Source organism: Microcaecilia unicolor, chromosome 2 (genome assembly GCF_901765095.1).
Source record: "Microcaecilia unicolor chromosome 2, aMicUni1.1, whole genome shotgun sequence".
Taxonomy (NCBI): Eukaryota; Metazoa; Chordata; class Amphibia; order Gymnophiona; family Siphonopidae; genus Microcaecilia; species Microcaecilia unicolor.
This window is the reverse complement of record NC_044032.1, coordinates 517141044-518056671: the sequence shown is the minus strand read 5'-3', so window position 1 is coordinate 518056671 and position 915628 is coordinate 517141044. Positions and strand designations below refer to the sequence as shown.

General features: G+C 42.0%; 1 protein-coding gene and 1 pseudogene across 3 annotated transcripts; one reads left to right on the top strand and one right to left on the bottom strand.

Moving 5' to 3' along the window:
- Window positions 1-92257: 92257 nt before the first annotated feature.
- On the bottom strand, window positions 92258-92632 carry LOC115462167 (annotated as a pseudogene).
- Window positions 92633-318957: 226325 nt separating this feature from the next.
- On the top strand, window positions 318958-913704 carry KCNIP4 (potassium voltage-gated channel interacting protein 4). Of its 3 annotated transcripts, XM_030192609.1 has the most exons (11): window positions 318958-319016; window positions 804961-805085; window positions 854104-854173; window positions 861956-861985; window positions 866441-866471; window positions 869800-869810; window positions 880482-880552; window positions 888660-888767; window positions 906569-906673; window positions 906787-906849; window positions 913096-913704. In XM_030192609.1, exons 2-11 carry the CDS (start codon window positions 804978-804980, stop codon window positions 913141-913143), a joined length of 645 nt encoding a protein of 214 aa, XP_030048469.1. In that variant the 5' UTR covers window positions 318958-319016; window positions 804961-804977; the 3' UTR covers window positions 913144-913704. The 3 variants fall into 3 exon arrangements, with proteins under 3 accessions (XP_030048469.1, XP_030048468.1, XP_030048470.1); XM_030192608.1 differs by lacking the exons at window positions 318958-319016; window positions 861956-861985; window positions 866441-866471; window positions 869800-869810 and adding an exon at window positions 575363-575474; XM_030192610.1 differs by lacking the exons at window positions 318958-319016; window positions 861956-861985; window positions 866441-866471; window positions 869800-869810 and adding an exon at window positions 797156-797165.
- The last annotated feature ends 1924 nt before the right edge of the window (window positions 913705-915628 follow it).

Genomic DNA, 915628 nt, shown 5'->3' with positions numbered 1-915628 from the left:
ATGTCACCTTTTCTACTTGTTTGGCTGCCTTAAGATCATCAGATATGATCACCCCCACTCCCCACTCTTCTTGCACACACAGAAGTATTTCACCTCCTATACTATACCGTTCCCTTAGATTTTTGTGACTCAAGTGCATGACCCTGCATTTTTTATCATTAAATCTTAGCTGCCAATTTCTAGACCATTCCTCAAGCTTTGCTAGATCTCTCCTCATCCTATCCACACCCTCTGGGGTGTCCACCTTATTAAAGAGTTTGGAATCAGTTGCAAAGATGTTAAAAAGAGTCAGCACAAGGACCGAGCCCTGTGGTACACCACTGATAACATCCTTTTCCTCGGATCAAACTTCATATACCACTACCCTCTGTCTTCTTCCATTTAACCAGTTTTTAACCCAATCAGTCACTTTAGGGCCTATACCGAGGGCACTCTGTTTATTTATGTGTGGAACCGTGTCAAAAGCTTTGCTAAAATCTAAGTACACCACATCTAGTGCTCCTTCCACGCCCAATTGTTTGGTCACACAAAGAAACCAATCAGATTTGTTTGGCAAGACTTGTTTCCAGTGAAACCATGCTGCCTCAGTTCCTGCAGTCCATTCAATTCTAGAAACCTCATAATCCTCTTCTTTAGAAGCATTTCCATTAGTTTACTCGCCACTGAGGTCAGACTAACAGGTCTGTAATCCCCAACCCCCTCTTTACTTTGGCTTTGTGCAAAGGGACCACATCTGCCCTTCTCCAGTTCTCCGGGATCACTCCAGACTCTAAAGAATCATTGAAGAGGTTAGACAACGGAGCCACCAGAACATTTCTGAGTTCCTTCAGTACCTTGGTGTATCCCATCTGGTTCCATCACTTTGTCTATTTTTACTTTTCTTAGCTTCCTCACGAACACAGTCTCTGAGAATCGGTGCCAATCTTCCATACATCCATCTCCATTAGCTTTGTTTTCTGCAGCCCTACCCCTGGCCTTCATCCGTGAACACAGAACAGAAATAATTGTTAAGCATTTAAGTAAGACTAAAAGATAAATTGCACAGCCAAGTCTTTAAAGCTGATTTAAATTTATCAAGTTAACCATCACCGTTTAGTCCTCCCTGGTCCCAACAGGCCAGTTTGGAATCAACACACCACTGTGCATTCTTTTTTGCTGCCCCCTCTTCATGGAACACACTCCCAAAAGAAATCTGGGACTAAACTATCCCTCAACATTCCTTAATCTTCATTTCCCTAACTGTAAAGGTCTAAATACAAACTAATCCATGCGTCAACCTTCTCTTACTTGAGCACACCATTCTGGAACGCGCGTTCCGCACAACTTAAAACAATCTATGAACTAATTAACTTCCGCAAACTACTGAAGACCATCTCGTTAACAAGGCATACCACAAAGATCATAAATGTAAACTCCTTTACATATATCCAGAACTGTCTTACATATTTGCTTGTTAAAATACTATCATGTTTTTATCATCATGTTACCCAAAATCCTTCTGTAATACTAAATGTATGTTTTCTCATGTTGTCACCATTCATGATGTATTGTAAGCCACATTGAGCCTGCAAAGAGGTGGGAAAATGTAGGATACAAATGCAATAAATAAATAAAATAAATAACGGTGATCGGTTAACTGAGTAGAGAGAGCAGGCGAGAGAGTAAGGAATAGTAAACCTCACAGCATGACTGTGAACTGCTGGTGGTGTCAGGTGCTGAGACTGATGCTCTTGCCTTTTTTTCTTTTTAACTAGTCGCCCTAATTCTCCTGCGTTGCTGCCTTCTGCCCTCTCTGGCTGCTTGCATTTTACCAAATGCTGCATCATTCCGCAACCCTGGCTTCTGTTTCATACCATGGACGGCTATGCGTATATAATCAACTCCCAAAAGAGAGAAGCGGTGTTGTTTGTAGGAGGAGACCCCCTCCCCTAACAAAAGAACAATCTCCTTTTTGTCTGGTTTTGGAGAATGAATCTGACTGCAGTTTTTCCCTTGCAAGTCTAAACAGTAGAACAAATCTAATCAAACGCCTGCGTGCTATTTGCTCATAGCCATGCAATAAATCGAGGCACTCGACAACAATAAAGTTCAATAGACAGAGAGCATTTTACAGATTAGTGTTTATTGAGAGAATGAGACAAGAAATAATGTCTTCACAGTTGTTTAAATGTAAATAGATCCCACTGCAATTTTCACACAATATAACACTGGGCAAAGATTGGATTTGTTTCACGTTCAACCATATGATACGATCAACTCAGTTCTTTCATTCTTAGAAGCGAATACTTCTTTTTTTGTTCATGTGAGTAACTTTCAAATCAGATACTGATGGACTAAGCTGTGAGCAGCTTTGCAAAGGACATAAAGGACACTTTTTAAGGTGGTGCATAAGGGTAGGCGCCAAATACGCATGTCAGTTATAGAATACTAGCACTTAGACGTGTCATTGGCACCAATAATTGGTATTATGGATCACGGATGAGCCATGAGCGTGTTGCCACGCGAAGGATGCAATTTAGAGAATTCTATCGGTTGTGTGCATTGCATGGTACTCTTAGGCACTTGGGGGCCCTTCTACTAAGGCACATCCACATTCTTCAATTTGGAACTACCCGCCCGGCTACCGTGTGCCCCGGGAAGTAATTCCATTTTTACGCGCGTCCGATATGTGTGGCAGAAAATATTTTTTATTTTCTACCGCGTGGTGCTAATGGGCGGTAATCGGCAGTGTATGCGCGCTGATGATTACCGTCCAGTTAAAGCGTGAGATCTTATTGCTAAGTCAATGGGTGGCGGGAAGGTCTCGGGCCCAAAATGGACGCGCGCTGATTTTATTTTGCTATACACCCATTTCAGCAAAAGAGGGCCTGTTTTGCAGGTACGCTGAAAAATGGACCGGAACGTGTCCAAAACAATGTCTACATCAGTGCAGGCCACTTTTCTCAGCGCACCTTAGTAAAAGGACCCCTTGATCTTACATCAGTCATTGATCTGTCCTTAGTGCATGCCGAAGTTTCAATATACCAATGAGTCTTTATGCTAGTAGTATATAAACATCTTAGGTGTGTCTAAGTGCTGTTATAGAAATTGCTCTAGTGCATCCATTCTGGTGCATATACAGGCATCAAGTTATAGACCTGCCCCAAAAGTACATGCAACCCCCCCGCCCAATGCAAATAGCATATACAATCACACAACCTCTGGAATTCAACAAGTAGGATCCTAAATCCATGACTTCCTTCCCTTTCTCCTTTTCTTAATAACCCCCCCCCCCCCCCCCCCCCCCACATCACACACATCTCAACTGTCCAAAAGTGCATGGCAACTTCACAATTCCAAATCAAACATCACCAGCACAATTAGTTCAACAGAAAGCCGATTTATATAGGTAAGCGGGGCCGCAGCCATGTAGGAAAATATCATAACATCAAATTTACAAGAAAAATCTTATAACAGTACAATTGAACATTAGCATGGTGATTGATAAATTTATTGTCTAGAGAGATCTTAAAACATCATCTTGAATAGCTGTACTCCCATCATGCTCACAGTTCCTTAGAGTGCCTTATCAAACCATTGATTTGTTCCTAGGTGAAAGTCATTAAAGCTATACCACTACTCAGACATCCATGCTTGGGGATGACAGTCAAATCCCTTTTTTTGCCTAAATGTTGCAGCTGTGCTGCTACCTCTAGACATACACAACAGGTTACTGCAGAGCCTTTACATACTGCCATGGGCTACCCCGCGACATTTTCTAACAAGTGAGGTCAAACACAATAGTTCAGCCATCTCCATCATTCCTTTGGCTGCAACACCAGGAAGCAACTAAAAACTTGAACTGATCTATGTCTCCTCAATATACCTAACCTTCAAGAGGGTGGTAGGGAGAGCCAGAACACTGCTTGATAAAAATATCACTTGTGCTTGGACTTCTTTCTTTATGTTTCACTCCTCACCCTTACCTACCCTGGAATTTCCCCAATTCTCTCTCAGTCCTCCTTTTACTTAGCTCCGCCCCCACCCTGACATCCTTCCACCCCTCTCTCTTATTTGTAATTTCCCCCCCCCTCCCCATCCTTGCACTTGTCTCAGACAGGTTGTGCCTTCCTGACCCCTAAATCAGTGCCATCAGGATTCTTTTGCGAAATTTAGTGCAAGCTATTTTTTTCATATGAAGCAATTTACAGAAGACATGCAAAATCACTGAGTGGAATCATCATGAAAAATAGCTCATTAGTGATTTTAAATGAGCTAATTTATGTATGGGAAAAATGTGATTGTCCATTTTCTTTGGAATGTAACTTAAGTTTTTGTTGATAATGTCTGCAATTTTGCTGAATCATGAGAAGCATGAAGTGCTTTTGTGGTTCTGGCTCATGTCTGCAGTGCCCTCACAGTTTATACATAAGCTCTAAATTCTGTGGTGTACTATGATGCTTTCTTCCTACAGGCTAGACTTCTAGCAAAGGGGTTGGACAGGTATTGAATTTTGTAGCTCCTCTTCCTGATCAAGAAAATGATAATGTAGGGTCCCTTCTCAGACATATTTCAGATCATGCCTAGTTTTTTTTTTTTTTACATTTGTACCCTGTGCTTTCCCACTCATGGCAGGCTAAATGCGGCTTACATGGGGCAATGGAGGGTTAAGTGACTTGCCCAGAGTCACAAGGAGCTGCCTGTACCTGAAGTGGGAATTGAACTCAGTTCCCCAGGACCACAGTCCACCACTCTAACCACTAGGCCACTCCTCCACTCCCACTTTAATCCTGTAGTGTAACTGACTCGAATATACAGATTACAATAGTCTATATTACAGCATATCATATTAATGAAGTCTTTTCCAAAGTGTTATCTTAGCAGTAGCTTTGTGTATTATGCATTTCAAACCTTCTTTATACATGAAGCAACACAAGATAATACTGACACAGAGCCGAAAAGTTTGAAAACCATTGTGGATATAAAAGACAAGCCTGTCAGCAAAAAAAAAAAAAAAAAAAAAAACCTCAGCAAAAGAGGCTTTGTTCAAGAAATACAAAAGAGTGCAATGAGAGAGTCACGGAAAAGATTATTGGATTAAACTCAAAGAAGTGAAGAGGGAAATATGGCTAGCAAAAGCACAAGTGAAAGAAAAAAAATGGCTAAAGATGTAAAGAGAGGTGACAAGACCTTTTTCAGATATATTGGAGAAAGGAGAAAAGATAGGAATGGAATTGCAAGACTGAAAGATAATGAGAATGGAATGGCTATGTGGAGAGTGATGAGGATAAAACAAATGTGCTAAACAATTACTTCTTTTCAGTGTTCATGGAGGAAAACCCTGGAGAAGGACTGTGGTTGGCTGCCGAGGGAATATCTGGGAATGGATTGGATACTGCATCATTTATGGAAGAAAGAGTTTATAAACAGCTTGAGAATCTGAAAGAGGACAAAGCTATGGGGCCAGATGGGATACATCCCAGGATACTGAATCGGCACTGAAAAAGCGCTATTCTATAAGCTGCGCTTACGTCCAGGAATTGTGCCTAACTTATTTGCGCCAGCTGAAATGTGGTGCAAATGCACATGCCTACATTAGGCATGTATCCCTGTTATTCTATAGCAATGTGTGTTAATTTTAGGAATGCTCCCGTTCCACCCTTGACCCTCCCATTTCACACACCCCTTTTTCAAATCGCGTGTAAAATTTAGGCGCAGATCACAAGCTTAAATTTACACATGTAAAGTTCAATTAAATTTAATTAGTGCTAATAATTGTTTTAAAAAAGTCAATTAATGGTGCTAATTACCTTGTTATTAATTAAATTGCACACACAGATTGGGCATGTGCCCAAATTTATACACACAATTTTTGGTCACTTTTACAGAATTAGAGGGCAAATAACACAAGTCTCATAATTCTCAATGAAGTCTATTTACTAACAATAAGGGTGATTTTATAACAGATTGCCTAGGTGAAGAAGGCCAGTAGGTGCCTCTTGAGGCTACTTTATAAAGACAAATAGACACATGTGTCTTTTTGAAATAAGTGCACAAAATATGCCAAAATTGTGATTGTGATGCTACCACATACACATTTACATCAGCTCTGGAACAGTATAAAAATGTTTATGACTGAAATACATATGTAGATGCATATTGTATATTGTCTAACTTACTGCAACCCAAAATGTGGTATATTTTAAAGCTTCTGTGAGAGGTAATAATATCCACCGAAAAACAGCTTCACTTAGTTATGATTTTTTTTTTTGGACCATCAGACAGTGGATACTTGAACCAAAAGGTATCCAAACCAACACCTCAATTCTTCATAGGTGCTTAGCCATCAGTTGACCCTGCATATTTGATTCAGACAGACACCACTGCCATTTTGAAGAGTAGATAGGAGCATTGCATGAAAATGATGTGCCTCAAGATTATATTTAATTGTAAGTCATGTGGACTATAAATGTTAGAATGATTGAAGAAAGTAAATTATATATGAGTAATTTTTTATGGTTATGGTTTATTTAAAACTTTCTATACCACCCAAACTGAGGTACAGCTCTGGGTGGTTTACAAAACAGAATAAAATTATATTCATTTTGAAAGGAACACCATTTTTGATAGGAATTAGACTCATACAAGAACAAACATCCAGAGGAAAAGAAGATTTGAGCACAGTAAAAGCTGGTGACCAGTTACAAGAAGAGAACCACTGAGGTGACTTCAGAATATGCCCCCATATCAATGGCATAACTAGGTGGGGAGCAAGGGGAGCAGTCATTCTCCCAAATGGATTTTGAATGAAATGGTGCCTGTGTGGATTGGCTGTTCAGCCTTGCTCTAGCGCTTATTTTACAAAAAGTCTGCTCCCCCTGATGACAAAACCTGAGTATGCATCTGTTCCATGTGCCATGCAAAAAAGAAGAATTTTAAGTAATATTTTGAGGGCCTTGTTTACTCGCTAGAGGCACATTAGCATTTTTAGCATATGCTAATCATTATTGTGTGCTAAGTGTGTAGGCACCCACACACTTAGCACTTGCAGCAGCAAGACTCAAAGAAGGTTGCAAGCGATGTGACCACATCACACAATTTTTGCAAAAACTTCATTGGCTACCAGTACAATACAGGGCTAAATTTAAAACTCTATGTCTGATCTTCAAGGCCCTGAAAGGAAATGGCCCCGAGTATCTGAAGAATAGGATGATCCTCCACAAACCGCCAAGGTTACTGAGGTCCTCCCAAGGACTTTCATTAACTACACCCTCTCCAAAAGACATTACACAATGTGATACCCGCAAACGAGCCTTCTCTGGAGTAGCCCCCACACTCTGGAATGCATTGCCTGAAAGGCTCCGCTTAACACAAGACTACCTGTACTTCAGGAAGCAGGTGAAAGCTTGGCTGTTCAACTAAGCCTTTAATGGAAGCAGTAACTAACTTGTTAGTCTCACTCACACACACAAGGATTGACTCGGACTGCGGACATGTTTATCCACTCCTACCCTAGCTGAGATAATATTTAACCATCTCTCTGACCTCACGTGCAACTTTCTTCAAATCAATCACCTTACTTTCTAATTCTTCCTACTTTCTTACTCATCTATATGTTACAACTTTGCCTTACCCTTCCTACCAATTATAATGTTCTAGTACATATTGTGTTGTCATTGCAAGTAGTATACCATGCCATACTTTGTATTGTTGTTCGAATATTTTTACTGCTCTAATTGCCTCCTGCTCATGTTTGATCTATTCTTAACTGTACACCGCCTTGAGTGAATTCCTTCAAAAGCGGTAAATAAATCCTATAAATAAAATAATAAATATTCCTATGCATTGCTGCGATTTGGTAGAGAGCAGCCTGTCTGATACATCTGTGATTAGGTGTCTTGTCTGCAAACGTTATAGAGTGCTTAGGAGTTGAATACTTCCACATTATAGGGACTCCTGAGGCAGGCCTTTGTCGATTCGTGTCGAGTCCATTGCATACTTTCAATAAAACTGCTGGTGTGAACTACTTGCATTCTTTGGATGTTTTGCTTTGACATCATCTTTGGTGTCACCTTCGTTGTGTGTTGCCAGCGCACCTTAGTAACACCTTAGTAACAGGGCCCTGCATTTTTTATATGACAACTCATCACTTTTTGTGTTCTAACAGGACTGACTTCCCTGATGCAGTAAAAGCAAAACATTGCACTATATTGGAAGCTGTTCCTTATATTGCTGAGAAGCTGCTTTACTTGATTAAGATAAGTTCAAAATCACTTGGAGTGAAAACGTTTTTAAAACTATTTTTGTAAATTAACTAAGGGGTCTACTTGCAAAGGCATGCTAATGATTAGTGCGTGCTAAATAGCAGAGACGCCCATAGGAATATATGGGTGTCTGTAGCGTTTAGAATGTTCTAATTTTTAGCATGCGCTAAAAACGCTAGTGCGCCTTTATAAAATGACCCTTAAATTAACTAAAAATGAACGTGTGAAGAACTGAGGTGTTGGTTTGGACACCTTTTGGTTCAAGTACCCACCGTCTGATGGCCCTCAAAAAAATATCATAATTAAGAGAGGGTGTTTGGTGTGTATCTTATAACTTATACACATACTTTTGACTCCACAAGTGCTCTGCTCACACTCTACGTGACTTTCACTCCCTAACCAAACATTTTCCTTTTATTTTCTTGCAGGTAAAAGTACTTATATGTGGGGGTGGGGTAAGGAGCAGGATGGAAATTTTCAACACATGATTTGATGCAGGTGAAAACTTATTTACTTGTGTAAATTCCTTTCATTATTGTTCCCTAAATGGGAAAAGGAAGCATCCTTTTACAGTAAAGGGCCCTCAACACATATATAGACTACTTGTTCTATTTTTATTGCCTGTAATCCAGTACAGAAAATGAAATTCAGAGATTCAATCCAGTTGCCTGTCTATGCATCCAAGGCATGATAACTTCTATGAAAATTCTCTGCTCAAATCCAGGAGCGAGGAAGGAATTGTAGAGAATGGAGATCCACCCTGTTAAAAATGACTTAGACTTGTAAAGGTGAGGTTATTTTCAGGAAAATGGAAGAGAATTGAACTACTGTGAATAAGCATGGTGGGTTTTTTTTCCATTTCTTCTCTTGTTTTAATATTTATTGATCACTTAGAAAAAACAATATAGTGAGTGACGTTTTACATTCAGATGTAGAGGGGTAGTCTGTGTGTTACCTGTTGTGAACACCATTATCACAGTGGAAATGATTTATGTTTATGTTAGAACAGGTTACTATGGATTCAAGAATCAGCTTCTTAGGTGGGAAGACCTCTGCAATAGTGAAATACCTACTGCACCTCACCTTGAGCTCGGACTTGGAAAGCAAGTAATTAAATCCAAATCCAAGGAATGCAAATCATTGACCAAACCATCCTTTTCAATAAAGAGTCACACCAGACAAAAGCCCAAAGATGGCCCTAGGAAATAAAAATTTTAAAACCATTTCCAGTATTAGCTGTTCATTGAGGAGGTATAGTTGGGGCACAGAGAAGGACCTCTAGAATTGGGATAAAAGATAGATCTTTAGGAGCAACGTTTTATTTAAAATATCCATGTAAATGTTTGGTTAATTATTTGAATGTTAAATATGTGTATTTTGACCCTTCCAATTATGTTCCTTTTTAACATCTAAGAGAGCTCTTTAAGTGTAATGGCAGGCCCTTAGTGCTGTTCTTTGTTGTTTCACATTTTTTATGCTTTGGCTCCCTCTTTCTTTCGTTAGGGTGGGGAACTTAAGTGACTTGGATGGACTGAGGTTGTTTTTTTTTTTTTTATAGAAAGGATAAGTGTTGGAGAGGTACACTTTTTTCAAGTAGTTTAGGAACAAACGGGAGGTCAGAGATGGGGCAAAAATTCATTGCTGTAAGTGAACCTAAGGAAGGTTGTTTCAGAGGTTGTCTCCTCCCCTCCATAACTTGCCTTCCATTTTTCTTCTCCCTCCCTCCCTTCCATTTTTTCCCTTTTGACTTCTTTCTGTCCTGTTATATTTTGTATTGTTCCTTCTTTCTTCTCATTATTGCACATCCTCACCCTCTCTCCTATTATTTCATTCTCTCCCCCCTCCTCATTATACATCATGTTCTCTATGTGAGGGGTGGATATGCTGAAGTCTGGGATGTTGTAGAGAAGAGACTGCATTTTTAGGGAGGGAGGACAGAGAGAAAGGGTTCCAGTGATGCAAAGGGCAGAAAAGAAAATGACATCTCTGGGGTTGTTTCTTTTGTTAGGGTGCAGAGAAGACATATTCATCTACTTTTGTGTTTTCAAGTTCATGTGGGAAAAGTACTCACAATGATTGCAGGGGCAAATCTGAATGCATGGTTCCTGGTTCAAGATTCCAAGGGAATTTTTTTTCTTTGAAAACTGATGTAAAGTACTCAAATACTGTAGCGATATGCACATTTTTTGAAGGTTGACCCCTCCCCCTGTTTTGAATATGAACGGTAATGGGAGGCAAATGATTCTGAAAGAAGAGAATGAAATATCTCATGCTGAGAAAGAATAGAAAATAGGAGCAATTGGAAGATAGAATGAAAAACTGATTTTAAAGGGAGACGTTAAATAGGAGAGGGCAAGAAAATGGTACAATAAAAATAATGGCAAGTAGTTATAATTTTGACACTGAGATTAATTAGAAACCAATGAAGTAGTTACAACAATGAGGAAGTATGAATGAAGGGTAGGGTGCAGAAAATTAGAAGGCAAGAAGCATTTGAAATTGATTTAAGGGAATGAATGACAGACCTGTGCTAAACCAGAATATAGACAACTGTAATAACTGCAGTATGAAAGGAAAATGAGTCAATTAGAATTCAGTTAATAAATAAAGGGCTCCTTTTACTAAGCCGTGACGGTGATTCCCATGTGACAAATACGATGAAGCCCAAAGAAATTGAATAAGCTTTGTTGCATTTGCTGCGTTGACAATTACTACTGCGGCTTAGTAAAAGTAGCCACAAATGAATTAATTTTGAAAATATTAGAAAAATACAAAGGTCCGGCTGTAGAAAGACCACATGTAGAAATAAAAAAGCAGGTTGTAAGGGATTAAGAACCAAGGTTTCAAGTAAACAAGGAGAAAGGGCCACAGTTTAGCTTTAGGTATCTATTGTCACAAAAATTGTATTCAAACATTGGAAAATATGGAACTAATGTCACTAAGCTAAGCAAAAGAATGCTAGGTACATATGGGTCCTTTTATTAAGCTGTGGTATACAAAGGCCTTAGTACGCCCTTATGCAGGTTTCCCCCACATGCTAAGGTCATTTTTACCACAGCAGTAAAATGGCTTATTTTCCTTTTTTTTTTTTGCAGTGATGGCCATGTGCTAATGTCACCAATTAAAAAAATTACCATGTTAACACTTACCAACACCTATATTGTAGGTGGTAAGGGCTCACACAGGACCCGATGCTCAAAACTCCGGCGCTGTACAAAACAGCACCAAAAAAGAACTTTCCAGTGCTCAACGCTATTGGTATATAAATTTGATGTGTACTGTTAGCACTGAGCATTGGGAAGTAGGTTTTTATTTATTTTATTTATTTATACATACTTTATCTATACATACTTGTATCACACAATTATTTAATAACAAGTTCGCTGCAATGTGGGTTATATTTAACAGTTGCTAGAGATTACATTGATTCAATTACATTTACAAGGTTATATGTTAACTATGTTTTCCAGTGGTTGCAATTCCACATGCAAAGCTTGGCTAAAAAAAAAATATTGTGGACCTCTGATTCACCTATAGAAATACTCAAATTGCAACATTCAATTCTTTTCTCTTCAATGTTGTAGTACACAATTTTTTAATTAGTGGATGTTGTTTCTAACGGGAGGAAAAAGCCTCAGCAGTCATAAGCTCATGCTGTGGTAATTAGGCATTGTCCATTACACTCCGTCATTCCAACAAGAGTACCACAGCTGCCTATTGACTAAGATAAATCATTGGCAAAAACTTCCCGAAAAATTTTTCTTTCAATTTATTCTCATTACTTGTTTCACAATACTTGCAGCAAACAATTAAATCTCCTGTGCTTAATAACCTGATCCCCGGGTCAGAGACCGAGCATGTTGATGGCTAAGTGCTGTTTTTACTGTGCTATTGGACATTACTTATTATTAACACGGGAGATTAGCATGTAAGCCCTTACTGATACCTATTTAGTAGGCAGAAGAGGTTCACTTGTTAACCATGCGCTAATTGGTTGGCGTACGGCTATGTAGTTGTGCTAAATGATTAGTAATGAGTAGAGAATGACATGGGGACGGGGAACCGCAGTAACCGCGGGAATGGGGACAGAGCTCACAGGTATGGGGCGGGGACAGATCCGACGGGGACAGATCCCACAGGGATGGGGCGGGGATAGAGACAGAGCCCATAGGGATGGGGACAGGGGACAAACTTTGTCCCCATGTCATTTTCTACTTTGAAGCCTGATAATGAACTGGACTGTTACTTATGTTTAAGTGATGCCTACAAAGATATTTTGATTTTTTGGAAAAACAAGCAAACATACTGGCCACAACTAGCAAAATTTGCATGGGACATCCTGTACATCCTGCTACCAGCGTATCTTCTAAGAAGACAACTTCTATTCCAGGAAGGACTGTGGAAAACAGGAGAGCTAGATTGAATCCTGAGGTTGTTGATGATTTCTTATTTATCCACAGATTAAAAAACCATAACAGTGCTTTATAGGGCATATTTTTCCCCTCTAGGACATATAGAACGGGTTGTATTTTACACCCCTGGACATTTTAACAGTGTGAATTAGGATTCCTTGGTGTAGTAGAAATCACCTATTGGGGTTGGAAGGGTAGAGGGTAGTGGTGGTGGGAGGGTTTATTATAGCTGCTCATTGTTATTATTGTTTTCTATTTGTAATTTATACACAACAGTTGCACAGCATATTGTTCCTTTTTATATTTTAATAAAAAGATTTAAATATAAAATCATAAGTGTTTGAGGCTTCTGCAGATGAGGACAGAGCCCACGGGGATGGGGACAGAACCTGCGGGGACAGGGCGGGAATGAAGAGAGGGCCTGCGGGGACGGAGACAGAACCTGCGGGGATGGGGTTGGGGATGGAGACAGAACCTGCGGGGATGGGGTGGGGACGGAGACAGAACCCACTGGGATTGGGCGGGGGCGGAGACAAACTTTGTCCCCGTGTCATTCTCTAGTACTGAGCATGCCTACTCTCCACCCCAAAACACACCCCAGATGCTAAAAATTACAAAGTATTTTTTAGCACCAGGGACGCGTATGCAGACGTCTGAACTACCGCGGGGCGCTTGAGCGTTCCCCACAGTCGTGCATTTCGGCATGCAGGAAGCATAAGGCAGTGTTTACTACCACTTAAAAAAAGAACTGCAGTGTTATTTTGGACTGTAGATATGTTTCCTATTAATTTTATATTGATCTGTCATCACTGGAAGACCATGGTTAAGATTTTAACCCCCATATTTACTAAGCTGCACTAGTGGCTGCTGTGCGGCAATACCAACACAGCCCATTCAGTGTGAATGGGCTGTGTTAGCATTAGCGCACCAGCAGCCGCTAGTGTGGCTTAGTAAATAGGGGGGTAAATAATCTTGAGGAATTTATTTGTGACTACATTTTGACATAATCCATATTTACTAAGACTTGGGGATTTAAATGTATGTGCAAATGATAGTATGTGTAGGTTAGCCCAAGAATTATTATTATTTTTTTGGACTTTGTCTCTATCTGCTCTGGTACAGATGATTGACTTTCACTGATTTGTCAACAGAATGGTAGATCTTGTTCCAGTTCTGTGGTTGCTTGTCCAGCTCACTTTCGAAAGTGATCGCTGGCCATTTTCCGACATAAATCGGGAGATGGCAGGCGATCTCAGAACAGCGGCCAAATCGGTATAATCGAAAGCCGCTTTTTTGGCAACATTGCTGCTTTCCCGACGCGTCGCCGGCCAAAGTTCAAAGGGGCGTGTCAGCAGTGAAGTGAAGGCGGGACATGGGCGGGCATGGGCGTGGCTATCAGATGGCCGGCTTTCCGCGATAATGGAAAAAAAACGGCGATAAGCAGTATATCACCGGGTTTACTTGGTCCTTTTATTTTCACGACCAAGCCTCAAAAAGGTGCCCCAGATGACCACTGGAGAGAATGGGGGATGACCTCCCCATACTCCCCCAGTGGTCACCAAACCCCTCTCATAATAAAAAAAATAAAACTAAAAACCTTTTTTGCCAGCCTGTATGCCAGCCTCAAATGCCGTACCCACCCCCATGACAGCAGTATGTGTTGTATCCTCTGACAGCCTTTCCCTGGTTGCGATGTGGCTCTCGGGTGAGTGTGACACCTTTTCTGTTAGGTGCCCTGCAGAGTCACATCAGCAATGCATTGTGGTGGGTGTAAGGTACTGGGCTCTACTCCCATGGTGCTTTTCCCTCCTGCTAACTGGGTCAGAGTGTGCCCTGTTTTGTTTCCGGTAGTCCATGAGGTAGTGGCCATTTTTGTAAGCCAGTTTTAGATCCCTTTCATGTGTCACCCACATTAGAGAACTTAGTTATTACCTTGAATGTTGCTGAAAGAGGGCATTGTACGCCATTCTGCCAGCTCTGACCTACTGCTAATCTCAGTACCAGGGAGACTCTTTGCCAGTGGGGCACAACATCTGATCTGCTGTTAACTGTGAGTAAACGTGCTTATTCAAATAAAGGACTTTTTTTTAAGAGATTAGTCTTCAGGTGTCAACTGGTGTGCCAAGGTTATACAGCAGCAACAAGTCCTAGAGGTCTGCCTGTATGCAGATCCCTGGAGCACTTTTAGTGGGTACCGCAGTGCACTTAAGGCAGGCGGACCCAGGTCCAATCCCCTCCTACCTGTAACACTTGTGCTGGTAATGGAAGCCCTCCAAAACCCACTGTACCCACATGTAGTTACCCCCTTCATCCCTAAGAGCTTTGGTAGCGTTGTACATTTGTGGGTAGTGGGTTTTGGGGGGGGGGGGTTGGGGGGCTCAGTACCCAAAGTAAGGGAGCTATGCATGTGGGAGGTTTTTCTGAAGTCCACCGCACTGACCCCTAGGGTGCCCAGCTGGTGTCCTGTCATGTCAGGGGGACCAGTACGCTACAAATGCTGGCTCCTCCCATGACCAAATTCCTTGGATTTCACCGGGTTGGAGATGGCCGGCATTTTTTTCCATTATCGCTAAAATACAAACCCGGCGAACTCCAAGGCATTTGGCCGGGCTAAACTGTATTATTGAAAAAAAAGATGGCTGGCCATCTTTCTCGATAATACGGTTCCGGCCAGCTGTAGCGCTGCCGCCAACATAGATCGCCGGCGATCTATTTGGTCGGCGACGTTCGATTATGCCCTTCCACATGATCACTTTTGAAAACCTTTGTTCAGCATTTCCATTGTAAGTAATAGATCAGCCACCCAAGTTATTTAATATGTTAGACAAAGAAGGCCATTTTCGATATGACGTCTAAGTCCAACTTTGGATGTTTTGCAAAAATGTCCAAAATCTGAATAGCAAAGAAGGTCATTTTCAAAAAAGAAAAATGTCTATATTTTGTTTTCGAAAATAGAAGGTTTTGGGATTTGGACGTTTTATTTTTTTGGTCCATCCAAGTGCAAAAGACACAAAATCAAGCCATTGGGATGTAACAGGAGCCAGCATTTTTAGTACACTGGTCCCCCTGACATCCCAGGACAGCAATAGGGCACACTAGGGGGCATTGCAGTGGACTTCATAAAGTTCTTCTAGGTACACATCTGACCATTGCTTCCTTACCTTGTCTGCTGAGCCCCCCAAAACCCACCGAAAACCCACTAACCCCAACTGTACACCACTACCATAGCCGTTACGGGTGAAGGGGGCAGCTATATGTGGGTACAGTAGGTTTCTGGTGAGTTTTGGAGGGCTCACAGTTTCCTCCACAAGTGTAACAGGTAGGGGGAGGTAGAAGCCTGGGTCCACCTGTCTGAGGTGCATTGTACCCAACACTAGAGTACTCCAGGGACCTGCGTATAACATCTGAGGCTGGCACAGAGGCAGGCGAGTAATGTTTTTCATGATATTTTGGGGGGATGGGAGGGAGAAGGTTAGTAACCACTGGGGGAATAAGGGGAGGTTATCCTCGATTCCCTTCAGTGGTCATCTAGTTATTTAGGGCACCTTTTTGTGCCTTATTCGTTATAAAAACAGGTCTAGCTCAAAATGTCTTAGTTTTAGTCCTGAACATTTTTGTTTTCTTCCATTATTGCTGAAAAACATCTAAGTCTCAGGAACACCCAAGCCCCGCCCTGAAGACGCCCCTGATATGCCCCCTTGAGTTTTGGACACACTTCTGACAGACTTCAAAGAAAAACGTCTAAAACTATGTTTTCAAAATACTGATTTGGATGTTTTTGTGAGAAAAACGTCCAAATGCTGCTTTATGCCACTTTTTAGACGTTTTTCTGTTTTGAAAATGAGCCCAATAGCTTATCTAGATCATATAGTACAATGCGCTAATTAACAAATGGGATGCATACCTATAGAAAAAGAACTTAGGGGTGTTTTTACAAAGCTGCAGTAGAAAGTGGCCTGCGTTAGTGTGAGCGTGTCTTTTGGGTGCGTGCTGGGCTACTGTTTACCGGGGGAAAAGATAATTTTTTAATGGGTCGGGAAATGGACATGTGCAAAAATTAAAACTAGCACACGCCTATTTATGGCCTGAGCCCTTACCGCCAGCCATTGACTTAGCAGGAAGGGTTCATGCTCTACCTGTGCGGTAACCAAGCAGAGCATGCCAACTTGGCCACGCCGCCAATTACTGCTGGGAATGACCCCGCAGTAGAAAATATTTTCTACCATGGGATTCAGCGCACACCAAAATCAGAATTACTGCTGGGTGCACACACTACTCTAGCAGTAGTGTCGATTTGGCACACGCTACTACTACTACTTATCATTTCTATAGCGCTACTAGACGTATGCAGCGCTGTACACTAGAACATGAAGAGACAGTCCTTGCTCGACACAGCTTTCAATCTAATTAGGACTGACAAATGGGACAAACAAGAGATACAGGATTATTAAAGTGAGGATGATAAAATAAGGGTTCTGAACAAGTGAACATGGGTTAGGAGTTAAAAGCTGCATCAAAAAAGGTGGGCTTTTAGCTTAGATTTGAAGACAGCCAGAGATGAAGCTTGACGTACCGGCTCAGGAAGTCTATTCCAGGCATATGGAACGGAGTCTGGAATTAGCAATGGAAGAGAAGAGTGCAGATAAGAGAGATTTCCCCAGTGAACGGAGTTTCCGGGGAGGAATGTAGGGAGAGATTAGAGTGGAGAGGTACTGATGAGCTGCAGAGTGAATGCACTTATAAGTCAATAAGAGGAGTTTGAACTGTATGCGGAAATGGATAGGGAGCCAGTGAAGTGACTTAAGGAGAGGGCTAATATGAGCATAACGACACTGGCGGAATATTAGTCGTGCAGCAGAATTTTGAACAGATTGAAGAGGAGAGAGATGGCTAAGAGGAAGACCTGTGAGGAGCAAGTTGCAATAGTCTAAGCGAGGGGTGATAAGAATGTGGATGAGGATTCTGGTAGTGTGCTCAGAAAGAAAAGGGCAAATTTTGGTGATATTATAGAGAAAGAAATGACAGGTTTTAGCATTCTGCTGAATATGTGCAGAGAAGGAGAGGGAGGAGTCGAAGATGACCCCAAGGTTATGAGCTGATGAGACAGGAAGAATAAGAGTGTTATCCACAGAAATAGAGAATGGGGGAAGAGGAGAGGTTGGTTTAGGGGAAAAAATAAGACGCTCAGTCTTGGTCATGTTTAGTTTCAGATGGCGCTGAGACATCCAGGCAGCAATGTCAGACAGGCAGGCTGATACTTTTGCCTGGATTTCGGCTGAGATTTCTGGTGTGGAGAGGTAGATCTGGGAGTCATCAACGTAAAGATGATACTGAAAACCATGAGATCCATGGGATGAGATCAGAGTACCAAGGGAAGAAGTATAGATGGAGAAAAAAAGAGGTCCCAGGACAGATCCCTGAGGTACACCAACTGACAGTGGGATAGAAGTAGAGGAGGATCCACTAGAGTATACACTAAAGGTATGCTGGGAGAGATAAGAAGAAAACCAGGAAAGAACAGAGCCCTGAAATCCAAGTGAGGACAGCATGTCAAGGAGTAGGCTATGATCAACAGTGCCATAAGCAGCAGATAGATCGAGAAGGATGAGGATAGAATAGAGACCTTTGGATCTGGCCAGGAACAGGTCATTGGAGACTTTAGCAAGCGCTGTTTCAGTTGAATGAAGGTGGCGAAAGCCAGATTGAAGTGGATCAAGAATAGCTTGAGATGAAAGAAAGTCCTCTCACACCTTTGTAAAGGGGCTCCTTACTGTGGTAACATTAGTAACTACATGGAATGCAGAGGTGGCTGAGGTCCTAGATTCTTTAACTCTATTTATTTATGTATTTATTAGGATTTATTTACCACCTTTTTGAAGGAATTCACTCAAGGCGGTGTACAGTAAGAATGAATCAAACATGAGGAATAGACAATTACAGCAGTAAAAATATTCAAAAACAATGCAAAGTATGGCATGGTATACTACTTACAATGTCAACACAATACGTAATAGAACATTTTAATTGATAGTGAAGGGTAAAGCAAAGATGGAACATATAGATAGGTAAGAGAGTAAGAGGAGAAAATAAGGTGACTAATTTAAAGAGAATTCAAGCTCACAGTACAAACAGGTCACAGAATTAAAAACAAGTAAAGGCCTAACCTGGCAGGCAGAACGCTGTTGAAAGTAATTGATATTACAGCTAGACAGAAGTGGAAGCCTTTGGAGAAGAAATATTTGAATGCAGTTCAGGAGGCAAAAAGGAAATTTTGCTCAAAGCAGATTTATACAGCTGGGAAGATTGCTAGAGAAGTGTAGAAAGAAAGACAGATCTTAAACTATTTTCACTTCTTTGACACTTTCTTTTGTCCTGTACTTTGTGAGATTTTAAATCTCAGGCTGGCTTTAGAAAATAGGCTTTTAATGAAACTAGCTGTAAGTACTACAGGAGGTGGGAGTGAGTATCAACAATCTTAGCCAAAGGGAGATCATTTTCTTTCCCCCCTGAAGTGTGCCAGTTTGGCTCAATTTCTTTAAAATAGCTATTTTAAGGTTAAAGATGCACAATACAATGTTGATCTTTTTTTTGTTGTTCAAAAGATTGATTTAGTTTTATCATGTATACAACCAACTTCAAAGCACCAAATAAATACAAAAGAACGAGTTGATAACACATCAGTAATAACATATGAATTCCCATTTACCTGGAAATTGTTGTTTCTGCTAGTTTAACACTGGCAATATATATATGAGAATACTGAAGAAAATATTATATTTACAGAGCAAGAGAAAAATCATGTAACATACTAGCATAGTAGATGGCAGCAGACAAAGACCTGTACGGTCCATCCAGTCTACCCAATACGATAAACTAATTGTATGAGCTACTTTACCTGACCTTGATTTGTCCTTGCCATTTTCTTGGCACAGACTGTAGAAGTCTGCTGAGCTCTAGCTTTGCTTCCCAATTACTGGTGTTGCCACCTAATCTCCGCTAAGCTTCTGTGGATCCATTCCTCCTGAACAGGATTCCTTTGTGTTTATCCCACAAATATTTGAATTCCGTTACCGTTTTCATCTCCACCACCTCCATCGGGAGGGCGTTCCATGTATCCACCTCCCTCTCCATGAAAAAATACTTCCTGACATTTTTCCTGAGTCTGCCCCCCTTCAACCTCAATTCATATCCTCTAGTTCTACCGCCTTTCCGTCTCCGGAAAAGGTTTGTTTGTGGATTAATACCTTTCAAATATTTGAATGCCTTTATCATATCACCCCTGTTTCTCCTTTCCTCCAGGGTATACATGTTCAGGTCAGTAAGTCTCTCCTTGTACATCTTGTAATGCAAATCCCATTCCATTTTTGTAACTTTTGTCTGCAACGCTTCAAGTCTTTTTACATCTTTAGCAAGATACGGCCTCTAAAACTGAATACAATACTCCAGGTGGGGACTCACCAACAACTTGTAGAGGGGTATCAACACCTCCTTTCTTCTGCTGGTTACACCTCTCTCTATATAGCCTAGCATCCTTCTGGCTATGGCCACCTCTTTCTCACACTGTTTTGTCGCCTTCAGATCCTCAGATACTATCACCCCGAGATTCCTCTCCCTGTCTGTGCATATCAGACTCTTATCACCTAACATATACATCTTCTGTGGATTTCTACTCCCTATGTGCATCATTTTGCTCTTCTTTGCATTGAATTTTAATTGTCAAACATTAGACCATTCTTCTAACTTCTGTAGATCCTTTTTTCATGTTTTCCAATCCCTCTGGGGTGTCCACTCTGTTACAAATCTTGGTATCATCTGCAAAAAGTCAAACCTTTTCTTCTAACCCTTCGGCAATGTCACTCACAAATATATTGAACAGGATAGTCCCCTGCACCGATCCTTGAGGCACTCCACTTTATCAAAGGACGATAGCGATCTAGTCTTTTGTGCTGCCACCTGCTCATATTTATCCATTAAGCAAACAGTGTTCCACCACATGTTGTACTCGAGCTTTGACAGGTCTTTCCAGCAGGAGATATCATTTTTATAGCAATATGTAGAAGAATACGTAGCAGTTTAGCTTTGCAGTCATCAGTAGTAGTTGTTAGGCCAATATCACTCAAGATCAAAATTCTATATGTAAACTGTTCTGATATAGATAGCAGTTGACTGATTGTTTTCACACTGAGGACCAGTAGATCTCCAAAAATGAGCAATTATAAAGGAGATTCTCTAGAGTACCTATAACAGAGTTGCAAGATCAATGCTTGTTTTCAGCAGTTTTTGAAATCTTTGAAAGTTTGTTAGGTGTACAGAGAGCTCTGTGTAAGATTAAAAAAATGGATTGAGAGTATGTTGCTGACCAAGTGGATTTAACTGAAGATGACCAGAAGGACTGCCATTGTTCTGTAGTTAAAGATATATCCAAGTCTTTTTCTCAGATGGATTCCAGACTAGAGGAGGAATTAAATGTCCATTGTTGCAACAATTTATTTATTTATTTGGATTTTACTCACACCTTTTTCAGTAGTAGCTCAAGGTGAGTTACATTCAGGTGCACTGGATATTTCTCTGCCCCAGGTGTGCTCACAATCTCAGCTTGTACCTGAGGCAATGGAGAGAAGTGATTTGCCCAAGATCACAAGGAGCAGCAGTAGGATTTGAACTGGACACCTCTGGATTTCAAGACCAGTGCTCTAACCACTAGGCCACTCCTCCATTCCATTTGGACCATTTGGAGGCAATACTAGCTCCCTTAGATAACTGGGCACATATATCCCAACAGCTGGGTTTGTCAAGGGAAAGATATACAATATGTAAGTTGTGTTCACTGGAAATACTGTTGAGGAGACAAGTTGTATTTAAGATTTCAATGATTCAGATGTTAACCCCTTATTTTTGTCCAACAATTGATGAAGATACCAGATGCCGGCACAGATCCATAACGGCCACTGAATGCATTCGTTATTTATTGGAAACATGGGATTATTTCAAATGTGATCATATGTGGTGGATGCACATGGATATTTAAGAAATGATTCAATAGATCTAAAGGCTGCTTGAAGGGAGGAAAGCGGCACATTATGTTGTTGAGGGGCTGGAATGACTACGGTAGAGATTGTAATGGTATGTTGTTTCACCTGTTTCACTGCCCTGGCCGGTGGCTAGCCCAGCATTGGGAGAGGAGCCTAGTTGCCCATGAATGTTCAAATAAAAAGCCAGCATTAAGCACACTGTGACCTCTTTGTTCCAGTGCTCCAAAACACTTTACGAGTTCTCTGTGGCTTAGCTGCAAGTTTTGTCTTGCAGAGCCCTGTAAATCCCAGATGCAGTGACTCAAAATGCTGGTCATCATCAGATGCTTGCAGTTTAATGGAGAATGGAGCTGCTGGATTTGGGCAGAAGCATGGAATTCTGCATATAAGCTAAGTGCCTTTAAACTTGAAAGTATGATTTGCAAAGCATGATTTGCTGAAATGAAAAAGAAATCATCTTTTTTGAAAATGAAAATTTCTTTCAAAACTTTTAAAATTATTTCTAAATATTCATGGAAGGTTAAGAACATAAGAATAGCCATACTGGGTCAGACCAATGGTCCATCTAGCCCAGTATCCTGCTTCCAATATTGGCCAATCCAGGTCACAGGTACCTGGCAGAAACCCAATTAGTAGCAACATTCCATGCCTATGATTATATTGAAGCCATATGTAGACTGAATCAAGTACATCTTGACTCACTGAGGCTTTTTCCTCCACATGGTTTATTGGTTCTATCTCTTTAATTAATTATTTCAGTGGAGTAGTTTGTGGTTGATATATTGGGAATGTTGCTCTACCTCTCAGTTTCAAATTGTAACCACTAGGGAGCTTTAGACAAAACATTTGTTGTTAACCAAGAAGCAAGTTGCCTTAACAAAAATGTAATATGTTAATCGTAAAAACTCAGGAAATTAACTCCCCCATGCATTATAGCACACTTATGTCACTTAATAGCTATGCGAGGACGTTTATTGACTAATAGAAATTTTGAAATAATTTTTTCTATATTTTTATATGTACCAGGGCTGAGTAATACTGGAATCATACTAAATGTAGAATTAGTCTTGGGGACTATCATCATTTTAATGGTATTGAGTCTGCCCCACCTGATCAGACCAAGGGGAGACCATTTAGAAACCAAGTCAGAGGTAGATTTTATAATGTGTTCAGTATTTAACCAAATAGTATCTTTGATTGTTCGGCTGAAGAACATACTGAGGTATTTCATGATATTAGGGGACCATTTGAACTTAGACTGATCTGATAGGTACAGACGAGGAGAGGGATCTTGGGGTGATAGTATCTGTGGATTTGAAGGTGACGAAACAGTGTGACAAGGCGTGGCTGTATCTAGAAGGTTGTTGGGCTGTATAGAGAGAGGTGTGACCAGCAGAAGAAAGGGAGTGTTGATGCCCCTGTATAAGTCGTTGGTGAGGCCCCATCTGGAGTATTGTGTTCAGTTTTGGAGGCCGTATCTTGCAAAGGATGTAAAAAGAATCGAAGCGGTGCAAAGAAAAGCTACGAGAATAGTATGGGATTTGCATAACAAGACGTATGAGGAGAGACTTGCTGACCTGAACATGTGTACCCTGGAGGAAAGGAGAAACAGGGGTGATATGATACAGACGTTCAAATATTTGAAAGGTATTAATCCGCAAACAAACCTTTTCCGGAGATACGAAGGCGGTAGAACAAGAGGACATGAAATGAGATTGAAGGGGGGCAGACTCAAGAAAAATGTTAGGAAGTATTTCTTCACGGAGAGAGTGGTGAATGCTTGGAATGCCCTCCCGTGGGAGGTGGTGGAGATGAAAACGGTAATGGAATTCAAACATGCGTGGGATAAATATAAAGGAATCCTGTTCAGAAGGAATGGATCCTCAAGAGCTTAACCGAGATTGGATAGCAGAGCCGGTAGCGGGAGGCGGGGCTGGAGGTTGGGAGGCGGGGATAGTGCGGGGCAGACTTATACGGTCTGTGCCAGAGCCAGTGGTGGGAGGCGGGACTGGAGGTTGGGAGGCAGGGATAGTGCTGGGCAGACTTATACGGTCTGTGCCAGAGCCGGTGGTGGGAGGCGGGGATAGTGCGGGGCAGACTTATACGGTCTGTGCCAGAGCCGGTGGTGGAAGACAGGAATAGTGCTGGGCAGACTTATACGGTCAGTGCCAGAGCCGGTGGTGGGAGGCGGGGATAGTGCTGGGCAGACTTATACGGTCTGTGCCAGAGCCGGTGGTGGAAGACAGGAATAGTGCTGGGCAGACTTATACGGTCAGTGCCAGAGCCGGTGGTGGGAGGCGGGGATAGTGCTGGGCAGACTTATATGGTCTGTGCCCTGAAAAGCATAGGTACAAATCAAAGTAGGGTATACACAAAAAGTAGCACACATGAGTTGTCTTGTTGGGCAGACTGGATGGACCATGCAGGTCTTTTTCTGCCGTCATCTACTATGTTACTATGTTACTATGTTCGATTGTTGGGTTGAAGAATATACTGAGATATTTCATGATATTAGGGGACCATTTGAACTTAGATTGATCTGCATCACATTTTAAACTAGAGCAATTGAGAGGCATCAACTTCATTTTGGTGGTGGTCAATTTATATCCAGAGAGAGAAAGTATTTAGCAATGACGTTAAGGATGGCAGGAATGGATGAAGGGGTATTGTATAAAAGGTCGTCATCTGCATAAACAGAGATTTTAGCTGAGACAGATCCTATATCTATGCCTTGTATAACAGGATAGAAATAAATGACAATCAATAGAGACTCGAGGGCAAGGTTAAACAGCAACAGGGATAGAGGGCAACCCTGTCTGGTGCCCCTTATAGGATATGAGGCCAAACCATTAATTTGAAGTTTAGTGGAGCGGGCAGAATATAGGATTTTGATCTTGTTGATGATATCTGATAAAAATCCAAACTAGAGTAATACATGAAAAAGAAAAGACCATTCAATATGATCAAATGCTTTCTCTGCATGTAATCCTATAGCAACATATGGAATGGTGGTGGTTCATGTTTGTAGTAAGTGGTACAGCAGAGAGAGGGAGCAAAGTACAAAAAAGGCCAAACAACAAAAAGAACAGCACCAGGGGCCTCAAAAAGAGGACACAATTCTTTAATCATACACTTTTGGAGAACAGTCTTCAAAAAGACCCGACACGGGCTGTGTTTCGGCGCACAATGCCTGCGTCAGGGGTCTACATTAAACACAAACGGTAAATTAATAACAAAACAGTATATAACAAAATACAACAGAAATATCATAAAATTAAAAGTAGATTAAAAATATTGTAAAAGGAACCCATAAAAGTAGACAAATATATATTTGATTTTTAAAAGAATATATATATATATATATATATATATAATGAAAAACCTAATAATAATAATAAAACAAATACATATATATAATGTAGAAAACATAAAACTAAAGAACCCTGTAATAGAATGGAATTGGGACTTGATATACCGCCTTTCTGAGGTTTTTGCAACTACATTCAAAGCGGTTTACATATATTCAGGTACTTATTTTGTACCAGGGGCAATGGAGGGTTAAGTGACTTGCCCAGAGTCACAAGGAGCTGCAGTGGGAATCAGTGGCGTTCCTGGCCTGGATGGCACCCGGGGTGGAGCGCCGCTAAATGACACTTTTGCCCCCCCTCCGGCGAAATGACACCCCCCCGGGTGCACGCCACTGGGGGGGGGGGCTGCCGCGGGGTGCGCCTGCTCCGATTTCGTTAAACTTCGCTTTGCTGCAGCTCCCTCTGCCTCGGAACAGGAAGTAACCTGTTCCGGGGCAGAGGGAGCTGCAGCGAACGAGCGATGAAGTTTAGCGAACTCAGAGCAGGTGCGCGCTGCAGCACCCCCCAGCGGCGTGCACCGCACCCAGGGTGGACCGCCCCCCCCCCACACTTGGTACGCCACTGGTAGGAATTGAACTCAGTTCCCCAGGATCGAAGTCCGCTGCACTAACCACTAAGCTACTCCTGATGGAGTATATTGAAATATCTCAGTGAAGTCATATGAAAATCCTAACAGTACACACATTGATATATCTTTTTTTTTTTTTAAACGAATGTCATAAAGCTAATGAACAACCAACATCTAATAATATGTCACTCAATAGGTATTACATGTGTTTAAAAATAGAAAATAACTCACCAAGAAGGTAGCAAGGAAATGCGCAAATAAACTCAGTAGAGATCCTGGATGTTACGTGTGGCTGCAATATGTATTCCTTTAAATTCAAGACAAATGAGTTATTCATAGTAATATTTTGAAACAGGCAAAAAAAAAAACAGCTTAAAGCATTTATAGCACAAATGTGGTAGTGATTGCTTTGAATGAACAAATTTAAAGTGAGCTTACAGTAACAGTCCACTCAGAGCAAAGTGGAAACCGATACAGTCATGTAAATATTAATGCATATGTTGTCTGAACCAACCGAAAAAAGGACATATATAAAAAAGGAACCGTAACAATGTTAATTCCAGAATCTATAAGATGACAAATGTTAATACAGGCATTTAGAGCAATGTATAGCAAATGGCAGGAAAAAAACGTTCTGTTGCTTTTAAGTGGCGTATGATGGAGCAAACATAAGTGAGTTAAAAGTAATGCCATTAATGTAAACTATAAATAAGCGCTTCCGTATACCAATAATAAGTGCTTCTGTTTATTTAACTTTAACGTCACGTTATAAGGCTAATGATATCCGAAATGTGTGAATATCAGAAGCCAATTAGATGAAGAGACAGCGCTTGTAAGTGCGAACGACAGACTGATATTTATGAGCCGACAAACAAAAGTGTGTTTGGATGAGTTTAAAGGGGTTACTTTCCAAAAGGACACTTACCGCCACACGCGTAATAAAAATGCTCTCCTTGATATTGGAGTTCAAATGAGTAAACGGTGTAGGCGTTGCAGGACTTAGTATAAATCCATTCAACACAGTGATGTCAAAAAATGACGTGAATGATTGTTAGTATTTAATACAGTGAGGGCAGTACTAAAATGAACCTCATGTATGTATTTGTTTTTTATAAAAACCTGAAAGAGAAAAACTGAAAAAAGTGTGTGAAGCTTAACTAGTAAAAATTGAATAGTGATGTAAGTTATTGCATATTTATAAGTAAACATGGCTGTAGCACTGACAGTGTATACAATAACGCCTCCTGTTACATATATATTAGTAGGCTCTCGTACTGAAAGAGTAACGTATTGCATATGTACAGGTGGGCTCTGTTTATAAAAATGTAATAAATGACATGACCTATCACATGTATAGTTTTGAAGAAGATGTCTTCAGCATGTGTGAGATAAGAAATAAAAATAAAAAATAATAAAAAAAAACATATTTTCCTGCATATAAAAAAATAAGAAATTAAAATATATATATTTCTAAAAAATTAAAAAGATATATCAATATAAAGACCTTACAAAAGATTTTTTTTAAACAAATTGGCTTGGATGTGGTGCATTATATCTAGACATTGATAACCAAATTTAACAGAAGTGACATGCATAATAGATACATTATATCTGTGTGCACATATAAGGATGCAGGGTCCACATAAAACGTTAAATGCCAATATTTATCGTACGGTACTCTAATCCACGTGGATATGTCAGTGTAACAATATGAAGTTGAAAATGACAAACATATAGAAATTAAAAAAAACCCAGAAAAAGGAACATATTTAAGAAAAGAGAGAGTGCGCATAAAATTATTGTATAAAAACATGAACTACCCATATAATGAATGAACAAATTGCCAAAAAACCTTTGAAATCCTGAAAAATAAGAATGATAGAATCATATAATAATAATAATATTCAAACTTAAGAAAAGAAAGAGTGTGCAGAACACTATTGTATAAGACATGAACTACCCATATAATAAATTAACAAATTGCCAAAAAACCTTTGAAATACTGAAAAATAAGAATGATAAAAATAATACAAAATATAATAATAATAATAATAATAATGATATTCAAACAGATTTTCAACAAATTTTTGTATAACATTGAAAATATAATAAAAAAACAGACAGATCAATTTCATTATTTAGACCAGCTGGGGTGACCGTGTCCATTTCAAAGAGGCATCTCTGTTTCCTTTGTAACAATAACAGGTCAAGATCACCACCATGCCATGGTGCTTTAACTACTTGGTAAATAAAAAAACATAGATCAGAAGAGGAGTGTGATGAGTCAAAATGTTGAACAAGTGGGGCTGTGATATTGCTCCGTTTGATGTTACTCCTATGTTCAATAATGCATGTCTTAATTTTCCTTTTGGTCTTGCCTATGTACATTAATGAGCACGGACAAGTGATAACATAAACCACCTGTGCTGTGTTACAATCCGTGTTATTATATAGTGTATAGGTTTTGCCTGTTCGTGGATGTTGAAAGGTAGTAATGTCCAATGATAGTGGGCAGACAGAGCAAGTACCACGTGGGTGGTGTCCTGCAGCAGAACTTTTGATCTCGGCATGTTGCTGAGTGTTACTATCTGGTAATATAGAGGGAGCGATGATCTCTTTAATATTTCTTCCGCTGGGGTATGCTACAGTGACCTTCTTGTTTTGAAAACAGCGATGTTCCTCGAGAATATGCCAGTTATTATGTATGATCTTCTGAATGTCACCAGAGAGGTAAGAAAACCTCAAGCTACATACAATATCTGGTGATTCTTTCTTGGCTCGTGGTTTTAGAAGTTCTTCTCTATCTGCTGCCCTTGCTTTCTGAAGGCCTGTATTGATGCATTGTAGAGGATAACCTCTGTCTTGAAATTTTCCTTTCAGAGGTATAGATTGTTTTTCAAATTCTTCAAATTGACTGCATAATCTTCTAAGACGTAAAAATTGGGATTGAGGGAGATTCTCTTTGAGGCTCCTACTATGGAAACTGTTGAAGTGCAAGAATTGACTGTCATGTATGGTTTTCCTGAAAATGGATGTGTCAAACTCATATGTATGTATGTTTGGTGATAATGACATCCAGACAAGAGATAGATTGATGATGTTGGTGCATAGTGAACTTGAGGTTGGGGTCCAAGGAGTTAAGCCAGGTTTGGAATGCTTGTAGTTTTTCAAGGTCACCTTTCCAGAACATCAAAATGTCATCAATGTATCATTTCCACATTTTGACTTCATCTTTAAAGGGATGTGTTTCTAGAAATTCCTTTTCAAAATGTGCCACATATAAAATCGCAATGTCTGGAGCCATGGTTGCCCCCATGGCTGTTCCCTTTATCTGCTTATAGAACTTGCCTTGGAAACACAAGAAGTTCTCCTTTAATGCTAGAGTCACAAGCTCAATAATAAAGAATGTCGGTACCCCGTACATAAAACCAGTTTGGTCAGTAGTAATTAAACTAGGCAGTACCAATTGTGCTTGGTCTGCTAAACGTTTTGCAAATATTTTAACATCTAGATTAATCAATGATAAGGGTCTATAATTCTGAACTAAAAAAGGACCTTTGCCTTAGTTAGGGGCCCTTTTACTAAGCCACATGTCTACATGCGCCCAACGCACACCAAAATGAAGTTATCACATAGTTACCACGTGGCTCTTGTGGTAATTTCATTTTTGGTGCGCGTCCGATACAACCATTTGAAAAATAATTTTTATTTTCTGCCGTGCGTATCGGACGCGCGCCAAGTGGCATTTGATGTACGTAGGTCATTACCGCCCGGTTACCACATGAGACTTTACCGCTAGGTCAATGGCTGGTAGTAAGGTCTCAGACCCAAAATGGACGCACAGCAATTTTCATTTTTCTGCAGTCCATTTTTGCCAAAAATAAAAAAAGACCTTTTTACAGGTGCGCTGAAAAATGATTCTGTGCGTGCCGAAAACCCATGCCTACACTACCACAGGCCATTTTTCAGCGCACCTTAGTAAAAGGACCCCTAAATGTGCCATGTACATCTCAAGATAGGTTAAAAAAAAAAAGGAGCTAGTAGAGATTGAAAGGCTAGGTAAAATTCTAATGTCAGACCATCTGATTCTGGAGCCTTTTTTTTTTTTTTAGCCACGCTTTTCAGTGCAGAGATAACATCAGATTCAGTGATGGGATTGGCTAAATGTGCATTATCATCCTCATTGAGAGTGGGGTGGTCAAGGTTATCCAGGAAAGAAAAGTCAGAAGGATCAAAATCTATTTCTGACTTGTATAAAGTGGAGTAAAACATTCTAAACCTCTGTATTATATCATCTTTCGAAGATAGTAGTATGCTATTATTATCACTCTTTATGGCTGCAATATCATACTTTTCTGATCTGGATTTTAAATAGCCTGCTAATAAATGGTCACATTTGCTTTCAGCATACTATTGAGCAGATTTCATAAGTATTTCTTTACTAGCCTGCTTACTTAGTGTAGTGTTATAAGCAAAATGTGCTTTTTCCAGCTTAAGATAAGTGTCCATATCAGAGGGATTAGACTGATGTGAGTCTTCCAGATGTCTTATATTTATTTCCAGACTATAAAGTTCTGTATTAAGTACTTTCTTATGAGAAGCGGCAAATCCAATAATTACCAGGATTAGTTTAAATACATCCCATATAGTTTATCCCAATTACCTTATATAGGTTTGAATACATCGCATCTAGTTACCCAGTTGGTATCTTTCACAGTGTTAAAATGAAAGTATTCCTTTATAGCCCTCGACACTGATATTTTCTAATCAGGTTTCAGGATGTGGTACAATAATAAAACTTCTTTAGTTGTTCCAATAGACAATGTGCTGCATTGAATAGATGGTGGGTAACCCTCACTTCTTGTGTTTCTTGACCCCTCTTCAGCTTTTGACACACTGAATCATGCAATTTGCTGTAGAGGGATTTGAGGGTATGGCCCTTAACCTCTACACAAAGAGTATCTGAGAACCTAGAAAGCCAGGGTTCAAATCCCGGTGAGACTCTTGTGATCTTGGGCAAATCACTTAGGATCCTATAGTAAAAAGTACCTGTACTAGTTTGGACGTGTGAAATTAGCGCACACTGGGCCATTTTTTAACCATGGTGGTTAAAAAGGCCTTTTTTAAAGGGGTGGGAAATGGCTAATATTAAAAGTAGTGCATGGCAATTTATTGCCTGAGCCCTTAATGCCACCTATTTACTTGACGATAAGGGCTCACGCGTTACTCTTGCAATAATCAGTCAGTGCGCATTAATGCGGCTGCTCTGCTGATTACCGCCGGGACTTGGACGGGCTTAAAATCTAGAGATGGTATTCTGCGATAATGGAACAGAAGAAAGGGTCCAGGACAGAAAAAAAGTACATTTTTATCTAAACCTGTTTTAGTCATGACCCAGTCTGAAAAAAGTGCCCTAACTGACCAGCTGACCACTGGAGGGATGAAGGCATGACTCCACCCCTTAATCATCTAGATGGTCATTGACCCCCCTCCCACCCTTCAAAGATGTGATGGCGACAGCTCTAGGACAGATCCAGATATTATGGCTATTTCTAAGGAAGCAGGAAGCAAGTAGATAGAGAAGCCTAGTGGTCAGTGCAGTGGATAGTGCACAACGGGACCCAGATTCAATTCCCACTATAACTCTTTCATTTTAGTACAAATATGTGAGCCCTCCTGGAACATAGAAATTCCTCCTGTACCTAAATATATAAGTGACCTACAAGCCTGAGGACTATTGTAGTGGTGGACCTTTAGGTACAGTAGTTTTTCTCTGATCCTGGAGGGTTCACCATACAATATGAAGTGGTTTAGGTGGGATTTGTAGCTGGGTCCACTTCACTGACCGCTAGGCTACCCCTTTGCACTGCTGGGATGTCTGTGCGGTCAGTTCACTTGAAATGTTGCTAGACAAACATTCCTATGGCTTGTTTTTCTAAGTTTTTCTCTGACACTTTTTTTTTTCCAAAATAGTACTTATATATGGAAAATATGTAGCTCAAAGTCATAATCAAACCAGAAATGTAGCCATTGATTATGGCTTTGTGCTAACTGTGTTTTGAGATGCTTTTCGGCAACACGTCCAAATTCAGATTTAGAAGTCATATCAAAAATGCCCCTCCACGTGATAGTGCTCCATTTCTTTGAGGGTTATGATTGTGTGATTGTGGATCTTAATTTTATTTTTGGTTCATCTCTAATTTCATTTCCTTCTCATCACTGACATGATTAATGTGTTTATTTCTGATCCATGTTGTTTTAAATTTATTTTCCAATTAGTTGGTAAGAAATTATTCATATTAATTTTAAAATTTGGAAGTAGGCTCTCATTAAACTTGAACAGAATTGGTTTCAGAAAGCGATTTACTGAAGCATTTTATGCTCAAATTCAACTGGCAACTTACTGGACTAGAGCAATAAATGTACCCAAATAACGATTCATTAGTATCCAGAGATGCAGAATTAAACCTGTTCATATTTAAAGTAATCTCTTTTGGACTGACTTGTTTTTTTCATACATCCATTAAAGCATTTTAATATGAAAACAAGATAGAAAAAGTCTGGAATTAATTGATTGATAATCCAGTTTGCCAGTCTGACGTGTCCATGTCAACCTTTCATTTTGATAACAACATGCATTATCTTTATATTCTTCCTCTGTCAGTCTGCATCCAACATCCCTATGATCTGATGCCAGAACCTGACATTCTAAAACAGTTTATGTCAATAATCATTGTAATGAGTGACCATGAGTCCAAGTTTTATCTTTTTAGTATGCAGGTCTCCTGCCAGTTATATTTTGAATCCAATCAGACATCGATTGTCTTTAAATTCTGCTCTTTAAGAGCAATTATATAACTGGGCACTGGCTATCATGGACTCAAGGAGGTGAACCCTTGAACCACAGCTGGAAATCAGCTGCAGCAGGTGAGTCACTTGGATTAGGCACACCACTAGCCAGAGTGCTAGGCTAGGCAGTAGCCAAGAACAAGGCTTGACTCTAGTGATACCAAGGATCAAAGCTCAGGCAGGAACCGGGAACATGGCTCTTGCAGGAACCAGGATCAGAACTTGACTTGAGCAGAAACTCAGAACAGAACTAGATGAGCAGGAACCAGTAGCAAAGCTTGGTAGGAACCAGGAGCATAGCTTGGCAGGAACCCAGAGCAAAGCTTGGCAGGAACCAGGAGCAAAACTTGGCAGAAACAGGCTCACAGGGACAAGGCCCTCAGGAACAGGGTTTGTAGAAGCAGGGCTCTCAGGAGCAAGGCCTTCAGGAGTAGGGTTCGCAGGAGCTGGGCTCTCAGAAGCAAAGCCCTCAGGAACAGGGTTCGCAGGAGCAGGGTTCTCAGGAACAAGGTTCAGAAATAAAGCTTACAGGAACAAGGTTCAGGAGCAAGGCTTGCAGGAACAAGGCTCTCCAGGTCCAAGGCTTTCAGGAATAGACTGGCTTGTTGCGAAGCCAATGCACGAAAGTCCCAAGGTTCATTATAAAGGCCCTCACTAATGATGTTACAACTTCTGGTGCCCTGTAATGAGGCTTGGTATGCACTGAGGAACACAGCAGGGCACCAGAGCGAGGCTAAGCTACTGGGACATCAGACTGAGGCTTGGATAGTTTCTGGAATGAAGTTTGGAAAACAGAGAAACAGGCAGCAGAACCATCAGTGCAGGAGGAACGCAGTGCGGAGAACCTGTGGGGCCTGACCATCAGAAGGAAAGTTGAGTCTGGATGCGGAGACATGGTCATGGCCATGACACTGGCATCTACCTATCACTAGCACGTGTAAATGTACAGAAAACTGTCACTTTTGTGAGAAAGTATCCACTTATGCATGAAAGTGGCAGAAAAGATGCAAAGCACTGTTCTGTAAGGGCACAGTAAGTGGCATAGGACTAGATTCAGTAAATGGTGCTCAGAAAATGATGCTGTAAAAAAATTCACACAGAGCACTATTCTGTAAACAGCACTCCAAATTGTACGCTGTTTAAAGAACAGCACTTGCAACTGATTTCTGCACCAAATATTGAGCATGAGGATTTACACCAACTGAATCCTTGTGTAAATCCTGACATGTAATTTAGGCATGGATCCTTGGTATTCAGTAATACTGCGTGCATCTTTAGTGAACATCCCTGACCCTCCCATGGCCACACCCTCTTTTGAGGTGCGTGCTATAAGATTTGCGCGTGGATCTTTATAGAATAATGCTTAGCAAGATGTGCACACAAATCCAAAATGTTGCCAATTGATGCCAATAATTGATTCAATAAAAGTACCAAAACACAAGGTGTCAAATGAAATAGTAGGTTTCAGACAATTTAAATTAATACAATACAAAAAAGAAGGCTCTTATAAAATACACATACATGAAAATAAAATTATTTATTAAATTAAGAAACAATCACATCTAAAACACACCCCAGAAATCTGAATGACCTGGACATAAGGATAAAGCTAATCTCAAAATTGAGTGAAATGAAAACACAATCCCCTTTCAATTTATGCAAAAATCTTAAAGTGAGATCACAATCCCCTTGTAAAGGTTATATTAATAATACAATTAGCTACAGTGCTTAACTCAACATAGCTGTTAAATCCTAATGATACAGTTACTAAATCTGAGCCAGTACAGAAACCTTTAACAGCAGTCTTAAATTATCGGAAGCGGCCCCCATTTGTTCTATACAGTTAAAAAAATTTATAATTTATTTTATTTTATTTATTTATTTTATTTGTTACATTTGTATCCCACATTTTCTCACCTATTTGTAGGCCCAATATGGCTTACATAGTACCGGAGAGGCATTTGCAGACTCCGGTGTGAACAAATACACAGTGATGTTGTGGTAAGATAAAGTTCATGTGGCATAGCCACATTAGGGAATCGTACAGCGGAAGAGTTGTGTCATGTCCATTATGTTCTTTAGTTTGTTGTGTTGCGGAGATCAGGCATTTAAGTTGGATCAGTAGGGTATGCTTTTTTAAACAGGTTGGTTTTTAGTTTAGATGGTCGTATGTCGTTTTCAAGGCTTTTAGTAGTGCGTTCCAGAGTTGTGTGCTTAAGTAGGAGAAACTGGATGCGTAAGTTGATTTGTATTTAAGACCTTTGCAGCTTGGGTAGTGCAGATTTAGATAGGTTCGTGCTGATTTGGATGTGTTCCTAGTTGGTAAGTCAATCAAGTCTGTCATATATCCCGGGGCTTCGCTGTAGATAATTTTGTGGACCAGGGTGCAGATTTTGAAAGCAATGCGTTCTTTGATTGGGAGCCAGTGTAGTTATTTGCGGAGGGGTTTTGCGCTTTCAAATCGCGTTTTACCAAATATAAGCCTAGATGCCATGTTTTGAGTGGTCTGAAGTTTCTTTGAGGTTTATTCTTTGCATCCCGCATAAATTCCATTGCAGTAGTCTATGTGGCTTAGTACCATTGATTGTATCATGTTGCGAAAAGTTTCTCTTGGGAAGAATTGTTTCACGTGTTTGAGTTTCCACATTGAGTGGAACATTTTCTTTGTTGTGGATGTCACTTGACTCTCTAGTGTTAAGTTGCGGTCCAATATAACGCTGAGGATTTTCAGGCTGTCTGAGATTGATAGGGTGTAATCTGGGGTGTCGATACTTGTGGGGTTGTCCGCGCTGTGTTGGGATGAGAGGATGAGACAGTGTGTTTTTTCTGAAATGCATTTGCCCATGAGTCTATGATGTTCAAGCTGAGCTTGATTTCGTTGGTGATTTTTGTCAGTTTAGTTTTGTATATTGTGACATCGTCTGCGTAGATGAAAGGGTTGAGGCCTTGGTTGAATAGGGACTTGGCTAGTGGGGTCATCATTAGGTTGAAGAAGATCAGTGATAGTGGTGATACTTGTGGTACTCCACAATCTGCTTTCCACGGTGATGATATGTTTGAGTTTGATTTTACTTGATATGTTCTTGTGGTTAGGAAACCCTTGATCCAGCTAATTATGTTTCCACCAATCCCGAACTTGTCTAGTAATCTTATTAATATATTGTGGTTTACCATGTCGAATTGGAGGAGAAGGATGTTTTTGCCCATTGCTATTTCCTGCTTGAATTTGGCTAGGAGAGTGTGTAGTACTGTTTCAGTGCTGTGGAGGGGGCGAAAACCTGACTGCAATTCATGTAATTTTGAGAATTTGTTTATATAATCTGTAAGTTGTTTAGTTACCATGGTTTGCATCAATTTGACTACCAACGGGATAGATGCTACTGGACGGTAGTTAATGATTTCATTTGTATTTTTCTTGGTATCTTTTGGTATCGTGTATGAAATGAAAACACAGTCCCCATTCAATTTATGGAAAAATCTTAAAGTGAGATCACAATCCCCTTGTAAAGGTTATATTAGTAATACAATTAGCTATAGTGCTTAACTCAACATAGCTGTTAAATCCTAATGATGCAGTTACTAAATCAGAGCCAGTACAGAAACCTTTAACAGCAGTCTTAAATTATTGGTAGCGGCCGCCATTTGTTCTATGCAGTCAAAAAAATCCATAATTGATTGTTGGTGGACCAATTATTGGTGTTAATTGGCTTGTAAGCCAGTTTAGTTGAGCATGCAGCTCAGGATTGCATGTAATTTTGTGCACTATTTATAGAATTCGGGGGATAGTGCATAAATGAAAGGGGTGGAGTATGGGAGAGGATTAGGCGGTACTGCCACTTATACTTGCCACTTACAGAATGCCTCACCACATTTAGTTGCCTGCAGTAACATCAGATCAGTGGCTGGTGTAATTGAGGACACCTAGTGTAACAAAACTGTGGGATTTTAAGCCTTTTAAACTGTCTTAGGGGCCCTTTTGTTAAGGTGCATAGGCACCTACGTGCATACAACGCATGTCAAATTAGAACTACTGCCCAGCTACCACATGCCGCGGGTGGTAATTCTGTTTTTGGTGCACATACCAAACATGTAGCAGAAAATATTTTCTATTTTCTACTGTGTGGCGCTAACCGGGCAATAGTCGACAGTGTATGTGCACTGACGATTACCACCTGGTTAATGAATGAGACTTTACCACTAAGTTTATGGGTGACGGTAAGGTCTCAGGCCCAAAATGGATGTGTGCTCATTTTAGTTTTCCTGCACATCCGTTTTTGGCCACACACAAAAAAAGAGGCCTTTTTTGCAGGCGCGCTGAAAAATTGACCTGCTTGCGTTCAATAAACACACCTACACCAGTGCAGGCCATTTTTCAGTGCGCCTTAGTAAAAGGGTTCCTTAATTATTTCTTGAAGTTTATTTCTCCTATTGGCCAGCAGGTGGTGTTTTCTTGTTGTAAAGCTGTGGAAGAAAGTCACCGACTGTTCTTTCTTTAGTTTAGCACAAAGAGTGAAGTGGCCAGCTACTTTTAAAAAATGTTGTTCTGGGCTCTGATTGACCCAGGAGCTCAAATTCAGTCTGGAAATACTGGATTTTTCTCTAGACTCAGTTTGGAAGTAGAGAGAGAATACTGAGACCCTGTATATTCTGTAACCTGTGAGCAGCTATATTTCCCGTACTTCCCAGGCACTATCCAGGTACTGATAAAATGTTTAGATAGTTTTATAATTGATCCTTATTCAGTTATCTCTTATTTGCCTGTTACTTTCCATCTGTTTTTATTGTTCACTGTTCAATATTTTTATGACAATAAATCTTTTTTAGTTTATTGACTCTGCTTGTCTGGACTGACTAAGAATCCTGGTGGTTTGTATGTTGGGTCTGTAGTACTTTCTAGGAACTGTGAGGGCACTGAGAATGTGGCCCTAGTAACCTAGAAATCACTGGGGATAATTTGAGAGCGGGAGACTCACCCAGACGCGGTTGGGATACAGTCGGTGGGAGGTGGGTGCTAGTCTAGAGCACAAGGGGCAGGTGCAGGTGGATTTGAGCTGTACTGGGCATAGACCCTCTAAGTGGCTGCAGGGTTAGCCCCAGGCAGGTGGCTAGGCGTTTCGTGACACCTTGATTTTAGGTACTGGGACGCCTAAAATCTAGATGCGTATGTAGAAGTGTTATTTTTTGGAGGATTTGAAAGGTCTTTCCCTAGCAGTGCCATCTGTCACTCAGATCTGTTGCCTTCCCTCCCTATAAAATATTTGAGCCCGCTAAAGCCGGTGAACTGTTTGCTGAAGCATTGGTTGAACTGGAGAATAGTTAAAACTTTTTGGAAACCAGATTTAAAGCTTGATGAACCTGCTATATTGTTGCTATCTTTGACACTGAAACTCGAGACTGGTTATTAAATCTGCTTTTTAGCAGGCTGAGAAGAACTTTTTTTGGATTAGCTGTCTGGATCTTCCCAGATGTTTCTAAGGCAATGCAGAAGAGGAAACTATATTTATTGATAAGATGAATTGGGAGGTCTTTTATTTATAAGTACCCATCACTGCAAAGGTGTAGTGCTCAGTCATCAAAGCATCTAATTGCTGTAGCCATAGACAATGTCCCCGTTCAATAATTCACACGTGTAGCAATCTTTTTTTCTGGCTCCCCTATAAATCAAGAGTACATTACCAAATAGGTTATATCACATATCGTAGGTAAAAGACCATCCAATTTAGGATATGTAAAATCAATAACTGAAAATAATAAACAGGCTAAACAGAAACTACAGTATGAAAGAACCCAGGTGGCATCCTCTGAAGAAAAGCAAACTTGATAGGTCAGAGAAAGTTCTTGGTTCCTGATGTTTCTCCTGCAAGAAATGGCTCTGATTTCAATCATTAACAATAATTCTGATCTATTGGTTGGTTGGTCTACTATTAGTTCTCAAACGTAACATGTTGGGACTTATATTATAAGATATAAAAAGGAGGAAGGGCTATTATGTGCATGAAGCAAAAAATAGTATAACACTTCAGTGCTAAAGGATTACAGTTAACTTATACATTGATTAAGTTATACACTGAGGAACAGAAGGTGTATATGCAGAAGACTGTATAAAAAAAATTAGAACAGACAAAAATGATCAAAGGGCATTATAGAACAAATGTTAGAAAAACAAAAGGGAAAATATAAACAATCCCTTTCCATAGAAAAATGTCAGTGTGATTCAAAAAATTGAACAGCCATCTGATTTCAATAAATCTTATTTCAGTTTGTAATATAGAATAAGTTGCACATCTTGCACCCGGACCATGGTAAACATTAGGAACACCAGCTCCATAAATCATATGTAGCCAAATATTAGGGAGTCCTCAGCTGTTCAGTTGAGGGCAGATAACTTCAACCTGAGCTAGGAATCTATATGTGTTGGTGTATGTGTACATGGAAAGTTGGTTTGCTAAGGAATGGGCATAGGGGACAGTTGTGGGTGGCTTGGTATGGAATGGAGGGTAGATGTGGTCTGGAGTTTTGATGGAAGCAATTATTTCTTGGACAGTTCCAGGAAGATGTGGGAAGGTATGAAGTGTGTGTTTGAGGTGGTTTTACTACCTGCCCTCCTTTGGGATTGTATAGGTATTTTGGTAGTGGTGGTGGTGGTGTGTGTGTGTGTGTGTGTGTGAAATTAAGAGTGAAGTTACAATTTGGATTTATTCAGGTAGGTACTATCAGGTGGAGGGGGTGGTCACAGCTACTGGAAAAAGGGCTATTTGACCTAGATTTGGCTTTATGAAGTGGAGGGGAAAAGGAATGAGAAATGGGAAAGAGATGCTTGTAGCTTGTGTGTGTCACCACCATGAGTTGAAGTGCAGTCTGATCACGCAGTTGAACTGGGTTGTGATATATTCCATGGCTGTGTCACTGAAAATCTAGTTTGATACCAACTAGCTGATAAGGATGGGGATTACACTGCTTTGGAGGGGGTGGGGGGAGTCAGTTTTGGGGGGGGGGGGGGGGGGGTTTATGCAGTTTGTAATGCTAAGATGTTTGCTGTTAACAATAAAGCTGCAGCCAATATTTTGCCATTATTCTGTTCTCTTTCTTTGGGGAAGATGGTGAGCCTGCCAATGTTAGGGCTGTTATAAATAATTTTGTAGGGCTCTAATGGCCTAAATTGGCGCTTATGTCAAGCATGAACCACTTGACACCCATGACACCCTTCCCACACACAGGACTTATGTTCTTTCCTTTCAGTGGTAGAAGTATTGGTTATCATTCGAAACAAAACCCCTCCTAACATGAATGCTTTCAGAGAAGCCTGACTTGAGTAATAAGTGTCAGACAGGATCAGAGCTAGAAAGTGTGACAAGCTCCAGGAAAGAGCTTGGCTTAGAGCTTTCATTAGTCTTTATGTGTCATCACACAAATGTTGTTAAGGAAATGTGATTACCAGCTGAAGGCTCATTTATCCAAATTATTTAAAGCTATAAAAGAAACATGGCATGTAAATAATTTAGAAAAGCATTTTAACAATGCAGCAGCACAGTGTCTTAATTTGTTACTCCTGAAGAGCAACATCCAATAACCGTACTCTGCTTGAAATAGGTCAGCAAAAGAACTGGCATGCTACGTGTTGACAGAAATAGTTCTGGCATGGCATTAAAAAATTAAGTTGCTGAATGTTTGTCAGTTTAGGCAGTAATAAAGATCTGAAAAGAAATGGGCTTAGAGAAAGTGTGATTAGCTTTTACCAGTTCAATTATTTTCTGAATTTTTTTCTGGTCACGACTATTCCCTGGACGGCAAGGCTTATGGCAATTGACAAAACAAAGGCCTCCAATGTATGGTAGCTGTTAGCGGTAAAACCTGCACTAAAAGATTTTATAGGTGAATGTCAGTCTTACCTTGACTAAGAAGGCTTTTCAATTCTGACATCACTGCAGCTTCCTCCTTTAAGAGACATTATTAGGAAAGACTTTGTTCTATGGTGGAGCACATTGAATAATTGCAGTTTTGCGGAAGGAAGGTTAATCGGTTATTGCAGCCGGTACAGTGGTAACTGAAGGAAGTTGCTGCAGAGGATTCTTCATCTGTTTCCACAAACTCTTATAATTTCTTAGGTTCAAACAAATAAGTAATAAGGAATTAAAACACTTACAAGGGAATCGCGCTAGGAAGGTCCCACCTAGGGCAATGATTCCTGGCTTAAAAGCCAAGACCTCACAACCTCCCAGTCTGTGATTCCCTTGATGTGTCAGGAAATATATGCATCTTTGAACCCAAAAAACTATCAACCATGTATCAGAAATACAATTTCAAAACACTGTTCCTATCTAAATCAAAGACGAAAGTCACTAATAATACCTTCCTTCCTCAGAAAATGTGAAGTGTAAGATTAACCATTTTGAGTTTTTCTTATTTTCTTTAAGATTGTTTTCCTGATCTTGGATCTTCCAATTGTGGACAATTATGTAAATATACATTGTTGAGAGAAAATGTTTTCCTTTTTATATTAATTTCTGTATTTCCTTACATTTATGTGCTAAATGTGAATGTAATTAAGTAAAATGATAAATAAATAAAATTAAAAAAAAAATTGCAGTTTTGCAGCTATGAATTATTTTTCATACCTTTTCCTTCCTGCGAGTAGGAAATCCTTCAGGCCCAAGTCCTGAAGCAATACTGATAAACTTGCCATTGGGAGGGAAAGTTATCAACATACAGTAAAAGTCAGACTTTTACCTTACCTTAATTTACCGAAGGAGTCACCAGCCTGTGGTAGCTCAGTACCACAGGTTTATTGCTCCTTCGGTACAACAATAACTCATGATCAAGCTCCCAAGCAGCGTTATTGTTCTGTCCCAGGAGCCCCGGGTCACAGAGTACTGGCCTGAGGCTCCTGGGCATTTCTTAAAAGGGCTGGCCAAAGACAGAATCCACTCCAATAATCCCCCAATATGATCCCCACCTGGAAGTCCCCCAAGTTCAAGAGCCTCTGGAAGCCCTTCCAGTGGAAGGCCCTATGATCCCTACTCCTTCAGTTCAAGCCCCCACCTTCCCATAGCCCACCCCCTCAGTCCTATCTTGAAAATCCCTGGGGTGTAGTAGTAACAGTCCAGTCTAGTAGTAGAATCCAGGCTGGGGCAATCCCTAGTCACTCCTGCCCTTGTTGGCACCAAAGTGGTGCCATTGATCCCTAGAGGCAGTCTTGAAGTATTACCGCTGGAGGTCATGCTGCTATATAAAGCCCTTATATGGTAGCTTGAACGCTAGCAGTAGTACCATTATACTACCCACAAGGGGTTGCCACTTCATCTTGAATCTGGCACCAGCAGGGCAGGAGCAATTGGGGATCACTTCTGCCCAGACTCAAGTAGACTTCTGGGATTGTCAAGGTAGGCCCTGGTGGAGGGGGAAGGGGCTATAAGTGGGGAGCCATTGCCCTTGTTGGAGGATCTCCTAACAAGGGAGGCCTTGAATTGGAGGGAAAGAGAGGCTTCATGGTCAGGGAACCTTTCTTTGGGGAGCTTGAAGTTAGGGAGGGACAGGGCTTCCAGGTGGAGAGATAACGTTGGGGGTTGTTTTAAGGAGAGGGTTCTTATTGGGGGGGGGGGGATATTGGGGAGAGCTCAAATCATCTTTGACTGGCTCCTTTAAGAAGTGCTTGGGAGCATCAGGCTTCTGCTTTGCAGCTCAATGCTTCCAGTATAGAAAAATATCCCCTGCTTTATGCTGGTGATAATTCTCCTGTAATAATTATTGAATTTGCATAGTAACATTTAGTATATATCCTTTATTATCTAAACATACCATGAATTGTGGTACTATAACTTGTGTTTACTGCCCTTTAACATGCATTAAAGGGTAAATAACACATGTTATACTCATAAACACGGTTGAAAACTACTCTTCTGAGTTGGGTTCATTGAGCGAGTATTCACCACCCGAAGAGCAAGATGAGTACAACACGGACTTTTTCCCAAGGACAAAGGACAAAGGCAATATATTACTTACACCCATACCCAAAGACAAAGAAAAAATTAAATGACACAACCAACTATCGACCAGGAGCATACATCCCCCTGATAGTAAAACTAATGGAAAGTATGGTAACCAAACAAGTCACCAATTACCTAAACAAATTCACAATACTACATGAATCACAGTCAGGATTTCGATCCAACCATAGTACTGAAACAGTGCTAACCACTCTCATAACCAAATTTAAACAACTAATTGCAACTGGAAACAATGTGCTACTCCTACAATTTGATATGTCTAGCGCGTTCGACATGGTCAGTCACCAAAAATACTCCCGAACATCCTAGACTACTTCGGGATTGGAGGAAACGTACTAAAATGGTTTAAAGGCTTCTTAACAGCAAGATCCTATCAAGTGATCTCAAACTCAAAAACATCATCACCATGGAAACCTGAATGTGGAGTACCACAAGGATCACCGCTCTCACCAACCCTTTTTAACTATGCGGGAACAGGAACTTGAAGAGAAGGCTTCGGGGCAGAGCCGAAGGCAGCGTGTACGTCGCTACCGCTGCCAGGAACACAAAAAAACTGAAGAAGCATGCTTGCTGCCTGCGCCGGAGGGAGGGAGGAAGAGAGGGGGTAGACGGACACGCTCGTCTCCGTCCGCTTTGCTTCCCTGCCCTCTCTGTCTGCGTCCCGCCCGAAAAGAAATGACGTCAGAGGAAGGCGGGATGCAGACAGAGAGGGCAGGGAAGCGAAGCAGATGGAGACGAGCGCGTGCCTGCTTGTTTTTTTTTTAACTACTGGCACGGCGGCGCCAGTCTCACGTCGTCGTCTTTTGGGGGGCATTGCCCCCCCCTCGCCCCCTCACTCTACGCCCATGGCTAGATGGACCACTTATGTTCTTATGAATTAGAATATGAATATGAATTAGAAAAGGTAGAAAGAAGGACAAACAAAATGATTAAGAGGAAGGAACTTTTCTCATATGAGGAAAGGCTTAAGAGGATAGGGCTTTTCAGCCTGGAGAAGAAACAGCTGAGGGGAGATGGAACAGGTAAACTTGAATCAATTGTTTGCTCTTTCAAACAGTACAAAAACTAGAGTTCATGCCATGAAGTTGCATAACAAATAGGAGAAAATATTTTTTTCACTCAATGAATAATTACGCTCTGGAACTAATTGCCAGAGAATGTGATAAAAGCAGTTAGCATATCTCAGTTTCAAAAAGGTTTGAACCGGTTCTTGGAGGAAAAGTCCATAAACTGCTTTTAAGCTAGACATGAGGAAAGCCACTATTTAATACTCGAGTTAGTAGCATGGGATCGTGATACTTTTTGGGATTCTGCCGGGTACTTGTGACCTGGATTGGCCACTGGTGGAAGCAGGATACTGGGACAGATGGATCTTTGGTCTGACTTATGCTCTCGTGTTCTTATGAATAGGAAAGATTTGGAGAGGAGAGAGGCTAACATTTTTTTTCATCTCACTGAAAGATTTTATCTTGTCTATTATGATTTCTCAATGTTTTATTATTTAAATTTATACTTTATATTTTATGGTCTGATCCCTCTTAATTGTAAATTTATGCCAAACATTTTTATTACATTGCTTATGATTTTTTACTATGTAATTTTTAATGTGTCATTATTTTTATTGTGAATTTATTATGTTCAGATCCCTCATATTTGTGAATTTTATGCTACTTACTGTTTTTATATGTTGTTTTGTAAATAGACTCCTGATGCAAGCCTTGTGGGCCGAAATACAGCTGTGTCGAGTCTCGCACATTGATCCATAAATATTGGATTTTTATCTGGAGCGTCGTCCTTTCATTATTTATTTTTTAGTCTTCTTCGCTGTTTTGGTTTTTAAAGAGAGTAAGTTGCCATTGTCCTTTGAAAGATCTGGCAGTGAGATAGGACTTAAACCAGTTAAGACCAGTCCAGGGATGTTGATTTTTAATAATCTGTGAAAAAGGATGGAGTGGTCTACAATCTGCTAGTGTTGATAGGAAAATCCCAGCTGTAGAGTCATGTAAAAGTAGGAAGATTCTGGATTCTCTGCAGGAAGAACTTTTCTGGAAACTGCTAGCTGAACCTATACAGAAGGGTGTAATACTGGAACTGATGCTTATAAATGAGAAGTTGTTTTTTTTTTAATGTCATAGAGATGATCATCTGAAATCTAGTGATCATTGGATGTTGGGGGTCAGTATTAGAGCACAGATAGTGATGGATCATTCAAACCCCAGGGTCCTAGACTTTGGGTAAACTAAGGGACCTTTTTGCTAAAATGTGTTAAATAATGGGTTTAGCACATTTTGATGTGGGACTTTCTGTGCTAAGCCCATTTTTAATGTTAGCGTAAAGTAGGTTAAAACATTTTTTTTAATGTGGTACACTCATTTTTCCATTAGTATATGAGACCTGCAATCTATCACTCAATGAATAGTTAAGCTCTGGAACACTTTGCCGGAGGATGTGGTAACAGTGGTTAGCGTATCTTGGTTTCAGAAAAGTTTGGACAAATTCCTGGAGGAAAAGTCTATCTATCTATCTATCTATCTATCAGTGCTAGGACTGCTGCTCTTTAATATATTTATAAATGATTTAGAGATGGGAGTAACTAGCGAGGTAATTAAATTTTGCTGATGACACAAAGTTATTCAAAGTCGTTAATTCGCGAGACGATTGTGACAGTGGCATAGCAGGGGGGGCTGCCACCCGGGGCGGGGTGGTTTGCTGTTGCACCCCCCCCGGGTGCAGCACGATGACACCCCCCCCCCCCCACGACCAGCTCCCGCACCCTACCTTTAAAAAGAATATTGGGAGGCGCTGCGCCCTGCACATAAAGGAAATGTGGACTGTCGGGTCTTCCCTCGCTGTCTGTCCTGCCCTTGCGGAAATAGGAAGTTGTGTCAGCGGAGGGCGGGACAGACAGCAAGGGAAGACCCGACGGTCCACATTTCCTTTATGTGCAGGGCGCAGCGCCTCCCGATATTCTTTTTAAAGGTAGGGTGCGGGAGCAGGTCGGGGGGAGGGGGGAGGTGTCGATTCGCCAAGGGGGGGGAGCTGGCAGGGAGCACCCCCCATGAGCTGACACCCGGGGCGGACCGCCCCTCCCCCCCCCCCCCCCCCTTGCTACGCCACTGGATTGTGAAAAATTACAGAAGGACCTTACGAGACTGGGAGACTGGGTGGCTGAATAGCAGATTACATTTAATATGAGCAAGTGTAAGGTGAATGCATGTGGGAAAAAAGAACCTGAATTATAGCTACGTCATGCAAGGTTCCACGTTAGGAGTTACGGACCAAGAAAGGGATCTGGGTGTCGTCGTCGTCGATAATACACTGAAACCTTCTGCTCAGTGTGCTGCTGCAGCTAGGAAAGCAAAATCAATGTTGGGTAGTATTAGGAAAGGAATAGAAAACAGGTGTGAGGATGTTATAATGCCATTGTATCGTTCCATGGTGCGACCGCACCTTGAGTATTGTGTTCAATTCTGGTCGCCGCATCTCAAGAAAGATATAGTGGAATTGGAAAAGGTGCAGCGAAGGGTGACAAAAATGATAGCGGGGATGGGACGACTTCCCTATGAAGAAAGACTAAGGAGGCTAGGGCTTTTCAACTTGGAGAAGAGACGGCTGAGGGGAGACATGATAGAGGTATATAAAATAATGAGTGGAGTGGAACAGGTGGATGTGAAGCATCTGTTCACGCTTTCCAAAAATAGTAGGACTAGGGGGCATGTGTGAAACTACAGTGTAGTACATTTAAAACAAATAGAAGAAAATTTTTCTTCACCCAACGCGTAATTAAACTCTGGAATTCATTGCCAGAGAATGTGGTGAAGGCGGTTAGCTTGGCAGAGTTTAAAAAGGGTTTGGACAGTTTCCTAAAGGACAAGCCCATAGACCGCTACTAAATGGACTTGGGAAAAATCCACAATTTTGGGAATAACATGTATAGAATGTTTGTACATTTGGGAAGCTGCCAGGTGCCCTTGACCTGGATTGGCCACTGTCGAGGACAGGATGCTGGGCTTGATGGGCCTTTGGTCTTTTCCCAGTATGGCATTACTTATCTATCTATCTATCTATCTATCTATCTATCTATCTATCTATCTATCTATCTATCTATCTATCTATCTATCTATCTATCTATCTATCTATCTATCTATCTATCTATCTAATCCAAGAGCCTGCTCTCATGTTAGTTTTGTGTTAACCAACTAGCACACACTAATCAGAACGTTTTAGCTGATTAATACAGATATGCCCAATTCCTGTCCATGGCATACTCCATTCTAAAAAATCCATTAAAAAATTTATTAATGCACACTTAGCCCATGAAAAATACAAAATTACTGCCAAAGCATTAAAGAGTTTTCCCATACACAAAGCATGAGTTAGGGCTTAATGCCCTTTAATAAAATGGATCCTTAATTTGATAAAATGGAAAAGTTCCTCAAGGAATTATTAGCTGGATAGAGAAATTTAGGGGAAATAGAAAAGTGGTTGGCAAAAATGTAAAACATGATTGTGTAAGGGCAACAAAATTATTTGTGAGGAAAGTAAACAAAGAAAAGAGGAAAGAGAGAACATTCTGGTTGTCTTACACAGTAGCTGTACAACAAAAAAGTACTTTTTTTGTTGTACTATTTCTCTGGTGTACTTTTTACCCTCTCTTCTTTGACTGCATATTGGAGTGAGGGATGGCCTTCCAGAACTGGGACATTGTGCTAAGTTACACGGAAAGGGTCTTGTCAATAAAGTTCTTTTTACTGTCCCATTTCCAGATCTCTGTTAAGACTCAAAAAGAAGAGAATGACACACATCCTTGCAATATATCCAGCTGTAAACTATGCCAAAACATCTCACAGGACCCCACAGTCATTCACAAAGGAAAAACATTCAACATAAAGGAATCCTTCAGATGCTCATCTTCCAATGTGGTATACATCATCCGGTGTAAAAAATGTGACCAAGGATGCTATATTGGAGAAACAAGCCAGATGCTAAAAACAAGATTTAACTTACATAGACATCACATGAAAAACGCCATTGCCAGCCAGGATGCCACGCCTGTGGAGCAACACTTTACAAAAACAGAACACTGTACTAGTGATTTCATAATAAGAATCCTGAAAGGTAACTTTAAAACAATATAGGAACATAAGACCTTTGAAGTCAGAATGATTAAATATTTTGACACCCACCACACAGGACTTAACAGAGATCTGGGCTTTCTAGCCCATTATAAGCCATACAATTGTAAATTGTACTGCTTTGTTTGTCACTCTCCTGTCTCCATGCATATCCCCCTGTCTCACCCATCCCCACCCTGTTAGATTGTCATTGAAATGCTTTGATATCTCACTTATATATACTGTTATCTACCAAGATTTGCTTATTTCCGATCTGACGAAGAAGGGCAACCTTCGAAAGCTAATCAAGAAATGTACTAAGTTATGTCCAATAAAAACGGTATCATCTTATTTTCTTTTTCATGTTTTATTTTGTTTTATTTCTATTGATTACATTATAGTTATCCCTAAACCTAGTAAAGATTCTCAGCAAATACAAAATTATTGTCCCATCTCATTTTAAAATTTAGATTACAAAATATATACTAAAGTGTGAGCGAACAGATTTAAAAAGATAATTAGTAAAATTATATGGCCCAATCAGGTCAGATTTATGCCAGGACGAATTAGATAATTTTAGATTTTTTTTTCATTTTTCTGTTTTAGCAAAGTACTACTCTGACCCTGTCATAGCATTCTCTCTATACACAGAGAAAGCTTTTGACAGGGTGGGATGGACTTTTCTTTTTCATATAGTGCATTGGTTTGGTTTCCACCCTTCTTTTATTGATAAAGTTAAACTTCTGTACATGAACCCTTCAGCTCAAATCCTTGCAAATAACCATTTATCAAACTCATTTTCTTTAAAAAGGTACTCGTCAAGGCTGCCTTCTATCCCTTTACCTTATTAATATAGCCCTGGAGCCCTTTCACAATAAAATTTCATGCACAAATTACTAGAATAAAACAATCATTCTGAATATAGAATATCTGCATAGGCAGATGACATATTACCATAAGTGTCAAACCCAGACACCACTCTCCTAGCATTGTTTTCTTTAATTCAGTCTTTTTCACAATTTTCCAGATACAAGATTAATCAAACTAAAACTGAGGTCCAACTCCTCAATGTATATGCACACCCAGACTCGATTCAACCATTTGGATTGCTTTGGACCCCCACCAAAATGAGATACTTGGGTATTGACTTTCATTTGGATATTTCAGATATGATTAGAAATAATGGAGAACATATTTTCACTTTTCTAAAAGTCTTACTCTCAACTTGGCATCTCCTACATGTATCGTATTGGGGTAGATTAGAGACCATCAAAATGATCTCTCCTAAAATTAACTACATATTAAGCATGATCCCTGTACTATTTCATAACTCATTCTATAAACAAATTGATAAGATGTTAACAGTATTTTTATGGATAGATAAACCTGCCAGAATTTCATTAGCCAAACTTAAAACACCTAAGTGCAGATTTGGTGTAATGTTTTCGGATTTCCTTCTCTATCATAAGGCATTTATTATGCAGCAAGGTTGTCTTTGGTTTTCTTCTTCTGCTGAATATCTCCCTTTATGGCTTCAACTGGAGCAAAATCTTGCTAACCCTTTTCCGCTAAGTATGTTACCTTGCTTGTCTTTACCAGCTTCAAAACAAATTAATTCACTAATCATTAGTACTCAAAAATGTATGCTTGAACTGGATAGCAACATGAACAATCCCCTACATGATTCAACTTCCACCTCATTATGGAATAATCCATGCATCAAGATAGACAACGCACCAATATGGTGGAAGCAATGGCACCATAAAGTGATAATAACAGTAGCGGACATCTGTGATGCCTCAACCAAAACAATCCTTCCATTTAATTATTTACAGAAGACCTTCTCCTCACAATTTTACAGATGGTTGCAGTTGAAAACCTGTATTCAGAAGTCCAAACTACTATCAAGACTACCATCTTCAATTCCAAGTATTAGAACTCAAATATATCAGAGAACGGCCATATAGCATCATCTCTATACAAACTTTTGCTTGATAATAAATATAAGCACAGTATTTTAATACAAAACCTTTGGGAATTTGATACAAACTTCAGTTAGACAAATCTTTGTATGATACTCAATGGTCTGCTGTTTTGAAACCTGTTTCTGCTGCTTGTTTCCTGCAGTCAATGCTCCTTATTTATCATAGGGCCGTATGGACTCCAAGAAAACTTCACTTGGCTAAATTAACCACACAAAGCACTTTTTGGAACTGTACTTCTCAAGTTGGAACTTTCACACACAAGTTGAAATTTTACTAACACCATTTTCTTTAATCTTGTTTCCCATCTAGTCCTACTTAAGGATACTCCCACTTATCCACCCTTAATTATTTGTTTGTCCTTGAGATAATCTAAATCCCAATTATTGCACATGTATTAATTTGCTTCTTGAAGTTATTTGTTATATTCTGTACATTATTATGTTTTATTCACTTTATTGTTTGTTTGTAAGCCACATTGAGCTTGAGTCTATGTCAGGCTAATGTGGGGTATAAATGTCATGAATAAATAAATAAAAATATTTTGGACAGACATATGGTCGGTTATGACAAAGGTTTTGAACCTTAATATCTCCATCTCCCCATAGTCATTTTTAATCTCATTCTATACCCCACCTATTATTGGATACACACAAAAGACTTTTGATATACTAATTACTGTTACTCAAAAATTCATACTCACCAACTGAAACGTTTCCTCTTATCTAAATGCCCATTTTTGGTGGCAAACTGTGCTATTTGATCATAAACCTGAATTAGCCTCTGCTGAATTAATGGGTACGACTGTGAAAAAACATCAAGTCTGGTCACCCCTAGAAGTGTAATTACAGTCACAACATGTGTGAAATTTACATTTGAAATGAATGTACTATTTTATCTGTTCAGACAGATTAACACCTCGTTCTCTCCTTTAATCTCTTTGCTATCATATCATCCATATTTATTTATATAGTTGTCTCTGAAGTGACTTTTTTCACTTATTTATTTTATCATTGTTACTCCTGTTCATATTGTAAGTCTTTTTGTTCATAACTTACACATGTATTTTTTCTTGTATTTCCTTTTGTATTTCTAAAAAATTATAATAAAATATCATGGAAAAAAAGACTGCATTCTTGATCAGGAAATACTTGTTTGCACAAATAACCAGGTTGCAATGTATTACCTGAACAAACAAGAGGGAACAGGTTCATAACATCTCTGTCAGCAAGCAGTACAGATATGGACTTGGACAGCTTCAAGAAACATCTCTTTAAGAGCCATTTACATAGCCAGCAAACAGAATTCTGTGGAAGACAAATTGAAAAGAGTCCTGTGACCTTATGAGTGGTCACTCAGTATCTCTGTAGTTTGTTGAATATTCCAGCAGTGGGGATTCCCTGCGATAGACTTGTTTACTTCTCCTTAGAACAAGGTTTCTTGCTATTGTTCTAGGATTTATGCATCCAACAAGAAGACAGTCCTGGAAGCCTTCTTACTCCACTGGGGAGCAGAACTTCTGTATGCCTTTACCTCACCACCTCTATTAGGGAAAAAATTCTCAAACTCCGTCGAGACCAAGGGACCATGATTCTAATTGCTCCCTACTTTCCTCATCAAATCTGTTTCCTTCTAGGCTTATCAACCAGAGAACCTTTGAGGTTAGATCCTTTTCCAACCCTAATAACGCAGAATGAGGGATCCCTCCTGCACCCAGACCCTTGCTCTCTGGCCCTGAAGACTTGGTTCCTCACAACATAGAATTATGTTCCTTAAACCTTCTTGAAAGAGTCTCTGGGATACTTCCAGCCTATAGAAAACCTTCTAGACAAAAATGTTACCATTGAAACAGAGCACTTGATCCTCATACATGCTTTCTTCTTATCCTTAAGGAGTACCTCCTCCATCTTTTGAATTTTGGCATCAAAACTTAACTCAGTCACTTCAGTGCAATTAGTGCTTTTCACTTCAGAGTTGATAATAAACCAGTTTCTGTTCATCCCCTTTCCCAAAACAGGAAAGACAGGGTATCCCGATAGCGAGGTTTCAATAGAGACCATAGTAGACCAGGGGCGTAGCTACGGGTGAGCTTGGGTGGGCCCAGGCCCACCCAATCACAACTCAGGCCCACCCAGTCAGCGCTCGGAAAATCGGGCATTTAAAAAAAAAAATCTGTGAAGCAGTTTCGCAGGCAGCGCTTCGTGTCTGTCCTGCGTGCATTGCAAAAGAAGGAAATTGAGGGTGGGACATAGTAGGGAAGGCCCGAAGATGACGAGGCGATTTCCTTCTTTTGCAATGCACGCAGGACAGATGCGAAGTGCTGCCTGCGAAACGGCTTCACAGATTTTTTTTAAGGCAGGGTGGTGGCAGGAGAACTAAGAGGGACGTCGATGGAGCTGGTAGTCGGGTCAGGTCAGGGGAATCTCAGATGGAGAAGGGGACTGGGGTGGGGGTCTCAGATGGAAGGAGGGGTGGAGAGGAGGGTCTCATATGGGAGAAGGAGTGGGGAGGGGGTCTCAGATGAGGGGAGGGGAGTCTCAGATGGGGGAGGGGAGGGGTCGGGTCTCAGATGGGAGAAGGGGAGGGGAGGGGGGTTGGGTCTCAGATGGGAGAAGAGGAGGGGAGGGGAGGGGGGTCTCAGATGGGAGAAGGGGGCTGGAACTGGGATCTGAGAAGGGGACAGTAGGGAAAATAGGGGCCATACCTGGGGCTGGTGGGAAAATGGGGCATGCCTGGGGCAGATGGGAGAATGGGTCTGGGGCTGAAAAGGGGGGGCCCTAATGCAAGGCATGTGGATGAAGGGGGCTGGAACTGGGGGCTGAAAAGGAGGGTAGGTGGGGATAAGGGGGCTAGCACTGGAACTGGGGCTGAAAAGGGGCAGGGGCTGAAACTGTGAGACTGGGGGCTTAAAAGGGGACAGGGATAAGTGGCTGGGGCTGAAGCTTGGGACTGGTGAGAGAAAAGGGCTGGGGTTGAAACGGAGGTTGAAAAGGGGACAGAGAGCAGTGGCTGGGGGCTGAATCTCGGACTGGTGGGAGAAAAGGGCTGGGGCTGAAACTGGGGGCTGGTGGGATAGTGGAGCTGAAACTGGTGGCTGAAAAGGGGGGCAGGTGGGAGATGTAGGCTGGGGCTAGAACTAGGGGCAGGTGGGATAAGGGGGTTGAAACTGGGGACTGAAAAAAAGGGGCAGAGAGAGGGGACAGATCCTGGATGGAAGGGGGAGTGAGAGGGAGGACAGACCCTGGATGGATGGATGGGAGGGAGGGCAAATGGTGGATTGAAGGGGCAGAGAGAAAGGGCAGACAGTGGATGAAAGGGATAGAAAGGGCAGACAGTGAATGGAAGGGGGAGAGAGAGGACAGATAGGGGCAGATGGTGGATGGAAAGGTCAGAGATAGAGGGCAGATGAGCATGGAAGGGGCAGGGAGAGTGGGCAGGCATTGGATGGAGGGGACAGCAGAGAGGGCAGACACTGGATGGCAGAGAAAGAATGAAGACAGAGGCTGGATGGAAGGAAGACAGTGAAAAGAAGATGAGGAAAGCAGAAACCAGAGACAACAAACTGTAAATAAAATATATATTTTTTATTTTTTTTGCTTTAGGATAAAGTAGTATTGTACCTGTGTTAATAAATGTTTATAATAGAACATGTAAATAAGTAATCTTTTTATTGGACTAATTTTAATACATTTTGACCAAACTTTCGAAGAACAAAGCCCCCTTCCTCAGGTCAGGCTAGGATACTATAACAGCACTATACTGTATTGACCTGAGGAAGAAGGTTTTGGCCTCTGACAGCTAAATGTATTAATCTAATAAAATGGTATTATTTTATTTTCTATATTCGTTTTTTTCTATTTGTTAATTTGTAAAGTGGTGATTGGTATTTGTTAGTTTTTTCAAATTTACATCTGCTGTCTCTATATTTTGCACAGTACTAGGGGACATTTTCTGTTTCTTTTGGTGTTGCATTGTATGCAGAGTCTGGCATCTTGGGGGTTCACTTTAATTTTTGTCTAAATAGAAAGTTTATGATTACTTATTTTATAGTGGATTAGGGTGTATCTGTATTTGTGAAAAAGACATGGCTTTCAGTTGGCATTGGCTGTGCAGGATCGACGATCTGTACTATTCTGTCTGGTTTTGTTTTACAATAGGTGAATTGATGTTCTAGTGCTCACTGTAGTGTTTAAGATGCTTTCCATTTCCTTGTGTGACTCGTAGAAATGACTGTTTATGGTATGGTAGAATTGCTCTATAGGTCCTGAGTGTTTTGTATTCTCGGTATGGTGGTTTTAAGGTTTGCAACATAGGTTCCGAATATGTATGTGGTTTATGTTGCTGTAGGACAGCAGTTGGGCAGACTGTTTATTAAAATGATTTAGGATCCCAAAAAACTACTCACACCTATATATACTTAGTGCCCACCCATATTAGCTCTGCCCCACCCAAAATGTCAGGTCTGGCTACGCCACTGTATAGACCAGGTGTCTTTAAATAAAAAGCATACAAAAGATTGCAAATTAACACTAACTGCTGAGCAAGATGTAAAAGTAACAACAAACATAGGTTGAAAAGTCTATTTTGTGAATGCCAGAAGCCTAGAAATAAGATGGGAGAGTTAGAATATATTGCACTAAATGAAAAAAAAATAGATATAATAGGCATCTCTGAGACCTGGTGGAAGGAGGATAACTAGTGGGACATATATGACCAGTGTACAAATTAGTCTTAGTGATGGGTAGATTGAATCGGTGGAGGGTTAGCATTTTATGTTAAGGAGGGCCTTGAATCAATAGATTGAAAATTCTGCAGTAAACAAGCACCTCTTGGAATCTCTATGGATTTGAAATTACATGTGTAAAGGGGAAAAGGATAGTGATAGGAGTGTACTACCATCTACCTGGCCAGGATGAAGAGACGGATGTAGAAATGTTATCAGAAATTTAGAGAGGCTAACAAACTGGGGAACACAATAATAATGGGTGATTTCAATTACCCCGATATTGACTGGGTAATTATAATATCAGGGCTTGTGAGGGAGGTAAAATTCCTGAGGAAATCAAGGATTGCTTTATGGACCAGCTGGTACAGGAGCAACAAGAGGAGGAATAATTCTGGACCTTGGCCTTATTGGTGTGCTGATCTGGTGCAGGAGGTAATGGTGATGGTGCCGCTTGATAAACAGTAATCATAATATGATCAGATTGATATCGGCTTGGAGTAAATACACACAGGAAATCCAATTCGTTAGCATTTAACTTTCAAAAAGGAGCTATAATAAAATGAGAATGATGAAAAAAAAACTTAGAAGAGCAGCTGCGAAGGTAAAAAATTTTACATCAAGCGTGGATGCTGTTCAAAAATACCATCCTGGAAACCCAGGCCAAATATATTCCAAGTATTAAGTATAAAAAAAGAGGAAGGAAGACCAAATGACAGCCAGCATGGTTAAAAAGTGAGGTGAAAGAAGCTATTAGAGCTAAAAGAAAATCCTTCAGAAAATGTAAGAAGGATCTGACTGAAAATAATAAGAAACAAGCATAAGGACTGGCACGCCAAATGCAAAGCACTGATAAGGAAGGTAAACAAGGACTTTGAAAAAAAACATTGTGTGGGAGGCAAAAACATATAGTAAATGTTTTTTTTAGGTATATTAAAAGCAAGAAGCTGGCAATAGAATCAGTTGGACCGCTAGAGGCCGAGGGATAAAAGGGGCAGTCAGGGAAGGAAACTATGGCAGAGAGATTAAATTAATTCTTTACTTTGGTCTTCACCGAGGAAGATTTGGGAGAGATTACCAGTGCTAGAAAAGATAGTCAAAGCAGACGAGTCAGACGAACTGAATTAATCTCTATAAAACCTGGAAGATGTAATGCACAATTTGACAAACTGAAGAGTAGCAAATTGCCTTGACCGGATGATATTCATCCCAGAGTACTAATAGAATTGAAAAATGAACTTGCACTACTATTGTTAGTAATATGTAATTTATCTTAAAATCAATAATGGTTACCGGGAAGATTGGAGGGTAGCCAATGTAATGCAGATTTTTTAAATTATAGATGCTGACGTCAGTGACAGATAAAATGCTAAAGACTATTATAAAGAACAAAATTTTCAAAGCATGTTCAAAAGCATGGATTAATGAGACAGCCAACATGGATTTAGTAAAGGGAAATCTTAGCTCACCAATCTACTACATTTCTTTGAAGGGTTGAACAAACATGTGGATAAAGGTGAGCTGGTCGATACTGTGTATCTGGATTTTCATTTGACAAGTGGAGAATCATGGGATAGGATGTAGGCAATATTGTGGATTAAATCTGGTTAAAAGATAGAAAACAGAGAGTAGGGTTAAATGGTCAGTATTCTCAATGGAGAAGGTAGATAGTGGGGTTCCACAGGGGTCTGTGCTGGGACTGCTGCTTTTAACATATTTACAAATGATCTAGAGATGGGAGTAACTAGTGAGGTAATTAAATTTGCTGATGACATAAAGTTGTTAAATCGCAAGAGGATTGTGAAAAATTACAAGAGGACCCTAAGGACCTGGGAGAATGGGGCAACCAAATGGCAGATGATGTTTAATGTGAGCAAGTGCAAAGTGATGGATATGGGAAAGAGAACCCAAACTATAGCTTCACCAATGTAAGACTCCACATTTGGAGTTACCAACCAGGAAAGGGATCTAGGTGTCATCGTTGATGATACATTGAATCCCTCTGCTCATGTGCGGCGGTGGCTAAGAAACAAGTAGAATGTTAGGTATTATTAGGAATGAATGGAAAACAAAAATTGAGGACGTTATAATACATTTTTTTGCTCCATGGTGCGACTTCACCTCAAATATTGTGTGCAATTCTGGTCACTGCATCTCAAAAAAGATATAGTGAAATTAGAAAAGGTTCAGAGAAAGGCGACAAAAATTATAAAGGGGATGGGACACCTTTCCTATGAGGAAAGGCTAAAGCAGCTAGGGCTTTTCAGCTCCAGAAGAGATGGCTGAGGGGAGATATGATAGAGGTCTATAAATAATGAGTGGAATAGAAACGGGTAGTGTGAATCGCTTGTTTACTCTTTCCAAAATACTAGGACTAGGGGGCATGCAATGAAGCTACAAAGTAGTAAATTTAAAATGAATCAGAGAAAATATTTCTTCATTCAACATGTAATTAAACTTCTGGAATTGGTTGCCAGAGAATGTAGTAAAAGCAGTTAGCTTAGCAGGTTTTTAAAAAGGTTTGGCTAGCTTCCTAAAAGAAAAGTCTATAAGCCATTATTAAAATGACCTGGGGAAAATCCATTGCTTATTTCTAGGAAAGCAGCATGAAATGTAAGGTTACTAATTTGGGATCTTGCCAGGTACTTATGACCGGATTGGCACTGTTTGGAACAGGATGCTGGACTTGATGGAACTTTGGTCGTCCCAGTATGGCAATAATTATATAAGATTCATGAAAGGTTTATTTCATACCAGACCTTCTATCAAACCACTGTGTGAGGTAATGGAGGGAGCTGCAAGTTTATAAAACTACCCCCATCATAATTGCACAATTTTTAATGGCATTCGGCACATGAAAATAGTGATGAGCAGATATGGGGTTTTTGAATATTTCCCCATATGCATACAATTATCTATGAGTGGTCTATGAATCAAAAGATGTCCTTGGAGGTAGGGTTGGAGCAGAGAGTGCAGTAACATGCATGCTTTATTCCAGGGGCTCTCAACAGGAACACTGCAACCAGGGACACTTGCGGGGCATAATCGAAAGGGGCGCCCAACGTTTTCCTGAGGGACGTCCTCGCAGGATGTCCCGGCGATAGGGGGCAGGGAAACCCGTATTATCAAAACAAGATGGGCGTCCATCTTTTGTTTGATAATACGGTCGGAGACACCCAAATCACAACATTTAGGTAACCTTAGAGATGGTCATCACCGGTGTTTTCGGCGATATGGAACTGAGGACGCCCATCTCAGAAATTACCAAATCCAAGCCCTATGGTTATGGGAGGAGCCAGCATTCATAGTGCACTGGTCCCCCTGACATGCCAGGACACCAACCGGCACCCTAGGGGGCACTGCAGTGGACTTCAGAAATTGCTCCCAGATGCATAGCTCCATTACCTTGGGTGCTGAGCCCCCCCAACCCCCCAAAAAAAACCCCCACTACCCATTAACTGTACAACACTACCATAGTCCTAAGGGGTGAAGGGGGGCACCCAGATGGGGTACCAGTGGGTTTGTGGTGTGTTTTGGAGGGCTTGCATTTACCACCACAAGTGTAACCGGTAGGGGTGGGGGGAATGGCCTGGAGCCACCTGCCTGAAGTGCACTGCACCCACTAAACTTGCTCCAGGGACCTGCTACTGCTGTGATGGAGCGGGTATGACATTTGAGGCTGGCATAGAGACTGGCAAAAAATATGTAAAATATTTTTTTTAGGGTGGGAGGGGGGTTATTGACCACTTGGGGAGTAAGGGGAGGTCATCCCTGAGTTTCTTTGCTCCAGTGGTCATCTGTCAGTTGAGGCTTGGGTCATAAGAAAAAATGGACCAAGTAAGTCACACCCAAGTGCTTGGCAGGGACGCGCCTTCTTTTTCCATTATCGGTTGAGGACACCCATGTGTGAGGCACGCTCCAGTCCAGCCTTCACTATGTTTCCGACATGCCCCCATGAACTTTGTTCGTCCCCGTGACGGGAAAGCAGTTGAGGACGCCCAAAATCAGCTTTCGATTATGCCGATTTGGGCGACCCTGGGAGAAGGACGCCATCTCCCGTTTGTGTCGCAAGATGGGCGCCCTTCTCTTTTGAAAATAAAACCTGATTGTGTAAGGCATGTTCCCCAAGTTCTCCGCCCCTGCTCACTTGCATTGTGCTGCAAAGTAAGCCAATAGATAGGCGTACTTTTGTACCCCAACTTCTCTTGAGCTTTTGTGGCCACACCAGCCCTGACATTGCTAGCTATGGCCCTGGTTTTCAATCCAGTCCTGGGACACTTGACAGTCAGGTTTTAAGGATATCCACAATAAACTTGTTATACCACATATTCCAAAATACAAGAGTCCATGCGGTGTACAATTTAACTAATATATAATAAAAGGAAAAGGATCACCATTAAATTATAGGACAGAAACTGACTCATTAGCTGCTAAGAACCTTAACTAAAAGCTTGTTGATAAATAATGATTTTGAGAAGAGACAAATTTGAGAAAGGATTCTTCACTACAAATATGATCAAGAAGGTGAGTAGCTTAGTGGTTATTGCATCAGACTTTGATCCTGGGTGAACTGGGTTTGATTCCCATAGCTCCTTGTGACTCTGGCAAGTTACTTACCCTCCATTGCCCCAGGTAAAAAAAAAAAAGTACCTGTAATACTAAGTAAAACCACTTGAGTGTAGTTGCAAAAACCATAGAAAGGGTGGTATACCAAGATTCCCCTTCCCTTTCTTTTTTCCCGTCCAAAGCTTGGGAGCAAGGCAGAAAAAGGCAGATTGATGTGTGGAATCATAGTGAATTTGCCTAGGGTTAGGAAACACTAACCAGTTAGCATCAAATGAACAGAAGTTACATGATGTTGTGTAGGAAATGGTAAGATTCGAAAGTTAAGAAAGGTTCCCGGTATAGTAAGCTTTGTGAACAAGTGTAAGAAATTTGAAGGAATGCAGTATTATAGGAAGCCAGTGTAAATGGGAATTAAAGGGGTCTCATGGTCAAAACCCAGTGGTGTGCTGGGAGCCGGCTCGCACCAGCTCGCAAGAGCCGCTTGTTTAAATTTACTGGCATCTTGCGAGCCGGTGCGAGCCGGCTCGCCTCTGCTCCCACCGCTGCTCCGGTCGTCCATCATCCGTCTTCCCTGTGCTCCCCGACAGACCTGGTTTCCTTCCTGTCCGCTGCTTGCCTTTAAAAATTTTATTTTCCTTGGAGGCGCGCCGGCGTTGAGGGAAAGCACAGCTTAGCTCGGTTTTCAGCCTTGCGTCTTCCCTTCCCTCGCATCATGGCTCCGCCCTCTTCTGACAGTATTTCCTGTTTGCGCGAGGGCGGAGCCATGATGCGAGGGAAGGGAATGCAAGGCTGAAGACCGAGCTAAGCCTGCTGCTTTCCTTCAACCCTTGCGCGCCTCCAAGGAAAATAAAATTTTAAGGCAAGCAGCGGCGCAAGGAAGGAAACCAGGTCTGTCGGGCAGCACAGGGAAGACAGATGATGGATGACCGGGGCAGCTGGGTGGGCTGGAAGAAGGCAGATGGAGGGGAGGAGGGCAGGGGGAGACGAGGGGTTGCTGACATGGTGGATCATGGAGGGGATGGCAGGGGGAGACGAGGGTGCTGGACATGGGGTGGATCATGAGGGGATGGCAGTGGGAGACGAGGGGTTGCTGGACTTGGGTGGATCATAGAGGGGATGGCAGGGAGAGACGAGGGTTGCTGGACATGGGTGGATGGAGGGGAGAGGAGGGTTGCTGGACATGGGTGGATGCAGGGGAGGGGGGAGAGGAGGGTCGCTGGACATGAGTGGATGGAGCATGGAGGGCAGGGAGGAGAGGAGGGTTGCTGGACATGGTGGATGGAGGGCAGGGGAGAGGAGGGTTGCTGGCATGGGTGGATGGAGGGCAGGGGAGAGGAGAGGAGGGTTGCTGACATGGGTGTATGCAGGGCAGGGGGGAGAGGAGGGTCGCTGGACATGGTGGATGGAGGGCAGGGGAGAGGAGGGTTGCTGGACATTGGGTGTATGGATGGCAGGGGGAGAGGGAGGGTGTGCTGGACATGGTGTGATGGAGGGGAGAGGAGGGTTGCTGGACATGGGAGGGATGGAGGAAGAGGAGGGTTGCTGGACATGGTGGCATGAAGAGCAGGGGAGAGGAGGGTTGCTGCTGGACAGGGGTGCGTGGAGTGCAGGGCAGGGGTGGAGAGGAGGGTTGCTGGACATGGATGGAGTAGAGGGAAGGGAGGGAGAAGAAATGCGGACATGGATGAAGGGAGGAATAGTGAGGATGATATGAGAAGAGGGAAAAGGAAGAGAGGAGAATAACTGCACCTGGATGGAGAAAATAGCTGAAGCTGGATCCACTTGGCAGTCAAGTCTGCGAGGACCAGAATGAAGAAGAAAGGAGGAAAGAAAAGAAATAATGGAAAGGAAGCCCTGGAAATGGAGTTAAGAGGACAGATAGCAGCAGAATCGGATACTGGGCCGTCATGATCAGAAAAACAAAGGTAGAAAAGATCATTTTATTTTCATTATAGTGTTTGGAAAATGTCCACTTTGAGAATCAGGTGCTCAACATTAAAAGTTTTTTTTTATTTACTTATTTATGGCATTTTATCCCACATTAAACATGAATTAGATTGCCCCCCCCCCCCAGGCTCTCTCCCCGGCTATAACCTGCTCTGCAATTTTTTTTTTGGGGGGGGCGCAGAGGTGGACGAGGGCGCAGAGGTGGATGGGGAGAGAGCCTGTTGTTAAACATATTACCAGCACACCACTGGTCAAACCTCTTAGCTTTACAAAGAAAATGAAGTGCTCAATTCTGAAGTGTTTGGAGTACTTGATTTGTATGGAAGGAAGACCAATGTAAATAGTGTTACAATAAACCTGCCAAGAGGTAAGAAGGGCATGTGAAGCTGTTTGTAAAGAGTTATAGTCCAAACAGGATGGACAGTACAAAAGACAAAGTGCTGAGAATCCAAGTCTGGTTACTTCAGAAACTTGTTTAACGAAAGATCATTGTGAATCAAACAGACTCCTAAATAACAAAAAGAAGATATGGGATGGATTGGGAGATCAAAGAGGATTAGGGAAAGGGTAGGCTGAGGTAAGGAACCAGAGATCCAAAAGGCTGTTGTCTTTTCTGGCTTCAATTTAAGCTTGTTCTTAACAAATCAGTCCCCTGGAGTGGAGAGAGACAATGTTGAAGAGGTTGTAGATTATTATTGAGAGGAGATACAAGAAACACCATTATAATCTTACCACATAAATGAAAAATTTTATGTTAATTGAATGAGAGTTGCTAGTAAACTAATGGAGATGTTAAAAGTAGTGGAGACAAAACTGAACCCTGGGGAACTCCACAATGAGGGAATAGGTGTAGAGGTTGTGGAATTAGAACAGACTACAAAGAAGAAATTAGTCAGGAAAAATGCATGCGATAATACATTATATGCAAATCTATCTCATACATATTCCTTGCGTGGACGTCCTTCTCTGACATCTTCACGAGCAACTGGTGTTCGAGTGCCCAACAACCTGAGGTAGCCGATGAACCCCTGAAGACGCTCTATGGAGTGAAACACGCGCGTGCAGGGTTCTTGATGTTGAGATGAATATATTACTGCAACAGAAAAAAACGCACCATGTTATGTTCACTAACTGAAGTGGTGAGATTAACATGTGATCCTCGAGTCAGTATCGATCTGATGTATGGGAGTGAAAATAACAGATGAAAGAGAATTATTGATTGGAGGTGGATTAACTCCTAGAGCTATAGCCTGGAGGCTCAAGAGGAGTAAATTGTGAAAATGACTTTGGAAGAAGTCTGTAGCTGCTATAGAGCATGACATTATGTTAAAGTTATCACATATTGAGGATGAATCGGAGTACATGAGCAGATATATTTCTGATTTATAAGAAGAATTGTGGACAATAACTTGAAAATTGAATTATTAACTCTTTTGGGAAAACGGACTGTGGCTTTAAGAAGAGTGACTACTGAATTGTAGTTTTTTCTGATGATGACTTTTGAGGAATATGAAAATGAGAATGGTATTTGATGTTTAGAATTGTCAATATAGGTTGTAGTTATTCTGTTTAGGGTGATTGGGAGTAAGAGTGAGGTGTGGATGGTAGTTGTGTGAAAAGGTTTTAAAATATGGATAACATGATTAATTTTGAATCAAACATTTAATAAGATTGATAATTAAATACAACGGTTGTTGAAGATAATGTATGATGTACATATTCCTTGTGGGTATACTGAAAACTGGACTTTAAGGTGTGTCCTGAGGAATGGGTTGAGAAAATTTGCTTTTTACTATTGTTGAAGATCATGTAAGTGTGCATATTACTTTCATCAGCATAGGCAAGCTGATTTCAAGCACAAAGCATGTGAATACTTTGGAGGTTCTTTTACTAAGCTGCAGTAAGAAAGTGCACATTCTTACCACAGGTTAAAAAGGCAGTACCGCAGGATACGCTCAGGTGTCCTGCGGTAGGTTTGAAATTGGTGTGTGCTTCTCACATGCTAAAAAAAAGAGCTTATTTTCTAGTGTGGGGGCATGTTTGAAGGTGGAGAGTAGGCATACCCTTTGCTAATTGGTTAGTACATGGGCATCGCATGTGCTGATTGATTACAGCATGCTGACTGATTAGCGCAGGATAGCATGGGTACCACATACAAAATAGGTGGTGGTAAGGGTTCTTGTGCTAATGGTCATGCGCTAATTGAGAAATTAGCCGTGGCCATTAATGTAAAAAAAAAAAAAAAAATGCAGCCATTTCACAGCTGCACTAAAGTGGCCTCAGCACGTGGGAAACCCATGAGCTAAAAATAGCACAGGCCACTTTTTAGTGCGGCTTAGTAAAAGGGCCCCTTTGTGTTGAAAATCAGCTCTGCATGTATAGTCTAAAAGGTATACCTTGCTAGCTAGGCACCCTAATGTAAATTTTCCCCTATAGTTTTACAAAGGCCCAGCTATGCAAAATATCCTTATGGTGGCCACATATAATGAAACAGTGCACATCATGAAAATATATCTCAAGAGACTGTAGATAATGCTTTAAAATCATCAAGCTTTAATGCACACAATGCTAGTAAGAAACACTGATTATTACAATTACTTTGATATGCCAGTGAATTTAAGATGACATACATCAATTGGATTTTAACAGCATTTTCCATTTTTCATTAGCAGAATATGATGTACAGTCTTTTCCATGAAGTGCAATCTAGAAAACAATTACAAATGATTTTTTTTGCTGATCCAAACATGTTCTCAAAGATGTTATTTTTTCAATGTGTGTTATGTTACAATCAGGCTCATTTTTGAAAGAGAAGGACGTCCATCTTTCGATTAAATCAGAACATGGATGTCCATCTCCCAGAGACGTTCAAAATCGGTATAATCGAAACCCCATTTTGGACGTCTCCAACTGCAGTCCGTTGCAAGGACGTCCGAATTTCAAGGGGGCATGTCGGAGGTGAAGTGAAGGCGGGACTTGGGCGTCTTTGACCCATAATAAAAAAAAAAACCAAGGACATCCATGACGAACACTTGGACTTTTTCACCCGACATGTTTTTATTACAAATAAGGCACAAAAAGGTGCCCAAAATGACACAGATGACCACTGGAGCGAATCAGGGATGACCTCCTGTTACTCCCCCAGTGGTCACTAACCCTCTCCTATCCTCAAAAACACCTTTAAAAATATTTTTTGCCATCCTCAAATATCATACCCAACTCCATGACAGCAGTATGCAGGTCCCTGGAGCAGTTTTAGTGGGTACTGCATTGTACTTCAGACAGGCAGACCCAGGCCCATACCCCCCTACCTGTTACATTTGTGGAGGAAACAGCGAGCTCTCCAAAACCCACCACAAACCTACTGTACCCATATATAGGTGCCCCCTTCACCCGTAAGGGCTATAGTAGTGGTGTACAGTTGAGGGTAGTGGGTTTTGGGGGGCTCAGCACACAAGATAGGGAGCTACTTCCTGGGAGCATTTTATGAAGTCCACTGCAGTGCCCCCTAGGGTGCAGAGTTGGTATCCTGTGTGTCAGGGGACCAGTGCACTAGAAATGTTGGCTCCTCCCACGATGTTTTTGACATGGACGTCTTTGGTTTCGATTGAAAGTCAAAGATGTCCATCTCTAAGGACGTTCAAATCCAAGATGCCCATCTTTTTTCGAAAATACGTTTTTCCCCGCCCCCGGATTTGGACATTGTACAAAGACGTCCAAATCCCAACTCGGATGTTTCTTTTGAAAATGCCCCTCAATATGACCTAGGAGAAACAAGACTGCAAGCCGGAATAGTATATAGGAGAATGGTACGAATGTAAAGTTACTGTACTCAGCAACAAGGAAACATGTTTATTCAAAAATTACAGGATTACAAATTCTTAGGGGCCCTTTTACGCACAGTTAGTGCACACTACCAGGATACCGCAGAAGCACGTTAAGCATTTTGTGGTATTTTGCCTGTTTCTTCTCGACCCCTTTACCAAGCTGTGGCAAAAGGGGGCCTGCACTGGTACTGGCACGTGTATTTCACGCGCGCCAAGGCCCCCTTTTACCGCAGTGGATACAAGGGTGGGTCTTTCTTTCTGCAGAAAATGGCTGTGCAGCAATTAAGCACTTGCTACATGGCCATTTTTTTGGGGGGGGGGTAAGTGGGGGGGGCCCTTACTTCCACCCATTGAGGTGGCAGTAAGGGCTCCTGAGCTAACCCAGTGGTAACCAGGCAGCCCTGTCACTGCTGATTACCGCTGGATACACACTGGTGCTACAAAAATAAATATATTTGTAGTGCCGGATATGATGGCTTACCACCACTTTGTATAAGAGGCCCTCTGTGCACTAACATGTGTGTTACTGATTTTGTAGAAATTTTATCGGAGGGGGCGGAGAGTGGGCATTCTTATGTTATCCAGCTAGCATGTAATGATTAGTGTATACTAAATGGATAATGCAGAGTTAACACAGGAGCACTTAGCGGTAAGTGCTTCAGTGTTTAATTATTTGCAGATACCACAAGCTAATGGGAACATTAGTTCACGACCTGCAATTAAAACAAAAACAAAAGCCCTAAAAAATGTCATGTTCTATCTTGGCTTAGCTTGTGGGAAAGTCCCGCATTAAGTCTAGATTTTACCACTGCTTAGTAAAACGATCCTTTAGATTGGTAAGGACCAGTTTCCTTCTTCCCATTAGCTTTATTAATTCTGGAATGGGGCCATGTGGTAACCCCATTGTGGACCTTATTTATGAAGTGATTTCCTTAGGCACAGAAAGGGAGAAAAGAACAATACATCTGGCCCTATATACGATAGTTTAGTAAATATTTGCCACCAAAAAGCTGGATCTTTGGACATGTCCACTATCTGTGACCACAAAGCACATATCCTTCACAATGTAGAAAATTTAGAGACTCTCAGCCTTATTTTCGAAGTGTTGGGGGCGCCCATATTTCGACCCAAATCAGGAGATGGGTGCCCATCTCGCAAAGGCGCCCAAATCGGTATAATCGAAAGCCGATTTGGGGCGTCTTCAACTGCAATCTTCGCGGAAACGGACAAAGTTGACGGGGGCTTGTCGGAGGTGTGGGTGAAGGCGGGACTGGGGTGTGGGTTATCGGCCCGATGAGGAGAGATGGGCGAGCTCGGCTGATAATCGAAAAAAGAAAGGCATTTTTAGCGCGAATTTGGGTCTTTTTTTGGACCTTTTTTTTTCACGAGCAAGTCCCAAAAAAGTGCCCAGATGACCACCTGAGGGAATCGGGGATGACCACCCCTGACTCCCCAGTGGTCACTAACCCCCTCCAACCAAAAAAAAAGAACTTTAACAACTTTTTTTGCCAGCCTGTATGCCAGCCTCAAATGTCATACCCAGCTCCATCACAGCAGTATGCGGGTCCCTGGAGCAGTTGTTAGTGTGGTGCAGTGGACTTCAGGCAGGTGGACCCAGGTCCATCCCCCCCTACCTGTTACACTTGTGGTGGTAAGTGGGAGCCCTCCAAACCGCCCCCAAACCTACTGTACCCACATGTAGGTTCCCCTCTTCAGCCATAAGGGCTATGGTAATGGTGTAGAGTTGTGGGCAGTGGGTTTTGGGGGGGATTTGAGGGGCTCAGCACCCAAGGGATGGGAGCTATGGACTTGGGAGGTATTTTACTTTTTTTTTAATTGTTGCAAGTGCCCCCTAGGGTGCCTGGTTGGTGTCCTGGCATGTGAGGGGGACCAGTGCACTATGAAGCCTGCCCCTCCCACGCCTTCGGTTTCCATTATCACTGAAAAACGATAGCGCCCAGCTCAAAAATGCCCAAATCCTAGGCATTTGCCCCACACAACCCGTATTATCGAAAAAAAGATGGGTGCCCATCTTTTTTCGAAAATACGGTTTGTCCCGCCCCTTCGCATGGCCGCCCACGGAGGATGGGCACCCACTTTCAATTATGCCCCTCCACGTATGCACAAGAAAGGTGATCTAATCCCGAATTCCAAACTGCACTAAAGCAGATCAAAATCTTTTGGACATTGACCCAAATACAGTTTCCACTTGGTAATATTCAGCTAGATGGAAATTTAAATTCTGTTCAGAATGAGAGTCCCAGGTGAGCCTCATTTACTAAGGGCCCTGTTTACTAAGGTGTGCTAGCATTTTTAGCACATGCTAAAAATTAGCATGCACTAACTGTGTAGATGCCCATAGGAATATTATGGGCATCTACACAGTTAGTCATTCTTTATAGGAACACAGCTTAGGAATCTAACCTCTCTAGATCCTATGATAAATAGATTCAGCATGTACAAGGTTTTATAATAGCTGATATTGGAAGTAATTGTTTTCCCTCGTTGGTTGAAGACAAAATGAATTAAATAAAGATGAATTAATGCTACAAGTGAATATATTTGGCTAAACAAAGGACAGTTTTGATTTATGATCATTTTAATCTTAAAGTAAGAGATTTTGTGGCATAGGTGTGTATGTTTAAGTTAACAACAATAATATAGAATAGATTAATACTACTAATTAAATCTTTATTATTTTTTTTTTTTTATAATTTATTATTTATTCATTTAAACAATTTTTACAAGAAACCAGCTTGTTTAGGAAGAGTCTTAAACAAATAATTTTAAACAGGAAAAAAGGAGAAAATAAGAAAGAGCAAATAAAACTTTACACTTTCAACTTTCAAACATAAGACACTCAAGTCCATAATTAGAGATCCATGAATTTAAATTTAGAGAGACTGTAACTCAGGAACTAATATAAGGAAATCCTTCTCTATTAGGAACTATACATTATCTTTAATGCTTATCCTTCTTAGCTGAGATGATTAGGCGAAGACAAATGTCCAGGTTCAGTAAAGACATACTTTTGTCCCCCGAGCCTGATTATGCACTTGCAGGGGTACCTTAAAAAGAAGGTACCCCCAAGTGCAAAACCCCAGGCTTGAGGAGCAAAATTGTTTCCTCCGTCGTCTCGTCTCCTTGGAGACATCTGGAAATAACATTACTTTAAAACCCAAAAAGGGTTTATCCTTATTACGGAAAAACAAACGGAAAATCCAATTCTTGTCGGGAATCAATGCGACGGTTGCCACCAAGGTGGCAGCCGTCGCCAATTCTGAATCAGAGGTCTCAAGCAAAAGGGAAACATCAATAGGTTTTTCAGATTCTGGATTCGTGTTTTTTCTCCGGGATATAATAAACTTGTGAAAAGGGTGGAAAATCTTTTTCCAAAATATTCAAAGTTTCAAGGAAATAACGTTTTCAACATTTCAAGTGGAAGAACATTTTGTAACCTAGGAAAATTAACAAATCTCAGATTATGATTCTTAGTATAATTATCAAAACCTCCATTTTTTGCCTAAGATTTGTTAAATCCTTTATCATCGTAGTTTGCTGCGTTTCCAAGTTCATAACTTTTTGATCACTTTTCTCCATTTTTTCATTTAAAGCTTTAATTCTCTTCCTCTTGTTTTTGCAAGCCACTTTCAATGTTATTCACCTTGGGTAGAACTTCATTAAATTGTTTAAGAAAAAATTGTCCCAGGTTAGACATCAAATCCCACAGGGAATCTAAAGTCACATCTTTGGTTTAGTCACTAATTCAGTAGGAAAATCAACCTTGCTGAAGTCTTTACACTCGTCTCGCTTAGTCCCTCAGCTTCTCGTCAACCCGTTGCTCGGCGTCGATATGGGCAAACTGCCCCTATTCCATCCTCCGATGAAAGCAAAACTTCACCCTGAAGCTCTTCCCGGTCTCCTGCTCCTTCCGAGGGAGACCCCGTCGGGTCAAGGAGGAACGAACTCGCGCCGAGCGGGTTGAGGTGGAGGAGTGCGTGCAGCGGGGCTCAATGTTGTCTCGAGTCCGGGGGAAGCCAAAATCTCTCGTTCGCTGGCGTTCCCTACCGGAGGCGTTCCGCCATCAAGTATAGCTGCTCCTAATCTCAGGTAACGGTCAATCGGACCCGATATAGGGGATGGAAGCGGGGAAGTTCTGCCCGCTACTCTCCCTCTACGTTTAGGCATCTCTGCAGGAATGAGGTTCGGAGCGTCCTAGTAGAGCTGCGCCATCTTGGATCTCTGTTTGGCCCTAATTAAATCTTTTATTACAAAATAAACTAAATACATACTCTCTCTCTCTCTCTCTCTCTCTCTCTCTCTCTTTATATATATATATATATATATATATATATATATATATATATATATAGATTGTATTATCAAAACGTAAGATGGACGCCAATCTTGGTCCGATAATGCGGGTTTCCCCGCCCATATCGCAGCGCCGTCCTTAGAGATGGGCGCCCCGTTCAATTATGCCCCTCCACGTTACTATATATATATATTATATATATTATATATATATATATATATATATAATATAATCTTTTCCAGCACTTTCATCTTGAATCTTAACACAGCAGAACCGAGTCTAACCTCAGTCTCATTTGTTAATTTTCTGTCCACTTAAATTCTTCCTTTTACCATGTAACAGTCTCTAAAAGTCTATTACCCCACTTGTAGAATCAGTAAATATTCAAAAAGTGATGGACTAATACCAAATGTTCTGTATTGTACAACCAACAAACCTCACCCACAGAAAACCATGGGTATGTAAAAGTCCTTTACTTATTACTCCTTGCAGTTGTAGTCCAAACGTTTCTTATAATATCCATCCATAGCCTTGGAACAAAAAAATCCAAATATATCCCAAAGTTGCTCTCGTTATTCAAATCTTTTGCTTCCACAGATCTTTGTTTACCTTAACAGAGCTACATAAGACTGTGTTTCATCCCAAAGATGTCTTCAGGAGCTGTTCATAAGCCACCTCAAATGTATGGCATCATTGAAATTTACAATACATGAACAAAACAAATTAACAACATTACAATTCTCATGCCTTCAGTTAAAACTTCCTCATAATACATATTGCTTACCTACATTTGTATTCCACAACATACTTCTAGTACTACTATCAGGATGGGAACCAGTTCGGATTTGACTGCCTTAGAATCAGTCTTATATACAACCCCTCTGTCCATAAGTCATAATATCTTAATTGTCTGCAAATTGGATTCACTCTATACTACAATTAAATAATTTCAGTCCACTCTACTTCTTTATTTAATCCAAAAGGATGGTATATTTGCCATGAGAAAATAATGCGCTGTTCCGCTCTTAATAATCTTTGGGATGAATTTCCCCTCGACTACCTGTGACCTGCAATAGTATTGAAAAATTTAATTATAGTAATGAATGATTCTTCTCTACCCAATGACTAATTAAAGGTGCAGCTAAATTAGGTGCAGTTTCCCTGAATTCTAAAACTCTAAAATTCTAAATTTGAGGAATGCCTCCAACACAGCCACACACCTCCCATGGCCCACACCCCCATTTCAGCTATGTTTGTTAGAATTTACGCAGGCCTCTTTTTAGAATACGCCTACCAAGATGTGTGCATAAAATTAAAATTATTACCAATTAGTGCTGATAATTGGTTGCTATAGGCCAATTATCGGTCCTGATTGGCTCGTTACAATATTAAGTTGCACATGTAAATTGGGCATGTTCCCAATTTAACAAGCGCAACTTCACCGTGCCTTATATAGAATCCAGGGGAAACTGGCAGCAGTGAAAAAAATCACTGACTGCCGCCAGCTCAATATATACCCCAGAGCATCCAGTGGTCTCTGTTGTCAGAGGCTCCCTCCCTGCTTGGTCTTTCTTCGTATGGGTAGGGTTGTTTACAAACAGAACCTAAGTGTATGGATGGATGGATGGACACTCAATCCAATAAAGTGAATGGAACAAGGACAAATACTAATTCATATGAAAAAAGAGCAAATAGAGGAAAAAGGGCCTCAGAACTGTCTGTGGACTACAATTCTCATGCTTCTTGTCCTCAGCAGACTTCTGTGGACCAGAGAAGCTTCAGTGCTCAGAGTCTCAGCAAGACTATACCTAATCATCAGTCAAAAAAACCTCTAAACATGTGCAACTTGTGTTAACCAAAATCAAAACAGTAACAAACAATTAATTTCTTCTGTAACAAATTCACTTATGTTCAAAACAAGCACACTTAGCTAATCACGATGGAGTAATGCGATCAGTACTATGCTATGCTATGTGCCAATTATATTCAAGCACAACCAACATGATAGTTCCCCTGTCGGGATTTAAAAAAGCAACAAAGCTCTCTGGTCCACAGACTGTCTCAAGAAGCATTGAGAAGTTCTAAGGTCTTATTTGCACTTTTTTTTTCATATGAATTTCTAATTGTCCTTGTTCCATTCACTTTATTGAATGTGACCTCGGTTTTTGGTTTGACTTTTGTAATTTTTGGCTGGATAGATAAACAAACAGACTGACTCTCAGCACCAGGTGCTATCGCTTGTTGCAAAACACACCTAAAAAATAAATAAATGCAGTGAAGTGCAGGTTTATTAGATATGAAAGTGAGAATGCCATCTTATCCCTATTCCCTTATTCCCCGGCTCTCTTTATGGTAGTTTGCTAGGTATAGATGCGGGTCCAGGGCATTCTAAAAGGGGCTGTAATACAGAATGAAATTTCAGAGTAGCAAACAGCGGGCATATTTATTGAAGAATTGTTCTTCCTTAATGTCTTGGATTTCTTCATTCGTGCAAGCATTCCCTGGCTCATGCACTCCATTGTCTCTAAATTATGAATGTTTTTTCCTAGCAGTAGCATTAGTTTTCTTTTTCTCTCACTGTCTCTCTCCTCTCTCCATTAATTCCTGTGGAGCAAGGCCAGGTAAGTGCCTTCGAGAGTCTTTGAACAAGGCAGCATATAGTGGGTGAAGTGAGATGTACAGAGCTTCTGAGTCACTTTTGTACAACTCAGAATTTCAATGTTTTTATTTACTGAAGCTGACAGATTTCTTTCTGCTGGATATTATTGGCTAGTCTCTAGGATGGATGTATTGAGCCCTTTGTGGTTTTCTGTCTCCTTTGCTGTTGATTTTGCAGCCTCACTAAATTCTGTGGATGGGCAAGCATGGAGGGTACACTTATTTTGGCATCACATTGCTCCTGGGTTTTCAATATTTAATTAACCTAAGGTGAGGACTGGGACAGAAGGTACTAATTGACTGCAATTTAATCTCCCTTAGGCTGTCTGGGGAAAATGAATCCTCTGAGAAGACTCATAGGCATACAATGGACAGTGGGCTTCAAAGGGCTGCACTTATTCTCCCAGCTGCATGAGAATTAAGATCTGGGCAGAGTTAGAAGAAAAAAGTGGCCTCAAAATTAAAGACTTTTGTTTTATATAGTTGAAACAAAAGATACTGTTGTTTTTGAATAATAGTGAAGTGCTCTTGTATACTAATTTTAAATGTCAAAAGTATAATTTAAGGAAATATCCTGCTGTTGAAAGTTAATTCTTAAGTGAGTAAGTTCATTCTCAATTGGAATGGGATATAGTGTCATGAAGGAGCAAAAGAGGCACTCAGGGAGGACAAGGCCATAGTGGAGAGACTGAATGAATTCTTTGCTTCGGTCGTTACAGAAGAGAATGTAAGAGATCTACCTATACCATAAATGGCATTCAAGGGTGATGATTCGGAGGAACAAAAAGAAATTTCAGTGAACCTGGAAGATGTACTGAGCCAAATCGACAAATTAAAGAGTAGTAAATCACCTGGACTGGATGGCATGCACTCTAGGGTACTGAAATTGCTGATCTGCTGTTATTGGTCTGTAAGTTGTCATTAAATTGTCTGAAGTACCTGAAGATTTGAGGGTGGCCAATTTAATGCCATTTTTTAAAAAGGGTTTCTGGGTGATCTAGGAAATTACAGACCAGTAAGCCTGACTTCAGTGCTGTGCAAAATAGTGGAAATTATTATAAAGAAGGCTTTAGACAAATTTCCTCATATGAGACTCCTGAGAAAATTAGAGTCATGGGATAGGAAGCAGTGTTCTGTTGTGGATTAGGAATAGGTTATTGGACAGAAAACAGAGGATAGGGTTAAATGGTCTTTTTCTTAGAGGAGGAGGGTGAATAGTAGAGTGCTGCAGGGATCTGAACTGGGGGCCGGTGCTATTTAACATATTTATAAATGATTTAGAATCGGAACAACAAGTGAGGTGATTAAATTTGCAGATGACACAAAACTATTCAAAGTTTTTCACATGCAGACTGTGAAAAATTGTAGGAAGACCTTAGGAAATTGGAAGACTGGGCATCCAAATGGCAAATGAAATTTAATGTGGATAAATTCAAAGTGACGTACATTGGGAATATTAATCCAGATATAGTTATCTGATGCTAGGGTCCACCTTGGGAGTCAGCACCCAAGAAAAAGATCTAGGTGTCGTAGACAATACACTGAAATTGTCTGTCCAGTGTGCGGCGGCAGCCAAAAAAGCAAACAGGATGCTAGGAATTATTAGGAAACAGATGGTAAATAAGAGCAAGAATACTATAATGTCTCTCTATTGCTCCATGGTGTGACCTCACCATGAGTATTGTGTTCAGTTCTGATCACTATGGCTCAAAAAAGATATAGTAGAATTAGAAAAGGTTCAAAGAAGAGCAACCAAAATTATAAAGGGGATAGAACTCCTCTCATATGAGGAAAGTCAAAGAGATTAGGATTCTTCAGCTTGGGCAATGTCAGGTTGGTCATGAGCCCTTGAGTCTAGGCCGAGGCCTAGTATAGCTTTTGGGCCAAGGCCTAGGATGGACCGAACAGGTACTATACACTACCCCAGCTACCAAGCCCTGCACACACACAAGCCACCAACTTGCACTTCCAGAAAGGGGAAGATAGGGCATTCAGGCGGGCCTCATGGCCTATCGGGAACCCACTTGCTCAGAATACAGTCATACGGGCCTCATGGCCTAACCGGAACTGACTCAAACCCAGGGAAGGGAGAAATAAAAAAATGAGGGGGTCCCCACGGGGACTAGAGCACTAACACACTAAGTGCTCGCAAGGACACAAGGGAAAAATGAACTAAGAGAGGTAACTATAGGAAACACATCAGACTGAACCCCACAGCACACAAAGGAAATGAGGGACTGTGGAAATATGGATACAGAGAGTAGAAACCCTCAGCAGACAGGGAAGGGAACAGTCAGCAAAAAATAGAGTGCAGGGCCTGACACGCACCCTGCTCAGAAAAAACAGTGCACAGCAATAGAGAGGGTAGTGACAACGAAAAGAACTAAAACAGTCACAAGAGAAAGATAGCTCCAAAGACACCACTGCCAGAGGCAGGGAAATACTGCAGTCAAAGGGTTAACCATGCTCTGAGCACACAGCTACTGGAACACTTCAGTCAAGGGATAACATAAGCACAGGGAAAGAACAAACAAACAACCCCCATGGAGAGAAACAAAAGTCCCGAGTCAGCCACACAGACAAGAAGCTCAGACAAGATACAAACACAGCACAAAGTGAACTCCAAGGGAACCAAAACAAACAAACTGGAACAGAATGATATATGAGCTCACCACAAAGGACCACTGTCAAACAGAGGAAATCCCAAGTGTAGAGTAGAGGGGTAATTAGACACACCCTGGAAACAGCAAGCACACAGAGACAGAGCAACAGAGAACTACAAGCAGGAAGGAGTAAACAAACTACACGAAAGCACAGAGCAGCAGCTCAAACAGCACAAGGTAAGGTTTCAGCAAAAAAAGGGACAATGCCAAAGCAGGGGTTGTAGGGAAAGGTAAGCTTAAGTAGATCAGACTGACATCAGCTCAGCCCCTGACGGTCAATCAGGAGCGGTTCCAAGCATTCCCCTGCCTGACTAGCAGAACCGATATACTCAGCCAGCCGGTGGTGGAGGCGAGGATAGTGCTGGGCAGACTTATACAGTCTGTGCCAGAGCCAGTGGTGGGGAGGCGGGGCTGGTGTTGGGAGGCGGGGATAGTGATGGACAGACTTATACGGTCTGTGCCCTGAAGAGGACAGGTACAAATCAAAGTAGGGTATACACAAAAAGTAGCACATATGAGTTTGTCTTGTTGGGCAGACTGGATGGACCATGCAGGTCTTTTTCTGCCGTCATTTATGTTAGTATGTTATATATCACCCCTCTTCTCAGGTCACTTCACTGGCTTCCAATCCGATACCGCATTCAGTTCAAGCTCCTCCTTCTTACCTACAAGTGTACTCAATCTGTTGCCCCTCACTACCTCTCTACCCTCATCTCCCCTTATGTTCCCACCCGAAACCTCCATTCACAGGACAAATCCCTCCTCTCAGTACCCTTCTCCACCACTGCCAACTCCAGGCTCCGCCCATTCTGCCTCGCCTCACCCTATGCCTGGAACAACCTTCCTGAGCCCCTACGTCAAGCCCCCTCCCTGCCCATCTTCAAGTCTCTGCTTAAAGCCCACCTCTTCAATGCTGCCTTCGGCACCTAACTCTTACCTTCAGGATATCCGGACTGCCCCAAATTGACTGCCCCCATCGTATCATCTACTCACTTGTCCTTTAGATTGTAAGCTCTTGAGCAGGGCCTGTCCTTTTATGTTAAATTGTACAGCGCTGCGTAACCCTAGTAGCGCTTTAGAAATGTTAAGTAGTAGTAGTAGAGACACCGAGGGTAGATATGATTGAGGTCAACAAAATCTGAAGTTGTGTAAAGTGAATCAATTTGTTTACTCTTTCAAAAAGTATAAAGACTAGGGGACACTCAGTGAAGTTACATGGAAATACTTTTAAAACCAATTTGAGAAAATATTTTATCACTCAACGAATAGTTAAGCTCTGGAACTCATTGCCAGAGGATGTGGTAACAATGGTGAGAATATCTGGGTTTAAAAAAAAGTTTGAACAAGTTCATGGAGGAAAAGTACATAGTTTGCTATTAAAATGGATAGGGGGAAGCCACTGCTTGCCATGGAACTGATAGCATTTAATGTTGCTACTGTTTGGTTTTTGCAAGGTACTTGTGACCTGGATTGGCCCCCAATTTCCATGAGGTGGAATGATGCAGAATGGAGCACACAGGATGCTGGGCTAGATGGACCATTGGTCTGATCCAATGTGGCTGTTCTTATGCTCTTATGTCTGTCAGTTAGGGCTAGATTTACTAAAGTGTGCTATCATGTTAGTGCTCATTAACACCATTAATGCAAGTTATTAATAAAGTGTCCATTGCATAAAATGGAATCTGCAGTAAGAAAAAAAGGAGTCCTTTTACTACATTTTGTTAACACGCTCTTAACTTGGGAAAAAATTCTTACCCCAAAACATGTTAAAGCATTTTGTGATAATTTGCCTGTCAGCACATGCTGATTGTGTGCAATTAAAAAAAAAACATTTCAGGAAGGGGCGTGTCATGGGTGGGGAATGGGTGTGGAAGCATTAAACAGCTAGAACATTTGCTTTTGTGCAGACTAGCTGGTCACCACAGACTTAACACAGGGGCATGTAGTGCCTCCTAAATAGAAGGCGGTAAGTGCTCCCTCATTAATATGTTTGCAGGTTTCATGCGCTAATGGAAAAATTGGTGCAGACCCTATAAATGTATAAGAGAAAGGAAAGGGATGGAAACCAAACACGAGGATGTTATAATGCCATTGTATCGCTCCATGGTGCGACCGCACCTCAAGTATTGTGTCCAATTCTGGATGCCGCATCTCAAAAAATATATAAAGGAATTAGAAAAGGTGCAGAGAAGGGTGACGAAAATGATAAAGGGAATGGAACGACTTCCCTATGAGGAAAGGTTGAGAAGGTTAGGGCTCTTCAGCTTGGAGAAAAGGCGGCTGAGGGGTGATATGATAGAAGTCTACAAGATAATGAGCGGAGTAGAGCGTACAGATGTGAAGCGATTGTTTACACTTTCAAACAACAATAAAACCAGGGACACAAGATGAAGCTCTAATATGGTAGATTTAAAACAAACAGGAGAAAATTTTTCTTAACTCAGCGTGTAGTTAGACTCTGGAACTCGTTGCCGGAGAATGTAATGACAGCAGCTGGCCTTACGGAATTTAAAGGGGGGGTTTGGACAGATTCCTGAGGGAAAAGTCCATTGAACATTATTCAATTTTTTTTGGGGGGGGAAGGGGGGTTGCCAGGTTTTTGAAGCCTGGATTGGCCGCTGTCGGAGACAGGATGCTGGGCTTGATGGACACTTGGTCTTTCCCAGTATGGTGGTGCTTATGTACTTATGTAAAAAGCCTTATTTTTGGGCCATATTAGAAATGGGTTAGCGCACAGGGAAGTCCTACTTTAAAGCACATTAAATCCATTTCTTAACACTTTTTACTATGTCAATGAGTAGCCATATGTTTTTGTTTTGGGGTTTTTTTTTTTTTGAGGTTGTCCATGGTTTTGACAAAGATCTTATTACTGTGGCAGTATTGTAGAGAATTCTTAAAACAATTTTAGAAAGCCATAAGTAAGAAATACCTTTCTGTGCATAAAAGTTCTGCTGCTCTGGGTACCAGTTCTATGCCTAGCATGCAGCATTGTAGCAGTGAGCATCTAAGTTTAGATACCCCCCTCATTCAGGATCAGTCAGACCAACATGCACTGATGAGGTGGTGCATTGAGACCAAGATATGAAGCATGGGCAGACTGACAGGGACCTGGGACCCCAGGTAATGAGAGGATCCTGGGCCCCCATCCCTGGGTCCCATATCCCTCCCCTTCTGCCCGGGTCCCAAATCTCTCAACCCCCCCCCCCCCCCCCATTTATCTCAAAAGTCCCTTTCTTTGTACAGGGCCCTGGCTGTCTGCCGCTGTCTAGAACCTCTTTGCAGAGGCCCACTCTTGAGGAAGCAGGAAGTTACACCAGAAAAGGGCAGGCCATGGCAGAGAGAAGTTTCCGGTCAGTAGCAAACAGGCCCGGGCCCTGTATGGAGAAGTGGACTTTTGAGGTAAATGGGGGGGGGGGGGGGGGAGAGAGGGGGAGTGCTGGACCGGGGGTTGGAAGGGGAGTGTCAGACCCGGGGATTGAGGGAAGAGACAAGTTGGGCATGTGGGGAGGAGGTACTAGGCCCCCCCAACTGCACTGGGCCTTCAGGCACTGCCTGTTTGCCTGAATGGTCAGTCTGCCCCTGATAGGAAGGAACCATAGCTGTTCTGGTGAAATAGAGTGTAAGCCTCATAGGAGATGCCTCTTTAGCAAGATGCCCTTGACTTGTATAAACATGCCACCTTGGGAGGGAAAGGGATGAAGCAAACACAACTGAAGTAAAATATTCATTTATTGGAATTTTCAAATATGGAGAAATAGAAGCAAGAAAGGAAAAAAAAATACTGCTCTGGTAAAATGAAGTAGTTGTTTTATTTTAATGGCAAAGGCATTGTTTGTCCCTGGAAATAAGTTACAGAAATACAGAAGATCTACTTTATGGGATCTGGAGGGTACTTGTTCTCTTGGCTGCCCACTGTTGGAGACAAGATGCTGGCCTTGATGGACCTTGGACTTATGTTACATTTTTATGTTCATACCTTTCCCATAGGTTAAATAGGTAAGTTCTAGCTTTGGTAGGAAAGGGCAAAGTGCCCTATGAGAACATGTTGGGTCTTGTTTCCAGAATGAGCTTTGCTGTAGACACAAAAAGGAGAATTTCCTTTAGAAAATTAAGATGAAGCCTATGCTTAGGGAGTCTGGAAAATTCTTGCATGAGGATAGTACTTAGCAGTGTATGGTTTCTGAAATATGATGGACTCTCTCTGTTTACAATTAGGTTAATAATAACTGAGCCTGCGGTCCACATTTATTACTGATAGGACTCTGGCTTTTGTGGTATAATATTTGCTGTTCAAGGAATCATAGGTTATAATATTTCTGTTTTATGGCTCTGAGTTTCATAATGCTTATTGGAAAGATCTTATTTTTAACTTTAAGTGAAGAAAACACACAGAGGAAGCAAACCTGTTTTTCAGTACATCAGTGCATTCAGCTGTTCTGTTGGGGGTAATTCTATAAGGGGGCATTTAGATTTAGATGCTGGGAAAGCGCCTATCTGAAGCCTTCTCTATTAAAAAAAAAAAGTAGGTACCTGCTTTTCTTTATAGAATAATTGTCTATGACACTTTCCACATGCGTACTTTGCAGGCATGGACATTTACACCAACTATAGAGCTGATAGAAATGCTCACGCCTAGGTTGCAAAAGAATACCTATAGATTATAAAATTTCATAATCTGCAAACATAAATGTGAGATCTGCTCACACTCCCCAAATTCTGCCCATGTGAATACCATCCTGCAAATTATGTGGCAGTGCATCTTGGCATTCATTTACTGAATACCACATAGCTGGAAAATGGTTATTTATGTGTGGTTTTGTCCGCATACCTCCGGATTCTATAAATGGTGCTTTAAATTGCATTCACAAATTTGGGCATGTGCACAAATTGCACACACAATTTAATTGAATCATGAGCCAACTGGAATTTTAACAAGCAATTATGGGTGTTAATTGGCTGTACTTAAAAGTTAAATGCTTAAATTTAGGTTCAGGCCCAAAAAGTGGGTGTGGCCATGAAAGGGTCATGGGCGGGTCAGGGGCATTCCTTTAATTCAAGAGCATTGTTGTAGAATTCAGGGGATCCATGACTAATTTAGGTGCAGGGATTTACACCAGGGTGTCATTGGTGTAAACGACCACACCTACATGTAAAACTAGTCTATAAGCATCATTTATAGAATAGTGCTATTTTTTTTACACTGATTTTTTTAGGTGCCATTTATAGAATTTATCCCATAATGTACATCTCACCATTTATATATGTTCTTGCAGCCTAAAACAAGGCAGTTCCATATAGAATTACCCCCTTAGCTAAAAATTTTTATTGTTTCATGAACATAGACTACAGATGGGCAGTTTTTAAAAATAACAGGACATCAGTCATATTTCTTTTGTTGTTTACTGTTGTTGACAAATGAAAATGGGCAGGGTTTCATTTACTAGAGACACATTTACAAATGACTGCTCCCCCTTCTAACTCCCTCTCCATGGGACACCCCTCCATTCCCTTTAGGCCCCCTCAATCCCTGATAGTCCAATGGAGGATCATTGGAGTATGAACAATGCCCATTCACTCCTGCCCATGGCTGCAGCCACATCCAATATGGCTGCTGTGATCTTTCACTCTAGTGTCATGTATCATGGACTAGGGCAAAAGATTGCAGACACCATATTGGATGCACTAACAGAAGAGACTGCTCATGGCCCCAATACACACTCCTCCTTCACAACCTCCTCAAACAGCAGCCTCTAATATCCCTCATTATAGTGTACGGCTGATCACCCCCCCCCCCCCCCCCACTATCCAGGGGAATTGCTCCCTGAACCCTAGTGGTAGTGCTGTAAGTCTACCACTAGGAGTCAAAGCTGCCATTTTGGACCCAAGTGACAATGAGACAGGAGAGAAAGGGATCACTCTTGCCCCAAGGCCACCCTGGTAGATACTGTGGGTGGAGGAGGAAGTAGCATGTTCTTGGGGGGTTGTGTCTTTGGGGAAGATTATGTGGATTTGGGGAAAGCTGAGGTTTTAATTTTAAGGTATTGTGGCTGTGCTATATGGTACTTATCACAGGTACATTGAATACCACATGCTGGCAGCATGAAATAACATACCGCTGTCAGTACTGGCCATATCCTCTCTTCATTCATAACCCACCCTGGTCCCATCCTGATTTGCTCTAAGTAGTTAGTGCAGGAGTTTGTAGCCATTAACTCAGGTCCATGCTACTACTACTACTATTTAGCATTTCTATAGCGCTACAAGGCATACGCAGCGCTGCACAAACATAGAAGAAAGACAGTCTCTGCTCAAAGAGCTTACAATCTAACGGTTAGCGGGCATTAAATCCTGTTCTAACTACTTAACACATTTTAGTAAACAACCCCTCAGTGAAACAATTAGAACAGTGCCATACTGTTTGGTTCTCACTTGGTTCCTACCCTGTGAAGGACCTTGTCATCTAAAGTATTTATTTATTTATTTGTTGCATTTGTATCCCACATTTTCCCACCTATTTGCAGGCTCAATGTGGCTTACATTATGCCGTAATGGCGATCGCCGTTACCGGAATGAGAAATACAGAGTGGTATTGCATTAAAGTTCATAAGTGACAGAGTAATTTAAGCAGTCAGGTATAGAGAGTTCATTTCCGGAATGAGAAATAAAGTGGTATTGCGTTAACGTTCGTTAGTGACAGAGTAAATTAAGCAATCAAGTATAGAGGTTTCGGTTTTGTCCAGTTTTCAAGTTTCGTTATCTGGTATTTAGGATAGATCATTGTGGTATGCCTTTTTGAACAGGTTGGTTTTTAGTGATTTTCGGAAGTTTGTTAGATCGTGCATTGTTTTTATGACGTTTGGTAGTGCATTCCATAGTTGCGTGCTTTTGTAGGAGAAGCTGGATGCATAGGTTGATTTATATTTTAGTCCTTTGCAGCTAGGGTAGTGGAGATTCAGGAATGTGCGTGCTGATCTTTTTGTGTTCCTGGTTAGTAAGTCTATGAGGTCTGTCATGTAGTGGGCCCCCATAGATTTGCCTGGGCCCCCATAGATTTGGCCCTGGACCCCCCTGCTGATGACCCGCCTGACCCCCCCCCCCCCTCCAGCTTCCAATCTGCCGTCACCTGCTTTTGCTGGCGGGGGACCCCAACCCCCGTCAGCCGAGGTCCTCTTCTTCTCGCAAAAGGCTTCCTTCTGTTTCTGACATCCTGCACGTACAACATGCAGGACGTCAGAAACAGAAGGAAGCCTTTTGCGAGAAGAAGAGGACCTCGGCTGGTGCCTGCCAGCAAAGGTAGGCGGCGGGAGGGGGGGGGGGGTTGGCGGGAGGGGGCAAAGTTGGCAATGGCGGGGGGGGGGGGGGGGTCGGTGGCACCGGGGGGGGGGGGGGTTAAAATGTGCCCCCTCACCTCGGGCTCTGGACCCCCCTCCTGCCGAAGTCTGGCTACGCCCCTGCTGTCATGTAGACTGGGGCCTCACTGTGAATAATTTTATGAACCAGGGTGCAAATTTTGAACGCAATACGTTCTTTAAGTGGGAGCCAGTGTAGTTTTTCTCTTAGGGGTTTGGCGCTTTCGTATTTCATTTTTCCAAATATGAGTCTGGCTGCGGTGTTTTGGGCAGTTTGAAGTTTCTTAATGATTTGTTCTTTGCATCTGGCATAGATTGCATTGCAGTAATCTAGGTGGCTTAGCACCATTGATTGTACCAGGCTGCAGAATATTTCCCTTGGGAAGAAAGGTTTTACTCTTTTGAGTTTCCACATTGAATGGAACATTTTTTTTGTTGTATTTTTCGCCTAGCTTTCTAGTGTGAGATTTCAGTCAATTTTCAGGCTATCTAAAACAGGAAGGGTGTAGCCTGGGGTGTTTATAGTGGTGGGTTTGTTCGTGTTGTATTGTGATGAGAGGATGAGACATTGTGTTTTTTCTGCGTTCAGTTTTAATTGAAATGCATCCGCCCATGAATTCATGATTTGGAGGCTGTGTTTGATTTCATTTGTGATTTCTGTTGGATCATGTTTGAACGGGATGTAGATCGTGACATCGTCTGCGTAGATGTAAGGATTAAGGCCTTGGTTGGATAGCGATTTGGCTAGAGGTGTCATCATTAGGTTGAAGAGGGTCGGTGAAAGCGGTGATCCTTGGGGTACTCCACATTCTGGTTTCCATGGTGATGATGTGTTCGAATTTGATATCACTTGGTATGTTCTTGCGGTTAGGAAGCCCTTGATCCAATTAAGTACGCTTCCATAGATCCTGAAGTATTCTAGGATGTTTAGTAGTATTTTATGGTTTTACCATGTCGAATGCACTGGAATGTCAAATTGTAGAAGTACACTATTGCCAGTTGCAATTGCTTGTTTGAATTTGGTTAGGAGAGTGATTAGTACTGTTTCGGTGCTGTGGTTGGATCAAAATCCTGATTGTGATTCATGTAGTATTGAGAATTAGTTTAAGTAGTCGGTAATTTGCTTGTTTACCATGCTTTCCATTAGTTTGACTGCCAGAGGGATGGTTGCTACTGGGCGGTAGTTGGTTATGTCATTCGCTTTTTTTCTTTGAATCTTTAGGTATTGGGGTGAGTAGTATGTTTCCTTTATCCTTAGGGAAGAGTCCATGTTGTAGCATGTAGTTTAGGTGTGATGTGAGGTTGAAGCATTGAGGGGCGGATTTTATTAGGTTGTTGGGATATGTGTCCAGTTTGCAGTGGGATTTGGCGAACCTGTTGATCGCTTGGGTGACGATTTCAACGGAAAGTAGAGCGAAGTTTGTCCAGATTGTCTGCTGGGTATTCATCGGAGATTGGGTCCAGACAGTCAATGAATTTTTCGTGGTCAGTGGTGTTAAACGGTAACATGTTTCGTAGCTTTATAATTTTATCGTTGAAGTATTTAGCAAGATTGTCTACTGATGGGGGTGTCTATGTTGGTTGTGGTAACCAGTGTGGTATCTAGTAGTTTGTTCACGAGTTGGAAAAGTTTATGCGTGTCTTTGTAGTCTGGCCCTATTTTGGTTTTGTAGTATGACCTTTTGGTTTGTCTTATTGCATATTTGTATTTTCTTTGCATTTGTTTCCATGCGTTAAGTGTGTGTTCATCGTTTATTTTATTCCATGCTCGTTCAAGCCTCCTAACTTGTGTTTTTAGTTTTTTCAGTTCTTCATTAAACCATGGTATCAAGTTGTGTCTTCATAAGGTTCTTGTTTGTAGTGGTTCTATTTTGTCTAATATGCTTCTGCATCTGTTGTGTTTCGAGTCTGTTTGTGTTACTCATTCGTTCTTGTAAATCTGTTGCCAAAGCGTTGCCGGGTCAATTTGGCCTCTTGTGGTGTAGGTTGTGCGTTCTTGTTTGTGGTATGAGCATTTTTTTTTTGCCATTGTAGGGATAGGTTTAGTTTGTGGTGATCTGACCATGGTGTGTCTGTCCAACTTGTATCTTTTTAAAAATTTATTTTTATTGAATTTTTTACAGTTACATCAAGCATATATCTTGAATACAGATAAAGATTATTATAGTTAATACATATTCAATTAGAAAAAGAGAAAAAATATACATATGATACTAATGAAAGGAAAAGTAAAACTATTTACTCATCTTTAGTCCACAATTGCGGGGGTACACACAATATTTAAGGCAATAAAGTATATTAAATCAGAATCAAATTTCAAATTCTAGAATAAGGTGGCTGATAGGAGCAACCAGGCGGCTTTATACTAATTATGGAAGTTGTTATAGTCCTTGATGTTGGTGGCAGTGAATCTCTCAGCTTGGCTTCTAAAAAATTGTTAAGCTGTTTTGCCTCAAAAAATACATATTTAATAGAGTTTAGTTTTATTACACACTTGCAGGGGAAATTCAGCCAAAATAGTGCGCCAAGCTGCAATACCTTCGGCCTCAATTTAAGAAATTCTTGACTCTTCTTTTGTGTGGTTCTTGAGACATTCGGATACATCCTAATTTTACAACTCAGGAAATCTTGTCCTCTATGTAAAAAAAATTGTTTAAGTATCCAGTCTCTATCAGGCTGTAGTATAAAATTCACCTTAAGTGTAGCAGTTGTCAATCCCACATTATCTTCTTCAATTATTTGGTGGATTCTAATTGAGGCTATTTCAAGTTGGGGTGTTATGGACTCGGCTATTGTTGTTACAGTGAAGTGGAATCTATGGATTAGTGCTATGCCTCCGCCTCTTTTTTCTTTTCTTGTCCAGTGAGTGATTTTGTAACCTGGGGGGCATAGATCTAAACTTATGGGGTCCTTATGATTGTGGATCCAGGTTTCACTGATGAATAGTAGGTTGAGATTGTCTGCTGTGATCCAGTCTGTTGTTATTGTTGTTTTGTTGACTATTGATCTGGCATTTATGTATCCCACTTGGAATATTTGGTAGGGGTCAACTAGGTTCGAAGTTGTGTTGATTTTTGTTAGTTGTCTATTCTCTTGTAGTATGGGTTTGTTGATTCCTTTCTTTCCTTTGTGTTGATTTTGTCCGCGTGTAGTAGTTCTTCCATTGTTTTGGTTGTTGTTATTTTGGTGAGATGTATTGTATCTGGATAGTCTGTTGAACTTATGTATTGTGGGTATGTTGTTGGTATCTGTGAGAGGGGTGGTTAGTGTATGGTGGATTAGGGATAAGGAGTAAATTATTAAGAGCAGTTTGGCAGTGTTCATTTTGGTGTTGGTACGCTTAGGGCTATTAGATGATCAGGTTTGATGGTTGTGTTGTTGGGTTTTGTTCTTCAACCTACACTTAACTTTCTTGGTTTTCTGCTCATTACAGCCTATGCTGTAATATATGTACAACTTGCCCCATCACTGTAAAATTATAGACAAATAAGCTAGATCTCAGTACCGTAGATTTTTAGGGATACATATTTGACGTCCTTAATATGGCATCTAATGCAAATTTCATTATCTAAATCTGCACTACTGTCTTAGCACCTTAGTTACATTAAAGACTTTGCACAAGAGTCATGGGCTCTGCTATAGAATACATCTTCAGTCATCATGAATACTTCCATATTATATGTCAATTAGCTCATGCCTTTTCAGTTGTTTTTCAATGCACCATACATTGAGGAACAATAGGTATTTCCCTAGATGAGCCCAATTCTAACAGCTAGTTATTAACGGGAGCATGCTAATGCCATTAAAACACAGGCCTCATTTTAAGCAATGGAGCCAAGTTACTTGTAACACATTTCTAGTTAATAGTGTTAACAAGTCTAACAGTTAAGTTTGTACCTGAGGCAATGGAGGGTTAAGGGGCCCTTTTACTACTTGGCAGCAGGGCTAGCGCCAGATTTGCGCACAGGTACATAGGTGGTAGTTCCAGCTTCCAGCATGTGCTCTTTCCAGTGCTCAGAAATTTTTTTAATTTCCTACCGCTGGGGGTGTGCCCAGTGGTTATCAGGTAGCGCCATGCGCTGCCTTGTTACCACCGGGATAGTGCTGGAGCCCTCACTGCCTCCTAAATAGGGGGTGGTAAGGGCTCCAGTAATAAACGGCCAGTGGCAATTTTATGATTACCACACGGCCATTTACTGACCCTTTAAAGGTAATAAATAGGAAAAAAAAGAAAACGTTTATTTATTTATTTATTAGGATTTATTTACTGCCTTTTTGAAGGAATTCAGGTTTAGAGTGATGTGGTAGCCGTGTTAGTCCACTTTTAAAGGTAATAAGTAGAAATAAAACAAAACATAGAAAGGAAAATAAGATGATACTTTTTTTATTGGACTAACTTAATGAATATTTTGATTAGCTTTCAAAGGTAAGCTTTCTTCTTCAGATCAGAGTTACCTTTGAAATCTAATCGAAAATGTGTTGTTAGTCCAATAAAAAAGGTATCATCTTGTTTTATTTTCTATTTTGTTTTATTTCTATTTATTACCTTTAAAAGTGGACTAACATGGCTACCACATCACTCTGACCCTTTAAAAATTATACGGACAGAGGGGGGTTTCGTCAATGATTATAACAGTCACTAATGGGCTATATTGAATAATCCAACCCTAAGTGATTGGAGGGTTTTGATCCGGTGACAGATGAGCCTTTTTTCTCCTATCCGTCTGTGTATATATATTTACTAGTGAACCATAGGTCCATTACGTGTAGAAGTGACTGCATTCAGGGAATGGACTTTTTTGTGAGCCTTTTGACAGATTATTGGGCTCATTTTCGAAAGAGAAGGGTGTCCATCTTTTGACATAAATCAGGAGATGGGCATCCTTCTCCCAGGGTCGCCCAAATTGGCATAATCGAAAGCCGATTTTGGGCACCCTCAACTACTTTCCTTCACGGGGATGACCAAAGTTCCCTGGGGCGTGTCAGAAGCATAGTGAAGGAGGGACTGGGGGGTACTTTAGAGATGGACATCCTCGGCTGAAAATGGAAAAAAGAAGGGCGTCCCTGACGAGCACTTGACCAACTTTACTTGGTCCATTTTTTCTTGCGACCAAGCCTCAAAAAGGTGCCCAAACTGACCAGATGACCACTGGAGGGAATTGGGGATGACCTCCCCTTACTCACCCAGTGGTCACTAACCCCCTCCCACCCTAAAAGAAAACTTTAAAAATATTTTTTGCCAGCCTCAAATATCATACCCAACTCCATGACAGCAGTATGCAGGTCCCTGGAGCAGTTTTATTGGGTACTGCAGTGCACTTCAGGCAGGTGGACCCATGCCCCCCCCCCCCCCACCTGTTAAACTTGTGGTGGTAAATGTGAGCCCTCCAAAACCCACCATTATACCCACATCTAGGTGCCCCCCTTCATCCCTAAGGGCTATGGTAGTGGTGTACAGTTGTGGGGAGTGGGTTTTGGGGGGGGGGGTTGGAGGGCTCAGCGCACAAGGTAAGGGAGCTATGTACCTGGGAGCTTTTTCTGAAGTCCACTGCAGTGCCCCTTGGGTGCCCGGTTGGTGTCCTGGCATGTCAGGGGGACCAGTGCACTACGAATGCTGGCTCCTCCCATGACCAAAGGGCTTGGATTTGGTTGTTTCTGAGATGGGCGTCCTCGGTTTCCATTATCTCCAAAAATTGGGGACGACCATCTCTAGGGACGACCATCTCTAAGGTCGACCTAAATGTGGAGATTTGGGCGTCCCCGACCGTATTATCGAAACGAAAGATGGCCGCCCATCTTGTTTCGATAATACTGGTTTCCCCGCCTCTTTGTGGGGATGTCCTGTGAGGATGCCCTCAGGAAAACTTGGGCGTCCCGTTCAATTTTGCCCCTCCACGTATTTCTTTTTTAAAAAGGCTTTTTTACCAGCAGTGGTAAAAGATGGCCTTGGCACACGATGGTAAAAGGTGGCCTTGGCGATATTCAAAACAATTTAAGCAGACAGTAGGCTATAATGAGAAGTAGTAGCAGTAGTATAAGCTTCAGCTGCCAGAACAGCACCATTTAGCCCTGGATATTTAGTGTCAGGGACTGCATGTGGTCCAGCTCTGAATATCGGGGGCTAATCTAGCTTGCGACAGTCAGTGTTCTAAAAATTCAGACTGAATATTGGCTAAATATTGACCATTAGGCTATTCCACCTCAGTGCTGGAACTCTCTCCCTTCTAAGATAAGATAAGATCTGTATGAAGCTTCTCACTATTTCAATGGCTCTTAAAAAATATTTCTTTAAGAAATTTCCCAAGTAATTTTATTGTAACTTAATTGCATTTTGTTTGTTTTTCTTGGACTTTACAAATTACTGGGGATTTAATCCACAGAACTGTTAAAGGTACCTGCGTAATATAAGCTTAATGTAGTGTAAAATCATCTTTACTGTATAAGGCCCATAGATTCGTTTGCACTCTCCTTAATGAATTAACAGACACATTAAACAGGATTAATGTAAGTTGGTTTTATTTCAGGGGCTCAGCTGGAGAGAAGTAGGAGGGTTCTTGTTTGTCACACAGCAGCCTGCTTGGCAGGTCTATTTTCATCTTTCTGTTCTTTGTATCAGGAGTATCACTCTATAGGTGAAAAAGAGGCAATATCAATTTTACAGAAATGTAAGTCCTCATAAAGGAGTCACCTACAGTGCTTACAATATGGATATGTTACCTTACTGTCATTGAGATACACTAAAAAATATAATTGTGCTTTCCATCAACATTTACAAGTCATAGTACATGTGGAACTAATTATTCAACAGCATGTATTTATTTCTATCTCTTGATGTACTGGCCTTCTAATACCGACCAGTCAGAGTGGTTCCAAAACAGTCCAGCTGCAAAATTACATAAACTGCCTTAAAACATAAAACAACTAATACAGATTCCACAATTAGTTAGCATTATTGTATCCAGGGTTTAAAAAAAACAGTCCTACAAGGTTTCTCTCTTTGTCCCTTCTCCATGCAGGCCGGCAGTGCTGGGGCTTCAGGAGAAACAGGGGGCAGTTTGTACAGAGCTGTGTAGCAGGGAAAGTGTTGGTTAGCAGGGATGTTTTTTGTTTGTTTGTTTGTTTGTTTGTTGTTTTTATTTTGCTGTAATGTGAATGTAAATGTACTATAGAGGCTGTGAATGTCGGTGAAGGAATTCATGTGCTTGCTGAGCCTACTGGCTGCACTTGTAACCAGGGAAAACATTCTTGCTGCTGCTGCTGTTACCTGTTGTCTGTTGGGAGGGAGAACTGACAAAGGATGGACGTGTGTGAAGTTGTGCTTATCTGTTAAGAGAAAAAAAGTTATATTTCTGTGAAACACAGAGTGTTTGAGAAAGCTGTGTGTGGTTAGTTAATATTTTGAGAGCCACGGTAATTTCAAGGCTTAAGGCTGTTTGAGTGAATGAGAACAAGTAAAGTAAGGAAGTTAAATAAGACCTGTGAGAATTGAATATGTTTATTTGAGGAAGTGAGTGAGTGCAGTGATGGTGTAGGACTTTGACTGTGAGAAACTTTAAAAGGGTCTAGAAAGGTAACATTTGAGGTGTAGAGTGAGTGACTGTAAGTGGAAATCATAAAGGGCTAATTTGGGCTGAGAAGATTAGGGATTTATAATTATTCATTTATTTGAGGACAAATAGTTAGCAAACATAAACTGTAATGTGCTAAGGTAGAACACATTAAAAAATGGGCACACAATAGGGAGACAGATTTTATTTGTTGAGCTGTTAAACAAAGAATAGTAGGGGGAAGACGTCCCGACATTAATGCCGGCCAACACAAGAGACAGAAGACTTCATGGAAACCAAACTTAGGACCAAAGTTAAGTGATTCCTACACTAAAGACTGTGGCATTAGAGACATGTAGAAAAGAAAAAGTTAAACTTAGCTGGTTCTGGGGTTATTGTTCTTGGGGTGGATCCGAAGTTTCTGGAAAACAAAATTTATTCACAAAGAACCAATTTAAGAAAAGAAAGGGGTAATTTAGAAACTTACTTATTGCATTATAACATTAGAAATAATAATAAAAAAGAACTACTTATCTGATTTTGATTCTGAAATGTTGAGTGTCTTTGTGATGCACCTGAATGTTATGCTGTTGACATCTGAGAACACTGTAGAAAGAAAGGTGGGTAAATATTGTTGTTAGCATGCATAGATGTTATAAAATAAAACTTATTTTTATGTTAAATTTTCTGGTTCAGCATAGAGATTATTTTGGGAAAACATAAATTATTAACATCCTTGCAATACCTGTGTCTGTCACCGGGGGGGGGGGGGGGGGGTCACATTATTTATCCAGCATCCTTTGCATTGCTATACACCCCTGTACCAATTATTCTTGCCCCTGAAAAGGTCAGCATAAAAAAACTGTTTTAAGCCCTTTTAAAAAAATGATCAAATCGCTCCTCAGGTACTCTGGGAGAGAATGTCACAATGCGGGTCTTAGAAAAAGCTAAACCTCTAGTAGAATCTAGCCTAGATATGAGTTTGATGGAAATACTAATCAATTGTGTTATTGTGATCACTCAGCTTGGCCTGGACAATAAGGAACCAATAAATTTGTCAGGTAATTAATCAGCCCCGTGTATAACACCTTGTGTGCTAGTCAGTGCATTTTTTCTAGCAAAAAAGGTGCCGGTACTCAAATGCTAGGCCACCCTTTATGGGTGGGGTGATCACCCACCCCACAATAGCCAGGACCCCTGCAACCAGTCAAAGAATCTATGACAAGGCAGAATTGTGTATAGAGTCTGAGCTCTTTCATTAAAACTTGGGGCCCATGGGTCAATTTTAGCAGACAATGGAAAAGGTGCCGATACTCAGTACCCCCAAGTACCCCCTCAAAAAAAGCCCTGGTGCTAGTATTAACACCTTATACTTCATATGATACAAACATGGCAAACCAATGTGCTTTTCTTAGCAATGGTGAAACATGGTGAAATCATTGAACTCCTACAATAAGTTTAATAGCTACATTTTTAATGGTTTATAACTGAGTAATGGTGTATTGTGGTAGCAGGTTAAACAATGAATTTCCATAATATAATCTACTAAGAACTAATGCATATACCAATTTATGTAACAATAGCTAATCTACAAATGGGTACACTGATCTAATCGGTAGAGAACAAACACTATTTCAAATAACTGTCACACTGGTTCAAATGACACATTTGAATCTAAAAGTGATCCATAAGGGCTCTAGTGGCAAGTTGTGATGTAATAACTATGGAGCTAAAGATGAATATAGATATGAAATCCAGCACAGTCCAATAAACAAGGCAGCACCTTAGTGTTTTCATTTACATCCAATGGTGATAAGTTATCAGACCTGCCAGCCTCAGTGTTCATTCAATACCATGATGATGAGTGGATAGAAAGAGTGTAACAAAACGCCTAGCAGCCGCCTGGGGCTAACCCTGTGACCACCTGGAGTGTCTATTTCCAGCACAGCTCAGGTCTGCCTGCACCTGCTGCTTGTGCTCTACATTAGCACCCTCCTCCCACCGACTGGGTCCCAACTGCCTCTGGGCGAGTCTCCCACTCTTAAATTATCCCACTGATTTCTAGGTTACAGAGGTCATATTCTCATTGCTCCCACAGTTCCTAGAAAGCACTCACAGACCCAACACACAAACCACCAGGATTCTTAATCAGTCCAGACAAGCAGAGGCAATAAACTAATAATGCTTATTGTCATGCAAAAAATTAGAACAATGAACAGAAAAGGTGCAATCAGCAAACAGTAACAGATAACTGGCTAGACTGGAGCAAAAGCCAGTACATTCTAGATGAAATTGAGCTCCTGGGCCAATCAGAGCCCAGAACAACAAGTTTAAAAAAATAGCTGGCCATATCACTGCAGGTTACCTCTTATCTGTGTTAAATAAAGAAGGAATGGCCAATCCTACAACAGCTTTAAACAGAGAAATACACTTCAAGAAATAATACAAGTTACAGGCTTAAAACCCACTGTTTTGTCATACAAAGGGTTGGCTTGTCAACCTCCACATCTTAGCTGGAAACATCAGATCATTTATTATAAGACAAGTCCAGTTCCAGATGTTCAAAATGTTATTTTGATTTCTTCTTTTCCCATTCATGCTACTACTTCCTTAACTTCTTTACAAGGACCACTTCATGTCTGTTTCTAATTCCATAGGAGTCAATATTCAAAGTGATTTAACTGGCCAGAAATGACTCCTGACTGGTTAAATTACATTTTTAGCGGCACTTAACTGGTTAGTGCTGTTGAAAATGACCAGTTAGTGCTTAAAGCAACACTGGCTATTTTGAGGGTGCTCCGGGGTGGAGTCAATGGGGATGCCGATATTTAGCACTTAAACAGCCAAGGTCACCACATAAATAGGACCGCATAAAAGTCCTATCTTTATGTGGTGCCCCATAGCTGGTTAAGTGTTGAATATTGCACTTAAGTGGCTATGGGGCACCGGAAACCCAATGTTGAAGCCCGGATGTGGCCTCACAGTGAATTTCCAGGAAAAAAGCAGGCGGCGGTCATCAAAAAGCTAAGCAACGCCGGCTGAATATTGACCCCATACTCTGAGTTTCTTTTGTCTTCTGTCACCTTCTGTTCAAACAAAACAAAACAAAAAAATAACCCCTCCTTCTCGTTCTTGCTTCAGCTGCATGTACCTCTGATGACTTTAAATCGAAAACAGTGGCATTCTGTATAACAGGCATTATTTCTCCATCTGCCTTGCACACTTTCACAGTCATTGCTTGACCATATTCAAGTGCAATCTGTGAATTCATTTGCGCAAACATAATCTGGAGAGGTAAATCACAAAGCAAAGCACTATTATTGCCAGGTTTTCCTGAAATATGTCCACAGCTTCTGCATGTAGCAGCTCATCCTCCTCCTCCTCTGCTTCCTGCTCTTCCTTAGTGAGTGTTGCCTCTTCTTTCACTCCTGGATTCTCAGGCAGTTCAGCAGTTGTTTTATCCATTCTCTGAGTACCTAGGGCCTGTACAGTCGTGGTAGCATGCGATTGTGACCCGATGAATGAAAAGGTACCAAAAGTAAGGTTACAAATAACAGAGATAAAGGCTATAAAAGTTTGAGGGGCAACTTTCAGGTCAGTAGATTGGGACTGTGCAATTTGTTTTTTTCACAACTTTGATGATTTTCATGTTCTATAACCTAAAAAACTGCAGCTACCTAAAGTGAGGTATGTGATTTCTGGGGTTAGCTACTTTTTTTTATTGATAAATATTTCCATTTCTTAAAGATGTAATTAGTCCATATCTCAGGCTGTAATTTTGCAGAATCATGCAGTTGATACTCCTTTATCTTGTGTTATTTATCTTGTGTTATTTCTGTGAAGAAACAGTGTGTTTTAAGCCTGTAAAATGTATTGGATATTTTCCGGCCTTAATTATGTCCTGAAGCGTATTTCTCCTATTTGGCCAGCAGGTGGTGTTTCTTTGCTCTTTTCTCTAGTTTAACATTTCTCTGTTTATTTCTCTGTTTATTACCCTCCTCTCACCTACCAACACCCATCCTGTTAGAATATCAATGAAATGCTTTGATGTCCCCATGCATACCCCCACCCTCCCACTCTGTCAGACTGTCAAAGTAATGCTTTGATGTTTCTCTTATATATACTATTTGCTAACACATTTGCTTATTTCCAATCTGACAAAGAAGGGCAACCTTCGAAAGCTAATCAAGAAATGTATTAAGTTATGTCCAATAAAAAAGGTATCATCTTATTTTCTTTTCCATGTTTTATTTTGTTTGATTTCTATTGATAACCTCTAGTTTAACACAAATAGGAAGCAAGATGCAGTATATTTTTAAAGTGTTGTGTTCTGGGCTATGATTGGCCTGGAGTTTGAAGGTAACTAGCAGTTACTAGTTGTGAGTTCAGTCTTATTCAGGGAGAAATGAGTGACAGATCTCTTTGCTGAGGCTCAGTGAACAGTTATATGTCTTGCTCTTCCCAGGTACTTTTTAGAAAGTGAATAAATGTTTAGTTAGTGTTATATAGTTGATCCATATTTCAGTTACCTGTTATTATTTGCTGATTGCACATTTTTTGTTCATTATTAAATTTGTAAAACAATGAACAATTTTCAGTTTATTGCCTCTTTGTCTGGACTGATAAAAACTCCTGGTGGTTTGTGTGTTGGGTCTGTGAGCGCTTTCTGGGAACTGTGGGACCACTTGGGGTATGGCCCCAGCAACCGAGAAATCACTGGGGATAATTGGAGAGCGGAAGACTCGCCCAAAGGCGGTTAGGACCCAGTCAGTAGGGAGGAAGGTGCTAATGTAGAGCACAAGCGACAGATGCAGGCAGACCTCAGCTGTACTGGGGATAGTCCCTCTTCGTGGCCGCGGGGTAACTCTAGACGGGTGGCTAGGCATTTATTGACAGTCACATACTGTACTTTTTTGCTCAGCAGGTCACAGTTTACCCTGCCTCTTGATGCTGGTGCATTTCCTATGAAAGGACCTCTAATGGAAAAGATTAGAGATGAATAAAAGATATCAGATGATCAAGCTCTCTCTTTTGCGGATTCATCAATTTCATTGTGTTACCGCTGCATGAGAAGTTATAATTACAGTAAAAAAAGAAGGGCAGGCCAACAACAGAATATCCCATATTAAAACCTTCTATACATAATTTAGTGTAATGTATGTTACTGCAATTTGCAATCACTGTTCTCCTTGAATTTACTATATTACTGAGATAAAGGACATCTGCTTTCTTGGTGTTACAAACCTAAGTTGTGCAGAAATCCCAGTTATAATACTTATAACTTTGCTGGGTGATTAGTGCTGACTTGAACAATAGTGTTTCCATACTAAGCATTACAGCATTTTAGATTATTATTGTAGGATACAGAGCTCTATGCAGCAAAACTTGCACAAAGCCAAATCTTGCATGGGCTTTCAAAAAAATGTTTTATCAGGTCCATTAAAAAGCCACCTGAATAACAGAAAAAGATATAGCATGTTTGTGGCATGTTCACATGGGTTTCATGCACAGAAACCTGAGTATGTAGCTTACCGAGGAGTCCTTTTACTAAGCTGTGGTAAAAAGTGGCCTGCAGTAGTGTGGTCACATGTTTTTGGCGCACGCTGGGCCACTTTTTACTGTGGCTGGTAAAAAAAGGCTTTTTTAAATGGGGACAGTAAATGGCTGTGTGTTAAAATTAAAAGTAGTGGGCAGCTTATTTACTGCCTGAGCCCTTATCAGCACCTATTGACCTAGCGGTAAGGGCTCACGTGGTACTCATGCAGCGTGCGCCAATGTGGCCGCACTGCCGATTACCACCAGGAATGCCCCCCATGGTTGAAAATAGAAAAATGTTTTTTACCGTAGGAAACAGTGCACGCCAACTTCAAAATTACCGCCGGGTGGGCGCACTAAATGGCCATTAGTGTCGATTTGGCATGTGCTGCATGCATGGTAGCCCTACTGCTTCTTTGTAAAAGAGTCCCTGAGAGTGTGCTAAATTGCATGAGCACACTAGACAGATCATGTTTAGTTCTGTTTTTTTTCTTTTTGATCCATCTTTCTGATTCCAAGGTATATACATTTAAGTCTGGAATATGGGGTACAGACATTTGAAAGAAAATGCTTATCTTTGAGTCATATACTTTCTGTCTCCTCCTCCCTCCCATTAGACCTATGCAATTTTTTTATAACAGACCTCATGGATTGTCTCCCAGTTGCTGCCCCTGTCAAGATCCTAGAGTCCAAATGAGGCAGGAGTAATTCTTCAGTCGCTTCTGCCCTATTGATTCCAAAATGGTGTGGGTCAGCATTTGCCATAGACCAGTACCATTTAGGGGTGAATTTTATATAAGATGCCAAAAATAGTGCTATTCTATAAGCCATGCTTAAAGTTAGGCTTGGTTTATATAATAGCACTTACACCTAGGAATCGTACCTAACTTTAGGCATGATCATTTCCACCAACTGAAACGTGGTGCAAATATACGCACTTAAATTTGGCATGTATTTCCCCCTCTTATTCTATAACAATGCATATAAATGCTAGGAATGCCCCTGTTCCACCCATGACCATTCCTTTTCTGCACTCTCTTTTTTTTTTACACATGCATAAAATTTAGGCATGGATCCCACATCTATATTTCTATGCGTAAATTCCAATAAAATCAATTAGTTCTAATAATTGCTTGTTAAAAAGCTATTTGGCTCATTATTCAATTAAAGTGTGGAGTGGAGTGGAGTGGAGGAGTGGCCTAGTGGTTAGAGTGGTGGACTTTGGTCCTGGGGAACTGAGGAACTGAATTCAATTCCCACTTCAAGCACAGGCAGCTCCTTGTGACTCTGGGCAAGTCATTTAACCCTCCATTGCCCCATGAAAGCCACATTGAGCCTGTCATGAGTGGGAAAGCACGTGGGAAAAATGTAACAAAAAAATAAAAGATGCAATTGGACATGTGCCCAAATTTGTGCATGCAATTTTTGGCAACTTTTATAGAATTAAGGGGGTTAAAGCACTGCATCAGTAGGATATGACTACATGGGAAATACTTCTGCCTCATTTGGACCCCAGGAACCTTGGAAAGGTGAAGAGGGGAATGCAAGAAAAGGAAAATGGAGGGAAAGGCCTGAGATATATGCATAGGGAAGATGTGGAAGAGCTAGTACACTGCAAATGAGAATAGGCTCTCTTTAGATCTGCAGTCAAAAATTTAAGGGGTATAATTGTATAATCTAACAATGCAAAAATATGTATCTCTGATTTTGAAAAAAAATCCATTTCGTTCTCAGAAAACTTAGAGACATCAAAAATATTTTTCTGTAAAATAATTTAGAGTGTTTGTTCAGTAATTTGTACTATCTAGATCTGATTATTGCAATCTTGTTTTAACTGGATGCATTTTAAAAGTGTTTTGTTTTTCGCTTGAACCATTGCTCTTTTTTTTTCTCCTGATTGACCTGTGAAGGGACCTTTTTTTTGCTTTGTTTTGTAAAGCTCATATTAAAATAGTATTTCCATTAGCCAGACTGGTTTTCAGGATATCCACAATGAATATGTATGAGATGGATTTGCATGCAATGGAGGCAGTACCTGAACATCCATCTAATGCATATTCAACATTGTTATTCTACAAACCAGACTAGCCAGACCAGGGGTGTATCTGGACTCTGGCAGTAGGGGGGGCCATTGCCAGACCCCCCCGCCACCAATGACTCTCTCTCTACCCCTCCTGCCGCCAACCCTCCCCCGCGGCCGTTGCTTACCTTTGCTGGCGGGGGACCCCAACCCCCGCCAGCCGAGGTCTGCTTCCACCTGCTGCTGCCTTTAAAAATATTTCTTCGGCTGGCGGGGGACCCCAACCCCCGCCAGCCGACCCAAGGTCTTTAAAGTTCTTCTTTGTCCTCCGTCACTGGCCGTGCTGCTGTTGAAAGCTGTTGAATCCAGTTCTGAGTCTGACGTCGCAGCACGTTGTACGTGCAGGAGCGTCTTGCAAGTACAACGTGCTGCGATGTCAGACTCCGAACTGAATTCAACAGCTTTCAACAGCAGCATGGCCATGGAGGACGAAGAAGAACTTTAAAGACCTCGGGTCGGCTGGCGGGGGTTGGGGTCCCCCGCCAGCTGAAGAAATATTTTTAAAGGCAGTGGCAGGTGGAAGCGGACCTCCACCAGCAAAGGTAAGCAACGGCAGCGGGGGAGGGTTGATGGCGGGAGGGGGGTCCAGGGCGAAATCTGCAGGGGCCCAGGCCCCTGTGGTCCCACACAGATACGCCCCTGAGCCGGACAGTACTGTAAGATCAGCTTGAGAAACACTGTTTTAAATGAATTCTAGTGCAGTGGTTCTCAATCTAGTCCTCAAGACATACCCAACCAGTCAGGTTTTCAGGGAATCTACAATAAATATGCATGAGGAAGACAGTGCATGCAAATTTGTCTGATACATTTTCATTATGGCTATCCTGAAAGCCCAACCGACTGGGTGTGTTCCAAGGCCTGGCATAACAACCACAGGTCTATGGAGATAGCCAGGAATTTGCATGTTTTCTTGGCCTATAAAGTGCCTGGTACACACAGTCTGATAATTCACCTTGTCCTGTGCTTCCAAAAGCCACGCGGGCAACATTGCAAAATAGAGAAATCTCTTTTTCATGTTTAAGGGTGTCTTTTACTAAAGATTAGCTCCGGTTATCTGCAGCAGGGCCCATTTTGTTCCTATGAGCCTTGCTGCAGATAACTTGAGCTAATCTTTAGTAAAAGACCCCCCTAAGTCTTGTTGTGGCAGAAGTAATTTCTAGAAGTAGAATAGCACTGTACCTGCGTCTTGCCACTAAGCAGGCACCTGACCTTGAAGAATATGCTTCAATACTTTTCTTAGGCTAATTCACAGTTCTCAGCAAGCACACTGATGTTGAGCAGGGCACACTTATCCCAGAGCTGGTAAGTCAGGCACTGTAACCTGTCTTCTGGCTGCCTCAGCACGTATTCAGTGCATGCTGATTCCTAGCTGAAGGCACAGTCCCGAGCACAGAGTGGACAGCCAGGCCCCGCCTCTGACAGAGTGGTCTGTGAGGTTGCAGTACCATGTAAGCCAGCTTCTGCTGCACAGTAACCAGTTCACTACAAGCATGCCTTGCTAAACAGCCTATTTGTTTCTTCACAGAAGAATTAAGTGGCCTCACTGAACAACAGCCCATTTTCTATAAACTGTTAGGATGTTAGCTGTTCAAGGAAGCCCTTTTCATCTCTGATTGCGGCAGTGGGGTTTTTTTTTTCATCCCACTTTGGGGAAAAGCAAGTTCCAAGGCATCCTGTGAATTTATACACACTGTGGTAGCAGTTTTCTGTGTGAGGCTTGTCTTCTTTCAGTGGCAAGTGTGGGAATTATCTTGCTGCTTAAAATGAGCAGCTGTCGGAGACGGTGTAAACAGGAATTAATGAAGTTTGCTCACTACCTATTCAGGTTCATCACAGGTTCCCTTCAAGCAGGTAAGAACAGCTTTGGTCTGTGCTGTCATAATGTGAGATGGTCAAGTTCCAGTTGTCATGCTGAAAACCTTGGTTTCATAACTCGGTGTCGGTAGGTTATTTGTTTAACTAATTATTGGTAATGCAGTATCTTAAGCTTCCATGTGTACAATGAACTACAGACTCAGGTTTGCTCGTTCTGATTTACATATATGTGTAATTGTAGTGCTTGAAAGCTTGTCTTGGTATTCAATGTAATCTGCTATGTACATATTCATGGAACATGTGTTTTGCCAAGTTTTAAGCAACATCAGGGGAAAAGTGTGTAACATATGCTCCCTCTTTAATTGGTTTATTCTGAACAGTGGGCAGAATATGTAACTGTTGGTATTTTGGCTACAGGGCTGTGATACGATCAGTCTGGTGTTTATTTGGTCAGTTTTTAATTAGGTCCTGTTAGGTGAATGGGCTCTCTGAAAATATATGCAATGCTTAGATGGATAGGAGGCAAGTTGAAAACATATACAATTTGCCCTCAGGTTCATTTTCACTGTGCTCCAAACTGCAAAAGGTGACTACACTAAGTGCTGTTGAAAAGAGCAGGAAATATTATTGCAATAATCCACTATTATTATTTGGCGGACTAATGGCAGCTGCTGACGCTTCTCCTCACAGTTCCAGGAACAACTAAATATTTTAACCCATGAAACATTTGCCCAGCACCAAGCATATAATAGAGCTATTCGTGCCTTACAGTGCATGTGATCCATTCTGTATCCGGTTATTATTCAATCATTTCTGTGCGCTTTAGTTTATTTATCCAAACTTGGCATGCTTTCAGTTAAAACATCATTTCAAGAAAATAATATCTTGATACTTTGACACAGTAATTAAGAACGCAGTCTTTTTGTCAGATTTTTTATTCAGTGCTTCCAGAAATAGAAGAGTTGAAACCCCTTCCCCAACCTTAGCTGTGCCCACTGTTATAAACCTAGGTATATATTCTGAACCTGATCTGAATACCATGCAGATAGTGCAATGAAACATGTAGACCATGAAACGAGGACAATTATAAACTAGAGTCAGAGAAGAATTTAATCATAAGTATCTGTACCGCACTGGCCCCAGTAAATTGTTCTCTGTAGATAAAGCATATATCAGTAGGCTTCAAGTAAGAACAAAACTACAGAACACAAATATAAATGATATAAATATTAACAAACAAGCTATTAAAGCCAGCAGCTTATGTTGCTAGACTGAAATATTGTTAAATGCCTGCTCAAAGAAATGTTTAAATTTTTTATGAAACCTACGATCATCTTTTTCCCACCTGAATACTCTGGCTGCAGTCTCATTGCTGAAATGTCCCATCTGTATGTCTCTTTAAATAAAGAACCTTTACAGATGAAACAGCTAGGAATGTCTTTCCAGATGAATGGGGACAGAACATATAGGGGGTCTTTTACTAAGACGCGCTGGCGTTTTTAGCGCGCATTAAAAATAGGCACACGCTAAACACTAAAGACACCAATGTATTCCTATGTTTTTAACGTGCGCTAAAAACGCCAGTGTGCCTTAGTAAAAGACTCCCATAATCATCATAAAATATGTATTTCATTTTAAATTCAGAAGCATATAAATGTACAAATGTGTTTTAAAATAAAAAAAAAAGGAAAAGTGAATTAAAAGTAAGACCAAAATAGAAGCAGTGGATTGATAATCTGAAGGAATTGAGTTAACAATAAATAAATTAATTAAATAAATACTGCTGCTGTTCTTTGTTCCTTAATCAGTACAGGTAAGGTTCTATAACTGAGGATGAAGACGTGATAATGCAACCTTACAGTCACTGTGGGCTTTTAGAATCAGTGTTTCAGGTGGATAGCACTATGTAATATCTTTGCTGAGAGACCAGTCACAGAAAGAGTAGAATCAATAGTAAGATTTGCTTTCACTGATAATATTAAATACAGTTAATCCATATTGGAAAAGAAAAAAGATCTATACCTCGCTACAAGTAGAGCAGTGGAAATGTGATAAAACCTGCTTGGGGAGAAAACAATTGATCATTCATTCATTCATTTAAATCTCCTAGCTTGGACTTATAGGAAAAGTTAACAGCCATATGCAGAGTGAGACATGGGATAGAATTTTGAATTTCAAAGGGGGAAAAGTTCAGATACTGAGGGGTCCTTTTACTAAGGTGCACTGAAAAATGGCCTGCGCTGGTGTAGATGCGTGTATTGGACGTGCGCAGGTCCATTTTTCAGCGCACCTGCAAAAAAGTCCCTTTTTGGTCAAAAATGGATGTGCAGCAAAATAAAAATTGGTGCACGTCCATTTTGGGCCTGAGACCTTATTTCACCTATTGACTTAGCGGTAAGGTCTCACTCGTTAACCAGACAGCAATGGTCTACACGCATAGAATGATTACTGCCCAGTTTTTTCCATGCTCCAGAAAATAAAAATTATTTTCCAGCACACATAGTGGATGTGCGTAAAAATCAAAATTACCGCCAGGCCATGTGATAGCCGGGCTGTAACTCTGAATTGATGTGCGATGGGCACTTGTAGGTGCCTATGCAGCTTAGTAAAAGGCAAGGGCATAGCTACTATAGGGCCATGGGGGCCTGGGCCCCCACAGATTTGGCCCTGGACCCCTCTGCCGACGACTCTCTTAACCCCCCCTCCCGCCACTAACCCGCCGTCAACCTGCCGTCGCCGTCTGTTACCTTTGCTGGCGGGGGACCCCAACCCCCGCCAGCTGAAGTCTTCTTCCTTCGTTTGGTTTCTGAGTCTGATGTCCTGCACATACACAATGTGTACTCAAACTCATAGAAACAGAATGCGACTCAGAAACCACATGAAGGAAGAAGACCGGCTGGCAGGGGTTGGGGTCCCCCACCAGCAAAGGTAGATGCCGGTGCCGGCGGGCGGGGGGTCGAGAGGGTCATCGGCGGTGGGGGGGGGGTCAAAGTTGTTGGAGGTGATGCTGGCGGTGGGGGGGGGGGGTGTCAGCAATGGTGGGGGAATGTCGGCAATGGCGGGCAGGCGGTGTCAGCAATGGTGGCGGCGGGGGTGTGTGTCGGCAATGGCGCCGGGAGGGGGATGTCAGCGACGCCAGGGGATGTTAAAATGTGCCCCCTCACCTCGTCTTTGGACCCCCCCCCCCCCCCCCGCCGAAGTCTGGCTGTGCCCCTGGTAAAAGGGCCCCTGAATTCCTTGAATTGACACTTATCTCTAGCTGAGCTGTATTCGTACCCAGGAGGAATGACATGAACGTCATGCTAAAGAAAATACTGGCAAGGAAAGTTGAAATTATGTAAGCATCTGATAGGGCAGACTGTCAGAGTACAGTATACTGGATTCATTGAAAGACTAGATCTTGCTTGACACATTCAGTTTATACTTGAATTACATTCACTTCATGAACACTGATCCTCTTGCAAAGCTCCAGGTTGTTCATTTATTTAAGAGTTTTTGTCATCTTTCTTACCAGAATAGTTTGGTCAGTTTTGATAAGGGGAGCATCTTTTCCCGGATTAAAACCAGCAATAATCATTTCGCAGCAGCTGCCTGTGCAGTGGCAATTACTTGTAGTTTCATGAAAATGATTCTGTTTTCTTTACATTCTTTTTTTTTTTAATAAAGAACTGCAATATAGCATGAAATGTATCAAAAACTCATTGAAAACTACATATGGTTGATGAAGATTCAATAATCATATTTATTTTCATTAGGTCTTGAAATGTGAGTCAAAAAGATTTTACTGGAAAGATTTGCTTTCACAGATGAACCTAGGTCAGACTTGATATGTTTGCTTTTATTGTAATGGTTGAAAATTGTGCTGCACAGTTGATTCCAGTAATTTGAAATTGTTTGTCAAAGTAAGATAGAAACAGAGAAATGTATAGGCAGATAAAGACCATATTGCCTACCCAGTCTGCCCGTCCATGCCATCTACCCTCCCTTTCACTCCCTTAGAGATCCTAGGTAATTGTCCCAAACTCTCTTGAATTCAGATACTGTTTTCATCTCCACCATTACCACCGGGAAGTGTTCCACGAATCACCACCCTTTCCGTGAAGAAGTATTTCCTCAGGTTAATTCTGAGTCTATCCCCCTTTTCCTTCATCCTATGCCCCCTCATTCCAGAGCTTGCTTTCAATTGAAAGACACTCACCTCCTTTATGCTGCATAGGTATTTAAATGTCTCTATCATATCTCCCCTCTCCTGCCTTTCTTCCAAAGTATATATATTGAGATCTGTCCCCATACACTTTATTATGATGACCACCGACCATTTTAGTAGCTGCCCTCTGGACTGACTCCACCCTGTTTATATCTTTGTGAAGATATGGTTTCCAGAATTGTGCACAATATTCTAAATGAGGTCTCACCAGAGTCTTACACAGGGGCATCATCACCTCCTTTTTCCTATTGGCCATTCCTCTGTCTATGCACCCAAGCACCCTTCTAGCTTTCGCCGTCAACTTTTCTATCTGTTTGGCCACCTTAAGGTCATCATATACGATCACACCCAACTCCCACTCCTCTTTCACCCCCCCCCCCTAAACTGTACCATTCCCTTGGATTTTTGCAGTCCAAATGCATGACCCTGCATTTTTTTGCATTAAATCTTAGCTGTCAAATTCCAGACCATTCCTCTAGTTTTGCTAAGTCCTTCCTCATGTTATTCACACATAAGGGGTGTCTACCCTATTGCAGATTTTGGTATCATCTGCAAAGAGGCAAAATATAGCTGAAAGCCAGACAGTCCTTCAGCTATATTGCTTACAAAAATGTTTTAAAAAACTGGCCCAAGAACAAAACTTTGTAGAACACCACTGGCAACATCCTTTTCCTCAGAATGAGCTCCATTTACTACTAACTTCTGTTGCCTTCCCCTCAACCAGTTCCTAACCCAGTCAGTGACTTTAGGGCCCATACCGAGGGCACTCAGTTTATTTATTAGTTGCGGAACCATGTCAACGGCTTTGCTAAAATCTAAATGTGCCACACATAGCACTATCCCTTGATCAGTCACTCTATGGTCACCTAGTCAAACAAATTAATCAGATTTGTCTGACAAGACCTGCCTCTAGTGAAACCATGTTGTCTTGGGTCAAAAACTATACAGTTATCTGTCTTAAAAAGCATTTCCGTTATTTTACTTACCACAGAAGTGAGACTTACCAGCCTGTAGTTTCCAACCTCTTCCTTAGTTCTACTTTTGTGGAGAGGGACCACACCTGCTCTTCTTCAGTCCTCCAGGACCACTCCTGACTGTAGAGAAGCATTGGAAAGATCAGCCAACGGAACCACTAGAACTTCCCTAAGTTCATTCAGTACCCTTGATGTATGCCATCTGTCCTCTTTGCTTTGCCACCTTTAGTTTAGCCAGCTCCTCACGAACATAGTCCTCTGAAAATTGACTACCATCCTTCCATTCCTATTTGTGTTTGTCTTCTGTGGTCTTGCTTCTGGCCCTTCAGATGAACACAGAACAGAAATATGTTAAGCAATTCTGCCTTATCTTTATCAGCTTCTATGTATTCCTTCCCTTCACCTGTGAATCTCACAATCCCACTTTTGCACTTCCTTCTATCACTAACATCTAAAAAAAAGGTCTTGTTCCCCCCCATTTTACCATATTGGCTATTTTTTCCTCTATTTGCATCTTTGCTTTCCTGACTACTCTACCTGCTTCTCTTAGCTTTTCCAGGTATTGTTGCCTGTCTTCCTCTTTCTGTGATCTCTTGTAGTTTATAAAAGCTAACCTCTATTTCCTTACCTTTTCAGCTACTGCTTTTGAGAACCAAAGTGGCCTCCTTTTCCTTTTATTTACTTTCCTTACAAAAGGTTTTTTGCCTTTACAATAGCTCCTTTCTCTTGTGTCCACTGCTTTTCAACTTCTTCCAGATGTTCCCATCCAGACAACAATTCCTTGAGGTAACCCCTCCCCATCTGAACAAGCTAGGTTTTATGAAGTCTAGAACCTTCACTTTTGAATGAACCCCTCCATACCTATCTTAATATTAAACCACACCATCTGATGATCAGTGGATGCCATATGATCAACTACTATAACGTCAGAAACACTCTCCCCATTAGTAAGCAGTAAGTCCAGTTTGGCCCCCATCCCATGTGGGTTCCATTACCAACTACTGGAATAGTTTTCCCTGTAGAGAATCCAGGATCTCACTGCTTCTAAAAGACCCTGCAGTAGGTATATCCCAATCAACATCTGGCATATTAAATTCACCTGTTAGTAGATGGTGTGAATAACATGAATGGAGGAGTAGCCTAATGGTTAGTGCTGTGGCCTGAGAACCTGGGGAACTGGGTTGAATTCCCACTGCAGCTCCTTGTGACTTTGGGCAAGTCACTTAACCCTCCATTGCCCCAGGTACAAAATAAGTACCTATAGATAAATATGTAAACCACTTTGGTTGTAACCACAGAAAGTCCCGTCACTCACCTTCCTACTTCCCCTTTCACAGCTATATTTTGAACGTCTTTAATTAAATCTCTGTCCATTTCTTCTGTCTGTGAAGGAGGCCTGTGTATCACACCAATGTATATACATTATCTTTAACATATAATGCCACTCTCCCTCTCTACATAGCAGTTCTTAATCGTGAGTACATATGTACTGTATCTAAGCATTGCAAATAGCATGATAGGCTGGTGTTCAATAGTTTGCAAATTTCATGCCCTAATTTCAGTTTTCCACATGTCTTTTTTCTATGTGAATCTAGATGGAAATAAGTCTGGTAGAAAAACAGTGCAGAGTTTAGCTGCTGAGTTTTTCAAACTGAGGTTTAGTGTGTGTGTGGGGGGGGAGGGGGTTCTGAAAAAAAATAAGATTTTGCTAAGCTAATTTTGCATATATTTTTGCTATATGCTAAAAGTTAGAGGTGCTTTGCATGACTTGCATAGCAGGTGCTCATTAATTATTAATTTGAATAAAACTTTACACATAGAACTGTATATATACAATTGTATTAATTGAAAATACACATTGATTTATAAAGTCTGCAGTGTGCTAAAATGCCAAATAGCAATGCTATTGCAAATGATACATGGTATTTATCATTTTAGCATGCAAAGCAGCATTTGCACATTTTCATGCTAGTTCGTGTATCTATTTCATTAACATGTCACCTCCAGAAAATTATTTTTCAGATGCCTCTGGTCGTCTATCTCAAAATGTGTTCATTTTTCAGCTTCTGTAATAATTTACTTTCAGTGACCTATGAAGATTTTGGCTTGGTTGGTTGCTCAAGTCTTTGTGCTAGCAGTGGAAGACAAGTGAAGTTTTATGTAGAAAGATACCTTGTTTAGGAAAATAAGAGGCTGATGCACTAAACTGTGAATGGCTTGGCAAATGCCACAGCATGAAAAAATGGAAATGGCATGCCCAACTATGTTTGTTTGTTGTAATGCATGTAATTTGCCAATTTTCAGCTCAGAATTTTGCAATTGGGAATCTGTTTGCAAAATTTATATAAAATCGCTAATGAGTTGAACAGTCAGTCCAAAGGACTCATTGGCAATTTTGGCAGAATGAAGTGTGGGCAGCACTATTAAGCAGAAGTAAAATATCACATTTTAACACAGCACAATTTACCATATGAATCACCAAGCTGCAGTCAATGATCTCCCTCACCCTGTGAAGCCCCCCCCCCCCCAAAAAAAAAATAAATTGGTACTTTTACTGTAAACGGTCATACCACAAGGCATCACTAGGGTTCAAGTGGCATCATTTTTAATTGGTGCTACCGGAGCAGAAGCATCCAGGATTCACTTACGTCTCCTACTAACTCTCAGGGAGACCCTTGGTAAGTGACATATTCCATTTATATGTTATGGAGATGTGGCTTTTTACCTTTTTAGATGCATCTCAATGTTAATAACTGAGTTAATTTCACTTACAGTACAAAATATTTCAAATAGGCCACTATTTACATTTGAAAGCTCTGTGATTTGAAAATCACATGATATTCAAAGTCTTTAGGGGGGAAGTTATCAATGTGGGCTATCATTGAGATGAGTTATTTTGCCACAAGTCATGCTATTTTAACACATGGTCTCCTTACACAAAATGAGATCCTGTGCTAAAATAGTCATGTTGATAGTTCCCCTCCCCCTTTAAGCTCCTACAGTGGCCTATTTGAAAATTTACTAGGGCCGAGTACCTAAAGTAATACTCAAAATGTAACTAATCTCCTAAATTTAGGGGCATAAAGTATGGGTGGCAACAGGGGTGAATTTAGGGCAGTGATTTTCAGTCATAGGCTCAGAAGTCTAGGCTTAAAGTTATAAGCTTAACCTTTAAGGTCTATATTAAGATGCACTGTGAACTGAACACGTGGACTCCTAAGTTGACCGAAAATAGGTCACAAATTTAGAAGTCTTACATAGGAGTGAAGCTCGGGCTTTTTTTTTTTTAAATAAAATGTATTTTGTGCTATAAAGCAATATACATTGTGCTATAATAGTTATCAAATTGGGCTACTGTTAATATGTGTTATTTTACCACCATCTAATGCTACTTTAGTACAGGTCCCATTCTATGCAATGAGACTTACTTACTAATAAGTGGGTTAACAGCAAAATAGCACATTTTAATGGTAGCCCACATTGATAACTACACTGCCAAATTGGTAACTAAGCAGCCAAATTTGTATGGCTACTGTTATTACTAAGCTGCCAAATTTGAAAGTGCTTTCAAATGTAAAGCCTACTTTGTTATTTTTGAGATAATTAAATAGATTATTGTATAGCACTTCTACTCATCAAAGAAGTGAAAGACTGTGTTGAATACAGTAAAATTTTAAAGAACAGTTCTTTAAATGGTCATGACAAATTTACCACTATTTCAATACTGACTACTAGTCACATTGCAGCCTCTTTGGCATAATGTATTAGGACTTGTTGAAGTCTCTCAGCTGTAAATTAATCACAGTTTAAAAGAAGGGTAAGTTGTCCTTAATGTGGATGCTTTGGAAGCTTCATGAATTATTGCAGATCAACTTGTTGTAAATGAATATGCATGAAAAAAAGATAAAAAAACTTATTCTCGAGCATGTCCTTAGTGGGAATTTTAATAAAAAAGGGAGAGGCAGATATGGACAATGATAGATCTATGTGTAACGATGTGTAACATCATTAAAAAAAGGGCTGGAATTCTACCGTTTAGAAAACAAGTGCATAAAGAACTATTGTACTTGAATGTAATTCACAAGATTATAAGCACTGACATACTGGGACAGACCAAAGGTCCATCAAGTTCAGTATCCTGTTTCCAACAGTTGACAATCTAGGTCACAAGTACCTGATGAGATCCTAGAAGAGTAAAACAAATTTATGCTGCTTATCCAAGAAATAAGAAGTGGATTTTTCCAAGTCCATCTTAATAATGGATTATGGACTTTTATTTTAGAAATTATCCAAACCTTTTTAAACCCTGCTAAGCTAACTGTTTTACTACATTCTCTGGCAACAAATTCCACAGATTATTTACACATTGAGTGAAGAAATATTTTCTACATTTTTTAAAACATTTACTCTTAGTAGCTTCATTTCGTGCCCCCTAGTCCTAGTATTTTTGGAAAGAGTAAACAAGTTATTCATGTCTACCCGTTCCACTCCACTCAGTATTTTATAGACCTCTATCATATCTCCCCTAAGCTGTATATTTTCAAAGCTGAAGAAACCTAGCTGCTTTCCCCTTTAGTTATAGGTAATTCATCCTATCCCCTTTTGTCATCCTTCTCTGTACCTTTTCTAATTCCGCAATATCTCTTTTGAGATGCATGACCAGAATTGCACACAGTATTCAAGGTGCAGTCGCAAAGGCATTATAACATTCTCATTTTTATTTTCCATTCCTTTCCAACTTTCCAAATAATTCCTAACATTCTATTTGCTTTCTTTGTCACAGCTGCACACTGAGCAGAGGGTTTCAGCATATCATCAACAATGACACCTAGATTCTTTTCCTGGGCATTGACTCCTTCCTACCTTGCATCACATAGCTATAGTCCGTGTTCTTCTTTTCCAAAGGCATCACTTTGCACTTGTTCACATTAAACGTTATCTGCCATTTGGATGCCCAGTTTCCCAGTCTCATAAGGTCCTCTTACAATTTTTCACAGTTTCCTTTCCATTTAACAACTTTGAATAACTTTGTGCCATCAACAAATTTGATTACCTCACTAGTTACTCCCAAAATAGACTCCTGGGGAACCCCAGTATCTACCCCTCTCTATTTAGAATACATTTAACCCTACTCTCTAATTCTATTTTTTAATCAGCTTTTCATCAACAATAGGGTATTACCTTCTATACCATGACCTTCAGATTTCTTCAGGAGTCTTTCATGAAGTGCTTTGTCAAAAATGCCTTTTGATAATCCAGATATACAGTATTGACTGGCTTACCTTTATCCATATGTTTATTTAGCCCCTCAAAGAAATGTAATAGATTGGTGAGGTAAGATTTCCAATGACTAAATCCATGGTGGCTTTCAGGCTCATTTTCGAAAGAGATGGACACCCAAAAAGTGACATTTTGGCATTTGGACGTCCATTTCACAGAAACGTCCAAATCTGTATAATCAAAACCACATTTTGGACATCTTTCTCAAAAGTCCATCGGAAGGACCTCCAAATTTTAAGGGGGGTGTATCGGGGGCGTGTTCAAAGTAGGACTTGGGCATTCCTAAGACTTGGACATCTTTGAGCCATAATGGAACATAGCAAAAACGTCCAGCACTAAAACTTGGATGTTTTGAGCTAGTCCTGTTTTTTCTTATGAATAAGGCACAAAAAGATGCCCCAAATGACCAGATGACCACTGGAGGGAATCAGGGATGACCTCTCCTTACTCCTCCAGTGGTCACTAACCCCCCTACCACCACCAAAAAGTGTATTGAAGAACATTACTTGCCAGCCTCTATGCCAGCCTCAAATGTCATACTCAGGTCCATGATAGCAGCATGCAGGTCCCTGGAGTAGTTTAGTGCACTTCAGACAGGTGGATCCAGGCCCATCCCCAACTACCTGTTACACTTGTGCAGGAAACTGTGAGCCCTCCAAAACCCACCAGAAATCCACTGTACCCACATATAGCTGCCCCCTTCACCCTTAAGGGCTATGGTAGTGGTGTACAGTTGGGGGTAGTGGGGGGGCTCAGTACACAAGTTAAGGGAGCTGTGTACCTGGGAGCATTTTATGAAGTCCACTGCAGTGCCCCCTAGGGTGCCCAATTGCTGTCCTGGCATGTCAGGGGCACCAGTCTACTAGAGAAATTGAAAGCATTTGCTGTGTACCATTCCATGTGCTGGATCTGAAGCAAATTACTGCTAAGTGAATTCTGATTTTTTTAAATCTTATTTTATTGTGGTTATAAAGTTGCTTTCTACTTTGATGAAACTGTTATAATTTATTGGGAATATTTAGATTTATTTACATAAAGAAAGCTATATTCCAAAGGAATTTGAAAAGTTTAATCTTGAAAATTCCTTGAGCAGACTCTACCATTCATTCTGCTCAAACCCTAGAGAGCTTGCATTGTAACAGCAGTTAGCTGACTCACAGGGACTTACATAACCCCACCCACCCCAGGGTTTTCCACTCATTTATAGACAAGACAAAACTCATTAAATTTGCTCCTCAATCATACACAGGCAAACTTACAGAGTATTCACCCCAACATAGTACACCTGTTCATACCCATTTCAGCCAAACAGGATGACTTTTATTCTCTGTAACAATTGTGGTGCTTTAATTTTAAGGCCAATCATCTGGAGATTTAAGTCTTGTCCTATCTGCCTTCAGATATCTAGTTTAAAACAGGAGCTCAGTAAAGTAAAGCAGGGATTGGATGCTCTTAAAGCAGCTTCTAGGACTGCACAGAATCATAACTTCTCACCACTGCCTCAAAGAATAAAACCACTTAAGAATAGATGGTTCACAGTAGGCTCAGGCAGACTTCGTTATGTGACATACAAGCATCCGCCCTCACAAGTGTTGCCCCTACAGAATTTTTTTGCTCCATTACAGCACAGTGATGATCCTGAAAATAGAACTGAGGCAGAAGAGAAAGAAATTAAGTTGAAACACAAGGATATGAAGGGACCCAAAGAGAATGATGATCACAGTGATTATCCTGATAATAGAACTGAGGCAGAAGAGAAACATATGAAGTTGAAAAAAAAAGGATATGAAGGGACCCAAAGAGAAAAGACACACCCAAATCACAAATGTTGAAGCACATAACAGGAAATGTAGATGGAAAGCGATGACCACAAATGCTCGCAGTCTAAGCAATAAAGTTCATGATCTTCAAGCCCTGATGTTGGAGGCAGACTTAGACGTTGTTGCAATCACAGAGACGTGGCTCAATGGTTCCCACGAATGGGATGCAAACATACCAGGCTATAATCCATTTAGGAAGAATAGAGAGGGGCGTAAAGGTGGAGGAGTAGCTCTATATGTGAGAAATGATATCACGGCAACTGAAATGACAGGCACCTGGGGAAAGGAAGAAGCGATATGGATAACCTTAAAAAGAGATGATAGAACCTCTGTCCACGTGGGTGTTGTCTATAGACCTCCGACACAATTGGAAGAATTAGATAAAGACCTGATCGCAGATATTCAAAAGTTGGGAAAGAAGAGAGAGGTGCTGTTGCTGGGAGATTTCAATCTGCCGGATGTAGATTGGAAGGTTCCGTCTGCGGAATTGGAAAAAAGTAGAGAGATTGTGGGTGCTTTCCAAAGTGCTCTGCTCAGACAAATGGTCATGGAACCCACGAGGGAGGGAGCGACGCTGGATCTGGTGCTCACAAATGGGGATAGCGTGTCAAATGTCCGAGTGGGAGCCCACCTGGGCGGCAGTGACCATCAAATGGTTTGGTTTGATATGACGGCTGAAGAGGAGGGCGGCCACTCAAAACTCAAAGTCCTGGATTTCAAGCATGCTGACTTTAGCAAAATGGAGGAATACCTAAGGAAGGAGTTGACGGGCTGGGAGGACGTACGAGAGGTGGAAGGACAGTGGTCCAGGCTGAAGGAAGCTATAAATAGGGCCACAAACCTTTATGTAAGGAAAGTAAATAAAAGCAAGAGAAAAAGGAAACCGATATGGTTCTCCAAGCAAGTGGCTGAGAAAATAAAGGCTAAAGAGTTGGCGTTCCAGAGATACAGAAAAACTCAAGATGAGGAACACGGGGAGGAATATCGGAGGAAACTGAAAGAAGCCAAGAAAGAGATACGTCTGGCGAAAGCGCAAGCGGAAGAACAAATGGCTAGAAATGTAAGGAGGGGTGACAAAAATTTCTTCAGGTATATTAGTGAAAGGAGAGTGACTAAAAAGGGAATTGTGAGACTAAAAGATACTGCAAACCGCTATGTAGATAATGATGAAGAAAAGGCAAATTTGCTAAATAGATACTTTTGTTCTGTTTTTACTGAAGAAAATCCGGGAGAAGGACCGCGATGGTCTGGCAAAAGTTAATTTGAGAATGGAGTGGATATAGCACCGTTCACAGAAGAGAGTGTCTATGAACAACTTGAAAAGCTAAAGGTGGACAAAGCCATGGGACCTGATGGGATCCACCCCAGGATATTGAGGGAGCTCAGAGAGGTTCTGGCGGGTCCTCTTAAAGATTTGTTTAATAAATCCTTAGAAACGTGAGAGGTTCCGAGGGATTGGAGAACGGCGGAAGTGGTCCCTCTTCACAAAAGTGGTGATAGGGAAGAAACTGGAAACTACAGGCCAGAAAGCCTCACTTCTATTATTGGAAAAGTAATGGAAGCGATGCTGAAGGAAAGGATAGTGAATTTCCTGGAAGAAAATGAGCTGCAAGATCCGAGACAACATGGTTTTACCAAACGGAAATTGTGCCAAACGAATCTCATTGAATTCTTTGATTGGGTGACCGGAGAATTGAACCGTGGACGTGCTATAGATGTAATCTACTTAGGCTTCAGTAAGGCTTTTGACACGGTTCCCCACAGGAGGCTCTTAAATAAACTGGATGGGCTGAAGTGGTAAACTGGATTAGGAACTGGTTGATGGACTGGCGCCAGAGGGTGGTGGTGAATGGAGTTCGCTCGGAGGAGGGAAAGGTGAGTAGTGGAGTGCCTCAGGGATCGGTGCTGGGGCCAATTCTGTTCAATATATTTGTGAGTGACATTGCCGAAGGGTTAGAAGGTAAAGTTTGCCTATTTGCGGATGATACTAAGATTTGTAACACAGTGGACACCCCGGACGGAGTGGAAAACATGAAAAAGGATCTGAAAAAGCTAGAAGAATGGTCTAAGGTTTGGCAATTAAAATTCAATGCGAAAAATGCAAAGTGATGCACTTAGGGAGTAGAAATCCACGGGAGGCATATGTGTTAGGCAGGGAGAGTCTGCTAGGTACAGACGGGGAGAGGGATCTTGGGGTGATAGTATCTGAGGATCTGAAGGCGACGAAACAGTGTGACAAGGCGGTGGCCATAGCTAGAAGGTTGCTAGGCTGTATAGGGAGAGGCGTGACCAGCAGAAGAAAAGAGGTGTTGATGCCCCTGTACAAGTCGTTGGTGAGGCCCCACCTGGACTATTGTGTTCAGTTTTGGAGACCGTATCTTGCTAAGGATGTAAAAAGAATTGAAGCGGTGCAAAGAAAAGCTACGAGGATGGTATGGGATTTACGTTACAAGACGTATGAGGAGAGACTTGCTGACCTGGACATGTATACCCTGGAGGAAAGGAGAAACAGAGGTGATATGATACAGACGTTCAAATATTTGAAAGGTATTAATCCGCAAACGAACCTTTTCCGGAGATGGGAAGGCGGTAGAACGAGAGGGCATGAAATGAGATTGAAGGGGGGCAGACTTAAGAAAAATGTCAGAAAGTATTTTTTCACGGAGAGGGTGGTGGATGCTTGGAATGCCCTCCCGCGGGAGGTGGTGGAGAGGAAAACGGTAACGGAATTCAAACATGCGTGGGATAAACATAAAGGAATCCTGTTCAGAAGGAAGGGATCCTCAGGAGCTTAGCCTTGAATGGGTGGCAGAGACGGTTGTGAGGCGGGGCTAGTGCTGGGCAGACTTATACGGTCTGTGCCAGGGCTGGTGGTTGGGAGGCGGGGATAGTGCTGGGTAGACTTATACGGTCTGTGCCAGAGCCGGTGGTGGGAGGCGGGGCTGGTGGTTGGGAGGCGGGGATAGTACTGGGCGGACTTATACGGTCTGTGCCCTGAAAAAGACAGGTACAAATCAAGGTAAGGTATACACAAAAAACTAGCACATATGAGTTTATCTTGTTGGGCAGACTGGATGGACCGTGCAGGTCTTTTTCTGCCATCATCTACTATGTTACTATGTAAAAATGCTGTCTCCTCCCACGACCCAATGGCTTGCCTTTGGACGTTTTAGACTTGGTTGTCTTTTTTTCGAAAATGGCTGAAAATCAAAGACGTCCAAATCAAAGACGTCCAAAATATCCATGGTATTTTCAAACATAAAAGATAGACATCCATCTTTTTCGAAAATGACCTACTTCCTGCTTCGGCACCACATTGAGTCACCGAATCACGTGGTGCCAGTAGGCAGGAGTGAGAACGTCCGGGCCCCAGGGGCAGATGCCAGCACCATTGGGAGCATCAGAGAGCCCATGCAAATCTCACTGAGGAGAAAGAAACAGCACGAACTTCGCTGCAGAGAAAATCCCGATTCCCGGAGTCCTCTGAACTTCAGTCTGACAAGCCTGAGAGCATTGAATTTAAATACAGAGAACTGACAGATCCACCTTCACCACAGGTAACACCATTTATTCCTGCCTAGGGAATTTAACCAGCCTGGCTCCTGCCATAAACAAAGTGTTAATGACCTTCATGCAGATCCACAGTGATTTCCCCTTCATGGTACTTAATAATTCCACGGTGCCTCAATTTCATTATACATGTAAGATAAAAATATGTTGACTACCCTGGTTAAGGCACCACATTGAGTCACCGATAACTCTTAGGAGAGGAGTATTTAGATGCTCGTTTTTAAAAAAATATATATATCTCATATATATTATTTTTGAAGAGAGGAGACCAGAGAGATTTGTTTCCTGTTATTTCCCTTGGAACAAACATTCTAAACTACATCATTCAAGGTTATAAAGACCCCTGAAGCAGGCCATTGTGCCGAAACACGGCCGTGTCGGGTCGCTGTTTATGCACATGTAATTTTTTAAGTGAATTTTTTAAGTGAATAAATATAAAACAGTTGGTATCCTCATCCATTCTCCTCACTTTTTTGTTTCATCGACTACCCTGGTTCTCATAAAGTAAATCTGACTTCTCAATCTTTAATTCACAGTAGCACAGGAGGGCAGAGTTTGGACTTGCTAATATTTAGGAAATGTTACAGTTCTGTATCACACTAGGTATGAATCATCTGCTTCTTGAATTCTAACATGTTTTTCTAATTCATGTGACATAATTTAACAATTGCTTCCATATTACTTCTTAAAGCATAAAGGCATCTGTCTATGTCAGTGGGGTGGGGAAAGAGATCTGTTTTTGCTTAAACAATTTGCTTAGGACACTTAAAAAGAAGTTGATGAAATCTGAAATTGTTATAAATATATATTATTTAGAAATTAACACAATAACCACAAGACTGACCCTTTAGGGCTCATTTTCAAAGCACTTAGACACACAAAGGTTACTGTGGTACTTTGTATGTCTAAGTGCTTTGGAAATGAGCCCCATAATATATATCTTATCTAATCGAAAACACTATGCCACTATTTTCTCACATTAACATATAATGATGTACAAATGCCAGAGCTTTGCTTAAAGAAGACCATCAGAGTCAAACTTAGCAGATGATTGAGGGCTTTGGGGATGGGGCAGGGACAGGGACAGAGTCCATGGGGACGGGGTGGGGGACAGACACAGGGTCTGTGAGAGCTCACGGAGATGGGGCAGTGTTGGGGACAAACTTTGTCCCCGTGTCATTCTCTATCTACTAACTACTACTAACTAGCATTTCTAAAGCGCTACTAGGGTTACGCAGCGCTGTACAATTTAAACATAGGACAGTCCCTGCTCAAAGAGCTTACAATCTAAAAGACAAGAAAACAATCTAAAGACAAGTGAACAATCTAGAGGACGAGTGAACAGTTAGTCTGATAGGGTGGATAGATTGGGGTATTTTATATATCTCGAGTGGTTAGGCGCCGAAGGCAGCATTGAAGAGGTGAGCTTTAAGCAGAGATTTGAAGATGGGTAGGGAAGGGGCATGGCGTATGGGTGAAGGAAGATTGTTCCAGGCATGGGGTGAGGCAAGGCAGAATGGGCGGAGTCTGGAGTTGGCAGTGGTGGAGAAGGGTACTGAGAGAAGGGCTTTGTCCTGTGAGCGGAGGTTACGGGCGGGAACATAGGGGGAGATGAGGGTGGAGAGGTAGTGAGGAGCCGCGGACTGAGTGCATTTGTAGGTAAGGAGGAGGAGCTTGAATTGTATGCGATAACTGATCGGAAGCCAGTGAAGTGATTTGAGGAGAGGGGTGATATGAGTATATCGGTTTTGGCGGAATATAAGACGTGCAGCAGCGTTCTGAACTGAATGAAGGGGGGATAGATGGCTGAGTGGGAGGCCGGTGAGGAGTAAGTTGCAGTAATCAAGGCGAGAGGTAATGAGAGCGTGGACGAGAGTTCTGGTGGTGTGCTCAGAGAGGAAAGGGCGAATTTTGCTGATGTTGAAGAGGAAGAAGCGACAGGTCTTGGCAGTCTGTTGGATATGCGCAGAGAAGGAGAGGGAGGAGTCGAAAATGACTCCGAGGTTGCGGGCAGATGGGACAGGGAGGATAGGGGTGTTATCAACAGAGATAGAGAGTGCCTGATGTAAATTTTTGACCCTTGCAGCTGCTCCTCTCATTGTTTTTGATCATTCTTCTAATTTTAAGTGCTAATGTATTGGATTTCCTGTGTGTACTTACTCCAGACATCATATCAAATTTACCTGGAACTACTGCTGAAAAGACATGAGCTAAACCAAATTCCATCTGCTTTCTTCTATTTACAGAAAGTCTTATCATTTTTCTAAATATACCAAAGTATATTTAATTGCAATGTAGCTATAGGCACATTCTTTTGATTTATAGGTTGTTACTAGTTTGAGGTGATAAGATCAGAAAAGTGAATTAGGAATTTGTATTAACAAATGAGGACCTTAATGCATCCTTTGAGATCATTGATAAATGAACATAAAATACAACAAATAAACTTAAGATACTTTACATTGGTTTGAATATCTCTACTCCCTTAGCAACTTTCAATAATTAACAGCTCAAGAATACTAAGATTCAGACAAAAGTTCAGCAACAAGATGGAGGCTATCTAATTTTTTGCATCAAGTATCACATGTGTAATTATTTCCCAGTTCCCGAGAAGTTGCATGTATGTACTCAATGCAAAGAGCTCCTAGCTCTCAGAAAATGAATCCAGTCTCTGGAGGTGAGAGTAGCAGACTTGAAGAAACTAAAACAATCTGGAAGCCTCTGAACGATTTCAGAGTAGAAGAGGAATCTGGAAGGACAACTATTATTTTATTTATTATTTCTTTTTTATTAGGATTTATTTACCGCCTTTTTGAAGGAATTCACTCAAGGTGATGTACAGTAAGAATAGATCAAACAGCAATAGGCAATTACAGCAGTAAAAATATTGAAAAACAATACAAAGTATGGCATGATATATTACTTACAATGTCAACACAATACGTAATAGAACATTATATTTGATAGTGAAGGGTAAAGCAAAGAAGTAACATATAAATATACATCTGAATATACATCTGCACGCAGCTATGGAACGCACTACCGAAGGCCATAAAAATCACGTAAGACCTAACTATCTTCCGAAGGCTACTGAAAACAGATCTGTTCAAGAAGGCATACCACAAACATCCATCTTAAATACTAATAATAAGACCTTACACGACCTAGACATACTTGAAATCTTATCACTTGACTGATATTAATGAACTACCACTACCACTTTAATCCTCATGTCGAATATGGTCTTTCCATAGCCGATGACCTAATGTATGTTACAACCCAATTTATTACCCAGTACCTTCATGCATTACCATAATGTATACTCCCTTACCCATGTATATATATGCACATGATATATATTTATACCATGATCTGTTCCATGCATGTTATGTTCCATGTATATTACCATGTAGGTATGCACCTGAACGCAATACCATTTGTAATTCTGTTACCCGGAAATGGCATCCGCCATTACGGCAAATGTAAGCCACATTGAGCCTGCAAATTGATGGGAAAATGTGGGATATAAATAAATAAATAGGTTAGAAAGTAAGGTGATTGATTTAAAGAAAGTTGCACATGAGGTCAGAGAGATGGTTAAATATTATCTCAGCTAGGGTAGGAGTGGACAAACAGGTCCTGCTGCAGTATGTGCAGCCCAAGTCACTCATTGTGTGTGTGAGTGAGACTAACAAGTTAGTTACTTGTTCCATTAAAGGCCTGGTTGAAGAGTCAAGCTTTCACCTGCCTCCTGAAGTAGAGATAGTCTTGTGTTAAGCGGAGCCTTTCAGGTAGTGCATTCCAGAATGTGGGGGCTACTCCGGAGAAGGCTATCTTGCGGGTATCACATCGTGTAATGTCTTTTGGCTTTGTGGGAAGTGATCCTATAGCTAGGACTTGCCCTCCACAGGATCTTCTCACAATGATAATATATCTCCAAGGGCATGTACCCAGGAGGGAAGGGTTAGGACAGCCATTGTAGTTGACAATTCGGTCACTAGTAATGTAGATAGCTTGGTGTCTGATAGGCATGAGGATCACTTACAGGCTTATTTTTGAAAGAGAAGGGCGCCCATCTTTCGACACAAATCGTGAAATGGGTGTCCTTCTCCCAGGGTCGCCCAAATCGGCATAATCAAAAGCCAATTTTTGGCATCCTCAACTGCTTTCCTTCATGGGGATGACCAAAGTTCCGGGGGCATGTCAGAATCATAGCGAAGGCAGGACTGGGGCATGCTTAACACATGGGCGTCGTCGGCTGATAATGGAAAAAAGAAGGGCGTCCCTGATGAGCACTTGGCCGACTTTACTTGGTACATTTTTTCTTGCGACCAAACCTCAAAAAGGTGCCCGAACTGACCAGATGACCACCAGAGGGAATCGGGGATGACCTTCCCTTACTCCCCCAGTGGTCACTAACCCCCTCTCACCTGAAATAAACTTTAGAAATATTTTTTGCCAGCCTCTATGCCAGCCTGAAATGTCATACCCACCTCCCTGACAGCAGTATGCAGGTCTCTGGAGCAGTTTTAGTAGGTGCAGTGCACTTCAGGCAGGCGGACCCAGACCGGTGGTGGTATAATACCATCCACTTGGATAGGACAAAGAGACGGTGAGATCCTAATAGAAACTAGGAAGGCTAACAAATCTGGTTGAAGCATTAGAACTGTAGAATTCAATTATCAAAAAACAAAAGGGTATGAGGGAATGGCCTAGTGGTTAGAGCACCAGTCTTGCAATCCAGAGGTGGCCGGTTCAAATCCTGCTGCTGCTCCTTGTGATCTTGGGCAAGTCAGTTAACCCTCCTTTGCCTCAGGTACAAACTTAGATTGTGAGCCCTCCTGGGACAGAGAAATATCCACTGTACCTGAATGTAACTCACATTGAGCTGCTACCAAAAAAGGTGTGAGCAAAATCTAAATAAATAAAAACTTATGTTGGTCCTGGGACCCACAGGCTCTGGTGGCCAGCATATGCTGAATTGGTCCTGGATATTCAATGCCAGTGCCCAGACAAGGTCTGGCATTTGAATGTCTGGGACCAATTCTGCTTGTGGTGGTCAGCATTTAAAAAAATGACTTCTGAGAGCTGAGTATTGACCAGTCAGTTCTTAATATACTTGTGTATACATAAATTATGTCCACTCAGACATTTAAAAACATCAGTACTTATTGGGAAAAAGTTTCTTCAGGACATCCCAGGAAAGTAAGGATGACCCTCAGCCCTAAACTGAGAGCATATAACAGCAGCTGAACTTTCCAGAATTTTAAGAACGCGACCGTTAAGGACAAATTGTTAATCCATAGAACATTTAAGCAAATGGAGAACTATAATAGAAGGGTTAACCTCCGGATTATTGGTGAAAGTAATCTGCAGCCAATCAATCAAAATGAGTACCTGAGGATTAGAGATTGGCCAGTGTAATGCCAGTTTTTAAACAGTGCTCGAAGAACATATGAACATAAAAGCATAAGAATAGCCATACTAGATCAGACTGAAGGTCCATCTAGCCCAGTATCCTGCAATCCAGGTCAAATGTACTTGGTAGAATCCCAAATAGTAGCAAGATTCCATGCTACCAATCCCAGGTATAAGAAGTGGCTTTCCCTATGTCTATCTTAATAGCAGACTATGCACTTTTCCTCCAGGAAGTTGTCCAAAGCTTTTTTAAACTTGAACTAAATGGTAGTAGCTGTTCTAATAATCAATATTACTGACCATATAGGTAAACATAGCTTAATGGGAATGAGTCAGCATGGATTTAGCAAGGAGAAGGCTTGCTTTAAAGTCCCTCATGACAGAGACTCAGGAAATTTAAAAAAGTCATTGGATAAGAGGCAATGCCGTATTCTAAACTGGAAGCTTGCTAAAAGACAGGAAGCAGAGAGTAGGACTAAATGGTTCATTTTCCAAATGACTAAAGATCACTAGAGGAGTGCCCCATCAATCTCTTCTGTTGTTGAATATATTCATAAATAATTTGGTTAAAGGGGTAACAAGTGAGATTATCAAATCTGCAAATGACACAAAATTGTTCAAAGCTTTTAAAACAGCAGGTGTAAGTGATCTACCTATACCAGAAATGGTTTTCAAGGACGATGATGTGGAGGAGTTTAAAGAAAGCTCAGTGAACCTGGAAGACTTACTGAGTCAAATCAATAAAGTAAATCACCTGGACTGGATGGTGTGCACCCTAGAGTACTGACATGGTATAAGTGCTCGCTTTTAAGATTAGGTGTAAAGCTGTGAATTTGTTCCATATGAAACTGCCATTATAGAATTTGCACCCAGTGTGTATCCCGGTGCCTAAAGTTTGTGCCATTTATTGAATTTACCCTAGTATGTCCTTTGAAAGTGAACATACAGCATGCACACCAGAAGCATCTGCTTACACTGTACCTGCTCCTTTGCATGGACAGCTGAGAAAATAAAATATAGCCTGCATACTTGTGAAAAGCATCATATATTCACACAGTTTTTCTCCCCTGACCTAGATATACTTCTTACCTCCTTGCAGCTTGGCTAAAAGTATGTATGCCATGTTTGTAATTTTAGCCTTCTAGAGCAAATCAGTTGGCTTGGAAATTGTTTTCTATGGGGGTGTCATTTACTAACAGTAATCAAGCTATCTGCCACATGGCCCAAATCATTTGATAATGTCATTAGCACATGACCAAAAATAAAAGTTTGGTTAGAATTCAATTTAAAACAGTTTTTTAAACTTGAATGTATTTTTTTTTCATGTGCTTTCCCTTCCTTGATCGTTACACATTACTAACTGTATCAGATATACTGAAATGACAATGCTTACAAATCTATGTAAGCCACATTGAGCCAGCAAATAGGTGGGGGAATGTGGGATACAAATGCAATAAATAATAATAATAACAATGGTGTACATGCAAAAGCTTTTTTTGCAGTCACTTATTGATTGTACACATGCTATTTCACAGGTGTACACTAGAGAGTTGCATGGGGACAGAACTTTCACCTGTCCCTGCCCATCCTCACTGGAATCCAACTCATCCCCTCCCGTCCTGCAGGAATCTCCAACCCACCTATCCCCACGAATAATCTTCTCTGTCCACCTCAAGTAATTTTTTCCAATCTCGCCCGTCCCCAGTCTACTTCTGAAGGATAATTAGTTTTTATTGAGTTTTAGTGAGAATGCAAACACAAACAAACCCACCATGGAAGAGGACAATAAGTAAGTCAGTCAGTAATATCGGGCTGTTATTTCTTAAGTCCGTGCAGAAACAGAAGTCCATCTACAGTTTGTGATCCTAGCTGTGATCGCCTATCTTCAAGAAGCTGATGAAACAGACCGTTTGGATGATATGTTGGCAGCAGGCACTCCAAGGACTCATCTGGCAACTTCAGAAAGACTTTTTCACTTGGTTGATTTTGACTTCCAGTAAGACAAGATGTCATCAGTGATTTTGGCAGTAGTAGTTAAGTATGTATCCATCTGAGAAAAAGCAGATGGTATTGTTTGAATATAAAGTTGTATTTTGCAAATAATTTTGTCTTTACAAATAAATATAAAATATTGAAATAGCTAAAGAAAGAAAATACTTACATACCTCAGATATATTTGAAGAAAATGAAGAAGAATAGAGGCCTCCCAAGAAAGTTTCCTCTAGTTTCATCTTCTTATTGAGTTGTTGCGAGACAGATAAGTCATCTGAGGGTGTCTGTTGCTGGGAAGCAACTGCTCATGTGACACCATCTTTTTCAAGTTGGGCAGTGCTTGTGCATATTCAGTTGGATCTAATTTTTTAAAGTTGTTTTTAAACCATGGATCCAGCAAAGCAATGGTACAATGCAAACTGTGAAGTATTTGTTCAGCATGTTAAGCAGATGGTTTTTCAGTTGTAAGATGATGCTACTGTCAGAAGCCTTTTCAGTGAAGTGCTTTTGCAGCTTTTTTTTTTTAAGGTGACACCAGATGCAATGAAGGGCTTTTGTCAGTAGAGAGGCAGTTTGTAGCCACATCAACTGGTTCCAAAACTTGACTGACAGCCAACAAGTCTTCATTGATATCAGCCAGCAGATGAAAAAAAATCAATTAAAACCTGGTTCAGTGAGCGTATGGTGATCTGAAAAATATGTTGCCACTGATTTCAGTGTTAACAGCACACTGTTCCATTTTGTTACTACACATTGTTTAAGTTTTGTTACCAGCTCATTTTTTATTTTTGTTCGTATTGCCAATGTCACTAGTTCTTTCATGGTGTCAATGAGTTTGGCTACCTCAGATGGCAAACCAGTGGGGTTCCTCAGGGGTCTGTGCTAGGACTGCTGCTTTTTAATATATTTATAAATGATTTAGAGATGGGAGTAACTAGCGAGGTAATTTTTGCTGATGACACAAAGTTATTTAAAGTTGTTAACTCGTGAGAGGATTGTGAAAAATTACAGAAGGACCTTGGGAGACTGGGCGGCTAAATGGCAGATGATGTTTAATGTGAGCAAGTGCAAGGTGATGCATTTGGGAAAAAAGAACCCGAATTATAGCTACGTCATGCAAGGTTCCACGTTAGGAGTTACGGACTAAGAAAGGGATTTGGGTGTCATCGTCGATAATACACTGAAACCTTCTGCTCAGTGTGCTGCTGCGGCTAGGAAAGCAAATAGAATGTTGGGTATTATTAGGAAAGGTATGGAAAACAGGTGTGAGGATGTTATAATGCCGTTGTATTGCTCCATGCCAGCCTCTATGCCAGCCTCAAATGTCATACCCAGCTCCCTGACAGCAGTATGCAGGTCCCTGGAGCAGTTTTTAGTGGGTGCAGTGCACTTCAGGCAGGTGGACCCAGGCCCATCCCCCCCACCTGTTACACTTGTGGTGGTAAATGGGAGCCCTCCAACACCCCCCCCCCCACCAAATCCACTGTACCTACATGTAGGTGCCCCCTTCACCCCTTAGGGCTATGGTAGTGGTCTAGAGTTGTGGGGAGTGGGTTTTGGGAGGATTTAAGGGGCTCAGCACCCAAAGGAAGGGAGCTATGCACCTGGGAGCAATTTTTAATTTTTAGAATTGCCCCCTATGGTGCCCAGTTGGTGTCCTGGCATGTCAGGGGGACCAGTGCACTACAAATGCTGGCTCCTCCCACGACCAAATACCTTGCATTTCGCTGGGTTTCAGATGGCCGGGCCCAGTTTCCATTATGCCCGAAAACCGAAGCCGGCCATCTCTAAACCCGACGATCTCAACATTTGACCTAAATGTTGAGATTTAGCCGGCCCCAACCGTATTATCGAAAGAAAAGATGGCTGGCCATCTTTTTCGATAATACGGTTTGCTCCACCCCTTTGTGGAGCCGACCCCGAAGATGGCCGGCCATCTATTTGGCTGGCGCCGTTCGATTATGCCCCTCCAGGTCATCTATGTCAGCTGATACATGTTGTCTCACCTTTATCCAAACACCTACAGAAGGTAAACTCTCCACTGAAGATACAATGACAAGCAAAGAAGAGTGGAGCAAAAAAACCTCTCTCAGATGGTGATCAGAAAAGGATGTTTATTCAAATCAATAAAATAAGCAACCCGACACGAGTCGTGTTTCGGCCAAACCGGCCTGCCTCAGGGGTTTAGGAATCTGTAATAACAGTGTGTTTTCCTAGAACAATAAGATTGCAGCCAATCTAATATTGTATGTAAGATCTTTGACACTTGTTTTCCATAGACACCAAGATTTTTCAGATACACAAGCAGGTGATGTCATCCAATGGCACAGAGAGAATTGCTCTCCACAGCATAGGACTTAAGTTCAGAGTTCTGACCATATGCAGCCTTTATCATATGCAGCAGTCTCCTCAGCTCCTCAGTCAGTTCACTAAAGTTGAAGCTAGTAGGCAACTCTCGGGGAATTGGAAGTAACTATGTGCCTGATCAGTCCTGCTGTCTGAAGCCTTTCCTTCATGTCCTCCTCACTGCCACTGCTTTTGTGAACACCATCTGAGAGAGGGGTTTCTTGCTCCACTCGTCTTTGCTTGTCTCACATTTATCACCATATCCTAATATGGAATAACATAATTGCTCTCTGTTGGCAAAAACAACCCTATCTGCACTTTTCTCTCTCAGCCTGGTTCTTCAGGTAATTTTTCTCAAGGCCTCCCTTGTTTCAGACCTACCTCTGACAATACAGAACCCGCCAGTCCCACGGTGGCTTGCAGCAGTACTTCTGTCACATGCAGAGCCCCTGCCACTGGGATGCCACCCATCCATTCAGAATGGGGCATCCCGGGAAGTGTGTTGAGTTGCTATGCTGGATCTGCAGGGCTGCTCCTTTCCTCTGGAATCAAGGTGACATCTGCCATAAGCAGAGATGCTGACTCACCTCTCTTGGTGTCTTTTGCAGCATGGCTTCCAGGCTGGGAGCTGTACTGCCCGCAGTGACAAAGCAGTCCATCAGTCCAGTTGCAGAATGGCAGGTCAGCTGTAGGGTGGGTCTGTGTATTCCATTTGCATTTACCATTAGGAACTTTGAAAGAAAACAAATTAAGAGGAAATATCCACAGCAGTTGGAGAGAGGATTTCTCACCACCACCTTCCAGGCACCATCTTGCACCGCACCCCTTCGTTACTTTGAATAGCGAGCCTGAGTGTTCCTTCAGTTACTGCAGTGAAGACATAGGAGCCAGCTCCGTGGATGCTTGATCATTCCACAAAATTGAGCAAACTCTTTGACTATGCCCAGGGAAGGGTCATTTCCATTGCATTTAGCACCCCCAATCACTTTGAAAAATTGACTCCTACGAATGAAGGCACATTGTTGTGTCCTGCTACAATTTAATATCTCACATCCCAAAGCAGTTTACAATAATACAATTCAACCCATCAAGACATAGTCCTTAAGATCACTATGACGAGTATTTTCAAAGCACGTAGACTTACTAATATTCCGCCAGGGTCATTATGCTCATATTAGCCCTCTCCTCAAGTCACTTCACTGGCTTCCTATCCGTTTCCACATATAGTTCAAACTCCTCTTATTGACCTATAAGTGCATTCGCTCTGTAGCTCCTCAGTACCTCTCCACTCTCATCTCTCCCTACATTCCTCCCTGGGAACTCCGTTCCCTGGGTAAATCTCTCTTATCTGCACCCTTCTCCTCCACTGCTAACTCCAGACTCCGTTCCTTTTATCTTGCTGCACCATATGCCTGGAATAAACTTCCTGAGCCGGTACGTCAAGCTCCATCTCTGGCCGTCTTCAAATCTAAGCTAAAAGCCCACCTTTTTGATGCTGCTTTTAACTCCTAACCCTTATTCACTTGTTCAGAACCCTTATGTTATCATCCTCACCCATCATCCTCACCTTAATATTCCCTTATCTCTTGTTTGTCCTGTTTGTCTGTCCTAATTAGATTGTAAGCTCTGTCGAGCACGGACTGTCTCTTCATGTTCAAGTATACAGCGCTGCGTATGTCTAGTAGTGCTATAGAAATGATAAGTAGTAGTAGTAGTACTTACAAATTTATGTGGAGGGACATTTTAGTTTGACTTTGGACATTTTGTGATAAATGTCCCAAATAGCAAATGTAACCATTTTTGAAACTGCAAAACGTCTATATTTTCTTTTTTTTAGAGAATTTATCATTTGTAAAGGTTTTGTGCTCTGTGAGTTTATCCTTTCAGGCCACTAAAAAAAAAGTACAATTGAAAAACAGAGAAAATCAAGCCATTGGAATGTAGGCAGGGCCAGCATTGTTAGCAGACTGATTCCCCAGATATCCCAGAAGAGCAATGAGGCACCCTAAGAGGCACTGCAGTGGACTTCATAGAAATGTTTCCAGGTGCATATCTCACTGCTGCTCCATTATCTTGTCTGCTGAGCCCTCTAAAACCCACTCCAAACCCACTACCCCCAACTGTACACAACTACAATAGCCCTTACGGATGAAGGGAGCACCTATATGTGGGTACAGTGGGTTTCTGGTGAGTTTTGGAGGGCTTATAGTTTCCACCACAAGTGTAACAAGTAGGGGGAGGTATGGGCCTGGGTCCACCTGTTCACAGTGAACTGCACTGACCATCCCTGATTCCTTCTAGTGGTATCTGGTCATTTAGGGCACCTTTTTGTGCCTTATTCATTCTGAACACAGATCTAGATCAAAACATTGAAGTTTTCGCCCTAGATGTTTTCTTTTTGTTCCATTACATACAAGTGTTCAATCCACCCTAAGCCCACCTTCAAAACACCCCAACGTACCCTCTTGTGATTTGGATGCACTGTAGATAGAATGCATAGATAGATATTTGTAGAACAGGTTTCAAAAATACTGATTTGGGTGTTTAGAGAAGAAATCCATTCAAGTGGTGCTGTATGACACTTTTTGGCTGTTTTTCTCTTGAAAATGAGCCTCAAAATCTTCTCATATACTATATTCATGTCTGCTTCACCTTGCAGATCAATATTCCACACCATTCAAGCTTATTTGATAGCTTCGTCATACTTGCAAAAGTATGCAAAGTATGCATACTTGCATACTTTTTTCAGCTGCTTTTTCAGTATCTTCCTGGGTTTACCCATGCCCAGATCAAAAAGGAGCAGATAACTGAGCAAGTGAGTAACAGTGCAGTTGGTTGTTCATTTTATATCCAACTGCATTGTCACTCCGAGTTTAAATAAACCCTTTTCGTTCAGAATATACCATTCTGGCCTGGACCTACTTATTGTATGGCAGAGGAATGTGGAGCTAGTAGATTTTATCTGCCAGTAATGAAAGCAGGTCCCAGCCTTGACCTCCACTGTTGTCTTTTGCTTACTTGTTCTGTATGGAGTGTGGACTCTTGTTTATTTATTTATTTATTTATTTATTTATTTATTTGCTTTTGAAACTTTGCTTGTGTAGGAGAATGAATTAAGAAGCAGACTTCAAAGTTCTTTTTTTGTTGTTGCTGTTTTAGGTGGTTTTAAACATTAGAGAGGTAAGCACACTTTCTCCTGCTATCAGTCTTCCTAATCCCAACTCCAGATGAGCAGTTAGCATACCTTAGAGCTGGAGTAAATGTTGACAGGGAAATTTTCTGAAGTAAGATGTATTTATTGTAAGCAAAAGACAACAGCAGAGTAGATGAGACAGACTGGAGATCTTTTATTAACAGTTCTTCAATCTGACTCGACACAGACCGTGTTTCGGCAATGGGGCTTGCTTCAGGAGTCTGTGACTGTCACACAGAAAATACAGGTCTAGAAACAGACTAGATCTATACGTAATCAATCAACAACCTTTCTTGGTGGCATAGTCAATTCAATCTATAAACAGCTGTGAGTCCAGCTTGTCATCTAGCAATTCTCCCGCCAAACAGAACTATGTTGTCTTTTGCATGTTTCAAAAGCTAGCATGAGCACTTATGCTAGCTCAATGACTGGTGTAAATGCTCAGGTTTTACTGATGTCAGTTAAGCACATAACTGATACCATTCTGTAACATAGAAACAAGACAGCCGATATGGGCCAAATGATCATGGGGAGCTGGGTTCTTATTCTAACTGCAGCTCCTTGTGACTCTGGGCAAATCACTTAACCCTCCATTGCCCCAGGTACAAATTAGTATCTGTATATACTACATAAACTCCTATGAATGTAGTTGCAAAAACCACAGAAATGCAAGTCCCTTTCCCAGGCTCTGCAATTCTTAAGGAAACAGAAGCCTAAAGCCACATTGAGCCTGCAAATAGCTGGGAAAATGTGGGATACAAATGCAACAAATAAAGGTCTCTACCTATGTATTATAGAAAAGGGTTTACATTCAGCAAGCCTTTTGGGATATACCCTGCAAACTGTGAGTGTTTTTCCCCCCAACCTAGAAGCCCTATAGAAAATTGAGCTTCACATTTCTTATTGAAAGATGACTATGCATTGTGCTGTACAGCATGAAGAGGATCCATGTGATGTCAAGGATGAGATACAGGTAGATTCCATTTGCGTGATGCTATTTTAAAGGTTCCTCACTCCTTTGAGGTATGAAAGCAATTATCTGATGGCACCAGTGCAGTAAAGATATCTGACTTAGGTGACTGAGGAAAACCTTGTGAGGAAAACTGCAGCAGTCATGAGAATCAGAATGTTCCATTTTAATCTGTAGTACAAATGAGAACCAGTAAGTGGTACATCTAAAATGGCAGAAGACAAAACACTGAGAGGAGATGAAAGCCTACTAAAAGAAAAATACAAAGCATATCAAGTACATCAAATACATTATGCCTTTTTGATAGATGGTATGCCCATGAAAAACTGTAAAAATAAATGGAAAGATGATATCAGAGAACAACTACACTTAGATCTATTTATAGAAATCCTGGACAACAGCCAGAAAGTTTTCATAAGTACCAAACACAAACTGCTTTCGCCAGTAACTGATGCAAGTTAGTCAAGTGATGGGGCAATTGTATAAAGTCATTTTCACATATATGTGGCAATATACACATGCAAAAACATTTTTAGAGAATAGACCCAAATTCTATAAATAGTGCCAAAAAAAGTGCTAATTCTATTCTGTAAACGGTGCTGAAAGTTAAGCGCTGTTTATAGAATACCCTTAGTGCTGTGATCGGCACCTTAGATGTAAGGATTTACACCAAGTAAACCCTGGTATAAATCCTTGTGTCTAAATTAGGTGCAGATTCCCCTTATTCTATAATTGCATGCATAAATTATAGGAACACCTCTGATGGACCCATAACGTTCCCAAAGCTACGCCTCCTTTTTGGAGTCGCATGTAAAATTTACAGGCGGATCCCCGCGACTAAACATATACACATAAATTTCAATTAATACCAATTAGTGCCAATAATTGTTTATTAGCACCTAGTTTTCAGCATTAATTGGCTCATTATTCAATTAAATGGCACACCCAAATTTATGCTTGCAATTTTAAGCATCATTCATAGAATTTTGGGGAATATGTGCAATGATATGAATGCAAGTGTGTGTGTTAATTATAAAATATACTAATCTATATGCATATTTGTGGACTTTACACAATTCTACATTCAAGCTCAATTTTTGCTTTTATAAAGAAACATTGGCACCTATGTGTCTCATTTTCAAAAGAGAAAAATAGCTAACAAGTGGCATAAAACAGCATATGTCAGAGCAGGGTCATATGACAGAGCAGTTTTTTTTTTTCAAAACACATTTTCAGACATTTTTCTATACTTTTCATCTGCAGTGCATCCAAATCTCAAGGGTCATATTGTGTGTGTGTGGGGGGGTGGGGGTGGGGAGGTGTTAAGGGTGGCATTTGGGTGTTTCTAATACCTAGATGTTTTTCAGCCATAATGGAACAAAACTAAAATGTCCACAACTAAAGCAAAGATGTTTGGAGCTAGACCTGTTTTAAGAATGACTAGGCCACAAAAAAGTGCCGTAAATAACCAAATGACCACTGGAGGAGTAAGGAATGACCTCCCTTACTCTCCCAATGGTCACTGATCCCCTCCTTCCCCCCCCCCCCCCCACCCCAAGATGTAAAAGAAACAGCACATACTAGCCTCTATGACAGCCTCAGATGTTATAGCTCAGTAAAAGGACCCCTGGATTTGTTATAAATTATCAAAGCTTGTGAATGTCACATATAATGGATGCTGGCCCTATAAAGCAGATGTTGGAAAGTTGTTCATATAATTATACTTGTTCGCTCTGCACATATTCTGGGTGGACATATGGAGAACAATATCCTGGAAACTAGACTTATAGGAGCCTCTATCATATGATGCTAATTTGGAAATCATTCGGTTTGGAGATTTCTTTAACTAAAATGAGTTGCTAGCTTATTTGATCTCCTGCACAGTAACAGCTTCAATAGTAGCGCATCGCTGGTGGAATACAATATGTGTATATTGATATGAAAAGATGGTAGAAAAAAAAAGAAGAAATTCTGACAACTATGCAGAAAAATACAGCAAACTAGATAAATATATGTCAGAATTTTGATTTTATTAGGCATAGGAATTACAACACCACTGCTGGTATTGTTACTATGGTTCATTCTTTGTATCTTAAAATCAATCACAGACATTTGAACTGGAAAGAAAGAAAGAAAGAAAGAAAGAAAGAAAGAAAGAAAGAAAGAAAGAAAGAAAGAAAGAAAGAAAGAAAGAAAGAAAGAAAGAAAGAAAGAACATATCCCAGCCCCTTTAAGAATAGTTTGAATAACTTCAACAGGGACTTTAATTTTGCTATATCGAGCTACCTCAAGGGAACTTGAATTATGTGAACTAGCAGACACCCATAAGACATTTGTGGTTATCCGGCATTCCCCTCCCTTTGCCAAGTTCCCCATGACACTTTATCAATGCCACCCAATTTGGATAGACAGCTTACCCTTAATCTTCTATTACACATATACATAAGGGATTATAATACCCTTCCTTATGCCACCTCCATGCTAATCAATCTAATCCATCTCCTACTACTTCAGTTAGATTACCAGCCATTCGGTGAACTCTGAAAACTGAAAACCAGCACATTCCATCTTAATATCTTAAAAACAAACCCACCACATGAATGTTTTTCACCATTTGAAGTTCACTTTATGTCTGTTGAGGTACTTCAAGAACCATTAATATTATATAATTAAATTCCCAGTGAAACAACTCAAGTGTGAAACATACGGACCCTTGTAGCAAAGGGCCCTGTTTTCTAAGCCACACTGTAGGCATGCTAGTATCTTTATCATGTGCTAAAAATTAACATGTGCTAATGCTAGAGACACTCATATATTCCTATGGGTGTCTCTAGCGTTAGTGCATGCTAATTTTTAATGTGCTAAAAGCCCTAGCACACCTTAGTAAACAGGGCCAAAAGTGTGGTAAATTTTTGCTCTTACTGCATGTTTAAAGTGAAAACCAATGTGCAGTACATGCAAGGCCTTTGTGGCAAATGCAAGGGTCATTTACTACACAAAGCAAAGGGTTACCACACAGTCACCATAATACATGCAGCGCCATATAGTGAAAGAGTACCCAAGCTATCAGAGTCTGCATGTAAGTAAATAAATAAAGCTGAACTAATGCGGATGCACACTCCCTTCTCATCCCTTTATCTGATACCCTCACTGACAGCAAAGTCCTCTCCTGATCCTCTCTACAGCAAGCCCAGCTATCAAAGCTCCATCCCTCCCTACCCTTCCCCCGCCTCCTGAACCCCCAGGACCTATCTTGGGGTTTCATTGGTAGTTTAGTGGTCCTAGCTGGCAGCGATCTCACTCTCCACTGCTGCTCGGATTGATGTCACCATCCAAAATGTCACCAATGACCCCTAGTGGTAGTCTCTCAGTACTACCATTAAGGGACATCCTTCCATACACGGTCTCAGGGGTTGAGGGTGGGAAGAGATTAGGATATGGAGGGGTTGAGCTTTAATATCAGGGGTGGGTCTTGTTGTTGGGATGGGGAAGGTATAAGATGGGATTTGTGATGTTGGGGAGGGGGATTGGGAAGGGATGGAGAGGAAGCTATCAAGGAGGGGATTGAAGTTTGTGTGATATTGGGGAAAGGATTGGGGGTTGATTGAAGTCAGGAAATGAATCAGGAGGGACTTCGCTGTTGAGAAGGGGATCAGAAGAGTCAGAGGCAGCATCACCATGGCACTTCCCCTATTTACAGGTGCACTAATAGAATATCGATAGCACAGCTAGACTTACCATCTCCTCTTCAAGTGGTGGTAAACTCAGCTGCACCATCAGAATTTCTGACATCCTCTATAAACATCTCTGTCTAAGGAGGGAACAAATCTACATGCAAAGTAAACAAGATAGTGATTAGGACACAAATGGATGGTTGATACAAAGTTCCCAACCTACCAACATAACGTAAAACAGAAAATAACCCCAAGATGAACTGATTTTGGTTTGCACACATCCCTAATATTATTAAAGAACTATAACACAGACTGTAGAACCCTTTTACTAAGCTATGTTACTGTATGTCTAGTCAGTGGCAGGGCCCTATGGTACTGTCAACCATGTCTAACATCAGTTCTAGAATGGGCTAAACACAATAAACTTTGCCTGAACCCAAGTAAAACTGAGCTTCTCTGGGTCCCTAACACAAGTGGATACATACCTGACATCAAAATCTCTTTTGGGAAATATGAACTCCCCCTCAAATCACAAGTCAGGGACCGTGAAATAAAGCTAGACTTAAACTAACTCTGATTCCCCAAATCCAAACCAACTTCAAGAGCTGCTTCTACTATTTGCAACAGCTATGCTGCCTCTCTCCTTACATCGAGAAGGTAAATCTGATCCCAGTTGTGCATGCCATGATAACATCAAGACTGGATTAATGTAATGCACTCCACAACGTTCTGATTACAAAGGGCCTGCAGCAGTTCCAATTGATTCAGAATACTGCAACAAGACTCATAGAAGGTTGCAAGTGACATGACCACATCAAACCGTTTTTGCACAAACTTCACTGGCTAGCAGTACAATACAAGGCTAAATTTAACACTCTAGGCCCTTAAAAGAAATGGCCCAGAGTACCTGAAAAACAACATCACCCTCTACACACCTCCAAGGACACTAAGGTCTTCTCAAGGACTATCACTAACCACAGCCTCTCCAAAATACATTACACAATGTGATACCCCCAAAAGAGCCTTCTCTGGAGTAGCCCCCGCACTCTGGAATGTACTTCCTGAAAGGCTCCACTTAACACAAGACTATCTCTATTTCAGGAAGCAGGTTAAAGCTTAGCTCTTCAACCAGGCTTTTAATAGAAGAAGTAACTAATTTGTTACTCTCACTAACACACACAAGGAGCGACACAGGCTGCACATACTGCAGCAGGACATGTTCATCCACTCCTACCCTAGCTGAGATAATATTTAATCGTCTCTATGACCTAATGTGCACCTTTCTTTAAAGTAGTCACCTTTCTTTCTAGCTCCTCTTACTCTCTTACCTATCTATATGTTCAATCTTTGCTTATACCCTACGCTGTCTATTAAAATGTTCTATTACGTATTGTGCTGATATTGTAATAGTATACAATGCTATACTTTGTATTGTTATTTGAATATTTTAGTGCTGTAATTGTCAATTGCTCATGTTTGATTTATTCTTACTGTACATCACCTTGAGTGAATCCTTCAAAAAGGTGGTAAATAAATCTTAATAAATAAATAAATGTCAAAAACAGCAACATGGTAAAAATGCCACATTAGTTGCCTAAAGTGGGAGTGGGATGGGAGTTGAACTTGATTTGTCAATTTTCTGATACTGTTCTGGTTCACATCAAGTAATTTTTTAATGTGCATTTGCACTTTTTAACACATGCAAATTGTCCTTATGAATGTTATTTCACAGGTCAGCGTATGCTAAATTGCTATTGAGTACACTCATTTTTTTATTGTCAAAAGTTTTATTAGTTTTTAACAGCATATCCATAAGTCCAATAATCACAAAACTCAGAGCATTATACTCGGCATAATATGTTCTGACAGCACAATCTTATCCAGCTGCCTAGAAAGTTGAGGAAATACCAATTAAAACAAAACACAAAAAAACCTTTCCCACCCCTACAAGTTAAAAGCACTAAACTGGGCAGTGAATATTAGCTGTGACCAGCCCCAGAAAAAGTTGACAGATCACGGGCAGTATAGGGGGCAATGTTGGGGAGGAGTCGGGAGTTATGGAGGTGCTGGCAATATTCTGTGCTGGAATCCACATAGCTAAGCGGACAGTTCATAAGCTATTCACCAGTTTTCAGCCCCACTTTAGCAGCTATATTTGACCACATGCATACATGGGATATCTTTGGCTGGTTTGAACATAACCAGCTAAGTCTGAATATTGACTTAGCTGGTTATGGTCAAACTTAGATATTCAATGCCGGTCACCGGAAACGGCCCGTCATCGAATATCCGAGTTAGCATTGACAGTGGGAGTTAGCCGTGCTAACTCCCATGGTCTGATTATCGGTCGTCATATATGTAGAATCCAGAGGTATGCCACTTACATGTGTTAATACGGAATAATGCTTAGGTGCCCTGCTGACACTTTTGCGGCTGAGTATTCACTTACTTACATGCATGCTAGTAGTCTATCTATTTATGCCTGCAATGGACATGTAAATGAGAGTGCCAAGATTATAGAATTGCCCTTCATGTATATTCATTTTAGCACAATGAAAGGTTGGTCACTTTCCTGCCAAAATTCAAATTTGTGGCCAACAAACTTTCATGACAAAATTCAAATTTGTGAGCAATGGACTTTCCCACCTCAACTGCCTGCTGAAATCACCTCAAACCCCAGCAATCAGATTTGAGGACCTACTACATATAAAGACAAACTGCAGACTTCACAGCATACCCTGAAGAAGGCCACAGCACAATGACTGAAACGTTGTTTCCACGTATTCAGACCCAGACAACTGCCAGCTGCGGGAGCCTAAGAGAATAAGAAGAATGATGACTCCTTGGGGTCATTTTACTAAGCTGCATTAATGTACATTTAATCCAGTAGAAAAATAGCCTAATGTGGGGAGCGCTAAAGCGTTTCATGTTAGTTTTAGTATCTGCATGCTTGAAGTACACAATAATTATTTTTAAATATTTTTTTTGGGGGGGAGGGGGCAGAGAATGGGTGTGGACGTGCTAATCAGCTAGTGCCGTGCTAACTGGTTAGTGCAACCATAACATGGGAGTCCTGAATGCCGCCTAAGTGGTCCTAAGGTAATTTTTTAAATGGTCATCCACTAATGCTAACATTAGTGCACAACCATTAATGAAACAAACAGAAAAAAAGCCCTTTGGATGGGCCTACTAGAAATGGGCTTAGCGCGTGGGAAAGGCCCACGTAACAGCCTGCTAAGCCCATTTCTTACTGCAGCTTAGTAAAAGGGACCCTTGGTTACGTTAGGAAATAGAATAACCATATTAAAACTCTATTTCTAGTGTAATTTAAAAGAAATCATCATCTTTTAGTACAAACATTAAAAAAAATCATTAACTTCTTTTTCAAACATTCTCATTGATCTGAAAAGAGAGTTTGCCAAATTAAAAACAAGTTAGCAATAGGAATGATGGCCTATTTTTATGCTACTGTGCTCTATGTGATAAAAAAAGACAGATTCAAGGACATGATTATAGTGCAGAAAGGTTGCAGAATAGATGGATTTATCTCTTAACAACAGTACCTGCTAAGAAATCAAGCTGAGACCTGAAACTTCTAGGACAAAGTAGTTATCAAAATATCAGTACCGGTAAAGTGTTTTTGTGGTTTTTGTGAACAGCCATTTGTCTTAAGCCAGACACACAATTTTCTGTATCAGAAGATTTAGTATACTCCTATTTTGCTCTTGTTTTTAAAACCTCTTCTCCTATGGTTTGTCATCAGTTATCCAACACCATTTAAAATAAAGATAAACTGCAATGACATTACATTTCAAGGGGAGTTTCTTCACAAGGGAAGTAACCCACCCCACAAGGAAAGGTTCATACTGGACCCAATGTTTAAAATTGAGAAATATCTCTATGTAGGTCTCTTCTGAGCACCAGAGATCATCAGATGGCATAGGGGGTCTTTTACTACAGATTAGCTCGAGTTATCTGCAGTAGGGCCCATAGGAATAAAATAGGCCCTGATGCAAATAACTCAAGTTAATCTTTAGTGAAAGACCCCCATAGGTTATATATTGGAAGGCAAAGAACAGCTAGACAAAGTTTAAAGTTCTGAATTTGAAAAATACCAACTTTGGTAAAATGGGGAAGTAAGTCAATATAATTCAGTTCAGTTCTTGTATACTGCTAATATCCTCTTTCCAGGGTTCAGTGCGGTTTACATTCTAGGTGAGACAAAAGCAGATAGTGTTAGTGTGAGGTATGAGAAACATTAGAGACCACTGATGTAATACATGAGAACAAATCAAGGAGAATATGGCATGGTGGGAATATACCACAACCAAAGATCGTGAGGAGTGAAGCAAATATACACTATGACTAATAAAAGAAAAACTTCACTGCATATTGTGATAAGATACCAGGAGCTCCACATTACATAGAACTAACAGTTATGGACCCTTTTACTAAGGCACGTAGGTAACACGCATCACATTAGAAGCAGAGAATAATTTCTATTTTCTACTGCATGGTGCTAACCAGGTGGTAATCGGCAGTGCACACACACTGACAATTACCACCCGGTTAACATGTGAGACTTTACTGCTAAATCAATGGGTGGCGGTAAGATCTCAGGCCCCAAATGGATATACACTGATTTTTATTTTGCTGCGTGTTCATTTTCAGCAAAAAAAAAGGCCTTTTTTGCAGGCACACTGAAAATTTTACCTGCACACATCCAATACATGCACCTACACCAGTGCAGGCCATTTTTCGGTGTGCCTTTGTAAAAGGGCTCCTTAGAGAATTACCCTCAAAGAAGGTCATTCTATAAGGAGGATACCAAATAATGGAAACACTTTAGAACACTTCTAAAGCAAAGGATGTTTTCTTGAACTGAATGGACTGCAGGACACAAGGCAGTATGGCATTACTAGAGGCAGGTCGTGCCAGACGAATCTCATTGATTTCTTTGACTAGGTGACCAAACAGTTGTTCATGGGAGGGGGCGCTAGATGTGGTGTACTTGGATTTTAGCAAAGCCTTTGACACGGTTCTGCATAGGCGATTGATAAACTGGTTAAATTGGAAAAGACGGAGGGTAGTGGTAAATGGAGCTTGCTCTGAGAGAAGGGATGTTATCAGTGCTGTGCCGCAGGGATTGGTCCTCATACCCAGTGGCAAAGCTATGAGGGGGCAGGGGGTATGGGCCCCCCAAATTGGCTCTGGGGCCACTGGTGTGGCTGGTGGGGGTCCCCAACCCCTGCCAGCTAAAGTGTTTGTCCCACGCTGGTGTCACATTGCCTGGCTCCCAGTCCTATTTTCATTCGCTGTGCACGCTTGTTTTAATGAAACTGAGCATGCTCACATGCTCTGCCCCCTCCCCTCCTTCGAGCTAGCTACACCCCTTGTTGGGTCTGGCCTTTTAACATCTTTGTGAGTGATATTGCAGAAGGGTTGTCTGGTAAGGTTTGTCTCTTTTAGATGATAGCAAACTTTGTAGTAGGGTGGACACCCCAGCAGGTGTGGATGGCATGAGGAAGGATCTAGCGAAGCTTGAAGACTGGTCTGAAAATTGGCAATTAAGATTTAATTCTAAGAAATATAGGGTCATGCACTTGGGTTACAATAATCCACGGGAGCGGTACAGTATAGGGGGTGAAGTGCTTCTGTGTCCGGAAGAGGAATGGGACTTGGGGATGATTGTGCCCAACAGTGGCATAGCAAGGAGGGCTGCCACCCGGGGCAGTTCGCCGTTGCACCCGCCCCCCCCGGGTGCAGCACGATGACACCCCCCCCTCGGCGCATCAACACCCACCTGACCCAGTGCCTACCCTCCTCAGCTCCCGCATCCTACCTTTAAAGAAATTTCGGAAGCCGTGGAGAGGCGAGGCGCAGCGCCTCGCGCCTGCATGTAAAAGAAGCGTGGATCCTCATCGGGCCTTCCCTCACGCTGTCTGTCCCGCCCTTGCGGAAATAGGAAGTTGCGTCAGTGGAGGGCAGGACAGACAGCATGAGGGAAGGCCCAATGAGGATCCACGCTTCTTTTACATGCAGGCGCGAGGCGCTGCGCCTCGCCTCTCCACGGCTTCCGAAATTTCTTTAAAGGTAGGGTGCGGGAGCTGGTTGGAGCTGGAGGGAGCTGAGGAGGGTAGGCACTGGTCGGGGGGGGGGGAGGTGTCATCATGATGTACCCGGGGGGGGGGAGCTGGCAGGGAGCACCCTCCCCCCGAGCTGACACCCGGGGCGGACCGCCCCTCCTGCCCACCTTGCTACGCCACTGGTGCCCGAAGACCTTAAGGTGGCCATGCAGGTAGAAAAGGTGATGGTCAAAGCCAGAAAGATGCTTGGGTACATAAGGAGAGGGATGACCAGTAGGAAAACGAGGTGGTAGTACCCCTGTACAAGTCTCTGGAGGTCCCATTTGGAGTACTACATGCAATTCTGGAAGCTGCACCTATAGAAAGATATAAACAGGATGGCGTCGGTCCAGAGGGCGGCTACCAAAATAGTATGGTCTCTATCATAAAACATATGGGGACAGGCTCATGGACCTCAACATGTATACGCTGGAAGAAAGGTGGGAGAGAGGGGATATGATAGAGACATTTAAATACCTCAGTGGCGTTAATACACAGGAAGTGAGCCTTTTTCAAGTGAAGGAAAACTCGGGAATGAAAGGGCATATGATGAAGTTAAGAGGAAATAGGCTTAGGAAGAATCTAAGAAAATACTATTTCACGGAAAGGGTGATGATGTGTAGAATGGCCTCCCGGTGGAGGTTGTGGAAACGAAGACTGTCTCAGATTTTAAGAAAGGATGGGACAGGCACGTGGTATCCCTTAGGAAGAGGTAGTTATTGAGAAAGGGCAGACTGTATGGGTAATTTGGCCCTTATCTGCCGTCAGGATTCTATGTTTCTATTTTTCTAAGGACAGTGGACTCACATACTGAGTTGGGGGTACTCTCAGGGAATACATTATGCGGTAAAGTGCAGATGAATGAGAAACTTGTGCAATATGTGCTGACTAATACTTATGTTTAGCTTCGGCTATGGCTGTTTTACAGTGGTGAGCATTTTGTTGATAGTGGGCCAGAGAAAGATCTGTACGAGCTTTCCTCCACATTCATTCAGAGTGATGCAATTGGAGTTTCAGCAAATATAGAGAAGCATTAAACCATGGCTCAGAATTCCTAACTGTGGTTATCTGAGTATTCAAGTGAGCCAAAGTATTATACACCTGGGCAATCAAGGAATCCCATAAAATGGCCTGTTCATCTAAAGTAAGAGTGGAAAACTGTGCTACTAAAGGGCTCAAGGCATTCTGGAATGATTGTATAGACAGATGATGTAGGTCCCTATGTTGTTTTGGTGGTCTCCTTGGAGGGGCCAGGGCTAGACAACAAAAATCAACAAGAGAATGATCTGTCCAAGGAAGTAAAGACATAGATTAAAAAAATTGACTGTAAAACAGCATCTAAAATATGATCAGTTAGATGGGTGGGAGCTAGTAAGGTGCAATTCAGCAGCCATAAATCCCCCAGAATAACAGGGATCTGTAAGTGAACACAGTGGTCCAGAATCAAGGTATGAAGACCATGGAAACTAGTGGCAATTACTGTGTGTGTGTGTGTGTGTGTGGGGGGGGGGGGGGGGTATAGCAAAAGAAAATTCATATGTGATGCGGAAGCCATAGTAAATGAGAGACCTTTGATAAGGGGGGGGGGGGGGCTCTAGACCAAAGCAACAAATGTTCAGGTGGGAAACATACAATACAGCTAATCCAGTACCCCATTTCCCCCCTTATACCTATGAGAATAATTTGTGGGGGCAGCCTGAGTCACATAGGCCTTATCACCATCAGTTAACCATGCTTCATGCAAGCAAAGAATATATAGAGGAGTGGAGGAGTAGCCTAGTGGTTAGTGCAGCGGACTTTGATCCTGGGGAACTGGGTTCGATTCCCAATGCAGCTCCTTGTGACTGTGGGCAAGTCACTTAACCCTCCATTGCCCTAGATACAAAATAAGTACCTGTATATTCGTAAACTGCTTTGAATGTAGTTGCAAAATACCACAGAAAGGCAGTATATCAAGTCCCATTTCCCTTTCCCTAAATAACTTATGGGTTAAAATAAGGTATTTCATTAAAAAAATGCTTACCATATAATGAATGAACAAACATTAAGAAGAGCAATGTGAAGGACAGGCTGCGATGGAGAAACCTTAAATGAGTGAGGAGTAAGTGCTATCAGTGTAAGATATCTTACCTGGGGATGTTCTCTATAAGCCTGGAGTAATCAATAACTCCATAGCATTGGGATCTGTAATGGTGGCATGGAATAGGAACCCATCAAATCAGAGAAAATGAATAAGAGCAACAGCAATATTATACGAGCGGACATAGTGGGAGCACCCTCAGGGTACACATGAAGGAGCCGGTGATTGATATGTAACCTGCTACATATCAATCATCAGCAAAAAACTTTCATAGTCTTTATGAAAATATCAAAACTTTAAAAACAATGTTTTCTAAATTTTTACTCAAAAGCATTTCATTCAAATACAAGGAGGAGCATTATCGATATGATGTCTAAGTCCGATTTGAGAAAAACATCTAAAAATCGAGTGGAGAACAAAGCAATTTTCAAACCAGAAGAATGTCACTTTTTGGTTCAAAAATCTGTTTTCTAGATGTCTTTCTTTAGGTAGCATTTTCAAAAAAATAATGTCCCAGAGAAAATGCACAAAATCAAGTAATCAAGATGTTTAGAGGCCAGCGGTCACAGACATCCAAGCAGAGCAGTGAGGCAGTCTAGGGGGCACTGCAGTGGACTTCACATAAAAGGTCCAGGTACAAATACCACCTTAACACTCTTATTTTGTATTGTAAGCCCTCCAGGAACACAAAGAACAAACAAACAAACAAACAAAAAACAACAACAACAACAACAAAACTACTTTACCTAACTGGACATCACAACAATAGCCCTCAAGCCTTCAGGTGTCTAGGTAGTTTGTGGTTTTGGAGGGCTCTCAATTTCCACCACAAGTGTACTAGTTAAGAGTGGGATATGGACTTGGGCCCCTTTCTCTTCAGTCCACTGCACTGACCACTAGCCTATTCCTGAGACCAGTTTGCTGCTCTAATAGGAATAGCTATAACATCTGAAACTGTCAATGAGCCTGGTATGTACTATCACTGCCAAATCTTAGGGTCATGCCTTAATCTCTTTAGTGGACAGCTGGTCAGGGCACCTTTTAGTGACTTAATCGTGAATAAAATAGGTCTACATAAAAAGTCACAATTTTTGCCTTAGAGAAATTCTGATTTAGATGAACTGCAGAGAAAAATGTCTCAAATATGAGTTTTGAAAATCACAACTTGGATGTTTTTGTGAAAAAAAAATGTCCTTCTGCATCTTTGTGCCATTTTTGAGTTGTTTTTCTGTTTTGAAAATGAACACATTCAGTTTTGGGGGCTCACATGTCTGTAGATTGCTTACCTACAGTATATCTGAGGCTTTTTCCTTCAGTTCTGTATACTGTGTTCTATGTAATGTGGAGCTTCTGATAACTGATGATAATATGCAGTGAAGTTTTTCTTTTATTGGTTATAGGGTGGGAGAATATACATAAGTGAAATGGAAGAAGAGTGGGCTAAACTAAAAAGGGTCTACAGCAAGGGAAGCAGATCTTGAAATCAGAAAATTACATGACAGTAAAATGTTAAAGTCAACCACTGGAGTAGAGAAACAGGATCCGCTATGAACGAGACAAGTTGGAGAGAAGAAGTAGCTTGATCAACAGGACTCTTCCAAAAGACCAAGGAGACGAGAGAGAAAATATACACTTTATTCCATATTAAAAAGGTCGACTCGACATGGCATTGTGTTTTGGCAATAGTATCTGCTCAGAAGTCTGTATATTGATTATAAACCCAAGTATGACAGTAGGGTTGCAAGAAATAATTAGCCTGGTTCAAGTCTTTAGAAAGACTATTCGTAGCATATACCAGAGCAGTATTCAGCTAGTGCCCTAAACAGAATAATGGTCCAAAGACACCAACAGTCAGTGATCAATATGGTTTTCTGAATTAGAAATGATTTTAAAAAGAACCCAAGGAATAGCATCTGGTAAATGTAAGCAGTAGAGAAAGGTATTAGCTTATGTGAAGAAATAGTGTGTTGAAAGCCTGTAAAATTTATTGGATATTTTCCTGCGTGAATTATGTCTCGAAGTGTATTTCTCCTATTTGGCCATCAGGGGGTGCTGCTTTGCTGTAAAAGCTGTTACAGAGAAATGAATGCTCTTTTCTTTAGTTAGCATATAAACAGGAAGCAAGAAGCAGTAAATTTTTGAAGTGTTGTTGTTCTGGGCTCTGATTGGTCCAGGAGCTCATTTTTATTTGGAGAGTACTGGTTTTGCCTCCAGTCTTAGCCAGGAAGAAGAGAGAGACAGATCTCTTTGCTAAGGTCCTGTAAACAGTTACATTTGATAACTTGTGAGCAGCTATATGTCCTGATCTTCCCAGGTATTTTTCAGAAAGTATACAAATGTTTAGTTAGTGTAGTAATTGATCCATATTTCAGTTACCTGTTATTATTTGCTGATTGCACTTTGTTTGTTCTACTCTTCAATTTTTAAGACAATAAACAATATTTAGTTTATTGCCTTTCTGTGTGGACTGATAATCCTGGTTGTTTGTGTGTTGGGTCTGTGAGTACTTTCTGGGACCTGTGGGACCACTGGGAGTGTGGTTCCAGTAACCTAGAATCACTGGGGATAATTTGAGAGTGGGAGACTCACCCAGAGGCGGTTGTGACCCAGACGGTGGGAGTAGGGTACTAGTGTAGAGCATGAGTGGCAGGTGCAGGTGGACCTGAGCTGTGATGGGGATAGACCCTCTAAGTGGCTGTGGGGTAACCCCAGGTGGGTGGCTAGGCATTTTGTCATAGCTTGGCATAAACATGAATGGAAGGAACGATGTATGTATGATGACAAGACTTTTTCTGCATTTCAGTGAAAGGTCAGGGATGGGATTTCAATAAGGCAATAAGCAATGTGGTTATAAGACAAAAGCAGAAATGTTAAATATATACTAATGAAGGGATGGTAGAAGGGCAGATGATGTTTTACATATGGGAGTATAATAGCACAATATTTATGAAAGAGAATTTATGTGGAAATAGCAAATGTTGTGAGATATATTACTGTTTCCCAGCACGGCAGTATGTTTTACTTATCTCTGGCCTAGTTCCCCAGATTTATCAATGTGATCTCTAGCAGTTACTTGGGTGAAAAAATCCAAAGTTGGAAGGGTCCAAGTTGGACTTGGCCAAACTGACTGTAGTAGCTGCAGTTCACACATAAGTGGAGGTGTCACTGCTTCCCTCTGAGCCTTGACACCTTGCTGTGCCTGAGCTTTTATACTTCCTAGACCATTTCCTCTGACTCTGCCCCTCCTGTGCCACACCCCTCCTGGGCGGGACTGTAAGTTTTAAGATGGCTTTAACACTATGAGGGAGTGCTATCAAGGGAGAGGAGTATCATCCTAAAGACACCCTCACTGGAGCTACATGTAATTATCCTGAGTAGAAATAAGAAGATGTGATGGAGTGATATTTTAGAACCACCTGTTTAACTGACAATTAAAGAAGCTATAAATATGTTCTGAAGTGTCTTTCATGAAGGTACGTAAGTATTGCCATACTGGGAAAGACCAAAAGTCCATCAAGCCCAGCATCCTGTTTCCAACAGTGGCCAATCCAGGTCACAAATACCTGGCAAGATCCCAAGGTACTATACCAAGCTTGGTTAAAAGAAAAGTGAAAGAGGCTATTAGAGCGAAAAGAACATCCTTCAAAGAATGGAAAAAGGACCCAAATGAATAAAATAAGAAGTAATATAAACACTAGCAAGTTAGATGCAAAGCATTGATAAAGAAGACTAAAAGAAAATATGAAAAGAAACTTGCCTCAGAGGCAAAAACTCACAGAAACAACTTTTTCAGGTACATCAGAACCAGAAAGCCTGCGAGGGAATTCATGGGACTGTTAGATCAAGGAACAAAAGGGGCACTCAGGGAGGACAGGGCCATAGTAGAGAGACTGAATTAATTATTTGCTTTGGTTGTTACTGAACAAGATGTATTCTGTATTTTGATTTTCAAGGGTGATGATGCGGAGGAACTGAAAGAAATCTTGGTGAATCTGGAAGAGGTACTGCGCCAAATCAACAAATTAAAGAGTAGTAAATCACTTTGACTGGATAGCATACATCCAGGGGTACTGAAAGAACTGAAACATGAAATTGTTGATATGCTGTTAGTAATCTGTAACCTGCCATTAAAATTATCCTAGTACCTAATTATTGGAGGGTAGCCAATGTAGCACTGATTTTTTTAAAATGTTGTGGGATGATCCAGGAAATTACAGACCGGTAATCCTGACTTCAGTGCCAGGCAAAACAGTGGATGCTATTATAAAGAATAAAATTATGGAACGCATAGACAAACATGGTTTAATGGGACACAGACAGCATGGATTCAGCCAAGGGAACCTTGGCTGAATCCATGCTGTCTCTGTCCCATATGTCTGTCTTGTCTACCAATTTGCTTCATTTCTTTCAAGGTATGAATAAACATGTTGATAAAGGTGAGCCGGTTAATGTAGCGTATCTAGATTTTCAGAAATCTTTTGACAAAGTTCCTCATGAGAGACTCCAGAGAAAATTAAAGAATCATGGGATAAGAGGCAATGCTCTACTGTGATTTTGGAATTAGTTATTGGACGGAAAACTGAGGGTAGGGTTAAATGGTCATTTATCTCAATGGAGGAGGGTGAATTGTGGTGTGCCACAGGGATCTGTACTGGGACCAGTGCTATTTAACATATGTATAAATGATCTGGAAATCGGAATGACAAGTGAGGTGATTAAATTTGCAGAAGACATAAAACTATTCAAGGTTGTTAAAACACATGCAGACTATGAAAAATTGCAGGAAGACCTTAGGAAATTGAAAGACTGGGCAACCAAATGGCAGATGAAATTTAATGTGGACAAATGCAAAGTGATTCACATTGGAAAGAATAATCTGAATCATAGTTAGCTGATGCTAGGGTCCACCTTGGGGGTCAGCAATCAAGAAAACGATCTAGATGTTGATGTAGATAATACGCTGAAATCTTCTGCTCAGTGTGCAGTGGTGGCCAAAAAGCAAACAGGATGCAAGTAATTATTAGGAAAGGGATGGTGAATAAGACCGAAAATGCTATAATACCTCTGCATCACTCCATGGTGCAACCACAACTTGAGTATTGCATTCAGTTCTCATCGTCGTATCTCAAAAAAGATATAGCAGAATTAGAAATGATTCAAAAAAGAGCAACCAAAATGATAAAGGGGATGGAACACCTCTCATGAGGAAAAGCTAAAGAGGTTAGGGCTCTTCAGCTTGGAGGTCTACAAAATCCTGACTGGTGTAGAATGAGTAGAAGTAAATCGATTTTTCACTTGTTCCAAAAGTACAAAGACTAGGGAACACTCAAAGAAGTTACACGGAAATACTTTTAAAACAAATAGGAGGAAATATTTTTTCACTCAACGAATAGTTAAGCTCTGGAACTCTTTGCCAGAGGATGTGGTAACAGCGGTTAGCGTATCTGGGTTTAAAAAAGGTTTAGACAAGTTCCTGGAGGAAAAGTCCATAGTTTGCTATTGAGACAGACATGGGGATGCAGCTGCTTGCCCCAGAATTGGTAATATGGAATGTTGCTAATAATTTATTTATAGTATTTATACCCCGCTCTTTCCTGCTCGATAGCAGGCTCAGTGCGGCTTACAATGTCTAGGTATATAGTATCAGAGGGATAACACAATTTAAGAGTACAAAGTATCACAGAAGTACTACAATGTATGGGTAAAAAGTGTCATTAGGATAATACAGTTGTATAGAGAAGGATAAAAGGAAGAGATGTGGGGGAAGGATTGAGGCATGTTTAATTTTAGTGGTGTGGGTTAGAGTCATAAGTTGGGTTGTTTGGGTAGGCTTGTTTGAAGAGGTATGTTTTCAGCATCTTTCTGCCAAGTAGTTGTGACCTGGCTTGGCCACTGTTTGAAAATGGGATACTGGGCTAAATGGACCATTGGACTGACCCAGTATGGCTACTCTTATGTTCTAAGATTTTGGACTGGGAAAGGCTGATTTGTGTGATCAGAAACAAAGTGGATGACCCAGATTTAGTTTTCCTAAAGTGAAACAACCTTTGTAAAGTATCCAACAGGCAATCCTAATTACTAAATCACTTCAACACAACAGGCTTAATTAAGTAGATAAGCATGCCTTCAAATTTGTACCAATAAGTTAATGGGCAATTGATCATGATTTGCAATGTAGTCAACTACTCAGAATTTCAAATGGACTTGCAGCAAATGAATAAAGCATTTACACAAAGTTAAAATTACAAGAAGAAGAATCAACATCAACAGTTTTACACAAATGTGGGCTGCAAAATGTTTTCTAATAACTGCTTTCTACTAATACTTATCATTTCTATAGTGCTACTAGACATACACGGCACTGTACACTAAACATTTATCACACAGTCCCTTCTCAACAGAGCTTACGATCAATTCAAGATGGAGAAAAAGGTTAAATAAGGGATTAGAGAATTACTTTTTATGGGAATGATTAACACAAGTGTGAGTACTGAACAGGTGAATAGGAGTTAGGAGTTAAAAACAGCTTCAAAAAGGTGGGCTTTTATCCTAGATTTGTATATGACCAGAGGTGGAACTAGATGTACTGACTCAGGCAGTCTATTCCAGGCATAAGGTGCAGCAAGATAAAAAGAATGGCGTCTAGAATTGACAGTGGAGGAGAAGGGTGCAGATAAGAGAGACTTACCCAATGAATGGAATTCCCGGGGAGGAGTGTAGGGATAAATAAGAGTGGAGAGATACTGAGGAGCTGCAGAATGAATGCATTTATAAGTCAATAAGAGGAGTTTGAACGGTATGTGGAAATGTATAGGGAGCTAATGAAGTAATTTGAGGTGAGGCTAACATGAATGTAATGATACTACTGGAATATAAGTCATGAAGCAGAATTGTAAAGAGATTGAAAGGGAGACAGACGGTTTAGTAGGAGACCTGTGAGGCGCAAGATGCATTAATATAAACATGAGGTGATAAGAGTGTGGATAAGGGTTTTGGTGATGTGTTCAGAAAGTAAGGGACAAATTTTGGTGATGTTATAGAGAAATAAATAACATGTTTTAACAGTCTGTTGGATATGTGCAGAAAAAGAGAGAAAGTAGTCAAAGATGACCCCAAGCTTATGAGCTGATGAGACAAGGAGGATGAGAGTGTTATCCATAGAATTAGAGAACATGGGGAAGAGAAGAGGTGGCTTTAGGAGGAAAGATAAGAAGCTCAGTCTTGGCCATGTTCAGTTTCAGATGGCATTGAGTTATTCAGGCAACAGTGTCAGACAGGCAGGCTGAAACATGGGCCCGGAATACTGCTGAAAATTTCAGACGTAGAGAAATAGAACTTGGAGTTATCAGCATAATGATGATACTGAGAACCATGGGAGGAGATCAGAGTATCAGTGGAATAAGTATAGATTGAGAAAATAAGAGGTTCCAAGACAGAGCTCTGAAGTACACTGACTGATAGTGGGATAGCAGTGGAAGAAGAACCACCAGAGCACACTAAAAATGTGAAGTGAGAGATAGGAAGAAAACCGAGGCAGATCAGAGGTCCAAAAGCCAGGTGGGGGCAGCATATCAAGGAGTAGCTGGTGATCAACAAGGTCAAAAGCAGCAGATAGATCAAGAACGATGAGGATAGAATAGAGGCCCTTGGATCTGGCCGGGAACAGGTCACTGGAGACTTTAGAAAGGTCCATTTCTGTTGAATGTAGAGGGTGAAAGCTGGATTGTAGTGGATCAAGAGTAGCTTGAGATGAAAGAAAGTCAAGATAATGTTGATAAACAGAGCATTTGAGTAGTTTGGGTAAGAAAGGGAGGAGGGAGATGGGACAATAGTATGAAGGGTATGTAGGATCCAACAAAAGTTTTCTTGAGGAGTGGTGCATCAGGTACAGTTGTAATGGAGAATGAAAGACTGAAGATATGACAGATAGAAGGGATGGACAGAGAGATAATTCTGAGTAAATAGGCGGGAATGGGATCAGAGGAACAGGTAGTTAGTTTGGAGGAGGAAAAAAGATGTGTAGTTTCCTGTTCAGTGATTTTAGAAAAGAAAGAAAAAGTGGCAGGGATTGAAGGAAGGTTGAGAGAATGGAGTGGGGGAAGGAGAGATGGAGATGACTTGGTTGAGATCCTTCTGTAAGAACAAACAAAACATCTGTAATCCAATTACTGCTACAAAAGTCTGTCTCTTACCAAGTGTTTTGGAGTATTAAAGGAGTCATCTTCATCTTGCAAGATATTTGTATCATTAAAGCAGCAGTTTATCTTTACACACCAAGTTAAACTTACAATTCTGTTTCACATATTCCTTGCACATTTGGCACTCTTGATTCAATCTTTGGACTTTACCTTTTTCATCAGCTCCTCTCTGTACTTGATCCTCTCCCACCTGAAATGATTTCTGATATTTCACATAAGCTGGATAGATGAATCATCTAAGGAGGGCCAAGAAATGTTCAGTAGATAAAGGCCAGTGTAAAAAACTGGTAGAGTCATGACCAGAAAGGCTGGTTCTATTGTAGGGTTTGCAGTAGACTGTTTACTATTTTGAATAGCTACTTGGTTGAATTTGTAGCCTGTTCAGTATGTTGAGAGAAATATAATTTTTTGGCTATTGTTAAGGCCTGGCAGTACATTTGCCTGTTCTTCTTACAGTTCAGCCTGTCTTCATCTAGATGAGATTTCTGCCATTTTCTTTCAAGTTTAGGCCTTGATACTTAAGGACCAGTAGTTCTGAAGAGAAACACAGGTAACATTTGTGTATAGAGAATAAACCTTTTTTGGTGAGACTTTTTTTTGTAAGGCCATTGCTAAGTGTGCATTCCAGTTATAAACCTGTTCTGACTCTGTAGTCAGCTTTTCATTCACATGGGGGTATGACAAAGCCTCTAGGAAACTTTCAATAGTTAGATTTCTCATGTCTTACAATGTCCTTCTAAACTTTAGTCAGGCTCATGTGTTTTAAGTAGTCCATTAGAGAAAATTTTATTAGAAAATGATTTGTCCATGATGGGAGTGCCACCTCAATGCCACCAGCCTTGTGTTCAAAGATGTCAACCCCTTTACAGAACACCAAGGGCTGATATTCAGCCAGTGGCAGGTAGCGCGTTTGCTGTCCCCCACTGGCGTTAGACCCAGATATTCAATGCCAGGCCACATCTGGTGACCGGCATTGAATATCTGGGTTTATTTGGGGTTCTAAAAAGTTAACTAGCTATGCCAATATTCAGCGCTAACCGGTTAACCTTTTAGCGGTCAAAGATAGGCTTGATATTTAAGCGGCCTATTTTGATTGCTTAGCATAGCCGGTTTGGTGCTGAATATCCATGCTTAACCAGCTATGTTGCATGATATAGCCAGTTAACAACTAGCTGCTAACTCGGATGCTCAGTGGGAGATAACCAGTTATATAGTGGTTTATATAGTGCTTCCATGTTTATCTCTTTTATTAGCATCAAATAGAATTTGATTCTCAAAGGCCCATTTATTAAAGTCCACTAAAGGTTGTGTACATAATTTACTAATAGCAAAAATTAAGATATTTGAGTTGCAAAAGCTCTGCAACAACTGTTATGGGCATTTTTGAGAGGGATGTCATGCCGTTAATGCACAGAATAGTTTGTTGCTATACATTAATTGCCCTCCAAATAATGCAGAATGCAGTTAGATATGCCTTTTAAGGTGTATTTAACTGTACCACATTATCTATTTTATATTTATTTATTTATTTATTTATGGCATTTATATCCCATGATATTCCCGCCCACAGGCAGGCTCAATGTGGCGTACAATAGTCAATTAAGCAAACAATAGTACAAAATACAATAATCAAAGTCATAAGAGGGAAAGAGAAACAACTGAGGGGGGAAAAGGAGAGAGGAGAGGTAATAATATTAGGATTTTATGTGCTGTAATGACCTTGAAAGATTTTGTGGTCCCAATTCAATTCAGTTTCACATTCAGCGTTTTGTGGAGCGCCTCAGGGTCCAATCCTGTTTAACATGTTCTATGCACCTTTGTTACTCTTGATTCAATTGTTGGACTTTAACTTTTTCATCTATGCTGTACTTGCTCCTCTCCCATCTGAAATGATTTTTGATATTTCACATAAGCTGGATAGAATCGCATTCTGGTTTAGTGGAAATTGAAGCTAAGAATGATACAGTTCTCTTCTCCTGGAATGACACCAACAGAACCTCTCTTCCCCATTTTTTGAGGGTCCAAGTTCCTCTAGAGAGCTCCATGAAGCTTCTAGAAATTACCATGGACAAATGCTTGATGTTGGATGCACTGTGATATCATGGATAGCAAACAGCAGTGGCATAGCCACAGGTGGGCCTGGGTGAGCCGGGGCCCACCTACTTAAGGCTCAGGCCCACCCAACAGTAATACACGTTTAGCAGTAGCTGGTGAGGATTCCAAGCTCCACCAGCTGAAGACTTCCCCCTGATGGTAACAAAAATGCTGCTCTCCACAATACTGGCACCTGAACATGTCAGTTTTCAGCACATGTCTGCTGCAGACTCCCAAGTTGGAGAGAAGCATTTTCCCACCAGCTGAGATTTTTTTTGGTGGGGGGGGGGGGGGGGGGGAGGAGAACACTTGGTGCCCATCCACTTCTTACCCAGTCCCACCCAAAATCTGCTGTCTGGCTACGCCCCTGGCAAACAGGCCTGGAACCCTCACAGACATAGGCAGAGTGTAGTGTAAAGTAAAAAAAAAGCTTATTGGTGAACAGGTAATCCTAGCAATTCAGTATGTGCCCGTCACGGACTCAGTTCAAACCTGGGCAACAACCACATTAACATTCACTTTCTTCTCTCTTGTTAGGCTTCTTCAGAACAGTTCCAGTTTCTCATATATTTATTTATTAGGATTTATTTAGTGCCTTTTTGAAGGAATTCACTCAAGGTGGTGTATAGCAAGAATAAGTCAAACATAACCAATAGACAATTACAGCAGTAAAAATATTCAAACAACAATACAAATCCAGGCCTCGCTTCAGCTGGGACACTCAGGACCTGGGTCTTCACAGACAAATAAAGACACTCTTTTACCTTTGTAGTCTTCTGTTTGTTATTCAATATCTGGGCATCTACTTCTTAACACTGGGTGCAAACCTCTGAACTAGGGCCACTCTTCACTTCCCTCACAGGTACTGCAGATCAGCCAACACTTTGGGAGGATTCCTTCACTTGGAGCCTCCCTACAGGAGATCTCTCTCCTGGAGACGTATTGCCTTGCTGACTCCCTGATCCACTCTGCTCCAGAACATTTAACTACCTCCCGGCCTAAGCCCTACCCCTCTGATTCAGTCTCTGACATGGCAGGCTAGCGCCACTATACTACCTCAGTGTAGTGTAAACTACAACCTCAGTGAGGGAGTACTCTTAGGGACAACTGCCACTCAGGGGCGTAGCCAGACCTCGGTGGGAGGGGAGGTCCAGAGCCTGAAGTGGGGGGGGGGGCACATTTTAGCCCATCTCCCCCAGCCGCTGCCCCCCGCCACTTTGGACCCCCTCCCGCTGCCCCCCCCCCACGCCGCCGCCCCTCCCCTGCTGCCGCCACCACCGCCAGTTACCTTTGCTGGTGGAGGTCCCCAACCCCCACCAGCTGAAGTCTTATTCAGTGCCAGTCGACTCCGGCGCATTCGCTGATGATCTGTTTCTGACTCCTGACGTCCTCTGTGCATGTCCTATATGTAGCCCCGTGTAGGACGTGCATGCAGGACATCAGGAGTCAGAAACAGATCATCAGCCAAGGCGCCGGAGTCGCCCCGCCAGCAAAGGTACCTGGCGGCAACGGGAAGGTCGGCAGTGGGGGGGGGGGTCCAAAGTAGAGGGGGCCAGGGCTTAATCTGTGGGGGCCCATGCCCCCGTGGCCCCATCTAGCTACGCCCCTGCTGCCACTAAACCACTCAGTCCCTCACGTTCACATATCTCTCAGATAATGAGATCATTTTTTTACCATTAGACAATTTCAGATCGTTTATTCTTTGCTTTATAAAAGGGCCCTGCATCTCCTTTTCCACTTCTTTATTATCTCTTAGCTTGACTACTGTAATTCCCTTTATCAGGAATTGAATCTTTCTGGATTGTAGCATTACAGAGCACTTCTGCTAAACTGCTCCCCAGAACCAAACATTCAACCAGGTCACACCATTTCTGTTTGAGGAACTTTGACTTTCAGTCTCTTACCTCCTACCATTCAAGATTCTTTGTATTGCTTACAGGGGTTTTTTTTTTTCATTTTAAATTTGTACTACACCTATTTCTCTATAGCTTCTTTATTTCCTACACACTTCACTTTTCTTAATATAGTCTCCTTTTTGTTCCTTCGCACCTATACAACTGTCTGAACTGCATGAGGCATTTGTGCTTTAGCATTGTGGCTCCATCACTCTGGAAGAATCCACATTTTAACTTACAGATGGAAACATCATTAAAAAAATGTAAGTTGGCTTTGAAAACCTATTTCTTTGGTTTGGAATTTCTTGTTGGTTTGATTTGAAGCAAAGGATTGTGTTGTTCTGGCCAGTGGTGTAGCAAGGGCGGGGCGGTGGGGGCGGTCCGCCCCAGGTGTCAACGGGTGGGGGGGGGTGCTCCGTCCACCCCCCCGGCATGGCACGGCACCCCCCCCTGGCGCAGTGCCTCTCACTCCTCCCCCCATCTGACAGTCCCTACCTGCCTATCAGCTGAGCTCCGTGCACCCTGCACCTCGAATCTGCATTGCTGCTGACTGTAAAAGAAGAAAACCGTCTCGTCATTGGCCCTTCACTCACTGTGTCCCGCCCTCGAGGAAATAGGAAGTTACATCAGAGGGCGGGACTCAGTGAGTGTAGGGCCAATGACGAGACGGTTTTCTTCTTTTACAGTCAGCAGCGCTGCAGATTCAAGGTGCCGGGTGCACAGAGCTCAGCTGGTAGGCAGGTGGGGACTGTCGGGGGGGGGGGGGGACTGAGAGGCACTGCGCCAGTGTGTGCGCAGTGGCGATCCGCCCCGGCTGTCAGCCAAGTACGGAACGCCACTGGTTCTGGCATACATTTTGTTCTGTTATTCATTCCTTTGCTTCCTACTATTCCTTATGATTTATTGACATTTGATAAAATTGCCTTTAGTTACAAAGCAAATCAAGGTGATTTAAAATAAAATTTAAACAGGAAGAAAGGCACTCCATAAAGTACAGGACAGAGAGCATTCAGCTAGAGAAAAAGCAAATTGCAAGGTAGCAGATCAGCTGCAGTATTGTCAAGTGCAGGCCCACCCCCACCCCGTCACCAGGACTTGTGTCCCTGCAAATCACCAAAGGCAAGGGTTAAAAAATACATCTTTAAACGAGCTTTGAATTTGCAAAAGGACTGCTCAGATTGAAGAGCCAAGGGGAGAGTCCAGCATACACTGAGTTGCAGTAATTGAGGCAAGACACCAAAAGTGCATAGACTACAGTGAGTTGAAATGCATTATACAAATAGCACCATACTGACCAGAATTACCATGGAACAAAAAAAAAAATAAAGAATGTACTGGAGCTGAGACTTGAGGCTATGGTAAAATGAGCAGAAAGGTGAAAAAAAACTTAGAAGAGCAGCTGCAAAGGTCAAACATTTACACTAGGCGTGGATGATGTTCAATAATACCATTCTGGAAGCCTAGGCCAGTTATATTCCATGTATTAAAAAAGGAGGAAAGAAGACTAAACAACAGCTGTCATGGTTAAAAAGTGAGGTGAAAGAAGCTATTAGAAATAAAAAAAAATCCTTCATAAAATGGAAGAAGAATCTGACTGAAAATAATAGGAAACAGCATAAGGAATGGCAAATCAAATGTAAACCATTGATAAGGAATGCAAAGAGAGACTTTGAAAAAAAGATTGCATTGGAAGCAAAAACATATAGTAAAAACGTTTTTTTAGCTATATTAGAAGCAAGACGCTGGCAAAATAATCAGTTGGACCACTAGATAACTGAGGGGTATAATGGGCACTCAGGGAAGACAACGCCATAGTGGAGAGATTAAATGAATTTTTTGCTTCGATCTTCACCGAGGAAGATTTGGGAGAAAAACTGGTGCCATAAATAGTATACTATGAGGCATATTTTCAAAGCACTTAGCCTTCCAAAGTTCAAGTGCTTTGAAAATATGCCTCAAAGCTAACAAGTCAGAGAATTGAATCAAATCTCTGTAACCCTGGAAGATGTAATGGGAAAATTTGACAAATTGAAGAGTAGCAAATCACCTGGACTGGATGGTATTCATCCCAGAGTATTGATAGAATTGAAACATGAACTTGCAGAACTATTGTTAATAATATGTAATTTATCTTTAAAAATCAAGCATGGTACTGGAAGATTGGAGGGTGGCCAGTGTAACACCAATTTTTAAAAAAGGTTCCAGAGGTGATCCGAGATATTATAGACCAGTGAGCCTGATGTGGTGCCGGGCAAATTGCTAGACTATTATAAAGAACAAAATTGCAAAGCATATTCATAAGCATGGATTAAAGAGACAAAGCCAACAATTGATGGGAAATCTTGCCCAATCTACTATATTTGTTTGAAGGAGTGAACAAGCATGTGGATAAAGGTGAGCTGATCGATATTGTGTATCTGGATTTTCAAAAGGCATTTGACAAAGTATCTCATGAAAGAATCCAGAGGAAATTGGAGAGTCATGGGATAGGAGGTATGTCTGTTATGGCCTATGGTCCCTAGAACTGATGCTGACATGGTAGTGTTCTACTGTGGATTAAAAACTGGTTAAAAGATAGTAAACAGAGAGTAGGGTTAAATGGTCAGCATTCTCAATGGAGAAGAGTAGATAGTGGGGTTCCCCAGGGGTCTGTGCTGGGACTGCTGCTTTTTAACAAATTTATAAATGATCTAGAGATGGTAACTAGTGAGGTAATTAAATTTGCTGACGATACAAAGTTATTTAAAGTTTTTAAATCGCAAGATGATTGTGAAAAATTACAAGAGGACCTTATGAGACTGGGAGACTGGGGATCCAAATGGCAGATGATGTTTAATGTGAGCAAGTGCAAAGTAATACATATGGGAAAGATGAACCCGAATTATAGTTACATGATGCAGGGTTCCACATTAGTAGTCACTGACCAGGTAAGTGATCTAGGTGTCATCGCTGATGATACGTTGAAATCCTCTGATCAGTGTGCAGCGGTGGCTAAGAAACTAATAAATCAAATAGAATGTTGGTTATTATTAGGAAAGGAATGGAAAACAAAAATGAGGACATTATAATTCTTTTTTTATCATTCTATGGTGCGACTGTACCTTGAATACTGTGTGCAATTCTGGTCGCCGCATTCCAAAAAGATATAGTAGAATTATAAAATGTACAGAGATGGGCGACGAAAATGATAAAGTGGATGGGACGACTTCCCTGTCAGGAAAGGCTAAAGTGGCTAGGGCTCTTCAGCTTGGAGAAAAGACAGCTGAAGGGAGATATGATAGAGGTCTTTAAAATAATGAGTGGAGTGAAATGGATAGACGTGAATTGCTTGTTTATTTTTTGCAAAAAATACTAGGACTAGGGGGCACGCAATGATGCTACAAATTAGTAAATGTAAAACAAATTGGAGAAAATATTTCTTCACTCAATGTTTTAATTAAACTCTGGAATTCTTTGCCAGAGAATGTGGTAAAAGCAGTTAGGTTAGCGGATTATAAAAGGTTTGGATAACTTCCTAAAAGAAAAGTCCATAAGCCATTATTAAGATGGATTTGGGAAAAATCCACTCCTTATTTCTACTATAAGCAGCATAAAACATATTGTACTGTTTTAGGATCTTGCCAAGTACTTGTATTCTGGATTGGCCACTGTTGGAAATAGGATGCTGGACTTGATGGACCTTTGGTCTATCCCAGTATGGCAACACTTATGTTCTTAACTAAAGTTGAAAAAGTCAAGAATAACCCCTAAGTATAGGGGCAAAGGAAGAGCAAATAGAGCAGCCAGTGATCCACATTGCAAAGGCCTGAGCTGGGTTCAGAATTAGATAGTGATCTCGAATCCAAGTTATTGTACTATCAAGACAGTGATGGAGTCGGCTCAAGCCAAGACATTTATTAGAGTTGACGTAAGCAACTGGGAGAATATCTTCAATGGGCACTAATGCTGGAACCTTGAATATACTCCCTGTAAGCCGGTTAGATTTGTATATTAGATTTTCTGTATATCAAATAAAGGTTAATTGTGACCCGCAAGATGCAATCCTCAAAATGGCATTTTCAATATTAGTCAATTTGGCAAATAGCATGCACTAACAGTTATTTGGCACCATGCTGTTAGTATATGGTAATTCTCGCATTAAACCATTTAGTGCCGCTTAGTAAATAGGGCCCAAAAGATATTTCTGCTACAACTGGAGTTGTTCTTAAAGAGTCAAATGTATGTCTGTGTTCTAGCTGACTGGTTTTATAGAGGCATTGTAATTAAGGTGTGCTTTTGCATGCTTTTCTCCCCCCTCCAGCTGAGGACATTTAAGGAATATGATTAGATGATGATTGCTTGTATTCTTTCTGTGCCTGAGGGATGCTCTTTTTCCTAAAATGGTGATTGTGTTTCATTAATTATCTTGGAATATCAATAAATAATTTAATTATAAATCACACTAATGTATTTTGTAAAAATAAACAGATATACAATCTTTTCAAATTATTGAGTACTTTTTTTGGAGTTCCAGTATTCTTGATATTGCAAAGGGTCTTAATAAAATGCATCTTAAATGATGTAGCCAAATAAATATTCACCTCCATGGTGAACAATCATAAAACTTCCAAGTTCAGTTTATGACAATATTTTCAGTACATTAAGTGCCATATGATAACATGATAAGAACTGCCTCACAGCATGTAGGTCTTAGTGGTTGAGAACTAGAAAAATCACGTTTAAAATCCCGCTGCTGCTGCTCTTAGGGGTCCTTTTACTAAGCTGCGGTGAAAGGTGGCCTTCGGTAGTATAGGCATGTGTATTGGGTGCGCACCAGGCCAGTTTTTACTGCATCTACAAAAATGTCTTTTTTATGGGAGGGCCTGAGTTAAAAATGAAACCAGCGTGTGCCCAAAACTGGCCTGAGTCCTTAACACCACCCATTAATCTAGCAGTAAAGGCTCACACAATACACATGTGGTGACCAGTCGTCGTGTGCCAAGTGCAGATTACATCAGAACCGGTGCACGTAGGAGGAAATAAATAAATAATTCATCCACGCATTAATTCATCCGTGCACCAAACCTGAAATTATCACCAGGAGGGCATGCTGGCCTGACAGTAGTCTTATGTGGGCAAGCGCTGCATGAGCATAGAGTCTACCGTGGCTTAGTGAAAGGGCCCCTTTGTGTCCTTAAGCAAGTCACTTTACCCTGTGTTTTCTAACCTACAAATCAGTTTCTTCCTGCTCCCACTTCTGTGTGAGATTTGTACAGTTTACCTTTTGTTAACAGGGTAAATTTTGGGGGCAATTTCTTCATTTGGGTTAGTTTTGCACATACCATGACAGGAATGAACCTCACTCCTAAGACAGAGCTATGCTCGCTGTAGTACTTGCATTGTGTCAAAGAGAGCTTTTTTTCTGGATTTCATAATATGAAACATGTATAGGCAACTTATTCAGATGCGTTTGGAAGTTGTTTTTGATCAAGCCTGTGACACACGGTATAAGTCCTTCTGTGTCTGCTCTGGCTTCAGGCCAGGAGAGCAGCTCAACTCAGAGGAGCCTTTTTGCTGAAAACAGACAAATGTCTTTCTCTTTGGTTGGAACTCTGTAGTACTTTAACTCTGAATTGCTGTAGCACGGTAACTTACAACTCCAGGGGGTCTTTTACTACCAGGGGGTCTTTTACTAAAGTTTAGCTTGAGTTATCTGCAGCAGCGCCCATTGGGCTAAAATGGCCCTGCTGCAGATACCTGGAGGAGCTAAGCTTTAGTAAAAGAACCCCCAGACTCTTCCTTAGTCTCTGTCGACTTCCACCTCTCGACTGACTATTTGTGTCTAGTTGCATCAGAAACCCCCAGAGTTCAGAAACAGTCCATGGAAGTTAACTCTGTTTCTTCTGGGGCTAGGAAAGGCTGAGTGAGTCCAGGAACTTCATGTGAGTCTCACTGACCTGGTTCAAAGGACTCCATTCCAGAATTTGTATTTTGCTGTCTATAGGTTGTGCATGAGCTCAAAGCATAGCAGCAATGTTTCTGTTTCTGGATTTACTCCAACCAGAGAAGGAAAACTCCAGAAATCTGGTAAGTTTAATACTCAGTTCTTATTAATTCAAGGGTACTGGAACTGCTTTATAGTGAAGTTCTCCTCACAATAGATAATTATTTTCTTTTTTGAGGGACAGCTTTATCTACCGATTTCTGATATGGCTATTGGGATCATCATGGTCCCCTCTCTGACCAGTTTGTATATGGTAACTTTTGAACATATTTTGATTGAACATTTCACACATGTATATTATGCAATTTCATATGTGTGTCAGATATATTGATGATTTATTCATGTTGAGGAGAATTAAAGAGGTAGAATTATGGATGTTCTGTAGTTGGTAACATTTCCTATAAAAAATATATGCAGTTTACTAGATGTTAGAGTAACCAAATTATTTGTTTTTTGGATGTGGAATTTATTATACAGAATAATACATCTCATTTTGAAATTACTCAAGTTTCCATCCTCTTGCTTGGAAGAATAACTTGTCTTATTTACAGTTGTAGTTGTATTTGTTCAGAGTTTATTTATTGAATGTATTTATGCCTGAAAGCTATTGAAGTAGTATACAGTTAGGTACAGTGCATATTTTTCTATCCCTGGAGGGTTCACAATCTATTCTATTGTATGGACAATATTCCGCCCTATTCCAAACAGATTCCGATCGGATTACAAGTGAGAATTCAACTTCATATAGTTGAAATTCACATAAATATAAATACAAACTTAAATACCTAATTGATCAAATCCTCAAAAAATTCATAAATGTATTTTCAAAGCTTTACAAAAAAGAGAATAAGATGTCATTATTATAATCTGCAATGGGAAATCATTCCGAAATTTAGGGATCCTTTAACCAAGCTGTGGTAAAAGGACCCCTGTGGTGGCATCGGCGTACGGGATTGCTAAAGAAAATGGCTGTGTGGTAAGTTAACCACTTGCTGTGTGGCCATTTCCCAGAGGAACACTTACCCCAACCTATTTAGGAGGTGTTAAGGGCTCCTATGCTAACTCGGCGCAAATAACACATGGTGGAAGCAGGCACTACTACCGGGATCCTGCAGTGGTAGTTATGCCGGATCACTGCATGGCAAGCCCACGGTGGACTTGCTGTACTTTCGTTAAAAGGCCCCTTTAGTGCCTTAGTATAAAATAAATTCCAATATATCTTTCAAAAGTGTCATCTTTACAATCAGTTAACTCACCAGATAAGAAATCAACTGGATAAGGTAGGTTGAACACATACCATTCAGTATCTTAAAGCATTAAGGGCTCCATTTTACAAAGCAGCACTACTAATTAGCATGAGAATTGAATGGGCTTCTTCACATTCAGCGCATTACTGATCGGTAGCGCTGCTTTGTAAAAGGAGCCCTAAACATGCTGTTTTAAATTCAGCACGTGATTTATCTGGCAACTATTGCAATTTTATCAGCAAGTGAGATATTCTATCATATTTCTTCATGGCAAAAATTAATATGGCAACCATGTTTTGCAATGCTGAACCAGCTTTGTTTAGCTTTAAAAAAAAATATCTCTGAGTCCACTGCTGTACCAGATCAAACCATCCCTTAGTCTATCTAATGTTTGCAGCAAATTGTCTGATATAGGTACCAAAATAAAAATATCATAAGCATAAGAAAGAACATAAATCCCTAAACCCAACAAAAACACTCAAGGAACTAAAGTAAATATTAGATAATTGATGAGAAAGGGGAGATCCCTGAACGACTGTACATAGAGAATACCAAGTAAAAGAACCTGACTATTGTACACAGTAATTTCTTTTACCTGGGAATCCAGAAAACCAATTCAATATTTGTCCCAAAATACATAATTAATTTAGGGGTCCTTTTACCAAGCTGTGATAAAAAGGGTCATGGGGTAGCAGTGGGGGCCGTTCCTGTGTGCCAGGGCCCTTTTCCCCGTAGCAGGTAGAAAGCCCCTAAAAAAGTGACCGTGTGGTAAGATTACTCTTACCTTGTGGCCGTGTGGCGGGGAGCTCTTACCGCCACCCTCTGAGGTGGTGGTAAGGGCTCCCGCAATTACTCAGCAGTAATCAAGCAGAGCGCACCACTGCCTGATTACCACCAGGTTAGCACCATGGTAAAATTTACAAAAATATTTTTAATTGCACCAGAAATGGTGCATGCTTGAGGCCATTAGAGCCGCATTGCTGCACACCAACCCTTTAGTAAAAGGGCTCCTTTGTCTCTGTAATAACAAGTGGTGATCAACATTATCGAACACTGCCAAAATATTAAATTGTAAACGAAACAGTGCTTATATACCGCAACCACCTTGCTGGTTCTTTGTGGCTTACATCAAAAAGAACCAGGCATACTCAGGAAGTAACAATTATAAAAGGGAATCTAATATTAAACTTATTTCAAAAATTTCTCAAATAGCCATGTTTTAATAGTTTTTCTAACTAGCAAAAGACTATTGAAAGATCTAAAAATGCCCGGGAGCTCATTCCATAAATTTATTCCCATAAAAACAAATGAGAACTGGAAAACTGACTTAAATCTGACAAAAGTTGAGGTTGGGAGGTGTAAAAGTAAAGTATTCTGTAGTTTTATGATGTTACCCCGACAAGGAAGATTAAATAATGACGGCATATATTCAGGAGCGAGACCATATAAAGTTTTAAAGAAGATTGTACAAGCTTTAAAATATATCCTAGCTTTAATGGGAAGCCAGTGGGCCCTCATCAACAGGGAAGACACCCTATCATACTTATTAGTAGAATAGATCAAATGAATTGCTACATTTTGCTAAGTTTGCAGCCTTTTTAAAATTAGTTGTAATAAAACAACTTGTAAACCTTGGCTTTAATAATTTTTAATCTCTGAAGTAAGACTGAGAAGTAATTCAGTACTATGCATTGGTCCAAACCCAAACTTGGAAAGGTGTAAACATTCATAAGCATTGAGATGTGCAGAATGTTGACACATTACCAGTGTCTCAAGGAATTTAGCAAGCAAAGTTGTACTTGCCAAAGGTCTGTAGTTATTTGCTCTGTTTAAGTTGATGCCTTCTGACTTTGGTACAGGAGTTAATGTAATACCCTCTAAAGAAACCGGGTAAACATGCCTCGGAAGAGCATTCCAAGCTGAAAGTGCTAGATAAGTGAATAGAGCTTCAATGTGTCTTTTTACTTTACATTACATTTGGGTTTATATCCCGCTAACACCTTTTCAATTCTAAGCCATTTACAAACATTTTGTAGGGATATAGAGATCAGAACATTCCTCTGAGAATTACAATGGTTGCTTTGGAGATTGTGAGGAACTCCTGAGGGTCAGGGAAGAAGGGATCCGGGAGAGGAGCAAGATGGGTAGGTTTCATACCCAGGATTCCAACTACAAGTCCCAGGATCCTAGGGGCTGGGAAGCCACACCCCCACTGAGGCATACGTTTCCCAAGAGCCAGAGAAGGGAGGAGGACTACAGTTCTCAAGAACCCTTGCAAAGCCCTGGGGGCGAGCAAAGGGAGCAGCAAGGGAAATACAAGTCCCAGGATCCCGAGGGAGAGGAGGGGGATTGGCTGAGGAGGAATAATCAGGAGGGAGAGGACCAGCTGGGGACCATAAAGGGAGCCCATGGAATGGGAGGTGGAGAAAGAGGTCAGAGAGGAGATCCAAGCCCAAGATGACTGGGAAGTGAGCCCATGGAGATTGCTGCTCTAGCTCAGGTACAAGGGAAGAAGTTGAAAGGCTTCATAACAAACCTTCTTCAAGGCTGGGGAAAGCTTGGAGCAAAAGTTAAGCAGCTGTTCCACTCAAGGGGGAGAGAGGTGCCGTGCTGTAAAGCAGTGATTGATTTTAGCTGTGGCCAGAAGTCAGACCCGGCTGGAGAAACAGGTAGTGACTTGAACTGTGTCCAGGAACCTGGCCATACTGGAGAAGCAGTGAGTGATTTGAACTATGTCCAGAAGTCATACCATGCTGGGGAGGCAGTGAGTGATTTAAACTGTGTTCAGAAGTCATGCCATGCTGGCGAAGCAGTGAGTGATTTGAACTGTGTCCAGAAGTCATGCCATGCTGGGGAAACAGTGAGTGATTTAAAACTGTGTCCAGGAATCAGGCCATGCTGGGGAAGCAGTGAATGATTTAAGCTTCACCAAGCCCCTCCCCCCCACATCGACCGCCTCGCCACCCACGACCGCTAATACAAACTCTGTCCGGCGGCTGCTGCTGCTTCTATTCAGCAGCAGCAGCCCGTACATAAAGAAAACAAACAAGCAAAAAAACCAACCTCCTAAAATGCACCTCCGTGGAGAACCATCTCACATTGGCTGACGTCTCTGCAGCCGCTCCTCCTCTCCCCTCAACGTCAGTGCCCCTGCCGGAAGACCCCGGAGAAACGCCGAGACGTCAGAGGGGAGAGGAGGAGTGCATGCTGAGACTTCAGCCAATGTGAGATGCTTCTCAACGGAGGTGCATTTTAGGAGGATTTTTTTTTTTTTGTTTTCTTTATGTACGGGCTGCTGCTGCTGAATAGCAGAAGCAGCAGCCGCCGGACACAGTTTGTATTAGCGGTTGCAGGTGGTGAGGGGGTTGATGAGGGGGGAGGGGCTTGGTGATGTGCCATGGGGGGGGTTCGGGTGATGCACAAAGAGGGGGACAAGGGGCTTTCTTTGGGTGCTGCGCCGGCTGGGGGGGAAGGGGGGGTCTCGCTGGACATGGGTGGCTGGAAGGAAGCAGGGGGAGGGGAGGGTCGCTGCACATGGGTGGCTGCAGGAGGGGCAGGGAACAGGGAGATAGGGATGGGGATCCACACACCACATGGGTGCCTGCAAGGGGGACAGGGGATACAGGACGGACACTGCAGGGCGGGCAGGGGGACAGAAGGGTTGGTGGTCATCAGGGGGGACAGGTGGGTCGATGGACATGGCTGGCCACAGGGGAGGAACAGGGAAAAAGGAGAGGAGTGTCCTCAGACATGGGTGGCTGCACAGGAGAGGAGGGTCACTGGACATGGGTAGCTGCAGGGGGGGCAGGGGGACAGAAGGGTCGCTGGACATGGCTGGCTGCAGGGGGGACAGGGGAGAGAGAGGAGGGATGCTGCACATGTGTGCCTGCAGGGGGACAGGAGGGATGCTGAGGGGGGGGGGCTGAGACCACATGGGTGGCTGCAGGGGGAGCAGGGGAGACAGGAAGGACGCAGCAGGGGGAGAGGAGGGTTGATGGGCATGGGTGGCTGCAGGGGGATGCTGGACATGGGTGGCTGCAGGGGGAACACGGGGAGAGGAGGGTCGCTGCACATGCCTGGCTGCAAGGGGGCAGGGGAGAGGGAGGGGTGAGGGGGTTCCTCACACCACACACGCAGTCACTCATTCTCTGTCTGCCACATACACTCTCACTCACACACTCACTGTCTTTGTCCCTCTCTCTCACACAGTGTCACTCAGAAACACAAACACTGTCTCTCACACACTCTCTCTCTTGCACAAACACATACACTCTGTCTCTCTCTCTCTCACACATTCTCTCTCTGACACACACGCTCCGTCTCTCACACACGCTCTTTCTGAAACATACACTCCAAGGAAAACCTTGCTAGCGCCCGTTTCATTTCTAACAGAAACGGGCCTTTTTTACTAGTATGTATATAAGTTTTATATAATTTTTATATATTTCTCATGTTGACTTTGATTATTATTATTTTTTATTGTATGTTTTGACAACTGTATATTATATCTTGTAGACTCCTGAGGAAGGCGCTTGGATGCCAAAACACAGCTGCTGTGTTGAGTCGTTTCTGTTTTTCTTGCAATAAAGACTTTATTTCCATCATTACGTCTCCTCCAGTGTTTGAGAAGAGCCAACTCTTCCTACTTTGTGCTTCTGCATCTTTCGACGTAGGAAACTAGCACACCTCCACCTTTTGGGTGGTTATCTTTGGTTTTCTAGGAAGATCATATGCATTTTTAATTTTCATAATGTCAAAGGATATTTGCAGCACATCTCTAAAATACATTTTAAACAACTCTATGGATGAAAGATAATGAGTCACAGGAAAATTCAGCAAACGCAAATTACACGTTCAAGAGGCTTTTTCAAATAGCTTCCATTTGAAGGTGAATCAAAAGACTGTCCTTATCAGCTGCAGCTACCTCTAATTGACAAGATGTAATTTCAGATTCAACCTTCTCCAAACTTTTAGCCACCTGGGATATCCTAGAGTCTTGTTCATTACATTTTACAACTGTTTGCTCAGTGAACTTAATATATAAGGAAAGATTATCATTTAGATTTTTGTCCATTAGGCAACGGCCTCATAAATATCTTTTAAAGATATTGCACCAGTCACAGAAAATGCACTCAAAGAATTATATGTAAATGGAACATTAGGAAGTACCTTTCCAGTAGTCATTCCTGCTGTAGAGGAATTAAGAACAGTACAACTCTCTGGAGCGGGATCCTTTACAGGGGCCACACTCCCAAAACTAAGAGTTCCTTCTGATTCCTCACCCAAAACAGGTTGCGGGGGCGGGGTTGGTCCCCCAGAAGGCAGGCAGGTGTTTGAAGGAGAAAGACCGCTCACATTTGGAGGCAACACTGACATCTTCGATGGTTTGAGATGTAAATCCATAGGACCCTTATCAACTGTAACCTCCAGGGCCATCTTCCTTGCCACCTTTGCACTTCCCCTATTAGAACAGAAAAGAGTGCCATGCTTCTTGCTCTTCAGTTGCTCTGAAGGGGTGGGAACTGCCCCTTTGACCATACCTCTTTGGGCACACACCCGTAGGAATGCATCTACAACCATGTTCTGCAGTAAGGGCAACCTTATATAAATGGAACACATGTTCCCAATCCACTGAACGGAGAGTAGAATTAGTGGCATCTCCCAGCTGGCTGTCGGAGTGTTTCGCAGTAAGGGCAACCTTATAGAGATGGAACAAGGAGGGCTTCCGCCGGTGTCACCAGCTGCCCACAGGTGCCCAGTCCACTGCCTGAAGAGTAGAATTAGTGGTGTCTCCCAGCTGGCTGTCCGGAATGCTCCTTCTGGAGTTATCCATCTAGGAGCAACTTTATTTGCACAAGATAAAGCATTTTGCAGTTTTTAGTGTACAGTGAAAATGAATTATCTTGTGACAAATGAGAGAGGAGTTTTTCCACTATCATGAGGGCTACAAAAAAGGGTCTGTGGGCTTCCTAGCCCTCCTGCTGCAGTCAGGATCTGCAGACTCTTACGAGGAGAAGAGAAAATGAAAGCAAGGGACATAACATGCCTTTCTTCTTCCATAGAAATGGAGAAAGATTAGGCTCCATCTTATTCTTCCTCCTTAAAAGCATTTGAGTGTGTATGTGTATTAAGTTGTGATTAGGTATGCCAATCATATTGTATTTTAGTTGACAACCTTACGCATAGCTTATTCCTTGTACGTACTTTGAAAATGTGATAGATTTATGAAATGATAAGGTGGGTCAGGTATCAATGAAATTTAACCAACTTTTGTTGTGGCATTGTACATAGATGCCTAAAGGTCACAACCAGAAGCTTCCATGATATCCAATTTATATAACATTTTTACTTTCCATTACCTAACTTTTTCTCCTTCGAAATATACAGGTATCTTTCTGTTTCCCAGGTATCTTTCTGTTTCCCAGCAAACTTCCCATATACTGGTTTGTCTCACAGATTCATGTTAATAAAATATTTTTAACATGCTGTGGAACACTTTAATATATGGACATCAGCTGTATATGTGACAAGTCATAGGTTAATATATGTTAAATTGATTTTGCATGCACTACGGGATTCTTTTACAAAGCCACGCAACAGATTCTTGGTGTGGCAAATGAGAGAAAGCCCATTCAATTCCTATGGGCTTCCTCTCACTTGCTGTGTGAGAATCGCTAGTGTGGCTTTGCAGAAGAAGCCCTAAGGGAGGCCATAAGGCTGGTGGCAGTGCCAGATTAGTGTGAAACAATACTGTGGTAGTTCTACCCCGGCGTTGTAAAAGGGCTCCTATATTTTAAAAGATATGCAAATTAACTGACATATCAATCCCTATTACAAGAAGTACAGTGAGACAGCCAGACTGAGGTTGTGTATGTAAACTCTCCACATCCTTTTGACTGAAGCTTATGTTCCTTTAATTTACGGAAGTGTCCTCTTACTAAGCCGCGTAAGTGTCTACATGCACCCAACGTGTGCCAAAATGGAGTTACTGCCCAGCTACCACGTGGCTCTTGCAGTAATTTCATTTTTGGCGCGTATCCGATACGTGCATCTGAAAAATATTTTTTATTTTCAGCCGCACGTATCGGCCGCATGCCAAATGGCATTTGACACGCATAGGTTAGGTCATTACCACCCGGTTACCATGTGAGACTTTACTGCTAGGTCAATGGCTGGCAATAAGGTCTCAGATCCAAAATGAACACATGGCAATTTTGATTTTGCAAAAACAACAAAGAGAGTCCAATTCTCCCGTGAAAAACAACAGAGAAAAAACAAAAGAACGGAAGAATCCAGAAAGACCAAACTCGAAGATATAAAAGCCAAATTTATTGCAATAAATTTGGCTTTTTATATCTTCGAGTTTGGTCTTTCTGGATTCTTCCGTTCTTTTGTTTTTTCTCAATTTTGATTTTGCCGCACATCCATTTTCGGCAAAAATTTCAAAAAGGCCTTTTTTACAGACGCGCTGAAAAATGGATCGGCATGCACCCAAAACCCGCGCCTACACTACCGCAAGCCTTTGTAAAAGGACCCCTGAATTGCTAGCATTAATACAATATTTATGTCATATACATATTTTCCTGTAGCTTCTTGTTGTACTGTGTATTATTTAATATAGAGAGATGTTTATCCCTTTTTTTGGTGAAATATGAAAGAACCTGCTGTGTGTAAAGAAAAGGGAAACAGGGACTTGTCAGATTGGAAGAGAATGCTAATTGAAAAGAGAACAGTCCTCTTGTGCAGTACCACTGTGCAATCTTAGCAATAAACTTAAAACACTGTTTCTGATGATGAACTATACTTTGCTGATTAATTCACTTCTTTCTACTTGCTTATCAGATGAGATGTTTTCTGGATTCCCCGGAGTCATATAGTTCTGAATTGCTTTTCTAGTAAGCTGAAATGAAGATACATTTCTTTGCATCTCCAAATATGCATCATAATACATTTCGTACAAACCTCATTGCATTTCTCAGCTGGTATAGTCAAAATCATAATCAATTTGTATGTATTTTGCAGATTTCGAAGTAACTGTCAGATAAGTACTTTTAATTAATTATTGGTTACTTTATTAGCCCGTAAACTGCAAAGACCCCTGAATGAGAAAAAGAGTGAAATATAAAATTAAGGCATAATAAATACACAAATAAAACATACAAAATAAAGAGGCCCTTTTACAAAGCAGTGCTAAAATGTAGTCTTAGCGTACCCTTATGTGGGTCTGTCCCATGAGCTAAAGACATTTTTAGCACACAATAAAATGGCTGAGTTTTGAATTTTTTTAATCAATGGCCATGCACTAATGTTATAACTTAAAAGCAATCCACAAATGTCGTTATGGAACACTGATAACTTAGTAATGGAAAAAAGGAAGGAAAAGCCTCAAAGTTGCTCAGACCTGATAGGTTTTAAGGAGCGATAGCAATCTAAACAGATCCTTGCTTCATCATAGGCAAAAACCTTCCCAAAAACACAACAAAATGTCAGCTGCATTAACAGTGTTCAAAGAAAATTCTTTTATGAATTTATAGTAAAGACACTTATCTTGTCATATAAAGACAATTGGTGAGTGTCAAAAATGATGCCTTGCTGCTGGGCCAACGGTGGCCAGCATTTCATTTAAACTGCATCAGGGTCCAGATGGAAGTGTGTACATTCATCAGGCCATATACAACTTTTCTTGATTTCTTGAGTATGGTAGGTACAGTAGTCAGATATGGGTAATTTTAGAAAGAATTTCCACATCTTTTCCATGTGTATTACAATTACAGCAGTAAAAATGTACACATTTTGGCACAGTATGCTACTTACAATGTCAATATGATACATATTAAAACATCTTAATAGACAGGAAAGAGCTAAGTGGAGCTAGAACAAATGGATGGGCATTTTAGAGAGGATGTCCAAGTCATCCAACTACAGACGTCCAAAAAAATCGCCTGATAACAGAAATAGAGCAATGAACATTTTCATGCATTTCAAAACCATCACAGAGGCATCCATAATTTAGACATTCTCAACAGAGACATGAATGTCTCAATATAGTCATTCACACTGTTTAAAGTAACCTTCTATAGCCATGTATAGCAAGGACAGCCAAGTGCAGAAGTGGACATCTGCTAGATGGGCTGCGTAGGCCTTGATGAGCCATGATATCCAGTTTCCTGTGCAAGTGGAACAGCATCCTCTATTGCCCATGCATACAGCATGAGAATGTCCACAAGGAGGGAGCCAAATTTCCAGTGTTGTATAGTAACTAAGTAAATATAACTAGTTACTGTACTTAAATATGCTATTACTTTTACTTGGAAAGAAGTACAGGATAGCATTTTTTTACTTTTACTGAAGTAATAATTTCACCAATTTTTACTAATTTTACTCAGTTACATCTGATGCTTGCAGTTAAGACTAAAATGTAAAAGCAGAAGCAAGATGTAAATGATGATTCCTCAGGGCTCCTATTACTAAGCAGCGGTACCGCTCGCTATTTAGGAAGTACCGCCAGGCTAATGCAGCAGCCCGGCGGTACTTCTCCCCCCACCATGCTGTCATTTCTGGCACTTTGCAAATTTGTAGCACTGGAAACTACGGAGGAAATTGGGTAGTGCCGTGTGCTGCCTGGTTACCGCCAGGTTAGTGCAAGAGCCCTTACCGCCACCTTAATGGGTGGCGGTAAAGGCTCCCCCCAAAAAAAAATGGCCACCTGGCAAGTGCTTTACTTGCCGCCCGGCCATTTCCTGAAGGAAAGCTAGACCAGCCCTTTTACCAGCTGCGGTAAAAGGGGACCTCGGCGCGCGTATAAAACACACGCCTTTTTCCGCAGCTTGGTAAAAAGGGGCCTCAGTAAACCAAATGACGCAGTGGAGCATCTCATTTAAATTTTGCTGCTCAGTGAATGTAGCCTAGGAGAACAGTGGAGTTGCCTCTGTTTGTTGAATTAGTTACTGGTCTCCAGCCAAACAGAACAGTGATGAGTTGGGTCATTTTAAAGTGGAGACGAGGCTGAAGCTTTTAGCAATTCTTGGTGAACAGACATATGTCTCTACAACAACAGACTGCTGATCAAAATCTGCTTATTTGGCCTTAAGACTGAAGTGTTCCCACACATTTGACATCCTTGCAGCCATTCTCGAAGATATTCAAACAGAGTTTGCCATTCAGGCAATGACAGACAATGATTCCAACTTTGCGAAAGCTTTCTTTGAAATTGTACAGCATGATAATGATAATGAAGATGAAGATACAAGTGATGAATTAGACAGCACTACTAATGCAGATGATAATGACAATAATGGTGATAAAGTATTCTTTGCTATATGGAAGTCAAGTGGTTCAGAGATTCCCTCAATTAAAACCTGCAGACCCAGTCAGAAGAAATATTGCAATGTGGCCTGATTTAAAGTGCAGTTGTTGAAATTTTATTTCTGCTGTGCTGGATTAATGACTCACAAGTGCACTTGCATAAGTGACAGTCATTTTCAAAAAGTTTAATTTTACTAAATCAAAGTGGATTGAATTTTAGGGCAATAAAGTTGTTGGGATAAAAACATTAACAATAGTTGCACTCATTGTAGTTTGGTACTTTTACTTTTTACTCAGAAAGTATTATATTAGGCAAGAACTTTTTACTTTCACTAAAGTAAATTTTGTAATGTGTTGTTCAGTGATTTTTTTTTTACTTTTACTCCAGTTCTTTGACCTAATACTTTGAACAATACTGGCATTGGCATTCATGTGCTACTGGGATTGGTTTTGGGGTGTTTTTTTTTAAAGCCATATAGGTGCCAATGTTGCCTTTATAAAATACCACAGTGACTTAACGATTTCACTGCCGATCTCAGTGGTGCAACTTGTGAATATAATTGTTTTCACCCACAAGAATTACAGCACCCACCTCCTCACTGAGCAGGCAGTGTTTTTTTTGCAGATTATTTTCAACTATTCTATATGTTCATTTGTATAACTACTGTATCCAAGCTTTACTTGAGTATTGTGTTCAATTCTGGTCGCCGCATCTCAAGAAAGATATAGTGCAGTGATGGCGAACCTTTCAGAGGACCGAGGTGCCCAAACAGCAACCCAAAATCGAATTATTTATTGCAAAGTGCCGGTACTCATTATGGGTGGGGTTACCACATATGACTCCACCCCTATGATAGCCACACCCCCTACACCAGCCATGGCGCATATAAACAGACATCATTGAAAATATTATACTAGTATAGGAGGAAAAATAACATGATTTTTTTTTCATTATAAATCATTTCTGTAAGCTGTTACAGCTCCAGTATACCCAGTGCAAAATAAGACAGCAGATGTAAATTCTCAAATTGGACATATTCCAAACACTAAAATGAAAATAAAATTATTTTTTTCTACCTTTGTTGTCTGGTGATTTTGTTTTTCTATCCATATTGGTCCAGTCTCTGATTCTGCTGCTGTCTGTTCTCTTAACTCCGTTTCCAGGGCTTCCTTTCCATTTATTTCTTTACTTTCCTCCTTTCTTCTTCATTTCTTGCCCTCCATCCATGTCCAGCAACCCTCCTCTCCCCTGCCCTCCCTCCCAGCACCAGGCAGCCCTCCCTCCCAGCACCCAGCAGCACCCAGTATCAGGCCTGCCTCCCTCCCACCCAGCACCCAACATCAGGCCTCCCTCCCACCCAGCACCAGTAGCAGACCTCCCTCCCACCCAGCACCACCCAGCACCAGGCCTGCCGCCCTCCCTCCCAGCACCCAGCAGCACCCAGCCTCCCTCTCTCTCCCACCCACCCAGCACCAGGCCTGCCGCCCTCCCACCCAGCACCCAACATCAGGCCTCCCTCCCACCCAGCACCACCCAGAACCAGGCCTGCCACCCTCCCAGCACCAGGCAGCCCTCCCTCCCAGCACCCAGCAGCACCCAGCTTCCCTCCCTCCCTCCCACCCAGCACCAGGCCTGCCGCCCTCCATCCAGCACCAGGCAGCCCTCCCCTCCCAGCACCCGGCAGCACCCAGCCTCCCTCCCTCCCACCACCCAGCACCAGGCCTGCCGCCCTCCCACCCAACACCCAATATCAGGCCTCCCTCCACCCAGCAGCACACACAGCACCAAGCCTCCCTCCCCCCCACCCAGCACCAGGCCTGCCTCCCGCCCTCCCTCCCTCCAACCCAACAAGCATCAGGCCGGCCGCCTGTCCTCCCTCCCTCCCAGCACCAGGAACCCCCTTCCTCCTGTGAAATTTAAAAAGTGTACCATCCTCCTCGGGATTAAGGCAGAGTGCAGACTGCAGCGTGCAGCGGCAGCGAAGCGCATGTTTTTCGATCGGCGCCCCTTCGGCCTTCCCTTCTGTCTCTCAAGCTCTGGTCCCCACCCCTCATAGGCGGGACCAGAGCTTGAGAGACAGAAAGGCCGAAGGCGCGCCGAGCGAAGACATCTTCTGCCCAGTGTGCGGCGGTGGCCAAAAAAGCAAACAGGATGCTAGGAATTATTAGGAAAGGGATGGTGAATATGACCAAAAATATTATAATGTCTCTGTATCACTCCATTTTACGACAACACCTTGAGTAATGCATTCAGTTCTGGCACTGTATCTCAAAAAAGATATAGCGGAATTAGAAAAGGTTCAAAAAAGTGCAACCAAAAAGGTAAAGGGGGTGGAACTCCTCTTGTATGGGGAAAGGCTAAACAGGTTAGGGCTCTTCAGACTGGAAAAGCGATGGCTGATGGGAGATATGATTGAGGTCTATAAAATCCTGAGTGCTATAGAACGAGTAGAAGTAAATTGATTTTTTTTTTACTTGTTCCAAAAGTACAAAGACTAGGGGACACCCAAGGAAATTACATGGAAATACTTTTAAAACAAATAGGTGTAAATATTTTTTCACTGAATGAATAGTTAAGCTCTGAACTCTTTACTGGAGGATGTGGTAACAGCGGTTAATGTATCTGGGGTTCTAAAAGGTTTGGACAACTTCCTGGAGGAAAATTCATAATCTGCTATTGAGACAGACACGGGGATGCAACTGGTTGTCCTGGGATTTGTAACATGGAATGTTGTCATGATTTGAGTTACTGCCAGGTACTTTTGATCTGGTTTGGCCACTGTTGGAAACAGGATACTAGGCTAGATGGACTATTGGTCTGATCCAGTATGGCTGCTCTTATGTTCTTATTCTTGACACTGAATAAAAAAAATACACAAATGCTTGATATTACAATACAATACAATATAATTTTTAAAAAACATATGCTTCATATTACAGTACAATGCAATATAATAAAAGCACTTATTAGTCTTTTATTATTTTATTAGTCTGCTACTATCCTATGATGTAGTTTAGTGCGGGATACCAAGCAAGAGGCTAGCCAAAGGCTAGGAACATGCAATACACTTTGAATTACAAAATTACAATAGGATAGTTACAAATAAACATTATGAAAACTTATAAATATAAAAAGTTTTTCTTTTTTTCTAAAAGATAAATGCTGACTTTCCTTCTTAACAATTAGAGAAGAGAGTTCCAGTGTAAAGCTGCAGTTGGTGTTTTTTAAACATCATCTACAGCAGTTAAAGATAATCCAGGTATTCAACACCAATATCTAAATAGATCTGTGAGTTCCACTGCTATCCAAGGAGTGGTGATATTGAGCTTGCTATCTGATTACTATCAGGTTAAAGTAAGGACAGCTTCTTTTCTGATTCAGCTTTACCCAGATGGTTATCTAGAGAGCAGGCTGAATACTGCTGCTCTCTGAGTAAATGTCAGTTCAGCCCTCACTCTACCCATGTCCCCGGCACTATCCAGATTGTGTCGAGGTGATCTGTAGTACCGCTGAATATCCATGGATAGCCATGGCTAATTCATTTATTTAGACAATGGCTTTGAATATTGGGCCCACTGGTTTTTTTTCCTCTTCTTTTCCACATAATTTCCTATAAAGACATTTAACCATGAATAGAAAAGTGACTAGCATTACTTTATGAATCAATATTCTTAACCTCTACCTCCCTTTCAACTTAATGTATGTTAGAATTTATGGACATCTATTTAACTGAGGTCATCAGATAGCAGCCTAGGTGATTGGCTAGTTACCAACATAAGACAGTAGTTACGTAACTGAAAACAATTAAAGTTAATTTGTATTAGTACAGTAACAGAGCATGTGAGCTGGAAGACCAGCGATTGATTGCCTGTATCAGTTAAGAATAGCTGAACTGGTATATTGCCTGTGCAGTGAGGCATAGAGCACCTGAAAGCCTACAGTTGGAAAAAAGAAGATAGGTCAAGTGCTGGAAATTCAAATAGCCTAGCCACATGCTGCCAGGTAACAGAGGAAAGAAGTGGAGGCACTTGGTGCTCATGATATTTTTTACAAACTTTGAGTTTGGATTGTATTTTCAATTAATTACTTGCCTTTCGAAACCTATGGTCAAAGCATGTAATGATTCAGATACAGTAGGCAGAAACCGTGCCCAGAGAAGGCTTAGAATCTAATTTAGTACCTGGGCAGCAGTGTGTTAAGTGATTAGTCAATTTCACAAGGATCATCAATAAAATTGTGACTTGAACCTTGGCTTCCCTGGTTCTCGGCCTGCTGTTCTACGAACCTACTGCTTCCACTTTAATTGTGTTTTAGACTTTGTAGTAATATTAAGGAGTTTTTCTTCAGCTTTGAGGGGAATTGGAATTTTGGACAGTGACATTTGCCTACCCCATCTTCTCCACACCTCCAGGATGGCTCCAAACAATGTGGGTAATTTTGTCCACATTCCCCTGGATTCATATAGAGTGCCTAGAGATCCAGACTAACAAGCTATTTCGCATTGTGATAGCAGTTAAGCAATAATGAGCACTAACCTGGCAATAATTAGAATTACGCTCACAACTCGCTAAGCATATCTGTAACGCACTGCGTCTAACTTCTAATATGCAAAGAGAAAAGGAGGCATGGTTTTGTGTGAGAAATGGGCATTTTGTGGGTGTTCCAAAATGTACATGCGTAGTTATAGACTATGCGCCCTCTGCACCTAATCTGTGTGCTGGGATTTATGTCATGTTTTCATTGGTATAAACTGGATATACTTTAGGCGCTGGGGATATCAACTAAGTGTATTCTATATACTGCACCTAAATCTAGGCCTCACTTATAGAATACGCTTAGGTAAAAATGTTTTCCATGCTAATTTTTTAGGCACCATATATAGTATCACCCCCCCCCCCCCCCCAACTAATGGAATACTTGAAGAGTTAGAATATTTCTGCATAATTCGCAGTCTGGTTTCCATAGTGGATATAGAACACAGACCATTTTGGGGACATTATTATCCAATGTTAGGTGGCAAGAAACTTAGGTAAAAGGGTCCTGCTGATGTAATTTGATATATCAAGTGCATTTGATCTAGTAAATTATGACATACTATTAGGTTTGCTTGACTATTATGGGATAGGAGGTACAGTTTATAAATGGTTTCAGAGTTTTCTGGTAAATCAATTTTATGAGGTTAAAATGGGTAATGAAATGTTGTCGTCTTGGAGTTCGCAGTGTAGGGTGCCACAGGGATCACCTATCTCACCAATTCTCTTTAATATACTTCAGCACCTTTGGGTAAAAAAACTTCGTGACATTATCTGCATAGATGAATGGATGAAAATCCATGGATTTTCATCCATTCATCCATGCAGATGATGTCATGATTTACATTCTCTTTAGTGACAATCTATAGGCAATTGTACTTAAAATCAAACAAGTCTTAATATCCTGGTATTGAGTAGTCCTTTTAATCCTTTTTTGGATACAAAATTAAAAATTGATGGTACTGTCTATGCCTTAGAGCCACAACTTAAGACTTTAGGAATAATTTTTTATACTTTTTCACCTTTGAAGCCCAAATACAGGTGGTCACCACTGATTTCTTTAGACTCTTGTGGAAGCTCAAGAGGATATATTGTACTTTGATTTTGATGTATTTCAGCTTATTGTACAATGTTAATATTTGCCCATTTTGATTATTGTAACATCATATATCTGGGCTGTCAAGATTCTCTTAGGCAGAGACTTCAAACATTACAGAATACAATGGCACATTGATTTCCAGAGTTTCAAAATTTGAGAGTGTGACTCCTTTGAATTTAAGGCTCGACCGGCTTCTGATTGAAGCATGCTCCATTTTTAAGCTGTGCTCCTTAATTTTCTCATTCACCATGGTTAATCCCCAGGATATATGTTTAATCTTATTAACATATCTTCTAGAAATTGTAACATTGAGTGTAGATGTTATTTAGTTGCAGTTTCCCATTGTTAAAAATGTAGTATATAAGTCTTCTCGATCAAAATTGTTTTCATATCAATCAGCAAAGTAGTGGAATTCTTTACCTGAACATATGAATTCAATGACTAATTATAGGGTATTCAGAAAACTATTAAACTATTTAAACTGTTAATTGTTAGAGTGATAAAACTTGTAAATATTCTCAGGATTGGCCTTGCTTCTTAAAGTGTAATGTTCCCAATCCTGGGGACATTTACAAATTTTATCACTGTGTTAACCACAATGAATTCATGAGGTTAGTATAGGATATAAGTAGCCTAATGCACTATATACATATCATTTCCCGTAAGTCCACTTGGCCAACCAACGATGGCCAACATTTCACAGTTCAAACTCTGTTACTTCAGGGATTTTAGGATAGGACAAATCATACAGACCCAAGTATTACAGCTTCTTCTTGGTTTTTTTTTTCCTCCTAAGATACAATGTTCAGCTTATCATTTGAGTGTTAATTGATTGCATAAATTAACAGAGACGTGATTAATTTTTGATTGTGGGTTTAATCTTCTTTGTTGTTTTTGGTTGTATTTTTCTAGACTCATTCTGCCTGCACAGAGCCATTAAGCAAAAGGTGCAGCCAGAATTTCATTTGGAAAAAAAAAAGAAGATGGCTGGCATTATTTCCAAAATGAGTTTGCTCTGGGCCTAGAAATGCAGGAACAGTAGCCTTATTGCTCCCCCTTCCTTTCCTCTCTCTCTCTCTCTCCTACTTCCTCTTCCTGGTATCTTCCTTTTCTTTCCCTTCTCTGCCTACTTTCCATCCTTGTCTTCTCCTTGCATATTGCATTATTTACTGCTGCAAAAGCCCAAGCTTATCCATTTTACCCAGCAGGTGGCTTTTATAACTTGTCATAATATTTTTGTCCAGTAGTTGCAGTCTGTCATTAGTGTATGGCATGGTGAGTAGTGCATTAACTTACGCAGCCTAATTATATCTGATGAATCACTTGATGTGTTAATAAAATTAACTTTTTTTTAACCTTTTTTCTCCTTGATTTATGAGCTCTATCCATCCGGAATTTGATGATAATCAAATTGGCAATACGCTACGCAAAATGATGAGATTAGAACAAAGACTGATATTTGAGTTAAACAAAGAGGTAGAATGGGTGGGTCTATTGCCATGTCGTGTATCCATCAGTGTTTAAAACTAGATTACAGGAAGTGAATAGGCAAGGTGTGGGAGAAAGCCATAGCACCATTTTGCTCCTATTCCCCATGTGAGTTCCCTCCGGGGTGTGCCTGTAGGATAAAGAATTCATAAATAAAGTGTATAAGGTAAGAGAGCGTTATAAAACTTTTAGAAATTTGCAGTAAGACAGAGAGTAGATAAATTTCAAAATTCTTACTTGATTATTGTTATAGTCATAACCCCTGACAACGCAAAATCGCGAAACACAATTGTGTAGTATTAAAAAGAGAACATTACCATGCATTACAACTTTAATAGAGAAACTGTACGGTCAATTTACACAGCTTGTTTTAGGAGTGAGTGTGGTTATGCATGAAAGTAAGGATGAGGATATCTTTTTAAAAGGTGTAGGTTGATAAATATATGAATAAAAGTTTGATATAAAAAATTTACAGTGATTACAGTGAGATAGTAATTATAAGTGTAATCAGAGTGAAATCAAGAAAACTCAGAGAAGTGTTTAATGAATATGTATGAGAGAGATTTGCATGCTTGTCACCTCCATTATATGCAAATCTCTTTCATGCATATTTATTAGAGATTTCCTGAAAACCCAACTGGCCAAGGGAGGGTCATGGATGGACCAAGGATGTTCCTACATATTATACGTGCTGTTGTAGAATAAGAGGGATCTACCCCTAATTTAGGCACAAGAATTTATGCCAGAGTTCAATTGGTATAAATGCTTGCACATAAAGTAACGCGATCCTGGCGCTAAGAACTATTCTGTAAATGGCACCTCATTTTGAATGGCATTTATAGAATAGCACTAAGTGATATTTTTTGGGGGGCGCTGATCTTGCATATTGCATTTGGTTCAAAGGGCCCTGTTTACTAAGCAGCGTTATAGGTGTGTTAACGTTTTTAATGTGTGTTAACCATATACGCACGTTAACGTGTATGTGCCTACAATATCCCCTATATGCGCCTACATGGTCAGCGCACGTGCTAAGTGTAGGCATGCTAAAAACACTAATACACCTTAGTAAACAGGGCCCTAACTGTCTTTGCTGGCACTTCATCCTCTGATCATGTTAGCAGAAAATCCAGCCCTAAATATTTTACATTCTTTTTTTTCAACAATACCCATTTTGCAAAATAACTTCACAAATGTCCCTTTTGCAGATAGTAATCTTTTGCTACAATTCACTGTGCTGTGAACAGATGTTTACTAAAACTCTGTGTTCATGAGACAGGATGCAACATCATGCAGAGTAACTCAGTGCAGAATTCAGCAAAAAACCATGAAAATGGGTTCAGGGTGGGTCGGTTTCAGAAAAATACATTTCATTGAAATGTATGACCAGTATTGTGCAGAAACGCTCACTTAGAAATGATTAAATATATCCAGTTTTATTCTTTGTCATAAGGAATGCATAATTAATGACAGCTCAGGTTGAATAGCATAGCTGATATGACTTTGTGATGGAGTAGCTGTCATGCATAGGCAAGCTGAATTTGATCTTTAATACATTAGGCTGCATAGAGTTTTCAAGTGGAAGATGTGATGACTAATTTCTGTCAAGTACAGAAGACCATTTAAATTTAGTTGAACTTTTTCCTTTGCTTTTCTGTTTAAAACCCGTCTTTCTAGTTATCAATGTATGCTAAATTAAGCTAAAAAACCACTGTACCTGAATGTAACTCACCTGAAGTTGCTACTGAAAAAAGGTGTGAGCTAAATCCAAATAAATCCAATAAATAATATATGTTACCAGATCACAACATTGATTTATAAGAGGGCAGAGGTTAGGGGTTTTACAGAATCACTACTCACAACAAAATACCACCCCCCCCCCAAAAAAAAAGAATTGTGCTAAGTAAAGTGTACCATCAACATAGACTTGCCAGTATTCTGTATGAACAATGTTTCTTTAATTTATTAAGCTGATAGTTAATTTTTCAGATTGCAGATTGACTTGAAACTATGGGACCATCAGATACTCATGGATTTCTTGTCGATCTAACAAGAACTCTTTAATGAATTTTAATCAGTTTTTTATGGCATTATGTGATTCCAAAAGTACTTTATGAAAAAAGTGCATGCTTTCCACGTTGTATTTAACTTTATTTTAATAAGTCCCAGCAGTACTGGCATATTGAACAGCTGCCAACTCATAGCACCCCGGATGTAAATCTGTAATTGTTTTCAGACCATGTTCAGATTTTTTGACCCATTAATTAATGTGAAATTCGATAACATATGTAAACATTTGCAATGGATATAGATCATCTTTATTCACATTAATTTGGAGGTTTAATGTACACATAATTGATTTAGGGGTTAGTTATGTGCTTTATGGGAGCAATATGTGATATTTGTCCAGAACATATGTTAAATGGAAAAATTGTGCATTAATTTACCATAATGCACTTTAATTTACTGCAGTGAATCTCAGCCCACTATTCAGGACACATCCAGCTAATCAGGTTTTCAGGATACCCACAATGTATAAGCATAAGTTAGAGTTGCATATAATGAAGGTAGTGCATGAATATTGATCTCATGCTTATTCATAGTGGATATCCTGAGTACCTGATTGCTAGGTGTGTCCTGAGGACTGGGTTTAGAACTCCAGGTTTACTGCAATATATGAAAAATACCAGTTTGGGGCTGGTGGTATTTTTTCTCCTGAAAACATCAGGTTGCTAATACATGTCTCAATGCTCCTTGGTGCCATCTTAAAGAGGTCAATTCATTTCCCCTGCCTTCAATTGACATTGTAATCCCTAGTGGTAGTACCACAAGTATATCACTAGGGCTTAACTGGCATAATTTTGCATTCAGAACTGAAAAGGCAAGAGTGATTGGGGATCACTACTGCCACAGACACAAGACACCATGGAACTTTCAGTGGGTCCCAGGAGGTTCTTAGGGCCCCTTTTACTAAGCGTCAGTAAGCCCAACACGGGCTTACCAATCGCTATACAGGAAGTACCACCAGGCCACCACAGCAGCCCGGTGGCACTTTCCACCCCTAGTACGCCGTCATTTCCGGGTGCTACAAAACTTTATTTAGTTTTGTAGCGCCGGAGTATACCAGCGGTTATTGAGCAGTGCTGCGTGCTGTCGGGTTAATGCAAGAGCCCTTACCGCCATCTTAATGGGTGATGTTAAGGGCTCCCCCCCAAAATGGCCTCACAGCATGTACTTTATTTGCCACCCAGCCATTTAGTACATAAGTACATAAGTACATAAGTAGTGCCATACTGGGAAAGACCAAAGGTCCATCTAGCCCAGCATCCTGTCACCGACAGTGGCCAATCCAGATCAAGGGCACCTGGCACGCTCCCCAAACGTAAAAACATTCCAGACAAGTTATACCTAAAAATGAGGAATTTTTCCAGTCCATTTAATTAGCGGTCTATGGACTTGTCCTTTAGGAATCTATCTAACCCCTTTTTAAACTCCGTCAAGCTAACCGCCCGTACCACGTTCTCCGGCAATGAATTCCAGAGTCTAATTACACGTTGGGAGAAGAAAAATTTTCTTCCCGATTCGTTTTAAATTTACCACACTGTAGCTTCAACTCATGCCCTCTAGTCCTAGTATTTTTGGATAGCGTGAACAGTCGCTTCACATCCACCCGATCCATTCCACTCATTATTTTATACACTTCTATCATATCTCCCCTCAGCCGTCTCTTCTCAAGCTGAAAAGCCCTAGCCTTCTCAGCCTCTCTTCATAGGAAAGTCGTCCCATCCCCACTATCATTTTCGTCGCCCTTCGCTGTACCTTTTCCAATCTACTATATCTTTTTTGAGATACGGCGACCAGTACTGAACACAATACTCCAGGTGCGTCGCACCATGGAGCGATACAACGGCATTATACATCCGCACACCTGGACTCCATTACCCTTCCTAATAACACCCAACATTCTATTCGCTTCCTAGCCGCAGCAGCACACTGAGCAGAAGGTTTCAGCGTATCATCGACGACGACACCCAGATCCCTTTCTTGATCCGTAACTCCTAACGCGGAACCTTGCAAGACGTAGCTATAATTCGGGTTCCTCTTACCCACATGCATCACTTTGCACTTGTCAACATTTCCTGTTGGAAAGTGAGACTTCCTTTTGCTGACGCTAGCACCGGCTCCATTTTGCCACAGCTTGGAAAAAGGGGCCCTTAGTGAGGGAGGGGGAGGTAGAAGATCTTGACTGGAAGTCCAGGGGGGTCGTTGGGGATGGGGGTACTTGACTAAAGGCCCTGAGAGGGAAAGGAGAGGTCATTAAGAGGTGGAGGAGGAGGGTGATCTATGCCAGGAACGTTTTAACAATAGCCTCTTTAAAATGCTCCAAGGAAACAGAATGACACAGCCTGCAAGGATGATCACAAGTTGCATTATTCATGTTACCACAGGAGTTATTAACCTATGGAATAGAGTTAACATAGGTTAGTAACTGATATGGTAAATTAAGCTGTTTGAAAATGCAACATGTCAGTTCAGCTTATTAACTACCACCCTTAATAAGCATCCTTTAGGAACATAAAATGTTACGACCAATACTAAATTCACCTCCCTTCCAGGAGTACCTTCTTTTCCTGTGGTTAAAAGTACATATGTTGTACAAGCAGGTGCCTATTTATATATAGTTGGCTGAAAATTCATTTGGGCAGATTCAACCATTGTACTTGCTCAGCCAATTTGTCTGTGTCAATCAAGGGTTCTTAAACTTTTTTTTAACTCCCCACAGCCCTTTAACTGATCAACGGAATTTTTCCCACTGTTCCTTTAAAACACTAGTGACACTGACAGCTACATATGGCACTGTTAGCCGTTAACATTGCTAACAGCTAACGTGCCGCTAATATTAGAGTAGAACACAGTTATACTTCCAATAACTATCCTAATAGCTGCCTTCACTCTGCCTAGAAAGTTTCACAAAACTGCCTCTGCTTTCAAGACCCTTTTCCGCATCCTCTTTGACCTCGTCCCACATACCTTAGGGATGCAGGTACCTCTGGTTAAAAAACCCTGGTGTAGATTCAAATTGTCTCAGAAAATGTATTCATATTGTAGAACTAGAGGTAGAACTAACATGAATGGAGGTTGCAAGTCGGTAGACTTAGGGTAATGTCAAGAAATACTTTTTCACAGAGAGGGTAGTTGACGCCTGGAACGCCCTTCCAGAAGAGATGGTAGACTCAAAAATGGTGAGTGAATTAAAAAATGCATGGATTAGACCCAGGGGATACTTAAATAGAAAGAGGATGGAAATACAACATTGCTGCTGAGGTGTTATTTTCAGCAAGAGTAGTGGGATCTAAAGCCAAAGTTGGACAGACTTCTACGGTCTGTGTCCCACAAACAGCAAAACACTGAACAAGATTCAGCAACTTCAGCATAGGAGAAGTGAGACTGATTCTGGACAGACTTTTACAGTCTGTGTCCTTGCAAATGGCAAAAAACTGAAGAAGATTCGCCAAATCCAACATAGGGGGAACTGAGACTGATGCGGGACATGCCAGGATTTACACCAACTGAAACCTAGTGTAAATCCTGGCATGTAAGTAAGGAATGAATCTCCGGTATTCTGTAATTCTGTGTGCAAGATGCACTCGCAAATCCAAATTGGTTGCCAAATAGCATCAATAATTGATCATTATCTCCTAATTATTGGTGCTAATTGACTGTTAGCCAATTTAGTAGCTCACATCTCAGGAACACATGCAATATGCACATGGAAATTTATGTGCTGTTTATAGAATCGGAGGTTTATGCGCAACAATATTTACCCCCAGATCCTATAAAAGTCACCCAAACTCGGGTACTCAATATGCAGGGCAGATGTGTGCATAAATTAATGATTTAGTGAAGTGTCAATAATTAGAATTTATTGGCATCAATTTTGATTTGCTTGCACATCTGGTTTAGGGTCAGTTTTCTATAACATCTGGACCTATATTTTATAGCACACAATCATAGGTGTAGTTTGACTACCTATTTGGAGGGGGGGGGGGGGGGGGCATATGTGGCTTACATAGTACCGTGAGGTATTAGCCACCTCCGGTGATGAAACAAATACAGAGTAATGTTGTTACAGAACATTGGAGAATCAAGAGAAGAAGAGTGATATATTGTTCATTGCAGGTTATGACTTTGTTGTGTTGCTGAGTTCAATTACTTAAGTTGGATCAGTAGTGTATGCCTTTTCGAACAGATCGGTCTTTAGTGATTTACGGAAATTGAGGTGATCCTGCGTTGTCTTTATGGCTCTCAGTAATGCGTTCCATAGTTGCGTGCTTATATAGGAGAAGCTGGAACTGTAAATTGATTTGTACTTGAGTCCCTTGCAGCTAGGATGTGATCAATCAGGTAATCAATAGGGATGCCATGTTTAATAGAAATGCCATTAGTGGGAACATTCTTTCGCCTGTTTATAACATGTAGGCCATTATTTAGAAGGACCTTTATGTATAAATAGCAGCTTTTACACATTTAGATTGTCATACACCTGCAATTATGATTCTTGAAAGCTGCCATTTACATGTGGGGAAATGGCAAGAACATGTGGTCAGGGCATGGAGAGGGAGTGGTTTGTGCAGGCCTGCAATATGAATGTGTGTTCCTTATTTCATAGTGCTTAGCCAATAGCACAAGTGATTTCTCTCTATATGGAGCCAAAGTCACTTTGGTGAGGGAACTGAAAAACTACATTTTCTGTAAGAATCTTTCACTGCAAATGACAGTGCACATGATCCCTGTGGCAGGCAGTTCATCGCCAAACACAGTGCCGTATCCGGTGTTTTCCATTTGAGGTACTTCAAAAATAAAATGTTTTCAACTTATACTTGCCTGTTGGAGTCTGTTGGCCCACCCTTACTTCTTTCTTTTGTATATTGCTGTAGCCCATACATACACTTCTGGACAGTTCCTGTTCACATAATCCATTTCAAACAGAAAGAAAATGTTACTTTTGTGCAAGTGTTTTGGTTTACCATTTGATTTCATTGTACAGCAAACCACATATAGTAGGTACCGTAAATGAATTTCAAAATCTAACTTAATGAAAGCCATCATGATATATTACAAACGGTACAATAATTTATTGATCATAAATTACTTGTAGATTGCTCTTTAAAGGTATTTATCTTAAGAGACAGCTGCTGCTATTATTTGGGAATACATTTGGCTAGCACACAACCACCTCCATTCCCAGCATTACATTTAAAGAACTATGCAAAATCCAAACAGTTAATTGTTTTGTTTGAGTGGGGCTGTGCTGTGCTGTATTGTTTATCTTAGATTCTGTATAGTAATGCCCAAAAGAACATACATGCAGTAGATTGATAGCACTGCTTTTGTATATAATATAAAATATCTAGTTCAAATAGCAATGTCTTATTTTTTACTTTCAAGATTTTAGAAAATTATATAAATATTCACTTGTGCGACTTGTGCGAGAAACAAAAGAAGGTCACATGTGTAAAAAATAGAAAGGAAAAAGTTAAACTTGAAACAAATAACCCAACTTACTTTAGATCACAAGGAAGAAGGAGCAGAAGTAGAAAGTAAGAATAGAGCATCAATTAAAGAAGTAGCATAGCCATGGGGGACTTTGGGGGCCTGACTGCCTCAATTTGGATTCCCCTCCCCCCCCCCCCCCCCCCCATTGAAGCAGTGTCTGCAACTTTGGCTGTTGGGAGTCCCCAAGCCTCACCAGCAGAAACTCTCCTTTTTGTATAGCCTATCATTGCAGTGCTTTTCCTGGGCTGTTCCTGACACTGCCCTCCCCCTCCCCACACATGCTTGTCTTTTTGTGAACTGAGCATGCTGAGAGAGCCCCCCCCCCCCCCCCACACACACACACATGCATGAAAACTGAACGTGTGCAGATGGGCAGGTGTCCCTCACGCATGCTCAGTTTCACAAAAACCAGCATGTGTGGGGGAGAGTCCAGGAAAAGTGCTGCCAACTGTCAGCCTTTGGATGGAGGAAGGCTTCTGCTGGCAGGGCTTGGGGACCCCCTGCCAACTCAATACGTGGGGTCATGGAGGGAGGAGTGGGGAAAAAGTTTGTGCCCCTCCTTTGGGCTCAGGTCCCCACAAACCCGACATCTTGCTATACTGCTACTACTACTATAAATCACTTCTATAGCGCTACCAGTCATACGCAGCACTTTACAATTGAACATGAAGAAGACAGTCCCTGCTCAAAAGAGCTTACAATCTAAATCAGGACAAACAGACAGGGACCAAAAAGGATAAGGGAAGGACAGACAGAAGGGCACATAAGGGTAAGATAAGATAAAAGTTACAAGTCAGGAGTTGAAAGCAGCATCAAACAGGTAGGCCTTTAGCCCGGATTTGAAGGCAGCCAGGGATGGAGCTAGACGTAATGGCCCAGGAAGCCAATTCCAGGCATAAGGTGCGACGAGATAGAAGGAGCAGAGTCTGGAGTTAGCGATGGAGGTGAAGGGTGCAATTAGGAGAGATTTGCCTAGTGAACGGAGTTCTAGGGAAGGAGTGTAGGAAGCAGGGGTGTAGCTACGGAGCTCTGGCCCACCCACCCAAGTGCACAGACACTGCCCGCCCACTTTTCCTCCAAGCCCGCGCCAGCACCAGCTCCCATTGCTGGCCACTGCTGCTTTTCCTATTGAGCAGCAGGGCCGACGCTACAAAAAGAAGACGCGCTCAGCTGACTGAGTTGAGCGCTAACAACAAAAAAAGTTGAAAAAAAAAAGCGCGGCACCTCCGCAGGCAGCCTTGAGGCATTGGCTGCTGGCTCTGCAGGCTCCTCCCGTCTCTTACATCACTGCTCCTGCGTCGCTCCAGGGGCAGTGACGTAAGAGACGGGAGGCGCCTGCAGAGCCAGCAGCCAATGCCTCAAGGCTGCCTGCGGAGGTGCCGCACTTTTTTTTTTAAATATTTTTTGTTGTTAGCGCTCAGCTCAGTCAGCTGAGTGCTTCTTCTTTTTGTAGCGCCGGCCCTGCTGCTCAATAGGAAAAGCAGCAGTGGCGGGTAATGGGAGCTAGGGCTGGTGCTGGCGGGCCTGAATCGGGAGAGGGAAAAAGGAGATGGCAGGATGGGGAGAGAAAGAGAGAAAAAGCAGATGGAAGGATGGGGAGAGATAGAGGGAAAAAGCAGATGGAAGGATGGGGAGAGAAAGAGGGAAAAGCAGATGGAAGGATGGGGAGAAAAAGAGGGAAAAAGCAGATGGAAGGATGGGGAGAGAATGAGGGAAACAGATGGAAGGATGGGGAGAGAAAGAGGGAAAATGTATGGATGGGGAGAGAGACACTGGATGGAAGGATGGGGAGAGAAAGAGGGGAGATGGATGAAAGGATGCAGAGAGAAAGGGGAGAGACTAGAAGGATGTGGAGAGAGAAGGGACACTGAACAGAAAAGGGTAGAGAGATAGAGAGACACTGGTTAGAAGGAGGTAGAGAGAGACATTAGATGGAAGGATCAGGAGAGAGGGTAGATGGGTGGAAGGAAGGGGAGAGAAAGAGGGAGATGTTGGATGGAAGGGTAGGGAGAAAGAGGGAAGATGCTGAATGGAAGGGTAGGGAGAAAGAGGTGACGCTGGATGGAAGAATGCAGAAAGAAAGAGGGGAGACTACTGGAAGGATGGGGAGAGAGAGGGGAGACACTGCAAGGATGGGGAGAGAAAGAAGAGAGCTGCTGGATGGAAAAGGAGAGTAGTGAAAGACTGGAGAATAAAAGGAAGGGGCATGGGGAGAACAAGGGTGAGAAAAAGATGAAAAGCCATAAGTAGATGAAGGAAATTAAAGAATGGATAGTAAGAATTAATTAAATCTGGACAGAGAGAGAGAGGCAGAAAAATATTGAAGAAAGCAAAGAAAAAGGAGAGAAAAATGAGAAATGGCCAGGAAACCGTGGCAGAAGAGTTAAGCGAAAATGAAGGAAAGCAGAATCTAGAGACTGGGAACAACACAATGAGAAAAAGTAAATGGCCATACAACAAAGGTAAAGAAAATAAATTTATTTTTAATTTAGGATAAAGTAATATGGTACCTTTGTTAATAAAGTTTCAGAGACCAATACTTCCTTACTTAGGTCAGGAGAGGATACTGTAACAGCATTATACTGACCTTAGGCAGGAGGTTTTGGCCTCTAAAAGCTCATTGAAAAGGGTGTTAGGCTATTAAATAAATTGTCTGAAATCTGATGCACTGAAAAGCAGCACTTTACCCTGTGTGACAAATGCATCTGATTAGTGTGACTAAATTTTGCAGGGGAGGGGGGTAGAGAGAAAATTTTGTGCCCACCCACTTTGGGTTCAGGCCCACCCAAAATTGGCATTCTGGCTATGCCACTGGTAGGGAGAGATGAGGGTGGAGAGGTACTGAAGGGCTGCAGAGTGAATGCACTTATAGGTCAACAAGAGGAGCTTGAATTGTACACCTGGAATAAAATTAACTATATAGAACTTCATTATAAGAGACTTCTTGGGACCGTCAAAATAGTCCCTTATATCCGAGGTCCATTATATCCAAACAAAGAACTTTTAACACTCAATAAAAGCTCACACCCGGTTTCCCTTTAAACTTAGGTTATTATAAGCAAAAAAAGGTAAAGTACAGTGCTGCATAGGCAAATGTAAATATAGATGCAAAGAAGTCTAACAACACTTATATTTCAGTTAAAATGGTCCAAAAGAGATGTTTGTTTAAGATAGCACTCACGCCTAATTAGGAATAAGTCAATGTCAAAAGTATGCTGCAAAGTCACTTCACTATTCTTGACAGTGTAAAGATAGCGCTGTAACATCTCCAAGACTGAGACAGCATTCAGAAAGGTGGGAATGTCTTTCACTTCACTTCCAGTTGTCTCTGCCTTATCATCATCTGATTCTTCCTTCAGTGATATTTCAGCAACAATGTCATCATCGGTTGGTTGTTCAGATTTCTCAATGGCATCATACATGTCAACAACGTGCTGTTCTCAGATAAGAAACTAGAAAGAAGCAAGTCGTCTTCATCATCATCAATATCTTCTTGACTACTAGATTTTTCAGTTAGCAGTGCATTATGAGGGGCATACAAAGTCTTATGAAAGTGAGCTTTAGTAAAGCAGTTTGCAATTGTCTGCTGGGTATCAAGAGTTCCAAGCTGAACGTATCATTTGCATTGCATCAAGAATATTGATTTCAAAGTTGGTTTTGTTTTCAACGCTCTTGATTAAATGCTTCGCTACTTATCATCTGTACTTCACCTTGAGGTTCTTTGTTGGTCCCATATCACATGGTTGTAAGCAAGATGTAGCATTAGGTGGCAGAAATGCTAGTGTCACAATGTCCATGTTTATTACTTTTGGATGGGTTAAGTAGTTGTCCACGACCATCAGTACTCACTGTTTCTGTGCTTTAAATCATTTGTTCATTTCATTAGCTAATCGGTGAAAATCTCTGAAGTCATCCAAGCCTTTTGTTGAAAGCGTACTCGGTCTGAAGCGTTTTTACCTGCTTAAAGCAGCGGGGTCTCTCAAACTTGCCAATGATTAACAGTGGCAGTTTTTCACCGCCATCCATATTTGCACAAACCATTGCAGTCAAGCGTTCTTTGGTTTGTTTGCCATGTGACATGCATCTCCTTTGAAGCACATGGTTTTATCAGGGAGTAGGCAGAAAAAAATACCCATTTCATCAGCATTAAGGATATCACATAGTAGGTTTGGTAGAATTGATGTCCATTTGGTGATGATTTCCTCGTCCACTGCTGCCGCTTTGCCACACACCTCACGTACCACAATTCCATGTCTGTCTTTAAATCTGTCCAGCCATCCAACGCTGCACTGAAATGCATCGTGTATGAATTCCTTTGTGAAAACGTCTGCTTTTTCATGCAGCAGCGGACCATTAACTAAAACATTTTGTGATCATGCCAAATTAAACCACTTTAACAATGCCAATTCTGTCTTCAAATGCTGCCATTTGCAAATGCTTTCTACTTGCAGACAAAGACATTTCATACGCTTGCTTAAGCTTTTCTCTTTCCTGCCACATCACATTTACTGTTTGTTTGGCAAGATCGATTGATTGATTAGGATGTATTTACCGCCTTTTTGAAGGAATTCACTCAAGGCGGTGTACAGTAAAAATAGATCAAGCATGAACAATAGACAATTACAGCAGTAAAAATATTCAAATAACAATACAAAGTATGGCATAGTAGACTACTTACAATGTCAACACAATACGTAATATTTAGTTTTGCACATACAGTTAACTATTTTTGCCCATTCTCAATGTCAGCAATAATGGCAATTTTCATTTCCAAATCAAGTGCAGATTGTCTACTTTTGTCGGACATCAGTAATTCAGTTCACCGTGTTTGTTATAGATTGAGACCAGCCAGAAGTCGGTTTGTTAGAAGCCTGACCACTATGTGAGTTCCTTACATGCCTGGGGCCTAGCAGTGGTAAATTGCCAGCTTTGGGATGGGCCACCCTTAGCATCTCTTGAGTTGTCCTTACTGAGCTTTAATTTGTGCCTATCATTGAAGGCAGAATGGATGCAGACGTAACACTTACCACACCAGTTTCACATTCTAAACCTTCCACAGGCAGGGCTCTTGCAGTCGCAGTATTTGGTGTTTCTTCACCAAGAGGTATAGCCACTGTATCTTGGAGGTCTTTGGCTCTGGCTACCACCACACTGTCAATCTTCCCTTTTACATTAGGGGTATGCCTGTCCATACGCAGTGTTATGTGATCTTATGGGTGAAAGAAATATTATTCCCAAGCAGCACTAATACCCCATCTTCATCAGCCATAGCAGGAAGCTTCTAGACAACGCTGTCCATGTCTGGAACTGTAACATATGGAAGCACTGGCTCTAACTTTTCTTCTCTGCAACAGAGGCCAAGTGCTGGTTTTGCAACTACACTGAAAGTGGTTACATATTATATAAAGGTACTTATTTGTGCCAGGGTAGTGGAGGGTTAAGTGACTTGCCCAGAGTCACAAGGAGCAACAGTGGGAATCAAACCCTAGGTTACTCCTCCACCACACCACACCAAGAAAAACACCCCAGACACACCCGCTTTTCAGATACATGCTAAAAAAGTTGAGTACCAATCTTTATAGAATACCACGCAGCCAGATGCACACACAACATCTAATCAAGGTCAATAAGTTGTTAGTGCCCAATTATTGCTTGTTAAGGGCTCGTTAATCAATTAAGTTGCATGCACATCTTGAGCATGTACCCATATTTCAGCGCATAACTTTTGGTATGATTTATAGAATCCATGGATATGTGTGTAATTGTTTAGAATATTAATATAGTTCACATTAACATATTTGCACAATATTCCATCTAATCCCATTCTGTACATATATGCCTATCTTGCATAATACATATTTGCAAGGGAGATGCATATATGGGTGAAGCATGGGCATGAGTAAGCAGAGCTCCCACTTACAGTACATGCATAACTTACAGGTTACATACATCATTGCTACATTTAGGCACTTGTACTTACACCAGCTGTATGACACCAATACTGGGTTATGACTGTATTCTCTAATGGAACCAAATGCCTTGGTTTTGTTATAGAATAGGCTGCTACCACATGGCCTTGGGGATAATTCTATAACTGGGCACCTGGTAGAGGAGCCTATTCCGAAAAAGAACATAGATGCCCACTTTACAGAATACTAGCATAACAGTGAACAAAAATAAATTAGGAGCAACTGTGAGAGGTCATGGCAGCCATTTGTAGAAGACAACAGCAAGAGGCAAGAGCGAGTGGGCTTTGCTCCTGCCCCCATCACCCCCCATTGGCCTTCCATGCATTTGGGATGGGAGTGCCACTATATCTTGCATTTCTGACTGTTCCCTATTCCCCGATGCATGCTCTCAGGTCTCTAGGTGCTCACAGATTGGTTTTGTCCAGGCCCCGGAGTGCTCATTTGGAATCTATGAGATATAGTGCATTTTTCTTTGCCACTCCCGTGTTGTGGAATTCGTTCCCTCTAGATATTTGCAGTGAACTGTCCCTGAAAGAATTCAGATCAAATGTCAAAACAAGGCTCTTTTTACAAGCCTTTGGCTCTTGAGCTAGGATTCAGTTTGGGCTTACCAGTCTACCTGTAATTGTTTGATTGTGTCTATATATGTCTTCTCTGTTTTAATTGATTAATGAAGTTCCTTTCTGTGGGGGTTTCCCCCTAAATTTTAGTCTGTAAACCACTTAGTCCTATTTGTTAGCTTAAGCAGTATGGCAAATTTTGAATAAATAAAATAAATAAATACCTAAACCACCGGGGGGGGGGGGGGGGGGGGGGAGAGTTGGTGGTTGTGGGATGTTTGAGGGGTTAGGGAGGTTAAGAATGGTGGTGGACTGGAGGAGGGAAGGAGGTGAACTACTTGGGGGGGGGGGGGACTGGGGAGGCAATTAAAAAAAAAAGATTTTGTAGGTCCAGGCCCACATTCCATGCCAGGGCCTGCATAGCTAAGCAAGTGAATTTAGGATAGCTCTAAAGCTGTCCTAAATTCACTCACTTAGCTATGCGAGTCCCAGCACTGAATTTGCCAGCACCTGCATAACCCCTGGCTCCTCCCCAGCAATGGCAAGGAAAGACCAAATAACCCACTTATCCCCTAATTATATAAAAGTCACCAATAATTGTGCTCACAATTTAATTGAATAACAAGTTAATTAGTGGCAATAATTGGTTTTTTAACAAGAAATTATTGGCATAAATTAAATTTAATTGGAACTTTTCTGTGTAAATTTAGGCATGGAGTCAGCATCAAAATGTTACTTATGATTAAATAAAGGGGGCATAGAAAGGGAGGGTCATGAGTGGAATGGGGGGTGTTCCTAATATTTATGTGCATTATTATAGAATACAGCGGATATGCGCCCAATTTAGGCATGCACATTTGTACCACTTTTCAGTTGATGCAAATAGCCATCCCTAAAGTTAGCCATGAGGCATAAGAGCTATTCTATAAATCACATTCAACTTTAAGTGAGTGCTTATAGAATAGTGCTTTTTCATGTGCAGATCTTTTTTGGCACCATATATAGAATTCCTCCCCAATCTGCCCAAGTATTCTGGACCATGGAGGATATATGCCTGCTGTAAAAGCCTGACTGCTTGTAGGATAGTACTCTATATCCTAGTTGGCATTTGTTTTCTTCTTCTTTGGACCTCTGCTGTACTTAATCCAAAACTCAGCCATCCTCCTATGTGTGGTCTTTCCAATAATCACATCAGCTACCAAAACTAGTGAGCTGTAACTCAGACATCAGGAAGATTACATTAGCCTAATGGTTATTTCTTGCTGCCATTAGGCCGATGTAATCTTCCTGATTTCTTTGCCGGTGCATGCTTTCTTGACTTCTGTACTGTTTGTATCTCTACCACTTCCACTGAAATTTCATTCTATTCATGCCTTACTCTTTCATTGAAAAAATATTCTCTAATGTCACTCATCCAGATGTAAAGAGGGAGGAGGGAATACATTTTTTTGAATAATTACCAGGAAAACTGACAGTTAATTCATACATTTTAAAATTTTTCTTCAGTACTTGATGTATTTATCCAGTTTCTTGAAATCAGTAGTATAGATTGAGAAGAATCCTAGAATAGTTCTGAATATTCTTGCCAAGACATCACATGATGTGATACCTACAAGTGAGCCTTCTCCAGAGTATCCTCCACACTCTGGAATACACTCCCTGAAAAGCTTCACTTAACACAAGACTCTCTCTACTTCAGGAAGCAGGTTAAAGCTTGACTCGTCAACAAGGCCTTTAATGGAAAAAGTAACTAACTTCCTAGTCACACACATACACATATGGAATGAAAACGGCTGCATATACTATAGCAGGACATGTTTATCCACTCCTACCCTAGCTAAGAATATTCAAGCACCTTTCTGACCTCTTTAAATTAGTACCTTACTCCTGTTACTCTATCTTATCTACCTATATGTTCCATCTTTGCCTACACTCTATATTGTCTGTTAAAGCAATCTATTGCGCATTGTGTTGACACTGTAAAGTAAAACCTCACATGGTCAAACAAATTCACAGGATCCCAAGAAATCAAATATCACAAAAAGTCCCTACACAAAAACTTTTAATTTATATTTTGGACCATCAGAAAGTGGGCTTTTCCATTTTCTCCTATGTATGCAAACATCCACACACATAGATCACCACACCATTTTTCCTCATTGGTCCAAAATATTGGTAGGGTCATGGCCCCTTGACTACTTCCACTGTCTATGATCCAGAAGGTGGGCTCCTGCCATTCCTTCTGCCAGGTTTTGTTTTATGATGATCTAGCATAATGTTATCCAAACCTGTTCTGGGGAACCCCAGCCAGTCAGGTTTTCAGGATATCCACAATTAATATTCATGAGATTGATTCACATTCATTGCCTTCTTGGTATGCATTCTGTTTATAAAAGTATTTTCAGAATAATTTATCAGAATATTTATCCATATTACTAGATGTCCAGAATCTATATAATTGTAGCATTTTTAGGCCAATGGTAGTGAGCCCTCACAAACAGAAAGAGTAGAAGAGAGGTGGTAGAGGGTCTAGCAAATTAAGGGGCCCTTTTACAAAGTGGTGGTAAGCCCACAAATCTGGAGCTACCACCAGCCCAACGAGGGCACCAATGGTAGTTCCACTCCCAGCGTGCAGCATTTCCAACACTAGCGGAAATATTTAAAAATGATTTCCACAGACACTAACCCAGCAGTAATCAGGCAGCACCACGTTCTACCTGGTTACCACCAGGTTAGCATGGGAGCCCCTACCACCACCTCAGTGGGTGGCAGTAAATGATTCCCCCCCCCCCCCAACATGGCCATTTCTTTTTTTCAGCATTTTTACTCGCTGCAGTAAAAAGGACCTCAGAGTGCTCAGCAGAAACAGCCCCTGCTGCTAGCACAAGGCCCTTTTACCAAAGCTTAGTAAAAGGGCCCCTAAGGCAGACAGCTTTTGGTAACCATTTTGGAGCAGGAGCTAACTTACTAATTTTCAAGACAAAAGAATGCACCAATATGATTAGCAGACATCAATTGAAACTCTGAGAAAATGGCAATTGTAGAAGACAAGATATCAAATTTAACCACGTACCCTGAATCAGTGTCCAAATGAATACATACAATATTTGTGACAGGAAAAAATGAGAGAGAGAGAGAGATTTTGTTTTAGAATTTGAATGTACCAAGCTTTCAGAAATGTCATTAAATTATCATTAATAGAAGCTGAATTTTTTGTGGTTTTCCATTGCTGCAAAGAGTGACACTAGATAAGAAAATAATTGAAAAATGAATTACTATTTTAGAATATAAATTTAATGTTTAAAACATTTCTGCTTTCTCTATTAAATTGTAACCCTTCTTCAATGAACTGGATCATCTTTTGAGCTTGCTAGTACATTTATTTCTGGACAAAGCATAGATCTACATACCACACAAAAAATAGCTAGTTTATTTCTATTTGTGGTGTCCTCTGCAGGCAAAACTCCTCCCATATTGATATCTTATTTGTATGATTCCCTTTAGTTGTTCATGAAATATGAAAGTAATTTCAGAAGAGAAATGAGATATTTGTATCCATAACAAGCAGCATTTACACATGTATAAGTTTGATTGAATCTTGGGTTGTACAAAATAGGACTTTTGACTGTTCTTTCCGCTATAATACAAGAAACTGTGGAGTCAGATTGTTTAAAGGGGTCTTAATCATTCTAGAGGAATAAAATGGTCCTGCTGCAGATACTCAAGCTAAACTTTAGTAAAAGATCCCTTAGTTTGGGACAAAGTCCAAATTATTGGGAGCGGTGATAGTACACTCAGTATGAAGAAGCAAATTAATCTGGTTGTCAAGAAAGCTTTTTATCAACTTTAAAACTTTGTTGTATTTAGAAATATTTTGAAACCTCAGTTTTAGACTTGTGGTCCAAAATTAACCTTGTCCATTATTGACTTTTATAATCTAATGTACCTGGGTTGTGCCAAGTCCTCTTTAAGAGGTCTGCAGCAGCATGTTTGTGCCTCTTTGTTCTTTCTGGGTTTGCATTTGCCACACAAGCCATTTTCACATAGGCCATCACAGATAATAACCTTATTTGCCTAGTTAGTTTAGTTCCTTGCATGGACTATGATAATTACAATAGCTCTGCAATAACATTCTGAAGGAGACCAAATCTATGCTATTGCACCTAACTTTCTAATCTTTAGGTTTGCCAAAGAATCCTATTCTATAATCACCAGTTTTCCAAGGGTGAATAGTTGATAAGCATTGACATTTTTTGCTAATATGGAAGGTGCTTGTACTGTAGCAATGCTTCTTGACCACCACAGAAATATTCTTGCACTGTAGGAACCGAATGCCTAGAGTCACAGCAATTTATTAGAAAAGTAATACATTTATATGAAATCATTGAGAAAATGTGTGCCATGGCTTGATGTGGAAGACATTCACCATTCATTTAAGTGATGATAGCAAACATTCATGAAATTAATCCATAGTTGTTTGAAATAACATTAAACAAGGGAGAGACCTTGCATGGCACTTTTAAAAGACTGACTAGATTTAAAGAACGTTTAGTTCATAGAATGATTTGGAGTACTTTGGGAACCAACAAACCGGAGCTTAAGAAATGGCATGTAGATTCTTGTGCAAATATCCACAAGAAGAAGACGGTGATATTGCTTACATGGACCTGCCAACCAAATCCAACTGAGGAGTTTTGAGAATATTTGGCTAATCTTTCCCTTCTATTAGCATTAGGAGCCTTTCACAAGTGAAAATTCCTATTGCTGAGTGTTACCAATTTGTCCAAATATATATATATATATATATATATATATATATATATATAATATATATATATATATATATATATATATATATATATATATATATATATATATATATATATATAAGACATAGGTGAGGAATAGGAGGATTAGGGAAGTAAGTGCTATGACATCTGAGGTATATGCAGCTATTCATGTTGCTTTTGTGCCCCCATCTTGGGAACAGCCTTGCAGTATGAGCCACTCAGATGTCATTGCACAAAAATGGCCCTACATCAGAAGGTAACTGTGTTTTTCGATCATTTCATTTTCCAGTAGAGTTTGTTCTGGTCTCTTTTTCCGATGTCCTCTTGTTGATTTTACCCTAAGTCCTTTTCCAAGTTCTCTTCCATTCTTATTTCTTCACTCTCCCTGTTTTCTTTCTTTCTTCCTCTACATTTGTCTCTGACATTTATCCTTCTGTTTCTCAGATGTGTTTTTATCTAGCTAGATTTCATTCCTCCTTCTATGCTATGAAATCTTCAGTCTCCCTCTTTTCACCTAATTACCAGCTTCCCATCTCCTACTCTTACTTCCCTAATCCTCCAATTCCCCACCTGTGTCTCATTCCTTCTCCAGTCTCCTCTAGAATGATTAATATAATTAGCATTCTGCCACTTTTATAGGAAAAGACTGATAATTAACATACGGAACCAACTGTACGCTTAACAAAATCAGGTTTCACAACTTTAGGTTTTTGTTTGGGCATCCATTTGAGGCTACATGCAATGGCCTGGAGGAGGAGGGAAGACTGAACTAAGACCAGTGCTGAGCAGACTTCTATGGTCTGAGTCCCAATTATGGAAAGACAGATCTGGAATGGGCTTCAATGAAAACTCTAACATTCAGTAGTAAGGCATGTGCCAGGCAGACTTCTATGGTCTGTGTCCAAATAAGGCAAAAGTGGGCAGACTTTTATAGTCTGTGTCCTAATAATGGAAAGACAGATCTGGGAGGGCTGGAGTGGGGCTTTGAAGGCAACAGCTTCTATATCTGTGCCTTGCTAAATGAAGAGGAAGTGTTGATCTCTTACTATTGAAATTACACTGGTTATCCATTGAATACCGAATAAAATTTAAGATCTTGACTCTAATCCACAAGCCCTTCATATACAGTGGGGAAATAAGTATTTGATCCCTTGCTGATTTTGTAAGTTGCCCACTGACAAAGACATGAGCAGCCCATAATTGAAGGGTAGGTTATTGGTAACAGTGAGAGATAGCACATCACAAATTAAATCCGGAAAATCACATTGTGGAAAGTATATGAATTATTTGCATTCTGCAGAGGGAAATAAGTATTTGATCCCCCACCAACCAGTAAGAGATCTGGCCCCTACAGACCAGGTAGATGCTCCAAATCAACTCGTTACCTGCATGACAGACAGCTGTCGGCAATGGTCACCTGTATGAAAGACACCTGTCCACAGACTCAGTGAATCAGTCAGACTCTAACCTCTACAAAATGGCCAAGAGCAAGGAGCTGTCTAAGGATGTCAGGGACAAGATCATACACCTGCACAAGGCTGGAATGGGCTACAAAACCATCAGTAAGACGCTGGGCGAGAAGGAGACAACTGTTGGTGCCATAGTAAGAAAATGGAAGAAGTACAAAATGACTGTCAATCGACAAAGATCTGGGGCTCTACGCAAAATCTCACCTCGTGGGGTATCCTTGATCATGAGGAAGGTTAGAAATCAGCCTACAACTACAAGGGGGGAACTTGTCAATGATCTCAAGGCAGCTGGGACCACTGTCACCACGAAAACCATTGGTAACACATTATGGCATAACAGATTGCAATCCTGCAGTGCCCGCAAGGTCCCCCTGCTCCGGAAGGCACATGTGACGGCCCGTCTGAAGTTTGCCAGTGAACACCTGGATGATGCCGAGAGTGATTGGGAGAAGGTGCTGTGGTCAGATGAGACAAAAATTGAGCTCTTTGGCATGAACTCAACTCGCCGTGTTTGGAGGAAGAGAAATGCTGCCTATGACCAAAGAACACCGTCCCCACTGTCAAGCATGGAGGTGGAAATGTTATGTTTGGGGGGTGTTTCTCTGCTAAGGGGCACAGGACTACTTCACCGCATCAATGGGAGAATGGATGGGCCATGTACCGTACAATTCTGAATGACAACCTCCTTCCCTCCGCCAGGGCCTTAAAAAATGGGTCGTGGCTGGGTCTTCCAGCACGACAATGACCCAAAACATACAGCCAAGGCAACAAAGGAGTGGCTCAGGAAGAAGCACATTAGGGGTCATGGAGTGGCCTAGCCAGTCACCAGGACCTTAATCCCATTGAAAACTTATGGAGGGAGCGGAAGCTGCGAGTTGCCAAGCGACAGCCCAGAACTCGTAATGATTTAGAGATGATCTGCAAAGAGGAGTGGACCAAAATTCCTCCTGACATGTGTGCAAACCTCATCATCAACTACAGAAGACGTCTGACCGCTGGTGCTTGCCAACAAGGGTTTTTGCCACCAAGTATTAGGTCTTGTTTGCCAGAGGGATTAAATACTTATTCCCTCTGCAGAATGCAAATAAATTCATATACTTTCCACAATGTGATTTTCCGGATTTAATTTGTGATGTGCTATCTCTCACTGTTACCAATAACCTACCCTTCAATTATGGGCTGCTCATGTCTTTGTCAGTGGGCAAACTTACAAAATCAGCAAGGGATCAATACTTATTTCCCCCACTGTAGGTAGACTAAATTATCTTTAAAAAAAACATTTTATTTCTAGTAGTTTTTTTTTATTAAAAACATTCATAACATAATTGAATGCTACAGAAATAAAGAAATAAATACTTCAAGAACATCTTTAAGGAAATAATAGAAATTAACTTTTGTCCACATAATTAAAGGGACCAGCAGAAAAAGTTAGAAAGGAAAAAAAATGTTTACATTTCTCTGCTGAACAGGGTTACATCAAACTGACCGCAGCTGGTTAAGGAATACCTATTATGGGGGAACACTAACAACTGTAGCACCTTCTCTAGCAAAAAATTATAACCACTATAAGTAACAAAGCAACAAGGACATTTTAAATTATATATATATGCCATCTAAGGCTAAGACTCTGGCTTCAAAGCTGGAAATTCCTTACGCTTCAGCTGGGTCATCCTAGACAGATCAGGAAAAATATGAATAAAGGACCCTAAGAAAATGTTCATTAATGTGTCTGACATAAAGTCTTACTACTTGCATTTCTATCAGGCTCTAGTACAAACATAATTAGCAAAGTGGATCTCTCTGTAACTAATTCCAAGGAGGATTCTAGAAACTGTCAAATTCATACAATCTTTCTCAGGTTTTTCCTGGTTCTTGTTATCTCTCATCATCATCATAGGCAAGGTCAAAAATACAGCAACACAATAGAGAGTATAAAGGGGTAATGGTGAGATGTTCAACTGTGAGCTTGTATATGAAGTGTACTGTAGTGCCCTCTAGGGTGGCCCACTGCTCTGCTGTGATGTCTCTGTGGCCATTCTACTAAGAATGCTGGTCCCCCCTATACATCCCAATGGTTTGTTTTTGTGCGTTTTTCCCTTGGACCTTTTTTTTTCAAAAATGGTCCAAAAAGATAAATGTACTGAGCACAAAAACATCTAGCAAATGGACATTTTCGAAACAAAAAATTGGATTTTTTTTCCTGGATTGAAAATGTCCATGTTCACTACTAGATTTTTGGACGTTTTCCACAAAATGTCCAAAATCGGGTTTAGATGTCATATCTAAAATGCCCCTCATGTTACATGGTAGTAATTAGAGATGAGAACAAGGAAATAAGTGATTACGGCATCAATAAAAATAGCCTCAGGCAGATTAGGACATGTGGCACAAAAGCATCCGCCCTCACAACTGCTGCTCCTACATAATTCTTTTATTGCACTAGAGCATTGTGAGAAAACACAAAAACAAAACTGAGATGGAACCAGAACCAATGAAGGTAGCGCAAGAGAAAAGACACCCCCAAAGAACAAGTAAAACTCAAACTAGAACATTTTTACTGTTAGAGGATTCCATTATCAGAGGCATTAACTTTGGAACACAGTTCAAGGTGCTCAGCAAAGTAAAATGCCTTCCAGGATCCTCAGCTAGCAGGAGTACCAGGCAAATACTGACTATAATCAGAGAAGAAAATAAGGGTTCTAACACTGATGTTGTTATCCACCTGAGCACAAATGATCTAGCCAACTATACCCTGCTTGTAGCACAGAGAGCTTTTCAAGAGTTGGGGGAGAAGTTTGGTACAGACTGTAACTTTTTCTGAAGTTCTATCTACTTATGGAAAGGGAGAGGAAAGACTGCAAAATACCAAGAACTTTAATAAGTGGCTCAAAGCCTGGTGTTACTGTGAAGAAACAATGTACTTTAAGTATGTAAAATGTATTAGATGTTTTCCTGCATTATATTCTGACTAGTAAAAAAGGCCCGTTTCTTAAGGCAAGGAAATGGGCACTAGCAAGGCACTCCCCCACCCTCCCTCGCTGTGTCGCTCTGTCCCCTCCCAGCCTCCCTGGCCTGCCACCCACCCAGTTCAAGGCCCCCTCACGCCCCTCCCACCGAGTTCAGACTCTGCCCTCCCTCCGTTTTCAACACCCCCCTCTGCATTACGGACCCCTGTACCCTCCTTCCGTGACCCTGTCGACCCCCACCTTCTCACCAAAAACCGTCCCCCACTGCCGTCGAGTACCTGTGCTGATGGGGGACCCCAACCCCCGTCAGTTGAAGTCGTGTTCTGGCCTTTGCGGCATTGCTTCCTCAATGATCTTCTGTTCAAGTTTCTGTGCGTGCGTCTGGCGTCAGACACACGCACAGAAACTTGAACAGAAGATCATTGAGGAAGCAACACCGTGAAGGCCAGAACACAACTTCGGCTGACGGGGGTTGGGGTCCCCCATCAGCACAGGTACTCGACAGCAGCGGGGGGACGGTCTTCAGGGAGGGAGGAGTTGACAGCATCACGGAAGGGGGGTCCAGGGGACCGTAACGCGTGGGGGGGGTGTTGAAATCGGAGGGAGGGTGGAGTGTGGAACTCGGTGGGAGGTGCGTGAGGGGACACGGGGGTGTTGATGTTCGTCGGGTGGGGGGGGGGGGGTCTGTGTTGCCCCGCTTCCCGAAGTGGCAGGGAGTGGCGCACTGACAGCTGATTCCCAGGCAAGGGGAGGAGTAGGGAAACACGCGTGTTTCCCTACTCCTCCCCTTGCCTTGGAATCAGCTGTCACTGACGTCCTGCGCAGCCAATCAGTGGGATTCATGACGTCAGTTTGATCTACAGCACCTAGCAGACCACGGCAGAAGCCAGAGTCCCAGGCAGCGACAGAACATTGGAGGTGAGAATTATTATATAGGAAGTGTATTTCTCCTGTTTGGCCAGCAAGTGGTTGCATGTTTATATTAAAGTTATTACAGAGGACTGACTTCTATTTCTTTATTTGGCACACAGATAATAAGAAGTGCCTGTAGTGATGTAACCAGTTTTATTTGAAACTTGACTGTTCTGGGCTCTGATTGGCCTGGAGTTTATAGATGTTTAGTTTGTGTTATAATTGATCCATATTTCAGTTACCTGTTATTGTTTGCCAATTGCACATTTTGTCCACTGTTCCAAGTTCTGATAATAATCACAATTGTTTGTTCATTCTGCCTGTTTGAACTCATAAAGAATCCTGGTAGTTTGTGTGTTGAGTCTGTGAGTGCTTTCTGAGAGCTGTGTGACCACTGGGAATGTGGCTCCATTAACCTAGAAATCCACTGGGGATAATTGGAGAGTGGGAGATTTAACCAGAAGTGGTTGAGACCCAGTCAGTGGAAGAGGGTGCTAGTGTAGAGCACAAGCGGCAGGTGCAGGTGGACCTGAAATGTGATGGGATGGACCCTCTAAGTGGCCATGGGTAACCCTAGGCAGGTGGATAGACATTTTGTGGCAGTTACCAAGAAACAAACCTTTTCCGGAGATGGGAAGGTGGTAGAACGAGAGGACATGAAATGAGATTGAAGGGGGGCAGACTCAAGAAAAATGTTAGGAAGTATTTTTCACGGAGAGAGTGGTGGATGCTTGGAATGCTGTCCCGCGGAGGTGGTGGAAATGAAACGGTAACGGAATTCAAACATGCGTGGGATAAGCCTAAAGGAATCCTGTGCAGAAGGAATGGATCCTCAGGAGCTTAGTCAAGATCGGGAGGCGGGGCTGGTGGTTGGGAGGTGGGGATAGTGCTGGGGCAGACTTATACGGTCTTTGCCAGAGCTGGTGTGGGAAGCGAGACTAGTGGTTGGGAGGCAGGGATAATGCTGGGCAGACTTATATGGTCTGTACCGAGTCGGTGGTTGGGAGGTGGGGATAGTGCTGGGCAGACTTATATGGTCTGTGCCCTGAGAACACAGATACAAATCAAAGTAGGGTATACACAAAATTAGCACATATGAGTTATCTTGTTGGGCAGAATGGATGGACCGTGCAGGTCTTTTCTGCCGTCATCTACTATGTTACTATGGTACTATGTAAGAAGGTTTTAGGTACACAGGAGGATGGGAAATTATCAATACAACAAAGAGGTAATCTCCCTGTCTATATGGTTAATATCTAGGAAATAAGGAGATATCATATATCAAGCATCGAAAAATCTGACTTGAATCGCTCAAATAGTCAGAGTACTTTTCATCGGAAAGGCCTCAAGAAGCCCCCAGTATACAACAAAGCATCGGGGGCTGGGCTTCCTCATCATCGGCCAGAAAACCTCTGTAAGCTCGTTTATTCTTGGTAAATGCTTTTAATTCATATAAATTCACACCAGATATTACTTAGCTTTATCAGGTGTTTGAACGTATGGGTCCTTCTTACATTTTGACCACGACCACGGTTTTTAAAAAATATAATCCAGATAAGGTAACTAGCATTCTTTAGAGTGGCATTCATAGAGCCATATCATAATCTAGATAACTCAAATATCGATATCTGAAAAATGGGTTACCCTGAAATAATGAACAAACAATCGTGGTGAGGTTATATAGATATATCAAAATAGGATGCCTTAAAAATGTGAAACCAATCGTGTGTTTATTCATAATATGGTTATTAAACTTTAAAAAACTTACCGCGATGATGACGGGGAAAATAATGTGGAGTAACTCAGCAAAGATGATAAGAGTGTAACTGCGATAAGTGTTCCTTATAAAGATAAATATCATATTAATAAAAATTGATAAAGGACTAGCTGTTCAATAAAATATACCAAAAGACAACAGACATTGATAATCTGATTACCATAGCTTTAAGTGCTGATGACGAGAGCATGTTACATCTAGCAGCAATGTGTGCACTTTGAGGAGATCGATGTCACATTCATAAAAAACAACAGGCAATAAAGTCTAAAACAGCACAGGTTTCAGCGTTAATAGCGATATCATATTGATATGTATGTTGTGTATAAAAAATGTATTAAAAATAAGCAAAAAAGATGGTTTAATAACTGACTATGTGAGGGCAGTACAAGCGGGTAGCTTAAACCCGCTGTGTTTGTCTGAGAAAGATGTAAAAGATATTCATGGTGCAGAAAACAAATTTCTATTTAAAAAATGTGAATCATATAGGCATATATCTGTTGGAAAAAAACATAGACACCATAACTGCAGGGTTTATAAGGAGACCAATATCCAAAACGGCAGTAAAAGTAGTATAATGCGGGTTGGCGGGAAACATGAGCATGGATGAGTATGACTGACACATTAACGGAACAACAAAAAGTCAATTGAATGGTTTTGATCTGAGAAAAGTTTAATAACTTTTTTTGGAACCTGATGTTGTACAGTGTATTAAATACTAATATAGTGCTATCAAGACGATGTTGTCCGTGTGGCCCAACAGTTAGCTACGCTTACCTCCGCACATGTAGGAGAATGGCACTCGCATAGTAAAAGCTAACACTCTCTCCTTTGATATTGGTGTCCAAAAAGATAATGGGAATGCATATTGCAAGACCCGGTTTAAATGTATTAAGCCCAGTGACGTCAGTGATGACGTTTAATCGTTCGATCTGGTGAGAAGAATTGCAAATAAGAAAATGGTATTATTTTTTCACAAAAAACTACATTAAAAATTTTTTTGTAGCAATAATAGCCTGAGCATACGCTGTTATATTTATATAAGAATGATTCCAGCACTTGAAACGTTGGTGATGACGTGTAAGTACAAATGACGTACTCCTTGAAGTGACCTGTTGCATATGTATAAGTTGTAGCTTTCCGCACTAGAAAGTCAAAAGGAGACAAGGCAAATAGCTGCCCTTCAGTCCAAGCTTCATAAAGTTTTAACGATTTAACAAACAAATTTTGCCTGTGTATCAGAGCAAAGATTTTGTAAGGATATCTCAACATACATACCCATCACGTTGTTTGTGTTGAAATGGAGTGCATTATGTTAGTTATCAATCTGCAGTTTTATCAAAAATGGCATGCTACACAAATACCAGTGTGTGTACATATAGGAAACAAAATTAACATAAAACATTAAATGGCTGTGTGATGAGAAACACTGCATAATACATAATGCATTAATTCTAGCATAAAATTTTGAAAGTCAGAAATAAAGCAAATACAGCTACTAGTAAAACAACTAAAATTGAGAGTCCTCTGAATAAAGAGTGCCATAAAAAAGTACACATAAAATACTTAAAAAAACAAGACTCTCTCCTCTCTCTCTCTCTCTCTCGCTCTCTCCTCTCTCTCTCTCTCTCTCTCTCTCTCTATATATTAATATATATATATATATATATATATATATTAAAATATGCCATAAAATTATAGAAAATTAAAAACAGCCCTTGGTGCTGTCTTTGTATTTGGACTTCTGCTTGTACTTTGTTCCCTCTCTCTGCTATACCGTTGCTATCACAGAGACATAGTAATTGATTCCCCATGAAAGAGATGGCAATCATACCAGGCTATAATCTATTTAGGAAGGATAGAGATGGTGAAAAAGGTGGAGAGTAGCTCTGTATGTCAGAAACATATTAATGCGACCTGAAATGCAGGGGAACTGGGGAAAGGGAGAAACAACATGGATTGCCTTGAAAAGAGAAGACAGAACCTCTATTCACATGGATGTATTCTACAGACCTGCAACATTATCAGAGGAAGCTTGATAAAGATCTGCTTGCAGAGTCCAAAAAGTTGGGAAAGAAAGGGGAAGTGCTGTTACTGGGTGATTTCAACTTGCTAGATGTGAACTGGAAAGTTCCATCACCATAATTGAAAGAAATAGGGAATGGATGCCTTTCAAAGTGCTCTGCTCAGACAAATGTTGATGGATCCTGTGAGGGAAAGAACAATGCTGGATCTAGTGCTCACAAATAGGGAAAGTGTGTCAAAATGCCATAGTAGGTGCCCACCTGGGCAGTAGTGCTCATCAAACGGTTTGGATTGATTATACAGAGGGCAGCCACTCCAAACTCAAATGCTGGATTTCAAACATGCCGACTTTAACAAAATGGGTGTGTACCTGAAGAAAGAGCTAAGGGGATGGGAAGACATACAAGAAGTGGAAAGACAGTGGTGCAGGTTGAAAGGAGCTATTAAAATGGATACTGACCTTTAAGTGAGGAGAATAAATAAAAGCAAGAAGAATTGGAAACTGATACGGTTCTCCAAACAAGTGGCGGACAATATAAAGGTAACAGAGGTGGCATTTCTAAAATACAGGAAAACTCAAGGAGAGGAACACAGGAAAGTATACCAGGAGAAGCTGAAAGAAGCCAAGGGAGATACGTTTAGTGAAAGCAGAGATGGAAGAACAAATGACTAGGAATGCAAGGAAGGGAGGCAATTTTTTTTCATGTATATTAGTGGAAGAAGGAAGGCTAGAAATGGAATTTTGATGGAAGATGCTGTTGATGGCCATGTGGAGAGTGATGATGAAAAAAGTGAATGTGCTAAACAAATGCGTCTGTTCTGTGTTCATGGAAGAAAATCCTGGAGAAAGACCACGATCAGCTGGAAAAGGTACATATAAGAATGAAGTGGATATCACACTGTTCACAGAAGAATGTGTTTATGAACAACTTGAAAATTGAAGGTGGACAAAGCCATGGGATCGGATGAGATCTATCCCAGGATATTGAGAGAGCTCAGAGAGATTCTGGTGGGTCCTTTTAAAGATTTGTTTAATAAATCCTTGGAGATGGGAAAGGTTCTGTGGGACTGGAAAAGAGTGAATGTGGTCCTTCTTCACAAAAGTGGTGACAGAGAAGAAGTGGGAAACAACAGGCTGGTAAGCCTCACTTAAGTTATTGGAAAAGTAATGGAAGCATGGTTGAAGGAAAAGAAAGTGAATTTCCTGTAATCCAACAAGTTACAAGTTCTGAGGCAACATGTTTTTACAAAATGTAAATTACGCTAAATGAATTTGATTGAATTCTTTGACTGGGCAACCAGAGAATTGGATCAAGGACGTGCTCTATATGTAATCTACTTGGATTTCAGCAAAGCCTTTGACACGGTCCCTCATAGAAGGCTCTTAAATAGACTTGAAAGATATATTTGTGAGTGACATTGCTGAAGGATTAAAAGGTAAGGTTTGCCTTTTTGTGGATGACATCAAGATTTGTAACAGAGTAGACACCCCGGAGGGAGTGGAAATCATGAAAAGGGATCTGCAAAAGTTAAAAGAATGGTCTAATATTTGGCAATTAAATTTAATGCAAAAAAGTGCAAAGTGATGCATTTGGGAGTAGAAAACCAAGAGAGCTTTATGTCTTCGGAGTTGAGAGGCGGATATGCACAGACAGGGAGAGGGACCTTGGGATGATGGTGTCCGAAGACCTTAAAGCGTAAAAAAAACAGTGTGACAAAATGGTGGCCATAGCCAGAAGGATTGCTAGGTTGCATTGAGAGAGGAGTATCCAGCAGAAGAAAGGAGGTGTTGATGCCCCTGGCAAGTCATTGGTGAGGCCTACCTGGAATATTGTGTTCAGTTTTGGAGGCCGTATCTTGCTAAGTATATAAAAAGACTAGAAGCATCCAAAGGAAGGTGACAAAATGATATGGGGCCTGTGCCATAAGACATATGATAAGAGACTGGAAGACCTGAATATGTATAGCTTAGAGGAAAGAAGGGGACAGGGGAGATATGATACAGATTTTCAAATACTTAAGGTATTAGTATAGAAATAAATCTCTTCCAGAGAAGGGAAAATGGTAAAACTAGAGGACATGATCTGAGGTTGCACAATGGTGACTTAGGAGTATTATCAGGAAATTATTTTTCATGGAGAGGATGATCAATGCCTGAAATGCGCTCCCAGGGTGGTGGTAGAGACAAAAATAGTGACGGAATTCAAGAAAACATAGGACGAACACAGAGGAACCATATTTAGAAAATAGATGTTAAAAATAAAAAATAAATTAAAAAATATCCTTAAATGGCTGCAGGGGGTGGATGTGTGAGTGACACTTGGATGGCTACTCTGGCTGTGAAGAACTAAGGCTGGTGCCAAGCAGACTTTGTAGGTCTGTGTCTGTATATGGCAATCCAGTTTAGGATAGGCTGGAAAGGGCTTCAATAGCAACTTCAGTAGCTGGAACCGAGGACAGTGCTGGGCAGACTTTTATGTTCTGGTTCCGCAAATGACAAGACAGATTGGATAGGCTTGAGGGAACTTTGATGGTTGGAACATAAAGACAGAGCCGGGTGGACCTCTACAGTCTATGTCCCAGAAACACTAAAGAAAGAAAGACTTGTGATAAAGTATATAATATCGCATTCATTGTTGATTTAATTATGAATTGATAATGAGTGTGACTCTTGGGCAGACTGGATGAACCTTTCAGGTCCTTATCTGCTGTCATTTACTATGTTACTATCTAGCTTATTTTTGAAAGGGAAGGGCATCCATCTTCCGACACAAATCAGGAGATGGGTGTCCTTCCCGCAAGGCCGCCCAAATCGGCATAAACGAAAGCCATTTTTTTACACCCTCGACGGTTTTTCCGTCGCGGGAACGACCAAAGTTCATGGGGCATGTCGGCAGTGTAGCGAAGGCGGGACTGGGGTGGGACTGGGGCGTGATTAGGAGATGGGCATCCTCAGCCGATAATGGGAAAAAGAAGGGCGTCCCTGACGAGCACTTGGCCAACTGTACTTGGTCCATTTTTTTTTCATGATCAAGCCGTGAAAAGATGCCCGAACTGAGCATATGACCACCGGAGGGAATCGGGGATGACCTCTCCTTACTCTCCCAATGGTCACTAACCCCCTCCCACCATAAAAAACAGGTTAAAAATGCTTTTTTGCCAGCCTCTATGCCAGCCTCAAATGCCATACTCAGGTCCATCGCAGCAGTATACAGGTCCCTGGAGCAGTTGTAGTGGGTGCAGTGTACTTCAGGCAGGCGGACCTGGGGGGGGTATGGGGGGTTCAGCACCCAAGATAAGGGAGCTATGCACCTGGGAGCAATTTGTGAAGTCCACTGCAGTGCCCCCTAGGGTGCCCGGTTGGTGTCCTGGCATGTGAGGGGGAGCAGTGCACTACAAATGTTGGCTCCTCCCATGACCAAATGGCTTGGATTTGGCCGTTTTTGAGATGGACGTCTTTGGTTTCCATTATCGGCGAAAACCCGAAAACCCAGGTCGGCCATCTCTAAGGGCGGCAATCTCTAAGGCCGACCTAAATGTCAAGATTTGGGCGTCCCCGACCGTATTATCGAAACAAAAGATGGACGCCCATCTTGTTTCGATAATACGGGTTTCCCCGCCCCTTCATGGCGCCGTCCTTAGAGATGGGTGCCTTTAGAGATGGGCGTCCCCGTTCGATTATGCCCCTCCACGTTACTATGTAATGTGACATTTTCAAACTACTATAGATTAAAACAGAGACCAATGTACTCTGAGGTGAAATAGAAATATAACTGTTTATAATTCATTTTGGAGAACATCCACTATAGTCTGTATAAGTGTAATGTGTATTATTATCGATGCCAAACATTACAACTAGCAGTTGATAGGAAACCTCAAGTGCCACTGTTGTCATCTCAATTACTTTAAAATCTTTGCAATTTGAACTAAAGTGCTTTACCAATAAAAAGTGCTTTTTCTGTATGCAATCATGTAGGCAGAATGTGAAATTGAGGGGAATTTTCCCTTGGGATCAAGCCTAACCTATTACTAACTGATTTCCATTAGCATGACAGAGATGAAACGCACGCCTGCTGACAATATTTGCACAAAAGGGCAGGCTTGGTTAAGGCTGGAGGGCTAGTTATAAGAGTGTAAAAACACTTCTGGCTTATGATCCTTCAGCAGGTTTTAGATTTTGATGGAAAGGAGAACACTTTCTGCTGGTGGTAAAGAGAAGTAGCAAAACCACTGGTTCCTCGACTTAAGTGAGGGAGTAAGAAAAGAACACAATTTCTTTAAAGATAGCAAATGAAATAATTTCCTTTCTCATCTGCTCCCATGAGCACATCGTTCATTGCAATTTACATTTAGAAAGAGTTTATGTGTGCATGCAAAAACCTAGGAAACCTACTGAAACCAGCACTAAGGATAATTCTTTAACAGTGTGCCTTTTTTTTTTTAGGTTCCAGGAAGGCACTTATACTTTAAAGAAAAGTAGAAACCTACTTTTCTTTATAGAATACTAGTATAGCAGGCAAATAAAACACACTACTTACACCAGCTATATATGTTTATCAGCAAGAAAGGGCTTTATGATCTGAAACATCTATACAGGATTCAACTGAAAAATTAATGTCTGTAAAGTATACTGACAGGCTTATTTTTGAAAGTGATCGCCGGGCATCTTCCGACATAAATCGGGATATGGCCGGCGATCTCTCAAAAGCGGCCAAATCGGTATAATCGAAACCCCCTTTTTTGACACCATCGCCGGTGAAAGTTCAAGGGGGCGTGTCGGCGGCATAGCGAAGGCGGGGCATGGGTGGGCATGGGCCGTGGCTACCAGATGGCTGGCTTTCACGGATAATGGAAAAACAAAAGCGGCGTTAATCAGTATTTCGCCGGGTTTCCTTGGTCTTTTTTATTTTCACGGACCAAACCTAAAAAAGGTGCCCCAACTCACCAGATGACCACCGGAGGGAATGGGGGATGACCTCCCCCCATATTCCCCCAGTGGTCACCAACCCCCTCCCACACTAATAAAAATAAAAACCTTTTTTGCCAGCCTGTATGCCAGCCTCAAATGTCATACCCAGCTCCCTAACAGCAGTATGCAAGCCCCTAGAGCAGTTTTTAATGGGTGCAGTGCACTTCAGGCAGGCAGACCCAGGTCCATCCCCCCCTACCTGTTACACTTGTGGTGCTAAGTGTTGAGACTTCCACCCCCCCCCCCAAAGCCCACTGTACCACATGTAGGTGCCCCCCTTCACCCCTTAGGGCTATGGTAATGGTGTAGAGCTCTCGGGAGTGGGTTTGTGGGGGATTTGGGGGGGCTCAGCACCCAAGGTAAGGGAGCTATTGCACCTGGGAGGTTATTGTATATTTTTTAAAAATTTTTAGAAGTGCCCCCTAGGGGGGAGGTTTGGCTTGGAAAAATATCGCTGCTGAAAGTTTTAAAAGCTAAGTACTAAATACTAAATAATACTTGATAGTAGTTGTTTGATTTAACATACATAAGTAGATTTGGATATAAACCATAGAAAAGAAAATAAATAGTAAAAAAATATTGAACAGTATATTCGGATTGATCAATGAAGAACGTGGTGTCACCTATGGAATACTGGGGAATTCCCCAGATGTTAGTGGTGATCAAAGTAATCTGATGATCCCTGTTGAAGATAGGATGTGCAGCCATGCATAAATGTGTATGCTGCGATTGATATCATCGTTAAAAGTGGGAAATTGTTTAGTGTTTGAGATATGCTTTAGATTTTGAACTGATCTCCACACTATAAATATAAGGTCTCCTTCATTTGATTTTCTGGAACTATGGGCATATTTTCAATAGTGCGTGTCTAAGTGGAGCATAGGGGGTATACAGTTACACAAAGAGGTTTGATAACAGGAGACAGCATAATGTCACAAGGCTGAAACCTGTCTCCACCCAAGGTGGTTTAATTCTCCCCAGTGCAACTACCACATCTTGGTACACCTAAAACAATTAAATTGATAAGGCAACAAACTCCGCCTACTGGCTTCAACCCACTAATAGGCCAGATAGGCTAATGCCATCTCTTGCATTAAACCTCCTTGCAGTTGCATATGTAGCTAACAGAATACTGTAAGTTACACGCGTATCTGCCACAACAAGGTGCACACTTCCACCAGCTCTATAGCTGGCATAAGTACTCATGCTTAAGAGCATATGCATGTATATACCCAGTTATTTTAGTAGTCTATAAGGAAATAAGTGCCTTCTGTTCTGGGGCCTATTCTGTTTAATATATTTGTGGGAGATATTGCTGAAGGGTGGAAGGAAAGTTATGCCTTTTTGCGGATGACACAAAAATAGCCAATAGAATGGATACCCTGGAGGGAGTAGAAACGATGAGAAGAGATCTCTGAACCTTAGACGAATGGGCGAGGGTCTGGCAGTTAAAATTTAATAGTTTAACTCCTCTGGGGTATATATTAACCTCCGGTTTTCCTGTTTAGAAGATAATCTTTCTAGCGAAAAAACTCAAAAATAACTTAAAAATAAATCTATAGTGCAATGTGAAAAGACTCTATTTTTTATTTATTTTTATATGCTAGTGGTGCTCAGTTCCTGGGTAACTTTTGCTGGACTGTCTAGCAATCCTCAAGTACTCGGTACCTACCCTAACATCACAGCACCGGTACCCTCCTCATCCCTATTGACATTGCATTATAGATTTAAGTTATTTTTGAGTATATTTCGGGGGGGGGGGGGGGGGTTGCTAGCAAAGTTAAAATTTAATGCCAAGAAGTGTAGAGTGATGCACTTGGGGTGCAGACACCCAAAAGAGAGATAATGAATAGGAGGGGAGAGATTAGTAAGCTCGACTCAGGAGAGAGACCTTGGGGTGTTGGTGTCTGAGGATCTAAAGGTGAAGAAACAATGCAACAAGGTGATGGCCGTGGCCAGAAGGATGCTAGGCTGCATAGAGAGGGGCATAACCAGAAGAAGAAAGGAGGTGTTGATGCCCCTCTACATGTCATTGGTGAGGCCCCACTTGGAGTATTGTGTTCAGTTTTGGAGGCCGTATCTTGCTAAAGATGTAAAAAGACTGGAAGCGCTGCAAAGAAAAGCTACAAAAATGGTATGGGATTTGCATTGCAACCCATACGAGGAGATACTTGCTGATGTGAACATGTATACCTTAGAGGAAAGGAGAAACAGGGGTGACATGATACAGATGTTCAAATATTTGAAAGGTATTAATCTGCAAATGAATCTTTTTTTGAGACGGGAAGGTGGTAGAACTAGAGGACATGATTTGAGGTTGAAGGGGAACACACTCAGGACTAATGTCAGGAAGTATTTTTTCACAGAGATGGTAGTGGATATGTGGAATGCCCTCCCGTGGGAGGTGGTGGAGATGAAAACGGTAATGGAATTCAAACATGTGTGGGATAAACACAAAGGAATCCTGTTTAAAAGGAATGGTTCCATGGAATCTTAGCTGAGATTGGGTTGCGATGCCGGTAATTGGAAACAAAATGGGAGCTGGGCAGACTTCTATGGTCTACGCCCTAATCGTGACTGAATAGATAGGGATGGGCTGGAGTGTAAATTTTAAGGGGCTTCGATGTTAGCTTCAAAACTCAATACAAGAACAGTACTGGGCAGACTTCTACGGTCTGTGCCCTGAGAAAGGCAAGGACAAATCAAACTTGGGTATAAATATAAAGTATCACATACCATGTAAAATGAGTTTATCTTGTTGGGCAGACTGGATGTACCATACAGGTCTTTCTCTGCCATCATTTACTATGTTACTATGTTCTTTTCTTTATAGAACAGGTGCCACATAGGAACTCTCCAGGCACCTGTATATAGGCACATTGTTATAGAATTACCTTCCTAATATTAGGACATTTGTTAACCTGTCCAATATTCAGCGCTATTTAACTGGCTAAGAGCGGCTCCTGTGTGGTTAAATAGCACTTATGCTAATATTCAGTGCCAGATAGCTGGTTATCTCTGATGAATATTAGCACTTAGGGCTCGATTCTGTATATTGTGCCTAAAAAATCAGTGCAGAAAAAAATACACCTAAGTGTATTCTATAAACTACACCTAAAATTAGGCGTAGTTTATAGAATATGCCTAAAGCCCATCTCTACAGATAAAACTTGGTGTAAATGCCCACGCCTAAGTTAGGCGCAGAGTGAGTATATTCTAGAACTCAAATATTGTATCAGAGGAGTGAAGTAATTGACAACAAATTTGAAATATAACTCCACTAATTCCAGTGTGCCTCGTTCTGGTACTGTCCCTTTATCAATTAAATATCATGTTGTGTAGAAAAGGAGGAAAAAAAGCCTCAGAAGTAGATGGGTACTATTTATGTCACACACCTCAATCTTTTCAGTCACTGGTGTAAAAAAAAAAAAAAAAAAAAACTACCTCCACAGAACTTTAATTCAAACTCTTTACAATTTTTAACTTTTATATTTTTTGCAAAATTTCACTTAACTTCTGTTGCAGTAGAAAAAAAGGTCTCCTTCTTTTCTACATAACATGATATTTAATTGATAAAAGGGCAGTATCAAAATGAGGCACACTGGAATTAAAGGAGTTATATTTTCAGAATTGTATATTCTATAACACTGCATGTAAATTTCAGGAACATCAATGACTTACCCATGCTTCTTCCATGGCCACGCTCCCTTTTGAGATCCACGTGGTAGAATTTACGTGCACCACTTTATAGAATACACTTAGCGGGTAAATTCAAATTATTGCCAATTAGTACCATTAAATGCTTGTTAGGGTCCAATTATTGGTGCTGATTGGCTCGTTAATCAATTATGTTATGCACGCAATTCGGCCATGAGGCCAGAATTGTGCATGTAACTTTAGTTGCCATATATAGAATTTGCTGGATAGCACATCACACCTAATTGGCTATTTCACATGATAGAACCAGCTAGACACAAGTATTCAATGCATCAATAGCTATGTTTAGCAGACGAATAGGACCGCCTAAATAGCAGTTCTATCTTTGGCCACTATAAACTTAAGCAGCCAGCGCTGAACGTTAACTTGGCTGGTTAAGTTTAAACCGGCCAAATAAAACTCGGATATTCAATGCTGGTCACTGGCCTAGGATTGAATACCTGGGCTCAGCGCTGATTGCAGCACGAAGCCAGCTTACCTACTGCGGGCTGAATATTGGCTGGGACATGTTTTGCCTTGTGTTAGCCTATTAAAATGGGCTTCTGATAATTGCCAGGTACTCTTTGTCGGTAAAAGGATACTTACTGTTTCATAGAGCGTGTAATTTTGTCCATGGTGGGAGGGGCATTTCAAAAGTAGAGGAAGGTCATGGAAGTGAATGTATGTGAGGGGATCTGCTTTTCAAGTATTTGGATGTACTTTTCCCCATTGACCTGACTCACAAAAATAGGTGTAAAGTTCTTAGGTACCTTTATCTTTGCAGGCTTTGCAGATTGGATTACCAAAAATAAATGCAATGGATAGTTCTTTCTTTGAAAATAAGCTTGCAGACACACGAGCATAATGTCCTCTCAGGCTTGTAAGCTCTTTGGAGAAAGCAAAAACTGATCATTATACTGGGCAGTTCTATAATGTCCACTTACAGGCAGCAAAAGCGCAACCAATGAAGTAATTGTTGTTTGTATGTTATGTTATTAATTATGTATGTTACGCCTAGGTTTAAGTGGGGATAAGTTTTATAAATAAATAATCAACAGTTAGTTGTCTATGGACCCCTTTTACAAAGGCACGCAAGCGTTTTCAGCGTGTGCATTAATGCTAAATGCTAGAGACACCCATATATTCCTATAGACATCTCTAGCATGTAGCAAGTGCTAAAAATGCTTGCACGCTTTGCAAAAGACCCCCTATCAGGCTTATTTTTGAAAGAGAAGGACGCCCATCTTTTGACACAAATTGGAAAATGGGCATCTTTCTCTCAAGGTCACCCAAATCGGCATAATTGAAAGCCGATTTTGGGCATCCTCAACAGCTTTCTGTCGCGGGGACGACCAAAGTTCCAGGGGGTGTGTCGGAGGCTTAGCGAAGGTGGGACTGCGGCGTGCTTAACAGATGGGCATCCTCGGCTGATAATGGAAAAAAGAAGGACGTCCCTGACGAGCACTTGGCCGACTTTACTTGGTCCATTTTTTTCACGACAAAGCCTCAAAGAGGTGCCCAAACTGACCAGATGACCACCGGAGGGAATCGGGGATGACCTCCCCTTACTCCCTCAGTTGTCACCAACCCCCTCCCATCCTAAAAAAAACTTTTTTTTTTTTTGCCAGGCTCTATGCCAGCCTCAAATGTCATACCCAGAGCTCCCTGACAGCAGTATGCAGGTCCCTGGAGCAGTTTTAGTGTGTGCAGTACACTTCAGGCAGACGGACCCAGGCCCATCCATCCTACCTGTTACACTTGTGGTGGTAAATGGGAGCCCTTCAAAACCTACCCGAAACCCACTGTACCCACATGTAGGTGCCCCCCTTCACCCCTTAGGGCTATGGTAGTGTTGTACAGTTGTGGGGAGTGGGTTTTTTTTTTGGGGGGGGGAGGTTTGGGGGCTCAGCATCCAAGGTAAGGGAGCTATGCACCTGGGAGCAATTTGTGAAGTCCACTGCAGTGCCCGTTGGGTGCCTGGTTGGTGTCCTGGCATATGAAGGGGACCAGTGCACTACGAATGCTGGCTCCTCCCATGATCAAATGGCTTGGATTTGGTCATTTCTGAGATGGGTGTCCTCGGTTTCCATTATCACCGAAAACCGGGGACGACCATCTCTAAGGTCAACCTATATGTTGGGATTTTGGCATCCCCAACCGTATTATCAAAATGAAAAATGGACACCCATCTTGTTTCGATAGTACAGATTTCCCCGCCCCTTCGCCGGGACGTGCTTAGAGATGGGTGCCCTTAGAGATGGTCGTCCCCATTCGATTATGCCCCTCCATGTGTACTAGCGACTATTCCATAAAGTAGAACCTAAGGGGCCCTTTTACTAAGCTATATAAGAGTCTAAGTGCGCACAACGCACACCAGTTTGTAGTTACTATCCGGCTACCATGTAGCTCTTGCGGCAATTTCATTTTTGGCTCATGTCCGATACATGTCTGAAAAATAATTTTTATTTTCTGGCTCACACCCACTATGTGCACCAAGTGGCATTTGACGCGTGTTGGTCATTACTGACCAGTTAACGCATGAGACCATACCACTAGGTCAATGGCTGGTGCTAATTTTCAGCACATCCATTTTCGGCAAAAATAAAACAAGGCATTTTTTTGCAGGTGCGCTGAAAAATGGATCTGCGCATGCCCAAAACATGCGGCTACACTACTGTAGGCCATTTTTCAGTGCACCTTAGTAAAAGGATCCCTATGTGAGAAGGGTGCCCTTTTACCAAACTGCACTAAAAAGTGACTGGCATGTGGGTTTTCTGCACGCTGCAGTCACTTTTAGCGTCGCGCTAAAATGGCCACATTTCCATATATTTAATGGCCACATGCTAATGTCTCAGTTAGTGCATAGTCATTACCATGGAAGCCCTTACCAGCACCTATTTTGTTAGCACTAAGGGCTCCCGTACTAAACCTGTGGTCATCAGGCAGTGTACGACAATGTTCCCGCACTACCCGATTAGTGCAGGACATGCCTACTCTCTGCCCATAGCCATGCCTCCTGTGCTGAGCAATTAAAAAATATTTTTCAACACAGGATTAGTGCTCTGATGGGCACACTACCACAGTTCCTGTTCAGAAGGAATGGATCCTCAGAAGCTTAGCCAAGATTGGGTGGCAGAGCCAGTGGGGGGAGGCGGGGGCTGGTGGTTGGGAGGCGGGGCTAGTGCTGGGCAAGGCTTCTATGGTCTGTGCCCTGAAAATGGCAGATACAAATCAAGGTAAGGTATACACAAAAAGTAGCACATATGAGTTTATCTTGTTGGGCAGACTGAATGGACCGTGCAGGTCTTTTTCTGCCGTCATCTACTATGTTACTCACGTTACTATGTATGCCTCAGTGCATCCCGTGGCAGTGCTTTTTGGCATGCGTAGGCACACACTAGTGCCTACTGCGCTTTAGTAAAAGGGATCCATTGTTCCTAACTGGTGCACGTCCACCAGTAAAATATGTACTATCACACATGCATATTAACAGAATAGCACATAAGAATATAAGAATAACTTTAGTGGGTCAGACCAATGGTCTATCTAGACTGGTATGGCCAATTCAGGTCACAAGTACCTGACAGAATACCAATTAGTAGCAAGATTCCATGCTACCAATCCCAAGGACAAAGCAGTGGTTTTCCTCATGTCTATCTCAATATCAGACTACGGACTTTTCCTCCAGGAACTTGTCCAAACTGTTTTTAAACTCAGATACACTGACCACTCATACCACGTCCTCTGGCAATGAGTGAAAAAAATGTTTCCTCCTGTTGATTTTAAAAGTAGTACCATATAACTTCCTTGAAGGTCCCTAGTCTTTGTGCTTTTTGAAAGAGTAAAAAATTGATTTACGTTTACCGTTTTCACCAGCATATAAGTGCATATGTGCTAGTATTCTAAATAGCTATGGGCCTCTTTTACAAAGCGGCGGTAAGCTTGCTAAAAAGGAAGTACCGCTGGGCTACCACTGCAGCCCGGTGGCACTTCCAACCCCCGAGCGCCGTCATATCTGTTGCTACAAAATATATTTATTTTAGTAGTGCCGGTGTATACCTGACGGTAATCAGGCAGTATCATGCGCTGCCTGGTTACCACTCGGTTAGCGTGGGAGCCCTTACTGTCACCTCAATGGGTGGCAGTAAGGGCTCCCCCCGAAATGGCCACGATGGAAGTGCTTCACTTGCCGCACGGCCAATTCTTAAAAAAAGAAAGACCTATCTTTTACCCGCTGTGGTAAAGGGGATTCTCGGCATGCATCAAAAACATGCACCGACGCTAGTGCAGGCCCCCCTTTGCCACAGCTTGGTAAAAGGGGCCCTATATGCATAACTGGTATGTAAATGCTAGTGAAAGATAGTAGGTAAACCACAAGCAAAGCACAGAAAAAGAAGTGGTCAAGAAAAGTGATGGAATGGCAAACAAATTGTCACTTAAGATTTTTTTTTATTTTTTATTTTTCTTACATTTGTACCCCACACTTTCCCACTCGTAGCAGGTTCAATGCGGCTTACATATTATATACAGGTACTTATTTGTACCTGGGGCAATGGAGGGTTAAGTGACTTGCCTAGAGTCACAAGGAGCTGCCTGTGCCTGCAGTGGGAACAAATGACCCAACACAGTGGGTTTTCTGTACTTTGCTTGTCATTTAAATATTAGCATCTACTTTATGGAATAACCCCCTAAGTGCATCCGCAATATTTGTGGTGCAGTTAAAACGTGCCACGTCTATTTTCTCTGCATTACCTCAAAATAGATGTGGTGGAATTAGAAAAGGTTCAAAGAAGAGTGACCAAAATGATAAAGGGGATGGAATTCTTCTCATATGAGGAAAGGCTAAAGAAGTTAGGGCTCTTCAGCTTGGAAAAGAGAAGGTTGAGGGGGATATGATTGAGGTCCACAAAATCCTGAGTGGAATAGAACAGGTAGAAGTGAATCAATTTTTCACGCTTTCAAAAAGTTCTAAGACCAGGGGACACTCAATAGAATTACATGAAAATACTTTTAAAACAAATAGGATGAAATATTTTTCCACTCAAAGAATAGTTAAGCTCTGGAACTCATTGTCGGAGGATGTGGTAACAGCGGTTAGTGTATCTGGGTTTAAAAAAGGTTTTGACAAGTTCCTGGAGGAAGAGTCCATAGTCTGCTACTGAGGCAGATATATGGAAGCCACTGCTTGCTCTGGGATTGGTAGCATGGAATGTTGCCACTATTTGGGTTTCTGGCAGGTACTTGTGATCTGGATTTGCCACTGTTGGAAACTGGATACTGAGCTAGATGGACCATTCTGACCCAGTATGGCTATTCATATGTTCTTAACATTTTTTTTACATTTAAAACACTAACCAGCTTATAATCGAAAGTGCTCGCCGGCTATCTTCCAACACAAATCGGGAGATGGCCGGTGATTTCTTAAAAGCGGCGAAATCGGTATAATCGAAAGCGCCATTTTAGACAGCATCACCGCTTTCCCGTTGCTTCGCCGGCGAAAGTTCAAGGGGGCGTTCGGTAGATTAGCGAAGGCGGGACATGGGCAGGCATGGGCGTGGCTACTAGATGGCCGGCTTTCGCCGATAATGAAAAAAAAAAAGCGGCGTTAAGCAGTATTTCGCCAGGTTTACTTGGTCCTTTTATTTTCACGACCAAGCCTCAAAAAGGTGCCCCAACTGACCAGATGACCACTGGAGAGAATGGGGGATGGCCTCCCCATACTCCCCCAGTGGTCACCAATCCCCTTCCAAGCTAAAAAAATAAAACTAAAAACCTTTTTTGCCAGCCTGTATGCCAGCCTCAAATGCCGTACCCACCTCCATGACAGCAGAATGTGTTGTATCCTCCGACAGCCTTTCCCTGGTTGCGATGTGGCTCTCGGGTGAGTGTGACACCTTTTCTGTTAGATGCCCTGCAGAGTCACATTAGCAATGCATTGTGGTGGGTGTAAGGTACTGGGCTCTACTCCCATGGTGCTTTCCCCCCCTGCTAACTAGGTCAGAGTGTGCCCTGTTTTGTTTCCTGTTGTAGTCTATGCGGTAGTGGCCATTTTTGTAAGCCAGTTTTAGTTCCCTTTCCTGTGTTACCCACGTTAGAGAAGGTAGTTCTTACCTTGAATGGTGCTGAAAGAGGGCATTGTACACCATTGTGCCAGCTCTGACCTACTGCTAATCTTAGTACCAGGGGACTCTTTGCCAGTGGGGCACAACCTCTGATCTGCAGTTAACTGTGAGTAAACGTGCTTATTTCAAGAAAGGACTTTTTCAGAGAGATTAGTCTTCAGGTGTGAACTGGTGTGCCAAAGTTATACAGCAGCAATAAGTCCTAGAGGCTGTATGCAGGTCCCTGGAGCAATTTTAGTGGGTGCAGTACATTTGTGGGTAGTGGGTTTGGGGGGAGGGGTTGGGGGGCTCAGCTCCCAAAGTAAGGGAGCTATGCACGTGGGAGCTTTTCTGAAGTCCACCACAGTGACCACTAGGGTGGCTGGTTGGTGTCCTGGCATGTCAGGGGGGCCAGTGCACTAAAAATGCTGGCTCCTCCCACGGCCAAATGCCTTGAATTTGGCCGGGGTTTGTGATGGCGACATAACTTTCCATTATTGCTGAAAAACAAACCCGGCCATCTCAAACCCGGCGAACTCTAAGGCATTTGGCTGGGCTAAACCGTATTATCGGAAAAAAAAGATGGCCGGCCATCTTTTTTGATAATACGGTTCCAGCCAGCTGTAGCTCCGCCGGCGATCTATTTGGCCGGCGACGTTCGATTATGCCCCTCCATGTTACATATGAAAAAAATCTCATTTGTAACTAGTTAATGTGAAAAGTAATATAAATTTCTTTTCAAAGTTGTAATTTATTTGATTTGTATTATATTTGAAAATTAATTTTAAAAAGCCTCATAAAGGGGTCCCTTTATTAAGGTGCGCTGAAAAATGGCTTGCAGTAGTGTAGGTGCGGGTTTTGACCGCATGCAAGATCCATTTTCAGTGCACCTGTAAAAAAGGCCTTTTAAAATTTTTGCTGAAAATGGACGTGCTGCAAAATCAAAATTGCCGCACGTCCATTTTGGGTCTGCAACCTTACCGCCAGCCATTGACCTAGTGGTAAAGTCTCACATGGTAACCAGGCGGTAATGACCTACGCGCATCAAATGCCACTTGGTACGCATCTGATACGTTTACCTGAAAATAAAAATTATTTTTCAGCCGCATATATTGGTAACTGGGTGGTAGCTCCATTTTGGCGTGCGTTGGGCACGCGTAGACGCTTACATGGCTTAGTGAAAGGGTCCCCAAATTAGGTCATACGTTAAAAGTATGCTTGGTGAAGGTAAGCATCCATTTGTGAAATAAATATATCCAAGGGAGATGTTTGGATGGAGCATGGGCAGAGTCATGATTTACATATGGGTTGTGTAGAGTTTGTACCATCTCTCTTTATGAACTCTACCTTGGAAACACACCCTTTAACTTTTTTTCCCCCCTTGGTGAAACTTTGTCACCTGTCACTTGCCTACTTCTTTTCCTAGAGCCTGGCTTCTGTCTTTTCCTTTCTGGCATTCTGGGTTTATGAATTCTAGTCACAGCATACTGTAGCTACATGCTAGAGGGAAATGCTACTTCCACCTTTTGACATCTGTTGAATTGGGAAGAAATTTATTTTTCATTGCTTCATAATTTACCATAAAGTGCATGTAGGTATTCCACCACTGCCTGAAGAAAAAACTTTTATTCAGAAGACAGTTGGATTCAGCAAATCTTTAATATTCTTTTAACTTAAACCAACTATGGAAACAAACAAAAAAATGTATGCAACAGACCTGATTCCTCAACCCACATCAGCCTGCAAAGTTTGATATTTTTTTGCTGAGACACACAGCAAATTAGTGAAAATTTTGGGTTTATTTTCTTGATATTAATTCAGCAATACAGCAAAACATCATGGCAGTCTTACTTTTTTTATTGAATTTGTCACATTGCCAGGTAAATCTTAGATAATTTTACAGACATTGCAGAAAGCAACATTCAGAAAGCTGTTACAGACATGCATTTTACTTATATTTAGGGAAATCACAAGTACCAGAGTAAAATTATGGCACGGGAATAAAAAGAGAGCCTGTGACTTTTGCACTGCTAAACCACTGAGCCCTTTAATTTGTAAGGGTCTCTTTTCTTTCTTAAGTCTCTGCTGCCACACTGTGGATGTAACCAACTAATTTATCTTTGCCTCCAAAATAATATTCTTTACCCTTCTTGCTTTCCTAAAAAGTCAAGTTGTGTCAAATATAACTGGGATTTAGGTAAAAGTATTGTTCCCCCCCCCCCCTATCCCCAGTACACATTAAGGGCCCTGCTTACTAAGCCGCACTATAGGTGCACTAGCATTTTTACGTGTGCTAAAAATGAGCATGTGCTAATGCTACAGACACACATAGGAATATATGGGTGCCTCTAGCATTTGGCGAGTGCTAATTTTAGTGCTTGCTAAAAATGCTAGCGCACCTTAGTAAACAGGGCCCTAAATATCTTTAACTTTGGCACTGGGAGCACTGTCCATCCTGTATTGTTACACAAAATACATGGAGAGGCATTTTCAAATGGGGCCGGCCATCCCTAAGGGCGCCCATCTCCGAGGACGGTGCCGAGAAGAGGCAGGGCCAACCGTATTTTTGAATGAGATGGCCGGCCATCTTTTGTTTCAAGAAGACAGTTGGGGCCGGCCAAATGCCTTGGATTTGGCCGGGTTTCAGATGGCCGGCCTCAGTTTTTGCCGATAATGGAAACCGAGGCCGGCCATCTCAAAGCACTTGGTCGTGGGAGGGGCTAGCATTTGTAGTGCACTGGTCCCCCTGACATGCCAGGACACCAACCGGGTACCCTAGAGGACACTTCTAAAAATAAAATTAAAAAAAAAGCTCCCAGGTGCATAGCTCCCTTACCTTGGGTGCTGAGCCCCTCAAAACCCACTTCCCACAATTATACACCACTACCATAGCCCTAAGGGGTGAAGGGGGGCACCTACATGTGGGTACAGTGAGTTTCAGGTGGGTTTGGAAGGGCTCCCATTTTCCACCACAAGTGTAACAGGTAGGGGAGGATGGGCCTGGGTCCGCCTGCCTGAAGTCCACTGCACCCACTAAAACTGCTCCAGGGACCTGTATACTGCTGCGATGGACCTGAGTATGACATTTGAGGCTGGCATAGAGGCTGGCAAAAAATGTTTTTAAAGTTCTTTTTTTGAGGGTGGGAGGGGGTTAGTGACCACTGGGGGAGTCAGGGGAGGTGATCTCCGGTTCCCTCTGGTGGCCATCTGGTCAGTTCAGGCACTTTTTTGGGACTTGGACCTGAAAAAAAAGGGACCAAGTAAAGTAGGCCAAATGCTCATCAGGGCCGGCTTTCTTTTTTCCATTAATGGGCGAAGCCGGCCATCTCTTAAGCACGCCCTGGCATGCCCTTGTCCCACCTTCGCTACCCTTCCAACACACCCCCTTGAAGTTTGGCCAGCTCCGCGACGGACTGCAGTTGAGGCCGGCCAAAATCGGCTTTCGATTGTGCCGATTTCACCGGCCTTGAGAGATGGCCTGCCATCTCCCGATTTGTGTCGGAAGATGGCCGGCCTTTTTCTTTTGAAAATAAGCTGGATAGTGTCTGATCATTTTCTTATTGTCACTGTTTGAGACTTCAAAAAATGGAAGAGCTCAGGATATTAGAAAAAAAAAGACAATATACAGTACCAAGGATACAGTATGCATTCCTACGACTCAATACATACCTTGAGATTTGTGTTCCTGCCTAATATTCTCAGTGCTGGAGCAAGAGTATTCGATACCCTAGGCAAATCTTCAACCTTGTGCCCCCTCCAGTTAAATTGTAGGCCTCTTGGTCTCCCAACAGTTATGATCACCCCAGACTACTGAGCTATTTGAAAATTGCCCACCCTTCATCCTGTTATCTCTTCTGAATTTGTGTGGTTGTGAGAATCTGTTTTATTTTGACTACAGCTGCTCCTTGATGCATTTCAGAAGCTGATGCCCTAGGCGATAGTCTAGCCCTGCCTAATGGTTGGGTCAGCCCTGCAGGTTACAAAAAAGATGCACATTAAAATACATAAAAACAGAAACATACTGATACAGCAGCCAAAAAAGCTATGTGAAGCCAATTTTGCACAGGGACTCCACGTAGAAATGGAACAACCAGATTAGGGTGCTCACATTTCCCTGGTTTATAACAAAAGGCTCAGCCAAATGGGAAGCCTTTTCATAATACATATGAGGACTCCAGCAAATATTGCTGACACATGCAACTGGAGCAGCAATTTCAGAAAAATACACATAGAAAAAAAAGTTACCTCAGTCTGCAGCTTCAGCATGTAAGTGACAACCATTATAAATGGAAGTGGCAATTTCATAGCTTCAATATATAAATGTCAGCACTTACATGCATAGTGGCCCAAGTTGAAAAACCTATAAGGGGTTCCAATTAGCTAGCAATACTGCTTTTGAAGCAACAATGAAAAAAGAAGGATTAAGGAAAATTCTGGTCGCCGCATCTCAAGAAAGATATAGTAGAATTGGAAAAGGTGCAGAGAAGGGCGACTAAAATGATAGCAGGGATGGGACGACTTCCCTATGAAGAAAGATTAAGGAGGCTAGGGCTACTCAGCTTGGAGAAGAGACGGCTGAGGGGAGACATGATAGAGGCATATAAAATAATGAGTGGAGTGGAACAGGTGGATGTGAAGCGTCTGTTCACGCTTTCCAAAAATACTAGGACTAGGGGGCATGAGATGAAACTACAGTGTAGTAAATTTAAAACAAATCGGAGAAACTTTTTCTTCACCCAACGTATAATTAAACTCTGGAATTCGTTGCCGGAGAAAGTGGTGAAGGCGGTTAGCTTAGCAGAGTTTAAAAAGGGGTGGACGGTTTCCTAAAGGACAAGTCCATAAACCGCTACTAAATGGACTTGGGAAAAATCCACAATTCCAGGAATAACATGTATAGAATGTTTGTACGTTTGGGAAGCTTGCCAGGTGCCCTTGGCCTGGATTGGCTGCTGTCGTGGACAGGATGCCGGGCTCGATGGAGCCTTGGTCTTTTCCCAGTATGGCATTACTTATGTACTTATGTACTTACGTCCAAGTTGCAATTTGGACGTCCTTGCATAACATCCAAATCTAGGGGCAGGGAAACCCGTATTTGTGAAAAAAGATGGACATCCATCTTTTGTTTTGAAAATACCATCAGAGGCATCCAAATCCTTAAATTTGGACGTCTCTAGACATGGACGTTTCTGACTTTCAGCGATTTTCGAAACCAAAGACGTCCATGTCAAAAACGGCCAAATGCAAGCCATTTGCTCATGGGAGAAGCCAGTATTTGTAGTGCACTGGTTCCCCTGACATGCCAGGACACCAACCGGGCACCCTAGGGGGCACTCAGTGGGCTTCATAAATTGCTCCCAGGTACATAACTCCCTTACATTGTGTGCTGAGCCCACTAACCCCACCCAAACCCACTATCCCCAACTGTACACCATTACAATAGACCTTACGGGTGAAGGGGACACCTAGATGTGGGTTCAGTGGGTTGGTGGTGGGTTTTGGAGGGCTCACTGTTTCCTCCACAAACATAACAGGTAGGGGGGGGGGGGTATGGGCTTGGGTCCGCATGTCTGAAGTGCACTGCACCTACTAAAACTGCTCCAGGGACCTGCATGCGCTGTCATGGACTTGAGTATGACATCTGAGGCTGGCATACAGGCTGGCACGACATATTTTGAAAGATGCTTTTTCAGGGTGGGAAGGGATTAGTGACCACTGGGGGAGTAATGGGAGGTCATCCCCGATTCTCTCCAGTGGTCATCTGGTCATTTCCGGCACCTTTTTGTGCCTTATTCGAACTAAAAACACGTCCGGGTGAAAATGTCCAAGTGTTCAACAGGGACGTTCTTTTTTTTTTTCGATTATGGGTCAAAGACATCCAAGTGTTAGGCATGCTTAAGTCCCACCTTCACTAGGCCTCCAAGACGCCCCCTTGAAATTTGGCTGTCCTTGCAACGGACTGCAGTTGGTGACATCCAAAATTGGCTTTTGATTATAGTGATTTGGACGTCTCTGGGAGAAGGACGTCCTTCTTCCGTTTTATGTCGAAAGATGGACGTCCTCTTTCAAAAATGATTCCAAAAGCCAGCATGGATTTAGTGAAGGGAAATCTTGCATAACTAATCTCCTATATTTCTTTGAAGGGGTGAACAAACATGTGGATAAAGGTGAGCTGGTTGATATTGTGTATGTGGATTTTCAAAAGGTATTTGACAAAGTACTTCATGAAAGACTCCAGAGGAAATTGAGGAGCCATGGGATAGGAGGTATGTCCATTATGGTCTGTGGTCCCCAGAACTGATGATAACAAGGTAGTGTTCTATTGTGGATTAAAAACTGGTTAAAAAATAGAAAACAGAGAGAACGGTTAAATGGTCAGTACTCTCAATGGAGAAAGGTAGATAGTGGGGTTCCCCAGGGGTCTGTGCTGGGATTGCTGCTTTTTAACATATTTATAAATGATCTAGAGATAGGAGTAATTAGTGTGGCAATTAAATTTGCTGATGACACAAAATTATTCAAAGTTGTTAAATCGCAAGAGGATTTTGATAAATTACAAGAAGACCTTACGAGACTGAAAGACTGGGCATGCAAATGGCAGATGATGTTTAATGAGAGCAAGTGCAAAGAGATGCATGTGGGAAAGAATTATAGCTATGTGATGCAAGGTTCCACATTAGGAGTCACAGACCAAGAAAGGGATCTAGGTGACATCATGGAGGATACATTGAAACTCTGTGCTTAACGTGTGGCAACAGCGAAAAAATCAAATAGAATGATAGGTATTATTAGGAAATGAATGGAAAACAAAAATGAGGATGTAGGATGTTATAATGCCTTTGTATCACTCCAAGGTACAGAGAAGGGTGATGACAATGATAAAGGGGATGGGACGACTTCCCTATAAGGAAAAGTTAAAGCGTCTAGGGCTCTTCATCTTGGAGAAAAGATGGCTGAGGGGAGATATGATTGAGGTCTATAAAATAATGAGTGGAGTGGAACGGGTAGATGTAAATCGCTTGTTTACTCTTTCCACTCTACTCATTATTTTACAGACCTCTATCATATCTCCCCTCAGCCATCTTTTCTCCAAACTGAAGAGCTCTAGCCACTGTAGCCTTTCCTCATAGGGAAGTCATCCCATCACCTCTACCATTTTCATCTGCCTTCGCTGTACCTTTTCTAATTCTACTATATCTTTTTTGAGATGCGGTGACCAGAATTGCACACAGTATTTGAGGTGCAGTCACACCATGGAGTGATACAAAGGCATTATAACGTCCTCATATTTGTTTTCCATTCCTTTCCTAATAATACCTAACATTCTATTTGTTTTCTTAGCCACTGCTGCACACTGAGCAGAGGGTTTCAACGTATCATCAACAATGATACATAGATCCTTTTCCTGGTCTGTGACTCTTAATGTAGCTATAACTTGGGTTCCTCTTTCCCACATGCATCACTTTGCACTTGCACAAATTAAATGTCATCTGCTATTTAGATGCCCAGTCTCCCAGTCTCGTAAGGTCCTCTTGTAGTTTTTCACAATCCTCTTGCGATGTAACAACTTTGAATAATTTTGTGTAGTCAGCAAATTAAATTACCTCACTAGTTATTACCATTTCTAGATCATTTATAAATATGTTTAAAAAAACAGGGGTCCCAGTACAGACTCCTGCAGAACACCACTAACTACCCTTCTCCATTGAAAATTCTGACCATTTAACCCTACTCTCTGTTTTCTGTCTTCTAATCCGTTTTTAGTCCACAATAAAACACTATCTTCTATCCCATGACTTTCCAATTTTCCCCGGAGTCTTTCATGAGGTACTTTGTCAAATGCATTTTGAAAATCCAGATACATAATATGAACTGGCTCACCTTTAGAGTGGAGGAGTAGCCTAGTGGTTAGTGCAGTGGATTTTGATCCTGGGGAACTGAGTTCAATTCCCACTGCAACTCCTTGTGACTCTGGGCAAGTCACTTAACCCTCCATTGCCCCTGGTACAAAATAAGTACCTGAATATATGTAAACCACTTTGAATGTAGTTGCAAAAACCTCAGAAAGGCAGTATATCAAGTCCCATTTCCCCTTTATCCACTTGTTTGTTCACCCCTTCAAAGAAATATAGTAGAGTGGTGAGGCAAGATTACCCTTCACTAAATCCATGTTGGCTTTGTCTCATCAATCCATGCTTTTAAATATACTCTGTGATTTTGTTCTTTATAATAGTCTCTACCATTTTACCTGGAACAGATGCCAGGCTCACTGGTCTATATTTTCTGAAGCCGTTTTTAAAAATTGGCTTTAAATTGGCCACCCTCCAATCTTCAGGTACCATGCTTGATTTTTAAAAAAATTACGTATTACTAGCAATAGTTCTGCAAATTCATCTTTCAATTCTATCAGTATTCTGGGATGTATACCATCCAGTCCAGGTGATTTGCTACTCTTCAATTTTTCAAATTGCCCCTCTACATCTTCCAGGTTTACAGCGATTTGATTCAGTTTCTCTGACTCATCAGCACTGCATACTATTTCTGGCACTGGTATCTCTCCTACATTTTTCTCGGTGAAGACTAAAGCAAAGAATTCATTTAATATCTCCACTATGGCCTTGTCTTCCCTGAGTGCCCTATTTACCCCTCAGTCATTTAGCGGTCCAACTGATTGTTTTGCTGGCGTCTTGCTTCTAATACACCTAAAAAGGTTTTTACTATGTGCCTCCAATGTAATCTAAGTCTCTCTTTGCCTTCCTTATCAGCTTTTTGCATTTGATTTGCCATTCCTTATGCTGTTCCCTATTATTTTCAGTTGGATCCTTCTTCCATTTTCTGAAGGATTTCCTTTTAGCTCTAATAGCTTCCTTCACCTCACTTTTTTTACCTTGCTGGTTGTTGTTTGGCCTTCCTTCCTCCTTTTTTATTTTATTTTTATTTTTTTTATTTATTGAATTTACTTTAATACAACTCAAATAGAGATAATGAAATACATATGGCAAAAACAAGTTTTACACTAAATAAACTAATGTCTTAATACAGACATAGACAGAAAAAAGGATATTATATTACTTCGACCAAAATAAATTATTGCAATATGATCCAAGAAAAAGAGAATTAAAATTAACAATCAAGGAAAAATAAGATGTGTATACTGCTCCTCAGTGCTTCTTCTCAAGTCTATCTTATGCAGTGTGCATCTGTGATTCAAGTATTACCACTGGTTCCTCTCTATGTAACAAAAACTCCTCTATTCGTTTTGGTTCAAAAAATTGAAAATGTTTAGATTGATACAATATACAACAGATACAGAGAAATTTCAAAACAAAATTAGCTCCAAGAGCCGGGGTCCTCACCCGCAAGGCCAGGAATGCCCTACGTCTCTTCTGAGTTTCCTTAGAAAGATCGGGATAAACTCTAATTTTAGAACCAAAAAATAAGGAGTCCAAATGTCTAAAGGAAAGTTTTAAGACTGTATTCTTGTCCATTTCAAAGGCAAAGGTTACCACCACTGTAGTTTTTTGAGTAATTACTTCCAACGATGACTCTAGGAACTTTGTCAAGTTCATACCCTCTCCTGTTTGTGTAGGCAAAATATCTCCATCTCTCTTTTTATTAAACTGCAAGTATTGTGCACACACAATAGGGGGAAGAGATTCACTTGACATTCCCAGTATTTCCACCAGATATTTCTTCACCATTTCAATAGATGGTATTAATGGGGAACGTGGAAAATTAGTTAATCTTAAATTTAGCTTTCTCACTTGGTTGTCCATGTATTCTAAACAACGGAACATATACAGTGGGGGAAATAAGTATTTGATCCCTTGCTGATTTTGTAAGTTTGCCCACTGACAAAGACATGAGCAGCCCATAATTGAAGGGTAGGTTATTGGTAACAGTGAGAGATAGCACATCACAAATTAAATCCGGAAAATCACATTGTGGAAAGTATATGAATTTATTTGCATTCTGCAGAGGGAAATAAGTATTTGATCCCTCTGGCACACAAGACCTAATACTTGGTGGCAAAACCCTTGTTGGCAAGCACAGCGGTCAGACGTCTTCTGTAGTTGATGATGAGGTTTGCACACATGTCAGGAGGAATTTTGGTCCACTCCTCTTTGCAGATCATCTCTAAATCATTAAGAGTTCTGGGCTGTCGCTTGGCAACTCGCAGCTTCAGCTCCCTCCATAAATTTTCAATGGGATTAAGGTCTGGTGACTGGCTAGGCCACTCCATGACCCTAATGTGCTTCTTCCTGAGCCACTCCTTTGTTGCCTTGGCTGTATGTTTTGGGTCATTGTCATGCTGGAAGACCCAGCCACGACCCATTTTTAAGGCCCTGGCGGAGGGAAGGAGGTTGTCACTCAGAATTGTACGGTACATGGCCCCATCCATTCTCCCATTGATGCGGTGAAGTAGTCCTGTGCCCTTAGCAGAGAAACACCCCCAAAACATAACATTTCCACCTCCATGCTTGACAGTGGGGACGGTGTTCTTTGGGTCATAGGCAGCATTTCTCTTCCTCCAAACACGGCGAGTTGAGTTCATGCCAAAGAGCTCAATTTTTGTCTCATCTGACCACAGCACCTTCTCCCAATCACTCTCGGCATCATCCAGGTGTTCACTGGCAAACTTCAGACGGGCCGTCACATGTGCCTTCCGGAGCAGAGGGACCTTGCGGGCACTGCAGGATTGCAATCCGTCATGTCGTAATGTGTTACCAATGGTTTTCGTGGTGACAGTGGTCCCAGCTGCCTTGAGATCATTGACAAGTTCCCCCCTTGTAGTTGTAGGCTGATTTCTAACCTTCCTCATGATCAAGGATACCCCACGAGGTGAGATTTTGCGTGGAGCCCCAGATCTTTGTCGATTGACAGTCATTTTGTACTTCTTCCATTTTCTTACTATGGCACCAACAGTTGTCTCCTTCTCGCCCAGCGTCTTACTGATGGTTTTGTAGCCCATTCCAGCCTTGTGCAGGTGTATGATCTTGTCCCTGACATCCTTAGACAGCTCCTTGCTCTTGGCCATTTTGTAGAGGTTAGAGTCTGACTGATTCACTGAGTCTGTGGACAGGTGTCTTTCATACAGGTGACCATTGCCGACAGCTGTCTGTCATGCAGGTAACGAGTTGATTTGGAGCATCTACCTGGTCTGTAGGGGCCAGATCTCTTACTGGTTGGTGGGGGATCAAATACTTATTTCCCTCTGCAGAATGCAAATAAATTCATATACTTTCCACAATGTGATTTTCCGGATTTAATTTGTGATGTGCTATCTCTCACTGTTACCAATAACCTACCCTTCAATTATGGGCTGCTCATGTCTTTGTCAGTGGGCAAACTTACAAAATCAGCAAGGGATCAAATACTTATTTCCCCCACTGTAGTTCCGGTCTCTAATTGAAGTCTGACTTAAAGTTTCTAAAGTTTGTAACTTTGTCCCCTTTTGATTTAGTTGGGAAGCTTGATGAGTAGTAGTCTGAGACTGTGAAAGAACAGCTTCCGAACAGCTTTATCTCGAGCGTGTTTTTTTCAATTGTTGTTGAAAGAGAGGAATGGAGTGAATAAGTTAAAATCCCAGAGTGATTCAATCATCACCACTGCCGGTCTCTCCATAGCACCCACAGAAAACACAGGAGGCGGAGCACTCAGAATTTGGTTCAGTGTACTTACAGTTTGTAGTGGCAAAGTTTGCAAAGGAAATTGTTCTACCGTTGATACCATTCTGAGCGCTCTCTGCAGAGCGGGCTGGTTCCCTCCCTGTGCCTCCGCAATGCCCAATGGGCTCCATGCTACAGGACCTCTCTCCACTCGACTTCCTCCTGGCTGCGGGGAGGGGGGCAGAGCACTGCACGGGGCTTAGAGAAACCCCGTTATCACTGCCGTCTAACGCCTCCGCGTTAGCTCCGATAGAAGGAGAAGAAGTCTGCCTGGGGGTGGACATCAGCCCGAATTGTTCCAACGTCGGCTGTTGTTGAGGAATCGGTCCGGTGCTGGCTGAGGGATTTTCCCGCACTTTACCTCTCCGCTTCCCAATTTTCAGAGGGCCCACAGAGAACCTCACAGCCTAAGTTTAATGAAGGATTCAAGGTACGTCCCAAGCAGTAAACGTTTACGCGGCCATCTTGGATCACAGGGCCCACCCCCTTCCTTCTTTTTTAATACATGGAATATATCTAGCCTGGACTTCCAGATTGATATTTTTGAACAGCATCCATGCCTGATATAAATTTTTGACCTTTGCAGCTGCTCTTCTGTTGTTTCTTTTTACCGTTCTTCTCATTTTATCATATTCTCCTTTTTGTTAAACGCTAACATATTGGATTTCCTGTGTGTACTTATTCTAGAGCTTATATCAGATCTGATCATGTTATGATCAGTGTTATCAAGTAGCCTCAGCACGTTGATGCACGTTGTATGCACATAGATGCCTATGTGCCTTAGTAAAAGGGCATCTCAGATGGCAAAAAATATAGGGGCCCTTTTACTAAGCTGTGGTATTCTGGACACATGAATCTGGTGTGCGCTGAGCTGTTTTGTACCGCGGCTTTTTTTAGTGGGGCAGAAAATGGCTGTGAGCTAAAATAAAAAGTAGTGCATGGCTATTTACTACCTGAGAACTTACCGCCATCCATTGACCTGGCGGTAAGGGATCATGCGGTAATCAGGTAGCAAGCGCTAATGTGGCCATGCTGCCGATTACTACCGAGAACGCCCCATGCGGTAGAAGAAAAATATTTTCTACCATGGAAAACAGCATGCACTGACTTTGAAATTATCAGTGGGCACCTGTGCTAGCCCAGCGGTAATATCGATTTGGTGTGTGCTACCCGCTCCAATAGCCCTACCACAGCTTAGTAAAAGGGCCCCTTACATGGAATACTTTATCATGTTCGACATTAGGCCATTTTTGCTGTGTAAGGCACATGTTAGTGCCTAAAAGAGTTTAGTAAAAGGGCCTCTTAGTTCAGTACTACCAAGCAAAGTCAATGTATCAGGCATGGTTGCACACCTTTGAAATCCTAATAGAGGAACCAAAATAAAAAGGGAGCAAAGCATGCTTAGTTGAACACGTATACCTATTTAGCATGCACTGAGTTTCATGCTCATTCTATTTAGATGAAGCAGTTTGCAGATTTTCCTGCATTACAATAACATGAACTTGCTATTTCTGACATTTTTACAAAGGTGTGCTAGCGTTTTTGGCGTGCACTAACACTAAGACGTCCATTATATTCCTATGAGTATCTTAAGTGTTTAGCGCATATGAATTTTTAGTGTGCACTAAAAGCGCTAGCACGCCTTTGTACAAAACCCCCTAAGTATTTTTGCATCACTCATTAACAGTTTGTTAAGAAGCCTTTTAAATTGTTTTTGCAAAGTGATGCTAAAATCTCGCTATTTATTTAACAAACTATATTTTTCTGTATATTATATAAGAAGTTACACCATATTCCTTAAGTTTTCTTCTGGACCTATAAGTTTGCATTTGATATCAAGTTGGATTATAAAATTGACTGCTTCAAAATGGATTTGAACTGCCTGTTGCAGAATATTCGGTAAAGTTTGGTTATGTTGCCTGTCTCTCTGGAGTCTTTTCTTTGAATGAGAGTGAAATTCATTTATTCCCATACTGGTAAAGGAAACAGAATAGAGAGTAAACGAGAAATAAGGCCCCAGCTCAAAACCCTAAGGCCTAATGGATTTCTATCCTGCCCCAGCCTACGCCCAGCTCAGTTAGTCAGTGGATTTTGAGGCACTGGTCTCGGGTGCCCCTGACCCATGATGAACTAGCTGGTGCCCAGAACTGTGAGTGTAGTGAGACCAGGGTTACGTATGCCTGCACAGTGGTTCACACATGTGCAATGGGTACCCTTTTTGCAAATGTGCACTCTCTCTCTATTATCGGCAAACATTAAAACACAAATATCCCATATTGTTACAAATGAATGCCCATTTCTAGTGTTCCTCTTCCCACCCATTCACTGAAGATCCATATCAAACTCTTTATGACCTACCTATGAGGTTTATCTCTTCCAGCCCTCCTCTCAAGCCTCTCCATTCTCTCCTTATCTGCTTCTGCATTTAACTGCTTCCCATCTACAGACATTCTCACTGGAGCACCACACTATCTCTCTTCTCCTATCTCTAGCAATGTCCATCTTCATTGTAATCTTTTGCTTATACTTATCTTCATTTCTGGTCCTAAATTCACATCTCAGAGGCAGTAAAGTGTAGCAAAATAATACACGGGGAAATACAGGGGAAAAGGTATTTTATTTAAAAATAAGCTAGTTGCAAAGGTACAGAACTTGTAATAAATTGTTAGGAAGCAGATATGTGTTTGTGTGTGTTGTTTGTGTGTGTCTGAGTATAGGTTTTGTGTCTGTCTCTCTGAGTCTCTGAATGTGTGTGTATATAAATGAATATGGTATTATAACATTTAAAATAAGCCAAAAGGTTTGGAGACCTACTGCCTACTTACACTAACATCAGGAATAAGAACTGTAATATTGCCAGTCAGTCTAACTGTCTGCGTAGGCCCAGAGGCCTTGGCAAGCTAACTTAGGTTTGTTGATTTATGGGTACTGAACAGCACTGTGTAATGCTGTCACTGATGACCTACTAATACTAATAATAATTATTTCTGTAGCACTACTTAGACATATGCATTAGGTGAGTGCTCCTATTTGTACCCTTTACTCCTGACAGAATTCTGTGTAAAAAAAAAAAAAAATCAAACTTCTGTGCCAAAAAATTTGAAATTCTGCACATAAAATTTGCAAATTGGGTAAGTTTACTCCAAAGATGCCACTAGACCACCAGGGCATGTGAAGGTAGGTCTGGGAAGGGCCCACTGAGGCTCAGGGGACAAGCCAGCCAGCTGAAGTGGCGAGGATGGGCAGGAAAGAGGGGGGGTTCTTTCCTGCCCCCGAAGATGCCACTAGACTACCATGACATGTGAAGGTAGGCCCATAGAAGGCCCATTGAGGGGCAGATGTGGGACGGGTAGTGGGGGAGCCATCCAGCCTTCACCACAGCTTTACAGTTAAAGTTTAGAAGTACAGGATAAAAAATATAGCCCCTGTGACATTGCTTTGGTACTACCTCGGTATTACCAAAGAACCATTTTTTAAAAAAAATTCCCCATTACCATGTCTCAGGGTGACGGTCTACTGTGACCGTGGGTGGGCAGTGTCTGAGAGGCTTCCCCTCTGAGTGCTCCATAAAGGAGGAGGACCAATGGCAGTGGATCATATGACCTATGTGCATCTCATCACCTGATTGGTCAGATCATCAGGATTCTGCATGAAAATGTTGAATCCTTTGCTCCTGGGGAATTCTGCGCAGAATTCTAGCAGGTGCAATCCACTACTAACTCCTGTCTGTTTTTTGCTTTTTGGCACTCCATGCCTGGAAAAACCTTCTTGAGTTGGTCTGCCTTGCTCCATCTCCGTCCATGTTCAAGTCCTTCTTAAAAGCTCATCTCTGAAATTGCTTTTAAATCGAAAAATTTTCAGACACATCCTGATTTTAATCTTCTCATATTAAAGATGTGAAAACATAGGTGATTACTAGAAGTTTTGTATTGCCTGTATGTTTGAACAAGCTTATAAGCTCCATGGAACAGGGACCATCTCTCTATATCTGTTTGTGCTGTGTAAGTCTAATAGTGCTATAGAAATTTTAAGTAGTAATTTATTTATTTATTTGAAGCATTTATAGCCCACATTTTCCCACTGGTTGTAGGCTCAATGTGGCTTGCATCAGCTATATCAGGACTACTACAGTACAATAGTATATTAAAACAGTACAGACAGTAACTTAAAGTTTGGCATTATATTAAACAGCAAAATAGTAAAGAAAATAAATGTAAGTGTTTCTGGATTATTTGAAACCGAAGAAATTGATCTGATTATGTTGTTTCTGGAGAGTAGATGGATTTTAATAATTTTCTGAACTTTAGACAGTTATGGGATGATTTAACTAATTTAGGTAAGGCATTCCACAATCGAGTACCCAAGAAAGGAAAGTTGGTGGCATATGTAGATTTGTATTTGAGGCCAAAACAATCCGGATAGTGTAGGTTTAAATAAGATCTGGAGGAATTAGATCAGTTTCTGGGTGGTAAGTTAACCAAATCTAGCATATATTCTGGAACTATGCCATAGATGATTTTGTGAATCAAGTTGCAGACCTTGAAGGCAACTCGTTCCTTGATGGGAAGCCAGTGCAAGTTTTCCCGAAGGGGCTTGGCTGATTCAAATTTAGATTTTTTAAAAATCAGTCTTGCTGCCGTGTTCTGGGCAGTCTGAAGTTTCTTAAGTAAATGTTTCTTGCATCCGGCGTAGATTCCCTAGGGAAAACAAATATTAGAGTTTTACAGGACAATTTTCAAAGCCATTTCCATTATAAAATAGGGTTTTATAGGCAGAAATGCAGTCTTTGAATATTGTCCACCCTGTGGATAAACTGTGTATAGTTCCACTGGTTAGACTAAGTTTACATGCTCCCAGGGTTGGGGATGGAGAGTGTACTTGCATGCATATTTTCTGAGTTCCCAAAATTATGGTGTTCTTTTACTAAGCCGCAGCAAAAAGTGGCCTGCAGTAGTGTGGGCGCATGTTGTGCATGCCTGGCCAGATTTTACTGCATATGGGGAAAAGGGCTTTTTATCAATGGGCCAGGAAAAGGGCCTGTGGTAAAACTGAAACCAGCGCATGCCTATTTATGGCCTGAGTCATTAATGCCACCCATTGATCTAGTGGTAAGGGCTCATACGCTACATGCACGGTGATCAGTCAGCGCAAGAAGTGGGTGGGCACCAAGTGTTCTCCCCCCCTCTAAGCACCACCCAAAAAATATCTTAGCTAGCGGGTAAATGCTTCTTTCCACCTTGGCAGTCTGTAGCAGACATGCGCTGAAAACTGAGCATGCGCAGGTGCCAGTATCGTGGAGAGTAGCGTTTTCATTACCTTCAGGGGGAAGTCTTCAGCTGACCAAGCTTGGCAGCTACTGCTAAATGTGTGCTACTGTTGGGTGGGCTTGAGCCCTAAGTGGGTGGGCCCGGCCCACCTGTGGCTACGCCACTGCCAGAAATGCCACACGGTAGAAAATAAAAAAAAAATTTGTCCTGGCAGTATAGGTGCATGCTAAAACCAAAAGTACTGCCAGGGGGTGTGCTAGCCTGGTGATAGTCTCGTTTTGGCACACGCACATGCGTAGAGCCTACCACGCCTTTGTAAAAGGGCCCCTATGTGCATATGTTTTCATGGAAAACGACCTTCAGAAATAGCTGGGGCAAATTTGTGTGCAGACTTTCCTGAGTCAGTTTTCAAAGGGGAACTTTGCCTGTAGAAAATGTGAAACCCGCAGGTAAAAAAATACCCAAGACCTCACACCTTGGTACATTGTTTGACTGTTGCTCTCTTAATAAATGAAAAAAAAGACATGTCTGGGTCTGCACAATATGGACCTTATCAGGGCAGATCCAGACATGTCTCCGTTGCATTTTTTAAAAATCTCAGTATTGATAGTTTGACAAAGTTTGGAGCCCTTTGACTAAGCTGCATTAAGTGCTAACATGTGCCTAACGCAGCAAAAATTGCCTAATGTGGGACATGCAAAAGGGCTCCACATTAGTTTTGCCATGTGCTTGCACTAACCATGCGCTAATTGTTTTGAGGGGGCATGTCGGGGCGGAGAGTGGACATTAATGAACTAACCAGTTAGCACAATTACATTACTGTTAATGCACAGATTGGACCAAATTCTATAAATAGCGTTGAAAAATTGGCAATGAAAAAATAACACCCTAAGGGCTAGATTCCATTTATGGCAGCTGAAAAATCCATGCAGAAAAAAAGCATTCCTAAACTTTATAAAATTGGCTTAAAGTTCCACGCAGTGTATGTGGAGGGGCATAATCGAACGAGAAGGCCATCTCCATGAGCGTCTATGTACGAAAAAGGGTACGTGAAGAGGTGGGACAGACCGTATTTTCAAAAAAAATGGACGTCCATCTTTTTTTTTGATAATACAGTTTGTGTCGGCCAAATGCATTGGATTTGTGCAGATTTGAGCTGGGCGGTATCGTTTTTCAGCGATAATGGAAACCGAAGGCACCCAGCTCAAAAACAACCAAATCCAAGGCCAGGATTCGTAGTGCACTGATCCCCCTCAAATACCAGGACAGCAACCGGGCACCCTAGGGGGCACTTGTAAAACATAGAAAACAAAAGTAAAATACCTCCCAAGTCCATAGCTCCCTTCCTTTGGATGCTGAGCCCCTCAAATCCCCCCCAAAACCCACTGCCCACAACTCTACACCATTACCATAGCCCTAAGGGGTGAAGGGGGGCACCTACATGTGGGTACAGTGGGTTTTGGGGGCGATCTGGAGGGCTCCCATTTACCACCACAAGTCGAACAGGCAGGGGGGGATGGGCCTGGACCCTCCTGGGTGAAGTCCACTGCACCCACTAACAACTGCTCCAGGGACCTGCTTACTGCTGTCATGGAGGTGGGTATGAAATTTTAGGCTGCCATACAGGCTGGAAAAAAAGGTTTTTCAAGTTCTTTTTTTTGGTGGGAGGGGGTTAGTGACAACAGGGGGAGTCCGGGGAGGTCATCCCCGAGTCCCTCCGGTGCTCATCTGGGCAGTTGGGGCACTTTTGGGGGACTTGTTCGTGAAAAAACGGTCCAAAAAAGTGACCCAAAATCGCGGTAAAACCGCCTTTCTTTTTTCGATTATTGGCCGAAGGCGGCCATCTTTACTTTGCCAATAACTACGCCCCAGTCCCGCCTTTACCACACCTCCGACATGCCCCCGTCAACTTTGGTCTTTCCTGCGACGGAGTGCAGTTGAAGACGCCCAAAATTGGCTTTCGATTATACCGATTTGGTTGCCCACGGGAGAAATATGCCCATCTCCCGATTTGGATCGAAATATGGGCGTCTTTCTCTTTCGAAAATAAGCTGGAGAATATGCCAAGTGGCTCTCCACGTGACAGTTTAGTTGGATCTATTTAGGACACGTTTTATTTGGTGTAAATTTTGATGTCTAAATTGATGTCTAAAGGGGGAAATTCTATATATGGTGCCTAAAAATATTGGTGCTGAGATCAGTGCCAACTAAGTGTATTCCATAATTGGTGCGGATTATAGAATACGCTTATTTGATATTTCAGCCTAAATCTATGCGCATCTATTTACACCAACAAAAGCATGGCGTAAATCCCAGCTTGTATATTTAGGCACACTGGGCCATATTCTATAACTAGTAGGGCTTTTTTTGAGGGGGTACTCGGGGGTACTGAGTACCGGTACCTTTTCCAGTGTCTGCTAAAATTGACCCATGCACCAGAAGTTTTAATGAAAGAGCTCAGTCTCAACACACCAATTCTGCCTTGTCATAGATTCTGTGACTGGTTGCAGGGGGCCTGGCTATTGTGGGGTGAGTCCCTCAGTGATCACCCCACCCCTGAAGGGTGGCCTGGCATTTGAGTACCGGCATCTTTTTTGCTCTCCCCCCTGCACCGCCGACACCCCCCGCCATTGCCAACACCCCCCCCCCTCCCGCCATTGCTGACACCCTTCTCCCGCCGCCTACCCGCCGTCGCCTACCTTTGCTGGTGGGGAACCCCAACCTCCGCCAGCCAAGGTCCTCTTCTTCCCGCAAAAGGCTTCCTTCTGTTTCTGACAGCGGGACGGGGGGTCGAGAGGGTCGTCGGCAGGGGGATCCAGGGCCAAATCTATGGGGGCCCAGGCCCCCCTGGCCCCACATAGCTACACCACTGACCCAGGGAACGCCCATTTCCCCACCTATAACCACGCCTCTTTTTGCCTTCATGCATTAGACGTTTGGCACACATTGTTACAGAATACGCTTAGCTACTCGTGTGCCTAAATTCTAATCAGTGCCAATTATTGCTTGTTAAATGCTGTTAAGTTATGCACATTGTTATATGCACATTGTAATAGAATCTGTGCCAATTTTGGAGCAAATCTCTAGGCGCGCTATATAGAATCCGGGGAACAACAGATGCATTCTGTAATAATGTGCATAGATTGTAGAAATGCCCACACCCCACCCATGGCCATGCCCCTTTTTCAACTATGTGACTTAGAATTTTAGTTGCACCACATTTCAGAATACACTTAGCGAGTTGTGAGTGTAAATCTCAATTAATGCCAATTAGTGCAGATAATTGATTATTATTAGCATCCAATTATTGGCACTAATTGGTTCGTTATTCAATTAAATTTTACGCACAAATTGGGTGCATGCCCAAATTTGCACATGGAATTTTATGTGCCATTTATAGAATTTCAGGGATAATGTGGGAGCTCGTACTGCTACAAAATAGGTGGAATAAAGCTGCCACAGTAATTTATAAAAATGGACACACACTAATGGCAAGATTAGAGCACAGACAGAAAAAAGGCATTTTATGGCTGCAGTAAAAAATGGCCTTAGTGCGCAGGAAAGACCCGCTTCAGGGCATACTAAGGCCTTTTCATATATCACCTTAATAAAAAGACCCCTTTATTTGCAGTGATTTTTTTTTTTGCCAGTTCACTGAAATAGCTTTAGAGGGCAGCAAACCCTCAGTGAATCTTTACCACTTTCCATATCGGAATGTGATGAAATGGGTTGAAATATTTATTTATTTATTTGGGATTGATTAGCTGCCTTTATGAACAGATTCATCCAAGGTGGTGTATGGCAGATTACATTTATATTCATGCTATAATTTGAATACTTATAGAAAAACTGAATTATTTTATGGAAATAAACCTTCGAAGGCACAGTTCACATTTTGATGTTAGTAATTGATTCATTTCCCTTATCTGGCTTTACTGTTACTGATATTTTGAAGGAACCAGTAACTGTGGATTTCTGAATCAAAACACAGAGGGGCCCTTTTACAAAGCGGCAGTAAGCCCAAAGCGGGCTTACCGCTTGCTAAAAAGGGAATTACTGTCAGGCTACATCAGCATCCTGGTGGTAGTTCCCACCCCAGATGTGTGCCTTTTCCGGTGCTACAAAAATGTTTTTATTTTTGTAGTGCCAGTGTGTACCCAGCGGTAATCGGATACTGTCGTGTGCTGCCTGATTACCACCGGGTTAGCGCAGGAGCCCTTACCGCTACATGTCCATTTCATTTAAAAAAGAACCCTGCCTTTTACCTGCTGCTGTAAAAGGGGCCCTCAGTGCGTGTCAAAAACAAGCACCCACGCCAGCGCAGGCCCCCTTTTCTCAAAAGTTCGTAAAAGGAACCCAGAGTATTGAGAATTGCTCTCTACAGGATCTATATATGATGAAATATTGCATTTGCCCTATGATGCTTAAAAGATTCTTAAAGGAAAATGACTGTGTGATCCATGTGCTATATATAGGATAGTCTAATTCTCTAAAAGTTGCCAAAAATTGTGTGCACAATTTAATTGAATAACAAGCTAATTAGTACCAATAATTGACTTAACATACAATTATTAACACTAATTAGATTTAATTAGCATTTACAGGTGTAACTTTATGTGTGGAGTGGAGGAGCAATCCAGAGGTGGCCAGTTCAAATCCCACTGCTGCTCCTTGTGATTTTGGGCAAGTCACTTAACCCTCCATTGCCTCAGGTACAAACCAAGATTGTGAGTCCTCCTGAGACAGAGAAATACCCAGTGTACCTGAATGTAACTCACCTTGAGCTACTACTGAAAAAGGTGTGAGCAAAATGGAAATTAAATAAATAAATAACTTTAGGTGTGGGATCCACACCTAAAATTTACAAGTGATCTGAAAAAGGGGGCACAGAAATGGAAGGGTCATGGGCATTACAGGGGCATTCCTAAAATTAATATAGGTTGTTGCATTAATTTAAGGAATGCCCCCGTAATGCCCATGTTGTTATAGAATAACGGGTATACGTGCCTAATTTAGGGACATGCATTTGCATCGGATTTCAGTTGGTGCAAATGGCCATGCCTAAAGTAAGGCACGGTTCTTGGGAGTAAGTGCTATTCTATAAACCATGCCTTATCTTTAAACATGGCTTATAGAATAACGCTTTTTTCTGTGCTGATTTTTTTTTTTGGCACCACATATAGAATCTAGCCCATAACTCCACCTCAAAGGAAAAAGATTGAAGCAGTCCTGATTTTACCCATTGCATGCATGGAGAGGGCAGTTTTGGCTTTACGGTTGAATTTTATAAGGAAAATAGGCCTGCTAATTAAGTTACGCGCGTTAGCCATTTTCCACTGTGTTATTAGAAAAAGGCAAATGTGGGCAATGACAAACAGCATACCCTCAAAAAGAAAAATTTTAAATATGCAGTTAACACCACTAAAATCTGTGTTAACTCCAAATGCTTAGTAAGCAAACCACTAAGTCAGCAGGTTTCAATATATTCAGGGGCCCTTTTACCAAGCTTTTACCAGTATGTGGATTTGCCATGCACCAAGGCCTCTTTTACTGTGTTTTTTTAAAAAAGGAAATGGCTGTGCAGTAAGTACAAACTTGCTACGTGGCCATTTCCTGAAGGAGCCCTTACTGCCTCCTATTAGGCAGCTGTAAGGGCTCCCACGCTAACTCGGTGATAACTGGGCTGTGCATATAGCTGCCCAATTACTGCTGGGTAAGCCCAAGATGGTAAGAAATTTCTGGTCACGCCAGAAATGTATACGGTGGGGTCAGCACTACCGCCGGCTCCCATAGTGGGCTATTTTCAAGACAGGTATTTTTTTTCCAGACAGACTTAACTGATTAACAGACTTGTGCTGAATACTGGCATTATCCAGTTGAAGTCAAACTTTTGACCAGTCAGGAAAATCAATAATTTTGTCTGTTAATTCCCCAGTGTTAACCAGACCACTTTTTGAATATGACCTCTAACACACACTTTTACTTATGTTTATCATTTTTTTTTTAGTATTGATACACTGTAAAAATCTACAGTATTTTGTACCTGTGATGCAGGCTGTCAGTTGAAACATGGATGAATCAGGTCTTTTTGGATTCATGTGTCTTAGTGGCTAATTTACATGATAGATTTACTAAAGTTCAATATTTGTACAATTTATAATTTATTGGTTTTATATCTATCTTATCTGTTACCTTTTTAATTACTTTATCAATAACTTTTGAATCACTTTCAGAGTTTCCAGTCTTTCAAATTTCTTATTTTAAATTATTGTTTGTGGCTCCCCATTGCTCTTTTTGTATTTGTTTTCTTGTGTGAATGGTTTGTTTTCTTTCAATCACTTTGGTATAGCCCACACAGGCATACTAGAGGGGTGTCTTAACATGACCGAGCCACCTCAAGGAAAAGGGTCTTAATTATATTAATTTTATTATGTGGTTTGGAAGCTGATTGCCTGCTAACTGAGAGCAAGTAAGCTGAATGTAAGGTGAGAGCTGATTAGCAATTTGGTTATGTTCAGGCACCAATCAGCTCTTAATTAGGAGATTGTTAAGAACATGTTCTTGGAGGGCAGACATTTTTGTGAAGGTGTCAACTCTCCCACCCACCTTTGGTTGTTTGGGAGACTAGAAATTTAGAGTTGCTCTGTTGTTGGGGGAAGGGTACAGGGAAAGGGGGTGGGTTTGTGTTGCAGCTTTGGGGGCAGGCAGTGGTGGTCTAGTGGTCATCTCCCTTAATATGTGAGGTTGAAATAAATGAAGATAAGATAATTATGAAACTTGAGGGGTGCAATGGATAACATAACCCACGTGTCACAGTCATCAGGTGGAGGGATATTTGGACGGGGTTTTGTGTGACCATAAGCCCTGCCACATTACTGACACTCCACTGGGGGACATTTTGGCTCCCACACCATGATTAGGCAAAATCGTCAAATCAGGATGTTTCATTGAGGAATGTGGATAATGGGTGGAGGAAGTCTGGATTATGTTACAGTTTGAGGATGACTGTTTTATGGGTTTATGGATTAATAAAGCTACGACTGATTTTTCTTGCCACATGAAGTCTATATTCTTTTAGGATGAGTGATTTGTGAATGTGTGAGTACTTATGTTACCCTTTTATTCTGCTTCTTTCTCATTTTAATTTGTAGATCATCTCTTTGTGTTAGACTATTAGGGGTCCTTTTACTATGGTGCGCTGAAAAATGGGCTGTGGTAGTGTAGGCGCGTGTTATGGACGCACACAGATCCATTTTTCAGTGCACCTGTAGAAAAGGCCTTTTAAAAATTTTGCTGAAAATGGACGTGAGTCAAAATAACAATTGGTAGCTAGGCGGTAACTTTGAATTGACATGCATTGGGGATGCGTAGGCGCCTACGCGGCTTAGTAAAAGGGCCCTCAACTTACGTATCTAGTCATCTCCTTTTACCAGTATACAAACTCCTCTTAAAACCTGAGGTGTTAGCACACTTATTTTTTATTTAGCTCTATTTTACCTATTCTTTTTGTGTTGAAAACACTAATTTGATTAGACTGTACCTTTTCTTATCCTATAAGGTTCAGTGGGTAAAGGAACCATATGAATAAATAGCAAAAGTTATAATCACCTAATAAATGCATTATCAATACAATACATGAAATGTATGACAGCATTTATATGGCAAATTTGCATACATGTGGAATAATTAAATGAAAATGGGTAAATGCTTCATCAAACTGGTCTGTAGTTTTGTTTTTGTCATTGCCAACATTTGCCTTTTTTCTAATAATACAGTGCAAAACAGCTAAGCAAGCTGAAATGAAATAACTACTGTTGATTTTGTTTAAAAATCCCCTAGAGAATATCACAAAGATGATTACAGTTTTTTCAACAATGTAAATTATAGTGATGTTCAGACAAAAATTAAGCTTCAATTCACTGACAATTAGCGGGATCTGGAATCCTGAAATACTCTCACTCAGCAAATTGAATGGTATCATACAGCTTTTCATCCAGGCAGTATTCTGAAATGATAGGTCTCTAGAAATTGAAAAAGCAGAAATATAATGGGGGGCAATTCTACAAAAGGGCACCTCCATTTTAGGTGACCCAAGGATACACAGTGGGAATACTGTTCCTTCTAAGCTCAGCAGGAGTCCTCCAATTATATTGCTACCAGTAGGGGGGTTGGGGTGCTTCGATATTGTGCTTTCAATCTCTAGGGACAGGCAGGTTCCCTGTAGTCCTGCAGAACCTGCCTGTCCCTCACTATTGAAAATGTAATAGTGAAACAGCACCACCCTCTGGCGGTAATGTAGATGGAGGACTCCTCCCACTCAGCTTAGAGGGAACAGTAGGTGAGTGTCTATTCTATGTCAACTTCTGGGCTCCCAGATTCCATTCTAGAATTCTAGTGCAACCCATTATCGGCACACCTAACATTTATGCTCCCACGGTTTTATCAGCCATAGACCTGGTACTGTTGTACAATACCGCTTAGGTACCCTGCTGACAGTTTTGTGTGGAAGTGAAACTAGGTTATAAAATTGCCTTTAAAATGATAATTACAGCACTGTATCATACAGCGTATGCTTCTAAATTATGTATTATAATCAGTGCTTGTTTTTCTAGGGAAAAAAAAGGTGCAGGTACTCATGCAGATCCAACCTTAGGGAGGCAGGGTAACCAGGACTTTTTTTCAGTTAGTAAGGTATATGTAGCTGTATGAGTCAGAATAGCTCTACCTGGAAGATGGCTGCCTCTGAGCCTGAGGATCAGAGGTTCCTGGCTGTGTGGTACACCAGTAGGGGAAAAAGCAAACAAGCTGGGAGATTCTGAGTGAGAAATATAGTGGAGTGGATAGGACATTTTTCGAAAGCAGAAAAAAAAGGTGCCGGTACTCTAAACAGGTGCATACCAGCTGAAAAAAGCCCTGATTATAATCTTTATCAAGCACTCTAGGGGTTATGAGCACACCCTTCTCAGGATACAACAACCTCAAGGGATCATTAATTATGTGAAGATTTTGGAAGATAGTCCTAGTTAAATATTTGCTAAGAAGTATAATAGGGATACTCCTTTACTTTTTTTGCAAACATTGGTCACCAGTAGCACATTGTATTCCATTCAAAATCCTTATCATTACTTTTTTTTTGCATACCATACCGGGTCCTCACATTTTCTCTTCAATGCACTTATTCCATACATTCTATCACATGCATTGCATTCTTTTCAATTATTTCTTTTGGTTGTACTCTCTCATTTGAAAATTAATTTTCACTAGACCATGTGGTGCCATTCCTGCTTTAGCATAGCTGCTCCCATACCATGCTTTACCATTATATCTTTGTGCTGAAAATTCTTGTCCATGATTTTAGACAGGATTGAAAGGCTATTACTTTTTTCAGGCATTCCCTCCTGACTAACCCTGTTTGCTGTTGTGTTAGTGGTGATTGTGGCAGCCATCTTTTGTCACTTTGGGGCTCATTTTCAAAAGAGAAGGATGTCCATCTTTCAACATAAAATGGAATATGGACGTCCTTCTCCCAGAGACGTCCAAATTGGTATAATCGAAACCTGATTTTGGACGTCTCCAACTGCAATCCGTCGCAAGGACAACCAAAGTTCAAGGAGGCATGTTGGAGGCGTAGCAAAGGCGGGACTTGGGCGTGCCTGACACTTGGACGTATTTGACCCATAATCGAAAAAAACAAGGACATCCCTGACGAACACTTGGACGTTTTCACCCGGAGCTCTTTTTTTAATGAATAAGGCACAGAAAGGTGTCTGAAATGACCAGATGACCACTGGAGGGAATCAGGGATGACCTCCCGTTACTCCCCCAGTGGTCACTAACCTCTTTCCACCCTCAGAAAACATCTTTAAAAATATGTCGTGCCAGCCTCAGATGTCATTCTCAGGTCCATCACAGCGCATGAAGGTCCCAGGAGCAGTTTTAGTGGGTACTGCAGTGCACTTCAGACAGGCGAACCCAAGCCCATACCCCCCCTACCTGTTACATTTGTGGAGGAAACAGCAAGCTCTCCAAAACCCACTGTACCCACATCTAGGTTCCCCCCTTCACTCGTAAGAGCTATGGTAGTTGTGGGTAGTGGGTTTGGGGGGAGCTTTGGGGGGCTCCACGCACAAGGTAAGGGAGCTATGTTCCTGGGAGCATTTTATGAAGTCCACTGCAGTGCCCCCTAGGGTGCCCAGTTGGTATCGTGGCATGTCAGGGGGACCAGTGCACTACAAATGCTGGCTCCTCACATGACCAAATGACTTGGATTAGGACGTTTTTGACATGGACATCTTTGGTTTTGAAAAATCGCTGAAAGAAACGTTCATGTCTAGGGACGTTCAAATCTAAGGATTTGGATGTTTCTGATGGTAGTTTTGAAATGAAAGATGGACATCCATCTTTTTTTGAAAATATGGGTTTCCCTGCCCCTTGATTTTGCCATTTTGCAAGGATGTCCAAATCGCAACTTGGACGTTTCTTTCAAAAATGCCCCTCTTTGTCTTTGTAATGTCTATAGGTCTTCTCCCCCCCATTGTATGAACATTAAGCCATGTTTACTTCGTTTACTGGAGCTGGCTCGCCATGCCAGAACAACTGGCTTGCACGATGTTTAAAAATTTAACAACTGGCTCCAGCACACCGCTGCTCCTGAGCCTATAACCTCTTAACTTCATCCTATACCCTCTCATTCCAGAGTTTTCCTTCATTTGGATGGCGGTAAGTGGTCCCCACCCCCCACCCCCACCCCTCCCCCCGAAATGGCCATGTGGTAAGTGGTTCCCTTACCGCACGGCCATTTCTTTTTTTTTTTTTTTTTTAAGAGACAGCCTTTTACCTGCTTCAGTAACTTGCAGTATTGTGTAAGCAGCATGCTTAATTGGCAGCACCACCCATGCCCTCCCATGCTTCACCCATGTTAACGTTTCCCTTTGCATTTATGCACTGTGCCCGTTTACAGAATAGCATAGCACTGTGCATGTGTAAGTATATACTTAAATGCAAAAGTTCAGGTGTTCTGTACATTCACGCACACAACCAGTGCTTAAATGCAGGCAAACAGTTATAGAATTGCCCTGTATCTATTGCCAGCAACTATCCATTTACGTAAGTGCCACTTTTTGGCTTTCATGACTCTTCTAACAAACTTCCTGAAAATGGATTTCAACTAAAGGTAGATCTTTGCTTAACATCTAGAAAAGATTCTAAAAATAAATACAGTCCTGGCATCTGCTGGCATGCCTCTTCATGACTTTTGAGTGATTATAGAGGCAGATGCTCAAGTACGCTTGTTTATGTTAGCCATGTTTATCCTGCAACTTCAAGCTAGGCAATTAAAGCCAATTAATTATTTGCTGTTAAATCTGAATAAGCATGCACAAACTGTTTTGAATTGATGCAGTCCCTTCACATCCTATTTGCATTTTGAAAACCAAAGCATTTCTACTAATATATATAAAGTATTGAGATTTTAAAGGTAAACACATATAAGGGTTGAACTCAACTGACTATATAGAAGGAGAAGCACCTTATTATATTTATCCCTCATTCTGATCTGTACCATCTGGGTGATATTGGGAAAAAAGGGTTAAAAAGAAATCCTTGACTAAGATATTGAGATTTGCTTGGACATGCATAAAGCCTGAACCTAATCAGCTAGAAAAATTAAATGAAGAATGTCACAAAGTGCAGATTTTTCGAGTGTACACACTATCAGGAAATCCTGTAAAGTCTATAATTTATGTACTTTGAATATTCGTGAATGAAATTTTAGCATGTCACAGTGTGAAATGTCATCAGCAGGTAGTGGGATATCATCTGATACTTGTTATCCAAGCTGTCTAGGTCAATGCCAGCTAAGTTTCTCTTGGTATAAGGGAGCCATGAAGGGATCACTAGGGAAAAACTGGAGAGGGTACATGTCATGAAGAAGTGAGCTGACCATGGAATGGGACTGGAAAGGAAAGAGCTAGGATGTAAGGAGGACAAGGAATGAAAAGAACCCGGTCAAAAGTATGCCCTAGCTTATGAGTTGGGAACTTGACATGCTGAGTGAAATTGAGGGAATTTAAGAGAGAAGAAAGTCCACAGATAAATTAGAAGGAATCAACTTAAAATCCCCCATAACTATAAGAGGGAGCAGATTACACTATCATCTTGAGAGGAGAGCTCATATAAAGAAGCCATTGAAAGAGGAGGAAGGATGAAAGTTAAATAGAATGAACAATAAGTGGAAGAAAAATACATCAGATGGTGATAGGAGACTAGAAAACCCAGATTTATACTTAAACTGGAGGAGTAGAGGAACATAACCCCTCCCCTGCATTCTACAGGATGGCAAGTTTGCACAAAGGAGTAGCCTGGGAGAATGGCCTCAAAAAGAGGAATGGTTTCCCTTAGTCAGAGTCAAGTTTCAGTGACTGCAAGAATGTGCAGTGAATGTGCTTTGAAAAGATCAGCTATAAGAAGCCTCTTATGCTGTATCAAGTGGACATTAAGAAGATTTATTTTAATAGATGAGGATACGGAGGACTCAACCCAACACACCATGGAGGTGTTCAAAAGAGATTGGAGAGATATGTATACCAGGTGCTGATGTATACTAGAGGACTTACACCATCAGTTGGCTTGAGGGTGGTGGCCCCAACAGATGGCTGGCATGTAGACAGCCAAAGTTATGGCCATAGACCACCCATTGAATATTCAGTGACAGCTTGCTGAGCAATGTCTAAGTGGACAGGAGCTTCTCATGCCAATATAAACTCAATGTATTATCTATCCCCAAATCTTTCTTGACTTCTTACATAAAAACATAAGAATAGCCATACTGGGTGAGACCAATGGCTCATCTAGCCCAGTATACTGCTTCCAGTAGTGGCCAGTCCAGGTGACAAGTACCTGCCACAAACCCAATTAGTAGCACCATTCTATGCTACCAATCCAAGGGCAAGCAATGGCATCCCCTATGTCCATCTTAATAAAAGACTATGGACATTTCCTCCAGGAACTTGTTCAAATCTTTTTTAAACCCAGATACATTAACCACCGTTACCACATCCTCTGGCAATGAGTTCCAGAGCTTAACTATTCTTTGAGTGAAAAAATAATTCCTCCTATTTGTTTTTAAAGTATTTCCATGCAATTTCATTGAGTGTCCCCTAGTTTTCGTACTTTTTGAAAGAGCAAAAAATTTATTTCACTTTCACTTTTACCCGTTCTACACCACTCAGGATTTCATAGACCTCAGCTGTCTCTTTTCCCCAAGTTGAAGAGCCCTTACCACTTTAGCCTTTCCTCATATTGGAGCAGTTCCATCCCCTCTATTAATTTGGTCGCTTTTCTTTGAACCTTTTCTAAATCTACACATCTTTTTTGAGATACAGTGTCCAGAACTGAATACAGTGCTCAAGGTGAGGTTGAACTATGGAGCGATACAGAGGCATTATAATATTTTTGGTCTTATTTTCCATTCCTCTCCTAATAATTCCTAGCATCCTGTTTGCTTTTTTGGCTGCTGCCGCACACTGGGCAGATTTCAGCAAATTGTCTACAATGATACCACATCTTTTTCATGAGTGCTGACTCCTAAAGTGGATCCTAGCCTCAAATAACTATGATTCGGATTATTCTTCCCAATGAGCATCAGCTTACATTTGTCTACTGTAAATTTCATCTGCCATTTGGATGCCCAATCTTCCAGTTTCCTAAGGTCTTCCTGTAATTTTTCACAATCCACATGTGTTTTGACAACTTTGACAATGCTAACCAATAGTGGCCTAGTGGTTAGCGTGGTGGACTTTGGTCCTGGGGAACTGGGTTTGATTCTCACTGCAGGCACAGGCAGCTCTTTGTGACTCTGGGCAAGTCACTTAACCTTCCATTGCCCCAGGTACAAATAAGTACCTGTATATAATATGTAAGCCGCATTGAGCCTGCTATGAGTGGGAAAGCATGGGGTACAAATATAACAAAAAAAAATCATTCCAACTTCCAGGTGATTGCAGCACTCTACTATTCACCCTCATCCATTGAGGAAAATGGTCATTTAACTTTACCCTCTGTTTTCTGCCCAATAACCAATTCTTAATCCACAGAAGGACGTTGCCTCCTATCCCATGACTCCTTAATTTTCTCAGGAGTCTCGCATGAGGTACTTTGTCAAAAGCATTTTGAAAATCTAGATACACTACATGGACCAGTTCACCTTTATTCATGCCTTCAAAGAAATTAAGCAAATTGGTGAAACAAGACCGCCATGCTGACTCTGCCCCATTAAACCATGTTTGTCTATGTGTTCTGTATTATTTTTTATAATGGTTTCCACTATTTTGCTTGGCACTGAAGTCAGGCTTACTGGTCTGTAATTTCCCAGATCACCCCTGGAACCCTTTTTAAAAACCGGCGTCACATTGGCCACTCTTCAGTCTTCAGGTCTCTTATTACTGAGACTTTTTAATCGTAAGAAACAGTTAAAATAAAATAGGGGAACACAGGGTGTAAGACTTTCAAAACACAATGCTCTTTACTTGTGTGCTTTGATGTTTGGAATCTATTATTGAAAATTCCTCTAAATTAGATTGTTACTTGTTAATCGCTGGCCTTTCATGTATGTATTGATTTGTGATACTTCTATGCCTAAAGCAGAAGGATAAATTATACACTTTGAAAATGAAAATATTGGAAATACAAAATAAATAGTAAAAAGTGTTTCTTAACTTTCTTCTAAAGTGAAATCAATAGTGCTCTTTTAATGTAAATTGAGTAGATATTTCTAAATTCCACAGACACACAACTCTTACAAAAAGCTAAGTAATACAATGTCAAGAAAGTTTGAAGACAAGGGATCTCTGAATGAGAAAATCAATAAAAGTATAAACAGTGCAATTTTGCTGAACTGTACATAGTTCCCAAGCAGCACTGCTCGTCAGGCAGTAATTTTATAAACTATTTTTCGTACATAAAAAGGAATTAGTAAAATTACACAAAGAGTTATGCATGTCAAAGTACAGGCAAAGACAAAACAGCGAGTGCTCTCATGCAATGTGTGTGTAATTGTGTTCTTGGGTGGAGTTTAAGTGGACAGCAAATGTCGTCACAAAATAAACATGTCGGGGTCAATATTCAGTGGTATTTAACCGGGCAGTGCCATCATTTCTGACATTCATGACACTGCCCAGTTATTGGGGGGGAGGGGCCTGGGTGGAGTCGGGGGGAAGCCAGCAGTTATGCACAAGTACATAAGTATTGCCATACTGGGACAGACCAAAGGTCCATCAAGCCTAGCGTCCTGTTTCCAACAGTGGCCAATCCAGGTCACAAATACCTGGCAAGATCCCACACTTAGGGGCCCTTTTACTAAGGTGCAGGAGGACTAATGCGCGAGTAAGTGTGTGCCAAATCGGCACTACCATTGGGCTAGCATGTGCACCTGGTGGTAATTCTGAATTTGGCGTGCGCTGAATCTCACAATAGAAAATAATTCTCTATTTTCTACCACGGGGGGTGTTCTCAGTGGTAATCAGCAGTTGGCGCTTGCTGCATGGTTACCGTGTGGGTAGCGCATGAGCCCTTACCATTAGGTCAATGGGTGACTGTAAGGGCTCAGGCCATAAATAGCCACGCGCTAGTTTTTATTTCAGAACAGGCTCATTTCCCGACTCATTAAAAAAAGCCCTTTTCCTCAGCTGTGTTAAAAAAAATATGGCCGAGCGCGCACACAATGCATGCGCCCACACTACTTAAGGCCACTTTTTACCATGTCTTAGTAAAAGGACCCCTTAGTGCTGGTATCCACACAGCTAAGTGTGCACATAAGACCACAGAAAAAGCAATCCAATCTTTGCTATCTTAATTATATGGATTCAGGCATTGGATATCAATTATCACTTGCCAGGTCTTCAGCTGATCCTGGATATTCATTGCATGCACCCAGACATAGCCCAGCATTTAATATCTGGGTTTAATTCAATCTGTGGCTGTTAGAGGCTTAAAAATTGATGATCACCAAAGGCTGAATAATGACCTGCTTCTTTATAAAATATGCACACATGAATATAAGAACATCAGAATAGCCATAATGGGTCAGACCAATGGTCCATCTAGCCCAGTATCCTGTTTCCCAACAGTGGCCAGTCCAGGTCAGAAGTACCTGGCAGGAACTCAAATAGTAGCAATATTCCATGTTACCAATCTCAGAGCAAGCAATGGCTTCCCCATGTCTATCTCAATAGTGGACTATGGACTTTTCCTCCAGGAACTTATCCAAATCTTTTTTAAACCCAGATACACTAATCACTGTAACCACATCCTCCTGCAATGAATTCCAGAGTTTAACTATTGTTTGACTGAAAAAATATTTCCTTCTCTTTGTTTTGAAAGTATTTCCATGTAATTTCATTGAGTGTCTCCTAGTTTTGTACTTTTTGACAGAGTAAAAAATCAATTTACACCCTCTTCCTACTCCCTCCTCTACCACTTTCTTCCCTTACCCACCTTGCTTACCCACTTTTTATTGTCCACCTCTTTATATACTATATTCACCTGTTTTATCCATTTTGCGTTATCTTGTAAACCTGTTATATTTGTAAGCCGCATTGAAACTGCTAATAAGTGGGAAAGCGCGGGGTATAAATGTTACAATACAATACAATTCATTTCTACTTGTTCTACACCACTCAGAATTTTGTTGACTTAATCATATCTCCCCTCATCCATTTCTTTTCTAAGCTGAGGAGCCCCAACCTCTTTAGCCTTTCCTCATATGAGAGGAGTTCCATCCCCTTTATCATTCTTTGAACCTTTTCTAATTCTGCTATATCTTGTGTACATTACATGATATCATTTACATCTGCTCCCAAGCAGGCAGAAATGTCTATGGCTAAAATCTAGCCAGAAATGTCTGCTGGTTTACACCTAATATTCTATAAAGAAACTTAGGGGGTCTTTTACTATAGGTTAGCTTGAGTTATCTGCAGCAGGTCTCATTTTATTCCTATGGACCCTGCTGCAGATAACTCGAGCTAATCTTTAGTAAAATACCGCCATAGGTACTTGCCTGTCTTCATAGACTATTATAACTGATATATATAGGCTGCAATATTACTGCTTGAAGTAAACTCCAAATGCTGCAGAACATGGCGTCCAGATTTTTTTTTTCAAAATCAAAATATGAGAGTGTAATGCTGCTATTGGTTAAACTGCATTGGCTTCCCGTGGAAGCAAGGTCTACCTTTAAGTTGTCTGTTTTTGATTTTCTTGTAATATATGGTGATACTCTAGTTTATATGGAGAATCTGATTTTATTACCAGATAACAATAGATTGAATACAGCAAGACACTTTTTAGAGTTATCATATACTAGTCTGAAAGGTGTAGTATATAAATCTGTATTTTCAGCCACCTTCCAATATCAAGCAGATAATTGGTGGAATCGCTTACTAGTTAAAATTAGGACGATGTTTAATTATGCTGTGTTTCTTAACCCTAGAACGCATGACGTTAAAAATATACATATTAACGTCATGGGGGCCTTTTAGGCCCCCATGCACATAATGTAGAAAAACACACTTAAATAACTTTCACAAGTTTATTTCAAAATTGCTCAATAAAATATGAATAGTGGACAACATTTTAATTATAATTTTTCACAGAAAACACCAAAAAATCTTTTTTTTCCCAAATTTCACGCAAAGACATGAAAACACACAAAAATGCATAGAAATCTATAGCAAACTAGCTGCAGCTACATTTTTATTCTAACTTTCTTTTCTATTATATTAGTCTTCCAAACAATTCTGACATGTTATTTTTTCAGAAGAGTGTTCTTTGCAAACAGTTTCCTTACAAGTGGAACAATATCCCTCAGTTTTCCTCTCTATGTTTCTTGGACACATGAAACAATGCTTTCGTTTTCTTTCTCCTGGCTCTGGAGTAATCTGAAACTGTACGCCACACCATTTCATTGCTTCTTTAGTTTTCTTTGGCAAGCATTTCAAGTCGCTTCGCTCTATCATGTGAGGTATTACAAGTTCATGACAAAGGTCCTTCAAGAATAAGCGTCTCCTGTCCTTCCTCTGTGCATGAAATTCAGGATGAGTTTCTGTATAAATAATGAATGAATTTAGGGCTGCTACATCAAGCATATTTGAAAATAGTACTACAGGCCATCGTTTTGTTTGCCTCTTACACGAATATTCTCCCACCATCTCATCCATTTTATCTACACCTCCTTTTGTTGCATTGTAATGCAGGATGATTTCTGGTTTCAATTTTTGGTTATTGCTGTCAACACTGCAATCGTGATGCATGGTACTGAGTAAAATTACAGATTTCTCCTTCTTTGCCTTGTAAGATACCAAAGTCACTTTGTTATTGAATCCAAAGACACTCTCATAAAGTGCTCGCTGACGATTGTGTTTGAGTGCTGCTGGAATTTCTCGTCTGTTTTGCTTTATAGTACCAACAAGTGTAATAGCTTTTGCAAGCAGAAAATTGCCTAGTTCAACATTGGTGAAATAATTGTCCATGGTGATGTTTCTACCTGAATTGAATATTGGAACAGCAAGAGTTTTGACTATTTCAGACCCCAGATCCTTCTGTACTGGTGCACCAACCTCTTTGCCACAGTAGATTACGCCATTTATGCCATAATAATTTGCAGAATCACACATCCAGAAGATTTTTATACCGTACTTGGCTGGCTTGCTGGGCATGTATTGTATGAATTTGCAGCGTCCTCTGAACGGTACAAGTTGCTCATCTACAGTAACATTAGTACTAGGATTGTAAAGTTTTGTGCAATTTTTGATAAATATGTTCCAGATATAACTGATAGGGGCTAATTTGTCTGTTTCAAACCTCGCTGCACGAGTTCGCTTATCATCAAAGCGAATGATCCTTCTAATTTCCTCATATCTGCCCACTGACATTGTTGCCTTATAGTGTGGATCAGAAAGTGGGTCCAGAAATAATTCTCGTATTGGGACATCATACGATTTTTGACTCCCTGCCAGCAGGAAAAGTCCAATATATGCATAAAGTTCCTCTTTTGAGATATTTTTCCAGGACTTATTTTTTGCTGAAGCGATACGTCTTCCTTCTAGGTTTGAACATAATAGGACCTCTTCTGCAATATTGTCAGAAAAATAAGTACAGAATACATCTTTAGGGGGTAAAGTAACTGGGACTTCCCACAGCTCCTTGAGCCTGTCTCACAATATTGTGTATTGGAGTACGTCCGACTAATGTAGGATTACTGTCCCAAAAAACATTCGTTTTGGATGTTCTACTTATCACTTCTTGAAGATCCACTAGATTCACTTCTTCATCATCAGAAGAATCACTGGATGAGGATGTTTGATTAGCTGGTGGCAGATATTCTTCATCAGACAAAGATAGTTCACTTTCATCATCGCTTTGAAACATAATCGCTTCAATCTCTTGGTCAGTCAGACACTTGGAGGAAGACTGTGCCATTGCTGACTAGATGTTAGAAAATGAAACAGATTTCCTCTCAACAGCTTATCTTATCACAGGTCCTTCAGCAATTAGCTCACAGTGTATACTCAGTGTCCTCACAGTGTCCTCACAGTGTCCTCAGTGTTCAGAGGACCTGAGGTGATGTCATGGCCTTATCACTCCCTCCAAAAATCACATGACATCCTCACATGTTATTATCCACACCCTGGCCCCTCCACCAGCATTACTGAGTACAAATAAAGTAACTTGAGACACAAACACTTCTGAGAACATGATAAAAACAGCAGGGGCCTAAAAGGCCCCCAATTCGTACAGATGTAGTTTTCACCAAACAAGCATTGTTACACCATAATGCCTATGAAAAAAAATTATATGAACAACTGGATATTATCAACAATGACATACTTGAGTAATACCTTGAGTTTCAAAATTCTAACTAAAGTAATTTTGCAGATAATAGCAAAAATGTAAGCATGGGGGCCTAAAAGGCCCCCAATATGCGTTCTAGGTTAAACGTCTTACAGCTTGTTTGTTCTCAAAATAGATATTAGATAAGTATTGATTATTCTAAATGTAATCATATTTGTAGTTCTTGGGATTGACCAGTTTATTTCCTGTGAACCACAATGAAATCTATTTGGGAAAATTGTGGGGTAGAAGAAATTGAACTGAATTAAATTGAAAATAAGCTAGAAATAGTTATTTATATGGCCTTCACTCAGGGGCCCTTTTACTAAGCCGCATAAGCATCTATGTGCGCCCAATGTGTGCCAAAATGGAGTTACCGCCCAGCTACTGTGTGGATCTTGCAGTAATTTCATTTTTGGCACACGTCCGATTGTTATTTTCAGACGCGCGTATCAGATGAGCGCAAGTGGCTTTTGTCGCACGTAGGTCATTACCGCCCAGTTACCGCATGAGACTTTACCGCTAGGTCAATGGCTGGTAGTAAGGTCTCAAACCCAAAAAGGACGTGCGGCAATTTTCATTTTGCCGTACGTTCATTTTCGGCAAAAATTTTTAAAAAAGGCATTTTTTGTTGGCGCGCTGAAAAATTATTGTACGTGCACCCAAAACCCGCGTCTACACTACTGCAGGCCATATTTCAGCTTGCCTTTGTAAAAGGACCCCTCACTCAGGTGACCTGTTATAAAATTACTCTCAAAAGAGTAACTCTATAAAATCATTTTCACATGAATGTGGCCACATACATGCATGAATGCTGACTGCCATAAAAGTATGTGCTTCAGCATGGTAGTGTGTACTTTGCTATTAGGTGTGTATTGGGGAGGAGTTTGGGTGGAGCATGGGTGCATATGCATGTGTTGATTATAAAATATGCTAATCTACTGTGTTACAGTGTAGAAGGTGGTGGCTTGAAACCCCCCAGCCTACCATAAGCCTTGGTCTGGGTACCTGACCCCAGGAGCATAGCTGGTGCCGGGGCGTAGCCAGACAACAGATTTTGGGTGGGCCTAGGCAAGAAGTGGGTGGGAGCCAAGTGTTCTCCCCCCCCCCCCCCCTCTAAGCACCGCCCAAAATTATCTCAGCTAGTGGGTAAATGCTTCTTTCCACCTTGGCAGTCTGTAGCAGGCATGCACTGAAAACTGAGCATGTGCAGGTGCCGGTATCGTGGAGAGTAGCGTTTTCATTACCTTCAGGGGGAAGTCTTCAGCTGGCCAAGCTTCGCAGCTACTGCTAAACGTGTGCTACTGTTGGGTGGGCTTGAGCCCTAAGTGGGTGGGCCCGGCCTGGCTGGTGCCCATGAACTGAGTGAACGGGACTAGAGTTACATTAAGATGAATTTGGTGATGGCTTTCACTTGTACAGTAGCTCTGAATAAGTTATCCTTACTATATCTATATGAAGGCTTCAAACTGAGCCCTGTTGCTTTATTTTCCTTTGATTAAGGCATATCCATGTCCTGTTTTACTTTTTGCTCCCTCTCCATTCCCTTTTTGCAGCGTTGTTTTCTGTGTAATAGATTGTTGTTTTTCTTTGATTTTATTATTAATTCCACTCAGTGCAGCTATTACTATTTCAAGTTTATGTTGTAAAGTTTAGAAACATTTGAATTTTAAAAAACAGATATAGAAACCAGCCCCGTGGGTGCTAAGTACCCCCAATATTAAGCAAGCTTCTTTACTATGTCTAGGAAGGGGTCATTTGTATTGTGTTCAGCATCCCTGATTATTTAGAAATCTTGGCACTTATGGATGCACCTTGTGACCTTGGGCAAGTCACTTTGGCCCTTATTTAAAAAAAGCTCTACTCATGTTTTAGATATCTGAAAACCAGCACTGAGACATTCATATTTCATGGACATCTAAATCCTGATTTTATAAAGCCAGGATTTAGACATCTAAAGCTGCACAACATCCATATGGCAAGGGGGTGGGGTCTGGGTATATTTAGGGTGAGATCAGGGAGGAACCAGAATATGGATGTCCAACTCTATTTTCAGATGGTGAAGGGACATCTGAGTCCAAAAAGATGAATGTTGTTATTTAGACCTGGTACTTGGCACATCCAGATTACAGAAAGGTGCTCTGATTGAGCAACTGTACTTTGGAGCACTGGTTCTCAACCTTTTTTTTCAGTTGGGACACACGAGTGGACGATGCTCGCATACCTGACACACTGGAGACATGACCTCACGAACATTTGGTCTGATACAGTGTGGTAGTTCTTATGAATCAAATGTAAAGGCCTGAAATACAAATCGTTATACGCCTCTAGCTTCTCCTTCATAGACACCCAAATTTGGAACTCAAAAGACCTGAAACTCATGAACAACTACTTAAACTTCTGGAAAAAACTAAAAACATATGTTTTCAGAAAGTTCCTTCTTTCTACGTCATCATAACCTCTTAACCACAAAAATTACATGAAACAACCTCATGAATGAAAAATTATGATGCATACCTCACTCCAGCAAATGCCACCTAATCTCCCTATCCGTTATGTAAACGCAATCTACACTACTACTGATTATTTGTATTAAGTGATGGACATCATCAAACTGAAATTCTGTAATCATCTCTCTTGTACTATTCAAGCCACATTGAACCTACCGAAGGGTGGGAAAATGTGGGCTACTACTACTACTACTATTTAGCATTTCTATAGCGCTACAAGGCGTACGCAGCGCTGCACAAACATAGAAGAAAGACAGTCAGCAATAAATAAATAAATAAATAAATAAACAAACATTCTCTGCATCCACAAAAACCTTGTCCCTCTCAAAAAAACAAAACAAAACATGCAGATCAGAGCCCACACATTTTCTCCATGGAAGTTACCATGCCAAAAATGTTTTTTTATTTTTTTTTTATTTTTAGGCCATTTGAGTAATAGTCATTAATAATAGCAACATAAATATCTCCACTGTCGGGCACATATTATTAACTATGGTGTCTGAATTTGGTCTCAACAGTTCAGTATTCAACTGGTTTGAATCTTTTTTGAAAAATAGTATCTAGTTATAAAGGATGGCTGCTATTCATCCGCTTGGAAATCTCCTTGTGGTGTTCCCAGTGCATTTCTTCTAGTGAAAAAGGTGCCGGTACTCAAATTGCCAGGTCACCCATCAGGGGTGGAGTGATCACTGAGGGACCCACCCCACAATAGCCAGGCCCCCTGCAACCAGTCACAGAATCTATGAGAAGGCAGAATTGGTGTGTAGAGCCTGAGCTCTTTCGTTAAAACTTGGGGGCCATGGGTCAATTTTAGCAGACAATGGAAAAGGTACCGGTACTCAGTACCCCTAAGTACCCCCTCAAAAAAAGCCCTGGGTGTTCCCCAAGGTTTTCCCATCTCTCTACTCCTGTACAACGTATATATGAGCTCCCTTGGTCAACTCTTATTAACACCTGGTGAGATTATGCTGTCATATGCAGACAATATTTTCTTTCTGCTTTCCATAACTCAGGCTGTAGACTCTGTATCTTCTAAAATTAATGGTTAAATAAAAAGAATAAAAGAATGGTCTGTCAGGGCTAAATTAAAACTTAATGTGCAGCTTCAATGTCCAGCAAGACAGTGGCTCTGAGGTGAGTTTGGCTGTAGAAAACCCAGCCCAATGGCAGGAGAGGCTGCTACACAAATACCTGACGCTGTGCTCCTTCTCAAATTGTGTAGGCATCAAACCGCACACCACAAGTGAAAATCTGCTAAGTACTATTTACTGTCTACACCCAGGCAAGAACATGGCTTTGGGGTTTGTGTAGCTGTATTTCCTGTGGGTCAAGCCATCTCTCCCCATTTATTCCCTGTATCCCTCACAGTCCAGCATCTCACTCTCTTACACTAACTCCCCCCCCCCCCCATAGTCTGATATCTTCCCCTCTCTCTAGCACCCCTCATAGTCCCACATTTTACCCTCTCTTCCTTCCTTCCTTCCCTCCCCCCCATGTCCATATGTGACATACAGACTTGCGGGCTCATTTTTGAAAGAGAAGGATGTCCATCTTTCGACATAAATCAGAAGATGGACATCCTTCTCACAGAAACTTCCAAATCGTTATAATCGAAAGCCGATTTTGGACGTCCCCAACTGCACTCCGTCGCAGGGATGGCCAAAGTTCAAGGGAGCATGTCGGAGGCGTAGCGAAGGCGGGACTTGGGTGTGCCTAACACTTGGACGTCCTTGACCCATAATCGAAAAAAACAAGGACGTCCCTGATGAGCATTTGGACGTTTTCACCCAGACCTGTTTTTCTTATGACTAAGGCACAAAAGGTGCCCGAAATGACCAGATGACCACCAGAGAAAATTGGGGATGACCTCCCGTTACTCCCCCAGTGGTCACTAACCCCCTCCCACCCTCAAAAATCATCTGTTAAAATATTTTGTGCCAGCCTCTATGCCTGCCTCAAATGTCATACTCAGGTCCATGACAGCAGTATGCAGGTACCTGGAGCAGTTTTAGTGGGTGCAGTGCACTTCAGGCAGGTGGACCCAGCACCATTCCCCCCTCCCACCTGTAACGTTTGTGGAGGAAACAGTGAGCCCTCCAAAACCCACCACAAACCCACTGTTCCCACATCTAGGTTCCCCCTTCACCTGTAAGGGCTATGGTAGTGGTGTACAGTTATGGGTAGTGGGTTTTGGGGGGCTCAGCACACAAGGTAAGGGAGCTATGTTCCTGGGAGAAATTTCTGAAGTCCACTGCAGTGCCCCGGTTGGTGTCCTGGCATGTCAGGGGGGACCAGTGCACTAGAAATGCTGGCTCCTCCCCCTGACCAAATGGCTTACATTTGATCATTTCTGAGACGGACGTCCTTGGTTTCGAAAATCGCCAAAAATCAGAAACGTCCATGTCTAGGGACGTCCAAATCTAGGGACGGCAAAATTTGAGGATTTGGATGTCCCTGACAGTATTTTTGAAACAAAAGATGGACATCCATCTTGTTTTGAAAATACGGGTTTCCCCGCCCTTGGATCAGGACGTTTTGCGAGGATGTCCAAATCAAAACTTGGACGCCCCTTTCGAAAATGCCCCTCCTGGTCATCCATATTCTGACTTGGGCATCTTTTCTAAAATGCTTTTCCACATCTCTCATTGCTTTAGTACCTATTTAAATTGTAAACTCTTAAAGACAGGGATATATTGTAGCTGTACAGTAGTGCTATAAAATAAGATTATTACACTGACTGGGTTATTTGAGGGGTTAAACAAAGGGGGGGGGGGGAGCTGAATAGAGTTTGGTTTTGATTGAACAAGGAAATGACAAGAAATCAACAACAATTCCACTTAAACCCATATTTCTTGTATGTATGTCACTGGTTCCACAGTAGATATTGCTGCATAGTTAATGACATAATAGGGTATTTGCTAGTGCTTTTAATCATCTTAATGGTCATGGCTTCATCTGAATGATTGTATTTTGATTGAAATATTTTTGCAAGGAATTTGGTGTGACACTCCATTTGAACCCTTCTAACCAGACATTTGTTACAATCAGTTTCATTTTGCTTAAAGTTTGTATTTCCCTAGTGTTGAATATGCAACTTATAAAGTTCTTTGATGTGATTTATTGCATTAGTTAGATAGTTGCTTCAGGTATTTTCAGGAATATTTATCTTTGTGACATTCCAACAAAGATTTAAGATGGAATATGCTAATGTACCCATCTTTGTACATAACTTTGTATTAGTCTTTTGTTTCCTTCAATCTCTTAATTAGTGGCAGTCATTTGAAGCCATCCATCTTTGTACAAAGGTATGCAAATAAGTTAATAATGACAGCACTTCAACAGGATGGACTATATCAGCCTCTGTAGAGAAATTTTACTATCAGGTAGCTTAGGCATGATAATTATGCAAAAACATGCACATTTAATTTAAAGACCAGTTTCAAAGGGATCTAGTTGCCCAGCTAACATAGGGGACCTTTTACTAAGCTGAAGTAAAAAGTGACCTGCTCTAGTTGTGGTGCATGAAATTGGTGCATGCTAGGCCACTTTTTATTGCAGCGGGAAAAACTCCTTTTTAAAAAAGGGGCAGTAAATGGCCATGCGCTAATATTAAAATTAGTGCAAGGTTGTTTACTACTTGAGCCCTTACTGCCACCTATTTAGTAGGCGATAAGGGTTCACACACTACTTGTGTGGTAATCGGGCAGCACGCAGCAATGAGGCCACGCTGCCAATTATCACCAGGAACGCCCCCATGTGAGAAAATAGAAAATTATGTTCTACCATGGGAAACTACACTCAACAACTTTAGAACTACCGCCATGCTCCCACGCTACCCTAGCGGTAGGATAGATTTGGCCCGTGTTACCTGCGCGATTGCCCTATTACGGCTTAATTAAAGGGCCCCATAATAGCATGATATCATAGTAAATATCACACATAAAGACCTGCATGGTCCATCCAGTCAGCCCAACAAGGTTCAAGAGTTGTTTCTAGCACTCTGTGCAGGTTCAATTTCTTCATGACTAAACACAGTTGGCACAGAAGAACTTCCTGTTCTCTGAGCTGAAAGGAGGGGCAGATATAAATCTAAGCTATAAACTAGTATATTGCTGTCTCAGCCATTTCACTCAATGAACAATCCAGCTATGGAATTTGCTGCAAGAGGATGTAACAAAGAAGGGCATAATCAAAAGGGACGTCCAAGTTTTGATGAGGATGTCCTCGCAAAATGTCCCCATCCAGAGGTGGGGAAACCCGTATTTTTGAAACAAGATGGATGTCCATCTTTCGTTTCGATAATACGGTCAGGGACGCCCAAATCCTGAAATGTTGTCGTCCTTAGAGATGATCGTCCCTAGACTTGGTTGTTTCTGATTTTCAGTGATAATGGAAACCAAGGACGTCCATTTCAGAAATGACTAAACGCAAGCCATTTGGTCATGGGAGGAGCCAGCATTTCTAGTGCATTGGTCCCCCTGACATGCCAGGACACCAACCGGGCACCCTAGGGGGCACTGCAGTGGACTTCAGAAATTGCTCCCAGGTACATAGCTCCCTTACCTTGTGTGCTAAGACATCCAAAAAAAAACCCCAAACCCACAACTGTACACCACTACTATAGCCCTTACGGGTGAAGGGGGCACCTAGATGTGGGTTCAGTGGGTACAGTGGGTTTGTGGTGGATTTTAGAGGGCTCGCTGTTTCCTCCACAAACGTAACAGGTGGGGGGGGGGGGGAATGGTGCTGGGTCCACCTGCCTGAAGTGCACTGCACCCACTAAAACTGTTCCAGGTACCTTAATACTGCTGTCATGAACTTGAGTATGACATCTGAGGCTGGCATAGAGGCTGGCAATCAATATTTTTAAAGATGTTTTTTTGAGGGTGGGAGGGGGTTAGTGACCAGTGGGGGATTAAGGGGAGGTCATCCCCAATTCTCTCTGGTGGTCATCTGGTCATTTCGGGCACCTTTTTGTGCCTTGGTCGTAAGGAAAATACAACCAGGTAAAGTCGTCTAAGTGTTCATCAGGGACATCCTTGTTTCTTTCGATTATGGGTCGAGGATGCCCTAGTGTTAGGCACGCCCAAGTCCCGCCTCTAATACGCCCCCTTGAACTTTGGCCACCCCTGTGACGGAGTGCAGTTGGGGACGTCCAAAATCGGCTTTGATTTGGATGACCCTGTGAGAAGGACACCCATCTTCTGATTTATGTCGAAAGATGGGCATCCTTCTCATTCAAAAATGAGCCCAAAAGACATCTATCATAATAGGGTTTAAAAGGGGTTTGGATACATTTCTAGTCAAAATTTCCTCAAGCCAAATAGCCCTTGACAAGCTACTACTCATCCCTAGGAGGGACTCAAAAGGAATAGATCTATTCATTGGCATCTTCCAGATATTTCCAAACAATCTGATTTGGCCACTTTTGGAAATAGGATTCTGGGCTTATTTGAGTATTCAAAACAATACCAGTTGCTATAAATAATCACATATTTTTGGATATAACCTAGAATGCAAATGTCTTGAAGTGGGGAAAATGACTTTAATGAGCATGTAGCTAAAATTAGTCGTTTGTGTATAGTATATCTGGGTTTTATTTATTAGGATTTATTAACTGCCTTTATGAAGAGATTCACCCTAGGTGGTGTACAGCAGGTACAGTTTAACATAAAACTTACAATTTTGTTAACAACATAACAATAGTAAAATGACCAAATATAAACATATATACATTAAATGAGGTAAACCTGAAAACAGCAAATTGAAAACTAATAATAGGACTACCATGAAACAGTAAAATCTATACAAATTTAACAGCACTGAATTCAAGCAACATAGATATAATACAATGTTAGCATAATACCAATGAAATACTTAATAAGTACACATTATAACATTTAAATAATACAAATATGATGTTAATGCCTTTCTACAATGCAGCTTACCATGTAGCTGAAGGACCAAGTGCAGATATATAGATGGTGACACGATTGGTAGTACAGAGTCAATTAGGATCAATAGATGGGTGGCTAAACTCAAGGCAAGTTCTTTGTACAGTTAAACAAGATAGAAGAAACTGGTCTAAGTTATAGTGTCTGTAGCAAATTAGTCCAGGTGCAGAATGAGTGCATAGTCAGTTCCCTATGTAATAAAGGCTTAGGAGAAGAGCCAGTCTTTCACCTGCTTCCTGAAGTGGATGTAGCCAGTCTGGGAATAAGTTCCAGAGGGGTGGGGGCTACTCCTGAGAAGGTTTGCTGGCAGGTATCACATTGTATAATTTCTTTTTATGAGTGTACAGAGAGTGATGCTCCTTGAGAGGACCTTAGAGGTCTCAAAGGTATGTAAAGGGCTAACTTATTCTTTAAATGCTATGGCCCATTTTGTCTGAAGACCTTGAAAATCAAACATAGAGTTTTAGATATAGCCTCATAAGGTACTGGTAGCCTCTGTAGGTTTTACAGAAAGGGTGTGATGTGGTCATGCCGCTTGCAACCTTCTATTTGTCGTACTGCAGCATTCTGAATTAGAGTTGATGCAAACTATTTTTGGTTTGACCAGTGTACAGGACATTACTGTAGTCTAATTTCAACATATGGAGTAGTATTTTTTAGCCTCCACATATGATAAAGACAACTTTTAAAGGTTGTTTGAATTTGCAGAATCAGAGTGAGTGATAAGTCTAGCAGTATCCCAAGATTCCTGACCTATGATCTTAGGGGGAGTTTATATTTTCCAAAAGGTATTGAAGTCAGGTGTTTGTCCACTTCCCTATGAGGAAAGGCTAAAGTGCCTAGGGATCTTCAGCTTAGAGAACAGACGACTGAGCGGAGATAAGATAGAGGTCTATAAAATACTAAGTGGAAAGGGTAGACATGAATCGCTTGTTTACTTTTTCCAAAAATACTAGGACTAGGGGGCACACAATGAAGCTACTAAGTAGTACATTTAAAACAAACAGGATAAAATATTTCTTTATTCAATGTGTAATTAAACATGTAACTAAACTCTAGAATTTGTTGCCTATCCGCCGCTTTTGACACTGTCAATCATGATTTGCTTCTTGCCACACTGTCCTCATTTGGGTTCCAGGGCTCTGTCCTCTCCTGGTTCTCCTCTTATCTCTCCCACCATACTTTCAGAGTACATTCTCATGGTTCTTCCTCCACCTGCATCCCGCTCTCTGTTGGAGTTTCTCAGGGATCCGTCCTTGGACCCCTTCTTTTTTCAATCTACACCTCTTCCCTGGGCTCCCTGATCTCATCTCATGGTTTCCAATACCATCTTTATGCTGACGACACCCAGCCTTATCTCTCCACACCAGACATCACTGCGGAAACCCAGGCCAAAGTATCGGCCTGCTTATCCGACATTGCTGCCTGGATGTCCAACCACCACCACCTGAAACTGAACATGGCCAAGACCAAGCTTATTGTCTTCCCACCCAAACCCACTTCTCCTCTCCCTCCACTCTCTATCTCAGTTGATAACACCCTCATCGTCCCCGTCTCATCTGCCCGCAACCTCAGAGTCATCTTTGACTCCTCCCTCTCCTTCTCTGCGTATATCCAGCAGATAACCAAGATCTGTCGCTTCTTCCTCTACATTAGCAAAATTTGCCCTTTCCTCTCTGAGCACACCACCCGAACTCTCATCCACTCTCTCATTAACTCTTGCCTTGACTACTGCAACCTACTCCTTACTGGCCTCCCACTTAGCCATCTATCCCCCCTTCAGTCCGTTCAGAACTCTGCTGCACGTCTTATCTTCCACCTGGGCCGATATACTCATATCACCCCTCTACTCAAGTCACTTCACTGGCTTCCGATCAGGTACCGCATACAGTTCAAGCTTCTCCTACTAACCTTCAAATGCACTCAATCTGCAGCCCCTCCCTACCTCTCTACCTTCATCTCCCCTTACGTTCCTACCCGCAACCTCCGCTCTCAAGACAAATCCCTCCTTTCAATACCCTTCTCCTCCACCGCCAACTCCAGGCTCCGCCCTTTCTGCCTCGCCTCACCCCATGCTTGGAATAAACTCCCTGAGCCCATACGCCAGGCCCCCTCCCTGCCCATCTTCAAATCCTTGCTCAAAGCCCACCTCTTCAATGTCGCCTTCGGCACCTAACCACCATACCTCTACTCAGGAAATCTAGACTGCCCCGACTTGACATTTTGTCCTATAGATTGTAAGCTCCTTGAGCAGGGACTGTCCTTCTTTGTTAAACTGTACAGCGCTGCGTAACCCTAGTAGTGCTCTAGAAATGTTAAGTAGTAGTAGTAGTAGTAGAATGTGGTAAAAGCAGATAGCTTAGCAGGTTTTAAAAAAGGTTTGGATAGTTTCTTAAAAGAAAAGTCTATAAACCATTATTAAGATGGATGGGAAAATCCACTGCTTACCTTTAGGATAAGCAGCTTAAAATCTGTTTTACTGTTTTGGGATCTTGCCAGGTACTTGTGACCTGGATTGGCCATTGTTGAAAACAGGATACTGGGCTTGATGGACTTTCAGTCTGTCCCATTATGGCAATGCTTATCCACTTGTGTTAGGCATCCAAAAAATCTCATTGTGGTGTATTAGATCGGCTCCTTTTGACTTGTCCTCAATAAAAAAAACGTTGAAACATAAAATCTCTGTTTTGCTTAAGTTCAGGCAGAGTTTGTTGGGGTTTTTTTGCCCATTCCTGAGTTGTGGTTAGACAGGCAGTCAGTTTACTCAAAGCTGTGGGTAGATCTGGTTCAATGGGTATGAATAGTTGCACATCATCAGAATAGATTATAGAATTTTGTGTCCATCAAATGAAACAGCTCAGCCAGAGACTTGAGGTAGATATTAAATAGGAGACAGAATGGATCCCTGTGACACCCCACAGTTCAATACCCAAGGTAATGATGTACTGTTGCTGAACAGAACTGATTGTTGTCTGTCTGACAAATAGGATTTGAACCATGCAAATACTGTACCACTGATGCCTGTTTCTGTAAGCCTTGTAGACATGATAGCTGCTGAGAAATCCAACAACACTACTATTGAGACAGATCCCCTGTCACGGTTTCTGCGCAGATCATTAAAAAGGGACACAAGAATTGTCTCTGTTCTGTACCCAGGTCTGAGGGGAAGATGCACTAAAAAATCGTTAAAGCCCTTCCCTTACCGATTCCCTTAGCGAATTGGTAAGGAATGGGCATGCATCAAGGAAAAGGAATGCAAATGAGCTGCTCGTTGTAACTCACTTGCATTTTTTTTGTTACATTTGTACCCTGCACTTTCCCACTCATGGCAGGCTCAATGCAGCTTACATGGGGCAATGGAGGGTTAAGTGACTTGCCCAGAGTCACAAGGAGCTGCCTGTGCCTGAAGTGGGAATTGAGCTCAGTTCCTCAGTTCCCCAGGACCAAAGTCCACCACCCTAACCACCCTAACCACTAGGCCACTCCTCCATTCTCTATTCCATCGATAAACAGTCGGCCGGTGGAGCATGCGCAGAGCAGCCAAGTGTTATGCCGGCTGCTCTGCGCATGCCAAGGATGTCCTTTATGGACGTCCTTCACTCAAAAAAAAAAAAAAAAGGACATCCCTGATGAGCAGGAAATTTGTCAGCAGTCTGAACCTCAGAAGAGAAACAGTGCTGAAAAGAGCCCCAGTTAATTTAAGTGCTACTGCTCTTCCCTTGTGTAACATTTCCATTGTTTACTGCTTTGCATGTTAAAGGCAGGCTTACATCAGGTAATTAGGAAGGACTTCTGTGAAGAAAAAAAACATCCAAGTGCTCCTCAGGGACCTCTAACAGGAGCTGAATGTCTTCCTGCAGCTTTTGTGATGGGCATCCTTCTTGGAAAAAAAAACGTCAAAAACTTTCATCTTTTTTTTTTAAGAGTATGTCCTTCCCTATGCCTCTGTCCCTGCGACAGCAGTTGAGGACATCCAAAATGTGGATGTTTCTGTGAGAATGACATCCATGCCTTTGCTATGCCTCTGACACCCTCTTTATTTATTTATTTATTTATTTGGATTGGAAGACCAGTGCTTTAGCCACTAGGCCACTCCACCACTCCTCCACTTCACTCCACTCCACTCCCTTGAAATTTGGCCATCCCTGTGGGGGAGGGGGCAGTATGCAAGTCCCTGTGGGGGGGGGGGAGGTATGTGTGTGTGTGTGTCAGCGGAGGCATAACGAAGGCGTGGACATCCTTCTTTCAAACATTTTGAACGTCCTCAACTGCCCCCCCCCCCCAGGGACGGCCAAATTTCAAGGGAGTAGAGTGGAGGAGTGGCAGAGTGGCCTAGTGGTTAGAGCACTGGTCTTGCAATCAGGTGGCCAGTTTAAATCCCACTGCTGCTACTTGTGATCCAAAATCCAAATAAATAAATAAAGAGGGTGTCGGAGGCATAGCAAAGGCATGGACGTCCTTCTCACAGAAACATGCACATTTTGGACATCCTCAACTGCTGTTGCTTCCTCTTCTTAGGAAGGAAATCATGTGCAAATGAGCTAACAGCGAGCAGCTCATTTGCATGCAATTTCCTTCATGCATGCACGTTCCTTTCCGGATCGGTAAAGGAAGGGCTTTTTCCATTCAGTTAGTGGGACCAGTGCATTACGAATGCTGGCTCCTCCCATGACCAAATGGCTTGGATTTGGTCATTTCTGAGATGGGCGTCCTCGCTTTCCATTATCGCCGAAAACCGGGGATGACCATCTCTAAGGTTGACCTAAATTTCATGATTTGGGCATCCCCGACCAAATTATCGAAACGAAAGATGGACGTCCATCTTGTTTCGATAATACGGGTTGCCCCGCCCCTTTACAGGGCCGTCCTTAGAGATGGGCGCCCTTAGAGATGGGCGCCCCCGTTCGATTATCCCCCTCCACGTCTCATTAATCCATGCTTTTGAATATGCTCTGTAATTTTGTTCTTAATAATGGTCTCTACCATTTTGCCCGGCACTGACGTCAGACTCACTGGTCTATAATTTCCCAGATCTCCTCTGGAACCTTTTTTAAAAATTGGCATTACATTGGCCACCCTCCAATCTTCTGGTTCCATGCTCGATTTTAAGGATAAATTATATATTACTAACAATAGCTCCGCAAGCTCATTTTTCAGTTCTGTCAGTACTCTGGGATGAATACCATCCAGTCCAGGAGATTTGCTACTCTTCAGTTTGTAGAACTGCCCCATTACATCCTCCAGGTTTACAGAGAATTCATTAAGTTTCTCCGACCCATCAGCTTCGAATACCATTTTTGGCACTGGTATCTCACCCAAATCTTCCTTGATGAAGGCCGAAGGTAATCTCTCCACTACGGCTTTGTCTTCCCTGATCGCCCCTTTTACGCCTTGGTCATCTAGCGGTACAACTGATTATTTTTCCGACTTCTTGCTTTTAATATACCTAAAACAAATTTTACTATGTGTTTTTGCCTCCAACACAATCTTTTTTTCGAAGTCCCTCTTAATACCTAACATTCTATTTGTTTTCTTAGCCGCCACAGCACACTGAGCAGAAGGTTTCAACGTATTATCAACAATGACACCTAGATTCCTTTCTTGGTCGGTGACTCCTAAAGTGGAACCTTGCAGGACGTAGCTAAAATTCCTTGTGCTATCTGCAATTGGAGTTCTTTTCTTACTTTTTAATTTTGCTAATTTTTTTGTAAACTGCTTCAGTATATCCACAAAGTAGGCGGTATATTAGATCATAAAAGATAAACTTGTTTATTGAGTAAAGAAGATTGTGGTTTTTGGTAGTCAGGCAGTGAAGGTTTTTGGGCATTTGCCTCCCCTGCTCAAAAAAAGAAATCCCTGTTCACTGGTAAAATTTCTCACCCATGGGGCCATGGGTTATGCTAATTAAATAGCCAAAAAGAGTCCTGTGCCATGTTTTCTGATATGCCTTGGTAGTTTAATATGCAAAAATTAGCATAATCCTTGAGTTTTGCTTTTTCTTTGTTTTGTTTTTAAGGAAGTAAAATTTATCAAAGCAGTGGAATGCCCTCCCCCCCCCCCCCCCCCCCCCAAGTCCAGTATTTTTCCTCAAACTTCCTCCTTCTCCTACTGCCAGCTGCTGAGAGTCTAGCCCCAGCAGTAATGAGACAGTACAAGGTCTGGCACCAGCGCTAACTCAAGTGATGAGGACACTTTTCAGCCATGGACTCGGGAAGACCCTGTTGGTTCCACCCTCTCTGACATGTATGCATCAGAGGGGTGGTACCAACAGGGCCTACATGAACGGATAGGCTTGAAAGCTGCTGAATGCTGAAGTTAGCACTGGTGCCGGGCCTTGTTCTGTCTGATTACTACTGGGAGCCAGACTCTCAGATGCAAGCAGTGGGAGAGAAATGGGATCAGCTCCATAGTGACACCAATGGAGAGCAGGTAAAAAAGGTGCTGGTAAACCGTACCAGTACGTACCAGCATGCAAAAAGCACTGATCAGCACTAATTTGGCATTAATTAGAATTCATATGCCCTACTCGCTAAGCATATGCTATAAAGTAGTTTGCGTAAATTCTACCGTGTGGATCTCAAAAGGGGGTGTAGTCATGGAAGCAGCATAAGGGGGGGTCCTGGGCATTCCTAAAACTTACGCAAAACCCGTTTCATGACTAAAGTTAGGTGTGGGCATTTACACCAGTTTTTCACTGGTGTAAATGACTGCACCTAAATTTTAGTCACGTGGACAGCCTAACTTAGGTGCAGATTATAGAATATGTGTAGGTGCGCTTTTCCATCGGTGCCCATTTTTTTAGCACGAAATATAGAATTTAACCCTTTATATATTGATGACTATTTCAGGGGCCCTTTAACTAATCTGCGGTAAGTGCTAGTCATGCCTACCACAGCTTAAAAGGGTTTATTGTGGGATGCACTCAGGTGTCCTGCAGTAAGATCCCAATCTGAATTCTCAACCTGCACACTAATTGTTTTTCACAGTGGGGACACGTCTGAGGGCAGAGAGTGAGCATTTCTGTGCTAAACAGTTATTGCAGCTACATTATTGCACACTAACTGATGTGCAGGATTAGCCCGTGAGCTCATACTGCCTATAAAATAGGTGTTGGTAAATGGCCAAGTGTTCATTTAAATGACTGTGCACTAATGGCAACATTAGTACATGGCCATTAATTCGAATAATGGAAAATCAACCATTTTACTTCTGCAGTAAGAATGGCCATAGCACGCAGGAAAAACCCATGCAATGGCGTGCTAAGGCCATTTTACTGTGGCATAGAAAAAGGGCCCCTCAGTAATTTAAGATCCAATTTGTGGGCAAATGAATCAGGTGATGAGAGTTGCTATTGTTTGCATAAATTATTTTGCAGGAAGCTAGCACTCTCATCTGACGGTTATTTGGGACCTTAGAATTTAGTCAAGTTAGAGTGACAATGAGCAGATGAATGTTTTTGCTATGAGATGAGGTTGATGCCTTTATAAAATGGTCATAACATATATACCTAAGTATCTTCTTTTTCTAGGCACCCTGTTATATTATCCAAAATAAATCACAGAATATAATGTAGCATATATAGATTTTTGTGTATCACTATTAAGGTTAAAACAAGGAAAACAAGAGAAAAGTTTTTATTAGCAGTGAATTCAACAGAAGTTTGCAGGGATCTCTGCAATGCAAATGGCAATGGCTGTGTTCATCCTATTCACCATTGCCAATTTATGTGATTACTGTAGAAGCCAATTAAAATGAGAAAATGTGAGTGGATTAATTTAAGCACATGGGGCTATTCCCACATGCACATAATAGCCTACATAAATTGATATATGCCTGGTATATCTAAACTCAAATGTGTAGTACCACCATGAGAAAGAAAGAAGCAATCTACTTGTGTTTGAAACCTCTCTTGGTGGTCAGGACCTGGGGCACAGGGAATGGTTATGTAAGTGTTATCAAGTATCAGAAAAAAAAAGTAAGGAACTCCTTGTGCCTTTCTTTTGCTGGAAAGAACCAGCTGGCGTCATACCATATATGAAGCCACCAGCTTCAGGGAAAAATGTCTCAATAATTTAAATCTACTACTACTACTACTGCTATTTAGCATTTCTATAGCGCTACAAGGCATACGCAGCGTTGCACAAACATAGAAGAAAGACAGTCCCTGCTCAAAGAGCTTACAATCTAATAGACAAAAAATAAATAAAGTAAGCAAATCAAATCAATTAATGTGAACGGGAAGGAAGAGAGGAGGGTAGGTGGAGGCGAGTGGTTACAAATGGTTACGAGTCAAAAGCAATGTTAAAGAGGTGGGCTTTCAGTCTAGATTTAAAGGTGGCCAAGGATGGGGCAAGACGTAGGGGCTCAGGAAGTTTATTCCAGGCGTAGGGTGCAGCGAGACAGAAGGCGCGAAGTCTGGAGTTGGCAGTATTGGAGAAGGGAACAGATAAGAAGTCAAAAATGTCTGAACAGGAAAAACTCTGAAAAACAACAGAAATATTTTGCCATATGCATCCCTATTTGAATAGCAAAGGCGTGAACTTTAATAATGTTAATGAGCAAATACTGCACAAAGTGTCAGGATGGGTCAGATAAAGGTCCATTGTGCGGCATCCTGTCCCCAACAGAGGCTTGTCTGGACCATTTGGAAGTACCTGGTAGATCCCAGATAGAATTTCGCTTCATTCCAGAAGTGGAAGGTCGAGACACTTAAAGCTAATCATATTAATAATGGTTAATGGCTCAGTCTTCTAAAAAATAAGTCCAAATCTTTTTTTTAAACTCTGCTAAGTTACTAGTTCGATCTAATTCTTTCAGGATAAACTGCAGTAGCATTTATTCTGTTAAGTTTGGGACACATATATTTAGCGTGCATCGATCTGCTTCTTTAATCCTGCATAGCTATTTACTTTCATAAACACTTTGACATTATTATTCTGCATAGCCCATAGCAAACTTATATGGCATATCATTGTATGGTTTTCTAAGTTGCATTTAGAAATAGTTTGGGATACCAACTGCTTTAGACACTGATATTACCTTTGCCGAGCTTTCTTAACACCATGTCAGTAAATTAAAAACTAGTTGTCTGCAACATTTCATTGTTTTAGCTTCATGGTTCTAGCTTGCTGTACTCAATGTTGATTTTTTGGCAGTTTAAGAGCGTCTAGACCTGGCACTGAGAGGTTAGTTTTCATTCAAGCACTTCAAAATAGATGTATGCCTTCCTGCTGCCAATTGCTGCTATACACGGTAACAGTTTATGGCAGGTAATTAATTTGGGTAGCAAACATATGACTCAAAATTTTACCAAGAAATTGTGGGTTGGAAAACCTGTCAGAAACACCTTTGCAGTGCTTGTAGAAATCTGGCTGCAAGCACCTCATTAATAACAGTTCAAAAAGCAGTTTAAATTCTTCTGGGCTAAGCTGTAATTTACAAATAGATAAGGTAACTACAACTCGGTATTACAATAATTGGTTAATACAAGTATGTTTTATAGCTGTTGTTTGATTAAACATTTTTAGTTGAAAACTTTTTTTTTATCCAGAACAACATATAACAGTACAATCAAACCACTAGAATCAGAGGAAATCCGATCTCATCTGATCAGACATTTTAAAACAATCACCCAATTACACATTTTGATCGAAGTTAAATGCATTTTAAATTGGGCAGTGGTGTGAATATCAGGGGGTTAGTTTTGCTGATCTGCCTTAAATTTCCCAACAAAGCATTCCCCTTCCCAAAGCCCCTCCTCAGCAACATATTTAGCACTGATTTTATTTATTTGTTACATTTATATCCCACATTTTCCCGCCTATTTGTAGGCTCAATGTGGCTTACATAGTACCGGAGAGACGTTACAGACTCTAGTGTAAACAAATACAAAGTGATGTTGTGGTAAGATAAAGTTCATGTGGCACAGCCACATCAAGACTAAGCACCTAAAAATAGGTTCCTAAATCTAGGAAATTGAAGGTAGCTCAAAATTTAAGAGCATAACCCCCGTTTATTCAGCCAGCAGCGGGCAGTGCTTTGACTGCCCACTGCCTGAGTTCAATCCAGATAATCAATCCGCAGGGCTGTTTCCGGCAACTGGCATCAAATATATGGGGTTTTCAATGCCAGTTAGCTTATGACTGGTTAAGTTGATATTCAGTCTTAATCAGCCATGGCTAAACGGGCAAAGATAAGCCTCCTTTTTATGCAGCCTTATCTGCCCACTAAGCCTAGCCGGTTAAGTTCTGAATATCAGGAATTAACTGGTTATGCCCCCAGAATGTCCCAACATTGGTATTAACCAGTTAAACACTGCTGAAAATGACCAGTTATCCATTGAGACACGTTAACCAATTGGCAGCCATTCCTGGCCGGTTAACTCACTTTAAATAGCAGCTGGATAATTTTTAGTCCCATAAACTTAGGTGACATTTCAGCTAAAAATGCCATTTTTCATAGGTTCTGTAGGACAGAAAAGAAGTATCCAAGTAGGGACATTGAAAATGTCCTGAGAATCTTTCAAAAAACCTGCCAAACGTGGAAGTCTCCTGTACAATACATTGATTACCGAAGACACGTCTGTTTGAGATGCGGTTTTTATGTCCTTTTGATAGCATCCAAAGATTTTTTTGATTGCTCCTGGTATTTTATTTACAGTTTTGTTTGAGATTTGATCATCTCATTTGACCCCTGACGCATGAGCGCCAAAACCCGGCCCCTGTCGGGTCCTGTGAATAGAGAACTCCTGATTATTCCACTTCTGAAGACCCTGTTTTGCGATTGTTTCTTTGCTGTGTTAGTCTGCAATTTTGGACCCTCTTGTTCTGCCACTTCGTGCACAGATTTAGGTGCCATGCCCTTATAGCCAATACTATAACAGCATCTTGGCACCAGGATGCTGTTATAGAATACTAGCCGTTAAGCCCGTTAAAACGGGCGCGTATTGGAATGTTTTTTTTCCCAAGGCCCCCCTCCCGTTGCAGCTGCAAGGCCCCCTGCCATCCTCCTTCCCTGCCAGCTCCAAGGACCCCTCTGTCCCTCCATCCCAGCTCCAAGGCTCCAGTCCTCCCCCCTTCCCAGCTGCAAGGCCCCCCGCCCTCCCTCCCTCCCAGTTCCAAGGCCCCAGGCCCTCCCCCCCAGCTCCCAAGGCCCCCTTCCCTCCCTCCCAGTTCCAAGGCCCCCTGCTCTCCCTCACAACTGTAAGGGGCCCCATTCCCTCACAACTGTAAGGGGCCCCCTGCCCGCCCGCCCTCCCTCCCGGTTCCAAGGCCCCCCCCCCGTGCCTTCTTCCCAGCCAGCTGGAAGGCCCCCTTCAGTCCAGCCCTCCCAGCTCCAAGGCCCCCTTCCTTCTGAGACCTCCCATGTCCCCCCCCCAAGGTAGCCGCTACCGCCCCCCCCACCCCGGAGTCGCCCCCGCCCCCCCTTCACCCAGCCCGGGCCCTCTCTTCGTTATTCAACTTACAGCAGCGCCAAAACAGCAGCAAGCAGCAGCTCCCGTTGGCCTTCCTTCACTGCCTGTGCCTCGCCCTCGTGTGATGTCACGTCGGCGAGGGCGGGGCACAGGCAGGGAAGGAAGGCCGACGGGAGCTGAAGCTGAGCTGCTTGCTGCTGTTTTCGGCGCTGCTGTAAGTTGAATAACGAAGAGAGGGCCCGGGCCGGGTGAAGGGGGGGTGGTGGCGACTCCGGGGGGGGGGGGCGGTAGCGGCTACCTTGGGGGGGAGCGGTAGTGACGTCAGCGGTTCCCTCCCTCCACTTCCGCGCAGTTTCCCTCTCTGTCCCGCCCCCCTCCCCTCGTCATCACGTCTTGACGCGGGGGCGGGACAGAGAGGGAAGTCTCTACTGCGCATTTGCAAGTGAGTACGGTCACTTGCCTTTTATATGTTTGACTAGTATAACTGGTATATATAACCTAAAGTTATGCACCAAATAACACCTGACAACTGTAACTGTTGGTGCTTAATTGTGCCCGGATGTGCACGTAACTTATAGTATTCTATAAGGTACGATCATATCTCTGAGGCACACCAATGATATGCCCATACTCTACCCATGTTTGTGCCCTTGATTACACACTGGGGGCTAGATTCTATATATGGCACCCAGAAAATCACAGCCGCGAAAAGCTCTATTCTATAAGCCGTGCTTAAAGTTCAGTGTGGTTTATAGAATAGCACTTACGCTCGGGAATCATGTCTATCTTTAGGCACAGCCATTTGCACCAACTGAAATGAGATGCAAATGAACATGTCTAAATTAGGTGCAGATCCCCGTTTTTCTATAACAACGTATTAATTTTAGGAACGTCCCCATTATGCCCATGACCTTCCCATTTCATGCCCCTTTTTCAGATCACATGTAAATTTTAGATGTACATCCCAAGTAAGTCTAATTAGTGCCAATAATTGCTTGTTAAAAAGCCAATTATTGGCACTAATTTGCTCATTATTCAACTAAATTGTGCGCACAATTTCTATAAAATTAGGGGGTAAATGATTTTGGCACGTAAGTTAAAGAATAACGCCTAGAACTTATGCATATCATTGCTAATTAGTGGCACCAATCATGCATGTAAGTGCTATTATTCCACAACTTGTGTGCACAATGGGCCCCTGGCTTTAGGCACTAAGGACCCCGTTTACAAACCTGCGATAAAAGGGGCCCTACAAAGAGGAAAAACTTTTCCTTCTCATTTTTGTGGTATTCCACAGGTTCCTTTTTCTTGTATTTATTCATTTGACTTATATTCTGCCTATCATCTAAGAGGGTTACTGATAAAACACACATTAAAATCATATACAAACAACATCAGCGATGATCTTTCTAGTCTCTCTTCTGGTATCTCTTCTTTCTTCTTAGATCCCAACCATACCTCAATTTTCAGATTCTCTTATAAGACACTATTACAGAAATTTTTCAAAAATAGCAATAAATTCATAGCACTTTAACCAAGTACTTCTGTGCGATCCTGAGCCCCCAATATACAAAATATCAAAATACTGCTTAGGAATATCTCTTTTGAGAAGGTGCAGAATAATAGAAAATGACTTCTCCTTGCCAAAGAAGAAAATTTTCAAAAAACGTTTGACAAAGTTGATTCCACAATCCACAAACAATGATCAAACCTTCAACCAAAGTGGATATTAAAGCTAATACCAAACCACCTATTGCATTACCTTACAAAAGGGAAAGAAAGGGAAAAAACCTCAGAAGTCCATGGTAATATAGCACCCTACAGACCAGACCATGGAACGCTCACATAGTGCTCAATTAGAGCTCAGCATAGACTGAATCTACTAGACCTCAGTTGATCATCAGCCAAAAACCCTTTCAAAAGCTTTTATTATTAGTTTAATTCATAGTCATATAAACATATTCAAAATCATCAACATAAATTTTGTATGTAGCATGCAGCATACTTATCTGTTCCCACTGGGGCCCGTTTCACCCTCAGACTTCTTCAGGGATTCAGTGCTTTAACTGACTATCGCCATTTTCATTCAGGCACTGGATGCTATGAGTGTGTGGGGTGCTCATAGGAAAAGAAAGCGGGCCACGGCACAGCTTCGGCTGCAGGAACAACTTTTGGAATTGGAGCAGAGACATCAGAGGAATCCAACTGCTAGGGTGTGGCAGGAGTTGAATTTTGTTAGGTTAGAATTAGGACATTGGCAGATTGAACAAGTGGATTTTATGCATAGGCGCTTACATCATAGTTCCTTTCAATTTGGTAATGTCTGTAATGCAGTTGGCTAGGTTATTGTAGGAATCCACACAAAAGATCAACTTCACTAATAAGAATAGCTGTTAAACAACACAATGTCCGCCAGTGAAGACCAAAATATGTGACTTCTCAAAAAAATGGGGAAAATGTCTCATACACTCCTGTGGCAACACTCTCACTTTTCAGGTGCACACAGTGCAAAAAGTAATCATAGACATTAAAAAAAACCCTTAGATACTTTCTTTTGTTGTTTAAATATGCAAAAAATGTGTATAAAAATATATATGTAATTAAATTATTCGTTTTTGAACACCCAAACTGACAGCAAGAATTCAAATCACTTATCTTAGTCTGCTGTCCAGTTGAAATGAAGGGTGGTACTTCCTTGCTTCCAGAAACACTGTCATGCAGTCCCAAGGGTCCCGTTTCGCTCCGCTTCTTCAGGGAACCACATTGCCATACTAGAAACAAACACAAGGGCAAAATGTGCATCATGCCAAAAAATGAAAAAAAAAACAAAACATTATTTTAAGTCAAACAAAAGTCACTACAAAAAGGTGTCTAACATCCAAATGCTGGAGGGTTAACTTCCCACTGCCTTCAGGTTAGCAAACATCAGAGCAAACTGAACGGTTGGTTATAACCAGACCCTGTCCAATCGCAGTTTGCCACCAGTTCACAGCTGATTCACACACAACCAATAACTTTCAAGAAACTAAATCAATCAATCAAAACAATCCTACAATTAAAATCCTGAGAAAAATCCTGAGGAAAAAATCATGAAAAAATCCTGAAAGAAAAAACCTGAAAAAACCCTGAAAGAAATCCTGAAAAAAATCCTTAAGGACAAGTTAAAAGAAAACAGTCCAATGCATCATGGAGTTGAACCCAGTGAGTTCCAACGACTGTAAACGACTGTTACTGAACTTCAAGCTGGCTATGTCAGGGACGTTCCGTGGGTGTTATTCAGACATAACCAGCCAGGTTTAGCAGATAAATAAGATTGCATAAATAGCTGTTCTATCTTTATCTGCTACCCCATGGTTTAAAAAAAAAACCCAAACCAGAAAGTCACATCATAATAATTATACAAACTTAAAGACAGTTTACGTTTCTGCTTTGGGAAATTAGGTCTGGAACTATACTAGTAAGAACTAAATCTAACAGGTCAAGCCAAACACTTCCAATTCCCTCTAATTCATAAATCTCTCACATTCTTACAATCGTGAACTCCTAATATTTGATTCTGAAAGGGTTTGGCTGATTAATTATTCAAGCAAGCATTATTTTTTGTTTGACTCAATCCTGTAATAACAGTAAGCTACCACCCTTCCAGTCAAAGGTAGCCTATTATATTCTGACATTCACGCCTCTGAGAGAAGGACATTTGGGATTTTTCAGGGGCTAAATGGCTACTTGGATGAAATTATAGAGCTACACACTTGGCAACCCTTAATATGATCACCCAATTCACATCTTAATATGACCTTGAGTAAATCAAAGACTTGAGCTCTTAGAGAACAGTGCCTCGGATACAGTCCTTTGAACCTGGAGTGTATTCCCTGCATGAAGAGCATTTAAACACTGGAAATGGATGATTTGACTAGTTTATGCAGTCGCAGGTATAAACTGTGACATTTCTAACTGGATCCAGTATGAATTCTACCATGCACACTGAGTATATGTACATAATACCAATATTTATGATTATATTTATTATTTTTACTTAATCCATTGACTTTACATTCTCCTCTGGTCCTAGTTTTTTCTGTCCTGTCTATTAATAGAGCTCCTTTCTTTTTTATTTTCACTCTTTTTAAACTGTAAATCGTTTCACTATTTTGAATGAGAGGTGGTATATCAAATATAATAATCAATAAACCATCCTCCACATGTAGTGGGAAACGGATGGTACCACATCATGCAAATGGATGTAACTAATAGGACATTTGCGCCCAGATGCTCCTCCCTGCACTTTCCAGGTCTCAGAGGGTGGAGATTCAGATCAAAGGCAGTAGAGCTAGTGGTGCAGTTTCTTGAGCTTCCTGGATTGCCATGTGGTCAGGAAGGCCAATTCTGGTATCAGGGGCAGACAAACCTGGCATATAGGGTTCCCCCAGTGACCTTTGCATACATCCAATCTACAGCTGGCCTATGTGGCATGAGCAAGCACCAACATCAAGGTTCACATTAGGGGGTGCAGGTCCTGAGATAAATAAGCTGCAATGGAGCCCTGGCTGGAACAGACAATAGACTGTTGACTGAGAGAAACATTTTTTAGCCACTCTGCATCTGGTGCAATCCATGTGCCCTGAAGCAGCCTAAGTGAAACACTGGCAACCGTCGGCATTCCTTCAGTTTGGAGATGTTAAAATATTTGAAACTCTTGTAAAATTAATTTTAAAAAAACATATTTTTTGTTGCTACATATTTTATTAAGGAGGTTTTTTTGAGTCGGTGAAAGGGTTTTAACTCTATAGACATATGTTGTCTGGAGCTTTTTGAGACATTTTTCCTCCTTTTTCTGAGACATTTACTTGCTTTTATTGTTATATGTACAATAAGTTACTGATTTGATTCTCTTACCCCAGAGATTGTGTTTGTAGTGGAACACTAATATGCCTGGCTCCACTCTGTGTGGGTGTGGGGGGCTATTTCAGCAAGAAAACCCCCCAAAGTATGTGTGACCTGGGAAGGACAACCCTGAATGTGTTCACTGTTCCCTCTAAGCTGAAAAGCAGTGTTGCCAGATGGAAAACATTTTCCACGCCCAAAACCAGCCCCCCAAACTGCACAAAGTCATTTGCATATGAATGACATCATTAATAAATATGAATGTCAATTTGCATATGACTGGCATCATTAATAAATATTAATGAGGTCATTTGCATACAAATGACATCATTAAGCCCGCCTTTGTGGGGCTTCTATTGGCCGCGGGAAAACCAGCCAACCCATGGTCGTGCAAAAAAAACCACGGCCAGCGAAAAAACCGTAGCTGGCGAAAAAATCACGGCGGGGCAAAAAAAAGCCGCCCAAAATCCCGCAACCCGCACACCTGCCTGTCTCCAGCGATTAAAAATATAATATTGAAGCATCACCCCACACTGGCAGTAATGCAGTTGGAGGACTCCTGCTCAACTTAGAGGGAGCAGCGCTACATACGTCTAGTAGCGCTATAGAAATGATAAGTAGTAGTAGTAACTTTGACTGTGATTGGGCTGTACGGAACTATTGCTGCTAGTTCTGCTGCTTGTTAGCAGCACCTAACCAAGATGAAAGTTTGTCTGCTGCATACACAACAACTGCAAAATTGGTTGCCTGTTCATTGAAAGACCCCAATGAAGCCATTTTTTGGCAAAATGGGTCTCGTCGGTTTATATACAGCAGTATTTACCATACTGCTTTGATTTTGTATAACCACAGGCGCTTTAAAGGCAGAAGCTTAACATTGAATTGAGGATCGTTTTTTTTAAGTCAGCTTGAGAAGATAAGTTTGTCTTTTGAATAAATTTGACATTTTCTTTGCAATACATTGAGAGATTTGTTTGGCTTGTTGACACTGCTTGATTATCATAGCCCATGACGCAGCCTTTGCGTGGGTGAAACACGGTCAGTGTTGGGCTCATTTTAGTTTTAGACTTCACATGAATAAAGCATTTCCAAAGGGACTTTTCCTTGTGTGGTCTGTGATTCTTCTAAGGACAGTGCATTTTAATTGAGGAATTAGTATGTTATTAAGGTTCAAGGTTAGGTTTATTTGATAGACCACAAAAACGGCGTACATGAATAAAATCAAGGTAGAATAATACAATAATAACGTACAAACAACTCCATAGACAGGGGAACTCACAATTTACAACAGAAAAAAATAATCAATTCAGTGTCTACGTATCATTTGTACATTGTGTCATTGTGATGGAAAAAAGAGCGAGCCCAGATTGGTTACAGTCGCCCCCAATTATTAAGTTTATTACTGTTGCCTCCACTTATTTTAATTATTTTAATATTAAGATGACAGCAATCAGTTAACGCTTGCTAAAGAGATAGGCTTAAAAAGAAAAGCAAGTGACATGACAAGCACATTTGCATTCTATGAATATTCATGGTTTGTGAATTTTGGCTGACAAACTTACATAACTGTGGCACATAAGGTCTGAATACTTTGCAAGTAGTCTCAGTTAAAGTTGTGCTGAACAAAAAAGTATTGATCAAGGGCAAGCTATGCTACACAGGCATGCTAAAGTAAAGCGAGTGCTGAAACCTTCCTCGTAACCCTGGTAGTGATCGTGTAATTGATTCATATGACCCCCTTCTGTCGTTTCTCAATTCCATGCCAACAAACCATGAAAACTGCCCATCACCTCATTCAGCTATTTATAGAAAGGCCTCAGCTGCTACAAGAAAAAAAAAAACCCAAATGATGACACATTCAAACAGAACTGTAACAAGTGAAGAAACATTTAAAAAATGACTTTTTCTTTAGGAATGGAACCATGCTCATTGAATATGACTCCCTACAGTCACATTTGTTTCCCAAGGAATTAAAGGAGAAGAATAATATTATTAATGCACACTACACTGCTATTTTATATCTACTTGAATAACAGCTACCACATGGTTTGATCTATTTTCTGTTATTTAATATTTAATACTAATGAAAAAGCAAATAATTCTGATTGCTTTATTGAAACACTAGTAAAAGAGGCCCATTTCTGAGCAAATGAAACGGGCGCTAGCAAGGTTTTCGTCGGCAACACCCCCCCCCCCCCTCCCTGGCCAACCCCTTCATTGTTCTGCCATTGCTCCGCCCCCAACGTCATGACGTTTGACGCGAGGGCCGGGCCCGGAGCGATTCCCCCCCCCCCCCCGCCTCCCTCCCTGCCAACCCCTTCGTTGTTCTGCCATTGCTCCGCCCTCGAGGGCGGGGCCCGGAGTGATTTTGGTGGCTTCACCACCACGAACCTTCGAACCTTTTTGAAGGAAGTCAGGGGCCTGGCTTGGCTTCACTGACGTCAGTGTCCTCAGAACGTTGAGGGTGAGTTTTATTATAGTAGATAAGGGGCCCTGTTTACTAAGGTGTGCTAGACTCTAGGGAATCTGCCTGTCCCTAGTGATGGAAGACACAATATTGAAGTGCCACCCTCCACTGACAGCAATGCAGCACCCAGCTTAAAGGGAACAATGGTCAGTTTGAAATGAAGTAACTTTCAGGATTTACAACATCTGCTTTGCCCATGATTCTTGAAATAGAGATGGCACTTTATTTGAATGTTGCCTTCTGAGGGATCCGAGATGGAGTGATAAGTGTCCTTTCTAGTTTCCAATTGGAATAGTTATCTTAAGCTGTTTCTTTTCACTGGTATAGTCAACAGAAAAGGGAAGATGAGAAGTTTTGCCTCTGACTCAATGTCTCTTGTACATATGATGATCCTACAGTTTCTTCAGGGTCATAAAGGCACAGAGTTGGGAAAGTACCTTGCTGCTGCTAGTGATGTAAGCAGACGTTTCTCTCAGCCCTGACCTTTGTATACTCTTCCCTGTGCCTGGAGGTGTGATCTCGTTGTTGATGTGCAGGGGATGAAGTGAGACAAGGTGACATGGTTGCCTGGTGTTGTGGCGAAAGGTAGAGTACTCCTTCAGGTAGAGCAGGAGATTTGAGTGTGGTTGGATGAGTTACAAAGGTACCCAGTGAAGATGGAGCTCCCTAATCTTTCAGACTGGGCAGGAAGGAATACATGTGGACATTTTGGAAATCATGGCTTTTCCAGAAGTTCCAGAGTCTGCAGCAAGAAGTTTTACATTGCTTATTAGATTTTGTTTTTGAGTTGAACAAGAAAAATATTATGATTCTATTTGTTGATGCTAGAAATACATTGTTTTTGGTTCAAAAACTTTGGCCTACTGCAGGCTTCCCATGTGCCAATTTGGCACTACCACCGGGCCCAGCAGTAGTTCCCACCCACACAGTTAGCCATTTCTGGCACTTAAAATATATATTTTTTATTTTTTCTGCTGGGTTTGTGTAGATGCCCTTACCACCTCCTAAATAGGTGGTGGTAAGGGCTACCCCAGGAAATGGCTGCACAGCAAGTATTTAAATTACCTCACAGTTATTTACTTTAAAAAGCCTTTTATCCGCTGTGATAAAAGGGGGCTTTGGCATGTAACAAATCCATATGTCAACTCCACTGCAGGGCCCCCTTTACCACAGCTTGGTAAAAGGGACCCTTAACCTGCTATGGGTTACTGCATAGAGATGGGTCTGCCTTTTATGAGGTCCTATTTATGCAGTTAACCTAGCCGGTTAAAGTGCTGAATATTGGCACTGAGCTGGCTGAATGCCCCTAAAATAGCTGGTTTGCAGTTTGGTACTAACTGGTTATTTTCAGTGGCACTAACCATTTAAGTTCCTCTGAAAATTTGTTTTTAGCCCTTATCATGCAATTTAACCAGCCAAGAACCATTTCTGGCCAGCTAAATCACTTTGAATATTAACCCCCAAGTTATGATGATTTTTTTCAAATTTAGAAAAGGACGCAAAAAGTATTAAATTATAGATATTGCAAAAGGTGCAAGACAAGTAACACTATCTGGAAAAGCTAAGAGAAACTCAAAAAGTCCAGAAAGCAAAGATGAAAGGGAGGAATATGCAAAAGCTGAAGAGTATAAAGCAGAATCCCTAAATAAATATTTCGGTTCTGTGTTGACAGATGAAGAGCTAGGAAAAGGACCACAGAAAACAAATACAAGTAGGACAGAAAGTTAAGTTGACCTCAAACTGCTTAACACTTATTTCTGTTCATGGATGAAATGCCGGAGATAGAACTGCAGAATACAAATGCTAAGAAGGATGGATGTATTGTAGACCAGGACCAATTCTCAGAAGACTGTGTTCATTAGGAGCTAGCTAAACTAAAAATAGACAAAGTGATGGGGCCTGATGGTATTCATCCGAGGGTGCTCAAGGAACTCAGAGACATTCTGGCAGCATCATTGTCTGACCTCTTCAATGATCCTTTAGAGTCTGGAGTGATCCCGGAGGACTGGAGAAGGTTGGATGTGGTCCCTCTACACAAAAGCAGAGTAAGGAGGAGGTTGGGAATTACAGACCTGTCAGTTCAGTGGTGAGTAAACTAATTGAACCACTTCTAAAGTATAGGATTGTGATGTTTCTCAAATCAAATGGACTGCTGGACCTGAGGCAGCATGATTTCACTACAGGCAGGTCTTATCAGACAAGACTGATTGATTTCTTTGACTGAGTGACCGAACAGTTGGATGTGGGAGGGACACTAGATGTAGTGTACTTGGATTTTAGCAACGTCTTTGACACAGTGTAAAGGAAGATTTTAAAGATTGTTTTTCAACTCTGCCTTGACCGACAGTGCACTCGGGGTCTGTATTTTTGATTAGAAGTAATTCTGTTTGTGTGAAATGATTTAGAATGTGAAAGAAGATAAGACACAGCTTTAATTAATTTTGTATGTGAAGGGAGAGGTGGAGCCTGTTTTGAGTTCAGACTGGCCACCTGGATTGAGAAACATGTGACCACATTCACATGGTATGGCTTGTTTACCTAAACAGAGAAATTCTCAAGCATTCTGTAATTTTCCTTAGCTCTGAACATGAGTTCTAAGCTTAATAGGAAAGGGAATTTCTGCCAGTGAAATGGGGAGCTCGTCTGTGAGTAATGTACGTACTGCCAGAGAACTATATTTCCTGGTCAAAGAAACTCCTGGCTTTCGCTGTGAACAGCCCCCCCCCCCCCCAGCTGATGATAAGAGCCTGGATTTAGAGATTAAGCACCAGTGACATATTGTGATGTATTATTGCTTCTTTTCCTGGTATAGAAACTCCTAGCTTTGCTTGAATGTAGTGATCAGTGATGTTAGGTATTGTTTCTATTCAGTTATATAGCTTAATCATTGTGTATATATATCTTAATAATTGTGTATCTTAGACTCTCTGTTTGAAATAAACCTCTAATAAAAGTCTCATTTACCTAATACGAATCCAAAAGAATCCACAGTAATTATTGAGTAGTCTGTGTCAGTGAGAAAGGTTGTAAAACCAGGTCAGAACACATGGTTCCACATAGGTGACTGATAAATAAGCTGAAGGCCCTCAGTATAGGCACTAAAGTGATTGACTGGGTTAAAAACTGGTTAAACACTAAATAAATTATGTATTATACCATACTAGTAAAAAAGGCCCGTTTCCGAAACCAATGAAACGGGCGCTAGCATGTGGTTTTTTGTGTGTGTGTGTGTATGTGTCACAGAGTTATTTTGTGTGTGTGTGTGTGAGTGTGTTAGTGAGGGTGCGGTGTGTGTGCAGGTTGTTGATGTGTGTCTTTTTTGTTTTGTTTTGTTTTTTGCTTGGGGGTTGGGGGATGTGCTGTGCTGGCAAAGTGGGTTGGATTGGTGTGTGGCTTTGAGGGTGTGTTTCTGTTGTATTGCGTGTGTGTGGTTTTGTCTGTCAAGGAGGTTTGTGGAGGGGGGTCTTTCTGTTGGTGAAATGTAAATGTAAATTTTTGCACATACCCACAGCAGGAATATTCTTCTCTCGTTCCAGCGGTGGTTCTGTGCTCTCCGTGCTGCACAGATAATGAGCCATTCTGCTGGGGAATGCTCCTCCCTTATTGTCACGTAGTTTCCTCTGATTGGTCCGTCTTACGTTGCCTAGTGTTGCCTGGGAACGGTGTTGTGATGGTCCTTTGTGTTTAAGAATGTTGAGGGTGTTTTTTCTGATTGGTCCGTCATGTGAGGGCGGGTCAGTGTTGAGGCTTCACCACCATGAATCCATGAACCCTTCAGTGACTGACTGAGTGACTTCAGAACGTTGTCCTCAGAACGTTGTCCTCAGAACGTTGAGGGTGAGTTTTATTATAGTAGATTATTGTTTAATTAAAACTACTTAAGGAATTAGGGATATTAGATGAATATAAAGAGCCTTAAGATTATCTACTATAATAAAACTCACCCTCAACGTTCTGAAGACACTGACGTTTGAAGGTTTGAAGGTTTGAAGGTTTGTGGTGGTGAAGCCCCCAAAATCACTCTGGGCCCCGCCCTTGATGGTGGAGCAATGGCAGAACAATGAAGGGGTTGGCAGGGAGGGAGGCAGGGAGGTGGGGGGTGGGAAATCGCTCCGGGCCCCGCCCTCAAGGGCGGAGCAATGGCAGAACAACGAAGGGGTTGGCAGGGAGGGAGGCAGGGAGGCGGGGGGAGGGTGAGAAATCACTCTGGGCCCCGCCCTCGTGTCAAACGTCATGACGTTGGGGGCAGAGCAATGCCAGAACAATGAAGGGGTTGGCCAGGGAGGGAGGGAGGGGGGGGGTGTTGGCGATGAAAACCTTGCTAGGGCCCGTTTCATTTGCTCTGAAACGGGCTTCTTTTACTAGTAATCTATAATAGCAATATGCAGACAGCAGTCCAGCAGCAAGAGGGGTGCTACAAAGTAGTAAATTTAAATTTGTTGCCAGAGAATGTGGTAAAAGCAGTTAACTTATGTCGGGATCATGAGGTTCCATGAGTATACCTGGGATTAAATACAGATAAGTGACACAGCTTTGCTTTCAATTCTGATGTATGAATATACAGCTGCAGGTAGTCAGTTTCAAGGCAAAGCAGTGTAAGAGATGTGCCTGACATCGTGAAGACTGTGGCTGTATAATGTTTGAAGACATCTAAATGTGCCCTGCAATCGATAGCAGTTTAAGCAAGAGTGCTGCAGTTAAGCCAATGCAATCGATCAGCCAGTACATATAGATAGATTCTTAGAAGAAAAATAAAGAAAAAAATACAAAAATGGAAAAGTAATAAATAGAGACATTTAAGTTATAGGGCTGAGCACTTGATATATTTTTGAATGACGATTTTTGCACTAAGAGAGGCTGGGGGCAGTCAATGATTATACATTGTCACAAAGTATAGGCTCACCGTGCTGGTGATAAAAGATAGCCTAAGTGACTGTATGAGACATCCCCTTAATTAAATTAACAGCACTGAGCATCATAAGTTCCACCACTACTTGGGTGTGTATTTCTAGGATAAGCAGCATAAAATGTATTGTACTGTTTTGGGATCTTGCCAAGTGTTTGTGACTTGGATTGGCCACTGTTCTAGTCAGGACGCTGGGATTGATGGACCTTTGGTCTATCCTAGTATGGCAGTGCTTATGATCTTATGTCGAGAAAGAGCGTAGTGGGAGTTTGCTACGAGGAAAAGGGTGTTATCAGTGGTGTACCACAGGGATTGGTCCTTGGGTTGGCTCTTTTTAACATCTTTGTGAGTGATATTGCGGAAGGACTGTATGGTAAGGTCTGTCTCATTTCAGATGATACCAAACTCTGTAATAGGGTGGACACCCCAGAGGGCGTGGTTAGCATGAGGAAGGTTCTAGCAAAGCGTGAAGAAAGGTCCAATAATTGGAAACTATGATTTAATGCTAAGAAAATGTAGGGTCATGCATTTGGGTTACAAAAATCCAAGGGAATGGTACATTATAGGGAGTGAAATACTTCTGTGTCTGAAAGAAGAGCGGGACTTGGGGGTGATTGTATCTGATGATCTTAAGGTGGCCAAACAGGTAGGAAAAGTGGCAGGCAAAGGCAGAAGGATGCTTGGGTGCTTAGAGAGAGGGATGATCAGCAGGAAAAAAGAGGTGATAGTGCCCTTGTATAAGTCTCTGGTTTTTGTGTTTTTCATCCACGGGGGTGACAGCGTGCCCAGTTCCTTCCTTTCTGCCGAAGGTACTGTCTTCTTTTCACTTTAATCAGCCCCTGTTTCTTCCTGCTTTCCGAGTTGAATTGTATCCTTGAGATTTTTCCAGCATATGGCTTCTTGATGTCCGTCGGGTGCTCCTCTGTTATCTGAGGTAACCAATAATTTTTGCCGGTCCGATCATTTGTTCATACTTATCACAGGCCCTCGAAAGGGAGACTCAGCATTGAAGGTTGCCTGCTAGACAAATGATGCTATCTCGTCCGCTTATATCCTAGCATAGAAGACACCTCCTTCTAGTTTCGGAGCGTATTCTACTGGGGCAATTGCGACTTTGTGGGCAGAGTCAAGTCTTTTTTCTTTAGATAAAATTTGCAGGGCGGCGACATGGTCCTCAATCCATACATTCACCAAACATTATCATTTGGATGTTGCAGCACACATAGCCACTTCCCTTGGACCATTGTTATATACAGGTACTTATTTTGTACTTGTTTCAATAGAGGGTTAAGTGATTTGATCAGAGTAACAAGGAGCTGCAGTGGGAATTGAACTGCTACTGCGCTAACCATTAGGCTGCTCCTCCACTCAGCCACAGCTCCTTCCAGTATGTGCATTACCTGCTATGCTCTACATTTAAACATATGGCCTGGCCAGTTGTGTCCATAACTCACTATGGTAATGTGTTCCTAGCTGAGCCATCTCAATCATTTTGAAAAGTTGGCTTCTATGGTTGTGGCAGTTATTTTAAGGAGCAAGCTGCCATGGGCAAGACTGAGTGGGCATTAATTCTACCCCTCAGACCCCACTGGACCAGTAGGACATATCCAAGTAGTCTCAGGAAGACCTACAGGGTGGGAAGGGTGAGGGTGGGCCCAGTCAGCCCTTCTAACTTTAGAGGAGGAGGCTCAGGAGGAAAGGAGGAAGATCGTAAAGGGGGTTTCTTCTGGGGGAGGGGGTGAAGAGGGAGGGAGGAAGGGGGATCAGAAGAGGGTCTTCCTCTATGTTTCCAGAGTTGGGAGGTGGGGTGCAGTGGTGTAGCTAGGGGGGGGGGGGCGCCAGGGGAGTGGCTGCTCCCCCAAACGGAGTTTTGCCGGTGCCGGCACCTATTGTTTTCTCAATGTGTTGCATTGAAAGTGTGTGCCGGCACCAGCAGAAGTCCGCTCTCACTCCCCCCGTGCCGTCAACCTGGCTCCTCTTCAGGTGGGGGTGATCAGAAGAGGGGCTGTGATTCTTTGCTGATGGGGGATGGAAACACATTGGCAAGGACTGGTCTACTCCTCCAGGTGCAATTTCTGAAATGCATACCTTGCAACTACAATGAGATATGAAAACTCCTTCCCATCTCTCTCATTGCCAGACTTCGGTCAAAGAATGTGTTCCATGGATTTGTATTGAAAACATTTCTCTTGACTCTCAAGAGACAGGACAGACATAGTCCAACTTGTCATTTTCAATGTTCCATTGCTTCCATAAGAACCAACCATGCCAAAAGAATGTCAGGTATGAAATTGCCCCACACTGGGCCCAGCTGCAATGAATATATGATTTCATTAAACACATTTACTGCTTAGAAAAGTATATGCAAGGAAAACAATATGAAGAATTCCCAAAACAACAACTATAAAGATCACTTTCCATTTATACAAGATGAATACCAATTCTTCACATATTTATGTATAACCCTGGTGCTAACAAGCAATTTCAGAATAAATTACCACTAGTCAGGATAAGGTGACTATTATAGTTCAACCAATTAATGTAGTTTCAAAACTTCCATTAATTTTATTTTGCATGAAATATTTGTATGCTAATGAAAGTTTACTGTACAATATAGTTCTAAAGATGCAATCTATTCCATAAATCAACTTTTGCAGATCTTGATCATACAGCTATTTTTTTTTTCAAAATTAAATTTATTTGGACTAATGGATGATAAACAGGTAAAATAGTACCATCTTGTAACCAAGGTCAAGCTATGTTAACTAATGCCCATTAAGATGAGCTGGAACTATTGCATTTAACAGGCTATTACAGTAATGTGTCCTTTGGCTTTAGTCTTTCTAAGCTGAAGTTTGTTTGTTTTTTTAATTAGATTATTTCCTCCACATTATAGGCCTCTTTCACTAAACCCCGCTAGTGATTCCTGGTGCAGCAAATGTGCTGCAGCCCATTCAGTTAGAATGAGTTGCATCACATTTGCCACCTGGGAAATGCTTGCATGGTTTAGTAAAAGAGGTCCTATGTTTCTTAACATGTAAATAAGTAGGTTTTGAATTGTGATCATTGTATAATGACTGCATTTAATAGGGACTAGCTGGAGTTCATGCACAATGATGTTATTTCTTGATACAGTTAATCAATAACTACATACAATAGATAATATTTATAGAAAATGTGCTAGACAGATTGGGTTCAGGGTTCATTTTTTAATTTTTTCTAATGATTTTAATTTCAAAATACAGCTTCTGAGTGGCTTGAATTACCCTTTGTCTCTTGCGGTTGCCAATGAGAGACCTTGTTTAGTTGGAAGCCTCTAAGGTTCACACCAAACTTAGGATGATGCCAGTAGTGATTTCAGTGAGCCAGAGCCTCTCCTGACAACTTAAATTACTTTGAATATCATCCAGTATATGTTTTTTTCAGTGATGGTTGAACAAGTTTTTACTTCAGAAGGCTTTTAAAAGTTTTAGATGGTTTTATTTCTGTATGTTTTTTTTTAATTATGGTGATACTGTAACTACTACTAATAACTAGTTTGCTTTATGTTTATGTAATCATGCAGTGAACTACAAAATGTTATTATGGTATTATAATGTAAAAATATAAAGACCCTCTAAAAAAATGCTTTCAGCACTTATAAACCAAAGCTGCCATACTAAACCAGAAACAATGCTGCAAAGATTAAACAAAACAAGCCAGACTGCTACAGATCACTATAGAGAAAATATAAACTAGCAGAATCCCTCTTCTCAGCTACATCTGCAGAACACAGCAACCCTCACCTATTTCAGAACAAGGGACTACGCATTTGAAATGTACAGATAAAAACTGAAATGGGAACTTCAATCCAGACCACATGCATTGTAAAGCTAGGAAACAAACATAAATTCATTTTCTCCTGTAGTGAGCAAAACACAAAGAGGGGACATGTCGGACATGCAGGGCAGGGAAGAGAGAATTGCTGGCATGGAGGGCAGGGGAGAGAGGGGACATGTCAGACATGCAGGGCAGGGGAGAGAGAATTGCTGGCATGGAGGGGAGGGCAGGGGAGAGAGGGGATATGTCGGACATGCAGGGCAGGGGAGAGAGAATTGCTGGCATGGAGGGCAGGGGAGAGAGGGGACATGTCGGACATGTAGGGCAGGGGAGAGAGAATTGCTGGCATGGAGGGGAGGGCAGGGGAGAGAGGGGACATGTCGGACATGCAGGGCAGGGGAGAGAGAATTGCTGGCATGGAGGGGAGGGCAGGGGAGAGAGGGGACATGTCGGACATGCAGGGCAGGGGAGAGAGAATTGCTGGCATGGAGGGCAGGGGACATGTCGGACATGCAGGGCAGGGGAGAGAGAATTGCTGGCATGGAGGGCAGGGGAGAGAGGGGACATGTCGGACATGCAGGGCAGGGGAGAGAGAATTGCTGGCATGGAGGGGAGGGCAGGGGAGAGAGGGGACATGTCGGACATGCAGGGCAGGGGAGAGAGAATTGCTGGCATGGAGGGCAGGGGAGGGCAGGGGAGAGAGGGGACATGTCGGACATGCAGGGCAGGGGAGAGAGAATTGCTGGCATGGAGGGGAGGGCAGGGGAGAGAGGAGAATTGCTGGGCATGGATGAGGGGAGGGAGGTGACATGCTGGGCATAGAGGGCAGGGGAGAGAGGGGACATGTCGGACATGCAGGGCAGGGGAGAGAGAATTGCTGGCATGGAGGGGAGGGCGGGGAGAGAGGAGAATTGCTGGGCATGGATGAGGGGAGGGAGGTGACATGCTGGGCATGGAGGGCAGGGGAGGGGAGAGAGAAATGCTGGACATGGAGGGGAGGGCATGGGGTAGAGGAGACATGCTGGCCATGGGCAGGGGAGGGAGGAGAATTGCTGGGCATGGATGAAGGGAGGGCAGGGGGAGGGCAGAATCGCTGGACATGGAGGGGAGGGCAGGGGGAGAGGAGACATGCTGGACATGGGCAGGGGAGAGAGGAGAATTGCTGGACATGGATGAGGGGAGGGCAAGGGAGGGAGGCGACATGCTGGGCATGGAGGGCAGGGGAGGGGAGAGAGAAGTGCTGGTCGTGGAGAGGAGGGCAGGGGGAGAGGATACATGCTGGACATGGGCAGGGGAGGGAGGAGAATCACTGGGCATGGCATGGGTGGCTGGAGGGGGGCAGGGGGAGAGGAGGGTTGCTGGACATGGGTGGAGGCGAGGGAAGAGAGTGAGGAAGGAGATGAGATGAGGGAAAAGGAAGAGAGGAGAAAATCTGCACATGGATGTAGAAAATAGGCAGAAGCTGGATCCACTGGACAGTCAAGTCTGCGGAGGACCCAGCTTTTACATACGGATGTAGGGCAAGGAATGAAGAAGAAAGGCGAAAAGTAAAGAACTAAATGGAAAGGAAGCCCTGGAAACGGAGTTAAGAGGACAGATAGCAGCAGAATCAGATACTGAGCCAGCATGATCAGAAAAACAAAGTCACCAGACAACAAAGGTAAAAAAAAACATTTTATTTTCATTTTAGTGTCTGGAATATGTCCAATTTGAGAATTTACATCTGCTGTCTTATTTTGCACTGGGTATACTGGAACTGGAACAGCTTACAGAAATTATTTATAATGAAAAAAAAATCACATTATTTTTTTCTCCTATACTAGTATAATATTTTCAATGATGTCACGGTCTGTGCCCTGAAGAGCACAGGTACAAATCAAAGTAGGGTATACACAAAAAGTAGCACATATGAGTTATCTTGTTGGGCAGACTGGATGGACCGTGCAGGTCTTTTTCTGCCGTCATCTACCATGTTACTATGTTTATATGCGCTATGGCTGGTACAAGGGGTGTGGCTAATGTGGGTGTGGTTATAATAGGGGTGGGGTCATATGTGGTGACTCCGCCCACAATGAGTACCGGCACCTTTTTTTCTACAAAAAAAGCACTGGCTCTAAGTCAGTAAACTTCCTGTGAAGATTCATTTTGGCAGCAGAAGTGTACAGAAAATCTCTCAGTTGAAAAACACTGAAAAGAAAGGGGATTCTAGAGGACGTAATGTCCTGCAATATCTGTAGAGAAGTACCCCCTCAACAATCAAATCCACACAGCTTCCTAATCGTACTGGACAACAAGCAATCTTCATCCCTTGCGACTCTCTACTTATAACTCATACGATCACTATACAACTTTGTATTTGTTATCCACCAACTGGGCAAACGACGTTGACGGTATTATGTAAGCCACATTGAGCCTGCAAATAGGTGAGAAAATGTGGGGTACAAATGCAACAAATAAATAAATAAATGTTTTAATTTAGGCATACTTTATAGCATAAGCCTAAAGTTCCATGCTGTTTATAGAATACGCTGAGCGCCAATCCATGTGACTAAATTTAGTTATGGTCAATTATGCCAAGTAAAACCTGGTGCAAATCCCAATTCCTAAATTAGGCACAGAGCAGGTATATTCTATAACAACCTGCATAGATTTTAGAAATGCCTATGACCCGCCCCTTCTACACCCATAACCATGCCCACTTTTCAACTATGCGACATGTTCACAAGCACCACATTACAGAATACACTTAGCAAGTAGTGCACGTAAATTCTAATTAATGGCAATTAGTGCTGCTAATTGGTTGTTAACATCCCATTATCAGCACTGATTAGCTTGTTAACTAATTAAGTTATGTGCATTGCTATGAAATACAATTTGATTTCCACACGGAAATCTCAGTGTGATATATAGAATCCTGGGGATAATAGGCATCTTATCTTTAAGTGCACTCTAAATCCATTAACGCACCTTACTAAAAGGACCCCTGAATTTGATCCATTAGGAAGCATCTGAAAATATTTCTGTTTATTTGATGCATTTACTGTTGTGGCCTTAAACTATATGCTAAGATTATTACTGGTTAGCTATTGTATTGTATATTCCAGATGCATGCTTTGAGTGATGCATTTTACTTATTTCTAAACAAACTTGATAAAATGCTTTTAAATACAGTTCCTCTTCTGCATTTCTATATTCTACTAGACAGCAATGTAATTGATACTAATTAATCATGTTAGCAGAGAAGCCAAGGATTATAAAGGCATAGAAACTGAATTAACTCCATAGAGATATTCTGTATAGAATCAGATTAATATCAATTGACAGAGTGATGTGGGGAAACTTTCACTGCCATTACTGCATGTATTTTGGATTCCATTATGGTTCATTTGACACTTTTTATAAAGGCTAAACTAAACTCAACAAAACACATTAACAAGATGTTGACATATCACAATATATTTTGTATTACTTGAGTATCTTAATAACAGGAGATTACATGCATAACTACTACTACTTATCATTTCCATAGCGCTACTAGTCATATGCAGCACTTAACACTAAATATGTAAGAGACAGTCCCTGCATAAGTTTCCAATTAGAAGATTAAACTACAATGTGCTGATGGAATTTCTTTGAATCTATTCTATGAAAATGTCAAGAACTAACTCAGGCTAGCAAGCTATAAATACTCTTTGGACTGATAATGTTGATGTAAAGTTGATATATCCAAGGTGAGAATAAATCTATGAAACAAAACCACAAGCCATCATTTTATTATAATTGCTCTGTGTGGATATCAGAGCACTCATTTAAGTAACTCTTTCAAGTATATATAAAATGAAAAAGACTAAAACTAATTAATTGCAAGAATATAGATTTATGCAGAACTAGTGAAAATTATTTTTGGTGATATAAAACCTGATCAGGCAAAAGGACCACAATTTTTCCTATGAGCAATATGCTAATAGGCTGCTCTCTGAGTCATTCAGCTTATAAATGGCAGTTATTTTGTCTGTGATTAATGGTTCAAGTACCAATTGTGTACCTGCTGGTCAATGATTACCTTCAAATGTGACCTCACCAGGTAGTCTCTGAAACAGGGGTTCTCAACCCAGACTTCAGGATACACCAAGATACGTTTTCAGCATATCCACAACGAATAAGCATGAGAGAAATGTACTTTCATTATGTGCAAATCTCTGTTATGCATATTTATTGTAGATATTCTGAAAATCAGACTGGGCATGTCCAGAGGACTAGGTTGAAAACCATTGCTCTAAAAGAAAAAAAAAATACTCTAACATGGAATCTTAAATTCAACTCTTCAGCATCTCTTCTTTAACCCCCAGATTCTACATACAGTGCCCAAAACTGGGTGTCAGTCAAAGATGTGTGCCCAACTAAATTACCTAAAGAAGCAATTAGTGCCATAAGAACATAAGAATATGCTGGGTCAGACCAATGGTCCATCTAGCCCAGTATCCTGTTTCCAACAGTGGCCAATCCAGGTCACAAGTACTTGGCAGAAACCCAAAAAGTAGAAACATTCCATGCTACCAATCCTAGGGCACACAGTGGCTTCCCCATGTCCATCTCAACAACAGACTATGGACTTTTCCTCCAGAAACTTGTCCAAACTTTTTTTAAACCAGATATGCTAACCACTGTTACCACATCTGTGGCAACTAGTTCCAGAGATGATTGAGGTCACAGTATCTCAATGAACTATTCATTGAGTGAAAAATATTTCCTCATATTTGTTTTAAAAGTACTTCCATGTAACTTCATTCAGTATCCCTTGCCTTTGTACTTTTAGAAAGAGTAAAAAAATCAGTTCACTTCTAATCATTCTACACCACTAAGTATTTTATAGACCTCAATCATATCTTCCCTCAGCCATCTTTTGTCCAAGCTGAAGAACCCAATCCTCTTTAGCCTTCCTTCATATGAGAGCAGTGTCATCCCCTTTATCATTTTGGTTGCTCTTCTTTGAACCTTTTCTAATCCTGCTATCTTTTTTGAGATACTGTGACCTGTACTGACTGCAATACTGAAGGTGAAGTTGCACCATGGAGCGATACAGAGGCATTATAGTATTCTTAGTCTTATTTACCTTCCCTTTCCTAATAATTCCTAGCATCCTGTTTGCTTTTTTGGCCGCCACTGCACGCTGGGCAGAAGATTTCAGCATATTGTCTACAATGACACCTAGATCTTTTTCTTCGGTGCTGACCCCCAAGGTAGACCCTAGCATCATGTAAGTATGATTCGGATTGTTCTCAATGTGCATCACTTTGCATTTGTCCAAATTAAATTTTATCTGCCATTTGAATGCCCAGTCTTCCAGTTTCCTAAGGTCTTCCTGCAGTATTTCACAATCCGCATGTGTTTTAACAACCATGAGTAGTTTTGTGTCATCTGCAAATTTACCCCCATTTCCTAAGCCGCACTAGTGGCTGCCCTGAGCTAATGCCGACACAGCCCATTCACTTTGAATGGGCTGTGTCATCATTGCTGCATGACAACCACTAGAGCGGCTTAGTAAACGGGGGTTTAATCACCTTACTTGTCATTCTGATTTCCAGATCTATAAATATGTTAAATAGCACTGATCCCAGTACAGATCTCTGTAGCACTCCATTATTTACCTCCTCCATTGAGACAAATGACCATTTAACCCTACCCTTTGTTTTTTTTGTCCAATAACCAGTTCCTAATCCACAACAGAACATTGCCTCCTATCCTATGACACTAATTTTCTCAGGAGTCTCTCATGAGGAACTTTGTTAAAAGCTTTCAGAAAATCTAGATTCACTACATCAACTGGCTCACTTTTATTGACATGTTTATTCACTCCTTCAAAGAAATGAAGCAAATTGGTGAGGCAAGACTTCCCTTGGCTGAATTCATGCTGACTCTATCCCATTAACCTATGTTTATCTATGTGTTCCATAGCTTTATTCTTTGCAATAGTTTCCACTATTTTTCCTGGTACTGATCTCAGGTCTGTAATTTCCCAGAACCCCTGGGAACCTTTTAAAAAATTGGCATTACATTAGTCACACTCCAATCGTCAGCTACCACAGATGATTTTAATGACAGGTTACAGATTACTAACAGCAGATCAGCAGTTTCGTGTTTGAGTTCTTTAAGTACCCTTGGATGAATGCCATCCAGTCCAGGTAATTTACTTCTCCTTAATTTGTTGATTTGGCTCAGTACATCTTCTAGGTTCACCAAGATTTCTTCCAGTTCCTCCACATCATCACCCTTGAAAACCATTTCTGGTACAGGTAGATCTCTTGCATCTTCTTCTGTAAAGAGCAAAGCAAAGAATTAATTCTGTCTCTCCGCTATGGCCTTTTGCTGCCTGAGTGCCCCTTTTGCTCTTTCATGGATTCCCTCGCAGGCTTTCTGCTTCTGATGTACTTGAAAAAGATGTTACTGTAAGCTTTTGCCTCTGCATCGTTTCTCTTCATAGTCTCTTTAAGCTTTCTTTATCAGTTCTTTGCATCTAACTCGCCAGTACTTATATTGCTTCTTATTTTCTTCATTGTGGTCCTTTTTCTATTTTTTTAAGGATGTTCTTTTGGCTCTAACCCTGCTGGCTGTTGTTTCTCTTCTTTCCACCTTTGTAAATACATAGCATACATCTGGTCTGGGCTTCCAAGATGGTATTTTTAAACATCATCCATACATGATTTAAAGTCCTAATCTTTGCAGCTGATCCTTTTAGCTTCTTTTTAAACATTTCTTCATTTTATCATAGTTGTTCTTTCAAAAATTAAATGCTGCTAAGCAGATTACCTTTGTGGCCTCACTCCAAATATTAGCTCAAACCTGATCATGTTGTGATCACTGTTTCCCAGATCCAACACCGTTACCTCTCGTACAATGCCCTGCATTCCAGTAAGGATTAGATCTAAAATGGCTTCCCCTTTTGTCAGTTCATGGACCGGTTGTTCCAAGAAGCATTCATTTATTACATCTAGGAATTTTACCTCCCTAGTGCACCCTAATGTAACATTTATCTAGTCAATATAGGGGTAATTGAAATCACCCACTATTATAATGTTGCTCAATATGTCAGCTTTCCTAATTTCTGTAAACATTTCTTAATCTGTCTGTTAGTTCTATCCTGGCAGATGGTAGTACAGCCCTACAAGAATACTCTTTCAATTCATACATGGGTTTTCTATCCATAATGATTCCAAGCTGATATCTGTTTCATGTAGAATGTTTATTTAGTTTCACTGAATTCCCTCTTTAACATGTAATGCAAACACCACCCCCTCCAATTTAATCCATTCTATCATATGCAATATATTTTGTACCCTATTTGTCATGGTTGTAGCTGTGCCTCGTGCCTATACTCACCCCTCATCCCAGTGACCAGGCCCTATGGCTGCTGTGGACTGCTTTTTCTCTGTTTCCCAGTCGTGCTCCAGAAATCATTCCAGTCCTATTCTGATGTTCCAGCATTCCAGCCTTACTCTGGTGTTCCTGTAGCCAAGCCTTGCTTTGTGTTCCTGCAACCAAGCCTCACTTTGGTTTTCCTGCAGCCAAGCCTCGTTCTGGTGTTCCTGCTGCCAAGCCTCATTCTTAGTTGTGACATCATCAGTAAAGCCCTTTATAAACATCGTGGAACTTTTATGCCTTGCCTTTGCAGCAGAGGTCTTCAGATGAGTTCTTGTCTGTGTGTTTATTGCAGTTCGAGCCTGCTCTTGCTTTGTCTCTGGTCTGTAATCTTGCTTCTGCTTCAGCTCTGCTTGTCCTTAGCTCCAGCTCCTTCCCTACTTGTATTCTGTCCTGCCTGCTACGGCCCTGCCTGTCTTCAGCTTCAGTTCCAGTCCTGCTTGCTTGAGTCCTGCCTGTCTTCAGTTTCAGTTCCGGTTCCGCTTGTTCCAGTCCTACCTGTTTTCAGCTTCAGTTCCAGTCCTGCTTGTTCCAGGCCTGCCTGTCTTCAGTTTCAGTTCCAGTCCTGCTTGCTCCAGTCCTGCCTGTCTTCAGCTTCAGTTCCAGTCCTGCTTGTTCCAGTCTTGCCTGTCTTCAGCTTCAGTTCTGGTTCCGCTTGTTCCAGTCCTGCCTGTTTTCAGCTTCAGTTCCAGTCCTGCTTGTTCCAGTTCAGCCAGTTCCACTCCTGCTGGTTTTCACCTTCAGCTCCAGTCCTGCATGCCTTCAGCTTCAGTTCTGGTCCTGCTTGTACCAGTCCTGTCTGTTTCCAGACTCGATCCTTGTTTGGTGGTTCGCCTGTTGTTGCCAGTTGCCAGCAGTGACCCAAGGGCTCACTACTCCTGACTCCATGACACTGTTAACACAGTATCCCATTGATTCTCCTCCGTCCACCAGGTCTCTATTATATGTACCTCACCATTTATTGCTATATATTTTAACTCTCCCTCACATCTTATTTTTTAGGCTTCTAGTATTTCTATACAGGCACTTCAAATTGTGTTTTTCCCTTGCATCTACAATCTACTTAGAAGTTGACAGAGATAACATGCATCATTACCCTGCTCTGTCCTTAAACATGTCCTGGATTTCTTTCACCATTCTTGAAACCTCTCTATTAGGATTCCATAAATGTCTTGTTTCAATAATATCCTTCAAGGATACTCCATACTGAACCATGCAATCCTGGGCAACTGTCAGCTTCCCCCTCTCCCCATTTTAGTTTAAAAGCTACTATATCTCCTTTTTAAAAGTTTGTGGCAGCAGTCTGGTTGCATCACAATTAAGGAGGAGTCCATCCTTTCAGAATAGACTCCCCCTTTCCCAGAATGTTGCCCAATTCTTAACAAATCTAAGTCCCTCATCTCTGCACCATCATCTCAACCATGCATTGGATCTGCCTCTTGGGTCCTTTGTGTGGAATAAAGAGCATTTCCAAAAACAATATACCTTAACCTGCACCTTCCCAATTGCAAAGGACTAAAGTACAAAACATATCATGCATCTAACTTCCCCTACCTGGGATCCCAACTCTGGAATGCTCTACCCAGATACATTCGATCAACTAGTGAGTACCTTCCCTTTAGGAAACTATTGAAAACCCATCTATTCAAACAGAGTTACCCGAACGACTTGACCTACCATAAGCAAACATAAGCAACCCATCCATTTCCGGTCCATCTTATCATTAACAACAATGACTTAGAAATTACCTCCTACCAATCTTCTTACCCTCCATACTCTTCCCCTACCTCTTCTTTATCACTCTACGTCCTTACCTATCCCTATCCTTTCTCTCATACCTCTTTTATCCCATTTACCCCTTGTTCATTTGTCCTACCACATACCTCCTTTGTTGATTCTGATACTACAGATTGTATTCTCTTGTTACTATGTAAGCCGCATTGAGCCTGCGATGAGTGGGAAAGCGCGGGATACAAATGTAATAATTAAATAAATATCCTGGAGGATTTGGACTTCAGCTTTCTACCTCAGAGTCTAAGTTTAGCTTCCAGAACCTCCCTCCCACTTCCTATGTCATTACTACCCAGATGTACCAAGACAGCTGACTCCTCCCCAGCACTATCTAAAATCATATCTAGGTAACATATGAGGTCCACCACCTTCGCACCAGACAGGCAAGTGACCAGGCGATCCTTACATCCACTAGCCACCCAGCTATTTCCATGCCAACTATAAAACCTGTCCTAACCCTTTCTGTCTGGGCAGAGGTTCCTGGGGACACATCCTTGGTGCAAGATGATATTGCATCCCCTGATTGTCAGGTCCTGGCTACAGGATTACTTCCAGGGCTACCAGACTGGAGGTGGGACTTTTCTACAATGTCCCTATAGATCTCCTCTATGTACCTCTCTGGCTCCCTCAGCTCCTCCAAGTCTGCTACTTTAGCCTAAAGAAGATGGACTCATTCTCTGTGAGCTAGGAGCTCTTTGTATCGGGCACACACATATAAACTCTTGCCAGCTGGGAGATAATCATACATGTGACACTCAATGCAAAAGACTGGATAGCACCCCTCTCGCTGATGGACTGCTGTCTGTATCTTAGTATTATTGAGTTCTTTAATAATTTAACACTTTTTAAGATACTAGGTGCCAATAATTGGGTGCTAATTTGTGCCAATTTGGATTTGTGCACACATCTTGCTCCATGCTATTCTATAACAAAGTGTGTCCAAATCCTATAGCATGCAACCCATAAGTGGGCATAGGGGATGCATGGGTTTGTCAGGGGTATTTCTAAAATTTGTGCACAGAGTTATACTGGGAATGGGTGCCTGAATTGGGTGCTAAGAATTACACCTGGTTTCAGAAGCACCACTTTTTTGTGTGTGGGGGTGTGTGTGTGTGGCAATTTTTGAGTGCCATTTACCAAATCTAGCCCTATACTTATGCTATGGTCATTCAAGTTAATTTACCACATAATACAGAGACACCTCACTGAACAGTAATGTTGTATATAATATACTGTAGCACAAAAGCTGCTGATCTTTTCTTCTAACTAGCCACACACTAGAACAGTGTTTCCCAAGTCCCGTCCGGGACTACCCCTTGCCAGTCAGGTTTTCAGAATATCCACAATGAATATGCATGAAAGAGATTTGCATATAATGGAGGCAGTGTATGCAAATCAAGTTCAGGACTGAACTTGGGAAACACTGCACTAGAAGACATTTTGGTTAGGGTAATGGCTAAATGTGAAAGAAAGACTTCTGTCTTCCTGTGAACTATAACATTCTGGAATCTCTAAAAACAAAACCACTGAAGCAAGGTAGCATAAGTGAAGTGACAAAACACAAAAATATAGCTCTCTTTGAACTCATCCTGATAATTCCTTGGAAAAAAAAAGAGAATAAACACAGCAGTGAGCTTTTACATTCCAACTTATCCTCCTGGGCTCCTTCTTTTGGTATCCTCTGATCTGCATCCTGAGGTTCCTCACACTACCTCTTCCTGATCATTGGTTTGAACAGCATAAAGAACATTTTATAATAAATGAAATATTGTTAGTCCTTCTTAGGAGGGATAAATAACTCAACAGGTTCACTGAGTCAATACTTAGCCTTTCATTGCTGGCTGACATGGTTTCATGAATCAGATTCTACAACTGAGGGCATTTATAATCCCTCATGGTTGGTTAGAAATGTTCTCCCTCTTGCACCAAGAATGGTGAATTCTTTCCAAAAATCTCAGTAGTAGTCCCATTCTTTGGAAAAGTAGGACTAAAAATCTGATTATCTGCAAAACTCATACAGTATGCAATTCAAGAACCCTAGGATGATCTGAAACAATCATCAGGATAATTTCTGGTCATGATTTATTAATAATTGGTAGATTGTTTTTGATTGCTAATAACACCAGAACAAATGATATTTATGCAGAAAACCAGTGAAAATATGAAATAAAATTAATTATTACTATCATACAGTTAGTCAGTATAGACATGCCGAAGGCAGAGTCTTGTTAAAACAGAGTTACAAAGTTCTGGCTGGCGTCAATTGTTGCAGGTTGTCTGCGTCTTGCCACATCTGAGTAAGAGGAATCGACGTTTCAGCCATTGTGTTATGGCTTTCTTCAGGGTATGCTGTGAGGTCTACAGTTTGTCATTATATATAGTGGGTTCTCAAACCTGATTGGCTGGGGCTTGAGGTGGGTAGTTTCCTCAGGAAAGAAGGAGATTTTGGCAGGAAATTGAGGTGCCAAACTTTTCCGCCAAAATTAAACTTTGTGACCAACGGACATTTCCACCTCAATTTCCCACCACACTTTCCTCATTTGGCTTCACAATATACTTGATTTGCTAACACCTAAAGATCTTTATAAAGACCACTTTTGATTCAACCATATAAAGACTATAGATGTTTATTCATCCCTCTATCCACACAGACTCCTGATGCAGGCCTAGCAGCCGAAACACAACATTCTGTCGAGTCCATCAATAAATGTTTTCCACATAAGATAATGAGGTTCTCCAGTCTCTGATTGCTGTGGTCAACTTCCCACTTTTGCTTGTTTCTTTTAGGAGCAGAGTGCGCATTACTGCACCAACTAGTGTATCTACATTACTGTGTGCTAACTAGTTAACACACACATAACACGAGAGCCCTGACTGCCTACATAAGTGAACCTGCAGTAATTTTTTTTAAATGACCACGAGCTAATGGCAGCATTAGCACACAGCTATCAACCCATTAGTGCCCAATGTTCCCATATGGGCACTTATTATGGGAACATTGGGCACTAATGGGTTAATGAAATATATAGAAAATCTGGTTTTCTATGGTCATTGTAAAAATGGCCTTAGCACATGGGAATGGCCCAGTTAAAAGCATGTTAGCCATTTGTTACCACAGCTTAATAAAAGGACCCCAAAGCAACTTGTGCATGTAAAATATAGAATAACAATTAACACTCAACTAACACTTAACACACGTATGTGTATACATACCTGCAAAAGTGCTAGTATTCTATTAATGTGAATTTGGGCACAAGTTATAGAATGAGGGAGAATATGTATAGTTCCCATTTTACAATGGGCACACATGTATACTTTTTATAGATTTCTTCATCAGGTTCTGCAACTGTTTAGTCATGTGCAAGTGGCAGTTACCTGATTGTTCGTACCTGGGATGTACTCCAGTGTGGCAACTGTGCTAACCAAAGTGGTTTCTATTATCACCTCAAAAATTCAGGAGAAATAGTTATTTTGCCTGTTTCCTTAATTGATTCCCCTTGTACATACAACTTTCCAGAAATCCAACACTTACATCTGAAAACACCAGAAAACATACATGCATGTTGTAAAATTGTATAGATGCTGACACTTACATGAGTAAACCTCCGAGTGACGCCACTCTTTTTCCGCATGTGTAGATTTATAAAATTGATGTTCTGATTGTACATGACAGCAAATGCATGTGCGCTCCTGCAATTCTTTATATCTAGTTCAGAGGAAGCTTTGTATTTGGCAAAGTTTTTTTTTTTTTAATCCGGGGGGAAATGTAAACATCCTGGCAATGTCCCATTTCCCCATACAAAATGGGACTTCATATATTCTTGTCTACACTGCAAGGACATAACCTAGCTGCAAATTTTAGAAGCTTGACCACTTGTATGGTTTTTCTTCTTTTTGTACTTATTTCTCCTTATCCAAATCAGTTTATATTCACTTCCTCATTGGTTATCTACCATCCTCGGTGGATGACCATGTAAAATTCTCCATTGTCATCAGCAAATTCTGCAAAAATACAAACATCTACCAAAGCTAGTGAAGCCGGAGGATGTGGTAAAGATGGTTAGTGTATCTGGGTTTACAAAAGGTTTGGATAAGTTCCTGGAGGAAAAGTCCAAAGTCTGTCATTGAGATGGACATGGGGGAAGTCACTGCTTGCCCTGGGATTGGTAGCATGGAATGTTGCTGCTAATTGGGTTTCTGCCAGGTACTTGTGACCTGGATTGGTCACTGCTGGAAACAGGATACTGGGCTAGATGGACCATTGGTCTGACCCAGTATGGCTATTCTTATCTTCTTATGTTCTTACAATTAGCCTTTAGGATGCTGTGATCTTCCAGGACAGTAACTGGCTATTTCCAATGCACTAGCACCAATCTGGTTGGTTTCTGAAGAGCTCTACCCTGCTGGTACCAACAAGATTACCCTATGACTTGCATTGTCGCTCAGTCATGCTTGGTTTAGTCACTTTTTGTTTTTGTCCTATCACTCTTCCCTTGCCCCTGCTTTTGTGAAAGTGGAAGTTAAAGTGAAGTGAAATTGGAAGAATGTTTGCAATTCTGCAACCACTTAACCCTGTTTCCATGGCTGGATTTATTACTAGGCAAAATAAGCAGCTGCCTATGGACTCTGGAGTAAACATAATGCCTCCTTCTTTGTGTCAAACACCTAGCCTGGAAGTACTTAGTAGCCTCAAGAAACTGGGGACCCTTTGGAGGCAAATACTAGAAGAAATTCAACCCCAGTGGCAAAGTATAGAGACCATAGAGCAGTACAAGGAATGTTAATGTCCCCTTTACCTTAGTAGTATAAGAACAAAAAAAAAAGCATGGTTTTGAACTCAGGAAGTCAGGAATAAGATACAAAATAAGAACAAAACAAGGTGGAACAGAGGAACTCAAGAACAAGATGCAAGATGTGAAGAAAGCAGGAATCCAGGAGCTCATAAACAAGAAAAACAACAGTAACAATAGTACAAGATCAGCACAATGAACTGGCATGGGACAAGCCCAGAGGCAGGGCAGAAATTCCCTAAGTCAATGGTTCCCAAACCTGGTCCTGGTGGCATCCCAGCTAGTCAGGTTTTCAGGATATCCATAATGAATATTCATGAGAGAAATTTGCATGAGGTGGAGGCAGGGCATACAAATTTCTCTCATGAATATTCATTGTGGATATCGTGAAAGCCTGACTGGCTGGGGTGCCTCCAGGACCAGGTTTGGGAACCACTGCCCTAGGTCTTCTTGGTTGGCCCATTAGAACCATTCAGGATACAAGACTTGATTCAAGTACAAACATATGACAGAATCACCAAAGTTCAGTGAAGAGTTGTAATCCTCAATACTAAACAGCTCTCCATGGGAATGTGGAACCCCAAATCACCAGGCCACCAGTTCAAGACAAGTCCCAGCATTACTTGCAAGCATCACTCAACCTATCAGAATTACCCCCTTAGAAGTGCAGGGACTGTGCTGATTTTGTTAAAAACATTTTCAGAACTGATGTTTTGAGGGCAATAAGAAGCTGAAAATTTACAGCAATAGAATGCTAATTAATTGAATTTAATTTAAAGAGACATTTATATCTTGCCTGCACCCCAGGGGTTTAAAGCAGGGAACAACTAAATAAAGCATTACAATTTTTCAAAACATCGTAGCAAAACCAGTCCTAATAACAAATAAGTACATAACAGTACATCATCACTACATGTTCTGACCACTGCTGTGCGTTCTACAGGAGGAATTATCTCATCTGAGTATTTCTTATTCATTAACAATCTACAGTACACACAAGAGAGAGTACTATCCCTTAATTTACTCATTTTATCTTTGAATTATAGTTTATCATAATAATACATCAAGATACAATTATAGACATGGCACAAGGTAGTCATACATAAAGTAGCATTCAAATGTTAAGACAACTTTAGTTAAATAGTGTGTTTCAATAAATCCCTAAGTAAATGAGGAACTCATCTTTTCAGCAGAATGTACACAAAGTAGCTCGAAAGGTCTAATCTAGACATTTTAAATTATTCATAAATCGACAATGCTATCAGGGCAATTCTATAAGAAGGCACCTGGTAGGATCCTGTTCTATGCAGGAACATGGATAACTTTTTCGAATACTAGCTTAATAGGTGAAATATACACCTACATATCAATATTCAAAGGAGTTTAAATGGGCAGGAGAGGCTCATGCCTAGTTAAACTTTGCTGAGCTGGCTGGTTGCTGGGATTCAAAATTGCTAAGTTTGGCTCTAACCAGCCAATTCTCTGGTCTGATAGGTTAGAGGCATTAGGGGCGTGGAGTTGATGGGAGCCACTGCTTTGCCAGTTAGCAGTGATAATCAGTCCACTAACAGGTTAACAGATAAAGTTAGGATGGCAAAAATGCTGTCCTAACTTTATCTGCCAAGTTAACCGGGCACCAGCCTGAATATCGGCCACTGCAAGTTAACCTCCAGGTTGCTACTCTAACCTGAATATTCAAGGTTAATTTAGCCTTGGCTGCTAGTGGCTTGCAAGCTGCTTACTGCAGTTGGCTTAATGTTGGGTCCCCAGAATTGATGTGCAAGCTGTTATTCCAGCCATAGAGCTGGGTTAAATATAAGCATTCATATGTTGGAGATACACATATACCCCCGGATTCAATTTAGTACTTCTCGAGATCTGTGCCAAAATCCAAGCGTATTCTATACCAATGCGTGCAACTTAATTGGTTTAAGCTAATCAGCATTGATAACAGCTCTTTACAAGCAATAATGAGCACTAATTGGCAATTATTGGAATTCACGCATACAACTTGCTAAGCGCATTCTGTAATGCACTGCGCCTAACTTCTAACATGTGCAGGCAAAAATAGGCGTGGTTATAAGTGGGGAAATAGGCATTTCCCCGTCCCACAAATTACAAATCCAAGTTCTTTTTCTCCAGGAACTGACAAGAAAGGAAGCAGACCCATTATTATAAAAATTGAGGCTATTTATTTATAAGCAACCGAAACAACCATAAGTAGAAACATGAACAACTAAAATTATCTGTAAATGCGAGGTAACTCAGGAAAATAAAAGACAAAGGTTCTTATCAGAGAATTAGTCAGAGTGAATACACATCAGGCACTAAACTCAGGCCTCCTATCATTACCTATTAGCAATAATAGAGCTGGCATACAACCTGGGTGTAGATGATGGTAGCAGGAGATGGCAGTGAAGGAAACCATGCAAACAGCTAGATGCAGAATCTCCCCAGTAGGTCCTAGCAGTGATTGCTGGTAGACACCTGAAACAATGATTGTTAAGGACAGATAGCAACACCAGCTGGCACTGCTTGATTTCCTGCATTTATTTCAACAGTTCTAGTAGAATTGTCCTTGAAGATAACCAAGCTTCTTCCTATGTTCTGAACATTTGGTTGCCAGATGCAAAGAGCTCCTAGCTCTCAGAGGTCAATTCTCTTGAGGCTAGAGTAGCAGACTTGGAGGATGAGGGAGACAGAGAGGTATATAGAGGTGACCTACATGGACATTGTAGAGAAGTCCCAGCTCCAGTCTGGCAGCCCCTGTGTTGCCTTGGAGGAGGGAGGTCTCCTAGAAGGAGAGCATCACCCTGGTGAAATAGGAAATACTCCTATAGCCAGGACCTGCCCACCAAGGGATGCACTATCTTCTTGCACCGAGGATAAGTCTCCAAGAACTTCTGGCCAGGCGGGAAGGATTAGGACAGCTGTTGTAGTTGGTGATTCAATCATTAGACATGTAGATAGCTGGGTGGCTGGTGGACATGAGGATCACCTGGCCACTTGCATGCCTGGTGTGAAGGTGGCAGACCTCACGCATCACCTAGACAGGATCTTAGTGCTGGGGAGTAGCTGACTGTCTTCTTAAATGAAGGTACCAATGACATAGGAAACTGTGGGAGGGAGGTTATGGAAGCCAAATTTAGGTTCTTAGATAGAAAGCTGAAGTCCAGATCCTCCAGGGTAGCATTTTCAGAAATGCTCCCCATTCTACGCACAGGACCCAAAAAGGCAGGCAGAGCTCCAAAGTCTCAATATGTGGTTGAGACAATGGTGCAGGGATGAGGATTTAGATTTGTTAGGAACTCTGCAACATTCTGGGAAAGAGGGAGACTGTTCCAAAAGGATGAGCTCTACCTTAACTGGAATGGAACCAAGCTGCTGGTGCTAACTTTTAAAAAGGAGATAAAGCAGCTTTTAAACTAGAATGTTAGTAATATGTAACCTGTCGTTGAAATCATCTGTACTACCTGAAGACTGGAGGGTGTGCCAAGCTCTGTATTTCATCTATATAGGCAAGGGGCATGAACCCCTTTATTTTAAGATGGCTGGCAAACAAGTGCCTGGCAGCTTGAAATATCAGCTAAAATAATGGTGTGTGTTTACTCATAGAACAAAGGTGCAACATAGTAATGCTATGTATACCTAATCTAGATCTGTATGGCATACATAATCAATGTAGAAAGGAAACTTGATATGTCTTATACCATCATTTGATTAGGAGGGCATGTATGTGCACACACATAGCAGTAACAGCATGATTTGTTTCCATAAATCTCAAATTTCAGTAGATGAAATCAAAATTTGACTAAATTTGAACCTTAAGGTTTGATATCGAATGATGGTTTATTTTTTTTGCTAATAGCATAACAAAAATAACTTATGTGGTTGTGTCTTGGATCCTTTAACAGAAAAAAATGATTTAAAAACTGTGCCAAAAGGTTGCTTTCAAAAGTTGCTGGAAAGTTAGGAAAGTTGGGGGGTGGGGGAACAAACCACAATACTGTCCCTGAGGCATAAGACAACTAAAAGCACATCTGCTACTGGGTTATCACCTATAATTAATTGTTGAGTTAATAGGTTTTACTCTCCTAGATTAGAGGGATTTAGTAACAACTGTTCCATCACCCCCCCCCCCCCAAACCCTTATACAACAGGGAAACAGTCAGCTCTGCAAAGAGATAAATGATTGTTTAAAAAAAAAAAAACCTCAATAGTCCTTTTAGTACCATTTAGTCATGCTGTCCTAATTTGGTTTTGTTTTGACCTTTTTAAACTTTTGGAACACATTTTATCTGGGTTTCCAAAATAGTAATTTAGTTCACAAATGGTTATTTTAATTTCCTTGTAAGTGCCTCATTTTATCATTCTCCCTTGATCAACTAACTTATTATTGGCCTTCCAGTGATTGTCAATTTGATTGCATTATGATTACTATTGTTGGTAGTCCTGTAATCTACTGACAACTAGATCTAATGTGACAGTTCCTCTCATTTATTCATTTAAAAGTAGATACACTGCAAATTCCCTATGCAGCTTACAATGAAACATATGAAATATTAAGTAAATAGACAAAACAGCTGAACGAACTATAAAACTTCAGGATGAACTCTTCCTAGAAGCAGTCTTTCATTCATGCAGAAACTTTACCTCCTGAGCATGCACTGCTGAGACTTCATCCAATCAATATTGCAGTAATGGAAATGTTCCATTACTACTTACCTGTTTCCATTTTTACTATCCTGTATAACATTTGTTACTATCTCAGTCTGTTTACCATCTTAGTCAGGTAGATGGTTATGTATTCCAACAGTTAGACTTTTCCTCAACATTCGGGAAATTTCTATCCTTAGAGATTTCAGAGTACATACTATTTCCGCCAGAACTTTAATCCTACTTGGGTATATGTTAACTTTAACATATTGCCACTCAACTACTAGTTCAATCTACTTTGCTATCAATATATTTTGTATTTTGATTATCTTCTTTCAGTTAGATCACTGAGATTTCACTAGGGCTCTAAGATATGTCTTTAAATTCATTCATCACCATACATTCTAATTCCCCAGTCATATTTTTCGAATCCTTGCATTAGTATATAGAAATCTAAATGTATTTGCCTTTTTCCTATTTATAGCTTGCTTATTATATATAGTTGGTTCAAGTAATTTAGAATCATTTATTTTTTGTCTGCACTTCATTGAACTCCAATTGAACTACCTCTGTTTTCGGTAAACAGTTTCTATCAGGAAACTTGAATGTTCTTGTTATAACAGTTTCCTTTGAAGACATCTCATTCTGAACTATCAATTATTCTGCCTCTGCTACCTTTCCTCCATGATATAGTTTTTAATTGTTAGTGCCAACAGTAAGGCTCATCAGAACAGACTCCGAAATCCTGAAAACGTTGCTTATTTCCTAACAGCTGGAAAAACCTTCTCCTTATATCATTGTCTTATCCTTTCATATAGGGGCCTTTTTACTAAGCCACAGTAAAAAGTGGCCTGTGCTAGTCTGAGCATGTGAAATTGGCATGCACTGGGCCATTTTTTCTATGGCTAGGAAAAAGGCCTTTTTTTTTAATGGGGCAGTAAATGGCCATGCACTAAAATGAAAAGTAGGTACGGCTATTTGCTGCCTGAGACCTTAACGCCAACTATTTACTTGGCAGTAAGGGCTCACTCGCTACTCTTGTGGTAATCAGGCAGGGCGCGACAATATGGCTGCACTGCTGATTACTGCTGGGAACGTCCCCCACAGTAGAAAATTATTTTCTTCCATGGTAAACAGCATTCACCAACTTCGAAACTACTGCAAGGTGCCTGTGCTACCCCTGCGGTTGGGTCAATTTGAAGCGTGCTACCTGCACGTTAGACCTACCGTGGCTTAGTAAAAGGACCCCTAAGTCTATTAAGCTCATTCTGCCTCTGGGACCCTGCACGCTGGGAGAATTTCTGAGAGTACTACCCTGGATACAGTAAGGTGAAGAAAAGGCATGACAAAGGCCAGAATAAGGAAGAGAATACATTAATCTCTTCCTTATTCTGTCCTTTGTCATGCCTTTTCTTCACCTTATTGTATCACTGGTACCAACATTTAATTTATTTATTTATATTACATTTGTACCCCATGCTTTCCCACTCATGGCAGGCTCAATGCAGCTTACATATTGTATACAGGTACTTATTTGTACCTGGGGCAATGGAGGGTTAAGTGACTTGCCCAGAGTCACAAGAAACTGCCTGTGCCTGAAGTGAGAATTGAACTCAGGTCTTCAGTTCCCCAGGACCAAAGTTCACCACCCTAACCACTAGGCCACTCCTCCACATGTACTATGACAGTCTTCCCAGCAATCACTAATGGGCCCTTTTACTAAAGCTTAGTATCTGCTAACAGAATTAGTGCGTGCTAAATGCCGCACATCCTGTTTTATACCTATAGGCCTCGTGGTACTTAATGCTTGCTAATGTTTTTAGCATGCATTCATTCTCTCCTGGGATGTCTATGAGACCAGTCTGCTAAAAATGCTGGCCCCTCCTACATCCCAGTGGCTTGCTTTTTAACTTGTACATTTTTCCCCCCGAAAATGGTCTGAAAATATAAATGCACCAAGCAGAAAACATTTTTACAAATGATATTTTTAAAAAAGAGATTTTGCAGTTTTGAAAATGGTCATGTTTTCTGTTTGGATTTTGGACGTTTAGGGCTAGATTCTATATTTATTTATTTATTTATTGCATTTGTATCCCACATTTTCCCACCTATTTGCAGGCTCAATGTGGCTTACAGAGTTTGGTTATGACATAATCATTCCATGATGTCAGACACAATTAGTAATGTACAAAGATTAGGCGAGGGAAGAGAGAAGGAAGGTGTTAGGCAGGATATAAGGTGGACTGTAATAATTGGGTGAGTTGGTGAGGTAGTTTTGTAAGGCTATGGGTTCTCTTTGTAGGCCTTGTTGAATAGATGTGTCTTCAGAGATTTGCGGAAGTTAGTTATTTCATCAATAGCTTTCAGGGCTGTAGGTAATGCATTCCACAACTGCGTGCTCATATAAGAGAAGGTGGTGGCGTGTATCAGCTTATATTTTAATCCTTTACAGCTGGGGAAGTGCAGATTGAGAAATTTGCGGGATGATTTTATGGCGTTTCTGGGAGGCTAGTCTACAAGGTTTAGCATGTAGATTGGGGCATCTGCGTGAATGATTTTGTGTACAATCGTGCAGATCTTGTACGCAACTCGTTCCTTGAGTGGGAGCCAGTGAAGTTTCTCTCTTAGGGGTTTTGCACTTTCATATTTGGTTTTTCCAAATATGAGTCTGGCGGCGGTATTCTGGGCTGTTTGGAGTTTTTTGATAGTCTGTTCTTTGCAGCCAGCGTATAGTGCATTACAGTAGTCCAGATGACTTATTACCATTGACTGTACCAATGTACAGAAGATGTATCTCGGGAAGAAAGGTTTTACTCTTTTGAGTTTCCACATGGAGTGGAACATCTTTTTTTTTTCCATGTGGAAAAAATAATATGCCTAGGCATATTCTCTAAAGTACGCCTAAACTTTATAGAATAGGCTTACATTTTCCGCACAGTATATAGAATTAGGCCGAGTGCCTCTCCACGTGACCACATTTAGTCATGGCCATTTACACCATGTTTTACTTGGTGTAAATCCCAACGCTTAAATTAGGCGCAGAGTAGGTATGTTGTATAACAATGTACAACTATACAACTTAGAATTTACACACACCACATCACAGAATACGCTTTGTGAGTTGTGCACGTATATCTTAAAGCCAATTTAGTGCCGATAATTGCTTTGATTAAGCATTGATTAAGTTTTGTGCATTGTCATAGAATAACCTTCAATTTCCATGCGGAAATTAAGGCACAATATATAGAATACCAGATTCGGCGCAAAACTTCCAAAGACTTAAGATGTCGTATTGAAAATGCCCCTTCACGTAACAAGTCTAAGTGCTTTGAAAATACGTCTTATAACCACCTATGGAACTTTGTAAATAAGTGCTTTGAAAATGAGCCTGTTAATGAACAAATCAAGGTAAGGTATACACAAAAAATAGCACATATGAGCTTATCTTGTTGGGCAGACTGGATGGACCGTGCAGGTCTTTTTCTGCTGTCATCTACTATGTTACTATGTTACTATAAAGTCCTGTTCTATTCTATTCTAGTCTGGGTATTTATATTCCGCTACAATCAGTAAAGAATCTAAGCGGGATACATAAAGTTCAAAACACACAGTGAAAGTTACTGATAACCCTACTTTATTATTTATCCAAATATTTACTAAAAAGATAAGTCTTCAATCCTTTATGAAATTATAAATAACCAAAAAGCATTCAAATTCATTCAGCTATAGAATTCCACAGTTTGCTAGCTTGATATATAAAAGAGCCATCAAGAGGTTTTTTGTAACAAACTTTGGGGGCCTTTTACTAAGGTGAGCTGAAAGATGGCTTGTGGTAGTGTCGGCGCGCACCGATCCATTTTTTAGCGCGCCTGAAAAAAAGGCCTTTTTGGTTTTTTGCCAAAAATGAATGTGCGTCAAAATGAAAATTGCCGCACGTCCATTTTGGGTCTGAGACCTTACCGCCAGCCATTCACCTAGCGGTAAAGACTCACATGATAACCAGGCGGTAATGACCTACGCGCATCAAATGCCACTTGGCACGCATCCGCTATGCGCGCCCGAAAATAAAAAATATTTTTCAGATGCATGTATCGGACAAGCGTCAAAAATGAAATTATCGCAAGAATGGAAAAAACAGCGAAGAAGACTAACAAAATAAGAAAATGAAAATATTAAAAATAGAAAACTTAAAAATATTTATTAACCATAAAAAGTCATTCAAAATAAGGGAGAACAGGACTCGACACAGCTGTGTTTCGGCCGGCCAGGCCTGCGTCAGGAGTCTTCTCACCATATAGAGTGTCTTTCTCTATTTCTACATCTGATGTTTATTATATTGATATGTAGAACAACTTGTGAATAGGTTGTATTGAAAACGGCTGTATAAACAACTCTCCGGTTGTCTCCTCATGGAACTTGTAGTGCTGAAATATACTCGAAACAATATAGACTGGAGGTGCTCCAGTCAGTGTCTCGCATCTATGAAAACCAATTATCGCAAGAGCCACACGGTAGTCGGGCGGTAACTCCATTTTGGCGCATGTTGGGCGTATGCAGAGGCTTACGTGGCTTAGTAAAAGGGCCGGCATATTTTTAAAGCACTTAGCCTTCCAAAGTTCCATAGAAACCTATGGAACTTTGGAAGGCTAAGTGCTTTGAAAATATGCCTGTTAAGCCACACTGTAGGTGTGCAAACTTTTTAGCGCATGCTAAAAATCAGCGCACACTAACACTAGATCATTACTGTGCGCTAATGTTTAGCACGCTCTTAAAAAGTTAGTGCACCTACAGCATGGCTTAGTAAACAGGGTCCTTTATTAACTAACGGAAACTTCAGTAAAAGAGTACAGTAGAAGTGAGAATTCTTTGGAAAGTCTGGATAAGGCCATTGACTGTGGAAGAAGAGAAGGACGGTTCCCCTGCAAGATTATAAATACAGTACAAGCAATCTTAAAATCGATTCATGCAAAAAAACAGGGTAGCCAGTGCAGACTTTTGTTGAGGCGTTGCATGATCATATCAAGAATGACCACAGATCATTTTAGCTGCAGTATTTTGCAGCAACTGCAATTTATTAACAAGTCTTAAATGTAATCCAACATGCAGGACACTAAGATAAAAGAATAGCCTCTACCAGCATAGGAAAGTGTTCTGTAAAAAAAGACCAATCTTGTTGTTTTCAATTGTCACAATTTTAAAAATATCTTTTTACTCAAGTAATTTATTTGAAATTCCATTGTTAATTGGGTATCGAAAACAATCCCTAAAACCTTAGAGGATTTTTCAAATGACAATTGTTCTCCTGAAGCAATTGGAATGCTACAAGGGACCAAAGACACATCATTACAAAATACTGTAATTTTGTCTTAGCTGCATTAAGCTTTAACAGATGTTGATTAGACCAAGAATTAATTAAGGATATGCGGTCAGAAACAGAGGTTTGTAGTGTCAAAAAAATTGATGCTACAGGAATCAGCACAAATATGTTGTCTGCATATGAGCAATCGAAATAAACTGATGCACCTAAAACTGATCCCAACAAGCTCATAAACACATTGAATAATATCGGAAATAATGGTGAACCCTGCAGGACACCCAAAATCTGATCTCCAATGAAAGGAAAAGATATAATTCTTCTTAACACAATATGATGTATTTTTTTTTTAAAACCTTCTATCCATTTATAAACTGCTCCAGATATTCCATACTCACTCAATTTACACAGGAAAAGTCCATGATCCACGGTATCAAATACTCCAGAAATATCAAATTGGAGCATACAGAATGAACTCAATGACTTAAAAATTCCCTAACTTTAGATACCAAGAGTAACAGTAATGACTCCGTGCAATGCATAGCCCTGAATCCAAAATGAAAATCGTGCAAACAATGTGAAGGTTCCAAATAGGATGTAATCTGTAACGTTACTATTCATTCCATTAATTTTGCCATTCAAGGAGTGCTAGCCACCGGGCAAAAATTTGACACAGCTGTCAAGTCTGACCCTTGAGATTTTGGAATTGGGAGTTAAAATGATTTGTCCTAATTCCAAACGAAACAACCTTGTCTATAGGCCTGTCCATAGGTGATGTGTGATGTCTATTACTTTCACTTCAAATTTACTGTTTCTCCTCCCATTCTTTCTCCCCTTTTCTCATCCCCCTTTCCCCTTGACAAATGGTGCAATTTTCTGAAATTGCAAACTATTAAGATACAAGAATAACGATTTGAATACATTTGCATTTGAGGGGGCAAGAATGGAAAGTTCTTGAAAGTTAAGTTTGTGTATAGTAATACTGTTCTATACCTGAAGGAAATGCTTCTAATAGCTAGCTTTCACTTCTGCATATTTCTACTGAAATGTTTTGTGAAGAAGATTTAATGGCTAAAATCTATTGTTTTCTGTGTCCATAGTCCCCTGGATTCTATATATCGCACCGAGATTTCCATGTAGAAATCGAAGTGTATTCCATAACAATGTGCATAACTTAGTTAACAAGCTAATCAGCACTGATATTAGATGGTAACAAGCAATTACCAGCACTACTTGGCTTTAATTAGAATTTATGTACACTACTGTTAAGCGTATTCTGCAAAGTGATGCACGTAAATTCTAATGCATGCTGTCAAAAAGGGGGTGTGGTTATAGGCATGGAATGGGTGTGTCATGAGCATTCCGTAAAACTATGTGCAGGGTTATAGAATACACCTGCTCTGTGCCTAACTTAGGCACAGGTAATTACACCAAGTTTTACTTGGCATAAATAGCCACACCAAGAGTTAGGCGCTGTCATGGCTGCTCGGTGTATTCTATATATTGTGTGGAAATTTAGGCTTATTATTTAAATAATGTATGTAGAATGTGTTTAGGTGAATTTCAATTTGTCGCTCAATTTTTAGACGATATATAGAATTTAGTCTACTCACATGGATTTTTTTTTTTGGGGGGGGGGGAATAAGGAGTTGGAAAGCAATTCACTGATTAAAATTTCCCTCTTTTCCACTTACTGTAAAAATGCCTAATTAAAACAAACATGGTATTGCAAATTATCATTAATTAGCATATTATTTTGGATTATTATATAAGACCTTTATTACCCCCCCTCCCCCCCATTTGAAACCACCTCTTTCTTAGTTTAGCTTTTGTTACCTAAGCAACTGAATATCAACAACAAGGTTAGCAGCAGCAACGGTGTACAAAAAAGCAAATTCTCAAATGTCTAACACTCCAAGCACGACATTTGTACCGGGGATGGTTACAGGATGACCTCTTGGGTCTTTTTGTGATCGCGGCTTTCCTTCATGCATGGATGTCTTTCTGTGTGACAGTGATAACAGTGAGCAAATGGATAATCCTGACAGGCCTGAGTTTATCCCTCTACCACTTCTGGCCTCTGCTAGTGTAGACAGGATGTATTTTCTCGCTCATCTCTCTCTCTCTCTCTCTCGTGCTCTCTCTCTCTCTCTCTCTCTCTCTCTCTCGCTCTCTCGCTCTCTCATCTCACTTTCTTCCCTGGCTGTAGCCTTCTTAATGTAGGTTTAATGGATTTAAGAAAGAGAGTCAGGCAGGAGCGCAGTTTCCTCAGTGGCTGTGGTCAGATCATGACCTAGCTCACCATGAATTTGGAAGGGCTTGAAATGATAGCAGTTCTGGTCGTGATTGTGCTGTTTGTTAAAGTGTTGGAACAGTTTGGGCTGATTGAAGCAGGCTTCGAAGGTAAGTGAGTGGATTTTTATTTATTTATTTTTGCTGACTTCTAAAGTCCTTGCACTGTGATTTCTGTTGCAGTGATGCTGGATGCAAAGACTGGAAATTAGGCTGTATGAACTGAATGCATATTATGTCATGCTTTCGTTGCTCATAATGTTGTCTTTAATGCTCAACTTTAAAGGTTTCAGTGATCATTTTTATTGGTTAGATTTTTTTCTGTATAGCCTGTAAGATCTGCATTCTTTTTGACACATCTGCAATATTTTTTTTTATTGCTGCTGGAAAGTACATTAATGCTTAAAATAGCATCCCTACCCCAGCAAAAAAAAAAAAAAAAAAAGAAAGAAACAGATATATAGATAGACTAGATGATGATATGGAATTAGAGTTGGAAAAACCAAAACATAGAGCATTTAAGCCCTATGCTATATGAATGTGTACTTTAAAAGAATATTAATATTCCCTACGAAAAAGATGCAATATTCACGCCACACATGTGCAAATTCTGCATAATCAAATTATACTTTATGCAGGTTTTTTTTTTACTTATTTTTCCTTGTAACCATGAGGTTACAAGTTAATGAGTAATTTGAATTTGTTGCTGCTTCTGTTGTTGTTTGACCAAGCTATAATAAAAAAAAAAATATCCAGTACATCAGACATTATATTCTTTGTTTTTCTAAACTCTGAGAGAGATAAAACAGGAAACTGGAAGATGGTCTAAGCTGCTTATTGCCTATGCTGTGATTTTCAACTTGTGTAACTTTAGTTGGGTTCTCTGTTAACAAGCATATGTTTGCAGGGGCTGTCTTTGAGATATGATCTGTCCCTGCTGGCATAATATTTTATATATGAAAGCCAATCTAAACTCTGATCATAAACACATCAGTGTGATTTACTTTGTTGCTGTTCCGTTTGTGTAGCTTTTCAAATGCATGCCAATTTTCTGTGAAAGATTCTGTGTTAGAAAGTTGAATGGGTGCTATTTGCTTTATTCACACTGTTCAGACTAGAAACATTTGTTGAGCTAATAGTATCTAAATTGCATCTTGAGGAAATGATTGCTGCCTCTTAAAAGCCTACTATTTGTGATCTGATCTATGTAAGAAAAGGGGTTACGGGATGCTGCATGTAGCCATTGTATAACACATTATCATCAACAATTGAAACCCTCTCAGTATTATGAAAAACAAGAGTACTGCCTCCATGTCTGTTGGAAAATATTATTTAGCAGCACCGTGATAATATAATACAGAAGGGAAAAAGTTTGCTGTTATTTCAGTTTTGGGAAAAAAGCTATATCATTACATTTATTTCATCAAAGTAATTCATTAATATACATATTTGCTGTTGTGTCTACTTATCTAGTAGAAAATAAAAGAATATTTTCTATGATTATGGAAGGAAACATAAGCTTACAAAAATAAACAGGAAACAGTACCATGAATCAGCATAGTGCTGTCTATGAAACTGCATATACAGCATTCATCTAGAATCTTAATTTCTTTTGGAGAACTGCATGATAACGAGAGAAAAAGTGAAGAGTAGGGTTGTGCATACTGTATGCTCTAAGAGAAAATGTTATTAATCAACCTTTTGTCCTAATGCTGTTTCATTCATAAGTTCTTATATTGTCATAGTTTCCATGCATCAAGCTCAATAGCACATATTGTACATCTGGTATGTTTTTTTAGTATTTATTACAGTAAGGATGTGGTATGCATATTTAATATACATTCAAAATCTCATTGCATTAGATCAATTGGTCAGTAAAGTGCTAATTTCCATATTACCATCTACCGTGGTGAACACAAAATATCTAATTGTAAAATGAAATGTTATTATGATAATGACTAATTTATTTAGGGGTCATTTTACTAAGCTGTAGTAAGCATTCCCACGTGCTTACTACAGGTTAAAATGCACTACGACTGTGCAGCATATTCATATTTAGTTTGATTTGGCTCCAAATAGTGCCTCAAATACATTGTTCATATTTGTCTGAGTAATGAATCAAATTCAAATATGAATAATCTGGGGCTCTACTGTGCTAAATCCTACTGAAATATCACTTGATCTCTGATTTCACGTTGCTTCTTTTATTATTTGTTAGGTTAAAGCTCAATGCCCATTCAGTATTCATAGAAACGTAGAATCATGACAGCAGATAAGGGCCAAATGGCGCATCCAGTCTGCCTTCCCTTATTAACCACTAGCTCCACCTTTTTCTAAGGGATCCCACGTGCTTGTCCCACGCTTTCTTAAATTCCAACACAGTCCTTGTATCCACGACCTCCACCAGAAGGCCATTCCATGCATCCACTACCCTTTCCATGAAATAATATTTTCTCAGATTCATCCTAAGCCTATTTCCTCTTAACTCCATCCTATGCTCTCTCATTCCAGAGTTTTCCTTCATTTGAAAAAGGCTTACCTTCTGTACATTAATGCCACTGAGGTATTTAAACGTCTCTATCATATACCCTCTCTCCCGCGTCTCTTCCAGTGTATACATGTTGAGTTCTATAAGACTGTCCCTATGTGTTTTATGACAGAAACTGTTTAGCAATTTGGTAGCCACCCTCTGGATCCATCCTATTTATATCTTTCTGTAGGTGCAGTCTCCAGAATTGCACGCAGTACTCCAAATGAGGCCTCACCAGAGACTTATGCAAGGGTACTAGCACTTCTTTTTTCCTGCTGGCCATCCCTCTCCTTATGTACCCAAGCATCCTTCTGGCTTTGGCTGTCACCTTCTCTACCTGCTTGGTCACCTTAAGGTCTTTGGATACAATCAAACCCAAGTCCTACTCTTCTTTCATACACAGAAGCACTTCACCCCATATACTGTACCATTCTTCAAACTTTACTAGATCCTTCCTCATGCCTTCCACACCCTCCAGGGTGTCCTCCCTATTACAGACTTTGGTATCATCCACAAACAAACAACCCTTACTAGACAGCCCTTCTGCAATATCACTCACAAAGATGCTAAAAAGGGCTGGCCCGAGGACCAATCCTTGTGGTATACCACTGATAACATCCCTTTCCTCAGAGCATGCTCCATTTACCACTACCCTCTGTCTCCTCCCATTTAACCAGTTTTTAACCCAGTCAGTCACTTTAGGTCCTATACCAAGGACACTCAGTTTATTTATCAGTCGCCTGTGTGGAACTGTGTCAAAGACTTTTCTAAAATCCAAGTACACCACATCTATCACCCTTCCCACATCCAACTAGTCACCCAGTCAAAGTAATCAATCAGATTAGTCTGACACAACCTGCCTCTAGTGAAGCCATGCTGCCTTGGATCTTGTAGTCCATTTGATTCAAGATACCTCACAAGCTGTCACTTTAGACTTGTTTCCATTAGTTTACTCACCACAGAGGTCAGAGTGACAGGTCTGTAATTCCCAACCTCCTTACTTCCGCTCTTGTGCAGAGGGACCACATCCACCCTTCTCCAGTCCTCTGGGACCACTCCAGACTCTAAGGAGGCATTAAAGAGGTCAGACATCAGAGCCATCAGAACATATCCAAGTTCCTTGAGCACCCTCAGATGTATTCAATCAGGCTCCATCATTTTGTCTACTTTTAGTTTAGCTAGCTCCTCACGAACACAGTCTTCTGAGAATTGGTCCCAGTCTACCACACATCCATCCCCTTAGCATTTGTTTTCTGTGGTCCTATCCCCGGCTTTTCATCTGCAAACACAAAACAGAAATAATTGTTATGCAGTTCAGCTTTATTCTTATCTGCTTCTACGTATTTCTCCTCCTCAGCTTTGAGCTTCACAATGCTATTTTGGCACTTCCTCCTGTCACTTATATATCTTCTTGTCCCCCAATTTTACCATATCAGCTATCTTTTCTTCTATTTTCTTGTCGCTTTCCTGGCAGCTTTTTCAGCTTCTCTTAACTTTTCCACGTATTTTTGCCTGTCATCCTCTTTCTGAGTCCTCTTATAACTTATGAAGACTAATCTTCTTTCTCTTTCCTTTTCAGCTACTATGTTTGAGAACCAGAGTGGCCTTCTTTTCCTCTTAATCTTATATAATTTTCTAATATAAAGGTTAAATACTTTAAAATAGCTCCTTTCAGTTTTGCCCACTGCTGTTCTACTTCCTTCAGCTGTTCTCATCCAAACAACTCTTCCTTAAGAAATTCCCCCATGTCAGCAAAGCTAGCTCTTTTGAAATCTAGGATCTTCAATCTTGAATAAGCCCTCTTCCCCCTTTGTCTTAATATTGAACCATACCATTCAGTGATTACTAGATGCCAAATGATCTCCCACCATAACATCAGTAACAATGTCCTCATTTGTAAGCAAGAGGTCTAGAATAGATCCATCCCATGTCGGTCCCGTCACCCACTGCTGAAACAATTCTTATTCAATTCTTCCCAGAGGGAATCCAAGATCTCTTTGCTTCTAGTTGACTCTGCAGCAGGGACACCCCACTTCATGTCCAGCATATTAAAATCACCTATCAGTAGTACTTGTCCTTTCCTAGCTATCTTGTGGATATCTTCAATTAAGTCCCTGCCCATTTCCTCTGACTGTGAAGGTGATCTGTATAATAAACCAATGTAAATACATTTTCCTTTCCCTCTTACCAGTTTAACCCACAGAGCTTCTTCCTTACCCAATACGTCCTGCAGTTCTGTCACTTGGATTTTATTCTTAACATATAATGCCAATCCTTCATCTTTTTTTTTCCTACCATGTCCTTCCTGAATAGATTATATCCAGGTATAACTGTATCCCAGTCATGGTTTTCCATGATCCATGTCTTCATGACCACCACTATATTCAAGTTGGCTTCTATCATTGCATCCTCTAGATCTAGGCATTTCTTTACCATGCTATAGGCATTGATATGTAAGGCTCTCCAGATGTTATACCCTTTCCCCCCTTTCTATAGGGGTATTTGATGTCTTACCTTCCTAAGGATTGTTAATGACTTTGGGGCTTTTCTCATCCATCCTCAGCAAATTTAGTTTAAAGCTTTCTTAAGTATTCGTATTTGGCCAAATAATATTTTTCATTATTCGTATTTGGATGAATAGTAAAATATGCTATTGGGTACAGCTCTAAAATGCACTACTGCAGGGCATGCTTAGGCGTAGTTTTTGCATGTGTGTGTGCTACCCACATGCTAAAAACTAAAATTTATTTTTTTAGTACAGGGTCTTGTTTGGGAACAGAGAGTGGGTGCAGCTATGCTTATTGGTTAGCGCATGGGCATTGCTATACACTAAGGTTTTCAACCCAGTTCTTGGGGCACACCCAGCCAGTCAGGGTTTTCAGGATATCCCCATTGAACTCAATGGAGATGTTCTGAAAACCCCAACTGGATGGGTGTGCCCTGAGGACTGGGTTGAAAACCCTTACGCTAACTGATTAGCGCAGGATTAGCACATGATCCCCTAAGGTCAACAAAATAGGTGTTTAGATTTTATTATTTATAACTCACCCTTATCCAGAGCGAGGTACAAAATACACTAATAAAACCCACTTAAAAGAAAAAAGAACAAACCACAAAAAAAAAAAAAAAATCCATAGTCAGAAAGTAAAAAAAAGCCCCAAAATACCAGCAAGCTATTTATACAGCAGGAACAAAAAATGCCAGACTCATCAAATGATGCTTTAACTTGTGCTTAAATGTCAGCAAATATTTTTCATGTTTCAGTCCAGCTGACAAACAATTCCATTTAAAGGGTCCAGCAATGGAAAAAGATCTTCTCCTTGTAACATCCAAGCGAAATGAATTCATAACAGGAACAATTAGATTTCCAGCACTCGTAGACCTAGGAAGAAGCTGACCTAACCTACTTTAGAGATGCAGTTTAAAAAATGAGGTGCGAATCAGGTGTTGAATCTGTGGCCCAAAAGAGAACACACAGAGAGGGGCATAATCGAATAGAAACGCCTATCTCCATGGGCGTTTATCTCCGAGAACGGGTCCGTGAAGGGGCGGACCGAATCGTATTTTCGAAAAAACATGGACGTTTATCTTTGTTTGAGCTGGGCGTTTTTGTTTTTCAGTGATAATGGAAACCGAAAACGCCCAGCTCAAAAACGAATAACTCCAAGACATTTATTCGTGGGAGGGGCCAGGATTCGTACTGCACCGGTCCACCTCACATGCCAGGACACCAACCGGGCACCCTAGGGGGCACTTTTACAAAACAAAAAGGTAAAACAGCTCCCAGGTGCATAGCACTCTTCCCTTGGGTGTTGAGCCCCCCAAATCCCCCTCAAAACCCACTGCCCACAAGTCTACACCATTACTATAGCCCTAAGGGGTGAAGGGGGGCACCTACACGTGGGTACAGTGGGTTTGGGGGGCGGTTTGGAGGGCTCCCATTTACCAGCACAAGTGTAACAGGTGGGGGGGGGATGAGCCTGGGTCCACCTGCCTGAAGTCCACTGCTCCAGTGACCTGCATACTGCTGCCAGGGAGGTGGGTATGACATTTGAGGGTGAAAATAAAAAGTTGTGAAACGGCATATTTTGTGGTGGGAGGGGGTTCGTGACCACTGGGGGAGTCAGGGGAGGTCATCCCCGATTCCCTCCAGTGGTCATCTGGTCATTTAGGGCACTTTTTGGGGCCTTATTCGTGGAAAAACAGTGTCCAGGAAAAGTGCCCTAAATTCTCGCTAAAAACGCATATTTTTTTTCCATTATCGGCGAAAGGCGCCCATCTCTGATGGGCGGATAACCACGCCCCAGTTCCGCCTTCACCACGCCTTCGACATGCCCCCATCAACGTTGTCCGCATCCGCGACGGAGTGCAGTTGAAAACGTCCAAATTCGGCTTTTGATTATACCGCTTTATTCGTTTTTGGGAGATAAACGTCTATCTCCCGATTTGGGTCACAATATAGGCATTTTTCTCTTTCGATTATAAGCAGGAGAGTCAATCAATACTTCTGAAGTCTGCACCTGAGACGAAACTTTCACAAGTGCTCCTTAAAAAAGCAGAGACCTAGGAAACACCACACTAGGATCTGCTTTCACAAATAATAATTATGTTTTTTTTTACATTCAACCTCAAATAATTATTCTCCAACCATGGTTAAACTTTCTCAAACACAATTTGCATTCGTAAAACAGCATCACACACACTCCCAGTAACTGGAAAAATCCCTGTATATCATCCATATAAATGCGGAAGGATACTCCTAATAATCTCAACAAATGACCCAAAGGCCTCAGGTAGATATTAAAGAGCACAGCAGATATCATTGATCCCTGGGGAACCCGTGTCGAGAGAATGTGATGCAGATAAGCCATCTCCCACACGCACTCTCAGTTTCCTCCCCTTTAAATGTGATTGAAACTACACAACACTGTTCCTTTTATACCACAAACGCTAAGACGGCTTATCAAGATCTCATGATCAAAAGTATCGAATGCTGCTAACATGATTATCCAGGCCCAGACATATCTCATCTACTGTCACAACCATCAAGGTTTCAGCACTGTGCACGTTTTGAACTCCATACTGATTTTCATCTAATAAATTATTACGCGTTATAAAATCTTCAATGGTATGGGGAAAATTAGCATGTGGCCATTATTGAAGAAAAAGGAAAATTGGCCAATTCCCAGCAGTGCTAAAAGTGGCGTGTGGAAAAGACCCATGGTAGGGATAGAAATAAGGGAACATTAATATTCACTTATCTCTTGTTTGTCCTGTTTGTCTGTCCCAGTGGCGTAGGAAGGAGGGGGAGGCGATGGGGCGGTCCGCCCCGGGTGCACGCCGCTGGGGGGTTGTCGGCTCCACTGGTTCCCCGCTCCCTCTGCCCCGGAACAGGTTACTTCCTGTTCCGGGGCAGAGAGAGCAAAGAACCAGTGGAGCCGACGCAGCTCCCAGTGACGTGCACTCAGGGGTGGATCGGCCCTCTCGCCCGCCCCTCGCTTCCTAATTGAAGTAAGAATGCGCTCCGGGGGGAGGGTGCACGCTGAGGGGGGCGCCGTGCTGCACCCGGGGGGAGGGGGTGCGCAGTGGCGACCTGCCCCGGATGTCAGCCGCCCTTGCTACTGCACTGGTCTGTCCTAATTAGATTGTAAGCTCTGTCGAGCAGGGACTGTCTCTTCATGTTCAAGTGTACAGCGCTGCGTACGTCTAGTAGCGCTATAGAAATGATAAGTAGTAGTAGTAGTAATAGGGATAGCATAGGGCACTTTTTAGTGCTGCCTAGTAAAAGGGCCCCTTACTTTTTAAATATATCCCCCCTTATTCTGTATAGTGCACCACAAGTTGGGCTTCAGTTAAGTGCTTAATTTTTGGAGCTCAAATGGAAGCTTGGCACCAAAATGGGGTCAAATGGTAGTTAAGGGCTATTTTATAAGTTAATGCCTAAGGGCAAATAATGCCTAAAAAATTGTCACTGAAAAGAAATACACTTAGGTGTATTCTATAAACCACACCTACATTTAGGTGCGATTTACAGAAATCTAGGCATAGTTTATAGAATATGCTCCAAACCCGTTTTTTGTGACTATATTTAGTCACAGCCATTTACGCTAACAAAAGCCTGGTGTAAATGCTGCCACCTAAATTATGCACAGAGGGCTAGATTCTATATTTGGCAGCTGAAAAATCTGCACAGAAAAAATTGCGCCTAAGCGTATTCTCTAAAGAACACCTAAATTTTATAGAATAGACTGATAACAGCACTTAACAAGCAGTAATGGGCACTATTTGGCATGATTAGAATTTAGGTGCCCAAGTCACTAAGCCTATTCTGTAATGATGTGCGCCTAAATATGGCCTAAATGGAGGTGACCAACTAAATTCGGTCACCTCCATTTAGGCCATATTTTTACTTGTTATAAATCCTGATGCCTAAATTAGGCACACAGGGGGAGATTCAATATGTGCACACTCAAATCCAGCATATGACTGGATTTGCACGTTCAACCTAAGTCGCACTATATAGAATCCAGAGGTAGTGCTTTAGCACACAACTGCAAAAGAGACATGCATGTGGGGCATGGGCAAGGTATGGACAGGTCACACGTTTAGATACAAACTTATAGTGTAAGTTGCATGTCTAGGTGCCGTCATGTAGGCATTTTTCATGATACGTAGCTTATGACGTGTCTGGAAATATTTTGATCAAGATCATTTTCAGCTTATAGTGCAATATTCGATCCTGCGTTTATTAGATTATTCTAATGCAATCCATTTAGAATCTTCTAAACAATTGCTGAAGAAACTTTATACTATCAAAATGTAGTGCTACGTTTGATTTACTCCTTGAAAAAATACGACAGTGTCTCCTTGTACTTCGGAAAGCTTCATTGGCTTCCTGTGCATGCCAGGGTGTTGTTCAATTTTTTTTGTCTCATTTACAAGATGTTGTATGGCTTAGCTCCACCTTATCTTTTGGATCATTTGGGGCCTGTTTACTAAGCTGTGCTGTAGGCATGCTAATGTTTTAGCGTACGCTAAAAATTAGCATGCGCTAATGCTAGAGTCACCCATATATTCCTATGGGTGTCTTCAGTGTTACCAGGCACTAATTTTTAGCATTTTCTGAAAGCAGGGCCCTTAGTCTTCTTACAAAAATTACGAGTTACAAGATCATCGACCTTATTTCCTTTTACATCTTTAAAGAATTCAAAAAGAACTAGGCTATTATTCTTTTTCCGTATCAAGCGGCTTGTTTAGATAAGCATGTTCAAGCCCTATTGCTTTCTGTAATAAATTACAGTCAATTTCGTAAGCAAATAAAAACCTATTTGTTTAGGGAATTTGTTTTGGACTGTAATGACTAACACGGCTCTTATTTTTGTAGTTATATTATACATCATTACTCTATCATACTGACTAGTGTTTGTACTTCCAGAAAATGTCCAGCTTCTTTACAAACGTGATCTGCACTGAACTGAGAGGTATATGGAGGAATATAGTTTTTGTTGTTAATATTGTTAATGTTTAACATTTACACCTGCCTTTTATATGGAATAAGTGTTGATGCCTCAATGCTCAACAAAATATCCCCCAGCAAATATCCAATGATTTAAAGTTTAATGTCATTCATAGCATAACATCTTGTACTTTCAATATTCATATATCTAACACTTACAGAAACTGTTCTTTAAATATTTAAGAAGAAAATTTTTTGTGGATCCTCAGAAACAATGCTAGCTGACTGCCTGTAGCCTTTTAATCCAATGCAGATGCTGCCAATTGTCATTGATCTATTTTTCTTTACTCTCACTTTTAAATGATCAAAATGTGGAAAACTCTAAAATTCTTAAAGCAGGAAATTTTCTTTCTGCACCAGACTTTCAGCGGAGAGTCTGAGTTCAGCAGCTCTAGAAAGCTAAGTATTTCTAATGAATTTTACTAAAGTCTGGTGCAGAAAGAAATTTTGCTGCTTTAAGAATTTCCCAAACTTTGGTAATTTAAAAGTGAAAGTAAAGAAATCTGAATGGATGATGATTGGCAGCGTCTACATTGGAATTAAAAGGCTACAGGTAGTCAGCTAGCCTTGTTTCTGAGGATCCACAAAAACTATTCTTAAATATTTAAACAACAGTTTCTGTAAGCATTGGATACATGAATATTGAAAGTACAAAAAGTTATGCTATAAATGATATTAAACTTTAAATAAGTAGATATTTGCTGGGAGATATTTTGTTGTTGTTTGAAGGTCCCTGCAAATTATAATGCAGTCCTTTTGGATTGATGCCTAAATGCTGGCACCCAAATAACAACTTAAGTTTTATTCTATAAAGAATCTGGGCACCCGGATGCCTTTATAGAATACTGTCTTAGCACCTAAGGATCCTTTTACTAAGCTGTGGAAAAAGGGGCGCTGCACTAGTGGCAGTTTTTGCCATGCGCTGAGGCCCTTTTAACTGCAGCAGATAAAAAGTCCCCAAAAACGAAATGGCCATGACATGTGGTAAGATTGCGCTTACCTTGCAGCCATGCGAGGGGGGGGGGAGCACAAACTACCACCCACTGAGGTAGTGGTAAGGGTTCCCATGCTAACTCAACGGTAACCAGCCAGCGCGCGGTATTGTCCAATTACCACTAGGTAACTCCCTGCAGAAATATTTTTTGAATATTTCCGCTAGCACTGGAAATGCCATGCACTGGTGGTGGATCTACTGCCAGTGCCTGCATTGGGCCAGCAGTAGTTCCGAATTGCAACACTAAGCCTGAGGTGGGTTTACCGCTGCTTTGTAAAAGGGCCCCCTAAGTTTTAGCATCCATTATAGAGGTTCCTCCATCCAGGCCAACCAAATAAGTATTTGTTGAACCACTTTAATGTATAATTTGGGGTATATACAGTAATCCCTGGACTCTATATAGGTCACCGAAAGTTGGACACCCAAATTTAGACACACAAGGCAGATGGGCATGTAAACTAACTAGTTGACAAGACATTAACAATCTATAATTAGAGGTAATTGGCACCAATTTGGATTTGCACTCATCTGTCCTAGTCTCTATTCTGTAATAGTCGTGCCTATGTTTTCTAGCTCACAATTCAAAAGGGACATGGCCATTGGAGGGGCATGGGTGGGTCAGGGGGCATTCCTGTATACCAATGTAAAAAGCATTGAAATTTATTACCAAAACAAATGATACTTATAAACATCTACATGCATTTTCGCAAACTACTGAAAGCATTCCTATTAAGTTCATCCCTTAATAGAATCTAGTGGAGGAGTGGCCTAGTGGTTAGGGTGGTGGACTTTGGTCCTAGGGAACTGAATTCAATTCCCAGCACAGGCAGCTCCTTGTGACTCTGGGCAAGTCACTTAACCCTCCATTGCCTGCCGCATTGAGCCTGCCATGAGTTTTGAGCCTGCCATGAGTGGGAAAGCGCAGGGTACAAATGTAACAAAAATAAATAAATCTAATTGACTTTAGTTCTTTCATTCCATCTCGGTTTAACTCCTTTTATTCATATTTTGTCATATTATGTTAAGACATCAAATTGTGTTCTTGATGTTTATTAATTGTGAGCCTCACTGAACTTGATCTTGTTTGGGATAATCCCTGGGACTGTGGGCAAGTCACTTAACCCTCCATTGCCCCAGGTACAAAATAAGTACCTGAATATATGTAAACCGCTTTGAATGTAGTTGCAAAAATCACAGAAAGGCGATATATCAAGTCCCATTTCCCCCCTTTCCCTATATATTGAACCTAGCTTTCTGTGCTGAAATCCAAGCATATTCTATAGCAGCAAGCCAATCAGCATTATTAACAGCACTTAACAAGCAATAATGAGCATTAATTGGCAAAAATTAGAATTTAGGTGCATAGCTGCTAAGCATATTCTGTAATGGACAGCACCTAAATTCTAATGCATGGAGCCTAAAAGGTTCATGGTTATAGGCAGGGTAATGGGCATTACACGGACATTCCAAAATTTACGCACTCTGTAATAGAATATACCCCTTAGCACCTAAATCTATACACCAGCATTTATGCCACATTTCCATTGGTGTAGGTGCTGCTTATAGAATACGTTTAGGTGGAAATTTATTCCGTGTGGATTTTTCAGGTGCCATATATAGAATCTAGCCCAATGTGGGATATAAATGTCATAAATAAATAAATTCCTAGAAGTTAGGCACAGTGTTATAGAATACTGTCATTTTCACGCCCAACTGCTGAAAATTAGGCGTCAGCATTTACACCAGGTTTCAGGAGGCGAAAATACATGCATCTAAAGTTAGGTATGAAATACACACTAAGGTAGTATTCTATAAATGGTGTCCAGCACAGAGAGCCCTTTACAGAATGCTAGTTTAGCGTGGATCTTTCCAGCATTTAACTTTGGGTGCCATTTACTTAATCCAGCCTCAAATCAGTATACACCAAAATTATCCATCCAAAAAAAGAGGGTGAGATTTGGGGCTTTCCAGGGACTGCATGATTTAGACATAAACCCCAGATTTAATATAGTGTGACTTAAGTCGCATGCACAATTCAGGTCATATTCTGGTTTGTATGCACAATTTAATTATCTTAACAAGCCTATCAGCGCCAATAATTGCCAATTAACAGGCAATTACTGACACTAATTGGCTTTAATTAGAATTTACCTGCACAACTTGCTAAGTGTATTCTATAAAGTGATGAGCATAAATTCTAATGTGAGCTGACAAAAAGGAAGCATGGTCATGGGCATGAAATGGGTGGATCGTGGGCTTTACTAAATATTATACACACTATTATAGAATATACCTGCTCCACACCTAACTTAGTCGCTGTCATTTACACGAAGATTTACTAAGTGTAAATTCCTGTAACTAGCTTTAGTTGCATGGATAGGCCCTAGGTGTATTTTGCAAACCACGTCTAAAGTTAGGTGTAGTTTATAGAATATACCTAGGCATATATATATATATATATATATATATATATATATATATATATATATATAGGCACTGATTTTTATGGTGTAGAATCTATCTATCTATCTATCTATCTATCTATCTATCTATCTATCTATCTATATTTTTTTTTTTGGGGGGGGGGGGGCACTGATTTTTATGGTGTAGAATCTAACCCACAGGGCTGGATTCAGTAAATGACACTCAAAAATTGGTACCAGAAAAAATCAGCACTTAGTGCTGTTCTATAAGGAGTGCTCTGGACAGATCTAGAGATCCATGCCAAAATCCAGGCAGATTCTATAACTACGCATATATTTTAATTAGCTTAACAATCTAATTAGCTTTGACAATAGCACTTAACAAGCAATAATGAGCACTAATTGGCAATAATTAGAATTTATGCACACAACTCACCAAGCATATTTCGTAACACACTGTGCCTAAGTTCTAACATGCACAGACTAAAAGGGGCATAGTTATGGGAGGGGAAATGGGCATTTTGTGGGCATTCTAAAATTTACATGTGTAGTTATAGAATGTGGCCATGTGCGCCTAAATCTAAATGCCAGGATTTACATCAAGTTTTCATTGGTGTAAGTGGATGCACGTAGTTTTGGTGCTGGGATATCAGCTAAGTGTATTCTATATTCTGTGCCAAAATCTAGGTGCCACTTATAGAATATGATTAGGTGAAAATGTTTTCCACATGGATTTTTTTTTGCCACCATATAGAGAATCCTCCCCATTTATGCCTACTGAAATCAGCTATAATTCCTGGCGCCCAATTTGGGCACGCATCTCTGGTATTCTATCATACTGTGCACCAATTTTTGGAATGCTCTGACCCACCCATGCCTCATCTATGGCCATGTCCCCTTTTGGGTTGTGCACTATGAGTTTTGGGCCCAGTAATATATTATAGCATGCAGTCAGATGCATACTATAAGTCCTAATTGGTGCAAATTAACCTCAATAATTAGATGTTAGCATCCACTTATTGATGGCTAACAGCTCAATAGCCAATTAAGTTGCACATGCATCTCAGGTTTATGCCCAGAGTTTGGCATGCAAATATAGGTGACCTATACAGAACTGGGGGATGTTTAACACAATGAAGTGGCAATATTCAGCCACTAAACAGATGTTAAATGTACAAGCAGGCTGCAGAAAACAGCATATATACCTTTAAAAGTCTAACTTAGTGGGTAGAAGGGAATAAAAGAGGTCCTGTGGTGGATAACATATGCTAACGTTTAGTAAAAGACCCTCTTAGATGGTTTAGTACATGGTAGTATATTAAGCAGTACAATCTAAACAGATGAATATAGAAATAATTTGAAAACATCTAGTTTAAACGTTTCAAATTATATTTATTTATTTGGATTTTGCTCACACCTTTTTCAGTAGTAGCTCAAGGTGAGCTACATTCAGGTACACTGGATATTTCCCTGTCCCTGGAGGGCTCACAATCTAATTTTGTACTTGAGGCAATCGAAGGTTAAGTAACTTGTCCAAAATCACAAAGAGCAGCAGTGGGATATATGTTCACCTCATGGCTATATATTGACCTTTTCTCTTCTAACTAGCCATCCCAAAGGATCACTCTTATCTATAAACCCAGACCCGACACACAATTCAATGATCACCTTCATAGACGTTTTTACCATACTTTAGCAGTATGCAGATAGACTCATGTTTGTTCTTCCTGTTTACATTCAAGGGGAAATTCTATAACTGGGCACCTCCATTTAGGTGGGTAGTAGGAGCCTACTTTATAATAGAACCAAGGCACCTAGGTTCTGTAGTAAAATATTAGTGTAACCCGGTCTTGGCATGCATTTTAGGCACCCACATAGAGCTGGCTTAAGTGTGGATATCCAACCTAACTGTGTCAGGGACGCCCACGAAAACATAAGAATAGCCATACTGGGATAGACCAATGGTCCATCTAGACCAGTATCCTGTTTTCAGGTCACAAGTACCTGGCAGAATCCCAAATAGTAGAAAGATTCAATGCTACCAATCCCAGGGACAGCAGTAGTTTTTCCCATGTCTATCTCAATAGCAGACTATGAATTTTTCCTCCAGAAACTTGTCTGAAACTTTTTTTAAAACCAGATATGAGTGGAGGAGTGGCCTAGTGGTTAGCATGGTGGACTTTGGTCCTGGGGAACTGGGTTCGATTTCTACTGCAGGCACAGGCAGTTCCTTGTGACTCTGGGCAAATCACTTAACCCTCCATTGCCCCAGGTACAAATAAGTACCTGTATTTAATATGTAAGCTGCATTGAACTTGCTATGAGTGGGAAAGTGCGGGGTACAAATGTAACAAAAATAAATAACTGCTGTTACCACATCTTCTGGTAATAAGTTCCAAAGCTTAACTATTTGTTGAGTGAAAAAAAATATTTCCTTCTATTCATTTTAAAAGTAGTACCATATAACCTTATTGAGTGTTCTCTAGTCTTTTGTAAAGAATAAACAATCGATTCATGTTTACCCATTCTATAGCACTCAGGATTTTGTAGATCTCTGTCATATCCCCCCTCAGTTGCTCTAACCTCTTTAACCTTTCCTCATATTAGAGAAGTTCCATCCCCTAAATCATTTTGGTCACCCTTCTTTGAACCTGCTCTAATTCTGCTATATCTTTTTCGAGATACATCGACCAGAATTGCACACGATCCTTAAGGTGAGGTTGCATATGTAAGTGAGATCCCTGCATATGTTCCACTCACACTTTGCCCATGTGTATGCCCCCCTTGCTAATATGTGATGTGCAAAATAGAGAGGTATTTACAGAATAATGCTCAAGCAGCATACTGGCATATACATGTATAAGAGAGCACTTTATTGATATGACCTGAAATAGCCATGTTTCTGAATGTCAGTGGCGTAGCTACATGGGGCCTGGGGGGCCTGTGCCCCCCGTAGATTTGGCCAGGGACCCCCCTGCTAACGACCCGCCTGACCCCCATCCCGCCGCCAACCCGCCGTCGCCTGCCTTTGCTGGCGGGGAACCCCAACCCCCGCCAGCCGAGGTCCTCTTCTTCTCGCAAAAGGCTTCCTTCTGTTTCTGATGTCCTGCACGTGCAGGACGTCAGAAACAGAAGGAAGCCTTTTGCGAGAAGAGGACCTCGGCTGGTAGGGGTTGGGGTCCCCTGCCAGCAAAGGCAGGCGATGGCGGGTTGGCGGCGGGAGGGGGGGTCGAGACGGTCGGCTGCCGGGGGGGGGCAAAGTCGGCAATGGCGGGGGGCTAAAATGTGCCCCCTCACCTCAGGCTCTGGACCCCCTCCCGCCGAAGTCTGCTGATCTGCAAGGCTTCGTTTTGTAAGTCTGACGTCCTGCACGTTGACGTCAGAAACAGAAGGAAGCCTTTTGCGAGAAGAAGAGGACCTCGGCTGGTGGGGGTTGGGGTCCCCTGCCAGCAAAGGCAGGCAACGGCGGGTTGGCGGTGGGAGGGGGGTCGAGAGGGTCGGCAGCAGGGGGGGCAAAGTCAGCAATGGCGGGGGGGGGGTCTAAAATGTGCCTCCTCACCTCGAGCTCTGGACCCCCCACCCGCCGAAGTCTGGCTATGCCCCTGCTGCATGTGCCTGCATCAGGGGTTCTTATTTCACTATGCCTAGAACTCTATGATTTGTATAATCTGTCAGCATATTTACGATTGTTTACAAAGATGTGTAGGTCCCATGAATAGCTATAACATCTATTCTACCTACCACGATGGAATATTAAACCACATAAAACAAAGAGTCACAGCTGGCAATAACCTGTCAAGCTTTTTGAAGCTCAGACAACAAAAAAAAGAGGCTCAGCAGCCATTTTGATGAGGCAACTGTGCCAGGCAAGATCAAGTGGGCATCACTTCTGCACATATTACCTGTAGACCACCAGGTTGCTGCAAACGTAGGCCCAAGGTGGCGGTGGTTGGATGTCTGTAGCTACATGTGTGCTTACCTTTAGTTTTAATTTCATTACTGTTAGGACCAAACGGAGGGGAAAGCAGGCTCCCCATGTTGAGATACCATTGGTAACAACTCCAAAGAGGCCGATAGATACATTTGTGACCTGCAGGGGATCTGACACATTACATAAGTATTGCCACACTGGTGCAGACCAAGGGTCCATCAAGCCCAGCATCCTGTTTCCAACAGTGGCCAATCCAGGTCACAAATACCTGGAAAGATCCTGAAAAAGTTCAATAAGTTTTATGCTGCTTATCCCAGAAATAAGCAGTGGATTTTCCCCGTCAATTTAATTTAATTGGTGGCAGCTGGAAACGCTCTGATGAAACCTCTCCCTGAGGGAGAGGTGGAAGGCTCCTTTGGAGCAGAGCCATCACTCAGCTCTGAACCGCAAACCCCTCCTCCCCAGCCCTGAGGAACAAATTCTTCTACTGGAGTCCACCATAAATGAGAGCAGGGAAGCTTGTAGGCGTCCTTGGCGAAGTTGCTCTTCCATGTGAGAAATCATTGCTATCGCAGAAGGAAACTGGAGAGAGACACAGTAAAAAGAACAGCGGCATTCCTTCTAATGGAGATGTCTTTGTCAGTGGCCAGGAACTGGCTAGAGAGAAGCTTCAGATGACGAAGGATATTTTGACTTCTCGTCTACCTGCCACTTTAGTGAATAAACCTGTTGTAATGAATTTTGGCTCAATATGCCATGCGATATTAGATCCCAACTGAACAGGACAGATGCTATCATTAGAGACAAAGATGGGGCAGGTTGAAACTTGTATTTTAAGATTAAACTCCGAGGGGCCTATATTCAGCCCACAGGAGTTAGCCTGGCTAATGCCCGCGGTCAGTGCTAAACCTGGATATTCAATGCCGGGCCGTTTCCGGCAGTGAATTTCCAGTTTATTTTTGGCAAGTTTGAACATAACTGGCTAAGTTGATATTCAGACTTAGCCAGTTATATTAAAACCAACCAAAGATATCCCATGTATTCAAGCAACCAAACCGCTAAAGTGGGGCTGAAAATTGGTGGATAGCTGGTTATATAGCTGCTAACCGGCAATATTCAGTGGGAGATAGTTGACTATCCCCTGCTGAATAAATGGTTCAACAAGCAGATTTGGCTTCGGGACTTTTGTCTGTTACTGTAATTTTGACTTTAATAGTGCTGGCTGAGAAAAAAAAATTATGAAGCATTACTTTCATTTTAGAGTTAACATTTCCGGGGGGGGGCTTACGATTTATGCATTCCCTGACATCGCCAGAGAATCCCAAAAAATGACATAAGTAATGGTCAGAAGTACTAGGCAGAAACCCAGATAGTAGCACATTCCATGCTACTGATCCCAGGGCAAGCAGTGGCTTTCAGTGTGTCTATCTCAATAGCAGACTATCCTGCTTATTTTCGAAAGGAGAAAAATGCCCATGTTCGGGAGATGGGCGTCCGTTTCCTGTGGGCGGCCAAATCGGTATAATCGAAAGCCGATTTTGGTCGTCTTCAACTGCACTCCGTCGTGGGAACGAATAAAGTTGACGGGGGCATGTCGGAGGCGTGGTGAAGGCGGGACTGGGGCGTGGTTATCGGCCGAGCAGAGATGGGCATGCTCAGCCGATAATGGAAAAAAGAAAGGCGTTTTTAGTGAGAATTTAGGACCCTTTTTTTGGACCCTTTTTTCTCACGAACAGGTCCCTAAAAAGTGCCCTAAATGACCAGATGACCACCGGAGGGAATCGGGAATCACCTCCCCTGACTCCCCCAGTGGTCACTAACCCCCTCCCACCAAAAAAAACACTTGCAAAAACCTTATTTCCCAGCCTCTATGCCACCCTCAAATTCCGTACCCACCTCCATGACAGCAGAATGTGTTCGATCCTGTCACAGCCTTTCCCTGGGTCAGATGTGGCTCTCGGGTGCACTGCAGGGTCACATCAGCATTGCATTGTGGTGGGTGTAGGGTATTGGTCTCCGTGATTTCACTAGCTTGTGTTACAGTCTCACGATGTTGGTAGTTGCTAGGCTCTTCTCCCATGGTGCTTTTCCCTCTGCTTACTAGGTCAGAGTGTGCCCTGTTTTGTTTCCGGTAGTCCACGAGGTAGTGGCCATTTTTGTAAGTCCCTTTTAGATCCCTTTCGTGTGTTAGCCACGTTACAGAACTTAGTTCTTACCTTGAATGTTGCTGAAAGAGGGCATTGTACACCATTCTGCTAGCTCTGACCTACTGCTAATCTTAGTACCAGGGAGACTCTTTGCCAGTGGGGCACAACCTCTGATCTGCAGTTAACTGTGAGTAAACGTGGTTATTGAAATAAAGGACGTTTTCAGCGAGATTAGTCTTACGGTGTGAACTGCTGTGCCAAGGTTATACAGCAGCAACAAGTCCTGTCCCTGGAGCAGTTTTAGTGGGTAATGCAGTGCACTTCAGGCAGGCGGACCCAGGCCCATCCCCCCCCTACCTGTACCACTTGTGGTGGTAAATGGGAGCCCTCTAACCCCCCCCAAAACCCACTGTACCCACATGTAGGTGCCCCCCTTCACCATTAAGTGCTATGGTAATGGCGTTGAGTTGTGGGGAGTGGGTTTTGGGGGGGATTTGGGGGTCTAAGCACCCAAGGTAAAGGAGCTATGCACCTGGGAGGTAATTTAATGTTTTTTCCTATTTTTTAAAAGTGCCCCCTAGGGTGCCCGGTTGGTGTCCTGGCATGTGAGGGGGACCAGTGCACTACGAATCCTGGCCCCTCCCACAACCCAAAGCCTTGGATTTGGTTGTTTTTGAGCTGGGACGCTTTGGTTTCGATTGTCGCTGAAAAACAAAAACGCCCAGCTCAAACAAATGACCAAATCTCAAAAACGCTCACATCCAATACATTTGCCTGGCACAAACCGTATTTTCGAGACTAAAGATAAACGTCCATCTTTTTCGAAAATACGATTCTGCCCACCCCTTCACGACCCGTTCTCGGAGATGGACATTCTTACACATGGGCGTTTGCGTTCAATTATGCCCCTTCACGGGTTTTTACTCCAGGAACTTGTCCAAACCTTTTTTAAAACCAGCTATGATACCCACTGTTAAAACATCCTGTGGCAAAGAGTTCCAGAGCTTAATTATTAATTGAGTGAAAAAAATTATTTCCTCCTATTTGTTTTAAAAGTATTTCCATGAAACTTCCTTGAGTGTCCCCTAGTCTTTGTACTTTTTGAAAGTATATAAAATTGATTCACTTTTACCCATTTACACCACTCAGGATTCTATACACCTCAATCATATCCCCCCTCAGCCATCTCTTTTCCAAGCTAAAGAGCCCTAACGTCCTTAGCCTTTCTTTATGTGAGAGGAGTTCCATCCCTTTTATCATTTTGGTCACACTTCTTTAACATTTTCTAATTCAGCTATATCTTTTTTGAGATACGGCAACCAGAATTGACTCAATTCTCAAGCTGAGGACACACCATGGAGCAATACAGAGACATTATACTATTCTTGGTCTTATTTTCCATCCCTTTCCTAATAATCCCTAGCATCATGTTTGTTTTTTGGCTGCTGCCATACACTGGGCAGAAGATTTAATTGTACTGTCTACAATGACACCTAGATCTTTTTCCTGGATGCTTACTCCTAAGTTGGACCCTAGCATCAATGTAGATTATTCTACCCAATGTGGATCACTTTGCATTTGTCCATATTAAATTTCTTCTGCCATTTGGATGCCCAGTCTTCCAATTTCCTTACTCCAATTTTTTACAGTCCACATGTGTTTTCACAACTTTGAATAGGTTTGCTTCATCTGTAAATTTAATCACCTTACTTTTCGTTCTGATTTCCAGATCATTTATAAATATGTAAAATAGCACCAGTCCCAGTACAAATGCTGCGGCACTCACTATTCACCCTCTTCCATTGAGAAAAAATGGCCATTTAATCCTACCCTCTGTTTTCTGTCCAATAACCAATTCTCCTAATCCACAGTAGAATATGGAGCAGATGCACAGCAACACCCGTTAAATACGGGTACATTAGTAAAAATTACCGAGTCACAAACAGTGACAAATGTACAAAGGGATTACATGCAAATGAGATGCACAGATCCCTGTCGTGCATTGGTCGCATTTGTGATTTGAAGCTGTCAAATGCATTTGCCAAAAATCCCAGGTGGTCCATTGGATCTCCTCCCACCCCCACCCCCACCCCCACCCCCCCAGCATCCCAGAACAAAAATTCCCTGATGGTCCAGTGGACCCCAACCCCCCTTGCATCCCTTTCTGGACCACCAAGCATAAAAGCCCTGATGGTCCTTTGGACCCCAACCCCCCCCCCCCCCCCCCGCAACCCATCCTGGATCCCAAGCATAAAAGCTCTGGTGGCTGGTGGACCATGCACCCCCTCCCGGACCCCCAAGTAAAATCTTCCTGGTGGTCCAGTGAACCTGACGCCTTGCACCCCCTCCTGCCCCCCCCCCCAACAAAGATTTACCTGGTGGTCTAGTGACCTCCCTCCCTTCTCCATACCTTGGAAAGTTGGAGGCAGGAGGGCAGAAGAATCACCTCTTCCCTCCTGCTTCTGGGCCAGCCCAGAACAAAATGGTGGTGTCCAGCCCCTGCCCAGTGCATTCTGAGATACACTAGGTGGTGCTAAGCACCCTTCCAAGTGTATCTATGTGTTCTATAATTCTATTATTTTTAATTATTTCCACTATTTTGTCATGCAGTGAAGTCAGGCTTACCGGTCTTTAATTTCCCAGATCACCCCTGGAACCCTTTTTTAAAAATTACATTGTCCACCTTCCAATCTTCAGAAACCATGGACAATTTTAAAGACTAATAGCAGATCAACAATTTCATGTTTGAGTTCCTTCAGTACCCTGGGGTGCATACCATCCAGGCCAGGTGATTTACTGCTATTAAATTTGTCAATTTGGTTCAGTACATCTTCCAGGTTCACTGAGATTTCATTCAGTTCCTCTGCATCATCCCCTTGAAAACCATTTTCGGTACAAGTAGATCTCTTACATCTTTTTCAGAAAAGACCAAAACAAAGAATTCATTTTGTTTCTCCGCTATGACCTTATGATCCATGAGCATCCCTTTTGCTCTTTGATGATCTCATGGTCCCACAGATTCCCTCACAGCCTTTCTGCTGCTGCTGTACCTGAAAAAGTTGTAACTATCCTGCTTATAATCAAAAGAGAAAAACGCCTATATTGCTATCCAAATCGGGAGATGGGCGTCTTTCTCCCGTGGGCGCCCAAATCAGTATAATCGAAAGCCGATTTTGGGCGTTTCCAACTGCAATCCATCGCAGAAACGGGTAAAGTTGACGGGGGCGTGTCTGAGGCGTGGTGAAGGTGGAACTGGGGCGTGGTTATAGGCCAAGGAGAGATGGGCGTCTTTAGCTGATAATCGAAAAAAAGGCATTTTTACCGCGGTTTTTGGATCACTTTTTGTGGACCCTTTTTTTTCACGAACAAGTCCCAAAAAAGTGCCCCAACTGACCAGATGACCACTGGAGGGAATCGGGGATGACCTCCCCAGACTCCCCCAGTGGTCACTAACCCCCTCCCACAAAAAAAAAACCCACTTTAAAATCTTTTTTTCCAGCCTGTATGCCACCCTCAAATGCCGTACCCACCTTCATGACAGCAGAATGTGTTTTATCCTCTGACAGCCTTTCCCTGGTTCTGATGTGGCTCTCGGGTGAGTGTGACACCTTTTCTGTTAAGGGCACTGCAGAGTCACATCAGCAATGCATTGTGGTGGGTGTAGGGTATTGGGCTCCGTGATTCCACTAGCTTGTGGCACATGCTCATGATGTTGGTAGTTGGTAGGCTCTACTCCCATGGTGCTTTTCCCTCTGCTGGGTCAGAGTATGCCCTGTTTTGTTTCCGGTAGTCCATGAGGTAGTGGCCTTTTTTGTAAGCCAGTTTTAGATCCCTTTCACATGTTAGCCATGTTAGAGAACTTAGTTCTTACCTTGAATGTGGCTGAAAGAGGGCATTGTACAGCATTCTGCCAGCTCTGACCTACTGCTAATCTCAGTACCAGGGAGACTCGTTGCAGTTTGTTTTGTCCTAGTGGACAGTAGTACAGCCCTACCAGTATACTCCTTTCCTTCACACATAGAATTTCTATCCATACGTATACCATGCTGCTGTTTCATGTAGAATGTTTTTTTCTTTGACTCAATTCCATCTTTAACATATAGTGCCCCCCATTTGATCTACTCTATCATTGTGATATAATTTATACCCTGATAACACCAGTGTCCCATTGATTGTCCTCCTTCCATCAGGTCTCTGAGATACCTATAATATCTATCTCTTCATTTAGTGCTATATAATCGAAGACCTGCTGTTTTAAAATTTGGATCAAAGTTGTTTCTTTTTCCATGAAGTTCCCCTGTAAGTATATCATAATTAGTCAGGCAGTTAAATATATTTTTTGGTGACCTCTCACATTTGACTGCCTTTATAGCTCTGAGAAGGGCCATTGTTTCTTCCTTGGAAGAGAAAATATAGTTCATTTTAAGTTTGGTCATATCTTGATTGACTACAGCCTTCTGCATTTGTTTTCCTATATGATTACTTGTTTAATCATTCCTTGACACTTTAATGTATTGGACTCCTATTTTTATTGTGGATGAACTGAGATGGGAAATGGGCTTTATTGGAGAAAGATTTATTTATTTATTTTTGTTTCTTGTTATGCCAATTGCTTATCCTATCTAGTTTGTTTTTCTGTACAACTATGCTGTGAAGCACTACTTGATTTTTGCTGTTAAATCTTTATAAATAATTTTTTTTTAAGGTAGGCCTGAGAAGCCTAAGGTGATGGGGATAGAGGTGAAGTCTACCAGGATGTGGATTGGCCTGGGCTCAGCAGTTGCTCAGAAGGGGAGAGGAAGGCAGGAGGAAAGAGGGAGGGGGGATTGGAGGGACTGAGGCACCTCTACCATTATGTGGGTCCCAGCCAATATCAGCCATGGCCCACATAATATTTTCAAAGCACTTAGCCGTCCAAAGTTCCATAGGTTTCTATGGAACTTTGGAAGGCTAAGTGCTTTGAAAATGAGCCCATTTAAATTAATAATAACTGTCTTCTGTAGGCCCTTGCTGAATATCAGCCAGTACTTGTATAAGTTCTTGCAGCCAGTGTACTTTCAGTTAGCCCCAGATATTCAGTACCATGCCAGACATAGCCTTGCATTGAACATCTGGGGATAATTGTGCCCTGCAAGTGGTCAGTGATTAAAATAACATTGACTGCCCTAGGCTGAATGTCAACTGGACTATTTAAGTGATCCTACTTGCCCAGTTAGCTATATGGGCACTGATTCTGATTATCAATAGTGCCCACATAACTCCCAGTTCCACCCGGACTCCGCCCTCAGACTGTCCCAACGCTGTCCATATTGGTAGAAAGACATGATCAGGTTGAGAACTCTCTGATAGGCATAGCAGATGTGAATTAAACATCAGTGATGCAATAAAGAAAGTACAGTGCTAATATTAAAATTGTGACTTGATTAAAATTATACATTTTTAATGTATTTATTTTAGTATTGAAACTGTTCTCAAGTTTGTAGTAGGACTAGATGTCTTCTATGGCTTTAAATAACGGCAGGTAATTCCTCTTTACAATGTATGGTTATGATCGCTGTTATTTTGTTCTCTAAATATTTGACTATTGGTAACCTGCTATTTAAATGTTATTGCATACATTTTGGAATGTTTTTTACAACAATGTTTATATTATCCGTGTATGATGCGGCTGGTGCAGTCAAGCCTGAGGAGATGGGTAGACATAAGAGTTTAGTGTGGTGGCCTTTTACATTCAATGAATGCCACTGAGAATGTCTCAGTGGAAGGGCCTGTCAGGACGGGCTTTGAAACGGTGTGATATGTGCACCACTGATTCAGCAGAGCAGACACAGCTCCAAAGAGGTGTCATTGACCAGAACTATTGAGGAGGAGCAAAGGGGAAGGGGGTACCTCTCCCCCTATTGTGAAAGTCACCATTCTTGGTTCCTGCATAGGGTACCGTGGACTCTAAAGTATGTCCTGGTGCTCCTCTACCTCTCAGGTCAGTTAGGGGTGGGGTAAATCAAAGGAAATGGTACAAATAAACAACTGGTCACAAATTAAACAATGTAATGGACTAATTAGTTGTAGAAGCCAAAGAAGGAGGCATTATTATGAAATAATTTCCCATGCCATTAGATGTGCTGAATCATAGGTTATGGTAATTAACCAACAAAATCTTATTCTAAAAGCATTCACTGGTAGAAAAGGAATTCCACATTTGAAAAATAATAGCTGAAAAGTTATTTACTGTTGTGTCAGCAGCAATTTTCAAACAGCTTTATCTATCAGATTTTGATGAATGTGGCCACTGATTGGTGTTGATATCCCTTGTTCTGTTGGTGATTACATGACTTAAAGCACAAGACAGTCAATTCAGCATCCTGTTTTCTTCTGATGTTACCGTATATAGTTACAGTAGTTCATAATTGCAATGAAACACTTCAGACTATATGTTAATAATGGGTTTTTAAAAACATTTCCTGGATAGTTGAAAATAGTTCTCTGTTGACCTCATACCTCAAAGCTTACTTTGAGATATGTAATAATCTATCATAAATTCACAACCTATCAAGCCTAATTGCTTAATTACTGGATACAGTAGTGGCTACATTATCTTGTTTGTGCTAAGTAAAGGATAATGAAACAAATGTATTTGAGTGTAAAATTGAGCAATGAGATTTTCTGTCAGTATCCAATAGAAAAAAAAAGCTAGAACTATTAGCTTAAAAGTAAAAACAAAAGATAATTAAACTAGGGGAAGAGGAGGAAAGAGGAGTAGTAAAACTGTGGGTAGAGAGTAAGGGTTGAAGAAATAAAGAGGTTGAGATGGAGGTAGGAATGCAAAAGAGACAAGAATATAAGATTTTGGTGAGGAATGAGGAAGGGGAAGGGATGAGACTAGGGAGAGTGAAAAGGAGTAGTTTTTCTCCCTTTGTCACATTCCACCCATAGGAAGTTGCATTAGAGAGGCATGATGCAGCAGAGGAAAGGCCCCAATGAGGCTGGCTGAGGACAGCCTTTTGATACTGCTGCTTCTGTCGGTGACCCAATGTATATTTTGAGAGCCAAAGGTGGAGGATGAGTGAAGAGGAAATAAAACTGTGGTGAGCCGAGAGATGAGAAAAGAGACTGTGTGTTGGAAGCCAGGGAAAGAAGAGATGGATGAGTTTGTGGCAAGGTTTAAAAAAGGGAGAAAAGTGGTTAGCCTTTGGTAGATGTGAAGATAGGTTGGGGTGGGGTAAAAGTGCAGTGGGTTAGGGAGATGAGGCAACAAGACTACAGCAGGGGGAAGGTGAGGAAAGGACAACAGGGATGTGGAAGATAACAGTACAACTGACACCTGAACTTGCAATGAAATAGAGTGGCATTGCAAGGAGTGGCACCGTAATGAAGACAATGAGCGGAAAGAGGAGGATGAGACTGTAATGGTGGGGAGGGATAAGGGTACAAGAAGAAAGATAATGGGAGAGAGAAAGAGAGAGTCAGTGGTAGATCTACAGGGGAAGAGGTCAAGCTTAATGGGGTAGAAGCTGAATAGGACCAAACAGATTCACATAAAAGTAGGGCTGCAAAAAGATTAAACATGTGAATTGCTCAAATAATTGGAATTAACATTTTTAACCACATGATTAATCAAATAAAGCTTCCCCTCGCATTTCCTACTGTACAGTTCAAAATATATATAGCAGATGTAAGTTCTCAAAATTGACATATTTCATTTACTAAACTAAAATAAAATCGTTTTTCATACCTTTGTTGTCTGGTGATTCTTTTAAACTTTATGCAAAAGAGAACATACAATAGCAAAACTGCCATCCATTGGACATAGCAATAGTATCTACTTGCAATATAACCTCCCCCCCAAAAAACCCTATTAACCATCATCCCCCCCCCCCCGCCCCTAAGAAAAGACAGCAACAAACAACACTAGGGGAAATCTAGGGCAAAAACCAGGGTGAAAGTCAAAATGGCCAATAACACTCAGTAAAAAAAAACACAAGAGCAATGGGGGTAAGAATAGAGGGAGAGAAAAAACAAATCAAAATAAAGCAGAACATCACAGTCTGCAAAGTAGCAAGAAACCAGTCTGTTGGTCACTACCCTAATCTGAATACGAAACATCATCCAGTCTTCTCATACCAGAGCAGGAAAGGTGCCCAACGTCTTTTCAAAAGATGCCTTTCTACCATGCTTATAGGCCATTAGCTTGCTGAGGTAATAGGCAGCCCAAAAAGCTTGCCTCAAACAGTGCAAAGTGGGAACCTGTGTAGTCTTCCATCTGCATGCCATTTCCCGGTGGACAACAGCAACACATGGTAGTAGAACTTTTACAACAGGAATGGGGAAATTATCAGGTTGTAAGTTCAAAAGAAACAGAACAGGACCTGCGTCAACTTGTACATCAAACATAGAAGTAAACAAATGAGCACATTGAACCTACAGATCAAAAACTTACTGTCCCACCAAATATGGAAATAAGTCCCAACATTACCACACCCTCTCCAACGTTGCTTGTTGACTCCAAAGTACCATGGAAATGTGCAATTCTGGTAGGGGAAAATACCATCTATATAGTGATTTAATACTCCCCTCAATCAAATTAGCTGAAATAAAGATATGATGGGTATTATGATAAATGAGATGTCATTCCTGCTCAATGAATATCTGATTTAAATCTGTCAGCCAGTGCCATTCTAAAGACAGGCTCCCAGGCTCTGACTCCCGCAAATTGATCATACAGTTTATTCATAAACTTACATTGCCTAGCTCCCCCAGATAGCAATTCTTCAAATGAGGATGCTGGACCCTCCACCCATGCCCTGAGAGGCAATCTAAAAAGCAGATGTCGCAACTGAATATAAAAATAAAATTCCGTGCTTGGGACATGGTTTGCTCCCTGCAAATCCTGGAAAGATTGAAGCACATTATGCTCAAACAAATGACCAATACTCAGAATGCCTCTATGCTCCCATACTTGCAATATCTCGGGGCATATCTGTGTAACAGCATCAAGGGGTCTAATTTAGATAATCTTTTAGGGCCTACCAATACTACCTTAGCCTTACTCCATACCCTAAGTAAATTCAAAAGGTATGGGTTAAGAAAGGCAGCCTTAAAAGAGATCTCCTCTGGAGCCCAGAAGGCCACATATCTAGAGGTGGAGCCAAGAATGGCCTGTTCATTTTGGACCCAATTTTTGTGGTGCTTCTCCTCCCCATTCTATCACTGATCATATCTAGGCAGCCCAATAGTAGTGAAGATGGTCTCCTGCCTCCTAAGTCCTCCCCTCTCCCACCTCCTAAGGAGGACTTTTCTGGCAACCCGAGGAAGTTTTATGTTGAAGCTGCACTACAACATTTCCTGGTATAGCCAGTGCTAGTGTTTGACACAGATACAGAAAGTGCGGAAGAAGTATCATTTTAATAAGAGCTATCCTACTCAACCAAGTACGTGTCATTCCATGCCACACATCAAAATCATGAGACAAATTCTTTAAAAGTTTACCACAATTATATATATACTAGTAAAAGAGGCCCGTTTCAGATCAAATGAAACGGGCGCTAGCAAGGTGTTCATCGCCAACACCCCCCTCCCTCACTGGCCAACCCCTTCGTTATTCTTCCATTGCTCCGCCCCCAATGTCATGACGTTTGACGCGAGGGCGGGGCCCGGAGCGATTTCCCACCCCCCGCCTCCCTGCCTCCCTCCCTGCCAACCCCTTTGTTGTTCTGCCATTGCTCCGCCCTCGAGGGCGGGGCCCGGAGCGATTCCCCCCCCCCCACGCCTCTCTACCTCCCTCCCTGCCAACCCCTTCGGTGTTCTGCCATTGCTCCGCCCTCGAGGGCGGGGCCCGGAGTGATTTTGATGGCTTCACCACCACGAACCTTCGAACCTTTTTGAAGGAAGTCAGGGCTTGGCTTCACTGACGTCAGTGTCCTCAGAACATTGAGGGTGAGTTTATATAACCTGGTAGGAATGGACACAACTGGACTCCCAAATATCTAAAACTATCCTTAGCCCAGCAAAATAGGAGAGTCTCTTGTAAAGCCTGTACTTGAGAACTGTTCAGGGTGACATTCATAATCTCAGACTTGAATGTATTCATTTTAAATCCCCACTGCTTCTCATATTCTGCCAATACTTGAACCACACCCAGGAGACTATGCTCTGGATCAGACACCATCAAAAGAATGTCATCGGCAAAGAGGGAGATCTTAAACTCTTCCTCACCAATCCGAACCTCCCTCTCCCAAATACTCCGATCATGTCTAATCACTGATGTCAAAGGCTTCACTGTCAAAGCAAATAAAAGCGGTGATAGGGGGCACCCCTACCGGGTACACATAGTAAGGGGAAAAGAGGCAGAGTATCCCCCATTAACCGCACCCATGCCCTAGGGCTGGAGTAAAGCGTCTCAATCCAGGAGACAAAGTTTAGTCCAAACCCCATCTTTTGAAGAACTGCTCCCAAAAAGGGCCACTCCACCCGATCAAGCACCTTTTCAGCATCAGTAACCCAGAGAACAAATGGAATTCTCTTCCATTTAGCCCAACACATCAGGTGAAGTGCCTGCTGAATATTGTCTCCTGTCATATGACCCGGTATAAACCCACATTAATCTTCATCTTTTCCGGAGATGGGAAGGCGGTAGAACGAGAGGACATGAAATGAGATTGAAGGGGGGCAGACTCAGGAAAGATGTCAGGAAGTATTTTTTCACGGAGAGGGTGGTGGACGCTTGGAATGCCCTCCCGCGGGAGGTGGTGGAGATGAAAATGGTAATGGAGTTCAAACATGCGTGGGATATGCATAGAGGAATCCTGTGCAGAAGGAATGGATCCTCAGAAGCTTAGCTGAAATTGGGTGACGGAGCAGGTAGGGGGAAGAGGGGATGGTGGTTGGGAGGCGAGGATAGGGGAGGACAGACTTATACGGTCTGTACCAGAGCCGGTGATGGGAGGCGGGACTGGTGGTTGGGAGGCGGGAAATACTGCTGGGCAGACTTATATGGTCTGTGCCCTGAAAAGGACAGGTACAAATTCAAGGTAAGGTATACACATATGAGTTTGTCTTGGGCAGACTGGATGGACCATGCAGGTCTTTTTCTGCCGTCATCTACTATGTTACTATGTTTCATGGATAATAGCACTGATAAATCCATTAAGTCTAGTAGCAAATATACTAGCAAGCAACTTGACATCCAAGTTTAATAGAGAAATAGGCCTGTACAAACTTCACAATTTAGGGTCTTTACCTGGATGGTAATACAGTAACACCCTGTTGTGCTTTTACCTGCCTAGCAAGCAGTTTGCTGGCCTTATTAGCCTCGTCAAAGTAAACTCTTCTTGCCATCGAGACATCATGGACCATCTCATCAGCCCATAAATCTTTGTTGCTGTCTACAGGCATTTATAGAGCACAAGAGAGTTTAGATAAGCTCTGCATAAAACTTGTTTCGAAGGAACGAAGGTGCAATCTTAACTCGCTATCCCTCTGAGTGCACTCCTTCTTAAGTCTACTAGCCCAAGAAATGAAACACCTATGCATGAAGGCTTTAAAACTATCCCACACTATATCCATGTTTACCTCAGGGGTGACATTTTGCTGGAAAAATTCAGGAATTTCCCTCATGATCTAAGAGGGATATATTAAGCTTCCAAAATGTGAGTCTGCTATCCTTGTCAGGCCCCCCACATTGCACCAAAATAGGTGAATGATCAAACCATACAATTGCTTCAATTTTAGTAACTACAACTCTAGGTATTAATTCCTTATCAAAACAAATATAATCTACATGGGAAAAGGATCAGTGAGGAAGAGACTGAAAAGTATAACATCTGTCCTTTTCATGCAGCGGTGGTCTCCACACAGCCAAAACTCCCAAATTGTGCATAAGGTGTTTCAGTGCCAGCCTATGTACCTTCTGGGAGGATGTGCTAGCTGAAGAATTCAAAGACAGGTTCAGTTAAAGTCTCCTCCCAAAATCCCAAACCCAGGTCTCATGTCTGATAACTGCTGACTAACATGTAAATAAAAAGCTTGTGGATTGTCATTTGGAACACAGATGGTGACCACATTGTAAAAAACCCATCCAGATCCACCCTAAAGGCCAAATAGCGACCCACAGGATCCTTAATTGTCTCCATTACCTTAGGTTACAGGTGCTTTGCAAACAGAATTCCCACTCCCTGAACCTTTTTATGTGGATACGAATCAAAATAAGCATGAAGAAAATGCTTACACACAAAGAGCCTCTCCGCCTTCTGCAGAAAATGGGGTTCCTGCAGACAACACACAGAAGCCAAAAGTTTACAAAGTTCTCTAATCATTGCCTCATAAAAGGGGCATTTAAACCATTCACATTTAAGGATACATTTTTCAGAACCCCATTGACAAAAATATAGACAATAAATAAGACCTCAGTAATTCTTCCTATCTCCCAAAAATAAACAAAGTCAGCACTCCTCATATTAGAAAGTCCCCAAACTACCCACCCTTCGAAAACTCCCACCTTCCACTCCCAATCATCCCCCATGCCTTCCCCAGATCCCATTCATCCCCCTTTCCACTCTCCCAACACTCCCCTCCACTCCTTCCACCTCCACCTCCAAGTCTTAAACAAAACCCCATATGAAATGTGACCCCCCCCCAGCAGAATTCAAACATACATAGTAAATAAGCATGACACTTCCCAGCCTAGAAGAACTTCAGTATGTGAAATAGGTACCAAACTAGAGGAAAAAAAAATAGCACACAGTTTCAAACTCTTAGCTGTTGCATGGGACTAGAGAAGAGCCTCTCAGTCATTCATGCCTTCATGAGTATAATCCAAAATGTAGCAGTGCATCATATGTAAGCAGCACTCTTTATCCTTATTTATTTAGATTTTGCTCACACCTTTTTTCAGTAGTAGCCATGTCCACATCAGATGCTTGTCAATAAAGTCTGCCTCTGCCTGCAATTACCCTCTGCCACTTTGGCTGATCTTTTAAGGCACACATTTGTGATTTCTGTGGCTGGTCTGGAGTGGATGCTGGCTGATCTCCCAGCGGGAGCAAACAAACCACCTCCTGTTTAGTGTGAACACGTTGCGAGCGACTATCCTTATCAAATTGTAAAGCAAAAGGAAATTGCCATAGGTAACAGTAAGGTCCCTCAGTTCACCACGTTTACACAAATTAACAGCAACCACATCCTGAAAGAATGTAATTTTGTACGTGTCCCAAATTATAGCAGAGATATGCCGTGCAGTTCTCAATATAGTCTCTTTCTGCTTATAACTCTGAAAGCAGGTGCTAATATGTTTAGATGTATGATTCCAGGCCTTTTCTAGGGAATGGTGGGCTCATGCCACATCTATCATATTCAGTTTTATTACTTCCTCCTCCATGGACAAAATAAAGCTTGCAATTTGTGGACCATCAACGCACAGTCACCATATTCAGGATTCTCAGATACTCCTCAAATCCTCAAATTGCAGTGACGGCTATGATTTTCAAGGTCCTCAGTTTTGTCCAACATATCCCCAATGGCTGCTCGGATTGCCTCTTAAAAAGGGCATTTAAACCCTTCACATTAATGATAGAATTCTAAGATCCCCCACTGATAAAGTGATAGACAATAATTCTCCCTATCCCCATTTGCTTGTCCAAAGACGCTATGGCATCGGCCTCCATCCAGTGACCGAGCTCGAGTCTCTCCTCTGAGATCTGTTTTCAACGATGTCAACTCTTCCTGTAAGTCCCCTTTAATATCTTTGAGCCAATTGCATACCTCGATCAATGGGTTATCCAAATCAGGATATTCCAAGCAAGTGTCGAAGGCCACCGCCTTTTTCATCTGTGTTGTCACCATCTTGGGCCCACTCTCTATCATGCGATGAGAAGCAGAGAGGCTGGGGCTCCTCAGCTTGGAGAAAAGACAGCTGAGGGGAGGTATGATAGAGGTCTATAAAATAATGAGTGGAGTGGAATGGGTAGACTTGAATAGTTTGTTTACTCTTTCCAAAAGAGTAAACAAACTATTCCCCTAGGACTAGGGGACATGCAATGAAGCTACAAAGTAGTAAATTTAAAGTGAATCAGAGAAACTTTTTCTTCACTCAATGTGTAATTAAATTCTGGAATTCATTGCCAGATAATGTGGTAAAGGTGGCTAGCATAGAGGGGTTTAAAAAAGTTTTGAACAGCTTCCTAAAGGAAAAGTCCATAGACCATTATTAAAATGACGGGGAAAATCTACTGCTTATTTCTGGGATAAGCAGCACAAAATATATTGAACTTTTTTGGTATTTTGCCAGGTATTTTTGACCTGGATTGGCCACTGTTGGAAATAGGACACTGGGCTTGATGGACCTTTGGTCTGTCCCAGTGTGGCAACACTTATGTACTTAAAACCAGTGGTGTAGCCAGACTGCCAATTTTGGATGGGCCTGAACCCAAAGTGGGTGGGCACAAAATTTTCTCTCTACCCCCCTCCCCCAGCAAAATTTAGTCACGCTAATCAGATGCATTTGTCACACAGGGTAAAGTGCTGCTTTTCAGTGCATCAGATTTCAGAAAATTTATTTAATAGCCTAACACCCTTTTCAATGAGCTTTCAGAGGCCAAAACCTCCTGCCTCAGGTCAGTATAATGCTGTTACGGTATCCTCGCCTGACCTAAGGAAGGAAGTATTGGTCTCTGAAATTTCATTAACACAGGTACCATATTACTTTATCCTAAATTAAAAATAAAATTATTTTCTTTACCTTTCTTGTATGGCCATTTACTTTTTCTCATTGTGTCGCTCCCAGTCTCTAGATTCTGCTTCCTTCGTTTTCGCTTAACTCTTCTGCCACGGTTTCCTGGCCATTTCTCATTTTTCTCTCCTTTTTCTTTGCTTTCTTCAATATTTTTCTGCCTCTCTCTCTCTGTCCTGATTTAATTCATTCTTACTATCCATTCTTTAATTTCCTTCATCTACTTATGGCTTTTCATCTTTTTCTCACCCTTGTTCTCCCCATGCCCCTTCCTCTTATTCTCCAGTCTTTCACTACTCTCATTTTCCATCCAGCAGCTCTCTTCTTTCTCTCCCCATCCTTCCAGTCTCCCCTCTCTCTCCCCATCCTTCCAGTAGTCTCCCCTCTTTCTTTCTGCATCCTTCCGTCCAGTGTCACCTCTTTCTCCCTACCCTTCCATCCAGCGTCTTCCCTCTTTCTCTCCCCATCCTTCCATCCATCTATCCTCTCTCCTAATCCTTCCATCGAATGTCTCTCTCCCTCTTTCTAACCAGTGTCTCTGTATCACTCTACCCTTTTCTGTTCAGTGTCCCTTCTCTCTCCACACCCTTCCAGTCTCTCACCTTTCTCTGCATCCTTCCAGTCTCTCCCCTTTCTCTCCCCATCCTTCCATCCAGAGTCTCTCTCCCCATCCATCCGTTTTCCCTCTTTCTCTCCCCATCCTTCCATCTGTTTTCTATCTTTTCTCCCCATCCTTCCATGTTTTCCCTCTTTTCTCCCCATCCTTCCAAGTTTTCCCTCTTTCTCCCCATCCTTCCATGTTTTCCCTCATTCTCTGCCATCCTTCCATCTGTTTTCCCTCTTTTCTCCCCATCCTTCCAAGTTTTCCCTCTTTCTCCCCATCCTTCCATGTTTTCCCTCATTCTCCCCATCCTTCCATGTTTCCCTCTTTCTCCCCATCCTTCCATGTTTCCCTCATTCTCTGCCATCCTTCCATGTTTTCCCTCTTTCTCCCCATCCTTCCATCTGTTTTCCCTCTTTTCTCCCCATCCTTCCATGTTTTCCCTCTTTTCTTCGACGAGGCCCGCCCTGCATGCCAGCGCCAGCCCCCATTGCCGGCCACTGCTGCTTTTCCTGTTGAGCAGCAGGGCCGGTGCTACAAAAAAGAAGAAGCGCTAACGGCGCTAAGGACGAGAAATGTTTAAAAAAAAAAAAAAAGCGCGGCACCGGCAGGCACTGTCTCGGCAGCCTTGAGGCATTGGCTGCTGAGGCATTGGCTGCTGGCTCGCAGGCTCCTCCCATCTGCGGGAGGAGCCTGCGAGCCAGCAGCCAATGCCTCAGCAGCCAATGCCTTAAGGCTGCCGAGACAGTGCCTGCCGGTGCCGCGCTTTTTTTTTTTTTTAACATTTCTCGTCCTTAGCGCCGTTAGCGCTTCTTCTTTTTTGTAGCGCCGGCCCTGCTGCTCAACAGGAAAAGCAGCAGTGGCCGGCAATGGGTGCTGGTGTTGGCGCTGGCCCGGGGCGGGCCTGGGCTGAAATTGGGTGGGCCTGGGCCCACCCAGGCCCACCCGTAGCTACGCCCCTGCTTAAAACTTTGACAGGTCAATCGCTTTCACAAAAAGACTCATTCCATGCAGTAGAGGGAAAGTTCACTGCTCCAAAAATCCTAACAACATAGCCAAATAATGACAGATGTTTCAGTACTGCCGTGGGTTAAAGCTGCATTGAGTAAGCCCAACAAAATGCCAAGGACTGCCTGCAGTTGCTCCTTCCCCTCCCCTCCTCCCCACAAGACCATCATCCCTTCTCACACACAGTGGGTTGCCAACAAAGGCAGACCATTAACAGGTTTTCTCTGACCAGCCTCACTGGGGCCTTTCCTCAGCCATGTCCCACCCACAGGAAGTTGCATCAGAGAGGTGAGATGCAGCAAAATAAAGGTCCCAGTGGGGTCAATTGGTAACAGCCCTTTTACTCCGCTGCTTCTGCTGGTGACCCACCCCATGTTTTGAGGCCTGCGGATGGGGAGGGAGAGTGATAGGGAGACACCAGACCATCACAGGTGAAGATACAGGGAGATAAGCTGGACTTGGGGAGGGGAAGCAGAGGGAAAAGAGAGAGAGACCTGGAGCAAAGGGGGGGGGGGGGGCAGGGACAAATTCTGGACCAGGAAGGGGGGCAGAAGGAAGAGAGAGAGACTGGACCAGGTGAAAGAGGTGGAGAGAGATGCTGGATTAATGGAGGGAGAGAGAGAGAAAGTTGCCAAAATACAGGGGTGAAGGAGTGCAAAAGAAGGGAAGTGAGAGATATAAAGCTGGACATGAGGAGGGAGAGGAACACAGAGAAAAGGTACTGGGGAGCATAGGGACAGGTGCCTAGAGGGGCAATGCTAGACATAGGAGAGGGATAGAGACACAGAAGGAGATGCTGGGCAGAAAGAAGATATGCTGAATATGAAAAGAAAATAGAGGCAATGAGAGAGCAGATGCTGAAAATGGGGGGAGGACATCAATTGAGCCTGCAAATAGGTGGGAAAATGTGGGATACAAATGCAATAAATAAATAAATAAATTGGGACACAGAGGGGAGTTGCTGGAAAGGACATATAAGGCCACAGAGGAAAGATGAACAGTGGACATAGAAAAGAAAAGGCAAAATAACAGGAGACCCTGGAAAGAATGTTAAGAAATAAGCAGGGAAAAGCAGAAAAGAGACAACTGAACCAAAGCAATGCACAAACAGGAAAGGATAAAATTAAAACATCCTTTTTTTCGGAATTTATTCCTGTTAATAGCAATAGAAACTGAAATGCAAAATATCAGAGATTCACATTTCCCAAAGTTGATATATAACAATTTATTGTTATATATCAACTTTGGGAAATGTGAATCTCTGATATTTTGCATTTCAGTTTCTATTGCTATTAATGTGACAAATTTTCTATATAGGTCTGGAATGTGTTTGCTTTTTGCAGGGTTTGTTTCCTGGAGCTCTGAAGGACTCCTCCTCCCCTCCCCAGCTCCTCACTACCACACAGAGGCCCATTAAGTCTTAGCTACATCATTGACTCTAACATCTGCATTAGAATGTACACTGCTAAGGGAGTCATTTTTGTCTTCATATATGCATACTCCTCCTTAAAGAAAAAGATGGAGTGGCATGCATTTGGAGTACAAGATTTCAAGATAACAATATAAGATGGGGTTGAGATACTCAAGCTGACTAATGGTAACAAAAACATGTGACAAGGCAGTGGTTGGGGAATAAAAATGCTATAGTTAATATTGAGAGATAGAACTGGTTAAAAAAAAGGAGGTCATAATGTCTATGTTTGGGTGGTAGTTTATCTGAAGGCCTGGAAGACAGGTGGAACTCTCCCTTCACTTGTATCAGCTAAGCGAGTGTTGGTGAGCCTACTGATGTGGAGCAGCAGCACTAACTTCATCAGGCACTGCAGAGGATGCCTCTTCCTGATGTCATCAGGGGCTTTGTGCCCCATATAGAGCCGATGTCAGCGTCTATTCTATGATGGCAGTTTACCTGAATGCTTGGAAGACAGGTGGACCTCCCCCTTGTTTGTGTTAGCTAAGCGAGGGTTGGTGAGCCTCCCAGTGTGGAGCAGCAGTGCTAATTCCATCAGGCACTGCAGGTGGCACCTCTTCCTGATGTCATCAGGGGCTTTGCAACCCATAAGGAGCTAGTAACCCTGTGGCACATGGCCACAGGTATGTGGCCGCAGGTCATGCCTAAAGGGACATGCATGGCCCCTTGGGAGCACCAAGGGGCACAGAAGTTGATATTTCTTTATTATCTAATCTTGACGCTTCTATTCCACTTTACATAGTAGGCTCAAAGCAAATCCCAAAGAATAGGTGAACAAATCCCACCCAGTTACAATAGATTGACCAGAAGGACCTAACTATCAGTGGACAAATACATTAGATATTGATTAAACAAAAACATTTTAATTGCTTTTCTACAACTAAAGTAACAATATTAATTTCCTGGGATACTCCTTATGGGGAAGCACAAGGACAAATCAAAGACTTCTACACCAAATGCAGCTGGATCTATGGACAGATACTTGGTAGCATCTGAGACATCTAGTAAACAGGTACTCTCTCTCTCTCAGGAGTCTCCTTAAATTCTCCAGATCATATTCCTCCCCTCCATCCTCCTTCTTGTAAATCAGGGGTGTCCACAGTGGTCTCTCTTCCTCCAATTGAAACACATTCAGGTTCAGCTACATTGCCTCCTATCCCAAAATTAGAGTCATAGGATAGGAAGCAATGTTCTGGTGTCGATTAGGAATTGGTTATTGGACAGAAAACATAGGGTAGGGTTAAATGGTCATTTCTCTCAATGGAGGAGGGTGAATAGTGGAGTGCCACATGGATCAGGACTGGGACCGGTGCTATTTAACATATTTATAAATAATATAGAAATTGGAATGACGAGTGAGGTGATTAAATATGCAGATGACACAAAACTATTCAAGGTTGTTAAAACACACGTGGACTTTCAAAAATCGTAGGAATACCTTAGGAAATTGGAAGACTGGGCATCCAAATGGCAGATGAAATTTAACATGGACAAATGCAAAGTGATGCACTTTGGAAAGAATAATCCGAATCATAGTTACCTAATGCTAGGTCCACTTGGGGGTCATCACCCATGAAAAAGATCTAGGTGTCGTTGTGTATAATATGTTGCAATCTTCTGCTCAGTGTGCTGCAGTCACCAAAAAAGCCAACAGGATGCTAAGAATTATTAGGATAGAGATGGCGCCAATGTGAAACTATCACCTGGCTACCGAATAGCCCGGACGGTTATTTCATTTTTTATGTGCGTCCAGTATGCACGCCAGAAAATATATTTTATTTTCCGGCACGTGACACTAACCGGGCGATAGTCAGAATTGTATGCGCACTAATGAGTACCGCCCGGTTAACACATGAGACCTTACTGCTAAGTGAATGGGTGGCAATAAGGTCTCAGGCCCAAAATGGACATGTGCCAATTTTCATTTTGCCGAAGATTCATTTTTGGCCAAAAAAAGGGGCCTTTTTTGCAGATACGCTGAAAATTATGGACCTGCGTGCATCCAATATATGCGTCTACACCAGTGCAGGCCATTTTTTGGCGCACCTTAGTAAAAGGACTTCTCAATGCTGGGCCTTGTCTGGGTTCTGGCACTGAATTTCCAAGTTTACCAGCAAAACCATAGCAAGTTAAGTTCAATATTCAGCACTTAACCGGCTATGGTGAACTGCATAAAAATAGGACTGATCTTTATGCGGCCCTATGTATGTGGTTACTTTGGCCAGTGAAGCGCTGAATATTGGCATTTAAGTGGCCAAGTGCTGACTCCGCACCCGGACCACCCCTAATGTAGCTGGTTTTGAGTTGGGCGCTAACTGGACATTTCCAGCAGCACTAGCTGGTTAAGTGCCACTGAATATTACCAGTTAGCCCGAACAAGCGAGTTAACCAGCCAGAAGTCATTTCTTGCTGGTGAAATCATTTTGAATATTGACCCCTAAATAAATAAATAAAAATGGTCAAACCTCACCTGTCCTTTGTTTTGGCCAGTGAAGCTTTGAAAAGATAATGACAGATTCAAGCAGGTCAGAGAAAGTGCTACCAAAACGGTAGAAGGTGTGCACCAAAATCCTACTGAGATGAAAGTTGGGAACCTAAGTATGAAGAGATGGAGTGGGGAAATAGGATAGAGTGTAAACACTGCAGAAAAGGCCAGTCCTTACAGTATGGTGATCCTAAAGGATCAATTCAAGAGTAACAACTGAGAATATTTCTTCATAAAGAGGACGGCAGATGTATGGAATGGCCTTCTGGTGAAAGTAACAGAAAGAAAACCAGAAACGCAATCTAGTACTACTACAACTACTATTTAACATTTCTATAGCATTACAAGGCATATGCAGCGCTGTACACCATACACAAAAAGAGCTTACAATCTAGATAAGAAAGGTAAACAGACAGAACAATTAAGGGTAAGGGAATAAATAGGTGAGGTAAAAGGGCAGGGCAAGTGAGTAGTGGTTAGGAGTCAAAAGCAGTGGTAAAGAGGTGGGCTTTAAGTTTGGACTTGAAAACGGCCAAAGACGGGGCCAGACGCACAGGCTCGGGAAGTCTATCTGTAAAGCATGGAATAAATACAGGGAGAGAAGGAGAGCAAAACATCCTTAACATTATGAATGGATCAGGGATGCATAATTATTTAGCAAACATATTTTCCATAACATACACTGACTAGAGATGTAGGAGCCATTTTACTAAGGTGCATAGGCGCCTATGCGTGTCCAACCTGCTCAAATTTGGAACTACCGCCTAGCTATCGCATGCCCCGGGTGGTAATTCCATTTTTTACGTGTGTCCGATACACGCGGCAGAAAATATTTATTTTCTACTGTGTGGTACTAACTGGGTGGCAATCGGCATTGTACAAGTGCTGACAATCATCGCCCGGTTAACGCGTGAGACCTTACCGCAAACTCAGTGGGTGGCGGTAAGGTCTCAGGCCCAAAATGGATGCACTCCAATTTTTATTTTGCGAACGTCTATTTTCAGCAAAAACAAAAGGCCTTTTTTCAAGGTGCGCTGAAAAATGGACCTGCTCACGTCCAATACATGCGTCTACAGTAGTGTAGGCCATTTTTCGGTGCACTGTAGTAAGAGGACCCCCTAGAATGTTCTGTCATAACTTAAAGCCTACTGTATCAAAGATACATCTGAACTTGTTCTAATTACTATCTTTCAAGTATACAGTGTAACAGAACAAGTGGTATTTAAAAACTGATAAATAATGTTATGCGAAATCAGTCAAAAAAATTATTCCAATTTAAGGAAAATGTTTGCTATCACACTCTGCTTAATTTTGATGAAAGCAATTAGTCATTTAGTGCTAGTATGACAGGTATATTTTTAAATGGAATAAAATATGCTAGAAAATGTAAATTAAGAAGATGTGTTGGCAGATGTACTGGTTTATATTAATAATTCATATTCAGTGTATTTTATTTCTATCAAAATGCAATCAAGACTAAGCAGATAGTAAAATCTAGCTTGACCGTAGTTCCATATTTTCCTGATGAAATTTTAGCTGCAAATATAATGGGATGTAACAGAAAGCATAAGTAAGGCATTCAGGTGTCCTTTTTACAAAGATGCACTGAGAAATGGCCTGCGGTAGTGTAGGCGCATGTTTTGGGTGCGCGCAGAATCATTTTTCACCACCTCTGCAAAAAATGCCTTTTTAAAATTTTTGCTGAAAATGGATGTGCAGCAAAATGAACATTGCTGCACGTCCATTTTGGGTCTGAAAACCTTACCACCAGCCATTGACCTAGTGGTAAAGTCTCATGCAGTAACCGGGCGGTAATGTCCTACGCCCGTCAAATGCCATTTGGTGCGCGTCTGAAAATAAAATTTATTTTTTGGCCGCGCGTATCGGATACACACCAAAAATGAAATTACCGCAAGATCCACATGGTAGCCGGGCGGTAACTCCATTTTGGCGTATGTTGGGTGCGCATAGACACTTACGTGGCTTAGTAAAGGGCCCAACTATTTGGAAAGAGAGCATGCTATTTCTGCATAATGGTTCGCATATGCATGCACTATTGGGAAATAGTGTATACTCTTCTGAAAGAGTGCACAATCTTTTGTAAGAGTGGGTGCTCTTTCAGAAGAGTGACACTATTGATGACACACAAAACCCCCCACAAAATTGTGTACTTATTCACCTCATTTTTGATTGCCAATGACATAAAACGAGATAAAATGTGACATTAATGTTTCATTTGTCATTTTAAATGAATGCACTTAACCCTCCATATTATATTTATCTGTATATAATATGTAAACTGCTTTGATGGTAACTACAGAAAGGCAATATTTCAAATCCCACCCCCTTTCCCTTTCCCTAATCTTTTATTTATTCACCTCCCTTTCTGGAAGTTACTACTGAGTCTGCTCATTCCAATCTCATTTTAAAATTTTCTTTCCACACAAAAATAATAAATTCATATGAATTATTTATATCCTTTAGGTGCACCGTCTAGCATCTCCTTTCTGTATCTTCTCTTTCCAGGATAATGAAAGAATGTTCAGTAAAATGAGGTTGTCTGTGGCTTTCTTTTATTTACCATTTAAGTGGAAACTGAAATCCATTTTCATTTGTTTTGACTGATTTCATAATCTGGTTTCAAAAAGCAATTATTAATCTGTACACGAGCCAAATATGTGCCTGACAGTAGTTTTAGAATAATAATTTTACCCTGATGATCATGCAAAATGAGACAATATACAGTTACATCAAAACATATAATCACAAAAGTATTTGCAACTATGGAAACATCTTATCATTTTACATGTGCAGTACAGAGTTTCTCAGTGGTCAAAGTATTATTATTATTAGGGGATTATTCATAAAAATAGGATTCCTTCACCAGCTATCATCATTCAACCTTGAGTATATTCAGTAACTAGATAAAAGGATTGTCACTTTTTAAAATAGACTACACACTATGTGAATCTCTTATGCACACTTACCAGGGCCGTGCCTAGGGTCTCCGGCGCCCCCCTGCAGTTGCGCCCCCCCCTCCGGCGCCCCCCTGCAGTTGCCCCCCCCCCCCGAAAACGATCGCTACACTACCCGCCCTCTTCTCCCCAGATCCTTTTCCTTTTTTTTTTGTTTAAATTTACCTCTGTCCGGCAGCAGCGCAGCGTTAGTGAGAAGGAGGCGGCGCTCCCCCGCCCCGACATGTCAGTCTTCCCTTCGCTCAGTGTCCCACCTTCTTCTGACGTCATTTCTGATGTCAGAAGAAGGCGGAACTGAGCGAAGGGAAGACTGACACGTCGGGGCGGGGGAGCGCCGCCTCCTTCTGACTAACACTACGCTGCCACCGGACAGAGGTAAATTTAAACAAAAGGAAAAGGATCTGGGGAGAAGAGGGAGAGGTAAGCATGGTGCGGCGGGGCGCCCCCCAGAGGATGGCGCCCTCCTGCCATGCTTACCTCGCTTACCGTGTTGGCACGGCCCTAACACTTACAACCACTGCGTCTATGCATATGTGCTGAGAGTGAGGGGAAAAACCTCATACTACTGTGGCTCCACTTGGTTGCCTTTAACTGGAAAATACTGTTAGCTCACAGTGAAAAAGTAATCATGGGCAAAAAAAACCTCTCATTAATCTCTTCTAACTATGTGGTACAAAAACATAACCACTTATCTTCATTGTGTCTGTGCTCCGCCTACTCTTGCTTCCTCTCTTTACTCATCCTATTCTCTCTTCTCCCCTACTCTTGTCTTCCCCTCTGTTTACTCTGCCCAATCCCAAATATTCTTGCTTTGCTCTATCTTCCTCAAGTCTTACTCAATCCTCCCGTTCTCTCTCTCATTCCACTCTTTATCTCTACCCATGGTTTTCTACTTTGTTTCTATCCTTCATCTTCCCATTTGTTCATCCATACGTTCTTGACACAAACATACTTTTCTTATTGCTTGCACTGGCTTGCTTTCTCCTCTGCCCCCTTCACACTTTTGACCCCCAAATTATTTATGTCCTGCTTACATATATACAATCTAATGCCCTTCTTAAATGATCTCCCTAGCTCCTACATTTATTGTTCTTAACTACATGGTTCTCTTCTTGACTCAATAGCAGAGACATAGCCAGAACTGCATTTTTAAGTGGGCTCAGGGGTGGAATGGGGAAGCCACACATTTCATCTCAGTTCTTCTCCCTGCTTGTGCTGCTCTGCCACCACCACCACAACATCATATCTTTGCTGGTAGGGATGCCAAAGCCCTGACAGCCAAAAATATTCTTTGCCACAGCTCCTGCCCATGCTGTTTGAGCAGCGAGGAAGTCTGCAGGGTGCTCTAGCCACCAATACTGGCACTTCCACGCATGCTCAGTTCAATACATGAACTGAGCATGTGCAGAAGTGCTGGCATTGGTGACTGAAGCACCCTGCCGACTTCCTGCTGCTCAGACAGCATGGGCAGGGGCTCAGGTGGCAAATTTCTTTAGCTGGCGGGACGTGGGCATCCCCCCAACCATGAATCCAGTACCACAATCTTGGAGGGGCTTGAGCCCAAACTAGGGGGCCTAGGCTCGTAAGCTCCCCCCCCCCCCCATGGCTACACACCTGCTCATTACCTGTTGCTTTAATTCTCTCCTTGTCTTTACTTCATGCATCTTCCTCACATTCCATCCTGTCTTTCTGATGATTTCTTTGTTTTAGAATGTAATGTTTCTAAAGGTGAGTTTTTCCTTTTTATTTTCCTTGCCTCTTTTCTCAACCATCTAGTACCCCCTTTCCCCTATTTGATTATTTCACCCTTAGAGAAGACTATTTGACTGTTGTTTTCTTTTCTCCCTATATTTCATCATTTCAACAGCTTATTTTTGATAGCATAAAAATCTATCCTGTTCTCACTCTTATTGCTGTCTAAATTCTAGTTACTGCCTTCATTCTGTCAAGAAAAGACAATCACAGCTGATTCCAGTCTGGCTTCACTCCAGGCAGCTCTTCATGCCACTGTACTCTGAATTCATCATGCACTCGCTTACTTTTTGTTAGAAATCAGAGAATTCTAACACCCTCATTAAAAGAACTCATGATTCAATGTTACGATTTCTTCTGATTAGGTATGATTGTTTTTTATACATATATATGATGACATATGTGGAAATGGCAGTTGGATAATGCAGTTTCAGAACAAATATTTCACCTCTTCATTTAGAGGCCTTTTTACAAAGCTGTGGTAAGAAATGGCCTTGCCGCATCCTAGCCCAGGACTTTCCTGCATGGTAAGGCTATTTTTACCAAACTAGTAAACGAGCCATTTTCTTTTTCTATTGTTGCTGGGCCTGCGCTTGTTTCTCTCAGAGTTTTTTTTATTTTAATTTTTCATTTCAGGAGCAATGTCATCAGTGGTGTGCCCTACTGTGCAATAATGTGCTTTGCTGCTCTACAGTGTACATTATTGCACTATAAGGCACCTATTGATAGCGTACAATTTTGAGCAGTAGAGCATATTATTGATGACGCAGGAAAAATTTCTTTCCTATCATTCTGGCTTAAACATGACTTGAAACAACATGTTGCTTGAAACGAATGCACACCCGTAATGAGAACTCTAGCCTACACAATTCAGAGGTATACAAAATATTATATAAATGACTACATAAAAGCTGACCCTAAAGGTTCCCTTCTTCCTGAGATCAGAGTGGCAGAGAAACATCTATTGCTGTATCTCCTGCCTCACCACTGACATCTGTATGACAGCTCCTTGTCCACCAATGCTTTAAGGAATGGAAAATGATGGAAGAATCAGTGGCTGAGGGCAGTCTCTCTGATTGGTCCCCACTCACAGTCCTGGATTGGCCACTGTTGGAAACAGGATACTGGGCATGATGGACCTTCAGTGTGTCTCAGTATGGCAATGCTTGTGTTTTTAATGTATCCTAGGGGTTAAAATAATCTTAACTGGGCTCCTCCAGAGGGAAAAGAAAAAAAAGTTCTATAGTGACATCACTCTGGAACAACAGCTGAGCAAACTGAGACATGGTTGCCTTGGTGACAGCTTGCTGGTCAGTTGAAAGTTGGGCAGAAACAGATGAAGAGAGTATATGTATTTTTGAGTGTGAGAGTGGCCAGAAGGAGTTGGTGCTGTGGTGAGAGAGGTTGTGTGTGGGTGAGGCTGGTGCTGATTGAGGTGGAGAAAGATATATATATGCTGAGTTAGGATTGGGAAAGGGGTGAATACCTGTGAGTGAGTGCCTAGAGAGGGGATTTTAAAGGGAGAAGGGTGACGGCTGTTGGTGAGAGCGGATGTGTTGTGCAGGGTGTCTGAGCAAAGGAATTACAAGGGAGGTAATAGGCGTTAGGAAAGAGAGATGAATGCATGGAATTAAAGTACTAATATTGTTTTGAAAGGGGGATTATCTAGGGAATGTGTGCATAACATTTGGATTTAGGTAATTGGTTTTGGTTGCAGTGAATGCTTATGGTGGATATACCCTTTCAGTATAGGGAAGCACAAGTAATAGTTTAGGCCTGGAAGTGAGGTGCCTTTGGTTAATTTTATTTATAATAACTACCAGCCTCAGTATTTGAAATTCCATTTAAAAGTCATTTAGTATAGTGGAATATGGTAAAGGAAATAGGGAGAGAGGGTTTTCTTTCCTATTTTATTTAATTAAGAGTAAGGTGTAGGAGGAAGAGAGATGTGAAAGCGGTGCTGGAGGAGAGGTGATCGGGCCCCCACGCAAGAAAGTTTGGAGCTGCATCAATTCCAGAAGGAGAAGGACAGCTAAGTAAAAGTGAAATAGACTTTGAAGCAATACTTACCTGAGAGAGAATCCGGGTAACCTAGGGAAACAAAAAGGACACAAAATATCAAATTCTTCCTAATTTCAAGGAAGAAAATAGATAAAGAAAATAAATAGCAGTTGCAACAGGTTGATGATTAAAAAGGGTAAATGTATGAAAAGGAACTTATCTGATGGTGGTGCATAGAGTCCAGAGTAGTCTGTCTGGAAAAGGGAGAATTAAAAAAACATTGTTATGATGTTGAAGTGAAGCAATTGAAATGTTGTTTAAATGTTTAGAGCTAAGTTAGATACAAAGTTTTGTTGTTTAAAAGGTATAATAATAATTACTGAACATCAATAAAATTTATATTTTGCAATTATTTGAATTGGTCTCCTTCAAATTCAGAGTCTATCCTAAATTTAGTTTTTTGTTCCTATCCCGCCCTTTGAGGACAGGAGACGAGGTTAGTTGATTTGTACCCCCTTCCAGTTGGCAGAGAGTTCCTGAGGGTGAGTCACGACTACTGCCAACTAACTCTCAGAGAACCTACAGCTGACATCGCATGCTTTACCAGGGAGGGCGTGTCACATTAATCCCTTAAAGTGATCTGATTATCTTTGAGTATATCTTCACTTAATTTCATCAGCCACTGGCTTCTCGCACACAAATCCCAGATGCAGGCCTTGACTATACAGGTATAGCCCTATTGTCCCCACCACTACCACCACACACACTATCATAGCCTAATATTGTAGTTCCTCTCTCTATTCTTTTCTTGTTTTGTTTTGTCTTGTCAGTCACCATGCAATTTTTTTAGCCTATAAGCCACTCAGATGTTTTGTATGTTAGGTGGAATAGTAAATCCCAAATAAACTTGAAACTTGATGCCAATATATTTGGTTACTTATGCAATTCAGGAATTTTATAAGGTGGGGCAAGGCCGCATCCTTACAGTTATTAAGAGGGCAATTCTGTGAGGGCAGCCATTTTTAGTTGCCAAAAATGCACTTATCTAAAGCATATTGTTTTAAGAAAAGTTGGCACCTACTTTTCTTTACAGAATATGAACATATCTGTTACACGTTTTAGCAAACAATGGAAAAGGTGCCAGTACTCAGTACCACGTACCACAGAGTATCCCTTGAAAAAAGTCCCTGTTTGTAAGTCATTTTAACTAAATAAATAAACTACAGAAAGTTAACCTGGAGCAATATTTAAGCTAGAATACAGATGTATTCTCCAACATTCCAGTCCAAACGTATCTTGTTTGCTGTGACATCTAGAATATTAGCGACTGACCGGAGTGTGTCAGGCCTCCATCCCTTATGCAGGTTCCAGCTGACGTTCAGCTGGGACCCACATTTATCTTGTGCCCATGTCCCCCCCACTACCACCAACCTCCTGAGAAATAGACTTCCCCTCCCCCTAATGGAAAGCTAAGCATGGACCTGCAAAAAGAAAGCTCTCTTAAGTATGTGTTAGAAATAGACTTAGCGTGCACGGATGTCCCATGTTAAAACGTGGTAAGCCTATTTCTTACTACATCTTAGTAAAATGGCATTTTGGGCAGATAGATTTAGGCACTCAGATTTTTTTTATTATCATACTTATAGTATGTATCCAGTAAAAAGTGAAGCTGCTTACCTGTAGCAAGTATTCCACGAGGACAGCAGTCCATTAATTCTCACATGTGGGTGATGTCATCCACAGCGCATGGTGTGTAATGCTTTTATAGCACAATATCTCTTTAAGAACTCACAGTAGCACTCCCACTGCATATGCCTGAGTGTATTCCTGTCTGCCGCGAGAGCACGAGCCATCAACACAGTCAAAAAGATATACAAGACAACTTCAAGGGGAGGTGGGAGGGTATGTCAGAATTAAAGGCCTGCTGTCCTCGGAAAATACCTGCTACAGGTTAGTATCTTCACTGTCTGTGAGAATAAGCAGGCCAGATAATTCTTACATATGGGAATCTCTAGCTACCAGGCTCACCGAAAACAACAACAATAGGATAATGGAAAGTCACAACAGCGAGTTCTAGTTTGAATTAACCTGAAACTATATACAACTTGTGTGAGAGTGCAGCCTGGAACAGAATAAAATGGGCCTAAGAGGATTCTAGACCCCAAACAAATTCTACAGAACTGTCTATCCAAATTGACTGTTGCATCAGGTATCTTGATCAAGGCAATAATGAGATTTTTTTTGTTACATTTGTACCCCACGCTTTCCCACTCATGGCAGGCTCAATGTGGCTTACATATTGTATACAGGTACTTATTTGTACCTGGGGCAATGGAGGGTTAAGTGAGTTGCCCAGAGTCACAAGGAGCTGCCTGTGCCTGAAGTGGGAATCAAACTCAGTTCCTCAGTTCCCCAGGACCAATGTCCACCACCCTAACCACTAGGCCACTCCTAGTGGACTGAAGACCACATTGCAGCCTTGCAAATCTGTTCTATAGAGGCTGATTGCAAATGGGCTACCAACACTGTTGTGGCTCTGACATTATGAGCCTTGATATAACCCTCAAGAGTCAGCCCAGCCTGACCATAAGTGAAAGAAATGAAATCTGCCAGCCAACTGGAGATTGTGCATTTCCCAATGGCAACCCCCATCCTGTTGGGATCAAAAGAAACAAAAAGCTGGGTGGTACATCTGTAGGGCCTAGTCAACTCCAGGTGAAAGACCAATGCTCACTTACAGTCCAAGGTGCACAGTGTGCTTTCACCAGGATGGCCATGAGGTTTGGGGAAGAATGATATACTGATTCAGATGGAATTCCGACCCAAACCTAGGCAGGGTGTGTGTGGAGAACTACTCTGCTGTGATGAAATTTATTATAAGATGGATCCACTACTAAGGCCTGAAGCTCACTGACTCTGCATGCTGAAATAACAGCCACCAAAAACAAGACCTTCCAAGTCAAGTACTTCTGATGACAGGAATCAAGTGGTTTGAAAGGAGCGTTCATCTGGGTGAGGATGACATTGAAGTTCCATGACACAGGTGGAGGTTTGATAGGGGACTTTGTCAAAAGTAAATCTCACATGAAGCAAACAACTAGAGGCTGTCCACTGATAGGCTTACCCTCTACATGGTGATGATAAACAATAATTGCACTGAGGCGAACCTTTACAGAGTTGGTCTTGAGACCAGACTCGGAGAAGTGTAGAAGGTATTCAAGCAGGGACTGTGTAGGAAAAGACAGAGGATCTAGGGCCTTACCCTCACACCAGACGTCAAACCCCCGCCATTTGAAAGGATAACACCTCTTAGTAGAATCTGTCCTGTAAGCCAGCAAGACTCTGGATTCACCCTCTGGAAGATGCAAGGAAGTAAATTCTAAGCTCTCAACATCCAGGCTGTGAGAGCCAGAGACTGGAGGCTGGGATGCAGAAGAGATCCCTCGTTCTGCACGTTGAGGGTCATAAAACACTCCAATCTTCAAGGTTCTTCGGAGGACAACTCCAGAAGAAGTGGAAACCAGATCTGCTGCAACCAATATAGGGTGATCAGGATCTTGATTCCCCAGTGTTGTTGAGTTTCAGAAAAGTCTTCTTCACGAGAGGGATGGGAGGATATGCATACAGAAGGCTGGACCCCCAATGGAGGAGGAAGGCATCTGATGCAAGTCTTTCATGTGCTATGAGCCTGGAACAATACTAAGAGATTTTGTGATTGTATGGAGTGGCAAAGAGATCCACCAAGGGGGTGGCCCAGACTCATAAAATCTCATGGGCAATGCCCATGCTGAGTGACCACTCGTGCGGTTGCATAACCCTGCTCAGTCTGTTGGCCAGGCTGCTAGATTTGCCCGCCAGATATGTGGCTTTGAGATTTATCCCGTTCTGGACAGCCCATTGCTACACCCGGATGGCCTCCTGACAAAGAGGGCATGATCAGGTACCCCCCTGCTTGTTGGTGTAATACATTGCAACCTGATTGTCATTTGAATGCATACAATTTGGTAGAACAGCAGATCTTTGAAAGCCTCTAGAGTGTTCAATATTGCCCATAGCTCCACAAGATTCTTGTGGAGATCTATCTCCATGGTCCGGCTGCACTGAGCATAGCGCTTGAAGCCACTGGGAACCTTCGATGACATGGAAGGAAAAACTGACATGTCCAAAATGAGGGAGACAACTCGGCCAATGCTCTGGCCTGAGAAAAATAATTGAAACTTAAACAGGATAAAAAACAAACTCCAAAAAGGAAACAGCAAAAATATGGCAAAAAAAAAAAAAAAAAAAAAAACAAGCCACAGGGAAGGTGCTAAGCCGGAAAGAAAAACTCATGCACTTAGGCACTGTGAGGAGTCGCGAGTAATGTGTTCTCTCCTCACCATGTAAGAAGAGAGATTCATGGTTCTGTGCTCTCGTGGTGGACAGGAAGGCACTTGTACATGTGCTATAGGAGTGCTGCTGTGAGCTCTTAATGAGATATTAGACTATAAAAGCATTTTTTGTGGATATGTGCCCAATACTTAATGTTTACAACATTTTATATTCATTTTAAATGTTTTTTAAGTTTTTCTCAGCTCCTTTTAATGTTTTATTTAGCACACAGAACACTTCCTGGTTCCAATGATGATTTTTGCATCATTGGAACGCTTTTATAACAGTCACTGGAATGCACAGATTTTTTAAATTCTTTTAGGTATTTTGGAGTGAATTTCTGGAATTTTGATATAAAATTAGTGTTTCCAGGTCAGCAAGGCAGGGCAGACCAATTCTCACCCTTGCTTTCTGGCTTTTTAAAGTTTTAAAAGAAGAGGGGCCCTTTTACTAAAGGATTGGTGTGTGGCAACAGGCTTGCCAAGCGTCAAGAGCCATTTCCGGCGCTACAAAAAGTTTCTGTGGGTGTTGGTAAGTACGCCCCTCCCCCGAAATGGCCACGCAGCAAGTGGTTCACATACCACATAGCCATTTCTTTTTCAGAACAACAGACAACCTTTTATCCATTGCAGTAGAAAGGGGCCTCAGAGCATGTCAATAATACACGGTGACGCTTGCAAATGCCCCCTTTTACCACAGCTTAGTAAATAGACCCCTCAATTCTATTCATTATCATAATGACATTTTTAATTTTAGAAACACATTTTTAAATTTTAATTTTGCTTCAAGTCCCTCAAAATCTCATTTTGGGTCTATTAAAATGAGTATTTTAAGGTTTTAACCTTTTTGTAAAAACCTTTTTAAAGCAAAAGTTAACCTCTGATAGGGTTACCATATGGCTCCAGAAAAAGGAGGACAGATTGGGCCAGTCTGGGTTTTACTTCCATTGCTTTCAATGAAAGCAAAACCCGGACTGGATCAATGTGTCCTCTTTTTTCTGGAGCCATTTGGTAATCCTAACCTCTGACCTCAGAGGGAGGATTTAAAACCCACAAAAAAGATGGCAGTTGAACTAGGGCCTCTTTTAGCAAGGTGTGCTAGCGGTTCCCGCAAGACAATACTGACAGAGCCAATTGAAGTGAATGGGCTTTGTCTGCATTACCACATCGGGAGCCACTAGCTTCATGATAAAAGAGGCCATATGCTTGCTGATTTGATGGGAACGCTTTCACCCTGAGGAAAGAAGTGCTGCACTGTGAGTACTGTTTGTTACTGAATTTTTTGACTGCCTCCTTTTAAAAGAATTTTTGTTTGTTTGTTTTTTTTAACCATGAGGATCTGTACCTCGAGTATTGTGTTCAGTTCTGGTCACCGCACCTCAAAAAAGATATAAAGGAATTGGAGAAGGTGCAGAGAAGGGCGACGAAAATGATAAAAGGGATGGGAGGACTTCCCTATGAGGAAAGGCTAAGACGGTTAGGGCTCTTCAGCTTGGAGAAGAGGAAGCTGAGGGGTGATATGATAGAAGTCTACAAGATAATGAGTGGAATGGAGCGGACAGATGTGAAGCGTTTGTTTACACTTTCTAGCAATAATAGAACCAGGGGACATAAGATGAAGCTAGAATGTGGTAGATTTAAAACAAATAGGAGAAAGTTTTTCTTTACTCAGCACGTAGTTAGACTCTGGAACTCATTGCCAGAAAATGTAGTGACAGCAGTTGGCATTGCAGAGTTTAAACGGGGTTTGGACAGATTCCTGAAGGAAAAGTCCATTGAACATTATTAATTTAAATTTTTGTTTTGTTTTTGGGTTTTTGCTGGGTTCTTGAGGCCTGGATTGGCCACTGTCAGAGACAGGATGCTGGGCTTGATGGACCCTTGGTCTTTTCCCAGTACGGCGGGGCTTATGTTCTTAATGTATTACTACTAAAGGAGCTTGAGTGATTTATTTGCTGTTGTGTTTTACGTTTTGGATTGGCTTTGACTGTTTGGGGAGGTTTGTTTTAATCCCCAATAGGTATATGTCCCTTTTGGTGTTGCTTTATTATGAGAATTCTAGCCTGATTGTACTGCCCTTTGTGAACTCTTCTATTAATCACACTGTATGCTGAAGCTCAGTGCTTGTCTAATTTGTCTTTTGCTAAGCACCTATTTGGTGTGGAGAGGAATAATCGAATGGCGCCGGCGAAATACATGGCCGGCGATATATTTTTGCGGTGCTGCAAACAGCTGGCCAGACCCGTATTTTTGAAAAAGATGGCCGGCCATCTTTTGTTTCGATAATACGGTTCCGGCCAGCCAAATGCCTTGGATTTGGCCGGGGTTTGAGATGGGCAGCTTCGTTTTTTAGCGATAATAGAAAGTTATGTCAGCCATCTCAAACCCCTGCCAAATTCAAGGCAGTTGGCCGTGGGAGGAGCCAGCATTTTTAGTGCACTGGCCCCCCCTGACATGGCAGGACACCAACCGGGCTCCCTAGGGGTCACTGCGGTGGACTTCAGAAAAACTCCCACGTGCATAGCCCCCTTACTTTGGGAGCTGAGCCCACCAACCACCCTCCCCCAAACCCCACTACCCACAAATGTACTGCACCCACTAAAACTGCTCCAGGGACTTGCATACAGCCTCTAGGACTTATTGCTGCTGTATAACTTTGGCATACCAGTTGACACCTGAAGACTAATCTCTTTAAAGTCCTTTATTTGAATAAGCACATTTACTCACAGTTAACTGCAGATCAGAGGTTGTGCCCCACTGGCAGAGAGTCCCCTGGTACTAAAATGAGCAGTAGGTCAGAGCTGGCACAATGGTGTACAATGCCCTCTTTCAGCACCATTCAAGGTAAGAACTATGTTCTCTAACGTGGGTAACACAGGAAAGGGAACTAAAACTGGCTTACAAAAATGGCCACTACCGCATGGACTACAACAGGAAACAAAACAGGGCACACTCTGACCCAGTAAGCAGGGGGAAAGCAACAGGGGAGTAGAGCCTACCAACTACCAATACCTACACCCACCACAATGCATTGCTGATGTGATTCAGCAGTGCAAATAGCAGAAAAGGAGTCACACTCACCCCAGAGCCACATCACAAGCAGGAAAAGGCTGTCGGAGGACAGAACACATTCTGCTGTCATGGAGGTGGGTACGGCATTTGAGGCTGGCATAGAGGCTGGAAAAAAAGTGTTTAAAGTGGGGTTTTTTTGGTGGGAGGGGGTTAGTGACCACTGGGGGAGTACGGGGAGGTCATCTCTGCTTCCTTCCGGTGGTCATGTGGTCAGTTTGGGCACCTTTTTGAGGCTTGGTCATGAAAATAAAAGGACCAAGTAAACCCGGCGAAATACTGCTTAACGCCGTATTTTTTTTTCCATTATCAGCGAAAGCCGGCTGTCTGGTAGCCACGCCCATACCTGCCCATGTCCCGCCTTCGCTTCGCCGCTGACACACCCCTTTGAACTTTTACCGGCGAGGCGACGGGAAAGCGGCGATGCTGTAAAAAAAGCAGCTTTCGATTATAACGATTTCGCCTCTTTTCCGAGATCGCCGGCCATCTCCCGACTTGTGTCGGGAAATGGCTGGCGATCACTTTCGATTATGAGCTGGATAGTGCACTCTGTTAGAGCTATATGCACATGATTGTTGTGCATTCATTAAGTCATAATTTTTAGTGTATTATGCATGTGGTGAAATCTTATTTGCACATGTGTTTTTACTATTTATGTTAAGTATTGTTGTGTTTTAAGGAGTGACTTGATGTCTTTTGAATTGTTTTTTTTCATTTGTTATAGACGTTTTTAGTTGGGACCAAAGTTATTTGTGATTTTTATGATTTTAGTTGATATTTTTTTAATGTACTAGCTTTTCCCCTGAAGCAGCCTGTGGGTGAAATGTGGCCACGTTGGGTGATTGTTCTAATAAACTGCACTCTTCAGATTGTTGGTCTGCTCGTTTTTCTACTACTATGCTTAGTTGTGGATCATTGCCTCTTACTGTTTGCTGTATAGGTCAATTTTGCCATTCATAAATTATTAACATTTTAATTGTTAATTACATCTGATACACACGTACTGGTGATACATCAACAACAGCAGTATATTCTAACAAAATAATCAGATATAATCAATGATTTGAAATAAATTGCCAAAGAACTTAGGGCCCTGTTTACTAAGCTGCGCTAGCGGTTTTAGTGCGTGCACAAAATTAGTGCGTGCTAACTGTGTAGGCGCCCACAGGACTATTGTGGGTGCCTACACAGCGCTTGCTAATGGTTAACATGCGCTAAAAGTATTAACGCGCCTCTGGCACAGCTTAGTAAATTGGACCCTTTGAATGGCAAAATTGACCTACATGTATTAATATACTTTATGCACAAAAAACTGAGGATGGAAAAATAGCCTTCCATAAAACCCAAAGGACATGCTTAGAAGTAGATTTAATATCAACTTTATTGGTGCCGTCAATTATATCAACATGTACCTGTGTTTTGGCAACTGAGCAACTACATACAGTGGTGGAAATAAGTATTTGATCCCTTGCTGATTTTGTAAGTTTGCCCACTGACAAAGACATGAGCAGCCCATAATTGAAGGGTAGGTTATTGGTAACAGTGAGAGATAGCACATCACAAATTAAATCCGGAAAATCACATTGTGGAAAGTATATGAATTTATTTGCATTCTGCAGAGGGAAATAAGTATTTGATCCCCCACCAACCAGTAAGAGATCTGGCCCCTACAGGTAGATGCTCCAAATCAACTCGTTACCTGCATGACAGACAGCTGTCGGCAATGGTCACCTGTATGAAAGACACCTGTCCACAGACTCAGTGAATCAGTCAGACTCTAACCTCTACAAAATGGCCAAGAGCAAGGAGCTGTCTAAGGATGTCAGGGACAAGATCATACACCTGCACAAGGCTGGAATGGGCTACAAAACCATCAGTAAGACGCTGGGCGAGAAGGAGACAACTGTTGGTGCCATAGTAAGAAAATGGAAGAAGTACAAAATGACTGTCAATCGACAAAGATCTGGGGCTCCACGCAAAATCCCACCTCTTGGGGTATCCTTGATCATGAGGAAGGTTAGAAATCAGCCTACAACTACAAGGGGGGAACTTGTCAATGATCTCAAGGCAGCTGGGACCACTGTCACCACGAAAACCAGTGGTAACACATTACGACATAACGGATTGCAATCCTGCAGTGCCCGCAAGGTCCCCCTGCTCCGAAAGGCACATGTGACGGCCCGTCTGAAGTTTGCCAGTGAACACCTGGATGATGCCGAGAGTGATTGGGAGAAGGTGCTGTGGTCAGATGAGACAAAAATTGAGCTCTTTGGCATGAACTCAACTCGCCGTGTTTGGAGGAAGAGAAATGCTGCCTATGACCCAAAGAACACCGTCCCCACTGTCAAGCATGGAGGTGGAAATGTTATGTTTTGGGGGTGTTTCTCTGCTAAGGGCACAGGACTACTTCACCGCATCAATGGGAGAATGGATGGGGCCATGTACCGTACAATTCTGAGTGACAACCTCCTTCCCTCCGCCAGGGCCTTAAAATGGGTCGTGGCTGGGTCTTCCAGCACGACAATGACCCAAAACATACAGCCAAGGCAACAAAGGAGTGGCTCAGGAAGAAGCACATTAGGGTCATGGAGTGGCCTAGCCAGTCACCAGACCTTAATCCCATTGAAAACTTATGGAGGGAGCTGAAGCTGCGAGTTGCCAAGCGACAGCCCAGAACTCTTAATGATTTAGAGATGATCTGCAAAGAGGAGTGGACCAAAATTCCTCCTGACATGTGTGCAAACCTCATCATCAACTACAGAAGACGTCTGACCGCTGTGCTTGCCAACAAGGGTTTTGCCACCAAGTATTAGGTCTTGTTTGCCAGAGGGATTAAATACTTATTTCCCTCTGCAGAATGCAAATAAATTCATATACTTTCCACAATGTGATTTTCCGGATTTAATTTGTGATGTGCTATCTCTCACTGTTACCAATAACCTACCCTTCAATTATGGGCTGCTCATGTCTTTGTCAGTGGGCAAACTTACAAAATCAGCAAGGGATCAAATACTTATTTCCACCACTGTAAGTACATAAGTATTGCCATACTGAGACAGACCAAAGTTTCCAACAGTGCCCAATCCAGGTCACAAATTCCTGGCAAGGTCTCAAAAAAGTACAAAACATTTTTTACTGTTTATCCCAGAAATAAGCAATGGAATTTCCCTAAGTACAAATTAATAATGGTCTATGGACTTTTCTTTTAGGAAGCCGGCCAAATCTTTTTTAAACTCTGCCTTTACCACATTCTCTGGCAATGAATTCCAGAGTTTAATTACACGTTGAGTGAAGAAACATTTTCTCTGATTCGTTTTAAATGTACTACTTTGTAGCTTCATCACATTGTCCCTAGTCCTAGTATTTTTGGAAAGCGTAAACAGATGCTTTACGTCTACCCATTCAACTCCACTCATTATTTTATAGACCTCTATCATATCTCCCTTCAGCCACCTTTTCTCCAAACTGAAGAGCCCTAGCCACTTTAGCTTTTCCTCATAGGGAAGTCGTCCCATCCCCTTTATCATTTTTGTCGCCCTTCTCTGCACCTTTTCTAATTTCACTATATCTTTTTTTAGATGCAGCGACCAGAATTGAATACAATATTCGAGGTGAGGTTGCACCATGGAGTGATACAAAGGCATTATAACATCCTCATTTTTGTTTTCCATTCCTTTCCTAATAATACCTAACATTCTATTTGCTTTCTTAGCAGCAGCAGAACACTGAGTAGAAGGTTTCAACATATCATTAACGACGACACCTAGATCCCTTTCTTGGTTAGTGACTCCTAACGTGGAACCTTGCATGATGTAGCTATAATTCGGGTTCCTCTTACTCACATGCATCACTTTGCACTTGCTCACATTAAACGTCATCTGCCATTTAGATGCCCAGTCTCATAAAGTCCTTTTGTAATTTTTCACAATCCTCCCACGATTTAATGACTTTGAATAACTTTGTGTCATCAGCAAATTTAATTACCTCACTAGTTACTCCCATCTCTAGGTCATTTATAAATATGTTAAAAAGCAGTGGTCCCAGCACAGACCCCTGGGGAACCCCACTAACAACCCTTCTTCATTGAGAATACTGATCATTTAACTCTACTTTCTTTTTTCTATCTTTTAACCAGTTTTTAATCCACAATAGGACAGTACCTCCTATCCCATGACTCTCCAATTTCCTCTGGAGTCTTTCATGAGGTACTTTGTCAAACGCCTTCTGAAAATCCAGATACACAATATCAACTGGCTCACCTTTATCCACGTTTGTTCACCCCTTCAAAGAAATGTAATAGATTGGTGAGGCAAAATTTCCCTTCACTAAATCCATGTTGGCTTTGTCTCATTAATCCATGCTTTTGAATATGTTCTGTAATTTTGTTTTTATAATAGTTTATAATAGTCTCTACCATTTTGCCCTGCACCGACGTCAGACTCACTGGTCTATAATTTCCCGGATCTCCTCTGGAACCTTTTAAAAATAATCGGTGTACATTGGCCACCTTCCTGCATCAGGAGTTGTTTAATCTACATATAAACAAAAAATCAATATCACATAAACCAGGAATAACATAACATCATCACTTTGTTATACAAAACCATACAAAAATAATATGAAAATAATTATATCTTACAAAGCACAATGTGTCAATGTGAGTACAGATATATAGAACAGTACAAATAAACTATTATATTAAATGTTGAACAAATAAGAAATAATGGTAAAAAAGGTAAAAAGACAAGGCTAATGTATATTTAAAGCATATCAAAACCAAGGGCAGAGATAAATTATAAACCAATATAAATAAACCAATAGGGTGGCTTGAACTTTAATATCATGTGAAGAAACTTGTAATTAAATATTTAAAGGGGCCATTTTACTAAGTTGCAGTAAGAGGGTCCCACGCTGTAATTATCAGATTAGTGCTTGAATGGAAGACTGGAAATGCACCATTCTGTTCACATATGAAATAACAGACAAGGTCCTACTTCTTGTCCTTAATTTGGATGCTAGGCATGCTAGTATTGAATTTTTGACTTCCAACGACCCCTGAAGCAGGCAGTGTGTGCTGAAACATGGCCCGTGTCGGTAATTGTTCAAGATTGAGTTTTTGTCATGTAAGGCCAATCTATGTTGTGGAATAAAAGGACTTGTACCATTTTTGAAGGCTGTTGGTACTTCTTTTTGTATTTAATTTTAGCACACAGCCATTTACTGCCCCATTTACCATAAGGTCTTTTCCTCACTGCAGTAAAAAAATGGCCTAGCGCACACCAATTTCACACACCAAAACTAGTACAGGCCACTTTTACCATGGCTTGGTAAAAGGGCCCCCAAGTGAGATATAAGAAAAATGTCAATATAATGGATAAACAATCAAATAATAGCAGTAACAACAAATGTATATAGGAAGACACAATGAGTACCTATTTCTTGTTGACAGCTCTGGGCTTTGACATTTCAAGCTGCTTTTATTTTGCCATAAGCAAGAATAAGAACAGGCACTGTAAAAACTATTGTAGCCTGTTCTTGCAGTCAGTACTAGAACAGACTACAATACATTTGGAGTGTTAAATATTTGAGGATGCTTTTACTTTGCAAGATTTCTTTATTAGGTGGCTAAGAAAACATGATTTATAAATCTGCTGTAGCCTACAGAAACCATAAAAGGTTATTACTACAGACATTTGTAGCTCTGAGGGCCATACACTCCTGATAACTTTGGCTGACTATGCTGTTAATGCTCCAGTTAGAGACAAAGAAAATGAATACAAATGCTACAAATAATAATAATAATAATAATAATAATAATATTACACAAATCCTTTCATTGGCAATTTGGCTTCAGTTATCTGCAATAGTCCAAAACTAGCACATCTGTGTTACCATTAATATAGTGTGCTAGCATGCATCATTGTTTAAGATATGTATGGTGATGCTGCCCCATGGATTGCTTCATGTCAATTTGGACTTCTAGTAGTTTAATCAGTCCTAGAGAAAATCAGTTTTTTTACAAGTTGTGATACCCTTTATTGGACCAAGCTGAACATTACTGAAAGATAATATTGTGCATGGGCTTCTAAGAATAAATATCAGTTCTGAAGATGTACTGGAGTGGAGGAGTAGCCTAATGGTCAGAGCACTGGGCTGAGAACCAGGGAATCCCAGATGAAATCCTGCTGGGCCCCAGGTACAGGAAAATTTATATACTAAACCTCCCCAAAGTCTTTGATAAAAATAACCATCAAAACTAAAAACTATGGGACCCACGTACAGACATGAAGAACAATTCTATAAAGTGAGCCTAAAGTTAGGACCCAATTGTGCATTCAAATATATAGAAGGGAGCAATTATGCAAGTGAAAGATGTCACAAATTGGTATTTACACATAGATGTGCAAGGCACTATTCTATAAAATTGGCATGCTACTCACATGGCACGTAACTGCAAATGGGATGTACCAGTGGGCGTAATATTTATTTATTTATTTGTTTGTTTGTTTGTTTGTTTATTTATTTATTTATAACATTTGTATCCCACATTTTCCCACCCATTTGCAGGCTCAATGTGGCTTACATAATTCCGTAAGTGGTGATTACCAGTTCCGGATAGGAGAAATACATAGTTGGGGTAAAGGGACAAATTAGGTTAGGTTACAACAGGAAAGTTCGTCCTATGATAAGAGCTAAAGGTAATAGGTTAAACTTTATTCATGACGAAAAAAGCTTGAATAATTAGGATCATTAAACTGGAAATCAAGATAATTAGCAAAAACAGTAGAGATATATGGAATACATGTTGTATAGTTGTATTTTGTTAATTTGTATGTTATTGTATTCTTTCTTAAATAAATAAGTTTTCAATAGTTTACGGAAGGTCACTATGTCGTGTGTTATTTTTATGGATTTTGGTAATTCATTCCAAATTTGCGTGCATATGTAAGAGAAGCTGGATGCATATGTTAATATATATTTCAGTCCCTTACAGTTTGGGTAGTGGAGATTCAGGAAAGTTCGTGATGAACTTGTAGAGTTCCTGGTTGGTAGGTCAATAAGGTTTGACATATAACCTGGAGCCTCACCGTGTATGATCTTATGAACCAGGGTGCAAACCTTAAAAGCAATACGTTCTTTTAAAGGGAGCCAGTGCAGTTTTTCTCATAAGGGACTAGCACTTTCATATTTCATTTTGCCAAATATGAGTCTAGCTGCCATGTTCGGTGCAGTTTGAAGTTTTTTAACCCTAGAACGCATGACGTTAAAAATATACATATTAACGTCATGGGGGCCTTTTAGGCCCCCATGCACATAATGTAGAAAAACACACTTAAATAACTTTCACAAGTTTATTTCAAAATTGCTCAATAAAATATGAATAGTGGACAACATTTTAATTATAATTTTTCACAGAAAACACCAAAAAATCTTTTTTTCCCCAAATTTCACGCAAAGACATAAAACACACAAAAATGCATAGAAATCTATAGCAAATTAGCTGCAGCTACATTTTTATTCTAACTTTCTTTTCTATTACAGTATATTAGTCTTCCAAACAATTCTGACATGTTATTTTTTTCAGAAGAGTGTTCTTTGCAAACAGTTTCCTTACAAGTGGAACAATATCGCTCAGTTTTCCTCTCTATGTTTCTTGGACACATGAAACAACGCTTTCGTTTTCTTTCTCCTGGCTCTGGAGTAATCTGAAACTGTACGCCACACCGTTTCATTGCTTCTTTAGTTTTCTTTGGCAAGCATTTCAAGTCGCTTCGCTCTATCATGTGAGGTATTACAAGTTCATGACAAAGGTCCTTCAAGAATAAGCGTCTCCTGTCCTTCCTCTGTGCATGAAATTCAGGATGAGTTTCTGTATAAATAATGAATGAATTTAGGGCTGCTACATCAAGCATATTTGAAAATAGTACTACAGGCCATCATTTTGTTTGCCTCTTACACGAATATTCTCCCACCATCTCATCCATTTTATCTACACCTTCTTTTGTTGCATTGTAATGCAGGATGATTTCTGGTTTCAATTTTTGGTTATTGCTGTCAATACTGCAATCGTGATGCATGGTACTGAGTAAAATTACAGATTTCTCCTTCTTTGCCTTGTAAGATACCAAAGTCGCTTTGTTATTGAATCCAAAGACACTCTCATAAAGTGCTCGCTGACGATTGTGTTTGAGTGCTGCTGGAATTTCTCGTCTGTTTTGCTTTATAGTACCAACAAGTGTAATAGCTTCTGCAAGCAGAAAATTGCCTAGTTCAACATTGGTGAAATAATTGTCCATGGTGATGTTTCTACCTGAATTGAATATTGGAACAGCAAGAGTTTTGACTATTTCAGACCCCCAGATCCTTCTGTACTGGTGCACCAACCTCTTTGCCACAGTAGATTACGCCATTTATGCCATAATAATTTGCAGAATCACACATCCAGAAGATTTTTATACCGTACTTGGCTGGCTTGCTGGGCATGTATTGTATGAATTTGCAGCGTCCTCTGAACGGTACAAGTTGCTCATCTACAGTAACATTAGTACTAGGATTGTAAAGTTTTGTGCAATTTTTGATAAATATGTTCCAGATATAACTGATAGGGGCTAATTTGTCTGTTTCAAACCTCGCTGCACGAGTTCGCTTATCATCAAAGCGAATGATCCTTCTAATTTCCTCATATCTGCCCACTGACATTGTCGCCTTATAGTGTGGATCAGAAAGTGGGTCCAGAAATAATTCTCGTATTGGGACATCATACGATTTTTGACTCCCTGCCAGCAGGAAAAGTCCAATATATGCATAAAGTTCCTCTTTTGAGATATTTTTCCAGGACTTATTTTTTGCTGAAGCGATACATCTTCCTTCTAGGTTTGAACATAATAGGACCTCTTCTGCAATATTGTCAGAAAAATAAGTACAGAATACATCTTTAGGGGTAAAGTAACTGGGACTTCCCACAGCTCTTTGAGCCTGTCTCACAATATTGTGTATTGGAGTACGTCCGACTAATGTAGGATTACTGTCCCAAAAAACATTCGTTTTGGATGTTCTACTTATCACTTCTTGAGGATCCACTAGATTCACTTCTTCATCATCAGAAGAATCACTGGATGAGGATGTTTGATTAGCTGGTGGCAGATATTCTTCATCAGACAAAGATAGTTCACTTTCATCATCGCTTTGAAACATAATCGCTTCAATCTCTTGGTCAGTCAGACACTTGGAGGAAGACTGTGCCATTGCTGACTAGATGTTAGAAAATGAAACAGATTTCCTCTCAACAGCTTATCTTATCACAGGTCCTTCAGCAATTAGCTCACAGTGTATACTGTCCTCAGTGTTCAGAGGACCTGAGGTGATGTCATGGCCTTATCACTCCCTCCAAAAATCACATGACATCCTCACATGTTATTATCCACACCCTGGCCCCTCCACCAGCATTACTGAGTACAAATAAAGTAACTTGAGACACAAACACTTCTGAGAACATGATAAAAACAGCGGGGGCCTAAAAGGCCCCCAATTCGTACAGATGTAGTTTTCACCAAACAAGCATTGTTACACCATAATGCCTATGAAAAAAAATTATATGAACAACTGGATATTATCAACAATGACATACTTGAGGAATACCTTGAGTTTCAAAATTCTAACTAAAGTAATTTTGCAGATAATAGCAAAAATGTAAGCATGGGGGCCTAAAAGGCCCCCAATATGCGTTCTAGGGTTAATAATTTGTTCTTTACACCCAGCATAGATGGCATTGCAGTAGTCTAGCTGGCATAATACCAATGATTGCACCAGTCTACAGAATGCTTCTCTTGGGAAGAAAGGTTTAATTCTTTTAAGTTTCCACATGGAATGGAACATTTTCTTTGTTGTGATTTTCGCATGGTTCTTTAATGTAAGGTTGCAATCAATTGTAACTCCTAAAATTTTTAAAGTTTCTGAAATAGGGAGAGTAAAACTAGGGATGTTTAACTTAGTGGGTTTGTACTTGTTGTGCTGTGATGAAAGAATGAGACATTGTGTTTTCTCAGCATTGAGTTTTAATTTAAAAGCATCCACCCAGCGTTCTGCCTAGCAATGCGCACACCTTATAGAATAGTACCAGATGTACACGTTGCAAGATACAGTTAGGCCTACCAACTTATGCCTACCATTGACCTGGGGTAGGCTGTAGCGCCTATGTTTTGGCATGCTAAAATGGCTTACACTGCTGTTCTATAAGGGTTTAGCCGTACCTTAATGCCATTACAGAATTGGTTCTAACCTCCTAATTCTATAAAAGTTGCCAAAAACTGTGTGCTCAAATTTGGGCATGCACTCAATTTGTGTGTGCAATTTAATTGAATAATAAGCCAATTAGTGTCAATAATTGTCTTTTTAATAATTATTAGCACTAATTACATTTAATTGGCATTTACGTGCATAAATTTAGATGCGGCCCAAAAAAGGGGGTGCATAAATGGGAGGTATTTCAGGATGGATTGGGAACATGGTTTTCAACTATGTGCATAATTATAGAATATTAGGGCTGCACGTATAAATTTAGGTGCAAGCATTTGCACCACGTTTTCATTGGTTCAAATGGCTGCACCTAAATTTATGCATTCCTCCTGCATGTAAGTGCACCTAACTTTAAGCACGGCTTATAGAATAGTGCTTTTTTATGCCAGTTATTTAGTCTTCATATATAGAATCTAGCCCTAAGTGTGCTTCTGTTGCACCTACATATACATGCCACTTTATAGAATCATCCCCTGTCATGAAACACCTAACTGCTCGCCTGGGGCTAATCCTGTGGCCACTTAGAAGGTCTATCCCTAGCACAGCTCAGGACCACCTACACCTGGACATGTGCTCTACACTAGCATCCTCCTCCCACCGAGTGGGTCCCAACCGCCTCTGGGCAAGTCTCCCACTCTTAAGTTATCCCCGGTGATTTCTAGGTTACTGAGGCTACACTCCCAGTGGTCCTACAATTCCTAGCTTGTGCTCTAGACTAGCACCCTCCTCCAACTAAGTGGGTCCCAACTGCCTCTGGGTGAGTCTCCTGCTCTCAATTTATCCCCAGTGATTTCTAGATTACTGGGGCCACACTTCCAGTGGTCACACAGTTCCTAGAAATCACTCACAGACCCAACACACAAATCACTAGAATTTTTAGTCAGTCTAGACAAGGAGAGTCAATAAACTAAAAAATGTATTGTCATAAGAAATATTGAACAGTGAACTATAAAAACAGATGGAAAATAACAGGAAAATAGCAGGTAACTAAATAAGGATCAATTATAAAACTACCTAAATATTTTATCACTACCTGGATAGTGCCTGGAAGTACAGGAAATATAGCTGCTCACAGGTTACAGAATATAACTGCTCACAGGGTCTCAGTAAAGAGGTCTTTCTCTACTTCCAAACTGAGATTGGAGAAAAATCCGGTATTTCCAGACCGAATTTGAGCTCCTGGTCCAATCAGAGAACAGAACAACATTTTTCAAGAGTAGCTGGCCACATCACTGCAGATTACCACCTGTTGGCCAAACTAGAGAAATACACTTGAAGAAATAATCTTAAAATTCATATGCTAGAAAATTCCCCATTTCGCCACACCCCTTTGTGGTTTGGGCATGACTCCTGTGGAACAATAATCAAATTTTATGAAAGGAATACACATTTTTGGGAAAATATTTCCCATCTCAGAGGCATGGATACATTTTTTTATAAAGTGCTCGTTTCAGCCAGGGATTTAAGTAAGGGATTAAGGGAGTAATTCTTCTTAATCCTTCATTGTGTATTTCCTTCTGCACAATGAAGAACATGACAAATTGCAGCCTCACTACTTAATTGGTGGTACTTACACATCTCGATTTGTAAAATGGAACAGATACATGTGGAAGTGGTGCATTGATTCGAGTATGTTGCCTTCACTCTTGTAAATTTCCTTTCTCATTTGCATCTCTCTCACCAGATGAGTAGGTCTAGTGCTGTAAAAATGTTTTGTCTACAACATTGGAGGCTCTGAGGGATGTTAACAAATCAATATACTTGCATCAGCCTTGGTACCATATTCAGTGCCAAGTTCACTGCACACAATACAGCTGGCATAAACAGAAAACTCATGAGTCTTTCCAATAATGCCAGGCTATTCAAGCTTATTATACTACTTGACATTTCTAAAGCGCTACTAGGGTTACGCAGTGCTATACAATTTAACATAGAAGGACAGTCCCTGCTCAAAGGAGCTTACAATCTAAAGGACAAATGTACAGTCAATCAAATAGGGGCAGTCTAGATTTCCTGAAAGGTATAAAGGTTAGGTGCCGAAAGCAACATTGAAGAGGTGGGCTTTGAGCAAGGATTTGAAGATGGGTAGGGAGGGGGCTTGGCGTAAGGGCTCAGGAAGTTTATTCCAAGCATAGGGTGAGGCGAGGCAGAATGAGCGGAGCCTGGAGTTGGCGGTGGTGGAGAAGGGTACTGAGAGGAGGGATTTGTCCTGTGAGCGGAGGTTACGGGCGGGAACGTAAGGGGAAATGAGGGTAGAGAGGTAATGAGGGGCTGCAGACTGAGTGCATTTGTAGGTAAGAAGGAGAAGCTTGAACTGTATGCGGTATCTGATTGGAAGCCAGTGAAGTGACCTGAGAAGAGGGGTGATATGAGTATATCGGTTCAGGCGGAATATAAGACATGCAGCAGAGTTCTGAACAGATTGAAGGGGGGGATAGATGGCTAAGTGGGAGGCCAGTAAGGAGTAGGTTGCAGTAGTCAAGGCGAGAGGTAATGAGAGCGTGGACGAGAGTACGGGTGGTGTGCTCAGAGAGGAAAGGGCGAATTTTGCTGATGTTAAAGAGAAAGAAGCGACAGGTCTTGGCTATCTGCTGGATATGCGCAGAGAAGGAGAGGGATGAGTCGAAGATGACTCCGATGTTGCGGGCAGATGAAACGGGGAGGATGAGGGTGCCATCAACTGAGATAGAGAGTGGAGGAAGAGGAGAAGTGGGTTTTGGTGGAAAGACGATAAGCTCGGTCTTGGACATGTTCAGTTTCAGGTGGCGGTTGGACATCCATGCAGCAATGTCGGATAAGCAGGCTGATACCTTGGCCTGGGTCTCTGCCGTGATGTCTGGTGTGGAGAGATATAGCTGGGTGTCATCAGCATAAAGATGATACTGGAAACCATGTGATGAGATCAGTGAGCCCAGGGAAGAGGTGTAAATTGAAAAAAGAAGGGGTCCAAGGACAGATCCCTGGGGAACTCCAAAAGAGAGCAGGATGGGGGTGGAGGAAGATCCATGAGAGTGTACTCTGAAGTTGCGGTGGGAGAGATAGGAGGAGAACCAGGAGAGGACAGAACCCTGGAACCCAAATGAGGACAGTGTGGCAAGAAGTAAATCATGGTTGACAGTATCAAAAGCAGCGGATAGATCAAGGAGGATGAGGATGGAGTAGTGGCCTCTGGATTTGGCAAGGAACAAGTCATTACAGACTTTAGAGAGTGCCGTTTCTGTCGAGTGTAGAGGGCGAAAACCGGATTGAAGCGGATCGAGGATGGCATGAGAGGATAGAAAATCAAGGCAGCGGCTGTGAACAGCACGCTCAAATATTTTGGAGAGGAAGGGTAGGAGGGAGATGGGGCGGTAGTTGGAGGGAATGGTAGGGTCAAGTGATGTTTTTTTGAGGAGAGGTGTGACTACGGCGTGCTTGAAGGTGTCAGGGACAGTTGCAGTGGAGAGAGAGAGGTTGAGGATATGACAGATGGAGGGGGTGACAGTATTAGAGATGGTGTTAAGTAAGTTGGTGGAGATGGGATCAGAGGAACAAGTGGTGCATTTCAAGGAGGAAAGAAGGCGGGCGGTTTCCTCCTCGGTGATATCAGGAAAGGAGGAGAAAGAGGTCTGGGTTGGTTGGTTGAGGGAGAGGGTTGAAGGGTGAAGAGGAAGAGGTGCCTTGGTAGTGAACTCAAGGTTGATCTTTTGCACCTTGTCGCAGAAGTAGTCAGCCAGTGATTGAGGTGAGAGTGAGGGGGGTGGGAGCGGAGGGCACTTTGAGGAGGGAGTTAAGGGTGGCGAAGAGACGACGAGGGTTGGCGCTGAGAGATTTGGTCAATTGGGTGTAATAGTCCTGTTTGGCAAGGAATAGGGAGGACTGGAAGGAGGATAGCATGAATTTGTAATGAAGGAAATCTGAATGGGTACGAGATTTCCTCCACAGGCGTTCAGCAGATCGGGCGCAGGAGTGAAGGTAACAGATGCAAGGGGTCAGCCAGGGCTGAGGATTAGTACGTCTTGTGGGACGGGAGATGGATGGTGCAAGGGTGTCCAGAGCAGAGGATAGAGTGGCATTGTAAGCGAAGACAGCCTTGTCGATAGACTTGGAGGACATGATGGAAGGGAGGAGATTAGAGATAATGGAGGATAAGGCAGGAGGGTCGACAGCCTGGAGATTCCTGGAAGTAGTGGTTAGTGTTGGGCGGGACTGCGGGGGAGGGTGATGAAGTGTGAAGGTGATCAGGTGATGGTCAGAGGGAGGAAGAGCTGAGGCACAGAAATTGGAGGGTGAGTAGGTAGAGGAGAGGACGAGGTCAAGACAATGGCCGTCTCAGTGAGTAGGGGTGGTGGAGCATAGCTGGAGGTTGAAGGAGGATGCTAGAGTGAGGCACTGAGAAGCGTGAGGGTCGGATTGGTCATCAACGTGTATGTTAAAATCTCCGAGAATGAGGGATGGGGATGAGGGCTCAAGAAAAACGAAGAGCCAGGCATCGAAGTCGGGAAGGAAGGAAGATAGGGACTTATCAGGGGGGCGGTAAATGACTGCAACTCTGAGTGGCAACGGGTAGAATAGACGGATGGTGTGAACTTCAAAGGATGAGAAGCAGTGAGACTGCGGTAGGAGGAGAGGTTGAAAACTGCAGGAGGGCGAAAGTAGTAACCCGACGCCGCCACCGCGGCCAACTGGGCAGGGAGAATGGGAGAAGAGAGAGCCTCCATGGCATAGGGCCGCGACTGAGGCAGAGTCATCAGGGGTGAGCCAGGTTTCAGTTAGGGCGAGGAGTTGGAGAGAATGGGAGATGAAGAGGTCATGGGTAAAGGAGAGTTTGCTGCAGACAGATCGGGCATTCCATAGGGCGCACGAGAAGGGGAGGGAAGAGGGATCGAGGAGGGGAATGGAAACGTCAGGCTAAGAAGCGCTACTTTTCAAATTGTATTCATAAAGCTCCTAAGTCTAATAAACAGATTTTTCAAACTTTGCAATCTCTTACAACAACTCTACCTCTTTCTCCAGATATGTCAGCGCATTTTGTTTCTAAAGTGCAGACTTTACATGCCTCTTTTCCTGCAATTTTGGAACAATCCTGATCTGTCCTGAATGCAAGCTCAGCTAGTTATGAATGGTTAACTTTTAATATATGTCTACATAAGTACATAAGTATGTAAGTATTGCCATACTGGGATAGACCGAAGGTCTATGAAGCCCAGCATCCTGTTTCCAGCAGTGGCCAATCCAGGTCACAAGTACCTGGCAAGATCCCAAAACAGTACAATTGTTAACGTGATTTCTTAGCTTCATCCTACCACCTGTTCTCTAGATCTGCTGTCATCTAAATGACTGAGTTATCCATATTTGAACCTTACTTCCATTATTCACTCCATAGTTTCTCAGAGGTTGATATTCAAAGTGACTTAAGTGAGCGGGATCCTCTCCTGCCTGCTTAAATAGCTTTCCGCCACCTAATTGGGGATATTCTGTGGCACCTAGCCGGACAGTGCCACTGAATATCCCGAGACTGCCCTAACAAAAAGTGGGCAGGTCAGGGGCTGCCCTGGGGGCTGCACTGAGGAAAAGCCCCAGGTTATGTGGATGCTGGCAATATATAGTGCCAGCACTGGGTGCCAGCTCTGAATATCGGGCCGGCACTTGCATAACATTTTTTTCTTTAAAAAAAAGGCCCCCGATCCCCCCTCACGCCCCTTGACAACATCTCCTCTTTCCCTCTTCTCCCCCAAGCCCACTTCAAGACCCCTGCAAGACACTATGCCCCCCCAACCATGAAGGTAAGCCCTCAGGCACTGAATATTGGGGGATAATTTAGCTGGCGATGATCAGCATTTTAAAAAACGCTGACCACCGCCAGCTGAATATTGGAGGATCAGAGTCTTTCTTCAGGTAGTGTTCCCACTTTGTTTAAAATGGAGTTAAAATTTTTGATCTTGACTTGCTTAAGCCAAAAACTGTTGAATCTTTTTTGTCTAAGGTTGTAGAGACTGTAGTTTTTCAACTGCTACAATCCCATATGGAATCTGCAAATGTTCTATATCCTCGACATTCTGGCTTGGATACAGTACTGAAACTATCTTGACTTCACTTCTTAGCGAGTTACATTCCCATCTCGAATCTGGTGACAGCTCTTCTAATATCTCTCGACTTGTCCGCAGCTCTCGATCTTGTCAATCATACTCTTCTACTTGAGAGACTTGCCATGATTGGCATTGGTGGAACAGTCTTGAATTGGTTTTCATCATTCTTGCACAACCGGCCTTTTCAAGTGCTCTCTTTATTGTCCCAGGATTCTGTTAGATCCTTCCTTTATTCTTTTACATGTGGTGTCCTGCAGGGCTTGGTGCTCTCTTCATCACTCTTTAATCCCTTTATTAGTCCACTTGCTCTTGTTATGTTATGTTTTGTTATACATACCTTCTAGCTCGCAACTACCAAACTGGGTCAATGCAGGTTACAGTGCTACATAGAAAACCGGCAACAGTAATCCAGGAATTACAAATTTCCAAGCCTAAAATTATCTAATTTCTGGTTTAACCCCCACCCCCATATTTGTCAATTAACAAAGTTTTCTGTAACTCCCAATAATCTGAGAATACCCGAATATGTAAAGACAACAAATTACATACTGAAACAACTTTGTAATGCAAAGAGGAGTCAAACAAAATCTCCACATTTAATCTGTTTTAATGAAGGAAAAGCTAGTAGCATCTTATTTCGGGTTCTGTGAATAAGACTTCTTTGCAATAGAATAATCCAATCACTCAAATACAATGGAGCATCACCATTCATAGTTTTAAAAATAATAGTACAAAGTTCTGATTCAATCATACAGTATCAGAACTTATTATTACATAAACAATACACTATTGGTGCACTACACTAGTCCTTCGTCCCCTGATCTTCCTAGGCTCCAACTTTGTTTTGATGAGGTTACAATCTGGCTCCAGACTCAACACCTTATACTGAACCTGCAAAAGACAGCGGCATGTTGGGTGACAAGCTCATTACCCCTTACCTCTATCCTTTTTGGGCTTCCAAAATATAGTCTAAATAGATTACAACTTCTGCAAAACATCGCTGCTTGGCTAATCTTTAATGCTAAACAACACGATCACATAACACCATTGTTGAAACAATTATACTAGCTTCCCATTCAAGCCTGGGTGAAATTTAAAATTCTCACTCTTACATACAAGGCTTTTTATGAAAATACACCTAGTTACCTATCATCGCTTACACTTCTATATACTTCTACATGCTGTTTGTGGTCACTTAATGATTATTGTCTTGTTGTACCACCTCCAAGTCAAATTAGATGGGAATCAACTCAAAAGTTTGTGTTTTGTTGTTTTAAATATTTTGCTCCATCACTGTGGAATTATTTACCAAGATCTTTATGGCTAACTAATATCGAGAATTGAGGTCTGAATTGAAAATGTTTTTATCTTCTTTTGAGTGTACTTAAATATCAATTTCGACTTCTCTGTTTTTACACAACGACATACATGGGGAACTACCAGAGACCAGAGGTTGAGCATTAGAGATATGTACTGCTCCCTTGTTTTTAATGTGGCTTAAGGATGATGATTGCATGTTATGGATGGCTTTTACTTTTCTTTATTATGATTGAGTTCTGTTCTAAATTGATAATATTTGTATTTGTTAGCCGCTATAATTTGTGTTTGCAACAATGGCGAGATAGCAAAATATAATAAATGATAAATGAACGATCGATGATTTACACATGGAAGTTGTGAAATCAGTGCTTCCATGTGGACATGTCAGCACTTCAACCTCTGGAAGCTGCTGAGTTCTTGCCTTTCATTTTTTTAATGGGTATCTTTGTGAAATGGCTGCTCAAACTCATATACACTCCTGCAGGTATTTTAGAAAAGTCTCTGCATTGGCAGAGCCTTTCTGTAAAATACTGCTGGAATTTTGCATGTACTACTACTACTATTTATCATTTCTGTAGCACTACTTGATGTATGGAGCACTGTACAGCAAGTCCCAACCTGGACGTCTCTAGAGCAGGAATAAATGTCCACACCGATATTGTGCAAGTTCACATATAAATTATAGCATTTCATAGTTTATAAATGTTCCGGTATGCACCACAAACTCTATCTAGGTTAAACGATTTTTATTATCAAGCCAATAACAGCTGTCACCAACTTCAGTACATAGGTTATCCTCAAACAAACAGCTTCCAACCACATAGGTTTTCAGTAAAGCAGGTAAATAAAGCAGGCTTCCAAATAAGTCAGGCTTCCAATAAAGCAGGTAAATGAACCAGGGTTCCAAATACATCAGGCTTTCAATAAAGCAGGTTTCCAAATACATCAGGCTTTCAATAAAGCAGGTTTCTCTCACCTCCAACACCGTTCCAAACCCTCAGGAGCTGGCCATTCCTGCCTTAAACTCTCCCACTCCATAGAGACTTCTCCCCCCCCCTGGGATTCCTCTCCCCACGATCTACCCCTCCTTCCATATAATCCATCCAATCATCTTCTTCCCTCTCCATGGGCCCCTCTCTATTCCAGCTGGGCCGCATGGTATATTGATTGCGTATCCAGGGGAACTGAGCTTCTTTCCTCCGCCTCCCCCTAGTGGGGGACGAAATTATAGCCTGAGCCTGGCTATTCCCCTGGCTCCCTCTGCTGGAGCTGGGAATCTATTCCCTTGTTTCCAAATTACTCTCTGCCTCCCTTCTTGCAATGGTTTCTGGTACTTGTATTTCAGGGTCTAAATGCTTCATCCCAGCCACCCTAGTAGTAGCCTTGTCACAGCATACTTTGAGGTAACTAATATTCTATAAGTTGCATTTATTCATTTATGTATCCACATATGTACAGGAAGTCATTTATAGAAACATCTTCATTGTGCATACTAACCTCTATGAATGTGCATGTTAATTAATGTACTATTTACTAAAAGGTCAAAGTTGCTGAGCAGTGAAAATATCTAGATAATTGAATCCATTTATTTTCAGTCACATTTTAAGAGAAATCTAACCAGCTAGGTTTTTGTCCAAAAAATATTCCTAACAGTAGTTCGCTAAATTTTGAGTGGCTAAATTTAAGCCTATTCTTTATGTAGCTGGGGTTTCTCATCTAAATTTATCTAGTTAGTACCAACTGTCTAAGTCAGTGATGGGCAACCTTTTGAGCTTGGTGTGTCAAAATTCGCCAAAAAACCGAGCATAACTCGGGTGGTGTGTCACTTCGAGAAAAAAACCATAATTTCGCGATATTTATAGTTTAAATAACAAAATGTATAATTGTAATATAAAACTGTATTTAATAAACCAAAAACTAATTATTTAACTTACCTACTTAGTGACTTCTTTGTTCATCTGTCAGTCGGTTTCTTTTGTTGGTCTTGATATTATTTAACTTGTGTGGGGTGCCGTGAACTAAGATAAGTGAGGGGGAGGGGGAATTCTTTAACTAATCTGCCTATTAGTGACTTTTTTGTTGCTGAATTTCATTGGCTAAATCTTCAATTGAAGGTTGGTATTTTGTACACTTCAAGCCCAAGCAAGCGCTACTAACTTCATCTGTCAATCTGTTTCTTTTGTTGGTTTTGATATTATTTAACGCTGAGAATAAGGTTTCACAAAAGTACGTAGAGGGAAAAATTGTGAGTAAAGCCATTGCTATATTTTTCAGGGTGCTAAAAGTGTCTGGTAATCGGATCCAGGCACTCCAAATTTCCTGGTAACTCAGATATTCTCTTAATAATTGCATCTTTATTCTGCATATCGTGAAATAGAACTGGTGCACATCTTAGGAGAGTTTCTTTAATAAATTCTCCCTCACTGAGTGCTTTTCCATGCTGAGCTATGGAGTGAGCAATGCTCAAACTTGCAGATGTTAAATTTGTAGAACCTTTTACAAATTTAAGGATGGACTTAGATTGGCTCTTATAAAAGTGTAGCTGCCTGGAAATGTATTCCTTCCGTTCATCCTCACTTTTTTTCAAGAGCTGGGAATGATTAGTTTCAAAATGTCTATTTATATTCCACGTTCTGCTTACTACCGTTTCAGTACATAGAACGCAAAATGATTTGCCATTTTTTTCTATAATGCCATACATCTCGGTCCATGTCTCTTGAAAGGGTCGGCTACTGCTACTACCACTTCCTTTACTTAACCTTGGTTTTTTATTTTTTGAGTTCTCCATCAGGGGGGCAGAGACAGAAGATAGAATTATAGATAGCCTGTTAGCCCTAACTAGTCTAACTGACCACCTTATGTAAATTAAGATGGCTGCCGCTATTTCTAATGGCGGGAAACGGCACCCATAGCACATGCCCTCGCCTCTCCCAGCCTCCCCCTCACCTATCTCAGTAATGGTGGTCAATTACAAATCCACGACACCCCAGAACAGTAGATTGGATGATGGTTGCTGGTAATGGTGATCACAGGGCCCTCAGAGATGCGTCCCCCACGGCATTCCGCTGCTCTCTGCTCCGCCGGCCGGAAGTGAGGAGCCGGGGCAGAGGGAGCAGCAGGGAGGGAGCCAATAGGAGCGCACACGGCACACCCCCAGCGGGTAAACATGCACCGGGTGATTTCGCCGGGGGGGGAGGTCGCGCTGCACCGGGGGGGAGGGGGGGGCGCATCGGCGATCCGCCCCGGGTGTCAGCAAGGAACTCCGCTGCTTCTCTGTATGCGGCCACATGCGGCCGCGTGTCACTGAAAATGGCTACGCGTGTCAGTACTGACACGCGTGTCATAGGTTCGCCATCAGGGGTCTAAGTCATAAACACATACAGAGAATGCCCTGGAACCTCCTTTGCATCACCCAGCTTGGATTTGTGCCATTATTTGTTTAAATGTATCTAGTGCAGGAGATGGGGAGCAGTATTTTTGACGGATGAGGTTTAACTGTTTAACTTCAAACCTAACTGGCTACGCTTTTGAAAACTATGCTCACTAGTCATTAACACTAAAGCCCAAGTACCTTGAACTAAATTTAGAACCTGGTTTGGGGGGGGGGGGGTCTTTTACTAAGCTGCAGTAGCATTTTTAGCTCATGGTAAAAATCAGCTGGTGGTAAATGCCGAGAAGCCCACAGAAATATGAGTGTCTCAGTGTTTACCACAAGCTGATTTCTACCATGAGCTAAAAATGTTACCATGGCTTAGTAAAAGACCCAGTTACGGAGGCCTTTTTTTCATTTTGTGTCTATTGTTTGTTAAATGGCACCTGTGTACATTACTACAAACTCAACATTATCATTACTACATCTTTAACTGCTAAAAGCTAGATTCCATATATGGTGTCTGAAAAATCCACGCAGAATAAATTTCCATCTGAGAATATTCTATAAGCAGTGTCTAGATTTAGGTGCAGTATATAGAATATGCTTAGTTCATACCCCAGTACCTAGATCTATGTGTATCCATTTACACCAAGGAAAATGTGGTGTAAATGTCAGGGCGTACATTTAGGCAGAGAGGGGCATATTCTATAAAAGTGTACATAAATTTAGGAATGCCCACAAAATGCTCATTTCCCCACCCAAAACCACGCCCCTTTTTGCCTCTGCACATTAGAATTTAGCACTATGTATTGCAGAATACACTTAACGAGTTGTGTGCAAAAATTCTAATTATTGCCAATTAGTGCTCATTATTGCTTGTTAAGTGTCATTAAAACACTGATTGGCTTATTAAGTCAATTAAGTTGCACACATTTTTGTAGAATATGCTTGGATTTCGGTGTGGAATGCTAGGCGTGATATATAGAATCCAGCTGTGAGCACTTAATTGTTTAGGGCTGAATATTGGCTTAACCGGTTAAGTTGGCACAGTCAAAAATGAAACTGGATATTCAATGCCAGCCTCTATATATGGCCTGGCATTGAATATTCGGTCAGACTGCCTGCATCGGGCAGTCACTACGCAGCCCAATGCCTGCTGAATATCAGGGTATCTGTTCATAAGCATTGCAACAGCAACTCAGTAATTTCAGTCATTAAATCACAGCCTTTGTCTCAAAGACATAATTGTGCAACTTGAAAAAGATGAATCCAAACAGTTTTAAAACCTTGTTTTGTCACCATTAGAGAGAGTGTTGCTGCTGTTTACCATCGACCAATGCTCGAAGCTGTGGTTCAGCTTGACAGCACAACATTCATATCGTCACATTCATTCTGTTTCTGTTCTTTGTTTTGATGACTACGAGTATTGAAAATCCAGATTAGCAGAGGTACGTTACAGCAAACAGAATGAACACAGACATGACCCTCTTTGTGAGCAATGGGTATATTGTAGCCAATGAGCACAAGAATTCAGCAAGACTATTTGTATCAAACTCACTGTTCCTTGTATCTTGCTGCAGTATATACCTGGAATAGATTTCCTGAGCCAGTATGTCAAGCTCCAACTCTGGCCGTCTTCAAATCTAGGCTAAAAACCTACTTTTTCGATAGTGCTTTTAACTCCTAACCCCTATTCAGTTGTACAGTACCCATGTCAGTTTTATCATTCCTACATTAGTAATTCCCTTATCCCTTATTTGTCCTGTTTGTCTGTCTTGAATAGATTGTAAGCTCTCTCTCTTAAATGTTCAAGTGCACAGTGCTGCGTACGTCTAGTAGCGCTATAGAAATTATAAGTAGTAGTAGTAGTAACAAATGCTTCATTCTTAAAATCAATCAAATCATCCTCTGCCAAGTTGTTGTCATCGGTGCTCCTGAGATCAATAAAAAATGAATTATGAATCCATTTATCATTTTTGTACCTTCCAAACTGAAATAACTGTCAAAGGAAGCTTCAAGAATGTCCAGATGGTTGTAGATATCCTTCAGAGAAGACAGCAATGCAACACTTTTCTTCACTTGTATGCAGAAGAACTTTCTTTAGATTTGGGAAATTGATGTAATTGATTTTCTCCACTCTTTTCTTCCAAATGGGCAACAGTGCCAAAAATCTCTGTATTTTTTTGATGCATCTACAATGGTAATATCTGTTCTTTGGTTTACATGATTTATGTGATCAAATATGTCTGCCAAGTATACCATGGAAATAGTGAAGTCCTGGCATTCAAACTTTTCAGAAAGATGACTATTGTGCTCTCATAAGAAAAGTGAAACTTCAGCACAGAGTTCAACCAAATATTTCATGACTTCAGTATGGTACAGAATTTTTTATTCTGCTCCCATTTCCTTGCATAGCTGTTTCAGCAAAGTGATAATTCAAAACTCGGGCTATAATAAAGTTTACCACTTCAACTGCAGCTGACAAAACATCCATGAGGGATGTTAGGAGTGACTTGGAGGCCAGTGCATGGCAAAGAAGATAGTGCATTAAGAAAACATGTGGAGTCTCTGTCTTTTCTAGGGCAGCAAAACCTGACCGGTTAAAAAGTATGGTTGGTGTACCGTCAGTGCACAGTGTACATATATGATTCTGCCAAAGTTTTACCTAGAGGAAAAACTTGTAACCTTTTCAAAGACATCCATACCTTTGTGGTCACTGGAAAAGACTTGCAGAACAGAAATTCTTTCATGAAATGTCCATGGACATATCAGACAAAGCTGACTAGATTGAGTAATGTTTATACTTTCGTCCAGTTGCATGCTACAGACTGGCTTCTAACTCTCCAACAACTTGCTGGAGAATATTTACAGATCTGTCTGCAGTGGAGGAATGAGTGACATCATTAGGCAAAGGTAGTTCTTCAATTATCTTGTTCTGCTCCTTGCGACAAACAAGCTCAACTATTTCAAGTACAAATGGATTGATTACAGTCTCTCCAATTGTGTTCAGCTGTTTGTTTGTTTCTTTCAATCAAAAATGCAATCCTTTACAACACTTCTTGGCAACAAAGCATTGGTACGAATCCAAGTTTTGGTAAAGTTTCTGTTCCCTCAAAATGAGTTTCTTCTGCTTGAGGACTTCTACATCGCTCGAGTTGTTTTTGCATGTGAACAGAGGTAAAATGTTCCTTGAGCTTAAATGGTTTCAGGTTTTCATTATAGAAAATGTTTCCGCATAAGATGCACTAGGGCTTTATTCTGTGATGTACGTAAATCTAAATGAAATGTATGACTCCTCATATTGCCTTTTCTTTGACATTCTTTCAATATTGAAAATGAGGGCATTGCAAAACAGAGACAAAATTAGAACAATGAATGCTGGATTAAGGCATAGGCAAACTAGTCATATACCTAGGGCTCAGAAGTTTAGGAGGACCCTGTCAGATGCTCTCAGGATACAGGAGGTTGGATTTGCCAAATCTTTGGATTTTTTCAGGCTTCTATAGCTTTATAAACCAACTGTACTGGAGCCAAAAGGATGGCTAAAGTGCCTGGATGTTTTTCAGAATTTTATGCCTTGTTAGCTCTCCAACCCTTCACTTTATAATGCAGAGGCTATGGTAGGATCCAGTCATAAGAAGGAGGGGCTCAACTGCAAGTGCTGGTAAGGTGTGTGGGGAGGGGGAAGTAAATTACACAAAGGAACCAGTGGCATAGCTACATGGGGCCATGGGGGCCTGGGCCCCCCAAAATTTGCTCTGTGTCCCTGGTTTGACTGGCGGGGGTCCCCAACCCCTGCCAGCTGCAGCCTTAGTTCAGCACTGGTCTCTGGTCCCGCTGCCGCATTGCCTGCCCTGATTTCTCATCCCCTGACGTCCAGCATGCTCCTTTTAGTGAAATTGAGCATGCTCAGTTTCTCTAAAAAGAGCGGGGCAGGCAATGCGGTGATGCTGGAGACCAGCGCTGGACGAAGGCTTCAGCTGATGAAGGGTTGGGGACCCCCGCTAGCCAAGACATGCTACAGTGGTGGCGAGGCAGCGGAGGGAGGGAGGCGGCGGAGAGGGAGGTGGACCAAAATGTGCTCCCCCCCACCTTGGGCTCTGGCCCTCTCCAAGCTCGAGTTCTGGCTACACCCATGCCTTGGAAACAGCCAGCAAAACCAGTGAGCATTCTGTGGGTGATGGGGGTTGTTGAGAAAAGGTAGGAATTTTAAAGGAACCTAGGGAATTGTGAGGGATCTGATGCAGGCTGAGAAAATGCACATACTTTACATGATGGTAGGCAGTAAGGAGGAGGGGGAGGCACTGGATGAGCACACAAACAACCACAGGGGAGGGGGGGGGGAGAGAGAGAGAGAGAATCTGAAGAGTACATGCATGTGTGTGCGACTGAAAGGCGCATATATTTGTGATGGGTGAGAGTATGTGTATATGTAAATGTTTCTGTGTCTCTGTTGTAGACAGTCTCAGACAAAAAGAGCTCCCCTTTAAAAATTTGAGCTGGAGTGGAGAAGTCTACTGGTAAAAATGTACCTGTATGAATACTCAATGAAGTTTTGAGCCTGGGGAATTTATCCAGCTAACTATTAAGTTACCTGGGCAAATTCCTATGAAAACTGCCTTAGAAACAGTCTTCATTCTGTCTAGAAATTTTCAATAAATTATCTCAGACTTCATGATCTTTCTCTGCGCCCAGTTTGACCTCTTCCTGTACTCCTTCGGGGGTACAGGCACCATTGGTTAAGAACCCCTAAATTAGAGTGGAAGCCAATAAGGGTTGAATATCTCTATAGGTGAAGGAGCAGATCATTCCAAGATGTCAGGCCAGCATAGGAAAAGAACATTTTAGCAAATTCCCCCCCCCCCCCCCCCCCCCCCACCACACACACCTTTTACAAAGCCACGCTAGTGGCTGCCGGTGCAGTAATGCCGAGAAAGCTCATTTAAAGTGAACGGGCTGTGTCAGCATTGCCATACAGCTTTGTAAAAGGAGGGGGTCAGTATTCTGTTAGGACTGCTTAGTTTTACTTTATTAGTTGTCCATGAAGTAAGACAATTCTGATAATGAGAGGAAAGATTCTAGTGTAATGTGTATATGTCAGCTCCAGTGTTTTCTCATTCTGTTTAATTTAGATAGCAATCAGGGAAGAGTAGAGTCTGCAATATTTTTTGAAAAATTTACTTATTCTATTGTACAGTGTTTGAGGTTGGAGCCACACAATGGGTTAGATTCTTCACATCATGCCTAAAAAAAACAGCACTAAAAAAATATGCTTCATTGTTTTCTGTAACCCATGCCTAAATTTAAGTGTGGTTTATAGAATATGCCTAAATCTAGGCGTAGTTTATAGAATATGCCCAGCACCTGTTTTCTGCAGCTATATTTAGTTGCGTCCATTTACACTAATCAAAACCTGGTGTAAATACCGATGCCTAAATTATGCATGGAACGGGCATATTCTAGAACAGTGCATGTAAATTCTAGGAACGCCTATGACCCATCCATGCCCCTCCCATGGCCATGCCCCCTTTTCAGATTTGAATCTTAGAATATAGAATATGCTTAGATATTTGTGTGTATAAATTCTAATCAATGCCAATTATTGTCAATAATTGCTTGTTAAGTTCAGTTATCAATGCTGATAGGCTTATTAAGGTAATTAAATTGCACACACAAATTCAGAATATGACCAGATTTACACATGCAACTCAGGTCGCTTTATGTAGAATCAGGGCATAGCTACGGGGGGCACGGGGGCCTGGACCACCGCAAATTTCGTCTGGGCCCCTGGTTTGGCTGGTGGGGTCCTCAACCCCCGCCAGCTAAAGCCTTCTTCAGCGCCGGTCTCCGGCACAGCCATGTTCGCTGCCCTGTTCTTCTTTCTTCTTGCTCCTCCTGTGCACGCTGATGCTTCTTTACGTGAAACTGAGAAGGAGCGTCAGCGTGCACAGGAGGAGCAAAAGAAAGAAGAGCAGGGCAGCGAATGTGGCTGCGCCGGAGACCGGAACTAAAGCTTCGGCTGGCGGGGGTTGTGGACCCCCACCAGCAAAGGTATTTGTTTTTGCAGGGGGGCGCAATGAGGCAGTGAGGGGAACTGGCAAGGAGGCAAGGCGGTGGTGGGGGCGAGGAGGCGAGGCGTGGCGGTGGAGGGGCAGCAGGGTGGCATTCAAAATGTGCCCCCAACCTCAGGCTCTGGCCCCCTCCCACCGTGAGGTCTGGCTACGACCCTGTGTAGAATGGGGGGGGGGGTAGGAATATGCATTTACGCCATAATCATTTACTGGAAGTAATATTTTCTGGGTTATTATTTGCCTTGAGGCTGTATCTAAGAATTATTTGGAGTTCTATAATTTTCCAAGAAGAATTTATTTTTCACCAGTTTGAAGACTTGGTAATCAAATTTCAAAGCTTAATCATCTCATATGCCAAGATATTTAAAAGCTGGAACTGAATCAAATTGAGGACCCTCCTCAGCCTGTATGCCAGCCTTTTAACATTCATCCCCTGTTTTTCTTCAATGACAAACATTATTCCTGTTTTTTGTTTGGGGGGAGGGGCCAAGGGTTAATGCCATGAAGCAATCTACTAGTATTTATCCAGTCTTTTATTAATTTCATGGCATCATTTTGTCAGTAAGTTAGGACGTTTTTTCTGTCCAGTACAGTATTTTGTCATTTCCATAAAAAAATCTGCATAAAGAAGATAAATATGTATAAACTTCTAAAAAAAAGAACCCAATATTCAAAAACAAATATAAATATGCAATAGGTATCTGAATATTTGTGCTGGCCAGGACTGTCTAAGGATATTCAGCAGCACTATCCGGGGAGTGACTCTGAATATCCTTCAAACCACTTTGGATTAGGAATTACCCTGTTAGCAGTGATATTCATTCCACGAACTGGCTAACTATTTAGATACAGCAAAAGGTCTGTCCTAATTTTACCTGGTTTGTTAGTCCAAATATTCAGTACTGATTGCTATACAGATAGTGGTGCTGAATATCCAGATTTATTTCAGTCATATCACCTGACAAGTCTGCTTGTATTCTATTCATTTAAGCTTGCAAGGGGTGTGTAAATGTTGAAGCCTAGATTATGGAATTACTATTTTCATGCTTAGAATTTTTCTTCTCCACTTTGATGCTAGCTTCTGCTACCTATGGAGCTGAAGGAACCTGAAAAAGTTGCTGAATTTACCAACAAGGCTACACAAAGTTGCAGGGCTATGGTATTATTCTCTTGCCTTCCAGAACTATTGGAGAAAGGATTCTGGGAAAGACACAGTAATTTCTTGGGAAATTTCAGAGTCAAAGTCCAGCAGTTGTCCATATTTTCTATTTCACGAGTAACAAACAAGCATGCTAACTGCAAAAGTCATAATTATAAGCTAGAACTAAGGAACTATAGAGAAATCCTGCACTTTCCTGGGTAAAGACTAATCTAACAACTCTTTGCCTGCCTTTCATCATCATTATATTCAGACAACTTGGTGTTGGCCAACTGAGAGCTTTCTGAAGGATAAGAACTAGATTCTAATTTGTAGGTTAATATCTAAAATCTTGTTTTAGTATATATTTTGGGGGACATTTTCTTTTGAATGTAAACAATAAACTGAATAAATTAAACTAGTTGACCTGCTTATTTTCGAAGGAGAAGGGCGGCCATCTTCCGACACAAATCGGGAGATGGGCGGCCTTCTCCTAAGGGCGGCCAAATCGGCATAATCGAAAGCCAATTTTGGGTGGCTTCAACTGATTTCCATCACAGGGACGGCCAAAGTTCAAGGGTGTGTGTCGGCAGTGTACCAAAGGCGGGACGGGGGTATGGTTAAGAGATGGCTGTCCTCGGCCGATAATGGAAAAAAGAAGAGCGGCCCTGACGAGCATTTGGCCAACTTTACTTGCTCCCTTTTTGTTCATGACCAAGCCTTGAAAAGGTGCCTGAACTGACCAGATGACCACAGGAGGGAATCGGGGATTACCTCCCCTTACTCCCCCAGTGGTCACTAACCTCCTCCCACCCAAAAAATAATTTTAAAACATTTTTTTGCTAGCCTCTATGCCAGCCTCAAATGTCATACCCAGCTCCATCACAGCACTATGCAGGTCCCCGGAGCAGTTTATAGTGGGTATTGCAGTGCACTTCAGGCAGGCGGACCCAGGCCCATCCCCCCTACCTGTTACACTTGTGGTAGTAAATGGGAGCCCTCCAAAACCCACCCGAAACCCACTGTACCCACATCTAGGTGCCCCCGTTACCCTTTAAGGGCTATGGTAGTGTTGTACAGTTGTGAGAAGTGGGTTTTTTTGGGGTGGGGTTGGGGGGCTCAGCACCCAAGGTAAGGGAGCTATGCACCTGGGAGCAATTTGTGAAGTCCACTGCAGTGCCCCCTAGGGTGCCCGGTTGGTGTCCTGGCATGTGGGGGGGACCAGTGCACTACAAATGCTGGCTCCTCCCACAACCAAATGGCTTGGATTTGGCCGGGTTTGAGATGGCCGCCCTTAGTTTCCATTATATGCAAAAACCGAGGTTGGCCATCTCTAAGGGCGGCTATCGCTAAGGTTGACCGAAATGTTGAGATTTGGCCGTCCCCGACCAGATTATCAAAATGAAAGATGGCCACCCATCTTGTTTCGATAATACAGTCGGGGACGTCGCTTTACGGGGCCGTCCTTATAGATGGGTGCCCTTATAGATGGGTGCCCCCGTTCAATTATGCCCCTCTAATAGTGCTAAGAAGGTAAAAGGCAATTCACTGAAGTGATGCCTACATTTAGGTACATAGAGTAGCTATTCCCAACTCTGTCCTCAGCGCACACCTAGTTCCATTGGGTTTTCAGGATATCCACAATGAATATTCATATGTTAGATCTGCATACAATTGAGGCAGTGCATGCAAATCTATCTCATGAATATTCATTGTGAATATCTTGAAAACCCAATGAGATTAGGTATGCATCGAGGACTGGGTTGGGAATGGCTGGCTTAGATGGTGCCTATTGGGAGCCTATTCTATAAAGGAAAGTAGGTGCCTACTCTTCTGTATAGAATACTAGTGTAACTGGGTTATATACGCACAAATTATTTATATTTTGCTCACACCTTTTTCAGTAGTAGCTCAAGGTGAATTACATTCATGTATACTAGGTATTTCTCTGTCCCAGGAGGGCTCACAATCTAAGTTTGTACCTGAGGCAATGGAGGGCTAAGTGACTTGCCCAAGATCACAAGCAGCAGCAGTGGAATTTGAACCGGCCACCTCTGGATTGCAAGACCAGTGCTCTAACCAATAGGCCACTCCTCCACTAAGCACATCTATGTGTTTCGATGTGAGTGAGTATATCAGCCAGAGAGCTGTTGTAAATACTGATGCCTTGACTTGGGATATACAGATGTAACTTATACGCATGTGTGTGCCCCATCCACACTCCACCTAGGCTCCACCCATGTGAACATCCACTTGCAAAGTAAGCTCCATTGAAGATATGCACACACTTAGTGTATAGCAGGATTATTGTTAGTTCCACAAGTATATGTTCAGAAATTACTAGAATACTGGAATTTACACAATGCTTGACAACTAACTTTAAGCAACTCCTTATAGAATTACTTATGGAGTAATTCTATAAGGATCCACCCAAATTTAGGTGGCAAGAATATGTATAAATGCCAGCATTCAAGTAATGTATGTGCAATTTCTAGCTAAGTGCTGTTCTGTAGGGATATGCCAATATTTGATGGCACATACTTTGCAGATAGGTTTTCACACGGGCAGGATATGGGAAGGTGCCCATTTATGCATGTATATTATAAAATACCATAATTTACACACATTATTTAACAATCTATGGTGTAAAGTAGGTACCTGCTTTTCTTTAGAGAATAGGCTTTGTATAATTATGTTCTTGGCATTTTGTGCGTGTGTGGGGGGGAGGGTTTAAATAATTTTAATTACATTTTTGGCTTACATTTTCCCTGAATATTTTCTTAGTAGATGAAAAGGTCCCTTTGTCTTGGACATTCAGAACTTTATATGTGAAGTTCTGTGGGAAGAGCAACATAAAGGGCTAGATTTAGTAAATGGCATTCAAAAATCAACACCAAAATAAAAATTGGTGCTCAATGCTATTCTATAATAGGCAGTCAAAGTTGAGAGCCCATTATAGAATACCATTGAATGCCAATTTATGAGTGCTAAAACCAGGTATAATTCCCAGCACCCAATTTGGGCATACATCCCCAGTATTCTGTAACTGAGTGAACATTTTAGGAATTCCTGTGACCCGCCCATGCACCTTCCATGACCATGCCCCTTTTTGGGCTGCATGCTATAGGATTTGGGTGCACATTGTTTTTAGAATAGCGCATAGCAAGATATGCATGCAAAGTCAAATTGATGCCAGTTAGAACCCAATTAGTGGCACTAATTGGCTTGTTAGCAAATTTACCCCCTCCCTGTTTACTGTGCCACACTAGCAGCTGCCACATAGTAATGCCAACATTGCCTATTCAAACTGAATGGGCTCTGTTGGCATTAGCACACAGCAGCCACTAGCATGGCTTAGTAAACGGGGGTTAGTTGGATACACAACTTGGATCAGTGCCCAAATATTGGCACCCAGTTTATATAGAATCTGGAGGGAAATGTATATATTGTTTTAAGAAACCCAATATTACAAAAAAAGGGGGATTCAAACTCCTGATGTCAAATCCTATTCAAAATATCGTTTGAATCTGATATACCATGTGCTGGATTATCCAAAAGTTTCCACTGCTTTCAAATTGAAGATAGCACACAAATGTTAACACATAGAACCTCAAACTTCCCAGTAGGGAAAGTGCCAAAAGGCACTAACAAGTCCACTACTCTACAACGGGAACAGAGTATTATCATAGGTTCTTAATCATACAGGATTGGAAAACCAGAAACACCTAGAAAAACCACACAAGAAAAAACCCTGTGGGGAAAAAACCAGGTGGTTCAAAAAAACATACTCCCACAAATAAGGAACTATGGAAAATCCATTACATGGTGTATAAAAAGTCAAGGAAAAAACACCCTGCCCAAAATAATGAATTAACTGAAGAAAAAAATGAGAGATTATTACTGTCATAGGCACTGCAAAGGACAGCTGGGCAGTTTCTGCAATAGCTTCAAAAAATATATATTGGCACTTAGCTGCTGGAAGTCTACGTCCAGAATCCATTTCACAGCTCTTAATGATTCAGCTCAATCAGCTAGGTCCATACTGAACCGATCCATCTTCATGTTGCAGAAATCACCACCTACAAGGAACGTCCTCCGGCCAAACAAGGAAATATCTTGCATTCAGTCCAAGAATATCTCACTTCCTTCAACAAGAGCATCTTTTACCAAGACCATTGCTTATCATATCACGTGTTTTACCAAGACAGATGCATATCACTTCACATCAAAATGGCGGGGAAAGAGAAAATAACACTGCCCCAGATTTAAACAAACTGGGCAGCCAATCACCAGCCAACATGGAAAACGTCACTCTTTCCAACACACGCACCCCCATGACACATAAAAGTAGGCATTCCACTCAATGCTTCTAGTCAAGCCCTTTGGATTCACCCTATCCAGGCTGTAAATCCAGCGTTGTTCTTTACGCCATAGCAGTGTTTCAGCATCACCTCCTCTCTTGCTCAAAATCAGCTGATCAATTACCATACACTTCATTTGCTCAAAACGATGGCCGAATTGCTGACAGTGCTTGACCATCGGAGCCTCCAGTTTCAATTGAGATATACAGTGGCAATGTTCTATAACATGCGTCTTAAATTTGTGTGTAATGTGACCAATGTATATAAGATCACAAGGACATCGAAAAATGTAAATTACGTTCATTGAGTCACATGATGTATTATGACATAAGACAATCTGTGTACCATCCTGCAATGTTAAATCAGAACCTTCTATGGTTATAGAACATATTGAACAGTGTCCACATTTGACATGCTGCCCCTGGGTAAAATGCTGTGGTGACCAGATATCTGAAGGACTCAGTCTGTCCTCTAAATTGTTATTACGGGCAAATGAAATCATGAGGTGTTGATCTTGAAAAATGTCATTAGTCTGCATTATCCCCCAGTGTTTCCTTATAATTGATGCAATCTGAGGCGATTTATTAGAAAACTTCAAAATACAAGGAACCACTGGAGGCTGCATTTTTTCTTGTCTAGGCTCCAATAATGCCTCCCGGAGTTTGTTACTCAATGGAACAGCATACTCAACCAATGTTCATTAGATTTGATGCTTTTGTTGATTCAAAACATTCAGAAGAAATTGATACAGGAGAAACCAGTATTGGAGGATAGATTTATGTATATTGTGATCTTTGTTTGGCACTTCTGTCTGGCTAGTGCATGAGCTGGACAGTAATTCCAAATTTGGAGTGTGCTGAATCCCGTGGTAGAAAATAATTTTCTATTTTTTACCATGGGTCACTTACCTGGCGGTAAACAGCAGTTGATGCGCTGCCTGCTTATTGCACGGCTAGCTTGTGAGACCTTACTGCTAGGTCAGTGGATGGTGGTAAGGTCTCAGGCCAAAAATGGATACATGCTGGTTTCAATTTTAGCGCACATCCATTTTCTGGCCCCTTAAAAAAGGACCCTTTTTCCTAGACATGGTAAAAAATGGCCCAGTGTGCAACCAAAAGACGTGCCCGCTCTACTGCAGGTTTAGTAAAAGGACCGCTTAGAATGTTCTTCTTGAACTTTATCCTCATGTACTAGCCTGTGGTTTCATCCTTTGATTCATTTACCCCATTAGTTTGTTTCATATTGGATTGTTTTGTTTTTCATATGTGTATAATGTTCACTTATGTTGCATTCATTAACATCATTTTATATTAGATATATATGATATAATTTGTTGATATGGACCATGTACTATGTTTTTAATATTTTAATTACATTTTTATTTTTAAACATGTGTATTTCCTATACTCCTGAGGCAGGCGACTAAGTGACAAAACACAGTGCTGTGTTGAGTCTGTTGGTACCTTTTCAATAAATTCTGCACACAAGGACCTTCTTGTCTGTCTTGTGGTTTTTGGAAGTGCTACCCCTATACCCTACTCTTTGGTTCTGCCTGGTTACTGTCATAGGGACTGGTGTTTCTCCACTTTATATGGTTGTTCTTCTCAACATGTTGGCATGCTTCCTCTGGAGTTCTGCTGTAAAAGTCTCTTTGACCCTGGCAGCAATTCAGCAGGAGTAGGCAGGCTATATACAGTATGCTCCATCTTGAGTGAAGTGGTATGGTAGCCATTATATTACATTACATTACATTAAATTCTTACAGCCCACAATAACCTATTTAGTTCTATGTGGATAACAATAAGAAGTCTGGTACAATCCAGGGAAATAGAAAACACACATCTTTAGGTGGGCTCATTTAATAAAAAATATACTTACAATATAAAAACCCTTAAGAAAAATAAAATTGCTTGCTAAGTGGCAAATACTTTTGAAATAAAAAAGGTTTTTACTGCCCTTCTAAATAATGCATAATTTGTTTGCAATCAAATTGAAGAGGGAAGCAAATTCCAAAGAATTGCTGTATGATATGGAAAAAATGGAGTTAGTTGAAATCGAAACCTAACTGTATTAGTTGCTGAAATGACAGTAGCAACCGACTTTATGCAAAATACCTTTTACTGCCATTCAGAAGTTGAACACAATCAAGTATAGTGGGTCAAGTGTTAGTCCACTTTGAAAGGTAATAAATAGAAATTAAAAAAAAACAAAATAAATAAGATTATACCTTTTTATTGGACTAAAAATACATTTTTGATTAGCTTTTGAAGGCAGTACCTTCTTCTTCAGATCAGAAATGAGCAAATGATGACATACATCAGAATATATATGTGTGACAATTATGTTTCTTTTTCCATAAATTTGTTTGTTTGTTTGTTTGTTTGTTTGTTTCCTCACCATTTCACTCAAGATGGAAGATACTAAAAATGGCCTTATGAGGAAACAAATGAGCAAACTAGAAACCGTACCGTCGAAAAGATATAAACAGGATAGAGGTGGTCCAGAGGGCAACTACTAAAATGGTAAGTGGTCTTCCTCATAAAACATATGGGGTCAGACTTAAAGATCTCAATATGTGTACTTTGGAAGAAATGTGGGAGAGGGGAGATATAATAGAGACAAATTGTTTTTACCACCACCCTCTGTCATCTTTCAGTCAACCAGTGTCTAATCCAGGTCACCACTTTGGGTCCTAACTTCAGTCTGCTAAGTTTATTGATGAGCCTTCTATGTGGATTCATGTCAAAGGCTTTGCTGAAATCCATGCAGACTACATCTAGCACATGTCCTCAATCCTATTCGCTGTTAACCCAGTGAAAGAAATCAATTAGATTCATTTGACATGATTTTCCCTTGCTAAAACCATGTTGCCATTATTTTGCCAACCACCGAAGTGGGCTTACTGGTCTGTAGTTTCTGAATTCTTTGTTACCACTTTGGTGACAAGGTACCACATCCACTCTTCTCAGATTCAATGGTACCTCTCCCATCTTCAAGGACATATGAAACAAATCTTTGAGAGGACCTGCACGAACTTCTCTGATCTCCCTCAATATCCTGGGATGGATCTCATCTGGTTCCATGGCTTTGTCCACTTTTAGTTTTTCAATTAGTTTGTAAACACTTTCTTCTGTGAACATTGTGATATCAGTTCCATTCCCATATGAACTAACTAACTTCCGCAAACTACTGAAGACCCATCTCTTTAACAAGGTATACCACAAAGATCAACAAATGTGAACTCCTCCACATACATCTAGAATTGTCTTATAATATCTGCTTGTTATACTATGATCATGTTTCTATCATTATAATGTTACCCAAGATCCTTCTATAATACTAAATATCTATTTTCTTATATATTTCTACCATTCATGATGTATTGTAAGCTATATTGAGCCTGCAAAGAGGTGGGAAAATGTGGGATACAAATGCAATAAATAAATAAATATATACCATATGTCAGTCAACTGAGGTTCTTCACCAGAATTTTCTTCAATTAATAAGGAACAGAAGTATTTATTTAGCACCTCTGCTTTTTCCTCATCACGTTCCACATAACATCTCTCAGCATCTTTCAGTCTCACAATTCCATTGATAGTTTTCCTCTTTTATAATATACCTGAAAAAATGTCTTGACACTTTTCTTATATCCCTAGCCATTTTGTCTTTTGCCTGTGCTATCGTCAGCCATATTTCTCTCTTTGCTTCATTGAGTTTTATCTGTATTCTTTTCTATGTTTCTCATTTTGTGTTCTTCTGTATTCCTTGAATCCACCTCTCTTGCCTTTATTTTTTCAGCCACCTGCTTGGAAGGATCACAAAGTTTTCCTACTTTGTATGTAAGTCGAAGGATATTCCATTCTGTGACATAGCCATGGGTTGGCCTGGGTGGGCAGAGGATCACCGCCTTTGGACTCAAGCCTACCCAGCAGCAATGCATATCATCTTTGTAGGTGGCAGGAATCCCCAAGCCCTGCCAGCTGAAGATATTCTCCATGGAACCCCCGGGCCATGCTTCCAGCCACCAATGCTGGGACCCCCTGCACATGCTAATTTCTCAAACATGCTCAGTTCATGCGTGAAATGTGAACATGTGCGGCCAGGATGTCGGCATCAATGGCTGGAAGCATAGGAGCCAGATCTGTCGATCCAGTGGGTGCTGAGCACCCCCAACATTAATCAAGCTCCTTCATTATGTCCAGAGAGGGGTTATTTATATTGTGTCTGGCACCCCTAATTTTTTGAAATGTTGGCACCTATGGTTAGAAGCATGGCCACAAATTGGCTATAGCATTCAGAAGGCCTGAGAATTATATGAAGAATGTCTTCAGTTAGTGGGGCTTGGGGATTCCTGCCAGCCAAGGTAGCAATTGTTTATGTGTATGGTGGTGGAGTTGGGGGACTGGAGTGCTAGGTGGAGCAGGGAAGGAAGAGTCAGAGATTAAATTAGATTAAATGAGTGTGCCTACTTAAAAACTGCCTTTTGACTATGCCACTGATTCCAATTTGTCTTCAGCATTTTACTGGGCTGAGGTGTAGATGGGATCACAGAGCTCTTCAGCTTTGCAGTATTAGTCCTCAGCAGCAATTAGCAGTTAAGTGTTGATCATACAAACAGCCCCTGTCAGAGCTTTGGGGTCTCTAATGTGTCTGCTTCCTGAAAGGCTGAAGTTCCCAGAGGGATAAGTGATCAATCAGCTCTGCAGGTTGCTTTCCTTCCTCAGCAAAGTAATATTTGTACTACTTTGTGCTTTTTTTTTTTTTTACTTGAGAATTGTGTTTGGATTAAAAGTTATTTAGGGTTCCTGATCCCACCTTGCAGACTGGCTAGGATTCTGATCCTTTAATTCTTTCCTCTGGAGGAGATGGGGGTGATGCAGTAAAGTGTGCAACACTTTGCACAGGGTGAGCAAATCTTTGGTACACAATTTGTGAGTGCACGGATGCAAAAAGAGTTTTGCGCATACGTTAACCCTTTGCAAAGTGTTGCATTAGACCCCAGTGCACAAGTTATTAAAATCAGTGCTAATGAGGCTATTACACAGATGGAGAGAAATGCACAGAATACTTGAAAAGGCAGGACACAATGCCAGGACTCTAACACCAAATCTGAGGAGGTATACTGTAGGTGGGTTGGCTGGTTCTACATGTGTGCAGATACATGTTTTTCTGCTCAGACATGTGCACAACAGTAGCTGCCCTTAGCACAGAACTGAGTACAAATGCATCCAATGTGTTTTTTTCAGGTTGGCACACAAGTCTTGTGCAGAACCTATTTGCCTATAATTCGTTAACTGCATTGGCAAGCAAATATTTGGAGTTACGTTTGCATTCGGAAATCAAGTCAAGCCATCCAAAAGTTAGTTGAGCGCTACAGACATTCAGTGCTGGTGCCCAGATAGGTAAGTGGGCATGTTGGATTGCATTTAGGGCCAGATTTTATATTCGTCTCTGAAGAAAATCAGCGTGGATGGAAAATGTGATTATAAACCGAATATAAAATACAAGTACACTCCTCTTCTTCCTTTCCCCACTCCGATCCTATTTCTCCACTTTTTCTTGCTGCCCCCATTTTAGAATTGTAAATCACTCAGATATATTCTTTGTTTTCTGGATAACAAATGCTACTTAAACTTGGAAACTTGGAGCCCTTTGATGATGTTTCGATAGACATATCTTTCTAACTAATGGGCCTTCCACTTTCAATCTGCAGTGAACAAAAATTGCAAGCAATTTTTTTTTTTAATTTATAGTTATAACAGCATTTGTACGCCACATTTTTCAAAGTGAATTAGTTCAATGTGGATTACAGGATTAGAGAAAGTACATTAACATATTAAGGAGATTGGAGATTAGTGATTAGAGAGATTACATTAACATATTGATCACATTTGCATTGTTGTGTCTTGGAGGTATGCCATTTCTGGAGTTTAATGATCTTAGGTGGCCTCCCCTGGGTGGAATTTTATAAAAAGGTAGGCATGAGTGATTTGCAGAAGCTGTTCTGAATTTTTAGGTCTTGGGGTAGTAAATTCCACCAATTTAGTGCTTTGATATGAGAATCCTGCTGTATGTACTGATTTATAGATAAGTTTCTGGCAGTGGAGTATCAGGAAATTTCTCAAGTTTTGTGTTTTTCAGGGGTAAATTGATCAATTCAGTCATGTATGCTGGGTCTGTTCCCTAGATTATCTGGTAAACTATTATGTATAGTTTGAAAGAGATATATCTTTTTATCAGGAGCCAGTGCAGGGCTTTCTTTGCTCTCTTAATAAGCAGCTAAAGCATGGAATTCTCAGACAGATAGGATTCAGATTATCTAAGTTTTATAAAGACGTTAAAAACCCATCTGCTTAAGCATCTTCTAGATAACGACCTTTCATTATGTTTTTAACCACATCTTATGGTATATTCTGATAACAAATTCTATTTTCCCAGGACTTGATGTGGTTAATATCTTATTATAAATTTTATTGAATCACTTAGTTGGAACCAGCGGTATATAGTTTATTGAACTGTATTGTATTATATTGTAACAGTATGTTACAGCCATAGCCCTCAACATTTATATTTACTTTTCTGACTAAGAAATATCCAGCCTAGTAATTTGGGATATTTTCTTTTATTCCATGTAATTAAGGGTGTTGATAAAACCATTTACACATTAATCATCATGTGCATTGAACTTCCTTAGTTCTGGGTTTGGCTTCAAGGTTTGGGTCAGTTTGCAAAACGTTCTGCAAAAAAGAAAATGCTTTAACATGTTTGTCTGAAAATTCTAAATTAAAGAATCAGTCAAATGCCATGCACTGTACTTTCTGCAAGATTCTGCTAGCACAATTTGTTCTCTGAAATTTATTCCTTCCCAGACAGTGCCAGAATTAAATCTATAGGCATAAGATAAGCTATTTCAAAATTTGTTTATTCATTTATTGGGATTTATTAACCACCTTTATGAAGAGATTCACCCAAAGCAGTGTACAGCAGGTACAGTTTAACTTAAAACTTACATAGAGTTTTCAGTTTAGCCCTGTAAGCTATTAGTAGCCAGTGTAGCTTTCGAAGGAAGGGTGTGATGTGGTCACACCACTTGCAGCCTTCTAACAGTTGTGCTGCAGCATTCTGAATTAGCTGGAGCTGGTACAATCTCTTTTTGGTTTGCTCGGTGTACAGGGCATTACAATAGTCTAGTCGTGATGTTATCATGGCATGGATCACTGGGGTCAGACTCATCTTTTCAATGTATGGAGAAGGATTTTGTAGCTGCTGTAGGTGATAGAAACAAATTTTGAAGGTTGTTTGAATTTTTGGGATCAGAATGAGTGATTAATCTAGAAGTATCTCAAAATTCCTGACCTATGATTTTAGGGGGAGTTCATACTTCCCAAAAGGTATTTTGAAGTCAGATATTTCTCCACTTGTGTTTGTTACCCAAAGAATCTCTGTTTTATTTGGGTTCAAGTAAAGTTTGCTATTGTTCGCCCTTTCCTGAGTTACGGTTAGGCAGGCAGTCGGGTAACTCAGAGCTGTGGGTAGATCTGGTTCAGTCATGGGTATGAGAAGTTGCACATCATCAGCATAGATGTAGAATTTTGTATCCATTGACTGATGCAGCTCAGCCAAAGGCTTGAGGTAGATATTAAATAAAATGGGAGACAGTATGGATCCCTGTGGCACCCCACAGTTCAGTGCCCAATTTTATTGAGAGGGAGCTTTAGCAGGATATCAGAAATTTAGAGATAATATAAGTTAAAGATTTGAACTTCAACTCTCAGAATTTCAGCTATGGTCTCAACATTTTGCAGTTGTAATCCTGATGTTGTTTGATGATCCAATTGATGCAGATCACTGGACGCTTTGTTGTTGTTGTTGTAGATCCAGCTCAGATCACAAGGAAAGAGAAAGGTTGCTTGCTTGTAAAGTGGAGGGAGACAAAAAGTTGTTTTTAACCAGACAAAACAATGGAATTAAACTAAGTGAAGGAAAGCAAACTCAAAATAAACTCAGGACTGGTACCCTAACATAGACTGAGCAGAAGTATGTAAAACTTTGAGCAGTAAATAAGCAAATAGTATATTATTTAGCTTGAATTGTAGGAGCCTGATGTGAACACAGCCTCTGCCTTTAAACATATGAGATCCAGGTCTCAACTGTACGTTTACTAACCATATTTCCCTCTTTGCTTCTTTGGGTTTTACTTGGTAATCTTTTCTGTGCTCCTCTTCTTGAGTTCTTCTGTATTTCTTAAACGCTGCCTCTTTTGCCTTTATTTTTTTCAGCCACTTATTTGTTGAACCATATAGGCTTCATTTTTTTCTTGCTTTTGTTTACTTTCCTAATATTAAGATCTGTTGCCCTATTAATAGCTGCTTTCTGCTTGGACCACTGCCCTACCACTTCTCCTCTGTCTACCATCTTGTCAGATCTTTCTTCAGGTACTCTCCCATTTTACTAAAGTCAACATGTTTGAAATGTAGTGCTTTGAGTCTTGAGTGTCCACAGTCCATTTTTGATCTACTTCTTTTGTCACCCAGTCAGAGAAATCAATGAGATTAATTTGCACGCTCTTTTTTTGATAAAAACATGTTGCTTTGAATCTTGTAACTCATCGGATTGTAGAAAGTTCAGCATCCTTTCCTTCAGCGGTGTCTCCATTACCTTTCAATTATCAGCAAAATATCCTCGTGCAGCATCCAATGTAGACGTTAGACAAGGTCAAAGTATTTTGAAAAACCAAACAAAGTATTTCAGAAAAAATATTTTTAGATCATCCTGTCAATAATGCTGTTTTTATGCAGAACTATCCTTCCACTATAGGAAGGTCAAAACTCATAAAAACTGTGGTTTTATTTCGTAAAAATGAGGATGGCATTTTGAGACCTCAGTCTGCGTTCTAATCATGTTTCTATACCAAATACAGTTGATTGTATGCTAATAGGTTCAGAAAACCATTTCTTGATCATCCTAGGATTATGTTGGTTGGAGCTATTTTTAGGTTATGAAGCAGCCTGTGTTCAAGCGGAATTAAAATTCTAGGTCTCTTCTCACAAATAAATTGAATGGAAGAGATATTTTCCTCTCTGTGGGTACAACATGAGGCTGCTGCATATTATAAACAGATTTAATCTATAGCAAGAACAAATGGTTTTCCTCTGCATAACCTTTTCAGTGAACCTAAATTTCAGGATCATGGCATTATTAAAGACGAAAATGTATATGACCTGAAAAAATACATGCACTTTTTTATTTTTACTTGCTTTCGAGGCCAAGTTCATCAAGGTCATATGTAGTAAAATTAACTTTGCAGTACTAAGATTGCTAAATATTAATAACTACTGTTTTTCTTTTAAGTTTGAGCACTGAAACTGTATGTAGAATTCATATACTAGAGAATTAAGGGGCTCTTTTACAATGAAGTGGTAGAGTTACTGTGGCATTGGCGTGCGTCAATCCGGCACTAGCGCTGGCCCACTGCAGAAGCCAATGGGAGTGCTGCCCCCCCCCCCCCCACACTGTGTGCCATTTCTGGTGCAACTGTAAATAGTTTTTTATTTTTACCGCCAGATTAGTGCGGGAGCCCTTACCACCTCCTAAATAGGAAATGGCCGTGTGACAAGTTTGTACTTACCGCATAGTCATTTCCTGCTAAAAAAAAACCCTGTTGCGCCCTAAGGTAGCAATGTGTTAGAACCAGATACGTAAATCAGCACCCTGAAATGGGAAACTATCAGCTGCCATTTCATTCCAACTAATACTATGATCAGGTAAAGTATTTGCTTCTCAATGTACCAGACAAGTCAGTCTAGCTTTTCTTTTAATGGAAAAAAAAGTTAGGCACTTGGGATGCTCAAAAGAATAACCAGTACCAAAATAACAAACCAGTGTAATAGCTACTACAAAACAGCTTTCCAATATTACTGAATTTGCAAAGCAAATAAATAATTAAAAAAATTATTGGTGAGCAATGAAATGCCCTCAGAATTTATATTCACACATGTAGCATCATATATATTGATGCTTTAAAATGAATGTGCGCTTGATTTCTTTCATAGGGTCATTTCAAATTTATGTATGTGCCAATGTCAAAGCAAATGTACTTAATAACCAATGTGTCCATAAATTAAATATCAATAATCAATTGCCATATCACCACATAATAAACTGTAAAACCAGATGTCCCTTAAGCCTAGTATGGAAGGATGCTTCTTTCTAGAGCTTGCTTGTTAAATGAAGTTGAATTTGCATAAGCATCATGACACAGAGAGCACTATTAAGATAAGCTTTAGTTTTCCATTTTATTATTATATAGTGATATGGCAATTGATTATTGTCAGTTACCACTAGGTAAACACTGGTACTACAAAAATAAAAATATTTTGTAGCACCAGAAATGGTGTACCCTGGGGGTGGGAACTACTGCTGGGCTGCTGCAGTAGCCCGGCAGTTTTTCCGGTTTAGCAAGTGGTAAGCCTGCGTTGGTGCTTACTGCCACTTAGTAAAAGACCCCCTCATATTTTGAGCCCTCTAGGGACAAAGAAAGTACCTGCATATAATGTGTACAGCATTGCATACATCTAGTAGCACTGTAGAATTGATTAGTAGTAGTAGGATAGCAGGGATCATGGGTCGGTTAGCCAGCATATGTGGTGTTCTACTTTTCTCCTTTGTTTCTACTTTCGTTAACTGCTTTCCCATGAATTATTGTAGTTCCTTTCCTTTCTTGGGTTTATTTTTAGTTTGTAAACCGCTTTAGTTCATGTTATGAAAGGCAGTATGCCAAATACCAATAAACTAAACTAAACTTAAAAAGGTGCTTTTACTGGGAAGCTACTTATGAACTTACCTCCAGAATTACCGCTGAGGTCACTGCTCATTGTTCAAGGCATCTGTTATTGCATTCAACCTGCCAAAGGAATTTCTATTAGTCTCCATCTGAGCAATGTGAAACCTGTGAATGTTTTTTGTGTCCAAATCCAGGCAATGCTGCCAACCTGGTAGCAGTCAAGCAAACTGTCTGCTGTCAAATTGTTACATTAGAAACCAATGACAAAATTACATTGCCATGTTTCATGGATAGTTTTAAATTTTATCATAAAAGTCTTATTATAAAAGTCTCGGGGCCCTTTTACCAAGCTGCGGGAAAAAGGGTCCTATGCTGGCGGCGGGGGGGGGGGGGGGGGGGGGGGGGGCATTTTTCCCTTGCACCAGGTCCCTTTTTACTGCAGCGGGTAAAAGGGCCCCTGAGAGTTTGATTATAAAATTGAGGTGGCGATAAGGGCTCCCACACACTAATCCAGCAGTAACCGGGCAGCGCTCAGCATTGCCCGATTACCACTGGGTTACTGCCACACAAGCCATTTTGGGGGGTTTACTTTTTCCCCCAGAAATGGCATGCACTTAGGGCAGGACTACCGCCAGTGGCCATGTTGGGCTGGCGGCAGTCCCGAAAGAGCGAGGGTGAGCCCGCATTGGGTTCAAGGGCCCCTCAGTAACTAATTTGCGTTACAAGACGTATGAGGAGAGACTTGATGACCTGAACATGTATACTCTGGAAGAAAGGAGAAACGGGTGATATGATACAGACGTTCAAATATTTGAAAAGTATTAATCCGCAAACGAACCTTTTCCGGAGGTGCGAAGGCGGTAGAACGAGAGGACATGAAATGAGATTGAAGGGGGGCAGACTCAAGAAAAATGTCAGGAAGTATTTTTTCACGGAGAGAGTAGTGGATGCTTGGAATGCCCTCCCGCGGGAGGTGGTGGAAATGAAAACGGTAACAGAATTCAAACACGCTTGGGATAAACATAAAGGAATCCTGTTCAGAAGGAATGGATCCTAAGGAGCTTAGCCGAGATTGGGTGGCAGAGCCGGTGGCGGGAGGCGGGGATAGTGCTGGGCAGACTTATACGGTCTGTGCTCTGAAGAGGACAGGTACAAATCAAAGTAGGGTATACACAAAAAGTAGCACATATGAGTTTATCTTGTTGGGCAGACTGGATGGACCATTCAGGTCTTTTTCTGCCGTCATTTACTATGTTACTATGCTGTTGAAATCATGTACATCAGAGCAAAGTGCATCTTTTGAACTATACCATAGTATGCCTCTTAGGTGTTTTACAGTACTGAAATATGCATAAACAAAGTATTTCTTCAATATTTAACATTGCTGTATACATACTTTAATATGCAGGGGGAAATAAATGTCCCTAAACTACACCCTTTGGATCTTTTCAGATTTTGCAACTGGCTTCTCCTCATCAGTGCGACTGTTTTATTTCATTGGCAATACTTCTTTCATTGCCTGCAGCTCCAAACTCCTTTGGTTATTTTAAATATACTCCAGATCTCTCAGTGTAGGGTATATTCAGAACATCGCACATCTTTACTATTAAGATTTTCATACACTATGGACTAGATTCAGTATATGGCACTGAACAAAATGGCACAACAAAATCCGTGCAGAGCAGGGGCGTAGTCAGACTTTGGCGGGAGGGGGATCCAGAGCCCGAGGTGAGGGGACACATTTTAGCAACCCCTGGCGCTGCCGCCCCCACCACTTTTGACCCTCCCTGGCGCTGCCACCGTCCCTCCCCGTCCCTTTCGACACCCCCTCCCGCCGCTGCTGCCAACTCTCCCCCGCCACTGCCAGGTACCTTTGCTGGTGGGGATCCCCAACCCCAACCAGCCGAAGTCCCCTTCAGCGCCAGTATCTGAGTCCGGTACGTTCGCTGATCTGGATTCTGTTTCTGTGAGTCCTGACGTCCTGCAAGTTCCCACGTGTAGGACGTCAGGACTCACAGAAACAGAATCCAGATCAGCAATGTGCCGGAGATCAGCACTGAAGAGGACTTCGGCTGGTGGGGGTTGGGGATTCCCGCCAGCAAAGGTAACTGATGGCAGTGGTGGGGGAGGGTTGGCGGCGGTGGGAGGTGGGGGCGAATGTGGTGGGGGAGGGGCAGCAGTGTGGGGGGATGAAAGCAGGGGGGCCAGCTCTAGAGACACCCATAGGAACATATGGGTATCTCTAGGGTTAGTGCATGCTAATTTTTAGCGCACGCTAAAAACACTAGCGCACCTTATTAAACAGGGCTCTCAGTGTTATAGAGATTTACTGACTGAGTACATGTTTATTTTTTTTACTGTTTTTAGACGAAGGTTTGTCTGAATTATGAAAATATTTGTGGAATTGATTGTGTTGTTATCCACCTTGCACTACCTTTGGTTGAGCAGGCTATAAATGCTCAAATTAAATTAAATTTTTTTTTTTTTTCATTTTTTAAATGGTTTTATGCATTGTAACTCACTTTAGACAATCATGGCAAAAAGCATGGAATAAAATGTTTTCTGAACCCTCAAATAACTCTGGGGCCCTTTCACTAAAGCTTAGTGAGTGCTAAGAAGCAATACATTGTGCTAAGATATAAAATAAGACATGCAGCATTTAGCATGCACTGATGTCTGTTAGCACACACTAAGCTTTAGTAAAAAGGCCCTTCTGAGTTCTAATTCTCCCACATTGTTCAAATCTCTATTTAATTTCTATTACTGCAATGATCTCATTCTGGTCAAAAATGCACAGTGCAACAGCAGTGATTCCTTGAGGCTGAATAAGCACATTGCTTTTCAATGAACATATTACCGAATTACTAGGTACAGATTTTCTCAATGTAAAATATTATTTGTAATTATTGCATTTCTTTTAGGGGAAAGTGGAGAACAAACTAATTTCTTTTTAATTAAATTTGCCGCTGTATATTCATTCTCTGATAAGAACAAGCAGAGCTCTCCAGCTTTAGAAGAGGATTCTGTCCTTACACTGACCATGCTTTGTATTTTTTCTGGTACTTTAATTAAATGTTAACATTCACTTGCCCTTCCTTATTGTGTTAAGAAGAAAGTATTTGATTCCTTTGAGTTTAGATAAAATGATCCTAATCAGTGTCTACAACATGTCCCAAATATGTTCATCTTGATACAATGTAAAGAAGAAAATGACCTTAGATTTGTTCAGAATACCCTGTTCTTTAAACACTGTGATGCTTTGTTTCTTAATTTGAAAGTGTATGTTTTGTCTTGAAGTTGCCAGAAAAAGCATAGTTTTTGGTGATGCAACCCAGGGTTTTGCAGTTGGCCACTCTTTTTTTAATATTATTATTTTAGAATACAAATTTTTATAGTTATAAATAATGGTCAATAACATTCCTTTATGCTAGGCTGCGTAGAGAGGGGCATAACCAGCAGAAGAAAGGAGGTGTTGATGCCCCTCTACATGTCATTGGTGAGGCCCCATTTGGAGTATTGTGTTCAGTTTTGGAGGCCATATCTTGCTAAAGATGTAAAAAGACTGGAAGTGGTGCAAAGAAAAGCTGCAAAAATGGTATGGGATTTGTGTTGCAAACTGTACGAGGATAGACTTGCTGACCTGAACATGTATACCTTGGAGGAAAGGTGAAACAGGGGTGACATGATACAGACGTTCAAATATTTGAAAGATATTAATCTACAAATAAACCTTTTTCCAGAGACAGGAAGGCGGTAGAACTAGAGGACATGAATTGAGGTTGAAGGGGGGCAGACTCAGGACTAATGGCAGAAAGTATTTTTTCATGGAGAGGGTAGTGGATATGTGGAATGCCATCCTGCGGAGATTGGGTGGCGATGCCGGTAATTGGGAAACAAAACGGGAGCAGGGGAGACTTCATGACTGAATACATAGGGATGTGCTGGAGTGTAAATTTTAAAGGGTTTCAGCGTTAGCTTCAGAACAATGCTGGGCAGACTTCTACGGTCTGTGCCCTGAGAAAGGCAAGGACAAATCAAACTCGAGTATACATATAAAGTATCACATACCATGTAAAATGAGTTTATCTTGTTGGGCAGACTGGATGGACCGTACAGGTCTTTATCTGTCGTCATTTACTATGTTACCACGTTAGCTGCAGAATTAATATTCAATAAAATATTATCTACAGTATGGGAGTGGTCAGTGTAAGAATGGAATCCTTTTCCAAAGCTGGAGAGCTCTGTGGTTCAGGGATTTTGATAATATTCCATGGGGTCCTTTTACTAAGCCGCTTAGGTGCCTGTGCCCACCCAAAGCGCATCAATTTTGAGTTACCGCCTGGCTACCATGTGGCCCTTGTGGTAATTTCATTTTTGATATGTGTCTGCTACACATGCCAGAAAATATTTGTATTTTCTGGCACACATGCCAGAAAATATTTTTATTTTCTGGCATGCGGGTGGTAATTGGGTGGTGATCATAGACCCTTACCGCCCAGTTACCGCATGAGACCTTACCACTAGGTCAATTGCTGGCGGTAAGGTCTCGGACCCAAAATGGACACACGGCAATTTTCAATTTGCTGCACGTCCATTTTCAGCAAAAATTTTAAAAAGGCATTTTTTACAGGTACACTGAAAAATGATTCTGCACACGCCCAAAACACACGTCTACACTACCGTACGCCATTTTCAGTGCACCTTAGTAAAAGGGCCCCCATGTAAGGAGTTTACATTTACTTCAGTAGAAAGTCTGAACATAGAAGACCACTGAAAGGTGATGCGAATTATTTTGGATTCAAAATTAAGTTTCAACGAGCAAATTACTTCCTTGAGTAAGATATGTTTCTTTCGACTGAGGCAATTTTGTGCTATTAGATCATCACTACAGTCACAAAATTTTAGGGCCTTAGTACGGACAATTCTTTTACCGCAACTAGATTATTGTAATACATTATATCAAAACATTTCATTTAAATTACAAAAATGGGGGCAGCTATTGCAGAATATGACTGCTGGATTGATTTTTTTTGTAAAGGGAAGTTTGAGAGTGTTTCGCCATTTATGATGAATTTATATTGGCTACCAGTTCAGAAATGCATTAGGTTTAAAATAGCCTGGTTTTTAAGTCACTTTTTGGGCAAAATTCGGAGGGCTTTACAAAACTACTTTCAGTTTCCATATCATTGTGTTTCTCTTGTTTTTCTTGTACTTTACAAATTGGCTTTCCTTCTTTTAATAATGTTCATTTTAAATCTGTTTATGAATGCTCCTTTTCATTTCAAGGAGTGCAAGTCTGGAATGGGTTACCATGGGAGATAAAAGGACTATCTTTATATTACCTTTTTAGGAAAGGCTTGAAGACATTTTTGTTTGATTTGGATTTTAATGATATACAATTGAGTTATTATGCTATTTACACATCTCTCTTTTGATGGCGCTTTTTGTCTGTTAATTGATGTAGAACGTCCTGTAGTTATTGTATGTTATCTACAGATACTTTTATTGATGAGATCATTGCTTTGCTAACTGCACTGAAATCGTTTGGGATGCAAACAGTATACAAACCTTTTATAGAATAATATGTAGACAAAACTGTTCATTTTGTTCAGTTTTCTGTGTCATTATGTCACAGCTCCACAATGTCTTCCTCCAACGCCCCTGACTCACCATTTTTCGGATGAGTGGATCCTTTGATGCTCCTCAGTGTGGCACCTGCCTTCTTCTGCTATGCACCAGTTTCCTAGGCACACGCATGTAGGGCCCAGTTTTAAAGGGGCTCCAGCAGGGAATCTGGGAAGCCTCCCGAAGACATCACTTCCATTTGGGGGTCTTTAAGGAAGTCCTTGCCTCCCTATGGATGCCATTGCAAGAGGTCTTCTGGAGCTGTGCCTTGCCTTGTGTGTCTTCAGCCTGTTGTGTTCCTGTTCAGCCTTTTTTCCAGTTCAGTCCTGCCTTGACTCCAGTTCCAGTCCAGTCTTGTCTTCAGCATATGTCCAGCATTGTCTCCAGTTCCAATCCTGCACTGACTCCAGTTCCAGCCCTGCCCTGTCTTCAGTCAAGTCCTGCCTTGTCTCCAACTTCACGCTCTGCCTTATATTCATGTTCCAGCTGTGTCTTGCCTTGCCTCCATGCCCCAATTTGTCTTGCTTTGTCTCCTAGTTCCAGCCGTGTTTCTCCTTCTGTCCTAGTTCCCATCTGGCTGTATCTTCTGTTCTTGCATTGTTTGCCTGGTTGTGTCCAAATCCAGCTCTTTCCCTATTTCCCTTGCCTTGCCTTGTTCCTGTGCTCCTAAGAAGGGTCCATCATCAGTCTCCTGTGACACACTATCCTGGAGCGAAGAGAGGAGGCCCTTTGAAGAGAGAGTCCTGTCACTGCTCCACCGTGCCTTCCCTTGATGCCCCCAATTCACTATTTTTAGTGTGAGAGGGTACCTCAATGCTCCTCATGGTAGCACCTGCCTTCTTCCTGTTGCTGTGCGCCAGTCTCCTGGGGGGGGGGGGGGGGGTGTCTGCACATGTTGAGCTGGCCCAGTTTTAAACAGCATGCAGTGGGGAGCCTGGGGAGCCTCCCAAAGACATAATTTTCTGTTGTTTTTTTTTTTGGGGGGGGGGAGGGGGGTTAAGGAAGTCCCTGCCTCCCTATGGACACCTTTGCAAGAGGTCTTTTGGAACTGTGCCTTGCCTTGTGTGTCTTCAGCCTGTTGTGTTCCTGTACAAGCTTGTTTCCAGTTTCAGTCCTGCCTTGATTCCAGTTCCAGTCCAGTCTTCTCTTCAGTAAGGGTTTCCTGCCGTATGGCCACGTGGTTAGAGTTATCTGACCACGTGGCCATTTTTTTTTGGGGGGGGGGGAAGGTTACTGGCTGCAGAAAAAACAGCCCTGCTGCATGGGAAGAATGGCCTCTGCTGCTAGCACAAGGCCCTTTTCCCCACAGTTTGGTAAAAAGACCCCTCAGTGATCAGATTACTTGGCAGTGTGATGGAAAGTAATACTACTACTACTACTAACTAACATTTCTAAAGCGCTACTAGGGTTACGCAGCGCTGTACAATTTAAACATAGAAGGACAGTCCCTGCTCAAAGAGCTTACAATCTAAAAGACAAGAGAACAATCTAAAGACAAGTGTACAAATTAGAGGACAAGTGAACAGTTAATCTGATAGGGTGGATAGATTGGGGCATTCTATATTTCTCAAGCGGTTAGGCACCGAAGGCAGCAATGAAGAGGTGAGTTTTAAGCAGAGATTTGAAGATGGGTAGGGAGGGGGCATGGCGTATGGGTAAAGGAAGATTGTTCCAGGCATAGGGTGAGGCAAGGCAGAATGAGCGGAGCCTGGAGTTGGCAGTGGTGGAGAAGGGTACTGAGAGAAGGGCTTTGTCCTGTGAGCGGAGGTTACGGGCGGGAACATAGGGGGAGATAAGGGTGGAGAGGTAGTGGGGAGCCGCAGACTGAGTGCATTTGTAGGTAAGGAGGAGGAGCTTGAATTGTATGCGATATCTGATCGGAAGCCAGTGAAGTGATTTGAGGAGAGGGGTGATATGAGTATATCGGTTCTGGCAGAATATAAGACGAGCGGCAGCGTTCTGAATGGATTGAAGGGGGGATAGATGGCTGAGTGGGAGGCCAGTGAGGAGTAAGTTGCAGTAATCAAGGCGAGAGGTAATGAGAGTGTGGACGAGAGTTCTGGTGGTGTGCTCAGAGAGGAAAGGGTGAATTTTGCTGATGTTGAAGAGGAAGAAGCGACAGGTCTTGACAGTCTGTTGGATATGCGCAGAGAAGGAGAGGGAGGAGTCGAAGATGACTCCGAGGTTGCGGGCAGATGGGACGGGGAGGATGAGGGTGTTATCAACTGAGATAGAGAGTGGAGGAAGAGGAGAAGTGGGTTTAGTAGCAAAGACGAGGAGCTCCGTCTTGGACATGTTCAGTTTAAGGTGACGGTTGGACATCCATGCCGCAATGTCGGATAAGCAGGCCGATGCCTTGGCCTGGGTCTCTGCGGTGATGTCTGGTGTGGAGAGGTATAGCTGGGTGTCATCAGCATAAAGATGATACTGAAAACCATGAGACGAGATCAGCGAGCCCAGGGAGGAGGTGTAGATTGAGAAAAGAAGGGGTCCAAGGACAGATCCCTGGGGAACTCCAACAGATAGTGGGATGGGAGTGGAGGGAGATCCATGGGAGTGTACCCTGAAGGTGCGGTGGGAGAGATAAGAGGAGAACCAGGAGAGGACAGAGCCTTGGAACCCAAGAGAGGACAGCGTGGCAAGAAGTAAATCATGATTGACAGTGTCAAACGCGGCGGAAAGATCGAGAAGGATGAGGATGGAGTAGTGACCTCTGGATTTGGCCAGGAGCAGGTCATTGCAAACTTTAGAGAGTGCCGTTTATGTCGAGTGCAGAGGGCGAAAACCGGATTGAAGTGGATCGAGGATGGCATGAGAGGAGAGAAAATCAAGGCAGCGGCTGTGAACGGCGCGCTCAAGTATTTTGGAGAGGAAGGGTAAAAGAGAGATGGGGCGGTAGTTGGAGGGGCAGGTAGGGTCAAGTGAAGGTTTTTTGAGGAGAGGTGTGACAACGGCGTGCTTGAAGGTGTCAAGGACAGTTGCAGTGAAGAGAGAGAGGTTAAGGATGCGACAGATGGAGGGGGTGACAGTATGGGAGGTGGTGTTGAGTAGGTTGGTGGGGATGGGATCAGAGGAACAGGTGGTGCATTTCGAGGAGGAAAGAAGGCGGGAAGTTTCATCCTCGGTGATCTCAGGAAAGGAGGAAAAAGAGGCCTGGGTAGGTTGGTTGAGGGAGAGGGTTAAAGGGTGAAGAGGAGGTGGTGGCTTGGTTGTGAACTCAAGGCTGATCTTTTGCACTTTGTCGCGGAAGTAGTCGGCCAGTGATTGAGGAGAGAGAGAAGGGGGAGTAGGAGTGGGGGGCACTTTTAGGAGGGAGTTAAGGGTGGTGAAGAGACGACGAGGGTTGGAGCTGAGAGAATTGGTCAATTGGGTTTAATAGTAATGTTTTGCACGGAATAGGGAGGTGTGGAAGGAGGATAGCATGAATTTGTAGTGAAGGAAGTCTGAAAGGGTACGAGATTTCCTCCAGAGGCGCTCAGCGGATCGGGTGCAGGAGCGAAGGTAACGGATGCAAGGAGTCAGCCGGGGCTGGGGATTGGTGCGCTTTGTGGGACGGGAGATGGATGGTGCGGGGGTGTCCAAAGCAGAGGAGAGAGCGGTATTGTAAGCGGAGACCGCTTTGTCGACAGTTTCGGAGGACGTGATGGAGGGGAGGAGATTAGAGATAGTTGATGATAAAGTGGAGGGGTCAATAGCCTGGAGGTTCCTGGAGGTGGTGGTTAAATTTGGACGGGGTGGAGGGGGGGGTGAAGTGTGAATGTGATCAGGTGATGATCGGAGAGAGGAAGAGCTGAGGCGTGGAAATTGGAGGGTGAGCCGGAGGAGGAGAGGACGAGGTCAAGACAATGGCCGTCACGGTGAGTAGGGGTGGTGGAGCACAGCTGGAGGTTGAAGGAGGATGTTATGGAGAGGAACTTAGAAGCGTGGGGGTCAGATAGGTCATCAGCGTGTACGTTAAAGTCTCCGAGAATGAGGGACAGAGATGAAGGGTCAAGAAAGACGGAGAGCCAAGCATCAAAGTCGGTGAGGAAGGAAGGGAAGGATTTATCAGGGGGGCGGTAAATGCCTGCCACTCTGAGTGGTAGCAGGTAGAATAGCTGGATGGAATGGGCTTCAAAGGATGAGAAGCAGTGAGACTGCGGTAGGTGGAGGGGTTGGAAGCTACAGGAGGGTGAGAGTAGTAGCCCAACGTCTCCGCCGTGGCCAACTGGGCGGGGCGTGTGGGAGAAGAGATAGCCTCCATGGCAGAGGGCTGCAACTGAGGCAGAGTCTTCCGGGGAGATCCAGGTTTTGGTTAGGGCGAGCAGTTGAAGGGAGCGAGAGATAAAGAGATCGTGGGTGAGAGACAGTTTGTTGCAGACTGAGTGGGCATTCCACAAGGCGCTTGAAAAGGGGAGGGAGGAGGGGGGAAGGAGGGGAATAGAGACAAGATTGGAGACATCCCGGAATCGTTCGCAAGGATAGGACGGGGACAGGTGAGGGGGACCTGGATTAGGGTTAATGTCTCCCGCGGATAGCAGGAGGAGGAGCAAGAGAGTGCGGAGGAGGGTGGGGGAGGTCGGGCGACGAAGGCGAAGGAGACGGGGTGTACTTAGGAGGAATGGGGATGGGTTAATGGCAGGAAGGAAGTGCTGAAGGTTGAGAGCCAGGAAGGAGGAGGGGGACAAGAGGGATGGTGAGGTGAGGGATGGAGGTGAATAGGGTATTGCGGTGGCGGGCAGGGTGGGAGGGCAGCGGGTTCTAATGGTAGACAGTGGGAGTGAGGGGGAAAGAAGATTAGGAAGGGACAGGGCAAGGAAGAGAACATGGACAGGGGCCATAGGTGGTGACTGAGGTGTAACAGGTGACTATGTAGAGGAGGATTTGGGGGGGGACACCGGTGCCGGAAAGAATATTTGAAGCGGGGGAGTCGGAGAAACTAAACAAATTCTCTGTAACCTTGGAGGATGTAATGGGTCAGTTCAGCAAGCTGAAGAGTAGTAAATCACCGGGACCTGATGGTATTCATCCCAGAGTATTAATAGAACTAAAAAATGAACTTGCGGAGCTACTGTTAGAAATATGCAATCTGTCCCTAAAATCGAGTGTAGTACCGGAAGACTGGAGGGTAGCCAATGTTACTCCGATTTTTAAGAAGGGTTCCAGAGGAGATCCGGGAAATTATAGACCGGTGAGTCTGACGTCGGTGCCGGGCAAGATGGTGGAGGCTATTATTAAGAATAAAATTGCAGAGCATATACAAAAACATGGACTGATGAGACAAAGTCAGCACGGATTTAGTGAAGGGAAGTCTTGCCTCACCAATCTAATGCATTTTTTTGAGGGGGTAAGCAAACATGTGGACAATGGGGAGCCGGTTGATATTGTATATCTGGATTTTCAGAAGGCGTTTGACAAAGTGCCGCACGAAAGACTCCTGAAGAAATTGCAGAGTCATGGAATCGGAGGTAGGGTATTATTATGGATTAAGAACTGGTTGAAGATAGGAAGCAGAGAGTAGGATTGCGTGGCCAGTATTCTCAGTGGAGGAGGGTAGTTAGTGGGGTCCCGCAGGGGTCTGTGCTGGGTCCGTTGCTTTTTAATGTATTTATAAATGACCTAGAGATGGGAATAACTAGTGAGGTAATTAAATTCGCCGATGACACAAAATTATTCAGGGTCGTCAAGTCGCAGGAGGAATGTGAACGATTACAGGAGGACCTTGCGAGACTGGGAGAATGGGCGTGCAAGTGGCAGATGAAGTTCAATGTTGACAAGTGCAAAGTGATGCATGTGGGTAAGAGGAACCCGAATTATAGCTACGTCTTGCAAGGTTCCACGTTAGGAGTTACGGATCAAGAAAGGGATCTGGGTGTCGTCGTCGATGATACGCTGAAACCTTCTGCTCAGTGTGCTGCTGCGGCTAGGAAAGCGAATAGAATGTTGGGTGTTATTAGGAAGGGTATGGAGTCCAGGTGTGCGGATGTTATAATGCCGTTGTATCGCTCCATGGTGCGACCGCACCTGGAGTATTGTGTTCAGTACTGGTCTCCGTATCTCAAAAAAGATATAGTAGAATTGGAAAAGGTACAGCGAAGGGTGACGAAAATGATAGTGGGGATGGGACGACTTTCCTATGAAGAGAGGCTGAGAAGGCTAGGGCTTTTCAGCTTGGAGAAGAGACGGCTAAGGGGAGATATGATAGAAGTGTATAAAATAATGAGTGGAATGGATCGGGTGGATGTGAAGCGACTGTTCACGCTATCCAAAAATACTAGGACTAGAGGGCATGAGTTGAAGCTACAGTGTGGTAAATTTAAAACGAATCGGAGAAAATTTTTCTTCACCCAACGTGTAATTAGACTCTGGAATTCGTTGCCGGAGAACGTGGTACGGGCGGTTAGCTTGACGGAGTTTAAAAAGGGGTTAGATAGATTCCTAAAGGACAAGTCCATAGACCGCTATTAAATGGACTTGGAAAAATTCCGCATTTTTAGGTATAACTTGTCTGGAATGTTTTTACGTTTGGGGAGCATGCCAGGTGCCCTTGACCTGGATTGGCCACTGTCGGTGACAGGATGCTGGGCTAGATGGACCTTTGGTCTTTCCCAGTATGGCACTACTTATGTACTTATGTACTTATGACTGAGGTGTTAAGCAGTTAACAGGTGTTAATAGGTGACTATGTAATGACTGAGGTGTTAAGCAGATAGATAGGGCTTGAAAGCTAGGTTTTGGGTTGGCGATTAGGTAAGTCAATGGCTGATAAGCTAGCAGGCAGGTAGGTAAGTCAATGGCTGAGAGGCTCGCAAGCAGGTTACTCAATGTGGTAACAGGCAGATGGATTGGAGCAAGCCGGAACAAGCTGAAACAAGCTGGAACAAGCCGGAACAGCTTGCACCAGCAGCATCTGGAACACCAACAGGACCTATGGTTAGACACATTGTTCAAAAACTCTCTAATAATATATTGTCTCCAAATAGTAGTACGTCTCAACCTTCTCCTTCCTCAGGGATTTCTTAAGCCTCATTTTGAGAGCACCTCCTCCTGTTCCTAGCAATAATCCTGCTATAGGTGACAGGGGGAATCTCCACAGAAGGTATCCCCCCCCCCCCCCCCCCCCCCACCGAGTCCATAGTATTCTCTGGTTCAATTGGTTTGGGTCTTTTACCAAATCCTATTATTTTATTTTAAAAGATGATTGGATTTTGCTTCAAAAGATCAATTTGTGTTTAATTGGCACTAGGAAACAGACAGTGAATTTTTTCACAAGACGTATGTGATAAATTCAGAAGTTAGATGTCCAAGTTCAGACAGTACAGTCTGTAGGAATGGTTTGTATCAAAAACACTTTAACTTTACATAAACAAGTAGAGAACTTGGAGAATTTATATAGGGCAAAAAGAAATCTAAGATTTATTTTTCCAAAACTGATCTTCTCTCGCCTATGGTTTTGTTGAGGTCGTACTTGAAAGATGAATTGCAATTGGCTAATTTTGATAGAGTGGTTATTTCTAAACTAGTAGATGGCCATTATAGATGGCTATTATATTTCTAATCTAGAAGAAGGTCAACCAGGGGTAGATCAGAAGGATGGGAATTCTTTTGTAGCTAAGTTAACAGATATCCTGGAATCTTCTCAGAATCTCATATCTATTAGAGCCATCCTGCATCTACCTTGGTCTTACCTTTTCTGCTAATTATTGGCATTTTCCTTAATGGGCAAGTGAAAGGGGAAACAGAGGAAACACCCATCTCAACCAGCATGTACATCTCAGCCAACTCACTCATCAAGTTTCAAGTTTATTAGGGGGTTTACTATCCCACTTATTAAGGTTTGTGTCTAGGCGGCTTTCGTAATAAACATGCATCAGGGTGGTTGACAGCATATGATACATGGTGGGGGGGGGGGTAGAACTGCAATATTGATAGGAAAGAAGGAGGGGAAAATGAGAGGGAAGTGCTGTAGGACTGTGGAGTTTCTCAGGCTAAATTCCCCGTGGCTTCAAAATACGCATTAGGAAAATGTGCCTATGAACAAAAATGCTTTAAGCTCTGTTTTAAAGTTTTGAAGGGAGATCTGATGACAGAGAGATTGTAATAATTTGTTCCAATGTTCAGCACCCTGTACAGAAAATATAGCTTTCTTAGTGTATTTGTGTATGATTCAACAAAAAGATGACACTATTAGCAGGTTTTGAGTATATGATCGAAGCAATCTCTAGTTAGCTGTCTTGTCCACAAGGAGGGTGAGCCCTTTGGTCCCGCAAGGCCCAAAAGGACCTCAAAGGACAGCCGCGCAACCCCAAGTCTTCACCCGCGGCGACCGCCGTTCACCAAGGGTTGAGCCCCCAGCTGCAGGCGGTCAACGGGACTTCAGGAACCGCGGGGTACCGGACTGGCCTGGGCTGGAACCGGGAGAGAAGCGGGCAGGTGGAAAGAAGAGTCCAAAGACTGGCAGCAGAACAGGACCAGCAGCAAAAGCGTAGTCGGGGTCAGGCAAGAGCTCAAGGCCGGCGGCTAGTAGAGAAGTCAAAGTCAGGCTGGAGGTCGAGGCAGGCAGCTAGGCAGAGATACCAGGGAACAGTCCAAATTTCAAAATCCGCAAAACCAGGAAAACAACAAAACACAGGAACCACGGAGATAGGCTTCGGGAACAGAACCTGAAGCAAGGTGCTAGCTCAGTTCCCTTCTTTAAATACAGTACAACATCAGCCGCCCCGCCCCCGTAGGAGCAGCCCACCAATCCGGCCCTGGGTATCGGCAGAGCCCCTCTGATTGGCTCTGTCCGATTTCCCAGGCGGGACCGCCAACTTGGCCTCCCAATCCGGCGCCTCAGAGGCGGAGCTCCGGGCCCTCCTGCCCAGGAGGGAGGAAGTCGCCGACCATCGCGTCCTGGCACCGCCTCCTTCGGCAGCGCGAACATCACCCCCACAACCGGCGACTGAGGGACCGGCGGCCGCAGTCGCCGGCCTCCGGTCCCGGCCGGAACGGCCATCACTGCGGCGGGGCCCGACTCCACGCCGAGGCCTTTGTGCCGCTACCCCTCGCCGTGGAGGATGCTGGCTCCCGCCCCCTGCGGCGGAAGAGCAGGTAGGGGCGCGGGACGCGACATTAGCATATGGGATCAATAGCCGGGACAAATAGAGTGGTTCACCAGATTGGTGAGTTTTGTATACCAGGAGCAGAATTTACAAATAATACAGTGGGTCAGTGGAAGCCAGTGGGCAGCTTTTAGAAGTGGGATAACATGGTCAAATTTTTCCTTTTCAGTTATTAATTTTATAACAGTGTTCTGGATTAATTGTAATCATCTAATATCTGTGGTTTTAAGACCCAAGTATAAAGAATTACAGTAGTCTAGTCTACTATTTACAAAAGAGTATATAAGGATATTATTGGCTGATGAATCAAGAAATGGACAAATTGAGCGGATCTGCCTAAGCCTAAAATAGCAGCTCTTGGTCAAATTAGAGATCTGTTGGCAACTGGCAAACTATGGATAGCTTTGTGACTGGGTGGGACTACAGCCACAACAGTGGGGAGTTGTCCCATTAGACGTCCCCACATGTATTCAGCAGCACTAGCTTTATTTGCTTAGCTATCCAAATGGAAACTGAATAATCACCAACTTTCCATACACTTAGGCAAAATGTTCTGACTCACATTCTGCCTTCACTCCTCCTAAGTTCTATTCAGATTGTGCTGAGGCAGCTTGTAAGGGTTTTTGGTGACAGCATCATGCTAAAATTTCACAGAAGTATGTGAAATTACTAGATAAGTAACATCAGCAGTTTTAAGTATCAATCAAAATGTTTTCCTTGCATCTTGATGCTACTGTGCCTCATCCAGAAGTGTTTGATGCATAAAATGTGTTCTATAAATTACAGTATATCTGTAAGCACAAGGGACTGCCTTGTAGATACTTATCCACCTCACAAATCAGGACACAAGTGCTTCATCAGTCACTTGTCAATCTACCAAAGACATCTGATGTTAAGAAGACTACTTAAGACTAGTCAATGTAAAAAGTTCATACCTCATATTAGCAGCAGAGTTTCTACCACTCAAAAATACTGAAGCTACTCATGTTTTTAGCAGAAAGTTTGAAGAAGTCAGGAATCAGCTAAGTAGAAGGCTTAAGCAAGATAATAAACTGCAAAGAGAACATGATCTGAAATGAAAGACTGCATGAGGTGATAGGAGGTGGAAGAGCAATGTCAAAAGGAAAATAGGATTTGCTTGGAATGTACTCAGAGCCTCTGATGGCAAATTAGCTCATCTAGTACCAGAGAATATGATAGAGGACCAAGACAGAGCAAAGCAGAAAGCAGTCTGGGGTAATGACAGCAAAGTGCCTTTGAAACTTTGATTTGTTGTGCAGCTAGAAGTACACTTAAAATGGCTTAAAGGCACGCATTAGCAACATCCTTATTGCATGTGTAAAGGTTTGAAAATGACACTCACAAAAATGTCCTCTGCAATGTATCTGTTCCTTTAGTTTGACATACACATGTTGTGAAAGTCCACACATACATTTAGAAAAACTGAAAATCTATTTATACAGATTCAGTTGATCTATCCAGGTGGAGAGTAATTCTATAACAGGATGCTTAAGAAAGGCACTGGTTATGGCACCTGTTTTAAGCCTCTTCTATAAAGAAAAGTAAGATATTTACTTTTCTTTATAGAATCATAGCACAAGTGGCCGAAGACATGCGCGGTTTATAGAATAGCGCTTACACCCAGGAATCACATCTAACTTTAGGCACACCCGTTTCCACTATCTAAAACGTGGAGCAAATGCCCACGCCTAAATTTAGGTGTGGATGCCCTTATTCTATAAATACATGCGTAACTTAAAGGAATGCCCCTGATCTGCCCATGACCCTCTCATTTATTCGCCCCTTTTTCTGACTCACATGTAAAATTTAGCAGCTGATCCCACAACTAAATTTACTTGCGTACATTTTAATTAGTTCTAATTAGTGCCAATAATTGCTTGTTAAAAAACAAGTATTGGCCTAATTAGCTCATTATTTAATTAAAATGTGTGGGCAAATTGGGCACTCACCCAAATTTGCACACGTATTTTTAGCACTTTTTATAGAATTAGGGAGTTAATGTACACAAATGACTAGAATATCACCATTTGCATGCCTTTCTGCCACCTAAAACTAGGTAGCCCCTTATAGAATGAATTTTATAATTCTTTATATTAATCATGTACAGTAAAGGCCAATATTCAAAATATTTATTTGGGTAATTTTTGGAGTTACTCAAAAGTTGCTGTTTCAAAATCCCCCTTCCCTCATCCCTCACTATTCATAAATATTACCAGTCAACATTTTGGACGTACAAAATTTATTCAGTTATGTTGAGGCACTGTGAAGTGTTTTAGCTTCACAACTTTAGTATATCCAGACAGCGCTGATATTCGATGATAGTTATTTAAACTTAACAGGTAAGTCAGGCCATACAATAGATGGTCTACATTTATCTGGTTAAGCTTTTCTGGCTAATTTTAACTAGTTATGAGGAATGGTGTGACATTCAGCTAACTCTATTGAATTTATAATTAAAAATAACTTTAGGTGATTCTGGTCTGCTGAGTTTCAACTCTAAAGGTCCCAACAGAACTTCTGAAACTTTTCGCTTAAAGAAGGTCAAGATCTGGAAACATGGGCGACACTACAAGGGAAACTGAAAACACTGAAAGCTGGTACACCCTAATTACCAACCTTCAATGATGGCACTAATGATGAACACCTGGATTGTGAGCTAGGATTAGACAGTAGCCTGACTTGGGAGAGAAAGGAGGTGGCTAGATCTAGGCAAACTGATGTTTAGGTGTGCTCTTGGGAAATAATATGAGCCAGTGCATCTGCTACATGCAAGCAAAATGGACTGTTAGTTTTCCCCTCCATTGCTATAGCCCTTTTGAGCAGGTCTTCAACAATGAAATGCACTTCCCACTGATTTACAGAATAAAACTGACTTTATACAAATCAGTAAAACAACAAAACTAAAGACACACACACACATTGTATACTGATTTAACTGTCCAGGTTGTCATTAGTGCTGTGTGGATTGCTTTATATATGGGAAGGGGCATTTTTGATATGATGTCTAAATTCAATTTTGGATGTTTTGCTGAAAACATCCAAAATCAAGCAGCGAACATAGCAATTTTCGAACAAGAAAAAATTTATTTATTTTTGTTGAAAATGGCCATTTCCTAGATGTTTTGTAGACATGCTCAATGTGTTTTTCTTTTGTGACTATTTTTGAAAAAAAAAGTCCAAGGAAAAAATGCAAAAAAACAAGCCTTTGTGATGTATGGGGGTCCAGTATTCTTAACTACACTGGCCACACAGACATCCCAGCAGAGCTTTGGGGAACCCTGGGGGACACTGAATTGGACTTCACATAAAAGGTCCCAGGTACACATCTACCGTTGTGTACCTGGGACTTTTTATGTGGCCAGTGTACTAAGAATGCTGAACCCCCCTATGCATATATATCACTTGAGCAAGAAACTAAATACCAGCACACTCGCAAAGTCTCTCAAAATACCTTCATGCAGATTCTCTCTCTTGATCTTACAGCATCCGCCAATGTGAAGAAAATAGACCTCAGCCCAACAAGAGATGCACTACCTTTATCCTCTTATATTGTATGGAGAGCCTTGCAAAACCCACCAAAAACCTACTGTACCCAACTGCACACCACTACAATAGTCCTTATGACTACAGATGTCACCTATTTGTGGGTACAGTAGTTTTTTGGTGGGTTTTGGAGGGCTCATGCTTTCCACCACAAGTGTAACAGTTAGAGTGAGATAAGTTCCTGGGTCCCCTTCCCTACAGTGCACTGCACTGACCACTAGACTACTCTAGGGAATTGCTTGCTGCTCTAATAGGCCTGGCCATAACATCTAATGCCTCCATAGAGGCTGGTATGTACTGTTTCTTTCACATCTTTGGGAAGTGAGTGGGGGGTCAGTGACCACTGGGGGAGTAAGAAAGGGGTCATGCTTTAATCCCTCCAGTGATTGTCTGGTCATTTAGGGCACCTTTTTGTGACTTAGTCATGAATGAAACCGGTCTAGACCAAAACATCTAACTTTTAGCCCTGAATGTTTTTGTTTCGTTCCATTATGGCAGAAAAATGTCCAAGTTAAGGGAATGCCCAAATACCACCCTGACATGCCCCCTTGTGATCTGGATGCACTCAGATAAACTACATAGAAAAATGTGTTTCAAAAATAGCGATTTGGACGTTTAAAAAAAAGTCTATCTGCCAATTTGTGCCACATTTTGGATGTTTTTCTATTTGAAAATAAGCCCATTATGTATGTAAGGTTTACTCTGCCTAGAAGTAGGTTGATAAGCAGTTTATAAACAAAAAATGGAATGAAATTACATGGAAGTGGCCTCTAGAATCATTTCTATTTTATCAGGGTCTATTATGCCCAAGTCACTCTCTCTTGCAACAGGTATTGACAGGTTACAGGAGGTTATTCCTGTGAATCAGGATGTCTCCTTATTAAACATTTGGGGCTCAATATTCAGCTGGCGACACCCAGTGTATTGCTGACCACTGCCGGCGTTATACCCAGAAATTCAATGCTGAGCCATGTCTGTGCTTTCAGCATTGAATTCCCAGGTTTGCAGAACCAGTTAACACATAGCTCGTTAAGTGCGATATTCAGCTAAGGGGCCCCTGCATAAAGATAGGTCTGACTTTTATGTGGTTCTATTTATGCAGTTATCCTGGCCAATTAAATGCTGGATATTGACACTGAACTGGCCAACTGCCTATTTCACCCCTATAATAGCCGGTTTTTAGTTAGGCAAAAATGGCAGATCTGCATAAAAAAACACTTATGCGCCCATTTATAGAATAGCACCTAAGTGTTTCTGCATAGGTCTAAGGGGGTGTGGCCATGGGAGTTGCATGGGTGGGCCAGGGGTGTTCCCTTAAAATACATGCAGTGTTATAGATTTGGGGGGGATCTGCGCCCAACTTGCCCAGCGGGATGTACACCAGTTTCAGTGGTGTAACTCCTCATGCCCAAAACAACACATGAATCCCAGCGCTACGTGCTATCCTGTAAAGGGCGCTGATTTTGGAACACTTGTTATAGAATACCATTCAGCACTGATTTTTTTTTTTTGTGCTGAATTTTGAGCACCATTGATAGAATGTCCCTAAATGTGTCTGTGTGTTGAATTGGTCTTATGATAAAAAAACATTTTTTGCGACTGAGGCCACTGCCAGCTGAATAAATGTTTTTAAACACTGGCCAAAATATGTTTCTGCATGATGAAGTTGCAAAGTATGAAAATCAGCTGATACATCCCATTAACTTGTGTATCCACCTGACTTGTTCAGCACTGCTCTCCACTGGGTATTAGTGACTTCTGAAATGGTTTGTAGTGTGCTATATACATGCCAAGGTATTCAACTCGAGCATTCGGCACACACTCAGACGTATCAACCCCCACCCCCTTCAATACCACACTATAAGCCGTATCTTCAATAGAATTGGTTTTATTTTGGCCGCAGCCAGGAACATCAAAATTGTTACAACTTAAACAAATTACATAACATCTTCTACTAATCATTATGCCAGCATGCATTTCTACCCGGGTACACAGCTTCTACACGTAGTTGCATATTCTGGGCCACAGGCCAAGCCGTACCAAGCCCCTGTGGCCCCCGTTGAAGGAGGCACCTACCACATTTACAAAATGATGTTCTAGGCTTCCCGGCCGCCGAAGCCAGGAGACAAGCTGTATACACGTTGTTTCCTTATAACAAGGCTGCTCACATGCAAGCCTACCATTTGCTCTTCTCCTGCTTCCAAATTCAAAAGGACTTCCTGTGCAGTTCAAATTCCTCTCTCCTCCTCCCTTGCTCCTCCCCTTCTTTCCTGCCCCTCCCCTTGCTACCCCTTGTTTCCCTCCCACTACTACCTCTGCTCTCTAGCTAGGCCCTCCCTGTACCCTCCCCCACACTTCTGTCTTCGCTGGCCTTCAGCCCGGTTGTGGTCGGCCCCCCTTTAATGGGTGTGCCTGGTTCTTTCTACTGACTGTATCTCCCTAACACATTGTTTGTTCTGTCTTTAATCAGATCTGCTCCACATTAATTTAAATGGTTTGTTTTGTAGTAGATCTAGTTATTCTCTCTCTCTCTCTCTCTCTCTCTCTCTCTCTCTCTCTCTCTCTCTCTCTCTCTTCTGAAACATGCTATCATTCTAGTGGGATAGTTACTAATGTGTTAAAGGAATAACACATATGTTTGACCTAATAATGCAAGCTTTGGCATTGCAATGCAAGCAAAATAATGATGAGATGTAAATACTGCAAATGCATGCAAAACACCTCTTTATTATGAAAATTGAATAGCATTGCTTGTGTTCAACCTTACACAAATGCATTACTTGTTGAAAGATCTTTTCTCCCTGAGAGAATTGGGCCACAAATGCTTGACCTTGTTCCCATCTTAAAGGGGCCATAGAAAAATTTTTTGTGGTGCCTTCTAACCGCCCCTGACCCTCAAGTATTAAGCCCCTCCCAGTCCCAACATCTTCAAGACCCCAACTGCACAGGCTTTGTGGTTACCATGCATTAATTTTTGCAAATAACCCATGGTAATTGCAAACCTTCACTGCACTTTAGTAAACAAACTCTTTAATGTGAGCAAAGTTATTTTATTTTAACATGCATTAAACTATGATGCACATGTTAAAAAAAGTGTATTAAATTAGATTTTGCTTATGCACTTGCCTACTAGGTATTCATTTATGAATGGATAGATAGATAGATAGATAGATAGATAGATAGATAGATAGATAGATAGATAGATAGATAGATAGATAGATAGATAGATAGATAGATCAACCTTTCACAATAGGCAGTATCACCAGATGTGAAACTCACCTAAAAACAATTAATGCTTTTGTTCAATATAAAGAAGGGATTAGAAAAGGACATATGCTCCCCGATACTCAGCCAGTGGCAGGCAGTGTGGTTAGCTGCTGCTGGCGGTGACCCCAGATAGTCAATGCTTGTCCATATCTGGTGACTGGCATTGAATATTTGGTTTCAGTTTTGGCTGCGGCAACCTAACCGACTAAGCGAATATTCACTGCTAGCCAGTTAAGTTAATAGCGGTTAAAGATAGGCCTGTTATTTATTTATTTATTTGTTACATTTGTATCCCACCTTTTCCCACTTATTGGTAGGTTCAAAGTGGCTTATATAGTTCCGGAGAGGTGGTTACGGACTCCGGTGTGAACAAATAGAGTATAGGTACTATTACAGTGATAAGTACAGTAAAGAAGTATTTAAATGGCCTATCTAAACTGCTCAACTTAGCCAGTTTAGCGGTGAATATTCACACTTAGCTGGCTAAGTCGCATGACATAGACAGTTAGAGGCAAGGTACTAAGTGTTAATATTCAGTGGAGATAACCAGCTATCTTGCGCTGAATATTAGTACTTAGTCGGCTAAGTTCTATTTAAGTGGCCAGGAGCTGACTGAATATTGGGCCCATAATATTTGCCAGTAGTGCATATGGTAGTAAAATAAATACAAAAGAGACCACCAAAGTGGAGAAATACAGAAAACTCCACAGAAATGCAGTGTAGCAAAACAAGGAGCAGGAAACGAAGGATGACTCTTCAAAAACAAACCATGGAACCACAGATTATCTAAAATGCAGTCTATATTTGTAGTTGAAGACTGTTATGATTCTGCTGGATCGGCAGGGGAATGTTTGGGACTCACTCCTGATTGGCTTGTCAGGGGCTGAGCCAGCAGACATCAGAAGTCTGATCCATTTAAGTCTGCCTTTCCCCTGTAATCATTGCTTTGGCGTTGATTGCTCTGATTGCTTTGCTGAAGCCAGTCCGCACTTGGTCGCTTGTGTTCACGTTGGAGTTTAGCCTTTCTCCTCATGTTTGCTTATTCTATGTATGTGTGTGTGTGTGTGTGTGTGCGCGTGTGTGTGCTGGGTACTCCCAGCATGAGCCTGATTGCCTCACTGTCCTCACCTGGTTTGCTTTCTCTTTCTCTAATGTAGTGCTGTCTGGGGTAAGCTTGTGCCTTGAGTCATTTCAGTTTGTTTTTTTAACTTTCTCTCCCTCAGTGATCACTTTGTTGTGCTGAGCTTCTGCTCTGCTCCCTTTGGTTCTGCCTCCCCCTGTTCTTGAATTTTGCTCTTGTTTGTTTGTTTGAGTTCTCTTTGTTTGCTGTAGCGGTCTCCTGTGTACGGGTCTGTATGTGTCAAGGCGACTTCCTCTGTTTGCTTACTCTCCCCTTTATCTTTGTCTGCTGAGTAGCTCTGCCCTGTTTTTTCCCTGAAGCAGTTCCCTTTTTCCCTTGGGGGTTGTGGGCCAGCTTTCTATATTCCTTAGATAGTTCTCCCTTTCCCTTTGTATTCTGTTTATTCAGCCTAGTGTGTTCCCTGTATCATATGCTGTAGGTGCAGCCTAGTTCCCTTGTATGCTGAATGGTTCAGCCTAGAGTGTATTCCTATAGGTGATTTTCCTTCCCCTTTTCCCTGTGTGCTGTAAGGTACAGCCCAGAGTATTTCTTGAGTGGCTTCCCCTTTCCCTGAGTGCTGTAAGGTACAGCCTAGAGTGTTCCTATCAGTGGCTTCCCCTTTCCCTGTATTGTTGTATGCTGTAGGTACAGCCTAGTTCCCTTGTATGCTGAATGGTTCAGCCTAGAGTGTATTCCTATAGTTGGTTTCCTTTTTCTTTCAGTGCTGTGTTGTATAAGCCTAGAGTGTTTCCTTCTGGGGCTTCCTGTATTCTTTTTCGTCTGTGGCACAGCCTTGTATGCCTTTAGAGGCTTCTGCCTCTCTCCCTTTCCTTTGTGACTCTACTCTGCACTGTGTGTGCTGCTTGTGGCCCAGTTCTTTGTGGAACCCTTGTTGTTCTTTAACCCTTCCCAGAGTGTGACTTGGTTCCCGGTTGGTCGTGAGGCCCACATGCTTGGTCTCTGCGTGACTGGGTTCCCAATCGGCCGTGAGGCCCGCCTGAATGCTCTATCTCCCACTTTCTGGTGGTGCCTATTGGCTGTTGTGAGTGTGTGGAGTTTGGTGGCTCGGGTGGTGCATATGGCCTGTTTGGTCCACCCTAGGCCTTGGCCAAAATCCTATACTAGGCCTCGGCCTAGGCTCAAGGGCTCACATCCGGAATAACACAGACTTGACATGGCACCTTGTTTTAGCATAAATGCCTGCCTCAGGAGTCCTATTGTTGATATAAATGTGGATTAAACAACTACTGTATCAGTGAGCCTAAACAGCTAGGATGAAGCAGTCTTTAAAAAGACCAAATAACACCTCTAGAAATAATCTAATCAACTTATGTGTAGCACTGGTAAGAAGCATGGTTCAACATGGTTCAATTACACCTCTTGAAATTGTCTAATCACCTAAAGTTTTCACAGACACCTCACTGCTCTAATCACTGTGTGAATTTTTTATGTTTTCATGGTTCACATTTTTTTACTCCATTCAAGATGAGGCATTTTCTCCATGGTCACACATCCTCAGCTGTGATCCCTGAAGAAGGCATAACAGTGGAAACATTGACTGTGTTGGGTCCAGATGATTGAAGTGACTTTTTAAGGAAAATAAGCCTATTGGAAGATATCTGACTTCTGTTCGTTCATTGGGACATTCCTCGACACTAATGAGCACCAAGCAGGAAAGAGACTTCAGACTGATTGTATTCAAGGAATTTAGGTCAGAATAACAAGGCAATGGCCAAGGACAAAAGAATGCTAGGCTGAATAGGGAAAAGTACAAACTTTTGTTCATTTCACTGATGATACCTTATGGCTGAAGGTCATACTTCTAACAGAAACAAACAGAGAGATAATCCAAAAAAGGACTAACAAAATGGTGCAAGGTTTGTACCAAAAGTTCTATGAAATAAGACTTACAGTCCAAAATGTATACCCTAGAGCAGGCATTATCAACCCAGTCCTCAGGACACATCCAGCCAGCTGAGTTGTAAGGACAGCCATAATAAATATGCATGAGATAAGTTTGCATGCACCACGTCTACTGTATGCATAACTACTGAACACTAGCTCCCAATTGTTTATCGTGTTCCTTCTAAGATTCTCATGTTGGCACACCAATCATTTTAAGATTAGTGGAGATTGAGTGGCAACAACTGTAATTGGGAAGCAAAGCCAGTGCTGGGGCAGACCTTTACAGTCTGTTCTCTGAAAATGGCAAGGACAAATCAAGGTCAGGTATACATAAGTATCACATACCATGTGTAATGAGTATATCTTGTTGGGCAGACTGAATGGATCATACTGGTCTTTATCTGCCATCATCTACTATGTTAGTATCTCATGCATATTCATTGTGGATATCCTGAAAACCTGACTGGCTGGATATGACCAAAGAACTGGATGGAGAAGCACTGTCTAAAACGAAAGGGGGGGGGGGGGGAATATGATAGAGATCAACACATTTCTCAAAGGTAAATAATGCCAAAGAACCAAATCTTTATGTGAAGATGAAGCTTTAGAATAAAAGTCTCTGAAAGAGTGGATGCAGGAATAATATTAGAAAGTGGTTCCTCATGAGGAGGGTAGCAGGTTCATGAAGCACTTTTCCAATGAAGATTGTAGAGGCACAGACAAAATTAGATGTCACCCTTAGGGCAGCATCCAATTTCTGAGACATATCTTTAAGAAACACAATTGCACACAATATTCGGTTGGAAGCACAATACAAAGCTCCAGTTTAAATCTGACCAGTCTATTAATTGTGGTCAATTGAAAAAGATACATGGCAGAGAAGTATTGACAGAGAGCAATGAAAGTTTATTTACAGTGGGATAGTGAAGTGACACCAGTCATTTTTCATTTTGTTTTGGAGCAGGGGCAGTTTGGGCTATTTCCATTTCATTTAACGTCACTTTCTTTTAAAATTTTTATTTCATTATATTTTATTGTTTCAAATAGTGACCTAGAGTTATTAATCTGTGTTATCGATTAGTGAAGTTAACACTATTAATGTGTATTATTTTCCTGTAGGTTTTATTTTATGCAACGGGGCTGAGTGAGACCTAGTTACTAATAAAGGTGGGGTCCTAATAAGGGGCAGATGATCAAAAGCAAGCGTGGGCACTAGCGGTCAATAGCACGCTACTAGCGCTCATGTTTGCTTCCACCCTATGATCAGAGATGACCAGCACGTGAAACAACGCGTCCGTCAGCTCTGATTGCTAATTGCATGCAAATGCATGCAAATGAGGGTCTCCCACATTCCTCCCTAATGATCAGCAGGCAGCATGCCAACAAGGGCGCTGCTCCTGATGCAAACTCTACGCCAGCTCACAGCTGTTGATAAGGTTTGACAGCAAGGAAGGAATGGGGGAGACCCACTGAAGAGGTTTGACAGGTCTGGAATTTTCTCTCAGACTTATCAAACCTTAAGCCCACCCCCACCCTAACACAAGGCCTGGAGGTCTGGTGGGAATCCAATTAAGCACACAGGGGTCATTTAGGTCCCACAACTAAATTAGCTAATTGGCCCTAAATTGACATTAAGTACCAATAATTGGCATCAACTGGTACTAATTGGCAGTAATTTGTAGTTACATACATAAATGACATAAACTTTACACCTAAACTCTATAGCTTGTAAATCTAAGAGAGTGTGGATGTGGGAGGGGCATGGATGGGTCAGGGATGTGTCAAGCAATTAGGTGCTAAGTTAAAGAATACTGTCAGTTATGTGAACAAGTTCTAGAATTTGGGCGTGAACATTTACACAAGCTATTGACATGGTATAAGTTGTCATGTGATATTGCCATTATAGAAATGGTGTTTAGCACCCACATTTTGGATGACTAAGTTTTAACACCCTTTACTGAATTGGGCCCAAAGGGCCAAATTCTATAAATGGTGCCTTAAAAATTGGCGTGATTCTACAAACTACACCTAAAGTCAGGCATAGTTTATAGAATATGCTCACATGCCATTCTTGTGACTAAAATTTAGGTGCACCCATTGAGACCATCTAAAACCAGGCCCAAATACCTCCACCTAAGTTAGGCACAGATCGTGTGTATTCCATAACAGTGCGAATAGATTTTTGAAATGCCCACAACCCGCCCATTCCACGCCCATGGCCATGCCCCATTTTGACTGTGAGTATTAGAATTTGTGCACATCAAATTTTATTTATTTATTTATTTATTACATTTGTACCCTGCTCTTTCCCACATACAGCAGGTCCAGTGTGGCTTACATAGTAAAAGAAAGCATCTTACATGGTAAAGAATACAGTAAAAACAAGGAAATGTAGGAACAGTGTTATAAATTGTGATGATCATAACTACTTACATTACATTACATTATTATTATTACATTATTAGAATACACCTAAAATGTTGTGTATGTATATTCCAATTAAAGCCAATTAGTGCCACTAATTGATTAAGTACTAAAAATCAGTATTGATTGGCTTGTTGGTCATGTGCCAAATTAGCATGCACAAGTTAAGGCGCCATATATAGAATTTAGGGATAACCCCCTAATTCTATAAAAGTCACCAAAATTTGCATGTGCAGATTTGTGCATGCACCCAATTTGTGCATGCAATTTAATTGAATAACAAGCTAATTAACACCAATAATTGGCTTTTTAGCAAGCAATTATTGGCACTAATTAGATTTCATTGGCATTTACTTGGTATAGAAGAATGGGGATATGCACCTAATTTAGGCATGCACATTTGGGATAAGCACAGCAAATCCCGAGCTGCAAGTTGCAATGAAGTGAATAGAAAGTCAGACATTAACTAGGGTCTAGGTCATTGCATTAGGAGGCAAATTGAGAAAATTAGAAACAGTTAAAGACTATAAGGCCTGTGTACATTGAATAGAATGTTTTTAGATCAGAGCAAAACTTTTGTCCTGGTTTTATTTCTCCTCAAGCTGCAGTTTGATGAATGTTGATGTGCATCATTATAACAGCTCCACTCGCTTATCTTACAAATTATTGCTTATAGCCCATTGGTTTCCTGATTGGATCAGGCATACTAAGCAGATTTTTTTCTATATGTGTACAGTACTGGAGATATCTTATGCCAATATACTGAACTGAATAATATTTTAGACCAGTAGAGTGCAGCAGAGATTACTCCATGATGATCTCAGACTAAGAACATTACCTTCTCTTTGAAACCCTTTCTTCAATGCATTATTACACATAACTGCAGGATTCCGTAAATACCATAGGTCCTATTTTTAAAGAAGTTTTACTACAAGTAGAGGTGACATTAACCATTTTGACTTTATAGATGCAATTATTTTTAAAGCATTTACCATGTGTAAATCATGTTTTGACATGCAGAAAATGGCTATTATAAAATTGTGTAGGGCTTTACACATGTAAAAAGTAGGCATATGAACAAAAATATTTCTACCTTACTCAATATATACATTCTGCCCGATATTTAGCACTATTTAACTGGTCAGAATGGATGCTGACCGGTTAAATAGCACTTAAGTTGCTATCCACCAATATTCAGCGGGGGATAACTGGCTATCCTCCACTGAATATCCGCAGTTAGCAGCTGACGGATAACTGGTTATATCACGCGACACTTGCACACACAATTTTACATATAGTGTGGAGCACTGTGCACACAGATTATTGAATACCTACAGTTAGGTGTGTAATTGAATTGACAAATTAGCTGTGCACTAACAACCAATGTTTAGTGATATTTGGTGTCAATTGGCACTAATTGACTCTAATTTGCAGTTTCATGTGTAACATGCGTAACATAGTAAACATCAGAGGAAAAAAAACTGTGTTTAACCATACTTAGGGCCCTGTTTACTAAGGTGCACTAGTGATTTTAGCGTGTCCTAAAAATTAGCACGTGTTAAACGCTAGACACATCATATATTCCTATGGGTGTCTCTAACGTTTAGCGCACATTAATCAGTGCATGCTAAAAACACTAGCGCACCTCTAGCACGGTTTAGTAAACAGGTGGGGTTAGTATTCTATAACTTTAGCACACACATTTTTATAGCATGTAACTGCAAGGAGGTGTAGATGTGGAAAGGGCAAGGGTGGGTCAGGGGTGTGCCAATAATTGAGTGCTGATGGGTACAATTTGCTGCCAATTTGGATTTGTGCACACATCTTGCTATATGTTATTCTATAACAATGTGTGCTCAAATCCCATTGCATGCAACCCAAAGGGGGGTGTGACCATGGGAGGTGCATGGGCATATGGGAGCAATCCTAAAATTTAAAGCAGTTATGGAATACCAGGGATGTGCACCCAAATTGGGCACCGGGAAATACACCGACTTCAGCAGGCGTAAGTTCTGGCATCCAAATTTGGACTCTGAAATTGGCACAGAATGCTAATTCTATAATGGGAGTTCATTTTTGAGTGTCCATTATAGAACTGTGTTGAGCGCTGATTTTTTTCAGCACCAATTTTTAAATGCCATTTATTGAGATCCATCAGTCTGTTCATGATCTACACTGGAAAATCACCTTTATTTACTGTGCTTATAGCACTTGCACTGAAAATCATCATGGAAAATTGGAAGGATTTGACTAAGGTATCATTTTATAAATGGTAGGCACTCTTGTGTTTACCTTATAGGTTTGAGGCATATTTGGTGATAAAGCTGACCCATACTGCTAAATTTATGGAGAGGTGGTCCCCCAGATTCATCATGTTAATTCTGATTTATAGGATACCATTATTTTCTCTTTTTTTCCTTTTCTCTTCCCTTTGTTTATGAAACATGTGTGTTTCATTGAATGCTGGGAATGGTATTAATGTTTTAGCAGCCTTGTTAGCAACTGCTGTTGTTTTTGTTTTGTTTTGGTTTTGTATTTTGTAATATTCAATTTTTTGTGTTACTTTTAACGGTATAAGAGGGGTAGTTCTCGAATGGTTTAGGGGTTCTTTAGTGAATAAATCTTATCAAGTTAAGATGACTAATAGCATGACTTTCTCCTAAGTTCCAAACTGTGGTGTTCTTCAGGGCTCAACAGTTTCATCAATCTTGTTTAACATATTGATGTCACAATTGGGAATCAAGCTTTCTAAATTAGGCTTTTGTAATTTTATCTATGCCGATGATATAACTATTTTTATTCCCTTTACTAATGCCCTTCAGGAAATTTTACCCCTTGTTAAATGTGGCTTAGACACTTTATCAAAAACAGTGGAGGCGACAAAAAATATATATCAATGGTGCATTAAAAGTCATTTGATATATACTTCAGAGCAAATGAAGCAACTCAAGTGCATTAAAAGTCCCTTAATCAGGGCTGTCAAGGGGGGGGGGGCAGCATGGCCTCCAAGCTTCTTCCTGCCTGCTTCCGGGTCTGCTCCTGCGTGCCACCCGGGACCTGGATGATTGCATTGACTCAATATCACATTAATGCAATCATCCAGGTCCCGACTCCCAGCAAGGACAGGAGCAGTGGGGGAGAGGAGAGAGCAAGAGAGCAGACAGAAAGGTGCAGGGGCAGCGATCCAATTGAGGGGAGCGAGGGTGTGACGCTGCTGTGGCAGCTCAGGTGGAGGGCATGTGCAGCCATCCAGTCCTGCCCTGGGCCCAGCTGTGTGTCTCGGTGGCTCTGCCATTAATGGGTGTCATCGACACACTTAAAATGACTAGACTCAGGTTGTGTTTTGGCTAATTGGCCTGCATCAGGAGTCTGGGAGTATGTTAATCACACAATTGAAGCAACATTTATATATCTGTCTAAGTGACTTTAGACGTTTTGCTGAAAACATCTTTTTTTTTTTTTAAATGGCCACTTGCTAGGTATGTTTGTGCTCAAAACATTTATCTTTTTGGTCTATTAATAAAAAAATGTCCAAGTGAAAAGCGCACAAAATCAAGCCATTGGGATGTAAAAGGAACCAGTACTCTTAGTAGAAAGGCCACACAGACATCTCAGGGGAGCAATGGGGCACCCTAGGGGGCACTGTAGTGGACTTCAAATAATTGCTCCCAGATACACATCTCACCGTTGCTCTCTTATCTTGTGTGCTGAGCCACCCTAAACCAACTCAAAACCCACACCCCCAATTGTGCACTACTACAATAGCCTTTATGTGAAGGGGGCACCTATATGTGGGTACAGTGGGTTTCTGGTGAGTTTTGTAGGACTCACAGTTTCCACCACAAGTATAACAGGTAGGGGGGGGGGGGTATGGGCCTGGGTCCACCTGTCTATAGTGCACTGCACCTACCACTAGACTACTCCAGGGACCTGCATGCTACTCTAATAGACATGAGTATAGCATCTGAGGCTGACATAAAGGTTGGTAAGTAATGTTTTTAATCACAATTTTATTTGGGGGGGGGGATAGTGACCACTGGGGGAGTAAGGGGAGGTCATCTCTGATTCCCTCCAGTGGTCATCTGGTCATTTGGGGCACTTTTTTTGGTTTATTCATTAATAAAACAGGTCTAGACCTAAACATCCAACTTATAGCCCTGGGTGTTTTTGTTTTGTTCCATTATGGCAGAAAAACATTCAAGTTTTAGGAATGCCCAGATCCTGCCTTTAACATGCCCCCTTGTAACTTGAATGCACTTCTGGCGGACCTCATAGAAAAGCATCTAAAAATTGGTTTCAAAAATACCAATTTGGATGTTTTTGTGAGAAAAATGACCAAATGCAGATTTATGCCACTTTATGAACGTTTTTCTCTTTTGAAAATGAGCCCCAATGTATTCATAATGTTCCAATGTGTATTTATTGTAGACGCCCGATGCAGGCTACATTGCCGAAACACGGCCTGTGTCAAGTCATCTTTCAAGCTTGTAAAGTCAATTCTGCACAGTTGGTCACTGGTTACTGGTCATCTCCACTATTTGTTTGTGATAAGTACTGTAGAGGTTTGTTCTCCCCCCCCCCCCCCCCTTTCTTTTTGTCCTATTATTTACTACCAGTTCTCCACATCTCCTGCTTGCCCTGGGATTGATAGCATGGAATGTTGCTACTGTTTGGGTTTCTGCTATTTGGATGCACCCAGAGAACCAGAGACAGCAGAGATGCTGGAGCCATAGGCGGTCGGTGGCCCAACTGTTTGGGAGGCTAAAGAGGGCAGGGTTAGGGGTGGGGCCAGGGGTGGAGCTTAAATCCATAATTGTCTGATAACACACAGAAAAAAAATAAATAAAAATAAAAGTCACAATTAATACCTTTTATTAAATTTAGATATTAGATATGTATCATTTGTCAAAGAATAAAATGGTTGCTCAAAGCATATACTAACCACAATCGCTCAACTGCAAAACACTATGCACAACTTTGTGCAAAAACACACTCAGAACCTTACTGTACCATAAATATTACACTGGGCAGACCCTAATACACTAATATACCACCCATACGGAAAATACAGACCATCAACAATATGAAACAAGGGATCATAATATCACAATTCTCATGTACAGCCACAAAACACCCTAATTCATGTTTAATGTGGGATAAAATGCAAATGCCATAAATAAGTAAATAAATATAAACTTTTAATGTTGAGCACCTGGTTCTCAAAGTGGACATATTCCAAACACTATAATGAAAATAAAATGATCTTTTCTACCTTTGTTGTCTGGTGACTTTGTTTTTCTGATCATACTGGCCCAGTATCCGATTCTGCTGCTATCTGTCCTCTTAACTCCGTTTCCAGGGCTTCCTTTCCATTTATTTCTTCACTTTCCGCCTTTCTTCTTCATTTCTTGTCCTACATCCGTAAGTAAAAGCTGGGTCCTCCGCAGACTTGACTGTCCAGTGGATCCAGCTTCTGCCTATTTTCTCCATGTGCAGTTTTTCTCCTCTCTTCCTTTTCCTTATCTCATCTCCTTCCTCTCTCTTACCTCCCTTCCCCTCTATGTCTAGCAATTTCTCCTCTCTCCCTGGGCCCTGCCCTCCCATCCATGTCCATTCATGTCCACCCATGCTCCTCTCTCCCCCCTTCCCCCTCCATTCATCCATATCCAGCAATTCCCCTCTCTCCCTAAGCCCTGCCCTCCCATCCATGTCCATCCATGCTCCTCTCTCCCCTGCCCCCTCCATTCATCCATATCCAGCAATTCCCCTCTCTCCCTGAGCCCTGGCCTCCCATCCATGTCCATTCATGCTCCCCTCTCCTCTGCCCCCCTCCATTCACCCATATCCAGCAATTCCCCTCTCTCCCTGAGCCCTGCCATCCCATCCATGTCCCTCTCTCCCCGGCCCCAACTGCCTACCCTCTTCTCCCCCCCCCCCAAGATCCCTTTCCTTTTTTTTTTCTTTTAAATTTACCTCTGAGTCCATCAGTGCAGCGTCAGTGAAAACGCTCCCAGTGAAAGCGCTTCCCTTCGCTCAGTGTCCCAACTTCTTCTGATGTCATGACATCAGAAGAAGGTGAGACACTGAGCGAAGGGAAGCGTTTTCACTGGGAGCACTTTCACTGACGCTGTCGTTGCGCTGCCGGACTCAGAGGTAAATTTAAAAGAAAAAAAAAAAAGGAAAGGGATCTTGGGGGGGTGGGGGAGAAGAGGGCGGGCAGTTGGGACACGGGAGCGGGAGGGCGAGGTAAGCATGGTGTGGTGGCGCCTTCCAGAGGACAGCGCCCCCCAGAGGTCAGCGCCCCCTGCCATGCTTACCTCGCTTACCGGGCCGGCCCTGGGTGCAAGACTCACGCGGGAGGACGGAGGCAGAGACCGGTCACCAAGATCTGTTTGGGGAAGCGACCGCTCCCCCTGCGCCCCACCTAGCAGCCAAGGGAAGTCCACAATTGGGCTGGCTGGAGAGGCTTAGCCTCCCCAAGTCTCTTATACGGGGCGCCTATGGCTGGAGCCCTGGGCCAAGGTAGGCGGAGCAGTCAGGCAGGCCAGCATGTGTCTGCCATAGGATAGGGCAAGCTGATGGCACATGCTATGCATACTTCAGATCCAGCAGCTGAGCAGGGTAATAGATTACTTTTATAGTATGTAAATGTGACTCATTCAGTCTGCCTTTCTGTCAGTGAGCATTTTACATGTGCTGTTCGCTCCCCCCACCTTCAGCTAAAATGGATACATGGACCTCAAACACTGTTTCTGCCAGGACAAATTGGCAGTAGAATCCTCTTTTCTCTCTCAATTCACTCAGACAGAGAAAGAGAAAAATTCTTTGATTATGTGACAGGCTTTTTCATTCCTGTCCACCCTGAGTCCCTCAGCAGGGGGCTCCTGGTGTGGCCCCAGTGTTTTTTGCCTCCAGAGCTTGACCCAGTTAATCAGCCCTTGCACAGGTCCCCTCTTGGGACCTAATCCTAGCCCTAACTTCATCCTCTTGGTGGGGGGCCTATAGGGGTCCTAAGGGGATCAGCGGGGGCTCCATTTTAGAGTCTTTAATGTGCCAGGTTGTTATTGTTAACTTTCAGCAGCTCTGTGATATAGGAATGGTGGAACCAGTTCTGCCAGCGGAGCATGGTCTAGACAGGTACTCCATCTATATCATGGTCCTGAAGAGGGATGGTTCCTTTCCCCTGTATTGGACATCAAGGGGGTGAATGCTTGTCTGTGACTCCAGTGTTTCCGGAATTGCTTTTCTCAGTTATTGCCTTGGTGTGACCGGGGCAGTTCTTGACTTCCCTGGACCTCCTGGAGGCATTCCTCCAATTCCTCAATGTGGACCATCCCAAGAGATATTTGTGCTTCTTTGTTTTGGGGCAGCACTTTTAGTTTCAAGTCTTGTCCTTTGGCTGGGCTCAGGCATCCCACACATTTTGCAAAGTAATAGAGGTGATAGCTATGCACCTCCAGCATCAGGGTATTCAGCTTCATTCCCACCTGGATGACTGGCTGTTTTGGGTCGACTTGACTTTGCAGGCCAGATTGACTTCTTCACAGGTCACTTCCCTCCTGGAATTGCTGGGCTGAGTAGTGAACTGACCCAAGAGCCATCTGGCCCTGACTCAGTCCCTGGAGTATCTCGGGGTTCACTTCAACACAGCCAGAGGGATTTTTTTCTTTTGGAGGAGTAGGCAGAGATGTGGGTGCAATTGTTCTGGTTGTGCAATCTCCCAGAGACTATATGTCTTCTGTAGCTGTGACAGTGGAGGTGATGCTGTGGGAAAGGGCTCACATGTATCCATTACAGCAAACCCTTTTGTTCTGGTGAGCGCTGCCTCTCAGGACTTCTGTCATTCTCTCCTGCTTCCAGGTACACATCTCACCGTTACCACCTTATATTGTATGGGGAGCCATCCAAAACCAACCAAAACCTGCTGTACCCAACTCTACACCACCACAGTAGCCCGTACGGCTGCAAGTATCACTGTATGTAGGTATAGTAGGTTTTTTGATGGGTTTTGGATGACTCACATTTTCTACCACAAGTGTAATAGGTAGCCTGGGTCCCGTTCTCCACAGTGTGCTGCACCAACCACTAGGCTAGTCCATGGACCTGCTTGCTTCTCTAATAGGACTGGTCATAACATCTGAAGCTGTCATAGAGACTAGTATGTACTGTTTCTTTCATGTCTTTGAGGGGAGGGTGTGGGAGGGAGTCAGTGACCAATGAGGGAGTAAGCAGGGGTCATTCCTTTATTCCTTCAGTGGTCATCTGGTCATTTAGGGACCTTTTTTGTGGTTCAGTCATTATTAAAACAAGTTTAGCTCAAAATATCTTAGTTTTAGTCCTGGACATTTTGGTTTTGTTCCATTATGGCAGAAAAACATCCAAGTGTTAGGAATGCCCTAATCCCACCCCAAACATGCCCCCAACATGCCCCCTTGTGATTTGGATGCACTGAAGATGAAATGCATAGATAAAGACCTGCAAGATAGGTTTCGAAAATAGTGATTTGAACATTCTGGCAAGTAAAATGTCCAAATGCTGCTTTATGCCTGTCACGATTGTGACTATATTCCCTGTCGGACATGCTTTGGGGTTCCTCCAGCCAAGCCAAGTCTGTGTGTAAATCCTGAAACCTGTGTGCAAATCCTGAAATCTGTTCCAGTCCAGTCTAGTCCATTCCGGGATCCTGTTTCTGTTTGTGAGCTTTTGCCTTCTGCTTTAGTGTGTCTGTTTGTGGGCTTTTGCCTATTGCCTTAGTGTGTTGGTTTGTGGGTTTCTGCCTTCTGCCTGAGTGTTCTGTCTGTTTGTGGGTCTGCTTTGTTTCCCTGTGTGTTTGTGGCCTAGCTTTGTGTTTTGCCTTGTTTGTCTATTTTGTGTTTCTTGTTCCCTCCTGCCTTTTTCCTCTAGTCCTTGTTCGTGCAAGCTTGTTGCTGAACCCTGTTCCCTGGGGAAGGTTTTCCCAGTTCTGTGTCCTGATTCCTAGTCCCTGTTAGTCAAGCTTGCTTTAGAGTCCTATTCCTTGTGTGTGTTCCTGGATCCCGTAAATCCTGCCGGCTGCCCATACCTAGGGGCTCAACTCCTAGGGAACGGCAGTCAAGTGTAGGTCAAGTCTGTTCCAATCCTGCGTTCCAGTCCAAGTGTGTTAGTCCAGTGTGTTCCTGCCTGCTACTTTTTACGTCTGCAGTCCCTGCCTTGTTTATATGCTAGCCCAGTGCTGGTTGGGGTGGTTTTGCCTGCCACTGCCGCTCCTTGGCCAATGAGCCCCCATGTGTCTTTATATATAAAAAAAAGCTCAAAATACGTGCTTTCCTGCTCAATTAAACTAACTGCCCTGTTATAAAATTATGCTCCATCACACTAATTCTATAAGAGGACCCCATGATTAAGTAGAAAGTACATTTTAGATATAATAATTTCCCATGCTAGTGTGAGACCCCAAGCTGTAGCTTCTCTAACTTTTATGTAAATCCACCATAAATAAGGCTAAATCACTTGAATATGTCTAAGAGAGATAAAGCAAGGTTTTATGGCATAAGAATTTGTACTGATCTTCAATCACACTGCAGTTGAAAGACTCATTTCTTAAATGTTCCTATTACCCAAAGAGCAATAATTCAGAACAGCAAAGAAGGAAAAGAGCTATATCTATAGGGAGGTTGAGTGCGTTGTTCAATGTCAATCACCATAAACAGCAGAGAACATGAGAACGTCTTACAGTTCACAGAACTGTATTTTAGCCACTAAGCTACAGTCCCATCTGAAATGCTTATCTTGCTCTTATCTGAACTGCATTAAAGTGGCCTTGTGACATAAGATTTTCTATGTTTCAATTCACTGTCAATGTTTTGTGTAAGGTCACTTTTTATGGACTTCCAGTGCAGATAAATGAAGGAGATTTTCTTCATTCTGTCTTGGCTGCAGGCTATCACCAGCTTCTGTCTCTGACTTCTGAGGGAAATTTGTAAAGCTGTTTTCAAAAACTTTATATGCAGAAATAATATCTTTAAAAATGAGCTACCCCATCTCCAGGTATTCTAAGCATCTAAATTTTATGCACACAGAAGCTTGTCTAACCTGAGCAAAGGCATTCCTTGGGAGTGGAGTTCAGATATATGCCAGAATTTATAAAATATGGGCATATGCCTGAAGTATATAGGGCTAGATTCTATATATGGAGCCTGAAACTTCTGCACAGAAAACATACGCCTAGGCGTATTCTCTATAGTATGTCTAAATTTTATAGAATAGGCTTAAATTTCCATACGGTATATAGAATTAGGTTGAGCACCTCTCCACGCAAACAAATTAGGTCATGGCCATTTATGCCATGTTTTACTTGGCGTAAATCCCGATACCTAAATTAGGCACAGAGCAGGTGTATTCTACAACCATTTTTCCCTTGAGAGGTCTTTCACAGCCTCATACAGTCTGTCATACTATGCCATCTGGATTACTGAAACGGAGTGTATGCTGGATGTAAACAGCAACTAATTAAGAAACTGCAGATAGCCCAAAATACAGCAGCCAGATTGGTTTGTGGAAAGTCCAAATTTGAGAGTGCCACGCCCCTCCGAAAGAAACTACATTGGCTTCCTATCAAAGAACGTATCACCTTTAAACTCTGCTCTCTAGTTCACAAAATCCTATATGGTGAAGTACCTGGCTATATGATAGATCTCATCAACCTGCCGCTTCGGAATACTTTCAGACTCTCCCATTCATATCTTACCCTTCATTTTCCCAACTGCAAAGGCATCAAGTACAAGTCCACGTATGCTACCTCCTTCTCTTTCATTAGCACTCAGCTTTGGAATTCTTTGCCGAGGACCATAAAAACCATCACAGATCATCTAACTTTCAGGAAATCTCTGAAGACCATGTTATTTGGAAGTGCTTATCCCACTGCCTCTTCATGTGTTTCCACTGCTGGAAGCACATCGATCTAGAGACATTTGGACACATCTCCCTTCCCTCTTCCCTCACAGTTTCCCTTCTCCTTCCATCCATTCCTACTCTTCCCCAGTATCTCTTGTAGGTTTTTTGCTGTATTAGCTTCATTTTACTGCATTGGCATCTGCCTCTGTGGTGCATTGTAAGCCACATTGAGCCTGACACTGTTGGGAAACTGTGGGGTACAAATGAGATAATCTCTCTATATAAAACGCACCTCCAACGTTCTAATGAAGCCTCTGTTAGTTAGCCAACATTCTAAGTGAAGGGGGTGAGATCGCATTGTGTCTGCCCCGCCCACGCGTCAAACGTGATGACGTCGAGGGCGGAGCAATGACACTCAACCAATCGCAACGCTCGGCAGCGAAACGTCAGGGAAGGAGGCGGCGCTCTCGACGTCTAGCCTTCCCTTCGCTGTGTTCCGCCTTCTTCTGACGTCAAGGATGACGTCAAAAGAAGGCGGAACACAGCGAAGGGAAACCTAGACGTCGGGAGCACCGCCTACTTCCCTGACGCTTCGCTGCCGGAACCGCAACGGAGGTAAATTTAAAAACAAGAAAAAAAAAAAAACACCATGTTGGGGGGAGAGAAGAGGGTGGCCACTAAAGTACAACAATGGGAGCGGGAGGGCAGGGGAGAAACGACAGCATGGATGCGAAGGGGGGGGGGGAAGAAGAGGGCGGGCCAGGCTGGGACATGAGAGAGAGAGGAGCATGGATGCAAGGGGGGGTCATGGAAGGGAGACAGGGGACTTGCTGGAAAAGGATGAATGGAGGCGGCAGGGGACAGAGGAGCATGGATGGGCATGGATTGGGAGGGCAGGGCTCAGGGAGAGAGGGCAATTGCTGGAAAGGGATGAATGGAGGGGCCAGGTGACAGAGGAGCATGGATGGGCATGGATTGGGAGGGCAGGACTCAGGGAGAGAGGGAAATTGCTGGATAGGGATGAATAGAGGGGACAGATGGGCATGGATGGATATGGATTGCAGGGCAGGCCTCAGGGAGAGAGGGCAATTGCTGGATAGGGAAAATGGAGGGGCCAGGTGACAGATGAGCATGGATGGGCATGGATTGGAAGGGCAGGACTCAGGGAGAGGGGAATTGCTGGATAGGGATGAATGGAGGGAACAGATGGGCATGGATGGATATGGATTGCAGGGCAGGCCTCAGGCAGAGAGGGGAAATGCTGGATAGGGAAAAATGGAGGGGCCAGGTGACAGATGAGCATGGATGGGCATGGATTGGAAGGGCAGGACTCAGGGAGAGGGGAATTGCTGGATACGGATGAATGGAGGGCACAGATGGGCATGGATGCATATGGATTGCAGGGCAGGCCTCAGGCAGAGAGGGGAATTGCTGGATAGGGATGAATGGAGGGGCCAGGTGACAGAGGAGCATGGATTGGAAGGGCAGGACTCAGGGAGAGGGGAATTGCTGGATAGGGATGAATGGAGGGGACAGATGGCCATGGATGGATATGGATTGCAGGGCAGGCCTCAGGCAGAGAGGGGAAATGCTGGATAAGAAAAAATGGAGGGGCCAGGTGACAAAGGAGCATGGATGGGCATGGATTGGAAGGAGAGGACTCAGGGAGAGGGGAATTGCTGGATAGGGATGAATGGAGGGGACAGATGGGCATGGATGGATATGGATTGCAGGGCAGGCCTCAGGCAGAGAGGGGAAATGCTGGATAGGGCAAATGGAGGGGCCAGGTGACAAAGGAGCATGGATGGGCATGGATTGGAAGGGCAGGACTCAGGGAGAGGGGAATTGCTGGATAGGGATGAATGGAGGGCACAGATGGGCATAGATGCATATGGATTGCAGGGCAGGCCTCAGGCAGAGAGGGGAATTGCTGGATAGGGATGAATGGAGGGGCCAGGTGACAGAGGAGCATGGATTGGAAGGGCAGGACTCAGGGAGAGGGGAATTGCTGGATAGGGATGAATGGAGGGGACAGATGGCCATGGATGGATATGGATTGCAGGGCAGGCCTCAGGCAGAGAGGGGAAATGCTGGATAGGGAAAAATGGAGGGGCCAGGTGACAAAGGAGCATGGATGGGCATGGATTGGAAGGGCAGGACTCAGGGAGAGGGGAATTGCTGGATAGGGATGAATGGAGGGCACAGATGGGCATGGATGCATATGGATTGCAGGGCAGGCCTCAGGCAGAGAGGGGAATTGCTGGATAGGGATGAATGGAGGGGCCAGGTGACAGAGGAGCATGGATTGGAAGGGCAGGACTCAGGGAGAGGGGAATTGCTGGATAGGGATGAATGGAGGGCACAGATGGGCATGGATGCATATGGATTGCAGGGCAGGCCTCAGGCAGAGAGGGGAATTGCTGGATAGGGATGAATGGAGGGGCCAGGTGACAGAGGAGCATGGATTGGAAGGGCAGGACTCAGGGAGAGGGGAATTGCTGGATACGGATGAATGGAGGGGACAGATGGCCATGGATGGATATGGATTGCAGGGCAGGCCTCAAGCAGAGAGGGGAAATGCTGGATAGGGAAAAATGGAGGGGCCAGGTGACAAAGGAGCATGGATGGGCATGGATTGGAAGGGCAGGACTCAGGGAGAGGGGAATTGCTGGATAGGGATGAATGGAGGGCACAGATGGGCATGGATGCATATGGATTGCAGGGCAGGCCTCAGGCAGAGAGGGGAATTGCTGGATAGGGATGAATGGAGGGGCCAGGTGACAGAGGAGCATGGATTGGAAGGGCAGGGCTCAGGGAGAGGGGAATTGCTGGATAGGGATGAATGGAGGGCACAGATGGGCATGGATGCATATGGATTGCAGGGCAGGCCTCAGGCAGAGAGGGGAATTGCTGGATAGGGATGAATGGAGGGGCCAGGTGACAAAGGAGCATGGATGGGCATGGATTGGAAGGGCAGGACTCAGGGAGAGGGGAATTGCTGGATAGGGATGAATGGAGGGGACAGATGGCCATGGATGCATATGGATTGCAGGGCAGGCCTCAGGGAGACAGCGGAATTGCTGGATAGGGATGAATGGAGGGGCCAGGTGACAGAGGAGCATGGATTGGACTCACACTTTCACTCTGACTCTCAAACACTCACTCTCACATACACTCTCCCAAACATACACACTCCGAGGAAAACCTTGCTAGCGCCCGTTTCATTTGTGTCAGAAACGGGCCTTTTTTACTAGTAAATAAATAACAACGCGCTCTGATCAGTGTGCAGCGACAGCTAAGAAAGCAAATAAAATGTTAGGTATTATTAGGAAAGGAATGGAAAGCAAAAATGAGGATGTTATAATGCCTTGGTATCACTCCATAGTGCAACTGCACCTCAAATATTGTGTTCAATTCTGGTCACCACATCTCAAAAAAGATATAATGGTTAGAAAAGGTACAGAGAAGGGTGACAAAAATGATAAAGGAGAAGGGACGACTTCCCTATGAGGAAAGGCTAAAGCAGCTAGGGCTCTTCATCTAGGAGAAAAGAAAGCTGAGGGGAGATTTGATAAAGGTCTATAAAATAATGAGTGGAGTAGAATGGGTAGACGTGAATGCTTGTTTACTCTTTCCAAAAATACTAGTACTAGGGGGCACACAATGAAGCTACAAAGTAGTAAATTTAAAATGAATCAGAGAAAATATTTCTTCACTCAACGTGTAATTAAAATCTGGAATTCGTTGCCATAGAATGTAGTAAAAGCAGTTAGCAGGGTTACATAAGTACATAAGTAATGCCACACTGGGAAAAGACCAAGGATCCATCGAGCCCAGCATCCTGTCCACGACAGCGGCCAATCCAGGCCAAGGGCACCTGGCAAGCTTCCCAAACATACAAACATTCTATACATGTTATTCCTGGAATTGTGGATTTTTTCCCAAGTCCATTTAGTAGCGGTTTATGGACTTGTTCTTTAGGAAACCGTCTAACCCCTTTTTAAACTCTGCCAAGCTAACCGCCTTCACCACATTCTCCGGCAACGAATTCCAGAGTTTAATTACGCGTTGGGTGAAGAAACATTTTCTCTGATTTGTTTTAAATTTACTACACTGTAGTTTCATCGCATGCCCCCTAGTCCTAGTATTTTTGGAAAGCGTGAACAGACGCTTCACATCCACCTGTTCCACTCCACTCATTATTTTATATACTTCTATCATGTCTCCCCTCAACCGTCTCTTCTCCAAGCTGAAAAGCCCTAGCCTCCTTAGTCTTTCTTCATAGGGAAGTCGTCCCATCCCCGCTATCATTTTAGTCGCCTTTCGCTGCACCTTTTCCAATTCCACTATATTTTTCTTGAGATGCGGCGACCAGAATTGAACACAATATTCAAGGTGTGGTCGCACCATGGAGCGATATAACGGCATTATAACATCCTCACACCTGTTTTCCATACCTATCCTAATAATACCCAACATTCTATTCGCTTTCCGAGCCGCAGCAGCACATTGAGCAGAAGGTTTCAGTGTATTATCGACAACAACACCCAGATCCCTTTCTTGGTCCGTAACTCCTAACGTGGAACCTTGCATAACGTAGCTATAATTTGGGTTCTTTTTTCCCCACATGCATCACCTTACACTTGCTCACATTAAACGTCATCTGCCATCTAGCCGCCCAGTCTCTCAGTCTCGTAAGGTCCTTCTGTAATTTTTCACAATCCTGTCGCGAGTTAACAACTTTGAATAACTTTGTGACATCAGCATATTTAATTACCTCGCTAGTTACTCCTATTTCTAAATCATTTATAAATATATTAAAAAGCAGCAGTCCTAGCACACACCCCTGAGGAACCCCACTAACTACCCTTCTCCATTTTGAAAGGTTTGGATGGCTTCCTAAAGGAAAAGTCCATAGACCATTATTAAAATGGACTTGGGGAAAATGCATTGCTTATTTATAGGATAAGCAGCATAAAATGTGTCGTACTGTTCTGTGATCTTGCAATCTGAATTGGCCACTGTTGGAAACTGGATGCTGGGCTTGATGGACCTTTGCTCTGTACCAGTATGGTAATACTTATGTACTTACTACTAACAATAATTGTTTCTATATCACTACTAGACATACACAGTGATGTACATATTATATGCATGTATTTTCTCTGTCTCTAGAGCGTTTACAATCTAATTTATTTTGTTCCTGGGGCAGTGGAGGGTTGAGTGACTTGCCCTAGGTCACGAGGAGCTGTAGTGGGAATTGAACTCAGGTTGTCAGGATCAAAGCCTGCTGCACTAACCATTAGGCTACTCATCCACTCCATACTTATGCAAACGCCTATGCCATGCCCCCCTTTTCAACTATGCAACTTAGAATTTTTGCACACCGCGTTACAGAATACGCTTAGCAAGTTGTGCACACAATCTTAATTAATGCCAATAATAGCTGATAATTGCTTATTAACATCCAATTAACAGTGCTGATGAGCTAGTTAAACAATTAAGGGGCCCTTTTACTAAGCCACGTAGGCGCCTACGCATGCCCAACGCGTGCCAAATTGGAGTTACTGCCAGGTTACCGCATGGCCCATACAGTAATTTCAATTTTGGCGTGCATCCGCTACGCACATCTGAAAAATATTTTTTATCTTCTGGTGCACGGCAGCTGCGCACATCAAGTGGCATTCGACATGCATAGACCATTACCATCCGGTTGCCGTGTGAGACCTTACCGCTAGGTCTCAGACCCACAATGGACGCGCGTCAATTTTCATTTTGCAACAAATCCATTTTTTCTAGATGCACTAAAAAATAATTCTGCTCGCACCTAAAACATGCGTCTACACTACTGAAGGCCATTTTTCAGCACACTTTAGTAAAAGGACCCCTAAGTTATGCGCATTGTTATAGAATATGCTTTGACTTCTGCTCAGATATTAAGGTGCAATATATATATAGAATCCCGGGGATAATGCCTCAGAGCAAATGCAAATGCCTGCAGGTACTTCTCATAGAGGCGCATAATCGAATGGGATGACCATCTCTAAGGACGCCCATCTCTGAGGACGTCGCCGTGAATGGGAGGGGCATCCCGTATTATCGAAACAAGATGGGCATCCATCTTTCGTTTTGATAATACAGTCGGGGACGCCCAAATCTCAACATTTACGTCAACCTTAGAGATGGTCAATCTAAATGTTGAGATGGGCAACCTTAGAGATGGGCCTCGGTTTTCTCTGATAATGGAAACTGAGGACACCCATCTCAAAAACGACCAAGTCCAAGCCATTTGGTCATGGGAGGAGCCAGCATTCATAATGCACTGGTCCCCCTGACATGCCAGGACACCAACCGGGCACCCTAGGGAGCACTGCAGTGGACTTCACAAATTGCTCCCAGGTGCATAGCTCCCTTACCATCGGTGCTGAGCCCCCCAACAGCCCCCCAAAACCCACTCCCCACAACTGTACACCACTACCATAGCCCTAAGGGGTGAAGGGGGGCACCTAGATATGGGTACAGTAGGTTTCAGCTGGGTTTTGAAGGGCTCACATTTACCAGCACAAGTGTAACAGGTAGGGGGGATGAGCCTGGGTCCGCCTGCCGGAAGTGCACTGCACCCACTAAAAACTGCTCCAGGGACCTGCATACTGCTGTGATGGAGCTGGGTATGACATTTGAGGCTGGCAAAAAATATTTTTTTTACATTTTTGGGGGGTGAAAGGGGGTTGGTGACCACTGGGGGAGTAAGGGGAGGTCATCCCCGATTCCCTCCGGTGCTCATCTGGTCAGTTCGGGCACCTTTCTGAGGCTTGGTTGTGAAAAAAAGGGACCAAGTAAACTCGGCCAAATGGTCGTCAGGAACGCCCTTCTTTTTTCCATTATCGGCCTAGGAAGCTTATCTCTTAACCACGCCGCCGTCCCGCCTTCAGTACACTGCTGAATTTTGGTCGTCCCCACAACGGAAAGCAATTGAGGATGCCCAAAATCGACTTTCGATTTTGCCAATTTGGTCGACCGTGAGAGAAGGACGCCCATCTCCCGATTTGTGTCGAAAGATAGGCGCCCTTCTACATAAGTACATAAGTACATAAGCACTGCCACGCTGGGAAAAGACCAAAGGTCCATCAAGCCCAGCACTCCGTCTCTGACAGCGGCCAATCCAGGCCCCAAGAACCTGGCAAAATCCCAAAATGTAATAACGATCAATGGACTTTTCCTTCAGGAATCTATCCAGACCCCCTTTAAACTCAGCAAGGCCAGCTGCCGTCACTACCTTCTCCAGCAATAAGTTTCAGAGTCTAACCACGCACTGAGTAAAGAAAAACTTTCTCCAATTTGTTTTAAACCTACCACATTCTAATTTCATCTTGTGTCCCCTAGTTCTATTATTGTTAGAAAGCGTAAACAAACGCTTCACATCTGTCCGCTCTACCCCACTCAAAATTTTGTAGACCTCTATCATATCACCCCTCAGCCGCTTTTTCTCCAGGCTAAAGAGTCCTAGCCTTCTTAATCTCTCCTCATAAGGTAGTCATCCCATCCCTTTTATCATTTTCATCGCCCTTCTCTGCACCTTCTCCAATTCCTTTATATCTTTTTTGAGATGAGGCGACCAGAACTGAACAAAATACTCCAGGTGCGGTCGCACCATGGAGCGATATAACGGCATTATAACATCCTTATGCTTGTTTTCCATCCCTTTTATAATAATACTCAACATTCTGTTCGCCTTCTTGGCCGCCGCAGCACATTGAGCTGAAGATTTCAACGTCCTATCCACGATGACTCCCAGATCCCTTTCTCGGTCTGTAACTCCTAAAGCGGAACCTTGCATGACATAGCCGTAATTCGGGTTCCTCCTTCCCACGTGCATCACTTTGCACTTGTCAACCTTGAACTTCATCTGCCATTTGGATGCCCAATCCCCCAGTGTCACGAGGTCCTCTTGTAATCTTTCACACTCCTCCCGCGACAAGACGACCCTGGATAACTTTGTGTCATCTGCAAATTTAATTACCTCACTAGTTACTCCCATCTCAAGGTCATTTATAAATATGTTAAAAAGCAGCGGTCCCAGCACAGACCCCTGAGGGACCCCACTAACTACCCTTCTCCATCGAGAATACTGACCATTCAACCCTACTCTCTTTCGAAAATGCCCCTGATAGTGTAATTTTTAGTCAGTATTTTTATTGATTTTCATTACAAGGGTAAAACAAAAATGAACAGTCATGAAAGAAGAACAAATTTGATTAAGATTCTAAAAAGAGAAGGAAGGAAGAGACAGAGAAAAAAAGAGGATAAATAACAAAATATGGTTCATGCATAAACCATAGGATACACGAAATATAGCAGATAGATAAACATAGCATTTTACACTAGACATTTATATTAATGTTATATTTAAAATAAGATATAAGTGGAAACCATTTTTCTCATGTAAAGCAAAACAGAGATTGTTTAGCAAAATATGTTTCATATTTATAAGTTTGAAATAGTAAATTCCGCCATTCATGGTAGGTAACTTGGTGTAAGGTCTTCCAATGCAAAAAAAAATTACTTTCAGAGCTAAGGTCAGCATGGTATTAACAAGTATACATTCATTAGATTTTAGAATGCTTTTAAAACCATGGTCTTTAAGTACCACATATTTATAAGTTATTGAACCAGGAAGATGGAATACATCAACCATTAATAACCAGATATCTTTGCAATATTTTTGAATACATACACAATCAAATATAAGATGTTTAATATTGCCTTGTTGAGATTGGCAGGACCAACATAAATTAGAATTAGAGGGATCAATTGTATGTAATTTAAGAGGTGTCCACATAGATCTATGCATAAAGAAGTACAGAGATTGCAATGTTGATGAAGATTTGGAACATTTAAATAAAGAACTCCATATCTGCTCCCATAACTTATCTGAAATAGACTGCTGAATATCTTCCTCCCAACATTTAAGTAAACCTATGCATTTAATAAGGAGTTTACTTAGAATATATTTGTATATGTGGGAAGTAGCGTGACCTGTATGTTGGAGCCGCAAATTTATATCAACAAGCTCTGGGGTTTGAGATATTTGTTGAATTTGTAAATAACTTTTTTTCAACATAGAGCTAATCTGTAGCCATTGATAAAATTGAGAATCTAATAATGAAAATTCAGTTTTCATATCTGGTGTAATTTATGTGAATACCTACTGCTCAAGTCTATTATATGATTATCCTCCATATTATTAGATAAGCCTGTTTTCTTATAGTTTAGTTAATAAAGTGTCTGTGGTTTGGCTTCAAATCAGAAGCACATTGGCAAGCATTCTGAATATTACTTTCTTAAATGTTGATTGGAAAATGTTGATTGTGAGACTCTACAGAAACCTACTCAGTGCTTAGTGTGACAGTCCCACATTCAGTCTTTAGCACGTGCAGGTTGGCACGCCTAGCAGTGCCAAGTACCGCCCATACTTTATAGTATTCCATAAATACGTGCCTGGCCCTCCTATGCTCTGTCCAAATGTACATCCTCCTTACAGTTAGGTGCTATGGCACTTACTCCCAGATTCTATATAGCATGCCTAGAGATCCACGCCAAAATGCAAGCGGATTCTATAACAATGCCTGTAAGTTAACAAGCTTGGGAGAAAAACTGCATTGGCTACCAATCAAAGAACGTATCTCTTTCAAAATCTGCACGACTGTTCATAAAAATATTTACGGGGAGGCACCGGGATACATGACAGACCTCATCGACCTACCAACCAGAAACACCACAAAATCTACACGATCATACCTAAACCTCCACTACCCAAGTAGCAAAGGACTCAAATACAAATCCACCTATGCATCCAGCTTTTCCTACTTAAGTGCACAACTATGGAACGCATTACCAAAAGCAGTAAAAACCACACTCAACCACCTAAATTTCTGGAAAGCACTAAAGACAGACCTGTTTAGAGCAGCATACCCCTCCGACCCAACATAAAATACCGAACACTTGCGACACACACGTAACCAAAGACAGTAATGGATATTACCTGACTCTTCCTCTCCTCTCCCTCTATAAGTTCCCCCCAATTGTACCTACCATACATGTACCCCATTCTACCACAATATCACTTTGAGGCGTATTTTCAAAGCACTTAGACTTACAAAGTTTCATAGTAACTTACAGAACTTTGTAAGTCTAAGTGCTTTGAAAGTGAGCCCCTTTGTATTCATCCATAACATGTGTTTGTTCAGACCGGAATCGGCTAACGCCGTTAACGGTAAAATGTAAGCCACATTGAGCCTGCAAAAGGTGGGAAAATGTGGGATACAAATGTAACTAATAATAATAATAATAATCATAATGAGCGCTGATAACAGCACTTAACAAGCAATGGGGTCCTTTTACTAAAGTGCACTGAAAAATGGCTTGCGGTAATGTAGGCACGGGTTTTGGGCACGCGCCAATCCATTTTTCAGCATGCCTGTAAAAAAGGCCTTTTCTAAATTTTTGCCAAAAATGGGCGTGCGGCAAAATCAAAATTACTGCTGTCCATTTTGGGTCTGTGACCTTACCGCCAGCCATTGACCTAGTGGTAAAGTCTCACACACATATCAGACACATGCCAAAAATGAAATTACCACAAGAGCTATGCGGTAGCCGGGCGGTAACTCCATTTTGGCACACGGGTACATGTAGATACTTACACAGTTTAGTAAAAGGGCCCCGATGAGCACTAACTGGCACTAATTAGAATTTATGCACACAAATTGCTAAGTGTATTCTGTAACGAAGTGTGCCAAACTTCTAACACATGCAGCCAAAAAGGGGCGTGGTTATGGGCATGGAAATGGGTGTTTCATGGGTGTTCCGAAATTTACACGCATAGTTATAGAATATGGCCCAGTGAGTGTAAATCTACCCGCCAGGATTTATGCCATGTTTTCATTGGTGTAAATGGATGCACGTAGTTTTAGGTGCTGAGATATCAACTAAGCATATTCTATGTGAGAGGAGGAGTAGCCTAGTGGTTAGTGCAGTGGACTTTGATCCTGGGGAACTGGGTTTAATTCCCACTGCAGCTCCTTATGACTGTGGGCAAGTCACTTAACCCTCCATTGCCCCAGGTACAAAATAAGTACCTGTATATATGTAAACCACTTTGAATGTAGTTGCAAAATACCACAGAAAAGCAGTATATCAAGTCTTATTTCCCTGCCCTTTCTCTATAATCGGCACCTAAATCTAGGTGCCAATTATAGAACACATTTAGTCAACATTCATTTCAGCACCAATTTCTTAGGTGCCATATATAGAATCTCCCCTTAGGGAATAGTGCCAAGTGCACAGAGGCTCTTATCAATCAATTAATGGCCTTTTGATGTGCCTATGTGGTGCCCACCTCTAGATGCTACTTTATATAATTTCCCCCCATTGTCTTTATTTTTCTGTACTTGCTATTCCATTACTGCAAATACCCTGTCTGCCCCAGTGACGTAGCCAAGAATTTTTGTACAGGGGGTAGTGTCTCCCGTGCCCCACCCCCCCATACCTTATCATCTCTGCTCCAGTCTTTGCCAGGGCAGGGGCAGCGATACTCATAGGCTGCCTGCGGCCTGCACCAGGACTTCCTCTCAGTACCGTCCTGCCCTTCACAAAACAGGGAGTTGCGTCAGAAGGGGCAGAACGGTTCAGAGAGGAAGTCCCGGTGCAGGCAGCCTATGAGTACCACCACTGCTAGCCGGGTGAAGAATGGAGCAGAGATGATTTTTTAGTATGGGGCAAGGGGCCGGGTCTGACATGGTGTGCATACACAACACTGGTCTGGTCTGGTCTGGAACTTAGATGAAAATGTAATATGCTAGAGTTCCTTCACAGAATCAGTACTTCATAGAGTTAAGCAGCACTGACCCTGAAGTGACTGCATATTTCCATGGCCAAATGCAGGCAATCCTCAGGTAGTTGTGAGAACCCACAGCAGTGCTGTAGCTGTAAAGAGTCTAATTACAGGTTTCCTAGAGGGGGCATATGGATTACCTAGTATGCCACAGGTTATGGGTTACTATTACACCTATTCAGCCACATTTTGGTTATGTGTATCTGTATAAGTAGACATCATAAATAGCAAATGCAGAGACCACAAAGGTGGTAAAAGCCAAAATCCCACAGGAAAACACCACAGGAAAGGAGAATGGGAAATGGATGATGGCACTTCACAAACAAACCATGGAACAACACAGAGTTCAAGCAACAGTCTTTATTGATATTTATTTATTTATTGGGATTTATTTACCACATTTTTGAAAGAATTCACTCAAGGCGGTGCACAGTAAGAATAAACCAAACATAAGCAATAGACAATTACAGCAGTACTTAACGACTCGACATGGCACTGTGTTTCGGTTATATGTGCCTGCCTCGGGACTCTTAAAAGTAATTCAATTTATGCTTCTGTAGTAAAAGGAGTATAAATATGCCAAATGGGACAGTATTAACATGGTCTAAAAAAGAGCAACTGAAGAAACTTTATAAAGACTGTTGTAGAGTATTGTCTCAAAAATACCAGTGGGTACTGGCTCAGCGACACGGCTAGGCTGAGATCATCTCAACAAGCCAATCAGTGCCAATAACTTAACAAGCAATTATTGACATCAATAGGCATTAATTAGAATTTACGTGCACTATGTGCTAAGCATATTCTTTGAAGTAATGCACATAAATTCTAAGGTATGTATTTTAAAACGGGGCATGGAATGGGCGGGTTGTAGGTGATTCAGAAAACTATCCCCCTTGTTTACTTCCGAGCTAGTGGCTGGTGGTGCGATAATGCCAACACAGCCCATTCACTTTGAATGGGCTTTGTTGTCATTGCCACGCAGCTTAGTACACAGGGGAGTATGTGCATTGTTATGAATACACCTGATCTGTGCCTAATTTAGGTGTAGGTATTTACAATGAGTTTTACTTGGCATAAATGCTTGTGACTAAATTTAGTCGCAACAAACAGGCGCTATATAATAATTTGCATCTCCAGCGTTCCATTTCTGGCTGCCTGGGTTCTTAACCTCTCCTGACGTCAGCCAGCCTCCAGCGTTCCATTCCCCCTCACTGTCCCACCCTCATGTCAAGACGTAATGATGTCAGAGGGCGGAACAGTGAGAGGGAAGGGAACGCTGGAGGTGAGCTGACGTCAGGAGGGATGTTGCGAACGGAATGGAAGCCAGCACCAGCCAGCCAGAGAACATTCAGGTACAAATCGAGGGGAGGAGAGAATCGCGGGACATCGATGGGAGGAAGGGAGAAAGGGAAGGAAAGGGGAGGGTAGGGCAGAGGAGAATTGATGGACATGGATGGGATGGGAGGACAGTAGAGGAGAGAATCGCGGGACACGGACGGGAGGGCAGGGAAAAGGAGAATCGCTGGACGTGGAGGGGAAGAGAGAGAAGAATTGCTGGACATGGAGGGGAGGGCAGGGAAGAGAGAAAAAAAAAGCTTACATGACAGCCTTCCTAGGGCCCGTTTCATTGTTGAGGAAACGAGCATGGTTCCACTAGTATTCTATAAACCATGCCTAGGTATATTTTTTGTGTCGATTTTTAAGGTGCCATATATAGAATCTAGCCCTTTATGTCTATAGGTGGTATGGAAGTTATTTTGTGTATTACATTGTTTTTTTTTCTAATTTATATGTTTCAGATCTACTAATTTGATCATTTAATTTTTTGCTTTGGAATATATGTTTTGGAAAATAAATAGAATATCAAAATATAAAGCAATGGGTCTGAAATTGCTCTTATGTTCCCCCCCCCCCCCTAAAAAAAACAAAAAAACATGACCTATTGTCAGCCAGACTTAGGAGTATAAGGTTTTTGCTGAAAATTCATCTTACTTCAGGAGCTTAAAAGTTATGCTTTTACATGTAGGCCTGTCATTCCTTCGCCTAGATGTATGAGCCTAATTTATGAATCTAATGTTAAACATCAGTGCTAAACTCCTTTTTTTTCTCTACCCTTAATCTTAATCCATCCTTGTTGCCACCCACTTTTTATGCTTCCAAACTTAAGAGTTTAGTGAAATTTTGAGAATATACACTCAGCCCTAGTAAAATTTCAGAGACCAATATATTTGCAGAACCTAAAGTTAGCAGCATAAAGCCATTGCATATTGGGCCACATGTTAATAGCTGAATTCAATTTTGTTTGCAGACCAATTTGGGTCTTAACAGGGGTATTTTTAGTATTTATGAAAATACATCCAGATTGTTTAGACTTCGCTACTTTCCACTGGTGACAACTGCTGTTCCAGTGATGTATTTTATTTTCCACCCCTGCTTCTACACTGGAGTGGATATGTTGACATCTCAGATTTTGATAGATTGCAATGGATTTTCTGGCATGTCTTAAACATGAAGTAGATATATACAATACAATATGGTTTCTTATTACCACTGTTCCCTCTAAGCTGGGCAGGGGTCCTCCAACCGCATTGCTACCAGTAGGGGGCGGTGCTTCAAAATTGAGCTTTCAATTGCTAGGGACAGGAAGGCTCCCTGTAGTCCTGCATAACTAACCTGTCCCTCGCTATGGAAAATGTGTTAGTGAAACAGCACCCCCCACTGGCAGGACTATAGGTGGAAGACTCCAACTCAGCTTAGAGGAAACAGTGCTTATCAACTGGAATTTTCCAACAGTTTGGTTGAATGCAACTTACATACTAAGAGACTAGAACAATCTTCTAGGATTTACAGTAATTAGACACAAATAATTATGTTTAAGTAGGGTTGCATTTCGATTAAGATTTTAGGAGTCCTTTTATCAAGTGGCGGTGAAAGGACCCCTGTGCTGGTGTCGGCGCGAGGCCTCCTTTTATCACTGCTGGTAAAAGGACTTTAAAAAAATGGAAATGGCTGTGTGGTAAGTGTAACACTTGCCATGCAGCCATTTCATGGGGGGGGGGGGGCCTTAACACCCCCAGTTTAGGAGGTGATAAGGGCTCCTACGCTATTCTGGTGGTAAGCAGGTAGCACATGGCATTGCCCCCGGTGCTAAAAAATGTAAAATAATTTGTGGCACCGGAAATGCCACACAGTGGGAGTGGGCACTACTGATGGGCTCCCGCTGTAGCCCGGCAGTAGGGCCAAATTGCTATGTGCCAAGCTTGGTAAAAAGGCCCCTTAATTGTGATTAATCAAGCGATTAAAGATGTTTTGAGGGGTTTCCTACTGCAGCTCCTTGTGACTCTGGACAAGTCACTTAAAACCTAAACCCTCTAATGTCCAAAGTCACAAGGAGCTGCGGATTGGGGGGGGGGGGGGGTGGAGGTGGAAATAACATATCTTTAATCACATGATTAATTGTGATTACAAATAATAAATGCGTAATTCCTTTCAAAGCAGGAAAAAGCAATGTAATGCCTCCTTGTGACATCCTATATAATAATTCTCACCACCAACGTTCTAATGTAGGACTGCCTGTGTCCGTGGCTCCTGGAGTTGCTGAGCAAGGCTCCGTAGCCAGGATGACGTCACTCACAGCTGAATCCAAGGCAAGGGGAGGAGTAGGGAAACACGCAGAGCAGCAGCAGGCAGGCAGGAACGTGGATCTTTCCTGCCTGCCCCAAAGATTTTGTTAAACACAACCTGGGTGGATGAAGGAGGGGCAGGTGAGAGAGCAGGGTCGCTGGACATGGGTGGCTGCAGGGGGGCAGGGGGGGTCAGTGGATATCGGTGGCTACGGGGGGGGGCAGAGGGAGAGCAGGGACGCTGGGCATGGGTGGCTGTAGGGGGGCATGGGGGCAGGGGGAGAGGAGGATTGCCGCTGGACATGGGTGGCTGCAAGGGGACAGGGGGAGAGGAGGGTCGCAGGACATGGGTGGCTGCAGGGGGGGAGGGGAGGGTCAATGGACATGGGTGGCTGCAGGGAGGGGTGAGCGGGGTCCTAAGACCAGAAAGGTGGGGGAGGGGTCCTAAGACCAGAAAGGTGGGGGTGGAAGGGGGGCCTCAGACCATAAAGGGAGGGGGAAGGGATGCACACTCACTCTCACTCACTCTCTGCCTATCACATACACTGTCTCTGACACACTCTCTGTCTATCACACTCTACATCTCTCACACACACACACTCTCTCTCTCTCAAACATACACTCCGAGGAAAACCTTGCTAGCGCCCGTTTCATTTCTGACAGAAACGGGCCTTTTTTACTAGTTTATAAAGAAAGCAAGTACATTGGAGATTGACTATAAAGTATCTTATGATTAAAAGTGAGTAATTTGAAAACAGTATAGTTCTTATCTGCAACCAGTTCAGCCTTTTTTAATACTGTGTGATTCTATCAAATTTCCTAGCTTTATATAACAATCTGGCTGCTGAATTTTGAATTATTTGTAATTTTCTCATGAATTTATCAGTATTTCCCACATAAATTACATTGCAGTCATCTATATGAGAAAGGACACAGGATTGTACTACTGTTTTAAAATGTTCAAGCTCAACATATTTGAGAATATGGAATAATTTCCTTAAATTTAGAAATATTTTCTTAAATTAACATATTAAGAGCCCTGTTTACTAAGCCGCACTATAGGTGCACTAGCGTTTTTAAAGCATGCTAAAAATTAGTGTGCACTAATACTAGAAACACCCATAGGAATATATGGGTGTCATTAGCATTTAGTGTGTGCTAATTTTAGTGTGCACTAAAGATGCTAGCACACCTTAGTAAACAGGGCCCCTAAAATACAAATCGAAAGATGTGGCTGAATCCATTTGTACACCTAAGATCCGTAAAGAAGATTCTAGTGGGAAAACCATGCCACTAATATGTAAAGATTGTTATGGACAACAAATGATACAATGGTTTTCTGTATGTAAGGATGTTCTAGTTCCCATTATTAGGTAGTATATAGAGTAGAGAAGGAATTGCATTTCTGCTGAGGGTTAAACAATGCTCAGATTGATACAGGAGAGAGTACGCCCTAAAAGAAAGCATGTAAAGGCCCTTTCACTAAAGCTTAGCATATGCTAATGGACATGAGTGCAAGGTAAATGCTGGGAATCCTTTTCTATACTTATTGGCCACATGGCACTTAATACACACTGAAGGGCATTTTCGATACGATGTCTAAATCCAAGTTGAGTCACAAACAGAAGGAAAAAACTACACAGATAGGATGCACCAGGCAAAAAAAAAGTGGAGAAACAGAAAGGAAAACCTCTCACAGATGGTGTCTAAAAACCTTCTTTATTTCAGTAAATTTCAAGATCAATAAAATTGACCCGACACAATTCTTGTTTCAGCCCTACTGGCCTGTATCAGGGGTCTAGGAATTTGTCATATCTTACATATTCCCAGAAAGATCATCAGGTAAAGTCTCCACTTGGTAATTTCTGAAAAGGAAACATTGGACAACACCGTTCTAGCTAAACTTCCTGAATATTTGTCTTAGCCCTTTGGTTATATTGGTATAGTAGAGAAAGATTACTCCCATTTTCTTTGCAGAGGACATTCAATTATTGTTTCTTGTTGATCTTAGAGGCTCAATTTATATGGATGTAGTAGTCTTTTAGATGCATTGTAATGGTTAAAATTTTCATTGCTTAAATTGGTATTCAGAGCCGATGGGATGGAGAAACTGAATGAAATCTCTATAAACCTGGAGGATGTAATAGCTCAGTTTCACAAACTGAAGAGTAGCAAATCTCCTGGACCGGATGGTATTCATCCCAAAGTACTCATAGAATAGAATGTTAGGTGGTATTAGGAAAGGAATGGAAAACGGAAATGAGGACACTAAAATGCCTTTGTATTGCTCCATGGTACAACTGCATCTTGAATATTGTGTTCATTTCTGGTCACTGCATCTCAAAAAAGATATAGTGGAATTAGAAAAGGTAAAGAGAAGGGCGAAGAAAATGATAAAGGGGATGGAATGACTGCCCTATAAGGAAAGGCTAAAGTGGCTAGGGCTCTTCAGCTTTGAGAAAAGATGGCTGAGGGGAGATATGATAGAGGTCTATAAAATAATAAGTGGAGTGGAATGAGTAGATGTTAATTAAAAATGCTAGGACTAGGGGGCATGCAATGAAGCTACAAAGTAATACATTTTAAAATAAATAGGATAATTTTCTTTTTCACTCAATGTGTAATTAAATTCTGGAATGTGTTGCCAGAGAAATGTAGTAAAAACAGTTAGCTTAGCAGGGTTTAAAAAAGGTTTGGCTGGCTTCCTAAAGGAAAAGTCCATAGACCATTATTAAAATGAACTTTGGTTAAATCCACTGCTTATTTATAGGATAAGCAGCATAGAATGTACATTTTTGGGATCTTGCCAGATACTTGTGACCTGGATTGACCACTGTTGGAAACAGGATGCTGGGCTTGATGGACCTTCAGTCTGTCCAAGAATGGCAAAACTATTTTTTTTTAAATCACATACTGAGTGAGTTACCAGAAGGTTTAATACTCCTGTGCTATGTGAGTCTCATGAACAGAACTACCACCTGGCAGCAGATAGTGATATAGCTGGAGTGAAGTTTTCCTGGTATGGCTGCCTCAGTATCTTTGAGTTTCAGTCCTAGTTGTACAAAGACTAGGAAGCAGACTTTATCCAGACTAATCCACCAAAGGAACACAGCAGTGCATCAGTAATGTACTACATACAACAGTGATAGGGATCAGCAATCAATACAGCCTGTTAATCTTTAGTAATGAGTACAGAAATAACAGTATTTATCAGGGAATACAGACTGAATATCCCTCAGTAAAAAAATATTGCAAAGACAGTCTTTAGCAATGAAGACAGTAGAAATAATTTGCTGAAAGACACTTGGGTGCTCATAACAAAGTTACATGGAAACCTATGGAATTTTGTAAGTGTAAGTGCTTTGAAAATATGCCTCGTGTGCATGAATAGTCTCCATAACGTGTTCAGCAAGGATAATGCTGTAAACAAAGTTCAGAAAAATATTTCTCTATAAAAGAGTCCAGAAAAATCAATCTTCATCAAGGAATGCAGCACAACTAGTCCTTGCTAAAGAAATAACATGGGATTAGAGTTCAGGGCCCTATCCCTTGCCTGACTACCCCACCCCCCCCCCCCAAAGCTCCTTTTGCCTTTCAGTTTCTTTCAAACTTCCTTCATGAAATAGGAGTATTTCCTCTCCTGACAACAAATGCTGAACACAGGTTAATGCTTTGTCAGGGATAGCAAGACCCCTCTTTCCCCTCATCCTCTTTTCATCCAACACAGCAAACACCCTTAATGTAGGTTAACTGCACCACAGAGGTCTCACTAGAGCAACTGCAGATGGTAATCCTTAACCCAACAAACAGTTAAATTCATCTCCTCCAGCCCATTTGTGTCTAGTTCTTTCTCCCAATGCTGCAAAAAGATAACCCCTTGCGGTTCTCATAATCATTCCATAGCTGCTCTCCTTTTCAGCAGGCAGCTTGAGGGGGCACTTCCTGGTTCATCCCTTCTGTTCCCCACCTTTTAGGGCTGAGATAGTGCTTTGTACCATATTGGGGAACTCTGTCGCCCCCCTCCCCCGAATTGATGTGTCCTGCACTAATTTTTGCATGTGTGTGCATACCCAGGCAGTAAAAAATAAATCATTTTTTAGTACTGGGGCGAGTCTAAGGGCTAAGAGTGGGTGTGTTCTGTGCTAATCAGTTAACACAGCTACATTGCCACATGCTAACCAATTAGCACATTGGTTAGCAAGAAAGCCCGTGCTGCCTACATAATGGGTGGTGGTAGGGATTCATACGCTAATGGCCAAATGCTAATAGGAACTTAATACTCAATAGGGAAGCAATCAATATTACTACTACTACTATTTAGCATTTCTATAGCGCTACAAGGCATACGCAGCGCTGCACAAACTTAGAAGAAAGACAGTCCCTGCTCAAAGAGCTTACAATCTAATAGACAAAAAATAAATAAAGTAAGCAAATCAAATCAATTAATGTGAACGGGAAGGAAGAGAGGAGGGTAGGTGGAGGCGAGTGGTTACAAGTGGTTACGAGTCAAAAGCAATGTTAAAGAGGTGGGCTTTCAGTCTAGATTTAAAGGTGGCCAAGGATGGGGCAAGACGTAGGGGCTCAGGAAGTTTATTCCAGGCGTAGGGTGCAGTGAGACAGAAGGCGCGAAGTCTGGAGTTGGCAGTAGTGGAGAAGGGAACAGATAAGAAGGATTTATCCATGGAGCGGAGTGCACGGGAAGGGGTGTAGGGAAGGACGAGTGTGGAGAGATACTGGGGAGCAGCAGAGTGAGTACATTTATAGGTTAGTAGAAGAAGTTTGAACAGGATGCGAAAACGGATAGGGAGCCAGTGAAGGGTCTTGAGGAGAGGGGTAGTATGAGTAAAGCGACCCTGGCGGAAGATGAGACGGGCAGCAGAGTTTTGAACCGACTGGAGAGGGGAGAGGTGACTAAGTGGGAGGCCAGCAAAAAGCAGATTGCAGTAGTCTAAACGAGAGGTGACAAGGGTGTGGATGAAGGTTTTGGTAGAGTGCTCGGAAAGAAAGGGGCGGATTTTACGGATGTTGTAAAGAAAGAAACGACAGGTCTTGGCAATCTGCTGGATATAAGCAGAGAAGGAGAGAGAAGAGTCAAAGATGACCCAAAGGTTTGCTAATCTTCTGCTGAAACAGACTGCAGGGTCTGCAAATTAAAAAAAAAATCTAAATAAAGCCTCAAAAACTCACAGGGTGCAATGAAACCTTCTAAATGCAAGAAGGACCAACCCAACTCAAAACCGAGTCTTTCAATTATTACCATCGGCTTTAGAAACTAGTCCAGAAAAAAGGAAGCATACAAACAACTCCTTGAAGGAGAAAAAGGATACTTTCCCAAAAAACTGGGCTCAGCCAAGTCACATGCAGCCTGTGACAAGGAGGGAGGAAAGAAAAGCTCAAGTGGACTTATCAGAAAAAGATCTTGGAATAATACAGGGCATTCCATAAGCTTGTGCAACAATATCTATCTAGTAGAGGTAGCAGAATACAACTATCCAAATTACATAATAATTCCTGCTTACAAAATATCAGAAGGCACTATACCCAAGAACACAAAGAGGGGCATAATCAAAAAGGACGTCCTCATTTCGATTTGGACGTCCTCGCAAAATGTCCCCATCCAGGGGCAGGGAAACCTGGATTTTTGAAACAAGATGGACGTCTAACTTTTGTTTCGATAATATAGTCAGGGACACCCACATCCAGAAATGTGGTCATCCTTAGAGATGGTCGTCCCTAGACTTGGTCGTTTCTGATTTTTGGCGATAATGGAAACCAAGGACATCCATCTCAGAAACGACCAAATGCAAGCCATTTGGTCGTGGGAGGAACCAGCATTTGTAGTACACTGGCCCCCCTGACATGCCAGAACACCCTCCGGGCACCCTAGGGGGCACTGCAGTGGACTTCATAAATTGCTCCAGGTACATAGCTCCCTTGCCTTGTGTGCTGAGTCCCCCAAAACCCACTACCCACAACTGTACACCACTACAATAGCCCTTACGGGTGAAGGGGGCACCTACATGTGGGTACAGTGGGTTTGTGGTGGGTTTTGGAGGACTCGCTGCTTCCTCCATATACATAACAGGTAGGAGGGGATGGGCCTGGGTCCACCTGCCTGAAGTGCACTGCACCCACTAAAAATGCTCCAGGGACCTTCATATTGCTGTGATGGACCTGAGTATGACATCTGAGGCTGGCAATCAATATTTTTAAAGATGTTTTTTGAGGGTGGGAGGGGGTTAGTGACCACTGGGGGAGTAAGGGGAGGTCATCCCCGATTCTCTTTGATGGTCATCTGGTCATTTCAGCCACCTCTTTGTGCCTTGGTCGTAAGAACAACACGACCAGGTAAAGCGTCCAAGTGTTCGTCAGGGACGTCCTTATTTCTTTCGATGATAGGTTGAGGACATTCAAGTGTTAGGCACACCCCAGTCCCGCCTTCACTATGCCTCCGATACACCCCCTTGAATTTGACTGTCCCTGTGACGGAAAGCAGTTGGGGATGTCCAAAATTGGCTTTCGATTATACCGATTTGGGCGACCCTGTGAGAAGGACACCCATCTTCTGATTTATGTTGAAAGATGGGCATCCTTCTCTTTCAAAAATGAGCCCAATAGTCACACTTCAGCGCTAAAGGCTCCGCACAGAGTTATGAAACTCCAACATGGGGCTACAGCTATTGGTTTGAGCTTTCTAAGACTCCATAATATTCATATACAAGTGGAGAAAAAAGCATAACACTGAAAAAACCTTCACTTTTTTTTCAAGTCCTTTGAGTCAGTGGCTACCTAATTAATATTCAATATCAATATAAATATAGTCACATGCAAATCATGTCCCATAAAAATCGCTCCAGGTTTCAGAGGTAATAAACCAGGGGTGTAGCCAGACACCCAAATTTGGGTGGGCCTGGGCCCAAGATGGGTGGGCAGAAGAACTCCACCTTGTCCCACAAGTGATTTGGTCTCTCCCTCTCTTGCCTGTATCCATATGGTCTATCAAACATCTGCCCTTCCCTGAATACCTTTTAAATAGCAGATTTTCACCAACAGCGAGCAGCAACTAATACACACTGCTCATGCTGGCCCCACAACCTTTCCTCTGATGCAACTTCCTGTTTCCGCATAGGCGGGAATACATCAGAGGGAAGGCTGCGGGGCCGGTGCGAACAGTATGTATCAGTCACTGCTTGCTGCAGGCAAAGATCTGCTATTTAAAAGGTATGCAGGAGGGACAGTTGGAAGTTTTCGGCTGGTGGGGCTTGGGAATCCCTGCCAGCCACATTATAGATGTGTTGCTACTGGGTGGGCCTGAACCCAAAGTGGATGGGCCTGGGCCCATCCAAGCCCACCCTTGGCTACGCCACTGTAATAAACTGTGAATCAATCACTAACCAGCACTTACATGAATTGCTTAAATTCCAACACAACTGGAACAAAACTGAAGTCAGTAAAAATAGCAGAAATTTCACAAGGTAACATTTGACATGGTGCTATAAAGTCTCATTGGGCATAACCCCTGATGCAGCAACAAGTGAAACAAAATTTTATTTTACTGGGAGGATTAATGTAAATCATATGGTTAACAGAACAGCTTTGCGTACATTTGCATTCAACTCATTGCCAATTTATCACACAACTTTTCTGTGTGCATTAATGGTAATATCATTATTATGCTTCCTCCATGAATGTCATTCTATTATAACAAAAAAATGCCAAAATACACAATTATCACCCAGTCATTTAACCATCTATACACCTGAGCACCACAGGATTCCATGGGGAAAAAGGAAACACAAAACACCATAAATAAATAAAAATAACAGCATGGTTGAAAACATTTAAGTACTGTACATCAATAATATCACATACACTTGATACCTTGTGTTTGATAGGTTATGTTTATTTTTGTGTGAGGCCCTATTTTGCATAAAACATTGAGGTAGAAACTGGAATGTCCAGGTCAGAACATTCAGAATTCCCCCAGTATTTTACAAAAAGTTCTGCCAAATGGGGAACCTTTTGTAAACTACATTTAAGGACACCAGCAGATAACACATGCATTTCTCAGCACGTACATCAGGAAACCGCATCAATGGGATTATTTTCAAATTAGACGGTATAGAAAATGTTTAAATATAAACATTGCTATTAAAAACTTACACATGCAGAAAAGAGCATCATCATTCAGCAGCTTCTACATATAAATACCGGCAATTACATGTGGCAGTGGTAACCTTTTTGCTATTTCTATATATAAGCACAAACAACTATATGTAGAAGAGACCAAGAAGACTTTGGTCCTGGGGAACTGAGGAACTGAGTTCGATTCCCGGCACAGGCAGCTCCTTGTGACTCTGGGCAAGTCACTTAACCCTCCATTGCCTGCCGCATTGAGCCTGCCATGAGTGGGAAAAGCGTGGGGTACAAATGTAACAAAAAAAAAAAAATATATATATATATACAGTATATAGATATAAGAGCCATCAATTACAGAACAAATTGTATTGTATTGTAAGTGCTGAACATGGCCACCGAGAGGGAGGGGCAGGGGGGGCAAAATTTCCCGGGCCTGGGCCTCCAAGAGGGGCCCAGCGCCAGGGTCTCTTCTGCTCCTGATGGGACCCGAGTGATTATGTCCTTGTTACAAGAAATGTTCACAGTTCTTAATATGATATTTAATAACAGGGGGAATTGCTCGGAGCATGTGCTGTATTTTTATATTTTAAGAACATTAACCGTTCAGTGAATCCAGACTGCCCTAATTTGACTGCCCCTATCGGACCGACCGTTCACTTGTCTATTAGATTGTAAGCTCTTTGAGTAGGGACTGTCTCTTTTTGTTAAATTGTGCAGCGCTGCGTAACCCTGGTAGCGCTCTAGAAATGTTAAGTAGTAGTAGTAGTAGTACTGCAAGGCTTGAGAGCATGGCACTAAATTTTAAAAGTGACCATGTGCCATCAGAACATAAAAGACCATATAATTAGCTTTAAAAAGATTTATTTACAATACAGGTTTCAGTTAGTATTAAGAATCTTAGAACAGAAGAATTTGTGCTTTAAAAACAAAGTAACAGATCTGAATAACTTACAAAATCTTTGTTGCAGAATTGTTGAAGCTGAGAGAGAGTGAAGAAGGAATCGTCTCGGTTGAAGAAGTCTTTTCTTGCAAAGCTGTGGTTGTTGCTTGGAGAATTCTTGTCAGGGTGTGTGTGTGTGTGTAGTTCTGCAGAGAGAAGCAGGCCCCAAGAGCAGCAGGTCCCAAGAGAGAGATCTGGGCTTTTCCCAGGCTTTTTATAATTTTCTTATGGAAAACTTAGGGGCTACTGATTCCTGGGTATTGTAGTTTGTAGGGAAGCATGGTCACATGTTTCCTGGATATCTGCTGGCAAATGGCTTATTGTAGCAAATGGCTTAATCACAAACCCCAGACTCTGTGGCTGCTGTCTCTCTTTGATTTTTTATTATGCTGATTCACACCCAGCCAGGATCTTCAGATCAGTCTTTCAAGTGGGAGGGAAAAAGAGGAACTTCAGACCAGTTTCTCATTTTTTTCTGAGTAGTCTTTTGTTAAGGGGGAAAGGGGGAGGTGGAAGCCAAACCAGTTGATCTGCTTCTGTCTCAATAAGTCTTTAAAGCTGTATTTTTATATTGGTATTTGATCCAGCAAAATCAATAATTCTGCTACACATTTAATTCTGACAATTAAACTCATATCATGTTACATCCTGACAGGATCAGGGGAGAGAAAACTCCAGTTCTGGGCCCCCCTTGGAGGCTGGGGAGGACCCGGAGTTTCCTCCAGCACTGCTGTTCTGCCCAATTGCTGAGCGGCTGCTTTACCTCTCAGGCATGCATGCTCAGTTTTGAAACCGAGCATGCCCTGAGAGGAAAAGCAGCCGCAGGGGCAGACGATCAGTGCTGGAGGAAGATGTCATCTGCTGGTGGGGCCTCGGGATTCCTGCCAGCCAAGGTATTTAGGCAGCGGCAGCGATCAGGAGGGGGGAAACGGCAGCGATCAGGGGGTGGCAGTGGCAGCAATCAGGAGGGGGGGCAGCAGCGGCCCTGCCCCAGGCCCGGTTCAGTCTCTCAGCGGCCCTGGTGCTGAATAAAGTACCTTGGGGCTAAGCATAAATGCCTCCTAGATGAATCATTTCAAGTCCTGGTCAAAACAAGCACTTCTTTTGAATTATATGCATATTCTCTTTATAAAATGCGTAACACATGGCCAAGTTTTCTTTACCCATTCAAACTGTGCCTGAAACATACCTTCTTGATATCTCCTGCATATATCCCAGGACATCTAAATATGTGCAATAAATGGCTTTCTGAAATTGCCATTTATATCCATGTACAACCCAAACATGGAAATGCAACTATTCCCATGTATAGATTCTTCTAAAATGATCGCTTATGTCTCCAGTTCCGTTCTCATGTCTCTTAGTTGATATGCACAGTATTTCAATAATGCATATCAAGGGCGTAGTAATGGGTGGGCCTCAGTGGGAGCAGGCCCACCCATTCTTCGATCAGGCCCACCTAGTGGTGGCACATCACTCCTCTCTCCTCCTCTTCTCTGCTGGTGGCCTGGCATCTGCACTTTGTCTGAATCCTCCCTGTCCCAATGTACCTCAGAGGTATCCCGGCAGCCACAGCACTTCATCTACACTATCTGTGCCTGCCCCACCCCCCCAAGCTTCCTTCTAAGGCATCCTACCAGTGAGGTAACAGGAAATGAGGTCAGCAAGGGTGGGACAGGGCAGAGGAAAGCCTGCAGGGGCCAGCACAGGCAGCAAGGATGAATCGCTATGGCTGCCAGATCATCTCTGAGGTACACTGAAGAGGGATGGGGGCAGATGCCAGCCTTTTGGGGGTGGGGACTTTGGAAGAATAGAGGAAATGCTGAACAAAGGTAGGGTTACCTTACCTTGGACATGCCCTCTTTTTCAGGGGACTATCAGAGGTCCAGATGGTTTTTACCATCTTGCCTGTTTGTCTGGGTTTCTCGAGAGATGGATAGGCTGGCAAGCAGACCGGCTGGCTGACTGGCTGGCCTTCTCTCTTCCAGGGGCATATCTGTGTGGGGCCACGGGGGCCTGGGCCCAGGTAGATTTGGACCTGGACCCCCCCCCTACCGACGACACTCTCCACCCCCCCTCCTGCCGTCGCCTATCTTTGCTGGTGGGGGACCCCAACTCCCGCCAGCCGAGGTCCTCTCTTCCATTGCAGCAAAGCTTCCTGTTCTGAGTCTGACATTCTGCACGTACAACGTGCAGGACGTCAGACTCAGAATTTGAAACTGAAGGATACTTTGCTGCAATGGAAGAGAGGACCTCGGCTAGCGGGGGTTGGGGTCCCCTGCCAGCAAAGGTAGGCGACAGCGGTGGGGGAGGGTTGGCGGCGGGAGGGGGGTGGAGAAGGTCTTTGGCAGGGGGGGGCAAACTTGGCGGCGGGGGTCCGGCAATGGCGGTGGAGGGGGTCGGCAATGGTGGTGGCGGCAGCGGGGGGGGGGTTGGCGGTGCCAGGGGGGGCTAAAATGTGCCCCCTCACTCTGGCTTTGGCCTCCCCTCCCGCCAAAGTCCAGATACGCCTCTGCTCTCTTCCCCACATGGACCTACCATAATGTGTCCTGGTGGTCTAGTGGCCTCTTTGGGGCAGGAAATAACCCACTGTTTCCTGTCTGCTGTTTCTTTAAAATGGCTGCAGATACTTAAAGTGGCAGCCTTTCAAGACTTCCGTGGAAGTCTTGGGAGGCCACCACTTGAAATCTCAGCAGTCATTTAACAAAGTGGAGGCAGCTGGCAGTAAAGAGTGGGTTTCCGTCCTGCCCCAAAGAGGTCCCTAGACCCCTAGGGCTGTAAGATAGGACAGGGGAGGGGGGTTGAAATGCTGCATATGGATAAGAGAGAGAGAGAAGGGGACAAGCTGCATATGGATAGGAGATGTAGGGAGTTGATATCCTGCATATGGATGGGAGAGAAAGAAGGGGACAAGCTGCTCATGGATGGGAGGGAGAGAAGGGGACCAATTGCACGTGGATGGAAGGGAAGGGAGAGGAAAGGAGGACATGCTGTACATGGAGGGAAGGGGATAGAAGGGAAAGGGGGAAGGGAAAAAGGGGAAATGCAGCACATGGATGTAAGGGGTTGGAGAGGAAAGGAAAGGAGAGGAGAGGGGTTCATGCTGCTCATGAATGGGAGAGAAAGGAAAGGGGGGCATGCAGCTCATGGATGCTTGCTTTTTTGGAAATTTATATATTTTCTAATTTTGTATTTAGCAGAGTACAGAAGAAAATGCATTTCTGTTACTTTTACCAGTATTTTCACCGCTTATGGAATCTGGCTTTCTTAGGGGGTCAAGGTGACTGTGCGGCATGGTGCAGTGTGGGCTGGGGGTGACCTGGGGCAGGATTTTAACTTTGGGATCCCTCTTTTTTGTCTCCGCAAATATTGTAACCCTAAGCTAAGGGGGGGCTGGCAGGACCCATACCAGTTAACTCTGGGCCCACTCAAAATAGAAGTCTGGCTTCACCACTGATGTAATGCAAAAAGGCATAGTGACCACTTCATGCCCACAGTGCATTTAAAAAGCTGCCAGAAGCATGTCCTTCGAAGAACAGATTTGCAGAATCACCAATTTCTTGCTAAAAGGATGAGAATAACCTTTGCAAAGCATTAGCCTTTATTTTCAATAAGTTATGACTCAGGATAACTCAATCCTAGGGGAGGAGTAATTAACCAAGTTCCTGAGGCAAAGCGATTTTAACCTCTCACTCCTTACAAGAGGTCTCTCCAGAACAAATCTGAATTGCATTGTTTTAAGGCAGCTTGTGATGAAGCCTGCACTGCTGGCGCCCATTCTGTGTCTTTCCTATAGATAATGGATAACTTTGGTTTCCAGTGCTGTCAACTCAATGCATATCATGCAAACTATAATCACAAGGGAAAAAAACCTATTTCCTCAGAAAACAAAAGGCATAAATATAATAGTATTAACAGTGATTAGCCTAATCACAAGATACATTTTTCATTTTTAACTTTGTACGCACTAGAAGCTGGCCTGCATGATTAAAACCACATTATAAAATGTTTAAAAAGCCCTCACCTTAGGTTTCACATCACTCCTCCTTTCCCCTTGGCATCCCCTTTCCACTTGCTCCTCCCTTCCCCTGGAACACCTCTTTTCACCTACTTCCCCTATCTCATAAGTATAGCCATACTGGCGGGCAAGGAGAAGGCCTTTTTGAGGCTTGGTCACAAGAAAAAATGGACCAAGTAAAGTCGGCCAAGTGCTCATCAGGGACACCCTTCTTTTTTCCATTATTGGCCGAGGACGCTCATGTGTTAAGCACGCCCCAATCCCACCTTCGTTACGGTGCCGACACGTCTCCATGAACTTTGGTCATCCCTGCAACGGAAAGCAGTTGGGGGCGCCCAAAATCGGCTTTCGATTATGCCGATTTGGGCAACCCTGAGAGAAGGACACCGATCTCCCGATTTGTGTCGGAAGATAGGCACCCTTCTCTTTCGAAAATAAGCCTGTTACTGACCTAAACATGTATGCCCTGGAGGAAAGGAGAAACATGGGTGATATGATGCCAATGTTCAAATATTTTAAAGTATTAATTCACAAACAAATCTTTTCCAGAGACGGGAGGGTGGTAGAACCAGAGGACATAAATTGAGGTTGAAAGGGGGCCAACTCAGGAATAATATCAGGAAATATTTTTTCACTGAGATGGTGGTAGATACCTGGAATGACCTCCCGCGGGAAGTGGTAGAGATGAAAATGGTAATGGAATTCAAAAATGTGTGGGACAAACAGAAAGGAATCCTGTTTAGAAGGATCAGACCCAAAGAAGCTTAGCGGAGATTAGGTAGGAAAACCAGTGCTGGAAAGACTTCTACGGTCTGTGCCCTGAATAGTTTTGGATGGGCTGGAGTGAAGCTTTTCAGGGGCTTTGACAACAACTTCAGAAATTTTGGAACAAGGCCAATGCCAGGCAGACTTCTACAGTCAGTGCCCTAAAAATGGCAAGGATAAATCAAGATCGGGTATACATATGATTTATCACTTCAAACCATATGTAATGAGTTTATCGTATTGGGCAGACTGGATGGACCACACAGGTCTTTATCTGCCGTCATCTACTGTGATACTATGAGATGAATTCTGAATTCTTGCAGAGATGGGTGTTAAGCTCCTGTGAGAAAAGGTGGATTTCAGTGAGGGGAGGATGTTAGACTTAAGGTCAATGGAATATATGTTTTCCAGAGGCTGTGGACTGAGCCCAAGATGAAGAATTCTACTCGTGCAGGGCATAGTGCAATGCAAAGAATACTCATAAGACTAGGGGGCTGAGGAAGTTACCAATAGAGGCACAACATGAATCTTGAAACCTGAAGCAAACTATCAGCTACAAACCTTGGACAAAGTGTTTATTCCAAATGCGGACTCACTTTGTCTAAGGTTCATAACTGATAGTTTGTTTCAGGGAGATTTTGGATGGTTTAGGGTACATCAATATGGCAGCTGCATGGGGAGATGGCTTCAACTTTTTGATATCATGCCGTCTCTTGTCTTATTAAAATTCCTTGGGTCTACCGTTGACTGGAGAAAATGGGTCTCATTGCAAGGTTTGACTTATAAGAATAGAGATTACAAGCTGTAGCAGGAACTTACTGCTAGCTTGACTTGCTATATCTACAAATACAAAACCAGAGATGTCAAGGGTGAACCATCCCTAAGGGTGAAATTTACCATACCAAGGAGTGAGATTGAAGGCCGAAGAATGTGATTTTTTAGACTATACGTACATCCAGGGTGTGAATCAATGTAACCTTAAATGATATTGGCTTTTCTTTGGAGCCTCTGAAAGAGTACAGACAAAATGGGGAACAATTTGAGAAAACCTTTTAGCTGAAAATTGTCTTCCACCCAGTAGTTAAAACGATATACATTGGATTCAGAGCACATGTACCTGCAATAAAGGGAAAAGGGCCAGGGTAAAGGGAAGCAGTAGGCAGGAAGGTGTGCTCAGATTTCTTCCTACTGGTTGGACCACTTGGTTTACTTCACTAAGGCTTCCCTCTCATGAAAGCACTGATCAAGATCAGTGCACTGGGACTGAAGCTCTGATGAGTAAGAAATAGGGCTGAAAGAGTGTGAGAGTGATAAGCTTTCAGATGAATGTGACACACTCCTAATGAGTGAGACTTGGCATCTCTTCAAAACTAATGTAAACAACATACACAACACAACTTTAGTGGCAGAACATATAGCACTGACAAGGATGGGGAAGGCAGACAGGAAATAAAACACAGACGAGATAATGTTTATTTTTCTTTTGTTTTGTTACCAAAATGAAACCAGCTTAATCAGAAAATGTTGGGACTAAAGTGCTATTTTCTTTTCTTTTCTCTGGAAATTGATTGGTTTATGCATTTGATTTTATCCATAGTTCTAGGGCATTAACTAACTTCCAAGTGCAATGGTGCCCTAGTTCCCCTTTACAGATAAATATGGATCCCCACTGAAAATCATGTGTAATGTATTATAGAAGAGTGAGAGCAGAATGAACCAAAGCCGTCACCTAAGATGCATCCCTACAGGAGTCGGTGAGTATGGTAGAGTCCATGTATTCATGTGGATTTTGAAGGAATAATCACCAGGTAGTGAGTGTATTGGAATAGAACAGTTCTGGAGACCGCACCTATGGAAAGATATAAACAGGATGGATTCGGTCCAGAGGGCAGCTACAAAATTAGTAAGCGGTCTTGAATGCAAAAATTATAGGGACAGTTTTGTGAACCTCAACATGTATACGCTGGAAGAGAGGAGGGAGAGAGGAGACATGATATAGACTTTTAAATATCTCAAGGGCATTTATGTACGGGAAGAGAGCCTTTTTCAACTGTAGGAGAGCTCTGGAATGAGGGGGCATATGACGAAGTTAAGAGGGAATATGCTTAGGAGTAATCTAAGGAAGTACTATTTCACAGAAAGGGTGGTGGAGGTGTGGAATGGCGTCTCAGTGGAGGTTGTGGAGTCGAGGACTGTTCCAGAATTTTAAAAGGCATGGGATAAGCATGTGGGATCGCTTAGGAAAAGGAAGAGTTAGAGGTTACAGAGGATGGGCAGACTGGATGGGTCATATGGTCTGTATCTGCTGTCATGTTTCTATGTTTATAACACTAACCAGTCATTGAGGAGGAAAGAAAGAAGCAGGATTCAGGGCCAGTGATAGGGTTTTAGACACTCTAGGTGAACTTTCAGCCTTGTACCCTCTCGCCCTAATAGCTTTCATATCCCTAAGCTCTTCTTCTTAAGTTTTTAATAATTAATCTCAACAGTCATGATCATTCCACCACATCTCTATATAATAACTGGCGAATGTGCCTCCCTGGATGGCTGCTGGCTGTGTTCGTAACAGCATGTAAATGAGCTGGCATTAGCTCACCAGTGATGTAGCTAGGTGGGGCGCCAAGGGAGCAGCTGCTCCCCTAAACGGAGTTCTGCCAGCGCCTATTTTTTTCTCATTGTGTTGCATAGAAAATGTGCTCCGGTGCCAGCAGAAGTTTGCTCTCACGCCGCTTTCGCTCCCACTGCACCGTCAACCTGTCTCCACTTCTGCAGCTCACCTCCAGCGTTCTCTTCCCTCTCAGTGTCCCACCCTAGCGGAAAGATGAAATGACATCAGATGAGGGCGGGACACTGAGAAGGAAGGCAAGGGAAGGCTGGAGGCGACGCGAGCCGACATGGATGGGATGGGAGAGGAGGGGAGAATTGCTGGACACGGATGGGATGGGAGAGAAGGGTAGAATTGCTGGACACGGATGGGATGGTAGGGGAGGGCAGAATCGCGGGACATGGATGGGATGGGAGGAGAGGGCAGAATTGCGGGACATGGATGGGAGGGCAGGGCAGAGGAGAATTGCTGGAGATGGAGGGGAGGGAAGGGCAGAGGAGAATTTCTGGACATGGATGGGATGGGAGGGGAGGGGAGGGGATGGGAGAATCGCTGGACATGGAGGGCAGCGCAAGGGAGAGAGGGGAAATTGCTTAGAAAAGAGCCTTCCTAGGGCCCATTTCATTTTTCACGAAACGGGCTTTGTTGCTTGTCCCTCCAGAAATGATCCTGTAAAAATGCATGTTGGACATCATATTTTTCAATATTAAAGTGTGCTTCATGGGCAATTTGCATAAACTATTTACTTCAGTAAAGTGGCTATACAAAAATTGCCAACTCTGTCTGCAAGAAAAATAGTATATTGGTGTGTCTTGGAATTATTACGGCTGTCAAGACCTCTGGTTTTGCTTTGATTGCAGCTGCTCTTTGCTGTACCCCCAGAAACTACTGTCCTAAGTGACCACCTAGTTTATCTAATGGGTAAGACAGCCTGGACAAGATGGGCTTCCTGTCTCTCCCCAGAGAGATGGGAATGAGGGATCCAATGGTGGTGCCTCTCAGCTTCTGGATTTGGAGTCTGTGGGAAGACAGCAATCCCATTCTGTCTTTGTCCTTTGGAGCCATCTGTGGACCAAGGATTCTGAAGGGAAGGGCCTATTCTGGACTTCTGTGTCCTGGGAGATTCTAAGTGTCAGGAAGAAGCTTACCTAGCTGAGGGGCCTGTTGGAAGTGATAGCTTTCAGTCAAAAAAAAAATCTGTTAATGTTTCTGAAGGGCAAATCAGAGGGTATCAACAGAAAAAAATGAAAGAACACCCAAGAAGAGTATAGTGGCCACAGCTCAGGAGAAAGTTATTTCTTTAGTTGAAATCAGGAAATCTCAAACGGCTCTCTTCTTGACAAAAATACAATGTCAGTATACTGATATAATAATTGCCCAATGTCAATATCAAAATATTGGAAGAAAAAGACTTCAGATGCACAGTATTATTTCAATTGATGAATTCAAGGATCTTAGTCCTTGCACTAAGCAGCTTCATCATAAGTCTAAAAAAAACCCCCTCCTTTTTATTGTCATCATTCACTTTCAATAACAATTTTAACTTTTTTTAAACATGACATTTTTCAACACTTTATGACGCTATAGGTAAACTGAAACTTAGCTTTCAGTAGAATAGAGCAGAGTGCTCAACAGAGCACTCTTGTTTCGCTACTGCATCATTGAGAGCTTAGCCTCTCAATGCCGGTCCTTATGCTCAATTTGAGCTGGATCTTATGGCTTAAATTCTTCAGCTTGCCAGATAAAAGGTTCAATTGAAATCAAGTATTTCTCAAGTGGGAGGGTCCTTTTTTCCCCTTTACGTTTTTAATCTCCTGGCAATGGAAACAATACACCTTTTTTGACCATCTCCATTTGGAGAATTTTTTCAGTGATAAAGTTTCCTCATAAGATTTTTTTTTCTGTGGAGGAGCAGGATATGGGTCTGTAAGGTCATGAGATCATTAGTCATGGATTTGAAAATAAATCAACATTTTCTATGTCTATAAAGTTTTCAGGTTTCCCCTTGAATTGGGCTACGGGAGCCAATTTAATTTAGGATTGTTTTATTGATGTTTAATTGGTTAATTATTTTTTTGTAAGGTGCAATTTTCTTTTCTTTTTTTCTTTTTGTTTTCTTAATGTAATGCAATTAAATATAAAAAAAATAAAAGAAAAAGAAGAAGAAGAAGAAGAAGAGTGAGATGGCCACATGAAGAGGTTGAGGAAATAATGTTTTATTGAGGACCCAACATGACTGTGTTTCAGCATAGCACCTGTGTCAGGGATCAAATGAATATAATTAAGGATTAATTATTACACTGCCTCCAGTCTACTGTTATAGTGTTGATCCAGTGTATATAACCTCATAAAACATCTAGTCTGTCCACATGGAGGGGCATAATCAAAAGAGACACCCAAGTTTTGTTGATGACGTCCTTGCAAAACGTCCCGATGGAGGGGCGGGGAAACCCGTATTATCGAAACAAGATGGACATCCATCTTTCATTTTGATAATACGGTCAGGGACACCCAAATCTTGAAATTTAGGTTGTCCTTAGAGATTGACATCCCTAGACTTGGTTGTTTCTGATTTTCAGTGATAATGGAAACCAAGGACACCCATCTCAGAATCGACCAAATGCAAGCCTTTTGGTCATGGGAGGAGCCAGAATTTCTATTGCACTTGTCCCCCTGACATGCCAGGACACCAACTGGGCACCCTAGGGGGCACTGCAGTGGACTGCATAAAATGCTCCCAGAAACATAGCTCCCTTACCTTGTGTGCTGAGCCCCCCCCCCCCAAACCCCCCCTAAAACCCACTACCCACAACCGTACATCACTACCATAGCCCTTACAGGTGAAGGGGGCACCTAGATGTGGGTACAGTGGGTTTCTGGTGGGTTTTGGAGGGCTCGCTGTTTCCTCCACAAATGTAACAGGTAGGGAGGGGGATGAGCCTGGGTCCACCTGCCTGAAGTCTACTGCACCCACTAAAACTGCTCCAGGTACCTGCATACTGCTTTGATGGACCTGAGTATGATATCTGAGGCTGGCATAGAGGCTGGCAAAAATATTTTTAAAGATTTTTTTGAGGGTAGGAGGGGGTTAGCGACCACTGGGGGAGTAAGGGGAGGTCATTCCCGATCCTCTCTGGTGGTCATCCGGTCATTTTGACCACCTTTTTGTGCCTTGGTTGTAAGAAAAACAGGACCAGATAAAGTCGTCCAAGTGCTCATCAGGGACGACGTTTTTTTCCATTATGGGTTGAAGATGACCCTGGGAGAAGGACGCCCATCTTCCGATTTGTGTTGAAAGATGGGCGTCCTTCTCTTTCGAAAATGAGCCCGATAGTAGCCTGGCAGACTGTGCAGAAGATAAAGGGAGAAGAGGCTTGTGTTGATCCCACCTCTATAGGAGAGGTAAAATAAAATATTACACAATAAGGGGCAAATTCTATAAATAGCACTCAAAATTCAGTGCCAAGAAAAATTGGCACTGAACGGTATTCTATAATGTGCATTCTGGGATCGGCGCCCTTTATAGTATAGCGTGTAACACCGCAATTCACGCTCACCTCTGGGCACAAGGAGTTACACTAACTGAAACCAGGTGTAAATCCCGGTGCACAAATTGGGTGCAGATCTCCTGAATTCTATAACACTGTGCTCATTTAAAGGGATCACCCCTGGCCCTCCCATGGCCATGCCCCCTTTGCAGATCCATGCGTAAACTCTTATGCTCTATTCTATAAATGTGCATGCAAGTGTGTTTTCATGCGGATCTTCCATTTCTACCCCATTTCAGTGCATTGCTTCCATTAGAATGCTTTTTTTCACCAAAAATTTGGCATGGAAGGTAGTGCTTAATGTTCTGCACCATATGCAACTCTTAGAAAATGTAAGATATTGATTAGCTAATCTACTTTAAAGGCTATCAGGCACTATTCAAGAGTAAAAACTGCTGGAAACAAATATATAGTTTTAATTCCCTTTTGATAAATGTATTTGTAAATCTAAACTACATTTTCTTACATCAGTAGACCCCTCAATAGCCAATTCTAATGAGATAAATTTCCTGTACTTTTCATAATGTATTCCATTTTCACCTTCAGAAATCTAAGTGCAGGTGCATGCAATTATCTGTAAAAGGGGATTCTAATCAACTAGGAATTGTGAGTAGGTATAAATTATACAATTCAGACCCAGAAAAACTCTGAAGTAATTGTGTTCTGAAAAAAAAAGTTATGGAGAAAAAATCCACAGAATCTCACAAAAACGAATCTCTCTCACATCCATTTGTTTCTTAACACATCCATAATAGGCATCAAAACACAGAAGGTATGCCATCATACACAGAGTGAGAGTTCTGTCAACAAGCATATAACTGTGCTGAAATACAGTCATCACACCAGAATGATTTACTACATTGTTATTCATATTTCAATCTCAAATAAATTGGGCAACTTATCAGCAAGTCCTCTAGTTGGACAAGAAATCCATTGAGGACTGCAGAATTTGGAGGACCGCATCATCATGGCTCCAGCACAGCAGGTGAGCAGCAGTTTTAATGTTGCTGCTGGCTTGGCATGAGTCTTTCAGCACAGGCCCATCCTCAAGTCCTGCTGCGTCCTGCCCCCTCCAACTAGAAGTTCTTACCTGGGTGGAGGTAATATGGCTGTGGCAGGAGATCTGGTAAGAGGAAGGGGAATAGGGATGAGATGCTTGACATAGAGGGTATGGAAGGGGAAATAAGATGATGATGGACACTTTGGGAGTAGGAAAGGAATGAGGAAATAGCCAATTGTGTGTGTGGGGGGGGGGGGTATTGGGTCGAAGGGGAGATAGGGAAGAGGAAATGAGATAGTGTACACTGTGAGGTGGGAGTAAGATGAGGAAGACATAAGGAGGGGAAGGGGAAATGCTAGATACTTGGGTGGTTAGCAATGTAAGGAGAGATGCTGAACTCTCATGGGGGGCAGAGATAGGGCAATTCTTCACTAGATACCTCCTCATATTATCTACACCCAGTGCACAGGGAAGGGGGAAAGCAGGGCAGGCAGTGCGGCGGCAAATATTGCCACAGGAAAGCTTCTGCTGGCAGGGCTTGGGGACCCTTGCCAGCCAAACCAACAGACCTTGGGGGCCCTGAACCCAAATTGGGGGGCCCAGGCCCCCTTGGCTATGCCACTACCTCTTACTCAACCAGTGTTAAATGCTTTATTTATATCTATGCATAAACATCTAGTGCTCTTCTTCCATCAAACTCTCTGGTCACTTAAAGAAATGAATCAGATTCACCCAAGAAGATATACCTCAAGTAAATTATGCTGCCTGAGATTGTGCAATCCATTGGATTCCAGAAACTGAACTATCCTGTGTTTTAGCAGAATTCCCATTAATTTACTCACCACAGAGATAAGATCAGTAGCGTACTGAGGGCGGGGTGGTGGGGGTGGTCTGCCCCAGGTGCACGCTGCTGGAGGAGTGCAGAGAGCAGCCACATGCCTGTCAGCTCCGCTGGTTCCTTTTTCCGTCTGCCCCAGAACAGGTTACTTCCTGTTCCGGGGCAGAGGGAACAGGGAGCCAGCGGAGCCAACAGCCGTGCGGCTGCGCCCAGCAGCCATGAATGTACCAGGAGGGGTTGATGTGCCGGGAGGGGGGTGTCATTGTGCCAGGGAGGATGTCGTGCTGCACCCTGGGGGGATGGACACCGCTGCACCCCAGGGGGTTGAGCAGCAGCGATCCGCCCCGGGTGGCAGCCGACCTAGGATCGTCACTGGATAAGATTAATTGGTCTGTAGTTCTCAGCCTTCTCTTTATTGTCACATTTAGTGGAGAGGGGCCATATCTGCCCTTCTCAAGTCTTCCAAGATCACTCTCAATTCTAAAGAAGCATTAAAAAGGTCCAACAACAGAGTGGCCAGAACTTCCCTAAGTTCCTTCAATACCCTTAGATGTATCCCACCTGGCCCCATCATTTTGTCTACTTTTACCTTAGCTAGCTTGCAATGAACAAAGGCTTCTAAAAATTGTTCCAAGGTTTACTTCAGTTCCATTCCTATCTGTTTTTGTTTAATGCAGTCCTCCTCCCAGACCTTTATCTGTGAACACTGAAGAAAAATATTTGTTAAGCAATTCCACTTATACTTATGGGCTTCTCCTCTTCACCCTTTGGTTCCACAATGCCACTTTTGTATTTTCTCATATCACTATCATCTAAACAAAATTGTCGTTCTCTCATTTTACTGCATAGGCTATTTTTTTCTTCCATTTGCATTTTTTTGCTTTCCTGGCTACTTTATCAGCTTTTTTTATCTTTTCCAGATATTGTTTTTTGTCTTCCTCTTTCTGCGATGTCTTGTCACAGTGAGTGCTAGGGCTTGGTCAGCTGTGATGACAGCAGTCATGTGTGGATACATGGTACTGACTTCCTCCTCCATCTGGGCACAGATCCCCTGGAGCCATTCTGGTCTTGAGTGGTACAAGTACCTGGTCCTCCAAGTCCACAATCTGTGTGGAAAAGGAGACAGAAGGAGAGACAGCTTGAGTTACTGTCTACTCACAGAGGTTTCTTTCTGCAACCTTGCTGGGCTAGTCCTGAATGCTATGCATTGACAGGAAGTGCTACCCACCATATCATGTGTATAAACGCAGTCTCCTAATGCTGTCTTTGGGGGGGGGGGGGTTCCTTGGCACATATATGGCACAGTGATGGCACTGCTAGCTTGGGCATAGTGTATCAACATGGCAACCTGTCCTAGTCAGTGCATGGTGCTCTCATATAGGCACTATGTACATCACTTACATGATTGAGGGGGTAGAGGCTATTGTGTTGATAGACGGGTAGACATGACCTAGTTGAAAGTTGTGCTGAGTGGCCCTGCTCACATTATTTGTCCCTATGAGTATAATGTGCTATCCCTTCAAGGGTACTGACTGCTTCACTGCCCCACCTTCCCCCTCCAGGACAGAGTTTTAGGTTCTGCTACTCATTGCATAATTGTCCTGCAAATTGTTGACCTTTTTCCCACCCACCCTTTGTCATCCTCCTCTGTCATTCCTATGTGGCACTGAACCAGTGCTGTGTTTTTTTTATTACTTGTTGATTTGGAAGGATGTGTGGATATAGTGCTGCTACATAGAGCCTCGAGTCTGTACTTTCCCCCTCCCCATAAGGCTATATGTGCTGTCAGACTGCTGTGTATATATGCAGTGACTATATATGGAGACTTGTGTTTGGGCAGGTGGGGTGAAATGTGCTCTGCTGGGTCATATGTGTCCTGCCCACATTTGATGTCCCCTTTCTAATCCAATTCACAGTCCTGATCCTATCCTACCCTGGTGATGTGTTTGTGATGCATCTGCCAATCAAGCCCATGTGTGGAAATATTTTGTGTGCATTCAGTTTCAGGAACATCTGTTTCCCTTCCAGATGGGCAATGCTTCTTGTCTGTTGAAGTATTTCTTGAGTCTCTCCCAGACCTTCTTCATTTGGACAAAGTGAGATCAGGCACAGGTACCAAGTTAGGTTTCCATGGAACAGCATTGTCTCCTACCTTGAAGCTAGGCAGGTGCTGGCTGATATTCAGTGCTAAGTGACCAAAGTTAGGACTTCTTTTTATGCAGCCCTAATTGGTTGTTTAGTTGTATGAACACCAGCACTGAATATTGCCAGGACCCGCATAGCTCCAGGCTCCCCCACCCCACCTCAACTCTCCTTCCGGAACGCCCAATATTCAGTGTCACTGCCCAGTTAAATGCTGCTGAATATCAGCAGCAGCTTGGTAAGTGTGATTTAAGCAGGCAGGAGCCCCTCCTACCCACTTAAATTGCTTTGAAATTGCCCTAAATTCTTTAAATTGAAAACATGTTTAGTAATCTAGTAATGATAAACATAATTTATGGAAAACACTGATCACATGGTTAAAAATTCTCTAATTATTACTAATAGCTGTTGCTACTGTTGTTATATTTTGGGAATGCATTTCTTTCTGCTCCTTTCAGATTCCAGCTTAAATAGTACTTGTCTCTATTTGGGACTTTGATCAGGATTTCATTTCTGTGAGAATGACCTGGAACTCAGTTGCACCACTTCTTTTCCGAATCCAGAGCAGCAGGGGTGTTCTACTCTAGCCCCTCCCTTTTAGGCAATCTGCAGGGGAAAAGAGGGGAGGGTTAAACCTAGAGCAGATCAGAAAACAGTTAGGGCTCCTTTTACTAAGCAGTGGTAAACCCAATGCGGGTTTACCACTTGCTATACAAGAAGTACCACCAGGCTATCGCAGCAGTCCGGCGGTTACTTTGCACCCCTAGCATGCCATCATTTCCGGTGTTTATCGCCAGGTTAACGAGGGAGCCCTTACTGCCACCTGAATGGTTGGCAGTAAGGGCTTCCCCCCCCCTGAAATGGCCATGCAGCAAGTGTTGAAAAGTAAGACTTCCTTTTTACCAGTTGCGGTAAAAGGGGACCTTGGCGCATGTGTAAAACACGCACCAACACCAGCTCCAGCCCCTTTTTGCCATAGCTTGGTAAAAGGGGTCTTTAGTGCACTCCCTAATGCATCTCCTCTTCTCTTGCCTGAACCCCTCCCCAACTCCACAGTTCTACTTCCTTTTTGTCTACAAATTAAGCCCTGGCTTGAGACTATGGAGCTTACTTTCAAAGCATATGGACATCTCAAAATGTCCAAATGGACATCCATGTGCTTGAAATATCCAAATCCTGATTTTCCAAAGGCAGACAAGGGCTGTACAACACTGCAGGATGTCCAAATAACAAGGGGATATGTTTGGACTTGGGAGAGTCCAAAATCAGGATGTCCAACAGCAATAGCAGAAAGCATCCCCTCTTTTCCCCTGCAGATTAATGTCCAAGTCTAAAAAGAAGGACATCCTAAACTGGACCTGTTTTACTTACATCCAAGGTACAAAAACATGCTCTAATTGAGCCGCTGACCACTGCGAGGATTAAGGCATGACACCTTCTTAATCCTTCAGTGGTTGCTGTCTCTCTCCCTCTCCCCTGCAAGTGAAACTGAAAGGGGATGCTAGGCTCTATGATAGCTTCAGGTATTATGGGCATTCCACAGAAAACAAATCTCAGGTTGAAATCCCACTTTATCTCTTTATTTTTTGTGTGCCTAAATATATAAGCCACCCGCAAGCCTAAAGTCTATTGAAGTGGTGTAATTCAGATACAGTATGTATTTCCTGGAGGGCTCATAATTACAAAATGAAAGAGTTAAAATTAGATTTGAACCTGGGTCCCTTGGTTAAAAGTCCACTGCACTAACTATTAGGCTGCCTATTGCTCTGTAGGGCTCACTGTATGACCATCCTTCTAAGAATGCTGCCAGACAGACATCCTTTTTTCTGCTTTTTTGCCATTCATATGTTGGATTTTCCAGTTTGTAAAATGGCTGCTCATGCTGGATGTCCTCAGCAGATGGATATCCATCTCACATACTTTTGAACAGGAAATTCTGATGTATTTTCTGCTGGAAAATGCATGTGAGATGGATGGCCATTTTGGACTTTATAAGCTAAACGTCTCTATTCTGAATTGGATTTCCTTTCTGTAACGTCTTTTTTCCTTAAATAGATCCAAACCACTTTATACTGTGCGCTATTATATCATAAAACTGTGCCAAAGAATTAAAACAATATGATTTTAAAATTCTGTAATACCAGTCTACCCCATCCACTAATTTGACAAAGGAAAGTGATTGGTCATATCGCAAAGTTAAAAATAATAATCCCTCCCTACTCGTGCAAGAAATTTCCTACTATCATGCAATTCACTCGAAAATAAGAACAACAATACAAACAATATTAAGCCTATAATCAATTCACAATCCTGTTTTGGGAGTACTGTTTTGGGATCTTGCCTGGTACTTGTGACCTGGATTGGCAACTGTTGGAAACTGGATGCTGGGCTTGATGGATCTTCAGTTTGTCCCAGTATGGCAATACTTATGTACTTATCCTACTTCCTTACAAGGTTGGAGGAACATCACATATCCCAACCCCCTAAACACCAGTCCTATCTCCATTAGTCACTACCAGTTGCTCCTGAAGAAAATTTGAAAGGGTTCATGATAAGGTATGCGATAGAGACAGTTGGTGGGTTGTCCCAGAACTTTGGGCAGGAGGGTGTTCATCTGCATTGTCTATGTGGGAATGGTTAATTATGGGATGATAACATCTGTGGGTGACTGAGGTGAATGAGGCGTGGTTTATAGATGATAACTAATATGGCACTGCTGGACAGCAGTGTTGAAACAGTTTTCAGATAGTGTAAGGAGTGTTGAACATTTGATCTGGAAAGTATCCATTAAGTTATTATTAGTTACTATTTTGTCATTTTGTCTGTGTTGATTTTGCATCCCCATGTATTTTATTTGCTTTATACTATGCCTTTATTGTTTCGCAATTTAACAGTTTTTTTTTTTGTTTCCTGGGATTCCAAGACTTCCTGAGAAGCATGAGATGAATTTAGCAAAACCTAATTGCCCATGGCTGAGGAATTTGCTGTCACTAGGTCACTGAGCTAGCCTTAAAGTTCCTTTATGCTATAAATAGCTCTTTCAGTTTCCTCCTAAGCTTTTAATGTAATATTATTTTGCTCTGTTAGCTAGGTTTTGATTGATCCATTTAATAATGTTTAAATCCATATGAGAAGAATATGTGTCTGGGGATTTAATCAGAAAGATATCTCTCTTGCACATTCAGCTTTACTGATTTAGCACTGACGTAATCTTCGAGTGATATTAGCTGCCTTGTTTGTCCAAATTTAATGCATAAGCTCTTTTTATCTCTCCTCACAGTGGATTTCTCTGAAATCCTGTGGATTAGATTTAGCTACTGTAAATTTTTGAAGGTTTGAAATTTACAGTTTCCTTTATAACTCTTTGAGGTTTATTTTCTCTCATGATATGTATTAACACTTTGTATTGATTTCACTGAGGTTCACTGTATTAAGTTGCATTTGCAGTACTGCATTACTCTGTTCTGCTTCATCCAAGATATCACAAACAAACTTTTATGTCCAGGGTCCCATCACAATTTTACTGAGCAGTTCAATATGTCTACATTTGAAGAGATACCATATGGAAGTCTTGGAAAACAAAAAGAGAGATGTCCAATTGGAATGCTAAAGGTTGATCAAGCAAAATCAAATTCTCTGTAAGACGATATTAAGGAAATTTTCCAAAGTGAATTATATAAAGTTTTACCCATGATACTTAACCAAATCTTAGAAGTAGCTTAATGGTTAGAGCAGCAGGCTGTGTTCAAAACCCACTAATGTGTCTTGTAATGTTGTTTCAGGTATAACTAAGTTTCAGGTATAAGCTTAAGGGTTGATACTCATATGCGAATGCTCCAGTTGTTTAACTGGTAAGAAACAGCTCCTGGCCAGTTATATTGCCTCTTGGGGGCTATTCACTAATTTTCAGTAGCAGATAACCAGTTATCACAGCTGAAAATTAGCAGTTAGTGCCTACGCGAAAATCAGCTCTTTTTTTGGGGGGGGGGGCATTCTGAGGGCGGAGTCAGCACATGGCAAGTGCTGATATTGAGAACTAAACTGGCCGGGTTTACTGCATAAATGGGACTACATAAAAGATAGTCTTTATGTGGTAACCCATAGCCGATTAAGGGACCCTTTTACTAAGATGAGTAGGTGCCTACGTGCGTACAACATGCATCAAATTACTGCGTGCCCCGGGCGGTAATTCTAATATTGATGTACATCCAAAACACACAGCAGAAAATAATTTATATTTTCTACCGCATGGCGCTAACCGGGCATTAATTGGCAATGCAAGCACGCTGACAATTACTGCCCAGTTAACATGTGAGTGGTGGTAAGGTCTCAGGCCCAAAATGGACACGCTGATTTTTATTTTGCCACATGTCCATTTTTGGCACAAAAAAGTCCTTTTTTGCAGGAGCACTGAAAAATGAACCTGCGCATGTCCAATACACACATCTACACCAACGCAAGCCATTTTTTTCTTGCACCTTAGTAAAAGGGCTACATAACTGGCTATGTTTTATCTTGCTCTGCAAAACCAGATATTCAGTGCCAAAGCCCAGATGGGCCAGGCATTGAATATCTGGGAAAAATGTCTGTGACTGAACATCAGCCCCTTAGATTTAAGTCCTCTAGGCACAGGAAAATACCTACTGTGCTTGAAAATAACTCACCTTGAGCTAATACTGGAAAAGGCATTAGCTAAATCCAAAATCTCTTCCCTCAGTGTGACTAAAAGTCTGCCTGTTTTACTTTTACCTGCATTGAGTGGATGTATACCCAGGTGCCTGTTGAGAGGACGAAAAGCACAAACGTAGATGGCATTTTCAAATCTTCATGCATACAGGTGTAGGAAAAATAAGCACAAAAAAGCAGTTGCAAGTAAGCATGCAGGTAGTGAAAGTGTGAAGGGAGCAAGACAGCAGCAGGAAGTGAACGTGCAGTGTGTTCATCCGCGTTTCATGATTGTAAAATGAGAAAGCGCAAAGGCAAGATCCAAGCTTACCCATCAGAGAATGGGTCGATTCCTGCTTTAGCCCAACAAACTATCACCCAATACATGGTTCCTGTGGTATCCAGAGAAGGATTGATGTCAGAGGGTCTTGCACATGAAGCGCTAACCCACAGCAAATTCAATGATTCACTGAGTCCGAATCAACGTGAGAATCTCCCCCAAACCTGAGATGTTTAAGCCACAGCTGTTGGATGCAGAGCTACAGATGCAGAAGGAGCTGCTGTAGCCCTGTGTGGCGATAGGCCAAATGTTGCAGATACTCTGCGAATACCCTCTGGGCTACAGAATGGACAAACTCATGATTATGTGTTTCTGGAACTGTTACATTTGAAAATATTACCGAACACTAGGATTTTTCCAATATCTACAGCTCTCTCATCTCCCATTGTATCAGATGTAATAGATATATGAAATCTCGCTTATGGTTATAACCTTGTGTAACTTCCTTTTCCTAAACATTTTTCCTATATGGGAGGGATAATTTTTTGTTCTTTTTCCTGTTGGTTTCTTCTCCACCTTATACTGTGGGTTTTCTCAAAGTGCATTGCAAAATCTTATATTTTCCTTAGTTTTGCTAATTCTATCTTTCTTCCATTGACTTTGTTTCACAAGCGTCGTGCTTGCGATGTTTATAAAATGTATTTAAAAGCGATTTTAAAAAGTGCTAGTGTACAAATACTTTCGCTATGAAATCAGTGCAAAGTCTGTGGATAAAAAATATGTAAAGCCTTTGTCCTACCCATCTTGTCTTTCATTTTGACTGAACGGAGCTCCCTCTGGCTGTCTATTGTTTATTGTTTATTTCATACTTGATATACTGTCTTTCAGGATAAAGTCATAGCAGCTTACAATCTCAATAAAAGGATAGTTTATAAAGAAAGAAAAGAACTACAATGTAATCATAGGACAGAAGAGGAAAGAAAATGAAGTAAAGGAGAAAATATGTTTTATTATATTGTACGGATATTGTGAGCATTGTATGTGCCTATTAAGATGTCTCATGCACCTTTTAGTTTACATTATCTAATATAATAAAACGCACCGTGAACGTTCTGAAGACAACGTTCTGTGAAGCCGGAAGCTTGAAGCCGGAAGTCTGAAGCCCTGAAGCCTGAAGCCTTGAAGCCTTGAAGCCATCTGACGTCACTCCCAGGCTGAGGCTGAAGGGTTCGTGGATTCGTGGTGTGAAGCCTTCAAGCCAGCCAGCCGTCTCTGCCCCGCCCTCGCAACAAAACAAACAAATCCGGAAGCGAAACGTCAGGGAAGGAGGCGGCGCTCCCGACGTCTAGCCTTCCCTTCGCTGTGTTCCGCCTTAAAAAGAAGGCGGAACACAGCGAAGGGAAAGCTAGACGTCGGGAGCGCCGCCTCCTTCCCTGACGCTTCGTTGCCGGAACCACGGAGGTAAATTGAAAAAGAAGAAAAAACAAAACAAAACGATGCATGGATGCGAAGGGGGGGGGGGGGGGAGAAGAGGGCGGGCCAGGCTGGGACATGGGAGAGAGAGTAGCATGGATGCGACGGGGGGGGGGGGCATGGAAGGGCGAGAGGGGACTTGCTGGAAAAGGATGAATGGAGGCGGCAGGGGACAGAGGAGCATGGATGGGTATGGATTGGGAGGGCAGGGCACAGGGAGAGAGGGGAATTACTGGAAAAGGATGAATGGAGGCGGCAGGGGACAGAGGAGCATGGATGGGTATGGATTGGGAGGGCAGGGCACAGGGAGAGAGGGGAATTACTGGAAATGGATGAAGGGAGGGGGCAGGGGACAGAGGAGCATGGATGGGCATGGATTGGGAGGGCAGGACTCAGGGAGAGAAGGAAATTGCTGGATAGGGAAAAATGGAGGGGCCAGGTGACAGATGAGCATGGATGGGCATGGATTGGAAGGGCAGGACTCAGGGAGAAGGGAATTGCTGGATAGGGATGAATGGAGGGGACAGATGGGCATGGATGGATATGGATTGCAGAGCAGGCCTCAGGCAGAGAGGGGAAATGCTGGATAGGGAAAAATGGAGGGGCCAGGTGACAGAGGAGCATGGATGGGCATGGATTGGAAGGGCAGGACTCAGGGAGAGGGGAATTGCTGGATAGGGATGAATGGAGGGGACAGATGGGCATGGATGGATATGGATTGCAGAGCAGGCCTCAGGCAGAGAGGGGAAATGCTGGATAGGGAAAAATGGAGGGGCCAGGTGACAGAGGAGCATGGATTGGAAGGGCAGGACTCAGGGAGAGGGGAATTGCTGGATAGGGATGAATGGAGGGGACAGATGGGCATGGATGGATATGCATTGCAGAGCAGGCCTCAGGCAGAGAGGGGAAATGCTGGATAGGGAAAAATGGAGGGGCCAGGTGACAGAGGAGCATGGATGGGCATGGATTGGAAGGGCAGGACTCAGGGAGAGGGGAATTGCTGGATAGGGATGAATGGAGGGGACAGATGGGCATGGATGGATATGGATTGCAGAGCAGGCCTCAGGCAGAGAGGGGAAATGCTGGATAGGGAAAAATGGAGGGGCCAGGTGACAGAGGAGCATGGATGGGCATGGATTGAAAGGGCAGGACTCAGGGAGAGGGGAATTGCTGGATAGGGATGAATGGAGGGGACAGATGGGCATGGATGGATATGCATTGCAGAGCAGGCCTCAGGCAGAGAGGGGAAATGCTGGATAGGGAAAAATGGAGGGGCCAGGTGACAGAGGAGCATGGATGGGCATGGATTGGAAGGGCAGGACTCAGGGAGAGGGGAATTGCTGGATAGGGATGAATGGAGGGGACAGATGGGCATGGATGGATATGGATTGCAGAGCAGGCCTCAGGCAGAGAGGGGAAATGCTGGATAGGGAAAAATGGAGGGGCCAGGTGACAGAGGAGCATGGATGGGCATGGATTGGGAGGGCAGGGCTCAGGGACAGAGGGGAATTGCTGGAAAAGGATGAATGGAGGGGGCAGGGGACAGATGGCCACTTTCACTCTGACTCTCAAACACTCACTCTCACATACACTCTCCCAAACATACACACTCAGAGGAAAACCTTGCTAGCGCCCGTTTCATTTGTGTCAGAAACGGGCCTTTTTTACTAGTTGCTTATATTCTGCAATAGCCTTTAGAGTTCAATGCGGGTTACAAAAAGATTGAACAGGCAGACCACGCAAACTGACATAGAGCTAAGTTAAGAAACAGTATAGTATGACAATAATCAACAAAAGACTAACCAAGCTCAAACTTTTTTGGTTCCAAATCCAAATTTTCTTTAAGTTATCCACCCTTACCTTCTGTCTAACTCCTGTTACTCTATCTTATCTTTTCAAAGAAAATCTCTTCTACAGAAAATCAAAAACTCTTCTAGCAAAACACTGTAGAGTATAATATATGTTGCTGACAGAATTCCTGAAAAGCAAAATAAACGGAGGAAAAGACCTCAAAAAGACCCAAGTGCTCAAGTGAACTCATCACTGACGTACTCACAGCACTCAATGGGCCATTATATCATCATTGGCCAAAAACTTCCCCAAATATATTTATATTCTTTTTAATGCTCAAAAAAATAAACATTGTGCTCATCCAAATATGTGAACAACAAAAATACTAATTCATATAGAAACAAAATTGTGTATATAGAGTGACTTAGCTTCACATTTGATCCAGCTGCATAGCTCACGGCTCCATAACTCCCAACAGGGACCCGTTTCGCCCTCCGGCTTTTTCAAGGGAGATATATAACAGAAGCCCTTTGTTTTCCACTTCAGAACAATACCTTCTCCTGCTTTAGACTTAGCCTGGCCTCAGAATGACATCCTATAGTATATCTCCTATCAAACTGAGCTCTCTTTTTCATCAAGCACTGCCATTTCCTCCCCTCACCCTCCCCACTGACAGTTTGAACTTCGTGGGTGTGGCTTGGATCTCTTTCAGGGAGAGAAAACTAACAACTTATAGCAGCAGCTTCAGAGAGCATTTTCCATCTCACAGATAGGCTGCAGAGAATACCTTCTCCTGCTTTAGACTTAGCCTGGCCTCAGAATGACATCCTATAGTATATCTCCTATCAAACTGAGCTCTCTTTTTCATCAAGCACTGCCATTTCCTCCCCTCACCCTCCCCACTGACAGTTTGAACTTCGTGGGTGTGGCTTGGATCTCTTTCAGGGAGAGAAAACTAACAACTTATAGCAGCAGCTTCAGAGAGCATTTTCCATCTCACAGATAGGCTGCAGAGAATACCTTCTCCTGCTTCCACCCACCCTACCCCTCTACCCACCCACCCCTAGAGTGACATGTCTTATATAACCTCCCTATCAACCCACTCATTACTTTACCTCACCCATTTCTATTCTTCTATCACCTTCTCCCACTACTCCAACCAGAGTTACACCTAATCACACTGACCACCCTTCAACATCTTCTGTCCTTCTGTGACTGTTCTCTTGTGCTTGACTGCTTAAATATTTTAAATTTAAATGCTTTACTTTTTGTCTATTAGATTGTAAGCTCTTTGAGCAGGGACTGTCTTTCTTCTGTGTTTGTACAGCGCTGCGTACACTTTGTAGCGCTCTAGAAATGTTAAATAGTAGTAGTAGTAGTAGAACAAACTTGCAGCGCTTGTTCTGAAGAGGAAGACAAAGCGCTTGTGCTAGAAGAGACTCTATCTTATCTGCCTGTATGCCCCACCTCTGCTTCCCCCTACACCAGTGGTTCCCAACCCTGATCCTGGAGGAACCCCAGCCAGTTTGGTTTTCAGGATTTCCACAATGAATATACATGAGAGACCTTGCAGTGCCACTTGTGACAAAGCTAGCACTCGGGGCCCCACAGAGAAGCAGCTAATCCCTGAACTACGGTTCCCAGAAGCCCTTGCAAGCATGAGAGAGGAGGGTAGCCCCAGAAGGGTGGAACGGATTTCCAACCCCAGCAGGGGGAGTAGTGACTCAGTGCTAGAGGAGCCAGTTACTCCCTTCCCCACTAGAGTCCCTTAGCTGCATCGCCAGTATATAATTCCCTCCAGCTGTGAGAGGAGGGAGAGATTTCTGGGTGGCTCCCAGCCACCAGGAGGGAGAGGAAACTGATTGAGAGAGAAGCTGCCATGGAGTAGGTGGAGGACGGAAAGGGCCTGCCACTGGAGCTTCCCTGGGGGGGAAGAGTAAACTGCCATGGAGTGTGAGAATGTAAAGGTAGCCCTGTCCAGCACATGAAGGCAGTGTGAGAAGTCACAGGGGTGTGGGTGCTGTGAGGTAGGAGGAAAGCTGCCATCCCTGTTTGATACAGGGTCCTCCTGGGTGCTGTGAAGAGGACAGGGGCATTAAGTAGTGGTTTCCTTTGAAGAGACTGTTTGTGAAAGGGTTGAATTATTGGGATGTATAGAACAGCAGGCTGAACTTTGACTGAGCCCTTCTGAGGGAGAGGGGAGGTAGTGCAAAGGAAGTAGGCCTGAACTGTTAAGGAACTGAATGTTGGCTGGAGTTTTGAACCCAGCCTAAACCCTGTTTGTGAACTGTATTTCAATTTTGAGAGTTGAACTGAATTAAGAATAAAGCACTTTGGTCTTAAGTCCTTATGGCAGTCAGGTTCACAGGTTTCCAGCAAAGAACCAAACAGGGCTGCCGGCCCCAACCCCGAGCGGAGGAAGCAGGACCCCTTTACACACTGCCCTATAATATGAAGTTACTTTAATGTGTATTGTGTTGACATTGTACATAGTATACTGTGTGGTTCAGTTTTGAAAGAGAAAAATGTTTAAAAATTGGCATAAAGCATCAGTTGAACATTTTGCTTGCCAAAACAATCAAATTGCTATTTTTGGTGGATTTTGGAGGGTTACCCATACAATATATGGGTGTAATGGTGAGATGTGTACCCAAGAGCTTTTACATAAAGTCCGTTGCAGTGCCCCACTCCTGTGCTGGGATGTCTGGGTGGCCAGTCTACTAAGAGTGCTGGTTCCTCCTACATTCCAATGGATTATAGTGTTTTAAAAGGTTGATCTTCAGAAAGCAGAAACAAGAATATTTTCATAAGCTATTTTTTTTGTTGTTTTCTTTATATTTGTCCTTTTATTTATTTGTGTGTGCATGTCCTTTTAGTCTTATCCTTCATATGACCTCCCTGACAAGAAAAAATCTCATTCTCTTGATATCAAAAACCTGTCAGAAAGCATGGCACAGTAACATAAGTAAAACAAATCTTTTGACCTGTATTTGTTCAAATGCTGCCTCAGTAAAATTGGATACATGCTTAATTCTGTCAGCACAATCAAATGTGAAAATGCCCTTTCTATGCACTTGAAATATAAGGCAACTTTCAGTAGTATTGCTATGAAATGACTGAAAAAAATTTGGGCCTATAAGTTTTTTTTTCAGTATTTCATAGCAATACTATGAAAGTTGTCTTATATTTCAAGTGCATAGAAAGGGCATTTTCACATTTGATTGTGCTGACAGAATTAAGCACAATATTCAGAAAATGTGAAGCTCCTATATTTATGCTCATAAGTTAGACTCCTAATTGTGTGTTCTATTGTCAGCCAAATCTAGGAGCATAACTTCTCAGCTGAAAATTCATCTGCATTTGGGTGGAGGAGTGACCTAGTGGTTAGAGTGCCTGTCTTGACATCCACAGGTGTTTCAGTTCAAATCTCGCTGCTGCTCCTTGTAATCTTGGGCAAGTCACTCAACCCTCCATTGCCTCAGGTACAAAACTAAGCCCAACAGGGAAATATCCAGTGTACTTGAATATAACTCACCTTGAGCTACTACTAATTATGGTGTGAGCAAAAACCAAATAAATAATTTTAAAGTTATGCTCTTAAATTTTGGTCTGCCATTAATTTCCCTAGATTTATGAGCCTACTGCTTAAAATTCCTGACCTAAATCTGCTCCTGTTGCCATCCACTTTTCATGTGCCAAGCCACCAACATTAACATAAGAACATAAGCATTGCCATACTGGAACAGACCAAAGGTTCAACAAGCCCAGTATCCTGTTTCTAACAGTGGCCAATCTAAGTCACAAGAACCTGGCAAGATCCAAGAACAGTAAGAAAAGATTTTATTTTGCTTATCCTAGAAATAAGCAGTGGATTTTCCCCAAGTCCTGCTTAATAATGGATTATGGACTTTTATTTTAGGAAATTATCCAAATGTTTTCTAAACCCTGATAAGTTAACTGCTTTTAACACATTCTTTGGCAATGAATTCTAGAGTTTATTTACACGTTAAGTGAAGAAATATTTTCTCCAGTTTGTTTTAAATTTACTACTTAGAAGCTTCATTTCATGCCCCCTAGTCCTAGTATATTTGGAAAGAGTAAACAAGCAATTCACGTATACCAGTTCTACTCCTTTTATAGACCTCTATCGTATCTCCCCTCAGCCCTAGCCGCTTTAGCCTTAACTCATAGGAAAGTTGTACCATTCCCTTTAACATTTTTGCTGCCATTCTCTGTACCTTTTCTAATTCCGCTATATTTTTTTGAGATGCAGTGACCAGAATCACACCGTGGAGCGATACAATGGCATTATAACAATATGTCTGGAAATTCAATGTCCAGACTTTGGTATTGAATTTCCAGGTTTATAGAGCCGACCACACCATAGCTAGTTAAAGGGCCCTTTTACAAAGGCATGCTAAAAAGTGGCCACCTCTTAGCACGTCTCCCAAAATGCCGTATTTCTATTTTTGTCAATAATGGCCAGGCGCTAAGTCCAAAATTAGTACTTGGCCATTTACCACTTGAGCTCTTACCACCTCCTATTCACTTGGTGGGAAGGGTTTGCATGCTTAACCCCACAGTACTCAGGCAGTGTGCGGCAATGTGGCTGCGCTGCAGATTACCACCAGGAATGCCCCCTGTGGTAGAAAATAGAATATTATTTTCTACCACAGGAAACTACACGCGCCAACTTCAGACTTACCGCTGGACTCCTGCGCTACCCTGGTGGTAGGGCCGATTTGGCACAGGCTACTCGCACGGTAACCCTATCACACCTTTGCAAAAGGACCCCTGAGTGTGATATTCAGGACTTAACTGGCTATGGGGCACCACATAAAGATAGGACTGACTTTTATGCAGTCCTGTTTTTGCAGTGACCTTGGATGGTTAAGGACCCATTGCATAAATCTTTTGTATATCAGGCCCTATTTTTTTTTTCTGATTCCTTGTCTCCGAGATAAAAATAGAATATTGTGAATACAATGGATACAAGATGTATGTTGAAATTATGATGACTAAGTGGCCCTTCTACAACGCAGTAAATGCAAAGCCTGTGCAGTAACAACTTCCTATACAATTAACACACAGACACACACAAACCCCTTTGCCATATAAGTGCAGTGACAGCGCAGATGCACTTACCGACTCCTGTTTAGGAGGTGGTACACACTGGAGATGTGCATTCGTTTGAAACAACATGTCACTTCAAGTCATTTGTTTTGCCCAAAAATGACAGGGAAAAAAGGCTCCCCAAATTTTATTTATTGTTACATTTGTACCCCGTGCTTTCCCACTCATGGCAGGCTCAATGCAGCTTACATGGGGCAATGGAGGGTTAAGTGACTTGCCCAGACTCACAAGAAGCTGCCTGTGCTGGGAATTGAACTCAGTTTCTCAGGACCAAAGTCCACCACCCTAACCACTAGGCCATATATAGTGCACATTGTTAGGAAAGCATGTAAGCCACTAATGCTATTGCTTCGGAAATGAAAAAAGTAAAAACAACAACCTGAAAATCTCCATAAATGACAGAGGAAACTAAAGAAATTGAAATTTATTTGGCTGCGCACCTCTAATAAATGCATCGATGACAGTGAGCAATAGTTGCTGAACAAGAAGACACAGCGCATACAGATAACCCACCCGTTTCAGGGGCCGTTTTATTAAAACTTAGTATGCACTAATGGAATTGTATACCTATGGGATTAACATTTAGTGCGTGCTATACCTTAGTAAAAGGACCCCTCCAGTGGGGATGGTGTTCTCAGAGGGAGTATAGAAGACTCAAGGGATTCAGAGAACACCATCCCTACTGGAGGAGTAGCCTAGTGGTTAATGCAGCAGACTTTGATCCTAGGGGAGTTAGGTTTGATTTCCACTGCAACTCCTTGTGACCCTGGGTAAGGCACTTCACCTTCTATTGTCTCAGGTACAAATAAGTACCTATATATATATAAGTTGCAATTTGGACATCCTTGCAAAATGGCAAAATCCAGGGGTGTGAAAACCCATATTTTTGAAACAAGATGGACGTCCATCTTTCATTTCAAAAATACCGTCAGAGACGTCCAAATCCTTAAATTTGGACATCCCTAGATTTGGTTGTCCCTAGACGTGGACGTTTCTGACTTTTGGTGATTTTCGAAACCAAAGATGTTCATGTCAAAAACAGCCAAATGCAAGCCATTTGGTCATGGGAAGAGCCAGCATTTGTAGTGCACTGGTCCCCCTGACATGCCAGGACACTAACTGGGTACCCTAGGGGGCACTGCAGTGGACTTCATAAATTGCTCCCAGGAACATAGCTCCCTTACCTTCTGTGCTGAGCCCCCCCCCCCCCCCAAAACCCACTACCTACAACTGTACACCACTACCATAGCCCTTACGGGTGAAAGGGGGACACCTATATATGGGTACAGTGGGTTTGTGGTGGGTTTTGGAGAGCTCGCTGTTCCCTCCACAAATGTAATAGGTAGGGGGGGTATGGGCCTGGTTCCGCCTGTCTGAAGTGCACTGCAGTACCCACTAAAACTGCTCCAGGGACCTGAATGCGCTGCCATGGACCTGAGTTTGACAACTGAGGCTGGCATAGAGGCTGGCACGACTTATTTTTCAAAATGTTTTTTGAGGGTGGGAGGAGCTTAGTGACCATGGGGGAGTAACGGGAGGTCATCCCCGATTCTGTACAGTGGTCATCTGGTCATTTCGGGCATCTTTTCATGCCTTAGTCGTAAGAAAAATAGGTCCGGGTGAAAACAACTCACAAACTATTTAGACAAATTCTCAATACTACATGACTCCCAGTCAGGTTTTCAGTCCAACCACAGCACTGAAACAGTACTAATCACTCTTATGACTAAATTCAAACAATTGATTGCAACTGGCAAGAACGTATTGCTCCTACAATTTGACATGTCCAGCGCCTTTGACATGGTCGATGACAGAATAATAGTACATATCTTAGAGTACTTCGGAATTGGAGACAACGTTCTCAAATGGTTCAAGGGGTTCTTAACCACACGATCATACCAAGTTACATCTAACTCGACTACATCAGCCACATGGATACCTGAGTGCGGAGTTCCACAGAGATCCCCCCTCTCAACGACCTTATTCAACTTAATGATGATACCATTGGCCAAACTACTATCAAACCAAAACCTCAACCCTTACATATACGCAGACGATGTAACAATCTACATCCCATTTAAACAAAATTTAAAGGAAATTTCCAATGACATCAACCAGAGTTTACATATCATGCACTCATGGGCGAATGCATTTAAGCTGAAACTCAATGCAGAAAAAAACCCAATACCTAATACTCACCTCTCAACATAACATGAACAAATTCACCACCATCAACACACCAAAACTGAATCTCCCAATTTCGGACACCCTAAAAATTCTCAGAGTTACTATTGATCGACACCTAACACTTGAGAATCACGCAAAGAACACAACCAAGAAGATGTTCCATTCAATGTGGAAATTAAAAAGAGTAAGAACTTTCTTCCCAAGGACCGTTTTCCGTAATCTGATACAATCAATGGTACTCAGCCATCTAGACTATTGCAACGCACTATATGCTGGCTGCAAAGAGCAAATTATCAAGAAACTACAAACAGCCCAAAACACCGCAGCCAGACTTATATTCAGAAAAACAAAATATGAAAGTGCTAAACCCCTACGAGAAAAACTATACTGGCTCCCACTTAAAGAACGCATCACGTTCAAAATATGTACCCTAGTTCACAAGATCATCCACGGAGACGCTCCAGCCTACATGTCAGATCTGATAGACTTACCACCCAGGAACGCTAAAAAATCATCCTGCACATTCCTCAATCTTCACTTCCCCAACTGCAGAGGCCTAAAATACAAGTTAACACATGCGTCAACCTTTTCCTACTTGAGCACACAATTCTGGAACGCACTGCCGCACAACTTGAAAGCGATCCATGAACTAACTAACTTCTGCAAACTACTGAAGACCCATCTCTTTGACAAGGCATACCAGAAAGATCAACAAATGTGAACCAGTACACAGATATCCAGAACTGCTTAAAGAAATTTGCTTCACGAAATTAGTTCGTTACTCCACCATCCTGCGTTACTATTTTCATGTTACCCAAGATCCTTAAGCAACACTAAAAGTATATTGCTTGTTATTCTACTATTCTGCTTTACTATTATCATGTTACCCAAGATCCATAGGCAATACTAATTGTATATTTTCTTATAGATCCCCACTACTCATGATGTAATGTAAGCCACATTGAGCCTGCAAAGAGGTGGGAAAATGTGGGGTCCAAATGCAATAAATAAATAAATAAAACATCCAAGTGTTCGTCATGGACATCCTTGCTTTTTTCGATTATGGGTCAAAGACGTCCAAGTGTTAGGCACACCCAACTCCCACCTTTGCTACTCCTCTGACACGCACCCTTGAACTTTGGCCATCCTTGCGACGGAGTGCAGTTGGAGACGTCCTAAGTCGGGTTTCGGTTATACCGATTTGGAGGTCCCTGGGAGAAGGATGTCCATCTTCTAATTTATGTCAAAAGATGGACGTCCTTCTCTTTCAGAAATGAGCCCAATAGTAACATATGTAACTTTGCAAATCTATGGTGTCTTTTTACTAAGGTGCACCGAAAATGGGCTGCGCTAGTGTAGGCGTATGTTTGGGGCACATACAGATCCATTTTTCAGCGCACCTGTAAAAAAGGCCTTTTTAAATTTTTGCTAAAAATGGACGTACGGCGAAATAAAAATTGGCGCACATCCATTTTGGGTCTGAGACCTTACTACCAACCATTGACTTAGGAGTAAGGTCTCATGCAGTACTCGTGTGGTAATTGTCTACGTGCGTAGAATGACAATTACCGCCCGGTTCCTGCCGCATGCCAGAAAATAAAAATTATTTTCCGGCATGCATAGCGGATGCACGTCAAAAATGCGGTAGCTGGGCAGTAACTCCACATTGACATGCGTTGGGTGCACATACGTGGCTTAGTATGAGCTTTGAAAATGAGCCTCTATATTTCTTTGGGATCCTTTTACTAAGCTGCAGTAAGTACTAGCATGTGCTTACCACAGATTAAAAGGTTTACCACAGGACGTTCTCAGGGGTCCTGTGATAATTTCCTGATCTGTGCAAGCTAAAATATAGCATTTTTAATTTTACTGCAGTAGTAACATGCCAGGGGTAGAGAGTGAGCGTTTCTGCTCTAATCAGTTAATGCATCCACATTATCACGCACTAACTGATTAGCACAGGATTAACGTGGGAGCCTTTACCACCTACAAAATAGGTGCCATGCTCCTAGTGCATGGCTGTTAATGGAAGAAATATAAAATCGGCCATTCCCAGCTACAGTTAAAATGGCTTTAGCACACAGGAAACCCGCATAAGGGCAGGTTAAGGCCAACTTTTGCCGCAGCTTAGTAAATGGACCCTGTATTTCCTGCCATTTCTTGCACTGCCCAAAGATGTGGACTTTTTTGTATGTTTGTTTGTTTTGCTAAGCGAAAAGGTTGTTGGCGTGAGTGCATTCTTTGTTTAATATTTCCAGGTAAATGTGAGATAACACATTGAAGATATTAAGAGGTCCTTTTACAAAGGCACGCTGAAAAATGGCCTGCGGTAGTGTAGGTGTGGGTTTTGGGTGTGCTCCAATCCATTTTTCAGTGTGCCTGTAAAAAAGGCCTTTTAAAATTTTTGCCGAAAATGGACGTACTGCAAAATCAAAACTGGCACATGTCCATTTTGGGTCTGAGACCTTACCACCAGCCATTGACCTAGCGGTAAAGTCTCATGCGGTAACCAGGTGGTAATGACCTATGCGCATCAAATGTCATGTGGCACGCGTCCGATATGCGCATCCAAAAAGAAATTTTTTTTCGGATGCGCATATTGGATGCATGTCAAAAATGAAATTACCACAAGAACCACGCGGTAGCCGGGTGGTAACTTAATTTTGGCATGTGTTGGGCAAGCATAGATGCTTACGCGGCTTAGCAAAAGGGTTTTCTATGAACCTGACCAGTTGGATTTCTTTTCACTGCATAAGATTAACCCAGGCAACATTCTAAACATGTAATGGAGCTGAAACGCAAAAGAAAATCAAATCCACTCAAGAAATCTAATCAGCATCAGGACCTGAAATGTGTGACCAGCGCTGATTCGATTGTACCAAATTAAATAGTGATTCAACATCTAAAATAATAAACAGTTTAACAGAATTTTATTTTAAATGAAAACCAAATTAATAATCAGAAAAGGCCACAAGCAACCACTTTGAACTATGTAATCTTTCCATGACTTTATCCAGCCTCAAATTCAAAATCAGTTTAACTGCTGTGATGTATTGGCCTGTGTTATATATTTCACAGGACCCCACAGTTATCCACAAAGGAAAAATATTCATTATAAAGGGATCTTTCACTTGCTCATCTTCCAATGTGGTATATATCATTCAGTGTAAAAAATGTAACGAAGGATGCTATATTGGAGAAACAGGCCAGATGCTTAAGACAAGATTCAATTTACATAGACATCACATGAACAATACAGCCAGTAGGGCCCCCACCCCGGTGGGACAGCACTTCACAGAACCAGGACACTGTACCAGTGATTTCACAGTGAGAATACTGAAAGGTAACTTTAAAACCATACAAGAACGTAAGACCTTTGAAGTCAGAATGATTGAATATTTTAACACCCAACAGAAAGGACTTAACAAGGATCTGGGGTTCCTAACCCATTATAAACCATAAAGCTGTATGTCTCTGTTGATCACCCCACCCCTCAACTATCCACACCCATCCTCTTAGAATATCAATGATATGCTTTGATGTCCCCATGCATACCTCCGACCCACCCCCATCCTCCCACCCTGTCATAGTAATGCTTGAATTTTTTCACTTATATACACTGTCAGCTAGCACATTTGCTTATTTCCGATCTGACGAAGAAGGGCAACCTTCGAAAGCTAATCAAGAAATGTATTAAGTTATGTCCAATAAAAAAGGTATCATCTTATTTTCTTTTCCATGTTTTATTTTGTTTGATTTCTATTGATAACCTTAAGAGTGGACTAACACGGCTACCACACTCCTCTACTAGTAAATAGAAAAAAATGTGAGGGTCCCTTTTACTAAGCAGCGGTAGGGTTAATGCATGGGTAGTACACGCCAAATTAGCACTACCACAGGGGTATCGTGGGTGCCCTACGGTAGTTTCAAAGTTGGCACGCGCTGATGCCCGCATCTTGAGAATCGTTCATGGTGTATATACGCTCCTGTGTTGGCTTTTTAACTTTTTGTGGAAGGTTTGATTTTCTGCTTTTGCTTCTACAGTTCCAAGTTTGTCACAATTGCAGCTTTATAGATAAAACTCTGGTAGTTATATAAGATACAGCCGCTGAGATAAGCACATGAAGGATGCATCTATAACTGGGTGCCCACATTTAAGTGCCTCATGTGCATAAATGTGCAGAAAACCAGCACGTTCTTCAAGTAAGGGTACACTTACACCCATAAGTGGCAGCAAAGTGATTAAGCAAAGTGAGTGGATGAGTGGCCTAGTGGTTAGAGAGGTGGACTTTGGTCCTTTTGTACTGGGTTCAATTCCCACTGCAAGCACAGGCAGTTCCTTGTAACTCTGGGCAAGTCACTTAACCCTCCATTGCCCCAGGTACAAATAAGTACCTAAGCCACATTGAGCCTGCCATGAGTGGGAAAGCACAACGTACAATTTTTTTTTTTTTAAAAAGCACTATTCTATAAGGCCACATGTAAGTGACACAGCACATAAACACAAAGGAGTGTTCATATGGGAGGATACTCTAGGTTATGTGCACCCTTGCTGTGTTTAGGCACGCACAGTTACACCAAGTCTATGGCTGGTGTAACTGTGGGCATGTTAATATGAGGTATGTTGATACCGGGTTACACTAGTATTCTATAATAGAATCTGGGTGTGCAGATGTTGTTCTATAATAGGATTTCAATGCATGGCATTGGGGCACCTAAAAAAAGGCACCCAGAGAATTGCCCCTATAAAGAATAATTTTATAAAAGGGTACCTCGGTTAAGAAGCCAAGTGGTCACCTATATAGGCACTATTTTATTAAAACACATAGGTGCCCTATGGCGCTCATTTTCAAAGCAGATGAATGCCTCAAAATGGCCAAAAAACGTCCTTCTGCTGAAAACATCCAAATCGCAATTTTTGAAAGGCAGAATTTAGATGTATTACACTGCAGTTCATCCAAATAGCAAGGAGTGTGTGTTGGAGATATGTTTTGGGCAGACCTAAAATTAGGCTGTCTTTCATTGATAATGGAGTGGGAAGAAACATGCAAGGCATTTTTATCTAGACCTGTTTCAGTCATGTCCAAGGTACAAAAAGGTGCCCTGATAGATCAGCTCAACACTGGAGGGATGAAGGCATGACCCCTCCTTAATCTCCCAGTGATTATTAACCTCCTCCCACCCCTCACCCCCGACTAAGAAGTGAAAGTGACAGTGAATACCAGACTCTATGACAGCTTCAGATATTATGGCCACTCCTAATAGACCAGCAAGCAAGTGTAAAGAGTAGCCTAGCGGTCAGTGCAGTGGACTTTGAACAAAGGGACTCTGTTATAACGCCCATGTTAACATTTTTATTTCTGTTCAAATAAATATGTGAGCCCTCCTGGAACACTGAAATACCTACTCTCTTGAATTTATAAGACATCTGCAAGTGTGATAGCTATTGTAATGGTACAGTAGGTTTTTATCTGTTCCTGGAGAGCTGTCTTTTCCCGAACCTGAGAGGCATAAAATCTCTTAAAAACTTCACTGCATCATTTTTTTTATCAAGCACTGAAATTATGAAATATACTACCGATTGAGATATACCATGAGACTAATTATGTTCTCTTTAAAAGGGCTATAAAAACTCTTTTATTCCGAGACCATATAAAATTAATATACATGTTGTTAATTTACTGAAGATGTTTGTGGAATTACACATAATTGTCCTATTGTATACTCCTAGGTTTTGTACTCTAGTTTTCTTTTTGTAATTCACCTTAAACACCCTTTGTGGTGTATCTTTGGTCACTGGACCGTGGCATCCCTCAGGGCTCTCCACTATCGCCAATATTGTTTAATGTAATGATGTCACCACTAGGTAACAGACTAGAAACAGCAGGATTCAAAACATTCATATATGCTGACGATGTTACCATATGCATAACCTTCAAAAAGAACATTCAAGACACCTTACAAAAGGCAAAATGATTTAAATTTGATGGAAATCTGGCCCTCAGAATCCAAACTAAAGCTAAATAAAGAAAATGCTAAATTCATGGTCATTACTAACCTATTTGACCAAAACGACTAGAACAGTTTCACAATTGACAACACTTCATTCCCCATTTACAATAACCTGAAAATTCTAGGTATAATTATAGGCAAACATTTAGCATTTGATACTCAAGTTTCCTCAGTAATCACAAAATCGTTCAGGTCTCTTTGGAAACTAAAAAGGATCAGATCCTATTTCTCATCAGAAACATTCAGACTATTGATATAATCATTAACATTATCCTAATTTGATCATTGTAACTCTATATATGCTGGTTATAACAAGCACCTGTTGAAAAAACGCAAAAAAAAACACAGCAGCCAGGTTTATATACAAAATCTCTCATTTTGAAAGTGCCTCCCCATTATTAATCAAATTACACTGGCTTCCCATTAAAGCAAGAATCACCTTCAAATTATATACCTTTATCTTTCAAATCCCAAATGGTACAGCTCCAGACTATATGGTATCATTAATAAACTTGCCTCAAAGAAACGCTAAATATGAGGCAAGAAACTATCTCAGACTACACCTCCCAAATTGCAAAAAAGTGATCTACAAAACTTCCACTCTGCGGACTTCACTTACCTAGGAACCAAATGGTGGAACTCCTTACCACCCAAAATAAGAAATATACAGAACTATACTAGATTTTGCAAAATCTTCAAATCATTCCCATTCAAACAAACCCTCAGAAAAAACAACCATATCTCAAACAACTAATTACAGTGAACTCCATTTAAGCCACAAACTCCAACTCCTTTACACAATCCATGTGTTGCTCTCCAGTTTGTATCTCTGCGAGCACCACCCTGGATCTGGATGCTTGATCTCCATCCTCGAGCACTGTGTATGATGTCAGACAAACTAACCATCCAATGGAATCTCATTTCCGGTATTCCATGCAGTGGTTTACAATTTGGTGTACTTTCCTCCCCCCCCCCCCCCCCCCCCGCTGCAAGCGTAGGAATAGCAGCCATGATGCCCCTTCAGACCTTTCCCACCACTTTCCCTAGGTTCTCACAGTTCAGATGTTAACTCTCAGGTCCACCTGGCTGTTAGCATTGCCAGTTTGCGCGGTTTCTCATGGGAAATTTGAGATGCACAGTTCTGAGTCAAGTAGTCTTTCTTCCCCTCCCCCCCAGCAACTCCAGGGAAAAACTAACACCACTCAGTAATCCCCATTATAATGGGGGATTACAGCTATTTCCCATACTACAGACATTAGTATAGATAGCTTTCCAGATGTCATTTTTTTTCCTATTCTATGGGGGTATTTAATGATTTACTTAACTGAGGGCTTTTCCTTACCTGGGGGCTTTCTTCACTTATCCTCAACAATCCTAATTTATAGTCCTCTTCATTAAGTTAGATAGCATATTGCAGAAGACACTTTGTCCCTTCTTTGATAGGCATGTACCATCTCTACACGCTATCTATTTATTTATTTATTTATTTATTTATTCATTTATTTATTGCATTTGTATCCCACATTTTCCCACCTCTTTGCAGGCTCAATGTGGCTTACAATATATCATGAATAGTGGAATAGATTAGAAAATAGTCATTTAGTGTTACAGAAGGATCTTGGTAGCATTATAGTGATAAAATATGATAGTTATATAACAAGCAGATATTATAAGACAATTCTGAATATATATGGAGGAGTTGTGTGTATTTACGTTTGTTGATCTTTTTGGTAAGCCTTATTAAAGAGATAAGTCTTCAGTAGTTTACGGAAGTTGGTAAGTTCGTAGTTCGTTTTTAGGTTGCGCGGTAGTGCGTTCCATAGCTGTGTACTCAAGTATGAAAAGTTAGACGCATGCATTAGTTTATATTTCAAACCTTTACAGTTAGGGAAGTGAAGATTAAGGAATGTGTGGGATGATCTTTTAGCATTCCTGGGTGGTAGGTCTATCAGGTCTGACATGTAGTCTGGGGCTTCTCCGTGAATGATTTTGTGGACTAAGGAGCATATTTTGAACATGATGCGTTCTCTGAGTGTGAGCCAGTGTAGTTTTTCTCGCAGGGGTTTAGCACTTTCATATTTTGTTTTGCAGAATATGAGATATATCATATATAGAATAGCTCTACTCAGCAGCCCTTGAAAAGTTATCCTGTGGTCCAGAAAACTGAAATGTTCTCAATGACAACGTCTGTACAGCCACAAATTCACTGCACAAATTACATGATACAGAAAAAAGTATCGCTTTTACAAAAACATGCAAAAACTCAAACTTCCATTAACAAACTTTTCAGTCCAAACTATCATAAGATAAAGATTTTTTAAAAAATGATGCAGAACACTTTATGAAGGGTCAGTCACCCCAAAACTTAAGACACTGTGATTGGATACTATCATCATAAGAACAAATACTAATTTTAACATTTTGAGTTTTATTAAAGACAAGCAAACAGTTTATTTAAAACAAACTTAGATCAAGACAAAATGTGTTGTTATATGTACTTGGAATATGAGAGGTACAGAAAATGTACATAAGGAACAGGATGTTTTCACAACAGCACCCACATTATGAAAGAGTATGCCAAAAATATCATAATGGAAGCTAATTATGTGATGTTCTGCAGAATCAAAGTTAAGATATAGTTATATCACATGAACCAGCTGGGATATCAGAGATCCCGAAATATACAGGCATACATACTTTGGAAGAAAGGTGGAAGAGAAGAGGGGAGATATAATAGAGTAACATAGTAGATGACGGCAGAAAAAGACCTGCACGGTCCATCCAGTCTGCCCAACAAGATAAACTCATATGTGCCACTTTCTGTGTATACCTTACCTTGATTTGTATCTGTCATTTTGAGGGCACAGACCGTAGAAGTCTGCCCAGCACTACCCACGCCTCCCAACCACCAGCCCCACCTCCCACCACCGGCTCTGCACATAACTATCTATCTATATATCTATATATCTATCTATCTATCTATCTATCTATCTATCTATCTATCTATCTATATCTATATCTATATCTATATATATATCTATATATATATATATATATATATATATATATATATATATATATATATACATATATATGTGTGTGTGTGTGTGTGTGTGTGTGTGTGTGTGTATGTGTATCTTACATAGCAGGAAGTTTTCAGGGGGGTGTACACATAGGCGGAGTCTGGGGGTGGGGTATATAGAAAACTATAAGTTATGTGTGCATCCCTGGCACAGATGCACACATGCCAGCTCTGTGGCTAGCCTAAGTGCCCACGTCCATGTATACCCAGTTGCATTACTTTTCTTTATAAAATATGCGTCTCTCAGGTGACCATATATAGAATTATTCCACTATCCCATGGCAGGACTATGGAGCATTCAGAAAAATGGGGAGGTTAACCATAAAAGAACCTCTGAAGGGGGAAAAAAAAACCCAAAAACTGAAGCTACCAAAACATCCCCCAGAGTAATATGTGTTTACAAGCATTCAAAAATAGTGCGGCCAACATCCAAGTAAAAAAAACCCAAAAATGTATTGTATATGAGGTGTTCTTGTACCCCTTACCAGGACTACCACAGACCCATACAGATGTATGTCCCAACTTGAAATATAATCATTGCACACTTAACATTTTCAACCTCCATCGTGACAAGTCATATTTAAATACCTCCATTGCTTAAATGCAAAAGAGATAGGCCACTTTCATTGAGAGGAGGCTCTGGAACCAAGGGGAAAAGGTTAAAGATGAAATGGGATAGACTCAGGAGTAATCTAAGGAAATACTTCTTTACATAAAGGGTGGTGGAGGTGGTGGAGATGAGAACTGTATCTGAATTCACTAAAGCATGGGACAAGCTCAAAGGATCTCAAATGAAGAGGAAAGGTTAGTAGAGATGACTAGTTCATATAAATGGGCAGACTGAATAGGACATATTGTTTTTATCTGCTGATATTTTCTATGTTTCTATAAAATCCATGAATTAGCTATGGACATGATCTGAATTTGTAAATCAAAGCACTCATAAATAATCACTCTTACTTCTCTTGCTTCTTTATTGTCGACTTTGTTTATCTTCAATACATGGATTTGCCCCAGAAGATCTCTATTTTTGAGTTTTACAATCTCAGTTTTCAGGGTATTCATTTTAAGATTAATTGCATTAACCACTCTAATATATCACTCAAGCACACATATGCTATTTTTACTGCATCCCACCAGCATTTCTGCATTAGTATTATGAGTTGTTTGTTGTTGGCATAGTAATGCCTTTCAATTCCAGCTTTCCTAATGATAGCTTTTAGTGGGTGTAAATAAATATATAAATATATATGTGAAATGGAGTGACAAGGAGGACCCCTGTGGCACACCAGATGATAAATGTCTGAGAAAGAACATTTCTCTGTTAAATTCAACAGATTGATATTTGTTAAGCACAATGATATCCATTTAAGTACTATGCCACTAATCCCCAGAGCTGGGCACCTCTTCTTAGAAGGTGATGGTTTTCTAAATTGAAATCCTACTATAGCCAATGTTCTTTAGAAGGATTTTCAGCTGAACCTAAGAGATTAGATTTCCAATTGAAAATTCACCAAAATCAAACTGATCAAAATAGCTAGATGTGGTGTGGTTAGGTTCTGGAACTAAATGTAGTTGGTTAGCAGTGCTACCAAAATACTCTAAAATTTCCAGTGATTCTTTCCTTCCTCCACCAGTTCTTCATTCAAATAAAAATATGGTCACCCCCTCTGTAGGTTGCTATACAACTAATAAAAAAATTTCGCCTTATTCTATATCCCACACTTCATCCTAAGTACTCCCCAAAGTCTGCCAAGTAGAGATGGCAGGTGGACTTACTCTCTCCTTTTGCCTGCTTGCATGAGTACATTGTTCTTGCAGATTGACAATTTGGGAGAGGATTATTTTTAAATTGGGTAGAGACAGAAGGAAGCCATCTGTGGGGAAGGGGTACTTTATGATTTTAAGGGGAAACTGTAGGACAGGTGGGGCATGTCTTCTTTATTTGAATTGGGAAAGGGAAAGGAAGTCAGTAATTGGGGGACTGTTTTTAGGGCCTAGGATTAAGGAAGCCAGACAAATTTAGGCCTGTAGTTCTTGCTTCCAAATTTATCCAGTCACTTTAACTGGTTAGCCCTAAATTTCACACAAATTGGATACATTTTGAAACCAGTCCCTGGCATGCTACTCATCAGGCCCCCTTTCTGTATATAACATATAATGTATTTCATATGTTCATATTTGTACATCACTTAGAGCTATCAGAAATAGTGGTGTATAAATTTGACAAATGGGTAATTTGAATAAATATATATCTGACCTTCCTTTCTTCTGAGATATTCCTTCTGAACTAATATATGTTTCTGTTGATAACCACTTTCTCTCACTTGTTCCTATTTACTCTAGTTAAGATTTTTACATTTTCAAGAGAAAGAGGGGGGGTCTCCAGGGTCCCAGGCATTGGCCAACTCCTTGAATTTTTCCAAATATAAATCTTCACATACGCTTGGTGATTGAACAGAACTCATAAACTTTATTAACTTTTTCAGACAACTGTTGTTTATATATCATCAATCTTTATTATTTTTTACCATTGTATTTTTGAAAAACATTTCCACTCAGTGCTGTTCGTGTCTATTAAAATTATTTAAACATATCAACATTCACATCACATTCACTCATCCTCAATCACCCTATAATATTGAGAATTATTCAATTAATAAAAGTGTCAGTCCATGTTTCGTATAGTCTCTTCCAGTACTGAAGTGTGCTTTTGTTTTGACCTTATTTCATGAGATTTACCAGTCGAAGTTAGCTGTATACTTTCAGATTTAATCCATTATTCTTCGCTCCAATTCCTTGGAGCTACCACAATTCTAGTAACAAACTAGATCATTGTCACTTAAAGATAGCTGTCCACATTCGGATTGAATCCACTATTTCTCGTTCCAACTTCTTAACACTGGCACAACTCTTTTAGCAAGACGGCTGAGGGGAGACATGATAGAGGTACATAAAATAATGAGTGGAGTGGAACAGATGGATGTGAAGCATCTGTTCACGCTTTCCAAAAATACTAGGACTAGGGGGCATGCGATGAAACTACAGTTAGTAAATTTAAAACAAATCAGAGAAAATGTTTCTTCACCCAACGCGTAATTAAACTCTGGAATTTGTTGCCGGAGAACGTGGTGAAGGCGGTTAGCTTGGAAGAGTTTAAAAAGGGGTTAGATGATTTCCTAAAAAACAAGTCCATAAACCACTACTAAATGGACTTGGGAAAAATCCACAATTCCAGGAATAACATGTATAGAATGTTTGTACATTTGGGAAGCTTGCCAGGTGCCCTTGGCCTGGATTGGCCGCTGTTGTGGACAGGATACTGGGCTCAATGGACCCTTGGTCTTTTCCCAGTGTGGCATTACTTATGTACTTATATAAGCTCATCACGTGCATCAAATCCTTCAATAACGTCTTTTAACATCCAAAAGAGGAAACATGTAACTGCTATTCCATATTTTCCTGTTTCTACTGATGCATGCAGATATGTTGATGCTACTAATATTTCATTATCATGCTGTAACCCAACATGTACGTGTTTTGCTCATAGAGCCTCTTCAGGGGTCAGTAATTCAGCTAACTCAAGCTGCTAGGTACTCGATCCACACCATACTCTCGCGTGAGCACCTGATTGGCACCCACGCAAACTTTATTAAGGGATTTCATCAAAAAAATAATTTAACACTTCCCCAGGCTTCCTCCATTGTCTCCTGGATTTTGGGTTTCTTTCTATAGCAGATGGCAAGGTTCCTTCTAATTGGGATTCCCATGTTTGGTCTCTGGATTTCACTGATTGGCCTCTACTCTTAATCCTGCTTTTCTCCCTAAATATACTGTATAAGCACTGACTCTCCACTCACAATATATAAAGGGTAATGGCTTTGATATACCATCTGTCTGTGGTACAACCAAAGCAGTTTGCATTTATTATATGCAGACATTTTATCTGTTCCTAGTGGGTTCACAATCTGAATTTTTGTACTTAGGGCAGCGAATGGTTAAGTGACTTGGCCAGATTCACAAGAAGTCACAATGTGAATTGAACCCAGTTCCCCCAGGTTCTCAGCCCACTGCACTAACCTCTACTCCTAAAAAGCCATACTTCCACACAGTAATTAACTAATAGGTTCCATCTGCAAGGACAAGAACCTTGAGGAACCTGGAGTTTTCATACAGTTTTTGGCAACCTCTATCCTCTTTCCCCAAAAAGGAAAAGATTAACATCTTCCATATAAGAAAACATATAAAAGCCTCTAACTTTAGGCTAGTAGCTACTGTCAAAATGAACACCAACACCAAAGTATTGGACCTGAAGATCCAATATAGGGGTGAAGGAGATATTTATCTCCTTTCCTCTAGACCTGTTACTCAAACTGCAGGTCACTTAATAAAGGACTGAACTATTGCAGCCACCTCCAGTGAGGGTGCTGTGGACAGATATAGATTATCATTAAGACCTTCACGTTATAGCAGGATTCCAACATGAAACGTCCTATATGACTTTAAAAATAGGCTCCCAGAACCAGCCCCAATACCACATAAATGGTGATGCACAAATTTACAGTTGCCCCCCAAAACAGTAAATTTTTTATATGTATTCTAGGTGTGTGCACATATCAAACATATAAACGGCAAGTGACCGACTCACCTGCAAATGCGCAGTAGAGACTTCCCTCTCTGTCCCTCCCTCGTGTCAAGACGTGATGATGTTAGAGGGCAGAACAGAGAGGGAAACGGAGTTGGAGTCACTGTCGGATGCTGCCGCCTGGAAACGAACATCGCGCACACCAACCTCCACCCTCCCCCCATTCCCGCCGCCGCTGCCGCGCTCCTCCGCATCGGGCCCCCTGACCTGACAGTGCCTCTCACCTCCGTGTGGAAGTGCTGCAGGCAGCAGCAGAGCGATCTGCTGCTGCCTGCAGCGCTTTCACACGGAGGTGAGAGGCGCTGTCAGGTCTGTGCAGGGGGCCCGGCACGGAGGGGAGAGGGAGCAGCGGCGAGGAGGGTAGCTTGAAATCTCGCCCGTTTTTACAGGCTTAACAGTTAGTATTTTATTAATTATGCATGCACATTGTAACTGTGATTCCATTCCCCCCAAACCATGCTCTTAAGAATGCATATATACAGATTACATAAAAGTAAGCACACATTTTTCATGCACATATTTCTACACACATAAGCTGTCACACAATTTTATTAAAGTAGACCTATAAAATATTTAGCCAAAGGCCAATACAAAAACAGGTTTTTTTTTTTCTAAAAGTCAAAAGATAAGTATCATGCTGTAGTTCAGTAGGCAGGATAGTCCACAGTAGGGGAGCTGCCTTAACGAAAGTACACCATCTGACATATTCCAGATCAACTTACCCAACAACAGGAACAAGTAAGAATTCTTGATTCTCAGACTACAATACATACATTAGCAGATAAGCAGCTATATCATTCAAGTACTTTGGAAACCTCATCATGTAACTGTAGAGAACATATAGATTTTGTCTATTAGGTGCACTGAAAAATGGCCTGCATTTGTGTAGACACGTGTATTGAATGCTCGCAGGTCCATTTTTCAGTGCACCTGCAAGAAAGGCATTCGTAGTGCACTGGTCCCACTAACTGAATGGAAAAAGCCCTTCCCTTACCGATCCGGAAAAGAACGTGCATGCATGAAGGAAATTGCATGCAAATGAGCTGCTCACTGTTAGCTCATTTGCACACGATTTCCTTCCTAAGGAGGAGAAGCGACGGCAGTTGAGGATGTCCAAAATGTGGATGTTTCTGTGCAAAGGATGTCCATACCTTTGTTATGCCTCCAACACCCTCTTTATTTAGATTACAAGTAGCAGCAGTGGGATTTGAACTGACCACTTCTAGATTGCAAGACCAATACTCTAACCACTAGGCCACTCAGCCACTCCTTCAATTTACTCCACTCCCTTGAAATTTGGCCGTCCCTGTGGGGGGCAGTTGAGGACATCCAAAATGTTTGAAAGAAGGATGTCCATGCCTTCGTTATGTCTCCGCTGACATAACCCCCCCAGGGACCTGTATACTGCCCCCCCCCCCCCAAAGGGATGACCAAATTTCAAGGGAATGGCAAAGAGGAGTGGCCTAGTGGTTAGAGCACTGATCTTGCAATCTAGAGGTGGCCAGTTCAAATCCCACTGCTGCCACTTGTGACCCAAGACCTAAATAAATAGGTTGTTGGAGGCACAGCAAAGGCATGGATGTCCTTCTCACAGAAACATCCACATTTTGGACATCCTCAACTGCCATCACAGGGACGGAGGCATAGCAAAGGACATACTCTAAAAAAAAAAAGACAAAAGGTTTTGAAGTTGTTTTTTTCGGGGTGGGAGGTGGTTAGTGACCACTGGGGAAGTCAGGGTAGGCCATCCCTGATTCCCTCCAGTGGTCATCTGGTCAGTTCGGGCACCTTTTTGATGCTTGTTCATGAAAAAAAATGGACCAAGTAAAGTCATCCAAATGCTCATGAGGGACACCCTTCTTTTTTCCATTATCGGCAGAGGACGCCCATCTGTTAACCATGCCCTGTCCCGCCTTCGGTACACTGCCGATACGCCCCCCTTGAACTTTGGTCGTCCCCACGATGGAAAGCAGTTGAGGACGCCCAAAATTGGCTTTCGATTATGCTGATTTGGGTGACCTTAGGAGAAGGATGCCCATCTCCCGATTTGTGTCGGAAGATGGGTGCCCTTCTCCTTCGAAAATAAGCAGGATGGTATACCCGCATATACACACATAATCAAGCACGCACTTTATAGAATTACCCCGACAATGGATAATAGCACTTGGTGGGCAAATCACATAGCTGGCTTGACTTTTATAGAGAGGAGATATTACATAAGACTTTGACAAAGGGTTTGAGGAGGAAAATGGATCACAAGATTATTTCTGTCACCACTCAGTTCCCTGTGCTGCAATTAATGCGTTCATGCTTGGAACCTGATGTCATAATAGTCACAAAGAGGTAAATCTGTAGAAAATGATAACAGATAATCTGAAAAGGAAAACTTTAGATGACTTCAGTGTTATATGAGATGTGACGTGAAAACCTTTAGGTTCTGTAAGTAGGTCTGCACAGATACTCCCTTTTTGTAGAGAGAATTAACCTTGTTTATGTAAGCAGCATGTGAATACCGGCATTGTCGAGCCTTTTCTGTTGGCCAGCTACAGAAAGGTCATGGTATTTGCATGCCATTTCTTAACAATATTCCCAGCAGGTATGTATCCATAAACTATCCTCCACTGCAAATCTGCATTCTGTTTGTAAATTAGTGTGCATAGAGTGACAACCCCATCTGATTTTTCACTTCTTTAGCAAAACTGATTTGTGATCAACGTTTATCCTGAATAGCATGCACATCGTTACTGTATGCTGCAAAAATATTGAAGAGCATTTACCTCGGTATTTCTTAATTACAAATGTACAGTCTCTTCCCTTAAGTTGTCACCCTATCTGTCTATGTACATTCCACCTCCACTTTGCTGTCTATTAAGATGTTTTAATGTGTATTATGGTGACCTTGTAGGTAGTATACTATGCTACAATGTGCACTATTTGAATTTTTTTTACAGCTGTAATTTTTTATTGCCAGTGTTAGATATATGATTGCTATATATCGCTTTGGTGAATTTCTTCAAAAAGGTGGTAAATAAATCCAAATAATAACTAAATAAATAAAATAATAAGATGTGTTATAAAAACAAAAGAAAAAGAAGGAGAAGGATTTGAACCATGACTAAAATACCTTCTTTTTCCAATCTGCCTGCCGATCAGCTCCCTCTGTTTGGAGAGGTTATGCTATGGTTTCCATGGCTACCAGATAACTTCAAGTTACCTAGGACAAACTGAATCAATCCTGGCTTCCCTTATGAATGCATGAAGAGACACATTTTACACCTACTCCAAAAATGTGTACATGTATTGCACATGTGTACTTGTGTATCTTATAAAATATGAATGTATATCACAACTCCACCCCTGCTTCTCCCAAAACACACCCCTGGGATGCCTATATACGGGGCACCATCTTTTACACCTCATATGTATGCATGTATATTGCAGTAGGTAGGGTGTCCTTTACCAGCAATTCAGGTCTACTTAGTTGTGCTACATAAGGTCCTGGAACTCCACCAAGAGAGGTGATATTTCTTATAACTCGATGACTGCTCCCGGGGCCCTGATTCCAAGCTGCTTTCCAAGTCAGGGTGAACAAACAAATTCAGTATCTACTCATCACCAAAATGCTGCATACTTTAAGATTAGTTTGTAAAGTCCACAAGATAAACTTCAACCCCTAGATTTCTTCCCTAGCAACTTAAAATCCATGGATTGTAACTGTCCACAAGTCATATGCAAATCAGGTCTGGAAAAATCCAGTACCTTCTTTAGTCTCTCCTCAAGTTTGGGCTTTCCCAGCTTTATGAGCTTCACTTATTAAAGCAGTGAGAACTGTCTCCATGCTGAAGCTGGCATGAAAACCAGATTGGAATGGATGCAAAGCATTGATGGACTCAATATAGGTAGAAAGTTGATCAAGGACTATTGACTCCATAATTTTGGAAAGAAAAGATAGATTGAAACTGGGAGGTAATTCTCTATTAATTAGAGCACAAGCAAACTGAACCTGGAATATGGAATTTGAAGCAGCAGTAGAGATGACAAACTTCAAAATCTCTATTTGTATCGTGAAGAGTAAAAAAAACACACACACACACACATCTCTGTTGCTGCTTCAAATTCCTTATTCCAGGTTCAGGTTGCTCATGCTCTAGTTGATTGAGAAGCCGATTAAGGTGTCTCTCTATTGTCACATTCATTGCTCTTCGATTATTTTAATCACAGTCTGCATTTGCAGTCGACTCCTGAGGAAGGTTGGGAAGCCAAAACATGGCTTGTGTTGAGTCTGTCTGAAACTGTGTATTTGCACGTAGGTCCAAATGAGACTGTGTATACGGCTACTAACAAAAGAACTGCTTTATTACCAATTTGGATCATCCTGGTGAATTATTCCTTCCACTCTTGTGTTCTGCTGAAGGAATAGCTAGACCAGGAATGTCCAACCATGGTCCTTGAAGGTCACAACCTAGTCAGGTTTTCAGGATTTAACTTAAGAATGTACATATTTATCTGCAGTGTTGTATAGTAACTAAGTAAATGTAACTAGTTACTGTATTTAAGTAAAAGTTTTGTTACGTTTACTTGTAAAGAATTACAGGATAATATTTGTTACTTTTACTTTTACAAAGTAATAATTTCACCAATGTTTACTACTTTTAATCAGGTATATTTGATGCTTGCAATTAAAAGTAAAAAGTAAGTGTGGAAGAGAGATATAAATGACAACTCTTCATTAAACCAAATGAAACAACAAAACTGGGAACAGGATTTTGTTATTGCGAAACTCATCACACAAACAGTGGATCATCTTAAATTTTGCTGTTCAGTAAATATAGCCTATAAGAACAATGGAGTTACCTCTATTTGTTGAACTGGTTACTGGTCTCCAGTCAAAAAGAACAGTGATAAGTTGGGTCCTTTTAAACCGGAGATGAAACTGAAGCTAGTAGCAATTCTTGGTGAACAGACATTTGTCTCTATCATAAGTACATAAGTAATGCCATACTGGGAAAAGACCAAGGGTCCATCGAGCCCAGCATCCTGTCCACGACAGCGGCCAATCCAGGCCAAGGGCACCTGGCAAGCTTCCCAAACGTACAAACATTATATACATGTTATTCCTGGAATTGTGGATTTTTCCACAAGTCCATTTAGTAGTGGTTTATGGACTTGTCCTTTAGGAAACCGTCCAACCCCTTTTTAAACTCTGCTAACTGTCCACTAAATTGATAAGACTCTTTAGAGAGGAAGTTTTCTTGTCTGGCCTTAAGAATGAAAAGTTTCCACACATATGACGTTGTTGGATCAGTTCCAATTTTTGCCATCAGATGAAAAATTGTTAGAACAACACAATGATTCCAACTTTGTGAAAGCATTCTCTGTAACTTGACAGAATAATTATGATAAGAAAGATAAAGATGAAGATACAAGTGATGAATTAGATAGCATCACTTCTAATGCAGGTGATAATGGAAATAATGGACAATAATGTTATACAGAAGTCAAATGTTTCAGAGATTCCCTAGATCATAACCTGCAGGTCCAGTCAGAAGACATCAGTAATATTGTAACCTGACCTGATCTGAAGGAACTTTTTATCAGACTGAACAATCCACTTTCTGCTAGTTCAGTTGTTGAACTATTTTAACTGTGCTGGATTAATGACTCGCACTCACAATCACATAAGTGACAGTCATTTTTAAAAATGTAATCTTACTAAAAGCAAAGTGGATTGAATTTTAGAGCAATAATGTTGTTGGGATAACAACGTTAACAATAGTTTCATTCTTTGTAGTTGTGGTACTTTTACTTTTTAATCCAAAAGTATTATATTAGGCAATTACTTTTTTACTTTCATTTGAGTACATTTTTTATTGTGTTCCTCACTGTACTTTTACTTTTACTTAAGTATTAAAATATACATTTACTTTTGCATAAGTACTTTGACCTAGTAATTTGAACAACACTGTTTATCTGTATATACTACCTCCGTTGTAAGCAAATAGATCTCATGCATGTTCATAGGGAAAATCCTGAAAACCCAACTAGGCAAAGGCCGAATTTGGACACCCCTGAGTCAAGTCACTTATTGAAATGTTTAAAGAGAGTGTTCTGCTCACTTTGGGGTGACTACTTCTGATGATTGTTGTCATGTTCTTGAGAAACTATAACCCTTTTTTGTGAGCAAGCATAATGATTTTAGATGCATAAGAATCCACTAGTAAAAGAAGCTGTTCCATTTCCAGGTCATAATTACCAACCTGGGCCTTTAGAATGTGCAACAAAATTTCTTTGTTGAAACTAAATAATGCCCCAGGTGGACAAATGGAACCTTCCAATGAATAAAGTAGATGAAAATCTGCAACATTTGAAATAACTTTATTATGAAAAGAGCAATAGTGTAGATGTATAATGGCCCTAGGACTAAAAATGCAACCAACTGTAAAAGCACGTCAATAAAAGATAAACTGAGAAAAATCCAATATAGTAGAAAGGAAATTGAAGTTAGCTTTATTGAATTTTATAATGTTTTATATGCTAATGAAATAAAAAGTATGTTGCTATTGACTTCTGGTTGACGGATATACATTTCTCTGAGTTAGATATGGGTGGAGTCAGCAAATCAAAAGAGCCCTGGTGATAAAGGATGTCGGGCAATTAAAGCCCTTAAGACCAATAAGTCATCTTCCTTGAATGTTTTTGCATTTATTTCTTACTTTCACTGGAACAGTCTCAGCAAGTTACATCATAAAACCTATAACAGCTGATATCAAATGTATACAATACATTTCCGTAAGGGGGAAATAAAAACATTTTCATGGCTAAAATAATGCTTCATATGCAAAAATGACCTTTTCTAAAATTGCCCAGGCTTTTTGTGTTTAGACTTATACACATATATACTGTATAGGCATTAAATTTATCTAACTGGGGGATGAGGCTGAGACATTTTTGGGGTGGAATTAGGTTCAGGTTTGGAAAATACACATGTATGGGCACAACATAGAACAGAAAATTGGTGCATTTCAAAGAGTATGTGGAAATGTTGCTGTATTTTTCCTGAAATATGTCCTTGCTTTCCTTCAGGATATTGGTGTAACTTATGGAATACCTGCCACACAAGTTAATCTTATATTTTCTACCAGTTGGTTATGTGACCTTCTCATGATTCAGTCTCTTAATGGAAAAAATAGTTTGACAGGATAGATTGGGGTGTTATGAAGGTTGTCTTGGAGATAAATTTTCTATGTAGGCTAACAGGCTGTACAAACAACCAGCTGCCAGGATTAGAATAAATGGTTCAGTCTTAGAAAGCTTTGACAGTAATGAGAATCAGGCAGAGCTGCCGACCTTCTCCTTTCTTCATAGCTCTTGTGATAAAGCCTCTATCAGAATGTGAAACAATCCGGATGTGACTTGACTTTACTTACAAAACTTGATTGTTCACTTCACCAAGTAGCTTGATGTAAATTACAAAGTTAAAAAATATAAAATATTACATATGTATTCAGCCAATCCCCCCACCAATCAGCGGCATGGCCAGGTTTTGATGTAGGGGAAGGAGACTTTTGTAAAATAGGCACCAGTGAGAGGCTGAAGCGCTGGGATAGAGGGGAGGGTTAAAATCTGCATAGTCATAGGTGGTTGGTGACTCAAATTTTTGAGAAGGCTAAAGTGGGGAAGAACTGGGGTGAAGCTAGGTGGGGTAGGATGGGATGGGATAGGTTGTGGCAGTTCAAGTATAAATCCTTAGGGTGATGGACTAGTGGGGGCACTTTTGAACACAGTAGGTAAGGACCCCTTCACTTTGTTTCTCTGGTGTAACTGTATCAGCTGTGACCCCTCCCTCCATATTTCTGTTACTGATGGTAATATGCACACTGAACATGTTCCATGGAATTATGTGCCAAAAAACCCCATTATAACATAAATCCTGTGTTTAATGGCAATCATAAAATGATTTGCCTATAAGTATTTTTAGTTGGTTGCCAAATGACCACCAAGCTTCAGATATACTGCCTTTTAGTTTATTGTTGAGTTACTAAACATGTTTGGAGTACATATTATCTATATTAGCTGTACCTAATGGTTAGAACAGCAAACTGAGAAACAGGGAAGACAGGGTTCAAATTCAACTGCCATTCCTTCAGATCTTGGACAAGTTACTGAACCCTCCACTACTTTATGTACAAACCTGGATTGTAAGCACTCCAGAGACAGGAAAATACCTATTGTACCTGAATATGATTTGTATCCAAAATCCAGTAAAAGGCATATTATGAAGTAATAAAAACCCTTTAAAAAGTCACTCAGGACCTATAAGGCAAATCTACCATACCAAAATAGCATTAACTTTCAGGAACCCAGGAATCACATAATAAGGACCTACCTATGAAAACGTAGCATCACAAACATTGCAGTGGGCAATAGAATATCAATACTATTGGGAAAACTAAAAAAAAGCTAGATTAATATGGATTGATCCTATGCAGACATATTGAGTATTAACAGATACCTGAATACAGACAAACCCTCAATATATAACCACAAATGAAAAGTATTAATATGTAGATAAAAATTTAACTGAAACCCCAAGAAGCTGGACTCTGCATAGAGTGCAACATCACAGAATAGAAAGAGTGATGCATTTTCCTTTGTACTGTGCAAAATGCAAAGTCAGAAACTGACACATCCTACTCAATGAATTAAAAATTAACAAATAAAAATAAATGGAAAATATGATGATACCTTTCTTTTGGACTAATTTAGGGGTTCTTTTACAAAGGTGTACAAAAAAAATACATGTGTTGCCATACTGGGACAGACTGAAGGTCCATCAATCCCAGTATTCTGTTTCCAACACTGGCCAAACTAGGTCACATGTACCTGCAAGGTCCTAAAACAGTTCATTTTATGCTGCTTATCTTAGAAATAAAGAGTGGATTTTCCCAAGTCCATTTTAATAATGGTCTATAGACTTTTCTTTTAGGAAGCTACCTAAACTGTTTTTAAACCCCACTAAGCTAACTGCTTTTACCACATTCTCTGGCAACGAATTCCAGAGTTTAATTACACATTGAGTGAAGAAATATTTTCTCAGATTTGTTTTAAATTTATTATTTTGTAGCTTCATTGTGTGCCCCCTAGTCCCCGCCACAGCACACTGAGCATGCACTAAATGCTAGACACGGCCATAGATTTCTAAGCCCTGATATTCAGATGTGGGAGATAGCCAGGTTGTCTCTCGCAGTCAGTGCTAAACCAGGATATTCAATTCCGGTTTGTTTCTACACTGATTGATATTCAGTGCTGGCTGCTTAAAGTCAGACTGGCCAAAGTTATCCCACCTATTGTGGCAGACAAATATGGCCGCCAAACTTGGCCGGTCTGGTTTTGAAAATCTGCAGATAGTCGGTTATATTGCCCGATATAACCGGCTATCTTTAAGCCATTAACTAATGATATTCATTGCTGGATAGTTGGCTATCCAGCACTGAATATTGACAAATAGCTGCTTAAGTGCTTTTTTAGTGATCATTTGCTTTTAAATATCAGGTGGCTAGTGTTTAGCGTGCTCTATTATTAGCCTGTGCTAAAAACGCTAGTGCGCTTTTGTAAAAGACCCCATTAATACATGTTTTTACTAGTGTTTGAATGCCAAAATCTCCTTTCTCATTGTAGTAAATGATTCTGACCTGAGGAAGGAGGTTTTGGCCTCCAAAAGCTAATGGAAAAATGTACTTAGTCCAATCAAAAAATGGTATCACCTTATTTTCCATGTTTTCCTTTATTTTTATTCATTAACCTTTAAAGTAGACTAATACAACTTCCATGCTATTTCACCCTAAATTAAAAATAAAGTTGCTTTTCAACCTTTGTTGTCTGGCCATTTTCATTTTTAAATTGTATAAATGGCAGTCTCTGGTTGCTGTTTTCATGTCTTCTCTTAATTTTTGAACCAAAAAACTCTTCACAGCCAGATATGAAATGCAATCATCTTTATTCAGCACCACAGGTCTTATGGGGACAGACATATGGACTCCAATATGTTTGCTCTGGAAGAAATGTGGTGAGAGAGGGGATAGCGATAGAGACATTTAAATATCTTTGTGGCATTAATGTACAGGAGGTGAGGCTTTTTCAACTGAAGGAAAACTCCTTAAATGAGAGGGCATAGGATGAATTAAGAGGTTATAGCCTCAGGAGTAATCTAAAGAAATACTTTTTCATGGAAAGGGTAGTGGATGCATGGAATAGCCTCCCAGTGGATGTGGTGGAGACAAGAACTGTGTCTGAATTTAAGAAAGCTTGGGACAGGCATGTGGAATCTCTTAGAGAAAGGAGGAGATAGTGGTTGCTGAGGATGGGCAGACTGGGTCATTTGGCCCTTATCTGCTGTCATGTTTCTATGTTTCTAAAAAGGATACAGTGGAATAGACAAATAGAGGATAGAATGAATCCCTTATAAATAAATCTAAACAGGTTAGAGCTCTTCAACTTAGAGAAGAAATGACTGAAGGGCTATGATAGAGGTTTTATAAAATCAGGCGAGAAATGGAACAGGTAAATAAGGAATTGTTATTTACCTTTTCAAGTAATACTAAGACTACAGGACTAAAAGGAAACTAAAAGGTTTAAAACAAATTGAAGAAAGCTGTAGAATTTATTGCTGGAAAACATGGTCAAGGCAGGTGAATGATACTGAGCCATCTTTCAAGAAGTGCCAGGCTATGCCATTTACAGAAACAACATCCATCATTGTTGGTTTGAGGAGAGGATCCTGTCATCCATTAGAAGCAGCAGGTAGTGTATCTAAAAGAGGCATTGGTTCTCTTTTGACTTTAATAGGAACAATGTAGACAACATATACAAAATAAACAAATCATCTTCCTTGGGGCCTTTTTACTAAGCTACATGTCCTTATGTCGGCCTTTCTTGCACGCTATTTCCATTTTTACTGTCAAAAAGGGTTTTTTTTTCTATTTCTTGAATATGTGGCAATGCACTAATGTTAGCATAAGTGTGCCAGCATTTCAAAAATTAACACAGAGGACTAAGGGCTCCTGCATTACGGATGCACTAACCAGTTAGCATGGTGGTAATGTCAGCTCGCCAGCTGACTAGCAGATCCACACCCATTCTTTGTCCCTGACATGCCCCCTCCAAAGAAAATACAAAAAATTAAATACCATATGCTTAGTGCACACAGATGGCAAAACTAACACAGAATGCTTTAGTGTGTACTGTGTTAGGTGATATTTGCTGTCTTAAGCATGTGTTATTGCCTAACGCAGCTTAGTAAAAGATCCCCTTAAGAAATACAGCAAATGAAATAAAATAATAATACAAAATGGATTTTTTTCCCATGTGCACCTCTAATCAAGTTATTGTTGGATGCATACTGCAAACCCATAAAATAATACGCAGAAAAGTTGATCTACTTGGTTATTGCGAGATTTGTTACAGCCACTAGATGGTGACAAAGAGAAGACCATAAATTAGAAAACCTAGTTGTAAAATCATGGCACATTATGGCTATGGATCATATTACTTTGTGTAGATTGGAGAAAGATTTCATATATGAGAAAATGTGGCAATCCTTATTTGATGCTAGTATAAAGAGGATGAAAGACTGAAATATCCGGAAGGTGAAATGCAGTGTTGTTCAAAGTACTAAAGCACAAGTAAAAATAAATGTATAGTTTAATACTGAAATAAAAGTATAGTAAAGAACACATTATAAAATTACTTAAGTAAAAGTAAAAAAGTTATTCCCTAACATAATACTTTTTGAGTAAAAAGTAAAAGTACCTAAACTACAATTGTTAGCATTTTTATCCCAATAACTTTATTGCTCCCCAAGTCAATCCACTTTTCTTTTAGTAAAACTAAATTTTGAAAAATGACTGTCACTCATGTGAGTGTACTTGTGAGTCAGTAATTCTGCTTAGCTAAAAAAAAAAAAAAGGTGTTCAACAACTTGTATTAGTAGGAAGTGGATTATTCAGTCTAATAAAAACTTCCTTCAGATTAGGCCAGGCTGCAATATTATTATTATTATTTATTGCATTTGTACCCCACATTTTCCCACCTTTTTTCAGGCTCAATGTGGCTTACAGAGAGTTATTATGATGTAGTCATTACATGATCTTAAATACAATCGATAGCAGGCTGAAGTTAGATGAGGATTTAGATGGGAAGGTGTTGGGTAAGGTCATGTGAGAGGTGTTTTTGATAACCTGAGTGGTTTAAGGAATGATTTGTTTCATTAAGGATGTATGTTATAGGCTTTGTTGAAGAGATGTGTCTTCAACGATTTGCGAAAGTTGGTTAGATTGTCCATGGTTTTCAGGGTCATGGGTAATGCGTTCCATAACTGTGTGCTTTTGTACGCAAAAGTAGTGGCATATGAATGTTTGTATTTAATTCCTTTACAGCTGGGGAAGTTCAGATTGAGGAATTTGTGGGCCAATCTTTTGGCATTTCTGGGCGGTAAGTCCATTAGGTTTAACATATAGAGTGGGGCATCTGCGTGGATGATTTTGTGAATGGTTGTGCAGATCTTGAACTCAATTCATTCCTTGAGCGGGAGCCAGTGCAGTTTCTCTCTTAGGGGCTTCACACTTTCATATTTAGTTTTTCCAAAACTAAGTCTGGCTGCGGTGTTCTGGGCTGTTTGGAGTTTTTTTAATGGTCTGTTCTTTACAGCCTGCGTACAGGATGTTACAGTAGTCCAAGTGACATCACTAATGACTGTACTAGTGTGCGGAAGATGTTCCTTGGGAAAAAAGGTTTTATTCTTTTGAGTTTCCACATCGAGTAGAACATTTTTTATTACTAATGTCTTCTGACTGGGTCTGACTGAATCTGTACCTGAAATGATTGACTTCAATATAGTAAAGAATGCTTTATCATCATTGTCATTATTATCTGCATTAGAAGTAGTACTGTCTAATTCATCACTTACAGCTCCATCTTCAATATCATTGTCATGCTATCAAATTACAGAGAAGGCTTTCACACAGTTGGAATTACGTGTGGTTGTTCTAACAATTTTTTGTCTAATGGCAAACACTGAATATCGTTGAGAACAGATGCAAGTATGTCAAATGTATAGGAACCCTTCGGTCTTACGGCCAGACAAGGAAACTTCCTCTCTAAAGACTCTATCAATCCAGTGGACAGTCATCCCAATGTAAAATTTTCCATGGGATGACCAGCAGTCTGTTGTAGTTGAGACATATGTCTGTTTACCAAAAATTGCAACTTCATCACTGTTCTCATAGGATATATTCACTGAATAGCAAAATTTAGGATGAGATGAACCACTGTTTGCTTGATGAGGTTTGCAGTAGGAAAATCCTGATCCAGGTTTTGCTGCTTCATTTGGTGTACTGAGATATTGGCATTTGTGTCTCAAGTCTGCTTTTACTTTTTATTTTTTAACTTGAGTTGTACTGAATATTCATATTCAATTCGATTCAACCTCAAATAGTGCCCCAAATGCATTATTTGTATTCAGTCAAATAGTGATTTAAATTCAATGAATAATCTGGGGCTCTCCTGTGCTAAATCCTACTGAAATAAACACTCTGTGATTTCACATCGATTCTTTTTATTATTTGTTATGTTAATGCTCAATGCCTATTATTCATATTCAGTATTCAAATTCAGTCAAATAATATAATCGGATGAATAGTAAAATATGATGGTATAGCTCTAATTTTAACTGCAAGCATGAAATGTAGCTGAATAAAAGTAATAAAAAGTGGTGAAATTATTACTTCAGTAAAAGTTAAGTAGCAAAATTTCTCCTGCACTTCTTTACAAATAAGAATGACAAAATGTTTTTATTTAAGTACAGTAATTAATTACATTTACTTAAGCACTATACAACACTTGTGAAATGTTATTGACAACACTGAAAACTATAACTGTGTTTATCAACCTTGTTGTTTGAGAGGCCAGAGTAAAACAGCTGTACCAAATGTATTTATTGTATTGAAAATTCAATCATGATAAAACTACCTGAACTTTTCCATTCATAAAATGTCTATAAAATATTATTGATTAATTTCATTAGGCTGTTGTAATCTCTTTTGAAAATTACACTTGACTACAGACAAGGCAGCATGAGAGACTCCTCATTTAACTTTCCCAGAATTTTGGGGGGAAATCATTACATTTAGAGTTGCATACATCGTTGACTAAAGACATTTAAAATGCAAAAAAACGGGCTGCTGTAATTTAGGGAAGTGTACTGAGACAATATTACACATTATTTACTTGATATATTCATGTTCCACATTGCTGAAAGGAGAATGGTTCATGATATTACATAGCATAATGACTTCCTTTTATTCTGGATTCCTAAATGATTTATTTTTCAGGTGCAAGCAGAACCAAAATGGAATGCTCCGTATACTGCACTATATAAGGAGGTCTAGCTTAATGGTTAGCACAAGTACGTGAAGTTCGGTCTCCACTCTGCAAGTTGTTTTGTTTTAGATTAATCCCTTTCTGTCTCTGTGCTTCACATTCTCGAATAAAACATTATTCTTCTTTTCTTTCTTTTTAATCTATGTAGGCATTCATGCATCTCCGACACTGGAATGTGATGTCAGATCAAGGGCTGCTGATATAGCTGCGTTTACATTTGTAACACAAATTGTACTAGCAGAGACCAGCTAAAACTCAGTAGAGCACCTGTTGTATGGGAGGCTGTGTGTGGGCATTACTATTCTCTCCCTGCCTCTTCACCCTCAGATTTCCTTCCCTTTGCACTGTCTCCTGTCTCTTTGTACTCATTCCACCTCCTTCCTCTCCTTCTTCATACCCCTCCTTCTCCCTTTTGCAATATGTCCTTTTTCCTTTCCTCTTGTATTTTGGATCAAGCAATCTCAGCCACCATGATTACTGCCATACCCACAGTCATTCTTCACAGGGACTACACTTTGGACAAAGGCAATGGGATGAGAGAGGGGAGCAGGATTTCATGCTGTGTAAATATCTATATCTATGAATATATGGCTATAGATATATATACACCAGCAGAAGAGTGTGTGATGTGTATGTACATTTATTTTTATTTATTTATTTTATTGGGATTTATTAACTGCCTTTATGAAGAGATTCACCCAAAGCAGGTGTATAGTAGGTACAGTTTAACATAAAATTTACAATTTTTTTACAGCATAACAATAGTAAAATAACCAAGAATAGACATAAATACAATAAATGAGGTAAACTTGAAAACAGTAAATTGAAACCTAATAGTAGAACTACTGTGAAACAGTACCAAAAACATACATATTTAACAGCACTGGAATTCAAATATCAGAGATATAATTCAATGTTAGCATAATACATACACCTAATAAGCATGCATTACAACATTCAACTAATATAGATATGATGCTAAAAATTTTCTACAATATGCCTTACCACATAGCTGAGGGACCAAGAGCAGATATATGATGGGAACAAGATGCGTGGTACAGAGTCAGTTTAGGATAATTTGTTGGTTAGCTAAAATCAAGGTAAGTTTGTTGTATAGTTAAGCAAGAGATAAGGAACTGATCTAAGTTACAGTATCAGGTGAATTTTCGAAAGAGAAGGGCGCCATCTTCCGACACAAATCGGAGATGGGCGTCCTTCTCGCAAGGTCGCCCAAATTGGCATAATCGAAAGCCATTTTTGGGCGCCCTCAACTGCTTTCCGTCGCGGGGATGACCAAAGTTCACAGGGGCGTGTCGGCAGTGTAGCAAAGGTGGGACTGGGACGTGCTTAGGAGATGGGCATCCTCTATGCCAGCCTCAAATGCCATCGCAGCAGTATGCAGGTATGTGGAGCAGTTGTAGTGAGTGCAGTGTACTTCAGGCAGGCAGACCCAGGCCCATTCCCCCATACCTGTTACACTTGTGGTGGTTAATGTGAGCCCTCCAAAACCCACCACAAACTCACTGTACCCACATCCAGGTGCCCTTTTTCAACCATAAGGGCTATGGTAGTGGTGTACAGTTGTGGGGAGTGGGTTGGGGGGGGTTGGGGGGCTCAGCACACAAGGTAAGGTACCTTGGAGCAATTTATGAAGTCCACTGCAGTGCCCCCCAGGGTGCCCGGTTGGTGTCCTGGCATGTCAGGGGCACCAGTGCACTAAGAATGCTGGCTCCTCTCATGACCAAAGGGCTTGGATTTGGTTGTTTTTGAGATGGGCGTCCTCGGGTTCCATTATCGCCGAAAACCAGGGACGACCATCTCAAAAATGACCTAAGGACGACCATCTCTAAGGTTGACCTAAATTTCATGATTTGGGTGTCCCTGACCGTATTATTGAAATGAAAGATGGACGCCCATCTTGTTTCGATAATACAGGTTGCCCCGCCCCTTTACGGGGCCGTCCTGCGAGGACGCCCTCATGAAAACTTGGGTGCCCCGTTTAATTATACCCCTCCACGTATAACAAACTAGTCCAGGTGCAGAATGGGTGTATAGTCAGTCACCCTACGTATTAAAGGCTTAGGAGAAGAGCCAGGCTTTCACCTGCTTCCAGAAGTAGAGGTATATGCAGAAGCGGAGCCAGGTTGACGGCGTGGGGGGATCGAAAGCAGCGCGAAAGCAGACTTCTGCCAGCACACATTTTCAATGCAACACGACAAGAAATAAATAGGCACCAGCAGAACTCCGTTTGGGGGAGCAGCCGCTCCCCTCCCTGGCGCCCCACCTAGCTACGCCACTGGGTATGTGTATGTTAGAGGTATGTGTATATCAGAGTGTAATGCTATGTAGGGAAGGTTTGTGTGTGTGTGTGTGTGTGTGTGTGTGTGTGTGTGTGTGTGTGTGCATGCTTGGGGGAGTGCTGCATGAGTCAGGGATGCATGTGTGCGTGTTGGGATTTCAGGAATATGTCAAGAGGTTTGTGTTGAAGTTATTGTGTATGGGAAGGCTGCCGGTATATATTTATGTGCCAGGACATTTCCCTGTTGGAATGAGAGTTCATGTCTTTGCGTGTGGGAGATGTGTCAATTGTAAGTGTGGGGATGTGTCTGTCTATATTGGAAGTGTGCATGTCTGCCAAGTGAGTGGGGTGTGTATGTATGGTTGTTTGTGTTTATATGGGTGTCAGGTAGGTATAGTGGTGTGTGTTGGGGTGAGCTTCGGTTATGGGGTATGTATTGTAGTTGGTATATTTTTTTTTGGGGGGGGGGGCATGTGTCACAGATATGCATAATGGGGAGTTTCCATGGTGTGAGTGTGTGTGTGTGTGTGTGTGTGTGTGTGTGTGTGTGTGTGGAGGGTTAGTGTATCAGAAGACTTGTATTATCTCCTCTTCTCCTGTACTCCTCTTGTTCTCTTCTCTTCCCATATTCTGTCCTCAGTTTAGCTCCCTATTATACTAACTTTCTCTCTTTTTTCCCCTCTACCTGCTCCTTGCAATCCCCTTTCTTCCTCATTCTGTCACCCTTCAACTCTCTCCTTTTTCCTCCTTCCCCTCCCAATCCTCCTTCACCCTTTCCTCCTTTCCACTCTGTCTCTCTTCCCTTTCCCACTCTCTGCTCTCTCTGCTTCTACTGTCCCCCTTCCTGTCCCTCCTTATTCCACTCTTCCTTTCCCTTTCTCTTTCCCTTCCTCCTACTCCTTCTACAGAACTCCATCCCCCCAAGCTTCTTGTCATCTTTTTACTTGGTCAGTCTGCTTCAGCACCATCTCTGCAGGATACCTCCTCTTCATGTATTGCTCAGGGTTTTGGATTGCTACTAGCAGAGTTCTCATGCTATCCATGCTGTCATAGCCCTCTTTTCTTACAGGCAGGGGTTAGATTCTCATAGTAACTCAGGGGCCCTTTTACCAAACAGTGGTAAAAAGAGGCCTTAGCTAGACTTTATGTTGGTCATTCCCATGCACTAATGCCATTTTTACTTCTGAAGTAAAATGGCCAATTTTTCTATTTTCTATATTAATTGCTGTGAAGAAACAGTGTGTTTTAAGCCTGTAAAATGTATTGGATATTTTCCTGCCTTATGTCCTGAAGTGTATTTCTCCTGTTTGGCCAGCAGGTGATGCATGTTATATTTTAAGCTGTTACAAAGAACTGACCTTTTCCCTTCTTTAGTTAACACAGATAAAGGAAATGCCTGTAATGATGTAACTAGCTTTTTAAAAATGTTGTTGACTGGGCTCTGATTGACCTGGGAGCTTTTTTCATTTGAATTGTACTGACTTTTGCCCAGTTTCAGCTGGGGAGAAGAGAGAGAGAAAGCTCTTTGTTGAAGCCCTGTAAAATAGTTATATTTGGTAACTGGTGAGCAGCTATATGTCTTGATCTCCCCAGGTACTTTCTAGGAAGTAAACAAATGTTAAGTTAGAGTTATAAATTGAGCCATTGTTTGCTAATTGCACATTTTCTGTCCACTGTAAAATATTTTTATGAGAATAACAATTGTTTGTTCACCCTGCTTGTCTGGACTGCTAAAGAATCCTGGTGGTTTGTGTGTTGGGTCTGTGAGTGCTTTCTTGGAACTGTGGAACCACTGGGAGTGTGGCTTCAGTAACCTAGAAATCACTGGGGATAATTTGAGAACAGGACACTCGCCCAGAGGCAGTTGTGACCCAGTCCGTGAGCGGAGGGTGCTAGTGTAGAGCACGAGTGGCAGGTGCAGGCAGACCTGAGCTGTGCTGGGGTTAGACCCTCTAAATGGCCATGGGGTAACCCCAGGCGAGTGGCTAGGTGTTTCATGACAACATCCATGTGCTAATTTTCCCAGCTCTATAAAAGGGCCCTTTAGTAACACAGTAGATCATGGCAGATAAAAACCTGCAAAGTCCATTCAGTCTAGTCAATAAGATAAACTCATATATTATGATGAAATATAACATATAGATTCTTGATCTTGATCCATCTTTACCATTTTCAGTGCACAGACCATAGAAGTCTGCCCAGCACTGGAGTTTCCATTGAAGACCATTGAGGCCCATCCCGATTTGTCTATCTATAATTGGGGCACAGACCATAGAAGTCTGCCCGGAATTGGCCTTATTTCCCAATTACTGCAATTGCCATCCTTATAAGCACACTCTTCATATCTTCTCTGTCACTGCAGGATGACTTTTCCTAGCTCATATCATTGTCTCCATAGTGCTTCAAACCCCAACCACTGCCATTTTTTCCATTGGTAAAGAACAAAACAGAAAAAAGTGCACAATTGGACCTCCAGGAACAGGACAATGGATGATTTTTATTGAGAAGACCCAACACGGGCCATGTTATGACAACCAAGCACCTGCATCAGGGGTTGCAACAAGTTGCAAATGACTTTAATAAAATAAATGTGAGATCTGTCACTAAATTATACACAGACAGTTCATACCCATTCCTAATCCTTTGATTGAAAGCTCATTGGAGAAACATGAACTCAGTCCTACTGTCTCGCAAAACACTCTATTGTAAAAAACAGAAGTAGTAGAATGGTGGGGTGTGTGCATAATGATGCGCTATTAAATAAAGAAGTCTCATTTGTATCATATTTGTAAGTGATATAGAAATGCAAAGCTATTTTTGCTTCAACATTGTTTTCGGTTAGCAAAATTGTGATTTTAGTTTATGTCGCATTTTTTTTTAGTTATTATTTCCATCCCCCCTCCCCCAGCATTGCCTCAAGAAGCAATAATGGCTATTAAATATCATATTATGTGAAAAACATCAAATGTGACCTTATATTTTCCATGGTATAAAAAAAGGCTACACAGAGTTCAGTGTGGTCACTTTTCAGCTGTCTATTTGGCCCTTCCATTTCTGTTTTCAGGACTGAAGTATTTTCATTTCTTCCCAAAAGTAAACAGTAAATGGATCCTTCACTCAATATAGAAGCCTACTGCATTGAATCGACTGGTTGGGTTCATTGTACTGAATACTTCAGGCATCTTGACATTCACTATATGTCAGGTGACAAAAGATAAGGGTAAGAATTTTGTTTCTCTTTTCAAAAATAAATAAAAGATATCTATTCGAAGAGCAATTAAATTTAGGATTGCCTTTAAGAGTACAAGAATATTACTTTTCTGCTAATTAGGAAAGCAAATCACTGCTTTGGGCGAATCTCTTCATAAAGGCAGTTAATAAACCCCAATAAGGTAATTAATTAATTAATATAATATAGGGAATAACGGGTCCCTTTTACTAAGCTATGCTAAAAAGTGGCCTGCGGTATCATTAGCACGGGGCTTTCCCATGTGCTGAGGCCACTTTTAGCACAGCTGTAAAATGGCCACATTTCCTATTTCCCCCCATTAATGACTACACGCTAATTTTCCGGTTAGAGGTTTTAGGGACACCTATTACTAGGCAATAAGGGCTCCCATGCACTAATTGGTTAGCATGTGGCAATGTAGCTGCACTAACAAATTAGTGTTGGACACACCTACTCTCCACCTCCAAATACGCCCCAGTGCTAAAAAAATATTTTCTATTTTTTAGTTTGTGGGAAGCATGTGCCAAACACAAAACTACTGCAGGATTCTGTGCGTGCCTTACAGTAGTGGGGCCCTGTTTACTAAGGTGTGTTAATATTAAGGGTCTAGTATATTCTCCTTATGACCCAGAATGAACTCAGTTTATAATGAAAATATCATGAAACCATGACTAGTCAATACTGACTCATTTGTCCATCACTGATGTTGCCCGTAGTGGCTACACCCAAAACATGTGTGTTCCAGTGTTTCAAATTTAAATTCACCCATTAAGATGATTCCACCAATTTGCTTCCTATACAGGGGACAATTAAGAGCCCACTGGATGCTGCAACATCAAATATCTTCAGCTGAATCTGTAAAAACATCGGTATGTTAGGTCCAACAGAGCACCCCATTTTAAAAACACCTTCCACCTGAACCTACATCAAAAGTTTACAGGTATATCAATATCACAATTAATTCAGTATAGATGGTGATTTGCCCTTATAGGGAAGGCTGACCTCCTAGCAGTAGTATTGCAGGTCTACCACCAGGTGTTGGTGGGGCCATTTTGCCCTCCTAGCCAGAGGGTGACTGTTCCTACCTGCACCACTATACCACCAAGGATGGCCCCTGATGGTATAGTGGGACAGGTGTTCTTGAGATTTTGGGTGGGTGGGAAGAATATTAGATGGGGGTCTGTATTGGGTGGGGGATCGCATCAGAGGTTGTGATTTGTGGGGTGGGGGATTAGAAGACCTTACAACATCATATACAGGTCCTGGCTGAATGTCATGAAACCACAGCCATTCAATTCTGGCTCATATATCCATCACTGGTGTTCCCAATAGTAAGCGGGACCTGCATAAGTGCTAGAAGCCAGCACATACCTGGTCTTACCAGGAAGTTCAATACTTGTACTCAGACATAGCCTGTCTTTGAATATCTAGGTTTAATTTAGTTAGCGGCTTGCTGAATATCAGGCTGTAATTTTAAAAGTCTAGAGGGAATTTACCATTATAACTATTCTTCCATTAAATACTCTAACAACAAATAAGAATAGATTATTACTAATCAAAATTATTTATTACAAAAATAACATTCAATCCTATATATAAAACACCTTTTCCATCACCCTCTACTCAGATCATATAATAGCAAGCTTGATTATTGACCCAGTCTTCCCAACTAAATATTCACAACCTGCTGATTTTTATCAGTTAATAAACAATAATATATGGTAGACTTCTGCAGCACTTATAAGATAAGTAGTCATCTGAAGAGGTTGTTGGCAGCTGAATCCCAGTAGTTCTCATCCATGGAGAAGCACTGAAAATGTGATGTTATGAGTAAATCGAGGCCACACGTATAAGGTGGCTTTTGGACGGCTCCTGAAGACACATTTTTGGCGAAACAAAGTCTTGTGTAGAGCTGTTAATTTGACAAAGACTTGTGAACGTGAAAAGAGATTAAAGAAAAAAAGGATCAATCTTGGGATATACTTGGATTTTTTAAACCGATGACACCAATGGACTACATAAGAATTATTTGGACTACAACTGCACAGAGTTAATTTATTTAAAGGACCCTTTAAATACCCATTGTTTATCTGTGGGCGATCTTTGGAGATTATACAATACAGAACATTTGGGATTTATGCATCACTCTTCAGATGACTACTTACCTTATAAGTGCTGCAGAAGTCTACCATATATTGTTGTTTATTGACTGATAAAAATCAGCAGATTGTAAATATTTAGTTGGGAAGACTGGACATTATTCAGGTTTGGTATTATATGATCTAAGTGGTGGATGATGGAAAAGGTGTTTTTATATATAGGATTGAATGTTATTTTTGTAATAAATATTATTGATTAGTAATAATCTATTCTTATTTGTTAGTGTAATTTATAATTTATTGATATTTGATATACCATATTTGGTAGTACCTTTCAGCAGAATATCTACTATAATAAAACGCAGCCTCAACGTTCTGAGGACACTGACGTCACTGAAGTCACTCACACACCGGTTCGTGGTTTCATGGTGGTGAAGCCACCACAACATCTTCATGCCCCGCCCTCGCGTCACACGTGATGACGTCGAGGGTGGAACACGAAAGCAAATTTACGCACAGGGAGCAGTAGGGAAACACGCGGAGTGTGTTTCCCTACTCCTCCCCTTCCAACAAATCCCAGCCGCTGCTGACGTGCACATGAGCCCCGCCCCTTTCGTCCCGTGCCCGCTAGCGCCCATTTCATCGGCGCCAGAAACGGGTCATTTTTACTAGTAATACATAAAACCCAAATTATAAATACATAAATAGAGAGAAAGAGAAGAAAGAAATAGGAAGTTACAAAGTCAAAATTGGTAAAGACAAAGAGGAAAGCAGTTAGCACATATATTAGCATATGCTTATGGGGGTAGCTATTCATCTTATTTTGTCTGAATGGAAAGATAACATTACAGTGTCAATGAATGTTGTTTGTCTGGTTCGAAAGTATGAGGAAGTTGCTGCACTTAAGAAGCAAAGAATTTGAGTTTCAAAAAGTGTGGGCTTCATTGGATGTTTTTTGTCATTTGTAAATGCATGTATCTAATTGGGTCTCAGGGTACTTTAGCCACATGCAATTCTTGGTCACTATAGATATGTATTTTGGTGCTATTTGGAATATTGTAGTTTTTCAAGTTTTTATATTTAAGATACAAGGCAGAATGGCCTCATTTATACAAACTCATGCGATAAGACTCCCACACATCCACAGGAGTCCTACCAATATATCTACACTTCTGCGTCTCACAATCCAATCTCTTAACCATATGGCACAAGTTAAATGCTAGTGCAAACCCTACCTCCTCTTCTTTTAAATCAGCCTCATCCCACTTTCTTTTCCTTACCCCAGAAGAGTGAACAACATGATTATCCTCTGAATGGTCAGATGACTTCTTAGCAACTTGAACTTCTCTGGATTCTTGCCTTGAAGACTGCACCTGCCTCTTGGAAGAACCAGGATCTCTAGACCTCAACGTTCCTCTTCTCTGTTTATGTGAACTGGGAACTAGGTCTGACCTTACATTTTTTTCCAACATTTCTTACTTCCACCAGAATCCCCCCTCCCCTTTTGTTACTGCCTTTTAGGAACTTTACCAGAACATCACCCCTTATCAACTGTAGCAGACTGAGCTAGTAGCCTAATGGTTAGTGCAATGGGTTGGAGTAGAAGAGTAGCCTAATGGTTTGTGCAGCAGGCTTTGATCCTGGCAACCTGGGTTTGATTCCCACTGCAGCTCCTTGTGACCTCAGGCAAGTCACCTAACCCTCCATTGCCCCAGGTACAAAAAACCTAGACTGTGAGCCCCCTAGGGTCAGAGAAAGTACCTGTATATAATGTATACAGCACTGTGTATGTCTAGTAGCACTATAGAAATGATTAGTAGTAGTAACAGCCCCAGATTTCTGAATCTCTCTTGCCCCATCCATTCTCCCTTTAGGACCCATGCCAAAAACATTCCAAACCAGCAAACTAACAGAGTTGGGCCAGGGGCAGGGCCACCACAGCCACTGCCGCCCCAACCCCCCACTTGGGCCACCGCTCCCTGCCCCCTACCTTCCAGCATCTGTTCCTCCCTTGATCTGTCTCTTTCCTGCTGCTCTCGGCCGCTATGGGAATTGGTGGAGACGAAAACAGTATCTGAATTTAAGAGGTCTTGGAACAAATACATAGGATCTCTAAGGGAGTGATTGGGAGAATAGATGGCATCAATGGGCAGACTGGGTAGGCTGTGTGGTCTTTATCTGCTTACATTTTTCTCAGTTTCTATGTAAAACCTTTACAAATGGGGCTAAAATGCAGCCATTTAAATACATGTGGCTGAAATATGTGCATAACTGAATTTAACAACTTTAGTATCAGATTTTATATCCCCCTCACCCCCTTATAAGGATTACAATAAAACATAATTGCATATTGTATAACCTACATGTGCACTTCATGTTTTCACCCAAGCCCTGATCAAACTATTCCTCTGTACTTGCCTAAACCAGATTGCATACAAGTATGTGCATGCTTGTACTTGGGAGTAATTTTATAAGTTTATAAGTGAGAGAAAATGTATAAAATGACCCCTGAAGTGTCTAGATACTAGAAATGGCCACATGTCTGTTCTCCCTCAGGGCTGGCTGCAAAAAACATTTAGATTAAAGATGTTTTTTTTTTATTAGTTGGGTTTATGGAAAGACAGAAGGTTTATATTTGCATACATACTCCAAAACTGCAGTCTTTAGAGAGTCCTTCAACACTGCTCCTTATCCAAAGTAAATTTAATGCATGCATCTGCAGTATAAATAATTTACTTGTCCTGCCATTGAGTCCATTTATTTTTGAATTTCCAGCTTCATTTCACTAGATCATACAGAATGAGCTAGATTCTATAAATGGCACTGAAAAATTGGTGGTGAAAAATTTAAGCACTGAGCGCTATTCTATAAAGGATTTGTGTCCTTTATTTATTTATTTATTTATTTATTTATTGCATTTGTATCCCACATTTTCCCACCTATTTGCAGGCTCAATGTGGCTTACATAATGCCGTAATGGCGATTGCCATTTCCGGATTGAGAAATACAAGATGGTTCTTAAGTGACAGAGTAGATTAAGAGTAGTGTAGCGAGTTCATTTCTGGCATGAGAAATAGAGTGGTATTGCTACAGAGTTCATGAGTGACAGGGAAAGTTAAGCAATCAAGTGTAGAGAGTTCGTTTCTGGAGTGAGAAGTAGATTGGTATAACGATAAAGTTCATTAGTGCCAAAGTACAGTTAAGCAATCCAGTGTTGAGAGTTCGGTTTTGTCCCGTTCTGGTATGGGTTTCGTTGTCTGGTATTTAGGATGGATCATTGTGGTATGCCTTTTCAAACAAGTTGGTTTTTAATAACTTTCGGAAGTTTGTTAGGTCGTGTATTGTGTTGATGGCAGTCAGCAGGGCATTCCATAGTTGCGCGCTTTTGTAGGAGAAACTGGATGCATATGTTGATTTATATTTTAGTCCTTTGCAGCTAGGTAAATGGTAAATGATGCTTACCTTTAGGCACTGGCAATTATGCCTCCTGAAAGCAGGTGTAAATGCCAGCACATAGGTTATGCACTGATTTAGCTGTAACAATGCGTGCACATTCTGGGAACACCCCTGGAACATGTGTAACTCCAAATAAAGGCCAATTAGCGCCAATACTTGGTTGTTAGCAGACAATTATTAGTGCTGATTGGCTTATGAATCAATTAACTTGCATGCATAAATTATCAATGCGTGCTGATTTGTGCGAGCAACTTTAGTTGCCATGGAGGAGATTCTATATAAGGTGCCTTAAAAAAATCAGTGCAGAAATCAGTGCTGCCTAAGTGCATTCTATAATCGGCACCTAGATTTAGGTGCCGATTATAGAATACATTTAGTTGCTATTTCAGTGCCTAAATCTGGTGCATCCATTTACACCAACTAAAATGTGGCATAAATCCCAGCACATAGATTTAGATGCAGTGGGCCACATTCTATCACTAGGCACCTAAATTTTGAAATGCCCACAAAATGCCCATTCCCTTTACTATAACCATGCCCCTTTTTGCCTGAACACGTTAGAAGTTTGGTGCACATCATTACGGGATATGCTTAGCGAATTGTGCGCCTAAATTCTAATCAGTGCCAATTACTGCTCATTATTGCTTGTTAAGTGTTGTTTTCAGCGCTGATTAGTTTATTAAGCTAATTAAGTTATGCAAAGTGCTATAGAATCCGCTCCAATTTTGGCGCCTAAATCTAAGCACACTATATAGAATCCAGGGGCATATGTAGAATCTTTTCTATCTACAGTTCTTCCCTTGGTTCATTAATCTCATCCCATGGCTTTTCCTACCATCTCTATGCTGATGACTCCCAAATCTACCTTTCTACCCCTGATATCTCACCTTGCATCCAAACCAAAGTTTCAGCGTGCTTGTCTGACATTGCTGTCTGGATGTCTCAACGCCACCTGAAATTAAATATGACCAAAACCGAGCTTCTCATTTCCCCCCCCCCAAACCCACCTCCCCGCTCCCCCCGTTTTCTATTTCTGTTGATGGCTCTCTCATTCTCCCTGTCTCCTCAGCTCGAAACCTTGGGGTCATCTTTGAATCTTCTCTCTCCTTCTCTGCTCATATCCAGCAGATTGCCAAGACCTGTCATTTCTTTCTTTACAACATCTGTAAAATCCGCCCCTTTCTTTCCGAGCACTCTACTAAAACCCTCATCCACACCCTTGTCACCTCTCGTTTAGACTACTGCAATCTGCTTTTTGCTGGCCTCCCACTTAGTCACCTCTCCCCTCTCCAGTCAGTTCAAAACTCTGCTGCCCGTCTCATCTTCCGCCAGGGTCGCTTTACTCATACTACCCCTCTCCTCAAGACCCTTCACTGGCTCCCTATCCGTTTTCGCATCCTGTTCAAACTTCTTCTACTAACCTATAAATGTACTCACTCTGCTTCTCCCCAGTATCTCTCCACACTCATCCTTCCCTACACCCCTTCCCATGCACTCCGCTCCATGGATAAATCCTTCTTATCTGTTCCCTTCTCCACTACTGCCAACTCCAGACTTCGCGCCTTCTGTCTCGCTGCACCCTACACCTGGAATAAACTTCCTGAGCCCCTACGTCTTGCCCCATCCTTGGCCACCTTTAAATCTAGACTGAAAGCCCACCTCTTTAACATTGCTTTTGACTCGTAACCACTTGTAACCACTCGCCTCCACCTACCCTCCTCTCATCCTTCCCGTCCACGTTAATTGATTTGATTTGCTTACTTTATTTATTTTTTGTCTATTAGATTGTAAGCTCTTTGAGCAGGGATGTCTTTCTTCTATGTTTGTGCAGCGCTGCGTATGCCTTGTAGTGCTATAGAAATGCTAAATAGTAGTAGTAGTAGTAGGTATATACTTTAACATTACTTACAACCTACCAACATCGCATCCTAGTGAGTGAACCATAGACTAGTAAGCTTTGACCCTACACAGAATGTATGTTAAAAGCTGGAGATATGCACACCCACACGCACACAAAACCACACAACATACATAACATTATGCAAACTCACACAGTCCCTTGTTGTATATTTTGGAACGGGCAATTATTAACTGCACATTGCTATAGAACAGCCAAAACATTACTTAATAAAATGAAGTATAGAAAGATTTTGTGATAATTACTAAGGCACATGAAAAGATCCTGAAACAAGGATCACTGGGATATAGTCTGTGTGATCTAGCCTGAGCTGGAGAACGCTGCAGGTGCTTTGCTGGTATGGGGTAACGGCAGGCTTTGTATAGGAACATCAGAAGGCTGAGATAAGGCACAAAGCAAAACAGCAATTAGATGTGAAGACATTTTCTCTTATGGAGCATTATGACTGAAAACTCGTGTGATGCCATTTTTGATGTCTTATCAGCAAAGAAAGCAGACATTTTTTTAAGTCTACATATTTAGTATGGCACTGTAGATCTGCCTGCTTCAGAAAAGAAATCTAACTAATGCTATGTGATGGAAAAGGTATATACTATCTTATCAATTGAATATAGTAGGTACACAGGGGTGCCTGCTTTAATAGCTGCTAACAAAGTGAATATGTGTTAAAATATTGATGAGGGAAAGGAGAAGGGGGAGCAGCAGGCACTGCAATGTCCAGGTATCAGTGTGTGCCAGTCTAGAGGCAGTTTTCAGAAGATTTTATCGCATAGCTAAGGATGTTCCTGAGTAAATTGTGGTTGGGGAAAGGGGCCTAAAATTCTATGGATAAAACTACTCACACCCCAAGGGATGGAGCTGTCAAGGAGCATATAGGGATTTAGGGGGGAAGTTATCAATGTGGGCTACTGTTAAGTTGGATTATTTTGGCACAGGGTCCCATTTGTGGGGTAGGAGGTGATGGCGCGGGCTATTGTGTTGGGATATTTTACCAAAGTTGGGTTCTTTAACACAGTGTCCATTTTATGCAATGAGACCCTGTGCTAAAGTAACCTGACTTGTGGTATTTTAATTTATGGTAAAATAACCTGTCACAGTAGCCCACATTGATACCTTCCACCCTTAGTTTTGAAATCCCTGCTAATGTTCCTTCTAAGGTGCTACATTCCTACCATCGGGCATAGTGTAGCAGTACTACAGTTTCAAGCAGGCAAGTTTTCTAGGAGTGTCACAGAACTTGCCTGCCCCTCATGATTAAAACTGCACTAATGTTGTATTATTCCTGATAGGAGAAAAGCAGGTGACAGACTCCCCTGCACCTTAAGGAGAATATCATGTGTCCTTTATGTTTCCAAAGTTAAACCTGATATCCATGGGTGTGGATGTACCCAAAGTGTTGTCTGGCCCTCAAATTTTGAAAGGGCATTTTAGAAATTGCTCTACTGAGCAGTGTTGATGCAGATAGCTAGGTAATTCACCCTTTAAATAACACTAAAACCCACAGGGCACATGATACGCAAGACCTAACCACCTTCCGAAGGTTAATGAAAACAGATCTCTTCAAGAAGGCATACCATAAACATCCATCTTAAATACTAAATAATAACACTACACACGATCTTTGCAAAACCGAAATCTTATCACATGACAAACACTACCTCAAACAGGGTCTCTCTATAGTCGATGACCTAATGTAGATTATTATATTCACATTTATTACTCAGGAACCTTCATGCTATATCATAATGTACTCTTCATTACCATATATGTAAGCACAACATGAATTGCAAAAGATATGCGTTAAGGTGTATACATACATGGTAACATACATGAAACATAACATATATGGAATGGATCATGGTGTATATAATATATATACACCATGATCCATGGTGTATATATATATATATGAAACATAACATATATGGAATGGATCTTGGTGTATATATATATATATATATATATATATATATATATATATATATATATATATACACCATGATCCATTCCATATATGTTATGTTTCATGTATGTTACCATGTATGTATACAACAAAAGAGAGGGAACGAAGTACAAACTAAAGTCCAAACAAAAAAACCAGCACCACGGGCCTTTAAAAATGGAACACAGTTCTTTAATGAATGAGCCTTGACAAAAAGACCCGACACGGGCCGTGTTTCGGTGACTAGCACCTGCGTCAGGGGTCACAGTGATGACGTGGAAAACTTGGGGAATAACTCGAATATATTCCTCTACAATATATTATTCCTTACCCCACGTCTCATGTAGTAAAAGCTACAAAGCACCAAGGCACTTTCACTTTCTGTATCCAAATGGATGCATATCTTTTACAATTCGTTTACCCGGAAATGACAACCTCCATTACGGCAAATATAAGCCACATTGAGCCTGCAAATAGGTGGGAAAATGTGGGATACAAATGCTACAAATAAATAAATAAAAATACTAATAACAAGGAATATATTTGAAAGACATTTGGGGGGTCTTTTACTAAAGCTTAGCTCGAGTTATCTGCAGCAGGGCCCATAGGAATAAAAAGGGCTCTGTTGCAGATAACTCGAGCTAAGCTTTAGTGAAAGACCCCCTTAAGAAACAATGTTCAATCAATACCCAAATAAGCTGTGAATTTTATTGCTGGTAGATGTGCTCAGGGCCAGTAGTAGAGTTTCTAAAAGAGAGGTCCATTAACAACTTCAGTGAGGTAGACATAGGAAATATCACCCTTTACTTTCTAGAACTAGAAGTGAAGAACTGCAAGCGACACACTCTATTTGTTGCATACTTCCTCTAGGCTATCCAGATTTTTTGCGATATTTGCAGTACAGTACTGATCCTTGCCGTTTCAACAGCCAATGCCTTTTAGCGCATTTGTCCCATTGAGGATCTTACAGCCGAGATTTGACAGCTTGGACTTATACAACCATCTCATTGTTAAGCATTTTTGCCATAACACCAGAGATTCACCAAACCCCTGAGGCAGGCCTTTGGTGCCGAAACACGGCTGTGTTGGCTCGTTTTTTAGCTGTTTTCCAATAAAGACTACTTTATATCCTGTTCACATCCACCTCACTGTTTTGTTTGCTCAAATGTGGCCCAAAAAGGGATCAACCAACCAACCCGACTCAGAGGTCCTTTTACAAAGGCATGCTAAAAAATGGCCAGCGCTAGTGTAGGTATGTGTTTTGGATGCACACAGATCCATTTTTCAGCGCATCTGTAAAAAAAAGCCTTTTTTTGGCTGAAAATGGACTTGCAGCAAAATAATAATTGGCACGCATCCATTTTGGGTCTGAGACCTTACCACCACCCATTCACTTAGCAGTAAGGTCTCACACATTAACTGGGAGGTAATCATCAACATGCGTACACTGCCGATTACTGCCCAGTTAGCGTCACACGTCTGAAAATTTAAAATATTTTCATACACGCGTAGCGGGCGCGCGTAAAAATTGGAATTACTGCCTGGGTCACACGGTAGCCGGGTGATAGCTCCAGGTTGACACATGTTGAGCATGCGTAGGCGCTTACGTGGTTTAGAAAAAAGTCTGCAGTCAGCTTTGTTTTTTAATGCTGGCCATAGCAGCTAAATAAAACACAGATAATCAGTGCCAATGTCTGAATTTCAGCTGGTGTTGAATATCCTTACAGAGTGAGGAGTGCTGCAGCTATTCAGATAGCAATGACATTCAAACCACTATCTGGATAGCTAAAGACAGTAAAAGGCTGATATTAGCCCGGCTAACTCCTGCAGTCAACGCTAAAATCAAATATTCAATGCTGGGCCATTTGCAGTGACCGGCATTGAATATCTGCTTTACTTTTGGTCAGTTTGACTTTGACTGGCCAAGCTGATATTTAGCAGTGGCCAGTCAAAGTCAAACTGGCTAAAGCTAGAACTGCCTTCAACACGGCCAAATATAGCAGCTAAAGTTAAGCAGTGATGTGACAAAAATCAACAGATAGCTGGTTATATTGCCTGATAGAACCGGCTATCCACTAGCCGCCAACCATCAACATTCATCAGGAGATGGCCGACCATGTCTCACAGAATATCAGCAGATAGCCGGCTGTGTTGCATTTAACTGGCTAGGTACTGATCCTGGCCAGTTAAATGTCTTTAAATATTGGTGGTAAGTTTTCTGATCTAATTTCATGCAAGTAGTTATCCAGGTAATGGACTGAAAATCACTGATTTCTTGATAACTACTCACTCCACCTATGCACCACCCTGGCACTATATGGATAGTACTGAGGAGGTCATTCAGGGGTACTATCTGGATAGTGCCCCTGAATATCCCGAGCCTGTGTTGGCTAAGGCATTTACCCAGATAACAGACACCATTATCTGGATAAATGCCATTGAATGCAGAGTTTCAAATTTTCACGCCTACTTTAAGCTTACTATAATGGGATAAACATAAAGGAGTCCTATATGGAAAGAGAATAGAATCACAACAAATCTTAGTGGTGCTTAATCAGCAAATCCAGTAGTTGGGAATTAAGACCAGTGCTGGGCAGACTTCTATGGTCTATGTCCCAATTATGGCTAGACAGATCGAGTTAGGCTGGAGAAGGCTTTGAGAGCAGCTCCAGTAGTTGAACATTAAGCCAGTGCCGGGCAAACTTCTACAATGTGTGCTCTGATAATGGCAAGGACAGCTCAAGCTCAAGTATGTATATGATATATCACATCACATTATATCATATGCTATGATTTTATCTTGTTGGGAAGACTGGATGGACCGTGCAGGTCTTTATCTGCCATCACCTACTATGTTACTCTATGCTGCTATGAGAATTATTCATTCTAAGATGAAGTAGAAGATAGAGATCTGAAAAGGTGGATGTTCTCTGGATGGAATGTTACAGGAGCGGGATCTCCATGACAGGGGTATTTCTTGAGATGGTGTACTAAGCTGTATAGATGATGATGCATGAAGCATGCCACTGGAAAGACACAGTACAGATGTAATCAGTGCTTTTTTTGAGGGGGTACTCGGGGGTACTGAGTACCGGCACCTTTTCCAGTGTCTGCTAAAATTGACCCATGGACCACAAGTTTTAATGAAAGAGCTCATGCTCAACACACCAATTCTGCCTTGTCATAGATTCTGTGACTGGTTGCAGGGGGCCTGACATATGATTTTGGTTACTACGCATGTTATTATCATGGCCTTGAAAGAGTGGCCACAATAATAACCTACTCATGATAAACTCTTAAAAACTAACATATCAGTACAAAACCAGAACACCAAATCCTCAAAGAAATTGTTTTATCTACATGCAAAAATGTCAAATTGACGTCAAGTACAATGCACCCACAAATGTCAAATTCAGTGTACTTTGGTGACTAAACTGATGCTAGTTTCATCATCTGTCCCATATTATCTAATCTAATATTGACATTTCTATTCCACTTTATTAATATGGCTCAAGGCAGATCACAAATCCAGTAAAGGTCAGAGAGATAGCTTCTCTTATAACAGTATGCATTTTACCTAATATTATATAGCAAAGTCTGTATAATCCAGAATGTGCCAGTGTCCCTCAGAAATTTTTGATGGCTCCAAAAAGTATCAATACCTTGTCCAAAAACAATCATTATCCACAGAACTCTGCTTAGTTAAAGGCACAACATTCACTTGCCCAATTCTAGTGTTTTGATTTTCATGATGCACAAATCTCCCAAAAGACTATCAGAGTTCAAAGCAAACTTCGCACACAAATAACTTCTCTTTGGAACACATCCTGTGGATAATGATTGTTTTTTGAAATTGTACTGATACTTTTTGGATACCATCAGAGATGTCCAAATCCTTGAATATGGACATCCCTAGATTTGGACGTCCCTAGACATGGACGTTCCTGACTTTCGGCGATTTTCAAAACCAAAGATGTCCATGTCAAAAACGGCCAAATGCAAGCCATTTGGGCATGAGAGGAGCCAGCATTTGTAGTGCACTGGTCCCCCTGACATGCCAGGACAGCAATGGGACACCCTAGGGGGCACTGCAGTGGACTTCATAAAATGCTCCCAGGAACATAGCTCCCTTACCTTGTGTGTTGAGCCCCCCATAACCCCCCCCCCCAAAACCCACTACCCACAACTGTACACCACTACCATAGCCCTTACGGGTGAAGGGGGCACCTATATATGGGTACAGTGGGTTTGTGGTGGGTTTTGGAGAGCTCACTGTTTCCTCCACAAATGTAACAGGTAGGGGGGATATGGGCCTGGGTCCACCTGTCTGAAGTGCATTGCAGTACCCACTAAAACTGCTCCTAGGACCTGCATGCGCTGTCATGGACCTGAGTATAACATCTGAGGCTGGCATAGAGGCGGGCACAAAACCTTTTAAAAGATGTTTTTTGAGGGTGGGGGAGTAACGGAAGGTCATCCCTGGTTCTCTCTGGTGGTCATGTGGTCATTTCATGCACCTTTTTGTGCCTTATTTGTAAGAAAAACACATCTGGGTGAAAACGTCCAAGTGTTCGTCAGGGACGTCCTTGTTTTTTTCGATTATGGGTCAAAGACATCCAAGTGTTAGGCACGCCCAAGTCCCGCCTTCGCTATGCCCCTGGCCCCGCCCCCTTGAACTTTTGACATCCTTACGACGGACTGCAGTTCAAGACATCCATAATCGGGTTTCGATTATACCGATCTGGATGTCCCTCGGAGAAGGACGTCCATCTTCCGATTTATGTCGAAAGATGGACATCCTTCTCTTTCAAAAATGAGCCCAAAAGTGAGAGATAAGCCAGAATGGAGGAGAGAAATAGAGGGGCAGAGCTGCTAGACCACAAAGGTGGTGGTGGTGGTGGTATGTGCAGAGGAGAGAAGGTGCAGGAAGAAGGGAAAAGAGATAAGAGAAGCTGAACACAGGGATAAACATAGACATATAGAAGAGGTGTTGGGCAGATAAGGACTATAAGGACAGGTAGCCTGAGGGGCAATACTAGAATGGGATGGGGGATATAGGGATACAAAGAGGCAATGCATAATAAAAAAGGGGAGATGGTGAACATGAGGGGAGAGGGACAGGGGAACAGAGGGGAGATGCTGGAAAAGGTGTAAGATACTCATGGGTGTAATTTGGCCAAATATGAGGCAGAGCTGCACTGTACATGCTTATTTTGTCAATTACATGGGTATTTACAAAACTGCAGTAAAAAAAATATGGGAATCCAGAAGGCAATCCTGGAAAAGGGAGATGGTGGGAACGCAGATGGGGGCAATGCTGGAAAAGGGAGATAGTGGAAACCCAGAGGGGTAGCAATGCTGGAAAAGGGGGGATGGGACCTAGAGGAGGCAATGCTGGAAAAAGGGTGGTGGTGGGGACCCAGAGGGAAAGGAGCAATGCTGGAAAATAAGTTAAATAGGCATGCTAAGAGGGCAGATCCTGAACATGAGGAGAGAATAGGGACAGGGATAGAGAAGGGAGGTCCTTGACAGGATTAATAGGGATGGCAGAGGAAAGATGGATGGTGGATGTTCAGTGAGAAGAAATGAACAGGAGACATTGCAAGGACAGGAAAAAATAGAAGAAAATAGACGTACTAAAATGACTAGAAAAAACTAAAATGCTCTGATGACAAAGGTAAAAAAATATTATTTTGAATTTCTCAATTGGAATATGTCACTTGTAAGCATATAAGCATTGCAATACTGGGACAGAGTGAAGGTCCATCAAGCCAAGTATCCTGTTTCAAAAAGTAGCCTGTCCAGGTCACAAGTACCTGGTAAGATCCCAGAACAGTAAAACAGTTTTTATGCTGCGTACCCTAGAATATGCAGTGGATTTTCCCCAAGTCCATCTCAATAATGGCTTATGGACTTTTCTTGCAGGAAATTATCCAAATCTTTTTAAACCCTGCTAAGCTAATTGCTTTTACCACATTCTCTAGCAATGAATTCCAGAGGTTAATTACTCATTGAGTGAAGAAATATTTTCTCTGATTCTTTCTAAATTTACTACTTAGTAGCTTCCTTGTGTGCCCCCTAGTCCTAGTATTTTTGGAAAGAGAAAACAAGTGATCCACTCCACTCAGTATTTTATATACCTCTATCATGTCTCCCCTCAGCCATCTCTTCTCCAAGCTGAAAAGCCCCAGATGCTTTAGCCTTTCATCATAAGGAAGTTGTTCTATCCCCTTTATCATTTTTGATACCCTTCTCTGTACCTTTTCTAATTCCACTCACATAATTTTTTAGATGCGATGATCAGAACTGCACACGGTACTCAAGGTGCGGTCACACCACGGAGCAATACAAAGGCATTATAACATTCTCAGTTTTGTTTTCCATTCCTTTCCTAATAATTCCTAACATTCTATTTCTTTTCTTAGTCAATACTGCACATTGAGCAGAGGGTTTCAACATATCATTAACGATAACACCTAGATCCTTTTCCTGGGTGCTGACTCCTAACATGGAACCTTGCATCATGTAACTATGATTTGGGTTCCTCTTTCTCACATGCATCACTTATCACTCGCTCACATTAAACGTCATCTGCCATTTGGATGCCCAGCTTCCCAGTCTCATAAGGTAGGTCCTTTTGCAATTTTTAACAATCCTCTTTGAATAACTTTGTGTCATCAGCAAATGTAATTACCTCACTAGTTATTCCCATCTCTAGATCAATTTTAAATATGCTAAAAAGCAGCAGTCCCAGCACAGACCCCTGGGGAACTCCACTATCTACCCTTCTCTACTGTGAACACTGACCATTTAACCCTACTTTCTGTTTTCTATCTTTTAGCCAGTTTTTAATCCACAATAGAACATTTCCTCCTATCTCATGACTTTCTAATTTCCTCAGGAGTCTTCAAGTAAAATGCCTTTTGAAAATCCAGATACACAAAATCAACTGGCTCATCTTTATGCCCATGCCTATTCACCCCTTCAAAGAAATGGTTTTGTCTCATTAATCTATACTTATGTATATGCTTTGTAATTTTGTTCTTTATAATAGTCTCTACCATTTTGCCCAGCACAGACATCATGCTCACCAGTCTATAATTTTCCGTGTCACCCCTGGAACCCTTTTTAAAAATTGGCATTTTATTGGCCACCCTCCAATCTTCAGGTACCATGTTTGATTTTAAAGATAAATTACATATTGCTAACAACAGCTCTGCAAGTTCATTTTTCAATTCTATCAGTAATCTGGGACATATACCATCCAGTCCAGGTGATTTACTACTCTTCAATTTGTCAAATTACATCTTCCAGAGTTATTGAAATTTGTTTCAGTTTCTCTGACTCTTCAGCACTGAATACCATTTCTGGCACTGGTATCTCTCCCACATCTTCTTCCTCAGTAAAGACCAAAGCAAAGAAATAATTGATTGATCCTTTTTTCCCCTCATTCATCTAGTGGTCCAACTGATCCTTTTGCCGGCTTCTTGCTTCTAATATACCTAAAAATAAGTTATAATTTTGTGTTTTTTCCTCCAATGCAATGTTCTTTTCAGTGCTATGGCCTTTCTTCCCCGAATGCCCCTTTTATCCCTTATTCATCTAGTGCTTCTAAAGTACCTAGAAAAGTTATTATTCTGGTTTTTTTTCCTCCAATGCAATTTTCTTTTCAAAGTTTCTCTTTGCCTTCCTTTTGAAAATGCAAATCTTTGATATCTTGCATTTCAGTTTCTATTTCTCTGTTTGCTGCAGAATCTGACTTCCTGAAGTTTCAATTTAGTCTTTTACTTAAATTCTCTGTTACTAATCCGCGGTCCTTGTTCCATATTTGTTGAGGGGGTCTTTGTGTGTGCTACCAAGGTACAGTATTCTGCCAGCACAGGGTTGGGAAACTTTTATACACAGAGGCCACATGAATGTTAGTACTATCCCTAGCGAGCTGCAAACAGAAATTAGCAAATGTGTCATATCATTCACTGATGACTAAATTAATAGTCTGTTACCTTATACTTCTGTCTTTCCAAACAATTGCTAACACTGTCAATCAAGTCTATCCTTCAACAAAACCCTGGTTAATAATGCTTGTGCAGGCCATTTTTTTGTGCATATTTCTCATGGTCTCACAGGCCGCATAAAATTTAATGGCAGGCCGCATGTGGTCTACCCCTGTGCTAGTATGTAGTTTCTGTGTAGAGATATGTAGCAGTCCTTGTTCTATTTTCTCACTCGGTGGTATATTGGTGTTTTAGGGCCCAATGTAATATTTACAGTGCTGCCTTATTATGGATAAGGTTGTTGCTCTTTGAGTCCTGGGAGTTAGTGCTATTATGGTATAGTAAGGTTCTAAGTATGTTTTTGCACAAGTTTCTGCATAGTGTTTTACAGTGGAGGGATTGTGTGTTGGCCCTACTGAGATTACATCAAAACATTAATATAATTTTAATTTCTTATAATATCAGATGGGATATTGTTGAGGTGGCTGTCTTTATAGCAGACTTGTGTCAGATCAAATTTAACTTATGAGACACTGCCTCTTGAGGGGTCTTTAAATACAGCTGAATTGTGTCTATAGATGTACATGTGGTCAAATGCTTGAAATAATTGAGTTAAAAATATTTAACATATCACTCATGATACAGAAATCCATTTTTAGGTTCACATGAAGGTACTACTAGACAATAGGGTGGCCTCAGTCCCTTCACCACCATGACAAATGTATATTCCAAATGTACCACAAGAAAAACCTTACTCATTGGCCTTCATTCTCACTCTTTGGGAAGGACCACCCATGGCATCTTCAGTCTGGCCCAGAATATTCTTTCCCTTCCCTTCTCTGGTCCAGCAGCTTCCTTACTCCTTCCACTACTGCTTCCAGCAAAAAAAAAAAAAAAAGCAGTATAAAGGTGTGGATCTGCTCTCTAGGCTACACTGCTGATGATTCTGCTGGTCCCACCCCTTCTGGTGTGGGCTTCCTGTTTCTGAGGGGCTGAACCAGCAGAGCCATCAATGGTGTGGCCTAGACAATGGCTCTGCATGTTTATGGTTTTTTTTTTTTTTTTTTGCAGGAAGTGGTTTGGTTGGCAGGAGGTTAAGAAAGCTGTGCTGCTGGACTGCAGGGGGGGGGGGGGGGGGCATCCACAAAAGTTTACCCAAGGCTCCATAAGTGGTTAAAGCGGGCACATAACCAGCTTGGCCAGTAAGACCTTAAGGCCCCCACCCAAAGAAGGCCAGGGAGTAATAGCTGCCCCACTGGTTTCCCCATCAGACACTGTGATGCTGCTGTTCTGGCAGTGTGCTTAGCTCCACTTCTCTCCCAGCACCAAGATCTCTCCTCCTCCTGTGTTTGGTTTTTTAAAATGTATCTTTCATAAAATGTGATATTAAGGAGGAAGTTATCAAAGAGGGGCATAATCTATAAAGCGGCAGCTGAACCGTATTATCGTAAAAGATAGCCAGCTATCTTTTGTTTCGATAATGCGGTTGGAGCCGGCCAAATGTTAGCATTTGGGCTGGCTTTAGAAATGACCGGCATCGGTTTCCGGCGATAATGGAAATTAATGCCGGCGATCTCAAACCTGGCCAAATGCAAGGCATTTGGTCGTGGGAGGAGCCAGCATTTGTAGTGCACTGGCCCCCCCTGACATTCCAGAACACCAACCGGGCACCCTAGGGGGCCCTGCAGTGGACTTCAAAAATTGCTCCCAGGTGCATACCTCCATTACCTTGGGTGCTGAGCCCCCCAAATCCCCCCAAATCCCCCCAAAACCCACTCCCCACAATTCTACACCATTACCATAGCCCTAAGGGGTGAAGGGGGCACTGATCACCCTACCATCTGGCGTATCAGGTTTCACACTGTCACATATATGTGGAGATTTTATACCACAGATGTTACAGTGCTGAACCCTGCAAACCTCCAGGCTCACCAACCTCCATGATCTCAGCACCCAACCCCTCTCAGCATCACCTGACACACACACCCTGCAGACAAGACCCCCTACTTGCAGAAAGAGCTCTCCACTTGATGTGGGATGCCCCCTCCCCAGTAGGGCCAGGGCTTTCATAGTGACTTTTGGGCTGGAGGTATCCCAACCCACACACCCCCAATCCGGACCCCAGGCTTACTAGGGTCCCTGTGTCTAGAAATGTGGAAGCAATGCCCACTCATGCCCACCTTGTCTCCTCCTGCCCATTAAAGTGGGTGCCAAGATCTCTATTGATAATACCATGATATTACTGCTAAGAGTCAGGCTTCCATTTATGGACATTTTCCCATATCTAGAAGCTTGGTCCCTAGCAAAAATATGGTATTTTTGCTATAGTACTGGGAGGATACAAGGCAGGCATGAATGGGCAGTGCTTCCACTCCACTAGACACCAGGGACCCCCTGTAACACTGGGTACTGAGCCAGAGGGTGGGAGGGGGGGCTGCAGGTCAAGGTCCACTTTTGAAAACATTGCCCCCCCCCCCAGGTAGGAATCTGAAGGAGGCTTCCGTGTGATCGGCTTGTTTCCACATGTGGGGGCCTCCCCTGTCAAGCAGGGAAGCCTTGTCTGTGAGGGGGCATTGCCTACTGGGAGAGAGTGGTCTTGACTGCCAGGGGAGGAGACTGGATGATCTCAAGAAGTGTAGGATGCCAGAGTGTGCCTTAAGGGGAGTGTTGGCATTACATGGCCCAAAAATATCTGGATTTACTGCTATCCCTAATGCATGCACACAGATGTGCCTCAGAGCTGGTGTATATTCTAGTGTCTGGAATTCTCACTGCAGATGTGGAATCTATATGTGAAATAGGGAATGCATATCTACATTGTCATCCCACCCAGACCACTCCTCTTCCCACCCTTCCCATGTCCCCTTGCATCTGGACACACTTGGCTTCCCGATAATTGAATGGCCCAATTATACAATGGCATTAGCCCTCAGGTTCTATTATAACTGGCACACAAACTTGCACGCATAAGACTGCAAGCTGTCCTGAGATGCACATGTAACTAAATTGACTAAGAAGCCAATTAGTGCCAATAATTGGTGCTATCAATTATTGGTATTGGCACCAATTTGGATTTGCATGCTATTCTATAAAGATCCATGTGCAAATCTTACCAACTCAAAAGAAGACGTAGCCATGGGAGGGGCATGGGCAGGTCTGGAGTGCTCATGAAAGATGATGTGTACAGTATTACTGAAAAATGAGGATCTGCACCTAAATTGCATGCCAGGATTTACACCAGGTTTCAGTTAGTGTAAATCCTTGTGCCCAAAATTTGGTGCGGAAATCGGTTCTAAGCACTATTCTATAAACGGCACCCAACTCAGAGCACCATTTATAGACTAGCGTGGATTTTTTTTTTCTGCACTGTTTTTTGAGCACTGATTACTGAATCTAGTCCTAAATATCTGGGCCTCTCCACACATTTAAATGTTGCCATTTAGACCTCAGAATCCTTCTAAAATAAAGACCTTTATGTTTCAGTTGGGTTGCTCTGAAAAAAATTTGCTGAAGCCCTAACTTTATCATTACAAAGTAGGGAATCCTTATGATAGAAAAAAAATAGACCTTAGAGCCCAATCTCTATCAGGATCCAATGTAAACATAAACAAAAATGTAGCTTTTCTCTCTGAGGAGAAGTCCAACATTGTGATCAGCTCTAAAACTATCCATAGTCAAATCCTCTCCCAAACATTCCCTCCACCAGCCTTATAAATAATGAAATATAATAAAGACTGAAGATAGGTGGAAATGCCTCTCTCATGTACTTCTAAGAACTACTTTATTAAGATGCTCAAGGGCAAAATAAGATAATACTTTTGAAAATTAATAAGACATAAATTATTTTTTCCTAATTGAATCCTCTAGCATCTCAGCCTTATTCTGCAGTACCACAATATTTATTATAGACTTTGCTCATGCCTTTTTCAGTAGTAGCTCAAGGTGATATTTCTCTGTCTCAGGAGGGCTAACAATCTAAGTTTGTACCTGAGGTAATGGAGAGTTAAGTGACTTGTCCAAGATCACAAGTAGCAGCAGTGGGATTTGAACTGGCCACTTCTGGATTGTAAGACAAGTTCTCTAACCACTAGTCCACTCCACATTGTTTTTAATAAGAGATTTACTAAGAGATACCTGAGATTCAACTCTGAACTCAATTACTGTAACCTTTCCATTTGCCTTTAAAACCTCTTTAGAAATTCATACACAGCCAACTAAAGAAGCCTCCGTATGAGATGCTCAGTGTGCTGCGGCGGCAAAGAAAGCCCACAGAATGTTGCGTATTATTAGGAAAGGGATGGAAAACAAACACGAGGATGTTATAATGCCGTTGTATCGCTCCATGGTAAGACTGCACCTCGAGTATTGTGTTCAGTTCTGGTCGCCGCACCTCAAAAAAGATATAAAGGAATTGGAGAAGGTGCAGAGAAGGGCGACGAAAATGGTAATAGGGATGGGAGGACTTCTCTATGAGGAAAGGCTAAGACGGTTAGGGCTCTTCAGCTTGGAGAAGAGGCGGCTGAGGGGTGATATGATAGAAGTCTACAAGATAATGAGTGGAATGGAGCGGACAGACGTGAAGCGTTTGTTTACACTTTCTAACAATAATAGAACCAGGGGACATAAGATGAAGCTAGAATGTGGTAGATTTAAACAAATAGGAAGGAAATGTCCATTGAACATTATTAATTTAAATTTTTCTTTTGTTTGGGGTTTTTTTTCCGGGTTCTTGAGACCTGGATTGGCCACTGTCGGAGACAGGATGCTGGGCTTGATGGACCGGTCTTTTCCCAGTATGGCGGTGCTTATGTTCTTATGTAATCTTGCCCCAGTAGAGGAAGTAGAATCAGCAAAGAGGACAAAGAAAAAGTAACACTGTTCAGAAATGAGGGATGCTTTACCTCAGACAAGGATCTGTGTTCCTTTAGAGTTCTCCTTTCACCTGAATCAAAACGTAAGACTAACTGCAGAAGCGTAGGGAAGGTGCCGGGGGAGCAGAGAGCAGAGAGCAGACTTCTGATGGTGCCGGCACGTATTTAAACATGATGGATCACATAAAAAATAGGCACCAGCACTGTCAAAAGTCCATTTGGGGGAGCGGCCGTTCCCTTGGCTCCCCCTAGCTACGCCACTGTAACTCCGATCATCCCAGTCCAATAGGGGACTTTGCAACGATTGCTTAATACTCTTAATAGGAACTACAGCCTTGAACAGTTGAAGATCTGTTACAACTGAGTTTTTTCTTTCTCCTACTGAGTGGCAGCACCAGTTGAACTTCTTTCTTCAGATGCAGTTCTGATAGCACTCCCAATGTCATCAGCCCATGCCTGAAAAGAGTCTCTAAATGTCAAATCTTGCAGTGCTTGAAGAAGTGGTGGGGTGTACAATCTCCAGAGCTCAGCAATGCATCTGACATTGGAAAGGATATCAGTGATGTCTCCCTATCCATCAAAGCACCAGATATACCACCAAACTGGTCCATACAGTGTAGATGTTGAAGTATAGGGCTAAAGGTAGGGGAAATTCTGGAAAATTTTCCCCAAACTGAACTCTCAAACATCAGAGTTCCATGAGCCAGAAGACATGTATTTGCTATCTTGAATAGGCACCTCCTCCAATTTAGTTTAAGTCTTATTAGATTGTCCCATTAATATGATTTACAATGTCAAGGAGAAGTGAAATATTTTGGAGTTTTAGTGTACCCAATTGGCGGGTCTTCAAAATGGCCGGGAAAGTTATCTCACAGTCACAGCAAACATTAACAGCAAATATGAGAGATGTAGATCATGCTCTACAGGCCCTGGCTTAGGAGTGAGGTTCAGCCTTCTCATGATATGAACAAAACTAACCCATCTGGAAAATGTTCACACTGAAAATAACCACTCTCTATGTCACTTCTTAGTAGCCAGAATGAAGTAGTAGATATCTAACCATTATACCTCTATTTAGGAAATCTAGACTGCCCCAATTTGATTGTCTGCACATTTTGTCCATTAGATTGTAAGCTACTTTGAGCAGGGACTGTCCTTCTTTGTTAAACTGTACAGCGCTGCATAACCCTAGTAGTACTTTAGAAATGTTAAGTAGTAGTAATATCTAGAAAATGTAAGGTGCACAGAAAAGAGATATAACCTTGCCACTTGCACCACATTCAGGGCCCTGTTTACTAAGCCGCGTTATAGGCGTGTTAGCATTTTTAACGCTTGTTAACCGCAGACGCACCTATAATATCCTTATAGGTGCCCACACAGTTAGCGTGCGCGCTAATTGTAGATACGTTAAAACCGGTAATTCGCCTTAGTAAATATGGCCCTCAGACAACAAAAAGCAAACTTCCAAGCAAACATAAATAAAACACAAAAAAACAATTCTTTAGTGACAAAATTATTGGCCACAACTTCTTTATTTAGTTAAATATTAACACCACAAAAAAGCAAAACATTCTGCATTTAACTAACTCCATCAATCCCTTTTATTACCAGGCAGCCCTAACTTACCCCTGAACCCTTCACTAGAAGCTAGTCTGTGACAACCTAGTCTCAACTCACATCATACATTAAAACAAGCCAAACATTAAAGGATTTTCTTTAAATTCAATTAAAGTGAGTCTTGTGGTGTCACCAAAACCTCGCCTCAGCTCGATGCGGTTTCACACCAGAGCCTTGATTCTTTTCACCAACTTCACTGAATTCAACTCCAAGTTCACCCCAATGCAAATGACTGCCTGGATTTTACCCTACTAACCCCGCATAAGCTATGACCCAACCACCCAACCATCCCATGAGCCATCTCATACCTCACCTCCAAACCAACTAAACATGTTGACCAACCCCCATCCTGAAGACACTCCACTCCAGGATGGGCAGGGTGGGTGCTTTAAATAAACCCTTTTTTCACCTCCCCAGCTCCTTCACACTACTTCCACAATGTCCCAACACCCTAAAACGCAGTGCCACCTGCCCAAAACACAGCCCTACAATAGCTTCCCACTCTTGCACTTTCCTCCAAGCACCTTCCTCTCCTGAACGTTCTAATCCTCTCTGCTCCTAAAACAACTTTAATTCTCAATTTTCTTATCTCACCCTTCGATATTAAATATTCTTTAATTTAATCTATTCAAAACCCTTTTTCCTCCCCTCCTCCACCCCTATTCCACTCCCCTTCCACCCTTTTTAAATAAACAGTACCTTTCATCTGAATGCTGCTTTGGCCAAGGTTAAGTACCCACAATTAAATTAGTGGGCTTTACTTACATTAATAGATATGTCCTGTTGCTGAATTATTAGCCAAAATGAGAGAATGAAGAGATAATTAATGAAAGGGATTTTGGATTTAATTTATGCCTTTTTTAATAATAGTTCAAGGTTAGTTATATTTATTTTCTGATCTATAGGGCTTGCCATCTAAGTTTCTGCATGAGAGTTGAATGACTTGCCCAAGATCACAAGAATTAGCTAGGGGGGATTTAAATCTTGTTTTTTTTGGTTCTCAGCCTATTGGACTAATCATTAGGCTATTTCCCCACTCCTGGAAGACAGCTTCTTCATGCCACCCCAAGTATTTGATAAAAAAGCAGAGAGTTTTCCAATGTAAAGAGGGAGAATAGCTCTTCCTAGAAGGCTGCTACTTTCTAGCCCAAGGGTTTCCAGGCTGACTTCTGCCTCATAGCTATAAATAGTGGAGCAAGTTTCTACTTTTCTCATATTAATGCTTTATACATGCACTCTGTTTTGTGAATTCTTGCATACAGTGTACTGTACATATGACTTCTCCTAATCTTAATTTGGATTAAGTAAATTGAAAAAGTTAAAGAAAAATAATGGGTAGAGATAGCCAACTTTCTTGAATTGTTTTTAAACCTTGGAGCCGGGACCCTTTCGACCCGGTGTGCCCCTCCCCCCCTTTCTCCCCTTTTACCCCATCACCTTTCCCATCACCAATAACTCTCTTTACACCAGGGTGGGATAACCATAGGCCGCAGTTTGAGTTATTATTAACAATCCAACTTTAACATTATAACAGGATAGCCACCCCCCCCACCCCGAGCTACAAGTGTCCAGGCATAACCTCAGCAGTCGACCCCCCCCCCCCCCCCCCCCGCCGCCACTCGCCCTATTAGCAAAGCGGCACTTCAGCTTCTGGCGACCATCTTCCAGGCTCCGCCTTCACTGCAAGTGCCCCGATCCGTGTGGACCTCCACACAATTTCCAGGTCACCTAACCCGCCTTTCAAGCCCTGGCTTAGACCGCCTGAGCCCACTCTCCGTAGCTCGGGGTTTGTTTTTTGCCGCTGCGACAACTCCGCTGCCATCTATCTGAAAGAAACAAGAACAAGACTCCACCATAACCTGACGCCTCACCTCCTACACCTGATGTGAGGGTGGGCAAACCACCTCCGTGGATCAGGGAACGCCCCGAGCCTCGGAGGAGCTCCTGCATTTAATTTCCCCCTTAGCCCCACCCCCTAGCCGCCTCTCCTCCAATGGGCAGCTCTGTTGGGCTAACAGGACACACCAGCGTCCTATGAATCAGCCAACCACGCTCCCCCCATTCACGCACTCAAGTCGCACCCCCCCACACCCCCGCCGCCCGCTTTCGTTTCCCGAGCCTTCTCGAACGGGCCCAGCCCTCGTTTAAGGGGGGCCCTTCGAGACAAGCTCGTGGGCCGATTTTAAACCTTGGAGCCAGGACCCTTTCGACCCGGCATGCCCCTCCCCCCTTCTCCCCTTTTACCCCATCACCTTTCCCATCACCAATAACTCTCTTTACACCAGGGTGGGATAACCATAAGCCGCAGCTTGATTTATCATTAACAATCCAACTTTAACATTATAACAGGATAGCCCCCTCCCCACCCCGAGCTACAAGTGTCCAGGCATAACCTCAGCAGTTGACCCCCCTCCCCCCGCCGCTCGCCCTGCTAGCAAAGCGGCACTTTAGCTTCTGGCCGCCATCTTCCGGGCTCCGCCTTCACAGCAAGTGCCCTGATCTGTGTGGACCTCCACACAATTTCTGGGTCACCCAACCTGCCTTTCAAGCCCTGGCTCAGACCCCCTGAGCCCACTCTCCGTAGGTCGGCGTTTGTTTTTTGCCACAGGGGGAGGGGCCTTTGCTCCTGCAAAGACCCTCCTCCCCCCCACAAAAGCTGCGGCCTACCAGGACCCTGTCCCACAAATGCGCTCTAAACATTCTTGAATATCCTGCAGAAACAAGTCCAAACCCACATCAGACAAATGCACCCGGTCCCTTGCGAATAGCCCCTTACACGTAATGTCAACCCAATTGTGCTTAATCTGGATCCCCCCCCCCCCCTTGCCATGCCCCAAACACCCACCTGGCGGTTTACCTTACTTAAGCCCCATCACCACTTGCGCGACGGGAGGCAGGCCAGCTTGCGTATAATATCCGATCAGGCCTCCTTGGCATGGGGAAACCAGTCCATTACCAAATACAAGTCCTCCTGCATGGTGTCAATGAGCCTCTTGCCCGTCCCGTCGTCAACATCGTTGCCCCCCAAATGAATGAGCAGCATCTGGGGGTGCCAGGGTCTGCTGCGCAACCAATAGAGCAAAGGCAATAGTTGACACCACCGCATGCCGCGCTCTCCCCACCAAGATATTCGGATCCCCCGCTGAGCCAGTCCGAGGTGGATCCCTCCTGGCCGTTGCGCTGCCCTGACGCCAGCCCAGTGGATGAAGGAATGTCCCACAATCCATATGGAGTATGCTGCACCTCCAGCATCTAAAAGGGGAGGGACAACCACAACATTGGGTGATTGATGACACTCTCATGCCTCCCTCGAAAGACCCCAACAAAAGACAGACAACTGTAAAGCAAGGCAAGCCAGAACAGACAGCTCAAGGCAACGCGCAGTCTACGCCCCCCCCCCCCCCGTGCGTCCACTCAAGAAGGCCTAATATACCTTCGATAGGCCCCTGAAGACCATCTGCCAATGCTTCGAATGGCTTCCGCCCCCAACCCAGCCGGACTGGCACTCATAGTTGCCCCAATGCGGAAGGAATGCGTGCCAAATTGACTCGGGTCTTCCCCCACGCCCGCGAGACAGCGGCGAGGTATAGCCGTGAATTGATATCTCATTAAAACCGAGCCATCCGCATGCACTAGTAGAGAGGATGGGCCCCTGGGGTGAACCTGCAAATAGGCTTTGAGCAAGGACACGGGACAGGAGTCCATACCCGGGACCCTCTCCACACTATCGCACTCATACGTCGACCAAGTAGTAGGCGCCACCGAGGCCCTCAGCATTTTCTAGACCTCCAGTCTCCTAGTTGCCAAAGCTGCTCCAGCATCTGCTGCCCCTCGGCATCCGCCTCCGGTGCCAGGGCCCGGAAAGTCTGAACTTGAAAACGAGACAGCGCGTCAGCTACGCAATTCGCCCGCACCGGGATGTACCTTGCTGGCAGGTGCACGTTCAACCACAAATAACGCAGCACCAATTCCCTCATCAAGGAGTTCACCAGCAGACAACGTGCTGACTGCCGGTTCACCACCTCTACTACCCTTTGATTATCACACCACACCAAAATACTTTTATTCCGCAACCGCCCCGGCCACAATTCGCAAGCCACCACAAACGGAAACAGCTCAAAGAAGGCGATGTTCTTCGTTATCCCCGTTGCCACCCAACTGTCCGGCCATGGGGCTGCGCACCAGGCCCCCAGGCAGTACACCCCAAAACCCAATCCCCCGGCCGCATCTGTCCACAGCTCAAGATCCACATTGGACACCTCCTCGCTCTGAATTGCTAACGTGCCATTGAATGCCGACAAGAATTCCAGCCATATCCAGAGATCACTGCGCACCCCCGCGGACAATCGCACATGGTGATGCGGCTGCAGTACCCCCGATGTCACCGCCCCTAGGCGCCGGGAAAATGCCCCCATCGGGATGACCCGACACGCAAAATTAAGACTCCTCAAGAAGGACTGGACAGCGCCCAACGTGGTCTTCTTGGTCTGCATTATGGCCATAATTTGCTTGGCTAACTGCCCAACCTTCTCTTGTGGCAACTGGGTTACCATCTGTTCAGCGTCGATCTCGATACCCAGGAAAGTCAGGATTACCGCCGGACTCTCAGTTTTATCTGAGGCCAGCGGAATGCCAAATTCCGCGGCAACCTGCATAAAAAACATCCAGCAACCGCCTGCAATCCGCCCCATCGCAGGCCCCCACGAACAGGAAATCGAGATAGTGCACCAAGGTGTCTAACCCAGCCTTCTGCGCGGTCACCCAATGCACAAAGGAGCTGAAATGCTCGAAATAAGCACACGAGATTGCACAACCCATCGGCAAACAACGATCGTAATAAAAGGACCCTTCAAAATGAAAACCTAATAACAGGAATGCTGCCAGGTGTACCGGTAACAGACGGAAGGCCGCCTCGATTTCTACCTTCGCCAACTGCGCTGCCCTACCGCGCCGCCGCACCAAACCCACCGCAGAATCGAATGAGATGAATTGCACTGAGCAATATTCCTTTGGGATATCTGCATTCACAGAACCGCCCAGCGGATAGGAAAGCTTGTGAATCAGGCGGTATTTCCCTGGTGCCCTCTTCGGGATTACTGCCAACGGGGAGAGCATAAATGGTGAAAAAGGCCGTCCAACGAACGGACCTGCAATCCTGCCCAACCGTATCTCTTCCGCCAACTTTCGCCACACCACCTCCCATAGCCGCGAAGCAGACACTGAGTTTTGGACCCAATTAGTGACCACCCTCCCCTGGTATGGAATTGGAAAGCCCTCTGTAAAACACCTCTCAAGTGCCTCCGCCGCCCCCCTTGCTGGGTATTGACGGAGCCATGGCAGCATTACACCTACACACACCGGCGTGGGAGCCCTTGCCAACCAACTACTGTTTGCCCGCGGGCGTCCCTCCTGTCCCTTTCTTCGGACATTTGACGGCGGCGTGGCCCTGCCCGCAAATGGCACAGGCATGGCGGAACTTATAGTCTGGGAATGGACACATCGCCCTGTTAAACTGCCAACATACCTCCGATGCTGGACTGGATCCGCCCCCTGCAGTGCTGCCCTCCCCCTTTCCCCCGGTTCGAAAGGACTGACCCGCAGACGGAGGAGCAAACCCCCCTTTTCCTAGTCCCCCTGCCACCATTGAATGAGGAGCCATGTGCGCCAACCAGAGATTGATGTCTTGCGTCCCCCAGGTCATATGCAGGTTCTCCTCCATCTTGTCCCAGAAGGCTTCATCGTAGTTCAACCAAGCCTATCCCCCGAAGTGCTGAAAGGTGTCCAAAATTGAATCTGTGTATGCCAACAGCGGGCCGTACTGACCCTGGTCACGCCGTCCCCATACGCTGGCCATGTGCAAAAAGGATCGCATCCAGATGACCACCGTTTTGGGGACCTTGTGCTCCTGTGGGCCCTCGGCCTGGTGTTTGTCGCGTTTCGAACTCTTCCAGTGCCCCCTGCTCTCCAGCAAACGAAATATATCAATGCACTTCCGCTGCCTAATCCTCCTCCACAGCGCGCGCGGTACCTGCTCCCAAAGCTCCGACAGTACCACTAAGGCCGACGGTCCCTGAGATTCCTCTCCCATGCTTCTAGACATGTTCACTCACTGCGCGCCGCCCCCGCCCTGAGAAGAAGAGGAGGATGATGTAAAAGAGGAAGAGGAGGAAACAGATGACGAGGAAGATGCCCTCCCCTGCTTCCCCTTCCGCTTGCGCCTTGCGTTTTTACCCCACCCTCCGGCAGAGGACGATCGATCACGTACCAACTCCTGACGTACTAGCACTCTGTTGCAGGGACATGCCCCGACATTCCTGCATACTGTGCGTCCACATTCGTGCTCAACAATGCCCTCTCTCGACCCACCATCCTCCTACCGCCATGTCTCCCCGCTGTAGATGTCAAGGGGCGTACAGACTCCAAATCCTCCTGACCTGCAGCACCCGCTCCCGGCCCTGCACAGGCCATCTCGCTCCGCACCTGCAAAGACACAAAAGGAGAAGCAGCAGAACCAGCCCCTCCTGTGCCCCACCCTGTTTCACGGAGCACCCCCCTGCCGTCCCCGGGGCCCGCCCATCCCATATCTGCCGGTGGTGGCAAGCCTGACCACATGGAGGTCCACAGAAGGGCTGCTGACACTGCCCAGGGGGGCAACCCAATCGGGGGCCAAGCACCCCACTGATAGGGGCCCCACGACATCGGAGAACGCCCCTCCCCTGATAACCACCCCCGGAGCCCCCATGCGGGGGCCCCGCAGCTGACATTGGGCCGTCCATCATGGCCCCACCCTCTGCCCTATGCCCCATGGCATTTCACAGCGCCAAGATACACCCCACCCCTCCCTCCACAACCCAGCTGCAGGCCCCTATGGACGATGAAGAAACCCTCACCTACTCCCTCTCCTGGTCCCCTAGTTCGGCCAGAATTTCTCCTGCCACGCCTTGCACTTTAACCGCACTCCCAGACCCCTGCAGCTTTCCACCCCCCCCCCCCCCCCCCCCCCCCCCCCCCCGCTTGCACAAGCTGGCATGCTTATTCTTCTCCTGCCTCTTTTTCCCCACTCCACCGGCTGCAGCTACTGCTAAAGCCGACTGAGCAACCTCCTTAGCTCTCCTACTGCTTGTCGACACTGCCACCCTCTCCCTACTCACTAGCTCCGGGCTCCCCTCGATCGAGTCATTCGCATACAGGGACACCTCGGCCCCTATTTCCTCCTTTCCCAGCTCACCAGCTCCCAACGCCATGCTGCAAACCACCTCTGCGGATCAGGGAACGCCCCGAGCCTCGGAGGAGCTCCTGCATTTAATGTCCCCATTAGCCCCACCCCCTAGTTGCCTCTCCTCCAATGGGCAGCTCCATTGGGGTAACAGGGCACACTAGCATCCTACGAATCGGCCAACTACGCTCCCCCCATTCACGCACTCAAGTCGCACCCCCCCGCCCGCTTTCTCTTCCCGAGCCTTCTCGAATAGACCCAGCCCTCGTTTAAGGGGGGCCCTTCGAGACGAGCTCTCGGGCCGATTTTTCTGTTCTATAAAAACTGGGATATTTCTATGATGTTGACTTTGAGAAACAGCAGACTATTTCACAGTTTGGCAGCACACAGTTGTTCTAGCTTCCAGCAAAGATGATGTACCCTACTCATTTTTGTGCAATTTCTCGTGATGGATATTTGTCTCTTATTCAATTCTTTCTTAATTTCGTATATTTCTTTTATACAGCGTGCATCTTTAATGTTAATGTTTGTAAACTTCCAGAGAAATTATCCATGGTTACAGAAGTTGTCATTCATTGTGCTCAATTTGTCACAAAACATCTTCATTTTCTTAATTGTCTATTGTGCATATTTTACCAGATAAATGTGTTAAAAAAAATATGAATGCAGTAGATAGAGTCAGCTGTCTAGGGAATGGCAAAGGATTCTCCTCTGTTGTTAGTGATATTAATACACATGTTTGCAAACTGGAAGGGGAATGCTGCATCTGGACTGATTATTTTGTGCAGTAGACCTAAGCTTTCCAGTGAGTCTGAACTAAATGAGAACAGTTGCTTTTTGTTAAATAGAATCTATCCAGCCAATAATCTCCCCTGTTAAAGTGAGCCTGAGTGGAATGGTAAAGCCTGAATCTGAGAATATCGGGAAGCAGAGTTGCTGGTATCACTGTGTTCCTTATCGCAAGCTCTTTAAAACTGACACTGCAAAGTCTCTTGCTGAGTTCTGAAACAGATGTTCTTCTAGCAACTCCGAAGTAACCATAACAGCTGGATAGAAGAGGTTTCAAGGGGATTAGTGATTAATTTCAGCATCTTAAGAAGACCCCCCCAACTGGCGCAAATCAAATGCAGAGAGAAGCATGAAATGTAACGCTCCAGTTGCTGTTCTGCCTCAGTCAGCTCGACCACTACCTTCCCACAGGGCAGCGAGGCGAGGCTTGTTTGTTCACTAGCAGGGGGACGATTTTGGATGTATTGAAAGCATTGGTAAACTTTCCTCATTACCTCCCTCCCTCTGGAACCAGTGCGCAGCCTGGAATGGTTTGCCCACGTGAAGCATGTTGAGTGTTGAGTGGGAGACAGAGGGACTGCAGACAGTAGGGATCGTTGTGATTATCTGCGCCTCTCTGAAGCTGCTTCATTTACTGGGACTCATTGATTTTTCGGAAGGTAAAGTGATTGCTTGCACGCTGGGCTTTCTGGGTGTGCAGGTGCTGTCCTGCTGCTTACACATGCTGTAGACAGGGGCTGCGGCAGCTCCTGGCAAAGTTGGAAGGATGGGAAGGATGGGGAATAGTGAAATTAGCCTGCTATGCAGAGTGACACTCTCTCTTCCACTATGCTGAGGATTAAACGCGAAGCAGGAGCTTCTTTTGTGTGCTTTTGATATACTTTTTAGTGAATAAGATTTAGAAATTTTAGTATATTTTCAGGATGAAAATTGACAGTTAATATCACTTCAGTACTGTAGCTAATAACTCAGAAGGAGGTATAGTCTGAATCTATTCTAACAGAAAAAGACTTATGTTTCATTTTGAGATACAAACATAGGGCTACCGAGTTGCCCCTATCCAGGAGGGAGATTTTGGGCCATTGGTGAGTTTCTAATATCTTATGCATTATGGAACCTGCAATGCTGATTACTACCCTGCTTTGGGATATACATTCAAAACCTGGACTGGCCATGAAATCTCCCACTTGGAATTGGACCACTTGGGTTTAGATCATGCAGTGAGACAAACTTTCAAATGTGGCATTTCTTCAAACAATTGTAGCACTTTTATTTTTAATGAAAAAAATAAAATGTAATTTATTTATAATTTGGGTTCTTTCATGAAGGTATCTGAACTGCAGGCATGAAGCAGAGATGATATTGCTTTTCCTTTGAAATTACAATACCTTGGTCTTTAAAGATAATGTTATCTGCGAAGTTCCTGGTGTTCTGGCAGATTTTTAAAACTCTTCTGGAAAAGAAAAATGTATCATCTACTTATGAAAGCATTTTTGACTGTATTATTGTATAGTATAAATGGTGAATTATTTCTGGAACGCAGCTGCCATTATCGCCTAGATATGATAGACAAGTAAAAGCATGCATGTCTTTCCAAACCATTAGCTATGTTTCTTTTCTACCATGAGATCTACGAATATTCATCTCACCAGACTACTAGTCAGACTATTCCTGAAAGGTGCCACCATTAACCTAACTAACACCATTAGAAAGGGGTATTTTTCTTTAGCTACCTTCCACGTACACATGCTGAAAGCTGATATAATATTTAATAGGGATGGGCTGTCATTTGCAAAAGAAGGAACGATGCAAAAAAACAGAAGAAACCAGTCTTCGCAAAAACCGTAAGCGAAAAGAAAACAGCGAAGATGACTCAAAAATGAAGAGGACGGCGCTTCGAGTAGAAATCCAGTTAAAAACAAATTTATTGATCGTTAGACAAATGAAACCAAAAAGAGAAAATAATAAAAAATACAGTTAGATGGTTGGTGAGTGAGACTCTATTTTTGGTTTCATTTGTCTAACGATCAATAAATTTGTTTTTAACTGGATTTCTACTCGAAGCGTCGTCTTCTTCAGTTTTGAGTCATCTTTGCTATTTTGTTTCCACTGTCATTTGCAAAGACATAGGACATCTCAACAAAATAATCTGTGTTGCTGCATGTGGTTACCAAATGAAAACAAGCAGAGAAGACACATTTTGGACTAAATTCTATAAATGGCACCATAAAAAAAATCAGCGTGGAAAAATATGCGCTTACCACCATTCTGTTATCCATGTCTAATGTTAAGTGTGGTTTATAGAATAAACATAGCACCTGGACCCGTAACTAAATTTACATGTGACCATTCACGCCAGTGGTTGGAAAACCAGGTCCTAGAGGCACCCTAGCCAGTCAGGTTGTCAGGATAACCACAATGAATATTCATGAGAGAGATATGCATTCAGCAGAGGTGGTGTATGGGTGGCAGTAAATAGCCATGCGCTACTTTTAATTTTAGCACATGGCCATTTACTGCCCCATTAAAAAAATGCCTATTTTCCCAACCATGGTAAAAAGTGGCCCAGCGTGCACCAAAAACAGCCACTCACGCTACCGCAGGCCACTTTTTACTATGGCTTAGTAAAAGGACCTCTTAGGCATGAATAAGGCTTATTCTATAACAGTGTGTGTAATTTCTAGAAACGCTCATGCCCCTCTCATGGCCACACCTTCTTTTGAGATCCACACATTAGAATTTATGTTCACCACATTACAGGCTATGCTTAGAAAGTTGAATGTGTAAATTCTAATTAGTGCCAATTAGTGCCGATAACTGCTTGTTATTGGCCAATTATCATCACTAATTGGCAGGGCCGCCAAGAGACTGGGCCGGTCCCGGGGCAAGGCTGGGCCCGGGGTAAGGGCCCCACTGCCACCGCCTCCCCTCCACCTGCCCCCGTCCCTCCACCACCGGGCCGAGCCCCCCTGAATTCAAATCATAGCGCCTCACCTCGACCTCGCTCCGTGTGAAAGAAGTGCAGCAGCGGCAGTCTGCAGATCGCCTCCCTTCAGGCCTTCCCTCCCTGTGTCCCACCTTCGTGCAAGTTACGTCAGACGAGGGTGGGACACAGGGAGGGAAGGCCCAAAGAGAGGCGATCTGCAGACTGCCGCTGCTGCGCTTCTTTCACACGGAGCGAGGTCGAGGTGAGGCGCTATGATTTGAATTCAGGGGGGCCCAGCCCGGTGGTGGACGGGGGGGGGGGGGGGGTTGGAGGGGACTGCGGCACCGGGCCCCTCTTGGAGGCCCGGGTCTGGGGAATTTTGTCCCCCCCTGCTCCCCCTCTCAGCGGCCCTGATAATCGGCTTGTTTAATAATTAAGTTTTGCACGCAATTTGGCTGCACTGAAAAATTTGTGTGCACAACTGTAGTCACCATATATAGAATCTGGGGGTTTCTGTTTTGTTGTTTACTGCTAATAGTGTGTACTCTTTTGAAATACTGCAAATTATGTGGAAAGGGGGTACACTGTTTCCTTAGAATAGAACCACTGCACATGGGAGAATCACTGTTCATGCTCAAACTAATGCTGACTTGTGCACATGCATGCCCTATCAGAAAAAGAGTTTGCCCTCTTTCTGAAATAGCACACCTTCTTTTCACATACCCCCAAATTCTATAAATGGTGCCCAAAGTCTTACATGAGCTTTGGACGCTTCCATTTTGGCACCAACATTTCAGAGCTGCTATCAGGACACAGATACTTTGGCTGCAGTAATTTTGTCCATGCTGGAATTTTTGATGACAGCATCGAAAATTCTCCATCCTGCCTCCAACTCACTGATCTCCAATACTCAGGGGCATGGGCTTTGAATGCTCACTGCTGCAGCTGGGGGTCCTTGAGCAGAAAAGAAATGTGGGCTACCCCAAGTGATGTCTGTGAGGAAGGTCGGTTCTTCAGGAAGCCTGTTCTGTTCTCCGTCACAGGCACTGCCTGGGGCAGCCCACATTCCCCTTCTGATCAAGGACCCCGTGGCTGCAGCAGTGAGCAGGCACAGGTCCTGCTCTTAACTACCAGTAATCAGTGCATTGGGGTTGGGGTTGTGGCCAAAAGATCTGCGCCCTAACAGTATCACTGATCAGCAAGCACAAAACAGCAATGGCCAACGGTCTCGCTTCGGCCCAAAGTTAGGTGCTCAATTGGGCACTCAGTTGTAGAACAAGGGCCAGTTATGCATATAAAATAATTAACTAATTGGCTCTAAATTGACAATACCAATCATTGGCATTAACAAGTTCTAACTAGTTCTAATTTGATGTTGCACATGTAACAAACTTATGCCCCTATTCTACAAACCTAACTTCTCTGATGCGAAAATGCAAATGGGGTCTTAACATGGGAGGCGCATGGACATGTCAGGAGCATGCGTGCATTTTACAGAATGGTTCCATTTATGTGCTCAACTTCTACATTTAGATACCATCATTTATACCAGCCAATAGACATGGCATAAGTGGTTGTGCCTAAAGGTTTGCATGCAACTGTGGACTTATGCTAGTATTCTAGAACATAAATACATATAAGTACATAAGTGTTGCATACTGGGACAGACCGAAGGTCCATCAAGCCCAGTATCCTGTTTCCAACAATGGCCAATCCAGGTCACAAGTACTTGGCAGGATCCCAAAAAAGTACAATACATTTTATGCTGCTTATCCTAGAAATGAGTAGTGGATTTTCCCCAAGTCCATTTTAATAATGGTCTATGGACTTTTCCTTTAGGAAGTCATCCAAATCTTTTTTTAAACTCCGCTAAGCTAACTGCTTTTACTACAGTCTCTGGCAACAAATTGCAAGGAATGCCATGATAAAATACCAGGTTTGCACCCACGTTTTTGCTGCCTAACATTTAGTGAGCTATACTAAATTTACCCCATAGTGTGCACTGTTTCCAAAGAGCTCACACTATTATCAGCGCATGAAAAAACAACAAAATGGCCAAACAAAAATGAAAATAAAACAGAAATTACCATAAAGGGCACAGGAATCAACACAAAATAAAAACTTTCTGGCCGCTCATCCCTAATATTTAACACGGTATTCTGCATATTGAAAGGTGGGGCATGAGCAATCAACTTTTAAATGCAATCAAGCTCTTGATGTTCTCTGCATTTTTATAAGCTTTTATTTTGAGAAAGTAAAGCTATTGCTACCAGTACCAAAGCTTCATTTTCACTTTTGGGCTAGGGGAGGGTCAAAGACTTCAACATTGCACAAGTGGATGTTGACATAAAGTTTGTAGACAGTCACTGTTTGTGAAAGTACCTTGGGGCAGGGTTGCATAGACCAAACTGGGTTATCTGCACAGTGAAGAAATGTGTAGATAAAGCAGTGGAAACAATTATCCTCAGGTGAAATTATGCAGCTATTCATCAAGTGTGATAGTCATATTAGTCTGATTCTGTGGAGCATGACAAAGAATCTGAATACATATAAATCTGCAAAGCATGCAAGTTACTGAAATCTTTGGCAGAAAAGATTATTTTGAAACTGCTTTTCCCTCTATTTTCACCCCTTCTTCCTCTTTTGCTTCCCACCTGCTCTCCTTCCCTATTGTGCTGTATCTTCTCTGCTGCTCCCCATTCTGTTTCCCTTTCTGTTCTTCCTGCGCTCTTGGTCTCTCCTCCTCTGATGTTTTTGTCTGTATCCTTCCATGGTCTACCCTTTCTCTCCATACCCTTCCCTTTGCTTTATTAGTTCAACATATGCTCTCCTCACTTCTCTGATCTCTCCTATTTCCTTTCTGCCTTTATCCTGTTTTCCTCTATCTCTACCATTTCTTTTTTTTTCTTTGCTGCATCACCATATGTCCTCTGTTCTCCACTGCTTTGCTGCTCTCCCTTCTTCTATCCCATCCATCTTGTTCCCTTTGCTTTTTCTCCCCTGTTTCCGTGATCCATCTTTTCTCTCTATTGCTTTATCCCTTGTTCTGGTTTTCTTCTTCTGTCCAGTTCTTCTGTACTTTCTGCCACCCTGCTGCTTCTTGTTCTGCTCTTTCCATCTCCCTATTGCTTCCCTCTTTGTCCTGGTGTCCCTGTCCTCTGCTTCATTTCTTCTCACCACTCTATCTCTTCCAAGTGCTTACTCTTCACTCACCACTTTTCCTCCCTCATTCCTCTTTGCTACCATCCCATTCTCTATCTCAACATCACACGTCTTCCTCCTTTCTGCTTTCTCATTTGCCTCTTCATCCATCTTTCCTCTTCTTCTTGACTCTGCTGCTGCTCTCCTTAACTCTGCCCTGTTCTACACTGTTCTTCTCTTCTCCAATAGCCCATTCTCCTCTATTGTCTTCTATAGTTTCATTTTTCTCCCTCTTTTTCTTTTCTGCCTACTTCTTCCCCCTTCCTCTTCCCCTTCCTTTCCTTTTCTCTTCCCTTCTTACACTACTGTCCCTGTATCCCTTCTGTTCTGTCATTCCTACTCATCATCCTCCATGTCTTCTCATCTCCATTTCCACTACTCCTTTGTTCCCTCATCTTTATTCTGTTGTTTCCTATTACCACTTCCTCCTCTCTTTCTCCTACTTTTCTTTCCTTTTTCCTCCATTACCTTCTTTGCTGCTTGTCTCACCTCCTCAGTTCCTCCTCTTCTGCTTTCCCCTCCTTATTTTTTTATTTGTTTGTGGTACTCTAAAAAGAGCTGACATGGTGCTGGAGACAGGACTGGAGGAGCTATGGGAGTATGAGAAAGTCTTTCTAAGCCTGTGGATGCTTCTCTTTGTTCTTGCTCAGGAATACCAGTTTGTTCAATGAAAAGGACTCATGAAAACCTACTGGTTGAGGTGAATTAATATGAAGCACAATAAGACATCCACAGCGCATGCTAAACTCTACCTGAATTGATACTGCTGACAGTTTATTCCTGGGGGCAAAGGGTAATTTGCTAACAGACTGTCTTAACTTTCTGACAGATAATCATGTAGGTTATACCTATTCAATTTGCTGTCTTAGCTTTAGCCTACCCTTTATTTATTTAGGTTTTACTCACACCTTTTTCAGTAGTAGCTCAAGGTGAGTTACATTCATGTACAATGGATATTTCTCTGTCCCAGGAGGACTCACAATCTAAGTTTGTACCTGAGGTAATGGAGGGTTAAGTGACTTGCCCAAGATCACAAGGAGCAGCAGTGGGATTTGAACTGGCCACCTCTGGATTGCAAGACCAATGCTTTAACCACTAGGCCACTCATGCCCTAGAGAGCTCCTACACAAAGTTCTACCTGCTTGGAGGCTGACACACATGTCATGAACTTTGTTTTATATTGTCTATACTTTGTTGAGATTTTCCAGACTATCTTATCTGGCACAGGTCAAGAACCCTTTTACTAAAGTATGATAAAATTGTGGCTTAACACATTTTAATGTGGGAGTTTCTGGCATGCTAAGTCCAAATTTAACACAGCACTTACGAGGGGTGTTTTAAAAAAGTATTTTATTGCAGGTCATGTGTTACTATTGTGTTTAGAATGTGACACCTAATGCGAGAGCACTTAATGCCTCCTATTTAGAAGGAGCTAGATGTTCCTGCATTAACTCTGTGTTATCCAATTAGCACACAGTAATCATAACACACTAGCTGGATAACACAGGAATGTCCACTATCCCCCCATGCCACCCTCTTCCATAAAATATTTTTTTAATTGCTAATGCGCTGGTTAGTGCCTGCAAACTGACAAAATACACAAAATTTAATGCTTTAGTGTGTTTCTGTGATAGCTTGTTCTTGTTCGCTAACCGTGCATTAAGGGCTTAGTGGCCTTTAGTAAAAGGGCCCCTAAAATAAAAATAGGAAAAGAACTGCAGTCAAAAGAGAGAAAAATAGCAAGCAACCAAGACCACTTGCAATCATAATAGATGTACAAGCAAATTATAGAGTCTATATTCCTGCATAGTCTTTATTTAAAAATATTGCAGAATATAAAAACATTCGAGCCAGCTCCCAGTGTATTTCCTGAGGGCTGAAGACAACTCACGCTATGGTTTCAAATCAGTGTGAAACAATTTCCAAATTTACTGGACAAGAAAGTTAAATGAGACCTTCGGTGTATTTCACGACAGCTTATTTGGTCCACCATATTAACACCAGGAAGGGTCAAACCTTTCATAGGAAAACAAATTGAAAACAAACGGTAGGTTTTTTCTTTTGTATGCGTTTCTACCCCCATCTTCATATTTCTTGACACAGATATGATGTTTAGGGAGTCGTATACAGTAAGCAAAACTCATACATTAATATTCATGTCTTTCAGGTACCTTTCTGGAAGCATATGTTGATGTACCTGGAAGCATGATTTTGAATAATCATCCTTAATAACTGTTTTGTATCACAGACTAATTTGTAAACAACTAGAAAACTCATTTTCTCTTTCCCATTTATATAATAAGGGCCCGAAACTGAGCCGGCCGCGGTCACCGCCGGCTTTATTCCTGGATATTCAGTCCTCGGCCATGTCCATCATTGAATATCCAAGCATACACGGCTGGATAATACGTGGAGGGGCATAATCGAACGGTGCCCATCTAGATAGCCGGTGCCACAAAAAGCAGTCCCGAACCGTATTATTGAAAAAGATGCCCAGCCATCTTTCGTTTCGATAATACGGTTGGGGCCAGCCAAATGTCAAAGATGGCCGGATTTGAGATGGCTGGCATTGGTTTTCGCCCATAATGGAAACTAATGCCGGCGATCTCAAAACCAGCCAAATCCAAGGCATTTAGTCATGGGAGGAGCCAGCATTTGTAGTGCACTGGTCCCCCTGACATGCCAGGACACCAACCGGGCACCCTAGGGGGCACTTCTAAAAATTAAAAAAATAAATAAAAATAGCTCCCAGGTGCATAGCTCCCTTACTTTGGGTGCTGAGCCCCCCAAATCCCCCCACAACCCACTCCCCACAACACTACACCATTATCATAACCCTTATGGGTGAAGGGGGCACCTAGATGTGGGTTCAGTGGGTTTGGGGGGGGGCGTTGGAGGGCTCCCATTTACCACCACAAGTGTAACAGGTAGGGGGGGTGGGCCTGGGTCCACCTGCCTGAAGTGCACTGCACCCACTAAAAACTGCTCCAGGGACTTGCATACTGCTGGCATAGAGGCTGGCAAAAAAGGGTTTTTTTTTTGTTTGTTTTGGGTGGGAGGGGGTTGGTGACCACTGGGTGAGTAAGGGGAGGTGATCCCCGATTCCCTCTGGTGGTCATCTGGTCAATTGGGGCACTTTTTTGAGACTTGGTCCTGAAAACAAATGGACCAAGTGAAGCCGGCAAAATGCTTATCAGAGCCGGCCATCTTTTTTCCATTATCAGGTGAAGCCGGCCATCTCGAAACCATGCCCCGTCCCGCCTTCACTACCTTGCCGAAACGCCCCCTTGAAGTTTGGCTGGCTCTGCGACAGAACGCAGTTGGCACCGGCCCAAACCATCTTTCGATTATACCGATTTGGCCGGGTTCAGGAGATGGCCGGCCATCTCCCGATTTGTGTCGGAAGATGGCCGGCGATATCTTTCGAAAATAAGCTGGATAGCTGGTTAAGTGTGATATTCAGCATTTAACTAGCTACAGTGAACTGATCTGGTGTTGTGCTAAATATTGGCACTTAATTGGCTAAGTGCCAACTTCGCCCCCAGAATGCCCACAAAGTAGCCAATTTGGCTAACGGAGCTTTTACTAAGGCGCACTAGCGTTTTTAGTGCGCACTAAAAATAGGTGCACGCTAAACGCTAGAGACGCCCATAAGAATGCATTGGCATTTCTAAAAACACTAGCCCACCTTAGTAAAAGACCCCCCCCCCCCCCTTAGGCAGTAATCAGGCATTTTCAGCAGCACCATCCAGTGAAGTGCCACTGAATATGCTCAGTTTGCCCTAGACAAGTGATTTAAATGGCAAGGAACCATTTCTGGCTATTTAAGGGGCCCTTTTACAAAGGCACGCTGAAAAATGACCTGCGGTAGTGTAGACGCATGTTTTGGATGTGTGCAGAATAATTTTTTAGCGCACCTGTAAAAAAATGCCTTTTTAAAATTTTTGCTGAAAATGGATGTGCGACAAAATGAAAATTGCTGCGCGTCCATTTTGGGTCTGAGACCTTACTACCAGCCATTGACCTAGCGGTAAAGTCTCACACGGTATCCGGGTGGTAATGGCCTACACGCATCAAATGCCACTTGGCACGCCTCCGATATGTGCGTCCGAAAATAAAAATTATTTTTCGTAAATGCATATCGAATGAGCACCAAAAATGAAATTACCGCAAGAGACGTGCAGTAGCCAGGCGGCAACTCTATTTTGGTACACATTGGGCGCATGTAGACGCTTACGCGGCTTAGTAAATGGTCCCCTAAATTACTTTGAATATCAATCCCTAAATGCTTTGTTGCAAGCCAGCTCCTTACAGAGTCTTTACAATTTACCGTTTCTGTAAAAACTTTTTCTTGCTAAAGCTGGAAAGTATAAAAACGATCTTCCATGCAAAATTAACAAGTTTACATCTGGCCATTCAGATGTGCATATTAGCATTATTCAATTGGTTCTATGCTATTTTTCCCCTAGGATTAGACTGTGTCACTTTTCAGCCCCATTCACTGTATACGAATTTATCACTTCTGATTGTACATATTAATATTCCATTGACTCTGGCACCATGTAGCTCTGCTGTAGTAAAATCTTTACATTGCTTTTTCCAGTTCTCCCTCTGCAAATATATCAATTTACCGCTTCATCCTAAGCAGTCATGTTTTTCTGTGAAAAGCGATGTGTTAGATGGTTCTCCTGGGGATCCAGAAAAGTCCCTAAATTATTTTCTGAAAATTAATGTATCAATGAACAGAGACAAACCCTTTAATTACCAGTTATTAAGACATCATTGCCTCCTGCCCCACCCCACTACCTTTGCTGTTCATAAGCTCTGATTCCTCTAATGATACCCTGTCCTGAAGATTAGACTGCAAAGATACACACTGCAGTTTATCTTTATTGCTTCTTAGCAGACATTTGTTGCAGTAGCTCAGTGCCCTTCTCAATCACACAGCAGGAGCAGGGGATGCATTAAGCTACAGACAAACTTGTTGAAAAGAACAGGAGTGCAATCACTAAGATAAACAGGATATTTTAAACATCACTCACTGTGTCTTGTCAGGGTTCCCCCCCCCCCCCCCCCCCCCATCAGTGTCTAACTACAAATGCATCAAAAGTATGATTTAGGGACCCTTTTATTACACAGTGCTAAAATCTGGGCTTAACGCAGGATTTCACTGCGTACTAAGCCTAGATTTAACTTTGCACCTCTACTTTTTACTGCAGGTTCTGTGTTCATGTAACCATTATCATGAGGTGCCTGCAGGATGTTAACTCTATGATAACCAGTTAGCACGTGTTAAGTATGACACACTAGCTGGCTAGCACTTCTATGTCCACTCTCTGCCCTTGCCACACAGCTTCAGAAAAAAATTTGTAAAAAAAATGCAATAACATGCAGTTTAACACACAGTAACATGAAGATACTGCACAACCTGGAGTTTGTGCAGTAACCTGTTACCATGCACTAACTGTATGTTAAGTGCTTAACATCCTTAGTTATTTATATGATTAACTCTGCTTGAGACCTTGGGAATATTGGAGTAAATGTTCAGCTGGAGGCACTGAGCATTTTGGTCACCACTGCTTGCCTTATTCACGGATATTCACGCATTGATTATTGCAATGCATTGTTTGTCAGGCTACCCGATACGAGTTTAAAAAGAGTCCAGCATGTTCAAAATGCAGCTATTCAACTTTTGAAGAATTTAGGTTTACAATATCCTATCTCATCTATTCTTTTCATCGGCTTCCATTTAAAAATCATTGCATTTTCAAAACGTTGTTGTTGGAGTTTAAAGTGTTTCATGCAAGGCATGTCACCAAGACAAGTTTCCGATAAAGCTGCCAATTTATACTCCTAAATGATCATTCCGTTCTCAGAGTGAGAGGCGTTTTCTTTTACATCCTGCTATATCCTTTCAGTTAGAGTGAGCTCACTCTCGAGCTTACTCCTCTTTTGTGACCTGGTTATGAGCTGAAATGGAACTCGTCAGGCTGGAACTGTTACTGTCAGGAGGATGGGCTATAAAATGGAATTAATAAATAAATACATATTCAATGCCGTGCCATATTTGGGCTTCAGCATTGAATATCCAGTTTATGTGGAGCCATTTAACACATAGCCGATTGAGTTGATATTTAGCATTTAACCAGGCATGGATTGCCGATAAAGATAGGACTGTATGTTAAGTGGTCCCATTTATGCAGTTACTCTGGCTGGTTAAGTGCTGAATATCAGCACTTAACAGGCCACATGCTGACTCCACCCCCAAAATAGCCAGCTTTCACTTAGGCAATAACCGCTTAAGTGCCGCCGATAATTAGCAAAAAGCCCAATCGAGCAATTTAACTAGTCAGCAGCTGTTTCTGGTCAGTTAAATCATTATGAATATCAATCAGATCATGTTATTTCCTGTTGTCTGTGGCACTCACTTAGACTGTAAGCTCTTTGGAGAAAGTGACGTTGCACTTGAATGATATCAACGCTCCACAGTGCTACATATGTCCAGTGGTGCTAAACAAATAAGTAGTATTTTTAGTATTATTTCTCTCATTCAAAAGGCATCTCATATGGTATACATTTCTTTCAGTAGATTACGGTCAGATGCATTTCTCCCTTTCACTGCCTATGGGAACAAAAAAACAAACCTAGTGGCAGTGGCATGGCTGCAACAGGCCCTAAAGAAGTGCAGGGTAACGTGCATAGAATGGCCATGGTTATGACAGTATCAACAAAGTTAGAGTGGTCAGATTTTTTGGAGAAAACCCCAGTTAGAGCTGCTTGCTAAGTCGATTATGCTAAAGCTTGGTAGAAAGACACAGGATTGGGCTACTGAAATGTAGGTCTTGTAAGAACCAAAGAGGAAGACAACATCACCTTCAGAGGTGATAGAGAAAGAGATGAGCACTGTAATAGACTGTAAGCATGCACGAGACAAATAGAGAAGGCAATGCTAGAAACAAGGACAGGTGAAAGGCATGGGACCGGCAGGTGCAGGTTTAAGTATGTTAGGATTTAGATATCTCCTTTTCGAAGAAATTCATCCAAGGTAGTGTACAGCAAGGTTAACGTGGGCATAGACAATATGGGGTAGATTCAAGATTCAAGAAAGGTCACTAACAGTTAAACATCAACTATTTGGGCGCTAAGCATTAATTTTATAATGGCAGTTCTGCAAAGAACTGCTATTATAGAATACTAGTGTAAGGCTGCATTTACATACAGCCCTTACACCAGCTCAAAGACCAAGTGCTGGAGCATAACTGAACATAAGAACATAAGAATAACCATACTGGGTCAGACCAGTGGTCCATCTAGCCCAGTATCCTGCTTCCAACAGTGGCCAATCCAGGTCACAAGTACCTGGCAGAAACCCAATCAGTAGCAACATTCCATGCCACCAATCCCAGGGCAAAGCAGTGGCTTTCCCATGTCCTGTAGGCATTTAGGCATTTAACTACATGTATTCTATGACATGTGAATGGTACGTCCTGGTACACACCCCTGACCTGCCCATGCCCTTCTCTGGTTCACATCCCCCTTGCAGTTGTGCACTATGGATTCTGTGTGTACATTTTATAGAATACTGACTAAGGTCAGATGGCTGTGTATATGATTAAAGCAGTAAAAAATCATTCAAATAACAGTATACATTATAATATAGTGTTCTACTTCCAATGTCAAAATAGCACATATTAAAACATCTTACTAGATAGCACATGGGGTAAGTGGAAGTGGAACAGAGGTACAGATAAAACAGAATAACAGGAGTTTGATAAGTGTGACTAACTTAAGGAAAACATTTGCACATGGCGTCATAAAATTTGCATGCTCATCTATCTAGAGTGGTAGAGAAACAGAGAGTAAAAATGAATGAGCCCAGCTGGCCTTGTTCTATTATTTACTGTGCTACTATATCATTACAACAGGCTGAAACTCTTGGAAGAGATTTATGGCTTTGCTGCTTTAAAATGGAGTAGTGAATATTTCCTTTATGTATAAGAAGTTTCTAGTCTATCATAAAAACATAGGAATATAAGCATTGCCATACTGGGACAGACTGAATATCCTGTTTCCAACAGTGGCCAATCCAGGACAAAGTATCTGGCAAGATCCCAGAACAGTAAAACAGATTTTATGCTGCTTAACTTAGAAATAAGCAGTGTATTTTCCCTAGTCCATCTTAATAATGTCTTATGGAATTTTATTTTAGGTAATTATCTAAACCTTTTTAAAACCCTGCTAAGCTAACTGCTTTTACCACATTTTTTGGCAATGGATTCTAGAGTTTAATTACATGTTTTAAAGTTACTATAGTAGCTTCATTGCATGCCCCCTAGTCCTAATATATTTTGGAAAGGGTAAACAAGCAATTCACATCTACCCATTTTACTCCAATCAGTATTTTATAGACCTTTATGATATCTCTCCTCAGCCATCTCTCTCCAAGCTGAAGAACCCTAGCTTATTTAGCCATGTTCCTGGTCTTCTTAGAATGTACACATGCTCTAATATCCAGGCAATATAATTTTGCACATCAGCACACGCAAGAAGTCTCTGTTATTTTTCTGAAAATATTGTATTGAATAAATGTAGCTAATTTATTCACAGTTGTAGATTCTGAGAAGCTTGGTGCCCTGAGGCAAGAGACTTCATAATTCTGAAGGCCATAGCTGGAGATGAAGTTGGAGTTATGAAGAGAAAATAAATGATACAATTATATATTAAAATAATATTTAAAAATAGAACTAAGTAGACTGTAATTGAATAGCATTATTGGAAGGCTCAAACTTATTGGCAGGACGTACTATGCCATGTTCAAATTATTTGTGGCTATAAACTTCTATAGGACCCTAGACTTCTTTTGCTTTTTAAGGGGCCCTTTTACTAAACAGCACTAGAAAGTGACCTTAGCATGCCGTTACGCAGGTCTTTCCCATGCACTGAGGCCATTTTTAATGCAGCAGTAAAATGGTTGATTTTTGAATTTTTGTATTTAATGGCCATGTATTAATATTACCATTAGCATGTGGTCATTAAAAAAGATCAGTAATGTAATGTAATTCCCAACTATACCACTGGTACATGAATTAACAATCAATTGCATAAACCAGGGTTCTAGAACTGTCTAAGAGGTCATGGGCAGAGAGTTTCAATAAAACTCGATAAAGACTAATATAAAATAAAATTAATATGTGAAAAGGATAAATTCTCAGAATAAAGACTCACCCAAGTGGAAGGCCACCCTAAGGTTAAAGGCTACTCCTGGAGGGTGGATAAGTTTCTCTATCATTGAAAATCTCCCATGTGCCAATATAAACAAATATGAGCAAACTTTAGTGCTCCCAATCCAAATAGGTGACTAACAAATCAATATATACTCAATTTGTTATTATTAACAAACTGAATCTATCTATCCATGTCCTCATATATAAGAGGTACTCACACATGCATACATACACACTCTCATATGTACTTCACTCATTCATTCGTGTATGAAATTTGTATCTTTAGAAATTTAATAGCTAAGTGCTAACTCTTGTTCAAATACTGAATACAAATGTTGCCTATAATTACTAAACACCTTAGCTTCAAACACTTCAAATGCTTCAGTGACTTCAATGACTCACCTGAATGTAATCCAAATCTAGCATCAGTTTTATCCTATACTTATATTGTGGAGAAAATATAAAGAATATATGAAGAATATAAAGGTGCACTTATGTCAATGCTGTTGGGTTTGTGCACTCCACCTGACAGTCACTATTTTTCCAGGCGTCGTTACACTCTCTTCAATGCCGATACGTTTAATCTGAGAATTTCTCCTTTTCACATATTAATTTTATTTTATATTAGTCTTTATTGAGTTTTATTGAAACTCTCTACCCATGACCTCCCAAACAGTTCTAGAAGCCTGATTTATGCTATTCATTAGAAAAATCAGCATGTGAACCTTACCACCACCTATTTTGTAGGTAATAAGGACTTACACATTAGGGGATCTGTTACTAAAGTTTAGCTTGAGTTATCTTCAGCAGGGTACATTTTAATCCTATGGGCCCTGCTGCAGATAACTTGAGCTAAGCTTTAGTAACAGATCCCCATATTAAGGTAAATCGTGCCAAACAAATCTGATTGCCTGGGTGACCAGAGAATTGGATCGAGGACGTGTGCTAGATGTAATCTACTTAGATTTCAGTGACATTGCAGAGGTGTTAGAAGGTAAGGTTTGCCTTTTTGCCGATGATACCAAGATTTGTAACAGAGTGGACATCCCAGAAGGAGTGGAAAATATGAAAGAGGATCTGCAAAAGTTGGAAGAATCGTCTAATGTTTGGAAATTAAAATTCAATGCAAGAAGTGCAGAGTGATGCACTTAAGGAGTATAAATCCAAGGGAGGCATATGTGCTAGGAGGTGGGAGACTGATATGCACAGATACGGAGAGGGACCTTGGGGTGATAGTATCTGAGGATCTGAAAGCGATGAAACTGTGTGACAAGGTGGTGGCCATAGCCAAAAGGATGCTAGGCTGTATAGAGAGAGGCATAATCAGCAGAAGAAAGATGTTGACAAGTTGTTGGTGAGGCCCCACTTGTAGTATTGTGTTCAGTAGTATTGTGTTCAGATTTAGAGGCCGTATCTTGAAGTGATCCAGAGGAAAGCAACAAAAATGATATGGAGCTTACGCCAAAAGATGTATGAGAAGAAACTGGAAGACCTGAAGATATATATACCCTAGAGGAGAGGAGGGACAGGGGAGATTTGATACAGACATTTAAATACTTGAAAGGTATTAATATAGAAGCAAATATTTTCCAGAGAAGGAGAAATGATAAAACTGGGGGTGGTAGACTTCTTTTTCATGGAGAGGGTGGTTGATGCTTGGAATGCCCTCCCAAAGGAGGTGGTGGAGAAAAAAACTGATGGAATTCAAAAAGACGTGGGATAAACATGGATGATCTCTTATTATAAAATGAATGATATAAAAAACAAAACTTAAATGGTTGCATGTGTGTTTTCATATCAAGTGGTGCTTTAGATGGTGACTCTGGCTTTGAAGAACCAAGTCCAGTGCTGGGCAGGCTTGTATGGTCTGAGTCCCGTATATGGCAATCTGGTTTAGGATGGGCTGGAGAGGGCTTCAACAAATTTCAGTAATTTGGAACAAGAGGACAGTGCCAGGCAGACTTTTACGGTCTGTGCCCCACAATTGACAAGACAGATTTGGATAGGCTGGAGTGGACTTCGACAGTAACTTCAGTAGCTGGAAACTAAGGTGGACTTCAACAGTCTATGTCCCAGAAATACCAAAGAGAGACAATGTATTTTATATCACATTCATTGCTGGTTGAATCATGACTTGAAAATGAGTGTGACTGTTGGGCAGCCTGGATGGACTGTACAGGTCTTTATCTACCATCATTTACTATGTTACCATGTTAATCAAATCACATGCTAATCAGTTAGCATGCAGCAATGTAGCTGTGCTGATTACTGCAGACACACCCACTCTCCACCCCCCAGACACGCCCCATCCATGGTAAAAATTAAAATAATTTTTTACTACATGGTGTGTGCGTGCTAACCGAGAATTAACCACAGGACACCTGAACGCACCCCGTGTAAGCCCTTTTAAGCTGCAGTAAGCATGAGTTAGTGCTTACCACAGCTTGGTAAAAGGACCCCTAAATCTACTACAGGGCTCACTATAGCAAAAAGTGTTTGAATCCAGCGGTGTATGATTGCGGCCTGCATAACATTAGTTCAAGCTTGGAAAAGCCTTGAACCTTGGAAGTGCCGTTTGTATATATCTGTACCATGGGTAAGCTTAGGGCTACACATTTAAAGGCTTTGAGAAACGGGAAAAGATGTGGTGTCCCCCAACTCAATTATGTGTGTAAAAGAACACTCTCACCCTATCTTGCTATTCTGGGACATGGAGAGAGAAGTTTGTACATCCTGGAGTTTGGCTGTGCTGGTGGATGAGCTGGGGAGGGTTGAGGAGGGGAAGGAGAAGGATTTAACATGAAACTTATATAGAGTGAGGTTAAACTGAGCTTTGTTTTTGTAAGACTACACTGTTTGCTATGTTATAAATGTGCTGTATTTCTTGAATCTGAGATATGTTCATGAGTGCTTATTTGTTTGTAGGTTTCTAGTATTGTAATAGACATGCTGCACTTGTTTCAGTAAAAGACCTTGCTAAATTAAAAAAATAATATATATACAAACAGACTAATGCAATTGAACTTTTAGATCAGCCTGAAAAATCCCAGTTGGTAGCGACCAAAGAGTTAATTGTAGAGAAATTAAGAATATAGCAGGAGATCAGCAGTTTGAGGTCCACATCACCAGCTCAATTTACTTCCTTTCGCAATGTCATAGATTCCAGCTGGTCTCTGCCTTTCCCATCCAAAAGCAGTTTTGCGGTCTATCTGAGACTAGTTTATGGTTTCAGTCCATTTCCCAGGAGACAGGCATTCACATTGCTAAAACCCACCACCGCCGCAATGTTACACTAATTGGCCCCAGTGTTGCCAGTTTGAGCAGAGAGGTGATAGGCTGCACGGGCAAGGAGAACATTACCTTAGTGGAGGTCCCTATAGAGCAAGTCTGAGACATATTACTGAGCAGGATGGGGACTCTTATCATGCTGAATCTGTTCTGTGGGTGAAAATAAAGTCTTTGGTCACCTGTGCTGTCAATTCAGCATCTTTTACAAGCACTAAATTTAACAGAATAAATATGTGTGCTTATATGTTTTGCATGGAGCAGATGTTTGAGGCATTTTTATAGTATTTTTAACTAACTTGCTATAGTGATATATAAGCCTTAGCAAGCTCCTTTAAAATCACTGAATGTCTGTGATATAGAAATGAATGTTGCTATATTAGCACTGCCAGAATGGCCAGTTTTGCATATGCATTACTTTTCTTTGTAGAAATGTAATAGCAATGGGTACATGCAAATACAAAAAATGGGCAGTTCCACTAATTCAGCAGCAGTGCTGTGTGGTCTGGGAGACCCAGTTTTGATTCTGAGACCTGGATCCTTTTACACCAGATCCAGTGAGCTTAGGGCTGCTGGAATAGTAGTATTTCCAGTTCCCAAAGGGAGTGGAAAGTTTTAGCTAGTACTCAATTGCAACAGTTACTGGGTGAGTCCAAGGAACACTCGCTCTGGTTTCTGGAAGAAGATGCAGTGCTGTCTCTTAGCCAAAGGACAACCCTATAATGACTGAGCTAGTCAGAAACTGAAAGGAAATTAAAAATGGGCACATAGCACCCCAAGTAGTAGAGAATGAGAGTATATATACTGTAGTTCAAACTGAGTAGATTCCAAATTGTCCTGAAGTAAGGTAAATGGATGACTCTTCCAACAACTAGTGGATTCTCAAGGATGTAGTTTATTGGAGAACAGAAAAGACCTGACGTGGGACAGTGTTTCGGCTTGAAAAGGCCTGCTTCAGGGGTCTTTTTCAGGTAAGATCTAAATAGAGTTCTTCCAGAGAAAAACATCTGAGAAAAATTCAATATGTCAGCTCATAAGACAAACGCTGTGTCTGGCTTTGTTTCTTCTGTTCCTCCACTTTGGTGGCTTTCTTTCTCCTGAAACCAAGGATTCTGACAGATTCCCCTAGAATAATTAAAATTATTAGGTTGGTCATATTGGCAGCAATTTTATAAACTAATGACTCATTTTAGCCACCACAAAGGAGCATGTTCGTACCAATTCTACTATGGCTTAAGGGTGCACCTAAGTTGTTATAAAATATTAACACAAAGCTGCAATGGTGTGCCAAAATATAGGCATGTCTGCTTACAAAAGGTCAATGGATGGCATAAGCAGACGTGGAGGGGCATAATCGAACGGAAACGCCTATCTCCATGGGCGTTTATCTCTGAGAACGGGTCCGTGAAGGGGTGGGCCGAACCGTATTTTCGAAAAAATGGACGTTTTTGAGCTGGGCGTTTGTTTTTTTTAGCGATAATGGAAACTAAAAACGCCCAGCTCAAAAACATCCTAATCCGAGCCATTTGGTCATGGGAGGGGCCATGATTCGTAGTACACTCGCCCCCCTGATATGCCAGGACACCAACTGGGCACCCTAGGTCAGTGCGGTGGACTTCAGAAAAAGCTCCCACATGCATAGCTCCCTTACCATGGGTGCTGAGCTCCCAACCCCCTCCCCCAAAACCCACTACCCACAAATGTACAACACTACCATAGCTCTTAGGGGTGAAGGAGGCACCTACATGTGGGTACAGTGGGTTTTGGAGGCCTCCCATTTACCAGCACAAGTGTTACAGGTGGGGAGGGATGGGCCTGGGGCCACCTGGCTGAAGTGCACTGCGGGACCCACTAAAAGTGCTCTAGGGACCTGCATATACGCAGGCCTCTAGGACTTATTACTGCTGTATAACATTGGCACACCAGTTGACACCTGAAGACTAATCTCTCCAAAAACGTCCTTTACTGGAATAACCGCCTTTACTCACAGTTAACTGCAGATCAAAGGTTGTGCCCCACTGGCAACGAATCTCCCTGGTACTGAGATGAGCAGTAGGTCAGAGCTGGCAGAATGCTGTACAATGCCCTCTTTCAGCCACATTCAAGGTAAGAACTAAGTTGTCTAATGTGGCTAACACAGGAAAGGGAACTAAAACTGGCTTACAAAAATGGCCACTACCGCATGGATTACAACAGGAAACACAACAGGGCACACTCTGACCCAGTAGGCAGGGGGAAAAGCACCATCGGAGAAGAGCCTACCAACTACCAACATCGTGAGACTGAAACACAAGCTAATCAAATCATGGAGCCCAATACCCTACACCCACCACAATGCAATACTGATGTGACCCTGTACTGCATCCAAGAGCCACATCTGACCCAGGGAAAGGCTGTGACAGGATCGAACACATTCTGCTGTCATGGAGGTGGGTACGGCATTTGAGGCTGGCATACAGGCTGGAAAAAAGTTTTTAAAGTGGGTTTTTTTGGTGGGAGGGGGTTAGTGACCACTGGGGGAGTCCGGGGAGGTCATCCCCGATTCCCTCCAGTGGTCATCTGGGCAGTTGGAGCACTTTTTTGGGACTTGTTCGTGAAAAAAAGGGTCCAAAAAAAGTAACCCAAAATCGCGTTCAAAATGCCTTTTTTTTCGATTATCAGCTAAAGATGCCCATCTCTCCTCTGCTGATAACCACGCCCCAATTCCACCTCCACCACGCTTCCGACATGCCCCCGTCAACTTTATTCGTTTCTGCGACAGAGTGCAGTTGGAAACGCCCAAAATCGGCTTTTGATTATACCGATTTGGGCGCCTTTGCGAGACAAACGTCTATCTCCCGATTTAGGTCGCACTATAGGCCTTTTTCTCTTTCGAAAATAAGCTGGATAATATGCTTAATTGAGCCATGCAATGTGCACAATTGATAGTATTCTATAAGATGGGTGTGTCACTTTTTGACATGCTCATGACACACCCATGCTCCACCCACATGTACACCCCCTGACAGTTGTGTACTAAATGATTTAGGTGCACTGTTTATAGAACAGTGCCAAGTACTTACATATGTAACTGCCAATTATTGGCACCAATTGTTCAGATAAGCGCTACTATTCTATAAACTAGGCACACTATTGGTGCCTAAATTTTTAACTGTCAACTAATAGAATTGCCCTTAATGGGGATAATTCTATCAGACACAAACCACCCAGTTTTAGATAGCAAGGACACATGTAAATGCCAGTATTCTAGTCATTTACACATACTTGAGCACGCAGCTGTGGAATGATCTACCTACAGACTTGAAAGCTATTTACGAATTAACCAACTTCCGCAAATCTCTGAAAACTCATCTCTTCCAAAAGGCCTACAAGGAAAATACATAGCCTACAAACTACTTCAACAAATCACACAATTACCACAGCTCACCTCTAACTTACCTAACACTTCCCGTCTATCCTCCCCTACCCAATCTTTAAACAGCAAGAATTGTACTTGTCATCATGAAACAACTATTCTTATCTTCTCTTACCAACATTCAAACTATAAGAAATGTACCTGTTAACACGAAATGATTATGTCATAACCACACTCTGTAAGCCACTTTGAGCCTACAAATAGGTGGGAAAAGGTGGGATACAAATGCAATAAATAAATAAATAAGTAAATAAATATGTGAACGCATAAAGGCAGAAATGTGCAATGTCCAGCTAAGTGGCATCCTGGAAGTACACATCTAGAACCATTTAAACACACTTTGCGGGTGAGCATTCACATGAGTAGACTTTGATCTGCTCATGGACAGGGCACATAGTTACGCATGTAGATGACAACATTTTATAATCTACGATGCCGTTTTACTAAGTTGTGCTAAAAAAAGTGGCCTGAGGTATCTCAAGCACGGGGCTTTCCTGTGCACTGAAGCCACTTTTAGCGCTGATGTAAAATGGCCTCATTTTTCATTGTGTCTGTTAATGGCCATGTGCTAATTTCCCCTTTAGCATCTGGCCATTAGCAATGAGCCCATACTGACACTTATTTTCTAGGCAGTAAGGGCTCTTGCATTAACCAGGTGCTAATCAGTTAGCAGAAGGCGTTGTAGCTGTGGTGTACAGCGCGTAGAAGTGAATCGATTTTTTGCTCCCTCAGAAAGTACAAAGACTAGGGGACACTCAATGAAGTTACATGGACATTCATTTTAAAAAGATAGGAGGAAATATTTTTTCACTCAATGAATAGTTAAGCTCTAGAACTCGTTGCCAAAGGATGTGGTAACAGCGGTTAGCGTATCTGGGTTTAAAAAAGATTTTGACGAGTTCCTAGAGGAAAAGTCCATAGTCTGCTATTGAGACAAACATGGAGAAGCTACGGTTGCCCTGGGATTGGTAGCATGGAATGTTGCAACTATCTGGGTTTCTGCCAGGTACTTGTGACCTGGATCGGCCACTGTTGGAGACAGGATGTTGGGCTAGATGTACCATTGGTCTGACCCAGTATAGCTATACTTATGATCTTATGTTCACCAAAATTGTAACATGTCATCAGTTATGCCTGCCATAAACACAGTGCAACTGTTGACACATTAGTGTGGCAAGGTGGCATGCATAGCTTACAGAATTCTGTAAGGTACACATATCAATCAGTGCATCCACCCATGCACCAATCTAATAGAAACATAGAAAAATGTGGGCAGATATAGGCCATCCAGCTTATTTTCGAAAGAGAAAGACACCCATATTTTGACCTAAATCGGGAGATGGGTGCCTTTCTCTCATGGGCGCCCAAATCGGTATAATCGAAAGCTGATTTTGGGCGCCTCCAACTTCAGTCTGTCGCAGGAATGAACAAAGTTGATGGGGGCATGTCGGAGGTGTGGTGAAGGCGGGACTGGGGCGTGTTTATCGGCCAAGGAGAGATGGGCGCGCTCGGCCAATAATGGAAAAAAGAGAATTTGGGTCACTTTTTTGGACCCTTTTTTTTCACGAACAAGTCCCCCAAAAGTGCCCCAACTGCCCAGATGACCACCGGAGGGAATCGGGGATGACCTCCCCTGACTCCCCCAGTGCTCACTAACCCCCTCCCACCAAAAAAAAAGAACTTTAAAAACTTTTTTTCCAGCCTATATGCCAGCCTCAAATGTCATGCCCAGCTCCATCACAGCAGTATGCAGGTCCCTGGAGCAGTTGTTAGTGGGTGCAATGGACTTCAGGCAGGTGGACCCAGGCCCATCCCTCCCCCCACCTGTTACACTTGTGCTGGTAAATGGGCGCCCTCCAAACCGCCCACAAAACCCACTGTACCCACATCTAGGTGCCCCCTTCACCCATAAGTGCTATGGTAATGGTGTAGACTTGTGGGCAGTGGGTTTTGGGGGGGCTCAGCACCCAGGTAAGGGACCTATGGACTTGGGAGGTATTTACATTTTTTTTTTACTTTTTACAAGTGCCCCCTAGGGTGCCCGGTTGGTGTCCTGGCATGTGAGGGGGACCAGTGCACTACGAATCCTGGCCCCTCCCATGACTAAATGCCTTGGAATTGTTCATTTTTGAGCTAGGCGCCTTCGGTTTCCATTATCACCGAAATGCCCAAATCCGATGCATTTGCCCGGCACCAACCGTATTATCGAAACAAAAGATGGATGTCCATCTTTTTCGAAAATACGGTCTGTCCCGCCCCTTCATGGACCCGTCCTCGGAGATAGTCGCCCATGGAGATGGGCATCCACGTTCAATTATGCCCCTCCATATGACCTATCCAGTCTACCCTTCTGTGCCATCTACTCTCCCTGTCACTCCCTTTGAGTTCCTATGCACTTGTCCCAAGCTCTGTTGAATTTAGATCTGTTTTCGCCACCATTTCCACTGGGAGGCCATTCCACAAATTCACCACCCTTTCTGTGATGAAGTATTTCCTTAGGTTACTTCTGAGTCTGTCCCCTTTCACCTTCATCCAATGCCTCCTAGTTACGCACACATCTATAGAACAATGCATAGCACACTTACATACCTAGCTGCTAATTTTCTTGGGCAGTGACACAAGTATGTGGCATGTAACTGTAGGTGTCAGTTTGTAGGATTGCCTGTTCTGTAGTTATTAGCTCTAAAAGTTCTGTTCTCTTATCTCAGCTCTTTTTCGCATCATAAAACAAGATTCATTACGGTTATGCATTTTGTTCTGTATGAATAAATGAAAACACAATAGTAAAAATGACTCAGATGTAATAGGATATTAATAGTACTCCAAAGGTTTTACAGAACTGTCTCCAAAAATACAGGGAAACTACACTGAACCAAATACTGAAATCTCCTGAGGAGAATAATAATACAATAGATAAAGCTGCTGATGCAAACAGTCTGACCAATTATCCCTGTCCATGCTACCAAAGATATAAATCAGTTGTCATCTATAGAAGTGTCCACACTTTAAGATATTACTCCTGATCCAAGACAGTTTGTATCATCTTCTTCCCCTATATCCCAATATTATCTGTTCCTTTTGGTGTCTAACCACAAATGTTTATAATACTCTAAATATCTATCAATACTAGAGTAGCGATTGCTTGAACATCTTACCCCCTGGATACCATCTGATTCCTGTTTATTTATTATTGTTACTAGTAAAAAAGGCCCGTTTCTTAACGCAATGAAACGGGCGCTAGCAATGTAATGAGTTCCTATCATTAATGTTTCCACGGTTGTATTCTGAATATAATTGTTGTTTACATGTGTAAGATTTTTTTATATACAATATTTTTTGTGAAAACTATGTTACAATGTGGTAAAAGTTTTCCTTGTTCAGGCCCCTCAATCAGTTTAACAATCACATCAGAAGAGCTCCTTACTCGTGAGAATGCAACATACAGTTGCCCATGTGAGAGACTGAGAGTGACAGTGTGTTTTACAGACAGTGTAAGAGAGAGATACACAGAGTGATTGAGTGTGTGTGTGTGTGTGTGTGTGTATGTGTGATGTCTGTGTGTGTGTGTGTGTGTGTGTGTGTGTGTGATGTGTGTGAGTGACAAAGTGATTAAATGTTTGCCTTCCCTTCCGTTCTGTGCACTTGCCTCCACTGATGTTCGTACCTCCCTGTATATGATTGTTTGTTAGAGATTCAATCCACTCCACTTCCCTCCTCCAAGTTCCTTTCTGTCTGATTGGTTCTTCGTTTTTGTGACGTCGTGTTTGTTGCTTGGCAACTATGCAGCATTCCGTTTCCTCGCCGTGAGGGCGGGGACAGTGAGAGCCAGTGAAACTCTGAACTACAGACTTACAAACCCTACACTGCCACAGTGCCACGGAGTCAGCTTCAGAATGTTGGAGGTGCTTTTTATTATATAGGATTGTTGCAATTATAATGAGAGTGGTATGGATTTTATACTCCTTTCTCTCCAACTCCCTATTCCCCCATTCCTGTTCTTTCTTCCTTTTCTTCCCCATCTTTCTTCCCTCTCCCTCCCCCTTCTCCTTCCCTAACTACTGTTACCACATCTTACGGCAACAGGTTCCAGAGCTTAACTATTCTTGTAGTGAAAAAATATTTCCTCCTATTTGTTTTTAAAGTATTTCCATGTAATTTCATTGAGTGTCCCCTGGTATTTGTACTTTTTGGAAGAGTGAAAAATCAATCCATTTCTAACCATTCTACACCACTCAATCATATCCCCCCTCAACTGTCTCTTTTCCAAGCTAAAGAGCCCTAACCTCTTTAGCATTTCCTCATATGGGAGGAGTTCCATCCCCTGTATCATTTTGGTCACTCTTCTTTGCACCTTTTCTAATTCTGCTAAATCTTTTTTGAGATATGGTGACCAGAATTGAATTCAATACTCAAGGTGAGATTGCACCATGGAGCGATACAGAGGCACTATAATATTTTTGATCTTATTTTGCATTCCTTTCCTAATAATTCTTAGCATCCTGTTTGCTTTTTTGGCTGCCACAGCACACTAGACTAATGGATCTTTTTAGGAAGACTTTTCTTCTTAAGTCATTTTTATTTTATCTTATTTACTTTATTATATGGTTTCCTTTCTCTTCTTTTTCTTTATCTGGCAATTCTTCCTCATGTATGGCCTCGTTTTACTAAAGTGTAGCATACGATAATAGGATTAGTGCACGCTAAATGCTAAGAAGGCCATTAGCTCACACCAACACATACACACACAGAGGAAAACATGCAAACAGACACAAAAGACACAAGGTCAGGGCTGGTGCAAAGCTATTGTATCTTAGGTGAATCTTCAGCCTTATGCCCCCCCTCCCACCTACCACCCCCCTCCCCCCGACAATTTTCAGGCCCCTAATCTACCACCTTCCCCCTGCCCCAAGACATCATACTTTTAAATATTAAACTTTGGAGCGTGTGTGTGTGCATATTCAGATTGAGATATGCCCTCAAATCGAGCTGACTCCTACTGGATAGATAGATAGATAGATAGATAGATAGATATAAAATCCCCTATTGTATTGAACTCTCCAGAAGAACTGGGGTGAGGATTTGAATTCAGTGAGGTGTGTGGACCCTACCCAAAGTGGGTGGGCTCATGGGATAAATTGCAGGAAGAAATGTTTATGCATATGTGAATGACAGAAAGAGGAGGAGTAAAAGGTCTCCTCTGCCAGAACTCTTGTTGAAGAGGGGGATCCGAAAGTGGTTAAATAAACTTGGACTGAATTGAGGAGCAGTTGCTGCCCCTAACTGTGGCAACTGTGAAGGTACGGGAGCTTAGGTTGGGTAAGGAGAGCTCAGCCCCACAGTAGGAACCAGAACAGGGGAAGCCTGTTTAAGGCCAGGTTGCAGCTCCAGTAGTGGATTGCTGGAAGGAGGACAGCCTAAAGGGTCTGTGCCAGAGGAAAGTGGATTGTGATCATGGAAATTCAGGAGCAGCTTCAGCTTATTACCAGCCTCCGGGATGGGTAAAGGACAGACAGTATTTGTAAATGTGTAAATACTAAAATTAACAAGAAGATCATTTGGAAAAAGAGAGTTGAAGTTGTAATACTCAATCCTGAATGGACAGGCAGAGTTCTACTATATATATGGTGTTATAAAAAAATTGCCTGCTGGTTGCAGAAAGTTCAATAAAGTTGAATTTGCATCTGAAACATCCTTGGAGTACCATGTGCTTCTTTAAAGCATGAGTGAGGACGCTTGCTCCCTGGACTTGTAAAGTTCACTGCAAAGCCGCACTTATTTCCCAAAGCCGCGGATCTCTGTTGCACACCATTTACCCACTCCTGAGCTCGACTGGTGAAAGGAATGACTGAGCTGAGTGGAGGAACGGAGGTTGGAGAAAAAATTTATAGTTGATTAAGTGCTCCAGGTCTTGTTGAAGGTCAGAGAAAATAAAATAAAATAAAAAAGTAGATTAGATAGATAGATAGATAGATAGATAGATAGATAGATAGATAGATAGATAGATAGATAGATAGATAGATAGATATCTTCAGTGTGATAATAATGAGGTAATTGGGCTTTCCTTCTTGCAGGTAAAAGTATGCATTGATGTTTCTTTCAGTTTGTATAATTACTACTTATCATTTCTAAAGCGCTACTAGACGTACGCAGCACTGTACACTTGAACATGAAGAGACAGTCCCTGCTCGACAGAGCTTACAATCTAATTAGGACAGACAAACAGGGCAAACAAGAGATAAGGGAATATTAAAGTGAGGATGATGAAATAAGGGTTCTGAACAAGTGAGTAAGGGTTAGGAGTTAAAAGCAGCATCAAAAAGGCCTTAGCTTAGATTTGAAGACGGCCAGAGATGGAGCTTGACGTACCGGCTCAGGAAGTCTATTCCAGGCTTATGGTGCAGCAAAATAAAAGGAATGGAGTCTGGAGTTAGCAGTGGAGAAGGGTGCAGATATGAGAGATTTACATAATTGTTAGGATCTACTATTTTGTTATGACTGTAGCTGCTCTTCACTGTGCCCCAGAAGCTAATGCCCTAGGTGATTGCCTAGTCTTGCCTAAAGGTTGGTCCAGCTCTGACACAGCCATACAAACACATACATGCCTCATGCAGGACCTGTCATGCTAACAGCACCCAGTTCCCAAACAAATTTGCGTGACTTTGTAAATGAAGGGGAAGTGTGCCATCTTTTCACACTGTAACTGTGCATTGTTCTACTTGGCTTTCTTTCTTTTTCCTTCCTCAAAGTAAGGATATTCACTGAATGTACTCAGTACCATTCTAAGTTCTACAGCAAGTAGTAAGAGAGAAAAAGGTGCTTCAATATAGTAGGAGGTAGTGTACTCACAGAACTGTGTAGGTGGCTAGAACAGATTATACCAATGTACAAAAATGAATATTTCATGGTAAAAAAGCATGTAAATATTTATGCATAACTATTTTAGGCCCAGATAAGCAGCTGTAGTATTATGTTTGCAGTTCATTACTTAAGAATATGTATTTCAAATAAATCTGTAACAAACAGAAGGGTGCCTTCAAAGAGTCAGTAGTTTGAATAATATACTGTAGATTGTAGAAAGGCATGCATAGATTTAATTAGTTAGATCTTGCATACTTACAGTGCGAAATAATGGCAGTGTTGACATGCCTCAGGGCTTTGTTTTGGCCTTTGTACTTTTCAATCTTTTCCTGTGCCCATTGGCAACTTTGGTTCAGTCTATGGGAGTCAGTGGATACCTTTTTGGCAATGATCTATAGCACATTAAAGGGGTCGTTTAGTAAAGTTTAGCTTTGACTTATCTGCTGCAGGGCCCATTTTATTCCTAGGGGCCCTGCTTCAGATAACTCAGACTATTACTTTGTTGATCCTCTGACTCCTGACTTGATCCCCACTAAATTCTTGCTTTGACAAGGTAGATCATTAACTTGAGGCAACTATCTTAAGCTCAGCCACCCAAAATCACATGTTATGTGGCTCACTACATGCAAACTGCTCCATCCATTTCACCTGTTATAGAAGGATATTCTGTTCTCTCTCAGACTCAGTTATGGGTTTTGTTCTCAATACCAAATTGACTATGGAATCACAAATTATTGCTATTGTGAGATTTTGGTGGAAATATTCAGCCTGTGGCGGTCAACATTTTTCTAAGTTCTGACTGCTTCAGACTGAATTAAGACAAGATAGTGCTGGTTCTGATGTGTCTACTGGTACTGAATATGTGTGGCTTCAGTGGCACCTGTAAGTTACCCAGGTATCACTGATTTCAATGTCATATCCAGATAACCAACTGGGCATAGTTACTCCAGCACTGTATGCCACACGGAACTCAGCCTGGAATTTTGGTAGAAAGACTGGTGCTTCACTATGGCACAAGTAAAGATGATTTGTCCCAGAAAAAAAATACTCCAAAACAGACTGCCCTGACTTTTGATTCATCAGATAAAGATAAGTGCCAGAAAGTTGTTCCATATATTTTCAATCATTTTGGATTGCTTGTTTGGGCTACAATGACAAATGGAGAGACTCAATTCATGGACGTCAAAAAAAGCTTTACTATTTTGAAACACATGTTGTTGGTGAACTTGAAGAATAATCCAGAAAAAAAAAAAGCACAAAGGTCTCTTAAGGATGGAACAAGTGTGCTTTTAATGGTGAACAATAGGGTCACCAATAAAAGCAAATCTATTCCATTCTTGAGAGGTCCTTTGTGCATTCTGGATAATTTGTGCTGTGTACTTTGACCCTCTCTGTTGGATATTGAACTTTAAGAATAGACACTAAGGGCCCTGTTTACTAAGGTGTGCTAGCATTTTTAGTGCACACTAAAAATGAGTGTGCAGTAACGCTAGATACACCCATATATTCCTATGAGTATCTTTAGCCTTAGCGCACACTAAAAACACTAGCACGCCTATAGCGCGGTTAGTAAACAGGGCCCTAAATCACTGAAAACAATGTATTTAAGTTTAATTTTATAAGAAGAGAATTAATGATGTAACGTGAGCAATTACGGAAAAACATTTTCATGACAGTTAATTCCAACTTGAGCTTGATCAGCTGCATATGCAGCCTACATACTGAATACTCCCTCCTTTCATTTTATTAAGGGTCTCTCTTTGATTTTTTTTTCTCAGGTCAAGGTTTGGTTGATCAGCTGTGGTTTTATTAATTATTTAGACACCAAGATTGAATATCATTGCTACCTAAGGGGCCATTTTACTAAGGCGCGATAGGCACCTACACACGTCCAACGCACGTCAAATTAGAATTACCGCCTGGCTACCACGTGCCCCGGGAGGTAATTCTATTTTTGACGTGTGTCCAAAATGTGCAGCAAAAAATATTTTCTATTTTCTACCACATGGCGCTAACCAGGCAATAATTAGCAGTGTACACAAGCTGACGGTTACCGCCCGAATAATGAATTACCTTACCGCTAAGTCAATGGGTGGCAGTTAGGTCTCAGGCCCAAAATGGATGCATGCTCATTTTAATTTTGCCACACATCCATTTTCAGCCACAAAAAAGGCATTTTTTGCAGGCGCGCTGAAAAATGGACCCGCGCACGTCCGATACACGCACCTACACCAGCACAGGCCATTTTTCAGTGCGCCTTAGTAAAATGGCCCCTAAATAAATTCCAGGTCTTCCCTGATGCCAACCCGAGACCTCCCTGCCAATAACTGACGAGAGACGCAGAGGTCAGAGCATATATTCATCTGCACTCTCTAGTTTAATGCCACTAACTATCAGCATGGTTTAGTAATCAGCCAGGAGCCTCTTCTGTCTTGTTAAATCTCACTAAATATTTAATACCTTGTTTCAATTTTTTGAGGCAAATTAGATCTATTAAAGAGTTTGGGGGCTTTTTTGGATCAAGAAGCCGTGCTGATTCTGATTCATTTACATGGATTTTTGTAATGCACTTCTTAATTTCACCAGAGTCTCTGCCATGAGATGACTTCAAAATATTCAAAAGGCAGCCATCAAACTCATCATGTGAAACAGTCAAATCATATCATGCCCCTTCTCATGGAACATCACTAGGTTGCTGCCTAACAGTCAGCAGTGGATTAAGATCCCGGAGAACCAGGTTCAGTTCCCTCTGCAGCTCCATGTGACCCTGGGCAAGTCACTTAGCTCTCCACTTCTCCAGGTACAATATACTACAACAGCAATCCCATCCAACTCTCCTCAGTTCACCATCACCTTAGGCCCAGCCTTAACCTGCCTGGCATCCCTGGGGATCTATTGGGGGCAGAAGCGAACCCCACTCGTTCCTGCCCTTAGTGGTGGCTTCCATAAAATGGCTGCCATGACCTCTGTCTTATATGTCTTATGTTAATTCCTTTCTAAATAATTCCTAACATTCTGTTTGCTTTTTTGCCCACCACTCTACACTCAGCAGAAGAATTCAGTGTATTGTCTAATGATGACACCTAGGTCTTTTTCTTGGGTGGTGACTCCAAATGTAGAACCTAGCATCAAGTTGTACTATTCTTCCCATTATGCATCACTTTGCACTTGTCCACATTAAATTTCATCTGCAATTTTTCACAGCGTACATGAGATTTAACAACATTGTGCTATCTGCAAATTTGATCACCTCATTCATCCTTCTGTATGTGCTACTGTCCCATTGGACATGGGTATTATACATGTGGAAAATATGTCCATTTCAAGCTATTTATACAGGGATGTTGCCATTCTACCTTATTCTTCAGGGGTGTATATACACATATTTTAGTTTGGCATCCAAGTTCAAATCTGCATTTGTAAAATGTTGCCCCAGCTTCCATGTGCAGACAAAGACGTATCTGTCCTCCCAAATACATTCTATCTAAAATGGTACTCCACACTGTGGAGTCCACATGTCTACAGTAATTGTTACCACCCCTCTCGGCTGGACTGTAGTGATGTGCTCCCAGATACCTGATGGTTGTAGTCGTGGCGAATATCCAGGGAACACACACTCACAGCCGAGGGAGTGGAACAAATAAACTAACCTCATCCTTTACTCTCAAAGAATAAAGGAGGGAAAGAAGCTAAATTTAGGATTTGTTCCTGAACTGGAAGAACCGCACCTTCAGATTTACAAATTATCTTTTTCTTTATTGAATACAAATGCAAGCACATTTTCATAACATATTCAACATTCAAATGTAGAACTACATGTATACCCTTAACTTTGTCTGTTTCACCTAAAAAGGCAGAAAAGAACCTTTTTCAGATAAGTATTTAAATTGTCTTTTATCAAAATCAGAAATTTGTGGTTATTCTCTTTCCTGATGTAAAAATTGGTCTCTTTGTGTGCACTATTGGTGTTTTTCAAGGGATCTCAAGGATTTTTAATATCTGATGGTCTGTTCCTTTGTTTTCCCTTAAAATGTTGTGAAAAAAATAATATATTCCGTTCAACACCCTTGGCAATGTCACTTAGCTGTAGTTGAATTTACTTAGATGATGTCTTTCTTGCGTTGGAGCTCATCTGGAAATCCTTCAGCGGATGATCTACAGAATTCTTCTTCCTAAAACCTCACTTATAAAGAAAATAAATGGAGGCAAAGCTCTTAAAACTCCCTGCTTGTCCAGGACCGGACTCCACTCTGGTGACAATTAATCAGTTCTCAATACTGTGGCCACACTCTCTAATTGAAATAAAATAAGTTAAAGGTTTTCTCACTACAAAACCTATTTCTCACTGTTGATTCCCTGTTTTAAAATCCAGCAGGCTTCACACTGCATTCAGAGATCTCACAGAGCAACCCATTCCATATTCAAATGGTGATTCAACATTGCATCTCACAGACTTCACATATAAACATAACATTTCCCTGCACAGCTATCAGATCAATCTGGAGAATACAGCATACTCATACAAAAACAGTGCTGGATTTTCTTTAATCTGCAGTCTGATTCCAAACCTGTACTGAACTCAGAACTCTCACCAACAACACACCTTTCCCACAGACACAGCTTAATGGCTTCTTTTTCCAAACATCAACTTCACTTCTCAGTCCTTCCCCTGTGTCATACTTAAAATCCTTACACACTTTTTCCTGACACCCTTATAGGCTTTCTCATGTAGTACAATTCCCACCACAAATCAAAGCCTCTCTCACCCTAAAATGGTAAATCACTTATCTCTGGAAATTCAGGGCTATACTGGAACATTCACACTCACCTCAGCTCACTTTCAATATCAAAGTACCCTTTTCCAATGTCACTTATTTCACTTTAAACTCATAAAATATACCTTCATTTCCCACAATTCACACACTCAGCGTACGTTTCTCTCCCAGTCATTCCCTGCTTTGGTCTTCAGTTCACTCAACAGTCTCCCTGGCAACTCACCCCCCACTAGAGGAACACCTGACATCACTCAACCAATCAGCTTGTCAGCTAAAGACTGTTTTTTTTTCCTCTGATCTGTTTAGAATCTCCCTCCCCCATAGAAGTAAATGCAAAACTTTCTATACAGAGAATTTCAAAGTCAATTTTAACCTGACTTGTACCCAAAACAGAAAGGAACATTTTAAAGTACAATCCCCACCTAATCATGGTTTATTTCTTGAAAAATAAGACCACATTTAAGAAACATCTCTCACTTTCTTCAGCTAACTCTATTAACAATTCCCAAACTAAACTTTAAACCTTTTCCAGCCAGCAGCATCCACCAACACCCTGGAACAGCCCCCCCCCCCCCCCCCCAGAGCCCCAGGAAAAAAAACATTTAATATATGTTACCATATCTCTCTATATAAAAGGCAACACCAACGTTCTATGAAGCCTCCAGACGGAAGTGTGAAGGGGGAGAGATATCCGGTTTCCCCATGAGTGTCTGCCCCGCCCTCTCTGTAACACAAACAGTCAGTGAAGGAAAACAGCAGAGCACGAAATCGCTGGCTCTGTAACAGTGAAGGACTCAGAGGGGGGAGGGGAGAGAGGCCGGAGGGCAGGGACACACACACTCCCACATGCACACAGAAGAAAACCTTGCTAGCCCCCGTTTCATTTGCATCAGAAACAGGGCTTTTTTACTGAAGGACTCAGAGGGGGGGAGGGGAGAGAGGGCAGAGGGCAGGGACACACACACTCCCACATGCACACAGAAGAAAACATTGCTAGCCCCCATTTCATTTGCATCAGAAACGGGGCTTTTTTACTAGTATTACATAATTTAGAATCATTTTCTCGGTTTCCTCTCAACTGTGATGTTCTGCAAGGGTTCACCTGATCCCAATTCTCTTTAACTTGTTCCTTGTCCCTCTGGCCCCAGTGAAACTGTTGCAGGAATGGATGCATGAATTTGTGATACTTCAGGAGTCAGACAGCACACACCAGTATGAGAGAAAAATCTTCTTTATTTGCCAGCAAACAAAGCAAGACATCAGTTCTAGCTCTCTTCTCTTTCTCTCAGCTCTTTTTGTGTCATGTGGCTTCTGTCTCAGCTCTCTGTGTCTTCTCCTTCTTCTATCTGTTCCTTCTGTCCTTCTCTTTCTTCTGAGCTCCTTCTGACGTAAACTGCTTCTGCTCCCACTTAAATAGGGTCCTAAGCCCTCCTCCTAGCCTAGCCCAGCCCCCTTACTCTCCAATTGGTTAAGGAATAGATTGGTCACTTTGCCTCAACCAATCATTACTTTTGAAATATCAGTTACATAGGTTCCAGACATCCTAAACTGACCTCTGACCTGGGGCCCCTTAAGCCAGACATTTGGTCTCCAGTCTCTTACATGTTATTATGATTGATTTCTCATATTCCTAGTACTAACTGCTAACTAAACTCTGGCATTCATTAAAGGGGTCAAAAGCCAATCTTACTTAATAGCATACATATCAGGTTATTACTTCCAGGAGGCCAGTCCTACACTTAGCTATAATTAATCAAGACTTTTCCTGACCTTCTTCACCTATCAGCTTATACATTGAACCAGCCAGAACTATGGCTAAGTCAAACCACATGTTGATCTCCTCAATGCAGTCCTTGCTTGACCTCTTAAACAGCAGACAAAGAGTAATACAGAATTTAACAGATATTCTACACAGACACAAACCTTATTAATTTACACAGAATCAGTATTTCTTATAAGACATATTCTAAATATCAAAAACTTGTAAATACTAATCTATTGCCTCTCTCTCTCTAAATAGTATTTTCTATCTAAGCATTTTAAACTACAATTAATCATATGTCTGGCTCATTCCTTTATTCATTCATAATAGTTTACAGCTGTGCCAGCTAGCATTGGCAATTCACAAGGGACAGAGTTTCATTTCTCACTGACCTTTCCTAACCTTAGCTCGGCCAAGACTTTCAAATAATATGAACCATCTGGCATTCCTTTGCTCTGCTTGCAAGGTAAAAAGTTAGAATTCTAACTTCAAGCTTTTAACAGAATTAACCCTTCATATGATTTCTTATATATGATTATGCCCATGGCTGCTTCAAAACAACCCCTGAGACTTGGTGGGTTTTATTTTACAGATGTCATTCAGTTAGTGGCATATGTTGATCCTAAAACGTATCCTTCTCAACTGTTGCTTTAAATCCATTGATCAGTGACTCAAAGTTAATCAGCTGAAACTTAACCCATACTATATTGATTACTGATGGTCTTCCAGTTCCCAGCATGCCCACGGTCTTCTGTGGTTACCTAATTCAGCTCCTTAATACAATTTCAGTACTAAGTTTTACTTTTGACTCTCAGCTCCAATTTGAACATCAGATTGCCACAGAGAGATAGGGTCTTGCTACTTCACACTTAGGTGTTTCTAGGCTGTTAGAGATCCAATACCCCTCATATTCTCTTTCATTCATTGGTTCTTCTCTGCACTGATTATTGCAACTCTGTTCATGATGGTCTAAAAAACTTCCACATTAAAACATATTACATCTTGTCCAAAGTACAGCCAATACATTGATATTCCTTTGAAGTAAATATCATCATTTCATGCCACTCCTTGCCCAGAAGCACTAGTTACCAATTACTGTATAATGAAATTTAAAATTCCTATTACCATCTATAGGATTCTGCACATGGCCCCATCTGAGCACCCATTCAATAAGCTTGTCTCTTGTATACCAACCAGATCTCTTCATTCCTAGTTTAGAAATCTGCTTATTATTCCTTCACCTTCCAATACTCGCCATGAATGTACACAGCATTCGGTTTTATGCTTTATGGTTCCTTCTTTTTGGCATGCCATTCCTTTGTATCTTTACCAAGAATTGTCTTTTATAAAATTCAAGAAAGGGGAAAAGCTTGCTTTTTCTGTCAAGCTTTCAGTAGGGTGGCTGCAGCTAGGCTGGCCACATGAGGTCTTTACTAGTGGACACTGGCCTTATTCACTTCCTTGCTCCATACCAAGACTGCCTTTTTACTCTTTTTTTTCACATTTCACCTTTTCCCCTCTCAGTATTCTCTATTTTTGAAGTACCCTATTGTAAACTGATCTGATACTGCACAGTGGATGGTAGTATAGAAATTATCTTGATAAAGGGAAAGATAAAGATAAAAGTCTTTATGAGAATAGCATTCAATCTTCTGTGGCAAAGGAACATTTTGATATTCTAAGTGCTAATTTTCAAAAGAGAAAAGCATCTGAAAAAGTCATAAAGCAGCAGAGGGATGTTTTTTTCACAAAAATGTCTAAGTTGCGATTTGAGACATTTTTCTCAGCAGTTCATCCATATTTAAAGGGGGCATGTTGGAGGTGTATTTGGGACTTGGGTGTTCCAAAAGGTTAGATGTTTTTCTGCCATAATGAAACAAAACCAAAATACCTGGAGCTAAAATTGAAATGGTTTGGGTTTGTTTCAAGCACGAATAAGTTACAAAAAGGTACCCTAAATGACCAGATGATCACTGGAGAGATTAAGGCATGACCAACCCTTAATTCCTTAGTCATCACTAATCCCCTCACACCTCCAAAGATGTGACAGTAACAATACATATCAGACTCTATGACAGCTTCAGATATGATGGCCATTCCGATTAGACAAGATATCACTGAATGGAGTATATAATCTGAATTGCTTATGTTTTTAAAATGTCATAAGCAAAAGAAAAAATGGAAAGCCTATTATCTCTATCTTTCTATCTATTTATAAATATCTATTTATATATGGCTTTCCATTTTTTTCCTTATGAAAAATTTAGTGATTATTTTAAAAGCATAAGCAGTTCAGATTATATACTCAGTTACATAAATGTAACCCAGGTCTGACCCATGTGCCTACTCTGGCCTCGGGCCACAAAGCAGCTCATTTCAATGTAGTTCGGTTTCACATTCAGGGCCACTCTCACCTCTCTCATCCATTCCAGTTCACCTGCAGTCGAGCTTGGGAGTGGGCTTATGGTCCAGAATAGCGATCCAGGGGTTGGCAGGCACTTGCACCCTCGTGCTAAAGGATACACTGTAGTCACAACTTACGAAAATACAAATTGCTTATTTCTTCCAACTGTGCAACAGGCGGTACTTTAAACCTTTATTAAGCAGTCCAAACAGCATATAAACTCTTACTTAGATCCAGTCCTTCTGGTATTCCTCAAGGGAATGCCTATACCACTTCTCATCTCAGGTATTGTAACCTAGGGGTTAATAAAATAAATAAAATTACCTAAGTCCCAGAGTTCCGTTGTGGCCAGCAGCATAGGTCCTTGGAATGTACTGAGACCTGAGCTTCTGTTGGCTTGGTAACAGCAGCTGGCAGTTGGCAGAGTGGGTCTGACAGCTGAAGTGAGTGGAGGTGCTGCTCTGAGTGAGAGAGGCAGAGGTGAATTTGAGGAAAATAAGAGTTATTGGAGTGAGTTTGGGTAACAGTAAAGGTATTAAGGGAAGAGTGGGAGAGTGAAGGTGTGACTGGGGAGAGGTTTAAATTGATTTCTGCTAACTTTGGGAATTTTGGATAACTGCTGAATGAATTGCAGGGGGAAATAAGTTGAAGTGTTTAAATGAAAGCCAGATGAGAACAGGGTGATTGTGGTAAGGGAATATTTAAAGGAATTAAATAATAGGAAACAGGGAAAGAATTTTGGCAAACTAGGTAAATGTAAGGGGAGTAAAGTGAAGAAAGGTGATGGAATGTTGACACAGTGAGCTGATGACGGAATGTTGAGAGTGGTGCATATGAGTAAAGGCTGTCAGTCACTCTTTCACAGCTTAGGGAAATAAAAAAAAATAGCAAGGACCTACAGAGAAAGGGAATTTTGGTTAATTTTTATTTTGTTAGATTACATTGGCCACAGTATTTGGTAATACTTCCCAATAGTTTTAAAATTGGCAATTCAAAATACAGGATAGACAGGGTTTTGCCTTCATCTTAGTTATTTAAGCAAAAGGTTTAGGAAGAAGCTTTATACTGGACCGGACTGTTGGATTTCTGGAAAACAACACAGGCCCCCACGCAAAAAAGTCTACACTACACCCCAATGAGTTAAAACCTGCATCAGCTAATTGACTTTGGGAAAGCAGGGAAAATCTAAAAGGGGAAAAGATATGAAGGGAAAAAGGGAAAGTCAAAATAAAATAATACATTGTTCTTCAGTGAAAGTGGATGAGCTTTTGGAGATATCTGTGTCTAAAAGAAATAATACCCAAAGAATCAATTCTTAAAGGTTATAGCAAAAGAAAATATATTTCATGTTAAGTTTGAGAAATTTATGAATGAACTGTTTAGAGGATACTTATCTAATAAGTGTTCTTTAAGGATAAGGGAGGCTCCTGCAGAGAGAAAATAAGTAAATTAAATTTGTGAATGGAGTACATGTTTGTAAGGATACAAAGTTAACATTTGGGGGTTCTGATGTAAAGAGGAATACAGTTGCTTACTCTACAAGACGTAAGAATGTGTTAAATAAATTTGTTACATTGTTTCAGAAAATCTATGTTGCCTTATTGTCTCAAAGTACTAGGGATAAATCCTGAATTTAGTTATTTTTCCTCTTTGGTTCTTAGAGAACTAAAGACAAGGTTAGTTTTTGTTGTCCTCTCCTCATTCCTGGGTACTGTGTTCTGGAAAAGCTGCCACAACTACTAACATCAGGCTAACCGGAACCCAGTTTTTATCATACATCGCACCCAGGCATGAGGGGCGGAGCTACAGTATATTTACAGGGATTCCTCATGGGCACCAAATATGTATATATATACATCTGTTCATGCCTATCCTGTAGGGCAATGCTATTCTTTTCTCTTCCACTCAGCGCAAATTCAATCTCTACAGGCTCAGACTCTCTTCTGGTCTGACCCTCTTCCAGCGGTGACCCCCATCTGGATCTACCCTGGCCCTGGGACTAAGCTCTCCCTAGCTCCAATCCCCTGTTCCCAGGCTGGGTCTCTCCTCTGCCCACCCATAGCATACACTGTATCCTGGTTGTCGCTTTCAGGAGCTACAACCCTCCTTTACAGCCAAAGGTCACACTCCTCACTCAGGATTCCCCTTTTCCTCCTCCTGGTCTCTTGGCAGGGTCCATCGGGCAACCAAAAGACGACCTCCTGGGCTTAATTCCATCCTTTATCTTCTTTGCAACTCCTTTGCAACCCCTGTCATTCTCTACAAAGCAACTCTTTTCTCCTGCATTCTATTTCAAAACCACTCCCCATGGGCTGGGCCTCCTCCTACCCAGTGACATCCTACCACTCCAGCCCTCTAGCAGAGATTTCCCTGCTTCCCGGGGCTCTGGAGAAATCTATCACTTTAGTAACACCCATTCCATGGGGTATTACATATATATTACTTTCAAATCAATAATGAAATAGTGTGCAAATTATATGTAATGTGCTCAGATTCTATCACCTCTCATTGCACCATGAGTTTAGATTCAGGAACCATCGCAGTACATTAAAGTTTCTCAAATAGTATAGGCTTTTCCATTCCTATTTGAGCAACAAGCTGCTCCCACGAGTAGGCTAGTGGTCAGTGCAGTGCACTGTATAGAAGGGGACCCAGGGCCATATCCCACTCTGGTACACTTGTGGTAGAAAGTGTGAGCCCTCTAAAAAATACTAAATACCTGCTGTATCTACATATTGATGACACCTGCAAGCTTGAAGGCTATTGTAGTGGTGCACAGTGAGTTATGGTTGTTTTTTGTTTCTATTCCTGGAGGGGGTTATGGTTGTAAGTTATGGTTGTTTTTTGTTTCTATTCCTGGAGGGGGTTGTGGTGACAATTGTACCTGGGATCTTTTATGTGAAGTGCACTGAAGTGCCCCTAGGCTGCCTCACTGCTCTGCTGGGATGTCTGTTTGGCAAGTCTACTAAAAATGCTGGTCCTCCAGACATCCCAATGGCTTGGGTTTTTTTTGCATTTTTCCCTAGAGCCTTTTTCCCCCAAAAATGATACCTACAGAAAGATGCAACAAAGCATAAAAACATCTAGAAAATGGAGATTTTTGAAACAAAAAAATAGATGTTTTTCTAGTTCAAATTGCTTTATTCATCACTTGATTGTTTTTCACAAAACATCCCAAATTGGACTTAGACGTCATATCAAAAATGCCCCTTATAGTGTCTAGGGTTGCAGCTGTCTCCAGATTCACCCAATAGAATCAGTCCAGTCCTTATTTTATGCTATTGCATGAGAATACTGGTAGCTCTTATTTACCAGTTGCATGCTCTAAAAAGGCAAGACTAAGGGGAGAAGATATCAATGTGGGCTGTGGGCTGTGTGCTGAAACAGCATAATTTGTGGTAAAATAACCCAACCTAACAGTAGCCCACATTGACAACTTCCTCCTTAAATGTCTATGTACGTCATAGAATAAACCAAGACTCGGTTAACCCTTTGAAGCAGATCTGTAGCTAGTTGGCAACTTAGCAATGACTGATCACTTTAATGCTATGCAACTCTTATTTGTAGTCCTGGAAGTCACTGCAGAGAAGAAAGAATTATCCAACTGAGAACTTGAAGAAAAGCACAATTGAAAAAAAGGGAGAGGGTGTCTCATAAAGAAGTGAATAAATCTCATAAAATATCTTGGATTGCAGTATTATAGGTCATTTTTGAATTAAATGTAGACATTTCCTTTCATATATATCTAGTGCCTATTAAACTGTCATCTCCCAGCATTTTTATTGGTTCAGCTGATTGGTGTGAATAGTACAACATGGTTATATCTCAAACAAGCAGGACCATAAGTTATGGTTAAGCAAGCATTATATGGTACTTGCAAAAGAAAAAAATGCTCATTCTTTCAGTAAATCTTCAGCATGTTTACTGTTTTCCATTTTTCTTAGCAGTACAGAAGGTATTGCTTTTCTATCTATCTACACCTGTAGACTGCATTTTTTAAAAATTAAATGGCCCTAATGCAGTGCTTTGCAACCCTCTTCTGGAAGCATACCTAGTCATTTAGGTTTTCAGGGTTCTCACAAAGAATATGCATGAAATAGATTTACATGTACTATAGACCCATAGTATGCAGATCTACTACTACTACTACTACTATTTAGCATTTCTATAGCGCTACAAGGCGTACACAGCGCTGCACAAACATAGAAGAATGACAGTCCCTGCTCAAAGAGCTTACAATCTAATAGACAAAAAATAAATAAAGTAAGCAAATCAAATCAATTAATGTGAACGGGAAGGAAGAGAGGAGGGTAGGTGGAGGCGAGTGGTTACAAGTGGTTATGAGTCAAAAGCAATGTTAAAGAGGTGGGCTTTCAGTCTAGATTTAAAGGTGGTCAAGGATGGGGCAAGACGTAGGGGCTCAGGAAGTTTATTCCAGGCGTAGGGTGCAGCGAGACAGAAGGCGCGAAGTCTGGAGTTGGCACTAGTGGAGAAGGGAACAGATAAGAAGGATTTATCCATGGCGCGGAGTGCATGGGAAGGGGTGTAGGGAAGGACAAATGTGGAGAGATACTGGGGAGCAGCAGAGTGAGTACATTTATAGGTTAGTAGAAGAAGTTTGAACAGGATGCGAAAACGGATAGGGAGCCAGTGAAGGGTCTTGAGGAGAGGGGTAGTATGAGTAAAGCGACCCTGGCGGAAGACGAGACGGGCAGCAGAGTTTTGAACCGACTGGAGAGGGGAGAGGTGACTAAGTGGGAGGCCAGCAAGAAGCAGATTGCAGTAGTCTAAACGAGAGGTGACAAGGGTGTGGATGAGGGTTTTGGTAGAGTGCTCGGAAAGAAAGGGGCGGATTTTACGGATGTTGTAAAGAAAGAAACGACAGGTCTTGGCAATCTGCTGGATATGAGCAGAGAAGGAGAGAGAAGAGTCAAAGATGACCCCAAGGTTTCGAGCTGAGGAGACAGGGAGAATGAGAGAGCCATCAACAGAAATAGAAAACGGGGGGAGCGGGGAGGTGGGTTTGGGGGGGAAAATGAGAAGCTTGATTTTGGTCATATTTAATTTCAGGTGGCGTTGAGACATCCAGACAGCAATGTCAGACAAGCACGCTGAAACTTTGGTTTGGATGAAAGGTGAGATATCAGGGGTAGAAAGGGAGATTTGGGAGTCATCAGCATAGAGATGGTAGGAAAAGCCATGGGATGAGATTAATGAACCAAGGGAAGAAGTGTAGATAGAAAAGAGGAGGGGACCAAGAACAGAACCCTGAGGTACGCTGACAGGCAGAGGGATAGAAGTAGAAGAGGATCCACCAGAGTGAACACTAAAGGTGCGGAGGGAAAGGTAGGAAGAGAACCAGGAAAGGACAGAGCCCTGGAATCCAAGTGAGGACAGGGTATCGAGAAGTATGCTGTGATCGACAGTGTCAAAAGCAGCGGAAAGATCAAGATGAATGAGGATGGAATATTGACCTCTGGATTTAGCCAGTAATAGGTCATTGGAGACTTTAGTAAGCGCAGTTTCGGTTGAGTGGAGAGGGCGAAAACCAGATTGTAGTGGGTCAAGAATAGCATGTGAGGAGAGAAAATCAAGGCAGCGGCGGTGAACAGCACGCTCAAGTAATTTGGAGAGAAAAGGAAGGAGGGAGATGGGTCGGTAATTAGAGGGACAAGTAGGGTCGAGTGAAGGCTTCTTAAGGAGAGGTGTGACCACAGCATGTTTAAAGGCAGCAGGGACAGTCGCAGTGGAAAGTGAGAGGTTGAGAATGTGACAGATAAAAGGAATAAGAGCAGGAGAGATGGCATTAAGAAGGTGGGTAAGAATGGAATCAGAGGAACAGGTGGTACATTTTGAGGAAGAAAGGAGAAGTGTAGTTTCCTCAATAGTAACTTCGGGAAAGGAGGAAAGGGAATGAGGGGAAGGAGAGAGAGGGGAACGGACTAGTGGAGAGAGAGGTGGTGAGGTAGAGAAAGCAAGGTTTATCTTTTGAACCTTGTTGTGAAAGAATTCAGCAAGGGTCTGAGGAGATAATGAAGGGGGAGTTGGGTGAGGGGGCACCTTGAGGAGAGAGTTCAATGTGGTGAAGAGAAGTCGAGGATTAGAGCCAAGAGAGTTCGTCAGTTGGATATAATAATCCTGTTTGGCACGTAAAAGAGCAGATTGGAAGGAGGTCAGCATGAACTTAAAGTGTAAGAAATCAGCAAGGGCGTTCGGCGGAGCGGGTACAGGAACGTAGGTAGCGGATATTATAAGTCAGCCAAGGTTGGGGTTTTGTACGCCTTACAGGGCGGGTCATCAAAGGTGCAAGAGTGTCTAAGGCAGAGGATAGAGTATTGTTGTAGGAAGAAACAGCCTCGTTGACAGACGTAGATGGTGCCACAGTAGAGAGGAGGTTTGAAACATGGGAGGATAGAGATTAAGGGTCAATATCGTGAAGATTCCTAGATAAATTAGATAAGATAGGACGGGACTGGGAGGGAGGAGATTTAAGTGTGAAAGTTATAAGATGGTGATCAGAGGAGGGAAGATCAGAGGCAAGGAAACTAGAGGGTAAACAGTTGGAGGAGAAGATGAGATCAAGACAGTGACCATTTTGATGAGTGGGGGAGGTGGAGCATAGTTGGAGATTAAAGGAGGACGTTAAAGCGAGTAACTTGGAAATATAAGAGTTGGAAGGATCATTAGCAGGAATATTAAAGTCACCAAGGATGAGAGAGGGGGAGGAAGGATCATGGAAGAAGGCAAGCCAGGCATCAAAGTCACTGAGAAAGGATGAAAGGGACTTATCAGGGGGACGATAAATGACCGCTATTCGAAGAGGCAGAGGAGAGAAAAGGCGGATAGAGTGAACTTCAAAGGAGGAAAAACAGTGAGATTGAGGTGGAAGAAGGGGTTGAAATCTGGAGGAGGGAAAGAGAAGTAGTCCAACACCGCCCCCACGGCCAGCAGGGCGAGGAGTATGTGAAAATAGATAACCGCCATGGCACAGGGCTGCGACTGAAGCAGAGTCATCAGGGCAGAGCCAGGTTTCTGTTATGGCGAGCAGATGGAGATGAAAGCCCACTCCAGCCTGGCTTGTATATGTGGGACACAGACCGTAAAAGTCTGCCCAACACTGTAGTTGTTGTTGAAGCCCATTCCAGCCCATCCTAAACTGGATTGCCATATACGGAACACAGACTGTACAAGTCTGCCCGGCACTGGCTCTAGTTCATCAAAGCATTCCAGGCTTTGACTGCCCTCTCCATGAAAAAGAATTTCCTGACATTACTCCTAAGTCTACCACCCCACAACCTCAATTCATCACATACCACGTAAAATGAGTTTATTTTGTTGGGCAGACTGGATGGACCATACAGGTCTTTATCTGCCATCATTTACTATTTATTTATTTATTTGTTTGTTGCATTTGTATTCCACATTTTCCCAACTTTTTGCAGGCTCAATGTGGCTTACATATTGCCGTTAACAGCGTTAGCCGATTCCGGTCTGAACAGATTCATGGTACGAATGAATACAAGTGATGTTGTGATAGGTAAGATATATGTAAGGTAGGTGTAGACTGGGGGAGCTTAGAAGGGGGGGGGGAAGGAAGGGTCAGGTAATGTCCTTTACATACTTTGGTTGCATTGTGTCGCATGTGTCCATGTATTTTTATGTTGGGTCGGTGGGGTATACTCTTTTGAACAGGACCATTTTTAGTGATTTCCGGAAATTAAGGTGGTCTGGCATAGTTTTTACTATTTTTGGCAGTGCATTCCATAGTTGTGCGCTTAAGTAGGAAAAGCTGGATGCATAGGTGGATTTATATTTGAGTCCTTTGTTGCTTGGGGTAGTGGAGGTTTGGGTAAGATTGTGTAGATTTAGTGGTATTTCTGGTTGGCAGGTCAATGAGGTCTGTCATGTATCCAGGTGCCTCGCCGTAAATGATTTTATGAACAGTCATGCAGATTTTGAACGTGATTCATTCTTTGATTGGTAGCCAATGCAGTTTTTCTCTGAGTGGTTTGGCACTGTCAAAACGCGTTTTTCCAAATATAAGTCTGACTGCTGTGTTTTGGGTGGTTTGAAGTTTTTTTATGATTTGATCTTTGCATCCCGCATAGATTCCATTACAGTAGTATGCATGGCTTAATACCATTGTTTGTATCAGGTTTCGAAATATTTCCGTCGGGAAGAATGGTTTCACGCATTTGAGTTTCCACATTGAGAAAAACATTTACTTTATGGTGGATTTCGCTTGGGTCTCAAGTGAGAGGTTACGGTCAATTGTTACTCCGAGAATTTTCAGGCTGTCTGAGATAGGGAGGGTGTATCCTGGGGTGTTGATGCTTATGGGTTTGTATGTATTGTATTATGATGAGATGATGAGACAGTGTATTTTTTCTGTATTGAGTTTTATTTGGAATGCATTGTATATTGTGTATACTATACTATAGTATAGTATAGAATACTATAGTATAGTATAACTATGTTACTATATGTTATGTCCTCTAGTTTTACCATTTCCCTTCTCTGGAAAAGATTTGTTTCTATATTAATACTTTTCAATTTTTTTAATGTCTCTATCATATCTCCCCTGTCCGTCCTTTCCTCTGGAGTATACATATTCAGGTCTTCCAGTCTCTTCTCATACATCTTTTGACACAAACCCCTTACAAAGAAAAGTAGCATTTATGTGTTCAAACATGCAAAGTGCTATTGTATAGGTCACATAAGTGCTATAGCGTGCAGATGCATGGGGGGGGGGGGCATAAACAGGTGGGCATGGGCTTGGCTCCCAGTTATGTTTGTAACTTACAGAATAATGTAAGCTATGTGGGTTTTTCTGCATTTATTTGGCTGCAGTTATGTCAAATCTATGGCTTTTGTAGGGGTTCTCAACTCAGTCCTCAGGACACATCACTGCCTCCATTGTCAGATGTATCTCATGCATATTCATTGTGGGTATCCAGACTGGCTTGGTATGTCCCGAGGACTAGGCTGAGAACCCCTAAACCAGTGCAATTGCAGGCACAGAAAAATCAGGCATGCTGGATACTGTTATATTAGGGTTCTACAACGACACCTCAGTGTCCAGGCATCATTATACAATATGCTCCTATTGCACATTATCAGGGTGCCAAACTGGAGTTATCTTGTTATAGAATTGTCCTCATTTTGTCCAGTTCTGGAGGTTGTAGCTCCAAAAACATATAGCTAGGCTGGAAAAAATATAGACAGACTGAAAATGATTCCCCCCCCCCCCCCCCCCCCCCCGTTTACAAACCATGCTAGCAGCTGGCGGTGCGGTACTGCCGACACAGCCCATTCACTTGTCAGCAACGCCATGCAGCAGCCGCTAGCCTTTGTAAACAGTGGGGTTAGTGTCTAGAAACACAGAAACATGATGGCAGATAAAGGCCATATGACCCATCCAGTCTGCCCATCCTCTGTAACCCCTAATTCTTCCTGTTCCTAAGCGATCCCACATGCTTATCCCATGCCTTTTTAAATTCTGGAACAGTCCTTGACTCCACCACTTCCACCGGGAGGCCATTCCACACCTCCACCACCCTTTCTGTGAAATAATACTTCCTCAGGTTACTCCTAAACCTATTCCCTCTTAAATTTGACATATGCTCCCTCATTCCAGAGCTCTCCTTCATTTGAAAAAGGCTCTCTTCCTGTACATAAATGCCCTTGAGATATTTAAATGTTTCTATCTCCTCTCTCCCTCCTCTCTTCCAGCGTATACATGTTGAGGTTCATAAGCCTGTCCCTATAATTTTTGCATTCAAGACCGCTTACTAATTTCGTAGCTGCTCTCTGGACCGACTCCAAACTGTTTATATCTTTCCATAGGTGCGGTCTCCAGAACTGCATGCAGTACTCCAAATGAGGCCTCACCAGAGACTTATACAATAGCACTATCACCTCCTTTTTCCTGCTGGTCATGCCTCTCTTTATGCACCCAAGTATCCTTCTGGCTTTGACCATCACTTTTTCTACCTGTTTGGAAGCTTTAAGGTCATCATACACAATCACCCCCAAGTCCCACTATTCCTTCATACACTGAAGCACTTCACCTCCTACAGTATACTGTACCATTCCCTCAGATTTTTGCGACCCAAGTGCATGACCCTGCATTTTTTGGGATTAAACCTTAGTTGCCAAATATTGGTCCATTCCTCTAGCTTCGCTAAGTCCTTGCTCATGTCATTCACACCCTCCAGGGTGTCCACCTTGTTGAAGAGTTTAGTATCATCCGCAAAGAGACAAACCTTACCAGACAGCCCTTCCGCAATATCGCTCACAAAGACGTTAAAAAGAGCCGGCCCTAGGACCGATCCCTGCGGTACTCCACTGACGACATCCTTTTCTTCAGAGCAAGCTCCATTTACCACTACCCTCTGTCTCCTACCATTCAACCAATTTTTAACCCAATCAATTACTCTAGGTCCCATACCGAGGGCACTCAATTTATTTATCAGTCGCCTGTGTGGAACCGTGTCAAAGGCTTTGCTGAAATCCAAGTATACCACATCAAGTGCCCCTCCCACATCCAACTGTTTGGTCACCCAGTCGAAGAAGACAGTCAGATTCGTCTGACACAACCTGCCACTAGTGAAGCCATGCTGCCTCAGGTCCCGCATTCCATGTAGTTCAAGAAACCTCACACAATCCTCCTCTTTAGAAGTGTTTCCATTAGCTTACTCACCACCAAAGTCTGACTGACAGGTCTGTAATTCCCAACCTCCTCCTTACTTCCACTATTATGCAAAGGAACTAAAATGTCTGAACTAGGAATGTGCATTAATTTGAAACAATATGGAAAATGTATCATTTAATGTCATTTTTAACCTAAAATGAAGGAAAACCCCGAAATAATATGCACTACTGAAGAACAATTGTGATCATTACTGAGCAGTAGTGTGCACTGTTTGAACAATAGGTATACTGTTATGCAGTAGGGCACACTACTGATGATATTGCTGTTGAAATGAAAAATCCCATAGCCAAAATGGAAAATAAACAAAAATATTGGACTTGAGCACCCCTAGTCAGAAACTAAATGCATTTCGGATGGGGCTTAAAGACCTAAGTACGTAGTCCCTGCCCAAGAATTTCCCTGGCTCCTCTAGCTTAACCTTTTCTATTCTTTACCTCTTTCTTTATCTCCTGCCCTTTCCTTTCCCTTTAACCTTTTCCCCTTTATAATTGAGGTGGAAGAGCTCAACCATTTTATGGCTCCTCCAGTTCAATCAGGGAGCACTCTCTAAATAACTACTACAATGATTTCATTAGAAAACTACCAACAAAGACTAAAATATGTTAAGAAGTTATCATTTATTAACAAAAGGGTTCTTAAAAATGCTTCTGAAATGTTTCTGCTTATGATAAAGAGCATGGATTTTATGAACTCTCTTGAATTGCAAGTAGATTTATAAAATGAGATAATGCATATGCAGCTTACATTAGCTTCCTCCCATTTCTCCTTCTTTACCCCAAGGGGTCAGTTTGAGAGCAGCACATTGAGTGCAGCCTTATTGACTGACCCTGCGGAGAAATCAGACAATCAATGAGAAAGAAAACACAAATCTGGCATACATCCAGCTATTTCATCTGAGATTTGTATTTCCTTCTTTTAACATATATTTTCCTATAAAAGGCATGCAAGTAAAAATGTAAGAAAATAAGAAAAGAGGTGAGAAAACAAGGCAAACGTTCCACCAAATCCAACTTTGAAGATAAAAGCAAAAGGCAGACATAATAAGAAGATAAACAGTCTTTATTTAAAATCCAAAGGTTCCCAGAGACTTACACATCTGTGCCCAACATGGCCATGTTTCGCCTTGAAATGGATACGCCAGGCCTAAGTTACCAGATGGTGGAAAATTACAAACTTCACCATGTCTGGTCCAACAGATAACAAGGTTAAAAGCAATGCTCCTTCCTCTGGGTACGTTTGTGTAATTGAGAAAACCTTATTACGTATGCTTTTGCTTTTATCTAGAACATAAGAAAAGCCATGCTGAGTCAGACCAAGCTCTCTCCAGTCCAGCCCAGCCCAGCAAATCATGCTGAGTCAGACCAAGCTCACTCCAGCCCAGCATCCTGTTTCTGCGTGGGTCACAAGAAACCAACAGATCCCAATAAGTACATACATTTCTTATAGGTTATTTCCAGGGAAAATCTATTAGTGATGAGCTTAGCAGAAAAAAAAACCCCTGAGCCTTCCTTTTAAATGACCTGCCCAATTAAAATGTCAGCCGTCACAGTTAAAATGAAACTAGATATTCAGAGTTTGTACCCAGATAACTGTCCAGTTAGCAACCATATTCAGACCACAAACCAAATATAGTACAGTCCCAATTATCTGAACTTCGTTGATCCAACCATCCAGCATATCTGACAGACCTCCCCCCCCCCCCACCCAGTGACATCACATAGCTTCTCTTTCTGTTCACGAACCCGGGACCCTACTTTTTACCACCATTGTGAGCTGGGATCCTGTTTTTACTGCCTTTGTTTCTGCATTGTTTCAGGAGTTATCATTGCTTTCTATATTATCCGACTTTTCATTTATCCAACAACAGGTCAGTCTCATTTAGGTCGGAAATTCAAGCTGTTTGAATATTGTCTTTAACTGGTTAACATCTGGATCTGTCCAAGTTCCATCTAGAGATGGACTTGGCACTGTCCAAATAGTGCGAAGGCAGTCAGAGGAAATATTCAGCAGCACTGTCCAGTTAGAGCCACTGAATATCCCTTTTGAAAATCTACCTTAAAGTTTTTTTTTACAATTTTCTTGTATTTGTGAGTTAGTGTGTATTTTTGCATATTAATGTTTTTTGCACATATTGTACATGCAAGAAATTTTCGGGGTTTACAGATTGGTTGTAAGAATGCTAATTTTGTAGGTGAATTTGCATATAGGCAATCTGAACATACTTTAAAATTTAGTCACTCATATGAACAGAATATATGCTCACAAATGCACATCCTTAAACTCTTTGGCTTTCCTGAGTCTATCTGGCCAATAATTGTTATGGACTTTTCTTGTAAGAACTTGTTCAAACTTCATTTGAACCTCTGCTATGTCTTCTGGCAACAGATTACAACAACTTATTCTTCACTGCCTGAAAATTTACTTTTGTAATTTCTTGTCAATCTGCTGGTTATAAGCTTCATAAAGTATCCACTTGTTTTAGTAATGTTTTGGATAAACAACTATCACCTATTTAACTGTTCCCACCACACCTATAATTTTATAAACATTTATTACAGCCCCTCTTAATTATCTATTTTCTAGGCTGAAGAGCCCTAATAGGTGCTATACCCTCTACCAATTTTGTTGTCTTTCTCTGAACCTTTTTCAGTTTAGTGATATCCTTCTTGAGATGGGGCATCTAATACTCAAGATACCATTGCGTCATGGACCTTATAGAGGCATAATGATATTCTCAGATTTGTTCTTCATTCCTTTCTGAATATCCCATAACATTCTACGGTCTATTTGCATTTTTTGTATAGCACAATGGACTGAACATTTCAATGACTCCAAACATGGAACCCAGCATTGTGTTCTTGTCCCTGGGATTTCACGTCACACTTGTCCATACTGATTTCCATCTGTCATTAGGATGCCCATTCTCCTAGTCTCATGAAATCCATTGCAATTCCTCACAATCTTTAAATGTAATAACAACATTGAATATGCAGATTTGGTCACATCACTCATTGCTCATGTATGCAGATCATCTATGAATAGCTTGACCCTTTTCTATTTGAAAAATTGGCCGTTTAGTCCTACAGTCTAGTCTGTTCCTTTTCTTGTAACTCAGTGTCAGTCCATGATAAGACATGGAGGGGCATAATCGAACGCAAACGCCTATCTCCATGGGCGTTTATCTCCGAGAACGGATCCGTGAAGGGGTGGGCCGAACCGTATTTTCGAAAAAATGGACGTTTTTGAGCTGGGCGTTTGTTTTTTTTAGCGATAATGGAAACTAAAAATACCCAGCTCAAAAACGTCCTAATCCGAGCCATTTGGTCGTGGGAGGGGCCAGCATTCGTAGTACACTCGCCCCCTTGACATGCCAGGACACCAACTGGGCACCCTAGAGGTCAGTGCGGTGGACTTCAGACAATGCTCCCACATGCATAGCTCCCTTACCACGGGTGCTGAGCACCCAACCCCCCTCCCACAAAACCCACTACCCACAAATGTACAACACTACCATAGCTCTTAGGGGTGAAGGGTGCACCTACATGTGGGTACAGTGGGTTTTGGAGGCCTCCCATTTACCAGCACAAGTGTTACAGGTGGGGGGGGGGATGGGCCTGGGGCCACCTGGCTAAAGTGCACTGCGGTACCCACTAAAAGTGCTCCAGGGACCTGCATACACGCAGGCCTCTAGGACTTGTTGCTGCTGTATAACATTGGCACACCAGTTGACATCTGAAGACTAATCTTCCGAAAACGTCCTTTATTGGAATAACCGCGTTTACTCACAGTTAACTGCAGATCAGAGGTTGTGCCCCACTAGCAACGAGTCTCCCTGGTACTGTACTGAGATGAGCAGTAGGTCAGAGCTGGCAGAATGGTGTACAATGCCCTCTTTCAGCCACATTCAAGGTAAGAACTAAGTTGTCTAACGTGGCTAACACTGGAAAGGGAACTAAAACTGGCTTACAAAAATGGCCACTACCGCATGGACTACAACAGGAAACACAACAGGGCACGCTCTGACCCAGTAGGCAGGGGGAAAAGCACCATGGGAGAAGAGCCTACCAACTACCAACATCGTGAGACTGTAACACAAGCTAATGAAATCACGGAGCCCAATACCCTACACCCACCACAATGCAATGCTGATGTGACCCTGTACTGCACCCGAGAGCCACATCTGACCCAGGGAAAGGCTGTGACAGGATCAAACACATTCTGCTGTCATGGAGGTGGGTACGGCATTTGAGGCTGGCATACAGGCTGGAAAAAAAGTTTTTTAAGTGGGGTTTTTTTGGTGGGAGGGGGTTAGTGACCACTGGGGGAGTCCGGGGAGGTCATCCCCGATTCCCTCCAGTGGTCATCTGGGCAGTTGGGGCACTTTTTTGGGACTTGTTTGTGAGAAAAAAGGGTCCAAAAAATGTGACCCAAAATCGCGGTCAGAACGCCTTTTTTTTTTTTCGATTATCAGCTAAAGACGCCCATCTCTCCTCAGCTGATAACCACGCCCCAGTCCCGCCTCCACCACGCCTCCGACACGCCCCCATCAACTTTATTCATTTCCGCAACGTAGTGCAGTTGGAAACGCCCAAAATCGGCTTTCGATTATACCGATTTGGGCGCCTTTGCGAGAAAAACGCCCATCTCCCGATTTGGGTCAAAATATAGGCGTTTTTCTTTTTCGATTATAAGCTGGATTGTCTCCTATCACATTACTTAATTTCCTGAAGGATCTCTCATGACAGACTTTCAAATGTTTTTTTTTTTTTGTTACATTTGTACCCCGCACATTCCCACTCATGGCAGGCTCAATGCGGCTTTGTAGAGAGGTGTGGTTTTTGAAAATGCAAATATATTAGATCAACCTATTCACCTGTTCATCCTCCTTTCTAGATGAGAAGCAGTACAATGCTCATAAAAGCATTCAACTAGCAACAGGAGCATTTTTTTAGGCACTGCCAATGTTGTTCCTGGATATTCAATGGGGGCCCATATCCAGGTACCGGCATTGAATATCTGGGTCTATGCAAACAGCTTTCTCTTAAGTGTGACACCGCATAAAGATAGGACAGACTTTTATGTGGTTTTAGGCTCTTCAAGTCCACAGAAACAACAAGGAACAGAAACCAGAGCAGACCCGGAGTCCAGAGAAACCTTTATTGGAATTGAACAGATAAGGTGACATTTCGCCAAACATCTATAAAATAATTCCCACCTCCAACGTTCTGAAGCTCACTCAGCACCACTTACCCTGACTCATACACTCACCCTCAACCACGCACTCTTTCTATAGGGTCTCACCACCACTGACCCTCACTGATAGACTTCCCCTTAGCCACGCCCCATCTGGACATAAAACGCACCTCCAACGTTCGAATGAAGCCTCAAGCCGGAAACTTGAGATGGTCTAGATATCCAGTTTGGCCATGAGTGTCTGCCCTACCCTCACATCACAACGTGATGACGTCGAGGGCGGAACAATGGCACTGGCCTCTTACCGCGTCCTGTCGTCAATCGAACACCGTGACGCTTCCCTCCTTAGGCGCACCACCTCCCCATGATGCTTCATTCCATCCTCCGGGATCCCGCCCCCATGACGCTATTCTTCCACACTTCTCCTCCTTCCGAATTCCACCCTGTGAGAAGCCGGGGGCGGGGTGCAACAGCAGGGAAACGGTGGCACCGGGTTCGGTGCAGAGGGAGCTCAGGTATGACTCTGACGGAAGGATGGCTGGGACCAGAGGGGGGAGTACGTTGAGATTCACCGAGAGGGGGGAGGACAGGGTCCAAGGGCTGCGGGATACATGAGTCTGTTCCACCTACACTTGACACTCTCTGACCCCAATAGAAAAATACAAAATGCTCAGACAACAAATGTATTCACTGGAATAGGAAGGGAGTGAAAAAGGGAGGGAGGGAGGGAGGGAGGGAGGGGGAAACCCCTGCAACTGGGAGGGAGGGGGAACCTGCAACTGTGGCACAGACCGGGGGGGGGGGGGGGATACCCTGGCACTGGGAGGGAGGGGGGACCCTGGCACATACTCTCATTCTCACACACACACTGGCACCCACTCTCACTCTCTCTCTGTCACACACACACTCACACATTCACTCTCTCTCACACAGTCACTCTCACACACACTCTCTCAAACATACACACTCCAAGGAAAACCTTGCTAGCGCCCGTTTCATTGCGGTCAGAAACGGGCCTTTTTTACTAGTGTTTTTATATATACTTAATTCAGTAGTGTGTCAATAATCCCCAGTGCAACCTATTTGGTGAAACATGGCCACATCAGGCCTGTTCCAATAAAGGTTTCTTTGGACTTCGGGTCTGCTCTAGTTTCTGTTCTTTGAGATTTATGGGTCTGCATTTTTCTGTATACTGAAACAAGATTATTCTACTGTGAAACTTGCTATGTGAACAAATGTCATTTCTTCCACATCTATGGCTGTCTCTTTTCTGTTTCTCAAAATGTCAATTGAATCAGTTCTGAACTCAGAGCAACCAGAGAGCACAAAGATAATCTCTTGTTCATTTCTTTTACTAAGAATGATTAAGGCAAATTCAACAGTTTATTTCTACTCGGGGTGATCCGGTCAGAGTTCATAGTCTGGACTATCTTCAGAAATATCACTAAATTCATTCATGCTTATTATTATTCATAACTTTTCCTCAAGTCAAAAGTTACAAGCTCGTTCTATGTTTAATAATAATTGCTGTTTATTTACGTAAATCAGGCCAAATCTCTAATGTACAACATCTGCTCTGCAGAAACCAGAATTTCCATTATCGTAAGTATCTTGCAAGCAAGTTTATTTTTGTACTTGTTTTTGCAAAGCCTTGCAAAAATGTGTACCAACTAAGAGTTTCTTCTCCCCTTATGTAATAAGTATATGTGCAATTTGTTCAGAAAGAGTCAAAAAGAGATTCAGCAAACAACCTAAGTTTTACATTTAAGCACTTATATCGACTAGGAGAGAAAGTAATAAGAGCCAAAACGGCAACATAATCCAAGTATCCATAAGATGAACACAAAGGGGCTGTGGTAGAGAAGGAGGGAGAGTAAAGACCACAGAAGACCAGTGATAGTCCAGTAGCATGCACAAATGTGTAGACTGGATGGTTCTAGAGTTCATTTCCTGCTGGCATATTCTATCTTTCTGTACCTTTTTATTCCAGTCATCTTCACCTTATGCTAAGTGTCTTTAGTAACGTATAACTGGACATTAATAAAGACTTGTGTTGTTCCATCACTCCTCTTCTCTTTAGAAAGTGGGTGTGGTTTTTGGCCAAAAATAATCTGTCAAGCCATGGAGACGTTTTAATAATATGGCAAATATGAGCAACCTCTACTATATCACTGTCTTTGACATTTTTAACTATAATTATATAGACTACAAATGATGTATCTTTCTGGTTTGGCTGACCTCTGGGTAGAGTGAACAGATAGTTGCTATAAAATGAAGGGGGAGCCAGATAACTCCATGGTCCAGTGTACTAGAGAAAGTGAGGAAACAGTGGAAAGACTAGGATTCACTACTCGAGAGAAGAAGCAAAGTACTGGTGGGGATCCCCAGGTCCTGCCAGCAAAGACTTATAGGAGTCATGGCCTTCAGCTGTATAAAGCTTCCAGCTACCATCACTCTCTGCCCAGAAGCTGTCAGCTGTACTATCTGCTGTGTGTAGCTGACAGCAAACCTAGGGGGAGAGAGAGCATAGATGTTGATTGGGGGGGGAGCTCTTGGGGGAGGTGAATGAGGGGAGAATGAAGATATAAAGTGAGAGGAAGGAGCAGAACAAAATTATGTGGGTGAGTGTCATGGGGAAAACAGTAAGAGAGGGATGAGAATTTGGAGGTAGGTTGGAGTGAGAAGGGAATGTGGGAAGCATGGGAAGTGAATGAGCTGATAGGGTCATATGGTGAGTGTGGGAAAGAGGAAGAGATTGTGGAGCAGTGAGGGGAGTGGAATTAGTACAAGAGAGTGTGAGATGCCCTAAAATTCTTCTCCCCTACACACTCCTCCACATATCCCATTCAAAAACGCCCTCCTGTGCACCCCCCCCCAACACACACACACTCACATGCATATTCACACTTCCCACCTACCGCAGTCTCCACTTCACATACACAGTCACACACCCAGTAGCAACTAAAAGACATATGCATACAAATCATTAACATAAAACATGCACGTAATGTAGAAACATGAAGGCCCGAGACAGCAGTACATTGAAATAGCATGGTAGCCATAGGACAAGACTGGCCATCCAGGCCCTAAGGCTAGAAGAAAGTTACAGTGCTGTTGCTGGGTAGATTAACAACAGAAGTATGCAATGCCAGAAAATGAGACAGACGGGGTGAAGACCAAGAAGAAGCTCTAGGGTATTGTGCAAAACAAGAATGTGTGAATGTGAGATAAACTCAAACCTATGAAGATATTTTCAGTTTGATAATAAGATTAGCAAAGCTGTTGAAATAGAATTTAAGGAAAGGAGAAAACGGAGAGCTGATTTGGGCTGATTCAGAAAACAATACATGCAATACATAGTTTTTGTTTACCCAAGGAAAAAAAATAGGTAAGAGAACAGACAGAGGTAGCAGGGGGAAACTTGTACTGGACACACAGATGCTGGCTGATCAACTTCCCCCATAGGAAAACTTAGAATCTGCAACTTTTTTTTCCTGTAAAGTCTAAACTGTACCTGTAGAAATAAGATATTAATTGATTTTAATTTGGAAATTCTGAACAAACTAAATGGATTAGAAATAACTTGCAGTCTTGTAGTATTTTAATTTTTTTGATAAAAATATGTTATAAAAGTTTTCCTGTGTTAAAGGATATCTAGGGAGAAACTACCTGAAGGTTTAATTTCTGCACCCTCCAGAGAAAAAAATCATAACCCCTCCCATGTAAATTGGGCAGGGGGGCTAAGCAATTTGTGACCCCGACGTGATTAAATGGGGATGGTCATGAGACTCCAGACCCCATGGAGTAGTTATCCTCCTGCAGGTCGAGAGAAGACAAAGTAAAAGTAAGAAGAGCCGGTTGAAGGTCTATGAGAGTATTATACAGAATAGTAAGTGAAGACGTCTACTGTAAGTATAACTGTATATTATTTTACTCATTTAGGTTTTTTCGGTATCAGGGTAGGAGTTTGTGTATGTTTATCTTGCATGTTATTGTAGACTATGTTAGTTATTTTATAAATTGTAATAAGTTTATTTTGCTGTCAGGAGAAGGAATAAAAATGTCCTTTCCCCTTGAAAAGTGTGTGCTGAAAATCCACTCCTGAGAAAAGAGATTAAAGCATATCATGTGAAATGGAGAAAGTTATCTAAAAATAGTTTTTTTGTAGAATGGCAGATGGAGGGCTCTCTGTCTGCCTTGATTCTACTGGGACTCCTAAATTTATTAGTGAAGGAAAAGAAGGGAGAAAAATTAACTAGGTATTTGCAGTTTGATGATCTTTGGCAAAAAGAGAGACATAAAAACAAGGCCATAGACGAATGAGCTGCCCCACTGCCCAAAGTGCTTAATACTATGGCCACTGAAACCAATTCTCTATATCCAGTCCTGCCCACCGATAAGTCTCCCCAGATGGTAGCAGACAGGTTCAAACCAATCCTAGTAGACAAATGTTCAGCAGTAACTAATGCTTCTTTGCAGTCTGGACAAAATTCTCCGAATAATGGCCCCAAACATGATTCACCCCAGACACCTATAGTTTCACCACAGTATGATAATTCAGAAAGTTCTATTCCACATGCCTGAGTTCATGTTTCTGGTACTTTACAGGCTACCCGCATAATCAACCCAGCACATTACTTAGAGAAAGAACTAGAAGTCTTAGCCTTTCTCAATGATTCTACTGAATGTGACACAGAGGTAGATCCTTACCCCTTGCATGCCCAGTAAAAGCCCAAAAAAGTCCTATTGCTCAGGACTTACAAAATACCCTCCAAGCCAATGGATCCCAATTCGCTCCATGCCAGCTAGTTCAAATGACTATGAAACAAGTTGAGGCTCAGAGGGAGAATTCTTATTATTTTGTTGACCCATAGACAGATAATGTGGCTGGCTAGTTCCAACTTGTGTTCCTTCCTTGCCTGTAATGCTGCAGCTCGACCCCAGAGAGAAACAGAGAGCTGACCAGAAATTATTTTTATGTACTATTAAAGTTTTGCAGGACAGAGTGGGAACAGGTTAAAGTCTTGCGGGGATGGCTAAGATTCCAGCGTGGACGGGTGGGTATGGGTAAGATTTTTGTCCCCATGCAACTCTTTAGTGCACACTAATAACACCCTAGACAGATAACACTGGAACACCCATTCTCGCCTGTGACATGACTCCTCAAAAATATATTTTTTAAATAGTTAATGCACGCTTACCAGGCGCATGTGCACAGGAGCCGAGCTTACTGCAGAAATCTTTTGCACATATGCCAAGTACAATTCTCTCGCACCAATGTACAATCTTCCCGCTGAACTCCCTAATGCTCAACACTATGAGTGCACCTAAATTTGCATCTCATTAGCGTTGAACGTTAGGGCATTGTTCTGGCACTGTTCCAGCTGTATTTTTACGGTGCTATTCGGAACAGCGCTGGAGTTCTGAGCATCAGGGCCTCAAAATATACATTTTGTGCCTGGGACAATGGAGGGTCACAAAAGGCCATAGTGGAAATCAAACCCAGTTCTCCTGGATCTTAGCCCACTATGCTAACCATTAGGCTATGATCTATTAATTTTTTTAAATTATAAATGTCAATATTGAGAGAGTATCTTCACACAAGAAAATGTGTGCCAAGCGTCACCTTTGTCTCGGCTATTTTCCATAAGAATTGCAGATCTCTCTCCTGAACAGTGGGAGATGTTGGCATGGTAAGATTCCAATGACATTATCTGTTTTTCATTCAAGACTACAGTGTAGTGTTAAGAATAAACCACATTCATAGAGACCTTTGTCAAGGTTGCCTAGGAGGCTGTATGGTTAAAATGCAGACAATGATCCTGAATAAAGCACCCCATTACAGAATTACAAGGTTCATGCAAAGAAGAAAAATGCATGGCTGTATGCTGCTAGCAGGCAATGTTATGTTCCACTACATTTACCTTAAACAAACAAATCATTATTAAATGTGTGCAAGCCATCAAACATTTTAGATGCTAAAACAAATGTTATGCTAAAGCATTTTCTTGAATCCTTACTGAAAGAAAATCTGAAATCTCAGAGCAGATCTGAAAATCCAGTTTGTATTTCAAAGAAATCTAAAGAGGACATTTTTTGCTGAAATGAATGAAAAAAAATCATGGAAAATATCTGAAAATGATTTCACGTACATCCTAAAAACTAGCTTTCACAAGTCAACAAAGAGGTTGGCTTGTGAAAGCTAGTTTTTAGGATGTGCGTGAAATCATTTTCAGATATGTTCCATGATTTTTTTTCAATCATTTCAACAAAAAATGTTAATGTACATCGAAACTTTAATATACATTTGGGAGCCCTTTTACTAAGATGAGGTAGGCCTAACGCGGGCCTACCGCATGCTAAAACGGCACTACCATGGGATGCGCTAAGGCATCCTATGGTAGTTTTCCACTTAGCATGTGCTAATCCCATGCTGAAAACTATTTTTTATTTTTCAGCTTGGAAGGCATGCCCATGGGTGGAGAGTAGGCATGCCTGCGCTAATCAGGTAGTGTGGGCACATTACCATGCGCTAACCGATTGGCTTGGGAGTAGCGTAGGAGCCCTTACCACCTCCTAAATAGGTGGTAGTAAGGGCTCATGTGGTAATGACCATGCGCTAATGAGAAAATTAGCCCACAGCCATTTTACTGATGCTGTAAAGGTGACCACAGTGCGTGGGAAACCCACGCGCTAAAGGTAGCAAGGCCACCTTTTAATGCACCTTAGTAAAAGGACCCCTAATTGAATTAATATGTATTGTGTTCAGTTCTGGTTGCTGTATCTCAAAAAAGATATAGCGGAATCAGAAAAGGTTCAAAGAAGAGTGACCAAAATGATAAAAGGGATAGAACACCTCTCGTATGAGGAAAGGCTAAAGAGGTTAGGGCTGTTCAGCTTGGAAAAGAGAAGGATGAGGGGAGATATGACTGAGGTCTACAAAATCCTGAGTGTAGAATAAGAAGTAAATTGATTTTTTACTCGTTCCAAAAGTACAAAGACGGGGACACTCGAGGAACTTACATGAAAATACTTTTAAAACAAATGGGAGGAAATATTTTTTCACTCAATGAATAATTAAGCTCTGAAACTCTTTGCCAGAGGATGTGGTAACAGTGCTTAGCGTATCTGGGTTTAAAAAAGGTTTGGACAAATTCCTGGAGGAAAAGTCATTAGTCTGCTGTTGAGACAGACATGGGAAGCAACTGCTTGCCCTGGGATTTGTAGTATGGAGTGTTGCTATGATTTGGGTTTATGCCAGGTACTTGTGACCTGGCTTGGCCACCACTGGTCTGACCCAGTATGGCTACTCTTATGTTATTACGTTCTTATGTAGATTCAGCATGCACTAAAAGGTTCTTGTACTAAATTGTGCTACATTTGTGCTCTTACAGCACTTTAACAGCAAATATTATCATGTGATAATTCAAAGTCTGTGTGATAACTGTTAAAGGTGTGCCCAGCATGTCCTCTGCACTTACCACACAGATAGATTCTTTACCACATGTTAAGACTATTTGCAATTAGTGGAGATGCACTAATGCCTCGTCTTGTGGAAGCAGTAACTGCACATGTGATAGTGCAGAGTAAACACTTTCTGGTAACTTCAGTGTACAGTCCATGCCCTTTTCTACCTATAACCCACCCTTTTTCTCCCCATAATATAGCATGCAGTTAATAGGGCCCTTTTACTAAGCAAGTAACACAGCCAAAAAATGGAATATCATGGGATGCACTCTGGCATCCTGCTGTAACTTTGAAATTTGCAATTTTCTCATTTTTTGTTTGAGGCGGCATGTCAGGAGTGAAGATTAGGTGTTCTTGAACTAGCCAGTTACTGCATCTACACTACTAGTGCACAAATAACACGTGAGCCATTACCACCTACAAAATAGGTGGTGATAAATGCTCATGCGATATTTTTAAAAAATAGCCACATGCTAATGGCAACATTAGCACATAGTAAATAGTACTTATAGGCAGTAAACAGATACATTTTTCCTTACAAGCAATTTTAATTTTTAAAAAATGTAAGAAAAATACGAGAAAAAATTTTAAGAAAATCATAAAGAAAATATATAAGGACCTTTTTTAAGACTGGTGAAGAGGCGTGCTCAGCTGAAAGTCCCTTATGATAGGACAAGTTGCTGAGCTTCTGAAGTCTTTTTCCTCCTTTTTTTGAGAAAAAATGATTGAACTTAGTACACAAATATAAATATAACTTGTGCTGATGTATATTGGAACATTAGCACATAGTCATTAATGGAAAAAAAAAAGAAAAAGAAAAGGCATTTTTATGGCTGTGCTAAAAATGGCCTTAATAGGTGAGAAAGACCCACCTAAGGGCACACTAAAGCTTAGTGGCAGTTCTGTGCGTGACTATGCAGAAGATATGGATTTGATTTTTGAGCCTGTTTTTTGCTTCTCTGAGAGAGAGGGAGCCTTAAGCATTTCTCGACAGTGACATCTACTGGACAGGCTTAAGATACATTCACAGCAGGTTGCAGAGGAAGCTGTAGTCTTTGGGTCCTGATAAAAAGTTGTCAGTGCAGTGGCTAGGCAGGTTGGAATTTTTAAAAAGTCATAAAATATCCCTGGGTAATTGTGGCATTTCCCATATATGGTAGATTAGCTTTTCTTTCAAACAAATGCAAACAAGTCTATGCATAAGGACAGATGAACAGAAAGACAGATAGACTGACCCTCCCGGAAAGGTTCAATTACATAAGGGAAATTTGCCTGAAAAGAGTCCAAGAAATGCAACAACAATTGAATGTCAAGCCTGCATTCCAGGGAAATCTAGGGGTATAATGGTAACCACCTTTTCATAATGTTAACCAAACAGAAACAGATTGTAGGGCTGGATTCCATTTTTTCCATTGACCCAAGGTTGGAATTATTTGACAAAGCATAATCTGGGATAGGTATGCTATTCTTTGATCGAGAGATTGTTACTCTGTGTAGATTACACAAAATGTGATACTAGCAAATGAATCTCCTGCTTGCAGCTTCAAAAGTTAAGTTCTCACATTTTTGAGTTTATGTGCTGACATCAGAGTTTAGCTCAGATAATTTGTGCAGAAACACAATGGTAGAAGGACTGCAAAAAATAGAGGGGTCCTTTTATTAGGCCACGGTAAAAAGTGGCCTGTGGCAGTGTAGGTGCGTGTTTTGGGCATGCGCTGGGCCAGTTTTTACCGCATCTGCAAAAAAGGGCGCTTTTTTATTGGGAAAGGAAAAAGGCATGCGGTAAAACTGAAACCAGCACACGTCCAAAACCGGCCTGAGCCCTTAACTCCACCAATTGATCTAGCGGTAAAGGCTCATGTGCTACATACGCGGTGACCAGTCAGGATGTGCCAACTGCCAATTACCACCAGAAACATCGCGTCTGGGAGGAAATGAATAAATAAGTCATTCAGGTGTTATGGGCATGTGGCAAACTCAAAATTACCGCCAGGGGGGCACACTGGCCTGGAGGTAGTCTCATTTTGGCATGTGCTGCACGCACGTAGAGTCTACCATGGCTTATTAAAAGGGCTCCAGAGTGCTTTCATCTATACAAAATTTTCTGGATATATGTATAACTTTCAAGCCCTCCTTTCTACTCCTTCTTCCAAGTTAAATAGAATGAAGTCCTGTTATTTATTTATTTATTTATTTATTTTGAGGGAAGTAAGAAAAAATGATCTCTAAGGGTTTGCTGTATAATTTAAATATTGGTACTGTAAATTCAAGAGTTACTTCTGATTTTTAGAGTTTTTGTTAGTTTGACTTTACATTACTTTACAATTGGCTAAAAGTCAAACGTCCCACACTTCCCAATTCGCTCCAAACTAGTTCACCATATATCAAAAAAAGACTTCATGTGGTTCTATCTATATATTTCCTTTACAGCTATAAGAATTGCTTGCTGATTTATTAAGTTTCTCAGTGGATTTTAATTAAAAGGAGTTATGCAAGAAGAATTCTAAACTCGGTGGCTAATTATTTGTCTCTAGGGCCAAAGTGACTTAATTAATTGAATGCTAAAGGTCAATACTCAGGCTAACTGAAAATGAATAACTTTGGTCAATATTTATTGAATTATAGTCCGCTGTGCTTTTTTACATTTAGTCCATAGAGGTAAGCTGACTTTCTTAACTTGTAGATTATAAAATTGCAGTGTACGAATCACATCATATTGCAAGTCTAGCAATAAAAAGCAAATGGATGTGTCTGTTTTTATCTGTATTAGGTCTCTTTTTACTTCTTCTCATGACTTTGCATACTGGCATCCCATCAGCTAAAATTGGACCAGTAGTAAATCTAGTCCATAATATCACCCTGTGTCCAGTATGGTGGCAATTCAATAAAGTTGCACCAAAATATAGACACCAAAAATGAGTACACATTGCACCAATTCTATAACTCCGTAACAGCATACCTAATTTGTTATAGAATATTAGCACAAAGTAGCCTTGGCACATCAATATCAAGGCATGACTGCTTATGCCTTGTCAAAGGCAGGTAATAGATAACGGTAGGTAAAGACCTGTACGGTCCGTCCAGTCTACTCAACAAGATAAACTCATAGCATAAGGTATGATATGATAATACATATGCCTACTTAATCTTCATAAGTCCTTGCCATTTTCAGGGCACAGGCTATAGAAATCTTCCCAGCACCGGACATACTTCCCAGGTTGCAGTCGAAGCCCATCTGGATCTCTCTCTAGCAATAATCGGGGCATAGACTGTAGAAGTTTGCCTGGCACTGGCATTATTTCACAATTACATAGTAGATGACGGCAGAAAAAGACCTGCACGGTCCATCCAGTCTGCCCAAGAAGATAAATTCATTGTGCTACTTTTTTATTTGTACTGTCCTCTTCAGGGCACAGACCATATAAGTCTGGCCAGCCCTATCCCCGCCTTCCAACCACCAACCCTGCCTCCCACCACCACCTCTGGCACAGACTGTATAAGTCTGCCCAGCACTATCCTCGCCTCCCAACTACCAGTCTCACCTCCCACCACCAGCTCTGGCACAGACCGTATAAGTCTGCCCAGCACTATCCCCGCCACCCAACCACCAGCCCCGGCACAGACCGTATAAATCTGCCCAGCACTAGCCCCGCCTCCCAACCACCAGCTCTGCCACCCATTCTAGGCTAAGCTCCTGAGGATCCCTTCCTTCTGCACAGGATTCCTTTATGTTTATCCCACGCACGTTTGAATTCCGTTACCGTTTTCATCTCCACCACCTCCCGCAGGAGGGCATTCCAAGCATCCACCACCCTCTCCATGAAAAAATACTTCCTGACATTCTTCTTGAGTCTGCCCCCCTTCAATCTCATTTCATGCCCTCTCGTTCTACCGCCTTCCCATCTCCGGAAAAGGTTTGTTTGCGGATTAATACCTTTCAAATATTTGAACGTCTGTATCATATCACCCCTGTTCCTCCTTTCCTCCAGGGTATACATGTTCAGGTCTGCAATTCTCTCCTCATAAGTCCAATTACTGGAGTTACTGTCTAAGCACCACTAAGTTTTGTTTTGATTCCATTCCCCTTCCATATAGAAATCTTTTGCGTTTATCCCTTGCATTTTTTAATTATATTAGTGTTTTCATCTCCACCACCTCCTGTGGGAGGGCATTCCAGGCATCCAGAGAGGAAAAGTGCTTCCTGACATTACTCTTAAGTTGACCCCCTGCAACCTCAATTCATGTCCTCTAGTTCTACTTGCTTCCATGTCTCTGGAAAACATTTGTTTGCATAAGTTGCCACAATTAAGTGCACCTTGCAGTGTGCACAACTATGAGATGCACATGTCACTAGGCAAAACACCCATGACACCGCCATGCTTTAGGCACAGGTGTGGCCTACTTGCATTTGCACAACAAGCTACATACATGCCATGTTTACAGACTAGCGCCTATAACTTATGTACATAGGACCAGATTCTATACATGGCACCAAAAAAAACCCATGTCAAAAGATGGGTGCCCTTCTCTTTCAAAAATAAGCCCATTGGGCGGACCTCATTTTGTTGGTATACTGGAAAGTGAATCATCAAAGTTTGCTGTACATTTAAAAGTTTTAACTGACCCCGACATAGCTGCAACTCCTCCTATCTTTAAATCGATAACTTTGGGTTGAGTATCAAGTTGTCTGGATTAAATGTACCTGTTCATTGGCCAGGCAGATTAAAAAATGGCAGTCTTGTTAACTCCTGAAGATCACTGGTTAAATCATTTGAATAGTGACCCATTATTTTTTTTTATTTTCTAGGATATAATTTGAACTAGTGTAAAATGTATTAAACATAAGTAATAAAAAAGCTAAAGCCACATTTTCTTCAAAGGTCAGATATAATGAATTTGTATGGTAGGTGAGGGAAGGGTTTATGAGAGAGATGGGGATTGAGCTAAAGCTGTATTAGCTAAAGAATTATTTCTGAAGTGTGTACATTTGAGGACTTTTTTGTATGTATTTAATCTTTTCATATTTTAGGCAACAGGGTTTTATTACTTCTTGGGATGGAAGGTCAATATGTCATAATACTAGAAAACAAATTGCTACAATACAGCATTTTTTCCTAATGTGGGAGTTTGATCTGGTTTCAAGGGGGTTCTCAGGAGGAGGACTCCTGGCTGAATATTTATTTATTTATTTATAGCATTTATACCCCACTCTTTCCCGCTCGATAGCAGGTTCAGTGCGGCTTACAAAGTATGGTATTGAATATCCAGATCTAACTTAGCCAGTGACATTGTCCCTCCGGTTATATATACATATATACTCCCGCTCCTCTTTCCTCACTTTTGAGTCAGTATTAGACTGTCTGCACATTCAACCACCAAAGTGAGATTTTTAGGAGCCTTCCTGTATTTATATTATCACACAACACTTCCCTGGTATTCACGTTGGGAGTGAAAAAAGGCAGACTTACCAGCATTTTAAAAAGTAGGTACACTGTTTTATCCCCCTCTGGTGCCTGAATTAATATTAGCAGGTGTAGATTATTCAAGTGCTACTAAGGCCACTTTCATTTAGTGCAGCTACCTGCCACCATGCCCATAAGAATATAACAGAATGTGGGGGACAGTTAGTCCATGCTAACTGCATTTGTACATGCTAAACCTTAGTAAAAAGGGGCCCTTAATGTATGTACTTGCAGCCAGCTAATTTTCAGAGAAGAATAAACCAGATAAATTATTCCCTTGTCCAGTTGAGCTTTTTACCATTAATGCAAATTCCTTAGCGATGTAAAATGGCAGCATGTCAGTGACAGATAAAGCACAAGATTTACCTGGACCTAGATCTTGTTACAGTTCCTCTTTCAGTAGGCACAACTTCTTGTGCAGCTATCACTAACTTAACCCATTCCTTGCTACAGTAATTACAGGGTTTTAGACTGACTACTTTCACTTCATCCATAGTTGTCTTCACCTGTTCTGTGATAATGCAAGCCATTATTTAAAGAATATTATTTCTTAAACCTCATATACTGCTTTTTCTTGGTGCTTACAGCAAAGCAGTTTACATAACAACTATAGGGGCCATTTTATTAGGCAGCACTAAAAAGTGACCAGTGCTATCCCCAGGGTGGGTCTTTTACACTCACTGAAGCCACTTTTCCATTTTTCTTATTAATGGCCATGTGCTAATTTCCCTATTAGCGCATGGCCATTAGCTTGTGTGCCCTTACCGCCACTTATATTGTATGAAGTAAGGGCTCAAGCGCTAACCACATGCTAATCGGTTAGCACATGACAATGTAGCTGCACTAACCGATTAATGCAGAATATGTCTACTTTCCGCCCCCAGACATGCCCCAGCTCGAAAAAAGAAATTCTGTTTTTTAGCACATGGCAAGAGTAAACCGATCCCAAAACTATTGCAGGACGCCTGAGTGTGCTCTGTGGTAGTGCTTTTTAACGTGAGGTAAGCACGTTAGTGCTTATCGCAGCTTAATAAAAGGAACCCATAACTCAGGTAGAAAGAGATAGGATGTCAAAGAGTTGAAGAAGCCTTGAGAAAAGAGGGTTTCAGAGTAAGGTAAGGGGCTAGACAGGCAAGGACGGGGTAAAGGTTGGGAAATCTTGGCTCAGTGCACAGAATACTGTTAGGTAGAGTAGGGAAGACCTGATAGAATAGGTGAGTTCTTAAGGCTGATGTAAATGTGGGAAAGGCGGGCTTCAGACAAAGGTCCTTAGGAATCATGTTCTTTAGGGAAGGATGACAGTCATATAGAGAGCTTAAAACCCTGGCAGGAATGTGAGGGACTATCAAAAAAATAAAAGAAGAAAACTAGGAGGGAATGCCAGTTTGCAATATTTTGTAAGCAAGTGTAAGTATTTTAAACTGAATCCTGTATAGTATTGGAAGCCAATGCTGTTGAATCCTGACTGCAGTATTTTAGATGGTCTATAAACATTTACCCTCCTGTTTACTAAGCCATGCTAGTAGCTGCTGCACAGCATTTCTGTACCACCAGCCACTAGTGTAGCTTAGTAAACAGGGGATTTAATTAATTGGGAATACCAGAGTAAATAACATTGAAGTAATCTAGGTGCATTGCTATTAACTACTACTGCTACTTATCATTTCTATAGCTCTACTAGACGTATGCAGCGCTGTACACTTGAACATGAAGGGACAGTCCCTGATCTACAGAGCTTACAATCTAATTAGGACAGACAAACAGGACAGACAAGAGAGAAGGGAATATTAAAGTGAGGATGTTAAAATAAGGGTTCTGAACAAGTGAATAAGGGTTAGAAGTTAAAAGCAGCGTCAAAAAGGTGGGCTTTTAGCTTAGATTTGAAGACAGCCAGATATGTCTATTCCAGGCATATGGTGCAGCAAGATAAAAAGAATGGAGTCTGGAGTTAACAGTGGAGGAGAAGGGTGCAGATAAGAGAGATTTACCCAGTGAATGGAGTTCCCAGGGAGGAATGTAGGGAGAGATGAGAGTGGAGAGGTACTGAGGAGCTGCAGAGTGAATGAATGCACTTATAAGTCAACTATTAAGGCATAAAAGGGTGGAGGAGTAGCCTATTGGTCAATGTGGTGGTCTGATCTGATCTGAAGAAGGTGTTGCCTTCAAAAGCTAATCAACAAATATATTGTTAGTCCAATAAAAAGGTGTCATCTTATCTTCTTTTCTATGTTTTGTTTTATTTCTATTTCTTACCTGAGAACCAGGGAAACAGGGTGTGATTCCCATTGCAGCTCCTTGGGACCCTGGTCAAATCACTTTATCTTCCATTGTGAGCCCACTAGGGACAGATAAAGTACCTGCATATAATATGTAAACCACTTTGGTTGTACCACAGAAAGGTGGTATTTCAAATGCATGACCCAAGAGGGTCAGTTGAGATGTACAGTCTAAATATTGACAAACTGCCTTCAATTTACAACACATGAAAAACATTTTTTTTCACTACTTCTGAGATCTGGATGTCAAAGGAGAGTCATTGATCCAGATAAATACCTAGGTACTTGAAGTGATCCATGAGAAGGATTGGTTTACCATCACTGAGCTTAAAGACGGGTATGTGGAGAGACTGTTTTTTATATAATTAAGAACAAAGCAATTCTTACTAAGCTAGGTGGCCACAGTATTCAGACAAGATTGCACTGACAATATATTAGGAGCAAAAGAGTCGGCACATCTAATTACACTGACTCCATTTATATGCATCAGGATGTCCTTGAGGTTATTATTTTTCTTCCTTCATGTACCTTCTCATCCATTCATTGATGTGGTGGTGGAACTTTCAAATAATGAAACAGAATCTAAATGACTGCATACTTTGCAACTCAACTCTATATCCATCACCAGTTCATGTGGTCTTTAGTGGAGACATTCAAAATGGAAGACAGTGTTGTCATCATTGATGTTCAATATCACCTTGCTATTGTACATATGAACCACCTTTTTGTTATTTTATTCCATTTGCAGCATTGTGCCTCTGATTCTTTTGCAGTCTTTCCTAGTACATAGGTCTGAAACTCTCTGTTCCACTCCTCAGTGTCCTCTCTCTCATAAACACTTCTCTTATTTATTTATTTATTTATTTATTTATTTATTTATTGGGATTTGTTAACTGCCTTTATGAAGAGATTCACCCAAGGCAGTGTACAGCAGGTATAACATAAAATTTACAGTTTTGTTAATAGCATAACCATAGTAAAATAACCAAATATAAACATGAGGTAAACTTGAAAACTACAAATTGAAACCCAGTAATAGGACTATCATGAAACAGTATCAAAAATATGCACATTTAAGAGCACTGAAATTCAAATACCAGAGATATAATACGTTAGCATAATACTAATGATACACCTAATAAGCATGCATTAGAACATTCAACTAACATAGATGTGATGCTAATGCTTTTCTACAATACAGCTTACCATATAGCTGAGGGACCAAGTACAGATATATAGATGGAGGGCAAGATGGGTGGTACAGAGTCAGTTGGGATAAATAGATGGTTGGCTAAACTCAAGGCAAGTTCAAGATATGAGAAACTAATCTAAGTTATAAGGTGTTCAGCAAGCTAGTCCAAGTGCAGGATGTATTAAAGGCTTAGGAGAAAAGCCAGGTTTTCAAAACCTGCTTCCTGAAATAGAGGTAGTCTCAATTTATACGTAGACCTTCTGGGAGTAAATGCCAGAGCATGGGGGCTACTCTTGAGAAGGTTTGCATATGTCAAGCATATGGCCTTTTTCAAGGGTTAGAAATGAGACCACCTGAATGAATTCTAGAACTGCCATCAGTGGCGTTCCTAGGGGGGCTGACACCCGAGGCGGATCGCCGATGCGCCCCGCCCCCCGGGTGCAGCGCCCCCCCCAGAACAGCGTGACGCCCCCTCCCAGCAAAAGAACCCCTGATCCCCTGGCGAAAGAACCCCCCTCCCCCGGGTGCACGCCGCTAGGGGGGGGTGTCGCGCGCCTGCCGGCTCTTCGTTTTCATGCTCCCTCTGCCCCGGAACAGGAAGTAACTTGTTCCAGGGAAAGGGAGCATGAAAACGAAGAGCCAACAGGCGCGTGGCACCCCCCCAGCAGCGTGCACCCGGGGCGGACTGCCATCATATTAAGGAAGGCAGCAGTGGTGGAGTCTGGAGTTTTGATGTGTAGGTTAAAGTCTCCCATGATCAGTAATCTAGGGTATCTCAGGGTTACCTCAGTCACCAGATTCAGCAAAGATGATGTGCTATTGTGAGGTGCTTTGTAGACCATGAGCGGCCACATTGGTTCCTTATCTCCCAGCTGGATTAGGAGGCATTCTGGGATCAATCTCTCATAAAAACGCTGTGATTGTAGCGAAAGTTAGATCCCAGAATCTGGCTTGCTATGTTTTAACAGTTACACCAGCCAGGCTATTTTTGGAATTTTATATCAGCTGGTGACCCACTACCCCTGATGCAGCCATTTTATACTGGCAAAAAAATGACCATGTCAGACATATTATGTTAAATTTCTGGGAGCTTTTAATCTATTAATAAAAATTGTATTTTTTACAAGGTCTGCCTTGTTGTTTTATCTTCCATATTGGATGTGGCGAACCACCTGACTTGCTGTTTTTTGACTAATATCTAAAAGGCACTTCTCTTTGCTAGAGACATAGATCAAATGTCTGTCACTCCTGTGAACTTATTTGGGTGTTTAATGCTGAGGGAGATTTCAGCAGGATATCAAAAATTTAGAGATAATATACGTTAAAGATATGAACTTCAACTCATGGAATTGCAGTTTCTGATCCTGATGCCTTTTGACATTTCAGTTGATGCAGGTCACGGGAGGCTTTTTGTTTAGATTCAGCTCAGATCACAAGCAAAGAGAAAGGTAGCTTGCTTGTAAAGTGCAGGGAGACAAAAAGTTGCTTTTATCCAAACAATAAAATTAACTGAAGGAAAGAAAACTCATAATAAACTCAGGATTGGTACTCCAACACAGCCTAAGTAGAAGTATGTAAAAATTTGAGCAGTAAATAAGCACATGCCCCCAGATTCTATATAATGCACCTAGAGATCCGTGCCAAAATCCAAGCATATTCCATAACAATGTGCATAAGTTAATTGGCTTAACAAGACAATCAGCATTGTTAAGAGCATTTAGCAAATAATAATGAGCACTAATTGGCAATAATTAGAACTTATGCACATAACTCGCTAAGAGTATTCTATAAAAAACTGCACCTCAATGCCAAAGCGTGCAGTTTAGAAGGAGCATGGCTATGGGTGGGGAAATAGGCATTTTGTGGGTGTTCCCAAATTTATGCAAGCTGTTATAGAATATGGCCCAGTACATGTAAATTTATGTGCAGGGATTTACACCACATTTTTGTTGATGAAAATGAATGTGCGTAGTTTTAGGCACTGGAATATCAACTAGGCATATTCTATATACTATTCCTAAATCTTATAGAACACACTTAGGCAAAAATTGATTTCCTTGTGTATTTTCCAGGCACCATATATAGAATCTACTACTACTATTTAACATTTCTAAAGCGCTACCAGGGTTACGCAGTGCTGTACAATTTAACAAAGGAGGACAGTCCCTGCTCAAAGGAGCTTACAATCTAAATGACAAAAAGTGCAGTCAATCAAATAGTGTATTACTTAACCGGAATTGTAGGAGCCTGATGTGAACACAGCCTCTGCCTTGTTTACCTACGTGTTACATACGATAGAGGAAGAAGCAGTATGCTTTAGCAATGTTTTGAATGTGTGCAGAGAAGAGAAAAGGTGACAATGCGGAGGAACTGAAAGAAATATCAGTGAACCTGGAAGACATACTGAGCCAAATCAACAGGTTAAAGAGTGATAAATCACCTGGACTAGATAGTATGCACCACAGGGTACTACTACTACTACTACTATTTAGCATTTCTATAGTGCTACAAGGCGTATGAAGCGCTGCACAAACTTAGAAGAAAGACAGTCCCTGCTCAAAGAGCTTACAATCTAATAGACAAAAATAAAGTAAGCAAATCAAATCAATTAATGTGTACAGGAAGGAGGAGAGGAGGGTAGGTGGAGGCAAGTGGTTACAAGTGGTTAGGAGTCAAAAGCAATGTTAAAGAGGTGGGCTTTCAGTCTAGATTTAAAGGTGGCCAAGGATGGGGCAAGACGTAGGGGCTCAGGAAGTTTATTCCAGGCGTAGGGTGCAGCGAGACAGAAGGCGCGAAGTCTGGAGTTGGCAGTAGTGGAGAAGGGAACAAATAAGAAGGATTTATCCATGGAGCGGAGTGCACGGGAAGGGATGTAGGGAAGGACGAGTGTGGAGAGATACTGGGGAGCAGCAGAGTGAGTACATTTATAGGTTAGTAGAAGAAGTTTGAACAGGATGCGAAAAAATGGATAGGGAGCCAGTGAAGCGACTTGAGGAGAGGGGTAGTATGAGTAAAGCGACCCTGGCGGAAGACGAGACGGGCAGCAGAGTTTTGAACCGATTGGAGAGGGGAGAGGTGACTAAGTGGGAGGCCAGCAAGAAGCAGAACTCAAACATGAAATTGCTGATCTGTTATTTGTGATCTGTAACCTGTCATTAAAATCATCAGTAGTACCTGAAGATTGGATGGTGGCCAAAATAAAGTCGATTTTTAAAAAGGGTTCCGGGGTGAACGGGAAAATTAGAGACCACTAAGACTGACTTCAGTGCTGGGGAAAATAGTGGAAACTATTATAAAGAATAACATTATAGAACTATAGACAAACATGGTTTAATGGGACAGAGTCAGCATGGGTTCAGCCAAGGGAAGTCTTGCCTTACCAATTTGCTTCATTTATTTGAAGGCGTGAATAAACATGTGGATAAAGTTGAGCTGGTTGATTTAATGTATCTTGATTTTCAGAAAGATTTTGACAGAGTTCCTAATGAGAAGCTCCTGAGCAATTAAAAAGTCCTGGGATAGGAGGCAATGTTCTGTTGTGGATTAGGAACCAGTTATTGGACAGAAAACAGAGGGTAGGGTTAAATGGACATTTTTCTCAATGGAGGAAGGTGAATAGTGGAGCACCACAATGATCTGTACTGAGACCAGTGGTATTTAGCATATTTATAAATGATCTGGAAGTTGGAACGACAAGTGAGGTGATTAAATTTGCAGATAAGTCAAAACTATTCAAAGTTGTCAAAATGCAAGTGGACTGTGAAAAATTGCAGGAAACTGGAAGACCGGCCATCCAAATGTCAGATAAAATTTAATGTGGATAAATGCAAAGTGATACATATTGGAAAGAATAATCCAAATCATATTTACCTGATGTTAGGGTCTACCTTAGGAGTCAGCACCCATGTAAAAGATCTAGGTGTCATTGTAGATAATAAGCTGAAGTCTTCTGCCCAGTGTGCAGCCACAGCCAAAAAAGCAAACAGGATGCTACGAATTATTAGGAAAAGGATGGTAAATAAGACCAAGAATATTATAATGCCTCTATATCACTCCATGATGTGACCTCACCTTGAATATTGTGTTCAATTCTGGTCATTGTATCTCAAAAAAGATATAGAGGAATTGGAAAAAGTTCAAACAAGAGCGACCAAAATGATAAAGGGGATGGAATGCCTCTCATATGAGGAAAGGCTAAAGAGGTTAGAGCTCGTCAGCTTGGAAAAGAGAAGACAGAGGGGAGGGATAGGATTGAGGTCTACAAAACGCCAAGATATAGGGGTGGACCAAAACACTTCCAAAACGAAGTACCTTGCAAAACAAGACTCGAGATGGGGATGTGTTTCAGTGGTAAACCGCCTACTTCAGGGGTCACATATACTAAAAATTCAAAGAAATAAACATGTATAAAAGATCAATGAACATAAGTGTATGAATAAAAGCAATGCACATACAAATATTTAAAAATGAAAAACATGAAGCATATAATGGGGGAATATTTATGAGGGGCGCTAAATTTATAAATGATAAAACCACCAAGAATGTTACTTCTTAAAATTACAACTAAAAAAAAATACAAAGAAATAAACGTATAAAAGATCAATGAACATAAAATTTGTTCTATCAAAATAGAATAAAAAGAGATGAAATTTTAAATGTGCTAATAAAAGAGAATGTCCATATCTGGCTAGCAACATTCACTTAAGGACAAGTACAGAGTGACATTATATACTGGATAGTGTACATTTAATTAGTCATAATGCTAAAAAGTACATTTAGGGGCCTTTTTACTGTAACCCTATGGGTTAAATTTGAAAAGATTACCTGGCTCCTTCTAGATCTGGTGTAGAGACAGTGAGCAGTGCAGTGAAACTGAGTGTGTGCATGCGCTGAGTGTTCCGCATGCTGATGGAACTCTCAGGAGAGTGACAAACAGCTCAGGCTGGCAGTTGGGAGAGAGCTCTATTGGTGAGAACATGTTACTAGGGAAAGACTGGAAGAAAGTTGATGCTGGAGATCATCACCTGAAAGAAAAGGCGCCCACCGTTCAAGAGAGCCAGAAAGAGAAAACAAAGAGAGCAGCTAAGTGACTGGAACTATTTTTAAAAGACCACATAAGAGAAAATAGTAAAGGAAACCTGAACGAGGCATATTTTCAAAGCACTTAGCCTTCCAAAGTTCCATAGGTTTACTGTAACATATTTGGTATCATCATTGTAATACCTTGCTCTGCCACCAGGGGGTTTACATTACTAAAGAGTTGCCATGCAGCAATCCAGAACTACTGCTGACCCACCGTGGGCACTGGCAGAAGTTCCACCCCCATTGCGTGGCATTTTGCGGAAATATTATAAGAATATTTCCACACGGGATTACCCGGTTGTAATCCAGCAGCTCTGCATGATGCCTGGACAGTCACCAACACTGGCACAGAGCCCTTTTAACCATTGCGGTAAATGGGCCCTGGTGCACGGCAAAAACAGCTACTGCCATTAGCGCAGGGGCCCCTTTTATAGCAGCTTAGTATAAGGGCCCCTTAATTAGTCATGATGCTAAAAAAATGTCTTTTACCATGTGCATATTTAGAAAAGCGAGGCACACCCATACAGAGTGGTTTATTGTAGAGCACTTACCCAACATGTATAAAAGAAATTATGTATGTAAGAAATGATCTCAGGTAAGGAGGTTTTTGTTTCAAGAGAAACAGATAGTATTATTACATATAGATATTCTGTTTTATTAGCAAATTTAAAATTTCATCAGCATTGATAGATCAATGTTATATCACTTATAGAGGCTCATTTTTTAAAGAGAAAAAGGTCTAAAAAGTGGAATACAGGAGCATTTGGACATTTTTCTTACCAAAATGTCCAAATTGGTATTTTTGCAACCCATTTTTAGACACTTATCTACGTAATTCGCCTTCAATGCATCCAAATCTCAAGGATGTTTGTTGGGGGTGTGTTAAGAGTGGTATTTGGGCATTCCTAAGACTCAGTGGCGTTCCGTGCTTGGCTGACACCCGGGGCGGATCGCCGCTGTGCGCACCCCCCCCCGGGTACAGTGCAACACAGCGCACCCCCCCCCCCCGGCATGGAACGGCACCCCCCCTGGCGTCGGCACCCCCCCCCCCCGGTGTAGACCCTGGCACCCCCCCTGGTGCAGAGCCTCTCACTCCCCCCGACAGTCCCCACTTGCCTACCAGCTGAGCTCCGGCCGGCACCTCCAATCTGCAGCGCTGCTGACTTTAAATGAAGAAAACCTTCTCGTCGTTGGCCCTTCACTACTGAGTCCCACCCTCTGATATAACTTCCTATTTCCTCGAGGGTGGGACTCAGTGAGTGAAGGGCCAACGACGAGAAGGTTTTCTTCATTTAAAGTCAGCAGCGCTGCAGATTGGAGGTGCCGGCCGGAGCTCAGCTGGTAGGCAGGTGGGGACTGTCGGGGGGAGTGAGAGGCGCTGTGCCGGAGGGGGGGGGGGGGTGGATGGAGCACCCCCCCACCCGTTGACACCCGGGACGGACTGCCCCCACCGCTCCACTCTTGCTACGCCACTGCTAAGACTTGTACGTTTTTCAGTCATAATAGAACAAAATAAAAATGTCCAGGACTAAAACTAAGACATTTTGATCTAGACTTGTTTTAATAACAACAAAGCTACAAAAAAGTGCCCTAAATGACCATATGACCACTGGAGGAATAAAGGAATGACCCCCTCTTCCTCCCCCAGTGGTCACTGACTCACTCCCACCCCCAAAGATGTGAAATAAACAGTACATACCAGCCTCCAATACAACCTCAGATATTATGGTCAGTCGAAATAGAGCAGCAAGCAAGTCCATGGAGTATCTTAGTGGTTGGTGCAGTGCACTGTAGAGAAGGGGAACCCAGGCTCATAATCCACTCTAACTGTTACACTTGTAATGAAATGTGTCAGTCCTCCCAAACCCACCAAAAACCTACCGTACCCACATATAAGTGACACTTGCAGACATAAGGGCTATTGTAGTGGTTTATAGTTGGGTACAGTAAGGTTTTGGTGGATTTTAGAGGTCTCACCATACAATATAAAAGGGGTAAAGGTGAGATGTACACCTAGGAGCGTGAAGTCCACTGCAGTGCTCCCTAGGGTGCCCCACTGCTCTGCTGGGGTGTCTGTGTGGCCAGTCTACTAAGAATGCTGGCTCTTCCTACATCTCAATGGCTTGATTTTGTGCATTTTTCATTTGGATTTTTTTTTAATGGACCAAACTGATAAATGTAAAGAGCACAAAAACATCTAGCAAATAGCCATTTTAGAAAAAAAGTAGACATTTTGCTGTTTCAAAAATGGCTATATTCCCCACTTGAATTTTGGATTTTTCCATGTCATATCAAAAATACCCCTCTTTCTATTCCTGGAACTACTCTCATATAAGAAAAGGCTAAAGAGGTTAGGGATCTTCAGCCTAGGAAAGAGACGGATGAGGGGGGATATGATTGAGGTCTACAAAAACCTGAGTGATGTAGCAGTGAATTGATTTTTTTTACTCTTTCAAAAAGTACAAAGACTAGGGGACACTCCATGAAATTACATGGAAACACTTTTAAAACAAATAGGAGGAAATATGTTTTCACTCAATAAATAGTTAAGCTGTGGAACTCTTTGCCAGAAGATGTAGAAACAGCAGTTAGCATATCTGGGTTTTAAAAAGGTTTGGACAAATTCCTGGAGGAAAAGTCCAGAGTCTGCTATTGAGACAGATATGGGGAAGCTACTGCTGCCCTGCAATTGGTAGTATGGAATGTTGCTACTATTTGGGTTTCTGCCAGGTACTTGTGACCTGGCATGGCCATTGATGGAAACAGGATACTGGACTAGATGGACCATTGGTCTGACCTAGTATGGCTATTCTTATGTTCTTATATAGCAAAAATGACCCCAAACCTGAGCCAAAGAAGTGATAAGATGTGGATGCCATATAAGAAAGTAACACCAAATGAAGGAAGATAATATTTCATGGTTCTCTTTTCTCATAATCTGAAATATCACAGCATAGGTTTATAAAAGGTTTGGCTAAGTCTCCAGAGAGTAGGTCTTTTAACAATTATTAATCAGGTAGACTTGGGAATCATCACCTCCTGACTTGCACTGAAGGGGATAGGATATTGGACTTGATGAATTCTTGCTTTGACTCCATATGGCATGAATGTTCCTAAACTGTAAAGAAAGAAAATGAGAACTTTTTTGTAAAGAAAAACCAATATATTTCACCAATATTACTAGCTGCCAGCCACAATGTGGGAGAGTTATATTTTGCTGATGCCTTTCTTTCCCGAAAGCCAATTTAATTTTCCAGTGATTCATCCCCATTTTTCAAGCAATTATACAAATATTAGCTGTTTTTTTGGAAACAGTTCTTACAACTGCATGTAATTGTTCAATAATCTTATGACTAATTCATGATTCACAATATTATACGGACATTGCTACTATGTACTTACTTACTTTATGCCCATAGCTAAGATATTGCATTTTTTAGTTTTCTTGAGACATATTTTCTGTATACATTATGATGTCCACTTGCTAAAAAGATATTGGATTCCTATGCTATTTCCAAGTAAAATTGTCTGTACATCAAAGGGGCCCTTTTATAAAGGCATGCTGAAAAATGGCCTACGGTAGTGTAGATGCATGTTTAGGGTGCGCACAGAATCTATTTTCAGCACATCTGTAAAAAAATGCCTTTTTTAAAATTTTGCCAAAAATGGACATGTGGTAAAATGAAAATTGCTGTACGTCCATTTTGGGTCTGAGATCTTAACGCCAGCCATTGACCTAGGGGTAAGGTCTCATGCAGTAACCGGGTGGTATTGGTCTATGCATGTAAGATGCTGATTACCGCCCGTGCGCCATAAAATAAAAATATTTTCTGGAACACGTAGCAGGAATGTGTCAAAAATGAAACTATTGCAAGGGCCACATGGTAGCCAGGCAGTAACTCAAAATGTACATGTGTTGGGTGAGCATAGGCGCTTACGCAGCTTAGTAAAAGAGCCCCAAAGATTCTTGTTGCTAAACTTATATCCTTTATGTCTGGGACAAAATGTGTCCATAGACAATAAAAATCTGTTTTGATCATCTGCAAAAACCCAAGGGAGCAGTACATTGTAGATGGTGAAGTACTTAGGTGCATGAAAGAAGAGTGAGACTTAGGGGTGATCATATCTGATGATCTTAAGGTGTCCAAATGGGTAGAGAAAGGAACAAAAACCAGAAGAATCCTTGGGTGCATAGGGAAAGAGATGGCCAGCAGGAAAAGGAGATGGTAGAATCTCTGTATGACTCTGATGAGATCTCATTTAGAATACTGTGTATAGTTCTGAAGTCCACACCTTCAAAAAGATATAAACAGGATGGAGTCAGTCCAGAGGGCAGCTACTGAAATGGTCAGTGGTCTTTGTCATAAAGTGTATGGGAACAGACTTAAAGATCTCAATATGAGTACTTTGGAAGAAAGGTGGGAGAGGTGAGATGTGATAAAGACATTTAAATACCTACACAGCATAAATGCACAGGAGGCAGGCTTCTTTCAATTGAAAGGAAGCTCTGGAATGGGGTTGGGGTATAAGATGAAGCTAAAAGGGAACAGGCTCAGAAGTAATCTAATGAATTATTTCTTTATAGAAAGAGTGGTGGATGGTAGAAGTGATAGAAACAAAGACTGGATCTGAATTTAATAAAGCATGGAAAAAGCACAGAGGAAGGAATAGTAGGGTTGGTCAGACTGAATGAGCTATGTACTTATTTTAGAAAAGTCATTGATCTTGACATACAGACATTTTAGGCAAAACATCTAGAGTCTGTGATGTAGCTCTGCCCCCTGACCTAGGTGTCCTAAAGGCATTTAAAAATGTATAGCACATCAATGGCAATGCCTCAAAATGTGATAATATACAAAAGAAAACAAAGTGTACCCAAGGATGCTCATGAAGCTGAAAACAGCCCACCTGAGTTCACACATCATGCATTGCCCCCATAGGACAAGTACATAGCATCTGCAAAGTCCACACTGTGTCCAATCACTGCATGCAAGGGAAAATGTCTAATACTACTTGTGGTGTTGGTACAAAATATATAGTACTGCAAAATGTTTAGAGGGCATATTTGAAAGGGCGTTCAAGTCAGAACATCCCAAATGGATGTCCATCTTATGTGTATTTTTGAACAAGAAATAGGTCAAGATTTCCTGTTCGAAAATATGTGAGTGGAGATCATCCAGCATGAACATCCATTTTACAAACTGAAACATTCAAATTATGAACAGGGAAAACAAGGCACATGGACATCTTTATGGCACCAAAATGATAAAGGGAATGGAACTCCTCCCATATCTCAAAAAGGTTAGGGATCTTCAGCTTGGAAAAGAGGGGAGACATGATTGAGGTTTACAAAATCCTGAATGGTGTAGAACGCGTAGAAGTAAATTGATATTTTACTTCTTTCAAGTACAAAGAGTAGGGGGACACTCAAGAAAGATACATGAAAATACTTGGAGGAAATATTTTGATTCAATGAATAGTTAAGCTCTGGAACTCTTTGCCAGAGGATGTAGTAACAGAAGTTAGCGTATCTGGGTTTTAAAAAGATTTGGACAAGTTCCTGGAGGAAAAGTCTATAGTCTGCTATTGAGACAGACAAGGGGAATCAACTGGTTGCCCTGGGATTGTTAGCATGGAATGTTGCTGCTAATTGGGTTTCTGCCAGGTACTTGTGACCTGGCTTGGCCACTGTTTGGAAAGCAGGATACTGGGCTACATGGACCATTAGTCTAACCTAGTATGCTTACTCTTATGTTCTTTGAAAATGACCATACGCACATCTGTGCAGAGCAGAAGGTCAGCCTAGTGGTTAGTGTAGTGGGCTGTGAAGCAAAGGACTTAGGTTCAAATCCCACTTTAACTCTATTATTTTGTAATTGTGAGCCCACCAGGAAGAGCAACATACCTACTGTACCTGAATGGACACCACTTCTATAGCCTTTAGGTTTTCAGGTGACTTATATATTTAGGTATAATAGATATATTTCTGTTTCTGGTGGGCTCACAATTACAAAAACTAAAAAAAAGCAAGAGCTTAAGTAGCATTTGAGCCCAAGTCTCTTGGTTTACAGTCTGCTGTACTAACCACTAGACAACTATTCAGACTTACTTCCTGGTTTTGTTAAGAATGCTATAATGCCTGAAGTTGTCATAGAGCCTGACATCCCCTTTCAGTTTTATTTTCTGGGGAAAGGGAGAGGGATGATGACAGCAGCTACTGGGTTATTAAAGAGATGTCATTCCTTATTCCCTCCAGTGGACAGCTGCTCAATCAGGGCACCTTTTTTACCATAAATGTGTCTGAAACAGGTCTAAATAAGGATGTCCTTCTTTTTAGGCAAAATGGTAGAGTCTATTATAAAGAACAAAATTACAGAGCATATTCAAAAGCATGGATTAATGAGACAAAACCAACATGGATTTAGTGAAGGAAAATCTTGTCTCACCAATCTACTACATTTCTTTGAAGGAATGAACAAACATGTGAATAAAGGTGAGCCAGTAAATATTATGTATCTGGATTTTCAAAAGGCATTTGACAAAGTACCTCATGAAAGACTCCAGAGGAAACTGAACAGTCATACTATAGGAGGTAGTGTTCTATTGTGGATTAAAAACTAGATAAAAGATACAAAGCAGAGAGTAGGGTTAAATGGTCAGTATTCTCAATGGAGAATGGTAGATAGTGACATTCTCTAGGGGGTCTGTGCTGGAACCGCTGCTTTTTAACATGATTATAAATTATGTAGAGACAGGAGTAACTAGTGAGGTAATTGAATTTGCTGACAACACAAAGTTATTCAAAGTTGTTAAATCACAAGAGGATTGTGAAAAATTACAAGAGAATCTTATGAGACTGGGAGACTGGGCATCCAAATGGCAGATGATTTTTAATGTGAGCAAATGCAACATGATGCATGTGGGAAAGACCTAAACTATAGCTACGTGATGCAAGGTTCCACATTAGATGTCGCCAACCAGGAAAGGGATCTAGGTGTCATCATTGATGATACGTTGAAACCCTCTCCTCAGTGTGTTGCAGTGGCTAAATTAGCAAATGGGAAGTTAGGAATAATTAGGAAAGGAATGGAAAACAAAAATAAAGAATTAGAAAAGGTATAGAGAAGGGTGACGAAAATGATAAAGGGGATGGGATGACTTCCAGATTTTAATTACACGTTGAGTGAAGAAACATTTTCTCCAATTTGTTTTAAATTTACTACATTGTAGCTTCATTGCATGCCCCCCAGTCCTAGTATTTTTGGAAAGCGTAAACAGACGCTTCACATCTACTCGTTCAACTCCACTCATTATTTTATAGACCTCTATCATATCTCCCCTCAGACGCCTTTTCTCCAAGCTGAAGAGCCCTAGCCGCTTTAGCCTTTCCTCAAAGGGAAGTCGTCCCATCCCCTTTATCATTTTCAACGCCTTTCTCTGCACCTTTTCTAATTCCACTATATCTGTTTTGAGATGCAGCAACCAGAATTGAGCACAATATTGGCGGTGTGGTTGTACCATGGAACAATACAAAGGCATTATAACATCCTCATTTTTGTTTTCCATTCCTTTACTAATAATACCTAACATGCTAAGGTTCTATTACCCTATTAATTTCCCGTTGTCTCTTTCCATTGTTCCATCGTTCTTTTCCTTGTCCTATTCCCTAACAATACTTTGACTCTGTCTTCGCTTAACTTCTCACAATGTAATCCATAACCGATTTGTAACAAATTGTATTTCCATTATTTACAATGTATTGTAAGCCACACTGAGCCTGCAAATAGGTGGGAAAATGTGGGATACAAATGCAATAAAATAAATAAATAAAATAAATTCTATTTGCTTTCTTAGCCGCAGCAGCACACTGAGCAGAAGGTTTCAATGTATCATCAACAACAACACCTAGATCCCTTTCTTGGTCCGTGACTCCTAACGTGGAACCTTGCATGACATAGCTATAATTCGGGTTCCTCTTTCTCACATGCATCACTTTGCACTTGCACACATTAAACGTCATCTGCCATTTAGATGGCCAGTCACCCAGTCTCGTAAGGTCCTCTTGTAATTTTTCACAATCCTCCCGCGATTTAACAACTTTCAATAACTTTGTGTTGTCAGCAAATTTAATTACCTCACTAGTTACTCCTATCTCTAGGTCATTTATAAATATGTTAAAAAGCTGCGGCCCCAGCACAGACCCCTGGGGAACCCCACTAACTATCCTTCTCCATTGAAAATACTGACCATTTAACCCTACTCTCTGCTTTGTAACTTTTAACCAGTTTTTGATCCACAATAGAACACTACCTCCTATAGTATGACTGTCCAATTTCCTCTGGAGTCTTTCATGAGGTACTTTGTCAAATGCCGTTTGAAAATCCAGATACATAATATTTACTGGCTCACCTTTATTCACATATTTGTTCACCCCTTCAAAGAAATGTAGTAGATTGGTGAGACAAGATTTTCCTTCACTGAATCCAGGTTGACTTTCCAGGTCATTTTCGAAACTGATCGCCGGCCATTTTCCGACATAAATCGGGAGATGGCTGGCGATCTCGGAAAGGCGGCCAAATCGGTATAATCGAAAGCCGCTTTTTTGGCAACATCGCCACTTTCCCGTTGCGTCGCCAGCCAAAGTTCAAAGGGGCATGTCGGCGGCGAAGTGAAGGTGGGCATGAGCGGGCATGGGCGGGCATGGGCGTGGCTACAAGATGGCCGGCTTTCGGCGATAATGAAAAAAAACAAAACCGGCGATAAGCAGTATATCGCCGGGTTTACTTGGTCCTTTTATTTTCACGACCAAGCCTTAAAAAGGTGCACCAAATGACCAGATGACCAATGGAATGAATGGGGGATGACCTCCCCATACTCCCCCAGTGGTCACCAACCCCCTCCATACTAAAAAAATAAAACTAAAAACCTTTATTGCCAGCCTGTATGCCAGCCTCAAATGCCGTACCCACCTCCATGACAGCAGAATGTGTTGTATCCTCCGACAGCTTTTCCCTGGTTGCGATGTGGCTCTACTCCCATGGTGCTTTTCCCCCCTGCTAACTGGGTCAGAGTGTGCCTGTTTGTTTCCAGTAGTCCATGAGGTAGTGGCCATTTTTGTAAGCCAATTTTAGATCCTGTCATGTGTTACCCACGTTAGAGAACATTATTAACTTGAATGTGGCTGAAAGAGGGCATTGTACACCATTGTGCCAGCTCTGACCTACTGCTAATCTCAGTACCAGGGAGACTCTTTGCCAGTGGGGCACAACCTCTGCTCTGCAGTTAACTGTGAGTAAACGTACTTATTCAAATAAAGGACATTTTCAAAGAGATTAGTCTTCAGGTGTCACCTGGTGTGCCAAGGTTATACAGCAGCAACACGTCCTAGAGGCCTGCGTGTATGCAGGTCCCTGGAGCATGTTTAGTGGGTACCGCAGTGCACTTAAGGCAGGTGGACCCAGGCCCATCCCCCCTACTTGTAACACTTGTGCTGGTAATGGAAGTCCTCCAAACCCCACTGTACTCACATGTAGTTGCCCCCTTCACCCCTAAGAGCTTTGGTAGTGTTGTACATTTGTGGGTAGTGGGTTTTGGGGGGGTTAGGGGGCTCAGCACCCAAAGTAAGGGAGCTATACATGTGGGAGGTTTTTCTGAAGTCCACCACACTGACCCCTAGGGTGCCCAGCTGGTGTCCTGGCATGTCAGGAGGACCAGTGCGCTACAAATGCTGGCTCCTCCCACGACCAAATGCCTTGGATTTCACTGGGTTGGAGATGGCCGACATTTTTTCCCATTATCGCTGAAAAACAAACCCAGCCATCTCAAACCCGGCGAACTCCAAGGCATTTGTCCAGGCTAAACCGTATTATCGAAAAAAAAGATGGCCGGCCATCTTTTTCGATAATACAGTTCCGGCCAGCTGTAGTGACGCTGCCAACATAGATTGCGGTGATCTATTTGGCCGGCGACGTTCGATTATGCCCCTCCAGGTCTCATTAATCCATGCTCTTGAATATGCTCTGTAATTTTGTTCTTAATAATAGTCTCTACCATTTTGCCCGGCACCGACATCAGACTCACCGGTCTATAATTTCCCAGATCTCCTCTGGAACCTTTTTAAAAAAGTCTGCGTTATATTGGCCATCCTCCAATCTTCCTGTACCACGCTCGATTTTAAGGATAAATTACATATTACTAATAACAGCTCCGCAAGCTCATTTTTCAGTTCTATCAGTACTCTGGGATGAATACTATCCGGTCCAGGAGATTTGCTACTCTTCAGTTTGCAGAACTGCCCCATTACATCCTCCAGGTTTACAGAGAATTCATTAAGTTTCTCCGACTTGTCAGCTTTGAATACCATTTCTGGCACAGGTATCCCACCCAAATCTTCCTCAGTGAAGACCAAAGAAAAGAATTCATTTCATCTCTCCGCTACGGCTTTGTCTTCCCTGATCGCCCTTTTTACTCCTCGGTCATCTAGCAGTCCAACTGATTCTTTTGCCGGCTTCCTGTTTTTAATATACCTAAAAAAAAAATTACTATCCACCTTATAATTGAAAGAGAAAAACGCCTAGATTTAGACCCAAATCGGGAGATAGACGTTTATCTCACAAAAACGAATAAATCGGTATAATGGAAAGCCGATTTTGGACGTTTTCAACTGCACTCCATCGCGGAAGCGTACAAAGTTGATGGGGGCGTGTCGGAGGCGTGGCAAAGGTGGAACTGGGGTGTGGTTATCGGTCGAGGAGAGATGGGCGCCTTTCGCCGATAATGGAAAAAAAGTATGCGTTTGTAGCTAGAATTTAGGGCACTTTTCCTGGACCCTGTTTTTTTCACGAATAAGGCCCCAAAAAGTGCCCTAAATGACCAGATTACCCCCAGAGGAAATCGGGGATGACCTCCCCTGACTCCCCCAGTGGTCACTAACCCCCTCCCACCACAAAAAAATGATGTTTCACAACTTTTTATTTTCACCCTCAAATGTCATACCCACCTCCCTGGCAGCAGTATGCAGGTCCCTGGAGCAGTTGTTAGGGGGTGCAGTGGACTTCAGACAGGTGGACCCAGGCCCATCCCCCCCTACCTGTTACAATTGTGCTGCTTAACGCTTAGTCGTCCAACCCCCCCAAACCCACTGTACCCACATGTAGGTGCCCCCCTTCAACCCTTAGGGCTATAGTAATGGTGTAGACTTGTGGGCAGTGGGTTTTGAGGGGGATTTGGGGGGCTCAACACACAAGGGAAGGGTGCTATGCACCTGGGAGCTCTTTTACCTTTTTTTTGTTTTTGCAAAAGTGCCCCCTAGGTTGCCCGGTTGGCGTCCTGGCATGTGAGGGGGACCAGTGCACTACGAATCCTGGCCCCTCCCACGAACAAATGCCTTGGATTTATTCGTTTTTGAGCTGGGCGCTTTCATTTTCCATTATCACTGAAAAACAAAAACGCCCGGCTCACAAATTGTCGAATAAAACATGGACGTCTATTTTTTTCGAAAATACGGTTCGGTCCGCCCCTTCACGGACCAGTTCTCGGAGATAAACGCCCATGGAGATAGGCATTTTCATTCAATTATGCCCCTCCATGTGTTTTTGCCTCCAATGCAATCTTTTTTTCGAAGTCCCTCTTAGCCTTCCTTATCAGCGCTTTGCATTTGACTTGACATTCCTTATGCTGTTTCTTATTATTTTCAGTCAGTTTCTTCTTCCATTTTCTGAAGGATTTTCTTTTAGCTCTAATAGCTTTCTTCACCTCACTTTTTAACCATGCTGGCTATCGTTTGGTCTTCTGTCCTCCTTTTTTAATAAGCGGAATATATTTGGCCTGGGCTTTCAGGATGGTGTTTTTGAACAGCATCCACGCCTGATGTAAATTTTTGACCCTCACAGCCACTCCTCTAAATTTTTTTTCACCGTTTTTCTCATTTTATTATAGTCTCCTTTTTTAAAGTTAAACGCTAATGTATTTGATTTCCTATGTATACTTCAAATCTAATATCAAATCCAATCATATTGTGATCACTGTTGTCAAGCGGCCTCAGCACCATTACCTCCCGCTCCAGATTATGCGCTCCACTAAGGACTAGGTCTAGAATTTTTCCTTCTCTCGTTGGCTCCTGTACCAGCTGCTCCATAAAGCTGGGCTTGATTTCATCAAGGAATTTTACCTCACTAGCATGCCTCGATGTTGCATTTACCCAGTCAATATCGGGGTAATTGAAATCACCCATTATTATTGTGTTGCCCAGTTTGTTTGCGTCCCTAATTTCCTTTAACATTTCTGCATCTGTCTGTTCATCCTGGCCAGGCAGACGGTAGTGCACTTCCATCATTATCCTTTTCCCCTTTACACATGGAATTTCAATCTACAGTGATTCCAAGAAGTGTTTTGTTTCCTGCAGAATTTTCAATCTATTTGATTCAAGGTTCTCGTTAATATACAATGCTACCCCTCCACCAATTTGATTCACCCTATCACTACGATATAATTTGTACCCCGGTATGACAGTGTCGCTGGTTATCCCCCTTCCATCAGGTCTCAGAGATGCCTATTATATCTAATTTTTCATTTAGTAAAATATATTCCAACTCTCCCATCTTATTTCATAGGCTCCTGGCATACAATACAGACATTTCAAACTATGTTTGTTGTTCCTATTTACATCATGCTTAGTACTTGACAGTATTAATTTGCAATCTTTTGTCTGTTTTTTATTTAAGGACACCTGATCTACTATGGTCTCTTTTGCAACCTCACTATCAGGATACCCTATCTTCCTTGTTTTGGTGATATCTTTGAAAGATACCTTATCCTGAACCATGTGCTTGTAGGCGACTGTCGGCCTTCCCCCTGTTTCTAGTTTAAAAGCTGCTCTATTTCCTTTTTAAATGCCAATGCCAGCAGCCTGGTCCCACCCTAGTTAAGGTGGAGCCCATCTTTTCGGAATAGGGTCCCCCTTCCCCAGAATGTTGCCCAGACATCCATCTTGTTTTGATAATATGGGTTTCCCCGCCCCTCCATCAGGACGTTTTGCGAGGACGTCCTCAGCAAAACTTGGGTGTCCCTTTCGATTATGCCCCTCAAGATTTCCCTTCACTAAATTCATGTTGGCTTCGCCTCATTAATCCATGCTTTTGAATATGCTCTGTAATTTTGTTCTTTATAAGAGTAATCTTACCGCATGGCCATTTTTGTGGGGGGGGGACTTTTTACCCCTTGCGGTAAAAGTGCCATGGCATGTGGGAAAAATAGCCCCTGAGGCTACTGAAGGGCCCTTCTTACTGCAGCTTGTTAAAAGGACCCCGAGGGAGGAGCTTGAACATCCAGGTCAAAACATTCACAATTTCTATGCTATTATGCAAAAGACTCTGCAGGATTTTTTGAACTTTTTTTTATTTATTGACATTTTTGAAATACAACCAGAGGATTAATCACTGTAATAAAATATACTGAAGCAAACAATCAAGGTAAGTCTATATATCAAGAATAGCAAAGAATAAAAGTTGTATATAACCAAGTCCATGACACCATGGAGAGAAGATCAAGAGGAAAATCAAAGGAAAAAAAAGTAAAGCTTAATATTAAAAAAAGAAAAAAGCTGACAAGTGGTGTGTAGCATGCCAATAAATTTTACACATGCAGATTAAAAATGCTGATTTTTCTGGGGAACTAGATATCACCTTCCTGCTGCTAATAACAGCTGAGCAGGTTAAAAAAATTCCATATTTGACTGACTTCAATTTTACTATACATTTACATGGGTATTTCAAGAAAATGAGGCTCCCTGCTGGAGAACATCTGACTTTAAAGAACAGTCAAATCAGGAAAAATCCTGATCTGAGAACCCAGAAAAGGAACATCTCTCTTTTTGAAAAATAGTCTTAATAACCAATCTCAGTCTGAAGGCAATGCAAATGTAATCACTCTCATTGCAAGGAACTGAGTCTGTCCCAAAAGCTTCCAGAATCTTGGATACATTCAAAACGTCAATGTCAATAGCTAAATCTCCTTGATCTTTCAACATTTCCTTCTTTGTTGATGGTAAATAATAAATGCGCAATATTGGAGGAACCGAGTCCTCTGGAATCTGCAATATTTCTTGCAGGTAATGTTTGAACATAGCTCTAGATGTAACATGAGAGCTTTGGAAAATTACAGCTCATTTTACCAAGCTGCAGTAAAAGGACCCCTGCGGAGGCATTGGCATGCAGGTTTGCTGCATGCCAATACCCCCTTTTACTGCAGTAAGTAAAATGATTTTTTTTTCAAGTGGAAATAGCCATGTGCTAAATTAAGTACTTGCCAAGTGACCATTTCCTGTAGGAGCCATTACTACCTTTTATTTAGGAGGCAATAAGGGCTCCTGTGCTAACCTGTCAGTAACCGGGCAGTGCCAAGTGCTGACCAATTACCACCAGGTAAGCCTATGGTGCTTAAAAAATAACTTTAATTTTTGAGTGGCAGAAATGGTGCACGGCACACACCAGCATTAGAGTCGGGCTCCTGCAGTAGGGCCGATTTGCCACGCACCATTGCTGTGGTAGCCCTACTGTGGCTTTGTAGAAAGGTCCCTTAATTATTTATAAATTTGAATGTCTCACAATATTCTCCAAATTTTTTTCTTAAAGATGAATCAACCAGTTGAATGCTCTGAATTTCAGTTGTATGATCATTCAAAGTACCTGTGGTTTGTTGAAACTGGTTCTAAAAAGTCAATATATCTGTAGTAGATAAATTACTATTAGAAGCACAGGAAAGGTTGATGGAATCTTTGTCCTTATAAAAGGCTAAGGATATTTATTACAGATTCCTAGAACTTTGGGAGAACAAACAACTTTTACAGAGAAATTATTGTGGACATCCAATTGGATTTACTTTTTAAAATGGAAACATGCTTCCTGCTAAGGAAGATCCAAGGATTAAAGATTTGTGTCCTTCTAGTTATAAAGTTTTGCATCTACCTAGGATAGATAGGCAAGGAAGGGGGACTTGCCATCTTTTATAAGCCATTTTTTAATCTTTATTTGAATGATTTTATTTGTTCCCCTTCCCTTGAGTTTTTAGCTTGAGAGATTAGAGATGTCTTTTATTGGTTTCTTAAATTGTGTTTTATTTTATTGCTTACCTGAGAAATGGGCTGAATGTAGGGACTCTTCAAGAATTCATTGCAAAACAATTAATACAGAATGACTATGTATTGCTGATTGGAGATATTAATTTGCATCTTGATGATGAAAACAATACTAAAGTACATGATTTTATTGAATTTTTAGATGTCTATGGGTTTGCCTGGCCTAGGTTACAACAAACCCATGAGAAAGATCATCAGCTTGATCTAATAACTTTTTCTAATCATTTAGGTAATAATTGTTTTGTGGGTGTACATAAGAATATAAGAGTAGGCATACTGGGTCAGACCAATGGTACATCAAGCCCAGTATCCTGTTTTCCAAACATTGGCCAAGCCAGGTCACAAGTACCTGGCAGAAACCCAAATCATGGCAATACTCCATACTACAAATCCCAGGACAAGCAGTTGCTTCCCATGTCTATCTCAATAGCAGACTATAGACTTTTCCTCCAGGAATTTGTCCAAACTTTTCTTAAACCAAGATATGCTAACTGCTGTTACCACATCCTCCGGCAAAGAGTTCCAGAGTTTAACTATTTGTTGAGTGAAAAAATATTTCCTCCTATTTGTTTTAAAAGTATTTCCATGTAACTTCTTTGAGTGTCCCCTAGTCTTTGTACTTTTGGAATGAGTAAAAAATTGATTTACTTTTACTCGTTCTATGCCACTCAGGATTTTGTATACTTCAATCATATCGCCCCTCATCTTTCTCTTTTCCAAGCTGAAGAGCCCTAACCTCTTTAGCCTTTCCTCATACGAAAGGAGTTCCATCTCCTTTATCATTTTAGTCGCTCTTCTTTGAACCTTTTCTAATTCTGCTATATCTTTTTTGAGATACGGTGACCAGAACTGAACACAAAGGCATTATAGTATTTTAGGTCCTATTCACCATCCCTTTTGTAACTATTCCTAGCAACCTGTTTGCTTTTTTGGCCACCGCCGCACACTGAGCAGAAGATTTCAGCATATTATCTACAACAACACCCAGATCTTTTCTTGAGCGCTGACCCCCCAAGTTGGACTCTAGCATCTTTCCAATATGCATCACCTTGCAGTTGTCCACATTAAATTTCATCTGCCATTTGGATGCCCAGTCTTCCAATTTCCTAAGGTCTTCCTGCAATATTTCACAGTCTGCACGTGTTTTAACAACCTTGAATAGTTTTATACTATTTGCAAATTTGATCACCTCACTCGTCGTTCCGATCTCCATATCATTTATGAATATGTTAAATAGTACCGGTCCCAATACAGATCCCTGTTGCATTCCACTGTTCACTCTCCTCCATTGAGAGAAATTATCATTTAACCTTACCCTCTATTTTCTGTCCAATAACCAATTCCTAATCCACACCAGAACCTTGCCTCCTATCCCATGACTCCCATGTAGATTCAAGTAAGCGGGTACCATGGTCTGACCGTTTTTTAATTGATTTTACTTTGAACCAGAAAGACAGATTTTGGAAGAAGGAAAATAAAAGGAGTGTTAGGCAATCCAGAGGTAAAATTTATCATCTACAATTTTGGCAAAAGGTTGATGAATCTGTATTACAATCGCCTGAAAGCAGAGAATAATATATCAAATTGGAATGAGGTTAGTTGTGATATTTTGGATAATATTGCTCCACTGTCCATAAACTTGGTTTCATCAGAATTACTGTTATTAAAAAGGTTAATGTAGACAGAAAGACTGTGGAGGAAAGAGCCTACAGCTGAAAATAAAAACAGCTGGCGGGCGACTGTTCATGATTATAAATATAAGATCAGTTAAGAAGGAAGAGTTTTATTCTAAGCTAGTGGAAGGAGATAAATTGGATTTTAAGAAATTATATAATCTGTTGGATTATTTTAATAATGTAGAGGATCTAATAAACCCAGTGGACTGCAGGTCCCTACAGCCATTGAGTTAGCTTTGTAGTTTAAAAATAAAATGGAGAATATTAGTTTACAGCTACTCATTAAATCTGAATTTGTTATATTTGATATTTTGTTGAATAATGTTGTTCCAGTAGATAGGATGTGGAAATGTTTTTTGAAGAGATTACAATTAATGCCACTTGGAAAGTTCTGTTGAAAAATATGCAAAATTATCATGTTGTTTGGATGTTTGTCCTGCACATCTAATGCAGTATGCTTCGGTACCATTTCTCCAAGGGTTCAATTTAAATTGGGGTCATGATTTTTATAAATATTATATTATATTATAAATATTATATGGTGAAGCTCCATTTTATATGACAGACCTAGTTAATCAGCTGTTAGGCCAAAAATCAGACTGTTATGTTACCCCCACAAAGAAGGAGGTTCTGTCTGTTAAATTTCTGACCTCGTCTTTTGCATACCATGCTGCGTCCATGTGGAATTCTCTGCCTTTTGAAATTAGAAGGATTAGAAATTATTGTTTTTAGAAGGCTATTGAAGACCATTTTATTTTGGAAATATGTAGAACCTGGTTCTATATAAGATTTCACTAACTGATGGTCTTATGTATATATGCTTAACAAACTGCAGACCTCAATGTGTTACTCATAGACTTTTTTCATTTAAAATGTAGAACAGGAGGGAAAGACCTCAAAAGACCCTTGGTGCTCAAGTGAACTTGTCACTAACACATTTTTTTCAGAATACACCAAGTCACTATGTTATCATTGGTCAAAAAACTCCTTAAAAATGTTTTCTTTTTTATCTTCAAAATTAATCACAATATCAAACTCTATGTCCATAAAAGTGTAAAAGAACACGGTGCAAACCTTTGACAACAAAATAATCATTAAATCATTAGAGCGACTTAGCTTGAGTTATGTAGTCCAATCCAACTTATTTGTCGGATCCAATTCAAATTCTCTCACAGATTTTGTCAGATGGCTCATTCAGCATAATGTGGCCATTCAGTTTATTTTTTATATACAAATATACATTTTCTTGATGTGGCTATATGTTTGCAGGATAAAAAATCTTTACCATTGTGCATAAGAAAGCTACGAATCACACTTTTCTCCAATATGGCAGTTGCCATCCAAGACTTCTTAAAAACAGTATACCTTATTCACAGTTTTTAAGGTTTAGAAGGCTTTGTGATGATAGAGTGATGTTTAAAAGACAAGCATGTGAACTGGGGATCTCTTTGATTTAACAAGAGTACTCATCAAGAGTAGTATGAAATGCATATCGGAGGGCTAAATATAATTACTGGGACCTCTTTTGTTGAATGTTAAGAACTCCAAGACTGATGAAGATGAGCTTGAAACTTTTGTACTGAGATATACAAAGGGAGGGGGAAGAGGTGGCAAAAATTATAAAAAAAGAACTGGGATATCATACAGTTACGGATTGCGATCTCTAGAGGATGCAATCTTAAGCAGATTTACCAGCGATGTTGATTTTAGATTCAACTACTAATGGTGGCCATTTTAAATGTGGTGAATGTAACATTTATGACATCTCCCTTGAATGTAGAGAATTTATAAATCTGATTAACCAGAAGGTATACCAGTTGCGATCTAGAATTAATTGTCAATCAGTTGGTGTAGTCCCCATCTTAAGGTGCCCCTGCAACAAATTTTATGTAGGGAAGACCATAAGAAAGCCATAAACACGAGTTAATGAGCATAAATCCTGTCTTTCCCGGAATAAAGGAGGAGCACCTTTGGTTATTCATTGTAGAAAGATGCAGCATACCTTCAAGGATTTGAAATGTTTTGTGATACAACAAATTGGAGCACCTCGCCATGGTGGTGACCATGATGGTCTGTTAAAACAATGCGAACAATGGATTCATCATTTACAGACTCTTAAACTAAAGATACAATGGTGGAATGGGTTACTTTTCTCTAATTCATGTAAAAAACATTTTTATCCCATTCTGAATTCCATAGCACCTGCTACTGGTTGCTAATTGGTGGAATTAATCATAGCGTTTTATATAAATTGAAGCACCATTTTGAAAAGAGTGTGCTGTAATTTTATCCTTGAAAAAAAACAACAAGTAAGTGTTGATCGTGTTTGTCTATCTGGCTCTGATGTTACCCATAGGAATTTTTCAAAATCTTTTATGTTTATTTTTTAGGGCACCCTGTTTTCTTCCTTGACAAAAACGGTGGGCAAAATGTGTCCCCGTCGGAAGTTTGGGAGTTTGAAAAGGATCTGACAAATAAGTTTGATTGGACTACATAAGTCAAGCTAAGTCACTCTAATGATTTAATGATTATTTTGTTGTCAAAGGTTTTTACCATGTTCTTTTACACTTTTATGGACATAGAGTTTGATATTGTCACTAATTTTAAGGATAAAAAAAGAAACATTTTAAGGAGGTTTTTGGCCAATGATGACGTGGTGGCCCAGTGTGTGCTGGAAAAATGTATCAGTGATAAGTTCACTTGAGCACCGAAGGTCTTTTCCTCATGTTCTACTTTTTAAATGGAAAAAAGTCTATGAGTAACAGATATTGAGGTCTGCAGTTTAAGTGGAAATAATTCATATATTTTGTAGGAGAAGATTGATTTTTGGAAGTGATCGTATGTACTTATGTACTTTTTTTTCATATGTTATTCTGTTATCAGTTTGAATGGCCTGTTCAACTATTGCCATTATATTATAACCAGCAGTGAACTTTTTGTAAGGTATTTGTGGGCTATAAGTTCTGTATAATGTAATATCATCTTGAATATTCATATGCATATTAGCAAATTGAGCAGTAAGTGCTTTACCTAAGTCAGAAACCACTGTCTAAATAGTTTCCAATGTAATGATGGATGGCCTCTGCAGCACAATCTCATAAACTATTGCCTTCAATTGGAAGTGGTCTTGGCTTTCAGCAGGCGATATCTCGAAGCCTAGAACAGCCATAGCCTCTTCCTCAACAATAGCTATAAACTGTTGATCTGAAGGCAGTATCAAGGCTGCTTCTGTGGTTGCTGGAGCCTTCCCTTGTGACACAGGAACTTCTCGTGTTGAGCACTGGATCGCTGCTTCAACATCCAAAAGGCTAACTAAAAATGTTTGAGGTGGGGGGGTACACAGATCGGGAGTCAAACATAGATCTAAGCTGAGTTCCAACACCATTCCACCTGGCAATAACATTGAGACAGAAGAAAAAGGTGGAAAGGGAAGTTTTATTTATTTTTTTATGTAATTTTTGTAGTTTGCTTTCTGGGCAAAAAGGTGTACAGGGCAGAATGGGGCTGAAGCTTGCAACTCATGACAGCTGTCAGCATAAGCTGGCTCATGTCACCAGCTACAAGCACCTCAAGGTTTCAAACTGCTGTCATTGGTAGTTGGGAAGGAGCTGCTGAAAGTATAGGATGTATAAGTGTGTGAGAGACATCTGTGGTTCAAGAAATATAAACAGCTGAATATTCATTGCATTGTTGGGAGAGAAATGAAAGAGAAATTCAAAAAAATGTCTTAAAAACATGAGCACAGAGTTTGGTTAGAGCAAGTCTGCTGACGAATGCTGTTTGAAGAGGCCACTGTGATTTTAAGGGTCCTGAGTTTCTGATGTTACTGACAAGGAAAGATTCTCATAATGTGTGAATTCTTTGTTGGAGAATTATTGGAAAAAATACATTAGCAGCAGCCATTTTTCTGTTTTCTTTATCTTAAAGTCCTATAACTAAAAATATGGGGAAAATCTGTTCAGACAGATTTGGACAGCTAAATGTCAGTTCTATATGAGGAGAAATTGGGGGTTTAAAAGGGAAAACTTTGAGTGTGATTGGGATGCTATGAAGGCAAAAGGAGGTTGCTATGGTTGAGATAATTAGGGATTCACAATTATTTCTTTATTTCAAGTGGTAGCTAGAAGTACAAATAGTAGTACACTGAAGCAGGAGACATTAAAAAGATGTGCACACATTAGGAAAGACAGGCTTCTTTATTTCTTAAAGTAAGAGTAATTGGGAAAAGGAGAAGAGTTCAGAAGACCAAGATGTCCTGAAATGTTGCCCAATGCAAGAGAGAGTTCCTTGAGAAGAGAACTGGCACTGGACAAGAGCTAAATAACTGAATAACAAAAGTGTGCACACAGACTGAGGCTTGGGAAAATTAGAATAAAGGAAAGAGGCAGAGGCACATGACTTGACAATCACAAAAATCTTACCTGAGATTGAATCTGGAACTAGAGTTGAAACCATGAAACAATTAATTAGCAAATAAATGAAACAAAATCTAAAATGTCAAGTTCTAAATGAACATTGATTTAATTTAACAACTTTTGTGAAAAGAGCGGTGTAGAACGAGTAGAAGTAAATCAATTTTTTACTCTTTCCAAAAGTACAAAGACTAGCGGACACAAAAGGAAGTTACATGGAAATACTTTTAAAACAAATAGGAGGAAATATTTTCACTCAACCAAGTTAAGCTCTGGAACTCTTTGCCGGAGGTGGTATCAGCGGTAGCGTACCTGGGTTTAAAAAATGTTTGAAAAGTCCATAGTCTGCTATTGAGACAGATATAGGAAGCAACTGCTTGCCCTGGGATTTGTAGTACAGAGGGTTGTTACGATTTGGGTTTCTGCCAGGTACTTGTGACCTGGCTTGGCCACTGTTTGGAAAACAGGATACTGGGCTAGATAAACCATTGGTCTGATCCAGTATAGCTACTCTTATGTTCTTAATTATAATTTGAAAAAGTTACAGTAATTTGACATTTAACTGTTAACAATATCATAACCATTATTCATTTTAATGTTAAATTCCTTTTTGGTGTCAAGTTTGCCTGGGAAACCCAATAATTTTGGCCAGGACTCATTAACATCAGTTTTATTGTTTAATATAGTACCATCACTCCACTACCAGGGGATTTACATAAAATTCAAAATTGTGGCCATTGGACTTTCCTGCTTCAGTTTCTGCTGAAATCTCCAGCCTTCATAAGGAAACCACCCTTCTCGAACCCCCAACCAATCAGCTTTCAGAATCCACTATATAATGACAAACTGTAGACCACACAGCATACCCTGAAGACAACACACACACATTGTACTGTGGTTTCACTTATTTGGACACAGCAAGACCCGGACAATCACAACAATCATGATGCTAGCCATGGAAGCTTAAGATAATGTGAATGCTTACTGTTGTGATGCTATAGTGGAGGATTGGAAACATAGCCTAATGCTTAGAGCAACAGTCTAAAAATTGGAGAACTTGGTTCAATACAGACTACAGCTCTCTGTGCTCTTGGGCAAGTCACTTAAACCTTCATTACCTCAGGTGCAAAATTAGATTGTGAGCTCTCCAGGGACAGAAAAATGCCTACTATACCTGACTGTGCACTGCTTCGATAGCTTTTGGGCTTGCAAACAGCATATAAGAAACAAAAAAATTAACCTTATCTGGACTCCCCTTTGCATGTTGAGAATAAAGTCTTGTCAAATTGCCGTGTGAATATCTCTCACTCAATCCCAATTCTATAATTTTTCTCTGAGTAAAGCTTGTTATACATGCAGAAAAATCCTTTCATAAAACTACCCTATGGCGCACACATAAGTACAGTACACACATGATGACAAGACAGTGCACATCTAGTGCATTAACGTTTTCTACACACATCTCTCTGTTAGGAAATGTTTTTATTCTTTACATCTAGTTCGCTTTCTTTGCCCATTTCTTAGCAATGAAAGCTGTGCCACCTTACTATATGCTCTAGTCACTACGAAACTGACTTTAACATTATTTATGTGGGTCTTCCAGACATCTCTCTCCATAAGTGACAGACAGTACAGAATATTGCCATCCATATTCTCACAAATGCATGTCGTTACGACCATGTGACACCTTTCCTGAAAGAGCACCATTAGCTTCCCATAAAATACAGGATCAATCATAAACTCCTGACCATAAATTTCAAAGCATTATGTCTGGGTTCCCCTCCATACTTAGCCAATCTCATCACAACCCTACTGTCCTAACCGCGAGCTTCATTCCACATTTGATCACCACTTATCTGTGCCATCTGTTCATTGTTCTCGACTTAGTTCTGTGCGCGCCTCTGCTTTCTTCTGTTTAGCTCCTTCCCTTTGGAACGCTCTACCACTTTCTCTAAAGTCAGAGCTTTCTTTTCCTCATTTCCGTGCTCTTTTGAAAGCCTGTTTTCTCAGATTTTTTCCCTAATGTACTCATTTTTGATTGGAGGCAGGATGGCTGACAGGCGATTGGTTGTCTCTTTCCTCTGTCCCATCTTGAACTATTCTTTTATTTTCTATTCTAAACTGTGGGATTTCTTTTGTCCTGTTTTGATATCAGCATTCATTTCTTACTCCTTTTATTTTTTAATTATTGCCTTGATTGATTGTGAAAGGCAATAAATCAAGTCTGCAATAAACAATAAACAAAAAGCAATATATATATATGCATGCTACATATAGCCATTTGTGGGTGCTTAGGCTGGCTGGAGCAGGGATAGAGTTGCAATGTGCATGCATATTTTATAAAATACACTAGTGTTTGAATACATTTACGCAGCAGGCTAAGTGTCTATGTCAGCCTTTACAAGCTAATGGATTTAGGGGTCCTTTTACTACGGTGCGCCAAAAATGGCCTGCACTGTTGTAGACGCATGTGTTGGATGCACACAGGTCCATTTTTCAGTGCACCTACAAAAAGACTTTTTTGGGGGGCCAAAATTGGACGTGCGGCAAAATTTGGGGTTTCAGACCCTACTGCCACCCATTGACTCAGCGGTAAAGTCTCATGCATTAACTGGGCGGTAATTGTCAGTGCATGTACAATGCCGATTACTGCCGGGCGGTAGTTCTGAATTAGCACGTATTGGGTTGATGTAGGCGCCTATGCGGCTTAGTAAAAGGGCCCCTTAGTTCTTGGTGCCTTCTCTATAAAGGAATATAAATGTCTATTTTGACCTTATAAAATAGAATTCAACAGGTACATTTTTAGACCTCACGTAGGCATCCTTTTACAAAATTACCCTTGTATTGCTACAGTTTGTGTACGATGTAGCCATGGATTAGTGGAGGTTAGACTTAAAACTTTCTTTGGCAAGGGGAGTACATCTGTATCCTCATGCTTCCATGTTGCAAAATGGCTTGGACTCCATCCATATAGAAGATTGCCTTTCTTCTTTCCAAAGGGAATTTTAATAACATTCATCTTGACAGCTATGAATAATTATGAGAAGAAAATTAAACAAAAATATAGCAGAAGAAAAATTTCTTTTAACATTGTTCTAATCGTTATGTAATTGCCTTGCAAAATAATTCAGCTATGAAATAAGCTATGGTTAACTTGCCCTTATTCACCTTGATATATTCTTCTTATCCGTGTTCCGTTGTTCTTGTTTCTATGGTAACACCCACCAGTGTCACAAACTGTGATGCAACAACAAATGTTCGTACTAGAGAATTTTGCCAGAACTTTCCGTTGACCACTGGCCAAATATCACATGATGAAATACAAAACAAATATATTTTTTTAACCTTTTTACTACGTATTCTTTTCTCTTTTAAGGTCTACAATGGTATGTAGATTACTACTACTACAAGTGTACAGATTTTATTTGATATGTTGTAGCCATTTTTCAAACTGCAGCTACATTATGGCGGTCATTTTGAAAGCCCTATTTGCATTTGGATTTAAAGAAAATGTATTGCATTTATATCTAAATCATGATTTTATATATTGCATATAGATCTAAATCCTGATTTTAGAAAGCTGATACATATGCATCCAAAATGCAAATAGATGTATAGGGCAAGTGTGCATGGTCTTGGTGATTCAGATGGAACTAGCTATGGGCACAAAAATACACATGTGTATATTCTGAAATAGCATGCACATGTATATATAAACATATTTATGTTGCCATATTGACCCTGCACATAATTCAGACATTGACACTTGTAAAATGGAAGCCGTCACCACACATACTACCGGATTCTATATAGCACGCCTAGCATTCCATACTGAAATCTAAGCGTATTCCAGAACAATGCATGTAACTTAATTGGCTTAACAAGCTAATCAGCATTGATAACAGCATTTAACAAACAATAATGAACACTAATTGGCAATAATTAGAATTTATGCGCACAACTCGCTAACTGTATTCAGTAACATACTGTGCCTAAATTCTCATGCACACAGTTCAAAGGGGGCAGGGAAATGGGCATTTCGTGGAAGTTCCAAAATTTATGTACATAGTTCTAGAATGTGGCCCAGTGCATGTAAATCTACATGCAAGGAATTATGCCATGTTTTCACTGGTGTAAATGGATGTGCCTACTTTAAGTATTATCCATTATCCTTTCCTTAATGTTTTTAGTCTCATGCATTACACCAATAGTTTCTGTTTCTCATACCTCACACTAACACTATTTGCTTTTGTCTCACCTAATGTAAATCGCACTGAACCCTGGAAAGGGGATATTACTGGTATACAAGAATTGATTTGAAATGAATTGATATAAACTAAGCATATTCTATATACCATGCCTAAATCTAGGTGTCGCTTATATCAAAAATAAATAAATAAAGTGCCACCATTAGCCCTGTTTATCTGCAAGCCGTAGTCACTGAAGATCGGTTATTTTATTTATATATATATATATATATATATATATATATATATATATATATATATATAATGCAATTTCCCAAATAATTTGTATCATAATTTCCAAATTGCCTTTATCAATATAATATGTAAATACTATCAGATTGGCAAGGAATTCCAATGGTGCAATTAACTGAGTAATAAGGGGGTGATTTATAAGTAAAAGTACACATGCATTTTGCATTCTGTGAATTTTATGGGATTTTCAAACTGTGCTTTCACTTTGAAAATCATCCAAGCAAAAATATTGATATTCATTTACACCAGCTAGTTTGGGTGGATGCTTTTCATAACAAAAAAATGTGTATACAGTGCACTCCATTTAAGTGCACATCGGATAAGCACATGCTCTGTCTAGCTGCACGCCGTACTTCAGTCCCCTTTTTGGCACCATCAATTTCTATGGGGACAAACCGGTTTAGCACACCACTGATAAGTGCAAGATTCGCTTATATGCATGGTTTAAGACCGCTCCTCTGAAGGAAAGACTCCACATACTATGGAATATGGAAGCCGATTAGTGCATGACAAAGGGGTGGTAAATTTGAAATCTCGTTGGTTAACTGCCACAGGCAGAAGAAGCGAAAGAATGTTGTTACAGTGTACACTGGAGTCGTTGTTGTCGTCGTCGCGCAACTGTAAGACTTTAACACTGGCTGAACGAATAGAAGTTCTTAAAAAATTAGAAAAGTCAAGCATCTATTGCTAAAGAATATGCTACAAGCGGGCAAGCTTTCTTAAGGATGTGGAGAGGGTCGAAACAGATGCAGCTGTTGCAAACTCATCAGATGAACAGGTTATTGACATTCCAGCCAGTGTTACTAAAAAGGAGTTTCATCACTACGTAGCTGTTGATTACGATCGACAAACAGCTGACGATAACACTGATGTCGAGATATGCGCCTACACGCAAGCAATGGCTGATGATGAAACAGATGATGAAATGAGCAGCGAGGCACATGCTGACGAAATTCAACAACCTCCTGTCACTTTTGCAAGAGCTCTGGAGAGTCAACACCATGCGGGCCTATCTGGAGGCCACTGGATGTCAATACTATGACAGTTTTTACCGTCTGGCAGACGTAGTCTATGGAACTCATAGACACAAGAGTGTACAGAGGACTATGACTGATTACTTCAAGTAAGCCTAATGTCAGTTAACGAAGACTGTATACTGTACGTATATATGTACTGTCAGTTAACGAAGACTGTATATATGTACGTAATAAACAGTACTGTACATATGTTTATCAGATGTCAAGCTTCTTTGGGTCACAACAGTTAAATGCATACTCCAGTTAACTGCATGTATTTCTTTGGTCCCAGACCCTTGCACTTAAGTGGATTGCAGTGTATATATTTAAAAGTTCAAAAGTATGTGCATGGTTCCAAACTCCAATGTAATCCTGGCCTCAGGAGCACTTCCTTCTGCAGCAGATAAAAAGTGCTCAAAATGGCACAATGTGTGTTCCTTTACCCATATATGTGGTTGTAAATGAAAGCCAATTTCCATAGGTAGAGAGCATTGTTTTGTCCATGAAGATGGCTTTGAACAGTCAACTGATATGTCTGCTTGTTTAGAACCATCTGACTTGTTTGTCAATAGGAATTTTCAAAGTTGAGGCAGAAGGGAGCATCTGACCACTCTCCTCTACAATCACATGGTAATGTGGAGGGGCATAATCGAACGGGGGTGGCCATGTCTAATGACAGCCCCATAAAGCGGCGTACCTGACCGTATTATCGAAACAAGATGGGCGGCCATCTTTTGTTTCGATAATATGGTCGAGGCCAGCCAAATCTCAACATTTGGGCTGCCCTTAGAAATGGCTGACATTGGTTTTCGCTGATAATGGAAACTAATGGTGGCCATCTCAAAACCGGCCAAATCCAAGCCATTTGGTTGTGGGAGGAGCCAGCATTTGTAGTGCACTGGTCCCCCTGACATGTCAGGAAACCAATCGGGCACCCTAGGGGGCACTTCAGTGGACTTCACAAATTGTTCCCAGGTGCATAACTCCCTTACCTTGTGTGCTGAGCCCCCCAAATCCCCCCCAAAACTCAATCCCCACAACTGTACACCACTACCATAGCCCTTAAAGGGTAACGATGAGCACCTAGATGGGGGTACAGTGGGTTTCTTGTGGGTTTTGAAGGGCTCCCATTTACCACCATAAGTGTAACAGGTAGAGGGGGTGGGCCTGGGTCCGCCTGCCTGAAGTGCACTGCAGTACCCACTAAAAACTGCTCCAGGGACCTGCATAGTGCAGTGATGGAGCTGGGTATGACATTTGATGTTGGCATAGAGGCTGGCAAAAAAAATTTTTTAAAAATATTTTTTGGATGGGAGGGGGTTGGTGACCACTGGGGGAGAAAGGGGAGGTGATCCCCGATTCCCTCCAGTGGTCATCTTTTCAGTTCGGGCACATTTTCAAGGCTTGGTCGTGAACAAAAAGGGACCAAGGAAAGCTGGCCAAATGCTCGTCAGGGCCGGCCTTCTTTTTTCTATTATCGGCCGAGGACGGCCATCTCTTAACCATGCCTTTGGTACACTGCCGACACACCCCCTTGAACTTTGGCCGACCCTGCGACAGAAAGCAGTTGAAGCTGGTCAAAATCGGCTTTCGATTATACCGATTTGGCCGGCCTTATGAGAAGGCCAGCCATCTCTCGATTTGTGTCGGAAGATGGCCGCCCTTCTCCTTCGAAAAAAAGCAGGATAGGCACCATGATGGCTACACCACCATACAGTCTGTTACTGCCTCAGGGATCACAGATATTAGCACAGCACATGAATCAGAAAAAAATGGTTAGGTGGAAAAAAAATTAAAAGCTTCTGCCTCAAGCTTCTTACAGAAATATTGCTAATAAAAGCCAGAGTTTTTGTCGTCAGGGAATTCACAGCTTTGAAATAGATTTGCTTTGTATAAAAGGTGGATTAATTTTTGAAGTGTTATTTTATTTATTTATTTATTTATTTTAAAATGTATATCACACAGTTACAAATAAACAATATACACAATCAAAAACAAATTTAAAATCATCATACCCCCAAAACCCTATCTGTCCAGAGAGGCACAAGCAAAACAGTAAAGTAATCCAAAAATTTACTCTTCTAAAAGGCCTTAACAAAGCAATGGGTTTTCAATAATTTTATAAACTATTGTACACTTTCACAACACTGTAAATAAGTAGGAAGCTTGTTCCATAGAACAAGAGCAACCATAGAAAAAGTGCAATTCCAAGTCTCCACATGGGGCCAAATTCAATAAATGACGCCTTAAAAATTGGCACTGAAAAACCACGAGCTTAGCATGATTTTATAAAATATGCCTAAAGTTAGGTGTAGTTTATAGAATATGATGACATAGAATATGTAACTTGGAGATTCTCCATAGATAATCTTGTGAATCAGTGTGTGGACTTTGAAGTTTATTCATTTGTTGATAGGGAGATCACTACTGCAATAGCATCTACATTGGCTGTAAGGCCCAAATCCTAAAAAAAACTCCAGACTGCCCAAAACACGGCAGCCAGACTCATTTTTGGTAAATCACGATTTGAAAGCACACCACTCTGTGAAAAACTCCATTGGCTCCCTATCAACGAACGAATAAACTTCAAAGTCCACACACTGATTCACAAGATTATCTATGGAGAATCTCCAAGCTACATGACCAACCTAATTGACCTTCCAGCTAGAAACGGGTCAAAATCTTCTTGAACATATCTCAACCTATACCTTCCCAACTGCAAAGGTCTTAAGACTTACTATGCATCCAACTTCTCTGTTATAGATAGCCAACTCTGGAATGCCCTACCAAGACCCATCCGAATAGTCAACGACCATCTACCCTTCTGGAAGTTGCTAAAAACTTACCTCTTCAAACAAGCCTACCCAAATGACCCAACTTAATCTATGAGCCCATTCCACACTACCCCTACCTCCCTCTTCCCTTGCCATCTCACCCATCTTGACCTATTCTAAACAACCACATCATAACTCTACTATTCTACAGCTGTGTTCTTTCTGTGATACTTTGTAACCCATATTATGTAAGCCGCACTGAACCTGCTATCGAGCAGGAAAGAGCGGGGTATAAATGTAACAAATAAATAAATAAATATGCTTAGTGGCTATTCTTGCGAATAAAATTTAGGTGCACCCATTTAGGCCACCTAAAACCAGGCCTAAATACCTGATCCTAACTTAGGCACAGATCAGATGTATTCTATAATAGTGTACATAGATTTTTGAAATGCCTATGACCCGCCTATTGCATGGCCATTCCCCCTTTTCAGCTGCATGCATTAGAATTTACGCACACCATGTAATAGAATATGCCTAGAAAGTTGTTCTCGTAAATTCTAATTAAATCCAATTAGTGACACTAATTGGTTGTTAAGTACCAATTATTGGTACTGATAGGCTTGTTAATCCATTAAGTTGAGTGTGCATATGGCCAAATTAGTACACACAATTTAAGACACCATTTATTGAATTTGGGGGATAGTGGCATGCTTTAACTGATGGACATGTACAGTTTCAAGTACCTAGGTATTTCCAGATCCAAATGTTTAAAAACAAACAAGAAAATCTTAAAATATACCCTGTGCATGATTGGCAACCAATGTATTATGTGTAGGTCAGTCTACTCCCATTATCAACCGAGAAGCAGCATATTGGACAATTTGCTGAGCCTGAACTCGGGCAGATGAAATCCTCAAATATAAGGAATTACAAAAATCAATTCTAGACAACACCAGGCTCTGCACAATTGTCCAAAAATAAGAAGCAGGCACTAATTTCTTCACTCTACTCAGTACACATATCTGAAAAAGCAAGTAGAAAATCTGATTTTGAATTTGAGGTTTGCATCAAACATGACTCCAAGATTACGTAGACTTGATTTCAGAACAAATGTAACTCCTTGATACATCAACACTGAGGGCAGAGAGGGGTGTAAGACCCTCCCAATATACATAATCTTAGTTTTAGGCAAATTTAATGAAGCTCCTGCTCAATCATCCATTGATTAACTTTATCCAAGTAATGAGCTATTTTCTAGCTTGGATGTGACCCATCTTTCTCAAGAGGAAAAAAAAATTAAATGTTATCCCCGTACATTTGAAAGGAGACATTCAATTATTGAAACACCATAACTAAAGTAGAACGAGCTGAACCCTGTGGAACTCCCCGTCGATTGGAAATTGTTCAGAAAGAGTACAGCTAATTCGCACTTGAAAAGAGTGCCCTTACAAATAAGAATGAAACCATTGTGATACCTGCCTTCTGATACCAAAGACATGAAGTATGTTTTGTAACAGCCTAAGGTCTATCATATCAAAAGCAGAGGTCACGTCCAGCATAAACAATTTCTGATCCATACCCAATCTTAACTCATTTATCAAAGAGAGTAAAAACTAAACACTGTGATTCTTGAAACCATACTGAAATTCATCTAAAAGATGATTATTCTCAACAAACTCTGAGAGTTGATCCAACACAATTTTCTCATTCATTTTTGCTACAAACGGCAACGAAGAAATACGTCTATAAATACTTGGCACAACTAAGTTTACTGTTGTTTTTTTAAGCGGTGGTCTCAGTGTTGCTTGATTCAAAGAATTTGGTAATGTACCCTCCTGAAAAGACTTGTTAACAATTATAACCAGGGGATATGCCACCACATCAATAAGAGAATGAAACAACCCTGATGAACATGGGTTACCATACACTTTGGTTGGAGTCATTTTATTAATCATCAAAGTGACATTCACCTCACTCGTCATTTCAAAAGTACTCCATAAAACAGTGGAATCCATGCCCTCTACAGACTCACAATCCATCTTACTATCCTCACACACAGATCCATCATCACTCACTTCCTCACACAACTATTTACCATAGTCATTAGGAGACAGCCTAGCATCAGTATCCTCTTTCAAACCATTCACCAGAAAATTAACAGTATTAAACTATTCCCTGGGCCTATTCAATGCAGTCTTAATTATCTCATGATAATACAATTTTGCAGCATCCTCACATGACACGTTGAGTACTTGATACTGGGCTTCATAGAGCTTGATGACCCAATGTGGCAATGTTCTTACTTTCTTATCTTCTTAAATAAATAAACAAGGTTTCTATAGTAACATTGGTGCCTTATTTCACAGTTAAATAGGACTATAAGATCTTTAGTGAGTTTACATCCTGTATCATTGAAAGAAGAAAATGAATTCTAGTTAGAGCAGAACATGTTGCACTTCATATGAAGTGTCTTGCCATCATCATATTGAAATAAAGACAAAAGAAACCCAAGCAAAATGCAGTGAAGAGAAAGTTATTTGCCTCTCTCTTTGTCTCTGCCTGGAGCATAAAAGTAAAATTTGAAAGCTGTGCCTAGGGAGTGAACAATAATTGGATTTCAGTGCTTAATTCCCCACTGTGCCACTTTGAAGGTTTCCCTTTAGACTTCTGAAGACTTTCTTTATCTTTGTTCTTTAATTTGACATTCAAATACAGTAGATAGTGGTTTTTTTTAAAATAATACTTTATTAATAGACAAATTGCTTCTTACCAGAGGAATTAAAGTGTTAAGATGCATAAAATTAAATGTGACTCATAAATATTGTACTTATATAATTAAGATGTAATGGGCCAAGGTGAAGCTATAGTTTTACCTGCTGCTCCTATGAGCCAATACACCCTGGGTCACAGAAATAGCCTCCATAATTTTTTGTTTGCTTTTTTTTAATCGGGTATAGTTACACAAAACAAATTCACTTGAAGGGAAAAGCAACATATGCTAAATGACAACAGAAGAGTTAACACAAGACCTAGCTCTATCCAAGCTCTAACTCCATGTAAAGAAGCTGTTATCTCACTATCTTCCTAGGTACAGTAATTCTGCCTGCCTTATATAAGGTAGAAACCCTTAGATCATGTATGGATTTGTGGTTTTGCAGTGGTATGGAGTTACTGATAGAAAAAGGTGTGTGCTTAAGGCTTAGCCTTTAGGCCTATTTAGTGATGTCTAGTGTGAAGCTTTTTTTGCAGGGCCAGACCAATCACTAGGTGAACTAGGGGTCTGCTAAGGGTGGCACAATTTGAGCAAGGCACCAATGTGACAGCATGTCTATAAAAGATTCATCACAGCCAAAGCAGGGCCTTGAGCATTCACACATGCACAAGACCCACTGGGTCCCACCCCCTCCAAATTTTTGTTTTAGAAGGGGCAGAACCCAGTAGGCATTCAGCATGCACAGATGCTCAAGACCCCATACTGAATGCAATGAGTGTTGTGTAGATATACTGACCACCACATCAGTGCCTCCCCAGAGGGTAAGGTAGGAAAGTGAAGCTGCTGAGAACATCAGGACAGGGAGAAGGGGAGATGCTGAACACTGGTAGGGAGAGGGAGGGATACCACAGGGGGTGGGGAGAATAGGGAACGATTAGTCATACCTAGAATGAAGAAAGACATAGAACAGGGAACAACGTGCATCAAAATCCAGCAGATTAAAAATTTATCTTAATTTATGTAAAACTGTTTTAATGACATATATTTATTTATTTATTTATTTATTAATTTGTGACATTTATATCCTACATTATCCCAAACAAGAGTGAGTTCAATGTGGCTTACAATAAACAATATTGGATACATAACTAAGAATAATGCATAACAAAGTAATTTGTTATAAGAATCCAATTTTACAATACAGTATCATAAACATACTGGGATAGCTATGAATGTTTAACATTTAGAAAATCTATTATGAATGAGAAATTGTACATGAAGCAAAGAGAAAGTTAATGGTAAATAGAGTAACAACCAATTCAGGTAATAATTAATTGTTTGAGATATGGTTGTTCTTTGTGAGGGTTGTTTGAATAGGAATGATTTGAGGATTTTGCGGAATCTAGTTTATTCCTTTATATTATTTTGGGTGGTAAGGAGTTCCACCATTTGGCTCCTAGGTAAGTGAAGTCTGCAAGGTGGACAGTTTTATAGATCACTTTTTTTTCAATTTGAGAGGTGTAGTCTGAGATAGTTTCTTGCCTCATATTTAGTGTTTCTTTGAGGTAAATTTATTAATGGTACCATATAATCTGGAGCTGTGTCATTTAGTATTTGAAAGATAAAGGCACATAATTTGAAAGTGATTCTCACTTCGATGGGAAGCCAGTGTAATTTGATTAATAAAGGGGAGGCACTTTCAAAATGAGAGATTTTGTATATGAACCTGGCTGCAGTATTTTGTGCTGTTTGGAGTTTTTTCAACAGATACTCTTTACAACCAGCATATATGGCATTATAATAATCGAATTGGGATAATGTTAATGATTGTACCAATAGTCTGAATGTTTCTGATGAGAAATAGGGTCTGATCCTTTTTAGTTTGCAAAGAGACCTGAAAGATTTTGTGATTATTAAGGAAACTTGAGTATCAAATATTAAATGTTTGTCTATAATTATACCTAGAATTTTCAGATTATTGTCAATGGGGAATGAAGTGTCAATTATGAAACTGTTGTAATAATTTTGGTCAAATAGGTTGGTAATGACCATGAATTTAATTTTTTTCCTTTATTTAGCTTTAGTTTATATTCTGAGGCCCAGGTTTCCATCAAATTTAAGCCAAATTTTGCCTTTTGTAAGATGTCTTGAATGTTCTTTTTGAAGATTATGTATATGGTAACATCGTCAGCATATATGAATGTTTTGAATCCTGCTGTTTCTAGTCTGTTACCTAGTGGTGATATCATTACATTAAACATAATGGGCGATATTGGAGATCCCTGAGGAATGCCACAGTCCGGTGACCAAGTAGAGGATAAGGTTCCTTTCATTTTCACTTTGTAAGATCTTGATTTCATAAATCCTTGAAACCATCTGTGGATAGTGCCACATATACCAAAGTTGTCTAGTATGTTTAGTAGGATATTATGATCTACTACATCCAATGCGCTAGACATATCGAACTGCATTATTAAGATCTTAGACCCTATGCTAATTTCTTTTCTGAGATTTGATACTAGGGTAGTAAGGACAGTCTCGGTGCTATAGCATGGTCTGAAACCTGATTGCGATTTGTGTAGTAGGGAGAAATGTGAAAGGTAGTCCATAGTTTGTGCTGCTACTTTTCCTTCCATCACCTTTTTCATCAAAGGAATGGAGGCTACTGGTCTGTAGTTTGTTACATCAGTTATGGTGATTGGATTGTTTTTTGGAATTGGTGTTAGGATACTAGAACCATTATTATCAGGGAACGTGCCGTGAAATAGTAGGAAGGAAATATGCTGCTAAAGCAGATTAATGAATATATTAGTAGCCTCCTTCATAAGGTAACTAGGTCAAGAATCTAGTATGCATTGTGAGGTTGAATATTTTAAGAGGTAATGTTTTACTGTGTCATGGGTTGGTAGTTGGAAGGAAGACCAGATTCTGTTGGTGGCTATTCCTATATGTGTGTCTGACTGTTTTTCGTATATATCTTGATGGTTGATTTTTAATTTGAGGACTCTTTCTCTGATTTTAACAAATTTTTGTTTGAAAAAAGTAGCCAGTTGCTCTGCTGTTAGTGGAGACTCTGTGATTGTGGTTTTTTCTTTCGTAGATAATAAGCTTTTTATCAGATTGAAAAGTTTACTGGTATTAAGGAAATTACTACCGATTGTTTTGTTATAGTATTGAGTTTTTGCAATTTTTGATCTCATTTTTATATGTTTTGATGGCAATTTTCCAAGTTAATTTGTTTTCATTTGGTTTGTCTTTAGCTCATTTTCTTTCCAGTTTTCTACATTTCCTTTTTAAAAGAAGGATAGATTGATTAAACCAAGGTGACATTTTCTGGGTTGGTTTGGATGTAGATTTGAGGGAAGCTATGTTATTTAAAACATTTTCACATAGGTCATCCTATTTAATCATGAAGTTGTTTTTGTCTGCAGGAGGAGGAGCAGGATTATTCAAGACGTTAGACCAGAAGGTTGTGGAATTTATTTTTCCTCTAGTTTTGTGAGGAGTCGTAGTACTTTTATTTTTCATTGAGCTTGTATTTTCCCTCCAATAGAGGGAGGACTCGAGTTTACTGTGATCTTACTGGGGAGTTTGAGTCCAAGTATGGTTACTTAGATGAAAGTTGTTGTTGTTTGCAAATTTATAGGCTAAAAGGTCAAGTAAGTGACCTTTATTGTGAGAGGTATGGCTGAATGGTTGTGTAAATTGCCAGTAGTTTAAAAAGTCAAGTAAATGTTTTGTATTACTGTCATTCTGGTTATCTAGATGTAAATTGATATCCCCTATTAGTAGAACATTATCAAATTTAGTGAATATGTTAGATACAAATTCAGTGAAGATATTTTCTATTGATTTCCACCTCCCTGGTGGGTGGTAAAAAAGGATGATGCAGATAGGATCAGCTAGAGTGTCATTGTTGATTTTCAAAGCAATTGTTTCAGGAGTAGGGGAGTTAATATGAGATATTAGTTCTACTTTAAAAAAGGATTTATATATTATGGCAATGTCTCCTCCTTTTTTCCCTTTTCTAGCTTGGTGAAGAATTTTGTAACTTGGGGTACATTGGTCATTTAATATAGGATCGTCTTGTGCATGTAACCAGGTTTCAGTAATCAATAGGAGATCTAATTCTTCTTCTTCTAGTCATTTTCTGATTATCTGTGTTTTGTTTATTGTAGCTCTGGCATTATCATATCCAATTGGGACTGGTGTAAATGAGAGTGAATTATGAATGTTGCATTTAACATTTATGAGATGTTTTCTTGTTGAGAAAGGGTTATGTTTTGTTTTTGAGTAGGATGTCTTTGAGTTAGGTGTTTTTTGATTGTGTGTAAGATTTAGTTGATTACAATAATTGAATTTGTCATATTATGTTTTGTGGTTTCCTGATTTAACTTTAAACCTGTTAGAAATAATGACTGGGTAGGCTTCTAAAGTGAAGGAGGGAGAGCCAGTTAAAATTTGACATAGAATAATAATACATAGCCAATTAACTGTGAATAACTGGAAGAACATTTTTTAGACTAGTGTGAGATAATGTCTGGAAGTAGACTTACTGCATATGATGAATTTAAGACAGATATTTGATAAAGGTGAAGCAGGTGAAGAACTCAGGAAGCAGCACACATTTAAATAATACAATTAATGATATCACCCACCAGTGTCCAGTTTAGAGAGGCCGCTTTCTCCCTGTTCTGTCTGAGTGCTGGAAATTGCTCTCCCAAAGTACAAAGGAGCTGACAGACAGAGGACTTGGAGCAGGTGAAGAACTCAGTAGGCAGCACACATTTAAATAATACAGTTAATGATGTCACCCATGCATACATGTCAGAGAGGGCAGAATCAACAGGGCCTTCCCAAGCGCATGGGCATGAACGGTCCTCAGCGCTTGAGTTAGCGCTTGTGCCGGACCTTTTGTTGTCTGATTACTGCCATTGCCAGGCTCTTAGAGGCTGGCAGTGGGAGAAGGAGGAAATTTGAGGAGAAATACTGGACTTTGGAGGGTAGAGAGGAGATATAAAGAGCGATGTTGGTTGGAGAGAATGGGTGAGGCTGGATCAGTGATGTACAGAAGGGAAAAGAGAAGAAGGGACAGAAGTACTACATCAAGAGGGGCAGAGAGGGAGAAAGGTGCTGAATGGGGGGAGGCAAAGAGGGAGAGAGGTGCTGCATGGGGGGCAAGGAGGGAGAGATAGGTTCTGTATGAGGCGCAAGGAGGGGGAGAGGTGCTGCATGAGGGGGCGAAGAGGGAGACAGGTACTGCACAGGGAGCAAGGAAAAGGGAAATGGAAATGGGACTTGATATACCGCCTTTCTGATGTTTTTGCAACTACATTCAAAGCGGTTTACATATATTCAGGTACTTAGTTTGTACCAGGGGCAATGGAGGGTTAGGTGACTTGCCCAGAGTCACAAGAAGCTGCAGTGGGAATTGAACTCAGTTCCCCAGGATCAAAGTCTACTGCGCTAACCACTAGGCTATTCCTCCTGCAAGGGGGCAAAGAGGGAGAGAGGTGCACCATGAGAGGCAAGGAGAGAGAGAGAGAGAGGTGTTACATGGGAGGTAAGGAAAGAGAGAGTTGCTGCATGGAGGGTTAAGGAAGAAAAGAGGTGCTGCATTAGGGGTGGACAATGAGAGAGAGAGAGAGAGAGATGCTACATGGGGGGGGGGGCAATGAGGGAGAGAGGTGCTGCCTCAAGAGAGGTAGGAAGAGACAGAGGTATTGCATCAGGACGGGTGCAAGGAGGAAGAAAGCTGCTGGACAGGGAGGTTAGGTATGGAAGAAAGAGATTCAGTGAGGGGAATGAGGAAGAGAAGGGGGCACAGAGAGGAAAAGAGGTGCTGGACTGGGGGGGGGGGGAGAGAGAGAGATTGGAAGGACAAGAAAGGATAGAGGTGCCAGGACCTGCAGGGAAAGAAAAAAGAGGGAGGAGTGTTGACCCTGCAAAGGGAAGACAGAACAGGAGTGAGGGAAAAGAGAGGAACTACTACTACTACTTAACATTTCTAAAGTGCTACTAGGGTTACGCAGCGCTGTACAATTAACATAGAAGGACAGTCCCTGCTCAAAGAGCTTACAATCTAAAGGACAAATGTACAGTCAGTCAAGTAGGGGCAGTCAAATTGGGGCAGTCTAGATTTCCTGAAAGGATAAGGTTAGGTGCCGAAAGCAACATTGAAGAGGTGGGCTTTGAGCAAGGATTTGAAGATGAGTAGGGAGGGGGCTTGGCGTAAGGGCTCAGGAAGTTTATTCCAAACATAGGGTGAGGCGAGGCAGAATGGGCGGAGCCTGGAGTTGGCGGTGGTGGAGAAGGGTACTGAGAGGAGGGATTTGTCCTGTGAGTGGAGGTTTCGGGCAGGAACGTAAGGGGAGATGAGGGTAGAGAGGTAATGAGGGGCTGCAGATTGAGTGCATTTGCAGGTAAGAAGGAGAAGCTTGAACTGTATGCGGTATCTGATCGGAAGCCAGTGAAGGGACCTGAGGAGAGGGGTGATATGAGTATATCGGTTCAGGTGGAATATAAGACGTGCAGCAGAGTTCTGAACGGATTGAAGGGGGGATAGATGGTTAAGTGGGAGGCCAGTGAGGAGTAGGTTGCAGTAGTCAAGGCGAGAGGTAATGAGAGCGTGGATGAGAGTTCGGGTGGTGTGCTTAGAGAGGAAAGGGTGAATTTTGCTGATGTTAGAGAGAAAGAAGCGACAGGTCTTGGCTGTCTGCTGGATATGCGCAGAGAAGGAGAGGGAGGAGTTGAAGATGACTCTGAGGTTGTGGGCAGATGAGACGGGGACGATGAGGGTGTTATCAAATGAGATCGAGAGTGGAGGAAGAGGAGAAGTGGGTTTTGGTGGAAAGATGATAAGCTCGGTCTTGGCCATGTTCAGTTTCAGGTGGCGGTTGGACATCCATGCAGCAATGTCGGATAAGCAGACCGATACCTTGGCCTAGGTCTCCGCGGTGATGTCTGGTGTGGAGAGATACAGCTGGGTGTCATCAGCATAAAGATGATACTGGAAACCATGAGATGAGATCAGTGAGCCCAGGGAAGAGGTTTACATTGAAAAAAGAAGGGGTCCAAGGACAGATCCCTGGGGAACTCCAACAGAGAGCAGGATGGGGGTGGAGGAAGATCCATGAGAGTGAACTCTGAAGGTGTGGTGGGAGAGATAGGAGGAGAACCAGGAGAGGACAGAGCACTGGAACCCAAATGAGGACAGTGTGGCAAGAAGTAAATCATGATTGACAGTGTCAAAAGCAGCGGATAGATCGAGGAGGATGAGGATGGAGTAATGGCCTCTGGATTTGGCAACTTGCTGGACCACTGAGGAGGGCAGGGAGAGGGAAGAGACAGAAATGCTGTCATGTGGCAGGGGGTATTGGGACACAGAAGAGTTATGTTGGACAGGGCAAGAAGACAGCGGGTGATGCTGATAGGGATGCAGAGAGAGAAGATGGACATAAAGAGAAAGGAAGTGTCAAATGGACAAGGAGACTCTGGCAAAACAGTTAAGACAAGAAAGAGGACAGCAGAAACCAGAGACTGTGACCAACACAATAAGAAAAATAAAATGACCAGACAACAAAAGTAGATAAAAGAATTTTATTTTTTATTTATTGATTAGAATATGTCAGTTTTTGGAATGTGCATCTGCCAGAAGTGGTTTTAGACATGGCTGGAGCCTACAAGAAAAAACCTCACTCATTGGCCTTCAATCTCCAAAATAGCAGTGGTATATCTCCAGCTTTGAGAAAGGCCTCCCTTGGCGTCTCTGAACTCCTTTACCTTTGCTGGCAGGGATACCGAGCCCCACCAGCAAAATAAATGGACTGCCACTGTTGATGTGCTTCTACCTGGAACAGACATGGTTTCATCTTTGACACAATGTGGGACTTTACAAGCTTTATCACTGGATTCTAGTAAGTTTATTTTTGCCTCAAAACCCTCTACTATTAAGCTTGACTCCCTCTCGGATGCACTGGCTTGAATGGAGAACTCTGTCTGAAAAGCTTGAGTCTTTGTGCAATTAACTGATTGTGCTGGTAAAGTTACATTAGTGGAAAAGAAGAATTTGCCAATTGAAAATAAACTTGGTATTATGGAAAAGGATGTTAAAAAGATGATTGATAATCAAGCTATGTGGTTATGGGTGACAAAGTTTTGAATAGGACAATTGAAAACATGGAAAATATTCTGAGAAGGAAGAATTTGCGTATTCTAAACTTCCCAAAAGTCCCCTCTGTAGCATCTCTGTTCAGGTTTAAACATTATCTTACTGAAAATTTGAAAGTGCCTGAACAATCTTGCCCACCAATAACTCGGATATGTTATTTACCACCTTATGTCAAGAAAGAGACTGGTCAGCCAGTAGCATCAAATTTAGAAGCTTCATTTGATGTCTTAAATTTGACTCAAACTCTGGAGGAGGATAATAAAGGGTTATACCTTCAACTTTGTGAACTTTGTGCTGGAGCCTGATCGTGATTGGGTTCTTTGTTTATTCTTTCATCATCAAGATGTCCTCTTCTTAAATTGTAAGATAAGAATCTTTCTGAATGTAGCCAGGGCTACATAGAGGCATGGGCAACTTTTCCTAAAGCTGAGACCACATGTGTTGCAACTAAAAGGGACATTTTGGCTAAATATTCCTTGTAAATCTGTTATCAAATTGAATTCTTTGAAATATATCTTTTTTTCATCCAGATCACTTAGATAAGTTTCTTTGTTCTAGAAGTGTTGGTTCACCTGTATGTCCTTTCCCTAGTATTAAAACATCTACTCCTTGATTGATATGATTATGCTGAGTAGTAAAAGGGCCCCATAAATTTCATATTAAGCTGTGCAAATACATCATGTAATTATCTTATGTAGCCTGAAAATCTAATAATAAAAAAAAATACTGACACTGCACACTGGATCATCAAAATGTTAACTTATCCACAGAAACCTCGCTTGGCTCTCCTCTAAGAAGGCATCTGTTGAGCTGGCATCATTGTCATCTCGGCTGCCTTCTTTATTTGCCAACGTTCAGACACTAGTATTAACTGGGCACACAACTACATCTATTTATAAAATCTTTATGTATGCAACACACAACTTCAATACTGCCCTTCAACATAATTGGCAGCTTGATACAGAGTCTGTGGTAGATGAAAATAAGTGGTTCTGTTTCTGGTCTAAAGTTATGAAACCTCTTTCCTCTGCAGTGGTTTTACAGTCTGTTTTTTTTATATCATAAAACCAATTGGACTCCTCGAAAACTTGCTACTGCTGGCCTGAGCTCATCAGACAAATGTTGGCACTGTTCGCTGCAAGTGGGCACTTTCTCTCATATGTTATACGAGTGTCCTCCGATCTTTCAATTCTGGAAGGCTGTTTGGAATATTATACAAAAACTTTTGCCCATAACTGATGACCTGACTTATTCAATTGTAATTTTTAAGTCCATTCATGCAACTTTTGATTTGACCTCCCCGCAATCAAAACTATTGGATATTCTCCTCACTATTGCTCAACGGCATATTTTGTAAAACTGGAAAAACGCACAGTTGCTGAATATTCACTTCTGGTGGAATACAGTCCTGCAGCACCAGAAGTTTGAGCTCGCCATGGCTGCGAAAAGTCGGATGATAGTATCAAAGAAAAAAAATTGGTCTATTTTGGACAACTACCTCCAAACTATTCAGGCCACACCTTAAACCTGTTCAAAGGACTTATTTTTTAAACACCTGGATGCTTTCCCCTCCTTTTTTTCTCTTCTTTCCTTTCTCTTTTTTCCTTGCTTCCTATGTTTTTTCATCATTGTTTTCCTGTTTTTGTATATTTGGAAATTAATAAAATATTTTGAGAAAAAAAAGAATGATATAATTTTTTTTTAAGATATAGCAGAATTAGAAAAAGTTCAATGAAGGGAGACCAAATTGATTAAGGGGAAGGAACTCCTCTCATATGAGGTTAGGGCTCCTCAGCTCAGAAAAGAGACAGCTAAGGGGGTATATGATTGAGATCTACAAAATCATGAGTGGTATAGAATGGGTAAATATGACTTGATTCTTTATTCTTTCAAAAAAGTACAAAGACTAGGGGACACTCAATGAAGTTACATGGTAATACTTTCAAAATTAATAGAAGGAAATATTTTTTCACTCAACAAATAGTTAAGCTCTGGAACTCGTTACTGGAGGATGTGGTAACAGGAGTTAGTATAACTGGATTTTAAGGTTTCTACAAGTTCCTGCTGGAAAAGTTCATAATAAGAAGCAACAAAAGCAAGGGAGCAATGGTCAGATGTGTACCTAGGAACATTTCATGAAGTCCACTGCAGTGCCCTATTGCTGTCCTGGGATGTCAGGGGGACCAGTCTACTAAAAATGCTATATCCCAATGGCTTGATTTTGGACGTTTTGCACTTGGACGCTTTTTTTCCAAAATGGACCAAAAAAAACCCATCCAAATCACAAAATGTCCAAATTACAAAACGTCCATAGTATTTTCGAAAAAAAAAAAAAAAGATAGAATTTTTTCTTTTTCAAAAATGTCCTTCTTTCCTGTTCAGAATTTGGATATTTTGTGTAAAACACCCAAATTCAGATTCATATCGAAAATGCCCCTCCACGGCACTCATTTTCGAAGCAGAATGGCCAAAAAATGGCCATCTGCCAAAAATATCCAAATCACTGTTTTTGAAGGGCAAAATTTGGACATTTTACACTGCAGTTTGTCCGAATAACATAGGGACACGTTTTGAAGGTATGGTTAAAGTGGGAATTACACCTAGTGGTTAGAACACCGGTCTTGACATCCAGAGGTGCCTGGTTCAAATCCCCTGCTCCTTGCCTCAGGTACAAACTTAGATTGTGAGCCCTCCAGGGACAGGGAAATACCCAGTGTACCTGAATGTAACTCACCTTGAGCTACTACTGAAAAAGGTGTGAGCAAATCTAAATAAATGTTTTGGGTGAGACTACGACAAGTCTAAAATTAGGACATCTTTCAGTGCTAAGAAATATCCAAGTCAAAGAAGAAGGACATTTCTATGTAGACCTTTTTCAATCACATTCAGGGTACAAACAGGTGCCTTGCTTGATCAGCTGACCATTGAAGGGATGAAGACATGACCTTTCCTTCATCTCTCAGTGGTTATTGACCCCCTCGTACTCCACTGAAAAGTGAAAATGACAGTGGATACCAGGCTCTATGACAGCTTCAGATATTATGGCCATTCCTAATAGAACAGCAAGCAAGTGTAAGGAGTAGCCTAGTGGTCAATGCGGTGGACTTTGAACAATGGGACCCAGGTGTAACTCCCACTTTAACTCTTTTATTTCTGTACAAGTATGTGAGTCCTCTTGGAACATAGAAATACCTTCTGTACCTGAACTTATAAGACACCAGCAAATGTGATGGCTATTGTAATGGTGTACCTTTAGGTTTTCATCAGGTTCTCAGGTTCAGAGCCCACGGGGCTGGGCTCTGGAGCAAACGTGAGCCCTTGGGCTGCTGATGAGGAGCGACAGCAGCAGGCAAAACCCACCAACCAACACTGGGCAAGCACACCGACACCGGCAGGGACTGCAGGCACCACCCAGCGAGCCGGAACACACTGACTGGAACACTGGACTGGAATCCCCCGGACTGGAGGACACAGGACTTGAACACCGGACTGGAGCACACCGGACTGGTCCACACAGCTTCACCTGCACTTAGCTACTAAGCCCCCCAGGAGTTGAGCTCCTGGGTTCGAGTAGCCGGCAGGACTTACTGGATACCGGATGACACAGGGACCAGGACTGGAAACAGAAGTACTCCTAAACCTAAACTGATCTACGTGCTCCCAAACCCTAAACCAGCAGGAGTGTTCCTAACAGTAAACTGACAAAAGGACTTCCTAAGCCCTATACTAAACAGGAGCTCCCAAGCCCTGCTCAAGAAAGGGACTTCCTAAGCCCTAAACTAACAGAGCAGGGAACTAAACACAAAGCTAACACAGGTGCTACTAAGCACCAAGCTACAAGCAGAGCTTTACACTAATAAGCTAAACACAAAACTGACCAGCTACATAAGCACTGCTCTAGCAAGCTAGATACAACTAACAAGGTGCTTCCTAAGCACTACTCTGGCAGGCAACCAGAAGAGCTCCTAGCACTAAAAGGGAAGACAGGGGAGGCACAAGGAAAAAGCAGGGAAGCTAACACATAAGCCAAAAGTGATTCTAAATCACCAAACACCAACAGCAAAGACTGCAATGCTCCTAATAGCACAAACACCAAAAGTATTTCTAACAGCAAACTCTGCAGTGTTCGTAACAACACCAAACCCTGAAGTACTTCTATCAGCAACAGAGCTTCCAAAGCCCTACACATAGCAATGCTTCCAAAACCAAGAGGGAAAAGCAGGAAAGCTAAACACACAAACACCAGTGCACACTGCACTAACACTAACCTGGACCTTATCAAAAGCAAGCAGGGAAACTAGACACAAAGTCAGAAGTGCACACTGCACCACCCTACCTAAAGCAAACACCACCGTTGCAAAAGGCCCTGAAGGAAACAACACCACTTCTTTATCAAGGCCCTCCCTGATGATGTCACACTCCCTAGACCTAGGCAAAAGCACACTGACCCAGAGAGGCCCAACCCACACCAATACAACACCGTGAAGCACTTGAAGCCAGTACACCCAAAGAGAGGTAGAGCTAACTCAGTCCACCCACACAGCTGTAGTAAAGAGAAACAATTAACCCCATGCTGCTGGAAGCTGCCAGCACAGAGAGACAGAGCCAGCTCAGACAGGCCAGACAAAAGAAACAGAAGCCAGCTAAGAAGCTGACCCCCAGGAAAGAGGTAAGTTTGAGAGGGGTTCTGACCCCAGTCATAACAGCTTTTATCTGTTCCTAGAAGTCTTACAATAACATAATGGAATTAAGGTGGGATTGTACCAGGTCCTGTTGTTTAAAGTCAACTGCAATGACCACTAGGCTGCCCCTCTACTCTGCAGGGATGTCTGTCTGGCCTTTTTTGTATAAATGATGTCAGACCAATGCTTTTGTGTCTGCTTTTTGGCGTTCATATTTTGGATATTTCATTTTGGAAAATAGCTGTTAATTTTGGATGTTTTCAGTGCAAGAATGTCCTTCTCACATATTTTCTAACAGGAAATCCCAACTTTTTCCTGTTCAAAAATGGCTGTGAGATGGATTTTTTGGATGAGCAGGACATCCCAGTTCTGACTTGAATGTTCATTCGAAAATGCCCTTCCATGTTACTATGTTACTGTGCTCTCCAAACTGAAGAGCTAATCTCTTTAGCTTTTTCTCATATGAGAGATAACATTATTAGTCATAAAAAAACAAACATGACTGGTTCAACAAATATATACTATTAATCAATGACAATAAGCCAGGAATAATTGCTAAGGTCTGAAGAACACCGTTATATAAGAATGGAAGGTTAGCTTTCTTGAATTGCAATGATATCTATTGGTAATCATTTTCTATCCCTGTTAGACAAGAAGGAGCATCCCTGCCCTTGTCACAGTATCTGGGGTAGCTTTTGGAAAGAGGCAGAAATGGTCCTTTTTACCTGGGAAAAGAGAAGGCATGAGGAGAAAAGCCTACTCCCCCCCCCCTCCCTCCACCCCTGTTGCCAGGTAACCTGGAAATGGTTAATCCATCTGGCCACATGGTAGAAAGACAGAGAGTAAAATACAATTGTATTTGCAGTTTCTTCAAACAGAACAGAAAAGTGGTCTGAATTTAAAGGATGATCAATCAGGAATCACAAATAAAGATTTATACTGTCAATATGCTCATTTCTGTCTCACTAGAATAGCACAGTAAAGTATTTCTCATACAAATTACAAATCCATCTAGGTACCTTTGATCTGAAGTAACTACATTCAATAAGTAAAAGTTCAACTGTCTGCTACAGCTTTTAGTTGTGAAACACTTTTCAAAATGCTAACTCTTTGCATAGATCCCTTTTATGGTATCATTTCAAAACCATAAGGGCCATTCTGAACAGCATGGGGACAATTCTATAAGTAGGCACCCCTGTTTAGGTGCCTTGATGCTGCTTCTGGGCACCTAGATTCCACTATAGAATATTAGTGTAACCTGACTGGCATGCCTAACATTTACACACACACACACACACACACACACACACATAGACCTGGGGTAACTGTGGCCATGTAAATGCAACAAGAATGAGTACAGTTTACAGTATTCTATAAGTTATGAGCATAAGAGAGAGCCCCATCCATTTCCTGCCCATGCTCCACCCATCTGTACGCCCCCTTATATTTATACACTATGACGCTTACGCATGTCCTCACAGAATAGTGCTCAGGTGATCTGCCAGCAGTCATGTGTATTAAGGGGTCCTTTTACTAAGTTGCAGTAAAAGGGGGCCTGTGCTAGCGTCAGCATGTGTTTTTGATACGCGCCGAGGCCCCCTTTTGCTGTAGCAGGTAAAAGGCTGTCTTTTTTTCTGAACAGAAATGGCCTTGTGGTAAGTGAACCACTTGCCATGTGGCCATTTCGGAGGGGGGAGGGAGAGCACTTACCGCCATCCATTGAGGTGGTGGTAAGGGCTCCCGTGCTAACTCAGCGGTAACTGTGACCTGCCTGATAAACACCGACATCACACAACAAAAATAGAAACTATTTTTGTAGCGTTGGAAATGACACGCACTGGGGGATGGGAACTACCACCGGGCTCCTATGGTAGCCTAGCGGTAGTTCCAGATTGGCGCACGCCAACCCTTTAGTAAAAGGGCCCCTAAGTGCATACACCACAAAAGTGCTAGTATTCTGTAATTTTATGTGCACAAGTGGCTCATAAATGTAGGTAACATGTTACAGAATTGGCCTTTATAAGAAATCTGGATTTAATGCCAAGAATGAACTGTGTATGCACAAAGGGCCCAATTCTATACAGGGCGCTTGGAATGATTGTGACATACCGAAATATGCACAAGTATCTATTTCGTTACATAAAACACTCTCTGTCCAGCCAGGCTCACATTATTCAGGATAGGAAAGTTGTTTCCAGAGCCTGAACAAAGAAGGAACTATATCAGGTTGAGAAGGGCCTGGGAGAGAATCAGTAGAAGATTCAATTGCCAGGCTCCTGTCTCCAGAGAGATAAGCGTAAGCAGAGGGGCACAGAGGAAGGTTCCAGATGGGATATGCAAAGGAACTAGAACAGTGAGACTGTATCCAGGCATGACACTTAATAGCATATGGGGACTGAAGTTTCAGATGAGCCACAGACATAGCACAAACACCTACAGTGGGGGAAATAAGTATTTGATCCCTTGCTGATTTTGTAAGTTTGCCCACTGACAAAGACATGAGCAGCCCATAATTGAAGGGTAGGTTATTGGTAACAGTGAGAGATAGCACATCACAAATTAAATCCGGAAAATCACATTGTGGAAAGTATATGAATTTATTTGCATTCTGCAGAGGGAAATAAGTATTTGATCCCCCACCAACCAGTAAGAGATCTGGCCCCTACAGACCAGGTAGATGCTCCAAATCAACTCGTTACCTGCATGACAGACAGCTGTCGGCAATGGTCACCTGTATGAAAGACACCTGTCCACAGACTCAGTGAATCAGTCAGACTCTAACCTCTACAAAATGGCCAAGAGCAAGGAGCTGTCTAAGGATGTCAGGGACAAGATCATACACCTGCACAAGGCTGGAATGGGCTACAAAACCATCAGTAAGACGCTGGGCGAGAAGGAGACAACTGTTGGTGCCATAGTAAGAAAATGGAAGAAGTACAAAATGACTGTCAATCGACAAAGATCTGGGGCTCCATGCAAAATCTCACCTCGTGGGGTATCCTTGATCATGAGGAAGGTTAGAAATCAGCCTACAACTACAAGGGGGGAACTTGTCAATGATCTCAAGGCAGCTGGGACCACTGTCACCACGAAAACCATTGGTAACACATTACGACATAACGGATTGCAATCCTGCAGTGCCCGCAAGGTCCCCCTGCTCCGGAAGGCACATGTGACGGCCCGTCTGAAGTTTGCCAGTGAACACCTGGATGATGCCGAGAGTGATTGGGAGAAGGTGCTGTGGTCAGATGAGACAAAAATTGAGCTCTTTGGCATGAACTCAACTCGCCGTGTTTGGAGGAAGAGAAATGCTGCCTATGACCCAAAGAACACCGTCCCCACTGTCAAGCATGGAGGTGGAAATGTTATGTTTTGGGGGTGTTTCTCTGCTAAGGGCACAGGACTACTTCACCGCATCAATGGGAGAATGGATGGGGCCATGTACCGTACAATTCTGAGTGACAACCTCCTTCCCTCCGCCAGGGCCTTAAAAATGGGTCGTGGCTGGGTCTTCCAGCACGACAATGACCCAAAACATACAGCCAAGGCAACAAAGGAGTGGCTCAGGAAGAAGCACATTAGGGTCATGGAGTGGCCTAGCCAGTCACCAGACCTTAATCCCATTGAAAACTTATGGAGGGAGCTGAAGCTGCGAGTTGCCAAGCGACAGCCCAGAACTCTTAATGATTTAGAGATGATCTGCAAAGAGGAGTGGACCAAAATTGCTCCTGACATGTGTGCAAACCTCATCATCAACTACAGAAGACGTCTGACCGCTGTGCTTGCCAACAAGGGTTTTGCCACCAAGTATTAGGTCTTGTTTGCCAGAGGGATTAAATACTTATTTCCCTCTGCAGAATGCAAATAAATTCATATACTTTCCACAATGTGATTTTCCGGATTTAATTTGTGATGTGCTATCTCTCACTGTTACCAATAACCTACCCTTCAATTATGGGCTGCTCATGTCTTTGTCAGTGGGCAAACTTACAAAATCAGCAAGGGATCAAATACTTATTTCCCCCACTGTATTCACAGCAGGATTGCACTGGGGCTGGGAAAGGAAGAGAGAGGTAGAGAGGTCAGAACCTGTGCACAAACATTTCCCTTTCATCGTAAGTTGCTGTTGTGATTCTGTACCTGCATCATTGTGCATTGTATTTAGTCATAAATATTTTTCAATAAAATTTAATGGGCACACAAAAAAAGAACCTATACACAAGGCGCATGTGATCCTGCAGCACCCTACAAAGGTACATCTTACTTGAGAAGCCACCACAGAAATACACACAAGAGGTCATGACATAGATTTGCCTACAGTCTGACACCTGGGATCCAAGTAGCACTGCTCAAATGTCTGCCATCTCACTCCGCTAAATAACGCTCTGTCCAGGCACCCCTCCAAATGCACAAGAGATTAAAAAAAAAACAGAGTACTGTCTCCATAGAGTCTATGCCACACTGCACTAACAGAGGAGAATAACAACTTTTCAGGGGGGGAAAGACCACACCAATCTGAAGGACCAACATGCAATTACTGTCAACATGTTGTCCTGGGGTGCAGGGGTGAAGAAAGGGTTACTGCATAGGCGCTGGGGAGGAAAGCTGAAGCTGCAATACATATGCTCACAAGAGAAAATAATTGGCACCACTATAGACAATATCTGTGCTTTTCTGGAGAGATTCCATTCAGGGACGTGGCTTGCATATATGAGCATTATTTAATCATCGACTATATGCCACAATCAAACTGTTGGTGAAGGATGGCGCTAACGTGGGCGAAGTCATCTACCCAGTTTGCACCTACCAGAATGACCCACTCCCAGTGCATCTGTGTTGCCAGGCTTGTAGTGTAAACTTCTATAGGAGAGAGGAGAATGCAGTGATCCCTGCCGGGGAGACCTTGAGCCAGAGGAAGGGCAGAGAGGAACAGAAGGCTGCATGCGAGCGGAGTTATATCTGGACACAGATACAAGAGAGGAGAAGGGACAAGTCTTTAGCCATGAGTTCCTCAGGGGAAATCTCCAAGGGGATGGTAGTGGCTGACCTGGAACTGCCTCAGTCGGCGAATCTACAAACCTGTTCAGTACCGGGTGGCCCAAACCCACTGACAGGCCCCTTGGGAGTCCCTTGGAGCACCAAAAGATTAATTACATTTGAAATGGGTAAAAAAAAACTAAATTGAAGCCTATGGTTTCTGTTAATACTCCTGTTCAGGGTCTGATGGACAAACATGTTCTGGTAGGCAGAGGAGTTTTTTTCTTTTTCCTCTTGGCTTGAATACATCAACTAGTGATGATTCACTCCTAAGACTGATTCACTCCTAATAGCAAATGTTTCAGACCAGAGTAAAGGGAGAGCATTTGCTCAAATGAGGCCTCTGGTAGGAAAATGTTCTGGAGTGCCATTACCCAATTTGGTTCTTTTTACAGGTAACCTGGGAGCTTCAGTTGTTTCATCTTCTGACTCTCAAGATATCTCATTGCATGAAGTGTGGGTGGTAGTTACTAGAACAGAATTCATGGTTGGAAGGCACTTTGAAACAACTTTCTCAATTTTCTCAAGAGACTGTGACTAAGCTTCAGGAAGTGGATACTAAATTTTTTCAGTTAGAACACAGGTTCCAGAATGTTGAACCTCAGGCTTTTACTTTGCAGTCTATGAGTGTTTTGGGCATCAAGGATAACCTCTCCACCCACTTTAGGGTAGAGCAGCTGGAGAATTCCTTGAGGGCCCAAAACCTTAGGCTATTAAATTTTCCCTGTCTAAGATTACTTTCAGCTCAAATTTTATTGGAATAATTGCTAAACCAGAAGATATTTCTATTTCAAATTTATATTATTTACCTATTAAATATTGTTTAGAGGATGAGACAAAAGGAGCTTTTGGTTTTCTTGCAGAACGTTCCATGCATCTAACAAGTTTTTTGGAATTTTCCTCTGATAACATTTCCTCTAGAAATACCCTTCTTGTCACATTCTCTAAAGAGAGTGATGAAATGTTGCTACTTAAATTATACTTTAAAAACAAAGAAACAGCATTTTACAGGCAAAAGATACAAATTTTTCTGATGTGGCATGAATCACTCAGGTTAGACAGAAATCTTTCTTGAAATTAAAACCTGGGGTTTTGGCTAAAGGTGGTTCTTTTTTCCTAAGATATCCATGTAATTGTTTGGATTCAATTAAAGATCATCAGTATGTATTTTTGACCCCTTTCAGCTAGAAAAGTTCTTGATGGATAATAGTACCTGATATATCAGAATGGTTTAGTAACTGAGCTTGGGGTTATTAGGATGGGTCTGTAATTTATAGTAGCCATGAAGTTAAGAAGATTGTAGTTTAGTCTTCAATCTGTTTTCTATTTTTATTCTTTCCTTCTATATGATATGTCCCCTCCCCCCTCCCTTGAAGTGGACCAGTAGTGAACATACTGAAAGATTTGCTGATTCCAGTATAGATGATTGTTCTAAATGTGCAGGATGTAACTTTTTCTTGAGTCTGAATATTTCAGAATGTATTGAAATAATTCTAAATAAAAAAATAAAGTAGTTTCATGTGTGGTAGTAATGGTGGGTGGGTAGATCAGGGAGGGGGCAGGAAGTAGAGGGAATCAGGGGAACCCTCCTTAATTTCTGCTCTGAGCCCCAAAATAACACCAGTCATGAGGAAGACTTTCCTTGTTTTAGAGTCCTATGCAATACAGTTGTGGCATTTAAATTTCTTGTTTACTTTCAGTTGTATTTTGGGGGGAATTGGGGGATTTTGTGTCTCATTATATACTGTATAGTAATGCTACCTTTTCACAGTTTCATAAAAAGGTGAAAAAATATTTGAAAGCATGCAGAGGAATAGCTGTATTAGTTTGCAGCAATGAAAGTGAGAATGAGACTCATAGTACCTTACAGACTAACCAATTTATTGAGGAATGAGTTTTTGAGTAGGTAATAAAATATTAAACAGTAGCAGTACTGGTTTATTTATTCTTTCTCTATGGAGAAAACCTTTGATAAATCAGGTCAAGAGTGTCCAAGAACATATTGTGAATTAAAAAGGAAAAGTTCAGGACACAAGGTCTTGAAGTAGTTTGATGTAGTTCAAACGTACCAAATACCAAGTATACTCTGCAGAAGGAGAAAAACACTCAGGGGCCCTTTAATAAGCTGCGGTAAAAAGTGGCCTGTGTTAGTTTGGATGTATGAAATTAGCACTCGCTGGGCCACTTTTTACTGTGGTGGGTAAAAAAGCCTTTTTTAATGGGGGCGGTAAATGGCCATGTGCTAATGTTAAAAATAGTGTGCAGCAATTTGCTACCTGAGCCCTTAACGCCACCTATTTACTTGGCAGTAAGGGCTCACGCACTACTACTGCGGAATCAGACAGCGCATGTTGATGTGACAGTGCTGCCAATTACCGCCAGGAATGCCTCCAATGGTAGAAAGTAGAAAATTATTTTCTAGCGTAGGAAACAGCGCGCGCTAACTTCAAAACTACCGTAGGGCACCCACACTACCCCAGTGGTAGTGTTGATTTAGTGCAGGCTACTCACATGTTAGCCTTACTGCGGCTTAGTAAAAGGGCCCCTCAGACCAGATCAACTACTATTCAAGAGTATTAGTCTGTTCTATTTTCACGTCTAATTCCCCCCCTCCCTCCCAGCTCCAAGGCCCCCCTCCCTCCCAGCTCCAAGGTGTCCCTCCATCTTACCTCGTCGGGTTACAGTGGCAGGCAGCAGCAGTGAAAAGCGTGCCAGCTGTGCGCTTCAGGGGCCTTCCTTTCTCTCTCTCAGCTGTGGTCCCGCCCTCATTTCCTGTTTCCGCAAGGGCGGGAGGATGGGACCACAGCTGAGAGAGGGAAGGGAAGGCGAACATCGCACTTCTCTCCGGAGGTTAGCCTTGCCCAGCTCGCCGAAGCGGCTCCGCCCAGGAACATCGGGCATGATGTGCCGCACACTCCCGTTTCTGTGAGGCGCTGCTGAGGACTGCTTGGCCTTCCCGTCTCCTCTTCATGCAGTTATCGTTTTATTTTATTCCCGCCGCGCGACAGCTGTTCCGTGACTGCAACGCATGCGCGGAATGTCGATGGCAGCTGCTCTCTACTGCGCATTTGTGGGTGAGTAGGTCACTTGTCATTTATATAGTTAGAGATATACCATAGACTCATTTGTGGAGTTTTAATAAGTTCATGGGAAAAAAACTATTGTTCGGCTGCTTATCTTAAAATTCTGAATGAGTAACAATTCAACATTCAAAATAGTATGACAACACAAAAATAAACTGACAAAATGCACTGTATATGTGATCTGCAATAAATATGATATATGTTTATTTGAAAATCAAACTGCATCAGAAAGCCTTGCCAAATACTTCATGCAGCAATGATAGCTTCAGTGATTTCCCAAATGTAAACAAGTCTAGTTCAAAGTGGAATTCTAGAGGAAATATATCTCAGGCCTGTGGCCAGCGTGGCCATGGAAATACAAGTGCTGCATATGTTGTAAGTATTTGACAAAAGCACTTTAAAAAACATTATTTTCAAGGCAAATACATTTGAAACGCTTGGGTCTGATCTTACTTCCCGGGGTGTTAGGCTGCCAAGTACCACAGGCGTATCTCTGCATTATCCAGTGCTGAACTCCTTTATCTCAGAGTATTATACGAAAGAGATTGTTCATGTAACAAAACAGAGAAACAGAAAAGAAACCACCATGATTTAATATATGTACACATAGAATCTGATTATTGTCTGGAAACTGAGGCCTGGGGATCTTTTGTTACCTTGTAGTGGCAGTCTAGTCTTTTTCTTATCAACGCAAGCTGCTATAAGCAATATTGCAGAAGAGTCGGCATAAAAGAATTGTGATGGATGATCACACAAATCTTATCTAGAGGAAATTAGATTTTCTCCTCAAATGCTAACAGCAATCTTTTTACAAATTATTATACTAGGTAAAACTTTTCTTAGCACTTTTCTAGCAAGTGAACTGTCAGCTGTGTAGACTACTGCATGCAATCCAGATACTTACCATAGGTACAAATGACAGGTCAGGGATAACTACTCACCTTCAACATCATATTTAAAAATAAGCTTAATTAAAACAAAGATACTTTGTGTGAGTGATGTCCATTCGTGATCCAAAACTGATCCAGCAGAAGTGAATCATAAGGAAATCATTTTCACGCCCTTTTAGTAATCCGCATTAGGCACTGCTACACACCTAATCCATCTTAAAATAGTATCCTGTGCTAAGTGCCATTTTAGTGCTTGATAAAAATGTGTCTTTTGGGGGGGAGGGGCTAATCAGTTAGGGGCCTTTTTACTAAGGCGTGCTGAAAAATGGCCTGCGCTGGTGTAGGCATGTGTTTTGGACATGCGCAAGTCTATTTTTCAGCTTGCCTGGAAAAAAGGTCTTTTTTTGTGGCTGAAAATGGACATGCAGCACAATTAAAACCAGTGCACACCCATTTTCAGCCTGAGACCTTACTGCCACCCATTGACTTGGCAGTAAGGTCTCACGCGCTAACTGGGCGGTAAGCGTCAGCGTACATAAACTGCTGAGTACCATCAAGTAAGCACCACGCAGTAGAAAATAGAAAATATTTTCTACATCATGTTTTGGATATGCATAAAAAATGGAATTACTGCCCTGGGCACGTGGTATCTGGGCAGTAGCTCCAATTTGACATTCGTTGGACATGCATAGGCACCTATCCACCTTATTTTCAAAAGAGAAAGACGCCCATATTTCGACCCAAATCGGTAGACGGGCGTCTTTCTTCCGTGGGCGCCCAAATCGGTATAATCGAAAGCCGATTTTGGGCGTCTTCAACTGCACTCCGTCGCGGTAACGGCCAAAGTTGATGGGGGCATGTCAGAGGCGTGGTGAAGGTGGGACTGGGGCGTATTTATTGGCCAAGGAGAGATGGGCGTCCTCACCCGATAATCGAAAAAAGAAAGGCGTTTTTAGCGCGAATTTGGGTCACTTTTTTGGACCCTTTTTTTCACGAACAAGTCCCAAAAAAGTGCCCTAAATGACCAGATGACCACCGGAGGGAATCGGGGATGACCACCCCTGACTCCCCCAGTGGTCACTAACCCCCTCTCACCCAAAAAAAACAACTTTAAAAACTTTTTTCCCAGCCTGTATGCCAGCCTCAAATGTCATACCCAGCTCCATCACAGCAGTATTCAGGTCCCTGAAGCAGTTGTTAGTTGGTGCAGTGGACTTCAGCCAGGTAGACCCAGGCCCATCTCCCTACCTGTAACACTTGTGGTGGTAAATGGGAGCCATCCAAACCCCCCAAAACCCACTGTACCCACATCTAGGTGTCCCCTCTTCAGCCATAAGTACAATGGTACTGGTGTAGAGTTGTGGGGAGTGGGTTTTGGGGGGGGGATTTGGGGGGCTCAGCACCCAAGGGAAGGGAGCTATGGACTTCAGAGGTAGTTAACTTTTTTTTGTTACAAGTGCCCCCTAGGGTGCCCGGTTGGTGTCCTGGCATGTGAGGGGGACCAGTGCACTACGAATCCTGGCACCTCCCATGAACCAATGCCTTGGATTTGGTCGGTTTTGAGCTGGGCGCCTTCGGTTTCCATTATCGCTGAAAAACGATATCGCCCAGCTCAAATCCGCACAAATCCAATGCATTTGCCTGGCACACACTGTATTATCGGAAAAAAGATGGACGCCCATTTTTTTCAAAAATACGATGTGTTCCGCCCCTTCACGTACCTGTTCTCAGAGATAGACGCCCATGGAGATGGGCATTCACGTTCGATTATGCCCCTCTATGTGACTTAGTAAAAGGGCCCCTTAGTGCAGCTACATTATCATGCTTTAACTGGTTAGCACAACATTACCACAAGAGCCCTTACCGTCTATAAAATGGATGGTGCTAAATGCTCATGCGGTAATGTGTTTTGTTTTTTAATGGTGAAGTGCTAATGGCAACATTAGCACATCACCATTAATACAAAAAAAGAAAATCAGCCATTTTACAGCTGTGATAAAAAATGACCTTAGTGTGCTAAGGCCACATTTTGCTGCAGCTTTGTTAAAGGGCCTCTTTGTGAATTACTTAACAGAATTGAATTGCAGGATCAGAACATATTAGGAAAACATAATGGCCTCACGTTCTGTCTGCCTTACTAATTGCAACCACCTAGATTTGAATGGCCTGGATTTCTGCCTCAGTCTCTGTTGAGAACTACCCCCAAATAACTTTTACATGTGCATGCTTTCTAAACTCCCCATCTGCTTAGAAGATTGCTTTTCCCTGGGGTTATATTGCTTCTCCTAATTGTAGTTCCCTAATTCCCTTAATTTCAGGTTGTATATGTATAGCATATGGCAGAGTCTTCAATGGCACGTAGCAGATATGTTAGTCCAAGACTGCAAGAAAACATTTCCCCTGAAATTGAGTGAATAGGGAATTAACAATTAGGAGAAGCATTACAACCTCATAGAAAGTGGAATGCAGGGCACAGTACGAGAAATCATGGTGTTCGGTCTGCTGAGATATAGTGATCATAACATGATCAAATTTGAGGTAATACTAGGAGTGAAGTCACAAAGGAATTCTACTGTAGCAGCATTTAATTATTGAAAGTGCAATTATGATAAAATGAAGAAAATGGTCAAAAGAAGCTAAAAGGATCAGCTTCAAAGGTTAGGATCAGGTATGGACGTTTTTTTTTAAATACCATCTTGGAAGTCTGGACCAGATGTATTCTGCAGATTTACAAAGGTCAAAAGAAAAGCAAATGACAGCATAGTTAAAAGGTGAGGTGAAAGAGTTTGTTAGAGCCAAAAGAATATCTTTCAAAGAAACAACACTTAATTATCTGTTCTGCTCTTTTCATTAGAATATATGCCAGTCAATCGAATTGTTTAGTCCTGCTGGAAGATCCACTTAGCTTCTTTATGTTGCAACATCAATTTACGGTCTCCTCCTCTTCGTGCCGGGTTCTGTTTTATCTAAAATACAGCATCTGAGATCTTCAAATGAATGCTTCATTGAAATGCAGTGCTCAACTAAAGGCTGTTTTCTAATCTTTCTTCTGATGTTGGATCTATGCTCCAACATTCTGACCTTCGACAAGCTTGTAGTCATACCTGTGTATAGCTTACGACATTGACAACGGATCATGTAAACGACATGATCTGTCAAACAGTTGGTACAATGATGTAGAGAGTACGTTTTTTGATTGAATTCATTTTCAAAGATTCTTGTTTGTAGTGGATCTTCCAGTTTCACATATTATTTATGTATTTATTTATTTATCTATTTATTTATAAGTTGTTCCCCCTCGGTTATACAGGGCAGGCTATAGATATATGTTATCTCTTATATTTACCTCCCCTTGAATTTTTGGGATTGTGACTGGTTCCTGGGAAAGCATATGTTCTTAAAAGTAACGATCTAAGCAGATAGAGGATTTTAAAATCTTGCAGCATTGTAAAGGGTTCCCTGGGCAAAGACCTATGCTAAGGGTTGGGCAGGATTCCATAGTACCAAATCCAGGTGATTTCAATTACTGTGGCTGATTAAGGTCTTGGGCACTTAGTGCTATACTACACCCCCTCCCCATCACATTCTTCCTGAGACTTACATCTTTAAATCTTTAACCCTATTTCCCAACTACAGACCTCAAAGCAAATCCCTTAACCACTCTGTTCCCCTAAAAGATCTCCATTTCTATTCTCTATCCCCATATCTCCAATTGTATTTTCTCCCACTTCCCCAATGTACCTCATTTTGTTTTTCCCACACACACCTTGGGACTTTAGGTCTGATCCCTTAACTAATTATTCCAGCAGACCCCTGTGGAAGTACTTAAAGGATTGCATATTTGTGTGCATGTATCAACTAAGGCCGATGCTGGGCTGGCTTGTAAGGTCTGAGTCTTGCACATAGCAATCTGGTTTAGGCTAGACTGGAGAAAGCTTTCACGGAAACTCCAGTAATTTGGAACATGAGGACAGTTCTGGGCAGAGTTTTACTGTGGGCTTTAATGGCAACTCCAATAGTTAGGTATATAACAAAAGAGAGGGAACGAAGTACAAACTAAAGTCCAAACGAAAAAACAGCACCACGGGCCTTTAAAAATGGAACACAGTTCTTTAATGAATGAGCCTTGACAAAAAGACCCAACACGGGCCATGTTTCGGTGACTAGCACCTGCGTCAGGGGACACAGTGATGATGTGGAAAACTTGGGGAATAACTCGAATATATTCCTCTACAATATATTATTCCTTACTCCACGTCTCATATAGTAAAAGCTACAAAGCAACAAGGCACTTTCACTTTCTGTATCCAAACTCCAATAGTTAAAACATAAAGACAAAGCCGAGCGGACTTCTACAGTCTATGAACTGGAAACACCAAAGAAAGACCATGATCAAGTATATAATATTGCGTTCATGGTTGATTTAATCTTGAGTTCATAATGAATGTGACTGTTGGGTAGACTGGATGGACCATTCAGGTCTTTAACTGCTGTCACTTACTATGTTCTATGTAAGTAACAGAGTTACAGTAGCTACATTAAGCCTGCTTGTAAAATATTCTTCTACAGCTGTCCTAATATATGGATACAGTAGTTAACCTGGAACTAGCACTAAATATCATCAATACCCAGATAACTTTGGCAGCCATCTTATACCCTGATATTCAGCACTGGAATCCAAGTATGGCCCAGCACTGATTGTCTGGGAATAAATTTAAAGACTGTAGTCAGCATTTGAAATCAATGTTGTCTGCAATCTTTAAATATCAGGAGGAGAATATACAGATCACTTTAACCCCAAACAGGATTAGGAGTTTGCCCAACTGTAAAGTTTCCTTTTTTAACAATTTAATTCTTGAGCCTGTATTCTCAGTTAAATGTAGAGAAATAAACCTAAAGAGAACCTCTGAACTAGGGCTGCCATGGGATATAATCTGGGAGTATAATGCCATAAACAGGGAACCAGCAAAAATTCAAAGGGATATCCCCAAAATTACAAAAGTGACATGAAAACTGGAGGAAAAAGGCCTCAGCAACCATTGTCAGCACTACAAACTGTCACATTGGGGTATGGCTCAACCATCTTCAAAAAAAAAACCTTAATATTCTTTGCAAAATCTTAATCTTAATATTCTTTGCAAATCTCCATCAAACTACTTGGAGACCTTCCTTTTCAGTTTACAGTAGTTTCTTCGACACTCGACCTGATTTATCAAAGGTTTTCCCCATAGATAAAGAATAAGCAAAGCAGGACTGTTACCGTTTAATATTTTATTACCTACTCAAAAGCTCATTTTTCAATAAACTGGTTAGTCTATAAGGCAGTGCTTTTTGACCCTGTCCTTGGGACATACCCAGCCAGTTGGGTTTTCAGAATATCCACAATGAATAAGGTATTTCACCATTCTCATTTTCATTTTTGCTGCTACAGACTAACATGAGTGTTCCTCTGTATGAAGTGGGGCTAGGAAGGGTTTGTTTGACTGCTTCTTAAAAAGTTTTAAACATCATATGTAAAGTGTCTCCTGATTCTTCCATGCCCCTCACCAATGTGACACTGCTCTATCTAGCAACAAACAAAAACAACTTGGAAGCTGGAAATTTCATTCTTGCTCGATATCCATTTAGAAAGTTGTTCAGAAGATTCTGTAACAAATATTTGGCAAATCGTGCACTTTTACAGAAAATCTGTACATAAAAGACAATCTTGTATTGGAAATATCTCACATCGGGCCCTGTTTACTAAGCCGTGCTAGTGTTTTTAACGTATTCGAATGATTAGCATGTTCTAAACACCGTTGCCCATAGAAACATATGGGCGACTAGCGTTTAGCGTGTTCTAATTTTACCATGTGCTAAAAACGCTAGCGCACCTTAGTAAACAGGGCCTATTGTTTTTAATCAATATACTAATTCTTTGCAAATAATGCAAAATACATGATTTAGCATATAAACATCTCCAATAAGCTGCAGTCTTTAACTAGGAAATGTCATACTTTTATTGAATCACTATAGTAAGTCTAAGTGCTTGGAAAATACACCTCCACATATAAGTACATAAGTACATAAGTACATAAGTAATGCCATACTGGGAAAAGACCAAGGGTCCATCGAGCCCAGCATCCTGTCCACGACAGCGGCCAATCCAGGCCAAGGGCACCTGGCAAGCTTCCCAAACGTACAAACATTCTATACATGTTATTCCTGGAATTTTGGATTTTTCCAAGTCCGTTTAGTAGTGGTTTATGGACTTGTCCTTTAGGAAACCGTCCAACCCCTTTTTAAACTCTGCTAAGCTAACCGCCTTCACCACTTTCTCCGGCAACGAATTCCAGAGTTTAATTACACGTTGGGTGAAGAAATATTTTCTCCGATTTGTTTTAAATTTACTACACTGTAGTTTCATCGCATGCCCCCTAGTCCTAGTATTTTTGGAAAGCGTGAACAGAAGCTTCACATCCACCTGTTCCACTCCACTCATTATTTTATATACCTCTATCATGTCTCCCCTCAGCTGTCTCTTCTCCACGCTGTATAGCCCTAGCCTCCTTAGTCTTTCTTCATAGGGAAGTCGTCCCATCCCCGCTATCATTTTAGTCGCCCTTCGCTGCACCTTTTCCAATTCTACTATATCTTTCTTGAGATGCGGCGACCAGAATTGAACACAATACTCAAGGTGTGGTCGCACCATGGAGCGATACAACGGCATATATGGAGCAGCAAATTCTATATTACTAATATACAATCAAATATTTGCTGAAGATAAGGGACTGTATAACCCAGGGCATTTGACAAGGAAGATGCATTAAAGATAAGGCATCTCTCTTTTAATGACAGGAATAATTGAACACAGTTTGTCTATATAAAAGTTTTTGGGGATAAGTTTTTTTTGTTTTGAGGGACACCTACAACAGTTTTCTAATTTATATACTTATACACTATAAGGGTTATTTTTTTAGAAACAGTTGTTTTTCTCCTTGATAAAAGAGGTTTTTTTTTTTTACTGTTTCTTTTTTTCCCTTAGTGTAGATATTATGATACAGTGATATTAAAAGTGCTGTTGAGAATATGGTGGATTTACATCAAAAGTTACAGCTAATTGGAGCTTTTGGAGCTTTGAGGTTTTTTAGTTATTTAAAGTTATTTATATATATATATATATTGAAACTGTTGTGGGTTTCCCCCCTATCTTTAGCAAATTTTTGATTGCATATTAGTAATACTTGTATTGATTTAAATTACAATGTGATCATTCTTTTTACATTTTCTTGAAAAAGTTCTTTCTTCTGAATATTTGAAACTACTGTACAGTGAACATCAGCAGAATCTGTCATACTACATTGTAAATAACTACCCAAAGTTTGTTAATGAGGTCTTCTATAAAAAGGAGAGGCGGATACATAGCTGCTGACAGAAGTTTTCAGTGTAGGAGAAATACTCTACTGGGGTAGGAGCTGGCAACTCTAGAGCTGACTGGTAGAAATGGAAGAGGGATTAGGCATCGTAGAAGCTTCTTTGCGGTTTGTTTGCAGTTTAAAAGAAGGGACGAGAGCACAAAGGAGGGATGTTTAGAAAAGGAATCTGTGAAGTCTTAAGAACCTCTGAATTCACAGAGATGTATGAGAGTGCAGAAGCTGTAGAGTCAGAGAAATAGTAAGCTTATTATTATATTTTATTTTTGTTGCTATATGCCTTGAGCTATCGCTGGGAAGGCATGAAATAAATCTAACAGAAAGATAAAGTAAAGGGATGATGGGGCCTCTAAAATGGGAGCTGCAAGGAGTAAAAGGGAGCAGGTCTGTTGCTTTGGAAGGATAGAGAAAGACCTATTGGACTAGTATTATGGCCCAAAGAAAATATTTTGCTGGACTTCCACTGGTGAATAAAATGATAAGCTGAATTTGTTTTGTTCTGTGTGGAGAACAAAGTAAATTATGAACTGTTAAGAAACTCACAGACCCAAGGAGGCTGAGAATGGAAGTTGCTGGCACAATGGAATGAGAAAGGAATTCCAGAGTGTACTATAAAGTAATTCATTTGTACATTTTAATCAGGACCTAGTTGAGGAGGGATCCTGTAATCAGCAGTAGTATCACTGACAGTCTGCAGTTCTTTTTTCTAGTTACTAGATGTCAGCTGCAAAAGTGACAGTGTACTCAGAGTCAGAGAGAATTCTCTCTCTGGGTTGCTGCTCCTTTACTTTAAATTTCCACTTCCTGTTATACTAATTGACTCTTTCCCCACCAATAAGAATCTGATTGGTGAGAGAGCTAATCAGCCAGCAGCACATGGGGATCTTCTCCTAGATCTGGGAGAATGTTGGCCAGAATATGATTTTTGACTTCCTATCTTTTTATAGCATATTGTAAGTTGCACCTGATTTTTTTTTTTTTTTAAATAATGGCAGTTTTCAGTTCTTTAAGCTTTAGTCTTCTCACAACTGGACCATTATAAAGGGCTGCTTCTAGGTCTGCTGGTTCAGTATTAAGGTACAGTGCAGGTTGCTCAAAATGCAGATGCAAAAACAGCAATAGGATACTCAGTTTATAACAACTATTTTATATTTATTGCACTGGTTGTATGGGCATATCAAATTTAATATTCTACATTGATTCATAAGGCACTTAACAATGAAGCACCAGTTTACATTGCTGCATTGTTGAAACTTCACCACCAGCAATGGTTGTCAAGATCAGAAAACCAATGTTTACTAGATGTTCCATCACACCAATATGTTTGCCTGACAGGGAACTCATGCACATATGTTCTCAGTTTCTGCACCCAGTTTGTGGAACTCTTTACCACTTAAACTGAGGCTTTTGACAAATGTGCTCTCTTCCTGAAAAAGCTTAAGGCATTTTTGTTTTGAAAGTCATTTCCATCAAATTCCTGAGTATAATTAATAAGTTAATTTAGGCAGTATCTTAATCTGATAATGATTTACACTGAAGTCCTGGAGAAACACAGTGTTTTGTTTTTGTTTTTGATTTTGTACTGTAACACCCCCTTATTGGGCACTCCTAGATTCAGGGTCCTACCTGGCTGGAGCCTCCTGAAGACAATCTTTGTTGGTCCATTACTTGCTTAGCTCTTGGTGTCTTCACCTAAGGAAGAAAAGTGTTAGCGGATGGGATTACACTCTTCTCCCCCCACCCAGGAAAAATCCAAAAAAGGAGAACTACTGTGAACAGGGCTGACTAATAAATTAAACAGGTTTTTATTTAACTATTTGCACTGATCTTTATATATTCAGCTATAACTAGAGTCCCAAGCTAAAGTCACCATAAAGAAAATGTTTCTCTCAATGTGGGAACCAAAACGTGTGAAACCATTCTTCCCGAGGGAAATATTTTGCAACCTTGTACAGTCAATGGTACTAAGCCACGCAGACTATTGTAACGGAATCTATGCGGGATGCGAAGAACAAATCATAAAGAAACTTCAAACCACCCAAAACACAGCAGCAAGGCTTATATTTGGAAAAACACATTTTGACAGCGCCAAACCACTCCGAGAAAAACTGCACTGGCGTCCAATTAAGGAACGTATCGCATTCAAAATCTGCATGACAGGTCACAAAATCATCTATGGCAAGGCACCAGGATTCATGACAGACCTCATCGACCTACCACTCAGAAACACCATAAAATCAGCACGATCATACCTAAACCTTCACTACCCAAGCAGCAAAGGACTCAAGTACAAATCCACTTATGCATCCAGCCTTTCCTACCTGAGCGCACAACTGTGGAACGCACTACCAAAAGCACTAAAAACCACACTTGACCACTTGAATTTCTGGAAAGCACTAAAAACAGAACTGTTCAGAAGGGCATACCCCACCGACCCAACATAAAAAACCTGGACATTTGCGACACAACGTAACCAAAGATCGTAACGGACATATCCTAACTCTTCCTTTCCCTCACTAAGTTCTCCCCAATTGCCTTTACCATACATGTATCTCACTCTACCATAATATCACCTTGATATTACTCACACCTTGTATTTGTTCACACCGGAATCAGTTAACGCCGATTACGGTACTATGTAAGCCACATTGAGCCTGCAAAAGGTGGGAAAATGTGGGATACAAATGCAACAAATAAATAAAATAAATAAATATACAAAATAGTATCAGCACTTAACCTCTTAAACATGGACTTTAGTATTAACAGTTAGTCTTTGACTCAGGTATTCAGAATCAGTGACTTGGTCCTTCACATACTGTTCAGACGCTGTCAGTCTTTGTTTGCCAAGATAGTAGCTGTAAGTGCTTCCCTGCTGCTTAGTTAAATCAGTGTATAGGCATGGCTTTGTGGCCAAGATCCCTCCTCTCCTTTCCTTGCAAGCCCAACCTCTCACATTCCCCTCAGATCTCACCCCTCCTGCAGGAAACGTATTGGGCTTGTGGCTGCTGTGCTGGATCCAAGGCTGGCTAAACCTGTCCCTGCTGTGGCTTCCTGGAGGCTCTCCCTGGACTCTGGGGACCTGCTGTCCTTCCAACAGCTGTCCTCCACTGGGCTTCCAGGGCCAGCCACACCTAGGAGCCTTCTCCCTTGCTGGGACCCTAGTGCTGATTACACTCCAGAGGTTTTCACCCTCACTGGCCACTAGTGTTGATCGCACCCCAGAGGCCTTCATCCTTGCTGGGCCCCTAGTGCTGATTGCTCACTGGAGACCTTGTCCCTCGCTGGTCCTCTCTTCAAGAGGAACCTCTGGGGTTTCGCCCTGCAGGGTTACCAGCCCTTAACAGGGTTCTGTAACCACCAGTTCCAGGGTTCCCCATTAGAGAGCTACTTCTGCTCTTCTCAGCCCTAGGCACTGATAGTGCCCCACAGGCCACTTTCTTCTGCTGTAATCTATTGTTCCTCCTTCTGCCCTGAGCTCCTCCGCTCCCAAGTGCTTTTGCTCTGTGTGTCTTTAGTGAAGCACCTAAAGATACTTTCCCTGCTGGGATTCAGATTTACTAGCCTTTATCAAAGCTCTATAATCACCAGTTCCAGGGTTTCCCCACCAGAGAGCAAGCTCTACACATAATCAGAACTATATAGATGGTTTAGCACAAGCCAAGCTTTTTCTCAAATTCCTTTCTCTATTTATGCCATCAGTCGCCCTCCCCTCTAAACTTGCGGGGAGCAGGTTTTCATTTCCCTCAATTTGATTCAGCTCTCTCCAGTTAGTGTGTAGACATAGTCAGTCCCACAAGCTTTATTCATTTCAGTGAATTAATCTTCTCAAAGTGTGTGGAAATGCTCCCATCAACCTGTCTGCCTCCCTTCATTTGCATGCAGGCTTAGCTGTGGGACCTATCCCCCCCTCCTGCAAAAAGTAACAAAGTTCAGCACATTCCAGGGCAGCTCTACTAAGGCAAGCAAATTGACAGTTGTGAACTCAGAAAGATTAAACCTGTTTGTGGTTTTAAAAGCACTTCAACCAGATTTTCTCTCTCCCCTTACTCTCATTAAAACCCATCACAGAGGAGGTTTCATATTTTTGTAATCTGTTGCATATTGCTGCAAATTTATTTTTGAGTTCCAATTTATTCAAATTTTAGGAAGTTACAAAAATCAAAAAACCTTAAGGCTAACTGTTTGCACAGGAAAACATAGCACATGTAGTATACTTGTACCAAAGTAGGTTAACAAATAAGTAAAATGCAAAATATAATATATAAAAACTGGACAAAGAAATCAGAAAAGCAATGTACCATTGTCAAGATAAGTACATGTGGAAATATGGTGTAATATGTAATCATTTCCAGTTGAGGGGTGGTTATGTAAGTTTATAGAGGATCCCAAATTTTTTCATAAGTAATTATCATTCTAGACCTTTCAGCTGCTGCTCGTTTATATTTAGCAATTAAACAGAATGAATTCCACCATGTAAGGAATTCAACTTTAGTCAAGTCTTTCCAACAACAGCATACAGACTTAATCGCAGAACGGAGTAATGCCCTCAATAATCTAACATGTCACAGGGTTGTTGTAAACTATCTGGACCAAAAATTATTATTTTGTATGTTAGTGGCTCATGAAAGTGTAAAATCTTTGAAATAGTGTTCCATAATGTATTCCAAAACTCTTTCAGGTGAATACAATTATTGATTATATGCTCTAAAGTACCAATGCTTTACACAACCAGCATATATTGTCCAAAGAGTTAGATAGCTTAACCAGTTTTGCAGATGGGTCCAGTATGCCTGATGAATTAAGAAAAACATAGAGATAGCTGCAGATCTGGTGACTTTGGTATGCATAATCCAGAAAACATGTCATTAAGAAAGTCTTAATTTTGTATTGAGATCCTTTTCCCATACTGATTCTGTGCCAGCTGGATGGGTGTACTTTGATTGGTGTAATATTTTGTACGATTTAGATGGAGCTCCAGACACATTTGCAAAAGTGCCATATAATTGTCAATAGCTAGGTGTTTTCTGTCGACAGAGTGTTTATATTAAATTTAGCTAATATGCAATGTTTAAGTTGGAGCCATTGGTAGGAAGAGGTTGGAGGTAGACCAAACTTCTCACATAATTGGTCAAATGACAGCCATTCTGAATCATTTAAAAGGTGCTCTAACGTCCAAATCCTAGATTTTTCCCATGCTATCCAACTGATACAAGATTTATATATCTGACATGCAGGATTGTGCCAGATAGGAGAGTTAATCATTGCTGAAAAAGGCAGCTGGACAGTATTTTCAATTTCCTTAAAAGCAGCTTATGTAGAAGATAATAAAGTGTTAAGTTGTGAAGCATTCAGCTGGTAGAAATTGTGGTGGAATACGAGAATATCTATACACTTCAATTTGCAACCAGAGTGGAGAATTGGGGACATCATCAGACAACAAAAAAAGCAGCATTTTGTTTCATTAGAAAGGCTGTCAAGTTTATTTAACAGCCTCCTGTTTTGAACTGTGTCAAAAGCTTTGCTGAAATCTAAGTAGATTACATCTATAGCACATCCATGACTCAATTCTCCGGTCACCCAGTCAAAGAATTCAATGAGATTCGTTTGGCACGATTTACCTTTGGTAAAACCATGTTGTCTCGGATCTTGCAACTTATTGACTTCCAGGAAATTCACTATCCTTTTCTTCATCATCACTTTCATTACTTTTCCAATAACCGAAGTGAGGATTACCGGCCTGTAGTTTCCAGCTTGTTCCCTATCACCACTTTTGTGAAGAGGGATCACATCCACCGTTCTTTAAGAGGACCCGCCAGAACCACTCTGAGCTCTCTCCTGGGTGGATCCCATCCGGTCCCATGGCTTTGTCCACCTTTAGATTTTCAAGTTGTTCATACACACTCTCTTCCTTGAAGGGTGCTATATCCACATCATTCTCATATGTACTTTTGTCAGTCAGTTGTGGTCCTTCTCCAGGATTTCCTTCTGTGAAAACAGAATAAAACTATCTATTTAGCAAATTTGCTTTTTCATCATCATTATCTGCATAGCGGTTCGCAGCATCTTTCAGTCTCACAATTCCCTTTTTAGTCTTCCTCCTCTCACTAATATACCTGAAGAAATTTTTGTAACAACACAGGTAACAAACATACTGTGAACATAATTAATTTTATGTCCGGATGCCCCCACCAAGAAAACTGAAGGAGAGTCTACTTATTGACAAGAGAGGTGGTAATATTTAATGAATTTGTAGTATTCGAACTGATTGTATCTGTGATTGAAGGGCTACATAACACATCTAGGTATTTAATAGAATCTTTTGACCAATGAAAGTTGTATTTTGGCATCTCATATTTAATGTATGAGCATTTAATAGGTAGCAGCTCTGTTTTGTAGATTTAATTTGTAGCCACATAAAGCAGAATAGTTATTAATGATGTCTAAAATGGCTGGTCTAGAGGACGGTGTGGTGAACAGTAATATGTCACCTACATATGTAGCTAATTTTACAGAAATAGAGCCAACCTTAACTTCATAAATATTGGGGAGATGAGGAATAGCGATTAATAGAGGCTCAAGGACCAAATTAAAAAGGCGGGGAGAGAGAGGACAACCTTGAAGAGTACCTCTAGTTGGATGGAATGAATCTCATATGATGTTATTCACTTGAATTCTGGTAGAGGGGGCAGTGTACAAAACATTTATTACATTTATGAAATCATTAGAAAAGCCAAACCATTGCAATACAAAAAACAAATAAGACCATTCTACATAATCAAATGCCTTTTCAGCATCTAACCCAATAGCTACAATGGGATTGGAGGACATTTGACCGTGAAGTAAAACATTAGCGAATATTCAGGAGATATCTGATGAAAAACGACTGCTCATGAATCCTGTTTGGTCAGGGTTAATTAACTTGGGTAGTATTTTTGTAATCTTTCAGAAATGATTTTTGTGTCTAGATTAATCAGGGATAGGGGACAATAAGTTTGCCCTAGAAGGGGATCTTTATCTGGTTTTAATAATACCATTATTGCGGTTTCTGTAAAGGAGCCACAACTATCACCAGACTTAGTTAAAAGTAGTTATAAAAGGAACATAACACTAGTACTAATAAAGGAGGAAAAGCTAAATAAAGTTCAACAAACAACCCACGTGGGCCAGGTGACTTTTTAAAGGCCATGCCCTTGATTGCTAATAAAACTTACGAGACTGGGAGACTGGGCGTCTAAATGGCTGATGACGTTTAATGTGAGCAAGTGCAAAGTGATGCATGTGGGAAGGAGCAACCTGAATTATAGCTACATAATGCAAGGTTCCACGCTAGGAGTCACTGACAATTTCGGGAATAAAATGTATAGAATGTTTGTACGTTTGGGAAGCTGCCAGGTACCCTTGACCTGGATTGGCCGCTGTCAGGGACAGGATGCTGGGCTTGATGGGCCTTTGGTCTTTTCCCAGTATGGCATTACTTATGTACTTATGTACTTATGACCAAGAAAGGGATCTAGGTGTCGTCGTTGACAATACGTTGGAACCTTCTGCTCAGTGTGCTGCGGCAGCTAATAAAGCAAATAGAATGTTAGGTATTATTAGGAAAGGAATGGAAAACAAAAATGAGGATGTTATAATGCCTTTGTATCGGTTCATGGTGCGACCGCACCTCGAATATTGTGTTCAATTCTGGTCACCGCATCTCAAAAAACATATAGTGGTATTAGAAAAGGTGCAGAGAAGGGAGACAAAAATGATAAAGGAAATGGGACGACTTCCCTATGAGGAAAGGCTAAAGCAGCTAGGGTTCTTCAGCTTGGAGAAAAGACGGCTGAGGGGAGATATGATAGAGGTCTATAAAATAATGAGTGGAGTGGAACGGGTAGAAATAAAGCGTCTGTTTACTCTTTCCAAAAAAGCTAGGACCAGGGGGCATGCAATGAAGCTACAAAGTAGTAAATTTAAAACAAATCAGAGAAATTTTTTCTTCACTCAATGTGTAATTAAACTCTGGAATTCGTTGCCAGAGAATGTGGTAAAGGCAGCTAGCTTAGCGGTGTTTAAAAAAGGTTTGGACAGCTTCCTAAAGGAAAAGTCCATAGACCATTATTAAAATGGACTTGGGGAAAATCCACTGCTTACTTCTGGGATAAGCAGCATAAAATGTTTTGTACTTTTTTGGGATCTTGCCAGGTATTTGTGACCTGGATTGGCCACTGTTGGAAACAGGATGCTGGGCTGATGGACCTTTGGTCTGTCCCAGTATGGCAATACTTTTGTACTTATGTAATTTCCTCTTCCGTAAAAGGGCAAGAGAGATCTACATTATCATTTATGGATAGTATAAGGTATTTTAAGTTCTCAAGAAGTGAGAGGCCTAGTTTATCAAAAGACACTTCTGAAGTGTACAGGGTAGTGTAAAAAGATCTGAAGTGACCAGCTATATCAACCTTGTCTGTCAGCAACCTATCATGTTTGTCTTTTATGGCAGCAATATCAGTTCTTTCGTGTCTGGATTTCAAATAGCTAGCTAACAGATGGCCTGCTTTGTTATTTTCAGAATAGTATTTATCTGACTACATAAAGATTTCTTTACTTGCCCTTTTACCTAATGTAGAATTGTATTTGAATTGAGCTTGTTTGACTTTGTTTAAAATACCCACATCAGCAAGGACTAGTTTGATGAGTAGTTTCCAATTGTTTGATAAGGGATTCAATGGAAATTAATTCTGTATTCAGCTCCTTATTAGTAGAGGCTGAAAATGTTATTAACACACCTCTAATATAGGCCTCAAAGGCATTTTGCAAGGTATTAGCATGTTCTATAAACTTACGCTGATTAATTAAGGAGGCATTGAATCTCCATTAAATAACAAATTAACACAACTCCCATTAAATTTAGTTAAAAATGTTATATTTTAGTGGACTATATTAACTTTGACCACAGCTTTATTATATAACAATACTTTAACACTTGTAAACCCAAATGCATTGTTCAATCAAATATATTCAGTATCAAAACTAGCTCTCTATAAGCATAACATTTTTTGGCATGACCTACGGTGTCATTGAGTCATACATCAAATCGTGATAGTACTGCCCACGAGTGTTCATGAAATTTCAAATAATCTATCTCAGGTTCCAATTCATATTTTGCATCCGCTATCCCAATATAAAAGCTGTGACCACCTAAAACATCCCATCCCCATTATCTAAATTCAACAAACCCACAAAATAACAGCCACACACAATGAATGGATGGGAGGGAATCTCAATAATCTCCAGTCACTGCACTAAAAATGACATCATAAGCCACCTCTTAACCTTCTCTTTGTTTTCTATTTAACTATATCCACTCCAAACTACCAATCAAACTCTCCCATAGCCAATAATATAAAACCCAGACTCACCTATTTCTCTCACATTAAGAGGCAGATGCAGCAACCAAACGTAAAAAAATCTAAATCGTTAAAGTCCCTAACGATTTTAAAATAACGAAGAATGCACCAAAAAAAAAAGTCACACATGCTGAGATCGGTATTGAAACGTACAATGTATCAAAGAATCACAATACACATCGTTAATCGGCCCCCAAATCATGCGCAGAGCAGCCAAGCGTTATGTTAGCTGCTCTGCGCATGCCACAAACAGTCAAAACACAAGCACATGGCTCCCAAATCAAAACAAAAATAAAAACAAAGGGTCGGGAGGGGGCAAAGGCGCTCGTCAGGAGCGTCCTGTATGGCTGTCCTTGCCCCCCCCCCCACCCGTGGTCGCCGTTCCCCCCTGCCCCACTTCCCCCTGCATTCTAAATTAAAAAGCAAGAAGAAAAGCAAACGTACCTTTAGCAGCCCCGGCCCCCCTCCCTTCCTCACTACTCTGTCTCCCCTCAGCTCCGCCTCCTGACATCCTCCGCCCTGTGCCCCGCCCCCTCTTGGGGTCGTCGCCGCCATTCCCCTCCTCCATCGGCCCCCCTCCCTCTTACCGGGACCGTGCAGCGCCTCTCTCCTCTGTCCGAAGGCGCTGCACGGGCAAGAAGAAAGCTGATGCCTGCCTTCGCCCAGCTTCTGTGGCGCGTCTCTCTCCTCCTGGGCCCGCCCCTGTCTGACATCGGTAACCTATGTAGGTTACTGACGTCAGACAGGGGCGGGCGCAGGAGGAGAGAGACGCGCTACCGAAGCTGTGCGAAGACAGGCATCAGCTTTCTTCTTGCCCGTGCAGCGCCTTCGGACAGAGGAGAGAGGCGCTGCACGGTCCCGGTAAGAGGGAGGGGGGCCCGATGGAGGAGGGGAATGGTGGCGACGACCGCAAGAGGGGGTGGGGCACAGGGCGGAGGATGTCGGGAGGCGGAGCTGAGGGGAGACAGAGTAGTGAGGAAGGGAGGGGGGCCGGGGCTGCTAAAGGTACGTTTGCTTTTCTTCTTGCTTTTTAATTTAGAATGCAGGGGGAAGTGGGGCAGGGGGGAACGGCGACCACGGGTGGGGGGGGCAAGGACGGCCATACAGGACGCTCCTGACGAGCGCCTTTGCCCCCTCCCGACCCTTTTTTTTTATTTTTGTTTTGATTTGGGAGCCATGTGCTTGTGTTTTGTTTGCAGTCTGAGGACGGGGATGCATGCCTAGAAAAAAAATATTTTTGAACTCCTTGGGGCTTGTAGAGGCTTCTGTTTATGGATTGTGCCTTTCAGTTCAGTATGGAAACTTTCAGTTTCCTTTTGACCAATCACAGTGCTATTAGCTCTGCTAATGCGCTGGGATTGGCTCACAGTTTGTTTGTTTTTTCACTTTACTATTTTTCCTGGCACAGAGCTGTCCTAACGAGAGGTCCAGACCTCTCGTTAGAGTTCCTGCCTTTTTCCTGCCTAAAGGCAATCGGAAAAGGTTAGTGCATGTCGTTTCAATGGGGTTTTCACATTAATTGCTCATCTCCATTCCGTTTTCGTTAGCTGCTGGCTTCCTCGGTAAAAGCCCTTTGATGCATGCAACGGATCAAATTTTCCTCGTTGGAGGGTCATTAAAGGCTCATTAAGCTTTAGTGCATCTGCCTCTCAAACCTTACAACATCTTAATTATATGGCCTGACTCAGACAATGTTATCACCCCCTCAGCTTAGTCTGAGAGGGTTTCTTTCTATGATGGGATTATTGTAGAACTCTTAATTGTAAAGTCATAAGGGCATGATCTGATAAAATGTATGTTTTCAACACTGGTATTTACATACCTCACCTAGTAGGAAGAGGGAAACCAAAAGTAATCTATATGGGACTAGATATTTTGTGAGTTAGAAAAGAAAGTATAATCATAATCAGTTAAGTGTTACCAGGTCCTTGGAGCTTACATCCTAATAAGACAGGCAGACAATTAACACAGATAGAAATGTATAGGATGTTGATTTGAGTAAAGCAGTGGGGTCAGCTGCAAAAAGCAATAAACCCCAGTGTACCCATGCCACCCAAAAATTTCTACCATCCATTTCTGGCTATCTAGGCCCATCTCCTTGCCTGCTATGAGACTAGCTGGGCTACCTTTTCTGACCTGGCTTCTTTGAGCTTGCTTGCCCATTGATGTAACTTTTCTGAGGAATTGGAGGTGGGCCTGCTGCTGACAGTGTGGCACCCTCCTTGCCCCTTGGTAACACCCTTCCCACCTTGTTTTGCTAAGTCTGTTGGGAAAAAAAGGGAAGTCCTACATCTATATCCATATTGGCCTCTGCAGGGAGAGGTCCACTGCTTCCTAGCAGCACTTACAGCACCCTTAGCTTGGGACCTCGACACCAGATGCTACATATCCTGTAAGGTTTGCCAGGCTTTAGTCTTTCGAAAAGAGTAGGCAGATTTTCTGTCAATAGATGGGTTTAAGACCAAATTAAAATCACCACCTATAATGTATGGTGCAGAAATCTTGAACAGAATCATATCAGCTAGTGACTGAAAAAAGTCAGGAGAATCTACATTGGGAGCATATATGTTAAATATGGAAAGTGATTTACCATTGATACTGACCTTAACCTTTACCCATTGGCCTAATACATCAGTAACTTGGGAAATAAGAGAAATGCCAGTACGCTTCTTTATAAGTATGGCTATTCCATTTTTTTTACCATCTGCTGGTGAATAAATGGGGGGAAAGGGACCATTTAGTTTGTAATTTGCTAGATTCATTTGTTGATAAATATGTTTCCTGAAAGAATATGAAATCAGGGGAAAATGTAGTTAGATAAGTGAGAACTTTCTTTTTATTAGGTTACTAGTAAAAAAAGGCCCATTTCTGTAAGAAATGAAACGGGCGCTAGCAAGGTTTTCCTTTGAGTGTGTATGTTTGACAGAGTGTGTTTGACAGTGACTGTGTGTGTGAGAGAGAGAGTGAATGTGCGAGTGTGTGTGTGTGTGACAGAGTGTATGTGTGTGTGTGAGTGAGAGAGAGATAGACTGTGACAGAGTGTGTGTGTGTGTGTGGGAGAGAGAAAGACAGAATGTCGATTGTGTGTGTGTTTGTGTGTGTCACACACAGAGAGACACAGTGAGGCTGTGTGAGAGAGAGAGAGTGATTCGCTGTGTGTGTGACATACCAACCCATTAAAAAATTCAGGGAAATATTAAACATTTCATGTCCTATTCTTTTTCCGCCTCCCTGTTGAGTGTATTTGTTTGATTAAAAATATGCCTTAGTTTTCTAAGAAAAAGTATACACAATGTTCAGCCAAATACATTTCCAAGCATCCTGTAACTGGTGTGCTGCAGTTTAAAAACATTTTTTTTTTGGGGGGGGGAGGTGAAACAGCTCTTTAATCCTAAGCATTCATAGTACTGTTACTGGTACCATATCATGCCATAATAATTAGATATTATTATAATTATTGGGCTGGAATCTCATACCACAACAGAATTAAATTACACTGATAGATCAGGGCACAAAATGCAAAACTTGCTCCCCATATCCCATCCTGCGGAAATTTAGTTGAATTAAATCAAAGAAGAAAAAAAGGTTACTGCACATCCATTACTTGGAAGAAACTACATTCGCTTCCTGACTGTTTCCCTCTTTGGTTCTGCGGCAATGGATGCCGAAGTTGAGTATTGTTCCCCCCGCTGACACTTGGACATTGAGCAATAGCACCCAACTCGCTTTAGATGAAGTATACGATATTGACTCTCTTGAAGTTGAGTGTTGAAAACCTGCTGCGGGATAGCCCTAATCAATTTGGGAAAGTCCAGTCCCTCCAAGTCATATCTAAGGTTTCTACTCCACGCTGCCCTGAGAGGACCATACTCCCGTGGAGGAAGAAGAGAAATCAAAGTCTTACGTAGCCCAGAAATAAAGACCTGTCCAAAAGCACCCCCTTGTAAAATTCCCTTAGCTTTTGATCCAATACTGTTTTCAAGGCTGCCTGATCTAATCTGGCACGATAGTGATACAACTGCAAATAAGCAAAATCATTTTTCTGGGTTAAAGAGAGCCTGTGCTGTTAGTTCTGAGAAGGAATAGAATCTGCCGGTCGTCGTGCCTCCCTTCCTCCCTCCCTCCTGTCCACTGCCAGCCCCCCTGCTTACGATTTTTTGAAGTCTCACTTACCCAGTCGGGGTTACGGTGGACGACAACGATGGCGATGGTGGCGGCAGCAGCAGCAGCATTGTTAAATGGCGTACAGGCTCGGGCCATCTCTGTCTCTCAGCTCTGGTCCCGCCCTCATGTCCTGTTTCCGCAAGGGCGGGACCAGAGCTGCGAGACAGATGGGCTGAGCCTGTACGCCATTTACCGATGTTGCTGCTGCCGCCGCCGCCGTCCACCGTAACCCCGACTGGGTAACTGAGACGTCAAAAATTCGTAAGGAGGGGGCTGGCAGTGGATGGGAGGGAAGGAGGAAGAGAGGCACGACGCCCCTGGAACTGTGAGCGAGGGGGGATCCTGGAAGTGGGAGGGAGACCGTGAAACTCAGGGATCTGGGAGGGAGGGAGACCGTGACACTTGGAGGGAGGGAGGGAGGGAGGAAGATATTGGGAAGGTGTGTGAAATATGGGCGAGGTAGTTTGTGCTTTGGGGGGGAGGGGGTGTTTGATGTGCCGGGGGGGGGGCTTGGGTGATGCGCCAAGGGGGTGTTTGAGCGGCACACTCACAGCTGATTCCCAGGCAGGGGGAAGAGTAGGTAAACAACGCGGAGCAAGTTGCTCCGCATGTTTCCCTACTCCTCCCCCTGCCTGGGAATCAGCTGTGAGTGACGTCAGCCTGGCTACGGAGTCTAGCTCAGCAACTCCAGGAGCCACGGACAAAGGCAGCTACTTTAGAACGTTGGAGGTGAGAATTATTAAATAGGATTAAAGCCCTTAACATTAAGGGAGACAAATGTGATAATTAATGTTGAGCTGTGACCATAGTACTTGAATATATGCTGCACAACATAAACTGCTGTAAAATTGTAATGATGAAAAGTACAACGAGAACAGCACATGTATAAAAATGTGAAAATAGCATTGAGCGGTAAAAGACACAATGGGGCAACAGTGGGATGAGAAGCCCATATAAAGTAAACACACACTCTGATTCCCGCTAACAAAGCCAAAGCGTTCAAAACTAGGAGAATATCATGTAATAACTTGTCAGTGTTAAAAAAAAGTTAACGGGCATGGTTATATTATACAGTATTAAGATAAATGAGGATAATATGCATGAACATACAATTATAGAATCAACTTGTAGCAAGTGATTTCAATGAGGTATCAATCAGCATCAGAAAAACTACCAAGATTTTTTCAGAAGCCTATACACAGCACATATTCAAAAACCGCTCAGGATTTACCAGACTGAGGACAAGAGGCAAAAGTAAACTGTAATTGTATTCATGTAATATCAATATTGCTGGGGGAGACTTCTTCCAAAAAGTTAGCCAATGCATCGGGCTCAGTGAAGTCTTTTTGTTTTGTTGTTAAAAATCACACGCATACACGCAGGATAAAAAAAATCTCTTTTAGTTTAGGTTGGAAAACCAACATCTGTTTTCAGATTTTTACCATTTTTTATTAAAGCCCTGTAGAAAATGGATGGCATTGCCTTTGTATTTAATTGGTGCGTGCAGTCTGGTGCATTGCCTTATGTCCACTGTTTGAGCATACCAAAGGACTTTTAATACTACTGGTCTAGGGTATTTATCTTAAGGTCTGCAGAAAGAAGGAATGCGGTGCTCTAATTTGAAGCCTTTTTCAAATTGAAGACCCAAAATCTATGGAATAAATTTCACGAGAAACTGAGACAATGTGAGGGCCTTCAACGATTTCAGGTAGACTCAAGATCCACATATTATTACGCTGTGCTCTATTTCCATCCTTTCTCGTTCTAACACTGTGATCCTCTTACACTGCCGCTGAAGCAGTTTTATATTTTCATCTGCTACAGAGCGCTTGTACTCTATATTGTGGATTCTGCTTTTGAATTGAGACAACCCAGTTTTAATCGATGCAACTTCTTCCTTTATCTCGCTTCTTTTATCTTGCACATTAAGAGGGGCATAATTGAACAAAAACGTCTATCTCCATGGGCGTTTATCTCCGAGTACGGGTCCGTGAAGGGGCGGACCGAATCGTATTTTCGAAAAAAATAGACGTCCATGTTTTATTCGACAATTTGTGAGCTGGGCGTTTTTGTTTTTCAGCGATAATGGAAAATGAAAGCGCCCAGCTCAAAAATGAATAAATCCAAGGCATTTGTTCATGGGAGGGGCCAGGATTCGTAGTGCACTGGTCCCCCTCACATGCCAGGACACCAACCAGGCACCCTAGGGGGCACTTTTACAAAAACAAAAAAAAAGGTAAAAGAGCTCCCAGGTGCATAGCACCCTTCCCTTGGGTGTTGAGCCCCCCAAATCCCCCTCAAAACCCACTGCCCACAAGTCTACACCATTACTATAGCCCTAAGGGGTGAAGGGGGGCACCTACATGTGGGTACAGTGGGTTTGGGGGGCGGTTTGGAGGGCTCCCATTTACCAGCACAAGTGTAACAGGTGGGGGGGGGGTGGGCCTGGGTCTACCTGCCTGAAGTCCACTGCACCCCCTAATAACTGCTCCAGTGACCTGCATACTGCTGCCAGGGAGGTGGGTATGACATTTGAGGGTGAACATAAAAAGTTGTGAAACGGCATATTTTTGTGGTAGGAGGGGGTTTGTGACCACTGGGGGAGTCAGGGGAGGTCATCCCCGACTCCCTCCAGTGGTCATCTGGTCATTTAGGGCACTTTTTGGGGCCCTATTCGTGTAAAAACAGGGTCCAGGAAAAGTGCCCTAAATTCTCGCTAAAAACGCATATTTTTTTTCCATTATCGGCGAAAGGCGCCTATCTCTGATCGGCCGATAACCACGCCCCAGTTCCGCCTTCACCAGGCCTTTGACACGCCCCCATCAACTTTGTCCGCATCTGCGACGGAGTGCAGTTGAAAACGTCCAAATTCGGCTTTCGATTATACCACTTTATTCGTTTTTGTGAGATAAACGTCTATCTCCCGATATGGGTCACAATATAGGCGTTTTACTATTTCAATTATAAGCTGGTAAGTCTTTCAATGCTCGAATCTCCTCCAGTATGGCCGCGGAAACATTATTATCCGATTTTGTTCCTGAAATTTTTTGAGGGAAGCTAGGCTGTACCCTGTTTCTCTTGCCAGTCTTTCCTGAGGCCATAGTGTTAGAAGAAATAATATGCAAAGAAATTCAGTTATAGTCTGTAATTTCTGTAATAACTCCTATTTTATTAATAAAGCACATTGAGCTCAGGTTTTGTGCTGCCTCTTCACATTGTGCTCAACAACGCTCCCCCCCCCCCCCCCCCCCCCCCATTGCTGAAGATTTGTATGTATATTGTGTGCCTTTAATTCTGTTTTAATGTGTTGTTATTGATTTTTATATGATGGTTATAACCCATTTAGTATTTTTAAATAATGTAGGTTAGAGATTTTTTAAATACAATAATTAAATTTCCAAACTGACTTTTGTTAATGGTTCAAATGCGGGCTCATATTTTAGTGAGTGGATTGGTGTCTCAAAATACAACCTCTCTGGTGAAGTCTTTGGGTGATGTGGAGGGGCATAATCGAACGGGGCGCCCACGTTTTCCTGAGGGCGTCCTCGCAGGACGTCCCCACTAAGGGGCGGGGAAACCCGTATTATGGAAACAAGATGGGCGTCCATCTTTCGTTTTCATAATACGGTTGGGGATGCCCAAATCTCAACATTTAGGTTGCCCTTAGAGATGTTCAACCTAAATGTTGAGATGGTCCCCGGTTTTCGGCGATAATGGAAACCGAGGACACCCATCTCGGAAACGACCAAATCCAAGTCATTTGGTCATGGGAGGAGCCAGCATTCATAGTGCACTGGTCCCCCTCACATGCCAGGACACCAACCAGGTACCCTAGGGGGCACTGCAGTGGAATTCACAAATTGCTCCCAGGTGCATAGCTCCCTTACCTTGTGTGCTGAGCCCCCTAACCCCCCCCCCCAAACCCATTACCCACAACTGTACACCACTACCATAGCCCTATGGGGTGAAAGGGGGCACCTACATACAGTGGGGGAAATAAGTATTTGATCCCTTGCTGATTTTGTAAGTTTGCCCACTGACAAAGACATGAGCAGCCCATAATTGAAGGGTAGGTTATTGGTAACAGTGAGAGATAGCACATCACAAATTAAATCCGGAAAATCACATTGTGGAAAGTATATGAATTTATTTGCATTCTGCAGAGGGAAATAAGTATTTGATCCCCCACCAACCAGTAAGAGATCTGGCCCCTACAGACCAGGTAGATGCTCCAAATCAACTCGTTACCTGCATGACAGACAGCTGTCGGCAATGGTCACCTGTATGAAAGACACCTGTCCACAGACTCAGTGAATCAGTCAGACTCTAACCTCTACAAAATGGCCAAGAGCAAGGAGCTGTCTAAGGATGTCAGGGACAAGATCATACACCTGCACAAGGCTGGAATGGGCTACAAAACCATCAGTAAGACGCTGGGCGAGAAGGAGACAACTGTTGGTGCCATAGTAAGAAAATGGAAGAAGTACAAAATGACTGTCAATCGACAAAGATCTGGGGCTCCACGCAAAATCTCACCTCGTGGGGTATCCTTGATCATGAGGAAGGTTAGAAATCAGCCTACAACTACAAGGGGGGAACTTGTCAATGATCTCAAGGCAGCTGGGACCACTGTCACCACGAAAACCATTGGTAACACATTACGACATAACGGATTGCAATCCTGCAGTGCCCGCAAGGTCCCCCTGCTCCGGAAGGCACATGTGACGGCCCGTCTGAAGTTTGCCAGTGAACACCTGGATGATGCCGAGAGTGATTGGGAGAAGGTGCTGTGGTCAGATGAGACAAAAATTGAGCTCTTTGGCATGAACTCAACTCGCCGTGTTTGGAGGAAGAGAAATGCTGCCTATGACCCAAAGAACACCGTCCCCACTGTCAAGCATGGAGGTGGAAATGTTATGTTTTGGGGGTGTTTCTCTGCTAAGGGCACAGGACTACTTCACCGCATCAATGGGAGAATGGATGGGGCCATGTACCGTACAATTCTGAGTGACAACCTCCTTCCCTCCGCCAGGGCCTTAAAAATGGGTCGTGGCTGGGTCTTCCAGCACGACAATGACCCAAAACATACAGCCAAGGCAACAAAGGAGTGGCTCAGGAAGAAGCACATTAGGGTCATGGAGTGGCCTAGCCAGTCACCAGACCTTAATCCCATTGAAAACTTATGGAGGGAGCTGAAGCTGCGAGTTGCCAAGCGACAGCCCAGAACTCTTAATGATTTAGAGATGATCTGCAAAGAGGAGTGGACCAAAATTCCTCCTGACATGTGTGCAAACCTCATCATCAACTACAGAAGACGTCTGACCGCTGTGCTTGCCAACAAGGGTTTTGCCACCAAGTATTAGGTCTTGTTTGCCAGAGGGATTAAATACTTATTTCCCTCTGCAGAATGCAAATAAATTCATATACTTTCCACAATGTGATTTTCCGGATTTAATTTGTGATGTGCTATCTCTCACTGTTACCAATAACCTACCCTTCAATTATGGGCTGCTCATGTCTTTGTCAGTGGGCAAACTTACAAAATCAGCAAGGGATCAAATACTTATTTCCCCCACTGTAGGTACAGTGAGTTTCGGGTGGGTTTTGAAGGGCTCACATTTAACACCACAAGTGTAACAGGTAGGGGGGAATGGGCCTGGGTCTGCCTGCCTGAAGTGCACTGCACCCACTAAAACTGCTCCAGGGATCTGCATACTGCAATGATGGAGCTGGGTATGACATTTGAGGCTGGCATAGAGGCTGCCCAAAAAAATTTAAAGTTTTTTTTTTAGGGTGGGAGGGGGTTTGTGACCACTTAAGCATTCCCCAGTCCCGCTTTCACTATGCTGCCAACATGCCCCCGTGAACTTTGGTCATCTCCGCGATGGAAAGCAGTTGAGGGCGCCCAAAATCGGCTTTCGATTATGCTGATTTGGGCGACCCTGAGAGAAGGACATCCATCTCCCAATTTGTGTCGGAAGATGGGCGCCCTTCTCTTTCAAAAATAAGCCTGTTAGTGGAGTAAAGAATCAGGAATGATATTCATATCCTGCAACAGCTAAGAAAAACACATAGCATAGCAATCAACGAGCTAGCTGGATCACCTATGAGATTTTGTGCTTGATATGTATCGGTGAAGAAGTCTCAAGAGGCCAATGTGAAGCATACTATTTAAGAGGAAGCATTAGAAGCCAGTGTGGGTGTTTGAGCAATCTTAATATTGTGCAGATCCTTTATTGTGACCAGGAAATATTCAATTATATTGAGTTTAGCACCCCCAATCATTTTGAAAAGTTAGCTCCTATGATGTGTTTGGCAGTCATCTATCAGGAAGGGGTCTCTGGCCTGTGTGAGACAGGCAGTACATGTCAGTGAAGTGACAGGAAAGTACATTCATTCAGCAGCTGGTACCCTGTCTTGAACTAATCAAAGGGGGTAATGAAATTCAGGATATAGGAATCATGACAGACTCCAGAGTACTTGGCTGCTATACTCAGAATAATTTTGGTTTACCATATGGCTCCAGAAAAAAAGAGGACAGATTGAGGATAATCATGTTAGTGTAACATCCTATCTTCATCAGCCAGTACCAGTACTACCTATCAGTTTCTATATTAAAGTTAGGTAGGCCAGCAGTGGCACTGAAACAAGTGCTCAGGAGATATCGATGAAGCCTTTCATTAGGGAAGGTGATACAATTTCTTATTTGTCTTTTCATGGCTTATAGAACTTAGGCAGTGTTTGTAGTTTCATTTTCCCACAATTCTGGCAGGCTGGTGCTGGGCTGAAAGATCAGGACATGGTTATCTCTGGCCTATAGGGTGAACAGGTATGTCCATCTGCTACTTTTCAGCTCACCTCCCTGTCCTCCACCTCCATCCATTTCTTATTTTTACTTCCAAGAACCATAATTCCTTCATGAATTCCAAACTGGTAGCAAAACGTTCAGAGACTTTGTAGCAGCCTCAATCAGCTGTTTAGGGAATCAGTGAAGCCAGAACAAAAATATCCCTAAGTCTAATATGATCCCACAAGATAGAGAAATTATATTTTTTCCAAGGTAAAAAGCCTGCATAGTACCTTCATAGAACGATAGAACTTCATGAACAGAAGAATATTGTTTTGTATATTTTAAATGCCTCATATGCATGCTTATCATTAGATTTAAATACAAGATTGTACAAATGTTTGATATATTGGGAGGGTGGCCATTAATACTACAAAAAATGTTACCTTAAACTTTTCTCCCTGATTCTATATAGGTCACCCAAAGTTGGATAAGCAAATCTGGGCATAGATCCCAGATCGGCACACAAACTAATTAATGAGCCATTAGCAATCAATAATTGATGTTAATTGGCACTCATCTGCCCTGCACCCTATTCTATATCATGCATGCCTAAATTTTATAGTGTGCAACTCAAAAGGGAGCATGGTCATGGGGGGGTGGGGGCAATGTTATAGAATAGTATCATTTACGAGCCCAACTATTAGTTGCACATCAGCATTTACACCAGGTTTCAGCAGGCATAAGTGCTCACGCCTAAGGTTAGGCATAAAATCTGTGCTGAGCTAATATTCTGCAAAAGGCATCAGGTGCAGACCCCCAAATTCTATATTTGCTGACTTAAGTTGTACATACTAATTTGACCGCACAGCCAGATTGAGTGCACAACTTAACTGATTAAGAAGCCAATCAGTGCTGAGTAGCCTAGTGGTTAATGCAGTGGACTTTGATCCTGGGGACCTGAGTTTGATTCCCACTGCAGCTCCTTATGACTCTGGGCAAGTCACTTCACCCTCCATTGCCCCTGGTACAAAATAAGTACCTGAATATATGTAAACCGCTTTGAATGTAGTTGCAACAAAAAAAAACCTCAGAAAGGCGGTATACCAAGTCCCCTTTCCATAATTGGTGCTTAACAAACAATTGGCAGTACTAATTGTCTTTAATTAGAATGTAACATTATAAGAAATATTTAACTTAGGGAAATTGCTCCAGAGCACTTGCTAATATTTATATTTTGAGAACAGGCGCTGTATTTATAAGTTTTAGGATATATATTGTGAAAATGATGAGGCTACTGTGATGATGAAGCTCCCACCTCAGGATCCCAGGTCCCTCTTTCACTCAGGATGAGCTGGTTCTCAGTATGCAGATTTTATGCAAATTAATCTACTACCCTTTTCTGCTCAGGGTGACCTGCTTCTCAAAAGGCAAACATAGTCAGGTCTCACCAATCAGGCTATTTTCATACACATCTTTATTCCAGCCTCTGGGGCACACTTCTTTTGTTGCAGGAATTGATGCATGAATTTATGATACTTCAGGAGTCAGACAGCACACCAGAATGAGAGAGAAATCTTCTTTATTTGCCAGCAAACAAAGTAGAACATCAGCATTAAGTCTCTTCCTCTCTTTCTCAGCTCTCTGTGTCTTTGTGGCTTCTGTCTCAGCTGCTTCTCTTCTTATGCTGTCTTCTCCTTCTTCTGTCTGTTCCTTCTGTCCTTCTCTTTCTTCTGAGCTCCTTCTGAGGTAAACTGCTTCTTCTCCCACTTAAATACAGTTCTATCTAGCCTAGCCTAGCCCCCTTACTCTCCAATTGGTTAAGGAATAGATTGATTACCTTGCCTCAACCAATCAGCTCTATACAAATATCAGTTACATAGGTTCCAGACATCCTAAACTGACCTATGACCTGGGGGCCCCTCAAGCTAGACATTTGGGCTCCAGAACTCCTGCATGTTATTATGATTGATTTCTCATCTATAGCTTAACCTGGGTTCACTTAGAGGATAATGGATATTCTTACATTTATTATTCTCATATTCCTAGTACTAACTGCTAACTAAACTCTGGCATTCATTAAAGGGGTCAAGGGCCAATCTTACTTAATAGCATACATATCAGTTATTACTTTCAAGATCCATTCCTACATTTTACCTATAATTAATCAAGGAGAAGAGAGCTGACTAGTCCTGACCTCTTTTCACCTATCAGCTCCATACATCAAATCAGCCAGAACTATGGCTAAGTCAAACCATATGTTGATCTCTTCAACTACAGTTTTGCTTAGAAAGTCAGACAAAGAGTAATACAGAATTTAAAAAGGTTTCCTACATATTAACTACACAGAATACATATTCTAAAGTAAGCATAATCAAATTCCCTATAAAACAAATCTAAACATCAGGAATATCTACATATTAAGCACTTCTAAATAGTATTTCAGCCTATTCCTTAAACTACAATATGTCATATGTCTGGCTCATGCCTGCTTGCAAAACTATTCAATATGCCTAATAGTATACAAATGTTGAGCTAGCCTTCATCATTCACAAGGGACAGAGTTTCATTTCTCACTGACCTTTCTAACCTTTGGCTTAGCCAAGCTAGACATTGAAAATAATCTGAACCATCTGGCATTCCTTCACTTTAGTTGCAAGGTAAAAAATTGAACTTTTTAAACACCAGACTTTTAATATCATTTCTTTGTCCACTGCCTCATTCCCCCCTTTGAGACTAAAATCAGCTTATGCAGAGATAAGTCTCACTACTCAAACTCTGGGGATTATAGTGATCCTAACTAGGAATAGACTTATGAACCACCATTACCCTACTTGTTAAGGTCCGACGGCATACTGCCGAAGCACATGAGGCCAGGAAACAAAACAACAACCCTGCTAAAACTAAGACTATTAGGGAAATGAACAAGGGACGTATCCAGGAAGTCAATGACCACCACCAGGAGGTAAGGTCTAATCCTCCTCGGTAATCCTCCACATTAAGGCTGGCCAACTGTAGGACTTTATCCATGGCATGCCTAACTACATGCGTCCTATTTATGACAATGGTACAGCACTCTGAAGAATTTAGCACTGTGCAGAGGCCACCCTGGGCTGCAAAGAGATAATCAAGGCCCATACGGTTATACCGAGAAACTATACTTAATTCATTAATTTGATCCTGCAATGCATTGACTACCACGTTCAGCTCATGAACTAAAACATGAAGTAGGGATTGAAGTCTCTGGGTGGCCATACCTAGTTCAGTAATACCCGCTACCGGGCCCCCAATTGGAATCCAGGCCGTAGCAGAAAGGGCTACAAGTCTCTTTTTAGTCAGAGGATAAGTAGAATTAATATACTGGAGGGCTAATTCAATCGCCTCATCCTCTGTGGCAACGGAGGAGGGTAAGGACAAGGCCTCTCGCTTAGAGCGGTGCGGGGATGGTGGCCTGAGGAGAGGAATAACTTTAGGAAAATAATTCAAGGTTACCAATACACAAAAATCATATGTGGGGGGAAGAATCATGTGGAGGACATTATCACAGAGCCAGTAATGACCAAGGAGAGGGCGACGAAAGTTCCCAATAAATGTAGGCACAGGATGGAGATTAGGATGCCCATAATGCGAGCCCCTATCCCAGGGGGAACAAAGAAGAAATGGAGACTTTGTACACCATAGGTGCCAATCCCCAATTGTAACAGACCGCTCATATGATGCAACCCCTTCATACCCCGGGGACTTATGAAAGTAGAAAATAGGATAGGACACTATAGTCTTCTCAGTAGTATAGTTAGGAGCCAGATAATCACCTTGGTCATAATCTGCAGGTATGGTAGTAGGGCACATAGGAGTACCTGGAGAAACTACCCACACAGGTTCCTCCTTCTCTGGGAGAACATTAGTATAGTTACAGGGAATGGGAAGAACAGTTGAGATGTCTCTTGTTAAACAAAACACTCCAGAAGCTGGATAGGGAGACGTAAAAACTGGCCTTAGAGAAGAATCAGAAGGGGAAGTAGCATTATAAAAGGACCACCAAGTATAATCCTGGCTCCAAGGGCCTGAACTCGAAAAGTAGGGAGGTATAAGAGCTGGGAGCTGCACAGGGACAGGAACAGCTGGGACATCTGTGGTATAAGGAGAAAATCGGGAACACACAATACAAGGGGAAGTAATCTTTGCCTGGCTAATTAGTTCCTGGACAGAGTGTAACCAAAGGTTGGAGCGAGTTGGGGTTTTAGGAACAAGGAGGCAAGGAGTAGAAAACAACAAAAGCATCCAAACTACTAACATTTTCTTTCTTCCTAATCTAAAACAAATACAGCAAACTAATTAAGCAATAATATTTCAACAGTCTGTGCTAATCACAGATTACTCTCATATAATGTTCTCAGTCTTTGAGTTCTTATACCAGTTGGGATAGACCCTCAACTGACAAGGATCAAGCTCTCAAATTCCAAGAAAGCCAGAATCTGGGCAAGAAAGAATCTCAGTGTGAAGCCGAAGTTCAGCAGCTCCTGCAGTACGCAGTTGACCCTTCTTTTCAGCTAGTAGATTCTTTGGTTCGGGTCAAGCGCATCTTCAATGGCTCCGCTGGATCACTTTCTGCTCTCCACTGTTTAGGCTCCGTCTGATCCTTGCTGGGCTCAGTCTGGTCAGCAGACTTAATTCGAGACCAATGGACCCATGGAGTTATCCCTGCGACCTTCACAGCTGTAGGGGTAGAAAGCAAAACAGTAAAAGGTCCTTTCCATCGGGGCCCCAAAGGCTGGAGCCTCCAGTCTTTCACCCAAACTCTATCCCCTGGCAGGAAGGAATGTACCTGAGCCTGGAAGGGGACAGGGTTTATTTCTCTCACATAAGACTGAAGCTCAGAAATTATCTTGCCCAAGAGGGCTACCTGCTCCTGCACCTGGGCAGACCCTAAAATCCCTATGTCTCCCTTAATTCCCTGCAAAATGGCTGGGGGCTTCCCATACACAATTTCAAAGGGAGAGAGGGCTGTTCCTTTAGTTGGAGTGCATCGGAGGCGGAAGAGGGCTAGTGGCAGTGCCTGTGGCCATTTCAGTTGGGTTTCCTGACAAATCTTTGCTAGGCTATTTTTCAAGGTTCTGTTTGCCCGCTCAACCTGCCCTGAACTCTGGGGACGATAGGCACAATGCAATTTCCAGGTAATGCGCAATGCGCGGGACAGGGCCTGAAGTGTGGCTTCAACAAAGGCGGGACCATTATCTGAACCTATGGCAAGGGGCAATCCATACCTGGGGATGACATCCCTAAGGAGGGCTCGAGCTACTTCTGTGGCTTTCTCAGTAACTGTAGGATATGCTTCCACCCACCCAGAAAAGGTACAGACCATGACCAAGAGGTATCGGAGCCTACCGCTCCTGGGCATTTCTGTGAAGTCTATAACTAGGGACTCAAAGGGTGTTAGTCCTCTAGACTGAACTCCTGGTGGAATACGGGGTCCCTGACGAGCATTATTCTGGGCACAGAGAGTACATCGGGCAGAGGCAGTGGCAACCAGACTATTCAATCCTTCCAGCACCACTACTCGACTGAGTAGGCGGGCTAGTGCTGTTTTCCCTAAGTGTGATAGGTCATGAGCTTGAGACACTACAGGCCAAGCTAGGTGGCGTGGCACCAGAACTCTAGTATCAGGGAGATGTAACCAGCCATCAGGTCTCCTTACTGCACCTTCCTCTTGAGCCCATTTCTCTTCCATTTGGGTGTACATAGGCGTCCATTCTTGCAGTCGAATTTGGAACAGGGGGGTCACAGTACTTGCTGGGGGTCCTCGAGCAGCTTCCTTGGCCACCCGATCAGCATGGCGGTTCCCTCGGGCCACTGGAGTATCTACCCTTTGGTGTCCCCTGCAATGAATAACAGCTACCTTCTTAGGTGCCCACACAGCCTCTAGCAGCTGAAGTATTTCAGGTCCATACTTAACAGGTTGGCCTGCAGCATTTATGAGTCCCTTTTCCTTATACAAAGCTCCATGAGCGTGTAAAGTTGTGAAGGCATACTTGGAATCAGTATAAATGTTGGTTACCAGTCCTGCTGCTAGCTCCAGAGCTCGTATGAGGGCCACAAGTTCTGCTTTCTGGGCTGAAGTTCCTTGGGGCAGGGCTCTTGCTTCTATCACCTTGTCCTCTGTCACCACAGCATAGCCTGCCAATCGCTTGGAGTTCTCCACGTAACTGCTTCCATCTGTGAAATAAATTACATCTGGGTCCCTCCACGGAACATCTTTAAGATCTGGTCGACTGGAGTACACTTCATCCATGGTTTGGATACAATCATGATCCGGTGGTCCCTCAGATGCTGGCAAAAGAGTGGCGGGATTGAATGTAGCCACTGTTTCCAGATGTATCCGTGGATTCTCACATAAGCTAGCTTGGTACTTAACCATGCGGTTATTTGTAAACCAGTGGTTGCCCTTATACTCCATGAGGGTAAGAACTGCGTGGGGGACTTTAACAACCAGTTCTTGCCCCAAGGTCAGCTTGTCAGCTTCCTGGACCAGTAAGGCTGTTGCTGCAATGGCCCTCATGCAGGCTGGCCATCCTTTAGCCACTCCATCCAGCTGTTTAGACAGGTATGCAACAGGCCTCTGCCAGGATCCCATCATCTGGGTCAGCACACCCAGAGCAACCCCCTGTCGCTCATGGACATACAGTGAGAAAGGTTTCTCCACATCAGGAAGGCCTAACGCAGGGGCTTGGAGTAGGGCTTTCTTTATGGCAATGAAGGATTGTTGAGCAGTAGGTCCCCATTCAAATGGTTCCTTTTCACCCCCCTTTGTGGCTTGGTAAAGGGGTTTCGCCATCAATGCAAAATTTGGAATCCAAATTCTGCAGAATCCGGCTGCTCCCAGAAATTCCCTAACTTCTCTTCTGGACTTGGGTTGAGGAATTGCAGCAACTGCTTGCTTCCTACTGACATCCAGTCTCCGACTTCCCTGGGAAATACAAAAGCCCAGATACTTCACTTCTGACTGACAAAGTTGGGCCTTTGAGCGTGAGACCTTATAACCTGCATCCAAGAGTAGCTCCAGCAATTCTCTGGTAGCCTCAAAACACTCTTCCTGAGTCACTGCTGCAATCAGAAGGTCATCTACATACTGGAGTAAAACTCGCCTGGAAGGCTCAGATTTAAAAGTCTTAAGGTCTTGTCCTAGGGCAGTCCCAAAAATAGTGGGGGAATTCTTGAACCCCTGTGGCAGGCGGGTCCATGTATACTGAAGCTTCCTTCCTGTTACTGGGTTTTCCCATTGAAAGGCAAAAAGCAGTTGACTGGCGGGGGCCACCCGAATACAAAAGAAGGCATCTTTTAGGTCTAGTGTTGTGAAATGGGTAGCTCCAGAAGGTATCAATCCTAACAGGACATATGGGTTAGGCACTACAGGGTGTAATGAGATAGTGGATTTGTTGACCACTCGTAAGTCTTGGACTGGCCGGTAGTCCTCAGTCCCTGGCTTCTGAACTGGCAACAGTGGCGTATTCCATGGAGACTGACAAGGACGAATAATTCCATGGGATAACAGACGATTCAGGTGTGCTTGGATCCCTTCCAGAGCCTTTCGGGGAATTGGGTATTGGCGAAGATGGATTGGCCGGGCACTTGGAAGTAAGTCTACATGGACAGGAGGAATATTTCGGGCCAACCCTGGGGGATTATCTTCTGCCCATACCCCACTGACCTGAAAGCTGTCTGCCAGGGGTAGGTCAACTTGGCCCTGCGACTGATGCAGCCGCCATTCTTCTTCAAGGGGGCAGCAGAAACTCAATATACCCTTAGGGCTAGATGTCGGGGGCCGAAAGGAGACTGAAGTCTGGCCATCAGAGTCAAAGGAAATTTGGGCCCTAAGCTTGGACAGCAGGTCTCGACCTAACAAAGGGATTGGACAGTCTGGCATATACAGGAATTCATGAGTGACTGTGTGTGAGCCTAATTGGCATCTACGGGTTGTCAGAAAGGGCCTCCGGTTCTGCACCCCCGTGGCTCCCACCACTCGGACAGTTTTTCCAGACACAGGCGCTAATCGCTCCGTCACAACAGAATGTTCAGCTCCTGTATCAATCATGAATGGAATTGAGCGGCTCCCTATAGTTAACTTGACCATAGGTTCCTGGGAGCCCAGTTTGTAGGAACCCGGTCTGTCCTATTCGTCCCATTCTGCCATCTCGGCTATCCCGATGATGTCAGATTCAGCAGGCTCATATCTTCCCTCTCGAACTCGGCCTCGGCTTCCTCGATCTCCTGGTCCCCTTCTCAGTCCCTGGCGCCTCTGGGGGCATTCATCTTTCCAGTGCCCTCTTTCCTTACAATAGGCACACTGATCCCTCTCCAATCTTGGTCTGGGATTCTCCCCCCTTGGCCGGGATTGATTGAAGGAATCTCGGGGCCTGGCTGGCGGTCCGGGGTCCCACTTTGGCTTCCCATTAGCTAGAGGTCGACCTCGATTAAGGGTGGAATTAGTAATAGCTGCCGCTAAAAGGTCGGCCTTCTTCTGCATCTTCCGGTCAGCCTCTCGGCGCACCTCCTGATCTCTATTAATGAAAACCTTGGTTGCGATCTCAATTAGCTGGGTGGTATTCATCCCTGCGAATCCCTCCTGACGCTGCAACTTCTTCCGGATATCTGGCATACTCTGGGCCACCAATGCACTATTCACCATTCTCTGGTTTTCTAGTGCTTCAGGATCAAATGGGGTGTATGTTCTGTAGGCTTCAATTAGTCGCTCTAAAAAGGCCCCAGGGGATTCAGTTGCCCCTTGGAGAATTTCAGAGACCTTTGCCAGATTAATGGGCCTCTTTATGCCTTTCCTCATACCTTCCAGCAAGTCCCGGCAATAGCCAGACAACAGTTCATAGTGCTGCCCATCATTTGGATCCCAAACTGGAGCTGCGCGAGGGAACCGAGCTCTAACCCATTCCTCTAGGTTCTGTGTCCCCTCGGGGGCACGCGCTCGCGTGATGGCCTCAGCATTTTGCAAAATCTTCCGCCTCTCCTCAGTTGTGAAGAGGGTCAGGAGAAGTTGTTGACAATCAGTCCAGGTTGGGTTATGGGTGGCCATAATGCTAGCCACTAGGTCCACCACTGCCTGAGGCTTTTCAGTATAAGAGGGGCAATGCGTCTTCCAATTCAGGAGATCGGTGGTTGTGAAGGGTACATACTGGTAGGCCTGTGCCTGTATAACCTGACCCTGATTATTAGGATCCGGTCGAGTGGTAGTTACCTGACGGAGTGGCAGAACTCTCGAGGAGGTGGGAATGGAATCTGAGGTAGAGCTAGGAGCTACCCTCCTATCATGCTCAAAAGTGATTGCAGCGGGTCTAACCCATTCAGGGGAGGTAGGTTGAAACCCTGAGGGATGGGGAGGGGTACTCATAGACTGAGAGATAGTCACAGGTGATTCAGTCCATTGAAAGGGATGCCGGGCCCCTGATGAGTGGGTAGGGGTATTAGAGGGAGAGGCTGGGCTGTCAGGAGTTGAAGAATCAGGGAGTGGAGCCCAAAGCGGGTCTTCGGAGGTTAACAGGGAAGGATGTGGCAGAGGAGGGTAGAGACTGGCTGAAAAGTCCAACCTAGGATGTGGTGGGGTTCGCACAGTAGGGGAGGAACTATCCGGAGAAGCCTGTACTGGAGAAGCTTGGGCTGGGCGGCGTGGATCTCTAGGGGCGGCACGGAACCCCAACAATGGGCCATAAGGTGGTGGCTCAAGATCTGAGGGGTCATCAGAGAGTATGGGTTTCTCAGGCAGGGTAGGGGCGGAAGCCACCGATTGGGTGGTAGGCTTCCTAGGGCTCTTTCCCTCTTCTAGTTTAGATTTTCTAATCTTTCTTTGAGCACGGCCTAACATGAATTTTACTGGGGATTCCATATAAGTTTTCAACCAAGAGGGAGGGTCAGTCACAAGACTGTCCCAGGAATCTATATAAGGGAGTTGTTCAGAATATTCTGGTTCTCCTACAACTATACTGTAGACCTTCCGGATTACTTCAATATCTAAGCTGCCACTAGGGGGCCACCCCACTCCCATAGATGGCCACTCAACTTCACACAAAGTTCTTAGAGTACTTGAGCTTAAAGTCTGTCCATAGTCATTAATTAAAAATCCTTTTTTGAAGTTCTTAAGCATACAATCTAGGGGAGTATCAATTTGTCTAGACGATTTCCCTCCCATAATGCTTACAGTTACAACACACAAAGAGGGGGGGGATTTTTTTTGGATTTGCGGTAAGGGGTCCACAGATCCAGAAACAAAATGGTAGACAGACAACAATCGCTTCCTTCCGTTGCTGGCCAATTGAACTCGCGTTAATTGGAAACGCAGCTATAAGAAGTCCGCACTCATTTAGCATTCACGCATCACACATTCATTCAGTACAGAAAATCCCACCCAACAATTTCAGATTTCTCAGATACAGATAAGCTTAAGCGTTTTCGCTTCTAATCTCCACTAGACTAGAAGGTACTAGGGCCTTCGCTGAGAGTTGATCAGACTCTCCTTCCCCCAATTTTTGAGGGGCTGGTTTACAATTTCCTAGCTAGGATTACAATACAGAATACAGAATACATACCCGGCGAATGTTCTCCAGTCAGTTGGGTGCTGGGATTAATGCAGGATTCAGGATCCCACCACTGCCACCAAGAATTGTTGCAGGAATTGATGCATGAATTTATGATACTTCAGGAGTCAGACAGCACACCAGAATGAGAGAGAAATCTTCTTTATTTGCCAGCAAACAAAGTAGAACATCAGCATTAAGTCTCTTCTTCTCTTTCTCAGCTCTCTGTGTCTTTGTGGCTTCTGTCTCAGCTGCTTCTCTTCTTATGCTGTCTTCTCCTTCTTCTGTCTGTTCCTTCTGTCCTTCTCTTTCTTCTGAGCTCCTTCTGAGGTAAACTGCTTCTTCTCCCACTTAAATACAGTTCTATCTAGCCTAGCCTAGCCCCCTTACTCTCCAATTGGTTAAGGAATAGATTGATTACCTTGCCTCAACCAATCAGCTCTATACAAATATCAGTTACATAGGTTCCAGACATCCTAAACTGACCTATGACCTGGGGGCCCCTCAAGCTAGACATTTGGGCTCCAGAACTCCTGCATGTTATTATGATTGATTTCTCATCTATAGCTTAACCTGGGTTCACTTAGAGGATAATGGATATTCTTACATTTATTATTCTCATATTCCTAGTACTAACTGCTAACTAAACTCTGGCATTCATTAAAGGGGGTCAAGGGCCAATCTTACTTAATAGCATACATATCAGTTATTACTTTCAAGATCCATTCCTACATTTTACCTATAATTAATTAAGGAGAAGAGAGCTGACTAGTCCTGACCTCTTTTCACCTATCAGCTCCATACATCAAATCAGCCAGAACTATGGCTAAGTCAAACCATATGTTGATCTCTTCAACTACAGTTTTGCTTAGAAAGTCAGACAAAGAGTAATACAGAATTTAAAAAGGTTTCCTACATATTAACTACACAGAATACATATTCTAAAATAAGCATAATCAAATTCCCTATAAAACAAATCTAAACATCAGGAATATCTACATATTAAGCACTTCTAAATAGTATTTCAGCCTATTCCTTAAACTACAATATGTCATATGTCTGGCTCATGCCTGCTTGCAAAACTATTCAATATGCCTAATAGTATACAAATGTTGAGCTAGCCTTCATCATTCACAAGGGACAGAGTTTCATTTCTCACTGACCTTTCTAACCTTTGGCTTAGCCAAGCTAGACATTGAAAATAATCTGAACCATCTGGCATTCCTTCACTTTAGTTGCAAGGTAAAAAATTGAACTTTTTAAACACCAGACTTTTAATATCATTTCTTTGTCCACTGCCTCACTTTTAGCTTAAAACACTTTCACAAGCTTAAACAGTTCTTCCAGCTTAACCATTTCCTTTTCTTCCTACTCAGTGCAATCTTCCATTTTAAACATTTCTTCTTGCACAGTTCAATATCCTTAGATTTCTTCCCCCTGAGCCCTCTCACACAGGCATTTGGGCTCAGTACTAACTCAGTCCCTGGACACACAGTCCCTCCTTGTAGCACACAGCTCTAGACATACAGTCTCTTCATCTTGGACACACAGTCCCTCTTCACTGTTCTAGACACACAGTCTTTTCAGCTGGGGACACACAGTACCTCTTTGAACACACAGTTCTTATTCTTGATACTCTAGGGCCTTCTTACCCCAGCCAGCTTCCTTCTTGGGAACACACAGTTCTACCACCAGGCCATAGGGCTCAGCCAGTACTTTCCATGGGGCTATTCCTGCTTCAGCTACCAGCCCTCCTCTGCAGCTGCTAGCTCTCCTCTTCCCCCTCACCACTCAGGTGGGGTATTAAGTGTTTTCTGGCCAAACAGGACCCAGCCCATAACCTGCTGCACCTGTTCCCACCTCCAGGACTCCCCTCGGTCCTAGTGACCTCCTGCTATACATCCCCCTTACTGGCTCCCTTTTGTGACTCACCTAGCCCTTCTCCCTGGACATTTTAGGGGAACAGCGCCCTCTAGGGGCCTAACCAGGGTAGGACAGCCTCTTCCTTCTCACAATATATATATATAATTTGCTCTCCACCACTTACCTATAAGGTAAGAAATTATATTTTTGTGTTTTACATTAACCTGCACTGCATAAGATTTAGGAACTTGTGCTCAAACCATAGCACTAAGCTTTTAAAGCGACCATACTACCAGAACATAAAAAGAGGGAGACCATTTAATTAGCTCTAGAAAGGTTTATTTACAATACAGGTTTCAGTAATTGCAGCGAGAGGTAAAGAATCTTAAAACAGAGGATTTGTGCTGCAAAACCAACAAGGTAACAGAGTTTAAATCAAAAGGTTATAATTTAACTTACAAAAGTCCTTTGTTGTAGAACATGAGTGATGAGCACATAGTGACAGAAGGAGAGATTCTCACAGCAGGGAGACGAGCTGCAGGTCCCTAGAGCGGCCGAAGAGAAGAATCTGAATCTTGGGGAAACAGCTTCTGCTTTTTTATACTGTTAGTTTGCAGGGAAATATGAGTGCATGTCCTGGATCATTTTCTTCCTGGTTTGCACTGGACCCTGGGTATTTGCACTTGGTCTCATGTTTTATGACATCATAAGAGTTCCTGTCTGGACCTTTTGCTGACAAATGGGCTACTGAAGCAAAAGGCTTCCTATTTGAATCTCTGTGGCAGATACACATTATACTTTCCTTTTGTCAATAGGTGTGTGTATTCACACCTCCACGGGTTTTCTGTCTCCTTGTGTCTACTGGTTGTCCTTGATCTTTGTTGTGTTGATCAGCCAGGCTTTTGATCAGAGGAAGAGAAAACTCTTTGAAGCAGTCTCTTACTTGTTTGTATTTGAATAGTCCTTTTGTTAAGTGTTTGTAATTGAATAGATCAGAAGTTTCCCAGGAAAAGGGAGGGGGAGATGGAGGCCAGGCTAGCTGATCTCAATGAGTGTTTAAAGCTGTTTTATACTTGTATCTGATTCAGCATAACATCATGCTACATATTTCAATAATTCATATCATAACAAGAATTTATGCATATAACTTTCTAGATTTGGTCTATAATGTGGTGCGCATAAATTCTAATATGCACAGTTGAAAAGGGGAGTGTGGCCATGGGCTTGGAATGGGCGGGTCATGGGCATTTCTAAAATCTATGTGCACTATTATAGACTTTACCCGATCTGTGCCTAACTGAGGCACAGGTGTTTAGGCCTGGTTTTAGGTGGCCTAAATGGGTGCACCTAAATTTTAGGCACAAGAACGGTGCATGAGCATATTCTATAAACTACACCTAACTTTAGGAGTACTTTATAGAATCACGATGTGTGGTTTTATGGTGCCAATTTTTAAGGTGCAATATATAGAATTTTCCCAGAGTGCCTTTTGCAGAATAATAGTTTAGCATGGATCTTCTCAGCACCTACCTTTGGACACCATTGACTGAATTGCTCCCTTTCTCCTGGATTATACACATCGTGCCAAAAGTTGCAGCTGAATTTTGGGCCCATGTCTAAGATATATGCACAACTGAATTGATTAATGAGTCATTAACTAGCAATAATTGGGCACTAACCACCAATTATTGCAGTTAATTTGCTTTGATTGGCAGCTGCACTCACATCTTGATGCATGCTATTTTATAACAAGTATCTGAAAAAGGAGCATGGCCAGGGGCGTGTCGGAGGCATTCACAAAAGTTGCGTGCAAAATAATAGAATTAGCTTGATCTGCACCTAAGTTAGGCACCGCATTTACAACTGCTTTTTACAGGCATAAGTCTCCTAACAGGCATGGAATAGCGCATAAGCATGATTCTATAAAGCACTGATTTTTGGAGCGGTGCAAAATTTTAAGACCCATTTACTGAGTTCCATCCTTTATGACTAGTGAAACTCAGCATGCACCACAATCCCAGCAATGCACCAATCATTTTGCCCCTCAATATCCATCCTTATCATTGTGAGATTCCATGTAGTTCAAGGCATTCCATTATATGAAAAATGAATCTCAATTACATTTGGCTTCTATTAAATGAGTGCCAAAGTAAACTCAGGGAAGATGGAACTTACATAATAATTCCTCATTATATGATATGAAATGTTGGTATTCTGACAAATCCAATGCACTCTCATGGTAAAAGTGATAGGAAATCCATATTCAGACCATGTTGCCTCTACAGATCTGAGAATAAATTGAATCCATCCCCTGAATGCTGCTTTCACTTACTGCAGCTATACAGGTTATATGATTGTAAGTGTAATTTTTGCAGTTTATGATATATTTTATTGTACCAATAAAGGATTTCAGGATTTGCCCTACGTTTTGCAAGCATATAAGATGTCTTTTGTAACTGCCTTCTCTGTCACTGCAAGTAAAGGGGGAGTTATCAACATGGGTTATTGTTAAGACTTTTTTTTTTAACACAACTCATGCTATTTTAGCACAGCTCCCATTTTATACGAGACCTAATTACAAATAACCCAAGTTAACAGTAAAATAACCTGTCTTGACATAGTTTGCATCAGTGGCGTATCTAGCTGGGGGCATGGGGGCCTGGTCCCCGCCCCCCCCCCCTCCGATTTTGTTTGAGCCCCTGGTTTTGCTGGCGGGGGTCTTCAGCGCCGGTCTCCTCACCTTCCCTCACTGCCTTGCCGCTCCCCCTCCCCCACTGCACCCCACAGCACCAAATAACTTTGCTGGTGGGGGTCCCCAACCCCCGCCAGCTGAAGCCTTCTTCAGTGCCAGTAAAGGTATTTGATGCTGTGGGGTGCAGTGGGGGGAGAGCGGCAAGGCAGTGGGGGCTAAACAGGAAGTACCGCTGGGCTACTGCAATAGTCCGGCGGTACTTCTCACCCCTAGCATGCCGTCATATCCGGTGCTACAAAAATATATTTATTTTTGTAGTGCTGGAGTGTACCCAGTGGCAATCAGGCAGTGCCGCATGCTTCCCGGTTACCACCGGGTTAGCGCGGGAACCCTTACTGCCACCTCAGTGGCACCTGAAATGGCCAGCGTGGCAAGGGCTTTACTTACTACATGGCCATTTCCTGCAGGAAGACGAGACTTTCCTTTTACCCACTGTGGTAAAAGGGGGCCTCGGTGCACGTGAAAAAACACATGCCAACGCCAGCACAGGCCTCCTTTTGCCACAGCGAAGTAAATGGGGACCGTAATGACCAGTTCTCATAGCATTATAAGAAAGGGCTTATGGTATTAGCACTGAAAGACAGGGATTCAGCAATCAGACTCTCTGAACAACAAGCTTTGTGTGATATCTTATATAGTGTTATAATACTATGATTTCCATAAGTACAACCCAGGATAATACTTAAATGACTCAGTGCCATACACGTAATACTGATTAGTAGCATAACGCTTGCTAATCTTGGTAACTGCCTCTCATTAATGAGTGATGCCCTCTAGCACTATCTATTTTGGCATAAGGTGCATAAAATAATACAGGCCAGACATGCGTAGTTTGCAAAAATTGGTCAAGGGGTAGCTTGTGGAGGCCAATACCTGACCCCTCACATCTTCACACACTTTTGAGGAAAATAAGTTCTCCCCAAACCCAGTTTGTACCTGTATGATAGGGCTATCCTGCGTGTCAGATATTTTATATAAGACACATCCCCGTTATTTAAATCACTTCTATGCAACAATCTCATTTTATGTCTGAACAGATCCCCTTCTGTATGCCTGCAAAGACCTTCAGTAAATATTTGCTTCTACACTCCCCCATATTACTTTCTATTTTACACTGACTGACTGTACAATTTATAATAGCAGAAAACATAGGCCTACGATTTCCTTCAATCCCCCCTTTTGATAGAGGGCTGATAGCATGATAATCACTTCCCATATTTAGTTTCAATGATGTGTCTCAATACAATGAAATCTGGCGTGTGACTATGCAGACAATCATTTGTCAAATCAAACAGAAAGAGAGAAGAATAAATAAACCAATGCCAATAAGTGAAATAGCCAGAATATATAGCCATCCAAAGTCAGGATGCCAGTTAGTAAGCCATGACACGAAATAATCCCCAGCAGTAGAATACTGTAGGTGTGAGGGCAGTTTTTTTAGGCTAGCAAGACGCTGTTCAATGCTAACCCTGTTGTCAGTGAGATTAAAGCAATATATGCCTTCAAATTCATGACATCTATGATTAGCATGTAAATGAAGATAATCTATGACAATATGGCTTTGTATCTCTGCCCACTGCACAGAGCTAAGCACTTGAGTCAGGGCTTCAATAAGACTGAAGTGAGGCTAATATGGCTAGTGAACAAGCGACATGAGCAAGTTACTTGTAATTATATGTAGTTAAAGCAGGAACACCAAGCAAAGAGAAATCCAGAGTCACAGCTTCTGCTCTAGACAATAAATTAACTGAGTCATCTCAATCAGGAGCAAAAGAAATCCTATCATGCTTAGAGCGAGACGGAAGGAGAGCAGAAGGCCAGTGAAAGAAGTACCAGTGGTCAGACATCCAATTGTGCATGGCCCACTTGATGCATTAGCTAGCACATAAGAGAAAGCAGTACATCCACACAGGAGAAACCAGGCTGTATGTGAATACATAGGACAGTAGGCAAAAGAAACAGCAGTAATAGTCTCGCAGGTCATACTGAAGTTATAAATAGAATCAACAATACAACAAGTACCACCAAATATGGTGTAAAGTAGAGGAACAGAATAAGGGCCCTGTTTACTAAGGTGCACTGGCATTTTTAGCATGCACTAAAAATTAGCACACGCTAACACTAGAGACACCCATATATTCCTATGAGTGTCTCCAGCATTAATGCGTGCTAATTTTTAGCATAGGCTAAAAACGCTAGCACCCCTACAGCACGGCTTAGTAAACAGGACCTTAATACTACATTTTTTTTTAATGTGGAGAAAAAAGACCTTAGTCAAAAATGAGTCCAACTCTTCCGGCAACAACTATAACTCACAAGGACTGCCCTCAGTAATGATAGGTAAAATTTAAATTCTTTTGAAGCAAAAAGGTTTTCAGTATTGTCTAAAGTGTGCTTGGCCTCCACATGAATTACGTGATTCAGGGATAATAGCAAAAGTCTTACTGCCATTAAATCCAATCTTTTTACAATAATAGACCCGAAATGCCAATGAGAAAAGCAAACTATAAAGAATATCATAGCTGAGTTATGTTAAGTTACAAACTCAAGGAGCAGCCTAATGGTAAGAGGCCAGAAGGTGTATTGTCAAAGCACTTAGACTTACAAAATTACCTGGAGGTGCATTTTTGATATGATGTCTAAGTTCGACTTTAGATGTTTTGCAAAAAAATGTACAAAATCTGAATAGGAAAGAAGTACATTTTCAAAAAAGAAAAATGTTTATCTTTTGTTTTTGAAAATACTATTTCTAACAAGGTTCTGTGCTTTGAACATTTTGCTTTTTGGTCCATTAAAAAAAAAAAGACCAAGTGAAAAATGTATAAAATCAAGCCATTGGGATGTAGGAGGGGTCAGAATTTTTAGTAGACTGGTCTACCAGACATCCCAGGAGTTAAATGGGGCACCCTGGGGGGAGACTGCAGTGGACTTCAAAAACATGCTCCCAGGTACACATCTCACCGTTGCTCCCTTATCTTGTCTGCTGAGCCCCCCAAAACCCACTGCCCACAACTGTACATCACTACAATAGCCATCTGACTAGCTAAAGACTGAGAGCTTGCATCAATTTTTTTCACAGTTTTTTTCTCCTATGAAGTATACTTCACCATTTCCCTCCTCCCCCCTTCTGCTCCCCCCCTTTCCCCTTCTATGTTGCCAAGGTTGATTATTCTGCTATGGCTGGCTCTTTCCTTTCCTGTCAAATATTGTAGTTCTATTCCTATTCGGTTCTCTTAAGACTTGAAACTAACAAAATCGTAATAACCTGAAGCATAAACCTTGGCACACCAGCACACCCTGAAGCCTCTTTCTTTTTCTGATATTTTCTTTATTACATAAACATATCAATGTACTCACAGTCAGAAGGGGTGCTTCATAGTACAGGGACTTCATTATTCTGGGCTGAACAATGCTTGGAGGTAGAAGTCTGAGGAAAAACGATTCTACTGCTGAGGTGGCAAACAGATGAACAGGCAGAGACAGCTCAGAAATGGATGCCTGGAACATGCTATATCTTACTGACAAGATATATTTTACAAGATAAAAAACCAAGTTCTCTTCAGGGAGTTTATCAGACCAAGTACTAACAGAAAACAAGATGGAGAAAGTTTCAAAGCTAGAACAAGGGGAAAAGCAGGGGGGCTCCCAAGCCCAAAGAACAAGAGCATAAAGACCAGTGAGTCAGAGCCATCAGGTAGCAAGGCAGTCAAGCTAGGCTGAGAAGGAGAAGAAGTTCAGGCAACATTACATCAATGATAACAGTTTTTAAACAAACAGACAAGTGTGTCTGCTCTAGCTGTGAACTATATTACGCATAATGCATTGCTCCTCTAACTTACAGACAGATCTACAGTAACACAATAAACACATTTCAGGAACCTACTATAACTAAGGCAAGGCTGTCAAAGGACAGAACAATTCCTGCTTGTATTTATACTTCTTTGCAAGTTAGCTTGGGAAGTATTTAATAAACAATAAATTAGAATGCTGGGCTTTTGACAGTTCAATGAAGTCAAATCTGAAGATGTTGAAAAGAGTAATAAGACCACGGTCTGGCTCCTGGTTGGGAAGCAGGATGTGGCTGGGGTTTAAAGCAGAATAAGTAGGGCACAGCGTATTTATTTATTTATTTCTAAAGCATTCTATACCGCTCTTAGGGGTCCTTTTAACTAACATGAGCTGAAAAATGGGCTGCGCTAGTGTAGGCGCATGTTTTAGGTGTTCGCAGGCCCATTTTTCAGCACACCTGTTAAAAAGGCCTTTTTTATTTATTTATTTATTGCATTTGTATCCCACATTCCCCTACCTATTTAAACATTTTTGCTGAAAATGGGCATGTAACAAAATAAAAATTGGTGCGTGTCCATTTTGGGTCTGAGACCTTACCGCCACCCATTGACTTAGCGGTAAGGTCTCACACACGGTAACCATGCGGTAATTGTCTAGGTGCGTAGAATGATGATTACTGCCTGGTTTCCAACGTGCGCAGGAAAATAAAAATTATTTTCTGGCACACATTGGAACATGTGTAAAAAAACAAAATTACTGCCTGGGCCACGTGGTAGCTGGGTAGTAACTCCAAATTGACACACGTAGGACACATGTACACACCTACGCAACTTAGTAAAAGGGCCCCTAACTAACTAGCAGAGCAAAGCAGTATACAAGCTAAGAACAACAATTAAGTAAGAAAAGGAGCTCCATTGTGAGATAGGAAAGCAGAACATTCACACTTATTATGTTTACTAAGCAGCGCTATGGGCGTGTTAGCATTTTTAACACATGTAAATGGTTTACGCGCATTAAACGCCAACGCGCCCATAGAAATGTATAGGTGCGTTAAATTTACAGGCACATTAAAAATGCTAACGTACCTTAGTAAACATACCCCTAAGAATCATAAATGAAGAGGGGGGAAAAACAAGGATATAAGGGGTAAGGGTAGGGAGGTATTTTAATCAAAAATATTTACAAAAAAACCCCAGTGAAATAAATTAGTTGAAAAAGGAATAGTTCCTTGACCAGACAAAATAACTTCATTGTATTTAAGTGGCCAGATTCAACCATTTTACTATAACATCTTTACCTGGCTTCAGTGATTGTCCATTTATATGGATTAAATTCTGTTTTCCACAAACCTTTATTTATTTTTTTGTTACATTTGTACCCCATGCTTTCCCACTCATGGCAGGCTCAATGTGGCAGGCAATGGAGGGTTAAGTGATTTGCCCAGAGTCACAAGGAGCTGTCCTTGCTGGGAATGGAACTCAGTTCCCCAGGACCAAAGTCCACCACCCTAACCACTAGGCCACTCCTCCACTCACTGAGAACCCTTAGATTTGCATCAGTTATTTTCTAAATGTCTACATTTTGGTTTCCAAATAAAAGGTTCCTCAGTAATGGGGACTTTATGTGTATATATATATATATATATAGAGAGAGAGAGAGAGATTTTAATTTTAATTTAATTTAATTATTTATGAATTTGAACACATTTATCCAAGCATACCACTTGTACCAGCAATACAGAAGAAATCTTTAAGAGAAAAAAAAGTTAACATCCCCCCTAAATATCAAATCAGGCATTTGCATAAATAGGCAAGTAAATATGAAGCACCAAGCTTCTTTACTTCATCCCTCACTGAAAAAAAAAAATCCTTTTCTGTGATGACTTTGTTACATCTGGAAAAATCCAAACTCTTTGACCACAAAATTGTACTTGACTATTCTGAATGTAAAGTCTCATAATAGCATTTAGATTTTGTTCAAAGATAAATGAAACCAATAATGTTGATCTTGCCTTCAAATCAGAAAAGGATTCCTGTTAAACAGCAGTTACATTTTTATCCTTATTTTCTTTCTTATTTTTTGAATCTTAATAATCAGAAGACTCAGGTATATCCTCTGGTTTGTTAGAGGCATCAGGAAAATAATGCATTCTGTTAAGAGGAGGGATAGCTTCCAAAAGCAATTTCAAATTTTCCAACAGATATTTTTTAAATAATTCCAGAGGAGAAATTGCTAAGGCTTTGGGAAGGTTTAACAATCGCAAGTTAAGTTACCTGTTTTAATTCTCCAATTTTACAATGAATCACCATTTTGTCTTTTACAACCAATGATACAACTTCCTTAAGTTCTTTAACTTTAGATTCAACTTATTCCACTTGCTCACCCATGTTCTTTTTAGTTGTCTCTAAAGAATGTGCTAAAGAATCAACATTACTCACAAGGTTAGTCAGCTCTTGAGCTGATTTTCCCACAGTTGAGTCTTTCCTCTGTAAAACCTTCCAGAGCGCCTCCAGTGTCACCTCCATGAGCACTGCCAAGTCAGTGTTAGCATTCTTATCCACAGTGGAAGCTCCAGGTCTGTCTCCCCCCTTGCAGGCCCCTGCTTCAGCACGTTCCGTGGTCAGGGGCTCTGTAGACTACACCCTTGTAACTGCTGGACACAGAGGTGGGCTGATCACCAGGGGGAATAGCGACACCTTCAGCCCCGGCAAGGAAGGTGCTCCTCTGCCCTCTCTTGCAATGGGTACTCCTTCTGATGCTGCATGTGGAGTCCAAACAGCAAATTTGTCCAAAGTCTGCTGTACCAGTGAGAAAGTAGAAGCTGGTGGGGGCACAGACTTCACCACCTCCTTTCATTTAGTATGCAGCATCAGTGAAAGGAGAAAAAGGTAAGAAAAAGCAGCTCAACTTCCAAGAAAAAAACATTGTTAAAGTCATGCCACCATCTTGCCATGCCCCACAATCGAGTTGCGACTTTTAATAAGTAGTATACTTTTTGTCATTACAGGAGATAACTCATCTAAAATAACATTAGAAATAAAATCTCAATGTAACTTTGAGGAACCTGAATTAAAATGAATGGTCAATAATTGATCAGAAGCCTTATCCCAGAATCTTTCATAGTCTAATTTTTTATGATAAATGATTGTTTGATGGATTCGCTTCACTAGAAATCTAGATAGACATAAGTTTAGATTAGAATGGAGTAGAAAGTAATCGGACCAGGGTACAGGTGACCAATTAGCAGAATTAACAAGTGCATAATGAAAAGCAGCAAGTATATCAAGCGAGTGACCCTTCTTATGAGTGGGTCCCTTACTCAACAAGCTTAAATTACAATCCTTTAAGAGGCCTTTAAAATATTCAGGGGTCCTTTTAAAAAGGCGCGCTGAAAAATGGCTTGTGGTAGTGTAGGTGTGGGTTTTGGGCGCGTGCCAATCCATTTTTCAGCGCACCTGTGAAAAATGCCTTTGTTATGCTGAAAATGGATGTGCAACAAAATCAAAATTGCTGTGCGTCCATTTTGGGTCTTACACCTTTCCGCCAGCCATTGACCTAGCAGTAAAGAAAATGACCTACGCGCATTAAATTCCACGTGGTGCAAAGTCTGTTACGCGCGTCCAAAAATAAAAAAAATATTTTTCAGATGTGCATATCAGATGCGCGGCAAAAGTGAAATTACCACAAGAACCACATGGTAGTCGGGCGGGAACTCCATTTTGACACGTGTTTGGTGCACTTAGATGCTTACGCGGCTTAGTAAAAGGACCCCTCAATGTTACAATCTTGACAATTGTCAAGCTAAAGGTTTAAATCATCTATAAGAAAAAAAACTAGAAAATTGACCCAAACCTTGGAAGAATTAGTTCTATTAGCCAATAAACTACACTTGGCCAATAGCCTGGAGGACAATAGATAAAATACCTACAGGTGTAGAAGTTGAATCATCCTGCAAAGAGCAAAGCAAATACTCCATTTCTAAGGAAGATGATGAAGTAATTACAGAAAGTTTTAAAAAGGATTTAAAAACCACAGCAAACCCTTGCCAACCCTCAGAGAGTTAATAAAATAATATCCAGAGGGTCATAAATTGTCTACGGCCAAGTCCCAGGATACATGACAGACCTTATAGACCTACCAATCAGAAACATAACCAGAACATCCCGAACATACCTAAACCTCCACTACCCAAACTGTAAAGGACTCAAATACAAAGCAACCTATGCATCCAGCTTCTCCTATGTAAGCACACAACTATGGAACGCATTGCCAAAAGCTGTGAAAACAACCTACGACCACCTACATTTCAGGAAACTACTAAAAACCAACCTGTTCAAAAAGGCATACCTCATTGACCCTACATAAATACCTACACCCTGCAACACAGCAAAACCAAAGCTCGAAATGGACACTTTCAACCTTATTTTTGAAAGTGATTGGCGCCCAGATTTCGACCTAAATCGGGAGATAGGCGCCCATCTCGCAAAGGTGCCCAAATTGGTATAATAGAAAGCCGATTTGGGGCATCTTCAACTGCAATCCGTCGCGGAAACGGGCAAAGTTGACGGGGGTGTGTCGGAGGCATGGTGAAGGCGGGACTGGGGAGTGTTTATCGGTCGAGGAGAGATGGGCACCTTCGGCCGATAATCGAAAAAAGAAAGGCGTTTTTAGCGCGAATTTGGGTCATTTTTATTGGACCCTTTTTTTCACGAACAAGTCCCAACAAAGTGCCCTAAATGACCACATGACCACCGAAGGCAATCGGGGATGATCACCTCTGACTCCCCCAGTGGTCACTAACCCCCTCCCAGCATTAAAAAAAAAACAACTTTAACAACTTTTTATCCAGCCTGTATGCCAGCCTCAAATGCCATACCCAGCTCCATCACAGCAGTATGCAGGACCCTGGAGCAGTTGTTAGTGGGTGCAGTGGACTTCACCCAGGTGGACCCAGGCCCAACCCCCCTACCTGTTACACTTGTGGTGGTAAATGGGAGCCATCCAAACCGCCCCAAAACCCACTGTACCCACATGTAGGTGCCCCCCTTCAGCCATAAGTGCTATGGTAATGGTGTAGATTTGTGGGCAGTGGGTTTTGGGGGGGATTTGAGGGGCTCAGCACCCAAGGGATGGGAGCTATGGACTTGAGAGGTATTTAATTTTTTTTTCTAATTGTTACAAGTGCCCCCTAGGGTGCCCGGTTGTTGTCCTGGCATGTAAGGGGGACCAGTGCACTACAAATCCTGGTCCCTTCCACGACCCAATGCCTTAGATTTGTTCATTTTTGAGCTGGACACCTTCAGTTTCCATTATCGCTGAAAAACGAAACCGCCCAGCTCAAATCCGCACAAATCCGATGCATTTGCCGGGCACAAACCGTATTATCGAAAAAAAAGATGGGCGCCCATTTTTTTGAAAATACGGTCTGTCCTGCCCCTTCACGTACCCGTTCTCGGACATAGACGCCCATGGAGATGGACGTTCATGTTCGATTATGCCCCTCTTTATAACCTTTCCTCTCCCCTATCCCCATTGTACCTGAAACATATGTACCTTATTCGACCACAATATCACATTGTAACTGTTACTACTGGAATTGGCGAATGCCTCACGGTACCATGTAAGCCACATTGAGCCTGCAAATAGGTGGGGAAATGTGGAATATAAATGCAGCAAATAAATAAATAAATGGGAAAGCATAATATTATCATTCTCAATGACCCAAGTTTCTGTTATAAACATAAGCCCCACATCTGAGGATCACAAAAAAGGCGGAAGATGAACCAAAACAGACCAGAAAAACTATAGGGAGTAAGAGTACCAGAAAAGTTTAATGGGTCCTATTAAACTTTTCTAGTGCTCTTACTCCCTATGGTTTTTCTGGTCTGTTTTGGTTCATCTTCCACCTTTTTTGTGGTTTGTGTCTTACTTTATGGGAGATTTGGAGCTTCCTTTTGTTTGTTCCACATCTGAGGATACCATCAAATCCCCCAGAAGTAACAGCTTATTATTGATCAATCTCGCATTAAAATAAAGTAAGGGAATAGGAGTGAGATCAAGAATATTACAGAATAATGATGTACATTTCACAGGAACAAGTTGAGAATAAGAAACATATCCCCATCTTTGCTTCTTTCCCTTGGAGCAGCAGATTAATTAACAATCCCTGCTTAAGCAAGAACGTGATGCTAAACAATCTCCAATCAAATTCAGACTGGGTCATCTATTTCCTATTATCACCTCAATCCTCTGTGAACAATGTTCATTACAATTAATCATCCATCTATATGGAGGATTAAATGGATGCTTATATCTTTGTTTATGTGAGACCGTCATCTAGACTGGAATAGGAAATTTATAGGTCTGCAAATCCTCAGACTGAAAACCAAGAGCACAAAAGGACTACTCAGTGGCGTACCAAGGAGGGGGGTGGGGGCGGTCCGCCTCGGGTGCACGCCGCTGGGGGGGGGTGCCGCGCGCCGGTCAGCATCGTTCGTTTCCATGCTCCCTCTGCCCCGGAACAGGAAACCTGTTCCGGGGCAGAGGGAGCATGGAAACGAACGACGCTGACCGGCGCGCGGCACCCCCCCCCCAGCGGCGTGCATCCGGGGGTTCTTTCACCAAGGTGGGGGGGTGTCCCTGCACCCAGGGGGGCGGGGCGCATAGGCGATCCGCCCCGGGTGTCAGCGCCCCTCGGAACGCCACTGGGACTACTAATAAATAAGATAACAAATGCATTCTGGAACTGTACCCACAATCAATAACTTTTACTCACTGTTCAATAATAAAAACAATTAAAAAAATTATGAACCAAGTTGCCTCAAAGTTGCCCACAAAGGTGCACACTAATGTGTGTAACACACCCCTTAAACATGCCCCTTCAGCAGCGCACCTAAGGTGGCACACGTCAGACCAGGCACGCTGATATAGTCCCTCTAGGAGAACATATTGAGGATGTTGATCCAGGGGCATAGCCAGACTTCGGTGGGAGGGGGGTCCAGAGCCTGAGGTGAGGAGGCACATTTTAGCCTTTGTCGACCCCCCCGCCACTGCCAACCCACCGCCGCAGCCGCCAACGTTGATGGCCCCTGCCGACGACCCTCTTGACCCCCTCCCGCCGCCAACCCTCCCCTGGTTGATCAAGGCTTCATTCTATTTCTGTGAGTCTGACGTGACGTCCTGCACATACAACGTGCAGGATGTCAGAAACAGAACAAAGTCTTCGCGGGAAGAAAAGGGCCTCCTCGGCTGGTGGGGATTGGGGTCCCCCGCCAGCAAAGGTAGCCCACGCTGACGGTGGGGGAGGGTTGGCGGCGGGAGGGGGGTCGAGAGGGTCATTGGAATTGGGGTCCAGGGCCAAATCTACGGGGGCGGAGGCCCCCCTGGCCCCACGTAGCTACGCCACTGTGTTGATCCCAGGCTTAGCACTGCACCACCAAACAGAGAATTGAACAAATTCTCTGGATGAAAGTTTTGGAAAACAAACACGATCTCCCAGTCCCAGGTACATAAGTACATAAGTAGTGCCATACTGGTACAGACCAAAGGTCCATCAAGCCCAGCATCCTGTTTCCAACAGTGGCCAATCCAGGTCACAAATACCTGGCAAGATCCCAAAAAAAGTACAAAACATTTTATACTGCTTATCCCAGAAATAGTGGATTTCCCCAAGTCCATTTAATAATGGTCTAGGGACTTTTCATTTAGGAAGCTGTCCAAACCTTTTTTAAACTCCGCTAAGCTAAGCGCCTTTACCACATTCTCTGGCAACGAATTCCAGAGTTTAATTACACGTTGAGTGAAGAAACCTTTTCTCCAATTCATTTTAAATTTACTACATTGTAGTTTCATCACATGCCCCCTAGTCCTAGTATTTTTGGAAAGCGTAAACAGATGCTTCACTTCTACCCGTTCAACTCCACTCATTATTTTATAGACCTCTATCATATCTCCCCTCAGCCGCCTTTTCTCCAAACTGACGAGCCCTAACCACTTTAGCCTTTCCTCATAGGGAAGTCATCCAATCTCCTTTATCATTTTCGTCGCCCTTCTCTGTACCTTTTCTAATTCAACTATATCTTTTTTGAGATGTGGCGACCAGAATTGAACACAATATTCGAGGAGCGGTCGCACCATGGAGGACGTTGATGATGTTACTGGTGAGTGGGGCGTTCTTCCAGGTAATAAGAGCAACAGCTGAGATGGTAGAAGTGCCTCAGACCAGGCACGCTGATATAGTGCCTCTAGGAGAACACGTTGAAGATGTTGATAACATCACTAGTGTGTGGGGTTTAGTGCTCCACTGCCAAGCAGACAGTTGAACAAAGTCAATGGATGAAAGTCTAGGAAAACAAACACGTTCTCGCAGGTAATAAGGACCACAGCTAAGATGGTAGAAGTGCCTCAGAGCAGGCATACTGATATAGTCCCTCTAGGAGAACACGCTGAGGACGTTGATGATGTCACTGGTGGGTGGGGCTTAGCACCACACCGCCAAGCAGAGAGTTGGACAAAATTTGTGAATGTAAGTCTTGGAAAACAAACATGTTCTCCCAGGCAGTAAGGGCAACAGTTTTATGATCTGGTAAAGATTCCATTTTTAAAGGCAGCTAAATTGACAGTTTCCAAGGTAGCCACATTTTTTATAGCAAGACCACATTGATGGAATTCTCTTCCTGTGTCCTTACAAGCAGAGCAGAATTTTGCAGTTTCAGAAAAAGTCAAAGGTGGTAGTTCTGGGATCAGTATACACCAATCCCGTGTTAAAAAATATAAAATATTTATTACCTCTATAAATAGAGAAATATAAATTACAGTCATTTTACTGCCACACTAAAAGTGGCCCCCCCCCATGTGTAGGAAACCCACACACTAAAAATAATGCGGGACACTTTTTAATGTGGCTTAGTAAAAGGACCCCTATGTTTCATAATTTCTTTTGCATGATGCATTTTCTTTGCATATTATTCTTTAATTAATAAAATAAAATGGATGCTGTGATCTCTAATTTTTGTTTGTTGGTAACGCTTCAGTGCAAAAAGGAGTCCATCACATTACTTGCTGTATGTTCTCTTTTCAGATTACTCTCTTTATGGTTAGTAGCCATCATGGAATGGTATTTAAATTGCCACTATTAAGTGCTTAAGGACATATGATAATTGTGTCTCTGAGAAATAGCCTTGTTATGTCTCCAGTGTTGAAAAACTGTGTTTGATAATGATAGATAGGTTTGAAACAAAATCTTTTCAAATGTTAATAGCCTAAGAGCCTGGATTCTAATTAGGTCATTGATTTGGATGTCAGTATTTATTTCATAAGCTAAGTGAGCTAATCTAGTTACCATAAAGTGATCAGCCATATAAGACTTTTTAAAAAATGAATGTCCTAGATGTGGCATTTCGATTAAGTTTTAATATGAGTTCTACTCTTGCGTACAGTTTTTTTTTTTTTAACCAGAAATTGTGGTCATGCAGCACAAAAAGAGAGTATATGTGAAAGATGATACGAATCATATCTCAGTCCATGGATAAAAGTAAATGAGGAGTATATATGGAATGGAGGACACCTCACAGCCTCACTCATCAAACAGAAACAGGATTGGGGAGATAAGGGAACTGAGGTATCTTTTAACTAAGCTGTGTTTGAAAAAAAAAAAAAAAATATATATATATATATATAGCCTTACATGAGTTTTCCCCCCATGCTAAGGCCATTTTTACCACAGCTGGAAAGTGACCAATTTTCTATTAATGTTGCCATTAGCACACAGCCACTAAAAATAATTATCACAGGATCACTTACCAACACCTAGGAGTGCTTTTACTAAGGTGTGCTGAAAAATGGCCAGTGCTAGTGTAGGCATGTGTTTTGGATGCACACAGAATCATTTTTTCAGCACACCTGTAAAAAATGTCTTGGGGGGGGGGGGGCAAAAATGGACATGCAGCAAAATGAAAATTGGTGAGAGTCCATTTTGAGTCTGAGACCTTACCGCCAGCCATTGACTTAGCAGTAAGGTCTCATGCGTCTCATGCGTTAACCAGGCAGTAATGGTCAACATGCATCCAAATGCCGATTACCTTCCGTGCGCCACAAAATAAAAATATTTTCTGATGCGCGTATCATATGCCCGTCAAAAATGAAATTACCACCCGGGCCATGTGGTAGCTGGGCAGTAACTCAGATTGGGACATCTGAGTGCATTCCACGGTAAGTCATTTTAAGTTGCAATAAGTGCACACTTGCTCTTAGCGCAGCTTACTAAAAGAACCCCTAAGCCTACTATACCTTCTTAAAACCCTAAGAGGGTCATTTTATAAAGTATCACCTTGGTAGAGCTCATGTTCACATGTCTACTTTGCGGGTGGAGGAGAATCGACTTTTTAGTCATTCAAAAAGTACAAAGACCAGGGGACACTCTATGAAATTGCTTGGAAATACTTTTTAAACAAATAGGAAGAAATATTTTTTCACTCAAAGAATAGTTAAGCTCTGGTTAGCATATCTGGAGGAAGTTCCTGGAGGAAAAGTCCATCATCCATTACTGAGATGGATAGGGGAAGCCACTGCTTGCCCTGGGATTGTTAGCATGGAATAGTGCTACTAAATGGATTTCTTCCAGGTACTTGTGACCTGGATTGTCCATTGCTGGAAGCAGGATACTGGTCTAGATAGACCATTGGTCTGACCCATGTTCTTTTGTTCTTAACGTTAAGTGCACACCCATTTGAGTTATAAATATTATTGTAAATGTCACGTTTTCAAAGCAGGAACTAGGTTTGTGAGCCCTTGAGCCACTGCCGAGGAATGGCAGCGGCAGGCAAAACCACCCCACACAGGGAGAAGACAGAACTCTGACAGGAACAGCTAGACTTCACCTGCACTTGACCACCATTCCTCAGGAGTTGAGCCCCTGGGTGCAGGTGGCCAGCAGGACTTACCGGACAGGGCAGGAATGGGATACCCAGTAGGCAGGAAGTGGACAGGCAAAAGGGTTGGGAACTGAAAGCTGCAGAGCAGCCACTAAAACAGGGTACAAATAGGGACAGACAAGAGACAAGACTGAAAGCTGCAGAGCAGTCACTAAAACAGGGAACAAATACTGACAGACAAGAGACAAGACTGAAAGCTGCCAGGCGGCCACTACACAATAAACACAGACAACCAAGAACTAGACAGAGAAATACAAACAAGACTGGGAAACAAGCACTACAGTACAAGATAACTACACAAAGACTAGACTAGAATCAGGCAAGAATCTCAGACAATAAACTGGACTAGGCAGAAGTGCACAGCGCACACCAGCATACCAGGGACCTTAGGCGATGCAAAGGCAAGGCAGAGAGTTTCCAAATGGCTAATAACCCCAGCAGCAGCTGAGATTCACTGCAGCAATCACCAGGCAGCTACGGGTGCTGTGCAGGCTCAAACAAGACAAGCAAGTCTGGCAGGCTGGAAGATCCGGACTGGACTGGGCTGAAGTCTGGAACGGGAAACAGCACACAGACAGTCCAATGCAGCCACCAGGTCTGGCCACCAGAGGGCAAGAGGAACACAAACCAAAACACAGGCAGAAAGCATACTGAAGCACAGAGAGGCTTAATAAACACAGGTGCAGTATAGTGGAGTAATCAGAGCCATGCTGGAAGCAGATAGCACACAGAGACAGAGACAGAACTAACTCAGAAAGACCAGACAGAAGCCAGCTTAGAAGCTGACCGCCAGAAATAAGGTAAGCCTGAGAGGGGTCACGACCACAGACGTGACAGTAAATGTGAAAGAACACGTATACAAGTAGATCTTAGCTCTTACACTCACTTGGGGGCTGATGTAAATATTAGCGTGTTCTTTCTGCACATACATATGTAAATAAAGGAATTTTCCAATCTACATATGTAAGTGTGGACTCTGCCCAAACTCTACTCCTGTGCACACCCACAGTGAAAATACGTGCATGCACATATTTTCACACTAGTCAGTATGCTGCTTTTAACTCCTAACCCTTATTCACTTGTTCAGAACCCTTATTTTATCATCCTCAGTTTAATATTCCTTTATCTCTTGTTTGTCCTGTTTGTCTGTCCTAATTAGATTGTAAGCTCCTTCGAGCAGGGACTGTCTCTTCATGTTCAAGTGTACAGTGCTGCATACGTCTAGTAGCGCTATAGAAATGAGAAGTAGTAGTAGTATGTGATAAGAGGTTATTTACATGCATAAGTGGCCACTAACCACATAAATGACTAAGATACTGGCATTGTTATATCATCATTTATCATTGGATATATTTGCTACAGTGCTTTATCTGGGATCAGCTCAAAGTGGCTTACATAGAATTAATAGAAAGAAGATAGGAATATGAAAGGACAGTACAACATTCACACTTCAAATCAGCAGAACTAGAGAGGGATAGAACAGCAGAGGAAAAAGAGGAGAATGAGGAGAAAGTTGTTCAATCCAATTAGTGTCACCAAGGCCCCTAAATATCAGGGGCATGATGTTCCATAGGCTAATTCAAAATAAAATGTTTATAGGTGAATTTTTAAATTTGGCAAATGATAGCTCAGATCTCATGTACAGAGGAAAGGCATTTGGGGCTAAAAGGAAAAAAGTGGAATTTCTAGTAGTTCATAGTGCGGTTTACAAACCCCTGCTCCATAGCCCCCCAAAGCTAGACCCTGTTACACCATATACCCCACACTCTTCCCCACTCTTCCTGTGTAGTAGGTACACCAAACAATCCCATTCCACAAACACTGAACCACACCCACACTAATTATTCTTACCACCTAAAACTAGATAGCTCTCTTTAAAACTACCCCACTCCCAAGTGTGTAACAGGGATCATTGTAGAGATCCCAGGGAGAAAAGAGGAATAAGTTGAAGTGCTCCAGCCCTTGAAGGGAGGGGAGGTGGAAATGAAGCAAATTAGACTCCAAGCACATGACTTAGTGAGGAAAAAAGGATTGGTCCTGAGGCCCAGCTGAATCCTGCTGTCCTTGCCTAAGAGGGCTCTAGTGTGATTTGGACTGAGAAGTGAGTAAATGTCTAAAAGAGAGCAAGTGGTATCATGTCCAGTGGTTCTTTCTTAACTGCTCTGAGAAGAAGAGGTGAAGGGGCCCATTGTGGACCCCAAATAAGTGACTACACTGAGAAGTAGAGTCTGAGAGGTACCAACACCTGCTCAAGGTGGTCATAAGGATAAATGTGACTGAGTAGGGTTCAGCATCCTTTACAAGCAAGGAAGCAGCTGGAGGAGAGAGGCCAGGGACACAGAAGACAAATACCCAAACAGCCAGCAAACTGGAAACTGACTCTGCATCACCTTTTTTAATGGACTGTATGCTTGGTTCCTTATATTTGTCTGTCGTTATATATCTTTGTTCATCTGAGGAGTACCCAATAAATGGGTATTTTTATAGAAACTACTCATGGCCTCCAGCATTTTTCTGGCTACCTGGGAAATCTGAAGGAGAGTAAGAGTGCCTGTCTTCCTATCTTTGTTCTCACTGGGGACCTTGCATCTATAAAAGATTGGCGATCAAAATGTGGTCTTCTACATAATCCATTGCTTAAAATGACCTAGACCTGATACATATGTGTGTTATATGATGATTTTGCTTTTAGGTGTAAGCTTTACAAGCAGTTCGTATGTCAGCATGACAATACTATCCTGTCTCTTTGCTTAATGATAGCAATCTCTATGAAAGACACTTCAAGAGGACTGCAGTTAATCTAGAGACCAGATATAATATGGAGAGTAGTACTCTGTAGTCAAAATATGTAATGGACTACATTCTATATATCAGGCCTAAGAATTTGGCGCCAAAATGACATTTGACTAAGCACATTCTATACAGTATGCCTTAATTTAGGTGTACTTTATAGGATAAATCTAAATTTCTGTACAGTATATAGAATACGCCAAGTGGCCATGACAGTGCCTAACACTAGGCATAGCCATTTACATCAAGAAAACTTGATATAAATACCAGCACCTAAGCTAGGCACAGAGCAGGTGTATTCTATAACCCTCTGTGCAGTTTTCTGAAATGCTCACAACCCGCCCATTCCATGCCCATGGTCATGCCCCCTTTTTGGCAGAACACATTTGAATTTACGCGCACCGCTTTACAGAATACGCTTTGTGGTAGTGCACATAAATTCTAATTAATGCCAATTAGTGCTGATAATTACATGTCAACATCCAATTATCAGCACTGATTAGCTTGTTAACTATTTAAGTTATGCGCATTGCGATGGAATACGCTTCAATTTCCACACAGAAATCTCGGCGCGATATATAGAATTCGGGGGAATATGACCCGAATGATGACCTATACAGATTGGAGAACAGAGCTACTGTTGCCGCCTTTTTAATGCAGGAGACAGTAGTAAGGGTCTGTACAACTATCTACTGCACAGTAAGCCCTGCATTAGTTACTTAGCTTTAAAAGGGCCCCAAATTGTTACAATATTGCATCAGATGCCAAAAACTCACATGAGTGCATTTGCCTTATATAAGGCTCTGGCACTGTTCTTAGTGGAAAACAGATAAAATAGTAAAAACTGAAATGTTACATTACAATATGTAAACTTGACTTCAAATCATAACTAAAAAATTGTAAATGAAAATAGAAAATCATTGATTTAACATCAATTGAAGAACAACATAAACCTGACATATTCCCAGATAGTATCAATAACATTTCATGAAAGTCAATGTGGGCCAAAAGCATGACTAAATAAAATGCCTAAGAAATAACAAACGTTTCCTAAACATAATTCTAATAGCAAGCCCCGGCTTACATGTCAGATCTTATTGACCCACCACCCAGGAATATTAAAAGATCTTCATGCACATTCCTAAATCTTCACTTCCCTAGCTGCAAAGGACTAAAATATAAGTTAATACATTCATCCAGTTTTTCTTACATAGGAACGTAGCTTTGGAATGCATTTCCACTTGATGTGAAAAAAAGTAAGCGACCTAATCAATTTTCGGAAATCACTGAAGACCTCTCTCTTCAATAGAACATATCACAACGATCCATCACCTGAACTTTAGTACATTACTGTTTTAATTGTTATTTCATTATCGATCTCGTTATACCTAATGTTTTATTCCACTATGTTACTCATATTCTTGTGTTATTAATTGTATCTCTATTTAGCCATGGCAATAGCCAGGGCAGAACATTGTAATCCACATTGAGCCTGCAAATAGGTGGGAAAAATGTGGGATACAAACGCAACAAATAAATAAATAAAACTTTGGGACAGCAATAGAAAAGGCTCCAGTTCCAGTCTCGGCATCTCTGCACACCTTTAACAATGCCACTGCTAGTGTACAATTTGGTATCCTGTGAGCATCCATTTAAAATAAATGAGAGCAGCGGTTCTCAAGATAAGTTAATGCAATATCTGCCAGTGCATAGATGTTTTTTTTTTAAAACCACTGAACACTGCAGGCTGAATATTGACCTGGTTGTCTTTATTACCAGTTTAAAATGTGATTTGAAGATAAAGCCTACATACAATGTGACTGCACTGTTGCTCACAAAGTCATCATTTAATCACCCATTTGAATCAATTTTGGCATCTGAAAATAGATGGAACAGCTGATCAATATGATCTCCATCTTCCTTCAATTTAATGCAAGATGGGGCAATTCAGTTGTGGAGGTCAACAAACAAATATAGCTATTCATTTGTGCACAAGCCACACTATAATCAGCCTATACTGGAATATTAAAAAAAAAGTTGAATATCATTGGCATGTAAGCTATAATACATCTGAAGCTTCATTTTTGAACATGAACAAACACAATTGCCTCAGAATACAAGACAGGAAAAGTAGTTAAGTGAGATTAAAGGGCCCTTTTACTAAAGCTTAGAGCATGCATGCTAAATATTCTGCGTCCATTAATGTGTGCTAAGCTTTAGTAAAAGGGCCCCTAAATTTCTCAAAGAATCAATGAAAATACCCTTATAAACTATTGAAAAAAGTAAAAATTGAAGATGAGCAGCCTAGGAGGGAATAAAAAATGAAAATATGCAGAATAAATCTACTACATTGTGTCAATACATTGTTTTCATTGATGCAAATGGATGTACCTAAAATTACGTGCAACCCCTGCACTTAGCTGCTATTCTATAAACCTCGCCTAACTTTAAGCACAGCTTATAGTAACATACGGGCTTATTTTCGAAAGTGATCGACGGCCATCTTCCGACATAAATCGGGAGATGGCCGGCAATCTCGGAAAAGCGGCGAAATCGGTATAATCGAAAGCTGCTTTTTTGACAGCATCACCGCTTTCCCGTCGCCTCGCCGGCCAAAGTACAAAGGGGTGTGTCACCGGCGAAGCGAAGGAGGGACAGGGGCGGGTATGAGCGTGGCTACCAGATGGCCGGCTTTCGCAGATAATGGGAAAAAAAGTGGCATTAAGCAGCACTTCGCCGGGTTTACTTGGTCCTTTTATTTTCACGACCAAGCCTCAAAAAGGTGCCCCAACTGACCAGATGACCACTGGAGGGAATGGGGGATGACCTCCCCGTACTCCCCCAGTGGTCACCAACCCCCTCCCACACGAAAAAAATAAAAATAAAGCACTTTTTGCCAGCCTCTATGCCAGCCTCAAATGTCATACCCAGGTCCCTGGCAGCAGTATGCAAGTCCCTGGAGCAGTTTTTAATGGGTGCAGTGCACTTCAGGCAGGCAGACCCAGGTCCATCCCCCCCTACCTGTTACACTTGTGGTGCTAAGTGTTGAGTCCTTCAACCCCCCCCCCCCCCCAAAAAAAAAACCACTTTACCCACATGTAAGTGCCCCCTTCACCCATAAGGGCTATGGTAATGGAGTAGAGGTGTGGGGAGTGGGTTTGGGGAGGATTTGGGGGGCTCAGCACCCAAGGTAAGGGAGCTATGCATCTGGGAGCTTTTTTTCTATTTTTTTAAACATTTTTAGAAGTGCCCCCTAGGGTGCCCTGGCATGTCAGAGGGACCAGTGCACTAAAAATGCTGGCTCCTCCTACGACCAAATGCCTTGGATTTAGCCGGGTTTGAGATGGCCGGCATTATTTTCCATTATCGCTGAAAAACAAAACTGGCAATCTCAAACCCGGCAAACTCTGGCATTTGGCCGGGCTAAACCGTATTATCGAAAAAAAAGATGGCCGGCCATTTTTTTCGATAATACGGTTCCGGCCAGCTGTTGCACCGCCGCCAAAATAGATCACTGGCGATATATTTCACCGGCAACGTTCGATTATGCCCCTCATAGTAACATAGTAGATGACGGCAGAAAAAGACCGGCATGGTCCATCCAGTCTGCGCAACAAGATAAACTCATATGTGCTACTTTTTGTGTATACCTTACCTTGATTTGTATCTGTCATTTTCAGGGCACAGACCGTATAAGTCTGCCCAGCACTATCCCTGCCTCCCAACCACCAGCCCCACTTCCCACCATCAGGTCTGGCACAAACCGTATAAGTCTGCCCAGCACTATCCCCGCCTCCCACAACCGGCTATGCCACCCAATCTCAGCTAAGCTTCTGAGGATCCATTCCCTCGGAACAGGATTCCTTTATGTTTATCCCACGCATGTTTGATTTCCGTTACCGTTTTCCTCTCCACCACCTCTTTTGGGAGGGCATTCCAAGCAACCACCACTTTCTCCGTGAAAAAATAGTTCCTGACATTTTTCTTGAGTCTGCCCCCCCCCCCCCCCCCCTTTAATCTCATTTCATGCCCTCTAGTTCTACCTCCTTCCCATCTCCGGAAAAGATTTGTTTGCAGATTAATACCTTTCAAATATTTGAACATCTGTATTATATCACCCCTGTTTCTCCTTTCCTCCAGGGTATACATGTTCAGGTCAGCAAGTCTCTCCTCATACGTCTTGTAACGAAAATCCCATACCATTCTCGTAGCTTTTCTTTACACCGCTTCAATTCTTTTTACATCCTTAGCAAGATACGGCCTCCAGAACTGAATAGTGCTTAAGCATTTTATTCAGCACAAAATATTTTAGGTGTAATTTATAGAATTCACGAATGAGCACTCTCAACAACATTGCTCCTATGACAACATAAGGGAAAAAAAACAAAAGGGGTTGTTTACTAAAGCTTAGCTCGAGTTATCTGCAGCAGGGCCCATTTTATTCCTATGGGCCCTGCTACAGATAGCTCAAGTTAAGCTTTAGTAAACAGCCCCCAAAGTAAACATTCCCAGAAGCAAAGTGGGAAACAATACAATTCAAAAATGTGCTGGTTGCCCATCACTAGAATCTACCCCTGAGTTGTACAGATTTTCTTTGATATCCTAATTGGACTGTCTTAGTTTAACATGTGAACTGTATGCATTTTCTTAGAACAAATTCATTTTTTAGAGCCAAAATGTGTAAAGTTGGAGAATATGACCTTTGACTGTCACTGTATGTAATCAGTTCAGATCTGTTCTGGAACTAATGTTTTTTGGGTTTTTTCTTTTTTAGCTTAACCTTCTAGAAATAATTATTACAGTATTTGCTGCCAGAAATGCCACTGATGAAAACCAGATGGTATGACTAACAAGCTTATGACCCACATTTCATGTCACCAATAATAAAAATAGTATAATTGCCCCATGCCATCCGTACAAATCTGCGAAAGATTTAAAAAAAAATACAGTTTTTGACATGTTACCTTTTAACTTGTGAATGTCTGAAAACCTAAAGCACAATTTCAGTTTTGAATTGCTTTGGGCCTTCTTCCAAGAACAGAGAAGCAGCTTATACATGTTTATAAAGAGACAAATAAAAGAAATGAATTGAGAATAATAACATGGAGCATGAAGAAACATCTATGAAGTAGATAACATTGATTCAAAATATGATAGTGTGAAGGTCAGTCAGCAAAGGCCACTGACAAGTCAAAGGGTTAAATATTGTAGCTGTTGCAAATGCTACAGTATTTCTGACTTTGGATGTCTGAAAATAAAGGCTTTTCGTCTTATTATAACAGATAAGTAATTTGAGTGGTCTTTAACCACCAGTGATGTTTCATGATTTTCCATGCTTTTATTGGCTCTCGGAGTGCTGTATTGACTGTGTTTCTTGATAGCAAATAATGGACTAATCGACATTCACATTATTATTATTATTATTACTGGTGAGTACATGATGCATGCTGAGCATAAATGAACTGCTCACACAGGCAACATTCACTGTGGCTCTTTAAACTGCGCTTTAATAAATGTGGTTTGACAAATGTTATACTGAGATCCTCCAGCACATTTCCATTATTATTATCATTATTTATAAATAATTGTTAAACTAAAGGGATTTTTTTGCACTGCTGAAAGTTTTGCATACACCAGTGAGCTCTTTTCAATTTATGTGAAAATAAAGACCAGTAAATGGCACCTTTTTATTGCACATTTATACATGAAGGGGTCCTTTTACTAAGGTGTGCTAACAGGTTTAGCGTGTGCTAAATGATAAGACGCCCATATATTGCACCTTGATTTCCAAATGGAACTCAAAGCATATTCTATAAAGTGTGCTTTAATTTAGGCATACATTATAGAATACACTGAGTGCTTGCCCATGTTACTAAATTTAGTCGCAGTCAATTATGCCAACTAAAACCTGGTGTAAATCCCAATGCCTAAATTAGGCGGTAAGTGGGTGCATTTTGTAACAGTGCACACAGTTTTTAGAAACGCCCATGACCCGCCCATTCCATGCCCATAACCATACCCACTTTTCAACTATGCGACTTAGAATTTACGCGCACCACATTACAGAATACGCTTAGCAAGTAGTGCGCATAAATTCTAATTAATGCTAATTAGTACTGATAATTGCTTGTTAGCATCCAGTTATCAGCTACCTTGTTAACTATTTCAGTTATACACATTAATTAGAACTAGAGGACATGAAATGAGATTGAAGGGGGTCAGACAAGAAAAATGTCAGGAAGTATTTTTTCATGGAGAGAGTAGTGGATGCTTGGAATGCCCTCCCGCGGGAGGTGGTGGAAACAAACACAGTAACGGAATTCAAACAGGCGTGGGATAGGAGTGGAGGAGTGGCCTAGTGGTTAGGGTGGTGGACTTTGGTCCTGGGGAACTGAGGAACTGAGTTTGATTCCCGGCACAGGCAGCTCCTTGTGACTCTGGGCAAGTCACTTAACCCTCCATTGCCTGCCGCATAGAGCCTGCCATGACTGGGAAAGTGCGGGGTACAAATGTAAAAAATAAATAAACATAAAAGAATCCTGCTCAGAAGGAATGGATCCTAAGGAGCTTAGCCGAGATTGGGTGGCAGAGCCGGTGGTGTGAGGCAGGGATAGTGCTGGGCAGACTTATACAGTCTGTGCCCTGAAAAGGACAGGTACAAATCAAGGTAAGGTATACACAAAAAGTAGCACATATGAGTTTATCTTGTTGGGCAGACTGGATGGACCGTGCAGGTCTTTTTCTGCCGTCATCTATTATGTTACATTGTTATGGAATGTGCTTCAATTTCCATGCAGAAATCGAGGCACGATATATAGAATCCTGGGGATAATGGGCATCTTATCATTTAGTGCACACTGACCATTAGCATGTGCTAAATCCATTAGTGCAGCTTAGTAAAAGGACCCTTAAGGTAGCAATTCTATAAGTGGCTTCCTCTTGTTAGGTTCCGCTATGTCATGTGAGAAGTGCCTATTCAATAACGTCATCTGGGTACCCCTAGCATAACCCGGTATCAGAATGCCTTACAGTTATGCGGCCCCCAGTTACACCAACCAGAGAGCCAGTATTTCTGTAGGCATCTAAATGCATCAAGAATGTGTGCAGCTTACAATATTCTATAAGTTATAAGCATACCTGGGAGCCCTACCCTTGCCTCTCCCATGTCCTGCCCATATGTCCATGCCCTTACATTTGCACACCATAGCACTTATTAGTTAAGCCATTATAAAATAGTGCTTAAGCACTATCCTCCAAATTCTATATATGGCACTCAAAATTGCACATGTAAATTTGGGTGTGTGCCCATTCGCGCACACAATTTAATTGAATAATGAGCCAATTAACACCAATAATTGGCACTAACAATCAATTCTTGGTGTTAATTGGCAACAATTTGAATTTACACGCACATCTTCCTAGTCAGGATTCTATAAAGATGCGTACGTAAATTTTTCCACGTGGATCTGAAATGGGGGTGTGGCCATGGGAGGGGCAAAGGTGGATCATGGGCATTCCTAGAATTTACGCGCAGTGCTAGAGAATATGATAGGTCCATGTCTAATTTTGGCACAAGTATTTACACCAGGGTGCAGTTGGTATAAATCCTTGCACCAAAAACAGCATAGATCCTGACACTAAGCGCTATTCTATAAATGCCGCCCAACTCGGAGCACCGTTTATAGAGTAGCACTTAGCGCTCATTTTTTCGGTACATACATTTGGGTGCCATTTTCAGAACCTAGTTTTATGTGCATAACTACTACTTTTTGGAACAGATACACACACAAAAGGATGCCTAACCACAGGTGCCTAGTAATAGAATTGCCTTCAAGTTAGGCCAATGTGAAGGCACCACCTGCAACTGGTTATAATCTTCATTTCAATATAGGGGATGAACACTGCAAACACATTACTTGGTTCAAGATGACTGCAGTGGCGTTCCTAGGGGGGGCTGACACCCGGGGCGGATTGGCGATGCGCCCCGCCCCCCGGGTGCAGCGCCCCCCCGGAACAGCGCGACGCCCCCCCCCCAGCGAAAGAACCCCCGATCCCCAGGTGAAAGAACCCCCCCGGGTGCACGCTGCTGGGGAGGGGGGGTGCCGCACGCCTGCCGGCTCTTCGTTTTCATGCTCCCTCTGCCCCGGAACAGGAAGTAACCTGTTCCAGGGCAAAGGGAGCATGAAACCGAAGAGCCGACAGGTGCACGACATCCCCCCAGCGGCGTGCACCCAGGGCGGACCGCCCCCACCGCCCCCCCTTGGTACGCCACTGGATGACTGTGAATATATAAAGGTACTAGATGACACCTAGTGCCTATTCACTTTTTGTTTCTGCTAAGTCACCTCTTCCCAGCCTGATCCCTTTACATCTGTGTTGAATATTTGACCATTCCACCACAGCTCCAGCCCTACCCCAAACTCAAAAACTAATCCTGTATTTTCTCTCTCCACTCCCCTGCAACTTTACCTCAGTGATCTCTCTCTCTCTCTCTCTCTCTCTCTCTCTCTCTCTCTCTCTTTCTCCACACTCCCCCTGTCCCCCATAGTCACTCTTTCTCTCCACTCCCTCAAACTGCAGCATTTACTCTTTCTCTCTCACCTCTTCTGCCAGCCCGTTCTTACTTTGAGGCTGGAACACCAAAAGACCACATGCTTCCATCTGAGGTCCTCGAAATTGAAGACAGAGCCTCCTTTCTGTGTGAATTCTCTAGTACAGCACTTACCACTGCAGCCAATCATTCCCTCAGAAACCAATACCCGAGCAGGGTGGCCATGATTGTTGACACATATGTGCACACACAGCATCTGATCACGGAATGGAAAACAAAAATGAAGATGTTATAATGCCTTTGAATCGCTCCATGGTGCGACCGCACCTTGAATATTGTGTTCAATTCTGGTTACCGCATCTCAAAAAAGATATATTGGAATTAGAAAAGGTACAAAGAAGGGCAACGAAAATGATAAAGGGGATGGGGCGACTTCCCTAAGAGGAAAGGATAAAGTGGCTAGGGCTCTTCAGCTTGGAGAAAAGGCAGCTGAGGGGAGATATGATAGAGGTCTGTAAAATAATGAGTGGAGTTGAACGGGTAGATGTGAAGCGTCTGTTTACGCCTTCCAAAAATACTAGGACTAGGGGGCATGTGATGAAGCTACAATGTAGTTAATTTAAAACAAATCAGAAAAAAATTTTCTTCACTCAACGTGTAATTAAACTCTGGAATTCGTTGCCAGAGAATGTGGTTAAGGCGGTTAGCTTAGCGGAGTTTTAAAAAGGTTTGGATAGCTTCCTAAAAAAAAGGCCATAGACCATTATTAAATGGACTTGGGGAAAATCCACTATTTCTGGGATAAGCAGTATAGAATGTTTTGTACTTTTTGGGGATCTTGCCAGGTATTTGTGACCTGGATTGGCCACTGTTGGAAACAGGATGCTGGGCTTGATGGACCTTTGGTCTGTCCAGTATGGCAATACTTATGTACTTATGATAGCCCACAGTTCATTGCCATTGTTATATATAAGGTTGTGGTCCAGTGTTGAAAAGGACATATGTGGCTGGCAGTGGGTGCTGACCTCTTAAGTCTCTGTTTTATTAACTTCATGTCCACAGAGTGCTTAAATAGTAGGGAGATCCATCCATTAGATTGCATTTGGTTGACTAATCCTTTTATGCTCTTGTTGCCATATGGCAATTTAAATATTATAGGCTTATGTGTGTAATGGGCATGAAAGCGTTAGCATGCCTTTAACAAGTTAGTGCATGTTGAATTGTTTTAACATCTGTTAACCTATTTTAACTGATTTTATAAAAGGATGTCTATGTGAGAAGTCCATAAAGGACCATATGTCAAGCCTATTTTATTAAAGCAACAGAGGCACCTTTTATGCCTTTATAAAACAGGCTCCCAAGACCAGCCCCATATAAGTACATAAGTAATGCCATACTGGGAAAAGACCAAGGGTCCATCGAGCCCAGCATCTTGTCCACGACAGCGGCCAATCCAGGCCAAGGGCACCTGGCAAGCTTCCCAAACGTACAAACATTCTATACATGTTATTCCTGGAATTTTGGATTTTTTCCAAGTCCGTTTAGTAGCGGTTTATGAACTTGTCCTTTAGGAAACCGTCCAACCCCTTTTAAAACTCTGCTAAGCTAACCGCCTTCACCACATTTTCCGGCAATGAATTCCAGAGTTTAATTACACGTTGGGTGAAGAAAAACTTTCTCCGATTTGTTTTAAATTTACTGCATTGTAGTTTAATCGCATGCCCCCTAGTCCTAGTATTTTTGGAAAGCGTGAACAGACGCTTCACATCCACCTGTTCCACTCCACTCATTATTTTATATACCTCTATCGTGTCTCCCCTCAGCCGTCTCTTCTCCAAGCTGAATAGCCCTAGCCTCCTTAGTCTTTCTTCATAGGGAAGTCGTCCCATCCCCGCTATCATTTTAGTTGCCCTTCGCTGCACCTTTTCCAATTTTACTATATCTTTCTTGAGATGCGGCGACCAGAATTGAACACAATACTCAAGGTGTGGTCGCACCATGGAGCGATACAAAGGCATTATAACATCCTCACACCTGTTTTCCATACCTTTCCTAATAATACCCAACATTCTATTCGCTTTCCTAGCCGCAGCAGCACACTGAGCAGAAGGTTTCAGTGTGTTATCGACGACGACACCCAGATCCCTTTCTTGGTCCGTAACTCCTAACGTGGAACCTTGCATGACGTAGCTATAATTCGGGTTCTTTTTTCCCACATGCATCACCTTGAACTTGCACACATTAAACGTCATCTGCCATTTAGCCGCCCAGTCTCCCAGTCTCGTAAGGTCCTCTTGTAATTTTTCACAATCCTGTCGCGAGTTAACGACTTTGAATAACTTTGTGTCATCAGCAAATTTAATTACCTCGCTAGTTACTCCCATCTCTAAATCATTTATAAATATATTAAAAAGCAGCGGTTCTAGCACAGACCCCTGAGGAACCCCACTAACTACCCTTCTCCATTGTGAATACTGCCCATTTAACCTCACTCTCTGTTTCCTATCCTTTAACCAGTTTTTAATCCACAATAGGACATTTCCTCCTATCCCGTGACCCTCCAATTTCCTCTGTAGCCTTTCATGAGGTACCTTGTCAAACGCCTTTTGAAAATCCAGATACACAATATCAACCGGCTCCCCTTTGTCCACAAGTTTGTTTACTCCTTCAAAGAATTGAAGTAAATTGGTCAGGCAAGATTTCCCCACACAAAAGCCGTGCTGACTCGGTCTCAGTAATCCATGTCCTCGGATGTGCTCTGTAATTTTGTTTTTAATAATAACCTCTACCATTTTCCCCGGCACCGACGTCAGACTCACCGGTCTATAATTTCCCAGATCTCCCCTGGAGCCTTTTTGAAAAATGGGCGTTACATTGGCCACCCTCCAATCTTCCGGTTCCAATGGATAGATTTATACCTGCTCTGAAGCTGGTGTAAAAATGTGTGTGTCCTGTGTACATGTATTCATGTGTTCTGCTTCTACTCCATCCAAACTACTCACTTGGGAATGCTTATGTGCAGACCAAATAAAACTAAGAGTCTGGTATTCAGCTGGCAGTGATCAGTGTTTTGCTTACCTCTGCTGGTGTGAAACCTGGAAATTCAATGCCAGGCCATTTACGGGCACGGGCATTGAATTTCTGGATTTCCAGAGCTGGCTAATGCATATTTTTTACAAAAGAATACAGTGGTGCAAGTTTATAAAACCCTTTCATATGATGGACAGGAGTGGTACTAAGATGGCTACTCCAATAGTTAATAAGTAAGGAGTGCCGGGCATACTTCTATAGTCTATGATCCAAAAATGGCAGACAGAAAATATCAGACAGATCGGGATGGACTGGAGTGGGCTTTGATTTCAACTGCAATAGTTGGCAAGAAAGACCATTGCTGGACAGACTTCTATGGTCTATTCTGAAAATGGCAGCTAGGTCTGCATCAAGTATGCAACTTTTATATCACATTTATATAATATGCTACAAGTGTGGTTGTTAGGTATGTCTCTGGGAGAGGGGAAGACACATTAAGGTTGAGAGTAAAATGTTGTTAAATATTAGTACGGTTGGATTGTTGGTTTAATTATTATTGACCATGAATGTGGTTATACTGAGGCCATAATAATAATAAAACCACTCTTCTTCTTCAGACTATTGGCATGGTGGTCTCATATTGTGACATGATATAGAACTGCTTATATGTGATAGACATAGTAACAAATTCTCAGCTGCCCTGGTTGTGATGCCTGTGTTCAATCATGCAGGACTGTAACCTGCACAGAGTGTCTGGTCCCCTTGTTGGCAGATAGGATGGACCATGTAGGTCTTTATCTGACATCATTTACTGTGTTACAGTGTGTAAAACACACTTACCAAAACTTACCATACAAAGTCAATTTGCACCCATCAAAAAGTTATAATACGTATAAAAAATATTTTATTTTAACATACGTGTATTTATTTCTTTAAGTACATTTGGAGGCTCATTTTCAAGATACAAAATGTCCAAAAAGTAGCACAAAGCAGCAGATTGGTGTTTTGTTTTGTTTTTGCCAAAATGTCCAAATTGCTATTTTTCGAACAAAATTTGAAGACATTTTTCTATGCAGTTCATCTGCAGTATATCCAAATCATAAGGGGTCATGTCAGGGGTGTGTTCAGGGTGTGATTTCAGCATTTCAACAACAAAGCAAAAACGTCCAAGGCTAAAAGTTAGAAATTTTGGTCTAGACCTGTTTCAATAATGAATAAACTACATGAAAAGTGCCCTAAATGACCAGATGTGACCTCCCCCCCCCTGTGGTCACTGACCCTCTCCCACCCCCAAAGATGTGAAAGAAAGAGTACATACCAGCCTCTAAGACAGCACCAGATGTTATAGCCAGTCCTATTAGAGCAGCAAGCAGATTGGTGCACTGCACTATAGAGAAGGGAATCCAGGCCCATATCTCATTCTAACTGTTCCACTTGTGGTGGAAAGTGTGAGCCATCCAAAACCCACCAAAAGTCCACTGCGCCCACATATAGGTGACACCTGCAGCCATAAGGGCTATTGTAGTGGTGTACAGTTGAGTACAGTAGGTTTTTGGTGGGTTTTGGAGGGCTCCCCATACAATATAAGCAGGTATTGGTGAGATGTGTGCCTGGGATCTTTTATGTAAAACCCACTGCAGCACCCCCTAGATGCTGCTCTGCTGGGATGTCTGTGGTGCTAGCCTGCTAAGAATAGTGGCACCCCAGACATCTCATTGGCTTGTTTTTTTGTGCATTTTTCCCTTGGACTTTTTTTTTTTTTTTCAAAAATCAGCACAAAGAAGCAGATTCTATAAGTGGCACCAAAAATGCAACCCAGTAAAATATTTCACCTAAGCATATTTTATAAACATTAGACGCGGTTGATAGAATATATCTATGTGTTGTCCCGTGATTAAATCTATACTGCTGTGCACCTATGCACCTGAAATTCTATGCCTGCACTGCTCCACACACTATAGGAGTACACCTGGAATTTTCTGTGCATTATATAGAATACGCCAGGAATTCCGCTACACTATGTAGAATTTGATCAATGCCGATTTGACATCAATGCATAAAGACATCATGCTGACACAACGTCATATCTGTGGGGACATTTTGCAGCCGTGCCTTCACACAGGAGAATGCCTAATTCTTCCTCTAAAGAAAACAAGCTCCTGTCCTGGCTCTTTCTCAGGAAAGAGAGAATATACTTAGTCCTCCCAGGCCACCAAAGAGCATATCTGCATTGTAGGTGGGCCTGGGAGAGACTCACTGTATCTTTCAACTCCCAAGCTGAAGTCACCAGGGATGTATTTATATTTTTTTATGTTTATTTATTTATTATTAAATATTCTTACTGTTTTAGTGTTTTTAAGTATTTTTCAGCATTTTGTATGGTGCTAAATTTGCTACTATTTTAAATGTTTTTAATTGATGATTTTTAAATTCACTTTCAGTGTTGATTTTAATCATAGTCTCTGTATGTCTGATTAATAGTGTACTGTAAACCCCTGACGCAACCTTTTAAGACGAAACATGGCCTCGTCGGATATCTGGCACTAAATCTTCTCGGCTGTACATCATTCAGTCTGTGAGCAGATTGCTGCCTCTTCTGTTTGTCTGTCAACAACTGCACTGTGCTGTGTCGAGTCTTTTATGTCACAGCTTAGACATTTATACAACAGCAGCAAAATGACCTTTTAATGTGTTCCATGTATAAATACATTATTTTATATTTTTAAGTCACAGCATTTATTGAGCCTTCAGCCATTTCCCATTCTGTTGTTTTTTAATTGTTCATATTTTAGCCAGTGGCATAGCTACGTGGAGCCACGGGGGCCTGGGCCCCCCAAATTTCTTCTGGGCCCCTGGTTTTGCTGGCAGGGGCCCCAACCCCCGCCAGCTGAAACCTTGTCCAATGCCGGTCTCTGGCGCCGTCGCATTGCTTGCCCTGCTCTATCTTCCCCTCACGTCCAGCATGCTCCTTTTAGTGAAACTTCAATTTCACTAGAAGAAGCATTCAGGACGTGAGGGGAAGAGAGAGCAGGGGAAGGCAATGTGGCAGCGCCTGACAAGGCTTCAGCTGGCAGGGGTTGGGGACCCCCACTAGCCAAGGTATTTGTTGCTGCAGTGGGTGGGGAGTGGCAGGGTGGCGAGGCGGTGGGGGGGGCAGCGGCGGGGCGGCAGACCAAAATGTGCCCCATCACCTCGGACTCTGGCCCCCTCCCACTGCGAGGTCTGGCTACACCCCTGATTTTAGCACATGGTTTACACACACACATTGAAATTTTAGTGCAGGATGCCTCAGCACTTCCTGCAGTAAAGCCCTTTTAAGTTTCAGTAAGTGTGCACTAGCATTTACCACAGCTTAGTAAAAGGACCCCATAGTATGAGGGTCATTTTATAAGGCACTTTCTACATGTATAAGCACATTGGGCTGGACGCAGCAAATGGTGCTTAAAATTTGGTCACACAGAAAAACAAAGTGAGGTTCACACTCTCCACAGCAATCGAACACAATGGAAAGAAGGGGGGTGGAGAGGGCCCAATGTCAAGAGATCAGTCACCACACTCAAGGGTAAGATGCTCCAGAAAAACCTTTATTAGGACCCAACACAGTCCCTGTTTCGGCTGTATCAGCCTTCTTCAGGGGTCAATCAATAGATGTTCTATAATATATCGATTGATGGAGCATTTCTATAATATATCGATTGATGGAGCATTTATTCTATAATATATCGATTGATGGAGCATTTATTCTTAAAATTTGGTGCTAACTAACTAATATTGGACAATAAGCATGTTTTTAATGAAATGATTTGACTATACACCATATTGGCCTTGAAGAAGCCAACCAGATGATCAATGTGGAATAATGAATTAGACGAGTAATATCTGGGGATAATCAGGTTAATACCACGTTTTTTTCTGTCTACTGTTTAATTGATCTCCTTGTCTTGTTTCACTCTCCCTATTTAGTGGTCTAAGGAAGAGAATAGAATTACCTGACTGAAATAATTCCTATATATTACTTTCTCTGTATTTCCGGCAAGTTGTTTTATCGCTTGTAAAAATTTAAATGGTTATAAATAAATAAAAAAAATTGGTGCCAAAAAGAATTGTCTGAACGGTATTTTACAATGGATATTCCAGGATGGGTACCATTTATAGAATAGCATGTAGCGCCAGGATCCAAGCACAACTTTTGGGCATGAGGAGTTACACCAACTGAAACCAGGTGTAAATTTGGGCGCAGATTGGCACTATTCTATAATACTGCGTACATCTTAAGGGAATGCCCCTGACCCATCCATGTCCCTCCCATCATTGCACCCCCTTTGCAGATCTGCCCAGAAACACTTAGGGGTCCTTTTACTAAGGTGTGCTAAAAGATGGTTCGCAGTAGTGTAGGCGTGGGTTTGAGGTGTGTGCTGATCCATTTTTTCAGCGCACCTGTAAAAAAGGGCTTTTTAAAAATTTTAGGCGAAAATGGACTTGCAGCAAAATCAAAATTGCCGCATGTCCTTTTTGGGTCTGGGATCTTACCGCCAGCCATTGACCTATCGGTAATGTCTCATCTGATACGCGAGTCTGAAAATTACCGCAAGAGCCACGCGGTAGCTGGGCAGTAACTCCATTTTGGCGTGTGTTGGGCAAGCGTAAACACACAGCTTAATAAAAGGGCCCCTTAGGCACTTTTCTATAAATAGGCTTATAAGTGTGTTTTCACATGGATCCACCATTTGTGCTTCATTTTGGTGCCCTGCATCTGTTGCAATACTTTCCGTTCTGTGTAACTAGCACTTAACATTAGGCACTATAAAATGAAATCCCACGATTTTAAAAGCAGGAAATGGCTATTACAAAATGGCATGGGGGTATTCACACCTAAAAGTATGCAGGCTCACAAGAGGATGGGTACTTTTTTGTAATCTGGGTGTAGGTTTTTCTGGGAATGTACCTTGGGTGAAGTGGGGATAGAGTTGCAATGTACATGCATATTGCAAGCATGAATAGACTCAATCCTGTGCTTTCTTTCATACAACTTCCTTAACTTGGAATGCCTTACCAGCAAAAATAAGACTTGAACTCGCTTTCACAAAATTTATATCAGCACTAAAAAAATCATTTCTTTACATTGGCCTTCAGTGTTACCTTTATCCTGTGAATGTCTTAAAACCTAAAGAATAATTCCAGATTTTAGTATATGTGACTTGCTGTGGGCATTCTTCCAAGATCAGGGAAACAGTGTACATATACTTACAAAGAGACAAATAAATGCAAAAAAATTGAGAATAATAACATGGAGCTGCAGTATTTTTGATGCATAGGAAACAGCACTCTTCACTCCCTTCTCGTTCTTCCCTGTCCGCTCTTGGAGGATGTTACTTTTGCTTTCTCGTTCCTATCATAAAGCTGCAGTTCCTTTCCATCTATATAATTTATTTGTGCACCGCCTCTCCTGCCAATTTACATCACTTTAATTATCAGGTCAAATGAAAATTTTTGACCAGCACACCTCTAGTACTAATAATGATGCCAGTAAATACATGTTGCCTAAATCTGATTTTGGGTGCTAGTGCAGAGCCTTGTACTTTCAAGGCTGGAGTATTGTAATTGCCTTTATTTGGGTGTTACACAGTCAGGTCTTAAGGCACGATAAGTTGTATGGCATGCTGCAGTGCATTTAATAATGTCCTAAATCAATTTAGTCATGTTACATCTTCCACGAAAGTATTGCACTAGTGTGCCAACAACTCAACATGCTTAATCCCCCTAGCCACACAGTGTTAAATTTAAATGGTAGTGCATGAAAATCTTCATCACATTCATTACATTGCAAATTAGATGGTCCCTCTTTTTAAACATCTCCCAATAATGTCAAATTTGCAGATAATGAAGAAAATGACTTTTAGGAAGATGCCATTTATGACCAATATCCTCATAAGTAGGGAAGGCAACCCTCAGAAAGAAACAGAATGTCACCCAAGGTAGTGTATCCCCACTGTGCCCATAATTTCAATCGAGAGGCACCCTGCCCTGCTGGAAAATCAGGATTACCAGTGAGTGCCAAGTAAGGGGAGATATCAGAGACAACCACCACAAGGTCCTCCACCAATTCCAGGTTTTGTGGAAGGAGCACATGAGTCTTCATGTACCATTCTGATCCCCCTTGTGTGGCATATGGAGTAGGGTCATTAAATCCCATGTCCCTGCAAGCAGAGGATGGAGATCTGCAGATGCATAAAGTACAGGACCACCTTGAAGTTCTCAAATCCAACACATTAAAACTGCCACATTATACATGTGAATATCTGGGGCTCCCAGTCCCCCTCTATTTTTTTCCAGAGTCATTTTAGCATAGCTCAGCCTAAGCACTCTGTCCCTCTACAAAAAAGACAGGAGAATTTCCCTATAAAATTGTTTCTCCTTCTTAAGCACCCAAATTTGTACCATTTGTAGGGGATAAAGAATTTTAGGTAACATTAGCATTTTAAAAAGCACACATTTCCCCATGAGAGAGACTGGTAAATCTCTCCACCATCCACACAACTGTTTGATTTTTTTTTCCAAAGGAAGCCGAACATTGAGATGATATATCTGCCATCTATCTGGGGCAAGCTAAATCTCAAACCATCTCATAGCACCCACAGCTAGCCTAAGGAGTACTCCCAATGATGCCACAATCAAGCCCCCCCCCCCCCCCCCCCCCATATATTCTGATTTGTCATAATTAATCTTAAGACTGGAAAAACACCCAAAAGATAAAATAAGTGCAATATGTGGTTTCAGGTCCATGGCCGATGTCCCTATAAAAATTAGCATTGCATCTGCAAACAAATGAATATGCAGTTCATGAGCCCTTAAAAATATCCATGGATATCCAGGGCAGATCTAATCTTCTGGGCCAAAGGTTCCAAAGTTAAAATAAAAAGCAAGGGAGACATGGGGCAGCACTTTCTTGTCCGCCACTGCAACATAAAGGATTCCGACAATGTCCCATTCACCAGCAATTGTGCCCCTGGTTCATCATATAGAGTATTGATCCAGGAACAGAAGGATGGTCCTATCCCATCCCATCTCCAAAATCCAGTGCATATATTTCCAGTCCACTCTGTCAAATACCTTTTCAGCATCTAAACTCAACAAACCTGCCAGTCCCGATCCCATGGATCACAAAGCCAGAATAGCCCATATACTATTCACTGAGGCATATCGACCAGGCACAAAGCCCATTTGATCCACATGTACCAATTTTGGAAGAACCCGATTACACCAGGTTTTAGTTGACGTAAATGGCCGTGACTAAATTTAGTCACGGGAACAGGTGCTATGCATCCTATATAATAAAACGCACCTCCAACATTCTGAAGCTGACTGCATGGCTGAGGCATTCCTGCTCTCTGTATCAATCTCCTGAATTGACATCACGTACTTCCGGGTTCGTCACAAACAGAAGTGACCAACCACATGAGGTTTCTCGGCTTCAGAATGTTGGAGCTACATTCTATTAAATAGGATTGGTCAGTTCCTTGAAGCACAGCCAGAGCTCAGCGTCCTGCACAATAACGCTCAGAGACCAGAGAGAGAAGGGGGGCCTGACACCAGAGAGAGGGAGGAAGGGGGGGCCTGACACCAGAGGGGGGGGAGGTATCTCTGTCACACTCTCTCTCTCTCTCTCTCTCTCTCTCTCTCTCTCTCTCACAGTCAATGTCTTTCTCTCTCTCACTCTCACACACTGTCTCTCACACTGTATCACATTCACTCTCTATGTGTCACACAGTCTCTCATACACTCAGTCTCACACAGAGTCTGTGTCTCACACACACTCTGTCTCTCGCATACACTCTATCTGTGTGAAACACACTTTCTCTCTCTCTCTCACACTGTTTCTCACATACGCACTTGCACACACTCTCATTCTCAAACACACACTCTCTCTCACAGACACACTCGCACCCAGTCTCACTCTCTCTGTCACACACACACACACTCGCACATTCACTCTCTCTCTCTCACAGAGTCACTCTCACACACACTCTCTCAAACATATACACTCCGAGGAAAACCTTGCTAGCATCCGTTTCATTTGTGTCAGAAACGAGCCTTTTTTTACTAGTATTCTATAAACTGCAGATAACTTTAGGCAAGGTTTATAGAATAGCGCTAAGCGTGTTTTTCCGGTGCCAATTTTTCAGGTGCTATATATAGAATCTAACCCTTTATATACTATTGTTATTATTTTATATGTTATTCTATGAGATATGTGAAGCCAGTGTTCTTCAAGTAGGAGAAGCGTGACATGGTCAAATTTGTCTGAACTTGTTATTAATTAGGTGCTCCTTTTCAAAACAGAAAAATATCTCAAAAGAGGCACAAAGCATAGGAAAATGTCCAAATTGCGATTTTCAAAACTCAAAATTGGGACAGATTTCTTGGCAGTTCATCTAAATTGCAAGGGGGTGTGTTGGGGCATATTTTGGATAGGGTTTGGGCAGGCCCAGAATTTGGACATTTTCTCAGGATAATGGAACAACATAAAAATGTCTAAGGCAAAAAATGGGATGTTTTTATCTGGATCTGTTTCAATCACGACTAAATCACAAAAAGGTGCCCTAACTGACCAGTTGACCACTGGAGGGATTAAGGCATAACACCCGCTCCCATCCCCCAGTGTGTTAAGATGGGATTTGTACCTGGGTTCCTTTAAGTGAAGTCCACTGCACTGACCACTAGGCTGCCCCTCTGCTCTGCTGGGATGTCTGTGTTGCCAGTTCACTAGGAATGGTGCCACACAACTATCCCTATGGCTTCTTTTTATGCGTTTTTCTCTAGGACTTTTTTTTTAATGGTACTTAAAGAAATATGTACTAAGCACAAAAATGACTAGAAATTCATGATTTTTAAAGCAAAAACATAGACATTTTTCTGGTTTCAAAATTGCTATGCTCAGGATGAGAATTTTAGATGTTTAACCAAAATATCTACAATTGGATGTCATATTGAAAATGCCCCTCCACAATGCCATGTTTTAGACACTTTGAAGCCATCGAACATCAGTTACACAGATTCCATATAGAAGGCTATTGCAATAATCCAATCTTGCAATAACAATTGGACATGTTTTCGGAATGCTGATCTAGTGAATGAACACCAAACTGAGTAGATCATTTATTTGAACAATCTGGTTCACCAGCATAGTTTTAGCTACCAAGAAAACTGGACCAGTTGGATGTTCTTCTGGATAGAATTTAGGAGCCACTGTTTTAAGCAGTACAGTTCTATTGTGGTAGCAGTTATTGACCATCATGGAAAATCATTTATTTACTTATGCAAAAGAAGAACAAGACGACATCTGCCTTGTAAATGAACCATCAGTATTTAGTGGGAGTTAACTGGGATGGGGCAAGCTGGGGCAGATATTGAGGAGTACCTGACTAGAGAGTGCCACTGAATATCTGCACAGACTGCCACAGCACTATCTAGTGTCGGGGAGGTCAAGCGATAGAGCAAAGGTGGAGTTGGAAGTTATCAATGCACCACCAATAGTCAGCACTTTGTGTCTAGATAGCTATCTGGGCCAGTTGGACCAACTAAATGGCAGTACTATCCTGCCCAGACAGCTATCTGAGTATCAGCACCGAATATTGATGGTATCCAGATACTTTCTGGATAAGGCTTGATGTCATATATCCAGGTCTAAATCAGCCAGTAATGGCCAGTGTTTACAAAAACACTGACTACTGCAGGCTGAATACTGACCAGGTAATCTTTTAGAAACATGTCTGACATAAACACAAATGACCTGTAAACTCACTTATTACAGAATGGGCAATTTTGAAGTTTTCATACTTCACAATTTTCCAGCATAGTGCTTTTGAGAAAAAAGGTTTTATGATGATTTGGGGCTACCAACCCTTGATTTCATTTCAAAGGAAGAGCTTCATTATTGAATCTTACTTTTGCTAAACCAAGTCTACACTAGTCACACAACTTATTTTCGCTTTGGTGCAATTCCTTCAAGTCTAACACACGCACGTGTATTCTCAGCTTGCTCTCATTTGTGCATCTAGCATTTTATTTCGCTGAGCCATTTGTGTTTAAACAGCAGATTTAGTTTGCAGAAAGGTCTGATAGATTCATCTCTGTCCACCGTGCACAAAATTCATTGTCTGTAGACTTCATAACAGAGACTTCTGTCTAGCAAGGTAACAGATGAGCATAGTAGACAGACAGCAATGAATCTTGCTCTGAGAGCCCCGATTCATTACCAATTGCATAAAAAGAGGTTACATATTGAATCATACTTGCTAAAGTTAAAATCAATAAAAAGGGGATTCAAAACAGTAACTGTTCATCAGAAAAACAATTGACGTCAAATTTATTAAATCAGGGAGGAGACGTAATGTCTAGCAAAGACATGTTGTATGCCATTCATCTATATTAGTATTACCACTAATCTGTAACCTCTTGCCCCTACAGAAAAATTATGATCACTTGTAAGGCATGACCTGTGACCAGGATTGCATCTTCAGGATCATTTCTTCTCTAATTCTGAAACAAACTTTGCATGAAGATTTCATTTAGGGACAGTTTTCTGTTTTCTTTTTTCAATATTGGTTTTCACTAATAGGAAAGAGAGCAAAAGGCCATCTACATGAATCATTTTTGAAGAAAAGCAGAAGCCCCTCATATTCTGCTCGTTTTTTCTCATTCTTTCTTCTTGGTGGTTAGTTTTTTAACTTTGTTGTTTCAGATGCACAAGGGAGCGACAGAATGGAAATGGACATACTACTACTCTTGCCTCAACTTTCTATAAAAGAAAACAAGAAATTGTGATTCCTTTGTTTTTCAGTGACTTTGCTCTAGTAGAATTTATTTCCTAAAATATAATACAAATGTCGTATCATTGCTTTTTTTTTCTGGAAATATATTAGATTGGCTACATAATTATTAGTGTTTACTTTGCATTAGAGTCATCTGGTAGCCTCATTGTTATCTAAACTAAGAGGCCCTTTTACTAAGCATGCGATGAAGCTACAATGTAATAAATTTAAAACGAATTGGAGAAAACTTTTCTTCATTCAACGTGTAATTAAACTCTGGCATTTGTTGCCAGAGAATGTGGTAAAGGCGGTTAGCTTAGTGGAGTTTTAAAAAGGTTTGGACGGCTTCCTAAAGAAAAAATCCATAGACCTTTATTAAATGGACTTGGGGAAAATCCACTATTTCTGGGATAAGCAGTATAAAATGTTTTGTACATTTTTGGGATCTTGCCGGGTATTTGTGACCTGGATTGGCCACTGTTAGAAACAGGATGCTGGGCTCGATGGACCTTTGGTCTTTCCCATTATGGCAATACTTATGTACTTATGTAAGCTGCATAGGTGCCTACGTGCGCCGAACGCATGTCAAATAGGAGTTACTGCCCGATTACCACGTGGCCCTTGCAGTAGTTTCAATTTTGGTGCATGTCCACTACATAGGTCTGAAAAATATTTTTTTATTTTCTAGCACGAGTAACGGATGCGCGCCAAGTGGCATTTGACGCGCATAGGTCATTACCACCCAGATTCTATACCACTAGGTCAATGGCTGGTGGTAAGGTCTCAGACCCAAAATGAACGCACGGCAATTTTAATTTTGCTGCACGTCCATTTTCATCAAAAAAGAGGCCTTTTTTACAGGCGCGCTAAAAAATGGATCTACACATACCAAAACCCATGCCTACAATACCACAAGCCATTTTTCAACGCGCCTTTGTTAAAAGACCCCTAAGTTTATCTTTATGTCCTTTAGATCCATGTCCATCTATGTAGCCTGTGTGCATATCCTCACAGCCATAGTCCGGGGTGACTCCCAGGTCCACCCTGTTCTAAGGCCTTCACGCCAGGAGTCATATGCTGAAACATCCTCTCTAAGTACATAAGTATATAAGTAATGTAAAACTGGGAAAAGACCAAGGGTCCATCGAGTCCAGCATCCTGTCCACGACAGCGGCCAATCCAGGCCAAGGACACCTGGCAAGCTTCCCAACTTTTTAATTTCTCTCTGCTATTTTTTATGGCTCCAGTAGAGTTTTTTCTTCTTGGCACTTTCCCTTCCCAGTCTCTTTCTTCATCTGAAACCACTGTATACTGCAGGAACACATTGCCCACATTCTGCTTTCATCATCTCACCATCCCTTTTGTCTTCTCCCTTCTTCTCAACGCTCAACCTTCAACTTTGCCTTCCTTTCATTCAACCATCTGCATTCTCTCTGAGTACATCTTTTCTTTGTCACTGTCATCATGCCTCTCCTACTCTTCTCCGTACTCTCTTGCTCCTTCTCCTTGTTAATCTGATCGTGAGTCCTTGTGCCTAGGCCGAGGATTAGGAAGGACCTTGACCAAGGCCTACAGTAGACCAAACAGGTGCTGAGCAATACCATGGGCCACAAAGCCCCGCACACTCAGGACAATCAACAAGCACCACCAGAAAAGGGAGATAGTAGACCACTCAGGTGGGCTGCAAGGCTGATCCGGAACCCACTCATACGGAGTCCAAGCGTATGGGCCTCATGGCCGAACTAGAACCGAATCATACATTAGGGAAGGGAAAAGAATAACTAGGGGTACCTGAAGGGACTGGAGCTCAAGCAACACACACAGCGCCAGCCAGTGACACAAAGGGTGACAGATAAAACTGGTGGATACAGCCTATGACCAGAAGGAGAGAATACAAACAAATGCTACACAGAAACACAGGTAGCGGAGAGCAAAGCCCACAGGGAAAAAGGGAAAGCCGGGGACAGAATGGGATACTATAGACACGAAATCTACAACAGCAAAGCTCCACAGGAATGGCTAAACAGGGAAAAACAGACTGAAGGAAGAGGCTGCTTTCAAATAAGTACAGGAAAGAAGCATGTGCTCTGTGGAATGCCCGCTCTGTCTGAAACATACTTTCCTACATCCACGACCTCTTTATCTCTCCTATTCTCCATCTGCTTGCCCTAACTGAAACTTGGCTTTGCCCTGAAGACTCTGATTCAGCTGTGGTCCTGTGTCATGGAGGTTACCTTTTTTTCCCATACTCCTCGCCTGGTTGGCCGCTGAAGTGGTATCAGGCTAAAACTTTCACCCTCTTGCAGATTTCAGCCTCTTCTTCCACCTCAGTCTCACTGCTTTTCTTCCTTCGAAGTCTACTCCATCCATCTGTTCACTCCTCTACCTCTTCAAGTAGCTGTCATTTATTGACCACCTGGTAAGTCCATTTCTTCCTTTCTCACTGACTTTGACTCCTGGCTTTCCTTCTTTCTTGAACCTTCATCTTCTTCCCTCATTCTTTGGTATTTTTACATTCATTCTAATGATCCCTCTGACTCTTATGCCTCTCAATTTCTTGCTTTAACATCCTCCTTCAAACTTCAACTGTGCTCTAATACCCCTACTCACCAGAATGGCCACTGTCTTGATCTTATCTTCTTCTCCAACTGTTCACTCTCCAGTTTCTGCTCCTCAGCTGTTCCACTCTCTGACCATCATCTGATAACTTTCACACTTAAACACCCTCCCCCCAGTCCCATCAAATCTCTTGTCAACCACTATCAGGCTAGTTTTCGAAAGAGAAGGACGCCCATCTTTTGAGACAAATCGGAAGATGGGCATCTTTCTCACAAGGTCATCCAAATCGATATAATCGAAAGCCGATTTTGGACATCCCCAACTGCTTTCCGTCGCAGGGATGGCCAAAGTTTAAGGGGGCATATTGGAAGCGTAGCGAAGGCGGGACTTGGCCGTGCCTAATACATGGATGTCCTCGACCCATAATGGAAAAAAAGGGCGTCCCTGACAAGCACTTGGGTGGCTTTACCTGGTCCTGTTTTTTTATGACCAAGGCACAAAAAGGTGGCTGAAATAACCAGATGACCACTGGAGAGAATCGGGGATAACCTCCCATTACTCTCCCAGTGGTCACTAACCCCCTCCTACCCTCAAAAACATCTTTAAAAATATTTTTTGCCAGCCTCAGATGTCATACTCAGATCTATCACGGCAGTATGCAGGTCCCTGGAGCAGTTTTAGTGGGTGCAGTGCACTTCAGGCAGGCGGACCCAGGCCCATCCCCCCTACATGTTACGTTTGTGGATGAAACAGCGAGCCTTCCAAACCCCACCAGAAACCCACTGTACCCACATCTAGGTGCCCCCCTTCACCCATAAGGGCTATGCTAGTGGTGTACAGTTGTGGGGAGTGGGTTTTAGGGGGGTTGGGGGGCTCAGCAGACAAGGTAAGAGAGCTATGTTCCTGGGAGAATTTTATGAAGTCCACTGCAGTGCTCCCTATGCCAGGGGTAGGCAACTCCGGTCCTCAAGAGCCGCAGGCAGGTCAGGTTTTCAGGATATCCACAATGAATATGCAGGAGATAGATTTGCAAGCACTGCCTCCATGGTATGCAAATCTATCTCCTGCATATTCATTGTGGATATCCTGAAAACCTGACCTGCCTGCAGCTCTCGAGGACCGGAGTTGCCTACCCCTGCCCTAGGGTGCCCCGTTGGTGTCCTGGCATGTCAGGGGGACCAGTGCACTACAAATGCTGGCTCCTCCCATGACCAAAGGGCTTGCATTTGTTCATTTCTGAGATGGGCATCCTTGGTTTCCATTATCGCCGAAAATCAGAAGCGACCAAGTCTTTTCAAAATGGCTTTAGCCCATTTCATAGCATTGAATCCCTACTAAGTCTTAATTACTAAGGTATGGTTTATTCTTAGTAAGGGAGGGAGGGCTATAATCTTGCAATTCAGTCTGTGACTTTTGACATGATAGATCATGATGTTTTACTGGCCTTACTAATGGGAATAGGGATAGAGTGAACTGTGTTAAAATGGTTTCAGAGTTTTCTTCAAGTTCGTTCATATGCAGTGAAGGTATGAGGTAATCTTTCTCAATTTTGATTTTCTAAATGTGGTGTCCCTCAAGGATCGCCACTGTCCCCTGTGATTTTCTATATTTTTATGAGTACCCTTAGTTCAGTGGTATTGGATAAGGGTGAAGATCTATACTGTTATGCAGACAATATATATATCCTTCAGGAGCTGAATTCAGATACATGTGCTAGTTTCTCAAGCATCATGGGCTGATAGATTTCGGCTGAAGTTTAATTCCTCTAAGATCAGGCTCCTGTGGTTTGGAACCACAATTCTTTCTTTTCCTTCTTCTGTTTCACTTGAGGGAAATATCTCTCTTCCTTTGGAAGGAACCTCAAAAGTTTTAGGAGTTATTTAGGACTCTCTTCTTACTTTTCATCCTCAAGTAAATATGTTGTACAAAAGTGTATTTTTCAAATTGAGGCAATTAATCTGTGCAGGCACTTTTTGAACAGCAGCATTTTGCAACTCTGGCTCAATATCAGGCTTATTTTCGAAAGAGAAGGACGCCCATCTTTCGACACAAATCAGGAGATGGGCGACTTTCTCTCAGGGTCACCCAAATTGGCATAATCGAAAGCCAATTTTGGGCGTCCCCAGATCCAAGATGGCTGCAAGCTGTTAGGTTGCTGCGACTCACGCTCCCAAAAAAAATGCCGAAACGAAGAGGGAGATTAGCGGGTAGGGCTTCCCCGCTAACTCCCTCATTACCTGGTCCGATGGATCGATATTTGAGATCGCAGGCAGTTCACCGAGACGACGGTTCGCTTCCAGAGGTGCGCGCCGGCAAAACGGAGACTTTGGCGCTCTCTGGCTTTGAAGTGACCCTTAGCCCCGCCGAACGCACTCCTCCTCCCCAGCCGATTGGCGCCAGCTCTTTCCTCTTGGATTCGACGGGGTCCACTCCCGTAGAGGTTAGGGGCCCAGAAGATCGCCGAATCGAAGCCTCCCTTACTACAGAGGTGGGACTGGAGAGCAGTTTGCCCGTGGAAACGCCGCAAACTGAGGGGAGAGAAGCAGAGGGGCAGAGTGAGGACCGAGACCAGCCTGTAAGGTTTGAATTACCTAAAGAATTTATGACTAGACCAAAAGATGTGACATTAGAAGCTTTGTGGGATTTGGTTTCCAATCTAGGACAAGTTTTCCTTAAGCAGATAAATGACCTTCAGCCTAAAGTTAAATCTTTGGAAAGCAATTTGGGGGTACAAGAGGAACAGATTAAAGACTTGAATGGGAAATTTGCTAATTTGGATCAGAGAATTATGAAGCTTGAAACGCTACAACCTACTATGGTGAAAGATTTGACGAGTCTTAGAGATAAAATGGAAACCTTTGATAATTACACTAAAAATCATAACCTAAGATTTATCAACTTTCCTAGACTTCAAAATGTTACTCCTATGGATATGCTGAAACGCTATATGCGTGAAAATTTACTAATTTCCGAACAGAATTTGCCACCAATGACTATGGTTTATTATATTCCTGGGAAAGGAACCTCTCAACCCGAAGCTCCGATTAATGTCTCTCTCTTGCTTGAGACTTCTGATACCGAACTAGCAACTGCGGCTACATTGGTGGTTACAGTTGCATTATTACCAGACAAGAATTGGATCTTTCGTTTGTTTTTCCGAAATAAAGATAAACCCTTTTTGGGTTTAAAAGTTTTACTTTTTCCTGATGTCTCTAAGGAGACTCGACGACGAAGGAAACAATTCCTGCTCCTTAGGCCTGAAGTTCTACACTTGGGGGGTACCTTTTTTTTAAGATACCCCTGCAAGTGTATAATAAGGCTTAAGGAGAAAAAATATGTATTTACAGAGCCGTCTCATGTATCTTCACTCATAACCTCAGTGAAAACGGATAAGCGTTAATTATAAATGTTTGCTCTACTTAACAGTATTTGTATAATTTCCTTTTTTCTTTTTTGATAAACCTTTAGATAATTTGTCTCCAGTATTTTTCTGAAATCTTGGATCATATGTATGGACTTGAGTATAGTTTTCCTGTTAATGTGAAGCTTCGGCTTCACTTTTTTTTTTTTTCCCTGTTTGTATTATTATTCTTTTTTTACATATTTTGTAAATTACTAGATACTTTTCCTGAACAAGCGGATTGTCTTGTAAAATATTGGAAAATGTTAATAAATATATAAATTAAAAAAAAAAACAAATTTTGGGCGTCCCCAACTGCTTTCCATCGCGGGGACAACCAAAGTTCCCGGGGGCGTGTCAGAAGCATAGCGAAGGCGGGACTGGGGCATGCTTAACACATGGGCGTCCTCGGCCAATAATGGAAAAAAGAAGGGCGTCCCTGACGAACACTTGCGACCAAGCCTCAAAAAGGTGCCAAAACTGACCAGATGACCACCGGAGGGAATCGGGGATGACCTCCCCTTACTCCCCCAGTGGTCACTAACCCCCTCCCACCCTAAAAAAAAAACTTTAAAAATATTTTTTCCAGTCTCTATGCCAGCCTCAAATGTCATACCCAGCTCCATGACAGCAGTATGCAGGTCCCTGGAGCAGTTTTAGTGGGTACTGCAGTGCACTTCAGGCAGGCGGACCCAGGCCCATCCCCCCTACCTGTTACACTTTTGGTGATAAATGTGAGCCCTTCAAAACCCACCAGAAACCCACTGTACCTACATCTAGGTGCCCCTTTTCACCCCTTAGGGCTATGGTAGTGTTGTACAGTTATGGGGAGTGGGGTTTGGGGGGGTAGAAATGTTAAGTAGTAGTAGTAGTAGTTGGGGGGCTCAGCACCAAAGGGAAGGGAGCTATGCACCTGGGAGCAATTTCTGAAGTCCACTGCAGTGCCTCCTAGCGTGTTCGGTTGGTGTCCTGGCATGTCAGGGGGACCAGTACACTATGAATGCTGGCTCCTCCCACGACCAAAGGGCTTGGATTTGGTCATTTCTGAGATGGGCGTCCTCAGTTTCTATTATCGCTGAAAACCGAGGATGACCATCTCTAAGGATGACCATCTCTAAGGTCGACCTAAATGTTAAGATTTGTGCGTCCCCGACCGTATTATTGAAATGAAAGATGGACGTCCATCTTGTTTCGATAATATGGATTTCCCCGCCCTTTCCCGAGGACGTCCTGCGAGGATACCCTCAGGAAAACTTGGGTGCCCCATTCAATTATGTCCCTCTAAATCATCTTGTCATATCTGAACTATTGCAATTCATTGTATACTGGCATTTTACTGGGATTGCAAAAACGATTGCAGTTAGTTCAGAACACAGCTGCCCACATGATCTTTCAGAAATCTAGCTACATCTAGCTACAGAAGAATAGATTTAAAATCTCATGTTTTGTGTTTAAAATTTTTCATGTGGATATTCCTGAAGATTTTTTGACCATTGTATCTTTTACAAATGGTAAACTTCCTGTTAGATGGCTGATATTTCCTTCCTTTAAAAGTGTTCAACTAAAGAGAATATTGGAGTATTCTTTTTCTTATAAGGTGGCTTCAACTTGGAATACTCTTCCTGAGGTTGTTAGATATGCTGATTCATATTTTATATTTAGAAAATGTTTGAAGACTTTTTATTTCACTGATACGTGATACCTGAATGTTTCTGAGTTCTCCCTATTGTTTCTGGTTCTTTAGGTATCATATCTTGTATTCTGTTTCTTTTGTAAACCACTTTGAGACTTTTTTTAAGGGTAGAAGTGGTATATAAGACTAATGAAAAGAATAGAATCTGTTTGTTTGAAGGTGTGTTGGAACTTATTTGATTGTACGGAGGATAGATTTAGTTGTAATTCCCTACACTTGTCTACAGTTATGGATACAGGGCCTGTGCAAGGGTATTAAGCTCCCTATGCAAATTTTCAGCCTTATGCCTTGCACTCAGTATTCACACTCAGTTAGCTTTTAGGATCCTAGCCTCACTCTCATATGTTGATGATAATATTCAACAATCATGACTGCCCCAGGAGTGGCTCAAGCATATTTGACACTCTAGGTGAACCTTCAGTTGTGCACCCAATATCCAAGGTCTATCATCTTCTCTTCCTTTCCCTACCCTTCCATAGACCTGTCTCAACAATTCCTATGGGGTCCAGCACTGTTTCTCTCACCTTCCTTTTCCATGATGCCCAACATTTCTCTCCTTTCCTATCCCTCTCACCATTCATCCAGCAACTTTCTCCTTCCCAACCACCTTCCCTTCCCCTGATGGTGTCCAGCATGTCTTTCTTCCCTACCTCTCTCCCTAATGTGTTCAGCAGAGAATTCCATAATGAAGTAACTTGATAATAACGTGAAGAATCGAACATTTTTTGAAATTTTAAAATTTTTACTGATGGAAAACAAACAAACATCTGATTATGGGTTCTACGTATAGAATTGTTATGCAAAAGTGTAACCCAGTCACATAAAAAGGTGTCAATCCATTCATGATTTTAAAAATAATAGTGCATAATTTGAATTGAGCCCTGGCCTCAACCAGCAGCCAGTGTACTTCCAGCAGCAATGGAGCTACCAACTTAAACTTCTCTTTCCTCACCCCCACCCCTCTCTCCTCCCTCTTTTCTTTTTTCTTGCCTTAGGCTATGTGATGTGTATGCTCAATTCTGTCCTTTCAGTTATTGTAGTTCCTTTCATTCCTCTTTTTGTTACCTTAGTCTGTACGCCCTGCTGTTCTACATGTCAGTATGCTGTGGTATAGCAAGTGCAAATAAAGAATAAAGAATGTGAATATCCCCCTTGCATTTATGCACTATGGGGGGAGATTCTATATATGGTGCCTAAAAAAAATCAGTGCCGACTAAGAGTATTCTATAATTGGTGCCTAGATTTAGGCGCCAATTTTAGAATACGCTTAGTTGATATTTCAGCACCTAAACCTAGATGCATCCATTTAAATAGTAGTAGTAGTAGTAGTACACAAATATCCTGCACATAGATTTAGGTGCACTGGGCCGTATTCTATAACTAGACGCGTACATTTTGGAATGCCCATGAAATATCCATTTCCTTGCCCATTACCACGCCCCTTTTTGCCTGCACAAGTTAGAAATTTGTCACACATCGTTACAGAATACGCTAGCGACTTGTGCACCTAAATTCTAATCAGTGCCAATTAGTGCTCATTATTGCTTGTTAAGTGCTGCTATCAGCACTCAATTATCATGTTAAGCTTGTTATGTTACGTGCATCGGCGAGGATCTCTAGGCACACTATATAGAATCCAGGGGTATAGGGCTCATTTTCAAAGCACTTAGACTTACAAAATTCCATATGTTCTTATGTAACTTTGTAAATCTAAGTGCTTTGAGAATATGCCTCTGCAAGCCACTTATTTCACACCTTTACAGAACAGTGCTTATGTGATTTGATGCCACTTATGAACTTTTCTGGAGATACGTTGAAAGGATATTTAAAATGTTTTGATAAATTTGATTATTTGCTAGTTTGTATATATATATATATTTTTTTTTTATTTTTTTTTTGGGGGGGGGGGCACTCTTTAGAGCCAGTGAGTGATTGATTCACTCACCTAGTGCTAAGGTTCTTTTTCTCCCTTTTTGAATGTATTGTTGAATGTAGTTTGCTGTCTTTGTCTTATATTCTGGTGGTTTTTCTAAAATATTAGTGATTTTTGTTACAACAGTCTCTTGTGGGCAACTTTAGTGCCCCGGTTCTCTTCAGTGGGGATTGAGGAGATTTCTTAGGGGAAGGATGCACAAGATGTATTTGGAGGGGTGGGTATCTGGACTCAGAATCTGGGGCTAGTCTTCTAACTGGGTTCAGGGGTATTGACTGAGGAAGAAGGGCCTGTAAATCTTTTACAGACACTGGCCCTTTAAAAAAAGTCTCCCCTAGTTTCATAGTGCATGATGTGCCCGAGAAGAAGAAGACTAATGCATCTTGCAAGTTTGATCAGGTGTTGCATTATTGATTTACCTCAGGAATCACTAACCTGCAGTACTGAGTTATCTCTGGTTAGTGACTCCTGCATTCAATTAAGCTCTGGACAAATGTGAGATTTTTACCTCTGCCTTTCAATTTCCTCTCTAGAGGGAGAAGTTATCAAGCTGTGGTAAAAAGGCCTTTATGTGGAAACCTGACCCCCAGCACTGGTAGCATGAGACTACCACTAAGGCTGCTGACATTATTTTGAACCCAGTGCTTGGAGATTGCTCCTGCATGGGTGCCACTAGACCCCAGGGAAATGTAAAGGTAGGCCTGAGGCTGAGATGCCTTAGGCTGGGTGGTGTGCCTTCCAGGGAGGAGTGATTTCCTAGGTAGCTTCTGGATGGAGCAGGGGAATATCCGGAGAATATCCAGATATCCGGAGAATATCAGGAGGCCTTGGCATTTGGGGCCTTGAATGGGAAGGGGTCCAGCACTGGGCTGGCTTTTGGGAGAGGGGAGGCCTTCCAGAGGGGGGTTGTGATTGGAAGGGAGAAGCTTGGGGGGCAGGTTGCTTTCAGTATGGCGGACCCCTTTCAGATATGACCCAGGAGCGGCTTTGAGGCCTGATGTTCTCAGGATGGTAAAATAATATCAGTTCTTTGCTGTTTTTTTCCCCAGCTATAATGCATTTTGTGGTGTTTACCACAAATTGTAGCATGGAAGTTACAGAGTAATGAGGTGCATTCATTTGCATCTCATTACTATTTGCCCTTTTGTGAGTTAGCTAATACTGCATTACAGCAGCAAAACTTGCATTAGAACCCTTTAATATATGTTAAGAGGCAAATAACATGTGGTATAGCCATACATCAGCTTGATAACTACCCCCTAAAAATGTTAATTACCCCCCCTCCCATACACACACACACACACAATCTGTTGCTTAAACGATGCTTGCGTAAAGCAATTCAGGCAACCAAGTGATGAAAGAAAGAAATGCCAGTCATTTTCTGATATGAATATACCAATTGAGATTCCCTGTGAGACAGAAGGTTTACAGTAAATATCTTTGCTCTGTTGAACTCATTGCTTATGGGTTAATTGCTTCTACCTTGAGAAGGATCTGAAGGAAGAAAATTCAGTCACATTTCTCCCCTCTATTTAGTTTTTGTACACCAAAGTTTTGGATTCCAATTGCTGAAAAGTTCTACTTTTGCTGAGTAAATTGATGATTTTTCTCCCGTTTTATTTCAGTGGTTCACTTGCAAAAACTAAGACATTTTTCAAAAATGTGCTCATCCTGTAGTCTTTACACTGCTGTGAATGTTAGAGAATTCTTTTATTGTCATACATTTGAATGTTTGAATGTATCTGTCCTTTTATTTGACTGGTGTTCCTCTCATACTGTTTTTATATTAGATGTATAAACCACTCTGACCTACATGTTGGAAAGGGCAGTATATCACATTCACTAATAAACATACACATTTTCCAACCGAAAGGAACATAGCATTTTTTTTCTCTAATTGCATAAGAGTTCATTCATTAAAAAATCTAAGGGCACATAGAATTCAAAATTGACAGAGGACAAGTGAATATTGAACGTACAGCTTCAGCATATTCAAATTTAAATCTGCTTCTATATTTTATGAAACAGTTGTTTCCCCCCCCCCCCCCCCACCCCCACCAAAAGGTACAATTTGTTCCCGGTTCCCAAGGTTTGCTGAATATTCATTTAGAGGAAAATCTCTATAGTAGAAAATATAGCTAGGACACCATCTGATTAAATTACTCAGTTTTGTAGATATTCTAGATTTGACATATTTTTACTGTATTAATGAATATAATTAAACCATTTAGAGACAGAACCAGATGGTGCTCAATAGCATGTGTCTACTGTCTTCAGTTTTGCTTTCTTATGTTACCATGTTTTTTTTTATTAGAAAGCCTGTAGATATTTCTGTTGGCAATCAAATCATTAACATATGGCTTATTTAAATTATTAGCTTCTAGTGGTGTTGATATTAAAATTGGGTAAGTTGTAAACAATTTAAATGTATTAGGACATCAATCATTAAATTTTAGCTAATGACTTAGTAAGTTAAATTACCTTGGGAGTTAAATAGTCTAAAGTTGAAAAGCAATTTTCAGAACATTTGTAGATATACTACAGTTAACAGAAACTACATAAGTACATAAGTAATGCTACACTGGGAAAAGACCAAGGGTCCATCGAGCCCAGCATCCTGTCCACAACAGTGGCCAATCCAGGCCAAGGGCACCTGGCAAGCTTCCCAAACGTACAAACATTCTATACATGTTATTCCTGGAATTGTAGATTTTTCCCAAGTTCATTTAGTAGTGGTTTATGGACTTGTCCTTTAGGAAACCGTCTAACCCCTGTTTAAGCTCTGCTAAGCTAACCGCCTTCACCACGTTCTCCGGCAACGAATTCCAGAGTTTAATTATGCGTTGGGTAAAGAAAACATTTCTCCAATTTGTTTTAAATTTACTACACTGTAGTTTCATCGCATGCCCCCTAGTCCTAGTATTTTTGGAAAGCTTGAGTAATTCTGTTATAAAATGGAAGAAAATAGTCATGTGGCACGATGCCCCTCTGGGCCAAAAATGACCACCAAGACTTCTAACAGTAATACTACGATATTGCTGCTAGATGTCAGGCTTGTATCAATAATATCATGGAATTACCACCTGAGGCCTCAGCTTCCATTTTTGACCCTGAACAGTATCACAGTGGAAGTAAGTGTGTATCACTCCCAATCCACTGGACCCCAGGAACCACCAGTAAAGATGGAGTTGCCATCAGAGTAGGGGGGTAGGTGAGGGGGGCTGCCAGGTGGCTTTCTTAAATGAGTTTGGCCTACAGGAGAGGGACTGGTTTGGAAGAAAAGAACCACATGGTTCTCCCCATATGTGGGGAGGTCTGCAATGAGGGCATTCCTTGGTAGGACTACCATCAAGGTGGTGGATTGACCAGTGGGAGGATTTGATATTAGAGGAGTGCTATAGTTGAGGGCGGGTGCTTGCTGTCTGAGGGACCATTATGAGAGCTTAAGAGGTGCTGTTGAGACCCAGTCAGAAGGTTGCTATACAGAGGGCTGCTTGTGTGTGAGGGGAGGGTGGTATTTACTTATTTATTTATTTATTTATTGCACACTTGATACGCTGCAAAATACATTCTGCACAGGCGGCTAAGTGGTTCACAACTAAAAAGAAACTCTAGACCATGCTGATGAAGGGGGAGTGGGAAGGGATGGGAGCATTGCAAGGAAAGGAAAATGGGGAAAAGGGGACAATGCACGAGGCAAAGGACAAAAGATAGAAAAGAAGATTAGGATGCAGGGTCAAAGGAATCAGAAAAAAGAAGGGACTTTTAAAGTGCTTTGAATGACTGACAGGACATTAGAGCTCTGAGGGTGGAGGGGAGCTTAGGGCCTAAGTAACAGAAAGCGGTATCCTGAGAGAGTGACAGACATAGAGCTGAGGGTAATGGGACACAGAGAAGGTGGTGAAAGGAAGAACAGGTAGGGCAGGGGTTTTGATCGGGGCAGTTTGGTGAGGGAGTAGCAATTTTAGAAAATGGGGGAAAGAAGAAAGAATGTTTTTCCCCATGTGTAGCTATCTAAAATCAATGCTACCTCTAGACATGGAGGGGCTTGGGCATGAAGGTCTGCACCTATTTTACTAGAGACTGTAGGCCCAATATTCAGACTGCGGGAGTTAGCCTAGCTAATTCCCACGGTCAGCGCTGAGCCCAGATATTCAATGCCAGGCCGTTTCTGATGACCAGCATTGACTATTTGATTTATTTTTGGCTGGTTTGAATTGAACTGGCCAAGCTAATATTCAGCACTGGGTGGTTAAGTTCAAGCTGGCAAAAGATATTCCACCTATTGATGCGGCCATATTTAGCCACCAAACATAGCTAGCCAGATGCCGAATATCAACACTGATAGGCTATATTACACATCATAGCCAGTCATCCAGCTAGCACAAAGCACTAATATTCAGCTGAGACAGCTGGCTATCTCCCACTGAATATTAACGCTTAGCCAGTTAAGTATCATTTAACTGGCCAGGTGCCTTTCCTAGCCAGTTAAATGGTTTTGAATATCAGGGGACTACATTTGGCAGAGCCTCTTCCAAAATGAAGTGAGAATTCCACTCATCCTGACTTAGACGTGTGAATTCCCCTCTGTATCCTATCTAAAATCTGCCTCTAAATTTGGCTTCCAGAACCTCCCTCCCACATTATTTTGTTGCTGTTGCTGTTTAGCATAAGCTAAACGGCACTAGTGCATGTTAGAACTAATTTGGTGCTTGTGGAATGGCTGTACTACATGCTAAAATCATTTTGCATGTGCTAAACAAAACAAAACGCCCTGCTTCCCCATATGAAATGAAAAACAATTTGACATTTTGTTTCTTGTTTCTTGTTTCTTGTCATCCCCTATTAGTCAGAAATCACCTACTAGATGTATTACCATAGTAGTTAAACTCCCTGTAGACCCACTAGTTATTCTTTTGGGATTCTGTAAGCCGCATATTTTTTTCTCTGGAAACTATTCCCTTTCACTGTGCCTGGTACTGCAGAGATAAAACAACAAAGCTGTTATCAACCACAATTCTGATTTTTGTTGGCACTGCAGGAAGCATTATTGTGAAAGTGGATACATCACCATTGTGACTGTGTGATTGACCCAAGAGTTTTGTACAGCTGTCAAATTTATGACCCCCATGACACAAACTATAGCCAAAACACGGACCATGTCAGGCCCTCAATAAAATTTGCTTCCTCCAAAGTTTGGCCTTGCCTGTTGATCCAATTGTGGCCCTCTACTCTTTTCCCTGGTTTCCATATAATGCAACTTAAGTTGCACATACAAATACAGTCATATTCTGTATTTGTGTGCACAACTTAATTAGTTAACAAGCAATTAGCGCTGATAATTGCCACTTAAGCAATTATTAACACCAATAGGTATTCATTTGAATTTATGTGCAGAACTGTCTAAGTATATTCTATAATGTGATGCATATAAATTCTAAGTCACGTGGAGGGGCATAATCGAACTGGGCGCCCATCTAAAAGGGCGCTCCGGTGAAGGGACGGGGCATCCCGTATTATCGAAGCAAGATGGGCGGCCATCTTTCGTTTCGATAATACATCGGGGATGACCAAATCTCGACATTTAGGTCGACTTTAGAGATGGCCGACCTCGGTTTTTGCCTATAATGGAAACCGAGGACGGCCATCTCAAAAACGTCCAAATCCAAGCCATTTGGTCATGGGCGGAGCCAGCATTCCTACTGCACTGATCCCCTCTCACATGCCAGGACACCAACCGGGCACCCTAGGGGGCACTGCAGTGGACTTCACAAATTGATCCCAGGTGCATAGGTCCCTTATCTTGGGTGCTGAGCCCCCCCCCCCCCCAAAAAAAAACCCCAAAACCCACTCCCCACAACTGTACAACACTACCATAGCCCTTAAAGGGTAATGGGGGGCACCTAGATGTGGGTACAGTGGGTTTTGGAGGGCTCACATTTACCACCACAAGTGTAACAGGTGGGGGGGATGGGCCTGGGTCCGCCTGCCTGAAGTGCACTGCAGTACCCACTAAAAACTGCTCCAGGGACCTGCATACTGCTGTCATGGAGCTAGGTATGACATTTGAGGCTGGCATAGAGGCTGGAAAAATGTTTTTTAATTAGTTTTTTTGGGTGGGAGGGGGTTGTTGACCACAGGGGGAGTAAGGGGAGGTGATCACCGATTCCCTCCGGTGGTCATCTGGTCAGTTCAGGCACCTTTTCGAGGCTTGGTCATGAACAAAAAGGGACCAAGTCGGCCAAATGCTCATCAGGGACGCCCTTCTTTTTTCCATTATCGGCCGAGGACACCCGTTAACCACGCCCCCGTCCCGCCTTTGGTACACTTCCGACACGCCCCCTTGAACTTTGGCCATCCCTGCGATGGAAAGCAGTTGAGGACGGCCAAAATCGGTTTTTGATTATGCCGATTTGGGTGACACTGAGAGAAGGATGCCCATCTCCCGATTTGTGTCGGACGGTGGGCGCCCTTCTCTTTCGAAAATGAGCTGGATAGTTGAAAAGGGGGCATGGAATGGCGGGTCTAATCTATGCAATTGTTATAGAATACACTGGTCCACGTCTAATTTAGGCATCAGGATATACACTAAGTTTTACTTGGCATAACTGCCCACGACTAAATTTAGACATGCGGACAGGCACTCCGCGTATTCTATACACCACATGGAAATTTAGGCTTATTCTATAAAGTACGCTTAAATTAAGGCATACTTTATAGAATACACTTAGGGGTATTTCATTTTGGTGCCAATTTTTTAGGCGTGATAAATAGAATCTAGTCCTTTATGTGCTACAAACCAAGCAGGCTTTCGAGATACCCATATTGAATATGCAACTCATATTTACTGTGGGTAATTTGAAAACCTGACTGGCATGCAGCACTCAAATATTGGAGTTGCCTATCCCTAGGCAAACATACGCAAGCTTCTTTTATTCACAATCTGACTCCCATTTCCCAGCCCATGCAGGAAGCTGTTGTACTTAGCGACCAACTATTTTGCAGCCAGCATGGGCAGTTGCTGCTTATTCCCCTTATCAGATTAATTCATGCACTTTCCCTCCTCAAGTTTCCACACTAATGTTTCAAAATGTGTGCTGTTACTACATCGGCTCCTAGGTGAGTTCCTGAGGCAGCAGAAAATAATGTGATTTGCCCAAGGTGCATCAGTTGAAGAAGAAGAGTTTGATCAATTGTCTCTTGGTTTTTACTTCATTACTCTACCACTAGTGCCACTCAGTTCATTGCTAATATCTGCTGTGGGTCATCTTGAAAAAAAAATATTTTGGATGTAGAGGAAGTTCTAGACTAAGAAACAATTTTATTTTGATACAGCAAGATGCAATCATGAATCATCTACAAAAGCAATGGTTATGCTAACACAAATCAATGGTTTGAGTTAAGAGTTGAAAATTCTACATGCATAGAACCCCATTTTGCATACAACGCAGAGATCAAAACTGAGATGTCTCAGAACATGCTCAACACTGGTGGTATTTAAAAAAAAAGTTCTACCGACATAGAGTCTTTTCTAAAATACAAACTAGCAGCAGCCATTTTCAAATATATACATGGGGAAAATCAGCCAAGGAAAGTCAGCATCTTCTATGTGTAAGGTGGTATTTTGCAATGCATACATGTAAAGTGGTACTTAGACATTCATACCAGCCATTTTACAAACCCATATGAGTGAATGCTGCTAATTAAACACAGAAGCCAATATTTAGTTTCAATTTAGAGGGGGAAATAAACAACAGGAGGTTAAGGAAGATAATTCTCCTACTCCCTTCTGTAAAGGGCTGGCCAAAATGAGCACTCTTAGAAACCTGTATGTGCCAGGAAGCAGCTGTAAATCCCCACATGGAACTATTAGGACCTAGTACATTCCCTTTATGAAATGGGGACTACATGTGTAGATTTTTGACCCACTCTGGCCAATCCAAAACATACCCCAAAATATTCCCCTTCAATTTCTACATATAATAGACACTACGTGTAAAATGAGCCTTTTCTAAAATTGTGATTCATACATGGATGTCATTTTCCACAAGGAAATTGCAAATAAGGTTTGTAAAATAACCCCCAATGTGTCTCTGCAGGCTGCATAATTTTAAACAAAATTCGGACTTTTCACTGAGTGCTGTAGTTACGTAGAATCACTGAAAGCTTTGTATGTCTTGTTTTTTCACAATGACAAATGATAGATTAAACCAGGTAAAAGTTTCACTGCAAAGTCGAATCATTTGGATCTGTCAGTCCGGTTTATCTTATAAACTGCTTTGCAGCTTAATTCGACAGCGGCTCATTTAATTGGTGGCTTGTGCTTGAATTCAAAAGTTGCATTTCAGTCTTCTGTTTTGTCTTCTTTCTCTTTTGTTCTGCAGACAATGTTGAAGATGAAATGGAAATGGCTATTGTGCGACATCGCCCTGAGGCTCTTGAACTGCTGGAAGCACAGACCAAATTCACAAGGAAGGAGCTTCAGATCCTTTACAGAGGATTCAAAAATGTAAGCGCCTATCTCCATGAGTTAAAATCATGAACTATGTAATTGCATAAACCTGACAAGAAGCCTTTACAGTAGTCCTTCCATTGAAATTTACTGTTGCCTTGTTCACAGCATTCCCTTCTCATTTTGTACCTGTGGTTTCATTGATGTTTTCTGACCATTTGTAACCTGCTGTTAACAGAATTTTAAAAAGTTATCTGAAACAAGATTTGAAAACAGAATAAAACAAAAAATGAATGTCTTCAAGATGCATCAAATTAATTTGAAGGATTTAAAGAAGTTCAGTTTATCTATATTGTAGTTCATATCCTATCTTCTTCTGTCGTCTTGTCTAATTGTATGTATAATTTCTCTCTGTCTCTTATTAGACTGCAACACGCCCAGATGGTTCACCCTATATGTAGGGTAAAAGGTTTCTAAATAAACTTGCAGGAGAACAATGATTTTTGCAACAGGGATCTCAAAGCAGGACCTCAAATCACAGTTCATAGTGCTGTTGACCAGATTAATTTCTCCGGAAAACTGAAATATTCAAATTAATTTATTAAATATCAAATGTATGCCTGTATATAGATCATGAATAATCTGGGGTGTAATCTGGGGTGTTGATAATTGTTGGGATGAGAGGATAAAACAGTGTGTTTTTTCTTTGTTGAGTTTTACTTGAAATGCATTTGCCCAAGAATCCATGATGTTGAAGCTGATCTTGATTTCGTTGGTGATTTCTGTCAGTTTAGATTTGTAAGGAATGTATACTGTGATATTGTCTGCATAGATGAAGGGGTTAAGGCCTTGGTTGGATAAGGACTTGGCTAGTGGGGTCATTATTACGTTAAAGAGGATCGGTGATAGTGGTGATCCTTGTGGTACTCCGCAATTTGCTTTCCATGGTGATGATATGTTTGAGTTTGATTTTACTTGATATGTTCTTGTGGTTAGGAAGCCCTTGATCCAGCTAAGTATGTTTCCACCAATCCCGAACTTATCTAGTAATCTTATTAATATATTGTGGTTTACCATGTCGAATGCACTAGACATGTCGAATTGGAGGAGGAGGATGTTTTTGCCTATTGCTATTTCCTGCTTGAATTTGGCTAGGAGAGTGAGTAATACTGTTTTTGTGCTGTGGAGGGGGCGAAAACCTGACTGTGATTCGTGTAATATTGAGAATTTGTTTATATAATCTGTAAGTTGTTTGGCTACCATGCTTTCCATCAATTTGACTGACAACAGGATGGATGCTACTGGACGGTAGTTGGTGATTTCATTTGTTTTTTTTCTTGGTGTCTTTTGGTATCAGGGTGAGTAGGATATTGCCATTTTCCTTAGGGAAGAGACCTTGCTGTAGCATGTAATTTAGGTGGGATGTTAGGTGTGCTATGAAGCGGTCAGGGGCAGATTCCATTAGGTAGTTGGGGCAGGTGTCTAGTTTACAGTGAGTGTTGGAGAACCTGCTGATCGCCCGTGCAACTGTATCGACGTTGAGGAGGGCAAAATTTAACCAGGTTCAGTCAGCCGGGTATTCTCCAGTGGTTGGGTCCAACTCATTAAGGAAGTTTTCGATGTCAGTGTTGTCCTGAGGTAGCGTGTTGCGTAGGTTTACAATTTTTTCATTGAAATACTTAGCAAGTTTATCTGCGGATGGGATGTCTGTATTTGATGTGGTGACTAGGTTGATGTCTAGGAGTTTGTTCACAAGTTGGTATAATTTATTTGTGTCTTTGTAACCTGTCCCTATTTAAGTTTTATAGTATAATCTTTTGGTCTGTCTTATAGCGTATTTGTACTTTCTTTGTGATTGTTTCCATGTGTTGAGTGTGTGTTCATCGTTTGATTTTTTTCCATGCTCATTCTAGTTTTCTGGATTGTGTTTTTAGCTTTTGCAGTTCATCGTTGAACCATGGTATCGAGTTATACTTACGAGAAGATCTTGTTCTTAAGGGTGCTATTTCATCTAGTATGCATTTGCATCTTTTATCCCATTCCATGAGGTTGTATATGGAGTTTGTTTGTGCTGTCCATTCATTGTTATATAACTGTTGCCAGAATGTTTTCGTGTCTACTTGACCTCTTGTTCTGTAGGATGTGTGTTCTTGTATTTGGTGTGATCCCTAAGTACGGTGTGATCCCTTTAGTACGAGAACAGTGCTGGACAGACTTCTACAGTCTGTGCCCTGAGAATGGCAAGGACAAATCAAACTCAAGTATACATATAAAGTATCGCATACCATGTAAAATGAGTTTATCTTGTTGGCAGACTGGATGGACCATACAGGTCTTTATCTGCTGTCATTTACTATGTTACTATGTTTAGCACCATTATCTGGATAATGAGTGGCATCGTATATTCAGATAAGGCAATCAGCACTGGTACTTATCCGAGATGTAGCAACATTTAGGATCTCTTTTATTAAACCATGTTAGCGATTCCCGGTGCAGCAAATATGTCACAGACCATTCATTTTGAATGGGCTGTGTCACATTTGCCATGTGGGAATCGCTAGCACTGTTTAGTAAAAGAGACCCTTAATTTGCTATCCTGATAACTTAGATAACTTTGGACAGTCTTCTATCTGTCCCAAGTTATCCAGACAAATTATCCATAGAGCAGACTGAATATTGCCACTATCTGTGTAAGTTCTAGGATTTCCCTGGCTCTGCCCACATTCCATCGTGACACTATCTGCGTAGTGCAGAGGCAGTCTTAGGGATACTCAGAGGCAATATCTGGATATCAGGTGTTCTCATTCAGATAAGTGCTCCTGACTAACATGTCTATAGAATCTATAGGAAGGGCATTTTGTGTATTCATAAAATGAGAGCTGAAAAGAAGCAATAACTCTGTAAATAGCTCTTAAAACTTTTAAACACCATTTAAATTTTATTCTGTGTTATGTTTTGTTTAATCTAAGGTTCTGATTTAGTAAGTGCTTTTCTCCATAGACTCAGAATAAGAAAAGTCCTAGTATATCAGGCCTCTAATTTGTTGCTGATTGAAACTGATCACTGTAATCATTAGCTTCTGAAATCAGGAACTATGACTGGCCTACAACGAGCTCCATTTCACGGTTAGTTTCCCCCACTGCCCACTGTATCAATTTCCTGTCTTTCTGATTCTCTGAGAAGTTTCTTTTACTTATAAGAAACTGTTAGTAAAATTCCACATTTTCAAGATCTTACATTTTTAAATAAATAATGCATTTACCCAATGCTGCTAATTAACAAAATCACTGTAAAGTCATTGCAGTTTTTTTAATTTTGCATCATTTGTTTATCTAGATTATTTTATAATGTGCCAATCCAAACATCAGATCAAACTAATAAAACAACACAACAATACAGAAAAAAAAATATAGATATAGATATAGATATATAGATATATATAGATGATATATAGATATATAGATATTTACGAGCAAGTCTCTTTGGAAAAGGTCTTTTTAAAGACCAACCCCATCGATTACAACACCACGTGATTATAAATGTCAACTGAGACCCACCTTATTGATCACCACATCACGTGCTTCTAAAACGTTTGTATCAGCTGTTCTCCGTCCACTGAGACTCCTGATGCAGGCCTAACGGCCGAAACACAACGTTTGTGTTGAGTCTTTTTCCATCAATAAACAACTGTTTTAAGAATCCATCCCTCCAGTCTTTGGTTTTCCGTGGTCAAACATCCCACTTTCTCCCATATCAATTTTCTTGGTCACAAAGTTCTAATTTTTCCTGACCTCTGCAAAGCTACTCAGTTTAGATGAAAAGCTTATTTAGCCTATAAGTCCGAGCTCTTAGCCATGGGAGGGTTGTTTTGCTGACAATTTCCTTGTAAGTATTTTGTAAAAATTGAGGCTAACAACTTACAGTATATCAGAGAGGATTGGAGGGCAAATCACTTAGAAAAACAGAGATAACCTCCAGTAGATAAAATATAATGATTTAAGGCTTCAGCTATACCAAACTCAAATATTTCAGAAAAAATTATTTGAAGAGATTCAATATGGAGGAAAAAGCCTCAGAGCCTACATGGGCACTATGGTAGATTTATAGTGCTCACTCATTCAATCATTGGCCTAAGAAACCTCCATGCTATCTCTTAAGCAACTTTAATTATCTTTTTAAACACTGTCCATGTAAAAATAGAGAAACAATGAATTGTATATCATCTGAATGCAAAACATAGTTATTCTCCATAGCAATAGATTATTTATATGTTGAAAGCATGGAACTTAGCTGTTCTTAATAGCATCCAATGGTCTGTCTAACATCGGCCAGTGTTTTGTGGTATTACACTGCTACTTCAAGGACTATGAAGTACACCATTGGAAAACATCATGTGGTCTGACAAGGTCTGACAAAAAAATGGGCTGCGCTAGAGTAGGTGTGTGTTTTGGGCACACACAGATTCATTTTTCAGCGCACCTGAAAAAGGCCTTTTTAAAATTTTTGTCAAAAATGGACATGCGGCAAAATTAAAATTGGCAGACGTCCATTTTTAGTTTGAGACCTTACCGCCAGTAATTGACTTAGCGGTAAGGTCTCATACATCAACCATGTGGTAATCATCTATGCGCATAGAATAACGATTACTGCCCGGTTTCTGCCACGCGCCAGAAAGTAAAAATTATTTTCCGGCGTGCGTAGCAGATGCAAGTCAAAAATGAAATTACCACAAGGACCACACGGTAGCCGGGTGATATCTCCAAACTGACGTGCATTGGGCGTGCATAGGCGCCTACATCACTTAGTAAAAAGGCCCCCAAAAGAATATATCATTCCAAATTATACCAGATTTATACCACTTTCAGGCTTATTTTCGAAAGTGATCGCCGGCCATTTCCCGACATAAATCGGGAGATGGCCGGCGATCTCTCAAAAGCAGCTAAATCGGTATAATTGAAAGCAGCTATTTTGACAGCATTGCCGCTTTCCCATTGCCTCGCTGGCGAAAGTTCAAGGGGGTGTGTTGGCGGCTTAGCGAAAGCGGGACATGGGCGGGCATGGATGTGGCTACCAGATGGCCGGCTTTCGCGAATAATGGAAAAAAGGTGGCGTTAATCAGTATTTCGTCGGGTTTACTTGGTCCTTTTATTTTCACGACCAAGCCTCAAAAAGGTGCCCCAACTGACCAGATAACCACCGAAGGGAATGGGGGATGACGTCCCCATATTCCCCCAGTGGTCACCAACCCCCTCCCACACTAAAAAAATAAAAATAATTTTTTTTTTACCAGCCTGTATGCCAGCCTCAAATGTCATACCCAGCTCCCTGACAACAGTATGCAGGTCCCTGGAGCAGTTTTGAATGGGTGCATTGCACTTCAGGCAGGTAGACCAAGGTCCATCCCCCCCCCCCCTACCTGTTACACTTGTGGTGGTAAATGTTAAGCCCTCCAACCCCCCCCCCCCCCCAAAACCCACTCTATCCACATGTAGGTGCCCCCCTTCACCCATAAGGGCTATGGTAATGGTGTAGAGTTGTGTGGAGTGGGTTTGGGGGGATTTGGGGGGTTCAGCACCCAAGGTAAGGGAGCTATGCACCTGGGAGCTTTTTTGGTATTTTTAAAATATTTTTAGAAATGCCCCCTAGGGTGCCCGGTTGGTGTCCTGGCATGTGAGGGGGACCAGTGGACTACAAATGCTGGCTCCTCCCATGACCAAATGCCTTGGATTTCACCGGGTTTGAGATGGCCAGCATTTTTTTCCATTATCGCTGAAAAACAAAACTGGTGATCTCAAACCTGCCAACTCTGGCATTTGGCCGGGCTAAACCGCATTATCGAAAAAAAGATAGCCGGCCATCTTTTTCGATAATACAGTTCCAGCCAGCTGTTGCGCCACTGCCAAAATACATCGCCGGCAATCTATTTCACCGGCGACATTCGATTATGCCTCTCTTTACAGAGTTTCAGCAGTTCAGCTTTCTCTTAAGCTTTTCAAAAAAAAAATAAAAGACATGTTGGCATTTTATAATTCTCATAGCATATCAAGAGAACTTATTCACACATTGTAGAATGAGCACATCTTACATCAGATCAATCAATCAACCAACCAAGATGGGATTCTCCTCTTTCAGTCTTTAGTGATTGGATATCAAATAATGAAATTCATATCTCTTCCTATATGAAACATTTCTTGTTTGCTGAAGCCCAATCAAATAACAGAATCCATTGCCAAATAAGATCTACTCACAGGCATCGCACCAATAATAATAATAAAAAAAGATTCTTTATCAGTTAAACACTGCATGCATGACACACACTTCAATTGATCTGCTTATCAGTTGTACAATCAATAGCTAAATTTAAACTGATTGGTTGAATAAACTTTAAATTGAAGATCCAATATTGTTCCCTCTGCTGTAGCTCTTTGTGCCGATCGCCCCCTTGAGAATTACATGGTATATGACTTATAACAAAACACCATAAGTCACAGTATTCATGTGTATGTGCCATTCAGTGTTCTATGAAGGATACTTCCATTTTAGATCTCTGAATGGCACTATGATGTTCTGCTATTCTTATCCTAAATTTCCTTGATGTTTGTCCTACATAGATTTTTTTGACATTGGCAAAGAATGTAATAAACTACAAAATCTTTTATCACATGTTGTCTGATGCTTCAAAGAATATTTATGACCATCATAAGGGTTCACAAAAAAAATAGCTATTGTGGTATTACAAGTGAGACATTTACTAGCATTATGCGCTATTTCCTTGCTGATTTTGAATTGCAGAAAAGCATTATTTATTTATTTATTTTGCAGCATTTGTATCCCACATTTTCCCACCTATTTGCAGGCTCAATGTGGCTTACATTATGCCGTAATAGAAGCAAGGTGCCAAAATGGCCCAGATATGGCAGCTTGATGCAGAACTACACTTATGCACCCAGTTATAGAATAGCGCCCAAGTGTTTCTGCAAGGATCTGAAAAGGGGCGTAACAATGGGAGGGATATGGGTATGTCAGGGGCAATCCCTTATAATGTGCATAGTGTTATAGAATTAGAGGGATCTGCACCCAACTTGCACGCTTGGATTTATACCTGGTTTCAGTTGGTATAAATGCTTGCACCAAAGTTGGGTCGGATTCCAGTGCTACTCGCTAGTCTATAAAGGGTGCCCATCCTGGAGCGCCCTTTCTGAAATATCGCTCAATACTGATTTTTTTGTGCTGATTTTTGAGCACCATTTACTGAATCTAGCCCTTAGTGCATAAAGAATGACATGGAGGTGTATTTTCAAAGCACTTAAACTTAGAAAGTTCCATAGTAAACTATGAAACTTTGTAAATCTAAGTGCTTTGAAACTGAGTCCAAGTGGAGGGGCATAATCGAACTGGGCGCCCAAGTTTTCCTGAGGACATCCTTGCAGGATGTCCCCGCGAAGGGGTGGGGAAACCCGTATTATCAAAACAAGATGGGCGTCCTTCTTTCATTTCGATAATATGGTCGGGAACGCCCAAATCTCAACATTTAGGTCGACCTTAGAGATGGTCGTCCCCGGCTTTCGGCGATAATGGAAACCGAGGACGCCCATCTCAAAAATGCAAGCCCTTTGGTTGTGGGAGGAGCCAGCATTCGTAGTGCACTGGTCCCCTTCACATGCCAGGAAACCAACCGGGCACCCTAGGGGGCACTGCAGTGGACTTCACAAATTGTTCCCAGGTGCATAGCTCCCTTACCTTGTGTGCTGAGCCCCCGAAATCCACTCCACACAACTCTACAACACTACCATAGCCCTAAGGGGTGAAGGGGGCACTTACATGTGGGTACAGTGGGTTTCTGGTGGGTTTTCAAGGGCTCACATTTACCACCACAAGTGTAACAGGTAGGGGGGATGGGCCTGGGACTGCTTGCCTGAAGTGCACTGCACCCACTAAAACTATACCAGGGACCTGCATACTGCTGTCACGAAGCTGGGTATGACATTTGAGGCTGGCATAGAGGCTGGCAAAAAATAATTTAAAAGTTTTTTTAGGGTGGGAGGGGGTTAGTGACCACTGGGGGAGTAAGGCGAGGTCATCCCCGATTCCCTCCAGTGGTTATCTGGTCAGTTCGGGCACCTTTTTGAAGCTTGGTCGCAAGAAAAAATGGACCAAGTAAAGTCAGCCAAGTGCTCGTCAGGGACGCCCTTCTTTTTTCCATTATCGGCCGAGGACGCCCATGTGTTAAGCATGCCCCAGTCCCACCTTCGCTATGCTTATGACATGCCCCAGGGAACTTTGGTCGTCCCCACGATGGAAAGCAGTTGGGGACACCCAAAATCAGCTTTCGATTATGCCAATTTGGGTGACCCTGGGAGAAGGACACCCATCTTGCGATTTGTGTCGAAAGACGGGCGCCCTTCTCTTTCAAAAATAAGCCTGATAGTGTCCTTTTAATTGTGGATTCCTCTAATGTCCATAAAACCAAGGAGCACAACTGTTCTTTCAAATTCAGACCCTGTTGAAATACTCTCCAAAAATTATGATTCATGAAAACCGAAAATGTGGAGACCACACACCCGTGTTTTCTAAATATTCATGCCAACTGATTGGCTCTTCTTCCATACTGCAACAAATAGGTCATAGATTGCTGAGTATTGCAATTCAAAACTTTTTCTTGGCACAGAAGATTGTATAAAATCCATTTGTAGGCTTGTTTAATGACAGACCTAGGATAGCCACAGGCTAACAGTCTTATTACTTAAATCTCTTGATTGTTCCTTCTATTCTTCATGGGTAAAGTAGATGTGTCTATATTGAAGGAACTGTGATATAAGAAGACTCCATTTCAATGCCTCTGGATTACAGCTGGAAAAGTTTAAAAAGATATACTGGTCAGTAGCCTTTTTATACATAGTTAAAATTAAAGTTGTTTCTTCCCTGATGATCTGAATATCTAGGAAAGAAAATTCTGTTTTACTATATGCCATGGCAAATTTTTAATATTTTGATAACACTTATTAAGCCATGAAACAAAAGCATGCAGCTGTAATTTTGCTCCTACCCAGAAAAAAAATTATTATCTATAAAATATGGCCAAAGTTTAAAATACCCTCCAAAACTGAAAGATATAATCCATTTATTCTCAAATGAGAATATAAATAGGTCCACCACTAAGGGAGCTATTGTGGCTCCCATGGCTGCATCTGAAATCTACTGATGAAAACGATTTTCAAATTTGACAACATTTTTTTTCATAGCAGTCTCTGCAAGCTGAATTAAAAAAACAGTCGGTATGCATGTCATCTTAACTCAGGAATCAAGATAATCCCTAAAAACTTCAAGTGCTTTGGATAGGAGATACGGACCAATGCTGCTGGACTGGCAGAGTAGGGTTCCCCCAGCTTAAGCACCATCCACAAAGTTCAAGCTCCCTCCTCCTCGTCCCACTTCCGAGGTAGTCTTCATCCCCTCAAAACGCTACCTTTGCAATATTGGTGGTCCAGAGGGGTCTTTGCACAGGAAAAAAGCCCAGCTGCTCTTGCTCAGTCTGGTACAAGCTACAACATGATGTGACTACTGCTAGGGGTCATTTTTCCTTACACAGAAATACGACTCTTAGTGGTAGTCATACGAGACTACCGCTAGGGGTGCCATTTTGCGGCCAGCGCCAGATTGGGAAGCTGTTGTGACTGGGCATTGCTCTAGCCTGAAGACTCTCCCATGGACCACCAATATTACTAAAGTAGCCCATTGTGGGGGGGGGGGGGGCGTGAGAACTACCTTGGAAGTGGAGGGAAAGGTGAGCAGGACTTGAGCCGGGGGGGCACTTGAGCCAGGGGACCCTGTTCTTGCCAGCCCAGAAGCGAAATAACCCCAGTAAAAAGATGATCATATTTTCTCGTGATTTTTTTGCTCCTAATGCAACTTGCAATGTATGACCACAAGTCACATTATGGTATTTGCATTGTAATGAGTGCTTAATTCTGTTCTGATGAAGAAGGATTATCTTCGAAAGCTAATCAAAAAATGTATTGTTAGTCCAATAAAAAAGGTATCATCTTATTTTCTTTTCTATGTTTTGTCTTATTTCCATTTATTACACATAACCTTTGTAATTACAACATGCTGGGTTTTGCACCTAAGATGCAATAAGTGCAAAAGAGTGCCTAAATCTACATTTATTTCTTACAGCAGAGCCCCCCTCCAAATGAATATACTTTCAAAGGATACAAAAAAAACAGTACTGCATGATCTCATGCAAAAAAAAAAAAAAAAAACCGCCATGTTCAATTCTAAGATATGGCTTCTTCTCCCCATTGCTGCCCAGAAAGTGGAATATTGAAGACATGATGTATAGTTCTTGAATGTAGAGAGGCATTGCTTAATCTAAATACGCTAAATGTAACTTCAAATTCAGCTGGGTATTGAATATACCAGCATCACTCCTCGACCAGAGACCGGCAGAGAAATGTTTGAATGAAGGCCCAGGTTATTCTTTTTTTAACCAAGCATAAGCTTTTTACAGTTCTGCAGAGAAAAGAAAATGATTTTTTTATGCAATATTCATTTGGGTTGATATTCACAACACAAATCACTAGGAAGACAAAGGATGAGAAGGAACATTTTGGGGAGAGATAAGCATGGAAGGAAGAGCTGGAGAATAACGGATGATGAGGATGCATTGAGGCAATACAGATCATCAGCTGGCAGCTGCAGGGTGGAAAGAGCAGGGCTTTTTTGAGGGGGTACTCTGCGGGTACTGAGTACTGGCACCTTTTCCAGTGTCTGCTAAAATTGACCCATGGACCACAAGTTTTAATGAAAGAGCTCAGGCTCAACACACCAATTCTGCCTTGTCATAGAATCTGTGACTGGTTGCAGGGGGCCTGGCTATTGTGCGGTGAGTCCCTCAATGATCACCCCACCCCTGAAGAGTGGTCTGGCATTTGAGTACCGACACCTTTTTTACTAGAAAAATTGCACTGGGAAAGAGTGTCATTATACTGTCCTCACTGCACATCATTCTACGTGACTATAGAGCTAAGGGACAATAGTCAGCGGGCTGGTGTCTGGGTACAGTTATCCGGATAAGGTTAGACCAGATATCGCCACAACCCAACTTACCAGCATTGTCTGGGTAAAATAAAGTCATGCTCCTGAATGCTTCTAACTCTACCTCAACATAACCAGATACATGATTAACAGGAGGGATTTTAAAACTGTGAGATATGTCTAGGTAACTCCCAAAGTTACCCAGACAAGTTTTTTTTTATTGTACGACTATATAACTAGAAGCTCTCATTCAACTTCATGCAAAAATACAAGCTAGGTCCTAAACTCCCTAAACATATTTGTTGAAAAAGACCACAGACTGGAAAGAATGGAAATTAACTGGAGGATAAAATGCAGCTAATAAGAACAAAAAACAGATGTGTTGATATATAAAAACAGGACATGACACTTAAATATTTTCCCCTGGATTCTATATATCACACCTCAATATCCATGTGGAAATCGAAGCATATTCCATAACAATGCACATAACTTAATTAGTTAACAAGCTAATCAGCACTGATAATTGGATGTTAACAATTAGAATTTACATGCACTACTTGCTAAGCGTATTCTGTAATGTGGTGTGCGTAAATTCTAAGTCATATCGTTGAAAAATGGACATGGTTATGGGCGTGGAATGGGTGGGTCATGGGCGTTTCTAAAATCTATGCATGTTATAGAATACACCCGCTCCATGCAGGGCCGTGCCTAGGGTCTCTGGTGCCCCCCTGCAGACTATCAGTTGGCGCCCCCCCCCCCCCCCGGTCTAGTATAAAATGCCATAAATAAATATAAACTTTTAACGTTGAGAACCTGATTATCAAAGTGCACATATTCCAAACACTATAATGAAAATAAAATGATTTTTTCTACCTTTGTTGTCTGGTGACTTTGTTTTTCTGATCATGCTGGCCCAGTACCTGATTCTGCTGCTATCTGTCCTCTTAATTCCATTTCCAGGTCTTCCTTTCCATTTATTTCTTTACTTTCCTCCTTTCTTGCCTTACATTGGTAAGTAAAAGCTGGGTCCTCTGCAGACTTGATTGTCCAGTGGATCCAGCTTCTGCCTATTTTCTCCATCCATGTGCAGGTTTTCTCCCTTTTCCCTCATCTCATCTGCTTCCTCTCTCTTCCCTCCCCTCCATCCATGTCGATCATTTCTTCTCTCTCCCTTCCCCTCCATCCATCTGCATCGCCTTCCTCTGTCTTCCTTCCCCTCCATCCATGTTCAGAATTTCTCCCCTTCATCCATGTGCATCTCCTTCCTGTCTTCCCTCCCCTCCATCCATGTCCAGCAACCCTCCTCTCCCACCTGCCTTCCCCTCCATCCACCCATGTCCAGCACCTTCCCTCTTTCTCTCTTACCCTTCCAGCCAGTGTCATCCCTCTTTCTCTCTCCATCCTTCCACCCATTACCCTCTCCCAATCCTTCCGTCCATTGTCTCCCTCTATCTCCCCTTCCTTCTAGACAGTTCTCTTTCTCGACCCTTTTCCATTCAGCATTTCCTCTCTCTCCCCATCCTTCCAGTGTCTTTCCTCTTTCCCTCCCTACCAGCGTCTTCCCTCATTCTGACCCCTCCTTCCAGCATTTTTTCTTTCTCCCTCCTTTCATCCAGCCTTTCTCAGTCTGACAGCTAGGGTCTCCCCCAGTTTCTCCCCAGCAGCTTCTCTCTCTCCTACCCATGTCCCCTCTTTCCACTCATCTCTCTCTCTCTCTGTACCCCCTTCCATCCAGCATCTTCTCTCTAGCTCTCCCCTGCTCTTTTCCATGTCCCTGGCTCTCCCCTGCTCTTTTCCATGGCCCCTCTTTCTCTCCCCATCTCTTTCTGGCTCTCCCCTGATTTTTTTCCATGTCCCTGGCTCTCCCCTGATTTTTTCCATGTCCCTGGCTCTCCCCTGCTCTTTTCCATGGCCCCTCTTTCTCTCCCCATCTCTTTCTGGCTCTCCCCTGCTTTTTTTCCATGTCCCTGGCTCTCCCCTGCTTTTTTCCATGTCCCTGGCTCTCCCCTGTTCTTTTCCATGGCCCCTCTTTCTCTCCCCATCTCTTTCTGGCTCTCCCCTGCTTTTTTCCATGTCCCTGGCTCTCCCCTGCTTTTTTCCATGTCCCTGGCTCTCCCCTGTTCTTTTCCATGGCCCCTCTTTCTCTCCCCATCTCTTTCTGGCTCTCCCCTGCTTTTTTTCCATGTCCCTGGCTCTCCCCTGCTTTTTTCCATGTCCCTGGCTCTCCCCTGTTCTTTTCCATGGCCCCTCTTTCTCTCCCCATCTCTTTCTGGCTCTCCCCTGCTTTTTTCCATGTCCCTGGCTCTCCCCTGCTCTTTTCCATGGCCCCTCTTTCTCTCCCCATCTCTTTCTGGCTCTCCCCTGCTCTTTTCCATGTCTATGGCTCTCTGCTGCTCTTTTCCATGTCCCCTCTTTCTCTCCCTCTCTCGCTCCTCCTACCGTTTCCAGCCACGTTCTCTTCTCTCCCTCCGGGCCTCTTTACAGTTCCAGTTACCCAGTTCCAGGCTGGAAATTTTGGGACAGTCCTGCATTTCTGCCCATTCTATGCTGTTGCATTATGGGACTCGAAGCACTCAATGGGCACTACAAATCCCACACTGTTTTGGGATATAAGTTCAAAACCAGGATTGCCCCAAAATCTCCAGTCTGGAACTGAATAGCTTGGCATCTCTGCAGCTCTGCCCTTCCCTACCCTTCATGCCCCAACATCTGCCCTGCCCTTGCCTACCCCTTTCCCCATCCTTCCTTGTAACTCAACATCAGTCCTGTCCTTCCCTTCCCCCATAGCTCAGCATCAGCTCTCCTACCTACTCATAGTTGGGAACAGTCCAGTCCTGCCCTTCCCTCCCCCATAGTCTAACATCTCCTCTTCCCTTCTTACAGATGGACCCACACATCGGGGGTCCCTTATTTCTAATCTTTTTGCTATTGTTTTCAATAGCATTTACTATCATTGTGGGTTAAATCTAGATAGCCTCCCCCCCCCCCAGTCCAGCACCGCTGTTTTCCCTCTCTCCAAACCCCCCCCCCCCAGCACCGCTGTTTCCCCCCTCTCTCTCCAACGCTTTGTTTTCCCCTTTTTCTCTCCCCCAAGTCCAGCGCCATTTTGTTCCCCCCTCCTATCTCTCCCCGTGTCCAGCGCCCCTTTTGTCACTCCTCCCTCCACGGACCGTCAAACCTTACCTTAACAAAGACGAAAGCACACTGCCCACATCCTTCCCTCGCTCCTCCGAGTCCTGCTCTCGCTCACACACTTCCTGTTTGCGCGAGGGTGGGACTCGTGAATGACGAAAGCAGAGGGAAGGATCCGACGCCGGCTGGGCTCAAATCAGCTTCTTATTGTTGCAACAAAGTAAGAGAAAACTTGACAGTCGGGGCCCGGGGGTGGGAGGATGAGAGGGAGAACGGAACGTGGTTGGTGGTAGGCTTGGGAAGGGGCTGGGTCTCGGGAGGCGTGTTGCGGAACGGTAGGTGGGAGGAAAGGGAGGGGAGGAAGCATAAATTTAAAAAAATGTGCCTGCCTGCATTTTTTTTTAAATCCGTTTTTAGTTACGCCACTGCCCGGGGGAGGATATGCGAGGGGATGTTGGGTGGGCGGGCTACAGCGCTGCTGTCGGGGTCCGGGAGCTGAGGTAGGTGGCGGCGGTAAGCATGGCGCGGCGGCGCCCTCCAGAGGTCGGCGCCCTCCTGCCATGCTTACCTCGCTTACCGGGTTGGCACGGCCCTGGCTCCATGCCTAATGTTGGTGTCAGGATTTACACCAAGCTTTATTTGACATAATTGACCACCACTAAATTTAGTTGCGTGGAGCAGCACTCGGCATATTCTATAATGTATGCCTAAATTAAAGCATACGTAATGGAATACACTTTGATTTCTGCATGGAAATTGAGGCATGATATATAGAATCTAGCCCTTTATGTATATTACCACTACTTATTTCTATAGCGCTACTAGACTTATGCAGTATTGTACACACCATATTCCCTAGTGGGCTCACAATCTAAGTTTTCTACCTGGGGCAAAGGAGGGTTAAGTGGCTTGACCAGGGTCACAAAGAACTATAGTGGGAATTGAACCAAATTCCCCAGGTTCTCAGTCCACTGCACTAAGAATTAGGCCACTCCTCCAAATCATCCAGTACTGAATATACACACAGAGCAACAATGAGTGTTACCACTACACGGACAGAGGCAATATTCAGTCTGGCATTCTTTTAGCTATGTGGATAAAAAAACAGTCTTTGAGCTGTATATCACCGCTCTGGTAGAAAACTCATACTCTGCATCAGTACTATCCAGATAGTGCCGGAGTGATCTATAATAATTTTCAGCTGCCACTGAAAATTGATGGATAAGGCATTTATCCAAATAGTATCTACTGCTACCAGGCTAAGTACTTTTCAGTATTGATCTAAGAGCTTTTCCTGGGGTGTCACAGACAGTTAACATGTTGCTGCAGAAACTGCTAAGACTTTCTGTCGAAAGCTGGAGGGTGCTCACAGCGAAGCCAAATATCTCAGACTACACAGTTTCCTGTCCTAGATCCGATCCATCAAAGCAAAGGAATCTGTGGGAATAATTTTCAAAGACACATATGCATGCAAATGGCCTGCTACTAAATTGTTTAGGTTTTCCCTTGGATTCTATAAATGGCACTCCAAACTGCTTGCAATCTTGAGGTCTGCATGCAAATAAATTAGTTCAACGAGCCATTAACAATCGATAATTGGCTGTTAACAATTATCGATGTTCATTGGCTGTAATCTGGATTTGCCTGTGCATCTGGCTACATACGATTCTATAAGAATCTGTGCCTAAATCCTCTCACGCGCATCTCACTTAGGGGAATGAGTAGGTCAGAAGTGTTACAAAGAATTATGCACAGTATTACAGAATTTGGGGGCAATGTGCCCCAAATTACACACCAGGATTTATACCAGGTTTCAACTGGTGTAAGCCCTTGTGCCCAAAGTTGGGCGCCAGAATACACGCTAAGGACTAGATTCTATATAACGCTATTGGCACTAAAAAAAAAGTACTATTCTCAGCCATACTAAAAGTTAGGCATGGTTTATAGAATAGCGCTCACGCCTAGGAATTGTGCATAACTTTAGGCACGGCCATTTACACCAACTGAAATGTGGACTGAAGACAGATTGTGCTCAGCTCAGCATTACTGATTGGTCATGCACACCTTGATATGGCTCACGGTAGTAAAGCTTTGGCCACAGTCGATGTGACTGACTTTGTTTGCACGTTTTTGCGTCTATCACCAACCCAGAAGCTAAGTGTTTACTTTCCAGCTTATAATCGAACGAGAAAAACGCCCAAGTTCCGACCTAAATCGGGAGATGGGCGTTTATCTCACAAAAACGAATAACGCGGTATAATCAAAAGCCGAATTTGGGACGCTTTCAACTGCACTCCGTCGCGGATGCGGACAAAGTGGACGGGGGCGTGTCGAAGGCGTGTCGAAGGCGGAACTGGGGCGTGGTTATCACCCGAACAGAGATGGGCGCCCTTCGCCGATAATGGATGCGTTTGTAGCTAGAATTTAGGGCATTTTTCCTGGACCCTGTTTTTTCACGAATAAGGCCCCAAAAAGTGCTCTAAATGACCAGATTACCCCCAGAGGGAATCGGGGATGACCTCCCCTGACTCCCCCAGTGGTCACTAACCCCCTCCCACCACAAAAAAATGATGTTTCACAACTTTTTATTTTCACCCTCAAATGTCATACCCTCCTCCCAGGCAGCAGTATGCAGGTCCCTGGAGCAGTTGTTAGGGGGTGCAGTGGACGTCAGGCAGGTGGACCCAGGCCCATCCCCCCTACCTGTTACAATTGTGCTGCTTAATGCTTATTAGTCGTCCAACCCCCCCAAACCCACTGTACCCACATGTAGGTGCCCCTCTTCACCCCTTAGGGCTATAGTAATGGTGTAGACTTGTGGGCAGTGGGTTTTGAGGGGGATTTGGGGGGCTCAACACACAAGGGAAGGGTGCTATGCACCTGGGAGCTCTTTTACCTTTTTTTTTGTTTTTGTAAAAGTGCCCCCTAGGGTGCCCGGTTGGTGTCCTGGCATGTGAGGGGGACCAGTGCACTACGAATCCTGGCCCCTCCCACGAACAAATGCCTTGGATTTATTCGTTTTTGAGCTGGGCACTTTCCTTTTCCATTATCGCTGAAAAGCAAAAACGCCCAGCTCACACATTGGCGAATAAAACATGGGCGTCTATTTTTTATCGATAATACGGTTCGGTCCGCCCCTTCACGGACCCGTTCTCGGAGATTAACGCCCATGGAGATAGGCGTTTCTGTTCCATTATGCCCCTCTTTATGTTTTGGGGACTGATCCACTTATAATTAGAACTTCCTGTGGAGTTTTTAGCAAGAGTTAATGGTAAAGAGTATTTTATACTGATAAAAAAAAAAGTTGGACCCATTTATTTTCTCTTTACCATATTAACATATGTAGGGTGGTGGTGGTTGGGGCACAGAGGCTTTTTCCCTTTCTCGTATTTTGCACTCCACAGGAATACTATAGTTTATTAAGTACTTTTCAGTTTATATAAGAGAGGTTTTTGTGCTTTATATATTATATATACTCTCTTATCCTTTTAGTGCTGCATCTACATTAGGTACATATCCCCTGTTGAGCCCATGGCCTTCCCATTTCAGATCATATATAAATTTTAGGTGCTGATCCTGTGCCTAAATTTACATGTATAAATGCCAATTAAATCTATCTAGTGCCAATAATTGCTTGCTATAGAGCCAATGATTGGTGCTAATTAGCTCTTATTCGATTAAATTGTGCTCACAAATTGGGTGCATGCCTAAATTTGCACACACAATTTTTGACAACTTTAAGTGCTGTTCTATAGAGAGTGCTCAGCACTGAGCGTGTATTTTTCCTGGTGCCTATTTTTCAGCACCATTTACTAAATCCAGCCCAGTATGTGGCAATGCAAATAGGACTAATTGTATAAAGTAATTTTTACATGTATGTGGCCACATACACATGTAAATGGCCTGTTATAAAATTCCAACTGGTGGAAAAGTGCACACAATGACATGATGGTGCATACTTTGTCTGTAGGTGCGTAGAGGGGTGGAGTTTGTGGGAGTGCACAAGTGCATGCCTAAATTTTAAAATAGGCTCTTGAACAGGTAATATTATTTCTGCCAGGTGTGCTAATCCTATAGAATAATTTGCACCTCCAACGTTCTACGTCTGGATGCCTGGGTTCATAACACAATTCCCATTGGTCTGCCCTCGCGTCAGAATGTGATGTCAGAGGGCAGATCAATGAGAGGGAAGGAAAACCAGCACCAGCCAGCCACAGAACGTTGGAGGTTAGGATTCAATCGCGGGAGAATCGCCCCCTCCCTCCCCCCTCTCCTCCGAGTTCCAGGCCCCCCTCTCCTCCAAGGTCCAGACCTGCCCCCCTCCCTCCCTCCCTCCCCTCCCCTCCCCTCTGAGTTCCATGCACCCCTCTCCTCTGAGTTCAAGACCCCCATGCCTCCGTCCCTCTCTCTCACTCTCCCCTCCGAGTGGCAGCCCGACCTGCATTGCCCGCCCTCTTCTCTCAGTCCTCCACCTGCCCCTCGCCTTCCTGCGTGCTGGCCTGAATTTAAAAGTTCTTACCTCGGGGTCCGCCGGCAGCAGTAAAAGGCAAGCAGGCACGGCACTTCACCCTGCCTTCCTTTCTGTCTCAGCTCTGCCTCTGGTCCCGCCCTTGAGCAGGCTGAACACAGCTCCATGACATCAGATGGTGGAGTGTCTATTTAAAGAAATACACCCTGAGGTATCACGCCGAAGGGGCATGCCTAAAGGGTAAGTCATGCCCCTTAGTGAGCCCCTTCGTGAGATCCAAGCGAGACCAAGAAAGTATAAACAAATAACATCCATCTAACTGTAAGTGATAAAAATACCACAATCCGACAAGAACACAGCTTTATCCAGGTCACTATTTATCTGGGGACTGTAAGCTACATAGAAGCAAACCACAACCTGGACCCAAACCCAACCCCACAGTGCTCATACACCAAAATGACCCTACTCCGACCCATACCGATCTGGAAATACTTCAGACCAGCAGCTATACCCAAAACAATATATATACCTAATTACAGGGCAACCATCAGGCTCTACAATACAATTACCTACAATGAGGTATCCACCCCACTCTCAACTACCTCAACAAGAAAATTTTGTTTTTGTACCCTATGCTTTCCCACTCATGGCAGGCTCAATGTGGCAATGGAGGGTTAAGTGACTTGCCCAGAGTCATAAGGAGCTGCCTGTGCCTGAAGTGGGAATTGAACTCAGTTCCTCAGAACCAAAGTCCACCACCCTAACCACTAGGCCACTCCTCCACTCAAATGCAGAACTAAATACAAAACTCAACATTCTCAGGAACTACAGATTTATCACACCACTTCAAACAACTGGCATAAAACAACAGACTATTGCCCGTACAGACTAAAAGGTCTTCAAAACAGGCTAGTTCATTGCCAGATCCACAAAAAATAAAAATTGACACCATTAGGGACCACACTGAGGAGAAAAACTATGATATGTTCTGCATAGTGGAAACTTGACTATCACTAGAAGATGGATTCCACAATGTGGAGGAACGTGGATCACTATGGATACAACAATGGTAAATGGAGTAGTGTGACCAACATGGCACTACCAAAGATAACAGGAGGCCAGTGTAAGTTCAATCAGGAAACTATTCTATACAAGACTTGACACAACACCATGTTTCAGCAAAATGCCTGCCTCAGGGGTCTAAAAACATATATAATAACATTATAACTAAAAATAAATACAATACAAAAATTAAAACAATGTGTGTATAATTGAATACGTATAGAGCAATGATAACAAAGCATAAAATAGTCCAGGAATAGTATGCAGGTAAAATGATACAAACATATGGGCATATTTAGGAATAAACAAATATAAGAATCAGAAAATTAATGCACTACTGAGATACAAAAACACATAAAATGCAATCACATAATAAAAAAGGAAAATATACCTCAATAGAAAATGTGCATGGAAGAAAGTATAATAAAAGTAGCAACCTTTAAAAATAAGTAATGGTAGAAAGGAATCCTAAAGTCTATATCCAAGTAAAGCTGAAAGATGAGACAAAATAGTCTATAAATAAACAAATAAGGATAGACACAAATTAAACTGGATAAAAACAATAGTGTCTGGAAAAAAAACCTAAGTTATGCTCTAAAACAGACTAAATAAACCTCTATGAATGAAAAAAATCTATATATGTGTATCCACTCACAACAGATATCAAGAAAGGCGAAACAGGGTATTAAGAGGAGAAAGACACCAGTGAAAATGTATTAAGAGTGTATAAATAATGATACTTATCATGAATGAGTGAAAGGAAACAGGAAAGGAAAAGTGTGCTTGCTGTGAAAAGTAGATTAAAAGTAAAAATAGATTGTGTATGAAGAGTCTAAACTAAAAAGAGAAATTCATGCACTTGGGAGCTCCTTAAATGAGACCAAGGACTAAGCAAAGAAAGGATGATGGATTGACAAAATCTAGTCAATACCACACAATACCGCAACTAAAGGGGGAAAAAGGGGGGGAGTGCTATGACAAGGTGTTCATCAAATACAAAAGCGGTGTATTTAAACAAAAACAAAATGTATATAATCTCTAATAAAGTTGTAGAAAAGAAAGAAAGAAAAAGGAACAAGAAAAAAATACTGATCATATAAAAGTACATGCACAAATGAATTAGGCATATCCATGAAGGTCAAAAATATATATTATGCAATCATATCTAAGTATGTCTGCGATGAAGACTAGAAGTCTACACAAAAACCACTGTAAGATGATAGCAAAGGAACTGTCCTTGAAAGCCAAGTGCTAGTGTCGATGAATATGAAAAAGTGATGGCACCTGAAAAACCAAAGGGTCGCTTACATGCATACATAATAATGTAAAGATGAACCACGGAATAACATAGGAAGTACAAAAGAGTGCCAAACCGTGAAGCACATGGATAAACTAACAGATACAAGTTGTGCAAGAGTATAGAAACAAAGGTGATAAGAAAAGCAATCAGAACTCAATGTTTACAAATATGTGCTAATGGAAAATACTGTAGATGAATAAAAAAAAACATTTTAAAACATACTAAATACACCATAGGAGAAACGCAGTGAAAAAACTACACATTACTTCTAGAGAAATTAGAAATTGTGATGTGAGTGGCGATAGGTGGTGTGTGAAAATGGTGGCGATGGGAAAATAATTTTTTTAAAAACTATCTAAACATGAATAGGTTCTGAAAAGTTCAACTATCAAATATGCTGACAGTGACAAAAGGTCATAAGGTGCGTGAATGAATCTAGTGGAGAGAACACTAGGAAAAAGATGAAAAATATCCAAAAATGCCATCACTACTCATTGTATATGAAGTGTGCACAGGGTAAAAAAAGAGAGACATAATGAGAGGGAATATTTACAAACCGTAACCTTTAAAAAGACTTTTGAAGTTTTAAAAAACAACTGAGAAAAAAACAACAGTTGGTAAGGAAACATAACTACTATACCAATAGCTGTAAATATAGCATCTAAGAGAAAAGGCGCCAAGGGCAAAAAGATGCCACATATGAACATTCAAGTGCAAAAGCAGCAGGAAGACTATGTGTGATTGAAAGCAAGGATTGGAAGCATTTCAAACATACAATAAAATAATGTTCCCGTAAAACAAGATTAATGATATATAAAAAGTACAAATGTGTATAAATAATATATAAAAAGTATAATAACAACATACATGAATAAACGCATCAGCTACCAAGAGATACATATGTATGCTATGCAAATGAAACACCAAATGATAAAAGCAAAGATGGGATGCATATCAAACATGCAATTCCTAAAAGATAAATATTAATATACTCTTAAAACAAGATTTGTGATATAAAAATTAAACATGAAGAGTTCATAAAAAGTGTAAAAAAAACACATAACATAAATAAAAACATCAATCATTGAGAAATTACATATACATGGTATAGAAATAACCAACAAATGATGAAAATGTACATAAGAACATAAGAGAAGCCATACTGGGTTCATCTTGCCCTCTGAATAAATACATAAAACAGCAAGGATTGACCATAGATAATGTAGAATGGACACATGATGCATATAAAAACTAAAATATTAAGCATATTGATCAAATGAAAAAAAAAACAGAAAAAACAAGAATAAAAAACCTATAAAATCAATATCGAGATTCAGACCTAATGGTGTAACGGTTTGAGTAGCTCCTTATCAACACTGGATCTCCTCCAGTGTTGATAAGGGTTTGGTCAAAGTGTCCAACCTAGCTTTCCATTGCTGGCCTGTTTGATTCTGCACTTGAATAATTCTAGGTGACATTACTTTTACATCTTATGCTAACATAATCAGCTATGCAGAAGAGAGCTAAAGCAGGACAGGGTGACATCATAATAAACTTTTGTATTCTTACTGTATATAAGTGAAATGAAGGTGTTCCATTTCTGAATTATAGTAATATCTTACTCATGCACCCAGCCTCATAGTGAGGGAAAGAAATTTATGATAGTTTCGTGACTAAACCCATTGTTACTCTTGTTGCTAAAGCACACAGTGACGATTTTATCAACCATGGACATAAGCAATTAAGTTGTCGTGCTGTCTCACTCCTTCAAATTTATGAAAAAGAAAAGTCACATAAGTTCAGACAGATAAATCATACAGCTGAATGAATATGCTGAGTCTTCTTTTGAGACTCGTGTATGTTATACTAGAATCACAATACTTCAATTATTCATTCACTTGGGACCCAACAGCTAAATAATTATCTTTCGGCATGCTATTATTTTTGTGAAACCACAGCATAGTTTGACTTAATAGTGTTTCAATACATTTTTGAGGTGTGAAATCCAGGAATACATATGGTAAGGACTGAATGGACTTCAAATAGACGACGTTTATGTAATTTGCAAAGCAGGAATATAATGTGAACAGAGTCTGGGAAGCTGCAGAGAGGGAAAGGAAATGAATAAAAGAGACAATTGGTATTAGAGAATGTGTGCATGATACATAGGGGAGTGTTCACAGTGTTCTTAAAGCAGATTGCACAAATCCCCAGATTCTATAAAGATCGATCAAATATAGGCGTCCAAAACTGACACAGATCCCAGATCAGCATCTGAAATAGAAACATAGAAAAATGTAGACACAGACCATATAGCCTATCCAGTCTGCCCATCCATGCCATCTACTCTCTTTATTACTACCTTAGAGATCTTATGTACTTGTTCCAAGCTCTCTTGAATTCACTGTTTTTGTCTGCCCCGCTTCCACCGGGAGGCCGTTCCATGAATTCACCACCATTTCCATGAAGAAATATTTCTTCAGGTTACTTCTGAGTCTATTCCCTTTCACCTTCATCGTATGCCCCCTCATTCCAGAGCTTCCTTTCAATTGAAAGAGACTTGCCTCCTGTGCATTTATGCCACATAGGCATTTCAATGTCTATCATATCACCCTTCTCCAGCCTTTCTTCCAAAGTATACATACTGGCCAACTTAAGATCATCCCATATGATCACACCCAAATCCCACTCCTCTGTTTTGCATAAAGGTTCTTCACCCCCCTAAACTGTACTGTTCCCTTGGGTTTTTCCAGCCCAAATGTATGCCCTGAATTTTTTAGCATTAAATCTAAGCTGCCAAATTCCAGACCATTCCTCTATCTTCACTAAATCCTTCCTCGTGTTTCCCATACCGTCAGAGATGTCTACCCTATTGCAGATTTTGGTATTGTCTGCAAAGAGGCAAACCTTACATAAGTAGTGCCATACTTGGAAAGACCAAAGGTCCATCTAGCCCAGCATCCTGTCACCGACAGTGGCCAATCCAGGTCAAGGGCACCTGGCACGCTCCCCAAACGTAAAAACATTCCAGACAAGTTATACCTAAAAATGCGGAATTTTTCCAAGTCCATTTAATAGCGGTCTATGGACTTGTCCTTTAGGAATCTATCTAACCCCTTTTTAAACTCCGTCAAGCTAACCGCCCGTACCACGTTCTCCGGCAACGAATTCCAGAGTCTAATTACACGTTGGGTGAAGAAATATTTTCTCCGATTCGTTTTAAATTTACCACACTGTAGCTTCAACTCATGCCCTCTAGTCCTAGTATTTTTGGATAGCGTGAACAGTCGCTTCACATCCACCCGATCCATTCCACTCATTATTTTATACACTTCTATCATATCTCCCCTCAGCCGTCTCTTCTCCAAGCTGAAAAGCCCTAGCCTTCTCAGCCTCTCTTCATAGGAAAGTCGTCCCATCCCCACTATCATTTTCGTCGCCCTTCGCTGTACCTTTTCCAATTCTACTATATCTTTTTTGAGATACGGAGACCAGTACTGAACACAATACTCCAGGTGCGGTCGCACCATGGAGCGATACAACGGCATTATAACATCCGCACACCTGGACTCCATACCCTTCCTAATAACACCCAACATTCTATTCGCTTTCCTAGCCGCAGCAGCACACTGAGCAGAAGGTTTCAGCGTATCATCGACGACGACAGCCCAAATTTGCACTTTTTATAGAGTTAGGGGAATGGTGTGGAGCAGATGTTGGTTAACATATGAAAATGTATATGCAGGGTGAGGCAAAAAAAAGTAACACCCTAGGGTTTTTTGCCATTTTTTCAGCAACCACTTTGAATTGCAATGAAAAATGTTACATACTTACAGTATTAGTCATCATACTTCTGTATTACTGTTAAATAACATTTAATTATCTAAAGCTATGTTGATGTTACTGACATTTTAGCATGATTAACTAGCGATTTTTGCATGTTAAAAATGATCATGCTAAAACGCAGTAAAATAACGTCATTCAAACAATACTATTAACAGTATGTCAGAATTCTGCAGTCTGTGTGAATGCTCAAAGTGTCCACCCCCCAACTTTAATACAGGTCTTCATTCACTCTGGGAAGTTCTTAACAGCCTTGTCGATCAGTCCCTGTGGCAGACTGTCCCAGATCATTTGCAGTGTTTCCTTCAGTTCAACGATTGAAGTTTTGGGTGGAGCTTGTGATAGGCCTCCAACACTGCTCCCCATCACTGTCACATCATTAACAGTAAGCTGGTAGCCTGTTTTTTTTTTCCAAATAATGGTAGTTTTACAGTGCAAACATTTTTTGAATGTTCAAAATTCACTGGGAGGTCATGCTAAAAAGTCTATAACTTTGCCCTGTTTAAAGATATTCTCATTTCACTCAGCGGATAAATGTAGTTGATAACAACAAATAAAGCTGCAAAATTTTACGTTGAAATTCTAAGCAGTTGCTGAGAAAACAGCAAAAAACTCTAGGGGGTTCCTTTTTTTTCTTCTTCTTCTTCTTCTTTTTTGCCTCATCCTATATGTATCTACTCAAAGTGGAAGAAAATTAGAGATGAGTACACCTCAGGCAGGCCAGATGGGCCAATTACTCCTTATCTGTCATTTAATATGACTGCACATGGAAATAACAAACTGTTCATTGTACCCCTTCCAGTTGCCTTAGCCCCTTGCCACTCCAATTTGCATATCTTGCATTCATATTCTTGTCATCATTAAACAAATGACCCCCTCCTCCAATTATTTTATGCAACTTGTTTTTCATATTATAGTCAGCATTAGAAAGAAAGAAGAGAATAAAGTCATTGATAGTTTGAGAAGCGACACCACTATAGTGATTAAGCCTGCTGATAAGGGAAGGTCTATTGTCATTATGGACAGAGCTAAGTATGTTTCAGAGATACAAAGAGGGGCATAATCAAAAGGGGGCCCAAGTTTTCCTGAGGACGTCCTTGCAGGATGTCCTGGCGAAGAGGTGGGGAAACCCGTATTATCGAAACAAGATGGGTGTCCATCTTTTGTTTCGATAATATGGTCAGGGACGCCCAAATCGCGAAATTTAGGTCAACCATAGAGATGGTCGTCCCCGATTATCAGCGATAATGGAAACCGAGGATGCCCATCTCAGAAATTACCAAATCCAAGCTATTTGGTCATGGGAGGAGCCAGCATTCGTACTGCACTGGTCCCCCTCACATGCCAGGACACCAACCGGGCACCCTAGGGGGCATTGCAGTGGACTTCAGAAATTGCTCCCAGGTGCATACCTCCCTTACCTTGTGTGCTGAGCCCTCCAAAACCCACTCTCCACAACTGTACACCACTACCATAGCCCTTAAGGGCACCTACATTTGGGTACAGTGGGTTTCTGGTGGGTTTTGAAGTACTCACATTTACCACCACAAGTGTAACAAGTAGGGGGGGTGGGCTTGGGTCTGCCTGCCTGAAGTGCACTGCACCCACTAAAACTGCTCCAGGGACCTGCATACTGCTGTCATGGAGCTGGGTATGATATATGAGACTGGCATACAGGCTGGAAAAAAAAAATTTTTAATTTTTTTTTAGGGTGGGAGGGGGTTAATGACCACTGGGGGAGTAAAGGGAGGTCATCCCCGATTCCCTCCGGTGGTCATCTGGTCATTTAGGGCACATTTTTGTGGCTTTGTCATAAGAAAAAAAGGACCAGGTCATAGAAAAAAAGGACAAGGTCAAGTCGTCCAAGTGTTCGTCAGGGACGCCCTTCTTTTTTCCATTATGGGTCGAGGACGCCCATGTGTTAGGCACGCCCCAGTCCCGCCTTTACTATGCCTCCGACATGCCCCCATAAACGTTGGTGGTCCCCACGACGGAAAGCAGTTGAGGACGCCCAAAATCGGCTTTCGATTATGCCGATTTAGGTGACCCTGTGAGAAGGACGCTCATCTTGCGATTTGTGTCGAAAGAGGGGCGCCCTTCTCTTTTGAAAATAAGCCTGAAAGACAGTTAAATGATATCACTTTTTTTTTTAATTTTGAAATATAACCCTACACCCTAGATTACTCAAGAAATTAAGGGCCCAATATTCAGACCACAGGAGTTAGCCCGGCTAATCCTGCAGTCAGCTCTGAGCCCAGATATTCAACCCGGGCCGTTGCCAGTGACCAGCATTGAGCTGATTCAAGGATGGAGTCAAGACAGAGCTGGAGTTACCTGTGTACTGCTGATATTCAGTGCTGGTATCCAGATAAGTTATGACAGCAAAATAGCTGTCCAAATTTAACCTGATAATTATCCAGATACTGCCTTACCGCTGTGGCCACCTTATTCCTGGTTGTTCAGCACCAGTATCCAGACTCGGCCTAACCCTGAATATTGAGGTGTAAATCTAAATGCCATGGTCAGCAAAATAGTTGTCCTAGCTTAGGGGTCCTTTTACAAAGCCGTGGTAAAAGTTGGCCTGTGGTAGTGTGAGTGCAACATTTAGATGCACACTGGGCCATTTTTTACTGTGGCTGGGGAAAAAGGCAATTTTTACTGTGGCCAGGAAATGGGCCAGTGCTAATATTAAAATTAGCGCACGCCTATTTATGGCCTGAGCCCTTACCGCCACCCATTGACCTAGTGGTAAGGGCTCACAAGCTACCCATGCGGTAACCATGCAGCACTCGCCAACATGGGCGCACTGCTGGTTACCGCTGAGAATGCCCCCCACAGTAGAAAATAGTACATTATTTTCTACCACGGGATTTGGTGCAGGCCAAAATTGTAATTACTGCCGGGCACGTGCGCTACCTTGGCAGTAGTGCCGATTGGGCGAGTGCTGCCCCTGCATTAGCCCTCCCATGCCTTTCTTAAAGGGCCCTTTAGAGCATAAGAATAGCCATACTGGGTCAAACCAATGGTCAGTCAAGCCCAGTATCCTGCTTCCAACAGTGGCCAATCCAGGTCACAAGTACCTGGCAGAAACCCAAATAGTAGCAAGCAACATTATAAACATATTTGTATAATATCCAGGTACCGGTGCCGAATATTGGCAGTACCCAGATAATTTCCATCTCCACCCTGGATGCACTGTTCCCTCTAAGCTGAGTGGGAGTCCTCTAAATGTATTACTGCCAGTAGGGGGTGGTGTTTCAATATTGGGTTTTCAATTGCTAGGGACAGGTAGGTTCCCGGGAGTCCTGCAGAGCTTGCCTGTGCCTCACTATTGAAAATGTGATAGTGAAACAGCATCCCCCTACAGGCAGGATTGTAGATGGAGGACTCCCACTCAGCTTAGAAGGAACAGCACCTGGATAGTGCAGGGGCAGTCAGTGAAGAATTTCAGCAGCATTATCCAGATGAGGCCACTGAAAATCAGTAGCTGGACTGGGGAGAAGCACTTTCTGGCTAGGAAATGCTCCTATCCAGGTAAGTGCCACTGAATATCAATCCCTGTGTTTATATATCCATCGTCTGGCAGTACTTTGTAATGGCAAAATTTTTTTTTCTGTGGTTTGTAGTTTTGTTTTCTTTTTGTGCTTTTTTTAAGTGGAATTTATGCTTTAAAGACTTTGGAGGTCACTTCTGAAAATAGATCGTATATCACTGCTATGTTTCACTACTGATAGTTTTCCTGAGATAATTTTCTCAGAGCACTAATTTATTTTTTGTGTGTCCCATTTCTGCCCCCTTAAATGAAATAGCACAAGCCATAGTTCAATATAAGAGTTCACCCTCTTGGAATCTACTCTACAGATAAAACACCCAGTGGCATTGTATTTGTACATTATGTGGTTAATGTCATGCATTCTTTATGCACTTGCACAATAAAAATATGAGGTTTTAGTCAGTGATAAAAGACTTCATATTTTTCATGACAAGAAAGCTGAAAGTAATTAATCCTTTTTTCCGTTTCCTCCTGTCACTGGCTAAGTTAAAAGCTGAGAGGATTCATGGGTGGAAAGTCTGCTGTATCCTGGAGTATATCATAAGACCGGGCATGTAGACTCATAAATAAAAATCTTGAGCTTGGCAGGGTAAACATATTGTTTTGTTTGCCCTTATTTTAGATGTCTTCTGATGATGAAACCTGTTTGTTTTCTAAATTTCTCGTAAACTCAACTGTAGTAATTCTTATATATTAGTCCTTTTAAATGTATCAAAAGCTACAAAACATTCCATTATCACAAGACCTATACAGCTGTGTATGTATATACTGTGGGCCCAATCACTGTTCTCTCTAAGCTGAGTGAGTGTCCTTCAACTGCATTGCTACCAAGTAGGGGGTGGTGCTTCAATATTATGTTTTCAGTTTCTAGGGACAGGCAAGATCCCTGGAGTCCTGCAGAATTTGCCTGTCCTTCACTATTTAAAATGTGAACATGAAACAGCACCCTCCACTGGCAAGACTGTAGATGGAGGACTCCCGCTAAGCTTAAAGTGAATAGTGGTCCCAATATGTAGCACTATTTAACCGGTTAAATAGCAGTTAGCCAGCTAAACGCTAATATTAAGTAGCTAACCAGCTATATTGCACACATTCACGTGCTAGCTGGCTAAGTTTAGTGGGCAAATCGGACCACCTAAATAGTAGCCCTATCTTTGCCCATTATAAACTTAACCAGCCAGCGCTGAATATCCACCTAGCCAGTTAAGTTAGAACCAGCCAAAAAAAAAACAAAAACCCGGATATTCCATGTCAGTCACCGGAAACAGTGCCGGTGGCGGCACTAACCGTGCAGTCTGATGCTGGCTGAATATCGGGGGATGTATGTATCTCTCTCTCTCGATATATATATATACATATTGCCAAAATTGAATGGTAACTGTTGATGACATCACTCCAGGAGTCTCAGTTCACCTGCTCTGCACAGGAGGATTCAAATGGAAAGCACAGTACTCCTACAGAGCCAGATGATAAACATGGCATTCCTGCAGTCTCCAAGGTGCCTTCTGTCTCCTAGCATTTTTAATTTTTTTTATATAGTTCATGCCTTTTCAGTGGTAGTTCAAGATGAATTATATTCAGGTGCAGTAGGTAATTCCCTGTTCTAGAGGCCAATCTATATGCTATGCATCTTATTTTATATCTGTGGGTTAATGCACACTAAATAGGGCCATGTTTACTAAGGTACACTAGCGTTTCTAGCATGAGCTAAACATTAGTATGCACTAACACTAGAGGCACCCATATGGGTGTCTCTAGCGTGCGCTAAAAACACTAGTGCACCGATAGCGCGGCTTAGTAAATAGAGCCCAAAGCTTCAATAAAAGGGCCCCCTAAGTTTGCACCTGAGGTAAAGGAGGGTTAAGTGGCTTATCCAAATAAGGGATTTCTCTTAAACCCCTTAACATAATTGTGTTGTTTTTCTAATTAGCATTTTGTAAACTCACCTAGTCCATTCCTTTGTTGAGAGTAGGGAGTGAGATTTAGGGAACTGTTTAAAATGCAATAGATTTTTGTCTTTACCTTGTGGCTAATGCCCAAATTACTGTGTAATAAGTGCAAAGCCTGTGTAGTATCTGTTGGGAATATTCCCAGCATCTTCCCATAGAGTTACCCCATGGAAAAACTTTACTGTGCAATAAGTGAATCAACAGTGGAGATATACATATTGCCTCCTGTTTAGAACAGGAGCTGTGAAGACAAAAGAATGGCCCTATAGACTGTCTCTCTAAGTAAGGGTAAATCTATGTGGGGTACAAGCCTTGGGCAGACTATTAAAATCTGATAGGTGAGGGAATAATTTTTTGGGAGTGGGAAGCAGAGCAGAGCACAGGCCAAGTTAGTCCAAAAATGGATCATTCGAGAGGCTCTGGTTCCTGTGCACTCTGAATATCTTATTTTTTTGTGACAGAGTCCCTTTTACACAAGTAAATATTTTATAAAGTCAACCTCTATTCAATGGGTCCAATTCCTGTTAGAAAAAAGACATTTTTAAGAATCATAACTCACAATATCAATCACAAAATACGTTTCTTTATGTTCACTTTGGGGCTCATTTTCAAGAGAACAACGTCCAAAAATTGGCATAAATCTGCATTTGGATGTTTTTCTCACAAAAACATCCAAATTAGTATTTTCAAAACCAATTTTTTTTCTATGAAGTCTGTCAGAAGTGCATTCAATTCACAAGGGGGTGTGTCAGGGATGTGTTAAGGGCAGGATCTGGGTGTTCCTAACACTTGGATCTTTCTCTGCCATAATGGAACAAAACAAAAACATCCAGGGTATAAGTTGGACGTTTTAGTCTAGACCAATTTTATTAATGTAAACCAGTTTTATTAATGTATAAGCCACATAAAAGTGCCCTAAATGACCAGATGACCACCAGAGGGAATCAGGGATGACCTCCCCTTACTCCCCCAGTGCTCACTATCCCCCAAAAATGTGATTTAAAACATACTTATCTGCTTCTATGCCAGCCTCAGATGTTATACTCAGGTCCATTAGAGCAGCATGCAGGTCCCTGGAGTAGTCTAGTGGTGGGTGCAGTACACTGCAGACAGATGGACCAAAGGCCCATACTTCCTCCCACCTGTTACACTTGTGTTTAAAACTGTGAGCTCTCCAAAACTCACCGGAAACCCACTGTACCCAAATATAGGTGCCCCCTTCACCCATAAGAGCAATTGTAGTGGTATACAGTTGGGGATTGTGGATTTTGGGTTGGTTTTGGGGGGCTCAACAGACAAGATAAGGGAGCAGTGGAGAGATGTATACCTGGGAGCATTTATTTGAAGTCCACTGCAGTGCCCCCTAGGGTGCCCCATTGCTCTCCTGGGATGTCTGTGTGACCAGTCTACTAAGAATGCTGGCTACTCCTACATCCCAATGATTTGATATTGTGTGCTTTTCACTTGGACATTTTTTTTTTTCAAAAATGAACCAAAAAGGTAAATGCACAGAGTACAAAAACATCTAGCAAATAGCCATTTTCGGATGAAAAAAGAAAGATAAGTCATTTTTGAAAATGGCTATATTTCCCATTTGAATTCTGGACGTTTTTAGCAACATGTTCAAAATTGGACTTAGACTTCATATCAAAAATGCCCCTCCGTGTCACTCAAGATATTCAATGAAAAAAGTGAGTTTTTTAGAACAATGATTGTTTTGTTTTGTTTTAAATAAGAAGGAAGGGCGTACCTGGGTACTAGTCAAGCTTTTTAGTCTGCTATTGAGACAGACATGGGAGGCAACTTCTTGCCCTGGGATTGGTGGCATAGAATGTTGCCATGATTTGGGTTTCTGCCAGGTACTTGTGATTTGGCTTGGCCACTGTTGGAAACAGAATACTGGGCTAGATGCACCATTAATCTGACCCAGTATGGCTACGCTTATGATCTTATTTAACAATATCCGGGGTCTTTTCCTCCAGTTGAGGAATTTATAATGTTTGTGTGTTTATTTTTTGAGCTGCCATCACAATTTGTATAAAGGTTTGCAGCTAATTGTGTTGGACAATGTTTGTATGAGAGTCCTTCAATGGAGACCTGTCTGAATATGTACTTTTTATATGTCCAATAATGGTATGGTTGGAAATGCATTAAGATTGATGATGATGTATTCAGCCACTGATATCAATAGGCAATGGATGTCATACTCTATAATGATGTTAGCATCTCAGAGAATCATTGTAAATTGTTATACTACTAATAATTTCTATAGCGCTACTAAATTTATGTAGTGCTGTACACATTATATATAGGTACTTTTCTCTGTCTCTAGGAGGCTCACAATATAAGCTTTTTGTACCTGGGGCAATGGAGGGTTAAGTAACTTGCCCAAGGTCACAAGGAGCTGTAGTGGGAATTGAACCAGGGTTGCCAGGGCCAAAGCCCGCTGCACTAAACATTAGGCCACTCCTCCACATACTATCCTCTGTTGTAAATGAGGATTGCAAATAAATTGAGAGTTTTAGACAGCTTACAAACCTGGAGGAGACTTGCAGTAAAAAGATAATCGTTAGTGAAGACAGGAAAACATTATCCCAACCCATCACTTTTTTTCCTCTTTCATTTCATTCTTTAGTATCTTCTTGTTTTTCTTATTATCAGTTACATGGGCAAATGGAACCCCTTGTTATCTTGAATACCAAATAGTTTTGTTTTTTTTGTGGTCCAGATTGAAAGATCCTTCTATTAAAACCAAATTAAAATGCAGTGCTGCTGCTGATCTTCAGAGGTCGCTTTAGGGGTGTGTGCTCTGTATATTTCCACAGGGTGCTGCCACTTCAAGAGCACTACAGCAAGCTTTGAGGATTAACCTTCCTCCCTCATGTCATACAAAGCAGTGTGCTGTAATGGCTTTGAAGAAGTCAACACTACAGGTAGTGCTTTGGGCAGGGTGGGTGGAGACGCTCCCCAGCCAGGGAGGGCATTTGCTTCTGGTGTTCACAGAGGGCATTGCTAGTGCAAAGGCCAGCCATGCCATCTTATTTATTTAATACATTTATACCCCACATTTTCCTGCTAGTTGCAGGCTCAATGTGGCTTACATAAATCTGTAAGAAGGCTACAGAACAGAAAAGTACAATTAAACAGTGTAAACGTAAGATAGTAAACATCATTTAAACAACAATATGTAGAAGATAATTAGTGTCCATGAATCTTGTTGAACATCATGTCACAGCTAATAAATCAACCCCCTACCCTTCTCCACTCACAAACAATTTAAGCATCCCAATGGGTACTCTTCCACAAACTGAGGTTTAGTTCTGATGTCACATTTATCTAAATAGTTGATTCAAAGTTTCATTTACTAATGGTTAGTGTACATTAATGGTTTTAGCATGCACTGCTTGCCACAAAGTCCACAGGAATAAAATGGGTCTGCGGCAGATAGCACAGGCTAACTGTTAGTAAATGGCTCCCTTGAATTGAATTTTTATTTAGTCAATTAGTAGAACTTCATGTTAAGTGTTACAACAAGAACGGCACAATTCATCCATCTGGCATCACTCTATCTTACTTTTGAATAGACAAACACATTCATTTATTTGGTCTCTTGTGCCTGTGAATCAAGGTTAGAAAAAAGGTGACAGGAAGATAGCATTTGGAGAACAGAAGAATACCAAACAGACCCAGCTGCTGAGAACTGATAACATTGTTTAAGAGAAAAAGGCAAGACATCAAAATGTACCTATAAATGTGTAAAATGTGTTTAGAAACATAACAGACACTCTCTTAGAATAAGAATACGGTAACAGAGCTGTTGCCGAAATTAAATAGAAGCATTTATAGTTATATTAGATCACACCAGAGCCAAAAGAAAGAAAAGGCTTGGTTTTATGTAACTGATGGAAACTATACTGATTTTTATGGAAACTAGTTCAACTACACTTGGTCAGGCCCATTTTATTTAAATTAGCAGCTAGAGCATAGCTGTCAGAAATGATAGATAAAGATCGCCTCTCCCTTCTCCAGATACTTTGCATGTCCTTTGACTATGTGCTACCGATAATTCATCCATCATGGTTCAATGTGAGATGAGCAAAAAGCACATAGAGCTTCGTAAAACCTGTCTTCCACCTGCACAGGAACATAGAGCTCCTGAAACAAACACACCGCTCAATGTTTTAGTTTACAAACTAATCATATATATATATATATATATATATATATATATATATATATATATAAAGAGAGAGAAATATAGATAGATATATAGTATGATACAAATATACATCAGTAAAATGCAATAACTGAAGAAAATCATGATTTAATATCCTACAGTGAACATGCATAGGGCAGGGGCAGTGCCTGAGGCTGAGTTCACATCGAGCTCCTGCAATTTAGGTTACAAAAACACACTTTTTGTTTATTGACTGCTTACATTTTTACATACTTCTGTTCAATCTTTGTTGAGGCACTAGTCCTCAATTTTATTTTGAATTTCTTTCCTTCTTTTAGTTTTGTTTTTACCCTGTGCTTTCCCACTCATGGCAGGTTCAATGCAGCTTACATATTATATGCAGGTACTTATTTGTACCTGGGGCAATGGAGGGTTAAGTGACTTGCTCACAGTCACAAGGAGCTGCCTGTGCCTGCAGTGGGAATTAAACCCAGTTCCCCAGGACTAAAGTCCACCACCCTAACCACTAAACCACTCCTCTGTTTTGTTTGGAGAAAGATAACCCTGAACATTACATGCAGCTCCTCATTTTCATTGAATTTTTATTATTTATTATTTTTTCATTTATATCTGCAGGCATAAATGTTTGGCAATCTCAGAAATAAAAAAAAAACAAAGGTAATATAAACTTATATCCAATACTGACATAGTTTGAAAACTCCTTGAATTTGTCCACAATAGGTTTGAATCAAGATACTAGGTAATTTTTACAAGGAAATATATAATGAATTAAATCATTTCTAACGGTAGGTAGAGAGCAGATATTTGCAGCCAACATAACAGCATTCCTAACTAGGGAGGCAAATCTTCAGGTGGCCTAATCATTTCCTTCAATTCAATAAATTCTAGGAGTTTCTTGGGAGTAAAGAATACATAAATTAACGAATTCAAAAGAGATATAGCATTTACAAGGAAATTTTAACAAAAAGGTAGCACCTAATTTAAGAATTCTTGATTTATACATCAACAATTCTTTTCTCCTCTTCTGTGTACTTCTTGCCATATCAGGAAAAACCTGAATCTTTTGTCCCAAGAAAACATAATTTATATGGCGAAAATATAACCGTAGGATGTTGTTTCTGTCCAGCTCAAGAGCGAAAGTCACAATTAAAGTCGTTCTGTAATAAGTTCCAAAGAATTCTCAAGAAATTCAGTCAAATTCAAATTTGGAGCAGCCTGGGATTGCTCTTTAAGGGGTCTCAGAACACGAGAGATATATTGGGCCCGTGTTATGGGGGGATAACCCTCCATTGGGATCCCCAATATATCACCGAAATATTTTTAAGCATATCCACTGCTGAAATTAAAGGTGATTTTGGAAAATTTAATAGTCTCAGGTTGTTCCTATGTCCATTGGTTTCCAAATATTCTAACTTTTTATCTTGGAATTCTTTTTCTTTAATTAAAGCCAGCGTTACATTTTGCAATTTCTCAACTTCACCTTCCATCTTTGTAATTTTTTCTTTCTGGTCCCGAGCATTATTGGACAAAGTTTGACTATCGGACTAGTTTGACTATCTCGCTGCAACCTACGCCTGGAATAAACTTCCTGAGCCCCTACGTCTTGCCCCATCCTTGGCCACCTTTAAATCTAGACTGAAAACCCACCTCTTTAACATTGCTTTTGACTCGTAACCACTTGTAACCACTCGCCTCCACCTACCCTCATCTCCTCCTTCCTGTACACATTAATTGATTTGATTTGCTTACTTTATTTTTTGTCTATTAGATTGTAAGCTCTTTGAGCAGGGACTGTCTTTCTTCTATGTTTGTGCAGTGCTGCGTACGCATTGTAGCGCTATAGAAATGCTAAATAGTAGTAGTAGTAGTAGTAATTCCAATATTTCACCTTTAATAGAAGTGTTCATCGAAAGTAATGTATTATTCACATCCTGGATTGCGTCCCACAGTGTGTCCATAGTGACCACTGCAGGTCTCGTTAAATCTCCAGTAGTGAAGCCTCGGGTAACAGGGGCAACGACCTGCATTTGCCCCTGTTCTGTTGTTTCTTTCCCCGGGGTTGAAGTGCTTGTAGGTCCTCCTCCCACAGACGTTGAAGGCCTTGCCTCAAACTGTCGTGATCCCGCAGGCATCAAATCACTTCCGGGTTGTGGAGGAGCAGTGTAGGAGGGGGGACTCAGTGTTGCTCCCTCAATGCTGCGCTCTGTACCAAAGGATGCCGAGCCCATCGAAGCAGGTATCTGCTCACCAAGGATCCTGACTCCGAAACTCTCGAATGTCACTTTGCAAGAGGTTGGCGTTGGCGGTGGGACCACGGAGGTAGGAACCACCGTCTTCCCCTTTCTTTTCTCCATCCAAAAGTCAGGGAGAGAAATCCACTCACTAGTGCAGTGTTAGGTTTCAGGAGCTTCGGGTTCACACAACCGTTCCTGACGTCAACTTGATTCGTCTTCACAGCTCCTCATTTTCCACTCATGATCTGAGCTGGATTATTGGTCAGACTACAAAGGATTTGTACCAGCTCCAGCTGATTCAAAATGCCACAGCAAAACTGATAGAAGGTTGTAAGTGAAGTGATCACATCACACCATTTCTGCACAATCTTCTCTGGCTACCAGTAGGATACAAGGCTAAATTTAAAACTCTATGTCTGATCTTCAAGGCCTGAGTACTTGAAGAACAGAATCTCCCGCTATGCACATCAAAGGTTGCTAACGTCCTCCCAAGGCATATCCCTAACCATATCCTCTCCAAAGGACATCACACAATCTGTCACCAACCAACGATGCTGCCACTAGTAGTCAAGGTGGCCATTTTGTGAATGAAGCTGTGACAGACAGAAGCGAGTGGGCATTGCTCCTGCCCTTAGGACTAGAGTTGAACTGAATGGCATATTTTACTATTCAGCCGAATACAAATAATGAAAATTATTATTCATCTGAATACGAATAATGGGCATTGAGCTATTCAGCCGAATACGAGTAATGTATTTGGGGCTGAATCAAATCAGATATGAATATTCGGTACAGCCCTACCTGGGATACTGTGGCTTTGGGGGAGGATGAGGGGGAAGCAGGAGACACCAGCTGATATTCAAACAGGTGAGGGTAAGGGTAATGGGATTTGATATATTGCCGTTCTGTGGTACAATCAAAGTGGCTTACATTTACTATATGTGGGTACTTTCTCTTTCCCTAGTGGGCAATGAAGGGTTAACTGACGCCCATAGTCACAAGGAGCTGTAGTGGGAATTGAGCCCAGTTCCCCAGGTTCTCATCCCACTGCACTAACCAGTAGACTACTCCTCCATTCCCAGGGGTCCTTTTACCTAGCTGCAGTAAAGAGGGCCCTACGGTAGTGGCAGCAGCCGTTTTTGCTGCGTGCCAGGGCTCTTTTTATCACAGTGGGTAAAAAACCCTGAAAAAGCACATGGCCATGCGGCAGTGGCGTAGCAAGGGCGGGGCGGTGGGGGTGGTCCGCACCGGGTGCACGCTGCTGGAGGGTGCAGAGAGGAGCCGTGCGCCTATCGGCTCTGCTGGTTCCCTGCTCCCTCTGCCCCGGAACAGGTTACTTCCTGTTCCAGGGCAGAGGGAGCAGGGAGCCAGTGGAGCCGACAGGCACGCAGCTGCTCTCTGCATCCTCCAGCAGCCAAGAATGCACCCGGGGGGGGGGGGGGCTTGATGCGCCAGGGAGGGGAGTGTCATTGCACCGGGGGGGGGGGGTGTTGTGCTGCACCCTGGGGGGACGGATGCCGCTGCACCCGGGGGGGGGGTGCACAGCGGCGATCCACCCAGGGTGGCAGCCGGCCTAGGATCGCCATTGCCATGCGGTAAGCTTGAACTTACCGCATGGCCATGTGGAGGGAGCACATACTGCCACCCGTTGTGGCGGTAAGGGCTCCTGCACTACCGCCACATATAACCAGACAGCACCCTGTGGTATCATTTTTTTAAAAATCCAGCAGCACCAGAAATGGTGCATGCTGGAAGCGAAACTACTGCCGGACAGTATTTCTGGATTGCTGCATGGCAAGTCCATTGCCGCACTGCAACCCTTTGGTAAAAGGGCCCACCCAGTTAGCTCTACTGATAATAGTAGGACAGCCTTTTTGCTATCCTATCTTTATCTGCTTACTTAACAAATTAGCAGTCTGAATATCATCGCTACCAGTTTAGTACTGGCTCCTCTCAAGCTCTGCCCACAGGCTACCCCGGCACTGACCAGACAGTGCAGGGGTGGTTAGAACTGATATTGAGCAGTACTGTCCAGTTAAGTGCCACTAAATATCAGTGGTTATGCAGAAAGAAGCAAATTAACTGGGCAGGAGGCTTTCCTGCCCAGTTAAATAGCTTTGAATATCAGGCAGACAGGTGATAGTAAGCTCCTGATTCTATGGAAAAGACTGTAGAACCTGGTAGGCATTTGTTTGATTTCTTACTGAACTTTTTAAAGTATGTTCTTTTAAAAATCATTTCCAGTTGGTCACTGTTCAAATATCCAGGAGAGTGCTTATATCTGGTAATAGAATATTCAGAAACGTTTGCTCCTCAAATTACAGCACAGGGGCATGAAATGTTCATTGAGCACTGCTGAGCAAGGACTAGCCTAATGGCTAGCACAGCAGGATACAGACCAGGGAAACCAGTCTTCAAATCCCACTTCTGTGCCTTATGATACCGAGCAAGTCGCTTAAACTCTTCATTACCTCAGGTACAAAAGCTGAAGACTGTAAATCTTCTGGGAACAGGTTATCAATAGAAATCAAACAAAATCAAACATGGAAAAGAAAATAAGATGATACCTTTTTTATTGGACATAACTTAATACATTTCTTGATTAGCTTTCGAAGGTTGCCCTTCTTCGTCAGATCGGAAATAAGCAAATGTGGTAGCAGATAGTATATATAAGAGAAACATCAAAGCATTACTTTGACAGTCTGACAGAGTGGGAACAGGGAAAGCCCTACTTACCTGAATTTTACTCACCTTGAACTACTACTGAAAAAGGCATGATTTAAAACCAAAATCCCTTCCCTATTTAAACCAAAGCACGTGTGGTTGGAGCATTCATTTTATTGCTTAATAAATCATACTTAAATTAATTGAGAAGCAGAATTATTTGGCAACCTTTCCCTGCCCTTATTACTCTGTTGTTGTCTGAGTATTAACATATTTTAGTTCCTAACTCTCAGGGCATCGGTTGCCACAATTGAACTACCGGTGTCAACGAACTTCACAACTGTTTCAGTGGTAGCTAAACAGAAAACATATTGTCCAAGGTGTTGCATAATAGCCACAGAATTGCTAATAAATGGGTAATGTCTTGCCATAGGATTGCATTGAAGTTTAATTATATGTAAGAATTCTAGCTTGTCACCTATTTGTATGAAAAACTACCCAACATAGCATCCGCCGTGCTTGACACTGTTTGATCCATTGAGTCTCCTTGTTCTGAAGACTTGGTTTTGCGTGCTCAAACTGGATGTTTACCTACACTTAAAATGGATATGGTTTTTACCAGTCAAAGTTCATGCAGAAATTTCTCATGCTCTCTTATAGGCAAAGTCAGCACACTAGGGCAGCCATTTGCAACCCAGTCCTCGGGGCACACCTAGTCCCATTGGGTTTTCAGGATATCCACAGTTAATATTCATGAATTAGCTTTGCATGCAATTGAGGCAGTGTATGGAAATCTATCTCATGCATATTCATTGTGGATATCCTAAAAATTCAATTGGACTAGGTATGCCCCAATGACTGGGACAGGAATGGATGCACTAGGGCAATGGTTCCCAAACCTGGTTCTGGAGGCACCCCAGCCAGTCAGGTTTTCAATATATCCACAATGAATATTCATGAGATAGATTAGCATACAGTGGAGGCAGTGCATGCAAATTTCTCTCATGAATATTCATTGTGGGTATCCTGAAAACCTGACTGGTTGGGGTGCCTCCAGGATCGGGTTTGTGAACCACTGCACTAGGGTCTTGGAGAAAGGGAAATGGGACTTGATATACCGCCTTTCTGAGGTTTTTGCAAATACATTCAAAGCGGTTTACATATATTCAGGTACTTATTTTGTACCAGGGGCAATGGAGGGTTAAGTGACTTGCCCAGAGTCACAAGGAGCTGCAGTGGGAATCGACCTCAGTTCCCCAGGATAAAGAAAAAAAGAGTAACTAAAGAGACAATTTTTAAACAAACTGATAATTGCAAGATGCTAATGGGGATGAAGAGCTTATGAGCATTTTGCCTGCTTTAAAGCATATTTTTGATGGAAAACAGTGCACATACATTTTTACATGCTTTTTTTTCTACCTTTGCACTATGACCCCTTCCCCTTAATCCAGCTAAACTAGGCACAGTATTTAGCCAGATGGAAAGTTTCTCTTTTTCTTTCAAAATTACTTGTGTATTTATTGAAGGAGTGATTTCAATTTTCAGGTGACTGGCTTTGAAATATTTTCTCTCAGAGTGCTGGATAAAATGGCTTCACTGTAAACCACCCTCCTTAACTATAGCTAATAGTGTTTCTATAACGTGCATACTTTTAGTTATAGGGAAAAGCATTTTAATAAGGTCTCTTTTTATTGCTTACAGCAAACTCTTCCTCAGGGGAGAGGATTAGACTTTTCATGACTGTTAGGACTAGGCTGAGGACGCCTTCCCATACAAGATGCCAACACAAATTAGGTCTTCCCCACTCCCTGTTTCACATATGTGGGTAGGAAGCTCACAGAAGACTATCTAACCACATGCACATAAGATTATGTAGTGTATGACTTTGATAGGAACTGCCTACTCTACTCCTTGAAAAGATCAGAGGGCTAACTTGAGGATATTGAGAATAATTAAACACCTTTCAAAGTCTGCGGTCCCACAGGTAATTTGTACTAGGGATGTGCAATTCATTTCATTTTGCATGCACTACTACAGCTGTGGGCAACCCAGTCAGGTTTTCAGGATTTCCCTAATGAATATGCATGAGATCCACTTGCATGCACTACCTCCATTGTATGCAGATAGATCACATGCATATTCATTAGGGAAATCCTGAAAACCCTGAGTTGTAGCCCTCAAGGACTGAGGTTGCCACCCCTGCACTAATAGCTCGTGTTACTTGGTATTAGCTCAGTGGTTCCAAAACCTGGCCCCAGAGGCACCCCAGCCAGTCAGGTTTTCAGCATACCCACAATGAATATTCATGAGAGAGATCTGCCTGCACTACCTCTACTGCATGTAAATCTATCTCATGAATATTCATTGTGGATATACTGAAAACCTGACTGGCTGTGTGGTGCCTCCAGGATCAGTTTTCGGAAACACTGTGTTAGCTCTTGCTAATTCTTGTTGGTGCAGGCTGCAATGAAACAAAAACTGAGCAAAACAAAACAAGAAATACTAATGAAAGAGAATGAAAACATTTTTCCCTGCATGTTTCCGCTTGGTATGCATGGCACTCATTTTAACAGGAGTTTCCTGGGGAGATCCTCTTTGATAATTCAACAGAATGGAAATACAAGCCCCTACATACTTCTGCACCTGTACTGAAACTGACACGAAAGTATACACTGGCAACCATGGACAGGACAATAATGCAATCTCCGTTCACAATTTTCCTCTGGCAATTTGACTGTACCCACTTTTCAACTTGGTTGAAAGTACATGTACTATGACAGAGGATCAGCCCATGATTTTACTTGGATGGACATAGGTTTAGCCACATAAATTATTTACTGATGATTGTTTATTGTGAATTTTATATACCACCTAATTCTGATGAGCGGGTCAAGGCAATTTACAAGTTTTAAAACATACAGCAAAGGAACGCCAGAGTTCAGGATAGGAGAGCATAATCATTCATACCAGACACGTAACTGAGTGTAGATACAGACAAGACAGCCAGCCAGTCCAGCAAACCTAAGTATCGCCAAAGGCCAGACTGAAAACACGAGTTTTGAAGGCAGTTTTAAATCTTTGGAAAGACTGATCCACACGGATATGAGAGGGCAGGTCATTCCAGCATTTAGAGGCTAAATAGTAAAAAGATGAATGTCTTGTTGAGTTATAATGGGTAAGTTTGGAACCTGGCAATGCTAGTCGATGGGAATTCAAACATCTTAGGGCCTGAGAGTGAGTGTGGGGAATTCTTAAAGATGTGAGGTAAAGGGGTAGTCCTATATAATAGGCCTTATGGGTTAGGCAAAAAATTTTGAAAAAGACATGATAGCTCTGATGATATAAGAGCTTATTAAGATGTTGCGATGTGCCCTAGCTTAGATGATGTTTTAGTACAATTTTCTGTAAAACTTATAAATAATATTAGTTGTTTTCCTTGATAGCAATGCTGCAGCCACAATTCTAACTACAATGTATCTTTTTTTTTTTTCTTTTGTTTTGAATCAAGATGTTCTGGTGTCCCTTTTTTAAGGGGGTGGAGGCAAATATATGTTTCCAACAATGGTTGCATATGGGCACTGCAAAAGGAAGTAACTCTTTAGACCAAAAATAAATACTTTGCATTAGTAGTATAGTTATTTACATGGATGCGTAAGTCTACTATTCTAAATTGCCTGTTGAGTGTTAATGCAATCAAATAGTACGCAAACTGATAAAATCCCCAAGATTCTATAAATCACGAAGAGTGGAAATCGAAGAGTGTTCCATAACAATGCAAAAAAGATAATTGGTTAACTAGCTAATCAGCGTTGATAATTGGATGCTATCAATTATCAGCACTAATTGGCATTAGTTAGAATTTGCATGCAGAACTGTCTAAGCATATTCTGTAATGTGGTGCATGTAAATTCTAAGTCGTGTAGTTGAAAAGTGGGCATGACCATGGGCATTTCTAAAACTTATGCGCATTGTTATAGAATATACCCGGTCTGCACATAATTTAGGCATCAGGATTTACATCAAGTTTTACTTGGCATAAATGACCTTGACTAGTCATGTGGAGCAGCGCTCAGAGCATTCTATATACCACATGGAAATTTAGGTTAATTCTATAAAGTATGCCTAAATTAAAACATACTTTATAGAATACGCTTTGAAGAATTTCATTTCAGCGCCAATTTTTTTAGTCTAGTCCAATATGCATTAATTAGCTAATATTGCACTATCTATATTGACATACCAGACACCCAGCAAGACATTCACAAAACATGAAAGAGCACTTCTACAGGTATACTCAGATCACAAAATCCAAATAACATGCAGACCCATCAAAATCTGGGTGTTTTCAGGTAACTGCAGCACAACAGTGGTAGCGATTCCCGCACACTGTCTGCTGCTTCCTGCCCGCGGGATAGGCACAGCATGTGTGAATTGCTGCTATGGACCCCTTGAAGCAGAAAGCTTTCCTTGCGCTTGGGGGGAGGGAGAGTGAGAGGTTGAATTCTTGGACATAGAGGTGGAGAGGGAGGGAGAGACGCTGCATGGAGAGGGATGCGAAGAGGGAAAATGTTGGACATAGGGAGAGGGAGGGACAGATGCTGTATGGAGAGGGGAGAGGGGTGAGAGAGAGAAATGGATGAGATTTATGGTGTCCCAGAGAAATGTGCAGCAGGGGAGAGGTTGGTTGGGTGGGGGGGTGACATGAGAAGAAATGTCTGGCAGGGGGAGAGGGCACCTGAGAGCCTGAAAGAAAATGTATGGCAGAGGGAGGGACGCCACGAAAAATTACTTGGCTACTAAGGGTGCCGTGAACTGAAAAAGTTTGGGAACCACTGACTTAAAAAATATAATACATGGGAATTAGAATCATAAAATCTCAATAACTAAAAGTAACATTTATTTATTTACATATTGGCATATGATATACTGACCTTTCTGAAAATCTTTTAAATAGGGGGATATCCTTTAGGGACATAAACAGGTATTGTTTTCCCGAGTTTTATATTGGTGGTAGGCAAACTTTTATACAAAGAGTATTTCTCTATTTCAGTTCTTATCAACCAGGGGCTTATCAACCAGGGGGTCATGACACACTAGTGTGTCACCAAGAGCTTGCACCAAAACTTTGACATAGACAGCAAGCTTACTCTTTCCATGCTTTATTTGCTGCATTAGCAGTTAAAGGGGCCTGGGATAGCGTGACTTGACAGTGAGGCATGGAACCCTCAGAAAACACACCAGAGGGCAGTGTCATATCAAAAGGAAAATGTTATTACTGTGTACAAAGGAAATAAACAAACCGGTTCAAAATACAATCTCAATAGTTTGCCTTTGTCATGACTACTCTCTTCCATATACAATGTTTTCATTACTCACAGCCATAGTTTAGCAACCAAGGGATTCTGAGCCTACCTGGGCAGTCTTCTCTCTTAAAAGCACTCAACCCTGGAATTCCATCAAGCTTGAGCTTCAGACTTCTTCCCACTCAGTATACAAGGTCTGAGCTACAGCCACCCTTCTTCCCTGGACTTTCACCAGGTACTATAGCCTAAGCCAGCTCTCCTTTTGAGGATCCTTGCCTTCAGGACTTTTGCAAGAGACATTTTGCCTTGGGGCCCCTCCCTCTCTACACTTAGGGCATTTAACTCCATCCTGGCCTGAACCCTGTATCTCTGACAGCCTCTGAGATGGCACATTTCTGTGCAGCTCTACTAAAGCAAGCAAACTGGCAGTTCTCCTTAGAAAGAATAAACTTGTCTGTGCTTTAAAAGCACTTTACCCAGATTTATTCTCTTCCCTTATTTCTCATCAAAACCCACCCACCCACCCAAAAGGGGGTGTCAGTAAGAAACCAGTGCAAATAGCTGGGAAGGTAAAAAGTGTGCAAATATAAAAGAATGCCCATTAAAACTGTAAGAATGTACTCAGAATCTTATTTTTGTTCTAGTTATTTGTGAAATGGAAAAGTCTTCAGATATGTTTGGAAATTAAAATAAAAACTTTGCCCTCTTATATCCTTGGGTAGACTATTCAAGTACTGTGCTGCTTGTTAACAAAAAGTGCTATCTAATGCTCTTTTGTAGCATAAATCAGTAATGGAATATAAATACATCTTGGAAACATGACGTCCCTTGTGACACTGGATAAGATAAAAGATGGGTGACAAGGAGGGGCATAATCGAACGCGAACGCCCATTTGTAAAAACGTCCATCTCCAAGAACGGGTCCGTGAAGGGGCGGGCCGAACTGTATTTTCAAAAAAAATGGACGTCCATCTTTTTTTTCGAAAATACATTGGATTAGGGCGTTTTTTGAGCTGGGCGTTTTTGTTTTTTAGCGATAATTGAAACCGAAGCGTCCCAGCTCAAAAACGACCAAATCCAAGGCATTTGGTCGTGGGAGGGGCCAGCATTCGTAGTGCACTGGTCTCCCTGAGATGCCTCTATGCCAGCCTCAAATATCATACCTAGCTCCATGACAGTAGTATGCAGGTCCCCAGAGCAATTTTACTTTAGTTGGTGCTGCGCGGGACCCATGCAGAGAGGAAAAATCGGAAGAAAAAAAAAAAACAAGCAAGCAAGTGCAGTCAGGGACGTCCAAATTAAAAGAGGGACTTGAACCAGCAACCTTTTGATTATAAGCTCAGTGCTCTAACCAGTGCACTACTGATTAGACATCCTTCCCTTTCCATTAAGTCTCTCCAAGTTTCTGTCAGCCAATCACAGCTCATTTAGCTGACATCTGTGTCAGCTAAACAGCGGTGATTGGCTGACAGAAACTTGGAGGGACTTAATGGAAAGGGAAGAACATCTAAGCACCTGAATAATGTGGCTCACTGGCTAGAGCACTGAGCTTGTAAACAGAAGGTTGCTGGTTCGATTCCCCCTTTTACTATCCTGGTAATTTAGACGTCCCTGACTGCACTTGCTTGTTTTTTTTTTTTTCCTTCCGATTTTTCCTCTCTGCATGGGTCCCGCACAGCACTAACTAAACTAAAATTACTTCAGGGACCTGCATACTGCTGTCATGGAGCTGGGGATGACATTTGAGGCTGGTTTACAAGTTGGAAAAAAAGTGTTTAACATTCGGTTTTTTTTGGTAGGAGGGGGTTAGTGACCACTGGGGGAGTCAGGGGAGGTCATCCCCGGTTCCCTCCGGTGGTCATCTGGTCATTTAGGGCACTTTTTTGGGACCTGTTCGTGAAAAAAACGGGTCCAACAAAAGTGACCTAAATTCTCTCTGAAAACGCCTTTCTTTTTTCCATTATCGGCCGAGCACGCACATCTCTGCTCAGCCGATAACCACGCCTCAGTCCCGCCTTCACCACGCCTCCGACACGCCTCCGTCAACTTTATGCGTTCCCGCGACGGAGTGCAGTTGGAAATGCCCAAAATCGGCTTTCGATTATACCGATTTGGGCACCCACAAGAGAAAGACGTCCATCTCCCGATTTAGGTCGGAATTTGGGGGTTTTTCTCTTTCGAAAATAAGCCTCATAGGTTGGTGCAATAACTGTAAGAATTTTATAGATTAAACTCACTAATTTAAAAATAGTACAACCATGAATCAGGAGCCAATGAATTTGAATTTATAGTGGTGAGGCTCTATCAGATTTGTCGTCCTCCTTCTCCTCCACTGCTAACTCCAGGCTTTGCTCCTTTTCTCTCGCGGCACCTTATGCCTGGAATAGACTTCCTGGACCTATATGTCTAGCTCCATCTCTACCTGTTTTCAAATCTATGCTGAAAAACCACCTTTTCACTGCTGCTTTTAGCTCCTAGCCTCAATTGCCCTCCCCTTGTCCCTTCCTCCCTTCTCACCCATTACTTCCCTCACCCGTAACTGTCTTGTTTGTCTGTATTACTTAGATTGTAAACTCTTTTGAGCAGGGACTGTCTCTTTGTATCAGGTGTTCAGCGCTGTGTACGTCTGGTAGCGTTATACAAATGCTAATAATAATAATAATTTAAATACTAATTTAGCAGTAGTATTTTGTGACAATTGAAGTGTGCATTAGGGTAATCCATGTGGAGAATTAATGCCCAATATGTCCAAGCTGAATCATCGCCTATGATACTGTTGTAATTTACTAGTTTTAAACCCTACTAAAACAATGGCTGCCTGGCTTAGCAGTAGGCCATTCTACACTTCATTTCCCTCTACTTTGTTGGGGGCCTCAGATACACTGTGTCAGACTTGTGAGTTCTTGTACCAAGTAGAGCACTGCTGAGCCCGGTACTCGGACCAGGTTCTGCTTGGCGGCTGGACAACCCCGGGTTTCACCTGCACTGACCGCCGTTCCCCAGAGGTTGAGCCCCTAGGTGCGGGCGACCTGCAGGACTTACGGGACGGAGCTGGAAGCAGGGTGATGAATGTATCGGCCAGGCAGGCAGCAGGTCAAGAGAATAATCCAGGTACAAGCAAGTCAGTAGGCAGACGGCAGGCAAGAGAGTAATCCAGGTACAGGCAAAAGTCAGCAACGAGGGACCAGTAGATAAGAAGCAGACTACAGAGTTAGAAACACCTACCAAATGTAGAAGCCGAAGCATGGAGTCCAGGGAGAGCTCAGCTGATAAAGTGCTGGCATCTGACATCAGCAGGGAGAAGGGGCACAGACATAGGACAAGAGCAGGAGAAGGAGGAACCGGAAGACCAATAGGAGAGAAGCAAGGGAAGCCAGGCAGAGGAAAAGCAGACCCAGGTGGGTGGAAGCAAAGCAATCAAGGAGCCTGGAAGCCAGGCAGAGAGAGCAGAAACACATGCATGGAAGCAAAGCAATTAAGGAGCCTGCAACAACCGCTCTCTGAACAAACCCAGAGAGGACTACACACACATGGCTCAGGCAGTGCCAGTCAAGTGTGCGTGTCGACAGGACCCCGCACAGCCCGAGGATGCCGCTTACGTTGAGGTAGGGTACATGACACACTGGTTCATTAATTCAAATACTTAGGGGTTATTATTGACTCACGGTAGATCTTTGCTTCATCATGTTACTGGGTTTTATCCAAGAGACATGTTATAGCTCTGGGATTTCATGTACAATATATGGAAGAGAAATATGTATGAGTAATGAAAATATAACATTAACAAGGTCCTTAATTTTCAAGATCATCACTTTGTGATAAAGAAAACCTTATATGTGACTGTCTCTGGGGAAAAGGTGACTAAAGTAGTGGATCCAAAATGTTGCAAACTGCCAATTTTTCATGTTGTGGGTCCATAAGCAGTTTGCAGAAGTTACATTTGAACTTCTGTAACTTTTTTATTTTGGATTGTTGTATTACAAATTATTTAACATAACATAACATAACATAACATAACATAGTAGATGACAGCAGAAAAAGACCTGCATGGTCCATCCAGTCTGCCCAACAAGATAAACTCATATGTGCTACTTTTTGCTACCTTACCTTGATTTGTATCTGTCATTTTCAGGGCACAGACCGTATAAGTCTGCCCAGCAATATCCTCACCTCCCAACCACCAGTCCCGCAACAGAATTAATGAAAACAGTTTTTTTTTGTTTCTGGTGACTTTACTCACCTTTTTCCAGAGATGGTCAGATATATGCTTAATGTAGATGAATTCAGATAAGCGAGGTATTCATGATGCCTGTTTACAACTTTCTTTAGGAATGTCCCAATGGGATTGTTAATGAAGAAAACTTCAAAGAGATTTACTCTCAATTCTTTCCACAGGGAGGTAAGTAAAGACATATGTAAATATCATTAGCACGGCAGTTTAAATAAAGTTACAAATCTAGAACTTTATCCTATTATTTTTTGTAACGAGTATATAATTATATTACAAGATACTATAATTATGAGAAGTTATCCGAGATAATTTTTTTAAAACTTGACAGAATTCTCAAAAAAACAAGGGACCTGATGTTATTACAACAATAGTGCGTATAGAGGACATTTGCGCACTGAAGAGAACTGCTTTGTCCAATCACATTAGTGTGGTCTTTGGCAGTGCCTTTCTATGTTAGAATACTCATTGTTCAAAATATTTGAGTTAACATTCAAGATAGAAATGTGAAAGGCAATTCTGTAAACTAGCACAGGTAGAGTGCCCAGTTTACAGAACAGCAGTGCTTAAGTGTGTGATTGGTACCAATAATGGCAGTTATACGCATAAATGCTAGGTGCTATTCAGTAAATAGTGCACCTAAATTTCTTAGTGCATAACTGTCTGGGGCTGTATATGTAGGTGGAGCATGAGACTCATGGGCATATTGCCAAATAAAAATACCCCGAAGTAAAGAACTTGAGATCCCACAAACTGCAACAGCAATAGAAAAAGTGGGAAAACAACCGTGGATTCCAGAGATAAGATGGACAGCCTGAATACGTTTAAGAAAAATGTAAGAAAAAGCCATGCAGAGACAAAGGTCCATCAAGTTCAGCATTTTGTCTCTTGACAATAACCAGTCTAGGTCACAAGTACCCTTCCGATCCCAAAAGGTAGGTCTATTTCTTGTAACTAATTTCCAGGGATAAGCAACAGCTTTTCTTAGTCTACCTGGCTAATAATTTTTTATGAACTATTTCTCCAGAACCCTGTCGAAACTTCTTTTTAACTCCAGTGTTAGTTGCCATACTCACATCCACTGATAACAAATTCCACATCTTAATTGGGCATTGTATGAAGAGATACTTTTCATGATTTGTTTTCAATCTGCTGGCTGTTCATTTCTTGGCATGTCTTCTTCTTGGTTTTTTTTATTTTTTTATTTTTTTTTGGGGGGGGGGGGGGGGGGAATTATCCACATGGGCTACTGTTAAGACATATTGTTTTACTATTAATCCCAGATATTTTACTAGGTTTCATTGCATAAAATGGGATCTCTGCTAAAATAATACAATATCTGATAAACTCTAAACAGATATCCAAGTGAAATAAAGATGTGCTCAAGGGTTGTTATATATGGAGGAAAAGCCTCAAATGCAAAGCGAGTACTCCGTTGTTGATCTTTACAACCTTAGGGAGATCCCTTAAATCATCACGGGCATAAATCCTCCTATATCTCAAAAGTTGAGCTGTTAGAATATCACTCTTAACAGTTCTAAGAAATACACTTATCTCTCCCATCTTGCAGTCGTAAAGACAACCTCCACGGCCCGACTTCGGCCCAAGTTTCGGATTCTGCCTCAGGGTACGTGGTGTCCGACCATAGATATCTACAAAGAGAGCAAGCTGGTCACATTGATTCGCTTCTTATACATTCACCTCAGAATACATTCAAGAGTTCTCCTCACAGTATAATGTTGCCACTGCTTTTCACTTTTTACTATTGGTAAAAATGGCTGCGGTTTATAAAGTCTTACGTCAGACGCTAGTGGGACAGGCTCCACTCAGGGAACAGACAATCATATGACATCACAATCCCTGATTAGAACCCTTTGAATCAGAAGAATTGATTCCATTCGATCCTGGTATTTATGCCATATGGATGTAAAGTATGCAAATGGAAAATCCATCTCTGTTCTTGTCTCAGTAGGAGGAGTTTTTTTATCACCATCTCCATGGCACCATTTTAGTTGTTGAAACACAATGCATCTTAGGCTCTCAAAAGGATATCCTTCCTTAATACAATGAGCTGCCAATGGTGCCGTAATCTTGTTAGTGTTGATGTTACTTTTATGCTCTATTAGTCTGGTTGACAATTTCCTGGACGTCTGACCTATATATAGTCTTGGGTTGGATTCCAAGATGGCTACTAGCACCTAGACGTGTTTGGACCTCGCTATTCCTTGCAAAGTAATGCCGAAAAGATGAAGGAGAGCACCAGCTCGAGCTTCCCTGACTCCTTCCCTCTTACCTTCGGGCCCGATGGACCTTTTCATGAGGCCCCGAGGACAAGCCATGGTGGTTGGGAGCGGTCCCGTTGGAGCCGCCGGCATTGCTGAGGAGGTTTTGGCGGCTCCTGGGCTCGATTTCATGCTGAGTCCGACCCACGAGCGCCCCCTCCGCAGCTGCAGATGACCAGCTCCTCCTCTCTGAGATCGATGGGGCCCCCGCCATGTAGTGAAGAGGGCACGCCGTCGAGAGAAGCCCAGGAACAACTAGAGAGGGGGATTCAACTGGATTCCCTTTCCGGGAACCAGACTGAGACTGAGGAGGTACATATTCCTGCTTTAGGAATTGCGGAGCAAAGAGGGACAGAGCAGTGTAAGGAGCCAGAACATGGAGATATACCTCTCATGCAGGAACCGGCAGAGGTAACTTTAGAATCCATTTTGGATTTGATTTCTAATTCAATACAAACTTCTACATGCCAACATGAGGTACTAACTAAAAAGATAACAGAAACTATATGAGAAACTATATGAGAAACTATAATTTAAGATTCTTGAATTTCCCAAAAGTAAAGATGGTACCCCCAATTGACATGTTAAAAATATATCTTACTGAAATTATGGGAGTTCCTGAATCTGCTATGCCACCATTTACTCAGGCATATTATATTCCTCAAAAAGAAGAACAAAACTATTTAAACCTGATTGCTTTACTGGAAACCTCTGAAACAGAGCAAACCAACCGGCAACGTTGGTAGCCACTGTGGCCCTACTGCCTGATAAGCAGTGGTCTTTAAGATGTTTTTCAAAAACAAGGATAAGTTATTCTTGGGACTGAAAATCAATTTGTTTCCTGATGTTTCATGAGAGACCCAGAAAAGGTGGAAACAATTCTTGTTACTGAAACTGGCTGTTCTCCAGATGGGAAGTGTATTTTACCTAAGATTTCCCTGTAAATGTATCATAAGATACAATTCACTTAAATATGTTTTTATGGAGCCTTCACATTTGACATCGTTTGTTGCCTCAAAACGGATTGAGATAGCTCAAATATAAGAAAAAATTGTTTGTCCTTATTTCTTTCTAGGTGTATATCCTTGAATTTGATTTCCTTCTTTCTCCTCAATTTGATTATATTGGAATCCAATATTATGTGGACTTGAGTATCATTATTGGGTTATAAATAGTTCTTGTATAATTTTCTTTAGATACTGTTCTTGATCAAGTGTTGATTCTTGATAATGTAATGTGAAAAGATAAAAGAAAAAAAAAGAAAAAGTAAATATCCAGACAGCAAAATTAAATAAAATGATTTTATTTGTAGTTTAGGATAAAGTAGTATAGTAGCTTTGTTAATAAAAGGGGTCTTTTACAAAGCAGCACTAGGCAGTGGCGTCGCGAGGGCAGCTGACACCCGAGGCGGGTCACCGCTGCGCACCCCCCCCGGGTGCAGCGCGACGCACCCTCCCCCCTCCGTAGCGCAACCCCCCCCCCCCACGAGAACATACCTGGAAGGCGGTGAGGGGCGGGCGGGAGAGCCAATCCGCCGAGTGCACGCCACTGGGGGATGTCGGCGCCTCGCTGGTTCCTTGCTCGCTCTGCCCTGGAACAGGAAGTAACCTGTTCTGGGGCAGAGAGAACAAGGAACCAGCGAGGCGCCGACACCCCCCAGCGGCGTGCACCCGGGGTGGACTGCCCCACCGCCCCCCCCCCCTTCCTACGCCACTGGCACTAGGGCTTTTAGCTCGCACTACAAATCAACTGGCACTAAAAGCTGAGATGCCCAATATATTCCTATGGGCGTCTCAGCATTTAGCGCCACTTTGTAAAAGACCGCCCAAAGTTAATAAATATAGAAAATGGAAATAAGGTGATATCTTTAATTGGACTAATTTTAATACATTTATGGCTAATGTTTGGAGACCAAACCCTCCTTCCTCATGTCAGAACAGGATACCATAACAGCAGTATACTATCCTGACCTGAAGAAAGAGATTATGACTTCTGAAAGCTAATTGAAAAATGTGTTTAGACCAATAAAATGGTATCATAATCATAGTTTCCATTTTTTGTTTTATTTGTATTTGTTAGCTTACCAACCCCCCCCCCCCCCCCCCCTTCACAGAGTCTCATTAGCGATTGGTACGCCATTAGCAATTTGCAAAACAGGGAGTTATAGTGTAGTGCTTGGAATATGTGGTTTTTAAAATTTACGTCTGCTATCTTTATATTTGCACAGTACAGGGGGACATGCATCACTTTTTCTCTTTCTCTGGAGTTGCACTATGGCTTCTTGAGGGTTCAGTTTAATGTTTGTCTACATATTTTTATTTTCAGTTTGTAGTTATTTTGTACTGTGTGAGGGACTGTCTGTGTTCTGTGTATATGAAACAAATAAGGGGCCCTGTTTACAAAGGTGTGCTAGCGTTTTTAGCACGTGCTAACCGTGTAGATGCCTATAATATTACAGTGAGCATCTACACGGTTAGCGCATGCCAGTGGCATAGCTACGTGGGGCCACGGGGGCTTGGGCCCCCGTAGATTTAGCCCTGGACCCCCATGCTGACGACCCTCTCGACCCCCCCTCCCGCCGCCAACCAGCCGTCGTCGTCGCCTACCTTTGCTGGTGGGGGACCCCAACCCCCGCCAGTCGAGGTCCTCTTCTTCCGGCGCAAGGCTTCGTTCTGTTTCTGAGTCTGACGTCCTGCACGGGGTCCCCCGCCAGCAAAGGTAGGCGAAGGCGGTGGTGGGGGGAGGGTTGGTGGCAGAGGGGGGGTCGAGAGGGTCGTCGGCAGAGGGGGGGGTCAAAGTTGGTGGTGGTGGCGGCGGCAGGAGGGATTGACAATGGCGGGGGTGTTGGCAATGGCGGGGGGGTCGGCAGCACCAGGGGGTTAAAATGTGCCCCCTCACCTCGGGCTCTGGACCCCCCTCCCTACGAAGTCTGGCTATGCCCCTGGTACTTGCTAATTTTTAGTGTGAGCTAAGAACACTAGTGCACCTTTGTAAACAGGGCCCAAGGTTTTCTGTTATCATTAACTGTGCAGGATGGATCTGAACTAATCTGGCTTTTTTAGTTTTCCAAGAAGTTTTATTGATGTTCTATTGCAGTGCTTGTGGTGCTATGTTTTCCTAAGTAGGTGCTTATGTGACTCATGGAAATTACACTGCAATAATGGTATGGTAGACCTGCTCTTTAGGTCCTGAGTGGCATTTGTAGTGTTTTGTATTACTTTAAAGTATGCCTGGTATTGGATTTTGGATTTGAATTTAGATCACAGATTTCTCAGTTAATAGCTCAAGGCAAGTTGCATTCAGGTACAGTAGGTATTTTCCTGACTCTGGAGGGCTTACAATTTAAGGGCCCTGTTTACTAAGCCATGCTGTAGGTGCGCTAGCCTTTTTAGCGTGTGCTAAAAATTAGCACATGTTAATGCTAGAGACACCTATGTGTACTTCCCTGTCCCTTGTCCCTTGGGAGGGGAAACACTTCAGCCCAATGGACTGAAAATAAGAGAGACAATCAGACTTAGGTATAGGCGCGACCAGTAAAAATCTTTATTGGTATCTCACTAAGCCAAATACAAAGTAATTGTTCTCTCTGGAGCAAGTTGTCAGACAGCAAAGCCAGACACAATCACGGAATAACAGACTGCTCAGCTAACACTGTCCCAGCCATCACATATATACTGTTGTAAGTTTTGTTTTCTCCCAAATCATGTGATTTCTCCTAGTCTCGAATCATTAGGTAGCCTATGCCATATATGGATTGTTCCTGTATCATATCAGTCTCTCCTGATGTGTTTGCACATTGTAACCAGGTACCCCTAGGTGCAGCCAAGGATAGAACAATCTCCTTCAGCCACAGGCTCCTGGTATATCAAGAAAACAAATGTCCACCAGCAACTTCAATTTTAAGGCTTTTATTCCATGCAGATTTCTAGTAGACCTGATACACAGTTCCAACAGCAGCATTCGCCTTCATTCTTAAGCACATGTAAGCCACCTGAAAGTGTGTGGCAAATAGTCCCTTTAAGCAGTAGGCTGCCAGCACCTACCAGGATTCAATACAGGCTCACAGTCAGCTTCAGTCTGGGCTCTTTATCCAGTGCACAGTAAACAGTAGTTCAATTCCCAAGACAAACAGTTCAATCAGTTCATCATCCCAGTTAAATCACAAAGCAACCTTTACTTTCAGGAGGTTTCAATACCTTAGGGACTTCTCACACCCAAGGGATTTTCCCTGCAACTGCTTCTCTCTCACTTCTTCTCCCCTCCTGAACTGAACTCCTCTGGGACTCCTTCCCACCTGCCTAATCAATCCCTGGCTTCTGCTCTCACATCTCCTTCCATTAGCTTCCCCCACACCCATACCAGCTGAGTTGAGCATTAGACTAATGAGGAGCTCCTGCACACAGGGTTTCCTATCTCTCTTTCCCCCTAGTGGCAGCTAATCTACACATCCTGCCAGCTTACACCCATATCTTCCCCCATTGCAGCTAGGAGTCTAGTCCGGGTTCTTCATCTCACCCCCTGGCTCCTTGCCTGCAATGCCTTCTGGGACTTGTATTTCAAACTGACACTGCCTTAACCCAACTATCCTGGATGTGACTTTATCACAATGTGCACACTCAGTGGTCATTGGCTAATTAGCTATCAGTACTGCGTGCAGTTAGTCACAGAGCAAAAATACATATTACAATACCCTTGTGTCCTCTCCCCCCCCCCCCCCCCCCCCCCCGAACACATAATTCTGCTGGAACATTCTGGACATCTTAGGCTCACTGTATCCTCAGTATCTCAGCACCTCCCAAGGTTATATATGAAAGGCATACACAGCTCCAGCCAAATGTGCATCCTTGAAGTGTCATTCTTCAGCTCCTGAGAAAGCACTGTATGTTGCAAAGTTGCTAACTTATTAGGCTAACTTGTGAGAACCAGACAGAGCCATGTGAAGGCTTTTGTCAACTAATAGGCCTAGCATAGGAAGGAATATACAATTCCTATGGGTGTCTTTAGCATTAGCACATGCTAATTTTTAGTGCATGCTAAAAACACTAGCACACCTTAGTAAGCAGGGCCCTAAGTTTTGTACCTGATTCAATGAAGGGTTAAGTGACTTGTCCAAGATTTCAAGGAGCAGTAGTTGCCTCCACGTTTCTCAGCCTGCAGCTCTATTAGGTACAGCTAAAACAGATAGCACATATTATCTATATTAGCTATACTTAATCTTTGGTAACTCAACCACTTATAAAGCTAGCTGAGCTGAAGGCTGGTGGCCATTCGGACACTTTCCAAAAACATTGATAGTAAATTATTTTATGGTTGCCAGTAACCTCAGGATTTCTGTTATAATGCTACTGAACATCACAGTTCACGTGTCCAATGGGAAGATGCTGGACGGGTGAGCTAGGGCTGACAGAAAGCCAAGTATTAAAGTACCTGTTGTAAAGCTCCCAGCCACTGAGGAGCGGGATAGGGCCCCCTCACAGCCTGGTCCTGCCCTGCTCGATCTCTGCACTTTTACAGTCTGGAAGTTTTCTTTTTACCCTCTGCATTCTAGGGTTTGGAATTCCAAAAGGTCCTTTGCAAGCCACTGGACCACAGCGTGAGCTATATTGTAATCCACAGTCAGGGCTATCTCGCTCAACCTCTCCGTTTTTACAGTCTGGAGGTTTCCCCTTAGCTGTACCCTGCTTGGGACTAAGACTCCTAGGTGGGTGTGGCCCCCCAGTGTGTCCCAGATTCCGCCACCACTTCCCCCACTCAGCTCCAAACTCCCTCTGAAACAATCCCTCTCTCTCTCCCTTCTCCTTTCCTACGGAAGGGAAGGAGAGTCTCTGTGCGCTCCCTTCTCCCCCCACCCCCCTTTTCTCTCAGATTCCTTCAACTTTCCTGATTAGGGAGAGAGTCAGTGTTGCAGCACAAGCCCCAGTTTAAACAGTTCACTTTTATCCAAGCACAAACCCCAATTTAAACAGTTCACTTTTATCACAGCACAAACCCCAATTTAAACAGTTCACTTTTCCGCTTCAACCTTTTCCCCCCTGTCTACCTGTTACCGGACCATGGGAATATAAGGCTCCCACCCTTTCACTGTCAGCACCAACTCCTGACAACCTCCCACTTGACCCAGGTTGAAACATTCGTTCCTTAATCCCACCTCTGATGCAGCCACCTTTTCCCTCTCTGCATCAAGCCAGAGAACCAGGCTGCCATCTGCCCTCTTAACTCTCTACCTTTAGCTTTGGCAAGAGCTGAGATATCCATGGGTTCCTCTTCCAGGTTTGTTTGTTTGTTTATTTATTTATTACATTTATACCCCACATTTTCCCACCTATTTGCAGGCTCAATGTGGCTTACAAAGTACCGTAAAGGCGTTTGCCATTCCGGTTGATAACAAATACAAGATTGTATTGTGGTCAAATGAGATAGAGGTGAATCAGGCATCATGGGTCAAGCAAAAGAGGATGGTAGGTTCTCCTCTCTCTCTTTCTCCCCACCGTCCCCTGATTGCCAATCCATGGGTTCCTCTACCCTGCCCCCTCTCAGCTGCTCTTCATTCCCCTGATTGAACTTACTCATAATCTCCTCCTTCCCCTTAGCCCTCTGGGACTGGTAGTGTGAATAATTTTTACTTGCTTTACTCTGTATCTCCCTCAGGGGCTGCTGGGAATTGTAGTCCCTGGCTCTACTCTGTGTCTCCCGCAGGGACTGCTGGGAATTGTAGTCTTTGGCTCTCCCTATTTCCTCTGAGGAAGGTGACCAACTGCTTTCCCTAACATGCTGGATCGTTGGGGACTGGAATCTACGGCAACCACCCCTATGGGCAGACTCAGGCCACCCCGAAGGAGCCCTTCTCTCCCCTTCCCTGGCCATTTCCCACTCCGTGTCCTCGTACTCTTCACACTGTGTTTATTTCCAGGACACTTCAAATACTTTTCTGTTTAATATGTTACATTGTTTTGCCATGCATTATTTAGATTTTTTTTGTTACATAATTCCCTGAAGTGTATTACAGTGTGAATAATACCATCAGTAGCAGAGGTACTGGGGGAGGCAGCTGGTAGACAGTGAAGGGTTCCTTTCCCACTGTTTTAAAAATGCCCCTACTGTCCATTTTTTTTTTATTGTTGTTAAAAGTGGTGCCTGTGCAGGGAAGCAATGTTCCCCCTCAGCTGCGCTATACAGTGTATGTGTGTGTGAGGCTGGCAGGTGCAGGGCCTTGAGCATAAAATATAAAATAGTAAGTTTGGAGAGACGGAACAGGCAGAAATGCTCAAGGACCAGCGTCTGCCGGCCTCTATGCTTTTGGCACTGTGCCAGTTAGAGTATCACTGCCCAGGGGAAGGAAGATAAAGCACTACACATATCGCAAGGGGGCAGGAAGGTGAAGAGAAGTGCTGGAGACTATGGGGACGGGGAGGAGAGTAGTGCTGGGCACCATGGTGGGATGTTGAAAGGTAGGGAAGGTTGTTGAATGCTGTGGAAGGGGGTGACTGTGGGATGGTAGGTAAGGGGAGATGCTGAAGCTAGGGACAGAGCATGAGTGGGGTTGGAGTGGAGCTTGGCCCCCCCCACACAAAAAGGCATTCCGCTGCCCCTGGGAGGCAGTAAGTCCTCACGGTAATATTTTTAATGGCCACATAGAAACGGCAACTTTGGTGCATGGCCATTTCTTAATAAAAAAAAAAGTGGAAAAATCAGCCATTTTCTGGCTGTGGCAAAAATGGCCATAGCACATGGGAAAACCCCACATAAGGGTGCACTAAAGTCACTTTTACCGCAGCTTAGTAAAAGGACACCTATATTGGCTGAGCTGTGTGTAAAGGATTCCAATTCTTAGAATCGCAGAAAGATGGTATTTGAAAGGAAAATGAGAGGTCATATATTCCATCCAGTCAATGAGGGAATCACTAATGTGACCTTGAGAAAAGCAGGTTCAGGAGGAAGTGACGTCACTAAGCACTATGGTTGCTTTAAGGACGAGCTCTCACTTACCCACAGCAATATTGGGCAATTCACTGGAATCCAGTGACATCTTTTGCTCGTGCATTGCTGCGGTGTGAAGGTTGGTACCTGAGGCTTGGTCCAGTGATGAGTTCTCGATCGTAGGCGGTGGATTTCTCCTGCTATGCCTTTACAGGCGGGATGACGATGAAACACGCGGCAAGCCAGGAACCAGAATCCCCACTCGACCTGAAGCATTCAGGAGGCTCCTCACCTAGAGATTTATCTACTATGGAGACAGGCCCTTGGGTTCTGAGGTGATGCCTTTCCCTGAATTGAAAGACTGGCTTCAAGAAATCCAGACTGACCTAAAGACTGTCCACTCAGATTTTGTAATGCTGGGCACAGATTTGCGTGGTGAGATATGCAAACTGGGTAATCGGCTGGAAGAGGTAGAGACTCACATAGATGAACAATTGGACGCAGTAGACTCCCTGAACTGGCAGGTCACCGATCTCCGTCTCAGACAACAACAGCTCATGGATAAGCTGGAGCATTTGGAAAACCGCAGCCATTGGCAGAATCTGCGCATTCAGGGTCTCCCTGTGTGACAAGGATAACCGCCAGGGTGGCAAGGATGAAGCAGTTAGACCCTGAAATACAAGTACCAGAAGCCATTGCAAGGAGGGAGGCAGAGAGTAGTCTGGAGACAAGGTAATGGACTACCAGCTCCAGCAGAGGGAGCCAAGGGGATAGCCAGGCTGAGCTTATAATTTTGTCACCCACTAGGGGGAGGCGGAGAGAAGAAGCACAGTTCCCCTGGATACGCAATCAATATACAATCAATATATTTGACTGACTGTACATTTGTCCTTTAGATTGTAAGCTCCTTTGAGCAGGGACTGTCCTTCTATGTTAAATTGTACAGCGCTGCGTAACCCTAGCAGTGCGTAGTAGTATACCATGAGGCCCAGCTGGAATAGAGAGGAGCTCGTGGAGAGGGAAGAAGATGATTGGATGGATTATATGGAAGGGGGGGTAGATCAGATGGGGGAGGAATCCCAGGAGGAGGGAAAAGCCTCTATGGAGTGGGAGAGTTCCAAGGCAGAGATGGCCAGCTCCTGGGGGTTTGGAAGGGTGTTGGGGGTGAGAGTAACCTGCTTTATTGGAAGCCTGATATATTTGGAAACCTGCTTTATTTACCTGCTTTATTGAAAGCCTGATGTATTTGGAAACCTGCTTCATTTACCTGCTTTATTGAAAGCCTGATGTATTTGGAAACCTGCTTCATTTACCTGCTTTATTGGAAGCCTGACTTATTTGGAAGCCTGCTTTATTCACCTGCTTTAGTGGAAGCCTGATTTATTTGGAAGTCTGCTTTATTTACCCGCTTTACTGGAAACCTATGTGGTTGGAACTTGTTTGTTTGGGGATAACCTATGTACTGAAGTTTGTGACAGCTGTTATTGGCTTGATAATAAAAATCGTTTGACCTAGCCACTGTCTGCAATTGTGGTGAGATCTGGAAAATGGCTGGTGGATGGCTCCACCTTGCTGGGAAGCAGTGGACCCTTTTCACACCTAAAATTCCTATATATCAAGACTGTGAATCTGTAGTCCAACACCTGGTGAGCTCCTTGCTTTCTGATAATGGCCTTCAAGTTGAACTGAACACCACCTTACTGGTGAGATCTCATAGGGCTTTGGGCCCACCCGAAATAATCTCCCTAAGAACATCATTGCTTGCTTCCAATATTTTAAGCTTAAGGAAAGGGTCCTCAAAGCAGCACGTCGAGCCCATAACTTTCGATGGTACTCTTACAATGTGGAAATCTACAAAGATCTAGCTTCAGCCACTCTTAAACACTGGGCTGACCTTAGGCCTGTCACCCTGAGGCTCCGCAAGCTGGGTATTCGCTACAGATGGAGACATCCCTTTGCCCTTGATTTTTATAAAGATGGACACATGCATCAAGTTAAGTCTCTATCAGAGACTCGTAAAGTTCTTCCAGAGGAGGGCCCAACAGTGACACCACTAGCCTTGGGCTCTGTGCAGCCTGCTTCCACCTTGAGCTCTCATCCTAAGTGGCAGTAGGTGATGAAGAATAACAGAGAGAGGGCACAAAGCACAAAAAAACAGAAACAAAACAAAAAGCACCAAGGGCCTTCAAAAAAGGGGAATAAAGTCTTTAATCATATACGTTGATGATACTGTTACAAGAAATTCTACCCACTTCTCCAGCAATTAATATGTTGGAAGAAATGATTTATTTTGGGGAAAATAGCTCGAGAGCAACTCGCCACTGCTTATAATTTAAGAGCAGGTGCTGTATTTATAAGTTTTAGGATATTAATTTCTCCACCAATCACCAAAGGTGATAATTGCAATAAATTAAATATATATTAAGTATATATAGCTTCTATATACTCAGAACACAAAGAGACCGTATTTTTAGTATACAAAAAGATTGATTTAATATACAATTGCACACGAGAGGTAGGTTTTAAGAGGAATCTTTACAGGTAATCTGTGCCTAAAATAGAACAAAGTAGCAGGTAGATCAAAAGTTATGTTACTTACAAGTCCTTGTTACACAGTATGAACAGCATTAGGTAAGCACATGTTTTAGGAGCAAGGCATCAGCGGACCCCAAAGAGAGCAGCAGTTTCCAAGACAGGTTTCCAGAGGAGGCAGGTCCCAAGAGAGAGAGCTGGGCTGTTTCCAGGCCTTTTATAATGTTAGCAGAGAAGCATGGTGTGTGCATGTCCTGGATATTTTGCAAGGCATTATGGTTAATGTAGTCTGTTCACATGACCACATTATAAGTCCTTCTTTCTGCAGATGTCCTGGCGTCCATTTGTCTGATAGATGATGGGAGGGGCAGGTATACCTCTGATGACAGGCAAATGTTCTGTTTATGCTTCCTCTGAGTCCTTTGTTTTATTCAGGTGCCCACCTTAGTCCATCTTTTGTTAGGTGGGAGGACAGAGGAATAGAGTCAATTTAAAACTTTAAAGCAGTCTTAAGTCTTTTGTTTGAGGAATGAGAAAAGGCAAGGTGAGGCCCCAAAGGGGGAGGGAAGAGGGCTTTTGGAATGAGACTATTTTCTCTGCTGCAGTGTCAAATATATATTTTTTAAAAGATACACAAATATATTGGTGTATATATAATCCAGCAAATATGCTACATATTTCAGTAATAAACTGATACCATTACAATACGATGTTTGAATGGACCCAACACAGTCTGTGTTTCGGCACCCAGGGCCTGCGTCAGGGGTCGCAAGTAATAGCTGACAGCATGCGGCAGTATTGTAAGAACAATTCAATTTTGAGAAATTATATACTGCAACTCCATGTGATTGAGTCTACGACTGAAGGATTGCGTTTGTTCAATCAAAATATCTTTTTATTTTGAGTGAAGGGGATCACACGAAGTTGCAGTGTATCATTTCTCAAAATTGAATTGTTCTTACAATACTGCCACATGCTGTCAGCTATTACTTGCTACCCCTGACGCAGGTGCTGGGCGCCGAAACACGGACCGTGTTGGGTCCATTCAAACATTGAATCATCAAAGTATATGATTAAAGACTTTATTCCCCCTTTTTTGAAGGCCCTTAGTGCTCAATGGGTGATGAAGAGCCATAAACGCCTACAATGTTAGCAATCGGCTAGTCAGCTCACCTGATGTGCTTACCTGAACTTTGCACTTCTATGTTTCTTTTCTCACTGTTGCACAATCTTTGGGTGTTCTTTGACATTAGCATATTGTGAAGTTTTGCTTGTATAGATGTCCTGGGGTGAGTTGTTTCATGATCTCTATCATGCTTTTGATCTATTCACTGTTTGCTGGGGTTTCATAGTTTAAGTTATTGTTTACTGCATCATGTTTTTTGGTTGTTTTTCTGGGTTTTGCGGTGAGTGAGTGTTTGGGATGCGCTTTCTCCACTTGACACCTCTCCTCATGCAGGTGAGGGGTCTTCGATTTGCAAGGGGGATATGGGGAGGGTGGGGAGTGGGAGGGGGTAGTTTTGGAGACATTGGTGTGTGAGTCGGGAATGCATGATTGAACTAAATGATGGGAGGGGGCGGGACTCAATGTATGGTTCACTTTATACTGTTCTTCTCTAGATGTCTGACATATTACTAGTGCTCCTGAATGCCAGGGGGCTGAACTCCCCTATGAAGCGGCAGCTCCTCTTTCGGGAGCTGCTTCTACTTCGGGTGGATATTGCCCTGGTGCAGGAGACTCATTTAAAGTCAGTTTATGAACATTTATGTCACCATCATAGATAACCCAATCTGTATTTTGCTTCCAATTGTGATAATACTAAAACTCAGGGATTCCTGGTGGCCTTTAGTGATTCTAAACCCTGGCAAGTCTTAAAGATTATTAGGGATAAAGGGAGGCATTTTTTACTATTGGTTTTCTCTTTAGGGGTCAGACATATACTTTAATGAATGAGTATGGCCCTAATGCAGATCATGAGGAGCACTTCCAACAGATAGATCAACTCATTTTGAAGCATAGTGAGGGCTCCCTACTAGTGGGGGGAGATTTCAACCTCACCTTGAATCCCCAACTAGGCAACTCTACACCTAGGATTCACTATGTACAACATGATCATGAACGGATACATACATTTCTTACACGCTGGCACCTGCTGGATCTTTGGCGTCATGCCAACCCCATCTTGCATGACTATACATATTTCTCCTCTGTTCATAATTCTCTTTCGCAGATTGATTTTTGGCTGAGAGATGCCTCAGTTCCTTCTGGGGTTCATAGCCATCGAATACTGCTGCTTACCTGGTCATGTCATGGTTTTGCTATAGTTATGCTCTTCCTGGGCAGCGCGAGCCTCACCACAATGGCGGTTAGATGATGCACTGTTTTCAGATATGACAAATATCTCACAGATCAAACGCCAGATTAAAGAATATATCTACAAATGATAATGGGAAGGTCTCACCAGGTACTCTTTTAGATGGCCTCAAAGCCGTCATGCGTGGTCACCTTATCGCACTAAGGGCTCACTTGTGAAAGGAATGATTCCTAGCAGAGGATACACCTCACAAACAGCTGGCAGGGGTGGAGAGCCTGATTCGTCAGTGGGCTCCCCAACTGGCATCTCCTTTTGTAGATCAAGCACATAAAATCCGCACAGAGATACATGAATTACAACTAGCTGATATCTCTGCACAGCTTCAACGGGTTCGTCAGTCACACTTTGAGTTTGGTAATAAGGCTCGTAGACTTCTGGCCTATAAGCTTAATCAGCAGGCCAATTGAGCACACATTGTTAGCCTTCGGGATGATGGGGGTGAGGTACACTCAGACCCTGCTCAACTGCAGTCCCTTTTTCGACAATATAATGAACAGCTTTACACTCCAGATGTTTATCCTTCCAAGGACTCTATCTCCACATATTTCAGCTGTGTTGATCTACCCAGGCTGAAAGAGGGAGCTCAACAGGCGCTCTTCTGCCATATAGACCTTGATGAGATTCACCACGTGATCCGTATGCCCCCATTAAAGCCCCAGGCCCTGATGGATTCACTAATAAATTCTATAAGATGTTTGGTAGGTTATTGGCTCCGTTGCTCTTGCGGGTGTTTAATTCCTTTGATTGGGGCCAACTACTCCCAAGGACCTGGAACTTAGCTAACATAACAGTCATACCCAAACCCAGCAAAGATCCTCAATTATGCAGCTCTTATAGACCTATTTCCCTTCTGGGGGTTGATTATAAAATCTTTACCAAGATTTTGGCCTCCCACCTACAGCACCATCTCCCACTTTTGATTCACGAAGACCAATCTGGTTTCATTCAGGAACGACAAACCTTTGATATTTTACGTAGAGCCCTTCACCTAATATATAGGGCTCAAGTCACCGGAACCCCTCTGTATCTATTGTCACTTGACGCTGAAAAAACATTCGATAGGGTGCATTGGCCATTCCTCTTTGCTGTTCTAGACAAGATTGGTATTTCTGGTCGATTTTCTCATTGACTTCATCTTATATATACAGCACCATGTGCAGCTGTCTGAGTTAATGACCAATGCTCCTGCCCCTTTTCCTTGTTCCGGAGTATGCGGTACGGGGACACTGAATCCCGGGCTCTTCTTTTTGCTGATGACATACTTCTCACTTTGGTGGACCCAAATATATCTTTTCCAGTGGTGTTGGCTTTATTGGTCTCTGGTTTCAAGATCAATCTAAATAAGTCGGAGGCCCTTGATATAAATATCCCTAGCCAGCAAGTGGTCTTGCTGCAATCCTGTTTTCCATTTCGCGGGCATCGCAACATATCCATTACCTGGGGATCTATCTTACTCATTGTTTAGATGATCTGTATGGGGCTAATTTCCCCGCCAAGGTGCGTGAGTTATTTTTGGAACTAGATTGGTGGGCGGGACTGACAATCTCCTGGCTTGGGTGCACTAATGTGGTCAAAATGATTTTGCTTTCCAAAATACTATACCTAATATGGCACTCCCTATTTCCCTACCTGAGAAATTCTTCTGAGGCCTACAGCATAGGGTTTTTTCCTTCATCTAGAACAAGAGGCCATCATGGGTGCGTAGTGAGGTAATGCATCAAATGTTCACACAGGGAGGAATGGGAGTGCATTCCTTCCTTTTATATTATCAGGCAGTGCACCTTAGAATTCTAGCTAACTGGCTCTGGGGTACAAGTAAGGCATGGAAACTGCTTGAGCAGATGTGGTTGGCCCCAATCCTTTGAGAGCAGTGCCTTGACTACCTACTCGACCGGTGGCCCTTAGCCATTTGGAGCAAGATCCGTGATAAATGTTTCCCAGACCTCACATATTTCATACAAATGTTTATGCGCTTTGCTCCACAATTTGCTCCAGGGACCCTGGACTCTTGTTATCGCTGTGGGGAGGGCTTGGGCCTTTGTGAACTTGGTCAGGTATGGGAGGAGGGAGAAATACTATTGTTTGATGAAATATGCGAGAAATATGGACTCCCTCCCTCCAATGTCTTCCAATATTGTCAACTCTGAGATTTTGTTACACAAAGGGCAAAGGGGGATCTGGGTTTAACAGAGACTTTTCTTGAACGAGATCTGGCTGGTGGGGAAGGGAGGGGTGGTGTTTCTAGGATATATAGAGCTCTCCTTTCATATCGTAAACCTATTTTGTACTATTTTTTGAAGTGGGAGAGGGCATAGGGCATATCCTATGAGTATGTACAATGGGAACAGGTGTCTAAATCTCTACTTCAAGTATCTATATCTAGGAATTTGGTAGAAAATGGATATAAAATACTATATTGTTGGTACTATACTCCCCAGCGACTGGCCAGGATGTTTCACTTGGGGTCAGCTTTGTGCTGGCACCAATGTGGGCTGAAGGGAGATATGTTTCACATTTTGTGGTCTTGCCTTCATGCCCAGGCATTTTGGACTATTGTATTGAAATTCGTCTTTAGCGTAACCAAAGTTTCCTACCCTATGAAAATGGACTATTGCCTTTTGCACTTTAAACCTCGAGGAGTGAAAAAGCCTACTCACCGTTTAGCCACATAAGTGTTTGTGGCCAGCAAACTTGTCTTAGAAGCAACATGGAAGTGCCCTAACCTTCCTGGCTTTCAGATGATTCTGCGCAAGTTGGACTATATTCATCTGATGTCTAAATTAACAGCTTTGCTTACAGGACACTTATTAACATATCACAAGGTCTGGGACCCATATGTACGATGGACTTTGCATCCTGACTCTTCTCTGCTTACTCATTAATGGGGCAGGAGGGGTTTCTTTATAGAGAGGGGATGGTGGGATGGGGTGGAGGAAGATATAAGCGAGTTATGTATTAGTCTTTGATACTGTTCATTTTTGGATTGCCTGGTCTGTAGCTGTACTGGCACATGATTTTGTTTTTTGTTATTGTCCTTCTCAATAAAATAAAATAAAATAAAAAGAAATAAAAAAAAGAGAAAGGCAGGTTCACTTATAAATAATGTCTTTAGAAATAATGTACTTTTTACAACTTCTTTGAATCCTCCAGAAGAATCACACCCCCTTTAACTTTGGCATTTTGCTCAAATTATAACTTGCTATTGGAGATAAATGAGAACTCATTGAGGCTTTGCTGTTCTTTTCACACCTGAATTAAGATGTCATAATATTGATGTGTTTTAATAATTAGGATTTCTCAGCCTTAAACAAAAGCTGTGTTTCATTAACTAGTAGAGCTATATGTGCATTGATTAATTTTCCAGATTTTGAAGAGAAGAAATTATGTTAAATGCCTCTAATTAAACATATTGAGGTTTCATACAATTTAACAAAACTTTAGATTACGAATCCATTCTCTATATATTGATAGAAATGCAGTCACAATTGAATACAGGGAGAAAATAATATCACGTTAATCAAAGGATTTGGGGCTGATTCACCCCAGACGGGCTTGGCATTCAAGAGGCAAAGAGAGACTAAAAAGTATGTTTTCCTAAGATCTATTATGAGAAAATGGATATATACAGGCCCATTTTAGACAGAATGTAGAAATCAGAATTCATACATCCAGATCAGGACATGTACAATTCCAGCCGAATTTAGACAAGGATCTGCCAGGAATGCATGGGCATGGGGTGATTACACGTAACAGGAATATCCATTTTACAATTGTCAACATGAAAAACATCAGTGGAGGCAACATTTGCAAAGTACACATGGGAGCCTGTTATTCTGTTGGCAGCAATCAGCGTTTTGTTGACTATCGCTGATGTTATCCCTGGAACATCCGGCATGGGCTCCGGCATTGAATTTCTAGATATATGGAGCCTGCAAAACTAGCCAATTAAGTAAGATATTCAACACTTAAATGGCCATGGTGAACCACATAAAGACAGGACTGACTTTTATGTGGTCCTATTTATTCAGTTACCTTGGCCGTTTAAGTGCTGAATACACCCCTGGACTACCCCAAAATAGCTGGTTTTACATTAGGTGCTAACCAGACATTTTCAGCAGCGGTATCCAGTTAAGTGACGCTGAATATGACGGGTTAGCCCCAGAGAAGTGATTTAACTGGCCAGGAGCCATATCTGGCCCATTAAATTGCATTGAATATTGATCCCTGTAAATTACAACATATACACATGTGAGGGGAATAGAACTAATCTGTGTTTTTTTACCACAGGTCCCATTTTCTGCAATGAGACTAAGGGCCCTGTTTACAAAGGCGCACTAACATTTTTAGCATGTGCTAACTGTGTAGACGCCCATAGGAATATTATGGGCATCTATACAGTTAGTGCGTGCTAATTTTCAGTGTGCGCTAAAAATGCTAGCGTGCCTTTGTAAACAGGGTCCCTAGTTACTAATAATTGGGGTTAACAGTAAAATAACATGGCTTAATAGTAGCCATATTATTAACTATGCCCCTAAAGGGTGTTTCAGAACTTTCACATATAAATTCCGACACGTGTATGTCAGCCATTTTATAAAGCTGCATGTATACATATTCCTAATTAAGTACAGAGGCTGCAAACTTTCAATTCTGAAGAGGAAAAAACAATGGGGGATTAAGGAGAAGACATGTCCTTGATCCCTCCTGTAAAGGACTGCCCAAAATTAGCACTTTTTAAAATCTTGTACATGCCCAGGAGCGGCTATAAATCCTGGCATTGATATATTTAGGAATACATTGTGCATTCCCCTTCTGAAATAGGGAATAATGTATAGATTTTGGTCTGCTCAAATCCCACACAAGCCACAACCCTTTGCAAACCACATAGTGTAGTATTATATGTGTAAATATCAGCTTTCTAGAATCGAGTTTTCTACATGTATCAAAGATATCCATGTAAGTGCTGGTATTTACACATGTATATCACCAGTAGGGCTTCTAAAATAACCACCTTAGACATTCTTTAGGTTGTTTTCAAAACTTTCATAAAAATAGTCACAAGATCATGAAAAAAGTGTATACAGAGCTTTCCAATACTTTCCATGACTGATTCCTTTCTTACGTACAAATAATAATTATAGAAAAGGTGCCTACTGGTTAGGGCACAGGCTGAAAATCAAGTAAGCCCTGTTCAAATCTTACTGCTGCTCCTTGTAATCTTAGGCAAGTCACATCCCTCCATTGCCTCAGGTATAAACTTAGGGTCTTGTTTACTAAGATGCGCTAGCGTTTTTAGAATGTGCCAATGCTAGACACACCCATATATTCCTAATTTTTAGAGCACACTAAAAACATTAACGCACCTATAGTGCGGCTTAGTAAACAGGGTCCACAGATTGCAAGTCTTTGGGGGACAGGGAAATACCTGATGTACCTGAATGTAACCCACCTAGAGCTGCTACTGAAAAAGATGTGAGCTAAATCCAAATAAATACTTTTTTATTTCCCTTCTAGAGGTTTCTAAACTTAATAGGCTGAATTCAGTTAGGCTTCAGAAAGTTCTAAGCTCTTATTCTATAAAGGGCAATCCACACCAATGTTTAGTGTCGATTCCAGTGCCTGGTGTAAATCCTCATGCCCAATTGATGGCCATTGGCCACGCGAATGACTTTATTCTATAAACACTGTACCTAAGTTTTGGTCTGCCCATGCATTTCCCATGGCCATGCTCACTTTTCAGTTGCGTGTTAGACAATTTAGGCATGCTGTGATATAGGAAAGATACTCACCTGTAGCAGGTATTCTCCGAGGACAGCAGGCCTTATTATTCTTACAAGTGGGTAACGTGGCGCCAGTGGCGTAGCAAGGGGGGTGGGAGGGGCGGTCCACCCGGGTGTCAGCTCAGGGGGGGTGCTCCCTGCCAGCTCCCCCCCCCCCTGTACAGCACAATGACACACCCCCTCGGTGCATTGACACCCCCCAACCCAGTGCCTACCGTCCTCCATCCAACCAGCTCCCTACCTTTAAAAAAAATATCGGAATCCGAGGCAAGGCGCAGCGCCTCGCGCCTGCATGTAAAAGAAATGTGGACCGTCTCATCGGACCTTCCCTCGCTCTATCTGCCCCACCCTCCGCTGACGCAACTTCCTATTTCCACAAGGGCGGGACAGACAGAGCGAGAGAAGGTCCGATGAGACGGTCCACATTTCTTTTACGTGCAGGCACGAGGCGCTGCGCCTCGCCTCGGATTCGGATATTTTTTTTAAAGGTAGGGAGCTGGTTGGACGGAGGAGGGTAGGCACTGGGTCGGGGGGTGTCGATGCGCCGAGGGGGGGGGGTATGTCATCGTGCTGCACCCGGGGGGGGGGGTGTAACGGCGAACCACCCTGCCCCAGGTGGCAGCCCCCCTTGCTACACCACTGCATGGCGCCACATTGCCCAGTCCAGAATTTATAACAAGCTTTAAGAGCTTTGTAGAGTGTGGGACACGCTCCAGCGCACATGCACGAGTGCCGTCCCACCCGCCGTGAGGGCATAGTTACTGCAGTTAAATACTACAGCATAAAAAAATAAAATAAAAAATAAGAGACAACTCTGAGGGGAGGTGGGAGGGTTTGTGAGAATATAAGACTTGCTGTCTTCAGAGAATACCTGCTGCAGATAAGTATTTTCGCTTTCTCTGAGGACAAGAAGGCCTATTTATTCTCACAAGTGAGGTATTCCTAGCATCCAGGCTCACCGAAACCAACAAAACATTGGTCAATTGGGCCTCACAACAACCAAGACATAACTCGGATTAACTTGAAACTATATACAAACTGAGTGAGAGTGCAGCCTGGAACCGAATAAAACAGGCTTAGGGAGGTGGAGTTGGATTCTAGACCCCAAACAGATTCTACACCCATAGCAGAGAGTGAACAAGCTCTGGAGACACCCAAATGACATCTGCTAGATCTCGCAGAGCTTGACACCACTGAGAGGCTAAGGTCCATTGAGAGGATCTCATGTGAAGGCATGTCATGGGTGTCACATAAACTGTGGAAGCCATAAGGCCCAACAACCTCAACATCTGCTAAGCTCTGACCTGCTGTGAGGTTCAAACCTGAGAAGCCAGAGTGACTAGAGTGTCTGCCCTCGGTCCTGGGAGAAAAGCTCAAACCTTTCAAGCAGGGTTTCAATGAATTCCAATTGTTGAACAGGATGAAGATGGGACTTGGGGTAGTTTATAATGAACCGTAGTAGCTCCAGCACCCAAATAGTCCTCCACATGGACTCCTGAGCACCATCCTCCAATGTGCTTTTCACTAGCCAATCATTAAGGTAAGGGAACACATGCGATGCTGTGACTACTGCTAGACATTTGGTGAAGACCCTGGGAGCTGACATGAGGCTAAAGGGAAACATGCGGTACTAGTAGTAATGTGTTCCCAGCTGAAATTGGAGATACTTCTAGTGGGCTGGAAGTATCAGGATGTGAGTGTATGCTTCCTTCAAGTCCAGAGAGCATAGCCAATCATTTTCCTAAATCTTGGGTAGAATGGTGCCCAAGGAAACCATCCTGAACTTTTCTTTGACCAGGAATTTGTTCAGGGCCCTTAAGGCTAGGATGGGATTCATCTCCCCTATCTTCTCTTGCACAAGGAAGTACCTGAAATAGAATCCCTACCTTTTCTGTGGAATGGGCTCAACTGCATGGGCCTTCAGGAGGGCTAAGAGTTCCTCTGCAAGTACTTGCTCGTGCTGAGAGCTGAAGTAATGAGCTCTTGGTTTACAATTTTGAAGTCAACTGAGGGCGTATCTGAGCCGGATAATTTAAAGAACCCACTGGTTGGAGGTTACAAGGGGACACCCTTTATAGAAAAACTTCAGCCTCCCCCGACTGGCGAGTTGTCCAGGACAGACAATTTTACAGAGGCTATGTTCTGCTGGAGCCAGTCAAAAGCTCGCCCCTTGTTTTGACTATGGAGCAGTAGAAGCCTTAGGCACATGCTGTTGATGAGAATGAGTGCACTGGGGCTGAGCCTGAACAGGCTGGCGAGAAGAGGTGGCATACCTATGTCTCTGCGGGTAGTAGGCACCTCTTCTAGACTTGCTAAAAGACCTCCTAGATGAGAAGGCTGATGCAGAAGATGCCCGACGGGAGAGAGAAGAGATGGTATCAGTGTGTTTCTTGATTTTGTCAATGACCTCCTCAACCTTCTCTCCAAAAAGGTTACCCCCCCCCCCCCACCCCCAGCATGGGGCATCCACTAACCTCTGCTGAACTGACTGTTCCACCTCAGAAATACACAGCCATGAAAGTCTGTACATTGCTATACTTTGAACAGAGATCCTGGATGCCACGTCAAAAGTGAAGTGTAGGTGCCCTGGCCAAGAACTTACAACACTCCTTCTGCTGCTTGGCCAGCTGGTGTACTCACTCAAGCTGCTCCAGTGGGAGAGAGTCCACCAAGTCAAACAACTTACACACTGAGTCCCACAAGTACACGCTCGTAAAGTGCTGGTAAGATTGTATATGGGACACGAGCATTGAGGCCTGGAACATCTTCTCCTAGCCTCTCTGCCTGGGGGCACCAAGGCATAGTCTCTAAAACTCCTGGCTCTCTTGAGAGCAAACTCTTCCACCATAGAATTGTGAGGCAACTGGGACCTATGAAAACTAGGTATGCTAGGGATCCAATGCATTGTGTCTATCTTCTTGGGCAGGACAGTGACCGACAGAAAAGACTCCCAGTTCCTATCGAGGATTTCCTTGAACACCTCATAGAGTTGGACAGTCACAGCCTCCCTAGGAGCACAATTTGGTTGGATAGAGCCCTGGGCTTGTCCTCCACTTCCAAACAAAATGGAATAGCCTCAGCCATTTCCTTCACAAAAGAGAGGAATGAAAGACTCTCTGGAGGAGACTTTCTGCTTTCAAGTGGAGGGGAGGATTCAGAGGGAATTCCATAGGACTCATCAGAGGAAAAGTACCTTGGATCCTCCTCTGACTCCCATGAGCCTTCCTCATGGGTATCAGATAGAAACTCTTCATGGGAGGGCTGAGACCGAGCCTGCCTCGACTTTGAGCAACCATGTCCCCAAAAGATGCATCGAGAAATTGGCTCCCTCCTTGACTCCAGTGAAGCTTCCTCTGCCAACATTGAGGGGGTACTGGCATGGGTGGCAGTCAACACTGGGACCACATGCAGTGCCAGTGTTGGAGGCCACACTGCATGCTGAGGGCCAAGCAGGGCTGCAATGGGTGGCAGAGCCGACACAAACAGCCCCGATACCGACACACACTGTTACAAAAGGCCATCCAGCAGCTCAGGAAGCAAGGCCTGGAGGCACTCATCAAGGGCCAATACCTGGAAAGATGAGGGTGCCGGCTCTGAGAAAGGATGCAGAACTGATGGGGCCAAGACAGGAGCTGGATCCTGGCTGCTTGGAGACAGATGCATCAGTACCTCTTGAATAGAGGGGGAGCGATCCTCCCGGCGCTGACGCTTCTTGGGTGCCGAATCCCTCAATGCCCCGGAGCTCCTGGCGCCATACATCCACATCTCCCATTATATCTTAGGAGAGGAAAAATGAATTTATTTTCTCTTTCTCCTATGGACAATCAAGGAAGCTGGTCCATGCCACACTTTTTCATTTTATACTGATTTCACTAGCATGGGACTGTAAGAAAGGGACCATGCTTTGATCACCACAACACATACCTGTTATAATGCAGCACTGATAACATTGCAAAGGCCCAAAAAGGATCGTCTATGCTTTGCTTACAAAATCAATGCACAGAATGGAATTTATCCTTTTTTTTTTTTTTTTTTTCTTTATTAAATTTCAAATAAACATTTACATAAAATAAATGAATTTATCCTTATTTACTAAAGCACTATCAAGGATCACATTACTGTGCATAACTAGAGAAGCACAGAAAGGAACATGCACTGCATAAAATCAGCAAGATACACAAAACAACAAATAGCATCGAAGCAAGAGGTACAGGCAGCTGCTCCTAACTTTCTCTTAAGGGAATAATATAAGGCCATTATCATCCTGGACTAGATTTCAACTGAATTCTGTATGCATACATGCACCAACTCAGCCTTCAGGTCTGCTGGAATGGTTAGAAGCTAAATCACAGCATCTTTCAGCTACACTTTTTGAGTTATTATTTATATAGAACACCATATGCTCATAATTTTGGAACTGGAAAATATTTTGCATGCTAAAATATGTTACTATTAGATACAAGAATGCTTCCAGCATAAGCAATTAGCAGTATTTATTGGTGCAGCAAGCTTTCTTTACATTTTGAAGACAAATTTCTAAATGCCAGGCATCTGACTAATGGGTTTTCTGAAACTGACCGCCCTTTGCACAGGAGAAAGTGCACATGGGGATCAATGATATGTATACTTTCACTCAGAGAAAAGTTCACAGGTTTAGAGGTAGAATTAAAGATCGGTGAGGCAACTGCATACACAGTTTTCCATTTTCAAAGCTAATGCATTATTTTGATAGTAAAAAAAAAAAAATCTCCAAACGTATTTTTCCCCAAGCAACCTGTTTGAAAATCATGAAGGTTTTTAATGAGACCAACCATTATTGAATACTTTTCTTTTCGCATCAATCAAGACTCCTGAGGCAGGCCTGTGGCTGAAACACAGTACTGTGTCGAGTCTACAATAAAGTTTGCTTTTTTATACTACATCATCATAGTCTCAGTGTCCTGGAGTCCACTGTATCTTGACCTCGTGGGATTTTGTGTTCATCATCCTAGCCCTTTTACTACGCAACGTTAGAATATGGGCTTAGCATGTTTTAATATGGGACTTTCCCACACACTAAGCCTAGTTCTAATGCAGCAGTATGATAAGCAGTTTTCCATTTTTTTGGGATTGTGCACTATTGTTCACATTAGAGTGCATTACCTGAAAGAAAGTTAACATGGGAGCACTTACTGCCTCCTATTTAGGAGGTGCTAAATACTCCCACATTAAATCTGCATTAACCAGATGGTGCAGGCCAATGTGAACGCACTAGGTGGTAAACACTTCCACGGTCATTCTCCACTCATGACACACCCCCCAGCAAAAAATATCTTTTAAAAATAGCAACTATGCAAGTTAGCGTGTTTTGCAGTAAGCCTTTTATCCCATGTAAAGCATGCATTGTACTTAACACAGTTTAGTGGAAGCGCCCCTTAATATATAAATATGTACCTTTTATGATATGAGCTCATATTTGTATACCAACCCCTAGGTATATTAGAAAGCAATAGCTGCATGCATGCAAGATTCCATTTTAAGAAACTCAATAAAACATGTTCATTGTATTAGCAAATGCAATGAAATTACTGAAATATATTTCTTTACAACATTTCAGATGCGACAACATATGCACACTTTCTGTTCAATGCATTTGACACTGATCATAATGGATCTGTGAGTTTTGAGGTAAGTGATAAAACCAGCAGATGTGATGTAGTTATACCAGTACTCCCAGATTCTATATATGGAGTCCAAACTTGGGCAACAAAATTTGCACGCAAATTGAATATGCACGTGCAAAATAATTAGCTAACAAGCCATTAACCAGCAATAAATTGATGTTAACAATAATTATTGCAGTTAACTGCCACACTATTCTATAATCTCACATGGCTAAATCCCCTAGGGGGTCCTTTACTAAAGATTAGCTCAAGTTATCTGCAGCAGGGCCCATAGGACTAAAATGTGGCCTGCTGCAGATAACTTGAGCTAACCTTTAGTAAAAGGCCCCCCTAGTGCGCAACTGAAAATGGGGCGTGACCAGGGGCATGGTAGGGGCATTCCAAAAATTTGCATGTGGAGTTATAGAATGCCACCATTCCCACGCCCAAATGCCAAGAGTTGGGCATTGACATTTACACCAGGTTTCAGCTAGCATTAATACCCAAATTTGGGCATGGAAATGGGCACTAAGTGCTATTCTATTAGAGCGCTCAAAGGGAATGCCCTTTATAGAATAGCGGTCCTCGCTGATTTTTCTAGTGCAGCAAATTTGAGCACCATTTACTGGATCCAGGCTGCAGTGTCTAAAGAACATCAACCTGCCTCTTCTGTAGCGCTCTTGTTCCCTCTTTTGCTTCCATTTCTTTTTTCATACTAATGGACATTTCATATGTGATAACACAGTTCTCGGATTTAGTAGTATGCAGTATTTATTGCTGTTTTCACCATGTTCACTTGTGAGAATATTTACACTACATTCATACTTTCCATGCATCAATATGATGCTTTTAAGAGATTTTGATTAATGTTAACATAGCAGGCATTAGCAACCAGATTCTGTAGAGATCACCCAAATTTGGACATGGATGCCAGATCCGCACATAAGCTAATTAGTCAATTAGGTGCTAACAATCAATTATTGGAGTTAACAAGCACTTAATTGGCAGTAATTGAGAGTTATGGGCTAGATTCTGTAAATGATGTCTGAAAATTCTGCATTTAAAAAAATCCGCCTATGCATATTCTGTAAAGTACGCTGAAATTTTCTAGATTAGGTTCAAATTTCCATGTGGTATATAGAATACGCCAAGCACCTCTCCACATGACCAAATGTAGTTGTTTTACTTGGCGTAAATCCTGACACCTAAATTAGGCGCAGACCCCCAGATTCTACATAGTGCACTTAGATTTAAGCGCCAAAATCAGCACAGATTTTATAACACTGCACGTAACTTAATTGGCTTAACAAGCTAATGAGCACTAATAACAGCACTTAACAAGCAATAATGAGCACTAATTGGCACTGAAGATAATTTAGGCTCACAACTCACATGGAGGGGCATAATCGAAAGGGGTGCCCAAGTTTTCCTGAGGATGTCCTTGCAGGATGTCTCAACAAAGGGGTGGGGTAATCCGTATTATCAAAACAAGATGGGCATTCATCTTTCATTTTGATAATACGGTTGGGGATGCCCAAATCGCAAAATTTAGGTCAACCTTAGAGATGGTCGTCCTTAGAGATGGTTGTCCCCGATTTTCAGCGATAATGGAAACTGAGGACGCCCATCTCAGAAATGACCAAATCCAAGCCATTTGGTCGTGGGAGGAGCCAGCATTCATAGTGCACTGGTCCACCTGACATGCCAAGACACCAACCGAGCACCCTAGGGGCACTGCAGTGGACTTCAGAAATTGCTCCCAGGTGCATAGCTCCCTTACCTTGGGTGCTGAGCCCCCCAAAACCCACTCCCTATAAGAGGTGTAGTTATCAATGTGGACTACTTTTAAGCCCGGTTATTAGTAACTAGATCTAAAATACCATGTTAGAGGTAAAATAACACATCTTAATGGTAGCCCATCTTGATAACTATGCCCATAAGCTACTGAAAATAACCTCATTATGTAACAATAGTTTTCCTCTGTATATTGATTTAAAAATTAAATATAGATAGATATATAGATATATGGGGGGGGGGGGGGGGGGGGGGTTCTCTAGGCTTCCATGCTTTCAGAGAGTTCTTATCTCAGCTGTTGTACCCAGACAATATGTGTTCTGTGCTAGTGAGACAGCTTCTCTAAGACTTACCCTCAGGGCATTCCTTTAATCAATGGGAGCTCCTGTAAAAGAAGTAGTTGTCTTCTTTTTCTCATCAGGATCCAGCTTGTTTTCTCTATGACATATACAAGTTAAGTTGGCCCTTCCAAGTAAGAGAAATGAACTCCAGAGCCTGAGCCACAGGACTTACCTCTAAATACTTGTAATTATAATAAGGTTGAAAATTTTCAAAAATTGTGTTTTGGTAGGCAACATTATGTGACTGTACATTAAAATTCTTTAAGAAAATCAGTGTTGATTAGATAATGTATCAGTGGCAGGGGTAGTGTAATAATACATAATTACATCACCATTTTAGAATGTTAAAAGGATGAGTCACTTTCAATATTATCTAAACTACAGAAAGCTTTTTTTTACAACATTTAAAAGTTCAATTTTATACAATTTGCGTTCACAAAAAAAGGTTTTATCAACTGTAATCAAACAGTTCAGCATAACTATCTTATACTGAAATCTAATCATCTTCTACTAAATGGTAATGCAAGAGTTTTCCTGGATTTTATGTTTTAGCTTGGCTCAATCCTACTGCCCATTATAGACAATTATTTTAGTTAATAAAAGATTTCTATATTCAAAATTTTGTATACAAGAGGAGGGTGAAAATGGCAATGTGTAGAGGCGCTTAGGAGGCTGCTCTGATAAAGTTCCAGGGGTCTCTTGTTTTTTTTAAAGAATTTCCCTGATCTGAAATGGGGAAACAGGCACTTCCAGGACATACCCCTTAGTTTCAGGAGGGAGACGCATGATGAAACAGCAGATTCTTTATGCTTTCAGAAGTGCTTCCGTGGTGGAGGCAGTTTCAACTTCAGTCACACTCAATGGTTTGGGTGGCAGTGTGGAAGGGGCATTGTTGAGTTCTAGAGAACCGTCAATCCCTCTTCAATCTGGACGTGCAGCTTAAATGGTAAAACAGCAAGCCAGCAATGCTGAGATACTTCGGATGTTGACATTGCTGCAAGAGGCCATGTCTTTCTGTGCAGGAAAGATTGTAGAAGGTGGGAGACCTCAGGAGCTGCTAAATATGTGTACTACCACAAGTGGAGCTACTGTTCAAACTCTACAACCTGGCTTGACAAGGATATACAAGCCAGTCATAGTAACATTGGATTCTCTTTGGGAGGCCATTTTTTGGGTCATGCTCTCTTACAAAGGTGGTTACTAAGTTGGTGGATGATTCGAAGATTTCTCAAAGGTTGGAGAGCCAGGCGCAAAGGTTAGAAATGCAGCACTGAAAGAAACCAGCTTGGCTGAGGTTAAAGACAGATTTTTTTACATTGCAAATTGGAGTCCATGGAAAATTAATTACGAAAGAACAGTTTTTGTTTTGTTTTGTTTTTCCCAATAAGTACTCCAATTGCCATGGTGTATAAATATTTTAAGGAATGTGGGAATGACCACAAAGGCTCTTCCTCTTTTAGTTAGAGCCCAGTATAAAACTGTTAAAGCAAAGGAGGATACTGAAGAAACGTTTTTACAAGAGATGGATACGTTTCTCCGGATTTGACTGGCTTCCTTGAATCATGTTTGGAGGTGGTGATGCAGAGAACAACCCTACTGGCTATGGGGGTCTTTTACTTAGGCACACTAGTGTTTTTAGCTCATGCTAAAAATAAGCACGCTTAACGCTAAAGATGCCCATAGGAATACATTGGCGTCTTTAGCGTTTAGCGCGCATCTATTTTTAGTTCATGCTAAAAACACCAGCACGCCTAAGTAAAAGACCCTTTATATTTGCTTTGGAATCTGACCATAACCTCATGCTTCACTTATACTTCAGATGTTTGAAAGTGAAATTTTTGGGTTCTAAGACATGTATCCTTCTTGAGTTATCTATGGCTATACAGAAGAGGAGAAAGGAATTCTTAGAGCCCTGTTTATTAAGGTGTGCTAACATTTTTAGCACATGCTAAAAATTAGCATGTAATAACACTAGAGACACTCATAGGAATATATGGGTGCCTCTAGCATTAGCGCATGCTGAAAACGCTAGCATGCCTACAGCGTGGTTTAGTAAACAGGGCTGGGCTTACCGCTCACTCTTTTGGGACTACCATGGCCCAATGCAGCCACCGGCGATATTCCCACACTGAGCGCGCAAACTGAACACAGATAAACAGCATACATAGAAAGTGCACAAACAAAAAAAGCAACACTGGCTCTTCAAGACTGGGACAACAGGAGTATAGTCTGACAGGCGACTTTGGTTGTAAAGATCTTCTCCGTTTACTTTCTGAGACATTGGACACACATATATATATTTCCAAAAAATTACATCCTACTACTACTACTAACATTTCTAGAGCGCTACTAGGGTTACGCAGCGCTGTACAATTTAACAAAGAGAGACAGTCCCTGCTCAAAGAGCTTACAATCTAGACCCTGACCCCTGAGGTAGGCGTTGTTTGACACCGAAACACAGCCCATGTCGGGTCACTTGTAAATAAAATACTCCTGTTGTCCCAGTCTTGAAGGCCCAGTGTTGCTTTTTTTGTTTGCACACTGAGCGCGCGCCATTTTCAGGGGAAAAAGAAAACCTATGGGCTCCCTGCCGCATGGCTTCGCAGTAAAAGTTATCTCACCACATGGCCATGTTTGGGGAGGGCTTTTACCAGGAAAAATAGCTCTGGTGCATGGAAAAAATGGCCCCCACCGCTAGCACAACATCCTTTTCCCCACAGCTTAATAAAAGGACCCCTTAGTGTTTAAGCCTCAAGTCATTTCCCTTGGAGCTAGCTTTTGTTAAAATTTCCTTGTGTATGTTTGGTAATGTTAAGGGGGATAATACATGTATGTTTTTTGATCCCACACAGCTCAATGAATTTTGGAGGGCTAGGGAAGGTATTATTAACTCTGGGATGAATCTTTCAAGGATATCGACACTCTGTGAAGACTGGCTGTTGAAGAGTCTCGGCTAGTATCTCTGGGTGGTTATTTCCCTTTTTTAATATTTATTTCTGTTAGTGTTTTTGGCCTTTATCTTGTGGACTGATTTGTAGTGAAAATTACATGCAGAGAAAACAGGCACAAATTTGTGATAGTAATTGAGGAAGGGGTAATAACAATTGCACTTGATTATTGGTGTAATCTCCCCAGGAAAAAATTACCCAAAAGGTTAACATAACCCTAAGCAGTAAGATTATTGCCTCCATAAAGGGTAATTTTCTAACCAGGTATATAGGGTAGAAAAGGAACCTAGGAACATGTATTGTGCTTTTTTAAATGTTGCATATACCGCTATATGCCTTTATAATACAGCCTCCCAGAAATCTCCCATATTACATTTCCTCTCAGGCAACTACATCTTTTCCATTTAAGGTTTTGCAGATACACATGTATTTATCCTAATCCTAATATTAGATCTTATAACATAGACATGTATGTTACAACACTGCCCCAGCTCCACCCAATCTCTTCACCTGTGAATGCCTATACATTTACCACATATAGAGCAGCATTTTAGAAAGGACATACAAAGTGGACTTGAGACTTCCCATTGGGTCATCTCAAGTTCTGCTAGTATTTTAGGACAGAATCTGCCAATATAAAGCCTGTTTTAAAATACTTCCAGGAATAGACATGTATGCACACATTACATGTGTCTGGAGCATCCATTTCACAAGCATCAATGTCCAAAATGTTAACAGAACATCTATACATATGTGCTGAAACATGCTCATGTATGTTAGCTATGTAAGCTGTCACAAAGCCTGATATCCTTTGCCAATATCGCTTTCAGGGAAGGGCAAGAAACACTGGAAGATTAAGGGGGGGTGACGGGGGGGGGGGTGACCTTCCCTAACACCTCCAGTGGAGCACTGCGCAAGAGCAACATTTTGCTAAGGCTTAAAGGTCCCGAAGAACAGGTTTAAATCCCAACATTGAAGTTTTTGGACATTTTGGTCCACCCTAGTCCCTCCAAAACATGCCCAGAGCACACCCTCTTGCCTTATGCACATTTTTGAATTTTAGGCGTTTATCCTGGCTTTGTAAAATCAGGATTAAGACATGTAAGCAACATACACATTAAATTGACCACAGGAGCAAAACTCTTACTAGTGTAGGAAAATCAATATTCAAATAGAAATTTAAAAAACCCACATAAAGCATAACAAATATCATATCATGCTCAAACAAAAACACCTATGTTTACTAAGGTGCCTATCCACCTTATAATTGAAAGAGAAAAACGCCTAGATTTCGACCCAAATCGGGAGATAGACGTTTATCTCACAAAAACGAATAAATCGGTATAATGGAAAGCCGATTTTGGACGTTTTCAACTGCACTCCATCGCGGAAGCGTACAAAGTTGACGGGGCGTGTCAGAGGCGTGGCGAAGGTGGAACTGGGGCGTGGTTATCGACTGAGGAGAGATGGGCGCCTTTCGCCGATAATGGAAAAAAAGTATGCGTTTGTAGCTAGAATTTAGGGCACTTTTCCTGGACCCTGTTTTTTCACGAATAAGGCCCCAAAAAGTGCCCTAAATGACCAGATTACCACCAGAGGGAATCGGGAATGACCTCCCCTGACTCCCCCAGTGGTCACTAACCCCCTCCCACCACAAAAAATGATGTTTCACAACTTTTTATTTTCACCCTCAAATGTCATACCCACCTCCCTGGCAGCAGTATGCAGGTCCCTGGAGCAGTTGTTAGGGGGTGCAGTGGACTTCAGGCAGGTGGACCCAGGCCCATCCCCCCCTACCTGTTACAATTGTGCTGCTTAATGCTTAGTCGTCCAACCCCCCCCCCCCCAAACCCACTGTACCCACATGTAGGTTCCCCCCTTCACCCCTTAGGGCTATAGTAATGGTGTAGACTTGTGGGCAGTGGGTTTTGAGGGGGATTTGGGGGGCTCAACACACAAGGGAAGGGTGCTATGCACCTGGGAGCTCTTTTACCTTTTTTATTGTTTTTCTAAAAGTGCCCCCTAGGGTGCCCGGTTGGTGTCCTGGCATGTGAGGGGGACCAGTGCACTACGACTCCTGGCCCCTCCCATGAACAAATGCCTTGGATTTATTCGTTTTTGAGCTGGGCGCTTTCATTTTCCATTATCACTGAAAAACAAAAACGCCCAGCTCACAAATTGTCGAATAAAACATGGACGTCTATTTTTTTCGAAAATACAGTTCGGTCCGCCCCTTCACGGACCCGTTCTCGGAGATAAACGCCCATGGAGATAGACATTTTCGTTCAATTATGCCCCTCTATGTGCACATTAGAGTTTTTAACATGCGTAAATGGTTTACGCGCGTTAAATACTAACGTGCCCATAAAAATGTATAACATACCCCAAAATGCCAAAGTATTTATAAATATTTTTTTAAAGAAATGTTTTCACTCTAGCATGTTTTGGCACAAAAAAAGAAAAACAAAAGTAACGTGCAATGATTAGTTACTTGGGATGGTGTCTAAGATCGTTGTGTCTGTGATTATCCCTGTGAAAATTTATGACCTCATTTAAAAAAATATATTTATAAATACTTTGACATACACATTAAATGTCAGTTTATGCATGTATAGAATGCATATAAACACTCCAATTTAAAAACACACACACACACACTAAGCAGTGGCAGGGCATGCTTGTAGCCTAATACCCCAAGGCAATTATAGAAGTGCCTATTTCTTCTCATAGAACATTGTTTTACACAGAAAAAGGTTTATGTAAGCAAAATTCCCCCCACTATGGACATCATTTCAATATCCCAATATAACAGATAATCAGTGCCAGCTACCAAAAAATGGTGAGTAGCTTAGCGAACAGTGGGATTGCTTCTTAGAGCTGTTCATTTGCAAATGTTCAACTATTATAAGTGATTGCTACTGAGCCTGCCTTATTTTTTGTCAGCCTATCATGAAATCTATTAAATTTCTACACTGCTTTCTAGCATTTCAAATGCCTTTATCCTGAATGTGATCACAATTTTCAATATGGTTCTTTGGGTTTTTTTCAGGATTTTGTTATGGGTCTTTCTATTTTACTTCGTGGGACAATACAGGAAAAACTTAATTGGGCCTTTAATTTGTATGATATAAATAAAGACGGGTACATAACTAAAGATGTAAGTAAATTTAAAATTTACATTACAAATTTATCTTAACAATTTCTGTAATACATTCTGGAAATTTTTGTTAGTTGATGCATTAGGCCCCAAGCCCAAACTATTCACACCTCTGTTTAAAGTCTCCTTTCTTTGGCAGCATCCCTAATACTTTCCTATTGTTGAAAGCCTTAATCAATCACAAAGCAGCTTTAACAATATAATATGTATTATGTTTGAATGTGCATTCCACTGGTCACATGGTTCTCAGAGATTTTCAGCAAACACTGACATTTGAATAAAATGAAATACACAAAAGAACATTTTGACTGTACTGGCTTTTGCCACAGTTTCAGCCCGGGAGAAGAGAGAGAGAGAGCTATTTGCTGAAGCCCTGTAAAACAGTTATATTTGATAATTGGTGAGCAGCTGCATCCTGATCTCCCCAGATACATTTTAGAAAGTAATCAAATGTTTAGTTAGTGTTATAATTGATCCATATTTTAGTTACCTATTATTGTTCTGCTGATTGCACTTTGTTTCACTGTTCCAGTTCTAAAAATAAACAATATTTTGTTTGTTGACTCTGCCTGTATGGACTGATAAAGAATCCTGGTGGTTTGTGTGTTGGAACTGTGAAGTGCTTTCTAGGAATTGTGGCCTCCAGTAACCTAAAAATCACTGGGGATAATTTGAGAGTGGAAGACTCACCCAGAGGCGGTTGTGACCCAGTCGATGGGAGGATGGTGCTAGTATAGAGCACAATTGGCAGGTGCAGGTATCTCTGAGCTGTGCTGGGGATAGACTCTCTAAGTGGCCGTAAGGTAACCCCAGGCAAGTGATTAGGCGTTTCATGACAGTCATCTTACTGGCTGTGGTGGCCATTTTACAGCTAGAGCTGCCATGGGCAAAAGTGAGTGGAGTTTGCTCCTGCCCAACCTACCCCACTGGACCACTAGGGAGCTAAAGGTAGGCACAGAGAGGCTTACAGGTGAGTAGGTGTGTGAAGGAGTTTGGCAGAAGGGTCTGCTACTGGAGGGAGGGGGTCAGCAGAAGGATCTGTTATCGGGGGGGGGGTTGCATAAAGGTCTGCTATCGTAGGAGCAGATTTCCAGAGAGAGAAGTCTAGTCTTGAGAAGGATTAAAATTGGGGAGGGAGGGAGAAAATGACTTATCTGTTGCAGATCCTGACCAATTTTAGTCAGGACCCACATAAGTTTCTTATGCGGTTCCCGGCTGAATATCAGCTGGGACCTGCATAAGCCCTGATGGCCAGCATATGTCCAGTGAGAGACAGATATTCAGTGCTGGTGCCTGCATGTCACCAGGCACAGAATATCTGGGTCTAATTTAGCCAATGACGGTCAGCACATAAACATTCACCACTGCCAGGTAAATATTAACTGGATAATTTTCTTACAAAGACATACGAGGTCAGTCTTAACTCTAATATAGGTCAGCAGCAACACCAATACCCAACTTTGGCTATTGAGAAAGTACAGTTAAGATAAAGCATTTATCCTGCTTATTTTCAAAGGAGAAGGGCAGCCATCTTCTGACACATATCGGGAGATGGGCGGCCTGCTCCTAAGGGCGCCCAAATCAGCATAATCGAAAGCCAATTTTGGGCAGCATCAACTGCTTTCCATCACAGGGACGGCCAAAGTTCAAGGGGGCGCATCGGCAGTGTACCGAAGGCAGGACGGGGGCGTGGTTAAGAGATGGCCGTCCTCGGCCGATAATGGAAAAAAGAAGGGCGGCCCTGACGAGCATTTGGCCGACTTTACTTGGTCCCTTGTTGTTCACAACCAAGCCTTGAAAAGGTGCCCAAACTGACCAGATGACCACCGGAGGGAATCGGGGATCACCTCCCCTTATTCTTCCAGTGGTCACCAACCCCCTCCCACCCACCCCCCCCAAAAAATTAAAAAAACATTTTTTTGCCAGCCTCTATGCCAGCCTCAAATGTCATACCCAGCTCCATCACAGCACTATGCAGCTCCCTGGAGCAGTTTTTAGTGGGTACTGCAGTGCACTTCAGGCAGGCGGACCCAGGCCTATCCCCCCCCCCCCCACTTGTTACACTTGTGGTGGTAAATGGGAGCCCTCCAAAACCCACCTGAAACCCACTGTACCCACATCTAGGTGCCCCCATTAACCTTTAAGGGCTATGGTAGTGTTGTACAGTTGTGGGGAGTGGGTTTTGAGGGGGTTTTGGGGGTTCAGCACCCAAGATAAGGGAGCTATGCACCTGGGAGCAATTTGTGAAGTCCACTGCAGTGCCCCCTAGGGTGCCCGGTTGGTGTCCTGGCATGTGAGACGGTTGGGAGGCGGGGCTAGTGCTGGGCAGACTTATACGGTCTGTGCCAGAGCCGGTGGTGGGAGGGGGGGGGGCTGGTGGTTGGGAGGCGGGGACAGTACTGGGCGGACTTATATGGTCTGTGCCCTGAAAAAGACAGGTACAAATCAAGGTAAGGTATACACAAAAAACTAGCACATATGAGTTTATCTTGTTGGGCAGACTGGATGGACCGTGCAGGTCTTTTTCTGCCGTCATCTACTATGTTACTATGTTACTATGTGAGGGGGACTAGTGCAGTACAAATGCTTTTGAAGCACTGGATTGGCAATGGCAAGGTGCTGCTAAACTAAATGTGCTTGAATGACCATAAAAGTTAAGTGCTTCTTCAAATGAAGTTTCATTCAAGCACATTAAGTTTAGCAGCACCTTGCCATTGCCAATCCAGTGCTTCAAAAACACAAGTAAGAGTTTTTGCCCTATGATAGAAACTAATCACTGTATACAACGTTATAAACTTAGTAACAGTGCTTTAAACCTAAGACCGAGTGTCACAGGTTTCTGAGGGCTTTTCTCTTTATCAAAAAATATAATTGCATATGAGCTACTGTGAATGTTTTAGAGTTTGAGCTTGTATTTTCTTGTATTAGAACCCCACTATCTACCCTTCTCCATTGAGAATACTGACCATTTAACCCTACTCTCTGTTTTCTATCCTTTAACCAGTTTTTAATCCACAATAGGCCATTTTAGATGACAATTAGTTATGAGAAATGTAGATAGCTGGATAGTTGGTAGACTTGAGGATTGCTTGGTCACATACCTTCCAGATGCAAGGGTGGAATACCTCACATGTCACTTAGATAGAATTTTAGACAGTGCTGGAGAAGAGCCTGCCATCTTGGTACATATGAATACTGTGACCAACAAGGCCAGCCTAGGTCTGTGGAGAGGGAAAAGAGAAGGGTTAGCATTCAGGGAAACCCAGCAAGCCCCATGTCTCCAAGAAAGATTCTTGGAAACATGCAGAAAATCCTTCTGACCTAAAATCCTCATAGACTTGGTCCTGGGAAGTGCCATGTAGCAAAAGCAAACAGAAGCCCTAGGGGATGGGCAAAAGGATGCAAAGCCCAAAGAGCTGGCCAAGCAGACAACTTGGGAAGGAAGTCAAGACTCTTGAGAATTGAGGTACTAGACCTTTTGTCCATGCCGGTGAGCAGAGTGACGCATTAACTGCCCATGCATTTGCAAGAGGGGATGTACCTGAAAGCCTTCACAAACAGAACAGGCAGTATGTCACAGAACTGTAGACAGAGAGAAGGAAAACTGTTGTACCTGAAAATTGTCTGCAGTGGAAAGAAAGTTGGTACCTTTGAATATGAGCTGTCTGCACAGAGAAAAGGGAGACTAGAAAGAAAATTAGTCCCTTTGAATGTGAGTTGTTTGCATAGAGAAAAGGAAAGGCAGGAAGAAAATAAGTCCCTATGGATGTGAGCTGCTTGTACAGAGAAAAAAAAAGGCAGAAAGAAAGTCCCTTTTTATGTGAATAATTTAAGAGGAGACAAGGGAGATAGAATAAAAGTTATTATTCCTTTTCCTTGTGAGTTGTTTACACTGAGAAACAGGAAGGTAGACAGAAAGAAGATTATTTTGAATGGGAGCTGCCTAAGCTGTAAGCAGGGAAAGGCAGAAAGAAGAGAGGTATCCTTTTTTGAATATTAAAACAGAAACACAAAAAGAAAGTTACTGAGGGACAGATTTTAGCAAACTTAAAATAATAATAACAATAACAATAATAATACTTATTATTATTATTATTATTATTATTATTATTATTGTTATTGTTGTTGTTGTTATTATCTTATAGCCCACACCTTTCAACAAGCAAGGCAGATTACATGTACAACTAAGAAACAATGGGCTTTCTGCCTTCCCTTTTCTCTGTACAAGCAGCTCAAATTCAAAGGGACTAATTTTCTTTCTAGTCTTCCTTTTCTCTGTGCAGACAGGTCATATTCAAAGGTATCGACTTTCTTTCTAGTTTTCCACTGCAGACAGTTTTCAGGTACAACAGGTACTTGACAATATGATGAAATATTAAAATATAGAACAGCAAGTAAACTATTTAAATTTCACTGAGAATATTCAAAAACCAGGAGAAACAGACACTCAGCTACCTGTGCTATACAAGCAGGTATTTCATTGAGGAACTTCTTGAAATATAATTAAAATAAAATTTAACAGGAGGATTTTTAGACTGGTGAAGATCCTCAGTGAAATAATGCTTGTATAGAGCAGGTAACATAGTATAGTAGATGACGGCAGAAAAAGACCTGCACGGTCCATCCAGTCTGCCCAACAAGACAACATATGTGTAAACCTTACCTTGATTTGTACCTTGATTTTTCTCTTCCTGTTTATGAATGTTCTCAGTGAAAGTCAAATAGTTTACTTGCAGGTTACATGCACATGCATAATATACAGTCAAATGCAAAAAAAAAACAAACAAGACAAATTTACATTTTTTAAATCTATAAAATAATTTAAAAAACAAAGAAAAATCAGTGACATATACCAGTTATCAAACAATATTAGTTCTCAACAAAATAATAAAACTAATGACCTTTTAACAGCATATTTACAACAATCGAGTGTAATACCGGAAGACTGGAGGGTAGCCAATGTTACTCCGATTTTTAAGAAGGGTTCCAGAGGAGATCCGGGAAATTATAGACCGGTGAGTCTGACGTCGGTGCCGGGCAAGATGGTGGAGGCTATTATTAAGAATAAAATTGCAGAGCATATACAAAAACATGGACTGATGAGACAAAGTCAGCACGGATTTAGTGAAGGGAAGTCTTGCCTCACCAATCTAATGCATTTTTTTGAGGGGGTAAGCAAACATGTGGACAATGGGGAGCCGGTTGATATTGTATATCTGGATTTTCAGAAGGCGTTTGACAAAGTGCCGCACGAAAGACTCCTGAAGAAATTGCAGAGTCATGGAATCGGAGGTAGGGTATTATTATGGATTAAGAACTGGTTGAAAGATAGGAAGCAGAGAGTAGGATTGCGTGGCCAGTATTCTCAGTGGAGGAGGGTAGTTAGTGGGGTCCCGCAGGGGTCTGTGCTGGGTCCGTTGCTTTTTAATGTATTTATAAATGACCTAGAGATGGGAATAACTAGTGAGGTAATTAAATTCGCCGATGACACAAAATTATTCAGGGTCGTCAAGTCGCAGGAGGAATGTGAACGATTACAGGAGGACCTTGCGAGACTGGGAGAATGGGCGTGCAAGTGGCAGATGAAGTTCAATGTTGACAAGTGCAAAGTGATGCATGTGGGTAAGAGGAACCCGAATTATAGCTACGTCTTGCAAGGTTCCACGTTAGGAGTTACGGATCAAGAAAGGGATCTGGGTGTCGTCGTCGATGATACGCTGAAACCTTCTGCTCAGTGTGCTGCTGCGGCTAGGAAAGCGAATAGAATGTTGGGTGTTATTAGGAAGGGTATGGAGTCCAGGTGTGCGGATGTTATAATGCCGTTGTATCGCTCCATGGTGCGACCGCACCTGGAGTATTGTGTTCAGTACTGGTCTCCGTATCTCAAAAAAGATATAGTAGAATTGGAAAAGGTACAGCGAAGGGCGATGAAAATGATAGTGGGGATGGGACGACTTTCCTATGAAGAGAGGCTGAGAAGGCTAGGGCTTTTCAGCTTGGAGAAGAGACGGCTGAGGGGAGATATGATAGAAGTGTATAAAATAATGAGTGGAATGGATCGGGTGGATGTGAAGCGACTGTTCACGCTATCCAAAAATACTAGGACTAGAGGGCATGAGTTGAAGCTACAGTGTGGTAAATTTAAAACGAATCGGAGAAAATTTTTCTTCACCCAACGTGTAATTAGACTCTGGAATTCATTGCCGGAGAACGTGGTACGGGCGGTTAGCTTGACGGAGTTTAAAAAGGGGTTAGATAGATTCCTAAAGGACAAGTCCATAGACCGCTATTAAATGGACTTGGAAAAATTCCGCATTTTTAGGTATAACTTGTCTGGAATGTTTTTACGTTTGGGGAGCGTGCCAGGTGCCCTTGACCTGGATTGGCCACTGTCGGTGAAGGGATGCTGGGCTAGATGGACCTTTGGTCTTTCCCAGTATGGCACTACTTATGTACTTATGTACTTATGTAATCCTCTTATCAATATTTTACACTTCAGTACCATGGTATACCCATTGAAATAAATATGTTCTTAAATGTCTTCAAAATGTCATTGTTCTATACATAGATTTCAAAGGAAAGGCGGTGAATTCCAGAATATTGGTGCAGCTACAGAAAATATTCTTGTGTCACACAATCTAGCAATCTTGAACAAGACAGTTATTTTTTTGAGGAATAATTTAGATCCTGTTGATAATGAAGAACTGCAGCCTAATTAGGAAAAGGGGGAAAGGGAGAATCCTCCTCCCTCTTGAGTTATATGTCTTGAGGGAAATTGGACAGAATGGACTGAGTTTGTATGTGATTTCAGGCTTCATATCTTTCTGAAGTTAAACTTTAGGTACCACAACTTAAAGCTGGTGTGGTTTCCCCATGCTTGGAAAGTTTGCTGGGAAAAGAGGGGATCTGTAAATGTAAGGAATGGCTTGACCATTGGGGTCTCAGAACGGCAACCCTGGGAGGAAATCTTATATGTTTTGTACATTGAGAATTAAGTGAAAATTTTGCTTTTGGAACTGCCTTCCTGGAGGGAAGAGAAGAAGCACTGATGTCTGATTATAATCCTATGATGACCTTAATAAAGAATAGGTCTAAGAAAGCACAAAGGCAGTCGGTCTGCAAGCTCCAAGATGGAAAATGCACAAAGCAGATCGTTAGGAACGTAATTTATTAACACAATTCAAATAAAAATATATACACACACATATATATAAATAGCCCGACACAGGCCGTGTTTTGCTTTTTTTGGAACTGCCTTCCTGGAGGGAAGAGAAGAAGCACTGATGTCTGATTTTAATCCTATGATGACCTTAAAAAAAGTGGTGATAGGGAAGAAGCTGGAAACTACAGGCCGGTAAGCCTCACATCGGTTATTGGAAAAGTAATGGAAGCCATGCTGAAGGAAAGGATAGTGAATTTCCTGGAAGCCAATAAGTTGCAAGATCCGAGACAACATGGTTTCACCAAAGGGAAGTCGTGCCAAACGAATCTCATTGAATTCTTTGACTGGGTGACGGGAGAATTAAATCAAGGACATGCTATGGACGTCATCTACTTAGATTTCAGCAAGGCTTTTGACACGGTTCCCCACAGGAGGCTCTTGAATAAACTAGAAGGGCTGAAGATAGGACCCGAAGTGGTGAACTGGATTAGGAACTGGTTGACGGGCAGACGCCAGAGGGTGGTAGTGAATGGAGTTCGCTCGGAGGAGGGAAAGGTGAGTAGTGGAGTGCCTCAGGGATCGGTGCTGGGGCCCATTCTGTTCAATATATTTGTGAGTGACATTGCCGAAGGGTTACAAGGTAAAGTTTGCCTTTTTGCGGATGACACCAAGATTTGCAACAGAGTGGACACCCCGGAGGGAGTGGAAAACATGAAAAAAGATCTGAAGAAGCTGGAAAAATGGTCTAACGTTTGGCAATTAAAATTCAATGCGAAGAAATGCAAAGTGATGCACTTAGGGAGTAGAAATCCAAGGGAGGCGTATGTGTTAGGTGGGGAGAGCCTGATAGACACGGACGGGGAGAGGGATCTTGGGGTGATAGTATCTGAGGACCTGAAGGCGATGAAACAGTGCGACAAGGCGGTGGCCATAGCGAGAAGGTTGCTAGGCTGTATAGAGAGAGGTGTGACCAGCAGAAAAAAGGAGGTTTTAATGCCCCTGTATAAGACGTTGGTGAGGCCCCACCTGGAGTATTGTGTTCAGTTTTGGAGGCCGTACCTTGCGAAGGATGTTAAAAAAATGGAAGCAGTACAAAGAAAGGCTACGAGGATGGTATGGGAGTTGCGTTCCAAGATGTATGAAGAGAGACTTGCTGACCTGAACTTGTATACTCTGGAGGAAAGGAGGAACAGGGGTGATATGATACAGACGTTCAAATATTTGAAAGGTATTAATCCACAAACGAATCTTTTCCGGAGATGGGAAGGCGGTAGAACGAGAGGACATGAAATGAGATTGAAGGGGGGCAGACTCAGGAAAGATGTCAGGAAGTATTTCTTCACGGAGAGGGAGGTGAACGCTTGGAGAATTCCTTTATTAAATAAAACGGAAAAAACCAATATTCAAGACATTACATCATGCCGTTGTAAAACCAACCCCACTACACTTTTATACAAAAAATACAAACCCGATAAAACCCGTCCCCCCCCCAAATCCCCCCCACACCATACATTCAAATCAACTTCAAGCGTACATGCTTCCACCAAACCCCAAAATTAAGTACCCCCCCCCCCCTCCACCTTTTCCCAGCGTGCCAATTCCTGGACGGCTCGGACAACGACCCAGGAAACCTGCTCAGCCGACCTGCACTCCTGGCGCATAGACACCCCGCATCGGGCCACCCACAGGCAGTACCTGATAATAACTGATATGAGGAAGGCGGTACCTGGCTCCAGCCGCCCCGTCCCCTGCTGCCTCCCGTACACCCAGTCTGCATAGGTGTAGGACGTGAAGCTGGGGATGGCCAACAAGGCGGCCACTCTTCCACAAACTGCTCTGGAGAATGGACACTCCATAAGGAAGTGGTCCATCGTCTCCAGCTGACCAGCACACTCCCCCCTCGGGCAGTTTCGGTCCTGCATGCTTCGGTGCATATTTGCCCTAACATATAATTTACCGTGAAGGGACAGCCAGGCAATGTCCCTGTACTTGTTCGGGAGTCGTCTAGATGAAATAAAGCCCAGGCCCTGCCTCAGCACGGGCCCTGGAGCATCCCTAAGAGTCAGGGGAGATGAGAAATGCTGGGAGCGAACCCGCTCCACCCAGCTCTCCCTCTGCCCCGCCCTTATTTCCTCCCATGTAATGTCCCACAACCGGACCAGCTTTACTAAGGATTTGTAGTAGCCTACCCCCTCTGGGAAACCCTTCCGCAACCTCCCCACCTTCCCCCCTCCCCCCCAAGGGCCCCAAATCCCTCCCACCACTGCACAACACTTTGTGCCCACCCTGGGGCCTCCGGCCCTCCCCCCCGCCCAAGGTTAAACTGGATGAACAGGGAGGAGAATAGCAAGACAGGGTTTACCATCCCCACCCCCCCCCCCCCCTTCCTCCCGCGACCGGTAAGTAATATTGCGTTTTACCGGGTTCATCCTGTTGCCCCACAAAAGTTGAAAAAACACGCTGTACAATGAAGTGAAACAGCATTCCGGCAAAAGGCAGATGTAACTCAAGAAGAGAAACATGGGGACTATCTGGGTCTTCAACAACCGGACCCTGTCTGCCATGGACATCCGCCACCCCTTCCAACGATCCACCTTTTCCCTTGCCTCTGATATCTTTTGCTCCCAACTCTCCCGCCCGTAATCCCCCCCCCCCAAAATACACTCCCAACACCCGCATTCTTTCAATCCCTGCAGGAAACCCGCCCCCTAGGTTAAATCGCCGTTCCTCTGGACCCACCCACAAGCTAGTACACTTACCCAGGTTTACCCGTGACCCCGATGCCTTGGAATATTCTTCAAGGGTCTCCCGCAGCATCCTCCCCTCCCTCTGGTCTGCCACCCAAACGGTGACATCGTCTGCATAAGCGATGACTCTCAATACGTTCCCTTTGCCAACCTCTACCCCTCTGAGCCCTCCCTCCCCCCCTCCTCCTAGCCTCCGCACCAGGGGATCTATGGCAAAAGCGTACAGCAGGGGGCTCAATGGGCACCCCTGCCGTACCCCTGCCGTGACCCCCACCTCCGCCCCCCTCCATCCATTCACCAGGGGAAAAAATCGCGCCCCAGCATACAACAGTTGCAGTTGTGCGATCCACTCCCCCGGGAAGCCATAGTGATCCAGGACCTTCCACAAGAACTCCCACTGCACTCGGTCGAAAGCCTTGTCCTGGTCCAAGGCCACGACCAACCTACCATCTCCCACCCGGCTATGTTCCAAGCCCTCCCTCACCCAGGCTACTGCCTCCAGCACCCCCCTTCCTGGGACCCCACACCTCTGCGGGACTGCTAGCACTTCACCGGAGACCTTCCTCATGCGAGCTTGAAGCATGTGGGCGAAGATCTTCCGGTCGCTGTTCAATAGTGCTATTGGTCGCCAGTTCGCCACGTCTTGAGGGTCCTTGCCTTTGCTAAGGAGGACCAATGCTGATCCTCCCATAGACTCCGGCAAGGATCCTCCTGTTCGCGCCTCCTCCCAGAGTTCCAGCAAGAGCGGCGCCAGCTGGTCCCTGAACCGTTGGTAAAACTCCGCCGAAAGTCCATCCGGCCCCAGCGCTGTTCTGCGCCGCAAGGCCCCAATGGCCTCCTCCACCTCACCCAGCGTCCACGGCTGCGTTAAGACCTGAAGATGGGGCCCCCAGTTACCCACCCCCAGGGTCCCCTCAATATATCTTCCCATGGCCTCTGTCCCCAACTGTAGGTCCGAGAAAACCCGCCCAAAATGCGTCCCCACCACCCGCAAAATACCTTCCCTGGATTCTTGGAGCACCCCCCCCCTCATCCCTAAACCCCACCACCACCCTCCTCTCCCTTCATTCCTTGCAGCAGTCATACGGGTCCGGACCAAGCAGCTTCCCGAAGTCCCGCTCGTAGACGAGGGAAGAGTAGCGGTTGTACTGTACTCTTTCAACCTCCTGCTGCAGTACCTCAATATCCTCCCTCCTCCCCCCCCGGGAAATTAGATTATCCCGTCGCTTTCTCAGGGCGATCCCCAACCGGGTGGCCTCCCTTCCCTCCCGCCTTGCCTGACGGAGAAAGAACCCTCTGGTGCGGTGTTTCAGTACTTCCCACCAGTCCCTGAGGGAAGGGAAGACACCCTGAATGGACACCTGGTCTGCTAGGAATTCCAGGTACTCCTGGTGCAACACCCCCTCCTTCAACCATTTGAGATTCAATCTCCACAACCCTTTCCCTAGCTTGCACGCCCCCCCTCCCCCCAACTCTATCATCACCATCCTGTGGTCAGAGAACTGCCTTGAAGTGTATAGGTAAGGCTTAATTTTGTTGAACAATGCAGACCTTCCCTGTTTGCTTTGCGGTCCATACACATTAATCACCCGCAAGGCCACCCCCCGCAATATTACGTCCAACACCAAACACCTACCAATACCCAGCTCCACCACCCTCTGAATCTCTACTTTATTGGTTTTAAAGAGGATGCCTATCCCCCCATACCTCTCCCCGGCCAGACCCCAGATAGAGGGTCCCCATCTCCAGGCCCTCTTTGCCCGCCGGATGTCCTCCAGCGTCTGCAACCGGGTCTCCTGGAGGAGGAAACAGTCCGCCTCCACAGCAGAGAGGCCATCAAATGCCAAGCTTCTTGCCCTCTGGGAGGCGACACTAGCCACATTAAGTGTGGCGAACACCAATAGCAGTCCCGCCATCAGTCCTCGCTACCACACCCCCCGCCTTCCTGGCTGCCTTCCCTTCTCTCCACACCATCATCCATGGTCCCTTCCCCTCCACCCTCTTCTTCCTCCTCCGCCCAATCCCGAACCCCTAGCTTAAACATCCCTTCCCCCACCCTTGCTTTCTTCCTCCGTATCTTCTTTTTGTCTTCACCCACCTCCCTCCCTCCCTGGGGATCATCAACCGACCTGCCCCCCTCCTCTCCTCCCTCTTCCACCCCTACTACCTCCTCTTCTTCCACCCTTCCCATCAATCCCGCCTCCGACCCTTCCTCCCTCCCCTCACGGGCCTGCATTACTACATCCTTTCTTACCTTCCTTTCCTCTCCCGCCCTCCCTGCATCAGCTGTCACCTCCCCCGATCCACCCACCTCCCCCCCTACCCTTCCCCCCTCTTTGTCCCTCAAAACCCTCCCCCCCCCCGTTTCTCTTTCCTCTTACCCGCTGTTCCCCTCACTCCTTCTCCCCTACCTCCCAACCCGTCCTGCCGGCTACCCCCATCCTCTACCTCCTCACCAGCCAGTTCCTCAACCCCTCCCTCCTCTTCCAAACCCCTGAATCTATTCCCTACTTCTATCCCCATTCCCACCCCCCTTCCCCCCTTTCCTCTTCGCTGTTTCTTGGACACCCGCGTCCAGCCCTCATCCTCCCCTTCCTGCCGCTTCCGACCCTCCCCCAAGCCCCCCCCCTCTACCTGTCCCTGTCCTTCCCTGGACCCTTTCCCCCCCGCCCCGGGAACCTGATCATGGTCTGCTTCCCCTGCCCCCTCCCCCTGACCTGAACCATCCCTATCTATCTCCTCCTCACCCCCATTATGGGAGGCCCAAGGGCAGGCTCGAAATGCATGCCCCAGACCCCCACACAGGTTGCACCGAATAGACATACAGGACTCCGTGGGATGCTCCTTAGACCCGCACTTTCCACACTGCACAACCGGGCATGACATACTAAAATGTCTAAACGACCCGCACTTGTGACACTGCCGTGGCTGCCCCTTATAAAAGCAGAGAATCCGATCCCTGCCGATGAACGCCGAGGAGGGAATGTGCTGGGTGACATGCCCTGCCTGCCTCAGCCTAACCTGCGCACCCCAACCTCCAGCCCACACCCTACTGGGGTCCGGGAGTTTGGACAAGGGGGTACGCAATTCTGCGTACCGTTGTAGCCAGAAGGCCAGGTCCGCCCCTGATAGAGACTCATTTCGAACCAGAAGGGTTACCTGCACCAGGTCGGGTCTGCTAATCGGTACGGCCCGGTAGTTCTTCCAGTCCCCTCTCCCCCGTACCCCTTCGTATCTCTCCCAGAAGACCTCCATGCCTCGCTGGGTTAGAAAGCTGATATCGTATTCTGGTATATTCACCGGATGAATACAGGCATAGAGGTCCTCTGGGAGGAATCCTAGACCAAGGACCAATCTCAGGACTGCATCCCTGCTTGGCATCCCCCCCTCCCCCACCCATTTCAATTGTACCACATTCCTCCTTTTAGGAACCTGGCCTCCCCCCCCACCCCCCTCCCCATCCTTCCTCGCTGCCCCCCTACCCCCCTAGTTCCCCTGCGCCCGCCTCCTCCACCCACCACCGCCGCAAAGGACGGACCCCCCCCCACCGTCCCCCCCCTTCTCCAGCGCGGGGACCCCCCCGCTCCTGATGCATCATATCCTCCTTCTCTAGCCTTCCCCATTTCTCAGCCTCCCTCCCTATCCCTCCCCCCAACATGCCTTGTACCCCTTCAACCAGCAAACCTTGGTCCCCTGCACCCCTCACCCCCCGAGCACTCGTATCCCCTGCAGTCACAGTGTCCATCAGTTCAATGCCTCCTGCAACAGAAACCCTGCCTGTCTCCCCATCGATTTGGTCCGTATGAACTTTGAGAGCAGGTTCCCCTATATAACCGGTCCCCTCCCGGTGCCCCTGCCCCCCTCCCGTCAAATCAACCCCTCCCCCCAGAACCAACCACCCCGCTGCCTGGCCGGAATCAGAATCCCTAGTACCACCAGTTACGTTTACTTCTGGTGCGCATGGCAAGGCAAGTACCCCTCCCTCCCGCCCAAAACCTGCTCTCTGGACCGGGTCCCTTTTTCCTCCAACGTTCTGCTCCGTCGGATCCTCCAGCCCCGCTGTTTCGCCAAGCGGATGAGGCTTCCCACACTCCAGAAGTGCCTGCCCTCTCACACATGGGGAATCTTCTGGCGCTGCAGCTATTTCACCTGCCAGCATTTGTAGCTGTTCTGCAGTCTTTCCTGCTCCCACAGCCCGATTGGCTGGAGCCTCTGCTGCCAGGCCGGTTTGTTGCAAACACTCCTGATCCTCCTGTGCTTTCTTCATTGAGAACCCCTCCTTTTCACCTGCTGTTTGTCCAGCTGCAGCACTCTCTGTCACCAGGTTTTCCTCTGCTAAAACCTCAGCATTCTCAGTCTTTGGCAGTGCTGCAGCCTGCCTGGCCGTGACCTCCAGCCCCTCAGTGCTGCATGGGCGGGGCCTCCCCAGCTGCAATGGAGTCAGTGTTTGTTTGCTGCTCTCAACTCCTGCTGCAGGCAATGGGCACAAAACCTGTGGCTGCAACTGCCTCTGCTGACCTCTTGCTTCTTGCTCAAGTAAGTTTTTCAGTTCTGCTTCCACCATCACTGGTGTAGAAAAGAGTCTCTCTCCTGAACTTCCAGCCCCTGTTTCTACAAGATGAAAAGTCTGGGTTTTAAAACTTTTTTCCTGTTCAGTTTTTCCAACCTCAGGTTCCTTTAACGAGGATGCCTCTCCAGCCCCACCTCCAGTCCTGCTTGCTCCAGAAGCTGCCAGAGACTGACTAGCAAGGTACTGCATATACTGTAATGTGTTTTGGGTACTGGGCCCAGGAAGCTCCTCTGGCCCCTGGGTGTTCTGGGGTCCAAGGTCTGAGCTCCTACTCTCCTTCTCTGTTTGCTGTTCTGACTGTTTGAAGGTTGTCAGGGCCTTTCCCCCCAAGGCCATTCTTTCTCTGTTGATGTAAACTTCTCTCAGAGGGTTCCCAGGGCCCTTTTTCAATGCCCCCAGCAAATGTTCTTTCTTTTGAAGAAGCTTGAGCAAACGGGTTACCTCCTTTGTATAAGTCTTGCGGTGCTCCACTGGGGCTAGTTTGCACAGGGCTTTTGCCATTTTAACCCGTTTCCCCAACTCTACCACCTCTTTTTCTGTGCTTTTTATCTTTCTCACCATTTGAATCAGGCCACTGGTCGGGTCCTCTGGATCCTGACTATAGTCTGTGAAATCTTCCTCCTCTGAGGAGTCACTGTCCTCCTCCTCTGACACCGGTAGGGCCTCCCGGCAGATCTCCATTACCTCTGCTCTCTCCTCTCTCTCCTCCGATCTGCTGTTCTCTGGGGCCTCCCCCAGCTCTCTCCCCCCCTCACCTGCTAGATGGCATGCCACTGTGAGGGGGGTACCGGTCTGGGTTCCTCCCGTGGAAGCCTGCACTCTTCGATCCACAGGGCTCCTTTCCCTCCTCTCTGGAGCCCTGCCAGAGAGGGAACTACTTCTCCTGGCCTTCTGGTCCCTGGCCCCAGGAGACCCCCTGGCCTGGGGCTTTCCTGAGGACCGCTCCCCAGGGACCTTCCTCATTTCTGGGGAAGGAGCTAGGCCTCACTCCCTTCCCCCTGGAAGCCTGCAGAGCCTCTGGCAGCACTTCCTCCTCCTTCCAAGTCTCAACAGCAACTAACTTGGAATGCCCTCCCGCGGGAGGTGGTGGAGATGAAAACGGTAACGGAATTCAAGCATGCGTGGGACAGGCATAAAGGAATCCTTTGCAGAAGGAATGGATCCACAGAAGCTTAGCTGAAATTGGGTGGCGGGGGGAAGAGGGGTTGGTGGTTGAGAGGCTAGGATGGGGGAGGGCAGACTTATACGGGGTCTGTGCCGGAGCCGGTGATGGGAGGCGGGACTGGTGGTTGGGAGGCGGGAAATACTGCTGCACAGACTTATACAGTCTGTGCCCTGAAAAAGACAGGTACAAATCAAGGTAAGGTATACACATATGAGTTTATCGTGGGCAGACTAGATGGACCGTGCAGGTCTTTTTCTGCCGTCATCTACTATGTTACTATGTTACTATGTTACTATGTAATAAAGAATAAACAGCTTGCATAAAACACTGGACAGTAGACCCGTGTGATTGGGGCTTCACTTGGATGTTTGGTTAATGGAACCTATGAAAGAAAAAGTAGATGACAGAGTGTTGAGATTAGGCAGCACTAATTTAAATTTTCAGCCATTCCAATGTCGTTCACATCAGAAGTCAGTAAGGCAGACTTTGGACCAGGTACCAGTGCATCCTCTACCCCTAGAGGAACAGTACCAACAAAGTAGGAATGTCTATGAGGGAGTTTCTGGAAGACAAATTTGGGCTTTTAGGTAGAAGGTTGAAATCCAGAACATCCAGGGTAGCATTCTCAGAAATGCTCCTTATTCTACACGTAGTACCCAAAAGGCAGGCAGAGCTCCAAGAGGTTCAATGCATGGATGAAAACATGGTGCAGGGAAGAGGGATTTAGATTTGTTAGGAACTGGGCAACATTCTAGTGAAGAAGGACCCTATTCTGAAAGGATGGTCCTCGTCTTAACTAGGGTAGAATCAGGCTACTGATGCTAACCTTTAAATAGGAGATAGAGTACCTTTTAAACTGGAACCTTTTTGTGTGACCTCTTCTGGCGCTCTATCACGGTCTCAAACATTCCACTATGGGGGGGGGGGGGGGGGATCTAATTTATCCACTGCTTTTCAGTCTCTTTATTAGCTCTCTGGCATCAGTTCTTCAGGACTTTGCTGACTCCCCAATATTATGTCCCCCAAATCAGACCTCCCCCCCCCCCCCCGATACTCCTCCCACACACCCTAAGTCCTCAAGAACTTTCCCTGGTGGTTCTAGTAGTATGGGGCAGGAGCGATCCCACTCCATTCCTGTCCCTTCTGGCTCTGAGTACAAAATGGTGTCCTTATATAGAAGGCTAACCCCCTCAGTGATACCAAGAGACTACTGCTAGGGTTCAACAGGCACCATTTTGCACCTGGAGCCAGATGAGACAAGAATGGTGGGGAAAAAGCTTCTGCCCCATCCAACTAGACTATCAAGGATGGACTCCTGTCCTGAGGGATGGGTGGGAAGAGCATAAGGGGTTCTGAATTAGAGGAGGAATCAGATTAGAGGATTCTGCTTTGGGAGAGGGGATTGGATTGGAGGGGGAGCTCTGCTTTGGCTGGGCAGATTGAATCTGAGGAAGGTGTTGAATCAGGGGGTATATCAGGTAAGAGAAGAAACAAGGATCAGCCAAGGCAACCAGCAATTGATCTGCTGATAGCGAGCTGTACCTATCACAGCTGCACTTACCCCCTACTCCTCTGCTCTGCCCCCATCATGCTCACTCACCACCCCTGCTCGCGTTAAGAAGCTAGTGTTAAATTTTTGCTATAGTAGCATTTTTAATACACAATAGATATTAGTATGGGGCCATGCTAATGTTTACCATATGGTGAAACCCACACCGGCTCCTTAACACAACTTAATAAAAGGGACCCTAATTATTTTAATCATTACCAACTTACTCTCTTTGAAACCAGAAAATATACAGTATTTATTGAACTTCAGATACAATAAATCATCTCTTCTGTTTTATAATATTTCACTTATTTATGTCAAATGCCGCATTTAAATATCAAAGCTGTCAATCCTGGTTTTATCATGCCACATGTTTGGGTAATGCTAAACCATTTCTTCTCATATAAATGAGCTATTTTAAAAAAAAGAACCGTCATCCTACTCTTACAGAACAAACTGTTGTACAGAGGATATCATAGTTTGCTTTTATGTCAAACCTCTTAATATTCAAAAATGTGTCAAATCACGGGACTAGTATGTTCTCTTTTGTCAAATTGCCTCAGATGTTAAACTACAGAATCCTGAAATGCCTTTTTTTCTCTCTGTAGGAGATGCTCGATATAATGAAGGCTATATATGATATGATGGGAAAATGCACTTATCCTGTTGTCAGAGAGGAAACCCACAGACAACACGTGGAAACATTTTTCCAGGTAAGCTCTTGTATTCAGCATATTTGATTGTAAAACAGCAAATGTTGCTAAATGTATAAACACTCCTAAAAACTGTAAAGATAAATTAAAATAATTTTTTCTTTTCTATACAGAAAATGGACAAAAATAAAGATGGAGTAGTTACCATAGATGAATTCATTGAAAGCTGCCAAAAAGTGAGTCCATATTAAAAGATGGTTGTGTATGACAACCAGCTAGCTAAACGGTGAAGAAACTGTAATATGCTGCTAAGTAATAGATCTAGGTTTGGAGCTTATCCAGTGCTACACAGCTTTTTCTCCAGACTTAGTGCTTGCCACAACAAAGATGCATTTTTATAAGCAATTTGACAGAAGGTAAAAATTGGCATCTGTTTAATAAGCCCTCTCACTGTACCTAAATCATGATCGTTGGGTTTCCTCTTGGTTTTCTATTCCTAATCGTCTATATCCAACTCATACCTTTCACAGTTCTGATAGCTTTCGCTCCACAAGGAAGCTGTTCTATACATTTACCATACTCTCTGTGAAGAAATAATTTCTTTAATGTTATTCCTCAGCTTCTTTTCCCAGCCTTCCCATATCCTAGAAAAGCAGTTCTCAAACTGTAATTTGCAACCCCAAGGGAGTCACAAAATCATCCTTTGGAGTTACAAGTTGATCATGGTTGAATCGAGTACTGATTGCAGGATTGCTTTTTGAAGAATGCAACCTAGTAAGGGTAGGGAATAAATCATACTGAAATCTGAGTGCAATAAACTAACAATCAATCAGCAGCTTTCCAGGACTACCAATCAGTATGCAGCAGTACTGGAAGGAAATGGAGACTGTGAAATACATTTGCCACGACCTTGCTTACAATCTTATGCTGGAGTTGTGAATAACCTGCAATCAGGGCAGGTGTAACCATTAGGTTAACTAAGCAGTTACCTAGAACACTAGAATATGAGTATGCCACTCCAACTGTGGTGGTCGATCAGTGCAGTTACCAGAGCCTCTCTCCTGATGGAAACCTGCACAGGTTAATTAAATAAGGGCTGTCCTGGCTCTGTCCTGCATCCCCCTGCTGACACAGAAGGCAGAAGAAACATCCTCTGGTTCTCTCCCCCTTCTTCCCGATATCTCGTGCTCCTCCATTCCCCCCCCCCCCCCCCCCCCACATGGCAGTGGAAAGGAAGAACTGGACACTTCTAACCCACATTTTCTACCACAGTGCCTCTCTTCTCCCTCCCTCCCTCCCTTACTGATCTGAACCGGGAGAGGGAGAGGAAGTGGAGGAACATTTGGGGTTAGAAGCTGACTGTGGTTCTGATCGAACCTGGGAGTAACATACCCTACCTCAGCTATTAGCTCTTAGAGTCCAAGGTCTTTGCGAGGGAATAAGACACAACCATACCAAATATACAGGCTGTTTTGCCTGGTACTGATGTCAAGCTTACTGATCTGTAATTTCCCAGATCAACCCTAGAACCCTTTTTAAAAATCGGCGTCATACTAACCAGGCTCCAATTTTCAGGTACACACTTGGATATAGAATTTGGGGGAACCATGTCTAATTTAGGTGCGGGTATTTTAACAATTTTAATGACAGGTTACATATAACTAACATCAGATCAGCAAATTCATGCTTGAGTTCTTTGAGTATCCCTGGATGTGTGCCATTTGGTCCAGGTGATTTACTACTCTTTAGTTTGTCAATTTGACTGAGTATATCTTCCAGTTCACTTAGATTTCTTTCAGTTGACAATTTGGCTCAGTACATCTTCCAGGTACACACACATTTCCAGCTAGACTATACATACATTTCCTCTATTATGCATGGTTTCATTTCTAGTCTCAAGTTCCTGTATAGTACATTTATGTTCAGCAGTTACAGATTACAGATAATATTCACAGCTCATTCATACACACATTTCTTACAGGAGATGAGAAAAGTGTGGGGAATTGGGGTTTTGGAGGAAGAATAGGGCTTGAGATATTTGTCTAAATATAGGTGTGTCCAAAATAGGTGTGTCTAAAAATAGGTGTGTACAAAAATAGCACTCAGCACTATTTTATAAATCATGCCTAAAAAGCTAGGCACAGTTTATAGAATAGTGCATACGGCCGGGGAATACGCCTATATTTAGGCATGGCCATACACACCACTGAAAACCTGGTGTAAATACCCACACCTAAATTAGACATGGTTCCCCCAAATTCTATATCCACATGTGTACATTTGAAGAATGCCCCCAACATACCCACACTCCTTCCATGGCCATGCCCATGCACCCTGTTCATCTACGTGAGTTAGAATTTATTCACACCTCTTTTTACAATACACCAGGGGCATAGCCAGACCTCACAGTTGGAGGGGGACAGAGCCCAAGGTTGGGGGCACATTTTGAGTACCACCCCGCCGCCCCCTCACCACCTCGCTTTGCCTTGCCTCCTCGCCCCCCCCCCCCCCACCGCCTCGCCTCCTTGCCTCCCCCACCACCTCGCCTCCTTGCCGCTTCCCCTCACCGCTCCCCCCGCAAAAACAAATACCTTTACTGGCAGGTGTCCCTAACCCCCACCAGCCGAAGCCTTCTTCAGTGCCGGTCCCCGGCACAGCCGCGTTCGCTGCCCTGCTCCTCCCGTGCATGCAGAGGTTGGGGACCCCCAACAGCCAAACCAAAGTTTAGTATCATTCACAAAGAGGCAAAACTTACCAGACAGTCCTTCCGCAATATCGCTCACAAAGACGTTAAAAAGAGCCGGCCCTAGAACCGATCCCTGCGGTAATCCACTGATGACATCCTTTTCTTCAGAGCAAGCTCCATTTACCACTACACTCTGTCTCCTACCATTCAACCAATTTTTAACCCAATCAGTTACTCTAGGTCCCATACCGAAGGCACTCAATTTACTTATCAGTCGCCTGTGCGGAACTGTGTCAAAGGCTTTGCTGAAATCCAAGTATACCACATCAAGTGCCCCTCCCACATCCAACTGTTTGGTCACCCAGTTGAAGAAGACAGTCAGATTCGTCTGACACGACCTGCCACTAGTGAAGTCATGCTGCCTCGGCTCCGAATTCCATGTAGTTCAAGAAATCTCACAATCCTCCTCTTTAGAAGCTTTTCCATTAGCTTACTCACCAACGAGGTCAGACTGATAGGTATGCAATTCCCAACCTCCTCCTTACTTCCACACTTGTGCAAAGGAACCACATCCGCCCTTCTCCAGTAAACCGAGACCACTCCAGTTTCTAAGGAAGCATTGAAGAGGTCCGTCAGCAGAGATGACAGAACTTCGCCTAGTTCCTTAAGCACCCTCGGGTGTATCCCATCAGGCCCCATTGCTCTGTCTACTTTTAATTTGGCAAGCTCCTCACGAACACAGTCCTCCGTAAACGGGTCTTGGTCTACCATACATCCATCCCCTTTAGCCTTTGCTTTCTGCAGCCCTACCCCCGGTCTTTCATTCGTGAACACAGAGCTAAACTAATCGTTAAGCATTTCAGCTTTATCCTTATCATCTTCCACATATTTCTCTCCCTCAGCTTTGAGCCTATTATCACTTACATATCTGAAAAAGGTCTTGTCCCCCAATTTTACCATATTAGCTATCTTTTCCTCCATTTGCCGCTTTGCTTTCCTGATAGCTTTTCCAGCTTCTCTTCACTTATTTAGGTATTCTCTCCTGTCTTCATCTTTATGAGTCATCTTATAACGTGCAAAGGCTAGCCTCCTTTCCCTTACCTTTTCAGCTACTACATTCGAGTACCAGAGAGGCCTTCTTTTCCTCTTACTTTTATGTAATTTTCTAACATAAAGGTTAGTTGCCTTTAATATAGCTCCTTTCAGTCTTGTCCATTGCTGTTGTACATCCTTCAGCTGTTCCCATGTTGCTAACTGTTCCTTGAGAAATTCCCCCATCTCGGCAAAGTTAGTTCCTTTGAAATCCAGGACCTTCAATCTCGAATGAGCCCTCTCTTCTGTTTTAATATTGAACCATACCATATGATGATCAGTAGATGCCAAATGGTCAGCCACCTTGATGTCAGAAACGTACTCTCCATTCATAAGCACCAGGTCTAGAACAGCTCCATCCCATGTTGGTTCCATCACACACTGCCGGAACAATTCTTCCTGTAGGGAATCTAAGATCTCTTTGCTTCTAGACGACCCCGCAGCCGGGACACCCCAATCAACATCCAGCATATGACGTTGGGCTTACTTGAAGTAATCAGTCATAGTCCTCTGTACACTCTTGTGTCTGTGAGTTCTATAGACTATGTCTGCCAAACGGTAAAAACTGTCATAGCACTGACATCCAGTGGCCTCCAGATAGGCCCGCATGATGTTGAGACTTTCCAGCACTCTTGCAAAAGTGACAGGAGGTTGTTGAATTTCATTACCTTGTGCCTCGCTACTCATTTCATCATCTGTTTCATTATCAGCCGTTGTTGCCTGCATGTAGGCGCATATCTCAACATAAGTGCTGTCGTCAGCTGTTTGTAGATCGTAATCAACAGCTACGTAGCGATGAAACTCCTCTTCAGTAACACTGGCTGGGATATCAATAACCTGTTCATCTGACGCGTTTGCAACAGCTGCATCTATTTCGTCCCTCTCCACATCCTTAACAAAGCTTGCCCGCTTGTAGCAGTTCACAATGGTTGCCTATGTAACATGATTCCAGGCTTCTTTCTGCATATGTAGGGAATCCAACAGTGATAGATTACGAGCAAGTTCAACAGCATGTTTATCCTAGCTAGTCTGGTCATCCATAACGCTCATCAGACGACGTAGTACAAGAGCCCAATAATGTTCTTTGAAATTGGCTATTATGCCCTGATCCATAAGTTGGATCAGAGAGGTAGTGTTTGGTGGCAGGAAGACCACCTTGACATTAGACAGCCTGACATCATCACTGTGTGCAGCACAATTATCTGAAAGCAACAAAATCTGAATCTTTTGTGCCTGCATTCTAGTGTCTAACTTCTTTAGCCACTGCTTCCAAATTTCCCCAGTCATCCATGAATTTGCGTTAGCCTCATATGACACAGGAAGTCACTTAACTTTCTTGAAGCAAGGGGTTGTTTGCTCTTTCCAATGACGAGAGGTTCCAACTTCTCACTCCCATCCATATTGCAACAAAGAAGGATCATCAGTTAGTCCTTCGACGTTTTACTTCCTGTAGTTTCGGCTTGTTTGAATGGAAGTGTTCCATCAGGAGCTCGCCAGTAGAGACCGTTTTCATCAGCATTGAAAATGTCACGAGGTGCAAACTCGTTCAAGATGGTAGGAAGAACTGAAAAACCCAATGTTCAGCACCAAAGTCATCAGTGTCTTGTTTCTCACTATGCTGTTTCTTGAATTTTATGTTGTTCCTCTCCTTCCATCTTTCCAACCATCCAACAGTGGCTTTGAATTCAGTTAGTCCAAGACTTTCAGCTAGCTGGTTAGCTTTCTCCATAAGCAGTGGACCACTGACAGCAGTGGACCACATCTACGGATGTGCCATCTAGGCGGTTTACAAACTTAGGACCCCTTTTACTAAGCCGCGTAGGCACCTATGCGTGCTGAACATGCACCAAATTGGACTTACCGCCTGGTTACCACTACACGCATCTGAAAAATAATTTTAATTTTCTGGTGCGCGTAACGGATGTGCGCCAAGTGGCATTTGACATGCATAGGTCATTAGCACCCAGATTCTTTACTGCTAGGTCTATGGCTGGTGGTAAGGTCTCAGACCCAAAATGGACACACAGCAATTTTTATTTTGCTGCATGTCCATTTTCGGCGAACAAAAAGAGGCCTATTTTATAGACATGCTAAAAAATGGATCGGTGCACGCCCAAAACCCGTGCCTACACTACTGCAAGCTATTTTTCATCTCACCTTTGTAAAAATACCCCTAAAAGGACATCACAGTGGAGGAATGAAAGGGTGGGACTACAATGTTTGCTAAGAAAGCAAAGGGGGGTGGGTTGTACATAAGGATGCTCTGCATCTTCCAGGGCCCACTCAACAGGTAATTTCAGGCATAGGCATCTTGAAATAGAAATGTCTTCAAATCTATTTAAATTGGACCAGGAAGGTTTGTAGGCAGAGATGAGATGGGATTGAGTTCCACAGAAAGATCCCTATACTGAGAAAATATAATCACTGTTTTTCTACCATGCTTTTCAGTCCCTTCTGACTTAGGCAAATGAGTTCTCAGAATGAGTCTCTGAAAAAGGCCCTGCTTCCCTCCACATCCCCCATGTGCCACCCTTGACTTCAAAATATTCGAGTAACTGTGCTTGATGCTTAAATGGGATGAATTTGAAAAGAATTTATGAGTATTACATTCAGAATCTACAATAAACACTTAAAATGATCTTTTGCTTAATTTCTAACTAAGCTTATGCACTGATTTTTCGTACATGTGTTTGTGTTTTTGCAGGATGAAAACATCATGCGCTCCATGCAACTGTTTGAAAATGTGATTTAACCTATTTAGCTCTCTCTACAAGTTATTGGAGAACTTGAACTATTATACAGCACTTCTGAAAGCTGAATTTACTACAGCTAGACTGACTTTACACTGATTCCTATAATATGCAAATAAGCTTTGTTTAATTAGAAAGCCTGCCCAAAAAGCATGGTTACTCACAGGAAAGAATCTCTCTTCTTATTCCAAAACATAGAATCTTGGCAGTCCTGCTGAACCTGCCTACCAAGTTTGTGACATTTTCTTCAAAGTCTCTATAAATATTTTTGATTCATACCTTAATACATTAAAAAAGATAGTTAGTTACAAAGATATTCTACTTCCCAGTGGAAGTAGAGTTGTATCTACTGCAGATAGCATCTTCCAGAAGGGAAACAGATTCCATTTGGGTAAGTAGTATTCATCTGTCTTCCACCTCACTCATTCTTTTAGTGTTTACTTGCTATAAATCTTCCTCTTCTTCATGTCCCCTATCATAAATCACAGAGAAAGTGTATAACAGAGGTCAGAGATTCACATGAATCTCATGCTTAAATCAAGACTTTGGAGTTTCCTTGGAGCTTTCAGTGAAATTTGTGCTAAACAAACATGTAAAGAAAAAATTGTCAGTTACAGAAGCTGGTATTGTGTTGTTTAAATTGTGCCACAAGCCCAGAGTTACAGTGTGTTATAGCAAAGATGCCAAGTTACCCAGTTCCAGGTTGGAGATTTTAGGGCAGTCCTGGATTTTTTTACCACTCTTGGAGCATTATGGGACTTGCAGCACTAATTTTAATGGACAGTATCAGGCACTTCAGATCCCAAACCACTTTAGGATGTAACTTCAAACCGAGGACTGGCCAAAAGGTCTCCAGAGAGGAACTGGGAAATTTGGCATCTCTCTTATAGTTTGTTAGGCTTGTAAGAGGGAAGATGGCTGCCATTTACAGGAGTGACCTGGTTGCTGGCTTTAAGGGGGCACTGAGAGAGTCAGTCAGAGGAGACTTCTGTCAGTTAGACGTCCAGTAGATCCCTCACAGTCATTCTAGATATACATGTAAATCTAGTTTGAGCATCTTAAGTGCCAGTTTTGAAAATTAAAATGGGTCAGGATTTTTTTTTTTGACAACCAAAATAAGAATACATGAACAGTATTACAAGCAATGACTGCACACACAAGACAGCTTAACATGATGATCAAATGTCTTTTCTCATCCTAATCATTATGGGCTTGATTCAGGTTATTTACTTGGCTCATAAATGGCATTAAACTTCAGAATTATAGGCCAGAAGGAACTGAACCAGCCAAAGAAGGAATATGTTGCCTGCACAGATGGAGGGTAATTTTGTAGATGCATCTTTGCGCATTTAGGCCAGTATATAAAATGCCTCTTTCCAAATTATCCTGTGCATACAAGTATACAAGATGGCGAAACACACGTATCTGTATATGAATTTGGGTGTGTCCTGGGATGTTAGAGCAGAGTGTGGACAGAGTCATGATTTATGTATATGCATTTTAAAATACCGGCAAAAAATATGCACCTGCAGTGTCTGCAGGATTTGTGTCAGTATTTTATAAAAGCATATAGGCATCTTCTTGCCTTCTCAATCTAGTTAGAGCACCTATGTGGTGCATATTCTATGAAGGAAAGTAGGCACTTCCTTTCCTTTATGGAATACGAATACATGCCTATAATTCAGGGGTTGGGCACCTAGATACAGTGCACAGAGCGTGAATTCTATTACAGCATTTGGCCACCAAGATTCCATTGAGAACACAAATATAAATTGACATCTATGCACCTGCTATTATACACACCCATGCATGCCATGTCAATAGAAGACATGAATGCACACAATGAAATGTGACACTTTAATGCGTAACTTATAGCATTCTGTAAGTTGCAAAGGTAAGTGGGAATCTCACCTATGCCCTGCCCATGCTCTGCCCATGTGTGCACTCCTTGCATTTACACACTAACCCCTGGATTCTATATAGCATGCCTAGCATTCCGCACTGAAATCCAAGCATATTCTGTAACAACATGCATAACTTAATTGGCTTAACAAGCCAATTAGCCTTATCAACAGCACTTAACAAGCAATAATGACCACTAATTGGCAATAATTAGAATTTACATGCATAACTTGCTAAGTGTATTCTGTAACGCACTGCACCTGAATTCTAATGTGTGCAGGCAAAAAAGGGCATGGTTATGGCCAGGGAAATGGGCATTTCATGGACGTTCCCAAATTTACAAGCATTGTTATAGTACATGGCCCAATGCGCCTAAATCTTCACTCCTGGATTTATGCCACATTTTTGTTGGTGTAAATGGAAGCGCGTACTTTTAGGCACTAGGATATCAATTAAGCATATTCTATATACTGTGCCTAAATATAAGCGCCCCTTACAGAATACACTTAGGTAGAAATATTTTCTGTGCAGATTTTCTAAGCGCCATGTATAGAATCTGGCACAAAGGGCTAGAATCTATATATA

Excerpts from the sequence above, each read along its gene's own strand:
- KCNIP4 (XM_030192608.1), top strand. The coding sequence starts at position 575,363 with ATGTTGAGTGTTGAGTGGGAGACAGAGGGACTGCAGACAGTAGGGATC. Across the intron at positions 854,174-880,481 it reads TCAATTCTTTCCACAGGGAG|ATGCGACAACATATGCACAC; the intron begins GTAAGTAAAGAC and ends ACAACATTTCAG. Across the intron at positions 888,768-906,568 it reads ACGGGTACATAACTAAAGAT|GAGATGCTCGATATAATGAA; the intron begins GTAAGTAAATTT and ends TTCTCTCTGTAG.